This window comes from Bos grunniens, chromosome 10, assembly GCF_055505025.1.
Source record: "Bos grunniens cultivar Pamir isolate PY7600 chromosome 10, Bosgru_T2T1.0, whole genome shotgun sequence".
Taxonomy (NCBI): Eukaryota; Metazoa; Chordata; class Mammalia; order Artiodactyla; family Bovidae; genus Bos; species Bos grunniens.
The window spans coordinates 88,993,568-90,131,715 of NC_141174.1; the positions used below are offsets into that span (position 1 = coordinate 88,993,568).

The window sequence follows — 1,138,148 nt, forward strand, 5'->3', positions numbered from 1 at the left end:
CCTTTCTTCCAAGGAGTAAGCGTCTTTTAATTTCATGGCTGCAATCACTATCTGCAGTGATTTTGGAGCCCAAAAAATAAAGTCTGACACTGTTTCCACTGTTTCCCCATCTATTTGCCATGAAGTGATGGGACCAGATGTCATGATCTTAGTTTTCTGAATGTTGAGCTTTAAGCCAACTTTTTCACTGTCCTCTTTCACTTTCATCAAGAGGCTTTTTAGTTCCTCTTCACTTTCTGCCATAAGGGTGGTGTCATCTGCATATCTGAGGTTCTTGATCTTTCTCCTGGCAATCTTGATTCCAGCTTGTGCTTCTTCCAGCCCAGCGTTTCTCATGACGTACTCTGCATAGAAGTTAAATAAGCAGGGTGACAATATACAGCCTTGATGTACTCCTTTTCCTATTTGGAACCAGTCTGTTGTTCCATGTCCAGTTCTAACTGTTGCTTCCTGACCTGCAAGGCAGGTCAGGTGGTCTGGTATTCCCATCTCTTTCAGAATAGTGTGGACATGGGGGAGGAGCTACCCCATGTCCAAGGAGTGGTGGCTGCACGGGCGCAGGAGGGCCGAGAGGAGCTACTCCACGTTCAAGGTCAGGAGGGGAGGCTGTGAGGAGATACCCCTCGTCCAAGGTAAAGAGCAGCAGCTGTGCTTTGCTGGAGCACCGTGAAGAGATACCCCACGTCCAAGGTAAGAGAAACCCAAGTAAGACGGTACGTGTTGCCAAAGGGCATCAGAGGGCAGACACACTGAAACCATAATCACAGAAAACTAGTCAATCTAATCACACGGACCACAGTCTTGTCTAACTCAATAAAACTAAGCCATGCTGTGTGGGGCCACCCAAAACAGATGGGTCATGGTGGAGAGGTCTGACAGAATGTGGTCCACTGAAGAAGGGAATGGCAAGCCACTTCAGTATTCTTGCCTTGAGAACCCCATAAACAGTATGAACAGTATGAAAACAATGTCTAAGGGCACATAGATTAAGTACCACGATCCAGTGTGATCTCTGCTTTATAGAAAAGCTTGGGTTACAGTACAGATCAATGGTGAATATTACACCATAGCCAGGTCTAGTGTCTCACCTGCCCAGGCTCTTTCCATAGCAATGGGTTACCTGCCTAAGGGTTCACTGAAACCCAAGAATCTGTCCTCCTTATGTATTTTTCTATAGTCTTTGTAAAACTATCTACTGAATCGCCCTGTTATAGAGAAGGAAAAATCTTTATCAAGTTTCTGAAAAGCTCTATCTGTAATATACTACAATGCCCTCTTTTTTTACCCTTTTCTTTTTTGCTACACCTCATGGCATGCAGAACTTCCCCAACCAGGAATTGAACCCAGGCCCCCTGTGTTGGAAGCACAGAGTATTAATCACTGGACCACCAGGAAAGTCCCCAGGCAAAACCTTCTTAAAAAAAGAACCACTTATTGGCTTTCACTCAAAACTTCCTTTCATAACTTTTCTGTCCTCATAGGCAATAAAAAAATATGTACTTTTTTTCACATGAAATCATTTTGTTTTACTTCAAGCCTTTTAGCCATTTGCAATGTAAACATAAAAAGAAGCATTCTTATTTTGAAGGATTAAGACTACTGATTATAAAATGAAATAATCAGTTAATTCACATGGTCCTTCTTATTCCTCTTCTAACAATTGTGGTACTTCCTTTTTTTGTTTGGTTTTATTTGTGTTAAAATACAAAAAAAAAAAGAAGAAAAATACTGATTACCCCTTCACTCTCTGTAAGGTGCTGGGCTGTGCTTAGTTGCTCGTTGTGTCCGACTCTTCGTGACCCCATGGACTGTAGCCCACCACGCTTCACTGTCCATGGGGATTCTTCAGGCAAGAATGCTGGAGTGGGTTGCCATGCCCTCCTCCAGGGGATCTTCCCTGCCCAGGGATCGAACCCAGGTCTCCCGCATTGCAAGACATTCTTTACCATCTGAGCCACCAGGGAAGCCCTTCTATAAGGTAACAGGTCCCAAATTCAGTGCTATATACCCTTTAGAACTGGGAACTCAATAAATACATTCAAATTAGTTTAAATTCTATTGAGGGAATTTTCTTCTATATGTTTAAAACATTTTTTATACTTTAAGATTTTTTTTTTTTTACAGATCTATTGAGACATAATCATATGATAGGTGGCATACACGGAAAGGATAACATTTGAACGATTTTGACATATGTGGACAAACCATCACCACAATCAAGATAATAAACACACCCGCCACCTCCCAGCAGTTTCCTTGTGCCCCTTCAGAATCCTGCCCCTCTGCACCTGCCCATTGCCCCTGCTATAATTTTCATTTTTTTAAATTGATTTATTTTCATTTTATCGAAGGGGCTTCCCTGGTGGCTCAGACAGTAAAGAATCTGCTTGCAGTGCAGGAGACCCAGGTTTGATCCCTGGATCAAGAAGATCCACTGGAGAAGGAAATGGCTACCCATTCTAGTAGTCTTGCCTGGAGAATCCCATGGACAGAGGAGCCCGGCAGGCTATGGTCCCTGGGGTTGCAAAGAGTCAGACACCACTGAGCAACTAACACTCTTCACTTTTGTAGTTGAATTACTAGGTTGTGTTTAATTTCTACTGTTCAACAGTGACTCAATTATGCGTATTTTTTTCATTATGGTTTATCCCAGGATATTGAATATAATTCCCTGGGCTATACCTTTTTTTTATCTATCCTGTATATAACTAGAATTTTATATTAATGGGATTGTATGGTATGTACTCCTTGATATGCTTTTTATTGAGGAGGGATTGTCTGGCTTCTTTCACTGAGCATACTTGCTGAGGTTTACCCCTGTAGTTGTGTGTGTCAGTAGTTCATTGATTGCTAAGTAGTAAGTCATTTAATTGACACATCACAATTAATTCATTCACCTTTTGATGGATATTACAAATAAAGCTTCTATAAACATCTATGTACAAGTCGTTATGTGTATATGTTTTCATTTCTCTCTAGATACCCAAGAGTATAATAGCTGGGTCACATGGTAGGTGTATGTTGAACTTTTAAAGAAATTTCAAAACTATTTTCCAAAGTGTTTAAACTATTTTAGGGAATTCCCTAGTGGTCCAGTGGATGGAAATCTGTGCTTTCACTGCTGAGGGCCCTAGTTCAATTTCTGGTCGGGGAACTAAGATCCCACAAGCTGTATGGCACAGATTAAAAAATTTTTTAATAAACAAAAATACAATACAGTGATTTTTTTTTAAAAAGCTATTTTACATCCCATCAGCAACATAGGGGAGTTCCAGGTATTCTACATCTTTGCCAGTATCTGGTATGATTAGTCTTTTAAAATATGTGTCATTCTAGTGAATGCATACTGGTACTTCATTGTGGCTTTAATTGATACGTTTCAACTGACTAATGTGGGCTTCCCAGATGGCTCAGTAGTAAAGAATCCACCTGCCAATGCAGTGAGATACAGGGGATGTGGGTTTGATTCCTAGGTTGGGAAGATCTCCTGGAGAAGGAAATGTCAACCCACTAGCAGAGTCGACTGAGCGACTGGGTATACACACACTGACTAATGATTTTGAGCATTTTTTATATGTTTATTTGATATCCATATATATCAAATGTTGTTGGTGATGTGAATATTTAAATCTTTTGCCCAGTTTGAAATGGGTTGTTTGTCTTATTATTGAGGTTTGCTTTTTAAAAAGTTCTTTATGTACTTTAGATAAAAATCCTTTGTCAAATATGTGATTTGTAGCTTCCCTGGTGGCTCAGGTGGTAAAGAATCTGCCTGCAATGCAGGAGATGCAGGTATGATCCCTGAATAGGGAAGATCCCCTGGAGAAGAGAATGGCAACCCACTCCAGTATTCTTGCTTGGAGAATTCCATGGACAGAGGAGCCTAGTGGCCTACATTCCATGGGGTTGCAAAGAGTCGTACACGACCGAACAACTAACATTTTTACACTTTCACATTCTCCTTGCCTGAGGTTTGTCTTTTCATTTTTTTTTTTAAGAGTGAAAGTTTTTCATTTTGATGAAGTTGGGGTTTTTTTGGTATTCTATCTTGGAAACTTTTGCCATTCAAATGCCCTCAGGAAAATTTTCTTTCATATTTTGAATAACATCTCTTAAGCCTTGAGTCTTCAAAATATACTCCTGGGCCATGAAAACACTTAAGAAAGAGCTCCCCAGCTCCCTCACCTGGTGAAAATGCTTTTTAAAGCATTTGAACCTAAAACATTTTAAAATTATGAAAGTGTCAAAAGTAATCTAAAACATTTTTCTTTTTTTCAAATATTTTTCAGAAGTGCAAAATACCTTACTATTGAGAACACAGAAGAAATAATTTTAAAAATATGAGATGTGAAAGTCAAATATTGCTGGTCTCAGTCTGTAAGATGACTTGCTTCTAGCCCACCACACCTGGAGTACATTTTCTTATCACTCTTCTTTTCCATGAAATTCTGTTTGAATGGAGGTGAAGAACATTTTACTACCTTAATCGATAGCACTAAAGTCCTCTTAGGGAAAGAAGCATTCTTGCTGGGAAGCATACTGTATTTTAATAAGTGCTTGAAGTTGATGAACACCCATAGACACTGCCTCCTATCCCTATCCTGAGGGTGTCGATTGGTGCCAAGCTTAAGAAAATGGAAGCATGTTCTCCATAACAGAGGAGATGGGAAGGAGAGAGAAAAGTGGAGAGAGGGGCACGGAGATAAAAGCTTTGCCAGATACGATGTAACCCTTTTCTAAGAATCCCACAAAGTGGGGCACATCTATTGAATGAGTGACTTTTACTGTTATAACTGTAGAAAGGGCCTAAACTGAAACAATTCAGAACAGAAATAACATGTGAGATTCAGGAGTTCAGAGTCCCAGATGACCCTGGGGACCTTGTTCTCACTGGGATTTACAAAAATTTTGGGAAGGGCCTTAATTTCCACAGAAAGTGAAGTGATGGGTATTTGAGTTTGTCGAACTTGACCTTTGAGGAGTAAGGTGACCTCAATTGATATCCTGGACCTTTGCATGGTACAACCTCCAATATTACAAATTTAAAACACTCTATCCTTTGACCAAAATGGACTTGATCTGATCAGTGACATGAAGAGATCTTAAATCCCTGCCCAGGAATTGAATCTGGGTAGCCTGGATGAAAGCTGGGAATCCTAGCCATCAGATCAGCAAAGGAGAGAGACAAGGAGCTATTTTTTCCTGGGATCTTTGTCCCCAGTGAAACATGCATTTCTCAAGGAGGCAAAAACTGAAAATGCAGGTGCAAAGTTTATCGTTAGAGACATACCACAACAAGTGGGAAAGCACCCAAAGAAACAATTTATCTAGTTAAGACAGAAGCAAGGCAGACAGGTACACCCAGAGAGAAAGGCTGTGGCATCCTCCCAAGTGAGGAGGAGTGCAGTAAAGAGGCAATTAAGTCATTTATATAAGGCAGTTCTTCTGGGTCTTTATCTTCCCTTTGGCCAATTGTCTGATTTCTTTTTCCACACCTGACCTGTCCTAGGACCCTCCCTGACATGTGTGGGCAACATTTTCTCAAGGTAGATTTCAGCCCAGAGGCCTATGGGATCGCATATTAGCATCAAATATTATGGGGCAGTGCCTTCCCCTTTTGACCCTCAGGGAGCCTTTCTGAACATGTGAAATGTCTCCCTTGCTCCCAGGATGGAAAATATATGACCTCCTGATCCTTTACTCAAACAAGGTTTAGCCTCTCTCTGTTACTACCATGACTGTTATCTTGAGTCCACAGGAGACAAAGCCTGGCTATTTACCCTGTTTCAGTTGTTAATTCCATTTCAGAGAGCAAACAGGAGGCTGGTTGTAAATATCTAACCTGGAACCCACCTATTACCCATTTCAATAAATGCATACAGGAGGCCAGTTGTAAGTGTCCAGCCTGAAGGCCCTCTTTTACTTATCCCAAGAAATGTAAACAGAAACCCAGTTGTAGATGCCTAGCCTGGGGCCTCTCTGTCTGCTGTCTCAGGCTTACTTGCTCGAGTGCCCTCCTGGAAGCAAACCATAGGCCCCACCCAGAGCGCTACTTCATTCAAGTCCCCACCTCCACTCTGTCTCCTTCGGTCATTACTCCATCCAGTTCAGACCTTAAGGTTCATCACTTCCTGCAAATACTTCAAATCTCTTGTCCCCTTTTCCTTCCATTGCACTTACCTAGGAAAACTTCAGCCATGGAGTGACTTTATCATCTTCTCTGATCCTTAACTTCCTATCAAAAACCTAATAACACACCTATATCAAAATGCTTCATCCTGCATATCAGAGTAGAGAGAAGTGTTGCCTCAAAGGCTATCTCCTTCTGAGACTTTCCTGGTGGTCCAGTGATTAAGAGTCCATGCTTCCAATGCAGGGGGCATGGGTTCAGTCCTGGTGGGGGAACTAAGATCCTGCATGCTGTGCAGTGGGGCAAAAAAAAAAAATTAAAATCTCAAAGGCTAGCCCTTCCACATGTCTGCTCAAGGTCTTTGTTCATTTGATACATATAAAAATACATATGTAACAATACATATCTAAGAATGCATATATAAAATACATATATAAGAATCTAAATAGCACTGTTCTGTTCAGAGTTGCAAAAAACCTCACACATTTCAAATGTTTACCAATAAGAGAATAGTTAAATAAATTGTTATACATTCAGTAAAGAATCATATAGAGCAGTAAAAATTTTCTAAACTACAGCTGTGTGAAACAACCCAGAAGAATCACTGGACAAAATATGAAATTAGGATAGTAAGCCCGAGCAGACTGCCTACAGTTTGATATAATTTTTTATAAAACTCAAAACAGGCAATATTGAACAACATATTGCTTATATTGTTCAGGCCTATAACTATATACAAAAACTATTTTTAAAAGGAATGATAGATGCAAAATTCAAGATAATGGTGATCTCAGGAGGAAGGAGGATCAGAGAAGGGATAAAAAGATATAAGATGTTGACATGCATGGCAAATAGAAGGAGAAAAATGGAAGTAGTGACAGATTTCTTCTTCTTGGGCTCCAAAATCCCTGTGGACGGTGACTAGCAGCCATGAACTCAGAAGATGACTGCTTCTTGGCAGGAAAGTGATGGCAAACCTAGACAGTGTGTTGAAAAGCAGAGACATTACCCTGGCAAAAAAGATCCGGATGGTCCAGCCTATGGTCGCCCCAGTGGTCTCGATGGTTGTGAGAGGTGGACAGTAAAGAAGGCAGACTGCCAAAGAATTGATGCCTTCGAACTGTGGTGCTGGAGAAGACTCCTGAAAGGCCCTTGGACAGCAAGATCAAACCAGTCAATCTTAGGGGAGATCAGCCCTGAATATTCACTGGAGGGACTGATGCTGAAACTTAAGCTCCAGTATTTTGGTCATCTGATGTGAACAGATGACTCATTGGAAAAGTCCTTGATGCTGGGAAAGACGGAGGGGAGAAGGAGACGAGGGCATCAGAGGCTGAGGTGGCTGGACGGCATCACTAATGCAATGAATGTGAACTTGGGCAAACTCTGGGAGAAGGTGAGGGACAGGAAGGCCTGGTGTGCTGCAGTCCGTGGAGTCACAGAGAATCAGACATGACTAGATGACTGAATAACAACAACAATAAGATGTTGGCTAGTTCTTAGATTGGAAGGTATGGTCATAGATTTGTATATTCTATTATTTTGCTTTGTAATATACATAAACATTATATATTATTCTGTAAAGTGTCAAGTGAAGTCACTCAGTCGTGTCCGACTCTTTGTGACCCCGTGGGGGGTCCTGCCAGGCTCCTCTGTCCATGGGATTTTCCAGGCAAGAATACAAGAGTGGGTTGCCATTTCCTTCTCCAGGGGATCTTCCCAACCCAGGGATCGAACCTGGGTCTCCTGTATTGTAGTTATTCTGTAGGTATCAAATATAATGTAAAAATAATATTTAAAACCTTTTAGGAGCTATGAAAAAAATTATGATGAGATCTCTCCATTTAATATAGCTATCCCGCCTTTATTTCCCCAACATTTTTTTTTTTTTTTGCGGGAGTGGGGGCGAGGGAGGGGGCTTCCCTTATGGATCAGATGGTAAAGAATCTGCCTGCAATGTGGGAGACCATGGGTTCAATCCCTGGGTTGGGAAGATCCCCTGGAGAAGGGAATGGCAATCCACTGCAGTATTCTTGCCTGGAGAATTCCATGGACAGTGGAGCCTGGGGGGCTATAGTCCATGGTGTTACAAAGAGTCAGACAACACTGAGTAACTAACACTTTCTTTTCAACATTTTTTATGCTTCTGTTATTTCTCTTATTTTAGGGCACCTTCCCATACATCTATCCAAATCCTACCTAATTCCAAGACTCTGGTCAAGTTCCAGATCTTTCCAGAAGTCTTCATCAGCTTCTCCAGCTCTTGTTCATCTTTATTTAGCACTTAACTTTTGGATTAAGCAAATCAGCATTTAACCACATTTTTTCTTCTGTCATTTATAATCGGTCCATGTATATTAAGATTCTTCACTGCAAATAACAGAACCTCGTCTCAGTTCAGTTCAGTAGCTCAGTTGTGTCCGACTCTTTGTGACCCCATGGACTGCAGGACACCAGGCTTCCCTGTCTATCACCAATACCTGGAGCTTACTCAAACTCATTTCCATCGAGTTGGTGATGCCATTCAACCATCTCATCCTCTGTTGTCCCCTTTCCTCCCACCTCCAATCTTTCCCAGCATCAGGGTCTTTTCCAATGAGTCAGTTCTTCTCATCAGGTGGCCAAAGTATTGGAGTTTCAACTTCAGCATAAGTCCTTCCAATAAATATTCAGGACTAATCTCCTTTAGGATGGACTGGTTGGATCTTATTGCTGTCCAAGAGACTCTCAAGAGTCTTCTCCAACACCACAGTTCAAAAGCATCAATTCTTTGGCACTCAGCTTTCTTTATGGTCCAACTCTCACATCCATACATGACTACTGGGAAAACCAAAGCTTTGACTAGATGGACTTTGTTGGCAAAGTAATGTCTCTGCTTTTTAATAAGCTGTCTATTAAGTTGGTCATAACTTTTCTTCCAAGGAGCAAGTGTCTTTTAATTTCATGGCTGCAGTCACCATCTGCAGTGATTTTGGAGACCCCCAAAATAAAATCTGTCACTGTTTCCATATCTATTTGCCATGAAGTGGTGGGACTGGATGCCATGATCTTAGTTTTCTGAATGTTGAGTTTTAAGCCAGCTTTTTCACTCTCCTCTTTCACTTTCATCACGAGGCTCTTCAGTTCTTCTTCACTTTCTGTCATAAGGGTGGTATTATTTGCATATCTGAGGTTATTGATATTTCTCCTGGCAATCTTGATTCCAGCTTGTGCCTCATCCAGCCCAGCGTTTCACATGATGTACTCTGCATAGAAGTTAAATAAGCAGGGTGACAATACACAGCCATGACATACTCCTTTCCCAGATTTGGAACCAGTCCGTTGTTCCATGTCCAGTTCTAACGGTTGCTTCCTGACCTGCATACAGATTTCTCAAGAGGCAGGTCAGGTGGTCTGGTATTCCCATCTCTTGAAGAATTTTCCACAGTTTGTTGTGATCTATACAGTCAAAGGCTTTGGCATAGTCAACAAAGCAGAAGTAGATGTTTTTCTAGATGTTTTCTCTTGCTTTTTTGATGATTCAACAGATGTTGGCAACTTGATCTCTGGTTCTTCTGGCTTTTCTAAATCCATGAACATCTGGATGTTGAACATCCGGAAGTTTATGGTTTATATACTGTTGAAGTCTGACTCATTATTAGTAGTTTAAACAGAAAAGAAATGTATTAAAGGATACGGATGGCTCCTAGCATCTCTGAGTGGTCAGGAAATGAGGTTTGGCAGCTGACAGGCTGATGTCAAAACTGTGCTGGTCTCCTGCTCTAGTGCAGACTCTACTGGTGCCACCACTGGGCAAAAGTGGACTTGCCCTCTCGCCCCTGACACTGGACACGTGACTACTGGCACCTCTAGCCTCACTGCCCTTGGAAGCTGGTTTCTTTTTTTTTCCAGAATGGGCTGCAAGCAGTGCCTCCATCTTCACGTCACCCTATTCTGACCTGAAGCCTATTTAGTTGTGGAGCTGGGGTATACAAGATATATCTAATTGTGTGGGACCCTGAGAAGATGAGTTTTTTGCTGCCAAATATAGAAAGTATGTTTTGAAGGTTATCTTACCAATTTGGCTTATTACCTAAAACACATAAGACTCAATAAATACCTGTTGATTTATTACTCTTCAGTATCTTGCATTAAAACAATACCTTTGGAATCAGCTAATCTACACCTTTTGTCTTACAAAGGAGCAAACAAAGCAATGAAGTGATTTGACGGTGGTCAGACTTTTAGCTCTTGGTGGAGCTGATGTTATGCTTTGAGGATGATGTGAATGAATATGTTAGTCGTTCCTCTGTCCATGGAATTCTCCAGGCAAGAATACTGGAGTAGGTAGCCATTCCCTTCTCCAGGGAGTGTTCCCAACCCAGGGATAAAATACAAGTCTCCCACGTTGCAGGCAGATTCTTTGCCATCTGAGCTACCAGGGAAGCCATAAAGTCCAGGCAGGAAAAATTCCCAAATGTCTAATACAGTGATGTAATAGGTTTCTCGTGCTGAAATTGCTTACATGACTTATTGTGAAAGTACTAGCTATTTATATTCTTAATATTTTTGGGAACACTCTAATTTTCCAGATTTGAAAAATAAAAGCACTAGCTTATTTTTTTCTATTTTATTATTTGTGGCAGTCTACTAATTTCCCCCCAACATCTTTTCACCCCTTCTTCCACAGTAATGGAAACCCTGAGTTTTTACTGGGCCATGGTCACCAAGAATAAAGACTATATCCCCAGTTTCTTTTGCAGCTGTGTGTGGCCATGGGTTTACGTTCTGGATGTACCCACAGTTGTTGTATGCAACTTCTGGGAAATGTTCTTAGAAATGTTGAGTCATGCCCTTTTCTCTTTCCTCCTCCCCGCTGATTGGAATGCAGTGGAGCTGTAGAAGACATTTCAGAAGAGGAAGTGAACTTGAGAATGGAATTCTTTTGTGGTAAAGCAAGAAGATAGGATCTTACCAACAACGAACTTACTACCTCCCAACTTCTTGTAGATGAGAGACAAACTTTCTACCTTGTTTATTGTTATTTTAGTTTATTTCATTTACGTTAGCTTTTTTCCCCTGTTATTTGTAGCTGGCCAAATCCTAATTAATAATCCCTGGGCTGGGGAAACAGTGGAAACAGTGGCGGACTTTATTTTTCTGGGCTCCAAAATCACTGCAGATGGTGACTGCAGCCATGAAATTAAAAAACGCTTGCTCCTTGGAAGGAAAGTTATGATCAACCTAGATAGCATATTCAAAAGCAGAGACATTACTTTGCCAACAAAGGTCCATCTGGTCAAGGCTATGGTTTTTCCTGTGGTCATGTATGGATGTGAGAGTTGGACTGTGAAGAAAGCTGAGCATCGAAGAATTGATGCTTTTGAACTGTGCTGTTGGAGAAGACTCTTGAGAGTCCCTTGGACTGCAAGGAGATCCAACCAGTCCATTCTAAAGGAGATCAGTCCTGGGTGTTCATTGGAGGGACTGATGCTGAGGCTGAAACTCCAATACTTTGGCCACCTGATGCGGAGAGCTGACTCATTTGAAAAGACCCTGATGCTGGGAAAGATTGAAGGTGGGAGGCGAAGCGGATGACAGAGGATGAGATGGTTGGATGGCATCACTGACTCAAGGGACATGAGTTTGGGTGAACTCCGGGAGTTGGTGATGGGCAGGGAGGTCTGGTGTGCTGTGGTTCATGGGGTTGCAGAGTCGGACACAACTGAGCGACTGAAATAGAACTGGGCTGGTCACCTTGATTATTCATGCTGATGCAGACCTGACTGGGTGATATGATCCCAACTTGGGCATGTTATGTACATGACAGGGGAAAATCGATGCCGCAGTCTTGAACTGGAGTCCTCAAGTACACAGCAGACCACTACTACCAACCACTCTAGTACATAAAGCCCAGATAACTCCAGCCAACTGATAAGACACAGAGACTTGGCTTTTTAAATGTGATTTAGAAATAGTTCATGGTCTTTGTTTTAAAATATTTTTCTCATTTCTCTTCTTTCAAACCTCACCTCTGGACTGGGTTCCCAGCTTGCCAGAAAAGCTTTTACACGCTATACTCAATCTTTGTTCTTTAATAGTCTACTTTTTCTTTAACACTCCATTTTTCCCCTAGCTCTTTCAAAGCATTTTAATAACCTGGGAATGATTCAAAGTATGAAAAGAAGATTCAAACATCTTCCCTTTAAAGAGGAGCAAGGGTCATAGAAAGGCCTCAGGGCTCACAGATTGGAGAGTCTGGTTTCAGAAAGTCTCTTGAAGGCTAGCAGGCAGCTGAAGAGACATAAAATTTTAATAGATCCTCAGAGGATGGGACATGGTTGCTGGGTCCTGAGCACCTTGAAGCATTTCTTTTCTGTGTATTTGTTTGGCCGCACTGGGTCTTAGTTGCGGCATGTGGGATCTTTTGTTGTGGAGCAAAGACTTGTTGTGATGCTCGGCTTCATTAGTTGCGGCACTCAGGCTTACTTGCATGTGGGATCTTAGTTTCCCTACCAGGGATCAAATCCAAGTCCCCTGCATTGCAAGGCGGATTCTTAACACTGAACCACCAGTGAAGTCCAATGAATGTTTCTTTCCTTATCTTTTTTTTTTAAATATTTATTTATTTATTTGACTGCACCAAGTCTTAGTTGCAGCATGTGGGATCTAGTTCCCCAACCAGGGATTGAACCCCGGGCCCTCTGCCATGGGACCATGGAGTCCTAGACACTGGACCACCAGGGAGGTCCCGAAGGGTTCCTTGATCGTGATGCGGTGTCAAAGTATTTGTCTGGGGAGAACCGAGCAGGATGGGCTGAGCAGGTCTGTTGTTCCACAGTGTCAAGCTTCTTCAGCATGTAGACAAGGTCTCCCTGCTCATTGAGGTAATACTGGAGAAAACCGACCACACTGAAGCCAGAGTTTCCAATTCCATGTGCAGCTGCCTCTAACTGATGGCCTCATGTGTTTTCAACACTATTCACTTTTAAAAACACCAAACAATTCTAAAAGTTTTAAATGACATGGCCTATGTGAAAGCTATATATTTTTTTACATGTCTGGTGCAATTGCTAAGGAAAATGTATTTCTAGTATTTCTCCCACGTGAAATAGGACAGTCAGACATTAATATGTCAGTGCCTTACAACTGTGGTAGTTACATTCACATGGTGCATGCTCAGTGGCTCAGTGGTGTTCTACCCTTTGCCACCATATAGACTGTAGTCAGCCAGGCTCCTGTGTCCATGGGATTTTCCAGGCAAGAATAGGGGAGTGGGTTGTCATTTCCTCCTCCAAGGGATCCCGTGGTAGGCGGCTTCCTTCCCACTGAGCCACCTGAGAATTCATGTTGAAGGATTTCTGTTAGTAAATCTGAAGAATCGGTAGTTTCTTAGAAAATTCTGTTTGCCTCTATCCTTAATATTCCATCCACAGTCCAGTTTTCTAAAAAACCTGAGATCTATTTCCAAAGTCTAAAGTGCATAGAGCATAAGCAACACGAACATCACACGAGCAAGGAGGTAAAGCTTCTCGGAGGAATTCAGGAAGGCGGATGCGGTGCGGAGGGCAGTAGTGCGATGGGCTGGACCTGGGAAAGGTTGGCTAGACATGGGTGGGCGAGACCTGGGGGAGGTGGGTCTGGTAGGCACCGCCCAGGGTGTGCGCAGATTTGGCGCCGAACGCCAAGGAATCTTCTCGCGAGAGTTCGAGAGAAACGTGGTTTTTCTGCCGCGCGGAACTCTGCGCTGTTGGCGGCAGCGTCCGGAGCGAGGTGAGAGCGGGCTGAGGGGCGAGTGAAATTACGGAGGGGAGAGATGGTCCAGGTAGTCAGGCGGGGGAGCGGGCATGCTGGGCAGTCGTAAGGAGGGAGAGAGGAAGCAGGCGGACATGACTTAGACGGACGTGGGCTGATTTAGGACTGCAGGGAAGGGAGGCCTGACCGGCCACGACCTGTGCAGAGAGGAGGTCGGTGGGGATCAGAGCTGCCGCTTTTACTTCGTTTACGTTCGGGTCTGCCACTCACTAAACCAAACCTTTTAGTGGAAGGGAACGTGTGTCAGATACATCTTTTACATCTCTGGCTTCTGTATCGCGATTTCTAAACTCAGGAGTCGCCCTGTGAATGTTGAATGAATACGGTTGAAAGAGAGGATAGACAAGGAAGCACGGAAGAGGGGAGATTGGAGAAGAGGGATAGGATGGGAAGTTTTGTGGTTTTAAGCCTGGGTAGCAAAGAAGATCATGGGGTCAGTTTGGTAGGATTTCTGGCAAGGTCTTCTGTTTTGATAACTTAAAAGTTGGACGTTGGACACCTAAGACTGTGGGAATGAATTTATATATTAAATTTCTTTGTTGCCTTCACTCCTCTGCGATTCTGAGGCCTAGAGGAGGAAGTCCTCTAGGTCGCTCTGTGCGACCCCAGAGACGGCAGCCCACCAGGCTCCCCCGTCCCTGGGATTCTCCAGTCAAGAACACCGGAGTGGGTTGTCATTTCCTTCTCCAATTATACTTAATATAGTTTGTGGCCTTGTTACCTCATTCATAGCTCCATTTTGGCTTCAAAGATGTGAACCACATTTCTTTCCAGGAGGCTTAAGCAGAATGGGGCTAAGTATACTTTTTGATGATATAAAACTAGATTATTTTAGGTTCGCCAAAAAGTTTTTTGTTGTTGTTGTTGTTGTTGTATAATGGCTCTAATAGCACTTAGTTGTCTTTAACTTCATTGAAAACAAATTTGTTAGATTGTATTGTGACAGCTGTCATATCAGCATGCATTAAAAAAAAAACTTATCAAAATTGGTGAATTTTTGTGTAGCCATTTTAATATTGAAGATGGAAGAAAAAAGCATTTTTGGCATATTATGCTTTATTAAGAAAGGTAAAAATGCAACTGAAACAAAAAAAGATTTGTACAGTGTATGGAGAAGGTGCTGTGGCTGAGCAAAAGTGTTAAAAGTGGTTTACACAGTTTCATGCTGGAGATTTCTCGCTGGATGATGCTCCATGGTCTGGTAGACCAGTGAATAAATTGAGACATTGAGAACAGTCAACGTTATACTACATGGGAGATAGCTGACATACTCAAGATATCGAAATCAGGCATGGAAAGTCATTTGCACCAGCTTGGTTCTGTTCATCGCTTTGATATTTGGGTTCCACATAAGTGATAAAAACCTTCTTGACCTTAGTTTTGCATGCAATTCCTAACTTAAATGTAACAAAAAACTTCCATTTTTAAAACAATTTGTTATGGGTGATTAAAAATGGATACACTACAATAATGTGGAATGGAAGAGATCCTGGGGCAAGGGAAGTGAACCATGAACCGCACCAAAGGCCTGTCTTCATCCCAAGAAGGTGATGTTGTGTATATGGTGGGATTGGAAGGAAGTTGTCTCTTATAAGCTCTTTCTGGAAAACCAAAGGATTGATTCCAACAAATACTGGTCCCAATTTGTTGTTCACTCACTAAGTGTTATCCTACTCTTTGTGACATGATGGACTGCGGCACAACTGGCTTCCCTGTCCTTCAGTATCTCCCCGAGTTTGCTCAGACTTATGTCTATTAAGTCAGTGACGCCATCCAACCATCTCATCCTTTGTTGCCCCTTCTCCTCTTGCCCTCAATCTTTCCCAGCATCAGGGTCTTTTCCAATGAGTTGGCTCTTTGCATCAGATGGCCAAATTATTAGTTTCAGCATCAGTCCATCCAATGAATATTCAGGGTACATTCCTTTAGGATTGACTGGTTTGACCTCCTTGCAGTCCAAGGGACTCTCAAGAATCTTCTCCAGCACTGCAGTTCAAAGGCATCAGTTCTTCAGTGCTCAGCCTTCTTTACGGTCCAACTCTCAGGTCCGTACCTGACGGCTGGAAAAACCATAGCTTTGACTATATGGACCTTTGTTGGCAAAGTGATGTCTCTGCTTTTTAATACTCTGTCTAGGTTTGTCATAGTTTTTCTACCAGGGAGCAAGCGTCTTTCAATTTCATGCCTGCAGTCACCATCCACAGTGATTCTGGAGCTCAAGAAAATGAAATCTGCCAGTGTCCATATTAGACCAGCTGAAAGCACTTAACAGAAAGCATCTGGAATTAGTTAACAGAAAACAAATAGAATGCAAGACCATATGTTTCTTTTCTTTCTTTTAAAAATATTTATTTGTTTAAAATTCACTTATTTTTAATTGAAGGGTAATTGTTCACAATATTGTGTTGGCCTCTGCCATACATCAACATGATCAGCCATAGATATACGTAAGTCCCCTCCCTCTTGAGCCTCGCTCTCACCTCCCACCCCTCTAGGATGTTGCAGAGCCCCAGTTTGAGTTCTCTGAGTCATGAAACAAAGTCCTATTGGTTATCTATTTTACATATGGTAGTATATATGCCTCCATGTTTCTCTCTCAATTCATCCCACCCTCTCCTTCTTGCTCCCCTCCTTGTCCATAAGTTTTTTCTCTATGTCTGCATCTCCACTGCTGCCCTGCAGATAGGTACATTACTACCATCTTTCTAGATTCTATATATATATGCATTATATACTATATTTGTTTTCCTGTTTCTGACTTCATTATGTATAATAGGCTCTAGATTGGTCCACTTCATTAGAACTGACTCAGATGTGTCCCTTTTAATGGCTGAGTAATATTCCATCGTATATATGTATCACTGTTTCTTTTATCCATTCATCAGTCGATGGACATCTAAGTTGCTTCCGTGTCCCAATTCTTGGAAGTAGTGCTGCAGAGGACATTGGGGTACGTGTGCCTTTTTCAGTTTTGATTTCCTCAGAGTATATGCCAAGTAGTGGGGTTGCTGGGTCCTATGTCAGTTCTACTCCCAGTTTTTTGAGGAATCGTATTTTCCGTAGTGGCTGTATCAGTTTACTTTCCCACCAGTAGAGCAAGAGGGTTCCCTTTTCTCCACACCCTCTCCAGCGTTTATCATTTGTGGATTTTTGATGATGGCCATTCTCACCGGTGTGAGGTGATACCTCATTGTAGTTTTGATTTTCATTTCTCTAATAATGAGCAATGTTGAGCATTTTTTCATGTTTTTATTAGCTATCTGTATGTCTTCTTTGGAGAAATGTCTGTTTAGGTCTTTGCCCACTTTTTGATTGGGTTGTTTTGTTTTTCTGGTATCATATATTTCTTTGATAATCAGGCAAAAACTGTTACAGCTTGGCTGGGAAGTTCTGATTCATCCACCAGACATTGCACCTTGGGATTTCCGTTTATTTTGGTCTGTACAAAATTCTCTTAATGGAAAAAACATCTCCATTCTCTGGAAGACTATAAAAAGCACCTAGAACTGTTCTTTTCTAAAAAAGATAAATAGTTTTGAGAAGATGGAATTACAAACTTGTCTTAAAAATGGCAGAAGGTAGTGGAGCAACAGTGAATACGTTCTTCAATCATGTTCTTGGTGAAAATGAAAAATATATCTTCTATTTTTACTTAAAAACCAAAGAAACTTCAGTATGACCTTTAACTGCTTTCCAGTTTTGAAGATCTGTGATTGATAACTGTGTTTTGTTTTTATGTACTTGTTGTCTTGGAAACAGAATTGGCGAGACTTCGGAAATCGTCTGGCTCTAGTAGTTGTATAGTTTTGGGGAAATTTTGAAATTCTTCATTCCTCCATTCAACAATTATTTTTTATTATTTTTGTTTTTTTTAGTGGTCCATTGCAGTTATTAATCCTGCTAGATGGAAATTACAATTGTCAAGTATCATTGCCATCAGAACTCTTCCCTGTCCAAATTCAGGAACTGAACAGATTCAGATAACTTTTTGAGATATCTTTCTTTCATGAACTCTCATGTTTGTTATCCACAACTCAGGAATCTGATAGATTGGGATAAAGCATTACACCACCCATGACCTGAACTCACTAAAAGTGACTCTCAGTATCTGAATTCCGGAAACATGGATTTGGATAGTGAGGATTCTTGGGCTACTTGTTCTGGCAGTGAAATGAGAAAGATCAGTTTGGTCACTTCAGTTCTCCTCTCTGGGACCAGCACTTTGTTCTCTCCTCCAGGGTTCCAGCCTTGCCCTCCAAGAGTCCCTTTCCTGTCCATTTCCCTCTTGGCCATATTTGAAGTAGGCATTGGGAGGTGTGCTCTCCTTTGGGGCTGTAGAGCCGCCCAGGTTTTCTGCTAGTTCAAGTTGGGAGGGCCAAGATCAGGAACTATTTCTCCAACACCAGCTCTGGGGATACAGTAGAGGAGAACAGAGACCCACCTTATCATTGCCCTTTTAGAGCTACAGTCTCCAAGGGGAGACAAACATTTATCAAATAATGACACAACATTCTCTATGCTTTGTCTAACCCTCAGGCCACTAGACCTTTACAAAGCCTCTTCTCTGACTGCTCATCCCTTTCAGATCTCAACTGTCAAATCAGAAAAATCTCCCCCAATTTTCCTAAATTAAATCCTCTATAAGCATTCAAAATGTCAAGTAGTAGTTTCATAGCACTTACCCAGACCCCAATATGAGGTTCTATGTGTGAAGTCTGTAGAGAAGTAGGAAGGTGCTAAATCTCGCAGGGCCTTAGAGTCTTATCATTATGTTAAGAGCAGCAGAAAGTTATTGACGTGTTTAAGCCTGGTAGTGATGTGATTAGCTTGACATTTCCAAGGTACAGTTCAGTTCAGTTCAGTCGCTCAGTCGTGTCCAACTCTTTGCGACCCCATGAATCGCAGCATGCCAGGCCTCCCTGTCCATCACCAACTCCCAGAGTTCACTCAAACTCATGTCCATCGAGTCGGTGATGCCATCCAACCATCTCATCCTCTGTCGTCCCCTTCTCCTCCTGCCCCCAATCCTTCCCAGCATCAGAGTCTTTACCAGTGAGTCAGCTCTTCTCATGAGGTGGCCAAAGTACTGGAGTTTCTATTCAGTTTCTATTCAGCTTCAGCATCAGTCCTTCCAAAGAACACCCAGGACTGATCTCCTTTAGAATGGACTGGTTGGATCTCCTTGCAGTCCAAGGGACTCTCAGGAGTCTTCTCCAACACCACAGTTCAAGCATCAATTCTTCAGCACTCAGCTTTCTTCACAGTCCAACTCTCACATCCATACATGACCACTGGAAAAACCAAAGCCTTGACTAGATGGACCTTTGTTGGCAAAGTAATATCTCTGCTTTTTAATATGCTATCTAGGTTGGTCGTAACTTTCCTTCCAAGGAGTGTCTTTTAATTTCATGGCTGCAGTCACCATCTGTAGTGATTTTGGAGCCCCCCAAAATAAAGTCTGACACTGTTTCCACTGTTTCCCCGTCTATTTCCCATGAAGTGATGGAACCAGATGCTATGATCTTAGTTTTCTGAATGTTGAGTTTTAAGCCAACTTTTTCACTCTCCTCTTTCACTTTCATCAAGAGGCTTTTTAGTTCCTCTTCACTTTCTGCCATAAGGGTGGTGTCATCTGTATATCTGAGGTTCTTGATATTTCTCCTGGCATTCTTGATTCCAGCTTGTGCTTCCTTCAGCATAGTGTTTCTCATGATGTACTCTGCATATAAGTTAAATAAGCAGGGTGACAATATACAGCCTTGATGTACTTCTTTTCCTATTTGGAACCAGTCTGTTGTTCCATGTCCAGTTCTAACTGTTGCTTCCTGACCTGCATACAGATTTCTCAAGAGGCAGGTCAGATGGTCTGGTATTCCCATCTCTTTCAGAATTTTCCAGTTTATTGTGATCCACACAGTCAAAGGTTGATTTGGTTGATTTGGCATAATCAATAAAGCAGAAATAGATGTTTTTCTGGAATTCTCTTGCTCTTTCGATGATCCAGCGGATGTTGGCAATTTGATCTCTGCTTCCTCTGCCTTTTCTAAAACCAGCTTGAACATCTGGAAGTTCATGGTTCATGTATTGCTGAAGCCTGGCTTGGAGAATTTTGAGCATTACCTTACTAGCGTGTGAGATGAGTACAATTGTGCGGTAGTTTGAGCATTCTTTGGCATTGCCTTTCTTTGGGATTGGAATGAGAACTGACCTTTTCCAGTCCTGTGTTCACTGCTGGGTTTTCCAAATTTGCTGGCATATTGAGTGCAGCGCTTTCACAGCATCATCTTTCAGGATTTGAAATAGCTCAACTGGAATTCCATCACCTCCACTAGCTTTGTTCGTAGTGATGCTTTCTAAGGCCCACTTGACTTCACACTCCAGGATGTCTGGCTCTAGGTCAGTGATCACACCTTCGTGATTATCTTGGTCATGAAGATCTTTTTTGTACAGTTCTTCTGTGTATTCTTGCCACCTCTTTTTAATATCTTCTGCTTCTGTTAGGTCCATACCATTGCTATCCTTTATCGAACCCATCTTTGCATGAAGTGTTCCCTTGGTATCTCTAATTTTCTTGAAGAGATCTCTAGTCTTTCCCATTATGTTGTTTTCCTCTATTTCTTTGCTTTGATCACTGAGGAAGGCTTTCTTATCTCTCCTTGCTATTCTTTGGAACTCTGCATTCAGATGCTTATATTTTTCCTTTTCTCCTTTGCTTTTCGCTTGTCTTCTTTTCACAGCTATTTGTAAGGCCTCCTCAGACAGCCATTTTGCTTTTTTGCATTTCTTTTCCATGGAGATGACTTTTCCAGGATCCCTGTCTCCTGTACAATGTCATGAACCTCCGTCCATAGTTCATCAGGCACTCTGTCTACCAGATCTACTCCCTTAGATCTATTTCTCACTTCCACTGTATAATCATAAGGGATTTGATTTAGGTCATACCTGAATGGTCTAGTGGTTTTCCCTACTTTCTTCAATTTAAGTCTGAACTTGGCAATAAGGAGTTCATGATCTGAGCCACAGTCAGCTCCCGGTCTTATTTTTGCTGACTGTATAGAGCTTCTCCATCTTTAGCTGCAAAGAATATAATCAGTCTGATTTCAGTGTTGACCATCTGGTGATGTCCATGTGTAGAGTCTTCTCTTGTGTTGGTGGAAGAGGGTGTTTGGTATGACCAGTACGTTCTCTTGGCAAAACTCTATTAGCCTTTGCCCTGTTTCATTCCGTACTCCAAGGCCAATTTGCCTGTTACTCCAGGTGTTTCTTGACTTCCTACTTTTGCATTCCAGTCCCCTATAATGAAAAGGACATCTTTTTGGGTGTTAGTCTAAAAGGTCTTGTGCATCTTCATAGAACCGTTCAACTTCAGCTTCTTCAGCATTACTGATTTGGGGCATAGGCTTGGATTACCGTGATATTGAATGGTTTGCCTTGGAAACGAACAGATCATTCTGTCGTTTTTGAGATTGCATCCAAGTACTGCATTTCGGACTCTCTTGTTGACCGTGATGGCTACTCCATTTCTTCTAAGGGATTCCTGCCCGCAGTAGTAGATATAATGGTCATCTGAGTTAAATTCACCCATTCCAGTCCATTTTAGTTCGCTGATTCCTAGAATGTTGATGTTCACTCTTGCCATCTCCTGTTTGACCACTTCAATTTGCCTTGATTCATGGACCTAACATTCCAGGTTCCTATGCAATATTGCTCTTTACAGCATCGGACCTTGCTTCTATCACCAGTCACATGCACAACTGGCTATTGTTTTTGTTTTGGCTCCCTCCCTTCATTCTTTCTGGAGTTATTTCTCCACTGATCTCCAGTAGCATATTGGGCACCTACTGATCTGGGGAGTTCCTCTTTCAGTATCCTATCATTTTGCCTTTTCATACTGTTTGTGGGATTCTCAAGGCAAGAATATGGAAGTGGTTTGCCATTCCCTTCTCCAGTGGACCACATTGTGTCACATTCCAAAGGTTAGTTAAGCTGTAATATGAAGAATGGAGTGAAAGAGCAAAATGGATAGGAGTAATGGAATAATCCAATATATGTTAGGAAGTAGTTGTGGAAATAGAAATGGCAGACTCAAGGAATAATTTGGAAGTAAATGGACAGGGTAAGTAGGATAGGGGAATGAAGTAGTAAGGGTGACTTGCAGGTTTCTGAGTTGTATAGCTGGATTGGTGTCATTTACTGAATGGGGAAATTTTTGAAGATTGGTTTTATACATGGTAAGTTATAGATGCCTTTGAAAAATTTTAGAGCTGTAGAATGAGAAGTAGGGATTTAGAGCTCAGATTTGATGCTTGTGTAGAAATAAAAAATTAGCGAGTCATCTATAAATTAGAGTCATGTGCATAACTGAGTGAAGTGGGCCGAGGATGAAATCTTGTAAACTTATTAACCAGGTTAGAGGAACATGAATCTGCAGAAGTTTAGGAGGCATGTCCAGGAAGGGAGGAAAACCAGATGAGTACTGTGTTTCAGAAGTCAACAAAAATACTTTTCCAGCAAAAGGAACTGATCAAAAGTGTCAGATGTTTCTGAGAGGTCAAGTGAGATGGTATGAAAAGCATTCTTTCAAGTTACCAATCAAGACATTATTTCCATTTCAAAGGAAACTTTACTAGAAAGCCAATATGTAAACAGTATTTTTATTTTTTCCTTTTCTGGCCCCACTGCACAGCTTATGGGATCTTAGTTCCCAGGGCAGGGATTGAACCCAGGCCTCGGGCAGAGCACAGAGCCCTAACCACTGGACCACCCGGGCATTCCCAGTAATAATTTTTAAAACCTCTGGTTGGAGTGGAGGTGAGATTCTTGTACCCTGCCTGTTTCACCCCATTTGGACCACAGTTTGAAACCCTCTGAAAAGTTGAAATCATTTTATAATGGGGAAACTCAACAGTTAAGGTAAAATGTTTTGCTCAAACCCATACTGTTATTTAGTGGTAGGCTGTCCATTAGAACTCAGTTCTTTGAGTTTCTAACTTAGGTTCTTTTTTCTGTAATTGTTATATTCTCCACTTTGTTTCACGATGTGTGAGTTTGAAATATGGTTTAACTGACTGAAAAACATGCATTTTGCTGCAAGTGGAACTTAACTGTGTCATAGAAAAACCGCTTGGATGAATAAACATTTTACTTTTTTTTTTCCCTAGAGGAAAAGATGCTAGAACCACAGGAGAATGGCTTGACTGACCTACCAGATTATGAGCATATAGAAGATGAAACTTTTCCTCCGTTCCCACCTCCAGCCTCTCCAGGGAGAGAAGATGGTGAAGGCGCTGAACCTGAAGAAGGTCCATGACACCAGAGTGGTGTCCATGTCCAGCTATCCCTCTGTCAGCTTTCAAAATGACACATTTAAAATGAGGCTTAAATAAGTAATATTAAATCTTGGTATATTTCACCAGAGTCAGGGAGAGGAGTGCCTGTTCCTGTACCTCCGAAGAGAACAGTTAAAAGGAATATACCCAAGCTGAATGCTGAGAGGTACATTTACTATTTCCTTAAACATTTCTACTTTTCTTTCCATCATCTTTTCCCTCTTATGTTACAAGCTTTTGGTTGGGATGATTTTGGGATCAGATATTTCTAAAGGCATTTTTTTCAGTTTAACAGATAACATTTTTTTCTTATGGTCTTGTTTTGGCCTTGATGGCTTTAGAAAACTTGAAATTTAAAAATACTTCTATTCACAGATTAATTTCAGAGAGAGGGCTGCCAGCATTAAGGCACGTGTTTGAGAAGGCAAAATTCAAAGGTAAAGGTCATGAGGTAAGAAGTGTCTGATTTGTATTTTAGACCTTTGTTTCTTAAAGTATTGGTGAGACTGTGTGCCCATTCTCGTGCTCTCAGGAATCTTAGAATGTTTCACAGATGCTGTCATTCAGCATCATCTCTCTTTAGAAACTGTGATACGTGGAAAGGACATTGAAGACATTTAGGAACTATCAATCTCTGCATAAGTGAACATTTAAAAATTTCCTTTGCATCATGTAGAATGTAGATATAATTTTTTTGCAGATGATATCTTAGTAGAGCTTTGTAATAATTTATGAAGGATTTTCAAATATGTTCTTAAATTATCAACCTCTGGGGTAGGTGTTGGTCCCATTATATAGTAAAGGAAACTGAGTTTTAGTTTTAAGCTTCCACTGCCAGTGGTTAAGAGCAGACCCTTCACTTTTGTTTCATGGACCAGCTAGAGGAACATTAATACAACATGAGCATGATTTTGGTGTGGTGTTCAGGAGAGTTGGAAAGAGGGAAGGGAACTGAAGCAGACAGTAATTCAGAGGTTATTTCACTCCCAGGGGAACTAAGTGAAATAGCCTAGATAGGATATTAATAATAGCAAGGGGATGAACAACATATAATACTTGGAGGTGATTGGGAGGTGCAAAAGTAAAAATTAATCCCCAAATTTTAAACCTAGGAAGCTGAAAAACCTGTATTATATTTTCTTGGTTTCAGTGGATAATAAGGAAGAATATAAGCCTGTGTTCTATTTTGCCACAAAACTAAACCTAAGTCAAGATATTTTAAAACCATGCCCAGCTCAGTTAATTCATTGCTCTTATCGAAATTTTCAGGTAGTAATGATAAACTGGTGCTTTGAATTTGGGACATCTTCATCATTTTCATAAGTTCTTTGTTAAGATAAATAAACTTATATGAAGAATAAATATTTTTGTATTCCTTCACTGAGTGTGGGTGGGCTCTGAGTTTGTCTAGTCTTCTATACTTTGCCTTTGAAAAGTCTTACTATTTTCTCACAGAGTTGCATCACTGATGCCTTTTTTCCAGGTGTGATTTGGGACTTTACACTATTTAGGTATGTCTCTTCTCTGTCCCTTGGGTCTAACATGACATTGTGAGGTGGCTGGTCAACAACTGGAAGATGGTCATAGGTGGTTGAGCCTTTAAAAGAACTTTTATCTTCATCAGAATGAGAACGATAAGACATTATGTTCTCAGTATTACGTATTGAGTTATTGGTAGAGTTTATTGTTTTAACCATGAGCTTCTTATGGTTCAAATACCACCAAGAGCAAATACCACCATCACAATAGTAGTGGACATTTGTGGGCTTGCTTTGTGTCAGGCACTTTACTTGTATTACTTAATCCTCCTAACAACCCTATGAGGTATGTATAATCTCATTTTATTCATGAAGAAAAATTACACAGGTAAAGGGATTTGTTCAAAGTCACACAGCTATTAAGTGGTAGAATTTAGATTTGAATCTATGCAGTCTGATCCAGAGCTTTTAACCACTCTTTTAAAATTCTGTAAGAAAAAAAATTTTTTTTAGTAAAATCAGGAATTTGGAACTTTTTTCATTTATTACTGTGGTTTATTAAATTTTGTTTTTCATTAAAATTTTTTTTAGTGTTAAATTGAAATTTCAAATGTACAGAGGTACTGTGGTCTGAAAATGTTTGCACTTTTCTTGCTGGTCTTCAGTACTTTGCCCTTGGAATTTCTGAGTATATTTTCTCAGCTGATTCTCAATGCTTTCTTCTCCGTATATGATTTTTAGGGGCCTGTCAGTGTGTATAGTTATTTCTAAAAGATAAGCTTGTCATATTTTATTAAATTTACTTTCAAGTATTACTTTATAGTCCTGAAAAGACACATGTGATTATCTTTTAACTTTTATTAAGTTTTCATACTAGGTTTCTTTTTTCCTCTGATTTTTAAAGCCTACTGCAGGTAGAGGATTGCACTGCAATCCTCTAAGCCCTTAATACATACTTTTCTTCTTAAAGTTTCTTCTAAAAGTTTATTAACCTTATAGTTATAGAAGGACACCAGTGACTTTGATACTACTGTTCAATTCTGAAATCTGCTGACAAGGTCACTTGTGAGAATGAATCTTCTATTTAGCATTTTTATTTTTATGTGCCAGGCTGAGGACTTGAAGACACTAATCAGACACATGGAGCACTGGGCACATAGGCTATTCCCTAAACTGCAATTTGAAGATTTTATTGATAGAGTTGAATGTCTGGGAAATAAAAAGGAAGTTCAGGTAGGTGTTGAGATTATTATGAATATCATTCACAATGCTAAATTGTGTAAGGATATATTTAGTTGAGGCTAAGTAGCTCTTTGGGGTCTTCATTTTGCAGTCTTAGTAGAGAAGGGGAGAGTTAATAGTGGTTACTTGGGCACAACTTTTTTTGAAACTTAAGAATAAAATCAGTGACTACTTTCTTCCAAATCTAAGTGAAAATATAAAAATGTCTTTTATTTTCAGACCTGTTTAAAACGAATTCGACTTGATCTCCCTATTTTACATGAAGATTTTGTTAGCAATAATGGTAAGAATATAGGTTTATCTACTTGATAATAAGTTTGCTTTTACAAATGGATCTAGGGGTTGGCAGTGTTACAGGACTGAGTTCTTAGTTTATTTTGAATATATAATTACAGTATAGTAAATAGGAATGAATTAAGATGCCTTGGTACATCTAGAATACACAGTGGTATGCTATTAAGAGATGTAAAAATATCTTTACATGTTCACAAAGAGCATGAGTTTTTGTGAACTGTTGGTCATGACCCATTGGTCTTTTGTAGTGCTTCTTAATAAAAATATATGAAAAGATGCAGTGTTCATATACATGCCCATTATAAAAAAGTGGTTCTGGGAAATTAGCATTTGATGTTGAAATACTTCACATTTCACATAAGAGTACAGATCTTGTATCTATGACGTTAATTAGACCTGTGTGACTGTTCCTGGTATTGATTGCATTTGTTGGTCGTACAGTGCAACCATAGGCAGTCACATATATCAAAACATGGTTCCTGCCGACAGGGTCTGTATAGTTATCAGATTTTCTGTGCGATGGCTCCATACATGTTTGCTTTTTGTTTTTAAAATTTTTAGTAGATGCAGTAGAAAATACAGGCTCCATATAGAATCCCCGAAAGTTATTTATAAGTTGCTTTTAAAGGTGTAAAAGATTGTGATTTAAATAATCCAAGGTTTAATTATTTGGTAAGGTATGGTATGAAGTGTTGGCATGGGATTTGATATGTGAAAGGAATTAGTTATTAGACTGAATCCCACAGCATATCCTACTGGGTCAGTTAGCTTATTCACTGAACTTTTTGAGCTTCGTACTATGTGCTAATGGGCTTCCTTGTGGCTCAGTGGTAAAGAATCTGCCTGCCAATGCAGGAGACATGGGTTGGGAAGATCCCCTGGAGAAGGAAATGGCAACCCACACCACTATTCTTGCCTGGGAAATCCCATGGGCAGAGGAACCTGGTGAGCTGTGATCCATGGGGTCACAAAAGAGTTGGACACAGTGACTAAATAACAACAACACTGTACTATGTATATGTGTGTATATATATATATATATATATACACACACACACACACACCCCCCCCCATAGGAAAGGAGAGTAAATGTAAATTAATATTTCAAATGGTTGTCTTGGTGATATGAATTTTTTTCCCCCACTTGTCAGATCTGATGAGTTATCTTTTTTTTTTTTAACTGCATAATGTGAATGATACAAAGAGAGGTTGAAGTGTCAGCTTTGCCATCTTCTTAGTTCTTGCTTATACTTCTGTTATCTTCTACCTCAAGATGTTCTGTTATTTTGCAAAAATCTTTTAAAGTTACCACTTGTGCATTTTGTTAGGGTTGTTTTGGTTAAAAAAGATAGTATGTCAGTTTGCTTAACTGGGTCATCAGAATATCAGCTATATGTCATAATATGCTGAATTTAAAAAAATGAGGACTCAACTCCACCCTGCCTTGAAGGTAGCTTAGGATAAGTGATAGGTTGTCACTGCCAGTTCTTCTAAATGTAAGTTAGAAGAAGAAATATAAATTTTCCTTAATTCTTAAATGAAGTATAAAGGGAAAATTTAGTATTTACTTTTCATACCCCTGTGAATCATTTTAGGAACATTCTACTTTGAGATAACTGGTGTACAGGGTTTTAAGAATTTATTAAGACTAATAATGTAGAGAGCACTGGATTAAAAAAAAAAATTAGCTTGGAAATATGTCCACAGATCTCTAAATTTCTTTTGCCTTTTTCACTTTGTGTCTGGGTTTTACCGTATATAAAAATAGCCTATATACAATAGTTACTCTGTATCATACAAACAACGTAGCAAGCTAGTAAAATGTTTTTAATGTAAAACAAGGATATGAGTTGGATTCTTTAAGTTCTTTCTTAGCAACTACGAACTTTTGCTCTCTGTTAATGCATATTTTTAAACTAGTATCCGGTTTGACTTAAAATAACTCTTTAAATATTCCTTCTACTTGTTTGAGTCAAGCATGTCAAGCATCTGACATTCTCATACCTCACAAATTGTTTCTTCACGTCTGGTACCTTGTTGCTTTAAACTGGTTTTCAGTCAATAGCTGCAGAAACTCTTTTTCTAACTAGTTTAACACTACAGACACACTTGTTCTTGTCTACTGCAGATGAAGTAGAGGAAAATAATGGCCATGATGTAACTGCTACCGAATTAGATCACTTTCTGACAAGCTCATACGGAAGTGTAGAGTTTGCTTCTGAGTCAAGTAGAAGCCTAACAGAAGAAGAACAACAAAGAATTGAGAGAAATAAACAACTGGCCTTGGAAAGAAGACAGGCAAAGCTACTGAGTAACAGTCAGTCCCTAGGAAATGGTAAATTTTATGCTGCATTTTATGTGCTACCATTAATATATCAAGGGCACGTTAGAAATTGTAACTTCTTTACTATTCCTCCAAATAAAATACCTCGAAGAATAGAAAAGTATGGTACAGTATATTAAATTTATGTATATTCAAGAGAGAGAGTGAGCGAGAGACCTAGTTGGAACCCACAAAGAATACAAGTTCAAGATCGTTTTCTGGGTAGCTGAGCATCTGTTAAAAAATTATTCTAATAATCATTTAAAATTGATTCTGGGTCTTTCAAAAACAGATTCTTCCCTGACTCCTTAAAGCACGTGACATATAATTTTATCTTAATGATCATAATTAAAACATTAATTGCTTTGTTATTTCCTAAACATATAAAATACTCTGCACCCATTGACTACTTTAGAGCCATTTGCTGTGACATGAATAGGTCCCAAATGCTTTTTAATTGCATTGTGTCACTTCTGTTGTGAGCTGTCATATTTGCTTTCTTGTTGATTCCCTTATCTCTTTTAAAACTGCCTTAAATTTTGCTGATTTAAAACAGACTGTGGGTTTGGAAACTGGATAATCAAATTTGGAAAGCTGTATTTAAAAAGTAATTGCAAATTGCTTTTGAATGAAGCACACATAATCACATTTATCTTTGTCAGTTTCCAATCCAGTTTTTCCTTTTGAAGTGGGAAAATAAGAATTATTTTCTTATTATAGTGAAGATACCATGTTATAAAACAAGTTTCATGCAAAATAATGAAATTCTCAAGTGAAAATTATTCTGTGGTATTATCAGTTTTTTTCCAGTTAGAATGAATTTAATTTTTAACCTAACAAATGGATGTTTTATACTACTTTGTGAAAAATTACATGAAGATAGAACTGTTGTTGGTGGCAGTTCTTCCTTGCTGTCATTATCAAAGTTTACTTGGCGATAAGTATTTTAAGGCCCATCTTCTATTTATAATATATGACTTTAAAATTTTCTGAGTAGAAATGAGTATCTTATTTTGTTACTATAGATCACTTATATATCTCATAAGAACATCTGACTTTAAAAAACCTATCTAGTAATTGTGATTTTTGAATGGGAACAGTTGCATTTGGCTATGATTCAGAAGTTTGAGTTCAACTTGCATTTTTAATGGATTTTATAATAATACATGTATTGAAATGGTTTTATTTGGAAGAAAAGGATCATAATTAACATTAAAGTGATCATAGATTTCATTTTTATTGATCTAGACTTGCGAAGAAGTTTGTACTAGGTAAGATCGGATCCGGTGCTTGTAATCAGTAATAACGGTTTCTCTTGCAGACTTGTCAGTGAACACACCCAGCACACAGACCTCTGAGGCGGGCAGTACAGGTGAGGAGCAAAAGGAGGAAGAATCAAATGGATTTAACAAAGACCTTCTAGACAGTCCACATAATGCTGGTGCTGCCAGTACTGTAAACGAAGAGGAGCAGTTAAAAGTTGAGGAAACACAACTGGACCAATCCTTTTAAAATGTACAGTAGTAACTTAAGGCTTCATCTAGAAATGTTCCTCAAGTTGGATAGGCCTCAAGTGAGAACATCTATTAACTTGCTGTCTTCCAAATTTGAGATGACGGTGCAGTGCATTTTATTTGCTTTGAGTGAAAATCTTTATATAGTGAAACTTTTTGATTCCTGTTTAAAATCTGGCATTATTTTAATTATGTTATGTGCTCAATTGCTCAGTTGTGTCTGACTGTGACCCTTATGGATTGTAGCCCGCCAGGCTCTTCTGTCCATAGGATTTTCCAGGCAGGAATCACTGGAATGGGTTTGCCATTTCCTCCTCCGGGGGATCTCGACCCAGGGATCAAGCCTGAGTCTCCAGTGTCTCCTGTATTGCAGGCGGATTCTTCAATGCTGAGCCACTGGGGAGGCCTTATTTATAATTGTTTCTTATTAACTTTCATTGTATATTTTTCTCCTTAGTGTTTATTTGTATTTAAGTATGACCTTGTAAAAACGATTGGTAGTTAATAAGTAGCTTTTGCTGCTTGTGTTCCATTGAATGCCCTGTTTTTATTAAATTGGGTGGTATTTTAAGATGTAAATATGTATAATAAATACTAATGTTTTTTTTTTTAAATAAAAATCTCATGAACTATCCCTACAGGCTTTATAAAAGTTTCTTACTGCTCTTTAGTGCTACACTATATACTTACGGTAAAATGTTTATAGTTGTTATATATGTGTTTACATGTCTTTTGAGAAGTCACTTTAATACTTCCAAGGGTCAGTGAAAAGCTGATGTATTGCCTGGCCTGCATAGGTCCTAGGGAAATTCGTATGCTCCTTGGTACCTTTTGTTGTTCAATCACTAAGTTGTATCCCACTCTTTGTGACCCCATGGACTGTGGCACACCAGGCTCTTCTGTCCATGGGGTTCTCCAGGCAATACTGGAGTGGCTTACCATTTCCTTCTCCAGAGATCTTCTCAGACCAGGGATCAAACCCATATCTTCTGTATTGGCAGGCAGATTCTTTACCACTGAACCATCAGGGAAGGTTGGTACCTTACTGGCTAGTTAGTTGGAGAGAAATTTGCAAAGTATCATGGGCACCTCGGGAGGATTCACAGGAGAGCTTGCATTGGTGGAGATGCCAAGGATTGGGAAGAACATGTACAATAATATAGAAATGAAAATCTAGGAAATAAGAGATTTGGGAATGGTGGATATGAGGCTGAAGTGTTAGAAGCACGTGGTGGGAAGACCTAATTGGAGTCTTTCCAGCCTCAGTTTATCAACTTGGTGGAGGGGTAATTATAGACAGTACTATGTTGAGAATCAAGTTTAAATGTTTGTCTGGTTCTTAGGAGATTCCTACGGGGGAGAGGGCAAGGCAAAGCTAATCTTTACGAACTAGGACATGGGAAAGTTGCTTTTTGGGAGAGGGTGTAGACTCGCAAAGTGATGGTGCTAAGTAATAAGTCTCCAGCAAGAGCAAGTCCTGGGCAGCTTATCTGAGGAGTACTCAGCTCAATGAGAGGATGGAAGGGAGGTGTGAGAGAACAGACCTTACCCTGTGCATCCCATCCCACTCCCTAGGCCCCAACCCCAACTGGCGCTGGGGACAGCAGGGGAGACTGAGTCAAATATCAAGTCAAGAGTTTTAAAGTGGACACATGTACAGGACTGAGTCTTACTATCTGAAGGAGACTGAAAAGTTAATCTGGCAGATGTCAGAGGGACCTGTGACCCAAATGGCCCAGTGTAGAAATTACTGGAAAATTAATGCAAAAAAGAACTGATTTGAGACAAGCTGGCCAAAAGTCAGTTCTAGGTTTATTAACAAGACTGGCAACCTGTTTTGCAGAGCCAGGATTCAGTGTTCCAGTATCTGAAAAACCACTTTCCATACTGACCTAATTGCACATAGATGCAACTTAGTGATAAAACATTTCACAAATATGTGAAATATCTACCCAGTCTCCTCCCCCACCATCCAAATCAGGGATTGGTGGCACTCAATGGCACAGAAACTTTTATCTTGATGTTGAAGGTAAAACACTCACGGAAGACAAAGTTCTCTTTTAATGAAGTCAGAAGAGTTCATATGCCGTAACTGTTGGAAACGTCCAGGAGAGCTAGATCTCTTATTTCCTCTAGAAGTGTGTACAGGCTTCTTCCCTTCGTTTGGCAGTATTTTTGATAATCTTCAGTGATGTTTACTTTGACTTCTTGAGCAAGCTGAGCCTCCTCCACGGATCTAGTTACTTCTTTCACTAAATCACTCTTTAGCAAGAGGGAACTCTGCTGCAAAAGTTCTGTATCTGGTGTCATGTGTGGTTTATTGCTTATTATTTCAAGCCGTATTGTATCAGAATGGCAACGTGAGGTCTGTACAGATATTCTCACCTATCATAGAGGAGAAAATGCATATTACTAAGTCACATTCTTTGCTGGTTGCATTGAAAGCAATGCTTAATGTAAATACAGACTTACTGTTACATGGTCAAACAAATGGAATGTAACAGATTCCCCTCCTGTCGTGGTAGAGGTGATCTTGTTTTGAAAGCGTTGAAGGGATCCTGGTTTCCATTCAGAATGGCCATCTGGGCCACATGAGACCACTAAACCATCTTTATTTCTTAAATAAGCAGCACCTTTAATCCCAAACCTGAAGTATTGTTAGAATAAAAATTCAGAGATAGTATATTCTTAGTATGCAGATCTTGTATACTTATCGGGAATGCTAGTTTTTCTTACAGCTTAAAAACAACAACAAAAAACTTCCCAAAACAAGAAAAAGAACTTTACATCTGATTCACCTCCAAATATCTACTTCATTGAGCAGACGAAAACAAAATGTTTTGCTAAAGAAAAAAGTAAAACTATCCGATGACTTATACAGAAGTGAGTGAATGCGTTAGTCACTCAGTTGTGTCCAACTTTTTGTGACCCCGGATGGACTAGTCCACCAGGCTCCTCTGTTCATGGAATTTTCCAGGCAAGAATACTGGAGTGGGTTGCCATTCCCTTCTCCAGGGGATCTTCCCAACTCAGAAATTGAACCCAGCCAGGTCTCCTGCATTGCAGGCAGATTCTTTACCATCTGAGCTACCAGGGATCTTTTTTTTATACTTATATAATGAATTATATATTACATTATGTACATATGGTAACTTCAAAACAGTTGCTAAAGTAAGTGCTTTAAAGAATGATATCTAATGTACTGACTATACAGTCCATGGAATTCTCCAGGCCAGAATACTGGAGTGGGTAGCCTTTCCCTTCGCCAGGGGATCTTCCCAACCCAGGGATCAAACCCACCATTTCTATACTGTGTCTATATTGAGGTTAACTATGACTTCGTAACAACTTTTGTGTTAGAAATAACATACCTTGGTACAAACACAAGCACACCATTTGTCCTAATTGAATAAATGACCCCATCAGATATGCAACGCTCCTCAGTTTCTGGGTCTTTGTCTTTAAAATACATGCATTGGAAGAGCTCAGTAGACTGCTTCTGAGAATGCTGTGCTGCCTGTAAGAAGCACAACCCCCAAACATGATGATGGGCCTCTTGACACCCCAGAAGAAACGTGATTCATATTCCCAAAGAAACAAATGTCTTTTAAAAAGGCTAGGTTCTAGAAAACCATTAATACAAATATTCTCTATTATTAATTAAATCAATTTTGTAGGACCCTTTATCAATCCCTCAAACATGTCTTAGAAAATTAACTCTTTAAAGAGAACTGCTGCTAAGTCGCTTCAGTCATGTCCGACTCTGTGTGACCCCATAGACAGCAGCCCACCAGGCTCCCCCGTCCCTGGGATTCTCCAGGCAAGAACACTGGAGTGGGTTGCCATTTCCTTCTCCGATGCATGAAAGTGAAAAGTGAAAGTGAAGTCGCTCAGTCGTGTCCAACCCTCAGCGATTCCATGGATTGCAGCCTACCAGGCTCCTCCGTCCATGGGATTTTCCAGGCAGGAGTACTACTTGTTTGTTATTTAAAAGCTGTTTATAGTTCACTCAAGAAGATGAAAAGTACCCAGGTCTATAAGTCTGTCCTACCAAAATCCTGCTGATGGAAGTGCAAATTAGAACTATATTCTGGAGGGCAATTTAGTAATAGGTATGAAAGTTTTAATTATGCCTGATTTGTGTTAATGTATGGCAGATTTATTTATCTGATTTATTTCACTATAAATTGTAAAGCAATTATCTTCCAATTAAAAACAAAAGCTGAAAGTTTTGTGTACCCCTTTTGATTCAGTAATTCATTATTGCCAGGAATTTATCCAGGCAAAATGTGAGAAGTCTGTAAAAATGTATACACAAGGATGGTTGTAAACTAGACTGCCAGGAACACTGCTGCCTAACCAAACTTTGTGAAATGATGGCAACGTTCTGTAACTGTGTTGTCCCATAGGTAGCCACTAGCCACACGTGTCTATTAAGCATGTGAAATGTGGCTAGTGCAACTGAGGAGCTGAATTTTTAATTTAAACCAACATGAGTAGTGGCTACAAGATTGTTTAGTATCAAACTAGTGTTCTAACTGGATACAGATAATATTAAACATTTAGGCAGTTTGCAATCTGATGTTTAACCAAATGGTCTAGTTCTATCTAAGTTGTATAACGTGGTCAATAGCAACAATATGAAATAAAATACAAAGTAATTTCTGAAATAATGATGTAACTATATTGATATGGTGTGCTATCAATAACATTTTAAGTGAAAAAAGGCCTACTTCAAACAGCAGGTATGACTGGATATTTTTATAAATAAAAAGCATTGTCTAGAATTGTTATTATCTTTGGGTAGTGAGATGATAGACAGTCTTTCACATTTCTACATTTTGCAGGGAAAGAATCTGACTTGTTGAATCTCATAAATCCACATTAAGTATTTCAGAACATTTGTAAATGTATTGAGAGCTACTCAACAAACTTTATGATTTTTCATCTTTCTCATTGATTGGAATAATTCTAGAGTTTAACTTGCTGGAATATATGGTACTTCATTCCACTACACAACAGAGTTGATATTCTGTTAGCAAAAGAGATGATGGGTAAGAGAATTAAAAATCCCTCTTACTCGGTTTCTGTTGTTGATATGTCTGCATAACTCCTCAAGATCTTTGTTGCTGAATAAATTTTCCTGAATTTCCATTTTCTTATCTTTTGAAATGGCTGCCATTAGTAATCGATGTACTATAATATCTGAGTATCTTCTTATTGGAGAGGTAAAGTGAGTATATTTATCTAATGCAAGACCTTAAAAAATAAACCAAAAAATCAAAGTAAACAACAACAACAAAAAACTTTTTTAAACAGTTGGCTCAAGGCTTCGGCCACAAGAGAAGAAAATTGTAATCACTCACCATAGTGATGGAACTCCTCCTCGGCACATGATCCGGTGGAAAAATACAGAGCGTTAGACATGGCCTGTGTAGCCATTGATCGAAGTAACTTGTTGACGATGGGATCGTTGGGGTCATTTGCATTATCCAGAGAATCAGCCAGTGCTTTATTGGACCTGACAAAAAATGGAAAAATTCTTATTTGGTCCCCAGCAATAATTTACAAGTCAACACTCGAGGGGAATGCTTTACTCGCCCATAGTTAAATTTATTTGGGACACATTTCAGAGAAGCAACTTTTTTTCAACTACAGAAATCTAACTTGCTTTTGAGATTTAAACACAGAAAATTTCAGAATTCAAATAACATTGTTTTCTGTTTTTGCCACACTGCACAGCTTACAGGATCTTAGTTCCCCAACCAGAAATGGAACCCGGGCCACCACAGTCAAAGCACCAAGTCCTAACCACTGGCTCACCAGGGAATTCCCTCCACTACCTTTCTTAAGTAGTGAAGAATAATGTGCTGAACCTATGAGGTGAAGTTAACGCTCAGTACACAGTGGGTGGCCAGGTACCTTTCGAGTTAAATTCCTAACACCCTTAACTTTAAACATACTGTATAGGTCAATAAATGAAATTTTTCTTTTTTTAAATCAAGAATTATTGAGCCAAGGACTCCCCTGGGTGGTCCAGCGGTTAAAACTACATCATACTTCAATTCCTGGTTGGGGAACTAAAATCCCCCAAGCCATGCGGGGCAGCCAAAAAGGAAAAAGGAAGCCTCTTTACCTACATTATAGTAAACGAAGAAAAGCTAAGAAGTTTTCTCTTTTTGGTCAAAGATCTGGCTGTCACATTTTATAACCACTGTAAAATACGTAAGTGTACAGTAACCCCTTCCATTTTCCTGCCCCTTCAAAAGAGAAATTACCGTGTATCTATGAAGAAGCCCTTTGCTTTAGCACACTCTCGGAGTTCGGAGAAAAACTCCTGATGTGGAGGAGGGTGTCGGCGCAGCAAGGCTTGATGAGGGAAGCTCTCCCAGATCTTCTTGGCTACCCAGTGGTTGGCCAGGATCATGCATTCAGCCACGGTCTCGTGGACTTCCAGGGGCTGCTTGGGGATGAGGTCGTGAATGTTCTTTTTCTCATCGAGCTGGATGCGAACCTCCACTCCTTCCAGCTCCAGGGCACCGCAGCTGTCTCGCTTGGCTCGGATGTGGCGGGCTATGTCAGTTAGCTTTCTGATCGCCCACACTAACTCCTCCAGCTTGGCTTGTCGGCTCTTCTCATCCAGGTCCTTGAATTCCGGAATATCCTTCACAACACTGAAGTTTCCGTCCAGCAAGTCTTGGGCTGCTTCATAAAACAGTTTGTATGCCGATCGAATAATGGTTCTGCCATACCATACTTTCTTAATTTCATAGGAGGTCTTATCTAATTCCCACATCACGCTTACAGCATACCTGCAAAACCAGTCACATTCATCATTGTTAATTCTACCATTTTTTGAAATGAACAGAACTAGAGCCTAAATGTAACGAAAGAAATGACATTGCTATGGGTTTCCGGTCTGATGTTTCCATCCAACACTGCTGCTAAGGTGAAAGATATTTAAAATTAAAATGAGGTTAGACAAGGTCCTGTGGATCTCTGAGCAAATCTGAAATGAGTTCACACGAACTGTTGCAAGCCCAACTTGATGGTTCTCCATGTTCCTTAGAACAGCACAGCACCGATAGAGTTAAGTCTACTGGGCTCTCTAGCAAAGAGGAGTCAAGCCTTTTGAATGCTACTAGGTAACACTGAACTAGGATATCAGTCTTGATGGCGGGTTCATGAGCAAAAAGTTCACTTAGTAAAGAACGACTTTAGCACGATCACTCTAACATCTGCAACTGACATCAAAAATAGAGCTAATTTCTTAACATGTGAAGAGCTCTTACATACCAACTACTACTAGATCAAGAAAGCAAAAGAGAAAGGGGCAAAAACCATGAAAGAGTTCATAGAACAGGATACACAAACGGCTTAGGCATACAAACAATGACTGTACGCATAGAAGTAAAAATGCAAATCAAAAGCACTTTTAAGATACCATGCTCATTTATCAAATTGGCCAAGATAAAAAAACACAATATATTGTGTTGACAAGGCTGTGGGGAAACTAGCACTCTCATACAGTGATGGAGAATGTAACTGGTATAACCTCTATGGAAGGCGCTTTGCTTTTTAAACACAAATGCACATACCCTTTGACACAGAAATTTCACTTCTAGGACTTTATCTTCCAGAGATGCTGTACTTTTAAAAATGTGAAATGAGCTATAGTCCAAGTAATTCAGTACAGTTTTGTTTATAATAGCAAAAGCTTGGAAGCAATCCAAATTTCCATAGATACAGAACTGTTATTAATATGGAATGATCTCCAAGATACATTGTTAAGTTAAAAAAGAAGCAAGGTCTGAAGAGTACATATATGGTTACCATTTGTATGACAAAGAAAGACCACATGTCCAAATATGTGCATTAGTGCGTGAAATCACAGAAAACTTATGTTGGTCTTTGTCCCTATCTCCTGACACAGGGCTCCTGACACCCTTGTAATTTCCTGGGAGATAGGCATGTCTTGCTCTAATGAGGTGGGCTCCTGGAGGAGGCTGGTCACTAGAAAGACCAAGCCATGATTAGAAGCTTTCAATCCTGCCCCTCATTCTCTCGAGGAGAAGGGCTGAAAATGGAGTTACTAATGGATCACGCCAATGTGATGAAGCTTCCATAAAATCCCCAGTGAGCGAGGTTTGGAGAGCTTCTGGGTTGGTGAACACACGGAGGTGCTGGGAGAGTGGCACCCTGGGCCTAGAAGCTCCGTGTTCCTTCCACATACCTTGCCCTACACAACTCTTTCATCTGGATGTTCACCTGTATCCCTTATCATATACTTTTATACAGTGAACATAAGTAAATTGTTTTGCTGAGTTCTGAGAGCTGCTCTAACAATTAATTGAACCTGAGGAGGAGGTCTGGGTATCTCTGATTTATAGCCAGTAGGTCAGAAGTACAGGTAACAATGTGGACTTTCAACTGGCATCTGAAGTGCAAGGAAGGGGTAGTGGAAAGCTCTAATCCAGCGTCCCCAATCTTCTGGCACCGGGGACCAGTTTCATGGAAGACAGTTTTTCCACAGACCAGGGGTGGACTGGGATGGTTTCAGGATGAGTCAAGAGCAGCAGGGTCCGTGCTATGAGAATCTAATGCCAACACTGGTCCAACAGGAGGCGGCGCTCAGGCGGTAACGCGAGCCATGGGGAGTGGCTGTAAATACAGATGAAGTTTCACTCGCTTGCCTGCCCACTGCTCGCCTAATGTGTGACGGTCTGGTTCCTAACTGGTATCAGTCCATGACCTGGGGGTTGGGGACCCCTTCTCTAATCTACAGCGGGTCAGTCAGAAGCACGGTGACAATCTGGGCCTGTGACAGTGTCTGAAATTGGGGAGAGGGGGACAGCTGTGTGAGACTGAGCCCTTACCCTGTGGAACCTGATGCCGTCTCTGGGGAAGACAGCATCAGAATTGATTAAATTGTAGGAAACCCAGCTGCGGTTGCAGAGAATAGCTTGGTGTGGAGAAAGACATCTGGTGGCGAGCAGTGTCAGATGTAATGTGCCCTCTGTAAAGACAAAGGAGACTTATGGGAAAGAAAGACATAGCAGGGAAGAGCTGGGTGTTTCCCATACAGGAAGGTGGAAAACTGAGAATGCTTTTTTGTTACAGTATTGTATCTAAAAAATACATAAGAAATTGGTAACTGATGCAAAGTGGCAGGTGGGAGCCTTTCACTAAACATCTTTTGGAAGGTGTGAATTTTCAGCTTCAAGGACAGATATAAACTTTAATTACAACAAATAACCACAAAACTCCCTAAGTTCATGATCCTTGTGAAAAACAGCCTCAACCAGGGAACATATATGTACAAAGGGACATACATTTGTTCTTAGACTTTGACTTTAAAAAGTCAACAAGAGGAAGAAGCAGCCTCCCAGCTAGGCAGAAGGAAAGGAGACAAAAAGAAAAGAGGAGTGGAAGGGAAGGGAAGGTGCGAGCAATAAAGCTGCCCCCAAACAGAGGATTGGCGGGGAAAGAAGGGGTGGGAAGGGCGGTGGGAAAGTAGCTTAGAAAAAGGAAGTGGCCACAAGCAAGAGCTACCAGGCATCACAGAAGGACCAGGACGAGTTCTGACGATAGAAATAATGAACCAACTCACCTATCAACGCCTCCCAGGAGGGAGCACACGTCAGCGCTGAGGATGGCGGGCAGCATGTCATAGCGACGGTCCGCTAAGTAGTAAGTGGTGGCCCTGTGAACGACACACGTGCAGGTCCATGACCTTCAGCAGCAAGAGGCAGAACTGCTGACGGCACAGGCTGCGGTGAGGAAATGGCTGAGGGCTCAGCGCCAATTCCCCAAGGCTGCTGCTTTTCATAAAGTGCAGCAGGCTGGGCAACAAAGCTATGCCCGTGTTCCCACTGTTCTAAGTGATGCCGCTTGGGCTCAATATTCTTCCAGTGATACAAAAGATCTTAGTTGTGTAGGAAAAATTAAAGTGTAACGATCCAGTATTTATAGAAAATAGGGTATTACTACATGAAAAATTTAACCCATTTCACTGTAGCATACAACATGTGAAAAGATTTTGTTAAAAAAGGAAAGGCTGGGGCTTCCCTGGTGTCCAGGGGTTAAGAATCACCTGCCAATGCGTGGGACTCAGGTTCAGTCCTTGATCTGGGAAGATCCCACATGCCATGGGGCAACTAAGCCCTTGCAACCTCCCTCAAGAGAAGCCACTGCAAAGAGAAGCCCGCACACTGCAACTAGGGAGTAGCCCCCACTCATCCCAACTGGAGAATGCAGCCAAAAAACAAAGGAAACATAATTGATCAAGATACTACTTTTCTCAAGGAAAAGGGGAAGTGAAAGTGAAGTCGCTCAGTCACGCCCGATTCTTTGTGACCCCATGGACAGGAGCCTGCACCAAGCTCCTCCGTCCATGAGATTTTCTAGGCAAGAGTACTGGAGTGGGTTGCCGTTTCTGGAAGGATCTTCAGGACTGTTCCCAATTGTGAAATCTTTGTTTTAAAAATCTGAAACTAGCATGGGCTTCCCAGGTGGCACGAGTGGTAAAGAACCCACCTGCCAGTGCAGGAGATGTAAGAGACTTGGGTTCGATCCCTGGGTAGGGAAGATCCCCTGGAGGAGGAAATGGCAACCCTCTCCAGTATTCTTGCCTGGAGAATCCCATGGACAGAGGAGCCTGGTGGGCTATAGTCCATATGGTTGCAAAAAGTCAGACACGACTGAAGTGACTTAGCACAGTTGCAGAACACATTATAGTCACACACACACAATCCCAGTGCTGATTTCTAAAAGCATTACCTTGTCCTAGCTTCAATGTCAATATAGGAGTGTGGTGCTACAAAGTGCGTCACATCTGCAATGTGGACTCCAAGCTCCAGGTTGCCATTATCCAAGGCTCGGACTGAAAGGGCGTCATCCACGTCTTCACAGCCGCTGGGGTCGATGCTGAACACCAGGTGGGTTTTCCTCAGGTCTTCACGTTCTCGTTCCTCTTGCGAACTTACCTTCCAGGGATTTTCCGGTGTGTTGACTGGCATCTCACACATCTGTACAGGGAGAGGCCCAAGATTCAGCAATTCATGCACCAGAAGTTTCCATAAAAACTCTCTAACATTCTCCATGTGACCGCATAGAAACCCCATTCATTACTCATTGTGTGCGTGTGCTAACTCATTCAGTCATGTCCGACTCTTTGCGACCCTACGGACTGTAGCCCACCAGGCTCCTCTGCCCATGGGATTCTTCAGGCAAAAATACTGGAGTAGGTTGCCATTTCCTCCTCCAGGGGATCTTCCCGACCCAAGGATTGAACCCGAGTCTCTTACGTCGCCGGCATTGGCAGGCGGATTCTTTCCACTAGTGCCACCTGGGAAGCCCCTCATTACTCACTACCTTCTACCTATTTGTTTCTTTTGAGCAATAATTATTTATTAGGTGCCTAATATGTGTCAGGAGCCGTGTGAGGTTCTGGAAAGTCGGGACTCAATAGGAAAGACACAATCTGCATGCCCTTGAGGATTCTACAGTCTGACAGGAAATGTTCCAGAGCATTTACAGTTCCTTTAGCTGTGAGGGTGCGGGCAAGAATGAATGGGTGGCTTATAAAAAGTACAATATCTACCGCATTTTCAAATGATCCATTTGTTTAAATATATTTGAGCTTTTAATTCAAGTCAAGCCCTGAAAAAAATCAACATGTCCCAGATATTAAAAACATATTCCCTTTTTAAAGCAGGATCAATCTTGGGCATTTTTTTTCTGCATTATTACCTATTCAAGCCATCAATTTGCAGTTAAGTAGGCTAAAAAGGAAGAATTCTAGTCCTGTGAAGTCTAATTCATGTTTTATTTTGTTCCAACATTTTCACTAAGCTGTCAAAACAAGCCAACAAATGATTTCAAGATACTAATGTTAAACATAAAATTTTAATAATGTAAGATATTCTAAAGTATTTTTACTATTATAGTTACTATTCTGTCAAAAATTATAATGAAAATAAGAACACCCATATGCTCTTGATGACAATGCAAACTGACCCAATTTTTCTGGAGGACAACCTGCCTATTCACAGCAAAAGCTATTTAAATTTTTTATGCCCTTTGACTTGGTAATCTCACTTTAAGTATTACATTCCAAAGAAAATGATCAAAAGATTAAAAAAAAGTGATGTTTATGAAACATTTGAAGTAGCACCTTTTATAATACTGAAACATTAAAAATCCCAAATGCTCAACAACTGAGGAAAGCTTAAGTAAACTAGAATACATCAATATAGAGTAATTTGCCATCATTATTAACAGTAAGTAGGCTATGTCAACACATAGAAGTAATTTTAAGTGCAAGAAGCAAAAAATAGCCTGTGTGCACTATGAATATAGCTATGCAAGAATAATAAACACAATTTATGAGGATTTTTAACAGATCATAACGTGACAGAAATAGCTGATGCTTTATGTTCACACAATTTTTGTTTTCTGTAAAGGTTACAAAAATGGTTTCATAATGAGCATGATTTTTTTGATACATGGGTCAGAGATGTATACCCAAGAAGCTGCTTCCCACAGCTTTCTGCAGGCCTCTGGTTGAATGATCAAGACAGGGAGCAGAGCCCAGTGGGTCTGTAACAACCAGGTACCCATGTAGTTACGGGGGATGGATGCATACTGATGATAAGATGCTGACATACCATTTGTAAGCACAGTTGGAAACATGTAAAAATCTGAGAGCTATGAGGCTGTAAGAAACTGCACTTGAAGTTGACTCCAGTCTCGTTCAAACGCAGAGTTAAAGAGGAATGAACTTCTCCCATTAGCTGTGGTTTAGATAGCAGTTTGTTACACAGTACAAAAATTTTTCTTTCTTACTGACAGAACAACAACAACGGCAGACGAACGAAAAAGCAGAGAATGTCTTTTATCAGACCACAGCACTGGGGCGAGTCTGACCTGAGCTTCGGAGAAGGGGACAACTGAGATGCTGTTCTCCACCAGGATGGTTGCAATTTCCCCTTCCAGATCTCCGATTCTTCCTAGAACACGCACGAAATGTCCATTTGGGTACATAGATGTCGACTCCCAGGAATCGATGCGCACGACCACCCTGAAGTCCTGCACAGAGAGAGGGAAACACGAACCCAGTGTCAGGAGTAAGTGGGTCAATTAGCAACACCAAACAAGGGATAAACAGCATTGAGCTCCATAGACAGTGGCCAATTTATTAATACAAATAACCATCTTCTTCTCTTTTTTTCCTTTTATTGGGTTCTTCCTGTTTTACTAAATGGTCAGATGGCAGGTAAATGCTTAACCCAGTGCTTTGAAGGGAGGCATTACCTCTCTGCACCAAGATGAAAACCTGAGAAAGAGAGAACCAACTGTGACACGTTCTAGTTAACATATGCAGCCCAAGGGAAAAACCCAACTATGCACAGTCCAATTTGTGTGTGTGTTTGGAGTTACTTTCTAATTTCTTAAGACATCTTTTGGTGGGGAGAAGGTAATCAGTGTGAACTGAACCTCACTGCCCCATATTCCAGCAAGCCACAGATACGGAAAGCAGCTATTGCACCTGGCCTCTGAGAGCCTGAGTGAGGCTTCAGGATGGAAAGGTACAGGATGAACAGGTTACTGGCTGGGGACAGCCTGCTTCAGCGTCTCATTTACAAACTACAGAACATCGGGCAAATCAGACTGGGTGATGCCTGCACCCTTTGCCACAGTAAAGGTTAATTTCTAACTTTCTTGTTTATGTCTTCTCTCCGGGGCTCTGTTCCTTTATGGATAATCGATTCTGTGAAGTACCACTATATCATCCCCACAGGGCAGAGCAATCGTATTTCTATATCACTTGCTGGAAGAAAGCTTGTTAGCGTTGGCAAAGTGTATCTATTGGAAGTTTCTGTGTTGGACAGCTGGATAATGAATGTTCTCTCCAGCTGTCCTGCACAGCTGTTTCTAGGACGGTTTCTCTCTGGCCTTCATTTATTAACCAAGGACTACTTAATAGATGATTCTATATATTTAGAATTTTTAGAAAACAGGATCTCGGAATGCCACATGCCATCAATAATTTACCCCTTCTTATGCAAAGAAGTTAACGTTTCCTGGTACTGCTCAAAAGCTGGCAGAGACAAGAGGCGAAGAGAGGGGGTACCTGGAGGGCTTCTGCTTGTTGAGTGCTGATTCGGATTTTGGGAATTCTGTAATCCCAAGGTGTAACTAGGATTTTCTGAGCATTTTTGCCCTGTGACTGGACCTCTTCTATGGATGGAAATGTCACCACATAGTCCCGCCAGTTCTTCTGAAGGATGCCTACCACTCTGCCTTTGGGAAAACAAAACAAAAGAAACCTTCGCTGGTAAGGTGTCACCTAACTGGACTCTGACCAGCTCAGCAGTGAGGAAGAAAACAGGAAATGCAACATCCAATTTTTTCAAGCACATCCACACAACTTGAGAGATGCAAACATTTACCTTTCTTTTAAGAAGGATGGATCATTTTTTTTTAAGATAGGTAATTTTTAAAATAAACACTGTTAGTATGCGCCCCCCTCCTTTTTTTTTTTTTTTGTGGGGTGACTTTTAGAAGCCATTAGTCCCACTTTCTCTTCGGCCCTTACTTCACCAAACTCAGGTTTAGGTATGTTGGGAAAAGTCAATGATTTTCACCTTTTTTTTTTTGACCACAGGGATCTTAGTTTCCTGATCAGGGATTGAATCCATGCCCCCTGCAGGGGAGGCATGAGGTCTTAACCACTGGGCTGCCAGCGAAGTCCCTGATCTTCACTTTTTTAAACCTATGCCTTCTGTTGGGCGTTTTCACTGTCTTGCATTTTCCTACCAGCCAAAATCATTTGGTTCAACATTATTCACAGAAAAAGTATACAAATCATAAGTCTGATACGTAAAACTTTTAATCATCACAGACTGACGTCAAGAAAAGGCAAAGTATAACATTTAAAAGTGCTATCTTTGCTTTTCCCAAGTATTTATGGAGGCCCTGTTCTAGGTTCTAGCAGGGAACACAGCTGTATCAGAACAAAGTCCCTGACTGCTTGGGGTCTACACTCCAGTCTGGGTGTCTGTGAGGCAGGGAGGACTGCTAGGAGATGCAGAGTAGCGTAAGGTGACCAGGAGCATGAAGGGTCAGAATAGCAGCTATTTCAAATGAAGTGACTTCTGAGCAGAGACCTGAAGTGAGGAGAGGAGGTGTGAGGTTTGGGGAAAGCTTGTTTCTCAGGTGGTAAAGGACAAGTTGGTAACCGTGGCAGAAGCAGAGACCTGACAGGACCTGAAGATTTTAAAAGGATCACTGTGGCTCCCTTGCCGAGAAGACTCTCTGGGAGCAAGGACAGGCACAGGGAGGCGAGCGAGGTGGCTGTCGGGAAAATCTCTCCCGGAGGTCTTCGTGCACTGACTTAGGAGCCAAGTGGCAGAGGGCAGGGGCGGCTGGACCCAGACCACGCCTTAAAGCTAGAGTGGACAGCACACGCCGATGTGTGAACGAAGGTGCGGATAGCTCCAAGGTCTTGGGTTGACCAACTGTAAGAACAGCCTTGCCATTTACTGAGATGGGGAACAGTTGGAGAGAAACAGGTTGGGGGGCAGAAATCAGGATTTTGTTATTAGGTGTGCTAAGTTTGAGGTGCCTGGTAAGACATCCAGGGGAGGAAGCCAAACAGATGACTGAGTAGACAAAACTGGCTGTGGAAGGGCTCTGGGCTGGAGGGACAGTCAGAGGACTGGAGGCAGCTCCTGGGGAGAGTGTGCGGAGAGGGAGAGATCCAGAGAGGAGGCCGGGTGCATCTGAGAGGACAGTAAGACGGGCAAGAACCAGCAAAGGAATAAGGAGGAATCCAGCAGTGGAGGAGAAGAGCCCAGAAGCCAAAGACGAGGCGGTGGTCTGCCAGCCAAATGCTGCTGGCAGGTTATAGGTGCCAAGGACTGTGGGCGGTGAGGTCACCGGTGACTCTGACAAAGGACAAGAGGTAGGAGGGGGTGGGGCCTGGATGTTGCGGTTTTGGGAGAGACCAGGGAGAGAGGAACTGGAGAGGAGAGAGAGAATTCCCTTTTCAATGAGTTTCTCCAGAAACTGAAGCAGGGAAAACGGCGATAGCTGGAGAGGATGTGGGACCTAAGAGGGTTTTTATTTTGTTTTAAGGTGAGACATATTATAGCCTATTTGGGTGCTGATGAGAACTAAATAAACTTGCAGAGACGGGAAACTGATAATGTAGGAAAAGAGATGATATCATATATTAATAATTGCAGTACTTCTGGACTAAGGAGAGGAAAAATAGTCTGCTTGGACGAGCAGGCAGCTTTCGGGCTGGCTCACCTGTGGGCATGGGCTCACTCGGGGACTCGCCCAGGGCCTTGTCATCACCGTCATTCTCACCCAGGGCGGTGGTTCTCCCCTTCCATTCACTTTTAGGGAGCAGTTCGACAACCACCACGTCTCCATGAATTGAGCGGTTTCGAGCCTTCATCCCGTGGATTAGGACGTCACTGACGAGATCTGCTTTGGGAGCAGCACAGAGAAACTCCATAAAGCCAAGGGGGAGACCTCACCAGTGAGGCCTTTCAAACATAATCCGTTCAAGATCTAATCAGCATTATTGTAAATAAAAGCTCCCTCCTTTCAAAGATGGAAGTCAAATTGAAGGCAAACTTTTGCCCCACAGGTTAGGAAGGAAGGAAGGCTGCTGCCAGGCCATGCTGCAAAATGTGCTTTCATAAAGCCACCCCCAACCATCTTTTTTTTTGGCCCCACCGCTTGACATATGGGATCTTAAGTTTCCCAACCAGGGATCAAATCTGCATTCCCTGCCCTGGAAGTGTAGAGTCTTAACGGCTGCACTGCCAGGGAAGTCCCTCAACTGCCTTCTAAGGTAGCTTGCCTGCATGAGACAGTGTCAACCCACACTGGGACTCTGTCTCATACCTTCAGGGGCCACGCGTCCAGGGAGCGGTCAGCAGGCTGCTGAACTGCAGATACTGCAGAACTAGAAGCCTGACGAGCAGAAGCCCGGAGAAAGCCATTGCTTCTCACCCTCCTCCAGCCTCACCCTGTCATTGCAGATCTAACAGTACACTCTATTATGATACAATTTAGTCACACTTTTTTTTCATCTATGTTACTTTTTAAAAGACTCCAATGAGGCAATATATTAGCTCAGTGATGCAGCACAGGACTATGTCTTAAAACCTCACAGGTTCAGCCCCACTGCTTACCGTGTGCACCATCCTGGGACAGTTACTTTGCTTCTCTGTCGTTAAATTTCTTCATGTGTAGAAGGCAGTAAACAATAACAATACCTACTTTATTTACTTATTTATTTATTTATTTTACAATACCTACTTTAAGTGCTTAGAATAGTATCTGATACATAATAAGCACCCAATAAAATGGTAGCTATTACCATTTTTTAGAGTTATTACCAAAAAATCAGAAATTATAGACAAAAAGGATAGGGAAGAAAAAAAAAAAAAAGCCCATGATTCCACACAACCAGTGTATGTGAGGATATCTGACACGGCACGTATGAAGTGACAATTTCAACTTTGCTTTCTTCAGTCTGTAATATCAGAATAAAAAAGCAGTATGGAAATTTATGTAAGGTTTATACTGAACCTGAATCTTTACTGCTGGCTCCTTGAAGTCGAACAAAAGCTTCTATTTGTGCTCTGTGTTTGTTGACATTCAGAGTTCCCTAAAATCAAAATCAATATGAAAAGCTTCTTTTCTGTCTGTTTTAACCTCCAAAAGGTATAGCTCAAAAATTTTACGAAAATATCCCCATTATATTCTTATAAGGTTTATGATCCCTTTCTTTAGGAATAATAATTCATCACCAATGTTTATTTTCTCTGGAGAATGTACCTTCATTTTGACCTACTCTTAGCTGTACCAAGCGTTGCAAGTGTGACGATTTATCTTACCTAAGTGATGAGCAGTCTTTAAAATATCTTCTTCCCCAAAATATCCTCAGGAATGCTGTAAACTTCATTACCAATTGGAAGCATTAGCCTTTCCAACAGATATAGTGTTTAAACCCCCACATTCAGGGACTTCCCTGATGGTCCAGTGACTAAGACTCCTTGCTCCCAGTGCAGGGGGCCTGGGTTCAAATCCTGGTCAGGGAGCTAGATCCCACATACAACTGAGAGTTCCCATGTCACAACTAACAATCTCACGTGTCACAACAAGGACCAAAGATCCCACAAATAAATAAATAATAAAAAAACCCCTACACTTTAGGGAGGGAGTTTAGTGTGGTAGGTTCAACCTAAATCTATGTAAAAATCTATATGTAAAATCGATGGTAGAATAGTTCTGTATCTTGACTGTGGTGGTAAATACACAATTTACACATGTGATTAAACTGCATGTGTGCACACATGCACACACAGAGTAAAGCACACAGAACTGTTGAAATCTGAATAATAATTTTGATTTCCTCTCAAGACCCTGATAGTATCTGGGTCCTGCGTCCTGAGATAACACACAGACACACTTGAAAGGGGCAGGAAAATGGGAAAGGCATGAGGAAGTCCAATTTCAACAACTTTACAATTCTGCCAAACCTCCACACCTTAATGCAAAAATACATTCTCTTTCCCAGTGACATGCGTGCTAAGTCGTGTCTGTTTCTGTGCGACGCTATGACCTGTAGCCCACCAGGCTCCTCTGTCCATGGGATCCTCCAGGCAAGAACAGTGGAGTGGGTTGCCATGTCCTTCTCCAGGGATGTTCCCAATCCAGGGATCAAACCAGCATCTCTTACATCTCTTACATTTGCAGGTGGTTCCTTGACCTCTAGTGCCACCTGGGAAGCCCACGGGAGGCATTGAAAGGCTACCTGTGTAATGCTTAGTGTGTAACCTAATTAAGAACACTAGAGAGCGGCTCCAAACCCAAGGCTGATGCCTACGGAGGGGACTCCCACGTCACCTGGAACACTGGCGACTCTGACTTACTGAGGCCATCTCGCTGACAGCCTTTGAAATCAGAGGCCTGGGACAGGAGCCAAATAAAGAAGAGCAGGAAACACACTGGTTGGTCCCGTGCCGATTCTCCATCACCACCCTCACCTGGATGTAGCGCCCAGACTTGATGCCGGCTTCTAGCACTTCCAGGGGTACGTGTTCTGGGTACTCCTTCCCATGGCTCTCCTGACTCTCATTCTCTCTTTCTCGTCGAGACTGAAGGATAGACTCACAGAGCTCATGGGCGGCCTTTAAATCAGGCCAAAAATTGTCCAGGTAGTTCTGCATTTAACCAAGAGAAACATGATCAGAAGATAAAGATTCTGTTATAGCAGCATTACGAAAACTCCCGAACAGGAACTGCTGGCATGCGGTTTTGAAGAGGGGTTAAATGGGCAGTACCCTCCCAAACCTCATGCTACCGGTTCATTTTCTACCATCTCATTAATCCTGGCAGCCTTGCCCAAGGAACCGCAGGGAGGCTGTTCCTACCATGGAATGCTTCTACCCCCGATCACTCTGCATTTTCAGATCTTCCTCACTCTCCACAAACAAGCAAGTATGTGCACACGTCCGGGCTGCCTGTCTTTACAGGGATCTCATTGCTGCAGGTAACAGCCCCCAGTGAATGGAGAGGAAAAGCTCCTACATGTGCACTGTTTAAAAAATCTTGAAATATTTGAGATTAATAAGAAATCTAAATAACCTGGCAAAAAATGGTGAGGAGTAGAGTATAATAAGGCAGAGTCTCCCCTCCTTCAACCTATAGGCAATCTCAGATGAGCAGAGAGGAGGGAAGGAAAGAGGTTTCTGTTCTTTGGTGTTAGGCTTTCCAGCCTCATAAGCTCCCTGAGGACCACATCTTCTTTTGTGACTATACAGATACAGTCACAATTTTCATGTGGAGACACTTGTGGGGACGCTCTATCAATGTGACGACCTGGTATGAAACATAATTCCCAAACAAGTGTCAGGGTCGCCTCCAAGTAGAATATTACTGAATATTATTGTACTTCTTGGTGTAACTTGCAGAGAGGCCCTAGAAAAGACACCAAGGTCACCACCCAGAGGAGACTGGTGTGGTGAGGTTCCCTGCGCTTCATCTACTTCCCGTGTCCAGGCTACATGCCTTCACTTCTTCAAGAGGAATTTATTGTCCTCACTCCTTCCAATCTACCTTCAAGTCTCCACAGAAAATTCTGGGCTTCCTGCTCATCTGAACTTCATAGTATCTCTTTTTCTCTGCTATCATACACTGCTGTAAAGCCCTCGGTCACAGTTTGCTTAGGAAATGCTATACAAAATCAAACTGTACTATGCTACTGGGCTACAGAGAAAAGTAATTTTCACAAAAAGTAGAAAAACGTAATTTTAGTCAACTGTCCTCTGCAGGAACAAGACATGATGTATTGCAACAGAAAAAATAAGTGACACTGCCATTAATATCCAGCGCCCCTGGATTTTTCTGGCATGTTGGAACACTTTTTCTTTATAGCAGGGCCAAGAAAATTCTATTGGCAAATCTTTAGCAATACATGCACATGGGAACCTTTATAGGATCTACAATTCAAAATCCAACTAGACGTTCTGTAAACTGACACAGGTAATGGAGGGCCTCATTCTAGTTTCTGAATCAAAAAACAATATTCACCATTGAAACCTGATCGACCAACTGGGCAGGCAGAAGTGACCAGTAATCTCTTGAGAGATTAATAGGCATCCTATTCTCCAAAAAGGTACCTAAGAAATAGGAGAACTGTGTTGGTCAGAAAGCTCAAAAAACAGTCACTGATAATGCTGCTGTTACATGGACACCAAGCTGGTCCAACAGCCTTCACAGAAGTAATATCATAGGTCACCCCTTCCTTTACTCTTACTGACCCGCGCCCAAGGTCACAAGTAAAGAAGTGTGAATAGTAGAAAAAGAAGATTGGCCTTTAAAACGATGTTTTGTGTATATTCAGCAAAACGGTTTTGGAGTCAACAGAGCTTAGTGATTAAGAGCTTTGGAGTCTGACTGCCTGGGTTCTCACCCCAGTTCTATCACTCTCTCTCTGTGACCTTGGGCAAGCTGCTTTAGCCTTTCTGTTCCTCACCAATAAAATGGGGATACTAACACCTGTCTCAAAGGGTTGTTGTTAGAACTAAATGAAATAATACACTCAGAACAGTGCCTGCCATAGATAAATGCTGGCTATTAGTTTTAGGTAGAACCATGTAAAACTGCCTTTTTGTAAGTCAAAAACAATAGAATGTTGGCAGTTTTATAAGATTCAACCTATCGTCATTACTACTAGTATTATTGTTATGACTCTAAACATGTGTTCACTGTCAATAGGGATTTACTGGTCTGCAGTCTTAGAAACTGTAGGCCTTACAGTCACAGGGAGTTTGCCCAAATTTGCCAAAGATAAGATTAATTAGGTGGAGAGTGATAAAGACGCGGAACTTCTTTAAAGTCTTCATTCTTTATTTTCCCTTTTCTGTACTGCCAAAGGGATCCAGAGCCTTAGGGGTACCACTGTGGAAGTGAACACACACACACACACACCCCAGCTGGAAATACCTTGAAGGAAATCACAAACACTCCTCCCGTTTCACTTCCATACTGCTGAATTGCCTCTTCATCTTCTGTCACCATAACGATGGGCATCCTATCCTGGCAGTGGTGGTAGTACCAAGCGGCGGCATTGTAGATGCTCCTAGGAAGCAAGGGGCACGTGAGCCCTCCCAAGGCAGACACACTCAAGCTCCTGATCAGAACGTCATACGTGGCTTTCAGTCTGCTCCCCTTTGGTTTATACAGACAACCATTCATTCATTCACCACATACTTCCTGAGCACCCATTATAAACATATCCTGGATTGGGTACTCTGGGGGAGAAAAAGAAGAATCAGAAAGTGCTTGAGATCTCTTGTTCTCTAAGAAATCCAAGTACCACAGAAACCTCATCCATTTCTTGATATGGCCTAGAAGCCATGAGGCTCTGCCACCACGAACACCTTTTAATTGGACAGATGAACCATACAGCACCACAAACAAGCCTTTGGCTAAGAGAAAGAGTAGGCTGGATGCAAGAAGCTGAAGATCATAACCCAGTAAAGACAGAATCCAACATGGTACCACGTGAAACGTCTGAAAATCCTCGTGAGGAGAATCTGAATTGAAAATGGAGTCTAGGTCTGGAGATGTATTCAAGAAAGGATCATGTTTCCGATGAAGTGGATGGACTTGAAAAGTCAGTTTCTGTAGGCATCTGTCTCCCTTTCTGCAAATGAAGATGCTATGCAAGGTTCCTTTAGTTCTAGAATTAAAAAATATTCACTAAGTACTGACTGCGTGCAAGGTTGTGTAGTTAGTAAGCGTGAGTCCTCACACGTGACCCAATCTAGGAAGAGATTTGCTTTTCCCTTTCTGCTGTGGAGCCCTGTGGGAACTCAGTCCATTAAAGACTCAGTATATATCAGTGCTTATTTTGCTTTAGAGAATTTAAATATTTAATGGCTACACAGACAAAGAATTATAAGGAAAAATGATGTAAATATTTTGTATGGCAAAGCTATTTTAAAACTACAGTCTCTTTTGCCTTCTACAGAAGAGTGTGGCAGAAGCTATGTGTGCCCAGCACCTGCGCCCTAAGGCTGCCTCTGGCTTCAGCTGAGGCGGGGGTGACGGTTCCATCCCTTCTCAAGGGCCCGCTGACTGGAGTTAACACCCTCAGGGGATGACCCTCAGCTAGAGTGGTACCTAAGTGCCTTCGCCTCCGCCCTTGGAGGTGACTTCTGGGGCATGCTCTGCATGCTTTTTTAAAGGTTCCCAGCAGACGGAGCCTCAGTTTCCCTCAGCAGCAACACATCCTTTACTGCTTTCCCTCCTTCTCTGCATCACTCTCCCCAGTTCCTCACTCCTGCTTCTGGGAATTGCTTCTCACACAAACAACTCATCTCCCAAATCCTTGCTTCAGGGCTCTGCATTTAGGTGGACTCAGCTATGACCCCCCACTTCCTAAAACAGCTTGACTAGAATTAAACTATGAGTGTCAGTTTAGTAAGGCTGATGGGGATATTAAAGCAACTTAAACCAGAGAAAGTGAGATGATCTTAGCTTAAAAGTAGGACCTCTCCCTGCCACACACACACACACACACACACACACACACACACACTTGCATTAAAGCTGTGACTTCTGGATCCTATTAGCCTTTAGGGGCCTGGGGCAAACTTACTCTAGGCACCTGTATCTCCTTAATTACAATTTCTAAAATTGTATTCAAATGACATCTCTAGAATATAGACACATTAAGCATTTCAGTATTAATCACAGTTCCAGAATAACTGTTGGCTTGTTCTGGCATTATATTTAGATCAACTCCCAAAAAACCAATGATAGAGAAATGAAAGAAGCTGATAGGGTGGACACCTAGCTGTTATTCAGGGCCATACCTGCTCTGCCACTTCTCCATGGACTCCCCTCTCTCCCGAGGGAGATAGCAGGACTGCTGGAATTCATTAGCGAAGAGGACACAATCATGACGCGCATCCTTTAGGAGATTTCGCAATTTGTTATACTGTCTGTGACACAGAGAAGAAGAATAAATCTCACGTAGCATGTACTCATCTCCTGCCAGCTCTTGCTAAGGTTCAGAAAAGATGAGGTATTTTAGAGTGAAAGACTGATTATTTAAAACCCAAGACACACTTATTTATAGGCCTTAGTGTGTGCAGTGCGCTTGCGCTGGTTTCTCCAACCTGCCGGAATGGGCGTGGGCAGAGCCTCAGTAGTTAGTTCACGGATCAGTTACATTCCTCTACATCCCTTTCCCTTTCTGAGACCTCTGGCTGTTTATTATGTAATTATACGACCTTGCCTCATGTAGCCCCTTAGTCAAAGGCTCACAGAGGCAAGCAGAGTTTAGGGCTGTATTCTTACACTTCACTTTATTCCATAAATGGCATTGGGTTTTAATACATTTTATTTTTTGCTGGCAGACCTGGAAAAGGCATGTAAGGTAAGTTTGGGGATTTATCTGTGAATGTTATTGATGCAGCCACACCATTTACATGAATGAAGGCTAGCTTCATCTGTCAGACAACTAACTGAAAGTTTTAAGGTTTTTCCCCATCAGGAGATCTTCCTGTTAATCTCAAATAAATGTAAAGCAAATAAAATGTAAAGTCTCAATTAAGTCAGTTTCTAAGAAGGTGCTTTTCAATTGTCTTGGTAATATGAAATATATAATATTCACAATTATTTTAAAGGAAATCAATTATTTATTTAAAAATGGATTAATATTAAATCAGATGTTAAATTAACATATAAATTATCCAAGGTAGATGACTGGCATGTAATATAATAAAATTTGTGTGCTTGCATTCCTAGCACCAGCCTGCCACCATGGATGTTTAAAAATGAGTCTTTTCAATAAAGCAAAGGCAGAACTTTAACTTTTTTCCTCTAAATAAATGCTATCAAATCTGTATCATCTCAACACTTCATTGGAAAGCAAGAAACACATTTTACTTTCTTAGTAATTCTAATTTTGAGCCACTTTAAAAGGAATCAACAGCAAAAAGGATCAGCAGGTAACTACAGCTTACAAAACTGTCCTAATGAACAAAAGGATTCAGCTTCATTTATGTGAATGGTAGCTTTCCTTCATAGAATTCCACTTGTGTAAACAAAAGCTGCCCCTTTCCCCTGGAAATGCCTAGAACATATTAAATTTATAATTTTCCCACTTTCACAAAGATACACTTAAAATCATTTTTCACAGCCTCTGAGAATATGCACAGAGGAGTCTCCATCACTGTGCTAGCAAGACCCAGACCCTCCTTACCAGGTGGTTAGGCAAGGACTTTCACTTTCTGCTTCACACATTTCTGTCATGCATGAATTTTTTAAATGAGTACTTTTCTTGTTAAGCAATAAAAAATTCTAGAAGAGGTTTTATAAACATCTGAAATTTATTAATTCAGAGAAAATACTGAAAACTATTGCCTGTTTTTCCTGATCTCTTCCAGTTTTTTGCTCCCTTTGGCCACATCCCTAAAGCACCTGAGTTCAGTACAGGTACTGGCTGCACTGTACCAGACTAAACAGCTTGCAGTTGGCAAACTCCTTCTCTGTGCTCTGCTGAGGGCCCTCAGGGAACCATCTAGATGTCCCTGATGCTGCCCTTCACCTGCAAAATGGTCCTGCTCATGGTGAACGCAACATAACCATCCATTCCTCAAAAAAAAAAAAAAAAAAAAAAGTCAAAACTAGAACTACCACATGTCCCAGCAATTCACTTCTGGGTACAGACCTCGAAGAACTGAAAGCAGCGTCTCAAAGAGATATTTGCACACCCCTGTTCATAACAACATTATTCATATTAGCTAAAAGGTAGAACCAGCCCAAGTGTCTACAGAGGAATGGGTGGATGAACAAAACGTGGTATATACATACCACGGACTGTTACTCAGCCTTAGAAGGGAAGCTCTGACATATTCTTCAGCACAGATGACCCTTGAAGACATTATGCTGAGTGAAACAAGCCGGTCACAAAAGGACAAGTATTGGATGATTACACTTATATGTATTTCCCTGAGGAGCCAAATACAGAGAGACAGAAAGTGGGACGGTGGTTGTGTGTTGTGTTGGGGGGTGCGGGTCTTGGGGGAGGGAGATGGGGAATTAACATTTAGTGGGTTTCAGTTTGGGGAGATGAAAAAGTTCTGAAGGCAGGTTGTTACAACAGTGTCAATGTATTCAATGCTACCAAACAGTATACTTAGATAGGGGTACATTTTATGTTATATATATTTTACTGTGATTAAAAAAAATAGCTACACTAATTGTCAAAACAAAATAAAACCACAAAAAAAGATAGAACAACCCATTTCAGTGGGATCAGATCAGATCAGATCAGATCAGTCGCTCAGTCGTGTCCGACTCTTTGCGACCCCATGAATCGCAGCACGCCAGGCCTCCCTGTCCATCACCAACTCCCAGAGTTCACTCAGACTCACGTCCATCGAGTCAGTGATGCCATCCAGCCATCTCATCCTCTGTCGTCCCTTTCTCCTCCTGCCCCCAATCCTTCCCAGCATCAGAGTCTTTTCCAATGAGTCAACTCTTCGCATGAGGTGGCCAAAGTACTGGAGTTTCAGCTTTAGCATCATTCAGGCAATGTGCAGGGTGTGATGGGAACCCAGGAGGGAAGAGGAAGGCATCCAGGAGGGAGGGGACAGACCTGAAGGATGGGTGAGCAGTAAGTAGACAAAGGGCCCCAGGGAGGAAAGAGAGGGGACAGAAGGCTCGAGGGAGCAGACAGCACGCTTTCTCCTTATATCTCTAGCACTTAACCCACAGCAGGTGCTCAAAAAATGTCTGCAAATGAGTCAATGAACTCACAACCCGTTGCAACAGTGAACCAAATACAAGACACAAATGCCCTGGGACAAACTCTGACATTTCAGAACCCAGTTGCTCTTTCGCTAGGCTTCGCACACATCACTGCATTGGTCAGCACACCCGTACCCTAAATGTGGGGCTTCTCGAATCCAGTCCTCTCCAAACACCTGATGCTCCACAAGCCAGACCCAGGGGGGTTTACCACCAAATAAGCGTAATGACAATCCTTGCCAATGTTTAGCAAAACCTATCACTTAGAAAAAAGAATTTTCTCAATTTGAAGTTCTACTCCCAAATATTTCCCGTAGACTTTTCGAGTGTGCGTCCATTTGTCAGCTACCTATCAGCCAGATAAAACAAATGAACAAATGGCACGAGAATATTAATGGAGAAAGCAGGAGACAAACAGCGAATCACTCTGAGTGTGACAGTCCAGTGCTCTTGTAGGCATGTGGGTTTATGCTTATAATTTCATAGCATATCCATCGAATACAGTCGTATTTTTTGCTAGTCAGGGCTGGTGGCGCACATGATGGAATGAGATATATGAGCATCCTGCAGGGAGCCAGCAGAGATCATCATAGTGCCTTAAACAAATCTGGCCTGAATGACAGGACAAGAGTTTCAAATAGTCAAGTACAAAAAAATTAAAAAACTTCCAGTCTTACAGAAAAACCCTAGTTTCCTGGTCTGGCTCAAGTGTTTTCTAAAAATCTCCATTATCTACAGACAGTTTCTCAGGGGACAGCAAAACTTACCTTTTCTAGATTGATTTTTTTTTCTATTTTTATTCAATAGTGATCTTATCTGCAGATGCAACATGCCTTCCCCTGCTGACTCCTCTCTCTGGGGATTAGAAGTGGGTGTCATACAATCAATGGGAGATGTACAAGGAAGTGGGCTCCGTACTCAAGGCTGCATTTCTTCAGTTTTTGCAGAACTGGGGTGAGGTCTCCTAGACTTGCTTTCAGAGGTCCCTAAGCTTTCTACAAGAATTTCAAAAATTTCTATTTCCATTTATATTAGGTTGTATTCTTTCTTTTTTATTTTATTTTTTTACTGTAGTAAAAGTCATATAATATAAAACATAGTATCTTAACCAGACTTAACTTATAGTTTAGTGACACAAAGTACATTCAACCTGTGCAACTCTCATCCATCATCCATCTCCCAAATTATTCACCTTCCTAAACTGAAACTCTGTCCCCATTATACACTAACTGCCCATTCTCCTCTCCCCGCCCCTGGTATCTATCAATGTACTTTCTGATTGTGAATTTGACTATACTAGGTACCTCGTATAAGTGGAATCAAGCAGTATTTGCCTGCATTAGGTGATATTCTTAAAACATTTTGAATGGAGCATAATTTGGACCAGGCTTCTAGCTGCAATGCCATTTGGTGTCAGGGCCTGCCCTGTTGGAAGCCTCAAAGACACCTCAAACTCAAGACCTCTACCTTCCCACACCTGACCTCCTCTAGTGTTCCCCCTCTGTATCGGGTTACATAAGCCAGAAACCTTAGCGTCATTCTTGACACTACCTTCTCCCTTATCTCACTTACATAAATCCATTACTAAACCCTATAGATCTTTTTTAAAAACAGTTGCTTTATTGAGATATGATGCATAAAATTCACCCTTTTAAGATGTACAATTCAATGGTTTTTAGTATAGTCCCAGAGTTATGTAACCATTACCATTATCTAATTCCATTTTTATCAGCCCCCAAAGAAACTTATACCCATCAAGCAGTCACTTCCCATTCCTTTTGACTCAGCCCCTGGCAACTACTAACCTACTTTTCATCTCTTGGATTTACCTATTCTAGGCATTTTATATAAATGGAATCATACAATATAGGATTTCCATGTGTGTGGCTTGATTCTTTCACTTTGCATAATATTTTCAAGTCCGTGTTGTAGCATTTATCACTAATTCATTCCTTGTTATGGCTGAGTAATATTTCATTGTGTGGTTAAAACACCTTTCGTGGAATCATTATCAGTAGCTGGACATTTGGGCTGTTCCCATAGTTTGGCTATTATGAATACAGCTCTTATGAACATCTGTCTCAAGTTTTTGTGTGGACATGTTTTCAATCTGTTATATATTTACAAAGTTCTATGGATCTTAACTACTAAACAGCTCTTAGAAAAGTCTATTTCTCTCCCTGTCTCTAAGTTAGCCACATCTCTCATGTGAACTAAAGCAAGTGCCTCCTCTTCTTTTCGCCAAGCCTCTTTTCCACTGGCCCAGTAATCTTTTCAAAATTGGAATCCGATCATGTTATCCCCCTTGCTCAAAACCCTTCGCCACATCCCTGAGGCCCATGGGCCCTGTCTTAGTCCAGCCCAGGGCCTCTCCTCCCTCCTTCTCCACGTACTCCCTCCCCCGACCTTGCACGGCACAGTTTCCTTGCCCGGAAAGCTTTTCTCCTTTCTTTGCCTGGGACTCACACACCCCTCAGAGCTCAACACAGGCCTCTCACTCAGGAAAGCTTTTCCTCCGGTGCCTAGTCTGGGCTCTCCTGAGCCAAGTCCCATGCCTCAGCATGCCTGTCACAGCCGCATTTCCCCATCTGTTTCTGAGCATCCATTACTGCCTGTCTCCCCATCGAGAGCACGTCTGCTTTTGTTCTCCACTGTATCCCCAGTGCTAGCACAGCTCTGACAAATAGAATCTCTCAAATGAACACCTTAACACATGAATAAATGTCAGCCTTACAGGGCTATCACATGAGCCCTCATTAAATAAACATTTGAGGATTGTTAGATGGCAGAGCATGTGATTATTCCAATCAAAAACTTGACATTCCTCATACTGTTTTGTACAACATACTTATGAGAACAGGCATTTTCTGCATTGATATGATTGAAATCAAACTATAAAATCATATTAAATATAGAATCTATGTCTATGGGCACGAGGCAGTGTGTGATTGCTTAGTCGCTCAGTCATGTCTGACTCCTTGAAATCCCATGAACTGTAGCCTGCCAGGCTCCTCAGTCCATGGAATTTTCCAGGCAAGAATATTGGAGTGGGTTGCCATTGCCTATTCCAATAGAGGCCGTGTCTTTCCATTATTAAACCCAACTCGGGTGATTTCATTTCAGTAAAACAGTGTCACTGGTCCCCTTAAATTAATGTTCATTTGCAGTTTTCTGATTTTGTAGCTTTGTTTAATTTGAAGGTCTGATTTGGGTTTAGGGTTGCATTAAGTAGTTAGGTATGAGGATTTATACCTAAGTTTATGTTGAAACATATTTAAGTAACTTAATTTAAATTAACACTGAGTATCCACGAGACTTTCTTTTCTTTTAGAAACAAAGTTGACTACATTACTCATGTTGAGTAACATTGACATAGGATGGGGAGTTTGATCCCCATCAAACTGTAACACTTTTCAACTGTAACACTTTGATCTCAGTCTTATGTTATGTACTAAGAGACTGAGGCTCATTCTATACAGATGGCATTTAGGAAGGAGTCAAAAAGAAAGCAAGGCATCCTTCTTCCAGACACTAGAGCAGACCAGGTATTTTCACTTGACAAAACTTTCCTAAGCAATAATGTTCCTAAAAGCATGCCAAATACAATGAATTGTTTACCAGCATCTCAAAAATCTCTAAGGAAGAACTGAAAAACAAAACTTTCCCCAACATTAAATGAAGCAAAGCACCAGAGAGCCTCTGCTAGGCCGCAAGCGTGCCAAGTCACTTCAGTCGTGTCCCACTCTGTGTGACCCTATCAACTGTAGCCTGCCAGGCTCCTGGGTCCATGGGGATTCTCCAGGCAAGAGTACTGCAGTGGGTTGCCATGCCCTCCTCCTGGGGATCTTCCCAACCCAGGGATCAAACCTGCATCTCTTATGTCTCTTGCATTGGCAGGCGGGTTCTTTACCACTTCTGCTAGGCCACCTTTGGTTAAATACAAATACTCAAGTGATTTACACGTAACACTTACAAAGGCCAAATTAATCAAGCATATCTCCTGAATCTTACACATTCAATGGCTGTCATCAACTATAAAGCTAGCTTTTAATATATGACACTTTCCAGGGCTTAGGTCAGAGAAGGCAATGGCAACCCACTCCAGTACTCTTGCCTGGAAAATCCATGGACGGAGGAGCCTGGCAGGCTGCAGTCCATGGGGTCGTGAAGAGTCGGACACGACTGAAGCGACTTAGCAGCAGCAGCAGCAGGGCTTAGGTAACTTCCTTTAGCTGTTTCAACCTGAATACACCTGCTGGTCGCCTAACAGGTAAATAAAACACCAAGTCCCAAACCTGCTGATTCCTTTTGCTGCTTTTCATTCCTCGTCATCAGTCAGGTTCATTTCCCCGAATTGAGACCAGTCTCAAAACTATTTCCTTCAGAAGGCATTTTCAACTCCCACACCCCATGTTCACTTCTGCACTTTGCACAGTCCACATTAAATCATCCTACATGTGTCCATGTAAGGTATGCCACAATTACCTTCTTGCTTCTTGCATCTAACTCCAACAAGACAAATTTGTTGAGAGAGGGACCAAGACTTCTTTTTGTACTTCAGAAGGCCTGGAACTAGGAGCTCAAAAATGGCAAAACCAGGGTGTTACCCTGTGAGTCTGTTCCATGACTCTTTAGCTTTTGTTTTCACATTTAGTACATTCAGAGACACAGTGAAGTAATGGAAAACCAGTAATTTTTCAAGTTAACTACTTTTGAAATGTTCAGGAAAAAAGACTATTTAAATTCCAATTCTTTGCTTTCAAATGTCCCAGGAATTGGTTTTTAAAACAATCCTTAATATTAAAAATATTTTAGAAAACAGAAGTTGAAAGGGCTCAGCAGTGTGTTAGCAACTCACACTATAACAGCAAATTGATTTTAGTAGCAGAAATTGAAATACGACACCTACAGCAGCATTTAAACCTGGATGCGTATAAACATTTATATCTTTGTGTCTGAACAAAATCAACTTCAAGCTCATATAAAAATATTCTATCTGAAAAACCTGCACATAATCTAGTAAATGCATATTTTTTGAATTGAGCATATAATAAGGACAACTTATCATTTTCATATACAAATAAACACACTTCATCTTTTACTACCAATGTCTGAAGAAACCACAACATTTAAAAAAGAATAAACATAATTTCTGCTTAACTTGGGGTGTTAAGAGGTTGGGTGTATAATTCTAATATGCTGTTTCCATACAGCCATCAAGTTCAAATCATAAATCTTTTCCCAACATAAAAGAAGCAAAACCATTTATAGTGTATTTGTTTAAAAGGTGAAAAACTGTTCTTCCTTTACGCACAAGGCAAGCATTTTAGACTGAGTTCAACCAGAAATTCTTTGTTTAGCAAATACAATTACTATGGTTGGTGGTTATACCAGTAGTCTAAAAATAAAACAAGTTAATTCTGGTTTCACTGAATAAATCACAAGTGATTAAATGAATTTATGAAGAAATTTGCCTCCCCAATAAAGGAGCCTCAAATTTTAAAACACTTTCTTTTTCCCAGGGGGAAAATAATGTACGTTTCTGAAACAATATATCTATAAATAAGAAGATTAAATAATATGCAGTTTTCACCCAGAAGTAAGCAATAGGTCTGCTACTATAAAATTGCAAACCAAAAGCCAAGAATCTTAAGTACCCACATCTTGGGGACACCGCAGTTTATTGATTTACAGTCAGATCTCTGGGCCAGGTGTTGAAGAAGAAATATAAAAGAATGTTACTGCATTCCTCACTGGCAAAGAAAATGCCAAATTAGTTCAAAAAGTCCTTTCTGATGAAAATAATGAATTCCTCCCCTCTCTCTCCAACAAGGGACCTTTTCTAAAGGGGAGAAAAAAACCCTGCACCATAAATAAATAAATAATGCAAAACAGATACCTTCGGCCTCTTTGATGCTGCACAGCTTGACAAGCCGTTTGCATGAAAACAATTCCCTTCAACTCAGGAAACTCAAGGATCTCAAGGTAATCTTGAACGACTTTCCAATCTGGAACCATGTAATGAGTCACGTCACTAGACAAGAGTTTCCCATCTGAAGCATAATTCAAAACAGAAGAGATCAGACAGCGTTTGCAAACCTGGCTTATTATGATTTCAATGTCAGGGTGTCCCCATGTGCGGAACAACTTCTAATCTTAACAACACTGTGAAGTTTTTAAAAGACAAATCCACTTTGGTAGAGTTAAATTCAGCACCTTCATTCTTCTGAAGTTATGATAAATAAAAGCTCAGTGTGGTCTATGGTGTTGCCAGTCGGACAGAAGATGACAGATTAAAATACAAAAAACAAAAACAAGCAAATCCTAAGCACAATTTAACTTTTTTTGTGTTAACTCATTGACCTGCACTCACTTTCCAGTGGGGCACCACAAACATGTTAACCACTTGTTTATGCCCAGGCATTTCAAGTCGGTTCTGTTTCAAGCTTGCGAACGTGCTCAGAAGTCTCCTTGGGCCAGGAAGGCTGAATTGACTAGAAAAGATGCTCAGTGCAAGCAAGGGCAGAGGTGGGACTTCCACCCAGCCTGTGTCTCGGAGCTGGTTAGCCGAGCTGTAACTGAAATGTTCGCCTTAATAATAAGCTGAGGATCCCAGATATTCGCTGAAAAGGACTACCATGCTCCTCTCCCACCACGGGGAAGAACCTGCAACCTCCATCGTTAAATCGGCCACCCCAGCAGCCTAGAAATCAAGCGGAGGAAGGTGTAGTGGGCAGCCGACCCAAATCCAGTTTCCCCATGACCTTCCTAGACAACGACGCCCCAGATGATTCACAAATCCTACAGTCAAGTGGGCTCTCCACCGGGTAAATGTCTGAGGCCTCGGTGCTGGTAGGTCAGAAAAGTGGTGGGGAGCAGAGCAAAGTACAACGAGAAGCAGCAGCAACGTTTGCTCCCGCGCCCCGACTCGCACTGCGGGGCCCACGGCTCGGGACCTCCTCGTTTCGCCACCGCGAGCCTGGGGGCCGGACGCTCCAGCGCCCACAGGCCCCTCGGAGAGCCCCCAAACCAGGCCTCTGCGCGGCGGGGGCGCCTGCCCCTCGGCCCTTCCTCTTCCCCGGGCAGAGCAATCGGGAGTCGGGGTTGAGAGACCGCGGAGCCGTGGACCGGCCCAGCTCTCGGAGGTCTGGAAGCCGCCTGCCCCTTGCGTGCGAGTGGCAGCCGGGTCGGAGGTGATGCCTGGAGGCGGGCGGAGGCCCGGGGGCCTCGGACTCTGCGCCACTGCGGCCTCGCTCTCCGCCTCTGGGCCGCACCCTTCCACCTTAAGGCCGACGCTCTACCCCGACCCCGACCCCGCCGCCCCAGCTCCAGCTCCTGCCCGGCCTCGGCTCCCCGCGCTCCAGCCCCGGCCACCCAGCTCCCGCCGGACCTCGGCTCCCGGTGCCCCCAGCCCTCTGCACCCCGGGCCCTGACCGTTGTGGCAGGTGGCGGGCTGCGGGCAGAGCGGGCTGTTGCAGGGCACACTGGGCCGCAGGTAATGCTCCCGCACAATCCGCAGCGTCCGGCCGTGGAAGGTCCTCAGAAGCAGCACCTTCTCCCGCTTCTGCAGCATGCTGGTCGCGCCCGGACAGAGTTCCGGGCCCGGGGAGGCGCCCGCTCCGCGAGCGGCCGGGAAGCGGCAGCCGCAGCGCCGCGCGGGCGGAGGCGAGGCCGAGGCTTCGGGCCCGCCCCCTCGGCCTGGTCTCCGCGGAGCTCCAGGCGGGCAGGCCCTCCTAGGCGGCCTGAGCGCTCCGGGCTCCGCAAGGAAAACCGCCCTAACGGCCCGAACTCCGGTGTTGAGAGCAGCAAGAGGCCCGCGGTGTGGGTGTTCTAGCCGGACTCACAGTCTCCCCCCAACCCTGCCTCAGTTTCTCCCCTCCTTAACGGTTGCCTGGGGGTGGAATTGCCTGGGAGGGGTGGAAACCAAGCAAAAGACTTCAGGGGGCCGAAGATAATACAGATCGTCTTCCACAGACGATGGGGTCAGGTCCCGATAAACCCATCTAAATTGAAAATCCATTTAACACACCTAACCCACCCAACATCACAGCTTAACCCAGCCTATCTTAGACCTGGTCAGAAAACTTACTTTGGCCAAGAGTTGGGCGGGATCATCTAACACAAAGCCTGTTTATGACAGTGTTGAATATCTCATGTAATTTATTGAATGCTGTACTGTAAGTGAAAAGCAGAATAGTTGCCTGCGTTTCGGTTGTTTACTCTGCTGATCACCGTGTTGTCTCGGAGCTTAGACTTGTTCCCCTGCTCACAGGAGAGCATCACAGCATCACAGGAGAGTGTCTTGTGCCATTAGCTCATAAAAGATAAAAATTCCAAGTGGGTATTACCTTCACACCATTGTAAAATCCAAAAATTATAAGTGGAATCATGGGAAGTTGAAACTGTCAGTACAAGGAAACGGAAGTCTTGCAAAGATTTGGTGCAACTGTGAAGGATTATTGTACTTTGTTTCTACCTTCAGGTCCATATAGGATTGGGACTCCCTTATTAATATGGATACTTATCTTTTTGTTGTTGCAACTAAATGTTCCTAAGTCCTGTCCGACTCATTGCAACTCCATAGACAGCAGGCTTCTCTCGGTTCCTCTGTCCATGGGATTTTCCAGGCAAGAATACTAGAGTGGGTCGCCATTTCCTTCCCCAGGGGATCTTTCTGACCCTGCTTTCGCATCTCCTGCTTTGGTAGATGAATTCTCTACAGCTGAGCCACCAGGGAAGCCCAATTATTAGTGTTTTGATTAATATAGATAAATATTAGTATGTTCTGTTTGTTGCTCTTGCTGTCCCTTGAAAGAGCTAAAAGATTCAGCAAATAAGCCAGCAACCCTGCTAACTCAACATTTTTTTCCCTTTAAAAAAACTGTGTTAATTTTTAATGTCATGTATTTTTAATTCATATAAAAATTCAAACAATGCAGATAAAATGGAAACCAATCCTTTCCCTTGAGGTAAACATTATCTATTCAACCTCAGCATGATAGCATTTGCAGCCTCTGGCAAAGGAATTCTCCTTGAAATTTGATGGAGACTAAAACAGTCCAAAATGACTGCAGATGGTGACTGCAGCCATGAAATTAAAAGACACTTGCTTCTTGGAAGAAAAGCTATGACTAACCTAGATAGAATATTAAAAAGCAGAGGCATTACTTTGCCAGTAAAGGTCCATCTAGTCAAAGCTATTTTTTTTCTAGTAGTCATGTATGGATGTGAGAGTTGGAGTATAAAGAAAGTTGAGCACCAAAGAATCAAAGCTTTTGAACTGTGGTGTTGGAGACTTTTGAGAGTCCCTTGGACTACAAGGAGATCCAACCAGTCAATCGTAAAGGAAATAAATCAGTCCTGAATATTTATTGGAAGGACTGATGCTAAAGCTGAAACTTCAGTGCTTTGGCCACCTGATGCAAAGAACTGACTCATTGGAAAAGACCCTGATGCTGGGAAAGAATGAAGGTGGGAGAAGAAGGGGATGACAGAGGATGAGATGGTTGGATGGCATCACCAACTTGATGTACATGAGTTTGAGCAAGCTCCAGGAGTTGGTGATGGACAGGGAAGCTTGGTGTGCTGCAGTCCATGGGGTCACAAAGAGTCGGATACAACTGAGTGACTGAAATAAAATACAGTCTCTTCTGAGATCACACTCTCTTGGTTGGATGGAAGCCACTGTTTCTCCAAGCTCTCAACAAAGACCTTTGAGCTGCATCAGGAGCTTTACAAAGAAGTGTCACATTTAATTTCCACAACAAGTCAATGGAGTCAGGCATTATTATCCCCATTTTACAGATGATGAAACAAGATTAGAGAGGTTAAGCTTATCAAGGTCAAGATTATCCAGTTATTAAGTGATGGAATCAATATCCTAGCTGGAATCTGGCTGAATCCAAAACAGGCTCCTCACTAATTACCGTGCTCTTCACAGATGAATAAAATACAACTCATATCTAAGGAGTTTATAGTCAACTTGTTCAGTACTAGTTAAGGCACCTCAACCAGCTGGTGGAAGAGCATTGGCACTTCCTTTTATGCTAAAGTGAGCGGAACTAGAGTATCCAGTTTGATCACTTTCTCTAGGGCACTTGTCTGAACCTTCTTGGTACCAGGGACGGTTTTCTTGGAAGACAGTTTTCCACTGACTAGGGCTGGAGGTGGGTGTGTGGCCGGGTGGGGTGGCTGGGTAGGGGAATGGTTTCAGGATGATTCAACCTCATTACCTTTCGGGTTTGCATCCTATGAGAATCCAGTCTCACTGCTGTCTGACAGGAGGTGGAGCTCAGAGGGTAGTAACAGCTTTGGGGAACAGCTGTAAGCACAGGTGAAGCTTTGTTCACTCTCCCACCCCTCACCTCCTGCTGTGTGGCCTGGGGCGGGGGCAGTGGTTTTGGGGCCCTCTGCTCTAGGAGAACATATGTTTTGTTGTTGTCATTTTTAATATTTTTTTATCTTTTGGCTGTGCTGCAAGGCATTCGGGATCTTAGTTCCCTGACTAGGGATGAGCCCTCATCCCCTGCATTGGAAATGTGGAGTCTTAACCCTGGGCCACCAGGGAAGTCCCTCTGGGGGAATATATTAAAAAGAGTCATGATCCCTCACTCATTGCATTTTTATGTAAAGTTATCTGCATGTGGGATGATGTGAGTGAGATCTGAGACAGAATAACACAAGTTAGGAGAACATCACAGTGCTGGTCCCCAGGTCAAAGCACTAGGCGGGCCCGTATGGCAACCAGCAGTGCAGGAGGACAGGTCTAGAGACCCCCGGTACGCAACAGGATTTGACCTTTACGTAAAAACGCTCCTGACAGCTGCTCATGATTCCCTCCAAAGTGCTCCCATTTTCTTTCTTTTTTTTTTTAACTTCTTATATGTCCTTAACATCTCTCTTTAGCATTTTGTAACTTTAAACTATTTAAAACAATAGTGAAGGACAGGGAAACCTAGCATACTGCAGTCCATGGGGTCGCAAAGAATTGGACACGACTGAGCGGCTGAACAACAACTTTAAACTTCCTCTAAATTGGGACTAGTGATTTTTTAAGGTAGAGAATACGTCTGGGGCTCTATTGAAAGTTGATAATCCAAGGCTTGCCAAACACTTCTTTGGCTTGCATGGCAATGATAATGTACAAATTATGTTCTCAAAAGCATACTCCCTTAGTTCTTGGAACTGATGATCTAAAATGGACAAGAATGCCTTTTTGTTGATTTGTTTGTCTCACAGACCATCTGATGCTTCTTGGATGAAAATATGTTTCTCTCTCAGTCAGAATAAACTAGGTTATGCTGCGGTAATATACAACTTCAAAAATCCCAATGACTTAAAACAGCAAGATGTTGCATGGGTTCCTGTGAGATCCATTCTGTATTTTCTCCAGGGCCTAGGCTGGATGGAGTCTGTCCTCTCTGAAACACTATTTGCTGTTCATTTTTGTTGTTTAGTCGCTAAGTGTGTCCGACTCTTGCAACCCCATGGACTGTAACCCACCAGGCTCCTCTGTTCATCTGATTTTCCAGGCAAGAATACTGGAGTGGGTTGCCATTTCCTTCTCCAGAGGATCTTCCCAACCCAGGGATAGAACCCAAAACTCCTGCATTGGCAGGAGAATTTTTTACCACTGAGCTACCAGGGAAGCCCTCTTGCTCTTCACTGGCAGAGGGAAAAAAGGCCTCTAGACAGCCTTAGGTCAGAAATTAAAAGCTCAGTCTGGAAGTGACACATGTTTCTTCTGCCTAGTGGCCAGAACTAATCACATGACCACACATCCCAGGTCAGAAAATGGGTGGAGGTGGGATGTTTGGGTGGCAGTGCAGCTCCTCCCTCTTGGCTTGAAGGTGGTGCGCTGAAACCCCCTGGTGAGCAGTGTTAGTGACCGCTTGAGTGTCCTTAATTCAAACCCCTTACACGAAGTTGGCTCTACCATCATCTGAACTCTTGTACCTATGACTACTCCAGGTCTAGTTTCACCTCCTCTTACAGTGCTGGTCTACATGTGATTTCTTGTGGCAGAGACTGTCTGTCTGTTAACCAAATCCATATCCTTTTTTTCCTCTGGGCACACAGGTGACAGCCTTCCTTGCATATAGATAGGTGTGGCCACAAAAGTAATGGCATCATTTCTAGGCCTGACCCTTGAACACCTCACGTGGATATTCCTCTTTCCTGTTCCTGAACGGATGCCAGAGCCCAGGGGATCTTGAAAGTCAGCACTGAAGACAGCATACCCACCAACCCTTCGAATGAATGTGGGTCCCTGAAGAACTATGCAGAGCAGAGTTCTGTCTTCCCTCCCCAGGAGCATCCCCAGGAGTCTCTTGCAGGAGTGAAATAAACTTCTTATGGCAGCTGGTGTTATCCTAAGTAACATAGCCCCACTTTACAAAGGAGATTAAGGAACTTGCCGAAGCCTTGCCTATTTATTTCAGAACTCCTCACTAGATACTAGAAGTCCTGATGAAGCTGCTCCAGGATTCTCCAGCAGTTCTAAATGTCATTGCCACACTGGGAAGGATGCTTGATAGCGTGCTTCTCTTTGCAGTTTTTCCTTTCCTTGTCAGTCTGAGCGCAGATGGACAGCCTGGTGCCCAGATAGCAGAATGCTGTGACAGCTTGCAGTGCTCTGTGGCTGATAGAAATCTCTGACTGTGGTTGACTGCAGACTTCTTCAGGCTGAGCACCAGCATGCTTACGCTGCAAGAGTTCATAGCATTTGCCTGCCGTTTTTGCAGATGCGCCCCGGGAGTGCAGACATCAGCAACCACTGGATTATAATCAAAAGGTTTCATCCAAGGGTTAGCCTAGAGAGGACGGGGTGTCTTTACAAAGGGCTTAGAGGACAAGGAGGTTAGATGTATAAAAGGAATTCTGGATGATGAGATCCCGGGGCTAGAGGGGATTATTGAAGCAGGCTTTGAAATATTCTTTCTTTACTTATTTAAAATCACAACAGTACATGCTTGTTGCAACACATGTCAACAATACTGAAGGATGCCAAGTGAAAAGGTTGAAGTTCTGCTTGCATGCAAAGTCTACCTCTTCCATGTAACTTACCATTGTCGATATCTGATACACATCCTAGAAGTCTTCCTTCTTTTCTTTCTTTCTTTCATTTTATTTTTTTGGCTGTGCCGTGTCCTTGTTGCTCTGCGTGGGCTTTCTCTAGTTGTGGTGAGCAGGGACTCATCGTGATGGCTTCTCTTTGTGGTGGAATGCAGGCTCTAGGGTGCAAGAGCTTCAGTAGTTGTGGCACATGGGCTTAGCTGCCCCGTGGCATCTTGCCAGATCAGGGATTGAACCCGTGTCTCCTGCTTTGGCAGTTGGATTCTTAACCACTGGACCACCGGGAAAGTCCTAGAAGTCTTTAGATATAACCCCAAATGTTGGCAGCTTTTTGAAGTGCTTCTCAACCTATGAAGCATCAGCTATTGTACTTACAGCTAACGTTTCCCAAACTTTTACTAGCTGCCAGGCCCCATTCCTGGTTTTCTCATTTAATCCTCAAAATAATGCCTTGACTGTAATACTGTTACCAATTGCATTCTGCAAGTGAGGAAACCAAAGTACAGGAGGATTGACTAATTGCCCAGGGCCACAGACTTGAGCCAGCTTTGGAACCTGAGCAGTTTGGACACAGAGCCCTGGCAGCAATGACTCAGCCATGCCGCCTTTCACAGAATGGTGTACCTTCTCTACAGTGGACCATGGGATAAACCTAGTTATTTTAGGTTTAGAGAATTGGAAACATTGGGTTTCAAATGTGACCCCACTACTTTCCTAACTTCCCTGGGCCTTCATGATTTCAATTACAAAATGCAGCTAAGCAGGACAGATGTTGTTGGGTATTGGTATCAACGAGTCAATGACTCTAAAGGGTCATGTAAATGTCTAACATGATCCCATTTATCTGAAGAATCGGCTAACTTCCCATTTGTGCTCCATCTTAGTGGAAGAGTCATTGGAGGACAAACTGCTGCTGACATTGCTTTGCCGTTTGTACTGGGGATGATTTAATTTCCTATATGTTAAAGGCCGTTAATCCTTGATTTTCACTTTTCCCAGAAGATACAATGGCTCCCTTTTGGCTCTCTAAACACCCCGTGAATCCCTATAATCCAGTTTGCAATGATTACTCTAAAATATTCTACTTAACTCTTTCTAATTTTTTTAAAGAGAAATCTATTTTGTGCTTGCCAATTGTATCTCAGCAAGGTTAGCGTATGGATACTTTTGCCCCTCTACCACAAAGGGGCGCTGTTCCATTGATTTTTGTTGTCGGGGCGGGTGCTTCAGATAAAGTACCTTCTGTGCTGGTATCTGAGCGTTGAGCCTTGCCTTTCATACACTGCCATTAAAATGCAACCGATTATTTGAGACAAGAACCAAACCAGCAAATAACCTTAGCGTTAAACAATACCTTTATCCAAGGAGCTCAAAGATCCAGATGCTCCAAAATTAATTAGAAACTAAGCTTCATTGATTAATACAGGAAAGAAAAAGAAAATCCTTTAAGTCTTGAAGCCAACTAGCAGAAAATTCATTCAGTTATGTGGATAGCTATTTATCGGGCAAATATAGGAACATTGCTATTTGTCATTTTAATTCTTTTGTATTGAGGTTATTTGATTAAATTGCTTTCACCCATCTTGTAGGATTATTATTACCAATGAAGTATCAGTCATGGTATACAGTTATTTCACTGGATTAAAGTTAAAATTAAGTTGTACTTGACTTTTTTTTACATTTTAGGCCAGAGCAAGGCCTATGTCTGTTTGTATTGGGTTTCTATTGCTGTATAATGAATTCCCACCAAAATTTAGCAGCTTCACTCATTTATTTATTTATTTAATTTATTATTTTTTAAAGTTGCGGCTGTTTATTTGGCCGTGTTGGGTCCCAGTTTCGGCATGTGGGGACTTTGCTGTGGCGTGTGGTCTCATTAGTCACCTTGTGCAGCTTAGTTACCCTGAAGCACGTGGGATCTTAGTTCCCCCACCAGGGATTGAACCCATGTCTCCTACATTAAGGCAGACTCTTAACCACTGGACCACCAGGGAAGTCCCCAGACACTTGTTTATTACCTTCCAGTTTCTGGAGTCAGAAGCCTGGGCATGGCCTAATGAGGTTCTTGGCTCAGGATCTCACAAGACTGAACTCAAAATGTCAGCCGCGCTGATTCCTTTCGGGAGCTTGGGGTCTTCTTTCAAGCTCACATGGTTGTTGGCAGAATTCAGTTCCTTGCAGCTGTAGGACTGTAGCCCCTCTTCTCTTGCTGGGTGTTAGGACGCTAAGCATAGGAGGATGTTAGGAGACCACCCATGTACCCTCTCCATAGGCCCCTTTACACTTCTTATCTCTCTCACCAGGAGAACCCAGTTCCTTTGAGGACCACTGAGAATAATCTTCTATTTTAAGGTCAACTGATTGGAGAATTTAATTGCATTTGCAGGATCCCTTCACAGTAGCACTTAGATTCGTGTTTGACTGAGTAGCCTGCGGAAGGTGTGTGTACGCTGGAGACAAGAATCCTGGGACCATCTTAGAATCCTGCCTATCTGTCTTAGTCTGTTCAGGCTGCTATAACAAAATACTACAGACTGGGTAGTCTGTAACAACAGAAGTGTATTTCTTATAGTTTTGGAGGCTGGAACTTGGAGATCAGGGTGGTAGCATTATTGGGTGGGGACCCTCTTCTGGGTTTCAGACTTCTCTTTGAATCCTCATATGGCAGAAGGGGCTACAGATCTCTCCAGAGCCCCCTTTTTAAAAAAATGTATTTTTATTTTTAATTAATTAATTCTAATTGGAGGCTAATTACCTTACAATATTGTGGTGGTTTTTGCCATACATCGATGTGGATCAGCCACAGGTGCACATGTGTCCCCCATCCTGAAGCCCCCTCCCACCTCCCTCCCTACCGCATCCCTCTGGGTTGTCCCAGAGCGCTGGCTTTGAGTGCCCTGCTTCATGCATCGAACTTGCACTGTTCATCTATTTTACATATGCTAATATACATGTTTCACTGCTATTCTCTCCAATCATCCCACCCTCGCCTTCTCCCACATAGTTCAAAAGTCTGTTCTTTACATCCATGTCTCTTTTGCTGTTTTGCATATAGGGTCGTCGTTACCATCTTTCTAAATTCCATATATATGTGTCGATATACTGTATAGGTGTTTCTCTTTCTAACTTACTTCACTCTGTATAATAGGCTCCAGTTTCATCCACCTCATTAGAACTGACTCAAATGTGTTCTTTTTTATAGCTGAGTAATATTCCATTGTGAATATGTACCACAACTTCCTTATCCATTTGTTTGTGGCATCTAGGTTGCTTCTGTGTCCTGGCTATTGTAAACAGTGCTGCAATGAACATTGGGGTACATGTGTCTCTTTCAATTCTGGTTTCCTCGGTGTGAATGCCCAGCAGTGGGATTGCTGGGTTGTATGGCAGTTCTATTTCCAGTTTTTAAAGGAATCTCCACCCTGTTCTCCATGGTGGCTGTGCTAGTTTGCATTCCCACCAACAGTGTAAGAGGGTTCCTTTTTCTCCAAACCCTCTCTAACATAGACCTTCTTTTTTTTTCCAGAGCCTCTTTTTTAAGGCACTAATTCCAGTCATGAAGGTTCCACCTCATGACTTAAGCAACTCCCAAAGGTCCCACCTATTAATACCATCATCTGTGGGGGTTAGGATTGCAGCATATGAATTTGCCAGGGGGACACAAACATTCAGAACATAGCACTACCATAACATTCTATAACAAACATTTGAACTCAGTAAGTTATACTTAAAACCATAGTATTTATTAAGTTTCTGAGAGCAGCATAAATGACTTTCTTAAAAAAAGAAATGGGAGAACCAAGCTAGTAATCCAGAGGCTAAATGAAAGTAAGTGAATGATAAATAATGCTGCTTTGGTTAATTCAAGCTAAGGAGGATAAAACTCCACCAATACAAACCCACTTTCTATTAATCTTTTTTTAAAAAGTATTTATTTATTTGGCTGCACTGGGTCCTAGTGTGGCATGTGGGATCTTTAGCTGCATCATGTGGGATCTAGTTCCTGAACCAAGGCTCGAACCCAGGCCCCCTGCATTCAAGCACAGAGTCCCAGCCATTGGACCACCTGGGATGTCCCTGTATTGATCTTAAGCAGCACTGATTTACATGGGACCCAGAACATACTAAGGAATCATTGCATAGCGCCCAGCCCCCTTTGCCAACACAGGATCGTCTTGGAGAGGGCATCTTGGAGGGCGATCTGGTGGGTAGAACCATCTCCTTTTGTTTGACCCCTTTTAGTTGCTACTAAACTATTCCTGACTTAGAGGAATGATGCGATATCCACCCCTCCCCTACCCCCGCTCCCAGATTAGAATCCTCTCTTAAAATCCCATTGTGACAGGTGATAGGAGGCCTTAGCATTTTTGAATATTTGAATTTTAAATTTAAAACATCGTCATGATGACAGGCGTCTTTCATTGTGTGGCTGGCTACCGTCATCACAACCCAGGAGAGTGGGAGGCTACTGGTATGTGCTGCCCATCTTCCGTGTAGATTGTGAAGGCGGTCAGAGCCACGATTAAGGAAGCTTCTCTGATTGCAGTGTTTTGGTGGGGGAGAGCAGGAGGGTTTTCTTTTCTTTTTTTTTTTTTCTATTAAATCTGACATTTTAAGAGAGATCATTAAAAAATATTCTTCTACCCAGGAGAGAAAAGGCTTGGATCTTGGATATCTTTCATTGAAACCATAAGGCTCTTGTTATGTTTATCGTTTTAGCCTTCAAGGCCTTGTCTTTTCTGACTTAGAGAACTAAAGGCATTTTGATCCCCTTCCAGTTCTACAAACAATGTTCTTTAATCAGCTGGAGGCATCACTGTTGATCAGAGAACAGCACTTCCTCCCTCCCTAATGCGAACAGCACCTGCCAATCCCCCATCCAGAAGCAAGAGAGAAGGGCTCTTCTTTGAGCCTACAGAGCACTGTTATCTCAAATGTACATTAAACCATAGAAAAGAGCCTGAAACCTCATTAATAGATGCAGAGCACAATGGTGCATAGAGACAGAAACCAAGCTCACAGACCCACATATACAAACAACATATTTGTTTATTTATGGCCATTGTCATATGCCTGATATTGACAGCATGGGGTTTTATTTCCACTAGCATTAAGCTCATCATCTTAGTGAAAATGTTAAAAGGGTAAGTAAGTAAACAAAGTACAGTGTATTGTTAATTGTATTGTTGATTAATACAGAGCAGGCTGTAATAAACCACACATTTTTCTTTCAAACCATTTGTTTTAAGCTTTCTCCAATTTTAGAAGGGTACGATACCTATATAAAAACATATAAATGTATATAGATATAAAAATATAAATGTATATATATCGATCACATCCATATTGTATATGTGAAATCAGTTATGATTAGCTGGGTTGTGCTGCAGTAATAAACAACCCTCAAATCTCAGTGATTTAAAACTGCAAAGCTTTATTTTTTGCTCACACTATTTGTCTCTCCACTCTGGGGTGTCAAAAGTTGTTTTTTGAAAGATGAGCACACCGGGTGGCTTGTGAGATCTTAGTTCCCTGACCAGGTATTGAGCCCATGCCCTCAGCAGTGCAAGCATGAAGCTGTAACCACTGGACTGCCAGGGGAGTCCCTGTCCCTGCACTCTATGTCATCCCTACCAAGAGCCCTGGACTAACGGGGCTCTTTTTAGCACTTCTGCAATTACTTTGCAGGGGAAAAAGAATGAGACAGCTGTGGACCTGCTGTTAAAGATTCCAGTTGGAAATGACAACAGTGGCTTCTGCTTTACATGCATGTGTGTGTGCTTAGCCGTGTCTGATTCCTTTGCAACCCCATGGACTGTAGTCTGCCAGGCTCCTCTGTCCATGGGATTATTCTGGCAAGCATACTGAAGTGGGTGACCATTTCCTTCTCCAAGGGATCTTCCTACCCAGGGACTGAACCTATGTCTACCCCAGTCTTCTACATTGCAGGCAGATTCCTCACCGCTGAGCCACTAGATCACTAGCTAAAACAAGTTATTTGGTCACTCGCAATCCCAAGGGCAGAAGATATCCAGAAGTATTTGGTGAGGAGTACTAATTCTCTCTCTCTCACACACATATACATGCTATATATATTTAATATGTAGATTGAAAAGGGGGGAAGTAACTTCACTTGTAGCCAAATGAAGAGAGTCAACTTTGATTTATCATTGTAATATTGTTACTAAGTTTAGAATCGTTGAAAACAATGGCATAGGCTATGTTCATAGAATATACTGTAATCATTGAGAAGCATCAGGCAGATCTTTATGTACAGACATGCAAATATCCCTCAGAAAGACTGAATTTTAAAAAGAACAAATAGCAGAATATCATACTTTCATTTATTAAAAAAACACAGACATATAAATATATTTATGTGCATATGTCTCTGTGTGTGTGTGTGTGTGTGGCATGCATAGGAAAAGACCTAGAAGGATTATTACCAACAGTTACTACTAATTGGGAGCACAGAGGGGTTTGTGTTGCAGGTAAGAGATCATCACTCTTTTTCACTTTACTTAATCCTATATTGTTTGAATTAATTACATCCATTTGCTCATGTATTGTGTTATGTTCCTAGGGCTGCCTCAACAAATTACCACGAAATTAGCAGAACAGAAATTTGCTTTCAGAGTTCTTGAGGCCAGAAGTGCGAAGTCTGGCAGGACCGTGCTCGCTCCCAAGGCTCCAGGGGAGCATCTGTCCATTTCCTCTTCCAGTGTTGATGGCTGTTGGTTTCCTTGACTTGTGGCCTCATCACTCTGCCTCCACAGTCACGCTGCTTCCTCCTCTTCTGTGTATCTTCTCTGTGTATCTCCTCTAAGGATACTTGTCACTGGATTTAGGAGCTACCTGGATAATCTATCATGGAGGGATGACTCTAGGTTTGGCGCTGGGAACTGGGACATCGGTGGTGCCACAGGCTAAATTCTCATCTCAAGAGCCTTAAGACTCCTTTTCCAAGTAAGGCCACATTTATAGGTTTCAGAGATTAGAATGTGCACATAACTTTTTTAGGGGAAAGTGGAGTGACAGGCACCACTGTTTAACCCACTACACCTATGTAATGTGAAGAAAATTAGACAGGAAGAGATTAAAAAGAAAAAGGAAATCATTATTAACAGTGATTACTTCTAGGAGGGAAAAATTTTCAAATTTTCTATGGTGAACTCATATAGCATTTATAATCAGTAAAAGCAAACAAACAGACAAAATAAGAGAGCAGTAATAACCAACACCACCATAACATAAAGCAAAACACAGGCAGGTCCTAGCTCACACATATATACCCTGTTAACAAATGGCCCTGACACATTGGAAGGGAATGGAAAGGTCCTGTCCTCACACACAGTGAAGGGGCCAGGTGTGGGGCTTAGATTTAGGCCACCGGGCCCTATCGCAACCTTGGGTTCTAAGAACCCCAGAGACATTAGCCTTCAATTATGCAAGGTAGAGCCTTAACCTAGGACTATACCCAGGAAGAGCCACCCATGTTAGCTGAAGAGAGAAAATAGTTGCCTGTTGGCTTGTAGAAATTAAGATGAGTGTCTTTTTCTCAAAGAAGCAACATTATTATGATTTTTGGCTGTGCGGTGCAGCATGTGGGCTCTCAGTTTCCCCACCTGGGATTGAACTCACACCCTCTCCAGTGAAAGTGCAGTTTAACCACTGGACAACCAGGGAAGTCCAAGAAGCAACATTATTAAGTGGAGGTTGTAAGCATGAGCCCAGTTTCAGCAGGACAATGTGTCTTATTTCATCTATACTGTGTATAAATATTTTTCTAATTACTTGCCAACTATTTTCAGCTTAAGATTTTGGTGTTTGGCTTCTCCTGATCTGCTGCACTGGGCCTGTGGGCAGCCACTGCTGGAGCTGGGGAGGGGCTCCAGCATGTGTAGATGGGGAGCCCATTTAGATGGGGCATGAGCAGAGGTCTCCCTCATTCCCTGGTTTCCTGACCTGACTCTCCTCATTTAGATTGTCCACCCCCGCCCCCCTGGCTACTGCAGGCATTTGAATTTGCAAACCTCTGATGAGTAGAATGAAAACCTTTGTGGTATTAAAGCACAGTACGTTATGGGTTAAATGTGCTTGAGCACACTCTTGCTTCCAAGGAAAAATGCCTTCTGAGTTTCAAATAGCCAACAAATGAACTTGAAGCAGGCAACCTGTTAATAAATTGGCGACTCCTCTACGGTGATGTTTTATAGTCTGCGTAAACAAGTAATGGAAAATGCATATCCATATATGCACTCAGATATCAGAAATTCAATTCCACGGGCTATTTGGGAACAAACTTTTAAAATTCTGCTGAGGATGATTATGTATGTCTGAATCTGCATGCAGGCAAGCACGTGTGCACCCTCAGGGTCCCAGAAGTGCTGTTGCTCAGCTCTGGCCAGAGCCTGTTCTCATAACCCCACCTGTGTGGCTTGTTGGGTCATGGGCCAAAATTAGTCTCATCGTAATTGGGTTAGATCTGGGGACCTTTACAGAATTTCCTCTCTTCTATCTGTGTTGCCTCCTGGTGGGTGTTTCCAGTAAAGCTCTTGAATTTTTAATCTGAGTTGAGCCGTGGAGGTGAGATGAAGTGGGTCATGTGCAGGGTTGCCTCAACGGGGGCTGAAGCTTTTTGGGAAGGCAGTCCTTTTCTGTAATTTTCCAGAGCAGACTGCTGACTTTCAAGACCTTTGTGAAGAATTCTCTTAAGGTTTTCCTCTCCTAAGTTAAGTGTTTAATGAGCACTTACTCTGTTCATAGCAATTGATTAGGGCACACACGCAAATTAAGACGTGGGCAGTGCTTGCAGACCAAGAAGCTTTCAAACTGATCAGGCAGTGGAGACACAAAGAGGCAAAACCATGTCATGTGAAACAGATGAGATGCCACAGGTAATGAGCCATGAATTGCCAAATGGACATGTATTTGAAAGAGCACTGCTAAATGTACTTAGAGATTCTAAGTGTATCAACTCAGGCCAGGGAATGGCCAAGCAGCGGAGGCGGTGGCTGAACTGAGTGTAAGCAGAGAAGAAGGTAAAACATCACGCAGACGCATGACAATGAGAGAATGGAAGGTGGCTTTCGCTGAATGACTGGTTACCCGATCCTGGGCTTTGTTGTATAAGTAATGGAGACCCCTGGAAAGCTTTCAAGCAGAGGAATGGTACGATCCAAGTCACACATTGAGAGATCAATCTGGAGATGATGTCAGGATGGTTTGTTAGAAGAAGGAGGAGGAGATGAGAGCAGGAAGGAGACTGGAGGGAAGCTCCTACAGAGGAGAAATGGTTTCAACTTGGGTAGATCAGAAAGTGAATTGGTAGAGAGGGGGTGGTAAAGAAGGGATAGATGAGGGAGGGTCTTGAAGGACTTGAGAGCAGACAGATTGCAATGAATGGGGAGGAGGAGGAACAGCAACGGCATCATGGAGGGATGGCTGTAGGTTTGGAGCTGGAATCTAGGACAACAGTAGTGCCGTGGGCTAAAAGATTAGCCAAGTGTGGCAGGAGGTCCCCGGAGAGATGACAAGAAGAGCAGACTGACTTGAGTCCTGCCCTGAGGCCCTCATGGGGCACCCAGATGGCAGTGACCCAGCTCTGATGCCATGTTCTCAGCTACCCTATGGTGTTTGTCATCTGCACGTGCCCGTCTCTTTACTCACGCTCTCTGGGCTCAACGCCAGTAAGTGGATGGAACTTATTGTAGGTGCTGAAACTCACTTGGGAGATCTCCATGTGCCCATTGCTTCCTCCAGACAGTGGTCAGTAGTCTCAGACCCAGCGGACCAAACTCCACACATCACTGCCTGGTTGGGTAAGGATTTGTTCCTGAATGACATGAGAGATGTGCGGTGCTTATTCTAGTCTGTATCTCCACCTTCAGGAAGACCCACTTCTCTGAAATTCAACAAGCTCTTTCATTATGCTTCCAGGGTGCAACATTCCTCACTGTCAGAAAGCCCTTCCTGATACTCACTTTACATTGTTCACACCAAGCTTTGACCTTTGCGAGGAAATTTCTTTCTTTCTTTTTTCATTTTGGCTTGCCTTGAGGCCTGAGTGATTCTAATTCCCCTACCAGGGATCAAACCCTTGAGTCCCAACCATTGGACTGCCAGGGAATCCCCCACAATGCATTCTCAATATGGGCCTCCTCGCCCTCCCCACTTTTCAACTAGGCCCCCTTGACATCTGTGAACTCACGGAGGGTGGGGGGGAGTAACTCCAGAAGAAGAAATTCCAGCAAGGACATTATTATGTTCCTGTTGAATACTCATTACTGCAACACCATCATCCGAATGGGGAGAGCAAAGAAACCAACACCTTGACTGTTTGGGGTTGAGGCTAAATGCAGGGACAAAATCACCAACTGAAGCCTGTTCTTTGCTCAGATTGAGGATGCATTATTTAACGGGACTCTGAGTAAACCCATCCTCGTTCCTTTTTATCCTCCGCTTCCCTTTGTACTCTTCAATTTCCTCCTGTTGGGCATCAAGTCATTCCTCTCTGCCCTTTGTGCTCCCACCACTTCGATCCTCGTCTCCCTTCTTTGCCCCTTTGATATTTATTCCAAAAAAATCACCCAGCCCATTCTGCAGTGGAAAGCCGAGCCCAGGGGCGGGTGCAAATGTTGGAATATATAACCATGACTCTTTTTCAGGTAGCATCTAAGATGCCAGTCTTAGCGGCCTCATTTAAAAAACTATTTATATTCACAAAAGTCTATAATAGCGTTTTTATTGTGTACGCCTGCGATTTGGGCGCATTTTTTTCCCCATGCCAGTTTCTTATTATCATTCAACACTGACTACAGCCTTAAATGATAATGAAAACAGAAACATTCTTTTTAAAAGGCGATGACTGCTTTCCATGTCCTTTAGTATACGGGTGCTCTGCTGCCTGAAGGGGCCGGTTTAGTGTTTAAAGCCATCCGCACCGACTCCCTCAGAACCCAAGTTCACATCCTTGCAGCATTGACTCAGCCTTTCATTCCTCTGCAGAGAATAAATTGCATACCAGGTTATTGAGTGTGCGGGTGTCTTTCAGATGAGCCCTGAAACCCAAAGGTTCTCTTTGGCTGCTGGGAATGTTGGAATCCTTCCTGTCTCGCTGTCCTTGCCCTGGGTTCCAGAACCTGGCCTGGTCCCAGATGTCACACCCTCGCCTTTGAAGAGAGACCTTTCTTTGGGCCTTTTACCCCCCCAGTTCCTGCTGTTTCTTTGCTTCTATATCACGACCTGCTGCTTTCACCCCTTCGTTTCCCCCTGCATTTAAAATTAAAAAAAAAAAAAAATCAAATAACAAAAGAGTTTTCCCTCAGAGTGAAAGCACTACAAACACAAGCTTGTTATCTGTATTCCATTCTTATGAATAACTCACCAACTTTTATGCCATGTGTATGATTGACTTGCAATTATGGGTTGTATTTTTTTACAGCGACTCTGAATGGTATTCTTCCTTAGCTGTTCCTTAAGCCAAGCCTGGAACTCCTGGGTCACAAGAGAAAGGGTGGATTATATAGACTCCACCCTGTCGTCGTTGTTTTTTTTACCCAAAGCCTAGATATTGGATCTGTAATTAGTAATTAGTGATGCAGTAATAATACCTTCCATTTGCCGTTTTGTGCCTTTTCAAAAGTTCTTTATGAGTTCTTGTGATTGATTCTCACAAAAATGCCTTTGGCACAGGCAGTGCTGATATTATGGCCTGATTTTATAAGGAAACATACAAAGCGAGGTTAAGTGACTTGTCCAAGTCCTTCAGTTCAGTTCACTCAGTTGTGTCTGACTCTGCGACCCCACGGACTGCAGCACACCAGGCTTCCCTGTCCATCACCAACTCCCAGAGCTTGCTCAAACTCATGTCCATCAAGTTGGTGATACCATCCAACCATTTCATCCTCTGTGGTCCCCTTCTCCTCCTGCCTTCAATCTTTTCCAGCATCAGGGTCTTTTCCAATGAGTCAGTTCTTTGCATCAGGTAGCCAAAGTACTGGAGTTTCAGCGTCAGCATCAGTATTTCCAATGAATATTCAGGACTGATTTCCTGTAGGATTGACTGGTTTGATCTCCTTGCAGTCCAAGGGACTCTCAAGAGTCTTCTCCAACACCTCAGTTCAAAAGCATCAATTCTTCAGTGCTCAGCTTTCTTTTAATTTCATGGCTGCAGTCACCACCTGCAGTGATTTTGGAGCCCCCCAAAATAGTCTCTGACTGTTCCCATTGTTCTTATAGGAAGTTCTTATAGCAAGCCTAAGAGGGGCCCAGGATGGAACCAGATTTCATGATTTCAAGATGTGTGGCTTTCCTATGACCACTGTGTTTGTGATGAACTCAAGACAGTTGTTTTACATACAAGATTTCATTTGATCCTGGGATGAACTTAAGAGTGAGCACCTACTATAAGGCTCATCTTCCAGAACAGGAAGTAGAAGCTCTGAGAGGCCGAGTTACCAAGGTGATATGGTGATAAACAATGGGCTGGATTTGCCCCCAAGGCTTCTTAACCATTTCAAGGTATGCAGTTCAGTAGTTGTACATCACATTGTTGGGCAACCCACCTCCAGAAATCTTCATGTTGCAAAACTGAACCTCTGTACCCATTAAACAACTCCTTAACCCCTTCCTTTCCCTTATCTAGTCCTTAGCAACCAATATTCTACTTTCTGTTTCTATGAATTTGACGCTTCTAGTACTTCATATAAGTGGGATCGTACAGTATTTGCCTTTTGGTGACCAGCTTGTTTTGCTTAGCATGACGTCCTCAAGGTTCATCCATGTTGCAACGTGGGTCAGAATGTCCTTCCTTTGGTGGTTTCTGCCTTTGGGCTATTGTGAATGATATTGCTGTGAACAAAGGTGTACAAGTAGCTCTTAAGGCCCTACTGCCAATTCTTTTGGGTATACACCCAGAAGTGAAGTTGTGGAATCATATGGTAATTCTATTTTAACTTTTTTGTGGCACCATCATACAAAGAAGATTTTAAAACATAAATTTTGTCACTCTCTTGCTCAGAACCCTCTATTGACTTCCCATTACTCTTAGAATAACATCCAAGACCCCTGCTCTGCCCTACAAGGCCTGATGTAACCACCTCATGGTCAGCTCATGGCCTCGCTTCTCCCTTTCTCTGCTCCAGGCATCCTCGGCATCTTGCTGCTCCTGGTGATCCCAGGCATAATCCTACCACGGGAATTTTCCCCCTGCCATTCTCTCTGCCTGTAATGCTCTTGTCTAGTTACCAGCATGACTCTCACCCTTACCTTATTCAGGTCTCAGTTCAAATGTCTCTTCCTTCAGGGAGACCTTCTCTGACCACCCCCATCATCTCTGTGTCTTTTTTTTCAAACTTTTAAAATTTATTTTTATTTATCTATTAGGCTGTGCCAGGAATTTGTTGCAGCACCCCAGATCTTTTCATTGCTGTATGTGAACTCTTACTTGTGGCGTGCATGCTAAGTCACTTCAGTCGTGTGCAACTCTTTGCAATCCCATTGACTGTAGCCTGCCAGGCTCCCCTGTCCATGGGATTCTCTAGGCAAGAATACAGGAGTGGGTTGCCATGCTCTCCTCTGGGAAATCTTCCTGACCCAGGAACTGAATCCATGTCTCTTGTGTCTCCTGCAGTGGCAGGCTAGTTCTCTACCACTGTGTGGAATCTATCCCTGGCCCCTTGCATTGGGAATGCAGAGTCCTTAGCCACTGGACGACCAGGGAAGTCTCTCTACATCTTTATTTTTAATTCATCACTTTATCCCTAGCAGGTAAGTAGGGAATTTATACTAATGGCACACACATATAACACTAACCATGTGCCTAGCTCTGTTCTAGACACTTTACATAGATTAAATGTAAATATGCTAAATAATTTCCCTAAGGCTCTACAGCTAGTAATTGACACAGGTGGGATTGAACTAAGGCAGGGGGATCCCGAATCCACTATATTATACTTCACTTCAGTTCAGTTCAGTTCAGTCGTTCAGTCGTGTCCAACTCTCTGCGACCCCATGAATCGCAGCACGCCAGGCCTCCCTGTCCATCAGCAACTCCTGGAGTTCACTCAGACTCATGTCCATCAAGTCGGTGATGCCATCCAGCCATCTCATCCTCTGGCGTCCCCTTCTCCTCCTGCCCCCAATCCCTCCCAGCATCAGAGTCTTTTCCAATGAGTCAACTCTTCGCATGAGGTGGCCAAAGTACTGGAGTTTCAGCTTTAGCATCATTCCTTCCAAAGAAATTCCAGGGCTGATCTCCTTCAGAATGGACTGGTTGGATCTCTTTGCAGTCCAAGGGACTCTCAAGAGTCTTCTCCAATACCCACGGTTCAAAAGCATCAATTCTTCGGTGCTCAGCCTTCTTCACAGTCCAACTGTCACATCCATACATGACCACTGGAAAAACCATAGCCTTGACTAGACGGACCTTTGTTGGCAAAGTAATGTCCCTGCTTTTGAATATGCTATCCAGGTTGGTCATAACTTTTCTTCCAAGGAGTAAGCGTCTTTTAATTTCATGGCTGCAGTCACTTACCTCAATATAAATGTCTATGTGTAAAATCTGTTTATATCATGTATGTGCTTTTTATTGTCTGTCTTTCCCATTGGGTGTAAGCTCCAAGAGGACAGGGACTTTGCTTTGTTCACTGTCCCCAGGGCTTAGGACAGCATCTGGTATGTATCAGGTTTTCAATAAAAATGCACTGAATGAATGAGTGAATGAATGAGTGGGCTATTTGTGTATTATAAAAAGACTGTCCATAGTTTTTTCTGATAGTTTAAAAAAATATCTATTTATTTGGCTGCACTGGGTCTTAGAGGCATGTGGGATGTAGTTCCCTGACCAGGGATTGAACCCAGGCCTCTGCATTGGGAGTGCTGAGTCTTAACTACAGAACTACCAGGGAAGTTTAAGCTCTCAGTAGTTTTTCCTCTTGAAGTTGAAGCAGTGCACCCCCAAAGCACTGCTGGCCAAGAGCAGTCACACAGAGTAGGTGTTCAATACTTACTTATTCAGTGAATGATTCGTGAGCTGCTTGAGGACACAGACCTGTGTCTGTTTTATCTCTGTCTCCCCCACAGCCCCAGTCCCACTGCTGGGCTGCCCAGCCTTTGTTGCTGTTGTGGGAGAGAAGAACTTATTGAGGGAATCTCATCTCCTGTGTTGTGGTAGTGAATGGGGGCAGCTGCTTTGGCAGAAGTAGCAACAAGGAAACTGAGGGTGTGAAATACAGGCCAAAGACTATGTGCAAGAAATACCATTTTTGGAATCTTTTATCCTTCTCAATCCTACACCCCTAAAACATCATTTTCCACTGGATTTAGAGTTAGCTTATTTTAGACACTAAAAAAAGTTTGTCAAGTGGTTTCCAAAAAGAGTGTTTCAGAAAATATCCATCATCTTCTTTGTCATTTTCCTCCTCTTAAAGAACTTCCATGATGTAAAACATATCTCCTTTTATTAGCTGTGGGAGAGCTGGAACTTCAGAGGTCTGCCTGGTGCCTTGCACAGAGAAACTGCTCTAGAATCGAATGCCAAAATAATTAATTTTTTAATAAATTGTTCTCTTTAGAAATTTCTGAGGGATTCTGCTTTTTTGTCAACAAAGGTCTGTCTAGTCAAGGCTATGGATTTTCCAGTGGTCATGTATGGATGTGAGAGTTGGACTATAAAGAAAGCTGAGCACAGAAGAATTGATGCTTTTGAACTGTGGTGTTGGAGAAGACTCTTGAGAGTTCCTTGGACTGCAAGGAGATCCAACCAGTCCATCCTAAAGGAGATCAGTCATGGGTGTTCTTTGGAAGGACAGATGTTGAAGCTGAAACTCCAATACTTTGGCCACCTGATGCGAAAAGCTGACTCATTGGAAAAGACCCTGATGCTGGGAAAGATTGAGGGCAGGAGGAGAAGGGGAGGACAGAGGATGAGATGGTTGGATGGCATCACCAACTCAATGGACATGGGTTTGGGTGGACTCCGGGAGTTGGTGATGGACAGGGAGGCCTGGTGTGCTGCGGTTCATGGGGTCGCAGAGTCGGACACAACTGAGTGACTGAATTGAACTGAACTGATGAGGGATTCAGTTCCACAACTGGGTAGTTTTTAGTTGAGGATCCGGTTGTGGTTAAACATTTTTTTCTCTCTCTCTAATTTCTAATATACTTAGGAGAGTCCTTCTAGCTACATTTTTTTCACCAGATTGTCATCAAAATGGAGGTCAGAATTAAAGGAGACAGGTATCTATTGAAGAGTGGCATCAGTGCATTAAAAGATACCCTGGTGGCCTTAAAGACTTAATGCAGCTTTTTAAAATAGCTAATTTATACACCAGGCTACTCTAGCTCACCCTGGCACACTAGATCACATTATACAGAAAAGTAGATAGAACACACATATAATAGGCAATGGCCAGGCTCCGTTATGACCTTATTTTCACTGATAAAGACAAATCTCATAATTCACTCGTAGCAATGTCAGTCTTTTCTCTTTCCCTGGACTCATGAGGATACAAGTCACATCCACTGAGCCTGCTCTCTGTGTGACAAGGAAACTCAGGCAGCCAATCATCGCAAAGGTGATTCATTCATCTGCATTCAGAAATCCTGTTGGTTAAAAAGCAATAAAAGTGTTAGAGACTTTTTTTTCCCCCTTTCACTCTATAAAAAGTGGCTCACTGTTAAAATATATGTCTTCACTCATCTCTCAGAGCTGCTGTAAAAATAACATTTGGCAGTGGGAAGTGGAACTTTTCCTCAAAGAACTGACGTGTGTATATAGTATTTGTATATTTCTTAGACGTCCGTGGACACTTGTCAGTGCTTTCGTGTTCTAGAGACTTGCATGGATAAAATTTACTATGGCATGGGTTCTTGATTTTTAAAGTGTTTGTGAGGCTTTGTAGAGTGTGGGGTTGCAGAATGAAGTGATAAGAGAAAAAAGGGGACCGGAGCAGTAGGATGGGCGACATGAAGTGAAATATCTAATTTGACTCACACGAACCAGTTGGTTGTGAGAAAACTCTCTGCTCTCTTCCCCTGTGCCCCCTGCTTGCTCTTGCTCCATCTCAGAGTCCTGGTTGCCCACATCTGCTTCACCCTCTGTCCTGTTCTCTGAGCCCTGATTTGGCCACAGAGGCCAGTTGAGGGCCAAGCAACCCAGACATGGCCTCAGAACACACAGCAGATTCCAGAAGACCCCAAGTTGCTCAAGGGAAACAAGAAAGAGCATCAGAGGGGTGGAGGGTTGGGTGTTTCCCTGTTGCTGAAGGGGGGTTTCCACCCTGCTCCCCCCTGCTGGAGCATTAATCCAATAGGGGAGCCTAGATGTTTATTTTCAAAGCAGGAGTCGCATCTTCCTTTGTGCTCTGAACTGCGCTCGCTAAGTGCAGTGTTGGTGCTGGATAAATGTTAATAACAGCAGCCATAAGGATGATGAGAATCATAACGTGATAACCCCACTTCCTTCCTGCCGAGGGAGTTTAAGAGACTTAACCATGTATTGCGATTGATGCTAATATATCCAAGGGCAGTGTTCCTTGTCTGGCAAACTCCGACCCACTGGTATTTTCCTGTTCTCCCATCTGATTGGGGAAAGCAGGTAGGTGGCAGGAAAGAGACCCCAGAGCCCAGGGTTTCATGGGCATTCATCTTCAGAACCGTCACTCTGAAAATGAGCAAATGCCTCTCTTGTGTCTTGTCTGCCAGTCAGACCCCTCTGTCCGCTGAGACCCTTTAAAAAACAATAATGATACCTTCATTTTAATTATTCTCTCTTTAGTTCCACTTCAGGATTGTGCCTTTAAAATAAACTATACCAGAGCATCTTCTCTCTTATCTTGCTCCTAATTAAGGACAGTAGGGGGTTTTCTCTGTTTTTCTTTTTTTTTTTTTTAGCAGTTTTAATTACACTGATCTTAGCTTAAAAGAGGACCCATTTAAGTGCTGAGAAGATATGTATTTTCTGGCTCAGTGAGGGTTTCCCCCTCCCATTCCTCTTAGAAGAGGACAGAGTTGAGGACCCTTCTCTGAACGCCAAACCTTAACTAAGCTTGCCTGTCCCTGGATGAAGGACAAGAAGCCTGGGTGGGGATCCGGGCTGCTGCAGGAGAGAGGCTTACAGCTTCAGGAGAACTGCCATTTTGCCAGAAAGAGCAGCCATCGTGTTGGGAAGCCAGAGTTGGGGTGTTAACTCTAGGAAACACTGAAGCTGCAGTGGTGGCCATCTCAAAAAATGAATGATTCTCTGGATGCCCTTCCCTGCACCCCATGGCACTTGCCAAGTCATGCATAGGAAGGTAGTCACCAAGCCACTTCCTTTCCTTCTCTTCTTTTTTCTGGATCCTGGTCTAGCATGGCCTTGGAATACTGCTGCCTTCTGCTTCCTAGAGTCCATATGATTCAGTGGTAAAAGACTATGAGCACTGAAGATAGACCAAGGTTTGAAGCCCAGCCTGGGCAACACTGGTGATGTAGTCTTCGGCAAATGATTTTCTCGTTGAGTTTTGGGATCCTTTTCCATAAAAGGGGATCATGATGCCTTCTTGGGAGGGTAGTTGGGAAGGATGCATACAGTAATGAACGCTAAGTGAAGAATGCCTCTTGGGACAAGGTTAGGGCTCCCTAAATGTTTGCAGCCCCTCTCCTTTGTCTGGTAGGTATAGGGAAGTAGAAGGGTAGGCAGGTATTTGAAGGCCTGAATAATAAAGACAGCAATTCCTAAACACACACACAATGTCTATCGCTGCCTCTCTGCCTGTTCACATCCCATTCTTTTCTCAAGCCCTGTTTCACTGCCTCCTCCTTCATAAGATTTATTCTGATTATTTTGCCTACATGGATCCTGCTCAACTCTTATGTACTTATTGTCTCAACCACGCAACTTAACATTTCATTATAAAAAGTCATGGTTTATATATTAAGATCTCTTTCTAATAAGGTATGGAGAAAGAAATGGCAATCTACTCCAGTATTCTTGCCTGGAGAATCCCATGGACAGAGGAGCCTGGCCGGCCATGGTCCATGAAGTTGTAGAGAGTGAGATATGACTGAAGCGACTAAGAACTAATAAGGCAAGCTCCTTGGGAAGGGACTAAGCATGCTTCTTTTTCCTGTGTCTTTGCAGCATCCAGCCCAGTGCCAGGCATGCAGTAAACGTTTAATAATTGATTACTAAGTACAGTGCCATTCCTAGTTCTACCTGAGGGTAGAGGCTGTATTTTATAGATATTTCTTGCATCTCCACAGTGGTTTGCCCAGTGCTAAGCATCTAGGCACTCATAGGTACTCAGTAAACATTTGTCAGGCTGAAATTACCTTTTGCTGTTGAGGGAAGGTGGGTTTGAGGGGTAGTTAAGCCACTGATATGAAAAGCATAGTAAGAGACCCAGGCAGTAAAAACTGAATCTACAAAAGGTTGTGAAATGCCTGGGATCTGGGGAAGACATAGCTTCCTTTATAACAGTTTGTAAATCATGTCCTGGTAGGGCAGAAAAGTGAAGGGAGTTTGGAGCCTTGGAATTGGGTTTCAGCTGGGACATTTTATTGAATATTTGATATGCACACGGGGGCCAGGTCTGGAACCAGGTGGCCTTTGGCTTATAGTAAAAAATATGTTTTCTCCTGACTCGGGGGTCCCCTGGAAACTTGTCACCTCTTGGTGACCCTGGTGACAGCTCCCTGATTCTTCTGATAGCTTTGATCTTGGCCTGTAATCCTTAAATAGACAAAACTTCCAGAGAAGCCAGTTTGCAATGAACTGAAAGTCAATTGCGCCACCTCAAGAATGTGAAATTAGGCCTCTGGGGATGGAACGGTAGCTATTTTTCAATTATCCGCAGGTCGGAGGCAGCAGTGGGGCTGTCCATCTGGAGTCACACTGAGAAGGTGACCTTCTGCCTCCCCTAAGTGTGAAGGGAAACTCAGCGGGACTGCTGGACTATCTGTCCCCCAGCCCATCATGAGGCTCATTGTCCTGAGTGTGTGCATAGCCTTGGCCCCATCCCCTTCCTGGACCCTGACTGAGGGTCCCCCTGGACTGGTGGCCAGTGTGTTCCCTGAACACGGGACCTCTGTTCTGTAGGGCTTTGTGCCTCTAAGTGTCCACTTAACACAGCAGACACTGCAGGAACCTTGAAATGCAGTCTTGTAAGCTGCAAAACCCAGTAAAGGCACAGCCCACAGTCCTGCCCCAGTGCTGGCTTCATGCTGTTCCAGTGGCGACAGGCAGGGGTGGCCTTAAACGCACAGAACCAGGGGTCAGGGTAAGTTCCACATTACTGTTGGTGTTCCACACAGCCTGGTTTCTCTTTCCCCCAGCCCAGTTTCTTCCAGCCGTCCTTCCCACCATCCCCACAGTGAAGGGCAGCCAAGTTCGATGGGAATTCCAGGGCAGCCACGCAGCCGTCCTCAAGTTCACAGCCTGCACGCTTCCATTAATTCACAAAGCGCTCTCCACCAGGGAGCCAGACAAGCTGCATTACTATCATCATCAATCATCCCGCGCTGAAGAAACTGAGGCAGCTGAGGACAGGAGGGCTGCCTGAGTTGGCTCATCCAGCGGGAGGAGAAGGAGGAGAGAGAGAAAGTGCAGGCAGCCTGGGCTTCGCTCCCTCTGGGGAGCTTGGAGGTAGGTTAAGCGGTGGCCACTGGAGCCGCATTTCAGATCAGGCACCTACCAGGGCCATCTTCGTTTCGGGTCTCTACATTGAATACGTTTTGATTCAATTTGGATGTTCTGGATTAGTGGAAGGGAATGAGGTTTAAAAGAGGTCAGTTCCATTACTCAGCGTTATTAATGATGTTGTCGGCCGTTAAAATCTCAAAAAAAACTAGGAAACTAATAAATTTTACATATTGAAAAATCACAGATGGATCAGGCAAATGGATAAATTCTTAAAAGTATTTAATATCTGTTAAGAGGACAGAATGATAAATTCAATATTGAAAACCAGTATCAGATTCACAATTACAGGCCATTTATCATAACCAACTTGCATGGACAGCATCTTACTGCAGGGAGCATGGTGTGATTCATAAGCAGAGACCCGGAACAAGTCCATATGAAACGAGAAATAAATCTGCTTTCCATATTGGAAACTTATTTCCACTTCCTATCTTTATTGCCAACAATAATGTTAGCTTTCAAGAACAAATTGTTACACATTAAATCCATGCATAATGAGCCCAATTGAGTCAGAAACTTCCCTAAAAAGAGCTTTAAATTATTCCAAATTGGGTTATTAGCTTTAATTCTAATTCCTCTGAGAGAGCCCACCAATCTTATAGTTAAGTTTCATCGTTTCAACAGTTTGTTTCCCAGGGTTGGGCCCCATTCTGGATTGTTTTTCCTCCTTGCCCCCCCACCCTCCCCTGAAGAATTAACACAGTCAGTCAAAAGAACAAAACATGATAACATTTAACAGAAGTGTTCAACAAGCTATAAGAACATCACAATTTATATTTTTGATTTTAAGATGAATGATTCTGCTTTCTTTGAATCTTTTTTTGTTTTAATTGTTATTTATTTGGTTGCTCTGGGTTGTTGCTGCTGCACGCAGGCCTTCCCTACTTGCAGTGAGTAGGGTCTACTCTTCAGATGCGGCGTGCAGGCTTCTCACCGCGACGGCTTCTCTTGTTGCCGAGCGCGGGCTCTAGGACTCAGCAGTTGTGGTGCACTGGCTTAGCTGCCCGTTGGAATGTGGGAGCTTCCCGGACCAGGGATTGAACCTGTGTTGCCTGCATTGGCAGGTGGATTCTTAACCACTGGACCACCGGGGAAGTCCTCTTTGAATCTGTGAGTGACTGGAATGATTTGGATTCAGACCCTTGCATGTCACAGCCAAGATATCAGCTCAATCAATGTTTTGACATCTACATGCCCTGGCATCAAGTGGTGGGGAGGGGATTTGGCCATGAATTCTTGCATTTTACCTACTGCTCAGGCTGACCCAGCTGACAGGACTCCAGTCAAGATACAGGATGGGTTTATTTAATTTTTTCTTGATTTCAAGAATGAGGTGCTCAAATGTATTAATAGAAAATCTGGATGTGTAGGGGAAAAAAGTTCCTAACTTCCTTATAGAGGCCACTGCTTAATTACATTTTAGGGGGGCTGTGCTGGGTCTTCGTTGCTCGGGCTTTCTCTAGTTGTGGCGATCGGGGGATTCTCTTTGTTGCAGAGCACACACTTCTCGCTGTGGTGGCTTCTCCTGTTGCAGAGCACAGGCCCCAAAGCACTTGGGCTTCAGTAGCTGCAGGCACAGGCTTAGTTGCTCCTCAGCATCTGGATTCCTCCCAGACCAGGGATCAAACACGTGTCCCCTGCATTGGTAGGTGTGCTTTTATCCACTGTACCAGCAGGGAAGTCTTCGATTACATTTGACATGTGTTTTCCATTGTGTTTGTGTGTCTGTATTTTTTTTTTCTGTGCATTTTTTCTTTACACAGTTCAGATTATATACACACAATTTTCTATCCTATGCCAGCATACTTTTTCTGGTTATATAATACTCCATTTTATTAAAACACCCTTTCCCTAATGCTGGTCACTTAGTTTGCTTCCAACTTTTCTCTATTATAAATAACATTGCAATAATCATCTTTGTGCATACATATGTGGGTGAATTTCTGATTTCTTTAAGATTTGTTCCCAGAAATCTCATTCCCGATTAAGGAGTGTGAACATTTTATGGTTTTTGATATATACTAAGGCTAAAAAGAGGATTTTATGTAAACTCCTCATTCCCAAATTTTTTAATTGTTTGTACAAGCTGAAGCCATAGCCTATAGGTTAAAATCATGGAGTTTGAAGTCAGATCCATTTGCATTGAAGTTCCAGGTCTGTTATGGATTAACTGGACATCTTAACCACTCAGAGTCTTTATTGCCACACCTATAAAATGGGCATCATGATACCTAAGTCTCGGGGTTGTTGTGAAGAGAAAATGTGACAATGGTTTTCACCTGCTTAGCATAGCACCTCTTGACACACAGTAAATATTCATAAAAGGCAGATGGTATCGGGCTTTACTTTTTTGTGTGTGACAGAATATTATATGCATTTTTAAAACAAAATTGTATAATAATTAAAAAGTTGACGTAAGTTGATTCGCAATGTTGTGTTAGTTTTAGGTGTACAGCAAAGTGATTCAGTTTTAGGGACTTCCCTGGTGGTTAAGAATCTGCCTTCCAATATACAGGGGATGCGGGTTTGATTCCCTGGTTGGGGAACTAAGATCCTACATGCTGTGGGGCAACAAAGCCCTTGTGCCGCAGCTGGAGAGCCGGTGCACTGGAGCCAGAGGCGAAGCCCGTGTGCCTGAGCTAGAGAAGCCCGCGTGCCACAGCTGGAGAGCCGGTGCGCTGGAGCTAGAGGAGAAGCCCGTGTGCTGCAGTGGAGTCCATATGCTCCAACTAAGATCCGACACAGCCAAATACATAAATAAATATTTCTAGAAGTGATTTGGCTATACATATATATGTATATGTAATATATGCATTTATACCATGTATAATATATACATAAAGGCGTCATATAATTTTAAAACATTTAAGCTTTAATAACAGTAATCTCCATTATCTCCAGATTAAAATTCTAGCTTCTTGTTCAACATCAGAGCCCAGCTCATTGCCCGCACCTTTTCCTCCCCTTTCCTCTTCAGTCACATTTGCTCCAGCTGCCTATGGCAAGCATCCTTCGCGGCTGCACCATCTGTCTCTGGTAGCTGTGCTCTGGCCACTTCTCTCTCTAGCCTGTCTTTCCATTTTCTTTGCTGTTTGTCAAACTCTACTCATGGACTTCAGCTTGGCTTGGGCATCCCCACTTCCGTCATGCCTTCCCAGTGCCTCTCCAGACAAGAAGCAGATGTTCATCCTCTGTCCTCCTGTAGTACCCTGTGCGCACCTGGAGTGCAGAATCTCTCCATCTCACATGTTATAGGAGGTAAGGTATGTTTCAGTCTTTCCCACTACACTGAGAGCTCTCTAAAGGTCAAGATCATGTCTTATTAATCCTGGTTTTCTTTAATGCCTTCTACAGTGCCTGACACAATAGAAGGACTCAATAAAAGTTTGTTAAATGTAACATAGGTAGTGGGTTTGATCAAAGAAAGCCATGAATGGCATTTAAAGGCAAATTGAATTGCAACTGAATTGAAAGTTGATTGGACCTTAATTTTTTATTTACCATGGGATTTTAAATACAAATGAATTTTGCACAATTGTGAAGTGTTTTCTAAGCCTTGAAATACTTAATGCTATTTGCAAAGCATTTCTATGCAAATTCTGGAGATTTTAAAATGTGCAAGGAATTTCAGAGGACCCCATATAAACATTTATCAAAATATCTCATGAGAGAATACAGAATGTGTTCAGTATGTGGGTGGGGACTTTGAAGCCCAGGGAGGAGAGACTGTGGAGTTATTAGGACCTGGATTTCCTGCCTTAACTTAAATAATATGGTTAAAGCTGAAGTATAAAACAGGCTTCATATTGACTCTGCTGCTGCTGTGCTGCTAAGTCGCTTCAGTCGTGTCTGACTCTGTGCGACCCCATAGACGGGAGCCCACCAGGCTCCCCCATCCCTGGGATTCTCCAGGCAAGAACACTGGAGTGGGTTGCCATTTCCTTCTCCAATGCGTGAAAGTGAAAAGTGAAAGTGAAGTCGCTCAGTCGTGTCCCACTCTTAGCAACCCCATGGACTGCAGCCCACCAGGCTCCTCTACACACCACTTAACTAGCCTGGTGAAATATCTGGGTCGTGTCTAATTGACAAGCACTATCATTATCATTCTTTTTGTTTGCTTGACTCAGTGCTGGCTCTCCAATACCTAGATAGTGCTTGGCGCATCATAGGCCCTCAATCAATACTTGCCAAGTGGCCAAATGAATCAGCAATCACATTTGGTATGACCCAATCTGCATTCACTTTAAGTTGTTTAGTTCAACCTGACAAATCTTTATAGAGTGCTCTCTACGTTCTGGACACTTTGCCAAGGAGCTGAGGGTATGAAGATGAATAGCATATGATTCCTGTCTTCACAATCTCAAAGTCTAGTGTAGAAGCAGACACACAACAGATAAGTGCAGTCTGCTGAGGTTGGTGATGAGAAAGGCCTATATAGATGGTGCCAGGTAACCCAGAGGAAGGGTGTTCTATCCAGCTCAGGGGCTTCAAGGAAAACATCCTAGGGAAGGCCATACCTGAGTTGCCTTGCTGGATGAGCAAGGGTTAGGCTAAAGAAGAGGGAAGGACATTCCAAACAGAGGAGACATCACTAATGGAGACAAAGGTATGGCATCTTGTCCATGAGTTCATCTCATCCCATTCATGTTGATGGAATGAATGGCCTACTGTGTTTCAGATATCATTCTAGGTGCTGGATATATGGTAGCAAACAGAACAAAGTCCCTTTCCTGGGGGACCTTGTGCTCTGCTGGATTCAGAGCCCACAGGCCTCTCAGTATTGCTGGAGGACCCATGGGAAAGCAGGGAGTGATGGTAGAGGAAACCAAGGAGGAGAAGGACGGCAGTTTGTTTTCTGTGGAAGAATTGAATTGATACCTTACCTACTTCCACAAAGAGTTTGAAGCACTTACAAAAAGCTAAGGATTTGCCAAATCCAACTATCACTGGGCAGGAATCCCAAACCCCTTCCCAAGGAGGAGATTCTTCTATCTCCCCCGAAGTCTCTTGATTGCTGCACGGAGATTGTCAATAGTGTTGGAGAAAAGAGGCTGCTCCTGGACCCTGTGCACTAACTAAGGGGTTAGGATTGATTCAGTAATTGGATTGTGACCCAAGGCTGTGAGAGGAGAACCTAGAACATAGTGAGAAGTTCATAAATGTGTGTTGAATGAAAATATGAGGGTGAGGACTTTGTCTGTAAAGTAAAGGAGTGGTTAATTCCTTTGCGCTCTGACTTCAGCCTAAGACTGAATGGCATTATGAACTTCCTGGAAAGTCAGATGGTTCCTATACCAACACTCTGCTCAACTCAAGTCAAAGGATAAAAAAAAGTCAAAAGTAAAATGGATGTGCCTTTATTTCCAAGTTCAACCACCCATCCACCCATCCATGCATCCTTCCAACATGGCAAGGCACTGTGCGAGACAGGGGGGATACTGAAATGACTTCATGGAATTCACTATCCAATTCACCATCATCAAACGACAGTGAGAAAAGGGCCAATTGAAGCAGGTGAACAGGTAGGGCGAGCAGGCCAAGGAAGGCCTTGCCCATGAGCAGACTTTTGAAGAATGAGACTGGAATTTGCCAAGCTTGAGAAAAGTTGGGAAAGGCATTCAGATTCTGAGAATAGAAAAAATAAAATTAGGGGGCCCAGAACACTGTGTTGAATTCAGGACATGCAGGTAAACTGGTATGGATATCAAGTAAGATGTAAGGGTTGGTAGGTTATCGAAGATGGGGAGAAGGGGGAGTGTTTAGAGATATAGGGTTTTTTTTTTCATTATTATCTATTGCAAAGAAAATTAAAATACTGTAGTATTGAAGAAATATGGCAACGTTGACTTGAGTCAGAGGTTTACTCTCTATCAAATGGTTTTATTGTTGCTATTATTCTTTTGGCAACATTTGTTTACATTTGCTTTGGACCCCAAATCAAAGCAAATTGGAATGTGACAAGGGTGTGTGGGTGAGATGAGTTATTGAGCAGTGTATATCCTGCTGACTGCAGGCTGCTGTGGTACAGGGGCTATTTCCTTTGATTTAACTTTGGCCCCTAATAAACCACATTTTATAATGACTTTTTGTCTAGAGAGCATCAATGATATAACGGTAACTTACTTAAAATCTGTGGGCTTCCCAGGTGGCGCTAGTAGTAAAGAACCTGCCTGCCAGTGCAGGAGACATGAGACAAGGGTTCAATCCTTGGTTCAGGAAAATCCCCTGGAGAAGGAAATGGCAACCCACTCCAGTATTCTTGCCTGGGAAATCCCCGTGGTCAGAGGAGCCTGGAAGGCTACAGTCCATAGGGTTACAAAGAGTCAGACACAACTGAAGCTATTCAGCACACACACAGGAATGTAAAATCTGCACATATGGATATGCTAAATTCATTCATTGATTTTCAGAATCTCAAATTCTCCAAGGATTTTCCTGAATCTCCACGATACCTCAGAAAGCTTGTTTTGCATCCAATTCTCTTAGTTCAGTAAAAATGGTTCAGAAATTCACCTCGCTAGCCTCCAGTGTACAAAATAAAGCTCTTTCTCTTGGACAAATTGGTCTTGGGCAAAGTATGCCACATAAATTGCTTCCAGATCATCTTGAGCCTGTGGGATGACTAAGGGCTTAAGACAAGATGCATTTCACAGCATCATTTTGTACTCTTCCTAGTAAACATGGAGGAAAGAGAACAAGAGATCCAATCTGAGTTTGCCTGGATGCAAGGAAATCTGGCATCTGAATGCCACATTTCTTGGGACTGTATAATACTCTATAATAGCGGAGCATCAAAACAAGTAATAGTGTAATACTTTCATGATGATAACCTATAATTTAAAGAAGCCCATAAAATGTAGAATTCTGAGATCTCCAGCACTAGCCTCTGAGAGTGAGTCACAAACTCAATTCTCAATTCAAAGCAATTGGCACTTCTGACTTTTATGTGTAAATAGATCTCAACCAATCTCATTAAATATTCAATCTATATTCAAAGTTATTAAATATTGAACATGATTTAATAAATACAACCACGTTAATCAATTCTTCGATTGGTGGTTGTGGGTTCATAAAAAGCCTGTGAAAAGAGTCATTTCATGAGAATTTTTCCTGAGTCTCCACCTCTCTCCCCTGTTTTTTTTTAAGATGTATTTACTTATTATGGCTGCTCTGGGTTTTTGTACAGTGCACGGGCTTCTCACTGCAATGGCTTTGCACAGGCTCTAGGGCGCATGGGCTCAGTTGTTGCGGATTGCGGGCTGTAGAGCTCAGGCTCAGTAGTTTGGTGCATGGGCTTAGTGGGTCCAGGTTATGTGGGATCTTCCCAGACTAGGAATCGAACCTGTATCCCCTGCATTGGCAGGCAGAGTCTTAACCACTGGACCATGAAGGAAGTCCTCTCCCCTGTTTTTAAGTGAGTGCAGGAGTTGTACCATCTGCCCATATGGGCATTTTGTGTTGTGTTGGGATGCACGTGGGTATATTGAGTTGTTAGCTCTTGGAAAGTTGTGTCCTGGGCAGGATCATTGTGTGTAGGTCTTTTTGAGGATGGGCTGGGTGGGCTGTTATCGTGTGTCACGTGAGCAGATGTAACCCTGGTGAGTTGCCTTACATCCTGCCTGCTCCACAGTTTCTTCTTTGCACCTTGTCAGTGGCTAGGATGCAGGGGCCCTACAGTCCCCTCTAATTCTTTGGAAGTATCCAAAGGTTGATTTTTCTCGGGTTGTGCCCTGTAGAGTTGGCCCTTTGCTTGCCTTACTCCAGCCCCAGCCCTGCAGTGAGAGACACTGTAGCATGGAGGATAGAGCTTTGAAAAGGCTGGAGTTCACTTTTGGGTTTTGTCACTTTCTAGCTACGTGAACTTGGGCAAGTTACCTCTTGTAAGGCCTTTATCGCATGCTTAGTTGCTCAGTTTTGTCTGATTCTTTGTGACCCATGGACTGTAGCCTGCCAGCCTCCTCTGTCCATGGGATTTCCCAGGCAAGAATACTGGCGTAGGTTGCCACTTCCTTCTCCAGGGCATCTTTCTGACCCAGGAATTGAACGTGCATCTCCTGCATTGCAGTGGATTATTTACCCTTTGAGCTACCAGGGAAGTCCCAGTCTTTAGTTTCTACTTATTTTTTTTACAAGGCAAGGCCTGATGTGAGGCTTTGTGATAGACATGTAATAGACATGAAAATACCTTAGAGTCTCCTGGGAAGATAGACATTTTTTTCAAGTGCTTTAATATGGCAGATGTCACTTGAGGGCTTAAAAGATCTTGAAAGTGAAAGTGAAGTCGCTCAGTTGTGTCCAACTCTTTGGGACCCCATAGACTGTAGCCTACTAGGCTCCTCTGTCCATGGGATTTTCCAGGCAATAGTACTGGAGTGGATTGCCATTTCCTTGTCCAGGGGATCTTCCCAACCCAGGGCTCGAACCTGGGTCTCCCGCATTGTAGACAGACGCTTTACCGTCAGAGCCACCAGGGAAGTCCTAAAAGATCTTAGACGTTCCAAAACTTTTCCACCATTCACAGATTCCAGCCATCCCTGGTGTGTGTTGAATGTTCTTCCCTGGGACTTTGAACTGGAACTCTGCAGGAAGAGGGGGTGCGGGGAAAGGGATCCCTCAACAAGGAAAGGAGGGAGAAGGAAGGAAAATGAAGGGAATTTCCCACAAGCTTGAGCAAAGGGAGGGTGTGGACCATTATGGTCTGAGCTTGAACATTCTGCCCAGCATCCTATCGTTCTACCTACTTCTGAGGAGGAGGAGAACCTATCTTGGTCATCAGAATTTTGACCTCCTTACCTCCCACCACTGTCCAGGCTAAAGGGTATAGAGGTGGAAATGGAACTGGGCTTCAGATGCCACCTCCCTGGGGAAGAGATACTCTAGAACCCTGTAGAAAGAAGGCTTAGAGAGGTTGGGGGAAGAAGGTGGAGGGTGGGAGCAAGGACTATGACATTAATTCTGCTTGAGCTCCATTTACTTTCCGTGTGACTCTCAGCTGGGGAATTCTTCTCTCTGAACCTTGGTTTCCTCCTCTGTGAGATGGGGGTGATAGCAGTGCTTACCTCGTTATCATTCCCATTTTGCAGACGAGAACACTGAGGCACGGAGAGATTAAGTAACCAGCTCAAGATTACATAGCTGGCAAGTGAAGGGGCTAGGCTCTGAACTCAAGCAGATGCTTCCAGTGTTCCTGCTCTCAGTCATCTCAGTCAACTCTTCTGTCTTATGTCTTCTTGCCCCAGTTAGAGTGGAAGCTTTTAGAGAGCAAGGCTTATAGCTTCGAATAGTGGACTTTTGTCTTCCAATATGCCTTCAGATGGATAGACTGGTCCTGGATGTTGCCATAACTTCCCAAATAAACATGTTGCAGTTAGATTGAAACTTATACAGCAAAAGGAGGTGCACAGCAGTCCTTCCCATAAGCAGGCTCTCAGGGATTGAGAAATGAATGATGCGATGGCGGGCTCCAGCGTGACCCGGAGCCGACCCTCAGAGATGTTTGCTAAAAGTGTTCCTGGCTCTGTTGGGACATGTGTCCTTGGAAGCCTGCCAGCTGGGTGGAGAAGGTGCAGCTTTATAGATCCGTGTGGGTTTTTAGAGTATGGCAGAAAACCAGGCAATCCTCTGCCCAGTGTGGAGGGCCCAGCAACCCTCAGCCAGGCAGTTCACACCAGGCAGTGTGGGAGTGTGTGTGAGAGAGACAGGGAAGTGGGTTGCTTCCCATGCATTTGCTCGTTGAGTGGGGTGTTGGAAGACCTGCCCACCTCCCCAAACCTGTTAGAATTGAAGTTTGAGAAGGTGGGAGTTGCAACTCATAATCCAAAAGGGAATATGAGGATGAAGAAAAAATATGTGAAAGCCAACCTTACATAATATATTAGTTGCTAGTAGTCTTAGCAGTTATTGTGTGCTGCTGCATGTAGCATTTAGCTTATTCCTCACAGGGCTCGCAGGATTATCATCATTCCCATTTTACTGATAGGGAAACTGAGGTTGGGGGGTGGGGATAAGTGGCTGTCCAATGCCACAGTTAGTAAGTAGTGGAGCAGGAATAGAAACCCAGAAAGTTAGAACCCATTCTTTTAACCTTTGGCATTTCTGATACCCACAAGCTGCAGTTGCTCAGAGCTGGAGAAACCCTTAGAGAACGTCTATTTCAGCCTCTTCAGAATCAGGTGGAGAAATGGAAGGCCAGAGAGGGGTGGTGATGGACCCAGGTGACAGAGCTGGTTGGTGGCAGCCCTAGGATTTGACTGCAGGACCCAGAGACTGAATGCATCCTTGACTTTTGTGCCGTAGGTGTGTCTCACTGGCTTCAACATCATCCCAGCCCCGACCAGACGCTTCTTCTGGTTGTGTGATGTGAACAACAGAGGCCCCGGCAGGGGTTTATTTGATTTGATGTCCCAAGGCAGGGAACTCAAGGTGGTATTCGTGTGGGGTTTTGCCTGGATGGAGGGTCTGCTTCTGGCTGGTACCATGGAAGGGACAGTACTGAAGGGGGACAAATTGTGGCCCCAGCATGTGGGGGTGAAATTAGGAGAAATGTGATCCTGTCTTGACAAACCCGAGCTGCCGAAGGGGTTCCATGGAAACCGAGATGCTGCATCTTCTCTCCGGACCTCACTGGGCTGAAATGAGGGTAAGTGCCTGGAAAAGCTTCTAGGGGTGGGACTTGCCCCACCAGACCCAGAATTAAGTCCATTATCAATAGTTGACCTAAGAGGGCTAGGTGCTCAGACACATGTATAGACATGCATTTCCCAAAGCCTCAGACAATATGTCTGCTTTATGCACACACACACACACACACACACACACACACACACACACACACACACTCTTATTCTCCTGGGGCTTCCTTGGTGGTCCAGTGGTTAAGACTCTCTGCCTCCACTTCATGGGGTGTGTGGGTTTGCTCTCTGGTCAGGGAAGTTCCACATGCCGCAAAATAAATAAATAAATAATAATAAAGCAATCTCCTGAGGGGTGTACAGCACCTTTCCCTCGTCTGGGCCTTCCTGGTCTGTTGTAGTTCAAGGACAGAAAGAGACAAACCGCACCAGGAAAGCACCTTGCGGCTACTCTCTCCCTGATAAGCAGGAGTGGTTGGTTAAGTTCCCCATTGCTTGAAGACGAGGTGGGTGGGAAGAAGGGGCTTTGTCACTTGCAAACCAGGACCTCCCCTTCTGCCTGGCTTAGACCCCCTAAGAATGCTGGGGGCAGTGAAGTGGCCAAAGGTGCTCTTGGAGGAAGAAGGCTTTGTCCTCGTGGCCCTGGGAGCTTGGACCAGGCAGAGAGGCTGGAAGGAGTGCATGGCCTCTGGCGGCCCGTCCCCTCCCCGCTCCCCACTTTCTGGGGGTCAGTAGAGGAGACCTTCCCAGACCCCGGGAGCAGTGACGATCTAGGCCTTGCCTCTGAAGTAGACCTCAGCAAGGCGAGTCCCTGCCCTCTTCTCTCTGGGTCTGTTTCCTTACCCAGCCCTGCTCAGCGCGGCTAAGAGTCCTGACTGTCTTGAGTTCTTGGCCTTCTAGCCTTCCCCCCGGCCCAGCTGTTTCTTAAGCCCTCGACTCTGGCCCTGGCTCGTCCCTCTCTCTCCTTCCTCAGCTGGTTAACAGCACGACCCGCGGGGGCTTCCCCGCTCCAGGGGGTGGGGTTCCCCGACCTGAGCTCAAAGACTGAGGCGCCTGGCAGGCCACTCTGAGTAGGGATGAGAGAGGAGGCTAAAGATGGGAAAAGGTTAAAAGGAGGGAAAAAACAGTGAAAAGAGATAGAAAGGGGTTAGAGAGAAGAGGAAACGGAGAGAAAAGGTGAAAGAAGGGAAAGCTGTGTATGTAGGGGGGTTGTTGGCGGGAGTGAGAAGAGAGGTCAGGAAAGGTTGAGTCAGAGAAAAGGGAAACCAAAGGAAAGCTGGAGAGAGAGAGACGGAAAGAGGAAAAAGAACAAGCGAGCGAGATCGAGAGCGCAGGGTCGGAAAGGAACGAAGAGGGAGAAGGAAAAAAAAACGAGGCAGGAGGTGGGGGTGGGGGGAGGGAGGGAGCCGCGAACAGGGAGGAGGGAGCCTGGGAGGGAAGGAGGGAGGGAGGGGCCGAGGGACGGAGCGGGTGGGGGCTGGCTCCGTGGCGGCAGCAGCAGCCGCGGCTCCAGCCGCCCGCCGGTTCGCTCTCTCGCTCGCCGTTCCCGCCGCTCGCCCGCCGGCTCTGGACTGCCAGCAGCTCCGGCTCCTGGCCCGGCGCTCCGGCGCGGCTCGGGCTCCGGAGGACAGGACCGCAACTGGCCGGCTGAGCCCCGGGCTGGCCGCGAAGCAGGTAGATGGCTGGGCGGGGACGGCGAGGACGCGGAGCCGTGGAGCGCTGGGGACACACGGGGCCGGGGGTTGGGGGGTCCTGATCCCGGGGAGGGGGCTTTGCATCCCCTCGACTAACTTTCCACTGGCCCCGTGGATCCCCGGTGCTCAGCCGGGATCCGGGCTGCGGAAGCTGAGTTCGGTGCGGGAGAAGGTGAGTGTGGATAGAATGCCAGGGGTCCGGGCAGGACGTGGGGCGCCCCGGCGCGGGCAGGCGCGGGCTCTCTGTCCGCAGTCGGGACGCAGCACAGGCGGCCGGGGAAGACCCGAGCGCAGCGGCACGGCGCGGTAGTCCCGGAGAGGGCGCCTGCCCGTCTCTAAGTCTGGGGACTCCCACCTCCGAGCGGCCCCGGGCGCGCAGAGCCTGCGAGGCGCGGCCAGATCCCCCGCGGTGGCTAGCCTTGCGCCTAGCTACGTGTAGCCGAGCCCAGGCTGGTGCCATGCGCACTTTTGCTTTTTGGAGGCGCGAAACCGAACGTCTATTTCCTTCCTTTCTCGTCCTGGAGTCCCGACTCTCTTCGGGGAGCTCCCGGACGCCCGACCCGGGAAAGTCCGGGTCGACTCCCCGGAGGTCTCTACTGCCCGCGGCCGTGACCCCAGATCCCGAAGTTAAGAGAAGCCAATCACTGCCAGTGCGCGCCTGGAGCGCGGTGCCGAAGTTCCCAACTTGTCGTCTAGCCTTGGAGGGTGGTGTTGGAGATGGGGATGGTTGGTGGTTGTGGCCCCTTGGAGCAGCAGACGCAGACGCTTCCCCCCTGCACTTCGTTTATTTTCCTGATTTGCTTTAAAAAAACGACGAAAAATATGCAAAACCGTTCCTCTCTGGAGTCAAACATTCATGTGTGGGACGGAGCCGCCCCCTCGACTGGAACCTGGGAGCGCGGAGCCTTGGCTTGACCGTTCTTCGAGCCCCGGCTCTTTCTCCCGACCTGGACTCCCGAGTTCCATCCTAGGGTAGCCGCTTCTCGGGATCCGTCCCCGCTAGCACGCGCTGCCAGGCTGGTCTGACTCCCTCTCATGTGGTCGTGTTCTTTAGAAAAATATTTCGAACTGTCTCCGCTTTAGGATCTCCCGCTCCATCCCCCCGGCACTGCAAAGAACGAGGCCTCGGGCAGGTTGGAGGAGGCCTTTGGGTGGTTTGGGCTCCGGGCCATCTCAGCTCGCTCTGGCCAGGGTACTCGTGCCCGAACATCAGCGCCCCTTCTGCGCTCTGCCGGGAAAGCAGGGGTTAATGCTCCGGCCAGGTGGCGGCGAGCACAGGCTTGCGCGAGTCGGCTTTCGGAGCTGCCCGGGGCGCGAGGCGTCTGGTTCCCGGAGTCCAGGAGGCTGGACTCAACCCAGTTCGGCTTCCGCGGAGCTAGCGGGACCCGGGCTTTGCAGCCCTCTTTGTTGGAGTGCTTGCTGTTGGAGAGGTTCTTTTGAAGGGTTTAGAGCCTGTTTAGTGGGACTGAGAGCTGGGTTTTTTTTGGAGAGGGTCCCTCGGCCCTTGTCCCCTGCCAGTTGGGCGGGGTCCCCGAGGGCGTCGAATCCACCGTGTAAGAGCACCCCATCCTCAGCTCCTTCGGCGGGTTTCCCCTAGTGCGCATACCGCTCTCTGCGTTGCTCACACGTTTTTTAAGCCTCTAGAAATTCAAGATCCACGACTGCAGTCTCCACCTCTTCCTCCCAATTCACAGATCTGCAAACGAGGGCCCAGAGAAGTTGAAAATATTCGCTTATAGCTAGCTAAGGGTGTAAGGGCACGGTAAACAGGGTCTCTGGACTTCTCATTCAGGAATTCCCCGCCCCCATCAGTCTGTGCTGTCCTTACCACTTTGTCAGCACGGGGCAAGTGTAAGCCCTTTGCAGGCTGCGGGACTGTGTGTGTGATGTTAGAGGCAGAGGGCTGGTCTCTTGTTAGGTGCTATGCTTCAATCATCCCTCAGGACAAATCACTTAGGTGACAGTTGGTCCAATATCTATCCTCTGCCTGCACTGAAGTTTGGGGGTTAAAGGGAGCTCTTAAGACTCTGCCCAGTCCCCAAATGTGCAGTCTACAGGGAAAGAGTAGTCACTATCTCGTAGCCAAGGGAGGGAGTACAGGCTTCCCAGGTGAAGTCACTGTTTGGAGGGGGAGGGCTAGGGTGCTCCCTGGAGAAAGGAGGGTTTGGAATTGAGCCTTGGGTAGATTTCTAATTGAGGGAGTAGGATCACCCTGGCATGGGCACGAGGCTGGAGTCCTGAGAGGGTAAAAAAGCTCTTATTAAGCGTTTGGTCAAAAGACAGCAGAGTCAGGACCCGTGAGAACTGGCCTTTGAGTGAGAGACAGGAGGGCAGTTAGAAGACCCACTGCTTAGAACTCATGCCCAGAACCTGTGGTCAATGTCTTATCATCCTTCAGCTCCCGCCTCTCCCGCCGAAGGATTCTAATACGCAAAACAAAAGACATCCCCCTCCGCCCGGAAAAAACCCTGGCCCAGAGGTCTTCTAGTTCCAGATCCAAGGTGAGCAATTGGCTGAGTGCCCATAGAGCCAAGGGTTCTGGCTTCAGCTGGGAAATATTCAGGCCCTTGCTTCTCCTTTTCCCTTTTCTCCTTGTTCCCTGGGGTTTGATATAGTTTCTTTGCCCCTTTCCAAACATAAGTTTTGGGTACTTGAAGGTTTGGGGCTTATGATTGGACTTACTATGGGCAGGGCATTTACTGTGCTAGGAAAGTTTAGTCAATAAACAGTTCTTGAGCTCTTACTTTGTGCCAGGCACTGGGCAGACAGCCATGAACCAGCCAGGCAGAGTCCCATACCTCACGAGGCTGGCATTCTAGGTGTCATTCTCAGGCTTAAAGTCTAGATGTAGAGTGGGGGCAAATATAAGCGATGTCTGAAGAATTGCTGAAACGGGACAATAGAACAGAATAATCCTGAGCCTCCTCTCTGGTGGTTCAAGGCTCTGAGGTAAGAAGGCTTGAGGCTACTGGCTATGGCATTTCAAAATTCTGTGGGCGACCATGACTCTGGCTCCTGGTTGCCAAGGGTAACCCAGAGGCAGCTGCAGTGATGACCTTAGACGTGGCATTGGAGGACTGCTCTGCAGAGCTTCTGCCAGTCAGAGTATGGTGGGAGGGAGCTGTTGAGTATTGGCAACCATGATCTTGCTAGGTATCCATAGAGACTGGTGCCAGGTAACCACATACTTCTTGAATTCTAGCACCCACAGCTTCTTGGTGAACACTGTAGCCCCATTGTACAGATGGGTAAATGGAGCCCTACTCTGCAGTTTGAGACAGTTATTCAGAAAGGAGCCCAGGCTCTGAAAAGTCCAGGTATCCCTTATCCCTGATTCAATTTAAAATAATGCTCTTTCCTTCCTGTTTTGTAGACCAGTGCTTCTCAGACTTCAGTGCAGCATGCTTGCTTGAACACAGATTGCTGTGCTCCACCCCCAGAATTTTTGATTCGGCAGGTCCAGAGTGGGCCCAGTAATTTGAATTTTTAACAAGTTCCCAGGTGATGTTGATGCTCTTGGCCCCAGGACCACAATGAAAGAACTACTGTGTGAGAACAAGGGAGAGTGAGTGATTTTCCTGAGATGATGCAGTGAGGGAGCCTGGAACAAAGACTGTGATTTAGCTCTAGGAACTCCATGAATTTGCCTAGGGATGATTCCCTCCCCCTTACCCACCAGGAGACCATAGAATTAAAAGAATATTTTCATCAATTCATATACAGAGAGAATATATCCAATTTAATTAGGGAATAAATAGGTGTCCTGTGTTGGGATGTAGACTCGATGCCCTGTGGCTCTGTGGGGGTTTATTTTAGCACTGATATAATTGAAAAGATATCATCCACTCCAAGAGCCCTTCATGAAACTTTCATGGCCCCAGTGGTCATTGTCCAAAGAGGCATGTCTTCTTCATTTAAAAGAAAGTCAGGGAGATTGCTTCTCCTGCTAATGGGACTATCTGTGTTTCATTTGACAGCATCTATGTAATGTGTTCATAGGGGACAAAGAAAAAGTTGAATAGTTGAACAGAGAGGCATTGGAGGAAGTCCACCTCACAGGTTTACAGATGTTTGTGGAACATTTCATAATGTTTTGAAACTGTCTGTTTCACCTGTGTCTCTGATGTGAAGCTGTATCTCAGCAGAGTTGTTTCACCTTAGCTGGTTGGGCAAGTGTATCAACACATTTTATCCCCAGTGTGTTAATTAGACCCAAAAGAAAAGAATCATAAAAGAGTTGTTCTCCTAAATGCTGGCATTTTTCATCTGGATTCTATTTATTGATTATTTTACAGTTGAGAAGGAGCAAAAAAAAAAAAATCCATGTTTTTATAGCAAATAAAGCTGGCTGCAGTAATTATGCAGGCTCAACATGTCTGTTCTGGAGCAGGAAGTTGGAATTCAGCCTGATTCTCAAACATTTGGGTGAGATCTAATTGAGAAAGACATTTCAAAGAACAAATATTTAGGAACGCGGACTTTCGGTGATGGTCTCTGTGGGCGAAGCGTGAGTCCGTTGCTTTTGGCTTGGTCCTTGGAGGTGGGGGGAGGTGATGGGGAAGGATCTGGTAGAAATGTTGAGACCACAGTGCAAATGGAAGCTGAAACTTAAAGATAATCAGTGAAGCTGAGTAAAGGGAAGAAAGATAACTGATGAGCAAAGGGAGAATCAATTAATCAAATATAGATTGAACACATATTGAAGGTCCAATCTTGGGACAGGCACAATAAGGGCAAGGCACAGGATTTTACTTGTTATGTATCTCCAGTGATGCTTAGCTCAGGTAGTAGTGACTAAAGCCCTTGATTGGTGTGGGTATCAGTCAGGGGTGCACAGAGCAAAAACCTGAATTCAACTGGCTGAAACAGTTCTGCCTTAGCATCTCCTACTACAACAGATGCGGGCTGTCCGCCCCAAGCTTAGTTCTTTCAGTGGTTCAATACATCATCAAAGATACAAATTCTTTTCATCATTTCTTGGTCTCAAGGTCACAAGTTGGCTGTAACAAATCCAGGTATTACACCCTTACGATTATGTGCAGAGGCAGAAAAGGCAGGAGGGGAACCTTTACCAGAAGGCTCAGTAGACTTTCCCTCAAGTCTCACTGGCTAAATTGTGAGTCACATGTCCATGCATAAGCCAACCACAGGCAAGGGAAGGAGACCACCATAACTGGTTTAGAATAATCTTGATTTGTTGAGTCTCCGAGATGAAAAAAATTAGAATGCTTTTGGAAAAAAGAAAGGAGCAACCAACAATGCCTGCTATAGCATTTAAGACTTGGGTTTTAATTTTCTGTACTCCTTCTTAGCCCTGTGACTCTGAGCAAAGTATTTTACTTCTTTGAGTCTCAGTTCATTCATCTGTGTAATGGGAATGTATTGGGAAACTAGATATGATTTAACTCAATAACTGCACTTGATTAGTATGTAAGAAGTAGAAAGTTATTTGAAGATTTGATCTCTGATGTCCAAGAATTATAATCTAGTGTGGCAGACTTGTAAGGTCTAGACCATGTAGACTATCAAATAATCAGAGAACAGAACAAGAGAGTAAATCAATAATTGGGACTTGCAGGCCAACCATGGTATGAGGAGTATAACATCAGTGGGAGCCACGGAAGTTAGAAAAGACCTCCTAGAGGAGGTGGTTCATAGTGTACACTGGAACTCCAGCATCTTGGTATGGATGGGTCATGAGCTTCTGCCCAGCTTACTGTACTGCCTCTTGCTTTGCTTTTCTCGGTGGCGAAATGGGACCTTAAGCCAAGCTGGGTTCTGATCTCTTTTCTGTCTTTGACAATCCGAATATAGTCAGCAGCTCTGGGAGGCAGTCACAGTGAGTTCCTCGCCAGTCGACAGTTCCTGGTTTCGACTCCTTTGAACGGCCCATCAGTCTCCAACTCTTCATACATTCTAGTTGCTGATTAGATACTATTATTATTAGGATATCTGGCTGCTATCATAAAGTCTACATGCCTAAAGTGGAATCTAATGTCTTCCCATCTCTCAAGCCATCTGCCCTTCTGGATTCTTCATTCTTGTTGTTGGCAGCACCGTCTTCCCAGAGGCTTGGGCTTAAAACCTTAGCAACACTTCTGATGCCTGCCTCCCTCTATTTCAACTATTAAAGCATGGACTTTCTTTTCTCTTCATTATGTTTCTTGAATATAAGTCCTCCTTTCTGGCATGAGATGCTCCCTTTGTGCAGGTTCTTTCTATCTCATGCTGGGTGATGGCAGTAGCCTCCTGCTCTGATCTCCCAGCCCCAAGCCATAGTGCCTTGGGGTCATGGGGACAAATGACCAGAGAATAAAGCAACAACTGGGACTCGCAGGCCAACCATGGTAGGAGGAGCATCAAATCTCCTACAGGAGCATTCTATGGTGTTCGGCAAATAGAATGGTCACTAATTCGAGTACAGAGGTGGTGATGAGCCTAGAATCCGTGCTGCAGACACATATTGCTTGAGGTACTATTTTGCAGCTTCTCATATCTCCCTCTTTCAGGTCATCCCCAAATGTCATTTTTATCCACTCGTTACCTTACATTTTTCCCCATAGTACTCACTGGATGAAGCCCAAACTCCTCAACAGACCCCTGTGAATCTCCACCACTTGCCTGCGTCCTTTCTCCTGGTGGCGTGGCTCACTGTCACGTCCGACTCTGCTTCAAGTTCTGCCTTTCTCTGAGTTTAAGTCAAACCACCCTTTCCTTCAAGGCCAGGGTTAGAGCTGCATCCTCATTAGACCATCCCGGACCACCAGAGCCCATAGTGATCGCGAAGCATCCGTCTCTCCTTCCCCTGAATTTCTGTAGCAGTTATTGCTGACAGCACAAATTTGATACTTAACAATACACTCTGGGGTCATTGTTCAGCATTTTATTGCAATGTTCCTCATCTTCCCAATTGGATGTAAGGCCATCAAGGTCTGAGATGGGGTGAAAGCGAAACCTTCTTTGTATCCAGTTGTAATACACAGGGCACTTCAGTGAATATTTATTGAATTAATAAATCAGGAATAAGGGGAATAAGATTATTTACCTGAAAAGTCAGTTCATCCTCACCCTTTTTTCCTTAACCTCAATTTGGAGAAGAGACTCACTTTGATGAATGCCTGCCTGCTGTATGCCAGGCACTAGTTTAGGTGATTTTTAGGAGCTGTTGGAACTCAGCCTTGTAAACACCCTTGAGGTTGGGATTATGGTCATCATTTTACAGATGAGGAAGTGGAGGCTGGGAGAGGTTAAGTGGCTTCCAGGCTCACTCAGCAGCGGGAGGCAAAGGGAGGGTGAAGTCAAGGTCTCTCTTCTACGCTCCATTTCATACATCTTCTGGATGTTCTCCTGACCTGTGGGTGCCCTGTTATCCCAGCCTCTTTTTCCCATTTGCTCTGTCTCCCTGCCTCCTTCCATCTCTCATCTCTGATGAGACTCAGGCCCTCTCTTGTGTGCTGGGGGACTTTTACCATGACTCTTTCCTGAAGACCTTCCACCCCCTGTTATGTTGTGTCTTGTTTCGATCTCTCACTTTTTTGAAAAGAGATATTTTATTTATTTATTTGGCTGCATAGAGTCTTAGTTTCAGCACACGGGCTCTCTAGTTGTGGCTTGCGGGCTTAGTTGCCGCATGGTGTATGGGATCTTAGTTCTGCAACCAGGGATCAAACCCATGTCCCCTGCATTGGAAGGTGGATCCTTAACCATTGGACCACCAAGGAAGGCCTGATCCCTCATCTTATTAATACCTTGACTATCTTTCCCGGCACCCTCAAGCCTGATCCTGAGATTCCTTTAAGAGCAAAAAAAAATGTTCTGCCAGTGGGATCAAGCTGGATCTGAGCCAGCTCTTCTGAACCCCTAAGCCCTCCCTTTACCCTCATCTGACTCTTTGTACCCATCCACCCTCACCTGGTACCACTCCTGTTCCGTGTCTCCTGCGTCTTACCTGTGGAAGGAAAACACTGCTGACTTACCAATAGGAAGGAGGTCTCTGCTACCTCCAGGAGCTGTGAGTGGCATTCTTCCACTCTTTATAGCATTCTTCTTTCCTTTCATTCATTCATTCTGAAGACACTGATCATTGATCACATACTCAATATAGCAGGGAACAAACCAAAGCCCTTGCCTTCATGAGTTTGTGCTGAAGTGGGGGAAACAGGTGGTAAAAAAGTGAACATACTATATACTTTGTGCCGGTTGCAATGAAGAAAAATAGCAAGGTAAAGGGCATAGATGGTGATGGGATGCATTGTGGTCAGGGAAGGCCTCTCTAATGGTGACATTTGAGCAGAGACTGAGAGGAAGGAAGCCATGTGGATATCTGGGGGTAAGGGGCACCTGCAATGCAGAGGGAATAGTAAGTGCAAAGGCCCTGAGGTGAGAACTCCCTTGGTAAGTCCAAGGATAAGCAGGACGGTGGCAGTGCAGAGAAGGAGAGGAACTTGGGAGGAGGTGAGGGCTGCCCATCTCTAGCCTCTTCAGTGCCTCAGAAACCCTGTCACCTTCTCACAGCTGTGACCACTGGCTGAAATGAGCACGTCCCTCCACTCAGCCAGGTCCCACTCGATCTTCACATCTCAGCTGTGGCACCCCACCTTCTAGGGACGTCCATCTCTGCTCTCTCTCATCGATCTACCTCTTTCCTGAGTTGCTGTAACTCCCACCTCTCTCCTGCACAACGTAGCTCTTAATTACCTGCTGCCTGGCCCACCTTCACCTGGGCTCTGTGTAGGTCTCACCTTTCTAACAAACTACCTCCTCAAAACTGGTTTAGTCCTTCTCCCCAGGAGCCAGCCCCAAGCTGGCCTCGGTGTCTACCTATCGGAGATGCTGGTGTCAGCAGTGGGAAAGGGCAGGCTCTGCAGAGATCTGTGGGTGGAACCTTCTTCATACCACATTCATTGTCCCTTCACAATAGACAGGAAAACTTTTATTTTGAACCTCCTTGGGTCACTTTGAGCTTGGACCCTCTGCTTGGAGCTGGGATAGGAATCTACCTTTCTTCAGGACTTAGATAAAAGTTTGGCTCTGCTCGGGGGTGAGGGAAAGAGGAACCGGGATGCAGAGAAAGTCACTTATTAGCTTTCCTTGTTCAGTCAAAGTAGAATAATATGCTTCAGGAATGAAGGAGGAAGGAAATTACCTAAGATTCCTGAGACTTCCCTGACATCCAAGGTCGATGAGTGACCTTGGGCAAATCACTTAACCTTCACCTACTGCAGTTTCTTCTCAGCCAAACTCCCCTCTTCCCATCCACTGTAGAAGAAAATGAACAATAACCCTGATTTTTAGGGACTCTATCTACTCCCCAGGTTGTTCTCTGCATTAATTTTTAGGCCAATGGTTTTAAAACTTGAGAAATGTACAGATGGTTCCATTTTAAAGGGAGAAAATGCTTCCCACAGACCTCTAATATTGTCTTAAATTATTAATATAATATTTAAAAATCTATATAAACAAAAAATTAGACATAAACAGCTTTGGCTTATAACTCATACATAATCTTAGTGCTCAAACAAGTTTATAAATTAAAATGCAAACTACAAAGCCATTAACAATCAGATTAACAATATTAATTTAACATGATAGATGCTGTTATAGTGCTAAGACTAAATCAGCCCTTGTGACATGATCATAGTTTTGATTGCTTGCTCCACCACGTGCCCTGTGGTGACTCAGCTCTCCCAGTACTTTTCTTAGCTGGGATGTTTGTTCTTACAACATGCTGAGGGATCATCTGGCCAGACTTTGGCACAAAAGCATTTGGGTATTAGGTGGCCACTTTTTTTTTTTTTTTTCCTCATTGCTGCTGCTACTGCTAAGTCACTTCAGTCGTGTCCGACTCTGTGCGACCCCATAGACGGCAGCCTATCAGGCTCCCCCATCCCTGGGATTCTCCAGGCAAGAACACTGGAGTGGGTTGCCATTTCTTTCTCCAATGCATGAAAGTGAAAAATGAAAGTGAAGTCGCTCAGTCGTGTCCGACTCTTCGCGACCCCATGGACTGCAGCCTACCGGCCTCCTCTGTCCACGGGATTTTCCAGGCAAGAGTACTGGAGTGGGGTGCCATCGCCTTAGCCCATGACAATTAAAGGAACTTTAATTCTAGTGCAACAACAAACACTGATGCAAAGCTGGGTCTTCCGACTGAGTATGACTACTTGAGCACTGAAATGAAATCACAACAGTAGAATGGTGCTTTGGTGCCTAAGGAACTCCGGCTTGAGAACAAATGTTGAGCGCTCCGAAACAGCGCCCCCAGTGGTTTGAAAGAGTTAATGCTAGAAGTGAGGCTGATGGCTCTGCAATCCTATAATAGAAATGTTTGGTACTTTTGTTATGCAGTACTGGCTCAAGGGGTAGGTAGAATAGTGTTAGCCCCATCGCACAGGTGAAACTTGAGCTCAGAGAGATTGAGCAGTCAAGGTCCCATTGGACATTGGGGATATCTGGACTCCATGCAGGTCTGTGGACTCAGAGTCCCTGACTTGCTAACAGGCTTCACTGCCCGCTCCCTACAGGCCCTCACCAGGTTTCAAGGTGCTTTGAGTGATCAGAATACAAGGACTCTGGAGTAACTTGAGAAACACTAGACTCTCCCAGTGGACTCACAGCTTTCTGGTGGAGTCGTCAGGGTGTTATTTGGTGCAGAAAAGAGGAGTGAAGCCAATAAAGACGGGATAATGGTTCTCAGATCCTCCAGTGGATGGCAGTAGCAGGAGATGGTGCCTTCCCTGAAGGCACTTGGGAGGAGTGGATACCAGTGACCTCAGGAGAGAAGATATCTTAGCAACTGCTACCTTGATTAGGGCTTCACACTTTAACAAGCACTTTTTTGGTGCATTTATTTTCAAGTTTGTCCTATTTTAAAAATTTTATTTTTATTGTGATAAAACACACATAACATAAAATTTGCTACCTTAACCATTTTGAAGTGTACATTTCACTGGTATTAAATACTACATAATGTTATGCGACCATCACCACCATTCATTTCTATTACTCTCTAGTGTGTATTTTACAACAACTTGGCAAACCAGGTCACCATCCTCAGAAACAGGGGCTCAAGTGACTTGTCCAAAGTCACACCTCAAACCTGTGCCTGCCTCTCAACTGTGACCTTGAGTGATAATGGTGGGGTTGGTTTCCCAAGGACCTGTGGGGGCCATGTGGGATGGCCAAGCTTTCTGAAGTAGGGGCTGAATGGGATGACCTTGAAAGAGCCGTCCTGGAATTGATTCTGCTCATTGGTCAGGGTCGGTATGATTCACTCCTGTGTATCTGGGATATGCCTTTCCTCGGATCAAAAATTCTTTAAAACCTACTCCTGCCCTTGGAAGCTGCCCTTCCCCTGCCTGAAATTGATCGGTTTATCATCCAAGCTTAAAATAACTACAATAAACAAAAACACCCCAAAACTTTTTTATCCTGCAGTGAATGAGCAACAATCTACATATGCAAATAAATGGCATGCCTGTCCCTATGAATATTAATTTGGGAAGAGAGCTCAAGGCCCTAAAATACACTCAAAACCATCAATGTGGCATTTTGCAACTGTTCTAGCTTGCTCTGAAATCACAGCCTTATTATATCTTAAGGTATTGTAAAATATAATAAGCTACAAGCTGACATCCCCTTTGAACCTCTGAGGCTACCAAGGGGACATAGATATCTCAGGTAGGCAAGCCAGAGGCCGGGGTTGGTGGCTGAATCCTGACTCTGAGACTGTGGCTGACCTTGTCCTACCCTGGCAGGGCCCAGGCCTTAGCTCTTCTCAGATCCCAGCATTAGCAGTGAGTCCCCAAGGTCAGGGGACAGTTCTGGGGAACACTGAGGGGGCAACTACTAGCCTCAGGGAGATGGAAGGTGGGAGAGGGAGGGTCCTTGAGGATTAGCTTGTCTTACCTCTCAAACGAGGCAAATGTGGGAATTGAGACCCTGGGACGGTGGGTGACTTGCCCAAAGTGACATGGTGACTTAATAGAGAGTGAGAAATCTTATTCATTTTTTGCTCTGAAAAGCACATTTCCTTTTCTGTGTGTGTGTGTGTGTGTGTGTGTGTGTGTGTGTGTATGTGTGTGTGTGTAGGAAGTGGTGAGCAGAGTGGCATTTAAAGTTTGTATACTTTGGGGGAAAGCATCATTTTTCTAATGTGAACATTCACCCTGAGACAGGCAGAGACTGAAAATCTAGTCTTGTATTCCATTTGGATGGAAAGAAATGATTGCCTTCCTCCCCTAGGAAACCTCCAAATTAGATTATACAAAGGCCAGAATTAATGTAAGGTTGCATGGTAGGGCACACCCCGGGCAGAGTGATGAAAGGGCCGAGTGGAGAAGGGCAGGAGTGCCTCAGAGGAAGCCAGAGGTTAACCATTGGCTAGGGAGGACCACAGGGTGGAGGAGGAAGAGCTGGCAGTGACGGCTGTGTTCTCGTCCAGGGGAGGCTCTGCTGGGGGAGGGGAACAGGTGGCTCCATGGTACCCTCCCTCGCCGGGTCTCTTGTGCTACTTAACTGTAAGCTCGAGCCTATAGGCTCACCTTTGGGCCTATACACGCCCACCACTCCGTAACTTTGCTTTGTGAAGATCAAATGAGGATTTCAGGTTCCTGCACCTTGCCTGGTACAAAGTAGGTATTCAGGTGTTCTTGTTGTTTAGTTGCTCAGCTGTGTCTGACTCTTTTGTGACCATGGACTAAAGCCCGCCAGGTCCTCTGTCCACGGGATTTCTCAGGCAAGAATACTGGGGTGGGTTGCTATTTCCTTCCCCAGGGGATCTTCCCAAGCCCGGGATCGAACCCACGTGTCCTGCTTGGTAGGCGGTTTATTTACCACCAAGCTACCAGGGGGCACCTGGGCATTCAGTGCCTCTAGATTTCTTCTCCTGGCAGATTTATAGACTGGCTGTGCTGGGTCAGCATGGAGATGTGTGCTCTGTGTTTGTGTCTGTGTTGGTATGTGTCTACTAGTGTGTGTCTGCGTGTGTCTGCTTCCATCCACGTTTGTCTTCAAGGGCGTGGTGGCGTGCGTAGCTGTGTGAGTCTGCGTCTTCGTGAGTGACTGGTGTCTGTGTGTCAGAGTTTCATGGCAGCGTGTCTGTTTATGTGTGTTTCTGTGAGTGTTGTGAGTACTTTAATGGTGTGTTGGTGTGGTGACAACAGTGATGTGTGTGTGTATGTGTGTGTATGTAGGTGCAACGGGAAGATTGCGTGGGGTTTGGAAGGTTCACTGTGCCATGGACCTGGGTCCCCTCTAAGATGCTCCCACCCAAAGCCCTCACCTGCTTCTGACTCCAGGTCCTAAATGCCCAGGTCCACTCACCCCTACCTCCCTCTAGAGGCCACTGGGTGCCTTCACCCTGGCCTGGCCCTGGATTATTTGTATTTGAGTTTGCATATTACATGCATATCATTTGCATTGTCTAAATAGACTCTGCTTTCAGTTCTGCACTTTTCAAGGTAAAATGGAGTTGCTCCTCTTCAAGGTCATTATATTAACAATTGCTGCGTTTGCTTTTACTCTTTCTGGTCCAGGACTCCCTCTCAAAACTGGGTGACTAGGGGAGGATGAAAGCTCAGAAACCTCTGCTTGTCCCTCCTTTGAGCAGAGGGATTGGTTGATGGGTAGAGGTGCTGGGACCCTGGGAGGAGCAGCTAGGGAGGACACTTTCTTATTCCATGGTAGTTGCTTCTGACCAGAGCCAACTGTGTCATATCAGACCTGGAGACAAATACACTCCGACTTGTGCCCTGTTGCCTGCTTCTCAAGCACCCCCCAACATCCCCCTGAGGGGTGTAAAGGAAGGGTCGCTTTGGGTGTTTCAGCCCCTTTGTATCCATATTTGGCTGGGGAGGACCTTATGGGAAACAAAGGAGCCAAAAATGTTTTTTCTATTCAAACACCTAATACATTATATACACACACACACATTCACGTATTTCCTTCCAGTTTTATTGAGCTGTAATTGACATGTAGCACTGGGTAAGTGTTAGGTGTGCAGCATAATGATTTGACTTACATACATCATGAAGTGATTATCACAGTAAGTTTAGTGAACATCCATCATCTCATATAGATACAAAACTGAAGAAATAGAAAAAATATTTTTCTCTTGTGGTGAGAACTCAGGATTTATTCTCTTAACAGCTTTTGTATGTATCATAAAGCAATGTTAATTACATTTATCCGGTTGTACATTACATCCATACCTAGTACAGAATTAATAATATTTCTAACACCACAGGAAATACCAACCCGAAAAGCTTCCTTAGGAAGGCTATAGTCCCAGTGTATCTTCCTTATGGGCCATCACTGTGCTCTACATTAGCCGTTTAGATATAAGCGTTGAGTCCTGGCTGCGTGGTTTCTGGCATGTTACCTAACGTGTCTGAGCACCTATTTTCTCCTCTGTGAAAGGGACAATAATAATAGTGCTTAATTCTTATAGCAGTACGTAGGGCTGTTGTGAAAATTAAATGAACAGTGGAGTAAGGGGCTTAGCTTAGTGCATGGGACATAATAAAGACTTAGTAAGTAGATGTTAGCGTCACCAGTTCTCACGGGCTCCATTTGAAAGCAGAGGTTCTGTAGTATGTCTTTTGTGCCCTAGTAGGAATTGTTTATCAGATGCTCCTCAGACTAGCAACAAGCCTGAGTCCCTTCAGTGTCTTTCAGGAAGTCAAGTTCCCTTGGCTGTGTTTACTTTTCCATGGGTGGAAGGATTTCCAGAAACAGCAGAGGAAGCAGGAGATTCTTGGCCTGTGTCTCCAAGGATTTGGATCATTTCCCCCTTCAAAGGGGTAGCTGTGTCTGGTTTCCTTTTCAAAGTCATGATTCATCTTCTCTTTGGATCTTTGAGTAAAGCCCTACTGGCACCAAAGGCCGTCCACGATTGAGTAGATTTTGGCTTCCCAGAAAACAGAGATTAAGGCAAAACTTGGTGCTATTGCTTCCCCTGGGGTAGGGGTGCAGTTCCAGGGAAAGGAGAGGGAGAAGAAAAGGGAAGGTGTGCAACAAAGGAGGAAAAACAAATGCCAACCAGCCACAGCTTCACAAGGAAGTGAGGAAAGAAAGCCAGTTGCTTCCTCACAAGGGATGTTTGTGGTTAAGCCCAATGGAACCAGTGTGACTCAGAACAGTTTGCTCAGGGTGGAAGAGAGAGACTCTATCTGCCAGTATCTTCGTCTCTTGTTGCTCCAAGTTTTCCCCATGGGGAAACTCCCTTGCACTGCTAGGTCACATCACCTGGTCCCTCTGGGCAGCCACTGGGGAAGCCGAATCCCAGACCCTGTAGTATGGTGTCTCAGCGAGTCCAGAAGTGAGAAGCCAGCCCCTCCTCTTCCAGTGGACAGAGGATGGAACCTGGGCACTGCTAGGGGAGGCTGTGCCAGAGTCTCACCCCAGGGGAGAGGTGGTAGGATAGAGGTGGTGTTAGATGAGATGCTGGGGTGGCAGCCTGGTTCTCCTGTGAGAAAGTAGCTGATGGATGTTATGGGAGGCAGCTGCAGCAGAGCAAGTCTGGGGAGGCACCAAATGGGCTCTGATTCAGCCACCATTACTCAGTTAATTAATGCACATTTGGGACCAGGTGCTGGAGTCTGGACCTTCCCCTGCAGGCACTGGGTAGCCATCAGCTTTCCTGAGCAAGTGAGAGTCCCACTCAGTGCTCAGCGATGACAGAGTATGTGAGTCTGCTCAGACCACTGTAACACAGTACCATAGACTGGGTGGCTTAAACAACAGAAATCCATCTCCTCGCAGTTCTGGAGGCTGGAAGTCCAGGATCACGATTCTAGCCAATCTGAGTTCTGGTGAGAGCTCTCCTCCTGGCTTGCAGACAGCTGTCTTCTTGCTATGTGCTAGCATGGCTTTTCCTGGGTATGTGCTCACTCACAGGAGGTAGCAGGGGGAGAGAGGTAGAGAGAGTGCTTTCTGGTGACCTTCTTAGAAAGATACTAATCCTATTGGGTCAGGGCCCTACCCTCATAACCCCGTACATACATGTGTGCTTGCTAAGTCGCTTCAGTTGTGTCTGACTCTGTGTGACCCTGTAGACTGTAGCCCACCAGGCTCCTTGTCCATTGGATTCTCCAGGCAAGAACACTGGAATTGGTTGCCATGCCCTCCTCCAGGGGATCTTCCTGACCTAGGGATTGAACCTGTATCTTTTATGTCTCCTGCATTGGCTGGTGTGTTCTTTACCACTAGCATCACCTGGGAAGCTCTCTTATGACCTCATTTGACCATAATTACTTCCTTACTCCAAATACAAGACTCTTGAGAGTCCCTTGGACTGCAAGGAGATCAAACCAGTCCATTCTGAAGGAAATCAGTCCTGAATATTCACTGAAAGGACTGATGCTGAAGCTGAAGCTCCAATACTTTGGCCACCTGATGCAAAGAACTGACTCATTAGAAAAGATCCTGATGCTGGGAAAGATTGAAGGTAGGAGGAGAAGGGGATGACAGAGGATGAGATGGTTGGATGGCATCACTGACTCAATGGACATGAGTTTGAGCAAGATGGTGATGGACAGGGAAGCCTGATGTGCTGCAGTCCATGGGGTCACAAAGAGTCGGACACGACTGAGTGACTGAACTGAACTGGACTGGACTGAACCGAACGGAACTAAACTGAACTCCGAATACAACTGCACTGGGGTTAGGGCTGCAACATAAGAATCTTGAGCGAGGAGGAGCACAAACATTCAGTCCATCACACAAGGGTTATTTGGAGAAGGTCTGTTTTCAAGTCTGCTTATCTTTGCCCACAAAAAGTCAGATGAGGACTGCTGCCAGAAGACCTGGTATTCCCATCTCAGATCAGAGTAACGGAGGCTGAGAGATCACGGTTGCCCATGGAGTTTCATTCAGCAGTGGGAGAAGGTCCTTTCTGGGTCAGAGACCAGAGTGCCTGGGTTTGAATGTCAGCTCTGGCATTTGAAAGCTGAGTGACTTTGGACAGGTAACTAAACTTCTAGTTACTCAACATAAGTTCACAGAACACTTAGGTGCTGAACCCTGTTCTAGCTGCTGGGGATACAGCAGTGAATGATACAAGATGAACAGATCGAAACCTGTGCCCTTGTGGGGCTTACATTCTAGTGGAGGCAGCCAGCCTATGAACAAAATAAGTTAGTCGATGATAGAGCATGTCTGAAGGTGACAAGGGAGTGATGGAGTGGCGATGGGAATACAGTTTTAAATAGTGGTTACGGAAGGTCTTAATTAAAAGGTGACATTTAGGGCTTCCCTGGTGGCTCAGTGGTAAAAAAAAATTCTGCTTGCCAATACAGGAGACATGAGTTCAATCCCTGATCTGGGGTGATCCCACATGCCACAGAGCAACCAAACTCATGTGCCACAACTATTGAGCCTGTATTCTAGAGCCTGGGAGCTGCAGCTACCGAGCCCACGTGTCCTAGAGCCTCTGCTCCACAACGAGAGAAACCACTGCAGTGGGAGGCCCGTGCACCGCAGCTAGAGGGTAGCCCGCACTCACTGCAACCAGAGAAAAGCCCATGCAGTAACAGCGCGGCCAAAAGTAAATAACATTATGAAGAAGGTGACAGTTCAGTAAAAGCACCAAGGAGATGAGAGAGGGGGCAGTGCTGATATCTCGGGGAGATCTTTCTGCGCCTCAGTTTCCTCACCTATACAATGGGGTTATGATAGCACCTGCTGCCTAATCCATGCAGGGCCTTAGCCCGGGCCTGGCATACCATAGACACTCATAATGTTGCCTGGTATTATTGTCATTGCCCCTCATGTAGGATCCTGTCCCTGCCACTTCCGGGCAGCATGCTACAGGGGTTTCAGACTACAGGGGTTTCGGTGGCCTTCATCTCTCCAGGAGTCAGAGCAGCTGTCCTCCAACCCTCCCCATCTCCTCATTAAAAGGGGACACGCACCCTTGCAGCTTGAGAAGCAACACATGCATTTTCTTTTTACTCGAACGTCTAACTCCCAGAGGGAATTGCAGAAGAGCCTTTAGCAGTATCCAGGCTTAGGAAGCAGCTTCCAGCCTTTCTCTGGAGTATCTGCAGACTGAGTTGAGCAGGCGTTTATGGCCAGCTCAGGTCTGGGCTGCGGGGAGGAGTCACCCACCATGAAAATCAGACCCCCAGCAGGGGGGACGTGGGGCCCTGTCCTGTTTTCCCCACCCCAAGTGACTGAGGGGCTGCCCACTTCTCATCAGCAGGCACCGGGAGTTCCTTTGGCAATTGGGACGCCATTATTTACTGTCGCAGAGATTTTTGTGGCTGTAATTTACCATCACTGTGAAGCCGGGGACCTGAATCCCAGTGGCCCTCAGTACAGACATTGCATCTAATCAATCCTCTATTACTATGCAAATACATCCTATAGGTTACTGATGTCTTTTCCTTTCAAACACTTAATACATAATTAATGGTATTTCTAATGCCATGGAAGACACCAACCCAAAAAGCTTCCTGCTATAATTTATACCCACTCAGACAAAAAGATTGGTTTATTGGTTCACTTATCATGCAGGAGGGTACCTCTCCTTGCCCTCCCCAAGAAGGGCCCGAAGTGTGGATGGACCCGGGAAGCACTGGGAGGGCAGTGTACCCTCCAGATGGCAATGAGCGGAGCAGGAGGATGGCTACGTGCGGGAGGGTACCATGTGCCAGCTTCTTTATGGATCATCTCATTCAGTTCTCTCACACCGACCTCTGGGGGAGGTCTTCCTGTTCTCCCACTCTGCAGATGAGGAAACTGAGGCCAGAGAGGTAATATGACCCAAGGTTAAACGTGGGCCTCTCTGCAGGCAGTGGAATGCACAGGAGAGCTTGGAGGTCCAGGCTCAGACTGTAACCTGTGTGACTTGGGCAAATGGCTTGACTTCTCTGAATCTTAGTTTCTTAACCTGTAAAATGGTGGCCAGAGTTGCTTCTCTACAGGATTACTGGAGAATTAGAGACAATGGCATGTGTTAGGAATCAAAAATATGCTTGCAGTTTTCCTTTTCTCCAAGTGAATAGTAGAACGTTCAAGTTTTTTTGGCCCTGCCATGCAGCATGTGGGATCTTAGTTCCCTGACCAGGGACTGAACCTGTGCCCCCTGCAGTGGAAGCGTGGAGTCCTAACCACTGGACCACCAGGGAAGCCCTGAGAACATCACTTCTGAGTGTATTATTTTGGCAGCATAGTGGTTGTTTTTGGCGGAGAAAGTGATTCGGACAGAGACAGGTGTTGGACAACCTGTCTTCAGGGAACACACCTTCTCTGGGCAGATTGGGCTCCATGAGAAAGAAACCCCATCACCAGTCCACATGGGGAGGCTCTTCCCCAGGCTCTGAGTGGCACCAGCCTTAAGAATGAAGGCAACGTGGCTCCCGTTGTTGAGGCAGTGCAGCTGGTGGAAATGAACAGGCTCAGTACCCAGTGTGATGAGGCGTAACGGGGGTCAGCTCACAGGCGTGGGCCCTGATGGTGGGGACAGCCAGGTGGGGGCGTCAGTGCACGGAAGAAGGGGGTGCCGAGTGGCGGGTGGGGTGTGGCCCAGGCCCAGCACGAGGAGGGGCCTGAGAATAAGGAAGGAGATGAATTTTGAATGTGAGATGGTAGGTACCGCAGTCCAGTCTTTCCCAGGCAGGGGGTTGGGGTGTTGCCCATCTTGGCTCTGTCTCTCTGCCCCTCTGCTCTCACAGGGAGGAAATGGACCTGGGTGGGCAGGGCCTCTTCCCCAACCTAGGGCAGGAAGAGAGATGGAGGCTGAGCAGAGGCAGGAGGGACTGGGGTGCTTGGGGATGATGAGGAAACTGCCTGTGAACTCTGGCCCGCTGGGTGCAGGGGCTTCCAGGGGACCCCTTGCAGCTCAAAGAACTGAGACTCAAGTTGCTTTCCTTCTCACCATGCCCTTCCTCTCCCCAGCCTCAGAGCCCCCAGGCTGCCCCCCACTCTTCCTTGTTCGACCAGACTAGACCCTAGCAGACGTGGCTTATGCCTCAGAACAAAGAGCTGCTCCTCATTCAGGGGCCCTTGACTTTGCCTTGACCCTTCCCCATCTTTTGCTGGGGGGGTCTCCCTCACTGCTTCCTGTCCCCCTAGTCCACACTCCTAATGGCAGGCAGAGGGATTGTTCTAAACTGCAGACTGGACCGTGTTCCTGTCTTGTCGGAAACTTTTTAATGGTTCCCTGTTGCCCTTGGGATAAAGTCAAAACTTATTAGCACAGCAGTCAAGGCCCGGTTGCCTCTCTCCATCCCCTCTCTATAATCTACCCTGTGCTTTATGCTTGGTGATAACGACTTGCTTCCACTTCCCCTCTCCCAGAGCATGCAGTGCTGCGTCACACCTCTGAGCCTCGCTCGGGCAGTTTGCTGACTTCAGTGCCCTTCCCTGTTGCCTTTGTCTGGCTGCCTCTTACTGTCTTTCAAAATTCAGCCCGGATACCACCTCTTCCAGGAAGGCTTCCCTGAACTCCTCTCCTTCCACTGGGTTAAGTGGCCTATATTCCTGCTCCCTTGGCACTCTTCTTATGACAGCCTTGTAACTGCTAAACCACAGTGAGGGGCTTAGGAGCAGGGATCTGGTCAAAAAGGGACTCAGTATTTAGTGCCATCCTTGGCACCTAGGGCTAAAGATGTGCTGTTAGACTGAACTAGGACAGTCCTCATCCTTGATATGAGGCCCTGATGTCTCCTTGTGGCTCTCCCTGACTACTGGAGAAGAGGTGGGATTTGGCTGCTGGATTTTAGAGTCTGTCAGTGTTCTGAGCACCCAGAGGGTCTTGGGGATTGATGGGGTGGAATGATATTGAGGAACCCTCAGAGGCTGGTGAAATGAAGAGGATGATCCAAGCAGTTGAGACACCTGGGTGGGTGAAGTCATTTAATACACTGTTTCCATTTTCCCTCCTCTTCATGTCTTTGGATGTGTGATGTATCATATTTGGGATTTGAATTGTTTTAATCAGCTTCCTACTTTTGATCCCCAACTTGATCTCCCCTCCCCATCATGGACAGCAAAAGGGACATATGAAGAGGAAATCTTCAGAAAGTAGGAGCCCCTGCAGTGGTCTTCAGGGAGACAGCGGCACCCCTTTTCCCACTTTGGGCAGAGTAGGGGTCAGGAGGTGGCTGCGGGGGAAGACAGGGCAGTGTGACATCACCGGCTTCTGAGCTCCAACGTGGGAAGGGCAGAGAGGGCCTGGTTCTAGGCCAGGAACTGCTCCGGGGCTCCCCGGCAGAGGCTCTGTGTCCTTCTGGGTATTTTCCACCTTTAATTTCTCAGCATTTTATGAACAGGGAGTAAATCAGGATCCCACACCGACTGCTTCATGTAAAGGATTAATAAACTGGAGATTTATGGGGCAGCGGCTGAGGAGGCAGTGAGAGGGAGAATGAAACGAGGAGGCTTGGTTCCCAGGGGGCAGGGCCCGGCTCCAGGAGCTCCCTCCACGGTGCGGGGCCTGCTGAGGGCCCCTGCCGGGACCCTTGTCCTTCAGGGCTTGATGGCCAGCCTGCGCTTTGGCCTGTGTTTTCTACCTAGGTTTGACTCTGGCAAGCCCAGACTCGAAGGGATGGAACCGTCCGGGGTCTGTGGAGCTTGACAGACCAGCTTGGTATCTAATCTTGAGAGGGGCGTAGAGATATAAGGTCTGGTCCTGGACTCTATCTAGAGTTCACATTCTCTTTGTTACATTGCAAATAACAGAAAAGCAGGACCCCATCAAGGTAACACAGCAAGAACCTAGATCCTTTCCGCCTCTTTGGCTGCCCTCCTCAGCATGTTGGCTCATCCTCATGCTAGCGCCTCATGGTGATGAAACGGCTGATGTAGTTCTAGTCATCACCTTCATAAATGACAGTCTTCCTTGGAAGAAGGGGTTGCCCATCTCTTACTGGGCCTCTCCTTTTATAAGCAAGGAAACTCCCCCGAAGCCCTCCCGCAGGCCAGAATTAGGTCATGTGCTCCTTCCTAGACCAGTCACCAGCATAATGTAAGGAATTACTGTGATTGGCTTAAAGTAATGAAATTCCACTTGGGTTATGCTTCCCTGAGTCATGGTGGAGAGGAGGGGGCACCTGGACAAGAGTCAGGCACTCTGGGGATGAGGAAGTTGGCATGGCCACTGGGTAGGCACTTAGCGCAGTGACTTTGGGTAATTTGTTTTAGCTTGTTGAACCTTAGTAAAGTGATAATAATAGTATTTGTCTTATAGTGTTGTGAGGATTAAATGTGATAATGCATGCTGAGTGCAGACCCAGGTGCCTGGCATACAGTATGTTAAGTTAGGTGTTCATTATAGAAGCAGCCGAGTGAAGTTGAGCCCACTGATTTCCCTGTTTGTGTCAGCGCTGTGTCAAATGAAGGTGGTGTTATCTCTGGCAGGCTCACACCTGCCTGGTTTATTATGGCCCTAACCCCATGGCATCCTTGATGGCAGCATGGACTAGGATCCTCCACTCACTTGTGGCTTTGGTGAAGTCAGTTCGCTTCTCTGAGCCTCAGTTTCCTCCTCTGTAAAATGGGGACACTATCACCCCATAAGGTAGTTGGGCATGTTAAGGAAAGGAGGCGGGAAGTACGGTCCCTTGCAGGTGTCGGCCCTGCATGCTATGACCTCAGTGAAACTCCCTGGCCTTCCTCTCCTGCTCTCCTCTTCCTGTGAGTGCTCATTTCAGAGACTGGAGGTCTAAGGTCATGGTCCATTCCCTTGGGGGTGATAAGGTGAAGCAGGCTGTGTTAGTCAGTGTTCAGGTCCCTAAGGGATTGGGATGCCAGGCAGGAAACAAGGCCAAAGCCCAGAATTTTAGAGGGGCCTGCAGACCAGGGGCAAAGGGAAAGCCAGAGCTCAGATGCTGTGCAGCTGCCCGGAGCTCCCGGAGGACTTCACTTATTAATTGGCTTTGCTGGTCTGGGCTTTGCAGGTAGGATCCTTGATTATTTTTTAGCTGTGACACGTGAACTCTTAGTTGCATCAGGTGGGATCTAGTTCCCTGACCAGGGATCGAACCTGGGCCTCCTGCCTTGGGCGCATGGAGTTTTAGCCCCTAGACCACCAGGGAGGTCCTTCTCTGGGGGTTAGATGATGAGCGTCTGATTGCACAGCTAATTCTAGCCCCTGCCATCTGCTTTGACTGAGGCTGGTCCAGCTGAAGGGAAAGGCCTTCCTCACTGCGGGTGACCAGGACTGGGTGGGGAAGGGGACAAAGAAGCCAATGGGCTGGGAAATTGCTGGGCTTGATGGAGTGGTCTCCACAGCCTGGGGTCTTGGTGCCCCGGGCCATCCTTGACCCCTAAGACCTGCACTTGGGGCGAGTTCAGCTCTGCAGGCTCTGGACCAGACGCCGTCAGCTGGGGCATTTAGCGGACTGGCTCTGAACAAGGCCTCCACGTGCACCCTCTCCCCGGATTCAAAGCTCAGCTCTGTCACTCATCACCTGGTGATGTGGACAGAATCCCTTCACCTCTGTGTTCCTCAGTTTGCCCAACTGTAAAATGGGATGTAAAACAGAACCCACTCCAAGGGTTACTGTGGGGAGTGGATATGGGTGGACACCCAGCGTGGGGCCTGGCACACAGTACGTGCTCAACGAGGATTAGCTGTAGTTGTTTGAGGATGATAAACAGATGCATTTGCAGCTTTCATAGAGCAAATCATGTTTTCTCTTCCATGGCCCATGGCTTTGCTACCGAGGAGAAGGGTGGAGAGGATGAATGGAAAAACCCTGCTTCATTAGTGATTGTCAATACAACGGTCCAAAGGGCCAGAAAAGCTGGTGTGAGCACAAAAGGGTCCAGAATTGGAGGATTAGCAAAGATGGGAGGGGGGGCAGCTTGAATCAGCAGCTCAACTCCTGGCTCAGGAGAGGTTTGGAGCATCGCTTCTGTAGAGAGCTCCGGGGCAGCCTGTGCAGGAAAAGCACCCCCAGCCCCCCTCCTCCTAAAGGAAGCCTTGTGGGGCCCTGACGTTATTTGGGAGCCTGGAGAGCCAGCCCCTGTTTGGGCCCCACGTACCCTCTCAGCGTTGCTGACAATGCCTGTTCTGACTCAGCCATTAGCTAGAGACCGTCCCGCATCCCGTAGCAGTCCCTCACTTCCCTGGCAGATGATGTTTGTCCATGTTTTGTCACCCAGGGCTCTGCACACACCCAGCAGGGCTCAGCTGTGGTGCAGGTTTTCCTGTGGGTTTCGCTTGCTTTGGGTTCTGATGTCTGGAAAGGCCTGCTCTGGGGGCTGGCAGGGGTCTGGGTGCACTGCAGGGCTCTTCTGTGCCATGGGTCTGACGTAGCTCAACGTTTCCCACCTGTGTCCTGGGGAACACTAGCTCTACAGAGTGCTCTATAGAGGTTCTGACGGGTCCTGCAGGAAATGGATGGGATTGCTTTGTTTAGCCCCTTTGTTGAACTTGTTTAATCACACATCTTATTTTCTGGAGAACCCTTTTAACATTCTAAGGAAACGGTGTAGTGGGACCCACTTTAAGTAACAGTGGTGTAGAAAAGACAGCAATTGACAAAAAGCAGGGACGCCACCTCCTCGTTCTCGGTCACGGGGGTGCACGCAGGCTGGGTGATGCGGCCAGCCGATCCCTGTCTCTGGGTTTCAGTATCTTCAGCTTTAAAATAAGACTGGTGATGACCATGCCTTTTACTTGGCTTACATAGTATGGTGGTGGTTTTTTTTTAAAAAACTCTTTCCAATGGAAAATTTCAAATAGATCCCCAAGGAGAGAGAGCAGTGCAGTACACACCCCATCCACGTCACCCTACTTCAGTGGTAATTTACATTTTGCCTATCTTGTTTCATCTATGCCACCCCACAAACTTTTTATGAAGATGATTTTGAAGCTGATATAAAATTAACTCCATGAAAGCACTTTGCCGTCTTCAAAGTGCTATACAAAGGTAAGACATCTATCATTACTCTTATTAGGTTTATTATTTCTTATTTCTAAAGTTCAAAGTGCTGCATAAATGTAAGGCATCTGTCATTGTCATTATTATTCTGCTTATAATTTCTACCCAGTCATATCACCAAAAATGCCCAATCGTGTGGATACTTATGGAACTCCATTTATAAGAAGGTAGGGTGAGCTTAGATGGGGTGTAAAGCCTAAATTCCAGCCCTGCTGCAGGTGGGCCTTACAATCTAGTGGAGGGATGAGACAGACTGAGGATCCAGAAGACAGCTTGGCAATACCTGGTGGGGCCTGGGCAGTGCCAGACAAGGGATTCAACAATTCTGAAGCAATTCAGGAAAGGAAACGAGTAGAAGGCCCAGGGATGTCTAAGTGTTCAAGAGTTAGTCCCTCGTGTGTCCAGCTGTTTCTGACCCCATGGACTGTAGCCAGCTTCCTGTGTCTATGGAATCCTCCAAGCAGGAACACTGGAGTGGGTTGCCATTTCTTCCTCCAGGGGATCTTCCTCACCCAGGGATCAAATCCATGCTTCCTGCATTGCAGGCAGATTCTTTACCAACTGAGCCACCAGGGATGTCTAGTTGGAGCCTTTTCCTCCTTGGAGAGATTTTCCTCTCCCAGAGAGCCTAGAAGTTTGGCTGAGCCTGGAGGCAGCTGGAGGCATAAGATGCTGTTTCCGGAACACAGGCACCTAAGCACCCAGTGATTGGATGGTTCTGAAGCAGGATAGGCTACATCAGCCTTTGTGAATGATGCTAATTTGCCTGTGTCCCAGGAGATAAAGATGCTATCATCACCTTTCCCATCAGGATGGGGACTGTACCTCTGCAACTTTCAGATAGAACTTGATGCATCCTCAAAACAGAGGTTGGTACTAAAGAAATGAATGAAAGAACAAACAAGCCCCAAGTAACCCAACCCTTTCTGAGGCTGATTCATGGTCCAGTGGGTCACCCTTTCTAATCACTGCAATCCAGTTCCTCATCTTGCCCGACTCCCTGTTCCTGACCTGGGGCTATTGGCATCACTGCTGATGCTGCCCATCTTTCCCTGTGGTCTGAGCTTTGCCAAGGGACCTTTGCCTCAAGGACCCTTGCCGGCCCTCTTCCTTCCCCAAGGCAGAGACTCAGAGATTCAGAGTTTGCAGCCTTGGCAGGGCCACTGAAGCTATCATTGCTCCGAATCGTCTGCAAGGAAGATGGAATCTCAGTATCAGAGTGTAACTTGTCAGGGAACAAACAACTCTCTGTTGGCTGCAGATGCATTTGGCTTGAGTTTTGCTTTTAAAAGAGAGCCAAGAGAGGATTTCACATAAAAATATGTATTTCCAATTTCCTTTGAATAATTAGAAGATCTGCAACTCCAGGCCTGCATTCCTGCCTGGCCACAGTGGAGGGAGCTGAGTGGTGGCTTCCTGTCCAGCGAGGGTACATGCTGTCTGGGTAACCATGATCCCTTGGGAGTCTTGGACTCACTGACATCTCTGGCTGGGTCCTAGTGGGCATTCAGAGTGAGGACCCCATCACAGAGAGCTCCATTATATGCAAAGCCATAAGGCCAGGTAACCCCAGAGTTATTTCTGCCTGACTTCTTTCTGGTCATGATGACCTTGCCATGATTCGATCAAGAACATTCTCCCTGAGTGATATATTAGGATCCTGACAGGAAACGGGTGGCACACTCAACCTGGGTAATTTGATGAGAACTTAATAAAAGGGCTGTTTACAAAGGTTTGGGAAATTAGCAAAGGACAGTGCAGTATCCTGAGACCAACAATTGTAGGAGCAGTTAGCACCCCGACCCCTGGGCCCATGAGGACTTGGAGAGGATACTGCATACCGAGGGATGTCTGAGAAGAGCACGGCTCTCCAGAGCGGGTACAGCCGCATCTTAGTGATCCTGCTCACTCTTCTCCGACTTCCTGCTGGCTGCCCCGTTGGCAGAACCCAATTGATCACGGGTGAACCCAGAGATCAAGGGAGCCCCTGATGCAACCCATACCTGTCAGCCTCCTGGAACCCAAAGCAGAGGGAGAAATATGCAGAGAAGATCCACAGGAATTCATGGAAAACATCCAACACAGTGTTACACTAAGTTGACAAATCCAAATCATCCAGCTGTCATAGGAGATGGGTCAGTCTGCGTGGCCCAGTCTCGGGGAGCAGTCCCCTCTGTTGGTGGGGGGCTGTTATTCCTGGGGGCCGAGGAGCTCCTCCCCTGCAGGCCCTGGCCTGGTTTCCAGCCTGTCCTCTCCAGTGTGAGACTGTGTGCATGTACACGTGGGCGCTCACCCCCTCCACCAGCCACACCCTTTTCTGGGACTCTGTGGGTGTCTGCAAGTGGCCCTAAAGTAGCAGTCCCCAACATGTTTGTCTCCAGAGACCTGTTTCATGGACCAAGGGTTGAGGGGGATGTTTGCAGGGTGATTCAAACACATTAAATATTTTGTGCACTTTATTTCTATTTTATTAAGTATCAGCTCCACCTCAGATCATCAGGCACTAGATCCCGGAGGGCGGGGATGCCTGCTGTAAAGGGGAGCCCAGAGGAGGAGGAGCAGGCCTGGCTGTACGTGAGGGCTCCATGGTTGAGGGCAAGGCTCGGGCAGGGCAGCATCTCTTATTGACTCTCTTACCTGAACACTCTCTGTGTGCAGCATTTTCTGAAGAGCCTTCCTGCTGTGCTGTGATTTAAAAAGCTCCCTCGTCCCAAATTACCTTACTCACGAGCCTGCCTTGGATTTTGAGATTCTGGTAGCTTCCCAGCCTCCGAGAGTGTTATAGTGTGATGACCTTCTTGTCCCCTCATTGGGCAGAGGGCAGATGGAGACCCAGAGAAGGGAGGTGACTGGTCCAAGGTCACAGGGTGGTGTTGGGCTAAAGCAAGAACAGGAACCTGGACTAGTTCTTGGGGTCTTGTGCCTCCACCCCTAGTTACTCTGGTGGGTGTTTGAGGGGGCCGGGGCAGTCCCAGAGGCTGGGTGGTTAAGCCCCGGCGGCCTTAGGAGGAGGAATCTGAAGCATAAATGGATCTGCTGCCTCACTGGGCTAGGGCGATCCTTCCCTGGGAGGCTCAGGCAAGAAGGGGGATGAAGAAATGGAAGCTAAGGGCCATTTCAGAGCACGTCCCAGATAGCAGAGCATGGACCATGTCCATGGAATGAACTGGAAGGAAAGAGATCGTCTGCTTTTTCCCTTCTCCTCTACCCCTCTTCCTGTTCTTCAGGAAGATGTTGAGAGGCAGGGAGAAGCTCAAAACGTGGGGCCAGGCAGGAGATGCAGCCCCCTGGGGGGCAGTGGGCATGGAGAAGAGGAAGGAGTTCCCTGAGGTAGGGGGCCCGGACCCAGTTCTCCCATTCAGCCATGTGATCTTGGGCACAAATCATCTGAAGTGCCAGGCTTTTGTTTTCACTTATACAGAATGAGGAAAATAATGCCTCATGGGATTGCTGTAGGATTTATTTTTATTAATAGCCAGTATCCATAATAATGTCAAGAATAAAAGCTATCATTTACTGAGGCTTACTATTGCGGCAGGCACTGGGTGCAGCAATTTCCAGGTATGGTCTTGTTTAAGCTTCATGCATCTCCATGGGGAAACTGAGGCTCGAGATGATTCTCGGGTTAGCAGTAGAGCAGGGGTTTGAGAGGTAGTATCAGAAGACATTCTCCATAAATGGAACCTCTGGCATGTTTTCTATGGACCTAAGAAAGCTATCCCATCCGTATCAGTCTTAGCTCCCCGTGGGCTGTGGGCATCCTGAGTCTTCTTTCACCGTGGGCTTTGTTCAGAGGTCTTTATGGGCCTGTGTGTGTTTCCTGCTTCTTGCCACCTCCCTGGGAATCTTGTCCAGGTAACAATTTTCTGAAGGAGGAAAAGGGCCTGGCAAATGGGAAAACAATCCTCTGACTTAACCACTGGCCCCCTGCTGCCGGTGTGCTCAGCAGAGCCTAGGGCCTGAAGGGCTGAAGGGCTGCCGCTGGGTAAGTGTGTAAGTGTGTGAGAATATAGGTGTGATTGTGGACCTGCATGAGTATCCCCTTGCATGTTTATGTGAGTATGTAATATATGCATGTGTGTTTGTATGAGTCTGAGGCAAGCTGTAGGTATGAAAGTGTCAGGAAGTAGACGTGTGGTACGAGCACGTTTGCATGTATGAATGTGTGTGTGTATGTCTGACTGTATGTGTTTTCGGACTGTGTGTACTTCAGTGTATGTGCCCGTATGTGAGTCTGTGTCGCAGGGTGTACAGCTGGGGTCCCCAACCTCTGGGCTGAGGACTGGTACCTCCTGTCACATCAGTGGCAGCATTAGATTAGAAATAAAGTGGACAATAGATGTAATAAGCTTGAATCATTCTGAAACAAACTCCTCCCTGCGGGGTTCATAGAAAAATTGTAATTGTCTTCCAGGAAACCAGTCTCTGGTGCCAACAAGTTGGGGACTGCTGGTGTACAGGATAGCGTATTGTGTGAATGCATGTGCATGTATATGTGGTGTGTGTGTCTGTGATCATGTATGTGTGTGAACTATTCCCTGGTGGCTCAGACGGTAGAGCGTCTGCCTGCAATGCACGAGACCCGGGTTCGATCCCTGGGTTGGGAAGATCCCCTGGAGGAGGAAATGGCAACCCACTCCAGTACTCTTGCCTGGAAAATTTCCAAGGACTGAGGAGCCTGGTAGGCTACAGTCCATGGGGATTGCAAAGAGTCGGACACGACTGAGCGACTTCACTTCACTTTATGTGAGTGTGTGCTTGCAGATGTGTGTCTGTGTGTGAGTGGGTGTGACCCTGATGTGACTCTCCAAAGGGCAGTTGTTAGGGAAGCGTTTTAATGACCCACACCTGGAGGATGAAGCTGGTGGGGTGTAGGGTGCTGAATGCTAGTCCCCTGCTGCCTCACTGGGGCTGCTAAAGCCACGTTGCCCTCTGCACAGTTCCTCAGACATCACCTTTCCGGGGCGAGTGCTGGGTTTCGATGCTGTTCTGAAGCCGTGTGGCGTGTGGACAGAGGGCAAGCACATCGCAGAGGCCTCTCTTTGGGGTGGGGCAGGGCGGGGCTGCTCGAGTTTCTCCCCAGGAGGAGAAATGGCTCCTAGACTGGGCCTTAGCGACTTAGCAGCCATCACTAAACCAAGCAGTGAGATTCACTTCTGTATCTTGGGAAATATTCTAGCTAATCCTTGTATAGCTGCTGCTGCTGCTGCTAAGTCGCTTCAGTCGTGTCCGACTCTGTGGGACCCCATAGACGGCAGCCCACCAGTCTCCCCCGTCCCTGGGATTCTCCAGGCAAGAACACTGGAGTGGGTTACCATTGCCTTCTCCAATGTAGGAAAGTGAAAAGTGAAAGTGAAGTCTCTGAGTCATGTCCGACTCTTAGTGACCCCATGGACTGCGGCCCACCAGGCTCCTCCATCCATGGGATTTTCCAGGCAAGAGTACTGGAGTGGGATGCCATTGCCTTCTCCGCCTTGTATAGCTGGATAGTGTAAAGTAAAGTCTGATGCTATAAAAAGCAATATTGCATAGGAACCTGGAATGTTAGGTCCATGAATCAAGGCAAATTGGAAGTGGTCAAACAGGAGATGGTAAGAATGAACATCGACATTTTAGGAATCAGTGAACTAAAATGGACTGGAATGACTGAATTTTAATTCAGATGACATTATATCTACTACTGTGGGCAAGAATCCCTTAGAAGAAATGGAGTAGCCATCACAGTCAATGAATGAGTCCAAAATACAGTACTTGGGTGCAATCTCAGAAACTACAGAATGATCTCTGTTCATTTCCAAGGCAAACCATTGAATATCACAGTAATCCAAGTCTATGCCCCAACCAGTAACGCTGAAGAAACTAAGTTGAACGGTTCTATGAAGACCTACAAACCTTCTAGAACTAACACCCCCAAAAGATGTCCTTTCCATCATAGGGGACTGGAATGCAAAAGTAGGAAGTCAAGAGGTATCTGGGGTAACAGGCAAATTTGGCCTTGGAGTACAAAATGAATCAGGTCAATGGCTAACAAAGTTTTGCCAAGAGAATGCACTGGTCATAGCAAACACCCTCTTCCAACAACACAAGAGAAGACTCTACATATGGACATAACCAGATGGTCAATACTGAAATCAGATTGATTATATTCTTTGCCGCCAAAGATGGAGAAGCTCTATACAGTCAGGAAAAACAAGACCAGAAGATGACTGTGGCTCAGATCATGAACTCCTTATTGCCAAATTCAAACTTAAATTGAAGAAAGTAGGGAAAACCACTAGACCATTCAGGTATGACCTAAATCAAATCCGTTATGATTATACAGTGGAAGTGACAAATAGATTCAAGGAATTAGATCTGACAGAGTGCATGAAGAACTATGGATGTAGGTTTGTGACATTGTACAGGAGGCAGAGATCAAGACCATCCCCAAGAAAAAGAAACGCAAAAAGGCAAAATGGTTGTCTGAAGAGGCCTTACAAATAGCTGAGAAAAGAAGAGAAGCTAAAGGCAAAGGAGAAAAGGAAAGATACACCCATTTGAAGGCAGAGTTCTAAAGAATAACAGAAATAAGAAAGCCTTCCTCAGTGATCAGTGCAAAGAAATAGAGGAAAACAATAGAATGGGAAAGACTAGAGATCTCTTCAAGAAAATTAGAGATACCAAGGGAACATTTCATGCAAAGATGGGCACAATAAAGAACAGAAATAGTATGGACCTAACAGAAGCAGAAGATACTAAGAAGTGGCAAGAAAACACATAAGAACTATACAAGAAAGATCTTCATGACCCAGATAATTGCAATGGCGTGATCACTCATCTAGAATCAGACATCCTGGAATGTGAAGTCAAGTGGGTCTCAGGAAGCGTCACTGTGAACAAGGCTAGTGGAGGTGATGGAATTCCAGTTGAGCTATTTCAAATCCTAAAAGATGATGCTGTGAAAGTGCTGCACTCAATATGCCAGCAAATTTGGAAAGCTCAGCAGTGGCCACAGGACTGGAAAAGGTGAGTTTTCATTCCAATCCCAAAGAAAGGCAATACCAAACTACCATACAGTTACACTCATCTCACATGCTAGCAAAGTAATGTTCAAAATTCTCCAAGCCAGGCTTCAACAGTTTGTGAACCATGAACCTTCAAATGTTCAAGGTGGATTGAGAAAAGGCAGAGGAACCAGAGGTCAAATTGGCAACATCTATTGGATCATTGAAAAACCAGGAGCATTCCAGAAAACATCTTCTTCTGCTTTATTGACTGAGCCAAAGCCTTTGACTGTGTGGATCATAACAAACTGTGGAAAATTCTGAAAGAGATGGGAATACCAGACCACCTGACCTGCCTCCTGAGAAATCTGTATGCAGGTCAAGAAGGTACACTTAGAACTGGACAAGAAAACAACAGACTGATTCCAAATCGGGAAAGGAGTACGACAAGGCTGTATATTGTCTCCCTGCTTATTTAACTTACATGCACAGTACATCATGCAAAATGCCAGGCTGGATGAAGCACAGGCTGGAATCAAGATTGCAGGGGGAAATATCAATAACCTCAGATATGAAGATGACACCACCCTTGTGGCAGAAAGTGAAGAAGAACTAAAGAGCCTCTTGATGAAAGTGATAGAGGAGAGTGAAAAAGTTGGCTTAAAGCTCAGCATTCAGAAAACTAAGATCATGGCATCTGGTCCCATCACTTCATGGCAAATAGATGAGGAAACAATGGAAACAGTGAGAGACTATTTTTTTGGGCTCCAAAATCACTCAGATGGTGACTGCAGCCATGAAATTAAAAGATGCTTGCTTCTTGGAAGAAAAGCTATGACCAATCTAGACAGCATATTAAAAAGCAGAGACATTAGTTTGCCAACAAGGGTCCATCTAGTCAAAGCTGTGGTTTTTCCAGTAATCATGTATGGATGTGAGAGGTGGGTTACAAAGAAAGCTGAGTGCTGAAGAACTGATGCTGTGGTGTGGGAGAAGACTCTTGAGAGTCCCTTGGCCTGCAAGGAGATCCAACCAGTCCATCATAAAGGAAATCAGTCTAAATATTCTTTGGAAGGACTGATGCTGAAGCTGAAGCTCCAATACTTTGGCCACCTCATGTGAAGAACTGAGTCACTGTAAAAGACCCTGATGCTAGGAAAGATTGAGGGCAGGAGGAGAAGGGGATGACAGAGGATGAGATGGTTGGATGGCTTCACCGACTCGATAGACATGAGTTTGAGCAAGCTATGGGAGTTGGTGATGGACAGGGAGGCCTGGCGTGCTGCAGTGCATGGGGTTGCAAAGAGTTGGACACGACTGAGCGACTGAGCTGAACAGAACTGAATCGTTATATAGCATTTATATTATGACCAGTCCTTTATGTGTATCAATTCACTTTATCTACACAATGGCCTTGCGAGGTGGATTATGTTATTGTCCTTTCATTTTATGGATGACAAAAACCAAGGCTCAGAGACACAAAGTAACTTGTGCAAGGTCACACAGCTGGTAACAGGCAGAGTTGGGATTTGACACTAAGTGATCTCATTTTAGAAACTTCTCTTCACTTCTATAGTATTTTATGTCTCAAAGTAGCAAGGGGTCCTGTTGTTGATTGAAAGACATCAGCCACTGTCTTGTTAGGCCAAACAGACATCTTGAGGGAGGTTATAATAGTGGACGAAAGAGGCTCCATACTTACCCACCCTGAATAGAGTTGTGTCCAGGGGCTCCAGCCATGAGGGCTTTGTCCTTGCATTGCCCCCTGCCCCCACGTAGTAAGTGCCCAACAAATGATTTTAAAAATTTGGCAATAGCTTTATTGAAAAATAATCCACATACCATACAACTCATCATTTAAAAGCATACAATTCAATGGTTTTAGTATATTATTTATATTTACACTTACTTATTTGGCTGCGCTGGGTCTTAATTTTGGTGTGCGGGACCTTTACTTGCAGCGTGTGGGCGCTTAGTTGAGGCATGTGGGGTCTAGTTTCCTGTCTAGGAATCAAACCCAAGCCGCCTGCACTGGGCTCATGGAAGATAATGCTGCAACGAAGTTTGTATACACCTCTTTGCACAGATGTGTTTTCATTTTTGTTGGGTATATATGTAGGAGTGAAATTGCTGGGTCATATGGTGACTTTGTGTTTAACATTTTAGGAAGAGCCAGACTGTTTTCCAAAGTGGCTGCCCCATTGTACATCCCCACCAGCAGTGTGAGGGTTCTGGTTTCTCCACATCCTCGTTAACACCTGTTATTGTCTGTTCTTTTTTTTAAATTTTAAATTTACCTATTTTTTAATCTAAGGACAATTACTTTATAGAATTGTGTTGGTTTCTGCCAACCATCAATATGAATCAGCCACGGGCATACATATGTCCCTTTCCTCTTGAATTCTGTTCTTTTGATAGTTGCTATCTTGCTGGGGGTGAGGCAATATCTTGCTGAGGCTTTGATTTGCATTTTCCTAATAATTACTGATGTTGAGCATCTTTTGTGTGCATATTGACCATTTGTATATCTTCTTTGGAGAAATGTCTGTTCAGATTCTTTGCCCATGTTTTGATTGGGTTCCAACAAGTTTGTTAAAGGAAAGAAAGGAGTGAGTGAGTGATGGAGGTCCTGGGATGTCAAGATGAGTTAGACTCAGTCCTTGCCCTCAAGGAGCTCACAGCCCAGAGCTAGAGACACACACACAACTGAGGAGTCACATGGGTGTGGTGAGTGCTTGAGCAGCAGTGGATGTGAGAGGCTGGGTCAGGGAAGGAAGGCTTCCTGAGGAACTGCCTTCTCCAGGGAGATGGGGGTGAGTGGGAATGAGGAAAGGCTGTTGAGTTGGAAGAACTTGCTCTGGGAGCAGAAGGCATGGGTGTAGGTGGGGAGCAGCTGGGAAATAAAGAGCAGGGGGACGGTGAGGCAGGGGGGGCCAGGTATCTAGAAGGTTGTATTGAATCCAAGGAGAAACCAGGAGAGGTGCCAGCATGGTTGATGGTGTAGAGTGGCAGAAGCTTAACATAGCTTTAAATTTGCCATCCAAACCCTGCTTGTCTTCGAGCCCTCTTCACAGAATTGCTGAAGCTGCTGCTGTGGTACTGAGTGGGTCCTTTTATGCTTTAGTAATTATTCTGTCACCCACCAAAAATAATTTCGTCCTGGGAAGAAGGAAGGTTGGGTGGTATTGAAAACTGCTGCCGCATAAGTGCAAGTGGCCTAATTGGGATTCATAAATCCACTTTTTAACAAGCACAATTAGGAATACTTATTGCAGGCCAGCTTGAGGAAATCAGGAAAGTGCTGTTAGCAGGAGCAGCTTTTATGTGGCTTTATATAATGGGGTGGAAGACTTGGTTTGATCCTGGCATCCCAATTAGTCAAAAGGGGAGCAAGCCTCAATAGTGGAATTTTACCCCAAAGTTTAGTTCTGAGTAGGTTATTAGACAATGCTATCCTGGGATGAGGTATGTTCTAGATTGTCCTTTGGGGGGATGGAATGGCAAATCCCATAAGTTTGGGGAAAGATAAGAGAGATCCCCCATCAGGGGTATAACATGGACAAGCAGTCTGTGTTCTATCCACCCTGCCACACTTTTTTGATTTTCTGTTCACTCAGGTAGGTCAAGTGCATTGAAGAGGGTGGTGGTCTGGCAGTGGAGGGAAGATTAAACTAAGGGTCATGATGATTGTGAAATCATATGAGACTTGGAGGTATCAGGGGAACGAAGGGCGGAAGCAGCAGTGATTGATGGAAGGAGAGACCCTTGTGGGCTAGAATAACCTGGAACACTTTCAGGGGAAAAGCAGGATTGAGCTGGAGCTGGGAGGACAGGCAGGATTTAGGAGTGTGGAAGGGAGTCCTGTAACCACTGTGAGCCCCTGACCCAGGCAGCCAGGAGAGATGCCAGGAGGGAGATAGGCAGATATGTTGGTGGTGATGGAGCGATGCTGTGTGGGGGCCTGTGTGGGGCTGGACACGAGCTAGGAGGTCTGAGGGCTAGTCCTGGTCCTGCCACATGTCACTGTAGAGCTGGAGGCAAGTGCCTTGCTCTCTGGATCTCACAGTCATCTTGAATGCTCTCTGAGGGTCCTTCCAGCCTTGACAGTCAACACAGCCAAGCCTCTGGCTGTCTACAAAGTTGGGGAGCTGTAGGAGAAACCTGGAGGGTGAGACTGAGAAGCGATGGTAGGGTCATTGCCTAGGGAGGGCAAAGGAGGCTCCAGGGAGATCCCAGCATGGAAACACAACACAATAAGGATGGGTTGAGCCTTTGGGGACATAGAGTGAAGAGGGGCAGTTGACGATCCTCACGTGTGTGCTGCCAGAGCACTCACGGGTCTGGCCGACTCAGGAAATCCCCACAGAGAGAACGGATTTCCAACTGCTTCTTGATAAAAGGGAGTGTAATGAATGAATGGATGGATGAGAGCATGATGGACTTGGTGCCTGGTGTAAAGGAAAAATTCCTGCTTTGGAGTCAGTCAGGCTTGGGTCTGATCCCCCTTCTGCCTTTATGGGATGTGTGTTGTTGGACATGTTACTTAACCTTTTGGAACTGAGGTGTTTGATCTGCAAAATGGAGATTTAATAATACTTATGTCATTGTTGTTTAGTCTCTAAGTGGTGTCTGATTCTTTGCGACCTAATGACCTGCAGCATGCCAGGCTCCTTTGTCCTCCATGAACTTAAGGAGTTTGCTCAAATCTAACCATCTCATCCTCTGCTGCCCCCTTCTCCTTTTGTCTTCAATCTTTCCTAGCATCACGGTCCTTTCTAATAAGCCGGCTCTTTGCATCAGGTGGCCAAAGAATTGGAGCTTCAGCATCAATCCTTCTGATGTATATTTAGGATTGACTGGTTTGATCTCCTTGCTGTCCAAGGGACTCTCAAGAGTGTTCTCCAACACCATAATTTGAAAGCATCAATTCTTCAGCACTCAGCCTTCCTGATGGTCCAACTCTAACATCCCTACATGACTACTGGAAAAACCATAGTTCTGACTATATGGACCTTTGTTGGCAAAGTGATATATCTCTGCTTTTTAATATGCTGTCTAGGTTTGTCATAGCTTTCCTTCCAAGAAGCAAGCATCTTTTAATTTCATGGCTGCAGTCACCATCCGCAGTAATTTTGGAGCCAAATAAAATCTGTCACTGTCATAATCTTGTAATAATCACGTGGAAGAAAATAAAGTGCCTGGAATCCAGTATGTGGTTAATTGTGCTGGTTCTCTCCTACCTAGTCCTCACCCACCTCCCCGATGTGTACCTCTTTGATTTGGAAAAGTGGGATTCTTACATTTGCTCTGCCTCCAGCTAGGATCTTGCTGGGACCCTAAGAAGGCATAACACATGTGTAAGAAGTACTGTGTAAACTGTATTTTGCAACCATAAAGGAACAACTCTTGTTTTGGCAAGACCATTGGAGTGATAGCTAGGGTCAAGATGGAGGGGAAGAAAGGGAAGGGATGGTAGTTGGGGTCTCTGAGCAGGGAAGGTTATCAGCAGTACCCTATTAACACTGACGGTCAAATGGCAGGGGAGCTTTGCAAAGCTTGGCCTGCGTTACCAGAAGGGGTGTTGTTTCCATGGAGGTCTGAGCTTCAGGTGCAGCCCTGCCCTTAGGTGGACCAGCTGAGGGATCTGGAAGACCTGGGCATTAGAGGGACCTGGCTTTTCGGGAGAAGCTTGTCTGATCTTGAAGAGTGGAATCAAATACCACAGTAGGACCAGAAGACAATTGGAGTTGCGTTGGTTGAGATAAAGATGGATGCGTATGCCAAGCCTCCTTCCTCATGACCTTTGCCAGAGGCGGAGCTCGCAATTAGACGGTTGCAAAGTACAGATGCTTTTATACGCAGCATCTCATGGATAATATGTGTGCTGCATGTCATTATTCCTGTAGAGGGACTTACATGTGAAGAGCTAGAAGCTCAGAGAAGTGAAAGGACTTGCCCAAGACTACAGAGTTTGTAAGTGGTGAAGTTGAAATGCTAGCTTGGGTTTGTCTGCCTTCAGAGCTTTTTAGGAGTCAACTTTAAATAGTAACGACATCTTTTTCTTTATACTTGTAAAGCATATTGAATCCTCCCAACACTCCTTTTAAAATATTTTTAATTTGAAATAATTTTAGGCTCATGTAGAATTTGCAAAAATAGTACAATTCTCAGGTACTCCTCATGGCTTCCCCCAATGGTAGCATTTTACATAATCACAGTATAAGTAAGAACACTAGGAATTGACATTGCCACCATTCGAGTAACTAAACTGTAGATCTTATTTGGATTTCAGCAGTATTTACAAGGACGTACTTTGTGCCTGTGTGTGTGTGTATCAGAATTTTGTCATATTCATAGATTTATGGAACCACTACCACAATCAGGATACAGAACTGTTCAATCACCCCCAAAACTCCTTCGTGCTCCCCTTTTATAGTCCTGCCCTTCCTTACCTGCTCCCCTGGTGACCACTGATCTGGTTTCCATCACTCTAATTTTGTCATTTTGAGAATGTCATATAAATGGAGACACACAGTATGTAACCTTTTGAGATGGGCTTTTTTTCACTCTGGATAATTCTCTGGAGATTCATCCAGGTTGTTGTGTGGCTCAATTTGTTCCTTTTTATTGCTGAGTAACATCCCTTGGTGTGTTAGTTCCGAGGGCTGCTGTAAAAAAGTGCCACAGACAGGGTGGCTTAAAACAACGGAAATGTATTTTCTCACAGTTTTGGAGGCCAGAAGTCTGAAATCAAGGTGTCGGCAGGGCCATGCTCCCTCAGAAAGCCCTAGGGAAGAATCTTTCCTTGTTTCTTCCTAGATTCTGCTGTTAGCAACACTTGGTGTTCCTGGTTTGTAGGTACGCTCACTACTCCCTCATCACATGGTCTTCTCATGAGGACACTGGTCACTGGATTTCAGGATTCCCTTTGTCCAGGATGACCTGATCTTTTTTAAACAAATGAGTTATTTTGGGCTGCTCTGGGCCTTTGTTTCTGCACTTGGGTTTTTCCAGTTGTGACAAAGTGGGGCTGCTCTCTAGCTGCGGTGTGTGGGTTTCTCATTGCCATGGCATCTCTTATTGTGGAGCACAGGCTCCAGGGTGCATGGGCTCAGTAGTTGTGGTACTCAGGCTTAGTTGCTCTGTGGCATGTGGGATCCTCCAGGACCAGGGATCGAACCAGTGTCTCCTGAATTGGCAGATTCTTTCCTGAATTGGAGATTCTTAACCACTGGACTACAAGCAGAGTCCCTGACCTCATCTTAACTAATTGTATTTGTTAAGACCATATTTTCAAATAAAGTCGTATTTTGAGGATCTGGGTGAACATGAATTTTGGGGTCCTCTCAGCCTGATCCATGTAGTATTGGTGCACTATGGGGAGCCCAGTGGGCTGCCATCTGTGGGGTCACACAGAGTCAGACACAACTGAAGTGACGCAGCAGCAGCAGCAGCAGTGTGTTTAACCAGTCACACACTGAAGGACATCTGGGTTGTTTCCCAGTTTTGACTGTTACTCATAGAACTGCTATAAACTTTCTTGTGAGGGATTTTGTTTGAATGTAAGTTTTCATTCCTCTTGGATAGGTACCCCAAAGTGTAATTGCTGGGTAATATGATGGTTGCATGTTTAGCTTTTTAAGAAACTGCCAAGTTCTTTTCCAGAGTGGCTGTATTATTTTCAATGCCTCCAGCAATGCATGAGTGATTCAGTTTTTCTACATCCTTCCTAGCATTTGTTCTTATCACTAACTTTTATCTTAGCAATTCTGACATGAGATCCTGGGTGATATCTCACTGTGGTTTTAATTTTCATTCCCCTAATGACTGATGATGTCAAACATCTTTTTACGTGCTTATTTGCCATCTGTATATCCTCTTTGGTGAAGTAGTTCAAGTATTTTACCCATTTTTTCAGTTGGATTGTGGACTTCCTACTGTTGTGATGAGAGAGTTATTTATAGTTTCCAGATACCAGTCCTTTGTTTTGTGATGTGCAAATATTTTCTCCCACTCTGCCACATCTTTTCCTTTTCTTAATGCTGTCTTTTGCAGAGTGAAAGATTTGATTTTTAAAAAACTTATTTTGGCTGTGCTGGGTCTTCGTTGCTGTGCACAAGCTTTTTGCTGTGGCACATGGGCCTCTCTAGTGGTGGCTCATGGGCCCTGGACCATATGGGCTCAGTAGCTGTGGTACAAGGGCTTAGCTGTGGTATAAGGAATCTTAGTTCCCCAACCAGAGATTGAACCTGCATCCCCTGCACTGGAAGGCAGATTCTTGACCACTGGATCACCAGGGAAGTCTTGTTTTCACCAGCATCAGTATATCTAAATAAGAGTTAGGCCACGGTTCACGTTTTGCCCATGAATGTCGCATGGATCTGGGATCATGTGTGGAAAAGGCTATCTATCCTTCCTGCCCCAGCACTTTTAAGCTTCAAGTTGGTGGGATAAGCAGGCCCTTTAGAATGATTATGCTGATCAGGAAGTTATGCTGCAAATTATGTGGGAGCTAACATCTAGGTTTCCATGGTCTAAGGACATCCCCATTTTAAAGATGAGAAAACTGAGGCCAGGTAGTGGCAAAACAGACCCTGGATTCCCACCAGGGACTATCTTTTGTAAAGCAAACAATAAAAAATGAGAAGTTGGACACTTTGACGATAGAACCTATGACCCCCACCTTAGATTCCAGGATACCTATTGAGCCCCAGCCAGCAGGGTGGGGTGATAGGCTGTCAGCAGTGATCTGAGAAGTTGGTCCTAAATGGGAATGAGGTTCAGGTGCAGATTCCAGGGATTCCCTCCTCCTTTGCTTTGAGGAATCTTAACTGCTGCTGGAGAGCTGGTGTGCTGGCAGTGTTTGGGAACTATTGCCATGGCCCTGAGAGCAGGCTTTTAGCTTAATTGAGCCGAGTGTCTTAAAATGGCAACTCAGCAGCCAGCTTTCATTTTGTCCCTTTCGTTTAATTGTATTTCCCCCTAGAGATTAACCAAAGCAGTGTGAATGCTTGGTGATTCTGTTTTTTTCTGCCATCTTCAAATTTTGGGGACACACAGACAGGTGATTGTCAACTGTAACTAACCCAGCTGAGAGCGAACAGAGTATCTCTTTCCTTAGTTGATCATGGTGCTTGCTTAATCACTCAGTCGTGTCTGATTCTTTGCGACCCTATGGAATGTAGCCCACCAGGCTCCTCTGTCCATGGGATTTCCCAGGCAAGGATATTGGAGTGGGTTGCCATTCCCTATTCCAGGGGATCTTCCCAACCCAGGGATCAAACCTGAGTCTCCTGCATCTTCTGCCTTGGCAGGCGGATTCTTTACCACTGAGCCACCTGGAAAGCCCTTTAGTTGAGAAAGGTACCTAATAAGTCTCATAATAAAATGGTGGCACCAATGTCTCGTTCTGAGAAGGATGCTGGTGAGATGTGCCAAGAGATACTGAGAGATATGGAGAGTGTTTTGGCTGTAAGGGCCCACAGGATGGTGGAGTGAAAGCTGGAGTGAGTAGGGACTGAAAAGTGAACTCTCTTAATTACTCTTCTGAGGCTGAGCCTCCTTCTGGGGAGGCCTTACCTTTGTGGAGGGTTCCTGGGGAAATGTGGAATCAGAAGGCCTGAGTTCTAGGGTAGCTCTGCCGTGGACTGGCTGTGTAGACAAAGGCAAATCTCTTCCCTTCTTTGGGTCCCCTTGGCTCTGATGTGAGGGACTAGACTGGACAGGGGACCTCATGTCACCTCAACTTCAGTGGCACCTGCCACATCAGGGCTTGTCTGCTTCATGCCCCCAATATTAGCATCTATGGAGGGCAAAGGCAGCAAAGTGGGGCAGAGGGAGATGTTGGGTTGTGATGCAGTCATAACAAAGGCTTCAGCCACCTGGGCTTCTCTGGTGGCTCAGTTGCAACCTGCAATGCAGGAGACCTGGATTTGATTCCTGGATAGGGAATGGCAACCGGCTCCAGTATTCTTGCCTGGGAAATCCCATGGACAGAGGAGCCTGGTGGGCTATAGTCCACGGGGTTGCAAAAAGCTGGACATAAGTTAATGACTATACCATCATCACCAGCCTGCGGGGCAACCTTGCAGCAGTGATGGCCTATAGGATCATCCCACCCTGTGGTTAGAGGCCCACACTTTTATGACCGTCCTCTATTTGGCCAACTAACCAGCTGCCTTCTGGTTTGGGATGTGACCTTGAGAGCTCTCTCTGGCTGGGAACAGTTCCCAGAGAGGAACTTGGGAATGAATATCTCACTCCTGGAGACGGCATCTGGATCAACAATCCCCTCTCTAGCGTCCCCTCTTTAGCTACCCTAGCCTGAGATGCATCAGTCTCTGGGGGTGGAAAACCTAGATTTCTGCACTCCTGACTGTCTGCTGCCTCTCACCTGGCCCAGGGCCTGAGCAGAACTGAGTTCTAGGGCTTGCCTGTCTGTGGCCTCTCCTCTGTGGCTTACCTGGGACCTGAGCTGAGACATAGAAGAATAAGTTTGGTGTGAGTTTGTGCAGCAGGGCCCTGAGAAGACAGGCAACATCTTGTTGCTTAGGATCAGCTGGCTGCCAGGAACTGGGCATGACGTTACTATGGGAGGTAAAGGAGGTCCTGAGTGTGACCTGACTGCTCTGTGCCCCAGTGTCTCCTTGGAGTGATGGGGTATCTTTTACAACCAAAACCTCAAATATGGATCCCTTACACTGGGGGGATTTTAAGTGTATAGATCTTAAGGGGGATCTGGTATCCTTCCCCAAAGACCCCACCAGACCGACTGCCACTGAGCGGCCACCCATCTCTGCCTTAGCATCGATGGAAATTCCAATTTACAGACTGTGGTTCTGGAAACACTTTGTGACAGAAGCCATCAATCTCTGCATTTCAAATTTATTTTATTCTTCCAGCCTGGTTGCCTGTTCTGCTGTGAACTCTATCTGTCTAATCAGCTTGCAGGCAGTTGAAGGAGAGTGGGTGTCCCCTTGATCTAGGGGCTTTCTGTGCATAATTTCCTTTAATTCATCTCAGGCAGAGCTTGGAAAGCCAGGGTGGAGAGTGATTTTCAAAGTCTCTCGCTGGAGTTCAAAGATGCATCTCTCCAGCTGGACCAGTAAATTACAGGAGTAATTGGCCATGAATTTCCAGTGTGGAACGATTCCCAGGTCCTCCCAGGGGCCCTGACTCTCTTTTTCCCTCCCTCAGTGGAGGTGGTGGCTGTGGCTTTGTGCATCTGGAGAGCATTTCCTTCCGATGCTGACCAGACCCCAGGTACCACAACCTGTTGGCCTTTCTGGCCCCTGGTCCCCTAGACCCTCCTGCTCCCCATTCCATTTGGTCTTGAGCCTGTGCTGATGTCTCATTTGTGGGAGGACTCCAGGTCAGTTGTGCACTCCGGTGCCGACAGAACCTTTATCCTGAAGGCATGTCTTCCTACTTTATTTGTCTGTATGACAAATGCAATTTCTGCATCAAGACTATCAGTCATTTTCTGATGTGATCTGTGCAGCTTTGCTTGAATTGAATCAGTTCCTGTATTATTGTGACAGCTTATTTGGTAAGGAAATAAGATGTGTAAACTAAAGTGGAGGTGTGCATGGTGCCATGTGGAAGTTCCAGGGGCTCAGTTGCCCCTGCTGGGCCCTTCCATTTCCCCTCTTCCCTGCCCTGGCCTCCCCACCCTTCTGCCCTTGAAGCTCAGGAAAACGATCAATGCAAGGACACGAAGGTGTCCTTGTCAGGAGAGGTAAATATGCTGGGATGTGTCCAAAGACAGACAGATAGAAAGATGCATTGAGACTGGAACTCAGGTTTAGCATTTTGGTCTTAATGCAAAGGATGGGGGAGGCATTGTAGCTTTGAGTGTGAGTGCAAGTTTGTGTGTGCTCAGTCGTGTCCAACTCTGTGACCCCATGGACTGTAGCCTACCAGGTTCCTCTGTCCATGGAATTTTCCAGGCAAGAATACTGGAGTGGGTTCCCATTTCCTACTCCAGGGGATCTTCCCGATCCAGGAATCGAGCCCGCATCTCTGTGTCTCCCGCACTGGCAGGATTCTTTACCACTGCACCGCCTGGGAAGCCATTGCAGCTCCAACTGGAGGTTAGTGGTGGACAGACTTTCCCTGGATTCCCTGTGTGTCTGCTCTTCAGCCCTCGGAACCATGGTGACTGGGGGTAGCAATCCTGTTCTTATTCCTTCTCTCCTCCCCCCACTCCGCCACCATCCTTCCACACATATTCACTTTGCACCAGCTCTGAGCTGGGTCTTGGTCATGGTGTTATGTGGGAGGGAAGTGTCTGCTTTCCACGTGGGAAGGACGTCCACAGCTCCCTGAGCTCCTCTGGGGAGATGCAAGACTTGGGGGTTGAGCTGGTGAGTAAGCGGACACCACACAATGCGGTGAGAAGGAAGATGTGTGGGAGTCTGGAGGAGAGAGGAGGTCACTCTGCCCGAGGAGTCCTTGACATCACTGGATTCTACCTGGCCGGCTTTACACAAGAAATCTCAATTAACCATACCACCAATTTCCTTCTCCCTGAGGCCTGCCCCGTTTCCCTCTGCTACGTAGAACAGGCCTGGGCCAACCCAGGAGAACAAGGGATTGGTGTCCCCTCCCACCGCCCCTGCCTCCCCTGCCGCCCCTGCCTGCCCAAGACCCTCCCCTGGCCAGAACGCACGATGAGAATGCTTGCTCCCTGCAGTGAGAGGACCAGGGCTGGGAGAACCCCGGCCTCCCTGGCTGGGACGGAGAACCTGCAGGAAGCAGGGGCGAAGTTTCACCTTCAGAAGTAGCTAGCTCATCCTCCGTCTCTTCTACTCCCTGGATGTATCCATTTGTTTTTGAGTCCCAGATAGAGGGGTGGGCCAAGAGTTGTTTTCTCCATCTTGGACAGTAGTAGGGGACTACCCTGGGCCTCTGAGAGTTCCGGGGGGCAGTTGCTGGCAACGTTTCCCCAGTGGATGGGGAAGCTACTGGCAAAATAGAAACAGAACTTACCAGGCTGAGTTCTCTAAAATGGCATGGTCCAAAATTATAGCTACTAGCTACATGCGGTTGTTAAATTAAAATTAATTAAAAATAAATAAAATTTAAAATTCAGCTCTTGGATGGAAAGAGATATACCATGTGAATGTTAATTAGCAGAAAGCAGGAATGGCTGTATTAATATCAAAGTCCACTTCAGAGCCAAGAAAATTACCATGGATGGAGAGGGATGTTACCTAATGATAAAAGGGTCAGTTCGCCATGAAAGTATAGCAGTCCTAAACATTATACACCAAACAGCAGAGCTGTAAAACATATGAAGCAAAAATCTCAATGTTCGGTCACAGTAATTAAATTTCAAGTGCTCAAAAGCCACATGTGGCTAGTGGCTACTGTACTGGACAGCGAGATGGGAACATTTCCATCACTCTAGAGCATTCTATTGGGCAGCATTGCTCTAGATTGTTAACCCCATGGGGAGAGAAATTTTACCATTTTGTTCACTGCTATATCCCCACTACCATCTCTAAAAGTCCCCAACATATACTGCTGTTGTTCAGTCACTAAATCATGTCTGACCCTTTATGGCCTCATGGACTGCAGCACTCCAGGCTTCCCTGTCCTTCTCTATCTCCTGGAGTTTGCTCAAACTCATGTCCAAAATCACTGCAGATGGTGACTGCAGCCATGAAATTAAAAGATGCTTGCTTCTTGGAAGAAAAGCTATGACCAACCTAGACAGCATATTCAAAAGCAGAGATATTACTTTGCCAACAAAAGTCCACCTAGTCAAAGCTGTGGTTTTTCCAGTGGTCATGTATGGATGTGAGAGTTGGACGATAAAGAAAGCTGAGTGCTGAAGAATTGATGCTTTTGAACTGTGGTATTGGAGAAGACTCTTGAGAGTCCCTTGGACTGCAAGGAGATCAAACCAGTCAACTGTAAAGGAAATCAGTCCTGAATATTCTTTGGAAGGACTGATGCTGAAGCTGAAGCTCCAATACTTTGGCCACCTGATGCGAAGAACTGAGTCACAGTAAAAGACCCTGATTCTGGGAAAGATTGAAGGCAGGAGGAGAAGGGGACGACAGAGGATGAGATGGTTGGATGGCATCACCGACTCAATGGACACGAGTTTGAATAAGCTCTGGGAGTTGGTGATGGACAGGGAAGCCTGCGTGCTGCAGTGCATGGGGTTGCAAAGAGTTGGACATGACTGAGCGACTGAAGTGAATTGAACATGTCCATTGATTTGACGGTGCCATCCAACCATCCTAGGTGCTCAGTATTTGGAGACTTGAGGACTTTTGGCTGTGGTGCTGCTACTGTCCTGCTTTTGTGACTTTGCTTTTAAGATTTCTTTTTTTTTTTTTTTTTTGATGTAGACTATTTTTAAAGACTTTATTGAATTTGTTACCATGTTCCTTCTCTTTTACATTTTGCTCCCGGTGGCCATGAGGCATGCTCCTTGTCCAGGAATTGGGCCCTCACCCCCTGCATTGGCAGTCCAACCACTGGACTGCTAGGGAAGTCCCTTGCTGTGTGACTTTATATATATTGCTCCTCCTCCCAGTTTCTCTTCACCCATAAATTGGAGGATTGTTCTTATCGCTGAGATCTTGTTCAATTTTAATGAGCTATGATCTTAAGTAACTAGTTGGTTGATTTTCCTTATTCACTAGCAAGGGGTCAGAGAAAGCAGGAGAGGCTGAGGGGGCAATTTTTTGAGTTTTAATTTCAGGTCCGAATTAGCTATTGATGGAAGTGTTAGTCACTCAGTTGTGTCTGACTCTGCGACTCCATGGAGTGTCGCCTGTCAGGCTCCTCTGCCCATGGGGTTTTCCAGGCAAGAATACTGAAGTGGGTAGCCATTCCCTTCCGGGGATCTTCCTAACCCAGGGATTGAATCTGGGTCTCTTGCATTGCAGGCAGATTCTTTACCATCCGAGACACCAGGGGCCAGTTCTCCTCTAATGTAGGGTTTGCAAGCTTTGCTTCCCATCACTTTTCCTTCTTGCCCTTTCCCCTGATCGTGCAAAACAGCTTCTTGGCCCTCTCTAGCTTTGCCTTATGCCCCAGGATATGCATGGCTGGGAAGTGGGGCTCACCCCGCTCACAGAGTCTGGCCTGCCCTCCCTTCAGCTGTCTGGAGAATGCAGCTCTTGTTCCCTCTGGACACCTCTTGCATCCTGTGGTTTGAGGTAACCTGCCTGAGCCTCTACTTGAGTCCTGATTCTTCCCCTGTGGGCTGAGGGGAGTCCCTGGCAGTGGGGACTCTGATCTGGTGGCTGCCTCAGTCCATCTGCTAGCAAGCCTCTGGGAACAGTCCCTGCCATGGGGACACTGTGTTTGTGGGTTGAGACCAGGCAGAGAGCTGGCAGTCAGGGGTGGGGGCGGGAAATGCTGTGTTGTTGGGGGGCAGTGTGCCAAGAGGAGGAAAAGGTCTGTAATTACCTTGATTACTGGGCTTCTGGCAGAGTGCAGGGCCAGCCCAACCTGGCTGCAGGGCTCTGTGGGCTGAGGATTTGACAGTGTTAGAAGATACCCTCCTTCACCGTCTCCCTTTCCCTGGGGGCCTGGGACAGGGAGGGCATCCTATGGCTTCCCCTTTGCAGGCAGTTCCCCTGGACACACCAAAGCTGTGCCACTGAGGACAGGAGAATGTGGAAGACAGCTGTGAGCTGGTGAGCAGGGTGAATCTGGCAGTTGTACACCAAGCCTGTGGTTCTGGGTCTTGGTGTGGAAGTGCCATGTGTGATGAGTATCCTCTGACCCAGGGGTCCCCAACTCCGGGATCTAATGCCTGATGGTCTGAGGTGGAGCTGATGTAATAATAATTGAAATAAAGTGAATCATCATGAAACCACCCCCACCCCCTCGTTTGTGAAAAAATTTTCTTCCATGAAGCCCGTCTGTGGTGCCAAAAGGGTTGGAGACTGCTGCTCTGCTCCGCTGGGTCTCTGTCTGCCTCTCTGCCTTCTGCATTGCCCCTTGTATCCCCCACACACATCTCTGCCCTTCTGTGCCCCACTCTGTGCGTGGAGTAGCTCCGTTTGGCCTGGGCCCTTGGATTTCTGCTTTCTGGTTGGGTTTGGCCAAAGCAGGCTCCTGTGGAAGACTGGGGAGTGGAAAGAGAGAGAGATGGGGGGTGGGTTCTTCCTGACTCCCTTCCTGCCCTGGGCTTCTGCCAGGGGCCGTGTCCCTTCACAACTGCAGTCCCTTTCTCTCTAGCTCCTATCACTCATTCTTCACTTTGTTCCTTCAAAGTGACCAGTTATCAGGGTGGTAATGTCTTCCTACCATGGCGAATCTCTGAGTGTTTTATCTAACATTCCATGTGGATTCCTATATCCTACCCTCACCTGTGTAAATAGTCCCTTTCAGTAACCTCTGCTCAGTTAAACACTTCTGGGTGGAACACAATGGTCTTTTTGAGTCGATGTATATTTGGGGAATATCTGTGTTTTTATTTAACCATGCTGCATGTGAAGATCTTTGTTCCCCAAGCAGGGATCGAACCTGCCCCTATGCAGTAAATGCGAAAAGTCTTTACCACTAGACGGCCAGGGAAGTCCTGGGGATATGTGATTTTGTTTTGCTAGGCCTGTGCCCTGGGTCTGTAAAGTGATCAGGGTCCTTAGGGCAGTGAATCAGCATGTTTTTCTCTAACTCTGCTGGCAGGAGGAGTTATATAAGGAAGGGAATATATCCTGGCATTTTGAGTATTCCCAGAGGAAGGGAGGAACTACTTCCATATGGCTCCCTTATGGACCATGTGGGTCAGGAGAGTGTCTTACCAGCATTGTGGTCAAAATATTTGACAGTTAGTACATCATAGCATCAACCAATCAGAATGAGGCATTGACCAATGGGAACAGGTTCCTGATCGAAAGTGAAAGTCGCTCAGTCGGGTCCGGATCTTTGCGACCCCAAGGGGTCCATGGAATTCTCTAGGCCAGAATACTGGAGTGGGTAGCCTTTCCCTTCTCCAGGGGATCTTCCCAACCCAGGGATTGAACCCAGGTCTCCCGCACTGTGGGCGGATTCTTTACCAGCTGAGCCACAAGGGAAGCTGTTCTTGAGAGTCCAGTACAAATGTTGGCCTGAACACAGCTGATTAGGCTAGTTTAGTCAAGGTACGGAACATTTCCAAGGCCACAAGGATCCCTCATGCTGCTGTTTTATAGTTACACCTACTTCCTTCCTACCCCCAGCCCCTCACTGCATGCGCGCTAAGTCACTTCAGTTGTGTCTAACTCTTTGCAACCCTATGGACTATAGCCTGCCAGGCTCCTCCATCCATGGGATTTTCTAGGGAAGAATACTGGAGTGGGTTTCCATGCCCTGCTCCAGGGGATCTTCCTGACCCACGGATCGAACTAACATCTCTTAAGTCTCCTGCTTTGGCAGGATTCTTTACCACTGCGCCACCTGGGAAGCCCATTATATGTACATAGTTTATCATTTTTCCAGTTTGAGTGAAATATAGACATCTTATTTCCCTTTCAGTTCAGTTCAGTTCAGTCGCTCAGTCATGTCCGACTCTTTGTGACCCCATGAATCGCAGCACGCCAGGCCTCCCTGTCCATCACCAACTCCCGGAGTTCACCCAGACTCACGTCCATCGAGTCAGTGATGCCATCCAGCCATCTCATCCTCTGTCATCCCCTTCTCCTCCTGCCCCCAATCCCTCCCAGCATCAGAGTCTTTTCCAATGAGTCAACTGTAACTCCTCATTTATAATAATAAATATTTCCTCTACACATATTTAATGCCAACTTAACTTAAAGAGTATACAAAACCTTTGCTTCTATGTAGATCCATTCCCCTTCTCCTTTGTGCTGTTATTTGTTATATAAATTACATCTTTATACATTGTGTGCTCATCAACATGGGTTTATGATTATTGCTTTATACAGTTGTCTTTTAAATCATATAGGAGAAAAAAGTTGCAAACAAAAATAGATTTAAACTGTTTTTTTGATTTTATTTTTTAATTACATTCCCATTACTTATTTTGTAACTGGAAGTTTGTACTTCTCGACCCCTTTAAAACTGTCTTTTATCTTACCTATGTACTTACATTTAGTGATGTTCTTTGTATACTCTTCTTCCGTTTCAGCTCAGAAGACTCCTTTTAGTATCTCTTATAGGGCAGATTTGCAAATGATGAGTTCTCTCTGTTGTTATCCGAGAATGTCTTAGTCTCTTCATTTTTCAAGGGAAGTTTTGTTAGGTATATAATTCTTTGTTGATAGTCTTTTTCCTTCAGCATTCTGAATATATTATCCCACTGCCTTCTGCCCTCTGTGGTTTCTTATGAGAAAATAGCTGTTCTTATTGAGGACCCCAAGTAATGAGTTGCTTTTCTCTTGCTGTTTTCAAGAGTGTCTCTAAACATTTTCTGATGTGTCTAAGTGTAAATTTCTTTGATGTCATCCTACTTAGAGTTTTTTGAGCTTCTCAGAAGTGTAATATTTTTCATTAAATTGGGGAAGTTTTCAGCCATTATTTCTCTCTATATTTTCCTGCCCTTTTCTCTCCTATCATTTTTGGAGTTCCATTATACATATATTGATATGTTTAACAGCGTACCACAGGTCTCTGGGTTCTTGACATTTTTCCCCATTTTTTTTTTTCCCATGCAGACTGGATGGTCTCAATTGAATTATCTTCAAGTTCTCTTATTTTCTTCTGCCTGCTCAAATCTGATGTTTTTTCATTCCAGTTATTTCACTTTTTAACTCTTGAAGTTCTATTTGATTCATTTTTATGATTTCTGGCTGCTTTCAAAGTTGTTTTTTTTAAATTTTTAGTTTTCAGAAGCTGAATTATTATGCACCTTGAAGTGGATTTCTTTAGGTTTATCTTGTTTGGGGTTCGATCTTGAATGTATGGGTTTCCCAGGTGGCTCAGTGGTAAAGAATCCGCCTGCCAAGCAGGAGACATGGATTTGATCCTTGGGTCAGGAAGATCCTCTGGAGAAAAAAATGGCAACCCACTCCAGTATTCCTGCCTGGGAAATCCTATAGACAGAGGAGACTGGAGGACTACCGTCCATGGAGTCACAAAGAGTCAGACATGACTTAGAGATTAAACAGCAGGAACAACAGTGTGAATTTATAGATTGTGTCACTTGGTGAATTTGGGATGTTTAGTCTATTTTCTATCTGTTGTTCATATTGGGTAATTTTTATTGTTCTATCTTCCAGTTTACTGATTTTTTTTTTCCTTTGCCTTGTCCATTCTGCTGTTAAGTCCATCTGCTGGGATTTTTATTTTACTTATTGTTTTTCAATTTTAAAATTTCCATTTCATTCTTTAAATAGCTTCTATTTTTTGAGGCTTTTTATATTTTCATTTGCCTCAAGTATGTTCATAATTCCTCAAGAAAACATTTTGATTTTCTTTGTTTTATTTTATAACAAAACATAATGATTGTTTTAAACTGTTTGTCATATAATTCTAATACCACTGTCATTTTGCAATTGGCATCTGTTGATTATTCTTTTTCATTGTTTGGGATCTTCCTGGTTCTTGCTATGGTGAGTGATTTTTTTTTTTTTTTTAATTGAAACCTGGTCATTTTCATGTTATGTCATGAGATCCTGGGCCTTATTTATACCTCTGTTTTAATTAGCTTTCTCTGACAACTCTCTGGCAGGGAAAGTAGGGATTCCTGCCTTGTAAATATCAGGTAGGGTTAGAAGTCTAGATTTGGCCCCTATTGACACCTAAGGGTAGGGGTGGGTTTTTGTTCCTGCTGGGCAGCAGTGGGACTTCTGGCTCCCAACATGATCTTCACTTGTTCTACAAGGGGCAATTTGTTACCAGCTGGTAGGGATAAACATCCTGGCTGCCTACTTAGCCTTTTTGACATTATCCCTATGGTGGAGGTGGCACATTGGAGTGCTTTATTATAATCTTGCAAGGATGGAAGTTTAGGCTCCCCACTTAGCTTCTGCTGATGGGGCCCACCAGTTGGTGTTTGGCTGGCGTACAGTGGGTATGGTTTAAAAGTTTCCTGCTTGCTTGACTGCCTTCTTCCTGGTCCTTTGGCTGAGAGAGCAGGCTTTTGTTAGTGCTTGCTGTGTATGCACCCAGTGGCAATTCTGGGCTCCTGGTGTCTTCAGTTCCAAGTCTGGGACATATAAGGCCAAAAAAAACCCCAAGGAATTCATGATAGTGTGTGCTTGTGAACTCACTATCATGTGAGGTCTTGAAGTTTCTAGTTGTTCTGGCATTTTCTTTTTATTTTTCACAATCTTCTTTGTTTTGCATATAGTGTCTGGGGTTTTCAGTTGTACTTAGCAGGAGGAATAGGGGGAAATACACTTACTTTATCTTCCTGTAAGAGAAAAATTCTTAAATTTTGCATCTCATTGCCACACACTAGGCCAACCCTCTTAACCAAGCAGGGGAGACGCAAAGAAAGGACAAGAATGAATGTTTATTGAGGACCCACAGGGTGTTATGTGTTTCTACGTGTAGAAGTTGATTGAGTTCTCACAACTTAGTCTTGATGGTTTTATTATTCCTTCTTTATAGATAAGAACAATTTGAGGCTCAAAGAAAATAAGTTTAGGGAGAGAGGAGGGGCTGAGCTGACCTTGAACTCAGTCTCTCCAACTTTGGTGCAGGTGCCCTTGCTACCAGAAGTCACTCAGCAGCTAACATCTGGGTTTGCCACTGGCAGCATGAGGCCCAGAAGCATCCTTTGGGACTTTTTTTTCCTGCCTTTTAAATGGTACCGATGAACCTATTTGCAGGGCAGAAGAGTGGTGCAGATGCGGAGAATGGACTTGTGGACCTGGTGGGCGAAGGAGAGGGGGACAAATTGAGAGAGTGGCATTGATGTATGTACACCACCACGTGTGAGACTAGACGGCTAGTGGAAAGCTGCCGCACAGCACAGGGAGCTCAGCTCGGCGTTCTGTGATGACCTAGAGGGGTGAGATGGGGTCAGGCGGCAGGGAGGCTCCAGCGGGAGGGGGCATCTGCATATGCATAGCTGACTCATGATGCTATAAGGCAGAAACTAACACCACATTGTAAAGCAATTTTATGCCAAGAAAAATTAACAATAAAAATGAAATAATTACTAAATTCTACCCCTACCTTATAAACTTAAAAAAAGCATTTTTTAAAAACTTTTTATTATGAAAATCTGCAAAGGTACAGAAAATTGGAGATAGTAGTACAATAAAAATCCATGGACTACAATCAACATTCAACAATTGTTAACATTTTTCTATGTTTGCCTGATCTATTATCTTTTTCATGGAATCATTTTAAAGTAAATGACAAAATCATGATATTTACTTCTAATCATGTCAGCACAATTTCCAAAAAGGCCCCCATATTTTTTATATATTATAAGAATAATATCACGACTAACAAAATTAATAATATCTAATGTGTTCTAATGCCCAGTTCATATTAAAGTTTCTCTGTTGTCCCTCAAATGTCTCTTATAGTTGTCTTTTTTTCCCAAACTAAGCTCCAGTTAAGAATTGTGTGTATCTGTGGTGACCTTATTGGGAAAGAAATAAACAAGGAGAGGATATATGTATGTGTATAGCTGTACAGTTGAAACTAACACAACATTGCATAGCAACTATACTCCAATAAAAATTAATAAATTTCAAAAAAGGACTGTGCACAGTTGCAGTGCTTGTTTGCTCTCTTTCTCCTGTTTCATCTGGGCAACTGTTCCTAACCTTGAAGAGTCTTGTTTTGGTAAATTTGGATAGAGTGAGAGGAAAGAGCAGAGGTGATTGGGGTCAGAACCGGGACTGCTTGACTTGTTTCCCCCTGGAGTCAGAATTCTCCTTGGGATCATATCCTTCTTGTAAGCGGGTAAGTTGTGGCGCAGGAGAGGGTCCAAGAAGTAACCCTTCGTGTATTCACAGGACATTCAGGACAGCGAGCCCCTAAGAGCCCCACCTCTTCCTTCATCACCAGTTTCAACTAGAAGACCATAAGCTGAATCCTGCTGCCTCTTGAGAAACCAGATGGAGTGGTGGATGCAATGCAAAGTGATTTTCCCCTCTTGCTGCAAAAGATTCATGCTCCACAAGCACTGCACAGAGGCCCGTGTGTAAGGCAGACCCTCAGAATCAGTGGATCCGCGTTCAGATCTCCACCAAGGTCTCGGTGGTGCTGCCCCACTGGGCATTGCAGGAGGTGCTTTGGGAGTGCTGGGGGTGGGCAGAGGGGCAGGGGGTCGAGATGCGTGGGAAAGGGGGCTGGTGTTTGCAAGTCAAGGCTCTCAGAGCCCCTCTCCCTGTGGCATGAACTGAGGGTGGGGTTTTTTCCAGTCATGAGTGGGTTTGGGCTGGGCTAGGGGTGGAGGCTGTCTTGCAGCTGTCTTGCATGGCCAGATGCTTCTGGTCAGTTCTTTCAGGCCCTTGAGGGTAGAAGGATCAGGTCATCAGGGCTGGAGGAGAACGGCATCTTCCTCTGTCACTGTTCACGTGTGCCCTTCAGGCGTATGCTCCGGCACTAGCTGTGCCAGGCAGCCTGCCTCTGATGGGACACTCGCCTCCCCTTGGGGACCAGAGCTCCCGGGGAGAGAACACAGTCTGGCAGCCAGTCCTGAAGGAAAGCCGACCACAGTTACCAAGGGAAGCTTCCAGAAAGGGAAGGGCTCCTCAGAATCCTGTACTGGTTGAACCATTGGGGATGGGGCAGGGGATGTTGCTGCCCAGACACTGAGGAGAGAGAGAGGGCAGTTGGGGAGGGCCAGAGGCAGACGCTGTGAGGCCAGGGATGCCCTGGGGAGGTTGGGAGGCTTTAGGGGGCTGTCTGCCAGGCAGCTGCAGTTTGCTCTCTTCCTTGAGGGGCAGGAGCACACCCTCCTTTTCACTCTGGCTGCGGGGCTGTTATGAGGAGAATAGGACTTGACCTTAGTGTGGAAGGACACAGCACCCACTCACCGCAGGCATGATTGCTCTCCATTGCCAGGAAATATTTTATTGTAAAAGTGCAGAGGTCCATTTGGGCTGCCAGGAAGCTGGCACTGGGCTTTGATTGCTGTAATGGCTGATGGCTGTGCTGAAGACATGTGTGTGTGTGTGCCTGTGGTGTGTGTGTGTGTGTGGCGTGTGTGCACATATTAGTGCATGTGCGTGTGGTGAGTGTGTGAGTGTGCATGCTTGTGTCGTGTGTGTCTGGTGTGTGTGTGCATGTGTGCACACTTGTGTGGTGTTGTCCATCATGTGTGTGGTGTGTGCCCATGTACACGAGAGCCTCAGCACTTACAGTGACTTTGGCCCCCATCTGCCATGACACTTTGCACCCCACTGGCATCAGTGTTAAGGTCTGGATGTAGGTTTTTAACCATAGGAAACATTACAGGGTGTTAAGGGCATCCTTCAGAAAAACAGTGTTCGGGCAGGGAGTGTTTGCCTTCACTGCAGAATAACATAAGTTCTTTTGTACAGGCTTCCCTGCTCCTTAAGCATCAATGGTTTGTTTTTTCTTTTTTAATTGGAGTTTGGTTGCTTTACAATGTTGTGTTAGTTTCTTGCTGAACAGCAAAGTGAAACACTTATATGAATACACATATCCGCTCTTTTTTAGATTTCCTTCCTCCCCATCAGTTCACAGATCCTTGAGTAGAGTTCTCTGTGCTCTACAGTAGGTTCTCATTAGTTATTCATTTTATACACAGTTGGCTTTACGTGTCAATCCCAACCTCCTAGTTCATCCCACCCTCCCTTCCCCACTTGGTAACCATAAATTTGTGCATCAGTGGTTTTCACAACCCTTCACAGCCCCCCATCATCCATAAACCCCCTCAGACAGCTCTGCTTGGCCTCAGCACCCCTGGGCTCTGTGGGATTGCTCTGATCTTTTTCTTTCTGGTGTCTCCTACCCTGAAGAGGTCTATCCTCCCCGCCCCTTTCTGAGGGCAGCTACAGGGTGGGGGCTCCTTCCTAAGTCTTGAAACAGCCTCTCCAGGCCCCACTTTTAGTCTGGAGGAAGAAAGGGAAGCAGGGAAAGATAAGAATGGGGGAAGGGGAGCTGTGTCCCTGAGGTTAAGGCCAGGAGGAGGAAGGGGCGAAAGAGTGAAGAAGGACGGATGCGCTGGGGTCAAAGGCAGGTGAGTGAGGAAGCGTGGGTTTTATTGGGGCCCCAGGAGTTGCCAGTGTGGGTTACCCAAGGTGTGAGGGCTTCTGTTTGGGCTTGTAATGGGACACCAGGTGCTGCCCCTTCAGAGACTCTTTTTTTAAAATACTTATCTACGTATTGTTTTGGCTGTGTCAAGTCTTAGTTGCAGCCTGTAGGGTCTGTATCATGAGGGATCTTTTGTTGCCGTGGGCAGGCTCTAGAGTGCATGGGCTCAGTAGTCATGGCGCACAGGCTTAGTTGCCCCGTGGTATGTGGGATCTTAGTTCCCCAACCAGGGATCAAACCCACAACCCCTGCATTGCAAGGCAGATTCTTTAACCACTGGACCATCAGGGAAGTCCCCAGAGACTCTTCTGACCCCAGGTGGCATGAAGGCCATTTGGTCTTGACCACAGCCCCCTCTCCGATGAGGTGTGCACCCAGGGCAGCCCAGCCCGCTGGTCTCGGGTTTGTGCCTAAATACTTCTTTGGCAGAGGGGAGGCTGAGGGATGTGTTGGCTCTCAGCGTAGGGATAAGACCCCAGCCAGGACTCTGTAGAGGCAAACTGGGACCTTAGGGCTGGAAGGAGGCTCCATGCAGGAGTCCAGACTTATCACTAGAACTTTGAACCTTTTGGCCACCTTCAGCCATTTCACCCACCCTACTGCCCCCGCCTCTGGGCAACCATCAGTCTGTTCTCTGTACCTATGAGTTTGGTGATTTTTCTTTTTAAAGTCCCACATATAAGTGAGATTGTGAAGTATTTGTCTTTCTTTTTCTGACTTATTTCACTTAGAATAATGCCCCTAAGGCCCATCCATGTTGTCACAAATGGCAGGATTTCCTTCTTTTTTTTTTAATGGTTGAATAATACTCCACTGAATATACGTGTGGCATTTTCTTTATCTGCTCATTTAGTGATGGACACTTAGGTTGTTTTTCCATTTTTCAGCTATTGGGAATTATCTGCAGTGAACAGAAGCGTGTAGATATCTTTTCAAGACAGTGCTTTCATTTCCTCTGGATAAATACCCTGAAGTCTACTTTTTGGATTGTGCGGTGGTTCTATTTTTAGTATTTTGAGGAACCTCCATTCTGTTTTCCATAATAGCTGTACCAGTACACACTTCCCACCAACAGTGCACAGGGTTCTCTTTTCTCCACTTCCTTGCCAACAATTGTTATTTCTTGTCTTTGTGATAATAGCCGTTCTAACAGGTGTTAGACCTCAGTGAGGTGTTATCTCATTGTAGCTTTGATTTGCATTTCCCTAATGATTAGTTATGTTGAATATCTTGTCTTGTACCTGTTGGCCATTTGTGTGTCTTCTTTGGAGAAATAACACTTCACATAGATTTTGAGTCCTGCTTTTGTACTTGATCTTATAGCTTGAGGATTTCTTCAAGTTATTAGAAATTTCTGGGAAAATGGCTGCAAAACAGACTTATCTTGTACATATACTGTAATTTTTCCTCCCAAACTCTACCGATAGGTATTTATTTATTTATTTCCTGTTTATTTATTTTACTTTATAATATTGTATTGGTTTTGCCATACATTGACTTGAATCCACCATGGGTGTACATGCGTTCCCCATCCTGAACCCCTCTCCCACCTCCCTCCCAATCCCATCCGTCTGAGTCATCCCAGTGCACTAGCCCTGAGCACCCTGTATCATGCATTGAACCTGGACTGGCAATTAGTTTCACATATGATAATTTACATGTTTCAATGCCATTCTCCCATATCATCCCGCCCTTGCCCTCTCCTACAGAGTCCAAAAGACTGTTCAATACATCTGTGTCTCTTTTGCTATCTTGCATACATGGTTATCATTACCATACTGATAGGTATTTAGATCGTTTCTAGTTTGGACTACATTATACAACATTTTAAGGGACCTTTTTATACTGTTGGTATGTTTTGACTATTCAATTACCCACTTAAGTACCAGTCTGGGGCTTTGAGCTGGGCTGTGGTCCCAGGGACAGGGACTGGGTGTGGGAGCTCCTAGGACTGGCCTGAGAAGAGAGGGTCCAGGCCCTGCTGATGGCCAGTGAGTATACAGGGGCTTCTGAAACACCATGTCTAGGAGACTGGGTAGGGAGCAAGTCAGAGATCTGAAGGAGACAGGAATAGAGTGGAGATTTGAGACAGGTAGCAGCCAGAAAAACACCCAGGCAGTAGGGCTGGGGGTGGGAAGCAAGGAGGGATAGAAAAGAGGGTAAGGGATGGGAGGCTATTTCCAGCAATGGAATCCATGGTGTTTGAATGCCGAGGCTTCCCTGGCGGCTCAGATAGTCATGTGCTCAGACGCTTACTTGTGTCCGTCTCTTTACCACCCCACAGACTGTAGCCTGCCAGGCTCTTTTGTCTATGGGATTTCCCAGGCAAGAATACTGGAGTGGGTTTTCAGTTCCTCCTCCAGGGGATCTTCCCAACCCAGGGATTGAAACTACGTCTCTTGCGGATTCTTTACCACTAAACATTCTGAAGGAGATCAGCCCTGGGATTTCTTTGGAGGGAATGATGCTAAAGCTGAAACTCCAGTACTTTGGCCACCTCATGCGATGAGTTGACTCATTGGAAAAGACTCTGATGCTGGGAGGGATTGGGGGCAGGAGGAGAAGGGGACGACAGAGGATGAGATGGCTGGATGGCATCACTGACTCGATGGAGGTGAGTTTGAGTGAACTCCGGAAGTTGGTGATGGACAGGGAGGCCTGGCGTGCTGCGATTCATGGGGTCGCGAAGAGTCGGACACGACTGAGCGACTGAACTGAACTGAAACCCACCTGGGAATTCCCAGATGGTAAAGAATCTGCCTGCAGTGCAGGAGACCTGGGTTCAATCCCTGGGTTGGGAAGATCCCCTGGAAAAGGTAATGGCTACCCACTCCAGTATTCTTGCTGGAGAATTCCATGGACAGAGGAGCCAGGCAGAGCCGTACAGTCCATGGGATCTCAAAGCATCAGACATGACTGAGAAACTAGCACTTTCCTAAGAAAAGTGTTGGGTTCCACTCTGACATATATAAATTTATTAATAAAGTATATATATGTGCTGCTTGTCAATGTATATACTAAGTATTAAATAAAAATTATTTTTCACCTTTTAGGTAAATAATATAAATAGATTTAATTTTTTTTCCCTTGAAAACAGTGGGTCACTCTGTTCACTCCTCTTTGGAGAACACCCACCATGGAGGGGCAGGAAGCTGGGCCAGGGCCATGCAGAGGGTTGCTGGGACTCAAAACCATGAGGAGGACATCTAGATGGAGAGGAAAGGGCCCTTGGGTGGGTTCAGAGTCACACTCAGTGGGTTACTCCTGAGATGGTTATTTAACATTTTTACATGGGATTTGAAAGTCAGTATTCATGGTGAGCTTCAGGCTTGCTGATGACATTAAGATCATGTGGGTGAGGGGCTCCCCTGGTGCTTCAGTGGTGGGGGGGTGGCTGGGTTTGATCCCTGGTCAGGGAACTAGATCCCACATGTCACAACTAAACATCCTGTGTGCCTCAACTAAGACCTGGCACAGCCAAATTAAAAAAATAATAATAAATATTTAAAAAATGATGTGGGTGGTAAAATACTAAGATGGGAGCAAATAAACTGTAGGGAAAATTGAAGAACTTTATGAGAGATCAGAGAAATGGTAGATGAGGAACAAAGTGAGCGAGAATAAAGGAATATATTTAGCAGTGGTTTCCAACCTGGGGTCTCTTTAAGAAGTATTTCCAAAATTTCAAAAAGAGCTCCCTCCTACCCTGCATTGAACATCCGTGCATGTTAAGAGACCATTTTCTCTGCTTTTATCTGAAACACTGTTAAGTTCACATGGCAGGTAGTTTCATGCTGATCAGAAGCTCTGGACTTATGAATGTCTTTGATTAATTTAAAGTTGGAAAAACTATTTTAATTATTTCTTGGCAAGATTTCTTGAAATCCAGAGGACTTGTTGAAGAGAGGGGCTCAGATGGAATTGATAAAAGGGGTTCTTATGGGAGGAAATGTTGAATTCTTGAAGGCTGATAAGATGTGAGACTCTGAGCTACCCATTGGGTCACAGTCAAGGACAAAGGCATTTTGAAGACTTGATAGGTGTAATTAGAACCTAAAAACACCAGCTCAATGAGAGACAATGGCCCAAAAGACAGAGAAAATTTACGTTTAATGAATCTGGAGATGAGACTGCATATACTGTCCTACTGAGAAGACAATGCATTGAGTTGTCAGATCAGACTCTCATGAAGCAGAGGTTTACCCAGTATCAAAATGTATGAATAATTTCAAGAATACAGGAGGCATGAGTGAAACAAGGAGAGCTGTGGGACCATTAAAGCAACCCACTAAGTCCTCTTTCATCACCTTGGGACATGATCTGCCCTGATTTATATTTGAGGTCTCTAAGAGCTGTATGTCAGAGAAGGCAATGGCACCCCACTCCAGTACTCTTGCCTGGAGAATCCCAGGGACGGGGGAGCCTGGTGGGCTGCCGTCTATGGGGTTGCACAGAGTCGGACACGACTGAATCGACGTAGCAGCAGCAGCAGCAAGAGCTGTATGTAACTACATTGCTCCCACAGAAGGCAACTATTTTGGCTTTGAAATATCTCCACTTTATACTCAGTTACATAGCTTAGGTGACAAAAGGGATCCATGCTCCATAAGTTCATAGATTTCTGTATTTATTTACCATAAGCAGTACTACCTTGTGTGTGTGCTAAGTCGCTTCAGTTGAGTCCTACTCTTTTCGACCCTATGGACTATAACCCACCAGGCTCCTCTCCCCATGGACAGGAGAGTCCATGGGGATTCTCCAAGCAAGAATACTGGAGTGCCATGCCCTCCTCCAGGGGATCTTCCTCGCCCAGGGATTGAACCTGCGTCTTTATGTTTGGCTGGCTGGTTCTTCATCCCTAGCGCCACCTGGGAAGCCAAGCCGTACTAGACACCCAGGTAAACCAGGTACGTATGTTAAAAAACATTCTGTAGGTAAGGACTCACTCCTAGTAAACACCATCAGTTTATTGCCAAAGATGTGTCATTAGCCTATCTCCTATGACGTTTGACCAGTTGTCTTCTTTCTTTCCCAGGAGGTACCGCCCCTTCTCCTGCCTACCGTTTCCTTCCCAGCAAACCATTTCAAACCACGATTTGTTTACAGTTGCCGCAGGCAATAGTTCAATTGTTTCTGGTTTTCGACCCCTTAGTTCCTGGTTGAAAGCAGTTGGGATGAAGGCTACACTTTAGGAAAGTCACAAAATAGCCATTCTTTCTATTCCAGACCCTATCTTCATCAAGAAGGTAAACGTTTTATTTTTACTATGTATTTATTTATTTATTTTTGGCCATACTGTGTGGTTTGCAGGACAAACCTGGCCCTCAGCTTTGAGAGCTGGAGTCCTAACCACTGGACCCACCAGGAAATTCTCCTAGTAAACTTTTTAAACACGAATTTGTTACGGGTGTCTCCTTAATAGTAGAAGCAGTGTTAGCTGCCCAGTCATGTCTGACTCTTCGCAACCCATGGACTGTAGCTTGCCAGGCTCCTCTGTCTATGGAATTCTCCAGGCAAGAATTCTGGAGTGGGTTTCCATTCCCTTCTCCAGGAGATCTTCTTGACCCAGGGATCAAACTCAGGTCTCCTGCATTGCAAGTAGATTCTTTACCATCTGAGCCACCAGCAGAGCCCCTATGGGTCTCTCCTTACCACTGCTTAAAACCCTTCAATAGCTCCCATCCCTCTTTAGATCATATTCCAAATCCTTAAGATGGGCTTGTATTGTCTGGTATCTGCCTGCCTTTCCAGCTTCATCTCCCACCGCTGACTCTTCCCCTGAGCTTCATCTACACTTACCTTATTTTAGTGTTCTGAATAGTGTTCCCTCTTGTCCCAGGCCTTTGTCCATACTATTTCCTCTGCTTGGAAAGCTCTTTCTGCTACCTACCCTTCTCTGGTTAATTCCTGCTCATCCTGCCTCTCACAGCTTGTACTGATGTCTCTTGGGACTCACTTCACATCGCACATCGTTTCAACCCCACATCGTACTCTAGCCCCAGTTATTCCAGACAGGCTTTAACCAGCTTTACCCAGATGTGATCTGACAGGTCTCACCTTGGCCCATTCTGCATGCCTCTCACTTCCTGTCCCAGGACTTTCCTGACACTGAGGCGAGAGACTCCCAAAGCAACTTGTTCACTGCTGATTCTTGACCACTAGCGCCACCTGGGAAGCCAAGAAGTACTAGACACCCAGGTAAACCAGGTACCAGGTAAACTGAGGCACGTCAGGCTGGGAGCTCTTTCAGGGCAACATGGGGTCTCTCATTCTAGCAGAGTGTTCCACGAGGGCAAGAGGTTCTTCACACAGGGAGCTCCCTGTAACAGGGCCTGTGTCTCCCCCATCACACAGGGAGCTCCCTGTTGCAGGGACTGTGTCTCTTCTATCAGACTGGCATCTCTGCAGGCAGGTCCCTTGGCTCCCCTGTGACATGGACCCAGTTGGTGGTAGTGGCAACTGATTTGCACCACTGTCCTTTCACTGGGATGTGAGAAGCAGGGATGATCATTTTTAAAGTCAACTCCTTTCCAGATGAGAAAAGCCATTTCTTTTCAGAAGCAGCATTTCTTAGCCTTTGAGTCAGTCTTATTTTTTTTTTAATGTTTATGATTTAGTTATTTGACTGTCCCAGGTCTTTGTTGTAGCACACAAGATCTTCGATCTTTATTGTAGCATGCGGGATCTTTAGTTGTGGCCTGTGAACTCAGCTGCAGCATGCCAACTCTTAGTTGCAGGATGTGGATCTAGTTCCCTGACCAGGGATCAAACCTGGGCCCTCTGCACTGGGAGCATGGAGTCTTAGCCACTGAACCACCAGAGGAGTCCCTGGGTCTGTCTTTGGATCAGGAAGCAGTGGAGGAAACAAACAGAAGTCCATGGCATCCTTTAAAGACAGAGGGCTGCGAGCAGGCTCCAGCAGTAATGCACAGGGTCGGGGGCCTGGGGTTCTGCTCTAGCAGAAGTTCACCGGCTACAGCTCAGCACTTTCCTGCCCGAAGGGGAGAGAGACTAGGATCACAGTCAGGAAAGGAAAACGGCTCTCTTAAGAGGAGCGGTGCTGCCCCAGGCTTCGGGGTCAGGGGTTGCGCACGAGCCCAGGGGTTCTGAGAGCCTGGTGGGATGAGGGATGTCACAGTTCAGGCTTGCCCTTACCCCTTCCTCCTTAAGCTGAACTTGTTTCTCTCCTGTGGTCTCAGGGCTCTGCTTTGTGCTTCAGAATCCTTTACACTCATCATCCTCTGAGGTCAGTGGACAGGAAGTATCCTTCATTTTGTTTATGAGAAACTGAGAATCAGGGAGATTAAATAACGTCTTGTGGTATATACAGCCAGGAAGGGGCAGAACAGGGATCAGAGCACTGAGGCTCATGCATTTCCTCCATCCTGTCATCCCCAAATACCAATAGCAAGGATGAAATCATAGACTCATTTGATGTTTGTAGTATCTGAAGAGGCAGGCAGGTACAGTGGAAAGGCCCCCATGCTGAGAATCAAAATGTTTTTACCTACGAGTCAGTGGTCTTAGGTGAGTCATTTAGGATCACTAAACTCAGCTTCCTTGTCTCAAAAATGATCGCCTTCCATGCTTTAAAGGGCAGCTGAGGGGCTCGCCTGATATGATGTGGTGGTTAACAGCCCTAAGGCTGGAGGCAAATCCTAGCTCTTTTACCTTCTAGCCAAGTGACCTCAGGCAAATCATGTAGCCTTTTTAATGTCCGTTTTCTTTTCTGTGCGTGACGAATGCTCATTCGCTTCAGTCGTGTCTGACTCTGTGATTTCATGGACTGTAGCCCACCAGGATCCTCTGTCCATGGGATTCTCCAGGCCAGAACACTGGAGTGGGTTGCCATTACCTTCTCCAGGGGGTCTTCCCGACCCAGGGATTGAACCCACGTCTTTTATGTCTCCTGCATTGGCATGCAGGTTCTTTACCACTAGCGCCACCTGGGAAGCCCCTTCTCTTCTGTAAACTGGGATAATGATAAAACCTATATTCTAGGATTGTTATGAAGATTTTAGTATAATGCCTTTTCCAGAGGAAGCCCTAAACATTTGTTCAACTGCTGTTCAGTAGATCTTTTTTTTAAAAAATTTTTATTAGAATATAGTTATTTTACAGTATTGTGTTGTTTTCTACTGTAGAGCAAGGTGAATCAGCCATATGTGTACATATATCCCCTCTTTGTTTGGATTTCCTTCCCATTTAGGTCACCACAGAGCACTGAGTAGAGTTCCCTGTGTTATATAGTCGATTCTCATTCATTATTTATTTTATACATAGTCATGTATATATGGAGAAGGAAATGGCAACCCACTCCAGTGTTCTTGCCTGGAGAATCCCAGGGATGGGGGAGCCTGGGGGGCTGCTGTCTATGGGGTCGCACAGGGTCGGACACGACTGATGCGACTTAGCAGCAGCAGCAGCAGCGTGTGTATATACGTCAGTCACAATCTCCCAGTTCATCCCACCCTCCCAGTAGATTTTATTAAGAGTGTAACCCAGGCATCAGCTGGAGTCTCCCAGGTCCTTGTGATCTAGATAAGAGATGCTCTAATGCTCCTCCCATGCTCTCTGCAAGATGCGTTGGAGATGACAATGGTATACAGGTCACCTGAACTGGGTGGATGACTCAGTCTGAAGCCATTTAGAAGTGAGAGATTCTTACCCCTCATGACTCCTAGGCCTCATCTCATCTTGCCTTTCTCTCTTATAAAGCAGGCAATAGTCTTCCCCTGGCGCCGTCTCCATGGCGTCTTCTCATGGTGCCCCTCTGCGCTACCGCCTCTGTGGTTGCCTGGCTTCAGTGTCCTCGGACCCTTAGGGACCAGGTCTCACAAGCAGTATATCAAAGGCTTTTCTTCCCCTAGAGACAGTTCCCTCCCTAAGAGGGATTCTGGTGCCAGCTGTTAAGATAATGGATTTTTCCATTCAACTATGTGATGCAAAGCATCAATTCAAACCCTAGTGTAGGAGCTTAGAGTCAGGAGGGACCTTAAACATCAGCTGAATGCTTTGTGCTTAGGCCTTGACGGAGTGTCTATAATAAATTAAATGACCACTCCAAAGATCAGGACTTCCTCCAGCCTGGGCTTAGACAGGGCTGTGGTCCCGCTGCAGGACAGAACAGCAAAATAGGATTTTATGTTTTGGGGGTACAGTTAAAACAGTAAAACTGCTCTGGTTCTCTATCCAAGGCAGCCCTCCATCTCACCCCTGGCCTGGTTTGGGGGGCAGAAACTACTTTTCCTCCATCCCTGGAAGCCCCACAGGCCAGTGGTAAAATCTCCCCTGTGAATGCTCAGTATGTTAGATTGGAATACAATTGAACCAGGAAAGACAATAAATAAGCCAATTTATTTTATCTCACCTGCTTGGAGTTGGGGGTCCTTCTCGCACTGAAACAAGCAAATTTATGCAAATGATATGCAAATAAGACCCTTCCTGGATTAACAGAAAGGAAATTGATGCTCTGGGTAGAGCCCAGGGCCTGGCACTGCATAGGGTGTAATGTGAATCGAAATGTGCCACGCAGGGTGGGTGAATGGAGTCCCCTGGGGATGGAGTGAATGTCCTCAGCTCCAGAATCGGGTGGGAGCTGACCAGTCATCTGGAGTGGTGTCCCTCTAGGAGGTGGGTCCAGGAGGGGAAAGGGCCTTGCAGGGCTTTGCGGGAGCACCGGGCTCCAGGCCTGGGTTTACTGCTCACCAGCTTTGTAAGCGCGCACCTAAACCCTGAGCCCGGTCCTTAGCCTCTCCCGTGTGTACAATACTGGGCCCTTGGGTGGGTGTGAGGATTAGACAAAAATGAGAAAGCGCTTTGTCAACCGTGAAATGTGACACCCACATTAATTATGTTTCCTGTGCTCCCCTTGCTCACTGTCATTTGTGCCCCTGCCCAGCGCTCCCCCACTGTTCTGCGCCCCCTCCAAGACCAGATGTTTTGCAACTTTGATTCTCTTGGCTTCTCTAGTGCCGGAGGATTCTGCTTAATCCTTCCTGCTTGACAGAACACAGGCGACCTATCTCCCTGGGAGAGTTGGGTGGTAATTAGGTTAAATAATTTAAAGTAACTTTTAATTTTTAAATAATTCTAATTTGCATTCGCGCAACTTACTTTTCCTCTCTCCCCATTCCTCTCCCCACCCCCACCGCCTTCCTTGTCTTACTTGGTCGTTTATTTATTTAAAAGTTTGGGGTATTTTGATTGGTTATCAATTTGCTCCTAATGGCAGCTGGCCAGTTTGACTTGAATAATCACAGATTGTAAAGCAAAGGCAGGAGGCAAAATCTGCTGACTTAGAAGCATCTGAAAGGCAGCTCTGCCCAGTCCAAGAGTCCCTCTCGGGAAAGGGAAATAAAGGGGAAAAGTACAGGCGCTTAACTTGCAGCGTTCTGCCAGGGAGTTCTCCGTGGAGACTGTGAGAAGCCGGGTGCGTGCCTGCGCAGCCCGCAGGGGAGCAGGGGTCCTGGAGTCCGAGGACTGCGCTCAGGTCCCTGCAGGGCCTCGGGCAAGTCGGCCGCTCCCTCCTGGCCTTGGGCTCCGCATATGTCTAATGGGTGTACCCGCACCTTGCCCTCGGTGGGCCGGTGTGAGGCTTCAGCAGGCACCTGTGTTTGGAAGGTCTCGCAGGCTCTGATCACCCAGTGGATGTTGGCAGCTGTGGGAACAAAGTGATTTGGGATCTTTGGGACGGACTGGAGAGAGCTGAGAACTTGGCAAGGTCTTTTTCTTTCTTCCTTTCTTTTTAAAAATTGTAAATGCTCATAGATTTTTATTTTTTTTAATTTTTATTTGGGAATTATTTCAGATTGATAGGAAAGTTACAAGGATCAAGGTTAACGTTTTACCACTTCTGCTTTCTCCAACTCACACTGGTTCACACTCTCTCCCGCCCGCCTCCCTCCCAGCTCTGGTTCTAAACTGTAAGCGCTTTTACCCCCATTTGTTAATGCCTGGAGACAATTTTGTTGTCACACATAGGCCGGAGATGGGTACCATTGGTATCTAGTTGGAAGAGGGCAGGGACGTGTCACACATCCCAGGATGCATGGGACAGAGGTCCCCTCACCCCTCTGCACAGAATAACCCAACCCAGAATGCCAATAGGGCCGAGGCTGAGAAGCCCTGTCCTGTGTGTGTGTATCGGAACTGTTTGATAGTTGCTGCTATACCCCTTAATATTTCTTGTTTTAAACAGTATTTTTTAAAAGTTTTTATGGGAGTATATTTGCTTTACAATGTTGCGTTAGCTTCTGCTGTATGTCAAAGTGAGTCAGTTATACATATACACATATCCTCTCTCTTTTAGATTTCCTTCCCATTCAGGTCACCACCCCTTAATATTTCAATGCATATTTCCCCAAAGCAAGGGCACTCTCTTAACATAACCATAGCTCAGTTATCAAAATGTCACAGAAGTGACATTGATATAGGGAGGCTTAGGTTTGACGCTGGCTGGAGTCTTCAGGGAGCTTGTGGGACTTGGTGTAAAGGGCAGAGAACATGGAAGTGAACAGAAGCTTGGGCTCTGGTCTGTTGAGATCAAGTCCCATGACCCTGGAAAACATTTTTTTTGTGATTTTCCTTCCTGTAAACTTGGATTGACAGTGGTGCCGTCGCCCTGCCAGGGCTGTAAGTGAGGTGCAATGACCGGAGAGGAAGTGCTTTGTGTGTGAGTACACAGGACTACTTGGGACTTCCAAGAGGGTGCAGTGGTAAAGAGTCCACCTGCCAATGCAGGAGATTCGAGAGATGCGGTTTCCATCCCTGGGTCAGAAAGATCCCCTGGAGAAGGAAATGGCTACCCACTTCAGTATTCTTGCCTGGGAAATCCCATGGATGGAGGAGCCTGGCGGGCTAGAGTCTAAGGGCCTACAAAAGAGTTGCACAGGATAGAGCGACTGAGTGTGAGCACACACGCACACACACACACACAAGACTACTGTAACATCACCAGCTCCACCCGGAGCCTTCTTGCCGGCATCATCAGAGGCTGGGTGTGAGGAGCAGCCTCCCTCGCCCTGGTCCCTGATCGTGAGACTGCAGTTGACAGACTTCCACCTTCAGGGGCAGAACAGTGGATGTGCCCCAGTGGCCAGTGGACCAGGCTTCCGTGTGTGTGGAGGAAGGGGACACACACCTGGGAGGGCCTGCTCTCTCTGCCCTGCCAGAGGAGAGGAAGGGAAAAGAAGGGGCTGCACCACCCAGGCTCTGAACATAGAGAAATGCTTGGCCAGACATGTTCCTAGATTCCACTGTCTCTCCAGAACATGCTTCCTTTTTCACTAAAAACGTCCTTTGTAACCTCTCTGCTGGAATTGTCCCAAAACAATATATTTTAGGATTTGGAATTGGAAAGAAGAAACAAACATTTATTAACTGCTTTCTATGGGCCATCAATTTCTTATATTACAGCTTATTTTTCATTCTCCCATGTACCTTGTGAGAAAGATAGTAATTAAAACATTTGTTTGGAGAGGAAAATGGGGCTCAGAGAGGTTAAGGAACTCATCCAAGGTCACACAGCTGGTAGGTGGCAGAACTGGGATTAAAATGTTGATGGGATTTACATCAAAGCTGGTGTTGCCTCCAGTTTAAGCCCTGGCTCAATCATCACTAGCTCTGTGACCTTGGACAAGTTTCTTAACCTCTCTGAGCCCCCGTTTCCTCTTTTGTAGAAAGGTGATAATTATGTCTGTCCTAGCTGCCAAGAGAGAAAGTGCTTTGTTCATAAGTTAGCATTTTGTTATTAGCTTGAGGGGAATTCACCTTTGGGTTTGTTTCATTCCCTAATACTTGGTGAGTGGGAGGAGGCTCAGCAGGTAATTGACTTAACAGAGTCAGCACCACTCAGTGATAGACAGCCTGGTCGCTCAGTGATGGAGCCAACAGCACATCCATAACCAGATACACGCAAGGGAGCCCATGCCTTTCCTTAAGATTGATCTCCCACTATGTGTAGAGACCTGGTCTGCTCCCTGACCTCCTGCCCTCTTTCTGGAAGCTACTTTCAGTGACCTGTAAACCTTCAGAAAATAATGCCAGCTACTTTATCACAGAGGCCAGTTCTGATGGCTTGTGGCAGAGAAGGGATGCCTCAGGATTGCCGTCCTCTGTGACTTTGGGCAGCTGCTCAGGGGAGAGAGGGCTGTTCGGCAAGCCAGGGGCAGACTGGACGGAACCATTGCTGACTGCCCAGGGGGGTCAGCTGCTGCTCCTCCAAAAACTCTGGGCTCCCGGCCCTCAGGGGCAGCTCACCATGGATCACTCTCCTTGCCTCCTAGAGGGTCTGTGCTGGGAAATTCCTTCCCTTCCCTCTGTGACATCTCAAGCGGTGGGGCAAGTCTGAGAACTATGGAGCCGTGTCAGGAGTGCCCTCTCAGGCTTGGGTCTGCGCGCATATGCATCTCATTCATGACCGAGTCTCCCTTGAGCCGGGCAGAGTGGAACCTTCTGAAGAAAGGTCAGAAGATTAGCCCCTCAGACGCCCCTCTCTCCCGCAGCTGCTGAAGTGGTCCTGACACCTGGAGAGGATTTGGGTAGGACCAGACCGGCAATGGCACCCCACTCCAGTACTCTTGCCTGGAAAATCCCATGGATGGAGGAGCCTGGTGGGCTGCAGTCCATGGGGTCGCTAAGAGTTGGACATGACTGAGCGACTTCACTTTCACTTTTCACTTTCATGCATTGGAGAAGGAAATGGCAACCCACTCCAGTGTTCTTGCCTGGAGAATCCCAGGGATGGGGAAGCCTGGTGGGCTGCCATCTATGGGGTCGCACAGAGTCGGACACGACTCAAGCGACCTAGCAGCAGCAGCAGACCGTAGGTGCTAATGGGAGGGGGTCCCACGGTGGAGAGAAGCTCAGGGGTGGGAGTGGGGGCTGCTTGGGTTAGTCTCACCACTTGGGGTCTCACGATGCCTGGCTGTTTGACCAACCCTGGGAGCCCTGTGTGTGGCCCCCCACCTCTTTAATTCCTAGGGCTCTTCAAGAGTCTCTGCAACCTGGCTCTGCTTCCAATGAGCCAGTTTACCTGGTGCCTGGTTGCTGACCCACTGCCCCCTGCCCTTTGTTCCCTATGAGGTACCCATTTCTCTCCTCGTGTCTCTGCTCCTGTCCCCTCTCTGACCATCACCCCCTCTTTGGGGGGCCCCCTCTGATCCTCTGAGTCTTTGCTCTCGATGGGGAGCAAGTCCCAAGGCTTGGCTGCCTCATCTCCACGGCAGTGAGCCTGCCTGGCCCGAGGGGACATTTGTAGAAGTCCAGATCGTCCTCTGCAACTTATCTTCTTTCTCTCACTGACCCTGCCAGAGTTTGGGATACAAGCCCAAAAAGAAAATGATTATATCCAAACACAGTGATGTTGAAATTGTGAAAAGAAAAAAAGCCCCCCAAAGTGAATATGCTGTTTGCTTTATGCAAAGCGTGCTTTGAAAGGAAGATTAAAGATTGGCTTGGACATGAGGGAGACCTTTCAGATCTCTCCGGTCTCCACTGGGCACATCATCGGATCACCTCCGCAGAACTTGAGATAGCAGGGGCCCACAAGGGGCCATGCCCCAATACTAGACATGTCTTTGCCCAGGGATGGCACAGGCCCTTTAGGAGCATTCACTAAACATTCAGCAACTGAGTATTTATGGTTCACCTCCTGTGTGTCAGATGCTGTGTTAGGTGCTGGGCAGAGAGGTGAGCAAAATAGACGTGGTGCCCCCTCCCTGGGCTCACAGTGCAGAGAAGGGACGGACCTCGGTCACGCTCTCACACTAGGGATGGTGTGGTGGCACACTGGACCGTGTGCTTGGAAGGAAAGGAACATGGTTCTAGGAAAGTGTAGAGCCGAGAAACTGGTCTGGATGGTGGCGGCAATGTAGGGGAGGCCAGGGGAGAGGCTGAGGAAGACACACCTGAACTGGGACTAGAGGATGTGTGGAAATTCACTGGGCAAGAGGGATCGGGGTGGGGCAAAGAGTGTTATGGACAGAGATCCACAGTGGGGGCAAAGATATGATATAGCTTATATATGGAATCTAAAAAGAAATGATACGAATGAACTTATTTACAAAACAGAAATAGACCCACAGATATAGAAAACAAACTTACGGTGATGAAAGGTGTAGGGGAGGGATAAATTTAGGGATAAAATTAGGAGTTTTGGATTAACATATATGCACTGCTGCTGCTGCTGCCAAGTCACTTCAGTCGTGTCCGACTCTGTGGGACCCCATAGACGGCAGCCCACCAGGCTCCCCCGTCCCTGGGATTCCCCAGGCAAGAACACTGGAGTAGGTTGCCATTTCCTTCTCCAATGCATGAAAGTGAAAAGTGAAAGTGAAGTTGCTCAGTTGTGTTCGACTCCTAGCGACCCCATGGACTGCAGCCTACCAGGCTCCTCCATCCATGGGATTTTCCAGGCAAGAGTACTAGAGTGGGGTGCCATTGCCTTAACCAACAAGGACCACTGTATAGCACAGGGAACTCTACTTAATATTTTGTAACAACCTGTAATTATTTTTAGGGAAAAAAAGTGTGAAAATCTGAGACTTCCCTGGAAGTCCAGTGGTTAAGGCTCTACGCTTCCAATGCAGAGGGCATGGGCTTAATCCCTGGTTGGGGAGCTAAGATCTCACATGCTATGTGGTATGGCCCAAATTCTTTTTTAATTAAAAAAATGTGAGAATCTGAGAAGTTTTATATATATATATAAATCCCAGATAGCGCTAGTGGTAAAGAGCCCACCTGCAAGAGATGTATGAGATACAAGTTTGAGGCCTGGGTTGGGGAGACCCCCTGGAGAAGGGCATGGCAAACCACTCCAGTACTCTTCCCTAGAGAATCCCATGGAGAGAGGAGCCCGGTGGGTTACAGTCCAGTTCAGTTCAATTCAGTCACTCAGTCATGTCCGAGTCTTTGTGACCCCATGGACTGCAGCAATGCCAGGCCTCCCTGTCCATTACCAATTCCCGGAGTTTACTCAAACTCATGTCCTTTGAGTCAGTGATGCCATCCAGTCCGTAGGGTTGCAGAGAGTTGGACATGACTGAGCAGGATGGAATCAGAGCATGATTCCTAAGCAGACTTGGGGGTAGATGTGGCCCTGGAGCTCAGGTGGGAGCCTGGGAGGAGACAAAGGGACGGGTTCCAGCCATGAGAGCCTTGGCTAGCTAAAAACTGTCCCACTCAGCTTGAAATGCAAACACAGCATTTTCAGTGTGGTGGGTGGAGAGGAGGGCACAGATCCTTTTTGTTTGCTTTCAGTTTTGCTGAAGTACAATTGATGCAGAGTAAACTGCATATATTTGGAGTGTACAGTTTGATGTTTTGACATGTGTATACATCTGAAAAACCCATCGCCACAATCAAGATAGTCAATATATTCATTATCCCAAAATGTTTCCTTTGTGACTCATCCATCCCCCAGGCCCATGTCCCAGCTCTGTGGTTACAGAGCTGCCTTTTTTCATTATAGATGAGTATGCATGTTCTAGAAGTTTATATAAATGGGAGCATACATTATGATAATGTACTCTTTTTTGCCTGTCTTCTTTCATGAGCATAATTACCTTGAAATGTATCCATATTGGGCATGTAGGTTCTTCCTTGGACTTTGCTGCTCATTTTTTATCTTAAGTGAATCTCCTAAGCCCTGGCAGCTCAAATTGGGGTCCAAGGACCTGCAACATATTCATCGGGAGCTTGTTAGCAATGCAGAACCCCAGGCCCCACCACAACCCTACTTGCTCAGAACCTGAATTTTAACAAGATCCTCAGGACTCTGGTGAAGAATCCACCTGCTAATTCAGGAGACATGGTTTCCATCCCTCGGTCGCAAAGATCCCCTGGAGGAGGGCATGGCAACCCACTCCAGGATTCTTGCCTGGAAAATCCCGTGGACAGAGGAGCCTGGCAGGCTACAGTGCATGGGGTTGCAAGAGGTGGACCTGACTGAGCGGCTGAGCGTGCACGCACACAGGGCACTGGTCTGCATGTTAAAGTTTGAGAAGCGCTGTCTCATGCTCTCTGGCCCTCAGTTTCTTTATTTTCCTTGTGGACTGCAGGTGTGAGAAGTTGAGTTGCGTTAATTGCACTCAGTTAATATAATAGCTCACTGTCAACATCCTGCTTTGTGTGGCCTTTGCGTATTCCGCCCCCCATCTCCCCTCTCATTCTCTCCTGTAGCCACCCACTCTACTGTGATTGGAATATGTTATAAAATCTGCGTGTCCTTGTGAAATATGTAGCGTCATTCTGTGTGAGTATGTGACTTAAAATTACATACATTTATTGTGCTACAAGCCTCCTTCCATTCCCAGCGTTTCTCACTCAGCACCGTGTTTTGGGACCCACCGGGCAGCTCTAGGTGCGTTCAGTCCGTGGTTTCTTACTGATGCGGAGTTCTCTGTGTGTGTTTTCCACCTGTTACTTATCCATTCTCCCAGTGGTGGATGAGGGGCCCATAAGATGTCTCCAGCTTCCCTCTACCACAAATAGCTTCCCTTTTGTAGCTTCAACCTGAGTCTCCATCTTTGAAAAAGGAGTGTCTTTGACTGAATGACCCCAGTTGCCTGCAGCTCTGATTCCAGTCGCTTGTTTTGCTGGTGGAAAGACAGCCAGTTGTGGGTCTCCAAACTGTCAGGCAGAAGATCTGAATAGTTGTTCTCCTTTGAGTTAAGTTTCTGGCTGACACCGATGATAGTCTGAAATCCTTTGATAGTCAGAGTCCCTAAGACCTTCTCTTTTCCCCTGAGCTCATGAAGTGCCTTAACTTCTGGGTTTTTTTTTTTTTTTTCCCTGTGAATAATACACCACCTACTCCAGGGAGCTGAGTGTTGTACCAGTTTGCAGCTCTGTTTAAAATCCCGATTCTGCAAACTCCTCAGAAGGGAGTGACAGTTCCTACTCCTGTGTAATCATTTATAGATCAGGTAATGATTTCCCTCTTGGCTTAATGACAGTTCTGTCCTCAGGGGAGCTGGTCAGCTTGTCAAATACTGCTGATGTTCCTTCTGGTGGGGCCTGGTGGATCAAGCACGGTGGCTCTGTCTGCCACTCATTCTTACCCCGGTGCCAACAATAGGCAGGAAAAGTCACTTCTTTCAAAGGAATTGCAGGGCCAGTGAGTCTGTGGAGTAAGCACGTGATGGAGGGAGGTGAGGGGAGAAGTCTATTTACCTTTGGCTCTGGGGTCATTGGAAGACTTTACTTCCCTCCCTCTTCTACATGCTGGTATCCTGAGAGAGACATCCTTGCAGAAGAGGAGGCTGGGAGCATCTGGGAGCAGGGTTCTTCTGTGGATAAGGGGACCGCTCAGTGACTTTTCAATGACATTCAGTAACTGTTATGTAGGATTCTGTAACATGCCAGGCTGCCTGCCGGTTTTGTGAGGCTTAAGGTAGAAGGCCTGGCTGGTTACCCAAGAGAACTTTGGGGGAACTCTGCCTCATTTGTGGGCAAATAGGTCAGTGCTGGTGGCTAGGATAGTAAAGAGTTCACCCGTAATGCAGGAGACACGGGTTCAGTCTTGGATTGGGAAGATCCCCTGGAGAAGGGACTGGCAACTCACTCCAGTATTCTTGCCTGGAGAATTCCACAGACAGAGGAGCCTGGTGGGCTACAGTCCATGGGGTCGCAAGGAGTCAGGACACTGAGCGACTAACAATACACAGGTCAGTGCTGAAGGAACCTAAAGACCATGAGGTTTGTTCCTCTGGACGGCTATGAAAGTGAGCTCCGCTGTCAGTTACCTGGGCTGATGGGAAGCAAGCAGAGATCACACCTGTTTCCCAGCATCATGTCTAAACAAAAAATTACTTAAGAAAAATCAGTCTAAAAAAAGAAATAATGCCAATCTGGGGAAAAAAAAAAAGAAAAATCAGTCTATGCTAGTGTTCCCAAGGGTGGCGTGTGGATTTGTGCTGGGCTGTGACCAAGTTTTCACAGATAAGAGTAAGAAAATGAAAACAGTGTAGTGATTATCAACAGTGTAAGACTATCATCTTGCATCCCCAGTGTTCATGAAACCGGGATGATGGGAGAAGATAATAGAAAATACCGAAAAGTCCTTTAAGTCAGTGGTCCCCAAACTTTTTGGCACCAGGGACCGGTTTCGTGGAAGATATTTTGTGGACTGAGGGAGGGGGATAATTTCAGGATGCTTCAAGTGCATTACATCTATTGTGCACTTTATTTCTATTATTATTATGTCAATCCCACCTCAGATCATAAGGCAATAGATCCAGGAGTGTGGGGACCCCTGCTTTAAGTGACTAAACAAAGAATTGGTGAATGTCTGCCAGGCCCTCTAATGTACGTGGGTTTCAGTGTGTGTGTGTGTGCGTGTGTGCGTGTGTGCGTGTGCAAGCAGTTGTGTAGCCATTTCACTTGTCTGTGAACCTCCAGAGCCTGAGAACTGCAGGCAACTCTGGAATTAGACTTTGATTCCTTGCTTCCAGTTAGTGTGTAATATACATTACTTTGTTTCTAATGAAACAGCGTTTGTTAAGATCAAAATCTTACTTTGGAGAAAGGCATAAACGCCACAAATGAGACTGATTTAGCAAATGTTTATGTTTTAATGAAGATATCCGGTTAAAAAATCGCCTAGGTTAAAATGTAAATAAGCAATAGCCTGAATGTGCTGAGATGCGGTCGACTGAGGGTAATTGAGATTCCCCGGCTCTTCTGCTGCAGATGGGTGGGCGTGGGGCCACATTCAAGGGCCCCCAAACTGGGCTGGGACCTGGGCGCCTCCGTGGTGTCCTGGCCCTCTACTGTATTTAAGTGGTCAGTCAGAGCAAGATCGTAATTAAATTGTGGCCGTAGAGCTAGACAACTTAACTAGAGTCCCCTCATGCTACATGCTCCAGAATTTAATTTTCCAAATAAACTCAGTGTGGCTTTGATGCCCGGGGAGGATCAATAGAATGGAAATTGCTTGCAGTTTCCCCTAAAGTGTTACAATGGATTACTGCTCTCACATTTCCCCTCTGTGCTCCTTTTTTTTTTCCCCTGCCAGAGAGAGCCTGGGATTCATTCTAGGTACATACTGTTTGAAGAAACAGACAAAAATAAATAAATACAAAGGGAAACTACAAGTCAAGTTGAAGAGGAGGATGAGACCATGATCTCCTCCCTGTGGGGTGAGTGAGGGCTCCTGGGCCACCGTGAAGGAGAAAGGCACCCCTACCCCACTGCTTGGGCTTTATGGAGGGGGCTGTGTGTGGGGTTCCCCTCAGTCACCTCCCGAGGAAGGTGAGCCAAATCTCAGGGGTCAACCCAGGGTGCTTCCGGGCACTTCCCCACCTACTGATCTGCTCTGGAATCTTGGGGAATGTTCTAGGTCTTTCACTAGACGAGGTTTTATTTTTGTTTTTTGTTTGTTTGTTTGTTTGTTTTTGGCTGCGTGGCATGTGAGATCTTAGTTCCTTGACCGAGGATCAAACCTGTGCCCCTTGCACTGGGAACATAGAGTCTTAGCCGCAGGACCACCAGATAAGTCCCCTATCTGAGGTTTTAATCTGGAGTTTTCAACTATGGAGCTAACTTTACAGGATCAGGTCTCATGTTCTTTTTTGCTCCTTTGGGGGAGATGTCAATGAGCTTGTACGATTGGCAGGAAGAAGGGACTGTCAAAAGCAAGGTTTCTAGGTCATAGGCCCCTCTAGTGAGGCCTCCGGGGGCTGTTCCCTGATTTGGTGATGGGAAACAGGCTGGGGCCCTGAGAGGAGGAGGCTGCAGGACAATCCTCCAGAATTTCACTGGGTGTGTTTGTGTGAAGACAGAGGCACTGGCAAGGGCAGCCCGGGAAGTGGGCAGAAACAGATTAGTCGAGAGCACATGGCCTGAGTGCCCATCAGGGTAACATGAATTCAGGTTGAATATAATCGAAACCAACTGCATGCAATCTCTTTATTTTGCTTTTGGGGACAATGAGGCAGGGAGGCTTGTGCTGTGGCATGTGCTGTCCTACCTTCTTGCACACTGCTCCTCTTAGTGGAGCAGGTGCTGCAAGGATGTCACAGAAGAGGGCAGAATGAGGGAGCCTGAGCTTGCTCTGGGCACCTCTGTGCCCCACCTCCTCATGTGGCACAGGTTCCAAAACCACCAGCTCCCCCTGAAGCAGGTGCTGGCAGTGCCTCCTGGGGCTGACAGATTAACCATGTTTTGTGGTATCTGGAGAGTGAAAGTTCTAGACAATTAATTAGTGGCAGTAGACACTGGCTACCCAAAGGCTGAGAAATTGATGGGGTTTTTGTTTCTTTTTTGTCATGGAACAAGTTATCAGCGTGTGTGTTGATTGATTTCTTGCTAAATTCCTCTCTTTAAAAAAAACATTCTTGCAGTTTGGAGTCCCTTGAAGCATTTTAATGAACTCCCTTCCTGAGTCACTTGTTCTTCATGGTGTTGAATCTCCCCTACTTCCTGTCTCTCTCTCCTGATTCTGATTCTCAGATCTGTAAGGCTTTCTGAAGAGCCAGGAGGCCAGGTGAGGCAGTCAAGGCACCTAGGGCTGAAAAATTTAAGGAGACCCTGGCTCTCACGGTCTGTGAGTGTAGGGTTGGCACCTGAGAGAGGCAGAGCCTCCTTAAATTTGTATGTTCTCAGTGCCTGGCTTCCTCACCCAGGTCTTGCTATCCTGGCTGCTGTCCACTCTTGTACATCTGAAGGGAAGCAGAGTCAACATCTGGAAATTCAGACACAAGTGCTCACGGATATGAACAGAGTCAGAGTCCACAGTAAACTAAATAGACCGTGGTGGAACCCGCCCCACACAAGAGCCCATTTTCTCGTGGCGGCCAGGTGTCCTCCACTGACTGGGATGGACCTTCACAGTTGCTCAACACTCCCTTTTGTGGTCTCTTAGGTTCCTGAGAGGAGAAGGCAATGGCAACCCACTCCAGTGTTCTTGCCTGGAGAATCCCAGGGACGGGGGAGCCTGGTAGGCTGCCATCTATGGGGTCACACACAGTCGGACACGACTGAAGCGACTTAGCAGCAGCAGCAGCAGGTTCCTGAGGCACATCTCGTCCTCAGAGAAGAGGCCTCAAAAAGGCTGCTGAGTTGGGGATCAGGACAAACTGAGCCCCCAACCGCCCATGTTGCTTTTTTGGAGCTCGAGCTATTTACAAGGCATTGGTCCAGGTGAAATTGAAAAAACAAAAACACAGCTGTTACCAATTTAAAAAGTGACATTCCTCTCGTCTCACCACCCCTGGAACCAAAGGAGAGGAATTATTGAATATGTGACATAGGAGGAGAAAGATGACTATGCATATTAAGCAAGGGGAAGAGTGATTGCTGAATACATGATGTAAAGGAGATCGTCACCACAAAATTAAACACAAAAATATTCAGTCAAAAATAGTTACTGTCTATACATTATAGGCTTGACATATGATATGTTTTCTACTTTTAAAAGGCTCTTGTAATTTCTGGATAACCCATTTAGCTCTCTGGATCCTGCTACCCAACCCTGAATCCTCCCAGACTTCTAGGCTATCAGAGAAGGTATTTTCTCGGCTTTTAACCCCTTGTGGGGATTTTTCCAGCCATGTATATGAAAATTTTCTGGGAAGAGGAGAACCCTAAAATGATCTCTGGGGTTTTCTTTTTTTTTTTTTTTTTGCTGTACCACATGGCATACAGGATCTTAGATCCCAGATCAGGGATTGAACCTGTGCCCCCTGGACTGGAAACATGGAGACAACACCAGGGACGTTCTTTCTCTGGCATTGTCTAAGCTTCTTTACTCACATCATCAGGAATCTCTCAAATCATGGGACTCCGAAAATACTCTCTGGCTCCTTCTCCTCTGCCTCTTTTCAAGGTTTAGCATCTTTGAACAGGGGAAATTAGCAAGGGACATATCAAGTGGGGAAGAAGGAGGTGACTGGCTAAGGAATGCTCATGAATATTGAGTAACTTCTCTCAGGTACTGGATGATGGTTGAACTGACTGTCCTCCTCTCAAATGCTTCCCTGGGTGACCCAAGTGTCTAGGGCTACCTCTCAGGCAGATAGGAACCACCACTCCTTGGTCACTTGTGGCCAAGGTCCATTCTAAAACCACCTAGGATCCTCCCAAGAGCAGAAGGCTAGAGAACATGGGCTGACTCTGAAGCAGGAAGAAATTAGGGAAGCCAGAGGAAGCCCTTTGTGAAAACAAAGGTTAATTTTTAGACTAGTGTTGTCCAAAAGAACTTTCCACAGTAATGGAAATGTTTTATATCTACACTTTCCAATATGGTAGCTGCTAGTCTGTGTAGCAGCTGAGCACGTGAAATGTGGCTTGTGTGACTGAGGATCTGAGTTTTACTCAGATTAATGAAAATTAGCTTAAATAGACACAGGTGGCTGCTCAGCTGACTAGTGCAGTTCTAGATATTCAGGCTTGAAGGAGGGTGGCCTGGGGAATGGAGGTGGGGCTAGGAAAGGAAGCGCCTGCCGGGAAGTGGGGCTCTGAGTCCTTTTGAGAGGAGTGGGGCAGCTCCTAGGAGCAGCATCTTCTAATAGCAGAGACAGGTCCAGGGGTGGGGCTGGGCTGGGTTTCAGGAAGGATATAACTCTGGTTTTCCAGATTATATAGTATCAGGGTTTAGGCCACTGGTCTTCCCTTTCTCTGGAAAATTGCACAGAATCATATCACTTACAGCACTAGGGTTCATCTGATCCAACCCGCCCTTCTACAGAAGAGGCCAGGTCCGGGAAGGCTTGGGCGAAGATCCAGCTCTCTTGATCCCTAGCCCAGAGGTTTTCCCAGGGACCATGCCTCAGTTCACCAGGGCCAGTTTTTTCTGCATCCATGCTTCATTCTCCTCTTGGAAGGGGTGGGATGGGGCTGTTCCCAGAGGTCTGTAATAGAACAACCCTAGTCCTCTCTCCCCCGCCCATTTCCAATCTTTGGCCTCACTTTGACTTTTGGGTGAGACTTTTTGGGTGACTGCCTATTCCACCTCCAGGTGGCAATGGACACAGGATCTGCTGATGACTTTTGGATTTGGCCCAGGTAAATGTGGACTTGGCAGTCTCCTTGGGTTCCCAATCCCTCTGGAATAGAATGAGTTGCCAAGAATAGAGCAAAAAGCCCTGAGCAGGCGACCCATCACCAAATGTCCTGAAGCCTGGAGGGAGGATCCTTTCTCGGGGAGACAGCACACGTGAGTGCATGTGTCTCAGGCAAAGGGATGGGGTGTGGCCAGCCCCTTTGAGGACAACAGCTTTGGAGGAGAGACCTCTGGTAATTGAAGGGAATATTGCCTTCATCTGCTGGGATGGGCTGCTGCTGCTGCTGCTGCTGCTAAGTCGCTTCAGTTGTGTCCGACTCTGTGTGACCCCATAGATGGCAGCCCACCAGGCTCTGCCATCCTTGGGATTCTCCAGGCAAGAACACTGGAGAGTGTTGCCATTTCCTTCTCCAATGCATAAAAGTGAAAAGTGAAAGTGAAGTCGCTCAGTCATGTCCGACTCTTATCGACCCCATGGACTGCAGCCTACCAGGCTCCTCCATCCATGGGATTTTCCAGGCAAAAGTACTGGAGTGGGCTGCCATTGCCTCCTCCGGGGTGGGCTGTTGACTTGTGGCAAATGGTCCAAGGGTGATCTCTGCAGGTAGGTGGGCAGGGGGCTTTCCTGTGGGTCTCGGTGAGAAGGAGGGTTGGACCCTTCCTGAACAGCTCACAAGGTTTGGTGTGGTCTCTCTGGACCCCACTGCCTCTTTCCTGGGGGGTTAAGCAGGGGAGAGAATCAGGCGTTGGTCCTCAGCTTAGTAGACCTTATTTTATTCCACTGTTAGTTACAGTTGGCTGTTGACATCCTTCACTAGTCTAACTCCAGGGCCTAGATTAGTCCCTGGCCCACTGGAGAAGCTGGAATAGAAATTTACTAACTAATCATTTTTTGTAAAGAAGGGCTTTTGTAAAAAGAGAGTCCTTTGGTGAAATTTTGGACCCCTAATCTATTTGGGGTTTGATTGTGGTAGACATGGCCAGAAGTTTGGCATTTTGGGGAGATGCACTGTTTCCTGAGTGGGTGAGCATAAAGACTGGAGGAAACAGTGTCCCAGGCCACAGAGCACCTCTGAGGGGGGCTGCCTCAGCATTTGGAAGGTGCTGAGAAGGGGGAACATTTGAGCTGATATTACCTTCTGTGACAGGAGCCCTGACAGCACCCTGAACTTGTTCCTCCCAAGCCCCCTGGCCACCTACCTACAGAGATCACCCTTGGACCGTTCCCACCCCTCCTCTCCCCAGATGTGTGCTGTGGTTAGGCGGCACACCTAACCTAGGGATCGAAAGGGAGTAGACAGAATGGGCAGGTGGGCAAATCTTGTTAGACATGGCCAGAAGACATGAGTTCTGCAGCCAGCCCTGCCATACATTCATCGTGTGACTAACAGCAAGCCCGGATCCTCTCTGAGCCTCAGTCTCTTCGTTGGCAAAATGAGGTATATTGGTCAGGGTCCAGCAGGAAAGAGATCTTGCAAAGGTGGGGGCAGAGTATAGGGACCCTGCATGAGAGATGTGCAGTGTCCCCGCCTCCCAGAGAGTGAGGGTAGGGCCTGGAGCTGAAGGATACAGGAAGGCAGTACTAGGAGAGAGAAAAGGAGAGTCAAGTAATCACCGACCTCAATCTCTTCCTTCCCATTTGCTGCTGGGACTCCCCATCGGTGCAAGCGAGGGCAAAGTGGCTCGTGGACGCCATCCCGGCAAGTCGGCCTCTCAGACCACAGAGTAGCCTGGGGAGGGAATGGGCCACATCCAGCCCATGAGGGATTGTACAGTCCGGCCACTGGGAGAGGCTGTCCGAGGGAGGCAGGGTGAGGGGCAGGCGTCTGTTGATTTCTGCTGGCGTCCTGGGTCTCTGCTCCTGGGGACAGGGCCTCCCCTGCCCGGCTCCATAGAGGTACCAGTCATCCTCCCGCGGCAGAGCAAACTTCCACTGCAGCCTGGTCCTGGAAGGGGGCGGAGGGCCCTCTGCCTCCCGCGCCGTGCCCCCGCCATCCGTCACTCTGCCAGCCGCGTGAAGTAATGATAGATTAGTGCACATTAGGCCTCCCATCCCGCGGGCCTAAAAGCCGGGGCTTTACCAATCAGCGAGGGGCGAAGCGCGCGGGGTGAGCGGGCTCCGCGCGGGGAGCTGGAGGCGCCGGGAATTAATAAGCACTTGGAGACGGCAGGGATATTGAACTCATTCCTTAAATCAATCCTTAACCAAGAAGGATGAGGGAATGAAATTTTGGACAATTAGTGGGTAATGACGACCTTGTGAAAGGAGCTATTGACGAGAGTGTGACGAGAATGGCCGGGGCGCAGGGAAGGAATGGATGAGGAAAGGGTAGTGAACCCGTAGGTCCCGACCCTCTCAGAGAGCAGGGTGGGTTGGCTGGGGGTGCCCCCAGTCGGGTCTGGGGAGCCCGGTGGGTGGAGGAAGTCAGCGTGGTCTTCCTGGGTTAGGAAAAGGGCCTCACTAGAGAGAATTTCGGGACCGAGACTTGGTGACCCAGAACCCAACCCAGCGCCGCCCCTCCCCCTCCGTCCTCTCCATCCCCTTCTCCCGCGACCCCCACCCTGTGCGAAGTACTGGGCAGTGTAGGGTTGGGGTCTCTGTATCTTGGACAGACCCGCAATCGAATAATGGATTTCGAATAAGGGACCCACAGTCCTCTTCATCCCTTTGTCACCATCAGCCCCAGCCTTATGGGAGCAGGACCAGGGTCCCAGAGGCAAGGCCATGCCCTCCACCTTGGTGGGAGCCCGGCCCTCGCTCCCAGCCCCGGCTTTTCTGCTCCTCTTGTCTTTTCTGGCCTTCTCTCTGGCATAGTGGGTTGGGCAGAAACGCTGGCTCCCCGGGGCCCCCTCCCCCCGTCCTTCACAGTGGCCGCCCTCAGCGCCCTGGTCACTATGACTCCCACAGCAGCCACAGGCGCCCAAGAGGCCCTTTCTTTGAAGGAGGCGTCTTCAGTGGCTTCCTCAGGAAGCAGAGGCTGTGGCAGGGATTCAGAACACTGGAAGGGGTGGGGAGGGACGGAGGGAGGGGAAGGGAAAGGAGACGAGTAAGGACATGGCCTCCAGTACAGAAGAAGGTTCTGGAACCTGAACCAGAACTCAGAGTGATCCCCTGGTCAGAGTGGGTCTTCTGTATCTGTCAGTTGCTGACTGTCAGCAGTCAGGAAAGTGAAAGTTTAGTCGGTCAGTTGTGTCCGACTCTTTGCCACCCCGTGGACTGTAGCCTACCAGGCTCCTCCATCCATGGGATTTTCCAGGCAAGAGTACTGGAGTGGGTTGCCATTGCCTTCTCCAGAGGATCTTCCCGACCAAGGGATCAAACGCAGGTCTCCCACATTGTAGGCGGCGCTTTACTGTCTGAGCCACCAGGGAAGTCCCAGGAAGGGGAGTTTCTAACCTCCTGGACAGGTGGCAGCAGTCAACTGAGGGCCCTTCTTGTGGTGGGAGGTGGCGATGGTAGGAGGCCACCCATAGGGCAGATGGCAGGTCAGAGTATTAGCTGCAAAGGCTTTCAGAGCCTCCCTGGCCGCCCCCTTTCATTCCATCAGGGATGAGAATCAGAATCCCTTCCCTTTGCCTAACGTTTCACAAACTTCAGGATTCACTGGTGGCTCAGATGGTAAAGAATTCGCCTGCAGTGCTGGAGACCTGGGTTCAGTCACTGGGTGGGGAAGATCCCCTAGAGAAAGGAATGGCTACCCACTCCAGTTTTCTTGCCTGAAGAATTCCATGGACAGAGGAGCCTTGTGGGCTACAGTCCATGGGGTCACAAAGAATTGGACACAACTGAGCTACTAACACTGCCACAAGCTACAGAGCACTTAAAAAAAATTCTCATGTTATCCTCACAGCTCAGCTCACTTTGCAAGGTTTGATCTGCATTTTACAGTCAGGAGCCTGAAACCCCGAGAAACCGAACAGTGTGCCCAAAGACCACCCTTCTAGAAAGGTGAACTCACTAGTTCAGTGGGACCTGAGCCACTGAAGCCACTGTGTTGATTCAGCTCAGACTGTCCACCATCTAGGTGTTCCCTTTGAGAGACCCTGCTCTCTTAAGGGGAAGCTGCTGCTGCTGCTAAGTCGCTTCAGTTGTGTCCAATTCTGTGTGGCCCCATAGACGGCAGCCCACCAGACTACCCTGTCCCTGGGATTCTCCAGGCAAGAACACTGGAGTGGGTTGCCATTTCCTTCTCCAATGCGTGAACCTGAAAAGTGAAAGTGAAGTCGCTCAGTTGTGTCCGACTCTTTGCAACCCCATGGACTGCAGCCTACCAGGCTCCTCCATCCATGGGGTTTTCCAGGCAAGAGTACTGGAGTAGGGTGCCATCACCTTCTCCACTTAAGGGGAAGAGTGACCCTAAATAGAGCCTGTTGTTAGTGTCTTGCTCATGCTTCTCCCCACCCCACCCCATCCACTGCCTGTTTAGCTCATCTCCTTTGCAGAATGCAGGAATCTGAGAGCTTTCCCTTTCTGGACCGAAATCCCCCGGAGACTGAGGGGCTTTAGGAAGGAGGCATTATCTCAGAGCCCTTCCCCTCTCAGTATTTACTCCATCTTCCCCTCCGCCATTGCCTACCCCAGGTCTTGACTCAAGCCTTACTGCAGCTGTTATTATTGTGTGGTTATAGGGACACTGCATCTTTAATACAGCTTTTTAGGTAGAAAGATGACAAAAGGAGCCACATTTAAGTTAAAATGACAACGTAGGTTTCCTTCTGGATTTTTTTTTTTTTGGCAGACAGTCTCTTAGTAAATTACATCTGATGACCCAAAGTAAATCATGCCCAGGATTTATGCTTTCTGTGGACTTGCAGAGCCCAGTTCCCAGGACAGCAGGAAAAAAGGGAACCTGGAGAAGGACTGACTAATTGCAAAAATTATCTGTGTGTGACTTATCCTTATGGTCCAAGTGCTGTCAGCCTGGCTTCTGTTCCAGCACCTGCAGGTAGCAGGTATGGGACAGCACTGTCAGAATCTCCAATAACCTGATGTTGGGGTGGACTTATTCTGGTCTGGGATGCTTTCTTCTCAAGACTTAACTACAAAAATGAAAATGAAACAAAACAGGGCAGGGAAGCTGTAGATAAGGAACCAAGGACATGGCATCTTTGAAAGTTTTCCCAAAGGAGATGTCAGTGTTCACTGAGACCGCCAAAATTTACTTTAGCTATTATTATGGATGACTAATTATGGGCAAACCAGCAAGTAATGTGGGTTCACAGCAGGCTAATTGGGAATAATGGGTTTCATTCCAAACTATGAGAAATGATATTTCAGAGAGAGAGAAAGAGAAAGAAAGAAAAGAAGGGAGAGAGGCAGGGCTGGGATGGGGAGAGAAAGAGACTTTGCAGAACGCTCAGAGTGCCAGGGCGGACCTTTCCTTGCATGTTTGGCTCTGTTGGTCCTAACCAAGTGTCTCGGGTCCAGACATCTGGGCTGGGGTCTTTGTTGGCAGAGTTGGGGGAAGATGAGGAGATGAGGGCTGAAGTCGGAGAAATCAGGTGGCTTATTCGCATCACTTCCTTTTCCTGAAATCAGGATGGGCAGCCTGGCATTCAATCACTCAGCACGTGGTTTTTGAGTGCCTCAGATGGACTAAGCCCTATACAATGCTTTGGAGGCCTGGCCACCTCCAAAAGTCTGCGTGGTGGTGAGCGGGAGAGACACAGAGTGATAGAGCCGGGCGTTGACCAGATCAGCACGGGTCAACAGATTCATGATGTAAGCCGCAAATGCCAGCTGCACGTGTGATTTAAAATTTTCTAGTAGCCTTATTAAAAATGGTAAACAAAAAAAGAGAGGGAATTCCCTGGTAGTCCAGTGGTTAGGACCCTGCATTTTCACTGCTGAGGGTGTGTGTGGGTTCAGTCCCTGGTAGGGGAACTAAGATCTCACAAGCTGCATAGCCAGAAAAAAGGGTAACAAGAGCAAAGTGACATGAATTTTCATAATACATCTTATGTAATCCATTATATGCAAAATATTATCCTTTTAAAGTATAATCAACATTAAAGATTATTAATGAGGTATTTTACACCTATTGCAGTTCTCAATATACACTTGTCACATTTCAAATGCTCAATAGGATGTGTGGCTAGTGGCTACTCTATTGAATGGCACAGGATCAATCATAAATAATCTTACACAGAGCTGTGGAGAATGCTGCAAAGGAGAGGTTCATAAGTGTCTAACGTGCAGGCCTGATGGCTGGACAGGGGCTGCAGGGGTCAGAGAAATAACCATTTGAGCTGCAGTCTGCTCTTAGCTGTAAAAATGAAGTAGGGGAATGGTGTGTGAGTGCTAAGTCGCTTCAGCCACGTTTGGCTTTGTGCAACCCTATGGACTGTAGGCCACCAGGCTTCTCTGTCCATGGGATTTTCCAGGCAAGAATACTGGAGTGGGTAGCTATGCCCTCCTCCAGGAATTTTCCCAACCCAGGGATCAAACCCAAATCTCTTATGTCTCCTGCATTGGCAGGTGGGTTCTTTACCATTAGCACCACCTGGAAAACCCATGTGGACCCTTATGGATCCTTTACTATCAAGAGGGTATGAAGCCTCATGATAGTAAAATCGAGTCCCCTTCTGGGTTGTCTTGGGACACAGCCTCCTTTGTTCTGGCTGCCCCTGGACTTGGAGGGTTTCCTTTGCTACCCCCAGCTGTGGGAGGGATGGTCCATCACCTTGGGGCTGTTGGCCCCTGTCGGGATGCTCAGGTCTGCTGTGGCTCTGCTCACTGCACCTGTGGAAGGCAGGGCTGAGGCTGTACACGGGGAGAGAGGATGCTCCTCAGACTTCTGCCTTGGCTGCAACCACAGGGACCATGGCCAAGTTCAGTGTGTCCAGGGCAGGGGGCACAGGATGGCAGGGAACTGGAACTCCACCTCCTCAGGAGCCATTTTGCCTGCTCCTGCTGTGTGCTCCTCCTCGAAGCTATATGTTTTGGTAACTTCCTTCACTTACACATTCATTCAGCAGATATTCCTCCAGTACTGCTCTGTGCCAGGCGGGAGGCCAGGGGCTGGAGATGCTGGTGTGAGTGTGTACAGGGTCAGGAAAAGCATCTCAGGTGAGAATGACGAGAAGGAGGCAGGCATGGGGAGATCCGGGGAAAGAACTTTCCAGGCAGAAAGGACTGGAAGGGCCCTGAGGTAGGAATGAGCCTGGCTTGCTGGAGGGAGAAAAGGAAGGTGTGGCAGTCTGGGGCAGGGAGAACAAGGTGGGCATGATATGAGGTGAAACCAGAAAGATGGGCAGGGGCCAAATCATGGAAGGCCTCCTAGGCTAGGAAGGAATTTGGATTTCATTCAGATTATAAATGGAAGACTCCGGCGGGTTTTAAACAGCGGAGTGGTGTGAACTGATTTGTATTTTTAAAAACTCTTTCTGGCTGCTGGGTGGAGAAGAGACTGAATGAGGGACACAGGAATCTGTCGAGGAAGCTTCTGCAAGTGAGAGATGCTGGTGCGGGGATCCGGCTGGGAGCGGTAGTGGAATTGCACGTACACTTTGGAGAGAGCCAACAGGATTGCTGATGGAGCGGAATCAGTATAACGCTAGCATCAGTGAGAATGGTGGTGTCCTCCCCATGGTGGCAAACCCTAGGGCAGGGGGAGCAGAGGCCAAGGGAGGACCAAGTTCCATTTTGTTCATGTTGAATTTGAGAAGCCTCTCTGCCATCCAGGGAAAGATGTCAAGCAGGCAGTTGGCGATGTGGATCTGGAACTCAGAGGCAAGGGCCCTGCTGTTATAAATCTGGGTGTTGTCACTGTACTGATGGTGTTTAAAAAAGGCTGTGGTGTGCCAAATCACTCAGGAAGTGATACATGGAGAGCTAGAGGGACTTCGTGGCATCCTTGTCTTGCTGTGCCAGGCAGGGCCACCCCTGGCACCTGGAGCAACTTTGCTGAGAGCATCTTGTATCCCGGTTGTGTCTTCTGCGGGGTGTAGGAGTCTATGGCTGTTCCCCATCAGAGCCCAGCCTGGGCCAGGGTCTCTGGCCCAGCAGGACATGGAGGGTGGATGGAGGGAGACCACTGCTTTGGTCTTCTTAGAGCCTCCCTACACTTTCTCAGCGTCCTGACTCAGGACCTCACAGGGAGCCGGGAGCTTTTCTTCCTGTCCTTTCCCTGTTAAGTCCCTGTAAATCTCCCAGTTGCCCTGAGTCTGGGAGATGAGGACACAGGTGAGAGGGAAAAGGAGAGGAAATGGAGAAGAAGAGAGTGAGAGAAGGGCAGAGGGTAGCCCTGGGAGGGCTTCAGGGGTCAGGAGGACCAGAGGAGAACCAGAATGAGCTGGGGGAGGACAGAGGTCACAGGAAAGGGGGAGGACAGAGAGTTTAAAAAGTGCTCCTTTTCTCCGGTGCTGGCTTTGGGGACTAGTTCCCTTTACCTACCTGGGAAGTAACACTGCCTCTCATCTCATAAGGAAAGCAGTCTGAAGCTTTAGGACAAGGTCAGACGCCCTCTGGACCCCCATCTTATACCAGGAACTTGACCTACTCTCTGCACTCCACACTGCCCTGCGAAGGGATCGCACCACCTCATGGCACTGGCCTCAGGCCTGAAGCTCAGGAGGTTTACAGCATCTGCCTGAGACTGCAGGGGATTGGGGTGGGTGGGGGTGGGATTCAAGTCTTCATCTATCAGATGTCAAGTCTAGGTGCCTGTGCCACCCACCCCCTTTTGGTTTATTTTTCTCAACAACTAAGCCTAAATTCTTAAAAAAAGATGACTTTGGGGGAGAATATTATTTCTAAAGTGCTGGGAGGGGAAAGGCAGTGGTGTTGCCATAGTTTGAGAGGATATGCCTGCGCATGCTCAGAGAGGGTGACTGGCACTCCTGGTGTTGCCCAGCCATTTGGAGACAGACTTCTGCCAGGAAAGCCTGGATTCTGTTTCACCTCCTGTCTCCAACCCCCCTCACCTGCCCCCAGTGGGCACAGCTGTTGGCAGCTGCAGTCACCTGCCTGGGATCAGCAAACAGATGGCCCTGGGTTTCTGGGACAGTTCCAATTTCAAATGTTCTTTCTAGTTGTCAAACAAATGTACTGCTTTTTAGTTCAGAAATTATGGAGCACCTTATGCATAGCTATAAATCCTGTCAGCTCTTGCAGGTTCTGTCTCAGAAAGGTGCAGCCCTAGAAAGGAAGGATGGTAATTTTTAAAGGCTGCTTAGCAACTGGGATTAGGGTCTGAATGGATACTGGAAGGGTCATCTATAGAAGAAGTGGCTTTCTGTCCAGAACTCCACAAAGTCCAGAGGAGACATGCTAGACCTGGTGAGAAAGATCCAGTGGGATAGGAATTATTGTTCCCATTTTACAGGTGAGGAGGATAAGGCTCGGAGAAGTGAGCCACCAGCTCAGGGCCTTCAGTAAGTCATAGATGAAGCTTGTACTTGAAGCCAGGTCCCCTAATTCTTGGTATAGTGTTGTCTCCATTATCTCATTCTCAAGAAGAAAGACCTCTGATGTGGGTCCAGCAGGACTGCCAGGTACAGCTGTCCAGGCTGCGCACTGCACCATTTCATTCACATTGATGTTGAATATGATGGGTGCCCACAGAGTTGTGAAATTCAACTCTGGGTCCAGGGAAGTCTGGCCCTTCTCTGTCTGTCTGCTATCCTCCCACCTCAGTCCTTGCTGGTACTACAATTGAAGACGTAGGAAGTGTGTTGACTCCCAGCCTCCGGTAGCAGGTGGAGTAAGTGATGGCTTCACCTTAGTGTTTTTCGCCTGGTTCAGGCCGCAATGGGCCCCCCACCCAGTCCAATGGCCCTGCTCCCAGGCGTACTGTGCTTTTCTGTCTGCTCACCCAGCACCATTTGCTTAGGGATGGAACTGGAAAAAGGTGGGTTTGGAGCCTCTGGTGGGAGATGAGGCCAGCTGACGTCCTGACATTTAGGACGGCTTCCTCCTCCCTCTCGCTATCCCCCAACCCACCCACCCACATACGTACCTGGAATTAAAACTGTGGCACAAGCTCTTCTTAAATATGACACATCTGCTCCTGTTGTGCAGGGAGGGAGAATTTATAGGTGAGAAATCAGTAGACTGATCTTCACTCTGCTCCAGTGGTCAGGCTGTCGCTGATTGATATCCCGTGCACAGTGCAGCCTGGACGGCTCCTTTTTATAGGCTCCGCCCGCCTTCCCATAACTCAGGAGGGAAACTGTAAATCCTCAGAGGCGGCAGAGCAATCCTCTATTAGGACAGCCACCTGGAGTTCCTGACAGGCTCCTCTCTCCAACTCCACATCTCACTGTCAAGGCAGCTGTGAGCTGAGGGGATGTGCCCTGCACAGGGAGCCAGGAGATCTGGCCAGCTCGGAAGCTGCAGGCTGGGAAGAGCCGGTAGTGACCAGGGTCACCTGATCTGACAAATGGTCAGCCTATGCATTCCTTCTGCCAACAGGGAGCTCACTACCTACCAACCCATCCATCTTTGGAGAACTCCCCTACTTCGGGTCACAGATTTCTTCTTCTCTCAAGCTGGGATCCTGCTTCCAAGTGTTTTCATCTTATTTCTTTTCTTTGGTGCTGAACCGAAGGAACCTAACGGTAGAGTAATTGCCGTGTTTAACTTCTCTGCTAGAACCCAGCTCATTTAATTCTCCCTATAAAAAACAAGTCAGTACTGTGTAACAAAACATGTTGTAGTGGCTTAATATTAAAGCAGAATGGAACAAGCCTGGATGGGTGGGCAGAGCGCTCTCGGTTTCTCCCTCCCTTCCCTGCTCCCCAACACGAGTGTGGCAGTTACTGTAAAGATGGACCTGTGCCTCAGTGTTCCCTTTATTTTAGCCTTTGTCAAACCTAGTGTTTCTCAATCATTAGAGTGTCTCAGCGTTAGGTTACAGGGTTGTATGCACCCATATGGATACATCTTCAGTAGTGATTTAAGTGATTTGCACAGGCAATTTTGACTATAGGCGATGTTTCCCTCACATGATAACTTTTGAACTTAACCTCCACCCAAGAAGTGATTTGATCATGTCTTTCTTTTTTCCCCCCTTTCCTTTTAAAAAGTGTTTCCCCCTTTTTTCCTTTTCTATTGAGGTATCACATAAACAGTAAAATGTATACATCTGAAGTGCACAGCTCAATGAACTTTTACAAATGGATGCACCTGTGTGATTCCCACCCAGCTCAAGATATAGAGCATTTTGTCGCCTACAAGGTTGCCCAGTCCCCTTCTTGGTCGTTGCCATCTCTCTTCCCAGGGGTGACTCTCCCTTGTTGTTGCTGTTGCTGTATCTTAGCTTTACTCGTTCTTGACCTCATCTAAATGCAGTCACACTGCAAGCCCGCTGTCTGGCACCTCACACTCAGCATAATGCCTCGTGGCACGCCACAGTGATTCCTTCTTCATTTCTGATTCTTTTTTAGAGCATAATTGTCTTCAATGTTCTGTTTAGAGTCTGCTGCCCAGTGAGGTGAATCGGCTATATGTGTACGTATATCCTTTCCCTCTTGTGTCTCCCTTCCTCACCCCCCACACACCTCACATGTCTAAAATGTGAGCGCTGTATTCCTAAAACCAGCAATGGATGGGCATATGTCCTTCCAAGTGTCTACACCTTCAGCCCTCCAGACCCTTCCTCAGAGAGGCCATCTCAGGGCTCCTCAGCCTGGCCTCCCACCCCAAGTGCATCCCAGCTTGTCTGGTCATTTTCCCTTGGATTTAAGCCTCTAATGGTTTGTGATTTGACCCATGTGAAGAGAGTGGGGTGGCATGCTCATTGAGAAGTAGGGAAAAAGTTGGCTTAAAACTCAACATTCAGAAAACTAAGATCATGGCATCTGGTCCCATCACTTCATGGCAAATAGTTAGGGAACCAATGGAAACAATGAGAATCTTCATTTGGTGGGGGGGCTCCAAAATCACTGCAGATGGTGACGACAGCCATGAAATTAAAAGATGCTTGCTCCTTGGAAGAAAAGCTATGACAAACCTAGACAGCATACTAAAAAAAAGCCAGCAGAGACATTACTTCATCTACAAAGGTCTGTCTAGTCAAAGCTATGGTTTTTCCAGTAGTCATCTATGCATAGTAGAACTGGACTATAAAGAATTTTGAGCACCGAAGAATTGTTGCTTTTGAACTGTGGTGTTAGAGAAGACTCTTGAGAGTCCCTTGCACCGCAAGGAGATCCAACCAGTCCATCCTAAAGGAAATCAGTCCTGAATATTCATTGGAAGGACTGATGCTAAAGCTGAAGCTCCAATCCTTTGGCCACCTGATGTGAAGAACTGACTCATTTGAAAAGACCCTGATGCTGGGAAAGATTGAAGACGGGAGGAGAAAGAGATGACAGAGGATGAAATGGTTGGATGGCATCACTGACTCAATGGGCGTGAGTTTGAGTAAGCTCCAGGAGTTGGTGATGGACAGGGAAGCCTGGAGTGCTGCAGTCCATGGGATGGTAAAGAATTGGACACAACTAATTTACTGAACTGAACTAAGAAGTAGGTGGAGATTTGACAGAGGAATGGGTAAAGAAGATGTGGTACATATATACAATGGAATATTACTCAGTCATTAAAAAGAATGGGCTTCCCTGGGGCTCAGATGGTAAAGAATCCACCTGCAATGTGGGAGACCTGGGTTGGAGACCTGAGTTGGATCCCTAGGTTGGGAAGATCCCCTGGAGAAGGGAATGGCTACCCACTCCAGTATTCTTGCCTGGAGAATTCCAAGGACAGAGGGGCCTGGCAGGCTACAGTCCATGGGGTTGCAAAGAGTTGGACACAACTGAGTGACTTTCTTTTTCATTAAAAAGAATGAAATAATGCCATTTTCAGCAACATGAATGGACCTAGAGAGTGTCATACTGAGTGAAGGAAGTCACACAAAGAAGGAGAAATATCGTATGGCATCCCTTATATGTGAAATCTAAAAAGAAATGACACAAATTAACTTACAAAACAGAAAGAGAATCCCAGACTTAGAAAACGAACTTATGGTTGCCGAGGGGAAGGGATAGTTAAGGAGTTTGGGAAGGTCATGTACACACTGCTATATTCAAAATGGATAACCAACAAGGACCTATGTATTGTATAGCACATGGAACTCTGCTCAATGCTATGTGCCAGCCTGAATGGCAGGGGGTTCTGGGGAGAATGAATACTTGTATATGTACGGCTGAGTTCCTTCACTGTTCACCTGAAACTGCCACCACGTTGTTAATCAGCAATTTGTTGTTCACTTGCTAAGTAGTGTCAGAGTCTTTGCGATCACATGGACTGCACGTCGGTAGGCTTCCCTATCCTTCACTATCTCCTGGAGTTGGCTCAAATTCATGTCCATTGAGTGGGTGATGCTATCTAACCATCTCATCCTCTGTTGTCCCCTTCTCCTCCTGCCTTCAACCTTTCCCAGCATCAGGGTCTTTTCCAATGAGTCAGTTCTTCGCATCAGGTGGCCAAAGGATTGGAGCTTCAGCTTCAGCATCAGTCCTTCCAATGAATATTCAGGGTTGATCTCCTTTAGGTTTGATCTCCTTGCTGTCCAAGGGACTCTCAAGTGTCTTCTCCAGCACCACCCCAATACAAAATAAAAATTTGAAAGTTTGAAAAAAAAAAAAAAGTAGATGGAGATTGTGTTGTCAGCTTCCCTGATGTGGAACACTCCTGGGCTCTCTTTGCTCATGTGATTGCCATGTCTTTCCTCATCTAGGGCTGTGCTATTGATATTTTGCATCAAGAGCATACCCCTTGAATTCATCCCTGTTATGTTTCATATTCTCCCATTCAGTCTATTGCTTCAGCCTGTCAAGATCTTTTGAGAGCCTCATCCAATTCTGTCAGACTTCATATTATTCAAGGGTCCTGTGAGCCTGTACTCCAGATGTTTGTCCAAGTCATGTGAGCTGTGTGACCTGATACCACAAGCTGACCTCGGGATGGCTGTGTCCTTTAATTGGTGCATCCAGGCAGCTCTTCCCTCTGCCTGGAGCACGCCTCCTTTAATACCTGCACAACTGGCCCCTCATTTCCTCAAGTCTGTGCTCAAATGTCACTTTTCCAGTGAGGTCTTCCACACCACTCTATGTTAGGTTTCAACCCTTTCTTCCAATTCTGACATTTTATATCTCCTTCCCTTATCTCTTTCTGCCATAGCACTTATACCCACATAACATGTATATTATTCACTTGTTTATTTTCTTATCACCTCTAGAATATAGGTGCCTCTAGGTATAGAAGTGTGTGTGTGTGTGTGTGTGTGTGTCCTTTTCGGGCCCAGGACAGCACCTGGTATGTGGTAGGCACTCAACAAATTATCTTACAGTAATTAACACAGAGTTCAGATGGAGGTTAAGGGGAAACTCCCACCAATCACAGTATTTTAAACAAATAGAGGTATTTATTTCTTGCCTAGCAAGATTTCTGGAAATTGTGTGTCTGATGCTGTCATAATGGTTCCACCTTGTCATTGAAGACCTAGGTTTTTTAACTTCTCTGACTCTACCATCCTGTGCATATTGGCATGTTGCCTTATGGTTACAAAGTGGCTGCTGTACCTCCAGGTATCACAATCATGTTCCTGGCAGGAAGTGGGAAGAGAGGAAGATTTTTTCCTCAGGAGGCTTTATCTTTTTATTTAGGGAAGAAAGTTCTTCTTAGCTGACTTTTCAATACACTTTATACCAGAGCAGTGACATGTGCCCACCCTTATACTAATCACAAGCCAAGGGGGATGAGATCACCAGTCTTAACTCATCCTTTGGGGCTGGTGCTCCTCCTAAGGTGAAAAGGTCTCCATCTATCACATAAACAAATTGGAGTTCCATTACCAAAGAAAAGGTGGGGGTGGAGGGAATGACTGTATCATGAGAGACAGTGAACATCTTTCAGAAGATCTGTTATGCTGTTTTCTGTCCTTTGCTAATCTGGAAGAATGGCGCTTAGTCTGCCTTGCCTTGTCTGCAGGGAGGCTGCATCCAGTTCTGGGGACCATCATGGCCTCTTCCAGGCTCTCACTGACCCTCTGGAATCCAGCCCAGCTGTGGGGTCTCAATAATCCTTCCCACCAAAGCTCTCCCTCCATCACTCTCCTCCCATCTCCTCGCACTCTACTTCCCCAAAAGGTCCCTGAAGGTACTAGGCACCAAGACCTGCATCCCAAGGTCTGTCCCATGGTCTGGCATGTGTCATTGTGGTCCCTCGGGCATCAGTGCTCAGGCCTGAATCTCCCCCTTCTGCCCTTCCATGTGCCGAGAAGCCGCTGAGAGTCTGGCTGTGGTGGTGGGGAATGGTGGTGGGGTTGTGCAGAAGGTGTGTCTAGAGTGTTCACAGTTGTAGACCAAGTCAGAAGACTGAAAAACCTGAGAAGATCTCCCCTCCAAACTCCCAAACAATGGAACCAAAGCATCTTAAATGGCCCCAACCTTAGGACTGGGGATGGGTCATTCATTCCTGGGGTTTTTGCTTTGTCCTTGGGCCGTGGGACTCCTGGACACAGCTCTGGGGTGAAGGATGGGAAGAAAAACGTTCCTGGATGGGCACAATAGGTGCTACCACAAACTGGCACCAGGTATTGCGTGGAGGATGGGCCCCATGGGCATGGTGTGTGTCATTAATTCACCGGCCCATTGCCGCCCTCATCACTGCCCCCTCAGAGCTGGTGCTTTCCTGGGCTCCCTGCCTTCTACCCACCCGAGAGTGGGTGGGTTGGACCCACCCCAGGAAGTAATGAGTTACCCATCACTGGAGATGTTTAAGCAGAGCTTTGCAGCCCCTGGGCTGGAGTATTATAGAGCAATTTCCTGCATCTGGGGGAGGAGTGTTTCTTGCTGTGGAAAGAGCACTAGATCACTGGTCCCACAGCCTGAATTCTGCTCCCAGTTGTACCACTTGCTGCCTGAAGGTCTTGGAGCAAATCTCTTAAACTCTCTGACCCTTGCTTTTCTCACTTAGAAAGTCGAGGTGCTAACAATTGTGAGAGGATTGTTTGAAATCAGTAAGATGGTGGCCATGAAAACATTTCATAAACTTGACAGATTTAGCATCATTATTACTCAAGTTAAGTTTAGGCGCATGGCAAGTTGGCCAGAAGACCAACTCTCAAAGGAAAATTCCATCCTCATTTAAATTGAGGTGTAAACCGCAGCTTAAAATGTTTCCACTAGGAGTCAGGACATTTTTTCCAGCCTGTATTGAGATCTAACTGACATATAATATTGTGGAAGTTTAAGGTGCCCAATGTGATAGCTTGACTCACGTATATATTGTGAAATGACTTCTGCAATAAGTTAATACTTCCATCACCTCACATAATTACCTTTCTCTGCATGTGTTGAAAACCTTTAAGGTCTACTCTCTTAGAAACTTTTAAATATACAACACAGTATTGTTAACTATAGTCACCATGCTGTACATTAGAGCTCCAGGATTTCTTTAACTTATAACTGAAAGTTTGCATTTTTTGACATGTATTTCCTGCACTCCCTAGTTCTTGGCAACCACTCTTCTACTCTGTTTCTATGAGTATGGCTTTTTTGAATTCCACTTATGAACAAGATCATATAGTATTTGTCTTTCTCTGACATTTCACTTAGCATAATGCCCTCAAGGTTTATCCATATTGTTCCAGATAACAGGTTTTCTTCTTTTTCTAGCTGAATAACATTCCATCATATATAGATGTAGATGCGCGTCATAGCGTATTTATCCATTTATCTGTCATCGGACACTTAGGGTATTTCCATGTTGTCTTTGCTATTGTCAACAATGCTGCAATGAACATGGGGGTCAGATATCTCTTCCAGATAGAGACTTTGTCTCCTTTGGATATATACCAAGAAGGAGAATGCTGGGCCATATGGCAATTCTATTTCTAGTTTTCTGAGGGGCCTCCATGCTGTTTCCTATAGTGGCTGCACCGGTTTCAGTTCAGTTCAGTCGCTCAGTCGTGTCCGACTCTTTGCGACCCCATGAATCGCAGCACGCCAGGCCTCCCTGTCCATCACCAACTCCCGGAGTTCACCCAAACCCATGTCCATCAAATCGGTGATGCCATCCAGCCATCTCATCCTCTGTCATCCCCCTTCTCCTCCTGCCCCCAATCCCTCCTAGCATCAGTCTTTTCCAATGAGTCAACTCTTCGCATCAGGTGGCCAAAGTATTGGAGTTTCAGCTTTAGCATCATTCCTCCCAAAGAACACCCAGGACTGATCTCCTTTAGAATGGACTGGTTGGATCTCCTTGTTGTCCAAGGGACTCTCAAGAGTCTTCTCCAACACCACAGTTCAAAAGCATCAATTCTTCAGCTCTCAGCTGTCTTTACAGTCCAACTCTCACATCCATACATGACCACTGGAAAAACCATAGCCTTGACCAGACAGACCTTTATTGGCAAAGTAATGTCTCTGCTTTTGAATATGCTATCCAGGTTGGTCATAACTTTCCTTCCAAGGAGTAAGCGTCTTTTAATTTCATGGCTGCAGTCACCATCTGCAGTGATTTTGGAGCCCCCCAAAATAAAGTCAGCCACTGTTTCCCCATCTATTTCCCATTAAGTGATGGGACCAGATGCCATGATCTTCGTTTTCTGAATGTTGAGCTTTAAGCCAACTTTTTCACTCTCCTCTTTCACTTTCATCAAGAGGCTTTTTAGTTCCTCTTCACTTTCTGCCATAAGGGTGGTGTCATCTGCATATCTGAGGTTATTGATCTTTCTCCCGGCAATCTTGATTCCAGCTTATGCTTCTTCCAGCCCAGCGTTTCTCATGATGTACTCTGCATTTGTTAAATAAGCAGGGTGACAATATACAGCCTTGATGTACTCCTTTTTCTATTTGGAACCGTCTGTTGTTCCATGTCCAGTTCTAACTTGCTTCCTGACCTTCATATAGGTTTCTCAAGAGGCAGGTCAGGTGGTCTGGTATTCCTATCTCTTTCAGAATTTTCCACAGTTTATTGTGATCCACACAGTCAAAGGCTTTGGCATAGTCAATAAAGCAGAAATAGATGTTTTTCTGGAACTCTCTTGCTTTTTCCATGATCCAGCAGATGTTGGCAATTTGATCTCTGGTTTCTCTGCCTTTTCTAAAACCAGCTTGAACATCTGGAATTTCACAGTTAATGTATTGCTGAAGCCTGGTTTGGGGAATTTTGGTCATTACTAGCATGTGAGATGAGTGTAATTGTGTGGTAGCTTGAGCATTCTTTGGCATTGCCAAGAGAATGCACTGGTCATAGCAAACACCCTCTTCCAACATAACAAGAGAAGACTCTACACATGGGCATCACCAGATGGTCAACACCGAAATCAGATTGATTATATTCTTTGCAGCCAAAGATGGAGCTCTATACAGTCAGCAAAAACAAGACCAGGAGCTGACTGTGGCTCAGATCATGAACTCCTTATTGCCAAATTCAGACTTAAATTGAAGAAAATGGGGAAAACCACTAGACTATTCAGGTATTACCTAAATCAAATCCCTTATGATTATACAGTGGAAGTGAGAAATATCTGGGTTGTGAAGCTCGTTTTTGTACAGTTCTTCTGTGTATTCTTGCCACGTCTTCTTAATATCTTCTGCTTCTGTTAGGTCCATACCATTTCTGTCCTTTATTGAGCCCATCTTTGCATGAAATGTTCCCTTGGTATCTCTAATTTTCTTGAAGAGATCTCTAGTCTTTCCCATTCTGTTGTTTTCTTCTATTTCTTTGCATTGATCACTGAAGAAGGCTTTGCCAAAGAGTCCGAAATGCAGTACTTGGATGCAGTCTCAAAAACGACAGAATAATCTCTGTTCGTTTCCAAGGCAAACCATTCAATATCACAGTAATCCAAGTCTATGCCCCAACCAGTAATGCTGAAGAAGCTGAAGTTGAATGGTTCTATGAAGACCTACAAGACCTTTTAGAACTAACACCCAAAAAAAAAGTCCTTTTCATTATAGGGGACTGGAATGCAAAAGTAGGAAGTCAAGAAACACCTGGGGTAATGGGCAAATTTGGCCTTGGAGTACAGAATGAAGCAGGGCAAAGGATAATCGAATTTTGCCAAGAGAACACACATGGTCATAGCAAACACCCTCTTCCAACAACTCAAGAGAAGACTCTACACATGGACATCACCAGATGGTCAACACCGAAATGAGATTGATTATATTCTTTGCACCAGTTTACATTCCCACCAACAGTGTAGACGGATCTCCTTTGCTCCACATCCTCGCCAATACTTGGTATCTCTTAGTTTTTTTGAGTAGCCATTTGAACAGGTGTGAGGTGATTGCTCATTGTGGTTTTGACTTGTCTTTCCCTGATGATTAGTGATGTTGAACATCTTTGTATATCTGTTGGCCATTTGGATATTTTCTTTGGGAAAATGTCTATTCGGGTTCTTCATCTATTTCTAAACTGAAGTATTCGGTGGTGTTTTTTTTTTTTTTTTTTTCTCTTGAGTTGTATGAGTTCCTTATATATTTTGAATATTAACCCCTTATCAGGTGTATGAGATCAGAAATATTTCTTCCATTCTGTTAAAGAGCATTTACAAAGAGATGCCATGTAGGCTTTTCAGAAAACACAGAGTTCAAAGGTCACAGGGTAGAGGACTTAGAAATCTTTAAGTAGAAGCTGGAGCTGATTGTCTGGCCTATTTTAAGATGTTGTTTAGTCTCTAAGTCATGTCCAATTCTTTTGCAACCCCATGGACTGTAGCCCACCAGGCTCCTCTGTCCAAGGATTTCCAGGCAGGAATAAGATATAGGTACATGCTTGAGTGGGAAGTGCCATAGAAATGGGCCTCTGTCTGAAGGGGGAGTTTGAGGTGAAGGGAACGTTTGGGCAGCAGAGGCGGTTCCGCTATTTACCTTCTCGGAGTTGACTGAGGAAGCCCACACTTCCCTGCTACTCTTTAGGATCTGGGAGAAACTTTCCAACATTCAGCTTCCTGGGTTCCATCTGTAGAGACTGTATTCAGTGGAGCTGGGTGAGGGCCCAGGAACCTGCATCTTCTAAAATCTCCTTTCTCCTGAGCCACCCTTGGGTGATTCTGCTGTGCCTCCAGGTTTGGGACTCGAACCAGAGTGGGGTGCAGAGGGCCGTCTGTGCCCAAGGCCAGCAGCTGTCCCTGGATCCTGGTACCCAGGTCTGTTCTCAGCCGGAGGGCAGAGTGGGCCGGCTTTGAGGAAGCTGCTCCGAGGCGGGGTCCAGATGGCTCCTCCTGATGGGAGGAGAGGACTGTGTTTATGCAAAGCCTGCCTTTGGAGAAAGAACTTTAAACGGTTGGCTGCAGTTAAACCAAATTTCATTAGCTTTTCTACACAAAGCCTCTGACTCTTGGCTCTGCCCAGGAGAAGAGGAACACCTGGGGTGGTACCAACTCGGGATGTTCCCAGCAGGCCTCTGGTTAGGGGATGAAAATGATGCAGGGCTTTAAAGTGACCTTTTAAATATTTAGACCTCTTTCTGGCCCCGTATTTATCAAAAATAATCTTTGGAATCTGCAGCCACATTTATTTTCAGCCCATTTGCAAGTCGTTCACGCAGCAAGCATTTCATCAACCAAGTGGGAAACGCTGTGTCTCACCCGGAGAGCCAAACATTTCAGAGGGGCAGCGGCGGGAGGGGCATCTGGGGATTAATTTAAAATAAAATCCTATTCCCGTGTTCCCATTACCACCTTGGAGGTTGGTGTGTGTGTATACAACCTCACACCCTTCTTTCATCTAAAATTTAAAAAAAAAAGTTTGCAGCAGAACTTTAACCTTCCCTTTAGAAATCAGCCCGAAAGGTCAGAGCTGTGCTCCTGTAGATTTCCGGGGCTCAGCTGGGACCTGATTAAAGCTGCCAGCCGTGGCTTGTCAGCTTTGTCAGAGACAACTCTATAAATTCTTTGTTATTCACTTTGCTGTATGTTATAAATACATTTATCTTCCTCTGTCAGGCGTCTGCAGGACAGGTGCTAGTGGGCTGGCAGTCCTGTTTAAGCACTTCCAACAATGTCCTCTTTCAGTGACATTAGTACAGGGACAGAGATGGCAGGAGATTCCGGAACCAGCGCCGCGGTAGGGCGGTGGGTGGTGACGCTGGTGGGACCTCAGGGAACACCTGACACAAAGCCCTGTGTGCAGGAGGTGCCCCTCCTCCAGCCCGGGCTGATGTCCTGTGGCCAGACTACTGGGGTCCAGTGGTGGGATCGTGTCACCTCCCTGACACACAGGGACGGTGTGAGGTGATATTGGCAGAACACGTGCACTTCTTCACTCACTCTGATTAAAGCAGAGTTTTTGTCCTTCTTGTTTTCTTTTCCAAGGATTAATACTATGCTGCCAGCTGTGATCAGGCAAGTGGAGAGTGGATGGGATGGGTCCCTGGGGGGTTGAGGAGGGAGGGGGGCAGTGGCTGGGCGTGGAGTCATCACGGGGTGTGACATACATCCCTCATCTGGGTGTGATGTGCCAGTGCTGCACATGTTCTGATTCAGGGGCTGTCAGCTGCTAGAGCATCTTCGATCCCCTTTATTCGCCTCTAAAACCAGTAAGTGAGGTGCAGGGAGGTGAAAGGCTTTCCCACAGTCTCAGAGTCTGGGCTTCCCCTTGAAGCCTGGCATGTGTGAAGGGGAGAGTCTTGAGGGGCAGGAGCTGGTAGCAGGCGGCTCCCAAGGCCTCATGTGAAGGGATGGAGCTGGAGCTCAGGGGGGTTTGGTCTTGGCTCCATGACCTTCCCAGGGCGTCTCTGCTCGCTGAGCTCTCTTCTCTGAGTCCAGAGATGATGTAGCAGGGACCAGGTTTGGAGCAGTGGCAGTTGGGAGAAGAAACCAGATTTGGGCTATTTTGAAGGTAGAGCCAAGAGAATTTGCTGAGAGGTGGGGTGAAGTCTGTGAGAGAAAGAGAAGAATCAAGGATGACTCAGGTTTGTTGGCTCAAGTCCCTTAAATGAGGAAGGTTATAGAAGGGGCAGGTTTTGAGGGGAGATCAGGTGTGGGGTGTGTTCAGTTTGAGATATCTGTTAGATATCTGTGTAGGCAGATTGAGAAAGAAGGTAGAAACACAAGTTGTGAGTTCACGGGCAAAGCTACGCTGAAGTGAGAAATGTGAGAGTGATCTACTAGACCTAATAGATTCTAACAGCTGTTGCTTAGGCTGTGAGACTGGAAGAAATTAGTAAGGGTGTGAAGATCTGACTCCGACTCCTTAACCTCTGTTTGCCTCCTGTCCTGAATTTGAGGTATGCTTGCTTTGCAGACTCATAGAGGCTGGTGTCTTTGGGTCTGCCCAGCCTCTTTCCTGCCCCATGCTCCCTGCCATCCTCCCGAGGTGGAGAAATTCTTTGGCCAAGGGGCTCTCCCTCCACGGTCCTTCCTCTAAGCTTCACTGTGTGCGCCAGCCACCTGGTCACTGCAGGTGTGGTGACCTGTGACCCGGGGCTTGGCTCTGGTGACACAGGCAGCACAGTGAGCATAGAGTGGGCCAGGGTCCCAACAGGTCCTGCATGTACATCGCAGAGTGACCTGGAGCAGCCTCCATTTCCACATCTGCCAACTCAAGATTTGGACACGATCCATCTCCTTGATCCCTGCCCGCTCTAACATCCTGATTGTGGTTCTAATCTGGCCCTTGGTTTTCCCTGAAGGGAATCTTGTTGGCTGTCAGAGAACTTGGTGGTTTCCTGGGGAGAGAGGGAGTTGCCACTGGAGTAACCAGGGAGGAAGGTGTGTGTGTGTGTGTGTGTGTGTGTGTGTGTGAGAGAGAGAGAGAGAGAGAGAGAGAGAGAGATGGTTGTTAAAATACTGAACCACTTCCATGCTGATTGGTAAATAGCTGGGTTGCTTCTCTGTCACCCCAGGCTCTCACTTGGGACCCACGACCTTCACTGAGACCATACCGAGATCCATCAACTTAAAGGGGTACCTCCAGGCCCAGTGTAAGGATGATTGGTCATTTCTTCTCCCCCACCAGTTAGAAGATTTTAAGTATCATCCCCAGCGTGTGTGTCTTTCTCTGGTAGGTCCCAACAGACAGATGGCATCTTAGAGATGCCTCTGTCTCTCACATCCCTCCAAAGCTTTGCTTCTCATTCTAGGAAAATAAATATGATCCCAGTAAATAGCTGCATCTTCATGACAGGAAGTCACAGGCAGTCTAACGGTGGGATCCCTGTTAAATCTCTGGATTATTTATAACCCAGATGTTGACAGATGCCGGATAGATTATTTGAGCCTGTTTCCTTTCTCCTCTTCTCTGAAGACCCCGTGTGCCAATTAATTCTGCAGCCTCTTGGCTCTTGGGGGCAAAGACTGTTTGCCACCAATTCTAGAAGGGCTGGCTAGTTCCTAGTGAGGCTGACTTCAGTGAAGTGAGATGGAGAGAGTGAGCCTGGTGGGGTGGGGGAGAAGTGCAGCAACAATTCAGGTGTTAAACTACTGAGGTGGAAAATTGCTCTGACAGTTATGATGTTGTTTCAGGTAGCGAGGGTTACACTCTCATTTACTTCAGCCACGCCTGCTGGCGCTGCCGGGCTGCCTGTCTCGTGCAAAGCTGCTCATTGCCAGGTGTCAGAGCAGGGGTTTTTGCCTGTCTCTGGGGAACTGATTGGCAGTCCTGCTCCAGAGGTGGCCACGTTCCAGGATCCGGGTTGATGGGACCCGGGGCATCACTGCCCCGAGCTGCTGATACCCATTGCTGGGCACTGGATGGGCCCCAGAGCCAGCAGTGGGGAGGCTGAGGGGCCTGGCACTTAGGGAGCATCCTCGTGGGTTAGGCCCTGTGCCAGGCACTGTACATAAGTTCCCATGACCCTATCTGCCACTCTGCAAGGGGAGGCCACTGAGGCTCGAAGAGAAGCCGCAGATTTCTCTGGGAGCCCAGCAGGAATCAGAACTTGAGCCTGGGGTCCTGATTCCAAAGCCCAACCCTTTACTTCTCCATGCTCCAGGTGCCTCCTAGAGGGTGGGATAAGAAGCAGCTCCTCCCTATTCATTCAGTGGCCAAAGGCAGCAGGAAGTGCTTCCGGATCACACCATGAGTTGGGGCTGGTTTCTTCCCGGGCATTTCATCAAGCCAAGGAGAACCTGCCTTACTCTTTCCAGCAGGCCATCCACTGAAGAGCTTTCATCCATCACCTATTCAGCTCTAAGTGAGACGGCAGTGCTGTGGGAGATGTGGAAACTGTGTAAACCAGGGCCCTTTCCCCTGAAGAGCTGAGAGCCTGGGTAGGAAGCAGCAAGAAATGAGTGTAGAAGGGCAGTCTGCTGTGCTGGAGGTTTTCTATAAGAGGAGTAAGGCAGGAGTAAAGGGGACTGAGGCTTGGAGAAGTTGTCCTGGACGGGGTGGGAAGGAAGACGGGAACGTGGAGAGGGCTCTGGGGTGGGGGATGGTTGTGGGGAGGTGTGTATAGGCATGGAGAGGGTGTGCAGAGAGCAGCTTCCTGGGAGGCCTGGATCCGCCAGGAACCCATACTCTGGTCCTGAAGGGTTCATTCCTGGGCTCTGGGTCCCTGCAGCCAGCTAAGCAGCCTGGCCCCTGGGCTGAACACAGTCCCCATTGCCATTTGGCGTGGGGACAGGCAGGCTGGGCTGTGACTGCCTGCTGCCCAGGGACCGTGTGCATCCTCAAGGCCACAATAGTGGGGGCAGTCCTCATAACGGGGATGTGCCCCCTTGGTCTATGTTCTCCTGTCAAGGAAGGGGAGATTTCCAGAAAGTTCTCTCCATGGAGACTTCAGGCATAGGCGTGCTGCAGAGAGAAGCGCAGTCAGGCGCCCCCAGGACTGAAGACCGAGGATTTGGGGAGGATGAGGCCTGCCCCAGCCAGGGCCCCTGTCAGATGTCAGGGGTCAGCCCAGTCCTCTGGGTAACCAGGCTGCCGAGTAATTTCTGTTGTGTCCACCATGGAAAGTGATGCTGGGAGGCGACGAACACAGCAAAGCAAAATTCTGCATCCGTTTGAAGTAGGATGGGAGGAAGGGGGAGGTATGGTTTCTAGTCCTGGCTCCTTCATTGGGCTACTCCTGCTTTTTGGGTCTTTACTTTGTCTCCGATAAACAGAAACCCTCTTTCTAGTCCTTTCTAACCCCCGAGAGCACTGAAGATCCTGTGAAGGGAGAGGTGTGACTTGAAACCATAGTGGGCTTTTATTGAACAAATGGGGATACCTAAGCTCAGGAAGGAGAAGGAAATGGCAATCCACTCCAGTGTTCTTGCCTGGAGAATCCCATGGACAGAGAAGCCTGGTAGGCTGCAGTCCATGGGGTCGCACAGAGTCGGACACGACTGAAGTGACTTGGCAGCGGCAGCAGCAAGCTCAGGAATGTGCTCGCCACTCACTGCCTCACCCTCCATGGTAAGAGGTCCGTGTTTCTCAGGGGTCTGGTGGCGCCCAAGCTTGGCTGGGAGCTGGAGGAGGCGGTGGGTAAGTGGTGCTGCAGAGCTGGGCCTCCTGGAGGAAAAGTCCAGGAAGCAGGCAGGGGCTGCCAAGGCCGGGTGGGTGGGTGGGTGGGTGTGGGGGCGGTGAGGGGGATCCCCAGGCACATCTGCCTGCGCTGTCATCACCCTGCCCCCTCAGCCTGGGTATTGTCCCATTCAATGCCTGTGATTGAGTTTGGGATACAAGCCAGGCCCTAAAGAGCATCTGGGCAGCAACGGGGCAGGGAGGTGGCTCCCCCCTCCCCCCTCCTCCCAGGGCCTGCTGTGAATAGAGCCGGAAACCCTGCTCCTGGCCAACCCCACCCCCCCCACCCCCACCCCCACCCCCACCCACAACATGGGGACGATGGGACTGGGGCTCTCTGGAGCTGGGAAGACTGACTCTCCCATAGCTGCTGGGAGCCCTTCTCTGGGGATCCACCAGACCTAATGAGCCGTTCTCTCTGGGAGAAGCATTTGCTGTAGGAAGTAAGGAAATTCAGAGAGAGTAGGTGAGGAAACCGAGGACCCCCCAGAAGACCAGGAAGCTGAAATTTCTTCCATCCTTTCAGAATCCAGGGATATCAGCCAGGGAGTTAGTGATTATCTGGGTGGTGAGCTCTCTTGATGGGTTAAGAAACTCAGACCCAGAGAGGGGGTGGTCTGCCCGTGACTGGTGGTAGAGCAGGACCTGAAGCCAGCATCTGACCTCTGGGCCAGGGCTCTCTGCCCACGTTCCCATCTTCCCACTGGGAGCGGTCTGGCTGATAAGACCTTGGTTCTCCCAGGGGGTCTGCCAAGGCTGTGAGGGAGAAGGCAGTGATGGTTTGTGGGTGCCCAGGAGGAGGAACGTCCTGGCTCCTCCCTTTTCTGTTCTCCCTTGGAGGAGTCTGAGGGGCAGGAGACCTTTTTCTGGGGACTTTGATCAGCACTCTGCAGTTTCCCAGAATGGTGTGGGGTGGGTAGTGTGTCTCAGCTGATTGGGACAGTCCATCTCCACTCAGGGAATTCCAAATAAGTCAGAGATGTAAGGCTGGACAATTCTGCAGTATTCCAACACATTGGAAGGCTAATGGGCGTCTCCTCAACCCCTAAAATGTTCCTTTTTTGTTCCTTGGATTTTTCCTAACTTCTACTGAGACTAAGGGTGATGATGGGGAGAAAGAGGATGGGGCTGATGGTCTACAGTTGAGTTTTCATCCAAATTTAGTCACTGACAAGAGGTGTGGTTTTGGAAAGTCCCTCCCTCTCTCTGAGCCTCAGTTTCCCCATTTGAAAAATGGGTGGCTAGATTATGATCCAGAGTATCCTTGCCCTCACATCTTAAGATTCTGCTAGATTCTCAGGTGAACCTCTTCATCCGTCTGTCCATTCTTTCTTTCAGCTGACAAGCCTTTATTGTGCACCTGCTCTATGTAAGTCACCCTCTTTTTAAGGGGTAGGTCTGTCCACCCATGGACAAGTAGAGTTGACTTCCTCAAGTTACTAAGTCACCACAGCTCGGGGGGGAAAGCCCCCCTCAAGGCTCTGAGACTCCTCAAAGAATATTAATTATTCTCCAAGGAAGTCTTCATTCTGAGTAGCTTTCTTTCTCTGGTAATTAACATTACATGTCATTAACAGTCAGGGAACATTGTATGATCAAAGACAGCATAATTTGTAGCAAGATTCTGAGGAATAGCACAATATTTGTTAATTATGTTATTGATTCTTATGGTCTGGAATGTCCTAATTATTCCCGATCCCAACTGGACCCCATGGTGCCCGCCAGGCTGGCTTTGAACTGCTGTCCTCCCCATGGGTGGCCTGGCCCCCTGCTCTGGGGCTGGTGGGACCACAGCTTTCAAAAGGATCAGAGAAGCTTTGTCTCCCCAGAGCCACATGAAAGCGGGAGCTGCTTGGAACGTGGGGGCTGCCTCTCTGACGCTCCCGCAGCAGCTCTGACTGAGTCAACAAGAGAAATGTAACATCATGCTTTAATTAGCCAGATGCTGTTAATTGACTTCTTGGGGGCTCCAGCAGGCCCTGCTTCAAGGGGGCAGAGGGAGGGGTGTTCTTCTAGGCCCAAGGCCACTTGCTGCTTCTGATGATGCAGTACTTGGTGGTGCCCTGCAGGCCTGGTGGGCACAGGAAAGCCCCCCGGGGGTGGGGGTTGGGCATCAGCGGAAGTGTCTGGGGTAAACCTTCCTGCCTGGCTCTAAAAGTGCTAAATGAGGTGGTGTATTTCTACCAGTGGCATCATTACAAAATGATGCTTGTTTCTTAATCGGCTGTATTTATGAGTGGGCTGAGCTCCCTCCCTCTTGCTGTTGAATCCTGCAATTAACCTTTGTAATGCATGACAACAGATTTCCCACTCAAAGAGTTTTGTCTGAACACCAGTGGGCTGCGTTCTGAGTGATACTGACAGAGGGGTGTGGTCTGACCAGCTCAGGAAGGTGCCTGGGTTATAGGGGTGGGAAGATAGACTTACCCTGAAAAGATCCAGGACACCATCACCAATAGTAATTAAAAAGCAACTCCTCCCCAGGCTGTATGGGCTCCTCTTTTCTCACAAAGACCCATGAAGTAGGTCCTGCTAGTATCCCTACTTTACGGAGGGGGAAGCTAAGGATCAGAGAGATCACGTGACTGTCAAGCTTACATAGCCAGGCAGAATTAGGATTCAAGGCTGTCTAGACCATCTGGCGTTACTGTGCCATGCCACAGAGGGTTTTTCCTAAGTGGCTCTGGGGCGTTTCTGGAGAGTCTACTGATGCCGCTAATTGGTGTTTCCCATCAGTGGAGGTCCGGGGTGCTTGTGCCTGTGGTTGTGGCTATTTGGGAAAGGGAGGTCAGGAGGTCAGAAAGGATCTGTGGAGCCGGGGGCAGAGGGCAGAGGAGAAGGCTGGAGAGCTCCTCCCATCTGGCACAGACACTTGACTCCCTCCTCTCCTGGGCCTCTGCCTTTCCTTCTCATGCCTGGTCTTTCCAGCATCTTCTTGCAGCTTTGGACACTGAAACACTCACTGAGTGGCGAGCTGACTTCATCAAGAACCTGCTGCTTCTCAATGGTGAAACCACATCCAGGAACCAGTCGTCATATTTTGAGCATGTTGGCAGGGGAAATGAAGCAATGGGAGAGAAGGTTCCTGCTTCAGGCAGCCTCTGCTCTGACGGGATGTCAGGCCAGGGGGAGGGAAGGCAACCAGAGACCTGGCCCCAGACCTGCCCACCCCATTCTCCAGTCCCTCAGCAACAGCTGCAACAGGAACAGAAGTGGGGGGACTGTCCAGGCTGTTAAGGAGGGAGGTACTGGATGGGCAGGGATGAAGTGGAGGGGGACACAGTGACCGAAGGGCTGCCAGCCCCTGGCACAGGCATGGGGTCAGCTGGTGTGGCCCAGAGATTTGACCGCAGAGGGATATTGTGTCCCAGTCCTACTGTGTGCTTGTGCCGTATGATAAGTCGCTCGGTCGTGTCCGACTGTTTGTGACCCTTTGGACTGTAGCCCGCCAGGCTCCTCTGTTCATGGGATTCTCCAGGCCAGAATATTGGAGTGGGTTGCCATGCCCTTCTCCAGGGGAGTCTTCCTGACCCAGGGATCAAGCTGGTGCCTCTTATGTCTCTTGCATTTGCAGGCAGGTTCTTTACCACTAACGCCACCTGTAGCAGCCCCCTTACCATTCTGCCTGCTCCAGCCCCACTCCATCTGATCGCCTCTCTTCATATCTCAGTCAGTGGGAGATTGCTTATTTTTCTTTTTCCTCCTTTCTTTTTATATTCTGGGGCTACTGCCAAGGGACCCTGGGAAGGGGCACTGGTCAGAGGAAGGGGCAGATAAACTGAGACCTGAAGGTCTCCACAAAAGTAATTTCACGTAAGAGCAATCATAACATACTTTTAAATTTTTCATTCTTTAATTTTTTTTCTTTAACTTGCCCTCCTCTCCCTTTCCCCTGCATCATGCTCTTAGTCTCTGCCCACTCAGGGAGTCCCTCCTGTCAACATCCCTCTCTGTATCCCTCCATATCCTCTAACTCCAACAATTTACAAACATGTATGTGGTGTGTGTGTGTGTGTGTGTGTGTGTGTGGACTGTTTGCTTTAGGAAAGCAGGATTATGCTATCTAGCCTCTGACTTTTTCCCTCCCCAGTACCTCCTGGCAATCCTTCCAATTAGACCAGTGTTGCTCTCATGCATTCCTTTTAATAGTTCCAGATAGTCTACAATGTGGATATCCATCTATCATGTAAAAGAAATTATTTTCCTATTAATGAGAATTCACTTTCTTTTCACCTTTTTTTTTTTTTTTTAAATCAGAAGAGAACCTTTGGAAAATATAACCCTGGCCAAGTCGATCCCTGACTTAAAATTTTCCAGCAGCTGCCTATTTATCTGGGGGCAGAGTTGTGACTCAGAGGCACATTGTATTCCAGGGTGACCCCCTTTCTAGCTCAGCAGGCACCAATGCTGCTTCAAACTCTGTTCCAGCCAGAATGAGTCAGTTTTAATTCCTCAAATACACCCGTTCTTTCTCTCTCTGCCCAAAACACTCCTGCCCTACCTGGCTAACTCTTCTGCTTCCTTCAGGTCTCAGCATATATGCCCCTTCTTCTGGCCATTCCCCTACCCAGATCCCTTGACAGGGGCCTTGGGGTCTGGGTCTTCTGGAAGATACTGGTCACATTGTGTTCTTCCTCCCATCAGCATCTGACTTGATATGTTATGTATCCAAGTGAAAGTGTTAGTCGCTCAGTCATCCAACTATTTGCTACCCTAGAGACTGTAACTGGCTCCTCTGTGGGATTCTCCAGGCAAGAATACTGGAGTACATTGCCATTCCCTTCTCTAGGGGATCTTCCTGACCCAGGGATTGAACCTGGGTCTTCTACATTGTAGACAGACTCTTTATTATCTGAGCCATCAGGGAAGCTGTTATGTATCCAGGGACTTGCCTAATGCCTGCGCTTACAAGGTGCTTCTGGGTGGAGTGAATGATTGAGTGAAGGGTGACGGATCAGGCCCTGTGAGGAGGCTGGCGTGAGCCTTGGGCTGGGCCACCATGTAAGGTGTCTGTGCGAGAGGGAATTGAGGATCAGGGATCAGGACAGAAGCCAGATTGTTAAGGCCTCCATGGGGAATGGGGTTGGGAAGGACAAAGTCAGGTTGAGGCTTTGGAACAGATGAGATCCCTGGGGTTCACTGTTGGGTCTCACTGGCAGCCAAAGAGACTCAGGGGGCAATCTGGGGACCTAGCAACTCTAACTCAGCTACCATCCTCCCAATTCCAGGTCAGGAAGGGTGTCCACATTATGCCTACCTCGGAAAGAATGGCATCAAGAGTGGGACTTTTCAGTGTGTTTTCAGGTAGGAGCATTATGGGAACCCACAGGAAGCAGTGAGCATTATGGGAACCCACAGGAAGCAGTGAGCATTATGGGAACCCACAGGAAGCAGTGAGAGAAAGCAAAGGCAGAGGAGATGGGTGAAGAGCGGTATTGTGCCTTCCTTAGAAGGTGTCCGTCTTCATAAAGACTGCAGCACCTGGAGCTAAGAATCCCAGCTTGCTCCTCTGTGCCCACTGCCTTCCAGTGACTCAAAGTGCACTCCAGGGACTGGTGCCAGCCGGCAAGCCATTGAGTCTATAATGAGAGAAGTCCAGAAATTGAGTGAAAGCACTGGAGCTTGTGTGCATGCTCAGTTGATCAGTCGTGTCTATAGTTGGCCAGGTTCCTTTGTCCATGGGATTTTTTCAGGAGAAATACTGGAGTGGGTTGCCATTTCCTCCTCCAGGGGATTGAACCCATGTCTCCTGTGTCTCCTGCATTGGCAGGTGAATTCTTTACCACTGAGCCACATGGGAAGCCCTGAAAGCACTGGAGATTTGATAGCAACTTGACATTGGTACAGTCAGTGGAGTCCTCTTATTGGATGAGGTATAGAGCAGCGTGGGAGGCGGGAGAGGGGAGTTACATGGGACATGAGCCCCATGAGATCATGCGAGTAGGATCATGTATTAGTCTGTGTCTTACTGCAAATTAAAAGCAAACCGTTCTAGACTATGAGGAACTCCCACCCAAACAATGACCAATGACTTGTCTCTCCTTCTCCCAAGGGCAGAGCAAGAAGACAGCAGCCAGTGGGAAGGGACATTGGTTAGCCATCTGTAGGAATTAAAATTGTAACTTGCTGTCAATGTTGTCTGGAAGAAATGTAGGCTCTTTTCCTCTGAAGTCTTGAGAGAGACTGTCCTTTGCTCCCTGGGGAAGGGAGGTCAATCATGGCATCTAGAATAACCTTCCTGCTGGAGGTTGATGAGGATAATTCCCCACTCCTGTGCCACTTATTATACATTTCAAAGCTTTCACTTGCTTTATCTTTTTGACCTTTATGACCATCCTCCACATAGATCAGAGGAGGCCTTATCATCCTCACTTTGTAGAATGGACAGTTGAGAACCAGAGAGGTTAAATCAGTTTCCCAAAGTTGCCCAGCAAATTAAAAGCAAAAAAGAGTAGGAGACAACTCCAAGATTTTTTTTTTTTAATCAGTGGCCAGTACTTTTGCCTGGAAAATCCCATGGACGGAGGAGCCTGGTAGGCTGCAGTCCATGAGGTCGCTAAGAGTCAGACACAACTGAGCGACTTCACTTTGACTTTTCACTTTCATGCATTGGAGAAGGAAATGGCAACCCACTCCACTGTTCTTGCCTGGAGAATCCCAGGGACAGGGGAGCCTTGTGGGCTCCCGTCTATGGGGTCACACAGAGTTGGACAAGGCTGAAGCGACTTAGCAGCAGCAGCAGCAGGAAAGTGGGTACAGGGGAACTGAAGGAGCCCAAAATATAAACAGTAACTACTATAGTGACAGCAGCTGTATTTGCTGAATTGTGACTGTGTATCAGATACTGGTGTAATTACCTTATTTAATTTTCACAATGGATACAATTACCATCTCCATTTGCAGATGAGGAAACAGAGCCTCTGCAAGATTAAATCATTTGTCCACAGTCACCCAGCTACTAATTAACAGAACCGGTGTTTGATTTAGACTAGCTGACTCTAGAGAAATTCTCTGCACCGCCACACGCTTAGCCAGGTGATAACCCCCCCGCCGCCCCTCCCCAGCCTGGAACATGAGTTGTTATGAGTCCCACAGACAGAAGCTGAGGCTTGGTCATGTCGGGGGCAAGTAGAATTCAAGACTCTGAGGCTGGGGTTCAAGGTAGGCCTTGCTGATTCCTGACCTCAGTCTCCTGGCATTTTCTGCAGTCTCTCACAGCCACAAGCTCTGCCCCGGGGAGGCAGGTGGGCAGGCAGTGTGGATGGGTCAGCCCACGCGTAGGACCTAGTTTGCACCTTCCCTCAGTCTCCTGGCAGCGAGGACCGGAAAGTCGAATGCATTCACTTCAGCACCTGGCAACTGCTAATTATTAACGCCCAAGCCGCTGGCAGCTCCTCGTTATGTCACATCATACAGAAGATTTATGGCCACTTTGAAAGTGGCTTTGAAATGAGACAAAACTCAATATTGAATTTTTTCATCCCTTTCTCCCTTGAGGTTTCAGGGCATATGATATCAGCTTCCTCCTCATTAGCATATTTCTAACGAGCGCTTATTAAGGTGAATTTCACTGCCGCTCTCTGGGTTTTCATTAGAGTAGGGAGTACGTGGGGGGCGGGGGGGGGGCCAGCACGGCAGATGCAAGACCTCAGGGCTCTGGGACTGGGGCCTGTGCTTAGCTCCAACCTCGTGGTGAGCTCTGTTCTCCCATCCCTGAGGGAGGGATCCCCCTGTTTTCGGCAGGGGATAGGGCAAAAGGAACGTGGATGGTTATAAAGCAGGGCTCACCATACAGGTGAGTGGGTTGCAAAGGCAGCAAACACTTGGGCTGACTGAGAGGTTGGAAGGTTCAAGGTACACAGAATCCAATGTGGCCCAGGGGGACCTCACCATCTCCTTGGCCCCAGAGTGCCTTGCCCTTCAAGGAGGCTCTGCTCAACGACCTCCTTTTTCTTGCCCAGTAGATGGTGGATTGGGAGGGGCACTGAATTTGGGATCCAAAGACCTGGATTTGAGGTCAGCTCTGTCTGTTACCAGCTGTGTGACCTTGGGTGAGTCTTTTTGCTCTCAATCCCATGCAAAAACAGAGACCTGTTCATTGATTCATTGATTCATTGATCCAGTCATTGGCTAGTTATCAAACAGTTCCCGACACCTGGCACTGTGCCAGGTGCCAGGTGCCCATCCCCCCTGCTTTGGAGGGAAACCCCACCTCCCTGTTTGCTCTTGCTGCAGAGAATCACTGTAGAACTTTTTAGAGCTATCAGGGACCTTAGCTAGAGTCCAACTCTGGCTCTGAAAGTATAAGACTGTCAGTCAACATCCTTTTATAGATGGAGAATCTGAGGCCCAGACAAGCCAGTAAGAGCCTTCCCATGGCTGGTGGATGATGCTAGAAAGCTAAATTCAGGACTTTAATCTCATGCCCTCTGCTTTGGCTGGATCATCCACTTGAGAAGTGATTCTCACTCCTCCTTATCAGAAAACAGCTCAGAGAGGTTCAGTGACTCAGTCAGGGTCACACAGCCAACTGTTGGTAGACCTGGGGGTGAGAGATCTGGTTCTGGGTTTCCCTGTACCTGGCCATTTTTCTCCACTTTTGGCTGGGCGCTTGGCTCATGCCCTCCTTGGAGCCCACAGACAGCCTCATCAGCAGATCCTGTTCTCTCAGGGCCCTCCCCGCAGGCTGGAGGTTGCACTGCTTGCTTGCTCTTTCCACCTTTATCCACCAGGACACAGAGAGCCGCAGAGCTCTACCATTTGGCTTTAGTGATTGTTCCACAGTGGGTGAAATTGGTTTGAAATAAATATCTCCTCTGCCTTCCTCCCTGGGGGTGATTTTATCCTCCTCTCCACTTTGTGGAGTGATCCAGAGTCTGGAAAGCACCTATTCTGCCTAGATATGTTCTTTTAGATGCAAAGGTGTTGCCACGGCTACTGCTGAGCCTGAGGTTTCTTGAGAGCTGGGCTATGTTGGCTGCAGAATTCCACAGTGAGCTGCCCCTTCCCCGTTGCCTCGGACGCATCCCGCATCTGAGCGCTCCATGAGCAGAGCTGAAAGTTAGTCTAAGCTGCTCTTGCTTGTTAAAGTATTCAAATATTTTCTGGATGAGGCCCAGAATGGGGCAGGGTGCTGCTCATTCCTGGGGCGCAAGCCCCACTGCTCTGCTTTGCTGGAGAACTGGCCCTTTCTGTACTAAATTTCATGTCCTTGGAGGGCAGAGGAGATGCACAGGAATCATGTACTCAATTATTGATCCTATTCAGAGCTCTTGGCAGTTATTGTTCCCCCTACCCCCAATTAGGGCTTTTCTGATAGCTCAGTTGGTAAAGAATCCACCTGCAATTCAGGAGACCCCAGTTCAATTCCTGGGTCAGGAAGATCCTCTGGAGAAGAGAATAGGCTACCCAATCCAGTATTCTTGGGTTTCCCTTGTGGCTCAGCTGGCAAAGAATCTGCCTGCAATGAGGGAGACTTGAGTTCGATCCCTAGGGTGGGAAGATCCCCTGGAGAAGGGAAAGGCTACCCACTCCAGTATTCTGGCCTGGAGAATTCCATGGACTCTATAGTCCATGGGGTCACAAAGAGTTGGATATGACTGAGTGACTTTCACTTTCACCCCCAATTAGCTAGCTAGCTTGAGGGGCAGAGAGTGAGAAGTAAGGCTCATCCCCTTGAAGGCCTGTTCCTAATTTCTCCCTTGATTCCTCAAATTAGAGTAGAGGTGAGATGGATACATTTAAAGCAGATAGGCTAAGGGATGACACAGATACACAGAGGACACTGTAAGCTGAGATAATCTCGTCCCAGGGGTCTGGCATCCTCACCTGCAACCTCAGCTTTGCTCCGGGATCATCGCCCAGTCCTGAAGCGGAGGCTCACCACCTCCCCACCCATCTCCTGATGTCAGAGCCCTACAGACCTTAAAGATCATCTTTCTCAGCTAGGTTCAAGAGCCTTAACACCCCTTGCCATCCACTGTATGTAATGGATGGACTTTTCTCCTGTGCATCTAGAATGGTACAAGTTGTGAACCATCCTTGGGAAAGCTGATAAAACAGTCTCTGAAATCATTTTCTGGATTCTTTGGTTCAGATGAGGAACCAGTTAGTTAAGAAAGCCTCCCTCTCAGCTATAGAGGACAATGAAGTACCAGGGAGGCCAAAGACTGGCCCAAGCTCACACAGCTGGCCTACGCAGCTCTTCCCACAAAAGCACAGTGTCCTCTCTTCCTCTGCTCAAACTTAGTGGGCATGGAGGCAGCTCTGACCCAGAGATGACCCCCATCCCTCCCCGCATGCCGTGTACAGCATGTGCACACGCATACGTGCATACCTGTGCACACACGCCACCAAGTCAGAAGGGCGAAGCCAGGCCTGGAAGCATAGTACTAGAGAAGCAGGTAGTCCTGAGTTCAAGCCTAGTTCATGAACTTCTAAACCGTGAGTCTCTGTTTGTCACCTGCCGATGGAGATCGCAATACCTGCTTCTTAGGGCCACCGTGAAGACGGAGATTGGACAGGTACCCAACTCAGGGCCCAGCACAGGACAGTCTCTCGGGAACCATTCATTTCCTGCTTTCTTCTGGGGTTCCGTAAGATGCTCCATGGTTCGTAAGTGAATGGAATGTTCACTATCTGAGTCAGTCTTCTTGCAGATCCTCATCCAACAGGGGATATTAACAGAGCATCCTTAGTGAGAGCTGTTGTGTATTGAATACAGCATTGGTACACAGTGCTCACTTGAGCTCAAACTTCAGCCCTGGTTTACTCATCAGCTGGGTGCACCCAGCCCCCAGCCCCAGCTCCTCCCTGGCACCCTATCCTTTTCTTTCTGCTCCCCATCTTGGCACCACCAAACCTCCATGTGTCAGAGGTCTGAGCCATGGCTTCACAAACTTCTGGCCTGCCTCCTGTTCTTCCCATCTCACTGAGTCCCTGAATGTGTTATGACAAATTTAGACATTTGTGGGCACACCACAAACGAGAATTAAAACCCTGGGGAAGCATGGTTAGACTTGGCATAAGCTTCCTGTTTTCTACCTATTGGTGACTCAGCACTTTGGAGGTTGGCACCTTGCCGCTCAACCTGCCTGCAGAAAGCGGAAAGCAACTTGAATTGGAGCAGCTGGAGTCAAAGTGGAACCTGCCCCGACCTCCACCTTGCCTTGAGGAATGGGCGGTTCATGTTTCTGAGTTTTCTGTTGGGTTGGAAGTGAGACAGAGAAGACCTTTCTCGGGTTCCAGCGCTTGCTACCAAAATACTTGTTTGCAACTGTGCCTGTTTCCTTTCCTGTCTTGGTGAGTGGGTTATGGTGAATGGGACCAGATCTCTGGATTTATTGAGATTTGGCATGATTTTAGGGTCCTTATTCCTCAAGGCCTGTCCTTGTCCAGGAATAGGTTTGAAGTAAAGGAAATAAAACTGAATAGATCATCAGTATGGAAGCTCGCCTTGGAAACTGCTTTTCAGGAGAGGGGGACAAAAAAAGAACATCTCACTGGCTCTGGGGTGGAAATGCACCTGGAAGTGTGGGCAGCAGCTTGGCACCCCACACCCCGGTTAAGTGAAGATTCGCAGGCTCCAGTTAACTGAGGTTGGGCTTCTGTACCCTGGTGCTCAGGATGGCTTGTGCCGAGCTAAGCCTAACTCGGTGGCCTGGCTCAGATGTCACCTGCCTAATGCCTCAGTCGGCATTGTTCCATGGAAACCTCAGAAGGAACCGCTCTGACACATTAAGCTTTTTAATTTAGCACACACCACGCATATATGCCCCCAGACAAAACAGAATTGATTTATAATTCTCTTAATGGAAGCAAAGGCTTTAGTTGCTCCAGAAATAGATCGTTACCTCTGCCACCTTTTATAATTTTTTCCCCTCCCATTTTTTTTTAAACACCACCGTGGTCTAAAAATAAGATGTTTCATTTCAGCCCTCTGTCGTCATCCACCAATGCCAGGCATTTCTCTTTAGACTTTTAATTTATAGCATGTTTGTTCTGTTACACTTCATTAATTAATGTTCTTCCCAGGCCCCCATGCCAGAGTCTTTGTGTAATACTCTCTTACAGTAAGCAGGTGCTTTTATCCTTAATGAACAATTTCCTGGAAAATACTGAAATAAACAACGAATAATCAGGCCAGGAGCACAATGAGTCTGGGAGTTGTGTCCGATTCTGCAAATTAAACCCGGGAAGATGAGGGTCGATTCTGATCCTTCAAGGTGCTGTTTTTGATGGCCCATTCCTTTGGGAAGGAATGCAAAGTGCTGATGAAGGTGAGTGAGCATCTTGCTCCTCTAGAAAACCAGAGTTCAGAGGAACCATTTTATCACGAATGCTCTCAGCCGTGGAGATGGTGGTCAGACATGGCCTAGGCCAGAAAGGCAGCCAAATTGGCTTCTGATCCAGACTGGAAATCATCTGTTGCTGAAACTGTGGGTCAGCAGGGCCTGACTGGGCCAAATTGCAAACTTCCTGAAATTCATCTTGAGCTCCTTTCTCTGGGTCTTGGCAGACTTGTCCCTCTCCCAGAAGGTGGTCCTTATCAGAGGATCCTAATCTCAGTCTCTCTCTCTGTACACACCCCCCAGGAGTATTTGTATTGCATCCCTTCTGCCCTCGGCAAGAGGATTGACCACATTTGACTCAGTGTTTTAGTGACTATAGTCACTTCCCGTCATCCTCGTCTCTTTGACTCTGCAGGACCCTCTGAGTCAGGTTTTCTTACTATTCTCACTCCACAGAGGAGGAAACTGTGACTTCCAAAGGTCAAGTGACCTGCCCAAGGTCACACAATTGGTACGAGGCAGATCTGAGGTTAGGACTCAGGAATTGAGACCAGAGCCCCAGGTGCTTGTCAGCTATGGAGGACCAGAGCCTGTAGGGTGCAGGGGACGGAGCAGGTGCTAGAGTGAGGTGGCGTTCCCTGGGCTGCTCTGGCCAGGCTGTGAGCCAGGATTCATCAGTGTCATGGACAAAGTGCTGCAATAAATTTCTTTTAAAATTGGAATACTTGGTTCATTTATTATACCAGATAGAGCTGACAAAATCCTACATTATCCATCCATTTTTTGTGTCATCAGATCATTTTGGGTCTTTGAAATGGCATAATGTTTTTAATCACAGCATGTGTATAATCACAGCATGGACACAGACCACTCAGTTATAATGGCAATCCCCACCCTTCCCCGACCCGCCCCAGCTTGATGGCTTCCAGGGCTGCATGGAAAGCTCCGTAAAGTGGCCTATGTCCCCAAGAGTAGTGAGCTCAGGGCTCAAAACCCTGCTCTTTGGGAATATGCACCCCAAGGAGCCTTGTGGGAGAGTCTGGGCATGGGGGAGGGTAAGCTATGGGGGCACTGACGAAAGGTCCTGACTTTTTGGCAAAATGAAGATGGCTTTATTAAACTGAGAAGCTGAGACCAGCTCATCATAGAAAATGTTGACAGCAAAGTATAGAGAAGAAAGTAAGTTACCAAAAATATTATTACCCAGGTGCCTTTGCTAATATTTTAAACATCTTTCTGGACATCTCTCTTTTTTCTTGCTTGCTCTCAGAACACACATCACACACACACATACAATTCAGTTGTAATGTCCATGCTGTTTCGTAACCTGTTTTTCACATAATGATACATCAGGGTCCTCTTTCCATGGTAGTGAATGTACGTATATTATCTTTTATTTGTTTTTTCCTAACCTTTTTAAAAATTGTAAAATTTTTTAAATTAGAAAGTTTTTTTCCTATTTTTAAAAAAATTGAAATACAATTGGTTTATAATATTGTGTTAATATCATGCATACAGCAAAGTGATTCAGTAATATATATATGTGTATTTTCAGATTCTTTTCCATTATAGGTTATTACAAAATATTGAATATGGTGCCCTGAGTTATACTATAGTACTTGTTTTTATCTTTTTTATATATAGTAATGTGTATCTGTTTGTCCCAAGCTCCTAATTTATCCCTGTTGCCCTTTTTTCTTTGGTAACCATAGATTTGTCTTCTATGTCTGTGAATCTGTTTCTGTTTTATAAGTTTATTGGTACCTTTTTTTAAAGATTCCACATATAAGTGATATCATATGACTTTTGTTTTTCTCTGTCTGACTTAATTTACTTAGTATGACGACCTCTAAGTCCATCCATGTTGCTGCAAATGGCAATATTTCATTCTTTTTTTAAGGCTGAGTAATAGTCTGTCATATATATATATACCACATCTTCTTTATCCATTCATGTCGATGGACATGTAGGTTGCTTCCATATGTTCAGTTCAGTTCAGTTCAGTCACTCAGTCATGTCCGACTCTTTGCGACCCCATGAATCGCAGCACCCAGGCCTCCCTGTCCATCACCAACTCCCAGAGTTCACTCAGACTCACGTCCATCGAGTCAGTGATGCCATCCAGCCATCTCATCCTCTGTCGTCCCCTTCTCCTCCTGCCCCCAATCCCTCCCAGCATCAGAGTCTTTTCCAATGAGTCAACTCTTCACATGAGGTGGCCAAAGTACTGGAGTTTCAGCTTTAGCATCATTCCTTCCAAAGCTATTGCAAATAATGCTGCAGTGAACATTGGGGTGCGTGCATCTTTTCCAATTAGTTTTCGTCTTTTCTGGTTATGTGCCCAGAAGTGGGATTGCCTTACATATATTTTCCTAAAGTATGTTTGCTTTTATGATTATGGTGATGATAATATTCATTATAAGAAACACTAATAAGAGCATTATAAGAAACACTAAGAAGAACAGAAGTGATTGACTTAGAAAGCAGAAGTCCTGTGATGTTTCTCCCTTCCCTTCCTCTTACCAATGACCACTATTAATGCTCCAGGGTATAGCTTCCATATTTTCCCACACATCAATATTTTAAATGTTTACATAATATTTTGTTATGTATACATGGTGGGATTTCTTTAGCAAAGGCCACCTCAGTGGCGCTAGTGGTGAAGAAATCACCTGTCAGTGCAGGTAGACGTAAGAGATGTAGGTTCGATCCCTGGGTCAGGAAGATCCCCTGAAGAAGGTCATGGCGACCCACTCCAGTATTTTTGCCTGTAGAGTCCCATGGACAGAGGAGCCTGGTGGGCTACAATCCATAGGGTTGCTAAGAGTTAGGCATGACTGATGCAACTTATCACACATGCACCACTGACGTAAGCATTCAGGCTGTTTCAGTGCTGTAATGCATATCTCATTATTAAGAGATGATGCAACATTCTTAAACCTTTGGCTTGGTCAGTTTTTAAAATTCAATTGCAGAAGTGGAATGCTGGGTTAAAGATGTACATGAAAATATGTTGTTGTGTATTGCTCATTGCTTTCTGTGACACACCAATGCCCATTTCCGTGACCAATTCACAGATGTGGGGGCCTTCAGGCTTTGAGACAGTTGATATCTGACTTCAGATTCTCCTGGCCTAGATACATACAGAAGGTTCCAGAAGGAAACCTGGAGAGGCTACCCTAGTCTGTAGACTGAAAACCAAGCCCTCCTGTTTAGCTCCTTGCTGGGGAGAAGAGGTGTCCAAGGAGTGATGGGGCAGAGACTGCCCTGGTGTGGGCCCTGGGCTAGACTAGAGCATGAGACAAGAGTCCAGTCTTCAAAGGGGTGCTGAGGATTGGACAGAAAGGTGGCAGGAACTTAGGGTCCCCACCCTCACAAGGGCACTGACGCTTGCATTTCCAGTGTTGGGCTGTGGCTTGATATTCATGAGAACTTGTTCTCTTATCCTTCCTGTGTAGTCAAAGGAAAAGGAGGCTCAGAACAGTGAAATGAGTTCTCTGTGATCCAGGACTAGAATCTAATTCTCCTATCTTCACTGCTTTATCTCCTTGCTGCTGGGAGACGGGACCAACCCAACATAGGGGGTGAAGAGAGAGAAGAACGTGAAGAGGGGAAGGGCAGCAAAGAGAGACACACTGGAGGGGAACTTGTAGAGTTCAAAGAGTCCTAGAGATGGTATAGCCTCTGAACAAACATGGAATGAAGCTCAGAGATGCAAAGCAACCTGTCCCTGGTCACACAGCAAGTTAGTGACTTAGCAGGTAGAGAGGAAGAATGGGGCCACGGGAAGCTGAGTTGCTCCTGAGCTGAGCTGGACCTCAGGAGGGAAAACCCGAGGAAGAGAGGAAGTGCAGCCACTCTGAGTCCTAACAGAGTGGAGTTGGGAGACTGACCAGGCTTGGGAATCCCCCACAGCCCTGGACAAGAGTGAACTCAGAGGCAAGTGGAATGGAGATGGGCCTGATCCAACGTGTGCAGGACCTGTGGGGATGGTATGCATCAGTTGCAGCAAATGTCTCTGATATTTGCCTGGGGCTTCCTGCCAGGCAAAGGCCTCGGCACTTTGAGTTAAGCCACATCCTCGGTCCATTGCCCTCTCGTGGCCATTTCCGTACACCCTCCGGCAGGTGTCTGGGGTCTAGGGGCAGAGCCTGCTTGAATTATTGTGTCTGCAGTGACTGGCAAGTGTTCAGTAAATGTTTGCTGAATGAGTAGATGAGACCATTTAATAACTATACATTTCAGACTGACCCTGGGGTCACCAAATACATATAGTGAAGCCCAGATTTTCCAGCAGAAGATCTTTCAGTCAGCATTTCCCTAGATCCTTAGAAATTAGAATTCCATTTAAATGCAGAGTTCCAAAGAATAGTAAGGAGAGAAATAAAGCCTTCCTCAGAGATCAATGTAAAGAAATAGAGGAAAACAATCGAATGGGACAGACTAGAGATCTCTTTGAGAAAATTAGAGATACCAAGGGAACATTTCATATAAAGATACAGAAATGATATGGACCTAACAGAAGCAGAAGATATTAAGAAGAGGTGGCAAGAATACGTAGAAGAACTATACAAAAAAGATCTTCATGACCCAGATAACCACGACACTGTGATCACTCATCTAGAGCCAGACATCCTGGAATGCGAAGTCAAGTGGGCCTTAAGAAGCATCATTACACATGTATACCTGTGGTGGATTCATTTTGATATTTGGCAAAATTAATACAATTATGTAAAGTTTAAAAATAAAATAAAGTTAAAAAAAAAGTACAGGAAAAAAAGTAAAAAAAAAGAGGGAAGATGAACATTAACAAAATTTAAAAACCTTTATTCTTCTAATAAAATCATAAAATAATAAAAACTAAAAAAAAAAAAGAAGCATCACTACAAACAAAGCTAGTGGAGGTGATAGAATTCCAGTTGAGCTATTTCAAATCCTGAAAGATGATGCTGTGAAAGTGCTGCACTCAATATGCCAGCAAATTTGGAAAACTCAGCAGTGGCCACAGGACTGGAAAAGGTCAGTTTTCATGCTAATCCCAAAGAAAGGCAATGCCAAAGAATGTTCAAACTACAGCACAATTGCACTCATCTCACACACTAGCAAAGTAATGCTCAAAATTCTCCAAGCCAGGCTTCAACAGTACATGAACCGTGAACTTCCAGATGTACAAGCTGGATTTAGAAAAGGCAAAGGAACCAAAGATCAAATTGCCAACATCTGTTGGATCACTGAAAAAGCAAGAGAGTTCCAGAAAAACATCTACTTCTGCATTATTGACTATGCCAAAGCCTTTGACTGTGTGGATCACAACAAACTGTGGAAAATTCTTTAAGAGATGGAAATACCAGACCACATTACCTGCCTCCTGAGAAATCTGTATGCAGGTCAAGAGGCAACAGTTAGAACTGGATATGGAACAACAGACTGGTTCCAAATTGGGAAAGAAGTACATCAAGGCTGTATATTGTCACCCTGCTTATTTAACTTATAAGAGTACATCATGAGAAATGCTTGGCTGGATGTGGCACAAGCTGGAATCAAGATTGCTGGGAGAAATATCAATAACCTCAGATATGCAGATGACACCACCCTTATGGAAGAAAGCAAAGAAGAAAAGCCTCTTGATGCAAGTGAAAAAGGAGAGTGAAAAAGCTGGCTTAAAACTCAACATTCAGAAAACTAAGATCATGGCATTTGGTCCCATCAGTTCAGTTCAGTTCAGTCACTCAGTCGTGTCCGACTCTTTGTGACCCCATGAACAGCAGCAAGCCAGGCCTCCCTGTCCCTCACCAACTTCTGGAATCTACCCAAAGCCATGTCCATCGAGTCGGTGATGCCATCCAACCATCTCATCCTCTGTCATCCCCTTCTCCTCCTGCCCTCAATCTTTCCCAGCATCAGGGTCTTTTCAAATGAGTCAGCTCTTCGCATCAGGTAGCCAAAGTATTGGAGTTTCAGCTTCAACATCAATCCTTCCAATGAACACCGAGGACCAATCTCCTTTATAATGGACTGGTTGGCTCTCCTTGCAGTCCAAGGGACTCTCAAGAGTCTTCTCCAACACCACAGTTCAAAAGCATCGATTCTTCAGTGCTCAGCTTTCTTTATAGTCCAACTCTCACATCCATACATGACTACTGGAAAAACCATAGGCTTGACTGGACGGTCCCATCTCTTCATGGCAAATAGATGGATAAACAATGGAAACAGTGAAAGAGGGTTTTTTTTTTGCCCTTCAAGTTCATTGCAGATGGTGACTGCAGCCATGAAATTAAAGGACACTTGCTCCTTGGGAGAAAAGCTATGGCCAACCTAGACAGCATATTAAAAAGCAGAGATATTACTTTGCCAACAAAGGTCTGTTTAGTTAAAGCTATGGTTTTTCCAGTAGTCATGTATGGATGTGAGAGTTGGATTATAAAGAAAGCTGAGCACTGAAGAATTGATGCTTTTGAACTGTGGTGTTGGAGAAGACTCTTGAGAGTCCCTTGGACTGCAAGGAGATCAAACCAGTCCATCCTAAAGGAAATCCTTTAGGAAAGGAAATATTCATTGGAAAGACTGATGCTGAAGCTGAAACTCCAACCCTTTGGCCACCTGATGTGAAGAACTGACTCATTGGAAAAGACCCTGATGCTGGGAAGGATTGAAGGTGGGAGGAGAAGGGGATGACAGAGGGTGAGATGGTTGGATGGCACCACTGACTTGGTGGACATGAGTTTGAATAAACTCTGCAAGTTGGTGATGGACAGGGAAGCCTGGCATGCTGCAGTGCATGGGGTCGCAAAGAGTCAGACAAGACTGAGCAACTGAACTGAACTGAACTTAGGAATTCTAGAATTCAGAATTAGAGAGTTGGAAGGGTCTTGAGGTAGAAGGAGGGGATATGAGTTGGCAGGAAACTAATATTTTATTGAGTGCATTCTATGTGCTCGATTCTGGACCAAGCACTTTACCTGCTGACTCATTTGATATCCTCACAGCTCTATGAAGTTGGTCCTTTCTCATGTGATTAATGTGAAACAGCCCCCGAGTAGTTAAATGACTTTATCCAGGCTGTGTAACCAGTAAGGTGGAGTCAGAATTTGAAGCCATGTCAGTCCAACTCTGCTATTCCCTTCCACGAGTGCTGGCATCAGTGTGCTATGTGACTTGAGGACTTTAAGTCACCTGGGAGTAGTTTGCCCTTCAGTGGGATGAGGTGTTGACACGTGAGGCTCCCAGGTCTGTCCAGGTGCCATTCTGGTCCCATGTGGCTTGCTGTCCAGCCTTCACCTTCACAGATCAGTTTAGGGGGGAGACTTGACCAGGTGATGGATCATTCTACAGGCCCCCTTCCTCAGAGCTCTTTTCCCATCTGAGCATCTGTGTTTGCATCTCGTGTTTTAGAAATGTTCTTTGCAGAGCAGGAGGGAATGGGGACCAATCCCCGTGGGGCTGTATGGCCCTGAGTGACTGGCTTGTCTGTGAAGGTTTTGGGGATTTGGCCATAACTTAATGCCAGGGCGCAAGGGACTCCCCCAGTTCAGAGAACCCCACAGCCCACAGAACAAGTGGGAGAGGGGAGCAGAGCAGGCCTGTAGTGGGTTGGGTTGGAGGGGGCTCAGGCAGCCTCTGGGTTGGCCAGGCCAGATGAGTGTGCCCTGATTTGCAAAGAAATGGAAAGATGGAGATAATTGCTCTGTGAGAAATGGAATGGCCTCCGAACACAATAAGTTTTCTCCCTTCATCTTTAGAGGGGCTGGAGGCTGGGGGCACAGCTGTTGCCTGCCTGGGAATGGGAAGGCTGAGGCCTCAGAGTCCAGGGCTGTGTCTGTAGGAGAGGGAGGCGGATGCTTCATGAATTTGTTGGTTTCTACCCATCTGCCTTCCCGCTCCTCCCCTGCCCCGGGGATATGCTGCTATTTCTCTCCGAGCCTGACTAATGTCAAGACTACTTGGTCTCCGCGGGGCTTGAGGGCACAGGGGCAGGCCAGCCTTCTGACCCTGATTAATGGGTACTGCAGTTCTCCGTGGTGCCGTTTTCAGGATTTGCAGCCCGAGCTTTCCCGGGCGAGGAGAAAGCAGAATTTACCGGTTTGGTGGAGCCCTAGGACGAGGACGTTTACCATGTCTCAGGAGGTGACTCTAATCCTGACTGATCCCAGTGGGCAGACTCCTGGCAGGGCCTCCATGTTGACTCTGGGAATTTCTGCTGCTCTTCTGCGGTCAGGGAATCACTCTTTTGGAGATTAAGAGCTACGGATTTTTTTTTTTTTTTTAACTTTTTTTAAGTGCAGGGAGATTAGAAAGCCTTCAACATAAGCCCGGCTCCTGGAGGGATTCCTGGAGGGTAGGAGGCTTCATCAAGGTGAAGGGTGAAGCTCTTAATTATGGGCTGATCGTGGCTCCTCTTTTCATCTGCACTAATCAGACCCCAGCGAGGCCAGTAAACAGAGCGGGGCTTGGGGACTGGGGACCAGCTGAGAGCAGTGGGGAGATGAAGGGGAAGGTCGGCTAGATGGGATGATAACCTTGGCATTTACCCCAGTGAATGCAAACTTGGCTTTTTTGTTTTATTAAGGAAAAAAAAAACAGAGAAGTGTGTATGTGTGTGTGTGTATTCTATAAATAGAAGATAGAAATCTCTCTCTATACCCACATGCTGGGAAGAATGTGAGGTGTTTGCTTTATCAGTCTCACTCTGGAGTTTGCTTCTGCTGCATCCCGAGCCTGAAAGCGCCTTTTCATGAGGCTCTCGGAACTCCGGTCAGGCCCCCCCTCCCGCCCCCGCTGACTGCAGCTTGAGCTATTGAGTGGGCTTCAATGCCCGCCCTGTGCTGGTTCCGGGAACAGAGACATCCCCTGGCGCTGGTGGGGTGGCCCAGGCAGGAGTCTGTGAATCGCTCTCAGGATGTCGTGGTGCCCACTGTGTCCGTCGCCAACAGATTGGTGTCTCTGCTGTGCGATGTCAGTGCAGGGTGGGACGCCTCGCATGCTGAGACCTGCTGGCAGTACAGGTTTTTGGTGGTCTCTGTCAGGACGGACACAGGCAGTGTGGCTGGTCCTGGGACTCGGGATGGCTGAGAGGTCCAGGGGAGGTGGTTAGCTGTAGAATCGACAGTTTGTGGAGTCGACAAAGATGGTTTGAGCCCCCTCTCTGTACAGCAGTGCTCTGGGTGCTGGGATGGCAGTGGACACAATAGACCAAAACCCCTGCCCTCAAGCAGTGTGTTTGCGTTTTAATTGTGTGCTAGGAGACCTGGGCTTGATCCCTGGGTTGGGAAGGTCCCCTGGAGAAGGGAATGGCAACCCACTCCAGTGTTCTTGCCTGGAGAATCCCATGGACAGTCGATCCTGGGGTCACAAAAAGTCGGACACAACTGAGCAACTAACACACACACACACAAAGGGAAGGAAAGTGATGGACAGGTTCCAAGGCTCCAAGAGAAGAGCTGAGGCCATATCCAGATGGTTCATATACGAGAGGAGCACTTTCCAAAGTTAAGACGACCGTTCAGCAATGTAGGGCAGGGACAGCAAGTGCGTGGCACCCATGTGTCCCTTTCCCATCCTGTGCCTGCAACAGACATCACTAATCAACCGCAGCATGTTCCCTTCAGCCCCATTCCTCAGGAGAGCATTGCAAGTAGCTACTACCAATCGATCCCCAGCATTGTGACTGGAAACCCCCCAGGGCCCAGAGCCTGACCACTGCCACCCCTGCTGCCCGTGCAAAGTTGCTGAGAAGGAAGGGCTCCCTGGAGGAGACTGGGATGGACAGAGAGCAGGTTCCAGGTACACAGACCAGGTTCCAGTGTCCAAGATTTTGGCACATTCAGGATGACAAGGCAGGTGGTGGAAGCGAAGCAGGTGGGGGAAGATTTTTGCACAGATGGACTGTGAGGTCATCACAACTGATCCTGGGGCAGAGGCCATCTGTCTGCCTGCCCTCTGTCCTGGTTTTACGCATCTTGCCTAATGTGAACAGCTGGTGTCTGGCCAGGTGTTTGTTGCCATCAGAGAGACAAGCTGGATTCTGCAGGTGCTGGTGCTGGCAGGGGCCCAGGAGAAGATGGGATCTCCAGAGGATGCTGCCAGCTCTAAGGTCTGCTCAGCCTGCAAGGCTGACCCAGGCCAGGACAGAAAGCCCAGGGTCAGCTATGATGTCTCTTTAATACCCAGTGGTAGAGTCCCTTTAACACCAGATGCCAGGCACAGAAGGCTCTCAAGTGTTAGCATAAACAGGAGGATACGAACTCTGAGGATGCAGATGGTCAGGACTGGGACTTCCTCCAGGCTTGATGGAGAGGAGCAGAATTGACCAAACTAGCATCCCAAAGAACTCTGTTGCTACAGAGGTCACTAGAAAGTTCTATGGGAAAGACTGGGTGAAACAACCAAACAGGTGTCTTTACTTTGGGTCTTCCCAGAGCCCAGATACACTGTGAATATTTAAGATGAGGACACAGCATGCAGCATTTCCTGAACTTGGTCACTCATGGCAACCTTCGTCTGGGAGATTTTATCAGTAGCTCATGGGGCTAGTGCTTCATAGAACCCAATTTTGGAAAATGCCTGGCAAAGTTTCCCATGCTGCCCACTTCTGCTCCGCAGTGCAAACCCTCCTAGACTCTCCAGCGGCACCTGCACCTTCCTGCCTCCACGTGCTGCCTTCTGCAGTACTTGCCCCGAAGGCCCTTTATCTGCCCTCCCTTTCCGTATTCTGTCACTCAGCCATGTCTGACTCTCTGCAACCCGATGGACTGTATGTAGCCCACCAGGCTCCTCTGTCCATGGTCTGTCTTTAGTCCCATCTGCTCCACCAAGCTTTCTATAAGCCTCCAGGGGACTCAACTGCTTGCTGCTTTAGCCTCTGAAAATGGACTGTAGTTGACTTGGGTTATTTCTTTGCATCCTGGAAGCATAGCCCAGGGCTAGGCAAGTAGTACTCCAGGAGTTTGATTAGTTAAGGCCCTGCCAGGTGTGCAGAGTAGCTATACATGTGGGCAGGTGTCAGCCTCACCTCCAGTTGAGCAGGTGTAAAGCAGCCAATCGGGAAAGAAATTTCTCCACTTCTAGAACTTCACTCCCTTCCTCTGCAGCTTACTGTGTGGGGAGCATGGACCAGAGGGGAGGGAACCGGCTGAACTGTTTACAAGTTTTCTTCCTCTGAAGGGAAACCAGGGGCATTTTCTTATTTAATTATTAATGCCCCGAATCAGATAGTGCCCGCTGTGTTAACCTCTGTCACTCTGAATGGAGTCAGCCTAACAACCACCAAGGCAGGGTTGATTTTCCCTCAGCATCTCATAAGCATATGTCTTTGGGATCTGTCCTTAGAGAGAGAGCCTGGGGAAGCCCCATTAAAGTTAATGGCGATGAGTTGCCCCATGTGGGGACAGCTCCTTTGTGGCTGCTCTTCACTCCACCTCAGTGAAGTGGCTGAGACAAGTAGAAACACATTTTCTCAAATCAGATCCCAAAAGGAGCTGACTGGCAACAGCCTACGACTCGACCTGAGTTTCAAAGCATTCATGGACACGTCGGAAAGATGAAGTCAACATGCTGGCAAAGACCTCACAGCAAGATGGGAGGCGATGAGCGCTGGACCGTGTGGCCAGGCTGTAAGCTAGATGAGTGTAGCGTGCCTGGCATGCTGTAGGTGCCAAGCCATGCAGAGGGGAGGGTGCCTGGGCGTGGATGGTGTTTGGAGGTGCAGAACTGAGGGAGAAGAGCATTGAGGGCAGGGGAGCTGTGTGAGCAAGGCTCAGCGGTGAAGGAAAAACCGAAAGTGAGACTGGTGTGACCTGGGGAGGAGGGAAGGGTGGCAAGGTTGAATCTTTTAGACTGGCCATGTTCAAAGAAAAAGCCTGAGGGCTGAGGGGGTCCTAGAGGGGTCAACTCTTGTACCCGCAGGCTGGCATCTTTCCCCACAACCACACCACCACAGAGGCAGACTTGGCCTCAGACGGGGAACTTTGTGAATACTGGTGACGGGCTGTTCAAGGCTTGGGTGTCAGTCCTGGGGAGCACCCTCTGCTCTGTAGCCTTGACACACTCTGATAACTGAGGAGTGCAGTGTCAGACCCCGCTGGCTGGCCGTGTCCTGTGCTCCCGTATCCGCTTCTGCCTCCTGCCTGCTTCTCCAAACACCTGTTACCCTCTCTGTGCCCTGGTGTCCAGGTATCTCAGTGGGAATCAGGCAAACTGTCCTGTCCAGGTTTGACTCAGAGGGAAAGGTTTTCACAAAGATTTAAACAAATCTCCTCAATTATAGCCACGATCCAAGTTACCTCCATTTGCCAGCCCTCTCCCGCCAGCATGGATCAAAAGCAGCCAGAGAAGTCTCCACTAGTCCAGGTGGCCTCACCCTGTGATATTCTAAGCTTCATAAATTTGAAGATGCATCTGGGGGTGGGGGTAGGGCAGGGTCGGGTCGGGGGAGGTCCTCTCAGAAAAACGCTCAAGATTACAGCATGGGCCTGGCTCAGATGGTAAAGAATCTGCCTGCAATTCAGGAAACCGAGGTTCGAGGTTGGGAAGATCCCCTGGAGAAGGGAATGGCTACTCACTCCAGGATGCTTGCTTGGAGAATTCCATGGACAGAGGAGCCTGGCAGGCTACAGTCCAATGGGTTCCAAAAACACAACTGAGCAACTAACACACAGGATCAGCCAAAGTAATGAGACAGGGACTTCTCTGGTGGTCCAGTGGCTAAGACGCTGACCTCCCAATGCAGGGGGCCCAGGTTTGATCCCCGGTCAGGGAACTAGATCCCACATGCCTACAACAAAGATCGAAGGTCCCTCGTGCTGCAGCTAAGACCTGCTGCTGCTGCTGCTAAGTTGCTTCAGTCGTGTCCGGCTCTGAGCCAAACAAATAAATAAATATTTTTTTAAAAAAGCCACAACAGAGTAAGGAGACAAGGCCATGGAGAGAATCAAGGCCAGGCATCTCCGCCTGGCGGTCAGACTTTGTGAGCCTTTCTGTGTGTCCTTTGTTTCTGTATCTGATGCCTGATCAACCCGATCTGCACCTGGAAGAAGATGCCCATCCCCCAAACTCAATGCCCGTCTGGGGCGGTTCCTTCTCTTCCCAAAGGGGAAGGTCTCACCTTCTCTGGGAGGAGAATGCGTTGAAATGCCCGGCAGCCCTAGCACTGTGGGGCTCAGGGAGTGCGGAGTCAGTCTCTCCAGGCACTGATGGAGTTGGCAGGGTGAGCTGGTGGGGGAGTGAGGAGTGGCTGCGGCTGGTGACTGCTGGACACTGCGAATTGTGCAGAATCGCTTTTCTCTTTAGGTTAGCCGATTTTCAGAATCCATTTACCCAGATTATCTGCAGATCTCAAACAGAGAGAAAAGCCTCATTAATCATCAATTGGACCCCCATGGTTACATAGAATTTGTGACAATTTGTTTATCTTTGAAGGAGCTGCTAAGAAAGAGTTTAACAGGCAAAGTGTTGAGGCAGGGGAGGAGAGAGTTTAACCTTTCACGAAGGCAGAAGCTCCATTTGGCTTCCCTCTGAGTACAGCCTGGGGGTGTGTGCAGCATCCCCGCTACTCTTCACTGCCCCCAAGAAGGCTGAGCGCTTCCTTGTCGGTAAACTCTGGGCCAACAGACTAGAAATCCTCAAGCATTTCAAGCCTGGGGACCCCTTTTCAATGTCAAAATATTTTCTATACCCTCCCTGCCCCCAGTTATTAGAAGCTGCCTTGTTTTTGTTTTTTTTTCTCAGTATGGCTGATTGAGAATAAAAGCTCCTCTGAATTTGGTAAAGCTTTTAAGCAAATCACAATCACATCTATGAACACATGAAATATAGCGCTGTCTCTCTGAGTTACAGTATTCTTTCAGTCTGTAGCTGACGTTGGAGCACGAATGGATTGCAGGTCCCCTGGAGGTAGCTCTGGGGCCCCCTGCATCCCAACTAGGATGAGAACACTCGGCCAGTTCTCTAAGGCTATAGAACCATGGAGTCCTGGACAGGAGGGAGCCTTGGAGGTCATTTCAGCTATTCCTACCCATTTTAATGGTTCTCTGCCTCTATGAGGAGCCCTCTGATAGGGAATCCTCAGTTCCAGGGACCCCAGGGGGTTGGCAGCTGTGTAGGCCCACTTAACACCTGTCTTAGGCTGTCACTTCAGGGGCTGGGATCAACTCTACAAGCTGCTTCCTCAAACCTCTTACCAGGCTGTCCAAGCCCTTCACCTGCCGGTGGGTATGATGTGCAGAGACATATCACCCTGGGTGTCAGTAGGTGATAGCCCATGGGAGCAAGAGAAGCAAGGGCCAGCCTTCTGGGCAACTTGTTTGACCAGAGCTGCCAAGAAGGATTTTCTCAGCTTCGCTGTCCCCAGGGCCACACCAGATATCTTTCTTCTCTGTCTTCACTGAAGGAAAGAGTTGAGAGAGGAAGTGAATGGGCAAAGCATAACAAAGATGAGGGACTTCCCTGGCAGTCCAGTGGATAGGATTCCCCACTCCCATTGCAGGGGGTATAGGTTCCATCCCCAGTCAGGGAACTAGGTTCTTGCATGCTGCACAGGGCGGCCAAAAAAAAAAAAAAAAAAGTTGAGGGAGAAGGGACCGCGGAGGGTGCTGCTTTTAAGGCAGTATATCAGAGTTTCTTGGTCCAAGGATGGACTCAGGGGCTTCAGGACACCCTGAAATCACAGCCAAATGGTGTGCATATGGGCATATTTCAGGGGAGAAGTTCTGTAACTTTCACTAGATTCTAAAAGCAGTCCATGAACCAAAAAACTTTGAGAAGCTCTGACCAGAAATTTAACGTTTCCCTGACTCAGGCTTCCCACTACCCAGTTACTCAGAACTGGTGAAGTGTTACCGTGTTAGTTGAAGCCTGCAAGTGTGAAATATCAGATGCTCGTTACATGATGATGATGCAGAACTTTGCAGCTTAGCGAACCTCTTCCGCCACTTCATGTAAGGCGTCTTGGTGCCAAACAGATGCCTGGGAAGATGATGTGATTAATGACACCACTCTCTTTGTTCTTCCTTGCAGGGCCCAGGATGGTGCTCTCAGCAGCAGGACTCATTGTTGGCTCCCTCCTGCAAATCGTCCTCTCCCTGAACCCTGAGGACCCCAACGTGTGCAGCCACTGGGAGAGGTAAGATGTGGCTCTTGGACGGCCAGGCACTCCCTGGGGGCTTCACCCTGGTCTTGGCACTGCTGGCAAGCCATCCACCAAGGGCCTGCAGTCCAGCTGGGGACATAGCACGATCCTGAAAGGCAGGCCAAACCCATATAGATTCTGTCCAAGACTATGGGGGTGGGGATGAGGGTGGGGGCGCTGAGTGACAGGCAATGTAAATGAGGCAGCCTGGTAGCTGACACTTTCTTTCCTGAATTCGCACTTCCAGCCACTTTACAGATGAGGAAAAAGAGTTCCAGAGGGGTTCAGTGACCACCCCTATAAAGATGAGGAGAAGGGACTGTGGTCCAGAGGTTCTGTTCTCCAAGGCTGCGGTGCCTTCCTGGTCTCCCAGGACTGGCAGCACTGCAGCAGCTCACCGTGTGGGGCGGCCAGCAGCCTGCTTCGAGGAGCCTGGGGGTGTGGGCTGACCAGGGAAGGGCAGCTACATTCTGGCTGTGGCACTAGGTCCGGGGGAACAGGCCAGGGCCCTGCAGAGGACCTGACTTTGAAGCACAAGGTGAAAGTATTGATTTTGGTGAGCAGAAAGACAGTGACCAGAGACCCAATCAGGAAAAACCGAATTAAACCCTGGAATTGATTGGCCACGCTGACCAGGATGACTCTGCCACTTAGATGTTAATAAATCAAATGAATAAAATTAAGATGGGGACCCGATGGGGGAAGCAGGTGGTAGAGGAGGGCTGGTGAGTGGGGGAGGGGATCATGCTCCATGCTCGTGAGGGTGAATGTCCCAGCCCCACGGCAGGGAGTGTCCCCTCACCCGGGGACCTGGAGAGACTGGCTGAGGAGGCGGAGGGATGCTGTTGCCTCCAGTGACCAGGTTGAGCCTGGAGTGGAAAGGCTGGAATGGAAGTGGGCTGCTGCTTTTTGGGGAAGTGGGAAGAACAGTGATGCGATCAGTGATGAGATCTTGGTTCACGCCCATCTGGAGTTTTCCATCTGTTAGCCCTGTGATTTTCAGATGTCTCTGAACCAGTCCCAGACTACCTCTGTCTCTCTGAAATCGGGGGCAGAATTACTCCTGCCTCACAGGCTTGTTGGATGATCAGGGTACCAGTTTCCTGAAAGGGCTTTGAGGACCGTGAAGCTCAATTATTGTCTTTTCTTGTTGAGGACTCAGCTCTGCAGGGACAGTTAACATAGATCCTGCTGCACATCAGGCCCCCTGAAAAGCAGGTGAAAAGCAGAGTTTCGTGGGTCCTCTCTGCCCAGACTCTGATCCCCTAGGTCTGGGGCGGAGCCTATGCAGATACCGTTTTATAAGCTTTCCATGTGACTCTGAGGGGATTCCAGGCCCTTTACCCCTCCCAGTTTGGGGGAATGTAAACCTTTTTTTTCCCCAGTAGGTGAGGGAGAAAGCAGGTGACTTCCACATTAGTCTTTGGTTTGCAGACTTCAGTCTCAGCAGCCCTGTCTCATCCACCTTTCCCAGCTGGGATACCATTGCTTCCTGCTGATGTCTGTGCTGTATCCTAGCTTCTGGGAGGCCTCCTTCCTATCTGCTCACCTCTGCCTTCCCAGTGCCTCTGATGGCTCCTCCAGGAAGCCTTCCCTGATGGCAGGGGCCACCCTGACTTTCCTCTTCTCTGAGCGCCATGTGTACCAGTGGGTCAGTTCAAACTTAAACCAAACTCTCTACTTTTCTAAATCTGCCCAACATGAACTCCTTTGGAATGTGAAAATATTCTGATCCAAACCTGCACTGAGCAGGCATTATGGGCTGTTTGGGCGATCAGCTGAATTACTGCTTTGACGGATGAATGAGGAGAGACTCCAGCAGCTAAAAGGAGGTCTAGGGGTTCTCCAGCCCCGAGGCGGGAGACTGTGCAGTGAGGCTCATGTCACCAGACACCCCTTCCTTCTTGGTTCTTCCAGTTGAGCTCCACTGCCAGCTGTGCACGGATGAGTCTAGTCTGTGTCATTCCAGAAACACACCCTGTTCCCCAGAGACCACTTAGGGAGAATTTCCCAGATGGATTAGTGCTTCTGGCAGGCTCCTCCTCAATTATGCCCCTCCACTATAAAACCCAGCCAAAAGACCTCCTCTGGCTAGTAAAGCCCAGCTCTACAAGATTAATCTGGCCCCTCATTAGCATGTTGGCAAATGAGCATGTTAAACCACCCAGCCATGAAACCAGGGGCACACACTTCACCCGGAAACTTGGAGTTGGTTCAAGGTCTGGTTGTCTGACTTTCTCGGTGTAGGGCCCCCCCGGCAGAGCCGGATCTGTCCCCCATGACACTCTCCCCACCGCCTCTGTTGAGCTGATGCCCTTTCTCGGAGCACCCACTGTTCTTATCTGTGCTGGGAGGGACACCTGATCCCCTGGGTGGGGAGTCTGGTCAGTGTGTGGGTCTTGCTCCCCATTCCCTACTGTGGTCAGGGAGGAACTATCTCTCAGTGCCCGGCAAGGAGGTGAGTCACTGCCAGTCGTATAATGATGATGGCCAGCATCTATTAGGCACTGATGGTATACCCATTAAGCTGTGTAATATCTTTTGTTGAGCATTTTACCTGTGTCATCTTGCTTTACCTTCCCACCACCCTGAGAGATGCTATCATTGCCTCCCATAATCCTCGTGGTAACTGTATGAAGTCCCTGGTAATATTTATCGTCAGTTTACAGGTGTGGAAATGGAGGCTTATGCTAGTTAGGTATCATATCTAAGGATGTAGTGCTAACAAGTGACAGAGTTGAAACTTGACCCAGAGCCCCTGTGGCCTTATCCATTTGTTCTCCTGCCCCCAAGACTCAGTAGAGATGCAGGAGCCCAGGGTCATAGACTTTCAGAGCTGGAAGGGGCTTGGGGATGTCAGGAGCAGATGACGAGCTCAGTTTCTCCAAGCTGAATTACTGCTTTGATGGATGAATGAGGAGAGACTCCTCGTGGAGGGAAACAGGTCCGGGTCATTTCCGCATAGACGTGCTTCTGACGCATATCTCTAAGGTGCTGGTATAGCAGCTCGGCAGGGGCCTCCTAACATCCTCTGTGTGGCAGAGACAGAATTTCCCACCACCCTGAGTCCGTGTGCATCGCTGACAGCTCCTGGCTTCCTCTTCCTGAGCTAGAGACCTTTGACATTTCTGGTGGCAGCGAGCCTGCTGGGGATCCACTTGGGAGGGGGCTGGCCTGCCCCAGCCCTCCTCTCTCAAGTAAACTGACAGTTTCCTCAGGCAAAGCAGACGGGCTTTTATAGCCTGGACCTGGCCATCTGGCCCAAGTCAGTGAGCCTTCTGGGGGAAAGCGCTGAATAATACCAACTGACACAAAATTAATTCCTGAACTCTCAGCTGAGGTCCTCTCCCCTCCTGCACAGAAAGTGTGATCTTCACTTTCCACCCCCGTGTGACTGCTTTCCTATAGCATTCCTACCAGTGCAGGCAGGTAGAAAGGCTTATTTTGGTAAAGCTGAGAGCTGCTTGCCAGTGGCTTCTACCCACTGGTCCAGTTTACAGCTAATAGGCAGGTAACAAGATGCCACTTTGATCAGGAGGTCTGGGGGCGTGGCCTCAATGCATGCCCAGCTATACTAGAGCTATAATAGAGCAAAGGGTACCTGCGTGACCTTGAGGAAGTCACTTAACCACTCTGATGCTCTGTTTCGTCGTTTGTAAAGTGAGGCTAACAACGCCACTACCTACCTTACAAGATGAAGATTAAGAGGGCTTAAAACACTTAACATAGGACATTCAAATATGAGCAGTTACTGGTACCAGCTATGTGACCTGGGCAAGCCACCTCTAAGCCTTTGTTTCTTCATCTATAAAATGTGACCACTTATTTCATAATGTTGCAGCAAAGATCAGCTTCCATACATGCACTTTGAAAACCATAAAGATCTGAACAAGCAGAAAGTATTTTAAAACTTGCTGGCTTTGGGCCTTCCAGAACCAAGTAGAATAAATGCAAACTTTATTCATTCTCTTTTAAATGAAAAATGAATTCAAACTTCAGAAGATGAGCTGAAAAGATGAGCTTCAAAAGACAGTAAGGGGTGTGTCCTGCATCTTACCTGGGGTCAAGAAGGTTTGAAACCCGAGAGTACCCAGGGCAGGAGGAGAATGGAGTCAGGCAGGGGAGGTTGGAGCCCTTGACACTTGGCTGTGGGTCCTGGCTCCCCTGGGAAGGGAGACCCCATCCTGAATATCAGCTCCATCTCCCAAGAACTGACCACAGCTTCCATCTCCTGTCTGGTTCTCAGCTATGCCGTGACCGTCCAAGAATCATACGCACACCCCTTTGATCAGATCTACTACACGCGCTGCACAGACATCCTCAACTGGTTCAAGTGTACCAGACACAGGTGAGTACCTCTCTCAGGTAGTAGGTAGAGGGTGGGTGAGGGAAGGGAGAGGCAACCCTCAGGCTCACCTTCCTACAAGTTAGTGAAAAGCCCTCCTAGCAGATGGAGTCAGTGCCCCCCTGATACCCCTTGGTACCCCCTCCTGCTATTCACCCAAGAGGCGCTGCTGGGGGCTTCTTTGTAGTCAGAGCAGCTCATGGGCAGGGCAGGTGGAAAGTGCTCGAGAATGATTACCCTAGGGGGGCATCCCTCACTCAATAACAGATGGGGAGTTAGTGGAAGAATATCTCAGCTTCCTTACCCCTAGGGCAGAGGGGCCAACTCTGAGGCCTGTTCTTAAAAGATTCATGGTCCTCAGGGGGATGGAACCCCAGGCGCCTATAGCAGTGAGCTGCTCAAAAGCACACCCTGAATGTCTGCCTTTACTTCCCTGTCTCATTTTTCCATGCTCTTCCCAGTGCTTCCTGGGATCACCTCCTAGATAAACTGCTTGCTTTAGAATCCTTGTCTCAGGGTCTGCTCCTGGGGGAAAGCTAACCTCAGAGGGCTCCTGTTGGAGCAGATGTTGTCCCATACAGGGGACTGGGCTTGGAGAACAGAGTGAAGGCTAGAGTCCAGAACCTCTTGGCGCCTTAGCCAGGCTGCCCATGGGAAGAGCTCCATCTGAATGATTGCACATGGGAATCCTGCTCTCTTGTCTGCAGCCCTCCTGGAAATTATGCTGTGCTCTCATGGCACTGGGGAGGGAAAAGAGGAAGGAAGAGAGAATGTGTTTTGATGGACGACCCCGGGCAAGTCATTCTATTTTGGGATTCCCTGTGTACTCATCAAATACGTAATGACCCTTGCCCTACATGGCTTCCCTGGTGACTCAGATGGTAAAGAATTCACTTGCAATGCAGGAGACCTGGATTTGATCCCTGAGTCAGGAAGATCCCCTGGAGAAGGAATTGGCTACCCACTCTAGTATTCTTGCCTGGAGAATCCCATGGACAGAGGAGCCTGATGGGTCCTTACATATTTGAAGAGTACACAGGGAATCCCCAAACAATGACTTGCCTAGGGTCATCCAACAAAACATGTTCTCTCTTCCTTCCTCTTTTCTCTCCCTAGTTGCCATGGGGTTGCAAATAGTTGGACAAGACTGAGCGACTAACACTTTAATACTTGCCCTCCATACCTGTAGGGTCCAGTGAGGTCAGGGATGTAAAAATAGTTTGAACAAAGCAGGGGAAAGTGGAGAAAACTGAGGGGTTAGTTATAGGCAAGATAGCTTTGTTACTTAAGGGAGTGATAATTCAGCAGATGAAGAGTCAGTGAGAAAGAGGATGCCTGGTAGGCCCGTTTCCTAGTTGTTGGGCATCTGTGTTGCCTCCAGATTTCTTTTGCTCCCTCCTTGTGGGCCTGGTTGCTCTTTGATGTTCTGTAGGAATCATGTTGGGAAGAAACATGGATAGGGAAACTTGCCCCATGCTGAAAAGCCAAAGTCCTCATTTTCTTTGGGGGTTTTGCTAGTAACTTGCTGTGAAACATTGAACATAGATTTAATAGCTGCTTTAAAATCCTTGTCTGCTAATTTTAACATCTGGGCCATCTGAGAGTTGGTCTTCATTGACTGCCTTTTCTTTTATAAAGGTACAATTTTCTAGTTTCTTTATGTGTCTAGTAATTTTGAACTGTATTCTGGGCATTACAAACAAAAGAGACTGAATTCTCTTATGTTCTCTTATATTGTTTCTGGTTGGTTGTTTTAGCAGCTAACTCAATTTCCAAACTCTGAAAGTTCAATATTTTCAGGCTTTTCTGGACCGTTTGTAACCTGCCCTCCTCACATGCAATTCAGGGCCAGAATTTTGGGCAGAATTTTTTACAAAGAATATGGGACTTCCTCTTCGTGGTTCTCTCCTTTCTAGGGTTTTCTTTGTCACTTTCTAGTTACTGGGTTCACCCTCACCTTGTCCTGTGATTCTTCAAACCAGTAAGGCAGTGTGTCCTCTGTCTGAATTTTAGCCACCTGGAATGTTGTTGCCTGGGACCTGCCCCTGGGCTCATCTTGTCCCGTGTCATTCCCTTCTTCCAAGTGTCTACTTCCCTCCAATATCTGCCTTTCTTCTCTCTCTAGTGCTGTTTAGGTAGGTTGTCCCCTCCACCCCCAGACTGCACAGTTGTTTGCAGGAAGGTGGGTCTCATAGGAGCTACTCAGCCATTACTGCATCCCCTTCACCTCCCCTAATTTGCTGAGGTAGCTGCCTGTCGCCCTGGTCAAAGGCAGAGGCAGAAAGAGAAGTCCTGCTCCCTCTCTGACTCTGTCAAGCCCTGTGCCAGAGCCAGGTTTGCTCTGAGGAGTGGCTTTGTTGGGTACTTGGAGGCTGGAGCTGCCGTCCATCACCAGTGGGGAAGGGTGAGTGAACGGCTGCTTATTAAAATAGGCTGCATTTCTGGAACATGAATTATTTTGCTAAATTATTGAGTTGCTTTGCCGCTTTCCTGATGCCCTGGAGTGTGCATGCTGACAGCTGCGCCATCAGTCTCCTTCAGTGTGGGATGGCTTGTTTGAACACAGCATCCATCTGATAGCAGCCTGGCCTCTGGCCCCTTCTGTCTCCTATTTGCCACCACAGCACCGGGAGTCAGCAAAGATGGGCAAGCAAGAAGCAGGGGGGAACCTCTCTCCTGGGAGGCTTTAATGATGCTGAGACCGCCTCTCCACTGGAAGGGCTTGGGGATAACCCTGTTTGGTGGGAGGCGTGGGCTGCATGACCTCTGAGTCAACCCTGAGTCATTCTTTATCTGGGAGGCTTATACAACTCCTGAGATTGCCGGGAGCTGCCTTCCTGTGCCGGGGAAGTAGCTTTGCTTGGAGTCTGGCTTACCTTCCATTATGGGCTTTTGACAAAGTAGAATGACCTTAGTTTACGACATTCCCAAATATCACGGACTTCCCTGGAGTCCCACACTGTCATTTGTCATAAAGTGAGCGCTGTAAGGACTGGGAGGGCCGGCCTAGCCCATACTGTCGGATTCCCTGCCCAAGTTAGCCTGACCCTCCATGTTACAGAATAGGGATATCTCCAGTGATGGGGCCCTGCTACTCTGCCCCCGAGCAGGGGTCCCCAGGGCTGGCTCTCCTGGGGTGCTGGTGGAGAAGTAAAAGAGCTCTGGCTTCAAGTCCCAAGGACTTGGGTTGACTCTAACTTTGACCTTGGGAAGTTATTTCCTCTCTCTGGTCTTTAATAACCACTTCATATCTCCTCCATTTTGACCTTGTGTGTGAGGAAGGGGCTTTGCCTGTCTACCCAAATTTGACTCCCTCTTTAAGGACTCCCTGGTGGCTCAGTTAGTAAAGAATTTGCCTGTAATGCAGGAGATCCGGGTTTGATCCCCAGGTCAGGAAGGTCCCCTGGAGAAGGAAATGGCTACCCACGCCAATATTCTTGCCTGGAGAATCCCATGGACAGAGGAGCCTGAGGGGCTACAGTCCATGGGGACACGACTGAGTGACTAACACTTTCACCTTAGGACTCAGTCCTCACACCATCCCTTCCCTTGTCTTACTGCTCCACAATGGCAATCCCATAAGCTTCGCAAGCCACCCAGTAGGAACTGGCTCAGGGCTCAGTTCCCACTGGGTTAAACCCAGTGGCTCTGAAATGAGAGTGACTTCTGTTTGAATCCTGGCTCTGAAACTTTTAGCTGTGTGACCTTCAGCAAGTCATTAACTTCTCACTTTTCTCAACCATAAAACAAAGGGGGAGTTTTCATAAAACAAAATAAGAAGAAAAACTCTAAGGAAGAAAAATAAATAAATAAAGGGGGGCATAATAATGCTACTGTCTCAGAGAGAGACTGGAATGAGATTTTGCCTGCGAGTATGTCTGGCACAGGGCGAAGTCTCAACAGCCATGCCAGCATCAGAACTGGAATCCAGGCCTCTGACTCCCCATCCACAGCTTCTGCTCTCTGGATCTTAGCTTCTTCTTCTGCAGAGCTGGTGTTGGTTCTGAGCCTTCCCAAGATGGCATGCAAAGCTCTTCCCCAGGCGGTGTTATTTTTGGTGTGAGGGAGATTGATCTGCTCTCTGGGACCTAGTCAGACTCAGGGGGTCCTTTGGCTGATTTGGCTTTGGTTCTCCAGTTGGATGGACCAATCCCCAAGGAGCCATCAGCAGTCATGGTTGGGATGGTGGCAGTTGGCATAGAAACTCTCAGGGCCCAGCTCCTGTCCAGGTCACCCCATGGGCTGCTCCAGCCCTGAGTCTGGATGTTTTCAGGAGAAGCCTCCAGTTATCATCTACAATGTAACCCCCATAGTATCTTCTACAGCCCTTCTAAACATCACTCTGAAGGGACTGGGGAAAAATCAGCAGGTGTAGCAAACACTGCTGAGTCGGTAATACATTCTGCCTCATGATGGCCCGGATCTCACCATTGATTTTTCTTTATTGTGTTCCTTCATAGTCGAAGCTGCCATGCATTTTAAAGTCATTATTGAATGGCATCCTTGATATAGCTTAACACAAATATCATTCTAACAGGAGTGATTGATTTTCAATACTTTCAAGTGGCTTTCTCTCCTGTGCCTTAGGATCAGTTATAAGACGGCATATCGGCGTGGGCTGCGAACGATGTACCGGCGAAGATCCCAGTGCTGTCCTGGCTACTATGAGAATGGAGACTTCTGCATACGTACGTGGGGGTGGAAGTGGGGAGGGGCGGGCAGGGGGACCAAGGAGAGGGAGGTAGGGCTGTCTTCTAGGCCCTGGGCAGTGACCTGAGGGCTCCAGAAGTCCTTGTCTGCTGCCAGCTCTGGGGGAATAATGGGTCTGGTGCAAACACCTTAGCACAAATTTGTCTATCAGATCAGCCTCCTAAGAGGGTGGATATAAGCACATCAGTTCTAGGCTTTGACAGGGTCAGGAGAGTAGTGAACTCTTCTGGAGTGGGTGCCTGAGGAACAATGGGGAAGAAGTGCTGAGGGCTGGCACAGAGCGGGGTGCTCAAGGAGGAAAGAAGAGGTGAGTGGATCAATGGATGGAGGGGGAGAGAGATGCGAGGATGGATGGACGGCCGGATGGAAGAGAGGAAGCAGGGAAGGTGAAATCCTTGGATGGCAAGAATAAGATTGAAAGATGCTGGTTCCAGTAATTGGGGGGATTTCCAAAAAGGCCTGGGAAACACTGAAGTTCATGAAAGATACCTGTCAATTCTTCCCTTCTTTGTCTACAGAAAACTGAAGCCTCGATATCCCCAGGGAGATGAGGGCTGGGTTTCTGGCAGCTGCAGGCCCGTGGGTAGAGGGCACTGTCATGCAGTAGGGAACACCCAGGAGCCTGCAGATCTGGGTTCTGGGTTTGGTCTCAGCCTCACACCATGTGGCTTTGGGCAAGTCACTCAACCTCTCTGGAAGAATGATTGTAGGGCCCTGTGGTCAGGCTCTCGGGGACTCTTTCCTACTCACCTCTGAAGGAGAGTGGTCAGAAAAGCTAGGAGCTCCCTGTTTAATGGCTGAGAGAAGAATCTAGCCCCAGAGCTTCTGCCTCTTAATTTGGAGAGTGAGTTTCCTTGTTAGTATTCTCCTTGCGTTTTGAGAGGGTAAACCAGGTTAGTACCAGACAGAGAATTTGGGCAGAGTGGGCGTATTGATGTCGGGAATGAAATGACAATTTTCCCCTACTGATGTTACATCTCCCCTAATGCTGAAGAAACTCGATCCTAATTGCATTACAGGAATGAATGAAAAATACTGTCACAAATAGGTTCAATAATGATGGTTTCCCAGCAAAAGTACAAAGATACTCACCCAAAGCAAACCCCAAAATGTTGCTTTCCAGGAGCAGGCCAGAGGACTGGGCTGGAACAAGGCCTAGGTCGACACTGCACTTGCAAGACGGCCATTGAGGGGACCCAGGTGTGGAGTTGAGATCAGGACCAAGACTTTACTGCTGCTGCTCTGTCTGCTCAAAGCAGAGCAAGAGTCAGGTGTGGAGTGGGACACCGGACTCATTAAGCCTGAGCAGGATGGATGTGAGTGGCCCGCTGGCGCTCAGGGCACAGTGACATTATAAAGGAATTTTGGTCATCATCAAGGGCTCCAGGAATGGATAAGCACATCGCCTTTCTAATTTCCATTAGTGGATGTCAGTAAAGCTCTTGGAAGATGAAGATGGGGCAGAAGCAGAGTGTCCTGATTGCACAGGCTCAGCCTTGCTGACCAGGAAGGGCAGCTTATAGCCTCCCACCTTCTCCTTATGTAACAGCCAGTGGTTACCTGCTGAGTCAGTGCTACAGGCCTGACACGTCCAGGAAGCCAAGCTAGAAAAGCCGCTTTCAGGTCTGGAGGCTTTTCCTAGGAGGGCACCACAGAGTTTCAGCAGTGAGGTGGGGTATTGTGCGTGCTGGGTGATGGCTCCGAGGGGCAAAAGTCACACAGCCTGAGTGTGCATCTCAGCTCTGCCACTCCCAGCATCTTCTTCTTTATCCTCCTTATCACTGTCTTCAGGCTACACACCCATGTCAGGCACCATTCCGATCACTTTGCATACATTGAGGCATCAGCTCCTCACAACAGCCCTCTGGGGTCGCTACCCTTAGTTCTCCCATTTTACAGATGGAGGAACTGAGTCACAGAGCCGTTAAGTAACATGGCCAAGATCACACAGCTAGAAAGTGATAGGATTTGAATCTAGGCTGTCTGGCTCGAGGCTTCTCTGAGCCACTCCAGACGTGCTGCTTCTTTTCAGGAATTAAGATGGCCCCTCTCAGAACCTCAGTTTCCACTCACACAAAATGGGAATAGTAATACGTTCACCACCAGGCGCAGCACAGGGTGGGGCTTAATATGTGTCACCTCCCCACTTCCTGGTTTTGGGTCTTAACATTTTTGTGAGTCTTGACCTTTAATTTCTCAGAAGTCCACTGATCCTCTCACTGGGCAAAAGCATATCATAGATAAAGCTATGTGCACAAACTCTTTGCCCACAATTTCAGTGAGTTCAGGGATTCCCTTGAGACCTTTATGGGGTCCTCTGGACCATAGTGAAGAGTTTCTTCCATATGCTTGTGTTTATCCACTCCACTTATGTTTGTTGCTTCCTATTATGAAAACGCTGGGGAATGTAGACAGCAAGGAGTGATGGTTGTTGCCTTGGGGAGCCTGCAGCCTGGTGGGAGGAGGCGGTCTGGTTCAGGAATATGTGCAACAGATGCTTTGACAGGCATCTCTGGAAAGCAGGGTGTATAAAGGAGTTAAGAGGAGAGGCTGTCTTTTTAGCCACACCCACCTGTTGAGCATTAATGAGAAATCAGCTGTAGACGAGGAAGGCATCACAGAGTGTTTCAACACAGTATTTATTAAATGCCTACGTTATCCTGCCTTGCAAACATGTTAATTAATGGGGCCTGATCAAGGGAAATGGGTTTGGACTAGTGTGAAAGAGAGAAAGCTGGGGGAATTTCCTTGGTGATCCAGTAGTTAAGACGCTGTGCTCCCAATGCAGGGGGCATGGGTTCAATCCCTGGTCAGGGAACTGGATTCCACAGGCCACAATTAAGAGTTCGCATGCCTTAACTAAAGATTCCGCATGCCGCAATGAAAATCAAAGATCCCGTGTGCTGCAACTAAGACCCAGTACAGTCAAATATATAAATATAAATAAAAGTAAATATTATATAAAAAAAAAAGTGTGGAGGGTCATGGGAGTGAGGGAAGAGGTTCATGAAGCAAGTGGACCCTGAGGTGAGGTTATAAGAGTAAGTTTCTAGGGAAGAGTACAAAAATGATTGCAAACAAATATTATCTAGACAGGAAATGGGAGAATTTCACAGCCAGAAGGAAACTCTAAGATCATGGAAGTCAATCTTATCACAATACAGATGGGACAGTAAGGTCCAGAGTGAGGAAGGGACTTCTCCCAGGTTCCCAAATCACAACCGGGGCAGGGCTAGGACTTGAACCTGGGTTCACAGACTCGATCTAGATCCTTTGATGCTGCCAACTGTACCCACTTCAAGTTTATCCCTATATCTTCCTGGGGGCCAGTTTGGTGCTGGGGCACTTGTAATTTATGTGCTGATTGACAATGGTGGGATGGAGTGCAGAGAGGAATGTCCATGGAGGTGACTTTAGGATGAATGGGAAACAAGGAATGAGGAGCAGGTTACAGGGCCAAGAGTTACAAAGCACCACATTCTGGGTGGCTTAAACAGCAAGAGTGTATTGTCTGTCCATTCTGGAGTTTGTGTGTGTGTGTGAGCTGTGTGTGTGCCCAGTCGTGTCTGACTCTCTGCGACCACACAGACCGTAGCCCTCCAGGCTCCTCTGTCCATGGGATTTCCCAGGCAAGAATACTGGAGTGGGTTTCCATGCCCTCCTCTAGGGGATCTTCCCAACCCAGTGATCGAATCTGTGTCTCTTGCATCTCCTGCATTGGCAGGCGGATTCTTTACCACTTTGCTACCTGGGAAGCCTGTTCTGGAGGTTAGAAGTCCAAAATCAGGCCATCATGGTGTCCCTTCTGAGGGACCATCTGTGAGCAAAGGTCTGTTCCAGGCCTGTCTCCTAGCTTCTGGGTGTTCCTTGGCTTGTGGCTCCACAACTCTGTTCTTCGCATGACTTTCTTCTCCTTGTGCATGTCTCTAAATTTCCCCACTTAAAGGACATTAGTCATATTGGATTAGAGCACAGCCTGATGACCTCATTTTAACCTGATTACTTCTGTGAGATCCTGTCTCCAAATAAGGTCCCATTCTGTGTTGCCAGGAGTTAGGACTTCAACAGATGGATTTTAGCAGGACACGATTCAACCCATGACAGGCAGGTGTTAGCCACTACCGGGACTCTGCTCCTGCTTATTGTGATGGGAGAAAAGGGAAAGGGAACCAGCCAGTCCCCTACGGGCTTTGTCACCTTTCCACAAAGAGTGGAGGCCCCAAGGTCTGGGAACTTGTGAAAGGAAGAAATAGTAGTGAGAGGGTGCAGGGTGGGCCAGGATGCAGGGTGCTAGAAGAGAAGCGTGTAAAGCTGGGAGCACTCAGGAGCTAGAGCCTTGTAGCCCCTGAAACTCTGCTCCTCCCTCTCCACCCCTTGGAGGCCAGAAAACCTCCAAGCTCACCAAAGCCTGGGGGGAACCCATCGATGCCAGAGTCTTTGGGACCCTGTACAAGAACATCGCCTGTGCTCTGGGAAGGGGCAGGGGGATATTGACTTCCCTCCAAAACCATCTTCCTGGAGCCTGTTTCTTGGCAGGTGCTAGGACAACACTTACTTGGGAGTGACGGCCTTAGGTGATTCTGCCACCAACTTGCTGTGCAATCTTGGGCAAGTCCCTTTGCCTCTCTGCACCTACTGTGGCATAGGATGGATCGTGCCTGTGTGTGGATGGAGGAAAGATGAAACAATAAACGAGTGTCCTAGAAAGCACAATGCTTGGTACAAATGCAGGTTGGCCTATTTTTCTCCTTTTTGTACCATTTCCTCTGGCCCAGAACTGCCATCGTCATCCCAGAGCCCTTGGCAGTCCTTCTAGAACTACCTGCACCAGAGCTACCCACCCCCTCCCATTATCTACAGAGACAGCTGAATCCTGGCCATTCTTGGTTGTCCAGGTATCAAATATTTCCTGAAGATCATTGAGTACGAGCAGATTTCCTTCTTTCTCCTTTCTTGCAAGATAGGGCAGTGGGCATTTTAGGAAGCTCTGTTCTTTGAAAATATTGGCCCATATCAGACTTGATGAGCTGGGTTACGCTGCAGTAACAAACAGCACCCAAATCCCAGTGGCTTGAAACAACGAAGTTCTATGTCTTATTCACATTACATGTCCATTGAGGGCCAGCTGGGGCCTGCTCCTTGAAAACATCACCCCAGGACCCAGGCAGATGGAGCAGTCACTCTCTGTGATGTTGCTGGTTGATTTGACAGAGAGTAGAGGGCTTTGGCTGGAGAAGGCAATGGCACCCCACTCCAGTACTCTTGCCTGGAAAATCCCATGGATGGAAGAGCCTGGTGGGCTGCAGTCCATGGGGTCGTGAAGAGTCAGACATGACTGAGCGACTTCACTTTCACTTTTCACTTTCATGCATTGGAGAAGGAAATGGCAACCCACTCCAGTGTTCTTGCCTGGAGAATCCCAGGGACAGGGGAAGGCTGCCGTCTATGGTGTCGCACAGAGTCGGATACGACTGAAATGACTTAGCAGCAGCAGCAGCAGAGGGCTTTGGCATGGGCTTCCCCAGTGGCTCAGCAATAACGAATCCGCCTGCCAATGCAGGTTCAAGCCCTGGATTGGGAAGATCCCCTGGAGAAGAAAATGGCGATCCATTCCAGTGTTCTTGCCTGGAGAATCCCATGGACAGAGGAGCCTGGCGGGCTACAGTCCATAGGGTTGCAAAGAATTGGACAGGACTTAGTGACTAAACAACAGCAAAGAGGGCTCAGGCAGACCTTGGAGTCAGAGGGCCAGAGGTATTTAGTGAGTAGACTCAATGCTTATCACAGGTGCCACATAGATGCCATGGTAGTCACAATGCTTTACCGATCGCTTGATATCCTAATCTCAGAATCACCTGGAAGGTTTATTACCATGCATACCCCTGGGTCCCAGCCTCAGAGGCTCAGATTCAGAAAACTTGGAGTGAGGCTGGGGAATTTGCATTTCTAACAAGTTCCCAGGTGATGCTCATGCTGCTATAATGTGACCCACTCTTTGAAAACCACTGGTGTTAGTTATGCTAAGGCATGGTTGCTGTGCTGACCTCATCTTTTGGTAAATTGCAAAGAGCCTAGCTGGTTCTCAACAGGTGGGTCCCCTTGATATTTAGGGCTTCTCCTGATGGGAGAAGAGCATGTCTCAGAGTAGCCAGTGAGGAGGGAGTTTCTCTACACAACCCCCATGTCTCTTATCTCCCCTTGGTCAGAGTCTCCCCCAGAGGGAAGTAACCGCCCCCCCCAAACTTCCAGACTGTGTAGTGAAGCCCTTTCAGTGGCCACTGGGAAAGCCAAAGCCTCTCCCTCGCTGTGTGGATTTCATCCAGATCCAGAAGTGGAGGGATCAGCCAGAAGTTCCGGGTATGTAGCTGATGGGCTGAGCTCATTGAGGGGTGTTCAGCATACTTGGGTAACCTGGTTGAACTGTCCCCAAAAGACGGACCACCCAGGCCCAATGGGGTCAGTCTGTGTGTGGGTGACTGAAGGGGAGAGACCCACAGCAGAAGATCCAGGAGGTTGGCTGCCAGGAGGGAACCCGAGGGGTGCATAAGACTTACTCCAGTAAACTCACGGCATTTTTTAAAGCGTTTTTTTAAAGTTTTGAATATTTACTTGTTTGTTTGTTTTTGGCTGCATTGGGTCTTATTTGCAGCACGAGGGATCCTTTGTTGCAGCACACGGGCTCAGTAGCTGCGTGGGGAGGGCTTGGTTGCCCGTGGCACCAGCAAATCTTAGTTTCCCTGACCAAGGATTGAACCCGAGTCCCGTTGCTTTGGAAGGTGGATTCTTAACCACTGCACCACCAGGGAAGTCCCTCCTCATACCATTTTGGGATTTAGTTACCTCATATTTACTACTGCAGTTGTTTTGCACAGTCAGATGTCATTTACGTTGAAATTTAACTCCGGTTGACTTCTTTGCTGCCATCTCTTCTTGCCTCTCACTTCTTCCTTCTTGGTTCAGCTTCATTGTTCTTGAAGGGCCTTTTTTAGTGTTTGTTTTTTTTTTTTTCCAGAAGGGTCTATGAAGTGATTGACTCTAATGTTTTAACTTGTCTGAAGATGCCATTATTTTTGCCGTCACTCTTGTTGGGTGGTTTACTGCGGATGAAGTTCCCGGTTCTCAGTCATTTCCTTCAGTAGTCTGAGGATGTTTTTCTGTTGTGCTCTGGACTTGGTCATTGCAGTGCTCTGCGGTTTCCCTAGATTGTGTCTGGGTGTGGAGTTACTTTTATTAATACTGTTGGCTCCTCAGAGGTATGCATCTTCCTCAAGATAAAGAGTCATGTCCTTTATCAGTTCTGGAAAGTTCCCAGGCATATCTCTTCAAATATCTCCTTTCCTTCATCTTTCCGGTTCTCTCCTTTTGCAGCTCCAAAGTGTTGGACTCTATCACTGCAGCCTTTGTCTCTCCTAAGCTCTAATTTTTCATCTCTTTATCTCTCCAGGCTGTATCTTGGACATTTTCCTCCGATCCATTTGTCAAATCCTTTCATTCTGCTAATTAACCTGTTTTTTGAGGTCTTAATTCCAATGACAACATGTTTCATTTCTAGTTCCTCTTTTTTTTTTTAAGATCTGCCTGTTTCCTTCCTGTAGTGTCCTATTCTTTCATTATAAATTCTAATCCTTCTTTTATTGCTTTAATTATTTTAAACATACTCCTGTAGTCTCTTCAAATAGTTCTATCTTGAGCTATTAGTCCTATTAGATCAAGTTCTTAGAATGTCAGTTCCCCTGCTTGTGGAGATAGCTGATTCTCCCTGATCATGGGTTGTTTCCTCATATAGGTTGTAATTATTTCTTTTTTTTTTTTCTGTGAACCTTTTTGCCTTTTTTCCCTTCCTCATGTCCTGGGTTGTACAAGAGCCCCATACACTAGTTTTGCACTCACTTATTAGGCACACTAATGGTTTTCACTGACTCAAGACCAGTCTTTGCACTGATAATTTGGTTTGAGATTCCAGTGTGTGGTGAAGGCTTAGAGTCTTTTCCCCTTTTAAAAAAAAAATTGTGAAATTCACATAACATAATAAACTATTTTGAAGTATTCAATTTAACGGTATTTAGTGCTTTCACCGTGTTGTATAACCATCACTTCTATCTAGTTTCATCACTCCTGAAGAGACCCTGTACCCATTAAGCAGTCACTCCCCAGTCCCCGCTCCTGTTTTTTGTTTCTTGTGGGAGACATTTCTCCTCATCCTGAATCCCTGTTTCTTTCCTAGGCTGGTTGGGCAGCATTTTCAGGTATCCCATCCTTGGGGCTGGCAGCTCCCAAGGCCCAGTCTGCCTGTGTGGGCATTACCCACCACGCTCCCAGCCTGGGCTGAGGACTAATGGTACAGCTAGCCAGGGCTGACATTCCCCGGGCTACCTTAGCTTCAGCACCTGACCTTCTGCAACTCATAAACTCCCCCTACCCTTTCTTCACACTTAGGGATTTACCTTTCTCTTATTAGAGTTCAGGTATATATTTAAAAAATACTTTCATTATGTTTGGGAGGCATTTTCGTAGCAGGGGTGCCTACCTTAGCACTTTTGCCTTGTCTCTGAAACTGCCCCTGGTTTATAGTGAGTGGCAGAATCAGGGGCTTTATAATCGGACCCTGTGACATCTAATTCAGTGCTCTCTTGGACCGATTGCTAACTTCCAACAATGTAATAAAACAATAGTATAATCTCTGGTGGTTTACCCCACATTTCCCATACAGAGTGTCACTTGGCGTTCACAGGCTGGAGAGGTGAGTCTTACTGTTACTGCCCTTGTTACAGTGGGGCTTCTCTGGTGGCTAGTGGTAAAGAACCCACCTGCCAATGCAGGAGACACAGGTTTGATCCCTAGATTGGAAAGATCTCCTGGAGGAGGAAATGGCAACCCATTCCAGTATTATTGCCTGAGAAATCCACGGACAGAGGAGCCTGGTGGGCTACAGTCCATGGAGTTGCAAGGGTCGGACATGACTTACACACTGAACAAATGCCTGCCTGCCCTGTGCAGCAGAGGAAACTACGGCTGAGTGAGGCCACGCGACGCATCCACATGGACAAGTGCAGCCCCGGATTTGAGATCAACTTCCAATCCTGTACTTTCCCTTCCTGCAGTGGGTTTTCTCTTGGCAGGAGGGACCTATGGCCAGGAGAGGAAAGTGAGTTGAGATAAGAGGGCAGGTGGAGAGGTGTATAGGGAGAGGAAGGGACTGAGGGTAAACTGGTCTGATCTTAAAATTTTGCTAAATGGTCTGATAGGTGCCAGGATCAGGGTAGTGAGTGGGGGATGGCTGCGTGTGTGTGTGTGCATGCATGTGTGCACAGAGCTGTGGGTTCTGTCTGAAACACATAAATGCCAGGCGAAATAATTCTCTGCTGATCTCTGAGAGGCTCCCTGGGGAGTCCTGCCTGCCGCCATCACCAGAAACAGTGCTGATGTTGCTCCCTGGGGTCACCAGCACCTGGTGCTGAGCTTTGCTGCCTAGAACAGCATTCATCTTTCCATTTGTCCATCTATCTGTCAACACTTACTCGATACCTGTGTCTTGAGGGCACTCAGAGTCCTGGGAATAGAGAGATGAATAAGAAGCATGGGGTCTAGTGGGGAAAAATGGTTATGTGTGTGTGTGTGTGCATTTAACTTTCCAAAAATTCCAGCATAGTATAATCACACTGTAAAGAAGCAGGCAAAGACAGAGAGGGTGTCATCAGGCTGGTGGAGGGGAAAGAATGGCTTCACGCTGCCCCAGCAGGTCCTCGATGAGTGGCCAAAGCCAGTCCGGCCATGAGCATCTCCTGCCTCTGTGGGCTTAGAGCACTGATTTAGGATGCCTGGAGTGGCTGATTCGCACTGACCCAACTTATACAATACTGATGCCTAACCCTGCTGCCAAACAATTCAGGTGGAGGGAGAAACAAGTGCCAAAGACTTGCTATTGTTCACCTGTGATTGCTTTTCAGGCCCTCAGTAAATAACTGTTTTTTTTTTAATTAATTTTATTTTATTTTTAAACTTTACATAATTGTATTAGTTTTGCTATTGAATGAGTAAATTCATGGTCCAGGCACCCCAAGGCCCAGCAGATTCTCTGGACACCCGTCTTGTTAGCACCTGCTTTGGGTTCCTCATTTTCTGACGCCTCGTTTTCTGACCTGGTAGTTTGGGATGTCTGGAAGCCACGTGGTAGTTGGTTCCATATGCTCATTACCCACAGCTTCTGGGTCCCCTCGGTCACTCTGTTGCACTGGGTGTGACGCTGCTGCCCCGTCCATCTCTGCCACTCAAAAGTGAGTTCCCCCAGAATAAGAATCATGTCTTCTACTCCATGAGCTACATGCAGGACCTGGCACTTAGTACTGAATAATTATTGAATGAGTGACCAACAGAGAGAATGGATGAAACAGAATTCATTATATTTCTACCCCCAATACTGAGACACCTCTTAGGAAGAAGCAAACAATTCTCTCTGGGGAATCCAAGGCCAGAGGGGGCTCAAAGAAAATTCTTTGAAGGAGGTCAGTTTCAAGCTGAGCCTGAAAGATCAGGAACTTGGGAGGAGGACAGGAGATGGGCAATGGCTAAGAGCATGAGTTTTGAAGCCTTTCGTACCGTGCTGAGACTATTTCACCGCTCTGTCTTGGTTTTCTCATCTGTAAAATGAGATAGAGCTGTGTTAAGTGCCTACCCTTTGGGCTGTCGTGGGGATTAAATGAGTTACCACAAAGAGAGCATTTAGGCCAGAGCCTGGCACACAGTAAGAGCTCAGTAAATGTTAGCTACTGCTATTTGTATTATTTTTGTGAGCGAGAGCATTCTCTGGAGAGGGGACAGCCAGAGCAGAGATGAAAGAGCAAGCAGGATCAGCACACTCCCAGCAGGAGCACAGGCCAAAAAGTGGTGGGAGAAGGGGCCAGGGTGAGGCAGGTCTGGACCCCCAGCTCTGCATTGAGTGGACTGGACAATTCCAGGAGATCACTGAAGCAGCCAGTGACATGCTCACTGTGGTGTCCAGGGGCAGCAGTGTGGAGAACCCTGGGAAGGGAATAAAGCCAAGTTAGGAGGTGTGTGAGGGGCGGGTGAGCCGTGGCGGTGCCCCCGATCTTGGTCCGCAGACACAGGAGATCTGGGGTCGGGCAGGCTGTGTTCCGCTGCCTTAGGCCTAAGCTTCCCTGCCAGGGCCCCCCGTCCCTCCCCCGCCCCCACCTGTACCAGGTGCCAGCAGGGTCTTTAGTGCTGATGCAGCCATGGAAGAATGTAGGTGCTGCTGCTTAATTACCAGCTGCAGCTGTAATTAAACCTCTGCTGTCCGGACCGGGCAGCCTCCGAGGCGAAGCCTTTATTAGTGTCAGAGTAGTTGGGCATTTATTTAAGTCCCCTTCCTGGTGTCCTGGGCCGTGTGAAGCCTGTGAAATGGCAAACCTGTCCCCAGCCTAACTCCCCAGTTCTCCCTGGAAACTGCTTCAAGGTTCCCACTTTCCATCTTCTGAATTCCCTCAACATCTGCAGGATCCCACCTCTGACTTCCTTCCGGTCCTTGCTGGGAGTTGGCTGCTTCTCTGAGGTTCACACCGTGCGCTAAACCCCGGGGCCTGGCCTCGGCTAACTCTGACCCATTGCTGCCATGTGGCCTCCTTGCTCTTTATCCTCGTCGCCTTGCCTCAGCACACAGGAAGCCCTGTGTGCTGCTCCCTCTCCCCCGGATACCACGCAGCTCACTCCCCATCTCACTCAGTGTTTTCTCGCATGCCGTGTTATCAGAGTCTTTCTGACCCCACGTCTGAAATAGCAGTTCCTTCTCTGACATCTTTCTGTAGGCCCTTATCCTGTTTTTTTTTTTTTGTTGGTGGGTTTTTTGTTTTTTTTTGTTTTTTTTTAAATATAGCTGACTTACAATGTTGTGTTAGTTTCAGGTATACAGCTAAGTGATAGTTATCCATACATACGTATTTATATCTTTTCAGATTGTTTTTCCTTATAGTTCATTACAAAATACTGAGTATAATAATTCCCTAGAATATATAGTAGGTCCTTATTGGTTGTCTATTTTATCTATGGGCTTCCCTGATAGCTCAGTTGGTAAAGAATCTGCCTGCAATGCAGGAGACCCTGGTTCGATTTCTGGGTCAGGAAGACCCACTGGAGAAGGGATGGGCTACCCACTCCAGTGTTGTTGGGCTTCCCTTGTGGCTCAGCTGGTAAAGAATCTGCCTGCAATGCGGAAGACCTGGGCTCAATCCCTGGGTTGGGAAGATCCCCTGGAGAAGGGAAAGGCTACCCACTCCAGTATGCTGGCCTGGAGAATTCCATGGACTCTATAGTCTGTGGGGTCTCAAAGAGTCAGTATATGTATTTTATATCTAGCAGTGTATATCTCTTAATCCCAAACTCCTAGTTTGTGTCTCCTTGCCCCTTTTGCTTTTGGTAACCATAAGTTTGTTTTCTATGTCTGTGGGTCTGTTTCTGTTTTGTGTATAAATTCATTTGTATCATTCTTTTCAGATTCCTCAAATAAACAATATCATGATATTTGCCTTTCTCTGTCTGAGTACACTTAGTCTTACAATTTCTAGGTCCATCCATGTGGCTGCAAATGGTGTTCTTTCATTTTTTTTTTAACAGCTGAATAATATTTAATTTACACAGATACCACATCTTTTTCATCTCTCTGTAGATGGACATTTAGGTTGCTTCCGCACCTTGGCTATTGAAAATAGTGCTGCTATGAGCACTGGGGTGCATGTATCTTTTCTAATTCGTTTTATCCTTTAATTAGCATTGTCACTACCTGACATAGAGACATAGGATCTATCAATATATTTTTTTATTTTCTGTCTCTTTAAAGAGAATATGCAGCGACGTGGATGGACTGGCCCCCAGCTCTCCCGCTCCCCCCACAATGTTGCTGCTTTCTCCAAATGCTGTACCCTAGACTCCTTGTCATTCTGTATTTCACTTCCCCAGGGTCCTGTCGGGTCTGCTGATCCTCTATGCACCACCCTGGCACCTGAATTCTCCACGCACTCACTCTCAGGGACTGTGTACAGGCTGCCCCTGTTTCCTGGAACTGCTGGTCCTGTGTCCCCAGTTCCTTCCTGGAGGCTTTTGGAGACTGAGTGCAGAGCTGCTGATCCCTGGGAAGCCCCATGGATACCTCCCTCTTCCTTTTCCCTCTAGGTCCTGATCTTAGCCCCTTTCCCCCACAACTGCCCTTACAATTGGCAACTTATTTATCTTCTGCCTGAATGGTGAGCTTGTTGAGAGCGGAGGCTGAGGACCCCTCTGTATCCCTAGTACCCAGCCCAGGGCCTAGCAGGGAACATGTTTTGTGCAGCCTTAGATTATTAGAAGGAGGACATGTAGGCTGGCTTTTCCTGAGGGCCCTCCAAGGACTCCCAAAGGAGTGGTCTCTGGGCAGGGCCTGAGACCCCAGAGTGAAGGGTGGCCTGCCCCAGTGAGGGTCCTCATTTCCACTCACTCCATCCCCTTAGGACCCCAGAGCCTAGTGTCGTGTGTGTGTGAAGAGTCTGGGGACCCTGCTCTGGGGCTCTATGGGGATTGAGTCTGTGGTTCCAGAGCCTGGGAGACCAACAATTCTGGGTTGGACTGACCTTCTGGTCATGGGGAGGCAGCAAGTTTCTTCCTGCAGTGCTTTCTGGTTTGGGTTTATAGAGTTCCTCCTCCCCTCCTGGCTCCTTGCCTTCAGAGCAGAGAGGTTTCAGAAAATGGCCATTCTGGGGTTTGTGGTGATGGACCTGCAGTCCCACGTCTCCTTGAATGCTGACTCTGATTAAGGACAGCTGAGTGGCTTCATTGACAGTGGAAATTGTGATTTGGCGCCTCCCCGCCATGGCCACATCGGTACACTTGACTTGGAAGGGCTTTGATCAGCTCCCTGTCAAGTGGGTGGGGTGGGAGCGGGCTGAGGGAGATGGCCAGCCTCTGCTACCACGCGGGCCAGGCATCAGCCAACTCTTAAGCCAGGCCTGAGGGTCAGGTCCCCTCGCCTTGTTGTAGGCCCCTTGTCCCTACCTTGTCTAACCCTGGGGGTGAGCATGAAAATACTTAACGACAGATATGGCACTTCCACTAATAGGTTAGAATGGAGTAGTCTTGGAGGTCTGTTGTGGGGCCGTGGTTAATCCTGTAGGTGCTGGATCATGGGTAGATGGGTGAGGGTAGGCTGGGAGCAGGGCAGTGGTGGCAACCACCTACCAACCAGAGCAGAAGCATTTCACTGCTGTAATATTTGATCCCCTTCTCCCCCGAACCAGAGCATCTGGGTCTCACTTGACCTGGAGACGTGATCCATTTGGACCCTTGAGGAAGGGGCATCTCAGCTGGAGCCTCTGGCTGGGGGGGACGCTGCTCCCAGCCCACGCGAGGAGTGTCTGTGCGGCATGTAGTGCCTGACACTGTGAGGGTCATGAGCACAGACCCTGGACTGGACTGCTGCCTCCTGCCTGTGTGACCGTGGGCCAATCACTTAGCTTCTCCAGGCCTCTGATGACTCCATGGTGTAGCAAGACTGCCTTCCTCATGGGGTTGTTGGGAGGATTAAATAAGTGAATCTGTGCTGACCAAGCCCATGGCAGGTGCTGTGGAAGAGCTCACCTTTATCCCATGTGCACATGCATATTCATGAGTATTAGGTTTCGCTGTGTGGGAAGAGCTCCCCTCTTGTGTGTTGTGTGCACATGCCTGTTCTTTGTGTACACACTTGCTGTCTGTGTGTGTGTGTGTCACCCGTGGATGGGGCCCCCATCCCCCGTGTCAAGTGCAGATCCGCCTGCTTGTGTGTGTTGAGGGTCTGCGCGCACGTCTCCTCCGCTCTCCTGAGAGTCACCTTTCCCATCATCCTTTCCCACTTCGCCTTCTCCTTCTCCTTTGCAAGCAGCAGTGGTGGTGAATTGTCACCTGGGGAGCCAGATCCGCATGTTTGCTCCTGATGGGGTGGGAAGAGCGAGCTGACTGACACTACCAGTCTCATTCCTCTGGATGGAGACAGACCTGGAACCAAGGGCAAAAGCCAGAGAGGCGTCCTCCCGTCCCTGGTCAGACAAAAAAATGGCCCTCTAGCTACCCTGGGCTGAGCCTGCCCAAAGAGAAGGAAAGAGGATGCTCCAAATCTGGAAGCTGGGGGGTGGTGTCTCAGGGGGCAACTGGAAGCCGGCCCCTCTCCCTCTGGTGTGGCCAGGCGGAGGGACCAAGGCCTTGGCCTGTGTTTATCCGCAAGTTTCCATCCACCAAACAAACTGCAGAGGCTTGATAGTAAATCAGCTGCAGGCCTGATTTAGAGGACTCTGTTTGCTCAGCTCAGCTCAGCTTTTGGCAAGGTAAATGCATGAACTGCAGAAAACCTCTTTGAAACAACCGCAGGGCTCCAATGCCCTTCAGTCCTCCATAAAGGATTCTCCAAATTATATGGACTAGATGAGTATCTCTATTACATAAAGCCATTGCAGAGCCTGCTCAGGGCTCGCAGAATGAAGTCACTGTACAGACCTTGTGTGACTCTGCCCCGCCAGCGCCTGGTAATTGAAGATCTCCCTTTAAAAGTGTGTCAGGTGGAAAGAGCGGGCTAATTTACTAAGTGGAGGGCCTTTGTTAGGGAGACTGATGCTTTGTTCTGCTTGTCCCTTTTAATCTTGTTTTTGTACAATAGTCTTACAGAGAGCACTGCCGCCGATTTGATTCTGGGGAGGCGAATGGGGCAGGGCCGGGCCTGGCAGGAGGCCACGCAGGGTCTCCTGGGTGTCTCTCTTCCTCCTCATCTTGCAATCCCTTTTTCTCTTCGGGGCTCCTTCTTCCATCCCGAGGGGCAGGCTTGAGCCCAGGAGAAAACTCCGTGGCTGCCTTTGTGTTTTTCTAATCAGAGCACATCCTCCTCCTTTTTAATTGCCTCTCTGCATGGAAACCCCAGTGGCAAGATTGAAGTTTGGGACTCCATTCTCTGCCGGTTGCCGCATTTGAATCTCGCTGAGGTCTTCAGCCCTAAAGTCAAATGCCATCTGGTGTCTGATGGGATGGTTTGGGTTGAAGGGCCTCCAACAGTCCAGGGTACTAAGCATTTGTTGTCAGAGAGTTCTCTTCCACACTGGCTTCTGGCTCCGAGCAGAGGAGGTCACTGATCCCCGGTTCAGAGGAGTGGGACTTTGTCTCAAACGGGGGGCCACCTCCTTGGGGTTTGAGGCCACCATGGTGCTGGTGATGTGAGCCCTGACCCAGCTTTCAGATGTGTTCTAGTCACCCACCAGCTGTGATCTTGCTGTGCAATCGCGTGCAGGCACCCACCTCTCTGGGCTTCACCTCATCCATCCGTCATGTCAGAGATCTATCTGCTCTGAACATCGGTGAAATGGGAGCACCAGTTATGGTGACTGTGAGGCAGAGGCTTTTCTTGTTTTGAAGTCAATGGGCAAAGTTAAGGCTGAGGGAGTATGGAAAACAGAAGCATTCACCTGCAGTTCTTAGTGAAATGAATTGTTATTGTTTGTTGTTTAGTCGCTAAATTGTGACCCCGTGGACTGCAGCACACCAGGCTTCTCTGTTCTCCACTATCTCCTGGAATTAGCTAAGATTTGTGTTCATTGAGTTGGTGATTCTATCTAAACCATCTCATCCTCTGCTGCCCCCTTCTCTTGTTTTCAATCTTTCCCAGAATCAGGGTCTTTTCCAGTGAATCAAGGAAATGGCACCCCACTCCAGTACTCTTGCCTGGAAAATTCCATGGACGGAGGAGCCTGGTGGGCTGCAGTCCATGGGGTCGTGAAGAGTCGGACATGACTGAGCGACTTCACTTTCACTTTTCACTTTCATGCATTGGAGAAGGAAATGGCAACCCACTCCAGTACTCTTGCCTGGAGAATCCCAGGGATGGGGGAGGGATGGGGTCGCACAGAGTCGGACCCGACTGAAGCGACTTAGCAGCAGCAGCAGCCAATGAATCAACTCTTTGCATCAGGTGGCTAAAGTATTGCAGCTTCAGCACCAGTCCTTCCAATGAATATTCAGGGTTGATTTCCTTTAGGATTGACTGGTTTGATCTCCTTGCATTTCAAGGGACTCTCAAGAGTCTTCTCCAGCACCACAATTTGAAAACACCAATTCTTTGGCACTCAGCCTTCTTTATGGTCCAACTCTCACATCCATACATGACTACTGGAAAAATCATAGCTTTGACTATGTGGGCCTTTGTTGGCAAAGTGATGTCTCTGCCTTTTAATACACTGTCTAGGTTTGTCATAGCTTTCCTTCCAAGGAGCAAGTGTATTGTAGGAAGAACCAAATAGAGGCAGCGTGACTGGCAAAGAATCACGGACCAGTCACAGCCCTTGGAAATGCCATTTGCTTTGTTACCAGGTGGGGGCATCCATATTCCCGGGACACTCTTGACGAGTTCTGTGTGGGTGAGAGGTTCATGAGCTTCCTGGGGCCAGGACCAAAGGGCCAGTGTAGTTTCTCCTAAAGACTTCATTATTTGGTGAGGTGGGGAGGCGGGCACCAAGCAAGCTGGAGAAACTTCCTTGGGGCTTTTTGGGACACGTCCTAGTACCTTCCTTTGGGGGACATTCACCCTCACAAGAGGGACTGATGGACGGAAGCACACTTTTGGCGTCCCTTGGTATGTATGACCTCATTTTCTCCTCGAGGTGACTTTCCAGGAACGATTCCTCTTTGTGTGTTATTTTTTGTTTTGTTTTGTTTTCTGGCCACACCACTCAACATGTGGGACTTTAGTTCCTGGCCCAGGGATCAAACCCACATCCCCTGCATTGGAAGGGTTCAATCCTTGGGTTGGGAAGAGCCCCTGGAGGAGGAAATGGCAACTTACTCCAGTATTCTTGCCTGGAGAATCCCGTGGACAGAGGATCCTGGTGGGTTATAGTCCATGGGGTCACAAAGAGTTGGACACGACTGAGCGACTAACACTGCGTTGGAAGTGTGGAGTCTTAGCCACTGGATCACCAGGGAAATCCCCAATTCCTCTGTTTTTCAGGTGTAAAACTGAAACTCAGAGGAGTTGAAGACTTTGCCCAAGGGTACAGCTAGGAAGAGGTGGAGCCAGGTTCCCAGTGCACTGATGTGGAGGAAGCCAGGCCTGGGAAGTCCCCAGGAATGTTACCTGTAAAAGGTTGCTCCCTGCCTGTTGCCAGAGGCTCCCTGTCTTAGTGTTCAGGCTCTGCTCAGGTCAGGGGCCTGCTTTGCAGCCCAGCTTTGCCCTTTGACTCATGAGTGACATCCTTCCCCTCAGAGGTTTGCTTTGTCTACAATGTAGGGCTTCTGCCCTGTCCTGTAAGACAGTGTGATGCAGCTGTGCAATCACCAGCCCTGGCTGACCCCAGTGTGGCCCACTAGGCGGTAGAAATAACACTCTTCTCTTTCTCCCCATGTTACCATCACAGCTAACTCATCTAGGACAGACTGCATGCTGCATCTCATTTCTTTTCATCATATACGTGTCCGGCTCCTTGCGACCCCATGGACTGTAGCCTAGTACGCTCCTCCGTCCATGGGATTTTCCAGGCAAGAGTACTGGAGTGGGGTGCCATTTCCTTCTCCAATTTATTATTTTTATTGGAATGTAATTGTTTTACAATGCTGTGTTTCTGCTGTACAACAAAGTGAATCAGCTTTGTGTATGCATATAGCCCTTCCCTCTTAAGCCTCCGACACCCCATCCCACCTCTCTAGGTCATCACAGGGCAGCGAGCTGCACTCCCCAAGCCACACAGCAGCTTCCCTCAGCTACCTATTTTACACACGGTGGTGTACATATGGCAATGCCACTCTCCCAGCTCGTTCCCATATTGACTCACTTAATCCTCACGACAACCCTATGGAGTAGGTAGGGTTAACATTCTCATTTCGTAGATGAGAAAACAAAGGCACAGAATGCTTAGAGAACTTGTCCAAGGTCACACAGCAATGAAGTGATACAGCTGGAAGTCAATCCTGGCATCTGGTGTCAGTTTCATGCTCATAACCATTCTGTAACAACCAATGGCCTGCAGGCTTAGCTACAAGGCCGCATTTGGCCTTAGCTGACATCTTTGGAGCTTGAGGGTTGGTAGGATTTAATTGATATGCTGTTGGCTGCAGCCACCTGTGTGACCCTGGCAGGTCACCCACTCCCTAGCCAGACCACCTGTCCTGCTCAGTTGCTACTCTAGTTGTTACTGCCTGATGGGGTGAAGCCTGATCTGGGGAACCTATATATTTACTTTCAGAGCCTCAGTTTCCTCATCTGTGTAATGGGAATAATAATAGTACCTTCCATTTACGCTTGTGAGAATTAGGTGAGTAAACTCATATAAAATGCTTGGAATGGTACCTGGCACACAGTAATAACTTCAACTCTTGTTTGCCACTATGGCAGGATAATGCTTAGAGAACTTCTTTGTTAGGCCAAGGGCAAAAGAATCACAATGTTCAGATATGGGAAGAAGTCAAGGGTTGGGAGGTACACAAGCCCCCTTCCCTGGCTTCTTAAAGAAAATGTCTGAAACTGTCAGAAAGAATAGCAGATACATACTGTTGAGTACCCCAGTACATGCCACAAAATGGGTAGAGATATCAAGTGTACAGGAGATGAGCTTTGTAAGTGATGAGGTCCCAGTCATGGCTCTGCTGGCTCCATGGACTACAGTATTTCCACCTAGAAAGCAAAGATAGAAAGTCTATATCTGCATAGTCATATACAATGGAATACTACTCAGTCATAAAAAATGAATGAAATCATGCATTTCCTGCAACTTGGACACAACTAGAGATTATCATACCAAGTGAAGTAAGTCAGAAAAAGACAAATACCATATGGTATGAGTTATATATATAGAATCTAAAGTATGACACAAATTAGCTTATCTGTGAAAGGTTCACAGATATAAAGAACAGATTGTGGTTGTTGAGGCAAATAGGGGAAGAGAGGAATGGAATTTGGGGTTAGCAGCTGTAAACTATTATACAGAGAATGGATAAAAAAAAACAATGTCCTACCAAATGGCACAGGATACTATATTCAATATCCTATGATAAACCATAATGGAGAAGAATATAAAAAAGAATGTGTATATAATATATGTATAACTGAATCATTTTGCTATATGGGAGGGATTAACACAACATTGTAACTCAACTATACCTCAATTTAAAAAAAGAAAAAATACTACATCTGCATCATCAGGAGTTCAGCCTACAGCTGTCCCAGAGAGGGGTCGGAGAATCTGGGCTGCCAGTGACAGGAAGCTTCTCTGCCCACTGATGCTTTTAATCCTCCATTGAGAAGGTCCATGAATTCCTAAATCACAAGCTTGTCTTAAAAGTCTTTGCTAATAACTTCACAATTCAAATGGTGGAAGGTGGACGGTTGTCTGTTTCTGTTTTGAAAGGAGCCTGTATCAAAGGCAGACAGTATGAGCCCTGAAGGTCATTTCCAGCCTGCAATTCAGAGAGTATGAGCAGAGAAGAGGTGAGCTGACTCCTGGGCAGCCTTCCTCTGAGTCTATGGTGGTAGACTTTCCCTTTGAGTAGGAGGCAAAGCCACCATGCCTTGGCCCCTGTATTTGCCTTGATTGAGCTTTGAAATGCCAGTCTGACATGTGTACAAACGACGCGTGGAGCAGTGTAGATGCCTCGGCTGGAGGTCTTAATTGCCTGCTAAGAACGAGAGAGGATCTTGATCTGGGAAGCTGCCTGGGGAAAATGGTCCATTTCCCAGAGCAGGACGCAGAGCAAGGGGAGCCATATGGCCCAGCGGTGGAACAGCTGTCTCTCGAGAAGGAACAATTTGGGAGCTTCCACCATCTGGGTGAATGATGAGGCTTGCAATTTTCATGCATACGTTAAGGCGACCCACCAACAGAGCAGTCAAGGGGACGGATGATGGAGAGAGATGTGCCCTGTGCCCTGGCCCGCAGCATAGCCATCCATCTCCAGAAACCCTGACTCGGCAGCCACCTCCTGGCCGGGCTGCCCTGGCCGGGGCTTATGTCTAAGGTCACGTGGGCTGATGCCCTGCTAGATCCCCTGAGTTCCCTACCATGTCAATCTTCCACTTCCTCCAGAAAATATACATATCATTCCTTTAACTGTGGCCGCCGCTTGCCTCTTTGGCAGGGCTGGGAAAATCTAGTTGAAGAGTGCTTAGTGGTTTGGGGCTGTTATATTTTCTCTGCTCTATGATCCGTGTTGGGTTAAAAGGGCCAGAGCTGCTTTTCTTGCCGACAGAAGATAACTCAACCTGGACAGGCTCCCTCTGGGAGAATTAAAGGTGATGAGGGACTTCTGGTTGGCTGGAACTGCTAATATCCTTCCCTCAAAGAGGCCCTCTCCCTCCCCAGCTTCCCAGCTGGTGGGAATGAGGAACATATTCCAGTGTGTCTTCATTCTAGAGGTTAGCTCTTTTCCTTTGCACATGCTGCATACTCAGGGGGCAGAGGACAGGGGGTGGTGGGACCCGCAGCGTGCCAGCATCATGATGGGTGGTGATCTTCTGGCAGTGCTTGGCAGGGGGTTGTGTGTTTCCCAGATCACAGACAAGGAAGCAGAAGCATGGAGAGTTCACGTCACTGGCCAGAGGTCCTTCAACCAAGAACCAGAAGATAGAATTAAAGCTTAGGTAGAACTGCAAAGCCAGGGCTCTTTCTTAGAGACTGTGCCAGACCCAAATAGCAGTGGATCTATCAGCATGGTGTTAGCTGAGGGTGTCCTTCTTAGGGAAAAGGCATCACTCAATTTGCTATGTCTCAGGGCCTCTCGGTACCCCTCCCACAGACTAGCCAGGAATTTTCATGTTAGAGAGCTTCTCCTGGGTGATTGCTTGGTCTCCGGAAGATTCCTGCTAAAATGTAGCTGTTATCTGAGGCGGTAATGTGTTAATCTGCGTGCTTGCTGGGACGGAGAGAAGATGGTACAGGGGAGTGGGAAGGGGAGACCTAGTCAGAGGATACTGGTACCTTCTCTCCTTTAAAACTTGATCTGAAGCTGGCTGCGTCCCCTTATCCTCCTGTTAGGAGGAGTCTCCAACTTAAGTCTCCATAATCGAGGCATTCCCAACCCATGTAAGTGGGTTGGCTTTAGGTTAATCAATTGCCCAAGTCCATGACCAAGGCATCCTATCAGGGGGGAATGTGGCCGGTGGTCCCCTCCACATCCCTCACTCCCTGGCTTGTGGGGATGAGACACAGCCTTTAGGCTTCTGTGTCCCCAGCCAGAGGAATATGCCCTCCCCAGAAATCCAGGACAGGGTCTGGGTGACCTGCTGTTTAACCTTCTGCCTCTGTGTCACTTTATATCTTCCTGTTCTTCCCCTGTGTCCTCCTGGCAGAGGTTGCCCTGAAGGCCCACAAGGCAGGGCTTGGGGATGAACGTCTCCATGTCTCTGTGGGGCTAATAGGCAGCTTGTGCTAAGTCACTTCAGTTGTGTCCGACTCTGTGTGACCCCATAGATGGTAGTCCACCAGGCATCCCCGTCCCTGGGATTCTCCAGGCAAGAACACTGGAGTGGGTTGCCATTTCCTTCTCCAATGCATGAAAGTGAAAAGTGAAAAGTTAAAGTAAAGTCGCTCAGTCGTGTCCAACTCCTAGCGACCCCATGGACTGCAGCCTACTAGGCTCCGCCGTCCATGGGATCTTCCAGGCAAGAGTACTGGAGTGGGGTGCCATCGCCTTCTCCGATAGGCAGCTTGTAGTGTTTGGCAATTTCAGTGTCTGCCAGGAGGGAACTTTGGGGTAAGTCAAAATAGCCCCTAATCCCCAGTAGCAGAAGGGATGATCTTGGCCTTTACAGTGTAACTTCTTGGGTCCATTCCTTCTCTTCACCCCAAAGACAGTGAAGCCTAGCCCTGGGATTTAGCCAGTGGATTCAAGCCCACTGGGTCTTTTGTGCTGGTGCAGGTGTAACTGTGGCCTCTGATCAGTAAAGCTGAGGCTGGAAATGAAAACATCTTTCTGCTTGGCTTCCCCCATCTGCCATCCCCTTCATGAATTTCCCTGTTGCTTGGTGGGCCATCCTCACTTCCTTCCCCTTCATGAATTTCCCTTTTGCTTGGTGGAGGCTATTTGAAAGTTCTTCTCTTGTAGTGCCCACTGAGAGGGAAGGGTCAGAGGTGACAGCTGCATCAGATGACCTTCAGAGGTGGCGGGAGCTGGCACTCAGCCCCACCATGGCTGCCTCCCTATTCTCTTCTGTCTCAGGTCCAGCTGGGCTTCCTTCCGGCTGCACCCTTTTCTCCCCGGCTCAGGGGCTGCCACATGCTGGCAGAGGTGGTGGCGCCTGGGAGTTGGCTCTCAGGGCAATAGCCATCCAGCACCCTGGCTAGATTTTTGGGGGTTGTGTGTGGCTGAGTCTGTGTACCCAGATGATGGAGGGAGAGGAAGAGGCACCAAGGGGATAGTGGGTACCAGGGAACTCACACTTAAGGGTGGAGGTTCAGTTTTCTAACCCCAGCATGGTTATATTGGAAGAGCAAGGGCCAAAAGTAAAATGAAGTAGCTGAAGCTCAGAGATGAGCTGTGAGATCCTCTGGACCTGAACCCCAGGCCTCATGTCCTTGGGGCTGAAGTCTTTGAATTAGGAGATTAGGGTGTGGATCCTGACCCTTCTTTATACCCAGACCGCAGAACCACAGACTCTCAGGGTTGGGTGGGACCCTGCAGTCCACAGACCCTGGACACAGCTCTCTGGATACAAATCTCTGCCTGGGCGTGTTGACCATCATTCACACATTCTTCACTTGCAAATGGAAGCCCAGGAAGCTGTGTAGCCTGGAGGCCTTGTGTTGTCACAGCCAGAGATGATTATTCAGACTCAATTTGATTACGTTGGTTGACAGGGAACTCACTCTCTTCTAAGGAAGCCCAAGTGGATTTGGACTACTCTTGGTGAGACAGCGGTATATATTTTGGTCCCAGAACAAGTTTCTTCCGTATAATAGCTTTCTAGATGTTTATGAAAACTCTTTTCTCTCTCTGCCCTCCATTTTCTTTTCCATGCAAAATATTATTTGTTGATTTAGCAGCTGATTTTCAAGCATCTCTGTGTGCCAGGCTCTGGGCCAGGTGATGGAGAAAATGGACACGATCCTTCATTCAGGGAGCTCACTGTTCAGCAAGGCATCATTCCCAGACTTCTCTACCCTCCTTTGGCATTGTAGGAAGGGCTGCAGGTCTGGCTTGATCAGGGCAGCGCCATAGCCCTGCTTTGCTCTCCATACTTCCATGAACCTCTATGTGAAGCTGGGGAAATTGCTTATTCTCCTTGGGCACCATCTGACAGCAACATTTGCCTACCTACCTCACAAGATGAATATGTGGGATCTGACGTGAATTGGATTTTTACTCTGTTACATACAAATGCAAGGTGTTATTTATATCCAGTCCCGCAGAGGCATGGGGGAAGTCAGGAAAAGAAAAATGTTTATTTTGTTAGTGTCCTTATGACAGTAATTACTGCACCTTTTCAGAAATAGGGTCATCCATTTAACAAACAGTTATTGCGTGCCTACTCAAATGGCTGAACAATGTATTCATTTACTTCTTATTCAGACAGCCTATTGTGCGCAGTGCTGATGCCATGGGTGGATGTTCAGGGATGAAAAAGAGATGGGGGTCTCTCCCCACCATGAAGCTGATACCTAATGAGAGACAGCCTTTCAACAACTGCCCCCTCCCCAAGTAAATCGAGAATGACACCTTCAATGGGTGTCATGAAGGAAGAGAACATGGGGTGATGAGAGCCAAGACTGGGGAAAACTTCAGATGAGAAGGTTGAGAAGTCGGGGAAAAGAGTATGGGGCTGAGAGCTGAAGGGTGAATCATGAAACCTGGGGATGGTGAGGAGCTGCAGCCAGGGGAACTTCGTGAGTGAAGACCCTGAGGTGGGACTGAGCTTTATGTATCTAAGAAACTTAGAAGGTGGAGGGGCTCCTATGCGAGTAGAACCCCTGGCCTTGGCATCGTCACTGAGGTGGGGCACGCAGACGGGAGTCTGGAGCAGAGCTTGGGGGGCATGGAGGCATCACTGCAGCTGTAGACAGGGGCGCCCTGCCCCGAGACTGCCAGACCATGTGGACCGGGGAGTGGCAGCTGCTGCCCTGTGAACTCTCGCAGGTCTCACCTCTTGCCTTTGTGGGAACAGGTGCCCAGAATGAGCAGGCTTTGGTGGATTGGATTCTGGCTGTGACTCTGCTGTTAACTTGCTGTGTGGCCTTGGCCAAGTCACCTGCCTCCTCTGAGCTGCTTGGGGTTCTCATCTATTTACACTGAACAAATAACCCTCACTATGAACCACACATGGGGAGGGGAGCAGAACAGCAACAACAGAGATCCTGGGAAAGAAGGGTTTTCCAAACTGTAAATTGCTGGGCAGATAGAAGGTTGCCCTGGTAACTGAGACCTGCCCTCACTTTCCCTTCCATCCCCTCCCCTTCTCCTCCCTTTGCCAAGGTCAGGGGCTGCCTTTACCTATAATGCAGGCATGTGGGAGACAAGGCAGCCAGCAGTAAAGTGAGTACCCTAATGAATGCCTAGCTGGGAAGTGGTGGAATTGGAATTTGAACACAGGGACCCCAGCTCTGGAGGCCGTGGTCTAACCAAAAGGCTGTCCTACCACACCTTGTATTTCCCCCATAGCACTTGCGATTTTGTCTGTGTACCTTGTAACAAGGAAGTCATTGCCAGCCTCATTCTTCAAATAAGAAATTGGAACTCTAAGAAGCATCCACCCAAGGTCACACAGCCCAGTCTCCTGACTGAATGGTTTGATCTTGCCTTCCAGAAGGCCTTGTTCTAGGCCTGGAGGAGGCGGAGCCCAGGCCTGGGGGCTGTGTGTTTGCACATGGGTGTGTTGGGAGCCATGGAAGCATGTGGGTTGCAGCCCTCACTGTTGCCTTCTGAGGGCTTCTCGGACTCCATGGCAACCCACTCTGGGCCTGATCTTGTGTTTTGTTTTGGTAAAATGTTTTGTTCAGTGCCTGCCATTTGTGTCCCCTGTGGGCGCTCTGGGATAAGGAATGAAAGAAATGACGTTAGGGGCTTAAAGAGCTGAATCACCTGTCACTTTTCCTGTAGTTTTCTACCCAGGGGGAAATAAGTGTCTTGCCTTTTTGGGCTTTCTGATTTCTGGAAGCCTGTGTCCTTGGGCCCTGGGGAGCCAGCTCTGCTGTGGGCTCACTCCCTGCAGTGTGAGACTCGGGCTCCCATCCCAGCAAGCGTCCACCTGGCTGCTGTGCGCTGTGGGCTCTGGGCTGCATCTGTGTACTGGAAAGACCATCAGACGGGTCTCTGCTCTCCAGCAGCTGGTAGCCCAGCCTGTGAGATGAGCCCCCTACATTCAAGGCATAATTAATCATGAGCCAATTGCTCAAGGAGGCAAGCTGGAGGAATAATACAGGTAGCCAGGGAGGCTGTACCAAGGGCCAGGGCTCAGGAGCTGGAAGACCCAGTTCTTGGCTAGCTCAGGTGTGGGTGACCTTGGGCAAGTGCCTTCAAGTCTTTGAGCCTCAGTGTTCCAGTCTGTAAAATGGGTATAGTAACAGCCCTGTCTTGCTGACTTTTTATGGGAGTTGGGAAAGCAAATGAATGACAAACATAAATGAGCTTTAGAAATTACAAAGTGCTGGATGAATAGTAATATGGTATGCTCTGAATCGGAGAAGGCAATGGCACCCCACTCCAGTACTCTTGCCTGGAAAATCCCATGGATGGAGGAGCCTGGTAGGCTGCAGTCCATGGGATCGTGAAGAGTCGGACACGACTGAGCGACTTCACTTTCACTTTTCACTTTCCTACATTGGAGAAGGAAATGGCAACCCACTCCAGTGTTCTTGCCTGGAGAATCCCAGGGATGGGGGAGCCTGGTGGCTGCCGTCTATGGGGTCACACAGAGTTGGACACGACTGAAGTGACTTAGCAGCAGTAGCAGCATGCTCTGAATATTCAGAGACACAAATGTTTTATCTTTCTTTAATCTCTCCTTCCCTATCTTCTTTCCTTCCTTCTTTCCATCCTACTGTCCATCTGCAGATACCCACCAAATTATTTCCCATTGTAAATATTGTGCTAGGTAACAGGACAGGACTTGGTGGGAGGAGAGCAGGGTGCAGATAAAGAACATCTGGACCGTCTTTTAAGGAGTTGGAGATGGGAGCCAGGAGTCACCAGAACTGAGATAGGAAGTAGCCCCCTCCTGGCCAGCTCGGGTTTCTGGCGGGATGCTCTGAGCAGCGAGGCATGGGCAGAACCTTGAAGGAAAGGTGGGAAGGTGGACAGGCAGCAAGAGAGAGGGTAAGGATCCTCTGACATTTTCCAGTAGGCTCCACTGTCGGATACAGAAAGGAAAGGGTACAGCAACCCAAAGAGGATGCTCACGTGTCAGCATGCTCTCAGCTGGAACACAGTGCCCTCTCAAGAGCCCATGCTGAGCAATCTGGGGGTCCCATCAGCATCCTTCCCTGGGGCTCTGACCGGAAATGACACAGCCAGCTCAATACATGCTGCAGTCTCTTCCTCTCTCTCCTCCTCCCTCCTTTTGCCCCAACCCATCTTCCCAAAGGGCCAGAGGGGCTGGATCTGGATGACCAGAAGACCATCACTAAAATGGAAGGAACAGGGAGCTTTGTCACTTCTGGTACTGGGGAGATGCTTAGAGCAGGGCTGTGAATTAGTTGTCTCAGAGGTAAAGAATCCACTTACCAAGCGGAAGACGCCGGGTCAATCCCTGGATGGGGAAGATCCCCTGGATAAAGACATGGAAACATCTCCAGTATTCTTGCCTAGGAAATCCCATGGACAGAGAAGTCGGGAGGGCTACAGTCCATGGGGTCGCAAAAGAGCTGGACGTGACTGAGCAGCAGCGGCAGCAGTGAATTGATTAGTGGAAAGAGAAGGGGAGAAAGGAAATGGGGCCATACATAAGAGGAGTGGGAGAGAGGGAAAAACCCAAAAAAGGAGGAGGGAGGTGGACAGAAGGGGATGGAGCAAGGAAAGCATCTTACAGGATTAGGTTGGTGAAAGTTGGGACAAGGGAGAACAAGGGCCTTATTTGGAAAAATCAACACTCCTCAGCGTGATACAAGAGTAAACGTCATCTCGGGGAATTCGGGCAATGATGTTTTATTGGGTCACATTGTGCTGAGGTCGGCAGCTGCTGGGAAGTTGGTACAGTGCTTCCTTGCCCTGCCAGCCTCTCCTCTCTGCCCGCTGCTGCAAAGCCCCCAGGGACCCTGCTGTCTTCCTGGGCTGGGCCAAGGTGACAGAGACTAGGCTATTGTTAGGGAGGCAACTTCTCAGGCCCTCACTCAGCAGGAGAACTGGCCTTCAGGCAGGGGCCAAGGTTTAGCCACCTGATGAGAACAAACCTTCCTCCGAGCTTTTCAGCCTGGAGTCCCGTCCCCTCAGGGCCCCGCTGTGATGACAGTTACTCTCACTCAGGACTAATAAGGTTGACACTAATGTGTTCTCTCTCCCAGAGGAGTCTCGTGTATGTTAGCAGAGGCTTTTGGAGAGAGTGCCTTATTTTTACAGCTTTAATGGTATTTATTTTCTGCACAGATAATACATTCACCTGGTTGAATATTTAACAGTTTACAAAAGTGGGCGTGATAGGAAGCCTTTCTCCCAGTTCGCCCTTCCTGAAGGAGGCAGTATTAGTTTGGGGGCATCTTTTCAGAGGTAGTTTATCGACATATAAGGAAATTTGTATATGCATTCTTCCCCTGTGCTTTTTCATTTTACACCAATGGCAGCGTATTCCAAACCCAGCGCTCTGCATTTATGGTTTTCACTTCACCTCTAGCTTTGTGTATGTTATCAGTCCACGGAAAGCTTTCTGATTCCTTTTTATGACCGTGTAGTATTCCACAGAATAGCTTTACTACGAATGTTTACCCTTCCCCTTGTGGATGGACGTTTGGCTGTCATAGACAGTGCTGCAGTGAATGATCTGGGGCATTTGCCATTTTCTCAAGAGCGATTATATTGAAATGGTGCTTTTCCCCAAAGATATGGGGACAGGCCCTTGGATGAGATATTTAGGAGAGAACAGAATCCCTGCCCATTTTCACCTCAGTTGTTGCTGTTCGTGGCTTAGGGCTGCTCATCCTAAAGGAGATCAGTCCTGCGTGTTCATTGGAAGGACTGATGTTGAAGCTGAAACTTTGGCCACCTGATGTGAAGAGCTGACTCATTTGAAAAGACCCTGATGCTGGAAAAGATTGAGGGCGGGAGGAGAAGGGGACGACAGAGGATGAGATGGTTGGATGGCATCACCGACTCGATGGACATGAGTTTGGATAGACTCTGGGAGTTGATGACAGGGAGGCCTGGCGCGCTGCAGTTCATGGGGTCGCAAAGAGTCTGACACGACTGAGTGACTGAACTGAACTGAGGGAGGGGTAGGAGGGAGCCAGGGCCATCCTGCAGAGCAAGGCAGGGAGGGTCAGAGCGGGATGTCTGCTCCTCACCCCAAGTCACCAGGGCTGGGCTTGTTCTTTGCCCCAGACAGTGAGAGGCAAGTGACTCTACCCTGACCATTGGAATCAGAGGAGAGAACTGGTCAGGATTGTCTCTGAAACCTCTGTCTGTTCAAGAGAGGTGCTTCATGCACTCTGCCCCTCCCAACACACTGGGACCGCCCTCTGGGAAGCCTTCCCTGCTCACCGAGCCTGTGTGCCCACATAGCTCATTTACTGGCCACCCTGAAGATTTAGGTCCGCTCAACAGGCCATACTGGGGAGTGGGGAGGACCGTCAGCCTGGGGCTTGCAAAGCCCTGGGCTTGAATTTTGGCTTTGCCACTTAGAAACTATGAGACAGGCGGTGGTGGTTTTTGTTTTTGTTTTTTAACATGAAAAGGTTATTTAAGAGCTAAAGTACTCAATGTTCAAATAGAGTTATTTGAAATGGAAGGAAACAGCCTTGACCCTGGGTCCAGGGATCGTTGGGTTTCATCAGGTTGGAAATGCACTTCTCTAAACTCTATTGAGGGAAGAACTGCAGATTCCCCAATCATAGAATGTCAGGCTGTAAAGGCTCCAAGAGTCTGTCTTGTTCCCTGCCCCATCCTGAGTTGTTCAGGTGGAGGGTGTGAGTGGTCCAGGTGACAAATCTTTGGACTGGGGATGTTAAAGTGTCTTTTCAAAGAGGAGAAGTGTTAAGTTCCCAAGAAGTTAGGATATTCCTAAATATAACTCAGCAGGAAACAAATACAGCCCAGGCTACAAAGGAATGTGATTTGATAAGGACTAATTCATAAAAGGGCTTCCCTGGTTGCTCAGTGGTAAAGAATCTGCCTGCAGTGCAGGAGCCAAGGGAGATGAGGGTTCAATCCCTGGTCAGGAAGATAGATCCTCTGGAGGAGGGCATGACTTTCCACTTCAGTATTCTTGCCTGGAGAATCCCATGGACAGAGGAGCATGGCGGGCTACAGTCCATAGGTTCCCAAAGAGTTGGACACGACTGAAGTGACTGAGCAGGCACGCAGTTCATAAAAGCACCAACTCCTGTGTGTGGGCTTCCAGGGAATTTAGGGGCCCTCGGCTGGGTAGGTGCCTCTGAGGAGGCACCTCACAAGGATGGTGGTGGTGAGAAGGGAGGAGCAGGTGACAGTGACCTTCACAGCTGCCTTTCCTTTCCACTTTGCATTATTTTTATTAAAGCCCTAAATCAGTGATGCTAAGTAGCTCCTGATTTAGCTCCTCATTAGGAGTGAGATTTAAAACCAGCAGGACCACAGGCTGCTCAACTACTGGGGCAGTGATGGTGCTTGTAAACCCTGGCGTGGGTTTCCTCACACCAGCTACTGGCAAGAGCCTGGCCCCAGAATCCAGCACAAAACGTTAACTTCGGAGGCAGGAAGGACGCTTCTCCACACATGCTCACCTTTGGTCCCAGCCACACCCTCCTTAGAAGCTGTGGCTTCCTGTCACTGTATCTGATCAGCTTCAGTCTCAATAGAGAAAAGCTCCCTGAAGGCTTGTCGTGTGGAATCAGGATGAAACATGGGCTGGGGAGCAGGAAGGGGCAGACTCAGCAGCTACACAGGCAAGTTCTGAGGAGGCAGATTTCAGTTCAGTGAAGCAAAAAAGCTTTCTAGTAATTAGAGTGGTTCAAAGACAGAAGGGGCTTCATTGACTGATTCATTCATACATTTTAACAGATGCTTATGAAGCTTCCGCTCTGTGCCAGGTCTGTTCTGGGCCCTAAGGTTTCAAGAGAGAAAGGGAGTGAGCATCTTCCTTTCAGAGGCTCCTGGTCCAGAGTTGAAGACAGTGAAACAAGCAGAACAGTAACATTTGACCTGTACTTTGATGAGGAAGGGCAAGTGCTAGGAGAGCGTGTACCAGGAGCACCTAGCCTTTTGAAATGTCCAGGGACGGCTTCCTGAAGTTGGCCATGTTTAAGGTGGACAACAAAGAGGGGAAGAGTGTCTCCGGGAGGAGGGGACAGCTTGTGCAAAGGCCCAGAGGTAGGAGAGAGCCTTTCTCTCTTGAGGATGTGGATGTCATTGAGTGACATTGGAGCAGAGTGACTGCATTTCCTGCTACTAGGAGTCTCTCGGTAGGGGTTTGGCATGGGTTACAGGAGAGGGGCTCCAAGCACTGGCTGAGGTGGTGGAAGTGGGGGCTCTGATTACTTGGCCCCTTCTGCTCTGAAGTGCTGTGCTTCTGAGTGCCTGCTGACTTCTCTGAGTGTATGAGGGTCATGTGTAGGCTGCCTCCCACTCTGCCAACCACCTTCCAGGCATTGTTTTATTTAGCTCCTCCCGCTGCTGCTGCTGCTGCTAAGTCACTTCAGTCATGTCCGACTCTGTGCGACCCTAGATGGCAGCCCACCAGGCTCTGCCATCCCTGGGGTTCTCCAGGCAAGAACACTGGAGTGGGTTGCCATTTCCTTCTCCAATGCATGAAAGTGAAAATTGAAAATGAAGTTGCTCAGTCGTGTCCGACTCTTAGTGATTCCATGGACTGCAGCCCATCAGGCTCCTCCATCCATGGGATTTTCCAGGCAAGAGTACTGGAGTGGGGTGCCATTGCCTTCTCCTTAGCCCCTCATAACAACCCTTTATTTAGGAGATGCTATTGCAGCAGTCTTACAGTTGGAGAACCCAAGGTGGTGTTAGGGTATTCTAGTTTGCTCAAGGCCACACGGCTAGCCAAGTGGAAGAACCAGAACCTGAACCCGAGTCTGTCCAACCTGAAGCCCACATGCTTAACCATGTCCCTCTGCCCGGGGCCTCTCTAATGAACATGTTCTCACCCCCCAGCACCTCCTGTGGGACTCTGTCACATGTGGCTGGGAGAAGCAGCTAGCTCCTTCAGGGAGGGCAAGCCACAAGGCAGAATCAGGGGACCAGTTTTTAAATCAGAGCATTAAAAACGTGCTCAACAAGCCTCATGTTTTGCTTTCCTTGTAGGCATTGAGGATCAATTTCCCAAAGAAAAAAAATAAATCAGTTGGAATGTGTCTTTCTGGAGAAAGCCTGGCATCTGTCAAACAGTGGGGGGAAAAAAAAAAACAGAAAAAGATCTTCCTGGGTCGTGTGCTGGGGGTTGCTGACTCAAGCCGTATGTTCCAACATCATTAACAAGTTGAAAAGCTGTTCCTCCTCGCAGGAATGCCGGATTGGTGGTTTGAACAGCTCAGCTGGGAAAATCCCTTACCAAGTGAGGAAGGCTGAAGGTCCCAGGAGTGTCCACGTGCAGACCTGGGGCCTGCAGGGCTGGTCGTGGGAACTGACTGCAACGCTGGTGTTTCTGTCAGGCCCAGTGGCCACATGTGTTGCTTTACCTGCAAACCCGCTAGGAACATTCTGACAAGTCGGCAGTTTAGTGTTAGTTGCTCAGTCGTGTCCGACTCTTTGTAATCCCATGGACTGTAGCCCACCAAGCTCCTCTGTCTATGGGGATTCTCCAGGCAAGAATATAGGAGTGGGTTGCCATGCCCTCCTCCAGGGGATCTTTCCAGCCCAGGGATCAAACCGGGGTCTCCTGCATTGCAGGCAGATTCTTTACCATCTGAGCCACCCAGCAATTTTAATTGATAAACAATTATTAACGGTTAAGCTATGTTGAGACAAGCCCTAAGAGGCAGGCTAATATCTTGGGGTGACTAGTGTAGATAAAAGACAGGACCCCAGGGGAGTTTGTGATCTGATCCTGGCGTTTGATGATAAGTGGCCCCCAGGGCTCCTGGCTGGAATGTGAGGGCCCAAACCTGACTGAAATCCTTGTTGAATTTTGCTGGAACAATCCTTGATTCTAAGCTGGAGAGTCCCTGGAGGTGTTCTAAAGGGCGTTTCATTGTCCCACCATGGGAAGACCTGGGACCTGGCGTTGTGCTGGCCTCTTAGCTGAGTTACATCTTCAACCCTAACCAGCCTGGCCCACATTAGAGACGGCAGAGCGCTGGGAGAGGGGAGAGATGTTTTACAGATTCAGATTCTCAGTCATTTCTGTGTATATTTATGGGATACTTGCTGGGTACCGGGCTGCGTGCTGGCACATAGGATGAACTGCAGAGGCCCACCCCGAACTGCTGTGGTTCCAGGGACATCTTAGTGCCCTTGCTCACTCACTCACTCACTGTCTCCCTCTCCCACTTTCACGCTGAGAAAACAGGGACTGCAGCTGCTTGCTTCTGGTATTTCTAGCACGTAGCAGAGTGTCTGGCATGTAGTAGGTGCTTAATAAATGCTTTCTGGTTGAGTGAGTGCTCAGAGGCAGGGGGATGTAATAGATGATCTCGAAAGAAATAATAGCGTGGTTCTTATGTGACAGGCACCGTTCTAAGCAGTTTATATATACTGATGATTCAACTTTGCAACCAACTTCTATGGGAGAGGATCATTGTCCCAATTTTATTTTTTATTTTAAATTTTTTGAGAGTGTTTTTTCCCTTTGTTAATGTTCCTAACAACCATGGGACAGTGGTTGAGCAGGTTTTATTTATTTATTAATTTATTTATTGGCCTTGTAGCATGTGGGATCTTAGTTTCCTGACCAGGAATTGAAACTGTGCCCCCTGAAGTTGAAGCACAGAATCTTAACCACTGGACCACCCAGGAAGTTCCCATTGTTCCCATTTTAAAGATGAGAAAACTGAGGTCCAAAGAAGTGAAGGAACTTGCTTAGGGGTCCCACAACTAGGAAGTAGCAGACAGCCTAGCTCCTGAGTCCATTCTCCCATTGCCTCATGCTCCTGGCCTGTGGGAATCAGAGCTGAGCCCTTGCTCCCCTGTGTACAGCTCTCTGAGGGGGTGCTCCAGCCTTTTAGGGGCCAGAGGACTCTTTGTGGGGAGGGATCAAGAGCAATCTGGAGGAGTGCTGACTGCCTGGGAGTCCCAAGGGCAGGGAAGACCTGGCCAGTTCCTCATTTTGGACTCCTCTGCATAAGCCCTGCCCGGGGAGCCCAGGATACAGCAGGGGAAGGCAGGTGAGGATGGGTACTTGCATGAATAAGCAAAGGGTGCTGCGAAGCAGGTAGGATCCCCAGGCTGCAGGTTCTGCCCCCAAGTTCACATTTCCCCCCAAAAGTACAACCACTAGTCTGCCTTGAGAGGAAGAGCCTGGCAGCCTGGGGCCTCCTTATGTTCCATGCTCCTCTTTTGTGAGAAATGGGAGAGGAAAGGGGTGTGGATGGTGCTCCCCTGGGTAAATTATAATTCACCAGTGAGTTGAACCTGGACTGTGTCTCCTCCCTTCCTACCCTCTGTCTCTGCAGTATTCCCAGTGCTCAGCTGCTCCTCTCCCTGCCTGGGTAAGTGAGAAACCAGGCCACTCTATCACCTTTTGAGCCATAAATGAGCCTCAGGATACTCTGGGGCCACACATCCCAGCTGCCCTGGCCAGACCTGGGAAGAGGAATCTTAATAATAGCATTAAAAACAAAAACAACCAACAGCAATTATAACCAACCTCCGGTTCTAGGCACTTTGCATGAATTCCCTCTGATTTCACAACCATTTTATAGATGAAGAAACTAGGACAAGATAAGTGACTCAAGGACACACAGCTAATACATGGCAGGACAGGGACCTGGGCTTTTAGATGATGCTAGATGCCAAAGGTGGAGAAGGCAATGGCACCCCACTCCAGTACTCTTGCCTGGAAAATCCCATGGATGGAGGAGCCTGGTAGGCTGCAGTCCATGGGGTCGCTAAGAGTCAGACACGACTGAGCAACTTCCCTTTCACCTTCATGCACTGGAGAAGGAAATGGCAACCCACTCCAGTGTTCTTGCCTGGAGAATCCCAGGGACAGGGGAGCCTGGTGGGCTGCCGTCTATGGGGTTGCACAGAGTCGGACACAACTGATGCGGCTTAGCAGCAGCAGCAGCAGATGCCAAAGGATAAAACTCAGCTAGGGCACCACTGAATTAAGATGAGTGGCTCTGGGCCAATGTGTCTGGTTGAGTGGGGGTGACAAGCCCCTGGTTACCCACCCCAGGGTCCTGTGTAAGCCTCTCTAGGACCAACCCCCATCCCCTACCGCCGTCATTTGGAAGAAAGGGGACCTGGAGGCCGCAGACAGGAGAGCGTTTGGCCCTTCATGTCCTTCCATCCTATCAGTCCTGCAGCTGAAATGCTTCTTTTTTAAAAAGATTGAGTATTCACGTCTCAGAGCCACATGTGACCGCAGCAATTAAAAGCCAACTCTAGATGTGTCGACCAGCTGTTTTGGCTCTTTCTGGCCATGGACGGGGTGCCAGGCTGGTAATTGGAGAGGAATGAATGATACACATCTGGTGAGTTGTTTTAGAACTTCTTTGGTGATTCCCTGACACAGACGCACAAGTACCCACCCCCAGCACCCTCACATGCTCTATGACCTTGGCCACGGCAGGATCACGCATGCTAAGTGTGTCGCTTTGGAACTGGCACCTAGGCCCATTTGGATGTAGGTCATTTTACCTCCAAGCCGAATCAAATGACAGTCTGATCTGAGGCTCCAGCCAAGAATGCTGATGGAGGGCTGATCAATGTGCCTTGAAACACTGGGGAAAACGGGGTTAGTGGAAAACCCTGGAAGCTGTGTGCTATAGAATTCTGGGAGGCTACCACCTCCTTTCCTTGGCTCCCAAGCCTTCTTTTGTCCTAGCTGGGTATCAGGCTAGCTGGCCAGGGAGCATGAAAGTTTTCTTTATTTATCTTGACCTTTTCATGTAAGTAATTTTTATAGTTCCATTAACTAGAAGACCCTTTGCAAACCACCAGGCAAAATATATTACTATGAACACCTCAGGGACTTGCATGGAATGCTAATAGGATTGGGGGATTGATTCAGAGGGCTCATCACGAGTGAGAGACAGCCTTGGCCAGGGAAGGGCTAGTGTTGACTCAGGGGTTCATTTGCAGAGGAGACCCCAAGTCTGACCTAGATCCTTTGGCTCAATGCCAAGATCTCCGTGCTGGCTGCTTTATATCAACCTGGCCCAGGACTGATGCTCTGGCCTTGCCTCTGTATTTCGGAGCACACTTGTTCCCATGCCGAGCTCTGCATCTACATTTGTGGAATGGATTCTTCTCAAGCTTGGCTTGAATCAGTGAGCCAAAAATTCAAACCCTAGACTCCCAGAGCTGGAAGGAACATTCAAATCATGTCATTCAGCTCCTTCATTTCATAGATGAGGAACTGAGATCCAGAAGGAGGGAGGGGACTTGCTAAGTTGGTGACAGATTTGGCGCTGGTACTAACTTATCTCAGCCTGTGGTCCAGGTGGCGGTGGAGCATGAGGTTAAGGGCAGACCTTTTAGCATCACATGGATGTGAGTTTAAACCTTGTCTTGGCAAGTGGATCAGCTAGGTCCTGGTGAGAAACAGACGGTATGTTAACGGAGGAGGATTTAATAAAACTATAAAGGCTTGAGAAGGGATAATGGAAACTGTTGGGTTGGCCAACAAGTTCATTTGGGTCCCAAACTTTTTGGCCAACCCAATACCTGCCTCAAGGATGAAGTGGAACAATGGGTAGTCAGTGTCCAGCAAAGAAGGAGGACTTATATTTGGCCTCTTTCACTTACCGTAGCCACTAGTATCCACCTAAGCAATTGCACCATGCGTGGTTGTTATGTTGTCCGCATCCCTTGTCCCTCTAGGAGGAAAAGAGAGGACAGAAATAAAGGGTCAAGTGAGCCTTTGTGGCTGCTGAAGGTTATGCTTCCCAGCCTCTTGCACCTTCAGGTGGACCCAGAGGACCACTTGAGAAAGGAGACTGGGCATCACTGGGTGTTTTCCTAAGCACACTTTGGGCTTTGTTTTACCATCTGGTCACACTAGGGAATGAGTGAATGATAGAAGCATAGAAGGGGGAAAGGGACCTTAAGAGTTCCAACATCCAATTTCCTACCAAATTGGGAAATCTAAGGAATCAGATAGCAAATAGTTTAGGCTTTGCTCACCATCGGTCTCTGTGGCGAGGACTCCACTCTGTCCCTCTACTTCAAAAGCAGCCTTGGTCAATATGTCAGTGAATGGGCACAGCTGTGCTCCAACAGAACATCACTTATAGAAATAGATGGCAGCAGCATGTGGCCTGAGAATCCGACCCCTGCCCTCCAGCTTCTGTAGGTCCTCTGTACTCTACTGAAATGTTCCCAGGGATGGGCTGCTACCTACCTATAGAAAGAGGCCTCTGAACTGCTGAACCATCCAAGTAATAGAAAATCTTGCCTTGAGTTTGGCTGAAATCTGCCCCTTTGTCACGTGTGCCCCTGAGTTCCTGTTTTGTCTGGGACCAAGTGACTCCCACTTCTCTTTGACAGCCTGTCAGCTGACTTCGACCTGCCTCCCACTCATTACTTGCTTCTGCAGGCTACACTTGCCCACCATCAACAAGCCCCAACCTTCACATGATCCTCACAGGTCATGGTTCCATACACTGCATCCTGGTCCTTCTCCCCAGTCTTATAAATTTCCCTTGCAAAGCACAGGGTCACCAACAGCCACTCATGGAGTAACTGTGAGACATGGTAAGTTCCAGGGATGTTTATGAGTTTGGATTTAACCTCAAAGAGTTCACACACTTTTGGGGAGGCCAGATCAACCCGAGCTAATTGGGGAAGTGGCAGGGCCAGGCAGGAGGAACCTTGTGTGGGTAGGGAGGTTCTGGTGGAAAATATTTCACCTTCCATAGCTGTGCAGACTGGGCTGGCTGTAGCCCTCTCAGCTTCTTGGTGGAGCTGAGTGATGGAGGCTGTGCCTGGCCTTGCTGACCCAGGTGACTGGACTGGGGAGCCGAGGGGAAGCCTTTCAAGCTTTCAGGTCCTGTGACATGGTGATGTCACAGCATCCAGGGAGTGTCAGCAGTCAAAGGAGCCTTTAAGGGTGATGTGCTTTAATGCTCTTATTTTATAGATGAGAGAAGGGGAAGCCACCTGCCTAGGCTCATGCTGGACTCATACTTGGGTCTCCTGCCTCTTCATCCAGTGCCTTTTTCAAAGGAATGGAGGACAGATACCAGGGGTCCCCGTGAGATCAAAAGTAGAGGTTTACTAGACCGTAAGAAGGGCTTCCCTGGTGGCTCAGTGGTAAAGAACCTGCCTGCTGATGCAGGAGACTCGGGTTCGATCCCCGGGTCAGAAAGATCCACTGGAGAAGGAAATAGCAACCCACTCCAGCATCCTTGCCTGGGAAATCCCATGGACAGAGGAACTTTCTGGGCTATAGTCCATGAGGTCACTAAAGAGTCGGGCATAATCATCTTGATGATTAAAACATCAAGACCATAGGGAGAGGATGGGGCTTGGGGATCAGGGAGTGGGACTAGAGCACTGGCAGTAGTCCAGGCCTTTTCTGGAGGACATGGGCAGATGACGACTTCTGGCGACTCTCAGCTGAATGGGACTTCAGACCTCCTCTGGTCTAATCTGAATTTCAGGGGAAGTTACAGCCCTGGGGAGGAAAGTGAGTTGCTTGATATCACTGAGATGGATGCTGGTAGACACAAACCCGGGTCTCCTCACATCTACAGCTGGGCTTGTTCTACAGCCCCCAATATCCCTAAGACCACCCAGCACCCTGTTCCCACAGGTCCAGAAGTAGCCTGAGCCAAGAGGCAGGGTCTAGAGATGTGGCGACTTCCCTGTGACTGACCTCTGAAACCAAAGACAACCATGCCCTCTCCATGCTTGCTTTGGTGCGCTCTCCTTGGGACCCACAAACACTGAGCACCTACTGTGTACCAGGCATCATGAGAGCTTTAAAAAGCCCAACTGAAAGCGGCCTCTGTCCCCCAGGGGCTGGAGATCTGCAAAGGAGAGACACGTACTGATAGAGGTAACTCTCTCAAGGTCTGTGTGGATGGCCTGTGATAGATGTTGAGGTAGCATGTGGGGAAGCCTGGCACATAGAGGGTGCTCAGAAACCGGTAGCACACAGGAATTGGCACTAAGTGGTGAGCACCATCAGCTATCTTAGACATGGGATCCAGACCCCACGGTGTGTGTGAGAGACAGAGAATTAGTAACAGCAGGTCCTGTTTATTGGGTACTCACTGGGGGCCAGGCTGGGTCTAAACACTCATTATGTATTACTGCATTAAATCTTTGTAATAGCCCATGACATTGATACTATAATTGTCCCCATTTTACAGATGAAGAAACTGAGACACGGAAGGTTAAGCTATTTGCTTATCGTTCTGTAATTGTAACTGTAAATAGCAGATAGGGAGTTTAAATATGGGTCATCACTTTCTCTTCCATCCTGGCCTCTCCACAAGGAGGTGGGGAAGGGGCCACCCTCCAATACTCCACCCCTATGTCCCATAGAGCTCACCCCCCGTGTTTATGACCTCAGTGAAGGATGAGAACAAGATAGACAGTCTGGGGGTGGAGGATTAAGGAAGCTCAAACATGGCCAAGACCCTGCCGTGGGGCTGAGGACACCCTACTAGTAACAATACAGGACTCACTCAGCACTGACTGGACCCCAGGGGTCTGCTCTGGGTACTTTGTCAGCTCACTGAATCCTTGCATACAGCCCGAAGCCCAGCCTGTCACTCTCCCCCACTGAACAGATGGGGACTGACACAGAGGGGGCGGTAGCCCGCCTGAAGTCCGGAGCTGATGAGTGGCGCCGCCGGGCCCAGCCCCGGCTCCCTGGGTGCCATCTGTGCTCTTAGCCACTGTGCCATGCTGCTCATCACTAAATGCACCTCTAACACCTGGGAGGGTAGAGGCGGGACTGAGGCGGGATGATGGGGTGGCGGTCAGGGTGGGGGGAAGCTGAGAGGGCAGAGGTTCAGATGTCTCCGCAGAGCCCTCGGCAGAGCCAGCCTCAGGATGCCCATGACAGCACCCGGGTGTGCAGCAGAGAGAAGGGGGGTTTGACAGAATGCCCCCATTTCAAGTTACAAGAGCCTGAGAAGGAGGAGGTGGGGGTGATGGAACCATGACTCAGCCTCTCCTGGGGGGTCAGCTGGCGTGAAGGACTCAGGTCAGAGAGAACTCAGGGGACCTGTATACTCTTGGGGTGGCTGCCGTGTAAACCCCGGCCCTGTGTAGAGGGACAGCCCGCCTGGGGTTCCCGTAGAATTGGGTAGGAGCTGGCTGCCCCTGCTCCAGGTGGCGCCACGGGTCTTGCCTCTGCTCCCCCTCAGGAGACTCACCTTGTGGCACCGCTGTCCTGTCCCCTCCCCACCAGATAATGAACACGTAGTGGTCTAGTTGCCAGATATGGCTATCTGAACCTCAGAAATCTGCTCTCGATATTTCATGCTTCAGACAACACTGTCTAAACAATGCCAATGAACTATGAATGAACTGAGGTTTTTGACAAGCAGATAGCCAAGACGGAATACCAGGGTGATGAGGAGGAGAGGGGGACAGTGAGGTCCGGATGGACTGCGGGGACAGCAACCACATCCCTGGACTCAGGCCCAGGGACTCTGCTTGTAGAGTCACTGGGAGCCTGGGTGCTGGATCTAGGGCTGAGCTGGGGGAGGTCCTCAGCACACGGTCCTAGGGGTCCCTGGGAGAGGCCACGGGAAGGGAGAATGGGAAGAGCTTGCTCAGAGCCCCCGGAGGTGCCTCCCTTGCAGGTAGGAGGTGGGGCAGGACAAAGGCCAGGGCTTAGGTCTCTAGGGTCAGAGGACCAGAGAGGTGAGGGTTGGCGGGGCACTGGCTAGTCTCTGCCCTTTCTCCCTTGAGCTGCTCCAAGCCCCTGCTCAGCCTGCAGGGGACTTGGCACAGTGACACAGCTTCTCTGGCTTGAACCTTCTGGGTGGGAGAGGTTGTCCAGCCTGGATGTGGCATGAAGGCCACATGATCGTGGTCGCCTCTTGCCTCCCTCAGCCTTCAGAGGCCTCTGTCTCTGGGAGCCTCCTCCTCCAGCTCCTTCCTCCCTGACCAGAGATCACACAGTTCATGGGATCCCAGACCCCCAGGCCTCAGTTCTTCTATGGATAAAATGAAGCAGATGGATGGATTTTCTGTGAGGTGCCTTTCAGACCTAACATGGGACAGGTTCCCTGGTCCGCTGCCTGCCCTCGCCTTCTGCAGCAGAACCCCTGAGCAGGGATCAAGGCGCTGCTGTCTGCAGGCAGAAGGTGCCTGGAGGTATCTGGGCTCACCTGACAAGCTGACGGGAGGGTCTGCTGGAAGGTGAGGGGCCCAGGAATGGAAAAAAGTGGGGCCTCAGCCTAAGGGGGTGGGATGGAGGGAAGAGGGAGCCGCTGAGGACAGGGCTGGGATGGGGAACCAGGGGACGATGCCTCGAGTCTGGTGTATGCTGGGGACATTGAATCTGAGTTTGTTTAGCAAGTGCGGTGGGAGCGGGGGAAGCCAGGCAGCAGGGATGACTGACTGGGGTCTTGTTAGCTACTGAGTGAGCAGCTCACTGTGGCTTTAAGTGGAATTGGTCACTGGGGTCAGGGTTCAACTAAGAAGTGGGTTAGCTAGTAGGTCCCAGCCACTGCCCAGGATCTGTGAAGTGAGGGGCTCTTGAAGTCTTGAGCACAACCAGAACTCTGCCTGAAAGCCATCTGTACCAATGAGAAGGACTCAAGGGCCAGGGCTCCCCACAGTCACCACTTCCCAGGCTGGCAAAGGATGGGCTGTCAGTTAACTACGAGCCAATGGGGCATCTGAAATGGTTCTTTGGGGTCTTCCTTGCCAGTAGGCCTAGGTAAAGCTAAGGCAACAGCTTCAGAGCCAAGGTTTGTATTCGGGAGGGGCCAGAGGACCCAACGGGCTTCCCCAGTGGCCCAGTAGGTAAAGAATCCACTGTCAGTGCATCAGGCACAGGAGATGTGGCTTTGATCCCTGGGTTGGGAAGATCCCCTGGAGGAGGGCATGGCAACCCACTCCAGTATTCTTGCCTGGAGAATCCCCATGGACAGAGGAGCCTGGCAGGTTACAGTCCATGGGGTCACAGAGTCAGACACAACTGAGCATGCACACATGCAGAGGACCCCCCACCCACCATAAAATGAACTTTGTTGTCTAACATGACAGCAGCCTCTCGCTCGCATTCGGCCAAGCAGTGGGCGTGGAAGCAGGGTGGGTGTTTGGAAGTCAGTGGCAGCTTCTCTAAGCTCACCACTGGGGGCCACCTGCTTCCCTGGCCCAGGCCAGTTCCAAGCAGCGAGAAGATGGCTAGTTGCTTGTCAGAAAAAAAGCTTCATCTAGATCCCTTCTGAAAAACTGACAGTGTTGATGGTAGCTGCTGATTTCCCAGGCTCACAAAATTGGGGGGATGGGGTGGCCAAGGAGGTTTCTATAATCCCTCACTGATGGATTGGATGGTGGGGCAGATCTCTCAGGAGCAATGGATGACCTTGAGAAAATGTGGATGTCAAAGGGAGAGAGAAATAATCTCCCTTCCTCAAACTGCTGCCAATAAGCCTTCTCAGCACTGGGGTAGTTGATGGAAACTATTCTGCTATTGCCTCCCAACTCAGGAGGCTGTAGCATTTGACTGAGTGATAAGAAATTGCCAGGCACTTTCTAATTACAATTATCATCATCGTGGCTGTCTCTCTTAATTACTTTCTTATAATTAGCTGTTGCTTTTTCCTCAGCATTTGTGTACTTTGCAGATTTGCTGACATTTGAGAGCCCCAAAATAGGGCCATTTGGGGAGGAGGGCAGAAAGGTGGGGAAAACGTGAGGGGAACAGATTCTTTTCAGGCAACCTGATAAATGTGGGGGCCTTTGCAATAAGGAAATTGGGGAAACCAAAAGATGGGTCATTTTCTGACCTGATGGGGAAAGAGAACAGGGGTGGGGATGTAGGGATTGGGCTTTGTGGAGGGTCTCCTAGTGTTAAACCTTGCAGGAAATACTCTTTTTTTAAAACTCATTCTGTTGCCCTCCCCATCAGCTCTTTGTTTGTTTGTTTTTAAAGCCATCTTCTAGTTTGATAGCCAAAAATTAGTGTTTCCTCTTTTGGGGAGGAAATAACTCTTGAAAAGTCACCAAGCTGCCATTTCTGAGGCTTGGGTTTCATTTTAGGAAGCAAAATTAACCCTGTTGAATCCTTTTCAGAGTTAATTAAATAACTCAGGTCAGGAGTAGCTTGTTTTCCCTGCAGCCAGAGATGTGTTCTGAGCATCTTTACAAAGTGGATTGTGCTCCTTGACCAGATGGCTTGGTTTTCACACTGGTCCTATTCTTCCTCCCTCTCTTCTGACCTCCCGCAGCCTTGTGTACAGAGGAGTGTGTGCACGGCCGCTGCGTTTCCCCGGACACCTGCCACTGTGAGCCCGGCTGGGGAGGGCCTGACTGCTCCAGCGGTGAGTCTGGGGTCTTTGGGGTTTGGGCAGGGCCACAGCTCTGGCTGGGGAGGGGCTGTGCCGTGGTTGGATGCTGAATTCTTTGTTCTGGGCTTGGGGTGCCTAGGCAAATGTGGGCATCGGGGAGGAAGCATGCCTACATGATGGTACTTGGGGTGGAGGGCTCTAGGGGCATGGTGGAGGTCTGGAGGGGCATTGCATGTTGTGTGTGGGGGAAACTGTGTGGTCATCTATGGATCATCTTTGGCTGATCCAAAGGCTCAGTGGGTACTCACAGAGACTCTGACTTTTGATGGATGAAACACCTCTGAGTAAGGTCTTTGAGGCTTAAAGTGAAATTGAGAAGCCACCCGTGGGTGTCGACCCAGGACGTCACAGTAGTCGAGGTTTGGTCCTCAGTGTGGCTGATCCAAAGGCTCAGTGGGTGCTCACAGCAACTCCAGGGACTGATTTATGAGACTGGTGGGCCCTGGGATGGGTCTGTGTTCCCCAAAGGTAGAAGAATGGCATGCTTGTAGGGGGTGGTTACTGTGTTCTTACATCTCTCTGGGCGGCTGTTCACACTTCCTGGGGGAGGCTCTCTAGTGAGCACGAGTGAGGCGGATGTGCTTGGACTGACCGAGTGACCCACAGCAGCACAGGCACATCTCTACTGTGGGACTGGCGGCCGAGGGCTCAGGGAATTCTCTGCCAAGAGTCCAGCTGAAGGCGAACGCTTCCCCTTTGGCTCATTTCCCCTATATCCTCACAGATAGCCTTCTTTCCAGTGGCACTGTTTGGGATCAATGGTTGGCTAATGTCATGGTCTTACTTGATTCCAAAGAGCCCTTGATTAGTGTGGAAGCCCAGTTTCCTTCCTGCTTTGAGCTGGGATAGGGTGTCTTTCTGTGTGTGACTCGGGGAGGTAACATAGCTAAGCTGGTCCAGGCGGGGTCTAACCCGTACCAGTGACCCGTCTTGGGGAGCCACCTCCCTGTTCTGCAACGGTCATGACAACTTGAAGAAGGAATGTTGGGTCCACACTGGCCCAGGGTGGTACCCTTGCCGTTTTCCACTCTCTGCTGGGGTGACATCTTGTTATGGTCCTTTTTTCCAAAGGCCTTAACTGGAGTCTCCCTGTCCGTCCAGTCTATGGGAACTTACCAGGCGAAGCAAACTATTGGATGTGATTTTGTTTGGGCTTTGTTTGGGTGGTTCTCTAGGCTTAGGGAGCCCAGGGTCAGTTTGGGGTGCTCCAGAGACTCTCTCTAATGTGCTGGGACCTCCATTGACTGTAGTATCTTCTTCCTTCCACCCTTTTCCCTGCTTTGAGGTAAGTTGTGCTGAGAAACAGGGCAGGGACTCCCCCAGGCAATGAAAGGTACACCTGGGGGACGCGGAAGATAAAGAAATGTGTTCAAGCAACCTTTGTGTGAGCACCAGAAACATGTCGGCTGAAGCGTTTGAGAGCTTTTTTCCCCTCTTAGCTTTGTTCTGCTTTGTGTAACTTTGCCTACAATGAATCTTTGATGAGGAACTATCTAACTCAGGTTCGGTTAACCCTTCTGGGACAGGTTTGCTTGCTGTTGCCAAATTATAACGTCAAGAGCGGTCTGCTGGAGGTTGAAATACAGCCTGAGTCTCCGGGTCCTGAGTGCGCACAAATCACCATCCAGCACGAGTCTGTTTGACGCTCGCTGTTTCTGGACTGTGGTGGCGGTGGGACCTGGAGGTGTTTTCAGTCAGTCACTTCGGGTTTCCTTCCAGTGCAGTGAAAGAAATGGAAGGGCAGCTGCCTTAGATCAATGGGACTAGGCAGTTTAGAGTAAATCTTGTGCCTGGAGTGTGTTTACCAAGCATGTAGCCCTGTTACTTCACAGTGTGAACCCAAGCTGCCCAATTGCCACTTCCAATTCAGTCATCAGACTTGGTGCTGAGCAACTCGCAACCTGTTTCCTCAGTAAATCCACCCTCGTGGGTTCAAGAGCCACCACCTTTGCATCTACTCAAGGCATGTACTCCTAAACTCACAGAAAGTCTTAAAAGATGAATCCAACCCTCCTTTGAGAGATGGGAGGATTGAATGAAGAGAATTCATAGATTCCCATTCTCAAAATCATTCAGAGCACTGACCATTTAGATGCCCTGCCAAGAGATTTCCAACCACTGCTTGAATCCCTCTCTTAACAAGGAGCTCACTGCTTTCCTATAGAAGCACATTCTGACTATTGAAAAGTTTTCCCCTCTTTTAAGTTGAAATCTGTCTCTAGCTTCTACGAGTTGGTTCTCACCCATGATAAAGGCCAGGGCTGGGTGCTGGATCTCCATGACCATCCTTGCCTTATCTGTACTTTCTCCCAAGGAGCTCAGTGGACAGCAAATTGTGTGTGGGCAGATAGTCATCTTAGAGCAATTGATGGTAGTCATTGAAACCGTACAGATGATATCAGAGTCTCCTTCCACAGGTGAGGCCTTCAGGTATTAGAAGACAGCGATCACCTCCTTTCCCCCAGTTTTTATTTTCAAAGCTTCTTTGTTTCTTATATGACATTGTCTAAACTTCCTTCTCTATTTAGTTTCTCTCCATTGGCTGTGGCCTTTATTCCTCTTGGCTGTTGTTCCTAGATCTGACTACAGATGCAAGCTCGTATGGAAAAATAATAATAGATATATGTGCCCTTTATTGAATTTTACTATGCACTAGGTACTTTATTCATCTTCTCATTTACTCTTTGCAACAACCCTATGATATGAAAATTATTATTAGCCCCATTTTACAGACGAGAAAGTTGAAACACAGAGAGGTTAAAGAACTTTCAAAGGGCACACAGCCAGTAAATGATGAAACTGGGACTACTGATCAAGTAAAAACCTAAGCCTGGACATGTAATTATGCTTTCTTTCCTTCTGGATGCTCAGCCTCTGTTAATACAGCCTGAGGTTGAAACAGGTCTTTGATGAGAAAACCTAGTTGCTCACAGGGGAAGGAAGGATCTGCTTAAAAGATGTGGCCCTGAGATATTGTTGTGGAAGTAGATGAATCAGCCGTGGGACACAGATTGTGAATTTGTTTACTCCGAGCAAGCTGACCCTCCTTGCTATTGTGCGTTTGGACACCTGTCTGCCAGTGTGTGCTCTGAGGCACTTTAGGGACTTAATGGGGCCCATGTCAACGGGGATGGGTGTCTCTGTCAGCGCAGTATCTGGAGATTTCTGAATGGAGTCTCTCATTTGCATGTCTATACATGTGACATACTTGCAGGGAAGCTTGGATTTTTTATTTAGTCAAAGGCATCATTCTTGGTGTTTTTTTCTGATTCTAAAAACACCCCTGCATGCTGTGTGCTGAGTTCGCTTCAGTTGTGTCTGGCTCTTTGCAACCCTATGGACTGTAGCCCACTAGGCTCCTCTATCTATGGGATTCTCCAGGCAAGAATACTGGAATGGGTTGCCATACCCTCCTCCAGGGGGGTCTTCCCAACCTAGGGATCAAGCCTACATCTCTTATGTCTTTGCATTGGCAGGTGGGTTCTTTACCACTAGCGCTACCTGATACCTGTTCATGTTTAAAAGGAAATTGAAATGTCACTGGAAGTACAGACAAAAAGTTAAACCTATACACCCAGCGATAACCTCTTCTGGCCTCTGAGTGGTTGCCTTCCCTGTTCTTTGTCTGCATATTTGCTCTTAGAGCTAGATGAGGACACAATGTTATTAGATCAAATGTGCTATTCTGTAACTCACTTTTTAAATTCAACTTATATCATATACTCATTTCCTTATCAATAAACATGAAACTACCTTAAAAATTTTTAATGGCTTTATAGAATTTCATCCGATGGATTACTGAAAGTAACCAGTCTCTTCGTGATGGACATTTAGGCTGTTTATGATTTTTCAGTATGTTAGGCTCATTATCTTTTATCCAAGATCTTTGTTCCCTGTTGCTTTCAAAATTTAGATTTTTTTCAGAGTTCAGGAAAGTTTATGGTGACTAGATCATATATGGCATATGCCTCCAGTGGAGTTTGGGCAACACCTTGGGATGAAACATAGTAACATTTCTGAAGTGACATATAACCGATGACTTCTAGTGACATACAGATGATGTATAACCACAAATGGCTTCCACAAAGATTCTGCCTCTAAATGAATTTTGGAAAATTAAAAAAAAATTCCTTTGGATTCTTTACAGATTTGGGGGTTGTGGACCTATGGATAAGGGGCTGTGGTCCTGTGTAAAAATGCTGCAAGGATTCTTCCTGCACGTGTATCTTTGCCCACATGTTCCAATTTCTTTTTAGGATAAGTTCCTGGAAGTGGCAGGGAGGATTATAAAGATCCGTCATCTGCCTGCTCCTGCCCTCTGTGGTTGCCAAGGGATTTATGACTTTGATAGACATGAAAGAGACGAATCCAGTAGTAGGATGGGGGGTACTTTTCATTCTTTTACAGACTTATAACCTCATAGCCTAATTTCTTGAAAGCCTGGATGAATTTCTTTCTGCTCCATAAAGGAAATAAGGTGATGCTGATTTTTCTGGTAGGTAGACACGTCGGCTATCATGGATAATTCCAAGATGTTAGATGAACCAATATGGGCAAATGGAGTGGCTGTACGCTTGGTCATAAACTTCCATCCTATATAATAATGAAGAGTAAAAGGATGAAATGTCAGTTTACACTGAATAAAGACGACAGAGTGACTCTTATTAAATTGCACTAATCTCACAAGTGGAGATAAAAAGAAAAAAAGTTTTGCCATATTGAATATCTAGCTTTTTAAAGTAATTAGAAATATTAAAGCACTGACAATGATTGAGATAGAAACATTATTCATAACTTTTATTTCCGCACTGGGCAATGGTCCAGTATATTTCATTTATGAGGTTTCAGCTGTAAGGAGAAGGACGTGAGCCAATTCCTAAATTAAATATGCCCTGTTAACTTTTATAAATGATACCCAAGAATCAACTTGGAAATTTCAGCCTTCATTGTATTATTTAATTATTGTATTTCTTGGGTCCTGCTTCTCTGCCTCCCTTCCCAAGGTGCTTTGCAGTTTGGATTCTGGGTTATAGAGTGGCATTTTGGTTTTGGTTTCAGGCCACCCCAGAAGGGAGGATAGCGGGGGTAGACATGGAGAGAAGCCCCACCCGCCCCCCGCTTTCTCCGTAGTTTCCCATATTTTTAGATTCTACTGAACTGGTTTTACCTATGTGCATAGAGTGCAGGAGAGTAAAAACTCATTGCACAGTCTCTCGCTGTTTGTGGAAACTGACTCCCCCCACCCCGCCCACCCTCCAGGCCTGATGCTCAGCATGAGACAGGACTGCAGAGCAGGCCTGAGTAATGAAGGCAGCGGGAACCAAGCTGGGCCACTACCAAGAGCAGCCTCTGCCAAGTCAAATGTGTTCTTATCTTGAATGGTGTGGGGGACCCCTGGCTGACTTGGCTTTCAACTGTCCTTGCAGATGAAAATATAACATTTACCAACTCAGAAATACACTCATACTCCTCAACTAGCCAGGGACTCTCTAGGTCAGTCCTTTTCAAACCACGATATCTGTGTGCTAGGGATTTGTGTGTATGAAAATATACATAACATAAAGTTTACCATTTTAACCATTTTAAAGTGCAGTTCTGTAGCATTAAGGACATTCACGTTACTGTGCAACCATCATTATCATCCATCTCCAGTGCTTTTTCATCTTCCCCAACTGAAAATCTCTACCCATTGAACACTAACTTCCTATTCCCCACACCCCCTAGCTGCAGTCAATCACCATTCTATTTTCTCTCAAAATTTGCTGACTCTAGGTACCACGTATAAAAAGGATTATATAACATCTGTCCTTTTGTGACTGGCTTATTTCACTTCGCATAACGTCTAAAAGTTGCGTCCATATTGTGACATGCATTAGAGCTTCCTTGCTTTTTAAGGCTGAATAATATTCCATTGTATGTATATACTATCTTTTGTTTGCCCCTTCACCCATCAGCGGACACTTGGGTTGCTTGTACCTTTTGGCTATTGTGAACCACGCCACTATGGATGTACAAATATCTCTTCACATTCCTGCTTTCACTTCTTTTGCATAGGTAGCCAGAAGCAGTTTGCTGGAGCATGTAGTAATTCTATGTTTAATTTTTTGAGGAATCACCATACTATTTTCCACAGGGTCTATACCATTTTACATTCCCATTAGCCAAGTACAAGGTTATAATTTCTATATAGCCTTGTCAATATTTATTATTTTCTATTTTTATTTTTTATTGGTTTGGCCAGAAAGTTCATGTAGGTTTTTCTATAGCATCTTATGGAAAAACCCAAATGAACTTTTTAGCCAATCCAATATAATGGTCATCCTAATGGGTGTAAAGTAGTATCTCATTGTGGTTTTCGTTTGCTTTTCCTTAATCGTTAGTGATGTTGAGTCTCCTTTTGTATACTTTAGTGCCCATTTATATATCTTCTTTGGAGAAATGTTCATATTTTTCCAACTGGGTTACCTGGTTGGTACTAAATTGTAGGTGTTCTTTATATATCCTGGATGTTAATGCATTATATGTGATTTTAAAATATTTTCTCCCATACCATGGCTTGCCTTTTTATTCTGTTGTACCCTTTGATGCACAAAACTTTTAAATTTTGATGAACTCCAATTTATATTTTTTGTTGCCAGTACTTTTGATGTCATATCCAAGAAAGTATTGTCAAATCCAGTGTCATGAAGCTTTCCTCCTATGTTTTTGTCTAAAAATCTTATAATAGTTTTAGCTCATGCAAGTAGGTCTTTGATCCATTTTGAGTTAATTTTTGCTTATAGTATAAAGTAGTCCAACTTCAGTTTTTCTGCATGTAGATATCACGTTTTCCCAGCATCATTTGTTGGAGTGACTTTGGTGGTGCTAGTAATAAAGAACCTGCCTGCCCATGCAGGAAACATAAGAGACTCGGGTTTGATCCCTGGGTCAGGAAGATCCCCTGGAGAGGGGCATGGCAACCTACTCCAGTATCCTTGCCTGGAGAATCCTAGGGACAGGGGAGCCTGGCAGGCTACAGTCCATAGTATTGCAAAGAGTCGGACACGACGGAAGCACCTTAGCATGCGTGCTTGAAGCTACAGAGTTCAAATTTTCACCATTTAATGGCACATTAGTTACCTGAGCAGTGATTACTCTGAGCCTATTTTCCCATCTATAAAATGGGAAGGTCAGCATGTATATTTCAGGTCTAAAAATCCTAGGATGCCGTGTTTCTGGAAAGTGAAAATCCAGCATCATCTCGCCTGATCAAGGGCCCTTATGCCCTTCCAGCTGCTGACCTCTAGAAGTTGTCTGCTCTTCCCAACACCCCTCTCCGCCATGCATAGCCCTCCTGGGATTCCAGGACCTGGAAAGGACTGAGGGTGGGGGTGGTGGGCAGCCCTGAATGGGGACAGTGACTCATAGCCTTGCCTCCCCCAGGTGGGGGCACCTGGGGAGCCTTGGCTGCCTCCTCAGGGAGGGGTGCAGAGGGGCATCCTGCCAACCCGGAGGCTGCCGCTCACTCAGTGTTTTTCTCCCTACACGAAGCCTGCTGTCAAGGTTAAAGCAACTTCAGATGAATCACCAAAAAAGCAATTACACTCGCTGTTCCCGTGCGCTGCTCTGCCCAGCCCGCGGCCCCTGGCAGAACCGCCTGGGCCGCCTTCTGCCAGCATCTGGTGCGCCCGTGGGCCTCCCCGGGCCGGTGGGCTCCGTGTCAGCGCACGCTGGGGCGCAGTCACCATGACGGGGACAGAAGGGAGCTGCGGACGTGGCAGCAAATGCTTTTTCAAGGTCTGTGCATGAGAGGGGCTGCTCTTCACCACAGAATTCTAATTTTAAACAAAAAGGTATTCAGTAGCCGGGCTAGTGCTCCGCTGGCTCTGTGTTCTCTGTCCCTTGAGTTCCATTTAATACGCATGTATTGAGTACTACTCAGAGGCCCACACCGCGGGGGTCTGGGGCTGGAGTGGGTATTAGGAATGAGGAGGGCATGGCCCCCATCCTCAAGGAGCTGTGAACAGAAGCCAGACCCACCCATACTGAGAGGAGGGAGGAGGAAGAGTCGGGAGAGAGAAAGTTCTGGCTTCGATGGGAGATGAGGGGACCGAAGGGTTCAGGAAAGCCATATTGGGAGGAAGGAAGGAACCAGGTGTGTGCTGTGTCCCATTTTGAAGAAAGAAACTGAAGCACAGAGAGGTTAAATGATACCCCAAGGCCCCACAGCTGGTGAGCATCCGATATGGGTCTGTCAGATTTTCCCCAGGCCACTGGGGGTGGGCGTTGGGGCTGAGAAGGTGAGGAAGAAAGTGAAAGTGAAGTCGCTCAGTCGTGTCCGACTCTCTGCGATCCCACGGTCTGTAGTCTACCAGGCTTCTCTGTCCATGGGATTTTCCAGGCAGGAGTACTGGAGTGGGTTGCCATTTCCTTCTCCAGGGAATCTTCCTGACCCTGGGATCGACCCCAAAGACGCTTTACCCTCTGAGCCACCAGGGAATACTACAAGGTGAGGAAAGTGAATAACTCAGTTGTGAGGAGTCTGTGATAGAGGCTGAAAGAGACTTGAGCAGGGTTAAGAGGGACTTTCCTGGCAGTTCAGTGGCTAAGACTCTGAGCTCCCACGACAGGGGGCCTGGATTCTATCCCTGGTCAGGGAACTGGATCCCACAAGGTGCAATAATGAGTTTGCATGGCTCAACTAAGGATCCTGTGTACCTCAACTAAGACCCAGTGCAGATAGATAAGCAAATACATTTAAGAGAGATCAACCCAGTCCCACCCCGAGTCCTGGGGGTGCCATGGGCTGCAGGGGAGGGCAGCAGGAAGACAGACCTGCTGGCCTCTCCATCTCTCGGTCCTCGAATGTCACCTCCCCTCCCCCTGCCTCCCTCTTTTTGAGACACCCTGGCCGTGGCTGTGCTCTGGAAGCCAGTGAAGAGGATGATTTCCTCCCCTCCAGAGCTCGTTTCTTCCAAAAGTGCCTGCCAGGAAGAATGGGAAATGCTGGGGAGCAGATGCTGGGGGTGCTCTGCTCTCACGGGGGTCCAGACAAGTTTGGGGTGAGGATGAGGCTGGGCAGGGGGCAGCCTGTGGAGACCCTCAACCCCAGGACTGAGGACAGCTGGTCCCCCCACCCTCCTTCCACCCTTGGACCGGGTTGCTCTCTTGTGACAATGCCCACAAGGAAAGGAGGGGAGACCTGCTGAGACAGCCCCCTTCCCGGGTCCAAGGGAGGCAGGTCATGGGGCAGAGGAGGCGTGGGACCACTGCTCCTCCTGCTCGTTGGGAGAAGGCGGCATCTCAGGGCTTTGGCCCTTCTCCCTCTGACTGTCAGACCAGGGGACGTGCAGGACCAGTCAGTGCCCTCTGAGCAGGGCCAGGGGTCAGCAAAGCCTCGGCACATGTGGCCTATAGGAACGTCAGGTTTTGTTCCTGAAGCAGCTGGAAACCGGGTAGCCTAGGGTCTGTGTGTGAGCTGCCTGTTCAAGGGGCTGTCACAGCCAGGGGGAGGGAGGCACATTCTGCCCACCCCAGCTCTGGCCATCTGGCTCCCTGAGAACGAAATAAATAAGTGACATGCAGTGAGTCTCAAGGACTAGGAGAGAAAGGAGGGTGGGAAAACCCATCCCGAATGTGACAAAAGCAGAACAGAGGGACCACAGCCAAGCTGGCATCGTTGATTGGGACTGGCAGGCAGTGCCACAGCCCCTCCAGAACACAGCTCAGGCATGGAGAGGATGCTGCGCGCCCCCTACATACACGCACACACATGCACACACGCACATGGTCTGTGCTTCCAGGATGGGTGCGGGGGCTGGGTCTCCATGGGAAACACAGTTCCTGGGGGAAGGGAATCATGAACTGCTCCCACCCGTGCCCACCAGCCCAGAGGACTGGCCTGGAAGCCTGACAGGGAAGAGAGGAGTGCATTCTCTCTGGAGTCAGGGGCGGGCTGATGCAGCTCCCACTCTCTGAGACCTGCCCCCGCCCCCGAGGACTTTGAGTTTCGGCCCAGTCGCCCAGGCCTGCTGTGCACCAAGCACCATGCCGGACGTGGACATGAGGACCTCATTTTATCTCCTCCTGCCCCGTGAGCTGGGGATTATGACTCCTGTGTTGCAATGGAGGAAGCAGAGGTCCAGAGAGGTTTAGCCATGCTCTAAGGTCACTCAGGACTTCCCTGTTGGCTCAGTGGTAAAGAATCCGCCTGCCAATGCAGAAGACTGGGGTTTGATCCCTGGGTCAGGAAGATCCCCTGGAGAAGGAAATGGCAACCCACTCCAGTATTCTTGCCTGGGAAATCCCATGGACAGAGGAGCCTGGCGAGCTACAGTCCATGGGGTTGAAAACAGCTGGCCATGACTGAGCAACTGAGCAACAACAGCAAGGTCAGCCAGCTGCTCCTGAGTGTGTGTGGAACTGCGGAGTAGGTGGCCTTTGAGACTGACTGGAAGAGAGATCTGGGCTGGCCTCATACTTAGATTCTCGCCTAACTCCTATCCAGCACTGACTAAACATACTGTCCTATTCATTATCATTTGTTATTACTATTTCTATCTTTCAGCTGAGGAAATTGAGATTCGTAGAGGTTAAGTAGCTGGACCCAGGGCACACAGAGAGTCAGTCGCAGAGCCAAGGTTCGAACCCAAGCCATCAGTCTCTGGCAACCACATTTGCAGCTCTGGTTAACCCTTCTTTCCAGGGTCCTCTGCCTTCCCTCTCCAACCCCTCCCATGCTAGGAGGTGGTGAGATAGCTACAATGCAAACCTGGGTCCAGTCACTTCCCTGCTCCCTTCTGCCTGCCTGGAAGTGCCCAATTCCTTGCCCAGGCCTTCAAGGCCCCTTTGGGTCTGATGCCTGCCGGGCTTTCAGCCTTAATTCCTTCCCATGACCCCCACCACCACCCCCTCCTCTCTTTTAGCTTCCCTTTATCCACTGACCCACTGCACTTCTGCCTTCGAAGCCCAGTTCAGGCCGTGACCCCCACAGACCTTGACTGTGTGTACATAACCAGTGCGGCCCACACCACCCCGGACACTCGTTGTTTGATTGTGTGCTTGCTCTCCTTCCAGCCCCCAGGCCTGGAGACCTTCCCGTGGCAGGGCCCAGCTCTTCCTTGTCACCGTGACCCCAGGGCCTGCATGCTGCAGGCACCGTGCACACTCAGCCCGGGGCTGATTGGGGTCCAGAGGATTTGCTGTCCCTTTTTATCATGTTTTCATTCTTCCAGATGATGCTCTAGTGGTGGTATTTGGACCAGGGAGGAGTGTGGGGTTCTGGGATGGATGTTCAGGAGTATTCAGTTCCACGTCCCTTGATCTTCCAAAGCTTCTCACGTATCCACGTTGTCCAAGGATTGAGATGGGAGGCCAGGAGTCAGACTGGTCCATTAAAGGAAGAGAGGTCACAACCAGCTGAAAAGTGGGAAAGATGCCAAAAAGGCAGTGGAACCAGAGCTCAAAGAAGGATGAGATTTGAAGTTTTGGTAGTCTGGTATGGAAAGAGAGGCCATTCCAGGCACAGACCCACAGACGCAAGAGTACCAAATGGCGAGCAGGTCCGTGTGGCTAAAGCAGAGAGTGCCTGGTGTGGAGAGTGGGAGCACCCAGAGGCTGAGCCAGGTGCTGTGGTGCTCTCACACGGCAGTCCAGGGAGCTTGGGCCTGAGTGCGTGGACATGGGCTCCTTGGCTCCCTTTGCATCAGCTGAGTCTGCACTGTGGACTGGGAGCAACTTTTAAACTCCTTCTTCTCCTAACTAACCTGGACTCAAGGTCTGGTAAGGGAACAGAGCCCGTATGACCTGCCCCTCCAGTCCTGGCTAGTCCCTCCAGGCCAGCTGGGCCACACTCTCCTTCCCCGACTTCTGGCAACTGAAGCAAGCTATCTAGGCATGGTATGGGAAGCAGATTGGAGGGCTTGGGGGAGGAGAGACTGCTGTGATTCAGAGTTAGAGACTGGATCTGGGCAGGAGCTGACCCACAGAGGCCAGGTTGGATGTGTTGATACCCGTCTGCCTCTCCGGCCAGAGCAGGGGAGGCAGATGTGATGGCCAGGAGAAACATCTAGAAGAGCCTAACTGGCTCCCAGGACCTCTGACTTCCAGCCGACCTCTCAGGGACAGCTTGGCTCCCCACCTCCAGGCCTCAGACACCAGTGGGGCCCCAAGGCAGGTGGCAATCACCCAAAAGAGCTGCAGCAACAGAGGCCGTGGCAGAGCTGAGGAATCTGTCACCATCTAATAAGGAAAGTCCGTTCTGGCAGCCTGGGTAATAGGCCTCAAATTGAATAATTAATAAAGTTATAAAAATATGTCTACTATACGGCCAGAATAATTCAGCCCAATTAGAAGCAATTATTTCTTGCAGTTAATGCCACTCGTTTTTCCTTGTGAACAGCTCTCTTAGCAACAGGATAGGATTCATAGCTTTGGCTGGCTACTTGATGGGTTCTGTTGAGACCGAATCCTCCGCTTGGGCTTCTTTCAGATGAGAAGCCCGAGAATGTTCATCTTTCCATCCATCCATTTATGCATCTCTCTGTGAAAGTGTTAGTCGCTCAGTCATGTCTGACTCTTTGCGACCCCATGAACTGTAGAGACTCCTCTGCCCATGGAATTCTCTGGGTAAGAATACTGGAGTGGATTGCCATTTCCTTCTCCAGGGGATCTTCCCGACTCAGGGATTGAACCTTGGTCTCCTGCATTGCAGGTGGATTCTTTACCCTCTGAACCACCAGGGACGCCCAGCCACCTCTGTGACTCTCTGAAGCCCAAGCATCTCTCTGACCATGTTTCAGTTTGTCCATTCGTCTATCCATTGTACCATCTATTTGTCTATTCATCCCTTCACTCATTCCTCCATCCATCTGTCTATCTACACATGCATCCATTTATTCATTCATCCATCTACCCATTCATTTAGCAGATACTTCTTGAGCCCCTTCCATGTGCCAGACACTGTTCTAGGCCCTGGGCATGTAGGGATGAGTAAGACCTTGCCTCTGCCTCAAGGAACTCCCAGCCTAGGCAGGTGAACCTTTGAATGATGTAAGTTGTTTCTCTTCAGAGGTCCTGCTAAATGATTTTTGTCCTTCATCTCTTATGTATCTCAGGAATATATATATATTCCTGAGATACATACATTCTCTCTCTCTCTCTCTCTCTCTCTATATATATATATATATATATATATTTCATTTCAAAACACATTTAAAACACATTATATAACATTTCATTTCAAAACACATTTCTTTCTATATATAGAGATTTGGAGTTACAAGTGGCTTGAGTTAGTTAATAGGTTCTTTCCCAAGATGGTTCAGCTTATTCCCCTATGTTTGAGAGTGTAAGGATCTTGTGGCTTCAAATTATGAATACCCACTGCTCTGGGTCCCAACCTTTTATCAGGTGGAGGTCAGGGGGTACAGGCTCCAGCTCTGCCCCGGCCCCTGCATTCACTGACCTGGTTGTGACATTTACTTTTTATGGGTCCATCTGTAAAATATGAAGAATCACTGTGCTATTGTGAGCTCACAGGGATGACAGGAGTCAAGATGCTTAGGGGCACCCATTGGAGACCCAGGTTTGCTTCCTGGAACATTGGCCATAAGTTGAATTCTGAGATAAATCAACGTATACTATATAGCCATCTTGCTGGAAATCTTTCCACAAAGCCAGTGCTCTTTCTGCAGTGAAGATGCCTTCTTCCTGATTCTCTGCTGAGACACTGAGAATTTTCTCTCTTTCGTTGGCTGCACTGGATCTGTGTTGCAGCGTGCAGGTTCTCGGTTGTGGCACGTGGTCTTCCCTTATTGTGGAGCATGGGTTCTAGAGCATGTGGGTTCGGTATTTGTGGCACACAGGCCTCTCTAGTTGCAGTGTACAGGCTTAGTTGCCCCGTGACGTGTGGGATCTTAGTTCCCCAACCACGGATCAAACCCACATCCTCTGCACTGGAAGGCAGATTCTCAACCATTGGACCACCAGGGAAGTCCCAAGAGACTTTTCTTATCCTGCACCATGACTCAATTCTTTAAGTCTCCATAGAGCCCTTGTTGTAAGCCCATCATTGTGCTAGACGAATCTGATAGAAGTATCTACTCACTTATAATCATCAAACATTTATTAGGTGCCTTCTTTATTCAGGGCTCTGGAGATGCAGAAAGGCCCAAGCTTCCACCCTGTCCTAGCGCAGGCCTCTCTGATTTGGGTTGCCTTTTACCTTGCTGTGAATCAGGATATCAGAACTGACAAAGTGAGAAGGCAAGGTGTAGCCTGGGAGAAGGCATTCACAACATATGTAATCCACAAAGGATTAGTATCCAGAATATTTTTTGAGTTCTACAAATCAGTCAGATCAACCATTCAAACACTGGCAAAGAAACATGCACTTCATAGGAAAAAGATATTTTGATGGGCAGTAAGCATATAGAAAGATGTTCACCTCACTGATAATCAAGGAAATACAAATTGAAACTAAGAGATGCTGCCTTGTCACACCCAACTAATTGGGGAAAATCTATTTCTGATAATACCAAGTATTAGTAAGGATACAGGCAAATATAGACACTTATACGCTGCTAGTGTGTGTGTGAACTGGCAGTACAATTTCAGAGAGAAATTTGATAATTTTAAACAAAACTGAAAATTATACAGGGACTTCCCAGGTGGCTCAGTGGTAAAGAATGTGCCTGCAGTGCAGGAGATGCAGCTTCAATCCCTGGGTCAGGAAGATCCCCTGGAGAAGGAAATGGGAACCCACTCCAGTATTCTTGCTGGGAAATACAACAGAGAAGCCTGCGGGGCTACAGTCCCTGGGGTCACAGAGTCAGACACAACTTAGTGACTAAACAATGACAATGAAAGTAATGCTAACCCCATCAGAACATGTTTCTCAAATATTTTTTCTATCACAACCTATATTAGGAAACACATTTCATATTGTGCCCTAGAACATAGACACCCACACACTGATATTTTAAAATCTCTTCTATTTAATTTATTTAAATGGTAGTCATAACCCTTTATATTGATTTCATGACTGTCTTCTGGGTTACTCCCTGAAGTCTGAAAAACTGTGCTCCAGAGAACCTCTCCAACATGTGGATCCCCACATCATTTTTTGTAAAGGTAAAAAGCCACAAATAACCTCCAGGTCCCTCAGGAAGGAAATGAATACATTCTAATATATTCATACAATGGGATCTCCACAGCAGTTAAAAGGAATGAAATAGCCCTATACCTGTCTACTCAGATGAATCTCAAATATATAATATTGAGTGAGAAAGGCAAGTTGCAGAGGGCTACATGCATACCATATGATATCATTTATATGAAGTTTTAAAACATGCAAAATAATGAATATGTTATTTATGGGTACATTCAGATGTAGTAAAAGCATTAAAACAGACATGGTGATGATAAACACCAAAGTCAGACTATACTCAGGGAGGGAGGAGGAAGGGATTCGGGAGTGATACACGAGGCATTTCAGCTGTGTAATGTTTTATTCTGAAATAAAAATATCTGTAGAAAAATAGGGGAAATTAAGATTTGTTTGATGAATACACTGGTTTAATTTTCTCTGCATTTTGAAATATGCTTGAAATACTCCCCATGCAAAACAAAAAAGACTTCTCCACCTGTCCAGTACCCAAGCTCATATGAAGAAAAAAATGTGTTTGTGTTAAACTGACTTGCTCATTTCTTTCAATGTGGCTTACCAGATGTTTATGGAACACCTTCTATTGGTCTGACAATGCCAGGTGTGAGGTGTGTGGAATAAGCAGGAAAGTGGGGAAGATATTACAAGCAACAGTGTGGAGCTCAGCAAGGGCACAGACTGCTCTCCCATTCTGGCCATAAAGAACAAATTAAGGGACTTCCTAGTGGTCAAATTGTTAAGACTCTGTGCTTCCAGTGCAAGGAGCACAGGTTGGATCCCTGGTGAGGAACTAAGATCACCATATGCTATTGGCCAGAAAAAAAAGAAAGAAAATGAAATCATCTTTAGGGGAAAAAAGAGCAAGTTAACACACACGTCACAAAATAGGGCCCAAAGATTATAGCCTGCGTCCTCCTGGGGAATCATGGAGGTCTTCCTGGAGGAGATAAAGACTGAAATGGGCCTTGAAGGATAGAGAGGGATTGACTGACAAGACACTCAGGAAAGGAACCTCGAGTTCCAGGAAGCTCTGGGTCTGCATGGGAAAGGGCCGGTGACAGAGCAGCTCCAGCCTCTCAACTGGGGTGCTACAACTTGTGTGGGGACGTGCACTCCTGACGGCAGGAAATAGACACGTGGAGCGGGGAGGTGAATCTAATTTATCACAAATGCCGAGGACGGCTAGAGTCCTGGAGGCTGCAGGAGATGAGAGACAGCTTGCCTGCTGCAGAGAGGCGCTGCCTCTCAGGGCCAGCCCACTGCATCTTCCATCCTCCCATGAGGGCCCCTGCAGGGAAGAGGGGGGTTGAAACTCTGCTGAAATTCCAGACCCTTAAATTTATTTGACCAGCTCTCAATAAATTGCTCATGCCAGAGGCCTCACCATCCATCTCTGGGTGGACTACACAGGATGTATGTCTTTGATGGCTCGGGGACATGTCCACATGTCTTGCCAGGAAGCAAGCCCCTAAATCCTCCTCTGACTTGCTCCCCTCCTCCGACCTTGAGGCTGGTGCCAACTTTGTGTCATCTATCAGCCCTGGCTGGTTTCCTATTAAGGTTCTGCTGTTCCCTTGGAAGAGTCGCCACCTTAAATCAAAGAGTGCATAGGACAAGGGTGGGACAGGGGACCTGGAGCCAGTGGGGCGAGGGCAGGTCAGGAAGATGAGGTCCTGGTCCTACTGCTGGGGCAAGCGGGAAACTTTTCCCGGACCCTGGCTCTGCAGCATGCCTCGGACATGTTGTCTAGGCCATGCTGTCTAAGGACAAGTTGCCTAAGCCCTGCATGACTTGAAAAGACTTCCCCGGGAGCCGCTCAGAGGTGAAACAGCTTCCTACAGTTCTCATGAGAGCCAGCAGGCAGATAGCTTAGGGAAAGCGGACCTACAGCACTGTGGGCATTCACCCTTCATTCACTCACTCACTCATACATTTCACTGTCATAATACATTTGTACTGGATGCCTGATGCTGGGGAGACGGCAGTAATCACAGAGCTTACTTTCTAGAGAGGGAGATAATGAATAAGTACAGCAATAAATATGGTAATTCAAGATGTTGGTATGAAGGAAATACAACAGAGCAACGAGTTAGAGTGAGGGAGGCAGAGTGGTCAGGGAGGCCTCCCTGAGGAGGGGACCTTTGAGCCAAAGTCCTGAACGATAAGAAAAAGCAAAGCCCAGAAAGTTTACACGTGGGTAAGCCTTGACACATGGCCTCTTTCTGACTCAGAAGAGCAGAATTTGCTTTATGGGTGGAGAAAGAAAGAGTTAGTCGTGTCTGACTCTTTGTAACCCCGTGGACTGTAGCCTGCTGGGCTCCTACGTTCATGGGATTTCCCAGGCAAGAATACTGGAGTGGGTTGCTGTTTCTTTCTCCCAGGGATCTTCCCAAACCAGGAATTGTACCCGGGTCTCCTGCACTGCAGACAGATGCTTTACCATCTGAGCCACCAGGGAAATCCTTATGGGTGGAGGACAGTTGCTAAGCCAGGCTCTGTTGATTTACAGATGGATAGCAAGTCCCTGCCCATACAGATGCCTTCACCTGTATTCTAGTAGGCATGATGGCCCAAGCACCCAAGGAACTCCAGGGCAGGGTGCTTGGGACCACAGCACTGGGCTGAAATCTCGGAGAAGGTGCAGGTCCCTTCCAGCTGGGAAGAGCAGGGAAGGGCTTCCAGAGGCCAGAGCGAATGCAAGGCATCGTCTGGCAGGACTCAGGTGTGAGAATGGTGCTAGGCCTTGATGTGCTCATTGATTCCCTTGGGTGCTGGTTCCTGGGTGGGTGCATGTGTCCTCCTAATTACCCAATAAACCAAGTTGATTCTTGGAGCGTCAGGCATGCAGATGACACATATTACCTCATCAGCAAAAGAATTACGGGCAGGGAGGAATTTGGAGTTGGAACCAGCTTTCTGTGAATAACTGGCAGCAGGATGAGCAGCGTGGATTGTTTTTTGCCTTGCTGTTGCTGCGCCAAGGAAATCACCGAGGTTTCCCCTCATTTCTGCCATGCATATCTCTCAGCTCCAGGTCACAGCCCTGACTGGGAAGCAGGAACCCTGGATGGTCCAGATCGCAGGAGATGACGGGTCTCTGATGTAGCTTTGGGGCTTCTCTGAGGAGAGCATAACCCACCGAGGCCGGTCTGCTGTTGAAATGAGCAACTCTCTTTTATGAGTCAATATCATTTGCTTAGCAAATAAAGATTAGCAGGACAGACTTCTCTGTTTTTGCTTTCAGCTCTAAATGTCTCATGTACACCCGTGGCGGATTCATGTCAATGTATGGCAAAACCAGTACAGTATTGTAAAGTAATTAGCCTCCAAAAAAATAAATAAATAAAAATAAATAAATGTCTCCCAATGTGGTCACAGTCAGAGGGTCAGGAGGACAACCAAGAAATGCAGTGACTTGCCATGCAGCTTGGAAGCTGATGGGCTGATACTTCAAAGGCCAGGGTTGTATCTTGCTGTGGGAACTCATGGAGTGCAGACTCTAGGCTAGACCCTGGGGAGACCAGGTGGAAAGAGGAAGCCCTTGTCCTTAAGGAATTTAGAGTCTAGGAGACAAGCAGGTGAATCAGCGTCAGTGTTATGGGTGCTTTCTTATGCTGGCGTGCAGGGCACGGGGTGGGTAATGAGGTGGGGGGCAACTCCATAAGGTGGACCTTGGGTGCAGTTCCCCGCCCCCCACCCAGGGCAAGTGTGGGCAGCTGAGGTTTGCTTGCAGATGAGTTGCAGTGTAGCCGGTAACATCTACAGTGAATGTGCCTTGGAAGTTTTTGGAGCCCAGCTCTCCGACTGCTCACCACAAGCTCTGATTGAAGGGATAGCCAGGCCTGACTGAGTTCCTGCAGCTCCCACGCTTGTTTCTAAACCCAAGTCTCTAAGTTCCTTAGCCAAAGCTGGGCTTCCCAGGCCCTGACCGTCTGTGGGGGTAGCCTTGGGGTTGATCCTCTGGTGTGCTGTCCACTGCCCCAGAGATCAGATGAAGGACTTTTACCCTGGTCTTTCCCTGAATGTCGTCCCCAGATCACCAGGGTCATTTCCCCAGGGCTTGAGAAAAAAGAGGGATCTAGTACTCTTCCTTGGAGAAGGCAATGGCACCCCACTCCAGTACTCTTGCCTGGAAAATCCCATGGATGGAGGAGCCTGGTAGGCTGCAGTCCATGGGGTCGCACAGAGTCGGACACGACTGAAGCGACTTAGCAGCAGCAGCAGCAGTACTCTTCCTAATTAGGTGCATCACCCACGATGGAATAGCGATTAGGCTGACAACTGACTCCTCGACAGCAATGAAAGAAGCCAGAGGTGGTAGAATGTCTTCAACAGGCCAAGATAAAACAATTGGCAGTCTACTACCTTTAAGAAAATAATTTTCAGACAAATAAAAACAGAGAGTTTACCACCAAAGAGCTCACTAAAGGAATATTAAAGGAAGGACCCTCTTGAAAAAGAAATGGTAGACGAAGACATTGGTAATATGTGGGCAAAATAAAGCAACATTGACTGTTAAATTTTTTTTTTTCTTTTTAAATAGGAAGTTGCAGCCCACAGGCCAAGTCTGTTCCATGGCCTGCTCTTATAAATAAATTTTAATTAGAACACAGCCACGCCCATCTGCTTCTGGGTATGTGTGACTGCTTTCTCATTATAATAGCAGAGTTGAGTAGCTGTAACAGGGATTGTCTTGCCCACAAGGCAAAAAATATTTACAATCTGACCCTTTATAGAAAATCTTTGCTGACTCTTACGTTAGAACATTAGAATTTTTGGCCCCAGTGTTTTTGCCCCAAAGTAATAAATGCCTTAAAGACAGGCTGATCAAACCTTTTCACCACCTCGGAGACTATGGTAATAACAATAATAATAGTAGCAACAGTAAGGCTGGGCTAAATGCTGACCCTGTTGCATTTAAGAGCACAGGTTCTGGAAGCAGGTTGGCTCATATACTAAATTCACCATTGTCCCACTTGTGGGACCTTGGCTAAGTTATATGATGCTTCTGTGCCTTGTTTTTCTCTTTTGTAAAATGATGGCTACTCTGGGGAGTTGTTGTGTGAGGTGACTAAGGTATTATATGTAAATAAGTTGTTACGCGTGCCTCAACAAAGTGAAAGTGAAAGTCGCTCAGTTGTGTTCGACTCTCTTCGACCCCATACAGTCCATGGAATTCTCCAGGCCAGAAGACTGGAGTGGGTAGCCGTTCCCTTCTCCAGGGGATCTTCCCAACCCAGGGATTGAACCCAGGTCTCCCGCATTGCAGGCGGATTCTTTTCCAGCTGAGCCTCAACAAATCACTCAGTTGTGTCTTACTCTTTGCAACCCCATGAACCGCAGCATGTCAGGCCTCCCTGTCCATCACCAACTCCCAGAGTTTACTCAGACTCATGTCCATTGAGTCAGTGATGCCATCCAATCATCTCATCCTCTGTCGTCCCCTTCCCCTCCTGCCTTCAATCTTTCCCAGCATCAGGGTCTTTTCCAGTGACTCAGTTCTTCTCATCAGGTGGCCAAAGTATTGGTGTTTCAGCTTCAGCATCAGTCCTTCCAATGAATATTCAGGACTGATTTCCTTTATGATTGTCTGCTTTAATCTCCTTGCTGTCCAAGGGACTCTCAAGAGTCTTCTCCAACACCACAGTTCAAAAGCATCAATTCTTTGGCACTCAGCTTTCTTTATAGTCCAACTCTCACATCCATACATGACTACTGGAAAAACCATAGCTTTGACTAGCCGGGCCTTTGTTGGCAAAGTGATTGTTCCGTAAATGCTGGTCGTTTAAATGCTCATGTCACCCTCATGGCAAACCTCCTATTGTTGCCAGGTACAGTACCCTGCTATCCAAACCTGCCTATGCAAACTCAGAAGCAAAAAAGAGTCATATAAATTTCTGAATTAAATACTCAGTCTGGGGACTTCCCTGGTCCAGTGATTAAGACTTCATCTTCCAAAGCAGAGAGTATGGGTTCAATCCCTGGTCAGGAGTTAAGATCCTACATGCCTTGCAGCCAAAAAGTCAAAACATAAAAATATTGTAACAAATTCGATAAAGACTTTAAAAATGGTCTACATTAAAAAAATCTTTAATAACAAAACATAAATAAACACTCGGGCTGGCAGCTTCCTCTCTGAATTCAATTAGACTTGGATAGTGAAGGACACTTGTACTTGGGATCTTTAACTTGGGGTTATTATCATTCCCGTTTTACAGATGCAGAAACTGATGTCAAGACAGGGTAAGGGGGCATGAAAAGCAGGACTGGATCCAGGCTGTCTGACCCTGGAGCACCCAGTAAGCACCTGCCACTCCCTGGTGACTCCTGGCCAACTGAGTCCCTGGCTCATTGCAGATGCCCGTGCTTGGTGGATGAATTCCTCTACTCCAGAGAGTGTCACCAGGGCAGGGGGCTTGGTACAACTGATTACCCAGTCCCACTCCTGACCAGCATCCCCTTACAGAAGGACTGAAGAACAGCCCAGCAGCATCTGGTCTCCTCTGATTTGGAGCCCATGACCACTGCCTGATGCGAGGGGCTCTGACAGTGAGACTTTGAACACAAAGGGGGAGTGGAAGGAGCACTGGGCTTAGGATAATGATGCCTTGATTTGAATCCCAGCCCTGCCACTTCCTGTGACTTCTGGAAGTCATTTTCCCTCTCTGGGCATCAGCGTCCTCATTTATCAGATGAAGACTTTATAATTTGATCAGTGGTTCTTAACAGGGAAGGTAAGTTGCCTCTTGGGACATTTTACGTCTGGAGACATTTCTGGCTGGAACACTTGGTGGGGAGGGTGCTAGTGATATCTGGTGGATAGAAGCCAGGATGCTGCTTAGACTCCCTGCAGTGTTCAGGGCAGCCCCCACCAACAACATTACCATGGCCCCAATGGTGATAGCTTTACTCTCGAGAAATCCTGCCATCTACAAAGGTCCATTCAGCTCTAAAATTCCATCCTTCATTTGTTCATCAAAAATGTGTTTATCAGGTAGGTGCCTTTTGTGTATTAAGCAGTAAACAGTTCAGAGTCCCTGCTCTCTGGGGGCTCACAATTTATAAGGAAATTGGTAATAAGAGTTCATATTGGTTAAGTGCTAAGTACATACCAAGTTCTTTACATAAATTGACATCTTTGAGCCACAAAAACTATTATTATGCCCATTTTACAGATGGAGAAACTGAGGCTCAACAAAGTAAAGCAGCTTGCCTAAGGTCACACAGCTCATAAGCAGTGATATCAGCATTTTTATTCCGGAGTGCATGCTCCTAACCGCAGAGACCTTCAACTGCCCCAGAACAGTGAAAAGGAGGACAGGTCCCCATCTGCCACTGGAAGAAAGGCAGCTTGAATGCTGAGGCCCTGTGGTCTCTTTATCATGCAAACCATTTAGCAAACTGGAAAAGGGCCTCATGACTATAAGAAAGCCAGTAATGACCTGACAGGCAGAGGGGCTGGAGTAGTGTTAGGACCACAGAGACATTAATCTGCTTCCAGCCACTGCTGCTAGAAAGACATTTGTTAGAGCGGTTATGGGAACCATAAAAGGCTATTTGACAGCAGCCTTCCCTACAGTGGGAACCTCAGTCATTGGGAAAAGGGCCTCTTGGGGCTCAGGTGTTACAGGCCCTGTTGGCCAGAGGCAAATCCTTCCATCTGCCACAGACAGGACGCTGTGGAGATGACAGGAAAAACTGTGAGGTTGCCCCAGGACAGCTGGATTCTGGTCCTTTTAATGACTCTCAAACAGCTGCAAGGCCTGTAAGTCCTGTAGTTGCTCTGGGCCTCAGTTTCTCCATCTATAAAATGGAAACATTGATGTTTATCTCACAGGGCTGTTCTGAGGCTCTACGGACGCAACAGACGTGGCACCGGATGTGAATGTACTTTACAGAGGTGTTAAGTATCACTGTCGCTGGTGGTGTTTGTAGGAGTAACAGCAGCTGCGGGAACGCTACACAGGGATGTGTCTCTGAGATTTAATCAAACCTTAGACCTGGGTGAAGCTTTATAGATCCATCTGGTTCAGCTTCCCCACTGAGGAAGTAATAGCTTTCATTCTTCACACACTTAGTTTGTGGCAAACACTGCTCTAAGCACTTTGTATTAACCCATTTAATCCTTACATCGAACCTGCGAGTCAGCAGTGAAAAGTGAGGGGGGAGTCTTGGTGTTTGCCAAGTGGAAAAGATGGGAAAATCGATAGAGGGAAAAAATGGGGATACTCTTCCCATTTTACAGATGAAGATGCTGAATCACAGACAGGTACCAAGGTTGCCTAGCCAGTGGTGAGCAGGCTGGCTCCACCTGGGAGCCCTGCTCCACTCTCATCCATGGGTGAGAACTGGAGCCAACTGCAGGGTAGCAGATGGATACATACATCTCATCTCCTTCCTGGGGACCTCCACTGTCTCCTGATTGCTGGGTCACGGGGCATCTCATGACTTCAGCTCCCCTGCAGGGAAATGGCGGCAAGATGGCTTGGATTAATGGGGTTTTACTTTTCTTAGGAACTGGGATGACTCTGAGCCTCAACTTAAAGTGGGATGGGCTGACTGGGAGTGATGCCTTCAGGAGACATCCCTACCTCATCAGGAGCCTGGCAGGGAGATGGAAGGACCTCACCTCCTGGGAGCCTAGAGGTCTGAGCAGTTTCTATAATTGGAGTTTGGTGTGAGGACAGTACAAAAGGCTTGTCTCAGATTGGGACCCATGGGGGATGGGGGTCTCCACTTGGGAGTAGGCTGGAAGCATGGTGGAGTGGGGCCCCTCCCCAAAGAAATGCAGGGCTGAGGCCAGGGAGGGCATTGCAATGCTCAGTTACAATGCAGTCAGCTGGGTTTTGCACAACAATCCAGGTTTTGCTGATGTTTGTTTTTTTTAAATTATTATTGAAGTAGACGCATAAAATTTTAAATTGCTGTAGATTCCTTCTGGGCCTCCAACAATACTATGCAAACATTATGTTGGATGAGTCCCAGTATCTATGTGGGAAAGATTGAAGGCAGGAGGAGAAGGGGACGACAGAGGACGAGATGGTTGGATGGCATCGCCGACTCAATGGACATGAGTTTGAGCAAGCTCCAGGAGATGGTGAAGGACAGGGAGGCCTGGCGTGCTGCAGTCCATGGGGTCGCAAAGAGTCGGACACGACTGAGCAGCTGAACAACAACTATCTATGTGTGTGATGAGGAAGCCTGGAGAGGGGAAGGAGGGTCAGTGTCTAGGGAGATGGTTCTGCAGGCTCTGGTGTCAGTGCGGGGACCCTAAGAACCATGTTCTCCTGACCCTGAGTCCCCTGCTCTCAAGGAACTGTCTTCGATACACCTCTCATGACCTTGTAACTGAGCTGTCAGAAACCCTACTTTGCAGCCTTCCTTTGTTAGACAGTCTCTTCCTAGGATTTGGGAAGCTCTCAGGCAGAGGTCAATGGCAACCCACTCCAGTACTCTTGCCTGGAAAATCCCCATGGACGGAGGGGCCTGGTGGGCTGCAGTCCTTGGGGACACAACTGAGCGACTTCACTTTATTTTTTCACTTTCATGCATTGGAGAAGGAAATGGCAACCCACTCCAGTGTTCTTGCCTGGAGAATCCCAGGGACGCGGGAGCTTGGTGGGCTGCCCTCTATGGGGTCGCACAGAGTCAGACATGACTGAAGCGACTTAGCAGCAGCAGCAGCAGCAGCAGCAGCAGCAGCAGCAAGCAGAGGTCAAATCTCATAGAGCCCTTCTCTTCAAATTTTCTGGCCTCTTGAATCCCTGTTCAGAACTGTCTGAAATGAGAGATGGGCAAAGTGGCTTTTTCCAGTCCCAAATCCGATTAGCTTGGGGTGTCTCTTCATAAAATGCAGGGGCCAACTGGTCACCCCAGCTCCAAGGCATGTTCCTGAGCCCTGGGCCCTAGCCCTTCTGCAGCAGGACACCTGGGTGGAAGTTTCCCTTGTCCCTTAGAAGATGAGGGGAAGCCCAAGAGCCCCCCACCTCATTGTGCCCTCCTCAAGTACCCCCAGCAGTGAAAAGTCAGGGGGAAATCTTGGTGTTTGCCAAGTGGAAAAGATGGGAAAATCGATAGAGGGGAAAAAAAAAATCTCATTTTCAAGCTTCTAAGCAGGGATTGCAATCAATAATGCAAAGAGCAGCAGGAGGCCATTAAGCCATACTTGGCAGTGTCCTCCCGCCAGGGTGATGTTTGCTGAGAAGCAAACTTCAAGGGCGCCTCAGCACCCACCCCAACCCGCCCCAGCTCACTGCCTCTTGGGGAGCTGGTGTGAGGGGGTGGAGGGGGGACGCCACTTAGAAGTAAGCTAATCAATCCTTTGACCCCTCTGTAGACCCCAGTAACAGGCCATCATATCCAGATGTGCAGAGTCAAGGGCAACCAAAATGGCCCGGCTGGGGTGGCAGGGGCATCCAGGTTGACTAGGGGTGAAAGGTTGAGTCAAGAGAGGGCACATGCCATTCTCTCCTTTGCTTTTCGTTTCAGTCTCGGAGATAAACTCGACTCTTTTTTTTAACCATCACAGAACAGAATAGACTGGTAGTTTACAGTCTGTAATTTCCTAGCTTATTTGGCATACAGCAAATTTTCCATTTCTTTCATTGGAGTATAATTGCTTTACAATGTTGCACTGGTTTTTGCTGTACAAGGAAGTGAATCAGCTATATGTGCATATATATTTCCTCCCTCTTTGACCTCCTTCCAGTCTTCCCCTATCACGCCCCTCTAGGTAATCACAGAGCACTCAGTTCCTTGTGCTATGCAGCGGCTTCCCACTAGCTATTTCACACAAGGTGGTATACATATGTCAATCCTAAACGCCAGTGTTTACTGCAGCACTATTTACAATAGCCAGGACATGGAAGCAACCCAAATGTCCATCAAAGCTTCTTTTTTATATTCTATTTCTGACTACTGCTCCAAAGTACTAGGTGCCATGGCGGGGTGTCAGGGCATGCTCTGATGGTGGACACATCACGGCCACATTCCCTTTGCTTGCCTCTGTCTGCTGTGTTGGTGCTTTCAAAACCCGTGGGATCATTATGGACATGCAGCCCAGCCAATGAGGCCTTGTGGACGAGCATGGTAGGAGGGGCTGGAGTGTGTGGGGGAGGGGCAGGAAGGGGTCTTAGAAGGAGAAGTGCCTAGTCGTTCGGTAGTGTCTTTGCGACCCCATGGACTGTAGCCTGCCAGGCCTCTTCAAAATCTTCCAGGTTGGTGTGGGAGGCTCAGACTGACTCACAGAGCCCCCCCAGTCTGATGGGGGAGACAATGAAACAATAGCACTTAAAATAATTATTCAATGTGTCATTTTACAAACCCATACCCTCCTGAGACATTGTCCCAATTCAGCCATTGTCCTGGAATGCTGTTACACTGTGTATTGCTTGGGGAAAGTGGGTTATTGGTGGGGTGTGGAGTTGTTTTATACAGTGTTCTATTTTCTTGCAATAGTATTCCATCAAAGCACTAGGTGCCTGGTATGCTGGTAGGTTTGAACAGGGCCTTTGGAATCAGATGGACTGGGTTCAGATCCCAACTGTGGAGTTGCTTCTGTGCAACCTTGGGTCTGTTACTTGACTTTTCTGAGCTTGTTTCCTCATTAGGAAAAAAAAAAAAAATGAAGACAGTCACACCAATCACATGCTTCATTTAAGAAATAAATGCTCCCAGCACAGTGTCTAAGTAGGAGGTTCATAAGACATATTTGTTTTATTCTCTTTATGTCTTTCCTCTGTGGACTTTAATCTGACTAATGCAAATTTAATGGGGAACTTTGAAGTGTGGAGAGCTTTCAGGATAAGGAATACTGTAAATTTGGGGGCCAATCAAGAAAGGCTCCCCAAACAAAGCTCAGCATCTCCCCAAGTCCATTCTGGGATCTTCCTAACCCAAGCAGAAATATCAGAATGAGGAACTGTGGCCCAGGGCACAGGCCTTGCACACAGTAGGTGCTTATGCAATACAGGGGGTTGCAGCCTGGCTTGGGGCTGGGGCTGTGACCTGTAGCTTCTGCCTAAGGACAGGACCAGGCTTTGTCATTTTCCCAGCCTTTGCAGACATCCCATGGGCCCACCATCCAGGGCCTGTTGGTGGGAAAAGACCACCGTGTCCCCCATGACAAGTGCAGCCACCCCCACCTGGGCCCCGTGTCCATTCACTTTCCCCCTACAGCCTCTTTTCCACCAGCAGCCAGCATGCACGCTAAAACATGGATGAGACAAGGTCCCACTTCTGCTCAAAACCTCTAGGAGGACTCCCATTAGCTAAGATTCTGTGCTCCCAATGCAGTAGGCCCAGCTTCAGTCCCTGATCAGGGAACTTGATCTCACATGCCACAGCTGAGAGTTCACACACAGCAACTAAGATCCAGCACAGCCAAATAAATATTAAAAAAAAAAAAACTCTAGGAGCCACTTGGAAATTATATTTAAATCTCCAAACATTTAAAACTCCAGGAGTCTTAGAGTGTTTCCAAATATAAGTATCAATTTATCTAGGTACAAAACCGTTAGTTTGAAATTATATAACTTGTTAGTATTTGAATAAACGTGAAATTTTGACAGTAGTAAATATATACCTTTTTACCAACCTAGCTATGGTTCAGGGGACATTTAATTTCTCTGAATACATATCTGTCCTAGTTGTTTTTATAGATTGTAATTTTAAAATTCACCTCTGAAATATACTTTTTCATTATTCAAAGAGGTATTTTGACAAAAATGTCTATCACACCAAAAACACAAAGCCTCCGTGTCACTCTGTCATGTCATTCAATCTCGTCTTCTACAGTTGTTCCCTTGTACAGCTGCCATTCTGACTTCTGTGCGATTGCTGTCCTGCCTCAGGGCCTTTGTGCTATCTATGCCTTCAGCCTGGAACTTCCTCCCCCAATATCCACATAGCTCACACTCAGCCTATTTTGTTTCCTATTGCTTTGTAACTAGTTACCACAAATTTAATGGCATAAATATAATTTCTTTAGGTCAGGAATTCAAACATGGCTTCGATGGGTCCTCTACTCAAGGTCTCATGAGGCTACAACCAAAGTTGCGATGGGCTGCAGTTTCATCAGAGGCTCAACTGGGGAAGACCTGCTTCCCAGCTCCCTCCAGCTCTTACAGAATCCAGCTCTTTTAGTCATCAGACTGAGGCCCATTCACCTGCTGTCAGTTAGGAGCTGCTAATGTCTAGATGCGAAGAGTTGACTCATTGGAAAAGACTCTGATGCTGGGAGGGATTGGGGGCAGGAGGAGAAGGGGCCGACAGAGGATGAGATGGCTGGATAGCATCACTGACTCGATGGACGTGAGTCTGAGTGAACTCCGGGAGTTGGTGATGGACAGGGAGGCCTGGCGTGCCGCGATTCATGGGGTCGCAAAGAGTCAGACACGACTGAGCGACTGAACTGAACTGAATGTCTAGAGGCCGCCCACAGTTCCTTGCCATGTGTCCTTCTGGTTTTAAATATTTTTGCTGTAAGAATCTTTGCTGCAAGCAGTTTCAGCATACAACTAATTGGATGTAAGACAATTTTGCCACAAAAAATAAGATAACAAAAAATAGAATAGAAGGCATTAAGAAGGACATAAACATGAAAATTAATTGAAAATTTTAAAGATTTTATTGTGAAAAATTAAAACACAATATTTAAATACATTTAATGTGAGTAGATTCATGGTTATGGTTGTATTCGGGTATATCTCAGAGAAAGTGACAATACTTTCTCAAAGTTAGTCATTTAAGGACTCAGGATCTAATGTGGGATGTAAGTACTTTATGATGGAAAAATACCTGCTGTAAGTCAAACCACACTGTCAGCCAGTTATTTTACCCTTTATGGCAAAACTGCCTTAGAGCCAATTAGTTGTGCAATGAAACTGCTTGTGTCAGAGACGCTCGTGGTGACACTACTGCACATGCCTTGCCATGGGCCTTCTCTGTAGGCCTTCTCACAGCATGGCAACTGACTTCTGCCAGCAAGGGAGGAAAATCTTCCTAGTACATATAGCAAAAGGGAGCCTTCTCCATAACGTGACACATTACACATGTCATAACAGAGTGCCAGCTAGTCACCTGTGTCCTGTTCTATTAGCTAGAAGCAAGTCACAGGTCCAGCCTACTCTCAAGATTGGAGGGGCTTTTCCAGGGCAAGAACGGGGGGCCTTCACACTCACCTCCTTCCAGTCTTTTCTCAAATGTCACATTCTCCGAGAGGTCGTCTGGATAATTGTGGTTGTGAAATTACAACCCTCCTGTCCCCAGCATTGCTGATCCCCTCTCTCCTGCTCTAATTTTCAAAGAGCACTTACCGTCTTTTACCATGATGTGTAATCTACCCATGTGTTATATTCATTTTCTGTCTCCTCCTGCTAGAAAGGAAGCTTCATGGGGGCAGGGACTTGTCTCTGTCTGGCTCATGACGAGTCCTTGGTGCTTACAGCTACAGCAGTGCCTGGCATGTAGTGGGTGCTCAGTTACTATCACTGGGTAAATGAGTTAGATCTTGTTTCACCAGCTAACAGCCCTCCAGTGTCTCCCCATGGTCCTTAGAAAAAAATCCAAACTCTTGGCCTTCCCGACAAGACCTGGCACACCCCGGCCCTGGCCCGCCTCTCGCCCCCTCCACCCGTCCCAGCCTCATCCCTGCGGGCTGTGAATCTGTCATGCAGGCCTCTGGCTGTCCCAGCCTCACCCCTGCAGGCTGTGAATCTGTCATGCAGGCCTCTGGCTGTCCCAGCCTCACCCCTGCAGGCTGTGAATCTGTCATGCGGGCCTCTGGCTGTCCCAGCCTCACCCCTGCAGGCTGTGAATCTGTCATGCGGGCCTCTGGCTGTCCCAGCCTCACCCCTGCGGGCTGTGAATCTGTCATGTGGGCCTCTGGCTGTCCCAGCCTCACCCCTGCAGGCTGTGAATCTGTCATGCAGGCCTCTGGCTGTCCCAGCCTCACCCCTGCGGGCTGTGTATCTGTCATGCAGGCCTCTGGCTGTCCCACAAGCCTGGCAGGACTTTTTCTGCTGTGGGGCCTTTGCACTTGCTGAGTTCTCTGCCTGGAAGGAGCTTTCTCCAATCTGCAGAGTTGGCTCCTCTTGATCCTCGTGGATCAGATGGCCTCTTCCCAGAGAGGCCTCTCTGACCACCTGACCAAAAGGAGGCTCCAGAATCCCTGCTCCCTGCACCGGGGCCCCACTCCCCACCTTGACCAGGTTACATGGAGGCTGTCTGTCTGTCCTGTGGCCTGTAAGCCCACTGAGGGCCCTTCACCAGTGTATCCATTCCAGTGTCTGGATCAGTGCCCTATACTCAAGAAATATAGAAACGAATCAGTGAATGAGTCTGAGGCTGAAATGTGGGTGAAAGCCTTCCCAGTCTGGGGTGGGAGGGGGTGGGGATGCTAGGGGAAGGGAACAGTGTGGCGGGAAATCAGCCTTGGCCTGCATGCCTGGGGATGGCCTGGGTGACTGCCTTCTCCCTCCACCACCTCAGTCTTCTCTGCGGCCAGAATAGAGCATTCTGGGCTCCCCATCTTCTGCTACTCTGGCCTTGGAAGGGTGGTGTCTCTGCTTCCTCCAGGCCCTGCCTCCCGCCGGGGTCTGCCAGTACCTTTGGCCCTGGGCACCAGTGGTGCTGTGCTGTGCTTAGTTGCTCAGTCATGTCCAACTCTTTCTGACCCCATGGACTGTAGCCCACTAGGCTCCTCTGTCCATGGTGTTTCTTCAGGCAAGAATACCGGAGTGGGTTGCCATGCCCTCCTTCAGGGAATCTTCCCAACCCAGGGATAGAACCCATGTCTCCCACATCGCAGGCAGATTCTTTACCATCTGAGCCACCAGGGAAGCCCAAGAATACTGGAGTGGGTAGCCTATCCCTTCTCCAGGGGATCTTCCTGACCCAGGAATTGATCCAGGATCTCCTGCATTGCAGGCAGATTCTTTACCAGCTGAGCTACCAGGGAAGCCTGGGCACCAGTGGTAGTCTTGTCCAAGCCAGAGGCAAGCCAGCTGCCAGATATCAAAGGTGCTGGCCCCAGGGGTTCTCTCTCCATCCCCCTGGGCTGTTGTCTCTGTGTATTTGTCATAATTCCTAGGTATTGGTCCACGTTCAACTCAATGCCATAAGGCTTCACTGCTCGTTCACTGCACCAGGCACCTGGGACCCTAAGGCACCCAAGTGTGGGCTCACAGTCCGGAGGTAAGGACAGACACGCTCATGCAGGAGGGGACACTTGGGAGCAGCAGGTGCTTGGGGCATGGAGATGAGGTCTGCGAGGGAAGAGACTGTGGTCGACTTGGGGGCCTTGAGGGCCATGAAAACAGGTTTGGGGCAAGAGTGTTATCTCTTTCCTTGACTTCCTGCTCTCCTTCCATCTCTGTTTCATGGGCGGCCTCTGCCCTGTGTTTGTCTCTCTGTCCTCTTTCTTCCTAACTTCTGTCCCATCCCTGTGCCCTTACTCTGTCCTCATCCCAATCCCTCTGGTCTCTTGTCCTTCAGTCCCTTCCCTTATCTCGCTGACATCATCTCTTTTATCTCTAAGCATTTTAATTTATTTATTTGGCTTCGCTGAATCTTAGTTTTGGCCCATGGAATCTTTTTTAGTCGCAGCACTCAAGATCTTTAGTTGCAGCATGAGAACTCTTAGTCACAATATGTGGGATCTAGTTCCCTGAGCGGAGATCGAACCCAGCACTCCTGCATTGAGAGCTCGGAGTCTTAGCCACTGGACCTCCAGGGAAATCCTCTGTTATCATCTCTTGTCTCACCATCCCCAGTCCCTAGTTCCCTGTTCCTCTCTCCCCTGCCCCTTCTCATTTCCCTTGCCTCTCATCTTTTCACCCCCATCCTCCATCTCTCTGCCCTCCAAGCTATTTGTCCATCTCTTGTCCCCCCTGCCCCATCTCTCTGCCCCCTGCCTCTGTGCCAGTTTCCAGAATTCAAATACTTGCCAACACCCCATCTGCCTCTTCCGGGTTCCCGCTCAGATCCTTGCCTGCCCTTCCCTGCTGCCAAGCATCCCAGGAACCCGGGCAGAGAGGCGTGGCTGCTTTTTGAACAAGAGTACAAATCTGCCTTAGTCTCCAGCTTGTTTGTTTTACTATAATTAGGTAAATAAATCAGCACATTAGCTTCATGCTTGAGAGCCCAACTTCTAGAAGGAGCGGCTCTGTCTTACACACAGAGTGGGCACAGAAGTCCCTGGGGGTCTGGGACATGTCCCCAGCATCTCTCAAAGGCTAGCAGTCCAGTCGATCTCCTGATCCTGACAAACGGGGGTCCTTGGATCTCTGTTTCTCCCCATCCTCTACTCCTGAGCCTGCACAGCCCATGTTTCTCTGCCTTTAAAAGCCTGGGGCTGGGGCAAGTGGTTTGCCAGTCCTGTGGGGCACTCTGGGACTGGGCAGGCAGGAGAACCAGGGGCTCCACTGAGTCAGAAGCAAGTGGGTCATGAGGGTGGCTGCTGCTGCTGCTAAGTCACTTCAGTCATGTCCGACTCTGTGCGACCCCATAGACGGCAGCCCACCAGGCTCCGCCGTCCCTGGGATTCTCCAGGCAAGAACACTGGAGTGGGTTGCCATTTCCTTCTCCAATGCATGAAAGTGAAAAGTCAAAGTGAAGTTGCTCAGTCGGGTCCGACCCTTAGCGACCCCATGGACTGCAGCCTACCAGGCCCCTCCGTCCATGGGATTTTCCATGAGGGTGGCAGGTATCCTTTATTAAGCCGCACTCCTGCTTTTCCAGTCTCCCCATCTGGACTGGAGCCCAACATGGCAGTCGATGAGCCCAGGACCATTAAAACCCAATTAGCAGAAAGAGGACCTGCTGAGCAGTGGGCTCTCCTCCTCTGCAGGAATGCCAGAGGCTGAGAGGGGACAGCGGGGTTCTAATGAGGCTGGCAGGATGAGCCAGAGAAAGTGGTGCCCGGGAGCAGCAAGACTCGGGATAGAGTCGGGGAGGACTTCCACGTGGTGAGGATGGCAGGGATGGGTACAACACTAGCCTGGGCTACCCTGGAGGTGCCAGCAGGCTTCTGAGTGAGCTAAGGGGCTTAAACAGATGGTTTCTAAGTGGGGCAGGTCCAGAGAAGGCTCCCTGGAGGCAATGAGTGGTGATATTGGAAGCGTGTGTGCAGGGGTACTGACCTCCCCACCCCCAGGCCCCAGGCTTTAATTGCTGAGTGGATGGGCGTCCTACAGGCGGAGGTCCAGTGAAGGGGCTGGGACGGCTGGGGCAGCCAGGAGACGGACTTGAGGGCTCACGTAAATGGCTCTTTACTGACCAGTATGGAAACATTTCAGGATGTTAGTAACTGAAGCAGGGATACCAGTGTGTCTCAGCTGAGTTAAGACCATTGCGTGCGTGTGTGCTCAGTTATGTCTGACTCTTTGCGACCCCATGGACGGCAGCCCTAGGCTCCTCTGTCCATGGGATTTTCCAGGTGAGTATACTGGAGTGGGTTGCCATTTCCTTCTCCAGGGAATCATCTGGACCCAGGGATCAATGTGGCATCTCTGGTATCTCCTGCATTGGCAGGTGGATTCTTTACCACTAGCGCCACTTGGGAAGCCCCAGTAGAGCATTGCATGGAACTGATAAGGCGGCACCTTCTCTTTCTGGAAAGAGGGGTGGGGGTCGCACTGGAATGGAGCCACCCCTGGAAGGAGGAGACAGGATGCAATGACTGTTGATGTCTGTCTTCTGCAGAGAGGGGATATGGCTGGGGGCATGCAGAGGCAATTTTCATCCCTTCCTTGGGAACTCTGGAGCTGTGGAAGGGCTTGGGGATTTGGAGGGACTTGTCCCAGCCCTGCGAACTGTACTTCAAATCTGTGCCTGCCTCACCGCACTGGGGGGCCTCCAGAGCCTAGTGCAAGGCATCCCCTCTTCCCCTCGAGGGATGTTTCCAACGGATCTCAAAACTGCTTCCTCAGCTCCTGGCTTGTCTTACCTAAATAGGCCTTTTGGATTTATTAGCTCTGGGGGTGGAAAGAAAACAGCTTCTCGAAGAAGTGTCTTTAGTGCCACATTTCAAACTTCCAGGCTTGATTGAAACGGTAGTTAAAACAGTTTAAGGCTCTTAGGTAAAGTTGCACTTACCTCCCGGCCTCTGTTCTGATATTAGCCATTTATGGCGGCGGCCCTGCTATGCTGCTGAGAGGCCGTGTTTTCTGGAGAGCTGTCAGCCTCCAAGGATGTGGCCCCTGCTTCCATCTGAGACATCTGTGAGCCCGCCTCGTCGAAGCCACCAAGAGGAAAAGTCAGGGAATAGTAGTGCACTTTAATTAAGCCTCATTGTGTACCCTCTTGTGGAAATGCTCATGTTAAAGCATTCTTTTTACTTTGCAGGAAGCTGGGATATTTGTTCCCCATGTCATTTTTATATTCCTTTTGCGTGGCAATTAATATTTAACTCCTGGGAAATAAAGCTGCCACCTGATACCGTCTTTATGGCCTAGTATTAAAATAACTGTTCCTGATAAACTATTGTAATAAAGCATGGAGAAGACCCTCTGGCTGGAAAGGGGTTTAGTTCACGTATTAATTCTACTCAAGGAGCTGGGTCCTAACAAGTCTTTTTCTCCTAGTTCATTCCATTTTTCATGATGACACGTCAATGAGCCTAAACATAATTATAATAACTGAGGAGAGAGAATATGGTGTATTTAAGAGATGGGGGACTCAGTCTGCCTCTCTTCCCTCCCATAAAGGTATTTCCAATTAGCGTGATCACTCTGTAATTATGGTGCCCATAACTTGGCCTCCATCGGCTTTCATCACCCCCAGCCAGAGCATGTCCTTGATGTAATAGAGAAGGTGAAAGCGGCCCATTTGTAGTCACTGGTGGAAGCCCAGCTGTACCTGATATCAACGGTATTTAACTGGGAGACCTAATTTGAGTTTACAAGTGATTACAAGCTGTCCTATGGGACTCTGCTTACCAACGAATTCTCAAATAAGTTGCAAAACAGTGACGAATTAACTTGTTATACTGTCAAAATCAATTACTGCAGAAGACAGCTTAACTTCCCGGCCTGTTCTCAGGGCCCTTGAGCCAACACCACTCCCCTCGGCCCTGCAAGAGTGGGTCAGGACAGTGTGGCCCACCCCAGCCTCTGTCACCACTGACTTCTCCTCCCCTCCTCCCCACCCTCACTTGGCTTCACTCAGAGTCTCCAGTTTGAATTTGGGGAGCTGAATTCCCAAGAGCAGGGAGCGGGGGGAGGGAGAGGAACATCTCCTGACATACCATCTCCGCCTTGAAATGATGTTCTCTGCAGTGAAGGCTGGGGGAGATTGATTCTAGCTGGGGCTTTAAGGAAGATAAACATCTGAAGGCCCCAAGATCTTTACTCCGCAGCATTGAATGGAAGGTGCAATTTATAAATGTTCCCTTAATATTTCTGAACCAGATTGGCCAGTAATTTATAGACTGAAATATTGAGGACTGAATTAATTTTTCCAGTGCGAAAAGTCTGCATGCAGCTTTTGGCGAGAGTTGTTCCCTGCATCTCCGGGCACAATCAGAGAATGACAGGGTGAGAAGGGACTTTGGTGAGGATGAATTCTACCCTCTCCCTGGCACAAGTAGGGAAACGGAGGCCCAGGGTCACATTGAGAGTCCCTAGCAGAATCAGATCTAGAGCCCTGGTCTCCAGACGTGTTCTTCATTTTGTGCCCTGAATAAGTGAGTGATGCTCTGTATCATTGGTAACTAGAGCCTCATAACCCTGAGGGGTCCTGCTTGCTTCTCCGGCTTTTATTTCTTTTCTTCTCAGCAGATAGCAGTTTCTTTGTCTAAATTAGGAGCCATAGGCCTAAAGCTCAAGATTGGAGCAGGCTAAGGTGGCAGACCACCAGAGTATGTGAGGTTCCAATAGGCAGGGAACTTGTATTTATTGAGTTGAGCACCTAGTATGTGTCAGGGCCAGGGTTGGGCACCAGATCTACATTATCTTGTTCATAATCCTCACAACAACCCTGAGTAGGGTGGGTATTTTGACATCCCATTTTACAGATGGGGAAAATGAGGCTCAGAAGGTTAAGTCCTATTCCCTCTTGCCACCCCTCCCAACTTCACCCCCTTCTCAGCTCTTTCTGCTTCTCCCCAGGCCTCAGTTCAGTTGCTCAGTCGTATCTGATTCTTTGCGACCCCATGAATCGCAGCATGCCAGGCCTCCCTGTCCATCACTATCCCGGAGTTCACTCAGACTCACGTCCATCGAGTCGGTGATGCCATCCAGCCATCTCATCCTCTGTTGTCCCCTTCTCTTCCTGCCCCCAATCCCTCCCAGCATCAGGGTCTTTTCCAATGAGTCAACTTTTCGTGTGAAGTGGCCAAAGTATTGGAGTTTCAGCTTCAGCATGAGTCCTTCCAATGAACACCCAGGACTGATCTCCATTAGGATGGACTGGTTGGACCTCCTTGCAGTCCAAGAGACTCTCAAGAGTCTACTCCAACACCACAGTTGAAAAGCATCAATTCTTCGGTGCTCAGCTTTCTTCACGGTCCAACTCTCACATCCATACATGACCACTGGAAAAACCATAGCCTTAACTAGACGGACCTTTGTTGGCAAAGTAATGTCTCTGCTTTTGAATATGCTATCTAGGTTGGTCATAACTTTCCGTCCAAGGAGTAAGCGTCTTTTAATTTCATGGCTGCAGTCACCATCTGCAGTGATTTTGGAGCCCCAAAAAATAAAGTCTGATGCTGTTTCCACTGTTTTCCCATCTATTTCCCATAGAACAGCAAAAAATGAAATGGGTCAGAGACTTCCCAGCAATTGAGAGAGTTCAGTGGGGCACAAACTAGACCAGAGCTGCTCACATGAACCATCTGGGGATCTTAATAAACACAGGTTCTGATTCAATAGCTGGGAAGGGGGCAGGGAATGTGGGCCTGAAACCCTGCATTTCTAGCAAACTCATATGTGATGCCAATGCTGCTGGTCTGGGACCACATACTGGGTAGGAAGGGCCTGGATCACCATGCTTTCCAGAAGTCTCTGACCCAGTGTCATGAAATCACACACTCTTGCAGCTGATACAGCCTTCTGGTCATAAAGTCCATCTGCCTCTGGAAATTTGGGGATTCCTTCTTTTCTTAGAAAAAATTTTACACATATGTAGAGGGGGTTGTGTTTTTGTTTGTTTTGGCTGCACCAGGTCTTGGTGGCGGCACGCGGGATCTTTAATTGCAGCATGTGAACTCTTAGTTGTGGCATGTGGGATCCAGTTCCCTGACTAGGGATCAAACCTGGGCTCCCTACATAGGGATTATAGTCTTAGCCACTGGACCACCACAGAAGTCCCTAGGGATTCCTTTAGAAACCCCTTCTCAGAGACCCCCAAATCAGATGGAGGCTGTTCTGTATTTAAAACCTAGGCAGTAAGAGCACGTAAGGCTCCTCACCACTGTAATTTAATAACTAGCAATTGAACAGCAAATTGGTCCCCTCCAATTACCTGATCTTTGAATCACAGAGCTTGCTTTGGGGGCAAGATATTTACTATGAAAACTGAGTTGAGACAGGAATGTTACCAAACATTATAAATAGCACTGGGTTTATTTTCCGCATGCTCCATACTCTGAAACGAGAAGGATATTCACAGAGCATCAGAATCTAAGAGGCTGCCTCTTTCCTCTCTGCTCACCGCAGCACGGATACACACTGCCGAATAAGACATCCTTATGCGCAATTAGGTTGTGGATCACGTCTGAATATCTCCTTGTACATGACATTTACGGAGAAAAACACTTGCAAATTAAATGTTTGATTAACATTACATCTTTTTCTGTTGAAAATGGGTAAGCATAATTGAAAGCTGCATTAGTCAAAGAATATGAACTTTATAGGGGCTTTATTCTGGGTCTGAGACTCTCAATATTTTTATTTTATCCTTAGAGCCAATGGCCCAGAGTATTTATACACCATGTTTCATGAAATAATCTGAAGGTTCAGAAGTTGGCACCCCATCAGAGGACAATTAGCAGAGTTTGAGCGTGATCTTGTCCAGGAGCCTTGGGTAATATATGTTGGAGTTTATGGTGTGTTTTATCAAGAGTGAGTGGGTGAAATGTACTTTCTGGAGTGGGAGGGATGGTTTTCCAGTTCCCAGATTCTATGTTTATATCCACTACTTATCCAGATTCTATGTCTACACCAGCAACATCTTCTTTCATTGTCTGCCTCTTTTATAGTCACTAGATTTAGACATATTGTCTGAACTAGTCCTACTTCCCTTTTATATTAATAGCTCATTCTCTGCTCTTTGTACTTTTTCTTCCTTTCTTCTGCCTTCCCCTCAGTTCAGTTCAGTTCAGTCGCTCAGTTGTGTCCGACTCTTTGCGACCCCATGAATTGCAGCACGTCAGGCCTCCCTGTCCGTCACCAACTCCCAGAGTTCACCCACACTCATGTGCATTGAGTCGGTGATGCCATCCGGCCATCTCATTCTCTGTCATCCCCTTTTCTTGCCCCCAATCCCTCCCAGCATCAGGGTCTTTTCCAATGAGTCAACTCTTTGCATGAGGTGGCCAAAGTACTGGAGTTTCAGCCTCAGCATCAGTCCTTCCAAAGAACACCCAGGACTGGTCTCCTTTAGGATGGACTGGTTGGACCTTCTTGCAATCCAAGAGACTCTCAGGAGTCTACTCCAACACCACAGTTCAAAAGCATCAATTCTTCGGTGCTCAGCTTTCTTCACAGTCCAACTCTCATATCCATACATGACCACTGGAAAAACCATAGCCTTGACTAGATGGACCTTCGTTGGCAAAGTACTATCTCTGCTTTTTAATATGCTATCTAGGTTGGCCATAACTTCCCTTCCAAGGAGTAAGCGTCTTTTAATTTCCTGGCTGTGATCACCATCTGCAGTGATTTTTGAGCCCCCAAAAATAAAGTCTGACACTGTTTCCACTATTTCCCCATCTGTTTCCCATGGAGTGATGGGACCAGATGCCATGATCTTAGTTTTCTGAATGTTGAGCTTAAAAGCCAACTTTTTCGCTCTCCTCTTTCACTTTCATCAAGAGACTTTTTAGTTCCTCTTCCCTTTCTGCCATAGGGGTGGTGTCATCTGCATATCTGAGATTACTGATATTTCTCCCAGCAATCTTGATTCCAGCTTGTGCTTCTTCCAGCCCAGTGTTTTTCATGATGTACTCTGCATGTAAGTTAAATAAGCAGGGTGACAATATACAGCCTTGACGTACTCCTTTTCCTATTTGGAACCAGTCTGTAGTTCCATGTCCAGTTCTAAGTGTTGCTTCCTGCATATAGGTTTCTCAAGAGGCCTGTCAGGTGGTCTGGTATTCCCATCTCTTTCAGAATTTTCCACAGTTTATTATGATCCACACAGTCAAAGGCTTTGGCATAGTCAATAAAGCAGAAATAGATGTTTTTCTGGAACTCTCTTGCTTTTTTGATGATCCAGTGGATGTTGGCAATTTGATCTCTGGTTCCTCTGCCTTTTCTAAAACCAGCTTGAACATCTGGAAGTTCACGGTTCACATATTGCTGAAGCCTGGCTTGGAGAATTTTGAGCATTACTTTACTAGAGTGTGAGATGAGTGCAATTATGCGGTAGTTTGAGCATTCTTTGGCATTGCCTTTCTTTGTGACTGGAATGAAAACTGACATTTTCCAGTCCTGTGGCCACTGATGAGTTTTCCAAATTTGCTGGCATATTGAGTGTAGCACTTCCATAACATCATCTTTCAGGATTTTAAATAGCTCAACTGGAATTCCATCACCTCCACTAGCTTTGTTCATAGTGATGCTTTCTAAGGCCCACTTGACTTCACATTCCAGGATGTCTGGCTCTAGGTGAGTGATCATACCATCATTATTATCTTGGTCATGAAGATCTTTTTTGTACAGTTCTTCTGTGTATTCTTACCATCTCTTCTTAATATCTTCTGCTTCTGTTAGGTCCATACCATTTCTGTCCTTTATCGAGCCCATCTTTGCATGAAATGTTCCCTTGGTGTCGCTAATTTTCTTGAAAAGATCTCTAGTCTTTCCCATTCTGTTGTTTTCCTCTATTTCTTTGCAATGATCGCTGAGGAAGGCTTTCTTGCTATTCTTTGGAACTCTGCATTCAAATGGGAATATCTTTCCTTTTCTCCTTTGCTTTTCGCTTCTCTTCTTTTCACAGCTATTTGTAAGTCCTCCTCAGACAGCCATTTTGCTTTTTTGCATTTATTTTCCATGGGGATGGTCTTGATCCCTGTCTCCTGTACAATGTCATGAACCTCCATCCATAGTTCATCAGGCACTCTGTCTATCAGATCTAGTCCCTTAAATCTATTTCTCACTTCCACTGTATAATCATAAGGGATTTGCTTTAGGTCATACCTGAATGGTCTAGTGGTTTTCCCTACTTTCTTCAATTTAAGTCTGAATTTGGCAATAAGGGGTTCATGATCTGAGCCACAGTCAGCTTCCAGTCTTGTTTTTGCTGACTGGTATAGAGCTTCTCCATCTTTGGCTGCAAAGAATATAATCAATCTGATTTCAGTGTTGACCATCTGGTGATGTCCATGTGTAGAGTCTTCTCTTGTGTTGTTGGAAGAGGGTGTTTGCTATGACCAGTGTGTTCTCTTGGCAAAACTCTATTAGCCTTTGCCCTGCTTCATTCTGTATTCCAAGGCCAAATTTGCCTGTTACTCCAGGTGTTTCTTGACTTCCTACTTTTGCATTCCAGTCCCCTATAATGAAAAGGACATCTTTTTTGGGTGTTAGTTCTAAAAGGTCTTGTAGGTCTTCATAGAACCATTCAACTTCAGCTTCTTCAGCATTACTGGTTGGGGCATAGACTTGGATTACTGTGATATTGAATGGTTTGCCTTGGAAACGAACAGAGATCATTCTGTCATTTTTGAGATTGCATCCAAGTACTGCATTTCAGACTCTTTTGTTGACCATGATGGCTACTCCATTTCTTCTAAGGGATTCCTGCCCACAGCAGTAGATATAATGGTCATCCGAGTTAAATTCACCCATTCCAGTCCATTTTAGTTCTCTGATGCCTAGAATGTCGACGTTCACTCTTGCCATCTCCTGTTTGACCACATCCGATTGCCTTGACTCATGGACCTAACATTCCAGGTTCCTATGTAATATTGCTCTTTGCATCATCAGACCTTGCTTCTATCACCAGTCACATCCACGACTGGGTATTGCTTTTGCTTTGGCTCCATCCCTTCATTCTTTTTGGAGTTATTTCTCCACTGATCTCCAGTAGCATATTGGGCACCTACCTACCTGGGGAGTTCCTGTTTCAGCATCCTATCATTTTGCCTTTTCATACTGTTCATGGGGTTCTCAAGGCAAGAATACTGAAGTGGTTTGCCACTCCCTTCTCCAGTGGACCACATTCTGTCAGACCTCTCCACCATGACCCGTCTGTCTTGGGTGGCCCCACACGGCATGGCTTAGTTTCACTGAGTTAGACAAGGCTGTGGTCCATGTGATTAGATTGGCTAGTTTTCTGTGATTGTGGTTTCAGTGTGTCTGCCCTCTGATGCCCTCTTGCAACACCTACCGTCTCACTTGGGTTTCTCTTACCTTGGACGTGGGGTATCTCTTCACGGCTGCTCCAACAAAGTGCAGCCGCTGCTCCTTACCTTGGATGAGGTCACCCCTCCTGAGCTTGAACTTGGAGTAGCTCCTCTCGGCCCTCCTGCTCCCGTGCAGCCACCGCTCCTTGGACGTGGGGTTGCTCCTCTCGTCCGCCACCCCTGACCCCTGTCTTCCTCTACCACCTCCCATAAAGCTATCCAGGCCTTAAATTTGAGGCCTGCATCAAATCTCTTCAGGCAATTCCCTATCGGCGCACCCTTCAATGACTGTGCTTAAAGCAGGGAGAATCCCTGATTACATTATTTGGACTTTCTTACATTGAGGCTTTTAAAAGAACACACCTGTGTGTTCATTTGTTCACATGCTCACCATTCCCTAGGTCACTTGTTGTACTCAGGCCAGTGGAGAGCATCTCCCTCCAGAGGGCCCTAAGGTGACTCCCAGAGACGGAGCTGAAGTTTGTCAGGTGAAGAGGCTGGGGTGGGGGAGGGGAGGAAATTCTGGGCGGTGGGAGCAGTGCATGCAGTGGTCTGGAGTTGGAGGAGGGCGCAGCACAGCCGGGAAATGTTCAAAAGTCTGTGCAGAATGGGCAGAGGTGGGGTGGAGGTAAGGAGCTGGAGACGGAGGGGGCCTGTTCGGATCAGGTGGTGAGGGCCCTCACAAAGAAGCCCACAGAGAATTTTAAGCCAGAAGAAGTCCTGATCAGCTTTGCATGTTCAGGATCCATCGGTGGCTGGAGTGCAGGATGGACCATGGTCCATGAGCTACTGCATTAGTCCATCAGGCAGGCACATTAGAGACAGGGCCAGGCCAGGGGGCACTGCCAGGAAGCTTGCCAAGCACTAAGAGTGGGGAGCTGAGCACCCGAGGGGAACAGGGACATTGGTGAGCAGGGGAAAGGTGAAGGCTTCATGCGGAAGGGCCGAGATGCCAGGGCGGCTGAGTCCTGGCCTCCTTTCCTGAGTCAGTGTCAGGCTTCCAGGGCTCCCAGAAGCTCTGCGCTCATACACCTATCAGTAGAAACCTGCACCCTGAGGGTGGTGGATAAAATGCCACCAAAGGCAGGATGGCTGCTGACTACCAGCGGTGTGCAAAGGAGGTTAGAAACACACTGCCGAGCTGAGGAACTGAGTAACAGGGACCATGATGGCAATAACACTGTTCTCTGTGTACACTATGCTTTTACACCCATCTCACTCACTCGACTTTGTTGGTGGGGGGAGAGTCGGGGTGGTTGTTCTAAGACCATGAGAAACCTAAGGCAGGTTGACTTGACTAAAGTCACAATGAATGAAGGATACAGTATTTAACCCCCCAGCTTTCCCCTGAGCTTCCCAGGTGGCACAGTGGAAAAGAATCTCCCTGCCAATGCAGGAGACACAGGAGGTGTGGCTTTGATTCCTGGATCGGGAAGATCCCTTGGAGTAGGCAGTGGTGACCCACTCCAGTTTTCTTACCTGAAAAATTCCATGGACAGAGGAGCCTGGCGGGCTACTGTCCATGGGGTCGCAAAGAGTTGCACATGACTGAGCACAGCTTCACACACAGTAAATGTCTTCCCCTAGTCTAGTGTTTTTAACATGCAAAGATATTAGGACTCCTTTGAGCATTTGTTCTATCTGGTTCTATGCTGAGAGCATTGTGGGAAAACATAACGGATATGAAAAATCCTTACCCTAAGGAAACTCAGTCTTAATGAAAAGACAAGGTCAACTCAAGGAAGGTAGCAAACAATTGCAAGAGAAAGTATGCATTTATCACCCATTCAATTCATCTATCCACCCATCATCCTTCTACTCATCTACCCCTCCATGCACCGTTCATGTCCCCATCATTCCACCCACTCACCCACCTTCCCATCCATTTATCCATCTATGCAGCTGCCCACATGTCCACCCATCAACCCACTCATCTACCTTCTACCTATGCATCCGTCCATTCATTTAGCATTCATTATACTAGTTATAAATTGGATTTATCCAATTTATCCCAAGGGGGTTCTTCCAACTCTTGCTGGATATTGGAATCATGTTATTGTGGTTCAGTCGCTCAGTCGTGTCCAACTTTGTGACCCCATGGACTGTAGCATGCCAGGCTTCCCTGTTCTTCACTATCTCCTGGAGTTTGCTCAAGCTCATGTCCATTGAATCAGTGATGCCATGCAGACATTAAAAATTACCAATGCCCAAGCCCCACTCCAGAGATTCTGATTTATTCAGTCCAGATGAAGCTGAACTTTGGTTGTTTTTTTTTTAAAGCTCCCTGGGGATTCCAAATATAGCTAAGATGAAGATGTTCTAAAGTGTTTTAGCAGTTCAAAGGTGGATGGGCCAGTGAGGCCTGGGACACACAGTGAACTTCAGAGCTGGAAAGGTCCTAGAAGCCCTCTGCTACAGCCACCCACTTTAAAGATAAAGAAACTGAGTCCCATTGGAGAGACACCTGGTTCACGTGAAGTAGGACTTGGCCCCTCACTAGTTCATAGTACCTTCTCCTACCCCTGTGCTATCAGAGAGGGAAAGTGTCAAGAAGGAGCATACTTTTAAAAAAATTTGTATTTACTTACTTATTTTGCTGCCCTGGGTCTTGGTTGCTGTGTATGGACTTCCTCTAGTTGCTGAGAGTGGGAGCTACTCTCTAGTTATGGTACTCGGGCTTTTCATTGTGATGGCTTCTCTTGTTGCAGAACATAGGCTCCAGGCACACGGGCTGTGGTAATTGCAGCATGCGGGCTCAGTAACTGCGGCTCATGGGCACTACAGGGTGGGCTCAGTAACTGGCACACAAGCTTAGTTGCTCTACAGCACGTCTGATCTTCCTACACCAGGAGTTGAACCAACGTCCCCTACGTTGGCAGGTAGATTCTTAACCACTGGACCACCGGGGAAGTCCCAAGGAAGCATGATTTAAGCTGGACTTTGAAGAATGGGGAGGCTTGAGACAGAGGGGGGAAAAAGATTTCAAGTAGGAGTAACAGGTCCATGTAGAAGGATGTGGACCAGGAATGAGGGTGCTGTGTTTGCAGCTTTGTGTGCTTTTGAGGACTCTTTCAATGTACAAAACAAACCCAAACACCCAAGCATCCCTTCTGAGGGGCACCCCAACTTGGGCCCCACACTTTCCCCATGCACCACGCATGCTCAGTCATGTCTGACTCTTTGCCATCCCATGTACTGTAACCCACCAGGCTCCTCTGTCCATGGAATTTTCCAGGTAAGAATACTGGAGTAGGTTGCTACTTCCTGCTCCAGAGGAACTTCCCAACCCAGGGACCGAACCTGCGTCTCCTGCATGGGCAGCATCCCTTCTGAGGAGCACCCTGACTTGGGCCACACACTTTTCCCTTTGTGAAAGTACCCAGGGCCACTAGGCTGCACACCATCTGGCTACCATCTGGTCCACTATGAAGTCTGCTGTTCTCGAGCAGGCCTGTGCCCCAAACCCCTGGGCAGTGCAGCCCCACCTGAGAGCACGGGGGAGCCGAGCCTGTTATAGGCAGGACGTTTAAACAATTACTTTGCTCTGATTAAGAAGGGTAATAATGGCTCTCTTTGAGGAGCGGCATTAATGCGAAAGTGGGGATGATGGATGCTCACCTCCCCACCCCCACCCACATAAATCTCACCTGGGTGCCTTTGTTGCTTCCTTATGATGCATGTATGAGATAAATTCTCCAAATCTATTTTTGTGCCAGTACCAGCAGCCTGCTGATGGAGTAAATAAGAATTATGGCTACCATAATGGCATCACTTATGAGGGGCGAGAAAAAAAAGCAAACATGTCCACACAGTTCTTATAAATCTATTATAAATGTGGGCTCAAGTTTCCGAGGAAGTTCCAGCAGACTGCACAGCACCCTCGCTGTCCCTGGAGTCCCAGTGAGTGACTCAGCAGGCAGGTGCCCGCAATGACAAATGATCCCATCCCTGTAGCTTCCTCCCTCTGCCTGAGTTCTAAGCCCTGCCCACGAGAGCAGAGCCACAGAGCCATGGCCCAGGAGCTCCAGTCCCTAGAGGCAGAGTGACTGCCCTGATAACCTTCATTCAACATCTCTGGGACCCAGCAACCCTGCGGAGGGCAGGCCAGACTCTCACTCGCTGGGCCAGGCATGAAGAACCCTTGGAGAAAGAGCTGGCTATGGAGAAGCCAACCCATGTTATAACTCTGCCGTTTTCCTCCTGGATAGAGTTAAACCCAGGCTCCTCTGTGGGATAAGGGGTCATGGACCTCCCGAAAGTCTGGGGTTCCATGGCCAGAAGGAGACCTGCCTGTCTTTTTGATTTCCACCCCAGCCCCTTTAGGGAGAAGGGGCTTCTTCAGGATGGGGAAGACAATGAGACTCAGGACCCTCCAGGGTCTGGCCCACTCCCCACCCTAGCCTCATCTCCCAGCCTCTCCTCCTGGTCCTCACTTTCTGCTGAGAAACTCAGAATCCTCTAGCTGAGACCTTTGAAGACCTATCTTCATCTGCAAAGGGTGAACAATAATAATGAAACAATAATAATCATCTGCAGGGTGATCATGAGATGTGCATGAGATGGTGCAGCTGAAGGCTCTCCGTGAGTGCAGGGAAGCATAGGTTTGCCATAGATATTGTCCCTTAGGGCTCATGCCTGTCTGGGAAAGATGCCTGAGCTCTGCTCCTTGGAACTGGAGGCCCTCAGTGATTCCTCTGGGGAGAGTGCCCAGCAAATGCTCTGGGTGGGGCCAAGTATCTCTTAAGCCAGGTATCTTCTTGCCCAAAGATAAGCTTTAAGACCCAGGGCACCAGCCTCATTTGTTTTCATTCAATTGCTAAGTCACATCCAACTCTTTGTGATCCCGTGGAAGTCAGCATACCAGGCCTCCCTGTCCCTCACTATCTCCCAGAGTTTGCCCAAGTTCATGTGCATTGAGTTGGCCATGTTATCCAACCATCTCATCCTCTGCTGCCCACTTCTCCTTTTGCTGTCAATCTCTCCCAGCATCAGGGTCTTTTCCAGTGAATCAGCTGTTCTCATCAGGTGGCCACAGGATTGGAGCTTCAGCTTCAGTATCAATCCTTCCAATTAGTATTCAGGCTTAATTTCCTTTGGGATTGATTGGCTGGATCTCCTTGCTGTCCAAGGGACTCTCAAGAGTCTTCTCCAGCACCACAATTTGAAAGCATCAATTTTTGGGCACTCAGACTTCTTTCTGGTCCAGCTCCCACATCCACACATGTCTACTGGAAATCCCAGCTGAGCGCACAGTGGAGAACGTCTGGATGGCCGTGAGTTGAGGGAGTCTGTGGGCTCACTTTCTCTGAGGAGACGTAAGGACCTCTCACCTGGATTGCTGCCACAGCCTCCTAGCAGTGCTCCACCCTGTCTCTCTGACCCCCTAAAATCTACTCTCCATCTGCTGCCAGAGTGGACCTTTTAAAGCACCAGCTGGCTCATGCCATCCTCCTGGCATGAATGGCTCCCCAAGGAACTCAGAGGAAGAGCCAAAGCCCTGCTGGAGGTCTCTGTGGCCCTTCATGATCCCTGCCTGCCTCTCCCCTCCTTGCCTGCTCATCACCGGCTGACCCCCCTGCACGTTGCAGGTCTCTCTTGGAAACCTCAGGACCTTTGCACTGGCTGTTCTTATTAGGTGGCTCCCCCCTCATTACTTCAAGTCTTTGCTGAAATATCTCTGGGAGGCTTTTCCTGACCACTGTGTTAAAAGTAAGCTCCCCACCACAATACTCCTCTCCTCCTTCCCTGCTGTGTTGTTTTGCAAAGCACATCTCACAATTGATATTCCACATGTTGCACTTATTTATTTGACCTCTCCTTTGTCTCCTCCACTAGCATGTAGGCTCTCTGAGGATGGGGGGACCTGTCTATTTTCTGCTGCATACTCATTGCCTAGAACAGTGGCCAGAACATAATAAGCCCCTGGTAAATGTTAGTGGCTTGAATGAGCACATGGATGCATGGGTAGATGAATTAAAGATCCAGAGAGGTCCCTAACTAGGCTAGAGGAAGCCAATCACCATCTAGGGGTAGGAGGCTGAACACAGTAATCACTGGAAAGCACAGTCTACCCTGGGAAGAGGGTGGGTTCTTAGCCAGAGGCAGGCAGGAAAAATTACCTTGATCTTTCAGTTCCTTGGATGGTGAGAGACTGAAGCCTCTGGCCCACCCAAGCCGGTGCCATCCTTTCTGCCTACTCCGCAAGAGCAGAGGGAAGGTGTAAGGATGCAAAACCAACTGCATCTGGGAACCACACGGGTGACAATCCCCACAGTCACGGCTGCACTCACTTTCCCAGGAAGCCAGCAAACCTGTTAAAATGCAGCTCGACCTCCACCCCGTAAAGTATGCAAATAGCACAGGGCCAGAGAGCACATCCATGGGCCCTGAGTCCCCATTAAAAAAACATCACCTCCCGCACCACGGCACTTGGCTTGCAGATTCTAAATGTCAATAGTTCCCCCAGTGAAGGCTGGCAGAAGGTTGAAAGGTTAGTCATCATAGGAAGCTAATTGCCATTGGTAAATTGCAACTATGAACACACCATCCCTTTTTCTTTGTCGCCTCTCGCCCCACCCTGACCCTTTCCCTGGCTCAGGGGTCCCAGGAACAACACAGTTAAAACCCAGAGTTTGAACCTCAAATACTCTTTCTGTGATGAGGAAGATAAAGGGGAATAAATTCTCATCTTCCTCAAAATAAATGGATCCCAGCTCGGTTTGCCACCAGTCCAGAGAATAACAGCCAGTCCAGAAGTCAACACTCACCAGTTGCAAAGGCAGGGATGACTCTAGCTTAGGCCTCTGGTTTGGTGCGGCTGAGACCCACAGAAGGCGGGGCATCCTCTGTGGGTACCATGGCTGCCTCCCCCAGAAATGCCCACCCTGGGCCCTCAGCTCTCTTCTGCAACCCTCTCTCCTGTTACAAGAAAAGCCCTTGGAGTCTTTTCTGAGAGGAGAGAGAGCCTCGGTTTGCCTGTCTGTGAAATGGGGATGATGAGAACCTGCTCCTCTCAGGGCTATTTTGAACAGGGTAAGACCTATAGGGTGCTTGGCACAGGCACTAGGAATTTTCCTATAAGTGCCCTATGTGATTGCAATTAGGATCTTGTCGGGTAGTCCTGCTGCCGCCTAAGACTTACAAAATCTCTTGTGGGGCAAGTTAGCCTCCTGTGGTCTTGCTTGCCCACCTGGGACCCTAGGATGGCCAGGTGGTCCCCTCCCTGTTTGCTGCCCACCGGGTGACAGGCTGGACAGAAGGTTCAGTCCATCAGCCAGCAGAGGCCAGGCACTGGGTGTCAGTGGTCCAGTGGCAGACGGCCTCCAGGCTTCACTTCCTTTGCTCATCACAGTGAACTCTGATTCGGGTGCTATGGGATGAGAAGAGACACTGAGGCTTAGAAGCAGACTTGCCTGCCCCCCCAGTCACATGGCTGCCATGCCCAGCAGAGCCCTGGGCTGCAGACAGAATCTATCTCAGACTTGTCAAAATCCACACAGATCCACACAGTCTCTCCTTTTCTTTGAATCTCTCAGAGAAGGGCACCTTCCAGGTGTCCCCTTGGTGATGCTGTGCAAAATCTGGGATTTTAGAGCCATGAAGCTCCCCCTTGAGTCCTCTAATCCCCATTCCCCAAAGGCTGCTCCAAAGGCAGGTGGGAAAACAAACACTCCTGTGGGGATTTCTGAATGGCCCTCGAGTTCTAATCCCCCTCCTGGGAGCAGCATGGCATCGTCTACTTCAGGCCATGCTGCTGCCCCTCTGGAGGGCATGTTGACTAAGGAGCCACATCAGCTTGCAGTCCCGGAGGATGCCCTGCAGGCGGGCAGCCTGGCTGGCATAGCGTGGAAGCTGTGCTGCCCGGATTCTTCCAGGCTCACTGGGTTTCCTCCTTCTTGTCAGCTCCTTTTATTCTCACCTCTTCAAACAGCTTCACTGGCAGTTTGGGTGGAGCTTGTGGGCCAGGGGTAAAGGAATCTGAAACAGAGAGGATGTAAAAGGAACCATAGAAAGTGTCTGTTCTAGATACCAGATGGTATTCTCTGTGGAGTGAAGCAGGCCATTAGTAGGTCAGCCTAGAGACGCGAGAGCCAGCACTAATTATGCCCTAATGCTGGGTGTGGGCTCAGATCTAGTTCGAGCCTAAAAACCAACCTGTGAGGCGGCTAAAATCAGTTGCATTTTGCACATGAGGAAACCAAGGCTCAGAAAAGATAAATAACTTGCTTGGCTAGTTCTGGAAGGAACAGAGGTTCCAAGAGGTTTAGTGACTGACTCAAGGTCACACAGCTAGTAAAGTGCAAAGCTGGGATTCAAACCCAGTTTTGTCTGTTGGGAAAAAGACTCTTTTCATTATGCCGTGAGTGGTCCTAACTGAATCCTTCCTCTGTGGGTAGGGTGTTTGCCTCCCAGGTCTCTCCTTTGAAGGGCGCAGGGTCAGCACCACACCCTGTGTGGCTCCCTTTGGACCCAGCATCTTGGAATCTACTGAGCTGAGTCAAATGAGCTTGGAGATGCATTGAAATCCACAGTTTTGGTTTAGCGCAGTCACTGGTGATAGGACCTCACCTGCAGCGTAGCCCCTGCTCGCCACAACTAGAGGAAACCCAGGCAAAGCAATGAAGACCCAGCACAGCCCAATGAGGATATGATCACCTTATTGCACAGGACCGTGACAGGCTCGATGAGATCATGGTGGGGAAAGTGCTTTGCGAACTGTAAAGCACCGTGCCCCCATGGAGCATCGTTTGGGTTAGAGGGCAAGGGAGCCAGAATGTGTGCCAGAATCACACTACTCTTCCCTGCTTCGGTCAGCAGTGACACATGGCACTCCCCTCACAGCCCCCTAGCCAGGACTAGTCCCACAGCCCCTCCTGACTATGAGGGGCTGGTAAATGTGGCAGCGCATGGGACTATCTGGTGGGCATGATTATCTCTGCTACAGATGGTAAAGCTGAGATGCCGTGCCAAGGGACCCTGAGTCAGAAGCAGCTTATGCAGTAGAAGGTTCAAGTCATGATCAAGTAAGGTGACCCCTGGGCAAGCACCTTGAGTGGACAAGCAAGAGGGTCCCCATCCTATCACACTCTCCTGCCAGGCCTGAGCCCTCTGGTGCAAGACCCTTTTGCAACAGCCCTGCTTCATTCTACATCCAGACGCAGACAGGAGAGGAAGGAGGTGTGGCGTGGGTGCTCTCCTCTCTGTGGCTGGCTTTTGTGTAAAGGAAGCTTTGTGTTGAGATGGTGGAGCCTCCTGGATTGCTGTCTCACTGCATGAAGGCCAGCTGCCCTGGAAGGCTGCCTGGACCCACAGCAGAATTTGTATGAGCAAAACATGAATCTTTGTTGTGTTAATCCACTTAGATTTGAGGGTTGTTTGTTATAGTAGCATGACCTATCCCAACAAATTCATTTTTGTACTATTTGGGGTTTATAATTCAGATTGCCTCCTCTGTAGGACCCTGCTGTTAAGACTTTACTCTAGTTCCACGTTCTGTGGACACATGCCTCTCAGTTAATACACCCCCCGCCCAGTCTTCTCATCCTCCAAGTTAATCCCTAAGAACAATGCAGATGCAAGAGAAATTTCCATCAGCCATTTACTCTTGTGAAGAGAATCACGGAGCACTTTCTGGGGCATAGGCCCTGTGTGTGGCATCACAGCTATGAATGTGTCCACTATCTCTGCTTTGAAGTTGATCGTGGTGTAGACTGGAGCACAGAGAGAATACAGTGTGATGATGGATGGAGGGATGACTGGATGGATGGATGATCGCTGGAAAGATGATAGGATGGGTGAAGGGGTGGCTAGAAAGATGATAGAGGGATGTGTGCATAGATGATAACTGGATGGATAGATGATAGCTGGATGGATAGATGGTAGCTGGATGGATAGATGGCTGGATGGTAGGTGAGTGGATAGATGTTGAGGAGATGAATGGTAGAGGGATGGATGGGTGATAGATGAACGGGTGGATAGATGGATGATAGCTGGATGGATGGGTGATATCTGGATGTGTGGATGGATGGTGGGTGGATGACTGGGTGATGGGTGGAAGGATGATGGATGGATGAGTAGATGGATGATGGGTGGAAGGATGCATGCATCAGTGGGTGGAGAGATGGATAAAATAATCATTGATTCAGTACCTATTGTGGGCAAGGCTCCTTCTCATCCATTACCTTCTGTAATGCTGATAACTGTTCTATAAGATAGGTACTATTTTCCCAAATGTATGGGTGGGATTTGAAAGAGGTCTGTCTGATTCTGGAAACCATCTTCTTTCTATAGCAGCAATGTCTGTACACTTTGTGTAAGCTCCCCAAGGGTGGAAAATCCCTCTCCTTTCTCAGATTAGACCCGGATGACTGCCTCCTCTGGGAAGCACTCATCATACTCTTCCTCCCCGCTACCCACTGCCTACACACCTTTTCTTTGTACCAAGTGCCCCTTGCATCTTTTCCATTTTTATTTCTCAAAACGTATGGACTCTTTCAAATATATACCAAAATAGAAGGGCAATATAATTAATCCTATGTCACCATCACCCAGCTTCAAGAAGTATCAACCTGCTGACCACTCTTATTTCACCTACCTCTCCACGACTTTCCCAGGCATCCTATCAGATTATTTGTAAATATTTCAGCGTATGATTACCTACTTCTGCAGAGCTTTCCTCCTCAGGGGCTGGTATCACGGTCTTTTTCATCCTTAAATCCCCAGTGCTTAGTTGACTATAGGCTGTTCAGGGTGTGTTTGTTGAGAGGATAAGTAACTGAGTCATCTGTGGGGCCATTAGTAGTTGTCTGGTACATGTTATTGCCCCCAAATCAGCTTCTAAAGAATCCTGCTTCTCAGCAGGGCCAGACCTGCAGCCAGCACTTTTGGATGGAATGCTTGTTTGCTTGTGTGTCTGTGAGAACATTTCCACTGCAGTGACCTGGGAATTTTAAGTTGGCTGGTGCTGCTGCTGCTGCTAAGTCACTTCAGTCGTGTCTGACTCTGTGCGACCCCATAGACAGCAGCCCACCAGGCTCCCCCGTCCCTGGGATTCTCCAGGCAAGAACACTGGATTGGGTTGCCATTTCCTTCTCCAATGTGTGAAAGTGAAGTTGCTCAGTCGTGTCCGACTCTTCGCGACCCCATGGACTACAGCCTACCAGGCTCCTCCACCCATGGGATTTCCCAGACAAGAGTACTGGAGTGGGGTGCCATTGCTTTCTCCGAAGTTGGCTGGTGGGACCTTCTCAAATATGGTTCCTTTAGTGTCAATATCCCAGGGGCGTAATTACATTGACTGTGCAAATACAGGTGAAGGGCAACTGGGCCACATGTTGTTTGGCATTAGTGTGGTCTCTGCCCAGACGTCCCTCAGACGCCCTGCTAGGACCACAGATGGAGCTGGTTTGGGGCTCTCCTACATCCTGGCATCCCAGCTGGCCTGGCAATTCCCAGTTCATTTGTTTCTGGTTTCAGCCCAAGAGGTGTCCAGAGCCACTTAGACCTGTGGCCTGGCTACTTTTCCAACAGAGGCATCAAGGGGCAGTTGACATGATCACTGGGTTGGCACCTACTACAGAACACCTACTATGTGAGACAGAGGGAGTGAGACCCAGCCTAGGCCTCAAGGAGCTCGCAATCTGTAGAGACAAGGAAAATTCTAGACGGAGACATTTTCAATGGAAATATCCATGAACTCACCTCACCTTAGTTGCCTGAAGGCCTCTGCTCTCTCTTTTTCTGTCTCTGGCTGACTTCCTGACTCAGAGGAGGGTTGGAACAGCCCCCCACCCCACCCACCATCAAGAGTTTTGAGACATTCTTTGTTATGAGCCTAATTGCGTCCCCTCAGAAAAGATGAAGCCCCAACCTTCAGAGCCTCTGAATGTGACCTTACTTGGGAATAGTGTCATTGCAGATATAATTACTTAAATTAGGATGAAGTCCTCCTGCAGTAGATTGAACCCCTGATCCAACATGATTCTGTGTCCTTATGAGAAGCTGGCTGTGTGAAGACAGACACACAGGGAAAGTGGCTCGGGACCTTGGAGGCAGAGATTAAAGTGTTGCAGCTGCAGCCAAGGGACGTGACGGACTGCCGGCCACCACAGAGGCCAGGAAAAGGCCAGAGAGGATTCACCTCTGGGTTTCCAAGGGAGTGTGCCCCTGCCAACACCTTGGTTCAGACTTCTGGCACCCGGAACTGAGAGAGAATGTGTTTCTGGTTTGTTTTTTTTTTTTAATTAATTAATTAATTTTATTTTTGGTCCAGTCTCAGTTGCAGCATGTGGGGTCTTTTGTTGAGGTGTCCAGGCTTCTCTTTAATTGAGGCCTGGGTGCCTCTCGGCATATGGAATCCTAGTTCCTTGACCAGGGACTGAGCCTGAGCCCCCTGCATTCTTAACCACTGCATCATCTATTTCTGTTGTTTTAAGCCACCGTTTGTGGCTTCCAGCAGCCCTAGGAAGCTGGTATGTTCCCCCACAGTTCTGTCCCCAGGAAAGAGGTCTATTTCCTGGAAGTTTGCCCGAACCTGTCCTGGCTTCATTCCAGTCCTGACCAGCTCCCCTAAGAAGTGATACCTGTGTATGAGCAAGGACCTCCTTCTGTTTGGCTTTAGGTCATTGTTCCGAGATCCTTCTTGTCCTTGGGGTCTAGGGCTTTGTAAATTGCCTTAGGAGCAAGAGAGCAAGATGATTTTGTGTTTTAGAGTATGACTCGGGTCCCTGCCCACCCTGGTGTGAATCCCATCTCTGCCCCTTCTCTGTTGTGTGACCCTGTGCGAGCTACTTAACTGCTCTGGGTCTCAGTTTTCTCATCTGTAAAATGGAGGTGATAATATTAGTACTTAACTCACAGGGTAATTAGAAGGCTTAAAGGCATTAACAGAGGGCTTGGCAAACTTCTTCTGTCAGGAGTCAAGTAGTAAATATTTTAGTCTTCGTAAGCCATATAAAAGGTTTCTGACCCAATTACTGTGCCATTGTAGAGCGAAAGCAGCCACAGACAGCATACAAATGAACGGCCTGGCTGTGGTTCAATAAAACTTTATTGACAAAAACAGGTGGTGGGTGACATTTGGCCAACTTTTGAATAATGTATCAGAAGCATCTAGTCCAACATGTAGTACTTCAGCAGTTACAAAACCCTTTCTCATACATAATTTCATTTGCTCTCATAAAAACCCTGTGAGATCAGGATTGTGTGTATCCCCTCTTCACAGACAAGAAAACTGAGGTCCAAAGAAGTTATCCACCTTACTCTGTAGACACCTGAGTAGAGAGCTTGTGTCTCCTCAATAGCATATGTTTGTTCGCCCTTCCAGCTCACGGTGTGCCCTACGACACAGTTTCTTTCCCAGTGGATCAGTTTAGCAAGGCCCTGTTGTGTGCTTGGAACTGTGTTTAGCCTGCTGCTGCTGCTGCTGCTAAGTCGCTTCAGTCGTGTCCGACTCTGTGCGACCCCATAGACGGCAGCCCACCAGGCTCCCCCGTCCCTGGGATTCTCCAGGCAAGAACACTGGAGTGGGTTGCCATTTCCTTCTCCAATGTGTGAAAGTGAAGTTGCTCGGTCGTGTCCAACTCTTAGCGACCCCATGGACTGCAGCCTACCAGGCTCCTCCGCCCATGGGATTTTCCAGGCAAGAGTACTGGAGTGGGGTGCCATTGCCTTCTCCGTGTTTAGCTTAGACAAAGAGAATTGGGGAAGTAGGGAAATACTCAAGAAAAGTATAAGCCACACTGTCTCCTCCAGTTTTCTGAAAGCTGGCTTTTAATTTGTGAAATGGAATGACAAACCCACCCATCTCAGAGTTGCTTTCTTCCATGCAGTCATGCCTGGATTCTTGCTTTTATGTTCATGCATTTCCTGATGCAGCAAATATGTACTAAGGACATACTCTGTGCTCAGTGCTGTGCCAGGAACAGGAATTCAGCCAGAAACAAACAGGCACAGCCTCAGGCAGGGACACTACCTCCTAAATGGACCCCTTGTGGAAATTGCCGAAAGGTGGCCCATCCTCTGAGTGGACACAGCTCCAGTGGCAAGTTGAGGGCAGGCTGTATTTTAGCCCATCTGCCCTCTGGCCAGGCATTTTGAACAGTGCACAACTCATACAACTGTACATGGTGTTCCTGCTCCCTGGAGCTTCAGTCTAGCACTAGAGGTTTGAGGCATGGAAGTGGGTGATTATAGCAGTGATATGAGTGCTCCAAAAGAGACGTGAGTAAGATGCTCTAGGAGGCCTTCAACTTCCCTCCCCATCTGCCAACTTCAGCCTCCCCGTTTGGAGCTGCACTCTCTGTGCCCGCAAATTCAGACCTCAGCTAGACCTCTACTGCCACCCTCACGGGAGAGTGCCTGCCTCACCTTGCTGGGGAGGGGGGTAGGGTCCTAGCTGGAGGACTGGGAGCACATTTGCTGTGAAATATACTTCCCAATGTACCTAATTTACATTAATGTGTGCCATTAAAAGGTAATTATTGTATGAGAAAGAAGCCAGGGAAACATCAGTGAAACATCTGGAATTGTTTTAGAGGCTTGATGGAGAGGCCGGCTGAGGGGCCAGACTTTCTGCAGCCACCATGGACCCCCCTGCTGCTGCCCCCCAGAAAGCCCTCTCAAATTGCTCCTGGTCACACTCACCTCTCCCTCCCCCTCCAAATTGTTAAGCCATCCATGTTGGTATTTAACCACACACTGGCTGGCATTAGGAACTGTTTGCAGCTGGGTTACATTATCTCTCCCAGTTGGACTGTCAGCCCTTCTAATGCCACATTTGGCTTTCTCATCCAGTAAGCCTCGGTGAACATTAAAACCCAGCAGCTCTAGCGCCTTAACTGAAACATGGGAGGGTTTGCCGACAGGTAGAGACTGGAGAGAGCTGGCTCTCGCTCGCATCCACCTGTCGCAGCTCAGAACCCTCAGCCCACGGCTCAGCCCTGCCCCCTCGGGAGGTACCAGGCTTTGGGACAGTGGCGGCTTCCTAGACATTGTGGCCTAGTGGAGAGAGCGGGGACGGGGGCCGGTGGGGGTTGGGGTTGAAATCATTGCAACGCGGGTTTACTCTGAAACCCCGGGGTGGAGGCACTTGGGCCATCTATGCAAGCTCAGTGGGGACCCCTTTCCCAGTCTGTAAAATGGAGATCGTGCCACCTGCATCCTGTTCAAGAGGGTGAACTGAAATGCTGAAAGTGAAATATCCAGCTCAGGCGGGGCTTGGCACATTCGAAAGCCATCACACACGTGCATCTCTCCCCTCCTCCCTGAGTCGGGAGACTGGGTTTGCAGATTAGAGTTACATACAGAAAATGGTGAAGTCCCCTCTCTAGCCATCATTCCCTGCTCTGAGGAAAGTATCCCCACCACCTCTCAGAGCACAGGGTCTCTGGGATCTTACTCCTGGGGTGTTTCTCCTGCTGGTCTCATCACCATGGAATGAAAGCCTCTCCTGTTCTCTCACACCTGCTCCAAGGAGACGTTTTTCAGTGGAGTAATGAATCCTGGCATTCCTAAAATTGTATCAGATAGCCACCTCATTACCTTGTATAAAATGGACCCATTTATCATTCATTTCTGATTTAATAGATCTGAGGTGGAGGCCAAAATTCTGCATTTCTAATGAGCTTGTGGGGGGATCCCCAAGCTGGTGCTGCTGTCTGAGGACCACACTTTGAGAACCAGCAGGAGGGTGTGCTGGGAGTAAGCTGTTAAACCTTGCTGGTGGTGAAGGGTTAAACCAAGCCTTCCTTGCTCCTTCCGTTTCTATTTTTTCCTTCCTGCTTTGGCTTTAGGTGCTGTGCAGTACAGTGCCAGGGAGACCCAGGTGATGGGTTTAGCAAGTTGGCTCAGTCCCCCATCATCTGCTCTGGGAAACTGCGTCATATGGTGGAAAGAACACAGGCTTGGAGGCGGAGCCTGCATTCAGCCTGGTGTCTGTTCCATAATAGCCATGACCTTGAGTTGCTGGTAGTTTGTAATTGAAGCCGTGGTGACCTAGCTCATCTGGGCATCAGTGTTTCTCATCTGTGTAATGGAGAGAATAATGTTCTCCTGGCATATCTCCCACATTGTTATAGAATGTGCTTAAAATGGGTTGTTCAAAATGCCAAACAAAACTATAATCTTGTTGGCTTTAGTTTGGAAGAAGAAGATGGAGTGAATTTTAACAACACAAAGATACAAGGCCATAGCCACAGAAGGTCTTGTGGGGGTAGGGGAGTCAGTCCCTTAAACATCTCCCCATTTTACAGAGGAGAAAACTGAGGCTCAGACGCAAGAAAGTGACACCCCCATGGCCAAACAGCAAAACCAGAAGAGACCAGCTTTCCCCTGAATCTGGTTCTCTCCTCCATCCCAGAGTATTAACTTTCTACCTCTTCCTTTTACCCCGTCTTTGAAGAAAAACCAGGTGCATACCTCAATCTATCATCCTTGTCCCTATTAGGAAGATGCCAGTTTTAATTGTGGTGTTTACTCCAGTCTTTTCCTTCCCTGGTTCTGGGCTTGTCTCCTTTTCTGCCTCTCTAAGCCAAGACTGAGACAATAAAAAAGTTTTATTACATATAAAATTGCTCTGGTAAGTGCTGCCATTAACTGATAATAAAAAGAAAATTTTGAGTGGTGCAACCAGTTGTTTTTACCTTTCCTGCAAATTGCTCAAAACTCCAGGTTTGGTGTGGTCACGAGGATGTCAGGTTGAGGACATCCCCCCAGGCCTCTGATGCCCACCCCTTCCAGGAAGGCCTGAACCCGGGGAGGGGCCCCTCAGTCACACACTGAAGGCAGCAGTCAGGCTGGTGAGGACTTTGTTTCTACCCTGGGGACCTTGATCAGCTAAGTGAGATAAGTTTGCTTCTTCTCCACCTTTGAGAAAATCTAGTCTCATAAGGGAATTAGGGCCCTGTCTTCAGAGAGCTCCCAGGATGGTGGGAGAGACCCGGAGGGAACTGGGGCATTTACCCACTGTTCTGGTGGGGGAGCTCTTTCCTGAGTTTGAGACCCTCCCCTCCCCCTCCCCAGTCAGTCACAGGGTGGAGAATTTTCAGGCTATCATAGCTATCCTTCAAGGAGCGCTATATGCCAGGCACTGTTTGTGGTCCTTACACGTGAGAACTTACTTTGACTTCGCAACAACTCTATGAGATCTGGACCGTTCTTATCCTTGAGGAAAAGGAGGCATGGAGAGGTTACACTACCTGCCCCAAGGCAGCCACAAAGAAAGCAGCAAAGCCCAGATGTGAAAACTGACAGATGGCGCTTCATTCATCCCCTGACTATAGTAGATGCTTAATAAAGGCTTACTGAGCCACTGACACAGCAGGCATGAGATAGTAACACTAAACGCTATAGGATTTGGTGCCTGGCAGAGTCAAGGAAGCCTTCCTAGGGCATGTGGGTTTTGATCGGAGGGCTTGACGCCCCTGGGACTATCGCTCCGTCACCTGCCTAGTGTGACCTAGGCCTGAGGAGTAGCAAGAATTGGAACTGCTGTTTGCAGGCTTTCTGCACACAGGTGAACAGGCAGCGTGTTGTTTTAACACCAGCTTCCGTTATTGCTGGAGGTGCTCAGGGAGGGGGTCCAGGTAGCCTTGGCTTCTGTACTTCTGCAGGAAGTCCCCTTGACTCCTGGGGAGGCAAGAAAGAGGGAGAAGGATGAAATGCAGGAAGGAATTAGAGAGGAAGATGAAGGGGAAATTGATGAAAGCTTGTTAACCCATTCAATGTGCCTGGCACATGTGGATGAATGGGTGATGATTTGAAACTAGATGGTGGTAACCAAGCTGGATCCAGTTGGTACTGAAGTCCGCCCACTCCACCTTGAGTGAATCTGTTTCCCTCCCACCATTCCCTCCTCTGCCTTTTAGGGCTTTCCTTTAGGTAGGGAGACGTGGACTTCTAAGAGTTCAATGGGAATGGGAAGCGCAATGGGACCTGGGGTCAGAGAGCCTGATGGAAAGCACCAGGGTGGTCAGGAAACGGCGGGAAGGATGGCTGCAGTGCTGTTGGTCATAACGAGACACCAGAGGCCACGTAAGCATCCATCACCCGGAAAGGGGTATGTATTCAGACCTGCTCCTTCCATAGAGTACTCTGTGGCAGTGAAGATGGATGAAATAGAGCCATATGTCACAACATGAGTGTTTCCCCAAAGCCGTGTTGAGAGCAGAAGCCGTACTGCCTTAGCTTGGCTTTCCCAGAGTGAAGCCTGTGTGCTGGGATTTACTTTGGGAGCTCTCCCAGGAGGAGCAGGAGGAGGGGATAGGGGAGAGGAAAACCAGCCCAGAGGGATTATGAGCAGGTCACTGTGGGGCAGCTGCAGACCCTCTGGGGAAGCCGGAAGCACGCACGGGGGAGCCGGTCTCTGATGGAACTGGGCAGGTAGCCCCAGGGATGCTAGCTCCTGGCACCTCCTGCTGTGCCTGCACACTCTGAGCTGCCTTCTGGGACTCGGGAGAAAGCCCCAAGCAGAGATGCCACAGGCTGAAGTGGGAGGCTGGCGGAGCGCCGGGAGCAGTCCCACAGCAGTGCTGAGAGCAGATGGGCTGAGGGCGATGGCATCGAGTACACAGCGCCTGCTACAGCTTCCGTACAGATATCTCAACCTTCAAAACACACAGCGCTACAGCTAACACCGATTAGGGGTCTAGGTGTGGTAAAAACTCAAGACCCTCTTGGCATTGATAAATATCTATGCAGGAGGCCAGTTACCTCTGGGAAGAACAAGAGAAGTGCAATCAGGGAGTAAACCAGGAGACTTCTGTTGTTTCTGTGATTTTTTTTTTTTTTCCTTTTGAGCTAAGTGGTGGGTACATGAGTGTTTGTCTCATTACTTTTTGTATGTTTACAATATTTCATAATAATAATAAACACCACAGAAATGCATGTGGAGGGGCCCTGATGTGAGTGATTGGAGCAGGTGGTTCATGGTGAAAGTTGGATGAGAGCATTGGCTTTGAAGGAGGAATAAGGCTTGACCAGACAAAGTGGGGAGAAGGGCTTGCAGGCAGGGCATGAGCAACAGCCCAAAGGTAGGAGACCAGTCTACTTCCTGCGAGGGAGAGAGTCATGCTGGGGAAGGTAATATGCAAGGTCATACCATATCGCAGAGGATGTTCAGAGCCATGCTGAGGAGCTGAAACTCCAAAACAGAAAGACCAGAGTGGCAGAGTAGCAGCAGCAGCAGTAGAAATAATAACAACAGACTACTAATAAACACAACTCGGTACTATTACTGATTAAGCTCTTGCTCTGCGTCAGACACTTTGCTACATACTCTATGCACATCAGCTCATTTAAACTGCACAACCGGGGACTTCTCTGATGGTCCAGTGGTTAAGACTTGGCCTTCCAGTGCAGGGGGCGCAGGTTCAATCCCTGGTCTGAGAACTAAGATCCCACGTGTCTTGTGGCCAAAAAACCAAAACATAAAATGGAAGCAATATTGTAACATTCAGTAAAGACTGGTCCACATTACAGACGTCCCCCATGGTCCAGTGGCTAAGAATCCGCCTGCCAATGCAGGGGATATGGGTTCAATCCCTGGTCCAGGAAGATTCCACATGCTGCAGGGCCCAACTACTAACGCCCACACACACTGGAACCTGTGCTCTGCAGTCAGAGAAGCCCCCTTGGGATGAGAAGCTCGCACACTGCAACTAGAGCAAGATGGTGAGCAGCAACGAAGACCAAGCACAGCAAAGAATTTAAAATGGTCCACATTAAAAAATAAAAATAAGCTGCACAACAAGCCCAGGAGGGATGTACTATTAGTACCCTATTTTACACACATTTGGAAGCTGAGGCCCAGAGAAGATAAGTAGCTGCCCAGGATCACGAGCTTAGTGGGTGGCAGCGTGCGGATTGGAGTCCAGGCTGACTTCATGCCAAAGCTCAGTTTCTTGACCCTGCTTCCTTATTGCCTTTCCATGGTGGTTGTATCTGGATGGTCTCTCCCCCGACCCCCACCCCAATAAATTCCTGGATGCAGTGCCTCTCTTGGAATAGCCCATAGTTTTCATTCTGCCCACCACCTCTGGTCTGCTGATGGAATGGTGGGTAGAACCCCAGCTGGTGATCGGATTGCAGCATTTACCAGAAGGGTCTCATGTTTGCTAACCCAGTGCCCAGGCCCCTCCCTACAAGGCAGTAGCCATGCGTGTTCTATGCTATGTCCCATGGAGGAAAACCAGCCTGGGCATCAGGGCTCTTTTCTGTCCCAAATCGAAGGGACCTTTACTTGGATGGAGCACAGGATGCATCGGATGCTCGTAAAACATCCTAACTTTGAAGATGTGGTCCTGATGCTTCAGAAAGGTGGTCAGAAGGGAGACTCAGCTGCCCTACCACTTGGATGCCGTCCACTGTTCTCACACCAGGTTCATCAGCCCAGTGATTTGGATTTGGGAACAGGATGGGCAAATGCAAGAGGGCCCTAAATCCCACTAACCCAGCACAGAAGCCCTCTTAACTCTCCATTTATTTTTCCCTGAATGGAAATCAGGCCCCAGGTCAGATCCTCAAACCAAGCCTGGGAATTAATTAGGCATGTAATGCTCGTTAGCAGTAATGAACACTCCTTGCTGAAGCCCTTGTGTGTCTTGGTGGGGGACGTGGCCTCTGCGGCAAGAATGAAGCATCTTTCCCTGAGCAGGATCCTGACAAAACAGAAACCCCAAAGCCTTCCTGAGGGATGTACATGCATGCGTGCATGTGTGTGTGACATGTGAGTGGTGTGTGTAATGCATGTGTGGTCTGAGGCTTGCATGCAGTATGTGTGGGACGTATATCATGTGTATTGATGGCATAGTATGAGTCCATAAGGGGTGAGCATTCCAGGCTGTTTTGGATTATATATGTGCTGTGTGTGTGATGTGGCAAGATTACATCTTTTGGACATGTCATATGCGTGCTGCATACTAAGTCACTTCAGTCGTGTCCAACTCTTTGAGACACTGTGGACTGTAGCCTGCCAGGCTCCTCTGTCGATGGGAATCACCAGGCAAGAATACTGGAGTGGATCGCCATGCCCTCCTCCAGGGCATGTAAATGGCTGCAATTTTGCGTATGGCGCCTAGGTAACACGTGTATCACAGGTGTGTAGTGTGGGGACATAAAAAACCCCGCCTAAATCTGTGAGCGTGTGCTCAGGTATCTGAGCCTGAAAGACTTTGTCGCTGTCAGAAGCAATAGATTGCCGAGAATTCCCATGACACGGGGCAGAATTATGATCCCGCTTAGCACTGAGATAACATTGGTTGGAGAAAGGACAGATGAAAAATGTCCCCAGGAACAGAGAAAGAAATTCAACTGGCTCAGCAGAGGATGAACTGGGGCCGTGGAGTCAGGGAAGAATATCCAATTAAAACTGAAAATCTCTGTTAGCGGGAGGGAGAGGTCCAGAGAAGGGAAAGGGACAGCTCATCCTAGAAGAATTCAGGACAAAAGAGACACACAGTTACTGGAAGCACCAGGAGGGCATCAGTGTTGGTGGAGAGATGCAGAAAGAGGATGTGAGAGGGGAGGATGAAGGCATGGGTGCCCCCCATGAAGTGGAGGAGGCGGGACCACCTAAAACATTTGCTGACATCTCTGGTTCTGGACTCCCCAGAAGAAAGACACCCTTCCTGCCCCATTCATCAGTCATGGAAACAACTTTTCCTCTCCTTTCCTTCTTGCTGTTTGTGCTTTGGGTAATGTGACCATGTCCCAGCTGGGACACTTTGGAGATAAAAAGAGCTATTAATAATTATGCCAGGACAGCAGATGAAAACTGGGACTGTCTCGAGCACATGAGGTGTGGTTTCTCAAAGCCTAGAGGAGAGAAGGGGTGGGTGTGGAGAGAAAGGTTTCTCATTCATTATCAGGCTCAGTCTGTCTCCTAAGCAGGAAGACCTCATGCACCATCAGCCCCTTGAACTTGAACATCCTCTAAACATTTCTCTGGCCTGTTCCCCATAGGTACACTGCATGGTAGCAAGGACTTCTGGACGACTCTGAGAAAAATCTAACCATCCACAAATATACCCCGAATCATTTCAGTTCAGTTCAGTTGCTCAGTCGTGTCTGACTCTTTGCGACCCCGTGAATTGCAGCACGCCAGGCCTCCCTGTCCATCACCAATTCCCGGAGTTCACTCAGATTCACGTCCATTGAGTCAGTGATGTCATCCAGCTATCTCATCCTCTGTCGTCCCCTTCTCCTCCTGCCCCCAATCCCTCCCAGCATCAGAGTCTTTTCCAATGAGTCAACTCTTCACATGAGGTGGCCAAAGTACTGGAGTTTCAGCTTTAGCATCATTCCTTCCAAAGAACACCCAGGACTGATCTCCTTTAGAATGGACTGGTTGGATCATTTAGGAATTTAGAAGTACCCAAAAGGCAGGCCACACTTCTCTAAAGCTTAGCCTCATCCAGGATGCCACTGTTCATTTGGACCACAGGAAATCTGGCCCAAGATACAGGGATAAAGTTGGATCCAGAGACCACCCCCACTCCCACCCCAAAAGGTCACCACACCCCTCCATCTCTCTCCCCTCACATTCATTTGACCAACATTTACCATTTGTCTATTTAAACTTTTGTATTGTGAAACTGACATTGTAACAATCTTACAGGAAATATTTAAAATTAAACATAAATCACCTCTAGTCTTCTCACATTAACACAATAATTAATTTCATTTTGCCTGGTCCCTTCTGATCCTTGTCAGCATGCCTACATTTTTATTATTATGTAGTTATAATGCGCATAGAATTTTACATTCTGAGTTTTTACTTCACATCTTATCATAAGCACTTCTCCATTTACATAGTTTTCATAAATATTTTAAATGGCTGCATAATCGTTTGTTCAGTTTATATACCATAATTTACTTAACAATTCCTCTATTGTTGAACATTCAGGTTGTCTTCCATTTGGGACTATTATAGATAATGTTGCAGTGAATATCTTCATGCATATATAACACTTGTTATTCTTTTGGGTAATTTCCTTTGGATACTGTATTAGGACTGGAATTACTGGGTCAAAGTGAATAAGCATTTTTATAACCCTTGATCTGTATTGCCATATTGCTTTCCAAAATGATCGTTCCAATTTTCAACATTATCAGTAATGTGTGTACCACTTTTAACATAACATTGTCATTGGTGCATGTTAGCATTTTTTTTTCCTCTAAATTGCTAATTTAGGAAGCATAAAATAGGACCTCTGTGTTGCATGAATTTGCATTTATTGGCTTTCTAGCCAGGGTGCACATTTTCTGTGTTACAAGAGACTTTTATTGGATCCTTACTATGTGTCAGGATCCCTGCTAAGTGCTGCAAGGGCTACCAAGATGCTAAGACAAGACCGCTGTCCTCAGAGAGCTCATGGTCCGATAGAGGTTTACATGGTTCCAAGAAGAGGCTACACTTCCTGAGGAAGGTGCTATTCAGGAGGGCCTGCAAGGGCTGGCTGAGCTTTGAGCCTGAGAAGGGAGGAAGAGCAGCCTATGCAGACCTTATGGCTTGAGCTAAGTCATGAAAGTGAGAAAGCATAAGGTGTATACCTGGAACTGGAATGGAGGCTGGAGAAGGAGGCTGCAAAAGGGAGGCATAGTCAGCGAGAGGAGACTGCACTCTCAGGCCAGGAACCTTTGGAGGAATGGTGGGTGGATACTGGCTGGCTTGGCCTGGGTTGATGCTGAGCCAGGCACTCCAGGAGAATGCTGGTAGATGCGCTTGTACCACTGTTCTCAGAGCTCCCTGATGGGTGTGTTGCAGCCATCTTACCAGAGTGTTTCTATACTCTTGATCTCTTCTGACCCTGAATATTCCTCCAAGACAATTGGCTTCCTTATCCCCATTTTGCAGATGTGGAAACTGAGGCCCAGCTCTGTTAAGTGACTCATAACAGGTCAGAGTTTAGGGTGGAGAGCCAGAACTTGAACTTGAGCTTCTGATTCTAAACCCAGTGCTCTCGAATGGGGAGTAGAGAGTATGAGGCATAGTGGTTTTCAGTCCTGACTGTGTTTCAGCACCATGGGGAACTTAGAAAAAGATAAAACTCTTGTCACCCCTACCTGGTCTGAACCATGGCTCTGAGGCACTGCTGAGGCTGTGGCCCACTGAGATAAGGTGTGACAGGATGGGATGGGGTAAAGTGTGAAGCCAGGGCTTTGGCATTGTGAGCAGAAAAGAATGAGTCACACCGTTGCTCAGTACATGGTTGTGGTTCACTGAAATGAGAGGACTTCCAGACAGCCTTGCCTTACCACGGGTGCTGCCTGCCTTGCCTTCCTACCTGTCTGCAGGCAGGCCAGCTCGAAGAGATGCACTCATGGGCAGGCACCGCAGCCCAGAGCTGCCTCACAAGATAGTGACTTGGAGGTTGATTGCTTACCAGGACTGCGGGAGCCCAGATGTGGCCTGGCATGGGGCAAAGGCAGGATTTGAACCCAGGTTCTCTGAGTCTTTATGGGGGTCTCTAAAAGGAAGCACGCTTGTTTCTGTGAGCGTCCTGGCCTGACCAGGGCTCTGGCACTGCATGGGGAGCCCCGAGAGTATCTGCATGGTTAGCAAGTCCAGTTCATACTCAACTTCAGAGCTGCCAGAAGGCTGGGGTGAGAGGGTTGCCAAAGATAATCCACCAGATTAGAGACACCAAGAGGTCACTGAGGTTGGAATATGTGCCCTGTGTGCCCTTTGGTGGCAGGTAAAGGAGTAAAAAAGAACATTAATACTAATTTATGTTTTAAAAAACATCTATTTATTTTTAATTGGAGGAAATTAATTTACAATGGTATGCTGATTTCTGCTGAACAACATGTGAATCAGCTATAAGTATATGTAGATCCCCTCTCTTGTGAGCTTCCCACCCACCCCCCATTTAATTAACTAATTAATTTGGCTGCATGGGGTCTCAGTTGTGGCACACTGGCTTCAGTAGTTTGCAGCTCTCGGGCTTAGTTGTCCCTCGGAATGTGCAATCTCCAGGGATCGAACCCATGTCCCCTGCGTTGGAAGGCAGATTCTTAACCACTGGACCGCCAGGAAAGTCACCAGTTTGCATTCCACAGGCATGATGCCATTTTATTTTCCCACCCATGCTACAAGGCTCTTGGGGTAGTGTAGATGCAGACACTGAGGCCCAGTCAACAAGTGCCTTGCCCTAAGCCACAGAGCTGGAACAGGAAAACTAGGAGTCAAATACAGCCCAGCAGGCTCCAGATCCATCGCTGTCTTAATTATGTGCTTAGTCATTCAGTTGTGTCTGGCTCTTTGCAACCCTTGCATTGTAGCCCACCAGGCTCCTCTGTCCATGGGATTCTCCAGGCAAGAATACTGGAGTGGATTGCCATGCTCTCCTCCAGGGGCATCTTCCCAGCCCAGGGATAGAACCCAGGTCTCCTGCATTGCAGGCAGACACTTTACCATCTGAGCCATCAGGAAAGCCCAATAAATCCCACAGGCATTTACTGAAAGCGTATGCTGGGCAGAAGAAGCCTGTTAGTGCTGACAAGGAAGAAAGACAATAAAGCCAAGGTTCCTTCACCAGGGCTGTGCCACCCAGAGTGTGTTCCCCGGAGCTGCAGCTTCTGGGTCACCAGAGCTCGTTAGAGATCCAGAATCTCAGGAATCTAAATCTGAGTCTTCACAAGCCCTCCCAGGTGATTCTTGAGCACATTAAAATTCAAAAAGCCCCGTCTCTAGACAGAGGTTCTGCACACTTGGCTGCACATTAGAATCCCCTGTCCAAGCCCCGCCCTAGAGATCTGAATCGAGATCTGGAGCTAGAACTTGGCATTGACTTTTATGTGTTCCCCCAGGTGATTCTAAGGTGTAAGCAAGGGGAAGAAACTGATCTTGGATGTTCTAACCAATTCTGGTCAGGTCTCTCCCTCCCCACCCCCCTGCTGTTTTCTGCTTCTAAATATTCAGGGCTGTGTGCTGTGTGGGTGGGAGGCATTATTGTTAATTATCATCTCAGGGAATAGGTGGGCCAGGAATTCTCCCTTGTTGTGGGGTGTGGAAAGAATGATCATCAGATGCCTAGGAAGATGGTGCTGGAGGCTTGAGTTAGAAGTTAGAAAAAGTTTAGGCCTGCGAGCCCAGTCTGGGTCTCAGGGACAGTAGGGGAGTTCCGGGAGGCCTTCAGTTTCATCACTTAATGATTCACATAGCATGGATCTGGCGGGCAGGTTTCATTATTATTCCCACTTTGAAAATTAAGAAACTGCGGCTTGATGGGGCTTCCCTGGAGGTCCAGTGTTGAAGACTCTGTACTTCCAAGACAGAAGGCACAAGTTTGATTCCTGGTTGGGGTAATAAGATCCCACATATCTTATGGTGCAGCCAAAAAATTTAAAAAAAAAGAAATTGAGGCTTGGATATTTTTAAGTTTTTAGCTCACTTAAGCATATAAGGTCACTTAAGCATATAAGAGCTAGACTTGAACCCAGGTCTAACATTACAGTGCTACCCTTGTTCTGGGGGTAAAAATGGGAGACCTAATGGATCCCCTTGCAGCAAGCCCCTCCCAGTTGTGCTTTGTCCGTCCCAGCCCTGCTCCTCTCCCTACAGCTTCTGTGCTGACTGAGGGGGGTGGCTGCCAGCGGCCAGGGATTGAGGGGGAGCGGGGAGATGAATGTGTGCACATGTGCGGGCGTGTGTGTTCCCCCTTTCTTGGGCACCAGCCCAAGTTTTGCATCTACATGCTGAAAGAGAGAGATCAATTTGGCCCTGATACAAACTCCACAGTCACTGAACTGCCATCTTCATTTAGTTAACGTTCTTTCTGGGCAGACCTGGCTGGGATTCATCTTCATTATTCAGTGAGGGGGCTTACTCTGGGCCAGGCTTTGATCTCGGAGCTGCAGAAAATCACCTCTTACAGATGATTTCCCCTGCAGGCCATTAGCATGGGGTGGGGGCTGAATTACAGGGAGGAGCCTGCCACCGTCCCTACCACAACCGCCCCCCGCAACGGCCCCACTCCACCAAGATAGGCACCCAGTTAACCTCTGGCTCACTTAGCTAAGCCGAGCGGGAGGGAAATCCTGGTTACTTCCTCTCTCTGCTCCCCAGAGGACCCCCTATCGAGTCCCAGGGCTGATAACTGACCCCACAAAGCACTTTACAAAGCCTTCTTCACGTTCGATGTTCGCAAGCTCCAAAGCCAGACCCACCCAGGGTTCAAATCCCGGCTTGGTCACTTACACACTGTGTGGACCTGAGCAAGTTACTTCACCTCTCTGAACTGCGGTTTCCATGTCTGCAACATGAAGTAATATACCGTACCATTGTTGAAATGATTCCATGGCATGATTTGCATTAAGCACAGGGCTCGGCATGGAGTAAATGCCATGTTCGCAATCACTTCTGTGAGGCAGATGTTGCCTGTTTCACAAACAAGGAAACTGGGGCTCCTGCAGGCCCCTCTGATTAGCTTTGTGACTCTTTGTGAAAAGACACTTCTTTCCACCTATGGGCTTGCTGTGAGAGGCAGGTAAGAGAGTGTGTGTGTGTGTGTGTGTGTGTGTGTGTGAAGGCTAAGGAGCCCCAAGGGCTGCCTGCAGGTTCAAAATTCTCCCCAAAGTATCTAAACACTAAATGGAAGCCTGAGGCTTCTAGAGACTTCGTCGTGAGGTTGCTCAGTCGTGTCCGACTCTTTGCAACCCCATGGACTGTAGCCTACCAGGGTCCTCTGTCCGTGGGATTTTCCAGGCAATAGTACTGGAGTGGATTGCCATTTCCTTCTCCAAGGGATCTTCCCAACCCAGGGATCGAACCTGGGTCTCCCGCATCGTAGACAGACGCTTTACCGTCTAGAGACTTGTGGCTCTTAAAAATCCTTCCAGCATTTGGCTTATGCTCCAGAAGGGCAGACAATGCTGGGTCAGCAAGATTCAGAGTCTAGTTCCCAAGTCTGCTTGCAGCCCCCCAGGAATAATCTAGCCCCACCCTGAGCCCACTCGTCCTTTCTGCCGGCCCTCTGCTTGCTTTTGCTGATGACCTCCATCCCCTCGGTCCCAACCCTTTCTTGCTCTAGTCTCAGCCCCTGCCTCCTCCACCCTCAGTGGGCCAAGGGCAGCCAGGTACCCCTCCCCCAAGGCCTCCAGACTGGGCACTGCCCCACCATCCTCAGCTCCATTCTTGACTGCTAGCCCAGTTTCAGGCCTTTCTCCCAGGGGCTGCACTCCAGGCTGGTTTTAATCCCCTGTGATTGGCACTTTCTGACAGTGCAGGGTCAGGTCACTTGGTCTGAGAAACTGGCGCTTGGCCGCTATTATCCGCCCACTGCGGCAGGGTCTGTAATCCAGCCCATTGATTCTGCCATTGTTTGTTCCTCACACACTCTCCAGCACTCTGACCCCACTTGGATTTCTGCAAACTCTGCTGCCAGCAAAGACAGAGGAGGCTTTTTGCCACTGGGGCTGCGAGTCTTTGGGAGGCTTCTGCCTTCAGGAAGGCCAGCTAGGAAAGATTCATACAGTGCCTTACAGATCCAAACAGATGCCTTGTGTTCCCCAGCGTGCCGCCTTGGCTGGCTTCCTCGCACCTGACCACCCATTAGTCTGCCTTTTAACTGTGTCTGCATGTGGCCTGGGCACTTGGTTACTTTCTCCAGTCCCAGCTGGGCCTCAGACAAACTGGGTCACCCTGCAGGGCCACGTCTAATGGCTCTCATGGATACAGCCCTGCTTTTTCCAGGCAGGCTTCAGCCCCAGGCCCCGAGCTGATGGGCAGTTTACTGCAACTTGAAACACAGGGCAAGAAGCAGCTGCCCCTGGAGTCTGTCCAGAGGATGATGAAAAAATAGGATCTCCATCTGGGCTTTTCTTTGAGCCCAGGGGCCCTAGAAATTCAAACAGAAAATCTTTTCTTTCTTTCTCCGGCTGTGCCATGTGGCATGCAGGATCTTAGTTCCCTGCCCAGGGATTAAACCCATGCCCCTGCAATGGAAGCTCGGAGTCTTAGGACCACCAGGGAAGTTTCCAAATAGAAATTCTTAACCTGGAGTCTGTGATCCCCAATAAGACCATGAACTCCTTGAAGAGATATGCAAAATTGTATATAGGTGTGCATTCAGATAGGGACAGTCCACAGTTTTCATCAGATTCTTCTTTTTTATTGGAGGATAATTGCTTTACAATGTTGTGATGGTCTCTGCCGTACATCAACGTGGATCAGTCATAATTATTTATTTATATGTATGTATATATGTAAGTATATCTCCTCCCTTATCAGATTCTTAAAAGTGTCTGCACTGACCTAACCCTGTGGTCAAAGGGCAGCTGCCTTAGGCCATTATCATGACCATCAGCATTAAGGTGAGAACTTAGGGGTCACCCAGACGGGATTCTCCCTTTACCAGGAAACCAAGTGGGCTGGAGGCCAAGTTCAGAGAACACCAGGAGGTTAGAGGCAATGACTAGTTGTCAAATTGGGGAGCCTGAACAAAAGCAAGGGGCTGCGCAAAGGGGGACATTTGGGGGAAGTAGGGTCGACAGAATTTGGTGACCCATTAGTTCCAGAGAATAGGGATGAGGAAGGTGTCTAGACTGGTCCCCAGGTTGTACCTGATTTGGGAGTCAGGGGCTCCCTTGGTGGCTCTGAGTTGGAAGAGAAAAAGGAGGGGACGAAGGAGGAGATTTTGTGAACTGGATTGTCCTTTCCTTTAAAAAAAAATCTTGTCCCCACCACAAGCAAGCACACCTCAGAATGGTCAGTCCTGAATTTCAGTCCCAGCCCCCAGCCAAACAGAAATTCAGCTCTATGCCCTTCTCTTCGCTTAGGTAACTTTCCGCATTCCACTGGGTCTGGGCTGGGATGTATTTGCTGGGATGGTAAGAGGTTGGGGGACTAGCTCATAGTTTGCTTCTGGGAGAGCAGGGTCCTCAGTTTGGACAGATAGGGAGAGGGGGCCAGAAATGTGTGCTCAGGAGAGAGAGTACTGTCGAGCCCAGCCTCCAGAAGGAAGGAGGATTTGCCCCCGGTCACGGTCTGCTCATCTCGGCCCCAGCACCCCTGTCTGTCCTCAGGATTGTCTGTTGCTCATAACTTGAGAGGGAACACAGGGTCCCCCGCCTTGGGGCACCTCTCCCTCTGGAAGAACCTAACCTTGTGCCGGGGCACACAAGCAGGCGAGTGACGTACAGGTTGGGTCCAGCCCACTCGACCCTCCACCGGGCACTCTTGCAGTAAACACCCTGCATTACCTTATTTGATGGTCCAAGAAAGCTCATGTGATGGCATAGTCAGCAGACCTGAGGTCCCCGCACCTGCCACCACATCCAGAAGCGGCCCTGAGCTCAGCTAAGTGTGACCCGGGGCTGGGCGGCCCCCTGTTTGTGTGCGTGCTAAGTTGCTTCAGTCGTGTTTGACTCTTTGAGACCCTATGGGCTGTAGCCCACCAGACTCCTCTGTCTAAGGGATTCTCCAAGCAAGAAGAGGGTTGCCTTGCCCTCCTCCAGGGATCTTCCTGACCCAGGGATTGAACCTGGGTCTCCTGCGTCTTCTGCATTGGCAGGCGGGTTCTTCACCACTAGCGCCACCTGGGAAGCAGGGATCTTTATATCCCTGATCTAGAACCTTGAAGCAGCCGCCAGACCTGCCCGCCCACCTGCCTGGCTAGCCCTAGCCTCCTGATCTGCCCCACACCCTCCACCCCCAGCTGACCCCCTCCCATGCTTGACCCTCCCCGTGCCTTCCCGTGACTTCCCCTGGCTCCACTCCAGCTTCCAGGCACCCTTGAATCTGGAGAGGCATTTTTTCTCTCTGGGCAGAAACTACTTTGAAATTTGCAAACTCTTGCAAATGGCAGAAATAGCAAGCAGACAGGCGCTCCCACAAGTGCCTGTGCTCCCTCCCTCACTTCTCCCAATCTTCCTCCTGAGTTTTCACACCCACTTGCCTGGGTCTTGGTTCCACACTTTGCCAAGCCAACTTGAGAAGCTGGGGCATCTGGGAAACTCCTCTGATGCCCAGAATCTCCTGGCGAAAACCCATCAGGCCTGCGAAACCAGGCACTGGTTGCTATCCCACTCTTCTTGAGACACAGCCTCTTTCCTTCTCACAGATTCTCAGGCCACAGAAGAGCCTGCAGACCACCCTGGCCAGCTCTCCTCTACTTCAGATTTGCCTTGAGAACAGCATTACTGATTTTTTTTTTTTTTTTTTTGCTTTATTTTAATGTGTGTCTTCTACTCGCAAAGAGATTGTGCGGTTAAAGACAGAGACCTTCTTTACTTTTATTTCCCCAAGTCTAAACATAATAAAGACTCATAAATATAAATGATATTAGAGCTGGATTGGAGTTCATCTTGTTCAACCCTTCTCATCTCCCTGACAGTGAGACTGAGGCTCAGAGAGGCATCTGACCTGCCGAAGGCTTCCTGGTCCTGCGCCCACCCTTCCACGACACCTTTGTTGTTGACTGACTAATTGATTGATTGATGACACCATTGAGGAACACCAGTAGCAGGCTAGAAAGGGGGGAGGTAACCCCGAGTTGTCCCTACAGGGCCCTACACCAGTTTCCTGAGGAATGATGGGAATTTCTCAGAGGAGCCAGTACCACTGCCTCTGACTGCACCTTAATTCTTAAAGATATCTCCAGGGGTAAGGGGACTGGGGCCAGCCAGCCTTTCAGCACCACCATTTCTTCTGATCTGATGTCCCACTTTCCCCAAACATTTTCCTGGGGATGTAGAAGGCTTTAATTAGTGAAATGAAAAGACACACTTCAGATCCCAGGCATCAATCAATACTTTTTCACTGTAAGTGACAGAAACCCGGCCTAAGATGGCTTAGGCAGAAAAGAGGATTTATTGCTTCTTGGAACCAGAAAGAACAGGGGTAGATGTTGCTCTAGGCACAATTGCATCATGATAGCCATAATCTATCTCCACCTTGGCTGTTTTCCTTTGTGTTGACTTCATTCTCAAGTGTTCTCTTCCCAAAGGAATGACAGAGATGGCAACCAACAGTTCCAGGTCTGCAGTCTCCCAGCATAACATCTCCAATGGGGAGAAAGCATCCCTTTACTCAATCATTCCAGCTAAGTCCCAGAATGGAGTTGCATTGGCCTGATAGGGTCACACGCCTATCCCAGGAGCAATCACTGTGACCAGAGAATGGAGTATTCTGATTGGCCAGGCTTGGGTCATGTGCCCTCCTGCTGGGACCAGGGTGGTATCAGCCCCACTCATTCCATGTTTCCTGAGCCTGGGGAGGAAGGTACCTTTGAACTGTGAAAACAGTCGCCCACTATCCTTTTTCCAGTTTCATTCCTCCCAACCCCGCTGGATTTGCTTAGTGAAAATGTCCTGGCTTAGTTTAGGATGGGTGGATAAGGATTTAGAGGAGAGGGACAATGTGGAAGTGGCTTAAAAGCATGAATCCAGAAGGGAGTAAGTTGTTGGGGAGATAAAAGCTTCTAGATAACTCATCTCTTGGCCCTCAATCCCCAGAAAGGATAATAACTGATGAATATAAACTTATTCATATCAATTATATGTTTATTGATCCTCATTAAAATGTCATAAGATAGGGAGAAGAAACTGAGGCTCAGAGAATGAAGTAACTTGACCAAGGTCACCACCCAGCAATTCAGTGTTAATGTGAGTGTTTGAACCCGACTCTCTGTCTCAAGGGCTTCCCTGGTGGCTCAGATGGTAAAGAATCCACCTGCAATGCCGGAGACCTGGGTTTGCTCCCTGGGTTGGGAAGATCCCCTGGAGGAGGGCACGGCAACCCACTCCAGTATTCTTGCCTGGAGAATCCCATGGACAGAGGAGCCTGGCGGGCTACAGTCCATGGGGTCACAAAGAATCGGACACGACTGGGCAACTAAGCACTCCATCTCAATCTCTAGGCATTGCCCTGTTCTTAATACCAGGCCAGCTCCCCTGAGGAGCTGCTCTGGTGATGGCTGAAAGGCAGAGGTGGACAACTGTTTCAGCTACTCCGAGTGCTGCCCAGGGTGCTGGATTAGGGGCGTGTACTGCCCCAGGGGTGGAAGGGCATACTTGGCTGGAGACCAGTGTAGACTGCAGGAGGGGGACAGCCTCTTGCAAATGAAATATTCATGGTGGTTATTAAATCAAGTTTTATTGGAATAAAAACACACTTGCTGAATACATTTATTTCCCCTGGTTCCTTTCAACCCCCTTCTTTCCCTGAGTGATTTGATTTGGGGGCCAGGAAAGATTTTTTTCCCCAAGTAAATTAGACTTAGGTCAGCAGAATAAGATGCCACGTCAGGATTGGCGCTTGGCAAGAGAGGAACCCACTGGGGGGCCTCCTGGATGACTGAAAGGTGGGGGATGCAGGTAGAGAGAGGAAGGAGGGAGGGGATGCTCCTGGTTCACGTGCAAAACCCTCCACATGCTCACAAACACAGGGACATCCCCTTTCTCTCTCCCTGTGCTCTTCCCCAGCTAATGATGAGTGGCTGAGGCCAGTATTTGGAACCAGAGAGAGCTCCGCAGGGGCTGTGGCAACGGCTCTCTTTGTCTGGCTGACCCTCCAATTTTTCTTTGTTTGTTGTTTTTAGTTGCAAAGTTGTGTCCTACTCTCTTACCACCCCATGGACTGTAGCCTACCAGGCTCCTCTTCCATGGGATTTTCCAGGCAAGAATACTGAAGTGAATTGCCATTTCCTTCTCCAGGGGATCTTCCCAATCCAGAGATTGAATCCAAGTCTCCTACTCTGGCAGGCAGATTCTTTACCGCTGAGCCACCAGGGGAACCTCCAATTCTTCTTAGGGAGATCCCAGTCTAGGGGGACATGCGGGAGTCACTGACCCAGTCCTCTCTGCTGGTTATCCTTTCAACGCTTCTCTTCTTCACCTTAACTCTCCTGTGTCTCTTCTTCCATCTCCACTGATCTCCATTCCTCTTTATTGGAGTTCTCAGCCCCTCTCCAGAGACTGTCTCTGCAAATCCTTCTCTTGATGTCAGTATCTTTTGGGCTCTGTGTGTCTGCCAAGTCGACTGTCTGTTTGCCTCCCTATCACCTCATATTTAGAACTGTTCCACGGTCACACACACAGAGTCTCACACACACCTTAACACACTCTGACACAATCACACCCTCAGTTTCACAAACACACATGCACACACAGAGGCACTGATTCTCTCGTGCCTTATCACTCACACTCACAGTGTCACTGTCGCACACATGTTCGGGCTGCTGGCTGACTCAACAGACAGAGCCAGGGTCCTCTGTCTCCACTCCATGGCCTGGGGCAGGCATCAGGGGATTCTCTGCTACTCTGCACCCACTCCACCCACACCATAGGGTGGCTCTGGGGCTGGCCCAGCCACCCGAAACCACCCTGTCCCTCTACAGGGAGGGGTCAGAGGTGAGAGTTGAGAGAACAGAGCTCAAGCAGGTATCACCTGTCCTACAGGGACACCATGGGATGAAGTGGAAGGCCCCTCCCGACTGGACCATGCCACCTGCATGGTCAACACCCTGCCCAGTCACTGGGATGAGATGCGGGCTTCATGTGACACTGAGATAGACTGTTGAGCACCCAAGGGAGACAGATGTTCCTGAGAGCAGAGTCTGGCTTTGCTCACTGTCCGTCCCTGACCATCGCCTGTGAGCCCCCAGATTTGTCCTGCAGGCACCCATGCTCCTGAGGCCTGGGGGACCTACTCGGATCTGAAAGGCCCTGCTGGGCAGGCCCCGTGTGTGGGTCTGGATCCTTGGGATGCCTTTTTCTTATCCCTGGTCTCGTCCAGGCCACATACTTCCTGGTGCACCTCGTGCCCTTCTGCTCACATTCCGGCCTCAACTGTTTCCTATTTAATCCCTCTCCTGAGATATTTGAAAGCCAGAATCTTTCCTTTTTTTCTTCTTCTTTTTTCAAAATATTTATTTATTTATTTGGCTGCAGCGGGTTGTGGCACATGGGATCGTTCATTGCGGTGCATTCTCTGCAGCGCTCAGGCTTAGTTACCCTGTGGCATGTGAGACCTTGGTTCCCCCACCAGGGGGTGAATCTGCATTCCCTGCCTTGGAAGGCAGATTCTTAACCACTGGACCACCAAGGAAGTCCCCGCCTCTTTTCCTGCCAGGAACCCCTCTTGGATCTTGTCTCTGAGGGCCTGTCTCACCTCTCTTTCTCCTGGGCTTTAAGTCTGGTCACACCCTGGGTCAGGCTCTGTCTTAAACTCTGCTCTGTAGACTGGCCGACAAGTTAGCTTCTTGCCCCTCTCCCCCTTTCCAAGCACATTTGCCCAACACTCTCTTTGGGACACCTTTCTGCACCAACCTGGGCCTTAGAGGGTAGTGAATCCAGCCCAGAGTCATTTCTGTGCCGGGACAAAGACTAACAAAAATGCCCTCTGGGCTACAGCTCCCTGACCCCTCCAACAGGTGGAGCTGGTGGGTACCCAGGAGAAGGGTGTGATCCTCGGGCAGCAAAGAGGAAGCCAGCACCTGGGGGTCAGGGGAGGGCAGAAGAGGCCCTCTGGGAAGAAAAGATGGGTCCACCCAGCAGAGAAGCATGTTCTAGGAATCATTAACTTACTGACTCACTGGGCAGGATGTAGGTCTCAGTCCACCATTGTTTTATTGTTTGGGGACATGACTCACGTTTCTATTGCATGGTTTTGTTGCTGAGCAAGCTTTCTTGGTTTCCTGATTAAGCAAATCTGCTTTCTTGGGTGATAATTAACTTACAGGATCTCCCATTTTTTCTTTACTTACAAGCCCCTACAGGATTAACTATTTAATCACCTACATTGTCCCTTTACTCTGTTCTATCAAATGGTGAGATAAGAAGAACCAGCTTTATCTGAGAGAGAAACTGGTGCCTAGACAAACCTGTCCCTATCCCAGCTTCTTCACTCTACTAGCTGTGTGACCTTGAGGAAGTCACCTAGCGTTTCTGAGTGTCAGTTTCCTCTTCTGGAAAATGGACACAGTAATACCCACTTAGGGGTTAAATGTGTTTGGCCCAGAGGAGCTCAGCTCATGGCAGGTGCTGCTGTAGCCATCATGAGCAGCAGAATCCTGAGGACCTGTGAGCACCGACAATTCCCTGAGGTGGCACCGAGGCCTCCTGCCAGGTCTACCTGGCATCCAGGTCTATCCTACCATCTCTGCCAGGCCCGACATGCGGCTGTCTGTTGGCAGATGACAGCTCCATTGTGGTAGTGATGGGCCTGGTTTGTGAGTCCTCCCCTCCTCATGCCCCTGCTGCTTATGATAATTTAATTGATCAAGCTGCACCGGCTGTGCCTCTCCAGAAGCTCTTCTTGGCTTAACTCTGAAAAGATTTTTTAAAAAAAAACAACCCTGCCCAACATCTCTGTAATTAGGAGTCTGGACTCAGCCCTGAGTCTGGTGACTGTGAATGAACCAGAGGGAGCTGCAGAGCTTCCCCTGTTGGGAGGTGTCAGAGGAGGAAAGAAACCAGCTCCAGCCCCAGCCAGGCCACCTTTGGGACAACTTCCTGTCTCCATAGGCATCCCTTTCCCCATTCACAGGAAGCGGCTAATTAAACCAGAGTAATGAAGACTCATTCATTGCTAATTCCTGCAGTGATTAAATGAATTCACTTTCCTATGCAAAGGAAAAAAAGAATTTAAAATGTGAAAATAAATAAAACCTCAAATAGTTGTATAGTGCTTACTATGTGTCAGACACTCTTTTAAACCTTTTACAAATAATAACTCATTTAAACTTGTCATTTTGAAGGTGATATTCGGCTGTCAGCTTGGATTTGTAGCTGGAAGCTTTGTAAAGGCAGGCAGTTTGAATCAGAAACAGTTTGTTAATGTTGCAGGCTGTCAAGGGCGTTGCTAAGAGGACGCACTGTATTTAAATTTTGTTTAACTCCTTGCTTCCAGAAAAAAAGTTGGATAGGGGAAAGGAGATTTTTTTTAAATTAAAGAATAGAGTGACAAATTTTTTGTTTTTATTAGAAAAGCCAGGGTTGTGATTATGATTTCAGATAAAATTCTTTTAACCATGTAAATAAGACAGCCTGCTACTCTCTGGTGGCAGCATGTAAGTATTGCAGGAAAAGTGCTCAAGAGGAGGTTACTGTGCAAGCCTGCATGATGAGAGGTGGGGGGGGGGGGTGTAGCAGCAAAAACTCAACTGATCCTAATTGATCGTTGAAGTAAAAAGCATGGAGGGTGAGGGTGGAGAGATGATAAGTGAAACAAGATTGGCCATATTCTAATGATTACTGAAACTAAGAAAAAGGTGTGTTTTTTCAAGTAGTTTTAAATAGAAGGAAAATGTTTTATAAATACTAAATTCTTTACCCTATCCCATTCTATAATGAGGCCCAGAAATATTGAAGGGTCTGTCTCCTGTTCTCAATACAGTGATCTGCCCAGTTATCCCAAGTGGGTAGGTTCTGATGAATCTGCCAGTGGCTTTGCCTTCATCCCCACCTACCTCCCACAGCAGCACAGGGAAGAAGATGACCCCTGGATGAGCAGAGATTCAGGGCCAGGGGAAAGGCGTGGCCTTCCCATCCTCCTCCTAGGCTGTAGCCCCCATGGCCGTCCTGTGGTCCCCAGGGCTTCTAGCCCGGTGCTTCGTTAGGCTAGGCAGGTGGCACCTCTTTGATGACTTCTTGCCCCATATTTGCTTTCCTGAGTTTAATAAACATTTGCTAAGCCCCTACTCTATTCCAAGTACCGTGTTGGAAACTTTATGTGTGTGTTCTCATTCCCTTTTCTGGGGTAAACCTCTTACCCCCATAGATGAGGAAACGGCTCCCTATCCCAAATTATTATCATTTTTACGACTCTCTTCTCCACCAGATTGTGAGTTTCTTGACCCAGGGGCTGTGCTGTTTTTCATCTTTATTTCTCCATCTGGTAACAGTAAAGAGTCAATAATTATTGAATGAATGATTAATTATTCAAAGAAGATTATATGATTTACCCAGGTAATCATACAGTGATAGAATCTGGGTTCAGATCTAGCCCAGAGCACCTTTTGCAGCACCACAGCTTCTCAAATGACACTCAGACGCCTCAATTAATAAGACATTTGTAACTTCTAAACTTGTATCACATGACCACTGCAAAGTGACTAATCCAAAACGCTGTTGGCTAGTGGGAGAGGGGACAACATGTGTAGACCCCTTCCCTTGGCTTCCTGGTCCACAAATGACTATGTGTAGTGGTGTTCTGGAGTTGGCTCACATTGGCTCACCAGAGCTGATTGTGCTGATCTCTTCCCAACTCTGTCTTCTATTACTTCATATAGGTAGCCATGGTAGGAGTACTTACTCCATGGTAATTGGCAAATACTGCATATCAAGGTTTTGGTGGGTTTTTTTCCCTCTGCAGACCTGATTGTTAAGCCTTTACAAGCACCCCCACTGACTAGGTTATAGCTAGTAGGAAGCTCTGGAGTGAGGTGTGCATCTCCATGTGCTTATTTCCTGTGGTTGGGAGGCAGGGGGCTAGTACACCTCATGGTTCACAGCTGCACATGTGCAGATTGCTACACATCTGTGATGCTGTCAGGAAGTCCATGAAGTTGAAAGAAGAGAACTCTCATCTGCTTTAATTCACCTGTCTCTCACAGAATTGAGTAACACCATGATGAGGAATTGCAGGGCTCGGGGAGGAGGGGGCTCCCCAGAGCACTTGATGAGTGACAGGCAGTGCCAGTTCTTGTTCTTGAGGTGCTCAGGGAATCTCAAGACAGTTTTTGGTGACTATCACTCTCCTTCCTGGATTTGTCCTTCTAGAGTCTTTTTAAAAGCTATTTATTTATGTATTTATTTTTTTTATTTGGCTGCACCAGGTTTTAGCTGCAGCACACAGGATCTCTGATCTTTGTTAAGCATGTGGGATCTTTAGTTGCAGCATGTGTGATCTAGTACCCTGATCAGGGATTGAACCCAGGTGCCCTGCATTGGCAGTGTAGAGTCTTAGCCATTGGACCACAAGGGGAGTCCCCTCCAAGTCTTTCTAAGACTTCCTGGCTGGGGATTCTATGCCTGAAAGAAGAATAATGAAAATCAGGTAGTTGTATCACATAATTGTATCTCATTTAGCTCTAGAAAAGAGCCACACTATGAGAGAGATATTATCCCCCCTTGTACTGAATTGAATCATTTCTCCCAATGGCCATGTCCACTTGGAGCCAATGAATGTCACCTTATTTGGAAATAAGATCTTTACAAATATCAAGTTAGGATGAGCTCATACTGACATACGTCCCCAAAACACAGAGTCTCGGAGTCCCATGTTCAATTAGCTGCAGGTGCCATCAACCCTACTCATCTTTGTGCCTTCCCCATCCCCACCACCACTGCCTTAATTCCGGGTCTCCTTAGCTTGTGTTTGGACCACTGTGGTGACTTTCTAATGGTCTCTGCTTCATCTGGTCTCTTCTCACTCAGATCCATCTAATCAGATCAGGGTCCCTGGACCATCATCCTGACCATGCCCTCCTCTGTTCAAAGTCTACAGTCACTTTCACTAGTCCCGAGGAAGTCTAGATTCTCCTTCTGGAACTTAGAAGTCCTCCATGATCTGGCCGCAACCTATTTCTCCAGCTCTGACCCCTCTTTGCCCCTTCATTCTCCCTTTGAATATCCAAATATCCAAATTGAACTGTTCTTGTTCACCATACTTTCCTGTCTTTGTGGGATTCAACATGTCACTCTTCTATTTATTGACTGGCTTTCTCTCTGGACCCTCTCACAGCATCATTATAGGACCATGTACATCCTAGACAATGTTCATTACTTTTGCTCACCCTCTGATTTCTTTCCTTTTTCTCTCCTGCAAAGGCATCCTGGTGAAGCAATGAAGTCCCAGATTCAATTCTTTGCCCCTTATTCACTGTGGGAATGTGGCAAGTTACTTGATCTCTCTGAGTGCTGGTTCTTCATACATCTGTTCTTCAGCGTGTTGTGGAGATTAAATTAGATTGTGTGTGTAAGGTTCACAGCACAGAGAAGACACTTAGGACATGAGGGCTCATCTGGATCCCCTAGGACTCAGGATTACTGGGACATGACAAGTCAAGGGCAGGGGCTCTTGGTGCAGCAGACCTGGGTATGGCATAAGCCTTCTTGGAGGAGGTTGCCATTTACCCCGCCATAGAGCCACCAGAACTTATACAGGACTAGGGAAACAGACTCTTGGAGGGCACAAACAAAAACTTGTGTGCACCAGGACTCAGGAGAAAGGAGCACTGACCCACAAGAGACTGAACCAGACTTGCCCATGAGTGTCCAGGAGTCTCTGGCAGAAGCGTGGGTCAGCAGTGGCTGCTGTGGGGTCGGGGGCACTGAGTGCAGCAATGCGTGCACGGGACCTTTCGAAGGAGGTCACCACTACCTTCGTTACCTCCACCATAGTGTGGCCAGCCAGCAGGGAGGGAATGCAGCCCTGCCCATCAACAGAAAGTTGGATTAAAGATTTACTGAGCATGGCCTCCCCCATCAGAACAAGACCCAGTTTCGCCCTCAGTCAGTCCCTCCCATAAGGAAGCTTCCATAAGCCTCTTATCCTTATCCATCAGAGAGCAACAGAATGAAAGCCACAATCACAGAAAACTAATCAAATTGATCATATGGACCACAGCCTTGTCTAACTCAATGAAACTATGAGCCCTGCTGTGTAGGACCACCCAAGATAGACGGGTCATGGTGAAGAGTTCTGACAAGACGTGGTCCACTGGAGAAGGAAGTGGCAAACCAGTATTCTTGGCTTGAGAACCCCATGAACAGTATGAAAAGGCAAAAATTGAAAAATGAACTCCCCAGGTGGGTAGGTGCCCAATTGCTTCTGGAGAACAGTGGAGAAATAACTCCAGAAAGAATGAAGAGACAGAGCCAAAGCAAAAACAACACCCAGTTGTGGATATGACTGGTGATGGAAGTAAAGTCTGATGTTGTAAATAACAATATTGTATAGAAACCTGAAATGTTAGGTCCATAAATCAAGGTAAATTGGAAGTGGTCAAACAGGAGATGACAAGAGTGAACATTGACATTTTAGGAATCAGTGAACTAAAATGGACTGGAATGGGTGAATTTAACTCAGGTGACCATTATGTCTATTACTGTCGGCAAGAATCCCTTAGAGGAAATGGGGTAGCCCTCATAGTCAACATAAGAGCCCAAAATGCAATACTTGGATACAATCTCAAAAACAACAGAATGATCTTTCATTTCCAAGTAATCCAAGTCTATGCCCCAACCAGTAATACTGAAGAAGCTGAAGTTGAGTGGTTCTATGAAGATGTACAAGACCTTCTAGAACTAACACCCCAAAAAGGTGTTCTTTTCATTATAGGGGACTGGAATGCAAAAGTAGGAAGTCAAGAAATACCTGGAGTAACAGGCAAATTTGGCCTTGGGGTACAAAATGAAGTAGGGAAAAGGCTAACAGAGTTTTGCCAAGAGAACACACTGATCATAGCAAACACCCTCTTCCAACAACACAAGAGAAGACTCTACACATGGACATCACCAGATGGTCATTACCAAAATCAGATTGATTATATTCTTTGTAGCCAAAGATGGAGAAGCTCTATACAGTCAGCAAAAACAAGACCAGCAGCTGACTATGGCTCAGATCATGAACTCCTTATTGCCAAATTCAGACTTAAATTGAAGTAGGGAAAACCACTAGACCATTCAGGTATGACCTAAATCAAATTAGACAGTGGAAGTGACAAATAGATTCAAGGGATTAGATCTGATAGACAGAATGCCTGAAGATCTATGGACAGAGGTTCATGGCATTGTGCCAGAGGCAGGAGTGATTAAGACCATCCCCAAGAAAAAGAAATGTAAAAAGGCAGAATAGTTGTCTGAGGAGGCCTTACAAACAGCTGAGAAAAGAAGAAAAGTGAAAGGCAAAGGAGAAAGATATACCCATTTGAATGCAGAGTTCCAAAGAATAGCAAGGAGAGATTAAAAAAAAAAAAGGCTTCCTCAGTGATCAATGCAGAGAAATAGAGGAAAACAATAGAATGGGAAAGACTAGTGATTTCTTCAAGAAAATTAGAGATACCAAGGGAACATCTCATGCAAAGATGGGCGCAATAAAGGACAGAAATGGTACGGACCTAACAGAACCAGAAGATATTAAGAAGAGGTGGCAAGAATACACAGAACTATACAAAAAAGATATTAATGACTCAGATAATCACGATGGTGTGATCACTCACCTAGAGCCAGACATCCTGGAATGCAAAGTCAAGTAGGCCTTCAGAAGCATCACTACAAACAAAGGTAGTGGAGGTGATGGAATTCCAGCTGAGCTATTTCAGATCCTAAAAGGTGATGCTGTGAAAGTGCTGCACTCAATATGCCAGCAAATTTGCAAAATTCAGCAGTGGCCACAGGACTGGAAAAGGTCAGTTTTCATTCTAATCCCAAAGAAAGGCAATGCCAAAGAATGCTCAAACTACCACACAATTGCACTCATCTCACACGCTAGTAAAGTCATGCTCAAAATTCTGCAAGCCAGGCTTCAGCAGTACATGAATCGTGAACTTCCAGATGTTCAAGCTGAATTTAGAAAAGGCAGAGGAACCGGATCAAATTGCCAACATCCGCTGGATCATTGAAAAAGCAAGAGAGTTCCAGAAAGGCCTCTCCTTCTGCTTTATTGACTATGCCAAAGCCTTTGACTGTGTGGATCACAATAAACTGTGGAAAATTCTTCAAGAGATGGGAATACCAGACCACCTTACCTGCCTCCTGAGAAATCTGTATGCAGGTCAAAGCAACAGTTAGAACAGGACGTGGAACAACAGACTGGTTCCAAATCAGGAAAGGAATACATCAAGGCTGTATATCGTCACCCTGTTTATTTAACTTATATTCAGAGTACATCATGAGAAACACTGGGCTGGAAGAAGCACAGCTGGAATCAAGATTGCTGGAAGAAATATCAATAACCTCAGATATGCAAATGACACCACCCTTATGGCAGAAAGTAAAGAAGAACTGAAGAGCTTCTTGATGAAAGTGAAAGAAGAGAGTGAAAAAGTTGGCTTAAAACTCAACATTCAGAAAACTAAGATCATGGCATCTGGTCCCATCACTTCATGACAATAGATGGGGAAACAATGGAAACAGTGTCAGACTTTATTTTTTGGGCCTCCAAAATCACTGCAGATTGTGACTGCAGCCATGAAATTAAAAGACGCTAGCTCTTTGGAAGAAAAGCCATGACCAACCTAGGCAGCATACTAAAAAGCAGAGACATTACTTGGCCAGCAAAGGTCTGTCTAGTCAAAGCTATGGTTTTTCCAGTGGTCACGTATGGATGTGAGTCCAACACTCATGTTGGACTACAAAGAAAGCTGAATGCTGAAAAATTGATGCTTTTCAACTGTGGTGTTGGAGAAGACTCTTGAGAATCCCTTGGACTGCAAGGAGATCCAACCAGCCCATCCTAAAGGAAATCAGTTCTGGGTGTTCATTGGAAGGACTGATGCTGAAGCTGAAACTCCAATACTTTGGCCACCTGATGCGGAGAACTGACTTATTTGAAAAGACCCTGATGCTGGGAAAGATTGAAGGTAGGAGGAGAAAGGGACAACAGAGGATGAGGTGGTTGGATGGCATCACTGACTCAATGGACATGAGTTTGAGCAAGCTCTGGGAGTTGGTGATGGACAGGGAAGCCTGGTGTGCTGTAGTCCATGGGTTCACAAAGAGTTGGACATGACTGAGCAACTGAACTGAATTGAACAAGTCACTGTGTTGATATCAACAGCAAGTGTGTAATCTAGAGACCTGGGGTATGGATGGGAGGCCTGATTTCTTAAGGCTCAGGAAGATGACAGGAGCCAAGACAGAACCAAGATGAAAGGGTGAGATCAAGAGCAGACAGGCCTGATTCCTCTGGGCTACACTGGATATCAGACTTCCCTGCCTGAAGATATGGGCCCCATGATAGAGGACAGAGACATGAGACAAAAGCTGTCCCTGCCCTCCAGTCTCAGCTGGGCACACTTTCCACTCCACGTGAGTGGGAATGGACATGAAGACAAAGGACTTGATTTCCAGCCCCAGCTGTGCAGTGACTCAGTGGGCCATCTTGGGCAAGACCCTGCCTCTCCATGGGGCTCGGTTTCTTCATTTACAAATTGACAGGGCAGGAGAGGAGGATTTGCAAGGTTCTTTCTACAAAAGGGACAGTGAGATGGACATTAATATCTACCTACTGATACAGCAGCAGAATTCTACATGGATTCTAAAGAAAGCCCAGACCTGCTGGCTGGCAGATGCCACGTTGACTCTTTCTTACAGATCCCTCTGTGCCAGGGCAGCCCATAATCAGTCACCTTCCTTGAGGAAGCTAACAATAGTTAGGATGCCACACCCCCGGCCCAGAACCCCTCTGGAGCAGGAACTAGGACGCCACCCTGCCCAGAACTCCTCGGGGAAGCTCTGTTGCCTGGTGGCCGTGGCAGCTGAGCCTTGCAGGGGGGAGGGAGGAAAGATAATTGAGCAGCAGGTGCTTCTGGGCCTGGTTTAGGGCACAACAGAGATGACAGCGCATCTGCCCTACGTGTGTTTTCTTATTTGCTCCCAGCAGGAAATCAATGATGTCAGAAACCGAGGGATAACTCTGCAGCCCCAATCAATAGACCCTGATTAATTCAGTCATGGCCGTTGGGTAAATTTGCTGCATCATAATTAGAATTATTAATTAAAAATAGGAAATCAATTGACACAAATTAAGCAAAGTAAGAATCAGCTTGGCTTCTTTGACATTGTTTGGGCAGGAGTTGAGGACACTGCACGCTCAGCTCTAATTTGGGGGCCCACATCCTATGTGACCCCCGCCAGACAAATCCAGCCTCCAGGCCCCACAGCTCACAAGGAAGCAGAGTGAGCCTCCAAACTCCAGAGCTGGAGGTACCCCAGAAGCATCTTATTCAATAATCTCATTATTAACATTGAAAAAAAAAGAATTTGGGGAGAAAAAAGTATTTCTGCTCATTACTTTGCTTTCTCCATTCATATGCATATATCATTTTATCATAAAAATGTATTCATATGGTATGTGGTCACATGCTCTTTTTCCTCTCAACAGCATGGCACAATCACTTATTCATTTGCCACATAATTATCATTTGAATGGCTGCATAATATTCCATAGATGTACCATAATTTGCCTAACTAGTTCTCTATTGTTGGCCATTGAGTTGTTTAATAATAATAGCAGTTACATTCATGCGGCGGGGGTGGGGGGGGTCGTGGGGTGGGGGGGCGTGGTCCTTCCTTATAAGTTGTACTGCAGGGCTTCCTAGGTGGCACTAATGGTAAAGAGTTCGCTTGCCAATGCAGGAGATGTAAGAGACACAGATTCAATCCCTGGGTCTGGAAGACCCCCCCAGAGGTGAGTATGGTACCCACTCCAATATTCTTGCCTGGAGAATCCCACAGACAGAGGAGCCTGGAGGGCTGCAGTCCATAGGGTCACACAGAGTCAGACATGACTCAACTGACTTAACATGCAAATGTGGGCTTTACAGGCATTGTTTTGTCTAATCCTCACAACAATCCTGTGAAGCAGGTACTATTTTTATTCCCATCTTATAAACGGGAAGCCAAGACTCAGAAGAAGGAATGTGACCCAAGTCCTACAGCTGGGCAATGGCATACCCAGGAAGGGAGCCAGGCCCCCTGCTCCTTCCTTGGTCAGGACTCCAGCTACCCCTTCTTGGGCCCCCTTCCTCCTCTGTCCCCCCCACTCTTCATTGTTCCCTCATGATCCTCTGAAATCTCAAGGTGGCCACATCTGTTCAGAGCAGTTCCTGGGAGCATCTGTCCTCAGCTAACTACAGAGGTTGGAGTTGCTGGAGGGATGGACAGGGCAGGTCCGGCTGTACCTGGCACGGTTTCCATACCAGCTATGGGAGAGCCACCGCCTGTGACTGCTTCTGCCTGCCCTGTGAAGCACATGCCCATCCACATCAGGTCATATAGTAAGCTGCTGGGACCCCAGAGCTTTAGCTGAGGAATTCCCTCCCTCTACCTTCTGCCCCACCCCCATGGCCACACCTAAGGCTCCCCATCTGACCGCGTCCATAGGAGCAGTTTTCTAATCCTTATTCCACAGAGACACAGTGGCATACACTGTTCATATGGGCTGGGTCCAAGAGAAGTTGCCCATGGGTTACAGGCCATTTCAGTGGCTCCTGGTGATGGTGCCCCACATTCCCCCGCCTCTCCTCCCGCCCCCCGCACCATCATTTAAGAAAACATCTAGGAATGCAAGTCACACAGATGGGAGTTATCAGGCACTTACAATCTTGACACACTGTTATTTAGTATGAAAAATAAATTATTCACCAGCTTTGTACTACATTAGTAGCAAATCACTGTGACAAACCTCATAGTCTATGGTGTTAGGTTGGTTTGTCATGCACGATACCTAGTCTAAAATACACAGATTGTTCAGCACTGAACAAAATTACTTTATAAAATGTCTGCCACTTTGTGCAAAGTCTTTCAAGCCTCCTTTTTTTTTCCTCTCCCCTTTGTTTATAAGGCCAAATATGACTCAGAATTTTCACTCACTAGATTCTGCTCAGTGGCTCAGGCCTCTGCTTCTGAAGTGCCTGCACTCTGCCCACTTCCTTCCACTCTGACACCCCTCCTCTCAAGCCAGAGTCCCTTGGTCTTGGGGAAAATAGTCTTGAGTTGCAGATAAGAATCTGCCTGACAGCCTCCCAGACCAGCACATATCTACACTCCCTTCTCTGCCCCTTTCTTCTACCCCCACAATCTGTAGTCCACCAGCCCCTTGGAAGGAGAGAGGTGCATGGTCCCTTGTGACTCCCAAGAAGCACCATTAAGGGACCAGTCTTCCCTGTCCTGATAATTTACAGTACTTGTGTGCCATAAAAAGTTAGTTTGAAGTGTTCTCTAGCCAACTTAATTACCACAAGCCTCCTTCTGAAGATCGTTCCAGCTAGTTGAATATTAATCTGCAATTCAAAGAGTCCCCAGGCACAGATCGCAAGATCTCGTACACACAAGTAATTAAGACCACAAGTAGACGGACTCCAAAAAACTGGGAATTTTCTCCCAGAACGCAAGAGTGAAAAGCGAACTTCTGTCCTCGCCAGTGCCCCCAGCTCACCTGACAGGCCAGGCTGGGACAGGAACTCGGGTTTTTCTATCTCATAGGCTCTAGAACATGGGATTTTGTTACATAGTGGCAGGATGATGTAGTAAAAACAGCACTGGACCGGGAGTCCACGGACCTAGTTTATAGGCCCTAGGACTCTTTTATCTTGGGCAGGTCACCGTCCCTCCCAGAGCAACAGCATCCTCATCTATAAAAGAATGGAGTTAGACCAGTATGTGTGTGCGTGCCCGTGCCTTTATTTTCCTAAGGTTCTTCCAAGTATGGCCTTGGCTATTGAGGCTAAACATCACATAAGCCTCATGCTGATAATGATGAACTCTGCCATCAGCAGAAGAATGTAGTTGGAGCTGGCAGGAGTACCTGGTGACTCACCTGTGCTGACTCAAGAGCCTTTCTGAAGTTCAGTGCTGGAACCATGAACTCCTCAGCCCCAGGCAGGTCAGTGGTATATAGCCACTGAGTCAGAACCTGAGTTAGCTTGCTTATAGCCATTGAATCAAGAGAGAAAGAATTCAAACCAGGATAGTAGAAAGCATGTGGTGAGGTGCAGTCCCTGGGAAGGGTGAGGGGTTTGTGTTTGCTTGCAAGGCTGGATCACCAGGCTCAACTTCCTCCACTTCCCAGGGAAGCATGAAGGTCCCTGTCCCATTGTATGTCCATCTGGGCAGGATCCCTTTGTGTGGAGACCAGATGGGTACCCGCGAGAGCTGTTCTTGGCTCTCTCTCATCCCTGGAACCCATCTCTCTGGCTCTTAGAAAGGGCTTCTATATACAGGTTATTTAATGTCATTCAGATATCTTATTCCTGGTATATAGACTGGAACAAAAAGCAGAATGACAACAGCAATTAATTTTCCTGTCAAGGAGGCCAGCAGCTTGGAGAGAGCTAGACTGGAGCCAGGGAGCTCTGCAGAGTACTGAGATTTTGAATTCACAGCTCAGAGTCTCTGGGGCCCACCCTGTATAAATCACGTCCACTCTGGGGCTCAGCCACACGTGAAGGAGAGAGTCAAAGGGAACTCCGTTTACTCTCTGGACCTTGATGCTTGGCCTTTCCAATCAGAGATGAAATGGAAATGAGAGTTGTTGACTTGGTCCCTTCTCACCTCCCTCCGAGAGCTCTAGCCAGCGATTCTTTAGCCCTGTGTACTTAGAGAACTCAGTAAGGGAGAAACCCAGGGCTTAGGTAAGTAGGACATTTTAGCTGGCAGGAACCAAGTCCTATCCATCATTTGAAAGATGTAGAAGTTCAGATCTAGTTACCTGAGGTTACGAAGAGGTGGTAAGAGTACACAGAAGAACTATACAAAAAAGATACTAATGCCCCAGAAAACCACAATCACTCATTTAGATCACTTATCTAGAGCCAGACATCCTGGAATGCGAAGTCAAGTGGGCCTTAGGAAGCAACACTACAAACAAAGGTAGCAGAGGTGATGGAATTCCAGCTGAGCTATTTCAGATCCTAAAAGATGATGCTGTGAAAGTGCTGCACTCAATATGCCAGCAAATTTGGAAAACTCAGCAGTGGCCACAGGACTGGAAAAGGTCAATTTTCACTGCAATCCCCAAATAAGGCAATGCTAAAGAATGTTCAAAATACTGCATAATTGCATTCATCTCACACACTAGCAGGAGAAGGAAATGGGAACCCACTCCAGTATTCTTGCCTGGAAAACCCCATGGAAAGAAAAGCCTGGCAGGCTATAGTCCATAAGGTCACAAAGAGTCGGACATGACTGAAGTGACTTAGCACTGCACACACTAGCAAAGTAATGCTCAAAATTCTCCAAGCCAGGCTTCAAAAGTATGTGAACCGTGAACTTCCAGATGTTCAAGCTGAATTTAGAAAAGACAGAAGAACCAGAAATCAAATTGCCAACATGCGTTGGATCATCGAAAAAGCAAGAGCTCCAGAAAGACCTCTACTTCTGCTTTATTGACTATGCCAGAGCCTCTGACTATGTGGGTCACACCAAACTGTGGAAAATTCTTCAAGAGATGGGAATACCAGACCACCTTACCTGCCTCCTGAGAAATCTGTATGCAGGTCAAGAAGCAACAGTTAGAACCAGACATGGAACAACAGACCGGTTCCAAATCAGGAAAGGAGTACGTCAAAGCTGTATATTGTCACCCTGCTTATTTAACTTATATGCAGACTACATCATGTGAAATGCCAGGATGGATGAAGCACAAGCTGGAATCAAGATTGCCGGGAGAAATATCAATAACCTCAGATATGCAGATGACACCACCCTTATGGCAGAAAGTGAAGAGGAACTGAAGAGGCTCTTGAGGAAAGTAAAAGAGGAGAGTGAAAAAGTTGGCTTGAAACTCAACATTCAGAAAACGAAGATCATGGCATCCAGTCCCATCACTTCATGACAATAGATGGGCAAACAATGAAAACAGTGAAAGACTTTATTTTGAGGGCTCCAGAATCACTGCAGATGGTGACTGCAGCCATGAAATTAAAAGATGCTTGCTCCTTGGAAGAAAAGATATGACAAACCTAGACAGCATATTAAAAAGCAGAGACATTACTTTGCTAACAAAGGTTCATCTAGTCAAAGTTATAGTTTTTCCAGTAGTCACATATGGATGTGAGAGTTGGACTACAAAGAAAGCTGAGCACTGATTAATTGATGCCTTTGAACTGTGGTGTTGGAGAAGACTCTTGAGAGTCCCCTGGACTGCAAGGAGATCCAACCAGTCCATCCTAAAGGAAATCAGTCCTGAATATTCATTGGAAGGACTTATGCTGAAGCTGTAATACTTTGGCCACCTGATATGAAGAACTGATTCATTGGAAAAGACCCTGATGTTAGGAAAGATTGAAGGTGGGAGGAGAAGGGGATGACAGAGGATGAGATGGTTGGATGGCATCACCGACTCAATGGACATGAGTTTGAGCAAGCTCTGGGAGTTGCTGATGGACAGGGAGGCCTGGCGTGCTGCAGTCTATGGGGTCGCAAAGAGTCGGACACGACTGAATGACTGAACTGAACTGAACTACCTGAGGTCATGCAGTTGAACATAACAGAGACTGAAACCCCAGTCTCTTGACTTCCAGCTCAGCATCTCTCCTGTGCCCCATCCCGCCTCCCTCATGATGATAACAAAATGTGTGTGTGTGTGTGTGTGTGTGTGTGTGTGTGAGATTCTTCCCCTCATCCTTATCCCACTTATACAGTCAAGCCTTATTGCCTCCATTTTGCAGATGATGAATACTGAGGCTCGTACAGTCCTCCAGCTTACCTAGCAAGCCCTCTGTCATACAAGAACTCATTTTACTCTTATAACCATCCTGGTGGATAGGTTTCAGTATACTCCTTTTCACCAGAGAAAACTGAGGATTGGAGAAGTGAAGTGACTTTCCCAAGGTCACACAGCTAGTCAGTGGGTATGCAGAACTTGAGCCCAGCCACTTTCCACTATGTGAGGAAGTTAGTGACAGAGCCAAGGATAGAATGAGTGCCCTGACACTCAGCCCTCAAACCCGTTATAATGTCCCAGGAGAACCCATTTTCCTACCTGGTGAGACTGTGCCTCAGTTCAGTGGGTACCGAGTGACACCACACCATTTTTTTCTGCTTAGATATGCTTCACTACTCACCTCCACACTCAAGTTCTGTGATGCTTGCAAATGTCACCAGGTGCCATCTGAAAAGGTTTTCATTTACCCACAGGGAAGCCAACTGGACAGTTTTTGTCAAAACATTCTCAAGAGTCCTCTGAGCTTAACTCACCTCTCTCACCCTGCTGCCTACCACACTCACTGCCTTCTTGGCTTCCTACCCTGAGAGATTGTTCCACTTCACACATACTGGAGCAGGAATCACAATAGTATTACCAGTTAATAATTATATTGCACTTAAGTGTTTTTGCAAGCATGTTTTCAAGCATTCTGTCACCTGATGCAATTATCTCCACTTGACAGATGAAGAATCAGAGGCTCACTGTAGGGAAGGAATTTGCAATGGGTTGCACAGTCTGTAGTGGCTGAGCTAGAACTCAATCCCAAGCTTTCTGGCTCCCAGTTCTGTGCTTCTAGCATAAGGTTGGGAAAGAACAAGCAAATACTACCAGAAGCTGGAGAGTAAGAGAGAATTTTCAGGAGAGAAAATGCCAGAAACCCCTCTAAGAAGGACTTCTTCCTGTCATTTTGATCACCAAAATGTCCTGGAAATTGAAGCACTAATTTGTATCTTAGAGTGACAAGAATAGAAGGAATTATTCTGCTTTCCATGCTCTGTGTTTATAAGTTTCTTGGTGTGGAATTCAGTACCAAGGACAGTGCTTCTGGCCACCACAGCCCTGGCATTGTAAGACCTAAGAAATAGAAGAGTCCAGCCTCCATCCTCTGTACAAATCATTTCCATAATACTTAGAGCCCATCTGACCTTTGCTTGAATATCTCCTGCAATGGAGGAGTCTTAGCATTTTCAGTCCTTTGAACATGCCTATTACAAGTGGAGGAAGGCAAGGAAATGGTTACACTGAGAAGAAGATCACCAAATTCTTTTTAAAACTATTAAATACTTGTGACATATAGAAAAATAAAGAAAATACTATGAAAAATACCCTCCAGTCACATTGAAAAAAATATAAAAAATCACTGCTTTCCCCTCAGATCCTTTTTAAAGAAAGAAAATGTTACAAAAGTACTTAATGCCCCCTTTGCTCCTTCCCCTGTTCAAATTCTCCTCCCCCTGTATCCCCAGGGGTCATCTGTATGGTTGTTAAGATCCTTCAATTCAAAAAAGTTATGTCAGAGCCAAAAGAGTTCCTGGAGACCTCCTTTTCCAACCCACTCATACAGCAAATGAGTAAGGCAAGACCTGAAGAAGGGATTTGACTTAAGATCTCAGTGGTGGTCCTAAGCCTTTTCATGGCCATTATCTTCTCTTTAATTTCATCCCAGTCTTTGATGTGGGGTGAGCCATGGATTAGTACATCCATTTTATAAGTCTTTGGGTTGTTTGCCTTTTTAGCTCTCTACCTCATCTCAAAGATATCAAGTCACCCTCTTTTGCATGTGAAAAGATCAGGAAAGTTATAGAATCTCCTGTTTCTTCATATGAAAAACGAGTTATGGCAGAGATAACTAAATAATAAGGGAAATCAAATTGACTTGCGATATGGAGTTGAGAATGGGATTCAATGGAGCGGAACTCAGGGTGATGGAGCAGGGGGAACAGTTTCAGCAAAGCATGAGGCACATGAAGGCAGAGTCTGCTGGAAACAGGGGGTGAAGGGTGTCAGAGGGATCTGGGCAGTGGGATGGCTGGGCCTGAGTGTAGAGGGCTTTAAATACCACGTCTGTAGAGGACTTTAAATACCAGATCACATGCATCTGAACTTGAGTCTTGAGTCACGGGAGACCATGGAAGAGCTTTACACAAGGCAGTGACCTCATCAGATTGGTCATTTGGAAACATCACTCTGGAAGTTAGGCACAAGTCGGGTAGAGGAAGATACTATAAGTCGGGCACTGGTTTGGGGCACTTGTCAAAACAATCTATAGCCACCCATAGCTGCTTGTTCTGCTGGTGCCGTTAGGTTCTTTGGCAGATAACAGAAAACTCTCAGGCCCTGATGGCTTACCCCAGGCCAGCTTCTCCTCCCCACCCTCCATTCAGCCACTCTCAGAGCCTGAAAGTTTGTCTTCATGAGACATGAAAAGAACATGGCAAGAGAAACTGCCATAACCCACTCTCACATGGCAGGAAAAATGCAAGCAAAGAGGAGACAGCAAGCAAATGCTGTCTGTTTCTGGCTTGTAACTGTGGTTCAGCTCTGATGATGCAGTAGAAGCAGCTTTGGCCCTCTGGAGACCTGTTCTAGACTCAGCACTGCCTCAGTTCATCGTGTCACCTTGAAAAATCACTTTCCTTTTCTAGACCTCCCATTCTTCACCTGCAAAGGGAGAGGATGGGACTAGCTGTTTGCTAAGGTGGCTGTCGTTCTAATACTTTGTAATTGCATCCTCTTCTTCACTACCTATGAATCATCTATGGGACTCAACTCTGAGGCCTGCAAAGAGTCTCTACTCAACCTTGGTCCTTCATAATCATAACTGCTACAATCCACTGTCCATTTACCATGTACTTGCCACTGTGCTAAGCCCTGTGTAATTGCATTTCATCACTACAACTACCCTACTAGGTAGGTGATATTATTATTTTCATTTTACAGATTTGGGAAACTGATGCACAGATTTAGTAACTTGCCCAGGGTCACCCTTAAGAATTCAGGTCTGTTAGCCTCCACAGCCATGCCCTCAATGCCTGTACCTTAATGCCCAGCGCCAAGCTCAGATCCATGCCTGGATCCCTTGTTGCTGTTAAATCACTTCAGTCAGGTCTGACCCTTTGTAACCCTATGGACCGTAGCCCACCAGGCTCTTCTGTCCATAGGATTCTCCAGGCAAGAATACTGGAGTGGGTTGTCATGCCCTCCTCCAGAGGATCTTCTCAACCCAGGAATCAAACTTGCATCTCTTACATGTCTTGCATTGGCAGGCAGGTTCTTTATCACTAGCACCACCTGGGAATCCCCCTGATGCCCATAGTAGCACCTTCTAAGTTCTCTGTGGTCTGTATCAAACCGCGAGGGAAAAATTTGTCTGGGACTCTTCTCAGCTTTGTGAGTGTCCAGACCCCACCCCCACCCAGAGAGCTCTGCTGAGGAGCTTGCCTTCTGTTTGCTCATTTTAATAAGATCGTTCCCTCTCTTGATCTTGAGTGATGACAGGTAGCCAACTAGAACTAACTACAATGTTAACTTTGCCTTGAAAGCCTCCACCTGCTCCCCAACTGGAGACAGCTTGAGCCATGAGCTCATTAAGCAACAGAAGCCTGTCTCCCCACCGCCTGGATACCAGCAAGAAAACCCATAATAGACCTGCTTTTACATTGAGTTGAAAGAGCATCACTCACCCAGTCCTGAACAACTTGCTTTCAGCCCCCTCCCCGTCTCTTCAATTAGCTGCCAATTAGGCATCAAGGGTTCCCTAGCCTCCTGCCAGCCCCTGACCTGAAACAGGAGAGGACCTCAGAGCTCTCAGCCCAGGTTCAAAGGCATTTTGATTGTGTGCCTGAGTTTACCCCCACTCTCTTCACTTGGGCCTGGCTTCCTTTCAAAGTGAAATGCTTTAAAGGGAAAAGAAAAGAAAACCACACAAACTGGGGAGGCCCACTGGGACCCCTCTGGTTCAAACATCCAGTTCAGAGGGCCTCCCGATCACCCTCCCACACAGCTCCCAGCACATCCTGGGATTCAGCTCACCTACGCCTCCCACTCCAACCCCTTTGGCTCCCAGTCACTGGGGGAGGGGGATGGAAGGGAAAGATGGGTAGAGCAGAGGAAAGGGAGTGGGGAGGGAGGCGGTAAAGATGGCAATGGAGACAGATAGAAATGGGGGGACATCAGAGGAAGCACCTGCTAAGTCCCCCTGTCCTCTCTGGGGAGGCTGAGCTACAGATGAGGGTCAGCTTTGTGGTCCTTCAGCTGCCAGGGAATCTGATGCTTGGTAACGAAGAACAGCATCCTGTACTGGATTCTGGGGTAGAGTCGCAATCATTCCAGCCTGGGGAAGCGTCCCCTCTCCTTCAGTTTCTAAGCCCTTCTCCTCCCTTATACCAGCCAGGCAGGGCTGTTAGGTACAGGTGTTCAGGCTGTGCACTGCATAAAGCTGACATAGAGGGACTTTTATGGAGGGGGGAGTGCATGGATGAATGTGGGGAATCCAGCCCTCCCAGCAGCCCTGGACGAGCCTCTCGTATGCATAGTCAGAGGTACACACTGCCTGGAGGCTGCTCCAACCCTGATTCTTCCAAGCCACGCCCAAGATCCCTTCCCTAGTGAGCTGTGCTGTGCTGTGCTTAGTCACTCAGTCGTGTCCGACTCTGCAACCCCATGGACTGTAGCCTGCCAGGCTCCTCTGTCCATGGGATTCTCCAAGCAAGAATACTGGAGTGGGTTGCCATGCCCTCCTCAGGGGATCTTCCCAACCTCAGGATTGAACCCAGGTCTCTGGCATTGCAGGTGGATTCTTTACCAGTTGAGCTACAGGGAAGCCCCTCCTAGTGAGCTGCTGCTGTGGCTGCTAAGTCGCTTCAGTCGTGTCTGACTCTGTGCGACCCCATAGACGGCAGCCCACGAGGCTCCCCTGTCCCTGAGATTCTCCAGGCAAGAACACTGGAGTGGGTTGCCATTGCCTTCTCCAATGCAGGAAAGTGAAAAGTGAAAGGGAAGTTGCTCAGTCGTGTCCGACTCTTAGCGACCCCATGGACTGCGGCCCACCAGGCTCCTCCATCCATGGGATTTTCCAGGCAAGAGTACTGGAGTGGGGTTCCATTGCCTTCTACGCCTAGTGAGCTATCTGAGGCCAAATTTCTGTCCCCACCGTCCAACTCTAAAGGTAGAGATGCTCCAAAGAGACCCTCCTACCAATTGTCTCCCTACAGCCCATGATGACATTCCTGCCTCCAGGCCTTTGCTCATGCTGCTGTCTCCAGCCTCCTCCACCACTCTCCCTTATGCCTAAGTCCATTCTTCTTTGAGGCCTAGGGAGTCCCATCTCCTCCCTGAAGCCTTCCCCACCCTGGGGGCCACACCTTCTGTGTGTACCTGAAGTTCACAGAGTGCCACCACTTCTCCCTGGCCATTAGCTCCTTGACCTATAGAGAGACTTCTCTTTTGTCTTTTTTATGTGTCATTGTGACTACCGCCCCCTCCCATCCCAACCCCCGGTCATGAGGACTGAGGGCAGGAGCCATGTCATCTTTTTATCCCCAGGTCCTGAACCATTTCTTACATCGATTTGTTGGTTTGCTCACTGAATCAACATACAGTAATATGGGGCTTCCAACACACAGCAGACAGCGTGCCGGTCACTGCATGTACAGTGGGGAACAAAGTGGACTTGGGGCCTAACAGAGATGCCCTCACTTCCCCAGGCCACGCATGGCAACACAGCAAAGACTAGGGTGACAAACAGCTGCAGCTCTGCCACAGGCATGATCCATGGAGCCAGTGGGACGTGGGGCAGAGAGAATACCCACCCTGCCGTCCTCCACCAGGGCAAAGAGCAAGGGGTTAATGGAGAAATGCCCTGGCTGTCTCGCCCCTCGGTTGGGATAACTCCACTCCATGTGCTTGGTTATCTCCCAGAAGTCCAGGTGGATTAACACCTGCTGTGCTGCGTCTTCCTCCTTTTCCCCTCGCCACAGAGTCACCTTAGGGTCTGCATCCACGGAAGCACACGCTAAATCTGTCCCTGAAGGTGGAGTTGAGGACAAGCCAGGTGACGATGATAATGACCTATTATCAATCCAACTCAGCTCCCTGTGAGTTTACCCTTGCATGATACCTGGATCATGACTTTGTTTATTCATTCATTCATCTCCACACTTTCGGGGAGGGTTTGTCACATAGTACTGAGCACCTTCTACTTGCAAGTCGTTAAGTGAGGTACTTTTACACCGTACACTGACCCCAACTCTCTCCGGCCTGTAAGACCTATTGTACAGGTGAGGTAAGGAAGCTAAGTCTCAAAGGACAATTCAGCTTGCCCAGGGTCACACAGGTGGTAAGAAGCAGAACTGGGATTTGCACCCAGGTCTGTGTGATTCCAAAGCTCTGAGGCCTGATGGGTAAGCACCCACTTCAAACAAGGCAAACAGCGGTAGGCACAATGACTTTAGAGTGAATGGGGAGAAGGAGGGTTCCTAAAAGCTTCCCTAAGGGAGAGGCATTTAATCTGAGTCTTAATGGATGGGAGAGTTTTGAGAGACGGAGAAGTTTCCTGGGCAGGGTCTGCATGGCTTTAAAGAGTGAGTCCCACGTGAAGGACAAGGAGAGGTTCTCCAGAGTGAGCTAAGCTGCCCTCCACCGGATAGAATGAGGGGTACTGAGGCCCAGGCCACTTTTGCTAAGTTCAGCTCATTAGATTCCCTCTAAAATCCCAGGCCCCTGTGGGCTCAGAGGATGTCCCAGAAGCTTCAAGTGTAAATATTCCACTTAATGAAGCCACCTGCCACTGCCCACTGCAGGCCACACCCATGGTCATCAGAAATTCAAGGGTCATTAACTGCATTCTGTTTGCTTGTGAGCTGCTGTTTCTCACCAGTCGACTGACTGGGAAATCAGCTCCCAGAGAGGCCCTGGCCTTCCCTGCAGCCCCGAGTCTCCTCCTCATGGCTCTCGGCTGCACGGGGGTACCCACCACCTTGTAACAGGACTCTCGCCTCTCCGACTTCTGGCAAATGCAGCACTCACATTTAGGGATGGGTGAGACAGTCTTCAGGAGTCATTGCTTGATGCCCAGAGACATAAATAACAATAAGGGGACTATATTTAGTCCCCTGGAGGTGGGCACATAATCTATGAGATCTCAGCCTGTGTGCACTGTTAGCACATTTTCTGAGTCACCCAGATGCTCAAGCATGGAGCTGCCCCAACTGGTGCTTCTCCCCATTCATGCCCATCTGTCTCCTGCCTGGTGGGATGATGAGGGGAGCCTCTCAGAGGCACCAGGCAGAAGGGGGCTCGTGTTCACCCCGTCCACCCACGTCCTCCTAAACCAGAAGGTCCTGGCTGACCCAGGGTGTTGATGGGCTGCATAGAGGGACCATGTCCCTCCTGGCTCAGGGTTGGAAGTCCTGTCCCCAGGGAGTCCTGCTTGCCTGCTTCCACAGAGTCCTAGTGAACCCTCCAAGAGCTTCCCATTGCTCTTGAGAGAAAACCCCAGCTCCCATCACAGGCATATCTGGCCCGTCTGCCTCATGGAGTCCCTCCCTCACTTCTCTCAGAACTTACCAGCCAGGCCACCCCCTTCAAGGTCTGCCAACCTTTCCCCACCTCAGGACATTTGCCCAGCTTTTACTTCTACCCCGAAGGCTCTTACTGTCACCACGACTGCCTTCTTCTCATCCTTCAGCTCTCATCATACACATCACCTCCCCTGAGGGGCCTTCCTTGACCTCTCAATTGAACCCCTATATTCATTTACCATCAAGCTGCTATTTGCACCTCCATACCCTTGTTGCAGCTTGTGATCTTTGTTAATGGAGTCACTTGTTGAGCAAGTGTTTATTGAGCATCTGCTGTATGCCAGATGCTATCCTAGGTGCTGGGGACACAGTAGTGAAGGAAATAACTCCTCGGGGAGCTGACATTCTAGTGGAGTCCCTGACAAAAAACAAAAAGGTGAAAATAAGTGTATGGTACAGTGATTATATAACATCAGATAGAATAAGTTCATGAAAGGAAAAATAAAGCCAGGGGGATGGAAAAGAGAACTTGGAAAGGATGGTCTATGAAGGCCCTCAGGAGGTGCTGTTTGAATAAAGGCCAAAATAGAGGCCTTTACTACTTTTTTTTTTTTTTTTATTGGCTATAGAAGGCAGTGGCACCCCACTCCAGTACTCTCGCCTGGAAAATCCCATGGATGGAGAAGTCTGGTGGGCTGCAGTCCATGGGGTTGCTAAGAGTCGGACACGACTGAGCGACTTCCCTTTCCCTTTTCACTTTCATGCATTGGAGAAGGCAATGGCAACCCACTCCAGTGTTCTTGCCTGGAGAATCCCAGGGACGGAGGAGCCTGGTGGGCCGCCGTCTATGGGGTCACACAGAGTCGGACACAACTGACGCGACTTAGCAGCAGCAGCAGCATATTCACTATGTTACACAATGTATTCTTTTTTAATTTTTATTTATTTACTTACTTTTGGCTGTGCTAGGTCTTCGTTGCTGACATGGCTTTCTCTCGTTGTGGCAAGCAGGGGCTACTCTAGCTGTGGTGCAGGGGCCTCTCTTTGCAGCGGCTCCTCTTGCTGCAGCTTACAGGCTGTAGCACGCAGGGTCGGTAGTTGCGTGGCGCGCAGGCTCTGTTGCTCTGCAACATGTGGAATGTTTCCAGGCCAGGAGTGGAACCCGCGTCCCCTGCACTGGCAGGTGGATTCCTAACCACTGGGCCACCAGGCAAGTCCCTTTACTGTTTCTTGTCTGTCTCCTCTCCTGGACTATAAGCTCATTGAAAGGACCCTGGATGTTTTATTCCCCGCTTGATCCACAGTGCCTGGCACTCAGTAGGCACTCAATAAAGCCTTATGAAGTGAGTGAACAAATGGACAGCTGACCAGACCTCCTACCACTGCAGCAGAAGCATCTTTCCTTCACTTCATCAGCAGATCCCAGGAGCAGCTGGTCCCCGTCCTTTGATAATAACTCTCAATAGACAGGAAGGCCATTTGTCACTCAGCCCTCAGGTCTCCTCTCTCCAGGGAAACTGGAGGTCCTCACCCAGCTGTGATGAATAGAGCATCCTCTGACTGGCAGGCCCAGCTGGGAGCTGCTCTCAGAGTCCCTCCCTATGCAGGGACAAATGGACCATGACACGTGTGACACAAATAGCAAGGTGGAATTGAGTGGGAAACCTCAAATACCAAGGAGACATGGCTTCCTGCTGATAGGTGGATCCTGTGTTGAGTGACCTCACTGGGGATGGGGCACCATGGAGAATGGTGGATGGGATCAGGGCCTAAAGATGTGGAATCTCAGCTCTCTTAAGTAGGCCGAGGCCTTGGGCAAGCGGCTTTGTTTCTCTGGCCCTGCCCATCTGAGTAATGGGAGTACCAATGTTTGCTTTGATGACCTGGAAAGCATAGAGATGCTTTGGAAAGTCAAGGGTGTACAGATAAGCAGAGTTATTCCAAATAACAAGTAATTTGTGCAAAGCCTTTAAAGAATAGTTGCATAAAGCAAGGCAAACCTGCATGTGTTGTCTTTATTGTCAAAATTCTATTTATGCCTATAATTCAGTGGGTGCCTGTGAGCAGAAATTCAGAGCACACACATGTGCCCCAAGATTCAATGCTTTGTTTCCTCTGGGTTTGCTATTCTCTCCATCACCGAGTCTTTGTCTCTGATAGTTTCTCCAGGTGATTCAGAGATCTCAGCATGTCTGAAATGCCGGGAAGTTTAGGGCTCCTCTAGTGCTGCCCCTTCATTTTATGATGAGGAAATTGAAGGCCAAAGAAGATAGGTGATTTGCCTAAGGCCACACAGAAAGTCTGCCGTCCATAACCCCAAGATAGGACCAGAGGCCAGGAAAGGAAGGAGGGTGGAGGCTCTCCTTAGGCATGATATCACTTCGTGTTTCCTCAACTAACAATGGAGATTATGGTGTGGTTGTCATTGGTTGTTCAGTTGCTGACTTTTTGCAACCCCATGAACTTCAGCAGGCCAAGCTTCCTTGTCATTCACTATCTCCTGGAGTTTGCTCAAACTCATGTCTATTGAGTTAGTGATTCCATTTAACCATCTCATCCTCTGTCATCCCTTTCTCTTGCTCTTAATCTTTCCTGGCATCAGGGTCTTTTCCAATCAAAATGTGGTCTGCTGGAGAAGGGAATGCCAAACCACATCTGTATTCTTGCCTCAAGAATCCAATGAACAGTATGAAAAGGCAAAAAGATAGGGGGTTGTTGGGAGGATTAAATGAGATACTACTTATAAAGAACTCAGAGGTTCATCGATAACAGGGCTTACTCTGTGTTAGCTGCTACTGTCCTGACCATACCAGCAAGCACCAACACCACCACACAGCCATTCTGATCAGTGGGTGCCCTGCCCTACCAGTTATTGAGTATTCTTAATGGTTACATTCATCATTCCCAAGCCCCTAGCCTTTTAAGCAGCACAGTAGTTCATAGGACTTCCCAGAAAAGACAGAGAGGACAGAAACCTTGCCCAGCCTGGTCTCCAGTAAAACCACCTATAAACCTGTCTTGGTTTGCTCACAGCCCTCCTCTGAGCTGTGTTCTAGCCTCGTGCCATTCAGGGTGCTTTTCTGTGGACCCAAAGTCCACGACTTGTCACTGGCCAGCGATAAGTAAAAATATCGATTGTAAATGTTTAGAAACTTGCAGCCGTTTCGACAGCATTGTGAGAGCCAAGCCTGCGGTTGGTGGACTCCTCTGCTGAGCAGGACATAGCTATGTGAGTGTGTCAGAGGTTCATGGAGAAACCCACGTGGTGTGACCCGTGGAGTCATGCCCAGGTAGGACCATGAGTCTCAGATGGGTTGGAAAACAAAACTGTTCCTTTCCCAAGGATACTTTGAGAAGCCATGATCTAGCCTTCCTTCAGTGAAGCAGACTCCTCAGCCTGTTCACCAGACCTTCTGCAGTCGGGCTGCGTGTACCCACCTCCCCCACTGAGGGCCGCTCTCCACTCTGAATTCTCCCTCCCTGCCTTCACAGCCCACCACTCAGACTGTCTTCCGCTTACTTTCCCACCTATTGAAATCTTATCCCTCTTTCTAGATCCGAAGCCAAATCCTCTCTCTTCGCTAAGGCCCTCCAAGGTCCCCCATCACCCCCTCAATCTCCCTGTGCCCTTTCACCTGCAGCTAGCACTGCTCCCAGTCTGTCTCACTCGGTCCACAGCTGCTGCCCATGTGCCTGAGCTGGGTCACTCTGTGGCCCCTGAGGCCCAGCTGGGCCTCCCATCCTTTTGAAGCCCCACCGAGTCTAGACCTTACATCTAAACAGTTTTCAACAAATGTCAGCCCAGCTGATCCAGAGCACCAAGTGTACCAGTTGGCTCCAGGTGCTACCTTTGCCAAAACGAAAAATGGCTCGGATGTGAACCCATTACGTGGGAACAGTCATGGTGTAAGCCCTGCAGGACCACCACTATGTCTGCGGGGGAGAGCAGCCTTCCGTCAGGCCTCGGGGTGTGACATCAGCTCTCAGGATGAGTGGCTGGGCAGAGGGTTCCAGGTCCATCCTGCCCCTGGCCCACAGCTGACTCTCCACATGACTCTCCAGGCTGCCCTGGCCCAACTCATCACCTCAACTTGCTCAACTGGCTCCTTGTGCCTGTGACCCCAGGAACAGCTCTACACAACCCCGCCACCCTCCTTTTTCTGCCCACCTGATGAGAAATACCCGCCTCCATCATGAACAGAGAACAAGCGAGCCTGGCTTTAGTTCAGAAACGCTCTTTGGCCTCACTAGGGAAGCCAGCCTCCACTTTCACTGCTTCTTTCCCTGCTTTCCGCATATTCCCTGTGGGGACAGTGCCCGAAAGTTCCATCAGAACAGAGGCCCCACGTGCCACTTTGACTGCCTGTCCTCAGTGTCCGTGGCAGAGCTGGCCGGAAGTGGCTGCTCACTGGGTGAGGTGAAGGAGGAGGCACTACTTTAAACTGCAGCAAGAAATTCCTCAGCTAGACCAGAGGAAGAACTTTCTGACTGTGAGAGGAATTAAACAGACATTTAAAGGCAGAAAAGATCTTAGAAGATGGGTTCCCACCCCGCCTCCATTCAGCTGCTTAACCCTTTGTCCTGTGTGAGAACCCAGAGGAAAACTCAGCAGCTCTGGAGCTGTGGAGGTGGGCGGTCCAGAGCCCCTGTCATGGCCCCAGCCCCAGGTATAGGACCCTGTGGACTCTGTGGATTGCAGCTTCACACCCACTCATCTAGGCTAATCCTATCTCTCTGCCATGGGAGACACCGAGGCCTGGGTGGGTGGTACCTTCCAAGGCGCATGACAGCCTGAGAGGGGCTCTCCCACCAGACAGACCTCACTGTGTGAAGCAAGTCAGAGTGAAAGGCACGCTGGGAAATGGCGGATGAGGCTGTGGGATGAGTTCACACCTCATGGGAGACAGGCTTGTACCCCATGACCTTCCAATGTCCTTTCCCGCTCGGCCTGTAAGTTCACCTTCCTCAGACCCCACATCTGGGGGTCCCACTCCCACCCCACAGAGCTTCACCAAATTCCCTTTGATCCCCAACCTCTCCCCCAGCTCCTCAGCCCGGGGTTTGCTCTGGAGCTTTGAAAGGGGGGTGAAGGCAGGCCCCGCTGGGGAGGGTGCCAGCCTGGGCAGCAGGACCCCTGGCTGGTCTGTGTGTCTTTGCCGCCTTTGAAAGGCCCTTCCAAAAAGGTAATTCCTTTGTACGCAGACATGATTTATGAGACTTTGTGAGCAAATTGCAGAGATAAATGGTCTTTGGGGCTGGGAAGCTTCAAAGGCAGTGATGCAGGCAGATCAGAGGGAGCCAGGCAGCTGGGAGCTGGGGCTTCATTAAAAGCCTCTGGTACGGGGAAGGAGGCAGGAGGCTCTGAGCAGAGCCGAGGAACCTCAGGCCGGCCCCTGGCCCATTTGGGGCAGCCCCAGCTTACCGCCCTGTACCTCACTGACTCCACTGCTGAAGTGCAGGAGGCGCGAGTGCTAGGACCACCGAGGTGCATTTATCCAGAGGTGGGTGCTGCCCGGGGCAGAGGCTTTGAGGACAGAGGAGAGTGGCGCATGAATTCTAGAGTGGGTTCTGGGAGAGAAGGGGGAGATAGGGCAAGGAGTCTCAGCTCCAGGGACCTCACCAGCCTGGGGTCTCACCCCCCAGCCCATCACTGATGACCTGGACATCCCCCTTCCACTCTGGTCTCAATATCCTCTGTGTATAAGGACAGCGCAGGTGTAAATGAGTTCTGCTGTGCCTCCCTTGTGTCCAATGCTCTCTTGTTCAAGGCCCTGTTTTCAAATGTCCCCATCTGAGAAACAGGCCAGAGACCACACTGGCCGCGAGGTGATGGGCGAGTCGCCAGCCACACTTGACCTTGATTCCTTCCTCTAGAGGATGTGGATAATCATAGCTATGCTGAAGAGTCATGGTTTAAACTGAACAAGTACCCACTGTGAAGTGCCTCACACCTAGTTTTGCTCCACATTACCTGACCACACGATATCGCAGTAGTCTTTGTCTGAAACAGTCCCTGTGAAGTTGATAAACTTGATTTCCACACCTTCCCATCTCCTCTCCCCAAAAGCAGGTTAACACACATGCACATACGTCCTTCCTAATCTGGAGCCTGGGTCTACTCATTGCTGCTTGAATGTTCACAGATAACTGGGGTATGAATGGCTGGCAGTGCCCCATGATGTCACCCACACCCTCCCCACACAGCCTTATACAAACATGGGATGATGTGCAGTTTAACAGGGGATTGCCTCAGACGCTGAGGAATGGAGTCCTACCAGGGCAAGGCCAGGCAGCCTCGGCAGTATCTTGAAGCAGGAGTTCAGGGCTGATTTCCAGAAGCATCTATCCACAGAAAGATGCAGGGTGCTGTCTCCCCACACCTGCCTGATATTCTGAGGGTGTGATTTCTGGTTAAAATGGAGTTGGTTGCCTGGAGCTGTGGTGGAAGCTGTGGCGATGAAGATGGGGAAGGTAATGAGCCAAAGCCACTGACTTTGCTCAGGGCGTTTTGATGTACCTACTGGCTTCGTTCCCTCCTCCTGCCCTGTTACCCAAGACCCAGCCAGCACCCAAGCCCTCTGACCTGACAACGGGCAGTCTTTCTAGTTGTAGCTGCCCCAGCAACGGCCTTCCCAGCACCCCTCCATCATCCCCAGTCCTGACGGGCCAGTGTTTCTGTTTGCTTGTCTAGTTCTCAGATCAGCTATTAGAACATAGTGAGTGTTCAAATGTTGTTTGACAAGCAAATAAATGAGCCTAACTCATCGCCCTGAAGCTGGTTTGGGGGGATGGAAAGAGTTTTAGATCAACCTGGCCAGGTAGTTTCAAATCTAGTTCTCCATTGTGACCACAGGTAAATCACTTGGCCCCTCTGATCAGTTTCCTGACTTGGAAATTGTAGAGGGTGCACTAGATGCCCGCTGAAACCGGGGGCTAAGAAAACCAGTCTTGGACTCTGAACTCTGCCTTTTGGAGTTTGGGGTACCTTTCCCAAGGAGACATTTGTCAATATCTGGAGACATTCTTGGTTGTGGAAGGCGGTGGAGGGGGGGGGGCGGGTTGCTACCAGCATCCAGTGGGTGAAGGCCAAGGATGCTATTAAACATCCTATAATGCACAGGACACTCCCATGACAAAGAATTTTCTGGCCCCAAATGTCAATCATGCTGAGATTGAGAAACTCTGATTTACTTATTTCATGTCTTTGAGCCTCAATTTTCTTAGTTGAAAATGGGATAATAATCCACCTCACATCAGTTCAGTCACTCAGTCGTGTCCGACTCTTTGCAACCCCATGAACTGCAGCACACCAGGCCTCCCTGTCCATCACCAACTGCCAGAGTCCACCCAAACCCATGTCCATTGAGTCAGTGATGCCATCCAACCATCTCATCCTCTGTCATCCCCTTCTCCTCCTGCCCTCAATCTTTCCCAGCATCAGGGTCTTTTCAAATGAGTCAGCTCTTCACATCAGGTGGCCAAAGTACTGGAGTTTCAGCTTCAGCATCAGTCCTTGCAGTGAACACCCAGGACTGATCTCCTTTAGGATGGACTGGTTGGATCTCCTTGCAGTCCAAGGGACTCTCAAGAGTCTTCTCCAACACCATAGTTCAAAAGCATGGTTTGTCTCAAATCCTCTTTGAAACAAGGCAAGGTATGAACTAATGGCACAGGTTTAGTAAAAGGATTAGGTGAAACAACCCCTATGAGAATACAGACGGTCCAACAGGAGGCTCACGGGGTTAGGGTTTTGCTGTGTGTGTTTAGTCCTTCCCCGCGGTGGCCTTTGGGAACCCGTGGAAATGCAGAAGCAGCCTGCATTCCATGCAGCCATGGTGGATTCTGCCTTCCCTTAACAGGAGATGTAGACAGCATGGTTAAATAACACAGAGTAACAGATGTAATAAACAGATCACTAAGAGCTAATGGTACATCATTATAATCCTGTGCTGTAGGCATCTGCTAGGCTTAGAGACTGTGTCAGGAGATTTGGGTTTTAATCTACAGCACCTTAGTCTATTAATATTTAATTCCAGCCATTTAAGTGGTGGAGAGATAGGGAGCAGAGCCATGGCTTGGCTCGGAGCCTGGGTAACCACCTCAAATTTTCCTTTCCACACAAGGGCAAACATACCGTCTTACCCTGTCCCCTCTGGCCTGTTCTCAAATGGGGACAGTGAGCAACAGAGCATAGAATCACCCTAGAAGGGGAAGAGACCCCAGCATATACCTACTGGTGTTTTTTTTTTTCTTTTCCACTCTGGTTTCTCACAGGATATTGAATATAGTTCCCTGTGCTATATAATAGGACCTTGATGTTTATCTGTTCTATAGGCAATAGTTTGATTTGCTAACCCCAAACCCCAATCCAACCCTCCCCCACCCCATACTGATGTTTCTTATGCTGCAGCTAAAGTTCCAATATTTTGGCTACCTGATGCAAAAAGCTAACTCACTGGAAAAGACTTTGATGCTGGGGAAGCTTGAGGGCAGGAGGAGAAGGGGGCGACAGAGTATGAGATGGTTGGATGACATCATTGACTCAGTGGACATCAATTTGAGCAAACCTCAGGAGTTGGTGATAGACAGGGAACCTGGCGTGCTGCAGTCCATGGGATCACAAAGAGTTGGACACGACTGAGTGACTGAACAACAACAACAAATACAGAGGGCGTAGTTCTTCATTATGCAGTGATCTGATCACTTGTGACAGCCTAATCCCTCCCTCCCCCATCTCCAGGTGCCCTCTTGGGGAGGGTGACCCACTCTGAACAAGAACCACTGGTCCAAATCTGTCATTTTACGCATAGGAACCCAGAGGCCCAGAGAGGAGCAGGGTCTGCCCAAGATTGTCCAGCGCTGGCTCCAACCCACACTTAAACGCTCCCTCAAAACTGCATCTTGGGTCTGGAAAAACAGACGGGCTTGGCCTTTAAGAATTTGCCGGGGCTTTTATTGGGGCTAGTCAGTATACAAATGGCCTTGCTCACTGGGAAGTGACTTTATTTAGCAGCTGAAATGGTTTCCAATGGCTGCTGCTCTGTCTCTGCCTTCGTGCCTGCCGCTTTGTAAACTCAGGAGTAATCCCATGAGCTGGCAGCTCGCCCATTTCTTCTCAGGGTGGGTGGAGGCATGGGGACTAAGAGGAGCAGACTCGGGCCATGGGCCGTTCCTGGGATATGCTCTGACTTTCACTGCTAAGGAGGAGGGTGCATGGGGACTTTGGTCCAGACTCTGGTACAGGCCAGGGCAGCTCAGAGCCATTGGGTTCCAAGTTCCTTTCTACCTCTTGACCTTTGCATCAGCAGCCAGTCCTCCTCCTTGCTAAGTCTCAGGATTGCCATCTCTGGAATGGGAGGAACCATCCATCTCTCCCATCCCCCACCCATCAGACTCAGCATCCTCCTGCGCATCTCCCTGAAAGGACCCGTGAGAACGCAGATCACCCTAAAGACAGTAGTCCTCACCTGCTGAGCTTTTTAAAATGCCCTGTCCTTGGGCCCTGCCACTCCACAATAATTATATCAGAATGTCCAGGGCTGAAACCTAGGCCGGAGATGTTTTCAAAACCTCCAGGGTAATGCTGGCAAGCAGCCAGGCAGAGGAGCACTGTCTGAGGACATGAGTGACTGGGAGGAGGCTCTAGGGTCACTGGAGCAGGGCTGGCCAAGCACCCTTGTTGGCACAACCAGATGGCCTGTGCCCAGCTCTGGGGCAGATGATGGCTGAGACTGTGTGTGCACGTGGGGGACAGGGGAGCTGCAAACAAGAACTCACCCCAGCTCCCCCGGCTGTAACCCACAGGGACCCCAAGGCTATTAGAGACACCTAAATCTGCTTATATAGAAGTGATAAAAAAGTGATGGTCAACCAAGTTATTGTTCCTAATAGAGAAAGACAATAAAGGCATAGTTCAGTTCAGTTCAGTCGCTCAGTCGTGTCCGACTCTTTGTGACCCCATGAATCGCAGCATGCCAGGCCTCCCTGTCCATCACTAACTCCTGGAGTTCACTCAGACTCACGTCCATCGAGTCAGTGATGCCATCCAGCCATCTCATCCTCTGTCGTCCCCTTCTCCTCCTGCCCCCAATCCCTCCCAGCATCAGAGTCTTTTCCAATGAGTCAACTCTTCGCGTGAGGTGGCCAAAGTACTGGAGTTTCAGCTTCAGCATCATTCCCTCCAAAGAAATTCCAGGGCTGATCTCCTTCAGAATGGACTGGTTGGATCTCCTTGCAGTCCAAGGGACTCTCAAGAGTCTTCTCCAACACCACAATTCAAAAGCATCAATTCTTCGGCGCTCAGCCTTCTTCACAGTCCAACTCTCACGTCCATACATGACCACAGGAAAAACCATAGCCTTGACTAGATGGACCTTTGTTGGCAAAGCAACGTCTCTGCTTTTGAATATGCTATCTAGGTTGGTCATAACTTTCCTTCCAAGGAGTAAGCGTCTTTTAATTTCATGGCTGCAGTCACCATCTGCAGTGATTTTGGAGCCCCCAAAAATAAAGTCTGACACTGTTTCCACTGTTTCCCTATCTATTTCCCATGAAATGATGGGACCGGATGCCATAATCTTTGTTTTCTGAATGTTGAGCTTTAAGCCAACTTTTTCACTCTCCACTTTCACTTTCATCAAGAGGCTTTTGAGTTCCTCTTCACTTTCTGCCATAAGGGTGGTGTCATCTGCATATCTGAGGTTATTGATAGTTCTCCCGGCAATCTTGATTCCAGCTTGTGCTTCTTCCAGTCCAGCGTTTCTCATGATGTACTCTGCATATAAGTTAATAAAGTTAATAAAGGCATAAAAACATAGCAAACTGTGCCTTTAATAAGTGATCTTTCAGTTCAGTTCAGTTCAGTCGCTCAGTTGTAGGGACTTATTATCTAAGAAGGTCCTTGAGACACCCATGTTCATAGCGTCATTATTGACAATAGCCAAACAGTGAAAAGAACCCAAGTGTCCCTCAAGAGATGCATGGATAAACAAAACGTGGCAGATAGTAGAATAGTAGAGTACTATTCAGTCATAAAAAGGAATGAAATACAGGTGCAGGCTACACTGTGGAACAACCTTGAAAACGGTATGCTCAATGATAGACACCAGACACAAAGGACTAATTTTGTATGATTCCATTTATGTGAAATATCTAGTTGAAGCAAATTCATAGAGGCAGAAGGTAGATTAGAAGTTGCCAGATGGGAGGAGGGGATGTGGAGTTATTGCTTCATGGTTCCAGAGTTCCAGTTGAGGGTGATGGCAAAGTTTTGGAAATAGCGGTGATAGCTGCTTAACACCATGAGTGTCATTAATGCCACTGAATTGACTGTACATTTAAAAATGATTCAAATGGCTAAATGTATGTTATACATGTTATATGACAATAGAAAAAGTTCAGAAGAAATAAATCATCTGAAGAGGATAAAATTACAGGAAATAGGGCCAGTCATGAGAAACCTGGGCCTTATGACCACCACTCCCACCTGAACCAGTTCCTGGATAAGACCCTTGTGGAAAATAAGCCTCTGTTCTCACATCTTCCTGTGAGTCATCCATGGTGGTCATCTAAGCCCAGGCTGGCCACCGACATCCCACGTCCCCTCTTCCATCAACACCAGGCCATGCCCAGCAGGACAGCAGGGGTTAGAGCTCAGACACTTAGTCACTCCCCAGCTTTGTGACCTTGAACAAGATTGTTCACCTTCCTGGCCTCTGTTTCCTAATCTGCAAAATGGGGCTATGAATAGCACCAGCTATAAAGGGATTGTGAGAATATTTTGAATGTTATTTTACTGATTTGTAGGCTCCTGTTCTTCTATGTTTATTTATTCATTTGACTGTGTTGGGTCTTAGGGTCGGCATGCGGGATCTTCACTGCAGTGCAGACTCTCTAGTTGTGGCACATGGGTTCCAGAGCGTGTGGGCTCAGTAGTTGGGGCTTAGCTGCTCCTCAGCAATGTAGGATCTTAGTTCTCCAATCAGGGATCAAACCTGCGTCCCCAGCTTTGCAAGAAAGTCTTAACCACTGGACCATCAGGGAAGTCTCCTGTTTTGAGAACTGAGAAATTTTACTTTATGCGTTTATCTTATGGCCTGGCATGTATTCACTGCTCCTTCAAGTGTTGTTAGAAATTTGAAAGTATGTCTGTGCTGAAGGTCAGAGGTTGAGAGAGAGATGTAGCCCCTCCCCTTGTGGGGGCGGGGGAGCACCCAGACCTGGGCCCCACAGCACAGAGGGCTCAGCTGGGGAGGCGCAGGCTAAGAAGGGCAAGAGTTGGCCAGACTAAAGGAACAGAACAAGCCAGGCCACAGACTTTCGGGCGCCCCTCAGCCCTCACTCACTGTCCAGAGAAGATACACCCACTTGAAAAATTCACCCAAAGCCAAATATAATTAGGAAGGAGCATCTGTGACCGAAACAGAAAAACAGTCGGTGAGGGGGTGACATTCCAAGGCCAAATTGGAAAGAGTTTGCGATTGTCTGTGAAAGAATGTGAAGTCCTGTTGTAATTTTAATGATGATAGTTTTTATTCACCTTCAACAGGGTAGATAATTGACTTACTGCCTCATTTCTCTGTCATTGTAGGGAATGAGGTGTTTTTAAGTAGATTTTCTAAGATAACTGAAGCTTATCCCTGTGAACCTTAACTTTTTTTTTTTCCACTTAATCACTCTGGAGGGAATGTCTATGGAATGGATTACACACTTCCCTGCCTCCTTAATCAGAATATTCTAAATTGAATGGAACTACTTCCTGTCAATTTGGACGTGAGGGGTTATTCGCTCTTATGTAGTGACTCCGAGTTACTTTGCTTTGTCAGTCTACAGATATTTTCTGTTTATTTCATGGGCTTCTACTGTCAATAGAGCTCTTGCTTCTTTTTTTTTTTATTCTTTGGAGCCACATTGAACATACATACACACATATAAATACAGCATATATGCATGCACACACATACTCACACACCCCAATCTGTGATCTGAGAACCCAGATCAGGCTTAATGGAATTGCGTTTCCATGTTCTTCTCTAATGCCCTGAACTGCCCTTATCATGACACTTTCAATAAATGCTGCTCCCGAGACTGTGTCCCCACTCGATTGTAACTCCAAGAGGGTGGGACACTTTCTGACCCTAGTAGGTGTTTGGTGAATATTGGTTGAATGAACAAGTAAAAGAATGAAAGCACTCAAGTGCTAGTTCATGGTCTTCATGACGATACCCAGATCCCTCATCAGAGGCACAGTTTTACTTCTTACTGGGTTTTGGTTGTGACACAGTGAGTGGAGGTCTCCTCTGATAAGTGACATGTCTGATAAGTCTGCCCTGGGATGCACCAAGGACTCGCTGGCTCTGGACTCCAGCAGTCCAATACAGAGCCAAGGTCTGAGGGCAGTGACCTGGCCTACCCTTGACTATAACCTCGGGCAATCACATAATTTCCCTGACCCTTTATTTCCTCATCTGTAAGATGGAGAAATAATAAAATCTAATTCACACTGTTTTAAGTGTCACAAGTGAGCATTTAAAATGTGGTGGTTATTATTACTACAATGGAATCACATCATGTGTATGTTAAACTCATGCAAATTTAGCTATATGTGCTTGGCAACAAAAAGAGATAGAGAAATGATACACTAGGTAATTCTGCTAGTCTTTCCATTCACTGAGTAGATGTTCCAGAGAGAAGGTGACGCGGGAGACACACGACTGCTGCGTGCTCCCCAACTCTCTGTCCTGTGCGCCTCTTACAGTGTGAGTGCAGCTCGTAATGATAACTGTACTCGGTTTTTTATTGAGATATAACTGACATATACCTTTATATTAGTTTCAGGTCACAGCAGAATGATTCGACGTTTGAATATATTGTGAAATAATCACCACTGTAGGCGTAGTTAACATCGCATGTAGTTATAAATTTTTTTCTTTTGATAGGAACTTTCAAGATCTTCTCTTTTAGCAACTCTCAAATATACAATGCAGAATTATTAACTATAGTCACCATGCTGTATGCTACATCCCATGAACTTACTTATCTTATAACTGGAAGTTGGTACCTTTTGACTACCTTGCCCCTTTCGCCTGCTACTTACCTTTGACAACCACCAAACTGTTCTCTGTATCTATGAGCTCTATTTTTGTTCATTGCTTTTTAGACTCCACAGATAAGTGAGAGTGTATGGTATTTGTCTTTCTCTGTCTGACTTATTTCACTTAGCATAATGCCCTCAATGTCTACACACATTGTCACAAATAGCAAGATTTCCTTCTTTTTTGTGGCTGAATAATATTGTTCCGTATGTGTGTGGGTGTACACATATGTGTGTGTATATGTGTGTGTGTGTGTGTGTGTGTATACACATTTTCTTTATCCATTCATCCATTGATGAACATCTAGGTTGCTTCTGTATCTTGGCTTGTGTGAAGAACGCTGCAATGATCATGGGGGTGCAGACATCTTTTCAAGTTAGTGTTTTCATTTCTTTCAGATACATACCCAGGAGTAGAATTGCTGGATTGTATGGTAGTTCTATTTTTAAGTTTTTGGGCAACCTCCATACCATTTTCTATAGTGGCTGTACCAGCTTACATTCCACCAACAATGCGCAAAAGTTTCTTTTTCTCCTCATCTTTGCAAACACTTGCTATTTCTTATCTTTTGGATAGTAGCTAACCTACCAGGTGTGAAGTAATATCTTAGGGTAGTTTTGATTTGCATTTCCCTGATAATTACGAGCACCTATTCAAGTACCTGTTGGTCATCTGCATGTTTTCTTTGTAAAAATGTTTATTCAGATCCTCTCTCCATTTTTTTAATCAGATTGCTTGGGGTTGAGTTTTATTTATTTTGCCACTTAGTTGTAAAAGTTCTTTATATATTTCAGATGTTAACCCCTTATCAGATATGTAATTTGCAAATGTTTTCTCCCATTGGTAGTTTGCCTTTTCACTGTGTTGGTTTCCTTTGCTGCATAGAAGCTTTATAGTTTAATGTAGTTCCACTTGTTGATTTTGCTCCAGTTGCCTTTGCTTTTAGTGTCAACTCCAAAAAATCATTGCTGAGACCAATACCAAGGAGATTATTACCTATGCTGTCTTTAGGAGTTCTCTGGTTCTGGTCCTACATTCAAGTCTCTAATCCATTTTGAGTTGATTTGTACATATGGTGTAAGATAGAGGTCCAGTTTCATTCTTTTGGGTGTGGCTGTCCAGTTTTTTCAACACCATGTATTGAGGAGACTGCCCTTTCCCCACTGTATATTCTTGGCCCCTTTGTTGTGAGTTAACTGACTATGTCTGCATGGGTTTCTTCTGGGCTCTTTTTCTGTCTTTACACCGGTGTCATACTATCTGTGTTACTATAGCTTTGCTTGAAATTAGAAAGTGTTATGCTTTCTTCTTTCTCAAGACTGCTTTGGCTATTGGACTTGGTTTTTGCCTCACTCACTGTAGTACCAAGTGGAAAATGCAGAGTGAGGCCTACTCAGAATTTGGCAGCTCAGCTTGTATGTGCATTGGGGGCACAATGAAAAAGGGATGAGGCAAGATAGGGTGACTGGGATTCCAGGCCGAGGTGGTTCCATCTACTAAAGTGATGGACAGTTTCCATGACTTTGACCACTTGACTTTGGTTAGCAAGTGGGAGGTAATGCAGGAGGATTGGTGGGGCTGCTAAAGTGATTCTCCATCACCCTTGTGGTTCCCAAAGAGCCCGTGTACTCATTGGCTTCACTGGAACCTTGTGCTTTTGTCCGTATCCAACACTTGGGTACCACTGTCTGTTTGCTCATACTGAGCCTGCCCCTGGGACACCTTCCCCAATCCCATTCGCCTGCCCCCTTTTCTTTCTGAGTGTCTAAACCCTAGAATCACTGGAGCACAAAGGTCCATTAACCATCTCCTTATCTTTAGGCAGTAGGGACTCTAGCCATTCCAGTTTGCCCGGCACTGAGAGATTTCTCAGAATGAGGGATTTTCCATGGTAACACAGGACATTTTGGTCACTCTGATAGACAAGTGAGACATCTTTTATGGTTCACTTCAGGTGCCGTCTCTTCTAGGAAGTTGCCTGATTCCTTAGCTGGGAGCAGTGTTTTTCTCCACTGAACATCTCCTAGTACATTATTTATGCCTGTCCTTGCCTTAACTCCACATGCACCCCTACTCCAGGATTTGAGAGAATGAGGTTAGAGTTGAGGACATCTTGTTGTGTGTCTTGTATGCGTCAGGTGAGGGTCAGGCTAGGAAGTGGTAGCAGGCTGGGCGGCCTACCTGAAGACTGCCATTCAGCCCCTCTCCACAGCCACAGAGTATGAATTTCTGCAAAGCTGGCTCAGCTATCACTCTGTGAAACGTTTAATTACACATAAAGATCTTCAAGGCTGTCTGTCACCTCCCAGGGAAACATTTCTTGTTCCTGCCCCTTCTGAAGTTAGCTGCTTAGAAAATAATGAGATTGAACTGAAGATGAAGGAAATAGGGGGGTCAGCATTACTGGTAGGGAGACGCAGTGTGCAAGGGAGATGGGAAGGGTGATGGGGAGTGGAGCCCAGGGAGGGGCAGGGAGTGTGGAGACCTGTTCACAGAGAGTGAGATGCAAGCCGTGAGACAAAGTAATGTTTCAGGAAGAGATGGAAAGAGAGAGATGGGAGCTGGGCTGGGGCAGCACCAAGAAGGGGAGTAGAGTCACAGAGAAGAGGGGAGGCAGACTGGAAGAGAAAGGGCCTGGCTGAGAGGAGGAGAGAGCCAACCAAGTAGAGTTTGGCAAAGGTTAAATAACTTATGGTTTCAGAGTTCCAGTACAGAAGAAGGGTTTGGGAGACTGGATTGACCAGTCTTGGCTGGATTGGAATGACCCTGACTAAGAGATGCATTGAGAAAAGAAGCTTCTGAGCTTGTTTGATTCTTTAGGGGATGGGGGTAGAGGTTGATGACCAGCTGATGGAGGTTATTGGTGAACGCTCCCACCAGAACCCCCTTGCTGCCTCTTGTCCAGGGAAGATTGATGCAGAGATGGGAAGGCTGGTCCCAGCCCCTATCCAGGAGAGTCCACGGGGATCCTTCTGCCCTGACCTGCTCCTCTCTTACAGGCTGTGATAGCGACCACTGGGGCCCCCATTGCAGCAACCGGTGCCAGTGCCAGAACGGGGCCCTGTGCAACCCCATCACAGGCGCCTGCGTGTGTGCTGCTGGCTTCCGAGGCTGGCGCTGCGAGGAGCTCTGCGCGCCGGGCACCCACGGCAAGGGCTGCCAGCTGCTGTGCCAGTGCCGCCACGGTGCCAGCTGCGACCCCCGAACGGGCGAGTGCCTCTGTGCACCCGGCTACACCGGCGTCTAGTGAGTAAAGCCCAGGCGGGACACATGCAGAGGGGTGGCTGGGAGGGTAAGACGGGGAAACACATGAAGGATCAAGAAAGCTCTGGCTGTAAAATCTGCACTTTGGCCCCAAGTCCTGCAGAGGCTGAACTCCCGGGCCTCACCCACACAGGTCTCAGATCCCTGCTGTCCAGGGCCCAGGGTGCCTGGAACTGGCTTGGAGGACTCGTGGATGGATGCTCTCATGGTGGGAACAGCTGGCTAAACCTTCTTCTAGGAGACCCTTCCTGATCTGGGCTCCAGATTTTGGCTTGGAATTCTCTTCTGATCATAATCCAAGTGCCATTACTGAGCCTTCTAGGCCATTTGAGACAGAGGGGGTGAGGGCCCTGGGCAGATATCATGCTTAGATTTGGGGAGATTACTGTGCCTGGTCCTCTTCCCCTGCCTTTTCCCCTCATCCAGTTTTCAGGAGAGGGAGTCTGCATGGACAGGATAGTTGTGACCCCTCAGAGGCAAGATTGACATTCTCCTCACCACCCTATCAAAGGCTCAGTGGCCACCTCAACAGCCTTAGATCCTGTGGGAGCACCCAAGCAATCTGGCCACAGATACGTCTCTGATTGAGGGTGCCTCCTGCCCCCATGTCTGACCAGCTCCAGGGCCAAGGCATTGAGCTAAGGCCCAAGACCAAGACCACAGGCAGATCCTCCCCTGCATCTCAGCAGTGCCCAGTCCTTCTAGAGAAGCTTGTGGGGGGGGGGGGGGGCTGAGAGCCTTCCAGAGCCTGGAAGGGAGTGGAAGCCTGCCCACATTCTCTCTTTCAGAATCTAGGCAGATTCTCATGGCTACATCCCATGGCCTTTGCTTGCGCTGTTCCTTCTGCCTGGCTTGGCCTTCCTCCCCTTCTCCCAGTGAAACTAACTTTACCTTCAAGACTCAAGTAAAATGCCTCCCTCTTAAGGAAGATTTCCTCTGCTTTCCCACCCCAGAAGAGCCCTCTTCTTTATACCGAAAGCCCTTAAGTCATCCCCCATACTGACCCAAGCACACAGCCTCCAAGGACACTGTCTGAGTCCCTCTTTCCCCTCCTGGCCTTGTGCCTTGTATAGTTCATCCTGACCAGGAACTCGCTAACTTCTAGAGAGCCCAGGAGTCTTGGGACTGGCTTTGCATGCTGCTGCCTCTCACACCTCTGCTTCTCTATGCAGCTGCGAGGAGCTTTGCCCACCTGGGAGCCATGGGGCTCACTGTGAGCTGCGCTGCCCCTGCCAGAACGGGGGTACCTGCCACCACATCACTGGCGAGTGTGCCTGCCCTCCAGGCTGGACGGTAGGTGGACCTGCAGAATCGGGGTGGGGCTCTGTAAGAGGTCTGAGCATCCCTCATTCACATGCACCCTGGAGAGCTAAATTCCTCTCCCATCCTGAATAGCCTCCATCCTCTTTATGGTCATGGGGATCATTAGACACTGCCGGGGGGCCATGGACATAGCTTTGACTGCCGGGGCTCGTATCTAAATGCTGTGTGATCTGAAGCAAGTTCCCTAACCTTTCTAAACCTGTGGTCCCTTGTGTGCGAAGGAGTTGAATTCTTCTGATAAGTTGTCTCTGTCTTTTAGCATACTCATTTGAGCTGCCATGGCTCTGAGATGTGGTGAAAAGGCCCTGGTGTAAGGATGGAGGTGGTGCAGGGGAAGGGAGAGAGCAGGCATGGCACCCCTGCCTTTATAGAACTTCAGATTCCCAGCCTCCAACCCCTATACTCACAGATGCACACAGATATTCTGATTCTGTGGGCCCCAGGATCTGTATCTTAACGTGGGCTCCAGGTGATTCTGAGGTAGCCTCCACCAGTCTAGGTCTCTTGTCTGGGGAAAGAGGGATGGATTTATCAAATCACAGGCCTGAATCCAGGCTTCACATAGTGTTGGCCCTGAAAAAAAAAGCCCTCGATCATTCTAGTCTCTGCTTCCCTAAATCAGGGATAAAATCAGGGGCTTCCCTGGTGGACCAGTGGTTAAAACTCCACACTTCCACTTCAGGGAGGGAGGGTCTGATCCCTGGTCGAGAAACTAAGATCCCATACGCCATGTGGCGGGGCCAAAACGAAAACCAACTGGCATAAAAACGGTCAGCCCCGCGCTTCAGAGCGGCATGTTGGCAGAAGGCTCAGATGAGGGCAGTGCAGGCCCCAGGTGCCCTGCAAACACTGAAATGCTCTCCTGTCATTCATTGTCTATGTCCCTGGATGCCACAGGCAAGCACAGCCTCCCTTATGCCAGCCTGTTCCCCCTGTCAGTGTCCCCACCCTCTGCAATCCCAAGCCCCTCAGAAGCAGCGAGTCACCGAGGCTGACCTTCCCGTTTCAGGGAAGCTCAGGGACACAGTCGGCTGCCTCCCTTGGGGCTGGGGCTTTGTGCAGCCAGGAAGGGATAGGGCTGTGGAGCAGGAGCAGGATATTTCGGGAGGCTGTGAACGCAAGGTCGAGGCGGGGGAGCAGCAGGAGGAATGGCCACAGGGCCTGTGACGCAGGCAGATTGGCCGGAGTTCTTTAGAGCAGGGGAAAACCTGGGGGATCATATGGTCCAGCCTTGTCCCAACCTGGCTGCGCACCAGAGTTGCAGTGGATGGGGGTGGGGTGGGGTTAATAGAGATTCCCAGACTCCACTGTAGACCGTCCTGGGCCTGGGATCTCTCTCTCTCTCTTTTTAATAAGCTCCCCTGATGATTCTGAAGCAGCCGACCCTGTCTTCAGGTCTGCATGTAGAAAAAATCAATCCAGACTATAGGATTTTCTTCTGTGTTTCACAGAACCCGAGGGTTTCTTGGAGGTGAAGGTGAGCGCAAGTAGCCTAACAACTGGGGCTCTGGGACCCACACACCCCCACGTCTCCATTTTAATCTACTAAGAGGTCCTAGGTAAGATTTCACATAAAAACAGGACCTCCCAGCTTTAAGAGGCTTGAATACCACCGGTCTGACAATACCTTCCTTTCTCAGATGAGGCAGCTGAGGCCCAGAGTGGCTAAGTGACCTGGCCAAGGCCACACAGCTGGAGAAGAGGGAGGTGGAGCCGCAATGCAGGTGTCTTGACTCCTGAATCCAAACTCTTGGTGCCCATCTGTCTCTGTCTTTTCTGAGGAGAACGAAGTGGCTCCGGACTCTCCCACACCTGCCCGTTTCTCCCACCCTGGACCACTCTCTGTAAAGGCCCTCTCATCTCCAGCCAACTTCTAGAATCCCATCACTCACAGGCTGGGTCCCCAGAGACCCAGCAGCAGTCAGTGAGGTCAGATCAGGATGCGGTAGGGGGAGAACAGGCCACAGGCAGACCTGTACCTGTAAAGTCCTCTCTAGAGAGACTGGAGACTGATGGAGGCTGCTGATTGAAGAGGGCGGCGGGGAGGAAACCAACACAGATAATTTTTTTCCCCTCCCAACACAGTGAGAGGTTTGTTCCTTCAGACAGGAAACTCTGTCAATAGCAGCCTTTGGATTTAGGAACTTGGTGTTTTTAATTTTATTGTAGACAATTGCATTTCTATTTTTGACAGAGCATTTAACTTGCAGATTTGTATGAATCATTAACACCCCTCGTGCACACAGTCACAGTGTAAAGAAGCTGCTCCTGGGGCCTGAGGCCTCTCCTAGGGGAGGGGAGAGGGCTGGGGCCAAGGGGACGGTGCAGGGCAGAGCGGTCCTCCCTTTATTATCCTCCATTGCCTCATTTGCCTGCCAGCCCCACATGGCTTTAGCCACACTCAGAGATCTAAAGAGTACGATTGCTCACACACAGAGCAGGTCCCCAAAGAACCAAGGCTTCATGCAGACCTGGAGAGGAGCTGCCTGGAACCCTGGCCCCCGGGACCCCTTCCTCGGGACCCCTAGCCAGTAGGGGTATGCCCACAGGTGTATGGGCAACCCGGTGTATGCCCACAGGACACGACTCTTGCCCAGTTGTGGTAAGCCCATTCCCAGAGGGCCTCTGCAAAGAGCCTAGGGGGCTATTTCCTCATGATTTCTGGGCTTTGAGACCTTTCAGAGGAGGAGTCCCAGGTGTGAGGAGTTCACTGTGAGTGAGAAGCGCAGATGGATCGGAGGTAGGAGATATGATCACCTGCCTTAGGCATTCCCAGTCTGATGGTGAAGGCTGGATACATGCATGTGCATGCACACACATATACACTCAGGAAACAACAGGCCCCAAGAGCTGGGAAAGAGAACCAGTCCTCATGGAGGAGCAAACAGAGGTATTTGTAAAATCCTAGAAGCTCAGGTTTGGGAAGTTTTATTCATGGAGCCCCAAGCCTGACCTGTATAGCCTGGATCATTTCCATAGCACCCAAGCCAACCACTGTTCACTTTCCCCTGAGGGCATCCATGCCACCCGGGACAGCAGTGATCATTAGATGCTGGAGAGGCTGCGTTGTGTTATTGGCTTAACCTCAAGTCCTTCACCGTCTTGGCCCCCTCCTTTCTTCTGCTCCTTTTGTCCATGGTCTTCTTTATGTGCAGCTGGTTTCCAGATTAGGACAGAACCATTTGGCCCATTCAGTCCTGAGGAATAGGACTCTTGCCTCACTGCATCTCCCCCACCTTCTAAATGCCACACAGCCCGAGGTCCCGCGGCTCTAGGAGACATACACGCAGCTGACTATAGGGCCGGTGTGTTAGGGCTGCCATGACAAAGTAGCACACACTGGGGGGCTTCGACAACAAATGTATTTTCTCACAGCTCAGGAGGCCATAAGTCTGAGACCAAGGTGTTGGCAGCGTTGGTTCCTGCTAAGGCTTCAGCCCCTGGCTTGTAGCTTGTGGTCTTCTCCCTGTGTTTCCATGTGGCCTTCCCTCTGCCCTGTCTGTGTACTAATCTCTTCTCCCAGTGAAGACATCAGTCATATTGGACTAGGGGCCACCCTGATGACCTCACTTTAACTTTATTGCCTCTCCAATGGCTCTGTCTCCAGCCACAGTCATATTCTAAGGTGCTGGGAGTTAGGATACGTGAACCTGGGGGACATGATTCAGTTCATAATAGCAGGAAAGAAACCATAAGACCACAGCCCTCTTTTAGACTGATACTCTCCTGTCTGCTCTCTCCCCCATCTCTCCCCAAAAGCTATTCTTCTAACCAGCAGTGACCAATCGATTATGTGGCTCTCCCCCACTCTTCCCTGTCCCAGGTGATATGGGCTCCTACCGCCTCCACCTCATCAGGGGTCTGCTTGGGTTGAATATTAATGAAGGGCCCACTCATCTCTAATTTAATGAAGGTTCCTTCCCATCTCTGATCCCACTGAATCTTTACAACCACGTGGGACACTGGGGGTTACCACTCCCATTTTAGAGATGAGGAAACTGCGGCTTGGAGCTATCACATGACTTGTCCTCGCTCGGCCATCTGGAAGGAGGTAGACCTGGGGTTTGAGCCCAAGTCCTGACTTTGAGCCCAGTGTTCTTCCCACCCTATCAGGCAGCAGCCCTTACGAGGTAGCAGATTCTTCCAGCCCCAGGAGCTCGAGCCTGAGGAGGACCGAGCAGTGGGTGGGGAATACTGAGCAGGGGCTGACAGAGGTGCTCGCCGTCCCATCCAGAAAAGGCTCAAGGATGCTCGATTTCCCCAGGAATTCTTGAAAGGAAGCAACCGTTCCTATTGGTCTCTTCAGGAAACCCTGATCATGTCTCAGAAACTCTGAAGAGAAAGGGAGTCTGTGGTCTACAGGATGGATGGATGGGTGGATGGATGGGGTGTGTGTGTGTGTGTGTAAGTATAGGAGGGCTCCACTGTGCTCCATGATGAGGATGTAGGTGGTATAAACACAGCCCCCTTAATGGTCAAAGTGTCCTCATCCAGCCCAGGATTGCAGAGAACTGGCCATAAAGACTCCTCCCTTCCCTCAAGAATCCCTAGAACTTGTGGGGCACAGTGAGAAAAGCAGGCCCAAAGTACCACCCCCACCACCTCCAGGAAGAAGAGGGACCCCTCATCTGAGTAGCTCTTCCCTGCCCCTCTCCTCACATACACACTCATCTCACCATCCTCGGCTACTGCCTCTACCACTCAGTCGTCCATCTCTGCCCCTCCCAGCCCCACTTCTCAGCCCCACACTATCTGACTTACATGTAGGGGAGAAATCTGAGTTAAAAGGCCTACTGCTTAATTCATTACAAGTAAATTGGATGATATTGATAGATGACTCTGGTCAGCAGGATTTTCCTGACTAAACTAGCTTCCTCGGGGTTGGCAATTATCGGTGCATAATAATTGTGTGTTGAACTAATTGATTAATTAATTATGGGAGAATCCTTGATCTCCATAAGAGAAATGACCATCTGTGGTGTGGGAGAGGCTAGAAGGGCAGCAGGAGACAAAAGTAAGTTTAGATTCCTGTTTGATAAAGACCAAAGAGTCATATGTATAATTTTAAAATTATATACAGTATCTCATACCACAAGGCTACTACTGGAAGGAAGGGAAAATAGTCCTCTTTCCCACCCCCTGACAGGTCCTACTCCTGAAAGATACCAGATTCAAATCTTTTAGGTGTTTCTTCTGGCGTTTCAATCCATATTTCTCCAAAACATGCTTTACCACCATCTCACAATTCATTAGAGCCTCATTTCAAGTATCTGCTGATTCCTGGTCTCCTGTTCATGTTTTACCGTAATCCCTGGAAAAAGTTGGCGGGAAGCCTGAGGGGCAGGAGAGGTGCCAGGCTTGTTGACTGATAGGAGCCTTAAATATCAGTATCTGTAGGTCTTTCCGTTTGACCTCTCAGTGTTCCCAGGAAGAAATCCTCCAGAACCCTGCAAGAGGGAGTAGAGCCTGGTCACTAGAATCCTAGGGGCCGAGCAGGGGAAGAGAGCAGAGGGTCTGACTGTTATGCAGGCAGATCCCACAAGATCCCCATTTCTGATGGTCCCCACCCCTTAGCTGTGCTTGGTGTCCTTGTGTCTGAAGCCTTCATGGGTCAGCCTCCCTAAAAGTAAACTGCTGGTCTTGGGAAGGCTGTTTGAAATGGGGGTAAAAATCTGGAATCTAATTCCCTCTTTTATAAACTTCTAAACACTCCTCCTGTTTCAGTACACCAGCACCTTGACCCTCAGAGGCCCCTGGTATCTCTGATTCCTGAGCTTTACTGAGCTTTGTCTTCCGACGCTCCCTTTGCAGGCACTTGTCATTGCTGAGAAAGCAGAAACTCCAGCAGATCCTATTCCTCTATCTGCCAGTCCATCTTCCACCGCGTGACATCTCTTGTCCTCTATGGCCCCCTCTCCCCTTCATTTTCTCCTTGTAGGTTTATATGTTCCTCCTGCTCCCCTTTACTCTTCTGGTAGCTGGGTTTGGGAAAGAAGTAGAGATAAATGTATGTCTCCACACCACCGTGTTTAATCACATCTCTGCTTTCTTTTTTCCTCAGCACTTTCTCATGTACCAGTGTGAGGGCACCTAGTTATGTTTTCTTGTCTCTCTCTCCCCAGTAGGTTGGAAGGACAGGAATCGAATCTTACCTGTATTTTTATATCCCTAGAGTCTAGTGCAGGGTCTGGTATACAACAGGCACTCATTAGATATGTGCTGAATGATTGGATAAGCAAACTGGTCTCAGTCTGCCCCTCTCTAAAGTGTGGCTTTGGAGTCATGGTGTCCAACTTTCTGTGCTTCTGTGATTGGGGAGAAGGTCCCACTAAGGCATAGGGGTGGTCCCTTGGGCTGTAGCAACCGTGCTACTTGTAGAAGAAGGTGGCCTCAGGATTGCATCTCAGAAGCACCACCTCCGCAGGTCTTCCCTCCTGTGTTTCAGGGAGCAGTGTGTGCCCAGCCCTGCCCACCGGGGACGTTCGGCCAGAACTGCAGCCAGGACTGTCCTTGCCACCATGGAGGGCAGTGTGACCACGTGACTGGGCAGTGCCACTGCACAGCCGGCTACATGGGAGACAGGTAAGGATGCTGTTGGCTATCATCCTTACTGGTCATGTTACTCATTTTCACGGCAGCCTTGCAGACAACAGGTCAGGTTTACCAACCTTCTGCCAGCTTTCCTGTTTCTTTCTCAGAAAGCATTCTGAGTCCTCCTGCCAATCCATCCTTCCTGGCCCTCAGCCTGCTGAGGGCACCCACCTTCCCCCAGCCCAGTGACCCAAGCCTGGAATTTGCATTGACTCACCTGGGGAAAGAGGTGGGCACCTACTACCACCCTCTACTTGCTACCCTCCTGGAGGGAGGCAGCAGCACCGATAATCAAAGAAGTTGAGTGTGCACTCTCAGTTCACACATTTTGCACTATTCTTTTTAGAAGTAGATTTTTATTCCTGATATGAGTTCTGTCAAAAGGATACTGACATCAGTTTGCATCCTCTGAAGGCCTGTGGCCTAAGAGCAGACTGAACAAGGGCGCCAATGTTCTGGAATCAAACTAACCTTGCCAAGTGGATAACCCGTAAAATACATAATGGGAGGGTTACCAGAGTTGTGTGTTTCCCATGGCAAGAGGGATTTCATGATGATAGGGAAGGTGCTCTGGGAGAAGGAGAAATGACAGCCAGGGTGTCTGATGGTGAGTGAATTCAGATTTGGTGGAGGACATTTGTCCACAGAATCCAGGTGAATCTCCTCCCTCTCAGTCTGAACTACATCTGTCTCTTTGAGCAGAGAGATGGGCAGTAGAAAGGAAACTCTCACACCCCTTGTCTGCTTCTGTGGGATCCATGTTTCACCTGGATTTTGTTACTCTGCCTCCCCTGCCCAGGTAACATCAGGAAGCAGGAGTCAGGGCTGAATTAACCAATGAGTCCTTCTGGCTCTGACCAACATAGTGGGGTTCCTCCAACTCTCACTGGAGTCAGCCCCAAATCCTAGTGATACCCAGAAAAGAGATTTTCCATTTTCATCCTGAAGCTTGTTTACCCTAGCCTGGAGCCTTTTAAGCCAGATCTGAGCTCTTGGTGAGCTAGTGTTCATCTCGTGAGCATCCCTGGCGTAGAATGTGGGGTGTGGCATCAGGGGACTCATCCCTCTCTGACCTCTGCTGGAGTCTTCGTCTCTGAGGGAAGAAAGGGAGGCAGGACTGATGTGCTGCACCCACCTCCCCATCCCCTCTGTCTATCCCAGTGAGAAAATGTGCAGGTTGAGCCACAGGGGAAGGAACTGGAAGACCCTGGAACCAAAACAGGACCCCTTGCCACTTGCACATGATGGCCAACAAAACCCATTCACCATTGGAGACAAGCAGGTTGATAGCTCCAGCCGGCTAGATTCCACACCAGGAGACCCAACCTCATCGGCGCTCTCCATTTCCACCACCAAGATGTACCAAATGGAGAAATAACCCTAATCCCTCTGGTCGGGACCCAGCCTATGAACCTGAGACAGATAAAAAGCCCCTCAGACCTTAATGTCCTCTGGCAAGCTTTGCCCATCAACTCCCGAAGAATTCAAAAAGAGGGCCCAGTAGCATTTGGGTTTCCCACCTAAACGGGCTGCCTGGTGTTTAATATTTTGTAAAATTGCCTCCATTTATTTTGTAAGTGACAGCTGCATGAACCCACCCCACATCGTTGCAAGCATATTAAAGTTGAGTGGGTATAATAACGCAGGCCTCCCTGGATAGGCAGAATCCAGTGCAAATTAAACATGAAACGTAACGAGGGTTTTGCAGCTCATTTTGTAATTTAATTGAGCAATGTATCTGGTTGTTAATGGTAATATCGGACACATTAGATTGATATGTTGCAAAGGAAGGATGTTTAAGTAGAAAACTAATTCCTGATGTGATTACCCTTCTGTTCCACAGGCCCCGTTATTAGTGTGCTTTGTGTAAAATTCATTAGCAGTCGTTGCTTGATCTCTAAATAAATAAGTTGTTTAAATTGTGGGTAGGAAAAAAAAAGGCTGATTATGTAAATGGATTAGGTTGTCAATATTTCATTTCCAGATTCTTTTTCTGGGGCTACGGAGTGTCACTTTGTAAATATGACATGGGGTGGAGACATGCCCTTTCAGAGAAGGGAGCTCACACTCCAGGACTCTCTCTGCTCAATCCTGCCAGAGGGGAGGGAGCAGGAGGTGTCTCCAGGCTGGGGTCTCTTCCCTGATGGCCTGAGACATCCAGGAGAGGCAACCTGAGTGACTCCCGGGGAAACCCACTGTGAGGCAGCACGGGCTGGCAGTGTCCAATTCTTACCTGCACTGTGTCCTCTGCGCCTGCCTCGGTTTCCACCCTCACCCCTTCCACCGTATTCCCCTCTTCCTTCCTCTCTCCTACCTCCCGTGTCTTCTCCACGCATCCCCTTCTCTCTTCCCTCTTCCGCTGTCCTTTCCCTCCCTGAGGCTTCAGATGGGCTAAAATGCAGCAAGACTTGCAGGAAGACAATCTGGGTGCTGTGACGAAGAACACTGCTTCCAACTCAGGACTTACCAAGATTTAATAAAGAAGCTTAGGCTGTATTTTTTTTCCCCAACATCTTTTATGGCTCCCCTCTGCCCTGATTATTGTAGAAGATAAATAGAAAACCTGAAAATGGAAAAACATACTCATTAAAGCATTTGTAATTCCGTAAGTCCACTCCATTGTTAACATTTTGGAAGTCTTCCCTTTGAGGCTTTTCATGCCAAAAGGGCTCTGTTAGGAGAACTACAGACAACAGTATTAACAAGAGTAATAATAAGAACTAACACTGCTTATTGAGCGCTTACCATTCATGGGGCACCTTTCTAAATGTTTATACGCGTTACCTCATTTAATCCTCAAACACATGGTGAGGTTTAATTATTACCATCCCGTTCTGTGATGAGGAAGCAGATGTCAGGGCAGTAAGGCCAGTTCCCCATTCTCCACACCTTTGAAGCAGCATGGGGACACAGACAATCCAAAGTCCATAGGCCATTTCTGTTCGTTTGTCTCTAGGATGCAGGGGTGGCCCATCTCTTTTTCCTCAAATGCCCCCAGGTTTACCGCTTAATTTGTTGCTGTGACAATGAATCTACGTCCGTGCATGCTCATTACTAAGTCATGTCTGACTCTGCGATCCCGTGGACTGTAGCCTGCCAGGCTCCTCTGGCCATGGGACTTTATGTAGTTTGTTATTTAATGGGTACAGAAGTTTCAGTTTGGGAAGATGAAACGGTTCTAGAGATAGATGGTGGTGATGGTTGCACAGCAATGTGTGTTCTATGTACATGCTCGCTCAGTCGTGTCCAGCTCTTTGTGAGCACATGGACGTAGCCCCCCGGGCTCCTCTGTCCATGGGGTTTCCAGGGCAAGAATACTGGAGTGGGTTGCCATTTCCTCCTCCAAGGGATCTTCCCCACCCAGGGATAGAACCTGCGTCTCTTACATCTTCTACTTTGGCAGGCATATTCTTTATCACTGAGCCACCTGGGAAACCCACACAATATACATGTACTTAATACCACTGTATACTTAAAAAAATTAAAATGGCAAATTTATGTTATCCTTATTTACTGCAGTCAAAAAAAAAAAAAAATACACAAAGCCTACAATCAGTGAGATATGATAGTATGAACTCACTCCTGGGGACTGAGGGGAACTGGCCTGGAGAGGGGAACGGCCTAGGATGGTGAAAGCACAGAACACTTCCTGCAGGAGGCAAGGGAGGAGGGGAGGAGGCCATGAGGAAGGGCAGCCAGCCAGGCCCAGGCCCAGAGGATCTGGAAAGGCAGGTAAGGGGGCATGGACTCACCACATACTCTGTTGTCCTGCAGGTGCCAGGAGGAATGCCCCTTGGGGACCTTCGGCTTCCAATGCTCCCAGCGCTGTGACTGCCACAATGGAGGTCAGTGTTCACCCACGTCCGGCGCCTGCGAGTGTGAACCTGGCTACAAAGGCCCGCGCTGCCAGGAGCGGCTGTGCCCTGAGGGCCTGCACGGCCCAGGCTGCAGCTTGCCCTGCCCCTGCGATGCTGACAACACCATTAGGTATGACGTGAGCGGGGACAGGTGAGCCCAGGGACAGGGACTGGGGGGGCCCTGGTGGAGAGGGGGCTCTCAGAGCACGAGCCACCACCTCCTCCTGGGTTATCTGGGCAGGCAGTGACAGAGCTGGGACCTCAGCGATCACCTTCACTGGCCAGTCTGATCAAAGAAGGGAAAGCCACGGTCACTCAGGCAGTCAAGATGAGGCCTGAGGTCACCTGCTCTGTCCACCACCCCCAGTTGCCAACACTGAACCTGGCTGCTGGCATTGAAAATGGGCCGCACACAGGAGCAAGAGGGTGCCTGGTGACCCCCAGGGAAGCAGGATGGGAATGGGTGCAGCCATGCAATCCTGGGGGCGCTGAGGCTGACCTTGGGGTACCACAGGCCTCAGGGGCATTTTCCTGGAAAACATTTCCTCTCCACACAGTCCGCATCTAACCAAGTCGTCTCCCAACCCCAAGGGGCCCAGAGACCAAACTACCACGGCAGGAGCACAGGGCTTTAGCCATAGAGGGTCAGTGTTAGCAGAGACCTTAAAAACCAGGATGGCTCACCTGAGGCCTGCAGGGAGTGTCCCCTCTGGCCCTGGCTAGGGTAGAAGAGCAGGAGGGACAGAGGCCAGGCCCGCATCAGGGTCTTGGCTTGGGGCCAGCCTTGCCTTGCTCTCTGCCCTTCAGGGCTCGGGGACACCTGAACTGATGTTGGCCCCACCCCTGCTTCCTGGAAGTGGAGAAGCCAGAGCTGCCCTGGGCCACCTCCCCCAGCTCCCCTCACTTCCCGCTTCCTGCACCAGTTGGCACCGCCCTCTGGTAATAGATGAGGCTGTCAGGCCCCAGATTAAAGCTTCAGATGAGGCTGTTGGGCCCAGATAAATGCTTCCACAGCCTTTTATGTGGTCGACTCTTATTAGAATGATGCAGGGTGAGGGGACTCTCCTTCTCCCCTCGGGCCTGCAGGACAGCTCAGGGGAGGACTAGCTGCCCTGGGCCATGGGTGTTGCTGATGTTTTCAGGCCAGACAGACAGGCCTCTGCCTTATAGCCTTGTCTCTGGGACAGCTAGGACTTAGCCTCAGCTCCTCCTCACTTCCAGCTTTTGCTTCTCCACACATCGCCCAGGAGCCTCTGGTCACTGTAAGCAGAGTCATCTTCGCAAGTGTTACAGCTTAGACAGAATCTGTCCTCAGTCCTTAGTTCCTAGAGCTGAGTGGCTCAGGCAGTGCTGTCTGCAATGGCAGAAAGTTGGAAAGGAAACCATTAACAGGGGGCCTTGGAGCCAATGGAGCTGACCTATATATGACTTAAGCATTGAGTCACTTATTCATTCAACAAACACTGAGAGCCTGCAGGGCCGACCATGAGAAAAGAAGTACCCCTTAACACCTGTCCAGCCCTCAGGAACTTGAGTCTGGAACACATACCCCTCCTCCCCACCCGCACCTCCGCCCCCCTCCCCCCCCCCCACACACACACGCGCGCGTGCACACATTAAGCATCTTCTACCGTATTTCTTCAAATACAAGACACCACCAGTAGTGAGGCTCTGCTTTATTGTATGTACTGCTACAACTGAACTATGACATACCATTGACTGCATAGCACACACATCAGAGCTATGAAAATGAGGGGCAAAGAGCATCTTAGAAGCAACGAAATATATCTGGCTGGCCCTGTTGTGTCTTGTGCTCGAGTAACTGTGACCAGGGGCTCTGTACAGAAAGCATACTGGTCAGGAAAGTCTTCCTGGAAGAGGTGGCCTCTGGGCTAGGTCTGGAGGGCACAGTGAGAGCTCCCAGGCTCTAAACACAGAGTTTCCACATGGCTGGTTGGGGGCACGGGACAGCTGCCTCAGACTATTCCATGGGTGGATGGGCAGCACCAGGAACCCCAGCCGCCCCCCCCTCACCCCCCAGCAAGCCTGCTCTGCAGGGAAGCCAAGGGAGGTCTGTGTCAGGGACAGGAAGCAAGACAGTCGCTGAGATCCAGTGCAGGAATAGTCCCTGCCTTGGAGATCCAACCAACCCCCAAATGAAAGAGCTATTTTTCTTCCCGTGCCTGAGCAAGCGTGCCCAGCGTAATTTACCCCTCCTCTGAAGGAGTCCTCAATGCATTATTAATTTGGAAGGACTCCCTCTTCTCCGTCGCTAATCTCAGCCCATTCAATATTGATGATTATTTGCTTTACTCTCTTTAACACGTGTCATATTTCAGGGGTTGGGAGCAGTAGCACTTCTTAGGCATGGGGGCTCCGAGGGCACCTGGCAGCCAAGCCCCCAGGCCAGGTTCCTCCGGGTCTACTTGACCACCTCCTTTCGGGAGCGGTGTCAGCATGGGCTTGTCCACCTCTGCAGCCTCAGCACTGCACGATGCCTGGCACAGAGCGGACCTTCAGGAAAAAGAATCACTGAATTCATCTTCAACAGCCCATTCCTCTAGGGTGGTTCTGCCCAAGCTCTAATGTTTCACCACTTTTTCCTGGCTCACTGCCCCAGTGACTGAGCCCCCAGCACCCACCAAGTTTTTATTTGGTCTAACTCGAAATTTCTCAGCCTTGCCACTGTGGATGTTTGGGGCTGGATAATTCTTTGCCATGGACGGCTGTCCCGTGCATTGCAGGATGTTTAGCAGCATCCCTGGTCTCTGTCCACTAGATGCCAGAAGCACGACCCCGGCCCCGAGTTCTGACAACCTGGATGGGTAGGGAGAGGTAGGATTGCCCAAGGTGGAGAACCTCCGATCTCACTCAACCTCTCTCTCGCTGCACTTGGCTTGTTCTCAGGGACATAGAGAACAGCTGTCTTCCTCTGTGTGCACACAGGTCACTCCTCTCTTCTCATGAGCCTTGGTCCCATTCTAGAGCCTTCTCTTGGGAGCTAAGAAAAGCAGAGTAATGACTCTAGGACTCCTACTCCTAAGGCAGTTGAGCTGCAGGTTTTGGTGGGTCTGGGACCCCTGGATCCTGGCCTTAGAACTACCTGTGCCTGAGCCAGTGTCCTGATGAGTATAATTTCCCCCTCTCTGTCTCAGTTTCCCAGTCTGTCTATCACCTTCATCAGCCCAGTAATGGTAAAAGTTTTGTGGTCTTTGCAAGCGAAGCTTCCACTCAGCTCCCCAAAAGACACAGTGTGGGGTCCTCAGCAGCCTTGCCTTGTTGCCCCCCTGGCTTGTGCAAGAGCCCCACCAAGACAGCTTGCAAGGAAAGCCCTGAGCATCTTTCTTAGAGAAACAAAGACCTCCCAACCCTTGACCAAAGAAAACTCTCCTCAGCTTGCCCCAGCCTCTTTCTGCTCTGTGCCCCTCTGGAGAGGACGCTTCAAAGAGGTCGAGCCCCAGTGCCCTGGGAAAGAAAAAGTGGCCAGAGAAATTCCCCAATGCTTCATTCCCTTTATAAGCGCTTTGTAGCACACACAAAGCAGCCTCCCTCCTTCATCAAGGAATAACCTTGGGAAAGCGAGCGCCCGTGTGTCAGCCCTTGTCCATGTCCCCTCCACAATTGGATTGTCATAGACGAATTCCAGCGGCCATGATCGTGGATTACCTGTGAAAGATTTGATTTAGCCAACAGATGCAGCATTGATAGAAATCTCAGAGCAGCCAGGAGAGGAAAAGGCAGAAAATTCCACCCTGAAAAGATTTCTGTATTGTTCAGCTTTCGACTCCTATTAACTTGTGATTAATCTATGGGGGAAATGGAGAAAGGGGGGGGCGGGGTACTGTGCAAGTGAACCAGCATCAGTGTTTGTGACTTTGCCTGAGCCGAACCAGCGTCGTTTGCCCACCATGTGACCCAAGGGAATGGCTCTGCCACCAGGCAGGGGTGGTGGGGGTGGCGGGGTGTGCAGGGCAGGGGACACCAGGGAGGGGGAGTTGTGACGAAGGTGCTGAGAGCATAGTGATGGCAGTTTTCTGAGTCAATGACTGAGTCAGCGGTCATTCCCCACTGTCTCTTTAAAAGGATTTTTGGAGTTTCTATAACAAGTAACAAGTAATCAAATTAAGAAAATAGAAATTATATTTTTAAAAATAGATTTTTAGAGACATGAAAGGAGACAGAAAAAAAATGATTTCAGGTTTGGTTTTGAGCTTTCTGGTTTCTCAGAGTAAAAGGTAAAATTGGTGTTGAGATCCAAAACGCCGGTGGACTGAGACGGAAAGTAGAAATGCAGGAGGGCTCAGAGGCCAGCGCTCGCCAGCTCACTGTTCATCTAGTATGCTTTTCAGAGAGTACTCTTCACACCAGAGCAAGGACCTGTAACAAGGGAGTCTACTGAAGAGAAGGGCAAGAGGGCGCCTGAGGCCCTTCAGAATCTTCAGGGTGGTACAGAGCAGATCGTGGCAGTCAATGCTGCCCGGTCACATGCTTGACTACTTCCAATCCTGTCAGTCTCCATGACTGTGGATTGAGCCAGGCCCTCTGACCCTAAATCAAAAGATCAGAGGAGGCCCCTGAAAAGTTGGAACTGAGAGAGGCCATGCCTAAGAGCTTTGCTGGAAGTGTTGATGATGGACAGGAGTGCTCTGCAACTGTCTGTCTAAGAGTGAGGCCCACCGAGGCGGGGCTCCCTGCCCCATGGCACCTGTGCAGGCCACTATCTCCCCTTACAGTGTGGGGGCCAGGGAACCATGAAGGTCGGGAAGTCTTCAGACATCCATCCTTTGCACACATTCTTTTCTATATATTTGTAATGTTATTGCTTTTTACCTGTTTATGAATAGAATAGAGGCTCAGTTTGAGAAAGGGAATACATAGAAATTTAAAGAAAATACTCAGAGTCCTTCATAATTTCTCAACCCAGAGGTGAGCACAGAAACCATTTTGTTGTAATTGCTTCATTCTTCATCCATGTCTGTTTCACACTTTTTTCATACTTTAGCTCACGACTTTGTATTGATGAACAGTTTGCTTATTTCATTTACCCTTATGTCATATCATTAAATAGGCTGGGAAACATTTGAGTACTTCTCTACCATGCCTTCATATGAATTGTCATAATTCATTTAACCAGTATCCTGGTGTCAGAGGCAGCATGAGACGGTGAACAGAACATGGCCAGACAGACCTGGGTTTGAATTCCAGCTGCCACTGAGTTATCTTTGTGACCTTGGGCCGGTCATATAACCTCCAAGTGGCATCTGAAAATTGGAGGCTCTACTGCCTAACTCCCAGGCTTACTTGAAGATTAGAAATATAGGTGTAAAGTGCCTGGTGTTTTAATAGCCTAGTCACATTTTATTTATTATTATTTAAATTACTTCAATTTTCCACTGTTATAAATAATGCTTCGGGGAACATCTCCGTGCATAAATCTTTCTCCACAACTGTGATCATTTCCTGAGGATAGATTCTTAGAAATGGAATTACAAGACCAAAGGGTCTGAATATCTTTAGGACTCCTGATACATAACCCCAAATTGTTTTCTAGAAACCTTTACCAGCATTGAGTACTGTCCATTTAAAATAATAATAATGAAGAAAGTAACTTTACCTTTTCAATAGAGAAAACATGATATCCAGTTGTTGTTTTGACTTGAACAATTAATGAAACTAAACATTTTCCAAAATGATTTTTATCTACTTGTACTTACCATTCAGGAACTGTCTGCTCCTGTCCATCCCTCATTTTCCATGAGAAAATCAGAGCTCCCAGAGGAGAATTGGCTTGGCTGGGCTTCACGCAATTAGTTTGTTCATTAATTCATTTGCCAAATACGTATTAAGTATCTTCCCCATGCCAGGGACACTGCTGGCCACGGGGGTACGATACAGATGTGAAAGCAACAGACACCCGCACCCCCACCACCATGGAGCTGCCACCTGGTGGGGAGACAGATGATAAACAAGTCAACAGAGAGAAAATAATTACTTGTAGTAAAAGTGCTATCCATTCCCAAATTCTTAATAGGGCAGTGAATATGAGCCTGGCACTGGGGATCCACCAATGACCCAGGGAGACGAGGCCCATATCCTATGTGGAACTTCGCAGAACCAAGATTTGTATGTAGGCTCTTCCTGCCAGCCCAGAGTGTGCCTTTCAACCACAGCCCTTGAACTGATCTCCATAGCAGGCAAGCAGATGACACAGGAAATCCAAAAGGCTTGTCTCTACCACCCAGCATCTTCTCCACAGTGTCAGTTTGGGTTCTCCCCGACAGAAGCAGATGCCAAATGCAAGAGGTCTTACTAGGAACACAGCTGTGAGGGAAAAGGGGGAAGGGGCTGGGGAGGCTAGAAAAGCATCAGCTGCAAGGCAGATCTGATCTGTGTGAAGGAAACAAAGGAGGAAGACTAGATGCAAAGTCTTAAAGTGAAGCACAGTTCGAAGAAAGTTTCACAAGATGGGGAGTCTTTCAGCCGAATTGCCCATCAGAGGAGTCCCAGATTTCCCAGGAATGTGTCGACCTTAATATATTCCTGCTGTGCTCTAGCTGAGAGGAGCCCAGGGGAAGTGTGACCACGGAGAAAACAAAGCCTCCTGCTTTGGTCTCTGTGGATTTGTATCGTAAAGAGCACTTGTTTGAGAGTCAGGAGACCTGTGTCCAATCCTGATTTTGCAATTCCTTGCAATGTGACTTTAGGTAGATTATCTGGATTTCAGACACAGTAGGTGAGGCCATCAGTCAATTGCACTCCCCACAGAAGCTCTAAGAAGAAGGTGGTCACCACACTCAGCATCTCCTCTAACATGAATGCATATTGGCTATTGGATCAGACTCTGCCAGCCACAGGTTGCCCACCTCTCTAGAGGTCATGCCAGGCAGCCCTTGCCTCCAGCCAAGGGTTCTAGCCAGACCAGGGATGGAGATGACCTTACTCAGTCTTAAAGAGCCCTAGCAATGCATGAATGGAGGGTGTCCTCTCCAATATAGACTTTGCCAGAGAGGGGAGGCTACATCTGCCCAGAGGTTCCACTTTAACTCAGCAAACACTCATTAAGTACCTACGGTATACAGAGCCACTGCATCTCAGTGCAGCCCTCTAGTACCTGCCCACACACTGGGCATCTCCTTTAGGTGCAGAGTGGGTGAAGCGCCAAACCTCATAGTACACAAGGGAAGGACCTGGAAAGGCTGCCTCCTGCTTTGGTCTCTGTATTTGTATTATAAAGAGCACTTGTTTGGGAGTCAGGAGACCTACATCTAATCCTGATTTTGCATTTCCTTGCAATGTAACTTTAGGCAAATTTTCTAACAATTATGAGCCTCAGTTTCTTGGGCTCATAAGACCATGTAACCTTGCCATGTTCTGACAAATAAACAAAACATTAAGCTAAAAAACTTTTTTTTAAAAGCAACTGACAAACAACTAATCGCAAAAATATACAAGCAACTCCTACAGCTCAACTCCAGAAAAATAAATGACCCAATCAAAAAATGGGCCAAAGAATTAAATAGACATTTCTCCAAAGAAGACATACAGATGGCTAACAAACACATGAAAAGATGCTCAACATCACTCATTATCAGAGAAATGCAAATCAAAACCACTATGAGGTACCATTTCACACCAGTCAGAATGGCTGCGATCCAAAAGTCTACAAATAATAAGTGCTGGAGAGGGTGTGGAGAAAAGGGAACCCTCTTACACTGTTGGTGGGAATGCAAACTAGTACAGCCACTATGGAGAACAGTGTGGAGATTCCTTAAAAAACTGGAAATAGAACTGCCTTATGATCCAGCAATCCCACTGCTGGGCATACACACTGAGGAAACCAGAAGGGAAAGAGACACGTGTACCCCAATGTTCATCGCAGCACTGTTTATAATAGCCAGGACATGGAAGCAACCTAGATGTCCATCAGCAGATGAATGGATAAGAAAGCTGTGGTACATATACACAATGGAGTATTACTCAGCCATTAAAAAGAATACATTTGAATCAGTTCTAATGAGGTGGATGAAACTGGAGCCTATTATACAGAGTGAAGTAAGCCAGAAGGAAAAACAGAAATACAGTATACTAACGCATATATATGGAATTTAGAAAGATGGTAACAATAACCTGGTGTACGAGACAGCAAAAGAGACACTGATGTATAGAACAGTCTTACGGACTCTGTGGGAGAGGGAGAGGGTGGGAAGATTTGGGAGAGTGACATTGAAACATGTAGAATATCATGTAAGAAACGAGTTCCCAGTCCAGGTTCGATGCACGATACTGGATGCTTGGGGCTGGTGCACTGGGACAACCCAGAGGGATGGTGTGGGGAGGGAGGAGGGAGGAGGGTTCAGGATGGGGAACACATGTATGCCTGTGGTGGATTCATTTTGATATTTGGCAAAACTAATACAATTATGTAAAGTTTAAAAATAAAATAAAATTAAAAAAAAAAAAAAAAGAGTCTTCTCCAAAAAAAAAAAAAAAAAGAAAAAGGGACTTCCCTGGTGGTTAAGTGGCTAAGACACCACACTCCCAACGCAGGGGGCCCGGGTTTGATCCTTGGTCAGGGATCTAGATCCCACATACTGCAACTAAGACAAAGTGAGCCAAATACATGATAAAAAATAAAATGGAAACATTAAGCAGTTTATCATCAGAGGCTCTTCGATCCTGCGCCATGGGCAGACCAAGCCTGGGGTGGGCAGAGGGTGGGACATGGCCGCATTCCTGACCAGACTGTTCTCTCATCCTTCTCTCATCTATTCAGCTGCCACCCCGTAACTGGAGCTTGCACCTGCCAGCCAGGGTGGTCTGGCTACCACTGCAATGAGTCCTGCCCTGTTGGCTACTATGGTGATGGCTGCCAGCTGCCTTGCACCTGTCAGAACGGTGCCGACTGCCACAGCATCACTGGGAGCTGCACTTGTGCCCCAGGCTTCATGGTAAGATGGGAGGGGGCTCCCATGGCCTCTCTGCCCACCCCCGCCCCCACAGAGGAGGAGAGGGGCCAGAATCAGGGAGTGCAGCCCTGTGCCCAGGGATGAAGAATGAGTGTCTGAGTGAGCCACTTGGAGTCTATGACCAGAGAGCTGCCAAGGCTGTTCTCCAAGGCCAGTCCTGCTGAGGTTTGTAACTACAAAATGTAATGGAAGGAAGGTGTCTTTCCATTGTCTCCTCACCCTGGAACACCAGTTGTCTTCTTTGTACCCAGTTCCTGTCTGTCCATATACTGTGTACGTAGTATTGTTCCATCCTAATAACCACAGAGCACATAATAACCACCAGACTTTGTATTTTGCTTTATTTCACCCACGTTTGCTGCTGGAGCTTCTTGATTATCCATTTTTAGTGGTTGCATAACACAGCAGGAGTTGATGGACCCCCACGATCCTCAGCTATTCCTTTAGTGCTGAATACTGAGTTGTTTCCAAAGTTCACAACACATGTGCAGTGAGCATCTTCCTACAAAGGCTTTTCCCCTCCTGTTGAATTAGTTCCTTAGGGTGACTTCCCAGGGTCAGCGGGCATAATATATTTACGGCTCTTGATGGATGTTGCCATATTATTCTCTCAAGGGTTATATAAATCTACAGTGCCACCAGTCGTGTATGCATGTACGTATCAAAACAGCTCTGCTGACATTCTTTTCTTGTTTTAATTTTTGCTAATTATATAGCTAGAAAATGGCTCCTCAATATTGCTCTAATTTGCATTTCTCTGATTACTAGGGAGAGTAAAAACCTTTTCCCTGCTTGTTTGTTTACTATTTGTATTTCCTCATGAATTATGCTGCTCTTTTTGAAGTTTGATTCCAGGGAGCTTGACATTGCAAGCAGAATCCTGTTCAAAGGTGGTGCATGCCCAGTGAATGTGAGAACCCATACATTCAGGGGACCCCCGTGGTCATAATTTTATGCTATAGAAAGTGGTTTGTGTAGTCCAAAGTCAGGCCTTTGGAATGAGCCCAGGGTCCCATCTTGGCTGTCCTACTCACCAAATGTGTGACCCAGGGCCAGCGAGTTAACCTCTCTCAGGATCGGTTTCCTGACCTGTGGAATGGGACACCTGCCTTGCAATGTTGCTGTTAGATGTAGAAACGGGCTATATGGAGTACCTTCCCTCGGTGCTTCTTAGACTTTAGTGAACTCAGAAACCAGCCGTGGACCTTGTTAAGTGTAGGTTCTGATGCAGTAGACCTGAGGCCTATGGTTCTGCATTTCTAACATGCTCCCAGGAGATGACAGTGCTGCTTTGAGTAGGAAGGGGATGGCGCTCAACTGGGGCTGCCCATTGTAATCACCTGGAGAACTTTACAAATACTGATGCCTGGCCACCCTCCTGGAGATGCTGATACACTTGGTCTGGGTGTGGTCTGGTTGGCAGTGTGCTGCCAAGGTGATCCAAAGACCTGCAAGGAAGCCCTTGTCATGATGTGAGAGTGCAGGTTTGCCTGGTGGCAATGTCTTTTGTGGGCAGGTTTCCCCTGGTCTATAGAACAAAACTCTGTTCAGCTCCCCCCTTCTTCTCCCCAAGGCAGGTAAGACTAGATGGAAATGATTCCAGTGACAGCTTCAGAAGAGAAAGAGATCTGTCCTCCTGCGGGTTTCCTCCCTTGTTTACCTTTATTGCTGTGAGCTTGGTTCACAGTTCAGTTCAGTTCATTCTCTCAGTCATGTCTGAATTCTTTGTGACCCCATGGACTGCAGCATACCAGGCTTCCCTGTCTATCACCAACTCCCCGAGTTTACTCAGACTTATGTCCACTGAGTCAATGATGCCATCCAACCATCTCATCCTCTGTCATCCTCTTCTCCCGCCTTCAATCTTTCCCAGCATCAGGGTCTTTTCAAATGAGTCAGCTCTTCGCATCAGGTGGCCAAAGTATTGGAGTTTCAGCTTGGACATCAGTCCTTCCAATGAATATTCAGGACTGATTTCCTTTAGGATGGACTGGTTGGATTTCCTTGCAGTCCAAGGGACTCTCAAGAGTCTTCAACACCATAGTTCAAAAGCATCAATTCTTCGGTGCTCAGCTTTCTTTATAGTCCAACACTCACGTCCAAACATGACTACTGGAAAAACCATAGCCTTGACTAAACAGACCTTTGTTGGCAAAGTAACGTCTTTGCTTTTTAATATGCTGTCAATGTTGGTCATAACTTTCCTCCCAAGGAGTAAGCATCTTTTAATATCATGGCTGCTGTCACCAGTTGCAGTGATTTTGGAACCCAAAAAAGTAAAGTCTGCCACTGTTTCCACTGTTTCTCCACCTATTTGTTCACAACTTCCATAGAAAAATGGAGTGCTCAAGGTTTGGGGTTTGGGTAGGAGAGAATGGCTGTTTGGGATTAAAAGTCTCAGCTGGGTGAGTGATCAGGTGACTGAAGCTGAAGTGAAGTGACTGCAGCGGACTTCAGAGGACCTGCAGACTCAGTCCCAGCTCAACTACCGGGCAGTTCTAGACTTTGGACAAGTGGCTGCCCCTCCCAGGGTCCTAGTTCATCATCTGTAAACAGTGAGTATGCGGGGCTGGGGGATGAATGCCCCCAGGTCAGGGCCCAGCAGTTTGGAGGCCAGGCTACTGTCTCTATTGCTTCCATCTTGGATTAAAATAACTTCCTGTCCTTGAACTTTGGGAGACTTGACACTTGTAGGAATCATCTCCACATGGAGTCCTACCTGCTTGGGGCTCAGGGCTGAGACAGACTGTGAGCCAAGCAGTCCTGCTGAGACCCCATGGATTTCCATCCATCTCCTCCTGTCCAGCCTCACTGTACCTGCAAAGGCTCTTCCAGGGCCCGGTCGGGGGATGAGCAGGAACTGCTTGAGGTGATTATAAGACAGTCAGTTGCTCTCCCCCAGCATGACTCATTCCTGCACACACCAGGTTCCCAGGGTGGGGAAACCAAACTGTTGCCCTCACCTCAGCTTTGGAATGAATCCAGTTTCCTGCAATTAGTCAGCTGTGGTCAGGGTCGGGCATCGGGCAATTAGTTCAGCAGACTTGGCTGAGACCCTCCCTGAAACATCCCACAGTCAATGATAATTAGCAATGCCTTTATTTGATGTTTGGTTTGTGAATTTATGCACCTGCCTTTTTTCTTGAAAGAGTTTTCAGTTCAGTTCAGTTCAGTCGCTCAGTCGTGTCTGATTCTTTGTGACCCCATGAATCACAGCACGCCAGGCCTCCCTGTCCATCACCAACTCCCGGAGTTCACTCAAACTCATGTCCATCGAGTTGGTGATACCATCCAGCCATCTCATCCTTTGTCGTCCCCTTCTCCTCCTGCCCCCAATCCCTCCCAGCATCAGGGTCTTTTCCAATGAGTCAACTCTTCGCATGAGGTGGCCAAAGTACTGGAGCTTCAGTTTTAGCATCAGTCCTTCCAATGAACACCCAGGACTGATCTCCTTTAGGATGGACTTGTTGGATCTCCTTGCAGTCCAAGGAACTCTCAAGAGTCTTCTCCACCACCACAGTTCAAAACCATCAATTATTCGGCACTCAGCTTTCTTCACAGTCCAACTCTCACATCCATGCATGACTACTGGAAAAACCATAACCTTGACTAGATGGACCTTTGTTGGCAAAGTAATACCTCTGCTTTTCAATATGCTATCTAGGTTGGTCATAACTTTCCTTCCAAGGAGTAAGTGTCTTTTAATTTCCTGGCTGCAATGACCATCTGCAGTGATTTTGGAGCCCCCCAAAATAAAGTCTGACACTGTTTCCACTGTTTCCCCATCTATTTCCCATGAAGTGATGGGGCCAGATGCCATGATCTTCGTTTTCTGAATGTTGAGCTTTAAGCCACCTTTTTTACTCTCCTCTTTCACTGTCATGAAGGGCTTTTTAGTTCCTCTTCACTTTCTGCCATAAGGGTGATGTCATCTGCATATTTGAGGTTATTGATATTTCTCCCAGCAATCTTGATTCCAGCTTCTGCTTCTTCTAGCCCAGCGTTTCTCATTATGTACTCTGCATATACGTTAAATAAGCAGGGTGACAATATACAGCCTTGACGTACTCCTTTTCCTATTTGGAACCAGTCTGTTGTTCCATGTCCAGTTCTAACTGTTGCTTCCTGATCTGCATACAAATTTCTCAAGAGGCAGGTCAGGTGGTCTGGCATTCCCATCTCTTTCAGAATTTTCCACAGTTTATTGTGATCCACACAGTCAAAGGCTTTGGTGTAGTCAATAAAGCAGAAACAGATGTTTTTCTGGAACTCTCTTGCTCTTTTAATGATCCAGCAGATGTTGGCAATTTGATCCCTGGTTCCTCTTCCTTTTCTAAAACCAGCTTGAACATCTGGAAGTTCACGGTTCACGTATTGCTGAAGCCTGGCTTGAAGAATTTTGAACATTACTTTACTAGCGTATGAGATGAGTGCAATTGTGTGGTAGTTTGAGCATTCTTTGGCATTGCCTTTCTTTGGGATTAGAATGAAAACTGACCTTTTCCAGTCCTGTGGCCACTGCTGAGTTTTCCAAATTTGCTAGCATATTGAGTATAACACTTTCACAGCATCATCTTTCAGGATTTGAAATAGCTCCACTGGAATTCCATCACCTCCACTAGCTTTGCTTGTAGTGATGCTTCCTAAGGCCCACTTGACTTCACATTCCAGGATGTCTGGGTCTAGGTGAGTGATCACACCATCATGATTATCTGGGTTGTGAAGCTCTTGTTTGTACAGTTCTTCTGTGTATTCTTGCCACCTCTTCTTAATATGCCACCTCTTCTGCTTCTGTTAGGTCCATACCATTCCTGTCCTTTATTGAGCCCATCTTTGCATGAAATGTTCCCTTGGTGTCTCTAATGTCTAATGTCTAATGTGAACGCTGACATTCTAGGAATCAGCGAACTAAAATGGACTGGAATGGGTGAATTTAACTCAGATGACCATTATATCTACTACTGTGGGCAGGAATCCCTTAGAAGAAATGGAGTAGCCATCATGGTCAACAAAAGAGTCTGAAATGCAGTACTTGGAGGCAATCTCAAAAATGACAGAATTTTTTCTGACATTTTTCTGTCCGTTTCCAAGGCAAACCATTCAATATCACGGTAATCCAAGCCTATGCCTCAACCAGTAACACTGAAGAAGCTGAAGTTGAACAGTTCTATGAAGACCTATAAGACCTTTTAGAACTAACACCCCAAAAAGATGTCCTTTTCACTATAGGGGACTGGAATGCAAAAGTAGGAAGTCAAGAAATACCTGGAGTAACAGGCAAATTTGGCCTTGGAGTACAGAATGAAGCAGGGCAAAGGCTAATAGAGTTTTGCCAAGAGAACACACTGGTCATAACAAACACTCTCGTCCAACAACACACGAGAAGACTCTACACATGGACATCACCAGATGGTCATTACCAAAATCAGATTGATTATATTCTTTGCAGCCAAAGATGGAGAAGCTCTATACAGTCATCAAAAATAAGACCAGGAGCTAACTGTGGCTCGGATCATGGACTCCTTATTGCTAAATTCAGACTTAAATTGAAGAAAGTGGGGGAAACCACTAGACCATTCAGGTATGACCTAAATCAAATACCTTATGATTATACAGTATAAGTGAGAAATAGATTTAAGGGACTAGATCTGATAGGCAGAGTGCCTGATGATCTATGGACAGAGGTTTATGACATTGTACAGGAGACAGGGATCAAGACCATCCCCATGGAAAAGAAATGCAAAAAAGCAAATGGCTCTTTGAGGAGGCCTTACAAATAGCTGTGAAAAGAAGAGAAGCAAAAAGCAAAGGAGAAAGGGAAAGATATAAGCATCTGAATGCAGAGTTCCAAAGAATAGCAAGGAGAGATAAGAAAGCCTTCCTCAGCGATCAGTGCAAAGAAATAGAGGAAAACAACAGAATGGGAGACTAGAGATCTCTTCAAGAAAATTAGAGATACCAAGGGAAAGAGTTTTAGGATGGGCAATTAATTTGAGACTCATTCAGTTCAGTTCAGTCACTCAGCCATGTCTGACTCTTTGCAACTCCATGGGCTGCAGAACACCAGGCTTCCCTGTCCATCACCAACTCCTGGAGCTTGCTCAAACTCATGTCCATCAAGTCAGTGATGCCATCCAACCATCTCATCCTCTGTCAACCCCTTCTCCTTCCACTTATCAATCTTTCCCAGCATCAAGGTCTTTTCCAATGAGTCAGTTCTTTGCATCAGGTGGCCAAAGTTCTGGAGTTTCAGCTTCAGCATCAGTCCTTTCAATGAATATTCAGGACTGATTTCCTTTAGGATGGACTGGTTGGATCTCCTTGCAGTCCAAGGGACTCTCAAGAGTCTTCTCCAACACCACAGTTCAAAACCATCAATTCTTCAGCGCTCAGCTTTCTTTATAGTTCAACTCTCACATCTATATGTGACTACCAGAAAAACCATAGCTTTGACTAGATGGACCTTTGTTGGCAAAGTAATATCTCTTCTTTTTGATCTGCTATCTAGGTTGGTCATAGCTTTTCTTCCAGGGATCAAACGTCTTTTAATTTCATGGCTGCAGTCACCATCTGCAGTGATTTTGGAGCCCCCAAAAATAAAGTCTGTCCCTTTTTCCATTGTTTCCTCATCTATTTGCCATGAAGTGACAGGACCAGATGCCTTGATCTTAGTTTTCTGTATGTTGAGTTTTAAGCCAACTTTTTCACTCTCCTCTTTCACTTTCATCAAGAGGCTCTTTAGTTCTTCGCTTTCTGCTGTAAGGGTGGTGTCATCTGCATATTCGAGGTTATTGATATTCCTCCCAGCAATATTGATTCCAGCTTGTGCTTCGTCCAGCCTGGCATTTTGTATGATGAGACTCATTAAAAAAAAAAAAGCCCTTTTCTGAGAGTTGGGAGACATTGAGCCTTGGCTCAGTAACCTTGGACATGTTGCTTTACCTTGCTGGGCCTCAGTTTCCTCATCTGCAAGGTGAGAGTTGCATTAGTCCTGTCTATTGGGTGTGAGTAGCCAGTGTGGCAATGGGTGTGAGGCCATATCCTCAGCTGTCCTCTCCCACCAGAGCTCTTCTTGCCAAGGGAGAATGTTGGAATATGTTTGTGAAGACAGAGTCTCTGAGGGCTGAGAATGGCCCCAGGCTTATCATAAACATGAGGGGTGAGGAGTACTGAACCACCTCTGAGAGCCCAGTAACATGCCTGATCCAGCCAGGTGGTCCCCACCCCTTGAGGCCATAAGAATATGGGGCAGAAACAAGCCCATCTGGCACTTGGGGTGTTCTGGTCCTCACACTCTTTCTCCTTCCTTCCCATAACACTGGATATTTTCTCTGCCGAGAACTTGAGGAGTTGGTGGGGTTATGGATGCCCATCCAGCCTTCCCAGAGCTTGTGCCCAATAATAGTTATATTCGCATTCGCAGCAAACACTTACTGAGTACCCGCCACATGCTTCACCTCTGTTCCTCACAAGCACCCTACAGAAGTGGACTTTCACCTTCTTCAGCTTTAGAATGAGCTGAAGTTCAAACAGGATGTGTGACTTGTGCAGGATCACAAACCCTGCAGTGGTGGGAGCCACCACAACTCTCCTCTATTAGATGATGGACTTTGATTGATGGGTCACCATGGAACTATGCAAATTTGGGTTCAAATCTTGGCACTCCAATCCCTACTATGCCTATTAGTAGGTCACTTATCTTGCCTACATCTGAATTTCCTCAACTATTCAGGGGAGACTTAACCATGAGAGTGAGAATCTTCAAATGGGAAGTTCATGGCTTAGTGCCTAAAACGCAGTAGAGGCCCAGTAATTACTGGTGAACTATGAGAGTGTCGGGAAACATTGCTTCCCTCAAGCCCAGCACTCCCTTCGAAGGAGAATGTCAGGATGAGTTATGCCCAGGGATTCTCAATGCAACAGAACCATACATATGCACAGCTGCTGTCCCAAGCAGGTCCATTCACGCACCTGTGGGTTACCCTGAATGGTCAGTCTCAGGATGCACTGCTGCATGGACATACATTTCAATGCTTAGGGAAATGAACATAGGGATAGAAGTGGGAAGAGAGTCTGGGCGTTTTACATGTTAGCTTGGCAGCAGCAATGGACTCACTTGGGCTATGAATTGCTGTACTACATTGGGGCTGCAGAGTGAAAGGAAAGAGCCCTGGGCTGAAAGACAAGAAACAAAGTTTCTAGCTCTGGTTCATATCACTTTGGAAGCTTCCATTTCTCATCTGTAAAATGGAAATGAAGTTCTCCACCGGACAGAAACAATGGTGTAGGAGCTAATCATTAAAATGCCAGTGTTTAAAATTGGGTGTGGCCTTGGTTCAGCACCTTGGACAGTCCCTGTGAGTTGTTCTTGCCTGTTTAGAACCTGGGGTCTTTACCCAGCCAGAGCACTGGGGGGGGGGAGGGGGGGTGGTGGTGAATGGGGGCAGGGAATGTAGAGTGAGGATCACATGATGTCAGGAGCCTCAAGGTGGCAGAGTCCTGGGACTGTCCAAGTGAGGGATGATTCACAAAGTCAGGGGAGAGTCTTGGAATTGTCGTTGAGGGGACTAAGTGGAAGCTTCCATCCACTTGGAAGTTGGGGGTCCCATCACCCCTCTCCGTGGCTTCTCATTACCCACCAAATAAAGGTCAAACTCCAGTCCTTGTAACTTGCCCTTAAAACTAGTTAGTTCACCCTAACCTCATCTGCTACCTGCCACAAGTCTGCACTGTGGCCACACACATTCACTTTCCCCAAACACAATGTCTGCTTCAGGACTCCGCCTATGCCATTTTTTCAAGCTTTTCCATCTTCCTGGAACACCCTCTCCACTGTCCTTATCTCAGTCTGTGAAAATCCTTCTCAGCCTCTCAGGCTAAAGTCAAAGACTGCCTTTTCCACAAGGTGTTCCCTGAATATTCCTCACTTTAGAATTAACCCTTCCATCTCCTCTGTTCCCACAGCACATGGCTCAGAGTCTGAATCCCTCCAGCCTCCTACTGTCTTCCCCCGTGCATGCCTACCGCATGAATATCTTGCTCAGTACACTTTGAAATGAAAAAAAATCTTGGGAAGAGTGATGAAATGCCCGTAGCAGAAGCTCCAGAACTGACCTTTATAGGAAGGAAATGCATGGCATTTCCAAAGGGGCTTGCCAGCAGGGTGGGAGCTTAAGTCTACCCATCGGCTTCTCTGCACATCAAATAAACAGGTAGCTGCAGGGGGGACTGGAGCAGCTAGCCCCCAACATCAATTCCAGGTTCACTGGGCAAATGATGCAAGTTCCTACCTTAGCAATACAGTAGCGTGATGTTACTCAGAGATGCTGGAGGGAGATTCTCTGCCTTTAAATACCAGCTTTGCTGAGTATTAGTTGTGTGACCTTGGGCAACATACAACCTTTCCATGCCTCTGTTTTCTCATATGTGAAAGGGTAATAATAATAAAGTCCAGTGAGTTACTGGGCTGGTTAAATTAATTCATACATATAAAATAACTAGAATACCTGGCATATTAGTCATCCTTCAACAATATTAGCTATTTTCATCACCACTGTTGTGGATGCTGCCAATGTTATTTTTGTTGTTATTTATCCAAAGGGGTCCCCCACCTGAAGAGGTTGACTGGTCCTGGCCAGAGTCCCCTGTTGGGGGTACAGGTGGAAATGGAAGTGAGAGGAAGAGCAGAGCTGAAACTTCCTCCTGGCTGGGAGCGGCAGGGTTCCCAAGGGCTCCAGGGTTCCCAGGGACAACCGCAGAACCAAGAATAGACTTTCTCATCACAGCGGGGAGAAGACCAGCTCCTCAGCCCCTCCATGCTCCTCCGTTGACCAGCTTTCCTTAATTAAGGCCTCACCTAGGTGGCCAGCCTGATGAAGCCTTCTCTGCTGCTCTAAAACTAATTGCTGCCATGTTGGTGCCTGGAGTGAACAGCCTGTGAGGTCACTGACAGAGCTACAAAGACTTGATTTCCCAGACCTTCTCCCCCCCATCGAACCCGTGTGGCTGGGAGATAAGGGACCTTCTGGTCATTCCTCACACGGATGCTCCATTTCAGCTCAGGCTATAATGGGGATGGGGAGTGTGGGAGGTAGGGGAGGGGGGCCTGGTGTCCCCCCCCCGGGACTCAAGGCCTATATTTCTCCCCTGGATGACAGAATTTCTATTACCTTAAAGGGCTCATCTATTTATGCTGCAATTTTTTGAAGCCCTGTCTGCTGTTATTGAACCTTGCATGCTGGCAAGGGGAACGGGTACTCCATCACCCAAATGAACAAACTCGTTTCCCCATTTTTCTCCCCTTTCTCTGTGCTGTCAGTAGGTCATATGCAAACCTCAGCCGCTCAGGCCGGTGAAGGCAGGAGGGGGATGAGAATTACGGAAATCCAGATCAGTGGAGCAGTGATTGAATTTTCCTCTGAGGTTTCCTATGTCCTTTAAAGACGTCACCATCGCCCCGTGCACACACAGCCCCCACCAGCTGGGTAAAGTGCGTGTCTGCCTCTTGTATGGCTCCTGAGCTGAAACTAGGAAGCAAAGGCAGCTACAGAGCCAGAAAAGAAGGTTGACTGAAAATTAGAGCCAGGTGACGTGTATAATGTATGTGCATTTCCTGTTGTAATTGTTTTGTTCTTCATCAAACGGAGGTCTGCAGACGATTAGCCCTATGCCTAGGAAACTAGCTTCTCATCCCCTGCCCCCCACCGTTGACTAGCTTCCTAATTATTACACTAAAAGGTTTTCCTGGATGCTGGGCTGGGGATGAAGAATTTACCCTCTAGCTGCCATGTGTCTGTGAGCAGAGGAGCACAGGGAAATAGCAGAATGATCCAAAAATATAAATATACACACACACACACATTGTCCAGTACTCAAACCCTAGCTCTGTAGTCATCTGCTGAGTGGCCTTGGCCCTGTTATTTATGCTTCTCAAGCCTTAGTTTTTTCATCTATAAAGCAAGGGAAATAATGGTATTATGTTCTAGAATTGTTTTTAGGATTGGATTAGATAAAATGGGCATGATGCTTAGGAAAAAGCCTGGCGGGTACTGAATGTTCAACAAGTAGTTGCTGAGGTTCCTTCTGTTTACTGGAGGCAAAGGGCATGGACTATGGGGTCAGACAGGTCTGGATTGGAATCTTAAGTCTGCTGCTCAGTAGCTGTGTGACCTTAGGCAACGTATTCAGCCTCTCTGAGCCCCAGCTTCCCGTCTCTTAAATGGGTTAAACACACCTGCCCTTCCTGTCCGTGTGAGCACAAAACAGGAATTAGCCTTCACAGTGGCAGAGTTGAAAGAATGATCAGTGCTTCCCTAGCGCACCCTCTTATTTTATAAACCGAGGTCCAGACAGGGCAAGTGACTTATCTTAGGTCACACAGCAAATCACTGGCGGACCTGGGATGTGACGCAAGTGACATATCTCCCAATCTGATGCTTTTTCCACCTTCGCCTCTGTCTCATGAGTTTGCTGTCCCCACAGCAGACACCTACTGATGTTTCCCAGGGCAGGGAGGGATGGGGGAATCTCCAGCATGTTAAATCATGTTGGCAATTAATCCACAGAGCAAAATAGAGAAAACTGGTTTTATGTCACAAAGGCTGAGTCCAACCTTCCCCCTCTGGGACTCTATGGTTTGTGGCCTTATTAGGGAAAGCTGCTGACTCTTCTGTTCTAAAAAAAATAAACAATCCCCATGTCATACTACCTTCTCCCTGCCGTGCTCCTCATGTCTCCATCACTGCCCTCAGGACCAGGGTCTGGACCTGAGACTTGGGTCTCAGGCCTAGTGTCTGCAACTCTCTCAGTGCAGCAGAAGCTATTGGGGCAGGTCTGCTGCTGCTGCTGCTAAGTCGCTTCAGTCGTGTCCAACTCTGTGCGACCCCAGAGACGGCAGCCCACCAGGCTCCCCTGTCCCTGGGACTCTCCAGGCAAGAACACTGGAGTGGGTTGCCATTTCCTTCTCCAATGCATGAAAGTGAAAGTGAAGTCGCTCAGTCGTGTCAAACCCTCAGCGACCCCATGGACTGCAGCCTTCCAGGCTCCTCCGTCCATGGGATTTTCCAGGCAAGAGTACCAGAGTGGGGTGCCGGTATCCCTAAACAGGCCTTAAACACTCCCAGTTTTCCTTTTGTCCAAGTCTCTGGAGAAGGGAATGGCTACCCACTTCTTGCCTGGAGAATTTCATGGACAGAGGACCCCGGCAGGCTACAGTCCATAGGATTGCAAAGAGTCAGACATGACTAAGCAAATAACACTTTCACTTCTGAAGTGATGGGGTTTCTTCCCCTGCCAGCTCCCACTCCTGGCCACCCGCAGACTCCGGAGGGTGGGTGTGGCTGGGCCATGAGTCAGAGGAGCTTCCCCGAAAGGTGTGGAGGAAGTGGATGGTGGGGTGGGGTGGTAGTGGCCCACATTTGGAGCACTGAGGCAGTGTGGCAGGCCCTAGGCCAGGCTCTCTTGTTTTCTCATACATCATTTTATTTAATATTTACAGCAACCCTAAAGGTAGGGGATGTTAGGATCCCCATTTTGCAGATGGAAAAACTGAGGCTCAGAGAGCTGAAGCAACTTTTCTAGTTGGTCAGTGGCCTCCAGGAGTTGAGTCTTTAGCTGTTTGAACTCAGAACCTGCATTTTGAACCGCAACCGAAAGTTATCTGGAGAGGAGAGGGCTATGGATCTGTGGTAAAGAGTTAGCTCTGATGCTCCCTCAGGCCTTTCCCAGGATGCAGGACAACCCCAGCCGCTTTGTTTCACAGTTGGAGCCTAGTGACTTCCTGCCCGTTGTCGTCAAGGGCAAATCGCTGACACGTTCATACCCCTCCCTTCCTGTGGGGCGGTACTTTACCCAGCTAGCTGTACGCCCTAAGCTTGTTAATCCTCACGGCTCTCCCGTGAGGAAAGCCAGGCCAGTATGGGGGGCTGTGTCTCACGGATGAGGAAACCCAAGTTCAGAGCAGTTATGAGACCTGACCTATGAGAACCTCAAGCTGGGCCTAGAACCCAGGCTTAGGGCTCTGAGGCCAAGCTCGCCTCAGGACAGCCGTGCGGGAAGCGGGAAGTCGGTGCTGAGCGGAGACCGGCTGGGACTGAGACCTGGTCCCCCTGGCTCCACCTCCCTGCTGTTTGACTCTTCCCAAGTCCCTTAACCTCTCTGTGTCTTAACTTCGTCTTCCGCAAATTGGGGCACAAACTCTGCTCCTAGTATCCTTGGTCTGGGGTGAAGTTGAGATGAGACACATCGTCGAGAAGGCTGGAAGCAACGCCAGGGGTGTCACCCAGAGGCATGAGGGAGAGCAGTGGGCCCGGGGCCCACACCGACACCCTCACCAAGGCTTCGGGTCTGGAACAAAGGAGGAGCCACTCCCCTCCTGCTACGCGGCTCTGACGCTCCAAAGCCCCACCCAGCCTGGCCGCTCCCCAGCCATCTCCTCGCTAAGTCATTAGCACCAATAATCCATCTGCAGGAGTAATTACGGACCCCAGGAGGGGAAGGGATTCCTGCCAGAGATGTGATTATGTCTGGAAAATGAAAGATGTTGCTGAAAAAGGTCTTGAATAAATTACTTTAAGGTGGGGCTAACAGGAAGACTAACATTGGGAGTAAATGAAAACAAAACAAAACTCAAAAGTTCTCTCCAAAAACACTACTAAATAATTGTTCTCCCCTCTCCTAAAAGTTCTGAGTGTGATTTCCCTGAGACAAGCCCATGGAGTGAGGCCCAAGTGGCTCTGCCTTTGACAAAGATGGCCAGGGGAGCAGGGGTTAGGGAGTGCAAAGGAAAGAGTGGGAGCTGAGAAGGCTGGGCCCTGCCAGGTGAGCACTGGCAGGCAAGAGGGAGTCGCAGCAGTCCTGAGCAGGGCTGTGACAGCAAGGCACAGCACCTGAGCTTCACCCCCTGTGTGGGGAGATGGCAACATCACAGTCTAGGAACCCAGCACGCAGTAGGTGTCCGGTAGATGCTGGTTCCCATCACTCCCCATGGTCCTTCAGTGGAGGCTGCCGGCTGAGTAGGGAGAGCATGGGCTGTGAGTCAGGGAACCTGAGTCTGAATCTCAGCCTTGATGCTCGCCAACTGGGTCACCAGCTCGCCAGCAGGATCACCTCTTGAGCCTCCCTCTGCTCACCTCATGCATGGAGTACCTTCTAGGCTGGTATGAGGATGAAACAGGGCAGTCAATACCAAAGTGGCACAGAGCAGGTAAATCTTAAATTTCTTTTTTTTAATTAACTTATTTTTAGCTGTGCTGGGTCTTGGCTGCTACACGCAGATTTCCTCTACTTGTGGTGAGGGCTTCTCATTGTAGCGGCTTCTCTTGTTGTGGAGCAGTCTCTAGGCATGCAGGCTCAGTAGTTGTGGTACTTGAGCTTAGTGGCTCCTCGGCATGTGGGATCTTCCTGGACCAGGGATTGAACCCGTGTCCCCTGCACTGGCAGGCAGAGTCTCAACCACTGGACCACCAGGGAAGCCCAGTCTTAAGTTTCTTTCCTCCCATCTGCAGCGGGCTTAGGTTCATATTCAGCTGCAAGTAACAGTCAAAATGCCTCAAGCTTTTATAGCAGTTCCTCTGGGTCAGGCACTATCCTAAGAACACTATATGTGTTAATTTACTTAATCATCACCCCTACCCTCAGAAGAAAGTACTATTATAATCCCATTTTTGCAGATAGGGAAACTGAGACGCAGGCTGGTGAATGACTTGCAAAAAGTTTGTTCATTTTGCCCCCAGTAATGCTGAAAAGAAGAAGTTGCCCAAGGTCCTGTAAGTGTCAGAGCCAGGACCTGAATTTAGTAGTCAAGTTCCAGAGCCCACTGGCTTGATCAGCCTTCTGCCGCTGACCTGCATCTCCTGTGGGCAAACCCAGAGTCACCTTTGCTGCCCCTCACTGGGAGGAGACCTGAACCGCGGCCTCAGGGTGCTTCAGCCACGCGAGCCGAGTTAGGAAGTGGTGTCGCACTCTAGGGCAGGGCTTCCCTGGTGGCTCCATGGTAAAGAATCCTCCTGCCAGTCCAGAAGACATGGATTTGATCCTGAAGACCCCACATGCCTCAAGGCAACTAAACCCACGAGCCATGACTATTGAGCCTGTGCTCTGGAGCCCATGCACAACTACTGAAGCCCAGGTGCCCTACCGCCTGTGCTCGGCAACAAGAAAAGTCACAATGAGGAGCCCGTGCCCGCGGCTAGAAAGTAGCGCCTGCTCACTGCAGCTAGAGAAAACATGTGTGCAGCAACAAAGACCCAGCATAGCCAAAAATAAGCAAATCGATAAACCTATTTTGAAAAAACCTCTATAAGGCAACCGGGCACCTGACAGTGAGCTGAGGGGAAGTGTTAATTTCCCAGGCAGTGGTATGGATGGAGCACCCAGTCATCACCATGACACTCATCTGTTTCAGTGCTTCCACTACAACACGCTCCCACATCCATCACCACAGGTGTTCCCACAGCCCTCTGAGATTAAATGCTACTGTTGCCGTTTTACACACAAGGACACAGTCATGGCAAGGTTACATAACTCTGAGCATCTCAGCTCTCAAACCCAAGACCCAGCCACTCCCCAGACAGATGCTGCCAGGATGAACCTCTCCTGGCCTGTCTCCCTCTGAGGCCTCACTGCCCTCTTTTCCTTTAACCCCAGACAGCCTCTGCCCAAAGCTGGAAGCCACCTTATCCCTGCCTGCAAAGAGGTCTAAACTGAGCTCCCGTCAAACCTGCCTCCCTGCAGCCTCAAGTTCTTACAGGAGGAGAACATCCCAGGCCCATATTATGTGTAGTGATGATGAATTCTATGAGAACTTGTCTGAGACACCTCTGGGGCCCAGAAAAATCTGGAGGAAAGCAGCGTTATAAAGACTTGAATAATTTATAGAGTTGGGGATGGAAAGGACAGACAGCTTCGACAGTGCGTGCGTGTGTGCTAAGTCGCTTCAGTCCTGTCCAACTCTTTGCGACACTGTGGACCATAGCCCGCCAGGCTCCTCTCGCCATGGGATTCTCCAGGCAAGAATACTGCAGTGGGGTTGCCGTGCCCTCCTCCAGGGGATCTTCCCAACCCAGCGAATGAGCAGTACAGGCACCCTTTCCCACCTCCATTTCTTTTTGTTCACCAGAAGCCTCTCAGGCTTCAGCTTTACTTTCTCTGCATTCATTCTGTAACTTAAAAAAAAATGCTTCCACAATCAATAAGCCATGGGATTTGCCTGAGTCTGGACTCTCAACCTCTCTTAAACAGAAGGGAGTAGACCAGACTCCTGCCTTCAGGGGAGGGGTATTCCAAAAATAGGTTGGGACACTCAGGCACTTGCCTGCTCTTGGGGACCTGCCTTTGTCTATTTTTTAAATTTTTAAAAAGCCTTTATTGAAGTATAGTTGAGTTATAATGTTGTGTTAATTTCTGCTGTATAGCAAAGTGACTCAGTTGTATACATATATAGGTGTATTTTTTTTCATATTATTTTCCATTATGGTTTATACAGGATATTGAATGTAGGTTCCTGTGCTAGAGAGTAGGACCTTGCTGTTTATCCATCCTACATATAATAGTTTGCTGTTCCCAAACTCCCAGTCCTTCCTTCCCTTACCCCTCCCCCTTGGCAAGCACCAAGAGGTTCTCTCTGTTGTCTCTCTCTGCCAGTGAGTCTGTTTCTGCTTCATAGAAATGTTCATTTGTGTCATATTTAGATTCCAAATATAAATGATATTATATGGTATTTGTCTTTCTCTTTCTGACTTGCTTCACTTAGTATGATGATGTCTAGGCCCATCCATGTTGCTGCAAATGGCATTATTTCATTCTTTTTAATAGCTGGGTTCCATTATATGTATACACAATCACATCTTATCCATTCATCTGTAGATGGACATTTATGTTATTTCCATGTCGTGGCTATTGTAAATAGTGCTGCTATGAACATAGGGGTGCATGTAACTTTTGAACTGTAGTTTTGTCTGGGTGTATGCCCAGGAGTAGAAATGTTGGCTCATATGGCAACTCTATTTTTAGTTTTCTGTGAAACCTCCATGCTATTTTCCATGGCAACTGCACCAACTTACATTCCCACCAACAGTATAAAGTGGTTCCCTTTCTCCATACTCTCTCCAGTATTTATTATTTGTAGACTTTTTAATGATGGCTATGCTGCAATTCATGGGGTTGCAAAGAATTGGACACAACTGAGCGACTGATCTGATCTGATTCTGACAAGTGTGAAGCAGTACCTCATTATACTTTTGATTCGCATGTCTGTAATAATTAGCAACGATGAACATCTTTTCGTGTGCCCATTGGCCATTTGTATGTCTTCTTTGGAAAAATGTCTATTAGCTCTTCTGCCCATTTTTCTATTGAGTTGGATTTTGTTGTTATTGTTATCAAATTATATGAGTTGTTTGTATATTTTGGAAATTAAACCCTTATTGGTCATATCATTGCAAATATTTTACCCCAGTTCATGACTTGTCTTTTCATTTTGTTTATGGTTTCCATTGCTGTGCAAAAGCTTATAAATTTGCTTAGGTCCCATTTGTTTGTTTTTGCTTTTATTTCTATTACCTTGAGAAACTGATCTAAGAAAACACTGGTATGACTTATGTCAGAGAATGTTTTGCCTGTGTTTTTAGGAGCTTTATGGTGCTTTTTCTTATTCAAGTCTTTAAGCCTTTTAGAGTTTACTTTTGTGTATGGTGTAAAGGTGTGTTCTAACTTCATTGATTTACATGTGGTGGTTCAACTTTTCCAACTGCACTTGAAGAGACTATCTCTCCCTTATTGTGTATTCTTGCCTCCTTTGTCAAAAATTAATTGTCCATAGGTGCGTGGTTTTATTTCTGTGCTCTCTATTCTGTTCCATTGTTCTATATGTCTGTTTTTGTGCCAAGACCACACTGTTTTGATTATTGTAGCTTTGTAGTATTGTCTGAAGTCTGGGAGAGTTATGCTTCTTGCTTTGTTCTTTTTCCTCAGGATTGCTTTGCAATTCTGCATCTTTTATGGTTCCATATAAATTTTAGGACTATTTGTTCTAGTTCTGTTTTTAAAAAAAAAGTCACAGAAATTTGATGGGGATCGCATCAAATCTGCAGATTGCCTTGGGTAGTGTGGCCATTTAAACAATATTAATTCTTCCAGTCCAAGAGTGTGGGCTATCTTTCCATTTCTTTGAATCATCTTCAGTTTCTTTTATTAATGTTTTGTAGTTCTCAGCATACAAGTCTTTCACCTTGGTGAGGTTTATTTCTTGTCTTAGTTATCAAAGATTATAAGTGTATAATATGGAGAAGTATAGAACAAAATACAGTTATTAGAGGGCAGTTGCTCCACAGTATTGTGTTGGCCTCTGGCACCCATCAACACGAATCAAGCACAGATGTACATGTGTCCCCTCCCTCCTGAATCCCCGTCCCATCTCCCTGTCTGTCCCACCCCTCTAGGTTGTCACAGAACACTGGGTCAAGCTCCCCTGTTTTATACAGAAAATTCTCCCATGCTGTCTGTTTTATATATGGTAACGCATATGTCTCCATGCCATTCGCTCAAGTTGCCGCACTCTGTCCTTCCCCCACCGTGACCACAAGTCTGTTGTCAATATCAGCATCTCCATTGCTGCCCAGCAATTAACGCATGCATGCGGAATCTAGAAAGATGGTACTGATGACTCTGTTTGCAGGTTTATTTCTAAGTATTTTTGATGCAGTTTTAAGAGGGATTGTTTACATTTCCTTTCCGATACTTTATTGTGAGTGTGAAGAAATGCAATTGATTTCTACATGTTAATCTTGTATCCTGCTACCTTGCTGTGTTCATTTATTGGTCCCAGGTAGTTTTTGTGTGTTGTCTTTGGGTTTTCTATGTATAGAAAAATACGACCAGTTCCCAGATCTGTGTGTCATCTTTGTGTGGGGGCCATGCTAATCCTCTGTGTATCATTCCAATTCCAACACATGCGCTGCTGAAGCTAGCTCCTGCCTTTGTCTTGAGGGTAAAGTTTGAAGCCTTCCTAGCTGGGACAGTCTAACCTTCAGGCTCCTGTGCCGCTGCTACCCTTCAGGCTTGGAGCTCCGGGAAATCCAAATGGATTGCCTTACCCTAGAGCCCCGCCCACCCTCCCACGTACCGTGTCTCCTCTATGCCTCTTTTCAGCCTGGCCTTTCCCTGGAACGCCCTTGCTCTCTATCCTTCTGGCTGAATTCTGCCTGTGTCCAGCTCAGTTGCCATCCCCTCATAAAGCCTGCTTGCTTTCTTCCTGTGGGACACTACCTTCCCACAGGACACTGGCACACCCACTCTCGGGGCATACTGTGGATGAGTCTGTCCTCTCTACTAGACAGCTGCTGGGGCAGGTCTGCTGATTCCTTCCTTTCCCCATCCTGCCAGCCTCCTAACCCAGATTCACTCCCAGGCCTGCACAGAGAATGGTCAGTAAATCTCTTTGAATGATATCCCAGGTCCTTTAGAAGCACCCCATGAGTCATGAATGTGCCACATTCTGCTTGGACCCTAGTAAACACCTCCATCAGTCCCTGTAGGACCCTCTGTCCCCATAATCTGGTTCCCACTTGGGACATTATCACTGTCAATATAGTCAGCCTGTGGCTCTGTAGGCCACTGCCCCGGGCCCACACCTCCCAGCCACTACCTCAGAGGAGCTGGGTTCTGCAATACACATGCACACACACCCCATATACTCAAGCCTACAGTGTGAACCCAGCGTGTCCATGCTGTGCACACCATTCTCCAGGCCACTGTGATCAAATCCCCCTTGAGGCTTTACGACCAGGATCAGCCCAAATGTCCTGCATCAGGTGCTAAGCTTACCTCACAGCTGTCATGCCGCTGACACAGGACACACTCCACCGGAGTCACACACTGCATAGACCATGCAATTGTGGAGCGGGGAGCCTATAAGCTGCCATTCAAACCAAGACGCTGGTACAATAAGCCAAATATCCCATCCGTAACCTGCTCTTCCACACAGGCAAAACATCTGTACAATTGACATGCATAGGGCCCACGAGTATTATTTACACCACATATATCAGGAGTTTATGTGTTTGCATAAACTCACTGTTTGCACACACATATGCACCACTCTTATGGCAGAAAGTGAAGAGGAATTAAAGAGCCTTTTGATGAAGGTGAAAGAAGAGAGTGAAAAAGCAGGCTTAAAACTCAAAATTCAAGAAATGAAGATCATGGCATCCGGTCCCATTACTTCATGGCAAATAGATGGGGAAACAATGGAAACAGTGAGAGACTTTATTTTCTTGGGCAACAAAATCACTGTGGATGGTGACCGCAGCCTTGAAATTAAAAGACACCTGCTCCTTGGAAGAAAAGGAATGGCAAACCTAGGTAGCATATTAAAAAGCAGAGACATCACTTTGCCTACAAAGGTCCATCTAGTCAAGGCTATGGTTTTTCCAGTGGTCATGTATGGATGTGAGAGCTGGACAGTAAAAAAGGTGGAGCACTGAAGAACTGATGCCTTTGAACTGTGGTGTTGGAAAGACTCCTAAGAGTCCCTTGGATAGAAAGGAGATCAAACCAGTCATTCCTAAAGGAAATCAACCCTGAATATTCATTGGAAGGATTGATGAAGCTGAAGCTCCAGCACTTTGGCCACCTGATGCAAAGAGCTGACTCATTGGAAAGATCCTGATGCTGGAAAAGATTGAAGGCAGGAGGAGAAGGGGATGACAGAGGATGAGATGGCTGGTTGGCATCACTGACTCAATGGACATGAGTCTGAGCAAACTCTAGGAGGTGGTGAAGAACAGGGAAGCCTGGCGTGCTGCAGTCCATGGGGTCACAATGAGTCGGACACGACTGAGCAGCTGAACAACAACAGGGCACACGTACACGCAGGCTTACCGAGAACAGCCTACAGAACACCTGAGTGTTACAGGGAGGCAGCCTGCCACACCCCTCCCCTGCCACAGTCGCATCCTGTGTCTCTGCCCCCTCCACGTTGTGCTCACACACTCTACATGCTCATGAAGACCCCTCTCCCCACCAGCATGGGATTTCCCAGCAGTTTAGAGGCAATGGTTTTTGGCACTTTTTTAAAACCACTAAGGAAATCATGAAACCTAATGCAGAGCAACTGGGGCCATATGCTGTCAGTGTTTGTCCAGGAGGTCCCGAAGATTCTGGCCGACTTTGCGGGGACTTTGCCTGGCTCCGTCCACGGAGGAAGTCAGGCCCAGAAGGCCAGTAAGAGATGACCTGATCCTCTGTGGCCAGAATCACCCCCACCCCCAGGCCCTTAGGAAGTGCCAGAGTGCTTGACAAGGCTCAGTCCTCGGAGAGCAGGAACAGGAAAGGGAGGCTGTCGTAGGAAGCGCCTTTCTCTTAACTAAGAGCTGAGGCCTGTGTGTGATGTTGTGAGCATCCCCAGGCATCAGCAGCAGCAGCATCCCTGTAACCAGCTTTCTCTCTTTCAAACAGTGTATACTATGATGGGTCTTGGCACAGTCCCCAGTCTGACTCTCACTCCCACTACCTGTTATTCCACCTTAGCTTGGTTCCATCAAGCCTTGAAGGCTTCTGATTTATTTTTTTAATATTTATTTATTAGGCCGCACTGGTCTTAGTTGTGACATGTGAACAATTAGTTGCAGAGTGTGGGATCTAGTTCCCTGAACAGGGATTGATCCCCAGAGCCCCTGCTTTGGGATCGTGGACCACCAGGCAGTTCCAAGCGTTGAAAGCTTTTGGACTTCAGGAGCCTCCTAACATAAGATACAAATGCCCCCTTAGAGTTCCCACCGTAAGCCCCTAGTAGCCATTCTTGCCTCTGCCGTCAGCATACATTTAACAACAAATCTGTAGAGAAGCACCCAGGACAGGGCCTGGCATATGGTAGGCCCTCAGGACACTGGAGTCCCTGTCACACTGCTGCCCTGTTTGCAGGCAAGGTGGCCAGGTCTAGAGGAAAGAGACTGGGCTGTGGAGTCAGTTGGCTCCTTTCCCACAGCATGACTAAGAGCAAGTGACCTCTCTAGCCCAATTTTCCCTTTCTCTAGGATGGTTCTCTCTCTAGGAAGGTCATTCCTTCCCTATGAGCCTGTTAGTGCCTGGCACAGGCTGGCACCAAGGGGTTGGTTAAAAATCTGAGTCTCCCTCCTCCTGTCTCCGGCACTGGGGATCAGTCAGTCTGTCCTAAGCCGGTGGCTCAGTCCTGTCTGTAGATGTGAAGGGGCGTGGACAGGGGTAAGGACCAGAGGCCCTGCTCCCCCTTCTTCAGGTCTTCCCACTTTGCATATACCTTTGTGCAAGAGCTTTCCCAGGAATTTTAGATTTGAGAGCCCCGTGATAAGATACAAATACCTCTGAAGAGTGTTCAGTAAGCTCTTATCAGTCTGTGATGCCTTCTTGGAGCTCACGAGAGGGAACAGTTGGAGAAGAGGAAGGGGCTGTAGATAGGACAAAGGCATCAACAGAGAGAAGAGAAACTTGGTTTTGCCAGTTGAGTCTCCAGGAGGACCCCAGATTCTGCAGCCAGCAAGTGAACATAGCCTGAACTTGACTCTAAATATCCTCTTTTGGCCACACTCACTGTGTCTCAAGTCTTCCTGAAGTGTCTTGGTATCTGTTTGGTAACTGTTAGGAGGTGTCTGTGCTCCTCTAGGGAGACCTGAGGGGTCAGTTATGTAGCATATTTATGCAAATTAGAAAATGAAACACCCCTTTATCAAGACAGTCTATTGGCATCTGCCAAAAAACTGATGTAATAAATACACAAGCTGTAGTGACTGCCATTTGAGTGGCTCCTGAGGGTTGTGCAGTGCACAGCCTGAACAACTGTACAGAGCAGCCTCCGATCACTGGTAGCCTACTCATGTTGGACAGATGCAGGGTTTCCAGGCCTAACCTTCAGCCTCTCTCCAACTATCCCCTGGGGGGCCAGATAGAATAACTCAGCCATACAGGCCCTCTGCATCATCCGCTTGGCACAGGGAAACAGGAATGGGTGTGACAAGAGACCTCCATCCCCCTCCCCCTCTCATTTCTCTGGCTCTCCGCTCCTCATGCCTTATGCAGAGCTTCTCTTCCCCAGCGTGCACTGGCTGTCAGTGCTGCTTTATCAGTTACACACTAATTAGGTCCAGTGAGGTTTGCTCTGCACTGGAGGGGCCTCTGTGGCTGGTGTTCAGTCCAAGCTGTTCTCTCTGCCTTTGGACCTCATGTCACTCTTTCTCCCTGGAAAATCACGCATGAGTCTCCGCACCTGGGAGTCCCACCACCTGAGCCTTCGAGCTGATCGAGTAAAGCTTTAGCGGCTGCTCCCCATTGCTTACATTACTGCCTGAACCATCCCCCTACCCCATCCTGCTATCCATGGAAAAATTGTCTTCCACTAAACGGGTCTCTGGTGCCAAACTTTGGGGCCAATACTGTAAACAGTGAAGTGCTTCTGGTATTGGTGTGACATTGGGCACCAAATCAGCCTGGTGGGTGACCCTGAAGCTCTAGAAAGAGCATGGGAGACAGGGAAACAGGAGAAACCAGAGGATTGGGGAGGCCACTGCAGAACTTCTGGAAGTAGGGAGGGACCTAGCCTGCAACTTCTCCTGCCACAGCCTCATCATCTGCTTCACCCTGCTCCCCCACTAAAGGATAAACTCCATGAGAGTAGTGTATGCATGCATGCCAAGTCACTTCAGTCGTGTCCGACTCTTTGCGACACTATGGACCATAGCCCACCAGGCTCCTCTGTCCAAGGGATTCTCCAGGCAAGAATACTGGAGGGGGTTGCCATGCCCTCCTTCAGGGTATCTTCCTGACCCAGGGATCGAACCCACATCTCTTATATCTCCTGCATTGGCAGGTGGGTTCTTTACCACTAGCGCCACCCGGGAAGCCCCATGAGAGTAGGGACATGCTCTGCTCTGCTCACCCAGTGTCCTCTGGCCTAGCACAGTGTCAGGCATGTTCTAGTGCTTCCAAAACATTTCCTGAATGAGTGAATGAATTTGATCCCTATGCAATGAGCGCTGGCTGTGGTCAAGGTTCCAAGCCAGGACTGGGGCCACGGGGCTGAGAAACAGACCAAGTCTTTACACTCATGGGACTTATGTGAGGATGAGAATTCTAGGAGAATGAGAGCTGATTTTAATTCATCACAATTGTGATAAGTGCCACCAAGGAGCCGGTAACAGAAGCCTACTCTTGAAGTGGGAAGACGGGAAGGTAAAGAACATGGGAGGTGAAGGCCCCCTTGCGCTGCGTGCTTAGTCACCCAGTCGTGTCCATCTCCTCATGGACTGTAGCCATGGTTTCTCTGGCCATGGGATTCTCCAGGTAAGAATCCTGGAGTTGGTAGCCATACCCTCCTCCAGGAAGGGCCCCCCTTAGGTCGAATCTAATTTAGTGTGATGGTTAGAGAGTTCATGGCCTGTCACCACACCAGATCTATGGTAGATGCTCAACAAGTGTTTAAGAGGACTTACCTGCAAGTCCAGTGGTTAGGACTCTAGGCTTCCACTGCAGGGCACATGGGTTCAATCCCTGGTCAGGGAACTAGATCCAGCATGCCACATGGCATGGCCACAAAGGTGGTTGAGTACTGAATGGGTAAATAAATGAGGCTGGGTCACCGTGAGCCAGTGTCTTTGCCTCATGGAAACCAACATACTCTGATGCCAGGTCCAGGGCCCTTTCTTGCCTAAACCATCCCTACTCCTCTAGCAAGAAGACCTGGGGGCCAAGCTGACTTCCCTGCCTTCCTGTCCCAGAGTCCTCTCTGCTGAGCTCCATGGACCTGTAGAGCATGCCCACCCCCTCGGCCTGGACCTAGGGAACCCAGTTCACTCCATTTGCACTGCCTCCTACCAACAGAACATGTTGAAGGGACCCTGAGGTGAACTTGCACAACTGCCTACCCCTTTTGTGTGAGGGAGGGTCAACCACTTTCCATCCTTCTCCTCCTTTCATTCTAAGAAGTATTCATTAACCTCCTGCCCATTGCAAGGAGAATGGATGATCAACACAAGGCGCCCAGCTGTTGACGAATTTTCCCAAATAGGGCGGAACTACAAAGCAGCATACTGCAGGGGAGAAAATTCAGTAAACAGTATTTGAAACAAATGTAATAGAACATATAACTTATTACCCACTGGGGTCCAGACCCCTGCTGCCACATTGCACAAGGAAGCAGGTAGAAGGCAGGGAGGAGATCTGCAACTCTGCAGTGGGACCAGCTCCAGAGCTTCCGTTCAGCCAGCCACTCTTTCAAATCAAGTTCAAGGTGTTAATAGCCTAGGGTGCATCTATAATGAACAGGCCTTTGGATTGGAGGAAGAATTCTCATCCATCCTCCATTTGCGGAGTGAAGACACTGAGCAGGACAGGCAGGCTTCCCCCTACAGGAGCTGGAACCCTGGGAGCCTGCCTCTGGGAGGTGGAGGGCTGCCCTTTCCTGGACGGGGAGAAGGGGTGTTGGGAGTCGGCTCTGCAAGTGTAATGGGGATAGGTAACAATATCAACTTCCAGGTGTTGAGAAAGAGCAAGTGTCTCAGCTTGGCAGGTGGCCTTCCCTCAAGGTCAGGGCCATGTCCTCTGGATGCTCTGTGCTTTAGTGGTGAGCGTGCCGTCAATAGGAGTGAGCAAGGGCAGCATAGGCTACCCCAGAGTTTTACCACATCTAGGCTCTTCGCATACTGTGCTGACATAAGAGCCAGGAGATTCAAGTTCCAAAGCCATCCCTCCCAGCGTTGGCTGTGTGACCTTGGGCAAGTTGCTTTCCCTCCCTTGGCCTCAGTTTCCTCACCTGTAAAAGAAGGCAGCCAAACCAAGTGATTTGCAACATCTTTTCCAGTTCTGGTACAAGGAGCTATCACCCCACTGAGAATCTAGAAGTGAATATAATGAGATCCTGGCTCCCTGAGCTTACAGCCCAGGGCAGAGGCAGGATGTGTGACCAATCCCAGCCTGTGCATTAGCAGCATTGGTGGCCACCCAGCTGGTGTGATTCTCAGATTCCAGGAGGGCTCCCTACTCTGGGCCTGCATTCCCATCTTTCCTCACTTCTTCGGGTTAAGACCCTCTCCTGCAGGCAAGAAGATGCTCAGAGAGGCAGAGCTACAGGGTCCTTAGAGATGATCCAGCCACTGGTTCCCAACTAGACACGTACAGAAGCTGCAGCAGGTTGCCAGGAGCGATTCTGAACATTTTACAAAGCCTACAGGCAATTTTCCATTACCTAGGATGAAGCTCACTAAAACACCAAGGTTTTTCTTCTGCTGTTAATTAGAATTAAATTAACTCTATGTGATCTTCCAGGTGAGCGTAGGTTAATCAGAAGCCCTGATTGGTTGTAGGTGACATCATAGGAATTTCTAGGTCATGGTTGGTGGACAAGATGCTGCCACCAGCATCAGCCGGCATGTGGTCACTGGCCAAATTGCACCTGTTCAGTACGTGACTGGCCTTGGACACTAGCACGTGGGGACAGCAGTGTCTCTCAAATTGAAAGAGCTTTGCAGACAGGGGACACCAACAAGGCTTCTTGGTGGTGAAAAGTTGGGGAGACTGATTTCAACAGCTGCCTGTAATTAATAAAGAAACCAAGACCTGTGTGTTACCTAGTGTGAACATGAGTCAATCAGAACAGAAGATTGTTTTCCAGCAGTAAATGTGCTTAGTTGCTCAGTTGTGTCCGACTCTTTGCGACTCCATGGGCTGTAGCCCACCAGGCTCCTCTGTTAATGGGATTCTCCAGGCAAGAATACTGGAGTGGGTAGCCATTCCTTTCTCCAGGGGATCTTCCTGACCAAGGGATCGAACCTGGGTCTCCTGCATTGCAGGTGGATTCTTTACCGTCTGAACCACCAGGGAAGCCCCTCCGGCAGTAAGGTGTATAGAAATTCTGGATGGAGATTTTGGTGAACAACTTGAATAAAGGCCTTAAGGTACTCCTGGCTGAGGAGCGAGCAAAAGTGCTAGGCTATGTGAAGCGTGTGAGATGCCAAATGCAACCCCCCTACTTTCTTGGGTTCTTGTCCTGTCCTTTTTTCCAGAAGGTGAAAAGATCAACAGATGTGGATTCAAGGCTGGTCTGGGCCAGGCACTGGGCTGGGGAAGATGTGGTAGATAAATCCCAGCTCTGCCTCATGGGCCGACTCTGACTTTCAGTCTCTTTCTCATGATGGCGATGAATCTGATCATCTCTAAGATCCTATTCAGCTTGGAGGGTCTAGTCTTCCTGAGTGGGTGCACTCGAGGCCAGCAGGGTAACTTTCTGACTGTATGTCTGACCCTCAGCCTGGCCGGGGAGGGTTTGGGCAGGAGGTGGCAGAGTGGGACATGAAACCACAGACCGGGATCTGGCCCGGCTTTCCATTTGCACAAGAGCCCCCAGGGAGGCCCAGAGTTGGTGTGGCAGCATGGGACTTTTCCTTAGACCAGGCAACAGTCTGCTTCCTGTGTGTGATGGGAGCCACAGAACCAGGGCCCCTCACTCATCTGTCCAACAGTATTTATAGAATACTTCCACTCCATGCCAGGGACTGAGCTAGGAATCCTGGGGCAGCCAAGGCAGATAAGATCCCTCTTATCACAAAGCTTCTTAGTCTAACTGGAGGAGCCAGTAAATAAGTGGGCAAATAAATGCATCCAGATGCAAGCATGAGTGTGCCTGTGTGGACACTGCCTGGGAGCTGCCCAAGGGCAGAGACCAGGTCACAGGCTCCTGTGTGTCCCTGGAGCCCACTCCCAGGGCTGGCTCAGAATCAGCCCCCACTCAGCAAACATTTGTTGAATTGCTTGGCATGAGAAAGAAAGCATATGGAGATTGCTCAGTCCTTCTGGTTCTGTCCAGCGTAGAAGCCAGCATGTACACACAGACATCTCATTTCAATTAAACAACAGTTATCAAGGGCCCATTACATACCAGAAGGACCCCAAGCTCTGAGAATCTAGATGCGAGTACAGTGAGGTCCTGCTCCCTGAGCTCACAACCCAGGGCAGACGCAGGCATTAAGAGCTAACCAGGAGCCACCCCAGTGTGCTAGGATGGTGGTGGCTGTGTGTGCACCCAGTTCCTACCAGGGCAGCACAGGTGAGCTGGGGAGGGAACACACAGGAGGGAAGGATGAGGAAGGACTCACAGTTTTATACCTAAATCCACACAGATGGATAAATAGACACCTCCAGAGACAAACACACACAGAAACTCACAGGTGTGTGCCCTGACTGCCTAAGCATGCATGCATACTAAGTCGCTTCAGTCGTGTCTGACTCTGTGCAACCCCATGGACTGTAGCCTGTCAGGCTCCTCTGTCCATGGGATTTTCCAGGCAAGAATCCTGGAGTGGGTTGCAATTTACTTCTCCAGGGGATTTCCCAACCCAGGGATTGAACCTGTATCTCTTACATCTAACCTGCATTGGCAGGCGGGTTCTTTATCACTAGCGCCACCTGGGAAACCTGGGAAATGCCTAAGCATGTATAGACATAAATAATGACCCCTGCAGGCTCGGGTGCCACACAGGCCATCATGATTAAGGCCTGTTAGCGTGCCCCAAAATGGGGAGATGAATGTGTAAGAGAATGGCCTATTGGAGGTGGGGTGTGGCAGTGGGCACCCTGAGACTCGCCAGACCTTGGCCAGGGGATACTTTGAGGTAGGTGGGGCTATTAGTCTAAACCTGAGAAGTTAGGTTGATTATTGGCTTGCTGTGCATGTCCATCACCAGAGACAGCCAATCAATTATATGCCAGGCCTGACCCCGCAGATCAGAGGACAGAAAGTAGGGAATGTGATAAAAAGTTTCCCTGTTAGTATTTGTGCTTATTGAGGAGTTTGAGCCTGGTTGGGTCAGGGCCAAGAGGTGGAGGAGGGGGAGCTGTACCAGGCTCACATTCCTTCAGGGCAGAACCGTGTACTTTAGAAACTGCCCACTTCCCCATTTGGGTTGTTTTGCCATTCGGAGCTAACAAATGGGAAGTTTTGGGCACTAACAGCGTGGGGCACATGGTAGCCCCTCAGTGAGTGGTCATTTCATCCCCCAGAACTGTGGTAAAAGTTCAGGCCTGTTCAACTGTGGTAAGGGGAACCAGGAAGACAGCCTGGAGGAGGTGGCAGGAAGCTGAAACTGGGGGCGTGAGGTCACGTGCCCGCTGTGAACAGCTCTCCTCTCCTGCACAGGGCCGGCATTTGTTCGAGTGAGAGATGGAGCCCTCTACCAGAGCTGCCTTCTGCTGAAACCTTAGAGGGTTTCGTGTATTCGTTTCATAAGAGATACTATTTCTTTGTAGTAATGATAGCCTTTAGTGTGCTTTCTGCCTGCCAGGCCCTCTTCGATCTGCTTCACGTGCTGTTGTTCAGTCAATAATGCCCAACTCTGCGGCCTCATGGACTGCAGCACGCCAGGCTTCCCTGTCCTTCCCCATCTCCCAGAGCTTGCTCAAACTCACGTCCATTGAGTCAGTGATGCCATCCAACCATCTCACCTTCTGTTGCCCCCTTCTCCTGTCCTCAGTCTCTCCCAGCATCAGGGTCTTTCCCAGTGAGATAGCTCTTTGCATCAGGTAGCCAACTATTGTAGCTTCAGCTTCAGTCCTTCCAATGAACATTCAGGGTTGATATCCTTTAGGATGAACTGGTTTGATCTCCTTGAAGTCCAAGGGACTCTCAAAGAGTCTTCTCCAGCACTACAGTTCGAAAGCATCAGTACTTTGGTGCTCAGCCTTCTTTATGGTCCAACTCTCACATCTGTACATGTGGAAACTACTGGAAAAACTATAGCTTCATATGTAATAACTACTTTAATCCTCTTCATAACAATACTGTGAAGTAGGGACATTATTATTCCATTTGACAGATGGAAGAAGTGAGTCCCCAAGAGGTTCAGTAGATTCCTCAAGGTCAGGCAGTGAGTCAGTGGTAGCAGCAGGAGGGCACTAGAGTCCATTCTGTAACCCCCAGGCTCCGCCACCTTTGTGGGGAGATCTGGTTCTTCCTCCTTCACCCCTCACTGATACACCATGGGGCCCCAGATAAGCCCCTGCCCTGCTCTGTCTCCCTTTCCTTCTCTGGGAAGCAGAAAGTCTTCTCGCCTGGTGACTTCCCAGAGCCGTTGTAAAGCCAGGCTGACTGTCCATAGCCCTGTACAGACTGCTCTGGGAGAAAATGGGACCTGGTGCAGCCTTCTGGGGACAGATATTCTGAGCTGGGTGCTCTGCATCTTGCCCCCTGGAGCAGGGCAGGGTGGGCGGTCCTCTCAGCCCCGCCAACAGATCCACAATTGGACTCACAAGCCCCTTGAAATCTCCTCAGAGAGCAGGGATTGGAGACACTAATGACGATTCCAGGAGAGAAACCCCTTCCTCTTAAAGTAAACTCATGCAGAGAAAATCATAAACTAAGCATGCAATTTATACCCCGGCCAAGGCCCTCAGAGCTTAAACATATTCTTCTGGGCTATTTATGCTGCTGCTGCTAAGTCACTCCGTCGTGTCCTACTCTGTGCGACCCCGTAGACGGCAGCCCACCAGGCTCCCCCGTCCCTGGGATTCCCAGGCAAGAACACTGGAGTGGGTTGCCATTTCCTCCTCCAATGCATGAAAGTAAAGTCGCTCAGTCGTGCCCGACTCTTAGCGACCCCATGGACTGCAGCCCACCAGGCTCCCCCGTCCCTGGGATTCTCCAGGCAAGAACACTGGAGTGGGTTGCCATTTCCTCCTCCAATGCATGAAAGTAAAGTCGCTCAGTCGTGCCCGACTCTTAGCGACCCCATGGACTGCAGCCCACCAGGCTCCTCTGACCATGGGATTCTCCAGGCAAGAGTACTGGAGTGGGTTGCCATTGCCTTCTATTTATAGTCCTGGAGAAATTAGAATTTTTCTGGGTAATGGGAGCACTAGTAGATTACAGCTGGTCAGGATCGGCCAAAGACTGGCCTGGGAGTGGGAACCATGGAACCTTCTGGTGCGGGGCTCCACATTTCCCAGTCTCTCCTCCCTGACCCAGCCTGGGCAGGTGGGAGCAGAGAGAAGGGCTAGAGAGGAGCCTCTTCACCAAGGGCCAAATAAGATCTCTCTATGACCTGAATGGGGATGAGGCCAACTGCCTGGGACCCTGATAGTTGAGAAGTGAGTTCCCCTACTTCAAGGCTATCATTTCACAAACGCTGGAAGTGAGGCTCAGAGAGGGGCAGTAACTTATCGAATGTCACACAGCTAGTGGGGCCCAGGTGAGCTCTGGTGTCCTGGCCCATGCATCAGCATTCCCACAGTAAACCTCAGCACAAGACCTGAGAAGTTAGCTGGAGACACTCCTTGGGGGGAGACGGTGGGAATTCAGCATCCCAGTCTGTGCACCAGAGCAGATATCCCCAACGAGGGTTCCTGAGTAGTGAAGACATGTCCTGGGGACTCCGAGAGCCCAGATTCCCTTCCCTCACATTCAAGGCTGCCAATGTCCCACTTTTAAAAATATATTTATTTGACTGCATCGGATCTTAGTTGTGGCATGTGGGATCTAGTTCCCTGACCAGAGATCGAACCTGGGCCCCCTGCATTGGGAGCACAGAGTCTTAACTGCTGGACCACCAGGGAAGTCCCCCAACAGCCTTTTGAAATATCTCCCTTACCCCTCCTTACAACAGACTCCCTCCTCCTGCTACCCCTAGAACATTCCCAGCTCCCATACTCCTCTGCACTCTTGTTCACACCCTTCCCACCTAGACTGCCGTTAACCCCACTTCCTCTGATTAACTGAATTCTTCCACCCCTCAAAGCCTCTAAAGTCCCCATTATTGGTAGCCCTGTGACTTGCCCTCATTCTTAATGCCTTACTAGAGCTAACAGCCCACCCAAGGAGGTCTGGCGCAGTGGATCCTGTAGAGTGTCACCCAGATACACGATTCAGGATGAAGGCGTGCAGTTTCCTCCCAACTTCAGGAAACTTAGTAGCTCCCAGATGAGTCTCTCTGCAGAAATTGCCTTCCATCAAAGAGCACAGATTCCCCTGAAGTCATGCCCCCTTCCCCGGGGCAGTGGATACCAATGATTGGTCAGGGGTATGGAGCCTCTCTCTCCCTTTCCCCTGGCAGGACAATTCTAAGGGCCAACCAGCTCCAGAGCTTCCTAGCAGAACAGCTGAGGCTATTGTTGCAACTGTACCAGAGTTCAATTTCTGTCTGTCCTTCCTCCTTCCCTTTCCCCTCGTAGGGATTGTTCTCAAGAGCCCACTAGTCTCCATTTCAGAGAATGTTTTCCAAGGAAACTGGTTGCCAATGCTAAAAACAGAATGGTTAAGCAGCCAGCTTGGCTTCAAATAGAAATCAACCATAGTTAGCTCTGTGACCTGCAATGATGCTGAGGCTCTAGTTCCTATCTCTTGAGGATATTGTGAAGATTAAATGAACTGATGGTACCTGATATTGAGAAAGTGCTTAATACATATTAGCTGTTATTATTTACATTTAACTTCTTTGAGGTTTGGGTAAATGAAAATAGGCTATTGTTATCTGCTTCAGGGGGTTCCTGGTAAGAATCAAATAAGGTTGAGAAGCAAAGGGTTAAATTTTGTGCCGGTGTGACCTAATAGAGGTTCAGGGGTCAAATTCCTTGAGGGCTTTGCCCACTCTAGAGCAGTGGTCTGGAGGCCTGACCCCTCCCCCAACTGGTGAGAATCATTGTATTGCTTTCCTATCACTGCGGTAGCAAATTAGCACAGTAGTGGCTTCAAACAAAACAAAAGTGCTACCTTAACATTTCTGTAGGTTGGAAGTCTGGTATGGGTCTCACAGGACTAAAGTCAAGGTGTCATCTGGCTGTATTCCGTTCTGGTGCCTCTAGGGGAGAATCCATTTTCTGCTCATTTGGATTTTTGGCAAACTTCAGTTCCTAGGATTGTGGGACTGAGATTCCCATTTTCTTGCTAGTTGTAAAATGAAGCCTCTGGCTTCCTGTGTGTGTGTGTGTGTGCGCGCGCGCGCGCGCGTGCGTGCGTGCAAGCGCTCAGTTGCTCAGTCACGTCTGACTCTTTGTGACCCTATAGACTATAGCTTGCCGGGTTCCTCTGTCCATGGAATTTTCCAGGCAAGAAGACTGGCTTCTAGAAACCCCTGCATTCCTTGGCTTGTGGCCCCATTCCTCTGTCTTCAAAGTCAATGCAGGCAGGTGGAGGACTTCTCAAGGCTATCTTTTTAGTTATCTTCTACCCTTAAGGACTTACACGATCAATTTGGGCCACCCTAGCTAATCAAAGACACGCTCCATCTCAAAGTCCTTAATCATGACTGCAAAGTCCCTTTTGCCATGTACGGTAACATATTCACAGGTTTCAGGAATTAGAACATGGAGAGGGGGGCAGGGGGGAGGCATTATTCTGCCTAATAGCCACTCATCATGGGGCACCTTCTGACCCAAAATCCCCCTCCTCCCTTTCCAGGGGGAGGTCTGTGCAGCTCCCTGTGCGGCGGGGACCTATGGCTCCAACTGCTCGTCTGTCTGCAGCTGTAACAACGGTGGCACCTGCTCCCCAGTTGATGGCTCCTGCACCTGCAAGGAGGGTAATGTGCCTGCTTTCCCATCCCATCCCCTCAGATGTGCACACAGAAGTTGCCCAGGTGGGCTGCCAGCTGCCCACCCACCCACATGCAGAGTCAGGGAGCCTGTATGTCAGGTTCCAGCCAAGGAGACTCATGCCCGGGACTTCAACAGCAGGAATGTAATAAAAGCGATTTGTTACCAGGGTGTTAGAAGAGCTGCAGAGACATGCAAGGGAATGTGAGCAACGCAGAAATTTCTAGCTTCTCTCACAGTTGCTACCACTTCTAGGGTGAGAGGGACGAAGGGAGAAAGTGGAGTTCCCAGAGCCTGTGAGTGAGGGCCACCTGGTAGGGACTGAGACAGGGGCAGAGCAGCTGCAAGATGGTGCTGGAGTACTGAGACAGCCGCCCCCAGAGGCCCTGCTCACAGCAGAGAAAGAAGAGAAGATGCCTGTGCCTCTCCTGCCCCCGCCCTCCCACCACTGGCCAGGTCTCCCGCTGGCAAGCCCACCTGAGAGCAGCCGCTGGGGTCAGCCCCCTGAGACACAGAACAGGTGAAGAGGGGAAATGGATCTGAGGGGACACAGGCCAGTAAGCAGCCTCAGAATGGGAAACCAGCCTGTTCCCAAGCACAGGGCCCTGTGATAAGCTTCCTGAGTCTGCCCTGGGCACAGAGAGGACCCCCACCTCTTGATGCCCTATTGATGCCCAGTTCAGGTGGGACTATCCACCTATAGCAAGAACAGAAAGAACCAGCAGGCAGGAGAGTCAGCTTCTAGCCCCTGTGCTCTCAACAGCCATGCTGTGGTTCCGAGTGGACTCAGCAGGTGGGATGCGTGCTCTACCCAGCTACCAGAGAAGGGGTGGTTTGGGTACATTGTCTTGTACAGAGCCGGGGGAAGTGGGCAGAAAACTGTGCTGACATGTGACAGAGAGGTGACAGCCTTGTTCCTTCCCCTCAGGGTGGCAGGGCCTCGACTGCACCCTGCCGTGTCCCAGTGGGACGTGGGGCCTGAACTGCAATGAGAGCTGCGCCTGTGCCAATGGGGCGGCCTGTAGCCCCACAGATGGCTCCTGCTCCTGCACCCCTGGCTGGCTGGGGGACACCTGTGAACTGCCCTGCCCGGTGAGCGTGGGGCGGGAAAGGATGGGGGTGACTCAGCAGCCCCTCAGACCTTTTCCCTGTGGTTTTGTTGTCCACAGATGTACAGAGAAGAGCACTGGACCAGGTGATGGAACACCCAGATTTAGATCTCAGCCCCAGTTCTAACCTCTCGGTCCTATTTTCAGCCTCAGCCCTCTCATCTGTAAAATGGTAGATACTGGGGATATGCTGATGTGGAGTCACTTTCCCCAGGGTGCTCTTGGTAACCATTATCGACTCTGGCACAGTTAACCTGAGCCCAGATGCAACTCCAGAATCCTTCATGACACAGCTCTACAGGACAGCCCTTCCTAATCCATGAGAGTTGCCAGAGTTGATAATGGCTAAGTTTCTTTCTAACTCCAACGGCCTGTAATTTTATGATCAAGGTGTGGGAGGATTAAACCAAGCATTATCCAGCAGTAACCACCTTCACTTACTCTCTGGATCTTAGTCTATGATACAAATAAATTAAACAAACTGATGGTCTATTGAATGAGTCCTACAGTCCTGGGTTCCAATCCTGGCTTTGCTTCATCCTAGCTATGTTGCCTGGAGCATGTTACTTCACCTCATCTTTAAATTTTGAATATAATGAAACCATCTCATAGACTTCTTGTGAAGATTAAGAGAGATGAGTTAAATAAGACTCTTGATAGCTAATAACGTTTGAGCACACAACAAACATCGATTGCCACCTTCTTACCCAGTAACAAAGAATAAATTATAATCCTTCTTTATATGTGATCAATGTTCTAAAACTGGCAAAGTGCATTTTCATCTCCAATGTTAGTTAATGATCATTATAGCTCTCTGAGAAGTAGGAAAGGACTATCACTTCCCTCCTTCCAAACTGCGTACTTTGCATAATGCAGCCAAGAAAATTTTGGGAATGACTTCATTGAATCCCCAATTATAAAAACGTGCCTTCACTTTGCCCCGGCCCCAGTTTCTCTGCATCCTTGCTGGGTAGCGGCTCAGTTTTGTCATCAAAATCCCACAGAAGTGTGAGAACCTCTGGGGGTCTAGATCTCACCATTTCTGTCTCCACAGGATGGCACATTTGGGCTGAACTGCAGTGAACGCTGTGACTGCAGCCACGCCGATGGCTGCGACCCCGTGACAGGCCACTGCTGCTGCCTGGCCGGATGGACAGGTAACCCCCTCAACCACACCACCTTCCAGGTCCTGGGAAACTGAGCTTTTGGTGTTCTGCTGCCTTTTCTTGACTTTTCCTTCTTTTCTCCTTCACTTTCTCTTTTTATTTCCTAGGAATGCATCTTTCCTTTATCTCCTCTGGGCTTCGGTTCTCCATTCCATTCAAATTAACAAACGTTAATTGAACACCTGTTTTGTACAGACTCTTTTCGAAGGGCTGGGGACAGACCAGTTTTTAACAAGTCAGACAAAAGTGTGGGTGCTCAGTCTGTGCTTACAGAGGATATGGTGGAGACAGACAAGAAACTCTCACCTTTGCCCAGGCTTAGACTCCTGGTCCCTACATGTGTCCTGGCAGTCCACCCCCTAAATATACTGCAAATCCATCCATTTTTCACCAGCCACCGTCACTCTCCTTGTACACTGAGCACCATCCCTCACCCGGCACTGCCTTGGCCTCCTTCTTGCCTCTGGGCCTCCCCTTTTGTCCAGCTGCCCCTACTCTGAACATGGTGACCAGATGCGTTCACGTCACACTGAGCCTCAGAATGCCTCAATGGCATCCCATGGCATTTATCCAGGCGCCTTCCAGTGACCTGGGGTCCACGTGGTCTGGCCCTCCCTAACTCCTCCACCTCTCTTATGCCCCTCCCATCGCTCACTTTACTTCAGCCACGTGGGCCAACTGTCTCCCTGCCTCCAGGCATCGAATGTGCATTCCCTCTGCCTGGATCACTCTTTCTCCTTCTCTTTACCTGATAATATCATCTCATCCATCATATTTCAACTTAAAGATGACTTCCTCTGGGAAGGCTCTATGCTCGGATACCACCACCTCTGCAACCTGGCCAAGATTATGAAAGAACTCCTTTAATTAATTCTCAGAATACCCTACAGTATTTTAATTCTCAGAATACCCTAACAGCAGTACTTACTTCAATTGTCACTGAACTCTGATTGAGTAACTATTTGTTTATTATCTGCCTCCCACATTGACCATCAGTTCTGTGCAGGCAGGGACCGATCCGCCTTGTTCACCACGGTATTCAGTGACTGTCACACACAGAGAAATGGTTAAGGACACAGAGCTGGAGCCAGGCCACCTTGGACAAGTCCTTTAACCTCTCAGGGCCTGAATCTTCCATCCATAAGATGCAGATAATAATAATCCTTATAACTACAGGGTCCTTTGGAAGTTTAGATGAGTTAATACCTGTAAGTGCTAACAGCACCTGGCACAATAGTAGGTGTTCAGTAAGTGTAAGCCACAGATACAATGTTAATAACATGTTGCATGAATGAACCCACTGGCCATTCCCAAGGTGGTGGACAGCAAGGAGTGAAAACTACAGGCGTTTTCAAAGATAAGAATTCACACCAGGCTGCTCAACAACCTCTGTTCTCCACAGCCAGAAAGTCAAGGCCTAGGGGCATTGCTTCCTCTGTAGCATCTTCAATCTGACCCCCTTGTCCTGCCCGTTAGTACAAAGCTAGACTCCACCCTGGTTACCAACACCCTACACTCTTGGCTAGAGTCAAATGGAAATCCACTTTAATTTTTTATTGCCTTAATTTTGAGTGAACTGATAAGATTTTAATGACATCTGGTGCTTAAAAATTCTGTCTTTGATGGATAACCTTTCAGCAAGGTCTCTGCTGTTCTAAAACTAATTTCCCCAAACATGGTCCTGAAGTCATTTCAAAGGAGCAATTGATGTCCTGAAATTTGTTCAAGTAGAAGAAAACCAAGGAAAGATAGGGAGGGCTTGGGGTACAGGCCCAGCCTCCTACTCAGCGAGCCCTCCCCACCTACCCCTGACCACCTAGCTCCTGGCATACTACTCGTCCCTTGAGTCAACACTTTTTAGAAATTATCATCATTTTGGCTGCACTGGGTCTTCATTGCTGTGTGTGGACTCTTCTTTGCAGCGTGTGAACTCTCTGTTGCAGCACAGGCTTTCTCTAGTTGAGACGCGTGGGCTTAGTTGCCCTGCAGCATGCAGGATCTTAGTTCCTGAACCAGGGGCCAAACCTCCCATGTCCCCTGCATTGCAAGCTGGGTTCCTAACCACTGGCCCACCGGGAAGTCCCTCAACACTTGTTTTTCTTTGCTTTAAGCAAGTACATGTCTTCTCCCCTCACCCCCAGTTAGCCACAGGCTTCTTGACTGCCATGACGTCTAATTCACCTTGCCTTGTACATAGTAGCTGCTAATTCAATGTTTATTGAAATAAGTTGAAAGAAACTGGCCTGTAACCATATATGGATTTTCGCCTTGAAGTGAGGAGACCTTGATAATGATCTGCTCCTATCTCCTCCTGCTACACAGGAGGAAAAGGAGCTGTCCAAGGTCTCAGGACATTACTGCTAACAGGAGGCACAGGATTGCACTGTAAAGGGGAACCATTTCTTCATTCAACTAGCATTTATTGACCCAAACCATCACCAAGTCTTTATTTGGCAGCTATCATGTGGCTGGCCCTGAACTAGGCCCAGGAGTAAATGGCAGAATAATAGACCCTGGGCACCTATTGTGTGCCAGACACTGTCCTGGGTGCTAGAGATGCAGAAATGATGATGATGGTTTCCTGCCTATTGGGAGGACCTGGATAAAGAGTCAGAAGTGTCAATAAACCATGATCCCTGTCTCCCCAGGGCACATACATGAACTATTCAAATGATAGGTAGGGACAAAGCTGTATGCCACTATCAAATATATGCTTGAATCCCTGGGCAGACATCCAGGAAGGCTTCCTGGATGAGGAGGACCTAAAATATACATGAAGAATGTGGGCTGCTGAGTTGCTACTGGCCTTGTGATGTGAACTAGAGGTCACAATACATGGATTCTTAGTCTAGCTGCCCCCATCAATATAGATGTGTAGACAGCCCTGAAAAACAAAACCTTAGATTCTCTAAGGTAAAAAGGAGAGGGCCCCCAAGGGAGATTATTATCCCCAGACAGGGCCTAGAGAAGGCAGCTAACTGAAGACACCACACCTCTTCAGAAGCTGTAGTTCTGAGAGCGCGCCTCCCTTTAGGCCAAGGCCAGCTGCTCTGACCACACCAGTGCAACTGACCTTTAGATTCTTCTTTCCACTTAGGTGCCAATGTCTGACGTTCCAAGGAGGTCTTAGGACATAAAAGAACCTCAAACAAGAGCCTCACCCACGGCACCAGACCTAGACTAGAATAATTGGCAGACCCAGAACCCAGTGGGCCCTTGCAGCCATCTGCAATCTGAGCATAATCACCTTACACCTATGATTCTTAATCTCCAAAAAAAAAGGGGACACATTTTTGACATGAAAACATTTTGAGGATCCCAGACAGGAGAGTAGCTGTATTTCTAATGTCTACTGATTTGGGGAAAATATGAGAGTGACCGGCTGCCATGAGTACAGGGGTACTTTTGCATGCATTGTTTTATTAATCACAGTAATATCAGCTCATAGTGTTAGGAAAGAGCTGTATCTGCGTGTGATGCACGTGCCTTGGGCAGCCTAACAAAGAGCGCTTGATGCACAGGTGGGATCGGAGGCCCCTGTCCGACAGTGGAACTACGCCTTAATCCAGTGTGCCTCCGGAGAGCATCAGGGCCCCTCGGCCTGCAGTCCGAATCTCACATTTTCAACATCCACAGGCACAAGAATTCCTTGAGGCACATCATGGCTTTTGATTTTGGGTTTTTTCTCTTCTAATATTTATTTATTTTTAATTGATTGATGATTGCTTTACAATATTGGTTTGATTTCTGTCATACATCAACATGAATTAACCATAGGTGTACATATGTCCCCTCCCTCTTGAATCTCCCTCCCACCTCCCACCCTTTCCCACCCTCTAGGTTACTACAGAGCCCCAGTTTGAGTTCCCTGAGTCATATGGCAAATTCCCATTGGCTATCTGTTTACATATGTTCATGTATATGCATCCATGCTACTCTCTCCATTTATCTCAAACAGCTTTGTGTTTTTTCCTGCCCCAGGTTGCCCTTCAGTCCATTCATGCTATTTGCCACCTCTTGTGAACCTGAAACTCCACTGGGAGAGACCTCCATTGCAGAGTGAAATGTGACCACCGGATTCTCACTGGCATTTCCTGGGAGAATCTCCCCCCACCCCCTTCCCTCCATTGTTCAGTCGCTCAGTTGTGTCCAACTCTCTGCGACCCCACGCCAGGCTTCCCTATCCTTCACTATCTCCCGGAGTTTACACAAACTCACGTTCATTGAGTTGGTGATGCCATCCAACCATTTCATCCTCTGTTGCCCCCTTCTCCTCCTGCCCACAATCTTTCCCAGCATCAGGGTCCCTCCATACAGAGGCCAGTTTTCTGCAGAGTGGCATCAGAAGCCCCCACCCTGCTGTAGAATTGAGCTGTCACAGGAGGAAAGCCCAGGGAGGGATAGGGAGCTGGGCTGGACGGAAGCGCTGGAGGGGAATAAAGCCAGTTGATCCCCTCTCCCCCACTCTCTGCCTCTATTCTGCCCCCTCCCCTTTCCTGCCAGCCCAGGTGGGCTTGTACATTCCAGCCTGCCTCTAAATTGGTCCCACCGCTCTCCTGCTGCTGCTAGGGCCGACTCTGTTCACTGAGCCTGAATGTCTTCCTCTCACTTTCTTTCCCTTTCTCATGATCCCTGTCCTTATATCAAGCCAGACATGCTTTTTAAACTAATTCTGCTCCTCTCTGAGCCTCTGATATTCACCTTCCATGGCCAAGTTGGTCTCCGGGGCCCCATGGTCCATTCACCTTGTGCATGTCGGACTAGCAGCCTTTCTGCCTGGGAGGAAGCCCCTCCACAGAGCTGGGTATCCAGCCTCAGGCCTTTTAAAATTCCTTCTCAGCCTGCAGGCTGTAATCACCCCCAACATATATTTCCTTTCTCTCAACTCAAAAAGATTGTGTAGGCCTTGTTCTTCTTTCTGACAGATTCCATCCATCCCCCCTTAGGTCACTGTTTGTCAAACTGAAGGTCATTAAATCAGTTTGTTGGGTCACAACTAGCTTTTTTTTTTTTTTTCCTTAATGAAATAGAATACATCATAGTGCAGAGAAAATATCAGATTGCATCATAGTCAGTGACAGTAAATGTCATTTGCAGAGCACTGGTTTCTATTATTCATATGTATGCACATTTGATATAAAATACATATTACACTGAGGACTATGGTCAAAAGAATCTGAAAAGAGCCTCCCACTCTCGGGGCCACTGCCCAGGGGCTGGTTTGCTGGGGCCCTGCAAGGACCAATGCCCCCTGGACTAACATGGGTGAGCATGTAACTCACTCCTAGCTCGTGTAGCACCCCCATCATGGCACTTGCTTGCTCCGCTAACCTTTGTTCAGTCACTCAGTTGTGTCTGACTCTTTATGACCCCATGGACTGCAGCACATCACTAACCTTGGATTTCAGCTAAGATGTCAAAGGCAAAGGAGGCCTTTCATGATCTGACCCCTTCTGATTCCCACAACCTCATCTCTTGCTGTATCCCATCGAGTACTTTATGCTCCAACACACTACGCTATATTATCCTTCAAGGCATGATTCTCTCTCTTGCCTCCTGCTCTTTGCACATAGGATTTCCTTTACCTGGTCAATTCTTATTTGGTCTTCAGGACTTATACTTCAGTCATTCGCCTCTTCCTAGAAGCCCTCCCTGCCCATCCAGGCCTCTGTTTGTTCCTCCACATTTCCAGATGTGCTCGCCTCCCCAGCCCACCCCACACCCCTTTCTTAGTGCACCCTCACCACTGACTGAGTCTGTCCGGCCCACAGGCATCCACTGTGACAGCACGTGTCCCCCCGGACGCTGGGGCCCCAACTGCTCTGTGTCCTGCAGCTGTGAGAATGGCGGTTCCTGCTCCCCGGAGGACGGGAGCTGCGAGTGTGCCCCGGGCTTCCGAGGACCCCTGTGCCAGAGAGGTAAGGCTGGCCCCCTCCCCACAGACCTTGGACAGCTCTTCCTCCCTACTCCTTCCCAGCTGCAGAGAGGCTGGGCTTACAGAGTTGGCCCCCATCAAATCCCTCCCTCTAATCCCCTTTCTCCCAACCTTTTCTGTCCCCAAGTTCAGGGCCCAGCCTGACTCCCCTGTAGAAATAGGACCACCCCCACTCCTCTCTGTAGAAAGGAACAGGCCCTCCGAGGTGTGGGTGGATGCGACTCTCCTGGTACTGTTGAGAAGCCTCTCTTCTACAGTGTGGGGGACTGGACAGGTGGCCAGGCTGGCTGGTGCCCCTTGAGCTGCTGACCACCATCTCTCCTTCACCCCCAGTCTGTGCCCCCGGGTTCTATGGCCATGGCTGCACCCAGCCGTGTCCCCTCTGCGTGCACAGCAGCGGGCCCTGCCACCACGTCAGTGGCATCTGTGAGTGCCTCCCTGGATTCTCTGGAGCCCTTTGCAATCAAGGTACTCTCTCCAGGGGTGGGGAGAGGGGTGTTCGGGGAGTGGGGGGCAGGGAGACGAGGAGTCCTGGGAGGGGAGTAGAAGGCAAGAAAGGTTCAGGATTCTCATCAGGCTCTGTGGAGGCAGTTCCTCGGCTCTTCAGGGTTTGTTGTTGTTCAGTCGCTAAGTCATGTCCGACTCTTTGTAACCCTATGGACTGCAGCACACCAGGCTTCCCTGTCCTTCACTGTCTCCCGGAGTTTGCTCAAATTCGTCTGTTGGGTTGGTGATGCCATCCAACCATCTCATTCTCTGCCATCCTCTTCTCCTTTTGCCTGCAATCTTTCCCAGCATCAGGATATTTTTCAGTGAGTCAGCTTTGGGGGGCTTAGAGCTACCTTAATAAGAATTGGATATCACGGGCCATGAGAAAAAGCCATTATGCAATTGAAGGAACAGGCTCAGAGAAGGTAAAAGACTTCTCCATGGTCTCACGGCTAGCAAGTAGCAGAAGTGAAGTGAAGTCACTCAGTCGTGTCCGACTCTTTGTGACCCTGTGGACTATAGCCTACCAGGCTCTTCCGTCCATGGGATTTTCCAAGCAAGAGTACTGGAGTGGGTTGCCATTTCCTTCTCCAGGGGATCTTCCCAACCCAGGGATCAAACCCAGGTCTCCCCCACTGCAGACGCTTTACCGTCTGAGCCACTAGGGAAGTCCAGCAAGTAGCAGAGGTGAGAATCAAATTCTGACTCCAAAGCCCAGTCTAAACAGATGAAAAATGAAACAAGCATAGCTGAGGTCCACATACGAAGTGGCCGCAAATGGCTAGTGCTGCATGTCAAGTGGGAAAGGCAGAGAAGGCTGTGGGAGCTCAGAGGAGATGGTTCTGGCTTCACTGGAGATGGCAACTTCCCAGCCCTTCTCTCCTCGCACTCAGGCCAACATCACTAATCCCCCACTACACGCTTTCATGTCTCAGCTGCAGAATTCACAGCACCCACTCCAGCCAACCTCTTCCACTCATTGGGAGTTGAAAGGGGAGTTAAGCTTATTGCACTGATCTGCGGTTAAAAAAAGCCCTAATTTGTGTCATATGCAAATTTCCATGATGTGGATATTCCCACCATGGCTGATTTGAAGGTACTAGTGGTTTAACCAGTTGTGAAATTCCTGAGTATTTAACAACCAAGCTGAAGGCAGAAGCTGGCTGCAGTGCCCATCATGACTTATTGCTGTCCCTGGCTTAGTCAGGCCAAGGCAGGGTGGATATGGGGGACAGCTCCATCCCGTGCTGGATTTCAACTGGGACTTAGCCTAAAAGACAGATGGAAGAAAAGCATTGTGGGTGGAGGAACCAACCTGGGCAAAGCACAGAGGGGTGGATCTGCGACTGTCCAGCTGTAGGAAGTGACAGGAGGATTCAGGGGCTGTGGGTGGCAAAGGGGACTGGGAAGGTCGTCTGGGGACTCCTGAAACGTTCTGAAGACAAGGATGCAGAATTTGTACTTTAACCTGTAAGGAGCGAAGAGATCTTTGTCTAAGGTAACCTTAGAACTAAAAGCAACTTCAAGGTCATCTATGAAAGAGTTTCATCTGGCTTCTGCTTAAATACTTCCTTTGAGAGCTCACTGCTTCCCAGGGGACCGAATCGTTTTGATGAATAATGACCACTGAGCTCGGCTATTTTTGTAAGCGTGTGGGCCGTTAATATGTATGAGTGGGAAGTTTACTCCATGATGCTTTGAGGTCATGAGAAGTTTGGAACCCCCCAGGAAATGTATGTGACAGTTTCATTTGCTTGCATCCCTCCTAGGACAGTTTAATCATAACCTGACACGTCGAGGTTTACTTATTAAACATCAGAGACCGAGCTGTCAATACAGATAGACTGGGTCTAAATTAGGACCTAAGCAGCTCGAGGAGTAACTCTCAGATCCTGCAATGTCTGATTTATCTCCCGCTGGCCTAATGAGTATTTTCCACATATAGATCTAATAGAGTTTGCTATTAATGGCAACTGCCCTGGTTAAGTCTCAAACCTTGTAAAAAATTGAACTGACAGTTTCTAATGACCGGCTTTTCAGCGAGTTACAAATTACAGACATTGCTTATGCAGAATCATTAAACATAGATTAAATATAACCAGATGTTTTCTTTTCACCAGCCCCCCCGTCTGCTCCCCCCACCCCCTTCTCTCCACCTTTCCTCTCTTTGCCTCACTCTTGATTCAGCTAAGAAGTCAACCAATTAATGCATTAGACTGATCACATTAGCAGCTCTGTGGGTGAATTTGTCAACCTTGTGTATGTGAGAAAGACTTCAAAGATAAGACTGTCTTGTTAGCGAGGATGAGTTAGTTTTAAGAACGGGGTCAGTGGAGCATCTCTGGCACCCCATTCCCCACAGAGGGCCAGGACTAGGGGATGGATTCCCCAAATCAGGTACCTCCGAGAGGCTGAACTGTTTTTCAGGAAACAGAAGCGAGAGGCTGAGCTGCAAACAGGTGATGTGCATGCCATCCTCCTGGCAGTGGACCTGCCCTGGAAGGAGCTAACGGTTTTGCTAGGGAAGAGCACAGGGGCCCAGAGCAACCAGGGTTCCCACAACCATTAACTACAGCCCAAGGCCCGTGGGCGAGGGTTATCAGCCCCATTTCAAAGATGAGGAAACAGACTTGCTCAAAGGTCCTGAGACAGTGAGTAGCAGAACTTCCTAGCTGTGGGCAAGTTACTTAGTCTCTCGATGCCTCAGTTTCCTCATCTGTAGACTTAATAGGAAGTAATAATGAACATGTATAATAATGAGAGTATTACAAGGTTAATTAATATTTGTGAAGCACTCTGAACAGTGGTACATGCAAGAGACATAGAACTGCTTATTGAATACATAAATAAAACCAGCAGCCAAAGCTTTGGCTGGCGAGCCTGGTACACCATGCTGCCTTTATTGTTTGTCCCAATTGCTAACAATGTCTTGGAGAGACACAGAGTGGACACAGATCCTAGGCAGCTGCTGCCAACATGAGGCAGTGTGGCATAGGGAGTGGTGAGGGCTGCGGGCCCAGGGAAGTCGCTTTTCTTCAAAAATCACCACCTTCCCATGATTCTCTGTGTGGCCCAGCCAAATGAGGGCCTTGGGGATGCAAGGAGTTCCTCCCCCATAACAGGGATGCAAGGAGGCCATCCTGGAGGGTATAGGGCTGGCTGGAGCCTGGCTTCGAGGGGAGCATGTCGAATTGAGAGGAGCTCTAAGGGACAGGGGCCACTGATTCCAGTTTCAGAACCCACTGGAAGGTCACTGCTCCTGAGGCCGAGTTTGGCCACTTGGGGAATAGTTCTTGAGTGTTTGTTGTATGCCGTGCACTGTGCTGGGCACTCAGACACAACAAAGAAACAGAGAGGCAAGTTCCCTGCCCTCACAAAGCCTGCGGTCCAGAGGCGAAAATTCTGAACTCAGCCTTTTCGCAGAACTTGGTGGGAGGCAGTGGCGGGGAGCAGGGGCAGCAGTTTATTTCCGCATATTCAGCCTTGAGCACCTGTTGTTCTTCTAAGTGTGGTGGGGATACAGACATGGGTGGAACCCAGGCCTGGCCGGAAATGGTTCACAAGCCACAGTAACAGAAGGCCAGGGAAGAAACTGACTAGGGTCCTAGAAGCTCAAACAGGGATGTAGCCTCCCAGAACAGAGAAGGGGGTGAATATACCAGGATTCAGTTCGGCTATAATATAAAAAACCAAAATAACTGAATTGAAAATGACAAGCTGTATTTTCCTCATGCATTAAAATAAATAAAGAGATCCAGAAGCAGGTTACTAGGAAACGGTGGGGTAGCTTTCAAAGGTGTCAGGCACCCAAGCTGCTGTCTTGCTCTGCCAGCCTCAGCATACGGCTCACCTCTAGTGTAAGGTAGCTGCTTGAGCTCCAGCCATCTTACCTATAATCTTCCTCCATAATCCACATTATTCTTCAATAAGAGGGAGGAATGGGCAAATAAAGACATGCATTTCCACTTACCATTGGTTAGAAGGTAGTCACACCTACCCAGCTGCACAGGTGGCCAGAAGCCCAGTAAATTCTACTTCTAAGGAAGACGAGAACTGGTATTAAAGGACTTGTTGTCTACTATAGAGGGATCACCAGGTAGGTGGCACTTAAGATGAGTCTTGTAGGCAGGGTAGGATTTCCACAACTGGGCACAAGAGTCAGGGAAACTCTGGGAGGAACAGTTAAAGGCACAGACAAGGAAAGGCATGGGGTATTATTTGGAAGATGGTGTGTGGTCCAGTTTCTGGGTGAGGTATGTTTAAGGGTTGATCTCTAGGATCTAGGTTTTATTCTGGGGCAACAGGGAGCCACTGAAGATGTTTGAGCTGGGCACAGGAGTGCAATGAAGAAGGCTGTGGCTTTAGAGAGCTCAGGCTCTAGGAAGCAGGTGGAGGATGGATTTCAAAAGAAATGAGAGGTAGGTGCTTAGTGAACTCATACCTAGTATTTAAAGGAGCTTGCAGCTTGGTTGAGGAAATCAGCCCTTCTTCCAGCAACCAAAGAGTGATTCCTCCAGGAGGGGCTGGGTCCAAAATCCTGCAAGTGACTTGAAGTGGAAATACAACCGGAGCTCCATGTTGGAGAGCCCCTTATGGACTCAGGAAGGTTCTCCTGAGGAGGCTGAGTGGAAGCTCAAGGAATAGTTGTATGTGGAGGGACAGGGGACAGGGACAGACATTTGAGGCTGGCCCCCTCTCCAGCTAACTGCAGACAGACCGGCCACCCCGCATGTCCCTCTTCTCCCGGCTATAAACGTCCTCTGCCCTGCAGCTGTGGGATCAGTGATGCTGACGAAAGTGTGATCATGGACAGCCGAGGGCTGCGGCAGGAAGCAGTAGGGTGCAGAGGTGGAATTCCCAGACTCACCACTTCTGTCTATGGGACCTCAGCCAAGTTATTCTACCCCTGTGGGCCTCAGCCTATTCCTGTCAGAGGCAGTCAGGAAGAAGGCAGCTGTGGGCACAAGAGGAGGAACTCACTGCTGTGGAAATGGGGGTGCTGAGGCAGGCAGTTCCCACCTGATCCATGACCCCATGGGGGCCACGACTGTGGCCTGGGAAAAGGAGTGTGGCTGTGGGTGGTGGTCTGAGGAGTGCAAGTGGGACAGCAGGTGCCAGGCTATCCTGTGCCCACAGTGTGTGCTGGAGGGCACTTTGGGCAGGACTGTGCCCAGCTCTGCTCCTGTGCCAACAACGGCACCTGCAGCCCCATCGATGGCTCCTGCCAATGCTTCCCTGGATGGATCGGCAAAGACTGCTCACAGGGTAAGCTGTTGCCCCCCTGGGAATGCCCCCCAGAAAAGCCCCCAACCAGGGTCAGGCCCAGAACCTCTCTGCCCCTGGTGCTTCCACCTCCCAGGGCTGAAATCTCCTTCTGCAGATAGGAGTGTTCACCTGAGTCCCATAGAGTCTCTACAGCTAACATGATGAATTCCTAGGAGTGATCACTGGCATTATTAACTGCTAGTTTTAAAGATATGAACATTATTGGTAATATCATTAATACTGTAAATGCTGCACATTAATAGTCCTAGAACCTGAGCAAGGAGTAGCCGCTAAGTCTGGATGGGGAGGAAGAGGGAGCAGGAAAGTAAGGTGAGGCCAGGGCAGTCACCTGAGGGGTGAGGGCATTCTCTGGGTAGCTCATGTGAATGATGTCCTGGGCATCACAGGCCCAGACAGGGCACTGTAGGTGCTGTAAGGTGAACCCAGTCTGATACAGAGGTAACAGGCAGAGTTTAAAGGCAGAGACCCAGTCTCTGCCCTGTGGAGTCCTTGGCTGATGGGTGAGACCCAGCCAGTACTCCTAGCAAGGTCCCAGTTAGATAGCCTGGCCTGAAGGCATTTCCGTGCTGAAGGCGGTGTCATCCTCAGGGAGCTCACCAGCCAAGAGACTCTCTACCCTGGGAAAATCCCCATCCTCCTGGGGAAGTTAGCACACAGTGTTCACACCGTAAACCACGTGTTTACCATTTACCACAGATACCCACACGCTCCAAATCACAATCAGTCCCCAGAGAGGGAAGAGTCAGAAACCCTCAGAGCTGGGAGAGTGGACAGAGAATCACCAGGAATCCGGGGTGCCTGGGTCAAGAGGTGACTGGAGGGTTGTGGCCACAGTGGTTAAGCCCCCTGCAAGTCAGGAAATGCCAGCCAGGTGCATTGTGGCACCTGGGCTCTGACATGCACTCCCCCTTCCTCTCCCTTCCTCTCCGTCTGCCCCTCTCTGCCTTGCCCTCACCCTCTGCATCCCACCCACCCCCAGCTTGCCCACCTGGGTTCTGGGGCCCCGCCTGCTTCCACACATGCAGCTGCCACAACGGGGCGAGCTGCAGCGCCGAGGATGGGGCCTGCCACTGCACCCCTGGTTGGACCGGACTCTTCTGCACGCAGCGTAAGCCCCGCCCTCCAGCCTCCCAGCTATTTGGAATCCCATGCTGCAGCCTGCTGGCTGCCGTGGGCATCGTCCGGGCCTGCAGTGGAGGGAGGGAGGAGATAGGTGCCTGGCTGTGAGCTAACCACTTCACCCTCCACCCCTGGGATTGGCTGGAGAGGGTGGCTGGCTTCAGGGGATTGATGGGGCCCAATCCTGGAAGGTCAGGGCCATTAGGTACCCCAGCAATCACCAAGACCAGCCACTCCCTGGACAGGGGGCCCTGAGTGGGGAAGAGCAACCTGTGGCTGTGCAGCAGAGAGACACCAGCCTGGCCTCTGGTTCCAGGGCACCTTTGTCCAAAGGACTCCCCACCTGCTTCAGCGTGAGGGTTGAGCGTGGAGTGGCTCGGTGCAGGGTCTCACTGGTCTTCACCCCGTGCTGAGAGAGAGAAGGGAGATGAGACGAGTTTGATCCCAATGCAGATCCCCACCCTGTTTCTCTCCAGGCTGCCCAGCAGCGTTTTATGGGAAGGACTGCGGGCGTGTGTGCCAGTGTCAGAACGGCGCCAGCTGTGACCACATCAGTGGCAAGTGCACCTGCCGCACAGGCTTTACTGGGGAACACTGTGAGCAGAGTAAGCTGTCCTGAGCCCTGAGCCCAGGTGTCGATGCGGGGCCGCGGCCTCCTGCTGGGGAAGCCTGCCCCTTCACGGTCCACCCCTCAGGGCCCTGCACCCTCTGTTCTCTTGACTTTGGGAGCAGCTCCCAAGGAGAAAACCTGAAGGGTGGGCCTACATTGGTGTTTGAAGTTTTTTCCTCCAATTGGGGTGGGGATGGGCAAGTTGAGGCACAGCAGAGGCTTTACTACCCACTCCAGTGTTCTTGCCTGGAGAATCCCATGGAGGGGGAGCCTGGTGGGCTACCGTCTATGGGGTCGCAGAGTCGGACACGACTGAAGCGACTTAGCAGCAGCAGAGGGTTTACTGGGGGAAGGAGGAGCTTAATGAGAGAAAGCAAAGCAGACCTTGTTTGATTCCTCTTTGAAACCCCTGTGGCACCCAGCTTGGGGCCTGACACTGGAGGGTGCTGTGTAAATATGGACCAGGTGAGGAGGTAGGGGTGGGCATCCCCCCCACAGGGTTATAGGTGTCGTCTTGCCCCAAGTAGCAAACCAGAACACATCAGGCACTACAAAGAGGCTTTACTCCATGGAAGTGAAAATGTTAACAGCTCAGTTGTGTCTGACTCTTTGCAACTCCATGGACTTTAGCCCACCAGGCTCCTCTGTCCATGGAATTCTGCAGGCAAGAATACTGGAGTGGGTAGCCATTCCCTTCTCCAGAGGATCTTCCCAACCGATGGATCAAACCCAGGTCTCCTGCCTTGCAGGCAGGTTCTTTACTGTCTGAGCCACTTACCTGGCTTACTCTGTGAGGCAGAATCATCACCGCTGCCCACATGTGGGATGGGCAGGGTGGAGAGTAAGCACATCGCAGGTCTCTGCCACCTCCACTTCGTGCTTCACAGGATGCGCCCCAGGAACCTTTGGCTATGGGTGTCAGCAGCTATGCGAATGCATGAACAATGCCACCTGTGACCACGTCACTGGCACCTGTTATTGCAGCTCTGGATTCAAAGGGATCCGGTGTGACCAAGGTAAGGCACAGACGGCAGAGTTCCCAGGGACTAGGAAAGGGTTCCATGGAGGGAGGCTCTGGGGAGATTCCAGCAGGAATGACTGAATTGCATAAGAACCCTTTGTGACTCCCTTTCATTCACATCTGGGAAGAGCCTGGGAGTAGAATGGGGTGGGCTGGGGAGGGGTACTCAGGCGCCGGAGAGGCTGATGGAGCAGGCAGCCTCTCGGGCGCTGCTTCCCTCTGCTCATCCTTGACAAGTCGTGCAAGCCAAGGAAGGGTAACCGCAGCTAGTGCTGTGGAAAGGTGAGATGAACGAGCCGGAAGCGCTGCCAGATTCTGGTCCTGCCATGACCCACCAGGAGTGCTTGGGCAGGTCACTTCCTTTTGCTGGGGGGTCTGTTATCCCCACGCAAAGTGGAAAGACACAGGGTTATGCTGAGACCCAAGGAGCCCAAAAGGGCTCATCCTCGGCTCCAGGTCTATGGTCAGACAAGACCGCAGAGTGTAGTTCTAACGACCAAGTTGAGATTATGTGAGTAAAGGACTCAGTATGGTGCCTAGCTTGTGAGTGAGCACTGGATGAATGGTTTCTGCTGTTGGTTCGAGGACACAGGGACGAGAAGTGGCACACAAGCATCCACAGTACAGGAAAGGGGCAAAAGACATTTCCGCTGCACTCTGATGGGGGATGGGGGCCAGCCCGCACACGTATCTCTGAGAGGGGTGATACTTTAGGAGCAGCAATCCTGAGCACACTGGTTCAGCACTCACAGCTTTCATTGCCAGTCTGTGATCAGTGCTCACAGTGGGATTACTGTCCCCGTGTTACAAATGGGCAGACCGAGGACTCAGAGTCACACAGCTGGTAAACAGGGAGAGGGGCTGAATCCAGCTTTTCCTGACTCCTGAGAAACCCAACTCTACCAGTTACTGGCTGTGTGATCTCGAGTAAGTTACCCTAACCTTTCAGTGACTCAGTTTCCTCATTTGTGAAAGGGGAATAGTCTTTATTTCTTATAGGACTTATAAACATCCCTTTGAGGGATACTAGGAAGAGCAAATGGGTTATTATCTGTAACTCAGTTTTAGAACAAAGTAAAATACTCACTAAACACCTGTGATTTGTTTCCCATCTATAATCACATTTGCTCCTTGTCATGACCCTGGGTGGGACTCCACTTGGGTAGACAGCTGAACACAATGCCAAACTCATGATGCTGAAGGGATTGAGGAATAGGGCCAAGACCTGAACCAGGTCTCCCGACATTCGAGGAGCCTAGCCCCAGGCTGAGGTGGCCTGAGAGGAAGCAGGCCTGCCTCCGGCTCAGCTCCGCCTCTGTCCGCAGCTGCCCTCATGATGGAGGAGCTGAACCCCTACACCAAGATCAGCCCAGCGCTGGGTGCAGAGCGGCACTCAGTGGGTGCCGTCACGGGGATCGTCCTCCTGTTGTTCCTCATCGTGGTGCTGCTGGGACTGTTTGCCTGGCGCCGGCGGCGGCAAAAAGAGAAGGGCCGGGACCTGGCTCCCCGCGTCTCCTACACGCCCGCCATGAGGATGACCAGCACTGACTACTCCCTCTCAGGTCAGACTATGCCCCCAGCACCTCCCGCTGCCACCCCCCCCCCCAACATACACACAACCTAGCAGGAACCACGCGATATTCTTGGGGACCCCGGGTTTATTGCTGCAGGTGGGTGGTGGTGCCTGCAGGGCTGGCTGCTCAGACTCCCCTAGAAAGAGAGTGTGGCGGCGAGCAGCAGGAGCTAACTTGGAAAGGTAGACAGGGCTCCCAGGGAGTGCCACTTCCTTGGAGCCCACTCTCAACATCTATGGTTAGCAGCCTTCTTTCATTTCTCCAGAGCTTCCCCTTCTCACTGGGCTTCAGTCGCAGAACACCCACACAAAGCAGTAACTTTCCTAAATGCTGCAGGGGACCCTCTCCCCAGCCTGATGTCTGCATCACCTCAGGAAACCAGCCTTGGGGCCCACCGTCCAAGCCCTGTCTCATTTTTGCTTCCTTGGAGAAGGCCTCAGAGCACCCCTCCCTCCCAGTTCCCAGAGTTAGGAGGGCCTGATCTGTGCAGTGAGACGGGACAGTGCTGAAAGCGTGGGCAATGTCCCTCGAGCCAGGTCTGCGGGAACCCAGCCTGTTCACAAATCCGGTACCAATGCCAGCAGGCATTCGATCTGGGAGTCCAAGAGGTGGGGATGGGACTCTTGGGCCAACCCTTCCTCTCCCCTAACCCTAGACTGCTGCCTTAGAAATAGAAACAGCTTTTTGCTTCATATTTCATTAAACTGAAGAGGTAAAAATGCCCTAACTTTGCCCCCAGCCCTGAGCCACAGGAGGGTAGGCCTGTCAGAGGTGGGCACAGGATGCCAGCTCTCCACAGCTGGCTCCACGGCTCATGGCTGCCTTAGAAAGCCCAGAGATCACGTCAGCCTGCTGACACGCCATTCCTGCTAAGTGCGGCCTACCATTTGCCCAGCTCTGTGCTACGCACGGCACATCCCAGGCCCGGGCACAGACCCTGCCTGAGAGAGCTGCTGGCCTGCGTGCCGCCCTGGGTTTCAGCCAAAGCTGAGATCCTCTGATGAAGTCCCAAAGCTTATGTATTTGGGGATTTTCTTCTCTGACCATAATAAGCAAGATTGGCTGGGTTTTCCCAGACCATCCCACTGGAATTCCCCAGCCCAGTGTGGAGGTCCTGGAATCTGCAGGAGGGCAAGGCCAGGAGTGGGGTTCTCTTTACAGCCTCACTCCTGGGATCTGACCCCAGAGGAAGCAGGGGAGGGTCAGCTCAGCCCTACACAGTGACTCAAGGATACTGAGGCTGTCAAACTAACACTTCTCATGCTGGTACCACCGCCCACACTGGCATGTTGCAAGCAGGGCCAACACAAGCAAAGGGGCAAGTCAGGCTCTACAGGCTTCCAAGGGGAACAGTAGATGCCAGGAAGCTCGGGGGATGGGGGACTTGGCTGCCTGACTTTGCAGAGCGCTCTCAAGGTGGCCACACCAAGCATTAGCTTAGGGGTGTCTCGTGCCAGGGGCAGGGGTATGATGGTATGTGGCACCTTGTTCTCTTCCCAGATTTGTCTCAAAGTAGCAGCCACGCCCAGTGCTTTTCCAATTCGAGCTACCACGCACTGGCGTGCGGGGGGCCTGCCACCAGCCAGGCCAGCACTCTGGACAGGAACAGCCCCACCAAGGTACCGGGCCCCTGACTCTCCCCAGTCCCCATCCACTGTCTTCCCACTGAGCCCTCCCCTCTGCCCGGGGAAGAAACTGCACCACCACTACCCTACCTAGGGTCTGCACGGAACCAACTGCCAATACAATAAATGGAGCCCTGTGAGCCCACGTGTACACTCTATGTAAAGCGTGTAGGAGGAAGCCAGCAGGCTCTATGAAGCCAACACGGGCCATGCAAGCAGCACACATCACATGTAACCAACCACAGCACCACTCAGTGAAGCACACACCCCACACCCTGTGTGCCAAGGCATGTGATCATCATGTAATCACACACAGCCTTGTCACACACAACCACGTGACTACTTTTGCCTCATGTTAACACATATAATGAAAACACCCCACCACTCATCACTGCAGTATGTTACCAACACCATGTGTGCCACAAGCGCACAGAGTACTACCAGTACTCAGGTGCCACCTGATATCCTTGTATCTGGACATACTACATGTTATCAGTACACACCCACAACATACGTTGCTATCAGAACCACCACACGGGACACAGAAACATCAGCCACAGCCAGCGTGCCCACTGACGGAGTCGGGCAGGACTTCAGGGTCAGGTGTGTACCACCCTGGACAGGGCCCTCCCTCACCGCTTCCAACACAGCGCTGGCTGATGGCAAGACGTCCTTTTACGTAAGTCACAGGCCCTCGGGCAGGGACGTCTCAGCACACACACGTGCTAACCCCTGCTCCCAGTATGCCAGGACCTATAATGGGCAGAGAGGTTCAGAAATAAGAAACAGCCCCCAGAGACCACAAGGTCACGCTGCACGCATGCAGACATACACAGCATGGATCACGGGGAGGTTGGGGGCGGGGGGATTGGTACAGCCCCAGGATTCCTGGCGTCTGGTACCTCTGTACCCACCTCTGGGTCAGAAACATGTACAGGAGCACAGTTTTCATCCTCCAGGCCTTAGAGCTGTAGGGATCATTTCTCCCCCTCTGCCCCACAGAAAACATCCACAGACCACAGATCTGGTAGGAATGCATCCTGAACCCCCGCAGCAACAACAGCACAGACCCCGTACAGCCCCAAGAGCTATTACTGTCAAGCCAGCACCCAAAGGTCACTCTTCAGGGCTCTCAACTTCAGTTCCCCTATGGAATGGGAGTGCTGCATGCAAGGGACCTTGAGGTCCACGTGCAAAGCCTGTGACCATCAGCTCCAACCCAGCTTCACAGCTTTAGGCCTATCTGAGGAGCCAAGGGAAAGGAATCCAGAAGTTTCCCAGTAGGAGGCCCTTGATTAACAAGAGCCACATTATCAAGGCTACAGTAGACGCAAGGCAAAGGATGCCAGGGATGAGAGGCCAAGTCCCTGTGTCCCTGTCATTCCTGGTCTCATTCTAACAGCGAAGTACCAGTCACCCTCTTTCACTAAGTCAGGGGGTAGAGTTACTGCAGTGCAGCCCACTTGGTGATCCTCTGGCTCACTTCACCCTAGGGCCCCAAAGTGGTTCTGTGTAGTCAAGAACCCTCAGCCTAGCAGATGTGTAGCAGGGGCAAGCAGCTGTGATGACGTGGAAAGGACATGGGTCCAGGAGCTGAGACCTGAGGTGTAGACCCAGCTCTTCTGTGTGTGACCATGCATAGGGCCCACGAGCAGGACTCAGGTCCCCATCTGTGAAATGAGAACAACGATCCTTGCCTCCTACGAAGGGCAGGTGTGAGTGCAGGAAGAGGAGTACCATAGGGACACCCTATCCCAACGCCTTCCCCTGCTCACGTGAAAGGGAGACGCTCTCAGCCTGGATCAGGCGGCAGAAGGGACGCTGATGCTGGAGGCAGCCTCAGCGCCGCCCCCTCTGCTAGAGGGCCATGCTGCAGCCGAGACACTGCCAACACTGCCTCCCACAGCTCAGCCCCACCCAGCTGACCTGCCTCCCCAGCCAGGGCCAGCTTGGCTCAGGTCAGTTCTCGGCTCCTCTTTGTCCCGGGGCCTGGAAGCCCTACAGCTTCAGCCAGACAGCTTAGATATGCTCGGCTCCCACTGGGCCCAGCCACACCATGGTGGCCTGTCATGGAACACCTACCTCGTCCATCCCCCCAACGACCTAGCACCTAGGTGGGTCAGGGTCATCACAGGGGTGGCACACGAGGGTGGGCAAAAGCAAAGGCTGGGCAGGGGCATCTCAACGGCACTAGATATTAACTCGTTCTCCTGCTTTCCAAACAGCTCAGTAACAAGTCCCTTGACAGAGACACGGCAGGCTGGACCCCCTACAGCTATGTGAACGTGTTAGGTCAGTAGTGGTTTGAGCCTGGTCCCTGGCCTTCAGGCCCCGCCGTCTTCTCCTTCTCCCACATTGACAGGGGCCCTGTCCCAGCTCCAAGGGAGAGTTAGTAGATAAATCTTAAGCATGATTTCCCCCAGGAAAAAGGGGTGTGGGAAGGAAACCCAAGCCCCTACTTCAGTTCTCATAAGCAGATGAGGCCCAGGGCCCCTTTCATTCCTACTAGGGGGTAGGTGAGGGTGGCTGTGACCCAGGACCACAAGGGAGAAAGCTCGGGTCCAGGTGTGGGGATTCAGGTTGGAGGCAAAAGATGCTCTTACCATCTGGGAAAGGGACCCCCTGCCTGAGCCAGGCCCTGCTACCAAGGTGCCCCATTCAAGGACTTCTTCCCTCTGCCCCACTGCCCTGGTGACACCAATTTCTGTGGGGGGTGGGGTGAGGGATGGGGGTGAGAGGCAGCAAGGCCATTTGGCCTCAGCTCTAGCAAACCCCCCTGGCCCCACTGGCTCTAGGCTCCCTCGGATGCTTCACAGAAGCCTTAATTCCCTTCAACCTGCTGCACCCTGCCTCTTGTCCCCCCTCCCACCCCTGTGTTACGCACCCCTCCCCTGCCATACCAGGGCCCTGGGAATAATGGCTGCTCCCTGTCATTCCTCTCACTAGACTCCCATTTCCAGATCAGTGCCCTGGAGGCCAGGTACCCGCCCGAAGACTTCTACATTGAACTTAGACACCTCAGCCGCCCCGCTGAGCTACACTCGCCAGGTTAGACTCCCAGCCCTATACCCTCTATCCCCTGGACCCCTGAGGCCATCCTATAAGACCAGACCTGCACCTACCCCAAATCCCCTTCCTATCCTTTCATCCACCCCATGGACCCAGAACTCTCCCCGTTGAGCCCCTTCCCTCCGACAAGCCTAGTTCCCCATGGGAAGAAGGAAACCCGTCTGCATTCCTCAGTCATTCCTGCTATCATGCTCAGTGGATACGTACAAACTGCAACTGGTTTTACGTGGAGGGAACAAAGCGTAACCACACTCCTTGCAGACCACGGAATACAACCCAAAACCACTGAGAAATGACTTGGGGATGGCTACATCTTTGGGCCCATGGGTGTGGATGACAGAGAGTAGACTGGCCAAAAAGCCCAAAGTCCCCCAGAGGGAGAGCCCAGACCAAGCACTCCTAGGTCAAAGGGCAGGTGGTCCAGTAGGGATCTAGATCTAGAGAGGTTGAGGCCGGACGTGTCAACCAACATCCTCTGGGCCCATATATTTAGGCTCAAACCTGATAGCTTGGGAAAGATGCAAAAAGGAGACTTTGAAAGTCAGTCCCTACTGTGGGAGGAGGTGGGGTAGGAGTTACAGAAGTAGGTCCAATGAACAAATAGAGAATGTGGGCCCCCAACAAAGTGCCCCTGCCCCTGAGGGCACCCTGAACACCCGTGGGGCCTAAATTCAGGCTCTAGCTGGTTTCTAGAGCTCAACTGAAATGCAGCTCTAGCAACCCCTGCAGGTCTCTGGGTCCAGGGACAGTAAAAAGAGCAAAGGTCTGAACTCATCTACCCAGTAAGTAGTTATGGGCTTCAGAAACCCTGGGCTTATACCCAGGAGGCTGTGCTCCCGGCTGTCAGCCCCTGGAGCAGTGCTCAGGACATTCAATAATCCCACAGAATACAATCCCCACCCCCAGCCCCTGCAACATACACACACACAATCACCACCCTGCACCCCTTTCCACTTGGAAGCATCCTCTGGGCTCAGCCCATCTCTCTCTCTCAATCTCTACAGCCAAAGCCACCACACGTCATTTTCTGGCTTATACTGAGGTAGGCTGGTAAACAACGGGAGGGTGTACTTCAGGACATCTGGGTTCTACGTGGAGCTCAACTTCTCACTTGGTGTGGTCTCAGCCAAGTCACTGCCTTTCTTTGAGTCTGTATTCTGTTCTATAAAAAGGGGGTTAACTTTTTAATAGCCTAGCCTCCATCCCTCAGGGAGGGCAAAGGAAGCCCTGGTCCCAGGATAAAGATGCCAGGGGTTCAGATTGTCGCAGTCCTATTTCTGAAGGGCACAGGTACCTATAGGTCCTTTAGAAGAATAGCGAACTTGAGAAAACTTGGACCTGGCTCTGCTCTCAGTACCGTGTGGAAGGCAGGGAGATAGGAGTAGGCTTCTGCAAATTCCACCAGGGAACTCTATATGGAGGCGGCATGAGGAGGTATCAGAACAGCCATGTGTTGGTCTTCAGTATCAGACACTGGGGAGAGTTGAGTGGAGTCTAACTGTATTTTAGTAAGCACTTGCTCCCTTGTCTAATACTGCAGCCTCAGTTAAAAGCTGGGGGGGGGAGGAAATGGCTTTGACTGTGAGCTCAAGTCATTACTGTCCAAATTCAAAGTATCATATAGTTTCTTTTCTGGGATCACCAGCAGCGAAGAACCTGAGCTTGGTCCCTGAAGTTTCACGTCCTTCCTACCTCTGGCTGGTGCTGAGGACCATGCATTGTGGGAGCCTAGGATAAACTGTAGTAGCCAAAAGGGAAAAAAGAAATGCTTGGGATTGAAAAACACTGGAAATGTTGTTCAAAGACAACTCTCAATTATGTGCAAATAGTCCACCCAAAAAAGTGGGGACAGGCGACTAAAAGAGCTGACTGGCTGGGAGTGACTGTATAACCTGTAGAGAGGACTAACCAACCTCAGCTGCCTGTCCACCTCCCTCTGGCTCCCCTCAATCGAGCATCAGACCCACAAGGGGAGCGACAGGCAAGACTAGAGCTATGAGGTGAGAAAGTCTTCACCCTCATTCCAAAATCCAACAGAAATGGGATTTGGAATGTCATACACCCTTCCCCCAAGCTGAGAACTGGTCCTGACTCATTCCCTATCCTACACTCTTGGAACCTGGAACTTCACTTGGTGACTGTAGGTGGCATCAGAACTGCCTGTGATCACCTCCAGAAGACATTCCCCTCAAAGAGATTACAGAGCAGTAGTGCTAAATATGCAGGGGGTGACAGAGCTCACCACTTACACATAGGAGCTTTTTAAAGAACTCTCATATGGTCAAGATGATTTAGAGGAGATTAAACCCCGAGTAATTTTCTAGCACTAAAGAACTATTTTCTGGGTAGGAGAGAACAGGAAAAAAAAAGAATACATGTAGTCTAAGTAAACCTCATTCACCTCTCTATTTTTCTTTCCTTTTTCTATTTTTATGCAGGTGCTTGTGGAATGGACAGACGTCAGAACACATACGTTATGGACAAAGGCTTCAAAGGTAGAGTATCTAATCATGATGTACCATTAGGAAGGCTAAGAAAGATAAAGAATGCAAATCTGAAATCGCCAGGGTTTCTACCAGAGACAAAACTATGCATTTCTTCCCCCCATTCCCCCAAAAAAGTTAAAGACCACAAACCTGGGACGGCTGGGTAGCTCTGCCCAGGAGGAGCAATCATAATAATAATGATTTCATCTTTTGATTTCAGTTGAACCTGCTTAGGAAATGCTTGTGGGATTTTTTATAGATGCCAACTAAATGTCTTCGGAAATGCAGAACGTCATTATCCTACCAATTAGTATGAGTTCAATTGATTATGAAATCTGAAATAAAGTCTATCTACTTGCCCCAGAGGCCTCCTGTCATTGCGCTGGCGAGGAATGCCACCCTGCACCTGCTGGCTTTCTGGGGTGCAAGGAATGAAAATGACACCTAGTGTTACTATTGTACGATGCCCCACCTTTACAAGGTCTCTGTCCCATAGAGCAGGGAAGCTAGGACTAATCCCCAGCACGCGAGAACTGCAAGTCAGATCATCCCTCTAGGAAGTATACAGGTGAAGCCACAGATGAAAGGTCAGGTCCTTTCCCAGGCTTGGGGCCTAGGTTTAAAATGAAATAATGTATGAAATAGGCGGCTTTGAAATTATGTCACTTATTAACTATGACAAACCTCTCCAAGGCCCAGTTTCCTCAATTACAACGTTGAGATAAGTATGCTTGTCCTACGGTCTAACAAGGTTACCCTGATTATGCAATAAAAATCACAAATTGGAAGAGTTTTTGCATATTGTACAGGATTATACTGATGTAACAGAGTTGTCCCTTTGTCTCTGAAATCTATTCAAGAATCTCAGCCAGGGACTTCCCTGGTGATCCAGTGCCTAAGACTATGCTCCCAATGCAGGGGGCCTGGGTTCTATCCCTGGTAGGGGAAGCAGACCCCACTTGCCACAACTAAGACCTTGCATAGCCAAATTGAATTTTAAAAAAAGCAACTCAGCCAAACTGAAGGAGATAAGACTTACAGCAACGATCCCAGTGGACAGCCTAAATCTACCTGTGTACCAGAATCACCTGGAAAGCTTGTTAAAAATACAGATGCCCACACCCTGCGTCCCCAAGATTCTGATGCAATAGATCAAGAGTGCTGAGTGCCTCAGGGTATCCTTACGTAGCAGATCACCGAACACTTAGAAACCACTGGTCTAGACTGACTCAGATTTCTCATCAGATTTAGCCTAAGACATACCTGAGACACAACTATTTCCTAACCAAGGAGAGCTGGTCATATACAGCCCTTTGTGGGGTGGTTACTAGAAGTAGGGTGTGCTAGGGGCGGGTGGCGGTGAGCACTGTGTTCTGAACAACAGAGCAGGAAGAACAAGTCTCCACCAGAACATGTATGTGCCCTGCCCAAGAGAACTATCTGAGGACAGGAGGCCACCCATAGGCTCCTGGTCAGCCAAAGAACCCTACCCCCTTGGGAGCATCATTCTGGCTTTTTTTTTTTTTTGACTTAAACCACCCGAATGAAAGCGAGCACCATCACAGTAGATGAAGCTAAACAAAAGAAAAGACAACTATACTGTTTCATCACCGTGATCTTGGACCTCAGTTTCTTCAAGAGGCATGGGGACTGGACAAACCTCTCTACGGGCCCTTGACAGCTCTGAGAATACCCATGACTCAAGCCTGAACGAACGCAGACAGGCCCAGACAGCGCAGCACATGAGCACACACTTCCCAACGCACTGTGTGTCCTGCACACTGTGGTAAGGGCTGTCCCTCGCAGCCACGAACGCGAAATGCAGTTAAGGACAGCAGTGTCCCAGCCTTGGCGCCATGCACTCCTGTTTTGTGGGATCATCCGAGTCTGAGTGCAGGGGAGGCCGAGCAGGCTAGCGGCCAGGTTTTGTTTCACCACCCTATAAATCTGATCCTCTAAATTGGAGGCAAATGTACCAACAGGTATTAGGGATCCACACACCAGAAACCACAAGAAAACAAAATCACAGGTCAGAGCTTTACACGTATCAAGGACATGGAATAAACCCCACCAACTGGATGTCCCCCAAAAAACATTCAATAAACAAGTTATGTACCAGGAGTGCAACTGTTACCTAAAACTACTGGGCCAGACCAAATCAGTGGTTATCGGGGTTAAGAGTATTAGTGTTCTCTGAACTCAGTGGGAAAGAGACCTGATCTGGGAGTTAAAAGATCTGGGTTCTGTGGGGGAATTCCCTGACAGTCCAGTGGTTAGGACTTGGCGCTTTCACTGCCAGAGGCCACGCTCAATCCCTAGTGGAGGAATGAAGATTCTGCAAGCCCCAGAACTCAGACAAAAAATTAAAAGAAAAAGAAAAGAAAGAATTCTACTCTTGGTTCTTGCTGTGTAGCACCGATTAGATCACGGTGCTGTTTTCTGGGTCTTGGTTTCTTCCTCTATTAGGACAGGGTCTCTAAAGCCCTTTCCAGCTCTGACATGCTAAATCTTAACGTAATTCAGTCAATGCTCCCTCTCTCCCGCTACTTCCTGAAGACCTCCCCTCACTGTCACCCAGGAGGTTGCATGAGACCACTCATACTGCTAACCCCATTTTCTCTCTAAACACCTTTCCATCTCTCCTTCCTCTTCCTGACCCTCAGCACAATTATTCCCCAACAAACTGCTTCATGACAACACTTTTCTGTCATGCATTTCAAAGTGCTACAGAAGAAATCCTCCCCACCGGTCTCCATCACCCTTCTCCTGAAATCCTGGGTCCTGCTGCTGCTGCCGCTTTCCCCACCTGTATGCCCTTGCTAATGCAACCTCCAGGTGTCTCCTTGCAGTAACCGTGGCTTCCAAGCTAGTCAGGAGCCCACTGACATCCTGAAAATTGTTTTCAGCCGGTTTTTTTTCCCTCCCTCCAGTTCTCCTTCTGGCCCTGAGATCTCCCCAACTCCTCTCCCCAGTCCTTCTCTCTCAATCAAGAGAAAGGTGAGAAGTCAGGGCCCAGGAAGAGAAAAGGCAGTGCAGCCTCCTAATATGAGTAGGCTGAGAAGAAGAGAGATGGGTATTTGGTGCCTGGGTTTTCAGCAACAGTGAAATATTGGCCTTAACTAGATGATAATGTGAACCTAAAGGCTGGGGTTGGGTTTCCCTGTTGAATCAATGTTAAAGAATCTGCTCGCCAAACCAGGAGACCAGGTTGGATCCCTGGATCAAGAAATCCCCTGGAGAAAGAAATGGCAACCCACTCCCGTGTTTTTGCCTGGGAAATTCCATGTGGGCTATAGTCCATGGCGTTGCAAAGAGTCGGACACAACTTAGTGACTGAACAACAAAGGCTAGTGTTAAGTTCAAATCCTACTCACAAGGTGGCCTTGGAAAGTCATTTCCCCTCTCTCGATTTGCTGCTTCCATTATAAGATGAAGATGTTTCAACCAGCTCATTTCAGAGACCCCTTCTGCCTCTGATATGTGGCTGTACGTGATTTGGGAGAGGTAGGAACTATGTGAGCAGCAGTGCCAGGGCATTACAGGGCTACATCTGCAGGCTTGATGCTAATTACAGGCCTTGAAGAGCTTGGGTAGCCTTGCTTGAAGCTTCCCTTTTCTTTGCAACACACCCAAAGTGCAGACACTGGCACAGAAGTGGGGCTATAAAAAGATGAGGAAGTGTCCTATAGCAGCTGGTTATTCTTCCCCTTGCCCCGCCCTCCCTCAGGGCAGGCAGGTAGATGACTCATCTGGAGAGAGGAAGAGCTTCCTGAAGTATAGTTTTCCAGCTGGCCTTGCCCTTCCCCTCCTTCCAGTCCTCAGAAGTAGAATCCAGATTATTCTATATTTCAACACCCTCCCAACACCACCTCAAAACACACACGCGCGTGCGCACACACTCTTCTCCATCATTTTGTCTTCACCTCTGGCCCCTTTACGGATGATACAGCTGCTCCCTGAAGCTAGCCCCTATTCCCACAAAACCCAGCTTCTCTTTTATCCAGTTAGGTGCATCCCCTGCTACAGAGCAAACTCTTTATTTCCCCAAACTTGAAAGCAGCCAACTTTTCTAGTGGATACAAGAGAAGCACTACTGGTTGGCTGAATCTCTGTTAGGCAAGGAGCTAGAGTGTCAAGGCTTTCCCAATGCTATAAGAATTGGTCATGGGATGTCCACAAAAAGCCTACAGCTTGGGTTTCTCAGCAGAACTGGGCCCCATAGATAAAACACCTTCCTTGTTGAGGGTGAACTGTATCTTTAGATACAGTTTGCAGTTAGGATATAAGAGAGGAGGTGGTTGTAGCTAAGTCAGGTCCAACTCTTCTGTGACCCCCTGGACTGTAGCCCACCAGGCTCCTCTGTCCTTGGAATTCTCAGAGCAAGAATACTGGAGTGAGCAGGCATTCCCTTCTCCAGGGGATCCTCTTGACCCAGGAAGTGAGCCCCAGTCTCCCAAATTGCAGGAAGATTCTTTACCATCTGAGCCACCAGAGAAGCCCATAGACAGGGTAACAAAATGTGAGGGGAAAACATCTTGATTGGGTATCAGAGAAGGTAGGGGTTGTCCTAACTTACTAACATTAGGCAAACTTCATGAGCTTTAGTTTCCTCATTTCTAAAGTAGTAATACTAGTCCTTACTGCCTGGGCCCCCTGCACAGATGTAACAAGAATCAAATGATCTAACTGGAGTGAGCGGAGCCCAGCAATGTGTGCTATAAAGCGAGCTATCATTAATCATCCAATTTTAGAAAATATGTAACTGAGTCAGGTGCCAATCAAAGCAAAAGGATGTTCCTGCATGGGGAGGAGGGGCGAGATGTAGGACTTTCCACTCAGGTAGCAGCCCTTCTTGAAGCAACACTGGAAGGCCTCAGCTTCCATGTGAGCAGCCGAGTCATAAAGCCTTACTACTTGGCTGGGAACCTCAAGTGGGAACAGCTCGCCAGCTGGGGTTCTTGGACTTAATTAACCCCAATCCACTTATACTAAGGAACAAAGTATTCACTAGAAGCAATTTAATGTGGCTCAGGTAGGTCATGACCAAGGACCCACAGCCACCTTCCCCCCATGAGCACCTCACCAGCAGTTAGGCCACTCCAGGCTCCCTTCAGTCTCTGCTAGGGCTGGCTGGGACTGCTATCTAGCGAGGACGTTTTCTCGGGACTTCCCTAGTGGTCCAGGGGTTAAGAATCAGCCTGCTAATGCAGGGGCATGAATTGGACCCCTGGTCCAGAAAGATCCCACCTGCCAGGAGCAACTAAGCCTGGGTACCACAACTACTGAGTCTTTGCACTAGAGCCCGGGCATCACAACTTCTGAAGCCAGCTCGCCTAGAGCCCGTGCTCCACAACAAGAAAAGCCACCACAGTGAGCAGCTGGCGCACCTCAACCAAGAGCTGCCTCCACTTGCCACACTAGAGAAAACGCCTGGGGGTAGCAACGAAGACCAAGGGCAGCCAAAAATAACTTTTAAAAAATATTTTCTCGTCTCTAGGGTTCTAGGCTAGAGACGGCACAAGGCTCACATCTCTCTCTCTCTGCTTGTGGGCTAAGTTGTGACACAACGTGCTCCAAGCCTGGTTCTGGAGCTTACTTTAATACCGACGAGCAGTGTGACCCTGGGGAAGTCACTTCCCTATTCAAACCTCAATTTCCTCATAAGCAGTAAAGCGGAAAGGGAAATAATAATTACTGCTGTGCCTACGCTAGAAGGAACTAATAGGTGAATGCAGTTTTGTACAAGATTGAGGAAACGTTAATTGTTAAAACAAACATAAATAACCCTTCACTAACAAAGAAGTGTTAGTCGCATTTGACTCTGTGAACCGATGGACTATAGCCCACCAGGCTCCTCTGTCCATGGGACTCTCCAGGGAAGAATACTGGAGTGGATAGCCATTCTCCTCTCCAGGGGATCTTCCTGACCCAGGGGTCAAACCTAAGTCCCCTGCATTGCAGGCAGATTCTTTACCAGCTAAGCCACCAGGGAATCCCAACAAAAAAAACAAATCCCCTCCAACCAGTTCCCTGTTGTGGGAGCAGACTCCTGCGGCGGCACACATGTCGGCCACTGCAGCCACGTGGAGTGCCCTGCTCTCCCTGGAGGGACCTCCAGTCACCTCCTGAATTACATTACCACTTCCACTTCTTTACATTTTTATTAATTTCACAAGTTGGAGGCAGAAGGCACAGATAAAGAGCGGCCCAAAATGTAATCTATGGTGGTTCTAGGGAAAGAGCATCTGAAAATTTTACCATCTGCTACCACTTATAGAAATTTAGAGCTGAGAAAGAGAGAAATTTCACCATCTGCTACCACTTAAAAGAAATTTAGACTTCTAAGATCACTCTTGACTAAAGTCCCTGCAACTCAGTGCTTATTTCTAGAGCCCCCTGGCTGGCAGAGCCTAGAAGGAGGGCCAGAGCTGCCGGATTAGAGTCTTCTGCTTTTTCTGGGCAAATTCTGCCACATTTGAAACAATCAACAGGAGGCAGTAATTTTCCCCCAAAAGGGAAAACAGCAGAGAGACTGAAGGAAGGGTTCCCCTTTCCTTGTGACTCCCAGTGACAAAGAAAACCTTCTTCCTCCAGGGAGCTACAGTTACCTTGCTTCATATTTGGAAATTAGTTTGCAACCTTTCATACCCTAATATACTCGGAAGTCTTAGGGATGACACACCTGAGAGACGCTAGGAGAAGCAACGTGAGTTCTCCCGGGATCAGAAAAAGATTCTGCAAAATTAGACTTCAGTGAGCATTCACAAGAACAGGAGTAAGTGACCCCACAAGATATACTGCAGGCTTGCTAGAAAACAGGAACTTTCCAAAGCCTCGCTTGAAACCAAGGTGCTTTTTAAACCTGTTACACTTCAACCTGCCCTGCCTCTCATCATGAGTTTCGCGAGAGCACGGGTACTACCCGTGGGCTGGCTAAAGGTTGCCAAACTGCTGACACCTGTGCCGAATCACACACCTACTGCCGAACCTAAGCTTGGTCGTCAAAAAGAATTCAGAAAAATGATGTCACAGAAAACACACAAGCCAAGGAGTCCCGAGGCCTGGATTCAAGTACTGGCACTGCCATGCATGTGCCATGTGACCTCAGCCAAGTCACTTCAGCTCCCTGGGCCACCATCCTCTAAAAGGCAAACAGTCAACTATCCTGGCAGGATTTTGTAAAAATTAAACAACAGATGTGAAAGCACATTATGAACATCTTGAATTAATCCCTTTCTGATGCTCTGCCTGACTACTAAAACAAAAAAGTTCTTATCCCCCCAAAAACATGTTTCTTTAAAAAAAAGAACTCTGCTTACCTCAGAAAGCATTTCTCAACGTAGTTAGTAAATGAATCTTAGACTGTCATAGGCATTTACAACTTCACAAGTCTGACAGCACATAAACTGTACTCTGCTTTTGGTATTTAAGCGTATGTCCTTGTTTGTCCTAAGAAATTTCTCTTGCCTTGCAGATTACATGAAAGAATCCGTGTGCAGTTCTAGCACTTGTTCCTTGAATAGCAGTGAAAACCCTTATGCCACAATTAAGGACCCACCCATCCTCACCTGCAAGCTTCCAGAAAGCAGCTATGAAGAAATGAAGTCGCCTGTGCACAGGGGGTCTCCGTACACAGATGTGCCATCCTTGTCGACATCTAATAAAAATATATATGAAGTTGGTAGGTGTCTCAAATAAGTAACTTAGTGACAGCAGGGCACTAGTGCAGCATCCGAAGTAAAATCAGCCCTCTCCAGTCCCCATTTTGAAAACATCCCCTTCTTTTGTTGTTTTTTTAAGGAATTCAAAGTGAGCTGTCTTTCACAGGACCTCTATCCACTCTCATACAAGAAATCAAATTCTTGTGCCAACTCTGCTTTTTAAAAAACACTAAGTATGAAGCAGAAATACTGACTGGGGGTGGGGAGCTGGAGAGCCGATATACATACACACACACACACACACACACACACACACACACTCCTCAACTGACTGTTGACACAAATTCCTGTTTAAAACAGAAAACAATCAGAACAGACAGTTTGCAAGTTTTGAAATTATCTTGTTCTACTTTCTCCCAGTTGAACCCATGTCCCTGAGTTCACTGATAAGACTCCTACCGCTAGGATACTCTAAGGTCCCTTGGTTTTGACCAGAGCTTGGGATTCTGACAACACACTCACTTAGATTTTCAATCTCTTTAACAAGCCTCAGTCCTAACCCTCATACACTTATCCTAAGTCCTTGGTTTCTCTCCCCACCAAGTTAAACAGAATTCTTTTCCCCCGCCCAACGAGGCAACTAAAGCTAATCTGTTCTCTGAACTCATTTTTCACTATATTCCTTAGAGCCCACAGTCAGTGTGGTCCAAGAAGGCCGCGGTTGTAACTCCAGCTATATCCAGAATCCATACGACCTACCTAGGAACAGCCATATTCCTGGTCATTATGACCTCCTCCCAGTAAGACAGAGCCCTGCCAGTGGGCCATCCCAGGACAAGCAGTCTTAAGAGGGATAAGCCTCTCTCTTGCAATGTGCTCTGCTGAATATTCTCTGACTCTCTGAAAGAAGACAATCCCTTGACTTGAAATAATGGTACAGACTGACTCCAGCTGCGTATTAGTTATAACACCTGGAACTAAAGAAGAGCTTCCAAGGGACTGGATTAATTGTTCAAAAAGTCTGTTCTCAAAACCAAAATTTCCCACCCACTCACCCCCAACCCCAAATGCTCTGGTTGACATGATCTTTTAAAACATTTAAGATACAGCTACTCATCAACATCAGCTAAATATATATATATATATATATTTATCTATCTATCTATATATATATATATATATATAATCTGAAACATGATGCTTAGAAAGCATGTAGAATAGGTTTTACCAACTTTCCTAAGAGGAAAGGGAACTGGGGAGGTGAGGGGATTACTTGGAGGCACCTGAAATGTATATGTATCTTTAGTTCCTGTTACCCTCAATTATCTGCTTTATTGCCGAAGATAATTAATACATAGACATAAACTGTGTTAACATCAATCCTAAAGCACCTGTACATGTATGTCAGGTCAAACAAATTATAACAGCCAAGCTTACAGAGTTTAATATATAGTCTAATGCTGACAACTTCAATTTTTTTTTTTTAATAAAACTTTAAGAAATACAAATTAACTCTCCCTCTTCTGCCCCTGGTAGGAGTAGAAGAAAAAAGTTTCCAGAGCACAGCAGCCTCTTTCAGTCAAACAATGATTTCTAAGCCAGCTTTACCAAATCTTGCCAATTCAAAGTTCAAGAACATTGCAGGCCGATCCCGGCCTTGTTGTATCTCCTTAGCCATCCAATTCCTGAGTCATTTCATATGAAATAAAACTCTGAGATGATGCCTTTCAGCAAGCAGTCATAGACTGGTAAGAATTAAATATCCCTACAAATGGTTATTTGGCCTCCCGAATTTATTTTGGTTGGCATTCCTTGACTCAGAAAAGTACATGCTTTCAAGCATTTCTTCATAAATCTTGAGCTTGATGTAGTATGGAACCTAAAACTGTAGAAGAGATTAGACTCCCACTTTCAGGAAGTAGAAATCCACTTCCTAAAAGTGGATATGGGAAGTTTAAGTTGTTAAAGTGCATTATGCTTTTTGATGGAACTAAATGAAATGATTAAAGAATGGACTGTAACAAATTGCTGTGACATGATGTAAAAACTTAAGCATATGAACTACTTCCACCTTCCAAGCACCATCTACTGAGATGGCCAAAAATGTATTACAAGAGCTTAATGCCCCCGATTCCAGTATTTGGTGTATCTATATGTTCTACTTTAATGAATATAAACTAGAGCTCAGATGGGTCAAAAAGCCACCACTCCCAAACCCTAAGGAGGACCTCCTCACAAGAATTGAACACCCAAAGGGCAAACTGAGAAAACCAACGGACACCCCGATACCACTCCATTCCCTGATTAACAGTCCAGGCCATAAAAAATACTTCCAAACAGGTATATAGAAGAGGAACCAAGTGACTGTAAATGACTGCAAAGCTGGAACAGCTGCTACAGGAAATGTGGGAGTTCTGCAGCCCTTGACACACACTGGAAGTCTGCCATGGAACCCATTAGTTTGGGCAATAACCAGCAAAAGCAAGAAAATAAATGAGTAAATCCTCCCTCCCCCACTTCACTCAAGGCGTAAACAAATTTTACTGTTAGGGGAAATCTAACACTTACATGAATGCTGCATGTGTGCATGGGAGCAAGTGATCAGCAACAGCAGATTTACTTTCCAAAAAGCCTTATTAAAATATAAATACTAGAAAATTACTTTGTAGGCCCAAGGAAATGTTTCTCATACATATGTAGAAATATAGATAAGAGACTTACCTCAGTATTTCAGGGCAACAAGTGCTCAAGTATCTTGTCAAGTAAGGATCTACAAGCATGGTGAAGTCAGATCAACAAAGAGGAACTTGGTCTCAATCCAAGTTTTACCTTCTTCCCTCACCCTGCGTGTACAGTAACTACTGCCTGGCAAACAGCAAACAAGCAGCATCACTCAAGTTTCAAGTTTCACCTCTTTTTTGCTGAGTATCTTCTGGGCAAAATTCAGCAAGAGGTGACATGGTAAATTGCAAAAGCACTGGGTCAAGATTAGTGTAACTTGCCCTCTCTGGGTTCCTTTTTTCCCCATGTATTTAAAAAAAAAAAAAGGGAGAAGCAGAGAAAGGTAAGGGAGCTCTAACAACCCTAGCTCTAGCATTCTATGATTTTCAAAGAAATGTAATACAACTCAAATCAGGCAATACAAGGGAGAAGGGAAAGGCAGAGGGTGTGATTAATCTATTGTGACAATAGCAACCTTCACATAACTAAGAGTTACGGATAAAAGACATTTCAATCTGAGAGAGCAACTACTAGGAACTTCTGTCTAGCACTGTCACAAATAGGTTCGTGGTCAACCTAAACACGTGCCCTGTACATTAGATTGGCAACTTGGAAAAATCTGTGCAATTACTTTACAGAAATTAAGTTTTGACTCAGTGATGTGCATACAATTCAAATGAATAAGAACAACACAATTATTGTACAATAGCATAATGCAACTATGAAATGGCAATACTTTTTTAAACAATCCAGATTTGTAATATATTTGTTCACTGTGCAAAGGGATCATACCTTGTACAAAATAAAGTGGATTTCTCAAACTAATTTAACAAGAATGCCTACTGTTGTGCTGCACACTGAAAATGTGTCTATAATCTACACCTTAGGTTTAAAGGTACAACTAACCTACATTTTGTGTGGTCACTCTAGAGAGCTAGAAAAGTGAAAATCATCCTGATAAGGGTTTGAAAATAAAAGTGAAACGGTTCTATCAAAGTTATAAGAAGACAGTCTCTCCCTTTAAAGTAATGAATGGGAACAACACATTCATGCCCCAAAACTGTTGAAGAACTGCACACACATGAGTATACTCAAATAGAGAACTTCTCTGCTTTCACAAATATGTGGACTCAAAGACAAGTATTACAACTTGTGCTCAGCTCCAGAGGCACAAAGGTACTTCTATGGAAAGGAATAAAGGGAAGTGTAATGGCCACCTAATTTGTATAAGTGTAATGAATAGCTGTCTGCCAATAGAAGTTATCACCCACTATAGTACGCTGGGTGCATCTGTTTTAGGATCTTTTAAAACATATGCTTGTGACCTAACTGGTAAAGAAGAAGCAGAATTAATTTTGTAATAAAATACAGATGCTAAAAATAGCTTACTGAATGCATTCAATGGTGTATGTTTAAAATTTCTCCCTTATATTTTCATTTCAAAGTTTTATATGTACTCCTCATACTTAAGTCAAACTAAAGCCTTTCAACTTGTCAGTTCACAAGGCTTAATGTGGTAGTCAAGTCAACTTAATAAAATGCCTATCCAATCCCAAAGAAAGGCAATGCCAAAGAATGCTCAAACTACCACACAATTGCACTCATCTCACACGCTAGTAAAGTAATGCTCAAAGTTATCCAAGCCAGGCTTCAGCAATACGTGAACCATGAAGTTCCAGATGTTCAAGCTTTAGAAAAGGCAGAGCAACCAGAGATCAAATTGCCAACATCCGCTGGATCATCGAAAAAGCAAGAGAGTTCCAGAAAAACATCTACTTCTGCTTTATTGACTATGCCAAAGCCTTTGACTGTGTGGATCACAATAAACTGTGGAAAATTCTGAAAGAGACAGGAATACCAGACCACCTGACCTGCCTCTTGAGAAATCTGTATGCAGGTCAGGAAGCAACAGTTAGAACTGGACATAGAACAACAGACTGGTTCCAAATAGGAAAAGGAGTACGTCAAGGCTGTATATTGTCACCCTGCTTATTTAACTTCTATGCAGAGTACATCATGAGAAATGCTGGGCTGGAAGAAGCAGAAGCTGGAATTAAGATTGCCGGGAGAAATATCAATAACCTCAGATATGCAGATGACACCACCCTTATGGCAGAAAGTGAAGAGGAACTAAAAAGCCTCTTGATGAAGGTGAAAGTGGAGAGTGAAAAAGTTGGCTTAAAGCTCAACATTCAGAAAACTAAGATCATGGCAACTGGTCCCATCACTTCATGGGAAATAGATGGGGAAACAGTGGAAACAGTGTCAGACTTTATTTTTGGGGGCTCCAAAATCACTGCAGATGGTGACTGCAGCCATGAAATCAAAAGACACTTACTCTTTGGAAGAAAAGTTATGACCAACCTAGACAGCATATTAAAAAGCAGAGATATTACTTTGCCAACAAAGGTTTGTCTAGTCAAGGCTATGGTTTCTCCTGTGGTCACGTATGGATGTGAGAGTTGGACTGTGAAGAAGGCTGAGCGCCGAAGAATTGATGCTTTTGAACTGTGGTGTTGGAGAAGACTCTTGAGAGTCCCTTGGACTGCAAGGAGATTCAACCAGTCCATTCTGAAGGAGATCAGCCCTGGGATTTCTTTGGAAGGACTGATGCTAAAGCTGAAACTCCAGTTCTTTGGCCACCTCATGCGAAGAGTTGACTCATTGGAAAAGACTCTGATGCTGGGAGGGATTGGGGGCAGGAGGAGAAGGGGACGACAGAGGATGAGATGGCTGGATGGCATCACCGACTCGACGGACATGTTTGAGTGAACTCCGGGAGTTGGTGATGGACAGGGAGGCCTGGCGTGCTGTGATTTATAGAGGGGTGGCAAAGAGTCAGATACGACTGAGTGACTGAACTGAACTGAACCAAAAATAATGTATTTTTGCAATTTAGAGATTAAGACTCATTCAGAAAAGATATAACAGACAATCCTCAAAACAGGGAGGCTGGGGCTTTGACATCTAAGTGAAAGATAATACATAATCAAGAGTTGTAAGGCTAAAAAAGGTATTTACTAAGAATAATAGTGTTTTAAGTCTATGACTTTAAGACTCAGAATACCACCGAATACCATAAATGATAGCAATAAATGATAAAGGCAGCAGGTTGTGTACTTAATCACTACAAGCTGTGCATTCAATACAGAAGATTCTAGAATGATGCTACTAGCCATTCATGAAGCCAGAGGAGAGACAGAAGAGGCCCAATTCATCTGTATATGGCAACAGAAGATGGAAAATCTCAGAACGGGTGGATGATAGATACATAAAGGATTCATCATACTATTATTTATACTTGCATATAATAATTATTAGGGCTTCCCAGGTGGCTCAGTGGTATAGAATCCTCCCGCCAATACAGGGAATGCGGGTACAATCCCTGGATTGGGAAGATCCCCTGGTGAAGGAAATGGCAACCCACTTCAGTGTTCTTGCCTGGGAAATCCCTTGGACAGAGGAGCCTGGTGGGCTACCATCCATGGGAGCACAAAGAATCAGACTGAGCACAATGTAACAATTACTATATATTATTTATGTAGTAATTTTACATAAAATTTTTTAAAGATGCTTAATCTAAATGGTAATTCTCAGACTACAGCTCACAAGCTAAACTAGAATGAACCCTAGGATTTGGCCCTTCACTCTTTCCCATGCTCCTTCTTTATTGTTTCAACACAGGGTTGTAGGAGAGATAACATTAGGAGTATCAGTATGAACAAAGCACCTTCCCTACTTTTGTGGATCTTACAATATAGCAGGGATAAATAGAGGGCCCTGATGATTCAGTAGGGTGGTGACTATGTATTTCCTTCCTTCTAGCTTTCTGTAAAGCTAGAAAGACTCTGAGCAGTGGTCCAGTCCAAACCCACAGGAGGAAACTCTAGCCTGTAGCAAAAGCTGTCTCTTCATTCCAGTTTCTGCCTCCAAGGCGCTGTTTAGCCTAGTAGATAGCCCTGCAGAGCCTTGGGAATGAGTGCTGAAAGCAGTAATCTTGCTCATTTGGATGGGGATAACATGGTCTGAGATTTTGTGGTCTGAGGCAAAGTTAAGTTACATTGACTCAAACACAGGAAAGGAATCCTGTTGGGTATTTTCACCACCATCACTGGTACTAATAATAGAGTAGTTAACAGCCAATACACATGACATCTGTGCCAGGACCTATCAATTCTATGCTCAATTATGTTAAATAATTCAATTCCAATGTGGAGACTACTAATAATTAGATTACTTTACTAATAGCCAAATAATGCCATTTATATCATGTGTGTGAATACACAAACCTATACACTTGGATTTAATCATTGCTTCTATTGGATTCAGTCCAGGAACTCATCTACCTTACTAGATTCTTCTTAGAGATAATAATAATTAAAAAAATTAAACACAAAAGTTTTTAAAGGTTCTCTCTCCCAAACACAAATATATTTCAAAGTATATATTAAAAGCCAGTGGAATTTTAACAGTAAAAGCCCAAAAAACAAGCAATTCTCAGTTCACAGTTGACAAAGCAGCCCCTCAAGTGTTTCTCTCCCCATAATACATATGGTACTTTGATGCATATTGTTGAAACAGTCATTCTGCAAATGTTCTGAAAGCTTTCGTCTTATTTAATGGCATTAACATGGAAATAAAGATAGGATTTTAATCAAGTTATTGTAAGACCAGAAACATCTTGCAAAGTGTACACCTGACTTTAACTTAGCTATTAAATTTTAGTTAGAATGTATAATAATTTGGCTCTAGTACCTGAAAAACGGGTACATTCATAGGATTACTGAATTAAAGCTAGGATACACCTCCAAAAGGATCTAATCCAGTCCCCTGGAGAAAGTGAGGCTCAGAGACACATGACTAGAAGACCTGTGGCTAATATCCAAGCTTTGTCACCCACTCTATTATACCTACCATGTTCAACCTTTTACCTCAGATTTAACATACTTTCTAATTTTATGCCTAGTATCAACTTCCTTTCAAATATTCTTTCTCTATCCAATTCGGTTTTTAGGAAAATGGATACTTCAATAAAAATTCTCTCTCAGTCTAATCCTGATGGTCTCCTTTACTTAAATGGTAGTCAAGACTGTGGTTTTTCCAGTAGTCATGTATGGATGTGAGAGTTGGACTATAAAGAAAGCTGAGTGCCGAAGAATTGATGCTTTTGAACTGTGGTGTTGGGGAAGACTCTTGAGAGTCCCTTGGACTGCAAGGAGATCCAACCAGTCCATCCTAAAGGAGATCAGTCCTAGGTGTTCACTGGAAGGACTGATGCTGAGGCTGAGACTCCAATACTTTGGCCACCTCATGCGAAGAGCTGACTCATTTGAAAAGACCCTGATGCTGGGAAAGATTGAGGGCAGGAGGGGAAGGGGACGACAGAGGATGAGATGGTTAGGTGGCATCACCGACTCAATGGACATAGGTTTGGGTGGACTCCAGGAGGTGGTGATGGACAGGGAGGCCTGGTGTGCTGTGGCTCATGGGTTCACAAAGAGTTGGACACGACTGTGTGACTGAACTGAACTGAACTGAATGACATTAGCATTTTGTATTAGTTCATTGTTACCATCAGCCTCCTACAATTTAAGACATTAGAATGACAACTCCAGTTAATTTGGCCTATTGTACAGATGAGAGGAAAAGCTGACCTGCCAAATCCTAGGAAGGAAGGCAGCTCCCACACTGACCCAAACAGGAGAAGAGAAAGCAGGTTTGGGGCACTAGTTGGACTATGCTAACCCACTAAATGTAACGGTGAAAGAGGGTCCTTGCACAGGTTTTGTTCATCTTTTTTTCCACACAGGGAATAGATATCCTTATGCACAGTCCTCATGCAAAATTCGTATTTTGAATTTTTTTCTCAGGCTTATGATGTTTGTGAGACATCAAATATACAGTCTTCATTTTTTTCCTTAAAAAAAAAAAAAAAAACTCCAGAAATTGAAATTTAACAGGTTGAAATTAAGTTCTAAATTATCCACCTAACCTTTGAATCATTCTGCTTCCGATGTTGGCCAAAACTATCTGAATAGTAGAGCTTTTCTTTTTCTAGATAGAAGAGATGATCACAATAGCTCAAACCACTGAGAGCATTTGCATTCTGTTAAGTACAAATCACTGACAAATATTAGGATGTCTATTTCCCCAATGACGAAATAAACATGACTAGCTTTAATGGGCAATCCCAACTCTTTAAGATTCTTGTCTACCTGCAGAACCCTTTGGCCTAAGTCACCAACTGGCACCCCTTCTGAGAATTAGAATTTAGTCTTCTCAATGTAACGGCTAAAGAAATTCACCCATACTGAATAATTACTACTACTGGACAGAAATCGTAAGTAGCATTTTCAGAATGACGACATACAAGTTTAAATAAAGTCAAGATGGCTAAGTGACTTTTCAGAACAATAAAACAGGTTTTTAGAAATTCAAAGTTAAGTAAATGAAAAGCTAGGTCCAAAAGCAAAATACTTCTCAACTGCCTTGAGCCCTAAATTGTCATAATATTTAAAAACTTAATGTTTCTTGAGACAGTCCGTCTCCTGAGATACTGTTTAGAATGAAGATACTTGTTGAAATGCCATCAAATTCATTTTCTAATACTGCTTAAGGTTTCCTGGAATTCTCCCAAGATCCAATCATGCCCAAGGCAACATTAACTCTACACTTGGTAAAAATTCAAAGTTACTTTATTCATTTTCAATTCACTATCTAGTCTCTCCTCTCAAAGAATTTTGTAAAAACTTAACTATCGATTTTGAGTAAAATAGCGATGGAGCCTCTTCTTGGGACTGGTGACGCTGTTACATACCAAAGTACAGAGATTACTTTCCTGATGCTTTTGGTAATACTTTTTCCAAGAATAATTGAACTCTATGTCTAAAATCAAAGCTGAATTCATATAATGATGCCTCCAATTCAGTAGTTTACTCTGTTATCCAAGGACCTATGCTCTTATCATCAGAAGCAAATGTTTCATGGCTACATCCAAAGCACTCAAAGGAAAAATATAATCTGACAACATAAAGAATAGTCCCCCTATAACTGTTTATTAGAATGTGAATATATTCCAAATCAGTAACTTAAAAAAAAAAAAAATCAAGTTACAGAGCATGCATAAAATACAAAGTAGCGATTTACAAGGAGATAGTAGTATCTTCATAACTAATACACCAAAATAATAAAAGGGCTACAGAGGAAAACTAAATAGACTGACCACAGCAATGCCTTCCGTGTGCCCCACACGTCATGAGCACCGCAAAAGACAGATTAACTATGAAACATAGTAATCTAGGCAAGCCCACACACATGTATATTTTGGGGATATTCCACCATCCTGAATCGTATCACTTTAGTTGACACAACTTTCAGAACACTTCAGAGTTAAGTGCTTAATATTATTCACAAAAAAATAAAACTAAATATTAGTGTGCACATTTCAGAATGAAAAATGAGTTGTTCCATTGATTTCAATAATGTAGTGGAAGAAAACTTTCAGGTTTGTACAATGCCTAATGCATTCTATTTAAACTCAAGGTACTATTTCATCTATATACTAAAAGAATACATGCCTTTTAAGTGGTACCACTTGAGCAGAAATTAACCTCTCTTGTATTCTTTAACATACTGAAACCAGATATTTAACTGGACTATATTCCATAATATACTACAAAACTCAAAAATCAGCATTGTTAAAATAATTATCCATGCCTGCTGGTGGCTATGGTGATAAAACTAGGTTGCATTTACTGGAAGGTTTTAAGACAAAATTAACACTTTGCCATCAGAGACTAAGCGCATTAAACCAGTTATTGCCTGAGCAATAAAATGCCACATAATATACTGCTGGGAAATTAGAGAAGTTAAATGACTTGGGCTGCCTGATCACTGTAACAAAGGCACCTCAGATGGAATTCCACCAGTCTCTCCGGTTCCCAGCCTGCCAGGCAGCACTGTGTGACTTATGGCCCCATAACCATGCTACTACTGAAATCATCACAGTCTTTTGTGTTTATTAAGATAATTCTTGTCGAGAAAAAAGTGTTCCCCCCTCTCTAATCAACTTTGATGTTTACAAAAATTAAAAAACAAAATTTACTAAACTACATAATCCTATTAAGGCATTTTAGAAATTGACTTCCAGAATAATGGAAAATTTATAAGCTCTCAAAATTCTACTATGTTTATAGGGCAATTCTTAGATTTATGGAAATATACTCTGCACTGAGAGAAGAGTGTGTTAATTATAAGCTGCTCTGTGGCAAAATGATAGCTTATTTCTACAGTCTTCTTAATTTGATTGAATCAAGACCAACAGGTCTGAGCTTCAAGGGATCAAGTTCTATTATGTCCTACAGTGACAGCTTCCATGATGAAAAGTAAACAGTAATTGAGGAATCCAAACATTCAGTTTATTAAACTAAGGCTAGTGAAGCCATAGCATGAAAAAAAGCTGCAGTCATTCGGGACAAATGGATGATTTTATAAAGCTAAAATCAAAAGACTTGAGACATGGAAAAATTCGTAAGTATGAGGAAGTAATAAAACACAAAAATGACCACAAGAATTACAAATATATTTAAATCTCAGACCTGGGAATTGGACTATACACAGCCTTCTAGGGGAGAAGAGAAACGCCTTATATGTTCTGACAGCACTGCACCTTTGGCTTGTTTTCAGTGGTTGGTGGAACATGAATAGGAACCACGTTGTTGCTTGGAGACATGTCATTTTCACGTCTGTCTGACATTTGCTTCTGAGAAACAATGCGGTATATCTCTGAGGGGAACAAAAAAGAAACAGCAACACTCACTGTGAACAGACCCATAAATCAGTGATTAAAAATTAAAGATACACAGAGGTAGAAGTTATATTCACAAGAGAAAAAAATGCAAATAAACTGAACAGAGCTCATATACTCAAAGCTCTTTTTTCAACCAGCCACTGATCAGTCAACCCATTATTTCACAATTTCCCTTAAGGTAAGAACAGAAACAAAGGCTTTCCATTCCAGAGGGAAAGGTTTACCAACCAGTTAGATAAATCTTGGTCTAAAGAGATTATAGGGCTTAGATCTAAATTTCTAACCTTATCAAAGAAACCTACATATATTGACACTGTACCACAGAAAAATATTTAAATCTGCATTATCAGACCCAGTAGGTATTTCTGTATGTAGTGAAGAATACAACTTCATAGACAAGTCAAAATCCCAAAGAACTCTTGGAAAAGAAGAATGGAAAGATAATGTGTATCAATGCCTTCTGAACTAAAGTTAAATTGCAATGAGATAATCATTCAAAACAGGCAACTTAAGATTTTCTAGGACACTTAGCAAAACTGTTTAGCATCCACCTCTTCCACTAAATGTCCCCTGCCATATCAGTAAGCAGAAGATGCTGGGCCATCAGCCACCACACCCACCCGCTCTCCCCAAAGAAGCACCCTGAGGGAATTGAGGATGGAGAAAAGTAATATACTGGCACTAACTAGTTAAGTAAGTGAAGTCGCTCAGACCCTTTGTGACCCCATGGACTGTATAGCCTACCAGGCTCCTCTGTCCATGGGACTTTCCAGGCAATATAATACTGGAGTGGATTGCCGTTTCCTTCTCCAGCAGATCTTCCCGACCCAGGGATCGAACCAAGGTCTCGAGCATTGCAGACAGACGCTTTACCGTCTGAGCCACCAGGGAAGTCTTCTTTTGATATGCACCTTAACTAGCTAGTTAAGGTGCATATCAAAAGAATGATTTCAGACTTCCCATACACAGGACAGCCCTAAACTCATTAACTTGAGATGTCTGGTTTTCTTCAGTTTTGAATCCAGACTACCCGATTTTTGTTCCAAAACCTCCTATATATCCTGGTTCCTCTCCTAACTCTTCTAAACAGTTCCTCAGAGCTATCTGAGAGGCTGCCTCCTGGACTTAGGGCAAGTCCACCAAATAAAAAATATAATTCTCAACTTTCAGATTGTGCCTTTTTTTCAATCAACAAACTATAAGGACCAAAACTGCACTACCTTATTCATGCTGTATCCCCAGCATATTAGGTTGGTGCAAAAGTAACTGTAGTTTTGCACTGTTGAACTTTGTCATTTGATACTGAAACACACTCTTAAATAAATGTGGTTATCAGTTCAGTCACTCAGTCATGTCCAACTCTTTGTGACCCCATGGACTGCAGCATGCCAGGCTTCCCTGTCCATCACCAACTTCCAGAGCTTGCTCAAACCCATGTCCATCGAGTTGGTGATGCCATCCAATTATCTCATCCTCTGTCGTCCCTTTCTCTTCCTACCTTCAATCTTTCCCAGCATCAGGGTCTTTTCCAATGAGTCAGTTCTTCATATTAGTGGCCAAAGTACTGGAGCTTCATCTTCAGCATCAGTCCTTCCAATAACTATTCAGGACTGATTTCCTTTAGGATGGACTGGTTTGATCTCCTTGCTCAAAAGTTATGTTATACATCATTTTAATGGGCACTTCTTGCATTTCTTTTTTTTTGGCTAATGGCTTATTACTTGCTATTTATATTTATTTTAGACTTGGCAAATGTTAGACAAAAAGCAAATTTGAGTGATTTTCTTATTCAAGTTCAAAATGGGTCGTAAAGCAGTGGAGACAGCTCGCAACATCAACAACGTGTTTGGCCTAGGAACTGCTAACGAATGTACAGTGTAGTGGTGGTTCAAGGAGTTTTGCAAAGGAGACAAGAGCCTTGAAGATGAGAACCACAGTGGCTGACCTTTAGAAGTTGACAATGACCAACTGAGAGGATCACCAAAGTTGATCCTCTTACAACTACACGAGAACTTGCTGAAGAACTCAACATCGACCACTCTACGGTCATTCAACATTTGAAGCAAATTGGAAAGGTGAATAAGCAAAGTAAGTGGGTGCCTCATGAGTGGACTGAAAAATTTTAAAAATCATCATTTTATAGCATCTTTTCCTGTCCTAAGCAACAACAACAAACCATTTCTCCATCAGAAACTGTGACATGTGATGAAAAGTGGATTTTAGATGTCAACCAATGACAACCAGCTCAGTGACTGGACCGAGAATCTCCAAAGCACTTCCCAAAGCCAAACTTACACCAAAAAATGGTCATGGCCACTGTTTCAATGGTCTGCTGCCAGTCTGATCCAGTACAGCTTCCTGAATCCCAGCAAAACCATAATATGTGAGAAGCATGCTCAGCAATTAGATGAGATGCACGGAAAACTGCAATGCCTGAAGCCAGCATCAGTCAACAGGATGGGCCCAATTCTTCTCCATGACAAAGCACAACCGCATATCGCACAACCAAACGCTGCAGAAGTTGAACAAATTGGGCCACGGAACTTTAGCCTCATCTGCCATATTCGCCTGACCTCTCGACAACTGATTACTACTTAAAGCATCCTGAAAATTTTTTTCCAGGAAAGTGCTTCCACAACCAGCAGGATGGAGAAAATGTCTTCCAAGAGTCTGCTGAATCCCAAAGCACAGATTTTGCGCTACAGGAATTAAAAAAACCACTTATTTCTCATTGACAAAAATGTGCTGATTGTAATGGTTCCTATTTTGATTAATAAAGATGTGTTTGAGCCTAGTTATAATGACTTAAAATTCACAGTCCAAAACTGCAATTATGTTTGCACCAACCTAATAGTAGGGGATCGATAACTAAGTACATGATAAATTATTATTAAATTCCTCTACAGCAAGTTATTGTTGTTCATTTGCTAAGTCATACCCAGCTCTTTGCGACCCCATAGGCTGCAGCATGCCAGGCTTCCCTGTCCTTCACTATCTCCTGGAGTTTGCTCAAAATCATGTCCTACAGCAAGTGTCCTTATTTAATAAATAACTGTATTTTTAATAAACTGGTCTTACAGTGCACTGCCTAAAAGTAGCTCCTGCTGACTATATAAACTCCTTACAAAGAATAGATCTTATTTTGTTTTCACAGTGCTTCCTCAGGAAAAAACACCCTCTAAAAGTAAGGGAATTCTAAAAATGGGACAAATTGACACGATATGCCTCCTATTATGTGATACTGTGAAGTATAACATATTCCTATGAATGACACCTATGTATTCCTACCAAAAAATGTTTAAAATGAAGTTATCATGAGTAAATAATGAGATAAATCCAGACTGAGGGACATTCTATAGGACAACTGGCCAAGACTCTTTTTCGGCTGTGCCAGGCCTTGGTTGAAGCATATTCTGCAGTTGCAGCATGTGTGATCTAGTTCCCGGAACCAGGGATCAAAGCTGGCCCCACTGCACTGGGAGCACAGAGCCTGAGCCACCGGACAAGGGAAGTCCCTTGGCCAAGACTTCAATAAACGTTACGCACAAAATACATTAAAAATCGAAAATAAATGCTTTAGATGTGGGCTATGGCCCATCTATTTATATTAAATATGCATTAACTGCCTATTTAAGTAAATAAAATTTAAAATCCAATTCCTCAGTCCAATAGCCATACTTCAAGTGCGTAACAACAACCTATAGTCAGTGACTACCCTATTCAGTACCCAAAAATGTAACAATTCCATTAATCCAATGTGTTTTCCTTGACCAGATCCCAGGTTTAAACTGTAAAAACCAAATCTATAAAACACAAATCTGAATACAACTTGCACATTAGATAATACTACATGAACATAAAGTTCTTGGATATATGATATTGTGATTATTTTAATATAAAGTTATGGGGTAAAAAAAAAAAGCAGAATCATATTTTCAAAATGTCCAAGAATACAGCAACCAAATGCAATGTACAAACATCATTTGGATTTTAGTTTGAACTATTAAAATTTGAGACAGGAAATTGTAATATTGTTTGAGTAATAGAGGACAATAAGGAATTACTGCCAATTTTTAAGTGGTTTTATTGTTATGGGGTTTAAATTCTATCTTTTAGATATACATCATGAAATGTTTACAAATGAAATGACATAATACCTCGAATTTGTTTCAAAACAATGGGGGTGGCAGTAGGTGGAAGAAAGACAGGCTCTGGACTGATGGTTATCAATGACTACATGGGAGCTCATGACAGTACCCTACTTTTGGCATGCTGAGAACTTTCCGTAACAAAAAGTTAAAGGAAAGAAAATACATTAACTAAATTAATTTTTTTTCCAAATTAAAAAAACTAATGTTCCAAAAGCTGAACAAGAGCAAACGATAATCAACTGTGTATGTAAACTAACAAGGACACTGACAGCTAGTGTACCTTTTCTTATGCTTTTCTGGGGGAGCAGGTGGCTAAAATTCATGCTTTAAAAGGTTGACAGTGGTTCAAAGAACCAAGAGAAAAAAATGATTACAATAAACACTACTGACTAGAGTTGTTTTTTTTTTTTAAAAAGGATATGAAGGCAGAGCCTTCATTTACATTCTTTCCATTAAAAGGGGATGGGACTAGAGTATATCAAGGGTAAAAAGGAAAAATCATTCAATCAGGCGAGTGACTAAGGACAAAAGATAACCATCAACTTACCATGAAACTAGACTCTTCAGTCTTTATTATGTTTTCTCTCTAATCCCAAATTGGATGGCTCTTCTTCAAGTACAAATGATTAAATGAGACCCTCTATAAATTTAACTTCTTTACAAGTGGTTTTCAATGTTGTTAGGGGAACCAAAACAAAAAACATTTTACAGGTTCTTACATGAAAAGCAAATAATGGACAAGAGGAAAAAGCAGAGTTCTCAGAGAACACAGAAAGGTAAATAATTAGAGATCTCATTATAAGGAAAACAAATTTGAGTAGCGTTATAAAACTGCCTGCAAGTACTACATACTATTTGGCAGAAATGGATTACTCCTACATTGCTCCAATCGCCAAAAAGATGCCGACCAAGGCAGTGAAGAAAAAGAAGCTTGATCAGAAAATGAGGAGAAAATTTTCTTTCAGGTAGAACGGGCACTAAGAAGCTACACAATTACTTAACATCTCTTGTGGCTGGATGTGTCACTCAGAAAAAAACTTTGATAAGAAAACAGGAAGCAGGTACCTTCAGATGGTAAAGTGTCTGCCTACAACACGGGAGACCTGAGTTCAATCCCTGGGTCGGGAAGATCTCCTGGAGAAGGAAATGGCAACCCACTCCAGTATTCTTGCCTGGAAAACCCCATGGACGGAGGAACCTGGTTCGGCTACAGTCCATGGGGTCGCAAAGAGTCGGACACGACTGAGCAACTTCACTCACTCACCTTCCAGCTGGGATCCGATTAAGGAAGGTTATTTAAGTGGAGGAAGGGGTACAGGACTAAACCAGCTAAACCAGATGCAAATATTTTCCTCTATAAAGGGCATGTTCTCCTTTAGAACAAAGTGTATGTGATATACCAACTCCCGCGCAGACCCTTTTCAAGAAATCCAAAGGACAGGTTAGGTTAAAAAGAAGGAACTCTGCTTTATCGTTCATACATTAGGATCTCTTGTAGGAGATCTAAATATAAAGTAAAATATTAATATAAAATAGCTTTAAATATAACCAAATAAAGTTAAATAAAAGACATATGCCTATTTCTACTCTAATGAAGTATTTATCAAGATGCAAAGTAAATTCTAAGTTAAATGTAATAGTTTCAACCTGGTGAATAAAAAAAGCTAAAATTCTTCAGTCCTTCCAAAACTTGTGAAAATAAGAGGCCTGAATTATCCTATTAATACTACAGCTCACGTTAGAATTTATTAAAACTTCTTCAAACCCACTGCTCATGATATAAGTTTCCTGAAGGTCAAAAATGCTCCAATTTGAGTTATTTAAAAGGCTGCCACATGCAAAGAACCAAAGCTACTATGCCTGATTAAAAGATCCTTACTACTCCAATAAGATTAGTGTCTGAAAACTTTAGTCCCACTTTTAAGAGACAATATGCTAAATGAACGAAAATTCTTTCAACTGGGAATTCCCTGGCAGTGCAGTGGTTAGGACTCTGCACTTCCACTGCAGGGGCACAGGTTCAATTTCAGCTTAGGGAACTAAGATCCTGTTAGCCACGCCACAGGACCAAAAAAAAAAATCTTTACCACAGAATTTAGAATTTAGTCTCCATACTACAAAGATGGCTTGGACTTACTGATCACATGGAGAAACCTGGCAGACACCATAACCAACATCACCAGTTTCTAATCAGACAAACCAATATTGTGAGCATCCTGATGTGATGCGCTGAGAACACTCTGTGGTATTCCTATTGAAAGCAAATAACCAGAACTGAATCAAACAGAAACATCAGACAAACCCAAACTGAGGGACATGACAAAATAACCGACCCATACGCTTCAAGAAATGTCAATAAACCAAAAGACAGACTGAGGAACTATTCCACATTAGAGGAGACTAAAGAGTTATGATAAGTGAACGCAATGTATGATCTGATCAGATTGTCTTTTGCTAATAAAAACACGACTGGAACAGCTGGCAAAATCTGAATAAGCTCTGTAGCTTAACCATGATGAGGCACTATTATCTCTCTTTTGACCACTATACTATGGCTATGACATACTAAATATCCTTGTTTTTAGGAAAATACACACTGAAAAAAAGCTCCTAGGGATAACGAGCAGCATGCCTGTTACTCTCAAATGGTAAAGCAAAACAAAACAGTATTGTTTATATATTTAGAGAAAGGAAGAAAAAGAATAGAGTAAGTGTGGTAAAATTCCTCAGTATCTGAGGAATATGGGTTAAGGGTATTTGCAAATACTTTGTACCACTATTGCAACCTTAAGTCTGAAATAGTCAAAATTCAAATCAAAAAGAAAAAAAGTAATACAGTATGGAAGTATGGATTAATAACATCGCTTAATGAACTTGAAGATGAAAGAAAACAAAGCTGCACTGAAATCTAGAGGCTATGCAATATATCAGACTCACTCACGCACTAACCAACTACCTCCTAAAAATACCATCAGCAAAATTATGTCAGGAAGTTACTGTCAAATTCACACATATCAAGAATGCCAGGGGTCTATTCTAAAATAAGCAATGCAAATTATCTTTGAAGTAACAATGGAGATACATTTTCTAATATTTAATTTTGCATCTTAAAAAGTAAAAAGCTAGTTTTTTCTTCCAGTAACATCAAAATACAATACAAATACTCCCTTAATACTGTTAATCTGTTAAGTCAGAATTAAACCTAAATGAGAATACAGTTCTATTTCCTGTATTTTCTGTGCATTAATACTCCCATTAGTATACCGAAAAGTTTAGATCCTAACACCTGCAAAACACAAATTTCCAGTCATATGCAGTGATCTCTGATCCTACAGATCAACACTGAGATTTATTGCAGGAAGTTGAGGAAGTAGTGACTAGAGAGAGGAAAAGTGGTAATAAGTGAATCTTTTGTTTGCTTTCAAGCAATATTAATTAAGCAGTAACAAAAGCTTAATCGAGAGTGAATTTTAAGAGAAACAGCCAGCACATTCATCATTCAGCACAAAACAGTTCCATTTTAAGTACAATATATATCACTGCTTATTGATTAGTTCATGTTTGAATGGATCACAAGTTCGATGCTACAAAACGACACATAAAATTGTTAACCACAGATGAAACAAAACACTTGGCCTCATTTTCACTAAATAAATGGGCTAGAAATTGAGATCGGAATGGGCTAGAATTATAACAGAGATTTGATGGGACGTAAAAAATGACCCAACAAGGACTGACTAAAGTTTTTTCAAACGAGCTTTCTCAGAGGGCTTAAGAAGATGAAGATGACTCACATCTTAGAACACTGAATCTTAGGACTAGGGAGGTTCACTGACTTTAATTACAGAGCGAATGAGAACAAAGTGGTAAAAGGTAAAACCTACAACTCCTGGGTCTCAATTTAGTATTATCACATTGACTCAAGAGAAACCACACAAGTGCTTAAAATGAAAAAAACAAGATTTGAAGACATATGGCATATTCAATCAAATCTTGCCTGCTTTAAACAATCTGCAGTGAAAGTTGACCCAAAGATTTTTTTTTTTTTAAGTGACTGTGTTCCAAAGACTGTTTATCCAACCCTAGCACCAACCTTTATTTACTATTTTTCTGATAAGAGAAAAGAATTACAATAAAATAGATATGTAAAACATCAATATAGTTTATTTTTAATGAGTTTTTTTCATACTTTAATTGCTACTTAGCTAATATCCAATGTTTACAATGTACCAGGCGCAGTTAAATATTTTACATGTATGGAACTCACTCATTTTTGAGGTCTAGATTTCCAATAACAGTCAATTCTTTTCTATGGATTAGCTCACAGAAACAAAACCTTTTCACTCACACCATTAACAGTCAAGTCAAATTACACCACAAGGTATTTATAAATACAAGCCTCTCTTAAAAAGAAAGTAACAGAACTCCCAAAACATATTTCAACTTTACATATGAAGAAATTAAGGCCTAGAAAGGTTAAGTAACTTGCCTAACATAGCTCATTAGTAAGTGAAGGAGCCAGGATTAGAACACAAGTCAGGCTTCCAAGCCCATGCTCCTAAACCCTAAGTTTTATTCGCTACATTTTTACAGTAAAATAAGACAACATTTAAAAGCTAAAGGGCTTCCCTGGTGACTCAAATGGTGAAGAATCTACTTGCAATGTGGAAGACCTGGGTTCAATCCCTGGGTCAGGAAGATCCCCTGGAGAAGGGAATGGCAACCCACTGCAATATTCTTGTCCGGAGAATTCCATGGACAGAGGAGCCTGGCAGGCTACAGCCCACAGGGTCATTAAGAGTCAGACTCGACTGAGTGACTAACACTTTACAAGTTAAAATCTGTTGGCCTCTAATACAACTGCTGCATACCAAGAATAAAATCTTGTTACACTATAATTAGAATCTCATTTACTTAACGATTTCTCCATATATACTTTTTAGAACATCACATAAGAGCACTATATATTAAGACTACACTCTAAATTATGAATTCTTAAAAGTAATATACATTTTTAAAGTACTTTGTATTTATTAGACTTCCCTGTAGCTCAAGGAGAAGGCAATGGCACAGCACTCCAGTACTTTTGCCTGGAAAATCCCATGAATGGAGGAGCCTGGTAGGCTGCAGTCCATGGGGCCGCTAAGAGTCGGACACGACTGAGTGACTTCACTTTCACTTTTCACTTTCATGCATTGGAGAAGGAAATGGCAACCCACTCCAGTGATTCTGCCTTGAGAATCCCAGGGATGGAGGAGCCTGGTGGGCTGCCATCTATGGGGTCGCACAGAGTCGGACAGGACTGAAGCAACTTAGCAGCAGCAGTAGCTCAAATGGTAAACAATCTGCCTACGATGCAGGAGACCAGGGTTTGATTTCTGGGTCGGGAAGATCCTCTGGAGAAGGGAATGGCAATTCACTCCAGTATTCTTGCCTGGAGAACCCCAGGGACATAGATGCCTGGCGGGCAACAGTCCATGGGGTTGCAAAGAGTCAGACACGACTGAGTGACTAACACACACATTTATTAGAGGATTAAGATAAAACTTTCAGATAAATTGTTCATTCTATTAAAGTGAGGGTAAATATGCTCAGTTGCTCAGTCGTGTCTGACTTTGCAACCCCATGGATTGCAGCCCACCATGCTCCTCTGTCCCTAAGATTTCTTAGGCAAGAATACTGGAGTGGGTTGCCATTTCCTCCTCGAAGGGATCTTCCCAACCCAGGGATCTCAGTCCCATCTCTTGTGTCTCCTGCATTGGAAGGTGGATTCTTTACCACTGAGCCACCTGAAAATCTCCAAATTTGAGTCACTATAAATAAAATATTCTCTCACCCCTGAGGTTGACATGGTCTACACATCCACATTCCAAAAGACCATGAATTTTATTTCTTTTCCACTACTTTTTAAAACTTTTCAGTGTGTTATCACTGGCTGCTTTTCTCCACATTGCTTCTTATACAATAATAAATCGTGGGAGAATTTTACCTTTTGTTTCCTAAGTTTTTAAGAATATGTATTTTCCTAGGTGCTTCTATAACACATCAGAACCAAGAACACCTTTTCTTTACTGAATTTCAAAAGGGCATTCATCTTTCCATAAATGGGATTTCAATATTTACCTTATAAAAAAGTACCATTAAGCATTGTTTTGTGTTTATGACCAGGAAGCATGGTATGCACAGACTAAAGTAATAACAGAAGTGAATGCATTACTTTCAAAGTATTTTTCCCACTATAAACCAGATGAGTTAGGATGAATGTAACTACAACAGCTCTCAAATGATAGTCATTCTTAGTGTGATTTTATAGTTTAGTTTTCTGATTAATTTGTTTAAATTACCTTTCTACTACTTCTAATTCCCACTGGTCTAATCTAAAAATGCAAGTCTTACCTGTCAAGATTGTCTGAAAAGCAGCTTCCACATTTGTAGAGTCTAGAGCAGATGTCTCAATGAATGACAAACCATTTTTTTCTGTAGGGAGACACAAAACTTCAGTCTTGTCAAATTTAAAAATACAAGGGACGTAATAGACTCAGACCTTCAAAGGGAAAATAACAACTTTTTAAACCCCAGGTTCTCCCCCACTTCTTAAGCAATAAGAACACCATGCTACTTCCACTTTAGTAGATTAAAAATGAGAATTTTCATTGGCTTCTTAATTAAAACAAATACTTGCTACATCTAAACACTACCATTGGCAATGAATAACACTGGGCATAATGCAGTAAACTTACCAAATGCCCAGCCAATTTCACCCTTACTGAGCTTCCCCCTAACATACAGCCATGGTATGAACAAGGGGGGGTATATGTGATTCACTTAGAATTCTGTTACTATTGTCTGAAACAAAGCTTCTTGACTAGAAAACAGAAAATTTTAGTCACAGCATAATCAACAGTGAAAGCTCACATCGTGCACTAGTCAAGAATGTACAATGTTGCCCTCTGGTAGGCTGCCCCTACCACCAATACAGAGTCAAGATAGGCAGATTCTCTATTAAGCCAAAAAAGTTATAACTCCAAAGCAGCTACATCCCTGTTGGTCCTTTACACTCCCTGGGCCACTACTTTTCAGACCCGCATAGAACAAGTCTTGGTAAAACAAAGACATGATGGAAAAAAGCAGGAAGCACAGAACAAACATAGATTTTATCTACCACTTCCAGGGAGAGAAAAGATAGTATTTATATTCAATTTTTGGCAGCAAAAACTCAATACTACAAGTCTAATAACTCAAAGTTAAGCAAGAGAGTCATACAGTCATCATGCACTTTCAAAACAAGATCTGTTAAGCATTCACGTTTACCTTTCCAGAACTGTTGCAACCCATTACCCTCATTGGAAGGGTCATGAAAACTAAGAAATACAGAAGCACTGTAATATCATAGAATTCGTACCACTAACCTGCAAAAGCTCTTGCTTCATCTGTAGGAACTGCCCTGAGATGGCGCAAATCACTCTTATTGCCCACAAGCATGATAACAATGTTACTATCAGCGTGATCTCTTAGTTCTTTCAGCCATCGCTCTACATTTTCATATGTGAGATGTTTAGCAATGTCATAAACCAATAAGGCACCTACAGCTCCACGATAGTATCTGAAAACAGAAAAATGTATTTAACTATTAGAAAACAACCATAAGATGGGAGAGAACACCAGAAAAGACTAAGTATATGAACTATGTATGTATACACACACACACACTCTCACACTTTTTTTTTTTTAAACACACGAATTTTAGAATACTAATACAGGAATTCTTTAAAGGAAACAAAACAGTACTTTTTTCCAATACCAAAAGTCAGCTAATCCACTTTGGTAGCTATTTCACAGAACTTAAAAATGCTGAGAGACTTCCCTGGTGGTCTAATGGTTAAGAATCCGCCTACCAATACAAGGGACACCGGTTTGATCCCTGGTCTGGGGAGATTCCACGTGCTGTGGAGCAAACTAAGCCCATGAGCCACGTGCTGCAACCAGAGTGCCACGCATGTAGCAATGTAGACCCAGCCCAGCCAAAAATAAATAAATAAAATTTTTTTAAAAAATGCTGAGACTTACGCTGATGTTATAGCGCGGTATCGTTCTTGCCCTGCCGTGTCCCATATCTGTGCCTTTATTGTTTTCCCATCAACCTGGATGCTTCTTGTTGCAAACTCTACTCCAATGGTGCTCTTGCTTTCAAGATTAAACTCATTTCGAGTAAATCGAGACAGGAGATTACTCTTTCCAACACCAGAATCTCCAATAAGAACAACTAAAAAGACAAAGTACTTAATGTCAGATGGATGAGGCACGCATATTCAGAAGACCATCATGTTTTAAAGCAAAAAAGATAGGGCATCAGATTTTTAAAAAAGGAATGAGGGTAGGGAGGAAGAGTTGAATGCTCATGTTACCAATCGATAAAATCAATTTATTCTTTTTAATGTGTTTCTACCTGCATAGTGACTTCCACCCATCATCTACTTAGTATCCTGTCTTACAAATGCAAATATTAATCATAGGTCTACTAGGCACTGATGACGGGCTAATGCATTAATTTAACAATCAACACTATATCAAACTTATTACCTTACAAGGTTATACTTGAGAGGTAAATCCTAAATCAAATGAACAATCTGTGATATGAAAATGTATTAGACATGAAAGCAACAAAGGATGTTAGTGCCCTAAGTATGTTCTACTTAGTTTCATCAAAGCCTGGGTGTGACCTCAGGACTCATATCTAGGCAAAATGAACACATTTAACACAGTAGGCAGCAAGTTTATAAACTTTGCCACCCAGATCACAGAAGCTACAATGACCCTCCCATAATTACATTTATCAGACTAGCAAGAAACTAGAGACCCCTCCAAAATCAAGGAGCCCTAGAAAGCTGACTAATAATTTTGACTTACTCTGAGTCAAAGGCAAAGGAAGTCATAACTTTCACTGATGACTTAAAAAAGAAGAAACAGGTTTGTTTGACTGATTAGATGAATTTATATCCTCTGATTACTATAGGAAGTAGTTTATTTTCAAGCTAACTACAGTGGATTCTTTCTCACCTAAGGTGATATATCACACTTCAAAAACAATGGGGAAATAGGCAGTTAACTTGTTTTAAAGTGTTTCTATCTGAACTTAAAGAACAAAACAAAACAAGCTCACAGGTTTTCAGAATCTGAGCTTGATAACATTTTTTCCTTGGTAGAAGTTTTTTTATCAATGTTTCAGAAAATATTATGCTTACTCCTACTATTGACTGCTAACGCATCTTCTCAATTCTTTACTAGCTAACTGATTTATTAGATACCAGGAATAAATAATCAAACACTCAAGAGTAACAGCAAGGTATAAGACCATGCCTTACTAAAGAGACTGGTATTTCAGCGGAAGGGGGACATGGCAAGGGAAGGAAACGCTGTGAGAGCTCCCTGCACTCGGGCCAGAGGGCAGACCGTCCATTATGCGCGAGAACGGATGTAAGCCGGCCTCTGGACAGTCTTGGAGAGAGTACACTGTCAAATGCATATCTTTCTGGCTTCCTCTATCAGCTGATTCAGCAAAAAAAATCACCCAGGCAGCAGTGACTCCATGCAGCAAAAGGCACAGTTATTTCCAGTTAGCCAATTAGAGGGTGTCAAAAGTACTACAGCAAACACAGACAATACAGTAAATGCTTCTACCAGGGAAGAAGACGGTAAGGTCATGAAAGTAACATATAAAAACATTTCCAATTTTATAGTGTACTACAGCTGGTTCCTAAGTTAGTTTTCAAGGTCCTCCATTCTAAATGTGAGGTAAAATTCCAGTTTCAGTAATAAAAGTCTACCCTATTAGCAGAGTATACTCACTTAGTAGGGAACTAAGGTTGCCTCTCAGTTCAAAAGGGTGGATGTTCTGCTGACGACACCTCTTTTGAATCTTTCCTGGCCCCACACTAGCACTGAGGTATAAAAGCTTCTCTTGAAGTAGGAATAGGAAACGGAAAAACCCAAAAGTTGGACATTTCTACTTCCAAGGCACTCAGATTTACCAGTCAGATGAATCAGTTTAGAAACCAATCACTTAGTTCAAAGCCAAAGAGCAAGACATCTAGAATGACACCGCCGGGACTTCCCTGGTGGTCCAATGGTAAGACTCCGCGCCCTTCCACGGAAGGGGGCACGGGTTTGACCCCTAGTGGGGGAACTAAGATCCCAAATGCCACATGGTGCAGCCAAAAAAAATAAATAAAAACAAACAGAATGACAATGCCTTTGGAAAACATATAACTCAAAGAACTCAATAACTCCATCCCACAAAAACTCTAATACTTTCAAGTTTTGGTTTCTTGCCTTTTAACTTCCACTTTATAGATTATATTCTGTCTCCCCATTCTCAAATCTTTGCACTGTCATAAAGACATTTAGTAAGAACATTTTTTCCCTTGATATAACCAATTAATTTTAACATAAAAATTATTACTAGCACCCTTATCTGAAAATAATTCAAGATACATGAATACTTCATACAGTAGAAAAGTTATCTCAACTAGACACAGGCAAGGTTGACAAGAATTATGACTAGCGACTTGTTAAAGGATTATATCTTAAATGACAACAGAAGATATTGCTTCTTTAAGAACAGCACTGCCAAGATGCTGCTGAGAAATGACACAATATGGAAAACTTCTTCTATGCAGTTACCAAATGAGAAACTGCACCAAGAAAGGTTGTATTTAGGCTCACTAAATAATAAACAAACTAGAATGGATTAAGTTACCTGAACAACTGAAAAGAATTCACTGTGATTTTAAAAACAAATCAAAAGTTAACAGACTCAAACTTAGTTTCCGACCAAAAACAGTTTCATTAAGATGATAATATTTAATTGCTTTTTTTAAATATGATCCACTATATGATTACATCCTATAGTTCAAGAAAGAAATTTGCAGTGACTTTCCTTACTTTTTATCACTAGTATCTTAGTTTAAAGTTCTTCCACTTTAAACATTTTATAACTGTAGCCATCTACATAAAATATATGTGTGTGTAAGTATAAATTAAATAATAGAATCTGTATATGAAACGTCACATTTCTTAAACAAATCTGATAATATTCATTATCACTTGGTTAACCTCATCTAATACTAAATTTGGTTCATTATATATCAAATACTAGGCTGCTAAAAGCTATAAAAAGAATATACGCATTAACTGACCATTATTTAATAAGAATTTCCAACTCTTCAACCACATTTAGTTTTATACAGTCTGTTACAAACTAATGTACTAGACAAAAATTTCATTCAACAAATCAATCATAATATCTCAGACCTAACAGTTATAACCTGAAGTAACTGATAATTTTCACACTGGTTTATAAATAAACTTGGAGATCTTTCTACTTTCAACTATATTCATAGTCCAAACTCACCAAGAGTCTTTTTTAAAATTAAATAAGGCTGAAGTCTAGACAAGTTTTTCTAGATTCAGCAGAACCCAAATTGCTCAACCATAAGTTGTGAAAGAAAAACTATCAAGATGCAAGACAGCAAAGTTCCTCTGATCAGCCCCACTAACAATCAGCTGATGGTTAATTACTACTGACCTTCAATTAGACTGAAAAGAAAATGGTGTAGACTATGTACACAGATATTTTCAGAATATGTGACTCTGATTGAGTAAATGTCTACCACAATATTTGTCAACAGGAACTATGATTGATTTATACTTCACTTATGTGTCTGTCCCACAGGGCCTTAATCACAGTGTGTAAATGTAGAATTAACATTTTTAAAACAGCCAAGTTTTAAAATTAAAATTCACCACCACCAGCAGTCTCACTGTTGAGCTAAAGATTAATGTTCAAGAACAAATACATAATTTAAAATAATTTTCCTACTCTCCCCACATTACACTTCCACTTGAAGCACTCCATCCTACACCAATCAGGATATCCCTTCATTTTCAACTGATTAGAGCTACAAACTAATTTATAATTCCCTCAACTATTAAGTTTGCTAGGATAAGTCTTCTTCCAAGTAGACAGCTGCAGCTCATCTCAGGGAATATCTACAAAGAATAAAACCATTTTAAAATGAAATTATTGTTGCTTCTCTTTAAATTAAAATTGTATAAATAAGAAATTGGCTATATAATCACAGAAGTTAAAAAGTGACTCATACACTATTAAGAGCTTTTTTAAAAAGTGTAAATCTTTCTCAGCAGAATTTTTAAAAACATTCTATTAAACAGCAAAGTGTACAACAAATGAAACCAAAACCTGTGGAACTTTAAAATACTTTAGAAGGCTCTAGTTTTAAGTTTCTTTACTAATACTTAAATGCGCTTCCAGTTATAGATTTACGGTTTTAAGAAAACAAAAACAAAAACAAAAAAACTGTAAGAACCACAGTAACTTCTTTAACATTATCTGAGTTCTCAGAGAAGCTAAAACTTTACAGTCTCACTTAATTCTCACAACAGTCCTGAGAAATACTATTTTCTTTTTACAGATGAGGGAACTGAGGCTCAAAAGAGTCAGCTTTCCCAAGGTCACAAAGCAAATGTAAGACCTGAGGCAGTAATTCGAAACCAGGCCTGTGCGATTCCAAAGCCCTGTGCTTTCTCAATCATTGTTAGCAAAGTGGTCTAAGCCCCAAAGCTAAGTTAAAATCCATTAAGCCAATCCAGGGTACTAAGTATTTTGGGGGAGGAAATAACTAGGTTCTATAACCAACATTCAAGTTGTAAACCAAACAAGAGAAATACTCTGATAGTCTATCTTGTCCTAAATTAATTACTTCAAAAGCAGCCCTTATGTAAAAAAACAAATCTCCCTTTAATGACTACACCCCAGTCTCCAGGGTCACTGAAGTAATCTCACCAGATTTCAGAAGCCTTCAGCCAACAGAATGTAAACTAATCCATGTTTCTTTTTTGTATTTGTAAAATGATTAAGTACCCTCTTCTCTGTGAACAACTTCCCACTGTCAGGCGGTGGGAGTGGATACTGAAGGTACTCACTCTACAGAAAAATTTCTCGCCCAGAAGAGTAAGTGGCGGTAGGCCCATCAACTAGTAGGCCAAGGTTTGCAGAGTACTGGTGAAGCAATGTTTCCTGCTTTGTTTAGTCAACCATACTTAGCACCCAGTGGCAAAGTCAGAAAGAGTCACTAAGCTTAACATTCTTTTCAAACTCCACCCTTCACTGTAAAGCTTTAATAGTAATGGCTTCTTACTCGCTGGTAATGATCTTTGTTCAGCATACTACTGATGGCTGCCCTCCTAACTCCGGACCAGAGAAACAGCATCAGAGAGAGAGCATTCATCCAACAACAAAAGCATTTACTGTACTTTCCTCTCAAGGAAAGCTGTACCCATTATCTTTGTCGATTACAAAAAAAAAAAACAAAAAAACAAAAAACTATTTGGATTCTTTCCGGACTAACCAATAAGCAATTCTTTTTTTCACTCCCCATCCTCCACTATGTTTTGTCCAAGGGCACTACATGGTTCCCCCTATCTTATGAAAAATATTTAATTTGACCAAAGAGCACACAACTTCCCCATGCTCCCCCACCTTTGGGGAAAGGTATGTGGCCAACCAGGACGCTTCCCTTCCTGTTCTAAAAACACCGAAAGGTTGGATCCTCCCAATGTTGCAGCAGGAAGCAACCAGTCCGTAGCGATAAAGCAAGCTATTTGTGCAGCGTACAACCTTTCCTGCTCAGGAACTGGGCCTTCAGGTCTGGCAAGGATAACAGCCACCACCCATCCGCAACCCCTAGTCTCGGACACAGTCAAGAGTTATCCCAGGCTGGTTGCCTCTGGGTAGGGAAGGCAGGAGAAAAGAAGGCTGGGTGGGAAGTCACATCGGTCTGCCGGGTCACTGCGACAAGTGCGCGCGTGGGTGCTGGGACAATCCCTCCTGCCCTACCCCCCACCGCCGGGGTCGCACGAGCGACGTGGGAGAGCTCGTAAACTACTCGCGGAGGGAAGGCAGAAAAAGAGCTACCAATGCCGGGGGCCATGCGAGGTTTCAGACCACGAGAAGTGTGGGGTGGGTGGGGGTGGGGCCGCCGACCCGCTCGGATTTTTAACCAGGGCCTGGCCCCGGGGATAGAAGAGGGCGAGGAGAGGCGGCTTGTCCGAGGGCAGGGAAAGGGTTCGCCCGAGGGAAAAGGGAGGCAGATAAGAAAAAGATCTGTATGGGAGAGTGCGCCGAAAGAAAGATGAAGAACGAGGGTAAGGGCCTGTCGGAGGGGCTCAGGAAGGGTGTATACCGAAGGGGAGGGGGCGCTGAACCCGAAAAGATGGATGGTGGGGGGGGCGCCCCATTAAGGGGGCCCCGAACCCGGGGAGGAAAGAAGGCGATTTGAGAGACGGCAGCCGGCCACGAGAGGGGCGCAGGGTAGGGACTGTGAGGCTTCCTAAGGCCTCTGGGGAGGTCGCTATGAGACCGCTGTGTGGTGAGGACCCCCATCCGTGAGTGGAAGGAAAGGGGCTGAGCTGGGGGACCTCAGGATAAGCCGCACAGAGAGGAAGAGCTGAGGAAGGCCGATCTCAGAACAGGGGCAACCCGCGGGCGGGTCCCCCGGGAGTGTCCCGGGCCCCCAAACCGGGACTCGAGGGAGAGTTCCAGAGCCCACGGCCTCACCTTTGAAGAGGTAGTCGTACTCGTCGTCGCGGGTGCCCATTGCGCGGCCGAGAAACGAAGGGGCGGGAGCAGCAGTGGTACCGGTGGGACCAGGGGGCGTCGCTGCAGGGGTAACCCGAACGCCGAGCTTCAGCTGCCGGACCCGGTAAAGAACCCCTCCCTGCCGCTACGCCACTTCCGGCAGGCCCCCACCCATAGGGGGAAGTACTTCCGGGGGCGGCGCCCCGCCCCTCAGCCCAATGAAGGGGGTGTACACAAGTTTGGCGTCTGTCGTCCAAGCTTCCCGGACTCGGAGGGGTTTCGAGTGGCTTAATGAGCGCGGTACTCCCGGCTTACCTCACTTACAGAGGCTGCTCTCCATACATAATAGTCTCTCCCTCACTCCACTCGCCGTTATTCGGGGAAGCAGGGCACTGGAGAGCGCTTCAGCACTGCCTCTGGTGGTCGGTTTGTGGATGGGGGCGGGGTTCTCTAAGGATTAGAGAGCCGAAGGCAGAACCGTGAGCGTGGCGGTTCCATGGTGTAATGGTTAGCACTCTGGACTCTGAATCCAGCGATCCGAGTTCAAATCTCGGTGGAACCTGTACTCCTTCCACTTTTTGGTTTGGGTTTTGTTTTTTCCCTGGCCACGATTTTTAAGTCATGTACTTATTCACAAAGTGACTCTTGTACACCTGCGGGGTATATGTGTCTTTGAACTAAGGAGGGAGGGAATGCCACAAAACTCAGTTGCCTGGGAAGACCACATGCATTTCCTTCAGTTCTGTACTGTTACCTAGGTGTCTCCTAAGTATCCTCTACACTTAGCCCTTTTTTTTTTTAACCTCGGCCCTCTTCGAAAGCTTCCATGAAAAGGTGATTCTTTTTGCTAGAATTTTCAACCTCCAACTTCATACGAGGGCAGGCACTTTCCACTCCTTCTCTCCAGAAATCTCCCAAACTGTCTCCAGATGTATTCACAGAACCTCGCCCACCCTCCTCATCAAAATTCATCAAGAACTTCTTGAACCCTTTTTGTCATCCTTTAAGCTTAACCTGGTTATATAATTATTTTCTTTAACATGCAGAGCAAAGGATGACAATTTCCATTTTTTCAGAAATGTGGATGGGGAGGTTCAAGTGATTTCCAAAGATCACACAGCAGGGCCTCCGTTTATGTGAAGAGACTTATGGCTCAGTGGTAAAGAATCTGCCTGCTGATGCAGGAGACTGGTTTGATCCCATCCCCTGAAGGAGGAAGTGGCAACCCACTCCTGAAAAATCCCATGGACAGAGGAGCTATCCAGTCCACGGGGTCCCAAAGAGTGGGATACAACTGAGTACATAAGCACTATATTTATGCCAAAAAGTTTTTCCCGTTTATTGTCAAACCTCACTACACCTGTGTGCAATTTAGAGTTTTCATCAAGGGTGCCTGTAGTAAGTAGAATAAAGGCTCTCCCAAAATGTCCACGTCCCAATCCTTGGAACCTGTGAATATACTAGATTATGTGGCAAAGGGGAATTAAGGTTGCAGGTGGACTTAAGGTTGCAAATCAACTGACTTTAAAACAGGATAATTATCCTTGGAGTCTCCATGTGGGCCTAACGTCCTCTCAAGTGTCCTTAAAAGTGGAAAAGGGAGGTCAGAGGGTTGTGGTGTGAGAAGGCCTCAACCGGCCCTTTTGGCTTTGAACATGAAGAAAGGGGGCCAGGAGCCTAGGAATGCAGAGGCTTATAGAAGATGGAAAAGGCAAAATATAAATGAGAGGAGATGGAAAAGGCAAGGAAACTGAGTCTTCCCTAAGGCCACCAGAAAGAACACAGCCCTGCTGGTACCTTGATTTTAGCCCAGGGATACCCATGTCACACTTCAGACCTATAGTACTATAAAGTAATACATTTCTGTAGTTTTAAGTCACCAACATTGTGGTAATTTGTTACAGCAGCAATAGAAAACTAATACAGTTCCATTTTCAGTGCTTTCCAAAGCAATATATAGCAACAGAAGGTTTACCAAAGGGTCAATAACAGTTCTGAAGGAGTAACTCATGAGCAGAATGAGCAATTCTGGCAACAGATGCCACAGTTCAGAGGGACTGAGATAATTAGGAAGAACTCCCTGGGGACTTCCCTGGCAGTACAGTGGCTGAGATTCTAAGCTCCCAGTCCGGGGACCTGGGTTGGATCCCTGATCAGAGAACTAGATCCGAATGCCATAAGGTAGACTGAAAATCCCATGTGCTACAACCAAGACCTGGTGCCCTGGTGCAGTCAAATAAATAGGAAAAACAAAGAACCACCTGGAAGGGGAGGAGCTAGCATTGACTCCTGAAGGAAGAAGCAAGTAAGGAAGCTCATCTGGGGAAGTGGAGAAGATTAGACGATAAGAGCATGTTAAGTAAGGCCATTAATGCCAGAGAAATAATCATGAACTTTTCCCCTTAAGTCATTATTTCTCAATGTGCATCCTGAGAAGGTCAATAGTATTCCTCAAAGGAAGGATTTCATGCTCAAATAGGTTGAAACGCACTGTACACTGTCTCTCCTGCCTTAGAAGTTCCCCTAATACTCTGGTGTTTTAAAGTCTAAATATCCCACTCTGAAGGGAAAAAATTTTAACTGTATGAAACAGAGCATTTCTCAGGTTCACCTGTGAACAAAAAAAAGAACAGAGTATCATTCATCATTCATTTACACAAGGATTAAATCACAACCCATTGCGGTCACCCACAGTGCAAGAGTGCATCCTGATAAGAATTTAAGATGAAAAAACCTGGATAAGGCATTCTGTGCTTTGGATAAACAGCCCCGAGCTAGTTAAGATGTTTAAGATGGTTAAGCATAGTTAAGTTTTTTCCCATACAGAAGTTTTAACTTTTTATTTACTCAAATCTCTCAAAGTCCTTTGGTTTCTGAATGTTGCATATCACATTAGAAGGCTTCCTCTCTACGCAAGATTTTTTCAAAAAACTTATTTCTTCAAAGATTTTTAAAACTTTTTTCTCCATCTGAATTTTATGTAAATTGAGAGTAAAGTAGGGATCTAAGTTATTTCCAAATGGATAGCCAATTGTTTCAACATCATTATTTGAAAAATCTTTTCCCCACTGTTACAAATATCTAATTTATTATAAATAAATTTCATACATATAAATAAGTCTATTCTTTAATCTTCATAATATACCTCTGACAGCCAGAGAGGAACACTACTCAGATGTCCCTTCAAAAAAGAGGCTGTTGGGGACTTCCCTGTGGTCCAGTGGCTAAGACTCCGTGCTCACAATGCAGGGGGCTCAGGTTCAATCCCTGGTCAGAGAACTAGATCCCACATGCCGCAACTAAGAGTACGCATACCACAGCTAATGATCCTGCTTGCCACAACTGAGACACAGTGCAACCAAAGAAATAAAAATAAATATTAAGAAAGAGTCTGTTGTGAGAAGTATAGTTCGCTGATGGTCTCCAGTTGCCACACCTCCAAGGCCCACACTCCCTCTGGACTGTTCCCAGACAAGGACTGAGCACCATAGAGATACTAGAACTGGACCAGTTCTGTCCAAAATGGGACTCTTCTAATGGGTACTCTTTCTCTAGATCTCTCCATTGCACTAAGATTTTCTCAGAATTGCATTATAGTCCGAGGTTCTTCCTATCCAATCCTTCTTCTTTCCCACTCTCCTTGCATAGGTATTGATCCTAAATTGTGATCTGAATGCCCCACTTCTCCCTTTTGTCTTCCCCCCCCACCCCCAAATGAATTCTTATGCTTCTAATTCACCGGGTCATCTTCCAGAGGACCTGACCCCGATACAGTCCAATTGGTCAACTTTTCTCTTCCTATGCCGATATCACATTGCTGTATCACGACTTTGCAGTCTATTTTGATATTTCAATGTGGATTTTTGGTTTTGTTTTTTGGCTGCACTGGGTCTTCATTGCTGTGCAGGCTTTTCTCTAGCTGTGGTGAGCAGGGGCGACTCTTCATTGCAGTGCTCAGGCTTCTCATTGCCATGGCTTCTCTTGTTGCAAAGCACAGGCTCTAGGCGCGGGAAGGGTTTCACTACTGATCATTAAAAATACCTTTTTCAGAAATGAAAGAATTTGCACAGGATATCCAAAGATATGAGATTCTGCCTATAATGATGCAAAAAAGGGAGATCTAAGGCTTAATAACTATTTGGAAGAATGATCAATAGAAAGGGGGAAAGGATAAAAAAAAAGAAAGCAAAACTGTTGCCATTAATTTCAGGCATGTCTAATTTCAACAGCTAGTAAAAAAACCAAAAGGAAGTACCCAGTAAAAAGCCTGGAAATATAGATTCAGAAATGTCTTGGCCCTAGAATATATGGAAGAAGCAAATTCTGGAATATATCTCATCTTCCACAGCCTGGGAGCAGCTCTAAAAGATTATTGAAAACAAACTGGGAACTGACAGGCCTGTGTTTAAACTCCAGCTCTGCCATTTACTGTTGTACCGCTTTTAATAATTTACCTAATCCCACTGAAGCTTGGTTCCTTGTCTGCAAAATGGGACAAATGTGATTGAAATAGTATATAGCTTGCACCGTACCTGGCACATAGCAAATGTTCATTAATGCTCTGGGTCTCAATTGGGGTCAGTTTTGACCCCAGGAAATTTGAATATCTGGAGACCATTTTGGTGTATACTTGGGAGGCACCACTGGCATCCTGTGGGTAGAAACATTCTATAATAGACAGGACGTCTCCCCCACAACAAAGAATTATCTGGCCCAAAATATCAACAGTGCCAAGGTTGAGAATCATGAGTTCATTATAAGGATTATCCAGAGGCCAGGCCAAGACCTATGATGGGAAAGGGCAGGATGCAGTGAGCATCACCTCTCCATCCTGCCTCATCTTCCAAAAGTTGAGCATATCCCTCAAACATCAGGAAGGATGTCCAAGACAGACATACCTCTCTTCATAAAGCAGAGCCCATGGACCCACCAACCTGATACAAAACACTTCCATATGAGGATCCTGTTTGTTAAGTAAACAAAGCTCAGTTTTCTATTTCTTGACCCAAAAGGATTTTTATAGTGACATTCAGTTTGTAACTATTTGTTAAACCCTACGTATCAGTTTTATGCACATTTTTGTAATGACACTAGGTTTGCTTCACCATAAAAAGAATTTTTTGAGAGAGAAAAGTCAACAGACCTAATGAAGTGATAAGATTTGTTTTCTGTGCTTTTTGCCTTTTCTACTGAGTATATTGTAAGGTAACAAATTGTATACAAAACCAGGAAATTCTCAACTTTGATTCTGATTATAGTCACTAGAGCACCGAGTCTTAAAGAAAGAAAGAATTTTAAAATATTTATTTATAAACATGTATTCTATATAAATATTTATAAACATGTATTCTATATAAAAATATAGAGAGAGAATACATGTATATTACAAATGGCTTATTATTTATAACCAAATGCTATGTAGCTCAGCATAGATTTTTTTTCCATATCATAAAATCTGAATTAGAATAACTTCTAACTTTTATTTTAATAGTTTACTCTTCACATATTCTTAGCCTTTTAGGTTTGGTACTCAGAGATTATAAATCATATGGCACAATCATTTTTCAAAAACCAAAAGGAAGGATACCAAGAGAGTGAAAAGATCACCTGTAAGAATGGAGAAAATACTTACAAATCAAATATATGGTAAATGATTAATATCCAGAATACATAAAGAACTCTGACAACTCAACAATAACAAAAAAACATGAAAATGGGCAAAGGACTTCAATAAACATTTTTCCAAAGAAGATTTATGAACCACCAATAAGCGCGTGAGAAGATGCTGAACATCATTAGTCATTAGGGAAATGCAAATCAAAACCACATGAGATACCACTTCACACTCATAAGGATGGCTTTTATTTAAAAACAAAACAAAATGAAACAGAAAAAAGAAGTGTTGGAGAGGATGTGAAGCAATTCGAAACCTATACATGGCCGATGAGAACGTACAATAGTACAGACTGTGTCAAACAGTTTAGTGGTTCTTTTAACAATTACACTTACAATTACTATATGATACAGCAATTCTACTTCAAAGAAGTGAAAGCAGAGACTGAAACAGATACATGTACACCAACGTTCCCAGCATGGCCAAAAGGTGGAAACAACACAAGTGGCATCACAGAGGAATGGATAAGCAGAATGTGTCATATACTAACAATGGAATATTATTCAGCCTTACTAAGGAATGAAATTCTGATACATGCTACAACATGAATGAATCTTGCAAACAGTATGCTAAGTGAAATAAGCCAGGAGCAAAAGGACAAATACTGTCTAATTCCACTTATATGAGATACCTAGATTGAGTAAATCCCTAGACGTGGCGGTAGTGGTCAAGAACCCGCATTTCAGTGCAGGAGATGTAAGAGACATGGGTTCAATCCCTGGGTCAGGAAGATCCACTGGAGGAGGGCATTGCAACCCACTTCAGTATTCTTGCCTGGAGAATCCCATGGACAGAAGAGCCTGGTGGGCCACAGTCCATAGGGTCAGACGTGACTGAAGCAACTTTAGCACAGCACAGCACAGAAAGGGAATAGGGAGTTTTTGTCTACTAGGTACAGTTTCCGTTTGGGATGATGAAAAAGTCCTGGAAATGAACAGTGATGATAGTTATAAAATTATCATAAATGTACTTAATGCCACTGAACCATTTAAAATGGTTAAAGTGGTAAATTTTATGTTATGTATATTATTTATTTATTTGGCTGCAATGGGTCTTGCTTGCGACATGAGGGATCTTCTTTGAGTCATGAGATATCTTAGTTCCCAGATCACAGATCGAACCTGCATACCCTGCAATGCAAGGCAGATTCTTAACCACCAGACCACCAGGGAAATCCCTGTTACATGTGTTTTAACACACACATAAAACTAAAAGGAGTTGGATCTCAGTTTTTTAAAAATGGACAGAAACAGGAAACAGAAGGTCAAAATAAAAGGAAAGATAGTTCTAGAAAAGGGATGTCAGAGGATGGGGAATGCTACTATGAATTCCTCAGTCTTCCCAGGAACTCTGTCGTCCTGGGGCCGTGTGCCTTTTCCTGACAGCCTTCCAGAATTCCTGTGGGCTAGCTGCTTTCTAGCAGCTAGAAAGTTAGCTTGTTCATCCTCATCCCACCCAACCTGGAACTTCCACCATGTCAGAGAAACTTCTCTGAATAAATACCAATTACCAGCCCCCTTTCATCCTCCCTCTCCTACCCTATCCCTATTGTGTGTTTACTACTGCACCTCAGAAGAGGGAATTTGCTTTGGCATCGGGGGACTCCATCAAGTCTATGTAATCTCCTATGTGAATAAGAGCCATGCTTGCTCAAAAGAAAAGAAAAACCTAGCTGACCACCAGAGTCTCATTTTTGTTTCTCCATCATTTACTTGGAAAAAAGCTGGGACTTTTAGTAATTTAAAAATTTAAAAACTGCAATACTAAATTGGTCAGGGTTACCAAAAAAGAAGATAAAAGTGACCCTTTTAGAACAGAGGAATAATTACTACACGACCTAGTCAATCCACTCTTAGGTATTTATCTAAAAGTTGTGAAAGCATATATATGTATTAAAAGTTGTATGTGAATGTTTGCAGCAGAGTTATTTGTAATAGCAAAACCTGGAAAGAGCCCAAATGTCCATCAACAAGTGGATAGATGGTAAATTTTGGTACAGTATATCCACACAGTGGAATACTATTTGGCAATAAAAAAGGAACAAACTGCTGATACATAACAACAAGCTGGATGAATCTCAAAATTATGCTGAGTGAAAGAAGCAAAAAGAAGAGTACATAATGTATGATTCCATTTATACAAAATTCTATAAAATGCAAACTAACCAAAGAGTAGAGAAGGGAGAGAGGGATTAAAAGATAAGAGGACATTTGAGGGGATAACAAATACATCTGTTATCTCCATAGTGGTGATGGTCTCACAGGAGTACACAAACATCATAATTCATCAGATTTCACACTTCCTACGTGGTTTATTGTTTTGTAAAAAGAGACAACAGGAAAGCACAGTTCAGTTCAGTTCAGTTCAGTCGCTCAGTCGAGTCCAGCTCTTTTCAACCCCATGAATCGCAGCACTCCAGGCCTCCCTGTCCATCACCAACTCCCGGAGTTCACCCAGACTCACGTCCATCGAGTCAGTAATGCCATCCAGCCATCTCATCCTCTGTTGTCCCCTTCTCCTCCTGCCCCCAATCCCTCCCAGCATCAGAGTCTTTTCCAATGAGTCAACTCTTTGCATGAGGTAGCCAAAGTACTGGAGTTTCAGCTTTAGCATCAGTCCTTCCAAAGAAATCCCAGGGCTGATCTCCTTCAGAATGGACTGGTTGGATCTCCTTGTAGTCCAAGGGACTCTCAAGAGTCTTCTCCAACATCACAGTTCAAAAGCATCAATTCTTCAGTGCTCAGCCTCTTCACAGTCCAACTCTCACATTCCATACATGACCACTGGAAAAACCTTAGCCTTGACTAGACGGACCTTTGTTGGCAAAGTAATGTCTCTGCTTTTGAATATGCTATCTAGGTTGGTCATAACTTTTCTTCCAAGGAGTAAGCGTCTTTTAATTTCATGGCTGCAATCACCATCTGCTGTGATTTTGGAGCCCAGAAAAACAAAGTCTGACACTGTTTCCACTGTTTCCCCATCTATGTCCCATGAAGTGGTGGGACCGGATGCCATGATCTTAGTTTTCTGAATGTTGAGCTTTAAGCCAACTTTTTCACTCTCCACTTTCACTTTCATCAAGAGACTTTTGAGATCCTCTTCACTTTCTGCCATAAGAGTGGTGTTATCTGCATATCTGAGGTTATTGATATTTCTCCCGGCAGTCTTGATTCCAGCTTGTGCTTCTTCCAGTCCAGCGTTTCTTCCAGTCCAGCGTTTCTCATGATGTACTCTGCATATAAGTTAAATAAGCAGGGTGACAATATACAGCCTTGATGTACTCCTTTTCCTATTTGGAACCAGTCTGTTGTTCCGTGTCCAGTTCTAACTGTTGCTTCCTGACCTGCGTACAGATTTCTCAAGAGGCAGGTCAGGTGGTCTGGTATTCCCATCTCTTTCAGAATTTTCCACAGTTTATTGTGATCCACACAGTCAAAGGCTTTGGCATAATCAATAAAGCACAAAAGAAGACAAAAGTTTCTCCCTGATCGCTAATATTCTTTTTTTAATTTTGAATAGTCTATTTTTTAGTACAAATAGATTCTTTTTCCCCCCCAAACTTTAAACTTTTTATTTTGTACTGGGGTATAGCCGATTAACAATGTTGTGGTAAATTCAGGTGAACAGCAAAGGGACTCAGCCATACATATATAAGTATTCAATATTCTTGAAAGCAAGGTTGGAATACCCAGATGCCACACACACACACACACACACACAAATCCTTGCTGCTCTCACACTCACTAATCACCGCTGCTGCTAAGTCACTTCAGTCGTGTCCCACTCTGTGCGACCCCATAGACGGTCAACAGCCTATTTCCTTTACAGTATCTGAGATGTATCTGTTCCCATTCTTAGCCACTGGCCCACTCTAAGCCCTCCACCCCCATTGTTAAGTTACAGCCTAGTCTTACCCTCCATCCAACATGCAGGTGGCTGCCAGAATAATCTTGACAGAAGACATCTCCAACTCCTGTTATTCAAAGTCATCATAGAAAAGTTATCGATGTACATCCATGCCTGAAAACAAAAGAGTATTTAAAAAAAAAAGTTAGTAGTTCTTATCTATGGAGAGAAGGTGATTTTTATATTCTTTTTCTATATTTTACAATAGTTTTTTTTTTAAAGTAAAAATATCCTTATTGGTTTTGCTTGTTACAAAAAGAATGAATACTTGCTGTAAAATATTCAAATAATATGAACAATATGAAAGTATAGTAAAATTAGAAAATGAAATTTGTTTCCTCCTTGTGATCAACATTGTGGTTTCGTCTCCAACATCCACTCTACGCCTTCCATTCAGGAAGCAGCCAGGCAGTTTGGGTGAGATTATCTCCACTCACAGCTTCAGAAATAGCTTCTGGAATGGTCTAAACCAGCAAATCTTAACCCTAACATCCAAACCCTTATATTGTAACAAGCATTTCATAACACTGCCTTACCATCCTGACTTGTAAAATCAATAGATCATGTATTTTGATATACCTTCTATTATGACAAAATGCTATAACATAAAGGAGAAATAACAGGAAAACAATACCTTATGAAATATTATGTATTTCAATATGGAAATGCTTGGGCACGACTATAATAGAAGATATAATGAAGTAGTTAGATGTTTGTACCTAATGGCAGAATCACCATTTGTTGGACAGTTTTTGAGAACTATGTGTCAGGGCAAACAGACAGAAATCCCGTTTCATGGAGCTTACATTCTAACAGGGTAGTGGGATACAAACACCAAACAATTGGCATAATACAACAGAACACGTAAGTAAATTATATATTACATTGTAAGGTGATAAGTATTACGGGGGTAAAAAGTAGAACAGGGTAAGGAAAAACCAGCATTCAGAACAGTAGGGAAGTGGGTAATAAGTTGCAATTTAAACTAGTGGTCAAGACTGCTACCAAGACCATAACATTCAGTTTGAAGGAGGTGAGGGAATGAATCATGAATGATACTTCTAGGGGGAAGTATCCAAGCAGAGGGAATAGCCATGCAAATAATCGAAGGAGGAAGCCTCTGTAGGGAGTATTCTGGGCTGTAAGTAGCCAGTGAGGTGGCCTGAAGTGAGTAGTAGGAGAAAAAGCAGAAGTAGGAGATGGGTCAGAGAGGAAACAGAACCACATCTCCCAGGACCTCAAAGCACATTGTAAAGCTTGCATCTGAGTAAAATGATGCAACATTAGAAGGTTGAGAAGAGAGGAATGACATGCTTTGACCCACGTTTTATTAATAAAAGGAAAAATCTGGCTACTCTGTTGAGAATGCATTGGAAGACCAGCTGGAGAGTTTGTCATAAGAATCCAGGTGAGAAGTGAAAGCAACAGCTACAAATGCAGACTAAGATTCAGTAGAGTATTTCATCTGAGATGTCATTGATTGTAGGATACATCCTGGCTCCAGAGATAAAATATGCAATGTGAATTGCATTATGCAGTGTGAACTGCAATATTCAGAAAGTGGTGTCAGCTGTTCAAAACATGATTTTCTGAAGTAATGAACAACTCTTGGTGAAGTTCCAAATGAAACAAAATACTATTTTCTCTCAATTTACCCATAATTCTCCCATCTTAAAATTCAATTCATATTAAGACCATAAACAAGTAGTTCATGTTCATATATAAAATGGAGTTAGGGTCTAGGTTCAGATTATTATAAAGATGTTTTTTAAATCTACATTAATGTCAAACAGGACATTAAAAGCCATGCAAGATAAGGGGAAAATCTGTAATGTTGGATTGTTCCATATATTATGAGACTCTTGAGAGTCCCTTGGACTGCAAGGAGATCAAACCAGTCAGTTCTAAAGGGAATTGCTCCTGAATATTCATTTGAAAGACTGCTGAAGCTGAAGCGCCAATCCTTTGACCACCTAATTCGAAATGCCGACTCATTAGAAAAGACCCTGATGCTGGGAAAGATTGAAGAGGAGAAGGGGACAACAGAGGATGAGATGTTTGGATGGCATCACCAACTCAATGGACATGAATTTGAGGAAGCTCTGGGAGTTGATGGACAGAGGAGCTGGTGGACTACAGCCCATGGGGTAGCAAAAAGTCAGACACAACTTAACAACTGAAAAACAATATACATTATGAAAAATCTATTATCTTTGGCCCATATTCTAAATACTCAATCACTGTGACAACCAAAATTGCTCCCGAAATTTACAAAGAGGTCCCTAGGATGATTCAGGAACAGACACATGACCCTACATACCATCACGGTCCAATCAGAGGAAAGCCTAGAGCTGCTGTTTGACAACGGAGAAGGCAATGGCACCCCACTCCAGTACTCCTGCCTGGAAAATCCCATGGACGGAGGAGCCTGGTAGGCTGCAGTCCATGGGGTCGCAAAGAGTCTGACAGGACTGAGCGACTTCACTTTCCCTTTTCACTTTCATGCATTGGAGAAGGCAATGGCAACCCACTCCAGTGTTCTTGCCTGGAGAATCCCCGGGACAGTGGAGCCTGGTGGGCTGCCGTCTATGGGGTCCCACAGAGTCGGACACTACTGAAGTGACAGCAGCAGAGGCTGCTGTTTGACAAAGAGAAAAAGGAAAACCAGTACTTGTGGCAGGGCCTGAATGAAGACGCCCCATGCCCGAATGCGCCAGCAACCCTTCCACCACCAGGGGGGGCTCTCCTTGGGATGAGGCTTTTACCTTTTTTAATGTAGTATTGTATTTTTTTTTAATTATGGTAAAATATACATAAATGTAACATCTTAACCATTTAAAAGTCTACATTCACATTATTGTGCAACAGAGCTCTAGAACTCTTTCCATCTTGCAAAAGGAAACTATACTCATTAAACAACAACTCCGGTTTCCCCTTCTACCCACAATCCCTGCCAACCACCATTCCACTTTCTGCCTATAACAGTTTAGCCTTTCTAGGTACCTCAGTGGTAAAGAATCCGCTTGCCAGTGCAGGAGGCATGGGTTCCATCCTTGGGTTGGGAAAATCCCCTGGAAGAGGAAATGACAACCCACCCCAGTATTCTTGCTGGGAGAATCCCATGGACAGAGGAGCCTCGTGGGCTGCAGTCCGTGCAGTCACAAAGAATCAGGTATGACTGAGCACACTCGTGGGCTGCAGTCCGTGCAGTCACAAAGAATCAGGTATGACTGAGCACACTCTCACAGGTACCACAGATACGTGGAATCATATGGTATTTGTCCTTTTCTATCTGATTTATTCTGCTTAACATAGTGTCCTCAACAAGATTTTACCTTTGAAGGCAAGGGCAAGACAGAGCAAAAGCCGGCAGCTGAATTACATTGTTGAACTCCTCCATCAACCCTTTACCAAAAGCCCTCTTCACCTCTGAACATTTTGGTTACTTGGTCAATATATTCCATTTATTATTTAAGCACATTTGGGCTTATATTTTCTATTATTTACAGGTGAAAAGATGATAACTGATATCCTCCCTTTTTTTCCTCAAATAGAGTTATCAGTTTGGTATATATTCTTTCAGACTATCTAATATACAAATAGAGATGTGCATTTTATTTTTATATATGTGAAATCCTGTAATACTGTTAAGCAACCTAATTTTTTCTCTGACTTCTTTCAATGTTAATAAATACAGATTTAGCTGTATTTATTTTAAATATTAATTTAAAATTAATTTAAAAAATTCTTTTTGAGGTCTATTGTGTGGATGAACCATAGTCTATTTAACCAATTGGTAAACATTTAGGATCTTCTTAGTGTTTTGATACTTCTAAACATGCTGCAGTGAACCTCCTTCTTCACATTTACTTCCTTTGAATACATATCTAGAAGAAACGCCTTCCCCACAGTTGTACAAATTTCTATTCCTAACAATAATTTAAGCATTCCCGATTCTCTATATTCTTTAAAATATGGAGTACTGTCCATCATTTTCATCTTTCCTAATGTAATATATAAAAATAATATCTAACTTTCATTAGATTGGGAAAAAGTGGAAACAGTGACAGATTTTCTTTTCTTGAGCTCCAAAATCACTGCAGACAGTGAGTGCAGCCACAAAATTAAAAGACGCTTGCTCCTTGAGAGAAAAGATATGGCACACCTAGACAGCATATTAAAAAGCAGAGACATCACTTTGTCAACAAAGGCCCATAAAGTCAAAGCTATGGTTTTTCCAGTAGTCATGTAAGGATGTGAGAGTTGAACCATAAAGAAGGCTGAGCACCAAAGAATTGATGCTTTCGAACTGTGGTGCTGGAGAAGACTCTTGAGAGTCCCTTGGATTGCAAGGAGATCCAACCAGTTAATCCTAAAGGAAATCAACCCTGACTATTCACTGGAAGGATTGATGGCAAAGCTGCAGCTGAGTATTTATTTAAAATAATCACCCATAGTTAACTGCTCTGACGTAACTCTTCATTCCCCTGTGCTCTCTCCCAGTCTTTGCTTTGTGCATACATATGTTAGGGGCTTCCCAAGTAGTGCTAGTGGTGAAGAACCTGCCTGTCAGTGCAGGAGACATAAGAGATACAGGTTCAACCCCTAGGTCAGGAAGATCCCCTGGAGGAGGAAATGGCCACCCACTCCAGTTTTCTTGCCTCGAGAATCCTATGGACAGAGGAACCTAGTGGGCTACAGTCCACGGGGGTCACAAAGAGACAGACATGACTGAAGCAACTTAGCACACATATGTATATATTTTACCTACTAGTTCTACTCATTCAATTAAAAAAAATATTTAGTATAACTAATCTTAAACATATACAAACTAGGCAGAATAAAATAGTGAAGCCAGGTACCCTAACCCAGTCCCCCAAAACATTAAACTGAAATCAGTCGTGTTCCATCTACTTTACCTGCTACTTGCCGCCACCCACATTTTCTGAAACAAATCCCAGACATCAGTAAATATTTCAGTAGTAACCATTCAATTTTTCATTCAACTTTTTTCACTTGTAGTCTAAGGAAGACAAAGACATCAATAATTCAACTCAAAAAAACATCTAAGTATTCTGACGTTGGCAGTGAGGATTGATTTGAGGTGCAAGGGAGGAATGTCTAAAAGCTACTGTGTCTGAAGAGCTTTATTAATGAATCTTTTTATTTTTTTCCCCATCCTTCTTTTTGTGGTAAGGTACAAGAGAATCCAATTAAAATCCCACATGTTGTCACCTACACACCAAATTGAATATAACACAGGCCAAATCACAGTATCTCTACACATGAAAAATACCCATCAAAACAGATTTTATTTAATACAACTAAATCTCAGAGCAGTTATTAGTCATCTTCCCCAATCAGCAATTTTTAAGGATTTCACTATAAACCACCTTGAATATTGTGAGTGCTTTTTTTTTTCTGGCCTCACCACAAAGCATATGGGATCTTAATTCCCAACCAGAGATCGAACTTCTGCCCCCTGCCTTGGAAGACAGAGTCTTAACCACCGGACTGCTGAGAAGTCGCATATTTTATTTTTTTAAGATTTCAGTCTTATTATCCATTGGTTCAACATTTCTTGGAAGACAGGTTACCATCTTCCTCCCTTGTTCCATTAATTTATGTTGCAGTATCATGAATAGTGTCACCCCTCAGCCCTTTAGAGAACAGCAGTGTTGAGGAGGTGATATTAAAACCCATCCCCAAAAGAGATTTGGCAAACAAGAAATGGTCATTATTCCCACACTTAACACGTACAGCACTTGGTATTCTAGTAGAGTAACTCACAGTGTAAACTGGGGTGGGGGGCAGTGCTAGAGACTTGTCTTTATTCATTGTATAACCTTTTTAGACTACTAGTTACAGTTCTGAGTCAATACACCGTCCCTTATCCTGGCTCTACCCTACAGGACAGATTTTACTGCAGATGAGAAAAACCAAGATTCAGAGAGATTTAAGATCAAACATTGGTGGGACTTCCCTGGGGGTCCAGTGGTTAAGAATCCGCGCTTCTACTTCAGGGGACGTGCACTGGATCCCGAGTCAGGAGCTAAGGACTGGCATGCCAATCCTTAGCCAACGAGGCAAATAGATCAAACACTGGCACGTGCTGGAGTCACGATCTGAAGCCCAGCATATCAGTTGGGATGATTTGGTTGCAAGCCAAAGAAATTTGCTAAATTCAGTCCAAAAAGGGGAGCATTAATTAGAGGCATATTGAAAGAATGAATGTAGCTGAAGGAGACAGGCTGGAGCCAGGGCAACAAGGACGACCCCATCCTCTGGTCTGGAAAGTGTGAACATCAACCTGTTTTTCATCTTCGATTAAGTATTTTATACAAGATTTGAAGTTCAGGAAGAGACCTTGACTGGTTTTTAACTTCAGAAGGAGGACAGAGCATGTAATTTATTATTCCACGAAGAAGCTCATGCTTTAGAAGAATTAATTCTTCTAAAGGAACTTAGAGTGCAGCTTTGAAGGGTGAAATAGATGCTGGGTTGCAAGAGAAAAAGTTCTGTGGTGACATCTTGAGTGCAGTGTGAAGATCTCCCTTCAGGGAAGGACTGGTCCCAGCTATCAGAGAGTTGCTTGCAGACAGCCTTACAGGAATTGCCTTTGCTGCGGAGAGCTACCTCATCCATGGTTACACCCTTCCAGGGACAGCCCACATTACTGAAGTTAGGTAGAAAGGTCTTACTATAGTCAAAGCTATGGTTTTTCCAGTAGTCATGTACAGATGTGAGAGCTGGACTGTAAAGAAGGCTGAGCGCCAAAGAATTGCTGCTTTCAAACTGTGGTGCCAGAAAAGACTCTTGAGAACCCCTAGGACTGCAAGGAGATCAAACCAGTCAATACTAAAGGAAATCAAACCTGAATACTTATTGGAAGGTCTGATGCTGAAGCTGAAGCTCCAATATTGTGGCCACCTGATGTGAAGAACCCATTCATTAGAAAAGACCCTAATGTTGGGAAAGATGGAGGGCAGGAGGAGAAGGGGACGACAGAGGATGAGATGGTTGGATGGCATCACCAACTCTATGGACATGAGTTTGAGCAAACTCTGGGAGTTGATGACGGACAGTGAAGCCTGGTGTGCTGCAGTCCATGGGGTGGCAAAGAGTTGGACATAACTTAGTGACTGAACAACAACAACATTTCAGCTTAGCGCTGGGACAACTCTGTAAGGCCATTTTTGCTCCAGAGTCCCAGAAGGGCTGACTGAGTCTGTTGTACAGCCTGTAGCACAGCACAGCTTTTCCCTGTACCCTCTCCTGCATCCCTCTTCTTCCTTCCATAGGTATTGATTCTGAGAGATTATTATTATTTTTTTTTTTTTTTTTTTTGGCTGCCCTGCCTGGGTCTTAGTTATGGCACGCAGGATCTAGTTCCCTAATCAAAGATAGAACCCAGGCCACCTGCATTGAGAGCATGCAGTCTTAATCACTGGACTGTCAGGGAAGTCCCCTAAGAGAATTTTTTACAATAAATATCCTGTATGCTAAACACAGTCTCAGAGTTTGCTGTTGAAGAGCCCAATCTGTAAACATCTGCATTCACTGATTCTGACTCCCAAGTTTTCTACATTCTTACCCCACCAAATGTAATCATGGAGTCAAATGGAATTAAGACTTTTTTGGTTATTGTAATATATATATATATACATATAAAACATAAAGTTTACCATTTTAACTGTATTTTTCAATAGCATTAAATATATTTACACTGTTGTGCAACCTCATTATAGCTTTTTATGAACATTTAGAATCATAAGCCCACAGAATATTAGAACTAGAGAGATCTTTATATACTAAAGCATCCAAATTCATCTATCAGAACCTAGCAAACATAAAGAGAAAGAAACAGAAAGATTGATGGGTGATGAGAGAGAAATAAAGCAGGCATGCCCCTTTTTTCACATGCAAACAAGAAGTGTAAATTCACTGCTCCCACACAGACTCCAGTTCCCTACCACTTCTCCGAGGCAGGCATCTCCCCACGATGAGGGTGATTGTGGATTTAAGATTTATATTTTGCTATAACATGGCACCAAACACAAACCAACCACTTCATCTGATTTCAATTAAAAAAAAAAATTATACAGAGGTCTGCCCTCATACTGGACAAAAACAATTATCTGGCTGAGACTCAATAAAAGTTGGTGTGTCAGGGCAGCTTAAGGCCTTCCTAAGGGATTTTCAAGGGTAAATTTGACTATATTTAATTTTCATCTTATATGCTGACCTTAAAACCTCACTTATGTGAAATACAACCCCTTTAAGTTAACCTGCTTTGCAGTAGTATGGCATTAACTTATATAAAAAATCATGATATTGCAAAAAGAAAAGAAAAAAATGTTTAAGGTGAATGGAAGTACAGGGTGAAAATAAACTGAAATAAGTTCTTATTAGATTACTTATGGGTTTCACTATTTGTGAGACTCTATAGCAGCTAGCAGCGCTGTTCAATAGAAATAAAATGCCAGCCACCTAAATAATTAAATTTTCTACTTAGCCACTTAAAAAAAATTTTTTTTTTTTTGGCCACACTGCACAGCTTATTTCCCCAACTAGGGATCAAACACACGCTGGATCACCAGGGAATTCCCAGCCACATTTTAAAAAGAGAAACAGGTAAAATGAGTAACACAATTCACTTATCCCAATACATATCCAAAATACTGTCACTTCAACATGTAATCAATGTAATAATTGTTAATGACCTATTTTACTTTTTCATACTGTGTATTTTGCAATTACAATGCATCTTAACTTGAACCAACCACATTTCAAGGGTTCAGGGGTCACATGTGGCTAGTAATTTCCTTATTGAACAATGCAGGTGTCAAACGTTCTCTGATAACAGAGAAATCTCTCATTCCTCTGCAAAGTTTGGTCTAATTGGGTAACATTCAAGGGAAAGATTTGGAAATACATGTGGCTCTGTATCAAAGCTTTATCTGCCAGAACTGAGGAAGACTTCCATACATCCTAGATTTAAAAGTGGACAACAGTCTGACTTTTGGCAGAATGAAAACCCAAACCCAACTCCTTAATGCACCCTTAGCAGAGAGAAGCAACATCTCCCCAGGCAGAACATGAATCAATAGTTTCCAATTCCCCAACAAGCAGTGAATCATTAAAGTTTCACAAGGATCATTCCCAGTACATTCCAATCAAGTCTGTGAATTATAGACAAGAAGTCTATTCTTCAAGCCTCACTGCCTTCTATCCCAAAGGAGAAAACAGCAACAGCTAATAGAGAAGGCATGAAAAAATTACCCACGTATTGAACTACTGATTTGACTTAAAACAACAAGCTCAACTCTTTACAACAACATAGACAAATAAAGGCAAGAGCTCAATTTTTACTGCCTTGAAACAAAATTGAAATATGGAACTGCAAACAGCTTTAAGACAAATGACACAGATTTTATAACCTTTTACTCCATTCTGTTAATTCTCTGTCTACATAATACCAAATTAAAGAGAGGACTAATTTATTCATATACCCTTAGGCAGGCAACAGCACACACACCACACACACACCACACATACACACACAGTGTGACATTTGATGCAGAAATCTTGAACTAAAATCTCAACATAAAAATTCTCCTGTAATTAGTGAAACTTGCAGGGTCTTGGCAACAGCAAACTGTGAAGCTGACCTGTTAGAAACACCCTCAAATCCACAGCACACAGAACTCCATGGGAAACCCTGCTGCAGAAACACTCAAAGTCAAAATATTACAAATAGATGGGAGGGAACATGTGTATACCTATGGCTGATTCATGTTGATGTATGGCAGAAACCAACACAACAGTGTAAAGCAATTATCCTCCAAATAAAAATAAATAATTTTTTAAAAATAAAATACATGATAACCTCAAAAAAAAATTATAAATTACCAAGAGGAAGATTTAAAGGGGAAGAGGCAGAAACAACAAACAAGAGAAAGTATACCCCTAAAACTCAAGATAATCAAGCAATCTAGAGAGATTTTTAAACACATTGCTCTCAAATTTTTTAAAGAATAGATACGTTATGGAAAAACAGGACACCATACAAAAAATAACAATATAATAAAAGAACCAACTAGAAATTTCATATATTAAAAAATAAAATCACTGTTTAAAACACTTAATGGACAGATCACACAGAACGGTTCAGTTCAGTCGCTCAGTTGTGTCCGACTCTTTGCGACCCCAAGGACTGCAGCACTCCAGGCTTCCCTGTCTGTCCATCACCAACTCCCGGAGTTCACCCAGACTCACGTCCATCGAGTCAGTGATGCCATCCAGCCATCTCATCCTCTGTCATCCGCTTCTCCTCCTGCCTTCAATCTTTCAGCATCAGGGTCTTTTCCAAGGAGTCAGTTCTTCCCATCAATAGCCAAAGTATTGGAGCTTCAGCTTCAGCTTCAGCATCAGTCCTTCCAATGAATATTCAAGACTGATTTCCTTTAGGATTGACTGGTTTGATCTCCTTGTAGTCCAAGGGACTCTCAAGAGTCTTCTCCAACACGACAGTTCAAAAGCATCAATTCTTCAGTGCTCAGCTTTCTTCATAGTCCAACTCTCACATCCATACGTGACTATTGGAAAAACCACAGCTTTGACTAGATGGACCTTTGTTGGCAAAGTAATGTACACAGAATAGTAGACATAGCTAAAATAAATTAATGGATTGGAAACTAAATATAAAGAAATCATATAAAATGTAGCATCAGTTCAGTTCAGTTCAGTCGCTCAGTCGTGTCCAACTCTTTTCAACCCCATGAATCGCAGCACGCCAGGCCTCCCTGTCCATCACCAACTCCCAGAGTTCACCCAGACTCACGTCCATCAAGTCAGTGATGTCATCCAGCCATCTTATCTTCTGTCGTCCCCTTCTCCTCCTGCCCCCAATCCCTCCCAGCATCAGAGTCTTTTCCAATGAGTCAACTCTTTGCATGAGGTGGCCAAAGTACTGGAGTTTCAGCTTTAGCATCATTCCTTCCAAAGAAATCCCAGAGCTGATCTCCTTCAGAATGGACTGGTTGGATCTCCTTGCAGTCCCAGGGACTCTCAAGAGTCTCCTCCAACACCACAGTTCAAAAGCATCAATTCTTCGGCGCTCAGCCTCTTCACAGTCCAACTCTCACATCCATACATGACCACAGGAAAAACCATAGCCTTGACGAGATGGACCTTTGTTGGCAAAGTAATGTCTCTGCTTTTGAATATGCTATCTAGGTTGGTCATAACTTTCCTTCCAAGGAGTAAGCGTCTTTTAATTTCATGGCTGCAGTCACCATCTGCAGTGATTTTGGAGCCCCCCAAAAAAAGTCTGACACTGTTTCCACTGTTTCCCCATCTATTAGAAAAACTTAAAAAAAAAAAACAAAAAAAAACTTGAAAGTAAATCAGGTTACTTCCTGGTGGTCCAGTGGCTAACCCTCTGAGCTCCCAGTGCAGGGAGTCTGGATTCCATCTCTAGTCAGAGAATTAGATCCCACATGCTGCAACTAAGATCTGGCACAGCCAAATGAATACATGATTTTTAAAAAAGTAAATCAGAAACATGGGGGATAAAATGAGAAGATTTCACATATACTCAATAGGAGTTACAAATAAAGAAAATTGAAAGGGGGATAGTATTTGGAGAAATATAGATGAATAAAGTTTTAAGGACTTTTTTTTTTCTAAATTGAAGAAGCCCACCCAGCCAAGCAGGAAAAATAACAACACACACTTACCTAGACACTTTGTAGTCAAACTATGGGACATTGAACTCAAAGAGAAAAATGTTAAAACTATCAGAGAGATGATAAAGCTTATCTTCACAGTCATGACAATTTATTTGACTTATAGCAGATTTCTTATGAGCACATTTAGCCAAATCACTAGGTACTCCCTATATCCATCCCTATCTCTAAAGACCGTTAGTTATAAAGGAAAAAAAGAAACCACTCTCTTTTCAAAAGCCTACATTATAAACATTATTCTAGGTGTTGTCAAAAGCACATTATGTAGCTACAATGTCAATATTTTAGGAAATATTCCACTCCCATGCCAGATTTAGCTCTTAATTCCACTTAACACATAGCACAAATATCAGACCAGTGCATGTATGCTCAGATTCTTTGTGACCCTATGACTGCAGCCCACTAGGCTCCTCTGTCTATGGGATATTTCAAGCAAGAATACTGGAGTGCATTGCCATTTCCACCTCCAGGAGATCTTCCTGACCCAGGGATTGAACCTGAGTCTCCTGCGTTTCCTGCATTGGCAGGCAGATTCTTCACCACTGAGCCCACCTAGGAAGCCCATCAGATCAGATATCATGACTGAAAATCTCAACAGCATCTGGTCTTGAAAGTCTAGATATTCTAAGAGCCCTCAAGAAAGGAATGATTTTCTGGGACCATTGTCTCACATGGAATGTGGCACTTTATATTTTACAAGAAGAACGGTAAACATTTTTCTAACCAAAATTCCTGAAGATACAATTTCAGAAACATCTGTACTTTCCAACTTGACATAGAAATAAAAATATTTTAACTGCTGATTTTAGCTATGTTTACCTTTGGGATTATTAACTTAAAGATCTACATTTTTAAAAGAGGGATATCTTTGTGCAAATGTCAGTTGGCTTCTGTATATTTGTCTCCATGTGCAAAACTCTAGGTATCGTGTTTGAATTTTTAAAAACTACGTATCTGTTTCTATGACTTTCTTTCTTTCTTTGTACAGCTCCATGTCGCTGTCTTAAACCAACCCAGGCTTTCTCACTTGGTTCCTCTGTCTGCCTTTCCCTTTTGTGCTCTAATTATGTCTCTTCTCTCACTTTCTGTCCTTACCTTCCCTCTGTTTCTTTTCCTTAGCTTTGCAATATTGAAAAACATTTTTAAATAATTTGAGAAGTAATATAGAGGACAGAGCACAAGCTTCAGATCAGATAGTGAGGTGAAGTGAAGTGAAAGTCCCTCAGTCCTGTCTGACTCCTTGCAACCCCATGGACTATATACAGTCCATGGAATTCTCCAGGCCAGGATACTGGAGTGGGTAGCCTTTCCCTTCTCCAGGGGATCTTCCAGCCCAGGGATTGAACCCAGGTCTCCCACATTGCAGGTGGATTCTTTACCAGCTGAGCCACAAGGGAAGCCCAAGAATACTGGAGTGGGTAGCCTATCCCTTCTCCAGCGGATCTTCCTAACCCAGGGATCAAACCCAGGTCTCCCACATTGCAGGTGGATTCTTTACCAGCTGAGCCACAAGCGAAGCCCAAGAATACTGGAGTGGGTAGCCTATCCCTTCTCCAGTGGATCTTCCCAACCCAGGAATCAAACCGGGGTCTCCTGCATCGCAGACAGATTCTTTACCAACTGAGCTATCAGGGAAGCCCCCAGATCAGATAGACAGAGATTCAAATCCTAGTTCCTCACTCTCAAGGACTGTGGATCTTGAGCAAATTATTATCCCCTCTAAACTTTATTTTTTAACTGTGAAGTGGGGAGATGATGTCTACCCCAGAGTGTTGTCAGGATTACTAGAGATAAAGTATGTAAACGAGCCAACACAGAGTAAGTATCCAAGAAATACTGGTTCACCTTTTCACTTGAATCAGGTTTTATGTTCTTTGTTCTTAATTCTGAAAGCAAACAAATGAAATGTTTTCTATTTCTCTCCAAAAATTGCTTTATGCTTAGCCAACCTGGACTTATTTTCTTCCACTAATAATTAGTAGGTTTTTCTGATGGGAAATTATTGCCCACCTATCAGTGTTTCTCAAATTGTGTTCCACAGAACACTAGACATTAATAGAGGTCAAATCAGTTTGCATATGATGTCTTCATCTTGTAGATTCATGGTTTACCCTAGCCGATTAAAAGCAACTCTACAAGCAGTTTCCATGAGCAACTGTAATTCAGTGTTTTCTGTCATTAGTTGACCATATTCATTTTTTTGTGTAACACCTAATTAACATCTTGCACATCCAATCAACTCCTTTTAGAAAATGCTAATTTAGAGAGATGGATGGACTTTTTATGTACTTCAAGCAACTTTCCATAAATATAACTTCTTTCAACAGAGAGATAAGAGCTAAATAGCATCCAATTGCAATTATATTCTTTGAAAATAAATAAAATTATATTCTTTGGCAAGGGTCTAAATAATTCTAATTTGGAGTTGTGGATTATCTTGGTTTTGATTGTTTTGTTCTATTTTTTAGTGTGGCTATCAAAGGACACTAGCTGAGCGCATCCACAGAGTATGAATCACAAAGACAAATCACACATGCTTTCTCTAAACCTCAGTTTTCTTGTTACTAATGTGGGAGATTAGAGGCTTTTCTACAGTCTTGCTGTGAGGACCCAATGAGATCATTCATGTGAAAGTGCAATCTATACCAGCACAGCTTGGACTGGTTAAAAATTAATTGAACATTCTTTGGCATTGCCTTTCTTTGGGATTGGAATGAAAACTGACCTTTTCCAGTCCTGTGGTCACTGCTGAGTTTTCCAATAGCCTTTGGGCTTTTGTACATTGTTAAGGTGGGAGGTGGGAGGAATTTAATGGTTCTAAAGAGAAATAATCAAGGATGTCCAATTGGGCAAGAGGAACTATTTGAGCTCAGACCCAACCAGCATGGGACTTTTCTTTCCAAAGGATTTTAAGAGTACACGAACCCCACAGATTTAGATCAGTAATGCTGTAGACCATTCAGGTATGCAAATTCCCTGAGCTATCAGGGAAGCCCCCAGATCAGATAGACAGGGATTCAAATCCTAGTTGCTCACTCTCAAGAACTGTGGATCTTGAGCAAATTATGTTTTCATAGTATGTAAACCACTAGACCATTCAGGTATGACCTAAATCAAATCTCTTATGATTATACAGTGGAAGTGAGAAATAGATTTAAGGGGCTAGGTCTGATAGACAGAGTGCCTGATGAACTATGGATGGAGGTTCATGACATTGTATAGGAGACAGGGATCAAGACCATCCCCAAGAAAAAGAAATGCAAAAAAGCAAAATGACTGTCTGAGGAGGCCTTACAAATAGCTGTGAGAAGAAGAGAAGTGAAAAGCAAAGGAGAAAAGAAAGATATACCCATCTGAATGCAGAGTTCCAAAGAATAGCAAGGAGAGATAAGAAAGCCTTCCTTAGCAATCAATTCAAACAAATAGAGGAAAACAATAGAATGGGAAAGACTAGAGATCTCTTCAAGAAAATTAGAGATACCAAGGGAACATTTCATGCAAAAGTGGGCTCAATAAAGGACAGAAATGGTATGGACCTAACAGAAGCAGAAGATATTAAGAAGAGGTGGCAAGAATACACAGAAGAACTGTACAAAAAACATCTTCACGACACAGATAATCACAATGGTGTGATCACTCACACTCATCTAGAGCCAGACACCCTAGAATGTGAAGTCAAGTGGGCCTTAGGAAGCATCACTATGAACAAAGCTAGTGGAGGTGATGGAATTCCAGTTGAGCTATTTCAAATCCTAAAAGATGATGCTGTGAAAGTGCTGCATTGAATATGTCAGCAAATTTGGAAAACTCAGCAGTGGCCACAGGACTGGAAAAGGTCAGTTTTCATTCCAATCCCAAAGACAGGCAATGCCAAAGAATACTCAAACTACCGCACAAGTACACTTATCTCACACACTAGTAAAGTAATGCTCAATATTCTCCAAGCCAGGCTTCGGCAATATGTGAACCATGAACTTCCAGATGTTGAACCTAGTTTTAGAAAACGTAGAGGAACCGGAGATCAAATTGCCAATATCCGCTGGATCATCGAAAAAGCAAGAGAGTTCCAGAAATCATCTATTTCTGCTTTATTGACTATGGCAAAGCCTTTGACTGTGTGGATCACAAGAAACCGTGGAAAATTCTGAAAGAGATGGGAATAGCAGACCAGCTGACCTGCCTCTTGAGAAACCTGTATGCAGGTCAGGAGGCAACAGTTAGAACTGGACAAGGAACAACAGACTGGTTCCAAATAGGAAAAAGGGGTACATCAAGGCTGTATATTGTCACCTTACTTATTTAACTTATATGCAGAGTACATCATGAGAAACACTGGGCTGGAAGAAGCAGAAGCTGGAATCAAGATTGCTGGGAGAAATATCAATAACCTCAGATATGCAAATGATACCACCCTTATGGCAGAAAGTGAAGAGGAACTAAAAAGCCTCTTGATGAAAGTGAAAGAGGAGAGTGAAAAAGTTGGCTTAAAGCTCAACATTCAGAAAACGAAGATCATGGCATCCGGTCCCATTACTTCATGGCAACTAGATGGGGAAACAGTGGAAACAGTGGCTGACTTTATTTGGGGGGACTCCAAAATCACTGCAGATGGTGATTGCAGCCATGAAATTAAAAGGCGCTTACTCCTTGCAAGGAAAGTTATGACCAACCTAGACAGAATATTAAAAAGCAGAGGTATTACTTTGCCAACAAAGGTCCGTCTAGTCAAGGCTATGGTTTTTCCAGTAGTCATGTATGGATGTGAGAGTTGGACTGTGAAGAAGGCTGAGCGCCGAAGAATTGATGCTTTTGAACTATGGTGTTGGAGAAGACTCTTGAGAGTCCCTTGGACTGCAAGGAGGTCCAACCAGTCCATCCTAAAAGAGATCAGTCCTGAGTGTTCATTGGAAGGACCGATGTTGAAGCTGAAACCAATACTTTGGCCACCTGATGCTAAGAGCTGACTCATTTGAAAAGACCCTGATGCTGGGAAAGATTGAGGGCAGGAGGAGAAGGGGGCAGCAGAGGATGAGATGGTTGGACAGCATCACTGACTCAATGGACATGAGTTTGTGTAAACTCCGGGAGTTGGTGATGGACAGGGAGGCCTGGCGTGCTGCAGTTCATGGGGTCACAAAGAGTCAGACACGACTGAATGACTGAACTGAATGCTGTAGTGCATAGTCGCTCAATCGTGTCCAACTATTTGCGACCCCATAGTCCGCCAGGCTCCTCTGTCCAGGCAAGAATACTGGAATGGGTAGCCATTCCCTCCCCAGCGGATATTCCCAACCCAAGGATCAGACTCAGGTCTCCTGCATTGCAGGTGGACTCTTTACCATCTGAGCCACCAGGAAAACCCAGTAAATGCTGTACTGTTTGAGAAAGATATACCTAGGTATATTATGGAAGGCACAAATGTCCATTTACAGAATTAAAAGCCAGCAAAACTACCCTCAGAATTACCAGAAAGACAACAGAGAATCTACTGAAAAGTCGAAAAAAAATAAAGATATTCCAAAGAAGCATAAAAATAGAAAACAACATAAGATTATAGAACTAAAACTAGATATGATAATTACAATCATAAATGTGAATGAGATTAACTTATGAAAAGAAAAATAGTCAAATCTGTCAGACAAACAGAATTAGTCTACAAAAGCCACAGTTAAAACCAGAAGTGGAAAAAATTCAGTGTTGGTGACAGTGAGGCAAAGATGTTTTTAAGTTCAGTGTTAGTGGGAAAATTAATTGGTATAACATTTCTGAAAGGACATTTGTATCAAAATGTAAAATATACACAACACTGTATTAAGCTAGTTCACTTTGAGAAATTAGCCTGAGGGAAAAATTGCACAAAAGCAAATAGGCAGGCCCAGAAGGGCTTCTTGTCTGGAGAGAGCAATAGGGGCTAGTCATGCAGATACAGCTACCATGCCACCTCTAAGGCAGTACTGAAAGCTACTCTTAAGGCCAAAGTTGAAGAGTTACTAAAGGGACTCCCTTCTCTTTTTGTTTGTGTGCTTGTCTATAAACATTTCTTAGCTTCTCTGGTGTCTATAACAGAGCAAGGACGGGATTTTCCCCAAGTTCAAAATCCACAGTGACTCATCTCTGGGACTTCCTGAGGCTACTCTGTGCATTGAGCAACTTCACAGGGATTCTTATGGCTCTGCCTGCAGCAGTGAGACACAGCAAGCCTAAGAGAAGCCTTCTAATGTTTTTATTAATTGTTCGAGTCTTTAAAAAAAAATTCATGTCAATGTATGGCAAAACCACTACAATATTGTAAAGTAATTAGCCTCCAATTAAAATAAATAAATTTATTAAAACAAAAACAAAAAAGAGCACTGGGGGGAAAAAAAAAGCATCAGTTACTTTTTAAAAGCAACCAAAGGACAGAGTGGTCAGTGGTGTCAGAGTAAGATAAGGACTGAGAAGGGTTCAAAGGATGTAGCCAACATCGAGGTTAGTGAGTGACCTGGTGACCTGTGTGGTGGAGGGAGGGGTGGTTTTGAGAGAGAGCAGGAAGTGAAGACCCAGAGAGAGTAATTTGGACATCTCTTTCTGGAAGTTTGGCCATGAAGGAGAAGAGGGAGAGTAATGGGTGCTTGAAGGAAGGAATGAGGAGGAGGCAGGAAGAGGTGTTTAATTTTTGTTTTGTTTCTGTTTTGTTTTTAAGAAGGAAAAGGAGCCTATAGATAAAAAGTGGATGATTCAGAGAAAAGGGCCTTCAACAGAAAGAGGAATGTTGTAACTGTGGGGAAGGAGGAAAAGCCACAGAGAGGTCAAACGGAGAACTGCCTCTCCAATATAACCGATTGAAATAAAGATTTCCCTGCAGGGACCAGAGCCACTATTTTGAAGAGGAAGGTCTTGCTTCTACCAGTTAGTTTGGAACTGGAAGTGCTCACCCAGTTTGATCCTAAAATGGAAAAATTATGATAAAAATGTTCATTTTCTTGACTGTGGTGGTTTCACAGGCATGTGCACACATTAAAGCTCCTCAGTGTGCACTTCAAATAGTGTAATGTGTAGTATGTCGATTTTCCCTCAGTCGAGCTATAGAGAATTGTTGTGTGTGTGGTTTTAAACTGGCACACCTCAGTCAACAGGGGGCGTGGTTGTGCACAACAAGATGGGAAAGGGTTTGCCTGAATATTGGTTCTACGGTTGTTTGTCCTGATCTTTTCTTAGATGACAGAGCTCTGATTTATAGGCAGTACAAGAAAAAAATTAAATAATTATAGGCGTGAAGATACAGGCAAATGGATATGTAAAGGTTAGACTAAAACTTGAGCTGCTGGAATGTTCTTGCGTGCCTGTGTATCCTGTATTCGCAGACTCAGCAGAGAAAGGAGGAGATAGCAGGACAAAGTATTTCTTCACAGTCATGTGGGAGCCGTATATGGGATTCTCAAGTGGCAGAGATTACAGTTGATGCCTTCCAGAGGACAGAATTTTGTTGCAAGTTTTTGTGACTAGGTCAACACCTGCATAAACATCACACTACTGGCTGATGGGAGAGATGATGGGAACAGAACACAGAATAAAAGTGGAACACTCCAGTGAAACCACTGAAAAAGTAAAAGGAGCTGTGAATGTGAGATCTTTTTTAAAATTTATTTTTAATTGGAGGATAATTGCTTTACAATGTTGTTAGTTTCTGCCATAAAACAATGTGAATCAGCCATAAGTATACATATATTTCCTTCCTCTTGAACCTTCCTCCCACCCCCAACCCCATTCCACTCCTCTAGGTTCTCAGAGTACCAGGTAGAGCTCCCTGTGTTACACAGACCTTCCCATTAGCTATCTGTTTTACATATGGGAATGTATATGTTTCAATGCTACTCTCTCAACTTGTCCTACCCTCTCCTCCCCCTGCTGTGCCCACAAGTCTGTTCTCTACGCCTGCATCTCTATTCCTGCCCTGCAAATAGGTTCATCAGTGTCTGAATGTGAGATCTTAATGCAACTTCAACAGTTGTTAATGCAACACAGGTGTTAATCCACACCCTGGTTTTCGCAGGAAGGGGGACCCTTTTCAGGGCCCAAGAGTGGGCTCTTGTCTAACACTCAGAAATGAATTGTCTGAGGAGACATATGTGCTGACAAAGCAGGAGACTTTATTGGGAAGAGGAGCCCTGACGCAGACCAGCTGGGTGAGGGCATCCAGGACAATTGCTCTGTCACACAGCTTGCAGTCTTGGCTTTTATGGTTATGGGATGAGTTTCCGGGTTGTCTCTGGCTAATTATTCTGACTCAGGGTCCTTCCTGGTGGCGCGTGCATCACTCAGCCAAGATGGATTCCAGAGAGAAGGACTCTGGGAGGTTGGTAGGCCATATAGACTGGAGTCTCCTCTCTCTTTTTGAACTTTCCTGAATTCTTCTGGTTGGTGGTAACTTGTAAGGACCTCCTATTGTAAGATAACTCATGCAAGCGGTTACTGTGGTGCTCGGCCAGGCAGGGCGGTTTGGGTCAGTGGTTCCCCTAACAGTTTGTGAAAAGGATACACATCTCCTGGGGCTCCTCTGCCTCTCCCAGATATTAATAACTTGTGGCCAGTTTTTTTGATTGAGTACACTGGAAAATGGCTCCTTCCTTCCATCCACGTCCCCATCCGTCTTATCTATCACAACACCACCATAAAGTGGGCATTATTAGCCCCAGCTCACAGCTGTGTAAAAAGAGGTACAGAGAGGAAAATAGCAAGGTCCTATTGTATAGTATAGGGAACTGTATTCAATAGCCTGTGATAAACCATAATGGAAAAGAATACAAAAAAGAATATATACAAGTGTATATTCAGTTATTCTTTTTCTTTCCTTTTTTTTTTTTTTTTTGCCACACCATAGGGCTTGTGGAATCTTAGCTCCCTGACCAGGGATGGCACTCAGGCCCCCTGCTGTGGAAACTTGAAGTCCTAACCATTGGACCTTCAGGGAATTCCCTTTTCTGCTATCTTTTAAAACACTAGTGTCTCTAATGTTTTAGTCATTAGTGATATGTGACTATTTAAGTTAGTTAAAATTAAATTCAATAAGAACCTCAGTTTCTCACTAGCCACACATCAAGTGCTCAGTAGCCATGTGTGGCTACAATATTGGACAGTACAGATGTAGAACATTTCCCATTACCACAGAGTACGAATGGACCATGCTGCTAGCACATTGCTATCATGTATCAAGAAGATACAGTTATGAAACAGGAGGGAAGTGGGCAGGGACAACCTTTAAAAGAATGACATTAGTCATAGGATGTAACAAAAACTGGTTAGAACCAAGTAGATCCAAAGTGGCAAGACATACGATTTCCAATGGACCTTGAGCTCATTGTAATATATTAGCACAAGCTAAGTGACACAGCCATGACAGTTCTGAAGCTGACCATAAAAGGCCAAAAAATGGGTGGTGATCCAATTCTTGTAAATCCCCTTCCCTGAAAATATTCCTAATCCTCCCACTCATTACCATGAAATTACCCAGCCCATAAAAACTAACCACTCCGTATTTCAGGGCCTCTCTTGCCTTTTGAGATGGCCCACACTTTGTCTGTGGAGTGTGAGTCTCCCTAAATATTATAAATCCACTTTTTATCTATCACTTTGTCTCTCAGTGAATGCTTTCTGTGATGAAACATCAAGAACCTGAGCTTTATTAAGTCCCGAGACCACGTGCGTGATCTCAGTTAAAAGACCGTGGGGGTGGAGGTGGGGCTTCCTTGGTGGCTCAGTGGTGGAGAATCCACCTGCCAATACAGGAGACACGGGTTCAATCCCTGGTCCAGGAAGATCCCACATGCCTTGGAGCAACTAAGCCCATGTGTCACAACTACTGAGCCCGTGCCCTAGAGTCTGGGAGCCACAACTACTGAGCCTGCACACCTAGCGCCTGTGCTTTTCAACAAAAGAAGCCACCGCAACGAGAAGCCCGCGCACCACAACTAGCGACTCATTCCTGCTTACCAAGACTAGAGAAAAAGCCCACGCAGCAAGGAAGGCCCAGCACAGCCAAAAATGAATAAATACGTACAATTATTCTTTCAAAAGATTAAAAAAAACAAAAGACTGTGGGTTCAAGTCCCAGTCTGAGTTACAAGGTTTCAGTTAGACACATGAAATGCTTACCTTTACCTGATCTGCCCCTCTTTTATCTCCACTGTCTAGTTCGGGTAGTCTCTACAGTCCCCTCTTCAGTCTAAGTACCCAGAGGGCATGCCTGGGGCTGGTCTGCTGGCTCTGCAAGGTACCCAGCACACAGGGCAGACACCCGGATTGTGATGACAAAGACGGATGCCTGACACTTTGTCCAAGCCCAGGAGACAGCAGCTCTGAAGCAGTCTGCAGTGACAGCACCAGGGTGGGAAGTGAACAGCCTGTTTCTGCAAATTTCCTGTATTTTTGCCAGCTATGTCAGAATCCGACAGAAGCAGAAAGGATTAAGGGAGAAAGTCAGAAGTGAAGTAAGGGGAAGACAGTAGTGGTGCTAAATATACCAAAAACTTGGTAATCAAATGGCCTTTTTCTAGTTCTTCCAGGCATTGAAGTTCATCCTCCAAAACCATGAAGGAGAGAGGCTTCGTATGCCATTTCTATAATGGGAATAATGTAATCGTCACTCACCCTCTTAAAACACCCACCAAACATGAATTTATACAATTACACAATTCTGGATCAACTTCTGGGTTAAAACCACATCCTTCTGATGATTAAGACTCTAGAATAAGCCTTGACACAAGATGTTGCTTTTTTTTTTTTTTAAAGGAGAAGATAAAGGCCATTAGTGACCATTCTCCCTCCCTACTTTTATCGACCCCTACTCCTTTGTCCTTGAGCTATACTGGGGATTTGGAAGTCCCAACCTTGGTATTCAGCCCTCCCCAGCAGTTCTTTAAACCCATGGGAGAGTTATTTGACGACCAGCAAAGCTTTTAGCATTCTTTAGCTTTCTCTATCTCTTTTATACTTTAATAAATCTTTATTACACAAAAGCTCTGAGCGATCAAGCCTCGTCACTGGCCCCAGATTGAATTTCTCTCCTGCAGAGGCCAAGAATCTCAGACTTTCATGGCTCAATAACAACCTTTCACTATAAACTGTCCACCCCATCTAAATGTAACAGTTACCCACACATTGCTTTGCTGACTATGTTTCTCCAGCTCTTCCTGGAGAAATTTAGGAAGTAACATCTTTAGAACATTATAAAACACTCCTTAGATAATTATAAAACACTCCTTAGATAATTTAGAAGCCCTCTTTCAAGGCCCCGCCTCACTCGCGTGAGTATTTTTTTTAAATACTGCCTCTGGGTTCTTGGTCTTCCATTTGAAACTTTTACAGCTGCTTCAGCACTTCCTTTCCTGAAAGAGCCTGTGGCCTTGCTCCAAACAACACTACATGTCTTTCTCTAAGTATCTGGGTTTGTTTTGGTTTCCTACAACTGAGCTGTTGCTCTCTGAATGGCTGAAGCCAAAGCCTGCTGGGAAAAAAAACAGGAATGGGCGTCTGCAGCACCATACACAGAGCCAAGGAGCTTGGAAACCTCTGGGAGGAGCGGCTGGGTGAAAAGAGGCAGGCCTTTATGGGATTCCAGATCACATCCTACTGGGACACAAATGACCCTGGAGGGCTGTGCTTATAATTTCTCAAGGGCCTGGCACTTAGCTCTGCCGTCCCAGTGACTCACATGATAATTTTCCAGGCCTCCAAACTGGGTCAACAAGCTTTGTTTGTCCAGAGAGCTCCCCCGGGAGGCGCTGGAAGAAAAGCAGACTGAATGGGGATGTTTGGCCAGGTGATTCTTTTTGCTGACTTTCAGCCAGAGGAAATATTACCAGTATTCAGGCCAAAAGTTTGGAGAACTAAAAGCTGCCAAGCATCTGAACTGGATCAACATGCACAAGAGTTATTAGTTAAGAGCTAACCTCACTGCTAATGGTGGGTTTTGTCATTCAAGAACAAAACAGATAACTTGCATGTGTGTGTGTGTGTGTGCGCGTGTGCTCAGTCAATCAGTCATCTCCAACTCTTCGCAGCCCTATGGACTATAGCCTGCCAGGCTCCTCTGTTCATAGGATTCTCCAGGCAGGAATACTGGAGTGGGTTGCCACTCCAGATCCTCCTCCAGTGGATCCTCCTGACTCAGAGATCAAATCAGCGTCTCAGGCAGATTCTTTAGCACTGAGCCACCTGGGGAGCCCCCAGGTAACTTGGGAAGACCCTAAATCAAGATGTTCACTTCTCACAGATAAGAAAGACAGCAAGCTTGTGCTATGAATCATAGAAGCTTCCTTTAACTGTGTGACTTAATCAGCTTATTTATTAAGCAGTGGAATCATCCTGGGGCAGTACTTCTCAGATTTGAGAAATCACAGACCCCAAGAACATATCTGAAGACTAATATCTGAAGAAATTTTATAACTTAGAATTAACAGTTTCTTATCTGCCTGCAATGCAGGAGATCTGGGTTTGATCCCTGGGTCAGGGAAGACCCCCTGGAGGTGGGAATGGCTACCCACTCCAGTATTCTTGTCTGGAGAATCCCAAGGACAGAGGAGCCTGGCGGACTACAATCTGTGGAGTCACAAAGAGTCAGACATGACTGAGTGACTCAGCACGCATGCATAGAAGCATTATTCACAATGGCCAGAAAGCAGAAACAAACTGAAACTAAGCAAGACACTGTGGGGCTCTCCTGGGTACAAACCCTTCATGTTTCTTGTTTGTAGGACATAGGCTTCATTCAGTGTCCTAGACCTTTGGTGAGTTCCACAGGGATGATTCAAACAGTTGCTAATCAGGGAGGAGAGGGAATACAGAAACAGGGGAGGAGCAGTCAAGAAACAAAAATGCAGGGACTTCACTGGAGGTGCAGGGGTTAGGTCTCTGTGCTTCCACAGCAGGCAGCATGGTGCCATCCCTGGTCAGGGAATTAAGATCCCACATGCCCATGGCATGACAAAACCAAGAAACCAACAAAGACAATAATGCGGGGGTAAGGTCCTTGTCCTTTTGAAGAAACGTATATAACAATATCTTTGAGTTCTTCTGCAGGAACCCAGGTGGAGGGTGGTATCTTCAGGTTGAGCACAAGATTCCTAGAACACCACCCTCACAACCAACCAACCAGAAGAAAGTCACACAACTTTCTTTGAGATGAACCCTCATCCCACATTTTGCCCACTGGGGAGTTCAGGTTTTCTGAGTACAAGCTGCCCATTCTCCTGCTTGGCCCTGCGATAAGTCACCTTTCTCTGCTCTAAACCCCGATGTTTTGCTAGTCTAAGAGTTAAATTTACATGAGACAGATTCACAGGCGAAAATCATATAAAGTTTACTTACATAAATATGTGGGAGGCACCCAGGAAAATTGAATAACTCACCAAAATGGCCTCATTTTAAATAACTTCTTCAACTAAAGACAAAAGATGTTTAGGGTAGGGAGAGTCGGTTTTGGAAGGTTAACAGGAAAAGTACAGTAAAGTGATGCAGATTTAAGATGCCTTCCCACCATGGTTTCTAGAGTTTTGGGTTCTTCCACATAGAAGGGGGAGATTTCCCTTACAAATGTAAATGTTTCTTACAAAAAAGGCAATTCCTACTTGGTTTTCAGAGCCCTTCCCCGGCTGGGGAACTGACACCCTGTAAGCTGTGTGGTGTGACAAAAAAAAAAAAAACAGAAAAATTTATCAGGAAATGACCTGAGGCCAGATTAAAGGAGTACAGGCCCTGCACACACCCAAATCTAATCAGCAAACCTGCCCTTGAACCATTGCTATAAAACTCCTCACCAAATCCTCCCTGGTTGGGACACACAGTTTCTGAGGCATAAGCCCACCGTTATCCCCGCTTTGGCAAAGCAAAGCTACTCGTTTCTTCTTCAACCAAATCTCTGTCTCTGAGATTCGATTCACCACCAGTGCATAGAGGTTGAGCTTTCGGCATCAGTACCAATTAATCTAATGTGGAAAATTCTCTGAGAAAGTCTCCTGCTGGGGCCTCACTTGGGTCATGGATTGACCACCCCTGATTTAAACACTATGACCTTCCGAAAGTGTCTGAAGCAATGGAATAAAGATGGATGCTGCTAACTGAAGTCAGAGGAGAAGGGCAACAAGAATTTATGTAAGCAAGGGTGATAGGGACAGAGTAAAGGAGCAAAATAGGTGACTAAATAGCTAATCCCACTGGGGGATTGTAAGTAGAAAATATATAGGAGACCCCTGTAAGTTAATGATTATTCAAGAAAGCAGGTTTCCCTAACCACAAAACCATCAGGCTCGCTTAGCAACAAAACCGTACAGCAGAAAGCGCTAGCCATGCCCCCAAACAATAAAACAATGGTCGCATGAGACCCACATACTGTCCAGTGAGCTCTATAAGTTAAGGATCGCTAGGACATGCTTTCTGCACACAGTAAAAAAACAGTAATTTGTGGACCTTGCTTGATTATGTAAGGACAAGAAAACTTCCTCCTGAGGAGAAACAGATGAATGGAAGCATGATCTCTACTCAAAAAAGACAAATTCTCCCCCTTTCCACTTTTCCTTTGATTATAAAAATGTAGTCCAGTAAGTTCTCAGGTTGTGGCATTTCTTGCCCACCCTTCTTGCCCCCCCCCACCCCCCACAATTCTAATCTGTCACTTTGCCTCTCACTGAATTCTCTTCTGCATTGCAACATAAAGAACTATGGTACCAGAGCTCTTCGGAGCCCCTGAAACGACACCAAACGGTTGCAAGGGAGGCTTTCCCACATGGTTGGTTTGCACAGGGGCAAAAGTCAAGGAGTATAGGATGTGGTTCACAGCTGGCTCTTCTATTGTTTAGCTAGAAGACAACTGTCTCTACTCTCTGATCTTTTTTTCCCCTCACCTAGAAAAAAATCAGACAATATCCCACCTCTTTGGGCGGTTGTTCAGATGAGTTCAGTTAACCAAACTTTTACTGGGCATCTGATTTTTATGTATTAGACATTGAGCTAGTGCTGGGAGGAAATCAGAGTGGCCCCTACCTTCAGGGGGCTTCTCTGGTGGCTCAGTGGTATAGAATCAGTCTGCTAATGCAGGAGATGTGGGGTTTGATCCCTGGGTCAGGGAGAACCCTGGAGAAGGAAATGGCAACCCACTGCAGGATTCTTACCTGGGAAATCCCATGGACAGAGGAGCCTGTCGGGCTACAGTCCATGGGGTCACAAAAGAGAGAGACATGACTTAGCAATTAAACAATAACAACTACCTTCTGGGAGTCGGAGTCTAGTTGGGGAGACTACTATACTGAGTGCTATGGAAAGAAATTTTAAAGGACTCTGAAAACTACTAAAGTTCTATAAAATCTATGATAATAATATACCTTTATTATCTAACATGAGTCAATGGTTGATCTGATTCTCGACTCTGGGCATTTTTCTAATAAGAATATTTTTGTAGGGACTTCCCCAGTGGTCTAGAGGTTAAAAATCCACGCTTCCACTGCAGGGTCACAGGTTTGATCCCTTATTGAGGAACTAAGATTCCACATACCTCACAGCACAGCCAAGAAAAAGAATACTTTTGTAGAATTAAGCATTGAGGCACTTATTGAATATCACTTACCTGGGCATTGACTGAACTCACCATTTTCCATAAAGACATTTTCATGTTGTGCCCACTAGGTGTCTCAATATTTTGCAAGAAAATAGAAAAGCACAATGTTTTCACCTGTATCTTGAGTCAGCTGTAATATAAAGATATTACTCAGCTAAAATCTCAACTACTTTCTAGCAACCATTGTGAAAAATGCCAGCAAGTATAGTTTCCTCTCTTTGAGAAGGGAAGAAAATTTCTTTGTGGATTCTCTCTCTTTCTCATAATCCATGTATCTGCAAATTATTCTCCTAAGAAAACCAAGAAGAAATTGGCTTGGAAGACCAAGAATAAGTTTTTCCACCAAGTGAATACTAAGACCCTACATGCAAGAACAAGATAAAATCAAACAAACAAACAAAAAAACACCCTACAGGCAACAGCATTGCATCCCCACTGGTTTCCTGGGCTAGAATTTAGTTGTCATCTATATATGAGGTGACATCCCAAAGTACATCATAGTATTTGTGTACCCAGGCAGAATGTGTTCCTCTCTACTTTCACAGGTGTCAATCCAGGGTTCCTTGCATTGTGAATTTCAGGGTTGTAAATGACACATAACTGCTTATCCCAATGTTTCCACCTTTGTTGTGCATGACTTTTCTTTAGATGGCCTGTGGTAGAACCCTTTGCCTATGAGTGACATCAGAGAGGAAGCTACCAGATAATAAACAGGAGACCAAATGCCCTCAAAAATCAACTGCTATTTTAAAAGCTCAACTCATCAGGCTTTCACAAACTGCAAATGGAAGTATAACTGGATATAACCTTTCTGCAATGCAATTTGGCAATATCTAGTCAAGAATATATTTAACAGTATGTGTCTGTCAGAATCCCAGAAGGAAAGGGATTTCTTCCAGGATGGTTCAAATGAGGAGACTTTAGTAAAAGGACTACTTACAGATGGGTAGCCCAGGTTAAGGGAGTAAACAAGGGTTGTTGAGGCCAGTCAAAGAACAACATCCCTAGAGATAAAGGGACAAGGCAAGGAAATAATCTTATGGAACTCAGTAAGGGCAAGAACAGTGGAGGAGGAACTGCTAAGAAAGAAGGCGGAGGCAGGGCTTGGAGGTAGGGACAGCCACTGCCTCAGAGCAGGAAGACAGAGAGAAGGAGAAACCTTGACTTCTCTCTCTTCTTGCTTCTTGATCTCCTCCTGGTGCCACCAACTGAATGAAGCTCAAGGAAGCCAAAGGCATGAGATCCCAGACTTGCAATCTATAAAGAGACAAAGAAGAATGAAGAAAAGCAGAAAAGGGGTGGAAGAGGAATGGAAAATAACCAGCACAAGACTATAATCCATTTCTAAGAATATACCCTAAGGGACATAATCAAACAGAGAAGAAAAGAATCATATGAAAGAATATTCTTCATGGTTAAGCATAATAGTGAAAAAATGAAAACAAGCTAATTTCCTTTAATAGGAGAACGGATAGATAAGTGGGCTTCCCTGGAGGCTCAACAGGGGCTTCCCAGGTGGCACTAGTGGTAAAGAATCTGCTTGCCAAGGCAGGAGACTCCAGAGACTCAGGTTTGATCCCTGGGTTGGGAAGATCCACTGGAGGAGGAAATGGCACCCCACTCCAGCATGCATTCTTGCCAGGAAAATTTCTTGGGCAGAGCAACCTGGCAGGTTACAGTCCACGGGGCTGCAAAGAGTCAAATGTGACTGAGCACGTACAGACAAATATATTATAGTGCATCTATACTTCAGAACTGGTGCCATTATTAATATTTTTGAAGAATCTGTGGTGATATGCAGAAATGCTTACAATAAAATGTTAATTAAGAAAGAAGCTACACAACTATATGCATAGTATTAGCTCAATTCCATTAACACCTAAATGCAAAGGGAAAAACACCTAACAATGTGGGTTTTTAAAATTTTAAATATTTAAATTTTAATATAAAAAAGTAAAACTTTTAAAATATAAAGTTAAATTTTAAATTTGATTTTAATAAATTAATGGCTACAATAAAATTTAAAATTATACTTGAAGATGTGTAAAAAATGTATTACTCCCTTATTCTCCTCCCTGCTTGGAACTCCTAACAACATTAATAATCTGTTTTTGATGATGGGACATTATAATTTTTTTTTCACAACTTCAAATATTTTTCCTTTTCACAATAAGCATAGAATACTTTTGTGATCAGGGGAAAGAGTCAATGCTAAAAAAAGAGTCCATCTCACTGAAATGTACTTTACTCAATTTAAAATATTAATAAGGGACACAACAATTGTTTAAGTAAGTTAAAACCAGTGACATGAAGGGTGAACCTCAATCTATGTCTACTTGTTATCTGGACAAAAATGAAGAAACATTATCAATTTCTGCTGCTGCTGCTAAGTCGCTTCAGTTGTGTCCGATTCTATGAGACCCCATAGACAGCAGCCCACCAGGCTCCCCTGTCCCTGGGATTCTCCAGGCAAGAACACTGGAGTGTGTTGCCATTTCCTTCTCCAATGAATGACAGTGAAAAGTGAAAGTGAAAAGTGAAAGTGAAGTCGCTCAATCGTGTCCGAGTCTTTGCGACCCCATGGACTGCAGCCTACCAGGCTCCTGCATCCATGGGATTTTCCAGGCAAGAGTACTGGAGTGGAGTGCCATTGCCTACTCTGCATCAATTTCTACATGATATCAAATATCCAGATATTTTAGATGATTTTGGTTTTTGACTACATTTTTCACTCTTCACTTGAATGACAGGCATCATATTAATTCAGCTTTAGTTGAACTCATTCTTATCTTGCAACTCTGAAAAATGTAAGAAATTCCTGTAACCTAAAAGTTGTTCCTCACATTGAAATAATTATGTTCTCTCTTTTAAATTTTATATTTTACTCTTCAGTATCACTTTTAACTATATTTTATTTTTTATTAATTATCAAATAATAAACCAATACATTCTTGTTTTAAAGATCCAAGCCATATAAAGAATACAAGTGTCCCTTGTTTACCTGCTCACACTTTGTCTCCTTCCCCTAGGTAACCTGTTTTCAGTTTGTCATGTAACTCTCAAGACATTTGCTTAGTATTTTCATGCATATATCTCCAGGATCCTTGGATTTCCTTGGTGGCTCAGATGGTAAAGAATCTGCCTGCAATGTGAGAGACCTGGGTTTGATCCATGGATTGGGAAGATCCCCTGGAGGAGGGCACGGCAATCCACTCCAGTATTCTTGCCTGGAGAATCCACATGGACAGAGGATCCTGGCGGGCTACAGTCCATGAGGTCGAAAAGAGTTGAACACAACTGAGCGACTAAGCACAGCATGTGCATATAGAATATATAGTTTTATTTTTATTTTCTAAAAAGTCGATGCTGTATTGTATATATTATTCTGCAACTCACTTTAAAAAACCATGAAGTTTTAAAAAAATTTTTGTTTATTTTATGGTTGTGCTGGGTCTTCGTTGCTGTGCAGGTTTTTCTCTAATTCCGGCAATCAGGTGCTACTCTCTCGTTTTGGTGCACGGACCTCTCCTTGCCGTGGCTTCGCTGTTGTGGAGTGTGGTGGTTCTTTGTGGTGGTTCTAGATGGTTCTTTGGGTTGTTTTTAGTTGTCTGCTATTTCAGACAATTCTATAGTGAAAATCCTTACACATGCCTCTATATCTATATGCAAGCATTCTCTAAAGGAGCTGATGAAAAATGGACCTTTTCTGGTTTGAAAAGTGTGTGCGCTTAAATTTTTACTTGGTACTATTGAGCAGGCTTCCATAAAGGTTTATCGATTTACACTTTCAATAAGAAGATGAAAAGATGCCAGACTCACTAATAATCAGAACAATGCAAATTCAAATAAAATAGGATACCGTTTTTACCATTTGGGGTTCACAAATTCAAAAGGATTGATAATGCAAAGTGTTAGGGAAGATAGAGACATGTATCTTCACATAATGTTCTTTTTACAGCCAGCATCCGCACATTATGGAAGATTCCTTGGAGACTTATTATGAAAAGTGATTATGCTAGACTGTTACGATAAATAAACAGGATATTTCTGTTACAGGATCATTGATTTTTATACATGCTAATAGCCACCCTCTGTTAACATATACTCACCCAGAGTTTTTATCAGGTATTATTGTTTTGCAATTACTAATTTCTCTCTCTTTTTTTTTTTTTTTTGGCCATATCATTGTGGCCTGTGAAATCTTCATTCCCAGGGATTGAACCCCTGCAGTGGAAGTACTGTGTCCTAACTACGGGGCCACTAGGGAATTCCCTATGATAACTAATTCCTTAATTTACCAAGTAGATAAGAATTTCTTCTCTTAACAACCACACTTTGGTTTATAATTTATAAAGTACTTTCACATTATCATAGGTTACTTCAGTTGATTTCTGCCTCAGTGACAGTGTGAGATGCTATTTCAGATGAGGAAACTGAAGCTCAGAGATGTTAAATGGTTTTCCAAGGTCACAGTTATAAGTGGAAGGGTTCAGGTCTTCTGACTCTCAGTTCCATTAGCTTCTCACTTTCTTAGTTTTTTTAAAAACAAAGTACAGCTCAAGTCCTCCTGTCTCTTCCGTGGAGCTCAAGGCATCCAGAATGAACCATAGGGGGCAGTCTGGTGCAGCAGAAGATAGAATAGGGTGGAAGCCTATTCCGTGAGAACTGGCTTTTTGTTTCTACTCTGTGCTCCCCTAGCTGTATGATCACGTGGCCTTAGCTGCCTGTTTCCAAAAATAGACATGATGGGACTTCCCTGGTAGCTCAGTGATAAGGATCTGCCTGCCAATGCAGGGGACATGGGTTCCACCCCTGGTCCAGGAAGATACCACAGAGCAACTAAAGGCCGTGTGCCACAACTACTGACCCTGTGAACCTAGAGTCTATGCTCCACAACAAGAATACATGCTGCTTACTTACCACTATTGAAAAAAGAGATGATGCTGTGCAGTTCCTTCCAGTTGTGAGATTTTATTTAAGCCAGATGTAAGCTATGACTGATGATGCTAAAGCTGAAACTCCAATATTTTGGCCACCTCATGTGAAGAGTTGACTCAGTGGAAAGGACCCTGATGCTGGGAGGGATTGGGGGCAGGAGGAGAAGGGGACAACAGAGGATCAGATGGCTGGATGGCATCACCAACTCGATGGACATGAGTTTGGGTAAACTCCAGGTGATGGACAGGGAGGCCTGGCGTGCTGCGATCCATGGGGTCGCAAAGAGTCGGACACGACTGAGTGACTGAACTGAACTGAACTGAAGCTAGGGTTCTTTCTCTGCTCATACATTTTATGAAATACCATTTTTTGCAATGAATTTATACTTTGAAAATATGAATCCATGAAGAAAGAAATTTCCCATACAATGCTTTCTTTGAAGTATAAAAATGTTCCCTTATCTTTTTTCTTTCTTTATATATATACATACATACATATATATATAACATTATATGGCAAAACCCTTGCTGAAAGCTACAGAAATCCCCAAGGGAACAGCCACTGGTTTAAGGTAGCTGACTACGTCTGAAAAGACATTTTCTGCCTGGATCTCTTATTACTTGGCATGATTCCAACTCTGCTTACATTTTTGTTGCCTATTATTACAGATTTTAAAAGTGCTTATTTTCCCATCCTACTTCAATAGTGTGAAAGCTTTAACCCCAGTTGTTCTTTATAGTTCCAACTTCCATAAGAGCTAGAAGGAGTCTTAAGAGAGCACTTGATCCTGTCTTCTATCTTTGAACAAATAAAATATTTTTCCATTTAACAGAGGCAGCATCCAATGCCCAGAAAGCCTGTAACTTATTCAAGGTTTCATAGCTAGGGAGTCTCCTCGTGCAGAACTTATTCCATTCTTAGTACATGACAATTTATTGGTGATCCTGGCTCTTCCACAAAAATCACAACGAAAGTCAAAATAAGTAAAACATCAGATCATTGGATGTTTTTATTTTATCACACACTACAAATTTTTCCATTTCTAACCATATTTTGATGCATTATTTATGAGGGCCATCTGGTCACAGGTTTACCAAGAAAACTAGAATTTTAAGTGTGCTTCATTTTTTCCAGGAAAAACACTGCATAGCTTGGATTTATCCTTAACCTGCTCATCAGTGAGTCATGAGGCAAACAAATTTGTTAACGACATTTAAAAAAAAAAACTGATGTATATCAGTTGCTCAATCATGTCTGACTCTTTGTGACCCCATGAACCGCAGCACACCAGGCCTCCCTGTCCATCACCAATTCCAAGAGTCCACCCAAACCCATGCCCATTGAGTCAGTGATGCCATCCAACCATCTCATCCTCTGTCCTCCCCTTCTCCTCCTGCCCTCAATCTTTCCCAGCAACAGGGTCTTTTCAAATGAGTCAGCTCTTCGCATCAGGTGGTCAAAGTGTTGGAGTTTCAGCTTCAACATCAGTCCTTCCAATGAAGACCCAGGACTGATCTTCTTTAGGATGGACTGGTTGGATCTCCTTGCAGTCCAAGGGACTCTCAAAAGAGTCTTCTCCAACATCACAGTTCAAAAGCATCAGTTCTTTGGCGCTCAGCTTTCTTTATAGTCCAACTCTCACATCCATACATGACCACTGGAAAAACCATAGCCTTGACTAGACAGACCTTTGTTGACAAAGTAATGTCTCTGCTTTTTAATATTCTGTCTATGTTGGTCATAACTTTCCTTCCAAGGAGTATGCATCTTTTAATTTCATGGCTGCAATCACCATCTGCAGTGATTTTGGAGCTTCAAAAAATAAAGTCAGCCACTGTTTCCACTGTTTCCCCATCTAGTTGCCATGAAGTGATGGGACCGGATGCCATGATCTTCGTTTTCTGAATGTTGAGCTTTAAGCCAACTTTTTCACTCTCCTCTTTCACTTTCATCATAAGGCTCTTTAGTTCTTCTTCACTTTCTGCCATAAGGGTTGTGTCATCTGCATATTGGAGGTTATTGGTATTTCTCCTGGCAATCTTGATTCCAGCTTGTGCTTCTTCCAGCCCAGTGTTTCTCATGATGTACTCTGCATAGAAGTTAAATAAGCAGGATGACAATATACAGCGTTGATGTACCCCTTTTTCTATTTGGAACCAGTCTGTTGTTCTTTGTCTAGTTCTAACTGTTGCTTCCTGACCCGCATACAGGTTTCTCAAGAGGCAGGTCAGCTGGTCTGGTAGTTCCATCTCTTTAAGAATTTTCCAGTTTATGTGATCCACACAGCCAAAGGCTTTGCCATAGTCAATAAAGCAGAAATAGATGATTTCTGGAACTCTCTTGCTTTTTTGATGATCCAGCAGATGTTGGCATTTGATCTCTGCTTTCTCTGCCTTTTCTAAAACCAGCTTGTACATCTGGAAGTTCACGGTTCACGTATTGCTGAAGCCTGGCTTGGAGAATTTTGAGCATTACTTTGCTAGCGTGTGAGATGAGTGCATTTGTGAGGTAGTTTGAGCATTCTTTGGCATTGCCTGTCTTTGGGATTGGAATGAAAACTGACCTTTTCCAGTCCTGTGGCCACTGCCGAGTTTTCCAAATTTGCTGACATATTGAATGCAGCACTTTCACAGCATCATCTTTTAGGATTTGGAATAGCTCAACTGGAATTCCCTCACCTCCACTAGCTTTGTTCGAAGTGATGCTTCCTAAGGCCCACTTGATTTCACATTCCAGGATGTCTGGCTCTAGGTGAGTGTGTATGTCTATGAAATTGTTAACTATATTCTAAAAATACGATTCACTTTCTGGCTCAGTTTCTCAGAGAATCTCTCAAAATTAGGCACATAATACACCAGCTACACACAGGTGTGTGCGTGTGTGTTTGTGTGTGTGTACATACACAATGCAGCTGAGAAAAGAACTTTTAAAATGACTAGACTAGAATAAGCTCTACTGCTCGAGTCACTTTCTATTCTTGTATCATCAATTTCCCTCTTCTTTTAAATGGGCTCTGATCTATCCAAGTATTCTCTTTTCTTCTCCCATTAATGGATAAATAACTGGTACAATTTTCTTGATTTATATCCAGCCTTCCCCATCAGGGCTTCACAAGCATTGGTCTAGATGTTGGAAATGGCCTCAAGCTATCATCTGACACAGACCTCCCTCATTAGCAAGAAAAGCATTATCATTCTCTATTTTCAGACTTAGCAGATAGGAACTGAGTACACATAATCTTCAACGTACTTTTCTAGGTATTACGAAGAGAGTACAAAAAAATAGCAGGAAGAGCCCTACCCTCGTGAACTTCCAGACTATCACAAACAGTGTACTATAGATAGCTACATGAAAGATCACAAGACAAGCCATAAAGTGTCAAATGATACCACTATGTTCAAAGAGAAAAAACCTGTGAGATAAGAGGGAAAGGTAACTTCTAGTTGGGGTGATGTCAGGAAAGCTTTGTGTTGTTGTTTAGACGCTAAGTTGTATCCAACTATTTGTGATCCCATGGACTGTAGCCCACCAGGCTTCTCTGTCCATGGGATTTCCCAGGCAAGAATACTGGAATGGGTTGTCTTTTCCTTCTCCAGGGGCCCTTCCTGACTCATGGATTGAATCTGTGACTCCTGCATTGGCAGGCAGATTCTTTACTGCTGAGCCACCAGGAAAGCCTAGTAGGGGACTATTTGTATTAAGAACTAAGATGACGTAGCTAGGTAGGGTTAGTCACGCAGTGATGGAGGAGGACAGTTTAGATAGAAGACTGTAAGGACGAGGACATTGCATTGGGAAATCATGCATTATGTACAGGGAGCTAGAATGCTGTTTGACCCAAGAGTAGAGCAAGTGACGAAACTGAACACCCAAGGCTATATAGCACTACAAGGCCCTAAATAGGGACTGAATCCCAGGAATCTTCCTTCTGTAGTGTTCTTCCCATAATTTGATCAAATAAACATTTTAGCCACTGCATGCTTTCCTTACAACTGCCCATTATATACTGTCCATTAATTAATTGATTCAACACTTATTGAATATCTACTACATACCAAACACAAATGGACTCTGTGGTCTCCAGGGTTGATTTGGTGTGTTATAAAATAATTTTTTTTCCAAATGGAGAGTCAGGCTAATATAATATTGGGCCAAGACAGATTTCCTTTCCCTTTAATTGCTAGAATTTTATTGAGTTATGCTTCAGAGCAAATACTATAAATAACAGAGAGAATTAAATAAACCACAAAAAAGGATCTCTGCATCGTTTTTCTACATTATATCAATACACTGAGTCTTACACGTGTTTTTTCCATTACTACTTTTGCTTACGTTTGAACAAGGGGTAATACAAGAGGATCTGAAACCTTCCATTCTTGAGCAAAAGCTTAAAAACATTCCATATCATCTAGTACAACAAAACTCACTTCCTTTCAGCTTATCAACCACCAAAAGACATTTCCCCTTTGTACTTGTTATTTTTAATGTAACTATGGAGACGCAGCACTTTTTATGCAACTGACACACATGATTCTGGTTTAATGTACTCATTTTCTAAGAAACATTTTAAAAATTGTGGTCACTATTCAAGCTTTGAGCTACTTTGGTATTTCAATGTAAATCCAATACATGTGTTAGTTAAATTCATGAGGGAATAGTTAAGTACCAGGGACTACAGAGTCTTAATAATTCCAATGAATTGTTCCTAATTTAAACTTTGGGGCCAGAAAATAAAAGGGGGGGGTAATTATTATTTGAATAAATTAGGCTGTTAGATAGTTCTATAAGTTGTAGAGTTTATAAAGCTGAGTTTTGAGAGTTACATTTCCAGGCATATGGCAGGCTAGACATTCAGACTGCCCTTCCTAGTGGAAACAATTTTTTTTCTGGCTGCACCATGCAGCTTGCGGGATCTTAATTCTCCAACCAGGGACCGAACCAGCCCCGGCAGTAAAAGAGTCAAATCCTAAACCACTGGAACATAGCGAATTCCCTGAAAACAATTTAAAAAGCTGAATTAAAAAAAAAAAAATCCTAAACCTCTTAATAGCACCAAAACATGGACTAGAAAGCTAGGAATTGTAAGTTCAAAGAGAAGTGAAGTAGAGCCCAGACAAGTACATGGACAGCACTGTCTAGGTGGAGAACACTAGCAGGCACCATATACACCCGATTCACAAAAATGATGCCCCTGGAGTTGCTCAACCCTGTGTCCTGAGATCACTTTTGACCTAAGACATTTGCTCAAGCTGGTGAACTTCAGCTTTGGCTTCAGTGGGGGTGCAGAGCGGGGTCGGGGGAGGGGAGGTAGTGGGACAGAAGGTAAAGCCTAGGCATTAGTGAATCCTGTAGGAGACCTCTCTTCCAAGTTTTACTTAGACCTTATGGGTAGGGATGAAAAAGCTATGCACTCAACGCACCCAGTTATCCTCAGATGACTACAAGGAAAATTCCAGTGGTGCTGAGCAGAACCAAGGATAAAAAAAAAAATCTGTCCCTGAAAAATTTTAACTTATGATACAGCTAAAATAGGTCCAAGGAAAGTTCTATCACTGTAAGTTGAGTAGGTCCTGGTATATGAAAGAAATAAATGTAAATCTTTTCTGGAGGAATGTACTTCAATAATACACAAATGATTTTCTAAGGAAAATGAGCATCTCCCAGTAACAAACACTAAGCTTCTCAAGACTTAAGTTACTATTGAGTGAGGACCAATAAAAACAATATCCAAGAGAAACAACAGAAAACTCCCACAAAGAATTCAGATATTTGAATTATGGAACACAGAAGGTAAAATAACTACGCTTTATTTTTTTGAAGAAGTAAAAAAGTGGAAAACACCTATTCAAATTAAGAAACCATAGAATATTTTAAATTCTACAGTATATATTTTAAAAATAGAATTTCTAGAATATAAAAACAATAACTGAAATCAGTGACACAATGGACTGGTTTAACAGCAAATCAGACACTAATGAAGAGAAAAGTAATAAACCAAAGAATTTGACTATAGCAGATATCCAGCATAATTTAAAAGAAACAGAAGAAAGGGAACTTGAAAGAGTAGTTAATAGATATGGAGGATAAATAAGACATTCTGACATACATCTATTTAATCGGAGTTCTCAGTTCAGTTCAGTTCAGTCACTCAGTCGTGTCTGACTCTTTGAGACTCTATGAATTGCAGCACGCCAGGCCTCCCTGTCCATTATCAACTCCCAGAGATCACTCAGACTCACATCCATCGAGTCGATGATGCCATCCAGCCACCTCATCCTCTGTCGTCCCCTTCTGCCCCCAATCCCTCCCAGCATCAGAGTCTTTTCCAATGAGTCTTTTCGCATGAGGTGGCCAAAGTATTGGAGTTTCAGCTTTCTAGCAAGAAAGAAAAGAGAAAATGGTGCTGAGGCAATATTTGAAGAGACAATAACTAAGAATTTTCAAGGACCAGTCTGTTTCAAAACACATATTTAAGATACCAACTAAATTCCAAGCAGAATTAAAAACAAAACAAAAAATAATTTCGTTTTAACACAACATAGTGAAATAGCAGAATATCAAGACAAAGAGACCATCTGAGAAATAGGCTTCTAAGTCCCTTCAGGAGAAAAAAATAACTGCCAACTTAGAATTTTACCCCCAGGAAAAAAAAATGTTTCAAAAAAGAAGATAAAAAAAAATCATATTTTTAGATAAGCTAAGTGAGTTTGCTTCCATGATGTTCATAAAAGGAAATTCTGAAGAATGTACTTAAAAAAAGTGATCTCAGATGAAAGGTTTAAAAAGTAATGAATGAAGAGCAGAGAAAGTGGTCAAGATGGGTAAAGCTAAACTAAACAGATCTTGATTATGTAGAACAAGAATAAAGTTTTCTGAGGTTAAAAAAAGATTTAAAATACAACAGTAACATAAAACTTGGAGGCGAGTATATGGATTTAAAGTATGTAAAGTGCTTGCTGTCTGGGAGAAGGGGAGAACTTTGATAAATATGTATGCTTTAATTTCAGTGCATCTGAAATTGTAACACACATCAGAACAATCTGAAGGGCTTGTTAAAACACGAGTCTTGATTTAGTTGTCAGCTGGGCCCAAGAATTTACATTTCTAACAAGCCCCCAGCTTGACATTGATGTTCAAGACCACAGTTTATTTTACTTTTTTCAGATTTTTTAAAATGTGGACCATTTTTAAAGTCTTTATTGAATTTGTTACAATATTGCTTCTGTTTTATGCTTTGGATTTCTGGCCGTGAGGTATGTGGGATCTTAGGTCTCTGACTAGGGATTGAATTCACAACCTCGACGTACAAACCCCGACGTTGGAAGGCAAAGTCTTAACCACTGAATCTCCAGGGAAGTCCCAAGACTACACTTTAAATAGCACTGTTGACTAGCCATGAAACAAAACAAAACAAAACAAAAAACCTAAACTGAATACAAAATCGAAACTAGTAGAGGGGAAAAAACTGAAATAAGAAAAAAATAATTCAAAACAAGGTGAAAAGCCAAATAAAAGTAGAACCAGAGGAACAAGTGGAAAGGAGAAAACAAGATGATTGGTACAAATTCATATATATTAGTAATTACATTAAACATGAAAGGATTAAATGCTTCAATTAAAAGATAAAGATTGATTCAAAAAAATGAACTCAAAATGGATCACAGACCTAAATAAAACTTTTAGAAGAAAATAATAGGAAAAAATATTTGTGACCTTGGGTTAGGCAAAGAGTAATTAGATACAACATCAAAAACATGATCTGTAGAAGAAAAACTGATTAATTTGGATTTCAGCAAAACGAAATATTTTTTAAGATAATGAAAAGACACAATTGAGAGAATGAAAAGATGGCTATATAGGAGGAAAATATTTGCAAATCACATATCTGATGAGTATATAAAGAACTCCACATTCAAAAAAATAATAAGGAAAAAAACAAGCCCAATAAAATATTGGGCTTCACCAAAGAAGAGGCGTGGATGGCAAATAAGCAATGAAAAGCTGTTCAACATCATTCATCATTGGGGAAATATAAATTAAAACCATAATGAGATACTATAAAACACCTGTTAGAATAATTAAACTGAAACAATCTGACAGTACCAACAGCTGGTGAGAACAGGGAGCAACTGAATTCTTTCATGCATTCTCATACTTTGTTGGAGGCCAATGCACAACAGTAGAGCCACTCTAGAAAACAATTTGGTAGTTTTGTTTTGTTTCATTTTTTTTATAAAGTTAAACATAGAATCACCACAAATGCAGCAATCTCACTCCCTGGTATTTACCAGAGTGAAATTAAAGCTTATGTTCATTCAAAACCCTAAACACAGATGTTTACAGTAGCTTCACTTGTAATAACCAAAAATTAGAAACAGTCCAGATGTCCATTGACTTGGGAATGGTTAAACTTTTACATCCATAAAAAGAACACTGTTCAACAATAAAAAAAGAATAAACTTTTTTTTTTTTTTTGCAGGGGAATAAACTCTTGACACACACAAGAACATGGATGAATCTCGAAAGCATTTTGCTTAGCGAAAGGAGTCAGACTCAAAAAGTACATATTATTCAATTTATATGACATTTTTGAAAAGGCAAAACTATAGGACCAGAAAACAGATTTGGGCTTATCTTGGTTAAGGGTAGGGTAAGGGTCTGCTCACAAAGGGGTAGACAAGGGAATCTGGGTGGGGCTTGGATTCCGTATCTTGATCGTAGTGGTAGTTTTAACACTAGGCATTTTGACAAAACTTATTTTTATTGTATGTTAAATAACTCTTGTTTTTGTTTTTAAGACAAAGATCGTCAGATAGAGCAAAAATGTAACAGGTCTCCAACAGCCTCTGTTTGCAGCCAGGTGCAAACTTTAGTCAAGAAAAAGCAAGTTCAGTTCTCATTCTGAAAACCCTTATAGAATTATGTACAAAACCTCATTAAAAAATGAATAGTATTTCTATTTTTAGATTGTTAACCTATAGCAGGAAATAAACACCAATACACACCAGACTTAAATATACTTTAATGTACCATAGTTTTGAGTATTTTATACCACTGTAAAACATATAAGATTAAGAATCAAAAGAGGTTGTTGAAACTGTCTAAAACTGTAGGAGTCCTTGAATTTTTTCACTTTGCATCCAGCTGTTTTGCCATCATCGAGGGCTAATTTTAGAATGAGTAATCTTCTTATAAAATACAGTGTAATTAAGAAAGTAGAATTTTTTCTGTAATTAAGAAAGAATTTTTTTTTCCTGAGACTTCTAATTCAGAATTGTACAGGGTGTTCGGTTTTCTAAACCAAGCCAGCAAACCAAGAGTAATCTGAACCATAAATCTGAGGCCAAGTCAAGAAACTTTTAGTTAAAGAATCATATTTAACTTCTACAAGAATTGAATTCCAGCTCCTTTATATCAATATACTTTGAAATGAAGACAAAATTACAAATAAAGTTTTCACTCAATCTATGAGAAGCAGTATGGAAATCATAGCATGTGATGGTTTATTCTTTCCTGCAAATTAAATGATTACATTTGCTTTGTAATGCACGTAAGCGAAATCTCTTTGCTTACTCTTGCTAAAGACTATAATAGCTGCTTTCCTTGTTTTCTTGTTCTGATGGGAATCATCAGCAACATGGAACATGCTGCCGCATTCTTTAAGCAATGATGTATATTTTGATGTAAAGAGTCAAACCTAAACCTAGTAATTTAGAGCACACTATTATAGTTCTCCCCATTTCTCAAAATAACTGGAACTGAGGGCACACCAAATCTCCACCTTTTGTTGTGCCGTGTAGACACTGCCAGAAATTAAAGAAATTCTTCATTTTTCAGGTCAAAATTAAGCCATCCTTTTCGTTCTGCTATACAGGTGAACAATGACTTTTCATTAATTACCTACAAAACAGATTGCTGCTACTGCTAAGTCGCTTCAGATACAGATTAAGAGAAGACAATTTCATGCAACATCTCACAGTTTCAAGTGCTACATGAGGAAGGATGTAAGTGTGCTGATAAAGCTTATATAGTGTATGAGTTTTCTGTTAGACCATTTAATAAAAATGCTAATTTCTAGAATAAATCAACGACCCCACAGTCATCTAAAGTAAGTCATCCCAACGAGTCAATAACCCAAGAAACTTCTATAGAAAAATAAAGAAAGGAAGGAAACTAGCACCTTTAAAATTTTTTATTTATTTTTAATTGGAGGATAATTGCTTTATAGTGTTGTGTTGTTTTCTGACATACTTCAACACGAACCAGTCATAGGTATATACAAGTCCCCTGCCTCTTGATTGTCCCTCCCTTATATGGCCCTGGAACCATTCTTTTTCTGAAATTTTAATGTCACCTAATTACCATAAGAGTGCTCCTAGTCACACAATTAAAGTCGTTAGAGAGATCATGAGACCATTAACTGGCTGAACACACTTTTGCGTGGTTAGGAAAACTGTGTTACTGAATTGTTTGCCCCTGGCTTGTGACATTTATGGGTACCCTGCAATTTACCCACAGCTACTAAAAAAAAAATTTTTTACTTTCTTCAAGTTTCCACATGAAAAATGATCTTATTTGGTAGACATGGAGAAAAATGTGGAAGAATTACTCTTATTAGGCTGACTTTGAGTGGGTACCCAATGTTTACAAAGTGTTTCGAGAGAGTCAGATCAGCAGTTCCAATGACAGCATATTATACCGTTATCAGGAGGCACGTGCAGCCTAAGGAGAATTTTCAGTCTATCAGAGTGGCCCATATGTTGCTTATTTATCATTTCAATTTCATATCGGAATCAAAATTGAAAAAGGAAAACTTTGAAACTCAAGCAAGTCATCTGTGGCCAGAGTAATGAGGTCTCTTGCCAAAAAAACCCCCAAACAAACAAAAGAGAAAGCCCAAAAAACAGAGATTAACAGTTTTGAGAATCAAGCTTTGGTTTCAAAGTATTATTGCAGCTGTTTAATTCATTTGCTGATGCGGCTCAAGTATGCAGACACAGTAAATTTTTAAAGGGTTTATGTGCCCTCAGTAATTTTATCATTTTTAAGAGAGATGAGAAACACTAGAGTAGTGACCAAGTAGTAGCAACTACTTATTTTCAGAAGCTGTATTTTACTGACTAAAGCAGCACTTGTAGATAATAGGATTATTTCTTGGCTGTAGCACTATGACTGTATGTTACAAAAACTCTCTGATATAGCTGAGGTATGGGGTCAATGAAAGAATAACATTCCTGGACTTTCCCGGTGGTCCAGCTGTTAAGAATCCACCTGCCAATGCAGGAGACACAGGTTCAATCCCCAATCCAGGAGGATCCTACCTGCCACAGAACAACTAAGCCCATGGCCACAACTACTGAGCCCGCACTCTAGAGTCTTCGAACTGCGACTACTCAGCCCATGTGCCCCAACTACTGAAGCCCTGCAGCTTAGAGCTCCACTAGAGAAGCCACTGTAATGAGAAGCCCGCGCACCGCCACTGGAGAGGAGCCCTCACTCGCCGCAACTAGAAAAAGCCGGAGCACAGAAATGAAGACACAGTGCAGCCAAAAATAGTAAATAAGTAAATAATTTTTTAAAGTGAAATATTTTTTGAAAAAACTAATACAGTCTTCCAAAAAGGTGATAACTTCCTTATAAGAAGAAACACGTGAAGCCTAGCAGTCACCATTTCGTTTATTCCATATGATTGCTTAAGTTTTCAAGTGGGCTGCATTCTATTTCAAGGCCATTCTGTTGCAAAACTTTGCTATGTGGTTGTAACATAACTGTGTCTGTTGTAAACCAAAGAGGACAGGGGGAAAAAAAGAAGAAGAGATCACAGGAAAAGGTACTTTGTGTAACTTTTCATGTGAGGGTCTTAAAGTAGGTAACTGATTATTAAAGCAAAAATTTTAAGTTCTCTGAGCTTCTACCCTGAAGGTTTTCACTAAAGATTAAAGTGGCCTTTCCAGAGACTCTAGCACAAAACTGGATTAAGGACAACTAATGGTCTAAATAAATGATTGTCATCGTTACATGAGAACTGCAAAGACCAACGCAATAAGAACAGATGACTATTTACTAAATATCAACAAGGTATGTAGTCCTATGTGATTCCTTTTGAGGTTTCAGGGTTTGAGATGGGTGTTAGTGATAAAAATAGGAGACCAAAAATTTATTACATAATATAATTGTGTTGTGTTGAGGCTATTTTTGGTTGATGGAAGAAAATAAATATGTCTGAGGAATTTCTTTTGTAAATGCCAACCTGTGTGGATATATGTAGAGATCTGAATGTTTTTAATAATGATGATAATTAACAATTATTCTACCCAAACACATAAATTGATATAAGCCATGTAATTAAAAACTGGGGCAATATATATTCACAAAATGAAAGATGAAAGATATGAAAAGTCCCTCAGATAATTATAGATTTGATCACAAAATACTCAAAAGGACAAAATGATTAAGATGTAGTTGGCAAAGGCCAACACAATATTGTAAAGCAATTATCCCAATAAAAAATAAAAAAAGATGTAGTTGGGGTTGTACTTGGAATGGAAGGGAAATGGTTAATTGAAAATGAAAGGTCAAGTATTTACCCCTCTGTCCCAAAATCTGGACTAGGATTTGCTAATGTCTTAATAGAGTCTCAGCTGTGAATAAGACCAAACAAATAAACAGTCTGCCTGAAAGCTGCCTCATGTGTAGGCCTTCTAGTCTTCATCCTTCACAAAAATTCCTTTCCCTGTTCCCTCTAAATTTACAGATATTTTAAATTAAAAAAAATCTTATTGAGATATTGTTGATTTACAGTACTATAGTAGTTTCAGGTGTCAACATAGTGATTCAAAATTTTTATAGATTATACTGTAGTTACAAGTTTTAAAGGACAAAAGTTTCTCAGAGGCATCTGCACGATTCTTGAAAAAATTAGCATCATAACTTCCTATTCCAAGAAATTTAACTAGGTCAAATAGAAAAACATTGAGTAAGGTTTCTTAGGCCCTGAATGTGAAGTTTCCCTGGAACTATGAGCTAATAACCTTGTTCCAAAGGCACAGTTTTTTCACACAGAAAACACACGTCTCAAGTGTCTTTCCTATTTCCTACATCTAGTAGACAGGTCTCATTGTAACAAATCTTATTTCATTGACAGTGCACTTACTCAAGCCATAGATCTTTTTCTCACAATTCCAAGCAGTAACAGTGACAAGAACAAATTATTTTGGAAGATATTTTCTGACCCACCTTAGTTAGCAGCATATATGTGTCCTGTCTAAGTGATATTCTTATTTATCCAAATCAGCTTATGGTCCAGTTACTCAAATTTTTTGGAATTCTTATTTCTGAGGACTGAGGTAGGCATTAACAATTTCCCCCAAACTTCCATCTGCAACTATTTCTAATAGACTCTAACCTCCAAATGTGCTTGTTTCAACTTCCTTGTTACTTTGGAAACCCCTACGTATCATCGTTTAGAGTTATTTTGCATTACTGTAGTTCCTTATAAATAGGTTCACTCTGTTCTCATATTAAGCTATGAAGATTTGCTTTATTTTGGTTGTTTTTATACATAGGACTTACTAATATTCCACAGTTTTTCTTTTCCCTAAATATATGCATTGGTTGAAGTATTAAAATAGCTTCTGTATTAAAGTTTGTAAATCATATTAAGTCTGCATAGGCAAAGGGTTGCACTTTGCATATGTTCTATAGAAAAAGAAAACCAAACCTAAGTAAGTAAAATGAAGGGTCAAGTAAAATCCAGCAGAGACTCTCCCAAAGCCACAACCACTTCTTACCCTAATTCATAGTTTCATTACTGGCCACACTTTTATTCTGCTTACTTCTTTTAGTGCATTCCTTAGATCTGTTACACATGCTTTTGGATAATAATATGAGCCTCTACTGAATTCCTCCTCTAATACAACTTGGCCAGTTTCATTTGCACTCTAGGTGTCCTATATAATACAAAGGCAATGTTGTGAAGACTCAGGAATGTAATGGTAATAATATTTCTCCTTTTTCAAAAAAATATTTATTTTGTTTATTTTGCTGTGGCAGGTCTTAATCGTGGCACAAGGGAATCTTCGATCTTTGTTGCAGCATGCAAGATCTTTTAGTTATGGCATTCAAACTCTTAGTTGCCACTTGTGGGATCTAGTTCCCTGACCAGGGATTGAACCAGGCCCCCTGCTTTGGGAGTGTGGAGTCTTAGCCACTAGACCACCAGGGAAGACCCTGGTAATAATATTTCTACTGTCCTTTCTCATCCTCTCTACTTTAAGCCTGTCACCACTAATGTGAAGCTACTATTAAACCAGAGTGACCTTATTTATATGGTCAACCAAATACCTTGCTTAGTATTTTTTTTTCAATTCCCTCTTTTGGCTTCACAGGCTTCCCTGGTGGCTCAGCTGGTAAAGAATCTGCCTGCAATGTGGGAGACCTGGGTTCGATCCCTGGGTTGGAAAGATCCCCTGGTTGGGTTTGATCCCTGGGTTGGAAGGGAACAGCTACCCACTCCAGTGTTCTGGCCTGGAGAATTCCATGGACTGTACGGTCCATGGGTTACAAAGAGTCAGACATGACTGAGCAACTTCCACTTTTGGTGTCACACAGTACAACAGACATATTGATGAACTCCTAAAAGATTTCAGTATTGTTCTTATTACATGGAATTTAGTAGTAATGAAAATGGGGGGGGCATAAATAATGTAATTAAAACAGCCAAACAGTTATAACTGGAATATCTGGACTCCATGAGCCATTACATTGTGACCAAATGGCTGGTGTAAGAGGAAGTGACCTTGTTAGCTGTTCTTTCGTTACTTCCTGATAGTAAGATAAAGTTAAAATGCTTTTTTTTTTAATGTAGATTTTCTGCAGTAATAATTTATTGAACAAAATTCAATTTTAAAATATTTTAAACATTCAGAAAAGTGACAAAAACATATGTACTCTTACAAATTTAATAAATGCTATCATCTCACTGTATTTGTTTAGATACTTCTTTCAAAAACAATACAATGTCACAACTGAAGCCCCAATTTCATCTCATTTCCCACACGCCTTCTTCAGAGGAAGCCACTATCCTAAAGTTTGTAAGTGTCCCTTTATTGTAGAAATTTGTTCATGTTGCTAGATGTCAGTAGATTCACTAATTTTCTTAGACAGTTTTTTTTAGTTTTATTGGAATATGGTTGATTTACAATGTTGTGTTAGTTTCTGCCATATAGCAAAGTGAGTCAATTATACATATATCCACTCTTTTTGAAATTATTCTCCCATACAGAGTATTGAATAGAGCTCCCTATGCTCCCTATACAGTAGGTCCTTAACAGTTATCTATTTCATATATATTAGTGTGTATATATTAATCCCAATCTCCCAGTTTATCCCTCCCCCATGCCCCGTTTCCATAAGCTTGTTTTCTATATCTGAGATTTCACTAATTTTAAGTATTATATAATATTCCATTGCATGACTATGGACATTTAGTTTTTGTCATCATCACTGTGGACAATACCCTAACAAACATCTTCATAGTGTCTCCTGGTGCATATGGGCATGACTTTCCCTAGGTGCAGGAGTTCTGAAGTTTTTATGGCCAATACACATTAAGAAATAATTTTTATATTAAGTTCCTGTACATGCTGCTGCTGCTGCTGCTAAGTCACTTCAGTCGTGTCCGCCTCTGTGCGACCCCATAGACAGCAGCCCACCAGGCTCCCCCGTCCCTGGGATTCTCCAGGCAAAAACACTGGAGTGGGTTGCCATTTCCTTCTCCAATGCATGGAAGTGAAATGTGAAAGTGAAGTCGCTCAGCTGTGTCCGACTCTTAGCGACCCCATGGACTGCAGCCTACCAGGCTCCTGCATCCATGGGATTTGCCAGGCAAGAGTACTGGAGTGGGGTGCCATCGACATGCATACATGCACATATCACCACAGGCTGAGTTGCCTGGCAAGTAGATCTGAGATAGAAATTTGTGTACAGGCTGTTTATGAGGGAGTGTCCTGGAATAAGTACCTGCTGGGAAGTAAAGGAAGCAGGAATACGGGCAGAGGTAGTTTTGTGCTCCAACAAAGTGATAACAAAGGCCTCAGTTGATCCCACATTTGCTGCAGTAATTATTCAGTCATTTGGAATCAGGGCAAGGGGATCAGGCTTTTATATACCTGCACTGCTCAGTTACTGAAATATAGCTGCACCCAGGAAGAGGGTGTGTGTGACCTTGGGCAAGTAGCTCTCTTCCAGGAGACAGTCCTACAGAGAGACTCACCCAAAAGCTGTTGGATGCAACATATCTAGCAGCTCAGAGAATTAATCATTTAGTCCTGGAAAGAGGGAATCTAGGTGGTGCACAAAAATTCACAAAATAATCCTTACCCTGGTATTTCTGTTCTATTTCATTTGTAAAAAAATAAATGTTTATTATAACCCTTAAATTGATTTCACAATTCACTAATGGATCATGAATTACAGTTTGAAAAAATTGCTTTAGAGTATATACCCAGAAATGGAACTGCTGGATTGTAGGGTATATGCATTTTAAATTTTAGTAAGTATTGTCAAACTGCTTTCCAAAGGGGTTGGGCCATTTGACATTCCCCCTAGTAGAGCATTGAGTTCCAGTTTTCCTACAGCCTCAATAACCTTGGCATTGTCAGATTTTATATATATATATATATATGTATATACATATATATATATACACACACAAAAATACGGTAGCAGGTAATACCGTAGATACTTTGAAACCCATCCTTTGGTGAAAGTGAAAATGTTTTCAATACTGTATTATACCAAGACATACTTCCTGCTAGCTTATCAACTACCAAAAGGCATGTGCATTTCCCTGATAATTAGGTAACCTTCAAATTTTAGTCTTGCAAAATAGAAATCTATTCTTACAAAATAAATCTTTTAATCTTGTGATCTTTTTTATGGCACCTAGAGGACTGCCCAGCATATAACAACAGTAAAATACCTGCAGATTGAAAGAGTGAATTCTATGCCTAGACATGTGGCATTTTTTTAAGTTTTCACTTTTTTTCTTTTAATCTCTGAAGCAATGTGGTTTAGTAGAAGATTACTGGCCCAGGAATTGTGAGGCCTGGGCTTTGGTCTACAGTTTTTTCAGTTTTTCAGTTTTTTCCTAAACAATAATTTTCCTATATATCCAGCTTACTTCATGGAGAGTTTAGAATACTGAGTTCTCAGAACTGATTTCATATTTTTGTAATAGAGAAAGCAAAGAACTTGGGGATCTAGATTCTAGTCTTCAAACTCCTCTCACTATTGTATGTTTATGACCTTGGACAAATCACAAGCAGGTAAATGTTCACTTTTTGGAAAATAAAATGCTCACTAGATGATCTCTAAGGTTCTTGCTCAAAACTCCTATGTTCTGGGTTATAGAAACATGAAGTCAATTTATGAAAATATCATTCTCATAAAGCCAACACCACGTGGGTCACACTATACATTTTAAATCCACTTCTAATTGCTGGCCCCACTTCAATCACTCTGTAATCCAATCCATTTAGCCCTACCCTTGTCCAATTGCCCTATATGTTACCTGAACTCCACCCTTAAGATTCTCATTTGCAACTGATGACCATTTTTATTACTGCTAGTATTTCAATACTTGGTTCTAACCTTGTGGCAAATAGAGCCTTGTGCTGTGTGATCACCAGGAGAATCTGAAATGGAAGACTATATATATATATATATTTTTTTTTTTTTTGATAACTCCATTAACTCCTCATTCCCTTTTATCACAAAGGTGGTTAAAGATGAATGGTATTGTTACATACTCTCCTCAACCTGACATCAAGGGCTCTACGGTTCTGCTTTCTTCCCTGTAGGATTCACTACTTTCCAGACAGCATTGCACAGGCAGGCAGGAGCTTGCCAGCACTGCTCTACTGTGCCTTCTCTAAAAGCTATTCTTCCACCTCAGTTCTAATACATTCAAATAAAGGATAGCCTCATCTCAACTTCTGTTTCCTTCTTAGTATAATCTAAAACTCTGTAAATTATAATTATAACATCTAAATTCTATTAAATCAATATGCTGATTTTATTAAATTTCAAATGCAGTTAAGATAATTACAATCAAACATGAAAACTTGCAGACTTGTAAGTAGAGAATGTAGAGGAAGGATATTTATTTCTAGGAGATAGTAAAGTGACTGACATAAGGGCCTAAACTAGCCCTAGGAGAGGCTTTGGAGATTTTTATGTTTGCTTATTTCTAATTTAAATTTTTATTATTAAATGTCTATTATTCTCCAAATCCTGAATAAACTAGTTGCTAGAGTTTTTCCCTTCTGGATTAACTTTGTCCTTAATATAACTAACCAATCCATCTCTTTGTATGCATATATGTGCTTATGGACAGCAGAGGCTTAAATGCTTTGGGCACAGCTTTTTAAGACTTCCCTGGTAGCTCAGATGGTAAAGTGTCTGTCTACAATGCGGGAGACCTGGGTTCGATCCCTGGGTCGGGAAGATCCCCTGGAGATGGAAATGGCAATCCACTTCCAATACTATTGCCTGGAAAATCCCATGGACACAGGAGCCTGGTAAGCTACAGTCCATAGGGTTGCAAAGAGTCAGACACGACTGAGCAAAGGCAATCTTATGTGCTTATGGACAGCGGAGGCTTAAATGCTTTCTTAAGTTCCATTAAGAGCCTCCTCTCATGAGCCTGAAAGTGTTCTGAATGAGAGGTGTCAACATGCTGGAGAAGAGAAGCGAAGAACCAGGAACAGATCCTAACACCCTGTTCCTCTTAGGTGACATTGCGACTGAACACTGATGAACTTTTCCACCCAGAGTAGAAAGAAAGGAAAATAGGAAGCTAGCAACCTCAAGCTATCTCTGGAAAAAATGATCATATTTCTTCTTTAGAAAGATCAGCCTGGCAACAAAGGGAGGGATGGATGAAGGAGAAAAGACAGGAGATTGGGAATCCAGTTAGTTGATTGCTACAAAATTTCAAGTAAAAAAAAAAAAAAAACAGGGATTTTAACTGGGTCAGTAGGAATACAGATAGAAAGGTGAAGAAGGATACGCTTGATGTTAAGGAGATGGTATCAACTGGTTTTGATGACTGATTAATTTTTAAGGAATAAGTGGGAAAAAAGATGAGTTGATTACTTATAGGTGTTTTTTGTTTTTTAGCCACACTGCCAGCTATGTGGAACTTCCCCAACCAGGGGTAAAAACCCATGCCCCCTTGCAGTGGAAGTGTGGAGTCTCAACCACTGGACCATCAGGGAAATTCAAACGTATTCAGTAGTTGTTGTTATTGCTGTTGTTTGGCTGTGCTGGCTCTTCCTTGCAGTGCAAGGCTTAGTTGCATGCACATCCCCATGGCATGTGGGATCTTAGTTCCCCAACCAGGGGTCGAACCTGAGTCCTCTACTCTGGAAGGGGAATTCTTTACCACTGGGCCTCTAGGGAAGTCTCTTCACAGGTTTTGACTTTTCTAACTACTGTAATGCTGCTGCTGCTGCTAAGTCACTTGAGTCGTGTCTGACTCTGTGCGACCCCATAGACAGCAGCCCACCAGGCTCCCCCGTCCCTTGGATTCTCCAGGCAAGAACACTGGAGTGGGGTGCCATTTCCTTCTCCAATGCATGAAAGTGAAAATTGAAAGTGAAGTCGCTCAGTCGTGTCCGACTCTTGGCAACCCCATGAACTGTAGCCCACCAGGCTCCCCCGTCCATGGGATTTTCCAGGCAAGAGTACTGGAGTGGGGTGCCATCGCCTTCTCCGGACTACTGTATAGTGAGTCCTATTCAAGAAATTAGAGAATATAGGAGAAACAGGTTTCAGGTCAAGATAATGAGTTTACCTTTTAAAATGTTGCGTTCAGGTGCACTTGGGACTTATATGTCTGGAGGCAAATGAATATACAATCCTGACGCTTAGAGGAGATGTATAGACTAAAGATGTGTTTGTCTCCTAGTCTGAGGGATTATAAAGAAAACAGAAGTATTATATTTTTAAGCTTATTTTTTTTCAATTGCAGGTGTTTCCCCTTGCCGGCAGAGTTCTTTAAGCTTTGACAATAAAAAGGGCGTCCCTGTTGTCTACACTTGCAGGATGCATGTCTGGGCCAATCAATTAAAAAAAAAAAAAAAAAAAAGACTCCCAGTGTCTGATTTGTTTAGCTTCGTGTTTCCCAAATATCCTAGCTGTAACAACAGTGCTGAGTACATGAGAAAAGATGACTCATATTTCCTGCAAGTCAGCACAGATAACCATCCTTCCAAATTATTTGAACCTTTGGCCACTCCCAAATAGAGTCAAAGTGTTGGAACAATTTATGAGCATTTGTTTCATTTGTTGAGAACAATTCTAGTACATCTGTAATAAAGATTCGGAGAAAAAAAAGAAAAGCTTTTCTTATCTTGTATCACCCCAGCCCCCATATCCCAAACAAGGTGCAGTCACCATTTATAGACGGCTGACTCACTGGAAAAGACCCTGATGCTGGGAAAGATTGAAGGTGGGAGAAGAAGGCGACAACAGAGGATGAGATGGTTGGATGGCATCACTGACTCAATGGACATGGGTTTGAGTAAACTCCACGAGTTGGTGATGGACAAGGAGGCCTGTTGTGCTGCAGTCCATGGGGTCGCAAAGAGTCAGACATGACCAAACGACTAAACTAACTCCCAGGTGGTGCTAGTGGTAAAGGACCCACCTGCCAATGCAGGAGACATTAGAAACATGGATTTGATCCCTGGGTAGGGAAAATCCCCTGGAGGAGAACATGGCAACCTACTCCAGTATTCTTGCCTGGAGAATCCCATGGACAGAGGCGCCTGGTGGGCTACAGTCCATAGGGTCGCAAAGAGTCAGACATGAATGAAGTGACTTAGTGTGTACATGCACGTGAGCATGCACACACACACACACATACACCTTTTATAGAAAGTCTAAGTTCTCTCTTGATTGGTTCAAATGTCATCTATCCATCACCTTGAATCCATACATTCTGAATTAATCACTCAACTTCCCTAAGCTCCCACAGCAACAAATTTAGACACCTAGCGTGGAACTTCTCAGTCTGCCTGGGAGCATACTTTGTGCCTTTAATATGCACTTATCTACTTTCATTCCCTTTTGTGCCCAGCACAGTGCTTTGTGTATAAATGCCAACTGAAGTGAATTTGTAAAACGTTCTGAAAATACTCAACCACAGACAATGATAGTTAAGATATACTACATAAAATAACTTCGTTTTGCAGATCATTTAAAAACTAAATGCTGAATTTATTAATAGCAGGAATTGTTGAGAGAAGTAAAAGCATTAACTTGAGGAAGATGTTGAGAGGCGATAATTTTCAAATTTGTGGGAAAGTGCTGACTCAAAGATATGACTCCTCAGCCACAGAGAGGGTAAAGAGAGCAGTGTCTCAGACTGCTGCAGCCCTCTTATCCTTAGACACTCTTCTCAAGTATCAGGTTTCGAATTTGTTATTTGCAACATGACATTTCTCACTATTATTCTTACAAGTTGTTCAGATACTTTGTCTTTGAAAAGTATTTCATCAGGTTTATGGGGTTTTTTTTGTTTTTTTTGGCCACACCTCTTGGCATGCAGGACCCTAGTTCCCCAAACAGGGGCTGAACCCTTGCCCCCTGCATTTGAAGCTCAGAGTCTTAATCAGGGATTGCCAAGGAAGTCGCAGGTTTGTGTTTTTAAGAAGAAAGATGATAATCTGACAATGCCAATAAATTTCAGTTTGTGGATTAAATACACTGAAATGTCATTCTAACACTTTCACAATGAATAGAATTTGGTATCATGTGTTCTGCTTTGGGAGATATCTGAAGATTTTCTAAAAGACCATCAGTTCTTGGTGGAAGGCTTTCTCATCCATAAGAAAGCTGCAAGGAACAGATATCAAGAACAGCTTTCTAGAATACTCTTCCCAAGACATGGATAAATTTTAAAAAAAGATATAAAAAATAAACTTTCTGGTTTAGCAATTAAATCGATTTAACAGGTGGTAAGGATTAGGTGGTACAATAATTGAGTTTCCAGTGTTTTAAACTGTTACTGGTTTCATAGTTTTCCTTCATGGATTTTTCAAGCCACAGCATTAAAAAAATAATTTCTAAGAAACAACCAGACAGAGTTCCAGGTGTGAAAGATAACGTAATTTCAGAAAAGGCATGGAGCCCAAGTTTCTAAGGCACATTTTAAAAAATCTGGCCGTGACTGCAATGTTAGACTCCCTTACCCAAATCACATTTAGGGTTTAACTGTGACTACTGTGACAAATGCTGAGAGGACTCATGATATGACTGTTTAGGACTCTAAGGTACTTAAATGCATTTCCTGAGCATGCAGTCAAATGCTCCTTATTGTCTTTCTACTGCCTTTGAGTATGTTCTTTCAGAAAGTGTTATCTTTGATTAAAAAAAAGAAACATTCAAAACTTTTCAACTTTTTAATTTTGTTTTGGCTGCACTGGGTCTTTATTGCTTTGTGCAGGCTTCTCATTGCAGTGGCTTCTCTTACTGCAGAGCACGGGCTCTAGAGTGTGTGGGCTTCAGTAGCTGTGGCACGAGGACTCATTAATTGCGGTTCCTGGGCTTCAGAGCAAAGGCTCAATGTTGTGGCACATGGGCTCAGGTGCTCTGTGACATGTGGGATCCTCCTCGAAACCAGGGATCAAACCCCTGTCCTCTGCATTGGCAGGCAGGTTCCCAACCACTGTAGTTCCAGAGAAGTCCCAAAACTTTTCAACTTTTGAAGCTTTTTAGAATTCCATTCTACATACTACGCTTGCAATTATATGTCTATAATATTTTAACCCGGGAGAAGGAAATGGCAACCCACTCCAGTAGTCTTGCCTGGGAAATCCCATGAACAGGGGTGTCTGGAGGGCTACAGTCCACGGGGTTGTAAAGAATCGGACACAACTTGGCGACTGAGCATAGTCAATACTTTAATTGGCATTCCTTAATGCAGATGAAAATATGTGAATTTGTTTGCCAGTTAAGAGTGAGAGGTTCCCAATTGAACTTATTTTTTCCACAGCTTTATTGAGAAGTAATTGACACACAGTGGACTATACATATTTAAAGTGTGCAACTTGCAAAGTTTGATCTGTGTATACATCTGTGAAACCATCACTACCATCTAGATAGTGATATCTAGACATCCATCCATCCAAAAGAGTTCCCCCTTGCCCCTTTATGTTATAATTCTCCCCTTTCAATCATTGATACTACAGCCATGCCCTCACATTAGGAAGAAGAATCCTGTGAATGATATGGGCAGTGGGGAGGAAGGATCTATCCTGGAAAAGAGATTTAACATTTTGTTTAGTAGACTTAAAATGCTGCATCTGGGATGTGCTCAAAAATACAAAAAAGTGGTTGACTCAGTATTTTCAGGTCAAGATCTTGATCTTTTGAACTTTATGGAATGCTGGGTTATCTAAAATGTGACAAAAAATAGGCTTCCTTCTCTCTTGCTCTTTTCTAATCCATTCTTCACAGAAGAGTCCTTTTTAAAATTAAATTTACCCAGAGCTGGAAACATTTATTTTTTAATGAAAATTAATAGCATTAAAAAAGATACATAGTTAGAGTGCTGCTGCTGCTGCTGCTGCTGAGTCGCTTCAGTCGTGTCCGACTCTGTGCGACCCCATAGACGGCAGCCCACCAGGTTCCCCGTCCCTGGGATTCTCCAGGCAAGAACACTCGAGTGGGTTGCCATTTCCTTCTCCAATGCATGAAAGTGAAAAGTGAAAGTGAAGGCGCTCAGTCCTGTCCGACTCTTAGCAACCCCATGGACTGCAGCCCACCAGGCTCCTCGGTCCACGAGATTTTCCAGGCAAGAGTACTGGAGTGGGGTGCCATTGCCTTCTCCATAGTTAGAGTAGTTGTACATACATAGAGCGGCAGGTTGTCTGGGCCATCTTGGAGTGCACATTTACAAGACCAAAGGGCACATTTTATGGTCACAGAACACAGCTTTTCAGTGCTGAAAATTAACTGATCCTACATTAGTCCTCCTCATTAGTATGATGTGTTAACCATCTGAGCTAAAAACTGACACTTAATTCTTACTCTTATTTCTCCGATGGTGGTTTCTAAACTTATATGGGGGAATTCCCTGGCTGTCTGGTGATTAAGGGGCTTCCCAGGTGGCGCTAGTGGTAAAGAACCCGCCTGCCAATGCAGGTTCATTCCCTGGGTTGAGAAGATCCCCTGCAGAAGGGCGGGCAACCCAGTCCAGTATTCTTGCCTGGAGAATCCCAAGGACAGAAGCCCATGGCAGGCTACAGTCCACGGGGTGGAAAGAGTTGGACACAGCTTAGCAACTAAACCACCACCACTGGTGGTTAAGACTTATTGCTTTCACTACTGTGGATCTGGATTTGATCCCTGGTTACGGAATTAAGATCCCATAGGCCACCAGGCACAGTCAAAAAAAAAAAAATCATAATAATAAACTCACATTGTGTAATCCATTAAACCCTCCAATGGCAGCAAACAATCCTACTGATCACCAAGGCTACTGCCATTTTGGGGGGGCGTGGGAGAGGAACTTACCAGATACCTTTCAAAAGTACATGTCTTATAAAGTAGAATAGGATTTATAATATACTCAGTACAGAGTTTCAGTTTGGGATCATGAAAAAGTTCTGGAAATGGCACACACAGCCAAAAAAAAGAAAAACACACTTGGAATTACAGCATCAGTAAACTACATATTCATAAATGAATGCAAAAAGAATCACTGATTTGGATTACTACTTGCAATAAATAAACCAATAAATGTACTTACCAAATAGCACTGCACTGATTAGGGCTTCCCTGGTGGCTCAGACAGTAAAGCATCTGCCTGCAATGCAGGAGACCTGGGTTTGATCCCTGGGTCAGAAAGATTCCCTGGAGAAGGGAATGGCAACCCACTCCAGTACTCTTGCCAGGAAAATCCCATGGATGGAGGAGCCTGGTAGGCTACAGTCCATGGGGTTGCAAAGAGTCAGACACGACTCAGCAACTTCAGTTTAGGCAACTATACATGACATACAAAACACTTAGAAATTACATTATTTAACAATTGTCAGTGAAAGTGGTATTTCTCCATATGCAGTCTTACGTGATGTTCACTTTTTTTTTTTTTAATAAGGAAACTGAAGACCAGAACATATAATTTGAACAATTCAGTGTTGGAGATGCTCAATCCCAGGTTTTTTACTTTAAATCCCATGCTGTGCAGTGCTAAGTTGCTCCAGTGGTGTCCGACTCTTTGTGACTCTATGGACTGTAGCTTGCCAGGCTTCTCTGTTCATGGGATTCTCCAGGAAAGAATACTGGAACGGGTTGCCCGGCCTTCCTCCAGGGGATCTTCCCAACCCAGGGATCCAACCCACATATCCTGACGCTCCCGCACTGTAGGCGTATTCTTTACAGCTGAGCCACTAGGGAAGCCCCCTTTGGCCCATATATTGCTTGAAATACAGATACAATGTCATACCCCAAACATCACTGTTCTCAATTCGCTGCTCTAATAGGCAGCCTTTCCTCTTCAATAGCTTTCAGCTGCAATTACAATAAAATCCAGTCGTCTTTGTCTTCCTAGGGCCTGGGGAAATGGGCCCTTACTTGCTTACACACTCACCTCTTCAGTATCAGGGCAGACTCCTCTTTGCACCACAGATTCCCTGGCACTATGGACTCCACTCAGTTCCAATAGCCAAGTTCCTTCCTACCACAGGTCTTTTGCATAGCCATTTTCTCTGCCTTAATTCTCCAGGGCATTTCTCAGATTACTGGCTCCTTCTCATCCCTCAGATGCACCTTTCCTGACCACTTTTTTTTTTTCAAACTATCCTGGCATTTGCTCTCCCAGAATTCTGTTCATAGCCTTTATAGCATGTTTCTCTCAAGATCTCATGAGTATTCACTGTCCCTCCTTTTCCCACTAGACTGTCAACTCCAGTCTAGAGAGCAGACCTTTTCTGTTTTCCTCACCAGTGTGTCCCCTCGGTTTTTGAGTTTCAGTGAATGTTTGTTGATTGACTGAATACAACAAAAGGAATGGAGATAAGAAATAAAGCTATAAATCCGGTTAGTAGAAGGGGTTAAAGACTATTCTGCACCATTTAGGAAAGTTGACTTGAAACCTTTTAGGGTCCTATTTCTTCCTTCTTTTTTCCACGTAATATTGAACATTGAGTACTTTCAGGTACTATGTTAAGCACTTCACATGTATTATACCATTTAACCTTCTGAGCAACCCAGTAGCAGTAATCAACCTTTATTATCCTCATTTTTCAGAGGCAACTTGCCAACAGCCATTCATGGTGGCACCATAGCCGGGTAGTAAGTAGGCCATAACCCATTAATCCAATGTAACCTACACACCTTCGGTCAACAATTGGTGTTTCATCAATGTACTTTTCAGAGAACCCTCCTGAATTCTCTGTTTTACCTGACCTGCAGTATCTTGGTACCGAAACCAACTAGGAGGTGGTTGCTAACCCCTGAGGGGGTTTCCTGGGGAATCTGAGTGCCGTTTGTAGAGGAGCTGCCGCTCAGGCAGACGCCACGAGCTCCGGCTAGCCGACGTCTGCACTACTGGGACTGCTGGGGAGGAAGGAGGAAATAGGTCAGTTGGCCCATGACGGATCCTGACCCTCGCTGTGGTGAAAGGGGAAGGGAAAGTGTGTGTCGCCCAAGCTCCCTTCGGTTCCACGCGAAGGGGAACCACAGCGCACTTCCCCAACTCCACTGCGCGTCACGAGAGAACACTGCTCAGCTCCGCCCACCTTCTACGCCTATCGCGTATCCGGCGCTAGGACCCCGCGACCCTCAACGCGTCCCTGCACCGCCCCCTCGAGCAAGGGCCTGGTCCGCTATTGGCGCTAGCAGGCCGCGATCCCCGCCTCCGTCCCCTCCGTCACTGTCAAGATGGCGCCGGTCGCAGCGGCGGCGGCCGCGGCGGCTGGAGCCAGAGCAGGAGGCGGAGGCAGCGGCGGCCGCGAGGGGAGGGGGAGTCCCGTCTGACTGAGACGGCAGGCCTGGGCGGGCGGGGGTGCCGCGCAGGGCGGAGCGCCGCTGGGGATGAGCTAAGCGGGTTCGGAGCGCCGCGGCATTCAGCCCCTCGTGTCCCGCCACCGCTGAGTGGACGCCGCACCGCTCTCCAAGCTCGACCCGCTTCTCGAGCGGGAGCCAGCGGTGAGGTGAGTGCGGGGGCGGCGGCGCGGACAGCGGTGGCATGTGGAGCTGTCACTGCCCGGAGCGGTGACAGCCGTGGGCACTGGAGCGGGGCCGGCTGGGCTCGGAGATGTGGCGTGGATGGCTGTGACCTCCGCTCGGGGGCTTCTCGGAGCCTGGCTGTCCTTCGCTAGCTGGGTCGGCTCCGGGTGGCGCGGTGGTGCTGAGAGCAGCACCCGCGCCGCTGCGTCGGCAGCTGGGGGTCTCCTGTTTTCGTTCGGGATTTTCTATTCCGGGCTGGCCTGGGGCTCCTGTTGGGGGATGGGGGCGGGGGCGGTGAGAGGGGAGGTCCTGGAACTGGGATTTTGACAAGCTCGTTACGTAAGACGGAGGTGGCCTCACGGAATCCCACCTGCTCGACGTTTTAAACAGGCGGCAGCTGGAGCCTGGCGGGCCCCCAGAGGCCCGATTTTCCTCGCGGGGGTCTGCCTAGCCTATCTCGGCCAACGTGAGCCTGCTCACCGTCCAAGTTGGCCAGTTTGGGGTTTTTCCCCAGTCTTTTTTTTTGGGGGGGGGGCGGGGAGGTGATAAACAATTCCTGGTCGCCACCATTCCCTTTGAAGTTTACCGCTTTCTAGGGGGAGGAGGGAAAAAAAAGCTTGTGACCTAAAACTGGGTCGCAGCAACGACTTTTCATTATCATGCTTTTAAATGATAGATGCACTGAAAGATTTTTGTTATTGTTCCAGTGTGCTTTTAATTCAAACGTATGGTTACGCCTGGAGCCGTAGAGAGAAGGGTTTTTGTCTCATAGGACAGTTATTTCTTGTTTGCAACAGCAGGATAGGCATCAGTCAACAGGCATGTATTTATCTGGGAAGAAAACGCGTGTCAGCTAGCTAGAGACCCGTAAGGGCAGGAATTGTACTACTCCGTGAATATGTTATTCTTTAAAATATTATCCGTTAATGACAATAATAATCCAAGTTTAAAAGAAGCAATTTTACAAGATTACAAGCTGTTGTTTGGTGTACATAGTCTCTTTCTATTTTCTGCTTGCCCTGGTCTACCTTTTCTCTCCTGTTGGGTGAAGGAGGCGGAGACACCTGTGAACAGCTTAGCCCAGGCTACATTAATCTATTGTAGTGCATTTGAGATTATTGTAAAAAGTAGTCTCTGGGGGACCTAAGATTGGGTAATAAATAAGGACTCTTGGGCAAGTTATACAGTTTTATGTTTAGATACTAGGCTTTCAGCTTTTGAAAATCTAAGTATACAAGATTTCTGAGATATTTGCACCCCTTTTGAACTTGTAATGAAACAAAAAATTGTTATTAGGCCTCTTTTATGGGAACTTTGTTTTGTTTTGGCCAGAATTAAACATTTTGGGTAGCTTTTACCTCATTTTCACATTTTCTCTTTTTGAACTGCAGCTCTCAGTAGGTGTCCAGAAACATATATTATCATCATCGTCATCATTATACTACTGTATGTTACATAATTTTCTTTTTCTGAATGATTAAGCATAGACTTAACTTCATTGTAGAATTTTATAAGAATGTATTTGTTAGGAAAGTTAATTGCTCTTGACAGTAGCCCAGTACTGGGAATAAATAATAAGTAAAATTTGGCCTCAGTTTTAAATTTATGTACACAAAGTTACACTTTTGAAAATTGGTTAAGCAGTATAAATTTTATGTATGTGCAAGAGAGCTAAGCAGGTGATGCTGATTTGTTCTGAACTTTTCCACATGAGTTAACACTGGCTTAAATAGTTATTGATTCTTAAGCTCATGGAGCTGTTGACCTATTTATGGCAACTCGAATAAAATTTGGAGTAATTGGGAGGCTGTGAAAAGAAAGAGAGTGCATGACATTTTCTAATTCGTTCAAAAAGTAATAAAAATATGGAAAAATTATAAAAGCTATTTTTTCATTGAGTGATACTAGTTAACGTTATCTTTTGTTTGCAGAATTTTTCAAGTCATACTTACTATTTATGTGCTTAGATTAAGCACCAATACAGAGATGTTTGATATATTACAAGTATTATATCTTATTTATTCATCTTTAAATTGATGGTTCATTATTATAAGTGGAAAAAGAAGTGGCTGTAGCAGACAGAAGTAACTGTAGCAGAGAAATTAACTTGTTATTCTTGTCCTCTCTGATATCAGAGAATTATTTTGTGGAAATTTTTCCTTGTTCCTACCAAATGTGGAAGAAGAAAATGAAGAAAAGTCAATAAAAATTTCTTTTCTTACTTGTTTGTTCAGTGTCCTATTGATTATTGCTCAGTAGAAATTGTGGGGGCAAGTCAAGTACTCCATGCTTTATTACTGTGTATCATAATTATCACTTTGAATTCTAAAATAGCAATGTAGAGCTTTATATATAAGAAGGGATTAATTTATATAGTATGTTACTATAATAGTGAAAAATCTGTAAGTTAAAATGCCATATACTAGAGGATTAGTAAAATTAATGGCAGTTAATCTGTGTGGTAAATGCAATTATTAAAAGTCATATTTTTAAAAAAAATTTACTAACATGAGAAAGCACAACATAATCTTGAGAGAAAAATAGGAATAGAAATTATTGTTATTATTTTTTATATATCATAGATATGGCAAAATGATTTTCAGGAAATGCATACAATATTAAAAGACATTATCTCCGGATGATAGGATTTTAGGTAATTTCTATTTTAATGTTTGCATTTTGTTCTCACTTCTGAATAGTATTACTCTAATAATCACTAAAATGAAACCAATATATTTTCAAGAGTCATAGGAGAAAATCCTGAAAATCCCATATAACCACTGCCCCAATAGAGACTACCTTATGCCTCTTTATTAGCAAACTACCTTAGAATATGGTGTTTATGCAACACACACAAATAATGGAAACAGCTAGTAATACAGGTGAAGGCATTCTCTTAGCTACCCGCACCAGCCTGATAACAGTTTTCCATATATGGATGCTCCTATTACTGCACATTGTTACCCTCCAACCTTTTTTCTATTTGTGTCTTAACCCTCACTATTCTGTGTTGCCAGTGCCACCAACTAATGAACAGTTTGACTCAAGTCTTGTCTTCATTACCGCATCAGTCAGTAGGCAGCAGGTTTTCGAATGTTTATGAGGTACCAGGTACTTTGGTAGTCATTGAGAATACCAAGGTGAATGAATGAAACATGGTTTCTGACCTCAAACACTGGTAGAGAAAACCCTATCTTTTCTTTCTGGTTCATCAGTGCATATAGTGTGCTCTGCTTTTTCTGTCTCACTGCCTGGCTCATCAGGTGGTATCTTTTTTCCTGGTGATTACATCCTCTTTTTAACTTTATGGGAAAATATGTTCTGCGTTCCAGACAACCAATTTACAAGTAAATTTTTGGAATGTTACTTGATTGTATGTTGGGAAATCTTAAGTTTAGAAGGACTGCACATATGTTTATCTATGGCTGCTGTTATTTGTTAAAGTATGTGACAATTTCTTGGGACTTTCTTTTTGCTTCCTTTTCAAAACCACAAACAAGTAGAAAGCAGCAGAAAAAAAGAGAAAGATATTAAGGGAATTTTCCTGCTAGTGCTATATGTACTTCATTTTCATTGAGAATAGTGAGTCATCAAAATGTAAGAAATACTGTTTCTGGTATGTTAAGTTTGTCTCTTTTGAGCCATATAAAAATGCATTTTCCTTATGTATGTTAAAGTGTATATACATACATACACTCCCAGTTTAGCTGTTGGCATTTCCAAATAAAAGCTGAAATATGGAGATTGGAAATTTGTTACATTTATTTTTGTTAAAATACTGTTTTATAGGGGAGACATTTTGATTTTGAAAAGTTTAAAAAATACAGAAAATTCCCCAAAGTAGTGGACAACACACATACTCACCATAGAAAATTTGACATCTCTTTCATTTTTGCTTGAGATACACACTAAATGCTAAAATTTCAATGTTGAACTTTATACTTTACCTGAACATTGCTGATGAAAGGTCTCTTCTTTTCTCCCCAATTTCATCCTCTTTCTTTCTCTCCTTATCTCCCCTCCCAGAGGCAGTTGTTATGATGAATTTGATGCATATTCTTCCAGTTTACCTTTCAATAAACTATATATATGTGTGTGTGTGTAGTACATGACATTGTTTTTGATGCTTTTGAAGAGTGTGGACTTTGGAGCCATAACTTTCTAGGCTTGAATCTTGACTCTGCGACTTAATAGTTTTGTGACCTAAGGCAAGTTTAAAAATTTTTTCCATGCCTCAGTGTCCTCATCTATCAAATCTAGATAATAGAAATATTTACCTCATAAGGTTGTAAAATTTAAATGAGGTGCTTTTTAATTTTATATTTAAGCTGCTTAAAACTGCCCTGGTAAATTTAGCCAGCTATTAATCCAGTTGTGTCATGGTATACACACTTTGAAACTTGCTTTCTTTATTTTACTTTTTTTCCCCTCAGTTCCTGTTGGCACTGTAGGTCTAGTTGATTTGTTTTTGACTGGTTTGTAGTGTTCCATTGAATAAATGTACTGGAGTTGGTCATTTCTTCTGTTGATAAACATTTAGAGTGTTTTCATTTTTTATCTATTATTAATAGTGCCTCATGAAATCCTTGTATCTTCAAGCAACATACCAGAGTTTCTCCAGGTCATATACCTGATTGTCAAATTGCCTGGTGTTAGAATATACATTTTTCCCTCTTTCCCCCATGTTTATGGAATACTGACTTTTTCTATTTGTCCATATCCTTACCAGTATTGGTGTTGTCAGACTCTTGGACTTTTCCAATCTGATTGGTGTGACATGGCATTTCATTTGTATTCTATTTCATCTTTTCTTATGGTTGGATATTTTTGGTTATCTCTTCAGTGATTTGCTTGTATCTATCCTTCACACATTTTCTACTGGACTTTTTGTTACTGCTTTGTAAGAGTTCTTTTTAATATAGTCAAGATAGTTACAAATGTTAGTGAAGTGTTTTTTTTTTTTTGAGTTTCCAAATCTCTCAAACAGTGCCCATTATGAACCCAAGTTGTGAATTTTGAATTTTAATATACTGTTATTAGTGAACTCCCAATGTGCTTTCTTAAAATACATATGGTTATATTCCTCTCCTTCTGAGACTATGAGGAAATGTCTCAGTAATGTACAAGTGAATATATTTTGAGTAGAACTACTTAAACTTCGTGGACTTCAAAAGCCAGGTGGAATTTTTATTAATAATAATTAGTACCACAATTTTTATTCTAAAGTTTGAGTGGCTTCCTACTTAGAGGAGAGTTTTCTGCTCCTAAAGTGCTTTATCAACTAAGGAATAAAAACATGCACATATGAAATGACTTTAGGCTCTTTCATATACTATATTATAAACTGTTCTTTGACGTTGAGATTGCTTTACATAGTAGCAACTGTGTTTCTCATTTTGTCCAACCACTTATACATGACTTAAAGGACCAAAATCAGTCTGGTTAAGGCAATTACTTCCCTGCTATTATTATTAATTAATTTAAATAAACTTTTAATTTTATCAGTGGGGTAACTTTCCATTTACAGAGAAGCTTCAGGGGGTTACCACACTCCCCACACCCAGTTTCCCGTATTGCTAACATCCGACATTTCTGTGTTACCTTGTCACAGTTAAGGAACCAACACTGGAACGTTGCTATTAACCAAAGTCCATTATTTATTATTCATTAGTTTTTACCTAATGTCCTTTTTCAGTTCCGGAATCCCATCCAGATGTTTCCTTTGGCTCCTCTGTGCTATGACAGCTTCTCAGATTTTCCTTGCTTTTGATGACCTTGCCAGTTTTGAGGATTATGGGTCAAGTATTCTGTAGAATGTCTCTCAATTTGGGTTTGTCTGATGTTCTTCTTGTAATTAGACTAGAGTTATGGGTTTGTGGGAGGATGACTGCAGAGCTAAAGTGCCATTCTCATGTCATACCAAGGGCACCTGTATCAGTATGACTTAACCACGGGTGTTTTTACCCTTGTTCACCTGGCTGAGGTCCTGCCTGCCAGGTTTCCCTACTGTGAAGTTTTTCCATATGCTACTTTTTAGGAACAAGTAACTAAGAGCAGACCATACTCAATGGGAAAGTTAAGGTGGGAAGTTAAGCTCCAGCTCCTCCAGGGGTGAGTATCTACAAAATTATTTGGAATTCTTCTTTAAAGGAGATGTTCCTTTTCTCCCCCATTTTTTAATTTTATCATTTTTATCAGTGTGGACTCATGGATATTCATTTCTAAATTTGAGTTATACTCCTATACTGTATTCTGTTGCTCAAGTTATTCCACCTCTTTCTGGTTGGTTCCTGTAACCAACAGGACAGAAACCACTGTTGTTTTGAGCCCTTTTGTACTTTCTGGCACTACAAAATTCTCCAGGCTAATCTTTTATATTCCCTGCCCCAGCCCTATAATCAATCATTTATTTAAGGATCCTTGGTTACTTTTATTAGAGAAGGGTATTAGAAACCAAGATTTGGGCACTGGGTATGCTCATTGCTGTTGGGATATCGTTACTTTTAGACCTCAGTGTACAGACTTAGGATATATATGTATGTATACTAACCCATGTACACAAATATATAACTTTTTTTTACATATGTACATCTGTTTCTGTATGAAGCTAAGCATAAGTTCATACTAATATCTTTTTGACTCTACTTCAGTACCACATGGTTCATCCTAGCCTTACCCCCTTGGTTATTTGTGACCTTATTCTCCAGAAATGAAGAACCTGGTTTTCACCATCCACTGTCACTTACTTGTTTGTTCAGTCTCATTGTACATGTATAGTTTCATAATTGTTAATCATATCCCAGTGAGAAATGACTTTACCAACTAGTGAAGTTTTATCTTTTTTTTTCCCTTAAATCTTTTTATCTTTTAGAGTTCCTAGTCAAAATACTGTTTTCAAAGTTACTTAGGTCAGAACTTTTCAGGACCTTCTTTTCTCTGTTCTACATATTTTAGTTTTGCTTTTTATAGGCTGATCTAAATTACATAGTAATTCTATATATAACTTATCAAAAATTTCCCTTACTTATTAAAGAACCTTAACTCTTTTTTTTTTTTCCTCTCTGACTTTTGTGGCCAGAAAAATTCTCTTTTATGAAAGTAACACTTCCTGAGGCTTAGTCAGAACAGTACTCTTTCTTTTGGTTATTGGTTGATATATTTATGATTTGGACTCAGAGTTATTACAACTTCACATATCTTTAATAGTACATTTTGAAAAATTCAGTTCAGTGGCGCATTAAGATCCTTGCAAGTAAATAAATATATAATAATATGAGTGCTCAGAATTTACCTGTATTCTTATAATAATTTTTACATGGATTAGCTCATTTAATTCCCTCAAGAAGTCTGTGAGGTAAGTACTTTATTATTTTGCTCCTTTAAAGATGAGGAGATTAGGGCACTGAGAGATTTAGCAACTTGTCCAGGGTCACATAGCTAGTAAATGGCAGAACTGCAGTTTGTATGCAGCCAGTCTGATTGTGGAGCCTACACGCTCAATCACTTTGCTGTATTACCTCTAAATAAACAAGAAAAGTTGAAAGTATCATTAGAGTTACAAAGAAAGTAAAACATGATGATGTGAGAGAATGATTGAGAGGGTCCTTAGGGTACTTCTTAGGGAAGCCCTCTCTTAGTAGATGATATTTGACAGATGAGAAAGAGCTTAATGTGAAGAGCTGAGGAAAGCATGACTCTTCGGGGAGAACATCAAGTGAAAAGCCTTGCCATATAAAGGAGTTTGAAATAAGAACAGAAAGGTGCCCCGTATGGCTGTGTGTAGTGAGCTTGAGGACCTGTGTCATTACTTATAGGAGAGGTTCCATGTAGTAAGTCATTTAGTGCTCAAAGTAACCCACTGCCTCAAATTTATAGATTAGAAAATTGATAACAGTCTACATTGGTTCAAATTACATCTTTTCTGTACTCTACTCTTCATCCCACTGCAGTCTAATTTCTACTTCTTACATCACTAAACTTGCTGTTGCTAAAGTCACCAAGGAGAGTAATGCTGTTGGTCACTTTCTCAGAATCAACCCCTTGACTGCCACTTCTGTTAATGCTGCCCTCTTCTGTTAATCCTAGAGCTTCTCAGTGTGTTGATCATTCCTTCTGAGGGTTTGCCTTCCTCTGCCTGTCCCAAAGAAGTGGTGGTCCCAGGGTTAGTCAGCTGCTCTTAGCCTTTACAGTAAGCAAGCCACGTTATCCCTGTGGTTTTCCAGTATTAATATTGTTCCAAAGCATCAGAGATTCTTAGCTAACTGCTTATGTATCTTCACTTCAAACTCCATTTGTCCAAACTGTACTTATTTACCTGTCTAAAGTTTTTCTTTGATCTGTTGTTTTTCAGAAACGTCTTGACTATTGACTTCATCATCCAAGAAACTTGAGAGTCTTTCATGTTTCTCCTTTCTCTTGTTGCATCCATTCATGTACTATGCATTCTGCTGATTTTACCACCTAAATATTTTTTCAATCAATCATTGCCCTAGTATTCCTGTTCTAACCACTGCCTTATTAGGAACTGCTTCTTTACCTTCTCACTGGTTTTCCTGTCTTTGGTTTTATCTCTGTGAAATTCATGTCAGAATTGCCAGACTAGTAGATCTAAAACACAGTTAGAAAATTCTTTTTTAACATCCGATTGTCAACTGAATAAAGGTTGAACTGTTCAGCAGGTCATCAAGTCTCATCATGATTTGAGACTGGTTCTTACCAGAGAAGGCAATGGCAGCCCACTCCAGTACTCTTGCCTGGAAAATCCCGTGGATGGAGGAGCCTGGTAGGCTGCAGTCCATGGGGTTGCTAAGAGTCAGACACGACTGAGCGACTTCACTTTCACTTTTCACTTTCATGCATTGGAGAAGGAAATGGCAGCCCACTCCAGTGTTCTTGCCTGGAGAATCCCAGGGACGGGGGAGCCTGGTGGGCTTGCTGTCCATGGGGTTGCCCAGAGTCGGACACTACTGATGTGACTTAGCAGCAGCAGCAGCTCTAATCTTAACTCTTTAAATTTCTGCTTTCCATTTTCCACTCAGCTGTATAAAACTGCCTTTTGAAGATTCCTTGAATGTACATGCTATTTCTGAATTGATTCCCATTGCTTATTAGTCCTTCTGCTTGGAATGACTTCATTTTCTTCTTCCCTTTTCTTTTTGCCTGTGTAACTCCTCTGAATCTTTTAAAACTCAGAGTAGGCTTTACTTCTGGAAAGCCTTCTCAGACCCATGCTCTTTTTAAAAAAAAATTTTATTGGTATATAATTGATTTATAATCTTGTGTTAGTTTCCTCTGTAGAGCAAAGTAAATCACTTATACATATAGCCACTCTTTTTAAGATTCTTTTCCTGTATAGGTGTCGAGTTCCCTATGTATACAGTAGGTCCTTGTTAGTTATTTTGTTTATAGTAGTATGTGTATGTCACTCCCAATCTCCCGATTTATCCCTTTCCCCCTTTCCTTCTTGGTAACCATAAGTTTGTTTTCTATATCTGTGACTTTGTTTTGCAAATAAGTTTATTTCTATCATTCTTGAGTCCACATATAAGTAATATCGTATGATATTTCTTTCTCTGACTTCACTTAGTACAGTCATCTCAAGGTCCATCCATGTTGCTGCAAATGGCATTATTTCATTCTTTTTTATGGCTGAGTAATATTCTCTTGTTATATAAGTATCACATCTTTATCCATTCATCTGCTGATGGACATTTAGGTTACTTGCATGTCTTGGCTATTGTAAATAGTGTTGCTATGAACTTTGAGTTATGTATCTTTTCAAATTAGACTTTCCTTCAGGTGTATGCCGAGGAGCAGGATTACTGGATCATATGGTAGTTCTATTTTTAGTTTCTTAGGGAATCTCCATACCGTTCTTGATAGTGGCTGGACAAATTTATAGTCCCAACAGTATAGGAGGGCTCCCTTTTCACTATACCCTCTTCAGCATTTATTATTTGTAAACTTTTTGATGATGACCATTCTGACTGATGTGTGGTGATACTTCCTTGTAGTTTTGATTTGCATTTCTCTGGTAATTAGGTATGTAGAGCATTTTTTTTTTTTATGTGCTTTTTGGCCATCTGAATGTTGTCTTTGGAGAAATGTCTATTTAGATCTTCTGCCCTTTTTTTTTTTTTTTACATAGAGCTGGATGAGCTGCTTGTGTATTTTGGAGATTAATACCTTGTTGGTTGCTTTGTTTGCAAATATTTTCTCCCATTCTGTGGGTTGTCAGGCCCATACTCTTGTCTGGATTATCAAGTTCCTTCTGAAATAATCTGTTAGTAACTGTGTTATATCTCAAGCAAATATAACAGCTTCTTGCACAGAGAAGACACTCAGTTAAGAATTTAATGAATGAATTATTTTAGTATTGGAGAGGCAGTATAAAGTAGTTGATCTAGACCCAAACTGTTTCAGATTAAAACCTGGCTTTGCTATTTGACTACCTATTATGTGTCTGTACCTCAGTTTCTTTCCTTTTGTAAAGTGAGGGTAATTATTCATAAGATTGTTGTGAAACTTAAATTTGCTGCTGCAGGTAAAGCATTTAGAACAGTGCCTGGCGCTTGTTCAGTGTTCACTAAATAATCTGTTGTAGTCATTGCTGTTCTTCGGATGTTTTAATTTATGTATTCAAGTCCCCCCACTATCCTAGAATTATCGAATGAATGAACAAACCATGTAATCGTGGTTTTTAAAATGAAAGATAAATTCCTAGCTTTTGAGAACGTTTTGGCAAGCTGACCATTAGTCTTTCTGTTAGCTCTAGCATTTGGTGTTCTGTCACAGATTTTAAATTGGCATTAATGATAATCAGCATTTCGTAATTGTTCTATTTCATTAGTTATTTAAATTCCAGCACACTTTTTTAAAACTTATTAATAATTATTTTACACTTAATCTTCATATAGTCTGTTCTGTAGCATTAACCAGCCTCTCCTATTATGGATTAAGGTGTGAGCGTGGTAGCTCTGCTGATACGGTGCTTTTTCTTAATTTGGGAGTTAAACTGAAGTATGTTGCAGAGAAAGATTGAACAACAGGGCAGAATGGGGAAATTGGAAAAATTCCCACTTCAGAGTCAAACGTGCAGAGTATTCCTTCATTACTAGACTTCAACTCTCAGAATATTGGACAATCATAATCAAATGTCAGTAAGTGCAGTCGGGAAGCAGATAAGTCATTAAAAATGGTCAGTACCTCTTCCCGCTTCCATTACTGTAAACAATTGGGACTTGTTTACTTAAAATCTTTTTTATGGCACTCACTGTTTAATTTTTCATAAGCTTTTTCTTTTACTCTAATGTCTCATTTTCTTCTCAATACCCAGAACTGTCTATGTAATCTTGACAGATTTGATAGAAGTACTGGTGGTTTTGGTTTCTTTTTATCTCTGAACTTTCTATATGTCTGTAGATTTTCCCCATCTTGCTAAATCTTGATTATGTGAAACTAGTCAGTTTTTCTTATAAATATTTGTTTTGAACAGTAGAAGTTACCAGTATTCATTCTTTTTTGTTTCCTCTTTTTTAATTTGGAGGATAATTGTTTTACAATATTATGTTGGCTTCTGCCATACATCAACATGAATCAGCCACAGGTATACATATGTCTTCTCACTCCTTCATTATCCCTTTGAAAATTGTTTCTAAACAAACTCATTTTTTTTTTAATCTGAGTTGCTAAAGGAATCTTCTTACTGATAAACTAATTTCAAAGAAAAATATTAGGTTTTTTTTAGAAGTTAATGGCGTATAATGATTGTGCTCCTGACTGTTCTACTTCCTTTTTTATTATTTTTTAAGATCACTGTCTTCTACCACTGAGCATTATAGATGGATGGGGAAAACGGTATACTGATACTTAGGTTTGTTAGATAGGACTGGCTATTATCATCACCAGACATATTCCCATCCCCTTTTTGGTCAGAATTGTAGTAAGTGGTATTATTTCTCTTTATAAAATAATTTGTTCTAATAAGCTCTAAGATACTCCCTCTTAATCTTTTTTTTTTTTTCCCTGAACTTTGAAATAGAATTTTCTTCATACTGACCACTGTGCTAAAGTTGGATTTATAGGTTGTTGTTTGAGCCTGTTGTGGTTGGTGAATATTCTTCATTTTCTTATGCTGAGAAATGCCTGAAGATACCAATGTAACAGCCGTTTTTAACAAAGTTGTGTATTTTTTTTTTTTTCCTCCTGTGGTTAACTGTCATTTTGGTATTTCTGCTTGACCTCTTCTTTTTCGAGGTTTTAAAAGAAAATTTCTTTTCTTTGTAAATATTAGAAACCAAATTCAAACTAATTTACTTTGAAAAGGAAATTAGTGCTGATGGGAAGGATACTAGGGCTTTCACAGTACTTTCAAGGTAGAAGTATTAAGTATTAATATTACAGCCAGGCTTTTGTGAGGGGGAGGGGACTCAGAAATTGGAAACTCACCAGTAACTTAGAAAGCTATTTTCTTCCCACCCTGGGGCAGCATGATCTCTTCTGCTTCCCCCAGCTTGTCTGCTTCATTTTTCTGTCTCTGCATGTTGTCTTTTACCACTGCGCATGGCTGAGCGAGTCCTCTAACTCTTAAATTCGTATATTCACTCATGGTTCTGTGATCCCATTCTAAACCCTGGGAAAAAGTCCAGTTTGAGGCAGATGTCTGTGTCTGGTCCAATCAGCTGTGGCTGATGAAACCAAGATTTCAGAGAACATTTCAGTCCTCATTTTTATAGTAGAGGAGTAAATGCAGGGCATACAACTCTCAGGGAAGAGGGATGTAGGTTCATGGATATCCCAAAACGTGGTGATTGCAAAGGAATAGTAAATAATGTGAAATAAAATTAAGGTTTTTTTGAAATAAAAAAGAGACAACTCATTAGCTTTATGTAGTAGAAAAGAACTTAAAAGTTATTTCATCCCAATCCATATTGTGAAAGCTATCAAAATATCTCCCCGTTTCAAAATAGGAGCCAGTGGAACTGATGTTTTTAGTTTCTGCATACAGAATTTGAAGTTTGAATCATGCTATTTCCTGAACACAAATAGTCTTATATTAATATTTTTATTAACACAGTGTGTCATTTTCTATTCAACAAGCGTTTACTGACTGCCTGTCCTTTTTCAGGGACTGTGCTAAAACAGATGATTACAGAGATAGAGATGTAATGTTGCCTGCCTTCTCTCAATTTCTAATCTAGTTGAGAAGAGTAGATGTTCAAAGAAACAATGATAGTATTAATGTGATAATTATAATACAGATATGTACAGGATGGTCTTGAAGTGTAAGAGAATGATAGTCTCTCCTGGGGAGCAGGATTAGGAAAGGCTTGAAGGAGCAGGTCTCACATATTACACAGGAGCTGGCCGTCTGAACAGGAAAAACTGAATTTACAAAGGTGCTGTGGAGTTTGGTATAGCTGAAGTGAATTTTACAGCATTCAGTTTAATGCAGCTGAAATGAAAACTTATTTTTTCATATCTATCCTTCAGTTCAGTTCAGTCGCTCAGTCGTGTCCGACTCTTTGCAACCCCGTGAATCGCAGCACCCCAGGCCTCCCCGTCCATCACCAACTCCCGGAGTTCACTCAAGCTCACGTCCATCAAGTCAGTGATGCCGTCCAGCCATCTCATCCTCTGTCGTCCTCTTCTCCTCCTGCCCCCAATCCCTCCCAGCATCAGAGTCTTTTCCAATGAGTCAACTCTTTGCATGAGGTGGCCAAAGTACTGGAGTTTTAGCTTTAGCATCATTCCCTCCAAAGAACACCCAGGGCTGATCTCCTTTAGAATGGACTGGTTGGATCTCCTTGCAGTCCAAGGGACTCAAGAATCTTCTCCAACACCACAGTTCAAAAGCATCAGTTCTTCGGTGCTCAGCTTTCTTCACAGTCCAACTCTCACATCCATACATGAGCACTGGAAAAACCATAGCCTTGACTAGACGGACCTTTGTTGGCAAAGTAATGTCTCTGCTTTTGAATATGCTATCTAGGTTGGTCATAACTTTCCTTCCAAGGAGTCAGCGTCTTTTAATCTCATGGCTACAGTCACCATCTGCAGTGATTTTGGAGCCCAAAAAAATAAAGTCTGACACTGTTTCCACTGTTTCCCCATCTGTTTCCCATGAAGTGATGGGATGAGATGCCATGGTCTTAGTCTTCTGAATGTTGAACTTTAAGCCTTCACTTGATAGTAAATACTTCTTTTTTAAAAGGAGGATTGTAGATTTTTAGAATAATAAAATTCTGAATTTGTATTGTAATGTCACTTTTGGAAATGAGCTTTTACTGATCATTTGCTTTCAGCCTCTTTTATCAAATTTTTTTAAGAGTGGTTGGTTGATTAGTTTACTTACATAGTGATTTTTTTTCCTCTTCAAGCATAGAACTTTATGCAGTGGATGACTGAAATGCGAGGGCTTATAAAACTTATGAAGATCACAGTTTTTATAAAAGTGAACAGTGAAAACAATGCATAGCCCAAGCCTAGTATAATTTTAAAAGACAAAGCTCTGAGAATGACCTATGTCAGCACTGAAATTTTGTAATTTTAAAGGAAAAAGCATACACACAATATTTTTATAAAATATTTTACATCAGTTGTTTTTCTCCTGTGGTGTTTGTACCTACCTTTAAGCAAAAGTAGTATGAGCAGTTGGCAGGACACTTTTTGCTTCATTACACTGATCAGTTGGTTAACACGTTTACTTCTCTTTTCAATTCCTTTATCCACTCATTCATGACTCCTATACCACGCCTATCACAGACAACCAACCAACCAAAAAAAAAAAGAAGAACCAAATTCACAGGTCCATAGTTGACTGTTCTGAGAAGTGACTGATACAGGTGAAAAAGAGAGAAAAGATAGTTGTGGCGAAAGCAGAAATGGTGGGTGTGTGTGTTTTGAGTATAAAGTTTATTTTCCTGTAGCAAGCTCAAAAGTTTGTGACCTGTCACCCAGATCACAAATTGTAACTGTTTCTCATCGCCTTCCACAAATTCTTCAGTTCGCCTTTTGTCACTTGTACCCTTCGAAGGAAGTGATGAGCAAAGAAAAGGCAATACGACTCTTACTTGTTGCTCCTTTTGTTTGGAATACTCTTCTCTCTCCTATTACCCTACTCATATTTCACAATTTAGATAACTCTTTTCTGACTCTTGAAGCCTAAACTATGTGTCCTTGTACTTTCTGTGATGACTTCTGTGAGAGACTTGTCACTTACAGTAATCGTCTGTTTGTTTGTCTGCCTTCTCAAGCTCCTGTAAGGCAGGGCCATTAATTATTTGTCTTTGTGTTCCCAGTGCCTGGTACAGAGCCTGGCATTTGGTAAGATTACCATTTGGCGGTTCTTGTTTGCCAACTACCGAAATCAACTTTGGTTAAAAAGAATTTATTGGAAGGATATTAGTTAGCTTACAGAAGTGACTGAAAGACTGGAGAACCAGACTCTGAGAACAAATAGGAAACCAACTAACCAACCTCAAGGCTGGACTGTGGCCAAAGTTATGCCACGGAAATGTTCTTTTCCTGTTTAAGACACCATTGACCCCTCCACAGGATATTGGGTGCCATTGTTGGAACACCACCACTGGATACTGTATGTCACTGCCCTAAGAATGACTTTTAAACTCTCCAATTTTAGCTCTATATTCACATTCTGCGTGAAAACATCTAATCGTCCAGTCTATATACCTGGTCCCTGAATAGGGAAACAAGTTATCTGGTGGTCTTGGCTTTCATGGTTGACTCTAGGGCTTCTAAGACACACAGTGGCAGATTCTTTTAATATAGTAAAGGAGTTCTTATGCTGGATGGTCAAAAATAGAACTGACACATGTCCTTTTCAATAAACACTTGGTAGTATTTATTAGTTGAATGATGAAGAGCATCCATCATAATTTCCTGTCTCTAAACCTTTACATCATCAAGCCTTGAAGTGACTGTGATGCTACTTCTATAATTCAGAACAAAATCAATTCCAAAACATATAGATAAGCAATACCAGCAAAGTTTTGGTTTCTTAAAATGATGATACCTCATATTTAAGTAAAATTACTCAATTAAACTTTTTTTGCCATACCCTAAGCACATGTTCATTTGCTTGTATGATAAACTAACATTAGAGGTAGGATTTGAACTTCTCCAAACTAACTCCAGAGCACTTAGCTGCTCTTTTTATAGTGTTGGTATAGCAATGACTTAATTGAAACAAAACTACAATAAACTTATGTTGAGTAAGCCAAAAGTTCTTTTGGGTTTTTTTCTATAACATGTTATGGAAAACCCCAAGCAAACATTTTGACCAAGCCAGTATTGCTAAATTCAGACTAAAATTGAGGAAAATAGGGAAAACCACTAGACCATCTGGATATGACCTAAATCAAATCCTTTAGAATTATACATTGGAAGGAACAAAGAGATTCAAGAGATTAGATCTGATAGAGTGCCTGAAGAACTATGGACAGAGGTTTGTGACACTGTACAGGAGGCAGTGATCAAGACCATCCCCAAGAAAAAGAAATACAAAAAAGCAAAATGGCTGTCTGAGGAGACCTTACAAAAAACTGAGAAGAGAAGCTAAAAGCAAAGGAGAAAAGGAAAGATACCCATTTGAATGCAGAGTTCCAAAGACTAGCAAGGAGAGATAAAAATCCTTCCTCAGTAATCAATGCAAAGAAATAGAGGAAAACAACAGAATGGGAACGACTAGAGATCTCTTCAAGAAAATTAGAGATACCAAGGGAAAATTTCATGCAAAGATGGACACAATAAAGGACAGAAATGGTATGGACCTAACAGAAGCAGAAGATATTAAGAAAAGGTGGCAAGAATAAACAGAAGAACTATGCAAAAAAGATCTTAATGACCCAGATAATCACAATGGTGTGGTCACTCACCTAGAGCCAGACATCCTGGAATGCAAAGACAAGTGGGCTTTAGGAAGCATCACTACAAACAAAGCTAGTGGAGGTGCTGACATTCCAATTGAGCTATTTCAAATCCTAAAAGATGATGCTGTTAAAGTGCTGCACTCAATATGCCAGCAAATTTGGGAAACTCAGCAGTGGCCACAGGACTGGAAAAGGTGAGTTTTCATTCCAGTCCCAAAGAAAGGCAATATGAAAGAACATTCAAACTTAGCACACAGTTGTACTCATCTCACATGCTAGCAAGTAATGTTAACTTCATGCATCACTTCATGGCGAATAAGTGAGGAAACAATGAAAACAGTGAGAGACTTTAATTTTGGGGGCTCCACAATCACTGCAGATGGTGACTGCAGCCATGAAATTAAAAGACACTTGCTCCTTGGAAGAAAAGCTATGACCAACCTAGACAGCGTATTAAAAAGCAGAGATACTACTTTGCCAACAAAGTCCATCTAGTCAAAGCTATGGTTTTTCCAGTAGTCATGTATAGATTGAGAGCTGGGCTATAAAGAAGGCTGAGTGCTGAAGAATTGATGCTTTTGAACTGTGGTGTTGGAGAAGACTCTTGAGAGTCCCTTGGACTGCATGGAGATCCAACCAGTCAATCCTAAAGGAAATCAGTCCTGAATATTCATTGGAAGAACTGATGCTGAAACTGAAGTTCCAATACTTTGGCCACCTGCTACAAAGAACTGACTCATTTGAAAAGACCCTGATGCTGGAAAAGATTGAAGGCAGGAGGAGAAGGGGATGACAGAGGATGAGATGGTTGGATGGCATCACCCACTCGATGGACATGAGTTTGAGCAAGCTCCGGGAGTTGGTGATGGACAGGGAGGCCTGGCATGCTGCAGTCCATGAGGTTGCAAAGAGTCGGACACAACTGAGCAACTGAACTGACTATTTTAGAGAGATCAGAGAAATGTTTCTGCTTGCAGAGAAAGCAAGTTTTTATTTCTCAGCCATCTTACTCATCAAATATAAGGTGTTAGTACAGTCCCTTTGGAACACTGTCATTATGTACCAAAGGATACAGGATAAATGTATCCTACCACCTTTATTTGTAGGTATATTTGGAAAATAATTTGTACATGGCTTTGTAATTATTTGTAATAGCCTACCTTTGGAAATAATCCAGATGTCTGTTAACAGTGGAATGGATACATATATTCTCAATGAAAAACTATACAGAAATGAAAGTGAACAAACTGCTATATATATGAGTATGACTGAATATCAGAAACAGTGTAGAGTGAAAAAAACTGGACCAAAAGAATACATCCTGTATGAATCCTTCCACCTTCCATTTATATAAAATTCAGAAACAGACAAAAATAATTCAGTGCTAGAAGTCAAAATAGTGGTTCTTTTTGGGAGGACTGAAGGGGGATTCAGGACTTCCAGTTACTGGTACTGTTCTGTTTCTTAAAGGTATATATAATGGTACTGTTGTGTTCACTTTCCTGCAGTTCTAGTTTTCTATATGTACATTATGCTTTAATTAAAAATTAAAAGTGAATAAAACCCACCTGAAACAGACTTGTGCATGGATTAGCTTGGGGAGCATGGCTCAGTGACCCCCTTAAAGTTGTATGTAAAGTTCTATCTGAATATCTATCTAAATAAGTATGTGTAGTTTAAGACAGAGAAGATTCATAGCACTAATCAGATTCTCAAGGAGGTACATTATCCAAAAAAAAGTTAAGAACCCACATTGCCAGAGCCCACATATTCAGAAGAATCATTGTTAAACATTTGTATGGGAAGCTTGTTTTTGTGGAGAAATCCTTGTCTCTGTGATTAGATCCTCTGTTTTGGACCCTATCCTCTCATACTTTCTCAAGGCTTTTACACTTATTTTTTCCTTCTTCATCTCCTTTTCCCGTCTCTGCTGGATATGCTCTCGGCATACCCCCTTAATTTTGATCATTTCTTTAGAAAAGTCTGTGGTTGGTTCCATGTCTTCTGAAATTACCACTCCACTTTCCTGCTTCCCTCTATATCAAAACTCCTGCAAAGGTTTATATATACTTCCTCACTCTCCATTCTCTACTCAGCTCATTCTAGTTGGGCTTTCTTCTTACTAACACTTTACTGAAGTGGGTCTTCTCAGGGTCACAATGATTTGAGTTTTGCTAGGAAAAAAAGACTGAAAGTGTCAGTCGCTCAGTTGTGTCTGACTTTTTGTGACCCTGTGGACTATAGCCCATCAGGCTCCTCTCTCCATCGCATTCTTCAGGCACGAATACTGGAGTGGGTTGTCATTCCCTTCTCCAGGGGATCTTCCCAACCCAGGGTTGGAACCCAGGTTCCTGCATTGCAGGCAGGTTCTTTACCATCTGAGCCACCAGAACCGCCCAAGTTTTGCTGAAACCAGTGGCTAAATATCTCGTGGGGAGGAAGCCTCAGTTATAGAGAATTGATTTAATCGTATTTCTGACTACATGGTACTCTTTCGTCCTTTACTGTGTGGGGTCCTGTTTTAATTTTATCTTCCTTTATCCTCTATCTTCGCTCCCATTCCCTTTCCCCCACAGATATCTACTTTAACATGTTTACTTAGCATGCCATCCTGGGCTTCTCTGTTGGCTCATTGGTAAAGAATCCACCTCCCAGTGCAGGAGACACAGATTCGACCAGCTGGCATCTGGGAAGACTATTCCAGGCAGAGAAAGCAGGAAGGATAAAAGGGTCCTGAGGCTGGAACACACCTGATTATTCAAGGATCAGTAAGAAGATTGGCATGTTACCTCTAAGTGTGCTTTCTCAGAGATTTTTAGTATGCTAAACTTGTTCTATTACATCAGGAATTACTCCTACCATTTTACTCTGTGTTTTCTATTTACCCTAATTTCTTTTCTTTCTCTTTTCCAATTTTTGAGGATAAATAATTTTTTTGATGCCAGTTTGAAAATTATGTTTTCTATTTTTATTCCAGTGGTTACCCTTTACTTATATTCTTATTTATATTTGGTGGTGTTGTTCAGTCACTAAATCCTGTTCTATATTTATATTTGTCAAATTTTTAAACTTATTGATTATATGTATCTTCACCCCTAAATAAGGCATGTATTTTAGTAGGCCCTCCTCTCTGTCCCCATCATGTTAACATTCTCAAGTCTTTTAATATTCAAGATTATTATGGTATATTTTTTTTCTCCTTTTCCTACCTTTATTCTCTCTCCCCACTTCCATTGTTTAACAAGAGTGAACCTTTTAAGTTTTGGGTTTTGTTTTTTTTCATACCATGAGGCACATGGAATCTTCCCAGACCGGGGATCAAACCAGCACACTCTGCATTGGGAGCAGTGAGTCTTAAGCACTAGATTGCCAGGGAAGTCCCCTTTAAGTTATTTACTCACTCTTTCTTGCCATATCTTATGGAGCCACCTAGATTTATAACATTTGGACCAATATTTTGATTTTTTTTTGTTTAGCAGTTTTCATGGTAAACCATCTGAGTACTTACTTATATTCCTAAGAATGTCTTTATTTCGTCCTTGTGTTTAATAGTTTAGTTATACGGAGTCACAAAGTTAGACAAGACTGAGTGACAGACACACTTTCACTTAGTTATATATTCAATTTCATTTTTTAAATGAAAATTTAACAAATATTAAGAGTAAAATTTTAATTTTAATTTTTTAAATTAAATTTTAATTAAAAATATTACATTAAAATATTCCATTTACATACATTATTACTATCAATAATTAGAAACCTATAATTTTTTTTTTTCTTGTAGGTGAGCTACATTTAGAGGGGGAATTTTTAGAATTTTCTCTTTGAGATGTTCTAAGATTTCTTTAAAAAAGGGTCTAGTATTTTTTATTATATATCAAACTGACATATCTTTAATTTTTGGAAATTATTGGTCATTATTTCTCATTATTCTTCATTTCTGTTTCTTTTTCACCTTCTGAAAGTCCTATTATTTAGATATCAACTCTGTTTTTCCTAGCCTCCATATATGTTCACAACTAACTCTTCACAACTAATTCTTTTATTTTTTCCCTTTAATTATACTTTATTTTTTAAAATAGTTTAAAAAAATAGTTTTAGACACAGCAAAATTGAGAAGAAATTGTAGAGAGTGTCTATGTACACCTTCCACCAACAAATACAGCTTTTCCCACTATCAGCATACCACACCAGAGCAATGCATTTGTTATAACCCATGAACCTAAGCTGACACATCATTATCAGTAGGGTTCACTCTTTGTGTTGTACATTCCGTGCGTTTTAACAAATGTATAATGACATGTATGTGCCGTTATATATCATACAGGATAGTTTCACTGCCTTAAAATCCTCTGTGCTCAGGCTGTTTATCCTTTCTTCCTAACTTGCTGGCAGCTGGTGATCTTTTTATTGTTTTGTAAAAAGTTTTACTGTCATAGTTTTGTCTTTTCCAGGATGTCATATAGTTGAAATTATACAGCACATAGCCTTTTTAGATTGGCTTTTTTCACTTAGTAATATGAAGATAAGGTTCTTCCATGTCTTTTCATGGTTTGATAGCTCATTTCATTTTAGCACTGAAAAATATTCCATTGTCTGGATGTACTAGTTAATTAATCCATTCACCTGCTGAAAGACATTTTAGTTCCTTTCAACTGTGGCAGTTACGAATAAAGCTGCTGTACACATCACAGACAGGTTTTTGAGTTTACACGTTTTCAACTCATTTGGGTAAGTACCAAGTGTGGTTGCTAGATCATATGGGAAGAGTATGCTTAGTTTGGTAAGAAATTGCCAAACTGTTCCCCAGAGTGACTATATGATTTATCTTCGATTTTCACCAGTGGTGAGTGAGTTTCTGCTGCCCCACATTCTTGCCATCATTTGGTGTTGTCAGTGTCCTAGATTTTGGCCATTTTAATAGGAGTGTGGTGATTTTTTATTGTTATTTTACTTTGCATTTTCCTAATGATATATGATGTTGAATATCTTTTCAGATGCTTACTTGCCACGTGTATGTTGTCTTTAGTGAAGTGTCTGTTCAGGTCTTTTGCCCATTTTTTAATTGGTTGATTCATTTTCTTATTGTTTAGTTCCTCTTATTCTTTAAAACTTCCATATTTTTAAACTTTTATAATATATATTTTTAATTGCTTTATGCCTTCTTAATATCTTATTCTCATCATCTGTTCACTGATTTCACTTTCAAGTATATTGATTTTTTTCTATTGTATCAAATATAATATTCAACTGTATTTATATTTATTTCATTATTAAACCTGATTTAAAATTTATTATTTTTAATACCCAGTGTTTGTAGTTGGTTCTTCATTATTCCTTATTATTTTCCTAATATCCTACTTTAGTTTCCTGAGATGGTCGTCAAGCTTATTTAAGAAATACGTTTGGGACTCCCCTAGTGGTTCAGTGGATAAGAATCCCCCTGTCAATGCAGAGGACGTAGGTTGGATCCCTGGTTGGGGAACTAAGATCCCACATGCTGTGTGGCAGCTAAGCCCACAAGCTGCAACTACAGAACCCTGCACATCACAAGAGAGAAGCCCACATGAAGATCCTGTGTGCCAACAGCTAAGACCTGATGCAGCCAAAAATAAATAAATATTTTTAAAAATTCTTGAACATATAAATAGTATTAAAAATTCCCCAAATACCATCTCTTCATACCTCTTTAACCATTTCTCACTTTTCTCCTTCCCATTTCTGCACTTTTTTTTTACTCATCTTTTTTGTTACTTTTCTTGCCATATCTCTTTATCTTCTTTCATTTTCTATTTTACACTTTTCCCTGATTCTTGGTCATTCATTCTATTTCTTACCCCACCCATCTAGTTTAACTTCTCTCACTTACCTATTAACTTTTTTGGTTCATCAAAGCTCACATTCATGAATTAATATACAGGGCTCCCCCAGGAATTACTTTCTTCTCTGTCATTCTTTAATTGAAATATGGAATAGAAGAACTCCAAATTTAAAGCCATGGGAATTGAGTTATAAACTGATGTATATGGTCTTTAGGCAAGCTGTTTAACGTTTATGCCTCCATTTCTTCATTTATAAAAAGGATTGAAAGTACCCTCCTCGCTCTAAAATCCTATGATTCTGTGGTGTCTTATTCTTCACAGTTTTCCTCTACTGTGCTTACCTCATTCATTTAATAAATATTTATATACCTACCATGTATTTATAACTCCTATAATTTATGTGAGGAATCAAAAGAAATAAAAGACAGAGTTTCTGCCTTTGAATTGTTTATAGTCTGTCTGGAGAGACAAGAGGTATCTGCGTATTAACCCTCAGTTATTTCCAGTCTGTTCTTCTTCTTTCCACACCAGATTTATACTCTCAAGGGAATACCAACTACTTTATTTTTAAACATTAGTTTTACAGTCTTGTGTGTGTGTGTGTGTGTGTGTGGCTATGCCACATGAAATGTGAGATCTTAAGTTTCCCAACCAGGAATCAAACCTGTGCCGCCTGCATTAGGAGCAGAAAGTCTTCACCACTGGATCACTGAGGAAGTCCCTGCTACTTTAGTTCAAATCTGATTTCTGGGCAGGTGTGGGGGGGGTGGCAGGTTTACCCCTGAACACAGTAAAAACTCTTTTTTAAAACATTTTCTTATACATCTAGGAATCCCCGTTGCAGTCGTTCTGTGCATTCTCATGCTCAGGTGCTCAGTTGATCAATGGTGTCTGACTTTTTGTGACCCTGTGGACTGTAGCCCACCAGGGTCCTCTGTCTATGGGATCCTCCAGGCTAGGATACTGCAGTGGGTTGGCATGTCCTCCTCCAGAGTATCTTCCTGACTCAGGAATCGAACCCATGTCTCCTGTATTAGCAGGCAGATTCTTTACCACTGAGCCACCTGGGAGGCCCCAGTCATTCTGTAGCATTATTTGTGCACTTGATTCTAGTCTGGATTTTATTCATGATAGGAAAATTTACCTCAGTATCAAGGAGATTGACTGTCACTGTGACTTAGTAGATGATCACTCTCTGTTTCTATCTTTGCGTGTATGTATATGCCTGTGCATTTATGCTTGCATAATTATATTCAAATGTAATGTTCCAGATGGCTGAGTGAATGTGACCAGTAAGTCTTTGCACATGTATATGCTTTTTTCTCTGGTTTGTTTCTCCACCTATTTTGTAAGGGGTTATTGCTTTAGAGACTTTCTTTTCCTTTCATTGGCCCTGTATGCTCTCTGGTAAAAATATACCACTCCACTGATATATGGACAGTGTGGGGAGGGCAGGAGGGAAGTGGGCATACTTATAAAAGGGCAACACTAAGGATCCTTGGGATGGAACTGTTCTGTATCTTGAGTTGGGTGATAAGTACATGAAGCTGCACATTTAATAAAATTGTATAGAACTAAATACACACATATACACACACGAATACAAGTAAAATTGGGAATATCAGAATAAGATAGAATTGCATCATTCAGTATCCCCACTATGATTATACTATGATTTTTCAAGATTTTGCCATTGGGAGAAACTGGGTAAAAATTATACCAGATCTCCATTGTTTTTTTTCAACTGAATGTAAATGTAAAATTATTTCAGAATGAAAAGTTCAATTAAAAATAACAGCAATTTAAAGAAGTATGTGCTGAAAGATAATTGAACATATGTAGCTGCTGGAAGCACTTTGAGGAGCATGACTTTCCATTTACTTCAAAGGATGCTTTACTAAATAGATTTTATGCATTTTTTGTTGCAAGTTTTCTTATGCATGTACAGAAAGTGAAGCAATAGTGGTGATGTGTTGTCTCCATTAACAGAAGAACTTTGTAAACACTTAAATGATGCCAGTTTCACATCAGTCTCACTTTCTGTGTAATGGGAAACCAGGTAATTCTAATAATGGGTCCGTTTTTTCATACAGTTCATGGAATCAAAGTAACAGTTTTAGAAATTTCTTCTGTCAAAGAGGAAACATTTCATATTGTGAATGCTGCTGTAAATTAATCTGAAAATTTCAACACTAAAGAAAATGCTTTGTTTTTTTACTAACAAATATTTAGTGGAGCATAGGTACTTGGAAGTCATTGTCATAAAATGTTCTTACTATATAAGGAAACTCAGTGTGCAGAAAATTTGTTTGGAATTGATTATATACTACATTCATAATTTATAATTGCGTCAAACAAGCCTGATATTCTACCAATAAAATAGGTGCAGTTTTCAGATTTTTCCAGTATTTTTCATATACATTGAGTATTTCAGCTAGAACATTTTTGTGATAATCTGATGCTGAATTTAAAAATTGTTTCAGCAGATCTGTATTTACATTGTTTCTTTGCTGCCTGTCCACGATAAGATTTTATTTATTTATTTTTTATCATTACTGGATTTTTCTTTTTTTAATTTATTTCAATTAGAGGCTAATTACTTTACAAAATTGTATTGGTTTTGATTTTAGAATTATTTGAAAAATAGATGTGTACTTAGCCTCTCAGTCGTGTCTGACTCTTTGCAACCCCTTGGATATAGCCCGCCAGGCTCCTCTGTCCATGGGGATTCTCCAGGCAGGAATACTGGAGTGGGTTGCCATGCCCTCCTCCAGGGGATCTTTCCAATCCAGGGATTAAACCCAGGTCTCCTGCATTGCAGGCAGATTCTTTACCATCTGAGCCACCACTCTATATTTACTGACTGAAGATACTCAGTGAATCTGAGGTGGAGTGGCGTCCTACTTTTTCAAACATAAATATCTATCTCGATCATTTTTAGCAGTCCAAAATGTAGCAAGATTGTACTTAATGTTATTTTGCATTCATTCTTTTTATCCACTTTTCCATCCTAAGACACTTTAATCACTTTAATTGATTTTAGCCCTTTACCCACATCTCTCCCATTTCCCAGACAGGCACCAAAGATCCACCAAGTTAGGTCAGTCTGGTGTCTGCTGCTGCTGCTATTTCCCTGTTATTATTAGATATTCAGTATTAGTTAAAACTATGGTTTCTTCCTCTTGTGCTTGTGCCTATATTTTTCTTCTAGGAATGAGATACTATACATAATGTCTCAGAAATTGACATGTTTTTCTTTCTTCTTGTTTCTGTACACATTTACTCTTTTGTGCCCTTATTTTTTTGTTTTGTTTTCTCTCTTTGTCCCCTTTATCTATTTTTTAAGTGTTGTTCTTGACTGAAATGTGTTTTCTGAAAGAGCTGGTATATGAAAATTGCTTAACCATATGAAAACAATACATGCAATCTTTTTGTTTGCAAATTATTGTTATTAACAGAACTTTTAAATATACACAGGCATCTTAGGGGAAAACACTTGATTGGAATTAATTTGAGCTCAATTCTTACTCTTTTTAATACAGTATTTCTCAAACTCTGAGGCTTGCAGAATTCACAAATTGAGATCTGGCATCATTTTCAGAGAGACTTTCAGTAATGTGTAAGTAGTTTGTTTTTGTTTTTTTTACATTTATATTTATTTTTATTAACTGTTTGCTATATAAACACAGTGAAATGTTAATTTATCAGATCTCTTAACAAGAATTTGGCCTATATTCACCAGGTAATGATTTTAAGTAACAAGTGACATGAAATAACTTGTTAAAAAAAGATGTTTCAGGTGTGCCCTGGGTCAGTATTAATTCAACACTGTTTATTAGAAACATCTTAGAAATAGCATCTCCAAGTGTAAAGAATTCTAGATGAAGGGACGTGAGTGCTTGCCCAGGCTCTACCGCTAACTAGGTATCCTTAAGTAAGCTACCTTTTGTGCTTCAGTTTCTTTGGCTCTAAAGTAAGGATTAAGACTATCACTAATGAAAAGATCTCTTCCCCTTTAAATGTCTATTATCCTTATCCTAACTTTTTTTTTAATATAAATTAAGTATTGGTAATCTTTCAAAAGGGAGCTGCCAAATTACATATTGTGTTTTTTTTTTTTTTACTATTGGTGTTTTCTTGGGAATAGGTATTGAGAGGGGAAGTGGTTTCAAAGTAGTCTAGAAGACAAATAAGCTCCCCCCTTGCTTAAGAACTTTGCCCCACATACTCCAACACTTTTTGTTACTAAAATTTACTTTTAAAAGTCAGTTGGCTTGGGTGGGTTAAACCTTTTTTTTAAAAAAGTAAACCTGTTAATTATGGTATACAAATAAGATTTTTTTTTCCTTTCAAAATCTCCCTAGAATGCCTAAGCATTCTAAGCAGCTTGTGCCAGTTTTCAGGGAGCTGGGGGAAAGGGAAAACAAAGTAGCAGTCACTTCTCTCCTTGGGGCCTTAGGGAGAAACTGGTAGAAAAACTTCGGGCAGGGTGAAGGCAGGCCACTGAAATCTGGAAATGTGGTAGGAGAAAAGATGACTAGAAGTGGAATAAAAGAATAGAGAGATATGGAAAGATAAAGCTAAGCAAGAAGGCATACGCTAGCTTTCATCAACACTGTCATCAACATTTAGAATAGTGTTAGATTTTAAAAACTATTTATAAAAAATTCATTGGATGAATGAATCAATTCAATAAATTTTTACTTTTGCCCAAGTCCCTGATAAGTTAGACTCAAATCTAGTTTATCTGTGTTTATCCTACATTCAATAGCTATAGTATTTAAGGTAATCGAGGTTCAGAAAATTGATTGTGGATTATAGAAAAAAGACATTACATTTAGGAAGTTTATATACTTGAGGAAGTCTGAAAGTGAACTATTTATTCACTTAAATTTTTTTAAGCACCTGCCTACCATACCTTGGGCACTAGCAGGGAGAGGAAGTATTGGGTACTGATTATAGTGTCTATTTCTATTTAATGGAGTATTATGTGGTCATTTAATATAATTATGAAGATTATAGCCAACTAATACTTATTAAATAAGTAAAATAAAAATACTTCTGTATTATAACTGTGCATGAGGGCTTCCGGATGGCTCAGCAGGTAAAGAATCCACCTGCAATGCAGGAGACATGGGTTCAGTCTCTGGTTGGGGAAGATTCCATGAAGAAGGACATGGCAACCCACTCCAGTATTCTTGCCTGGGAAATCCCATGGACAGAGAAGCCTGCTGGGCTATAGTCAATAAGGTTGCAAAGAGTCAGATGCGATTTAGTGACCGAGAGGGAGATGAAGATTAGAAAGATGTTTCTATGCTCAAAAGAAAACTAGGAAACTTAGTTAAATATAAACCAGATTTATTATTGTGAATGGAATTATTGAATTTCTTTTTCTTCTGTTTTGTACAATTCATAAAGTTTAAATGAAAATCCACATATGTTTAAATTGTTTTGAAAAATAAGATGAACATATATTAACTAGAAAAAGGTAATAGAGTATCATCAAAGGAAAAGAGCAAAGGTGTACTTGCAGGACAGCAGATAGATTACCTTGGCTGGAAGAACAATGAGAGATGAAGTTTAGAAAAAGATGGGAATGAGAGTCTCCAGTTTTGATAATGTAAGAAAAGATGAGCTTGGTTAGGCTTTTAACTGTGAAATTACAGTGTTTTTTCTTAATTTTTTAAAAAAATTTTAAATTTGAAAAATACGAAAAATTTAAATTTTTTTAAAAAAAATTTATCTTTTTTAAAAATAAAATTTCTTCCAGCTTATTTAAGTGAACTGGAGTGAGAGGCCGTTGAGCTGGTCCATTGTGTTATCAGCCATTTTCATGTATAATCTTGAGTTTATGTCTATATGAGGCCCTATCTGAAAGACTTTGCTCCTTTTACCAACTCAGTAAGTCTGTAATTTTGCAAAATTTATGTTCTCATATTTTTGTTTTTCATATATCTTTAAAATGTTGCCTCTGATTTCCACTCTTGCCTTTTCTTGTCCTTAGAGTTAGCCTAGATAGCAAATGCTTTACTACTTGACATAATGGAGTGACAGTAGAAATAAAAAATAATCTGAATTGATTGGGCAGAGATTGAAAGGGAGAAAAGCAAGTCAGTCTCCATTAGTTGCTGAATGGGCAAGAGCTTTCTTGTAATGATTTCTCAATTTTGTTCTCATGAACCTTTTAGGAATAGAGAGCACATCCTTCTTGTTTTCTAATCTCAAAGAAAATAGATGTAATTTGAAATTAAACACACCAAGTAGGGATGTGAAATTTAAAAAAGATGTCTGTAAACATATTATGAACTAATTCTTTAAGTTATCTGTATCATGTTGAACAAAGAAGAATTAAAACAATAACTTTAATTATGTGATATTGTTACTCGAGTTTTAGTAAAGTTGTTTCATGGGTTTACATTACTGTGATTACGTAGAGAACTATTGGATCAAATACTTATTTTGCGTGGCCCCCAGTTTCCAAAATAAATTTGAAAAAGTTTACCTCCAAAAACAATAAAAAAGAAAAATTTACCTCCTAATTGTTTAGGGGTTTTGCTCTGATGTTCTACACTGAGAGTCCAAGTTTTGAACATGACTACGAATGCTTTCCTTAAATGTTCTTTCCAAGTAACTTTTGTTGGCTCTTACCAACATAAGGCATTTTGTCTTAATATATGTTTATTATTTTCTATGAGGATTGTAAATTTCACATTCCAATGGAAGTTTCATGATTTATTGAAACTGTTAGGAAATAACTACCCTGAGTTAAAGATTTTCATTATTTTCTTTGCCTTGTAATTTGTAACAGTATATAAACCCTAGTTTCTAAACCTCAAACTTACTTTATAAACAGTTGATTTGAAATAAAAAGTAGAGGTGGATTTTCAGTATTATAAACTCTTCTTGAGCAAATTAAAGAACATTGAGATCTAGAAGTCATATGGGATGTTGCCAGCGATGCTCTTGACTTTATTATATACTTTGTCATTAGAGAATGCCTTCAAATATTTTGCCTACTTTCCTTACCACTCTCCACACCTAAATGAATAAATGGAATAAAAGGCAAGATAACTGAAGTGATATATAATTTACTATTCTGTTAATAAAAGAGGATTTTATCACCACTTTAAAATTGATTGCTCTATTAAAAAAAAAAAATTATTGAGCTGCACCAGGTCCTAAATGTGGCATCTAGATCTTTGCTCTTCGTTGTGGCGTGCAAATCCTTTAGCTGCAGCGTGTGGGATTCCGCTCTCCAAGCAGGGACTAAATAAACCGAGGCCCTTGCATTGGGAGCTCCAAGTCTTAGCCTCCAGACCACAAGGGAACTTCCTGATGACTCTTATATGTGTTGATGAAGAACTTTTGACATGTTCCCTTTTAGTAGTTATTTACCATATTCAGTTGTGAGTCAAATCAAATTATTAAAATTTGTGAGCCAGGAAGATGTAACAAAAACAAGATTTTCATATAATTTTTCCCAAATATCTGCTTAATAGTATAATAGCTGTTTATTTCCAATGGCTAAGGTAGTAGCTTGCAGAAGAACCTATTAAATATATATATATGTTTTCATCATAGTGCTGTTTCCATTCTCTTTCCCTTCTTTCTGCATAGCAAGACATAAAACTTTATAGTATGTAATAGTAAATGTATACTTTAGTTTAAACAATGTGAAGTTAGAGTTTAGGAAAAAGAATATTTAATCTCTTCATTATGATGAAAGGAAAGTGCTCTACTAAGGTACTCTTTAAGACTCGTGCCTGTCAAGAGCTTTTAATTTAAAATTCATGCCCACATAAAAGCAAATGAACACTTACAGAAGCTGTAAGTGTATGTGTCTATTTGACCCCAAATTCTACTTTAATAAATTTATCCTGAAGAAATGATAAGAGTTGTAGCCAGAGGTTTATGTTCAAAGTTATTTATCTTAGCATTTTAAAATATTAGCAAAATAAGTAGATACAGTAAATGATCAACAGTAAGGAAACAGGTCAATAATGTTATGCTTATTAAAATATAGCCATTAAAGAATTATTTTCAAAGACTATTTAATGAAAAAAGTTTAATACAAAAGTGCTTTAAAAAACTGTTTTTGTTTTCCTACCTTAAAAAAAATGGAGAGCTGTGTGTGTTGTTGGCTTTTTTTTTTGTCAACACCTGTAATAGGCAGGTGAACACCTGTAATAGTGTTTAACAGAGTTTTGTCAGGAGAACAGGTTATTACTTTCTCTTCACTGTCAGTCTGGGAGAGACTTCTGAAAGTTTAAGCTCTTTTGTGTAGAAATCTTACATGTTAGGAAATTGCTACACAGGAGCCATATATACCTAAATAAAACAAGTAGGGACATTTGATCCTTCTTTAGGCATGTTATCTAAGCAAATGGTGAGAATATTTACAGAGAACATTTGAGCAATGGATATAAATTCTAAAATATGTGACATGAATACTGAAAACCCTGACATTAGCCATATAAAAAATTAAATGAGTTTTGGGATTATGATGAAAGTGGTAATAACTTATACACAAATATGTGAAAATTTGTTGCCCTTAGGTATTTTATAGTATACAAAAAAGATTATTTACTTTCTCCTAGTGTTTAAGTTGGAAAATAGGGTTCATTGTTCAAATAGACTTGGGAAATTGTGGATAAAAGCAAAATAAATCAGGTACGTATATCAGAGAATTTCTGAGGATTTAATATTTTTCAGTTCAGTTCAGTCACTCAGTCATGTCTGACTCTTTGCGACCCCATGGACTGCAGCATGCCATGCCTCCCTATCACCAATTCCTGGTACATGCTCAAACTCATGTCCATCAGGTTGGTGATGCCATCCAACCGTCTCATCCTCTGTCATCCCCTTCCCCTCCTGCCTTCAATCTTTTCCAGCATCAGGATCTTTTCAAATGAGTCAGTTCTTTGCATCAGGTGGCCAAAGTATTGGAGTTTCAGCTTCAGCAATCAGTCCTTCCAATGAATATTCAGGACTGATTTCCTTTACAATGGACTGGTTGAATCTCATAGGAATCCAAGGGACTCTCAAGACTTCTCCAACACCACAGTTCAAAAGCATCAGTTCTTCTGTGCTCAGCATTCTTTATAGTCCAGCTCTCACATCCATACATGACTCCTGGAAAAACCATAGCTTTGATTAGATGGACCTTTGGTGGCAAAGTAATATCTGCTTTTTAATACGCTGTCTAGGTTGGTCATAGCTTTTCTTCCAAGGAGCAAGTGTCTTTTAATTTCATGGCTGCAGTCACCATCTGCAGTGATTGTGGAGCCCCCAAAATTAAAGTCTGTCACTGTTTATTTGCCATGAAGTGATGGGACCAGATGCCATGATCTTCATTTTCTGAATGTTGAGTTTTAAGCCAACTTTTTCACTCTCCTCTTTCACTTTCATCAAGAGGCTCTTTAGTTCTTTGCTTTCTCCCATAAGGGTGGTGTCATCTGCATATCTGAGGTTATTGATAATTCTCCCGGCAATCTTGACTCCAGGTTATGCTTCATCCAGCCTGTCATTTTGCATGATATACTCTGCATATAAGTTAAATAAGCAGAGTGACAAAGCAGCCTTGACGTACTCCTATCTCGATTTGGAACCAGTCTGTTGTCCCATGTCCAGTTCTAACTGTTGCTTCCTGACCTGCATACAAATTTCTTAGGAGGCAGGTCAGGTGGTCTGGTATTCCCATCTCTTTCAGAATTTTCCACAGCGTGTTGTGATCCACACAGTCAAAGGCTTTGGCATAGTCAGTAAAGCAGAGATAGATGTTTTTCTGGAACTCTCTTGCTTTTTCAATAATCCAGTGTATGCTGGCAATTCGATCTCTCGTTCCTCTGCCTTTTCTAAATCCAACTTGAACATCTGGACGTTCATGGTTCATGTACTTTTGAAGGCCTGGAGAATTTTGAGCATTACTTTGCTAGTGTGTGAGATCAGTGCAATTGTGTGGTAGTTTGAGCATTCTTTGGCATTGCCTTTATTTGGGATTAGGATGAAAACTCACCTTTTTCAGTCCCGTGGCCACTGCTAAGTTTTCCAAATTTGCTGGCATATTGAGTGCAGCACTTTAACAGCATCATCTTTTAGGATTTGAAATAGCTCAACTGGAATGCCAGCACCTCTACTAGCTTTGTTCATAGTGGTTCTTCCTAAGGCTCACTTGACTTCGCATTCCAGGATGTCTGGCTCTAGGAGAGTGATCACACCATCATGGTTATCTGGGTCATTAAGATCTTTTTTGTACAGTTCTGCTATGTATTCTTGCCACCTTTTCTTAATATCTTCTGCTTCTGTTAGGTCCATATCATTTCTATCCTTTATTGTGTCCATCTTTGCATGAAATGTCCCCTTGGTATCTCTGATTTTCTTGAAGAGATCTCTAGTTTCCCATTCTGTTGTTTTCCTCTATTTTTTTGCATTGATCGCTGAGGGAGGCTTTCTTATCTCTCCTTGCTATTCTTTGGAACTCTGCATTCAAATGGGTATATCTTTCCTTTTCTCCTCTGCCTTTAGCTTCTCTTCTTTTCTCAGCTATTTGTAAGGCCTCCTCAGACAACCATTTTGCCTTTTTGCATTTCTTTTTAGTGGGGATGGTCTTGATCACAGCCTCCTGTACAGTGTCACTAACCTCCATCCATAGTTCTTCAGGCACTCTGTCTATCAGATCTAATCCCTTGAATCTCTTTGTTCCTTCCAATGTATAATTCTAAGGGATTTGATTTAGATCATACCTGAATGGTCTAGTGGTTTTCCCTACTTTCTTCAATTTAAGTCTGAATTTTGCAAATAAGGAGTTCATGATCTGAGCCACAGTCAGCTTCTGGTCTTGTTTTTGCTGACTGTATAGAGCTTCTCCATCTTTGGCTGCAAAGAATATAATCAACCTGATTTTGGTATTGACATCTTTTAATATTTTTACATATATATTATAAATACACAAAAGAGGCATATAGTGTATATATCTAATTTATTTGCCCATAAAGTCCTTTCTTTGCATTTATTGAAACTAAGTCTAACATGAGACACATGTTGGGAAATTTCTGTTTTAGTTTAAACTGTTTTTCCTATAATTGTTATATTAGCAATGACAGTACTGACAGAGGGGGTATCTTTTCATTCAAGAAACAAATAAGATTTAAGGGATACTAAACAACTGATGGACAGGGAGGCCTGGCGTACTGTGATTCATGAGGTTGCAAAGAGTCGGACACAACTGAGCAACTGAACTGAAACAACTGAAGGAGATTTTGCTGTTAAATGTTTGTGAATATTGATACATGATGAATTTCACTTTGTGTAATTTTTTCTTTGAATTTGTTATAAACATGTAATAGTGTTATAATCACTGCCCTACTTTTATTATTTGAAGTTCTTTTATTTATTGTATCTGCTAAAACTCATTTAGGGTGGATTTTTCTTTTTTGTTTTGTAATTTTAGAATAGGAGGTCATCTTCAGTGGGGCTTTCTCTTTGGAAAGCCTGTGTTGAGGGTACCCTCTAGAACTTTTTTGCATTTGCTACCCCAGGATTATCACTAGCCTGGGAACACAGTTATTATTAATAACTTAGTTTGGACCTTCCTGGGGCCATGCAGATGGCTTAAGGTCAAACCTCAAATCCAAGTGTGAGTAGGCCTTTTTTTTAATACATTCTCAGATTTTTTACTCCCCTCAAAGTAGGGCCCAGATTGAAGCTAACTTTATTATCTCCCTGTAGCAGTGAATGGATTTTTAAAATCCACTCTTTAACAGAGGATATAGTCCTTTGAGGCTCTTGGCTTTATACAAATGTCTCAGTTCCAGTTCCCTATTTTATGTGGTCCCAATGCATTGTCTCCTGACCCTGCAATACCTTTTAAAAACACAGGCCCCTTGATTACTGAGGAGATCAGCAGAATTCTCCCACCCAATATCAGCTTGTACATTGCATTCTGGCCTTCAGTTTCCTTACTGTTTTGGGACCCTGGGAATTGCCCTGACATTTTTTTTTTTTTTTCCTTTTTTTGTTCATTTGTTTTCCCCTTACATTTTAAAAAATATTTTATTTTATTTTTAAAAATTTTTATTTATTTTCGGTTGCACTGAGTCTTCGTTGCTGCTCACAGGCTTTCTCTAGTTGCAGTGAACAGGGGCTACTCTTGGTTGAGGTGCACCGGCTTCTCATTGTGGTGGCTTCTCTTGCAGAGCACAGGCTCTAGGGTGCGTGGGCTTCAGTAGTTGCAGCACACAGGCTCAGTAGTTGTGGTGCACAGGCTTAGTTTTTCTGTGACATGTGGAATTTTCCCAGACCAGGGTTGAACCCATGTCTCCTGCATTGGCAGGCAGATTCTTATCCACTGCATCACCAGGGAAGTCCTTCCTTACATTTTTACAAGCTAGTCTATGCATTTAGGGCTTCCCTGGTGGCTCCAATGGTAAAGAATCTGCCTACAATGCAGGGGACCTGGTTTGATCCCTGGGTTGGGAAGATCCCTTGGAGAAGGGAATGGCAACCCAGTTCAGTATTATTGCCTGAAGAATTCCATGGACGGAGGAGCCTGGCAGGCTACAATTCATGGGGTTGCAGAGTCGGACACAACTGAGTGACTAGCACTATGCATTTAGAAGGGTGTGTGTCTTTTTGTTGTTGGCTACTTAGGTAATCTAAGCTTTCATATTGCCAAAATGGAAATTCATGCATTCCTTTTATAATAAAATTGTTGTTCATTTGCTAAGTCGTGTCCAATTCTTTGTGACTCCAGGGACTGCAGCATGCCAGGCTCCTCCACTATCTCCGAGTTTGCTGAAATTCATGTCCATTGAGCCACTGATGCTGTCTAACCATCTCATCCTCTGCTGCCCTCTTCTTTGCCTTCAGTCTTTCCCAGCATCAGGGTCTTTTCCAAATGCTATATGTAGTCCAGTTTCTTTAAAAATACTTTTAACATATGACAATGAAATGTATAATACAATGGCACCCCACTCCAGTACTCTTGCCTGGAAAATCGCATGGACGGAGGAGCCTGGTAGGCTGCAGTCCATGGGGCCGCTAAGAGTCGGACACAACTGAGTAACTTCACTTTCATTTTTCACTTTCATGCACTGGAGGAGGAAATGGCAACCCACTCCAGTGTTCTTGCCTGGAGAATCCCAGGGACGGGGCAGCCTGGTGGGCTGCCATCTATGGGGTCACACAGAGTCGGACACGACTGAGGTGTCTTAGCAGCAGCAGCAGTGTGTTTTATCAGAGGTGTAGTACACTTTTTTTTAGTTTTTATTCTTATTTGTACACAAACCACTTATATTTACTTGACTTATTATAGGAGAATACTGGTCTTTTACTTTCTTTTTAGATGTACCTTCTGTAATGGAAGATGATTGAAGATAAGGGGCCTCGTGTTGCTGACTACTTTGTTGTAGCAGGATTAACTGATGTTTCAAAGCCTCTTGAAGAAGAAATTCACTTCAATGATGCCTGTCATAAAGTAGCCAGACCAAAAGAGCCTATCACAGATGTTTCAGTTATTATTAAATCTCTCGGGGAGGAAGTGCCACGGGATTACACATGTATTGATATTACCCCAACGGGACTGTCAGCTGATCTCAATAATGGAAGTCTTGTGGGGCCGCAGATTTTCCTTTGCTATAGAAGAGGAAGAGATAAGCCTCCACTTACGGATCTGGGGTAAGTATTTTTTTAAAGAATTATTGTTATTGACTCAAACAATATGCCTTGTAGATTTTGAAGTTAACTGTTGAACTCGTTTGTTAATAAATACTTTAAAAAAATAGACACATTTATATCCAGAATCATGTTTTCTTTTCCTGTGCTCCTTTATCTTTTCAGTGTCTCTTTTTTTGTTGTTGTCTTAAAAAATACTGGCTTTATGTTTACGCAAAGCAGTACAAAATGAGACAGTTCCTCAAAGGGTGACTTGGAGCTAAAAAATCCATCCTGGGCATTAAAGTGTTAATGTTAGCTGGTAAGTCGTGCCTGACTTACTGGGACTCCATGTACTGCAGCCTGCCAGGCTCCTCTATCCATGGGATTTCCCAGGCAAGAGTACTGGAGTGGCATGCCATTTCCTTCTCCATTGTTCAGTGTCTCTTTGTTCTAGCACTTTTGTCTGAGTTCTTTCTATTAAAAATAGGGGAGATAATTTGAAAAACATTTACAGAAAAATATCAGAAATCAATGTATTATTCTGATCATATACTTTATTATTTTTAAAATATGAGAAAAAGATGGCTTTTAAGGATCAGTTGTAATGATCCTTAGAGTTGGCAGTTTAAGTCAGTATGCATGAAACAAGGGTCTGGATAAATTAGTGCTTTATTTAGGCTGTTGTATTGAACTTGTAGTTTCATTTTTATATAATAGCTTTACTGATTCACAGTTTACGCCATCCAATTCACTCGTTTAAATGGTACAATTCAGTAAATTTTAGTCTTATTTATAGAGTTGAATCACCACAATAAATTTTAGAACATTTTTATCATGTCCCCACAAATAAATACCACCTATATCCAGCTGTGCATGTAATTGGCGAGTTGACTTCTAGGAAGTAGATTTCATCTGTAAAAGATCTCAACTGACATCCTTTTGAAACTTACTACTACTCTTCTGTGTTTTTGATGGACTTCCCTGATAGTTCAGACGGTAAAGCGTCTGCCTACAATGCTGGAGACCCAGGTTCGATCCCTGGGTCAGGTAGATCCCCTGGAGAAGGAAACGGCAATCCACTCCAGTATTCATGCCTGGAAAATCCCATGGACCGAGGAGCCTGGTGGGCTACAATCCATGGGGTCGCAAAGAGTCGGACACGACTGAGCGACTTCTGTGTGTGTGTATTCATTATAGTTTGTCTAATTCTCCCTATAGACAATCCAGTAGTCAACTTTGTGTGTCTGTGGATTTGCCTATTGTGGAGATTTTTATGTCAGTAGAATCATACTATATATGATTATCTTGTGGCTGATTCTTTCTCTTAGCATAAAGTTTTCAAGGTTTATCCATGTTGTAATATGTGTCTGTGCTTTATTCATTTATATGGCTGAATAATATTCCATCTTATGGGTCTACCACAATTTATTTATGCATTCAGCAGACAATGGATATGTGAGTGGTTTCCACTTTTTGGCTATTATGAATGATGCTTTTGGGAGTATTAATGTACAAGTTTCTGTATGGCTGTATGTTTTCATATCTCTTGTATGTATACTTAGAAGTGGAATTGCTAGGTCATACAATAATTCTGTGTTTAACCTTTTGAGTCACTGACAGTTTTAAGCCTTCTTTTTTCCATGGCTCTGTTGCCAAAGAGGATGCGGTTAACTTATAATATTTTGGTTAAAAATAAGGAAGATAGCAATGTCCCTACTAATATCAGCAAAGGGCTATAAAAGTTCCATCTCCTAATATATTAAGTCTGAAAGTGAATAGTCAAGTTTACTCATGCCTGAGTAGAGATTGGATGAACTGGAAGAGCTCCTGAAACTTTCTTCTGCTTTTAAAATTCTATTATCTAATGTTTGATATCAGTAAGTTATATTAAACTCATTCTTTATTGTGCTAATTCATGAATCAATTGCTGTAATTTTAAGTAGGCTTCAGAACAGCTACCATATTGCTTCATATGAAGCTTACATAATTAGTAAATGGCTTGGGAAAATAAGCCAACTGTTAGATTGTATTTTCAAAAGATTAGGTTAAGTAGCTCCTATGATCACTAATCACTGTCTGAATTCTGGCTTGCAGATAAAATGAAGGGAATTTTGCAGATTCTTGTTCGGGTGTTGGAGTTGCTTAAATTAAAGATGAGAAAATTTCCAAGCATAGAAAAGATTTTCCAACAGGGAAGGACGTGAACTGGAAAGAATAAATTAACCACTGTTACGGCTACCCGCATATGTTTGTCATTGTGGAGGATATGACATCACTGTTGCCTTTAAAAAGCTTACAGTTTAAATAGGAAAAGTTACCCAGCAATATAAAACAGCAAAACAAGCAATATATACAATAGCACAATACCTGATTAAAGAAAATAGGTAGCTTATATATCAAATATACTTATATTCCTGTATCTTTTAAGAGTTTGAGGTGATAAGTGGTGGTTTTTTAAAAATTGCTCTCTGTGTTGTATTTTTCTTCTCTTGATTTCAGTTGAGCATTTGTGTGCCTGGCATTATTTTGGAGACCCTACTTGTAATCTCATCTAATTCTGCCAAGATCCTATGAGTTAAATTTTTAAATTTTATAGCTGAGTATTATAAGGCTCAGAGAAGTTAAGTAACAACCTGAGATATACAGCTGGTACCAGGATGTAGGAATTCAAATCCAGATGTCTAACTTCTCTGTTACAAATAACCTTTTAAAAATTTTTTATTTTTTTTTTGTGAGTATAGTTGATTTATAATGTTAATTTCTGCTGTACAACAAAGTGATTAGTTATTCATATATATACACATTTATATTCTTTTCCATTATGGTCTCAGAATATTGTATATAGTTCCTTGTATTAGAATATCAGAATATTGTATATAGAACTATACAGTAGTTCTTTGTTTTTTTATCCATTCCATATGTAATAGGTTGACAATGCCATTTTTTAGGATTTAAAAAAAACAGCACAGTATTGTAAAGCAATTATCCTCTAATAAAACTTTCGTTTAAAAAAAGAAAAAAGCAAGATCAAAAGGAGTTAGCAGTTAGGCTAACGTTGGGATATACATAGCTGCTATAATTAAGCATCAAATTTTGTTCTAAATTTTCAAAATAGAATGTCAAAAAAAAGAAAAATATTAAGTTTGCTGACAGCTGAGACAAAAAGGAAATTAAAAATTACATTAGAAAGAATTTGACCAATTTTTGGCACTACATTTCAAAAATAGGTCAAAATTTTTTTTCCCTCATAGCTCAGTTGGTAAAGAAGCTGCCTGCAATGCAGTAGACCCTGGTTCGATTCCTGGGTCAGAAAGATCCCCTGGAGAAGGGAAAGGCTACCCACTCCAGTATTCTGGCCTGGAGAATTCCATGGACCATACAGTCCATGGGGTTGCAAAGAGTCGGACACGACTGAGTGACTTTCACTTCACTTTATTTGTATAATGGGATTTTATAAAAGGTAATACTGATTAATGTTGGAGACATTGCCTTCTATAATAATTTTTTACAGCAAATGCATAAAATTTTTACCCTGATAGCTCAGTTAGTAAAGAATTTGCCTGCAATGCAGGAGACCCTGGTTCAATTCCTGGGTCGGGAAGATCCATTGGAGAAGGGATAGGCTACCCACTCCATTATTCTTGGGCTTCCCTTGTGGCTCAGATGGTAAAGAATCCACCTGCAGTATAGAAGAGCTGGGTTTGATCCCTGGGTTGGGAATATCCCCTGGAGAAGGGAAAGGCCACCCACTCCAGTATTCTGGCCTGGAGAATTCCATGAACTGTCCATGGGGTCACAAAGAGTTGGACACAACTGAGTGACTTTCACTTTCACTTCACTTTTCATTTAATTTAAATTTTTTAATTTTTTGGCTAAGGTCAAAAACAGTGTTAAAGTCCAAATTAGTGAATTGTGTGAGGGAATAAACTAATATTATTCAAGCGTGATGTTTTCTTTGTGTTCCCAAGTACTTTATGTAATAATATTTAGAAAATTTAAGGAATTGGATGCCTGGCCTATTATTAAAAACTTATGACTTTACCATAAAGGAGAATGGGGAAACTTTCACTTATACTTTGATGACAGATAGATTTGAGGTCATTTTCTGTTTTGAAAGCCTTAAAAAACTTTTTTAACTTTGGTCAAAATACAAGTTTGCTTTTTCTAAAGATGCTTGGTTTTAGAGACATACATACATACACCTATCTATGTTATCTGTCCATCTATCTATTAAAATACCTTGGCACATTCTGCAAAATGCCATTCTGTGGTTTATGTCAATAAACACAGAGGTTAATCTGTGTTTTCTTTACATTATTAATTTTTAGTGGGGAGAACAGTTGTTCTTTAACTTTATATGAGGCTGTACAATTCAAACTTGCAGTACAGTTGTAATATTTGCTACATTTAAGGATCAGTTTGATTCCTGACAATATTACCTTTAATATTTGAGGGTGTTTTGTAATTGTGTACTAATTTATTTTTTAGGGTTTTATATGACTGGAAAGAAAGATTGAAACAAGGGTGTGAAATTATCCAGAGTACTCCCTATGGACGCCCTGCAAATATTAGCGGCAGTACCTCATCACAAAGAATTTATATCACTTACCGAAGAGCCTCTGAAAACATGACTCAGAATACGTTGGCTGTTACAGACATATGTATTATTATACCCAGTAAAGGAGAAAGTCCACCACACACATTCTGCAAAGTTGACAAGAATCTCAATAACAGTATGGTAAGTGACTCTTCTGCATGGATAAAATTAGCCACCCATGAAAAGAGCATAATTTAAAATAAATCTTTGGAAAACAGCATGGCACAATTACTGAATTAAAAAAATAGATTTCTTAAAGATGTCATATATTTTATTTTTAGGAAAGTAATTTAGCTGTACTTTCAAAAAGAACTGTGCAAAAAGCTTTCTTTCTTTTTTTTTAATTAAAAAAATAATTTTTTCCCCTTACTGCAAAAGTAGCGCGCTAGCTGAGGGTAACCGCTCCACTTGTGCACTAGATCCCATAAACTCACCTATTTGAAATGAGGCCATGGCTTCAACAATCCTCCCTACTTTTTTGTGACTCATCAGTTTTTCACTCTACTGGATCATTTACTTCAGCCTGCAAAAGCATGTTACAATACCTCCCATCTTTACAGAGCTTCTTGATCTTTGTATCCCACTCCATGTATTCCCCCATTTGATTGTCTTTATAATAAAAGGTCTTAGAAGAGATGACTATATTCCATCTCCTTCCTCACTCTGACTCTTTGCAGTAAGGCTTTTGTCTCCATCATTCCACCAAGATTTCTCTTGTTGAATCCAGTGATTCAATGCTTCATCTTAATGTTTCAGTACATTTAGACATAGATGATCACTTCTTCCTTCTTGAAACAGTGGCAAGAAAAGAAGATGTAATCGTGTCCAACTCTTTGTGACCCTGTGAACTGTAGCCCACCTGGCTCCTCTGTCCATGGAATTCTCCAGGCAAGAATACTGGAGTGGGTTGCCATTCCTTTTTCCAGGGGATCTTCCCGACCAAGGGTTCTAACTTGGGTCTCCCGCATTGCAGGCGGATTCTTTACTGTCTGAGCCACCAGGAAAGCTTTTGCTGATTCCTTCCCAATTCCCTAACTTCTATGCAACAGTGTCACCGGGGTCAGTCCTCAGACCATTTATGTTTATAATCTAAACTCACTTCTTTGATGATCTTATCATTTAATTCTGAATTTCTGTGTCCCCACTGGATTTTTTGAATTCATTTTCTTTTCTTGGATATCTTATCAAATAGGTCATCTCAAATATAACATGTCCAAAACTGAACTCCTAGTGTTCCTCTCCAAATCTACTTATCCCCATAGTCTTATTCCTCTAGTAAAAGGGAATTCCACTCTTCTAGTTACTCAGACTAAGAATCCTCTGAGTAATCCTTAACCTTTATCTTCTGCCTCTCATTCAATTCTTCTGTAAATTCTGTTGACTTTAATTTCAAAACATATTTTCAATTTGAATACTTTTCAACTTCTCCATTGCTACAACCCTGGTCCAAGCCATGATCATCTCTTAACAGGATTACTGCAATTCAGGAGTTAGATAAACTTTTGCAGAAAGGGCTAAATAATAAGTTAACTTTTGCAGGTTATATACAGTCTTTGTTGCAGATTCACGTTTTGTTTTAAAAACAGTCTTTAAAAAACATAAAAATCAGTCTTAGCTCAGTTGTACAAAAACAGGGCTTGGGTGGAATGCAGCCCATAGTTTGCCAGACCCCTGGTTTAACTGATCACTGCTTCCTCTGCTTCTTACAACCTGTTCTTCACATCACAGCAAGAAGGATCCTTTTAAAGCATAATTTAGATCATGTCTCTCCTGGGCTTACAACCCTCATGGTTTCCCATCTCACTCTTAGTAGTAAAAGCCAAAGCTCTTCCAGTAGTCTAAGGCCATTATGTATGATCTGTAATATCTCAGTTGTATCCTAAGAGTTATTTGAGCTATGTGATCCCTACTTGGATGACCATTTCTTGCCAACAGCCATTCATATACAAAATGCCCTATTCTTTGATGCCATCTTTGCATTTTTTTCTTTTTTATTTCTTAAAAAATAATCAGCCATAGGTATACAGATATCCCCTCCCTTTTGAACCTCCCTCCCATCTCCCTCCCCATCCCCTCCTCTAGGGTGATACAGAGCTCCTGTTTGAGTTTCTTGAACCATACAGCAAATTCCTGTTGGCTATCTGTTTTACATATGGTTATGTAAGTTGCCAAGTTACTTTTTCCATACATCTCACCCTCTCCTCCCCTCTGCCCATGTCCATAAGTCTGTTCTCTATGTCTGTTTCTCCACTGCTGCCCTGTAAACAAATTCTTCAGAACCATTTCTCTATATTCCATATATGTGTATTAGAATGTGATATTTATCTTTTTCTTTCTGACTCACTTCACTCTGTATAATAGGTTCATCTACCATCTGGGTTCATCTACCTCATCAGAACTGACTCAAATGTGTCCCTTTTTATGGCTGATTAATATTCCATTGTGTATTTGTACCACAGCTTCTTTATCCATTCATCTGTCAATGGGCATCTAGGTTGATTCCATGCTCTAGCTATGGTAAATGGTGCTGCAATGAACAATGGGATACATGTATCTTTTTCAACGCTGGTTTCCTCAGGGTATATGCCTAGGAGTGGGATTGCTGGGTCATATGGTGGTTTTATTCCTAGTTTTTTAAGGAATCTCCATACCATCTTCCATAGTGGCTGTATCAGTTTACACTCTCACCAATAGTGCAAGAACATTCCCTTTTCTCCACACCCTCTCCAGTATTTATTGTTTGTAGACTTTTTAATGGTCAGACCATTCTGACCGTGTGAGGTGATATCTCATTGTAGTTTTGATTTGCATTTCTTTAATAATGAGCGGTGTTGAGCATCTTTTCATGTGTTTGTTAGCCATCTGTATGTCCTCTTTGAAGAAATGTCTGCTTAGGTTTTTTCCCACTTTTTGATTGAGTTGTTTGTCTTCCTGGTATTGAGTTGTATGAGCTGCTTATATATATTGGAAATTAATCCTTTGTCAGTTGTTTCATTTGCTATTATTTTCTCCCATTCCGAGGGTCGTCTTTTCACCTTGCTCATAGTTTCCTTTGCTGTGCAAAAGCTTTCAGGTCCCACTTGTTTGCTGCTGGTAAGTCACCTCAGTCATGTCTGACTCTGTGCGACCCTATGGACAGCCGCCCACCAGGCTCCTCTGCCCATAGGATTCTCTAGGCAAGAATACTGGAGTGGGTTGCCATTTCCTTCTCCACCTACTTGTTTACTTTTATTTCAATTACTGTAGGAGGTGGGTCATAGAGGATCTTGCTTTGATTTATGTCATTGAGTGTTCTGCCTATGTTTTCCTCTAAGAGTTTTTTAGTTTCTGGTCTTATATTTAGGTCTTTAATCCATTTTGAGTTTATCTTTGAGTGTGGTGTTAGGAAGTGTTCTCATTTCATTATTTTACGTGTAGCTGTCCAGTTTTCCCAGCACCATTTATTGAAGAGCTGTCTTTGCCCCATTGTATATTCTTGCCTCCTTTGTAAAAAATATGGTACACACAGGTGCATGAGTTTATTTCTGGGCTTTCTATCTTGTTCCATTGGTCTATATTTCTGTTTTTGTGCAGTACCATACTGTCTTGATGACTGTAGCTTTGTATTACAATCTGAAGTCAGGAAGGTTGATTCCTCCAGCTCCATTCTTATTTCTCAAGACTGCTTTGGCTATTTGGGGTCTTCTGTGTTTCCATATGAATTGTGAAATTTTTTCTGCTAGTTCTGTGAAAAATGCCATTGGTTATTTGATAGGGATCTCACTGAATCTGTAGATTGTGTTTGGTAGTATAGTCATTTTCACAATATTGATTCTTCCTACCCAGGAACATAGAATATCTCTCCATATGTTTATGTCATCTTTGATTTCTTTCATCAGTGTCCTATAATTTTCTGTGTACAGTTCTTTTGTCTCCTTAGGTAAGTTTATTCCTAGATATTTAATTGTTTTTGTTGCAATGGTGAATGGGATTGATTCCTTAATTTCTCTTTGTGATTTTTCATTGTTAGTATATAGTAATGCAAGTGATTACTGTGTATTGATTTTGTGTCCTGCAACTTTGCTAAATTCACTGATTAGCTCTAATAATTTTCTGATACTATCTTTAGGGTTTTCTATGTACAGTATCATGTTATCTGCAAACAGTGAGAGTTTTACTTCCTCTTTTCTGATCTGGATTCCTTTTATTTCATTTTCTTCTCTGATTGCTGTAGCTAGGACTTCCAGAACTATGTTGAATAATAGTGATGAAAGTGGACACCCTTGTCTTGTTCCTGATCTTAGGGGGAATGCTTTCAGTTTTTCACCATTGAGAATAATGTTTGCTGTAGGCTTATCATATATGGCCTTTACTATGTTGAGGTAGGTTCCTTCTATGCCCACTTTTTGAAGAGTTTTAATCATAAATGGGTGCTGAATTTTGTCAAAGGCTTTTTGTGCATCTATTGAGGTTATCATATGGTTTTTATCTTTCAATTTGTTAATATGGTGTATCACATTGATTCATTTGCAAATATTGAAGAATCCTTGCATTCCTGGAATAAACTCAACTAGATCATGGTATATGAGCTTTTTGATGTGTTGCTGAATTCTGTTTGCTAAAATTTTGTTGAGGATTTTTGCATCTATGTTCATCAGTGATATTGGCCTGTAGTTTTCTTTTTTTGTGTTGTCTTTGTCTGGTTTTGGTATCAGGGTGATGGTGCCACGTAGAATGAGTTTGAAAGTACTCCTTCCTCTGTAATTTTTGAAAGAGTTTTAGAAGGATAAGCATTAGCTCTTCTCTAAACGTTTGGTAGTATTCTCCTGTGAAGCCATCTGGTCCTGGGCTTTTGTTTTTGGGGAGATTTTTGATCACAGCTTCCATTTCAGTGCTTGTAATTGAGTTGTTCATAATTTCGATTTCTTCCTGGTTGAGTCTTGAAAGATTGAACTTTTCTAAGAATCTGTCCATTTCTTCCAGATTATCCATTTTATTGCCATATAATTGTTCATAATAGTCTCATAATCCTTTGTATTTCTGCATTGTCTGTTGTAACCTCTCCTTTTTCATTTCTAATTTTGTTGATTTGATTCTTCTCTCTTTTTTTCTTGATGAGTCTGGCTAAAGGTTTTTCAGTTTTGTTTATCTTCTCAAAGAACCAGCTTTTAATTTTATTAATTTTTACTATTATTTATTTCATTTCTTTTTCATTTATTTCTGCTCAGATCTTTATGATTTCATTCCTTCTAATTTGGGGTTTTTTTTGTTCTTCTTTTTCCAGTTGTTTTAGGTGTAAAGTTAGGCTGTCTATTCGATGTTTTTCTTGTTTCTTGAGGTAGTATTGTATTGCTATAAATTTCCCTCTTAGGACTGCTTTTTCTGCATCCCATAAGTTTTGAGTTGTTCTGTTTTCATTGTCATTTGTTTCTAGAAATTTTTTTATTTCCCTTTTGATTTCTTCAGTAACCGCTTGGTTATTTAAAAATGTGTTGTTTCATCTCCATGTGTTTGTGTTTCTTACAGTGTTTTTCTTGTAATTGATATGTAGTCTTATAGTGTTGTGGTCAGAAGTTTCTTGATATGATTTCAATTTTCTTAAATTTACTGAGGTTTGATTTGTGACCCAAGATGTGGTCTATCCTGGAGAATGTTCCTTGTGCACTTGAGAAGAAGGTGTATTCTTCTGCCTTTGGATGGAATGTCCTGAAGATATCAGTGAGATCCATCTCATCTAATGTATCATTTAAGACTTGTGTTTCCTTATTAATTTTCTGTTTTGATGATCTGTCCATTGGTGTGAGTTGGGTGTTAGTCTCCTACTATTATTGTGTTACTGTCAACTTTTTCTTTTATGTTTGTTAGTGTTTGTCTTATGTATTGAGGTGCTCCTATGTTGGATGCATAGATATTTATAATTGTTATATCTTCCTCTTGGATTGATCTCTTGATCATTATGTAGCGTCCTTCCTTATCTCTTCTAATCTTCTTTATTTTAAGGTCTATTTTGTCTGATACAGGGATTGCTACTCCAGCTTTCTTTTGCTTCCCATTTTCATGGAATATATTTTTCCATCCTCTCACTTTCAGTCTATATGTGTCTTGAGGTCTGAAGTGGGTTTCTTGTAGACAGCATATATATGGGTCTTGTTTTTTAATCCATTCAGCCAGTCTATGTCTTTTGCTTGGAACATTTAATCCATTTACATTTAAAGTAATTATCCATATATATGTTCCTGTTGCCATTTTCTTAATTGTTTGGGGTTGATTTTGTAGATCTTTTTTCTTCTCTTGTATTTCTTGACTATGTAAGTCCGTTTAACATTTGTTGTAAAGCTGGTTTGCTGGTACTGAATTCTCTTAACTTTCACTTGTCTGAAAAGCTTTTGATTTCTCCATCAATTTTGAATGAGATCCTTGCTGGGTACAGTAGTCTTGGTTGTAGATTTTTCCCTTTCAGAACTTTAAATGTATCCTGCCATTCCCTTCTGGCCTGCAGTCTGCTGAAAGATCAGCTGTTAAGTGTATGAGGTTTCCCTTGTATGTTACTTGTTGGTTCTCCCTCGCTGCTTTTAATATTCTTTCTTTGTGTTTAGTCTTTATTAGTTTGATTAGTTTGTGTCTTTGTGTGTTTCTTCTTGGGTTTATCCTGTGTGAGATTCTTTGTGCCTCTTGGACTTGATTAACTATTTCCTTTTCCATGTTGGGGAAAATTTCAACTATAATCTCTTCAAAAATTTTCCCATAACCTTTCTTTTTCTCTTCTTCTGGGACCCCTATTATTTGAATGTTGGTGTGTTTGATATTGTCCCAGAGGTCTCTGAGAGTATCCTCGGTTCTTTTCATTCTTTTTACTTTATTCTGCTCTTCGGAAGTTATTTCTTCCATTTTATCTTCCTGCTCACTGATTCATTCTTCTGCTTCTGATATTCTGCTATTGATTCCTTCCAGAGTGTTTTTAATCTCAGTAATTGTGTTGTTTGTCTCTGCATGTTTTTTCTTTAATTTTTCTAGGTCTTTGTTAATTGATGCTTTCATTTTCTCCATTTTGCTTTCAAGGTTTTTGATCATCTTTACTAGCATTATTCTGAATTCTGTTTCAGGTACTTTGCCTATTTCCTCTTCATTTATTTGGACTTCTGTGTTTCTAGTTTGTTTATTCATTTGTGTAGTATTTATCTGCCTTTTCATTATTATTTTTTTTAACTTATTGTATTTGAGGTCTCCTTTTCCCAGGCTTAAAGGTTGAATTCTTTCTTCCTTTTGGTTTCTGCCCGCTGGAGTTGGTCCAGTGGTTTGTGTAAGTTTCGTATAGGATAAGCTTTGTGTTGAGTTTTTGTTTGTTTTTCTTTCCTCTGATGGGCAAGGCTGAGTGAGGTGGTAATCCTATCCGCTGATGATTGGGTTTGTATTTTTGTTTTATTTGTTGTTTAGATGAGAGGTCCTTCACAGGGTGCTATTGGTGGTTGGGTGATGCTGGGTCTGTATTACAGTGGTTTCCTTTTTGTGAGTTCTTACTTTTTGATACCCCCTTGGGTTAGTTCTCTGATAGTCTAGGGTCTTGGAGTCAGTACTCCCACTCCAAAGGCTCAGGGCTTGGTCTTGGAGCTCATGTAACTGAAGGAATACTTGAACAGGAAGCACACATGATCTCCAGTGATACTGGTGTCACCACACAACTCCACTCAGGAGTTTGAAAATTCCAAGCCATTTTTGCTTCTGGTCTTTGCCTGAGATGTTACTTCTGAAACCTCCTCCTCTATCCATTTTCTGTCCCGTGCTTGCATTTTGATTTGTTGATGAAGTGTGGCAATGGAAAGATTATGGTGCAGGAAGAAGATCACGGTAGCGAGTGAGTTTTAAAAGCCTTATATGGTACTGATAGTGATGGCAGAAAGGGTTTTTGAACTTTTTTGTAATATAATGTCTAGCTTAACCTCATTTCAAATTTGGTTTAGTATTTTAGCAAGGCTGTTCAGGCTCAAAGATACTTGCCATTTTCCCATTAGTGATTTTTCCCTTTATTTTATAGATTTGCTCGTTTTAGATTGAAAGTAAATTTTTTGGAACCATTACTAGGTCTTATTAACCAAAGTGTTCAAGGTAGACTTGTTACATTGAAACCAAAACCAGAGACATAAGTTTCTGTTTTTCCTTACCCTGGTGTATTGGTCCCAGTGTTGTCAGAGTATTAATTCTCTCCTGGAAGAGTATAAAAGAAAAGAGAGAGAGAGTGTAACCTAGTGTGAACAGAATGGACTCCAGCTAACCTGCTGTATTTGCATTCCAGATACATGTCTTGGACAGGTTCTTTGACTTTCTGTGCTTCAGTTTCCTCATCATGAAACAAAGATAAAGTAGTGTTTTATCACAGGCTTTTTGTGAAGATTAAATGTTTACTATTTGTAAAGAACGTAGGATAGTGCCTGGCACGTAGTAAGTGCTATACAAAAGTTAGCTATTAATTACTCCTTAGTTAACTCTGCCTTTTCAATCCCTTCTGTGTGTATTTAATGACTGAGAAGGAGCTTTTCTTTTGTTGCTGTTGTTGTTTAGTTTTGAGATATAATTAACATACAGTAAGGAAGAACTTTTATTTTTGCCCAATGTTTAAGTTCCTCTTAGTTCCCTTAAGAAACATTATAGGAATAAAAACCTCTTAGATGTTTATTTCTTTACTCTTAAATCTAGTTATCAGTCCTAAATGTAGAGAAACTGTCCTGATCTTAGTGGTTGGTGTCTTTTTTAAGCAATGGGTTGTGGTTTATATCTATTAACAATCTCTGTTTCTATTGTCTATAAGGTAGTAAAAGTAAATTTAGATCTTCAGAGTAGACATACAATGACTTCTAACTCTTTCAGAAATACTAAAATAGACATGCAATGCAGGAAACTTCTTTTCATATCTGTTGATTGTGTATATAATCAGGAAATGGTTAGGAATAAATTACTGATGTGTTGATAATGCTCAGGAGTATAGTTATATTATAGATTATTCTTGGTTTGGGGAGATTAGGTAGGTTGAATGAAAGCATCTTCTAGTTTTTGAAACCAGGAGAAAATAAACCTAAAAAACAAAAAACTGAAGAAAAAAAAAAAGAATGAAACCAATCTAATGAACATGAGGAAATGGATATTGAATCTTTCTTCAAATTCCTACATGATTTTTCTACCAGGCTTACAACTTTGGTCTCAAAATATATTTCCCCTACTTCTCCAACCTCCCATTAAAAGTTTATGGGAAAAGTTTTCAAGAATGACTAGTTTTTAAGCTTTGGATCATAAGCCCTAAGTGATTTGGACTTTGATTGTTTAGAATAGAATGATAATATTTAGAGCTGGAAGAGAATTTAAGAATGTCATGTTGTCCAAAACTGCGAAAATGTGTAGTTAAGGATATTTAGACCTGGTGCTTTGATGCACACAGCAAATGTTTGGACTAATTTGGGATGTTTCCCTCAGTTTTTGACTCATTGAGAGTATTTTTTTTAATACTCTGTACAAATGGTTCTTGTTTTACAGCCTTTCAAGAATGTCAGTACTTGATTTAGCAAGTTTACTTAGAAAAGCAGAGTTATTAACCAAGCAAATAGTTAAATCATGTACGTAATTCCAGAAGTAATGTTTTTGCCATGGCAAACCACAGTATGGATATTTTATGGGTTAAACATTTAAAATATTTTAAGAACAACAGCCCTTCCTACTGTCTTTTTTGCTGAACCTTTTTATAAAAAAAAATTTAGAAAATGTTCTCATATTTAGTTTTTATATCCATGGCTCTTTTCTTCCAGGGCCTTATAACTTTTACTTTATCTCTAAGTCCTTGTGTTTTATTTTAGGATATTCCTTTTGGTTTCCACCACATCCACATGGTCATATATAGTTCTCTTTTTATCATCAAAAAGGTTACTGAAGGCTTTTTGTTATCTTTACAAATTTGGCTTATTAGGAACTGGAGTTGGGACTTTGCTATACAGGACCTTTTATAAAATTTTTACCACCAAAAAAACTAAAGGCCCAATCTGCTGACATTCATAATATCCACTTGAATTTATACATCCCTTCTTTTGATGTGAAAATATTAAAATTTTTATTAGAATCAAAATCTAACAGAGTAACAAGCATAACTTAATGTCCAAATAAGTATGATTTAACATACTAATCTGCTTGGGGACATATTAAAAAAGTTTAAAAAAGTGGGAAATTTCTGGGTGAGGAGCTAACTTACCGCAACATTGTTCATAACCACACCCTGGAGAGGAAGCAACCTAAATGTCCCTCAGTAAGGGAATGGATAACGTAAATTGTTTCATTAATGGAATACTATCTACCAGTTGAAGTGAAGAAAGTAGATCTGTATCAATTTTACTAATTCTCAAAAACATTTTGATGAGTGAGAAAGCAAGCCATAAAGGCATATATTCAACACTTCACCATTTATGTAAAGTTATAAAGCATATAACATAATGATATATACTTAAAGATGTATATATTTACATAGTAGAAATTTTAAAAATGCATGTGAATGAAATGCACTAGCTTCAGGCCAATAGTTAACTCAGAGGACAGAAAGGAATGGAAGATGAGGCTTTAGTTAAATCTGTAATTTTTTTGTTTATACATTAAAATATTGGAAGCAAATATGGTCATTGTTAACATTTAAAGCTGGGTGATAAGTAAATGGGTGTTTTTATGGTAGTCTCTTAATATATTTAAAATGTATTTCTTAAAGTAAGTGTATTTTCTTTATATATATTTGTTCTCAGTGCTAAGTATCTGTCCTCATGTACTGACTGGTCCATGCAAGCACTCTCCATCGTATGCACAAACACATCACCTCACATTCATTCCTTTAACAAGTATTTATTAAGTATTTTTATATAATAGGTTTTTTATATAATAGGTACTGTTGTGGGTGCTCCAGATACAGCAGTGAGCAAAACAAAGCTTCTACCATCATGGAGCTTATTATATTCTAGTGGTGGGAGGCAGATAATAAATAACAAAATATGCTATATGCCAAATGGTGGTAAGTGCTATGTATGGAGGAAAACAACAGCAACAACAAGAGAGGGGCAATAAGGAGGACCAAGGAAGGGAGAGGGAGACGGTATTGCATAAGAAGTGATGAAAGGAGGGCTGTCTAATAAAGTGACGTTTGAGTTGAAACCTAAAGGAAGTATGTTTTGTGAGTGTATCTGTAATCACCTCTTGTCAATGGTGGCGTCTTCTAAGTTACACATCCATTTCTGGCTTCTCACCTTACCTCCATTTGACTCTACACTTGGATGTCTAATAGATGTTTCCAAACTTACTGTGTCTGAATCTCCTTTACTCTCAGATTTGCTTTACCCGCAGTCTTCTCCATCTCCTTTGGGGACTAGGAATTTGAGACTCTTTTGGAAATAGCTATTATTTAAAAGTGTGGTACCAAACAGATGAGATCCTTTAGAGAAAGTAAAGAAGAGACCACATTTAATGATCAGGAAAAGAGAGGATTCTACAAGGGAGATTGAGGACTGGCCAGAGATGTGGTGGTGAGGGACCAGGAGAGTGTGATGCTTCAAAAGCCAAGAAAGAAAAATGTTTCAGGAAGGGGGTCATTAGTGATATCAAAATCTGTTGAGAGACTGAAAAAGATGAAGACTAAGAATTGACTATTAGAATTGGTATCATTAAAGTTTTTAAGGTGTTCTTTTAAAAAATGGTGGGATTAAAACCTGGTTTGGAATAGATTCATGACAGAATAGGAAATAGGGAAATGGATATGGCGAATTACAACTCTTGAGTTTGGTATAAAAAACTGTGAAAAATCTGGCAATATCTGAAAGGTGCTGTAGAATCAAAAGGAAGGTCTACATCCACATGAGTGGATATTTCTTGTTTTTCATTTCTGTCCAAAGTTTGAACTTGGAATAAAATCTAAATTGTTGTGGCTCGGTTTTGTTTTAAATAGTTGTTTTCCTCATGTTATTTCTGTTGCAAGGAGAAAATACATTAAATTTTATTTCTGAAAGAAAATTGGGCAATAACTCCAATAAAACGCCAGCAAAATAACCAACTGAAAATAAAAAGAAATCCATCATTACATACTGCAGAAATCAAAGAGATTCTATTAAGTTACTGCCTTTTTAAAGTTTAATGATATTTCTTTTATTTTTTTTCAAATTCAGTGGGGATCAGCAGTATACTTATGTTATAAAAAATCAGTGGCAAAGACTAACACTATATCTTACAAAGCTGGTAAGTATAATTTTTCATGGAATACTTAATATATAATGTATTATGGGACCAATAAGATTAAAGAAAAAAAAACTGTCTTAAAATGCGTTGTCAGGACTGAGACTATAACACACGTCTTTTGATTGTTTTGTCTTTATCCATACGTTATTGGATGCTTAGTGGAATATTAATTTTAAAAGAAGGTAAGGTTTTTTTTAAAATAATAGGTTTAAGTAAATAATAAGTAGATATCATTCTCTCAAAGTCTTAACTCAGAAAATGTGAGGAAAATATTTATGTTCCTTTTGAATTAGTTTCCTTAATATTTATACAGCTACTGTACTGTGTGAACGTTAGTCATGTCTGACTCTTTTGTGACTCCATGGACTGTAACCCATCAGGCTTCTCTGTTCGTGGGATTTTTCAGGAGAGAACACTGGAGTGGGTTGCCATTTCCCTCTCTAGGAAATCTTCCTGACCCAGGGATCTAACCTGAATCTCTTGTGTCTCCTACATTGGTAGGCAGATTCTTTACCCCTGGCGCCACCTGGGAAGCCTAATATTTATATTAAATTTAGTCAAGTCTGTAGTTTATATGTAATTTCAAAATAATCAGAAATATTATAAATAATTTATAATTTTTTAATGCATAGTTGAAATTTTCAGTTGCCAAAAGCCTCAAAATATCAAGTTATTTACAAGAAAGCAGATTCAGCTTTTCAAAAAATAAAATTTTAAAGTTAGTACTCTAGACTCCTACCTTCTTCTGCCTGTGATTTTCTAGGATCCACAGTTCATTGCTGTTTCTGTAGTTTCTTAAAGGCTATACCATTATTTCATGACTTGAGAAAGTAATGGACAGTTAAGTGTAAATCCTCATGAGATCAACTGGTTGGCTAGCATATAATTTGGAGAAGGCCATGGCAACCCATTCTAGTATTCTTGCTTGGAGAATCCCATGGACAGAGGAGCCTGGCAGACTATGGTCCATGGGGTTGCAAAGAGTCAGACATGTTTGAGTGATTTAGCAGCAGCAGCACCAGCATATAACTAGAGAATTTTAGAATTGCCTTGGACCTCAGTATATCTAGTTCATCTCACTTTATAAATGAGAAAACTGGAGACCTCTAGGTACACGACTTTTCCGAAGTCAAACAGCTATTAGTGGCAGACCAACCACTCATATTCCCAGTTTGTCATTTTATTTTTAACATTGTCTCATGATGGTTTCCACTTTAAGGATTCAAGCTTAGGAAACCTATTACTGTTTCTAGTCCCACAAAATCCAGTAAAAGAGTCTGGTCTTGAGGGTTTGTTAAGTAGAAGATACCTAGACTGCTTTGTCAACTAGTTTGTTTAACATAAAATCATATACCACTTGAAACTCTGTTTTCCTATAATCTGAGATTATTCAGAAGCTGGGCTTAAGTTGATACTGTTTTAAAGACATTGTAAACATGTGACTTCTATTTTTATGTATAATTTTTCTTGTATTTGTGCTAGAAGTCATATATATATATATATAGTCCTATGGAATATCTGTTTTAATGTGTCAAAAAAAAAAACAACCCTAAGGTAAAACTATCAAAAACTAGTAAAGTGAATATGTGCATATTGAAAATTTCCTCCCAAAATAGTATGTTTATATGCTGTAAGGTTGTGTGAACACAAAATGAATTTTTAGGAAAGTGAAAGTGGAGTCGCTCAGTCGTGTCTGACTCTGCGACCCCATGGACTGTAGCCTACCAGGCTCCTCTGTCCATGGGATGTTCCAGGCAAGAGTACTGAAGTGGGTTGCCATTGCCTTCTCTAGAGAATCTTCCCAACCCAGGGATCGAACCTGGGTCTCCTGCATTGTAGTCAGATGCTTTACCATCTGAGCCACCAGGAAGTCTGGATTTTTTTTTTTTTAGGAGTGTGTGCATATTTGTGTATGTTTCTTTGTGTGTGCTTAGTTTCTGAGTCATGTCTGACTCTTGGCGACCCCATGGACTGTAGCCCACCAGGCTCCTCTGTCCATGAGATTTTCCAAGGCAAGAAGCTGTAGTCAGTTGCCATTCCCTTCTCCAGGGAATCTTCCCCACCCAGGTCTCCTGCATTGCAGGCAGATTCTTCACTGTCTGAGCTACCAGGGAATAGTCTTTTCCTGTTTGCCTTACTAGCCTTTGTGGATGAAGCTTGATAAATATTAAGTAGTTAATATGACTAGTTTAAGAATTAAAATCCACTTGAATCCTATTAAAGCATTCAGAGTTACTTGGTGAACATATATAGTGTTTTAGTCTTCCAGATGTGTTAAATAATAAAGCATTTTAGCATCATTCAAATTATGAGCTGCTAAATTCAAGAGCTGATGAGCTAATATTTATTATTGTTTTTATAGGTCTAATTTGTAGATACCCTCAAGAAGATTACGAGTCATTCTCACTCCCAGAATCTGTTCCCTTGTTTTGTTTACCAATGGGCGCAACTATTGAATGTTGGCCATCAAATAGCAAATACCCCCTCCCTGTATTTTCTACATTCGTGTTAACTGGAGCCTCAGCTGAAAAGGTACTCTGTGTTTAACAAATGATATCTGCAGTTTTCTTGTACATTTTCAAGTCTTAAGTTTTATATGCAGTAACAATAGAAACAATAACTGGTTAAATTGGATCGATTATATGCACCTCTTTCACATTAAAATAACTGCATCTGGAGACATAGGAAAAGAAAATTTTCAGTCTGTCTCACATATCCAAATGCTTTTCTTGTGGATACGGCCAAAGATTTTTTTCATTATCAAATGATGATCCTGCATTGCTTCATTTTCTATGTTACAAAAGTTTTAAAGTAATACTAAAGACTTTATTAAATATGTAGTGCTGTTTAGACCCATAGCCTATTATCGTTGAAATGGACTTTGATAATCTTGTAGTGCAATATCTTCATTTTATATATTGGGAAATTGAGGTCTAGAGAAATTCAGTGAATTGTCTGAAGTTGAAATTTGTATTTCCTTATCTAAAATTCTGTCCTGCTCTCTACTAAATAATTATTAGGTGGGCCAAAAAGTTTGTTTGGATTTTTCAGTAGCATCTTACAGAAAAACCCAAATGAACTTTCTGGCCAACTCATTGTTTTCAGTCATTTTCTTATAGAGAATAGCAACACAATTGCTGTCACTCTTTATGAAAAAACTTAATTAAACATATTGTTTTCCAGTAATAAGGGGACCCAACAGTTGCACTGTGTAGTTTTGTTGTTGTCGTCATTGCTGTTTTAATGTACTTCAAGAAAGCAAGAGCAATGTCTCTTCACCACTGTCTCTGGTACCTGGCACCTTGCCTGCCTCATAGGCATATAATGGCTCATAATAGCTCATCCATTAAATATTTAACCAATAATGTGATTTGAGTAAATGATATAAGGCGTATTTATCAAATATATTATCTCTTTTCCAGGTCTATGGTGCTGCTATTCAGTTTTATGAACCATACTCCGAGGAGAATCTCACAGAAAAACAGAGATTTCTTTTGGGTTTAGCATCATCAGCAAATGAGAAGTCTGATAGTTCCAAGACAATTCACACTAATAAATGCATCTGTCTTCTCTCTCACTGGCCTTTTTTTGACGCATTCAGGAAGTTTTTGACTTTTCTATATCGTTATTCCATCTCTGGACCTCACGTCCTTCCAATTGAGAAGTAAGTTAGCAGCCTTCTCGGTTCAAAATTTGGCAGCTCTTTCCACTGTGTATGGTATATCTGTACTGGTAATTGAATGGGTTTTATTTGGAAACTAAATTTTTCAAGAGAAAAAAAGATTTGGTTGATTCAGTTATGTAATATTTCTCTTACTATAACTGTGTGTGTTTGTATTCAGCTGCTCAGTATGTCTGACTCTTTGCGACCCCATGAAGTGTGACCTGCCAGGCTCCTCTGTCATGGGATTCTCCAGTCAAGGATACTGGAGTGGGGCTGCCATTTCCTCCTCCAAGGGATCTTCCCGACCCACATCACTTGCATTGGCAGGCGGGTTCCTTACCACTGAGCCATCTGGAAAGCCCCAATTAGATCTACAGTTTTGTTATTTTAGATAATTTTATTTCTGACAAAATGACAGAAATGTTTCATTTTTTAATATCTTGTGAAGTTTGGAGATCCTAATTGGAATTTTTTTTTAAAGGTTTTGTGATTCTTATTTTACATATAATCTGGGCTTATTTTATTCCTTACTGTTTTTAGATATCTTAGATATCATTTAGATATCATTTTAGATATGCAGAGGCCTGGCGTGCTGCAGTCCATGGGGTCTCAAAGAGTGGGACACGACAGAGCAACTGAACTGAACTTAGATATTTTGGGCTTCCCTGGTGGCTCGGGAAACCTGAGTTCGACCCCTGGGCTGGAAAGATCCCCTGGAGAAGGAAATGGCAACCCATTCCAGTATTCTTGCCTGGGAAATAGCATGGACAGGGGAGCCTGGAGGGCTACAGTGCATGGGGTCGCGAAGAGTTGAGCGCTTTCACTTTCACTTTAAATATTTTAGATACCATGCTCTTCTGATGTTTTCTATCCAGATGAAATTATCTCAGTTCTGCGGCCAAGATGATTTGGAAATAGTTTACAAGTAATATAGAAATAAAATAACTCTTTCTTTAAAATGATTGTTTACTATTGTTTCCTTTTTCCTTTTCCATGGTGTTCAAAACAAAACCCATCAATCTATCTTTTTATCTGTCTTCATCTGGGGAAAAAGCCCAAAAAATCAGCAATAGAATTTTTAACCTATTGTTAATCGAAAGTATATTATTCTTATTTTAGAAATAGTTAAACTCCTTCATTTTTCTGAAATACTCAATGGTTGCTTCATTTTTAAAATAGGAGCAATTGACTAAAAATAAGTGTACTGCAGTACAAGAATTAGCTCCTTTGGTAATGTCCACATAAGGTAGAACTTACAGTGGCTTTTGAGACATTAATGACACAATTATTACTGGATATGAGAGAGTATTAATATGAAAATTTGGGGGCTGGGTTTATTCAGAAGGGACTTAAATGGTACAAATGATTTTGGTTGTTTGTTCACTTGTTTTTGTGGTAGCAGGGATTTCGAAATTATCGGTACACAGAGCTTTTGACTCAACATGAACTTGTGGTGACATGTTGACCTTTATAGCATATGGCATTCTCTTTGGAATCAATTAGGTTTTTGTTTGTTTGTTTTTAAGGCATATTTCTCATTTTATGCATAAAGTTCCTTTTCCATCTCCTCAGAGACCACGAATTCTAGTTCAGGTAAGATTTTCTTGATGTAAGTGCTCTATTGAATGATTATGGACTCTGTCAAAATGTAACCTAAGTATAACAGTTTTATAAGAGGAAAGAAACATCAAATGGAATCAAAAGAGAACCAGATGCTGCTTCATGCTGGAGTTTGGACCCTTATGATTTTATTAACTGCCTCTCAGCCAACATCTAATGTTTCCTCTTAGATAAAGGGTTGTAGACTTGAAGAAGTAGACAGCAGTAGACATTTTGAACACATAAAAAGGGACTGCTTTCCTAAGTTTATTCTTGGTATTTAAAACTTTTGCCTTTGGCACTTACTCCCTAAGTTAAATGTATTAGAATAGATGAAAGAAAAAGTTGTGTGTTTTCCTAATTGCAGGAAGAATTGCTCACATCCTTGTGACGGGAAGTTTAAAGTGAACACAGATTATTTTCCCCATCTCTTGTCCCAGTTGACTTTATCTTTCCTTTTTTGTTTATGTTTCTTTTTTGTTTATAATCTTGATATGTAAGTTGTTTTTCTAATCTATTTAAGCATTATTTTTGAAGTGATCTTGAGAGAATATTTCATGTATTATCTCTGTATGTGCCTTATGGTATTTATCATAACCCTTAGTGGACTATCATTCAAAATTAGAAATCATTTATAAATAGATATTTAAGATTTCTGTAAATATGCATAAAATTTAAAATGTAGATTAATTGTATTAATATATTGATACAGATAAAGTGTCTAGAAAAATATCATTTTGATAAGCATTGTAAATAGTTTGCATATCTACATATCATCCCAAGTTCCTTCTTGATATTTAGTGCCAGAATATATATATATATAGCACATTCAGGTTGCATACACATAAAAGATTTATCTTATAGCTGAAGTTGGCAAGTTTTTTCTATTGAGGACCAAACAGTAGATATTTCAAACTTTACAGGCTGTGTTGTCTCTCTGAAAACTGCTCAGCTCCGCTTTCATTGCACAAAAGCAGCTCTATGTAACATGTAAACAAATGTGCATGGCTCTATTTTGGTAAGACTTTATTTGTAAAAGCAGGTGGTCTGTGGATTTGCCCTGAGGCCATAGATTAACTAACCCTGGTTTTATGATATTAAATGAACAGTGTATTCTTTCAATGCAGGTTTGTTAAAATGGCATCAGGGAAATGTTGAGGAACAGAATAAAAGAATATGGTTTAAAGTAAGAAGAATTAGTAGTTAGGGCAGTCATCAGGACAAGTCATCAGGACATATTTTTTAGGATCTTAGTAAGTGATTTAGACGATTCCTATACCTGGTGCATGGGAATATTGAAACTTTATGGGCATCATCTATATATGTGTGTGTGAAATTTTTTTTACTGGAAGGTGGTGTTTTAAAGTTAATCTTTATATTTGAAATACTTTATTTCATATTTATTTTCAGTTATCACCACATGATAATCTGATCCTCAGTCAGCCTGTTTCTTCACCTCTTCCACTAAGGCAAGTAAAACTTCATTGTGTTTCTCTAAATGTTTAGTGTAAACTAAAATAGCGTTCAAGTATTTTCTCTCTTTCCTAGGGAAAATTGCAAATGTTGATGGAAATACTTCTCATCTAATTGTTTCTTATTAAATTTCTTTTACTTAAAATTTAGGTTAAAGTTCTTGAAGAACACAGAAAAACTTTTACAATAGTGTTTGGTATTTTGCATATCCACTTAACTGTGATCAAGTGTGTACAACTGTTAATGCATAAATGAGTACATATGTCTATAGTTTATGAAAACGATTGTTTTTTAGCTTTAAATATCCTCTGAAAAATACTCATTTTAAAATTAACCCCCAAATAAAAAGTTACTTATAAATACTAGCCCATGGAATAGAATAATGTATTTCATCACCTTAAAAGTTCAGAGATTATGAAATACTTTTTTTCTAAAGTATCATTTCTTGATATTTAATTAGCCATGTACTTTTTCTAGCAGGGAAGTAGTTACAATATAATTAAGTTATTTGGTGGCACATACCTAAGGGAGAACAGCTGCCATCTTTGACGTTAATTTTGTAAGAATTGCAGATTATTTCATCACCAGGTCTTGGCCCTGGGTGACCAGTGTTTTCTTAACCTTTGTTTGAACTGAGAATAAACTAGAAATACTGAGACTACCAAGAGACTTTTTTTTTGGTAATGACTTTATTGATACATAATTCACATCCCATACAGTTCACCTAGTTAAATTGTACAATTCAATGAATATATTCACAGTGTTCTGCAACTATGACTGTAATCAACTTCAGAACATTGTTGTAGCTCCAAAAAACACCTGTATCTTTTAGCAGTTACCCTCCCTTACCTCTACCATCCCTGCAAATACAAACACACAGACACCCTCCCCAGCCCTAGGCAACTGCTTATCTACTTCTTTCTCTACAGATGTGCCTGTAATGGACACTTTGTATAAATGGAATCATATAACAACATTTTGTGTACGCATTGAATTCTTTACTTGAACATTATCTACATGGCAGATCATTTTATAGAAAAAAACAGATAAATTTTCATTTTCCATATTTAATACAAGGCAGAAGACGCAGATGACTTCAAAACCTCATAAAACTTCATTGTTTTCATAGTGTGTTTCGGATGCAGCGTTTTCCCTACAAAAGAGCAACAGATCAGATCAGATCAGTTGCTCAGTCGTGTCCAACTCTTTGCGACCCCGTGAATCGCAGCACGCCAGGCCTCCCTGTCCATCACCAACTCCTGGAGTTCACTGAGACTCATGTCCATCGAGTCAGCGATGCCATCCAGCCATCTCATCCTCTGTCGTCCCCTTCTCCTCCTGCCCCCAATCCCTCCCAGCATCAGAGTCTTTTCCAGTGAGTCAACTCTTAGCATGAGGTAGCCAAAGTACTGGAGTTTCAGCTTTAGCATCATTCCTTCCAAAGAAATCCCAGGGCTGATCTCCTTCAGAATGGACTGGTTGGATCTCCTTGCAGTCCAAGGGACTCTCAAGAGTCTTCTCCACACCACAGTTCAAAAGCATCAATTCTACGGCACTCAGCCTTCTTCACAGCCCAACTCTCACATCCATACATGACCACAGGAAAAACCATAGCCTTGACTAGACGGACCTTTGTTGGCAAAGGAATGTCTCTGCTTTTGAATATGCTATCTAGGTTGGTCATAACTTTCCTTCCAAGGAGTAAGCATCTTTTAATTTCATGGCTGCAGTCACCATCTGTAGTGATTTTGGAGCCCAGAAAAACAAAGTCTGACACTGTTTCCACTGTTTCCCCATCTATTTCCCATGAAGTGGTGGGACCAGATGCCATGATCTTCGTTTTCTGAATGTTGAGCTTTAAGCCAACTTTTTCACTCTCCACTTTCACTTTCATCAAGAGGCTTTTGAGTTCCTCTTCACTTTCTGCCATAAGGGTGGTGTCATCTGCATATCTGAGGTTATTGATATTTCTCCCCGCAATCTTGATTCCAGTTTGTGTTTCTTCCAGTCCAGCATTTCTCATGATGTACTCTGCATAGAAGTTAAATAAACAGGGTGACAATATACAGCCTTGACGAATTCCTTTTCCTATTTGGAACCAGTCTGTTGTTCCATGTCCAGTTCTAACTGTTGCTTCCTGACCTGCATACAAATTTCTCAAGAGGCAGATCAGGTGTTCTGGTATTCCCATCTCTTTCAGAATTTTCCACAGTTTATTGTGATCCACACAGTCAAAGGCTTTGGCATAGTCAATAAAGCAGAAATAGATGTTTTTCTGGAACTCTCTTGCTTTTTCCATGATCCAGCGGATGTTGGCAATTTGACCTCTGGTTCCTCTGCCTTTTCTAAAACCAGCTTGCACATCAGGAAGTTCACGGTTCACATATTGCTGAAGCCTGGCTTGGAGAATTTTGAGCATTACTTTACTAGCGTGTGAGATGAGTGCAATTGTGCAGTAGTTTGAGCATTCTTTGGCATTGCCTTTCTTTGGGATTGGAATGAAAACTGACCTTTTCCAGTCCTGTGGCCACTGCTGAGTTTTCCAAATTTGCTGGCATATTGAGTGCAGCACTTTCACAGCATCATCTTTCAGGATTTGGAATAGCTCAACTGGAATTCCATCACCTCCACTAACTTTGTGTGTAGTGATGCTTTCTAAGGCCCACTTGACTTCACATTCCAGGATGTCTGGCTCTAGGTCAGTGATCACACCATCGTAATTATCTGGGTTGTGAAGATCTTTTTTGTACAGTTCTTCTGTGTGTTCTTGCCATCTCTTCTTAATATCTTCTGCTTCTGTTAAGTCCATACAATTTCTGTCCTTTATCGAGCTCATCTTTGCATGAAATGTTCCTTTGGCATCTCTGATTTTCTTGAAGAGATCCCTTGTCTTTCCCATTCTGTTGTTTTCCTCTATTTCTTTGATTGATGGCTGAAGAAGGCTTTCTTATCTCTTCTTGCTATTCTTTGGAACTCTGCATTCAGATGTTTATATCTTTCCTTTTCTCCTTTGCTTTTCGCTTCTCTTCTTTTCACAGCTATTTGTAAGGCCTCCCCAGACAGCCATTTTGCTTTTTTGCATTTCTTTTCCATGGGGATGGTCTTGATCCCTGTCTCCTGTACAATGTCACGAACCTCAGTCCATAGTTCATCAGGCACTCTGTCTATCAGATCTAGGCCCTTAAATCTATTTCTCACTTCCACTGTATAACCATAAGGGATTTGATTTAGGTCATACCTGAATGGTCTAGTGGTTTTCCCGACTTTCTTCAATTTAAGTCTGAATTTGGCAATAAGGAGTTCATGGTCTGAGCCACAGTCAGCTCCTGGTCTTGTTTTTGCTGACTGTATAGAGCTTCTCCATCTTTGGCTGCAAAGAATATAATCAATCTGATTTCAGTGTTGACCATCTGGTGATGTCCATATATAGAGTCTTCTCTTGTGTTGTTGGAAGAGGGTGTTTGTTATGACCAGTGCATTTTCTTAGCAAAACTCTATTAGTCTTTGCCCTGCCTCATTCCGTATTCCAAGGCCAAATTTGCATGTTACTCCAGGTGTTTCTTGACTTCCTACTTTTGCATTCCAGTCCCCTATAATGAAAAGGACATCTTTTTTGGGTGTTAGTTCTATCTTTAAAGTTGAATATATAATGTGAACTGTAACCCTACCCTAATCATAAACTTTTAAAAATTATTTTGTATAATGAGATTTTGGATCTCTATTTTTTAAATTATATCTCTTTGTTTGGATTTACAGTGGTGGCAAGTTTTCAACACTGCTCCAGAATTTAGGCCCTGAAAATGCTGTGACACTCCTGGTGTTTGCAGTAACAGAACATAAAATTCTCATTCATTCCTTACGGCCTTCCGTGCTTACCAGTGTGACAGAAGCATTAGTGTCTGTGAGTATCACAGTTTCTTCTTGGCGATCAGTTTCATTTTAAACTTAATTATTCATAAAATTTAAAGCTATTTCAATGCTTAACTAAAATCCAGAGTGTAATGAATTTTAATTTTCTGACCATTATCACTAATTGTAATTATTTAACAAGTATTAAACTACTTTAGATATAAATATTTAAAAGACAGTTTTCTATGTTGCCAATGAATTATGCTTCAATGTTAAAACAGCTAAATATTCTTTTATCTTTTATCCAAGATGATTTTCCCTTTCCACTGGCCATGCCCCTATGTTCCTCTCTGCCCACTGGCTTTAGCAGATGTCTTGAGTGCACCATGTCCATTCATAGTAGGAATTGATTCAAGATACTTTGATCTCTATGACCCTCCACCAGATGTCAGTTGTGTTGACCTAGATACCAACACCATTTCTCAGTAAGTTTGTTTCAGTGATTCTACATTCTGTGATTTGCAACTTCGTAGGTTTTTTTGTTTTTTGTGTTTTTTTGGTATATTTTGTGATAATAACTAGAATTCTTTTGAGCTATATTTTTTTTTATATTTGGGGTTTTTGCCATCTTTGAATCAGTTCTTACTATACTTTGATGAGATGGATTTAGTGTACTAGAGAAGGTTTTAATCCTCAGATATTTAAATATTTAAGAAATATTATAATCTTATGCCTTAGAAATTTATGTAAGGAATGTAAGGATTTTATAATTTTCTCTCTCTTTTTTGAAATAATATTTAAGTTGTACCTACTGTAACTATATAGCTTTTCTTTAATTCAGTATTTTCTCTTGTGTCCTTTCAGTTTAATCATACTTAAGCTCTTCAGGAAAGAGGAAATTGATGCAATACCACATTGCATCCACAGGACGTACTTAAAATAACTGCGAGTTACCCTGTTAATAAAACCCCAAAGCTAGTTAGTACCTTTTACAGTTTAATTCTTCAAATGTTAAAGTAACATCTCTCTTTTTTGGCCAGTTGTTAAATGTTACATGATATAATGTTTTTAAAAATTGAAATGCAGTGTTGTAAATAAGTGTATACTGTATCTATTATTGTAATAAATTACATTTCCCTTCTTTTTATACTTAATTTGTTAAAATAATTTTTTTCTTATTTTAACTTTCTGTTTTGATCACTAATGAGTTAAAAAAGTCAAAAAAACATTGAGTTGTTTGCACTCATCAGTGGTCTTCCTTCTTGGTTTTATCGCCCTTTCAAACCTATGGGAGGACTAAAACCAGTGAACTAATCACTTTCTACTTTCCTTCATCCTGAATTTCTGAAACCTCAACCTGAAATTTGAAAGAAAACTCCTGAATATGAAATTTGTTGTTTCCTTTCCCCTTCTCTGACTCATAAATACATAAAGAACATGTTACGAATGTCAAGTTTCTGAAGGGAAATTAATATCTGATAATGTACTAGGCATAAAACTGTATGTATAGCCTAAGGTATCTTTTATTATTCTCTGTATTTTGTGAGGTAGTTTTTACTAAGCACTCTGCCAGACAAATAAGAAAACCAAAACTTAAATTTTTAAGTAATTTATCAAAAGGCACATAACTTATACTCACAGGACTGATTTTGAAAACATCATGGTATGACTCCATAACTAGTACTTCGTCCACTAATTATTGGCTAACTAATTCTGTAATAGTAATCTTATAAATGGAACTCACCATGAGTAAAAATGCAAAAGGTTGTCATAGATTCAAACTTAGGTACTAGATAAAGCGCTTCTCCTCAACTAAGTTTTAGAGTGATGCTATCAAGGGCAAGAGGAGGAAAATTATGTGAGTAAATAGGTAGTAGTTCTATGTAATGAAATGATACCAAAATATTGTTCATTGATTTATGCTACAGACATCTCAAGTGTCCTTCCCTCCCACCTTTTTTTTTGGCTAGGCACCGGGAATAAAAAAACAAACCAAATACATTCCTTTCTCTTAAATTGCTAATAATCTAGCAAGGGACACACAGTGAATGCTAAGGCACAGTGGGAGTGCTGTGTTTGAAACTTTCAGCAAGAAAATAATGCCAAGTATTTTTACATTGTGTTCTCACTTTAATACAGGGTTCTGTAGTCCTGTTCACATTCTCAATGAAATAAAATCTCACAGCAGGACATCTGCAGTTTGACCCTGCCCTGTCTGTATTTTTTTTCTCATTGTGGAAAGATAGGGTAGATTCCAAGACAATTCTTTGTCAGCTTAAGCTTTCCCATCCACTCGTTTTTTCTTTGTTTAGTTTGTGGAGTTTTATTTGCGCTTTTTGTTCTGTGGGAAATTTAGGGAGCATTAAAAAAAACAACAGTTCAGCATGTTCCATTTAACACCTGCACTGTGTTGTTGAGTTTGGTGGTTAGAACATAAGTGATTTACTTTTGTTCTCCTTTTTCTCTACATTTTTTCAAGTTTCCTAAAATGAGTGTTTATTGCTTTTGAAATAGTAAAAAGTTTTAATAAATAGAGAATGGAATCAGCAAAGTTATAGTTAAGTCCAGAAGCTTTACCACGTTTTATCACCATGCTCTTTTCTTTTTATGTTCCATCTATAGTTTAGGGAGCAACTGTGTGGTTATAGTTGTGATAAAGCAGATGACTGGAGTTCATCATAGAAACAAAGATATCAGTCAGATATCTTCTTCTATAGTTATAAAAGTATTTGGGGATGTTATACTTCTTTCAAATAATCTAACATTATAGATTATTTCTTTTCTGAAAGAAACTAAATTTTACTTATTTTTTAGGGAACTAAGAAACTAAATATTGAATATATCAAAGTATTTTGATAAGGTTTATGGATCCTTCGGTGAACTCCAGGAGTTGGTGATGGACAGGGAGGCCTGGCGTGCTGCGATTCATGGGGTCGCAAAGAGTTGGACACAACTGAGCAACTGATCTGATGGATCCTAAGTTCACTGAATGTATTCTAGAGTGCTTTGTCTTAGAGTCTATAAGAAAAAAACAAAACAAAACAAAAGTCCCAATAGGAGGATTTCCCCAATATTTAAGTGTCTAAAGACTCTAAATGAGCTTAAGGGTAATGTGTGCAGGCGCGTATGTTCAGTCGTGTCCGACTCTTTGTGGCCGTATGGACTGTAGCCCACCAGTCTCCTTTGTTCATGGGATTTTCCAGGCAAGAATACTGGAGTAGGTTGCCGTTTCCTCCTTTGGGGGATCTGATGACCACCACATTAAATTTTGGAGTGATTTTGCACATGATTCCAGTGCAAGTGGAATTGACTCAGTATCAACATAAGTATACGTTTTTGAGCTATATTTAATACAAAGTTCTACCCTCAAAATAAAAATTAATTTTACAACGTTAAGCAGTCCATTTACACCTGAAGTATTTTTCTCCTGTTAACAAGAATATTCTGTATGCTTTATTTTCATTCAATGTGTTTTCTCTTTTCCCCTTTTTATGAATAACAGGTATATACCTGCCCCACCTCTCCCCATGTTAATCTGACAAATATATTATTGTTATCATTTAATCTCAGAACTGGTGACAAGAAAAATGTAGCCTGGAAGATACTTCCAAAGAAACCATGTAAAAATCTGATGAACACACTGAATAATTTGCATCAACAACTGGCAAAATGTAAGTGTATAATTTAATTAATGGAAGTAATTTAATCTGAAGAAAAGTCTCCAATTACTTTGCCTTACTTGTTAAAGGATAGTTTTATCTAAAAGAAAATTTTTTAGAATAAGCATTAAAGCAAGTTTTTAGAAACCGAATGGGAGATTTTATGAAGTTTATATCATAATAAAATTCAAAAAGAGGTTAAGGTGGTTATTTTCAAATACTATGGAAAAATACTAGTTTCTACTTATGTGTTTTCTTTGTACATAAAATAGAAAGTTAGTTTTGAAAGTCTGAGACAGATGGTTTAAATTACATTAGAAAATGCTGATGATTTCCATGGGGTGGGAGCATGGTCATATGCTTTTCACCTTTGGTAGATCTTAATGCTGTGGCCTACCTCAAATAATTTGACAACAAAAGTTTGCCAAAAGCATTCAGAAATTAAAGTGAAAATTGATTGGCATATTTCAGTTCAAAGCTTACATAAGAGTATCTTGATAGTGATCCAGAATTACCGATAAAAGGAATTTAAGCCTTCAATTTATCTAAGCTTCTTACTGTTTTATAACAACAGTCCATTCAGGGTTCATAATTTGATGCTGTTGTATGAAAAGTGGTCAGTAATGATGTAGCAATATTTGAGGTTCTCATTTATGCATTAAGTGAAATATAAACATGGGAGGAGGCCTGCATCCTCAAGAGTTCAGGGCACCTTAGTATTGTTGGAAGGAGACACAGGAAAAGACAGTGTTTACAAAGCAAACCTTACAACAAGTAGATAATTCAAAAGTGGCTCAAAGTACTGGGATATGAAAAAACATGACATCAAGCAGAAAAAAATTTATCCTATGGAACAAATAAATTACATATGGAATTCTATTTAATCTACTTAACTGCTTTCTAAAAGTTCATGAGCTTCTTTTGAATAGCTGAGAAGTCCAGCAGTTTTTATGGCAATATTCAAACATTATTAAAATAAGTGAAATAGCCCATCCAGCTCTACTGAAGGGCAGAATCCAAAGCTTAAAATTACAGGCTTAAAAAATACTGATATTATTTAGGATTATATATCACTTTACAGCTTCAGAGCACTTTCACATACATTCTTTTGTTTTTACAAATATGGAGATAATAAATTTGAGGGAGGTAGCTTGTCAGATATCATACAGTTAATAAGGATGAAGCTAAGATTAAAACCTAGGTCTTCCATTCCAGTGCCCATTTTCTTTTTTGCTTTCTTAGACAATAAGAATGTCACAAAAACTTCCTAAGATGACTTATTGTTCCTCGTATTTTAAAAAGTTTTTACATTTTGAAGCAATCACAAACATTGTTCCTTTGACTTTTTGAGAATAGATGTCCGCATCATCTCCAAATGGAATGTGTATTTCCTACCAGCCAGTACATTCTCCTACGTCACTGCTGTATGCAATAACCGTGACAATCAGGAGATTAACATTGAGCATTGCTACCGTCCTTAGACCAATTCCAAGTTTTAGTGTATGTTAAGGAGTTATGTAAACAATGGTTGAAGTAGCTTGAGCTCTTTTGAAAACTCAACACATTTATTATTTTTCTTTCAAATTTATTGAGATATAATTGAGATACAGGACTGTGTAAGGTGTACAGCATAATGACTTGAATCACATATGCAACAGATTTATAATTGATACCATTATGAACCTTAGTTTTGACAGTTCTGGAGAAAACATTAACACTGTATTTCTTCACAGTACAGCAGAGACCAAGAGATGATGGACTTATGGACTTAGCAATGAATGATTATGACTTTAATTCTGGAAAGAGGTTGCACATGATAGACTTGGAAATCCAAGAGGCATTTTTGTGTTTCATGGCCTCTATTTTAAAAGGTTATAGATCATACTTAAGACCAATAACTCAAGCCCCATCTGAGACAGCCACAGATGCAACTTCTCTTTTTGCTCTACAAGGTAAGTGATTATATAGTACTACAGCTTTCATGTTATTGAGCTTAACTTTGTGATGATTGCTTTCTGGGTTAGTAACTCATATTTCGGAGAAGGCAATGGCACCCCACTCCAGTACTCTTGCCTGGAAAATCCCATGGACGGAGGAGCCTGGTAGGCTGCAGTCCATGGAGTCACGAAGAGTCAGACATGACTGAGCGACTTCACTTTCACTTTTTACTTTCATGCATTGGAGAAGGAAATGGCAACCCACTCCACAGTGTTCTTGCCTGGAGAATCCCAGGGACAGGGGAGCCTGGTGGGCTGCCGTCTATGGGGTCGCACAGAGTCGGACACGACTGAAGCGACTTAGCAGCAGTAGCAGCAGCAGCTCATATTTATTAATATGTACTTGTCTATTTCAGCAGTATGTGTCTGTCAACTCAGTTGGTAAGCCATTTCCATAGAATTAGTTATTTCTCAGGCACATTAAATACAATCCCAGTAGCAAATACACAGAAGAGACTGTTTGACAAGTACCACTGTACTCTGTTGTGTCACAGTGTGTTAAGATACTGATGCTTTCAGCTTTCAGGGCAGCCAAGCAGTGTCGGGCAAGCATAGGAGCCCCTGGGTTGGAGGATTTAAAAGATTCCTTTCAAAGCAATAGGTTCAGGTTCCTTTCCTATTGCTATCTTTGTCAGGTCATGTCTCCTTCAGGAGTCTGTTTCTTTTTCTGCAAAACAGTAGTGTGTGGAGGGTATAGATGACATGTTTGATCTGGTTCCTGCTAGCTCAAAAGTTCTCTGAACCTATGAATGTATTATATATACTAACATTGCAAATTTATGTTGAACAGCTTTCTTAAGAAGTCGGGACCGGTCACATCAGAAATTCTATAACATGATGACCAAAACACAAATGTTTATTCGCTTCATTGAGGAATGTTCTTTCGTCAGTGATAAAGATGCAAGTCTGGCGTTTTTTGATGATTGTGTAGATAAAGTAAGTCATATAGTATGTCTACAGTGCCCTAACTTATTTTGTGTGACTATTATAAATGTTTTGAGTTACAGTTTCTATTTATAACTTAACCAGCTTTTAACAAAATTTTAATTAATTCCATTTAATCACTGACCCTTTATTATGAAGGTTTTGGTGGCCTCCTAGATGTTATGGAACTTATAACTTTGCAGGATTTTACTAAATTGTGAGTTTTATTTTAGCAACCATGTCTGTAACCCTTCCTGTCCATGTATAGACTAAGGAGATTTTATCCAAGTCTGTGGACCTCTAACTTGAGCATCCTTAATTTTCACCTCTCCTTTTGGTCTGAAGTGGATTGTCACACACTGAGAGTAGGAGTAGAACATAACATTTCACCTGAACATTTCTACAATTTGGGAGTGCATTTGTAGCATAAATTAAGTGAATGGATTCTATTACATTCATCTGTGAAGCCTTCCCTTCCCCTGTAGTCCACTGTCATTAGTGAGGCAGAGCAAAGTGAGTATTCGTGCTGGATAGAGAGGAGCTTGGGGAACAGTGCCCCAGAGAGGGGTGCCAGAATCTGAGTGGGTGAAGGAGGAGCAGCTGAGCATGGAGTGTTGGAGCCCAAGACGGTGAGGAGAGCTTTCATCCATGCAAGGGTAGCATGGGGGAGTCAGAGGACGAGCAGGATGAAGAGAGTGTCCATGCTGGAGGACAGACTGTTCCAAGGGGTCAGAACCTAAACAGGTAGGTTCGTGTAGACATGAGGACAGCAGAGAGTGTCAGAGTCTAAGCAAGGCAGAGTCTGAGTGTTCCCATTGGGTGGTGCCAGCAAATGAGGTATCAGAGTTTGATCTGGAAATTAGAACATGTGAGGCATAATTGATGTGGAAAAATACTGTTTCTGGTGCTGATAGAGAGTTGACAAACTTAAGAAGCCCAGAAATAACCACCCTAGTCCTTGAAATGCTTTGCTTTGCTTGCTTAGTTGCTCAGTCATGTGCGACTCTTGAGACACTATGGACTGTAGCCCACCAGGCTCCTCTGTCCGTGGGATTTTTCAGGTAAGAATACTGGAGCAGGATGCCATTTCCTCCTCCAGGGGATCTTCCCAACCCAGGGGTCAAACCCGAATCTCCCTGCATTGCAGGTGGATTCTTTACCTGCTGAGCCATCAGCAAAACCCTGAAATCCTTTGGAATAGGGAAAAGGTGGATATATGCCAATATTTTCTTAGAACTCAAAATTCATTTTCTCATAGAAACACTGATATACATGGTGACTGTCTGTAGTTCAGATGGTGCATGGCTAGAGTGTTGTGCCAGAAATATGTATTAAGTTTCTTTTTGGTGGATTGGTATTCTAACCACCATTTAGAACAAATTTTTAGAGTCTAGATTTATTGTAATAAATATATAAATGATAAATGCACTTTTGAAGTGTACAGTTTGATAAGTTTTGGCAAATATAGATTTCCATGTAACCATGACCCCAAAACATAGAACATTTCTATCACCCCAAAAAGGATATTGTTTTTTGGGGAAATTCATTTTTTGTAGTTTGAATAACCTATATAAATAAGACAGACTTTTAGAACCCTGCTTTTTTGTAAGCTGAGTTCTGCCTTGAAATCCTGTTTATTTGGAGACGTAACATTATAGCTCCTTGATAGTTTTGTCTTCATTGTAGCATTATACTAAGAATGTGCTTTTCAATATTTTAATTAAATTTTTAAGTTTGCCTTTTTTTGGTGCTTTTAAAGTTAAATATTAGTAGAAAGAATAAATAAATAGAAAAGGTGTACAATGAATAAAAGTATGCTTTAAAGAATTTCTCTAAATCCTTTTTTATAGGAATAATTCTGTTGGTTTTTTAAATAAAAATGTTTCTGACTAACATGCTCTTTGAATGTTTTTCCTCTGTAGTGCTTGGCTTCCTCTATGGTGCTGAGCTTCCCTTGGGAACAATGGCATATATTAATAATTGGGTAACAATTGTTCCTTGTGCCAAGTCAACTGAATCATAAGGGACCAAATTAGTGACAGCGTTTGCTAATAGCCTGCTTTAGCCAATAAATTTATGAATCTACATAGGAACACTGAATTAGTTGGAAGGATCCAATTAGCAGTGCAGAAAAGAAAATCTTGTATTGTTCCCTTTGACTTCTTGCTCATTTTGTGTATCTTGCTTTCACAAGTTTGTATTTCAGCTAAAAACTCATATAATGGTATCACATGGTTTTAAAAAATTCTTACAATATTGTAAGACATACAGGATTTATAATTTTGCTAGATACTTAGGGTATCATGTTTGAAGAAGGATATTTTATTACTGAAAGTTTCTGTATTGTCTAGGATTTTCTTTTTTTTTTAACTTAAATGTATTTACTTTAATTAGAGGCTAATTACTTTACATAATTGTATTGGTTTTGCCATAGGATTTTCTGAAAATAGGTTACTTACTATTTAGTTGATAAAAGTTAGTGTGAAGCATGATTGACTTAAAGAATATAAATTCTGAGAAGTCTCAAAAAAGGAACAACCCAATTAAGTGTATAATTATTGTGTCTAGGCAGATTGTTTCCCTAAAATGCTCTTTACCTATTCAAAGTCTGGATCCAACAAAATATCACTTACATATAGTGGATTCATATGGTACTTAAGAATTTTGATGATTACTAAGAAAGTCAAAACTGGGAAATTTACTCACTAAAACATAGTTACTTGTATTTGCTTTATTATAATTCAAGGAACTCTTATTAGAGAAAATAATAAAATGTCAAAAATTCAAAGTGGATCTTTTTCTTAGTTAAAAGTGATTTTATTTGTGATATCATAAAATATATCTTAATAGAGGTTAATTGCATTCCTAGTATTAAGCAGAACTCTCTGAAATAGTAAATAATTGTACAGTGCTGTTACTGTTTTTCATATTTTAATGGCATAGTTTCAGTGCATTAAGCATAGAAAGTCAGTGATTGCTTTTAATGGTTTTTGAATATCAATAATACTTTTAAAATAGACATTCATATGGGATTATTCCTTAGCTAAGTGACTCTGAGCTTAATTTTTTTTAAGTGAACAGATCCCCTCTGGCAGTCTGGCTATGAAAACTAAATAATATCAGATATTCATTAAGTGCTTCAGCCAATCCTTCAGCCAGTCAATGACTAACATTGAACAAAAATTAGACATATTGCTCTTTTGATCTTAGCCTATCCAAACAGAAAACATTTGATCAACTTTAAAAAACCTTGAGTGGGTAAAGCTGACTAGGACTAAGAAAAACAATATATGAGAATTATTTGTGTTTCATTTATGACTAATTTGAAAGCCATGTGTTCTTTTTCTTCACATGATTGTATTTTAAATCCTTACAATCTGTTCCTATAGGATGGAGCTTAACTGAAAGCAGTTTGTGTAACAAATAGTCTGGTAAGGTTTTTCTTGGTCTCCCAAGCATCCCTCTGCAGTGTTTTCTGAGCATATTAATGTCTTGTGAAAAAATACGAAGAGAATATGAAAATTATTTTAATTTTATCCTGCCGTGGGTGTTGGATTTCTTTTTTCTCCCAATAGAGACAGATGTCACTATGTTTTCCAAAAGACAGAAATGCCCAACTGATAAATGAAGCATTTATTACATGGTAGTTTTTGTAATGTTGAAATGGGATTTTATTAGGAGACAAGCTAAGGGAAGTTATCCCAAGGTACTGAATTTACAGAGCACAATTTTAATATTTTAGTAGACTTTACAATACTTAGAGCAGTTGTCCATGTCCATAGGTTTTTTCCTATGCAAACAAAGGGACAGGTCTGACAGGGAGAAGCTGATAAATAAATAAAATAAAAATTTTAAAACACCTAATGCTCACAGACAGACAGTTCTCTTATAATATTCCATTATGAAGACCGGAGTGGTTGGTTTCCAGCTTCCTTTCCAGTGTCCTTTGGTATTGGTTGTAACCTTTTTATTGTGGTTCATCTCTTCTACTTCATTATCACTGTTACTGTTATAATTACATTAACCTCTTTTCATCTACATAAAAATGTTTGCGTATCATATAGAGCTTCCATCTTCATTCTGGGGTTGCCCATGGATGCTCTGGGGTTGCCCGTGGACAGGACTAGAAAAGGTCAGTTTTCACTCCAATCCCAAAGAAAGGCAATGCCAAAGAATGTTCAAACTACCACACAGTTGCACTCATCTCACACACTAGCAGAGTAATGCTCAAAATTCTCCAAGCCAGGCTTCAACAGTATGTGAACCACGAACTTCCAGATGTTCAAGCTGGTTTTAGAAAAGGCAGAGGAACCAGAGATCAAATTGCCAACGTCTGTTGGATCATCAAAAAAGCAAGAGAGTTCCAGAAAAACATCTACTTCTGCTTTGTTGACTACGCTGAAACCTTTGACTGTGTGGATCACAACAGACTGTGGAAAATTCTTCAAGAGATGGGAATGCCAGACCACCTGACCTGCCTCCTGAGAAATCTGTATGCAGGTCAAGAAGCCACAGTTAGAACTGGACATGGAACAACAGACTTGCTCCAAATCTGGAGAAGAGTACGTCAAGGCTGTATATTGTCACCCTGTTTATTTAACTTACATGCAGAGTACATCATGTGAAATGCTGGGCTGGATGAAGCACAAGCTGGAATCAAGATTGCCAGAAGAAATATCAATAACCTCAGATACACAGATGACACCACCCTTATGGCAGAAAGCGAAGAAAACTCAAGAGCCTCTTGATGAAAGTAAAAGAGGAGAGTAAAAAAGTTGGCTTAAAACTCAACATTCAGAAAACTAAGACCATATCATCCAGTCCCATCACTTCATGGCAAATAGATGGAGAAACAATGGAAACAGTGAGAGATTTTATTCTGGGGGGCTCCAAAATCACTGCAGGTGGTGACTGCAGCCATGGAATTAAAAGATGCTTGCTCCTTGGAACAAAAACTAGGACCAACATAGACAGCATGTTGAAAAGCAGAGACATTACTCTGCCAACAAAGGTCCATCTATTAAAGCTATGATTTTTTCCAGTAGTCATGTATAGATATGAGAGTTGGACTATAAAGAAAGCTGAGCGCCAAAGAATTGATGCTCTTGAACTGTGGTGTTGGAGAAGACTCTTGAGAGTCCCTTGGACTCCTAGAAGATCCAGCCAGTCCATCCTAAAGAAAATCAGTCCTGAATATTCATTGGAAGTAGTGATGCTTAACCTGAAACTCCAATACTTTGGCCATCTGATGCGAAGAACTGATCATTGGAAAAGACCCTGATGCTGGGAAAGATTGAAGGCAGGAGGAGAAGGGGATGACAGAGGACGAGATGGTTGGATGGCATCACCTACTCGATAGACATGAGTTTGAGCACGCATCAGGAGTTGGTGATGGACAGGGAGGCCTGGCATGCTGCAGTCCATGGGGTTGTAAAGAGTTGGACTCAATTGAGCAACTGAACTGATCTAAACTGGTGAACATTATATCCTTCTAGGGACACCAGTGATTTCCAGTTATTATTGACATGTTCCTAATGTTGTTTTATGAAGTAACAGAAGTGTGGAAAATAAAAGGGTGGAAAAATTCTATAAGCTCAGTGCCCTAATATCCATTTTACATTTACTTTCAATGTTTTTTTTTTAACATAATTGTGATTATTTCCTAATTTTTTACATAACCAGATCTTATAAACCTTTTTATATTGCTGCCAAATCTCTAAAAAGTAATTTTTTATTGTTTGCCACATTAAAATAGCATAGTGTAAAAAGTCAAATGATTTTACAAGGCTTAGGTCCCATTTTTTTCCCACCCCTAGTTTCTATTCTCAGAGGCAACCACTTTCTCTTTTAGCTATTTCATCAGTCATTTACTTTAAGATTTCCAAATAATGTCTTGTTATTGCTGCTTATTGTTTTATATATTCTCCATTAAGGTTGTATCTACTACCATCACCAAAATTCTCCCATAGTTGGTCAAATGGTTTGCGATGTTGATATTTTAATTGATATTTTATCAATATACCTGTCTGAAAATTTCACTTTGTATGCAGTCACAGATAGGTCATATGTATATACTGTAATTAAATTTTCTTTTACGTATGGACTTTGTTTTCCCTAATGTTAATAATTGCTATATTTCTAATTTTGTGTGTACTATTAATTCATCTCTAAGCTCTTCTATGAAGGTAAAAAATCGAAAATCTCAGTTTTTCTAACATGTCATATAGTCTACCAGTTTGTTTTTTTTTTAATTCTTGCTGGAGCTTTCCATCTTTGTGTTTCAGTCTGAACTGCTTTCTAGACTGTCATCCTAGGATTTTCCTTCACCATCATCTTGGGAATTGTACTGACCTCTCTTCAGAGTTGGATCCCCAGCTTTCTGGCTTCAGTAACTTCCCTCTTGGTTTATTTCCTTGTTATGGTGAATCACAGATTTCAGTGGTTTAGTGAGAAAGACTCGATGGGAGTTACATGTTTTGATGCCCTGCCTGCCTGCAAATTTCATTATTCTCCCTTAATACTTGATTGCTAGTCTGGTCGGATGTAAAATCTGAAGTCATTACTACATTGTCTTCTGGCCTCAGATGTTATTGTTGAGAATAACACCTAGTCTAGTACTGTCTTTATTTCTGATCTTTTGTGCCTGATCTCTTTTTCTTTCTGGAACCGTTTAAGATCCCTGATCTGAAATCACAAGGATATGCTTGGTGTCAGCCTTCATTTTCGTCTCTGAGTTGGACATATATAGGCCCTTTTAATCTATAACTTGTGGCCTTCAAATTCTGGGGTATTTTCTTTCATATTTTTATTTTTTATAATTTTTTAAAGATTTATTTATTTTCTTGATCGCATCAGGTCTTGGTTGCTGCACGCGGGATCTTCTTCACCTCATGCCACATCTTTTGTCGTGGCACATGGACACTCTAGTTGTGGTGTACAGGCTTAGTTGCTCTGAGGCGTGTGGGATCTTAGTTCCCCAGCAGGGATCGAACCCATGTCCTGTGCACTGCACAGCAGGTTCTTAACCACTGAACCACCAGGAAATTGCTGTGTGTATTTTTTTTCCTTTTTTAGATTTACTTTCCTCCAATTTCTCTGTTCTCTTTTTCTGAAATATGTATTGTTTGTGTATTGGCCCTCCTGGCCTGATCTTCTTAATTTTCTTTTTTCTTTCTTTTTTGGTGGTTGTTTTCATCTTATTTTCTATCTCTCTGTCATATCTCCACTTTCCAGATGTCTTCAGTTTTATCTTTCAGCCTTTATAGTATACTTTTAACCTCTGTTATCATATTTATAATTGCCATAAGCTCCTTCTCATTCTCTGAATGCTCCCTTCTTATGTGGGTATGTGTTATAGCATCTTCTTGTTTCGTGGATGTAGGCTTATTCATTTTAGTTATTTTGAAGGGTTTTTTCCCCTTTCATTGTCTCTCCTTCTGAGAACCTTTTAATATTTATTTTATTCTTTTTCAAGTTTTTGGCTTTTTGTGTGTGTGATCTTTAGTTGGTATTTGTTACCAAGTATGAGGCACAGAGAACTCAGTGGAGCTCTTTTTAGAAGATGAGACTTGGAGCTTCCTTAGGTATGAGATTGATGATCATAAAGGAACTCAGCTATTTCATTAGAGTCCCTATTTGATCAGTGTCTGTAATTCTTTTAGGCTACGTAGTTTCCCCAAGAGATATCTCCAGTCTTTAGCCTAGAATGCGTAAGCAGGTATTCTCAGAGCTGAGTGGGGAAGGTAGCTAAGATTTTCCACTTGTTGTAACATGTAAGCTTTTACTCGTTTCGCCTGTTTTATGGTATTAATCTCCTTCATCTTCCCCAGCTCTGCCTGGCATCCTCAAATGTAAGGCTTCTCTGATTCACTCAGAAAGACCCAACCCAGTTTTCTGCTGCTGGGGAGAGGTCATGGCCTAACTGTGCTGGCTTGGGCAAGGGTCTGCTGGTACTGCTACTGCTAAGTCACTTTAGTCGTGTCCGACTCTGTGTGACCCCATAGACGGCAGCCCACCAGGCTCCCCCGTCCCTGGGATTCTCCAGGCAAGAACACTGGAGTGGGTTGCCATTTCCTTCTCCAGTGCATGAAAGTGAAAAGTGAAAGTGAAGTCGCTCGGTCGTGTCCGACTGGGCAAGGGTCTAGGAGTTCTCAAATGCAGGCATTTAACTAATTCTCCTGATTCAACCCCACTTGCCGTCCTGTCTTCAGGGGCATCATGCTCTTCATCCCTGACCTTTCTGGTGCTCTGTAGAGCCAAATGGCTGACTTTTTGGTTTTTCTTCTCTACCCCCTCCCCAGTGCCAGACATGTGGTTTTCAGCTTTCATAGGTCTCATCAAGCTACTATGCAGCTTCTAAAATGTTTTGAACTCAGCTCTGCTGTTGACTTCTCTCCAGTTCATTTTGCCTTCATTGTTTTTTAATCTCCTTACTCTTGTTTTGGTGAGATTTCAGGAAGGATTGAAGGTAAATAGTTGTGTTTAATTTGTCTTGTCCAACCAGAGGCCTGCATAACCTTTACTCTTTTCATTTTTTTTTCTTTTAATGATTTTTTTTTTAAATTTAAGGCTGTGCAGGGTCTTCGTTGCTACATGGGCTTTTCTCTAGTTGCAGCGAGCAGTCTACTCTCCACTTGTGATGCATGGGCTTCTCGTGGTGGTGGCTCCCCTTGTTGCGGAGCACAGACTCTAAGGTGTGCGGGTTCAGGAGTTGCGGCTCCTGGACCCTAGAGCACAGGCTCAGTAGTTGTGGCATACGGGCTTAGCTGCTCCTAGGCATGTGGGATCTTCCCAAACCAGGGAGGGAACTCTTTACCACTGAGCCACCAGGGAAGCCCTCAGGCATATTTTCGATTCTAGTGTTCCACACTCGTATCTGGTGAGAGAGGCCAGGATCAAGAAGCCTGGGAACTGGGAGTCCTTAGCCACAGTTCTGGCTTTGCCATCAAAAGCTCTGGGGCCTCTGGCAAGCACCTCAGCTTTCTTGGGACTATTTCCTTCCCTCGGTCGTGTCTGACTCTTTGTGACCCCATGGACAGTAGCCCGCCAGGCTCCTCTGTCCATGGGATTTCCCAGGCAAAACTATTGGAGTGGGTTGCCATTTCCTTCTCCATACTCTTTCATTTTTAGTGACTGTATATATCATCTATGTATCATACTTTATTTATTTACTTATTTTTTGTCATGTAGGTGACTTCCAGTTTATTGTTATTGTATGTGTATGTATGTGTGCTCAGTCGTGTCTCTTTGCAACCCCATGGACTATATATAGCCTTCCAGGCTCCTTTGTCCGTGGGATTCTCCAGGCAAGAATACTGGAGTGGGTTGTCATTTCCTCCTCCCAGGGATCTTCCCAACCCAGGGACCAAACCCACGTCTCTTACGTCTCCTGCATTGGCAGGCAGGTTCTTTACCACTAGCATCACCTGGGAAGCCCAAGAACTGAGAGTGTTAGTTGCTCAGTTGTATCCCACTCTTTGCAACCTCATGGTCTGTCCATGGAATTCTCCATGGCAAGAATACTGGAGTGGGTTGCCATTCCCTTTCCAGGGGATCTCTGGCCCAGGGATCAAACCCACGTCTCCTGCATTGCAGGTGGATTACTTACCATCTGAGCTACCAGGGAAGCTTATTGCAGTCCTGCAAAAAAAAAAAAAAATTTCATACTGATAATTTTTTCTATTAGGTTTTTTCCTTAGAATAGGGAGGAAAGGAATTCCCTGGCAGTCCAGTGGTTAAGGGTCCATACTCCTACTACAGAGGATACAGGTTTGATCCATGGCACAATGCAGCACAGCCCAAGGGGAAAAAAGGATATGGTGGATGTGTTTAAACATAGCTTACTTTCTAAAAAAGATTGTATCAATTTTGAGTACTAGCTGAGTTTGTGATTACCCAATTTACTATATTTATTATATCATTGCTTGTTTCACTGTATAAAAGTTTTGAAAGGCTAAAAACAAAGGTACCTTCTTTTATAATATACTGATTAATTTTTAAATCCTTGGACAGAATTGAAATAAGTGCTTATCCTAAAAGTAGTATAGTCTTCCTTGTTTACATTTTTATTCTGAACATTTGTTGCTTTTGTAATTTTTATAAAGCAAGTAAAAATAATACATATTCATTATTTTAATTGGAAGACAAATAACAATATAAAGAAGAAAATTATTGCCAGTAATAACACCACCCAGAGGTACCATTTTGATAACTGTGTGTGTGCATCTGTGTGTGTGTGGGAAAGTGTGCACACACAGAAATATATCTGTATAACAGATATAGGCACAGTCTTAAAAAAGTTAGAATCATACTCCCTGTGTGTGTGGTATGTATATATAGATACACATATATATTATTTAGTAGTTTTTTTTATTTTGTGAACATTTTCTCCTGTCATTAATTCTGAAACATGCCTTAATTATTGTCTAGTTCACTATATGGATATACCATTAAAAACATTCTTTAATACCAGAGATTACAGCAGGTAATGCTGTGAAATTATAATCAACAATTTATATAAGACGACTCTGAATGTATCACCTCTTTTTAAAGGTTAGGAAAATGGTAAAAGCTGTTTCTGTCCTGTTCTGGTCTACTCTTCTGTAAATCCTTACTTTAAGATTTAACTTGTTAATAAGACTTACTCTCCATTTATTCCTGTTATGTGACATTAATTCTGTCTAACCTGATAAAATTCTGTGCATTCTATTTTGTCATACGTATGACATCTGGTTTAAATTAATGTGAATATTGTGCTATTTAGTTTATGAGTTCCTTTTGGGAAGTTTAGACTCTATGAAGTTTTTATTTTTATAAATATTACCATACCATAAAGTATCTTGAGGTAACAGACAACTAAAATGCTTTAAATATTGATGTGACTAGAACTTAACACAAATGTGCTTCTACATATACTGGAAGAACATAGGGAAGTTTATTTTACTTAGTCAAAATCAAAGACAGACCCAGTATTCTCAACATACACACGCATGCATGCATGCACATTTAAATATTATTATTTGTTAATATAATAACATTTTAAGGTTCTATTTCTTGAGTAAATTTTCACTATTCAAAATGCAAAACAACATTAAAAGGTAATACATTGGGAAATCTGGGTCCTATTCCATTCTAGTACATTCCCTTCATTTCCTCTTAGCCATATAGATAATTACTTTCTTAAAAAAGTATTTTTGAGTATTTCTTTATGTGAGTACAAGCGAAAACTAAATATGTTGTTATTGTCACTTAATTATCTCAGAGAACTTTCTATAGTAATACACAGAGAACTTGCTCATTCTTTTTTTAAATAGCTTCTTAGTATCTAGTTGTGTAAATGGTTTATTTGACCATTCTCTATAGATGAACACTTGTCTAGTCAATGTATCTTTTTAATATATATATTTTTAACTCCTTCAGGTGGATATGGACAAGAGTGGTGAAGTGCGACTTATAGAATTGGATGAATCTTTCAAAAGTGAACATACTGTTTTTGTAACACCTCCTGAGATCCCCCATCTACCCAATGGTGAAGAACCCCCTTTACAGTACAGGTATTCAAGAGGCAGAATGTTTGAGATTGAAAGAGAGAAGCAATCCATCATCTGTGACGTAGCTTTCTAAGGACTGTGGTATTTTCAAAAATCCAAACTTTACAGATCCCTAATTTTTAGGTGGTAAGCAAGCTTATCCCACATCCATTACTAAGTTTTGAGGTATAAAAAGAAAAAATATATAATTTTGCATGATATAGACTTAGGAACTCTCTATATCTCCATAAGTATATGTTCTCATAAATTTTAAGTTAGGACCCTCCAAAATGTAGCACATTTATTATAGAATTTTGATTTTTGTCTCTAAGATTGGTTTACTCACTTTCATCCCCTCCCCAACACATACTGATTAATGTAACCTTGGTTTACAAAAGGATTATCAGCTATACTTCAATTAAAAAAAAAAATATTGATCTAATTTAGAGTTGATATTTGTGACTTTGAGTTTTATGATTTAATTTTTTTAGGCTTTTAATTTTTCCATGAGTTTTAAAGTCAAGGAAATTCAAAACTGTTGGAATTAGTCGTCGTTAATTTAAGAAGTTTGTTCAGACACTGCTAAGTGCTTGGTATATAGACTTGAATGATCGTCTAGTGGGAAAGAGAAAAGCTCTGAGCACAGTGATAGGGTTATGATAGAGGTGGATTTATCATAGTCTATCTAGATATGTATTTTATATATATACACACACACAGATATATACATAACATTTATATATATATGTTATATATATAACATATCTAATATACCATTAAAATGGCAATTCCATCCAGATTTTAAATGATTTTTAAAATTTTCCATAATAATTTCTTATTTTAAAGATTCTAAAACCATTTTATACCTATAATTAAATCATAGTGTGTTTTCATTGAAAAGAAATCTTTCAGGACATCCTCATTTATCACTGGGATTAAATTCTTCCTTTTACAAGTGGTGTAACTGATGTTTTGAATATTGATGAATTCATAAGCTACCTGATTCCTACCCTTCATTTTTATCTATTGCTGATGTTGCTCATATAATTTTTTAAAAGTCTGCCTTTTCTCAAAGACATTTAAAATATTTCTGATAGTTTCTCTTTCTTTTTCTTTCTAAATGAGATCTCATTTCTTTTTTCTGTTTTGTACGTTATACTTCTAAGAGACATCTTTTGGTATATTTCATTAATACAGTTTTGTTTTTCTTTTTATTTTTGTAGTTTGGCTTTAATTATTTAATTTAGATTTAGTCCTTTAAAAGGAATACTACTTATTTTTAAAAGTTCTCATTTTTTAAAAGAGCCTGTCATTTTTTTTCCTTGAGACTACTAATATGATTTTGGTGTAATCATACCCATCATTGGAAATAAACTTAAATGTCTTTAATGGGCACAGTGGATCTTGTTAGTAAGAGGTAGTAATTCTTATATATCCTTACATAGTCTGTCTAAAATGATAAGACAGTAAGTTTCCATAAGATGTACTGTGTGTCTTATTATCACACCATCTACATACAGTGAACTTTTTTAAGGGACATGATTTTACTGAACTTTGCTATTTTATTCCTACTTAATATTCAGTCATTACTAATAGCTTCTTGTTCTGTTGGGTTTGCCTATAATAACATATAATAGATACAGTTTATCTTTTATTATAGTTAGTTTTTTTCTTAGGTAATTAAAACTCTTTATATGCCTTTAAGAATAATCTAAAGTAGGATAGGTTTGCTCCTCAGAGGCTTCTTCTGTTGTTCTTAGCATTGCTTTTACCCAGCTGCTGCTACCTTTTTTTCCATTTGTTAGTATTTGTTTGTTTGTGCGGGGCCCCAGCTGTAGCACGTAGTATCTGTAGTTTCAGCATGTGGGATCTTGCTCTCCAATCCAGGATCAAACCTGGGCCCACTGTATTGAGAACGTGGAGCCCCAGTCACTGGACCACCAGGGAGGTCCCTGCTGCTCCCTTTTAAATGCCCAGACACACTACGCCAGCACCAAATTAGGTCCACCTCCTCACAGTCACCCAGTCTAATCTTTTCTTCCTATTCTCCAACTTCTTCAATTTTCTTTCTCATAAATGAGGCCCTGAATCTACTTCGCTAACCTGATAAATCCTTTCATAATAATGTGAGAGCTTGTCCTGGTTGACTTATATTATTTGCGTTTTTTAAGAGGAAAGTTCTATAGTAATATGTTAATCCAAGCAATGATATTAATAACTCTCCTGTCTGAAAAAGTATCGATTTGGTGGGCCTTTTACCCATTCTCATATTATCTCATATGTTTGCTGTTTATCTGCATGAATACTCGTAAAATTTGTTTGAGTTACTTTGGAGTTTGATGTCAAGTTTAGCAAAATTTAAATGTGTTTCACTTTTTTCTCTCCAAAATATATCCTTGAATATGTATTTGGCTATTACATTTTTAGCTATTATAGTAAGAAAAGCATCACTAGTATGAATATTTGTTGATTATATATCAAACCCTTATGGAGGAAGACTGTTAAAATAAGTTAAAATGAGTTAAGAGGTTATTGGTCATAATTTGTTTAGCTTGTAACCAGTATGATCATCTATATGTGCTTGAGTTTTTCTTTTCTTTTCAAAAACAGCTATAATGGATTTCCAGTTCTTAGGAACAATTTATTTGAGAGACCTGAAGGATTTCTGCAAACACGAAAGAGCAAATTGCCTTCAAAATCAAGTAGTCCTAGTAGCCCTTCTCCCATGTTCAGAAGAACGAAACAGGTGCTTTGATGATCTTGTATTCTTCACGTAATCACGCAGTAGAACAAAAATGAATATGACACTCTTCCTCCCGTATAGTACTACCCCACATTATGCTCCCTGAAGCATTGTGAAGAAAATGTAGAATAATCTGACTTCAAAAAATTAACCAGTTCTCTTGTCCTCGAACTTTATTTCACATATTGTATAATACAGATTAAAGCAGAGGCTTGAATATTTATTAATTATAGACAGATGTTAGGGAAACATTATAAAAGCATGTGAGTTACACTTGTTCAGCCTTCAGTTAAATAAGGATATTTTAAGTATGTAAGTTTATTAATAAGATCCTTGCATTTTTTTTTCCAGGAAATTAAATCAGCCCATAAAATTGCCAAGAGATATTCTTCCATTCCTCAGATGTGGTCTAGGTGTCTACTGCGTCACTGTTACGGACTCTGGTTTATTTGTCTCCCAGCTTATGTGAAAGTATGCCATTCAAAAGTCAGGGCTCTGAAAACAGCATATGATGTACTCAAAAAAATGCAGTCAAAGAAGATGGATCCACCTGATGAGGTAACAATTATCCATATTATTTTGTTCAAGATTTATGTACATAGATATTTTGCTGCTGTACACTCAAAATGGCTGTGTTCCAGGTGTGCTACCGCATTCTCATGCAGCTCTGCGGACAGTATGATCAGCCAGTGCTTGCAGTTCGAGTGCTTTTTGAAATGCAGAAAGCTGGTATTGACCCAAATGCTATTACTTATGGCTATTATAATAAGGTAATTACTTTGACTTAAATATAACTTTTGTCATTTTACAACCTTAGTTTAATGGCAGAAATAAGTGATGCCGGGGTTTTGTGGTATTTATTTTAGAGTATCTAAAATATACTTTGCAAATTGAAAATAAGATTTTTTGTTCTATTTTGGGTTGTAAAGTGTGTTTATTCTTTAGATTAACTCTAGAGCTAATGAATGTTCATTTATAAAAATTATTTCACTAATTATTTTATTTTGTTGACTGAATAGGCTGTTTTGGAAAGTACTTGGCCTTCAAGGAGTCGTAGTGGATATTTTCTTTGGACAAAAGTGAGAAATGTTGTTTTAGGAGTAGCACAGTTCAAAAGAGCTTTAAAGAAGCATGCAAATTTATCTCAAACAGCTCTCTCAGGTAATTACAGGTTTTTAAGGGATGTACATGTTGTACTTTTTCTTTAAAATTAATTGACTAGTTATAATGTACACTATTTGGAAATTTCAGTGTTTCAAAATAATGTTTTCTGGTTTTTATTGTCATTAAGCAAATGCTAATATTATTCTTACCATTTAAAAAGTACCAAATTTTACTGTTTTTTCTTGTAACTGTTATCAACCTTTGGTGGTCTTGTTTTAGTGTTCGTTAGTATTCATGATAGGCTTCTTTGCTGTAGTTGTATTTTGCTAATTATGAGACAGTCTTCATGATCAGTATTAGTAGATTGTTAGCTTGAACAACAAACTAATATGTATTTTTGGTTATCTCCCTGAGTAGTAAAGTGCTGTCAAATTGTGTTCTTAAGCAGATGGCAGTGACCTGGATGCTGTTAGCCATGGCAGCATGGATAGTGGCCATGGGACGCACGCTGTGGAGCAGGCGCCGTGTAGTACAGGTTCAATCAAAGCGTATGCTTCCGATGATAGATCTAGTACAGGTTTGTGTGTGCTTATGTATACATTTATTGCAATCCATTTTAAGAACTAAGTTTGCTATCCTGTCTTTTTTAGATTTTAATTTTCAATGGTATATTTAATTGTCTTTTTAAAGTTTATATGGTAGGCATTTGACAGTATATTTAATAACTATGCAATTTTATGCATTCTCTACTTGAGTCAAAATGAAAGGTTAAGAGAGTTTATTTGAGTTTTTAGCCCATGATAATCCAATTAACTCTGAATAGCACAGAGGTCTCTTTATCATATCCTATTCTTAGGATAAGTTCTTTGTATTAGGAGCATGTTATGAGAGTTTTTTTTTATGTTATTAGGGTTTGAAAGAAAGAAACTTAGATCCCTAATCTGAGTTAATAGTACCATATCAGTTTCAGTTTCCAGGATTCAACAGTGTTCTGTGTTTCATGCAAGATATTATCATTGGGGGAAGCTGGGTAAAGGGTACAGAAGAACTCTTCCTACTGTATTATTTTTGCAACTTCTTGTGAGTTTTAATCTATATTAAAAATCACAATAAAAAATTTAAACATATTTAAAACTTACAGCATTCTAGCACTGAAGATAGCATTACTTTCATTAAAAGATTTGTATGTAAGCTTCCTGTAAGTGTTATGAAAACTAACGCACATAAAAAATATATTATTTGAATAATTCTGCCCTTTTCATTTGTACATTATAAAAAATTAGACATGATTTTTGAATATAGTGTAAGAGCTTCATATTAATGAGCAGAAACTTTAAACTTAAAAATCCAAGCATTAATAATAAAACATGAAGACTTATGGCTCTGCAAATTTTAACATTATTTTGGTTTATCTCTTTTTACGTGTACTTTTGAGAGTAATAAATATAAGCTGTGTACATTGAAATGTCATTTTCGTAGTTCTTCCTTGGCTGGCTTTGTTTCTTGTTCATGCGATTGTGAATTTAATCAGAGTTGTAGTAGTCATCCTCAGGCATTATTAGCTCTTAAAAATGAAGAGCTCCGTCTTTTAACTAATGGCCTTTAAAAAGGATATCTGCAGTGAAGAACCTAATGAAACCTTGGATTTTATCAAGATTATATTTATATTTTTTAATTTGTTGTTTCTTTGGAAATAGAGCTGAAACTTTGATTAGAAAAAAATACAAACTCAAAATTATAAAAAAGATATTAAGGTAAACACCTAATGATAATACAGTTTCTTTAAGCAGTTCTTTGCAAGTTTATAAAATCATTTTATGTGTGGCCTCTCATATAACAGCCTTTTACATTATACCTCTGGGAACTTGAGAGTCAAAGAGAAAGGTTAAGTGGTTTACTTAAAATCATGTCTCCTAAGATCAAGAACTAGGATTCAAAACCTTATGTTTTGATGCCAGTCTAGTGAGAACAATTTGCTGAAAGTTATAGAGTGCCTCTTTAATAGAAGTGTATTAGAAGTTTTCTTATATTGTTGCAACATTTGCTTAATAAATGTAACACTAGATTTTTTCCTCATTCCCATGTATTTGCACTCATGTGCAGTTCAGTAATTATTCAGTTGAATTTTCAGAGAACTAATTATGTATCAACAAGTTTAAACAGGCCCATTTTTTGGTAAGCTCTTTTAGACATCTGGCTTCAGTGATCTGTGTGTGGGTGTTCTATTAAGAGTTCTCTACAGATTTTTCTTCTCCACTGCTTAGTTGGATCTCAGACCTTCACCTAGAAAGGTCATGGACTTGAATAAAGAATGTTTGGTTTGTCTGTGTCTTTTGGAGCCCAGATAGTAGTGTAAACACACATAGTTACTTTTGACTACAATGTGGAGACAAAAATAAATGTGATCATTTTGTGATCATTCCTTTCTTACATTAATAGAGATGAGGAAGAGCTAACAAAATAATGCTTTCAATTGGAAGTTATCCAGAAAACTTTCTATGAGTAAACCTAAATACCAATGTGTATTTTCTAATCCAGTTTCTCTTATTAAAGAATTTTATGATAAACAACATAGGGTTTTTTCCTTTTCCAGGTGGCCAGTCTGACCTTGGATATAATTCGTTATCTAAGGATGAAGTTAGAAGAGGGGATACATCCACTGAGGACATTCAAGAAGAAAAAGATAAGAAAGGGAGTGATTCTAGTTCCTGTAGGTTCTAAGTTGATATGGTATAAAATTGTGAGATTACATTAATAGAAAATTCAAGTCACTTTGTGTCAAAGTACTAATTTTGTTTTTTACTTTCCCATGGAAACTCCTCTTTCCTCACATTATAAGCCCTCTCCACCACCTAACATTCCAGCATGTAAATGCCTTATGTGTGAAGTGTGTGGTCTCAGTGGCAAAACACTCTCCAATCAAATACTATTCTTATAGTAGAAATACGTATTTCTTCAAACAGTGGCTTTTTCCTGGGGCTTAATATTTTTACTTAATGCTTTTATTAATGGACTGTGATTTATATTTTTCTCACTTACGTCTCCCCATAAAAAGCAGTGTTTAGTAACTAAAGAATAAATAGAAAAGGCATGCATTGTATGTGTGGACCTCATGCATGACCAGTATTTAGCTGTTTGATACACACCTTGATGACTCAAATGACATCACTTATTTCTGATTGACAAATAGATACAGAGGTCTTCAATATTTTCTTACCACTTTTTTTTGGGTGGAACTATTTAGAACTAAAAGCCACTTCTCCTTATGGCTCCATTGATGTGTATGCTATGCTATGCTAAGTCACTTCAGTCGTGTCCGACTCCGTGCGATCCCATAGACGGCAGCCCACCAGGCTCCCCTGTTCCTGGGATTCTCCAGGCAAGAACACTGGAGTGGGTTGCCATTTCCTTCTCCAATGCATGAAAGTGAAAAGTGAAAGTGAAGTCGCTCAGTCGTGTCCGACTCCTAGCGACCCCGTGGATTGCAGCCTACCAGGCTCCTCCGTCCATGGGATTTTCCAAGCAAGAGTACTGGAGTGGGGTGCCATTGCCTTCTCCGATTGATGCGTATAGATTACATCTAAACAAATTGCATTTTAATCTTTACAGTGTCAGAGTGCGAGAGTGCAAAGGGAAGTGCCGACTGTCTTCCTAAGCTCGGTTATCAAAGTTCTTCCAGTATAGTTCGCCTCAATGGTACAAGTAACAGTGCTGATAAAATATCAGGAGAAAGCACAGGTAAGTTGAATAGTATCCTCCTGTTATGTGCAGAATAACTTGTGTCTGTATTTCTAGTGACTTTTTTTTAAATTCTATTTTATTTTTAAACTTTACAATATTGTATTAGTTTTGCCAAATATCGAAATGAATCCACCACAGGTATACCTGTGTTCCCCATCCTGAACCCTCCTCCCTCCTCCCTCCCCATACCCTTCCTCTGGGTCGTCCCAGTGCACCAGCCCCAAGCATCCAGTATCGTGCATCGAACCTGGACTGGCGACTCGTTTCATACATGATATTATACATGTTTCAATGCCATTCTCCCAAATCTCCCCACCTTCTCCCTCCCCCACAGAGTCCATAAGACTGATCTATACATCAGTGTCTCTTTTGCTGTCTCGTACACAGGGTTATTGTTACCATATTTCTAAATTCCATATATATGCATTAGTATACTGTATTGGTGTTTTTCTTTCTGGCTTACTTCACTCTGTATAATAGGCTCCAGTTTCATCCACCTCATTAGAACTAATTCAAATGTATTCTTTTTAATGGCTGAGTAATACTCCATTGTGTATATGTACCACAGCTTTCTTATCCATTCATCTGCTGATGGGCATCTAGGTTGCTTCCATGTCCTGGCTATTATAAACAGTGCTGCGATGAACATTGGGGTACACGTGTCTCTTTCCCTTCTGGTTTCCTCAGTGTGTATGCCCAGCAGTGGGATTGCTGGATCATAAGGCAGTTCTATTTCCAGTTTTTTAAGGAATCTCCACACTGTTCTCCATAGTGGCTGTACTAGTTTGCATTCCCACCAATAGTGTAAGAGGCTTCCCTTTTCTCCACACCCTCTCCAGCATTTATTGCTTATAGACTTTTGGATCACAGCCATTCTGACTGGTGTGAAATGGTACCTCATAGTGGTTTTGATTTGCATTTCTCTGATAATGAGTGATGTTGAGCATCTTTTCATGTGTTTGTTAGCCATCTGTATGTCTTCTTTGGAGAAATGTCTATTTAGTTCTTTGGCCCATTTTTTGATTGGGTCATTTATTTTTCTGGAGTTGAGCTGTAGGAGTTGCTTGTATATTTTTGAGATTAGTTGTTTGTCAGTTGCTTCATTTGCTATTATTTTCTCCCATTCTGAAGGCTGCCTTTTCACCTTGCTAATAGTTTTCCTTTGTTGTTCAGAAGCTTTTAAGTTTAATTAGGTCCCATTTGTTTATTTTTGCTTTTATTTCCAATATTCTGGGAGGTGGGTCATAGAGGATCCTGCTGTGATGTATGTCGGAGGGTGTTTTGCCTATGTTCTCCTCTAGGAGTTTTATAGTTTCTGGTCTTACATTGAGATCCTTAATCCATTTTGAATTTATTTTTGTGTATGGTGTTAGAAAGTGTTCTAGTTTCATTCTTTTACAAGTAGTTGACCAGTTTTCCCAGCACCACTTGTTAAAGAGATTGTCTTTAATCCATTGTATATTCTTGCCTCCTTTGTCAAAGATAAGGTGTCCATATGTGCGTGGATTTATCTCTGGGCTTTCTATTTTGTTCCATTGATCAATATTTCTGTCTTTGTGCCAGTACCATACTGTCTTGATAACTGTGGCTTTGTAATAGAGCCTGAAGTCAGGTAGGTTGATTCCTCCAGTTCCATTCTTCTTTCTCAAGATAGCTTTGGCTATTCGAGGTTTTTTGTATTTCCATACAAATTGTGAAATTATTTGTTCTAGCTCTGTGAAGAATACCGTTGGTAGCTTGATAGGGATTGCATTGAATCTATAAATTGCTTTGGGTAGTATACTCATTTTCACTATATTGATTCTTCCCATCCATGAACATGGTATATTTCTCCATCTATTAGTGTCCTCTTTGATTTCTTTTACCAGTGTTTTATAGTTTTCTATATATAGGTCTTTAGTTTCTTTAGGTAGATATATTCCTAAGTATTTTATTCTTTCCGTTGCAATGGTGAATGGAATTGTTTCCTTAATTTCTCTTTCTGTTTTCTCATTATTAGTGTATAGGAATGCAAGGGATTTCTGTGTGTTGATTTTATATCCTGCAACTTTACTATAATCATTGATTAGTTCTAGTAATTTTCTGGTGGGTGACTATTTTTTTAAAGTCTGAATTCTCTAAGGTTTTTTTTTTTTTTTTTTTTTTAATATTTGTGCCGCCTCTCAATAGTACAGTTTAGTAGTTTAAATTCTGTTTTATACTACAGTTTGTTCAAGCTTTATTATAACAAAGAAAGGGGACATACTTACAAGCCACAAACCATCTTTTGAGTTTAGAATGTGGGAAGTTTTGGAGAGGGGAAATGGGAAGCAAGTAATATGATCAGTTCTGAGGGTACTATGCATCTCCCCAGTTTTTAAATGAGTTCCTTAGTCTTTGTATTATTCCTGGTTTTCAGAGGCAAAAGGACAGTTCTTCAGATAGTTTAGATAAGAATACGTAATATTTTTTCTTTCCAAAGCACTTCATATATAGTATTTTGTATTTATTATTATAGCAGTGCTTATATTAGTGAGAGAGGAAATATTAGCACTCTTTCAAAGATGAGAAAACTCAGGCATAGTCAAACTATTGGCATGTCACATAAGTTATCAATTAGTTAATGGAAAAATCATTTTAGGATCCTGGATATATTTGGTCTCACAAACTTAGGGAACAAAACAGACCTAAGATTCAGTGTTTCTAGTGTTTCAGTCTGATTTCATAATTATTTTATTTTTGTATTAGCTCAACTCTGCATCATTTTAACTTAAACCGTTATTGAAGGACCTGTGCTGTGAAGGCTGAGCTATCTCTGTAAGCGGCCCTGCTGCTGTGATGTTTGTTTTTCTGCAGCATAAGTAGATATACCTCTCCTTCAGGGGTGAGCAAACTGTGGCCCACGGGCCAGAGTGGGCCTGCAGCCTGGTTTTTGTACAGGTCCACAAGCAAAGAATGGTTTTTCACACTTTTAAATGGTAAAAAAAATCAAGAAGATTACTGTTGATTTTGTGACACATGAAAGTTAAATGAATCACAGTTCAGTGTTCATAAACAAAGGCTGATTGGCGCACAGCCAGCTCATTTGCTTCTGTCTTGTCTATGGCTGCTTTGGTACTGTGTCAGCAGAGCTGAGGAGTCGCCACAGAGGCTGTATGGCCTGCAGAGGGTAAAATATTTACTGTCTGGCCCTTGACAGAAAAAGTGTGCAGACCCCTGCTGCAGCTATTAAAAAAAAAAAGTGTTAAATGATCTATAACTGTCTTTCTTCACATTTCTTTGTTAGATAATTGTTATAACTTAAAGATTAAAAATTGTTTCATTGGTATCGTATAATTGCTTCACAACCATTTAGTTCTTCCTAATCACTGTCTAATTTTGATTCTTAATAACTGGCCTTTGGTAATCTTTGCTTTCTTGTTCTTTTGTTCCTTTCTGTTCATGCTTGCGGTTTTCTTAGATCTATTTTTATGAACTTTCTGTTTTCACATGATTGTCAACAAACCTGTGTTTCTGACATTTTGTCAGAGTCATCAGCGTCTGACTCAGCATATGGCTTTTGATTTTGCCCTCTGTGCTGAACAAGTCACTTTTTTATAGCCTGTGATAGGTTTCCTAGGTATGAACTGGAGTTGTTAGTTTATCCTTAAGATTTTTGACTTGAAAACTTTTCTGTTAAGTACTTGGGGCTTATCACTCCTACCAAAGACTCTATGTGGGACTTATAGGAATACTTAACTTTTCTGCATCTTTTTTCTTGTATACCAGTACTCCTAGGGTTCAAAACACCTTTCAAGTTTCTTCATGTTTTGCAGTGCAGTATGTGTATATTTTATTTATATCATTACATAAATAAATGACAGCTTCCAAAAGATGTGGGAATGGAATAACCAAAGACATGTTTTAATGTTTATCTTGGGTAACATTTTAAAAAATAACTTTCTTTGTCTTTGGCTATGCTAGGTCTTCGTTGCTGGGTGGGTTTTTCTCTAGTTGCGGTGTGCAGGCTTCTCATTGCAGTGGCTTCTCTTGTTGCAGAGCACAGGCTTAGTGCACGCGGACTTCAGCAGTTACGCTCCTGGTCTAGAACACAGGCTTCGTAGTTGCGGCACCTAGGCTTAGTTGCTCCGCTGCGTGTGAAATCTTTCAGGACGGAGATCAAACCCAAGTCTCCTCCATTGGTAGGCAGTTTCTGTACCGCTGAGCCACCAGGGAAGCCCAGGAATTTTAACATTTTGATAAATGCATACTGAATTACTGAGAGTTCAAGCACAAAAAAATTTACTCTGAAGTGAAACATACTCTAAACTTGAAAACATACTTTGATATTTGTTTTTAGGCCTCATTCTGCCTTAAGTGTGTTTTAGCTTTTTATCTTTAGGCACTACATTTAGCTATAACGTGTCATATTGTAATATATTATGCTGAGTTATATTCTGGGTTGGTCTGTTGGCTGCAGTTGTTTCCCAGAAGACAGTATTCATTCAGCGATATTTTTTTTTTTTTTTGCACACCTATTACCTGCTACCATGTGCCAGGTGCTACCTAGGATATAGTAAAGAATAAAAAATAAACATGGTCCCAGACTTCATAGAGAAACACATGGAAGGGATGAGAAAACATTAATCAAATAATTAAGTAAATGTGAAAACACCCTGATGTTAAAGCCTGTCAAGAAGGGTGAGAGCATGGAATAGGCTAGCCTGGCTTTAGGGGACATGGGTCAAGAAGGCTTCCTTGGTAATATGGTTTTGAGCTTACGTCTGAAGAATGAAGAGAAAATCAATGAGGCTGTGGGCTTTCCAGGTGACTTACTGGTAAAGAGTCTGCTGACTGGTGCAGGAGACACAGTAGGCACTTCTGGGTTCGGAAGATGCCCTGGAGGAGGAAATGGCAACCCATTCCAGCATTCTTGCCTGGACGATCCCATAAACAGAGGAGTCTGGTGGGCTAGAGTCCATGGGGTCACAAAGAGTTGGACACGACTGAGCACCTGAGCACACAGGAGTTCTGAAGGAGAAATCGAAATGGAGCATTCCAAGCAATGGGAAGCAATGTGTCAAGACTGTATAGTAGGAAGGGATTACAGCTTGTTCACAGAGCTAAAGAAGGGCAACCCCTGGACTAGAGCAGCATCCAGCCTAGTCTGGTAGAATTTAGCATGTATATCAACTTAGAATCAGATAAACTATTGTGTAAATGGCCAAACAGTAAATATTTTTGCTTTACAGGCCACATACAGTCTCTATTGCCTGTTCTATTTTTAAAATTTATTATTATTTTTGGCTGTGCTGGGTTTTGCTGAAGCGCACTGAGTCTTCCTTGCTGTGCACAAGCTTCCTGGATTGTGACAAGTGGGGTTTCGCTCTCGTTGCAGTGCGTAGGCTTCTTGTGGTGGTGGCTTCTCTCGTTGCAGAGCTCAGGCTGCAGGGCACATGAGCCTCAGTGGTGGCAGCTCCCGGGCTCCAGAGCACAGGCTCGGTAGTTGTAGCACACACGCTTACTTGCTCTGTGGCATATGGGATCTTTGCAGACCAGGAATCAAACCTGTGTCCCATGCATTGGCAGGTGGATTCTTAACCACCACACCACTGGGAAATCCAGTTGCCTGTTCTTTATGTGTGTGATGTGTACAACTCTTAAAATGTTAATACCGTTTGAAACTGTATAAAAACAGTCCACAGACTGGTTGGCTCAGTGGTGCAGTTTGCCGACCCCTGGTATAACTGGATAACCAGCTTTATTTGTCTTTAGGCCATTTGCATAGTTCTTACTTTGTGAAGGAACCCTTGCTCTTCTATTTAAATGCAGTCCTTGAGTTTTATCTTTGGCTTATAAGATTCCTCCAGGTCTTTGATAATATATAAACTGTCCAGTATAAAGTTTCCCAGAATATTAGAAGAAAGTGTATTCTTGGTTTCTTATATTCTTAATCATAAGCTAATATAGGAAAAAAAGAATATACTTTACCTCTCTATTATACTGTTTTCCTTGTTAATGCTATTAATATATGTTTATTAAACAGTATTAGTTTGTAGGCTTTTAAGGTCTCTAGTAGTCCCTTTCATCTCCTATCCTGTTACCTGAATGCATCATATGACAGGAAAAAAGGCCCATTTTTCGTAATTGCCTGGTATAGAGAGCTAATTCTGTTGTATAAAACATGTAAAAAGAGTAGCTGACAATACTATACCTGACTAATGCTTTAGGAGACTCCCACATAATAAGGACAATTAAAGTGATCAAAAGTCTTGATTTCTGCTTCTGCTTAAAAGCAGCGAACAGTGTTTCTGAATAGAAAGTGGCTGTTCACATTCAAGTATTATAAACTTGAATCAATATTTAAAGAAAAAGTAAAATTATTTAGCCACATCTATGGTCATGAGGATTTAGAGTTTTAAAAATAAGTTTTATTTATAAAGCTCACATAGCTGTCTTTGGTTTGGCTTAGTGTTTTTGGTTTTATTTTTCTTTTTATAGGCAGAAGACTCAGAATCTTAAGGTTATCTAGCACAACCACAATTGTATAACCATTGTTATTTAATCAGTTCGGTGAAATGGACATAAATTCATTATTATTGTTGTTATAATAAATGTACCAAGGGTAAATATTAGTCTTATAAATTTTAAAAAGTAGTGCATCCTTATATCTCAGAGCGTACCCTTCATATTTGATTTGAATCCCAGTTAGGGCTTCCCTTGTAGGTCAGCTGGTAAAGAATCTGCCTGCAGTATAGGAGACCCAGGTTCGATTCCTGGGTTGGGAAGATCCCTTGGAGAAGGCAGTGGCAACCCACTCCAGTATCCTTGCCTGGAAAATCTCATGGACAGAGGAGTCTGATGGGCTGCAGTCCATGGGGTCGCAAAGAGTCAGGCATGACTGAGTGACTAACACTTACTTACTTACTTACTTCTGTCACTTAAGGGCTAGGTAACTTTGGGCTAGGTAATTAATCTCTGAGTATAAGCTTTTCCTCCACCCATAAGGATGTTGGAATGATTATGGTGGATAATGTAAATAAAGTGCCTAGTATAGCATCTGTGAAATAGCAGGTACTTGATAAATTCTTGCTGTTATCATTTTTATTACTGGTATCTTAAATATTTAAGACAACTTATATTTGCATATTACATTTTTCATGGCTAAAAGCACTTCTCTTGTTTTTTAGAAAGCACATCTGAGCCGCTCTTAATATCGTCTTTTGAGGATGCACATGAAACAGGAAACATTCAAAGTAGATGCTTCAGGAAAAGACATAAAAGTGACAATGAGCCTGATTTGCAGCAGCAAATGTCCTGGGCAAATCGAAGCCGCAACCTTAGTGGAGGAGTGCTGATGGGACTTATGCTCAGTAGAATTAACCAGGAAGCAAACCCTGGAAACATGGTTGAGAAATTAGGAGCTGATGCAAAAATTCTTTCAAATGTAATCTCAAAAAGCACAAGACCAAATAGTCTTAATATTGGAAAACCGTCTTTAAGATCAAAGAGAGACAGTGTAGAAAAGGAATCGAGTGATGATGATACACCTTTTGATGGTTCTAATTGTCTGACAGATAAAGTGGATTCTCCTGTTATTTTTGACTTAGAAGACTTAGACAATGAAACAGATATTTCAAAAGCAAGGTACATTGTTCCACAAAATCCCAAGAGGAGTCAACGCTTGAACAGCAGCTTTTCAATAAAACCTTTTGAAAAAACTGATGTTGCCACAGGATTTGATCCCCTCTCACTTTTGGTTGCTGAGACTGAACAGCAGCAAAAAGAGGAGGAGGAAGAGGAGGAGGATGACAGCAAAAGTGTTTCAACACCATCTGCTAGGCGGGATTTAGCTGAAGAAATTGAGATGTATATGAATAACATGAGCAGTCCTTTGACAAGTCGAACACCAAGCATTGATTTACAACGGGCCTGTGATGATAAAGTCACCACTAAGAAAAGTCCAACGTTGGTCAAGGCATGCAGAAGATCTAGCCTGCCTCCTAATTCTCCCAGACCAGTGAGACTTACCAAATCCAAAAGTTACTCAAAAAATGAGGACAGGCCAAGGGATAGACTCTGGTCTTCTCCAGCCTTCTCACCTACCTGTCCATTTAGGGAAGAATCTCAAGATGCATTAACCCATTCATCACCTTCATTTAATTTAGACACACTACTAGTACCTAAACTAGATGTTCTGAGAAACAGTATGTTCACTGCTGGAAAAGGAGTTGCCGAGAAAGCAAGCAAATGGTATTCAAGATTCACCATGTACACCACATCATCAAAGGTAGGTTTATTAGTATTTTCTGCGTTTCCTTTTACCCTCCTCTACCACCAGAAGTCCCTTGCTTGCAAAGATGTGTTTTACCATTCTCCTAAAATACAGCTTTACAGAAAGGACTCTTGGATGCATAAGGTTTGTAAGTATCAGAATTTGAACTTGAATAATAACTTCAAAAGGAAAGAATTCACCAACTAAGGTTATATTTGTAGTTCAATTTTGAAAGAAAGTGATTTGTAGCTGGAATAAAAGTGCTTACTGAGCTTCATTATTTATTGCCTTCAAAAATTACCAGCTAGGCGTATGATTTTTCTTCCTGGTTAGAATGGAGTACCTTGTGATACACCCGCATACCTCCCAAAGCAAAAAAGCTAGATGAAATATAGAAGTGAAGTCAAAGTCACATCCAACTCTTTGCAACCCCATGGACTATGCAGTTTATGAAATTCTCCAGGCCAGAATACTGGAGTAGGTACCCTTAAGTACTTGCTTAACGTCATCAGAGAACTGCTAAAACAACAAAAAATAGATGGGCGAGATTCTAGAGAGGAGAATTGCAGAGATGAGCTGAAGTCCTATAGCTACTTTTTCCATGAGGGTATTTGCTTATTCTGAGCACAGAGTAAAAGGTTGCAAATTCAGGCTTTGTCTAATCAGAGGACTGTGGAGAGGTGAGGGGGCCAGCAGGACTTTGGGGATCTTGTGGAACTGGAGAGACAAAAATATTTGTCCCTTTGACAAATTTGAGAGTCCTCAGATACACAAGTTTTTTTTCTTTCAAGATATTTTCCAAATAATGCATGAAACAGGAATATGAAAAGGTAAGCAATAAGTCTCTAATAAAACAAAGTTCTCGGCAATTTTATGGTGCTGGGAATACAATAATGTAACTGCTGTGAGCTGAGGGGAGTGGAGGCAGGGAATCTTTGGTACACACACCAGGCCCTTAGTTCAAATTCCTGCAGAGCTATGCCTTAGGAACACGAGCAAACCAAAGGTAGACTGTACTTGACCAAAACTGCAGCCTGTGCTGGACTCAGCTCAGTCTGTGATTAGATCGAACCAATCAGCCTTTGCTTTAACAGGAAAAAGTGTGTCCTTTCCGGAGGAACAGAACATTAACTGGAGTTACAGTTTTTTCTATGAAGTTTTTATATTCTAAAATTCAATTACAAATAGCTATACTGACAGACTTCCCTGGTGATCCAGTGGTTCTGCCTTCCAATGTAGGGGACATGGGTTCAATTCCTAGTTGAGAAACTAAGATCCCCCATGCCACAGAGCAACTTAGCCTGTGTGCTGTGAGTAGAATCTACATACTCTAGATCTGCGCTGCACAGCAAGAGAAGCCCACGCGCCATAATGAAGACCCAGTGCAGCCAAAAGAAAAAACAGCCATACTGAGAGACAAGGCCCATAACTAAAAACAGGAAAAACAGATGGTGGAGGAAATAGACCTTCAGGTGATCTAAATATTTGAATTAGCAAAATACTTGGAAGTAATTGCAATATGTCCAAGAAAATAGAGGAAAGGGTTAAAAAAAAAAGCTAGAAAGATGGAAAATTTCCCCAGATAATCATCTATTGAAAAGAACCAGTGTAAATTCTAGAAGTGAAAAAGATGCGAAATTAAGAATACAGTTGTTGAATTTAACAGCAGACAAAACACAGGAGAAGAAAGATTAGTGAACTTGATGGGAGTTAATAGAAAATATCCACATGGAAGTATAGACAGAAAAAAAAAAAAGGGAAATATTGGAAAGAATGTGCAGTTTAGTGGAACTGCCTAACATTGATGTAATTGAGTTCCAGAAGAAGAAAGAACGGGGTAGAAAGAAAATTTTAAAAGCTAATTGCCGCAAATTTTCCAAAAGTGATTAAAGATGTCAACTCACATATTTAGAAGATACATGAATGTCAGGCAGAATAAGTGCCAAAATAGGCATCTAATGTTAGACGAAAATGAAATACAAAGAAAATCTTAAAAGGAGCCAAAGAAAAGGTATATATTACCTTCAAAAGAGCAACAATACGTTTCCGGGGCGACTTGTACTGAAGGAGGATTCCAAATGGGTCGCAGCCACAGCCGCTCCCCACAGAGGGAGCTTAGGCGGTCCCGGGCCAAAACGCAGGGGCCGAGAAGGGTCGCGGTCCTGGGAGCGAGATCGGAGAAGCTGCTCTCGGACCACACAGAAGGCGTTCCAGGTCCCCAAGACAACAGAGATCCACATCTCCTTCCCCTTCTCAACTGAAAGAAAGAAGAGCTGAGGAGGAGAAAGAAATAAAGAGCAAAGAACGTCAGATAACTGAGGAAGACAGAGGGCACAACAGAGAGAGGAATAGAAATGATGACGTTAATGGGATTTACCTCCACAAAAGGGAAAAAGGTGGATGGCTCCGTAAATGCCTATGCCATAAATGTGTCTCAGAAGAGAAAGTATAGGCAGTACATGAATCGAAAAGGTGGATTCAACAGACCTTTGGGTTTCATTGCATGAGAGCTGAAGTGTTGAAGAATGATCTTTTTCCCCTCATCTTGATCAGAACAGTGGATTTTGTATTTAATATGCATCAAAAACAGGATCATAGTCCCTCCTCCTTGTAAAGTAAGAAAATTTTATTTATTATGTATGTTGTTCACTTACCCTGCCTCAAGAAAAAAAAGTTAAATATTACATTTTTTTCCTTTAGGAAATATCATTTGGGGCAGTCTTCAACTCCATTTTTTGTCCTTATTCCTATGGAAACTGTATATGTTTTTTTCTTGGATGCTCTTTAGGACTTAAAAACACATAAAAGTAATTTGGAAGTAAGTTTCTCAAAGCATTAATTTCTTTAAAAAAAGCAACAATAAGAAGACTGACAGTTGTCTTCTGAATAGAAAGTGATGTCAAAAGATGCTGGAAAAACATCTTGATCAGAGTACTGAAAGAAAATGCTGCAGACGTGTTTTTCTGTACCCAGCAAAAATATTCTTTAAAATTTTGGGTGAAAATTTTAGTTCCACTGTGTTAACATAAGGCCACTAAAACTCATCCCTCAACTTACAACTAAAAACTCCGGACAAAATACAAAACAGCAACTATCTAAGGATTCTGAAAAATAAAAGCAACAGATTGTGGAGAAATTTTCCCATTTTCTTTTTCATGCATTTTTGCCCCAAGAGCAGGTCCCTGTCACAGCGTGGCCTGGCATCCTGGCAGCTAAAACTTCAGGAGAATCCCCATATTTCCTGGAGAGAGGAACCAGGGAAGGGGGTCTCTGGGCAGGAGAGTATGAGGGGAAGCTGTAAGAGAAGGATTCCTAGTTCTGTGTATGGCCCACACAAGTATCCGCCTCACTCTTGAGCTTACACGTGCATGGCATGCTTGCAGACCAGCATGGAGGACAAAGCTTAGAGAATTAAACCGAGTACTAAATCCCCACCTACAAAAACCAAAACACAAATCACAAGCTGAATATAACTCAGTTGACTGCTAAAACAATAGCACAACATTCTCCAAGAGATTATAACAGTACCCAGACTACACAGTAACTTTCATGGGATCCAGGAATAATAACCTGGATTGCTATGGAAAAGAACAAAATGTGAACAAATAAAAGAGAATAAAATGTAATTTTCTGGTGATATCATCCTGGACCAGGATTTGCAGGGAAGAAAATTAGCAATAAAGGCTTAAAGTTAACAGTTATCTAACAGGTATCTGCTTTGATCTAAGAAATGCTGCCGTAAAAATTGATCTCCAACTCATGTTTGTCCAAATTAGGATGACCTTGTAAAACTGATTGGTTTTATTTTTCCCCTAGAAGTTACAATGTTGATTAATTGATCATCTGAGTAATTAGGCATTTCCTCTGCCTTAGAAGTGACCTTTTAAATAACTTTAAATATGAAGGAAATTAAGCTTACAATTATGTCCTTAGGATCAAAGTTCTGACCGTACCAGTCTTTCTTCAGTGGGAGCCCAGGATTCTGAATCTACCTCTTTAACAGATGAAGATGTCTGCCATGAGTTGGAAGGAGCCACTTCTCAGGAGAGCAGCGCCACTTCAGGGACTAAGGGAGTTGATTTCAGCAGAACAAGCCTGGAAGGCTCTGCCTCCTTAGAAGGTTTGTGCAAACCCTTCTGTCGTCCTGCATTTGATACATGGTACCTTTACTTTTCCTCCTTTATATTTTTAATTTTGTAAAAGATTTGCATGGCTCAACGCAACAGAGAACCAAGGCGCTTGGAGAGAGCTCTGGCTTCCATCCTCATCCCTTCGGCTTGTTTTCTCCTTGTCCCTCGAGGCAGCCATTTTTGTTCATTTTTGATTTATCCTTTCGTTGTTGCTTTGTTAAAAAATATATACTTCTTTAAAAGCATGTGTGTTGTGTTTGTGTGTTCTTCATACCTCCTTGTCTTCTTACTCAAAAGGTAAAATAACTGTTAAACAATTAACTGTTACTTGCTTTTTTCACTTAACACCGTGTTCTGAAGAACATTTCATACCATCACATAGCACTGTCCCCCTCTCATGTTTAAGGTCGCAGTGTTCATCACGTGTGACGGTATCAGCTTATCTTAACCACTTCCCTGTTGATGGACTTTAAATGCTGTCTGTAACTGTTATGAATAATGCTGTGATGCACATATGCCATATTATTTTTTTGCCAAGGTAGCTTTAGAAGATGCTTCCAAGTTCTTCCTGGAAGTGATACTGCCAAGTTCCTTCCTCAGGGGTATATAATTTTGTATTCCCACAGGTAGTGTAGACGAATACCTATTTCCCAGCAGCCTTGTGAAGAAAATATGTTTAGCACACTTATGGATTTTTGTATTTCAGTTAATATTCACTTATATTTATTTTATAAATTAAATTGCATATCTGTTTGTACATTCAGGAACTATGTCTGTGAACTGTCTTTTGCCTACATTTAACTTTCACTTGTTAGTCCCCCCACCATCTTTTTTTTAAGTTTTAATAGCTCTTTTTTGTTAGGGAATTAATCCTTTGCCTTTTATATCAGTGGCAGATGCTTTTTCCAACTGTGTCAAATTTCGGGGTTTTCTTCCCCCACATAAACGTCTTCAGTTTTGTATCAGTTTTTGCCCTGTTACTTCTGGGTTTTGAGTCTTTGGAAAAGACTCTGCCTTCCCCTAGGTTCAGCACTACTTTCTTCAATGCTTCTCTCGTTCCCTCTCTAACATTTTCTGGGATCAGCAGACTTTTTCTATAAAGGGCCATATTGTAAATAGTTTAAGTTTTGTGGGATATATATATATATATTTAACAGTGCTTTTAAAATGTAAAAATCATTCTTGTGATCATAGAAAGGTAGATTTGACTCCTGATTTAGATATTTAATCCATTTGAAATTTATCCTGGTATATGATGTGAGGAATGAACGCACTATAACGTTTTTTAAGTTTGCACCTTTACTATTTTAAAAAGCTTTTATTGTGGAAGTATTCAAGCAATCACAAAAGTAGAAGGAATAGCACAACAAACTCCCATGTACCCTTCATGCAACTTCAACACTTACCAACAAATGGCCAGTCTTCTTTTATCTTGTCCCCTCTGTCTTCTGCTGCCAACATTGCTTCCTGCCCCACTGAATTATGTTAAAGTAAGTCCCAAACAATATACAATTTTATTCATAAATACTCAGCGTGTATTTCTAAAACATAAGGACTTTAATGTTATGTCTTTTTTAACTTTTTATTAAAGTTACTTTGTTTATTTAAGAAATTTATTATTTACTCTGTTATACATGTACTGTGTGCATTTTTATGTATGTAAATATTGTCCATGTCATAAATTGAGAACAACTGAATAACCAGTATCAGGTTAAGGTAACAGTTCAATAACAGCACCCAGAGCCCTGTCTCATGCCCACATCCACTCCCCACTCCCTGCACAGGTGAGCATTATCTTAACACTATAGCCAGCCATTTTTCAACATTTTTATGGAGTCATACAGTATGTAAGTGAAAGTCACTTAGTCCTGTCCAACTCTTTGCAACCCCATGGACTATATGCAGTCCATGGAATTCTCCAGGCCAGAATACTGGGGCGGGTAGCCTTACCCTTCTCCAGGGGAACTTTCCAGCCCAGAGATTGAACCCAGGTCTCCCGCATTGCAGGCGGATTCTTTACCAGCTGAGCCACAAGGGAAGGAAGCCCTTTAGACCTTAGAGGATAGCTCAGTTAGTGAAGAATCTGCCTGCAGCGTAGGAGACCTGGGTTCAATCCTGGGTTGGAAAAATCCCCTGGAGAAGGGAAAGGCTACCCACTCCAGTATCCTGGCCTGGAGAATTCCATGGACTGTATAGTCTATGAGGTCACAGAGTTGGACATGACTGAGCAACTTTCACTTTTCACAGTATGTATCTTTTGTGAAACATTTTTTTAAACAAAATTGTAATATCATCATATTTCTTAATGTGTCAAGGTTATTACATAATATATAAAATATATACATAGTTTAAACTTTCACAGCTATCTCATAAAACTCTTTATAGATGGTTTGTTCAAGTTGAGACCCAGACAGGGTCTATTTGTTGCATTGTTTGATGTCTGTTAACTCCCTCTCCTCTTCATTCCCTGTATTTTCCCCCACTTGTCATATAATCAGGTGATTAGCTCCCCCTTATTTTTTTCTAACATCCAAGAAGAGTTTATTGAACTAAATAAGATAACCTCATATCCTGATTCACTTTGCTAAAAAGAATATTCTGTGCTGTAGATTGATTAGATACAAAAGGTAGACTGCCAGCATAAATGATTGAATTAGTCAAGGCTAATAGAGAGCAATTTTGAACTAGCTTTAGCAGAGGGAGGTGGAATTACAGAAGGTTGTTGGAAGACCATCAGGAAAGAACTGCAGATAACTTTCTAAGCATCTAGGATGATATGAGGCTTCAGCTCTCTCTGCATCTCTGTGAGGCAGGGGCTTCTGCTAACGAAGATCTAGAGCTTTTTTTCCTCTTGTGATTTATTTGCTGAAGCAGTTGGATCATTAGTCTGGATTATGCTGATTGCATCCCCATGGGGGTATTTCATGTTCTCCTGTCCTCTCTGTTTCTTGGAACCACTAGTTTATACCTTTACTTTGTTTTAATACCTTTATATTTATAAAAATACCAGTGTTCATTCATAAAATGTAGTAACTACAGAGAAAAAAGTATAGATTACCTCCAGTTTTCCTAACTAGATATAGCCACTGTCAGCAATCGACTTGACCACAGAACTGTTCTCACTTTTTGTTGTTATTTTAATACCTCCTCACATCTCTTTGCTGTTGAGAATATACTTGGAAACTCTTGCCTAGTGCTTAAGAGCAAGATTACTCTTAGAGATTTTAAAGAGCCTTACAAGGCAGAAAGTTGCCAGTAATTCTTTTCATGATCTGAAATAAGATCAGCTGTTTTATACTTTTTAAACCTTAGAACTAAACACTTTCTTATATCTTAAACATGTAAGAATAGAAACAGCAAAATAGTAATTACAAACAACCAGTATGCCTTCTAGCCTGTACATGCAACGTGCTTAATAAGTGAGTAATGAAAATAAGTGAGTAATGAATTAAAACACATTTCCTTAGGTGTATACGCAAAAGACAAATGCACACTTGAAAAACATTTTTCATTATTTATGTGTTTTTTCTTAAATTTTAAATAGGACAGTTTGATAATTTACCAGAGAATTTATGAGAGTGAGAGATTCTCACATCCTTTCTTATTAATTTTAATGGTTTTGCTCTTTGTTTTTTAATAATGAACAGGATCCTTATCCAAGTTTGCCTTACCTGGGAAATCAGAGGTGGCATCTTCCTGCAACACGAGTAATACAAATATCTTCCAGAACTATGCAATGGAGGTACAATTTTAATCAAAAGAATATCTTCATGTGTTACTTAATAAAATTTCTTAAATATTGATAGTCTCTGGTAGAGTGATAAATATATAGCATCTGAAAATTTCAGAATGTGTATTACACCTGAATAAACTTAAAATGTCTGTGACTTTCTGTTTAGAAAAGTTCCATACTTTGATAGCCCTTTTATTTTCAGCATTTATATCTGACCTTTGTTTGATGTATGTCCTCTTTCAATAGTTATTTCGCTTCTTAAACACTTTCAGGTAGTTTCACTGTAGGCACACTTTTTGGATGAGGATACTGGGAGCGGTTTTGGCATTTGTGTCCACTTTTTCCATCATGTTTTTCATTCTTTGTATCAGTATAATATATATATCTGCTGGATATGCTGCTATATCCCATTTTCTTACAGTGAAAAGGTTTTACTTTTATACTTTAAAATTTTCCCCTAATTTTTGTGCAAAAATTGCTTCCAAATACATTTGTGAGTGTTGCTATTTCACACTAATTTGCATAAATTTGGAAAATAAATTTGCATGTAGTTGGAAATAAATGATGAACACCAATGTTGCAATTTACAGAGTTTCTGATGGCTTCAGGAATTCTATATTTTATTAGTGTAATTACAACAGTATTTACATTTCTCTCTAGCAATGCTTCTTAAACTGTCTGTAATGAAAGACCAGGGGTTTTTTGGTTGTTGATGTTTTTAATTTCCAATCTGTCATGGCTGATACTCTTGTAAAATCTGTTGACACCAACTTAGCTGTTTCAGGCATGACCAGTTTCTTTATAGGTCCCCAGATCCTCTTCTCAGTTTCTTTACTTAGCTCATCACAAACCAGTAAGAGTTTGTAGACCACCTCTTCTCTGGTGACCACACTTTGAGTAGCACAGATCTATAACATGGAATTACCAGTACCTATTTTGTGTATTAACAAATGAATGCTTGGGTTTAGTTTTCCATTAATAAAATTGTGTGTTTGTTTGTGTGTGTGCTATGCTAAGTCTCTAGTCGTGTCCAACTGTTTGCAACCCTGTAGACTGTAGCCCTCCAGACTCCTCTGTCCATGGGGTTCTCTAGGCAAGAATACTGAAGTGGGTTGCCATACCCTCCTCCTCCAGGGGATCTTCCCAACCCAGGGACTGACATCTCTTATGTCTCCTGCATTGGTAGGCGGGTTCTTTACCACTAGTACAGCCTGGGAAGCCAAATAAAATCATGGCGCATTTTATAGTACATAATTATAATGGTATGGAGAAGGCAATGGCAACCCACTCCAGTACTCTTGCCTGGAAAATCCCATGGATGGAGGAGCCTGGTGGGCTGCCATCTCTGGGGTCTCACAGAGTCAGACATGACTGAAGTGACTTAGCAGCAGCAGCATAATGGTAAAGATGCTCACTTTAAATGCAAGTTTCCCTTTCAGGCAAAAATTTTGGAATAGACTTAGCTGAAATAGTTAGTGTATTATATAATGTACTGATGATAATCCATTTTTTTGTTTGCAACTTCTAAATCATTCTGAATTTTAGTTTTCCAATAGACTTGTTAATTGAAATAATTTTATGCACTCACTAGCTTACTTTGTAAAGTGCTAATTTCTCCCATAGGTCCTTATCTCAAGCTGCTCTCGGTGTAAAACCTGCGATTGTCTGGTCCACGATGAGGAAATCATGGCTGGCTGGACAGCAGATGACTCAAATCTCAATACTACCTGCCCGTTTTGTGGCAATCTTTTCTTGCCCTTTCTGAATATAGAGATAAGAGATTTAAGACGACCTGGAAGGTAATGATTTACGTTTTGTTTTTTTTTCCTTCTTGTTTAAGGATCATGTTTCCTAGATTGTCTCTTTTCTCAAAAAGCTCCTTTCTTTCACATTACAGATACTTTTTGAAGTCAAGCCCATCTACAGAAAATATACATTTTCCATCCTCCTTTTCAAGTCAGACAAGGCAGTCTTGCATCTCAACATCAACCTCTGGTCTTGACACATCTCTTCTCTCTGTTCACGGGAGTTTTGATCTGAATAGGTAATTATGTTTATGTGGAACTATATGTTAACAACATATATATTTCCATTTATGACAGAAAAATTAGCTGACCATTTTAAGATTTAAATCTCTCTATATAATAGATTTATTATCTTAAATTCTTATTCCTAATTAAAATAATATTGAAATTCTCTAATAATCTAAATGTTTCAACAGTTAATAGTTGATGCTTTCTGGGCTTCCCTGGTGGTCCAGTGGTTAAGAATCTGCCTACCAATGCAGGGGACACGGGTTTGATCCCTGATGCAGAAAGATCCCACATGCCACAGGGCAGCTAAGCCCGTGCACTACCGCTGCTGAGCCCCGCAGTCAGAGCCCGTGCTCCACAACTACAGAAGCCACCGCAGAGAAGCCTGTGCCCACAACAAAGAGTAGCCCCACTCAGCACAGCCAGAGAGCCCACGCACAGCAACAAGACCCAGTGTAGCCATAAGTAAATAAATGATTTTTAAAAGTTTATACCTCAAGAATCCCCAGAGCTTAAGCTGTATAATTCACATATGATAATGTTTATTATTTTAAAGGTAAAAATTCTGTAGAAACTTGAAGTTTATAATGAACATCTTTCTCTTATCTCTCTCTTGAGGAATTAAGTCAGTACTAACATATTTCTACTTTGTAGTATTTAATTTTCTACTTAGGAATGTTTAATGAGCTAAGAAAACATTTGGAGCTGTTAGATGAACTGTCAAAATCAAACTAAGAATTATACAGTAAGCCTAATACAAGTAAATCTGTGCTTAGAACAAAGGCTAGTATCATCTCCATTTTGGAGAAGTGCCCAATGCAGCAGATAGGGCGGGGCAGAAGAAGTCACACTGGAAACTGCATATGCAGAAGAAAATGCATACGTGGGACTGGCGGGCTGGCGTGGCCTGCCAGCCTGCTCTCATCCTGACTCTTAGACTACAGGACTGCGAGTCTGGGTGTGTGTGTGCTTTCATCACAGGTCTGCTGTGGCCCTTTCTTTGGCTGTCTCCCACTAGTTCTGACTCCTGGAGGAATAGGTGCCTGTTGTTTCTGCCTTGTATCCCTGGGCCTGCTGTGGTTTCTCAGTATAAGTTGTCCACTAAATGTTTTGAACAAATGAATGACTTATATTTAAAATTTACTGGATAAAAAGGAAATTTAACATGACTAAGCTACTTTAAACTGTGTCCTTTTTCCCAAGACAAAGCCAGACTACATCTTTCCTTTGTTTCACTTTGCTACCTGCAGCCCTGATTCTAAAGAGAACGTGGTCAGATGAAATAAAGTAAATCTAGAGAATGATATGTTTTTTTTTTTCCTTTTTTAATGCCCAAGCAAATCTAAGCCGCTGGAAAATACATGTGCCCGAAGTATTCAGATCCCTGCTGATAGATCAAAAGCAGCTATGTCAAAATGTCCGTTATTTCCAATGGCCAGGAGTGTTAGTACTTATGGCACCTTGGACCAGGAAGACATTGGCGGGCAGAAGCTCGTTCCTACAGGCAGCCTGCCAACCACCTTACAAGGCGCTGCGGTACGTGTTTCGGTGTTTTTTACAGTTTGGATATTGATAATTTGCATTTGATTTTGTTCCCCTTGTACTAAACAGCCTCATAAGCTTCAATTTTATTAAGAAGGGTATCTTGTTATATTATACAATTACATTTCTAATTATGTGGAAGTCACTGACAGGCATGTAAAAGAATGATTTAGTATCATCTTCTTGTATTTGCTGTTTACAGTTTTTATTTACTCAACAGGATTCTTTAGGATTAGAATGGCACCTCCCAAGTCCAGATCCTATCACTGTTCCATACCTTAGCCCACTAGTGGTGTGGAAGGAACTTGAAAGCTTACTGGAAAACGAAGGTGATCGTGCAATAACAGTGGCAGACTTCGTGGACCATCATCCAATTGTTTTTTGGAACCTGGTGTGGTATTTTAGACGTCTTGACTTACCCAGTAATTTACCTGGACTGATTCTTTCTTCTGAGCATTGTAACAAGTATTCAAAGGTACGAGAGTAAGAATTAGCTAAAATTCAGTGCTGCTATCACCACTGTAATGTTTGCATGTTCCTAATGACAAAAAAGTAATTTTATGCTAAATATTTTTAATAACCATCCGATTCAATAAAATTGTTGTAAATAATTTCTCTTCTTGCAGTTCAGCAGTAAGACAGTCATGTTTTTTGGACTTCTTATAAAAGTTTACACAAAATGGGCTTGGCTTTTTGTTATAGCCTCAAGAATAAACTGTAAATGACTCTTATAGGATGACTTTGTGAGTTGGCCCCACTCATGCCTCACATCTCCTCCAAGAACAAGCCTAACGCTTTAGGAGGACGGCTGTAATTCACATTGCAGTCATGTGCCAGCTACCGTCCTCTTCATTCCTCTAAATTTTCATTTAACGTTTAGGTAGTTTGTTGTATGTTCACTTGGATTTTTTTTATGTTTTTTTCTTTTTCATTATGCCATCACTGCCACTAAAGGGCAAGGTGTCTCAGTTTAGGAGCTTTGTGTTCTCTCTTCTTGTACTTCATGTCTATGATTGTGCATGTGTTTCGATGCACAATCCAAACAGTGAAGGAGTGACTGAGAGGTTAACTCAGTCAGAGTATCTGTGCTAGGGTCTTAAAATGTTGGAGAATGGGGCTTCTGGATTTATCTTTCTGTGGAGCCTCAGTCGAAAGCTGGTCAAGACTAACTTTTTATGATCTTAGTACTTTGTTAAATCTGCAACTTTAGGGACCACTGACTTCTCAACTCAGGTCATCTCCCTTCAGTAGGTTATAAAATGCATACAAACCAATGGTTTTTCTGTTCTTTTCTTTTTTGCACCCATACATCCTAAAAAATATTTTTAAGGATCTTTATAAAATATTTACAAAACATTATCATGTAAGGATCATTAATGAGTATTTTTTTATTCTTCAACCCAGATTCCTCGCCACTGTATGTCTGAAGACAGTAAATATGTTTTAATACAGATGTTGTGGGACAATATGAAATTACATCAGGATCCAGGACAGCCCTTGTACATCCTCTGGAATGCGCACAGTAAGTGCTGTCATAGAATGCCCGTTTCCTTCATGTAAGAGTACTCTCTACTTGCTTTAAATAGCCTAAACTAATGTGTAACTGACTTTTATTATACTACTTTTTGTCTTACAGGTCAAAATCGTACTCTTTTGTTTGAGAGTGAGTGTTAAGCTTGATGTTTTTAGTGTTATCTACTATGGAAGTCAAGGGGTTTTCGTTTTTTGAGTGATGCTCTGTATGTGGTGGAGGGGTTATATTTTGTAGAGTTCCATTTTTAGCACATCGCTTGTCCCTGTTCTTTTTACCTGTTTTTTTGTTTCCATCCCAGGCTGCTGATGTAAAATTCCTTCCAGGGGCTGTATTATGGAAAATAGTATTTTTAGTTGCTGTGTATTTGAGACCACAAAAAGCTTATTTTTATCATTGTTTGTCTTATTTCTTCCTTTTTTTCTTTGCTTTCTTCATTCTTAGATTTCAGTTCTTTTATCTATTGCCCTTATTTTTACCGCTTCGTAGCTTTTTAAATAGCTATCAGTTGCTGCTTAATTACATTCTGCTTTATACACAGAACACTTTTGTTCATCTGCTCTTTTGTTCTTTTACAGCCCAAAAGTATCCAATGGTCCATTTATTGCAAAAAGGTGATAATTCATTTAACCAGGAACTGTTGAAAAATATGGTAAAAAGCATTAAAATGAATGATGTCTATGGACCAATGAGTCAGATTTTAGACACACTGAATAAATGTCCTCATTTTAAAAGACAGAGGTAAGTCATTCTCTTAAGTGAATATATTGTTCCTCTAAGCAGATTCATATTGTTTGGTGACTTGTTAGAATATCTCATGCTTATATTAACATAAAAATTTTTATAGATATATACAGATGTATGAATAGTAATATCTATCTTCTCCATTCCTTTTCTCCCCTAGGAGTTTATATAGAGAAATACTATTTCTCTCACTGGTGGCACTGGGAAGAGAAAACATTGATATAGGTAATTCAGCATAATATAAAACATATAATACTTATATACCATGGTATAGTTTTCAAAATGTTTTTATACTGGTAGTATTAATTAGTTTAATATAAGATTATATTTAATATATTAGAATGCTTTCTCTTTTAATATAATGTAAAAGATAATTTGATATTTTGGTCATGTTGGTAGTAACAATGATAAATAATGAAAGCTAACATTTTTTGAGGGCTTATTATGTGCTTTACATTGTAGCAAGTACCTTCCACACTATATCTCATATAATTCTCAAAAGTCTTATGGGGTAGGTACTATTATCATTTCCATATTATTATTGAGGCAGCTGAGGATTCAGGAGGTTAAGTAACTTGAACTTGGGTTTCACAACAATAACAGAGCCATATTTGAACCAAGCAGTCTTAATTTCCAGTCCTATGCTTTTAACTATTGTGTCATATCACTAATGGCATTAAGCTTGTTTCAGAAAAGATATAAGATAGCTAAGTATGTATTTTAGGAGGTCTCAAACATTTTTGGTTGATCATCATCTCTCAATTGTGCTTGGCTTCTTTAGAGTCAGAGACACAAATAGAAAGTTTTTAAAAGGATCGAAAAAGATACTCCATGCAAGTAATATTAACAAGGAGGCTAGACAAAGTAGAATCAGACAAAGTAGAATTTAGAGTCAAAGAAGGACATTTTGTAATGATGAAACAATCCACCAAGAATTATTAATTATTTATAAGAATTATATATGCTGCTAACAACAGAGCCCTCAAATACATGAAGTAAAAACCCGCAGAACTGGAAGGAGAAATAGACATTCAGCCAAAATATTAATAGTTGGATATTTCAGTAATGGGTAGAACAACCAGGCAGTAGATCAGAAGGAAACAGAAGACTCGAACTGCACTGTGAACCAGCTAGGCCTAGGAATACCTACAGAATGCGCCAGCCAACGCAAAACACACACTCTCCACTGCGCATGGAACATTGTCCAGTACTCTCTCCACTGCGCATGGAACACGGTCCAGTACTCTCTCCACTGCACGTGGAACATTGTCCAGTACTCTCTCCACTGCGCGTGGAACATTGTCCAGTACTCTCTCCACTGCGCGTGGAACATTGTCCAAGAGAAACCAAACGCTAAGTCAGAAAGTAAGTCTCCAATACATTTTAAAAACTTGGAAATCATACAAGGTATATTCTCTAACCACACTACAAGGAAAAGAGAAATCAATAATAGAAGGAAAACAGGAAATTCACAAGTTTATGGAAATTAAACAACACACTCCTAAATAACAAATTGGTCCAAAAAGTCATGAGACAATACTTTCGAGATAAATGAAAATAAAATACAATATACCAAAACTTTGAGATTCATTAAAAGCAGTTTCTACCTTAAGAAACTAGAAAAAGAAGAGCAACCTAAACCCAAAGCAAGCAGAGAGAAGGAAATAAATATTTGTGGAAATAAATAAATTAGAGAAAAAAGGGGGGGGAGATTTTTTTAATAGAAAAACTGATTGAAATCAAAAGTTTGTTCTGTAAAAAGACCAATAGGGACTTCCCAGACAGTCCAGTGGTTAAGACCCCACGCTGCCGAGGCGGTGGGCACAGGTCGAATCGCTGGTTGGGGAACTAGGATCCCACATGCCGCACCTCCCAGTGCAGCCCCCCAAAAAACAAAAGATCAACAAAACTGAAAAATCTTTAAGCTAGACTAAGAAAAAGAAGATTCAAATTACTGAAATCAGGAATAAAGGGGGGATAATTCCTACTGACCTTACAGAAATAAAAAGAATTATAATAAATAATGATATACCAACAAATTAGATAACCTAAAAGAGACAAGCAAGTTCCTAGAAAGACATAAACTATAAAACTGACTGAAGATTAGAAAATCTTAATAGACCTGTTACAAGTAAATAGATTGGGTTAGTATACAAAAATCTTCTCCCACAGGACCAGATGGTGAATTCTACCAAATGTTTAAAGAAGAATTAACACTGTTTGTTATAGATGGCATATTTGTGTCCCCCTCCCCAAAATTCATATATATTGAAGCCCTGTGATGGTTTTTGGAAAGTAATTACATCAGGAGGTTGGAGCCTCCAGGATGGGATAGTATCCTTATAAGAAAAAGAAGAGAGAACTTCCTAACCACAGTCCAGTGGTTAGGACTCAGCACTTTCACTGCTGCAGCCTGGATTCAACCCTTGGTCAGGGAACTAAGATCCCACAAGCCAGCCAGAGAAAAGAAGAGAACTATCCCTCTCTCTCTCAGCAACGGGAGGATATTAGAAGACACCCATCTGCAAACCAGGAAGAGTACTCTCACCAGACACCGCATCTGCTGGCACCTTGAATAACTGTTCATCATTTAAGCCACCCAGTCTATGGTATTCTGTTATAGCAGCCCAGACTAAGACACTAATCCTTCATAAACTCTGACAAAAAAAGTAGAAGAAAAAGAAGTGCTTCCTAACTCATTCTATGCATTAGGCCAAAATCACTGCAGATGGTGACAGCAGCCATGAAATTAAAAGACACTTGCTCCTTGGAAGAAAAGCTATGACCAACATAAGACAGCATATTAAAAAGCAGAGACGTTACTTAGCCAACGCAGGTCCATCTAGTCAAAGCTATGGTTTTTCCACTAGTCATGGATGGATGTAAGAGTTGGACCATAAAGAAAGCTCAGCACCAAAGAATGATGCTTTTGAACCGTGGTGTTGGAGAAGACTCTTGAGAGTCCCTTGGACTGCAAGGAAGTCCAACCAGTCAATCCTTAAGGAAATCAGTCCTGAGTATTCATTGGAAGGGCTTATGCTGAAGCTCCAATACTTTACCCACCTGATGCAAAGAACTGACTCATTGGAAAAGACCCTGATGCTGAGAAAGATTGCAGGCAGGAGGAGAAGGGGACAACAGAAGATGAGATAGTTGGATAGCATCACTGACTTGATGGACACGAGTTTGAGCAAGCTCTGGGAGTTGGTGATGGACAGGGAAGCCTGGCATTGCTGCAGTCCATGGGGGTTGCAAAGAGTCGGACACGACTGAGCGACTGAACTGAACTGAACTGAACTGAACCAAGCCCAGACAAAGATGTCACAAGGGAAAAAAAAAAAAAAACTGAAGAACAATATCCCTTATTAATATAGATACAGAAATTCTCAACAAAATACTAGTAAACCAAATCCAGCAATGTATAGAAAGGATCGTATGCCATGACAAAGAGGGATATATCCCAAGGATGCAGTGTTGGTTCAGAATAAAAAAAAAAAAACTACATTAATGTAATACCATATTAATAGAATACAGACAGAACCACATGGTATCTCAGTAGACACAGAAAAAAACATTTGACAGAATTCAACAAACTAGAAAAGCTAGAAACAGAAGGGAATATCTTCAACCTGATAAAGGGCATTTATGAAAAACCCAGAGTTAACACCATATTCAATGATAAAAAACAGTCTTCCCTTTAAGATCTGGAACAAGAAAAGGATGCCCGCTTCCACACTTCAACACTGTAGCTGGAACAGCCAGGCAAGAAAAAGAAATAAGAGGCATCCAGATTGGAACAAGGAAGTTAAACTACGTTTATAGGTGACATGATCTTGTATATAGAAAACCCTAGAGATTCCAAACCAGATTGAAACAGAACAAAACAAAACCCCCAAAGTATTAGAGTTAATAAAAAATAAATTCAGCAAGTTTATAGGATATAAGATCAAAATACAAAAATTAGCTTAATTTCTATAGCAATGAATAATACAAAAATAAAATTAAGAGAGCAGTCCATTTACAGTAGCATCAAAAAGAATAAAATGCTTAGGAAGTTGTGAAAGACTTGTACCATGAAAATTACAAACATTTCTCAAATTAAAACTCACATATATGAATGGAAACCCACCCCATGTTCATAAATTAGAAGACTAATATTCTTAATATATCAGTACTACTAAAGCAGTCTACAGATTTAATACAGTCACCAGTAGTATTTTTTACAGAAATAGCAAAACCCATCCTAAAATTTATGGAATCTCAAGGCATCCCAAATAGCCAAAACAGTCTTGAAAAAGAACAAATCTGGAGGATTCACACTAACTGATTCCAAAACTTACAGCAAAGCTGCAGTAATCAAAACAGTGGTACCAGGATAAAGACAGATACATAGGCAAATGGGATAGGATAGAAAGCTCAGAAATAAACCCTCACATTTATGGTAAAGATGATTTTTGACAAGAATGCCAAGACACTTCTGTGGGAAAATGACTCTTTTCAATAAATTGTTCTGGAAAAACAGGATATCCACTTGCAAAAGAATCAGTTTGGACCCTTATACAAAAATTAACTCAAAAAGGATTGAATATCTAAATGTGAGTCCTAAAACAATCAGAAGAAAGCATACGACAAAAGCTTCATGACATAGATTTGTCAGATTTCTTGGATATGACACCCAAGGCACAGGCAACAAAAGGTCAGACAAATAGGGCATTGTGAAAACTAAAGATTTCTGTGCATCAAAAGTGGTATCAACTGTGTAAAAAGACATCCCATAGGATGGGGGGAAAATACTTACAAATCATATATCTGAGAAGAGATTAATATCAAGAATATGTAAAGAATTCCTAAAACTCAACCACAAAAAAACAAGCCATTGCAAAATGGGCAAAGAGCTTGAATAGACATTTATCCAAAGAAGATACATGGATGGCAAAGATGCTTAACATCACTGATAAGGAAATGCAAATCAAAACTACAATGAGATACCATCTCACACCATTAGATAGAATAGCTACTGTCAAAAACCCCAGAAAAACAAGTGTTTGTAAGAATATGGAAAAATTGGAACACTTGTGCATTGTTAATTGTGATATAAAATGGTACAGCTGCTGTCGAAAACAGTATGGCATTTTCCTTAAAAAATTAAATACAGAATTTCCACATTATCCAACAGTTTCATTTCTGGGTATATACCCTGAAGAATTGAAGGCAGGGTCTCAAAGATATATTAGTACTCACGTGTTTATAGCAGTTTTATTCAAAATAGCTGAAATGTGGAAGCAACAACCCAAGTATCCATTGAAGGATGAGTAGATAAGCAGAATGGGATATATACATAGTGAATTATTATTCAGCCTTAAGAATAATAAGGAAATTCTGACATGCTACAACATAAGTGAAACTTGAAGACATTAAGTGGAATATGCCAGTCATAAAAATACAAATGCTGTATGATTCAACTTAAGAAGTACTTAAGAACTTAAAGAAGTCAAAATCATAGAGACAGAAGTAGAATGGTAGTTGACAGGAGCTGGGGGGAGAGGAAAAGGGTATTATTATTTAATGCAGGGGTCCCCAACCTCCAAGATTGAATGTCTGATGATCTGAGGTGAGGCCGATGTAATAATAATAAAGTGCACAATACCTGTAATATGCTTGAGTCACCCCGAAACCATCCCTCACTCCAGTTCGTGGAGAAATTGTCTTCCACGAAACCGGTCCCTGGTGCCAAAAAGGTTGGGGACGGCTGGTTTAAAGGGCATAGATTTCAGTTTCACAAGATGAAGAGAGGTATGGAAATGGATGGCGATGATTGCACGTTATGAATGTATGTAATACCACAGACTGGGCACCCAGAAATGGTTAGGATGCTAAACTTTATATGTATTTCACCACATTTTTTTACGTTGGGAAAGAAGAATTTTAAACAGTTGATGTCTTAGTACTTTACATTTCACTGGTCTGTGCAACCTAACTCCAAAACTGTCAACTTAAAAAAAAAAAAAAAGTGCTGTGGACTCTTAGGTTCCCCGTTCCAGCTCTGAAATTCTGTGGTCCCTTAGTTGGCAGAAATGACCTAGACATTCCTTCTTGGCTCCTAATTTTGTGGTTCTGTAGTATTACCAAAACTTGATTGCTGATAATATCAAATATAAATTTCTGTGTGCCTTTCTTGGTGACTTTTTACAGATGCATTTGATAAAGAATATAAGATGGCATATGATCGTCTCACACCCAGTCAAGTCAAGAGCACCCACAACTGCGACAGGCCGCCAAGCACAGGGGTGATGGAATGCCGGAAGACCTTTGGAGAACCTTATCTTTAAGATATGTGTGTATACTTTCAATATGTATTGTATAGTCAGTGTATAAAACAACACTTTTAGACTCTAAACTTTTTTCTTTGATTTTTGAAAACACATTTGTAAGATGTTTCAGGAGGTTCAGATAGCTTATGTACAGAGTGTCTTAAGAAGAAAATAGTGACAAGTGGGAGAGAGCCACTTTATGTCTCATTTCTTTTCTTCTTCTTCTCCAGTAACAATTAAGTACTTTTGTGATAAAAAAAAAAAAAATCCCTAAACAAAATTAGTCCCCATAAAATAAGACAGCTGTTTAATGGATTCTCTTGGAAGAGGCACATTGAAAAATCATGTATGGAACATAAACAAATGTAAGATCAGAGTATCTCCTGTTTTCATAGACTGCTCAAATGTTTTGACCATGAAGTTGTATTATACGTATTTTAAATTGTTTATAGTAAGTTGATATTTTTTTAATTTTTAAACTTAATATAGCAAACAAAATGAACTTAAACTTATGAAGCAAGGCAGTTAAGTGCTTATTTTCCTTGTCTGCTGCTATGTGAAGTAATTAGTGCAGCTGCAGATCTCTATATGTATATCTATATTTTTTTTATTACTTGGAAGAATGATTCCAAAATGTCAGTGCTAACGTCAGTGTTGTCCCAGGATCGCACGTTAGAACTCCTGAGCCTGACTGCAGTGGGTGAGGCATGGCAGGGCGCGCATCGCCCAGACGGACTCACTGAGCCTTGTGGGAGGAAAGCCAGAGAGGTTCTAAGTCTGCTTCTGCAAAATCAGGTTCAGTATACCATGGTTCCAGAATTTTCTCTACTGCTACTAGATGCATACCATACATAGGGGAAATAGCTTACACAGCCAAATATCAATTTAAATTTTAATATTCTACATGAACATTTATGTTGGGGAATATGTCAGTTTATCCCAAATTTTACCTTTATTTTAATATCTAAAATATTGGGTATGGTGCAAATTATAGTATATTTATCTGGAATATGACCTACTGGAGTATTGTTTATATATATTATATATAAATATTCAAAATATTTTTTCAAAGGTAGAAAAATAATAACTCACTAAAAGGACAGCCAGATAGAATTTCCCATATTGAGGAACTTGGCTTTTTTAATAAGCCTTCTGAATCTGGTTTATGAAATCTAAATCTAAAATATCCAGAAATAAGACAGTAAATTGAATGTTTAAGTACCATGGGTATTAAATAGAATCGTAAAAAATTCTTGTAGTCCCATCATTTCTAAGATCACTTTCTTTCAATAATTTCTGATTAAAAAAAGGTATCCTTTAGCTGTTAGAATTATATATTTTAATGTTCATGTAGTATGTGTTTGTACATTGTCATAATGAAGGAATTCTCTAGCCAATGTCAAAGAAGGAAAAAATGAATGGTCCTAAATTAGATGTGTCAAAGCCGGTAGGGTTCAGAACATTCGGACTTGGAGATATCTTACAATCCTGAGACTCAGAACCATTCAGCTGTAGAAAAAACACTTTTGTGTAAACCCCATTGGTGAATAACACCAAGCTGAAACATTTCACAGCTTTCTACTCTGGGAAATAATGGGGAAAACTTAAAAATGTAAAATTTACTTCAGTTAGTTTGGGGCTGAACTTGCTTACTTGAAAAATCTGGTGCTATGCACATGTATCTGCTTCTCCTTTGTAAATATCACTCTTGTCTTATCCTTCTTTACTATTTAGGTCCACACTCACAATCTAATTCAGTCTTACGGTCTCAGAATCATAATCATTTGAAAATTATTCAATGAGAGAAACATTTGATAGGTGAGGCTTTTGGCATTGGTGACAAGCATCCATCCAAACAGAATTCTAGGGTTCTAGTCTGTTTTGCTGTTACTGTTTTGTTTTGTATAAGAACAGTTTTCACTATTGATTACCTTGTCTTTAACACAAGCAATATATATATGAATAGCAGTTTATTGATTTCAAATATCTAACCAAAAAAAGTAAGGTAAAGCCCATTCTTGATGATTCAGACTCATCTGGAAAAGTGAATGTAATTCCCCCCCACCCCCACCCCCGACACCAAGTTTTGTTTCTGCTTTTGGTTGGGTTCTATTCCCCCCGTTTTTAATCCCCAGGGAATATTATTTGTACAGATTTACTCTCTCAAAACCTAAAACATGAATAGAAAGTGGTAAATCCTGATCAAAAGAAAATATGTAGATTATCCTTTAAAATAACTCCATACAAACATTTCTTCAGTTTTCTCTCTGTTGACCATACATTGTAGAGAATTATGGTCAATCACGTTGGAAAGAAATACCCTTTTACTACATTATCTTTTATTTTCTCCTAGTTTTGTTTATATGTTTACTAGTTGAAAATAAATCATGCCGTGTCCTGGTATAACTTGTTTACTACTTACTACTTCCTTCCATTGTGTTTTGAATGTCACACATTTGTATATCATATTTGAATATTCAGTTTTTTCCTCTTGAAAGGGAGTTATACAGTATTCTGATTTTTTTTCTAATTGCGGGGCGGAGGGGGGAGATTTTTTGCTTTAAAATCCTAAAGCCACTAGCTTATTTATTATAAGGTTTTCTAATAAAATCTTTCCATTTTTGTACGTGGAGAAACAGCCCCTGAAAATGCTGGTTCAGAATTTTAAGTGATAAGCTTTTTTTCTTTTATGCTGGTGATTAATGATACTTTAGTGCAACTAGCCAGTGCTACATATATAAGTTATATTGTACTTCTACATATTTTGTAAGTACATGGTAAGAAAGTAACCAGTTGTGTGATAATGTGCAGTAGCCCAGCTTTATTTTTCTCTCACTGGAACTTGGAAGCTGCTGTTAGGCACTGTATCACTGAGCAGGAAGGGAAAGGCTGCCTCGTTGAGGTCCTTGGTCTGCCTTTGTGCTAGTCTTAGCATGCTCTGCCCTTCCTGTTAAGATATGTCTAAGTTTTATTTCAGAATTGAATTCTCTGGTGCCTGCAGGTCAGTTTACCTTAATATCCTCAGTGCTTGGTATCTTCTTACCCCTTCATACTACCTTCTTTCTCTGAAGAGTAAGTACATTTGCCGGCTTAATTATTATTTACAAAGTTAGTATTGCACAAATTAATATGGCAATTTCTGTCTGACTCAAAAAGTCCATGTGCATGTGTGAGATGGTAACAGACTTTTCAGATAAAGTTACTGTAGCCTTTCCACAGTTGCTATTCATTTGGATGGCTCTTTCCTTTTGCATTTAAAGATTTTCTCTTCAAACACAGTACTGTGATAAAACCACTGGAGCAACTGATGGAATTTTCTGTAAATGAAATTCTCCATATTGACCGGCTCATCCCAGAAGGCCCTGAGGACAGCCTTAGGCCAGGGTGTCCTGCTTGGCTCTAGTGACTCCACAGGGATGGGCAACCCTGATCATGGGCCCTCTCTTTGTACTTTTCATGGTCAGTTCAGTTCAGTCGCTCAGTCGTGTCTGACTCTTTGTGACCCCATAGACTGCAGCACGCCAGGCTCGCCTGTCCATCACCAACTCCCAGAGCTTGCTCAAACTTGTGTCCGTGGAGTCTGTGATGCCATCCAACCGTCTCATCCTCTCTCATCTCATCCTCATCTCATACTTTTCATGGTAACCAGGCCAAAAGTACACTGCAAGCTGCATCTGCAGCGGGACTTTCCTACAAAAAGGGGGCCAGAGCTAAGGATATTCTGTGAGCCATAAGGCCAACTTGTTTTACAAATGCATCTACCAAGCTATGTCTTAAATACTAAATTCAAATTCTTGCCTCTTTTGGTACTCAATCTTTAAACAGTAATTGGGATATAGAATTTTTATGATACTTTATAGTATCATAAAAGGCCATGCTTCTAATTTGATAGAAACATTTTCAGATCTATATGAGAATATAATGTTCAAAATGTATAGTAACTGTTCAAAAATATACTAATTTTAAAACATTTGGAATATATCCTTTTTTTTGTCACTATACAGAATCTTACCCATTAAATTAGGAGGAGTTTTACATTTTTATAAATATGGCCCAAACCTGTTACCAGGGCCATCAAGGAAATGCAACCTCAACAGGGATGAAGGAGAAATCATCTATTCAGCCACTTTCTCCCAATTTAGATACTCATGTATGACAGGTCTGACTTTCCAGGCTGAATATAACTAGCTACATAGCTCATTTTACCCATCAAATGAAAGGACCATCTAACCATTATCTTGACATTTTAAGATGGTACTTAACCTCTAAATGAGTACAATTTTAATAAATTATCGATTTGTAATGTATGACAATAATCTTAATTTCAAGTGTAACAAATTGATCTTTTAAAAGTTATACAAGTTTTCCATCTCCTTGCAATCTCCTCCTCCTCCTCACCAGGTGCTCATCCATCAAGACACAACTTTCACTTTATGTCTTAACCCTTTTCTTCAGAGTGTGAAGTCAGAACTTCCTTTCTCAGCAAAGATAAATGCCAGAAACTTAGCAAACTGATCAGGAAAAGGATATTCGATTATTAGTTGATTTTAATCATTAACTGGTGGTCCAGCACTTTCTCATTACAGAACGTTTCACTGTCCATCACTCCTCACTCAGTTGTACTGGGGAAGATCATCGGCTCCCAGGCTGTTTGTGAGGAGGAGCCATCCCTGAGGCTGGCTGAGACTGGGGGCAGAGACCAGGCTGCGGCCCAGGGTGCTGGCACCGGGAGCTCCCTTCCGTGGCCACTGCCCTGTCTCGCTCCTAGGCCACAGCGTATGGAGACCAGGCAGTGTGGCAGCGTTAGGAGTGAGATGACCAATTTAAGAATGTGGAATTTGAATACGATCCTGTATTCATCAGTCTTTTCTGGAGCCATGAACACATCCATTTTTGTAAAATAAAAGATCATTGGGACTCACAATTTATTGAAATTTAGTAAAAGTCATTTCCATTTCCAAACAACGTGGATCTTGGGAGTAGTGAGGCCATGAATTAAATTAACCAGCCCATCTTAGAAGATGGATTAGGGACTAAAGTACTTTGAAAACAGCCCTTCAACACCAAAATGTTCAGTTTTTTCCCATTTCGCATCTGTCCAGCTATCTTCTAGTCTTCGGTGAATCCTCTCATGTTTGTAATTAAAGCCGTATTTACTGTCATAAACTGCGTTCACCTGAGCTCCTCCTGCTTCATAACCGGTGGCATAGCACTGTTTCATTTTTAATGTGCCCCTTGACTTGATGCCAGTAAAAGGCAGCAAGCAGCAATATTTAATATACAAGCATTTCAGCTTCCACGTGAAATGTTTAACCGCACAATTTTTTAAAAACACAGGTGTCCTTTGCACTAGCTACCTTGAAGATAGTAACACTTTTTTTCCTCTCCATCTTGGCACTGTGTTAAGCGTTTCTCCTTTGTAATCGCCTTAATATCCACTTGTAATCCACACAAGAAATCAATCTTCCTGCTTTATAATCCTGTCTCAGATGACATACAAAAATAGCATTGCCCCACTGGATCTCTTGCTTTGTAAACCAGATTTGGGTATACTGACTTTAGACTCTTTTTAAAAATTACTTTGTTCCTCCCTCACTGGTACAGCTCCCGTGTTAGGTGAGAATATGAGAGGGTGGAGCCCAGCCAGGACAGCTTTGTTAGAATGTCTGATTGCTCAAGGTGCCCACCTGATGGAGACCACACAAACTTGGGTAAGTACGTATTTTTAAATGGCCCTCAGAATAGTTTTCCTCCCCTAATAGCCACACCTTCCAACTGAACGGCAAATTATAATTTCTTGGGCTGCTTACTTTAGAAAGTAAGCAGAAATCCAACAATGAGAGCAAATGTCCTCCTTTGAAAAAGCTGTAAAACATTGATACACATTTTACTGGACTACGATGTGTAATGGTAACTGATTCTTGTTATACTTTTTTTAATCTATAGATTTCGTCCCCTTAAACTCACCAGTAACTAAACTGTAAGGAGTACAACCCTGATAGAAGCACACACTTTGAACAGTACAAGAGGAGACAGCAAATTGCAGCCTGTGCTGGGGGCAAGGGCCAGGAGGGCGAGACCACACCTGCCTGTCTTGGATCAGCAGCCCTTCAGGAATAATCAGGGAACTGTCACGCGGGTGCTTGTCTTACTGCTGTGATGCCTGTCCCAACCCTCACTCCCAGTTATCTCATTTTAGAAAAGCCTCTGACTCAGGCCCTTCTTGGCCTCCGTGAAGGGGTGGTAGGAACACCACCCCTCCAGAGTCCTAATCCGCAATGAACTGCAGGTGCTTCCAAGGATAAACTTCAGCCCCCATCACACCCACATCAGAGGTTCTTGGCCACTCACTTCCCTCTCCCAGATCAGGTTCATTCTTTCTTTAATGTGACGAGAGGTGCAGTAACTTCTGGCATGGGTTTCTGATCCATGTCCATTTTGAGCAATAGTGACTCTGACTCAGACAGATACAGGGCAGGATATGATTCGATCTTCCAGCATCACACTGATTATCAGGAATACAAAGTACAGGAGGAACATGGTGAAGCCCAGGATCTTGTTCATTCTCCACTTGCATAATGCAATTGACGAGATCACAAACAGGAGCATGAGAAAAAGCAAAACAATTGCACAGAACAAGCCATTGCTACTGACAGCAACAGGCTGCAATCCATTGATGAGAGAGAAAAGCATCCAAGGAAGGGGCAGGCTGCAAGACAGAAGAGACAGTGTGAGTGTTCTTTATGTTGATAACAGCCCCATGTACACAACAGTACTGCACAATTTACAAAGCACGCATTTTTACACAAACGTAAGAAACAAAATATTCATGTCAAAGGTTAGAAAACGAAAGTGAAGTCGCTCAGTCGTCTGACTCTGTGACCCCATGGACTGTAGCCTATCAGGCTCCTCCGTCCATGGGGTTTTCCAGGCAGGGGTACTGGAGTGGGGTGCCATAGAAAACTCAGGTCCAGGGAAATGAAAATTATGTACCCATTACTCACAGATAGTAACTGGAAAGCCTAGATTAAAACAGGTTTTCTGGGTCTGAGTTGTTTTCTTCATACTTTGTGGCTTCTGTATGACTAATCTAAACCTCTAAATCCTTACGATAAGGCCTAGCTCGGGACATTTCCTGACACTTGTTAGTGGTTCGGGCTCTCCTCAGCCCTTTAACCTGCTCCACCCTGCAAACACACACACAAACAAATTCAAATGAAAAAAATCACAGCCACACCCAAATCCTGAAGGTGACTGGGGAAGTGAAAACAGGCGTGGTGCTGCTACAGAGCAGAGAGGAGCCAGTAGGCAAATCCCTACAGGAAGACGCAACATTTACTTGTTTATACAAAATGCTTTTTAGAACCTCTGAGCAGGCAGGAGTCCAAATGCAAAGGAGCAGGAGTACCAGGAAGTAAGACAGGAAGTCATTGCTCCTTCCAACCCCACCTCCACCACCTTGGGGGTCAGTGAGCCAAGCATTTGACTGTATGTGGTAATGGAATTTAATGGACTTCAGTTTTCAATTTATCCATAAATTCCAGTCAGATTTCAGGCAGCATTTTAGTTCTATTATCCTTCTGGCTGTGATGAATGAAAGGAGGATACTTTGTTACCTTGTGGAAACTAATAACAAACGCCATTTTATTCCATGTATAATGAATGGACAGAGCCAACACAGTGTTTTCCAGCCATGATATGCCTTAGAAAAGCCAGTCTGCCACTCACCCCACGGTGATATCAAATATGTTACTGCCCACGGAGCTTGACACAGCCATGTCACCCAGGCCTTTCCGAGCGACAATCACACTGGTGATGAGGTCAGGAATTGATGTGCCTGCTGCTAGGATCGTCAAACCCATGATCTCTTCAGAAATCCCTATTGTTTCGCCAACCTGGTAAATAGAGAAACCATGGCAACAGCAGGTGAAAAATCTGAGGCTCTTTGAAGTGCCAACCATATACTACTTTGTGCAAAACCATCACCTTCCTCAGAGTTAATGTTCCTTTGGCCTGAGTGAGGTAGGGTCATGCAAAACTAACAGCTGGGGAGATGGGCCATGGAGAGAAAGAACAGGGCCTCTGCTCAAGGCTTCAGAGGATGATGATGCTCTTTTCTAACCTGACTGAAGTCCATCTATGATTACCACTTACTGTTATTCCAACCATAACAACTCTACCTTCCCAGAAGAACTGCTCCTCCAAAGGCCTGTTCATGTATGTTTCCATTTCCAGACCCACAGACACCTGCCATGTGCCAGGAACTTTTTAGAGGCTGGAGGCAGAAGTATGGACAGTGCAACACTGACCCTACTCTTTGAAGCACCAACCATACACTATTTTGTGCAAAACCATCACCTTGCTCAGAGTTAATGTTCCCTTGGCCTGAGTGAGGTAGGGGTCATGCAAAACTAACAGCTGGGAAGAAAAGAGAAAAGCATGTAAACAGTGATAAAACTGCGCTGAGTGCAGTATTCCAGGTAGAGGAGAAAAGCCATGCACACTCAAGAACACTAATTAATGCCAGGATGGAGGCAAAACTGAGCTTGCTCTTAAGTGTGTACGGTCTTACCAGGTGGAGAGAAGTGGCCAAGGCAGGACAGAAAGCAGGGAATAAGGCTAATAAGGAATGGTCAGCTGGATCAGGTTGAGAAGGGCCTTCTGTCAGATGGCAGTGTGAACAGAGGACAGAAGAGCCCTGCTTGAAAAGTACTGCATCCCTTGGACTATAAAGTCTACTTTTAAGCCTTTACAAACAATACATGAACTACAAATTCACTTGGTGCTCGCCATTCCCTGGGCGCCAGAAATTCACCCAGAAGGAAAAAAGTCCTTTTGGCCCACGGATGCAGGATTTAGTTCCTGCCCCACACTCACCTGGTGAGCCCACCAAACCATGAGGTATGAGAACATGGCTATCCACAGGATGGATCCCAGGAAGGTGATAACAAAAAACTTCTTAGCCTCCTGTTTGAAAGTTTGAAAAGGAAGAGAAATAAGTTGCAGAGGCTAAAGGGCTCTGGCGCTTCTGAGAGAGCCCCAGGAGATCTGCGGGAGGAATGATGGAGATGATGTGGAGATGTCTGACCTCTGTCTCCAGTGAGGACCTAGAAAAGGATGGGCTTAGTGGCCCACTCTAGATGAGATGAGACGGGGGGTTCAGCACTGACAAAATGAAGAGAGCTATTTGCTTGCACTAGGACCAGCCAATCTAGCTATTTGGTTTGACTTCAACTTTTCCCCACTCTGCCCCTCTCTGGACCCAGAGACAGAATATGGTTCCCCTTTGGGTGGAGTACGTTAGTCAGACCTTTCCCTATAAACAGGAATACAGGGTAGAAATAGCATTTATAACCCTAGGTCTTGTTGCTATGAAATACAGAGGGTGTGCAGTGGCATCATTCCCATATTCAAATCAAGAAACTGAGAATTTAAGGAGAGATTATTTCACGCTGCTTATGGTGGTGGAAACAAACACATTCCAGGGCCTCCCAAGTCCATCAGAATGTCCCTTAGGTGCATGGTCCCCTCTAGAGCTGCAGGTTCCATCCCAGACCCTCTGTGGTTGAGCCCCGACAAGCTGGTTTGCCCTATCACCTCCCTCCTCTGAGTGGGCATGCAGAGAGGCCCCAGAGCTTCCCTAAGGATAGGCGACTTGGGGACAGCTGGGCAAACCCACCAGCCTCCGGACGTCGGGAACCGTCAGCCACAGCGGGAACACAATGGGCAGGAGAAAGAGGTAAATGGCTTGCTTCCGCCTGGTCTCAGGCCATTCCAGGGACAAAGGCTGCTCATTTTCCTCCTCTTCCTCCTCCTCTTCCTCCTCTTCCTCTTCTTCGTCTTCCTCTTCTTCATCTTCCTCTTCTTCATCTTCACTGTCACCTCCATCACCTCCCCCTTCACCATCCACACCTTCCTCGTCATCTTTGGCTTCACCTTGAATTTCAGCATTCAATTCCTGCTCTCCAGTTTCACCTTCACCACCTTCTCCTGCCTGGATTTCACCTTCATCTTCACCACCTTCCACTTCACCATCTTCTCCTTCCACTTCCCCAGCTTCTCCTGCCTGTATTTCACCTTCATCATCTTTCACTTCCCCACCTTCTCCTGCTTGGATTTCACCTTCGTCTTCATCACCTTCCACTTCCCCACCTTCTCCTGCCTGGATTTCACCTTCGTCTTCATCACCTTCCACTTCCCCACCTTCTCCTGCCTGGAATTCACCTTCGTCTTCATCACCTTTCACTTCCCCACCTTCTGCCTGGATTTCACCTTCGTCTTCATCATCTCCTCTCCTTTCTGCCGGGATGTCACCTTCACTTTCATTCTCTGCTTTTCCTTCACTTTCACCTCCTAATGCAGCATCGCCTCCACTTCGCTCTCCGTTTTCACCTTCAGCAGGAGCTTCCGCCTCGCCACCTGTCCTTTCACCTGTGTTCTCAGCTTCGGCCCCGACTCCCTGCAATCCAAAACCAGCAGATTAATGGGAGATGATGGTCTGTTTGTTCCCTTTCCCGTTTCTCCCCACCATTTTTTTGTTGTTGTTCTCAGAATGTATCTAAAAGCTTTAGTATGAGGAAGAAACAAGTGCAGTCATTCAGCAAAATTCCCTTTACAGCACTCCTGCCCAGTCCTGTCTTTGATCATTTGTAGGGATGGAGAACGCACCACGTAAAGCAGTTCCTGACAACTCTGACTGGTTTGAAGTCCAAAATTTATACCAAAGTTCCACCCTCTGTGTATAGGTTTGCTTTTTGGAGCCACAAAGAACACTCTCCGCACAGAGACAGCCTCTCTTCCCTGGGCTGAAGATTCCCAGGTCCTTCTGTGGTTCCCCATGCTACAGCCTCCTCCCCTTCTTGATGAACTCATTCTAGTTAGCTTATATCCCATGAGGAGGTTTCTAAAATAACACCTCACAGAATCCAACAGGATTATCATGCCCCTTATTTTAGATACGATGCTTCCATTAATGTTGCCTAAAATGGCATGATATGTTTTGGTGGTTACATCACATTCTGAATCCATCTAAAACTCAACTGCTATATTATATGTGTAAAATGATGATGATACCAATTCATGGACGGTTTTCATGTGCCAGGCATCATGCTAAGTAGTATAATAATAACAACAACTCACACTTAGTAGGTTTCCTGAGTCAATTAATTTATCATACAGATAGAACTAAACCCATCTGACAGATGAAGAAGGGTACAGAGTAGTTAAAAGCTTGCTTGTGGTCCACACAGTTTGTCAGTAATGAAGCTGGGATTTGAATGTGAACCATCCAACGCTTAGCCTCTTCACCATCAAGCTACCCTGCTCCCCAAATGCCAGGACTGAATGAGATATTTGGTTCCCAAACCCGGTAGCTTATTAGAAACACAGATTTCCTTGCCCCACTGAACCAACTGAAGTAGAATCTCTAGGACTGAAAACCAGGAATCTATTTTTATATGCTGCCAGGTACATCTAATAAGTGCATCTGTAGATGTGTTTGGGTACCATGGACTGACTCCACATGCTCTAAAAGCCATTGATTCTTAGGGTCTTCAGATTAGGCTCCCAATAACCTATAACAATGTGCTGATCCAATCCCTTGAGTAAATGACCCGGGCTGTGTGCTCATGAAGTACATCATCCATAACAAATTTCATGACGCTGCCAATCCCCAGGGGGTGCTCAGTGATTCTAAACTCTGCTGCATATTAAAATCACCTCGAGGATTTAAAGACTCAAGGACCCACCCCAGATATCCTGACTTCACTGGTTGAGAGTGGGCCCTAGTTTCCCCCAATTATTGTAACATGCAGCCAGGGTTCAGACCACCCAAAGAAGAAGCCAAATATTAATATCCATGAGGCCTGTGCTTTCAGATGAGAATGAATAATTCCTGCCCTCCCATCCCCAAGCTAATCTGGAGAAAATGACAAGTCATTTAAATTAACAGCACCCTCTTTTCTGAGAACTGTCAACCCCAAAAGCCCCTGACAGGTGGCTCCTTCACCCACGTTGCAGTCAAAGCACCCCACTCTCCCTGCCACAGTTGACTAGACATAGGTTTGACCCCTGACCTGTGCCCCGGTTTGAATGGATTCGCTGTCTTCTGAAACAGGGAGCCAGTCACTGGTTGATCACATTGTGGACTGGAGGACTGGGGTAGTAACTTAGGTCTCCGTGTGCTAATAAGGAAGCAATGGAGTCAGCTGCCAGGAGTGCTAAAGCCTGCACACGGAGGACAGAGGGAGAGCGGGACATGCAGGGAGGCCAGCAGGGCCACGGGCGCCTTCCCAGGCCTAGGTCCAACTCACTGTGGGACCAAGTTTCACTTCCTGACCTGGGGTCCTGGGAGACACCTCTGTATCCTCTCAATCCCTTTTACTTAAGCCAGCTGTAACTGGCCTACTCAGGACACTCATGCTGCCACTGAAGATGTCTTAGACACTGAACCCAAAGTTGCTGACTTAGGATGAGATATAATTGAGTGCTTCTGGGTATCCAGTAGAAGAGAATGTCAGGGCTGGAATCTGTAAACTAAACGCACACTTCCTGTCAGTCACTGAGCCCCCACTGAGCACATGCAGCACTGTGTTTCTGGGGCGGGAGGGGAGGGGAGCAGGGGGGGACAGAGACCACTCAGACTCGGATCCTGCCTTCCGGAAGCTCACCACCTCGCAGGGGCACTCAGAGAGACTCACAAACAGAGTACAGGGAAGGCAGTGCTAAGGGCCCTAAGAGAGGAAGAGAGCACCATGGGCATTCACACTGCGGGGTCAAGGAAGCTTTGTGGCAAAAGAGGCATTTACACTAGCTTGGAGGAATGGGTGAGATTAGGATATATGAAGATGTAGGGGAAAGGGGAATTCTGGAGGGAGAAGGCCATGTGAACCAAGGCCTGGAGGTAAAAAGCATGGAGACAAGAAGTTCAGTTTGGTTGCAGCAAGGTGGAAGAGAGGCTGTGAGACTGTAAAGGCAGCAGTGTCAGAACTCAGGGAGCCTGCGAGCCAGGCTGAGGCACCTTCAAAGGTCCCAAGGCCTTTGCCCAGCAATCCTTCCACTGTGCTTCACGCTGCCTGGTTTCACTGTACCCTAGCGGCCAACAGAAACCCCCCCACACCCCAACAGTTATTCTCACGTTTGTACAGCATGCAACAGCTGGCAACATATTCTCATACATATTATCTCACTCATAGTAAGGTATTACAGTGAATTAACTGGCCGCATAAGGTATTCGATCTTCAAAGAAAGGGCAATGCTTACCCCAAAGGAAGGAACCTCCAACAGCCATTTCTGACCTTCAAGGAAGGACTGACTTTTGGGTGGCAAGTGCTTCCCTGGGCCTCTCAAATTCCGCCACCTGGGAAGAGGCTTGTGCCTACCTGACTGCCAGGATCCTCCTCCTGATCTCCCTTGACGTCTGGAGCAGGGGCTGGTGTGACCGTGACCTCAGGGAGCTTGGCCGGCTCCTCCTCTTTAAAGGATAAACATGGGATAGGTCAGAAGAGTGTGCTGGGTGCTGAGGGCAGTTGGCAGAGATGGTTGGCTATAGGGCTATTGGAGTTGTCCACTTCAGGGTCTCAGAAGGTCTGTTTGGGGCACTCCCCATCAACCGGAGAAGGAAAATGATGTGACGTGAGTCGTTCCCGTCCTGTCCACAGAGATATCTGCACGTGAGGACAGCTGGCAGCAGCTCTCCTCACTCTCCCGGATTTCCAGGCATTCACATCCTGGCACTGTGGCCCAGGATACTATGAACAGCTTGGGAGAGAGGGCAAAGCCCCAGCCCTCAGTGCCTGGCCCTTCCCCCTAACCAGCTGCGTGGAGAGGAGCCCGATGCTTTCCAAGGCAGCAGCCAGGGAGCCTTAGAATAGGATGGCGGGAAAGAGAATCGCAAAGTCTGGAGATCTGGGTTTGGAACACGCCCTCTCACTTCTTGGCTACCTGGCTCTGGGCAAGCCACTTGATCTCTCTGAGCTTCAGTTTCCTTGTCTACAGAGTGGGAACAATGCTGCTGTACCTGCCTGCTGGGTGGATGAGGCAGGCCTGGGGTGCTGTGCAGAGCTGTCTCAGTCCCTTGTCCCGGCTGCCACACGGATGCTGGACTTCTGTGTCAGCAGACCCCTGATGGCCCTCCATTACTAGGGTTGCTGGTCTCAGACCAATTCCCTAGAAGCAGAGTCCTTGTGTAGAAGCAACAGGAAGAAGAAACAGAGTCCAGCAGACTCTCATCTGGGACAAGATTTAGCAAAGAAGTTCAACCCCCTCTCCAGGCCTTGCCTACCCTATGTGAGGAGAGTACAGAGGGAGCTGTACAGGCCCTTGGGCCTGCAGCCACGTCAGGAAGGGAGCGCAGTGGAAGGAGTAGGCCGGACGACAGCGGGCACAGGGCAGCGCTAGCTCATCACTCCAGCTGACTGGCCCAGAGGGGGCGGAAGGCACGCCCAGACCCTGGGTGACAGGAGGCAGGAAGGTGGCAGGAGAAAACCAGCTGGTCTCACCTGGTTTGCTCTCTGCTTTGGCCTGAGGCGTGGCTTTTGCCTCCTGAATCAAGGTCTCCTCCTCCTTGTCCTTGGAGGGCCGGGCTGTGAATGAGAAAGGAAACACGTCTCATCCAGGACTGCAGGGTCCCTGCTACACCCTTCAGCTAGCCTGGTCAGCTGACAGCCAGAGCAGCTGAAGTGGGTGGAAAGAGTCTGGCCTGGAAGTTGCAACATGCAGACTCTGGTCCTCCTCGGCCTATTCACAGTGCTCAATTCCCAAACTTCTGCCTTAAATTCCCTACACTGTCACTAACTAGCTATGACCTTCAGCTAGTCACTTTCCACTCTAGGCCTATTTCCTTTCTGATAAAATGACATGGTTAGACTTGGGGGCAACAAATAGTATTTATGTCCTTTATGAACTCAAGTGATGGCTGCCTGAGTGCTGAATTGAGAATTCTGCTCCAAGCTTGGCTGCAGAGCACCATGATTCACTGGTGATGTCTGAAATGGGCAGGGAATGGGGAAATAATGACAGGGAGGTGTTAGGGAGGTGTTCCTGCAACCCTTGGACTAGACTGTAAGGTCTGCAGTTTACCGTCTATGAATTTACTAGAAGCTTTGCTCTGGCTCCAGAGGCACTACTGGTGGCCGTGTTCATAAGCCTCCCCTCTCCAGTGGGAAAGGGAAATGACGGATCATCAAGCTCCTGTCACACTCCTTTCGACCTCAGACACCTGGAACCCAAGCAGAGCCTCCTTCCAGACCCCTGTGCACGCCTCATGCTCTGCTGGTGGTCCTCAGAGCATCATGCACAGAATAGCACTGTCCTGATTGCCAGAAAAGAAAAATGGGGATGGCAGCTCTCTTTCGATATGACTATGTTCCAGGCAACATGCAAAGTGCTATAGTTTCAGCTGAGAGGCACAAGACTGAGCTGCAGGGGCTCAGGAGGGCCCTCCTCACAGCTGTGCAGGCCGTGGGGTGAGGACAAGGGCACGGGCGGCAGAACAAAGCCGTGGGTCTATCTGGGGTCCAGGCTGGCTCCGCCCATGAGTGCCGGGTGGCCTGGGGAAGCCTGTGCACCCTCGCTACACCTCAGCATCCCCTCTCTAAAAAAGCAACAATATGATACACTTGGAACACTGATATGGGGGTCTAAGGGACAAAATAAACAAAAGTACTTTAACTGCTGCATTAAATATTGCTATGTTAGCTTCGATTTTGGAGCCAGATGCCTGGGTTTGAATCCTAGTTCTGCCAAGTGCTAGCTGTGGATCCAGCAGGGTGATCCTCTGTACCTCAGATTCCTCACCTATAAAATCTTAACAGAGTTGTGGAAGGAATACATGAATTTATATACGAACATGCTTAAATCAGCGCCTGGCAGCTACAAGATACTACGTAAGTGTTAGCTATGACAACCATGATGAGCTGACAACACTCGCTGAGAGCAGCTGTTCCACCCAGGAAGCAATTCTGCACCTTTGAGGCCCAGCATTCCAGAGGGTCTGAGTTAGAATGGACCCCAAAGATCCTCTAGTCCAGAACACCGGCACACTGTGAAGATTTGGGAATCAAACTCTGCCTGGGTCCAGAACGGGTCCAGAAGCAGAAACAGGTCCAGAGTTTCCTTCTCTCAACCTGTCTCCTGAACAATCAGGGTGGTTCAGCTGCAGCTGCCTCTGGCACCTGGCTCCACCCCACACAGCCATCACTCTGGCACGTGTGATCCCTTGAAGCATCCTGTCCCGGTGGGCCTGCTCAGCAGGTCCCATCAGAACTGAGATGTCAGAAAGTGAGTACTCCACTGCCTCCCTCATGCAGACAGCTCTAGTGCCCCATGGACACTGATCAAGCACTGCAGTCTTCTGCTGAACAACACATAACTTTTCCAAGGGCTCCCCTGGCCCCAGTCCTGGTGCCAAGAATACCTGTAGACTGTTGCCTGGAGGGGCTGGCAAGAAAATCAAGTTTCCCTCTTTCTTCTTCTTCTTCATTACACGCCCTAACCTCTCATTTCCCATGCCCTAAGGAACGCAGGTCAGCTTCAGGGCCTTTCTCTGTTTCTTCATCTCTTTCATATACACACACACACATCCATGTGAAATCACCAGAAGAAGCATGAGGTACTAGAGAGGTAGAGCCCCTGCCCAGGGTAAGAGTTCAGACCACGGATCAGCTCTGTGGAAAGAGCTGGAATACCTGGAAAGGGTAGAAACATCTGGACAGTCATCTGAATATAGCATACGGAAACACAAACGTGTCTGGAAAGTGCTGGGAACAAAGGTCTTCATCCCAGCCCCTCCTGGGTGGAATCTCGGGGTGCAGGATCAGGGCTGGCTTCTCTGAGCAGGACTGCACGCCAGCAACATCAGCAAGCCTCCCCCGGGAGGGCCACTGCACGCCTGCCACACGCCCACACAAGACGTGCTTGTCTTCCTGGGGATGACGGTCACTGGCTCCCCCAGCGCTTGTTTCCTCACGTGGCTCCTCAGCTCTCAGCATGGCCGGATCATCTCCTTAGTATCAATCTCCTCTGACCTCGGCCTGGCCTGGACACGGCCTGGACTTCACATAATCCTGTTAGGACAAGTAGGCCAGCGGGCAGCTACTGGTCATGGAAGAGGATCAGGCAGGGGGCCCTGGAGGCCCATTCAGGAAAAGGTCTTTATCTTTAGGACTTTACTAGAGACGGCAGTTCCACAAGGAGAGCCAGGCCTAACCCAGGGATACAGCTTCCTTCACGGTGCCCTGGCCAGATACACGCCCAGCACTGACCACCCACAGGCTGCCGATGCTGCAGACTGCACCCTGAAACCCCAGGGGTGCTGTTTTTTTGGAGCTGACATGGGGGTGGCCTCTCCCAATGTCTGTGGAGACTCACCTTCAAGATTTTGTACATAAAGTTTGATCACCTTATCTTTGACTCTACTTTTCACAGTACAATATGCTTGTCTTAAACACCCAGTATATTATGTGAAGAAGACGCTTCAGGGTCTGAGAAATTCTGAAGCCCCTAAAATCTGTCCCTGGGCCTCACGGGTCAGTCTCTGGTGTCACATTCAGCTCAGGCCTCAGCCTCCTGCCCAACTGCACTCCAACTCCTTGGCTTCTGCCCCAAAGTCAGCTTTCTCTGATGGGCCTCCTGCCTGGCTCCAGTTCTGCACCAGCATCCCAGAGACAGAGGCGCCCCAAGAGAATAGGAGTGTACCTGAGAGCGCCCCTCGGGGCCTGCAAAGCGTGTCCGAGATGGCTCTCTGAGGAAGCGGGGCAATAGGCAAGATGTGGAAGGAGGATGGTGAGACTCTCAGCTGTTTCTATCATTTGTCAAGTTGGACTTTAGCCTCCACTGCACTTTGGACCCTCAGACTCCCAGAAGTGGTCCTGCTGGCTCTCGAGGTGTCCTTTGGGATTCCTGGCTGGGGGAGGGGTCAGCCAGCTTCCTGGGACTCCAGAGCTGAATACAGAGCAAAGGAAGGTACCAGCCAGAACTTCCAGCCATGGGGCCCCACAGGAGGTGCCCCCAGAAGCAACCTTGGCCACACTATCCGGCTGGAGACTCTGTGGGACATCGGGGCTGACTCATGGGAGTGGGCTTTGCAGAAAGTGACTGAGGGCAGCCCCCACAAAAACCAGCGCAGGGCACGCGACCCTCAGGGCCCCACTCACTGCAGATAACCCCTTTCGTTTCACAGGAGGGACAAAGAGACAGGGAGGGAGGGGTGTGCATAAGTAAGGGCAGCTCCACAGGGTCCTCTGGGTGAGGCTTCCCCGACTGGCTGCCCTTGCCATCCTCCGACTCCCGCCCTCGCTCCACTGCCTCTGCGCTTCACAAGCCCTGGTTCTGCCCAGCTCAGAAGGGAAGGAGTGGACAGGGAGACCACGCAGGTCTGGGCAGGCCTCGCTTACCTTCCCCCAGAGGGTCCAGGCTGTGGAGCATGAGCTGGTAGATGGTGCTGCGGATGGTGCTGTTGTGCAGGGAGGCCGAGCTGCTCCCTCGGGTCAGCAGGGATGAAAGCTGAGCAGGAAAGAGCCGCACAGGCCTCAGTGGGCCCCCGTCCAAGCCAGGGGAGGCGCCGCACGGGGGGGCCTCATGAAAAGTAAAGATCAGAGCCTTATCTTGGCGTCCCCTCTCCCTTCACCTCAACAGGAGAGTTACAGTGCTTCCCTTCTCAGCCTCCCCTCAACTCTTCTACGACTGGTTAATTCTACATTCCCAGTCATTCCCCAAGCTCTTGACAGGGAGCAGACGATGTATATTAAGGACACCACATTCCTGAGGGTGTCCATCCCCGCAAGTCCACCCTCTAAGAAACAGTTTCACCCACACACCTCACAGACAGCCCCACTGTGCATGCGCACAGCCCCTGACAGTCCACAGAGAACATCCTGGTGCTCTGTCACTGCCCCACCCCCGGACACAAGCAAGCCACCTACAGGAAAAAACCGAAAAGTCAACAGGCCGCGTGCTTATCCGTCTTTGGGGTGTCAGTGAAAGAGTTAAGACAACGACCCAGGTCTTCGGAATCCAGCCCTTTCTTTTCTATCCATGTGCTCAAGAGACCTTCACAGGTACACACATACACACATCTGTATATGCAGACACACAGATGTGACACATACTCATTCGTAGCGTTAAGAGAGACCAAAGGCCCAAAATGGAGTCACTTGTGCTCTGCTCACATCACCAAACTGAAACATAAGATACCTAACCTAACTGCAGTTTCAGCCCCTCCCAGGAACGTACTCTTAACTAGTTAGTCTGGAATGAGCTGGTTAGCACACTAGTGAGGTAATCTACTGATAGACCCTTCCTATCCCCCAAAGGAAGGTGACCTTGCCTGAAGCAACCAGGAACTCCTTTCTATTTGCTAAATGGGATGCTGCCCAAGTCAGGAATGATTGAATAAAGCCAATCCGATCTTTACATTGACTCAGTTGGATTTTTTGTTCATTTTTTACACTAGTGACACACGTAGAAACACCGTCTGATTTACAAGGAAACACCCAAAGACAGACTTGCTCGGTCGTCTTCCTTTCCCAGCCAACCCTCTGGATCTGAACTCTTCTGCCATCTAGTGGCTATGGTCACACAATACTTCACAACAGTCCTAGGAATTTTCGTAGGATGGGGGAAGTTTCATTCAGGACCCAGCCTCTTCTAAGGTCCTCATTCTTCTTCCCAAATGCCCCACAGACCAAAGGCAGCTAAGACATAGATTTTCAGAAACCTCAGATCCCCTTGGCCCGCCCTTTGTATGTTTCTCTTAGTTCTAGGGCATTCCAAAGCCACAAGTAAGTCTGCTTTTAGACCAATCAGAGTGTTGGGGCTACAAAGTGGGACTTGAGTTTGTCTAGTCCAGACATTTTACTGATGCAGAATCTGAGGCCCATGCTCACACAGGCAGTGAGCAGTGACATTCTGGGCTTAGCTCCCAAGCTAGTGCCCCCTCCAAGGCCACCTGGAGGTGACAGTCCCTCTGGCTCCCTCCCTGCTCACCCTGACAGAGTTCCCAGGAGCTTCCCAGGCTTGAGCCCAGCCCAGGATCCCCAGCTTCTGGGCCACAGTGCCCCGGGTCTGTGGTCATCCTCTGAAACCCTGCAGTGGCCCCCTGGGCAGACTCCACATGACACCCACCTTCAGCTTCTTGTTATCCTGCTGCTCATCCACCACAACTGTCCCATCGCCCGGCTGCAAACAGGGACAGGAATCACAAGATGTTTAGAGAGATCCTCCCCCCTCCTCCCTACTTCCCTCTCTCTCCAGGGAGCCCTCATGTGGGAACACAGAAACACACCCAGACATAACGCGGCCCCAGAAAATGTTTCTAACACGTCCCAGCCTGCCTTCCACAGTCTGGCTTCAGTCTGCATGCAGCAGTCCCAGTCAAATGTGTCCACTCACTGAGGCGCAGTAACCCAGCGACACTGTCTTTCAGTCCCTCAGCGCCACCCTCTTCACCCACCTCAAAACCCGCATCACACGGTCCCTCCTCCTCTGTTTGGAACCCTCTTCCCCCACCCCCCATGGTTCAGGTCTGCATTTATATGTCACCTTCCTCTGGGAAGCTAAGGTGTGCATCTAATTCTCTTTTATGGACACCTGTTCTTTTCCTTCATAGCACTTTCCCCAATTTATTTATATGCTATTTGTATGGGATACCCTGGTGACTCAGACAGTAAACAATCTGTCTGCAATGCAGGAGACCTGGGTTCAATCCCTGGATCAGGAAGATCCCCTGGAGAAGGAAATGGCAACCCACTCCAGTATTCTTGCCTAGAGAATTCTATGGACAGAGGAGCCTGGCAGGCTACAGTCCATGGGGTCCCAAAGAGTCAGGCATGACTGAGCAACTAACACTTCACTTTCATTTGTATGCTGGCAAACACAAATAAATTGACTGTCCCACTAGAACCTTAAAGATAGACTATCTATTTCATTTATGATACCTGCTTATATGCCAAGCATAAGAACGCTGCCTGGCATTTAGCAAGGGTTCAGCGGAGAAGGCAATGGCACCCCACTCCAGTACTCTTGCCTGGAAAATCCCATGGACGGAGGAGCCTGGTAGGCTGCAGTCCATGGGGTCGCGAAGAGTTGGACACAACTGAGCAACTTCACTTTACTTTTCACTTTCATGCATTTGAAAAGGAAATGGCAGCCCACTCCAGTGTTCTTGCCTGGAGAATCCCAGGGACAGGGGAGCCTGGTGGGCTGCTGTCTATGGGGTCGCACAGAGTCGGACACCACTGAAGCGACTTAGCAGCAGTGAATACTGGCTGAATGAGTGAACAGTCAGCAATGGCCTCCTCCGGTAATCGTCTTTACCTTAGCATTGCCTCCACCCTCCCATCAACCTCCATGGCAAGAAGCAGAACTGGACTTACTACACTCCCATCTCTGCCTGATCAGAAAATGTAGAAAATGCTGCTCAATTAGGGGCTACCCAACATTTATCCACCCAATTTGCTCATTCATTCAGTTCTTATTTTCTGAGCACCTGCTGTCTACCTGGAACTGTGCTAGTGTTGTGGTGATACAAAGGTGTCCAGGGCATGGATTCTTTTCTACAGAAAAGAATCAAGACCAACGATAACATCACCACATGACAAGGCAGAATGTGCCTGAAGAAATGAGAGACACAGATAAAGGTACTGTGCTAGGATGGACATGGAGGCCTCTGAAAAGTAGGTGAAATCTAGGTCATCTTTGAAGGGGGTAGAGGTTTGACTGCTTGGACACACACTGTTGAATGGATGAACGAACATACAAGGAATGAAACAAAACAGAAACAACCAGTGTGACTATGAAGGGGGCACTGTGCATTTTTTGGACAAATCCGCTTTTTCACTGGGATACAGGAGGTTACAGCACCAAACCCCACAACCCAGCCACCTCACTATTTATTATGTCTGATTCTCACCAGTGAGTTCGGAGAAATATGAGCGGCCAAGCTACCCTTTGGGATGAGTGGTTCTGTTCACAAAAGCAAAGGAGAGACTGACTTTCGCCCCATGAAGCGCATGCTTCGTGATTTCTCTTCCATTCAGACTTATTTAAATCAAAGTACTTCTCTATGGTTTCCTCTTCATTGTACATATCAACGTCTTCTACCCTCAGGGCTTCTAACTTTCTGAAGCCCTTCACATGCATTTTCTCACTTGAAACTAACTCTGTGAAACAGACAAGACTAGTATTGTTGCTGTCTCGGCAGATAACAAGACGGAGATGCAGAAGGGGTCTGTGACTCGTCCGCACTCACAACAACAGTGCCAGAATCCCCGTCTCCTAATCTCTTTTCAGAGGTTTGTTTTTGTTGTTACTTTCACTAACTCACATGAAGTCAAATTTATATTTCCTAGTGGCTCTGTTTCAAACTATTGACATTTCAGGTAAATGGATGTAAACGTCTGCCTACATTTCAGTGTGACAGATGGGTCCGTATGTGGGTACTGGTACCAGCAATGAGGTGCTTTCAGAGTATCCCCTTATTACACACACATTCCCCCATGAAACTCTCACAACACACCAATCATCCCCCTCTTTCTTCAGCGCCACCCCCCACCCCACCATCTCCTCATGAAAATTAACCAAGAGGCTGAGGAAACTAAAGACTTCTCTCATACCAGCCAAGCCCCCAACACCTGTGAGGCATCTTGATGAGGATGAGCGACAGGGTCCCTTGCAGCCGCTCACTGACCAGTGGTGAACAGGGCAACCCCTCAGGGGGCCTGTCCTCCTGACCTCCAGTTCCTATCTCCCACCGACACAGCGGGTGATCACACCTCTCCCTTTCTAGATCATCAGAGACACAGTTCCTAAACTGTGCATGTGATATTCTTTTAGACATTCATTCAATAAAGATTTTCTAAATCCCTGGTCTGAGCCATAACGTCACTGAATACAGTCTAGCACCCTGATCCACTCATTTTTCTAGGCTGGAAACCTGAAAGTCTACCCAAATTCCTCCCCTCACAACTCGTGTACAACTGTCAGGCGTAGCTCCTCAAAGTCCTCCAATGTGGCCTCATTCCTGCCTACAATCCCATAACAGCCTCCTGACTCCTGGTCTGTTCTTCTGGTTCATTGTTCACCCCTCAGCCAGAGTGATTTTCTGAGAGAAGGACATCATGTCCCTTCCCTGCACCTTGGGGGCTCAGTGTCCTCAGGGGGGACTCTCCTTAGCTAAGCATATTCTAGCCTCCTGCTTACCTACAGTCCAGTCCTTGCTGATAGCAACAGAATGCAAGCCACATTTGTAATTTTAATTTTTTTAGTGGTCACATTTTTAAACAGTAAAATAAACAGGTGAAATTAATTTTAATAATGTACTTAACTCAATATATCAAAATTATAGTTCAACTTGTAATTAATTTTTAAATGTTAACAAAAAATTTTACCTTTTTTCTCATACATGCGTGCTCAGTTGCTCAATCATGTCCAACTCTTTGAGACTACATGGACTACAGCCTGCCAGGCTCCTCTGCCCAGGGGATTTCCCAGGCAAGAATTACTGGAGTGGGTTGCCATTTCCTCCTCCAGGGGATCATCCCAACCCAGAGACTGAACCCACATCTCCTGCACTGGCAGGCAGATTCTTTACCACTGTACCACCTGGGAAGCCCCTTTTTTTCAAAGTAACCCTCTGAAACCCTTTCATACTTATAGCAAATCTCAATTCAGACTAGCCTCACTTTAAGAACTCAGTAGCTAGAAGTGCATTATTAAAATTAGTTTCACCTGCTTTTTTTTAAACTGTTTAAAAACATGCCTTGACATGCATAAAGGCCAGGGGAAGGAGAGAGGGTGAAGCTGCACTGGCCTTTACACACGCCTAGGAGATGCCTATCGGAGAAGGCACCCCACTCCAGTACTCTTGCCTGGCAAATCCCATGGACGGAGGAGCCTGGTGGGCTGCCATATATGGGGTCGCACAGAGTCGGCCACGACTGAAGCGACTTAATAGCAGCAGCAGCAGCAAGAGACTCCTATCCCTTCTTCCGTCAGCCAAGCCCTGCTTGTCCTTCAAGATTCAGCTAAGCATCACCTCACCTACGAAGCCTTCCTTGACTTTCTGTTGAGATGTCCACTCTCAGCAGTGCTAAATCCCTCAGCACTTAACTATATCATTACACAAGATACAGTAAAGTTTAGTCTTACTTTTCTGTCTTCCCCACTAAGGGGAATTTACCACAGAACTGTTAAACCTTAAACCTCAGGGTCCCTCTGCCCCCTACACAAACCGTTCCAAGGCCTCATGTTTAATTTTGTAGTAATGGTTTTATATTCCTTTTCTTAAAGAGTGTCAGACCCCACAAAACCTGGATCAACTCCTGTTCCTCTGACAGGCTGAGCCGCTTGTGGGCTGGGACTGTGCCTTATTTCTGACTGTATCCCCAGTTCCTACACAGGTCTCTGACAAAGAGAGTTCATAAATGTTTGCCAAATAAACAAACATTGAAGTTCTTTAGGGCTTAATCCTAAACTCTCTCTCCCCCTCTCCCTCTCTTTCAGAGTAGCATCAGCTGGTCCTTGATTTTAATAACCATACATTTGTTGGTAATTGACGAATTTCTACTTCCAGCCCTGACCTTGTTCATAAGCTTTAAGTCCATTTGTGCAACTGCCTCTCAGAGGCATCCACTCGGAGGTGACATAAACCCTCAAACTCATTCCAGGGTGGGAACTTGTCTCCCCGGAACCCGCTCTTCCCATACTCGTCCTTTTCTCACCAGATGGCGCCACCATCCACCCGGCTGCTCAAGCCAAACTCCTTGCCTCCCTCTCACTGGCCCTCCACATCCACAGTACCACCAAGTCCAGGTGATTCTGTCTTCAAAATACCTCTCAAAGATACACACACAAATATATGCTGGGTACCTACAATAACCTCCTAACTGGACTCCCTGCTTCCACCCTCACACACCCACCATTCACTGTGTACACAGCAGTTAGGTAGTGACCTTTTAACTACAATTCCTCATTACATCATTTCCCACTGAACTTCAGATAAAACCCAAACTCCATATGTGAACCACAGGGCCCTGATGAAGTAACTCTCCCCTTACTCACTAAGTATCTGTTGTTGCTATTTAGTTGCTAAACTGTATCCCAGCTCTTTGCAACTCAATGGACTGTGGCCTGCAGGCTCCTCCTTCCATGGGAATCCCCAGGCAAGAATCCTGACCTCTAATTCTTTCCTCTAATGCATCAACGTCTGTCCCTGCTCTGAGTCTTTGCAAATGTTCCCTCGTCTTCCCCTATGGAGCATGGGGAAGAAATCCAGAAGAATCCTCATTCTGCTCATGTCTACTTGGACTTCTCCTCCAGGAGGCCTCCCTTGCTCTCCCTGGCTGACGGGGGCCCACTACCTTCACTCTCCATCACATGCACTGCTTATTGTCTTCACAGCACTTTTCATACTCGGAAATATGTTAACTTATTTTACTTGTCTATCATCCATATGCCCACTCCCCCACATTAAAGTATTTTCTGTCAGTTTTATATTTCCAGTTTATTCAGGTGGCAAAGCATCTAGAAGTCATGCTGTTTTTTGTAGAACACCATGATTACCTAAATTCATATTTAATCCCATCACATACACTAGGGAAAAAAAGATTACCCTGTTGTATGAGTAGACACACATCTATAGAAAAAAATAAGTCATTCTAAATGTGTGATCAGATGTTTGAGTTTTTCTGTTAATATCTGCTTGTTTCTTATGATTCATTTTGTCCTCTGCTAGCACCCAGCAGCAGATGAATGCTGAAAGCTTAAGAGAATTTTATGAGGAAAAGAAGCCTTAACACTGAGGATTTGATTCTTGCCGTATTTTCCTGATAACTAGGGGGAAGTCGACTATTATTTAAGAGTTTAGGGAACTCTTGGTGGTCCAGTGGTTAGGACTCCATGCTCTCACTGCCAAGGGCCTGGGTTTGATCCCTGGTTGGGGAACTAAGATGCCACAAGCCGCATGCTGCAGCCAAAAAATGAGAGAGAGAGAGAGAGAGAGAAACAGAGGAGGGAACCCCTCAGACTACCTAGGGTGAGTGCTTCGGGGGCACAGTGAACTACCTGCAAGCTAGCAAAGGCAGGCCCACAGGGGCAGGAAGGGCGCTGGTGGCTGCTGCTTGTTCACAGCAGACAGCTGGCTGGCTGGCAGCGCAGGCACCAGAATAAATGCCAAACCTGACAAGAAAGGGAAGACTGGTTCCTAAAGAGACACCAGGTTTGTCTGCTTGGGGCTCCTGTTGGTTTCTTCCTGCCAGGAAGAAAATAGCCTGTAGCACACTGAAGAAAGACTGACAGACTTCTTCCTGGGGGTTATGCTCAGGGCAGAATGTGGCTACGGGTTCCAAAGGAGCCGTCTCATTCCCCACCTTGCAGATCTTTTCACCACTGGTGCTCTGTGGCAAAGGGCTGTCTCGCCAACCAGCATCTCATGCAGACAGCCCGTTCTTTCTACCTAAGCCTGCAGCTCTCTCTACAAAGAAGAGCCCAACATCCTTCAAGTACAAAAGGCATTTTAGCCAGGTTAGAGCCTCAACTCCAGCTTTCTGCAACTATGCATGGTCAAGGAAGGTCAGATATTTATCATCTGGGACCAGAACAAATAACACTGATAGCTTCAAACCCAGGTACAAAAGTTTCAGAGCAAGCTAAGTTAGACTGTGTTGATAACTATACAAACATTTACCATTTCTTTACTGGGTTCATAAAAGGCACTCTCAAACCAAGACAATGTTGTCTGAAATATTCTTAGCTTTGATTTTTTTTTTTTTTTGCAGCCAGTGTTAAAAGAAAGACTCTAGTTACTATGTGTCTGTGTTTGATACTACATCATTTTTTTTTTCCTGGAAATATTTTCAAGTGTGAACTCTGACTAGAATCATTCACACACACACAAAAAAAACCCCACTTTATTCTAATTCTAGATTATCAGAGCAGAATAAAAAGTGAAAGCTCCTCTAGCTGAGAAACTCCACAGATAGCAGCTGGGTGAATATTTTATTAAAAAAATGAATTGTTCTATGCTGATATTACATCTTCAAATTGTTCAGGTAGGAGAACTCTCAGGAAAACACCACAGGGCATTCCTATTTGTTTACTTGTCGTCTGTGGCTGCTGTCAGGCTACCAGGACAGAGTTGAGTAGTTGTGATAGAGACTATAAGGCCTGCAAAAGCCTAAAATATTTACTGTCTGGCCCTTCTCAGTAAAAGTCTGCCAAACCCTGCCCTAGTTCATCCTATTCACTTTACAGATGAACAGCGTGAGATCTGGAAGAAAAGCAAAATGCCTTTGTAGCACTTTGCACAATGTCCCCTTTATAGTCACTTCGGTCTATGCCTGTCCCTTTTACTGCTTTTCATTTAAGTGCTCAGTAATATAGGTTTATGAAGTTGCACTGACTTGCCCAGGGTAACAGGGAAAGTTATCAGAGGAGACTGGGTTAAAACCCAAATAATGGGCTCATGAACTGGTAACAAGGACCACCAGCTAGTTATGCAACTCTGGCTGAGTTACTTATCTTCTCCAAGCCTCTGAGCTGCAAAATGGCAATCACAATCTATTCTCGCAGAGGTTTTTTTTCTTTTCTTTTTTGGCCATGCCAAGCAACATGCAGGATCTCAGTTCCCCAACCAGAGTCTGAACCTGGGCCATGGCAGTGAAAGCCCAGAATCCTAACCACTAGGCCACCAGAGAACTCCCTTGTTGCAGGGTTCTACTGAAAAGTCGTTGAGGTGATGTACGTATGTCACAGGCCCTCCACAAGTGTGGATGCCTTTCCCTACTCTCTTTTCTCTGTAAACCGGAGACCCTGACCTGTTAGAGGAACAGGCTGTTTCCGTGAGGAAACAACCAAATACTTGCAGAGCTTCTGCTAGGGATGAGGCATTGAGCTTAGCCCTTAGGGAGATACAAAGATTATTTCCCCTATTTAATAGCAATGATGAGCCTAATCCCATGGCCACACCTCACCCCTGGCTGCCAAGAGAGGAAGGGAGAGGCCCAAGTGTCTTTCCTGTTCCTGGGAGCTGGCTCCCACTGCCCTCTACTTCTCTTTCCCCTGCTTAAACTTCCTGAGCAGTTGTGGCTCTGACTTCTCCCCAACCCTCCTCCTCCTTGACTCCTGACCACTCTGTCTGCCCTTTCCCTACTTCTGACTTCCTTACCTTTGGGGCGTGGCTGACTTGTTAAGCCTAGTTTCCCTGCCTTCTCCAAGTGATGCTCAAAGGGACCCATTAGTCAGGGAAGAGGTGTGAACTGATAGGTCTCTGTGAGTGACATACAAGGCATGCTCATTTTATGAGTTAAAGTTTCGTAGGTAAAGTAAGGCAATTTGCAGGGGTGAGTACACACTCTTGCATAAATCACAAAAATGAGTACCAACACAGAAAAGGGAGTAGGGAAAGGAATCCACACTGGTGGAGGGCCTGTGACATATGTACATCATCTCAACAACTTTTCAGTAAAACCCTGCAAGACAGGAGTTCTCTGGTAGCCTAGTGGTTAGGATTCTGGGCTTTCACTGCCATGACCCAGGTTCAGACCCTGGTTGGGGAACTGAGATCCTAATGTTGCTCGGCATGGCCAAAAAAGAACAGAAAAGAAAAACACAGATCAAAGATTGGATTTTCAGAGAATCCTTGAAGAATTCAAACAGAATGGCTTGCCTCAGTCTGTTAGTGAAGGGCAGGTTAATTTATCTCCCTCTAACATGATCACAGGTCTTGGGCAGCCAAACACATACATAATGATATAAGCAAAGGCAGTTACCCCTCTCTCTGGCTATAAGAAACCTGGGGTGAAACTGAAAATTCACATGTTTTCAAAAACCATTTCTAAATAGTTATAGCTTTTTAGTTATTTGAACTAATTTTTAGAAGGCAGCTGTTCGTGCCAGAAAGTCCTGAGTATAGGTTTTCAATTTTAAATAAATACAAATTTACTGTCAAGGACAGCCAGTATTTCAACCTGTTTTTTTTAAAATAATGCTGTTAATTAAAATTCATACTGGATCCGTTTTAATAAATAGATAAGAACAGTTGTAATTAGCACTGCTCTCACTGCTTGGCAAAGAGCTGCTACTAAAGACCTTGAACAGTCTTTTAAGTAAGTTACAAATTCTCTTTTGAAATCACAAGTATACTTTACTTGCTTGGCAAGCTTTCTCTAGTTCTGATAAAATGGAAAATTGAGAATTTGCAGAGTTTAAATGAAAACAGAATTACTGTGAAAGACTGGGAGGAAAGTCAGAGGCATTTTGAAAACTGCTGGTCTAACATACACCAAACCACAGATGCTTTCCCAGAAAAGAGTATCAGGTTTCACAGCCACCTTCAGCGAAGCCTGCCCTGACAGCTTTGTTAGGAGAGAGGCCCCTGTTTGTTTAAAAGAGGTAATGCTCTGAGTCTCCCTTTCTTTTTGAAGCCTCTGGCTTCTTAGAGCAGTCATCTGGGAAGATAGCACTGAATGGGAAGTTAGGATACCACGTTCCCATTCCAGTTTGGAAACTTTCCAGCTATCCAACCTTGGGCAGGATATTTCTCCTTTTGGGGCCACCACACAAATACGGTAATTGAAGGTCAGTTGATCAGACAGATAACCGCTGTGTTGGGCTTGCCAGAACTGAACTCACTTAGACACAGGACATTAACAATGAATGTTAGAGCTAAACAGAACATTTTCATGATTAGTTGGACTCTGTCATTTCCCCTAGAGACGGGAAGGGGTCTGTCCAAGGTCACATAGTTAGAGGGGGCCTTGGATTAGAACCCACATTTCCCAACTCAGTTCCATGCTCTGAACACTGCATGTTATCTCAGAAGTCCTAAAGGAATTACATTTCATTTCTTTTGTACCACGTAGCTCTGAGATGTATTGCTGAGTTTGGTCTCCATCCTGCCCACTCATCAAAATTGTGCTGGATTAAGCAGCTAAGTCCTTCTACTCTTTGCACGCAAAATTCTGCTCACACTACTGGCTTCTCTGAGATCTGAAACAGGCAGGCTATGAGCCAACCTTTGCCCAAACTCACCTTTAGGAGCATGAGAGAAATGAGGTCTGTGTTCCCTAGGGTCCTCTCACTTTTGAGTCTCAAGGAACAAAAAACTTTGGGATGGATGTTTAGAGATCACTTCCCCAGTTAAATCTCACTGTCCAGATTATTGACTCAAGCAATGAATTTAGCAAGAAGGTCCCTCACGGAGGCAGAGAAATTCTTGGAACAGAACTGTGGAGTCAGAAGAAAGCCCCAGAGTTGGAGCTCTCAATATCTGATCTCCAGTGAGCACTGAAACAGAGCTCTACACTCAAGGCTGGCCTGTCAGTGGATGAGAGGAGCTCCCACCTCCAATATTTTAAAAACCAAACAAAGTTCAAATAACCTCCTCCTTCTCAGATCCTAACCAAGCTAGCAGCCCCGCCCCCCCAGGTCTGGAATGTGAACAAACAGGATTAATTGAAAGTAAGGGTGCTAGATAAACCCTAAACACCACGCACATGGAAAAGATTATCATTTTTCCCTGCCTGATATCTCCCTGGACATTCCCCAAAGCCCAGCTCAAATGTCATTTCTGAAGACCCAATCCAACCAACCTGGGTTCATCCTGGCTCCACCACCTATTTTCTCTGTGACATTGAACAAGTGCTTTAACTTCATTAGGCCTCAGTTTCTTCCCCTGCCAATGGGGGATCATAATAATAACCATTTTATGGGATGACTAGGTGTTGACCCAAGGTCATTCTTGCAAAAGGCCCAGCATGGCAACTGGCAGAGAATAGGACTCTATAAATATTGAATGAATTGCAAGGGAACCAGAACACTCACTCATCTCTTGAGGTCTGATCCAGCTTTGTTCATTCTTCAGTCCCTGTCTTCCCCCCGACCCTGTTCTTTTGCCCAAAAGGAGCTAAACAAGCCTGAACCAACCTGTTCTTACCTTGCTGAAGTCCCCTAGGGCCATGACCTTGGCCACTGGCCTCTTGTTGAGCTGCTCTTTCACCCAGAGCTCGAGCTGTTGGTTCCACTTCATGGTGAACACATAGAAGGCATAAGCCAGCAGCAGGAGCACACTCTCCCACCACGCAATGAGGCTATCCAGGAAGAAGAGGATGAGCATCATTAGGTCAAAGATGTAGAAGGTGATGTCTCGGAACAAGGGCCACCAGGTGAGGTTGAGGATCTCCCGGGAGAAGAGGGCACAAGTGCCAATGACAAAGAGGATGTTGAACACCGCAGAGCCCACTATGGTGCCAATGCCCACGTTGCTATGGGAGATGAAGACGCCGATGAGGGAGGTGAAGAGCTCGGGGGCAGAGCCTCCAGCAGCCATGAATGTAGCGCCTGCCACATCCTCAGAGATCTGCAGCTTGTCTGTGATGACGCCCAGGGCAGGCACAAAGTACTCGTCACAAACGATGGCCAAGGCTACAAACACATACATCATGCCAAAGATGTGCAGGACCACCCAGCCCTGCCTCCGCTCCTCCACACTGAACAGGTCTCGGGGGTACTCTGCCTTGGGGTGCAGGTCTGGCTGTCCTGAGGGACTAGGAATCCCTGGGATCACAGCTGTTGTCCAACTAGGGGAGGGGGCAGTGGGTGCAACTGGGGCTGGCTCCACCACCAGGCAGTGGCGGACCTGAATGGTCGGATTTGCCCTAACCCTGGGAGCTGCTGGGGTGCTGGGTGCTTTGGAAGGGTTTTTCAAAAGCCCCCTGAAGGTGGCTGAGGATATTCTGATGATCGGTGCACTGGTTCTGGACAAGGGATTCCTGACTTTCCAAGCATCAGTAGAAGCTTTGGTTTCTGTTGGGCTGCTGCGTGTCATGGTGCTTATTGTCACTTGCCCCTCAGAGACGGCCGCAGTGTGCTCCAGGACCATTCCTTGGGGTGTTGTCAGATTGTTTTTCCCCACCAACCCCTGGTGGTTGGTTGAGCTATTACTGTCCACTCTTCTGGGGGTAGTTAGGGTCTTCTTTTCTACCACATTTCTTGGAGAAGTCAAGGTGTCTGTTTCTAAGTCACTTAACAGGAAGGTTGGGGTGTTATCAGTTATTCCCTTGAGAGGAGTTGGAGTGGTTTTCTCCACTAGTCTCTTGGATGGGTTGGTCGCCAACATTTTCTTGGTTGCCATAATTTCTCTGTCTTTCACTGTTGTTCTGGGGGTGATGCCATGGCTCCTTGGCATTGTCATGAGTGTGGATGGGGCATAACTGTTTACCATTCTACCAAGTGGGGATGGGGAGTATTTCTCCTCCTTTCCCCTGGATTGAGTTGGGCGGGAGCTCTTTACTTCTCCCCTGGCTGTCAAGCGGGTATAACTATTTACCATTGGTCTGCTTTGAGTGTAGTGATTCAGTACTCCACTGGGTGTGGCTGAGGTGTCTTCCTTAACTTTTCCTGTGCCTGTTGGTGTTGGGCTGTAGTTATTGGGTATCGCTGGAGTGATGCTGGCAGTTCCTCTAGGTGTACTGGGGGTGTTCTTCCTGGCTATGCCAGGTGGTGTTCCATCTCTGCCTGCTGTGGCTTCCGGTGCCCATGCCTCAACCTCCATTTCAGAGCTAGATTTTGAAGTCTCACTGCTCACCATCATCATCTCCTTGTTGGAAAGGTCCCGGCTGGCTACTTTTACAGGGTGTTGGGAAGAGACTGCTGCCCACAGTGTGGGGAGGCCCTGAGGGCTCGTCAGGTACTGGTAGGTGGAACCTATGATCAACATTCCCAATAGGAAGAGGGGACGACTCCAATGAAGTCGCTTTGGCCAGAGTGACCGCCTCTCCTGTGCCCCCATCCTGATCAGTTTCCCCATGATGGCCAGTTATCCCTGGCTATAGAAGGCCTCTCATTTTGTCCACAGAAAAATGGGGGATGCTCTGGGATTCAGATTAGATATCAGAGAAGATTCCTCCATGAAGTCCAGCCAGGGGGTAACCACAAACCTAGAAAGAAAAAAAAAAGACAAGGTTATTTGCTCCTAAAAGGACAGCTGGGATCCACCAAACCCTCATCTGGAAGAGAGACTATTCACACAGGAGCCTTTGTTGTGAAAGTAATTGTTTCTGCTGGGAAGAAAAAAAAAAAAAACTATCCTCTGTTCCAGGAGACAATGCTTCCTCATGGGAAAAAGAGCATCTCGAGGTCCTCATGCTGTGTAGGCACGCCAGCAGCCCAGGTTCCTAAGCTGGGTCTACCCAGCCCTCCTTGGGATCCTTGCAAAAGGTCTGCCCACACTTTTCAGGTCCAGCCAGAGTTGCTGAGAGCTCAGTCATCTGTAGCTGGTGCCCCAGGCCACAGATCTTAATTTATCAAAGGCAAAAAGGAAGTAAGGAGATGTAATTTTAAGCTTTAGACAGAGAGAGACAGTAATGGAAAGCAGTTCCAGAGACATCGAGGCTCTATGTGTTTTTACTGGACTGACTTAAAATGATTCCACCATCATTCAGAGGGGACAAAGCCTAAAAGTCAATGTCATAAAGCTTCCCAGACAGCGTGGTGTCATGGGAGGAATACGGGGAATAGAGTCAAAGATTGGGTTCCCAGACCTGCTGCTTACTAGCTGCGTCACCCTGGACAGGCTGAACCTCAGCACCTCATCTGTAAAATGGGCATGCTAACATATACTTTGATTATGCAAATATTATCTCTGAAAGGACATCTGGAAAAGAGAAACTAAGGATCTGGGATGAGAGGGAGACTTACTTTTCAGTAAATTCTATTGTTTAGTCTGTTTAACCTTTTTATCATGTGTGTATTACAACTTTTTAAATTTAATTTCATAGAAATAATAATAGTAATAACAATACCTATAAAGGTAAATAGCAATAACAATACCTATGTCACGGGAATGTTGAGATAGCAAAAACACATAAGGTCTATGAAAAGCATTGTACAGAATCGATGCCCCATATGGGTTAATTTTATATAAGGACTCAGAAGGGAAGAATATTTAAGGCCCAGTCAAAGTAAATATTAAATCTCTAATCAATGTCCACAGATTATTACAAAACAATAACTAGAAATGATCAGTTTTGTATATGAAGTAATATATTCAAAATTAAATGAATAACACATAGAATCTCAGGTCATTAAAGGTGGAATGAATTACATTGTTTAATACAACTCCCCATTTGAGACATGAAGAAACTGAGGTCCAGAGAGATGTGACTTGCTCAGCATCACACAGCTAGTGAGCAACAGTGCAGATGAGCTTTCTAAGGAACCAGTCTTTCCGGACATACCACTCTAATTAGCAATGCAAATACAGCTGTCTTAAAAAGCAAAAGGAGAATTATGGAATAAATGAATTTCCTTCTTTGTCCTTGATTCCTATAATTGTCTTTCCACCATCTCCCTGTCCACCCTATCCTTTGCCATATATTCAACACTCTGAACCTGCTAAAGAAACTTTGGAGAGTATCTCTTTCTGATGTTATGTAACAGAGATGAGCTGGCACCCCAGCTGGTCCCTCCTACCTAATCACATCATTTACCTTCAAACCTGGACATCTGGGTATCTTCTCAGTTCTGGAAACTTGTCAGAATCAAGGTCTCAAAGAGTGGGTCTGAAGCTGTACAGCAGAAAACACCCCATTCTCCTGTCCCCTGACCCTATGGAATCCTAATTCAAGGCAGGGTCAGGTGTGAAGGGCGTCTCAGGGGAAGGATATCCAATCCCAGCTAATACCCGCTTCTAAGAAGCTTATCAGGGCATTGTACAAGTTCTCAGTCCCACTGCCTCTACCAGAGCCTGCGAGAGTAGACCTTCCACCAGAGACATAGGTGGGTTCTCTGTGGGCCCCTGCATTCAAGTGGGAAATGGTGGGAACGTCTCAAACTTATTTCTAAGCTCTGAGAATGAGCAGGTATCCACGGTTCCCATGCTTAGGGGAGAGACAGATTTGAAAAGACTTAGAAGGCACTCTGGGAACCAAGCGAAAATGTCTAAGGCTTAAAAGATCAGACGACCTCAGTTAGCACCAGGCTCTGTTTGCTACTGTGTGATTCTAAATGTAATTTAAATGTAAATACAGAGATAATAACACCTGTCCTACCTATCTGTAGGGTGGATGTGAGAATCAAAGTTAAAAATAAGGGGGTACCCACTCAATTTTGCTGTGAATCTAAAACTGCTTTAAGAAATAAAATCTATTTTTAAAAGTCAGGGAATGTGGAGGAAATACTTTATAAACTTTAAAGCATTTCACACATAAAAATATTTTATCAGGTCTAAGGGAAATTCTTGGAGGAGAGGGCACTGACACATCACCCCAGTGCAGGCTGGCACATGTTGTCGACTGAAAAAAAATGCACAACCTAAAGGTGGAAAATTGGTACTTCCCTGGAGGTCTGGTGGTTAAGAATCTGCCTGCCAATGCACGGAACACAGGTTCGATCCCTGGTCCTGGAAGATCCCACATGCCAAGGGGCAACTAAGCCTAAGCACCACAAACCACTGAGCCCATGTGCCTAGAGCTTGCACTTCTCAACAAGAGAAGCCACCGCAGTGAGAAGCCTGCGAGGTCTACCAGAGAGTAGACCCTGCTTGCTGCAACAAGAGAAAGCCTGCACACAGCAATGAACACCCAATACAGCCATAAAAAATAAATAAATAATTTTTAAGTGGAGAATTAGGTTTTATTTGGGGCATTACTGAGGACTTAAGCCCAGAATACAACCTCTGAGATAGCTCTGAGGGACTGTTCCAAAGAGCTATGGGAAATGCCAGAATAATACAGGAGCTTTTGCAAAACAAACAAACAAACAAAAAAAAAAAACCAGGTAGTCAAAATCAAAAGATTACTGCCAGTTAAAGAAAAACAGACATCTCAAGTTGAGTTTACCAGTTTTCTATGTATGGAATAGTGCAAGAATCTGGGCTTAATGAAATTATTCCTATGATATGCACCTTACCTATGGTGGTGAGGGCAGCGGCAGAGGCCGATGGCTCGATGGCTATAACATACTTTGTTTACTGATATGGCAAGTGTTATTTTTTGCCCTTAGCACCTCCTCTAGGTCATAAATCTGACCAACATTTAGGAGGCATTTTATGACCAAGTTTGTCCCATGGCACTAGGCCTATAAGGTCAGTTCAGTCACTCAGTCATATCCAACTCTTTGCAACCCCATGGACTGCACCAAGCCAGGCTTCCCTGTCCATCACCAACTCCCAGAGCTTGCTGAAACTCATGTTCATCAAGTTGGTGATGCCATCCAACCATCTCATCCTCTGTCATCCCCTTCTCCTCCTGCTTTCAATCCTTCCCAGCATCAGGGTCTTTTCCAGTGAGTTGGCTCTTCACATCAAATGGCCAAAGTATTGGAGCTTCAGCTTCAGCATCAGTCCTTCCAGTGAATATTCAGGACTGATTTCCTTTAGGATTGACTGGTTTGATTTCCTTGCAGTCCAAGAGACTTTCCAGCATCTTCTCCAACACCACAGTTCAAAAGCATCAATTCTTCGGATCAGGCAAAGATTCTGTTGATAGGTTAATGTGCTAATTTTGGATCAAGCCCTATTGATAATCTAAAATTCTCTGGATTACCCTCGCAGCCCAGTGGTTAGGACTTGGTGCTTTCACTGCCCAGGGCCTGGGTTCAATCCCTGATCAGGGAACTAAGATCCCATAAGCCACATGGCGTGGCCAAAGTAAATAAATAAATAATTGTTTTTAAACATTCTCTGGATCGTCTATCTTACTAGTCTATTATGATCCAGGAAATATTTTCCCTTGCTGCTTCTCCTCATACCTCGAGCTGCACTATTACAATTATTCTATGCAGAGTTATATATATGACCAGCTGCCTCATGACATTTCATAGTAGTCATGGTGATAATCGCTCAGTCATGTCCAACTTTTTACAACCCCATAGACTGTAGCCCGTCAGACTCCTCTGTTCATGGGATTTTCCAGGCAAGAATACTGCAGTGGCTTACCATTTCCTTCTCCAGAGGATCTTTCCAACCCAGGGATCAAACCCAGATCTCCTGCATTGCAGGTAGATTTGTAGTCTAAGCTACAGGGAAGTTCTTTAGTCACCACTAATTTTATTGGAGGCCTAGTTACATATTGGTTTATGTAAGAGACAACAATCTCAAAAAATAGATAGGATATAAAAATACAGCTAGGATGTTAATAAAATCATAATATAGCAGAGAGAAGCACAAGGAATAAATAATTTGAAAACAACAGGAGATAAAAAATTAAAATAATGAGTGGTAGAACTAGTTGTAATCTGGTTGTAATAAGCAATTAAGTCCATGGAGAGCCAGCTAGAGAAGCCAAATTCTGGAGGGATAAGGTAAAACGAAAAAGATAATGTTTTATCTTTGTTTACAAAGGGATACTTTATCAACTCGTTATAGGTCACAGTGTAAGAAGAAAGGTTCTCTGGAAAAAAAGATTTAAAAGCCAGTATACTTCATGAAAAAGTTATAAAATTATAAATCATACTTATCAGTTGATTCAATCCCATGCAATTAATTCTTGTTCATCTGGATGAAGTCCCCAGGTTTTCCATTGGAGTTTTGTAATTTCTTACCCAGTTCAGTAATATAATCCAAAAGTCATCAGAAATTTATATTTGTCAAAAAGTCTTTTTTATGAATTTTCTTGGAAACCTTCCTTTTACAGCTGCATCAGAGTAAAACAATTGTCTACAAATGACAAAAGACTTAAAATGGCATGTTTAAAGATTGGATTACAACACAAGAAGAAACTTGGATATTTCTGCAGCATACAACATGTTAAGATAATAACTAGATATGACTGATACTACCAGGATATGTCAAACTTTTAGGAATTCCATATAAACTGAAATATCTATATTAATGACATTTACCCACACAATATAATCCAAGAACATTTATTTCCAATCACTTAACAATACTTCTCAAATAATTTAACACACCAAATAAGCCCAATTAGTTTAATATTCCTCTCTTTGGGATGTTTCAGAGGCCCTCTGAAGCATCTCAAAGTTAGCTGGAAGTCAAAGGAACTTTATTAAGAATTTGACTACAGGAAGTTTGTCAAAATATCAAAAGGTCTTAAAAGCACTTGATCAAACAGGATCATAGGTCACTGTGAAACAATACTTACTTTCCACCCAAAGTGACAAGAAAAGATTTTTAAAACAAATACAGATTATTATGAAAACAAAAAACTTCATAATCTGTTGTCAAAAATAGCTCAACATTCCAGGAAACCTTTGCTCTCTTAACAGAGAGAAAACGAAACACTAATCCTGCACTAGCCCACTCTCAATAGCAAAATTTCTTACCTAATTAATTTAATCCAATCCCAGCCTAGCATGTACAAAACTTTTTTCTCAGGGCTTCCTTTTCAAAAACCTTCCACAACTTTTATATTAGTTTATCTTTTATTTTTCTTTTCCATTTAGAAATAATCAGCTTTAGCACAAAACCACTTTCCCCTTAACAAAATGCACTTCCATTCTCCATACCTTTTGCTAAAAATACACACCCTATTTTCCTTGAAGGAAATACTGAAACATTTCCATTATTATTTCTAGTAACTTTAATTACATATTACAATTTTAACCCTTAAGAACCTTGATCTTTAGGGAAAACAATCCCAAAGAAAGGCAATGCCAAAGAATGCTCAAAAAACAAAGATCATGGCATTCAGTCCCATCACTTCATGACAAATAGATGGGGAAACAATGGAAACAGTGAGAGACTATTTTGGAGGGCTCCAAAAACTGCAGATGGTGACTGCAGCCATGAAATTAAAAGACACTTGCTCCTTGGAAGAAAAGCTATGACCAACATAGACAGCATATTAAAAAGCAGAGACATTACTTTGCTGACAAAGGTCCATCTAGTCAAACCTATGGTTTTTACAGTAGTCATGTATGGATGTAAGAGTTGGACCATAAAGAAAGCTGAGTACCACAGAATTGGTGCTTTTGAACTGTGATATTGGGATAAGACTCTTGAGAGTCCCTTGGACTGCAAGATCAAACGAGTCAATCCTAAAGGAGATCAGTCCTGAATGTTCACTGGAAGGACTGATGCTGAAGCTAAAGCTCTAATACTTTGGCCACCTGATGTGAAGAACTGACTCAATGGAAAAGATCCTGAAGCTGGGAAAGACAGAAAGCAGGAGGAGAAGGGGAAGACAGAAGATGATATCATTGTATGACATCACTGACTCAATGGACGTGAGTTTGAGCAAGCTCTGGGAGTTGCGGATGGACAGGGAAGCCAGACATGCTGCAGTCCACGGATCACAAACAGTCAGACACCACTGAGCGACTGAACTGACTGAATTTAATATTGACTATTTCCTAAATTATGTGAACCTGAAATTTATTCTGGCCAGATTCCTTTTTATTTAGAAATATTTAATTTGTAAGTGCTTACTTTAAAGTCAATTAAATAGAACGCTCATAATTTTATTTTTATAATATTCTCCAGAGGTAGAGACATCTCTCATGTATAATGTACACACAGACATATAAACAGACAAAACCAGAGATCTCATAGCTTCACTTTTTCTTTTTTTCTTTTTTTTGGCTGTGTCACACGACTTGCAGGATCTTAGTTCCCAGACGTGGGATTGAACCCAGGCCCCCTGCAGAGGAAGCTCAGAGTCCTAACCATTTGACCTCCAGGAAATTCACCTCATAGCTTCACTTTAACAAATACAAATCAGGCACTACAATATAAACTTTCTAGTTTATAAATAACAGTTGGAATGAGTTAAATTTGCTCGCTTAAATGACTAAGGCTTTGCTATTTGTGGAACAGATTTTTAAGATTTGTATTTGTGCTCAACAAACTCTTAGAGAAGCTATAAATTAGATTTTGGGTAATGGAGTCTTTCCAGTGGTTTGAGTTTTAAAAAATCTTTTTCCTTTTGGTTTCAGATCCTACCTGATTGAGCTAATTAGGCTCCTCAGTCTTTGAGGCTGTATTTACATTTGTGCTTTGTAGAGATCTGCAAGGGAAAGACAGTTGCTTCTAATTCCCCCAAAGAAGTGGTCTGCCACCTAAGTGATATTAAAATATTAATTTGCCCAACTATATTCTCTTTAATTTCTTTCTATATATATATGTATATACTGTATATCAAGAAGATTTCCAACTAAACTGAAAATCAAAAGTGCTATGTTCTAGAACTTAGCTCAATTTATCATGCCTTCAAAAGTTTGTACAAGGCATTTAACAAAGGTCTTCTATCTGAGTGTACAGGTTAAACCCAGAGCAAAAAAACAAATCTCTATTATTATTTTTAATAGCCCCTGAATATCAACTCCCAGCTTCTACTTTATATAGTGCAAACTCAGGTAACCCTATTTGTTTCCTTTAGCATATTTAGTTAATATTGTCTGACAAGCAGATTTATATGCCCTATCTTATAATACCAGGCAGGGGAAGCATTCCCCAGTAAGATACAATGTCTACCCCACAACATAATTAGGCAAAAGAGATATAAGCATCTTCAGTTCAGTTCTGTTCAGTCATGTCTGACTCTTTGCGACCCCATGAATCGCACCATGCCAGGCCTCCCTGTCCATCACCAACTCCCAGAGTTCACTCAGACTCACGTCCATCGAGTCAGCGATGCCATCCAGCCATCTCATCCTCTGTCGTCCCCTTCTCCTCCTGCCCCCAATCCCTCCCAGCATCAGAGTCTTTTCCAATGAGTCAACTCTTCACATGAGGTGGCCAAAGTATTGGAGTTTCAGCTTTAGCATCATTCCTTCCAAAGAAATCCCAGAGCTGATCTCCTTCAGAATGGACTGGTTGGATCTCCTTGCAGTCCAAGGGACTCTCAAGAGTCTTCTCCAACACCACAGTTCAAAAGCATCAATTCTTCGGCACTCAGCCTTCTTCACAGTCCAACTCTCACATCCATACATGACCACTGGAAAAACCATAGCCTTGACTAGACGAACCTTTGTTGGCAAAGTAATGTCTCTGCTTTTGAATATTCTATCTAGGTTGGTCATAACTTTCCTTCCAAGGAGTAAGCGTCTTTTAATTTCATGGCTGCAGTCACCATCTGTAGTGATTTTGGAGCCCCCCAAAATAAAGTCTGACACTGTTTCCACTGTTTCCCCATCTATTTCCCATGAAGTGATGGGACCAGATGCCATGATCTTCATTTTCTGAATGTTGAGCTTTAAGCCAACTTTTTCACTCTCCACTTTTACTTTCATCAAGAGGCTTTTTAGTTCCTCTTCACTTTCTGCCATAAGGGTGGTGTCATCTGCATATCTGAGGTTATTGATATTTCTCCCGGCAATCTTGATTCCAGCTTGTGCTTCTTCCAGCCCAGCATTTCTCATGATGTACTCTGCATAGAAGTTAAATAAGCAGGGTGACAATGTACAGCCTTGACGTACTCCTTTTCCTATTTGGAACCAGTCTGTTGTTCCCTGTCCAGTTCTAACTGTTGCTTCCTGACCTGCATACAAATTTCTCAAGAGGCAGGTCAGGTGGTCTGGTATTCCCATCTCTTTCAGAATTTTCCACAGTTTATTGTGATCCACACAGTCAAAGGCTTTGGCATAGTCTAAGGAAAGTTATGACCAACCTAGATAGCATATTCAAAAGCAGAGACATTACTTTGCCAACAAAGGTCCGTCTAGTCAAGGCTATGGCTTTTCCTGTGGTCATGTATGGATGTGAGAGTTGGACTCTGAAGAAGGCTGAGCGCTGAAGAATTGATGCTTTTGAACTGTGGTGTTGGAGAAGACTCTTGAGAGTCTCTTGGACTACAAAGAGGTCCAACCAGTCCATTCTGAAGGAGATCAGCCCTGGGATTTCTTTGGAAGGAATGATGCTAAAGCTGAAACTCCAGTACTTTGGCCACCTCATGTGAAGAGTTGACTCATTGGAAAAGACTCTGATGCTGGGAGGGATTGGGGGCAGGAGGAGAAGGGGACGACAGAGGATGAGATGGCTGGATGGCATCACTGACTCGATGGATGTGAGTCTGAGTGAACTCCGGGAGTTGGTGATGGACAGGGAGGCCTGGCGTGGTGCAATTCATGGGGTCGAAAAGAGTTGGACATGACTGAGTGACTGAACTGAACTGAATTGAACTGAAAGCTTATTTAAATATACCAATTTTTATAAGCTTTATTTCAAATCAACTTTAGTTCCCATTAGGACCCCATCAATAAGCCTTGGCGTTACAAGGAGTCCTAGGAACTTTCCTGTCTTTTTATCCCCTAATCATTTTATATATTTTTGTATAAAAGACTCTGGGGTCCCCATGGAGGGACTGAGGGACCAGGCCCTTTCGCCAATCTTTTAACTTTATTAATTGGCCTATTGCCCCAAGTAATTGTTGGCCAGGTAGCTCAGTATAATCTTCTTCCAGACTTTTAAATAAATATATATTGAAAATCAAGAGCCAGCAAATATATACACATTCAGTACATATATCTCCCAGTATTTAAACTGGGATGGGGCCTTCTAACATTAGGGACCAATATGAGGTTGCTCTGGCCCATCCAACCCTAGGTAGTATTGTATCAAAACCTTCTGTTTTAATCCTATTAATGTCCATTTTATTTACCCCATTTCTTAATAACCATCTAAAGATTTCTTTATCCTTTTGGGATGAGTTCATTTAAAAATTCCACCTTGTTGGAAAGAAGTCTCTAGACTTTCCCTTCAGTTTTTCCTTATTTCCCTATTAATCAACCTAATTAGCATTAATTATCATAATGTTTATTATTAGGACCTGTAAGACCCATTATGGAGAAGTCAATGGCACCCCACTCCAGTACCCTTGCCTGGAGAATCCCATGGACAGAGGACCTGGTGGGCTGTAGTCCATGGGGTCGCAAAGAGTCGGACACAACTGAGCGACTTCCCTTTCACTTTTCACTTTCATGCACTGGAGAAGGAAATGGCAACCCACTCCAGTGTTCTTGCCTGGAGAATCCCAGGGACGGGGGAGCCTGGTGGGCTGCCGTCTATGGGGTCGCACAGAGTCGGACACGACTGAAATGACTTAGCAGCAGCAGCAGCGGCAGCAGCAAAACCCATTGAGGGGAAGCAGAAACCACAAATAAGGCTTCCCAAACTGGTTTATTTGTTTTAAATAAGGGAGCATTAGATTAACCATTATATATATATATTTTTTCCACCTTATAATCTGTTTTTTTCATAGGTACCAATAAAACAGCTGGTTATAATGAGAGTTCTCTAAAAATTTTGCCAATTGAGAAGCTTTTTCAGTTGAGAAGATCCACTGTCTGGCTACTGATGAGTAGTGTCTTAACAGTGACTCAAACCAGTAAGACGCCAAGAGGCATCCCCATAACAGAGTGCAAAAGATGTAGACTCCACAAAATCTAGAAAGTTTAGTCCCCAAAACAGTCTAAGAAGTAAAGGGCCTGTACAGCCACTGCACAAGTGGATGCCATGAAGGTTGAGGTGACAAAGGCCCCTTCTGGGCTGGGCCCCTTATGACATATTTCCCTGAGAGTTGGCACAGTCAGACTAAAAAGACCAAACAACAAGCAAACTGCTCAGAATTCCAGTCTATTCAACCAGCTGTCAAATGAAAACCATATGTGTACCTTCCAGATGACAGAGACCAAGCTCTCAACATACACACCCTCCACTAAGAATATCAGGCAGCACATTCACATCTCAAAGACACAAAGAGAGAACTGCAAATTCTCCCTAGAAGGGTTTTTGTTTCTTTAAGGTCAGAATTCTGAAAAAAGAAAAAAATTTATGAAGCTGGATGTCTCTAACTTAATTGCGTATACAATAAAGAGCCCCATAGTGGCCATTTTCAGAGAGATTTCTTTTAATTCCCAATTATGTGAGTACTTGTTTGCATATTCATAAGTTTATATATACATAAACCTGGCTTGAGTATTATTGGAAGCTGGCTTTCTGACTCCCCTCGTTTAGGAAACATGTTAGGCCACCTAGCAAGAACACTGAAGTGAGTTGCCATGCCCTCCTCCAGGGGATCTTCCTGACCCAGGGACCAAACCCATGTCTCTTATGTCTCCTGTGTTGACAGGTGGGTTCTTTACCACCTGGAAAGCCCATCTAGATAAATCAGTGTCTCTCAACTAAGCAACTCCTAGTATCTTTCAACAAGGCTCCCCTTGTATTTTTTCAAATGGGTAGCTAGGTTGTACCTGTTGCACACTGCCAATTAAAGCTCAGGAGTATCAACCAACAATCAGGAGATCCAAGAACCAAAAACAGACTCTCCCAAATTCATACGGACCCTCCAAGGAGGTGAATGGGCCCAAGAGGCCTCTGTTGGTGCCAAGGCTCTGGTTCCTCACAAAGTTCAGGCAAAGGAGGGAAGTCTGGGTCCCTTTATGGTCATCCAAAGTGTTGACTGAAGGAAAAAAAAAAAAAGCACAACCTAAAAGTTGAGGATTATATTTTATTTGGGGAATTACTAAGCACTGAAGCCCAGGATACAATCTCTCAGATAGTTTTGAGGGACTGTTCTGAAGAGGTAAGGGAGGAGTCAGGATATATAGAAGTGTTTGTAAAAAACCCAGAGAATTGAACATCAAACAATTACTGCTAGTTAAAAGAAAACCAGACATCTCAAGCTAATGAGTTCAGTGCTTTTCTAGGTATGGAAAGATGCAAGCGTTTGAGCTTAATGAAAGTATTCCTTGATACACTCCTTAACTGTCTAGGGGCAGTAGCCTGTTTATCTCCATTCTGAGTTCCCCTCGGGACGCATCATTGGGTGGGAGTTGGGGAGGGCAGCTGTGGCGGCTAATGGTTTGATGACCACAACATCTTTTGCTTATTGATACAGCAGGCAACATTCTTTGTCCACGATCCCAAAAATACTTAAGTTGTGCATCCAGCTCATGGTTGGAGCTGGCTGAAGTGGGAGTGGAGCAAAGAAATGGGAGGGAGGGGGTGTTTTATGATCCTAACCACTCACCTGGAGACCATTTCAATCATTCCAGTAACTGCCTGATACTGACTGACTATTCCTCTCTCCCATCCCTTTCCCCACAAGACACAAGGAGGAAATGATACTTTGATTACTTCCATCTGAAATAGCAGGTAATCCCTCACAGCCTCATCCCTGTCCTACTTCACCCTGAGCGCAGGTACCCAGCTCCCTCTGCTGCAACACACAGCTCACTTCATCTCTGGGTGTCCAGGGGTCATTCTGGATGTTGGAAGCATGAGTAGAGAGGCTGACCTCTGCTTGTTACCACACTGTTGCCTCTTAGATGCTACAAGCAAAACCAGGTCTAGTTACTTCCCTTCTCATACTAACAAATACAGTCACAGTTTGATTCAAAAAGATGGGAAAAAAGGAACCCAATTCATGAGGTGGAATTGTGAGTGATCTTTTTTCTTCTAGAATAATGCCTCTATTTTTACAGTGTTATTTGTGCAGTATAGAAAATTCAGGACAAGACTTCATTGGCAGTCCAGTGGTTAAGACTCTGTGCTTCCACTGCAGGGGGCACGGGTTGATCCCTGGTCGGGCAACTAAGATCCTGGTGGCCACCACAAGGCGTGGGAATAAAAGAAGGAAAATTAAGGAGAGAAACAAATACTCAAAAATAATTCCTTTCTCTTACACACTCTTAACTGTTACCAAGGAGTTCTTTCTAGTATCTCCAGCCCAACTATTGGGGGTAAACCTGGTTCTTCTGTCTTGTTCCTATGGGATTGTGGCACACTTGAACATCAACAGGCTGTAGAAAAGTGTGCTGCTCAACCAAGAGTGGAAGCCTTGTCTGTACTAGTGTGATTTAGGCAAGAATTTAACTTCTCAATGACTGTAAACTTATGCTGTAAAAGGGGAGTGATAATGATACCACTTGCTTGGTAAATTTGTAAGAATTAAGTAATAGTAACATAAATGTTAGGCTTCCCAGGTGGCACTAGTGGTAAAGAACCCACTGCCATTGCAGGGCAAGTAAGAGACGAGGGTTTGATCCCTGGATTGAGAAGACCCCCAGGATGAGGGCATAGCAACCCACTCCAGTATACTTGCCTGGAGAATCCCATGGACAGAGGAGCCTGGCAGGCTACAGGCCATAGTGTCACAAAGAATCAGACACAACTGAAGCAACTTAGCACATACACACAACATAAATATTAATATGTAAAACATATTAAAAGTGCCTGATACTGTTGTTATTCTGCTTTTGGAGATCATAGACTGTTAGGGTACAGCAGATCTCCACGCATTCCATTGTGACAATGCTTTCAGTTCAGTCACTTAGTCGTGTCTGACTCTCTGTGACCCCAAGGACTGCAACAAGCCAGGCTTCCCTGTCCATCACCAACTCCTGGAGCTTGCTCAAAGTCATGTCCATCAGGTTGGTGATGCCATCCAAACATCTCATCCTCTGTTGTCCCCTTCTCCTCCTGCCTTCAATCTTTCCCAGCATCAGGCTCTTTTTCAGTGAGTGAGTTCTTTGTGATGCTTTACTGTGTGTTTATTAGTGTAATAAACACTAATTAATGCTTGCATTAATAAACACTAATTAATGTTTGCATTAATCTCTTACTAGCAGGTGAACTCCAAGAGGACGGGGACCGTATCTGTCTTAATCACAGCTGAATCCCAGAGTCTAGAACAGTGTCTGGCACTTAATAAATACATTTGTTGATGGACTGGAGATGTACATCCCAGTGAGGAGATGCTCAGAGGTGGGGCACCTGAACTACATATGTGTAGGGTGGGGAGATCCCACTCATAGAAGCTCATGGCCTTTCAGAGATCAAACTGCTAGAGAAAGACCAGCACCACTAAAGAGGGGAAGCTAATGTACTTTTTCTACAGACTTACCTTATTTTGGGGCTTCCAGCTGGCTCAATGTTAAAGAATCCGCCTGCACTGCAGGAGACACCAGAGGTGAGGGTTCAACTGAGCATACACACACACTTTATTTTATCCTCTGCCTGGAACAAGGTGGCAGGACAGGTGAGGTTAATCTAGCTCTGACCTTCACTAATAACATCAGAGGCTGCGCAGGATGGCAGGTAGGTCTTTCCTCTCCCTCCTCTACAGCTCAAGGCCTTTTTTATGCATGGTTCTGTTAGAACAGGAGGGAGAAGGAATTAGGCTTTGCACCTGACATAGAGGGTTTGTGGCTGAGGCTTGTTTATTTCTGGGCCTACCTTAGGAGTTAATATTGACCCCACAGTTACACAGTGGAGAGCAGACAAGATTTGGCAGGGGTTGCAAAAATCAAATGCCTTCAGGGCCTGGACAGATAAAATTAAGCTAAATCAGCTCTATTCAGAATCAGTGGAGAGTAACAAGGGCTGTGTCTGGTCAGAGAATGAATGATCCATTAATAAGCATTCCAATGTAAAATAATTTTAAAATATTAAAGACAAACAAAATGAGGCAAAGGGCTGATTTGACCTACTACTACTTCACAACCTCTAATAAAGTAACAAGCCTGATCAGGAGCAAGTCTCTGAAGGTCTCTTATACTCAGGTTCCTCATTTATAAAACCAAGAAAGACAAACTTCCTCCTGGGGCTGCTATAAGAGGTACAGTGAGAACTTGTGGGGAAGTACTTGGATTCATCAGATATTGAACTGTGTTACTGTCCAAGACCTTTTGTTTATATTGTTTTAATTCTTTATGTTATATCATTTATAGAATTTGTTTTGACTATGCAATTGTCAGTGGTGGAAATGAGCGAAATAAGCCCCCAAACATCCCATGACACTTCATCTCTCCAAGCCAGTGACTGGAGCCATACCTGCAACAGGAGGTGACATTTCAGGGTGGTATCACTTCAGAGACAGGAGTTTAGCTTCACAGTCTGGTACCTATCCAGAAGGGCCTGGGGTCTAGAGGAGAGGTCAAACAGGCCTTATTAGAGGGCTTCAGTGTGGCCACTCAGAAATCCACACAGTATCAGTACAATTAACAACTGCTCTCTAAATAAGTGTGAAACAGCCCACTGAGTAAAACTCACCATCAAATCTGATTTTACAAAGGAATGTCAACTGAAGCAATAGAGAGGTGTTGGGGGCCAGAGTGAGGTACTCCGCCCATGGCAAAGGTCATGAGGAAGGAGGCTCGACATACGCAAAGGCGGGATCGAGCCTCAGGAGTCCCCCTGGAAATCCTCGAGCGTCTACCCCCATAACCAGAGCCTGCCTACTTTACTACTTTGTGCTCTTACCTACACCTCTGACTTTACGGGGGGCTGTCCCCCACCACCTCTTTCGGAGAAGGAGTTAACCTAGAGCTCCAGTCAATAAAAACTCTTGGGTGTGACAAGAGTGTTTTAACCTACAAACTCCTCTGAAGGTTCTCTAGCCTGCCTGACAGGCTCGTCCGGCCACATGTGATTGCTCACAGCCTCCCAACCGTGAGAGGCACGAGATGCTTTAAACCTTCTAAAAACAGGTTCCTTAGAAAAGTTAGAAAACTATTAGTATAAGTATAATGGGCTGATTAGAAATTGTATTGGTGAAGGGTTTTTCATTTGTTGAGCCAATGTTTGTTGCTAAGTCTCCACATCCCCTGCCCTTATACACATTAATGAATATATAGAAGAAATAAGTATTAACCTTTGATATTAATCACTTTAGACCTTAGGCTAAGTAAATTCTTTCCTTAACTAAAACCCACTACACCCTCACCCTGTAGGAATGTAACTTTACTTGGGTGGCGTCTGTTTTGAGAATAATCAGCCCTGGAGAAATAAGTGTCCTGATTGACTGACCGCTGTCACAAGGAGAGGGTCGTAAATTGTCAGCAGGCCCCCCTGGCCAGAAGATGATGTAACACCCCTAAGACCTCTGTATACATTTGTGTGAAGCACCTGACTTTAATAAAAGTCAGGACTGCTGTCCCCACGTGACTTTTGTATAACATCTTAGTGTATAAAAACAGACTCTGGAAAATAAAGAATTGGGATCAGTTTCTCGAAATACTGGTCTCCCCATGTCGCTCTCTCTCTCACTCTGGTTGAGTCTCCATTTGGAGCGCGGAACCCACCATGCTTACTAATTATGCCTGGGCTTCTAAGATCCGACCGGGGAGGCCTCAGTGTCTCCTCTCCTTCGGGAGAACGGAAGGACGCCTGCGGCCTACGTAAGTGGTGCAAACTTCTTGTCTTGAAGTTTTATTGGCCTCCCGCATAAACCAAGCTACTCAGCCTCTTTTCTCCACTGAATTTTCCTACTGAGCTATCCTTATTCTATTACTCTTTATATCTTTAATTAATATCTAATTGAAGCTATTGTATCCTGATCCTCGCCTATGCCGTCTCTCCTTCGAATACCCTGGATCAGCCGGGGCAGGACCCCGGCAGGTGGCGCCCGAACAAGATCAACTGCAAGTCTTTTACAAAATAGTGATGATTGGCAAGTTGCCCTGATAGATTTCAGGGGTCAAATTTTGTTTCATTTGCCCTCAAGCCCCCACAGTAGTTAAAAGTTCAAAAATGTTAGATTGGCAGTTTGAGGATACCTGTGGAACTTTCCAACCCTATGTAGTTCCTACGCTCCCCTTTACCCTATGGGGGAGGGACGTGCTATCTCAAATAGGAGATACTCAGAGAAGGGTTTTCTCAATTTCTTAGTTATCAACAGGCTGTACAATTAACAATACTATATATATTATTATAAATACATAATATAAATATATTTGCCTAATTGCAGTTTGCCTAATTAGATATGGGTATAAATAAAATATAATAGAGGTATACCTAATTCTATTTATGGATCTATACTTAATCTGTATATAAATTGGTATGTATACTGTATATGCATATTATATATATACTGTATAATCAAATATATATTGCAGTAGTATAATGTGTGTGGCTGATATTAATTGGTATGGTTTGATGTGCTGTGATGATATATGTTCTATATACTGTATAATTATACATGTGTGACATGTATTATTGCAGTACATTGGTTTGTGTTGGCTGGTATTAGCTGTGTACGTGTTGTATTGCTGTAATATATATTAATTAACATATTAATTATAAAGATTAATTCAAGTATATTGATTATGTCAATAAGTTTATACTTGTTGCCATGTATAAATACATATATAAATACATTTTGCATTTAGATATATCTGTATACCAAAATGAGATAAGGAGGTTATACATTTATTGTTTAAATTTATACAGAGACCTAAACTAAACATTAGACCTAAATTAACATATCCCAAAATTTATGTTGTTAAAATGTAAATTTTAAAAATTTAAAAAATTAAATTGACAACTGCTTGACAATTCTTTTACCATAAAACCCCCATAGGTGTAATTGGGGTAGCCAGACAAAAAATTGGTTTTATGGCAAAACGGCCCCCTAGAATGGGTCCATCTCCCCGCCCAAGCTAAAAAGGTAGCGGCTTCTTATCCGGGATTGATAGCTACTTTGATATTAAAGGAAAAAAGCAGAGCATTAAATTATTTGGTAAAGAGCCATCAGAAATTGTAATTCCATATAATAAGGAACAACTTGATGCTCTTCTAATGTTTGATGAGGACTGGCAGATTGCCGTAGGAAATTATTTTGGTCAAAATTTTTGCATCATTTACCCTCGCATGTTTTGCTGAATTTTATATCCAGACATCCAGTTATTTTTCCTGTCAGATGTAAACAATCTCCTATTCCAAATGCTCAAATAGTTTTTACTGATGGGTCAGCAGACGGTAAAGCCTCCATAGTTACTAAAAATCACCAAAAGGTTTTAGAAACATGGGAAACTTCAAACAGCATAGAGGCTTTTGCTATGTTTGCAGATGAAGAATTTAACCTTTATTCTGATTCTCAGTATATTGTCAGGTTGTTTCCACACATTGAAACTGCGGTTTTTGTCTGAAAATAAAACTACCATATTTCATTTGTTAACTAAATTACAGCAACAAATTTGGAAAAGAAATAAAATATTTTTCACTGGACACATTCAGGCTTATTCCGGATTGCCCGGCCCTTTAAATGCCTTTAATGATTTGGCTGACCAGAAATACAGTGGCTACTGTGATTGAGGAGGCCAGAGCCTCTCACTCACTTCATCATCAATATGCTACTGCCTTAAGATATCAATTCCAAATTCCCAGAGAAACTGCTAGGGAGATTGTGCGTTCTTGCTTATATTGCCCCACTGTTTATAATATAGTCTACCTACGGGAGTTAATCCTCATGATCTCAAACCTAACGTACTCTGGCAGATGGATGTAACTCATGTCTCTTCATTTGGAAAACTGTCCTTTGTTATACCTTTTCTCATGTCATTATTGCAACATCTCGTACCGGAGAGGCAGTTAAAGATGTTATACAACATTTCTTTACTTGTTTTTCATATTTGGGCCTACCAAAAGCTCTGAAAACTGACAATGCTCCTGCTTACACTTCTAAGTCTTTTCAGGAATTTTGTTTACAGTTTCAAATTAAACACAATACAGGCATCCCTTATAATCCCCGGGGACAAGCCATTGTGGAAAGAGCACATCAAACATTAAAGCTTCAAATTCAAAAATTAAAAGAAGGGGAGTTTAAGTATAGTTCTCCCCATCAAATCTTGCAACATGCTCTTTTCGTAATAAATATTCTAAATGCTGATCTGGCTGGAACTACTGCAATGCTTTGTCATTGATGCCTGGAGCAATTAAATGCAAAACCATTAGTTAAATGGAAGGACCTCCTCTCAGGACAATGAAAGGGTCCTGACCCATTATTAACTAGCGGTCGAGGATGTGCTTGTATTTTTCCACAGGATGCAAATTCTCCAATTTAGATCCGTGACAGGTTGATTCTCCATGTTGCAGACCCCCAGACATCCAGTTCCCCCATTGCTTCGATCACAAAAGAGGAGCCCGCCGGCAGGGGAGACAAGATAAACATCGAGATCCCGGCGAGACTGACAGGGCTGCTGCAGCGTGAACTCCAACCAGAAAATAATTCTACTTATTCTGTTTTAGCTTATCCACCCTTGCCTTATGTTTTCCTTTTTACTAATGACTCCAACAAACTTAATGTAGGCATGAATTATTCAGGTGGACCTAACGTAGTGACTTGTGAACAATGTATGCTTTCATCTTGTTTAAACCCTCAATGTAATGTTTGCTCCTTTGTGGTGTTACAATGCCCATCCTATCTTATGGTGCCTATATGATAGCTATGGTCTTACTGTGTTACAACAACTGCAGGATTTAATGCGATCGCGACGGTTTGTGGTCTTACTTATTTTAGGAATATCAGCTTTAATAGCAGCAATTAGTTCTGTTACTGCGGCAGCAATATCATTGACTCAACAAGTGCATACTGCCCAATATGTTGATACCATGTCTAAAATTGTTTCTTTAACTCTAGCAACTCAGGAAGCTATAGATAGAAAATTGGAGATGAGAGTAGACGCCTTAGAAGAAGCAATTATGCATACTGTGACTGAGTTACAGGCTTTAAAGGTGAAGATGGCTTTGACATGCCACACTGATTACAGGTGGATATGCATGACATCTTTGAAGGTAAACGAGACAGATTATGAATGGGAAAAGATTAAAAATCATATTTCAGGTGTTTGGAACAGTTCTGATATTGGCCTGGACTTAGGGAAACTTCATAATCAAATACAGACCTTGGAACACTCTCAACTGGATTTTACCGCCACTGGAGCAGCTAATGACTTTTTTCACACCTTCTCTAACTTTTTTCTGGAAAAAATATTCTGTCTAATATCCCTAGTCTCTAATTCTACTTCTCATAATCATTCTTCCTTGTATTGTCAGGATTCTCCGGCAGAGCATTCGGAGGCTCGCGACTGAGCTGCATCTGGCTGTTTTAAGAAATAAAAAAGGGGGAGATGTTGGGGGCCAGAGTGAGGTACTCTGCCCATGGCAAAGGTCATGAGGAAGGAGGCTCGAGAGAGGGTTTTTTTTTTTTTTTTTTTTTCTGCTTATCAATTGAAAAAGACTAAAAAATGTAATATCCAATGCTGGTGAAGACACTGGTGATAGCGGGTAAATGTGATATAGCAGCACAAGTGACCCTGCTAAACTGTAAGTCAGATCAAGTCTCTCCACACTCCAAACATTCCAGTGGCTTCCCACCTCAGTCAGAGGAAAAGCCAATGATAGTCTGCCAGCATTACTCGAAGAGCAAAAACTGAAATCTACCTAAACAGATGAACTACTGGTTACATAAAGGATTTCTCATCTTTCCAGTAGTCAATCATATAGCAGTTAAAGGAAATCAGTTCAGTTCAGTCGCTCAGTCATGTCTGAATCTTTGTGACCCCATGGACTGCAACATGCCAGGCTTCCCTGTCCATCACCAACTCCTGGAGCTTGCTCAAACTCATGTCCATCAAGTCAGTGATGCCATCCAACCATCTCATCCTCTGTCATCCCCTTCTCCTCCTGCCTTCAATCGTTCCCAGCATCAGGGTCTTTTCCAATGAGTCCATTCTTCGCATCAAGTGGCCAAAGTATTACAGTTCAGCTTCAGCATCAGTCCTTCCAATGAATATTCAGAACTGATTTCCTTTAGGATGGAATGCTTTGATCTCCTTGCAGTCCAAGGGACTCTCCAGAGTCTTCTCCAACACCACAGTTCAAAAGCATCAGTTCTTCTGCACTTAAGCCTTCTTTATGGTCCAATTCTCACATCCACATATGACTTCTGTAAAAACCATAGCTTTGACTAGATGGACCTTTGTTGGCAAAGTGACGTCTCTGCTTTTTAATACACTGTCTAGGTTGGTCATAGCTTTTCTTCCAAGGAGCATGTGTTTTTTAATTTCATGGGTGCAGTCACCATCTGCAGTAATTTGCAGCCCAAGAAAATAAAGTCTCTCACTGTTTCCACTGTTTCCCCATCTATTTGCCATGAAGTGATGGGACTGGATGCCATGATCTTCGTTTTTTGAATGTTGAGTTTTAAGACAGCCTTTTCACTCTCCTCTTTCACTTTCATCAAGAGGCTCTTTAGTTCTTCTTCGCTTTCTGCTGTAAGGATGGTGTCATCTGCATATCTGAGGTTATTGATATTTCTCCCAGCAGTCTGGATTCCAGCTTGTGCTTCATCCACCCCAACATTTTGCACAATGTACTCTGATATAAGTTAAATAAGTAGGGTGACAATACACAGCCTTGACATACTCCTTTCCCTATTTGAAACCAGTCTGTTGTTCCATGTTTGGTTCTAACTGTTGCTTCCTGACCTGCATACAGATTTCTTAGGAGGTGGTCTGGTATACCCATCTCTTTAAGAAGCAGAAAATATTAAGTAGAGGTGGCAAGAATACACATGAGAACTATACAAAAAAGATCTTAATGACCCAGACAACCACAGTGGTATGATCACTCACCTTGAGCCAGACATCCTGGAATGTAAACTCAAGTGGGCCTTAGGAAGCATCACTACAAACAAAGCTAGTCAAAGTGATGGAATTCCAGTTGAACTATTTCAAATCCTAAAAGATGATGCTGTTAAAGTGCTGCACTCAACATGTCAGCAAATTTGGAAAACTCAGCAGTGGCCACAGGACTGGAAAAGGTCAGTTTTCATTCTAATCCCAAAGAAAGGCAATGCCAAATAACGTTCAAACTACGGCACAATTGCACTCATCTCACACGTTAGCAAATGCTCAAAATTCTCCAAGCCAGGCTTCAACAGTACATGAACTGAACAGAGAACTTCCAGATGTTCAAGCTGGATTTAGAAAAGGGAGAGGAACTAGAGATCAAATTGCCAACATCTGCTGGGTCATAGAAAATGCAAGAGAATTCCAGAAAAACATCTACTTCTGTTTTATTTACTACTCCATAGCCTTTGACTATGTGGATAACGACAAACTGTGGAAAATTCGTAAAAAAGATGGAAATATGAGACCACCTTACCTGCCTCCTGAGAAATCTGTTTGCAGGTCAAGAAGCAACAGTTAGAACTGGACATGGAGCAACAGACTGGTTCCAAATTGGGAAAGGAGTATGTCAAGGCTGTATATCGTCACCCTGCTTATTTAACCTATATGCAGAGTACATCATGTGAAATGTAGATGAAGCACAAGCTGGAATCCAGACTGCTGGGAGAAATATCAATAACCTCAGATATGCAGATGACACCATCCTTACAGCAGAAAGCGAAGAAGAACTAAAGAGCCTCTTGATGAAAGTGAAAGAGGAGAGTGAAAAGGCTGTCTTAAAACTCAACATTCAAAAAACGAAGATCATGGCATCCAGTCCCATCACTTCATGGCAAACAGATGGGGAAACAGTGAGAGACTTTATTTTCTTGGGCTGCACAATCACTGCAGATGGTGACTGCACCCATGAAATTAAAAGACACATTCTCCTTGGAAAAAAAGCTATGACCAACATAGAAAGCATATTGAAAAACAGAGACATTTCTTTGCCAACAAAGGTCCGTCTAATCAAAGCTATGGCTTTTCCAACAGTCATGTATGGATGTGACTGTTGGACCATAAAGAAAGCTGAGTGCAGAAGAACTGATGCTTTTGAACTGTGGTGTTGGAGAAGACGCTGGACTCCCCTTGGACTGCAAGGAGATCAAAGCATTCCATCCTAAAGGAAATCAGTTCTGAATATTCATTGGAAGGACTGATGCTGAAGCTAACTGCAATACTTTGGCCACCTGATGCGAAGAACGGACTCATTGGAAAAGATCCTGATGTTGGGAAAGATTGAAAGCAGGAAGAGAAGGGGATGACAGAGGATGAGATGGTTGGATGGCATCACTGACTTGATGGACATGAGTTTGAGCAAGCTCCAGGAGTTGGTGATGGACAGGGAAGCCTGGCATGTTGCAGTCCATGGGGTCACACAGAGTCAGACATGACTGAGCGACTGAACTGAACTGACTGAAAAAATAGCTTTGTTTTGCTTTATCTGCTTTTTCAGTGAAAGATATTACCAAAGTTTTAAGCGGGTGAGGGGAGAGCCTGGAAAGAGAGATGTAGGCCTATATTATGAGAAGCCTTTAAAAATTTAGACTTTATATCATTTTTCAAAGGAGAGGGTGTTCTAAATTAAAACATTCAGTTCTATTTTCTCAGCAAATGTAGTATCCACCAAATTTTCTGTTTTCTCTCTTTGAACTTTTTCCTAACATCCTCTCTTCCTTCTTCCTATCTTCTTTCCACAAATATATATTGAGTGTCACATTCCAGACCCTGGGGATCCAATTGTGGATAAGATTCACCCCTATTTACAGAGCAGAGATGAAGTTAATTGAAACTGCAATTGTATAAAATTGTTTGTTTTTTCAATGAGTCCATTATTTTAGACTGAGAAAGCTTTGTGGTTTTCTCAAATGCTGTAGAAAAGACTGAAGGAGGACTGAGACGGAGATCAGAGTTTCTTTATGAAATATACTGCAAAGGAAGAAAGATATGTAGGAATAAACCTACAGATTAAGAAACTTTAGACATATATGAAGAAATTGCAATGTCTGGATGTTACTTGGATCCTAATTCAAACAACCAAAGTGTAAAAAAGTAAAACTTATGATATTTATGAGTCAACTGGATATTTGAAAGTTGACTAGGTATTTGATGAAACTAGGGGTTTACTGCTACTTATTTTAAATGTGATAATGGTACTGTAATTGTTATGGACTTAAGTCTCTCCCTTTCAAGAGAATGAGAAGACAAGTCAGATTGGGAGAAAATATCTGCAAAATACATATCTGATAAGGGACCATTATCCAAAATAAGGGCTTCCCTGGTGGCTCAGATGGTAAAGAATCTGCCTGCAATGCGGGAGACTTGGGTTCGATCCCTGGGTTGGAAAGATCCCCTGGGGGAGGGCACAGCAACCCACTCCAGTATTCTTCTTGAGAATCCTACAGTCCACTGGGTCACAGAGTTGGACACAACTGAGCGACTAAGCACACACACAAACACATACACATATATCCAAAATATACAAACAACACTTAAAACTTAACAAGAAGAAAGCAAATGATCTTATTAAAAAATGGGCAAAACCCCTGAACACTTTACCAAATTAGATATACAGATGGCAAGTAAGCACATGACAAGATGTTCAACATCATATGTCACTAGGGAACTACAAATTAAAACAACAATGATATACTACTATTTACCTATTACTATAGTCAAAATCCAGAACACTGACAACATCAAATGCTGGTGAGAAGGTAGAGCATCAGGAATATATAACAGAACCACCACCAATGCTGCTAAGCTAAGCTAAGTCACTTCAGTCTTGTCTGACTCTGTGCGACCCCATAGATGGCAGCCCACCAGGCTCCGCCATCCCTGGGATTCTCCAGGCAAAAACACTAGAGTGGGTTGCCATTTCCTTCTTCGATGCATGGAAGTGAAAGTGAAGTCGCTCAGTCGTGTCCGACCCTCAGCGACCCCATGGACTGCAGCCCACCAGGCTCCTCCGTCCATGGGATTTTCCAGGCAAGAGTTCTGGAGTGGGGTGCCATTGCCTTCTCCACACCAATGCTGCTAGGAATATATAATAGTACAATCACTTCAAAGGACAGTTTGGCAGTTTCTTACAAAACTAAACATATGTTTACCATACAAGCCAGCAATCTCTCTCCATGATATTTATCTAGTTGAGTTGAAAAAACCTCTGCCCACAGAAAAACACGCACAAGGATGTTTATAGTAGTTTTACTGATCATTGCCAAAACTTGGAAATAACCAAGATATTCTTCAGTAAACTGTGGTTTACCCAAACAATGGAATATTATTAACATATAGCACAAAAAAGAAATGAGCTATCAAGCCATGAACAGACATGAAAGAACTTTAAATGTGTATCATCAAGCAAAAGAAGCCAAACTGAAAGGACTACTTACTGTATGATTCCAACTAAATGACATTCTGGAAAAGCAAAACCATGAATACAGTAAAAGGATCAGTGGTTCCTGGAAGTCATGGGAGAGGGAGGGATAAAAAGAGCAGAGAGGATTTTTAGAGCAGTGAAACTATTCTGTATGATGCTACAATGCTGGATACATGTCACCATACATTTGTCAAAACCCACAGAAAGTACAGCACCAAGAGTGAACCCTGTAATAAACTACGGACTTTGGGTGATAATGCTGTGTCAGTGTAGGTTCATAGAGTATAACAAATGTATCACTCTGGTGCCGGGACGTTGACAGTGGTGGAGGCTGTGTGTGCTAGACAGAGGATATGAGAACTCTCTGTTCTTTCACTCCATTTTGCTGTGAACCTAAAAGTGCTCTAAAAATAAAGTTTATTCATCAAAAAAGCCTTCTCTTTTAGGGATACATAATAAAGTATTTATGGATAAGATGTTATGCAATCTGTGATTTGTATCAAAACAAAATGTTGGAGAGAAGTGGGTAGGGTATAAATGAAAGAAGACTGAGAATTGAGCTGATAGTAGAAACGGGGTGAAGGGTATGTGGGGGTTTATTATGCTGCTCCCCATCTTTGTCTATGTTTGAACATCTTCAGTATTATTAAGACAAATGGGACATATCTAGAATTTCTTCGGACTTCTACTTTGGTGAAAATAGAGGAATAGGGTGGGATGATGAGGGAAAGCAGATAGCCTGGAGCTTAGAAGTATGATTTGTCACTGGACAAGGTCTAGACTAGAGAAGGGAGGGAGGAAGACATAGGGCAAAGGACAGTATAGGAGATGGAAAGGGAGGGAAGAGCAGAAAAGGAATGTGGACTCACTGCCTTCCCTTCACTTTCTCTCTTCCCCTTTTCCTCACTCACTCCTTACCTTTCCTCTCTGTAGATGAAAAAATCATATTGGGAACTTAACAGTGAACATTTCAGGCACCAATCCATGAAATTTCAATTCAGTCAGCATGCCCTTAGAATCTACATTTCAACATGTGTTGTAGGAGATTGGATGGGTATCTGAACCTCCCTTGAGTCCCAATATCTGGCTTCTGTGAGCAGCATGTTATTTCTGTCACTAACCTTTACTCTGCCAGACTGGGGACCAAATCACTCTGCCTTTCAAAGCCTCTGTGACAGTGGTCCACTGTTTCAAAGCAGGAAAAAATAAAGGGGATGACAGATTATGCAAAAAGAAGTTGTTTATTGATTTCCTTTAACGTATGTGTGGAAACATGCAAATGCTAAAGGTCTCCTGAGTGGGAAAAACAAATTCATTAGCCTGCTCTGACTTGAAAGACATATCCTTTACGACCTTCTAACTCTTTGTGCTAACGTTCTCTGATTTTATATTCACTGAACAACCTTTTGATGTTTAATGGAATTCTACTAAGAATTAAAAAACAAAAACAAAAGCCCTTACCAGTTGCCTCAAGTGATATGGTTCTCTTGATAGTTCTACCTTTCATCATCAATTTTAATCAACTGTCCTTTTGCTTCCCAGGTTTTCTGAAAGCCTGTATTCAGAAGATGTGATTACCCAACAGCAAACTAATAAATTCAATCTTTAGTACCGGGTAAGGTAAGGAATCAGTCCATGGAACTGAGCTGGAACTGAGCACAGGGCTGTCGTCACACATTAGGGGTAACTCAGCAACTCCCTTACCCACACGTTCTTGGCCACATGCCTCCAACTAGGGAAAGAATTTTAAATTATAACAAAGTAATCAGGATGCAGCCTTACTTACCTAGAGTCCAGTGCCTGCTCAAGCACTGAGTCTTGAGATAGTGGGACCAGCCAAGCTGGTAGAGGAGTTCTGAAGCAAGTAAGGCAGTCTGTCCCTGGCCCCTGATGCTGCCAGGGACATGCCCATGGACTGATGTGCCGTCCTCTGCCTCCTCTGATATAAGGAGGAGACAGGAAAGAACTACAGCAACTGGAGCCCACACTCTCCCACAGAACAAACTGTGACTAGTCAGACTCAGTTGTTTGGTTCAAAACATCCTCCCTCTGTGACCCACCCCCTACCACACCCCATCAGGGAAGAGCGGAAGAAAAGGAGGCAAAGGCCTAAAGCCTTCTAGATGCCTTTCTGTTCCCACTTGCAACCTATGTGGTACAGAATTGTTCTTTGAACCATAACTAGCCAGGGGCTTGCTGGCATTCATTCAGGCATATCTCTAGCTGACATTTCCTGGCTCCCAAGAGGTTAGAAAGAAAGTCTCTTCTTGTCCCCTCAAAGACCTCGCTGAGGCAAAGGCTGCTATAGGGACCCCAGGTTGCCAGAGGTGAGGTAGGCAAGGACCCATGATGCCTCACAGAAAAGCCTAAGTGCAAATCCTCAGCAGTGACCTTAGCCAGGGCAAGGGAACTGACTGAACCCTCTCCCTGCTTCCCTCAAAAGCTGCTGCTGCTAAGTCGCTTCAGTCGTGTCCGACTCTGTGCGAGGGACAAAGTGAGCATCTAGGCTGAGGAGACCAAGAGGGAAAGTCTTGATATGGAAATTGGCTCACGTCAACTACGAAAAATACACAGTATGCTTAGTATGGGCACTACTCAAGCAGGGATTACTTTAAAAAGAGTAGGAAGAGGGGTCTGTCACCTGGTACAGAGGATATGAGTGAGGAGTCTGAAGAGGGACGGGGAAGAGGGGCAAATACCAGTGAGGGTCATGCTGGTGCACCAACGGGCCCACATGAGTGAGGAGACAGACTGTGAACAGGTCATGGGGTTACCCAGATAACTGAGGCCCACGCGTCAACGAGAGGCAGGTGGGCAGAAGGCCAGAAACAAAAAAGGAACAGCCCGAGAACGGGGAAAGAGAGAAGAGGCGGTCACAGCCCAGGGCCCGGCGAAGTCGAGGTCCTGTGGGGAGAGGGGTCGGTGGCGGTCGTCGCAAAATCTTTGTGATGAGAGACGCTGGGTAGCTTCTGGCTGAATCAGCGCCCCGCCCACAAAGTCCTTAAAGCCCCGCCCCAAGCGCCTCGCGCATCCCGGGCGCTGAGTTCCGTTTCGTCGCGCGGCCCTGTAGTTCCGGGTGCTGCGAGCGGGCGGAAAGTTTTTGTGGACGGACTGTGTCGGTGATGGGCACGGGGTCAGTGGAGGAGGCCGGAGTCCCTAGGCTGCTTTTGATTGCTTGTTAGAGCTGCAGGAGAAGGGGTCCGCGGCGGGGAACAGCGCGGGGCCAACGCCCGGCTTTTCTACTGCCTGGGTGCCAGTTCTGCGCCTCTCTTCGTTGTGCGGCGCTGGAGCTCCGCACAAGCACACCATTTCGGCCCCCTGCCCAGGCCCCCTTCGCCTCCTCTTCTCATAAGAGAGACTTCTAGATCTCAAAATTTTTTGAGTGATTTTTAAGGTAAAAACACAACCAGAAGCAGACGCGATCCAAATGCAGGAGTTCTGTATTTCCAGGTTGGCACTTGAGAGGTGAAGTTGTAACTGAGAAAGGTGGAGGGGACTCAACCGGGCAAGGGATGCCAGGCCAACAGAGAAACTTAAGAGTAGGTTAGTGGATCCCTAGAAATTCGAGTGGAATCACGCCTTAAGAGCGGTAAGAATCAGTTCTTTATGAATAAACTAATTGCCTCCTTCTGGTAAGAATTAAAAATATGTAGCTGATGGAGATGGCCACATCAAGGGGCTAAGAGCTTTTCTCAAGAGTAGACTGTTCTGGAGAAAAGAAGGCTACCAGTTGTCTTAAGCATTGTTTGTAAACAGTACTTATGACAAGTGTGGGGGTGGGGTGAAAGGTAAGAATCAACCCGAGAGAGAGAACGTGTTTTCACAGAATTGCTGGACTGTGTGGGGAGGGATTTTTTTCCTTTTAATCAGGATTAGGCTGCTTGAGTGAACCATTCTTCAAGAATATTCACTTCCATCTTTTACTTCTGTGCTTACAACCTGAGTTCTGAATGGATTTCCTATGACTCTGCTCTTGTTAAGGAGGTGTGTTTGGGGGTGGACACATGCGCATCAGTCAGAAGAAAGAGCCAGCTCCAGAGGTGCCTTCTAGAAGGCAAGACTGCAGGCTGTGGTCACCCATTACAGCAGATTTACAGCAGATTTCATGAGCTGGATGGAAATGCTTTCTTATATATGATCTAAATCTGTGTCCCCTGATTCTCATTCTCATTCTAAGAGATGAGGTCAGTACTGCTCATCCCCAACTTTCAGTAACTTTCATGAAGGCCTCTATGCTTGAGTGGGAATACCATAGGAGGTGGATAAACTCTGTGTAGGCAGAGGCATAGAAGTTCCTGATACCTCTGCATGAAGGAGGAGAGGAGGAAGTGTGTTTCTGGTGTGCAGAGTTAAAATTTGTAATGTGTTTTGCCAAAAATTAATGTTATAGCTGGTGCTGAGAGGTAGTTCTCTAGTAATTATCAAGTTTTGTCCAGTACATACAATGTGGCAATTGTGGGAAAGTCTCTTGTTCCTTTTTTTTTTTTTGCCACATTGCCTGTGGAATCTTAATTCCCTGACCAGAGATTGAACCCAGGTCCCCTGCAGTGGAAGCTGGGAATCTTAACCACTGGACCACGAGGGAGGTTCTGATGTGATAGGTTCTTCAGAGACACTGATGGGCAAAAATTCACACTGCCCCTGCTCCTGTTGAGCTTGTGGTCTAATGTAGTGTAGTTGAACCAGGATTGCACAGAACTTCACTTCTTGAATAACACAGCTGAGATCCAAAAAGGGTCTGGAAAGATGAGTAGATGAAATAGTACTCAGTTGATAAACCTCAGTGCATGCATTTGACTCTCAAAGAAACTCTGAGCCTGTTAACTTTGGACACAGTTTTAACAAGCTGGATTACCTGGCTTTCTAGCTCATAGTCGCCAAAAGCCCAAAATTGAAAAGAAGGATGATTACAGAGACAAGTAGAATGCAAATTGATGGTCCAAAAATTAGTTATAAAGAGGAGGCATCAAAACACAACAGCCTGGATGGATCCCTTGAGTAAAAGGCAATGTTTCGGGGTCTGTTCTACATAATACTTGTTCCATGGGACCTTAACTGATGATCAGAGAAGGATTAAATGGGAAATATAGAGTTAGCAACTTAAACTGAATTCTTTGCTGTAGAGTTTCTGTGTCTTATTTATTTTTGGCTGTGCTAGGTCTTTGTTACTGTGTGGGCTTTTTTCTAGTTGCAGCAAGTGGGGGCCCCCTTTGTTGCAGTGCCGGGGCTTCTCGTTGCGGTGGCTTCTCTTGTTGCAGAGCAAGACTCTGGGGCACATGGGCTTCAGTAGTTGCGGTTCCTGGCTTTAGGGCACAGGCTCAATAGTTGTAGCACACGAGCTTAGTTGCTCCGTGTTGTGTGGGATCTGCCCAGACCAGAGCTTGCACCCATGTCTCTCACTTTGGCAGGTGGATTCTTTACCACTGAGCCACCAGGGAAGCCCTCAGTATCTTTAATAAGCCCTGAACTCATTTGTCTTGGAGCATCCGTCCAGGACAGTGTTTTGCAGCACACACTTGGAAGAATGGTAGTGTAGATTAAAACATCAGGGCAGCAATGCGCTGGGCAGTATTCATGTTTATAGTTGTGATGCTAAATCAGAATGAATTATGTTTAGCACACTATTTAATGAGGCACAGATTATGGATGCACATTTTAATTTTTTCTACCAAAATGGTTACACATTTTGGAATTCTGAGTCTGAAGGAGTAATCTCTTTTAGTCTTTATTGAATGCATGAGGCGTCACTGTATTTGAAATGTATCTAGGCCATTATGTGGTAAAATGGCTTTCCCTACTTAACCTGAGCCCCTGATCCCCCTTTATAACATTGTTTTTGTGAGCCCTAATTTTGTGAGCCCTGAATTCCCAACAGCCTTTTTACAAATAGAATTTGAGAATATCACATATTTGCATTTGGACACTGTACTAAAACACGCAGTGTTTTGAAGTAAGTTCCAAAAAAAGAAATTAGTGAACATTAAATTTCTAACTTATTTATGTCCATCTTGAGACTTTTCTAATTGAATATATGCAGTATGATTTTTATGAAGTTGTAATCGGTGTATACATATAGTCCTATGACCTGCTTTTCTCAGTTGCTGATACTTTATATAAATATGTCTGATTTTGACATGTGTCATTTATTTATAACTATATGATATTTCACTGTGTGACTGGACTGTAGTTTTCTTAATAATAGAGTAGCAGCATCAAGAGCAGGTCTATATATCTGTAAACTTTTCTACTTCTGAGTACAGAAATGTTTTCTTCATACTGATTCTCAATTCATAACTTTAAAGAGCTTTTTGTTTTCCCTTTTTCCATTTTGGCTTTCATACAGTTTCCTGAGATAATGCCAGCTGTCTCACATATCCTTTTTTATTATTATTATTTTATTTCTTTATTGTTGGCTGTCCTGGGTCTTTGTTGCAGTACACAGGCTTTCTCTAGTTGCGATGGGCTCAGCAGTTGCAGCTCAGTAGCTGCAGTGCATGGGCTTAGTCGCCCCTGGGCATGTGGCATCTTCCCAGACCAGGGATCAAACCCATGTCCCCCTGCATTGGCAGGAGGATTCTTTAACACTAGAACCACCAGGGAAGCCCCCTGTCATACGTATTCTTTCGTTTTGTTCTTTTCTTTCATATTTAAAACACCGTTGCTGATGTGTCTATAATGAGTACTGCTGAGGCAATTGGTTGCTTCTGCCATGCTTAATGATTTCCTGCTTTGTCTAGTTTGGACTATAACTTTTCTAGCCCTTTCACTGTATATTTTGCATTCAGTTTTTTTAATGAGGACATCAAGCAACGAGATAATTCAGAAAACATTTGCCCAAATACTGCTGTATTGAGTAGGATAGTGATGGTGCCCCCAAAAATGGTTGATTGTCAAAAAACACCACAACTAGAAATGTTCTAGAAACGTCTAGAAATGTCTAGAACGACTAGAAAGGTTCTTTAGTAAATTAAGTGTTGGAGAGGTCATGTAGAAATGTTTGTTATTTTAAGTTGTATGACATTTGAAAATCTTCAACTCAGGGGCTACTTGAATTTAATATTTTGTTTATTTTATTTTTACTAGAGGAAACTTAAGATGTTCCTTGATTTATGGCCATTTAGTGGGTGATTCTGGGAGTGGTCCTCATACAGAGGACCTAGAGCAGGGAAGCTGCTTGCTTCCCTTACTCTGACATCCCTGCAGATTTGCCCTTACCTCAACTTAATGGGGTTTGCCTTCAATTATTTCTAGCAAGTTTGGTTAAAATTATGATGAAAAGTAAAGAATCTGCCTGCAACACAGGAGACCCAGGTTCGATCCCTGTATTGGGAAGATCCCCTGGAGAAGAAAATGGCAACCCACTCCAGATTATTGCCTGGAGAATTCCATGGACAGAGGAGCCTGACAGGTCCACAAAGTTGCAAATAGTCAGACATGACTGAGCGACTAACACACACACATGTGATGAAAAAAACACATTTTTTTCCATGACATGAAAGACCTAATCATGTTTGTTTTCTGAAGCATTTCTCTATAGCTTCTCTATTCGGATTGGGAATACCGGGATCGCTTTCATCATGCCTACAGTGGTGGTAATGGACGTATCTCTTTCCATGACCCGACCTGTGTCTGTCGAGGGGTCCGAGGAATATCAGCGCAAGCACCTGGCAGCCCATGGTTTGACAATGCTGTTTGAGCACATGGCCACAAATTACAAGCTTGAGTTTACAGCTCTGGTGGTTTTTTCATCCCTCTGGGAGTTGATGGTTCCCTTCACAAGAGATTATAACACCCTACAGGTACTAAAAGAAATGAGTTATTATATGTACAGGGCCCAAATTTATAGGAAGGAAAGCAGTGTTATCATACTGCACTGAATATTTATAACTGGAATTGCTTAATGATAAGTCTCTGAGTATACTATTTTGAATATAACTAAAACAAGGATTATAACCAGTAGGCCCTCAGCCTTTGTTAGAGCTCTGAGTTAGAGCTGTGAGTTGTTGCCATAGTCACCTCTCTTGGTTTTCTGAAATTCTCTGTGGGAGGGGAGCATCTCAGAATGTAGTGCCTTGTTCCCTGAGGTTCAAGATCTTTAGGTTCAACACTACTATTTTCTACTTTTCTATAAACTTGAGATGAAAAATAGCCCTTACAAAAGCCTTCATTCTAGAGTAATTCAGGAGTATATTTCCTCCCCAACAAATAGCCTTTGATTTACAGATGCCAAGAAATCCTCATTTTAAAGCTTTGATTGATCGGTGTTATCTTCCAAAGGTTTGTCTGTGATATGCCAAAGAATTTACTTTCTGGCAGCATCTCTAAATTATTAATATTTCCAACAATGCCTCGCACAGTTCCTTGCGGATAGGGAGCAGCAGTCAGTGTTTGTGGAATTAAAATGAACAATTTAATAATTGCTAGGCAGTTTAGAAAATCAGGATCAGTGTAGTTTGCTTTTTAAATATAAGTAATAAAATTTTGTTAAATCACTTATTATCTCACTTTTTTTAAAAGTGACTCAAAGTTTGTTTGTTTTTTTTTCATTGCACCGAATTTCTTATAAGTAAGTAAACTGAGGACCTTGGATGTTTAGTAGTGTGAAATGTAAAGAGTTGCTATATAGATAGTGCAGAGTGATGATTAAGACCAGGAGTCTTAGAGTCTGACTGACTGGGTTCAGATCTAGATTCTGCCACGTGGGCATAAGACCTGGGAAAATTACTACTCATTTTGTACCTTAGTTTCCTTACTTTAAAAATAGGTTAATCATCTACACCTTATAGGATGTTATCATGATTAAATGCATGTAAAATGCCTAAGGTGGTGATAGTATTCAGTAAGTTTTGCATTATTTTTGTTGATGTGCTTAAACATTTTTCATTTTAACTATTCTGTCAAGATCATTTACAAAAATATGAACTTGATGGGCTATTCAGTCTCACCTGATGAGAGAACAAAATAAAGGGAAGCTCTTTTTTACCATCCTTTACAGTTGAGGAAGTCTGTTTTACCAATTTTCTTTAAGAAAGTGTACTTTGGGCTCTCGGAAATGCAATGTCCCCCTGTGTGACATTCATGCTTTGAACAGTTTATATTTTTTTCTAGTAACAAATGAAAACAATAAAGAATAATGAACAATTTTATCTTTCTTCAATCAGGAAGCACTAAGTAATATGGATGATTATGATAAAACCTGCTTGGAGTCTGCATTAGTTGGTGTTTGCAATATCGTTCAGCAAGAATGGGGTGGTGCAATTCCTTGTCAGGTAAAAGCTTAATTCTTTTCTTTGCCTTAAGTTAAAAGCATTAACCACTGAGGTGCTTCAGTTTTCTTCAGGCTGTAACACAGCATGCACTGTAATTCCCACAAACTATCTTATATGCTATTGGTATCTTTTAAAAGAAGACACCAAATCGACACCAGTATACTCAGAAAGCAGCACAATTATGCGTTAAGGAAAGCATCTTCCTAGTAAATTGACTTATTGAAAGCTGGTATTTGTATAAAATATAGAGGGCTCGCAGTGGAATTTTAGAACACTCTGGAAGGGATGATTATAATTCTGAGTGATAGAATTGTAAACATCTGTACAATATAGTCTGTCTGCATTATTCCAGTGTAGCATTTATTCAGCACACTTTTAACCTTCTCAACTATTGACTCGTCTAAAAAGTGAGGTATATCAATGTTATAAAATCAGTTGCCCTTTCCCGTGAGTCCACATTAGGTCTACGTTAGCATCAAATCAGAGCAGAGTTGTAGCAATTGAACATTTGCCATAAAGAGGTACTTTGAGAAGTGGTTTATTTTAAAGGAGAAAACAGTAAAGTTGCCACAAGGAAAATCATAATAGTCTACAACAGGAGTCAGGAAACTTTCTGTATTTTAGCCTTTGCAGGTCTGTGGCAGCTCCTCAGCTCTGTTGTAGCATAGAAACAGCCATATATATTAAGTAAATAAATGAATGTGTTTCTGTTCCAGTAAACTTTGCTTATAGAAATAGTCAGTGGCCCATAGTATATGATTTTTTCTATAGGGTCAAATACAGAATTCCTCAGTAGTGTCAGCAGCATCAGTGATATTTGTTTTTTAAATAAATATAAGATTGTAGCTGCCTATAGTGTAAAATCTACCCCAATCTACAATTGGAAAGATTAGGGGTTGACCTAAGTAAAGCATGAAGGAATATGAGAAGTGATGGAACCGGTCTGTATCTTGATCGTAAAAGTGGTTACATCGCTGAATGCACTTGTTGGAACTCGTAGAACTATATACAAATAAGGGTGAATTTTACTGCATGTAAATTGTATCTCGGTAAACCCAGCTTTTTTTTTTTAAGCTTTTTTCTCTTTTCTTGCTGTAAAACCATCCTGTTGATAGAGTATGATGTCATGAGTTGGTGAAGACCCTGACCTACTACAATAAGGTTAAAATCAGATCACTTTAGTGGACACTTGCTAAAAAAGCCAATAAATACGTTTTATTTCTTTTCAGAAATAAAAATCTTTGGCACCTTACTTCATAATTATTTGGTACATTACAGACTATCTAACTTCCTAACTATAATGAAAAGTAAAGTTTTGTTGTTAATACCCTCCGAACTGAAAGCTAGCAGATAACACAGTTTCATTTGCTACTTCTTCAGTGTTTGAAGAAACTCAGAAAGTATGTAAGAGCCAGACCTTATGCACCATGCAGACTTCTGCCTTTTAATGTTTTCTTCTTCCTTTGCAAAAAGGAGGAATCTGAATTTGAGATATACTGTACCCTGAGGGCAAGGAGCTGGGCCTGGATCCACTTAGACTTGCTTGGTGAGTTTTGGGGTGAACCAGGTCCAAAACACAGTGGAAGTTATTAGTGATTGTTTTTTATAATCAGTTACTATCAAATGGATTTGTTTTAATATGGAATATTTTTAGCCAAATTTTTAGAAAGCTGGACTACGTCTTCGTTAGACATAGTCCATTAGAGTAAAGTCTGTTTCATTTGGACATTACAAAAAATATTTCATTATCACACAGCATCTGAAAAAGCTAGTGGCGGAAGTAAATAATTAGGTAGCAGCTGTTGGTACTTGAAAGAGGGATATGCGTTGCCTGCCTTCCCAAGAGATGACATCTCTCCAGGGGACCTCTATTAAGCATTTTTGGGCTTTAGAAGTAAGTGCCAGTCTTGAGGGGCTTCCCAGGTGCCTCAGTGGTAAAGAATCCTGCCAGTGCAGAAGACCTGGGTTCGATCCCTGGGTAGGGAAGATCCCCTGGAGGAGGAAATGGCAACTCACTTCAGTATTCTTGCCTGGAGAATCCCATGGACAGGGGAGCTTGGCAGGCTACAGTCCTTGGTGTCGTAAAGAGTCAGACATAAGTGAATGTGCATGCATGCACATGTGAATCTTGGCGCTTCACATGGTACAACCACCTAATACTGCCTTACTGGCCTATTATTGTCAAGTTACTAGACTAGGTTAGAGAGCAAAAACAATCCTCCTCTGGATTGCTTGCAAAGTCCACCCTGCACAAGATCACTTGGAAGCAATGAGAAAAATGAAAATGATCTGTAACTAACCTTCATTGTTAGTATGTTTTGAAGTCTTTTAAACATTATAGGTTGATTAAGAATGCATTTCAGGACTTCCCAGGTGGTGCAGTTGGTGAAGAATCCACCTGCCAATGTAGGAGACATAAGAGATGTGGGTTCAATCCCTAGGTTTGAAAGATCCCCTGGAAGAGGGAATGGCAACCCACTCCAGTGTTCTTGCCTGGAAAACTGCATGGACAGAGGAGCCTGGCAGGTTACAGTCCATGGGGTCACAGAGTCTAACACGACTGAGCGCACATACACACTGGTAGTACAGTGGATAAGAATTCCCCTGCCAGTGCAGGGGACACCGGTTCAATCCCTGGTCTGGGAACATCCCACATGCCATTGAGCAACCAGGCCCATGTGCCACAACTACTGAAGCACTCACACCTAGAACCTGTGCTCTGCAGCAAGGGAAGCCCCTGCTCGCCACAACTAGAGAAAGCCCACACAGCAACAAAGACCCAGCGCAGCCAATAAATAAATAGTTTTTAAATCATGCATTTTAAAAGTCATGTCTATATATGGTAAATAAATACATGTTTAAAGGAGTTGTCATTTTAGTTGACCAGGGGTAGATAAAGTTTGTCATCTTTGAAAATAAAGTGTCATGAATCAGTCTTCAGACTTCTGTGCTGATACCTCCTAAGGACACATGTAAATCCTTATTCCATTTTTGACAGCAGCGCCTTAGGTGCCAACTCCTCGTCTGAGAAGTAGGATTCTAGTTTTAATACAGTTAAGTAAGAATTGGTTATGAGTGGTTTTGTCCTTTTTTTAAGTGTTCACAGGTAGGTGCTTTTCTTTAAAGGTTTAATTAGGTAAAATATAGTAAAACCCATAGATCTTAAGTGTACAGTTTATTGAGTTTTAACAAATGTATACACCTATGTAACTGCTCTTCCAGTCAAGCTATAGAACATTTCCATTACCCTGCAGTTTCCTCATGCCCCTTCCTACCCAGTATCTCCCTACATTCCCTATTTGATTTATCTTAGTTTTGTTTCACCTGTTCTAGAACTTCACATATATATATGTATAGAATCATAAAATGTGTGTAATCTTTCACTCGACAAAATGTTACTGAGATTTATTCACATCTTTGCTTGTATCCCTGCAAAGGTACATTTTTCAGTGTAAATGTAATTTGGGAGAAATGCAAACATTGCCAAATGAGACTGCCTTAAATAAATATGTTATTTCATGGACAAAGCTGCTCTCACTCTTTGAAAACAGGTGGTTCTGGTGACAGATGGCTGTCTTGGCATCGGTAGAGGGTCTCTGCGGCACTCCTTGGCTACTCACAACCAACGCGGTGAGAGCAACCGGTTTCCACTACCTTTTCCTTTTCCATCTAAGTTGTACATCATGTGCATGGCGAATCTGGAGGAGGTAATGCTTTGTACTAAGTTCTTTTTAGTTTGATTAGATATGTTTTGGGACTCAGTTTAATTTTTAATATATTCCAGTAATATTGCATTATGTATACAGGCATGCCTCAGAGATATTGCAGGATGTTCCAGACCACCACCACAAAGTGGGAATTGCAGTGAAGCGGGAATCACAATAAAGCGATTTGCATTAATTTCTTTCTTTCCAGGTGCATATAAAAGTTTTGTTTATACTTTACTGTAGTCTGTTAAGTGTACAATAGCATTAAGTCTAAAAAAAATCTACATACCTTATTTTTAAAATATTTTATTGCCAAAGAATGGTAACCATCATCTGAGCCTTCAGCGAGTTGTAATCTTTCTGCTTGTGGAGGGTTTGAAATATTGGGAGAATTACCAGAATGTGACACAGAGACAAAGTGAGTAAATGCTGTTGGAAAGATGGGGCCAATAAAATTGCTTGACACCGGTTTGTCACAAACCTTCAATTTGTTTTAAAAAAAAGCAGTATCTGCGAAGCTCAATAAATGAGGTATGCCTGTACTATCACACCGACCTGCATTGTTTCAGCTGAGACAGACTACTAATTATATTTGAAAAGACTTTCTGTCTCAAATGCTCTCTGAAAGCACAGTGTTATCTCAAGAGACATAGCAGGAGTTGTTATCCATCCTACTTACCACAAAGATCCTTCACATGCTGAAGAGTCAAAATGTTCTTTTTGGTGGTCAGTGTTTTCCTCAGTTAGGAATTCTTAACATCCATTAAGCTAGGAATGTTGACAGAAGTATGCTTTTTTTTTTTTTGGTAAAGTAACATTACTCTGATGAATGTTTTATTAAACTCCACTTCCTGATTTTCCATTTAGTTTGGAAAGTTATTTAATTTTTCTTCATCTCAGTTTTTCTATCTGTAAAATATAGATAATGATGGTTTTTACCAAAAGATGTTAGAAACATTTGGAATGGAAGATGGTCTGTGAATACTAGCTGCAGTCACCTCTGAATCATTGCAAAGCTACTTGAAATAGCTCTACTGGTATAATTTTCTATAACATTCCTCTTTGGCAACTTTGAGTCAAAATTGTTTTCCTTCTCACATTGATTAAAGAAAAAAAATCATCTCCCTTATGTGACCTTGGTGTGTTGATAATAATGTCTCATTTTATGCCACTTTAGTCTGAGTGAACTCCGGGAGTTTGTGATGGACAGGGAGGGCTGGCGTGCTGCAATTCATGGGGTCGCAAAGAGTCGGACACGACTGAGCGACTGAACTGAAAAGGGTCGTTTTGCTTTCTAGCTTCAGAGCACTGATTCCTTGGATTGCCTTGAACGTCTTATAGATTTAAACAATGGTGAAGGGCAGATTTTTACTATTGATGGTCCCCTGTGCTTGAAAAATGTACAGTCTATGTTTGGGTGAGTATACACATTGAACTTTATTGCCTTCTTACAATCTATTATTATAATTTGATAGCAAACAATAATATCTAGTTTACTATTTCTAATTGTGTCATTTCATTTTCCCCAAGTTGCACATTTTTCAGATATTATGACTGATAGTAGTGACTTTTAAAAGTTTACTCCCTTTTAAATTAAGCATATCTAAATCTATAATGCCTATAGTTACCAACTTCCTTACATTGACAAAGATGAACTTGCTTTTGGGCTTTTCAGAATTGAAATTTCCTCACCAAAAATATCAGATTTTGTTGTTTCACAAATGGTCAGATAGATCATAGCTTTGGAATAAACTTGAAGGGAAAACAAACTTGACATCTTAAAAAAAATTTCCTTGGAAAAAAGTACATGTGTCATACTACTGTTCCTATAACAAATAACCATCATATTCTAGAAAGCTGATAGATCTGGCATATACACCCTTCCATGCTGTCCTCAAGTGTGGCCACCTCACCGCTGACGTGCAAGTCTTCCCCAGGCCAGAACCTTTTGTAATAGATGAGGAAATTGATCCTATCCCTAAAGTCATTAATACAGGTAACTTTTTTTTTTTTAACTTCCTCCTTAGTACTTCTGTTATCCTTACTTTCTTCTAACTTCTGATTTTCTTCGCCTCTCTCCAGGAGGGCGAAATACATACTCAGTATACTTTGGATGGGAGGGTGCATTGCGTAAGGGTTGGCAGATGAGTGGTCTTCCATGGTGACGTGAATTAATCTCCAATCCTAGATGATTATAACCACAAATTACTAGAGATTGAAAACCAGAGCCAAATTCACTAGCATTGAAATCCTTGAGGTAGTCCTTTAATAGAGATAGTAAGACTGACTTGACACACATGGAGAGAAGCATGGAAAGCTTTGTAGAAGCTTGAAATTGAAGTCGCTCAGTCGTGTCTGAGTCTTTGCAACCCCATGGACTATAGCCTACCAGGCTCCTCCGTCGATGGGATTCTCCAGGCAAGAATACTGGAGTGGGTTGCCATTTCCTTCTCCAGGGGATTTTCCCGACCCAGGGATCGAACCTGGGAGGCAGACACTTTAACCTCTGAGCCACCAGAGGCTGACTAGCATCATTATTAAGGTCATGTATGAAGAGCTAGCTTCTAGACTTGTCTGTGTGAGTCTTCCTCTGTGACCCTGGACAAGTCACTTCCTCTAGTTCTTATTGGCTAGGTGAGTGGAATCTCTCAGGTCTCAGCTCTGATATACCGTACCGCTCTAATCCTGCTGCTTATGACTAAAAGAAAGCAAAGTATGTGACTTCTACCTGGCTCATGTTGCCGGTGCTATACTTAGGTTAGATTGGCAAAGCCAAGAATCTAAAGTAACTAGGGTAGTAGAGAAGAGAATTGTCTGATATTGGCAGATGGACTCCTTGAGTGGTGGGTACATGTTGAACCATCAACTATTTTAGTCACCAGATCGCCCTCTGTGCCTGGCATACTGTCTCATGCTCAGTAGACATTCACCAGGTAGCTGTTCAGTCACCAAATGATTAAAATTAAATACAACTGGAGATTCATTTCATTCTTAAATGTATAGATTTTAAGGAGTTTTTGAAGGAAAAGCTGTGCACAAGCTCTTTTCTTTTCTGGGCCTTTATTTTCTTTTCCCAGCTCTCTGAAAGTAGGGCATCCGTCTCTTTCATTGCAACTAGACTGCAATGTGCCAAATGTTTTGTTGCCTTCAAACCAGTTAGACTCCCATCTTTTTTTGGATGAGTAACTTTCAATAGATCTTTTCTTTCAAGAAGCACTTTACTTTCTATGTATCAGATTTCATAAGCAGTGTTTACATGGGGAAATCAAATACGATGACTGAGAATGTTACTGGAAATTTCTCTGAATGGCTCTAATACTTTGCATTTTAAGTCACTAAGAAAATAAGGATAATTGTCTTTTATTTAATGGACTAAGTTATATAAACTTTTAGTCCAGGATTTTTGTTAAAGCTTATATTTAAACCACTTTAAAACATAGGCCTTTTTCTACTCAAATGAAAAAATATATATAACTGCTTATGCTAATTCATTTGTTAATCAGCTAAAGAAAGTAATGACACCAAAAGTCCAGAGAATCAGATTTCCTGATTATTCAATATAAGAAGTACGGTATACTCACCATGATCATGACTTTTTTAAAAAATTGTTTTGAGAATGAGTGAAATATGAAGGCTTCTTCCAATTAAAAATAATGGGTGACTTTGTTTTTCTCTTTACAGTTTTTAGTGTTTTCTAAGTTTTTATACTAATATCTATATAATCAGAAAGAAACTTTTAGAATGTACTTTGGGTTTCAACTTTTTTTTTTTTTTTACTAATTTTAAATTTTCAAAAAATACTTTTGATCTTTAATACAGTTTCTATAAAGCAAGGAAATCATTGTCATATATAGACTGCAATCCTGGTTTTGTAGAACATGTATTTCTTTCTCTCAGGGAAAGCATTTTTAATGCAATAGCCTTGCTCTCCAAATACAGGCTGCTTTCAGTTGTCGTGGAAATATTTGTGTATATCGCCCCCTGGTGACCAGAACATCCTTTACAAAGAGACAGCCATTAAGCTTTTGCCTTGGCTGAGGACCTAGCCTCATAAAAAGTTTAGCTGATTTGTCATAAAACTTAAGTCCATTAAATAGACAGATATCCTTATTTTCTTAGTTACTTGAAATGCAAAGTGCTAGAGTCATTCAGAAAAACTTCTAATAACCTTCCTAGTCATTATATTTGAATTCCCCAACTAAACACACAGTGTTTATGAAATCCAGTACATAGAAAATAATGTACCTTCCCATAAGATGAATTAATTTTTATTGGAGTATAATTGCTTTACAATGTTGTGTTAGTTTCTGCTGTACAGCAAAGTGAATCAGATATACACACACACACACACACATATATATATATATATAATATATATAAACACTCCTCTATTTTAGATTTCCTTTCCATTTAGGTCACCACAGAGCATTGAGTAGAGTTCCCTGTGCTGTACAGTAGCTTCTCATTAGTTACCTATTTTGTGTACAGTCTCAATGTGTATATATATCAATCCCAGTCTCCCAGTTCATCCCACCACCAATTCCCCCTTTGGTAACCATAAGTTTGTTTTGTACATCTGTGATTCTATTTCTGCTTGCAAGTAAGTTCATCTATGACATTTTTCTAGATTCCACATATGAGCAACATTATATGATATTTGTCTTTCTCTTTCTGACTTACTTCACTCTGTGCAACAATCTCTAGGTCCATCCATATTGCTACGGATGGCATTATTCCATTCCTTTTTATGGCTGAGTGATATTCCATTGCATTTATGTACCACATCTTCTTTATCCATTCCTCTGTCAATGGACATTTCCATGTCCTGGCTAAGTAGTGCTGCAGTAAACATCAGGGTGCATGCAACCTTTCAAGTTGTGGTTTTCTCCGGATATATGCCCAGGATTGGGGTTGCTGGGTCATGTGGTAGCTCTATTTTCAGGTTTTAAGGAACTTCCGTACTGTTGTCCATAGAGAACAGTATTGGCTGTACCAATTTACATTCCCACCAACAATGTAGGAGGGTTTCCTTCTTTCCACATTATCTCCAACATTTATTGTTTGTCATGAATTAATTCTATGTTGATTCCTTCTTTTCAGATTTGGAAATAGTGGGATTTATTGATATAGCAGATATTTCAAGTCCCCCAGTTCTGTCCAGACATCTGGTCCTACCTATAGCACTTAACAAAGGTGAGTTCTCTTCTTATTCCAGTGATACATATGAAGTATCTTATTATCTAAAGTTATTCTTAAATGTTGGGTAGTAGAATAGCCCATTTTGAAGAGTTTTGGGGAAAGGAGTATTTACTGGGTTGGATTTTTTAAAAAATGGAATGTTGCCTAATATATTAAAAACTAATTCTGCTGCTTTATAACTGTGGAAAGCATGTGACACGATTTACTGTGTGCTGCTTTGTTAATTTACAGTGGAAGTCCTCTTTAGAGATGAGAATGCTTGCTTAGTTCCTCATCTAGGGCTCTGTCTTTCCCTGTGGGATCATGCTGGGGAAACCAAAGTAGTTCTTAGAAAGTTGCCTGATGAACGTGGAATGTAGCTTTATAACAGGAGAAACTGCACCTGTTCTCTACTGGTGCTTAGCACATAGCACATACTCAGTAAATACTGTTGAATGAATGAATGAATCCAGGCCCTTGTGAGGCCACATTATTTCAGAATATACTTCTCCAGCAACTATAGTTACAGCTCCTGAATTCAGCATCTCTCTGGAGAATGTTAGTCTCTAGCACTTTAAACTTCTCTTTTCTCTGTTTTAGGCTGACCATCTCCTTTATGTTCACCAACTTTCTCCAAGAAATGTATACAGTCAATCAGGTTTCCCCCTACTGAGTTATGATCACGTTTCATTTACTCACGGTTATTTCATTTGGAGTTTTGGGTATTCCATAATCATCCATCACATAGACCAAATCTTTGATATGTTCTCACAGATGACTGTTTGTGATCATTGTGTTTACACTTTACCTTATTGTTCTTGATATTGATAACAACCAGGTTTCCCTTATTTTTAAGGTCCTGGGGGGATTCTGCACACCCATATAAATTGCCAAGAAAGAAAGTGGGCAAAATAAAGAGTTCATGTAGGAGAACAGTGGAAAGGAAAGTATGGGAAGGCAAAATGGAGCCGTGTTGTAAGGGCTATTGAATATCAAGCCAGGCAGAGTCTTCCTATTGAATTAGAAAGTCTTTGAATCAGCTTGAGTAAACGGATAGTTCCAGAAGGAGGTTACCTGAAGGAAGATGCATTCATCTGTTGGAGAGAACCTGGAGTTGGAGAAGCGAGTTAAGAGGCTTGTGGAGAAGTCACTGTTCTTTGGGGTATCCCATCCACTTGCTGCCTAAGGGCTGTCAGTTGAGAACACTCTTGACATCTTTGAACTTCTGTTTCTGTTTCAGTGGTGCCTAACATTCCGAGAGAGCATCTAGCTTAGTGTTCTAGTAAAAACTAAGGAAAGCTGATTTTTTATGTAACAGTTTTGCTGAAATATAAATCATATACCAAATACTTCACTCATTTAAAGTGTACAATTCAGTAGTCGTATTTAGTGTATTTACAGTTATGCAACCATAACCATAGTTTTTGAATCAGAATTTTAGAATTTTCACTACCTCAAAAAGAAACCTTTTAGCTGTCAATCCCTAACCTTCCATCTCTCTTAGCTTCAGGTAACCACTGATATCCTTTCTATCTGTATAGATTTGCTTATTCTAGATGTTTCCTATAAATGGAATTCCTATAATATGTAGAAACTGATTTTTAAATGGACGTAGGAAAGCCAGAATATGAGTTTTTCTTCCTCGTTATAATATTCCTTTATAATTCCATGTACTCTCCTTCCAAGGTTAGAAGCAACCAAGAGTGCAATTGGAGCTTGGGGCTTTTCTAGCTAATATCAGTCTGATTGGTTTTCTCTCTTTTCACAGAAGGTGATGAGGTGGGTACTGGTATAACTGATGACAATGAAGATGAAAATTCAGCCAATCAGATTGCAGGCAAGATACCCAACTTCTGTGTCCTGCTTCATGGCAGCCTAAAAGTGGAAGGAATGGTGGCGATAGTTCAGCTAGGGTAAGAAACTTTTTTACCATTTGTTGAGTGAAAGGGAGAATCAATTTACAAAGTGAAGTATTTCCCAGATTTTTCTGAAAGAATAGAAAGAATCTCATCAGTCTTTTTCTCTTCCTGCCATATCTTCCCCACCTACTGTCACCGTGTCTACTTCTCTTTAAAGCATCCACTAGAGTAAGTACAGAGTGAGTCTTTTCATTATACTGCCTTTATATTTTTTAGATGATGAGCATTTTTTATTTCTTTTTTTAAATTTATTTATTTTTAATTGGAGGATAATTCATCACCATGAATCACTCATAGGTGTATACATATGTTGCCTCCTTAATAAAGTATTTTTTACATTGTTTTTTTTTTTTCCTTTTTATTTTGTATTGGAGTAAGCTGATTAACAGTGTTGTGATAGTTTCAGGTGAACAACAGAGGAACTCAACCACACATTACATGTATCCACTCTCCCCTGAGCTCCGCTGCCGCCCAGGCTGCCATGTAGCGTTGAGCAGTAGATCTTTATATTGCCTTTATATTATATCTCTTCTCAGTTTTCCTCTTTTCTGTCCTATCTAGGAAACCCAGAGTCAGTTAAAGCAATGCTGCCAACTTGTTATAGGATCTTAGACAGACTTCTCAGCTATAAAATGAAAAAAAGATGCTGATAATATTGAACATTTAACCATGTGCCAGATACTCCTCTAGGCACTTTACATATGTTAACTCATTTAATCCCTCATAACACTATCCAAGAGGTATCAGTATTACCCCCTGTTGCCTTAGACAAGGAAACTGAGACTTAGAGAGCAAAGTCATGGTACTTGCTCAAGGTCACACAGATATTGAATGAAAGAGTCAGGATTTTTATCCATGCGTTGTGACTCTGTAGCCCATGCTCATAACCACTGTGCTGTATTCCTTCTCTATAAGGAATGCCCTTCTAGCTTTGACTTTGGATATAGTCTCAAAATCTGCAGAACTGCCTGCTTCCTTTTCGAAAATACCTGTTTGTTAGAGAAGAAGAGGTGACTGGTCATCCTCTGGCCATCAACTGGGATTGATTGGTAGAGAAGATCAAGAGTTGTTAAGGATACCTAGAGGAAGCATGGCTCCATTTCTGCTGGAGTTAAAATTAGCTAATCCAAAAAGACAAATGCAATTCTTATTAGATATTGGTGTGCTAGATTCTTGGTACTCAAGTTACTTGTACTAATTCTGAATACAAGAATCACCTGAGGCCCTTTGAGAAGTGTGAACAGAGCTGGGTGGTGGCTTTGCGCACTGTGTTAGAAGGGCTTCTCTGTGTGGTATTTCTGTGAATGATTTGGAGGTGGCTGAAGAGACCTATAGGTCACAGCTCTTACTCCTCACCACACCTGCAGCTATCTGCTGCCCTTGTGATTCTCTTTTTCTCTTATAAGACTGTTTTTTATTTCTGTATCTACATAACTAGTAATACATATCTCCGAAGAATGCTAATATTAGGGGGCAATAGTATGCATTTGTAGGTTTAGGATTTGGCTTTAATTTCAAAGCTGAAAGCCATATCTCTCGAGAGAAAAACACAGGGTAGAGTTATTTAGCTTGACAGTCCCAGGCGTAAAGCTGTTCTCACCGTCCGTCTTCTCTCCATCTAGTCCTGAATGGCATGGGATGCTCTACTCTCAAGCTGACAGCAAGAAGAAATCAAACCTCATGATGTCTCTCTTTGAGCCTGGCCCAGAACCTCTCCCATGGCTAGGGAAAATGGTGCAGTTGGGTCCAATTTCAGGTATACCCCAGATCAGACTTTATTTATCCTGACTTTGTTTTCTCTCTACTGTTCTGAATGGCTCTCTCTGTGAGTCAGAGAGCGCGTGATTTCCCTTATGAGTGCCCTGTGGTTTCTGATGCTGGATATGTAGGTGGACAGCCCCAAGAGAATTTAACCTTTGGACTTTTAACATTACAGCTCAGGGGAAGCAAACTTTCTTTAGTGTACTATTTTTAACCCAGCTACCCCTAGACATTCTTAGATAATTTAATCCATTCCTTCTTGAGACTGTTTTCCCTTAGTTTTCCTCACATTGCATTCACCTGGCGCTTATCTTTTTCCTTGGCAACTTTTTTCACTTGTAATCCTGTCTTTTCTTCCCCTTGCCTCATGATTTCCCAGGGTGTTGTTCTTTGCCTTCTACTCTTGGGTTATTACTCTCTCTTGTTTATTTCATCAGCTGTTTCGGCTTCAGACTCTCAACATGCCTCTAACTCTCATCCTGCTTGATCTCTCCCTAAATCTTGCACCTGTATTTCCCGGTTGCCACTTGGACCTCTCCACCTGGATATTCTGTCACAGTCCTCAGATCAGCGTGTTTGTGGCAGAAACCATCATCTCTCCCTCTCTCCCATAAGCCATTTCTTCTGATTTTTCTACTCCCTCTGATTGAGGCCTTTGTACTCCTAGGTACTCAGGCTCCAACTGTAGTGTCTCCCTGAGCTCATTTGGGCCCATTTCAATTTTAGGAACATCTGCCAAGCAGCCTATTCTGTGCCAGGTCTGCAGGCTAAAAGAGTCAGCAGAAGTTACTCAAAGACTAGTGGAAAGTGGAATAATAAACCTAAACTGGCATGAGATCACAGTTGGCCTGAAGTAGGGGATGGTCAGCTCTTCCTTGAGGACTTGGGCATATCTCCAGAGAGGAGAGAGACCATTACTGAGTTTGAAGAAAAAGAGAAATTTGTTCTAAATAGAGCACCTCTAAAAAAGAAAGAAGCTAGACCACAAAGTGGGAGGGTGAGGGTGGGAAGGCCAGATGGTAGGTTAGAGTTTGGCAGTGGGACAGCAGGGCAGGCCTCATCTGAGACTTTATTCTACAGATACAGGGGAGCCGCTGAAGGAGAGTAATATGATCAGATCCTTCTGGCTATGATGAGAACAGTGGAGATACCAGTTAGGTGATTATGTATTCTAAGTACTGGTAACTTCTGCAGTTGTGCAGTGTGGCTGATATCCAAGTGAGAGATAATAAATTTTGCATTTAGAAAGAAAACTCTGTGGAGTATGGATTTGAAAAGGTATGGGCATCTTGCTGTTAGAAGTCCCCGGTGACAGTCCTGGAGATGTCAAGATGAGACGCAGAACAAGGCCATTGGCTGGGAACAGAGAGGATGTGATCCATGCAAAGGTATTTTGAAGGTGGAAAGAGCAGTTTTTAGATACAAGAATAAAGGAAACAGAAGAGTTGAGAATGATCCCAGGTTTCTGACGGGCTGCAGGGTCAAAGGTGGTACTAATAATTGAAACAGAATAGTAGATTTGGGAAGAACTTCTCTTGTGCACGCTTATGCCTGTGAGATTTAGGTGAAGGTACCTATAGACAATTCCTGTAAGAATCTGGAGTTCAGGAGAGAGGACAGAGTTGAAAGTACAATTTTTAGTTACAAACATTGCCGGGGTCCAGCCCTGGTGGATCCAGGGAAATTCGAAGGGGAGACGGCTTCAGCGAACTGGATACAATAGCTTTAATTAAATATTAATTAGAAATATAAAGAGTAATAGAATGGGGATAGCTCAGTAGGAAAATTCAGTGGAGAAAAGAGGCTGAATAACTTGGTTTACGTGGAAAGCTAATAAAATTCCAGGGCAAGGAATTTATGTCACCTACGTAGGCCGCAGGCGTCCTCCCGTTCTCCCGAAGGAGAGGAGACACTAAGGCCTCCCCGGTCAGATCTTAGAAGCCCAGGCATGATTAGTATGCTTGACGAGCCTCCACGTTCCAGATGGGGATTCAGCCAGAAGGTGAGAGAAAGAACGACATGAGGAGACCAGTCTTTCAAGGAACTGATCCCATTTTTTATTTTTCCAGGGTCTGTTTTTATACACTGAGATGTTATACAAAAGTCATGCGGGGTCAGCAGTCCTGACTTTTATTGAAGTCAGGTGCTTCATACAAATGTATACAGAGGTCTTAGAGGTGTTACATCATCTTCTGACCAGGGGGCCTGCTGACAATTTATGACCCTCTCCTTGTGACAGTGGTCAGTCAACCAGAACACTTATTTCTCCAGAGGTGATTATTCTTAAAACAGACGCCACCTTCCAAAGGTACCAGATAAAGTTACATTCCTATAGGGTGAGGGTGTAGTGGGTTTTAATTAAGGAAAGAATTTACTTAGCCTAAGGTCTAACGTGATTAATATCAAAGGTTAATACTTATTTCTTCTATATATTCATTAATGTGTATAAGGGCAGGGGATGTGGAGACTTAGCAGCAAACATTGGCTCAACAAATGAAAAACCCTTCACCAATACAATTTCTAATCAGCCCACTATACTATACTAATAGTTTTCTAACTTCTCTAAAGAACCTGTTTTTAGAAGGTTTAAAGCATCTCGTGCTTCTCACGGTTGGGAGGCTGTGAGCAATCACATGTGGCCGGACAAGCCTGTCAGGCAGGCTAGAGAACCTTCAGAGGAGTTTGTAAGTTGGAACACTCCTGTCACGCCCAGGAATTATTATTAACTGGAGCTCTAAGTTAACTCCTTCTCCGAAAGAGGCGGTGGGGGACAGCCCCCCGTAAAGTCAGAGGTGTAGGTGAGAGCACAAAGTAGTAAAGTAGGCAGACTCTGGTTTTGGGGGTAGATGCTCAAGAATTTCCAGGGGGACTCCTGAGGCTCGATCCCGCCTTTGCGTATGTCGAGCTTCCTTCCTCACGACCTTTGCCACGGGCAGAGTTCCTCACACTGGCTCCCAGCAAAACATATTGGTGATCTTTAAAATGGAGAGATGAGGGAGATTGCTAGGGCAATAGTTTACAAATTTGAGTTTTGGTATACAAAAGTAAACCTGGAGAACTTGTTTTAAAATTCTGTTTCCTGGTCCCCACTTACAGAGATTCTGATTCAGTAGGTCTGGATTCAAAATCAAGAACTTGCAGTTTTAATATTACCTAATTGATTACAATCTAGGTCAATAACCACACTTTAAGAAGCCCTAGCCTCAGGAAAGTATATACGTCAGGGGAAAAGGACCAGACCCCTAGAAAGGACCGACTACTAGAGGCAGTGGAAATGGCACCAGTAAAGGAAAATGAGAAGGAAGAGGCAGAGAAGAGAAAAAGTACAAGAAAAAGGAAGCCACAGAAGCCAAGAGAATAAAGAGATTCAAGAAGGAAGTAGAGTGTCTCATGAGCACATGTAAGTCAGGCCTGCAGTGTCTTACACACATGTGCATGCATGTCCATTCAGGTTCAAAGGATACCTTTTGCCATCGAAGCCTAGAGATTTTGATGGAATATCGGCCCTAGAAGCTAGGCCAAGGGTCAGCAAACTTTTCCAGCAAAGGGCCATATATAATAAATATTTTACATTTTATAGGTAATTATGGTTTTTGTCCGGGGAAGGCGATGGCACCCCACTCCAGTACTCCTGCCTGGCAAATCCCATGGACGGAGGAGCCTGGTAGGCTGCAGTCCATGGGGTCGCTAAGAGTTGGACACGACTGAGCGACTTCCCTTTCACTTTTCACTTTCATGCATTAGAGAAGGAAATGGCAACCCACTCCAGTGTTCTTGCCTGGAGAATCCCAGGGACGGGGGAGCCTGGTGGGCTGCCATCTATGGGGTCACACACAGTCGGACACAACTGAAGTGACTTAGCAGCAGCAGCAGCAGCAGCATGGTTTTTGTCACAGCTACTAAAGTCTGACATCATAGCACAATACATAAACCATTTAAAATATAAAAAACCATCCTTAACTCAGAAACACACAGCCAACCATAGTGTGCCAACTCTTGAGCTAGATTCCAGGGGCTGGGATTTTAAAGGTCACACAGGAACAGGAGACAAGACTGAACTGAAATCTCCCGAGTAAAGCATGGAGTGTGGAAGTTCTACCCTCTCAGTGAGAGGACGACAAAAAAAATTCTATTCATTGTTTCTACCTACTTTTTACATATAAAGAAACCTAAACGTCTCCTGTGAGACGTGGAAGCCCAAGTCCTGCACCATGTGGCTCAGCCCTGCCCGTTCCCTAACCAACAGTGTAAACCTTGGAGCTGAAGCAGCGAAACCCGTGGTGCGTCCTCCAGAAGCTAATGTAATGGCTCTGTGGAAACTCCTCTACAACCCAGGGGGAAAGTGAAAGTGAAAGTCACTCAATTGTGTCCAACTCTTTGTGACCCCATGAACTATACAGTCCATGGAATTCTCCAGGCCAGGATACTGAAGTGGGTAGCCTTTCTCTTCTCCAGGGGATCTTCCCACCCCAGGGATCGAACCCAGGTCTCCTGCATTGCAGGTGGATTCTTTACCAGCTGAGCCACAAGGGAAGCCCTACTGCAGAAAAAACAGTCCTCCCTGGAGATGTGTTTGATTTGAAAAAAAAAAAGTTGTAAAATCATATGAAGGTCTTTGATTTGAAGGAAGAACGATAGGAGGATTAGCGCCTTGAGGAGTTAATCTGAAAGACTGTAGAATGAGTATTTTAAATGACTAAATAGTTTTAGGGAAGAATAGAAACCAAGAAGAAAGAAGAGGACACTGTGAATCAAGAGTCATTTGATCTTGACAGATAAGAGATTCTTGGTGGCTTTGTAAGAATCAGTTTTGGCAAATGATTAGCCAGGAGACAGGCTGAGGAATGAATTATGAGTTTGACCACAAGAGGACAGAAAGAGGACAGTAATTGGAAGAGAACCTGGGTGTGTGTGTGTGTGTGTGATTCCTCACCCCCTTTATTCACTCTGCAGCATTCCTACATTCATTCTGACCTTTGATTCTCAGGGCTTTTGCATTGTACTGGGTTTCTTTACCTTTCACTTAGATCAGTTCAGTTCAGTTCAGTTGCTCAGTCATGTCCAACTCTTTGCGACCCCAAGCCTGGCAGCACACCAGGCTTCCCTGTCCATCACCAACTCCCGGAGTTCACCCAAACCCATGTCCATTGAGTCAGTGATGCCATCCAACCATCTCATCCTCTGTCGTCCCCTTCTCCTCCCACCTGCAATCTTTCACAGCATCAGGGTCTTTTCCAATAAGTCAGTTCTTCACATCAGGTGGCCAAAATACTGGAGCTTTAGCTTCAGCATCAGTCCTTCCAATGAATATTCAGGACTGATTTTCTTTAGGATGGACTGGTTGGATCTCCTTGCAGTCCAAGGGACTCTCAAGAGTCTTCTCCAACACCACAGTTCAAAAGCATCAATTCTTCTGCACTCAGCTTTCTTTATAGTCCAACTCTCACATCCGTACATGAACAACTATAGCTTTGACTAGATGGACCTTTGTTGGCAAAGTAATGTCTCTGCTTTTTAATATGCTGTCCTTATGTTGGTCATAGCTTTTCTTCCAAGGAGCAAGCGTCTTTTAATTTCATGGCTGCAAGTCACCATCTGCAGTGATTTTGGAGCCCAAAAAAGTAACATATGTCACTGTTTCCATTGTTTCCCCATCTGTTTGCCACGAAGTGATGGGACTGAATGCCATGATCTTTGTTTTTTGAATGTTGAGTTTTAAGCCAACTTTTTCACTCTTCTCTTTCACATTCATCAAGAGGCTCTGTAGTTCCTCTTCGCTTTCTTGGATAAGGGTGGTATCATCTGCATATCTGAGGTTATTGATATTTCTCCCAGTAATCTTGATTCCAGCTTGTGCTTCATCCAGCCTGGCATCTCACATGATGTACTCTGCATATAAGTTAAATAAGCAGGGTGACAATATACAGCCTTGACATACTCCTTTCGGAATTTGGAACCAGTTTGTTGTTCTACCTCTGGTTCTAACTGTTGCTTCTTGACCTGCATACAGATTTGTCAGAAAGCAGATCACTTAGATCAGAGGTCAGCTAACAATGGCCTGCAGGCCAAATTAACCCACTGCTTGTTTTGTAAATATAGTTTTATTGTTAAGTTTTATTACAGAATCTCTCCCATTCGTTTACATACCTATGGCTGTCCTGCTTCAGTGGCAAAATTGAGCAGTTACAACAGAGACCATATAATCCCCAAAGCCTAAAATACTTACATCTGATACTTAACCTAAACTATTGTGATCGTTTTTACCACAGCGCCTGTCCATAATCTAAGGTAGTAGTGTTCATATTCCTTTCTGATCCGGCTGCCAGCCTAGCAATGCGTGGCTCATTGTGCATATTCTTAAATCAGATGGAACTGCTTTTTTCTCAGCCCTATATTCATGGTTGTTTTTTTTTTTTTCTCTCCCTCTGTTCTTTTCAATGAGGGTAGTAAGAACTAACATCTATTGAATTTAACTTTGTGCCAGGCACTGTGCTAGACAAAATGAAATGGGTCATCTCATTTAACTCTCACAACAGTCCTAGGAGATTGGGATTGTCATGGTGACAAGTAGTAAAAGTGAAAGTGAAGTTGCTCAGTCGTGTCTGACTCTTTGCGACCCTGGACTGTAGCCTACCAGGCTCTTCCCTCCATGGGATTTTCCAGGCAAGAGTACTGGAGTGGGTTGCCATTTCTTTCTCCAGGGGATCTTCCCAACCCAGGGATTGAACCCAGGTCTCCCGCATTGCAGGCATACGCTTTAACCTCTGAGCCACCAGTAACAATAAAACCTGTCTTAGCTAGTTGGTGAGAGAAGTTTCTAAGGAAATGAGTACCTGACACACAGTAGGCGCATTTGAATGGTAGAGCTTGCTGTTTTAATTATGATTTTTTAATTAAAGGGAAGCTTGCAAAATACTACTGTTTATACCTACCCCCTTCTACTCCTAATTCTGTTCTTACAGATAACCATTCTCAAATTTTAATTTTTTCTTCTGATATTTTACTTACATTTCTAAATAATTTACATATATAGCTATTTCTTGACTGTTATTTTAATGCCATTTTTTTACTTTTCAAGGAAAACTGCTTAGCTCTTCTCTTACTACTGCCATCCTTGCCCACCTGTTCACCCAAGAAGCACATTTTTCCCTTGCTCAACCCTTGCAGTGTGGTTATGGTGTTCTTGGCCGTTCAGCCAGTTTTCAGTCCTTGCTGAGCAAAGTCAGTGCTACTCGCTGCTAAGCCACGTGCTGCACAGTGCGACGTTTCCTTTGTTTTGCAACTCTTTGTGTCCTACCCCAGATACTACTGTTGTTTTTAATTAGATATTTCTTTTTTCTAGCAGGTAAGCTAAATGTATTCTGACTGACTGTAATTAACAGGAGAGCTCTGTAGGGAAGACACCGACATTCCTCTTAGAATCCAGGAAAGAGCCTGGCAGCCAGGCTGGGGGGAAGCCAGCAACAGATGAGTGCAGCCATCACTCTGGGCCCTCATGGCCTTCCCCTGCCTTTTCTTCCCCCTTGTTTTTCTTTGCTCTTTTCCACGTACCTATCACCAATTCCTGCCTAAGCAAAAGACATCCTTTACGTATTTTGTTGTCACTTTCTTTTTTTCCTGAGAGTCATCTTCCTTCCTTTTGTTTCATGAATGGACTGGTTATTCTCTAGGCACATTGCATAGCTGTCATCCCACGTCTTCCCTTCACATCTCTCCCGTGACTCTCCTGGTTGATGAATCCTCCTGAGAAAAGGGCACATGGGAAGTAAGCATTTGAAGTCTCACATTTGTGGAAATGTCCGTATTTCATCCCTTACACTCTACGGATGGTATGGTTGAATACTGAGTTCTAGGTCAGGAATCATTTTCCCTTAGAGTATTGAAGCATCATTCTGTTGTCTCTTCTGGCTTCCGGTGTTGCTCCTGAGAGTCTAGTGCCATGCTGACCGTCCGAGCTTTGACCCTGGTCTCTGTTTCTCTGTGCACCTTGAGGCTCTTCTAGTGTCCCTAGCGTTCTAGATGTTCCGAATCACATTCCTTGGTTTCGGTCTCTTCATCATTGTGCTGGACTCAATGCTTCCATCTCGCAATTCAAGTCCTGGAAGCACGAATATGTCTTTGGTTTCCTCCGTGTATTCTTTGTTCTCCTTTCCTAGATGTGTTTATAGTATTTGTGTGCATGTGTGTAATTTTCTTATCCTACCCATATTTTTCAGTTTTGAAATTTTTTGTTCTACCTTCTGTAAGATATCTTCAATTTTATCTTGCAACCAATATTTTAAAAAATTTTCCATTATCATATTTATTATTTCTAAGATTTCCTGTTCTTTTTTCATTAATGTCTACTAAGCCAGTTTCCACATAGAGGCTCCAAGCAATTAGAGACAATATAAGGTAGGCTGTAATAAGATGCCGAAGTGTTGGGTACTAACACTGAGTGCTGTAGGATAAACGGGACTAGACAAATTGTCTACCAGAAAACACTGGGACAACTCCATGGAGAATGTAGGATAGGATCCGGACCTGGAATTTAAGTACATTTGGGTAGGTGAGGAATAGCAGTGTTGAATGGGGGAAGAAGTATTGCCTTTGAAACCAGGCCCAGCTGTCCCTGTGAAATCTGAGCCTCAATTTTCTCATGTTTAATGAGACTAATAATATCTACCCTCTTGAGTTGCTAAAAGGAGATAAGTTGTATATGTTAAGTATTTTGCACACAGTTGTAATTTAATAAATACCCTTCATAAATACTCATATTCTTCATTGAGGCCAGAAAAAAATATCTTCTCTAGCCATACTTCCTAGCATGGTGCTTCCTACATAGTGAGGTCTTAATATAGACGACGAATGAGTACGTGAGGGAGGGAATAAATAAATGAGGAAAAGAGAGCATTGCAGACAGGGGAAGAACGGAAACAGTGGCCAAAAAGTTGGAAATAAGCATGTTGCCTGGGAAATGACAGTTGGGATCTTGGCCTGACTTAGAAAGGCTTATGGAGTGACAAGTCTTCATGGAAACATCTGGAAAGCTGAACCAATAAATTTTTGGAGGGGGTAGGAGGAGAGGGCAGTGACAGAGGTAGAATGGGGCCAGTATAAGGCACCCAAATTAATGACCAAATTGGGGTTAGAGCACCTCTGGGTCAGTTAGAGAAGCTGAGCTAATTCCAGTTTTCAACAGAAACGTGGGCAAGGGATTTAAGCTCCCCAGTCTTGTTGGGAAAATGATTCCTGCTCTGTCTACCCTGAAAGATGACACCGATAAAATGAGCCAAGAGGTAATAAGTATGCTTTGTAAGTTTGTGACAAAGTATCATTGACTCAGGAAGCAGGTGGAAAAATAGAAATCTTTGTTTATCCACGTGGCTATAAACTCAACATGGCTTTATGTCTGTGGAAGCAGTAAACCAGTAACCCGTAAGATGGGTATGTTTCACCAAGAAGGTATTTCTTCCCTGCTCTTTTCCTTAAATTGGCTATATGTAATTTCACTTTTAAATTTTCTCAATGTCTCTACCTATGCTGTCTGATCCAGTAGCCACTCACCACAGGAGGCTATTCAAATTTAATTAAATAAAATCCAGTTCCTCTGCTACACTAGCCAGGTGTCAAGGGTTCAGTGGTCTCATGGGGTGTGGCTACCTTTCCTTATCACAGAAAGTTCTGTTGGAGAGTGCTGGGCTAGACTATGTAGAATTGCAGTATGTAGGTATACATATATTTTTATATACACTTTAGTATTATTTTATGTATTTTTATCCTCTTATGACCTTAATTTATAAAGCAGATAAGTAAAACTTGTATATTTAAAGACAGTAAGCTGTTTTTCACTTGCCTGGGCCTCAGTTGATTGTTCAGTGTCCAACGTTAGTGCTGAGAACAGGTTCCCCAACCTGACGGAAGTTAATGGATTTTCTTAATTAGGGAGGTAATAGGATATAGGAGATCGAATGATTCAAAGAGCTTCTAACCTAATTGGAAATGTGCTTGACTGTGTTTTGCCAGATGTCATTTCAAGCTTGTTTTTTTCTTTTAAGATGCTAAAGAAAACCCTTATGGTGAGGATGATAATAAGAGCCCATTCCCCCTGCAGCCCAAAAACAAGCGCAGTTATGCCCAGAATGTGACGGTGTGGATCAAACCCAGTGGCCTGCAGGTAACATTACCATCCACGCTGCTCTCCACTGGGGACAGGAGGAGGGGTTCCTGCAGGCAGGAGGACATTTGATTTGATTTTCTTTTCCTCTGATACTTCGTAATTCATTTACTTCTTACATTTGTCATTATTTCCAAAAAGGATTTGAGGTGGCCTACAGTAAAACACGTACGTAGCAGAATCATTTTTTACAAAATTTGGAGCAATATAAGACCTAGAGGAAGAAGAAAGACGGTGTTCCAGGAAGCCAAGGCAGAATGATAATTGTGTTTGAGCAATTTGGCTCTTGAGCTTCCTGCTACCAAGGTCAAAAAAAAACATGTTGGTTTTATGGTTCTCCTTGTCTGATAAAAGGAAGCATGTCAGTTTTTCTAGAGAGACACATTTTTTCCAGCATTAAATTTTAATGTAAAAGTTTTGACATGGTGAGTCATTGAATAATATTATAGGTGTTATCTTTAGTACCAGTTTTGAGGAAGACATAAAAACCTTCATGTGATTATTTCTCCCATCGGCACAATGTAAGTCAAAGCATTACCATGTAATACCACAGAAACGCTTTATGGAAGACTCCTATGAAATTATCCTATTATCAAGGTGTGCTGCCTTTAGTCAAGGGGCTCAGTGACTTTCTCCTCCCATTGGCAAAGTCATTCATACCTATTTTTAAAAATCAGTTTTTGAACTTTTTTTCTCACTTGAATGCCTTTTCTTTTTTCCTTTGTTTCTCCCATGAGTCCAGTCCAAGCCAAATGAGAAGAGGCAGTCAGGCCACCTGACCACAGAAGTAACCTCTATTGACACGTAGTCTCTTCTAGCCCCCTTTTCAGGGAGACTAGACAGACACATCCTGCCCTGACTAAGGGGCCTCTTCCCTTTGTTGGAAATTAAAGTTCTCCCTCTTTCTTGCCATCGCTGACCCCAGCACTTCCCTGTCTGAAGGAGAGCTGAATTTTTCTAAAACTGTTTTTTAAATTTTGTTTTGGTCTGGATGCGTTGTTTTATTATGGTGAGGTGCACATAACAGAAGTTACCATTTCAGACATTTTAAAGCATTCAATTCAGTGACATTACTATAATCACAGTGTTACATGACCATCACCACTGTCTAGTTCAAAAACATGTTCATCACCCCAAAAGGAAATCCTTTACCCGCTCAACAAGTCACTCTTGCCCCAGCTCTAGGCAACCACTTACCTGCTTTCTATCGTCTATAAGGATTTGTCTATTCTGGATATTTCATGTAAACTGCATCATATATGTGCCTTTTTGTGTTTGACTTCTCTTAGCGTAATGTTTTCAACAGTCATTCATGTTGTAGCATGTATCAGTCCTTCATTCCTTTTGATGGCTGAGTAATAATAGTCCATTGAATAAATAATGGTCCAATGTATAAAGTCCATATTTGTCCATTCATTCAGTTGATGAACTTTTGGATTATTTCTACCTTTTGGCTATTGTGAATAATGCTGCTATGATCATTTGCCAAATTTTTTTCTTTTGTTGCTGTGTTGTTTTAAGAGTTTTATAAGTAAGTTTTATGGTAAGAGTTTTATAGTTTTAGCTCTTAACATTTAGGCCTCTGATCCATTTTGAGTCAATTTTGTGGGTATGGTATGAAGTAAGGGTCCAACCTCATTCTTTTGCAGGTGGCTATCCAGTTATCCAGGCACCATTTGTTAAAGAGACTTCTTCCCCCCATTGAATGGTCTTGGCATCCTTGTCTAAAAGCCTCTGGCCATAGATGTATGGGTTTACTGGGGGTGTTTTTGTGAGACAAGTTCATTTTTTTCGCCATGGGCTTTTAGTATCATCAAGCCTTTTGAAGGAGAGAGATGATTTCCTAATGCTGAACAGTAACATTAACTTAGAAGGGAGCCTCATCTTTACACTATAACTCTTCTCATTTTCATTTTTTTCCATTTAAAGGTGTCCTTTTGTATTCTTTCCCTGTTTACCACAGAATTCTAACATTGAATTCGTTTTACCCTGTATAGACTGATGTACAGAAGATTTTAAGAAATGCAAGGAAACTACCTGAAAAAACACAGACATTCTATAAGGTGAGACTACGGAATTATGGTAGTTGAAGGTGGGCTCCGTGTTGCGTGCCAGAAATAAACTGTTTCACAGTAGTGTAAACACTGAACATGGACAGGAATTAGAAATATTTGTTTGTGCCTCCAATTTTTCATCAGTAAAGTCAGTAGAAGCGATAGGTCTGTACCTGCCCTAAACTCCAGGAGTCAGGAGTGTCTAAGTGGCTGGTTCTGTGTGGTGGGCCCTCTGGCAGGTCTTCTCTGTCTTGGTGCTGCTGCGAATGGCTGAGGGAAGGAGCTGAAAGGACCTGGGAGTCATAGCCCTTAACGCTCTTCCCTGTTCCCAAATGGGTATCCGATCTAACTCCAGGCAACCAGTGGACGTTTTTCCAGGACGTGTCTGCTCAGAACATTCATACTTTGCCAGAGGAGCTGCTTCTGGTAATGACTTCTAAAATGGCCCACTTACGAGACTTCCCTGGCGGGCCAGTGGTTCAGATTCCATGCTTCCCATGCCGCGGGCACAGGCTCAATTTGTGGTTGGAGAAATAGGATTTCACCTGCCATGTGGTGCAGCCAAAAGATAGTGAGTGTTTTAAAAAATATATACATTTATAAATTGCAAAAGAATGGCCCTCCAGAATCATATCTCACTAATGCAGAACCATTGGTGGAGTCAAGCTACAAGAGATGGGGTGGGGGTGGGGGGCGGCATTTAAGTTCACTCTTGCTTCTCCTGTCCTTCTGACATTTGGCTTAAATTAAATTAAGTGGCAGTGTGAGGTATGCAGTATTGTCAGTTGTGTCCTAGCTTGCTAATCTTAAAATATCGTGCACACAGTCAACCCCAGGGTAGCTAGCATCTCTTCCAGAGAACATAGGTGCTTTGGGTGTTATCTCATTACCTTTATGTCTTCAACCCTAATTATGTAGCGAGCTGGTGAAATCAGGCAAGAGTTCAACCAGAGAGTGGTTCAGCCCACCATGCCTCCCCCTAATCGAAGCCCTTAATCCATATTGGCCCTAGATGACCACTCCGTGACTGCAGCCCCTGCCTGCCTGCAGAGCTGTCTATTCGTCTATACTTTGGCCTTCTTCTGAACTTTTCATCTGTAAACAGATGATCGTAGAAAGGTGATCAGAAAGTCTGTTTCTTTCTTCTGGTTTTATATAACCTACATAACAGAGTGGGAAGGGGCCTCTACCAGATGGCTGTGTCTACCCCTCCAGTGGGCACAGCAGAGGTGAGCCTCGTTTTGTAAATGAGGCCACTGACACCCAGAGAGGCTGCACAACTTGCCCAGATCACACTGCTAAGTGATGGATGGGGCATTTCATGTTTCTCTGCTTCCATCCAGTATTTGACTTCTCTTTTTGAGGCAGTCTTTGGGGTCTGACTTCCTGACTCCTCCAGACATACTCATTGTCATTCAGTCTAAGGCTCCAGCCAGAGAGGCACCAAAGGGTTAAGAGTCCTCTGAGGTTTGGGCAAGCCTTTTCCATACCTGAGTAACAGAGATGAAGTATCCTCAGAGTTATGAGTTGTTGTTTAATCGCCAAGTCGTGTCCAACTCTTTGTGACCCCATGGACTATAGCCCGACAGGCTCCTCTGTCCATGGGATTATTCTCCAGGCAAGAGTACTGAGCAGGTTGCCATTGCCTTCTCCAGGGAATCTTCCTGACCCAGGGATCTAACCCACATCTCCTGCATTGGTAGGCAGATTCTTTACCACTGTGCCACCAGGAAGCCCAGAGTTACGAGTACTGTACATGAAATGATGTATGCAAAGCACCTCACCATGTTTGGCCTAAGTGGTCATGAACTGTGGTGAGGATAACCTCAGTTTCAGAAACCTGTTGTCCTTTGCCTTCTGACCACCTGTAGAGGAACTACTTCCCAGGCATGTCTTCACACCCTCTTATTATGGGTGTCTCTGTACCAATATTTGTTCTGATATAAAAACACTCATTTAAGTTTGGGGGTCAAGGGGAATATATGTCACACTGAGCACTTAGGAAGTTTGTGATGAGGGGAATGCATTTTAGGAACATTGGTGTTTTGTTTGTTTCAGGAGCTGAACCGTTTACGAAAGGCTGCCTTGGCCTTTGGTTTCCTGGACCTGCTCAAAGGGGTGGCAGACATGCTAGAAAGGGAGTGCACGCTGCTGCCCGACACGGCTCACCCCGACGCTGCGTTCCAGCTGACCCACGCTGCCCAGCAGCTCAAGCTGGCCAGTACTGGCACTTCTGAGTACGCTGGGTATGACCACAACATCACACCTCTGCAGACAGACTTCTCTGGGAGCAGCGCAGAGAGAATATGACGCTGACTTTGGGAGCCTTCCTTCTTTTTTTCAAGTGAGAATGATTTCGGGTAAAACCTTTTCAGTCTGTTCACCTCTGCAGCGGCTGCCCGAAGACCTTCCCAAGACTGCCTGAGACACACTCCTCACAGGTTTGACTCTGCTATTCCGAGAAGGTTCTGCAGGGTGGGCAGCTGCTTTCTGGAGCTCAGAGTCTTTTAAATCCCAAAGACAGCTGTTGCTCCCACAACGGGAACATCTCCTGAAACGCTTGAAGGACTGACAAGTGTAGAGCCCTCTCCACCATCCTCAGGAAACCCAACAGCTTGGGTTCTGTTCCTGAAAGACCTCTCCATTCTTTTCCTCTCCCAACCATAGGGACATTTTCAAGTACCTGTGGTTGGGAGAGGAGACTTGTTAAACACAATCCCGACATCCCTAAGTTTCAGAATTTCCTTAAAACTTGGGCAAAAAAGTCAGTGGCAACCCTTAGGGTGCTTTTGGTATATCTTGAGATACAAACTTAAACAGCAACCATAAATGTATGATCCTCATTTATTCAAATTTTTTAATGAAAATAAAATATTTGGTTTTCTATAAAATGGTTTCACTGGGAAACCAGTAGGTCTTTGCCTTGGGTCTCTCCTACAACATAAATATAATTTTCAGCTTCCTAAGTGGCATAGATTCTTGAAGGTTCCTTGGATTCCATATTGACTTCCTTATTTCTGACACTGGTTAGGCCTCACTGCCTAAGCCAGGTTCTGACATCACTGTCGTCAGTTATGGTTCTAGTCCATCAGCTAGCTTCATGACCTTGGGCAAGTCATTAAACTTTCCTGGGATTTATTTACATCAGTAGTGCTTTTCAGATTGCTCTGTAAACATCCTAAGGAATTATTCCCATAGGCTTCAGCCCAGGCAACCATATTGTTTTAAACTTTTCATTTTGTATTGAGGTATAGCCAATTAAAAATGTTGTGATAGCGTTAGGTGAACAGCACAAGGACTCAGCCATACATATTCATGTATCCATTCTCCACCAAGCTCCCCTGCCATCCAGGCCAAGCAACCATGTTTTACTTATTAATAACATGCTGAACTGCTATAGAGGCATACCTCAGAGATTTCGGAGGTTCACCTCCAGGCCACCATGATAAAGCAGGTATTGTAATAAGGTGAACCACACAAATTTCTTGGTTTCCCAGTATATAAAAATGTTATAGTTTATACTATAGTCTGTTAAGTGTGCAATAGCATTATGTCTAAGATAAAATGTACATACTTTGAGTAAAAACTAGTTTATTGGTTAAAAAAGGAAAAGCCAAACATCCTCTGACAACACAGGGATCTTCAATTTCTGAAAAATGCAAGTATCTGTGAAGTGTAATAAATCAAAGTATGCCTATATAATATTTTGTCTAAATGAAAGAATTTATCACTAATAATTTTGAAACCATTAGACTAAATGATCTTTAAACACAAGTTACTAGGATTTTGATTGTAAATGTTTTAATAGAAATACACAATCTTTAGCTTTTTTAGACAGCAGTGAGGTTTTTAACAATCACTAAGAATACAAGATTCTTTACAGCATAATCTACTGTAAAGCTGATCTGCCCAGTTACACATAGAAAGTCAGTTGAGAAGACACCAGAAATTAATACAAACAAATGTTGACAGAAGTTGCAGACATGCAAAATATCCTTCAATGCAGTGAACCTGACGTCTGGTTAGTATAGGCCTATACTAACCAGATGTCTTTAGGTCAAACCAAGTTTCTATCTTGGGCTCAGAGAAATGGCATAATCCAAGTCCCCCTTCCCCCAGGAATAGTGGGAATGGCAGAACAGAAAGAGCTATCATACCTTAAATTCTTATAGACAAACATTACTTATTTTACTTGGTTTACTTGGAATGTACTAGGGAAAACTAATGTTTTTGATGGTGGCCATATCTTAAAAGATTTTTCTCAGTTCCTCTGTTGGTGAACTTCCTGTAAGGAATCTTCGTTAAGGCTCAGATGGTGGTTCTTCAGCCAGAGTTCTCACTCTGTTTTCACTGGCCTGCTGCAAACAGGTGAAACAGCAGCAAAATAAAAACCTGGTGTTTTTGAGGCATGTTCAAAAACAGTCTCACCAGCTGACTCTGACAGGTACACAAGTACATGAACTCGGTCAGTGCAGGGGAAGGAAGGCTGAGTGTCTTTATGTCTGTGCACAGCCTAAGACAGTTCTGTAGCTACTTTTAGTGTGGTCTACTCTGAGGTTTCCAGCGTGCCACAAGCTGCATTGCCAGACTACCTTTTTGATCCCTGTAGTGCCGTCTGGGTTTGGAACTCGTTTACAGTCTGTTTCCTAACTAAGGTTTCCATCTTTCATGTTGAAAACAGCTGTGATTTAGCTACAAACGAAGTAAGTGATCATGGTGTTCCAAGGTTCTGACTGGTTTCTCTCAAATCACCCTGTGGCTCTCCAGTGCCTATGCAGGTTAAGATGTCGCTAGAGAGACCAAAAGTTTCACAGGTAATATGTGTCCTCCAGCCCTACCTGGACTCAGAAATGTTTTTATCAGTAACTGAGTCAAACTTAATTTTCAAAAAAAAAAAAATCAATGCCAACCCACTTAACAAGTAGCCCCTTGGGTACAGAATATATTAGGTCTTTTTCTGAGTCACTTTTGGAGCCTCCTATACAGCTACATAGTCTTTTTGTTTTTTTCCCCACAAGCAATAGCTGCAAAGAACACATCTCAGCTATACACACGGCCAGTAGCTGGTAGCCTCAGGGCACTGAAGAAATATCTGGGGCCTGTGAAACAGACTGACTAGAGATGGAGTGGGTGGGGGTATGGCTGAGTCTTTTGCTGTCACTAACAGAATACACAAGAATGAACCTGTCATCGGGTATCAGGAATCCATGTCATGCAAGGACTACACTAAGGTAATACAGTAAATTCAGGAATGTTACTGGGAAAAAAAGAAGATAGCTCCACTGAGAATTGAATCATTTAACTTTAAAAAAACTTTTACATCAGTACAAGAAGGTAAAACTGTAAGAACTATAGATTAGGCTCAAACTGGCAAAAAGTCATCTAAATCTCTTCCGTTTAGTGGATCTTTTTCTTTTTTTGTCCAAAGCGCCGCCTGCGCTGTTTATAAAGATAACGGAAATTTATGTATAACCCTGGAAAAGAAAAGAGGCCAATTAGAATCTTTGTCTCTGTTTATAAGCAGAAGTTCTTGGGGTAGAACAGTCCCTAGCTGTCTGTTTTTCATATCCCACAGCCCTGTGCTTCCTGCAGTTCCTCAAGAAGCACAACCTAGAACACATATTAACAATGCACTAGAGACATTCAGTTTTCCCCCAGTGGGTTTTACAATTTAATTTTCTCCCATGCTTCATTATGAAAACTTTCAAATATACAGATTAAATCATTGTACAGTGAACACCTAAATTTAAACTTTAACTTTATTACACTTAGTTTATCACATACCCATTCCCATCTCATTTTTTATGTATTTCAATGTAAGTTGAAGACATCAGTACACTTCACCCCTAAAAAATTCATTAATTAGAATTCAATACTTTTTCCTTTCTTTTAAGGTAGGATTTACATAAACTGAAATATACAAATTTGAAACAGAAAGAGAACCTAATTTTTAATTCAAGGCTAGGCAATAATATATATTAAGCAATAGCCTAAAAGGTATGAGACTTTTCTAGGAAACAAAATTCAGTGAACTAGAAAACAAAGGATTTCAGAGCCAGAAAAAAATTTCAATCCCACGTGATCACTGAGGAGCTCTGTAGCGAAACCTCACTTCCATTTTTTCCATTGTACAATAGAGTTAAAAACACTTATTTTATAGACTTACTGTGAGAGAAGGAACGTTTGATCTATACACAAATATAATTGTTATACTGCTCCTAAATTATGCAGATTTAGGGTATCATTCTCAAGAACAACTACACACTCATTGTAGGCAAGCTAAATATGAGTATAGAACCTTGTAAGTTAGAATATGCAACACAAGGAAAAGCCACTAGAGTTGCTGCTGCTGCTAAGTTGCTTTAGTCGTGTCCGAGTCTATGCGATCCCATAGATGGCAGCCCACCAGGCTCCGCCATCCCTGGGATTCTCCAGGCAAGAACACTGGAGTGGGTTGCCATTTCCTTCTCCAATGTATGAAAGTGAAAAGTGAAAGTGAAGTCTCTTAGTCGTGTCCGACTCTAGCAACCCCATGGACTGCAGCCTACCAGGCTCCTCCATCCATGGGATTTTCTAGGCAAGAGTACTGGAGTGGGATGCCATTGCCTTCTCCGCCACTAGGGTTAGTGAACATTAATATTCATCTTTTTTAGTAAAATATTTTAAGGGTCTTTCCAGTACTTATTCCTACCCTCAGTAGGTCCATTGGTTGCAGCTTAATTACAGCAGTACTAGACTTATGCAGGAATAGAAGTAAAGAGCTCTTTTAATGAGTGCATTTTCCAAATTGATGCTTGCTCTCTTCAAGCACCAAAGACTGTAACATTTTTGGTTTGAAACCTTTCTGAAATGGGTAATATCCTTTATGAAATGGAAAAGAAGACATGGAACAAAAGGTAACCTTTGTTATGAGGGTACTCATAATGTGTCTCGTTTAACTGTGCTTCTGCCATGCGCTGATTCCCTGAAGGGCTCCAAAAGGATGTAGTTCTCTTCTCCCCCACTTCTAAATGGCCAAAATCAGGAATCCCCTCGTGGTCCAGTGGTTAGGACTCTGAGCTTTCGCTGCCAAGGGCCCAGGTTCAGTCTCTGGTCGGGGTACTAAGATCCCCAAAATGCATGGCACAACCAAATAAGTAAGATCACTGGGCTTGCCAACTTCTTGGGTTCACTTTTTGTGGTCTCCCTCTCGGTATGGGGAAGCCAGCCTCCGAGCTGGTCCCCAGTAATCCCTACTTCCTGGTATCCCATACCCTTGTGTAGTCCCCTCCCACACTGTACAAGGTTGATCTGTGTAACAGAGAGAACACAGTAAAAGTAACAGTAAATCTGAGTTTAGGTTATAAAAAGGGTGGACGTGACAGAAGTGCTAATTATCACTACAATGGCAATCTTATTACACCTGATGTATCAAATCAGTGTTATACACCTTAAGTTACACAATGTTTTATGTCAAATATATTTCAATAATACATAAATTTTTTAAAGGGAAAAAAAAGGGAGTTTGACTTCTGCCTTTCTTCCAGATCACTTGCTTTGGCGAGAAGCCATGTTATGAGCATCCACATGGAGTACTGTGGCGGGACACCGAAGCCTTCCTGCCCACAGCTACACAAGCGAGCTTGCAGTAGATCCTCCAGCCCTGGTCAAGTCTGCAGAAACTATAGCCCCAACTGAGCCAACAGCTTGACTGAGGCTCGTGAGGGTCCCCGAGCCAGGCCCACTCAGCTTGCCTGCTTCCTGACCAGGAAAACATGCCCAATAATAATTGTATGTTGTCTTAAGCTGCTACATTTTGGGCTAATTTGTTACACAGAAAAAGATAACTAGTACACTATCTGTGTCACATCCTTCTGTTGCCAGGAGACCAAATAGCCATACTTAAGGCCACCTCATGACTTTTGTGAAATACAACAGGGAGAAATACATATAAATTATATTAAAATGTGTCAGAACTTTATCCAAAGTAAACAGTCCTCCTAATTAGGCTTTTATCTTTCAAACTTGCAATAATTTAGGTTTACTTCTCTATCCCTTCTTTTAGTTCTTAGGAGGTCCCTAGTTTTTATGAATTAAGACAAGAATTTATGATTTTATATAAAAGTTGATAAGCAAGCAAGGTTTTACATGAGGAATAGGGGGCTTTCCTATTGTCAGGTAGAAGGCTTTCTGACGTCTTGCGGGTCCTTGAACGGAGGCCTTTATTGCCTTCTTCCTTGCTGCCAGCTGTATTACCACCTCTGTAACAATTCCTCTGGATAAGGAATCTGCTACTGAAATCAGCAAAAGTAAAATGAGCTTTTTATTCAGTTTTAAAAGCGCTTCTTACATTATTTTAAACATGAAATATGGGAAAGTCTGAATGACCAAGAGCATTTCAAGAAAAGAACTCATCCAATCAAGATGTGAGAAGAAATATTTCTACGTGGCATATTCTCCAGTGGGTCTGTTCTGCAATGTAATTTGTTCTTAAACTTATTTCCACTCTTTTGAAAGCAAGAATATTAATAAGGATTTCTAAAACTTTGAATCATTTAACTACCTTCTAAGAAGCAACAGAAAGAATCTATTATGGAGCCAATACTTACCTAAAAATAGTAATATAAGATAAATCTGAAGAAAAAAGGAAAATCTAACTTTGATTTTCACTGGATATGGCAATGTGAAGCTGAATCTTCCTGTTTCATTAAATACTGGAATGGACTGAATCACTGAGACAGCTGAAAGCAGAAACAGTAACTTTTTAGAAGCAAATGAAATACAATTAAATTTACTGATAGAACCTTCTAACTCCTCAAAGTTTCAGTTCTAGGTTTGTTGAAAATGCTTCCTCCTCCCTTTGTACAATAGGCTCACGCCTCTTCTTTTTTCCCCACTAGCTTTCCTAGGAAATAAGCCTTCAAGCTGACAGCAAAGGTAAATAAGGAACAGTCAATTGATAGCACTGAGCTTCCTATTCTATAAAATGGAGAGAAAAGTGCCTATCTGACTCACTCATTAGGTGTTTGTCATAATAAAATGAAGTCATCAATATGAACTTGCTTTGGAAGATTAAAACTACCATATAAATAGGAAGCATGCATGACCACCAGCTTCCAAACCTTAACAAAATGAACTACTTCCTCGGAACAGTCTGGACAGCAGTAGTATTGTGGAAGGAAACCACTAGAAAGAAATTCTTGTAAAAGTTCAACACCCATGTATCAGACTAAAGCTAGCAGAGGGAGGAAGAGAGGTCTGGCTACTCAGTGGAGGTAAGATATAAGTCCTAGAGTTCTTTAAAGTACCTTCTGCCAAACATCCCATAGGATATAGGGGAATCCACACAGTGTAACGAAGCCATGTGAGCACCTTCCAATCCATGTCAATGCAGGAGAGCATGTAGAAGGGGTACCTATTGGAAATAAGGCATTCACATGTTAAAAACCACTGAATGCAACTCTAGAACATCATTGAAGAGTAATTTCACAATCAGTCACACATGGCTTCTTTTTAGCAGAATTAATGAACTCCCATCGTGCTCTTCCTCCAATCTTCAAAGGATATGAAAGTCAAAGTGAAGTCGTTCAGTCGTGTCTGACTCTTTGCGACCCCATGGACGGTAGCCTACCAGGCAGGCTCCACCATCCATGGGATTTTCCAGGCAAGAATACTGGAGTGGGCTGCCATTTCCTTATCCAAAAGGATATGAATTCTCGATAATGGCAAAGTAAGTTTAGGTCTGAAAGGAATCCTCTATGAAAAAGTTCTGTACATGGAACAGATCCTCAGAAGCATTTTGGCTTTATTCCTGGTTCTGATCTGTGTCCCAAGTAGGTTAGGACAGATACTTTGACACTTTATCTCTGCCTAAATGAACATTTACCAAAATTAAAGTATAAAAAAAGACCTCTAATCTATAATCAGGCATACTCTACTTAAAAAGAGCTAACATAAATTTGTTTCTCCCAAACAGTAAAAGTTACTATTAAGAACCTATAATCTCTTTCACTTTTGTGTTAAGTAGACTAGAGGGTATACAGGATGCCATGGGGTGCAGACTACAGTTAAGACATAATCTAGGGCTGCTAATGTCTTTTTTCCCTCTTAACTGTCAACTTTCCCAAAATATCACCAAACCTAGAACTGAAGAGTCAGTTTGCAAAACCAATGCTCCACTTGGCTGAAAAGGGAAGAAGTATGGAATATGTATGGTCTGGTACAGAACACATCTACTTTAATCAGATTTTTTTTTAAGAAAAGGATAATTTCTGGATTTCCCTGGTGGTCCAGTGATAAAGAATTCACCTGCCAATGTGGGGGACACGGGTTCAATCCCTGGTCTGGGAAGAGTCTACATGCCTCGGGGCAAGTAAAGCCTATGGGCCACATCGACTGAGCCTGCGGTTTAGAGACAACACACAACTAGCGAGTAGCCCCCACTCGCCACAAATAGAGAAAGCTCACACACAACAGTGAAGACCCGGCACAGCCAAACACAAACTTATTTTTTTAAAAGAGATTTCTTCTACTGACAATCAAAAATCGAAGAATCAGATAAGAGATCAATTCAAACTTCAGTAATCTTATAGCCAAAGATTTATTCTATCATCCCTTCTCGAAGGCTGGTCTTCAGTACTTCATCCAGCCTGGGATGCTTCTTCAGTCACATGTTTCTTCAGCCTTTTCAAGAATTTTTCCATGTGAATGAGTCCTCTCTTTCCAATAAGACAGCAAGATCCTAAAGGGTAAGATAGGCCTTTGGTTTCTCTGGATCTCTCCTTCTCCTCCCCAGTGTCCAGGCTGGTATTATGATCCACTGAGTGCTTTAAAAAAAAAAAAGCCTCAGACTTCCTGGCAGTCCAACTCTGTGTTTCCACTGCAGGGGACATGGGTCTGATCCCTGGTCAGGGAACTAAGATCCCGCATGGCGTGAGGCCAAAACAAAATTTTTAAAAAATAAATAGGCTTGTCCGAAAGTAGTGCATTATCTCAATTGATTGTTCACAGTTACAGATCGAACTCCTCATCCTACTCTTTCCCCCGTCTCACTACTGCACTTGACTAGTCTTTTATGAAAGCAGCCTAGATGTCCATCGGCAGATGAACGGATAAGGAAGTTGTGGTGCATATGCACAATGGACTATTACTCAGCTATAAAAAAGGAACACATTTGAGTCAGTTCTAATGAGGTGGATAAACCTGGAGCCTATTATACAGAGTGAAGTAAGTCAGAAAGAGAAAAACAAATATTGTATATTAACGTATATATATGGAATTTAGAAAGACAGTACTGATGATCCTACATGCAGGGTAGTAAAGGACACACAGATGTAAAGAACTGACTTTTAGACTCGGGGGGAGCAGGTGAGGGTGGGGTGATTTGAGAGAACAGCATTGAGACATGTACATTACCATACGTAAAACAGGTGACCAGTGCAAGTTCAATATATGAAGGAGGGTATCCAAAGTCAGTGCTCTGGGACAACCCAGAGGGACAGGGTAGGGAGGGAAGAAGGCGCGGGGTTCAGGATAGGGGGATACATGTATACCTGTGGCCAATTCATGCTGAAGTATGGCAAAAACCATCACAATATTGTAAAGTAATGATCCTCCAATTACAATAAATTAATTAATTAAAAAATTTTTAATTAAAAAAGTATCTTTAATGTTTTAATTTAAAAAAAAAACACTGTCTCAACTTTGCAGAGCGCATAGATGCAGGCAGAACTCCACACATGAAACTTTAATCTCAAATAAAATGAGACTCTGGATAAGACAGTCTTATCCATAGTAGAAGGAGCACTCAAACACCATCCTGGCATTTGTACCCACCTGAAAATTTCAACTGTGCTCCATATATAAAACACAAAGAAAACCACAGCTTTGTTTTGCATCTCTTCCATGGTACCAAAGATGATAAACAAAATGAAGTTTCTTCCAAGAAGCTATTAAAAAGACCCAAAAGAGAAAAACAAGTTTTAAAATACATTCTTAAAAGACAACACATAAATGTGTTATCTGAAACATAACCCCATTAAATTCAAGGTAAATAGAAAAAGACTGAACAACTTAGAACAAGTTTAAGTACCAAGTCAGTACCAGTATTACAGACTGTGTGTGTGTGTGTGTGTGTGTGTGTGTGTGTGTGTGTGTGTGTGTGTTCAGATAAAACACTGCTATTTCTCTGCAACAGGTAGAAAAGTTAAAAGTACCCAAGCCAGTACCAGTATTTCTGGACAGATTTTGTGTGTGTGTATTCAGAGAAAACAATGCTATTTCTCTGCCAACAGGTATTTTTACTCATTGAAACGTCTCAGCAAAGTGTGGATACCTAGTAAATAAACATCGAAACCCTGCATTCCCCACCCTTGAGCTCAACTGTTCAATACCTGGAAAAGAGAAGGTACCACTGGTGTCTTAGTGACTCCAATTGCTGCATTGATAGATTCCACGGCTGCCAGCATCTGGCAAAAATACATCATGTCAGCCACAGTGTGGAACGTGTCATAGAAGGACTCTATGGGACAAATACATATTAAAGGTAAATCAATTGGTAAATGCCAACACAGAAGTATTTTGCAATCTAGACAAGCCTTTACATGAAATGAATTTTAGGAAAAGTATAATAAACATTCAGTCAGATTCAAGTTTACTACTCAACTAAGCTGGAGGGGAGCAGGCCTCCATGAGCCTAATTAGTAAATTTTATTAGTTACCAGTAAGTTAACATATAAACCTTGTATGCCCTTCTCAATTTTAAAAGGCAAGAAAAAAAGCATACCTAGATTTCACTCACTTATTATATGCTGAAAAATCTATGTATCAGGCACATTGGTAATTCTTTTCAGATCCATTATCTCATTTAATTTAAAGGTAAAACTATTACATATATAGAATGAAACCTAGCTTTTTAAAATATCAAAACTATATAATCATAAATACATGCAGAGGTACAAAAGTACTGAATAAAATTAACTTTCAAAAACCTTAATTGTATTTATATATTTAATCCTATTAATTCTCATTCTTAGAACATGTCCTAACTAAAAAATCTAAAATGAAAAAGAATAAAAGCTTCAGCAAGGAGATTGTTCTCTGAAATGTTACATATTTCTAAGTGCACTAAAACAGAAATGGTCTAAACTTACAATTATGGAAAGTTTGAGTAAACTACAGTATATCTATTTCATGGAATATTATATAATAAATTAAAATGAGTTATTGCTTATATGAGGTCAACAATTGTGGTATCAATTTGGAGTGGTCCATAATTTAATATCCTTCATTTTTCATACTGATCCTCACTTGACATCCTGAATTCTTACATTCCTCTTTGCAGTGTTTCTCAAGCAGGGTACCACTGACGTTTTGAGCAAGATAGTTCTTAGTCCTGCATATTGTAAAGGTTTAGGATTCTTGTCTCCCTGCCTATTAAAGTAGAGTCTTTAAGAAATGGCAGAGTTAGGCAAGTTACCAGTAAAGATGACACTGCAGGCTCCTCAAAAGAATACAGTTTAAATATCAAATGAATAAAACAGGTCCTGGCAAGACTGAAAACACTCTCTAATCGCAAAAATGATCTACTATACAATCCTGCTACAAAGTCAAATGTGAATACACCAATGCTATGCTATGCTAAGTCACTTCAGTCGTGTCCGACTCTGTGCGACCCCATAGACGGCAGCCCACCAGGCTCCCCCGTCCCTGGGATTCTCCAGGCAAGAACACTGGAGCAGGTTGCCATTTCCTTCTCCAATGCATGAACGTGAAAAGCGAAAGTGAAGTCGCTCAGTCGTGTCCGACTCTCCGCGGCCCCATGGACCGCAGCCTAGCAGGCTCCTCCGTCCATGGGATTTTCCAGGCAAGAGTACTGGAGTGGGGTGCCATTGCCTTCTCCGGAATACACCAATGAGTAAGTTCAAAATTTGATTATTTTCTTTGAAGAAGTAATGCAAAATTACAATTTAAATTTTGCTATAAAAAATTTATTCATAATTTTAAATGCCCCTTGTGAAGACAAAAATCACAATTTTTTTTTCACCATTTACAGTGAAATTCTGGTATCTTTCTTCAAGAGATTCACTTCTTAATTTTTTGGACAAATTATCTTTGACAAATGAGGTTCTCCATTATTTTGAACTAGAAAATTGTGACTTAAGATTTGGAATATGGTAAATAAAAGTAGATCTTGTTGCTTTGTATCTGATTTTATGGGAAATTCATCCTTGTTTCAATTCAGGAATAAAAATCTGATTTCTAAAATGACTGTTATAAAGAATATTAATAACACTAACATGCTTATAATACTGTTTTAAAAACAAGATGCAAAACTGTATACACAGCATGATGATAGTTTTTAACTGCAGGAGAAAAAATAAAGACTAAAAGGAAATGTATGGAAATATTTAAAGTGATGGACAATGGCTTATTCACCTCCCCTTCCAGGCCCCCACACCTCCTCCCCAGTTTTCTCCCATTTTCCAAACTTCCTTAAATTGCTCCATTTACTTTTTAAAATTTTGTATTTATTTATTTATGGTTGTGCCAGGTCTTCATTGCTGCCCGCGAGCTTCCTCTAGCTGCAGTGAGTGGGGCGACTCTCCTTGTCGTGCGCAGGCTTCTCACTGCAGTGGCTTCTCTTGCTGAGGAGCACGGGCTCCAGGTGCACAGGCTCAGTAGCTGTGGCGCATGGGCTTAGTTGCCCTGTGGCATGTGGGATCTTCCCAGACGAGGGATTGAACCCACATCCCCTGCATTAGCAGGCAGATTCTTAACCACTGGACCACCAAGGGAAGCTCCAGCCCATTTACTTTTATGATCTGAAAAAAATTTTTTGAAAGTACTAACAAGGCACTCGTGTTAATGGACAAGGATTTAAATAATGGTAGTATAAAACAGTACACTCTTTCTGGGCAGTATACATCAGAATCCTTAAAAGTAATCTGCCCTTTAGTCTCATAATTCTTCTTCAAGAACTTTTCCTAAGAAAGGTACATGGGTTTATTAGAAAGATATCTAACAAAGTGCCAAGAATCCATCACTCTGATAGATGGAATTACAGCAGAGTTTAAGTATTTAAGTAATTAACACATTTTTATAATTAGAAAAAAACTTTAATTAAAAAAAAAAGTATTAATAGAGAGACAGACATGAGTTTCTACAAGTTTGCTATTTCCTTAACATGAGTTCAGCTATACATGTTTATGTAAATAAAACAAGTACATGTGTAGAATTTGCCATTCACCAACACCTTTTATTCAAAAAGAGGTAACTGCAAAGGACAAACTGTGACCCTTGGTACCAGGCCCAGGTCTGAGGACTGATAAGAGAAGAATTTCAACAGCAGCTCCATTCCAATAGGTGGTTAGGAAGGGGCGCAGAGCCAAAACAGAAATTACAGATCCAGGCAGCTAACTTTAAACACATGACCCAGATAATTTAGCAGCTTTTGGAGTGGATCACCTAATGGCTAGCAGGCTCACACAGGAACATTCAGAACCAATACAACTATGCTAAGTTAAATAAATAATTTATGAATTGGAAAGTCCCTACTCATTCTATGAAACTTGTGTTAAATCCATACTAGTAAGAGCTACAGATCTAACAACTGTCTGAGACTTCCTTTGCTTCTTTAAATAACCATCAGTGGACTTCTGGTTACATACGACTATAAGATGCTAGGCATTTGGGAAATTTTTCACTAGCCTACTACTGTGCTTTGCAGAAATCCAAGTAAAGACTGGAAAAACACTGTGCACTTCATTCTAAAGATTCTGGAGCTAACTACAATTCATCTTTACAAACCTCAGGTAGGAAAATTTAGGACTGAAGAATAAAATAGTCTACAGGACTTTTTCTCTTTTTAAATACTTTCTTTTTTTCCACTATGCTCATATCTTCCCTCATATTTACTTTACAAAATAAAGAAAAATTTTAAATGATCCATTCAAGCCATTTGAAAATGGTGCCTTTTCTTCCAATCATTCCACATTTATTGGTTGTTTTCTTTCTTTTTATATTGGTGTGAACAAACTGGAAGAACAAGTTTGTATGTTACCTTTTTAGTCTATCGTAAGTATTTTTCCAGATTTTACCACCTCTCTAAATACTTAACATTTGCTTCACAACATTCCACTGAGTGAACAATCTATAGCAATCCTTCACTCATGGACATTTACATAGTGTCTAATTTGTCACTAATATAAATAATGCCATAATGTTTATTTTTTATAATTACTTTTTGGATATGAATAATTAAGGTTCTTGATGTTGCTATTGTTGTCGCTATTCAGTCATTCAGTTATGTCCAACTCTTTCCGACAGCATGGACTATACAGCACAACAGGCTTCCCTGTCCTTCACCGCCTCCCAGAGCTTGCTCAAACTCATGTCCATTGAGTCGGTGATGCCATCCAACCATTTCATCCTCTGTCATCCCCTTCTCCTCCTACCTTTAATCTTTCCCAGTATCAGGGTCTTTTCTAGTAAGTCAGCTCTTCCCATCAGGTGGCCAAAGTATTGGAGTGTCAGCTTCAGCATCAGTCCTTCCAATGAATATTCAGGATTGATTTCCTTAGGATTGACTGATTTGATCTCCTTGCAGTCCAAGGGACTCTCAAGAGTCCTCTCCAACACCACAGTTCAAAAGCATCAATTCTTTGGTGCTCAGACTTCTTTATGGTCCAATTCTCACACTCGAAAAACCATAGCTTTGATTATATGGACCTTTGCCAGCAAAGTAATGTCTCTGCTTTTTAATATGCTGTGGTGTTGGTCATAGCTTTTCTTCCAAGGAGCAAGCGTCTTTAAATTTCATGGCTGCAGTCACTATCTGCAGTGATTTCGGAGCCCAAGAAAGAAAAGTCTGTCACTGTTTCCGTTGTTTCCCCATCTATTATCTACAGGAAGTGATGGGACTGGATGCCATGATCTTAATTTTTTGAATGTTGAGTTTTAAGCCAGACTTTTCACTCTCCTCTTTCCCTTTCATTAAGAGGTTCTTAGTTCCTCTGTGTTTTCTGCCATTAAGGGTGGTGTCATCTGTGTATCTGAGGTTATTGATATTTCTCCCAGCTTGAGCTTGAGCTTGAGCTTCATCCAGCTCAGCATTTCACTTGATGTCCTCTGCATATAAGTTGAACCAGCAGGGTGACAATATACAGCCCTGATGTACTCCTTTCCCAATTTGAAACCAGTCTGTTGTTCCATGTCTGGTTCTAACTGTTGCTTCTTGACCTGCATATAGATTTCTCAGGAGGCAGGTAAGGTGGTCTGGTCCTCCCATCTCTTGAAGAATTTTCCACAGTGTGTTGTGATCCACACAGTCAAAGGTTTTGGCAAAGTCAATGAAACAGAAGTAGATGCTTTTCCAGAACTCTCTTGCTTTTTCTATGAGCCAACAGATGTTGGCAATTTGATCTCTGGTTCCTCTGATTTTTCTAAAACCAGCTTGAACATCTGGAAGTTCTCGGTTCACGTTGAAGCCTGGCTTGGAGAATTTTGAGCATTACTTTGCTAGCGTGTGAGATAAGTGCAATTGTGCGGTAGTTTGAGCATTCTTTGGCATTGCCTTTTTTTGGGACTGGAATGAAAAACTGACCTTTTCCAGTCCTGTGACCACTGTTGAGTTTTCCAAATTTGGTGGCATACTGAGTGCAGCATTTTAACAGTATCATCTTTTACGGATTTGAAATAGCTCAGCTGGAATTCCATCACCTCCACTAGCTTTGTTTGTAGTGATGCTTCTTAAGGCCCATTTGACTGTGCACTCCAGGATGTCTGGATCTAGATGAGTGATCACACCATCGTGGTTATCTGGGTCATTGAGGTTCTTAAGTATCTTACAAAATGATTTTCCCAAAGAGCTGTACTTATGCACCCTCCCCAGTAGCCACTGTTGTGTTTATTTTAGCACATGTTGTTTTCAATTAGGCTCTTTCAGAACTTTGCAAAACTGATATATAAAAAATAGTATCTTTCATTTCCTTCACCATTACTGAGTTAAACATTTTGTTGTACGTTAAATTAGTTTTATTTCCTCTTATGAACTGCCTGTATGTGATCTTTATCTACTGGGTAGAGTTTTCACATTTTAAAATCAATTTTACAAGTTGTTTATATGTAAAAAAAAAGTTGCCAATATTTGTTACAATTTTCCACCAACCCTCCATCCCCATTTTGCTCATCTCAATATGCTTTTCATCTTTCATGTTGTTTTGCATGGATATTTTTAGATATATAGAAATTTAGGCATTTTATGTGGTCAAATACATTGACCTTTTTCTTTATGATTTCTTCTATTATTTTTAAAGTTAGAAAATCCTAACCCTCCACATGTGATTTTCATAAACATTTATTTATATCTTCTATTATGACTTAACTTTTTGATATATGACTCCTAAGTCTTTTTGGGGGGATTTTTTTTTTCCTTTATATACAGTGTAAGAAGAGTGAAAGAGATTATCTGCCTCACAAATCAAGCCAATTTTCCTTGGGAACATTATTAGATAGATTTCCCATCTAATAGAAAAAAATGACTGGATAATATTTTCCTTTCCATTGATTCAAAATTCCTTTTTACCATATACATAATTTGGATATATATTATCTATTACATAATATAATATTGTAATAATAATAATATATAATGTAAGCTATTTTTGAGCTACTTAATCTGCTCTATTAATTAGTCTATCCTTATACTAATACTATACTATTTTAATAATATTTTTTCATAGCAGATATAGAAAATCCTCTCCCATTACTGTTTTTTCCCTCAAATTTTACTATTTATGGTTCACAATAAAATTTCAGAATACTTTAGATCACATTCTCAAAAATGTTCTATTGTCATTACTTTGGCCAGAATTCTGCTAAACATATAAATTAACTTAGCAAGAACTAATACCTTTATGATAGTCTTTTCATTCAGTTTCACAACAGTCCATTTAGTCTATTTAGGCTCCAAAGGAGTGGGATCCCTTTAGGACTTTGTGTAACTTTGACACTAGGAGTATCTCATCAATTTAGTTAGTTATAAACGAATTATCAAGCAGTGAATAAGAAAGGGATTTTAGTCCAAGATGTACCTCTGGCTAGCTGGGTGGATGTGGACCATTTCTTTGACCATCTCCAAATCTGTTTCCTCACCTATTAAATGAACAGAACATCCAGGCAGCCTGTTTCACAAGGTCATGGGAAGTGAGAGCTGCGAGCATCCAGTGAGAGGCCTGAAGTGCTACATAAACATGGTGGGGGTGGAAGGGGTTGGTGTGGCAGGCTGAAAGGCAGAAAGTGTCACTTCTGAACAGTGGGCCAAACCACTCAGAAAAGAAAGCAAGCTTTGAAACTGTGTACTTGCCTTTTCCCAAGATAAAGAATCTCACGGTCATGTTCACAAATATCCAGGAGAATCCCAAGAACTGCACTAGATTATACATGAACAGGTATCCTTTCTTCAAGCTTGTAAGAGCTGAAAAGCAAAGGCAGAAAGATGTTAAAAGTAGTAGTCACAGCAGGAGACAGGTATGTGGGGTTTACCTGGATGATTGCATCCCTCTTTCGTACGTGGGTGCCCTAAGCTTCTCAACAAATACCTGGCCCAGGCCTGCACCAACCAGGCTCTTGGTCCCATAGAAAACAGATAAGCAAAATTATAAGGAACACTGTAGTCCAAGGCATATCTTCGGTGGTCTTTTCCCTCACAGTCTTGAAGGGTTAAGTACACAGACTTAACAAATCCAAGAAGGAAAAGGAAAAGTTACATCTGGCAAAGAATAACTGACTAGCTAAGGAGGCATTATAAGGAAAGGAAATAAAGCTATATTCAGTCCTTGCTCCTGTCATCTTAATATAATCTACAGTTTCTTCTTTTTTAGAATTTTTTTAGGGCATATAGGTCAAACTACCTCAAAGAAACAGAAACTGAATTAAAAAAATCTAATATTTGACCATGTATCCATTCAACCAAACATTAAGTGAACACCTACAACATGCAAGATACTGTGAGTGGCATCACTGAGCTTCAAAGATGGTTAAGACATGATGCTCCCCTCAGAGAGTTTAGAATCTAAGATCCATATTTCAAGATTGAGAATGACAGGTAATATCCTGTGAGAATTTCTAGGTGAGAAAATGACTTTAGGCTGGAGAAGCATGTATCAGGCCAAGTCTGCATGGATGAGATGGTTATCTAATCAGGGCTTTGGAAGATGGAAGAATGAGGATATAACCAAAGGCGGAAAACTGCAAACCAAGAAGAAGGAAGGAGAATAAAGGTCATTAACTTTGCAGCCTAAGGGTTTTCGAAGACATAGCCAATAATAGAATTAAGGGAAGAGTAAGGAGCTTAGACAGAGTCATGGTTGAGTCAAAGGAGTAGGGCACAGGAAAGGATAATTCTTAAGAAGAGCTTTGGAGTTCAGGTTTTGCTGCTACACATTTATTCCTACCTACATATTTTTATAGCCACATATCAGTGTTTCTATAGAGATATCCAGCATAGAAACTTGGTTGATGCTCAAATAATCATACTTGGTATGTCCAATCAAAAACAGCCTTATCTCAAGGGGTGAAAAAAGTCATACTTGTAGCAACATTTAACAAATTAAAATTTTTTTCTTCAAAACTACAAAAATGTATTACATTTCCCCATTTAAAGAACTTTATTAGGAGATTTTATGAATTTAGATAAAACTGCTAAAGCTTTTTCTAAGATCATAAAGTAATCCATACATAAGAATTTTTACATATTTCAGAAGTTTATCCCTCTGGACACCAAAGGTGGCCTTTTTATGTCATTATCCTTCATCTCCACTAGTCCTCTCCCTTCGGCTTTTCTAAAGCAGAAAATTCCTCTAAATTAGTGGTTATTCAAAAATTTTTTAAAGCAACAAATTGTCTTTTCCATAAGAAATGTTATGGACTTCCATAAACACTTCCATAAGAAGTGTTATTCGGGACGCTAATACATAAAACACAAAAGCCAAGCTGCTCTAATTGAAGTGGACCTGCCTGCTTGGCCTACCTCTCCAAAGCATCTCTGGGAATCCCTGGGGTACCATGGTACATAGCTTGAAAACAACTGCTCTAAAATTTCCCCTTCAGTCGTGCCTGACTCTTTGCAACCCCATGGACTATACAGTCCATGGAATTCTTTAGGCCAGAATACTGGAGTGGGTAGCCTTTCCCTTCTCCAGGGGATCTTCCCAACCCAAGGGTCGAACCCAGGTCTGCCGCATTGCAGGTGGATTCTTTACCAACTGAGCCATAAGGGAAGCCCAAGATACTGGAATGGGTAGCCTAACCCTTCTCCAGAGGATCTTCCCAACCTAGGAATCAAACCAGCGTCTCCTGCATTGCAGGCAGTTTGTCTATATCAGGGAAGCTCTTTCCCTACTTGCTGCTGCTGCTGCTGCTGCTAAGTCACTTCAGTTGTGTCCGACTCTGTGCGACCCCACAGATGGCAGCCCACCAGGCTCCCCCGTCCCTGGGATTCTCCAGGCAAGAACACTGGAGTGGGTTGCCATTTCCTTCTCCAATGCATGAAAGTAAAAAGTGAAAGTGAAGTCGCTCAGTCGTGTCCGACTCTTCGCGACTCCATGGACTGCAGCCTACCAGGCTCCTCCATCTATGGGATTTTCCAGGCAAGAGTACTGGAGTGGGGTGCCATTGCCTTCTCTGTTTCCCTACTTATGGCATGCCAAATAAGTGCCACTAAAACTTGAAAAGTTTTTGATTTTGGACACATGAGGAACACTTATTCATTCTGCTTTTCAGCATTAGTTTTGTATAGACCTGCATGGTCCTCCAACTAGAATGGATAAGCTCTTCGAGCACAGTGCTCTGACGGATCACTGGCTCCAAAGCTCAAAGGCCTAGGACAATGCTTTCCATAAAGCATGAATTTAAGAGCTGCTGAATTTAATCTATGATACCCAGAAGGTAACACACTTAGAGACAGACACACTTGGACAGACATAGAAGTAGAACTGAATTTTTAAAAGGTTAATGAACAGCAGGACTATACAGAATACTTTCCATCTTTAAGGCTGACAACAACAGCCCTTATGATCTCGGTTAGGAAAACAACACCAGACTGGAAGAACTGTAGTCATGGACCTATGCAGTACTTTCCAGGTCTCTGAAGGACTTGCTGCCACCTAGCACCCTACTAGGCCAGTCCAGGAGGCTGAGGTTCTTCCATTCTGCTACACCAACCTTGGTGTACTCAGATGATGTCAGGCCCCCAACAGCAGGGAAACATTAAAAGTAAGTAACACTTTAGATGCGGGTTTGCACAGCTTAAGCATTGGGCATTAAGGATTTCTCAGAAACTCATCCACCCAATACAAGCCCTCCTGCTGCTTCACACTCATCCACACTCCCATCTCTGTCACAAGTTAACTGGTAACCACCACAGCAGTAGGGGCAACTTACTTTCAGGGGAGCCTTGGCTTTCGAGTCTGAGTTTATTTAATTGTTCTTCTTCCTAGAATTTGGACAGAAGTTTTCCAAGAACACAAGTTAGACTACTGTATGGTACAGGGAACTATATTCAATATCCTGTGATAAACCATAAGGGAAAAGAATATGAAAAAGGATGTGTATATATGTGTATAAATTAGGCACTCTGCTGTACAACAATAATGTATTTAACATTGTATTTTAATTATACTTCAGTAAAAAAATAAATTGAAAAAACAAAAAAAAACACAAGTTAAAATTCCCAGATGCTTGCAGAAGCCCACATGAGAGATAAATGATCTGAGTCCTTCAAAGCCACCTCCTCCTCCAATTGTGTTCTCACTTCCTTGGGAAAAATGTCTGAACTCACGGTATAAGGAGCCTGACTCCTTACTGGGTAGCACTGGCACTACAGAATGACCCATCCAGGGCTCACAGAATTAAACCAATCAGCTGGCTTCCAAACTACAAAGTGGGCAGCCTTAAGATCTTAGAGCTGGAAAAGACATCTAGAAAATCTGTCATGGTTGTAGAAACAAAACAGAAATTTAAGACAGGAAATATATTGCTATTTCATTTTTTAAGACTTCGATAATTTTCTAGAAGCTAAAATCAAATCTCCAACATTAGTGTGAACTTATATTAGGATAATATAGATATAGATGGATATATATGGAAATACTTAGAGGTACATGTATATACATGGGCTGGTATACACACATATATTTCCTTGTGCTGTCAGCTGAGAGAACCTAAAAGTAATACCTCAGTAGCAATGAGCACACTTAGCACCCAGATCACCCAGATCCTGGTTTCCACTATCATCCTGCAATAAAAACAACAGGCCTGGGAATATACAAGATAAACCTGGAGCAGCTTACAGTGCCAGAAATTAAGAATGCACTTAAAAAAAAAAAAGGCCCATGATGATGGAGCTGTGTCAAAGGGACACAAGAGCCAACCGCAAGAGCTTCCAGTGGCCAAAGATAGAACAATATGAGCAACAAGATATATTACCCAGTATTGGATTACAGCCCAACTATAAACCAAATCTGTTCTGATATAAATAAATGACAATATCCATACTGATATAAATAAATGACAATAAATAAAGGAGAAAAGAAAAATCTCCCATGCAGAATTCCAAATAAAGTATACAGATACTCCACCCTAAGAATGGGAAGCATAACTTCTGGCTTGTTAAGTGTGAACTGTGCATAGTGACTTCCTTCCAAAGAAAACAGTAAAGAAAGGAGAAGAGTAACATTATAGTAGAGAAACCATACAGTGGAGAAACCTACCAAAGATTAACCACATCCAGGTGAGCTAGATTAACATCAAGAGCTGTAGGTCATGTTGAGAGTATTAAAAGCTTGATATGACATGATAAGAATGGCACTTTACCTCTGTGGCCTTCCTACCCAAAACCCATCACCCTAAGCTAATCATGAGAAAAACATCAAACAAAACCCAACTGAGGAACAGTCTACAAAATACATGCCCAATACTTCTATAAAACCACGTCTCCAGGTCATTCAGTGAATTTATATTTTTGTCCTTATTCTATCAGATCCTGATAGATATCTGAGGTGGCCCAAATAACTTGGGTTCCTCATGATTTCTGTCTAGATCCCAGATCTTTACTGACCTTGGCTCTGAGCTCCATTTCAGCATCAGACTCGTCCAGCCAACGATCAAAGTCAGGGGCCAAGAACAGTGGGCGCTTCTCCTGCTTGGTGAGTCTCTCCCACCATTGACTCTCCTTCTTCTGCACGGTGATGTTTACCTGCCTCTGGGTCAGCTTGTAAACCGGCTAGGAGAGAAAGCAAGAACATGAGAATGCCCTTTCCCATCAAAGAAGCTGCATGGTACTTACTGCCGTTCCTTCTCAGTTCCTAAAAGTCCTGGGGCAAAGAGAACATCTAGACCAAGGGCTGGCACAAGGAAGAACGCCAAGAACAGCAATATCTTGCTCCGGTTCCCTCCCCACCCGCTGCCCCACTGGGGACACAGGAGGAAAGCCAGACAAGAAAGGCAGATAGTCTTGATTATCTTGGTAATTAGCATGAACTCCCTACTAATTAGAAATTAGCATGAACTCCCTACTGGATCTACATCATGCCAGGCTCTACATCCAACCGCCTTCTCAAGGGCACTACTGCCTTCCAAATCTTCCCATGAAGATGATTCAATTCAAATGGTCAGTGGTTTCCAGCATTTAGAAAGGCCTGCATCAAGGCCAGAACTGTACTGTATCAGTTACAGCTTTTTTAAAAGCAGTCTTTCACTACAGAGCCTTCTCAACTAAACTCAAATTCTTAGGGGTGCTCCAGCTTATTATTTCTTTGTATGGCCTCTCTCTTTTCCTCCAAATGAAGTCCCAGACTGCTGACTATTAAGAAACCCTTAAACCACTGCTGACTATTAAGAAACTCACAGCTGGAAAGAACCTTAGAGATCCACTTAACCCAATCCTCCATGTAACATATGAGAAAACTGAAATGCAAAGAAGTGAGGAGACTTCTTCACACCACTAATAATGACAAAGCCCAGATTCAACTCAGGTTCTCCAATTTTCCTCTTACTCTGTGGCTAACACCTGGGCTCTGTTCCAAACAAAAGTATATTCTGCTTAGGTTTATCTTCTTCTTCCCCATAAGGCTTGCCCCCCATTTCACAAAACTATAAGTATTTATTTCTTAAAATAGAAAGGGAAGGAAGGAAAGAACATACCTCTGGCTTCACAAGGTCTAAGAACTCCAGGTGAAATTCATAAACATTGTCTCCTTTGGCACCATGCCCCTGAGCTATAAAGAAATGTGGGTTGCTGTGAATTTGAGCAGAGCAATGCCATTCAAATGTTAGCTTGGTGCAGTTCTTTCAGAAGTATGAAAATATTAATGGGTCCTGCCAAGTGAGTGGGGGCTTGTGAGCAGAGCTACTCAACAGCTAGATGAAAGCTAAATCCTCGACAAAAGTTTATCTCCTTATGACTTTTTGGTGATCAGTTCCAGAACATTTAATCTTCTAATGAGGCCTCAATGATGGCCGGTATAAATAACAGATAAGCAAAAAGAATACAGAAAGCAAAGCCAAAGATAACACTCTATATAAATTTAACGTTCACATTTACTTTGGCTCTGAATCCACAGCAGAGAAAAGTCAAGTAGGCGTATTCTCTTGACTGCAGTTAAGCAAAGCTGCAGGGTACATGGACTCTCTAATGTACCGTCTCAAAAAAAATTCTAAATTTAACATCTTCCAACCAGAGATGGGAGACTTTCCAGGTGACACCAGTGATAAAGAACCTGCCGGCCAGTGCAGGAAACATAAGACATGGGTTTGATCTCTGGGTCAGGAAGATCCCTGGAGGAGGGCGTGGTAACCCACTCCAGTATTCTTGCCTGGGAAGTCCCATGGACAGAGGAGCCTAGGGAGCCACAGTCCATGGGGTCACAAAGAGTTGGACACGACTGGAGCAACTTGCACACACAACCAGGGGTAGACAATGGAGCAGGTGACTGCTCCTTTAGCACATGCCAAATGGAATAAAAAAGAGAAATAACATTTTTTCAGCTCATTCCCAAGAGGACAAATGGAACTAGGAAGAAAGACCTCAGGTTGACCATCATGCCATTCCTGTGCCCTGACATGGCATTTTCCCCCAAAGGCAGCAGTTGCCATGCCTAAAAGCCAGTGACTACGGGATGTCCCTGCCCTCTAACTCTTGGGATTATCTTTCCTCATCTGACCATGTGTGGAAGGACTTGCCTATTATGTGTTATAGGTAGCTATTCTCTAAGACCACAAATTCCTTAGGGTAGGACAGTCTAGAAAGCTCCACATGGCAACATACACGTTTATCATTTTAATTTCCTTCCAAATGCTGAGCTCCCTCCAAAGTCTGAGCCATTACCACCATGGCTCTCACTTGGCAAAGTAGATTCAAAAGCCAGGCTGTGCTTTCACATAAGTATATTAAGGTAGATGGAGTCTCATATAAGGCAGAAACTCTTCAATCTCCCATAACCCCAGTCACTTACTAATGACATTCCAAGGAACCAGAATAGAAAGACAGCAGGGAGAATCCCACTCCACTGGGTATCAGTGAATCCCGACCTACCCTCTCAGGCTCAGCAGAAAATCTGCTGATGAACTAAGAAGGAGATGGAGGTGAATTCACAGAATTAAAGACTCTCAGAGCTGGAAAGGCTTCAGATATCATCTAAAGTACAGTGTTTATTAAATTGGTCTGTAAGTATAACATCAGGGAGCCACAAAGTCTTGTTAAGAAAATTTCTATTGTTGGGTTTTGTTCTAATATTTTTAAAAAGAAGCATATTTTGAGTCATCTAGATAGCTACCTTATAATCAAGTAATACTTACTTGTACGAGTTCAGCGGCTGTTTGCCACTGCGTTCACAAGTGTAATGGAGTCAAATATCACTTACAGTGACCATACTTAACTCTTAACATGCTTTTCAACCTAGGGTCTGTGGCCCTAGAGGATCCTGTAGATATACGTTCAGGTGTCCTTGGATCTTCAAGTTTAAGAAACACAGATTATAACCCAACACCCTATAGGCCCACAGAAATCAATAAGTTGTCCAAAGTAGTAGCAGAATTTTAAGCTAAATCTCCTGATTTCTAACCTAGGATACCATTTTGCAGGATATCTCCTGCCTTTCCCAGCGGAAAGTGGGATGTTAAATTACTGAGCTCTCTGATCATACCTCAAAATAATATAATTTACCCCACGAGTATGAGAAAGGTAAACATCAATAGAGAGTGAGTAAAATAAACAGATAAAGATAAAAAGCAACCATCACAATGTCTCTTTAACTGTGTAGAGGCCTAGGAACCTTTTGCCCAGATACTGACCTTTGAAATGTAGCACATTTTCAGTGATGCTGATGGCAGGATTCTGTGGAAAAAGACCAAGAAAGCAAGAAGGACATTTTAATGAAGAGAAAAATCAAATTAAAACCAGTGGCTTACTTCCCTCCCTACATTGTTCCACCCTGGGGACTCGACCTTCCTGCCCTGTGCTTCCTCCAGAGAATATATTTGGTCATTTACTCCCATCTCTGTGGAGGGTTTCTCTGTATCTATCTGTACACATGGCAGATTGCAGGCTCCCGCAAGAAGGACCCTAAACTGCTCTGCCGCGAAGAGCAATCATATACTGAATCAGTCCATTCTGCTCATGGTCAGTGGTAGATGGTGCCGTGTGAGGTGCCATGGGGGAATACACGGATCTCTAAGACTCAGTCCCTGAGCTGTGGAGGCAGGGAATCTGGTAGGACAGATGAGTCATATCCTGTGAGAAGAAACAATATAGTATCAAGTAACATATGCTCAAGACCAAAAGAGTAGAAAAAAACAGTTAAGTGTTACGGGAGTTTAAGAAGAGAGTGAGTACAACAAGAACAGAACGGTTAGGGACAGCCTTACCAGGAGGGACACCCATACCGCATCATGAAAAACAAATTAATTCCTGTATGTTAAGTGAAGGGCTGTAGATTACAGGCAGTTGGATGAAAATGAAAGCGTGCAGCCCCTGAGTCTTAGGCTCCACGCTCTCTTAACCTCTATCCAAACCAAGACTAGAAGAGATGGAAATTCTCTAAATTGTTCATTTATTCCCAGAAGTTGCTATGTGCCTTTTAGCAACTTAACTCTTTTTTTTTTTTTTTCAGGGGATGAGAAACAGTTTGCATCCTAACTCCCAGATCAAAACTAACAAGCAAGCAGCAGCATATTTCCAGTGCCATAACTAGTTCATTTACTCTTCTTCTGTAGGCTCTGCTCTGTTTTCCATCTTGCATCAAAGAAAACAAACAAGACAGAGAGAAGGTGAAGGGTATGTTTATTCTAACAATGGGAGCCTAAATGCTTCACTCATAGCCAAGTGTTAGGAAAAGGGGGAGCATGAAGGCTGGGTGAGGGAGCTTTTAAGCCAAGAACCTCCCCAGTGAGAGTATAGACTTGAGGCTGAGAAGCTCACCCACAGGGGCTAATAAGCCAGATGATCTCTGTGCCAGGGAGAGGGAATTAAGGAACTTCACCAAAAAAAGTTATACGTTCAGGGGCATGGTTCCTCTATAAGGGAAGCAGGGTTTTAGTGTGAGTATCATCATGAAAGCCTGCGTTCTGGGATGTCTCAGTGGTACATTTCCTATTTAGGTCACTTCTTTGCTTACTCTGTGTTCCCCATATCCTAATTCACCTGGAAGGAAAAAGGAGTCTGCGGGGGGCTCAGTTTATTCTCCTCAGACACAAGATGTGAGCAGCCAAGGTTTAAGCTCTAGACACAGCCCAAGGCCTGCAGTTTATTAAGCATTCTGAGTCAGATTTTAGATGCTAACTCTTTCCCTGGTAGCTCAGTCAGTAAAGAAACTGCCTGCAGAGCAGGAGACCAGGGTTCAATCCTTGGGTCAGGAAGATCCCCTGGAGAAAGAAATGGCAACCTACTCCAGTATTCTTGCTTGGAGAACCCCATCGACAGAGGAACCTGGTGGGCTACAGTCCATGGAGTCGCAAGAGTCAGACACAACTTAGCAACTGAACCACCATCAACTCCTACCCAGCAGTACATGGGCACGTCAGGTTCAGCTTCTCCAAAGGTGTTGGTAATTAAGGAAGATATTTCAATTAAAAAAAAAAATGCCAGAAACAAGCTCAAAACTGGGAAGGAAGAGACACGGAAGTGATAAAAAAAAAAATTAACATCTATGTCTATAAATGAGATTGGCCTATAATTTCCCTTTCTTATAACTGCATCACCAAATGAACTGGAGAATGTTCTCTCTTTCTCTTTTCTGGAAATGCAAGTATAAGTGCCGTGGTTGCCACCTGCAAGATGCCCCCCCATGATCTTCTGCCCCTGGTATTTATACTCTTGTGTAATCGCCTTCCAAATGACATCAGGAATCTGTGTAACCGATAGAACACAGTGGAAATGAACCATGTGACTTCTCACGCTAGGTCATAAAGGGCACTGCAGCTTCCTTCTGAGCTCGCTCTGGGAAAACTCAAGACACCGGGGCATGAGAACACTCAAGTAGCCCACGTATCCTCTGTGGAGGATTAACTCATGGATAACTTGCCAATAAGGTGAGCGGCACATCCTTGAAGAGTCTACTTCAGACTCTTCAACCTGTCAACCACAAATGACATCCAAACAACCACATGAGAGATCCCAAGCCACAACACCCAGCTGAGTCTTTTCTGAAGGACTCAGAAATGGAGGCATTGACTTTTGTGTATGGCATAAGACAAGATCTTATTTTATCTTTTTGCCACTTGGATTACCAATTGTCCCAACACAATCTCCTGAATGGTTCACCCTTTCCTCCATTAATTTGTAAAGCCACCACTGCGGTTCAATAAGTTTTCACACATGGGTAAGTCTATTCTGTTCTATTGCTCTTTGTGTTTCTCATCTAAGGTTTAGTATCACAATAATAATGTTTTACACCTGAGTAGCACACCAGAATTCACAAAGCACTTTCAAATCTATTATCCAAGGCAAGCCTCAAAACAATCCCGTGAATTAGGTGTTATTCACATTTATTTGTATGTAGAGACTGAGGCTCATAAAGGTTAAGTTAATAATCCACGGACACCAGATATTAAGTGGAAGAGTAAGGAACCAACTCTTTCCACCAGACTCTATTAGGTAAGGTCAAGAACAGCATCTTTCCAACAGCTCCCAAACAAAGCTAAACACACAGCCCTCATACAACTGAAATGAACAAAAACCTCGAAAAATGAACAAATGCTTTAACAACTATGGTTGTTGGCACAAATCTGTCCTTCATGCTTATCCTGTAAACCAACTTTATTCTGAAAGCAACCATGCCTTAGCCCCAATGGACTTTCACTGGTGTCTTTGCTACTGCTCACCTCAAACACAGAAAACAGCTGCTGACGAAGCCTTTTTCTTCTCACCTCAGTGGTGGTTTCTCATCAGGCTCTAGCTCTACAGCTCCAAAGACGGAGGAGAGATATGAAACCCTGACAGCTCTCTGTATCTCGGGAAGGGAGCATGTCTGATGCCCTCAAACTGGCAATACTGACACTCACTTACACATAAGCTACAGAAAGCAGGGGGCGATAGAGAACTGTCCGAAAACCCAGAACCCAGCTTAATGCAGGTACTCCACAAATGGTCTTCATTAAGCAAATAAACGGAACGCTTCATCCCAAGCCAGAATCACCAGTTCCACAGGCCATGCGTGGAGCAATTAATTGGGAAGTTTTTAAAAAGGAGCAGCCCCTGACATTCAAAAGCTGGCCTGGCATTCACAGCTAGGACACGTTACTCTGCTATTACACAAGAACAGAATACCTTGATAAAATGAGATAAAGCCATTTCATAATTCTGTGCAAGCACAGACAAAAACATGGCCACACTGCCACTCACAAAACATGTTACCCTGCCCCTACGCCAAAATATGTGACTGCCACTCCTCTACCAATTAGTTTTATTCTTGTTCTAATCTCTCTTCCCTATATATGATTTATTCAGATGCTCAACCATAGCATTGGTCCTGTTTTCTCACAGCATCTAATCTAAAGTGAATCCTTGCTTCCTTAGTCTATCCCCCAGTCTCCAAAGTCCAAATTCTATAATCAGCTCTAACGTTCTAATGAGCTAGCCCCACAGGGTATGCTCTCCCTTGCTGTTATGAGCAATAAACACAACTTGTTTAACTAGAGGTGTGTTCCTGGCAGTCTCTGGTTATAGGGCATTGACTCCTACAACAAATCAGATGATCTGAAAGTCTATGCCGTCCTCTTTCCAGAAAGTTCTCCCAGTTTCAGTCTGACAAGAATACTTCATCTTATTTCTGTAAAGTGAAAGTGAAGTCACTCAGGTCCAACTCTTTGCAACCCCATGGACCGTAGCCTACCAGGCTCCTTCACCCATGAGGATTTTCCAGGCAAGAGTACTGGAGTGGGCTGCCATTTCCTTCTCCAGGGGATCTTCCCAACCCAGGGATCGAACCCGGATTTCCTGCATTGCAGACAGACGCTTTACTGTCTGAGCCACCAGCGAAGCAATAAAAGAATTAATAAACGCCACCAGATAATTAATAAAAGAGAGGTAACAAATTCCTTTAACACCAGGGACCTGGTTTAATACTCAACCCCAAATCTATAAATAAACATACTCATGCACAGAATTTTTTGTTTGTATATAATATCCTTCCTCCTACATAGAATACCCTTGGAAAGCTGAGTCTGTCTGACTCATCTTTGTAAATCTGTAGTATTTCACACATGGTAGGGGATTTCTTTTATGAATGATACTGACATGTTACTTTAAAACTAATGGTAGCACCAATGGATGCCTCAGAATTACAGTCGAGAAATCTAGGTAAAAAAAAACTCAACTGGGGACAAAATATTTATTTTTTTCCCTAAAAATAAAAAAGGATTTCTCTTTCCAAAAGAAAATCCCATTTTTTTCCTCCACCTTTACATTTCTTTAACTATAAGATATTCCAAATGCATACGTTCATATTTGAAAATACACCAAATACAATTAACACATATGTTCATGTTTCTTAACTAAAAGGTTTATAACTTTCAGGAAAAATTTAAGTGTGATGCTTTCATTTGCCCAACAAATTTACATTTTTTTCCCCCACCACCACCACCCTACCTCCCCTAAAAACAGCTTTTCTGTTTGTGTTTCAGAAGTACGCCAGGATATCACATCCTTATTACAACTAGAGAGGGTCTCTGAGTTTAACTGGTCTACAAAATGTTTAACAATATCTAAGAGATATTGCCACGACACAACGTCCATACTTTTCTTATTGATTACTGTTAGAATTCTCTCTAGAAAGAGACTTTGATGCCCATCTACAAAGATTTTGCTTTTTTCCTTTTTTATTAAAACACCCTGAAGCAGAGTAGAGGAACACTGTACAAAACATTTATTCATCCTCTGAGGTAAAAGTACAATTCAGCCTGGTTTAACATATTAAACGACACAGCGTGCAGTGTCACAGCCTAAAGCATTCTGGCCAGTACTATCTTTCAATAGGAAAACAGGTTTATATTCCAGAAGCAAAGACTGAATTCAACAAACTCAAGTGTACAATCAAAGATCACCTACACCTTGCAAGACAATATGCCAGATGCGCTGACAGACTGAATATAAACGCCTGACTCAGAGGCAGAGAGAGTTAAGCCGGAGTGAAGGAGGTTATAAAGTGCCATAGATGTCAAGGAGAGTAGGCAGTAAGAATGACTATAGAAAGAACATTCCAGACTACAAACTTCAGCTCCTCAACGATGGGAATCCTGGATGGTTTTCACAGAGACAGGGGGGTACATAGGTCCTGAGATGGCCACCAATTAAGAAGCCTCAGCTTGTTCACATGCAAGTCAATGAGATCAAGCATAAATGCTCAATGTGAGTTAAGATAATTTTGAAGTTCTGCATGCAACTCAGCAAACGTGAGCCCACAGTCTTCAGAAGAGGGGGGAAATCACTCCTTCGGGGTCTTCTGGACTTTAAAATGAACAAGAATGATTTCCATCACTGAATGGCTAGGAGGTGGGTGTGCCCCCCTCCCCCCGCCCGAGGCAGCGGCGGGCCTCTTGAAGGCCCGAGGGGACCGCGGGACCTCTAAGACCAGCGCTGGACGTCCAGCCACGGCCCGGCAAGCCACTGTCACACTGTATCTCCGACCCAAAGAGCTCATCCCACGCCTCGAGGGGCCTCGGCAAACCCGAATCCAGACAGCCAGGCCTCCAGGGCCAGGCTCGGGCTCCACCAGGCCGCAAACTGCGAACAAAGAGACTGCTGGGGCAGCCTCTGTTGCGCGGGGCTCACGCAGCACCCAAGGAACCTGAGCCTTCAGGGGGTCGCGCCCGGGGTCTGCCTTGATGAGGGGCAGCCCGTGCTCTGGCCTGGCAGCCCAGAGCGCACCGTGTCCTGGATCCCGTTGACGCGCTGCTGGCTCTCCGGAAAAAGGGGACGGGGGTCCCAGCGGGTCCCCAGAGCCGAGACCCGGCGCACGTCCCGCCGCCCGGCCTTTACCTGCACATCACTCAGCTCCACGCGCAGATACAGCTCGTGGTGCCGCTGAGCCCAATAGACGTGAGGCGTCAGCACCTGATTCTCCATAACCACACTGCCCAGAGCGGCTCGCTGCGCCTCGCTGTCTCAGGTAGTGCGCGGCTGGAACTGGTCAGACGAAGGCCGCAAACCCCCGAGCTCCGAAGTGCCGGCAGTCCGCAGCCTCCAGACGACCCACGCTCGCGGGCCGCGCCTGCGCAGTGGTGAGCGAGGGGCCGCGGCGCCGGCTCCCGCCTCGCGGCCAGCCGGGTGGGGGCGGGGCGGAGGCGGGGCGGAGGCGGGAGGGGGCGGGCCACAGGAGCGAGTGGCGCCGCCGCTCGCTGCGAACGCCTCGGGAGTTGGCTGGTGTGTTGTCGTTCCTCTTACCAGCTGGAGGACGGTTAAAAAATAAGCGTAAAAACTGAAAAACGCTGGAGACTCATGAAGAACCGATTAGCATAGAGAAAGGACTTGGGATTGGTGTATCTGGAAGGTTCCTCCCATTTGTCACTCATTAATTCAACATTTGTTGAGCGTCTGCTATGTGCCTGAGCTGCAAAGATAAAACACCGAAGCTTCAGGAGTAAGTCACAGTACCTGACGTCTTGAAACCCTCAGTCTATTAAAAAAAAAAAAAAAAAAAAGCCGCAAGGAATTATAGACATAATAAGTATGATGATGGTTATAAGGGAAGCCGTGGGAAAGCGAGGAAGAGATCGGAAGAGTGTTCTAAGAGAGGAGAGTAGCCTTAAAGGCCAAAGATTTCCAACGCTATCCCATAGAACTTTACACGTAGATTATGGAAATATTCCATTCTGCGCTGTCCATAACGGTAGCCACTGCCCACATGGGGCTTTTTGACTACTCGAAATGTGGCTAAAGAGACTGATAAACTGAATTTTTTATTTCCTTTACTTCTAATTAATTTAAATTAATGGCTATTAATTAACGTCACAAATTAATGGCTATTCTATGGGACAGCGCAGGAGACTTGTATCTCTAAATCGGAAACCCAAACTAGAGAGAATACCAATTTATATCTAATTTAAACTATCGCGTCTGTATCCACTTTCAGCCCCAAGTCGGCTTGGAGCGAAGAATTCGATAGGAAGCAACATGACAACGAAAACCAGAAATCTGGGACAAAATTGAACTTTTATAATTCAATCTGTTAGTACCCATTTATTTAGCAAAGTCCTGAGCACAGGGATCCAAAGATGAAATGATGCCAGTTCTCAGAAAACATTTAGCTCAGGGAGTAGGTCATATAAAATATAGAGGGTTTCAATATGAGAAATATGCTGAGCTCTAAAAAAGGCAGGAAGGTAGGAGCTGAGGGTTGTAGAAACCAGTAGCAGACATTTGAGAGCAAATCCTTGAGAGCTGGGCTGTGAAATGTGAGGAGGAATTTGATAGAGGAAGAAGCGGAGGCAGGGCAGTAGACCCACAGGGCGGGAGTCCAAAGTTGAAGAGAGATGGAAGGTTCTGCATATTGGGTGGTGGGGGCTTCCCAGGTGGCTCAGTGGTAGAGTTCGCCTGCTAGTGCAGGAGATGCAGGAGACTTGGGTTGCATCCCTGGGTGGAGAAGATCCCCTGGAGGGAGAAATGGTAACAGATCCCATCATTCTTGCCTGGAAAATCCTGTGGACAGAGCCTAGTGGGCTGCAGTCCGTGGGGTTGCAGAGTCAAAGGTGACTGGGGGACTGAGCACACGCACACATACTGGGGGTTAAGGGCATGGAGAAGGGAAGTTGCCCTGGGTCTCGAAAGACCCAGGGATTGGATCAGGGAAGTCTGTTTTAATAGCTGTTTGTACTTTATCCTACAGACACGGAGGAGTCAAGGAAGTTTGTTACAGGAGATTAGCAAAATCATATATGCACTGGGCAAAAAAAAAAAAAAAAACAGGAGGAATTAGTAGGAGGCAAACCAATTGGAGGTGATATAATCTTCCTGTTATGACATAATGAAAACCGCAACCTTTGATAGCCTTGAATTTTAAAAATAAAATATTTTTTTAATTATGAAAGTACTTTTATTGCATTGCTTTTACTACAGTGTAGACACAATATAGGGCACATTTTAAAAACTGAGGTATAGGAACTAGGCAAATTTTAAATATTCGACTTCAGCTGAATTTTTGCATGTTTATACCTGTATAATTAATTACTATCCAGATCAAGGTCTGGAACATTTCTAACATACTACATGGTCTTTCATGTCAATAAACATTTGCCTACACTTCCCTACACCCCAATAATTACTATCATGACTTGGATCACCGTAGCGTAGTTTTTGTCTATTCTTGAATCTCATGTAAATAGGATCGACATATGTACACTTTGTGTCTGGTTTCTTTCATTCAACATAATGTATTTGAGATTTATCTGTGTTGTATGAATCAACAGTTCATACTTTTTTGGTTTTTGTATAGCGTTTAACTGTATAAAGTTTTCACAAATTGCCCGTTCTCCTGATGATGGACATTGCATTGTTTTCCATTTTTAGCCATGAATATTTATGTACTTGTTTTTTGTGGATATACTACTCAGTTCTCTTGGGTAAATACCTGGGAATGGAATTGCTAGGTCATAGACTATGTATGTTGAGCTTTTGTAGATACTATTAGGCAGTTTTGCAAAGAGTTTTGATCAATTTACACTTGCACAAGCAAAGTTTGAAAGTTCTAGTTGCTCTCAGTCAGTCAGTTCATTCGCTCAGTCATGTCCAACTCTTTGTGACCCCATGGACCTCATCACACCAGGCTTCCCTGTCCACCACCAACTCCTGGAGCTTGCTCAAACTCATGTCCATCAAGTCGGTGATGCCATCCAACTATCTTATCTTCTGTTGTCCTCTTCTCTTCCTTCCTTCAGTCTTTCCCTGTGTCAGGGTCTTTTCCAGTGAGTCACCTCTTCGCATGAGGTGGCCAAAGTATTGGAGCTTCAGCATCAGCATCAGTCCTTCCAATGAATATTCAGGACTGATTTCTTTTAGGATTGACTGGTTTGATCTGTTGCAGTCCAAGGAACTCTCAAGAGTCTTCTCCAACACCACAGTTCAAAAGCATTAATTTTTTGGCACTCAGCTTTCTTTACAGGCCAACTGTCACATCCATTCATGACTACTGGAAAAACCATAGCTTTGACTAGATGGGCCTTTGTCGGCAAAGTAATGTCTCTGCTTTTTAATATGCTGTCTATGTTGGTCATAGATTTTCTTCCAAGGAGCAAGTGTCTTAATTTCATGGCTGCAGTCACCATCTGCAGTGATTGTGCAGCCCAAGAAAATAAAGTCTCTCACTGTTTCCATTGTTTCCCCATCTATTTGCCATGAAGTGATGGGACTGGATGCCATGTTATTAATTTTTTGAATGTTGAGTTTTAAGCCAGCTTTTTCACTCTCCTCTTTCACTTTCGACAAGAGGCTCTTTAGTTCTTCTTCACTTTCTGCCATAAGGGTGGTGTCATCTGCATATCTGAGGTTATTGATATTTCTCCCGGAAATCTTGATTCCAGCTTGTGCTTCCTCCAGCCCAGCATTTCACATGATGAACTCTGCATGTAAATTAAATAGGCAGGGTGACAATATACAGCCTTGACATACTCCTTTCCCAATTTAGAACCAGTCTGTTGTTCCATGTCCAGTTCTAACTGTTGCTTTTTGACCTGCATACAGATTTCTCAGGAGGCAGGTAAGGTGGTCTGGTAATCCCATCTCCTGAAGAATTTTCTACAGTTTGTTGTGATCCACAGAGTCAAAGGCTTTGGCATAGTCAATAAAGCAGAAATAGATGTTGTTCTGGAACTCTCTTGCTTTTTCTAGTCGCTCTATTTCCTTGGTATTTTCAGTCTTTTAAATTTTAGTCATTCTGATAGTGATAGTAAAAGTCACTCAGTCGTGTCTGACTCTTTTCGAACCCATGGATTATACAGTCCATGGAATTCTCCAGGTCAGAGTACTGGAGTGAGTAACCGTTCCCTTCTTCAGTGGATCTTCCCAACCCAGGAATCAAACCAAAGTCTCCTGCTTTGCAGGTGGGTTCTTTACCAGCTGAGCTATCAGGAAAGCCCTGGTCATCCTGGAGGCTGTATAATAAAAATAATTTTAGTCCAGCATATCTGAACCCTGAGGTTTATCAACTGACCTCTGTCCAAGGTGAATTGAATTCAGGGCTCTTGGTAAGCAAGGAGACTGAATGTTGACATTCTGCCTCAGCTGCTCCATAAGAAAAGTCCAGTGGAAGGGGACTTATCCAGATTGGTTCCACCACCACTAACCCATTGGATGACTTCTCTGGGCCTGAGCTTCCATATCCATCGAATGAGAGAGTTAGAGTCAGTGCCTACCAATATTCTTCTCAGCTATTCCTAAAGTTTCCTGTGAGGACCACTATTGTGGGCCTCTCTCTCCATGGGAAATACAGTAAAAAAAAAAAAAATAGAAATGGGGAAGGGAAAGAGTAGCATCCAGGTAAATTATAAAAGATAGCAGAGGGGGTAAAAAGGCAGAGCAGAAGTAGCCCTGCCAAGCTGCATTAGGAAGGGCTGAGGGTTTTATGATACCAGTCAAATGAAAATGCAAACGAAGCGCTGTTTTTGTATTCGACTTTCCAGGTAAGCCTCCCCAGCCCTCTTTGGCCTAGGGTCACCCCTCCCTCCTCTGGCCACCAGAAGCATTTGCTGAGTGCTTTCTGTGGCTGAAGCACATGGTGGTGGTGGTGGTGTAAGTCATGTCTGACTCTTGTGACTCCATGGACTGTAGCCTGCCAGGGTCCTCTGTCCATGGGATTCCCAAGGCAGAATACTGGAGTGGGTTGCCTTTTCCTTCTCCTGGGGCTGAAGCACAGGCTCAGTACATAAATCTGTACTCCTGCCTTTGGCAAGTCATCATCCACATTCTCCTTGTCCAGCATTTTACAGAAGTTTTTTATATCTATAAGAAACTTTGGAAAATGAACTATTGAATTTGGCTGTGCTATGTCTCACCCAGGATCACCCAACCAGATATCCTTAACTGAAATCAAGTTACTCTATCTAGATGGCACAAAGTTGAGAGTGGAGAGAGACTGAGAGATCAGCCCAGGCATCTACTGGGGAATCTGTGCCCAACCAGTTCATATCCCTGTAACCTCTTAACAATGCCAAGAGGGTGGTGAGCATTGCAGCCAATCATTGCTGTAAAAACCATCCCCTCAACCTGTCAATCCCCAGTTCGGATGACTGTGCAGAGATGCCCCTTTCCTTGAGTGTGGGGAGTGGCCTTTCCACCCTGTTCAATTTGACCTACCTGATAAGTCTTGGCTTTCTGGGCTGCCCATACGGTTGCCAGGAAGACAGTTGGTGTGCTACCATTTATGGAAAAAATAGTGGAGTGGAGAGAAGAATACTACATTTACATATAGGCATTTGTTTATGGGCAAACTTGGGCAAACTCCAAGAGATGGTGAGAGACAGGGAGGCCTGGCGTGCTGCAGTCTATGGGGGTTGCAGAGTCGGACCCAACTTGCGACTGAACGACAATAAATTTATGTATTGTGTTGGCCAAAAAGTTTGTTTGGGCTTTTCTGTAAGCTGTTACAAAAGAATTTTTGGCCAAGTCAATATCATAAAATGGGCTTCCCAGGTGACCCAGTGGTAAAGAATCTGCCTGCAATGCAAGAGACACGAGACCAATCCCTGGATCAGGAAGATACCCTGGAGAAGAAAATGGCAACTGGCCCCAGTATCCTTGCCTGGGAAATCTCATGGATAGGGGAGCCTGGTAGGCTACAGTCCATGGGGTCGCAAAAAAGAGTCGTGCCTGACTTAGTGACTAATACACACTCATTAAAATATTACATAAAAAGTAAATGCAAGAATCTAATAACCTCAGTTTCTTGTGGGGAGGGAAACAGTGACTGAAAGACCAGCATAGGAGGATATTTCTACTATATATGCTTTTATTCAAAAAACTAAATATGAAAATTAACTGAAAAGGCTCCTTTTTGTTATGGCAGCTTGGTTTGTACTGTCTCCAAAAAGGTGCAAAATATAGAGGAAGTGGAAAAACAAACTCTAACCCATGGGATATGATGTAGTCAGCTGCTATTACCTGCTTATGATCTGTTTCCTCAACTAGATCAGAGGTCCCCAGCCTTTTTGGTACCAGGGATGGATTTCATGGAAGACAGTTTTTCCACAGACAGGGCAGACGGTTTGGGGATGATTCGATTGCATTACATTTATTGTGCCCTTTATTTCCAATCTGATGCTGCTGATTTGACAGGAGGTACCAGTCCACGGTCCAGAGGTTGGGGAACCCCTGAACTAGGTTGTAAGCCTCCCTGCAGCACAGATTGTCTCCTCTTGGTATCCTACAGCATCTAGTACAATGTTTTAAAAAGTAAATGCTTAAAATGTGCATGTTGATGATAATGCCCAGTGCTAGAAAAGTTTCAGTGAAATTGCCACACTCATGCTGAGTGTAGCTAAGGGCAGTGTGAATTCGTGGCATCATTTTGAAAAGCAATTTTGCAAGAAGTAGCAAGAAAAATGGAGATGTTTATGCTGGTTGGCTTTGTAATTCCCCTTTGGAGATTTTATTCTAAGACAATAATTTCAGGGAAGAAAGATGTATATATGAAGATGTTTACAATGTTACATAGAAAAACACTGGGACTTAAGAATGACCAAATGAATTGTGGTATGAGAATTCAGTAGAAAAACTATACAGCTGTGCAAAATAATAAGACACTAGCAGTATTGAAAATATTTATGATAAAAGATACAAAAATTTTGATTACAACTTTATATAGTGGTAAGATACTAGGGAGTAACTTGTATTTTTCTTTTCTTCCTTTTTAACCCTTGATCCTTCCCAATAGAGGGACACAGAGTCGGATACGACTGAAGCGACGCAGCAGCAGCAGCAGCAGCAGCAGCAGCATGAGGCAACCATTGTTTTCTGGGAGTTGTGACTTTGGGGTTAGAAAACAAAGACAGATTCTTCTCTTTTAACCTCAGTTGAATATTCAAGACAGAAAATATTTGGAGCAATATGCAGACTAAATAAAAATTGTCCAGGCACTCTTTCTGCCCCCTTCTAATGTCTATGTCAGAAGCTTTCTCTATCTCTTTTATACTTTAAAACTTTATTTTAAAATTTCCAAGTATAAGAGGGAGGAGAATGTTTACAGATGAGAGAAATAAAAAGAGAGGCCTGATATTAATCTGTTAGTAAGGAAAGGATCCAGGATGGGAACCCAAGACTGCCTGACTCCAGAAATTCGGGCTCTGACCCATGAATACCTGAGCAAAAGTACCACTGCCTGAAGATCATGGACTGGTAGATGCAGAAGAACTGGGAGACAGGTTGGTCTCTGATGAGGCCCAGTGTGAAAAGGTGTCAGATTTTCTAAAAATGAGGTCAGAACTGCTGGTGTATCTGACTCTTTGTGACCCCCTGGACTGCAGCCTGCCCGGTTTCTCTGTCTATGGAATTTTCCAGGCAAGAATACTGGAGTGGGCTGCTATTTCAGGGGCTCTTCCTGACTCAGGGAAGAATCTACTTCAGGGGAAATAGTTTATTACCTACTTCAGGGTCCTTCCAGGAATTGAACCCTTGTCTCCTGCATTGCCAGCAGATTCTTCACCACTGAGCTGCCTGGGAAGCCCAGAATTGTATGAGGATCTGATTAGCTCAAACAGGCATGGATTTCAAGATGCAGTCCAGAGACTTCCCTAGTGGCCCAGTGGTTAAGAATCCACTTTCCAATGTAGGGGACATAAGTTCTATCCCTCTTCTGGGACTAAGATCCTATAAAAGAGGCAAGAGGGGCTACTGAACCCCTGTGCTCCTGAACCACAACTAGAAAGAAGGCTACAGGCCACAAGGGGAAAAAAAAAATCCTCCAGGCTGCAGCTAATACCTAACCAACTGATAGCTGATGCAGCCAAATTTAAATTTAAAAAAAATTTTTTTTTAAGTCGCAGCCAGGGTTCCCTGGAAAGGGTTCTCACTTGGCCTTACCACTCTGGCTTTCACTCACACTTAGCTGCCTGCTGTCCATTATGTCAGAATATGATTGTTTTATGATGCTTTTTGTTTTGATTAGCAAGAGTGGATTTGTATCATCCCCACCATGCTATTTATTCAGACCATGTGTGCTAGATAACTTGCCTTTTCCTGAGGAGTTCCTAGAGTGTAGCCTAATATGATACAGTTAAGTAGGTTTTGTCAAGCACACATATACAAGTTTGGCAAGGCCCAGACCTGACTGATTCAGCCAGTAAATATACAAGGAGCCAGTTTAGGGACTTCCCTGGCAGTCCAATGGTTAAGAGTCCACCCTTCCAACTCAGGGGGGTGTGGGTTCAATTCCTGGCCGGGAAACTAATATCCCGCATGCCACATGGCATGGTCAAAATAAAAAGAAAAGCAAGGAGCCAGTTTAGCCTCAGAAAGTGCATTACTTACATATACCACAAAGGGAAGAATGTATCAAGATGCCAGCTGCCAGTGATCCTTATCCCACTTATGAAAAAGGACACTCCTGAAGCAAAAGGGGCCAGGTGACTGCAATGTAAGTTCTGGGATAACTGCCTGCTGAGGAGCCAGTTCTAGGCTGCAGCTAAGAGGTTTTTATATTCTCAGCTCTATTCTGGGGGGGTAGGAGGGGATGGGGCAGAAAGTCTCCAGCTCATCAGACCTGCAAGGGGACAAGGTCTTCAGAGGCTTCTGGTCCTCTCCAGTTTCAGAAAAGTCACAACGCATTCTGCTACAACTCAGGTAAGTATCGGTTTGACCCTTTTACCTGGGAGGGAGGCCTTTGTGGTTACATACAAGGTGGCCAGGGTTCATGAAGATGTTCTCCCACAGCTTTCTCAGGGTTAGAGGCTTTTTAAGCCTGCCAGCCTGCTATGTGTGTGTGTGTGCTTAGTCGCTCAGTCGTGTCCAACTCTTCTTTGCGACCTTTGGACTGTATCCCACTAGGCTTCTCTGTCCATGGAATTTTCCAGGCAAGAATACTGGAATGGGTTGCTATTCCTTGCTCCAAGGGTATTCCTGACCCAGGGACTGAACCCTTGTCTCCTATGTCTCCTGCATTGCAGGATTCTTTACCCACTGAGCCATCAGGGGAGCCTTAACCCTGCCACAGAAAGAGAAAATAAGACTGAAAACAAGAAATATGAATTCAAATCTAGTTCAGTCCATCATTAGCCACATGACTTCAGAAAATCTTTTACCTCTCTGGAGTGTGTTCGTTTGTCTTGAGGGGGTTGGTGTTTTTCTTTTCCCCTGAGCTTTACTGTTAATTTCTTTTTTTTACTTTATATTGATATAGTTGATTAACAACATTGTGTTACTTTCAGGTCTACAGCAAAGTGATTCAGTTATACACATACATGTTTCTATTTGTTTTCAAGTCATTTTCCAATATAGATTATTAAACACTATTAAGCAGTATTTCCTGTGCTACACAGTAGGTCCTTGTTGGTTATCTATTGGAGCTTGTTTTTTTAATCAATAAAATTATATAGTTTTTGTTTGCTTTTGAGGAGGTCTCTTTCCTCTTATTTGAATGTAAACTGCACAAAGTCAGGGATTTTGCCTACTTTGTTTACTATTATAGCCCCAGTGCTTGGAACAGTGGCAGGCACATGGCAGAGATTCAGTAAACATTTTTGTTGTTGTTCAGTCGCTCAGTCATGTCTGACTCTTTGTGACCCCATGGACTACAGGCAGCTTCCCTGTCCTTTACGATCTTCTGGAGTTTGCTCAAACTCATGTCCATTGCGTTGATGATGCCATCCAACCATCTCATCCTCTGTCGCCCCCTTCTTCTCCTGACCTGTCTTCCCCAGCATCAAGGTGTTTTCCATTGAGTAGGCTCTTCGCAGCAGGTGGCCAAAGGACTGGAGCTTCAGCATCAGTCCTTCTAGTGAATATTCAGGGTTGATTTCCTTTAGGATTGACTGGTTTGATCTCTTTGCTGTCCAAGGAACTCTCTAGAGTCTTCCCCAGGACCACAGTTCAAAAGCATCAATTCTTTGGCACTCAGTCTTCTTTATGGTCCAATTCTCACATCCCACGACCACTGCAAAAACCATAGCTTTGACCAAATGGACCTTTGTGATGTCTCTGATTTTCAGTATGCTGTCTAGGTTCATCACAGCTTTTCTTCCAAGGAGCAAGCATCTTTTAATTTCATGGCTGCAGTCACTGTCCAAAGTGATTTTTGAGCCCCCAAAAATAAAGTCTGTCACTGTTTCCATTTCTCCCCCATCTATTTACCATGAAGTGATGGGACTGGATGCCATGATATCTTAGTTATTTGAATGTTTAGTTTAAAGCCAGCTTTTTCACTAATGAAATGAAGATGTTTTGCTTATTTTGTTAGCATGTGCATTCAAAGTCCTTTCAGGTGTTTTGTGTTTGTTTTAGTTTTTTGCACAAAATTCATAGAGGAGTCCCAGTGAAAAAATGACTATTCTTTTAAGGGAACAACTGAAAAACAAAATTCTGAGTGAAGACACATTTAAGTTCAGGGTGAATAATTACATAAATAAACCCTCATGACACCTCTGCCAAATGGTTCCTTGCAATAATAGAAAATAGGGAAGGCCCAGCTTGTCCACTGTTTGATTCTACACCTAGCACCTTCCCAGTCATCTCCCAAGGCTCCTTTTTCCTCTTTCTCTCAGACAGTGTGTAGTGCAGAGTAGAAAATAAATTACCCGTCAAGAGACCTGCCTCTGGTTCTGCTAAAAGCAAGATCACTCCCTTCCTTGCCCTGAGCCCCAGTTTCTCCATCTTTCTGTATCTGTATGACACACATGGTTTTCCTTAATTGTAACTAAGTGATGCTAGTATAGCACTTTCACAGATCAAGAAACCATGTGAGCTCAGAGACTAACCCGCTGAAAGTCATTAATTAGTACCAAAGCCAAGCTTTCTGACTCCAAGTTCACATTTCTTTGTGTGTCAGTTGCTCAGTCGTGTCTGACTCTTTGCGATGCCATGGGCTGTAGCCCACGGGGCTCCTGTGTCCATGGAATTCTCCAGGCAAGAATACCAGAGTGGGTTGCCATTTCCTTCTCCAGGGGAATCTTTCCAACCCAGGGATCGAACCCAGGTCTCTCACATTGCAGGCAGATTCTTTACCATCTGAGCCACCTGGGACGTCCTTTCAGGGTTCTTTGCACCATATCAGTGAGACACCTAGAAATCCCCAGGCGGAGGTCCCCTCCCTCTCCATGTCTCCTCTATGAAGGGACAGGGATTTTTGCCTGACTTGGCCCCTGTTCTAATCTCAGCGTTTACAATTCCTCCTCGCACATAAGAGGCAGTCAATATGTATTTGTCGAAGGAAAAAAAAAAAAAAAGATGAGACGTGCCACAATTCTTCCTGTAATTTCCAGCAAGTTACTGCCGTTTTCTGGATTTGTTCTGTCCCCCACTCTCGCGGTTTCTTTCCCGCTCCTCGTTCGCCCCTCTGGCCACTAGACGGCACTGTCAAAAGTGAACCCCATCTAACAGAGAGCGGCGCCCTTCTTGGCCCCGTTGCGCCTTCTCCGGTCGGAGGGCAGCGCGCAAGAAACCGGAAGTGCCGGAGCCGCCGCCGCCGCCGCCGTCTTTAAGTGCCGTGTTCGCCCCTTCGGTTACCGCCGGCGCCGTCGCCAAGGAAGCCGCTGCAGCCGGGTCTGGAGTGGAGGCGGCGCGGCATGAAGCGGCGCAGGCCCGCTCCTTAGCGCGCGTCAGGACGGTCCGGGCGGGGCCGGGGAGGGGGGAAGGTGCAGTATCCGCCCTCTCTCCTTCCCCTTCGCCCGCGAGGCCTGCGCCCCTGCCCACTCAGGCCTCTCCGCCTCTCGGAGGAGCTGCCCGGCGCATTCTCCCGGTTAGCTAGCTCTGCGATTTACCCGGCGCGCCGCTCTGCGCGGGCCACAGCCGGTGGTAGAGCCCCAGTTGCCGGAACAGGAAGCCGAGGCTCTCAGATTCCGAGTCAGCCACCGTTCACTGGGCGCCCCCTGAGCGCTGGGTGCTGGCCGCCGGACTTCCACGTCCGTTATCTTAATTGAGCCTTGCTGGGGTTGGGAGCCGGGTGTTGTCCAGGCTTACAGATGAGAAGCGGAAGTCCACAGAGGCAAAGGGATTTGCCTAAAGTCCGACTGTGGCAGACCGGATTCGGACTGAGATTTTCTGGTTTCCTAGCTGGTGTTCTTCCTACTGCCCCATTTCTAGGTCGATTCCTTCCCTCCTTGTTCACTGGCCCCTTCTCATTCTATTTCACCCACCAGGGCAGGATAGGTTCTTTACTTTCCCATTTCAAACCTGTCCTCTCACACATTTTTCTTAAGTCTCGGCATCTTCCCAAGTCCCCTTAATATTCTCTGCTACACTTCTGCTCTTCATTCTAGCTCTCAAGGTCTTTGCCCACTTTGTGATAATAAACCTCTCAACTAGCTGTGTGGATCCTGGCGAGTGAAATAACTAGGCTTCAGTGAGGCTTGGGATGTTTAAGTGGACAAACTGGCGCCTGGATTAAAAATTAAGGAATGATGTCTGAGTGGGTCCGGATTCAAGAGTCCTGTTTTCTAACCCGACATACTCTTCTCTGAATGAGAGTCTTAGTGCATGAGAAGGTGTCTTGACCTCTTAGTCCTGTTGTTGGCTGTGTTAGCACAACTTCACTTTTTCCCCTCCATTTGCCGGTGACCTGCATGTCTCTCCATCACCTGTCAGGGCTATGAAAGCCTCTGATTAAAACCGATAACCAAATAACGGGTGTAATCACAGACTCTGCTTTTTTCTTTTACTAAGCCAGAATTTCAACAAACTTAACACTTCCATTTTTCAGAGAAGTTACCTAATTCAGTTATCAATATTTTCGAAGTAACATGGAAAGGAAAGAAGCAAAAATGGAGTGCACTGAAAATGGATAGTACATTCTTTATCTTGTGAAAATCTTAATGTTAACAGCATATTCTCTTTCCACAGAAATGGCCTGTTTTGTATTAATAGTTCTTACTGGTTATTACACTGAATCTGTTCTGTCTTCAATCTGCTAAATATGAATTCTGTAAAATAATACAAATTGATTATTATGTAAAAGAAAAACAGGACCAGGCACAGAGAAATAAATTTTATTATCCATTATCTATCATTCTGAGAATTTGTAATAGCCACTGAGTAATCTCACATCTGTATGCCTTTTATACTTTTAAAAGAATTTCTATAACTTACCTTTTAATATGTATCCAAATGTCAGGACTAAACCACTGTGTAGATAGTCTTTGGAGTAAATTCAGCTGTACATTTCTGAAATAAAGTCATTTTATAACTTTCAGAAAATGCAGATACAAAATAATCCAGGCATTGTATATTATTTCAAAAAGAATATGTGTCAGTTCTAAGTACTAATTGAGACTTTAGGTTTGATATTTTGGGGGCACATATGATCCATTTTAATAATGATCAACAGGCTTATATCTTATTTCATTATCCTGGTGAGCAGGATTGGATGGTGAGAAAAGGAAAGACTCCTGTGAGAAGAGAGCAGGATGAGCAGAGGGATCTATGCTTGAAGTTGAGTCACTTGAAAAAAGATCTCTTTGAATGTGGAAGAGATCTGAACAGATGAAAATACAATCAGGTAGGCACCAGGGAAGGGCCTCAAGTGAAGAGGTAGGTGGGGCAGTGAAATAAATGCACGGTACTGAGAATGTGTACTGGCCTATTTTCTCATTGTTGAAATGAGAAAACTCTGGTCACGTGTTTTGAGGATGTATATATAAGGTGTTATGGAAATATGGAAATTAGTTACACATTTGTGTATATTACTAAAATTATGTAATATCAGGTCTGTGCAAGGAAATGCAGAATATACATTTACCGTAAAATACAGAGGAGTAGTGTCATTTGAACTGTAGAATGTGTGTGTGAGAGAGAGAGAGTGGAGAAAGAGAAATGGTGAGTGTGGGCATCTAGTACAATTTAGGAATATCTGATACATGCTTAAGTGCAAGGTAATGCAAGGTTTACATACAAGAGACATCAGTAGCTCAAGAAGCTGGGCGGTGAGCTTGGGAAGTCTTGTCTGCTAAGCTTCCCTGTTCCATCCCCGTTCTCTGTTGTTTCAAGCAGTGATTTGGAGATGAAGTTCCAAATTAACACAAGGAGTGGACAAGAATGAGCCCGGTTTGTGTATCTCCTTGTTTAACCTGTCCCTCACTCTCTTAGCAATTAAACTAGATCCACTTATATATTTGATAGAAAACAGACCTCTACCAGCTTTTAGATGGGCAAACAACCAGGACTGTCATATACTGCTACTTGACATCAGTGTGCTGAGTATCAGTTGAGCTGAATGACTTTTCTATTGAGCTGTGTGGATTTTAATCATGGGAGGTAAATGCCCAGTTGTAATAATGTTGCAAGTTGTATACCTGTAAAACTCTCCAACGCTCTTGCTACTGTTACATTGAAAATGGCAGTGTAATTCAGGGTAACTTGAAAAAAGGCACAGTATCCTAGCCATTCAGTTTTGTTTATTTCATCACACAGCATACCTGATGGAGTAATTCACAGCCTACACTTGCTAGTCTTTTTCTCTGTGGGCCGTAGTTTTTTACCCTGAGCTCCTATTAACCTGTGAAATTAAACCTTAAAAAAGACATGTTAAATTTACAGCCGTGTATTGATTTTTGTTGTAGAAGTGGTTAATAATTATGTGAATTGGTTATACAAATGCAGTGCAGTTTATCTCCCAGGTCCTCATGTTTTTGGCATTTATTAGTTCCAAAAGAGCAGGTTGCCCCAAGTTTTATGTTGTTCCTTTTTGGTAGTGTTATAAATAATGCATGTCAGAATATCTTACAGTGGCTTATAATAACACTTGTTGTTTTTTTCTGATACTTTGCACCTGTTAATATTTAAATATTGAACTGGATAGAGGAAAAAAAATCATCATCTTCCAGATTTGTAAAATGAAAGAAACATCGTTAGTAGATAAAATGTTAATATTGTTTTGGGGTTGAACTAGTAAATTGGGTTCCGACTTTTGTCAAAATATTGATAATACAAACATTAAATGTTTTCAGCATAAATTACAACTAAAGCCACTTTCTTCTCTTCTCATTTGATCATGAGAGTAAAAGTTGTGTAATCAGTAATAAAAGTATAAAGGCACACAAGGGATGGTCAAATAGTGCTATCTAGCAAGAGCAAAGACAAGAAAAACGTATCAACCAGTTAGGTCTTTTGGTGTTTGGAGGTCCTATTTAAAAGGAAATGGTATTTGTATTATCTTGGGTAAATGCTCCAGGATGATTATTACAAGTACATTTTTTTTTGCAACAATTTTATTAGTGTTCTGATTGGTTGTGATTATTTCTGTTAGTTGAAGAAGTCCACAATTTATCAAATGTATTACTTTTTTAAAGTGCAAAAACACTCAACTCCCTTGGCACATTTAGCTTCACTATTGACATGCTCTTTGAAGGAACATAGCAGCCAACTGGCATATGGCCTGTTTCCTTCCAGTGTGGGAAAGAAGAAGGAATTTTGGCAAGAGATACCTAAGGAGAGCCTTTTATAAAAGTTGCCAAAGAGATTTATAGTCACTGTGAAATAGACATGACCTCAATTTTTTTTTTAAATCTGTTTCACACTGAACACAGAGAAGGGGGAGCTATTGCTTTTCTTACTAAGTTTCATTGCAACTGTACTGAAAAGCACTTTTCCCCCTTTTTTTGGGGAGGAAGGGGGACCCTAATCAGGCTGTCATTCTGGTTAATGTAAGAGAGGACAGATCTGTGAACTTCATGTGGCTTATTTATTTATTTTAGGAAAATGCAACATGGCAGCAGCGATGGAAACAGAACAGCTGGGTGTTGAGATCTTTGAAACTGCAGAGTGTGAGGAGAATATTGAATCACAGGATCGGCCTAAATTGGAGCCATTTTATGTCGAGCGATATTCCTGGAGTCAGCTTAAAAAGCTGCTTGCTGATACCAGAAAATACCATGGCTACATGATGGCTAAGGCACCACATGATTTTATGTTTGTGAAGAGGAATGACCCAGATGGGCCTCATTCGGACAGGATCTATTACCTTGGTGAGTGTGAAGTCATAGTTTCTGAAAGGAAATGCTTTCTTAATTCAGAATTAGAGGCTAGATGCAATGGGCACTCAAATTTTGTTGAATAAATAAGTGAATCAGTGATGGCTCCACTAAAGAGAAAAAAATAAATTGAAGAACTTCAGTTTTGGTACTGTTTTAACTTTTTGTCCCATTAATTTTGTTTTTATTTGCAGATAACAAATCAGTTGATCATGATCTTACTTTCAAAGTAAAGATGCCAGATATTACTTCTTCCTAAAGCTAATTGTAAATGATTTTCCTTCAGTACGGTCAGTTTCTTTAGGAATGGTGGATGAGGAACACACATAATAAAACCAGTAGTTTGTTCCCATTCTCAACAGCTGCTGCTTTCATTTTTTTAATCAAGGCTGGTCTTGGTCTCTTCTTCCTGAGCCCATTCAGTCCAGATTTAAGATGTTGACCTTAAGTCTATTATATCACTGATTGACTTTTTTTGTTTCTTTTTTGTTTATAAACCTTAAATGTTTTGCTAAGATGTTGTGGTAAAAGGAATAGGTAGTAAAGACTGAGCACCAAGGATGCTTAGGCACAGCTGATAGCTCAGCTGGTAAAGAATCCGCCTGCAATGCAGGGGACCCTGGTTCGATTCCTGGGTTGGAAAATCCCCCTGGAGAAGGGATAGGCTGCCCACTCCAGTATTCTTGCCTGGAGAATCCCCAAGGACAGAGGAGCCTGGTGGGCTGTAGTCCATGGGGTTGCAAAGGATCGGATACAACTGAGCGACTAAGCACAGAACAGCATTGAAAGAAATGACTAATCTATCACATACATAGACACAGGGCGGTAGATAAAGAGGCGGTCTTGGAGTCAGAAGCCTAGGCTCTGGCATCAACTCCATGGCTGACTTACTAACCCTGTGAGTCTCAGTTTCCTCATCTATCAAACAAGGATTAATATCTATCTCACAGGATTGTCTTAAGTGTTGAGTTGACCAAAAAGTTTGTTCGGGTTTTTGTATGCTCGTATGGAAAAACTTGAACAAACTTTTTGGCCAACCCAAATTTAAACAAATGTTAATAAACACAATACTGTTCTTGTACAAGCAAAACAAATTTTACTACAGCTAGTCTGAAGAAGAAAACTAAAAAAGAAAAGAAAAAAAAATTTGGTTGTGCGATCTCCCAAGCAATTGTCTGCACTACAGTATTATTTTTTAGGATTAGAAATAATAGTTGTAAAAAATACCGGAAAAAAACACCAAATAATAGTTGTAAATTACAGTATGCTACCTAGTATTCACCAACTGGTAATTATTATTTGTACAGTTATTAGCTTAAGTCCCAAAGGCCCATTTATTCATTCATTGTCACTCATTGAATACATTTATTGAGAGATGGTGCTGAAATATTTAGGTAAGTTGTCTGAGTGAAAGTGAGTCTTTCAGTCATGCCTGCTGTTTGTGATCCCATGGGCTATAGCCCGCCAGACTCCTCTCCATAGAATTCTCCAGGCAAGAATACTGGTGTGGGTAGCCATTCCTTTCTCCAGGGAATTTTCCCAGCTTGGGGATCGAACCCAGGTCTCCTGCATTGCAGGCAGATTCTTTACCATCTGAGCCACCAGGGAAGCCCAAGTCATCTTGGAATACATATATATCTTTCTCAAGAAACTTATGCTGTGGCTTTGTTGGAAGCAGAAAGTCAGACTTTCCTTTGATTGGAGAAGCATTGTAAGAAAAGCTCATCCATAATTGCTAAATCAGGCAATTTGGTTGGAAGAGAGTTTGGGCAAAATTAGGGGGAAAGGCCTTATATTTTGTATAGTATTTAAAACTTATAGCCATACTGTCTGTAGTTCTTAACTGTAAACAAATGTCTCACAAAAATGTTTATTAATTACCATTAAAAGTGCTTACCAAAAGGGATTTCACCCCTAATACAGTAGTTGAAATGGGATCCCAAGCCCATAAATTTTGGAGTTCCTTCATGTAGTCATGCTATGCTATTTTATTTTCCTAACCCACAGCCTGAGGGAATGAATGTTTGGTCGGTGTTGGTTGGTAGAGTAAGAAAGAAAAGAATGTGAGAGATGAGAACACTGAAGGAGCTGAGGCCCGAGTAAACTCCCACAGCTGAGAGTTGGGTGGGAAAGGACGGGCTGAGATGAGTTTGAGGGCACTGACCTCCTGATATGCCTTTGTTTACCAAGTTTTTAAAAATAGGTCTCATGCCCTCCTCCAAAAGTGTTTTTTTTTTTTTTTTTTTGATAGTCTCTGCATGAGTCCACATTAGTAATTATAGATTTTTTTAAAGCAATTTCAGAGTATTCCATTATATAATTATGCCATATCCAGGCTTCTCTGGCCATGGGATTTTCCAGGCAAGTGTACTGGAGTAGGTTGCCATTTCCTTCTCCAGGGGATCTTCCTGACCCAGGGATCGAACCCAGGTCTCCTGCCTTATAGGCAGACGCTTTACCCTCTGAGCCACCAGGGAAGCCCCATATTTTACTTTACCAGGCCCCTACTAATGGCCATTTAGGTCTTTCTATTTTGGTATTACAAAAAATGAGGGAGCAAATATCACTATATATCATTTTATACATGTGTGAATTTACTTAATAGGACTAATTGCAAAGAGTGGAATTACTAGGACAAAAGGTGTACACTTTCTGAATTCTTATTGATATTGTCAAACTACCCCTCCATGGAGGTTACAGAGTTTACATCCCTGTCAGCATTGTCTCAGAGTATGTATTTCTCTGTACCTGTACCAATAGTGAGTGAGCAAACTTTTTATCCTTCCCAATCTAATTGGTGAACAGCAATCCCTCACTGTGATTTTTTTATTATTGTTTTTTTAATTGAAGTGTAATTGACATATTAGTTTCATGTGTACAACATAATGATTCAATATTTGTGTACATTGTGAAATGACCATTACAGTAAGTCGAGTTAACATCTGTCACCATAGTTAATAAAAAAATTTTTTTCCTTGTGATGAGAACTATTAAGACTTATTCTCTTAGCTACTTTCAAATATGCACTATAGTATTATTAATTACAGGCATCGTGCTGTTCATTATATCTCCATGCTTCATTGTAGTTTTAATTCGTATTTCTCCTATGAGTGAAGTTGAGCATCCTTTCACATATTTACAAGGCATTTGTGTGTTTTTTTCTGTGACTGATCTGTTTGTAATCACTGTCTATTTTTTATTGGGTTGTGGGTACTTTTCTTGTCAACTTAAAGCATTTTTTTGTACAGTGAGGGAATTAATCCATTGTGATATTTTTTCCCTGAATGTTGAATTTTTTCCCTGAATGTTGAATGTTTTTTGCCTTTGGTCCTTTTGTAGAAATTTGTGGGTTGTTTTTTTTTTTTTTGGTAGTTAAATTTTTACTTTTTATGTAGTTTTGTATCCCATCTAGACATCTAGAAAGGTTATCTCAACTCCAGATTGTATTTTTTTTGAAATCCTTATGTACTTTGGACTTTGTTTTGCTCCATTGATCTGTCTGTCAAATCAAGGGCCAATACTGTGCTGCTCTTACTATTATTACTATAACTTTAGATGTTTTACTGTTTGACAGTAAACAAACAGTACTTTTCATTACTCTTTTTCATACTTTTCCTGATTATTTTTGTTTGCTTGTTTTTCTGTGAGAACTTTAATTAGCTTAAAGCTCCTTTCTCCCAATCCTACTTAAACTGTGTTATGTTAGGATTGCATTATATTTACAGATGAAGTTAGGAAAATTGACAGTCTTTAAAATATTTATTTATTTTTGGCTGTGCTGGGTCATCGTTTCTGCACAAGGGCTTTCTCTAGTTGCAGTGAGCAGGGGTTATTACTCTTTGTTGCTGTGCTCGGGCTTCTTCTCACTGCAGTGACTGCTCTTGCTGTGGAGCACAGACGCTAGTGCTCGGGGCTTCAGGAGCTGCAGTGCGTGGGCTCCGCGGTGGCGATGTACGTGTGCAGTTGCCCTGTGAAATGTGGAATCTTCCTGGACCAAGGGTCGAAACCGTGTCCTCTGCATTGGCAGGCTGCTTCTTAACCACTGGACCACCAGAGAAGTCCTCTTTAAAATAATGAGCTTTTCAAGAAAGTTGTATGCCATTTTATTTGCTCAAGTGTTTTATATCTACCTGAATATTAATTTTTTCCATATAAGTTTGTTTCAAAAAAATTAATATACTTCAGATCAGTTCAGTCGCTCAGTCGTGTCTGACTCTTTGCCACCCCATGAATCGCAGCACGCCAGGCCTTCCTGTCCATCACCATCTCCCGGAGTTCACTTAGACTCACGTCCATCGAGTCAGTGATGCCATCCAGCCATCTCATCCTCTGTCGTCCCCTTCTCCTCCTGCCCCCAATCCCTCCCAACATCAGAGTCTTTTCCAATGAGTCAACTCTTCGCATGAGGTGGCCAAAGTACTGGAGTTTCAGGTTTAGCATCATTCCTTCCAAAGAAATCCCAGGGCTGATCTCCTTTAGGATGGACTGGTTGGATCTCCTTGCAGTCCAAGGGACTCTCAAGAGTCTTCTCCAATACCACAGTTCAAAAGCATCAATTCTTCAGCGCTCAGCTTTCTTCAGAGTCCAACTCTCACATCCATACATGACCACAGGAAAAACCATAGCCTTGACTAGACAGACCTTTGTTGGCAAAGTAATGTCTCTGCTTTTGAATATGCTATCTAGGTTGGTCATAACTTTTCTTCCAAGGAGTAGGTGTCTTTTAATTTCATGGCTGCAGTCACCATCTGCAGTAATATACTTCAGACACCAGTAAATACTGTTGTGTCAACAAGAAAGAAACAATGGGAAAAGGTCATTCTGTGTTACACAGAGCTGGAGAGTGTGTATGATAGAAATTTTTATTGGTCACGGTTGAATCCTGGAAGACATGGAACAGTAGCAGTTTCAAGAGGGGAATGTGAAGGGATTGTGGGAAATGACTCATTGAGAATAGATGAGAACCAGCTTTATCCTAGTTGCATGCTGAAAGCTCTTAGAAGGGAAAGGCTTAAGGAGGATATGATTGTATTTTGTACGATTATGAATAGTATGGATAAGTGGCTACTGTCTTAAGAAATACGTAACAAAGTAACTCTGGAATGTGCAAAGTAGATCTAAGGCAAAACTAAGTGCTGGGTTGGGGAGATCCCCTGGAGAAGGAAATGGCAACCCACTCCAGTCTTCTTGCCTGAAGAGTCCCATGGTCAGAGGAGCCTGGCAGGTTACAGTCCATGGTGTCACAAAAGAGTCAAGACACAACTGAGCAACTAATACTCCCACAAATGCTGAAATAAGTATCAGCTGATAACTAACTTTTTACTCCGAAAGGCAAGACAGACTAAGAAAGGTTTAAGTAAAATTTAGGATAATAAAGGGATACAGGAAGCTGTGAATCTTTGGGGACTCATCCCCAGTCTTTGCAAGGGTTAGCATGGAAGTTAGCATGTCCTTCCACAGACTACCTTCTCTGCCGTTATCAGAAACACAAGACTGAAGATTTATTCTGCCAGGAGAGAGTTTTTGTTCTTCCTGTGTTATTTACTTTCTCTTTCTCTCCCCCCTAGTTTTTTTTGGAAGTGATAACCTTTCTGGTACCTTTATGGTAGAGTAAAAGGACTTTATTTTACTATGAGTTTTCTTTGGTTCACCTCTTCATAACCATGTTGTATTTCTGTTACTTCTCTCTGTTATGTAGTTTATTCTACACTGCTGTGATCTTCCCGTTCAGTTATCCTATGATTTCACAGAATAGACCCATCTTCTACTTAACGTGGACCTCTTTCTTTCACAGTTCCTGAGTAAAGGATAAAGAGACTTTTAGCAAATCAGATATCAGATTCTGTGTTGTTTTAATGTGAATGTCCTTTCATTTGAAGCTTATTAGTGATTATAGTGAAAGAATATTTATATTGAAGAAAAACTCAAATTCAGTTAGACCTATGTATATTTCTAAATGAATACTGTAAATGATTCAGAAAAAGAAGCTTAATCATCTGAAGTTGTCACAAAGCACCCCCATTTGAAATCTGATAAGTCTGTTGCCAATTTGTAAGACACTAACAATTTTTTAAAAAACTAAAAATGACACATAACCCTTACAACATCTTATATACTTTTTATGTTTGCTTTGAGAAGGACTAAAATTTGAATATTTTCTGGGAGCCTGGGTTTTACTGAAGAAAATTAGCATGGCGTATGGCGTGCGCATCTCTGCCTTGTTAACATGCATTATAGGTCCCACAGAGTACAGCATCCTGCAGTATGTAAGAGGCGTTGTGTACTTACTGCTGTGATTGTTGTAAACAGATTGCCATTTTTTAAAGTAACAAAAGATGATTGTTTTCTTTTATAGCTATGTCTGGCGAGAACAGAGAAAATACACTGTTTTATTCTGAAATTCCCAAAACCATCAACAGAGCAGCAGTCTTAATGCTCTCTTGGAAGCCTCTTTTGGATCTTTTTCAGGTAGGATTAAATGTTGTTGTTATTATGATTTTCTGTATGGTTTTAATATTGCATTTATTTAGGGGCAGAAATTCAATTGGGATCTTATACTTGAAGTAGATATGAATCAAAAGGAATTAAGATATATGTTAATAAAGTAATAATAAAAACAATTTTAAAAGACCAATAAGTCATAATATAAAAAAAGAATTAAAACATTTTTATGTTTTTCTGTGTATGACCCTGAAATTTGATTTAATTCTCAATATCTGAGACTAGGGATATTAGATGTTATTAATACAATTCAGTTTTTTTTTGGCTACCCAGTGTGGTGTGGCATGTAGGATCTTAGTTCCCCTGCTGCTAAGTCACAGTGTCTGACTCTGTGCGACCCATAGACAGCAGACCACCAGGCTCCCCCGTCCCTGGGATTCTCCAGGCAAGACCACTGGAGTGGGTTGCCATTTCCTTCTCCAGTGCATGAAAGTGAAAAGTGAAAGTGAAGTCGCTCAGTCGTGTCCGACCCTCAACAACCCCATGGACTGCAGCCCACCAGGCTCCTCTGTCCATGGGGTTTTCCAGGCAAGAGTACTACCAGGGATCAAACCACACCTGCTGCAGAGGAAGCATGGGCTCTTAACTTCTAGACCACCAGGGAAGTTCCCAGATTTTTTTTTTAACTACCTTCTCCCTGTTTAACCACCTTTCCCTCTGTAAACTTGCTAGTTACATGGTTCTCACATTTTGGGAGAGAATTGTTCACATAAGAGAAGTAATATATATTTCCAGAAAGCTTTTATTTAAATCTTTAAATTGTAGTTCTAATATTTAGTAACAGTACTAATATAAGGATTAAATAAAGGTACTAAGTTCAGTTTTTGTTTCTAAATAGCAAGATTCAATTTAGGGAAAATCAAAGGTTAAGTTTTTTCCTTCAATATTTTGTCTTTAGACAAAATGTAAATGGTCGAAAACATCAAAAGAACAAGATTATAGTTTGGGTACAGTTGTTTGCCTTTTAGGTTCTCACTTAATATTTTTACATTGAATATTATTGAATGGCATATTTGTGCTAAATGAACCAAAATGTGATATTTCTCTTAAGAAGTAAAAAAAAAAAAATAGCTTCCATGACAGCTAACCATTTTGACTATAACTGTTTATCAAGGATGTTTTTCACATTGCTTTGTGACTTTTCTTTAAAGCAGAAACATTTCTTATTCTAAGAACAGTGTGTTAAACTAAAATAATGGTCGTTTTCACATAGAGTAGGTTGTAAATTAGTGAGTCAGAGGTTTTTGTGTGGTTTTTTTTGAGGTCTATCATGGAAAATTTCAAACCGTGCAAAAGCAGAATCCCATGTGAACTGGTTTTAACAATGATCACATCTTGGCCATCAGTGTTTCATTACAGCCTTTCCAGTCGCCACCCCCACTTTTCAGAATATTTTGAAACAGCTCCCAAATATATCATTTCACTCCTAAATAGATCGTATCTCTAAAGAATATATATTCTTTTTAGACATTACCACAGTATCATCATATCTTAAAAAGTCATTAATCATTTCTTCATATGAAATATTCAAATTTTCTTGATTTTTAGATAAATGCTCTCTTTTTTTTACACTTGATTTGTTAAATAGGATTGAAATAAGTTTGATATGTTACATTTTATTGATAGGTTTCTTAAGTTTCTTTTCCTTTTAATCCTTTGATTTTCTTTCTGTCCTTTTCTCCCCATTACGGTTTATCTATTGAAGAAAGAGGGTCTGTTCTGCTGATTGTATTCCTATGGTGTTATTTGATACGTTCTTCAGTTTCCTATATTTTCTATAAATAGAAATAGGTAGTCAGGTCTAGAAGCTTGATTAGACACAGGTTTGCTTCCCCTCCCCACCCAAGACTACTTTACAGATCAAAAAAATTGAAAGCAAGGTCTTGAACAAATAACTCTACACCATGTCCATAGCAGCATAATTCATAATAGCCAAAGTGTCCATGGACAGAAGAACGAATAAACAAAGTCTGGCATATATATGTGACAGAATATCATTCAGCCTTAAAAAGGAAGGAAATTGTGACATGCTACAACATCAAGGAACCGTGAAGACATTACGATAAGTGAAATAAGCCAATCACGAAAGGACAAATGCTACATGACTCCACTTATATGGGATGCCTAAAGTAGTCAAATAGACTACCAGAATGGTAGTTGCCAGGGACTGAGGGAGAGAAAAGTGAGGAGATGCTGTTTAATAAGTTTAATGGATATAGAGTTTCAGTTTTGCAAAATGGCAAAGTTCTGGAGATGGGTTGCACAACAATGTGAGTATAATTAACAGTACTGAGTGGTATACTGAAAAAGTTGTTAAGGTGGCAAATTTTATGTTATATATATTATTTATATGTATATATGTTTTTTGTACAATTTAAAAGGTAAAGAATACTTCATCAATAATGTTGTATGCCCCCATCAAAAGTCATATAGAACTTTAGTTGCTTGTGATGATAGCGTCGTTTGATCATTACCTAGATCTATTATAAAACAGTGAGTTTTTATCATTCCTTCTTCATTTATTAACTGAGAAACTTCTATAAAGAGAAAACTGCTATTCAACAATTATTCAGTTATCCTGAGGAGAAGTTCACGATAGAAAGGCAGGATGTTTCTTTCCTTTCTTTCCCATTTTTCAAACACAGTCTTCTATGTGTGATAAATTAGGAGTTTTGGAGAGTATTTGGTTTTCATTTTCATATCTTTATTAATTTACAGTGTAGCCTGTTTGGTATGTTTTGATCCATTGACAGTTGTTATTCTTATTGTACAAATTATCTTATTTTTGACTGTTAGAATCCCCGTCAACTTGACATATCAAATCGTTTTGACATGATCCTGGTAGTAATTGGTATTTGGTGGTATGGAGATGTTTCATGATCATCTTTCACACTGCTTTTTCCATGCTTGGAATCAGCCATATCTGTCTGCTTCCTTTAGAGGAAAGTGGTATTAAGAGACTTTGATCTGAGTACTAGTTACTGAGGGACAAGCTGTATACATAATCTTTATTTGTTTTTACATCTGTGTTGTGTTGTACAGACGAATCATATTCAACCAGTTCCCTCTTGATGGACATTTTAGTTATTTTCAATCTTTGTATTATAAATAGTACTGCATTAAAATAGCTTGGGCATACAACTTTTTACATTTTGCCAGTGTATCTTTAAACTAGATTCCTAGAGCTGAAATTATTGGACCAAACGGTACATGGTTTTGTAATTTTGCTAGGTATCAAATTTCCTTCCATAGGAGCTGTGCCATTATGAATTTCCATCAGCAAGGAATAATTGTACCTGTTTTCCCATAGATTCTCCAACACAGTTTGTAGTCAGACATTTGGATTTTTTGCAAATCTGATAGAAATGCTATCCCAATTGTAGTTTAATTTGCTATTCTTTTATAGGCAGAGTTGATCATCTTTTTATCTATAAACCATTTTTATGTAACATGGTCCTTTTTTCATTTTTAGAAGCCTTTTATTTCCTGGAGATATTAACCCTTTGTCTGTGATATAGTTTCAGATGTTTTCATGAAGTTGTAATTTGTATTTTTGTGTGTCTGTGTGTGTGTGTGCATGTGCTCATGCACCACATGAAAGACTTTTGTATGATAAAATGTATCCTTCTGATATTGCTTCTAGAATTTGTCTTTTATCATAGGACAGTTTTTCTACACTCGGGTTATAAAAGAATTTACCCATGTTTTTATCTAGTGCTTTATATGGTTTCACTTTTTAAAGGTTTATTGAGGTATAATTGACATATAAAAATTGCAAGTATTCGGTTTAATAGATTTGGATATGCATACATACTTTTATTTATTTTTTTCATTAAAAATGATTTTTTAAAGCAATTTTAGGCTTACCATAAAGTTGAGAGGAAAATACAAAGATTTCAATCCATATGATTATTTTATTTATTAAATTTTTATTAGAGTATAGTTGGCTTACAGTGTTATCTTAGTTTCAGGTATACAACAGTGAATCAGTTATACATTTACATATACACGCTTTTTTAGCTTATTGTCTCATATAGGCCATTACAGAATACTGAGTGAGTTTCCTGTGGTATAGAGTAGGTCCTTATCAGTTATCTATTTTATACATAATAGTCTGTATATGTCAGTCCCAATCTCCCAATTTATCCCTCCTCCCACTTACTTGGTATCTATATTTATTTTTAGATCCACACATAAGCAGTATCACATCTTTGACTTCACTCAATGTGGCAGTCTCTGGGTCCATCCATATTGCTGCAGATGGCATTGTTTTGTCCTTTTTTGTGGCTGAGTGATATTCATTTGTACATACATATGTACCATACCTTTTTTGTTTATTCCTCTGCTGATGGACGTTTAGGTTGCTTCCATGTCCTGGCTATTGTAAATAGTGCTGCAGTGCATGTTGGGGTCCATGTATCTTTTTAAATTATGTGTTTTTCCAGATATATAAACTTGACTACTTTAAAAGTACTAGTCCTTGAGACGTCCCTGATGGTCCAGTGATTGGGACTCCATGCTTCCACTGTGGGAGACCAAAGTTTGATTGGGAAACTAAAATCCTGCAAGCTGCGGCTTGGCTAAATAAAATAAAATAAAATAATTAGTCCTTGATAGCAGAAACCATATCTGTTTCCCTTATTTATTCCTTTATTTATCATAAAGAGCTCTTAGGGAAGATGTGGATATAAATTCTTAAAACTAGCACTTACTAGATTTGTTTTCTTTATGTTTCTTCTTATACATGTGAAATTTTATATATATGTATCAGATAATACTTTTAGTTTGGGAAGGCCCCTCATCATCATCAATCATTAATTACAAATATTCTTTGACGGAGATTTTAGCTGTTGCTTTAAGTGGGAAAACAAAATGAGACAGATTCTGCTCTCACGTTTTTTTTAATTCATTTACTGAAAGAAAGTGAAAAACAAAACTATAGCCAAATGAGTAAAAGAGATAGTAACTCTTATAGAAATATCGGGAAACTTTCCTGGCCAGCGTTGATTTAGGGCTAAGGTTTTGGGATAGCAGTAAAACTCAGATGGATAGAAAGAAAAATGGCCTCTCAGTGTGAAGGGAAATGGAACAAAGGCCAGGAGCCAGAACACCACAGTAATGTGATGGGCCTGACCTGGGGTTTTATTAGAGTAGTATTAGCGGATGTAGTGGAAAGGAACTAATGACAGCTGATGTTTGAGAACTTTACTCTGTGCCAATCATTGTGCTAATAAACATTTTACATATTTTTATCTAAGTTAATCTTCACAGTGCTGAAGTAAATGGTTTATTACTACTCTGAAAGTGAAGAAAACTACTTTTGAAGAAATTAAACTACTCTAGAGTCTCCTCTTAAATGCATGCAGAGCTGCTGTATTACATTTAAGTTGTAGGAGATCTTGAATGCCAAGTCAAAGTAATGGAGCTTAATGCTTGCTCTCTAATGAATGCAGTATTCATATAGGGACCTTTTACCAAATTTTTCAGCAGACTTCCCAAAATTAATCTGTTTAAAGTTGTAACAAATTTTGGGATCACTCAAAATGTAAACTCAGTAATACTGTAGATGCTAGAATTTCAGTGCTATTAATAAAAGCAAAAAGCTGGCTTTCAGAAAACTGGAATAGGAGACCTCTCTCTTTCTGCATTAGGCGACACTGGACTATGGAATGTATTCTCGAGAAGAAGAACTATTACGGGAAAGAAAACGCATTGGAACAGTTGGAATTGCTTCTTATGATTATCACCAGGGAAGTGGAACATTTCTATTTCAAGCTGGTAGTGGAATTTACCATGTAAAAGATGGAGGGCCACAAGGATTTACTGTAAGTTGATTTTACTGCTTGATAAACTGCTAGGTGTCCTAAAATTATTTGTGTCCAAATCAGAAAGATAGTTAAACTAAAAAATTCTGCTTACCAGTTATTTACCACTAACTTAGTAGTAAAGAAAATAGGAAATATGGGTATTAATTTCCCTTATGGGTATTAATTTTTAGTTAATAATTTTTCAGTGACATTAGTTATATAATTTTAAAATACTGAAAACACTTGTTATGTAGGAAGAGTTAATAAAGGGAATCAGTGTGCCATTTTTTGTGTAATTGCTGAGTTGGATTTTCAAAGATAATGATATCACAAGACAATCCCTTTTTGGTTCTTCTAAAAGCTTAATTCATCTCAATAAATAGTTTAAAATTTTGATTTTATTCCAAGCAGTTTTTCATGTGATATTAGAACTATTCTTCTGATAGAATTGTGACGCTTCTAGCTTTCATTACAATGTTATGAACAAATTATTTTATATTGGTAAAATTAAATGGAAACATTTAATAAGTGAAATAGGCATATAAGTTTAATAAAAGTATGCAACAAACAATAATTACTCTATTTAACAGGTTTGGTCAACAGAATTTATGAGGTGCTGTTATATTGTCTTTATTTCCGTTCCTATTAGGCTTAGCTTATTAATTCATAGGAAAAAAATGATTCATTTCTTGTAAGGCACATAAGTACATTTTTCTGGAGAGCAGTTATCACAGTTGATATTATACTTAGGATTATTATTCATTTTATAGGAAGGGTGCTGGTACAACACCCTGTATTGTATGTATGTAAATAGGTATGTATAAGCCTGATACTTGCCTTTAAATGTTGTTTACTTTTCTAGCAACAACCCTTACGGCCCAATTTAGTGGAGACTAGTTGTCCCAACATTCGGATGGATCCAAAACTATGCCCAGCTGATCCAGACTGGATTGCTTTTATACATAGCAATGATATTTGGATATCAAACATTGTAACGAGAGAAGAAAGGAGGCTCACTTATGTGCACAATGGTAATTCAGGTTCTTCAAATCAATTTTCCTAAAAAATATTTTTAAAATTTAATTTTGTTTTGCTTACATTTTGAAATCAAAGCATGCTGATCTTTATATTTTAAATTTAAATCTTTAAAATTAGAAAACAAATGCAACTTTTTTTTATAAACTTGTATGTATCACCTATAGAATGCTACTTGTTTTTTTTTGTAGTTGATGGCTATGTTTAATGTCTTGATTTTGCTGATATTATAGGTGTCTTCACATGTCCAAAATAATCAAGTATGTATTCAATGCATGCACTTTTAATGTCAGTTGTACCTCAGTAAACCTTAGAAAAGATGATAGTGAACCTTAACAAAAAGAATACAAGTTTCTGAGAACACTAGATTACATAAAATTTCCTATGGGGTAAAAGAAAGAACTACCTCTACCACCACCAAAAATGAAATAACAAACAAAAAGAATCATTGTAATGCTACCTTGTTTTAATGGTTATTTTCAGACAGCACAACCGTAGCACTTATCTGATTGAAATAAAATTTAATTTAAAAAATCTAGTTTTTAGGAAAACAAACAAAAACTCAATACACACTGTAAGAACTACTTAAAATTTTATTTTCCCTTTTTGGAGAGCCTGCTTAGTTATTTTGTCATAATAGGAAAAACAAAACTTTCTGTGTTGTGGAAATATTTAATTTTTATTGAAATGACTTTAATAATACTAAGCACTACTAAAAGGGCTTCCCTTGTGTCTCAGCTGGTAAAGAATCCACCTGCAATGCAGGAGACCTGGGTTCGATCTCTGGTTAGGACGATCCCCTGGAGAAGGCAAAGGCCACCTATTCCAGTATTCTGGCCTAGAGAATTCCTTGGGCTATATATATAGTCCATGGGGTCTCAAAGAGTCAGACATGACTGAGCCACTTTCACTAAAAGCACAGAAATGATATGGATTTTTTCCTTTTTCCTCTAAAGCTTTTATGCAAATGAAAGAAGGGAAATAGTTTTGTTTTTTTTTTTTTAAACATGGAAGTACACCTTAAGGTTAAGCTCCATGATGAAGGACAGTCCTCTAAAAATTTATTGTCCAACTTTCCCGTAATTTGATGGTCATAAAACTGATTTATTGGGCATGGGCATCTTCCTTAATAAATTATTTTAGAATATGATAGTGTATTGGCAACAGTTTTTTCATCATTAAGATAGTCAGTGTTAGAGAAGAAGTCTTTTTCTGAACAACTTATATTGATTTAAAAAAGCACTGAATTAGAAGTCAAGAAATGTGTTCTAACCATTGTCAATCAAGAAAGATATATCAAGTTCCTGTGTGCCAGACAATGTGGCAGGAACTAAGGATACAGAGTTGAATAAGACGTAGTCCTGGCCCTAAAGGAAATAACAAATAAACAAATAACAAATAGATAACAGAACAGAATGATAAACAGCAAACATTGGGTGTTATAAGAGTACAAGCCAGGGTAGTGGTCCCAGAAGGCTTACCTGAAGAGATGACACTTAAACTGCTCTCAAATAGTGACTGTACATTAGCCAGTACACTCCAGGCAAGAGGACAGCCTGGAAAGGCCTTGATGCGGAAGGCACCATAGTTTGTAAGAATTAGAAGCAGTCCTACGCTCCTAAAGCATGAGGTGTGAGTCAAGATATAGAGAAAGATGAGGCTGGCACATAAGGGCAAGGAGAAGGGTGGACAATTTCTTATGTAAATGAACATGGCCTTTATCATGATACGGGGGTTCATTGGAAAAAGCTTTTAGCAGTTGAGTAGTGTGGTCAGAGTCCTATTGTAGATAAATTGTTCTGAATACTTCGTGAAAGTTATATTTGAGAGGTGCAAGTCTAGAGAGAGGGCAAAGCTTAACTAGTGTAAATACTGTAAATACCCAGGTCTTAACAACCTAAAACTAGGGTGTAGAATAGAGAAAAGGGGGTGAAGTAGGGAAATTTTAAGTAAAATGTCCATATTTTGGTGTTTAATGAGTCTTCATCTGGAGTCAGGAAATCAGGACAGCTACCACTGGCAAAACAAAGTTTAGGTTAGTAGTTAGTAAATCTGGGTTGGAAATCCTAGCCATTTGTTCATGGTTTCAGCAAACATTAGAGACTCACTATGTACTAGTTATTGTTGTTGAGGCTGGGACTGCTTTGACAGTGACTGTTAGAAATAAGGCATGTTTTTAGTCTGTACATTTTTTCCTTCGGTAGGATTGTTTTCCATACAGGATTATTGTGAAAATTGGCAGAATTTAAAGTAGAAACCACTGAAATCCTGCTGGATGTGTGTGTGTGTGTTGGAATTTATTTTATAAATCTGAGAAGTGATTCTCTTGTGTGACTTTTTTTAACAATTTTTTTTATATTTGGCTGTGCTGCGTCTTCGCTGATGCGTAGGCTTTTCTGTAGTTGCGGTGAGTGGGGGCTATTCTTCGTTGCCATGTGTAGGCTGCTTATCATGGTAGCTTCTTTTGTTGCAGAGCAAGGGCTGCAGGCACGTGGGCTTCGGTAGTCGATGCACGTGGGCTCGGTATTTGCGGCTCACAGGCTCTAAAGCACAGACTCAGTAGTCGTGGTGCACAGGCCTGGTTGCTCCGTGGCGTATGGGATCTTCCCAGACCCGGGATTGAACCTGTGTCTCCTGCATTGGGGGCAGATTCTTTGCCACTGAGCCACCAGGGAAGCCCACTATAATAGTGTTTTTATTAATTTCTTTTCTGTGCATGTAGGTATATGGTATATTTTTTATTTTCAGGGTTAGTGTAGTAGTTAAAAATACAATCTAGAACTGGAGTATCTAGATTTGAGTCTCATCTACTCTTTTTTACTTCTGTTCTTTTGAGTAAGTTGTTTAACCTATCTTTGTTTTCATATCTGTAAAAAGGTTAATGAATAGCATGTCATCATGAGGTTGTTATTGAAGTTTTAATATTTGGGAAGTGTTTTAGACAGGGTCTGAAACACAGTAAGTACTGTTTAATTTGTTTATTTAGAAAAGTAGGTAGAAAGTAAGCATTATCACTTTTATTTCTCTTATCACAACAAATTTCCAAATGAAAGTCTTCTTTTACATGGGTTTATTAATCATTCAGCATCTGCATTTGCTTATTCTCTGCCTTGCATAATAGAGAAACTTAAAAGTAATGTCATACCAACCTCTACTCTCAAAGGACATATCTTATTGCAAGAACAAGGTGATACCATTTATTCATCTAATTAATCTTAGTAATTGAGGTCATCACCAGGGACGCCCGTAATAAATGATAGAGAGATATAAATGAGTGATACATATTATCACATCTACAGGAGAACAAAACATAAAACAGTATGGGAGGTATAACTTTGGAGTCGTTGAATGATCCAAGAAAGCGGAGCACTGATGGCTGCATCATTAATTACAAAATCCAGAAACCTGGAAAACAGAGCTTAGTGTTGATTAAGTTGGTGCGAAAACCTCTTTGGTGGCAAGATGTGACCTGAACTGACCTGAGGTTATTTATAGTCTTAATCCTACTTAGTTTGCCTATTCCTAAATTTGCTGCAGGAATATTAGTGTATTTGATTACAAGGTATTTGATTACCCTGCTGGAGATATGACATAATTATGTGTTGATATATAAACATGAAAAGAATTCCCCAGATTCTGTGTTCTGAACACTTCTGGACTCAAAATTTTGTTGTTGTTTTTTTACTTGATTTTTATTTTATATTAGAGTATAGTTGGTTTACAGTGTTGTGTTAGTTTTAGGTGTATAGCATTCAGTTATATCTATTAGGTGTATAGATTCAGTGATATCTATTCTTTTTCAAATGATTTTCCCATTTAGAGTATTGCAGAATATTGAGTAGAGTTCCCTGTGATTTACAGTAAGTCCTTTTGGGTTATCTAATTTTGTATATAGTAGTTTATTTATGGTAAGAGTGCCAGTTTCTTTTCTGGCGTGCTGCGATTCATGGGGTCGCAGAGTCGGACACGACTGAGTGACTGGTCTGATCTGATCTGATAGAAACCAATATTTGTTGTTTAGTCACTAGTGGTGTCCAACTCTTTTGCCATTTCCTTCTCAAAATTTTTTGGTAAGGAACAATTGGTTCATATTACACATTCTTACCCAGCCATTCCAGTCCTAGGTTTTTATTCAAAGAAATGAAAACACATGTTCACAAAGATTTTTATACAAGAATGATTTCTGTTGAGCTAGTACAGATTTTGGTCTGTTGGCTAAATGCACATGGCTTAGCTAACTGTTAGGATTGGATGAAACCTATGAATATAATAAATGTCAGAAGACCTATAAGTATTTAACCTGTCATTGTATATCAGAGTTTCCACGGGGATAATTCAAACTTCTGTCAGTATCCTGATTGATCAGAAAACTTGAATGAAAATGAGAAGTCTCAGGGAAAAACACAAAAATTTTTTTCTGAGCAAATGTGTGAGTTTCAGAATTGAAAATAAAGTTCTTAGCTGAAACTGATGTATCAGACTTCTGTTTTGTTGTAAGATCAAGTCTCATAGAAACTATACAAGAATATATTTACTTGTACACAAACTCACTGTGGAATGTGAAGTTTTTGAGATGGAGAGATAACTTGAATTCTGTGAACACCCCAATAAATGTGATTAGTTTCAGAAAAATAAAAGAATGATTTTAGCATCTTTATTCATAATAGCAACTAGAAGCTATTCAGATGTCCATTAACAGATGAATGGATAAAAAAATTGTGATATACAATGGATTATCACTCAGCAACAAACATAAAGTATGTAGTATATGATTTCACTTACATGAAAGTCTGGAATATGTAAAACCAACCTTTGGTGATAGAAATCAGATCAGTGGTGCTTTCTGAGGCAGGAATGGACATTGACTGGGAAGGGACATGAGAATGGAAGTATTCAGTGTCTTGGTAGGGTTAGGAGAGTTACAAGGCACCATGACCCTTCTCATGTATTCTTTTCCCCATGGTCCTAGCTAAATGGGAAAATAAAAACTGACATTTATGGAGCACATACTATGATGGTTCAGGCTTTGTTGTAAGTACTTTATGTAAAATAGCTCATTTAATCCTCATAACAACCATATAAGGTAGGTTCTTATTCCCATTTACAAATGGGACTCTGCAACGGAATGTGATCAGGTGATTTGCCCAGGATCAGTCATTTGGTGGATAATGGAATCCAGATTTGAATTCAGTCCATTTGGCTTCACAGTTCACCATGATACTATAGCTGCCTTTCAAAATAAATGGATCGTTCTGCTTTGTACCTGTGAAAAGATGAGAACTTCTGTGAAAATTTTGCCTTTATGTTTATTTAGAGCTAGCCAACATGGAAGAGGATCCCAGATCAGCTGGAGTTGCTACCTTTGTTCTTCAAGAAGAATTTGATAGATACTCTGGTTATTGGTGGTGTCCAGAAGCTGAAACAAGTAAGAGGGTTCAAAATAATATACTATAAGTCAGTAAAGCATCATGAGATTCAACTACCGGTTAGGTAACTGCACAGATTCTTAATTCTGAATAGTAAATTCTTAAGTGATGAAGATTGGATCTTACTAGTAGTTACTGGGAATATTCAGGCTGTATACCACCATAATGAATTCTCATAAAAAACAATTAGTTGTATTATGGTTCTGTGCCCCAGGTCCTTCAACTCTCCTTGCCAGTTTTTCTTTTTTTTTTTTCTTTCTTTTTTTCATTTTTAATTTTTTGGCTGCACCGTGCAGCTTATGGGATCTTAGCTCCTCGATCAGGGATCGAACCTGTGCCCCCTGCCTTGGAAGCACAGAGTCTCAACCACTGGACCACCACGGAAGTCCCGCCAGTTTTTCATCTAGAAGCTGATTGGTGGCAACATTGGTAGCAAAATAAAAAATGCCACCCTTTAGTGGGAGTTGCTATAAATATAGGATTGCCTAGAGAGTCTGCATGAACAGATGGCCAAATTAGTATATGAATGGATCAGGAAAAAAAGGCAAAAATTCCTTTTTTCTTTGTGAATTTACAAGTATTTCACTAGCTGAGAAACAGCTCTCTAAAGCAGAAGCTTTCAAACTTTTTGACTGTGATCTGGTTAGAAATTTGCTTTACATTCTAGCCTAATACATTGTACATATATTCCACATAAAACTGAAAACAAATTTCATGAAGCAATGCTTAATCTTACACGTGATGCACTCATATATTTTTTTTGCTTGTCTTATTCTTAAAATGCTGATTATGACCAGCTAAAAGATTTCATGACCCACTAATGGATTGCACGTAGTATTCTGAACACATCTCTAAGGGACCATGAAAAATATTTATAATATTTAAGCCGTATCTTCGATTTGGATATTTTAAGATGTAAAATGTTTTGCCATAACTATGCTGTTAGAACAAGATTATGACATGAATTAGAGAAACCATTAAAAAAAACCTGGACTCTTTTAAAGTGGGGTTTATTTTGTTATAGAAAATATTGTAAGTGTAATAATTCCTGAAAGGAATGCATTTTAAGGTGTGCAGGAACTGAAATACTTCACAAGTCTGTTTCTTCCATTGTGTGTGTGTGTGTGTGTGTGTGTGTGTGTATGATGATCTTCAGTTTTTATCTCCAAGAGTAGTAGCCTTTAACCAATAACAGTGGCTTAGCAGTAACTCACCTTGCTACTGCAAAGATTAGTAGTATTTTCATACATGAAAGGCGTATATTTTATACATAAACTATTTTTTACTATGGGAAATAGAATACTAGAGGGAATGGTCAATTGTGATGATTTTCTGGCATAATACTCGCAAATTTTCAATATTTAATTTCCTTTTAAGCACCCAGTGGCAGTAAAATTCTTAGAATTCTGTATGAAGAAAATGATGAATCTGAGGTGGAAATTATTCATGTTACATCCCCTATGTTGGAAACAAGGAGAGCAGATTCATTCCGTTATCCTAAAACAGGTACTGCTTTCCATTGATGTTTATATACACTCATTCCTACTTTTAAAACAAGATTCTTCTGCATTCATTCAAAAGTTTACAGACCGAAGGATAGATTGTTAAGTGTCTCAGAAGTAAATTATTTTAATTATAGGCTGATCCTTTTAAATTATTTCAAAGGTAGGGAAGTGCACAAAACTGATTATTTCAAGGAATGGATAAAGAAGTATCTTTGCTACAAAATAAAGATTTTTAAGGGATTATGTTCTTAATTAGCAATTTTTCCCCATATTGCTATTTACAGCATTTCAATTGTGAAATGATATAGGATTCCCCTTCATTACCTACTAATTCCTAATGTTCTTTGGCTCCTTCTTTTATAGTCATATTGAAAATTATGAATTTGAGATAGCATTTTGAGTTTTTTATATAATAAAGCCCTGACTAAATGCAATATTCCTGATTTGACTAAAAAGGATTCATCTGGTAAAATTAGTTTGAATAGCTTTGTATTACTATTTGTTTATATCTCTTCTTAAAGGCACAGCAAATCCAAAAGTCACTTTTAAGATGTCAGAAATACTGATTGACGCTGAAGGAAGGGTAAGTATAAAATGCTGAGTTAACTTTTTGTATCATTTCATCTGTCAACAGAGATTGTAGATATGCTTTCTTATATTTTGGACTTGTGGAACTTGCTGAGACATCTGTAGATCATGATTTCAGGTTGACCTCATTTTCTACTTTGAAAACTTTCTTACTGGTTCCCAAGTTAGGAGTATGGGGAGATGCATATTTACCATTCCTTTCCAGTAGTTTTTCCTCTTTGCCTTTGTTAATTCTCCAGATCAATATTTCTTAGATAGTGGTTATTGACTGTTGAGTTACCCTCTGTGTTGAATAGTTGTCTGTCTTAGGTTAAATATCCCTCATGTCTTTTATACTGCTGCTTTCCACAGTCAGATGCCTATAAGCTTAATGTACACATAATTGATTAAAAAAACAATCTTCTCTGCTAGACTTTTTAAAAACAGCTTTATTGAAGTATATTTCACATACAATATAATTCACTCATTTAAAGTGTAAAATGGCTTTTAGTATATTCTCAAGATTTATGCAGCTATCACCACAGTCAACTTTAGAACATTTTCCTTACTCCTAAAGGAAATTCACATCCCTTAGTCATCACCCCAAAACCTCTCCATGCCCCCCAGCCCTAGGCGGCCACTAATCTGTCTATGGATCTGCCTGTTCTGGACATTTCATATAAATGGAATCGTACAGTATCTAGTCTGTTCTTTCACTTAACATCTTATTTCCAAGCACTAATCCTGTGGCACCAAGTAACAGCACTTCACTACTTTTTATCACCTAAAAATACTCTATTGTGTGGATATATACCACATTTTATTTATCCACTCAGCAGTTTTAGACAGTTGGGTTCTTCCAAATTTTGGTTACTAAACGTAATGCTACCAATAATGTGGGTGTACAGGTTTTTGTACAGTCATACATTTTCATTTCTCTTGGTTAGATACCTAGGAGTGGAGTTGTTGGGTCATATTATAATTCTGTGTTTTACCCTTTTGAGGAACTTCCAAACGGTGTCCGCAGTGGCTGCACTACTTTATATTCCTACCAGCAGTGTATGAGGTTTGCAGCTTCTCCACATCTTCATCAGCTGTTGTTATTATTTGTCTTATAGCCATCCTAGGGGATTTGAAGTTGCATCTTATTGTGGTTTTGATTTACATTTTTCTAATGACTAATGATGTTGAGCATCTTTTCATGTGCTTATTGGCCATTTGTATATCTTCTTTGGAGAGCAGTCTATTCAGATCCTTTTGTTCATTTTTAAAAATTTATATTTTAAAGTGTGTTAGCCAGACTAGGGAAAAAAGTTTGCTTACTCAAGACCATTTCACTAATATATTATACATATAGTATTTTAAACTAAAATGTAAGGAACTAGAGACTATTTTTCTTAGATACTAAAGTCTATAAAGTGATTAAAATCTGATTTTACCAGTTACTATCAAGAGTTCTATTAGTATACACTCATGGAAAAAAACTTTTAGACTATGCTGTCTTTTAGTTAGAACTTTTTTAGACATAAAGAATACCAATAAAGGTAACCCATGACTTACTGCTGGTTTTGCTCTATCCTTTGTACCTAAGACTGAACAAGTGACTTGCTGTTAAAAATAGTGCTTTACGTAGACCAGTATCAGTCTTCTATAACTAGATTCCTTTTTTCTTTTTCAATAGATTATAGATGTCATAGATAAGGAACTAATTCAGCCTTTTGAGATTCTGTTTGAAGGAGTTGAATATATTGCCAGAGCTGGATGGACTCCAGAGGGAAAATAGTGCGTATGTTAAATTGTCACTTCTTTACAAATAATTTAGGACCCAGAACTGTCTGTGCAATTAGGCTCTTCCTTTCCTTTGGAGCTGTTTTCACATGTAAATTTGCAAGGTAGTTAGTTCTACACAAAGAATTTTTCCTGAACTAAGTAGACTTGTAATCCTATAAGCATAGGTGCATTGCATTTTATTTCTGTCTCTTACTTAGCCAGTGACAGTTTCACAGTGGTATTTGTGGTTAAAGTAGGACTTTCAGGCTCATATGTAAGTATACGTATTTTTTTAATTGTATAACTTAAGCAGAAATATTTGTACAGCCTTATGTGAAGATGATTACATGTATTTCCTGTGTCTGATGTGGACAACAGGAGTTTTCATGGGGCTAGCATTTGTTGACATTAAAGGGAGAAAATAATTTCAAAGGCCATCTGTGATTTTGGAAATTTAAAGAAAACTACTTTTAAAACCTCTACTCAAGCTTAACTTTAAAAAAAATGAGTGGAATATGTGTACCTATGGCTGATCCATGTTGATGTAAGGCAGAAACCAACACTATATTTTAATTATCCTTCAATTAAAAATAAACTTAAAAAAATAAGTGTAGAATGAACTAATACTTTTCATTAGTTGTTAGTGATAATTTAACATATACTAAAGCAATACTGTCACTGTGATTACAGAAATAACTGATGAGTGCTAAAGGAAAGATTAGTGGAATATTCATTTTCCGAAAGAGAGCTTTATTTTGTGCTTTTCTTTTGTTTATGTGAATAGTGCGTGGGCCATCCTACTAGATCGCTCCCAGACTCGCCTACAGATAGTGTTGATCTCACCTGAATTATTTATCCCAGTAGAAGATGATGCCATGGAAAGACAGAGATTCATCGAGTCAGTGCCTGACTCTGTGACACCACTGATTATCTATGAAGAAACGACAGACATCTGGATAAATGTATACATGTTTTCTTGTAATACTTGGTTTAAATATTTTCTCAGAATGCTAAAGTAAATGAATCTTGATAGCAAACTATCAAAAGGAGTTTTTTCAGTTCACAGTAATTTTGAATGTTATTTGCTTAGTGTGAACATTTCAAATGGGAATGTTGGTTCCAGAGTGGGGAATGGTTTGTAGATGAAAGGTCGATGCCATTCCAGTGACATCTCCCTGGATGCAGAATTGCTGTTGTTTCTGGACACGTCAGATATTGAAAACACAACCTCACCAGGGCCTCTGGGAGGCCCACGAGAGTCCTGACTAGAAAAGACTTTCTCTTTTAAGTTGGTAAACTATCCCAAAATATACCAATTTGGGATTGAATTTTTCATTTTCCAGTTTAATGGAAAAAACTTACACAAGATACAAAATAAATAAAGCCAGTTCACTCTCTTCTGGCTGCATATAGGCTTCATGTGATTCACCTAACAGATGACATCTGTTTTCCCTTGAATTGTTAGAATATTTCTCTCTGGAAAAGAAAAGTAAAAAAAATTTTTTCTCATAATTCTTGTAATAAGATTTATATCATTAAATAAACTTCATGCCATTTTTCAAAGAATTCCAGAGATGGTGAGTAAGAAACAGCTTTTGGTTGTATTTTTCATTTTTCTCCATTTGGAAACATTTATTTCTCAGTAGATGACATCTTTGACTAAAGTAAGATAAATATGAAAGGCCCAGGCAAAATCTGTAATTGTACATATACCATACCCTGTAATCTGGCAGTTACTTACATTTCAGAAAATGTTTATCAAGTAATTCTTTCTCTCTGGCTTAGTCAAATTGTTTGCATAGTATTCTCATTAATGTATATAGTAAATTAATCTATCTATTTTACAGATCCATGACATCTTTCATGTTTTTCCCCAAAGTCATGAAGATGAAATTGAATTTATTTTTGCCTCTGAATGCAAAACAGGTTTCCGTCATTTATATAAAATCACATCCATTTTAAAGGAGAGCAAGTATAAGCGATCCAGTGGTGGGCTGCCTGCCCCAAGTAAGAAGTTATTTTCTATTTAAAAAGAGGCAGAAGGTGGGAGGGTCAGGACAATGTAAAGTCTCTTTTGTGTACTTTAGAAGCATAAGACAAAGTTTTTGAAGGATACATAATAAACTATTAATACTGGGTAATATTTGGGTGTTGAAATTACTTATTGTTACTTTCTGTTTTTGCCTTGACTATACTTTTTGTTTCAAGTGAGCTCATGTAATTTTTAGATTGAAAAAGCTACTTTTAAAATGTTACAAAGTTATTAGATATTTGTAGGTACTAGATTTTTTTATACTGTCTGCACGTATGCTGAAGTTGATTTATAGGTATAGCTCTTCATATTGATATAATTGTTTTCCAAAGTGAAATTAAATATTATGTCAGCTGAAATTAATTTCTTTTTTTAAAGTGTTGGGTTTCCTTCTGGGAAATGTAATACTGATAAATAGGTAAACAAAATGTGTTTACACATACAATGGAATATTATTCAACCTTAAACAGGCAGGACATCTGACACATTCTACAATCCGAACGAACCTTGAAGACACTATACTAAATGAAATAAGCCTGTCATTAAAGGACACATACTGTGTGATTCCATGTATGTGAGGTAGCTGCTGCTGCTGCTGCTAAGTCGCTTCAGTCGTGTCCGACCCTGTGCGACCCCGTAGACGGCAGCCCACCAGGCTCCCCCGTCCCTGGGATTCTCCAGGCAAGCACACTGGAGTGGGTTGCCATTTCCTTCTCCAATGCATGAAAGTGAAAGGTAAAAGAGAAGTCGCTCAGTCGTGTCCGACTCTTAGCGACCCCATGGACTGCAGCCTACCAGGCTCCTCTGTCCATGGGATTCTCCAGGCAAGAGTACTGGAGTCGGTTGCCATTGCCTTCTCCGTATGAGGTAGCTAGAGCAGTCAAATTCATAAACATAGAAAGTGGCTGCCAGGGACTGAAAGGAGAATGTGTAAGCCTAGAAAAGATGAAATAGTGCATTGGATACTTCTGTGTTTTTAAAAAGACTGAGCTACAGTTTTCTACTTTAATAATACAGAGTTTGTTTTAAAATACTAGACATTTAATGATGTTATGTTGTATGCTTTACTGCCATTTATAACTTAACAGACTCAACATAGCCATTTTTTTTAAATTGTGGTAAAATATGCATAACAAAATCTACCATTTTAAGTGTGTGGTTTCATGACATTAAGTATATTTCCTACTGTTCTGCAATCATCACCACCATCCATCTCCAGGATTCTTTTTCGTCTTCCAGAACTGATTCTGTCCAATAAGTAATATCCAATTTAGTGGTAAATAATTAATAGCTTCCCATTCCTTCCTCCTCTCAGCCCCTAGCAGCCACTTTCTATGTTTATGAATTTGACTGCTCTAGCTACCTCATATACATGGAATCACACAGTATGTGTCCTTTAATGACAGGCTTATTTCATTTAGTATAGTGTCTTCAAGGTTCGTCCGGATTGTAGAATGTGTCAGATGTCCTGCCTTTTTAAGGTTGAATAATATTCCATTGTACGTGTAAACACATTTTGTTTACCCATTCATCTGTCTATTAACAGTGAGGTTACTTCTTTTGACCATTTTAAGTAATGCTGTAATGAGCGTGGGTAGACAAATACCAGTTTGAAACCCTGCTTTCAGTTCTTTTGGGTATATATCCAGAAGTGAAATTGCTTAGTATTTTAATTCTTTAAAGTTTTCTGAGGAACCACCATACACTTTCAATAGCAGCTGCACCTTAATACACCTTAATACATTCCCATTAGAAAGTGCACAGAAGTCCCAATTTCTCTACATCCTTGCTAATAACACTTGTTGTTTTCTGGGTATAGTTCTTTTGTTTGTTTGTTTTGTTTTGGTTTTTTGGCGGGGTTTTGGTAAGAGCCATGCTAATGGATATGCAATGGTATATCGTTGTGCTTTTGATTTGCATTTTCTTAGTGTTTAGTAACATCATATTATTTAGCCAGTTTGTATCTCTTTAGAGAAATGTCTATTTGAATCCTTTGTGGACTTTTTAATTGGATTATTTGTTTTTTCAACATGCCCTTTAACATCATTCTTATTTGGGAAACACTGACTTACAATTTAGGACAGTAGTAAATACTACCTATGACTTGCTCCTTCCCTTAGCATGAATTTTTTTAAAAATCAGACTAGATCTTGTATATCCAAGATGGAGTTTTTTTCCCTAAGAGCCTTAGTTTAATTTGACCCTTGGTGTGGAATTGCCCTTACTTGTTCCTCTGTTGTTCAGAAATTAAATCTACTTACAGATTCCGGAAAGTTTAGTGATGAAGACTGGTCAAAGAGCTATGAATAGTAATTCACTAAAACAGCATTCTTGGGACAGGGATTAAAAGATAACTTAAAATTTTATACTCGTATTGAAGAATAAGAAGCACTGTCACCTCAGCTGACATTCTTTTCAGAACACTTAGCCCCTGTTCCCTCTCAGTGTCTGCTTCTGGGCCCTTGAGCTTGTCTACCTCTTTCCATTTCCCTCCTTTTTCCTTAGACTTTCTTGCTCCAAATCTTCATCCTTTTCCTTGATGTCCATTTTATTTTCCTCTTCCCTCCTCTTTTTTCTTCCATAAGTGGCTATAATGTGTATCAATTAGTATTGTTATATATTAAATAATACTTATTTTCTGGTGATAAAATTTAAAGTACTAAGTTGAATTTTTGTATCTAAGAAAAATAAAATGAGTCTATTTTTTTAACTTGAGTAGGACCCTACTTAAGATCCTATATCATCTCAGCCTCTTCTCAGCTGTCACTTTGAGAGCCAGAGCTGGCAGCAGCTAGGCAGAAGCAGGGGTTTCTTTCTTTTTTTATTTTAACCTTCTCCTTAGGCCACTGAGAGAGCCTTATCTACCAAGACAGAATCTTACAAAGATAAATGGAACATGTTGTTATTTACTATGGTAATATTCAATTTGTTTTTTGCAAATAATAAACAGTTGTATTAAAATTTTCCTTCTCTGGCTTAAGTAGTTTGTTGCATTTCTAGAAGAAATGCCTCGTTGACACATTAGATTGTTTTTGTCTGTCTAACCAAAGGTCTAGGAATACAAGTGCTTTTGAGTTCTTTTCTGTCTTTACCATGAGAGTCTATTTTGCTGTTTTAACTTTAGTTACATGGATCATTCCATTACTATTGAGAAGACTCATAACTTGGAGTTTTTTTAACTGTAGACTTTATGTTGAGGTGGAATTCACATGACATTAACCGTTTTAAAAGGAACGTTTAGAATGAAGGGAGGCATTTGGTACATTCAGTGTTGTGCAGCTAGCTACCACCTCTCTTTAGTTCCAAAGGATTTTCATTATTCTAGACATAACTTTGAATTTTTCAGTGTTCCCTTTTTGAAAAAAAGAGTTTAGAATACTATTTTTCATTGTTTTGTTTGCTTATAGTCTGATGCAAAGTACTGAATTATAATTATATTTATCTTTAGGTGATTTCAAGTGTCCTATTAAAGAGGAAATAGCAATTACCAGTGGTGAATGGGAAGTTCTTGGCCGGCATGGATCTAATGTATGTTCTTTTATTCTACTGATATGTTTAGTCAACATCAGCTGTGTGTATGCTGTACTGAAAATCAGTAGTGCAACTTCATATGACCCTAGTATTTTGAAAATACTGCTAGGGCCTCAAAAAACCCAAGTTGTTGGAAAGGGAGAATCTTAGTTTGAATTCTAAATCTCACCCATTTAATAATGCTGATATTAGAAGTGTTCTGGTTACCAAAGGTCACCATTTGCAGATGCAGTGTTGCATCTTAGTAAGGAAAGGGCTGGTCCATACTTTCCAAGTCTCTCAAAAGTGATTGAGGATATAGTTTGAAAATTATTTCTGAATCTCTTATAGACTACTTGTGTCATTTCTGCATTGGTGCATTTACAGTTCCTGAGGTAGTGATGCTCTTTCATTCACCTGTTTATCTTATCTCACAAATGTAAAGTTTCATATACCACTTGCAAATTATAATGGACATTTATACAGAGCATAGATTGATAAGGAAAGGGAGGAAGTCCACCCTGTGTTTTCCTGTTGGCATATGGCTTGCTGTAGCAATTCAATGAATTCTAATTTTTTTCTTTTGCCTTTCATAGTACCTTGTGTTTGTTTCAACTTTCAGTTAGATGGTCAGTTTCATGAGATGTCCAGAACTCCATCCTTTATATGTGTGATACATAAAGTTAAGTTGAGGTGTGCTACCAGGATTTAGTGAAGGCCTATGATTTCCTCAAATTGATTCAGAAATTTATTGAAGAATTATGTATACTGGCCACTATAGAAGTCACTCACACTTCCTTAGGTGATTAAGGAGAAAGAATGAAGATACAGGCCCCAGGTTTGTTTTTGTTGGTAATGACTTTAGAATGTAATAGGTGACCTTTAAAGTCTCATTTCCACTGGTAGTGTCAATTGGCCTCTGGTTATATACTCAATATATTTTTTTCTGTTTAGGGACCTTTAAATGTTACTGTCAGATGTTAGTGAAATTCTTAAGTTCTGATAATAAAAATTTACACTGATATAAACTTCATGCTGTGTAATGGTTGGATAATACTGAGGGAAACCCCAAAATTATACAGAGCTGAACCTTATTTGGGTAACTAAATGTCTTTCTGTTACTTGCTATAACGTGCATCAGTTCTTTTCTATCATGCCTATTTATGTGATATATTTATCTCTCTTTCTTACTCTTCTATTTTCCCTCTATTCTTGCTTTATTTTTTTTTTAAGTTATCTTTCCATTTTCTACTTTTGCAGGTGACCTGTTCACCCAAAGATTTTTAATGCCAGTAATTGAGTAAATCTTTGAGGCTTTTAAGTCTGTTAGCCACTTAGGGTTCTCAAAGTGTGGTCTCTAGACCACAAAGTATCAATACCACCTGGAAACTTTAGAACTACTAGGCCCACCCTAGACCTCTTGAATGGAGAAAGTTGTCTGGGGGTAGGATTCAGGGATCTGTTTTACAAACCCCTCAGGTGATTCTGATGTAAAGTTGTTACAGGAAACAAAGAAAAAAGGAATAAGGAATTAACTATTTATTTAGTTTTGAAAGGCCTGACTTCTAACTGCTAAATCAAGAGCAGAACCAGTCCTGACCTTTTACACAGATTAACACATAACCTGTGAAGCTTCATGAAAGTTTGTTCTGCCATCTCTTATCCTTTGTATCCTTTCTGTCTGTGTCATATAGGCCTTACTTAATGTCAACTGTGTTTATTTCTGTATCCATGCATGCTAAAATATGTTTGCAATGATTAAGAAGCTTCTTGAAGAAAATGTGGCATCTAAAAATATTTGCTTTTAGAAATACACCTTTGTTTTCTGTATAAAAGTTTGGATTTTATTAAACGTTATTTGAGTAGGCTGCTGGAAGATTTTGAAAAGGAACAATAAAAGCCATTTATTTAGAATCTCACTGTAATTTGGGAGGAATATTAAATGAATTCATCTGTGAGTGTACTGGCAGTTTTTTTGTGTTCTGAATGAAGACTTAAAAGATCCTTCATACTTATTTGTAAACTATGCCAGTATTGAAACTGATGGAGTGATTGAGTAGAGTTACTCCCCAACCCAATAGTTAAAACGTTTTTGCAAATTTTTACAAAAGACCAAAAAAAAGAAAAAAAAAAAAACACTGCCTAACATACTGCTGCACTAACTGAGAAATAGGAGCTACTGCTGCACTGAGAAATAGACAGGATGCTAAAATTAGACTCTTTTAGGTGTGCATGATTGGTTGACCTGAGCTGTGATACAGATATTTTTTCTTTGTAAAGCGTAGTCGTTTTAATGAAATAATTTTTGTATTTTAAGAAAAGCACACATTTTATCATAGGAAATTATCAGCAGCATGCAGCTCGGGTGTCCTTTTAACTTTCTGAACAGGATCTATTAAGACATGAACAAAACCACTCAAGCTTATTAACATCAGTGACAAATTAAAGTCAGTGTGTGACTCAAATTATTCTGAGTGAAGTTGACTGGTCTTGCCAAGGTCATACTAGCACTGATTTTTATGTTGTTATTTTGACAGATCCAGGTTGATGAAGTCAGAAAGCTGGTATATTTTGAAGGCACCAAAGACTCTCCTTTAGAACATCACCTGTATGTGGTCAGTTATGTAAATCCTGGAGAGGTGACGAGGCTGACTGACCGTGGTTATTCGCACTCTTGCTGCATCAGCCGGGTATTAAGTCCCTGTTTGCAAAGGGTTTCCTGTCATATAAAAAAACCTCTGCTCATATAATACTCCTTTTTAGTAACGTGAAAACTGAAACAGCCTATAAAAACCTTAGCCTTAACTTTAGCATTGTATATTCACATAAATGGTCAGAGTGTTACCATACTCCTGCTATAGCATCAATGCAGATATAGCAACAGATAACCTTTTTTTAGTTTTCCCTGGGGGGAAAAAATAATTGTTTTTCCTTTCTCTAGCATTGTGACTTCTTTATAAGTAAGTATAGTAACCAGAAGAGCCCACACTGTGTGTCCCTTTACAAGCTGTCAAGTCCTGACGACGACCCAACCTGCAAGACAAAAGAATTCTGGGCCACGCTCTTGGATTCAGCAGGTACTCATTCTCCTGAACCCGATCTTAAGCGAGATTAGTACATTAGTGCTCTAAACCCGTGTCGCAGGTCCACGTTTCCTGACAGAGCCTTCCCGTCCCTCACCACTGCCTGTCCTTCGGCTGCTGGCTGATCCCATCCCGCCTAGTCTATCAGTTATCAAATAAGGCTGGTTACCTCCTGCTCCAGGCAGGAGCAAGACTGGATGGCCTTTTTGAAAATAAGATTAACATAATCAAGATAACAGCTAGGAAGTGATTTATTCACATATTTGGATGAGTTCCCAGGTAAACAACGGAACTCGAACGTCATATGGACTGAACTCTTGAGCAGGGAAGCTGCAGCTTTAAGGAATACCCACCTGGTAGCTTTCTTTAACTTCTACCAGCACTTGCAATGGCCACCTTAATAAAAGATAAATCCTCATTTTGTATAGAAGTGAAGAGCACTGTGAATACCTGAATTTAAAATGCTTGATTTCTTAAATATAAATAATGGACTAATATGTTATATCTTTTAATTCATTTTATACCCAAATCCTTTTTTCTGTTAGGTATTTTCACTCATAAATATCTCCTAAAGGGTTAAGAAATTAGTGCAAAACCACAAGGTATAGGTATATTCTGATGTCCACAATTAGAATTTGTAATACGCCAATCTCTGCTTCAACTGGAACATCATCCGGTATACACAGACTTGGGGGAGGTCTGTGTAGCTTTGTAAAACCAAACACTGATCATGAGTTTTTTTTCTGAGTTCTGATTAGGCTTATTCTCTAATGATCATAAAGAAATGTTTTTTGAGCACCTGCTGTGAGCAAGTTAAGTTAATTTGTGCTTTCAGTTTCTCATCAGGTATATGGCTTAACCATCAATAAGTTATACAAGCTGAGTGCAAAGTATTTGTGTTCTGCATGTAAATACCTCCTGGGCTCCAATGATTGTTGATAATACTTTGTGTCTGCTTCTGAAATGGATAATTTGATGTGTTCATTAGATTTCCTTTTTTAAATATAACTATTTGTGCTTAATTTCTTGCTTGTCATCTAAAGGAGGGATAGTTAGTTATTAGGGTAGTGGGTTTATGGTATTTTTTCCTTGCTCTCAGATTGTCAAGCTCACATAAGAACTTTACAGAATGTATTACCTCCTCCCAGGTCCTCTTCCTGACTATACCCCTCCAGAAATTTTTTCTTTTGAAAGCACTACTGGATTTACATTGTATGGGATGCTGTACAAACCTCATGATCTACAACCTGGAAAGAAATACCCCACTGTGCTGTTTATATATGGTGGTCCTCAGGTAGGCATATTTCTGTACATATGTGTATGTGTTTTCATTTTCTTTTTTTTTTAGATAATTTGTTATTTAAATGTCTGGTCAGTTGTTTAAGATTTGAGCATTGCTGAGCCTCTGCTGTTACTGACTCTGGCTTATGCTCTCATTACCCAGTTTAGGAGTTTAGGAAGCTGGGTTTTGTTAGGTAGCGAATTTGAAAATCAGTGTCACTTTCTTTTTTTTGGCCATGCTGCTTTGCTTGTGGGATCTTAGTTCCCCAACCAGAGATTGAACCAGGGCCCTTGGCAGTGAAAGTGCAGAGTCTTAACCACTGGACTGCCAGGGAATTTCCTCAATGTCAATTTCTTAATTCACAGTGAGGACTGTAACTGTCATGGGGAATGTAATAGTCATGTCAGTTAGTAAATATGTTGTATTCTAGGTAGTTATAGTTTCCACTTGTTTGGAAAATGATACTAAATAATTAAATGTCTTGGTTAATAAAGAGTCTTAACAGATATTTTTGAAACCTTTGGTATCCTAATGAATTCCCCCTCTTCATTCTAAGGCCAGATCTCTCAAGCAAGCTATAATACTTTTATCAGCTAGTTAAGGCAGCTGCTGGAGAAGGAAATGGCAACCCATTCCAGTATTCTTGCCTAGAGAATCCCGTGGACAGAGGAGCCTGGTGGGCTGCTGTCCATAGGGTCGCACAGAATCGGACACGACTGAAGCAACTTGGCATACATGCATGCATTGGAGAAGGAAACGGCAACCCACTCCAGTATTCTTGCCTGGAGAATCCCTGGGACAGAGGAGCCTGGTGGGCTGCTGTCCATGGGGTCACACAGAGTCGGACACGACTGGAGGGACTTAGCGGCAACAGCAGCAGCAAGGCAGTTGCTAAATGGCACTAGTCCACACGTGTCACACAGCTTTTAAATAGAGACAGTAAAATTTAAACCTGGGGCTTCCGAAGTGGTATTAGTGGTAAAGAATCTGCCTGCCAATGCAGGAAACCCAAGACATGCAGTTTTGATCCCTGGGTTGGGAAGATCCCCTGGAAGAGGACATGGCAACCCACTCCAGTATTCTTGCCTGGAGAACCCCGTGGACAGAGGAACCTGGTGGGCTACAGTCCACAGGGTCGCAGAGTCATGACTGAAGCAGCTTAGTACAGCACATACTATTCTTCAGCACTGCCAGAAGTTTGCACATTGATTTTCTTTTTTTTCTGCGTTAAATAGTAGCATGTGAGTATTAAGGAAATTTTACTATCAGAGTAAAGTGTTTTGGGTAGGTTAGTTGGTTAACTGGTAATTTTTTTTAAAGTTTAATCTTGTTTACATATCTCACACTGAGCCCCTAAAGAAGTTAGAATTATATATATGTTTTTTCCTAATATAACTCTCTCTTTTAAAATTAATGCATTTTGGATTGTGCTAGGTCTCTGTTACTGTCCTCAGGCGTTCTGTAGGTTTGGCCAGCAGGGGCTGCTCTGTTGCAGCTGCGCAGGTTTCTCACTGTGATGGCTTCTCTTGTTGCAAAGCACAAGCTCTAGGAGCATGGGCTTCCCAGCTCAGCAGTTGTGGCTCCTGGGCTCTAGAGCACAGGCTCAGGAGTTGTGCCACATGGACTTAGTTGCACTGTGGAGTGTGGGATCTTCCCAGACCAGGGATTGAACCTGTGTCTCCTGCACTGGCAGATGGATTCTTATGTACTGTACCATCAGGGAGGTCCAATTACAACTCTCTAGAATTCAGTAAATATCCTATTTTATAGTTATATCCAGTTATTCAGATCTGGAAGTATATCTAGGTGTCAAGTTATCAAAAACATAAAAGGTAGCTACATAAGCCATAACGTCTCAGTAGTGATGATCATACATCAACTTAAGTCACTTTGCCATTGTTTGATGTGTTTTACAAACAAAACATGATTTTCATTGTAGTTATCTACACATAAATTATGAGAGAGTTAAATGAGACTTCTCTTAAAAACTTGGAAGCCAGATCTTTGTGAACTTAAAGGTGTAATATAAGGAATTGAAGAGAGAAATTACAGGGCACTCTTAAAAGCTTTACATGTTCTATTACTTAAATAAGAAGGATGTTTCTTCTTCCCAATGAAGAAATGATATATGAGATATGTGAAAAACATACTATAAAAACTAGCTGGTTATCTAGATATTTAAGACTAAAGGACTCCTTATATTAATGAAGTGAAGTGAAGTCGCTCAGACATGCCCGACTCTTTGTGACCCCATGGACTGTAGCCAGGATCCTCAGTCCATGGGATTTTCCAGGCAAGGGTACTGGAGTGGGTTGCCATTTCCTTCTCCAGGGGATCTTCCCGACTCAGGGATCAAACCTGGGTCTCCCAAATTGTAGGCAGATGCTTTACCGTCTGAGCTACCAGGGAAGCCCCCTTATATTAGTAATTAAGTTTAAAAAGTCTAAGCCATATGAAAAGATAGTGTCACTAATCCAATAGGGAAATGCAAATCAAAACCACAATGAGATAGCACTTCATACCCTTTAGAATAGCTCTTTTTTTAATAAAAAAGAAAATAATAAATGTTGGTAAGGGTGTAGAAAAATTGGAACTCTACTTTGCTGATGGGAATGTAAAATGATGCAGCCGCTGTGAAAAACAATATAGCAGTACTTCAAAAATTTATACATAGAATTATAATCTGACCCAGCAATTCCATTTCAGGCTATATACCCAAAAGAATTGAAAGCAGAGACTCAGATACTTGTTTGAGTTACAAGTATGCAGTGTCAATTGCAACATCATTCACAATAGCCAAAATGTGGAAGCAACCCCAGTGTCCATTGATAGACGAATGGGTAAACAAAATGTGATATATAAAGGAATATTATGCAGCCTTAAAAAAGGAGGAAATTCTGACTTATGCTACGTGGATAAACCTTGAGGACATTGTGTAAGTGAAATAAGCCAGGCACAAAAGGATAAATATTGTATTATTGCACTTGTGTGAGATACCCAGAAGAAGCAAATTCATAGAGATAGAAAGTAGAATAGAGCTTGTCAGGGACTGGGGGAGGGATAGGGAATTATTGTTTAAAGAGTTGAAGTTTCTGTTTGAGATGATGAAAAGGCTCTGGAAATCAGTAGTGGTGGTGGTTGTACAGCAGTGTGAATGTACTTAATACCACTGAAATAGAGGTGTTTGTTTCTCAAAGTGTTCTTTGGATGCATTCAAATTTGGTGAGGCCACGGGAAAAGCTGGTGTTCAGTCTGCAGGGAGATTTCACCATAAGACTTTGAGTGATAGAATCGGTTAGCACTTCAACCCATTGGGAGATCATTCATCCTTGTGTTTGATAATCATTTTGATTAGTTATGAAGAGACTCCTTAAGGTAAGACCAGATCTTTCTACTAGCACACAGTAACCTTGCAAAATTTGATTAAATCCTAAAAGTGATCCAAGCCTTTTTTTTTCCTTCCCTTGGTGGGTATTCAGGTCAAAGTGGAAGTCTTTTTGAATAAGGAACAGTGTCTCAATTCATAACATGAAAGGAATTACTTCCTGATTAAATGTAGCAGTGCCTGCCATAGGACATAAGTGAAACCAAGGAAAGCAACAAATAATTCTATTTGAAGTTGTTAAGGCTGATTGCTTTAAACCTTTTATTGATAACAGTAGTATTGTTTAAAAATGTTTAACAAATACTTATGATACTTCCTATGTGTCGGACACTTCTGCAAACATAAATGCATAAGAGAGGTTAAAATAGCAGAGTACAGGTTTTGAAGAATTGATACTGAAGAAAACCTTTGAATTCTTGGAGCTCAAGGGCATTATGTTTGAGTACCTTCTTCTAAGAAGAAGCAGGCCTTGAGGCTACAAAGGCAAAAACACTGGCTCTGGGGGAAAATGTTCCTATCAGGCAACTGAGGCCGTCTTCGGTGATTTACAGCAGGCAAAGAAGTGAGTTAATTTTCTTATATGTTTGTATTTGTGTTCTTCTAGGCTTACTCCTTCTTTTTGCAGCTCCTTTCCTTTAAAAACAAGCACCTTTGCCCACCAAACACCTCTTCCCAAGGTAGAAAGGAAAACCATCATTCTCTATTTTTCATTCATTCATTCAGCAAATAGTTACTGAGTGCCTGTTATGTACCAAGCAGTATTCTAGGCAGTGAGGATACCACAATGAACAAGTCAGACTAATGTCCCACCCTCATGAAGATTAATGAGGAAAATAAGATAAATTATATAACTTCATATAATGGCAGTGTTATGAATAATTGTTGAGAAGGAAGATAACAAAGTGACTAAAATGAGGGTTCTGATTGGAAGGGCAAAGAAGCTCTCTGAGGTTGCAGAGGATGAGAAGGGATGAGCCATGTTAAAGATCTGAGGGAAGAGCATTCCAGACTGAGGGGAAAATAAATGTCAAGGTCCTGGGGTTAGAACCAACTCAGTATAATTGATAGTAAGACTAGAATACAGTGCTCAAGGGGGAGAAATGGGATGAGATGAGGTGAGAGAAAATAGCCAAGGACCAAATATTGTAGGGTCTCGAAGGCAGTGGTAAGAAGTTTAGATCTTACTCTGATCTAAATGCCCTACCATTAGAAGGAGCCAAGCCATAAAGTCACACCTGGTTTGCATTTTTAAAACATCGTTCTGTTACTATGAGAATAGATTGTATGGAGGACAAGTATAGAAACAGAAAGACCTGCTTGGCAGTTGTTACAGTGGTAACTAAACATCCAGAAGTTCAAAAGGAAGATTTTTTTACATGCCCACCTCCAGTCTAGCTCAGTAAATGATCAGTAGATGTTGACTGAGTGAAGATAGCACCAATTCTTATTTTAATTCCTGACTAACTTGGTTTTCCCAATGGTTTACACCAGAGAACGCTTTCTCAATTTTGCCAGAATCCATTTTTTGTTTATTATCTGTCTTTGTTGTTGTTGTTCAGTCCCCCAGTTGTGTCTGACTCTTTGCAACCCCATGGATTGCAGCACGCCAGGCCTCCCTGGCCGTCACCGTCTCCTGGAGTTTGCCCAAGTTCATGTTCATTGCATCGGTGATGCCTTCCAGCCATCTCTTCCTCTGACGCCCTCTTCTCCTCCTGCCCTCAGTCTTTCCCAGCATCAGGGACTTTTCCAATGAGTTGTCTGTTCATGTCAGATGCCCAGGATACTGGAGCTTCAGCTTCAGTCCTTCCAGTGAATATTCAGGGTTGATCTTTCTTAAGATTGACTGGTTTGTCCCAGGTTCTGGCACCAAGAAATGGAACAAAACAAAACAAAAGATTGGTTTGATCTCTTGCTGTCCAAGGGACTTTCAGGAGTCTTCTCCAGCACCACAGTTGAAGGCATCAGTTCTTTGGCGTTCTACCTTCTTTATGGTCCAGCTCTCACAATCATATGTGACCCCTGGGAAGACCATAGCCTTGACTATACGGACCTTTGTCGGCCGAATAATGTCCCTGCTTTTCAACATACTGTCTAGGTTTGTCATCGCTTTCCTGCCAAGAAGCAGTCGTCTTCTGATTTCATGGCTGCAGTCACTGTCTGCAGTGATTTTGGAGCCCAAGAAGAGGAAATCTGTCACTACTTCCACCTTTTCCCTTCTATTTGCCATGCAGCAATGGGGCTGGATGCCATTGTCTTAGTTTTTAAAATATTTAGTCTTAAGCCAGCTCTTACCCTCTCCTCCTTCACCTCATCAAGAGGCTCTTTAGTTCCTCTTTGCTCTTAGTGTCCACCAAAACCTTGAACTTCTGTAGCTTTTTGCCCATTAGTTAAAGTCTTCTTTTCACTGGAGAGTTTACTTCTGGTGAAGCACTAAACTGCATTTAATTTCTCAGTCATTTTGAAGTATAGTTTCTAGGGTGCTAAAGTTTTTTAAGAATTATCTTACCTTTTGCACTGATCTGTGTAACAGGAAAAAGTAAGCTGACTGGTCACAGTATTTTATTAAAGTACTGAAGTTTTCCCTCTACTAGTCAGAGACAATCCCAGAAGATACAGGTAGGGAGAAAAAAAATGGTCCTGATCCATCATTTGAAGGATGCATTTCTTTCTCAGGGTAGAAGTAATCATTTTAGTAACTTTTTTTATGGAATAGACTAAATCATGTATCTTATAGTAGTTAATATCTTATAATTTTGAAGTCTGTAATTGTTCATTAATCCTCTGAACTTTGCATGTGAAGTTAAGAAAGAAAAGAAATAACATAAACATGAAAAGATTTAAGTTAATTTAAAAATATATCATGGAGAAGGCAGTAACACCCCATTCCAGTACTCTTGCCTGGAAAATCCCATGGATGGAGGAGCCTGGTAAACTGCAGTCCATGGGGTCACCAAGAGTCGGACACGGCTGAGCGACTTCACTTTCACTTTTCACTTTCATGCATTGGAGAAGGAAATGGCAACCCACTCCAGTGTTCTTGCCTGGAGAATCCCAGGGATGGGGTAGCCTGGTGGGCTGCCGTCTATGGGGTCACACAGAGTCGGACACGACTGAAGCGACTTAGCAGCAGCAGCAGCAGCAAAAATATATCAGGCAAGGGGAAAGAGAGAGTTACTAAACAGTGACCGTAAAAAAAAAACCTGAATTATGCAAGATGAATAAGTTCTCGAGATCTGCTGTGCAAAACTGTCCTATGATTAACAATACGGTATTGTACGCTTAAATTTTTAAGAGGGTCCATTTTATGTGTTCTTGCCACAAGAAAATAATTTCATTTTATAGGCAAAATAATATTAAAAATGTAAGCTTTCTATTTTTTGCAGCATCCTTCCTCTCTAATTTGCTTTTGTATGTTACCATAGAATACATTTCACTGAAGCTGTCTTTCTTCCTCAGGTGCAGTTGGTGAATAATCGGTTTAAAGGAGTGAAGTACTTCCGACTGAACACCCTGGCCTCTCTGGGCTATGTGGTTGTGGTGATAGACAACAGGGGGTCCTGCCACCGGGGGCTTAAATTTGAAGGCGCCTTTAAGTATAAAATGGTGTGTGAGCATACCAGCATTTCTCTTTTAAAGACATTTGCAGTTTTTGGTGCTTTGTTTGGTGTGAAATCCCAGAGACAGAAATGGGGCAGGGACCGTGAGTGAGTGTGTGTGTGCACATGTGTGAGCATGTGCTTGGGGCGGGAGGGAAGGTGCCAGCCGATCCTCACTAGGCTATTCCAGTCTACCTGTAAGTAGCTTTGTGGAGCTGAGATAGAACCACTTTTACATAGAAACCCCCTCTCTTTCTATTTTTTATGTCCAGTGTAGCCAGAAGGCATCACATTTAGTTTTCAGCATCCTGTACACTAGTAAGAGGAATAACTGAGATTTGTTCTGTCCTCTGTGAAGAGAGAAACCAACTGGTTAGTGCCTTCCTTGTGACAAGCCTCTTTCTCTCTACAGGAAGCTTTAAATGCTACCTTTTAGAGATGCCCCATGTCCTTTCTGCTGCTTTGGGAAATGATGAGAATCCGATGTTCCTTTTGCACAGTAAGGCAGTTACTGTGTTTGCCAGTGTATTGGACATGCTGAGTAAGACATGGGGATTTTCTCCCACAGCCAGTTCTTTGACCTTATGTTGTATTCTCATGTAAGTTTTTGTTTTTATTTTTGTTTTTGGCTCAGTGAAGTGAGATTGTGTGCACTGGCAGGCCTAGTAATACAGATAGGGTGGTGGTGATAGGAATCAGGACTATATAGGACTTTAAAGAAATTGTATGTTCAATTCCTAGAGGTAGATAATGGGCAAAGAGGAGAACAAGACCTCAAGAGTGATTCCTTCCACTTTATTGCATGAAGTTTTAAAGAGAAGTAAAATTAGTCATCCACTTAAGGGGGCTAATTTTTCATCTTTGGGTATAGGAAGGCTTGTTACAAGGAAGATGCTGACCTCTTAGCAGACAACAGAACAAATGGAAATGGGAAATACCCATATGACAAAGGACATTTGGGCTTGCAGTAGGAAAGAACTTTGTGACTAAGGGGTAACTAAACTCTAGGACAGGCTAGCAACAGAAGCTATAGGCTCCTATCTCTAAATAGAGTTAAAAATTTTTTTTCCAAGCCACAGAATCTCAATCAATAATAAGTTCTTTTCTAAAAAAAAAAAACAAAAACACAGGTGTTTTTAGTAAGAACATCTGCCAGCTTTCAAAACACTCTATAATGAGATTTTTATTTATCAGAATCAGTGAAATGTTCTCCCTTTTTTGACAGGGTCAAATAGAAATTGACGATCAAGTGGAAGGACTCCAGTATCTAGCCTCTCAATATGATTTCATTGACTTAGATCGTGTGGGCATCCATGGCTGGTCCTATGGAGGATACCTGTCCCTAATGGCGTTAATGCAGAGGTCAGATATCTTCAGGGTATGTGATTTCCTATGGTATTTCTTTTGCAATAAGGGTAGAATTTTCTATAAATTGAGATACAAGAAAAGAACCAATTTTCTGAAGTTGACAGTATTATGAAATATTAGGGTTTGTGTGTTTAACAGCCATGAGAAATAATAGATTTATCTTGTCAACTTGTGGGATATATATTTATATTTCTTTATCTGTATATATCTGTATGAAATACTTGTCAGCTTGATCAGGTATTAGCTATTAACAGACATATGCCAAATATTATGGGAGATAGTCTTGATTAGTAAAACCCACATTCGTATTGGATTGTTCTTATTTTTTTAATTATTGGGCTACAGCGTCTGAGGGCAGGGATCTATCTGCCTTATGCTGTATCCTCAGCAGCCAAGCACAAGGCTTGGCACATAGTAGGTCCTAAGTAAGTCTGTACCAAATGAATAAACTACTAAATATATAAGCAGTGATTACAACTTTATAAACAACCTCTTATGTTAGAGGTTGTAGAAAAATATGTTAGAAAAAAGATGCTAAAAACTGTTAAGCAAATGGAAATAATGAGTAGCATTTTTCTTTTTTTAATATTTCATTAACATTTTATTTTACAGTGGAAATTATTTATTTTTAGGAATAAAAGTGACAAGGTTTTTGTATATTCAGATAATCTTTATTTATAATAACAACAAAATGAAGTCTGAATACTGCCATAATTTTCCCAGGCTTGCAGCTGTCAAGAAAGTAATTACAATATTTAAATATAAAACTGTGGGAGCCTTAAAATGAGACAAGTGTTTAGTACGTAAATATATTTCATTCATTGTTTTAAATTCTGTACTGCCAACAGAAGCTAAAAAAACAAAAAAGAAGAAAATGACTGCTCTTCCTATGTAAAGCTGACACGTGTCCCATATTTTTTTCCTCAGCTTACACTGAGGCATTCATATGTTCTAGTTCAGCCTCCTCTTCTAATGGAGACTCATGTTTATGTTTCATCCAGCCCAGGTTAAGGATTTAGCGTGTGCCACCTCTGTGGAACATGAAGCTATCTGACTCATTAAGTATCAAGTTCTTGACCTTGGCATTCCCCTTTGATTTTCTCAGTTGCCTGAGACCACAGTTGTGAGGCTAAAGCCTAAAGATAATTTTAGCCTATAAATTTGCAGTTACAGACTGTCAGTGTTAACCATTCTTTTCTGAACCACACTTGACTGTCACTGTTATCTTCTGTAGGTTGCTATTGCCGGGGCCCCAGTCACTCTGTGGATCTTCTATGATACAGGCTACACGGAACGTTATATGGGTCACCCTGACCAGAATGAACAGGGCTATTACTTAGGATCTGTAGCCATGCAAGCAGAAAAATTCCCCTCTGAGTAAGTTCAAGCTTTAAAACTAAAATTTTAAATTGTATTTTTTAAGATTGTCTTTAATAGTAAGGAAAGCTACAAATATGACAAAAATAAAACTAATATTATATGGATTACTAGAAAGCATGGCTGTTTTCTTAAAGCTGAATTATAGGCCAGTTCATATAATTTTGGGTTTTTAGGAGAAGGCAATGGCAACCCATTCCAGTACTCTTGCCTGGAAAATCCCATGGACGGAGGAGCCTGGTAGGCTGCAGTCCATGGGGTCGCTAAGAGTCGGGCATGACTGAGCGACTTCACTTTCACTTTTCACTTTCATGCATTGGAGAAGGCAATGGCAACCCACTCCAGTGTTCTTACCTGGAGAATCCAAGGGACGGGGGAGCCTGGTGGGCTGCCGTCTCTGAGGTCGCACAGAGTCGGACACGACTGAAGTGACTTAGCAGCAGCAGCGAGTTATATTTGAAGCAATTGCTTAAGTGCTAAAAGAATCTTTATTAATTAAGTATACCACTGTTTCCCTGGAGGAGGGCATGGCAACCCACTCCAGTATTCTTGCCTAGAGAATGTCCATGGACAGAGGAGCCTGGCAGGCTACAGTCCATGGGGTCTCAAAGAGTTGGACACAACTGAGCAACTAAGCACAGCACAACACCACTGTTTCAGAGTCGAAAAAATCCCATTTCTGCTTACGTATATTTTACAAATAGCATATATGATTATTCCTTTTCTAGGGACATGCTGTAATTATTGATGTATGATAATATCTTAATAGGAAATTGAACACGTTTGATTTTTTTCATTACATGTAGCATCTGGTTAATATATTACTAATTTAATATTGAAATGTTGAATCTTATTCTAACATTACAGTATAAGGAAGTTATTGTAGTAGGTTATGGTTAGTTTTAACAAGTTAAGTAGTTTTCGCAAATACTCTATTTTACCTCATCTTCTGATATTTCCATTTCTCCAGACCAAATCGTTTACTGCTCTTACATGGGTTCTTGGATGAGAATGTTCATTTTGCACACACCAGTATATTACTGAGTTTTTTAGTGAGGGCTGGAAAGCCATATGATTTACAGGTGAGTTATTTTAATTTTCTGATTAATATAGTCATGATTCATGATTGGTTACTTTGAAATATAATAAACTATGGAGTGAGGTTGAATTTTCAGCTGTGGCCACTGTCTGCTTAAGAGAACTGAAATACTAGGCATAGTTAGCAGTGCCTCTAGTTGGTAAAAGTTAAGATTCTGTTCTGTTGAAGTCAGGATGAAAATTGGCCTGTCCGATTACATGACTTGTGTGTCTGTATCTGCTTTCAGTTTGTAGTCGTGGACAAGATGACAGGAGTCCATTCACTATCCTCCTTTGCTTTTCTTCTTCCCCTTGGAAGGATGAGGAAATGCTACTTGATTTCATTGTAAAGGATTTTTAGGACCTGAATATATGGTCTTTTAATTTTCTTCTATTTTATATTGACACTGGGGCAGAAACCAAGTTACCCACCTCCATTGCTCCATTATTAAAAAAAAAAAACTTTTAAGAGAAACCGTTCTTCCTTTTCTTCCTTGTTTCTGCTCCTTGCATGGATTATATGCTCGTAAGAAATGAAAAATATTACTTTCCTTCTTTTATGTTTCAGTTGGCATTTCTTTGGGTAAACTCTGAGATATTTGCTGTAGCATCAGTTTCCAAGGGTCTCGGGGCCCTTCTATATACCAAACAGTTTTTCTTTACGTGAATTATGTCAGTGGGTATTGCTCTTACATTGACTAAGAAAATCTTAAAATATTTATTTATTTACCAATGATAAACTATTATTACATGTTAGCACAGATCACATTTTTTTAATGGGGGAAAAACAATTTAAAGCTTAGTGAGAAAGTTAGTACTGTTTTACATATTTGTAAATCCCTTTAATATCTGACTTAATAAGAAATAACACCTCAATGCTCATATCTACTTCTGTTGTGAAATGTTGTTTTGGCTAAAGTAAATGAAGAAATTTCAGCCTCACAAAATACCTAGCTAAGAAATGGGAGTAATATTTTAGCTTTTTCAGATAATAATAGCTGTTCTTTGTTGCTGCACTAAAACTGGACAAATGGTAGTTCTTAAAGGTTAGTTTTAGTGTAGAATCCGAAGCCATATCTGTAAACTTCTCATGCTCTGTTATAGTCTGTTGGGTGGATCTTGTACTTCAGATGCATCTTTTATCCATGCATTGGTCATCTGGAAAACACTGGTTCACTTCTAATTGTTGACTCATTTTATCATACAATATTTTTTAAATCACATACATTAATACTACCACTAATGCCAAGAGAAAAGTCTTCCAGGTATTGGAAACTCATGAAATAGTAGTTGATAGAATGCAAGTTTTCCAAAATTCTAATTTTCACTTAAAATCTCACAATTTATCACTAGCAGCAAATACTGTCAATGTTGTCTTTGAAGTAGCCAGCTATTATTTTTGAGAAAATGTTTGCCAAATAGCCAAGTCTAAATCACCGTAGATGTCTTTCTTTCAAGTGAGAAAATGGAGTTCCATTTATAAGCTCAGTTTGAGAAACCCTGGCAATCCAATGGTTAAGATGCCACACTTCCAGTGCAGGGGGCATGGGTTCGATCCCTGGTTGGGGACTTAAGAGCTTGCATGCCTCGAGGCACAGATAAAAGAAAGAAAACTCAGTTGTACAAGTCTTTCCCTTCAGACATCCTGTAGCAGAAGTGCTTTATGCATTCTGCCCGTTTTATCACCACAGAATATAAAAAGACCTCTGCTCAAGGGTTGCAATTTAATAAAATTCTAACTTCTGCTTAAATGAAGCTGGCATTTTTTCTTATTTACTAAAGTGTACGTCACTGATTTGATTCATGCTAAGGCACCAGCAGTTTTACCCACCGTTGCCTTTAATTATCAGTGCAGATGCCAACACAGTGAATAAACGCTTATTCCTTAATGTCTTAGTTTTGTCTTAGTTTTGTCCTGAAAGTAGTTTTGACCCTGTGTATCCCTTGAAAGGGTTTCTGAAGACTCCAGAAGTCTGCAAACCACACTTGGAGAACCATTGATCCTTCTGTAAGCTTAGTGATACATAGGGAATTACAAAAGGAAGAGGGGCTTCCCCAGTGAGATGCCACACTTCCAGTGCAGGGGGCGTGGGTTCCTACCTTGGACAGGAACTAAGAGCCTACACATCGTGGGGCATGGCCAAAAAAATTTTTTAATAATAATAAAAAAATAAAAGGAGGGGAGCCTTTACATTGGAGGTGTGTATGCAATATCTTGGAGAAGCTCTGCTCCATGTTATTATTCCTGTTGAGAATCTCTGGAAAGCTTTGGAAGGAGATACTAAGTTCTTATTTTTTGTATTTTGATTTGGTTGTTGTTTTTTAAGATCTATCCTCAGGAGAGACACAGCATAAGAGTTCCTGAATCTGGAGAACATTATGAACTGCATCTTTTGCACTACCTTCAAGAAAACCTTGGATCACGTATTGCTGCTCTGAAAGTGATATAATTTTGACCTGTGTAGAACTCTGGTGTACACTGGCTGTTTAACCAAATGAGGAAGTTTAAATTTAATCAATAGAGAATTGATCATCACATTTTGGTACTTGCCACATAACATCTACTTCTGAAAGTACATCTGGTGCCACGCAGGTGTTTACAGCTTGTGGATAGTAATCTCATACCTTAACCATACACACACAAAACTAAATGACACGTATTTCTAAGGGACCCAGCAATACCTTGAGAATCACTGAAAGAAATAAGACATTAGCACTATGTATTCATACTACCTTATTTTCATTTTTAATAGCATTATGAAACCTCATGGACTTAGTGTATTTTTACAGTATACTTCGGAATTTGTTAAAATATGATGATATTAGTGATTGGCTTGGTTCAATTCCAGAATCTCTGACTAGTTACAGATTTGATAGCACTTAAATGTAATTGAATAGCTTCTGCTTCGTTGCTTGGGGTGTATCCAGCATGTTATAAAGTAATCACTATTAAACCTATGACTTAACCAATCATTAACGATTGTTCAGGGTTAAGTTAGTGGCCTCCTAAAGACACTTACTTTGTTTCATTCAAACTCTGACCAGTTTTTAGCCAATTTAAATTGTATCTAGTATAAATGGTTCTCTTTGATGATATGACCGAGTGGGTTTTTCTTTTCACATAAAGGCAAGTAACTGTATATGTAGCATGATTATAATATTGATAATTACAGGCAGGAAAATTTTAATCAGATAATTAGAGCTTAAATATTTGCAGGCAGTTCCTTTCCCTTTGGGAAAAGAAAAAAGTACACATTCACTCGTATTCTTCAGAAAATTTAATGGTGCCATTTTCCATTGGGTATTTTCCTCACTGAAATGTTCCAGAGTTTTAGGGCAATGGAAGGGAATTTTGGTGGAGTTGGGGAGACCAGGGTGTGGAGAATGGCAAGGAGAGGAGAAGGCAAGGGTCTGCTTAAGAACTAAGCAGAAGTATAATCTGACCAAAAATACTCATGAAAAAGTTTCAGAATTGAAATTTAAACTCCTAGAATATTAGCTAAGGAAACCAGAATTAAGAAATCACTCTCTTGCCAACAGTTACAGAGTAACATTATTCAGGGGAAGAAAAGCTCCTTACAGTTACTTTTACATTTCAATTCTAATTTTTTGTTATTTTCTTCTTAATTTTGGAAGCCTTGCAAATTGAAACTTTCTTGAACCTTTATAAATTATTTGAGCATCATTTAAATATTGTGATCTTAAAATACAGAGGTTTCCAGACAACCTCTTTACCATAAACTGATCCCCAGCCAGCCATGACTCTCTTTTTCAGTGTTCAAAGCTTATAAGCGATTTCTTGAGTGGTCATGACATGTTCCTGATTTAGCCCTAGAGCTTGACTATTAAGGGAGCTCATAGTGCTGATTGGGATCTGTCATCTTAGCATCTTAGGGTGCTAGCTGGGTCACATTGGAGCCAATGTCAGAGAAGGCACCCAAGAGTTTGACCCTTTTTATCACAAGCCTCAATGTTCGGAAAGTCGTTATCAGTACTTCTAAACAATATTCCAAAAGAAAAAAAATTTACTGTCTCTCACCATTACAGAGTGAATAGATTCCTAATCCTAGAGAGCACAGCCTCCGTTAGTCAAGATAACTGTGCTTGAGACGTGGGCCTCATCTTTGAGGGCCACATGGGAGGTGGGAGACGTCCAGAGATGGCAGGGTGACCTGGTGGTTCTGTCCACGGAGGGGGGTTGGGTTTTGCTGTTTTTGTATTTATACTGTATTATAGGTACCACACTTTTCCCTATGACTGTATATGTATGGATTTTCTTGTTTATGATATTTTCCCATGCTGAGATATGTTTATATTCTTTTCAATGTTAAATTAAATTGATTTGGGTAATATTCTTCCCCAAGAAAGTACTTTCCCCCATGACTTAAGTTTGTATCTGATTACTGAAGACCATTTTTGTTTGTGGACCTAGTTGGCCTCCGAGGATATATCCTTATATAATATGCAAAGTAGAAATGGTATACAGTAGCTTTTAGACAGCCGTTCATTTGAAACCTCTTACCCAATATGGCTGTGTTTTCAAAATGGCATCTCGTATTTTACCAAAACAAACCTTAAAGGAACCTCATGGACTCTCAAATTCACAGATATTTTCCTTTTGCATCTTGCCATCTGCTTTCCTCCCATCACAAGGAATGCTTCTGTTATCATTCCCTGTCAGTCAGTTAAAGGCCATTCTCCTTCTATAGAGAGGGAAAATACCTGACTGAATTTGCATGCAGAAAGACAACTTGACTGAATTTGATTTTTAAAATCAATGGGAAAAGCATAGTCAATTCAGGCAATCTGTAGAAACCTCACTAAAACTATTTGTACCCTATGTATGGGCAACAAACTAAAAGGCAAGAGTATAGCAACATTTTTAGTGAGAACCAAAAAGCTCTAGGTTAAACATCAAGGGGGAGTTTTGCAGGTTTGATAATTGAGTGCACTTGAACAGCCATCAGGTAGGTATGGTTGCTTGTGTGTTGAGCAGGGAGACTCAAGATCTCATTCATCTGGATGCTTTTGAAAAGAAATGCACTCTTGAACCTCACTCTTAGAAATTTGGATTTGGTTGATTAAGTGGAGACCAGGAATCTGCATTTCTAACAAGCTTTCCAGGTGTCTCTAAAGCAAGTCATTTGTGGAGCTACTTTAAGAAACTCTCCTATAGGACTGAGTTGGATTAAGAAAATAATAGGTGATTTTTACACTGGACTGATTTTCAAGAACGTAAAACAATAGTCAAGATAGCTCCTCATACAGTAATTATTGGCTGTTTTTTCACTGTGAAAAAAGCAGAAGGTATCATTAACTGTATCTCCCCTTGGTCTGGAGATTAATTTTGGAATGAAGGTTTTTCCCTCTTGCTGTTCCTGGCTTGTTTCCAATGCCTCACACATAAGAGGAAGAAGTCACAATGCATGCATGATTTTTCAAAAGAATGAGGTAATAGGTAACTGATGCTTACTTTTACTTGTTTTATTTCTTGAAGAAAAGTGTATCCCACCTCTCTGTAACATTGTCTCTCTTTAGGTGGAATGATTCCTATGAGATCTCTCATTATTATAGAATTACAGAACTTTCAAGCTATTATATCTTTGATATAATCTGATGTTCTCATTTTTTAGAGGAGGAACCTCCATATAGAGAGGAGAAAATATACCCGTGGCCACACAGCCCCTTAGTGCTTTGTCAGTGCTAGACTCCATCCAGATATCCCAGCTCATGGTAGTTAAATGATATGTAGAAAAGGCAAATTTTTAAAGAAGTATTTATTAATATATTCCTATGAAACATTTTAAAGATAACATAAAATGGTTAATTTTTCCATTCTGAAGTAAATGCTAAGCATGCTTATTAATGAAGCAGTACTTCTAATTAGTATATGACATTCTGAAGTTAATTAAAATTGTTAAACTCAACGTGTCTTCCTTGGTGTAGTGGGAGGTTTGGGGCTTGGGATATAAAGTGCTTGTTTAAGCCTAGGAACCCAAATTAGAGCTATTTAAAGTAAGCAAAAAGACATAGCCATATCTAAACTAAGATATGGAAGCTGAGTGTCCATTCCCAGCAGACGTAGGAAACTTTCCTGACTCTCACCTTTCCACAGCCCAACCTCACCTATCCATCTTGCAGCCTAAAATATGAAGGCATGTTAGTGCAAGGTGCTGGCTCCAGTTTTTTCTTACTTTGTCAAAAGACAATTCTAGGTAATCATTTAAGAAGTCCCTCACAGAGAGAGAGAAGTAGTGTTTGTATGTTTGTTTTTAAATAACCCAAATACAAATTTATGTTGTATTCAGCACAATTGGAGTTCAGGTCTTTAATTTTAGAACATAAAGTGCCTGCTGTTTTAAGCGTTGACTTGTATAAAAAGAACTGCATGTCTCACTCCAGTAAGTTTATGGGTTTTCTCATTTTCAGCTACATGGCTTTTAATCATGTAAAGTGAAACCTTAGTTTTGTTGCATTTTATTACAGGTTCTTTGTTGCAATAAAGATGCTGCTAAAATTAATTGATGTAAATGTCCCTTTTTCCCCCATTCCGCATTTGTACACTCTTGCTTTGACTAGTGGCAACCGTGACTGGTTAAAACACACAAACAAGGTCATGTGCTTGCAGTGGAGAATGGAGACTGCAAGGTGATTGATTACATGTGGTTTCTAGTATAGGTACTAACCAAAGATACATCCAGGCTTCCTTGATAGTTCAGTTAGTAAAGAATCTGCCTGCAATGCAGGAGACCCTGGTTCGATTGCTGGGTCAGGAAGATCCCCTGGAGAAGGGATAGGCTACCCACTCCAGTATTCTTGGGCTTCCCCTGTGGCTCAGCTGGTAAAGAATCCGCCTGCAATGCAGGAGACCTGGGTTCGATCCCTGGGTTGGGACGATCCCCTGGAGAAGGGAGAGGCTACCCGCTCCAGTATTCTGGCCTGGAGAATTCTATGGACTGAATATTCCATGGGGTTGCAAAGAGTCGGATACAGCTGAGCATCTTTCACTTTAAAAGATGCATCCAGACACAGAGGGTGATGTGTTTTGTATGTGTAAGTGGTTCCCAGCACCCAGAGCTGGTACTCCAAGGGTGGGCGATGCTTGGAGCCAGTGATTAGCATCTCCTCCCTGAGCAGCTGGCAGTTTCTCTGGAATACCTCTTGGAGTTGTCAGTGGTTTCTGCATGCTCCCTAGGAAGTTACAAGGGAGTTCAGAGTAATACTTTCCTCAGAGATTTCTTTGGCAATTCTCTGGTCTTTAAGGGCAGAACTAGAGAAAAGGTGGAGGAAAGAAGCAGATGAACCCCTCTAAAAATAGTAAATTTATATTTGTCTCATAATTCTTCCAGAACAGACCTTCAGTTTGGATTCTATAGCCCTCTGAAGTTGTATGCAAAATACTCCATGAATGAGTGGGGGTGCATTCCGGGGAGCAGGGCTTTCACATCAGATACTCAAAGGGATAATGTTTAAAAAAAAAAAAATGCTGTGTTCTATATTATGGTCTTTAAACTTTATATATAAAAATTTAGAAATAAAAGATTAAACATCCTACTGCCATAGACCTATCCTTTTTCCCTCATGACATATTTTAAAAAAAGGAAAAAAAGACATTTAAATGACTCTGGGATAAACTAAGGTGCACTAGGTTAACCTGTTGAGGTTACTTTTAGCCAGAAATGATCAGCCAGACCCACCCAAACTAAAGAAATTTAGTACCTCAGCGCACATATAATTTATGGCACTCCAGGTGAGAAACTCTTATAGACTATGATCTCTTTAATTTACCCAGGATTATTGCTAATCAAAAATCAGCTTTCAAACTGGCCATAATCATCCCACAAAGATGGATGGCAGTGCAGACTTGCCAGTGGCTCTTGGGCTCCAGGGTCCTGTCAGAGCAAGTGTATGACCTCAAGGCCTCTGACGGCCCTCTGGCCTGACCTCACCCACGCAGTGGTTATGAGAAATAAGGATTGATCCCTTGGTGCTTTGGAGGGAGCAGAATTAAAACAATTGCAGTATAAGGATCCATAACCATAATTTTATTTGGGGCTTGGAGCAATTTGGGGAATTAGCAGGATTTAAATAATCAGCCTAGTTCTGTCCACAGATCTGGTGCCCTGGCCATGCCACCCTGGATGGGGGTGAGCTCTCACTGAAATGGATTACATGGGATCAGCTCTGACACAGGGAATGAGATTTCTGAGTTTGTGTGCACCTTGCTGAAAGATACACCTTCTAAATTGGCTCCCTACTTGAGTTCTTGAAATAGAAGTTTGGGAACAGGACAGTGTCCTTAGCCAGTGTCAGGAACCCACTCCCTGCCACTGCCCACACCTGCACATCTTCACTGGAAAAGCGCTCTGCGGAAGGACATGGTTAAGCGTTCTTCTCAGACTTCCCTGGTGGCTCAGATGGTAAAGAGTCTGCCTACAATGCAGTTCGATCCCTGGGTCGGAAAGATCCCCTGGAAAAGGAAGTGGCAACCCACTCCAGTATTCTTGCCTGGAGAATCCCAGGGACAGAGGAGCCTGGCGGGCTACAGTCTCTGGGGTCACAGAGTTTGATGCGACTGAGTGACTAATACCTTCACTTCTAGCATTCTTCTCACAAGTGACAATTATCTGCAGGAAGGTCCTCCGGCCAGGTAGGTTCTGGAAACTACGGTGCTCTTCTGTGAAATGGATTTTCCATGTTGGCTCGGTTTCTGGGCACATGTATGGCCACAGTGCCATCCCTCAGCAGGCATGTGAATGCCACCCTCTGTACTTAACGTACTTGGGCACTTAATGGTGTGTTGCTGAGCCATGTCATTGTTTTTCGTTGTCTCAACTGTCCATCCTCATTCCTGTCTCTGCTCCTACCTCCTCAGTCCAGAACCTTCAATGTCATGCTGGGTTGGAGTAGAAAGTGAAGATAAAAAATTCCACCTGGAGCTGGAAATGGCAACCCACTCCAGTATTCTTGCCTGGGAAATCCCATGGACAGAGGAGCCTGGCGGTCTGTAGTCCATTGGGTCGCAGAGTTGGACATGACTTAGCAACAAAAACAACAAAATAACAAGTGGCATCTGAAGTTTCTACACCCAAGGTAATCTGTGAGATGAGATCTGATGTTTGGTCCCCTCATATGGAGTCCTGTGTTGATTAAAAAAAAAAAAAAAAGCATTAAGGATGCTTTAGGAATGCCCATCACTCAGAGGGCAACGATTCATATTCCAGGCTCTGAGCTCCTTTTGTAAAACCCTATAGACTATTAGCTATTTGAAGTGAGTGTGTAATTGTTCAGAACATGTGGATTTCATGTATTTGAGTTCCTGTCCAGTTGCTGTCAGTTTTTCTTCTGCTGCCAACTTGTGACTCATGAACAACTAGGATCTCTTGTTCTTTCATTTCAGGGGCTGTTCCAGGGCTCCAATTAGTAACTTGATTATTACAAGGTGCTGAATATATTGGTAACCATATTGTTATATACCTCAAGGAAAGGATTCAGATTTTTATTTTTAAAATATTTTCGTTCCCTTCTCTTTTGAATTTTATATCCATGTATCAGCTCAGACATGCCTAGCCTATAGATGGGGATATTTATTATGAAATGGGCATTTTTTTGAAGAGAATATTTTGCTTGAAAGGCAAAGGACTGAAAGATTTGTAGGTTGTTGATTTTGTTACTTCATACTGGAGCTTTCAAGTTTTCATTAAAGTTTTGTTTTCTACTTAAAAAAGATTTCCAAGTGACTTTCTTCAGAGAAGGAGAAATATCGTATGACATCCCTTATATGTGGGATCTAAAAAGAAATGATACAAAGAACCTACTTACAAGACAGAGACCCACAGACTTTGAAAATGATCTTATGGTTGCCAGGGGAAAGGAATAGTTAGGGAGTTTGGGATTGACATGTACCCACGGCTATATTTAAAATGGATAACCAGCAAGGACCTACAGTATAGCACACGAAACTCCACTCAGTGTTATGTGGCAGCCTGGATGGGAGGGGAGTTTGGAGGAGAGTGGATACATGTATATGTATGGCTGAGTCCCTTCCATGTTCTGAAACTGAAAATGGCACAACATTGTTAATTGGTTATACCCCAATACAAAATAAAAGGTTAAAAAGAATTCCAAATGACTTCAAAGAAGCAGTTGCCAACTTCACTGACCAAATACAGTAGCAATCATGTGCCAGGCCTGTGTAGACCATGAGGAAACGAAGATGGAGAGGACCTTGCCCTCAGCAGGTCCTCAGGACCGACTTCACCTCCCACCTCACTAGTGCACTTGGCAGAGCACTGCCACCTCCTTAACGGCATGATAAATTCACACTGTCTCACTCCTGTCCCTAGTCAAATCCACTCGACACTCAAAGCCCTTGTCACCTCACGTTCCCTCACATGGTCTCTTCTCTCACCCACAAGCATCTGGAAAGTTTCCTCTCTTCTTTTAATTAGTAGAACACATGCTTTGAGGCCAGACCCAGGCTCCTCTTGGTACCCTACAGAGCTTATATGAGAGTCTCCCAGCCAACATAGGTGGTATTGCACAATGGTACCAGCGTCAGCTTTGGAGCCTGGCTTCAACCCTTGCCTCTGCTACTTGCTATCTTTATGGGCTTGTGCATGTTTACACAACACTCTGATCCTTGGTTTCCTTAAGTGAGAAGTAGGAATAGTAGCAGAACCCTCCTCAGTGGGTTATTGTGAGGATTAAATTCGTCTAATATACTAGAAGGCACTTGGTGCCTGGCATGCAATAAAAGTGCTCAATAAAAATTATCTTAGATTTAGCACTTAATTTTATACCATACTGTTTGCCTCTGATTTTGTTTCTGCACTTAGATTGGAGACTGTTAGACTAGGCGCTGTATTATACTTGGTTAACTCTCCCCATCATACCTACTATAGCCAGGTAGGAATCACTTATTAGATATTTGAATATCAAAAAATTTTTAATGAAAAAATTATTTTGACCTCCCCTATATGGGATCATCTAATGGGAGAAAAGTTATGGCCAACCTAGATAGCATATTGAAAAGCCAAGACATTACTTTGCCAACAAAGGTCCATCTAGTCAAGGCTATGGTTTTTCCAGTGGTCATGTATGGATGTGAGAGTTGGACTGTGAAGAAAGCTGAACCGAGAATTGATGCTTTTAACTGTGGTGTTGGAGGAGACTCTTGAGAGTCCCTTGGACTGTAAGGAGATCCAACCAGTCCATTCTGAAGGAGATCAGCCCTGGGATTTCTTTGGACGGAATGATGCTAAAGCTGAAACTCCAGTACTTTGGCCACCTCATGCGAAGAGTTGACTCACTGGAAAAGACTCTGATGCTGGGAGGGATTGGGGGCAGGAGGAGAAGGGGACAACAGAGGATGAGATGGCTGGATGGCATCACTGACTTGATGGACGTGAGTCTCAGTGAACTCTGGGTGTTGGTGATGGACAGGGAGGCCTGGCGTGCTGCGATTCATGGGGTTGCAAAGAGTCGGACACGACTGAGCGACTGAATTGAACTGAACTAAATTGATAGGTTATAGGTTCCTGAATACCCATCCACCAATCTATTTGTAAGACTGCAAAAGAAAATTCTGCCCAGATTTAAGCTTTTAAGGCTCCTCTGAAATGTCATTGGAATTTCTATCCTTTGTCCCCCACTGAGGCTTTAGGTCTGGAAGAGTGGTACTTCTGAGCCCTGCTTGCAGTCACAATTGCCAAGAGAGCTTATAAAAAGGTGGATGTCTGAGTCTTTCCTGGGGTCAGTTACATCAACATGATGGGTGGGGGAGGATGTCAGCCGTATTTTAATAATTTTTGATAAGCTCCCTAGATGATACTAATGTACAGCCAGAGTAATGTAGAACCTTTGAGACAGAGCATTGGAAGACCGCATTCATGGAATGTCAGAGCCAGAACAGAAATCATCTTAGAAATCATCTTGGACTTCCCTGGTGGTCCAGGGGTTAAGAATTCGCCTGCCAGTGCAGGGACATGGGTTTGATCCCTGGTCGGGGAAGATGCCACATGCCATGGAGCCACTAATCCTGTGTGCCACAACCACTGAGCCTGCGTGCCTTAGAGCCTGTGCTCCACAACGAGAGAAGCCATCACAGTGAAAAGACCGCCTACTGCAACTAGAGAAAGTCCATGCACAGCAGTGAAGACCCAGCACAGCCAAAAATTTAAATAAATAAATAAAATCAGTGACCCCTCCAATCATTTTAGAGATGAGGAAACTAAATCCCGGAGAGGACCACAGAGCCACATGGCTGTCAAGTGGCAGAGCCAGTGCCAAAAATCAGGCCAACTCCCTGAGGTACAGGCATGTAAAATGACAAAGGCACAGAACCAGTTGGTAACTGAAAGAGACACTTGACTGCGGTCCCAGGAGTCCTTCTAAATTTCCTAAAATCTCAACTGTTATCGTTTTTATGATCTCCATATCAGAAACATAAAACTGAATAAGAATACATCTTAGAATCAAGGAAATATGGAATTTGCCTGAAATCTGAGTTCCTCTGGGGACTCACGCTGAGCTCAGAAAGCCTGTACTGGGTGGGTCTTGGATATGAATCTCCCTGAACTTGCCCAGACAAAGAAGGGGGAGCATGAGAAAGACTAGCATATTTGAAATCTGATAGACTTGTGTTCAAGTCCAGCAGTTGTGCTCTTGAGCAAGCCCTTGGCTTCTGTAACCTTGGACTCTACAGTGGGGTTCTAATACCTTCTTCACGGAGTTGCGGTGAGGTCAACATGTTGGAAGTGATTTATGAAGTTGGCATTCCTGCCATTGATCTGACCTCATCTCCTCCAAGGAGTGAAGGGCTGCCAAGGGGAGCAGTCTGCTTTCCAAGACCTGAGCTGTCAGACTCAAGCCATGGGGAGAAGTTAGATGCTGGGTGGGGAGGGGAACATGAGCCAGCCCCAGAGACCTTGGGAAAAGACCAGGTTCCAGGACGAGTAAGGAGGGTGGGGACAGAAGCCTCCCATGGGGGTGACCAGGCTCTGCCTTGACCTCAGATACTTCTCATTGGCCTGACTGAAGGCTGATCTTCCAGAATTACACATTAACTTGGATGAAGGTATCATTAACTGTAAGACCCCTGTTAGCATAACATGTTTTACCTGTGAGCAGTTGACACATTTCCCTCCGAATACCAGCTGCGTGCTAAGTTGCTTCAGTCATGTCTGACTCTGTGATTGTACGGACTGTAGCCCGCCAGGCTCCTCTGTCCATGGAGGTTCTCCAGGCAAGAATACTGGAGGGGGTTGCCACGTCCTTCTCCAGGGGATCTTCCTGACTCAGGGATCAGACCCATATCCCTTATGTCTCCTGCATTGGCACCCTGGTTCTTTAGGGCCACCAAGGAAACCCTGAATATCAACTGCTAGCACCTATATGGTGAGTGCCCCACTGCTTACACTATATTTCCTCATGACAGCATCATGTTCAATTTGATCTTCATAGTAAGCTAAGATTAGTTATTCAGTATTAATACCCTCCGTCCACCAGGTTGCTTTTTTATTTTCTTCCTCCAGAGAAAGAAATGAGAGCTCAGGGAGGTTGTGTGCCTTGTCCAAGGTCACAGTGCAGAAGCAGAATGCTATTCCTGGCTTCACTCATCCTTGAGCAAGCAACATGAGTTGAGCAGCTGCCATGACCTGGCTCATGCTGAAGGATTCAGGGATCTGGGAATGCTCAGAGGAGTCAGTCTACTCTCCAAGGGTTCTCAGTCCAGAAGTGGACATAGATGTATAAATAAAAGAGGGTCAGTACAAAGAGAGATGTCGAGTGCTGAGTCTTGTGTGAGCCCCCCCACCCCCAGGAGGCAGGGAAGAATGGCAGTTAGAACAAGGGGCTTTGACCTAGAGAGTCTGTCTTCCTGTCTCCCACCGAATCACTTCCTACTGTGTGACCTTGGGCAAGTTACTTAACCTCTCTGTGCTTCAGCCACCTCTTCTATAACATAGAGTTATTAATGGTACTACTTCATGGAGTTGCTGTGAACTTCAGTATGAAAAAAATGCATGCAGAATTCCCAGTATCTGACACACAGCACTCAACAAATATGAGTGACTGTTTTCTCTGGGCAGTGGCAAAGAGGATGGTCAGGGCTTCCCAGCGGTTAAGAATCCACCTTGCCGTACAGGGGACACTGGTTCAATCCCTGATCTGGGAAGATCTCACATGCCTTGGAACAAATAAGCCTGTGCACCCTAGAGCCCAGGAGCTGCAACAAGAGAAGCCACAACAATGAGAAGTCCACGCTCCACAATGAAGAGGAGCCCCCGCTCACCACAACTAGAGAAAGCCCATGCACAGCAACGAAGGCCCAGAGCAGCCAAAAAGAAATACATAAATAAAAAAAATTTTTTACAAGAAAAGAGGATGGTCAATAGGGCTGCACAGAGGAGGTGGCATTTGGATTAGGTGTCAAGGAGTGAGTTTCTCCAGGTGAGAGTAAGTCATTCTAGGCAAAGAATCCTTTCCTCACAGGCATGAAGCGGGTAAAGTTTGGGAGCTGGCACTCTGGAAGGCGGGAAGCTGAGTGTGGCTGGGGAGGGCTACGATAGGGAAGGGGAGTGCTGGGATGGGCTGTAAGGGCCTTGAACAGTGAGAGCCCATGGGGTTGTGCATCTGCCCCCTGTCCCTCTCCTGCTGGCTGCACCTCCACAGATTCAGTTTGTCTGAGAGACCAGAAGAGAAGGTGGGTCATGAGCATATATACTTAAACTTTATTGACTGACTTTTGCCCTTGCTGGGTCTTTGTTAGGCTGTGCAAGCTTTTTTCTACTTGCGGAGAGTGAGGGCTACCCTTGTTTGCTGTGCATGGCTTCTCAGGTCACAGAGCACGAGCTCTAGAGTGCGCAAGCTTTGGTAATTACGGCACGAGTTCTAGGTTGCACAAGTTTTGGTAATTACGGCCCGTGGGCTCAGTAGCTGCCGTTTCTGGGCTCTAGAGAACAGGTTCGACAGTTGTGGTGCACAGGCTTATCTGCTCTGAGGCATATTGGATCTTCGCAGGTCAGGGATGGAACTTGTGTCTCCTGCATTGCAGGCGGACTCTGCAATGGCAGGCGAACTCTTTACCACTGAGCCACTGGGGAAGCCCCTAAGACATATATACTTTAATGGGGAAAGTGAAGAGGAAAAAGGCTATTAGGTAGGACAGGGCCTGGGGAGGACTCGGGCCCCCAGGGGCTGAGGGAGGTCACAGTCTCCAGCATGGAGGGTGCAGCTTCCAAAGATGGGTGGACAGTGTGACCAGCATCACCTACCTTCAGTTCCACAGAAGGCAGGGCTAGCATCCTGCCACAGTCAGTATATCCAGCTACAGGCGGAGCTTCCAGAGACCTTGGGAGAGAGCTGGTCTCAGCCCACTGTGTTGGGTGTACAGAGGCCCCACACAAGGGGACAGAAAGAGCCACTCCAAACCCAGGCCTGCAGGGGCAAGGTGGACTTAGGCACAAGTGGGTGTCCAAGAGCAGTGATTCCAGCAGGAATTAGCTGCTGGGCTCAGCAAGGTGGTGTAGAAAGCTGCGGAGGAAGGATGGCTCAGAGCAGGGGGGCCACCATGTGAACAGTACTTGTATCATCTCTTTTTTTAAGTTTTAATTCTATCATAGTTACATAGCCACATAGCTTAAGGAGTCAAGTTCTAAAATCTCTAAATAACATGTTTGTAACATTACTCTGTGATTCTTTTTTCCAGTTTTATTCATTATCTAGTGGTATCCCACTACAAAAGATTAGAATTTAGCTGTTTTCCCTCCCATATCCACCAAGCACACACACCGCTTACCCCCCTCCTCATCTTTTCAATAGAGCAGTTCTACTGCAGTTTTACTTAGATCAATATTCAGTGTTTACATCATTATAACTACGTAAATGTACTCAGAGATGAATCATGTATTGTAATAAACTTTGAATCATTTTCATTCATGCAGAACTTTGTTTTATCTATATAATTATCTTTTTTTTTTTTTTTTAAGTGTATGTATGGGCTTCCCTGGTGGCTCAGTGGTAAAGAATCTGCCTGTCAGTGCAGGAGACATGGATTCATCCCTGATCTGGGAAGATCCTACATGGCATGGAGCAACTAAGCCTGTGAGCCACAACTACTGAGCCTGTGCTCTGGAGCCTGGGAGCCGCAACTACTGAAGCCCACTCAGCTTAGAGCCTGTGCTCTGCAAGAGAGGCCACTGCAATGAGAAGCCTGTTCACAGCAACCAGAGAGTAGCCTCTGCTCAACATAACTAAAGAAAAGTCTATGCAGCAACGAAGACCTGCTGCTGCTGCTAAGTCGTTTCCGTCGTGTCCGACTCTGTGCGACCCCATAGACGGCAGCCCACCAGGCTTCCCCGTCCCTGGGATTCTCCAGGCAAGAACACTGGAGTGGGTTGCCATTTCTTTCTCCAATGCATGAAAGTGAAAAGTGAAAGTGAAGTAATTCAGTCGTGTCTGACTCTTAGCGACCCCATGGACTGCAGCCTACCAGGCTCCTCCATCCATGGGATTTTCTAGGCAAGAGTACTGGAGTGGGGTGCCATTACCTTCGCCGAACGAAGATCTAGCACTGCCAAAAATAAGTAAATAAAATGATTTTTTTAAATAGTAATTTTTTTAAAGTGTGTTTTTATTACAAATTCAATCCCAAACTAGACACCTTTCCACTGATATTTTTTGTTTTAATTGCTAACATTTCCAATGTTTTCTTTTTAAAGTACACTTTCATTGCCAATATACAGCATTTCAGATATTTAATGAGTTTAATAGGTTTGGATTGGTGAGATCTGGAAGGTAACCTTGAAGGAGCTGAGACTCAAGTCGAGTTTTACAGAATTGTATATATTTTTCCATTTTGGTAAACTATACATAACAAACTTCACCATTTCAGACATTTTGAGTGTACAGCTCAGCGGCCTTCCATACGTTCACACTGTTGTTCAACCATCACCACTATTTAACTTCAGAACTTTCTCATCTTCCTTAACTGATGTATTTTTTCCTTAGTTACATTTACTATTTCTGTTTACAAAAATAATATGTGTTCAATGTAGACAATTTGGCAAAAAACAAAAAAAAACAGAAAAGCACAAAGGAAAAATGAAAATATCCCATAATTTCACAAATCTATTAGCATCTGTTGATAAGAAAGAAATGAAAAGATATCTTAGGGTGAGAAGACCCACCCATCCCCCTGGCTCAGAGGACATGAGCAGAAGCATCCTGTGGGAGATGGTTTTAAATGTGAAGAGTGAAGATATTCTAAACATATTTATCTTTAGTATCTTCCTCAAAGGGGGATGAATGAAAGAAGCAGAGAGTGGTTCTAGTAGTGAACCCAACCCAGTAAAGACTCTAGCGTGTGTTCTGGCTATCTGGTAATACAAATCAAACCATCCCAAAATTAACGGTGCAGAACACCGACAACAACCACGTGTTACTATTACTATTTCTCACAGTGCTGGGGGTTAACTGGTCTCAGGATCTCCTATGTGGTATGGTCAGTCAGACAGGAGCTGGGGGTGGACATGGGAAGGTTTCCTCACACCTTTGGCTCCTGGGCTGGAACAACTGGGGCTCCTCCAGCATCTCCATCTCCATAAGGTCTCCCCACATGGACTCTCCAGCGTGGCAACTTCAGGGTGGCCAGACTTCCTACCTGATGGCTCAGGGATCCAAAGGCACGTGTCGTCTGGAGAAAGCCAGGTGGGAGCTGCATCTTTTTTTGACACATCTCAGAAGCCATGTAGTACCACCTTCACCACATTCAGTGCTTTAGAAATGAGTCACTAAGGTCACTATATTCAAAGGCAGGGGAAGGAGATTACCTGAAGGGAGGGATGTCAAAGAACTGGTATAACTCTCCATACCTGTGGGTTCCATATCTGCAGATTCAAAAAACCACAGACGAAAATTAAAAAAAAAAAGTTCCAGAAAGATCCAAGAAACAAAATTTCAATTTTCCACCCAATGCCAACTATTCACATAGCATTTACATTGTATTTAAAACTATTTATATAGCATTTATATTGTACTAGACATTACAAGTTATCTAGAAATGATTTACAGTGTATGGGATGTTATATGTAGATTATATGCAAATCCTTCCCCACTGTATATAAAAGACTTGAGCATCCACGGACTTTGGTATCCATGGAGGGTTCTGGAACTAATCCCCCACAGATACTGAGAGACAAGGGACGACTGTACTTTAAAACTCACTACAGTCATCGATTCTGGCATTTATTCTAGAATGATGTGAAAGCCACAGACTCCCACTGCTGGTCCTACAGAGCAAGTGTTCCATAAATGATTAATTTAGGATCATAGAACCTACTGAGATCTTAGAGATTACTCAGGCAAATGCTTGCCAATGCTTTTTGATGCTCAAATCCCTTTCACAGTAATATGCTCTCTTGACAACTTCCTTAGTGATTTAAAACTCTGGTCATTTTTGCATGCTGCTAAGTCATGCAATGGCACCCCACTCCAGTACTGTTGCCTGGAAAATCCCATGGACAGAGGAGCCTGGTAGGCTGCAGTCCATGGGGTCGCTGAGGGTTGGACACGACTGAGTGACTTCACTTTCACTTTTCACTTTCATGCACTGGAGAAGGAAATGGCAACCCACTCCAGTGTTCTTGCCTGGAGAATCCCAGGGATGGGGGAGCCTGGTGGGCTGCCGTCTATGGGGTCGCCCAGAGGCGGACACGACTGAAGCGACTTAGCAACAGCAAACTGATGATTAAAAAAACACTCTTCCCTATCAACGAAGTGATGGGCACTAGTTTTAAATTAATTGCAAAAACATATGATCTGTCAACAAACAAGATGATATATAAAATTTGGGGACCAAATGTACATTGAAATTTAATCATATGTTATAGGATCGAAAATAGATAAATAGATAAATATTGCCTTCATTTAGTGATTGCATTTTGTGCTAAAGTGAAAAAAACAAATTTTGAGTTTTATTCCTGAAATGTGAAAGAAAAGATGTTAGGATCTATTGGGAAGTACTTCTCCCCAAATAACATAGATAAAATCCACGTGCCTTCTCGTGCCCTCATGCAACAGGGCCTCTGCATTAGGGTATTTCCTCCCCCACCATGGCTGTTCCTCCCCCAACAAGGCTGTACCCTCCTTAGACTGTCAAGACCTAGGTCAAACATTTGTAACAATTAACAGTTCTGTGAAGGCTTTTTCCTCAACTACTCCCCAGCCCCTCACCACACACGGTTGGTCCCTCCTTCTCGTATTCCCATTCTCCCAGCCACCCCATGCCACTTAGGACACAGCTGTCTCCCTAGGCAGTGACTTGTATCTTATCCTGGCCCCCTGGCATCTACACAGTGTCCAATACCGGTTCACTGCTTAGAATTCAGCAGTGAACCCAGCCAGTGAAAATCCTTATCCTCACAAAGCCCACATTCTGGTTAGGAGGACAGATTATAAATGAAATCAGTAAAACAGAGGATGTTAGAGGGGCTTCCCAAGTGGGTCAGGGATAAAGTATCTGCCTGCAATACAGGAGATGCAGGGCATGGAGATAAGATCCCTGGAGGAGGGCATGGCAACCCACTCCAGTATTCTTGTCTGGAGAATCCCATGGACAGAGGAGCCTGGTGGGCTACAGTCCATAGGATCGCAAAGAGTCGGACACAAATGAAGCGACTTAGCATGTACAGAGCATGGTAGAAAAATGGGCACACAGGCAGAGTGGGGGGGCTTGTGAGGACATGAGATGTGGGGGACAGAGCTCCAGACCGGCACCAGCTGAGTAAAGGTCTAGAGGCTGGAAGTAGGGGACTGGCTGCCATCAAGTTACAGCAAGGAGGCTGATGTGACTGGAGAGGCAGTGAGCTGGGGAGAATGGCATTGGAGAAGAGGTCAGAGAGATAGAACGGGCTTCCAGATCAGATAGGCTTTCCTGTCATATGAAGGACTCCAGCTTTTGCTCTGAGCTAGGAGGCCCTGGTGGGTTTTGAGCAGAGAAGCGACATGATCTCATCCCTGTTTTAATAAGATCACTCTGGATGCTATAGTGAAAAAAGACTGAAGGGGGACAAGGACTGAAGGGGGACGAGTGAGAGGGCAATTGTGACAATTTAGTGAGAGATGATGGTGCTTGGTTGAAGGTAGTAGCAGGAAAGTGAAGTGTGAAAGATGGGATGGTGAAGAGTCAAGGATGGCTCCAAGGCTTTTGACCTGAGCATCAGGAATGATGAAGCTGCTAGGAACTGAGATGGGGAGACTGGGGGAGAAGCAGATTTAATAGGGAAGGTCAGAGCTCAGTTTTAGGCATGTTAAATTTGTTGCTGTTTTTGTTTTAATCCTTGCAGTTTACATGGATCTTAGTCCCCCTCACCAGGGATTTGATCTGTGCTCCTGGCAGTGAAAGCACAGAATCCTAACCACTAGACCACCAGGGAATTCCCTGGACACGTTAAAGGTGAGATGCACATTGGCCAACGGAAATGTTGAGCAGGTAGCTGGATACACAAGTCTGAAGTTCAAGGGAGATGGTGCAGGCTGAGATATAAATGTAGGCATCTTCAGCATAAAGATTTAATTTACAGCTTTGATGACCAGATGAGATCACTAAGAGAAACAAGTAGGAGTGATCGGCTAAGTCAAATGCTACTGATGCGCTTGGCAATGAATGAATAAATGCTAAATTCCACTGGACCTGCAAAGTGCTGGTCATTATTAAGGGTTAATTAGCAACAGATGGGTACGGTACACACTGGGTACAGAGACAAAATAGCTCTGTCATGGAGACAGAGGAGATAAAGAACCATGGCATCTTGGTCTTAGAAATGACCTTAAATAGGTCATTTCTAATGATGACCTTAAATTCTGTCTGTACTTCACTCCCTACCTTAGCCTGACCACTGAATCCCTGGCTTTAGAGAAAGAAGTGACTGGGATACTAAGACAACCAGTCTAGCTAGGACACAGAATGCACAGTTGAAATTGTGAGTGGGAAATGACCTCCTGGAGTCAGAAAACCAGAGTTCAGGTCTTGTATCGGCTACTCCCTGGCCTCGTTTCCTTAGGCTAGTCACTTTGCCTCCTCCAGCCTCAGTTTCCCTACATGTAAGATGAGAGCAATCAAACCTTCCTTGTCTCTCCCAGGGCTGCAGAGAGGTGCAGATATGGCAGTGCTTGCATGTTCATGGGTACTAAGTCTTGTCGAACTCTTAGTGATCCTATGGACTGTAGCCCACCAGGCTCCTTTGTCCATGGGATTCTCCAGGCAAGAAAACTGGAGTGGGTTGCCATGCCCTCCTCCAGGGGATCTTCCTGACCCAGGGATTGAACCGGCATCTCTTGCACTGCAGGAGGATTCTTTACCCACTGAGCCGCCTGGGAAGCCTGTGGCAGTGCTTGGAGTAGAGTAAATGCCCTGCTGGGGCTGGTTATTCCAAGACCAAAAGGTCAACAGAAGTCATCAGTTTGTTATGGCAGTGGAAATGGAGATGAGGAGGGAACCGTCGAGTCCCCAGAGGGTCTGTCGGTGGAGAAACTAAGGAGGATTCAGGCCAGGACCTGGGCTGGAATGGACTGGCTCAAATGGCAAGATGGGGTTATCAGGACAGAAACCAAGGCCTTGAATCTGCCTCCACTGAGCCTGGAACCCAGACGTTGGAGACCCTGAGGCAGCTGCAGAGAAAAGAAATAGAGACATCGAGGCAGAAAGAGATCCCGAGGCAGAGACGAAGAGACAAACAGACCCAGAAACCAACTGCCCAAATGGGGGGTGGGGGGTGGCCCATGGCGACCCGGAGCCGGCGAGGCACACGCGCGCAGACCCCAGCAGGGCGGAGCACCCGCGAGGCGCAGGTCACAGCACGGGGCCAGGGTCCCCGGCGGGGCTCGACCGGCCGCGCTCGCCTGGCGCCCCCGCCTGGGCGGCTCGCCCAAGATGGCGATGGAGGGGCGGGCGAGGCGGCAGCAGCCCCGGCCCCCGCGCCGGCCCCCGCTCAGGCCCGGGCCCCCGAGGCCGCGCCCCCGCCCGCGGCGCCGCGCCTCCCCGGGCCACTGACGCCCGGCGCGCCCTCCCCCGGCGGCGGCGGCGGCGGCGGCCGAGGCGCGGGGAGGCGGCGGCGGCGGCAGCCCGGGCCCGGCCCCATGTCGCGGGGGGACGCTGGCCGCGGCAGCGGGCTCATCGCTCTGACCTTCTGCCTGCTGACCGCGCGCGGTAAGGGCGGGCGCCCAGGCAGCGGCGGGAGCGCCTGCGGGGTGACTGTGCGCCCCGGACTGCGTGAGGCTGTGGGGCCGCCGCGCCCCGAGTCCCGAGCGAATGGGGACCGTGGGGCGCCGGCTGCGCGCCCTTGTGCCGGTGATGCCTGCGCTCCGGGGTCCGCGAGCCGCGGCGGGCGGCGTTCGCGGCGCGTACTTGTCCGTAGCGGGTGTGTATGTCCTTGGTTTGTGGAGTCCGGAGTGAGTGTACGAGTGTGTGTGTGTGTGTGTGTGTGCGCGCGCGCGCGCGGAGGGTGGGGAGGGGGCTTCTGCCTGGCGCACAGGTCCGCAGTGCGTGGCCGATCGCTGCGTGGCATCGCGGGCAGTGGCAGCGGTGCCGGTGGTTTGTGCGGGGCGGGTACTGCCTTGTACTCGCGCGTCTCCGGGTTGGGAGTGTGAAAGAGGAGGGGTGTGTGTTGAGATTGTGTGTAATTGTGTTCATGGCACTGAGCTAATATTTGGCCTTGGCTTTTGGGGAGTGTCCTTGCCCTTGGTGGGGGGACAGGAGTAGGAGATTCCGGATTAACTGGGGATAGTTGTGATAAAATACTCAACTTTGTCCAGTGGGTGTGTCCCTGAGGCTGGTTGCGGGGGGGAGCGGGGGACTGTTGCCTCCCCCCAAAACCCGAGGCCCGGAGTGGGCTGGGGGAGGGGGCAGGAACCAGTTGCTTTCGTGGACGAGTCCAATACTCGCTGTCGGGCTGGGACGCGTGTCACTTCTGCCCCACCCCCGAGGGACACATCTGAAAAGGGTTGACGAGGTCAGCAAGGCCTGCTCCAGCCCCCCAGCACAGTGCGCATTGGGGGTAGGTAACTCTCCAGAGTTGTTCTAGCTGGAGAAAGGGCTGGGGATGGGGTGACGAAGTCCCAAGTGTCTACGCTTAAGGGAGCCTTTTTCTACCCCGGCCCGCTCCCTTTCGGCCCTGTGTGCGTTTGGGGGGCGGCCCAGGGGGAAGGTGGTTGGGAGCGCTGGGGAGGGGGATGGGCTGCCCGCTTTGTTCGCCTAGTCCTTGCCTTCTCTGCCTAGCGGGGAGTTGAGGATGTGTCCGGGGCTAGTCGGGGAGGGACTTGGAGGTGGGGGTGGGGAGGGGGATTTCTCTCCAGCTGCTGCGGCTTTCCAGAGAGACTCAGCCAGGCCACGTGGGAGGGAGGCAGGGACGGCGGAGGGGGGAAAGGAGCCTCCGCCTGGCCCGCCCCGGCCCTTCTCCAGGAAACCCAAATAGCGGGTGGGAAAGTATCAGGAACTACTCGAACCCCCTAGCTGCCTACAAAGACACGCCCCTTTTCAGACCCGACTGCGGACCCGGCAGGAGGCCGCCTAGGGGCGGGGTCCCGGCCTCTGGGCCAGGGTAGTGGGGGGTCTGGGGTTGTCAGGTGGGGTGCGGGGAACCTAGGGATTAACGAAGAGTTGTACCCACCCTCTTCTCAGAGCTCCAGACCGGGGTCGGGATCATCCAGCCAAGCGGAGTCAGGGCTGGGAACTGCACTCAATCGAGCATTATGGAGTAGCGGTGGGGCCTCCCGCCAGGGGCTCAGTTTGCCTCGGAGACCTGGCCTCTCCGGACTCCGAGTGCACAAGGCCGAGCTGGGGCTCCCTTGGCAGCAGTGTGCTTGGCTGAAGCTACTGCGCTGCCGGTCCTCAGTGCTAAATCCTTTGAGTGTGCAAATCTTCTCAGTCCTGGGGACATTCCCCAGGCTAGAGTTTGACTAGCCAGCCCCATCTGGATGGAGGTCATTTATTCAACAAATATTTACTGAGTACTCGTTTTGGCTAGCATGTGACCGGTGCCTGGATATAGTAAATAAGGAGGAGACTGACAGGTAGTCAGCAAAGGCTTCCTTCAGGAAGTAGTGAAAACTAGAGCTCTGTGCAGAGGGTCAGCTAGCACGGAAGGAGAGCGATGGTAGGGAGTTTTGCAGAGAGAACTGCACATGCAAACGCTCAGAAGTGACTTTCTTTAAACCATCGGATGAAACTAAATCTGGCTGGAGTTTAGAGTGCAAGGCATGAGGCAGGTTAAGGAAGAATGGGCCAGGGGCCACAGAGTGTCAAAAAGAGAAGGCTGAAAATGGAGCTGGATCCAACTCATGAAGGGGCTTATAAGCCCCACCAGGGTTTCTGGCCTGAGAACCCAAATGAGTCCTTGGGGGTTTTTTTGTTTGTTTTTTGTTTTTCTTTTAAAATATTTACTTGTTTTTGTATGCTCTGGGTCTTCGTTGCTGCTTGTGGGCTTTCCCTAGTTCCGGAGACTGGGGGCTCCTCTCTAGTTGTGTGTGGGCTTCTCACTGCTGGGGCCTCCCTTGTTATGGAGCACAAGCTCTAGGCACGTGGGCTCAGTAGTTGCAGCTCGCTGGCTCCAGAGCGCACACTCAGTAGTTGTGGCTCAGGGGCTTAGTTGCCCCCTCGGCATGTGGGATCTTTCTGGACCAGGGATCGAAATGGTGTCCCCTGCATTGCGGGGAGGATTGTTAACCACCGGAGCACCAGGGAAACCCTGGAGGGTTTTGAGATCTGTTTTGCATCAGCTCACTCCAACCGAGGTAGAGAATGATTGCATGGGATGGAGGCAGGAAGCTGCCTCTTCTTGGGAGGCTGTGGTAGTAATCCAGAGGAGAGGGTGGTGGTAACTAAAGTAGTGGCAATTGGAATGGCCAAGTAGCTGGATTCTAGAGTAGAATTAGCATGATAGTTTCAGGGAGTTTGTAGAGAGTGAGGGAGGGAGAAGTGAAAAATAATAGACACTTCAGCCACCTTGACATGTTGGAGTCAAGACTGACTGCCTGTCTCCCCAGCACACTTCGATTGGGAACTGGGGAAGTGTTGATGTGAATGGGATCCTACCTGGGAGTGGTGGTGGGATGCCCAGTGCTCTGTTTTCACCACAAGCAGAATTTAGGGGGTGGTGATGCAAGAGGTCAGCAGGAGGAGGGCTCTAAGAATAGGTGAGCTGCTTTCTTCTCACCAGGAAACTCCCACCTCCCATCCCTTTCTCATCCCAGAGGCTTGGAGGCCAACCTCCATCAGTTGGAGTGTTGGGGTGGCCATTTCTAACCTCATCTTGGGGGTTAGGAACTAGGTCAAACACAATCTCTATTTTTTTTCAAGATTTTTTTATTTTGATGTGGACCATTTTTGAAAAATGTCTTTATTGAGTTTGTTACAGTATTGTTTCTGTTCTATGTTTTGGCCTTTTGGCCAAGAGGCATGTGGAATCTTAGTTCCCATACCACTGACGTTGGAATGGGACATCTTAACCACTGGACTGCCAGCAAGTCCCGAACATAATCTCTATTAATAGTGAATCTAAACAATCCAGTTAAACCTTCACTGATCTTGTATGTTTTTTCATGGCTCAGTTAGTCATGGCTCAGGCTTCCCTGGTGGCTCAGACAGTAAAGCATCTGCCTGCAGTGTGGGAGACCTGGGTTCGATCCCTGGGTTGGGAAGATCCCCTGGAGAAGGAAATGGCAACCCACTCCAGTACTCTTGCCTGGAAAATTCCGTGGACTGAGGAGCCTGGTAGGCTACAGTCCATTGGGTCACAAAGAGTCGGACATGACTGAGCGACTTCACTTCACTTCAGTTAATCATGAGTTTCAAGTTGATTAATCTCACAATGAGTCTTCAAAGGTCGGCACTAAGGAGAACTTAGAAATACTTTTAGCATGAACTCATTTTGCAGATGAGAAAATTGAGTGACTTCCCAGAGTTACATGGATGGAGACTGAACTGGGACCGTAACCAATCTCCTGGCTATTGGAGTAGCCATGCCTTCCCGGGATTTGGTACACATTAAACCCGAGTTCAGTCTCTCTTCACCCCTCCCCATCACATGAGAAGTTACCAACAACTTGGGGCTTAGCCCCCTCACTTCGTGTGTCTGGGCCTGGGCCCTGGAATCCACTGTTCCCCACCCACCCCCACCCACTGCCTCCTGTTTTGCCTCCACTCTTTCTGAGATACAGGAACCAGACTTGACACAGAATTCCAGATGCAGAACAGATGTTATTGCCAAGCAGGCCTAGGGGTTCCCAGCTCCCCGGGTCACAGGGGAGGAAGAGAAAGAGTGGCTCTGATGGGGGAAGACCCCAGCCCCAGCCTGGTCAGGGATGGGGGATGGCAGCTGCAGGGAGAGAAGAAAACCAGAGAGGATGATCTGGGCCTGACATGCAAAGAAATGGAATCCTCGTGCTTGGGGCTGGCTGGGCTGCCAGCTACTACTGCCTCACTGCTGAGGCATTGTCTGGATTTGAGGGGCTGTGGGGTCCCTGGGGTTGAGAAGCAGAGGCTCAGGAAGCCGTCTCTCAGGTGCAAACCTGAACACACAAGCTGGTGCAGAGTCAAGACTTCCAGATGGCTTCATAAGGGGCTCACTTACCTTGCACATAGCTTGGAGCTCTGGCAAATGAATGGAGCATAAGAGAGACAAAGGTGGGCACACAAGGAAGGTATTTTTAATCGGACCTTCCATATAGCAGCAGAGGTGAGGTAATGAGCTCCCCAGTCCTGGTAATGTTTAAGTACAGAATTTCTTTGAATGTGAGTTTGCTGTTTTGTCTCTGGGCTTTTTTTTTTTTTTTGGCTGCGCTGGACAGCTTGCACGATCTTAAGTCCTTAGTTCCTTGATCAGGGGTGAAACTCGCCCACGGCAGTGAACGCACAGAGTCCTAACCAGGGAATTCCTAACAGGGAATTCCCTGCCTTGGTGCATTTTCAGCATTTTGCTGGATATCTCATAGGAGGCACATACTATGCTAGGCATTTTCCCACATGTATTATTCACATCATCCCCAGCCCTGAAGGGAGTTCCTATAATTTTTCCAGATAAGGAAATGGATGTTTGGAAAAGCACAAGGGGCTCTGTGTCTTGTCCTCTTGCGTGTCTCTCCGCCTGTCCTCTCATCTGTTCAAGGACTATTTACTGAGCACCTGCTGTGTGCCAGACAGTGTTTTAGGTCCTAGGGAACGCTGACCAGGACGATAATCTCAAACTTGTTGCCTTGCTGGGGAGATAGGCAAGTCAGAAATCTGCCACGCTAACTGCAATGGCTCAGGTACCCAGGGTCCTATGGGGCAGAAAAAGGAGCGCCGTCGAAGTCAGACCCCAGGATGGCACAGCTACTGAGGAAGATGGAGCAGCAGTGCTTTCCGAGAACAGGAAGTGGTTTGGTCTGGTGGGGGCTCCGCGTGACAGGAAGCAGGAGGTAGGCCAGTCAAGCTGAGCGTGGCTTTGCTGTCAAGTCTGCTGGGGCCGAGCCTGACTCCACAGGATCACACATGAAGGGAATGCTGTCTTCCTCGCATCCCAGGCAACAGTCCCAAGCTCTCCTTCCAGCTGTTGTGGGAGGGGCTTAGCTGTTGTGGGAGGGGCTTAGCGTGTGGTATGGGAGGTGGCCAAGGTGGGGAGTGGGGAAGGAGGTTTCTGGAAGAAGATGACTTGTGTCTCCTGGGAAAGAGAGTGGTGTCGGTGTCATGGAGAATTGCCCTTGTAGACTGAAAACAAGTTATAAATCTGTTGGGCCCTGAAATTCAAAAATGACAAGGCATTGATGTTTGTGGCAAGTTCTTGCCTTAACAAAGGCAGCATCTCAGCTTTGTCCCCCTTCTTCCCCCCACTCCCCCATCCTCTTTTCTGAAAGTTCACTGAGGAACGGAACCCTGGCTTATGCCAGGCCCCCACAAATCCTGCAGAACAGCACTGAGCTGGCCCCAGGGCTCAGCAGCGAATCTCCTTTCTGTCTGGGTCCTAATTGGCCTCATAAAATCTAATTTATCCTGCAAGTGGGTAAAATAATGCCAGAAAAAGGAGACTGAGAGATGGTCCTGGGGCTCCTGAGCATAGAAGCTCTGTATCTCCAGCAGGGTCCCCCCCTCCCCACCCAGGAGAGTGAGGAGAAGGGCTTGTGGGGGAGGGAGAACCCCTTGAGCAGAAAGCTGGCCACAGCGTGTCCGCTTTGTCCGCCCTGGCCTGAGAGGGAGGGCTGAGAAGTGCTCATGGGAGGGGCTGGGGGTGGTGGGAAAGGGGGGGGCCATGAAACCACTGGGCAAACACTGCCCACTCTCCGGAGCATCACTTTATGCAAAAAGATTTGGTGGTGTAGGAGCCACATGTACATGAAAGCCAACACTGCTGTGTAGCAGAATAGGATGCAAAATGGGCCAGAGGTTTCAAAATAAAAGCATTTCAGGTGGTCAGTAAGCCTCCTGAGTCTGATCTCCTCTACTGCTGGGAGAATTTTGGTGAAAACGAGAACTGTGGCAGCTCTTCATTTTAAAACTAGGGAAATGGAACCTGAAAGGAGGAAAACGGACCAAGGTCATACAACACACGATGCGCCTAGGACTCTGACTCTAGGCCAAGGCTGGTCCCACCACATCCCATGGTCTGTCTTAGGCAAGAGGAAGGATGGGTAGGGGACCTCTGAGTGGCTCCATTCTGTGAGACCCAGGAAAAACCTTCCTTGGAGGGGAACAGGGGCAACTTCATGGAAGGATGTGGCAGCTGAGCTGAGCGCCTAAGGATCCACATGTCCTGGGCACAGAAGTTGGGCTGGGCCCTGAGGCAGAGAGAACCTCCTCTTATTCGGGAGCAGCTCTCTCCTTGATGCTGGGTTCACCCCTGGGATATCCAAGAAGGACAATTTCCCCAGACTATCTCCCAGAGAGGCGAGCCCCTCCCCTGTTGGGCCTCAGTTGGGCTCCTCCCCATCTATAAAATGAGCAGTCTCAGGCTCTGCACATATTTTCATTAACGTGAGCTGATCTGGACTCCTGGCACAGCCCTGTACCCCCCGGGACCCCGAGTTCTCCCCACATCTACATCCCTGTTGGTTTCCACTGCCGCCTGGTCTTGCTGGGTGCTGAGCTCCTCTGAGGTGGGGCAGCCAGACATCTGCTGATCCATGAATATTCAGAAAGGAATTGGAGCCTTCTCTGGGCTCCCCAGCCAGCCACGGCCCCTCTGGCCGCCATCCTGCCTGTCCGAGCCCAGGCTGCTGACAGACCCAGCAGCTGCTCGGGGCCCCAACTGTTCACATTGTTTGTTCACCACGGCGGGGGATTTTCCAAGCCTCCGACATGCTTTGGGGGGCAGGGAGGCTGCCAGAGGGCTCAGGGATTCGAGTCATGTGGGGCTTTTCTTCCCTGAAACTCAAACCGACTGCTCAATGGCGGCTGGAATGGGGCATTTGGAAGCCGCTGGGCTGACAGCCCAGGCTGGCCTTGCCCCGACCGCGTTTGCATCCGAATCTAGGGCCGCAGATAGACAAGGGACTGGATGTTGAGAATAGTGATTTGCATTTGTACATCCCTTTCCAGTTTATGAAGTCAAAGTATTAGTCGTTCAGCCGTGTCCAACTCTTTGCAACCCCATGGACTGTTGCCCACCAGGCTCCTCTGTCCCTGGGATTCTCCAGGCAAGAATACTGGAGTGGGCTGCCATTCCCTTCTCCAGGGGATCTTCCCAACCCAGGGATCGAACCCGGGTTTCCTGCACTGCAGGCAGATTCTTTATCATCTGAGCCACCAGTGAGATCTCCAGTTTATGAAGTGCCTCTAAAGAATGAGTTCCCATTCCTTGATTGATGCCTGTTAAGCTTTGAACTGGAGCCCTGCCCTCCATCATCTGGTGTAATCCTCACAGGCTCCATAGTATCACCTTCATTTTACAGATGTGGAAACCGAGGCCCAGAGAGGTGAAGTGGCTTGTCACATAGCTGGTAGATGGAACAGCATGATTGGAAGCTTGATCTTCTGCCCTGGGATCAGGTGCTCTTCGTGGCTTCCTTCCCCAGTTTGGCTGGAAGCCAGGTGAGGGCAAGTGCTGCCTTCTCCTGGCTGCACCCTCTAGTACTGCTGAAACCAGCTGTGTCGTTGAAGGTGCCTGCAGAGCCTTTAAGAAAGGCAGAGAGGCCCGTTCAGACCCCCTCTGTCTGTCTGTCTTCCCACAGCGGTGTCCTGGCTTCTGCACTGGCCTCTGTATCTCAACTTGTCAGGACTTCTCCCCTCCGTCTTGATCCTAAAGTGTTGGCAAATATGTGTGTAGGTGTAGCAGAGATTCGGGTGCACATGTTTAGATGTGGAAGGTATCTATAGTTTTTTGTGTGTATCTAGATGATACAGGCTTCCCAGATGGCTCAATGGGTAAAGAACCCGCCTACAATGCAGGAGATGCAGAAGGCACAGGTTCGATCCCTGGGTTGAGAAGATGCCCTGGAGGACGTCTTGAAAACCCGCTCCAGTATTGTCTGAAAAATCCCACGGACAGAGGAGCCTGCTGGGCTACAGTCCATGGGGTTGCAAAGAGTCGGACATGACTGAAGTGACTGAGCACTGCACAGCTAGATGATACTCTAAATCAGTTTAGGAATAGGTGTGTCCAGTTCACTGGACAATCCTGCCGTCAGAGAATCTCAGACATCACCTGCTGTGTTTGAGTAAACAAGAGCAGGGCGGGGGTGGGGGCAAGAAAGTCCCAAGGCCACACAGCTAGACTGTGACAGGTCCAGGTCCAGAACTGAGGGTTGCCTGAGTCCCCCACCGCTGTGCTTTCCGCATGCCCCTGACGGGACGCTGTCAGCCCTGGCCTGCCTGGTAATGAGTATGGGCCATTGTCTTCACCTCTGTCCCTGACTCACTCTCAGACACACCATGGTGCCTTTAAGCAAGGTGTCAGGCCAGAGGATAGAAGGGGGCCTTCAGCCTTGGAGCGTCTATGGGACAAGGAGGCAGCAGGCCAACCTTGTGGGAGATTGAACGGGAAGAACACACCATTTCCCTGTGAATAATGGTTACTGGCCTGGCTGAGATGTTGCTTAAAATGATAAACATTGTCATTTGGGTGTTTTGCCTTGACCCTGGGATGGCATTCCCTGCCTCTGTTGTCCTCCTGCTTCACCTCCTGCTCCCTTCCTCTGCTGTCCACCTTTGTGGCCAGGGTGGTGTTGGAACTGCGGGCTCTTCTGGGGCATCTGCAGAGGGTTGGAGGCCTGGGTTCTGTGCTGGCTCATTGTGCGGCTCTGGAGGAATCAGCTGCAGGGAGGAGAGCTTAACTCTTGCAGTCGCTGCAGCAGAAGTGAGTTGGACAATCATGGTTGAGACGATCTGCAGGATTCCAGGAGAGGGAATGACATTACTGAGCCAGGTCAGCCACTGTGCCGCTCTCCCTTAGCACACAGCATCTCACTGACCACTCATGGCAGCCTTTTGAAGAACAAATGACTAAGTCTTTTTAAATTGAGAGGCAATTCACAAGCCACAAAATTCACCATTTAAAGGCTACAAATCAGTGGGTTAAGTTTATTCACGAGGTTGTGCAACCATCACCACTATCTAATTCTAGAAACATTTTCAGCACCCAAAAAAGAAACCTTAGATCCCTTAGCCATCTCTCTTCATTCTTCCCTCTCCCCAGTCCCTGGCAACCATGAATTTATGGTCTTGTCTCTATGGATGTGCCTATTCTGGACATTTCATAGAAATGAGATCACATTATACAATATGTGGCGTTTCATAACTGGCTTCTTTCCCTTTGCATAAAGTTTTCAAGGTTTATTCCCTCTGAGGCAAATGTCAGTACTTCATTTCTTTTGATAGCTGAGTAATATATTTATCCATTCATCAAGTGATTGGGTTTCCCAGGTGGTGCTAGAGGTAAAGAATCTGCCTGCCAGTGCAGGAGGCATGAGACTCAGGTTTGATCCCTGGGTTGGGAAGATCCCCCTAGAGGAGGGCATGGCAACCCATCCCAGTTTTCTTGCCTGGAGAATCCCCATGGACAGAGGAGCCTGGTGCACACAGAGTTGAACACGACTGAAGCGACTTAGCACGCACGCACGCACAGGTGATTGGGCATTTGAGTTGCTTTCACATTTTGCTAAGAACTGTGTTATTTTGTGGATGAGGAAGTTGAGTGGGGCTGAGGGGTGGGCACGATGGGCATGAAGCGCAGCCGTTGACCCAAGATCACAGTTAGTCAGAGGTAGAGCTGGGATCCAGACACAGGTTTCCTCATGAGCCCTCTTTCTCCGAGGCTTGTCCCCAACCCTGGTGCAAGTGGCTCAGGAGCTGGAGGCTGTGGGGTGTAGGAGGACACACTCTGATGGCCCTGGTGTCCCTCCTCTACGCAGGGGAGCAGCCATTGCCCCAGGAGACGACCGTGTCGCTGAGCTGTGGAGCAGGGCCGCTGCAAGTAATCCTGGGCCCAGAACAAGCCCTGGTGCTGGACTGCAGTCTGGGGGTGGCTGCCACCGGACCCCCCACCAGCGTCACGTGGAGCAAGGATGGAGGCGCCCTCCCTGAGCACAAGCACCTTCGCCTGCTACCCAATGGCTCCCTATGGCTGTCCCAGCTGCCAACAGTAGATGGCACTGACGAGGCAGACCCTGGGGCTTCAGAGGTCATTGAAGGCAGCTATTCCTGCCTGGCCCATGGCCCCCTTGGGGTGATGGCCAGCCAGGCTGCAGTGGTCAAGCTCGCCAGTAAGTGCTACATCTGGGGCTGAGCTGAGATCCGCACGACGTGGGGTGTGGGAACTGGGATCCGCCGTTAGTTACTTGCACAAAGGCTTGTCCCTGAGCCACCCCCCTTTCCCTGCCTCTTGTCCTGCCCAGTGGGTCCCTTCCTGCTACTATCTGTCTCACCGTTCAATAGTCTCACATCTTCCCCACTCTTCTGCTGCTCCTCTTTTTCCTTCCCTGTGACTTCGAGAGTCTAGACCTGTGCTTTCCTCCAGGAAGCCCACCAGAGAGACTTGAGTGTCAGGAGCACAGCGGTGCTCCCCACGCCCATAGTGTGTGGCGCTGAGCTGCATCGTCCAGCCACCCCTTGAGGGGGCTCTTAGGAGGCACAGATCACCATGACATAATTTTGAGGCCAGAGGAGACACTGTAGTCTGACATGAGTAAGGCAGGGGGACTCATCTGACCAGTCATCACCACTTACCCTCTGCCTGCCTGTCTGCGTCGGGTTGAATTTTCTCTGCGCGTGTTTCTGTCGCCCGGTGTCCCTCCGTGTCCGTGTGCACGTGTGTTTCACCATCCGTGCTCACTGTGGCCTCCTTTCTCGTGTCCCTCTCCTGTCGCTATATTTTCTCACTGTCCTCATCCCCAGCCCTTGCAGGCTTCTCCCTGCACCCAGAATCTCAGACTGTGGAGGAGAACGGGACCGCTCGCTTTCAGTGCCAAATCGAAGGACTGCCAACACCTGTCATTACTTGGGAGAAGGACCAGGTGACAGTGCCTGAGGAGCCTCGGTGAGTGTCCTATAATGGAGTGGGGAGTGGTTCCCAGAGGGCAGATAGGTTGGGCTCTGGGACGTTCTTGGAAACTGGGATCCTTAGAGTCAAGGTGGCTCCATTTGCCCAAACTGACTTAGGAGCCAACCACTACCAGATGCTCAGCTCATTTCTAGTCCCAAAGAGAAATTGGGCCAGAGGTTTTTGCTCCCTAGGAGAAAAGCCACCTACCAAGCTATGGGGCTTGGGTTAAGAGCAGTGATCTAGTACTTCAGAGTATATGTAGCCCAACCACTTGTTTTATCGAGGAGGAGACCAAGGGCCAGAGAGGAGCTGTGTTTTATCCAAGGCCACACAGTGAGGCATTGGCTGGATGTTTGTAGTTTGCTCAGGGCCAGGAGGCTGCTGGGAGGCTTTCTCTTTGCAGGTTCCTCTGAAATTTCTACCCTAGATACATAACTTCTCTTCTTCCCTCAGTTCCATCCAGTGGGGTGCAGCATTTGATAACTGGGTTGTGGAGAGCTTTTCTGTTTCACCCTCCTTTCTCCCCATAAAGGCAATGGAGCAATCCCAGGGAATGGTTTCTAGGGCAGAGGAGAAGCAGAGGCTAGACCCAGGACCTGATCACTCCTGTGGCTTCCTGGGAGAGCCCAAACGTACACAGAGCATGTCCAGAAGGCATGAGGCTCATTTGCATCCCTGGTCTTGGAATTGGTCTCGTGACTTGGCCGCCACCCCATAGATTCTTTTTTAATTGATGCGCTGGGTCTTGTTGCTGCACGTGGGCTTTCTCTATTTGAGATGAGCCAGGGCTGCTGTCTGGTTGCCGCACGTGGGTTTCTTATTTCGGTGGCTTCTTTTGTGGCTGAGAGCACAGGCTCTTTAGCACTCTGGTTACAGCAGCTGCGGCTCCCAGGCTCAGGAGCTGCAGTACATGAGCTTAGTTGCTCTGAGGCACGTGGAATCTTCCTGGACCAGGGATCAAACCTGTATCCCCTGCATTGGCAGGCGGATTCTTAACCACTGTGCCACCAGGGAAGTCCCACCCCGCGGATTCTTACATTTTGAAAAGGTTTCTCCAAAAGCCTTTCCCAGCCACCCTGCCCTCCTTTCCGTGCATCTCTCTGGCTGTAGTTACCAGCCCACTCCCTCCTCTCCCAGTTGAGGTGAGATTCCTCAGGCTCAGAAATACTGGTTTCCAGATCTCTCTGCCCTGGAACTAACCTGTCTTTAGAGTATTGAGTTGGCCCAGCTCCTCTGACTTTTGTCCATGTCTTGGTAGGGGTGAAAGTGTGAGAGAAACTTCTAGATAGAAAAGCCACAGGCCACATCTCTGCAACAGTTGGAAGGGAGGAAGAAGGGTGAGAAGCCAAGATGTAAGTGATCCTGTGATTCTGGTGATCAGTGAGCCCCAGTGGTCCAATGGGTTGGACTAGATCGTGGTTTCCAAAGTGAGGTTTTTTTTAGAATATTAGTCCCTAAAGATGATTCTTGGAAAAAAAAATTTTTTTTCCATGGTCAAATAAGACCAGGAAAGTGCCTATAAATCTCCCTCTTGGAGTTGACAAGTCCCCTGAGCAGCCCTGTGCTGAGAACCTGTTCAACTTGTTTAACCACCTCTTAGAGTCATTTGCTCCATAGTGTCAGTCGCTCAGCTGTGTCCGACTCTTTGCGAATCCATGGACTGTAGCCCGCCAGGTTCCTCTGTCCATGGGATTCTCTAGGCAAGAATACAGAAGTGGGTTGCCATGCCCTTCTACTATCCCCAGAATGAGCATTCTAGGGCGGGGCCTTGGGATTGCCAACCCAGTTTCCCAGCACTGGCATGTTAAGTTCTGTGCCTCCGCGCGTGTGGCGCCCCTCACTGCTGGGGGTGGACGCTTCCAGGGAGTTGCTGGGTGAGGGTCAAGTGCGAGGTGGGAGAGAGCAGAAAACTCTCCCCGCGTTAAAAGTCACAAGAGGCCCTGCTTAGTGCGAGCGGTGTGTTCTCACTTAATCCCTCCCGTCATCCTGCAAGCTAAGGGTTTCTTATTTTTCACATTTTCCTCTATTTACTTTGTTTATATTCCTATTGGATCTATTTTTCAAATTTGTATAAACAGAGAAGAAGAAACAAAAATGACTCATCTTCTTGCCACATGGGAAGCCTAGTTTTGATGTCTACCTTCAGGACTTTTCCCCTGTATGTTTATAAATATTAAACTTTTGGGATGATATATGCTGGGTATTTCTATTCAGTCTTTTTTATAGAAAACAAAAATGGGATTATATTGCAATTCCTGCTTTTTTTTTTTTTTTCACTTCATGCATACAGAACCCCCTTCCAGGTCTGTCTGTGTGGCTGTGGCAGATGCTTTTCTCTGAACTGTGAAACGAGGGAACTGAGGATCAGAGACACTAGTCACTTGCCTCAAGTCACACAGCTGCTGCCGAGAGTATCTGGCGTTGGAGCCCTGGGGTGGATGATTTGGTGGTTGGGGTGGGGAAACCGCAGGGTCTGAAGAAGCTCCTGTTGTAGGTGGGCTTAGAGATGGATCCAGTTATGCTCAGAGGAGAGGTTACTTCCTCAGTGTTTCTCCACAAATAGAGGAGTTCCCGCACCTCCCAGCATCTAGTTAGGCCTCTCCCAGGAGGCTGGAGCTGTCAGTTCCTGGACTCTGGAAGTGTTTGCCCCCAAGTCCTCTGAAAATTGATCCTCATCTATAAATAAGCCAGGCTCATATGTCCCAGCACATTGTGTGTGGGGTGGGGGATAAAGAAATACCTAAAACAGCAACTTGATTATGCCCAAGGTATGTATTTTTACACATGCCCGGATAGAGTTCATGTACAAATATGCTATTCATAAACTCGACTCAGAGGTTTGAAGGAGACCATATGCCCAGGTGTAGGCTGTGCACATGTGCAGTTAATAAGCACACGCCGTCAGGGTCTGTATGCATATTTTGGGCACTGACGGCAAAGTCTAGACCCTAAGGCAATTGCCTGATACTTACACTAATTTCTAATGAGAGGGGATCATTTTTCTTCCACAGGAACCAATAATCACCAAGAGCAACGTTTCCCAAATCACAGGCATTCACAAACTCCTGTCATAATCTTGGCCACCCCTAAGACATTTATATAATCACTCACTTTATACATTTCTTCAAATCAACTCTCTCTTTTGTAACTTTTGTGTCTGCGTGTTAAGTCGCTTCAGTCGTGTCCGACTCTTTGCGACCCTATGGACTGTAGCCTGCCAGGCTCACCTGTCCATGGGATTCTCCAGGCAAGAATACTGGAGTGGGTTGCTATTTCCTTCTCTAGGGGATTTCCCGACCCAGGGATCGAACCCAGGTCTCTCACATTACAGGCGGATTCTTTACCGCTGAGCCACCGGGGAAGTCTGCTTTGTCACTTTGGTGGTGGTGGTGGTTTAGTCGCTAAGTTGTGTCTGACTCTTGCGACCCCATGGACCCCATGGAGCCTGCCAGGCTCCTCTGTCCATAGGATTCACCAGGTAAGAATACTGGAGTGGGTTGCCATTTCCTTCTCCAGAGGATCTTCCCGTACTCACACTTTAAAATGAATGGATTTAATTCCTGCAGGATCCCTGGTCCAGTCCTCTGCCCTGCCCATCTCCCAGGGTCCATCTTGTGTCAGCCTCATGTGACCCTCGGCTCGTGTCCCTTTTCCTGGGGTGGATCTCTGAATCCGCCCCAAGGTGGGGCACCTTGGCCCTCAGGACATTCAGAGCAGCTCTGCCATTTCTTCTCTGCTCTTGAATCCCGGGGTTCAAGTGTCCTTTTGCAGGTACAGGAAGCAGGCTCAGGCTTGGGAAGAGAATGGTTCCTCCCTTTTAGATAGAAGTTGCTTTCATTCTATAAGTAGCTATTTTATTTGAAGTCATTTTAAAACGATAAAATATACTAACTTAAAGAAGAAAAAGTCACCTACAAACTGACCACAGATAGCTATTACCACGATCTTATGTGGGCTTATAACACATTAACAGGGTCAGGGGTGTGAAATACATAGGAATTTATGAAGCCCATTTTTCAAAGGAGAAACCTGAGGCCTGGACATTGGATGTCACTTGCTAAAAATCACATTTATTGGAATCAATTCTCCTCACTATGCCACAGCTGCTTTTATTCCAGAGCCAGGAGTTACAAAACAAAGTGTACAAGGGCACGTGCATTTTTCCATTTAAGTTTTATATTCCCAAACTAATAAATGTTCACTGTAACCAAGAAATTTAAAAGCAGAACAAAGAAGAGCGCCCCCACCAGTAATCCCCCTTGCTGAGAAAACCTCCACGACTGACATGAGCTTTACCACCCTTGACTTTTTCTGGGCACATCCTAGCATATCGTTTATCTATTTTCCAAAAATAGCATTGCTTCGCAAACAGTGCTTTGTGATTTTTCCCCCCCACTAACCAATGTGTCTTGGACATCCTTCCAAGGACAGAGCTTTTGAAACCACATTTTTAACAAAGCAGCAAAGATATTAAATGAACATTAAAAGTGGTGCCATCTCACTTCTTTGGCTGTAGCAAACTCAGCAACAGCACCACACCCAAGGAAAGGCATCCATTCCTTTGTTCGTTCATTCAACACACATAATTTAGGCAATATTACTTGTCAAAGGAGGTATTAGCTCTTGGATTGTTGTTTTTGTTGTTTAGTTGCTAAGTCGTGTTTTTTGCAACCCCACGGACTGTAGCCCTCCAGGCTCCTCTGTCTATGGGGTTTCCCAGGCAAGAATCCTGGACTGGGTTGCCATTTCCTTCTCCTGGGGATATTCCCGACCCAGAGGCCAAATCCATGTCTTCTGCATTGGCGGGTGCATTCTTTATCACTGAGCCACCAGGGAAACTCTTGGATACCTGGAGCAACATTTCCCTGGAAAGACAGGGAACCTTTGGGGTCAGGAAGTGCAGCCAGCTCTTGAGACTGAGGAAGGAGGAAAGGTCTTAGAGAATATAAGGTGGAGGAGACCAGGATGGGGGTGGGGGCCTTGTTTCCGAGATGGGTCCTTGTCTTTCCCATCAAATTCGTGGCGACAGGCTGGGTCCTGGCCCAGGATTTAGCTCTAGACACCCTGCACCTCCTCATCACCTCTCCCCTGCTGGCCCCAGCACTGCTGCAGGCAGCTCTTGGAGCTGAGGATAAGACTCCGGGGGCAGAGTTGAGTTTGCCTGTGGGGTGAGGGAAGGAGTGATGAAGGTTTATGTGTTTGTTCTAAGTCTTTGGGCCACAGCAGATTTCTAGGCTTATGGCCAGAATTCTGTCCCAACACCCTTCTGCTAGTGCTTTTCTCCTGTGTTTAGATTTTCTCATACCTTGCTTTCCCCACGAGCCAAGGGATCTTCACTTCGTGTACACAGCTGCCCCATTCCCTCCTTGACCTTGGCCTAGCCTGCATCCACAGTGAGAAACTAGAAGTCTCACCCTCAAGCTGACCCTGCAGAGATCACAGCTAGAAAATTCAGGAAGACCCACTCCCTCCCTGCTGGGGCCAGAGCCCATTCTGCTTCCCACCACCCAGGCCCCCGTGGACACTTCTCTGCCTGGGATTGCACTGTCTCTAAGCAAGATCTCTGGGTTCTTCCAGCCCAAACTGCTTTCCAACCCTCACCAAAAGGGCAGACAACACCACCCTCATCCATCCTGCCCCTCCTCCGTAATGTACACGTTGACTGGCGGGCGGGGGCACTTGCTGGGACTACATCCCTTCCCACTGGCATTGTTAGCCATCTAATAGCTGCAAAGACAGGCAGATGGGAAGAATGTGGGATTTGGCACCAGGAGATGTGGGTTCCAGTCATAACTCTGCTTTAACTGTGGGACCCTGGAAAAATACCCTCCTCCCTCCAAGATTTGGTTTTCTCACCAATAAAATGAAAGCTATGATCCCCTCTATCTCTTAGGCTTGTTTCAAGGTTCAAATTGAGATCATGTGACTAGAAGGGATTTTTATCAGAGGAGAGAGAAGGTAATACAGGCAGGAGGTAAACAAATTCAAACTTTACAGAAGGTTATTTAATGAAAATAAAGTCTGCTCCTGAGAGCTCCCCAGATCACAGGTTCCCTAAGACAACCACTATGACCAGGAACATTCCGTGCAAAAGCATATAAGTACATGTCCTCCACGCACTGTTCTGTACCATACATATTTTGGAGATGGCCTTGTATCAGCACACAAGGAGCTGCATCCTTTTAACAGCTGCCTAGCATTCCATTCTATGAATGTACCCGAACAAATTTAGCTAGTTCCCACCCTACAGATGGACGCTTGGATTGTTGCCAGTCTTTTGCTATGGCAGACAGGGTTGGAGTGAATATTGTTAAACATACATTTTGTGTATGTGTATGAGAATATCTTGGGATGAAGTCCTTGAAGTGACGTTGCTGGGTCTAAAAGGTGCATGCAGGTTTGATAAAATGCTTATTTGGCTGTGTCGAGTCTTAGTTGAGGCATAGTTGTGGCTCACAGGCTTGAGAGTGTGGGCTCAGTAGTTGGAGAGCGCAGGCTTAGTTACCTGTGACACGTGGGATCTTAGTTCCCTGACCAGGCATAGAACCCAGGTCCCCTGCGTTGGAAGGCGGATTCTTAACCTCTGGACCAGAAGGGAAGTTCCAGTATCTTTTAGTTTTAATTTGCATTTATTACGAGTGAGCTTAGTAAGCCACAGTAGGTATTTCAGGAAGGAGGGGTGGTGGGTTCAGGACAGCTGGGGCACTGCCACCCTCCCTGTAGAGCTCCTGTCCACCTCACAGGTGCCCTCTGTCCCTTCCCAAGGCTCATCACCCTTCCCAACGGGGTCCTCCAGATCCTGGATGTACAGGAAGGCGATGCAGGCTCCTACCGCTGTGTGGCCACCAACTCAGCACAACAGCGCTTCAGCCAGGAGGCCCTACTCCGCGTGGCCCACAGAGGTAAGGGGGCTGGCCGGGTGGGGCAATCAGCCATCTTGGAGCTGGGAGGGACCTCAAGTCGTCCGAGACCTGCCTTCAAATAGGTGACAGATGAGGCCATGAAGCCCAAAGAAGGCAGTGCCACCCAAGTCAGAGATAGCACTCAGGGCAGGAACCCAAGACTTCTTTCTGGTCCAGGGTTCCCTTCCTGCTGAGACTGTTTCCATGGGTGGATGGAGTGTCCAGGGCTGGGGACAGGTGCAGGGAGATGAGGTGTCTATGGAGAGGGTAGGTGCCCGTCCCTGCCCTGGGGGAGCCGCCCCCTGCTGCTTGCTGTGGATCTGGCTCCTAATGGTCTGGGACTGTTCTTTCCATTTCTCTGAAAATCTCCCGTCCCAGAGTGACGCGGTAGAAAGGACACAGGCTTTGGGGTCAGAATGACCTGGTTTGAATCCTGGCTTCTCTACTAACCATCTGTGTGACCCTGGGCTCCTTATCAAATGTCCAGCCCAGGGAGGTGGTGAGAATCGCCGAGATAGGAATGGGAAGTGCCTGGTGCCTGGCAGGTGTTCAATAGATCTCACTTCAGGCCCCCTGCAAAGGCCTCTATCTTGCCTTCCTTTGCCAAGGCAGCTCCCCTCGACTCCGACCCCTCCGCTCATCTCTCCATCCCCCTCTCATCCCATCCACTTTCACTCCCACCCTACTTCCGGGGGCTTAGCTGATGAGCAGAGTTTGGTTTGCTGCCCGTTCAGTGCCCGGGGTCTCTGCCTCCACCTGTTGGACAAACCAGGTATTTACCATGCTGACCCAGGGACCCAGGGTCATGCTGAGAACTTGGCAGGGAACGGGTGCTCCGGGCGCCACCAAGCTGGCAGAAACTCGAGCTCATCCCCTGCCTTCCCCACATGGGAGCTGAGGCACTCCAGGGAAGGGACTTGCCAGAACTAGAAACTCCAACTGTTGACTTCAAGTCCAGACTGCAAGTCTACTCTTGACTCTGCTGGTTCTCTGCCTTGAGGGGGGGTTCCATCCAGTAGGAAGAATGGGGGCGCTGTGTCGGAGGCCTGGTTTTTCCTCTCTGGCTCCCAGAGAAAGACCTCTGAGTTCCAGTCCCAGCTCTGTTGAAGTACGCAGCTGCTTTCCCATCTGTCCGATGGAACCCTGGCTGCCCCACCTGTCTCACCAAGTGACTGTGAGCATCAGGTAAAGGGCTGAATGTGAAGACGCTTGATGGTAAGGCTCCCTCTCTCCAGGGTCCCTGGCATCCGCTGGGGGGCAGGACGTGGTCATCGTGGCAGCCCCGGAGAACACCACCGTGGTGTCTGGCCAGAGTGTGGTGATGGAGTGTGTGGCCTCGGCTGACCCCACCCCTTTTGTGTCCTGGGTTCGACAGGGTAAGTGGAGGGAGAGGACTTGAGGGCATGGGAGAGGAAGGGGGTGGCGTTGCACACACCCCCAAGTCAGGGATCTATAAGCGTGACCACAGTATGGTCACCAACCTTTGGTGTGGCAGGAACTAACTTCTGTCCCAGGGTGGAGTGTGGGTAGAGGAGCCTGGACCAAATGAATCAATCTGTCTAGCAAGTTTCTTTTATGAAGCCCACTCAGTCTGCCACTCACAAATCACTCTTGAGACCTTTCTTGGGGGTGGCCGCTGGGCTTTGTTCTCCACTTTCTATGTTTCCAGTCCTTAAAACAGTGCGTGTGGGGCCAGTGAGTCAGGTAGCACTTGGACGCTCTGCTGGTCTAACTACATAGCCCCTCCTGGTCCACCCAGTCTGCTGCTGCCTTTGTGTGCCCGGCTTCATGCTAGGCACAGTGAGTGAAAGACACAGGTGAAAGAGATGGGGCCCCTGCCCTCTGATCTCACAGTCTGTGTAAGGGAGATATATCCGTGAGGAGACTTGGTGGTATCAGGCAGCAAGTGATGAGTGCCAAGCGGGCTGCATTACAGAAGATGCTGTAGGGTAATGAGAGCGCTGGGCCAACGTGACCTTGTAGCCTACTAAGCATGAAACCCACTTTCCTGCCAGAGCCTCCTAGAGCTGTTTGAAGAGGTTAAGGGCCAGGGCTGTTATTCCTGGTGGGCAGATGAGGAAACTAAAGCTCAGAAAGGCAGGTGGAAAGCCAGGACCCAAACTTTAGAGCCTGTTCCTTTTCTGGTACACCACCCCCTACAGCTCTGTATGGAAGAAAAGCAAGGATTACTTGTTTCCATTTGTCAATAAGAAGTGTCTTGTCCCAAGTCGATGGCAGAAGTAAGTCTTAAATCCAGCTCTCTTTACACCTCTTCCCTGGTTCAGTCCATGACCCCACACTCCCTTTTGTAAGTTTGTATCTCACATTCAAGACTAGATAATGATGAATACATAGAATTTAAAGAAAAATAATAACCCAAGATGACTGCGTACCCCCACCGAGCTGATGAGAAAGAACAGTGCTGGTTATCTGTGCCTCCCTGACCTACCTGACCTCACTGGACTCATGACACCTGCCTAGTTAGGGGAACCTTAGGCCAGCAGGACCCTCATAGTATTATTGGGGTAAGCCTGTGATGTCGCCTAGTTCCATCATCAATGCTTCTCAAATCCTGACCAGGCATCAGGATGACCCAGGGAGCTTCTTCAAATTGCAGACTCCTTCCCTTCACGCCTGAAAGATCATGACCCCGGATTCTTAATGTTTAACAAGTTCCTAAGGTCCTTCTACCGAAAGTGTGGTCTTTACCTACCTCCTGGGCGAAGTTAGAAATGCAGAATCTAGGGTGCCTGACGCCTCTGCATCTTAACCAGGTCTCTTGCGATTCTGTGATTTGTTTGCACAGTGGGGATTTGAGAATTGCTGTCCTAGAGGGTCCAGACACTGTGGTTCTGGGGTCTCACTTGAAACTCTGCTAATAGCAAACTTAGAAGACAGAGACTGGCTTCACTCCTGTCCCTGGGTGCTGTTCCTTTTCCAGGAATTTACTCCACTAAGTCTGGAGAAGGAAATAGCAACCCACTCCAGTATTGGTGCCTGGAGAATCCCATGGACAGAGGAGCCTGTTGGGTTACGGTCCATGGGATCGCAAAGAGTCGGACACGGCTAAGCGAGTAACACAACACAACAACAACTCCACTAAGTCAGGGGAAGGGCGTGGCTTTTTTGTTTTGTGTTGTTTTCTTCTGATGGCAAAAGTTGTACATATTCATTGTAGAAAACTAAGGAAAACCAGGAACAGTAAACATCCCACCACTCAGAGATTAAATTGCTAACATATGAATGTGTTTTCTTCCAGAGTTTTTTCTATGCACATGTATATTTCCCCCCCTCAAATAAAAGCATGCTGTATTTACAGTTCCAAGTCTTGTTTTTATTCAACCGTATATCATAAGCATCTCCCCATCTTTATTTTTTATTTATTTTTGGCCACACCATGCTGATTGTGGGATCTTAGTTCCCTGACCAGGGATTGAACCCGTGTCTCCTGCAGTGGAAGTTCAGAGTCCTAACTACTGGACTGCCAGGGGAATTCCCTCTCCATCTTTAAAGCTTTTTCAAAAAATAATTTTAATAACTGATAGTCCATCATTTGAGTATAGCCATGATTTAATTTTTGAAGTCCTTCCCAGTTGTCCACTGTTACAGTTAACACTGAGGTGATCAGCATTGTTAACAGCTCCCCACCACAGGGTGCCCACAAGTGGAATCCTGGCTTCAAGGTCAAGCTGGAGCCCCTGTATAGCCCTATCCGCATTTACCCTTGCTCAGGCATTGCAACATACTGTCTTTAAAAACTTTCCCACTTTAATAGGTGAAAATGAACATCTGTGTTTTGACATGCATTTCTTTGGTTTTGTGAAGTAGAATAGTTTTTTTGTTTCCTGGTGGTTTGCATTTCAGCTCCTGACTGTAAGGCAAGGGCTTTCAAAATGATTGTCACTTCACATCAAAATAAGTCTCCCGTATTTAGGTCTCTGGTTATGGTGCAGACCTTTCCAGCCATTTCTTCATCGTAGCCCTGGGCTGAGGTCATATGGCAGGAGTGTGTCCTTGAGAGAAATGAATTTAACAGTAATGGTAATGGTTGTAACTGAGTCGTGTTCAGAGCACCTATTAATGTGCCTGCATTGTGTGGGCCAGCCTCACAGACCTTATTGGTTCCACCCTCAGAACAGCCCTTCCTGCGAGGGACTATCTCCCCATTTTACAGAGAGAGACCCTAGGGCTCAGAGGGGATCATTGGTCTAGCAAGTGGAGGAACTGAGATCCCAACCAGAGACTGTTAGGTTCTCTTAACCCTGGTGGAGATGGCGCGCCCACTCGAGGTCGGAGGTCCGGAGAGTGGATGGAGGGGCAGCGGTCAGCTACCCGCTCCAGCACTCTCCCTCCTCCCGCAGACGGGAAGCCCATCTCCACCGATGTCATCGTCCTGGGCCGCACCAACCTACTCATCACCAGCGCGCAGCCCCGCCACTCTGGCGTCTACGTCTGCAGAGCTAACAAGCCCCGCACGCGGGACTTCGCCACCGCAGCCGCCGAGCTCCGCGTGCTGGGTGAGGAGGGGCGGAGGGTGAGATGGGTCAAAGGACCGGGGAGCAGGTGTAGGGGGAGACTGCCTTGGGGCGGATTAGCGGGGGCTGAGCGCAGGAGGAATAGGAAGTGGGAAAACGGACAGGTGGGCGTGCCACGGTGGAGAATGAAAAGGGAAGATAAGGTTGAGGGGGGCGGGGCCCCAGCACCTGGGGAGGAGTCCTTCGTGAGGGGGTGGGGTGCCTTGGAGGGGACAGACTAGGTAATTAGAGGAAACAAGTGTGGGAGGAGATTGGAGGATGGAGTTGAGGAAGAGGAGAGGGGTGATAAAGGGCATTGCTTGGGTTATTGGAGAGGTGGTCTGGGTGGGACCCGGGTAATGTGGGGAAGGATGAGAGTGAGGTTACTGGGGGGTACATCTGATAGGTGTGGGGTCCTGGGAGGTAGGGGAGACGGAATAAGTGCGGGAGAAGGGTTAGATCCGGGAGAAGCCAGGGTATTTGGGGAGGCCGAGGAAGCCTGGAGAGAATGGTTAGTGTAGGGCCGGGATAGAAGGAGGAAGAGAACTAGAGCTGCGCTGCTGAGGGTATTTTGGGGGGACGGGTGAATCGGGGAGAGGTGAGAATGAGTGAGGGGCTGCGGGAGTCCCTTGGGTATTTGGAGGCCGGGGCAGGCCTCTAGCGGCGGGAGGCACAGTCAGCGTTCCCCTCCGGTCCCCCAGCCGCTCCAGTCATCTCGCAGGCGCCGGAGGCGCTGTCGCGGACGCGGGCCAGCACCGCGCGCTTCGTGTGCCGCGCGTCCGGCGAGCCGCGGCCGTGGCTGCGCTGGCTGCACGACGGGGCGCCGCTGAGGCCCAACGGGCGCGTCAAGGTGCAGGGCGGCGGCGGCAGCCTGGTCATCACCCAGATCCGCCTGCAGGACGCCGGCTACTACCAGTGCGTGGCCGAGAACGGCGCGGGAACGGCGTGCGCCGCTGCGCCGCTGGCGGTCGTGGTGCGCGAAGGGCTCCCCAGCGCCCCCACGCGGGTCACCGCCACGCCGCTGAGCAGCTCCGCCGTGCTGGTGGCCTGGGAGCGGCCCGAGCTCCACAGCGAGCAGATCATTGGCTTCTCCCTCCACTACCAGAAGGCACGGGGTGCGTCTGCCCGGCGCTAAGACACCCCAGCAAAGACCTACTGCAGGGGGTGCCTACGGGGGTGGGTGGGGGGAAGGGACGCGGCACAGGGTGGATGATTGAAGGGTTGCCTTTGGGGATAGGATGGGATGGGGTGAGAGACCTGTGTGTAGATATGGGTTAGCGCATTTCCCCTTCAGCCACAGTTTAAAAGGGCAGCGAGAGGATGCCGCTCCCAGGGAAAATGCCTTGGCATTCCTGGAGCCAGCTTGTTAATTGCAGCAGGAGTCACTTCAGTTACACGCTAGAAAAGACTTCTAACCAGTGGGAGAAACTAATACAGTGGGACTAGATGTCAGGGGAGTTTATAGTCTCAGATTATCTGGAATGATTTAGCTAGAAAGAGGCTATTCCAGGGACTGGACAACATGAAGGATTCCCTAGACAGCTTTGAGCAGGGAAGCCTCTGGCGGTGGCCCTGTGACAGACACTTTGTCCCCTAACCCACTCAGGCGTGGACAATGTGGAATACCAGTTTGCGGTGAACAATGACACCACTGAGCTACAGGTTCGCGACCTGGAACCCAACACAGACTACGAGTTCTACGTGGTGGCCTACTCGCAGCTGGGGGCCAGCCGCACCTCCTCCCCGGCTCTGGTCCACACGCTGGATGATGGTAGGGCCTCTGCACCTGCCGTGGGCACCTTGGGCCCCAGGGAATTCCCTGGAGATGGTAGCTTAGTTTCTCTTAACTCCTGTACGCCAAGGTGCTTTTACTTGCCTTGTGCCATCTTTTGTGCCCTGTAAAGGAGTGGGCAAGGGTTCATCTCCCTAATTTGCAGTTGGAGAAACTGAGGCCCAGAAAGTGAGTGACTTGCCCAAGGTCAATAGTGTAGCTGGGACTTGAGCCCAGGTTTCATGACTGCCTGTAATCAGGTGGCTCCTTCTCCGCTGCACCCAGGTACCATCCAGTCAGACAGGAGCCAGTGACAGTCCGCTGGATGTAGAAGATTGTGCTGGGGGAATGTCCTGGGAAGGCTGTCCCATCCTCTCCAGCTTGGGGCTCCCCTGAGAGGCTCCCTTTCCTCCCTCAGATCCTGGTCCTGGGCCTACTTCTGACTTGCTGTGTGACCTGGGCAAGTCTCTGACCGCTCCTGGGCCTCACCTTCCACGTCGGTGGAGCCGAGCTCACGTTGATGTTCTTCTGTCTCAGTCCCCAGTGCAGCGCCCCAGCTCTCCCTGTCCAGCCCCAACCCCTCGGACATCAGGGTGGCGTGGCTGCCCCTGCCTCCCAGCCTGAGCAATGGGCAGGTGGTGAAGTACAAGATAGAGTACGGTTTGGAAAAGGAAGGTGAGTGGGGGCAGGAATCAGTGAGGTGAGGGGCCCATCAGAGCGGCTGGTGGAGTAGGGCAAGGTGAACCTAGAAAAGGGGAAGGTGGGCTGGGGGTTGGGAGGGCAGGAGTGGAAGGGAAGGCTCAACTAGAGGGCTCGCTCGAGACAGAGGTAGGGCTGGGGGCTAGCCCCACCTTCTGTACAGCTGCGGCGCGTAGTCCGACAGTCCCTACTTCAGGCTCCTTGTCTGTGAAGTGAGGCAGGTGACCTAGGTAATCCTGGGGTCCCTTCCAGCTCAGAAGGGGTAGGGAGGTGCAGGGTTTGCTTGTGGGATTGAGGGAAATGAGGCATGGGTGGGGTGTTAGGACAGATGTCAAGAATCTTGGGGAGGAGGAATGAAATTGATGAAGACATAGGAGAAGGCGATTGGCTGGGGGCCAGGGGGCCAGGGCGAGAAGGCAGGGAAGGGTGAGGAAGGGGGCGTGGGTGGTCGACAGGGCTCTGGAAGAGTCGGTGCTTGGTGGCTTCACAGTCAGCCCCTCGGGCCCATGCCCTGGTGTGTGTGGGCTGGCTCCTGGGGCAGTGGGGAGCGTGTGCCCTGATTCTCCCCACTGTGAGCCCAGGCTCATGGCTGGCATCAGCCAGGGTCAGAGGCCTGGGCATTCATTGAAGCGTGGAGTCCATCCAGGCACTGAGGGGTCACAGCCTGAGGTGGAAGAGTCAGCGTAGGGGGGTTTAGGAGTTCTTAAGGGGGCCACCCAGAGCCAGTGTCTTCTGTCCCAGCAGATCAGATTTTCTCCACCGAGGTGCCGGGGAATGAGACACAGTTTACGCTGAACTCACTTCAGCCCAGCAAGGTGTATCGAGTGCGGATTTCAGCTGGCACAGGGGCTGGCTACGGGGCCCCCTCCCAGTGGATGCAGCACAGGACGCCCAGTGTGCACAACCAGAGCCATGGTACGGGGCCAGAGGGGACAGGTGGGGTGATGTGAGTGACTGTGTGGGCGTTTGGGAGCCCTCGGAACCCAGACCAAACCACTCCCTCCATGAGAGATCTACCATGGCTGCCCCTGCTCAATGGGTGAAGAGACGAAGGGCTGGTGTTTGCAGACACCCCTGGGCTCATGTATCCCTTCCATCTGCTGTGTGACCTTGGACAGACCATTCACAACTCTAAGACTTCACTTACTACTGCCAGGTGTATCATGAAGATTAATTAATGTAAACAAAGGTTTGATAAAATCCCATGGACGGAGGAGCCTGGTAGGCTGCAGTCCATGGGGTTGCTAAGAGTCGGACATGACTGAGCGATTTCACTTTCATTTTTCACTTTCATGCATTGGAGAAGGAAATGGCAATCCACTCCAATGTTCTTGCCTGGAGAATCCCAGGGACGGGAGCCTCGTAGGCTGCCATCTATGGGGTCACACAGAGTCAGACACGACTGAAGCGACTTAGCAGCAGCAGCAGCAAGTAGTAGCAAACAGGGGCCTTCCCTAGCAGTCCAGTGGTTAAGAAGCCATGCTTCCACAGCAGGAAGCACAGGTTTGTTCCCTGGCCGGGGAACTAAGATTCCCATGTGCCGCACAGCACAGCTGGGAAAAAATAAATAAATAATAGCTGCTTCTGTGATTATGACTGTTGTGGGTTTTGTTGAGAGGCCCAATAGTAGAGTGGTTCAGTTCAGTTCAGTCGCTCAGTTGTGTCCGACTCTTTGCAACCCCATGAATCGCAGCACACCAAGCCTCCCATGAGGACAAAGCCTGACACACATACAATCTGTGTCATCTTGGGCAAGTTACTGGACTTCTCTGAGCCTCAGTTTCCTTATCTGTAAAACAGGGACACTAGTAGGTTTGTTATTTTGTAGGGTTGTGAGAATAAAGTTAAAATACATGCTATGAAGTGCTTAGGACAGCATCAGACACACAGTGAGCCAACCCACTCTCAGGCTCCAAGGAGGTCTCCCCACTCCGGTGGCTCCATCCCTCCTTCCTGGCTTCAGCAACCCCTCTGATCCCCTTGCCTGCTGGTGCCCATGCCTTCATGCCTTCAGAAGATTTACAGAGCCCTCCTCTAAGTCAGGTATTGTCAGCCCTGCCCCAGAAATGCTCTTGGCCAACCTCTTTGCAAACCCCCGGGAAACGTCCCTGCGTTCCCAGCACTCTGGGCTTATGGAATAGTGAGTTCTCCTCTAGACCCAGCCTGGGCCTGACCCTTAGGCTGGTGGCTGAGTGGTGAGATATATGGGGAGAACTCTGGCAAGGGCCTCACTCAATGCTGTCTTCCTGCTTTCTGCTTCCTCATGCTTCTTCCTGCCTCCCTTCCCCGGCCTCCCCTTCTTCCTTCTCTTTGATTCTCTTACTCCTCCTCCCTTCCGGCTCCTCTGCCCCCAGTCCCTTTTGCGCCCACAGAGCTGAAGGTACGGGCAAGGATGGAGTCCCTGGTCGTGTCCTGGCAGCCACCCCCGCACCCCGCCCAGATCTCTGGCTACAAACTGTACTGGCGAGAGGTGGGAGTGGAGGAGGAGGAGACGGATGGTGAGAGCCCTCCAGGGGGCCGTGGGGACCAGGCTTGGGATGTGGGGCCTGTCCGGCTCAAGAAGAAAGTGAAGCAGTATGAACTGACCCAGCTAGGTGAGGAGGGCCGCCCGGGCGGTGGGGTGGATTGACACAGGTCCAGCGGGGGGCTGGGCAAGCTGGGCTGGTGGTTGGAGATGGAATCTCTCAGGGGACACAAGAGTGACCCCCCTCCATGGCCTTCCCCAGTCCCTGGCCGGCTGTACGAGGTGAAGCTCGTGGCGTTCAACAAACACGAGGATGGCTATGCGGCAGTGTGGAAGGGCAAAACGGAGAAGGCCCCCACCCCAGGTGAGGAGGCTGGGGAAGCGGAGCGGGAGGGCTCGGTCAGCAGGGCTGCGCCTTGCCTCCTTTCCCTCTCCTCCGAGCCGGCCCTCGTGGGCAGGCCATCTAGAAGTTTCAGCCACCTGCAAACCTATTCTACTGGCTCATTTAGATCACAGAGAGAAGCTCCGCTTCTGCCTTATAGGCCCGTGTTTTCATTATCCTTGAGCAGTGCTAATCTGGAAGGTTTGAACATAGAGAAACCCAGTGGTTCATCAGTGACTTCTGGCCCAAGTTTGACCTTTAAACAATTTTTAAGATGACCCACCTTCATCACACTATCTCTGAGATTATTCCTCTGCTCTAGGCAGGGAGGGTATCCCTATGTGGCCCACCAGGAAACTGAGGCTCAGAGTTGGTTCAGGTTACTGTAACAAAACACCATAGACTGAGTAGCTTACACAGCCAACATTTACTTCTCACTGTTTTGGAGGCTGGGAAATCCAAGATCAAGGCTTTAGCTGAGTCAGTGTCTGGTGAAGACCCGATTCCCGATTCATAGACCATAGGCCATCTTCTCGCTGTGTCCTCACAGGGCAGAAAGAGGTCTAGAGAGTTCCCTAGGGTCTCTTTTATAAGGGCACTGTTATGGACAAAAAATCTGTGTCCCCCAGAATCCATATGTTGAAATCCTACCCTCCAGTGTGATGTATTAGGAGGTAATTAGGACTAGATTAGTTCATACTGCTTCACTTTCTTCTTGAGCCGGACGGGCCCCACATCCCAAGCCTGGGGGGGGTTGTACTCTTTTAAGAGTCACAGAAGAGCTTGCTTCCCTTTTCTGCCCTGAAGATACAATGAAAAGTTGATAGTCTATAACCCAGTAGAGGGCCTTCACCAAAGCTTGATCTCAGACTCTGAAATTGTGAAAAATAAATTTCTGTTGTTTACCACCCAGTCTGTGGTTGTTACAGTGGCCCAAACAGGCAGGACTCCACCATATGTTCAAGTTTCAACATAGGAACTTTGCGGGGGAACACAGACATTCATTCCATGACACTTCTATATACTTTACAAATATTAACTAATTTAATCCTCATAACAACCCTATGAAATGTAAGTACTATTATTAGCCTCACTGACGGAATAGAGAATGGAAACACAGAGAGGTTAATTAACTTCTCCATAGTCACACAGCCAGTACATGGCAGAGTTGGAATTTGAACCAGGACAGCCTGGCTCCAGAATCTATGCTCATAATTATCGTGACTTGCTGTCTCTCTCTCTTACATACTAGTGTTCCATAGTCTGCCAAAATCACTTAAATCCTTGGCGGCCTCAGTTTCCTTATCTGTGAAGTGGAAATAAAGCATTATTCCCAACTCACAGGATCACAAGTGAAGGGTAAAAGAAAGTGCCTTGGGAACTGCAAACCACAGTACATATTACCAGATGAGTATCTTCCCTCCCTTCCCACACTCTATAATTTTCACCCTCCAGACCTGCCCATCCAGAGGGGGCCACCCTTGCCCCCTGCCCACGTCCATGCGGAATCAAACAGCTCTACCTCCATTTGGCTTCGGTGGAAAAAGCCAGACTTCACCACAGTCAAGATTGTCAACTACACTGTGCGCTTCAGCCCGTGGGGGCTCAGGAATGCCTCCCTGGTCACCTATTACACCAGGTGGGAAGAGGGACTGTGAAGGGGCGGAGTGGAAGGGAAGGAGGCAGCAGGTAACGATGAAGAGAGGGGCCTGAGGGTTCAGGGACATTTCATGACTCATGTGTTAAACTGGGGGCACGTTGAGAGTCTGATGACCTGATGGTGACAGATGGGAAAGGAGAGCCCATCCAGTCCTGTCCCCTCACCGGAGGGCTCAACCCTGGGAGACGTCATGCAGGACAGACCTATTTATTCAGTCTCAGGTGATGGGGAAGAGACAGCCCAGCTGCTGTCCTGAGAGGCCCCCCGTTGGATGGGGAGGCAGAGACCTCTTGGTCTCTGTTGGTTTGGCAGACAAAACAAAGCATAAAAAGCAATAGATACATATTAATACAATTGCAGCTGAAGGAAAAGTTATGCATCTTTTCCTTTAAGTCAAGGAGAAGATGCATCAGATAGGATTCTTTGGGTGGAGAATGATGTGGATTAACCCAGGAATATTTCTTGAAAGAGGGGGCCTGGCTTGGGGATTGGACTTGGAATCATATATATACATCCATCCATCCACATCTCTCTGCAGGTCTCTGGATGGTGTTAGTGGCCCTGGTGTCAGGGAGCAGGTTCCCTGCCCGAGGCAGGGGTTGCAGCTGGGTTGGGGAGGAGACTTGAAGGGGCCCGAGAGTCCTAGTTGCATTTCTTACCTCGGCAGCTCTGGAGAAGACATCCTCATTGGCGGCCTGAAGCCGTTCACCAAATACGAGTTTGCGGTACAGTCTCATGGTGTGGACATGGACGGGCCTTTTGGCTCCGTGGTAGAGCGCTCCACCCTGCCTGACCGTGAGTGGCCCCTCAGCCCCTTGACCACAAGTCCATCTTTCACCGAACTCCTTGCCCCAGCAGCCCTCTTCTGAAATGCCCCTCAGAGCCCCAAAAGTTCCGGTCACTTGCTTTGCATTTATGCTGGCAGTCCAGTGCTGGTCTTAACCATTTACTCACAGGCATGATCACATGAGATTTAGAGGAGTGGTTTCTTTTAAGAGGCTGTGCCGAGACCTCACTGAGCTGTGAGGAGGGCCGGCTCTGGAGGCAGGCATCCTGGACTCTGCATTTGGGTCCCCAGCCTGCCCCTGACACAAAGGGAGACCTAGGCAGGCCCCTTCCCCAGCAGGGCTTCTGTGTCCTCATCTGTAAAAAGGGAAGTTGGGACCATGAGCTCTGCAAGTCTGTGACTCTGGAACCCTCTGGAAACGCATCTGGAGACAAGTGGCTCTTTGTCCTCACAGCAGCCTCTTAGGTTCTGCTGACACAGTTCCCCTTTCTACCAGCAGACCTTTGTTCCTGATCTGAGATAAGAAGACGTATGTAGGGTGGGGTGGGGAGGCCATCCACCCTCATGAATGCACTTTTAAAAAAATGCTTACAAATCGTTTCTCACACACCCATGACCTCAGCTCAAGCAGTGTTGTTAGTCGCTCAGCCATGTCCAACTCTTTGTTCCTCGCGGACCGAGGAGCCTGGCCATGGAATTCTCCAGACAAGAATATTGCAATGAGTTGCCATTCCTTCTCCAAGGGATCTTCCCGATCCAGAGATCGGGCCTGGATCTCCTGCACTGCAGGCAGTTTCTTTACTGCCTGAGCCACCAGGGAAGCCCAAGAGCTCCACTTACCATGGTCTTGCACGTGGAATGGAGGGAGGCTCAGTGTTTTCTCAGGGGAGACTATGACACGGAATCCCCAGCTCAACTGACCTGATTACAGAGAGGGGAATATTTTCTCCTTTCACAGATGGAGAGAGTAGAGCCTGAGAAGTGGGGAGTCACCCAGGGCCATTGAGGGTTCTGACAGCCCATGGTGCTGTGGCTTTTTTAAGCCTCACAGCCCTGGGTCCCCATCTCACCCTCTGTTGGGCCTTGAAAACCTGAGCCCCCAAATTTATGTTGTTTCCCAACTCACTAGTCACCTTTTGTCCCTCTTTTCTCCCCTCCCTTCCTCATTTACTCCTGCCCCACTCCCGCGCCCCCATCAGCCTCTCTGAAAACAAAACACAAAGCCTTTCAAGGTGGTACTTCACACATGAGGATTCCTGTGACTCTAAGGTCCTGGGCCCAGGCAGGCGTACACGGAGGCTATACAGGACGTCAAACAATTTTACTTGAAGATTTGCGGTGGTGAGGGGAGTTAGGAACTTTAAATAATAAATCATTTTAAACATTACTTAGACATTAAATGTTACCACAGAAGAGATGAGTTTAAATGAAATGTGAGCCTTCCAAAAACTTTTGAGCTCTGCCCCCAGGTCCCCTGAGGACCAGACACCATCTTCAGCCCTTGAAAGTATTTGAGTGTGGACATTTGAAGAGCTCTGCTCCAAAGAGTGGAACAGAGTTTCTAAGAGGGGCAGAATGGTGGCAAAGACCCCTCCCTAACTGTTTTCCAGAAATTCCCCAGTGAGAGACCCGACCTCATTTTGCTTCGTGGTTTGTGGTTTGTTCCAGTAAAGGCGGAAGCAAGGAGGCCATGCCTTCATGCCCTGGCTCCCAGCTGTGCCCATGGCTGGGGCTCTCAGTGACCCTGCCTCTCCCGTCTCCTCCCCTGACACCCAGGGCCCTCGACACCCCCATCTGACCTGCGCCTGAGCCCCCTGACACCTTCCACCGTCCGGCTGCACTGGTGCCCCCCGACGGAGCCCAACGGGGAGATTGTGGAGTATCTGATTCTCTACAGCAACAACCACACCCAGCCTGAGCACCAGTGGACCCTGCTCACCACAGAGGGTGAGTGCCCGCACCCCAGGACCTCTGGGGTTTCCCCCCACCCATTTCCAGCCTCCCCAGTGGCTGGGTTAGTACTGAGATGGCCACGGAGGTTTGTTCTAGGAGGAGCAGGCAGAAGCTGCTACCTGGGTGGGAGCAGCAGGTCTTCCCAGGGCCACTTCCCAGCCCAGCCCTGCAGGCCACCCCTACCCGGGTCACCAACCCTGCTCTCCCTGGCTCCCCCGCCCCCCAGGAAACATCTTCAGTGCTGAGGTCCACGGCCTCGAGAGCGACACTAGGTACTTCTTCAAGATGGGTGCACGCACAGAGGTGGGGCCTGGGCCCTTCTCTGGCCTGCAGGATGTGATTACTCTCCAGGAGAAGCTCTCAGGTAAGAGGTGGAAAGGGAGGAAGGGGTGGGCTCCATCCTGGGGCAGCCCAAGCTCTCCAAAGGTCCCCAGAGCTGACTTCTAATCTTGAAGTCATGTCCTCCAAGGGCTTGCGTTCAGGCACATGTTGTTGGACAGCTGCCCTCTCTATTTGGTGTGAAAGTGTTAGTTGCTCAGTCACGTCTGACTTTTTGTGACGTCATGGACTGTAGGCTCCTCTGTCCATGGAATCCTCCAGGCAAGAGTACTGGAGTGGCTAGCCATTCCCTTCTCCAGGGGATCTTCTCGACCCAGGGATCGAACCCAGTACTTCTGCATTGCAGGCAGATTCTTTACCATCTGAGCCACCAGGGAAGCCAGGTGTGGAGAGGACACATTTGAAGGGGAAATGGGTGCGGTTCAGTGGTAATTCAGTCGAAAGGTCAGATTTGTGGGAAACTGGCTTGGTTTCTTTGGGAGCTTACTTTCACTGGAGAACTGGCTTGAAGAGGTGATGAGCTTTATACAGTGGAGGTCTTAGGCCATGAGACTGTCTACACCATAATTTGCAGGGCTCAGTGTGAAAGGAAAATGTGGGACCCCTTATTAAAAAATGAAGAAGACAGACTTCCCTGGCAGTCTAGTGGTTAAGATTCGACACTCCCGCTGGAGGGGGCATGGGTTCAATCCCTGGTCAGGGAACTAAGATCCCAAATGCTGCACAGCAGCCACAGAAGAAAAAAATACCCTGTGTGCCACAACTAAGACCTAGCATAGCCAAGGAAATACATTAAAAAGAAAAATGAGCAAGAATTTCAGGGTGGTGACAGCAGAGCATTAAGCCAAGCGCAGAGCCCTTCTAAGCATGGGCCACGTGCCACTGCACGTGTTACACACCTGCGAAACCAGCCCTGTTAGGCAGGCAAGAGGCATGTTTCACTGAAAGGCCGGGTTGATGGGGAGGAGCTCCAGCTTCCGGATGTCCAATGGGGCTGACAGTTGGAGAGAGAGGTAGTGGTGGTCCCTGTGAGTCTGTGGGGCCCTCTGATCCTTGCATCAGAGATTTCACACGTCCAAAGGAAGAGACTCAGGCCAGTGGCCTCCAGAGGAAGCCCCAGGATGTCCTGGTCTATGAACCTCGGGTTTTCTCCTGTCCTTGATCTGTTCTATTCCCTCCCTCTCCCCTGCCAGACTCTTTGGATGTGCACTCAGTCACAGGCATCATCGTGGGCGTCTGCCTGGGCCTCCTCTGCCTCCTGGCCTGCATGTGTGCTGGCCTGCGCCGCAGCCCCCACAGGTAGGTTGAAGGACCAGTCTGACCACAGAGAGGAGCAACTTCCTCTGCAGAGAAGAGAGAGCAGGGAAAGTGGCTGTGACTTGCTCTAGCCCCTCCTGGGGGTTGTCTGGGATGAATGGGTTGGGATGAGGTCCTCGTGAGAATGGGAAGCGGAATGGGTTTAGGGAAGCCCCCAGCGTATCCCCTCAGTAAGGGCTGGCGTAGCATAGTTGCCTCTCTCCTGCTTCCTTGGTGGTGGTTGTTCAGTCACTCAGTCGTGTCTAACTCTTTTCGACCTCATGGACTTCCTTGGTAGCTGCTAGCGTCTTGCAAAGAGGGCCCCCAAATCTCCAGATGCCCAGAGCCCAGGGAGGAAGGACCTCAGTACAGTGTCACAGCTGTTGTGAACAGTCACAGAGTTTCTTATCCATTGCACAGACGGTGAAATTAAGTCTCAAAGATGGGTAGGAACCTGCCCAGGGACATAGGCTGGACTAATCCCAATCCCACCGCTGCCCCTCTCTTTGACCACACTGTCTGTTTCCCATCTTCCCTTCCAGAGAAGCCCTCCCTGGGCTGTCCTCCTCGGCCACTGCTGGGAACCCTGCACTGTACTCCAGAGCCCGCCTGGCACCCCCCAGCCCCCCAGCTGTCCATGAACTGGAGTCCCTTGTGCACCCTCGTCCCCAGGACTGGTCCCCACCGCCCACGGACATCGAGGACAGGGCTGAAGTGCACAGCCTTATGGGTGGTGGCGCTTCAGCCGGCCGGGGTCACTCCAAGAGAAAGGTGAGCCTGGAGCCGGGGAGGCCGAGCCCCACACTGCGGTTCATTCCCAAATAGGACACTAGGGGGCGCGAGAGCACGCTGTGTGACCCTGTGAGAGGCCCGCTCCCCTCTCCCCTCCCTGGACCAGCTGCAGAAGAAAAGGCTCTCCCTCCTCTTTGAAAGGGTTGGCAAGGCAGGGAAGCAGATGGGCCTCCGTCTCTGGCAGAATAGGTCAGCCTGGTTCTCAGGAAGGAGGGGAGAGCCCCCGAGGGGCTGTTGGCGGGTGACTCAAGGTGGCCAGAACACGCCTCATCCTGGGAGCTGGGGAGAGCTCTAAGACCCAGTTCTTCCCAGCATGGGGGAAGGAGGCTGGTCAGGTAGGCTGTGGCCAGGTAGGACCGGGATCCAGATGAGGTGCATCCACACAGGCCGGGTCCTGTCCATCCTGGCAGTGGCGGCTCATCCTGCATTCTCTGATCAGCCAGCGCGAACCCCTGAGTGCTTTCTCACCCTCTCCCTGCCTCTGTGTGGTGAAGGAGACCTTGCCTGGCTCAGAAACTCCTGGGCTGTTCTGCAGGAGCATCTTTCTATCCTCAAATTCACCCCCAGACTCTCAGCTCATTCTGTGCCTGTCCCCACTGCCTTGGGGAGGGAAGTAGAAAGGGGGCCAAGAGTCTGTGGAGGGGGCTCCAGCCGTTTCCTGCGTATATCCCCATCAAGCCTTCAGCTCCTGCTTCTTTCTCTGTGCAGATCTCCTGGGCTCAGCCCGGTGGGCCCAGCTGGGCAGGTTCCTGGGCAGGCTGTGAGCTGCCCCAGGCAGGCCCCATGCCCTCTCTGACACGGGCCCTGCTGCCCCCTGCTGGAACTGGGCAGACACTGCTGCTGCAGGCTCTGGTGTACGAGGCCATAAAGGTCAGTGTCCTGGAAAGAAAGAGGGAGGGAAGGAGAGAAGCGTCCCATGCTTGGTAAGAGCAAGTAATGAATCTTCTGGAGACCCCTGGTGGTAACGTCCCTGGGGGTAAAAGTCGAGCCTGGAGACCCCTGGAGCCTCTAAAGGTGAGTGGGTGGAGGGCAGGCCAGTGTTTGGGAAGACAGTCCCTCCTCGAGCTAGGCATAAGTGGGCCACTGCAGAATTCCCATGGATCTGAGCGTGCACCAATCTGACTGCATTCAGCCCTTCTTCGTGTTCACAGAGCCCTGCCCATATCTGGTATTTCTGAAATTCTGTGACAAGGGCAAATCGTAGTGTTTCCCTGCCTTCCCATGGATCTGATCATCATCTGGAGGACAGTCACTGTTCTTCCCTTACCAACTCCCGCATGATATATAAAGGGCTCTAGGCTGGAGGTCAGCCTCTCTCCACCCCTAGAAGGACAGTCATTCTTCTGATGGTCACGCTCAGTGATGGTTTTTGTGTTCTCTGCTCTGACCAGGGCAACGGGAGGAAGAAGCCTCCCCCAGCCTGCAGGAACCAGGTGGAGGCCGAAGTCATCGTCCACTCGGACTTTAGTGCATCCATTGGGACCCCTGACCTCCACCTCCAAGACCTGGAACCTGAAGATTCCCTGCCTTCAGAGGCTCCTGACCTCACCTCGAGTGTTGTGGATCTTGGTCAAGGGGAAGACTGGCTGGACCAGGAGCCAGGCGGATGTGAGCAAGCAGCCCCTGGGCCAGACAGACTCACTTGCCTGCCAGAGGCAGCCAGCGATGCTTGCCCCTACTCGGACCTCCAGTCCAATGAGGCTCTGGAGGAGGCCCCTGGGAACAACGGCCAGCCAAAGGCCCCCTGCCCTCCAGGAGCCAGCCCAAGCCTGCCCAAAGCCCCAGTCCCGTCCTCCTCTACTTAGCTCCCCTAGAGGGCACCATTTGGGACAGGCTGGTTTGGATCACGCGACATGATGCGTGTGGCTACACGTGTACGCGTCTCTGCCTGCAAGTCATCAAGCCACTTGGAGCCTCCTGGGGTGCTTTGCCTCGGGGAGAGGAAGGATTGGATTATTCGCTCCACCTATACTCTGTGACACATGTGGTTTGTGACACATGTGACGCACAGTTACATGTGATATGCACATGTGTGAAGCACATGTGTGTGTGCTGGTTGGTGAGCTGGGAAGCTCTGGGCCAGGCAGTGGTCACTGTGGCCTAATTGATCCTCCAGGTCAGGACACTGCCCCAGAGTGGTCTGTCCCCAGCCCTGCGGGCCCCTACTCTGTCACCTAGCCTTTTATTACACACTCTGAGAGTGTCTCCAATGCCTTGTCTGACAAAGACAGCCCCGGCCCACTTTCCGGTTGGGCTGGGCTGAGTGCAAGTAGGCTCTGAATGCCTGACACTTTAGTCGCGTCACCTCCCATCTGCCGTGTGTCCTGTGTCCAAACTGAGAGGGTGACTCCAGCTCCCCTCAGAGCGAGTCTGCACCTAATTTTGTAATTGGGGAAGTGCCTGGTTTTGAAAATCTGCTTTCTCTTGCTCTCCCTTTTCTCCTCCCCCTCGCTCCTCTAGGGTCTTGTTTCCCTGTGCCCCTGTTCTCCCAAGCTTAGGGCCCTTCCCTTCCGTCCCAGGACTCTCCTCTCTGTGGCTTCTGTCTGTCTCCGCTATCTCTCTCTCGCCTCTCCCACACTGTGTCACGTGGCTCTCCTGCCTGGGTTCAGTCTCAGCACCCTTCCCTCACAACGCGACTACCTCATGTCTGTCTGGGGCCGTGATGGGACTCCTGTGTCCGCCGTCCACTTCAGCCATCATCCTCCTGCCCCTGCTTCTCTGTGCCTCTGTAGACCCCATCCCCAGGCAGACTGCACACCCCCAGTGTGGGTTGGGAGAAGACCTTTCAGCTTCCCTTGCTTCTTTCTCCCTGGGATTGAGACTGGAGGGTTCTCCTTAGAGAGGATGAATGCAAGTCATCCTTGGGGGTTTTGAGACACGGAAGGGGGAACACGACCCAGAGGCTTGGGATACAATTATTCCCTCCCTTCCATGCGGTAAGTCTGGTTTGCTGGACAGAGGCATTTGAGGCACCTTGCTTCCCAGCTGGAGCTTGAAAGGGAGAAGGGGGTGGGAATTAGGGGCTGGGCAGCCCCTTCGCCTCCCACTCTCTGCACCTTGTCCAGGAACTGACAGGATGGGGCTGGGAGGAATCATCCTCTAGGGTGCTGGAAGTAGGGTCTTCACACAGGACAAGGGTGATGGGCTCATCTCATTTTGCTCTTTCTTTAAATTCAATCCTGAAGTCATTTTCTGTTGACGCCCCCCCACACAGGGACAAGCCTGACTTGTTTCATTTATTTGATTTTGCACCTCAGCCTCTCATAGGAGCATTTAGTACTTGGTCTCTTCTCCCTGAATTCATCTTTTTTCACTGAGCAGCAAGCACATCAAGGGTTAACTCTGGCTTCTGAGCCAAATTAGAAATAACCAGTCTATCTTTCCTTTTTTTTTAATGGTGAAATGTCTCTCAGTGGAGTTGCAGCTTCCTCAGACCCTTTCAGCATCTGTGTTTATTACACTCGGGTGTCACTCAGGTTTGACATCCGCACCTACATTTCCTCCTCCTCCCCCTTCAGGCAGCCTATGATAACACTAAAGATTATTAATGCTGGTTTTGTATCTCGTTAAGGACAGAACTGTCATTTGTACTATTTCTGTAGCATTCGGCATTGCTGTGGCTAACACTACTGTACATGTTTCATCACTGCTCTGAAGGTCAAAAGCCTCATTTTATTTGGCTGGTTTGATTTTTTCTTTTTTTTTTTCCTAAAGGGGGAGAAAAAAAAAAAAAAAAAACCTGTCCTGAATTAAATAGCTGTTTTAACAGTAGGCTCTTAGCATTACACCACATAGTCATTTTTCATGTTCTTGTTTAACAGGCACTGAGGTTCTGGTTTAAATTAAATAGCTGCAAATGAGACAATTTATAACCCATTAGGTTGGGTGGAAAATTGTTTCTCAAAAGCAAATAAGTAATAAATCTGGTATCTGCCTATAACTCACAGTTGATAAGAACATGGCCATTACTCACTAGCATTATATATGATTTGGGCTCTGGGTAATTTGGAAGTGTTAGGTTTGTGTCTTTGTAGCAGTATTTTTATTAGAAAAGAGTCCATTGGCCTTTTACAGGGTATTAATCCTTTTGTCACCTACCATGGATGCCTTATGGTTTTTGAGTCTCATTTAAAAACCTTTTATTGATGCATGACAAGTATAATCGGTACCTGCTCATTTATTTGTCTGTAGTTTTGCTGTATTATTTAATTATTTTCCAGCATTTTTTTCTCCTTAAAATTATGATATTCTTTAGTGTTAAGCCAATGCATTGATCATATATCTGTCCCTGTAATGAATTAATAAACTATTTTCCAAAAATGTTCTTGTTTTTGGAACCAAGTGACTAGAATTTCCTCAGCCTTTCTGCCCTAGAGAATGTATTTCTTACCAGGATAGGAAATGTTGAGTTTTGAGCAGAAGAGCAGGTAGTTATAAGAAAGAACTGGACGTTCTCTAAGGAAGAGGGAACCTTTGTACACTGTTGATGGGAATTTAAATTGGTGCAGTCACTGCGGCAAACAGTATGGAAGTTTCTCAAAAAACTAAAAATGGAACCACCATATGACCCAGCATTTCCACTCCTGGGTATGTAACAAAACAAAAACATTAATTTGAGAAGATATGTGCATGTCAATGTTCACAGCAGCATTATTTACAATTGCCAAGATATGGAAGCATCCTAAATGTTCATCAACAGATGAGTGGAGAAAGACAGTGTGGTTAAGCAATGGAATACTGCTGCTGCTGCTGCTAAGTCGCTCAGTCGTGTCCGACTCTTAGCGACCCCGTGGACTGCAGCCCACCAGGCTCCCCCGTCCCTGGGATTCTCCAGGCAAGAACACTGGAGTGGGTGCCATCGCCTTCTCCAACGCATGAAAGTGAAAAGTGAAAGTGAAGTCGCTCAGTCGGGTCCGACTCTTAGCGACCCCATGGACTGCAGCCCACCAGGCTCCTCCGTCCATGGGATTTTCCAGGCAAGAGTACTGCAGTGGGTGCCATCGCCTTCTCCGATGGAATACTACTCAGCCATAAAAGAGAATGAAGTTTTGCCACTTGCAACAACATGGATGGACTTGGAGGGTATCAAAGTGAAATAAGTTAAAGACAAATACTCTATTACTTATATGTGGAATCTAAAAAATACAACAAACTAGTGAATATAACAAAAAGGAAACAGACTCAGAGAGATAGAAAACAGACTAGTGGTTACCGTGGGGAGAGGGGAAGGAGCAAGATAGGGGTAGGTCCATACTATTATAAAATAAGCTCCACGGATATGTTGTGAAACACAGGGAACAGAGCCAGAATTTTATAACTATAAATGGAGTATAACCTTTAAAATTATGAATCACTGTATTGTACACTTGTAACATATAATATTGTACATCAACTATATTTCAATAAAGTAAAAAAATAGGTTACTCAGACTCCTAGGATAGGAACCCCCCCCCCACCTCAAAAAACGAACTGAACCATGTCCCTCCCTCAACAGGCACTTAGAAAAAACACCTGAACTTAGGAAAGATGCTTTCTTTGATGGCATTCTTTTAGGCTCTTCAAGGATCTCTTTTCATCTGGACACACTTTTTTTTTAACTTTGTTGGACCCAAGGGAGGAGTGAACCACCAAACTCCAGAGATTGGGTTCGACAAATCTTCTTTGTATAAATCTGGCTTCTAAAATTGCCTGTGACGCCCCTTCACACATATGGGTGCAGTGCCTATGAACTCAGAGACCCATACATGCACTCTCACCTTCACAGTCATGCTGGTGTCCATTAACTCAAACCTAGGCACAATAGTCATACACCAGACTCCACGCTTACCCCACACACATCTCAGGATTACATTTGGCAACTGCTCTGCTAGGATCTTTATAGTGCCTGGACCATGGGTGTTTTTCTACTGCTGGGAACCAAGAACCAGAGGCCTTCCTGCCCAGGACCACTCCCAAAGTGGCTGGTGAGCCAGGCCTGAGTTAATTGACACATTGTAGGGGGAGATACTGCACATTTTGCATGCAGGAGAATAGCCATTATTTGCATATCATTCTCAGACCAAGTGTTGTGATAAAGAAGAATTAAACACTTGTCAAAATGAATTTAAAATGACAGCAACTCAGGACACCAATTTGACCTCTCCTGAGTGTAGGACAAGCCAAGAAGGGGTTGTTGAGAACTCAAACCCTGCAGGAGAGATTTCCAGGCCTTTCCGCCCAGGGAAGGCCCCCACCTCTCCCTTTCCTATGGCCAATAGAGGCTCATCCTTCCTGCCCTTCCTTGTAAGGAAATTGGCTTGGGACTTCGGTGTGTTCCCTGACCCTGAATTTCTCCATTGGCTCCTACTGCTTGCTCATATGTCTCAAGTCCTGTTCATCTTCCAATTGCTACTACAGAGTCCCTGGGCTGCACGAACCCAGGGACTAGTAAACTTACCTGATTTCTGGAGGCCCTTTACCTATCTGCGTCAGAGTTAGTTTTATATATGTTAACACTCCTGCTCTGCAATTCACAGTTGGTATCAAAAGAGAGATGTAATTACTCCTCTGCCTGACCAATTCAATGCCAATAGCTAAGTAAGGCAGAGACTACTCTCTTTAAACCTCTTGCTCCTCGAACTTGGAAGATGCTCAGTAATTTTGATGCACTAGCACATCATGCTGAACTCAACAGAAGATCATTTAATAGCGAGTGGCCAAGACTGATGATCTCTGCAGGCCAGTGTGGGGCTGTATCTCCTAAGAGGCATGCCTATCTACCATAACAATCCTTACCTGAGACTGATGTCTCCTTTTACGTTCTCTGACATGAAACACTGAGTCTTTGTGGCATAGAAGTGTTATTGGGAATTTTAACTTTCAGGGTGCTATTCCAGTTACAGGTCATTTGTCATGACCTGTATCCTTTCCGTTTCCTTGAGAGTGAGCAGGGGAGACGGGATATCTTTATCTTTCAGTTGAACTCTGAGAGTGCCCGCCTGGGTCTGCTGAACTACACCGCAGGGAGAAGTGGGGTCAGAATCTGGCCTACTTTAGCGTTCTCATTGTCCTGTTAGGTCGTCTCTCTCAGGGCCCTGGACCAAGCCGCCTTCCCACTCTTTATCCCTCCTGTCCACCCAAGCGCCAGAACTCTTCGGTCTAAAGAGGCCAACCTTGCAGCTAAACATCCTAACCTTTGGGTGGAAGAACCAGAAACCCATGGAAAACCGAATCTTTGACAACTTTGTGCAGCTTTTAGGGAATTATCTCGACAATACAGACTTGGACACGGTGCAGAAGGGCGCAGCAGAAAGAGTGGGTAGGAGAGAATCCGGCAGCTTTGCGTGTTTCTCCGCAACCCGGTCCTACTCCGCAGTCCACTGGGTTTCCACTCCCCTAGCCCCCCAAGTTCGGAGCTGGCCCGCGGGGAGGGGTCCGGGGCTTCAGCTCTGGATGGCGCCAGCCGCTCCGGCCCCAGTTCAAAGCGCAGGGGGCGCGTCCGCCGCGCAGCCGGGAATGTCCGGCCGCTTAAAGCGCTCGCCGGCTCTTTTGTTCCCCAGACCCGGCCTCCGGGGAGAAGGGGCTGGGGGAGGGGACCGGGAGGGGAAGGAAGAGGGGCGGCGGGAGGAGGGCGGGGCGGGTGGTGAGAGTGCGGAGCGCGCACCCCGGGCGAGGCTGACAGATCGCCCGGGTGGGTGCAAGATGGCGCAAGCGGCCGCGCTCGCCCTGCGCCCCCGGCGCTCCTAGGCAGGCATGTGGCCCCAGCCCCCAGCCGCCCGGGCTCGGCCCCGGCCGGAGCCCCGGCCCCGGCCCCGGCGCCGACCCCGCGGGACACTGTGAGCCGCGAGAGGCCCCAGAGCCGCGCGTCGCCGATCCGAGCGGACCGCGAGCCCCATGGCTGCCTCGCGCGCCGCGCCCCCGCGCCGCCGGCCCCGGCTCCTGCTGCCGCTGCTGCCGTTGCTACTGTTGCCTGCGCCAAGCGACGGTGAGCTAGGGCGCCCGCGGTGCGGCTGCTGGGGCCCGAGCCCCGGGAAGGGCTAGAAGGGAGTAAGCGGGCGCGAGGGGCGGACCTGGGGAGAGCGGCGCGGACCTGCCGGCGGACCGCGGGCTGGAGGGACTTGCCCAAGGGGGAGACGAGCGGGACGGGGCGGAGGCGGGGAAGAGGGCACTGAGGCCCGGCTGCGGGGAACGCAGAGCCAGGCGATGCTGAGGATGGACCCCCCAGAAGAGAGACTCTCATTCAGTCCGCTGCGGCTCCAAGACTCAGTAGTGTCCGAGCCCGGACCAAGCGGCCAGGAGCGCGGCAAAGCAGGAGATCCGCGGGCAGGCTGGAGTTGGGGAGAGGGGGAGACGAGCCTTGGGAGACCACAGGGCTGAGTCCGGTCCGAGGGGCGAGTTGGGGAGCGCGGAGCCCGAGGGTGGGCACAGAGTGGCCCGCGGTGGCCGAGGTTAGGAGACCGCCGACCCCGGGGGCGGAGTCCGGGACTGAGCGGGCTGCGACGGGTGAAGAGAGCGCGTCGTGGATTTGGAGAGGGACTAGGACGCGGAGTGCGAGGGAGAGATCGAGGAAGAGGGAGGTCCCCGGCTGGCCGTGCGTGGGGAGGGGGAGACACCCTGCGAGCTGAGGAAAGGAAAGAGAAGCCGACCGAGGGCGAGAGCGCGGCGGGGATGCCCACGTGCCCGCCCTGCCCCGGAGGGTGCACACGCAGAGCTCGGGGTCTGACGGCTTTGCTGCCCCGAGCTCCGTCACCACCACCCTGTTCCCTCAGGGACTGTAATGGGCTCATTTCACGCGAGAGCAGTGAAAATCTAGTCGCTTCCCCTCCCACCCCAAGTTCTCAGCAGACACTCCTCTGGGCAGTATTCTCTCTCCTCTTAGCTCCGGAGAAGCAGGATGTCGCAAGCATATCTAGTAGAAAGTTTATCCATCCCCCAGTTGCTATTAAAATACTGGGGTTGGGGTGCGGAGCCGAGGCAGCTGAAACGCAAGTCTTGGGAAGGATGGGTAGGGATCTGGAGGGGCGTGACCCTCAAATATCTTAAAATACGAATTACACGTCCCTGAGGGTGGGGGAAACGCCCCTAGCTGCAGCGCTCCTCCTTCTGCTTTCTCCCCCTCACTGCCCCGTCTCCTCGCAGCCAGGGAGGGCGCTGGCCTGTGAAGGGAGGGGCCCGCTCCCGTGTTACTAGTTCCCCGGAAATGTGGAGGGGTCTGTGGCTGCCTTCTCAGCCCAGGTGGGTTCATTTCTCCAGGACTGAAGTTGTAACTGGTCTGGTAAGTTGCTCGCTGGAGAAGTTGGAGACTTGGCATCATGCCTGGGCTTGGAGCTCTCGTCCCTCCTCTCCCACTTCTGGTTCCCTGATCACCCTCATCTTCTCCCTTCTTTTCTTCCCCCTCGTCTTCCCGTTTTCCAGTTCCTTTCTCTTCTGCAGGAGTGAAGAGGTTGCTGGGAGAAAGGTTCTAGGAGCCTCCTTCTTTCTGAATTTTGAGAAATCTGAGTAGATGTTTGGTATCTCTCATCCTCTTTATGAGAAAAGCAAAGCAAACGGAACTGCCAAACCCCAGAGCATCCTAGGGGTGGGGCAGTGAAGCTGGACCATCACCCAGCCTGTACCCAGTCCTGGACCCACACACCCTTCTCCCTGTTCAGATGGTGTTGTCAGCAAAAAGAAACAGCGGTTTATTACTATCTCACTTTATACTGTGTAGAAATTTTAACTTTTCATAGTGCCTTTACGTCTGTAGGTCATATTTAACATAGGGCTTCCCTGGTGGCTCAGTGGTAAAGAACCCACCTGCCAATGCAGGAGACATAATAGACGTGGGTTTGATCCCAGGTTGGGAAGGTCCCCTAAAGGAGGGCACGGCAACCCTCTCCAGTATTCTTGCTTGGAGAATTCCATGGACAGAGAAACCTGGTGGGCCACAGGTCATGGAGTTGCGAAGAGTCGGACTGAAGTGATTGAATGACCGAAGTGACTTAGCATGTATGAACAACACAAGCCATATTGTTGTTCCTTATTTAAACAGATGAGGATGGAGAAGCCAGGGCAGACTGAATACCTGAGGTCACACTCTGAAAGTCTGTGCGGCTTCAGTGTTTAACCAGGTGGGCACAGAGTGGCAGCAGCTATGTTAGAATCAGTCTTGCTTTTAGGTCCCAGACTTGTAACTATTAACTCTGAGGTCTCGGACAAGTTGCTTAACATCTCTGGGCTTCAGTTTCCTTTTCTGTAAAAGATATGAATAAAGACCTTGAGCCACAATTACAGAGTCCATGCACCACAAGGAAGATCTTGCGTGCTGCAACGCAGCCAAGTAAATAAATATTTTTTAAAAACATACAAATAAAAGAAAGGTGGTAGAAATAATATCCATCTCTCTGAGACAGTCTGTTGATTAAGTAACTGTACTGCATGAGATGACACTTCATAATGCAGAAATTTCTATATATTAATAGAGATTCCAAGCATGAGATGACCCTTCATAAGGCATACATTTCTATATATTAATAGAGATTCCGATACAGCAGAATGATGGGGATGGGACACTCAGATCCAGAGAACTTGGAAGCCCTGTGTTTTCGAGTTCATTCCACACTAACTTCTCCTTTTACTCTCTCTCCCCCTCCTGATGCAGGTCTTGGCCACTCTGCTGAACTGGCATTTGCTGTGGAGCCAAGTGATGACATTGCAGTCCCTGGGCAGCCCGTAATGCTGGGCTGCAAGGTGGAGGGGATTCCTCCAGTGCGAATCACCTGGAGGAAGAATGGGGTGGAGCTGGCGGACAGTACCCACTCCACTGTGCTGGCCAATGGGTCCTTGATGATCCGCCACTTCCTGCTGGATGGAGGCGGCAGCCCTTCAGATGAGGGGGACTATGAGTGTGTGGCTCAGAACCGCTTTGGGCTGGTGGTCAGTCGGAAGGCTCGAATCCAGGCTGCAAGTAAGTGGGTGCCCTTACTTTTTTTTTTTTTTTCCAGGTCATGGAGGGATAAAGGGAGCCGTTCCATCTTATGTAGCTTCTGGAGAACTGTCTCAGCATGGGTCAGCTGAGAGGAGCATAGCAGCAATTTGCAGTAGTGGAATTATATAATTTACTCATTTAACTGATTGGAATGCAATTTGACAAGAATGTAGTCAAGCACTGTTGTAGGAAGAGGGAGAGAGAAAGCCAGCTTTATTCAGCTCTTGGTTCAGTGTGTCTTAGCTTCCATATGCCTGTATATTATGAGCATCCCAGTCTTTTGAGTATGATTTTTGTGTTTAAAGATAAACTTTGGGGATGATTTAAGAGGATTTTGAAGGGTGATTTTGATTACATGCAGTTTTTAATTACATGCTGACTTTCAAACCTTTGGGGTAGAATAAACCCCCTGTACCAGTGATAACATTCAGAAGCTTCAGCGATTTGCTTTACAAAAAATATGATAGAATAATTTCAGGGTTAACACAGTGATGACATTCCCCTCACTCACCTTCCTGCTGGCATACTTAAAAAAAAATTTCAGCTTTATTGAGATGTAATTGATAATAAAATTATAAGATATTTAAAGCGTACATTATGATGACTTGATATTTGGTATGCTTTTTTGATTGGGAGAGAAGAGGTGTTTCATCTCTAGAGCTGTGCTTAGCTGATGGACCAGCAGTCACTGTGGTGATGAAATTATGGTCATGCTCTACTGCTCTGTCCTGCCAAAAGTCTGCTGTTGCTGTTTAATCTGTGTACACTCATAGGTATTATCACATAAACCAAAATTATTTACGTATCTTGGGAAGGTGGCAAGCTATGAGGGTGGGAAGTCTGCTCACAGACTTCTGGTTCTTTCTTTTTTTTTGGCTATGTCGCACAGCATGTGGAATCTTAGTTCCCCGACCAGGGATCAAACCTACATCTCCTGAATTAGAAGCAGGGAGTCTTAACCACTGGACTGCCAGGGAAGTCCCAAGAACCACTGCTTTTGAGAAAGGGTAAAAGTTTTGCCAAGTGGAAAATGTTCTGCATCCCATAATCTCTGTACTTCTGGGTGGCATCTTGAGGTGGTGTCCCTTTAAAAGGCTGCTTTAATTTGGGTTGGTAATCATTCAAACTAATGCTTATTAAACACTTGCTGCGTGCTGGGCACCCTGCCCAGGTGCTTTATATGAATTATCTTATTTAGTCATTGTGATGACACTGGAATATAGGCAGTCGTCATCCTCATTTTACAGATGAGAACACTGAGACTTAAGGGGATCGGCGACCTTCTGGTGAGCAGAGAAGCCCGGACTGCAGTTTAGGTATTCTGAATCCTGCACCCTCCCACTTAACCCTTGTGGCACGCTGCCTCTTCCCTGTCCGATCCCTGACCAATTTCTTCCTGGCTCCAAGGGCATTTGCATAGTTGTTCTGAACGGCTGGCGAATGATGAATTGTTCTGAGGCAGGAGGCCTCTCGTTGGGTTTAAGATGCCCCTTTGTTCTAAGGAAGGCTCCTCTAGGCCCCCATATGGAGCTCTCTGGGACGCAGCCCTGGACCTTGAGACGGAATCACTTCTGGCTCAGCAACCCCTCAGCCTCCAGCCCTCCTGGCAGTATAGGGGAGGCTGGTGCGTCCTCCGAGCAGATGGCTGGGTGTGAGGAGGGAAAGTGGGGACAGAGAGTGGGGACCCAAAGAAGCTGTCGGACAGAAGAGAAGAGACTTCTCAGGGAGCTCTCCCTGGCCTGTGTCAACTCCGCGGGCTCCATGGCTTCTGCATCACCAGCCTAGACTTCTGGGAGATAAATCCCCAGGTGTTTATATAGAGCTAATTGTAAATGTGCTTTTCTATAAATGGTAATACCTTCAAGATGTTCAGCCTCCTTAAACTCCTAACAGTATAAGCAGTTGAGCTGTGGGCTCTGGCTGAGGGGAGGGCCAGCAGGTGAGGTCGGCTTGGTTAAGCCTCTGGGGTCCTGGGGACATCTGGGGGTTTGCCTCCAAACCCTAGCAGTCTGATACGGGCTCTCTCCCCAGCAAGGCTCGTGGCCCCTCGGGGAAGGCTTGGACGGTTGGATCCCCTTTCCTCACGTCACAGGCTCATGTCCCTGTGAGGTTTTAGAAACCTCCAAAGCTGATTAGCTGCCTGGGTTCTCTCCTTTGGTAACAATGCCCTGCCCATGTGCCCACAGGCTGGGCAGATGTCGTATGACATGGGAGGAGGCCTTCTGAAAGGGTGTGAGGTGCCCTCCAGAGCCCCTGCTTCTCCTGCCTGCTCCACAGGGGCTGACAGGGCAGGAGGATGCTAAGCACCCCTCACAGACACACAATCTGTGTCTGTGCACACCCAGCGCACCTGGTGAGGCAGGTCGGTGTGGGGCACCAGCCAGAGGCCGACGGCTGGGAACGCCTCCTCTTCCATCCAGTGGGCCTGGATGCTGTCACTGAAAGATGGCCTGACCATGATGGACTGGACTCCAGGCCCATTCCTTGGCTTCAGTGCAAGTGTCTGCTGTCTGGGATGAAATGGCTCAGGGTCCTAGGAATACTCATGCTTCCAGCATGTCTGGTTTCTCTGCCTTGCTGTTCCATGTGTTTATAGTTTGGGGGCTGAAAATTGCGACCCTTGTGAAGGAAGAGATCCTAGACAAGTTACTCTCTCCATGGCCCAGTGTCCTCACCTGTGAAATGTACATATAATCCTACTTGGTGGGATGGCAGTAAGGACTAGCACACTCCACGCTTTGCCTCGCACAGAGTTGGTACTCAGTAATGGAGTCAATCCTCTTTGCTTCTTTTAAAGGTGATTCCAGTCTTGTGGCTCAGCTGGTAAAGAATCTGCCTGCAATGCAGGAGACCTGGGTTCGATCCCCTTGGGAAGATCCCCTGGAGAAGGGAAAGGCCACCCACTCCAGTATTCTGGTCTGGAGAATTCCATGGACTGTGCAGTCCATGGGGTCACAAAGAGTTGGACACGACCCAGCAACTTGCACTCCCAGTGACATTGCCAGCAAAAGCAGACTCCTGAATCCACTCCCAGCCCCCAACTTTCTCCCACACTGGGATTCAGTTAGGGAGTACTCCAGGAACATCTCTCAGGGAGTGAATCTCTCACTTCAGAGGCTGAGTGCAACCTGTTCTGTTTTAACCCCTTCCTGGGAGGGTCTGGGGATTCTCCCAAGCCTCTGGGCATCCGCTGAAGCTTGGCTGCCCTGTGAGACCCTCTACCATCCCCCTGGAGAGGCTCCAGGAGGGGCATGTGGGACACCTGATCCAGTGGGAATAGGCAGTGACTCACACCTGTTGAGACCTGTGTCCCTGGATGACTCCAAAGAGGGATGGGCTGGCTACAAGGAGGGGAGATAAGTGGGGGCCCCACCCTCAGCTCCCCTCCACTCCCAACTCCCCTCCACACCCCTAGCCCCCCTCCACCCCCAGGTCCCCTCCACCCCTAACTCTCCTCCACACCCCCAGCCCTCCTCCACCCCCAGCTCCCTTCCACCCCCCTCCACCCCCAACTCCTCTCCACTCCCAGCTCCCCTCCACCCCCAGGTCTCCTCCACCCCCAACTCTCTTCCCCCCCCAGCCCCACTCCACCCCTCTCCACTCCCAGGTCCCCTCCACCCTCAGCTCCCTCCACCCCCAGCTCGCCTCCACCCCCCCAACTCATCTACACCCCCAGCCCCCCTCCACCTCCAAATCCCCTCCACCCCCCAGCCCCCTCCACCCCCAGCTCCCCCCCACCCCTAGCTCCTCTCCACCCCCAGCTCCCCTCCACCCCAAGCCCCCCTCCACCCCCAGGTTCCCTCCACACTGAGCTCCCCTCCACCCTCAGCTCCCCTCCACCCCCAGCCCACCTCAGGCAGATACTTAGTTCCTGCCACTCACTTTCTGGCCTCAGTTCCTGGTCTCGAGCCTTTTGGGAAACTGGAGTAAAGAGGTAGATGATCTGGAACGCAATTTGTCAGACTTTGCTGTGCCCGTGATCTTGATAAGATTCAGATTTTGAATCAGTGGGTCTAGGCCAGGGCCTGGGGGTCCTGCAGGTCTAACGGATCCCTTGTGACGCCCACAGTGCTGGCCCACAGGCGTGAGAGGAGAGCCCCTCCCACATCATAGTTGCTAGTGTAGGGGCGTCTGTGGGCAGGACAGTGAGTTTGGAGAACATGGGCTTCAGGGTCACATCTGGGTAGGTTTGAACCCCAGCTCTGCCACTCACAGATGCCATGTCCTTAGCACAGTTACTTTCAACTCTCAAGTCAAATGAGTCTCTGCCTTCATTTGAAAAGGAAAAAAAAAAAGCATAATCCCATCATCCTATCAGGGCTGTCGGGGAATTAAATGAGATGATGGATGGAAAGTATCTGGCCCAGGGCTTGGCCTCTAGAAATGCTCATTAAGTATTATTGTTAGTATTAGGTTTGCTGTTGCTGTTGTTTAGTCGCTAAGTTGTGTCCGACTGTTTGCTACCCCATGGACTGTAGCCCTCCAGGCTCCTCTGTCCACGGGATTCTCCAGGCAAGAATACTGGAGTGGGTTGCCATTTCCCTCTCTAGAGGATCTTCCTGACCCAGGGATCAAACCCACATCTCCTGCATTGGCAGGCAGATTCTTTACCCTGAGTCACCTGGGAAACCCCTAGTGATAGGTATTGAGTGCTAATTTAGGATGAAGACAAGCCTGTTCCGATGCAGGTAGGATTCTCGAAGTGCCAGGATTGCCTCCCCCGTAGCCCGGAGCCATCCTGACTGGGTGTGCCCAACAATGGTTATGAGGGTAGGCTGTGGAGGGAAACACATCCCCAGCTGGATGGACTTGGGTAAGTCACTGGAATCCCTGAGTCTCAGTTTCCTCATCTTTAAACTTGAGGAAATAATACTTAGCAAGGAGGAATGCTGGGAGGAGCCCCCACGACAATACGTATAAAGAACTTAGCACAGTGCAGGGCAGATAGAAAATGTTCCTTAGGCACTGTTACTATTCTGGAGCGATAACAAAGGTGAGACGTGAAGTTCTAAGCTTCTTTAGATATGGTGGTTCCAGGAGGGTCCCTGGTAGCCTGGACTCCACACACTGGAGTGTGGTGAGAGGGAAGGAAGTCCAGGTCTAGGCCCCTACTAAATCACCTGCTGCTCACGCCCTCAGTCACCCGCTCCTGAAGTCTGCACCATTCTCAACCTGCCTGAGCGAGGGCAGTTTCACCAGCTACTCTGAAATCTCTTCCAGCAGCAAGATCTATGCCTGTGTGGATGTGGGGACAGGGTCTCAGCACAGATCTGTGGAGCCAGGTCTGGGTGGGCAGGTTGGGAAAACTATGGGCTGGAGCTGCCTAGTGGCACAGCCTGTGTGGTGGGCTCGGTATATTTAGGGAACCCCAGCAGTGCCTCAGTGTAGGGCAGTGAGTTGTGCAAGGAAATGGTTCCTGGCACAGTGACTGGTGACCCTGGAGGCCTTTGTCACCTGGAGGCCTGGTGTGTGAAACCCAAGCTTTTCTCTCCTCTTTGAGGGGCAGCTCAGCCAAAGTGGATGTTGTTCAGTCGCTCGGTTGTGTACAACTTTCTGTGAACCCATGGACTGCAGCACTCCAGGCTTCCCTGTCCTTCACCATCTCCCAGAGCTTGCTCAAACTCATGTCCATCGAGTCAGTGATGCCATCCAACCATCTCATCCTCTGTCGTCCCCTTCTCCTCCCGCCTTCAATCTTTCCCAGCATCAGGGTCTTTTCTAATGAGTCAGATCTTCGCATCAGGTGGCCAGAGGATTGGAGTTTCAGCTTCAGCATCAGTCCTTCCAATAAATATTCAGGACTGATTTCCTTTAGGATTGACTGGTTTGATCTCCTTGCTGTCCAGGGGACTCGCTCCAAAGTAACCATGAGGAAATCTCCCTTCTGCCCTTCACATGCTTCCACCTACCTGTTAGAGCAGAACGCAGGTGCTGCTGCTGAGGTGTCACCGGTGTGACGAGTAATGGACATGCCAAGGCCTACTCTCACACCAGGCAGGTCATCTGTAAGTATGCCAGGGTGCAGAAGTAGGTGGAAATCAGTACTCCATAGCCTGACCTCTTCTGATGCTCTTGAGAAGCTGTGAGGCGTGGTGCAAAGGCCCTTGCCTGGACACCGGTGTCCTGCGTAACTGGGCAAGTCAGTCACCCTCTCTGGACTTCGTTTTTCTGATTGTAATATTGAGTCGTTGGACCAACGTTCATCTCTGCGCTGCGATATTAAGGCTTCCTTTCCATCCAGTTAGTCCTTGGGACTGCTTGCCTTTCTGAGCCTTTTCCCAGTCTATTCTTGCCCCTACTCATCCCTTACCCAATCCCTCCCCAAAGACCACTTAATTCACAGTAATTTCTTCCTCGCCCTCCTAAGGCGGGGAGTACTTGTGGTCTGTGGCATTCAGGCTCAGCCTTCCTCTCAATGGGGGCTGCCTGCATTGTTAAGTAACTGTTTTGTGGCTGGATATTCCATCTGTTTCCTTAACTCGATTTTAAGCTCCTAAATGGCTTCTCTCTCTTTTGTATCTCTCACGTCCTCTGCCTGTGGAGCCCAATAAAAACTAAATGAATATGTGGCCTTGTAGGTGCAAAGCTCCATCGCTCTCTCCTTCTCTTTGACTTTCTCTGTTTCTCCCCACCTCGTAATTGATAGCATAGCTCAAAGGGACAGAAGCTGGTGAATGGGGAATTTAACACACTAGAGGCAAAATCTTGGGGAGGCTGTGGCTGCGTGTTTTTCTCTAGAGGAGCTGAGACTCTCTTCTTCGGCAGATGGCGTGTGAACCAGAAACCGCATTGCTTGGTAGCCCTCATGCCTGGGTCTTGGGGTCTCCTGCCTTGGACTGTATTCCCTGGCTGGATAAAGGTTGTATCCCCAGGCCTGCTGGCCTCAACTGTAGTGGGAGGACCGCCCCTCGCCCCAGCAGCAGGACTTGAGTGTGGAAGTTGCAAGCTTCTGGTTCCCACACCTTGGCTCCGCTGCCACAGGCAGCCAGCTGGCCCCTTGAACACAATGTGCAGATCTTCTCTGTTCCCGTTCCCGGCATTGTCCATGGCCGGGCGCCTTGGCTGGGAATGCGGGCCGGTGAATAGCGGAGGCATTTGCAGCCTGCAAATGAAACAGGCCCCCAGCCCCCGCTAGCCCCCCATTCCCTCCCCAACCCCCGGGAGAAAGGACTTTTTCACTTCTGGCCTTCTTGTATTGCCTTCCCCTCGCCTCTCCAAAGTCCCTGCAGGCATGTGTGTGTGTGCGTGTGTGTGTGTGTGTATGTAAGAGACTTTTCACAGCAGCTTGAAGGCTGTTCAACACAGCCCTCAAAAAAACAAGTAGAATGGAACAGAAGGGCACCCAGGATGGAAAACCAAACAGCTCACTGCTGTCTTTGTTTAAACTGGACCGAGTGGTTCCAAAAACGTCTGCCTGTGTAACTAACCTATGGCTCCCTAAGATCTCTGGCTGTAGCCTTGTTGCAACAAGAAACGCAGAGACCAGTGCTAGTGCTAAGTCGCTTCAGTCGTGTCTGACTCTTTGTGACCCCATGGACTGTAGCCTGCCAGGCTCCTTGTCCATGGGATTTTCAGGGCAAGAATACCAGAGTGGGTTGCCATTTCCTTCTCCAGGGAATGTTCCCAACCCAGGGATCAAACCTGCGTCTCCTACATTGGCAGGCAGGTTCTTTACCACTAGCGCCACCTGGGAAGCCCATGGAGACCAGCAATGTGTGTGTATATTGCCACGTGGGCCTCTGTGGGCACCTTAGCATACAGCTGCGTGCCGAAGAAGGGTGCAGGGGGTCAGGATGAGGGTCCAGCTTTCAAAGGACTCTTCTGTGGGAATCCCTCCTCCCTAAGCAGTGTGACCAGGCTAGAGATCTAGAATGGACAGAACTAGTACAGGGCAAGAGGGGGTGGTGGGTCATTTTATTAGATCCTGTAGCTGAAGTGAGGAAGGAGGGAAAGCTAGCCTTAGGTCGCTGGCAGAGGGTGGGGCTTACATGATGGGCTTGGGGGCCTGGCCATAGTATCTGGGAATCTAGACCGTGGTTTTCTTATTTATTAGGCGAGTGCCAGCAATCTGGCTGCAATCCGAGCCTGCTGGCCTGGGCTGTTCGTGTGCCAACCACCCCCCACCTCCACCCCCACCAAAGGACCATTCTTTGATGTCTGAGCTTGCTTCCCCTGCCCACCAGCTTTGTTCACCCTGTTTCAAGAAAGGCTGACCCTTTCTGACTGCCCTCGAAGGTAAGGGAGGAGCAGAGAGTGTTCTCTGTGAATCGGAGCAGCTCCAGGGGCGCTTCCTGGACAGGTGATGATGTGACCTATGGAAGGGCAAAGACAGGGGTCCAGTAAGGGCCTGAAGAGGGGCAAGCGAGGAGGAATGCCAGGCCAGACCCTGGACTCCAGGCAGATGGAGGGGATGGAAGTGTGGGCTTAATCTAGGCCAGCTCACCACCTGATTCAGGCAGATGGAGGACAATTCGATGCAGAGGACTCCCAGCCCACCCTCTCCATCTCTTCCCTGGATCTTAGGCTCCTCAGTCTTCGACACCCCCTACACACTCTGCCTCGCCCCCACCCCCTCCTGTGAGGTCACGTTCGGGGTCTTTGTCTTAGAATTCCTCCTGCCTCCTGGTTTCTCCTGCCCTCCCTTCTTCCTGTGTCCAGCTCTCTTTATTGTTCTGTTTCCTTCTGCCTCTGGCTCCAAATGTAGCAATTCCTGTGTCCACCCTCCGCTGCTGTGCTTGGAGGGAGACACTGCTGCAAAAGTAGGTGAGCTCAGGCCTCGGCACAGAGCAAAGAGATGGGAAGAGGGGAGTCGGAGAGGATGAGGTGCAAAGAGGACCTCAAAGGAAGGTGTTCGTGGCCTCCCCAGCAAGTCAGAGTCTCACTGGGGCACACCTTCCCCGGGAGAGGAATCTGAGAATGCTGGCCCCTGCTTGGGCCCTGTCTCTGAGCCTGGACACTGACCACGGTGGGTGGTGGGGGCAGCCCCAGGCTACTCTCTGGAATGCTGGTGTTGGGTTGCAGTGCAGATGCAAGCAGTGATAATGGGCAGGAACTGGACTTTCTGGTCTGGCTGCTGCCCCCAAGGCCATTGGAATGTGAGGGGGGACTAGCAAGAGGCCCCAGGGACTTGGAGTGGGCAGATGGAGACCAGACCACCTAAATGGAGAGGAGGGGGCAGACCACCAAGAGAGAGGACCAAGTTCTAGCCTTTTCACTGAGTTGCAGGCTACAGTCAAAGAAGCCTAAAATTCCTGGTCCATCTAGGACCTTGGAAGTCTGCCCAGCCCCGCAGTGGGATCACAGGCATCCAGACTGCATCCATTTGGACCTTGCCTGGTCCCACCTCCTCGTTTTACAGAGGTGAAAACTGAGGCCCTGAGGAGGTATCCTGCCCAAGGATGTGATTGGTCCTCCAGCCTGGGCAGGTTGGAGAGCCCCTGGAGTCCCTCGTGCCGCTTGCCCCGCCCAATGCCTCACCGCTTTCTGGTTGGGGATGGGGGAGATCTTTTTATATCTCCTCCAGGGCATACTGGCACATACATTTCCATTTTTCTCCTGATCTACCCCCAGCCCTGTCTGTGGGGGTGGTTCTGAATGTGAGTGTCAGCCAGTGGGTATAGGCTCCTGACATCCATGGCACATCTCAGAGAGTCCCTGAGTTTCCAGAGCACCCCGGATGCTGGGCTGAGTAGTGTGAGGGCTACCTACGTGCTGGCTCTGGTGGGGAACCTGTAGTAGTAGCAGGAGTCTTCCTAGTCTAAGGGGGCTGCACTGTCCTAAGCCCTGTGTATGTTAATTTACTTAATTCCCACAGATTTCCATTAGTAGGCGTTACTAGTCCTATTTCACAGATGAGTAAACAGAACTTTTCACTTTCATGCACTGGAGAAGGAAATGGCAACCCACTCCAGTATTCTTGCCTGGAGAATCTCAGGGACGGGGGAGCCTGGTGGGCTGCCATCTCTGGGGTCACACAGAGTCAGACATGACTGAAGTGACTTAGCAGCAGCAGCAAACAGAAGCCCAGACTGGTTATTAACTTGCCCAAGGGTACACAGTAAGTAGAGACGCTGGGTTTTAAACCTGGTCTGCCTGACTCAAAATTCAGTGGCCTGAGTGTCCTTAAAGGGGGCTAGAGTCCCTTGAGAACATAATCAGTATTTTTGCCTAAGAAATATTAATAGAGCCATGCTCCTGTGAGAGTATTGGGAGCGAACAACTTAGAACCCTGGCCAAAGTGGGAGCCACTTCTGGGTGTGCAAGATGGGGCTACATGGTCCCCACCCCCAGCTGCTGCTGGAGGTCTGGGGAGAATCAGGAGGGCAGTTAGGCGGGGTGCTCTGCTGGGATGCTCTGCAGAGAAAAGTTGTCCTACCTGAGAGGCTGGGCAGAGTGGCTGATACAGGTTCCCAGCAGCAGGAGAAGTCCGGAGGGTGTTGGGCTGTAGGTGTGAGAATTGCTTGTTTCAAGGAGGAAAGACAAGTTCCCCTCCCCCGGGGCCCCTCATCTCCCTTTCCCTTTCTTGTTTCCCCCGCATAATGATGCTGATTGCTCCACATCTGTCATAATTACTCTTTGTTTGAAAATTCAGAACAAATCACAGGAAAGGAACTGGTGTGGCTTGAGTAGGATCCTTCTCCCTAGGGGTTCCGGGGGTGGGGGCTGGGTGGTAGGGAAGAGACGTAATCAGCCTTGGAAGATGGAGAAGCCAGGCTGCTGATTGTCCTTTTGCTGTCCCCTTGCCTGGGCAAGGTGGCCTAAGGCCTCGTGCAGTTACGTGGCCCCCACCCCTGACCACAGTCCCTGCCCGCTGTGGTAGCTGGAAGATTCGGCTACTACCCCATCCTGGGTGAGTGGTCGACGTGAGGCCCCTGCCCTCTCGGCTCCTCCCCTGCCCTCTTGGCCCCACTGAGCAGTGTGTTGGAAGGCAGGCTCCGTCGTCAACCCAGCAGCACTGCAGGGAGGGGCGGGCTGTGCCTGCTGGGAGGGCACAGGGCGGGGGCTTTACTGGCCATGGGGAGGGGCCAGTTGCGGCTGGGATCCTTAGAACAGGGTGAACTTTGGGTCTCTGAGTGAGAACCGGTAACGGGGGTGGGGAGGGAGCACCAACCAGACCTTCTTGGGATGCTGCGGCAGCCCTGCGTGCTCTGCATTTCTTCACCCTCACTCTGAGCAACCTGACTTCTGGGGAGGGTCCTGGATCCTGCCCCCATCCCTACCTGAAAGCCTTGGTTTGGGGGCTGATGTTTCCTGGGGCATATGCCCTGACCTGGGGCCCTGCCTGCCGTGAAGCTGCCTGCATGTTTTCCTCCCAGTCTACCCGCTTCCCACCTGGGAAAGTGCCTGCCAAGACTGCGGACTGGGAGGAGCCTGGACCTGACATAGACGTCATCCTTACTTCTGTGTCCTCTTTGACTCCCACTTCAACCAGGAGCTGCTTGTAATATATGAATATTCAACTCATCCCCATGTGGGTTTTGGACCCACAAAACCCAAAGTTCACTTTCCTGGACCTCAGTTTCCCCATGGGTGGAAGGTAGTGTGGAGAGGACCAGATTACAAGGTTCTCAAAGTCCCCTCTCACTTCTGACTCGTTTTGCCTTGAAGGTAGTTTCCCCCCTCCCCAGCTCTCCTCTCTACCTCTCCCCAGGCTGGCCCTAGCTCTCTCCTCCATCTCCCTCTCCCACTCCTCTGTCTCTCCCGTACTGGGCTTGGCTTCCTCCTTTTTGAACTGTCAAGATCACAGTTCTATAGCAAAGCTCTCTTGTCATCCTCACCTTCTGTCGCTGCCCCTACCTGGGCGGTTGCTGCCAGGTGGCTCCGGGCAGCACGCACGTGTTGGAAGCGAGGCTACTGAGTCCCTGGGATTGGGGTGTGGCGGGGCGCTCAACCACCTGCGCAGGGACTGGCCCTCCGCCCCGCGGCAAGCGCGGTGTGAAATGAGTGGACCGCGCTCTGAAAACGACTCCTTTCCTTTGCATCGGGGAAGAGGGATACCCCCAACTGTCAGCACAAAGCGGGCTGCTTCTCGCCGAGGCGGGGCCGGGCCGGTTGGCCGACAAGGCAGAATCGATGTGCCTTCAATTAACCTGCGCCGCGCAGTTGCGGGGCTGTTAAGTCACGCGCCCTGTGTGTCTGTGGATGTGAGAACCTGTGTGCGTGAGTGTATCTGCGGTCTGTGACTGCGCTTGTGTTGTCCTTGGAGCTCCTGTATGCTCCACTACTTCCCTGGCCTTTACCTCTCACCGACTGGAGGCCTCTTACTGGTCTTGGGGAGCAAAATAGAACAGGAGAGTGGAGGTCTAGGGCCCCCAGCCTCCTTCCTCCCGATTGGCTTGGAGTGCAGGCCAGGGACTGCTGACAAGGGGTGGGGGCTAGACAAAAGTCTATAGGCCAGCCTTTGAACAGGAAGCAGAGTGGGGCCCAGAACCTTCACAGAAGGGTAGCTGGGACAGAGATGTGTGCTTGTCGCCCTGACAGTGCTGGGGAGTGTGCTCCCCCCAGGGGCAGGCAGGAGTGGGGAGAAGGGAGCTTTCCAGGTTTTCCTGATGCACCCTCACCCTGCTTTGCCCTGTCCTCCAGTCTCTTGCCCTTGTTTCTCACATCACTGCTGTGGAAGCTGAGACCAGAGAGCAGGCCTTGCCACAAGTCCTGGTGTACAGAACTGGGACAGAAAGCATTCAGGCATTCTTTCCAATGAGCTGGTTGGCCAAATGGGATTTGGGATTCTAACTTGAGAGCCGGGATCTTAGAACACTGAAACCCAGTATTTGCTTGTGACAAGCAATTCCTGGATCTTTTCCTGCCATCTTCACATCTGGCTGTTTTTTTCCCTCACCTCCCCTGCTCTTCGTGGGTTATTTTTGTTTTGCCTCTTACATCCCAGCTTATATGGAATGTCACTCTCTTTCTGCAGTAGTTCCCTTTACCCTAATTTCTTAGAGGTCTCTTAAAATTGTATGCTGGGCTTCCCTAGTGGCTCAGTGGTAAAGAATCTGCTTGCCAATGCAGGAGACATGGGTTCAATCCCTGGGTCGGGAAGATCCCCTGGAGAAGGAAATGGCAACCCACTCCAGTATTCTTGCTTGGAGAATCCCATGGACAGAGGACCCTGATGGGCTATAGTACATGGGGTCACAAAGAGTTGGATACGACTTAGCAACTGAACACCATCACCACCACGAAAATTGTATGCCAAACCTCTAATACCTTAGAGAAACCCTGTCTTAAGTTGGTCCCACTTGAAGAATGGGTTAGAATATCCTTGATTCCACTATATCAGAAGACCAGTAATGATATATCATAGAATGAGTCTTAGGATTGAGCCTGTTTGACATTCCTTCTCTCTTGTGTTTCTGATTTTGCTTCTCAAATCAGTCATTTTCCCACTGAAACATGACAAAATCAAGATCATTACAAGCAAGGCTGCTAAGTATAAGGTTGATGGGATCAAGGCTTTCCTGAAATAAAGCCATATAGCTTTTATTGCATCAATTCGGGAAGGAGTCATTGAACTGTATGCCCAGCTTGGCTTTTTGGGGGTGAGGAGAATCAGAAGACACCCCAGTGTGTTCTGGGACAGTGAGTATGAAGCTTGTTCCTCCCACTGGTTTGCAGACTCCTTGAGGGGTGGGGCTAGCTCCTCTGAGCATCCTCAGCGCTGAGCACAGAGTGACGCCTGGGAAGGGTGAGAATGGAGAGCTGCGGGCGTACGCAAGGGAGGGTGGAAACACGTCCTGCCTGCTGCGGTCAGCACACTCTTCCTCTGGAGCTCAACAGCCTGGACCTGGGGGAGGCAAGGAAGGCTGAGTCGGATATCACTCGAGAGCCTCCAGTGTACTTTCCCTGAAGCCATTCTCTGCAGGCTTCTGAGTCCCCTGCTGTCAGGAGCCAAGAGCAGCCATGTCTGCACCTAACTGTATCACCAGTCTCCTAAACCAGCTTCTTCTAGTCTTAAGAGGCACCCCTGTCTCCCTCTTCTGTTCCCTTGCTTGAAACAGCCTTCTTCCAAGGTCCCACTGCTGGCCACTTGGGGGAGGATGGAGACTGGACGAAGCTGCAGGTGAGGCGATTGAGTGCTGAAGGGGAAGGGGTTGGCCTGGTGAATTCAGACCTCGGTTTACCAGGTGAGGTGGCTACTGATACTCAGTCACCTCAGGGTGGGACACCCTTCCAGACAAGCTATAGAAAGTCCGAGGATGCCAGACCTTTGGCCTCATCCCCAGAATGGCTAACAGGCTAGTTCCGTGCTGGGAAGTGTCCCTCTTCCCTTGAGCTCCATGTGCATCCTCTTGGGAAGGACTGTCCTTGCATATGTACATGCCTATCTTCCTATTATCTTGAAAAATCATAACTATGATAACAAAGCCTCCTGTGAATGCATGTTGCTGTGGGAATGGATAAGAGGAGAAAAAACACATTCTCGTTATTATACTCATTATCTTCTTATCAAAGTATTCACCCATGGAGCATTATTTTTATATAAAGTTACTTAATGGTCTTGGGTTTGGGGAAAGAAGAGATGTGAGGAGAAATAGGCTTCCTTTAGAAAGCACTTTTTTAGTTAAAAGTGTTGAATCTCCAGTTTGGGCCTGGAGGCGCCTCATGTTTTTTGAATAGTGGATCATTTCCCAAGTGTAATTTTCTGGGGATTAGATATTCAGGCACTCTTGTTGAAATCTGGACAAACTATAAAGACACGTGTATAGTACTATATAATAACAATTATAGTTTCTGCTTGAATGGTCATTTTAGTCCTGTAAAATGAAGCTAGTGGCCTGTATGGCATTAGAATGATCTCTGATCTACTACAAACTAACTGTTGCTTCCTTGGGTAGGTCCTTTTTTTCTCTAGATGAAGGGACGTTCAGCATCATTCTTTACGGTCCTTGGGTCTGTGAAGGGGGCTCAGGGATGGCAGATGAGGGAAAGAGAAGTCAGATTGGTGGAGCTTCAGGCTTCTTACATTTACCACATCCACAGCAGTTCTGCGTTACCTTTTTGTTTTGTTTTGGAGTTCTTTAGACCACCTAACTAAGCAGATCAGCTAACTAGGTAGACTGGCCTAAGCAGGGGAGTAGTTCAGCAGGTGCTGGGATACCAAATAGGCTTAAGATTCTAGAGCCTTAGGCAGAAGAAACATGACTCTGAGATGAAGATTTAGGAGAATTATTAAGAAAAACGTTATGATCATATTGGCACTTATGACCAGGTTAAATTAAACCTTGATTGAGAATTGGGTTAGAAAAATAATAACCTATACTTAGATTTTTCTCTCCTTTAAAAAGCATATGTTTTCACGTATCACTGTTACAATTAGCGCTCAGTAGTGTTAGACGTGGTTGATCAGTCAAGACAAGGACCCATTTTGGCGGCTGTTTAGTCTCTCAACAAGTGTTGTCCAGTCTTTAATTTTATTCTCAAATAAACGGATGGATGAAATGGCAACCTGCTCCAGTACTCTTGCCTGGAAAATCCCGTGGATGGAGGAGCCTGGTAGGCTATAGTCCATGGGGTTGCAAAGAACAGGACACAACTGAGTGACTTCACTTTATGGGTGGTCCTGTTTCAGAGCCTAGTTATCGGCTGTACACAAAGGGTTCATAATCTCGTTGTGGTAACATGGACATTAGAACATTAGAAAAGATTGCTGCCTTAGAAAGAGCCCAGTAATATGCATCATAAGTGATGCTAACCAAGGGCGACTGGGTCAGCCCAACAGCCTACTGTTGATCTGAGCAATGGACCTTTTTATCAGTTGAGAAGCCTGAAAGGACACTGGATCTTATGTATGTTCTTCTTTAGGCAGACATAATCTAAGAGCCCATCAGAAGGGATTAGGAAGTATGTACTTCCAGGAAAAGGATACTGGAACTGAAGGATATTAAAGCAGGTCAGTTATCAAATCAACCAATCTCTAAGAGCATGTCTCCTACACCTACCTGCCTCTAAGCTGAGGACTCTGAGGGACAGAAAGATAAGACACCTCCTGATCTTGAAGAATTCGAGCTCCTCTTCCCGCCTTGTCAAGAAGCAACCATAACTGTGGTGATAGTGAAGAGAGAAGGCAGCTTGATAAAGCACAGAATCTGTTGAATTGATTAACAGTGTGATTGTCAGCCTGTCCATCTGCATCATGATTTTCCTTTAGTGCTGATTTCTAAGCTAAGCCTCTCACATCCTTAAACAAGAAGAAAAGGGAAGTGCCTCAGGCTAGTCCAGTTCCTGATAAAGAGTCGGTTTTCAGGCTAGTGGTTGAAACTCCAGTCCTTCCTTCCCACCCACCATTCTCATCAAGGGGACCTTTCTTGGATCAAAGCAGTGGCCTGGGCGCTTCCGTTGTCACATCCGAATCCTGAACCCTGGCTCAGACCTGACTGTTAGGACCTCCCCTTTCCAAGCTTTCTCTCTTCCTCCCGGAACATGCCAGTCCATTCCTCAGCCCCCACAGCTTCCCATCTTCCTGCCTCTTCTTTTCAGAGCCCTGTTCCTCTTCTCACATCTCTCCCAGCCATTCTCTGAACGTCTCCAGCCCTTTCAGCTGGTGGCACACAGTTGGGCACTGAAGAACATAAATCCTCGACTCTTCTCATTGTTTCATGTGTTCCCAGCGAAATCTAATTAGGCTGTAAAGGCAGGGCCTCGCTTGGTTTTTCTCCGAACCGGGCTATCACAGTAGGTGCCCCCAAGAACCCACTGGTGTAGAGGGGAGCCCCGGGGCAGACTCGTAGCCCCTGCCGGGCTTCCATGGGTAGTCGGGGCGCGGAGGGCTTCTTCCGTGGGGAGGCGGGACCTGCTTCCTCAGTTTCCCTGGGCCGGCCCGGTCCACCCGGGCGCAGCTGGGGCATTTGCCCCGCTGGGGGGAGAGGGTGGCGGGAAATGGTGCCTCGCTCGCCCCAGCGACATCAAACCCTCGTTTGGCGTGCGAGGACAATGGTTGTCTTATTTTCTCCATTCGCCGCGCACAATGCCGGATTCTCTCATTCACCCGCGGCGGTGCGAGCGAGGTAATTAGCCAGCGCCATTCAGCGCGGACACTATTGCTATGCGGGGGGGCGAGGACGCCCGCGTCGGCGGGGATTAGCCGCGGCTCGGGGTGTGCAGCTGCGGCCACTTCAAAGGGGCCCGACGGCCCGGCCGGCTGTGGGAACCGGCGCCGCCTCCCTCGGGAGCCGCCCCGCCGGCTCGGCCCGGGCCCGGCGGACCGGACGCGGCTGCTCCTCCCCGGCCCGCAGCCGCCCGCCGCGCGCTCTCCGCCGGCGCAGGCTCAGCACTGCCCGGGCCCCGAGCTCCGGTGTCGCTCCCCATCACACTCCCACTTTCATCAGGACCTCAAGGGCTTTTTTTTTCTTTTGAGTCCCGGGAGTCAAAGGGCAAAGAGGGGAAGGTGGAGGGAGGAGCGAGGGGGGATGGGAGCTTGACACAAAGCGCTGACCTCTACCGAGCGGAGCAGATGGTCCCACTTACTCCTGCCGCCGAGCGAGCGGCTCTCAGGGCCCCAGGCTCGGGGGCCCTGACCCCGCTCGGCAGCCGAATGCCAGCACTGGGGGCCCCGGGGGGGACGGGCTCCCACATGCTCCACCCGCCCCGCTGCCGGCTCCTGGCATTGGAGTCAGACTGCCTGGACTAACTACTGGCCTTGTTGCTGGAGGGGTTGGATGGGTGGATGGGGTTATGGGTGCTGGGCTGGGAATCTGCCCTTGTCGGATGCTGGAGTCGGATGCTGGAGCTCGGGGGACGATAAGGATTCTCGAGAACCTGCCAGGCCAGGGGGTCCCAATGCTGGCCGTGCACATGTGACAGCCTCCTGCGCTTTCATAGATTCCTGAGCACCGCGCCAGACCAAGGAAGTGGAGTCTGGAAATCTGCAGTTACTCAGCGTCCTAGGTTATTCTGATACACAGTCAGGTTTAAGAAGAGGACTGGGGTGCTTAGTCCCAAGTCCTTCGTTTCATTGAATAAGCTGAGACTCAAGGAGAGAAAATAACTTGCCCCAAATAAACAATGAGTTGTGGCAGGGTAGGGTCTTGGGTGGAAGAGAAGATAATGTGTAATGACCCCAAGATCATATGACCCTTAACGCTAGCATTCAGGACACAGTTAATGAAGACTTATTATTTACCTAGTATTTGTTCTAGGTGCTGGAGATAGAAAGGCAAGTTAGACCATTCTGGGCCCATAAGGGACTCATAGGCTAGTAGGTGATTGATGTGTAAGCAACGGATTCTGATATGTTTTGTTAAAGGCTAGGAGAGAGGCACAAAGGCAACACATTCAAGGCAGGAATTAATTCTGCCTGCCTCCTTTGGGGGCTGTAGAAGATGAGATGCTAGTAGAGAAAATGGCAAAAGAGTTCCAGGCAAATGGGGACAGCAGAGGTAAAGAGAAGTATGAACATCTGATGTCTGGAAAAGACAAGCCTGTCTCACACAGTCGGAGTGCAAATTACATGAAGAGAGAACTAGCTGCCTTTGAAGCTGGAAAGATTAATCAGGATCTAATAATGAAGACCTTGAATGCCATCCCAAGGAGACTACCTTGATTCAAGGCAATGGAGAACCACCAAAGATGGTTAATTGGATATTCAGGAAGATGATTATGGCTTCAGGATGGACTAAGAAGAGGAGGTGTGTCTGACACTTTGTGACCCCATGGGCTGTAGCCCCCAAGATCCTCTGTCCATGGGTATTCTCCAGGCAAGAATACTGGAGTGGGTTGCTATGCCCTTCTCCAGGGGTCTTCCCAACCCAGGGATCGAACCCAGGTCTCCCGCATTGCAGGTGGATTCTTTGCCAGCTGAGCCACAAGGGAAGCCCAAGAAGCGGAGGAAGGGAGCACTAGAAATGGGGAGACTGGACAGGGGAAGCTATTACAGAAACAGTTGAGAGTGTTGAGAGCCTGAGCCAAGGCAGTGGGAGCGATAAGGGAGGATAGCCCGGGATTAGTGACCAGTTGACTGTGGGGGAGAGGGCGACAGATGTGGCAGTGCCCTTGTTTTGTTCTAGCTTGGGTAGTTGGCCCATGGTGAGGCTCTAACTAAGAATCACAAGAAAAGGAAGAGGTTAGGGGTGGATGTGGTGAAACCTTTGAATTTAAGGGAAGGCTTTTGAAACCTTCTATAGAAGATTCCCAGAGAAGGCAATGGCACCCCACTCCAGCACTCTTGCCTGGAAAATCCCATGGACGGAGGAGCCTGGAGGGCTGCAGTCCATGGGGTCGCTAAGAGTTGGACCCGACTGAGCGACTTCACTTTCACTTTTCACTTTCATGCATTGCAGAAGGAAATGGCACCCCTCTCCAGTGTTCTTGCCTGGAGAATCCCAGGGACAGGGGAGCCTGGTGGGCTGCCGTCTCTGGGGTCGCACAGAGTCGGACACGACTGAAGCAACTTACCACCAGCAGCACTGTTGCTGAGGTGGATTGTCTGCAGGCCTTTAACATCATGGTTCAGAGTTGAGCCGCCAGAGATTCTGTAGAATCATGAGAGGTAAATACAGCATCAGATCAAGGTTTGAGAAGAGGAGTCCTTTCATGGGAGGAGAGAGACCATTTCACCTAATGTTGTCCCAAAATATTAATGGTCTGAACCTTACAGATTATCTTGTCTATCCTCCTCCTCTCCCATTTTAAAGATGAGAAAACCAAGATTGAAATGGAAAGGTCACATAAGGAATCTGTGAGAGTCAGACATGATCAGGTCACCCCTCCATTACCTAATGCCTGCTAGATTAGTCCCCTACAAATCCTAATATATGGTTCTGGAAATTTGGGGGCAGTGTCTGTTTTTGTTGAGTTGTCCTCATGGTCACGTGAAAGCAATTTACTTAATAGCTCCAGCCTGCGCCCCCTAGCCAGACGTCCTTCCGGGAGGTGAGGGAGATCCGGTATCCCGACCAGAATGACGGAAGTTAGGATGTCGTGGGCCCCGGGCACGTTTACATAAGGAAGATTGGTGACCCTGACACAGGTGGAGACGTGCAGTCTGTGGAGAGGGGCCCTGCTGGGCCTGGACAGTTTCAAGTCTAAGGCAGAGAGGGATTCCCAAGCTGACTCCCAGCCCCCGACCCTGCACCCTCGGCTGCCGCCTGCAAGCACATGTGTCTCAGAGGCTGTAGCCGGATAGACTTTGTAATCAGCCCAGTTCAACTCATCCATTTTACAGAGGAGGAAATAAGAGGCCCAGAGAGGGGCTTTGGCTTTATCAAGACCCAGTTATTAAAAGGACTGAGACAGTCACGGCGGCCCTTCTCTTTAACACATTTACCTTTCCTCTCCCTGCCCCACCACCCCCACTCACCCCATGGAAGCCACTGGCCTCTCACAATGCTTTGTCCTCTTCCTGCAAAATCTGGAAAATAAGTTACTCCTCTGTTTTGTAAGGCCTGACAAGTGACAGGAATAACTCTGCAGGCTCCATCCTTGCAGCTTGGTTTCTTGGTTTGCCGATTTCCACGAGCACGAAAATGCTCGTGGAAGGGCTACCTGGGGACTGGCGTCTGGGTTGTTTATTTACCTGTGTTAATAGAATTTAGGAAACATGTGTGGGCTAGTGACCATTAGGAGGCTAATAACACTGTCATATCATGGTACTTATCTGCATTAGTTATGCTCTGTGAAACCTACCTCAAACCCTGGGGGACTTCAGTTAAAGTGAAGCCTGCTATGTCATGGGTGTCTCTGAATGTACGTAGGCGTGATACTTTTTTTTTTTGGCGTGATACTTTTAAGGGTCAAGGATGTCGTGTACTTCTGTGATTTTCTGTGCCATTGTTCAAAGGTATGGTCAGTCGTGTTTGAGAAGCATTTGAATGTGTGTGTCTCACAGCTGTGATGCAAGGAAAGAGCATGGGTTAAAACATTTTAAGTTCAAATGCCTGCTGTGGCATCATTAAATGTTAATGTGTGAGCATCATTATTAAATGACTATGTGACCTTGGGCAAGTTACTTAACCTCTCTGTGCATCAGAAGGGCTAATAATCCCTGCCTTTCAGGGTTATACTGACATAATATCTTAGCTTTGCCCATCAGTGGCTTCTGCAGGTTTCTGGACTATGATCATACCTAAGACTCTGGCTCTGGTGTTTTAACCTTTCTAGAAGATTGGGTGGAAAGTCTAAAGACAGGGTCTGTGGGAGGAGGGAATTTGCCCCAGGGTGCCAGGACATCCTCTTGACATGTTAGCAATCAGTAAGTATCTGTTGAATGAATGCTTAGAGTTGATTTAGTGGGTGTGCTATGTAAATATAGGACAGATGACTGTATTTCCCAGCCCAAGACACACCCTCTGACTCATTGCCTGATATGTGGGATGAAAAATAGAGCAAAATATTTGAAGTTGGGACTGCTTTTGAGAACCTAGCATGGAGTGGGTAGGGTGGTCTCATGGGAGAGTGATTCTCTTCGCCTTTCCCTTCCCTTGTGTAGGGGCCACACTGAAAGCAGGGGAACGCACCGACCTAATGGCTCACCCAGGATGCCACGTCGGGCAGGGCCTCACCCGGGTCCCACAGCACACTCCACCGGACACCTTTACACCTCCGTGGTGGGCTGGAGGTAGGGAGGGATGGGGAGCCCACTGCTTGATGTGGAGGAAGAACCGGAGCCTCCGAATTATGGGCTGAATAATTGAAAGGAGGGCTTTGAGAGGTTTTATGCTCTTTGGCAGTAAAAGCCCAGCCCAGAGACTGCAGAGAGCCCGACTGCCTCCCCTGCAGCTGTGCCTTGGGTCTTCCTGTCCGTTGGAATCAAAGATCAGGCCATAAAGGTTCGATGCTCACCAGCCTACAGTGGGCCGACAACTGGATGCAGGGACTTTCCCAAGCTGAGTCTGGCCCCCCACTGTCCTCCACTCCTCCCATTTGTCAGAGGTGGCTGCCAGGAGGCAGGGGAGAGACGTGGATTTATGGCTGCTGACTTGAAAGACAAAGTTGCCTTTTGTGTTAGAATTGGGGCCAGGGGAGTGGTGAGCTGGTGGTGGTGTGGGAGGGTGGGAGGGAGGGTCTGGGGTTCAGGGGCCTAAGGCAGGGGGTAAGGGGCTTGAGGAGGGGGACAAAAGGATCCAGAGGCTTCTCAGAGCAGGGTCACCAGGCAAAGGCCCAGATGAATCAATCACCCCCAGCAAAGCTGAGCAGGGTCTCTGAACCATTGCAGTCTTCTGGAGCTGTTTGTAAGCCCCAGATACCATCCACCCACACCCATCCACCCAAACCCCACACAGAGCGCACCCCCATACCCCCCCAAAAAAAAAACACAAAAAACACCATACTCCCTGGATTCAAAACCTAATTCAACTCTCAGACTTCCCTTTGGAGGCCCAGGGAAGTAAATACAGGTCTTCAAAGTTCATACTTTGCTCCATCCCAAATGTCAACAGCCAGTCAATGTGGGTGCTCTTCCCTAACAGAGCCAAAGTCATGGGCAAGGCGGGGACCCAGATATTGGGGAGACTGACAGAGGGTTAGGAAGGGTGAACCTGGGCCAGAGAAGCCTGATGACAAAACCAATATCCCATGGGGACTGTGGCAAGCTGCCAGCCTCCCCAGGACTCAGGACTCTCTGCCATCACCTCCCTCCTTCCCATTCACAGGTAGAGATAGGACATTTACAAGTGCTTTGTGGAGTTTAAAGGGCACGTGAGGTGGGACTTGGCTGGCCTCCTCACCCTCCAGGGTCACTGCCTGGTGGGTCTGGGTGGAGCCCGGAGTAGCTGTAGGGTGCCGGAGTTCAGCAGGTGCTTTAACTGCACCTCAGAGAGCCACATCCATCCCCCGGAATGAGCCTGGCCAATAAAGGCATGAGTTTATGGGCTTCATAAACATTTTACTAGAGAAGTCAAGGCCTCAATTACCCAATGGCTTCTTCCAACTGACAGCTCGCCTATTAGAGCCTTTGTGAAGCTCCCAGGCAGAAGTGAAATAGAAGCCAAGTTGGTTTATACCCCGCTGCCCCCTTCCCCCTGCACTGACCCTCTCACCATTCAAGCCTTGCAAATTCTATCTTTACTCACTTTTTCAGAGCCTCTACCGCTAACTCTCTGAGCCTTTGCCTGTCCGTGAGAATATGGCTACTCTCTTGGAGGAGATGGCTACCAACCCCCAATCCTACCGTGCTCTACCATAACCTCAATACCTGTTTTTTTTTTCCTTAATTTTCTCGGCTGTGCTGTGCGGCATATGGAATCCTAGTTCCCTAGCCAGGGATTGAACCCAAGCCCCTTGCATTGTAAGCACAGAGTCTTAACCACTGGTTCACCAAGGAAGTCCCATAACGTCTCAGGATCTTTTAACTCAATTCCTCTATTTTCCCTCAACAATAGGTAGCAAGCTTTTGCTATTTTCTGAGGACTGTGCCAAGTACTTTACAAACAGGTCTCATTGATTCCCCCCCAGTGCAGCGGCTCTAATGACATGAGCTATTATCAACCCTATTTTTATTAATATAAGTGAGAAAATAGACGTTCTGAGAGACTAAGTAACTCACTCAATGTCACAGAGCTGAGAGTGGTGGTGTTGAGTTTTGTACCCAGTTCTGTTTCATTCCAGAGCCTGTACCGTTAACCTCTTCACTGGACCATTGCCTCAAAATGCTCTTAGCAAGTATTCCCCCACCAGGAGCAGAAATCTTGCTGTGTGAGGCCTTCCTGCCATGCAGAGATGCAATCAAACGTGGGCCTTGTCAGCAGTCTCTGAATCCATGTGGCCCGGAGAGGGGGGATCTGGCAGGGGCAAAGCTGAGCTAATGATGACGATACAGAAAAAGGGAGGGGCTCTCCGGTGGGGTAGCAGGAGAGAGGAAACGATGCAGAAGGCAGCTGTGGGTCTGAGGCTTTGCCTTGGGTGTGGGGCAGTGCTGTCCAGTGGGGTTTTCTGTGACGACAGAAGTATTTTATTGGTGTTGTCCCATAAGGTAGCCTGGAGCCACTTGTGGCTGCTGAACACTTGAAAGGCAGTTAATGAGTCAGAGGAACTGAATTTGTAGTTTAATTTTAAGTGACCACATGTGACTAGTGGCTACCATATTGGATAGCACAGGGATGGCCACTACAGATGATGGCTGAAATCTGCTCCAAGTCCCCGGTGGTGTAAGGCTCTGTGGGTTCAGAGTGTTTCCCATGGTCTTCAGGCTCAAGACACCTGAACGTCACTCATCATCACAAGTGACTGAAGGAGTTAAGGGTATTTCCTCTCAGTGGGCTTCCCCAGTGGCTCAGAAGGTAAAGAATCTGCCTGCCATGTGGGAGACCCGGGTTCAGTCCCTACGATGGGAAGATCCCCTGGAGAAGTGAACCAAAACCCACTCCAGTATTCTTGCCTGGAGAATCTCATGGACAAAGGAGCCTGGTGGGCTACAGTCCATGGGGTCACAAAGCATCGAACATAACTGAGCAACTTTCACTCGCTCCTCTCAGAAGGTATTTCTCAGGAAACACCCCGGACCTCAAGTATTTGAAGGTCTGTTACATGAAGAATAGAACTGTGTCTTCTAGAGCAGCAATGTCCAGTGGGAGTATAACAGAAACCACATAGATAATTTTAAATTTTCTAATAGTCACATATATTTTTTAAAAAGTAAAAAAGAAACAGGGAGGTTAATTTTAATAAAATACTTTATTTTACTTAATATATGCAAAGTATTATTATTCCAGCACAAAATCATTACTTTTAAATTTTTTATAACTTTTTGATATTTTTGGACTGTCTTTAAAAATCCAAACTATTATTGTTTCAACTTCATCAGTATTTAAAATTATTAGCTATTATTATCAATTAAAGTTATTATTTTTCCAACTTTTTAATTGTGGTAAAATACACTTAACATAAAATTTACTGTCTTGACCATTAAAAAAAAAATATTTATTTAGCTGTGCTGGGTCTTAGTCGTGGCATGTGGGATCTAGTTCCCTGACCAGAGGTTGAACCCAGGCCCCCTGCATTGGGAGCCAGGAGTCTTAGCCACTGAACCACCAGGGAAGTCCCTACCTTAACCATTTTTAAGCGTGCAGTTCAGTGGCATTGCCGCTGCTGCTGCTGCTGCTAAGTCGCTTCAGCCGTGTCCGACTCTGTGCGACCCCATAGATGGCAGCCCACCAGGCTCCTCCGTCCCTGGGAGTCTCCAAGTACCTTCATATTATTATGCAAACCACCACCACCATCCATCTCTGGAATTCTTTTGCTCTCCCAAATGTGAATCTCTGTTCCCATTAAACAGTAATTCCTTCAACCTCTCTCCCCATCAGCCTGTGGCAACTTCCATGCTACTTTCTATCTCTATGAATTGACTGCTCTAGGTACCTCATATAAGTGGAATCATGCAGTACTTGTCTTTTTGTGACTGGCTTATTTCACTTAGCATAATGTCCTCAAAGTTCATCCACGCTGTGGCATGTGTCAGAATTTCCTTCTGTTTTAAGGCTGAGTAGCATTCCATTGTGGGCTTCCCTGGTGGCTCAGTGGTAAAGAATCTGCCTGTGTGCCAATGCAGGAGACGCAGGTTCTATCCCTGGGTCGGGACGATTCCGTGGAGGAGGAAATGGCAACCCACTCCAGTATTCTTGCCTGGGAAATCCCATGGACAGAGGATTCTGGCGGGCTACAGTCCACGGGGTTGCAAAAGAGTCAGGCACGACTTCGTGACTAACAACAACGATATCCCATTGTATAAACATATTTCGTTTATCCATTCATCTGTTGATGATTACCTGAACGTCTCTCACATTTTAGCTATTGTAAATAAGGCTGCTTTGAACGTGGATGTAGAGATACTTCTTTGAGACCTGTAATTCTCTGGGGTAGATACCCAGAGGTGGAATTGCTGGGTCATATGGTGGTTCTGTTTTTAAGTTTCTATTTATGTATTTATTTTTGGCAGTGCTGGGTCTTTGTTGCCACACTTGGGCTTTCTCTAGCTGTGGTGGGCGGGCTTCTCATTGTGGCGGCTTCTCTCGTGGAGCATGGGCTCTAGTCAGGGGGGGTTCAGTATTTCCTGCAGACAGGCCCAGGAGTTGTGGCCCACGGGCTTAGTTGTCCCGTGGCATGTGGGATCTTCCCAGACCAGGGTCCCTGCGTTGGCAGACAGATTCTTAACCACTGGACCGCCAGGGAAGTCCTCTCTTTTTAAGTGTTTGAGGAACGCCCTCACTGTTCTCGCTAGCAGCTGCACCAGTTAGCATTCCTACCAACAGTCCACAACGATTCCATTTTTTTCCCAGGCTTGCCAACACTTGTTATTTTCTGTTATTTCTTGCTGTTGCTTTGATCATAGCCATCCCAATGGGTGTGAGGTGGCATCTCATTATGGTTTTGACTTGCGTTTCTCTAATGCTCCAGTGTCTTTTAGTTTGTACTAAATCTTTGAACTCCAGTGTGTATTTTAAAGGTACAGCCCAACTAAATTTGGACTGGTCACATTTCAAGTGCTTAATAGCTAGTTCCTCTATTGGAAAATGAAATTCTCAGGGGGAAAGTTAGGGCATTGGGTGGAAGCATATGGGGTTCAGGCATATTTCTAGCACAAGGAAAAGTGTTAACATCTGAGCTGCTTGAGGGGCAGCAGGGCATTCAGGATATCGCTGGTCCTTGGCAGGGATGGATCCAAAGAGAGGAACTGGCCTTGATGGCCTTCGGAAGAGTTTGCAGATTGTGGTTGTTCTTCTTGAAGGGCGGTATGAATGGGGGCAGTCGGTGCCTCAGACCCCCAGTGCCTCCGGCTTCCACAAAGGCTGTGTTTTGAACTCTCCATCCTGGCAAGCCCACTGATCTTTTTGTCATCACACACCAAACAGGAGTCTGGCTATAGCCGAGAGCTAGAGGCTGGGCCAGGGGGATGTGGCCGGCTTCCTTCCCAGCACTCTGCCCCGACCCTTCCTGCCCCGCAGCGTCCCCCTGGAGCCTGTCTAATCAGATCCAGGCCTGACCTCGCCAGAGGTCCTGGACCAGGAAGAAAGCCCCCTCCCCTCCCTGAGCCACTCTAGATCTGGCTCTCAGGAGAACTCCCCTCCCCTTGGGTGATTTATAGGGGTGTCCAGGAGCCATATCCTGCCTGTTTCTGCTCCCTTCCAGGCTGGTGGCTTGCTGGGCTCTCTCTCTGAACCCTCTTTCCTCATGGCTTGGGTGTACCCATAGCGGAAACAGGGAGTGGCTGGGAGATTCCTTTGCAGACTGTTTGGGGACAAAGGTACTTTCTTCTTTGCTTCTCCACCGTGACCAGCCCCCACAAGCAGACCTCTGTCCACCCTGTCACTCTCTCTGGTCCTCACCCCGGAGGGGCATCCCAACACAACCCCCTCCCATAACCCAACTTGAAACAAGGAACCCACAACGGCCCCTACCTGACCAACAGGTGTCAGCAGGAGAATAAAGCATCAGCAGCCACAAGCCACAACACCACTTTCACATCCACCAGCCATGGACGCACTGCCACCCACTCTGGCCTCTGTGCAGTGTTTCCAGCCACCACAGTGACCCGTGTCTGGCATTATCTACCACACAGTGGCCTGCAGGATAGCTTGCTCAGGGATTAGGGTTTCCGGAGGTCCAGTCCTCAACCCCTCGGTGCCATGGCTGCCCAGGGACCCTTTCCCAGAGCGAGATACGATCAAGGACCGCTTCCCCTAGCTCCGTGGCCAGCTGTACAAGCCAATGCAGAACAGACTTGTCAACCCAACAGGTCCTACTCTGAGACATCGGAGATCTAAGTGGCCCCGAGAAACTTTCTCCCCTGACTTCCTAAAGAAGTCAGGAGTGAACTTGGAGTGAGTGGACAATTCCCAGAGACCCCAGCTCAGCTGAGAATGGACAAAAGAAAGTGAAAGTGTTAGTTGCTCAGTCGGGTCGGACTCATTGCAACACCATGGACTGTAGCCTGCCAGGCTCCTCTGTCCGTGGGATTTCCCAGGCAAGAATACTGAAGTGGGTTGCCTTTCCCTTCTCCAGGAGATATTCCCAACCCAGGGATCAAATCCAGGTCTCCTGCATTGCAGGCAGATTCTTTACTGTCCGAGCCACTAGGAAGCAAAGGCCTGTTTATGAAGGTGGCAGGAATCAGAGATGGTAGGCCCTGAGGAGCACCTGTTCACCCCTTCATCTGTGGAGGGGAGGGTGGGCGCTGTTTGAAGCAGCGGAAACAGGGTTCCCAGAGATGGGCCATTATGTATACTTTAAGCAACATCACTTTAGAGATGAACTTGTAGCAAAAGCAATAGAATAAAAGGTTAAAGTAAAAGAAAGGGATCCAGCATGGAGTCAGATTTGCTCTTCCTTATTACCCTCTGACACTGCCTGCCCAGGGCCTCACTGTAGTCCCCCAGGACACTGCAGGGATACATGGGGCTGACCCAAGGGTTGAATAGGGGTGGGAGGAAAGGGAGGGAAGAAGGAGCCTCAGATAAAGGGGGCCAGCCCTCCTATGGCACCACCTGGAGCACACCGTGTGGCCAACTGGGCTCGAGGGGTGGGATTTAGGAACCGTCTCTGGGGCTCACCGAAACTTGCAGCACAGTGGTAACTCCCAACCAGTGAGAAAAGGCTCGTCCCACCTGCAGTCCACTCTGGGGTCACCTGTCCTTGGAGAGTGGAAAAGTTGCTGGAGAACTAAGGGACACCCCAGCACAGGGCTTAGGGCATGGAACTTCTGATTTGGGGCTGGTAGAGCCACCAACTGGGCCTGGGCCTCAGTTTCCCCTTCCTAAAGTAAATGGGTTGGCTTGCAATGAGTGGTTTTCAAGCACTTTTCAAAACAAAGCTACCCTTCCAAGGAGATGTTTGGCAGAACGGCAGTTAGGTGAAGCTGATAGAGAGGTTCATCAAGAGGCTGCTCTGAGGGAGCAGAGCAGCCCTCCTGGGTGGGGAGGGGCCCTGGCTGCCTGCCAGGGGCCCTGGGGACCTTTCAGACTCTACAGTGAAAAGATGAGCAGACCGACTCCTTAACTACTCCTTAACTACCGCGTTTCCTGCTCCAGCATTCCTCTCCAGCAGGGCATTCAAGCCGGGCTTTGTCATTGTTTAGTTTTAGGGGGAGGAAGAAGCTTAGAAGCCAAACTTTGTCCATCCCCAGTGCCCTGAGGAGAAGGAGTCCCTTCCCTGGTATCTCTCCCCAGGCCAGCTCCTAGCTCTCTGTACCTCCAGGGAGCCCAGAATGGGGGCTGGAAACACAAAAGGATTCGGTTCCTTAATGAGGAGGCATCTGTAGTCTGCAGAGCCATTAGTCCCCGCCCCAATCCCCTGGGGGACTGCAGGCTCTCTCCAGCTGGAGTGGGGGGGTGGGTGGGGGGAGAAGGGGGGTGGCAGCCAGCTCCCCAGCTCCTGAGTGGGTCGGGCCGGGTTGTGGGGGCACAGAAAGCTGACCCAGGAGACTGGGTGCCCTCTCCACTCCCTAGGCCTGCCTCCAACCCTGCCCTCCTGGAGGCTGAGGCCTGGAAGCAGTAGAGGGGTCCCACTGGTGTGTCTGCCCCCTCCCCTGAACCTCTGGGCTGACCTGCAGGCTCTTGGCCAAACACAGCCTTTGGCCTGAGACAGGGTAGGCTGACCTCACGGTGCTCCCTGGGGATCATTTCACCAAGCCTGATGGGGACACCAGCTGGGCACTTGCCCCCACCCCCCTCCCCTAGGGCCCAAGGTGCCCTTTGTAAGGACTATATCTACCTGGGGACATGTGTGATGGATTACCTACACAGAAGCCACAGAAGCGGAACCATACACCAGCCACAGGAGCTGAAGGATACAAACCTCCATTCACATCCAGCCTCAGACCCTCACACCACACCACACACACACACACACACAGCCCCGTCCTCCCGCACACACAGCCTTGCACACATGTGCAAGGAGGCGCTCACACCCATCAGCCGCACTCCCAGGAGGCCCTGAAAGAGGAGGAGGCAAGGCTGGGGATTTTTATGCATGTTTATATTTAATGAACCACATGCAAATGAGACAGAGAATGTGCCACAAAAGAGTCAGCCCCCAGAGACTCTGGCAAGAAGGGCACAAAGGCTTGGCCTTTCTGAGCTGCCCTGGAGTCCTGCACAGGCTGGAGGATTGAGGGGGTCTGACATGGGGTGTGCCCGCCTGCAACCAGGGAGCTGGGAGCCGGAGCTGGGACAAGCTCCAGGGTCCCTGCTGCTGTGGGGGAGGGCTCCTTCTGGGAGGGGACAACTGTCCCCATTGATGGAGTGTTGAAGGGGAGGGGCTGCCTGCCTGGACAGATGGTGAGCCGCCTTCCCGCACTTGAAGCAAAGTGGATTTTAATGAAATCACAGCCCTGGTGCTGAAACTGGGAAGCTGCGTGGGAGGGGCCCCTTCCCGGGGCTTTACAGGTTGGGGAGTGGGGATGGCTGGGAATGAGGGTGAGCAGGGACACTTAACCAGCTGAAAATGGAGTGGGGGGAGGCGGGTGGCCTACGGCCCCTCTCATGATCAGCCCCTCTCATGATCAGCGCTCAAGCAGTTAGTTCAGATCCCCGAAAGGTGGGGAGGCAGCCCCTGAATATTTATGACACATTGAAATGTAGATTGGTGGGTCTGACAGTCTTCTGAGAGGCTTGTCACCTTCGATGGATATACTACCCTCTTGGGGTACGTTGAGAAGCTGCAGAAGAATTGGGGATAAAGGGATGATGATGAAGGGCAAAGAAAGCCACTGGGCTCTGGTCACCAGGGTCTAAGGACCTGCTAGGTGACACTGGCCTAGTCACTTCCCCTCTCTGGGCCTGTTTCCTATTCTGTAAAATGTGCAGCATAATATTTAGCACCTGCATACTTTAGCCGGGGGAGGGGGGGCTTCCCTGGGGGCTCAGCGGTAAAGAATCCATCTGCCAATGCAGGAGACTTGGGTTCAATCCCTGGGTCGGGAATATCCCCTGGAGAAGGAAATGGCAACCCACTCCAATATTCTTGCCTGGGAAATCTGTAGCCCTCCAGGCTTCTCTGTCCATGAGGGTCACAAAAAGTTGGACATGACTTGCGACTGAACAACAACAACCTAAGGGGGAGTTTATAAAAAATAAATCTAAAAGCAGCTGTAAAAGTGGGGAGCAGGCCCTGGGAGCAAGGCTTTCTATGACTGGCCTCTGTGGGTCCACAGTCCACTGTTTCAGAATTCGCCCATACCTTTCTCAGAGTGTCCCAGCCAGGCCTATACTGTGTCTTTGGGGGAGATGTTCCCACAGGTAGGTGGCAGGGTAAGCGCTGCTGTGTGATCTGAGGCCCCCACGCCCCCTCCTGTCCCCTCTACTCCTCAGCAGGGTGCCTCCCCCATGCACACCTCCTTTTCTTTCTCCAGCCATGTCAGACTTCCACGTGCATCCCCAGGCCACCGTGGGCGAGGAGGGCGGTGTGGCCCGCTTCCAGTGCCAAATCCACGGGCTCCCCAAACCCCTCATCACCTGGGAGAAGAACAGGGTCCCCATTGACACGGACAATGAGAGGTGAGCCCTGGGTGGGCATGACTGGGAGGCTCATGGTATGACCAGGAGGCAGGCCCAGTCCAGTGTCTGGGCCTTGAAGAAGGCCTGCCTGCAGCCTCCGGGCTGGTATTCCTGCAACTTTGTTGAGATTGAGTATCTGGTGTGGCTTGTGGGCCCAGATGCAATACTTGAGCCAGTGAGAAGATGAGTGTGTGGTTGTTTGTTGCTGAGGCTGGAATTTCAGGTGCGTCCACCAGTGAGAGTCCCAGACTGTGTCTGCGATGACGAAAGTGAGACCGGCTGGGTGGTGGACTGTGTCCGTGATGCTGAGTGTCCTTGGGCCAGTGGTGCTGTGCTGGTGGTTGACCGTGCCCCCCACCACAGGTACACGCTGCTGCCCAAGGGAGTCCTGCAGATCACAGGCCTTCGAGCTGAGGACAGCGGTGTCTTCCACTGTGTGGCCTCAAACATCGCCAGTGTCCGGGTCAGCCACGGGGCCAGGCTCACCGTGACAGGTGCGGGCCTCTGCCCTGTTGCATTCTTCCCCCACCACCACATCACCCTCCCTTCAGTGGAACCCCAGGGCCTGGACTGCCGAGTGTGTACCGAGCACCTTCTGAGCGCCTAGCTCTGTGCTCCTCCTCCCGAGGAGGGTGCAGGGACCCCGAGGAGGGCATAGGACCCTGAGGAGGGCACAGGGACCCTGAGGAGGGCGCAGGGACCTCGAGGAGGGCGCAGGGACTCCGAGGAGGGTTTAGGGACCCTGAGGTCCCTCGCTAGCTCAGTTCTCTCGGAGGAAGCCCACCCTCTGCTTCTAGGTGTTTGGGTGGGGGTGGCTGTCCCACCGGGAGAGGCCATGACCGGAGAGATGAGTGTGGTAACGTCCAGGGACGGCCAGCATCTCCTCTCTCCACCCACCGTACCTGGTTTGGGGCTACAACTTGTCTCCCACCCCCCATGGCCTGAGCTGTGTATGCGGGTACGGGGGGGAGTGTGGTGAGGAGGTGGGAAAGGTCCCAGCTACAGTGGAGCAATGTGGCATCTTCCTCCCAGGCTCGGGCTCTGGGGCCTACAAGGAGCCTACGATCCTCGTGGGGCCTGAGAACCTCACCCTGACTGTGCACCAGACCGCCGTGCTCGAGTGTGTCGCCACGGGCAACCCGCGCCCCATTGTGTCCTGGAGCCGCCTGGGTGAGCCCCATCCTGCAGCCCCCGCCTCTCCCAACCCTGGGAGGGCCAGTCTCTTCTCCCAGTGCTGGGGGGAACTTGGAATCCTGTTTATTCTCCGTGGGGGTCTGCTTTCTCCAGTCCTAGGGAGGGGGTGGTTTCCCTCTCCTTGGCAGGACCAGGGAGGTCCGCCTGCCCACTGCATTCTCCCTCCCCCAGTGTAGATGGCTTAGCTCCCCGGGTTACCTCGTCCAGTCCTCCTCCAGTCCTGTGCCAGCTCCCCTCCTCCATGCTCCACTCGCCCTTGGCCTCACCACTGGGGCCTCCAGAACCTCTCTGCAGCTCTCAGCACCCCTAGTCGCTTCCTCTCCGGTTCATCTCTGTCCTCTACACCCAGGCCATCTTCCCCAGCGATGCAATCCCAAACCTCTCATAATCTCAGCCGGTTGTCACACCCTCTCTGAGCGCCTGAGTCTCTAGCCTGGTCCCCTAAATCCCCAGCCTAAATCCCCAGGCAGCTGAAGGAGAGAAATGAAAGGGTGCAGATGGGCCCACATTGTCTGAGTGGAGAGGTCACTGGGGGAAGGAAAGTCTGGAAGGGACGGGTGGGGTCGCATTCACAAGAAGACCGCACTGCATTGTAGCAGCTGAGTGACGGGGAAGGAGGGGGCAGCAGGCGGGATAATGGAGTAGATTTCACCACTTCAGAGGCTGAATGGGAAGCTGTCTCCTCACATTCTGACTGTGCTAATCTGATCCTGGGTGGGGGGAGAGCCCAGGGCCTGGGAGAGGCTGAAAAGAGTGGCCTCACCATTAGGAGGAGCCCATAGGCCCGGTAAAGACCATCTGGGAGAGCATTTCCCAAAGCGTGATCTGCAAGGGGAAGGAATGGCTTGGTGGTCTAGCACGTTTGGGAAACAGAGTTAACCAGATGCCTTGGCTGCGGGACTTGTCAGAGCCTTGATATTAATGGGCATTGGGATAGTGAAGGAGCAGAATGGATATTTGATCAAGGAACTTTGCTCAGGAGAGACAAATCAGGCTGGGAAATGTCCATGTAAGACCTTACTTTCCTGTTTGAGAAACTAGGGGGAGGGGACTTGAAAGTCACCAGAGAGGCAGTGACAAGGCAAGGATTAGGACCCAGTTCCCTCCTGCCAGGGCAGGAGTTTGCTGTGCTGCCCCTGCCCCCTCCAGCATGCCGTTATGCTCGGAGAGAAGAGTCAGAGGCAAAGACAGGGGCTCCCTGGAGGACTGATGGCGGTCAAGTTGGGACGTTCCTGGACACCCCCCTCCCTGACCCTCCGTTCCTCTTTAGATGGCCGCCCCATTGGGGTGGAGGGCATCCAGGTGCTGGGCACGGGGAACCTCATCATCTCAGACGTGACTGTGCAGCACTCAGGCGTCTATGTCTGTGCAGCCAACAGGCCTGGCACCCGGGTGCGGAGAACAGCCCAGGGCCGGCTGGTGGTGCAAGGTACGGACCCCACCCCCGCCTCGCCCCCGACCCAACGCCGCCCCGCGCTGCCCCTCCACCCGCCCCATCCTGCCCAAGCCCGGGGCCTGATACTTGCCCACGTGCCTATCCTCACCCTAACTTTCCCCTGCCCCTCTCCAGGGCCCCAGCTCTCCCCCCACCTGCCCCACCCCACCCCAGGAATGTATGTGTTGGGAAGGGAAGGGTATCTTTGGTCATTGGTCCTTCCAGGTGCCATCACCCCCTCAGTCTTTTCCACCGTGTAATCTCAGCGGGTCTCCCCGACTTGTGCCATCCCCCTCCCTGGGTCCCCTCCCGTCACATGCTGTTCTCATTCACACATGTGGCACTTCCACGCTCACACCTGCACGCACGCTCTCAGCATGCTTGTCATTTCACACTCTCACACCCCAGCTCCCTCCACACACGCAAACACACACACACACACACTCCCCTCCTGAAGCGTGCGGGCCCTCTGCAGTTGACCAGGTCATTCTGTCCATCCTCCTGTCCTGGGACTCAGCTGTCTCTGTGAACTGGGCTTGGCGGGCCGTTCTCGGGGCGGGGGCAGGGGCGGTTCTGTGGTTGTTCCCTCCTGGAGAGCTGGGGAGGAGATGGGAGAGAGCGGAATTAGGAACTTAAATGCCTGTTTGTTTAGCATTCCATGTGCCGTTAATCTGTCCAAATGAAAGTGATGGAGCATTTCATTTCTCGGGCGTTAATGGAAGCTCGAGGCTTGGGATTGGAGGAGAGCGGAACAGAATGTAGGGGTGAGGGGAGCCGGTACTGAGGGCTCATCCATCTCCCCGTCATTACTGCCTTCAAGGTGCAGCCAAACCTATTAGCACATTTATTTATTTAACAATTTCCTGAACAGGGAGCTCAGCTTGATTGCTTTCGGATACAAATGTCAGTCTTTTAAATAGTCATTGAAATGGAGTCCTCTCTTGGGTCTGCCTCTCTGGGGCGAAGGGAGGTGAGGGCTGCCACATCCTGGAGGCTGGACCAGGCTGGAGGGTGGGCCCCACCTGGGGGAGCCTCCCTGACCCCTGGCTCTCCTGCAGGTCTCTGGCCCCTCCCTCTCCCCCTCCTCATCCCTTCATTCAGAGGTGTCCCCTGCGTCTCCCCCTGACCCCTCACGTTTCTCTGTGCCCCCACCCCGACCCCAGCCCCCGCAGAGTTTGTCCAGCACCCCCAGTCCATCTCCAGGCCGGTTGGGACCACAGCCATGTTCACCTGCCAAGCCCAGGGTGAGCCACCTCCTCATGTGACGTGGTTGAAGAATGGACGGGTCCTGGGGCCCGGAGGCCACGTTAGGCTCAAGAATAACAACAGGCACGTGCGTGGCGTGTGTGTGGGAGTGAGGCCTGGGGAGGAAACAGGGAAAGGGGGTCTTGGATGAGTGGGCCAGGCAGGTCTTTGCACCTCCTGCTGGGGAAGAACGCTAAATTGGGGATCTGGAGACTTGTGTTTGAGTCCCAGGTCTGCCCCTAACTAGCTGAGAGACCTCAGACTAGCCTGTGGTTGTGGGGAGATGTGACCCACCTCCAAGGAGACTCTGGGAGGAGGAGGGGGGTCTGAGGCTCTCCCTCTCCCTGCAGCACCCTGACCATTTCTGGAATCGGCCCGGAAGATGAGGCCATTTACCAGTGCGTGGCCGAGAACAGCGCCGGCTCCTCTCAAGCCAGCGCCAGGCTGACCGTGCTGTGGGCCGAGGGGCTGCCCGGGCCCCCCCTCAACGTGCAGGCGGTCTCCGTATCGTCCACCGAGGTCCGCGTGTCCTGGACCGAGCCCCTGGTGAACACCAGGGAGATCATCGGCTATGTCCTGCACATCAGGAAGGCTGCCGGTGGGTGGGGTCCCGGAGGGCAAGGCTGCCTCTGCAGCGCCTTCCTCTTACTCCCTGGCTCTCACCCACTCAGTCCCACGCGTCCTGACCCTCCTGACCCGACACCTTCCCTTCGTCCTCTGGACTGCCCCCTGGCGGCCGCCCTCGTTTCCCCAGTGTGGGCGGGATTCTCTCCTGCCCCTTCACTGCCTGCCCTGCCCTGGCCTCCCCAGACCCCCCGGAGCTGGAGTACCAGGAAGCAGTTAGCAAGAGCACCTTCCAGCATCTGGTGAGCGACCTGGAGCCTTCCACTGCCTATAGCTTCTACATCAAAGCCTACACGCCCCGGGGAGCCAGCTCAGCCTCTGCCCCGACGCTGGCCAGCACTCTAGGCGAAGGTGAGGTCTGGGTGTGGAGCACAAAGCCCCAGGGTAGTAGGTAGAACCCCTGTGCACCTTTGTTCAGGCTGTGAACGGCACATAGGGCTTTGCCCTGGGGCTGAGACGGGGCTGGGTCTGCTTGGAAGAAGGGATGTCCTTTTCTGTTGATAATTCATGTAAAGGTGCTGTTTGAGCAAGCAGAGGCCCTGGGTAGAGTCAGGGAGCAGCTGGGCTCTTGGGGACAGTGGGGTCTGGGGCATAGGTGGCAGGTGGGAGGGAAGCGCTTCGATGGCCACCAGGCCCTCACATCTCAGCCTCCTTCTCCGCCCACAGCCCCCGCCCCGCCGCCACTGTCAGTGCGGGTCCTGGGCAGCTCCACCCTGCAGCTGCTGTGGGAGCCCTGGCCCCGGCTGGCCCAGCACGAGGGCGGCTTCAAGCTGTTCTACCGCCCAGCAAGCAAGGCCTCCTTCACTGGCCCCATCCTGCTTCCCGGAGCTGTCTCCTCCTACAACCTCAGCCAGCTCGGTGAGGCGGACATGGCCCGGGGCTTGGGGCACTGGGCAGGCGTGCGGTGCGTAGGGCCTGGAGTGGTCTCTCAGCAACCTGCCCTTCCCCCCAGACCCCACTGCAGTGTACGAGGTGAAGCTGCTCGCCTACAACCAGCATGGGGATGGCAATGCTACAGTCCGCTTCGTGTCTCTGCGGGGAGCAGCTGAGAGGACAGGTGAGGGGTGGGCGTGGGGTCTGGCCAGAGACTGGCCCTCAGGAAGGGAGGCCAGAAGCTGAGTGGGGGGCGGGGGGAGCAGGCATCCAGGGAAAGCAGGAGGGAAGAGCTGGAGAACACAGGCTTAGACCTGAGCTTGACACTTGACTGCGTGACCTTGGGTAAGTTACTTAACCTCTCTGAGCCCTCATTTTCTCCTTCATAAAACAGAGATGGTAATACCTTTATAGAAGTGTATGGAGGATGAAATGGTCCATGTAAACTGTTATTCCTAGTATTTGACACCAAGTTAGTGTTCAATCATTGGTAAAAAGAACCAAAAAGGTTGGGCTGGGACTCCATAGACAAGGGTAAACGCCATGTGGACTAGGGGGGTAGGAACAGCTGCGGGAGAAGTAACCCACGAAGGCTGGGTGTCTGGGAGCCACAGCCCGCAACCTGCCCCTGCTTCTACACCCCAGCCCTGAGCCCACCATGTGACTGTCGGAAGGAGGAGGCCACCAACCAGACGTCCACCACGGGCATCGTCATCGGCATCCACATTGGGGTCACCTGCATCATCTTCTGTGTCCTCTTCCTCTTATTTGGCCAAAGGGGCAGGTGGGGCCTGGGCCGGCGTGGGGTGGGCAGGCGTGGGGCAGGGGAGCCACACGGGAAAGGCAGCTTGGGGCCCACCGTCTCCATCCTTGTGTTCTTGCCGCTCCCACATCCCTCCTCCTAACTCTTGGCTCATCCCCTAGGGTCCTCTTGTGCAAGGATGTGGAAAACCAGCTCTCCCCTCCTCAGGGCCCCCGGAGCCAGAGGGACCCTGGCATCCTGGCACTGAATGGGGCGGGACGGGCAGAGCGGGCCCAGCTGGGCCGAGACGGGAAACGTGTGGACGTGAAGGAACTGGAGCAGCTATTCCCCCGAGCAGGGGCTGTGCAGCCTCACCCCAGACCCACGGTGAGTGCCCCTGCCTGAGCCAGCCCCCTGCTTTAGGCTGCGCCCTCCTTACCTTGGCCATAGGCCTTGGTCACCAGCCTCTGCCAAGCTTCAAGACACAGAGCATCTCTCTGTGCCCCCAAGTCAGGCAGGGAGGCCTGGAGACCTAAGCCATGAGTGGAATGGGCTCCAGCGCCTGACCCTCTGACTCAGGGCTCGTGGGCCTCTCGCCCCCCTTGCTGAGGCCTGTGTGACTCACCCTCTCCCCAGCAGGACCCCGAGGCCCCTGCCCTGTGTGAGGAGACCCAGCTCTCCATGCTGCCGCTTCAGGGTTTCAGCCTCCTGGAGGAGATGCCGTTGGAGGCCCTGCCACCCCAGGACGTGGGCCCTGGCCTCCCGAGTGAAGGACCGGCTGCCCAGCCTGCCCCCTCGGGACCGTAGCCGGTGTCCAGCAAGCTCTGCAGGGAGCAACCCCCATTCTCAGGTCAAAGGCAAGATTTCTCCTGTCATGTGGGATTCACATAGGCTTCCCAGGCGCTTCTGTCCTGACCGATCCTCTGATTCTCAAGACCTACAGTAGCCTCAGCAAGAGCCCTCCAAGGACCCAAAGGGGTTCCTGCGGGAGCCCCTGCCTTGGGCCAAGGCCCCTCTTCACCTCTGCTTGTACCCACATGACTTGGAACTGAACTAATGTTTTCCTTTAAAAAAAGAACAAACATTAAAAAAAAAAAAAAAAAGAGCGAGAGAGAAAGAGAAAAGAGAAGGTGAATTAGACTCCAAAAATATGCCCCTGCTGTGGCTGGGCGCCTGACACTGTCAGCCTCCGCGACCTTGTTTTCTCAGGATGGAGTTTTGCTGTTTTGGCTTTCAGCACCTACCTCAGCCGGAATGAATGTCCTCGGGGGAGTGGGGCCGTGGCCTCAGCCCCTTGCCCCACAGAACCCCGAATGCACTCCTACCTCAAGCCCCTTTGGGGGCACCCCTTTCCCCACATTATTGCCCAGAGTTTAAAAAAAAAAAAAAGGAAAAAAAAAAAGAAGCACTTCCCCATTTCCAGGTGTGAAAGAAAACGTCTACCTCGAAGTTCGCTGGCTCTCAGGCCTGTGTTGTATCACTGGACCGTCCCTCCTGGCTCCTCACCAAGGGTGGGTCTCTTGGGGCCTGCAGAAATAAAGATGGAATTGGTCAAAGAAAATGTGAAAAAAAAGAAAAGCCAAAAATAAGAGGAAAATTTGTTCCTGGGAGTGTAAATCGTCGCTCCCTCCAGACTAGCCGCTTCTCAGCACCCTACCGGGGCTCCGTCTCTTCGGGCTGTCCACTCCCATTTTGACCCTCTCAGCCAACTCATCCTTGACTGGGACCCCAAGGACCCTCTCTGTACCTGGGCCTTGGGAGGGCGGGCCGTCACCCCGCAGCCTGCCTGCCCACAGAGCCGCTGGAGCAGACTGGCCCCTGGAATGTACTGTGTGTGCTCGGTTGTGTGCATGTTGGGGGGTCCCCAGCCCTCTGTCCCCTGGGACACTGCCAGCCTGACCCACCCCCCCGGGCAGTGGACCGACCACTGTCAGCAGCTACGGCCGGAAACTATTTTTATACGAGGTGTGTTTAAGGATTTATGTTCTTGTGATTTCTTGTTTCTCTTTTCTGTTGTGTTCTTCGAAAGACTTAGTTAAAGATGAAGAAAAAAGGAAAAGGAAACAAATACGTATTTTTGGTTACACGCAAACATTTTTTTAAATAGCAGAAAGAAAACTTTTGTTTTAAAGAAGAAAAAAAAACAAACTGTATTCCTTAAGTATGAGATTAGACCTTAATGTCCCTGACTCCCAACCCTCTAGGGACTCCTCACCCCAGACTTTAGTGGATTAGCTGAAGGAGGTACACTTGACGGGGTTTTCCTGAAAGACTGAAGTCTCGTCCATGTGGATTTGGGGAAGGGCGTTGTCCCTTCTCCCCGGTGCTGGGCCTGAGCCCAGGTGCCTCAGACCTCCCAGGCAGTGCCCTGTGGTCCCTGCAGCGTCGTCTCCACACCCCCTTCCTCCTGGAACCCCCTCTCCCTAGGGAAGGGTGGGCATGCGGGAGGGCGGAAGGGGCCACCTGGCCCGTCTTGGGTTTGTCACACTCATTTTGACTGAATAAAAGTCCTGTTGCCAAAGTGAAGCTTGCGTGTTTGGGTGCCTGTGGCACTCCCCTCCTAGGGGAGGGGTGGGAGTGCTGGGTGATGGGGCGATCCTGTGGATCCTGACAGGGTCGGAGCCCAGGGTGGTAACAGCGGAGCCCTGGGTGCTCCTTACAGGAGCTCTGCCTGCTGGGTCTCCTCCGCGGGTGGGGAGGCCAGGGAGGTTCTCACAGCCTCCCTGGGCGGCAGGGAGGGGGTTTGATGTTCTCGTTATCACCATCTCCTCTCACAGATGATGGAACCAAGAAAGAATGAGAAATGAAGGAAACCTTTTATATCCCACACGGCGCAGGGTCGGCCGAGATCAGTTTGCATCTGGGCCAGGTGGCCTGGTTCCAGAGTTTGCATTCTGACCGTGACCCGTGCCTCCCTAGCTGGCAGGAAGGGATCCGAGACCAGTCCTTCCACCAGATGGTGACAGACCACCAGTACAGAGCCAGCGGCCGGGCGGGGCTATGTGCTCTTAAAAATAATGAGTTAATTACATTGGCTGCCCCAGGTCTTGGTTGCGGCATGCGAGATCTTCAGTCTTTGTGGTGGCATGTGAGATCTTTAGATGTGGCATGTGGGATCTAGTTCCCTGACCGGGGCTTGAACCCAGGCCCCCTGCACTGGGAGCTCATGAGTCGTAGCCCCTGGACCACCAGAGAAGTCCCAGCTATGTGCTTTTTTCTGCCTTGTCTATAAGAAAGGACTAAAGTTGAGGAGACTGGGGCCCTGACTGGCTGAGTCTTTACAGGACACACAGCCAGACCCTTGGCCAGGCCTCTCCGTTCCTCCCTGTGGTCTCTTCAGTCCAGACTCCTGAAGCTGCTGAGTCTGAGAATAGGCCAAGAGAGACAGGCCTTGAAAGTGTCTTGCTGACAAAGATCTGGAGGTCTCAGGGCTTCCTTGGAGGTCCAGTGGTTAAGACGCGGCCCTTCCAATGCACGGGGTACAGGTTTGATCCCTGGTCCCTGGATCCCATGTGCCGCACAGCAAGGCCAAAAAATTAAAAAAGATCTGGAGGTCCAGTGGGCCTCAAGCTTAGTAAGAAGCAATGGTGTAACGCAACTGCTTAGACTGTCAATGTCCTCTCTGTTGCTGAAATGGAAAGCCAAGGCTCACCCCTGGGAGACTCTGCAAGTCTGGAGGGCTGGGTTCTATACCCAGAGGTATCTTTTGAGAAGAACAGACAAGGACAGTGGTTGGCAAGCTGAGTTCTCCAGGTGTGGCTAGAGGGTCTGGGGGAGCCTCCTTGCCCATCACATCTAGAGCAGCTTGACTTTTTTTGTCTTCTAAGTTGAACTCTGCATGAGATTTTCACTAGAAAACAGGGTACCGCTTCTAAAAGAAACATCTGAAAGCCCTTGGCCTGGCACTTCTGGAAGAGGGCTGCAGGGGTGGCTGGGGCCAAGGTCAGGCCACAGACAGTGATGGTGCTGTGGATGCTGAGCTGAGAGAGAAGCCTGAGGCCACATGGTACCGTCATGGGTCTTGGGGAGAAGTGGTTGACTTGTCTTGATTTTCCCAGAGGAAAGAACTAAGCCCACATATAGAAATAATACCTTGCCTTTCTTTACACAGAACTCCACAAACAGAAATTCTTCAACTTCAGCCATCCAAGGACCACCTGGGGGGGTGATGAGGGGACATATGGAGGAGCAGACGTGAGGATAGGAGGGCAGACCACGCAGCCTCCAGTGCTCCTGTCCCTCCAAGGGTCCAAGAGGCTAGTACCTCCCCCAGGGAGGGTCCCGGAAACCTTTAAAAACCACCTAATATGACTCACATAGATGTATGCAAATTATACACAAATCACATGTAAATAAAGGAAGGGTCTGTTCTAACAAGACCTTGAACTGAGATAAAAAGGAGAAGCAGGGTTCCAATTAGGAAGTTTAGCAGAAATTGCTCTCAGCTGAGTGGCCCAGCTGGAATCTAGGTCCTGAGATCTCAAATGATCCAGTGGCCTCTGGCTGAATACCTACACACACACACACACAGAGACACACACAGACACATAGAGACACACACACGCGCGTGTTTGAGTAGAAATCAGCAGCAGCCAGGGCTTAAGTTTGCTCCAGTTACCTAATGCTCTGTAACAAACCACCCCACATGTTAGAGGTTTATCCTAACATTTCTTTTGCACACACATCTGCAGTTTGGGCCGGGCCCCAGCGTGGAGAGCTGTCTCTGCTCCATTGCGCATCAGCTGTGGCAGCCTGAAGCCCCAGGGCTGGAATCATTTGAAGGCTTGCTCGCGTCTGGTGGCTGATGCTGGCTGTCAGCCTCAGCGCCTACATGTGGCCTCTCCATGTGCCTGGGCTGCCTCACAGCCTGGTGGCTGGGACCCAGGGATCAGCATCCTGAGAGCCAGAGCCAGGCAGAAACTGCTACGAAATTTAGAACCTAGCCCTGGACATCCTGCAGCATCACTGCCATGTACTATTCCTGAGAAGCAGGTCACTAAGGCCATTGTATTCTAGGGATACCTTTGGATGGGAGTGGAATCAGAAATGTTGTGGGTCTCTTTGACCACAGGTCCACACTGGAGGGGTGGGTGGAGACCAAGTGTGAGCTGGGAGGCTGGGCAGCAGGAAGGCTGCTCCCCGAGGCTCTGGTGTATGATGGGAGGGACTAGAGGAAGACAAGCAGTCCTCCCGACTCCTAGCCAAGCCATGTTTGTAGGTCTCATCCCCATGATTAGTGAAGATCGGTCTTGAAGGGCCATTCCTGAGGTCACAGGAAGGGAGTCCCAGGCCTCTATGAACACCTAGCAAGGGCCTTCTCTACGGCCAGCTCCCTCCAGGCAGTGAGGGCTAAGGGGCCAGGGAGAGCTGGTGCCGGCCTGAGATCACCACCCACCAGGGATGGTGGTCCCCAGAATGACCCCAGAATGACCGAGCAGGGAGGGACCACTGACGCCTTCATGAGACAGAGAAGACAACCGAGAGCCAGGAGGAGCAGGAAGCGCTCAAGTTCTCAGAGAAGTTAGAGGCAGGGCCAGGGCTGGAGGCCAGGAGCCTTTGCACTAAACCTAGTCAGGCTACAGTTGATGGGGAGACTGGGTCCTGGGGAGAACGGGGGTTGGAGATGTGCGAACATGGACCTGGGAGCAGGCAGGGAGGAGAGTAGTCCTTCTGCTCAGGACAGGTGTGGAGCAGCAGGGGTCCGGAGAAGCTGGGCTGGCAGCAGGAATGAGGGAGTGGGAGCAACCAACGATGAGGGACCTGTCCTGAACTGAGTTCAGGCTAGAGTCAGGGAGTGGGCCATCTAGACCCATGCCCTCCCACAAAGAAGTATTACGGGGATTGGTTTGTATTCTGATTGCACCCAATGAATTCATATTAGCCAAGAGTTCAGTTTAGGTGTTCAGATGACCTCATTGTTACAGGCAGAGAAAGTGGGCAGAACAAAGTGAGTGAGGGTGAGTGAGATAAAGAAGAGAGGACCTCTGCATCTGGCGTTGCCTCCGTTGGAGCCTCTGGAGGAAGCATCCCGGCCTGCAGTGTCTCAGCTCCACGGAGAAAGGCTGTGACTGGAGAGGTTTGCTGCCCCCCTGTGGAGATAGCGAGGATTACAGCTACAGAAAAGAAAGCTGTCAACCCTCGCTTGACGGAAGCTAGCAGCTAAGCTCAGCCCCACACTTGAGAGACAGACCTAGCTCTCAGTGAGCAGACAGTATGGGCTTGAATTAAAATGAACTTATCCAGGTACTGGCTTGGATGGGCACTGGCAAGCTGGTAAAGCAGAAGAAAACATGACTCATTGCAGGCCAGAATTAAGGAAGACTTCAAAGACAAGTGGAGAAGAGGGAAGGGATACCCAAGGCTGAAGGCAAAGGGTAAGCAACGAACACGGTAAGATCATGGAGCAGCCAGGAGGTTGTCATTTGCTGCGGGAGACCTAGCACTTAATAGCTGGTCAATAAACGTACTAATGAATGACTATTAAATCTCCAGAGCATATGTTTTTACACGGTTGATGTGTTTGAGGAAAACTTTACGTGGCTTTCCAGGTGGGAAGGGAACTAGTGAGAAAGCCAGAGAGCCTGGAGCTTCCTCGGGAAATGGAAAGGGGTGCTACGGAGTCCTTGGCGCCCCGCTGATAAGGACGAGTTCTCTGTTATTACTTCTGGTGACATTTCTAGAACACCTCCCTGGAGTCTTCTCACAGCCTTGCAGCAAGCAGAGCTGGACTTACTGTCATCCTCCCATTTACCAGATAAGGAAACCGAGGCCCAGAGAAGTGAGGTAGTGGAACTGGGGCCTGAACCTGGGCCTCCTTGTGAGAAGCCCGTGCTGGTGTTATCTGTAGACGGTGGGGGCAGGCTTGAAGGGAGACATGGTCTAAATTGATTGAAATGAAGATTTTCTTTTTGAATGTTGAGGAGAGGTGCAGGGATGGGAGGCCCTGAAGAGGAGGGTTGAGGTGGGCATGTTGGCTAATGCAGGTTGAGTGAGGAAACTTCCGAGCTCCCTGCTGACCCCAGAGCAGTCCAGGGCCTTTAGCCTGGCATTCAAGCCTCCCTCACAAGAGGCAGTGTCACCCAGGGGTTAAGAACATGGGCTCAAGTGTATGATCCCCACTCAGCCACTGTCTGGCTGTGGCCCAGTGGACATCCCTTAAGCTCTGGTGCCGTCAGTTCCTCTTCTATGAACTATGGAGAAGCAGAGCACAGACTTCACAGGTTGTTGTGAGCAGTATAGAAGTCAGTTACGGAAAGCAGTCAGGACTGTGCTGCTGCTGCTGCTAAGTCGCTTCAGTCGTGCCTGACTCTGTGCGACCCCATAGACGGCAGCCCACCAGGCTCCCCCGTCCCTGGGATTCTCCAGACAAGAACACTGGAGTGGGTTGCCATCTGTGCTTACTATTACTATTATTATTCAGAACAGAGCCTACTTTTCTACCTGTCATCCACTTCAGTCCTCCAAGCTAGGCTCCTGGCTTCTTCTTTTTTCAATCACTGAAGACATTTATTTATTTATTTTACTTTACAATATTGTATTGGTTTTGCCATACATTGATTTGAATCCGCCATGAGTGTACATGTGTCCCCCATCCTGAACCCCCCTCCCTCCTCCCACCCCATCCCATCCCTCTGGGTCATCCCAGTGCACCAGCCCCAAGCATCTTGTATCATGCATCGAACCTGGACTGGTGATTCGTTTCACATACGATAATATACATGTTTCAATGCCATTCTCCCAAACCATCCCACCTTCTCCCTCTCCCAGAGTCCAAAAGACTGTTCTATACATCTGTGTCTCTTTTGCTATATCGCATATAGGGTCATTACCATCTTTCTAAATTCCATATATATGTGTTAGTATACTGTATTCGTGTTTTTCTTTCTGACTTACTTCACTCTATATAATCAGCTCTAGTTTCATCCACCTCATTAGAACTGATTCAAATGCATTCTTTTTAATGGCCAAGTAATAATCCATTGTGTATATGTACCACAGCTTTCTTATCCATTCTTCTGTTGATGGACATCTAGGTTGCTTCCATGTCCTTGCTATTATACAGTGCTGCAATGAACATTGGGGTACATGTGTCTCTTTCAATTCTGGTTTCCTCGGTGTGTATGCCCAGCAGTGGGATTGCTGGGTCATATGGCAGTTCTATTTACAGTTTTTTAAGGAATCTCCACACTGTTCTCTGTAGCGGCTGTACTAGTTTGCATTCCCACCAACAGTGTAAGAGGGTTCCCTTTTCTCCACACCCTCTCCAGCATTTATTGTTTGTAGACTTTTGGATAGCAGCCACTCTGACCGGCGTGAAATGGTACCTCATTGTGGTTTTGATTTGCATTTCTCTGATAATGAGTGATGTTGAGCATCTTTTCATGTGTTTGTTAGCCATCTGTATATCTTCTTTGGAGAAATGTCTGTAATAATGAGAAAACAGAAAGAGAAATTAAGGAAATAATTCCATTCACCATTGCAACAAAAAGAATAAAATACTTAGGAATATGTCTACCTAAAGAAACAAAAGACTTATATATAGAAAACTATAAAACACTGGTAAAAGAAATCAAAGAGGACACTAATAGATGGAGAAATATACTGTGTTCATGGATCGGAATAATCAATATAGTGAAAATGAGTATACTACCCAAAGCAATCTAGAGATTCAATGCAATCCCTATCAAGCTATCAATGGTATTTTTTACAGAGCTAAAACAAATAATTTCACAATTTGTATCGAAGTACGAAAAACCTTGAATAGCCAAAGCAATCTTGAGAAAGAAGAATGGAACTAGAGGAATCAACCTGCCTGACTTCAGGCTCTACTACAAAGCTACAGTCATCAAGACAGTATGGTACTGGCACAAAGACAGAAATACAGATCAATGGAACAAAATAGAAAGCTCAGAGATAAATCCACGCACCTATGGACACCTTATCTTTGACAAAGGAGGCAAGAATATACAATGGAGAAAAGACAATCTCTTTAACAAGTGATGCTGGGAAAACTGGTCAACCACTTGTAAAAGAATGAAACTAGAACACTTTCTAACACTATACACAAAAATAAACTCAAAATAGATTAAAGATCTAAATGTAAGACCAGAAACTATAAAACTCCTAGAGGAGAACATAGGCAAAACACTCTCCGACATACATCACAGCAGGATCCTCTATGACCCACCTCCCAGAATATTGGAAATAAAAGCAAAAATAAACAAATGGGACCTAATTAAAATTAAAAGCTTCTACACAACAAAGGAAACTATAAGCAAGGTGAAAAGGCAGCCTTCAGAATGGGAGAAAATAATAGCAAATGAAGCAACTGACAAAGAATTAATCTCAAAAATATACAATCAACTCCTGCAGCTCAATTCCAGAAAAATAAACGACCCAATCAAAAAATGGGCCAAAGGCTCCTGGCTTCTTTGAAACACGCCGTGCCACGGTGCCTCCAGGCCCTTTCTGCACGCTGTTCCCTCAGCCTGCAATGAGGGAACAGCGTGCAGCAATGTTCAACCATCTCTTCTTTCCAGATCCTTCCAAACATGATCTCCCCCCAGTCCTCCCTGATCCTCTCCTTTCCTGCCTTTGCCCTTCCTCCACATCCTTTCACACAGAACTATTTCCTTCTGTAGCATAAAATGCAGATGATGTGTGCCGCTCATGACTGCTCAGAGAATTTAGGATGTGAGCATCCTAAGAACAGGCATAGTTTCTTATCTCTCTATGACCCACCGGTGCTGCTATGGAGCAGCACTAAATACTTAAAAAACACTTGTGGAGAGAAAGCAGGAAAGCAAAGAGGGAGGGTGTGTGTGTTCAGTTGCTCAGTCTGAACCCGTGGACTGTAGCCCATCAGCCTCCTCTGTCCACGGGATTTCCCAGGCAAGAAGAATACTGGAGTGGGTTGCCATTTCCTTCTCCAGGGGATCTTACCAACCCAGGGGTCAAACCCGCATCTCCTGTGTCTCCTGCTTGGGCAGGCAGATTCTTTACACTGTGCCGCCTGGGAAACAAAGAGGGACGGAGGAAGAAAGAAAAGACAAAGAGAAAGGGGGAAAGAGAGATGAAAGGCAAACTAGAGATGAAGCCAAGAGAGACTAGAAGAGAAACCAGCTCCATTCACCTTCCAACAACTTCAGGGAAAAAAAACAATGCCGGGACTGGAGACTTTGGGGTCATTTGCAACCCTTCCTTGGCTTTTCTTTTCATCCCTTGAGCCATATCATTGGAACAAATTTTGAAAACCTCACAGTGGCTTTGGACCTGCTCTTTAGCCCCTTGCAAGCTCAATGTCTTCATTTGTAATAGAGATAATAATGGTACTTATCTAATTGGGTTGTTATGAGACTCAAATGAGAAAACAACTGGAAAATCTCTGGCACCTGGCCCATAGTAAGCACTCAAAAATTGCTGTGTATTATAATGGTGATGGTTCAGTGATTCCAAGAATCCCAGACCTGTTGGAAGCCAAGGCTGAGCCCTGCTGGTGAAGAGATGGGCTTCCTAAGCTCGGAGAGGTGCCCATTGTCCTAGAGCTGGGCCCAGTGGTCACATAGAGGTCACACTATATTTTCTCCCAGGCCTTCCCACCCACCCCCCGCCCCCACCAAGAAACATAATAAAGACTCCTGATTGCTTGATTAAAGGAAGCGGATACACAATTCATTTCAATTTTAGACCTAACCACCCCACAACCTTTCAAAAAGAATTGCACACCCTACTCCAATTTACACACTGAACCAACATGGAATTTTCCAGCGGGTCCTGAAGCCTTTGAAGTGACCAGACCAGACTATTGATTTATTTCTAACTAACCTCTCTCTTTGAACCCAGAAGGGTCAAGGTTAATTATATAATAAAACACACTGTGCCCAGCTGCCCCCTCTGAGGGTGCAGGGAGCCCCCAGACCTTTCTGAGCCAGCGAGAGGTGGATCGTATTTCTGATCCCTTCCCCCGCATTCATTTCCTTCATCAGGGCCCATTAAGGAGGAAGAAAAAAAAAATCCGACCCCCTCATTTCCTCCCTGAGAGATAAATTTTAATTTGCTGGGAACCAACAAAGGAGATCTAAAGCTGCACCCTGCAGTTGATACATCTTGATGGGAGCACATTTTCTGGGATCCACTGGGAAAAGGGGTGGAGAGAAAAGGAAAAAGGGTGGGGAGAGGGGAAGCAAAGGGGTGCAGGCCCTCTCCCACACAGAGGGAAGGGAGCCCCATAGAGCCTGACACAGCAGAAGCCTCCTTTCCATTAAGCTTTCTTTGCTGGTTGAAGTGAGTTCCGCACCAGCCCCAGCTTCTCCTGTGTGTGCTTTTCGGCCCTCACCAGCCACCCACGGTGAGCACTACGGTAACCCCGCTTTCCCGGATGATGGGATAGGGTCCCAAGTGGTGTGATAAGTGGTGGTCCCACTTATCACAGGAGGAAGTGGCAAGGCCAGCACTGGAATCCAAGCTTTTGTTCTCCTTGTAAAATAATGGATTCTTCCCACCTACCCCATTTTCCTAACCCAGGGGAATATTGTAAATGTTCTTTTCATTTCCATCATTTAAAGAAAAAAGATACAGCACTGTTATCTAATATATAAAATCATAAAGTGTTGGTCTCTTAATCATGTCAGACTCCTCGAGACCCTATGGACTGTAGCCGGTCAGGCTTCTCTATCCATGGACTTTTCCAGGCAAGAACACTGGAGTGGGTTGCCATTTCCTTCTCCAGGGGATTGTCCTGACCCAGGGACTGAACCCTGGTCTCCTGCATTGCAGGTAGATTCTTTACCATCTGAGCCATCTAGTATATAGTCCATTACAAAATGTCCCCAATTGTACCAACAATGTTGCCCCCTCACCGGTGTTTCCCCCATCCAGGATCCAGCCAAGATTCATCCACTCCCTTGGTTATCCTGTCTCTTTTTTCTCTTCTCTTCTAGAACAGCACCAGCCTTTTGGTTTTTCCTGACACCGCCATTTCTTTTTTTACTATTAATTTGGTTGAGTCAAGTCTTAGCTGTGGCTGCAAACTCTCGGTTGTGGCATATAGGATCTAGTTCCCTGACCAGGGATTGAACTTGGGCGCCCTGCATTTGGAGTGTGGAGTCTTAGCCACTGGACCACCAGGGAAGTCCCTCCTGACGCTGACATTTCCGAAGGAGCAAGGTCAGTTGTCTCTCAGATTAACCCCCATGTGGATTTATGTTTCCTCCTGACTATTTAGAGTGTTCTGTTGTTCTCGAACTCAGGTTCAGCCACTCGTTGCTCAAGAATCCGATACTGAGAGACACTTGTCAGACAAAAAGGAAAGACGGCTTCATTGAGTAAACTGGCAACACTGGGGAGAAGGTGGACTCTTGTCCCAGAGCACCAACTCCTAGGGTTTTGCTCGGAAATTACACACAGAGAAGAGGAAGGGGCTACGTGCTGAGGAGAGGGTTGTGGGGTGTATGGTCAGCTCGTGGACATTCTTCTGATTGCTTGGTGGTGAGGTAACCCGGAATGAACATCATCAGCCTTCAGGTTTCAATCAGTCTGGGGTCTACTATGCTGTGGTCAGCAGGTAGTTACCTTCTTCTACCTGGTGGGGGTTTCAGTCTGTGCAAAATAGCGCAAAGGACATGGCTCAGAGGATGACCTCTAGCCCTTGAAGAGGAACTAAAAAGGTCCTCGACTTTGTTCAAGGGCTAAACTATTACTGTTTTGACTGTTTTTCTTTGCTTCCGCATTTCCCTCACTTCTTGATTAAATATATTCTTTGAAACTGGGGGAAGGCCTGGAGGCTACAGTCTTTCCACAGACAAGGGGCAGGCAGAGGTCGGGGTGCCCCGTAGTGTCCAGCTGGGTTACAGTAAGTAGGGCCTCACATCTGGAGGCCCACGATGCCAGCTGTTCTTGGCAAGGGATGGAGGATTTCCAGCTCCAAGGCCAAAGCTTGTTCTCGGCCTCTTGGGGGAATTCCTAGCGTGGAGAGAATGCCGAGTAAATGATTCCACCAGGGGGCGCTGTCGGCACTGGCCGCTGGAGAAGCTCGCTCTCTGGGACTCTTCCAGGACCACAGACGGCAACCTTGAACTTTGGGAAGAAGGCCACCCATCACAATCATCACAACCTGAGATGCACTTCCCTAATTCTTCTCTCTGGAATGTTCCTACATTTGTGTCGAGGCTTCATCCCTCCGTGAGGCTGTCATGACTCGAGCAGAACCAATGTTCCCTGCTTTCTGCTCCTGCAGCTTCATGTTTCTGCCTCATTGCATGGCTTGTCTCCACATAGTAGAGGTCACCGAGGAGCTCTTCCTAACGCCCCTTTGTCTAGGGCCCAGCCCACGGTCCACCAGAGAAGGTTCCCATAAATATTTGCCAAGTAAATTGTAACCCAAATGAAATCAGTCTGTCTTGTGGTCAATCTCAATTTCACCTTTGAGAGAAAGACCCAACATCCAAAACCAAATTGAAAATCTATTTAAGTCTTTGCTGAACAGCCTGGAAGAGATGTCAGAGGATCAATTATATTACATACCATATGCTAAGGAGTCCAGAGTATTCTCTTTGCCCACCTTTCTCCCTATCATCTCATGGCTCCACTTTCACTTCCCAACCTCCCTTCTTTCTCTTATTCTTGTCCAAATCCCTCCTCCCTCTTAATCAATTTGCTCTATGTCTTTTAATTTTTTAAGTTAAAGTCAAATAAGCAATACACAAAAAAGTCCTCACTGTTAAAAAAAAAAAATAAGGAGATTCCCTGGCAGTCCACTGGTTAGGACACGGCACTCTCACAGCTGAGGGTCCTGATTCCATCCCTGGTTGGGGAGCTGAGATCCCACAAGTCTCAAAAAAGAAAGTAAAATATTACAGAGATCCCACTTCAATCACCCCAAACCCAGTCCCCCTCCCAGGGATAATTAATCTTGTCAGTGTAATATAAGATCCTTCCAGGCCTTTCTCCATTTAATTATAGATTTCTATAAGTACCCAAGTCAAATATGTGTGTGTGTGCATGCTCAGTCACTTCAAAGAGCCATGTCTGACTCTCTGCAACGCTATGGACCCACCAGGCTCCTCTGCCCATGGGATTCTCCAGGCAGGAATACTGCAGTCGGTTGCCATGCCTTCCTCCAGGGGATCTTCCCGACCCAGGGATTGAACCTGAGTCTCCTGCATTGCAGGCAGATTCTTTATTGCTGAGCCCCAGGGAAGCCTTAAAGTCAAATATACGGTATACACGATAACGACATTTATATTTGCTGTTTCCAGTTTTCAGCACTGCATTTGGTGCCCTTGGCCATCTCCCTGTGGTCGCCAGTGTGTGTTTCTCTACAGCAGGAATGAGAGGATTTGCTGGGTCCTGGGCCACAGGCCCGTGGAATGACCGTCTTTAGTGACTGTGTGAGCTTACTGGCCACCAGCAGGCTGTGAGAGGACCCAGCCTCCTTCTGTCTTGCACAGGCAACTTCCTTCCCCTCCCAAGGCTGCTCTGAGGATCAGAGAGCATCCTGGGAACTTTGCCCATCAGTAAGTGCCCAGTTGAATCCCAACAAGCCTCATCCATCCACCTTAGCTGATTCAGAAGGGATTAACTCTCTAAATACTGTAGTTGTGTTCAGGTTGGCATGATCTCTTACCTGGCCTCCTTCTCCAGTTTCTTGGTGTCCTGTCTTCTCTCTGTCCCCTGGCCCCTCTCCATCTCCTTGATGGAGCCCACCCACCCACTTGCCTCTCTGACCCTCCAATCCTCCTGGAACCAGTGCTAGGAATGAACCTGCAGCCCCTCGGCCAAGTCCTCACTCAAATCCCCTGCCCACTTTGGCTCCTGCCCAGGGCGCAGGATGCCAGCCCCACCAGGACTCCCGCCTGCTTCAGGCATCATGTGTCGCAGCAACCCTGCAAATGTTGTGGACTGAGCATTTTTTCAAGGACATTAAATGTTTTAAAACTAAATCACAAAGCAACAAGTAATGGCACCATAATCAAATGGTCATGTAATGCAACTAAAACATGCATAGGGACTTCCCTGGCAGTCCAGTGAGTGGTTAAGACTCCAAGCTTCCATTGCAGGGGGGCCAGGTTCAATCCCTCATCAGGGAACTGAGATCCCACATGCTGTGTGGTACAGCCAAAAATCAACACTCCCAAAACAAAACCCATATGGGTTAAAATACTTAGTGTGGTAAAATTTTAATTAAAAATAAAACGTCTTTTTTCACATTCTTACTGTTCTCTTAACTGAGATCCTCTCTTTTTTCCCTTTTAAAATTTTAAAAAAAAATTATTTATTAAAAAAGGCTATCATCTGTGTTTTAAAAAAGTAACATTTATTTATTTGGCTGCACCCAGACTTAGCTGTGGCATGAGGGATCTTCGATCTTTGTTGTGACTTGCAGCATCTTTAGTTGCGGTGTGCAAGCTCTTAGTTTCAGCAAGTGGGATCTAGTTTCCTGACCAGGGATCAAACTTGCACCCGCTGTATTGAGAGCCCGGAGTCTTAGCCACTGGACCACCAAGAAAGTCCCTTTTCGTTTTGCTTTGATTCAGATCAACAGAGAGGGTCAGTGCCTAATTTTAGTAATGGATGATGGACTCCCTTATGGAGCACAGACTAGAGGTCACGCACCCATGTTGACACACTTTAAACTTATGAGGTAGGTACTACCATCATCATGCCTGCTCATGGATGAAGCATCTCAGGCACGGAGACGTTAAATGACTTGCTTGAGGTCACACTGCTAGGAAGTTAGAAAAGCTGGGATCACAACCTAGGCAGGTGGCACCAGTGCTTGGGTGGTAGCCACTGTACCACACTGCCTCTCAGCCTTAATATGGGCAGCCCTCAGCCTGCAGCTAGGCACATATGTTTGTTTTCCAAAGCTCTATCAGAAAGCAATATTTGGAAAACTTATTCTGATGTTTCACTTGAATCTCTCAACAACACTAGGATGGAAGGGAAGACCCAGCTTAGGGCCAGCATGATGCCTGGTACCCAGTCTGAAGGAGGTGTGTCCCCAACTTGGAGGTGCCATGTAGCATGCAGCACTGGGCAGTGTGTGCACAAGGGTGCGCATGCATGCATGGATGCGAGCATGGGCACAAGCATGGTGTGCGTGTGTGGGCATGGCCATCTTGGCATGACCATGCAGCCCTGCGCTGGCTGAGAGGCATCTTCCATCCCCGCAGGGAGCAGGCATGGGCAGATCACCTGTGTCATTGCAGGCAGAGAGAGGCTGCTCAGACCAAGGGCAGTGGTGTTTGTTTCTGTCACACTCTTATCTCCACTTCCCTGAGCCCAGACCTTAGCATTATAAAATGCCAGGGCTGGGATGAAAACATGGAGATTATCTAACTCAGGCCCTCCCTTGAGAAATGGAGATACCAAGCCCCAGAGAGAATACTGTTAAAGTAAAATATAAAATGGAGACTGGACTTGAGAATTCCCTGAGCAGATAAAACCACCTAGGCTCTGAAAGCAAAACAAAAATCCAGCTTATTTCATGAAGCTAAGTAAAGTGCAATTTTAGGTTATTTCTTCTTAATGCCTCTGACAATCATAAAAGAAAACTTCAGTCATTTTCCTAAAAATGGTATGAGATGATCACTTTAAACCACTGCCCTGCCATCTGAAAACCCAATGTAATAACCATAAGCCATCTTGTAACTTCATGCCCCTGCATTTCACATCGGTCTTTGAATTTCAAACCTTCCGGTTCGTGAACTGCTTTTATAGGCATAATAAACTCTTACTGAACACTGTTTAGTAACAGTATTTAAGCTGAAACTCCAATACTTTGGCCACCTGATTTGAAGAACTGACTCATTGGAAAAGACCCTGATGCTGGGAAAGATTGAAGGCAGGAGGAGAAGGGGACCACAGAGGATGAAATGGTTGGATGGTATCACTGACTCGATGGATGTTTGAGCAAGCTCTGGGAGATGGTAAAGGACAAAGAAGCCTGGCGTGCTGCAGTCCATGGGGTTGCAAGGAGTCAGACACGACTGAGTGACTGAACTGAACTGAGCTACTGTTTATTGATTTGGTGCTTTTAGTTCAGCTAGTTCTGGATTTTTGGAAGTACTCAGCTTCTTAGGGGCAGAGCTGGGATGAGAACCCACATCTCCCCGTCCAGTTTCGTGCTCTTGCCACAACCCCACTGCCCAGACTTTTGTCTGATCTACAGTAGTCATATAAGGATGTGAGAGTTGGACCATTAAGAAGGCTGAGCACTCAACTGTGGGGCTGGAGAAGACTCTTGAGAATCCATTGGACAGCAAGGAGATCAAACCAGTCAATCCTAAAGGAAATTAACCCTGATTATTCATTGGACTGATGCTGAAGCTGAAGCTCCAATATTTTGGCCACCGAATTTGAAGAGCTGACTTTTGGAAAAGACCCTGATGCAGTGGGCAAATTCTTTCACTATGTGGGGTTTCAAGAGAAGAAACAGGAAATTGTGTCTTTGAGGAAGGTCCTGGGAATGTTTGTGGAATGAATGAATGGAGCATAACGGGGTAACAGGAGCCCTGGGAGAGATTGAACAGGAGAGGTTGTTGGTCTCTTCATCAAAAGAAAGGGTCAGAAAGTCCCCTGTGTCACCTTGGGAGGTAAATTACCTTTGAGGAAATAAAGAGGCTTCTCTGTGGTGGAGAAAGGGTTAGACAACCCAATTGTCCTGGAAAGGGGGCGACATTGGAATTTCTATGTGTTCTGGACCATCCTGGGGCTGCCATTAGATAGGCAGGATGGGAAGTGGATCTGGGGGTGGGCTTTGAAAGGAAGGGCAGCTAGCACTTGGGATTTGGGCCCAAGGAAATAGATGTGTATCTGGGGCTGCCCTCTCAGCAATGTGACAGACTGAAAACAAGGAAGGGATATTTTCATGCCCCGAAGACACCCAAATCAAGGTGCCACCATTGAATGGAAGTCCCCGTCTATATGATCAGACCACCCAACATGGTTGTTCTCTTGCTCTCTATACCTCCCCGACCTGTCCCTGCCTCACCTATACCCTCCTCACCCGACTGACCATCCCTCTTAACCATAGAGCCTAATCACGGGGGTAAGCCTACATACTGGCTCCCGGCCCCAGCTGGCGCTTGTTGTAATATTCCCATCAGAACTGCTCCACCAAGGTGATTTATTAAAGGGGCAGTGCAAGGCGTGGGCCTCTGCAGGTTTCTCTGGCGACCGACAAACTGATCTGATGTCAATTCTCTCTGTAACTGGTAACCTACTTCCTTTCCCAGAAGTAAGGACTGCTGGTGAGGTGTCTCTCCAGGGCCTTGCTTCAGTATGTAGGATCCCCTCATCCATTAAACCATGGAGGCCTCTGTTGCTGACTCCAGGCTCTTTCTTCCGACTTGAGGCTGGGCGAGTACAGTGCTTGCAGGCCTGAGGGGTGCAACCCAAGCTGTCCTTTGCGTCCTTGAGGTGCTGTTTGCTTGGTGATGAGGCGTGGCCAAGAGCAGTACTGGCTGCAGGGCTTTTGTGAGGAAGGCACCAGAGGCTCTCAGACCTTGAGAGTTTGGGGCAAATGGTGTGTGTGTGTGTGTGACCTGGTTTCTGGTTTTATTTGCCACAGTGTGCCTGGAGCAAGATATGCCTGTTTCTGAAGACACAGGGAGGGTCTCTGCAGGAAGCCTCTGATTTACTGTCTAGTTTTGAAAGACAAGAGCAATGTTTTATTTGGCATATCACTTTTAAACATCTCCCTTTTGAATCCATTCTCTCTTCTGCTTCCCACCACACCCTGCGAGGCAGGCAGGGAGATACCTCTATTTTCTCACAGAGAGGACTGCCTCCTGTGGAGATCACTTAGCAGGAGACTGTCTTTCTCCTGCGGCTCCTTTCACGGTTCCACGGTCCTGGCCAGGGACGACAGGAAGGACGAGACTGAATCTGTCGAGGGGAGTGTCTTTCTAGCCTGGGAGGAAAGTCTAGCCCGCGGTGACATCCAGCAGAACGTGAAACCAGCTGTGCTGTCTTAAAATATCACTGCAAGAAGGGTTCAGAGAGGGAGAGTCGAGGTCTTTTCCTTTCCCAAGAGTATTAAAATCAGCTTGTTGAGTGCCATGACAAGGCCTCTTGAAGTAATAGAAACATTTCAGAGAAAGTAAACACAAAAATACATTGAAAATGTAAACAGAGATTAGTCAGAAAGCAAAAGGTACTTTGGAGAGAAATGTCCAAATTTCGTGCTTTGAGAAAGAAAACTAATAAAATTGACAGATTCTGATGAGATTTATCAGATCAAAAAGGAGCGAAAGGATAGTAAGTAAATAGTATTGGGAATAAAAAAAGGGGACATAACTGAAGGGACAGCAGAGACCTAAATAATAGAGATTATAAACACCTGTGTGCCGGGAAATCTTACCACTGCAGGAAATGTATTGTCTATGTATCTCTCTTAGAAAAACTGACTCAAGAAGACAGAAGAGTTAAATGTCTATAACTAATAAAGACAGGAATCAGTAGCAAAGTTTTAGGCCTCAAATGAAAATTTTCTATTTGCAGCAACATGGGTGGCCCTGGAGGGTATTACACTAAGTGCAGTGAGTCAGACAGAGAGACAAGTACTGTATGTTACCACTTATATGTGGAGCCTAAAAAATAAGCAAAGGAAACAACAAAACAGAAACAGACCCACAGGCATACAGAATAAAGTCAGTCAGTCAGTTCGGTCACTCAGTCGTGTCTGACTCTTTGCGACCCCATGAATCGCAGCACACCAGGCCTCCCTGTCCATCACCAACTCCCTCCCGGAGCACTCAGACTCACATCCATCGAGTCAGTGATGCCATCCAGCCATCTCATCCTCTGTCGTCCCCTTCTCCTCCGGCCTTCAATCTTTCTCAACATCAGGGTCTTTTTAAATGAGTCAGCTCTTCGCATGAGGTGGCCAAAATATTGGAGTTTCAGCATCAACATCAGTCCTTCCACTGAACACCCAGGGCTGAGAGAATAAAGAAGCGGTAACCAATGGGGAGAGGGAAAGGAGGCGGGCAAGGCAGGGGTAGAGGATTAAGAGGTACAAACTACTATGTATAAAATGAACAAGTAAGTACCAAGGATATATTGTACAGAACAGGGGATGTGGCCAATATTTTATTGTAACTTTAAATACAGTATAATCTATAAAATGTGAATCACTATCTTATACTCCTGAAACTAATATAATTTTATAAATCAACTATATCTCAATTTTAAAAAATAAATAATAACTAATGGGAACCTGACTGCATAGCACAGGGAACTCCAGTCTTGATGCTAAATGGTGTCCTAAACAAGAAGGAAATACAAACAAAAGAGTGGTGTTAGCAGTCCAGGGGATTCTCAAGCGTCTTCTCCAGCAACACAGTGTGATATATATATACACACATCACAGCTTTTGAACTGTGTTGCTAGAGAAGATTCTTTGAGAGGCCCCTGGACTGCAAGGCAATCAAACCAGTCAATCCTAAAGGAAATCAACCTTGAATATTCACTGGAAGGACTGATGCTGAAGCTGAAGCTCCAATACTTTGGCCCTGATGCAAAGAGCTGACCCTTTAGAAAAGGTGGGAAAAATTGAAGGTGGGAGGAGAAGGGAACGATAGAGGATGAGATGGTTGGATAGCATCACCAATTTAATGGTCATGAGTTTGAGCAAGCTCCAGGAATTGGTGAAGGACAGGGAAGCCTTGCAGAGAAGGCAATGGCACCCCACTCCAGTAATCTTGCCTGGAAAATCCCACGGACGGAGGAGGCTGGTAGGCTGCAGTCCATGGGGTCTCGAAGAGTTGGACATGACTGAGCGACTTCACTTTCACTTTCACTTATTGGAGAAGGAAATGGCAACCCACTCCAGTGTTCTTGCCTGGAGAATCCCAGGGAGGGGGGAGCCTGGTGGGCTGCAGTCCATGGGGTCACAAACAGTCAGACATGACTGAGCAACTGAATAACAAAAATATATATATACACACATGTATAGTGATCCCCTTTACTGTAGGGTAGAAACTAATACAACATTGTAAAGCAATAAAAATTAAATAAAAATTTAAAAAGCAATAAAAATTAAAATAAATTAATAATATAACCAAGTTGGGTTTTCCAGTGGGCTGAAAGTCTGTGTCCCCTCCCACCAAATTCATATGTTGAAACCCTAAACCCAGTGTGATGAATTAGGAGACAGGGACTTTGAGAGTAATTAGGCCATGAGGGTAGAGCCCTCACGGATGGGATTAGTGCCCTTATAAATAAGAGGAGGCCAGAGTGCTAGCTGGCTCTCTTTTCTGCCCTGTGAAGATACAAGAAGTCAACAGTCTGCAACCTGGAGGACGGCCCTTACCAGAACCAGCCCCGTGCTGGCATCCTGACTCCAGACTCACAACCTCCGGAGCTGTGAGAAAGAAGTCTCCGCTGTTACCCGGTTTATAGTATTTTGTCATAGCAGCCTAAGACAAATTTATCCCAGAAATGCAAAATTGGCTTAACATTTGGAAATCAATGTCACTCACCACATTAATAATTTAAAAGAAAAAAAGCACATGATCATCCTAATAGATGCAGCAAAACTTAAGTAAACAGAGAGTATAAGCAAATACTCGATAAAAGTTATCTAAAACTTAAACATCATATTCAATGGAGAAATATTTAAAGGCATTTCTTTTAAGATCAGGCGTAAGAAAAAGAGGTCCACTATCATTTCTACTTCATATTATATAAGATCAACGTTGTATATGCTAACTGTTCAATAATAAAAGAGAAAAAAATATCAGAAAAGGAGTTTTAAAAATTGTGTAGTTAGATAGTAAATTCAAATTATGAAAACTCCTTGGTAGTCCAGTGGTTAGGACTCCATGCTTTCACTGCAAAGGGCTGGGGTTTGATCCCCGGTTGGGGAACTAAGATCTCACATGCCACGCAGTATGGCCAAAAGTAAATAACTTATTTAATTAAATAAATATTAAATAAATAAATTCAGATCCCATAGGATTTTCTTTTTTTTTTTTAATGTGGATCATTTTTTGTTTTTATTGAATTTGTTATAATATAGCTTCTGTTTTACACTTTTTTTTTTTTTTTTGCCACGAGGTATGTGGGATCTTATAGAAACCTGCATCCCTTCCTTGCATTGGCAGAAGTCTTAACCACAGGACCACCAGGGAAATCCCCAGTAGGAATTTTCATAGAAATCAGAAGGCTATTCTAAACATTTTTGGAAGAACAAAGGATAGCCAAGTTACTCCTGAAAAGAAAACCAAAGAGAGGGATTAAGCCTACCACTTTCAAGTCTTATTATAAATCCACAGGAATTAAGATGTGTGATATTAGCTCAGGGATAGATAAGTTGGACCCACGGAACAGAATGGAGAGCCCAGAGTGTTTATGACATTGATTGTGGTAACGATCTCATGGGTCTGTGCCGGTGCTGCTGCTGCTAAGTCGCTTCAGTCGTGTTCGACTCTGTGCGACCCCATAGACGGCAGCCCACCAGGCTCCCCCGTCCCTGGGATTCTCCAGGCAAGAGCACTGGGGTGGGTTGCCATTTCCTTCTCCAATGCATGAAAGTGAAAAGTGAAAGTGAAGTCACTCAGTCGTGTCCGATTCTGTGTGACTCCATGGCCTGCAGCCTACCAGGCTCCCCCGTCCCTGGGATTCTCCAGGCAAGAACACTGGAGTGGGTTACCATTTCCTTCTCCAATACGCTACTTCAAATACAACTAACGCGACAGCAAAAAAACTCAAATCTAATCTTATAATATATTAATATCACGGATCGTCACGGGTCTGTACTTAACTCCAAACTCATCACATTGTACACCTTAAACATGTGCAGCTTTTTGTAGGTCAATCACACCGCAGTAGAGTGGTTTGAAGGAAAAAACAGTGAGCACAGAAACATTCCCACTCTTGCAAGGAAAGCTGATGTCTGTCAGAGCTGTCACTGCAGATCAGTGGGGAGACAGCAGTAAATAAACAGTGCTGGGTGATTGTCGGAAATAAAAGTGACCCGAACTTCACACCATATAAGTCCCTTACATACAAATGAGTTCCATTCTGAGAGCACAGTTGTTTAAGTCCAGTTTGTTCATAAGTCCAGCAAAGTTAGCCTAGGTACCCAACTAACACAGTTGGCTATATAGTACTGTACAACTGAAGTGACTTAGCAGCAGCAGCACCATATAGATTTATAACATTTTTCACATGAATAATACATAACAAAACAAAAAATAAAGAAAACATTTTTAATCTCACAGTATAGTACCATGAAAAGTATGCTAGTTTCGGCTACATCACCACTGCTGTTACGTTTGCTTCCGGACATCCTGGGCTGAAATAAAGCTACCGTACTACTGTACTCTACATAGCACTATTCAGTAAGGTACACAAAAGCACAACCATTTGTAGAGGATGCACACACATGACAATGTACGCCAGACACGTGAGTCAGCGTATGTGACTGGACATGTGAACACACATTTGCCTCTTTGAGAGTTCACAATGTGAAGGTTCATATGTAGAGGACTTACTGCACAAAAATTCAGTTCCAGAAGAATCAAGAACTTAAATATATGTTATGATATAACTTAATATACTTAATATATTTCATATTTATACTTATATATATTTTATTATATATATAGTATATATATTATAGTATATATAATATACTATAATATATATAGTGTATTATATATACTATATATATAGTATATATATTATACTAATATACTTAATATATTTCATAACTTAATATAACATTATGAAAAGCATAACTTTAAAAGATACAGGACTTCCTTGGTGGTCCAGCGGTTGACTCCCCACCTCCACTGCAGGGGGCACAGGTTTAATTCCTGGTAGAGGAAGTTCTGTACTGCCCTGGTGGCTCAGATGGTAAAGAATCTGCCTGCACTGTGGTAGGCCTGGGTTCAGTCCCTGGGTTGGGATGATCCCCTGGAGGAGGGCACGGCAAACCACTCCAGTATTCTTGCCTGGAGAATCTCTATGGGCAGAGGAGTCTGGCGGGCTATAGTCCATGGGGTCACAAGGCTCTGGACATGACTGAGCAACTAAGCACAGCACACAGAGGAAGTTCTGCATACTGTGCAATATGGCCAAAAAGAAAAGAGAAAAAAATTATATATATATTATATAATATATATATAATAACTATATATAAAATATATATTTTATATATAATTATATATATAATAAAAATATAAAGATATATAGAATTTAATAACTTGAGGCAATGAATTATTAAACACACACACAAAGGAAAAAATCAGAATACAATTTTTTTTAATAAGATCAATCTGACAATATTAAAATTTAGACCAGTTCACCAGAAGAGACTAAAAAAATTGGACAGGGAAGCCTTAAACTGGGAGAAGGAAATTGCACCACATAACCAGCAAAGAGTATGTATTTAGACTCTGGAGGACGTCCCTGGTGACCCAGTGGTTAAGAATGCGCCTGCCAGTGCAGGGGCTCAGGTTCCATCCCTGGTCTGGGAAGATCCCACCTGCCATGGGGCAACTAAGTTTGTGTGCCACAACTACTGAGTCTGTGCTCTAGAGCCTGCAATTCACAACATCTGAAGCCAGCGTGCCTGAAGTCAGTGCTCCGCAACGAGAGAAGCCACGGCAATCAGAAGCTGCAACAGGAGAGTAGCCCCCTGCTCGCAGCAACTAGGGAAAGCCTGAGTGGCAATGAAGACCCAGTGCAGCCATAAATAAATAAAAACCAAAGTCTTACTTAAAAAATAAAGTCTCTAGAGTCTGTATCAAAAACTACAACCACTTAGAAAATGATATTGCAGCAAAAGACAAGTACATGCATTTCATGGAAGAGATACCATGAATGGCCAAAACGTCTTTAAAAAGATGTTCAACCTCATTAGTAATTAAAGAAATGTACATTAAAACTAAGATATAACTACTTTATGATTACCAGATGGGCGAAATTTAAAACCTGAATATACCAAGGGCCAGTAAGGCTGAGAAACGATGGGAAAATACATAGGCCATTGGCGGAAGTATAAATGGGTACACTCGCTTTGGAGACAAATTATTATACCTGTCTGCCCTAAGAAATCTGTGACTCCATTTCATTCTTAGGGAAAGAAAGCCTTACACAGTCTCAACAAGAAAAACATTATTCTAATAACCAAACCTGTAATAAGTAAAACAGACAATCCAGCCCTAAAGCCATGAAGGGAGAATAAGATCTACAGTCTATTATACTTTGAGCTGGCTTTTTTTTAGTTACAATCTGGTTGAGCGTTTTAAAAACAAAAGTCCCAATTAAAACATTTCAATCATAAAATACACCCTGGACTTCAAACTTAATACAAAAGAAAAAACAATAACCACGTTTTTTCCCGAAATTATCTAACTAACCAGCCCCTAAAATAATCAAAACCCCCATCAACTTCACACATAACTGCTCATCAAGGAAGATTAAGCCATGTAAATAAAGAAAACAAACATACGCTTTCACATTAATCACTTGTGATTAGAAAAGGCAGAAGAACCAGAGATCAAATTGCCAACATCCGTTGGATCATTGAAAAACCAAGGGAGTTCCAGACAAATATCTACTTCTGCATTATTGACTATGTCAAAGCCTTTGACTGTGTGGATCACAACAAACTGTGGAAAAATTCTTCAAGAGACGGAACTACCAGACCACCTTACCTGCCTCCTGAGAAATCTGTATGCAGGTCAAGAAGCAACAGTTAAACATGGAGCAACAGACTGGTTCCAATTCGGAAAGGAGTAGGTCAAGGCTGTATATTATCACCCTGCTTATTTAACTTATATGCAGAGTACATCATGAGAAATGCTGGACTGGATGAAGCACAAGCTGGAATCAAGATTGCTGGCAGAAATATCAATAACATCAGATATGCAGATGACACCACACTTATGGCAGAAAGTGAAGAACTAAAGAGCCTCTTGTTGAAAGTGAAAGAGGAGAGTGAAAAAGTTGGCTTAAAGCTCAACATTCAGAAAACGAAGATCATGGCATCTGGTCCCATCACTGCAGAGCAAATATACGGGGAAGCAGTCCAAGAATTTTTGGCGGGGGCTCCATAATCACTGCAGATGGTAACTGCAGCTATGAAATTAAAAGGCTCGCTCCTTGAAAGAAAAGATATAACCAATCTAGACAACACAGTACAAAGCTGAGACACTAACCTTGCCAACAAAGGCCCATCTAGTCAAATATATGCTTTTCCTGGTAATAAGGTATAGACGTGAGAACTGAACTATACAAATAAGAAAACTTAGCACTGAAAAATTGATGCTTTATTAACTATAGTGTTGGAAAAAGACAATGAGAGAAACTAACCAACCCCATCTTAAAATCAGTCCTGAATTTTCATTGGAAACACCAGTGCTGAAGCTGAATTACCAATACTTAAAACCCCCGAGAGCAAAAAACTGACTCATTTACAAACTGACTAAAAGCAAGGCACATGTATCTTCAACTCAATCATTAAGAATTATACAATAATTTCCCAAAACCAACAATAAATACACACATCTTAACAAGCTTTCTCCAACTCTTTAGTTGTACTTCCTAGTTAAACGAATTAGATCTTATTTTTAACCAATGTAAGTAGCTTTGCCGGAGCAAAGCCTCAAAAAATTGGTTTTAGACTCAGAGTTGTTCCTCTCCACGGAAATCTTTAGTAAAAGGCGAAAGATTTATACGATCTGAAGAGAAACCAGACTATAACCTATCCCCTAGTAATTCACAGCTCCAGTAACAGAAACTCCTAGAACAGTGAGAGTGACTAGCTAACACCGAGAGCCAGTGCCTGAACAAAAATTTCTAGATTACTCTGTAAACAAGGGTCTAATTTCAGAAAACATAGGTAAAAGAAAATTTGAAGTTTTATAATTTTAAACTTGTACGGTGTTTAGCGCTGGGAGGGTATGCAAATAAGGCAAGTGGGCGGCCTCTCCGCTCGGGAAAGCTGTCTCCAGGCACCGCCCCTGTGTCAGCACTAGGGGGCGAAGCGGCGGGCGGGCGGGCTGGCTGGCATGGACACGCCGCACCCAGCGGAGACCCGGGTTTCAGATGTTTTGTGTATGTCTGAGTTTGATTTCTGTTACAGACTTTGCTGTTAAATTGAAAAAGAAAAAAAAATAGCAAGTAATTGGCACCAAATTCATGACCGTGGTTCCTCCCTTCGGTGGATTGACGGTTTTCAAAGTTTGACAATTTCCTTTTTCTTGAACTGCGTGGTGGGCACACAGGTGTTTTGTCTGTTTGTACCATGCACGTCCAAGATGTACACTCTGGAATATTCTGCCGTTTGAGAAAAATTCATAGCCGTGTCCTGTTTAAAATTGGAGCTTTGGATATTCCCAGGGGGTCCAGTGGTTTGGGCTCTAGCTTTCACTCCCTGCTGGTTCCTTTCCTGGTATGGGAACTGAGTGAAGTCGCTCAGTCGTGTCTCTTTGCGACCCCATGGACTGTAGCCTACCAGGCTCCTCGGTCCATGGAATTCTCCAGGCAAGAATACTGAAGTGGGTTGCCATTTCCTTCTCCAGGGGATCTTCCCAACCCAGGGTAGGGGAACTAAGATCCCTCAAAATGCGCAGGCAAAAAAAAAAAAAAAAAAATGGCGCTTGCCGCGCTGGGTTTCAGATTTCCTGCCTCCTGATCTGATGCTACTTGTGGCGATGAAATCTTGTTATTTCAGCTTCAGACCTCGAGTCTCATCTTATTTAGAAAACAAACCAAAAAACCCCCATGAGCTGTACTCTCCTCTGCAGTGCTCAGGAACGGGCTCCGACAGTCTACAGAGACTCCTTAATGATTGTGGTAACTGAAAGTCTTGGGAAAGGAAATTGCAGTTCTTTGATTCTTTTCTGGAGGCCGTGTCAATATTCCACTTCCCAACTTTGATACCTCTCAGTTGTCATGTTTGGTTTTCTAGTTTTTCTGCTCACAATATATTTGACATTATATTTGGTTTAAATTAGTCGAAAACAGCTTTTGGGGGATATAATCCACTTACCACACAGTTCACCCATCTAAAGTGTACAAGTAAATAAATGGCACCCCACTCCAGTACTCTTGCCTGGAAAATCCCATGGACAGAGGAGCCTGGAAGGCTGCAGTCCATGGGGTCGTTAAGAGTCGGGCACAACTGAGCGACTTCACTTTCACTTTTCCCTTTCATGCATTGGAGAAGGAAATGGCAACCCACTCCAGTGTTCTCGTCTGGAGAATCCCAGGGACGGGGGAGCCTGGTGGGCTGCCATCTATGGGGTCGCACAGAGTCACACACGACTGAAGTGACTTAGCAAGTGGCTTTTAGCATATTCAGAATGGTGCAATCATCTCCACAATCGGGTGGCACTAGTGGTAAAGAACCTGCCTGCCAATGCCGGAGGCTTGAGAGACTCAGGTTCAATCCCTGGGTCGGGAAGATCCCCTGGAAAAGCAAATGGCAACCCACTCCAGTATTCTTGCCAGGGGAATCCCATGGACAGAGGAGCCTAGCAGGCTACGGTCTATCGGGTTAGAAAGAGTCGGATACCACTGAAGTGACTTGACACACATGCACACAATAGTGTTTTTGTTTTGTTTTGGCAGGCCTGTGAACCATATGGGATCTTGGCTCCCTAACCAGGGGTGAAACCTGCACCTCCTATAGTGGAGGCAGGGAGTCCTAACCACTGAACTGCCAGCAAAGTCCCCACAATCTAGTTTTAGAACATTTTCATCAACCCCAGAAAGGAATAGTTCCCATTAGCAGTTATTCCCCAGCTCTCCCATCCCCCAGCCTCTGCCAAATACTGTCTCTAAAGTGCCTATTCTAGACATTTCACACCAGTGAAAACATACAACTCCCTGGCTTTTTGTGACCGGCTTCGTTCACTTAGCCTGTTTCTGAGATGCATTCACACCATTCATTCATTCATTTGTTTTGAGATTCCTTTGTGTTCTTCCATATTTCACAGTGTGATGGGGAGTTAAAGACCCACGGAGGTGCAGCGTTCTCACCCTATGACGATAGTTACACCTCACAGGGCCTGGCCAGGGGCTCAGTCACTGAGGGGACAGGAAAAGTGTTTCTCTACTCCTAGATTGGGGGGGACCTCTGGTCTCTCCTTCATTCTGAAAGGGTCCTGGGCAGCTTTCACTTGCTAGAGAACTACAAGGAGGGTTAACTTGTTTTTTAGCCATTCCAAGCTCCATTGATGTTTCCAGGACTTCTGACTCCAGAGCATGGACACACCTCTGATTATAAATATGGGGTTTGAGGGGCTGAAACAATTTGTTTATAGTGTGCCTGGAATTTCCATTTCTGGCAACAATTCATACTAGTATGCAATGTAAGGTGGCAATCCCCAACCTGTTTGGCACCGGGGACAGTGTCATAGAAGACACTTTTTCCATGGTTGGGAGTGGGGGGATGGTTTCATGATGATTCAAGTGCATTACACTTATTGTGCACTTTATTTCTATTATTATTACATCAGCTCCACGTCAGATCATCAGGCATTGATAAAAGGCATACTAAAAAATATAAAACATAAAAACCTTTATTGGAATTGTTTTTATTGAAATTGTGATTTGTTCTTGTCTTCTTCCTGACTCTAAAGGGAACATTAATAACACATTCTGTTACATGTGGTGTTTGCTCCAGGTTTTTGGTTGCTAAAATTCTTCCTTAGGTTAGGCAGATGTTAAATTTTACCTATATTGTTGTTAAGTCGCTTAGGCAGATGTTAAATTTTATCTATATTGTTGTTCAGTTGCTCAGTCATGTTTGACTCTTTACAACCCCATGGACAGGCAGTATGCCAAGCTTCCCTGATCTTCACCATCTCCTGGAGCTTGCTCCAACTTATGTCCATCAAGTTGGTGATGCCATGCAATCATTTCATCCTCTGTCAGCCCCTTCTACTTCCTCCTTCAATTTTTCCCAGCATCAGGGTCTTTTCTAATGAGTCAGCTCTTCCTATCAGGTGGCCAAAGTATTGGAGCTTCAGTTTCCAATGAATATTCAGGATTGATTTCCAATGAATATTCAGGATCGATTTCCTTTAGGATGGACTGGTTTGATCTCCTTGCAGTCCAAGGGACTCTCAAGCGTCTTCTCTGAAACATCACACCTAAATGTATAATGAATGGGTATTTGAATTTATTCTTTTTCTGCATTTGTGGAATTATTATAGAATGCTTTTGCTCTAATCTCTTCCAGTGAGGGTCTACATTAAGAGATTAATGTTAAATCAGCCTTACCTGTTCTTATGGATTGTTCTCTAGTTCTTTTTTGTTGTGGCAGGATCCCAGAGGCTACCGCTACAAGTGGCAGGTCTGAGACTTAGAGCAACACCTAATCCTTCCAGATTCTGCAGGGGAGAAGCACGCTCCTGTGCAAGGTAAATTGGGCCTCTAAGTCTCAGCTCTTGTCCCTTTCTCCTTTCTGCTGCAGCCTCTGTTGGCCACAAGGGGGCGCTTGCTTCCCCTTTTAGTGCTCAATTCTGCCACAAGTATCTGCGTGCTGTCCGGCGACCGCATGGACTGTAGCCCGCCAGTCTTTTCTGTTCATGGGATTATCCAGGCAAGAATACTGGAGTGGGTTGCCATTTCCTCCTCCAGGGGCTCTTCCTGACCTAGGGAGGCAACCCGCCTCTCTTGTCTCCCTCGTTGGCAGGCGGGTTCTTTACCACTAGCGCCACCTGGGAAGAAACTTTGAAAACGTAAACGTGAAGTGGCTCAGTCGCGTCCGACTCTTCGCGACCCCATGGACTGTAGCCCGCCAGGCTTCTCTGTCCATGGGGATCCTCCAGGCAAGAATACTGGAGGGGGTTGTCATTTCTTTCTCTAGGGGATCTTCCCGACCCAGGGATGGGTCTCCCGCATTGCAGGCAGACTCTATTCTCTGCGCCAGCAGGGAAAGATACTTTAGGTGCAGAAAAATTACAAACTTACCCCAAAATAACTAACATCAAATGCTAAAGAATCACACTAAGCAAAGAAAATAATCGATAACAGGGCTGTAACTCCAAAATAGTGGCTCAAAGAAAAATAGTTTTATGAAAGTACTCTTAAATAAGATTAACTTTGGAAACTCCCTGGCAATCGAAAAGTTCGGACGCTGTGCTTTACTGCTGAGGCCCCAGGTTCAATTCCTGGCGGCTCACTCACTCATGTCTGACTCTGCGACCCCATAGGCTACAGCACACCAGGCTTCCTTGTATTTCACCATGTCTGGGAGCTTGCTCAAACACTTGTCCATTGAGTTAGTGATGTTCTCAACGTGTTCTCTAGAACCATTTTGTTCTCTACGTTGTCCCCTTCTCTCTACAGGATTTGATTGCCCTGGTGGCTCAGAGGGTAAAGCGTCTGTTTTCAATGCGGGAGACCTGGGTTTGATCCCTGGGGTTCGGGAAGATTCCCCTGGAGAAAGCAATGGCAACCCAACTCCAGTACTATTACCTGGAAAATCCTATGGACAGAGGAGTCTGGTAAACTACAGTCTACGGGGTCACAAAAAGTCGGACATGACGGTGTGGCTTCACTTTCACAGCATTTAAAGCACATGTGAATAACATTGTAGAAGCACCTCCAGGATTAAACATATTGGAAAAACCTACTTGGTTCTAATAAGCTGTGTTAGTCAAAGTTGTTTCATCAATTTATTTTTACTGACTTGATCAGTTAACACCTCAAGAAATCTTTAAAAGCAAACGACAAAACCAGAAAGCCATACTGTACATGCCTATCTACTGTTATTATATAACTAATGTGTTATTAACAACAGATATATGACACAGCAGTAGTCTATAAACTCTACGAAAAATACTAGTTCTTTTTTTTAGACAACAACAAACAGCCTCGCATTAAGCAAGGCTTACAAAAAATTGGTTTAAGACTCAGAGTTGTTTCTCTCCACGGAAATCTTTAGTAAAAGGCGAAAGATTTATACGTTCTGAAGGGAAACCAGAGTATACCTGTTGCTGCCCATAATTCGTTTCCAGTAACTACAACTCCTAGTACACTGATGGTGACTATTTATTCCCAAAGTCACTACCTGAGGAAATTTACTCAAAGAATTCTGAAAATAATATTTTCACATTTAGAAAATTCAACTAAGTAAAATTTTATTAAACTCGAAAATTATTAAACTGTTTGCAGTGCATTGTGGGTATGCAAATGAGCCTGAGTGATCGCCCTTCCCCCTCGGAAAGTACCATATTCAAACCCGGCTCTGGGGCCAACTTTAAGGGCCGACGCCATGGCTTGGCTGCCTACGATCTAAACTCCGGGTTGGTCTACTAGAGACATTCTGAGTTTATCTGTTCGCACACTGGGACTTTGATATCTTTTTTTTTTGGTATCTTTTAAATAAAATAATTTTCTGATAGTTGAGGTAGGGGCGGTCCTTGAGGATAGATAGCAAAGTAATCGTTAATATGAAGTCCAGAATAGTGGTTACTTACAGTAGGGAGTGAGGAGTGTGACTGGGGAAAGGACCACAGAGAGTTTCAAAGGTGTTGGCCCTATCTTTCTTCTTAAACTGGGAGGGAGGCAGCAAGGTACCTTTTTAAAAAATTTTCTTTATTTTGATGTGGATAATTTTTAAAGTCTTTATTGAATTTATTACAATATTTCTTCTGTTTTATATTTTTTGTTTTTTTGACCTCAAGACATGTGGGATTTTAGTTCCTTGATCAAGAATCAAACCTACAACCCCCTGCATTGGGATGCCAGAGTCTTAACCACTGGACCACCAGGGAAGTCCCCATTTTATTACCTTTTCAATTATATTCAGATATCATATAACACCGTGTATCATATTCATGAGCATTGTGAATCTTCCCCATCATTGACGTCTATTTTTATGTCTTTTCATCTAGCTTTTTAAATTAAATATTTTATTTTAAAAAAACGCCTTTTTTGGGCTGCGTTGTTGCTTTTGCACAGGCTTTCACTAGTTGTGGAAAGCAGGGGCTACTCTTCATTGTGGTGTCTGGCCTTCCCACTGCAGTGGGAGCACAGGCTCTGGTTTCGGAGCACAGGCTCTAGGTGCGCCGGCTTCATTAGCTGTGGCACATCTGCTCAATGGTTGCAGCTCACAGGCTCTGGAGCTCAAGCTTAGTTGCTCCAAGGCATGTGCAATCTTCCTGCAGCAGGGACTGAACCCAGGCCCCAGGCACTGGCAGGCAGATTTTTACCAACTAAGGCATCAGGGAAGTCCCTCCTACAGTTTTATAAATTTACAACAAAGATTTTTTTGGTTAGATTTACTTTACCCTAAATACTTTGTAGTTTGGGGGGCTAGTATAGATTTTTTAAATTAGAATTTGTTGTTGACATTATAGTATTAGTTGAATTTTATTTATTGCTCTTGCATGGGTTAAGCCCATGCACCACAGTTACTGAGCCAGTGTGTCTAGAGCACCTGATCTGCAGCAAGAGAAGCCAATGCAATGAGCAGCCCACTGCAAGGAAGACCCAGGGCAGCCAAAAATAAATAAATAAATAAAATATATATTAAAAAGGGCTTCCGAGGTGGCGCCAGTGATAAAGAACCCGCCTGCCAATACAAGAGACATAAGAGATGCCAGCTTGATCCCAGGGTCCAGAAGATCCCCTGGAGGAGGGCATAGCAACCCACTCCAGTATTCTTGCCTGGAGAATCCCATTGACAGAGAAGCCTGGTGGGCTACAGTCCGTAGGGTTGCAAAGAGTTGGACACGACTGAAGTGACTTAGTATGCACATATATAAAGAGAAAAATGATCCTGCATCTTCAGTTTTTACTGGACCTCAAAAATTATTTGGTGGAATTGTTTTAATTAAGCTAATAGCATTGTACTCCTAGTATATTGCATTTTTTTTCTTCTTGCAGTGTAGGTGGATATTGAGTTAATCGTAAGTTTCCCTTTTAATATATAAATATGGAAAATTATACTCATAGATTTTGTATCGTAAATTAACTCTGCATGTATAACCTAAACTCAATTTAGCAACAATGGATTTTTAAGTAGACAATTTTGTAAGAAAAGTTTCAAACATTTTAAAATTTTAAAGAAAAATTGTGAAGATAATGCAGAGTTTCTGTATACCCCACACCCAGTCATCCCAATCACTAACGTTATCAATATGGTACATTTATTATAATTGATGAATCAGTAGTCCATAGTTTATTCAGGTTTCCTTGGTTTTTATCTAATGCCCTTTTTGTGTTCAAGGATCCTACCCAGGATACTACATTTTATTTAGTAGTTGTGTCTCCTTAGGTTCCTCTGGCCTCTGAGTTTCGTAGACTTTCCTTGTTCTGATGCCTTTGAGTTTTGAGGTATACTGATATTGCATAGACTCTCCTTGTATTGGTGTTTTTCATGTGTGGCTGTATTGGGTCTTTGTTGGGGTTGTGCAGGCTGTTCCTTGCAGTGCGTGGGGCTTCTCTAGTTGAAGCGCATGGTCTTAGTTGCCCCACAGCTGTTTTAGTTTCCTGACCAGGGATCAAACCGATGGTCTCTACATCGGAGTGTGGACCCTTAACCACTGGACCACCAACGAAGGCCCTCCTCCCCCATTGGGATTTATCTGATGTTTTCTCATTATTGGTGGTGGTGGTGGTTTAGTTGCTAGGTCATGTTTGACTCTTGCAACCCCATGGACTATAGGCCACCAGGCTCCTCTGTCCATGGGATTTCCCAGGCAAGGATACCAGAATGGGTTGCCATTTCCTTCTCCAGGGGATCTTCCTGACCCAGGGACTGAACTTGTGTCTCCTGCATTGCAGGTGGATTCTTGACTGACTGAGCTACCAGGGAAACCCTTTCTCATGATCAGACTAGGGTAATATGTTTCTGAGAGGACGTCTACATAGGTATATTTCCATTTTCATAATTTCATTTCAAAGGTACATACATCAACATAATGTATCACTGTTGATATGATGACATTAATCAGCTCTAGAGAGGGGATGGGGATAGGGGTTGAATCAATCACCAGTGGTCAATGATTGGATCAACCATGCCTAAGTAATGAGGCCTCCATAAAAGTCCAAAAAGGATGGGGTTCAGAGAGCTCTGGGGTTGCTGAACACGTAGTGATGCTGGGGGAATGGTAACCCCCCACCCGAAAGAGCATGGAGAAAGCCCCTTCCCACATATTTGCCCTGTCATCACTTTCATTTGGCTCCTCCTGTGATTCTATATTTTTATACTCTAGGAAGTTAACTTTTTCTGAATTCTGTGAACCACTGCAGCAAATTAATCAAATCCAAGGACAGGGACATGGAAGCCTCCGATTTACAGCTAGTTGGTCAGAAGCACAGGTGATAACCTGGCCTTGAGATTGCAACAGAAAATTATGAGACATGCAAAGAAATAGGAAAGTGTGACTCATACACTGGGGGATAAACAGTCAACAAAAACTGCCTGTGAAAGCAACCAGATGTTGGGTTTAACAGGCAAAGCCTTCAAAGTAACCTTTATAAATATGTTCAAGGAGCTAAAGGAAGTGATTGAAGAAAGAAAGGAAGGAATGAGGATAATGTTACATCAAATAGAGACTACTTTATTGATAGAAATAAAAGAGAAATTATTCAAAAAGAAACAAATGGAAATGCTGGAGTTGAAAAGTATGATAATTGAAACGAAAATTTCACAAGAGGGCTCAGTGGTAGATGTAAATTGACAGAAGAAAGAACCAGCAAATTTGAAGATAGACTGAGAGAGATTACATAATCCAAGAACAGAGAGGAAAACGCTGAAGACAAGTTACCAGAGCCTCAGAGAAATGCGGGATACCATAAACACATCAACACATGTGTAATGGCAGTACCAGAAGAAGAGACACGAGAAAGGAAGAGAAAAAACATTTGAAGAAATAACAGCTAAAAACGTCCCAGATTATAAAAATAACCATTTACACATCCAGGAATCGAATGGATTCCAAATAAAATACAATTCAGTGAGGTCCACAGACACAGCACAGTATTGAATAAAAATGCCCAAAGCCAAAGACAAGCAGGGAATCTTAAAAACAGCAAGAGAATAATGCCTCATCACTTACTCATAATAGCCAAACGGGAGAGGCAATCCAAACGACTGCTCAGTAATGAATGGATAGACAGAAGGTGGTATATGCAGATAATGGAATAATATTCAGCCCTAGAAAGGAATGAAGTATCGATGCATGCTACAACACGGACGGACTTTGAAACATCATACTCGAAGGGAAAGAACAAGTCACAAAACACCACATGGTATGAGACTCCATTATGTGAAATGGCCAGAACGGGCAAGCCTAAAGAGACAGAAAGCAGATCAATGGTTGCTTAGGGCTGGGGTACTTGAGAGCATAGGGTGGTGATAGCCTAAGTATATAGGATTTCTTTTTGATGTGGTGATAATGTTTTTAAATTCACGACAGTGATGGTTGCACATATCTGCAAATGTACTAAAAACTCTTGTTTCACACTTTAAATGTGAATTGTGTGGGCTGTGGATTATATTTCAATAAAGCTGCTTTAAAAAAAAATAAAAAGAACCACAGTGATATGGAACTAGATAACCCAGCTTGCTCTTAAGAGCTCCCAGCCTCTAGAGTGGCATCCTCAGAGACCTTTCCACACCCCCTTGAACATGGGTATTAACAGTGAGACTCTCATTTCATGTGTGAGACAGCATACTCAACAAAAAGGAAATTTCAGGTATTCATCCAACAAACACTCCTTGAGGCCAGTAAGGTGGCCTTGTCTAAGGGTCCACAGTGGATAAGAGCAGTAGTTCCCAGATCCCCCACCTCCCTGCCATAGGCTCTGCCTTTCTGGGTCTGACCTTTGGCAGCCATGTTAGAGTTCCCGAGTCCCGTGAGGCTCTCAGGATTTTCAGGACACTAAGGGTCTTTTTGGAATGAAAACCACAATCACAGAAAACTAATCAAACTAATCACATGGCCCACAGCCTTGTCTAACTCAATGAAACTATGAGCCATGCCGTGTAGGGCCACCAAAGATGGATGGGTCATTGTGGAGAGTTCCGACAAAACATGGTCCACTGGAGAAGGGAATAGCAAACCACTTCAGTATTCTTGCCTTGAGAACTCCATGAACAGTATGAAAAGGCAAAAAGATAGGACACTGAAAGACGAACTCCCCAGGTCAGTAGATGCCCAGTGTGCTACTAGAGAACAATGGAGAAATAACTCCAGAAAGAATGAAGAGATGGAGCCAAAGCAAAAACAACACCCAGTTGTGGATGTGACTGGTGATGGAAGTAAAGTCCAATGCTGTAAAGAGCAATATTGCATAGAAACCTGGAATGTTAGGTCCATGAATCAAGGCAAATTGGAAGTGGTCAAACAATAGATGCCAAGGGTGAATATCGACATATTAGGAATCACTGAACTAAAATGGACTGGAATGGGCGAATTGAACTCAGATGACCATTATATCTACTACCGTGGGCAAGAATCCCTTAGAAGAAATGGAGTAGCCATCATGGTCAACAAAAGAGTCCAAAATGCAGTACTTGGGTGCAATCTCAAAAATGACAGAATGATCTGTGTTCATTTCAAGGCAAACCATTCAATATGACAGTAATTCAAGTCTATGACCAAACCAGTAATGCTGAAGAAGCTGAAGTTGAATGATTCTATGAAGACCTATAAGACCTTCTAGAACTCACCACCCCCCCCCCAAAAAAAGATGTCCTTTTCATCATAGGAGACTGGCATGCAAAAGTAGGAAGTCAAGAGATACCTGGAGTAACAGGCAAATTTGGCCTTGGAGTACAAAATGAAGCAGGGCAAAGGCTAACAGAGTTTTGCCAAGAGAATGAACTGTTCATAGCAAACATCCTTTTCTAACAACACAAGATAATCAGTTTGATTAATATAATCAGTTTGATATAATATAATCAGTTTGATTATATTCTTTGCATAGGTGCATAGACAAAGGTGGAGAAGCTCTATACAGCTAGCAAAAACAAGACTGGGAGCTGACTGTGGCTCAGATCATAAACTCCTTATTGCAAAATTCAGACTCAAATTGAAGAAAGTAGGGAAAACCACTGGAGAAGGCAATGGCAACCCACTCTAGTACTCTTGCCTGGAAAATCCCATGGACGGAGGAGCCTGGTAGACTGCAGTCCATGAGGTCGTGAAGAGTCGGACATGACTGAGGGACTTCACTTTCACTTTTCACTTTCATGCATTGGAGAAGGAAATGGCAACCCACTCCAGTGTTCTTGCCTGGAGAATCCCAGGGACGGGGGAGCCTGTGGGCTGCTATCTACGGGGTCACACAGAGTTGGACACAACTGAAGTGACTTAGCAAAGAGCCTCTTGATGAAAGTGAAAGAGGAGAGTGAAAAAGTTGGCTTAAAACTCAACATTCAGAAAAGTAAGATCATGGCATCCAGTCCCATCACTTCATGGCAAATAGATGGGGAAACAATGGAAACTGTGACGGACTTTATTTTGGGGGGAGCTCCAAAATCACTGCAGATGGTGACTGCAGTCATGAAAATAAAAGACGCTTGCTTCTTGGAAGAAAAGCTAGGACCAACCTAGACAGCATATTAAAAAGCAGAGACATTACTTTGCCGACAAAGATCCATCTAGTCAAAGCTATGGTTTTTCCAGTGGTCATGTATGGATGTGAGACTTGGACTGTGAAGAAAGGAAGCACTGAAGAATTGATGCTCTTGAACTGTGGTGTTGGAGACGACTCTTGAGAGTCCCTTGGACTGCAAGGAGATCCAGCCAGTTAATCCTAAAGGATATCAGTCCTGAATATTCATTTGAAGGACTGATGCTGAAGCTGAAACTCCAATACTTTGGCCACCTGATTTGAAAAACTAACTCATTTGAAAAGACCCTGATGCTGGGAAAGATTGAAGGCAGGAGGAGAAGGGGATGACAGAGGATGAGATGGTTGGATGGCATCACCAACTGGATGGACATGAGTTTGAGCAAACTCCGGGAGTTGGTGATGGTCAGGGAAGCCTGGTGTGCTGTAGTCCATGGGGTCGTAAAGAGTCGGACATGACTGAGCAACTGAACTGACTGAAGAGTTTTTTCTGAGACCATAAGGCTCTCAGACACTTTTTGATGCTTCTGGAGCAGTACAGGTCTCACAGCATCCAGAGGTTTGATGTGGTTTGATGCGGACTCCTGGGAACAGCCAGCACTGATTGGAAGTGAGTGTGAGCCTGGGAAACCATGTGATGGCTGGTGGTCTAGTCTTGCTCTTTCTCCCAAAGTCATACATAAATGAGAGCAAGGACCTCTCCTCTGAGCTCAGGGTGCTACTCAGTCTGGATGGAGAAGGTTTGGGAAGTTCCTCCCTTGGAGGATGCTTGAGTGCAGAGGTGTGGGGAGGGTGTTGAGGGGCTTCTTGGTGTAGGAATTAGCCATCACGTGTGCTTAGATTTCCATGTGACCATGAGGCCAAAATGTGGGGGTTATCTTAATGGGGTTGTGAGTTGGCAGAGGGGATGAGGGTCTGTCCCTTCCCTCCTGCAGAACCGGGTCAATCTGCCCTCTGCCCGCCCCTATTACTTTTCTCCAGGGGGGCTCCCTTTCTTGGAGGCTCTCAAAGGTCTTGTCTGAGAAGCCAGAGACTTTTGCAGTGCAGCGAATTCTGAAAAGCAGAGGAAAGGTCTTTTGGTTTTTAGAATCTCGGATTCACGCAGCTGGCTGTGGAACCTTGGGCAATCATGGTAGCCCTCTGAAACCCAGTTGCCCTGGGCGTTAAATGACTTTTTCTGCGTCAGCCCGTTTTGGAGGGATATGATTCCAGAGGGAGGCAGGAGGTAGTAGCAATTCTCCAGGTGAGACCAGCAGGCTGAGCCCGCGGTGGGTCAAAAGTGCGCCTGGGTCAGTTTCTACTCGGGGCTTCAGCGAGGATGGCCGCAGCAGCGTGGGCGACGCCGCCCGGGCCGCACGCAGGTTAGCCGGGGACCACGCGAGCAAGGGCGCGCGGACGGTCCCAGCACTTGGGAGTGGGCGGAGGCGGACGCGGGAAGGGGCGGGCCCTCGCTGGGCGGGGCGGAGCGCCAGGCCGCGCCCGAGGCTCGGCTGGGAAGACAGGTAGGCCCCTGCGTTCAGGGGGGCGCTGGAGTCCTTCCGAGGGGCGCCGCGCGGCAAACGGACACCTACAGCTGGCGGAACGCAGGCAACGCCGAGGGCAGCCAGGCGAACGCCGGGGCTTGCGGCGGCGCCGGTCGAAGGCGGGACAGGAAGGCCCGGGCCGCGCCGCAGCTTCTCCCGGCGTAGGGAGCGGGATCGGGCCGCGGTCCCCTCCGGGGGTGCCCCCACCCTAGGCCGCTTCAGAGGACACGTGTCGGGACGCTGTCGTCTCACCCATGTCATAGCCCCTCCCCCAGGTCCGGGATCCCCGTCCGGCCGGCCCCATTATCCCCCGGCCCACCCCTCGCGCTGGCCCGCGGTCCCGGCCGGGTCCCTCTCCTCACCCGTCCGTCTCCCTGGGCGGCGAGTGGCTCGGCCCCCCGCAGAAGACACTCGTCAGCACGTTCTCACCCTGTCATCTCCTCTCTCCGCCTAGCTCGTCCCCGGCCGAGAGACCCCGGCCCCCTCCAGCCCATTGTCCGCGGGCCCAGCCCCGCGCTGACCGCAGGCTTGGCCCTACCTATCCCCCAACCCCCCGCCCTCACACCTCGGCGCGTCTCCCCGGACAACGCACGGCGCCCCGGGATGCAGCCCGCGGGGTGGGCGGCCGTCAGGGAGGCGGCAGGCCGTGACGTGCTGGCCGCCGACCTGCGCTGCAGCTTCTTCGCCTCAGCCCTGCGGAGCTACAAGCGCGACTCAGTGCTGCGGCCCTTCCCCGCGTCCTATGCCCGCCACGACTGCAAGGACTTCGAGGCCCTGGTGAGTGTGCCCCGTCGTCCCCGACACTGCGTCCAGGCCGCGTTGTGTGTGGAATCCGTGTTTCGTGAAGGTGCCAGCCCCGCACTTAACACCCCCAGCCTGGTCTTGGGGAAGGTTTGTTTCCAGGCGCTCAGAACACTCCCAACACCCTAGATATTGACACTCCCAAGTGACTCCCCGAGATGAAGTGAGGAATTCAACAGTTTCATAGGCCTCCACAGCATTTCCTAGTGAATCAGCTGATTCTGCTAAATAGGAAGTTATCTATCCCTTTGCAAATAATGAGACATCATAAGTCATCAAAGCCACCGGGACCTCATCTTCAGATGACCTAATATATGGCCAGTACTTTTATAAATTGTAACATATGTCCAGTGCACATGTAAGCTGTTATTTCTCTGATGATTCAGGAGGCACTTAATTTCTTGCAGAGTTCACCTCAGGGTCAGCCTTCCAGATATTAGTTATCTTTGTAATCCAAATATTTGGAATTACCTAGAAAAATCGAACTTGCCAAACTTGCTTCTGTGAGAAATACAAAATCAAAAGCCTATAGGCTTTAAAGACATTGAGTTTGTACTCGGAGGTTTTCTCTCAGAAAAAACTCCAGGCCTACCCCGGTTTCATTGGTGAGTTCTGCCAATCACTGAGGAACTAAGTAATTGCAGTCTTGCACAAATTCTTCCAGAGTAGAAAAATAGGATAGTGTAATCTTGATACTAAATCTAATAAGAATGATACAAGGAAATTATAGGCCAATGTCACTGAAGAGTATAAATATAGAAATCATCTATTAGGATCCTAAAATTAGCAATATTTAAAAAGAATAATTACTTATTAATAGGTTGGGTTTTTACCAGAAATGTGAACTTAGTTCAACATTAGAAAATCTCTTAATATTACAAGCCATTTTTACAGAATGTTGATCATGATTAGAATCAACAGATGTTTAAAATTATCTCTGATGAGGTGGTCAGTATTGGGTGACCCTTTTTGTTTTCACTCCCAGATGGTCAAGGGACAACGGCCCAGCTTCCTGGCCCCTGCCTTGTCCACTGCAGCTTAGGCTAGGGGTGTGTGGAGGGGGCTTCAGATCTGGACCACAGTGCATAGGGGTTTCAGGGTACAGGGAATGGGAGGTTGGAGAAAGAGGCAAGCAGACTGACGTCCCCCACTGTTTGTTCTGCAAATTCAAATATTTAATTGTGTGCATTTGTGCTGTCAGAGTGTTGGGGAATGAACCTTTCTTCAGTTTTGTCAGTGGATATATACTGAGTTCCTGCTGTGGGCCAGGTGCTAAGGATACAACATTAAAAGAATAAAGGAGAGGTTAACAGTCTGATCAGTTATCCTATGGGGTAAGCCCTGTATACAACGCAGAAGCCCAGAGCAGGACTCTACACCTTGGCAGTGGGCTGGAATCAGAGAGCACTAACAGTTACAACGCCGTGCTGAGTCCCCAGGGACATGGAGGATTTGGAGTTGCTGAGAGAAGAAAAGAGGTATTCCAGGAGGAGTGGCAGGATGGGCAGAATACCAGGATCTCACCAGGAAGGGCAAGTCTGTGCTTCCGTGTGACTTCTGTGGGGAACAGGAAAAGATCAGGGCAAGCAGGGCTGGGCATGATCTGCCCAGATGTGTAGATTTTATCCTTGGTCTGGGAGGGCAGTAGTGACATCCAGGATGTATAAGACCCTTGTGGTGGCAGGGTCACAGGGGCATCTGTTCAGGAGTAGAGAGAGAAAAAACTGGGGGTCAGAGGGACCAAACTCACCAGAGGTGATGCCCCACAATATGCTTTATTATTTTTTTCCAAGAAACATCCAAATGGACTAGAATGCTCAGCATGTTCTCTTTCTGCTAGAACAGAATCAGGTTACTTTGATGGATATGGGATAAACGCAGAGGGATCTTCGGAGTTGCTCACGCATTGATTTGTTCATGCTTTTTAAAAAATTCATTTTACTTATACAAGTAATGTTTGATTATATTCTTGTTATAAAAAATCCAAGTGATAAAGTATAAGCGCCCCTGATGGAGCTCACCCTGTCCCACATCCCTCTCCATAGCTACTAGTGCACTCAATTTGAGGCGTATGCTTCCTCCCATACTGGTAATTCCTTAGGAGAGCATTGACAATTTGGGTAGCCCCAAATAGCCGCCTCCTCTGTAGGGATAGACTGTCTTGTGCATGGGGCTCATTTGGGGGCCATTTTTAGACAGTACACTCTTTCTCTCAGGGGCCACTGAAAAAACGCAGATTCTTACCATCCCAACCTGTTACCATTCCTTATTGGGCCCCAGATGAGGGAAGTTAGCCCAGGCCATGCAGATTCTTGGTTTTCTTTTAGGCAGAAAGAGCTTTCAGAAGCTCTTTCTGAGGAGCACGACCTCTGGGGGCATGCGCATGTTCTTAGATAAACACACTTTAGGTTTCGTTTTGCCACATGTTACATGAGTTAAAGAAAAGGTGCAGAGAACTTGGCATCTGGACCTGAATCTCTCTGACTCAAAGGTTAACCTTTAAAAGGGAGTCAGATCTGGACTCGGCCTTCTGGATCATTTTGTGGTTTCTTGGAGAAGGAAGGTTTGTAGCTTTTAAAAGTCTCCCATTTTCCATCCCTGATCAGGGAAGATCCTATGTGCCTCAGAGCGACTGAGCTCCTGTGTCACAGCTGCTGGAAAAACATCTCCCATTTTAATTTGTTTGGCTAAAAGCACTTGGAAGTAGTGTGAAACAGTGTATCATTTTCAGCCATTTAAAATTAATTTTCTCTACACTATGAGGTGTCCTAACACCTGTAACACACTTGTTGCAGTTTCCAAAAATTAGAGCTCTGGCTTAAATTACTTCCTTGACAGTTGTCTTCCTGAGACTGCCCCCTGCTGAGCCACACTCTGAGGCTTAGCATGGCTCTGGCCTGTTCTTTCATGGACTTCCCTGATGGCTCAGATGGTAGAGAATCTGCCTGCAGTATAGGAGACCTGGGTTTGATTATTTCATAGCCCCCCAAGTTCCAAATCATCTCTCAAGTGCCTTGTTTTGAGAACATTTCTGTCAGTGTCAGCTTTTTGATTTTGTACTAGATCTTTGTATTCCCAGTGCCTGGCCTGGGAGGTGCTTATCAGATGTTTGAGGAATCGCACTGGGTATGTGCCGATTGCCCAGGCTGAGGGTTTTCATTCTGTTTCTTGGGAAAAGAGTTGACTAAGCTCTTTTCAGGTCAGAGAATCTGTAGCATTCTTGGAATGTCCAATAGCCTTGACCATCAGCCCCCTCAGACTTCAGGTTGTACAGTTCACATTCCTGAATCACGGACACAGAATCTTGTCTCTGGCGTCACACCTGTAAGGTTTTTTGTTCTGTTTTTCCCCCTAGAAAACACCATGCCCTGGTTCTCCATTAGCCTGCAGACCCTTGCTGGGGGTGGGAGGTGGGCGGGGATGGCTTTTTGTATTAATTTCAGCCCCTTACCACCCAAAGTGTGGTTGAGGGCCTGCAGAATCAGCATCACTTCGGAGCTTGTTAGAAATGCAGCTTGTTGGGCTGCACCCCAGACCTACCCAATCAAAATATGCATTTTAAGGAGATCCATGGGTGTTTCTGGGTGTTTGTGGGCTTCTCTTGTGGCTCAGCTGGTAAAGAATCCGCCTGCAATGTGGGAGACCTGGGTTCGATCCCTGGTCGAAGATTGGGAAGATTCCCTGGAGAAGGGAAAGGCTACCCACTTCAGTATTCTGGCCTGGAGAATTCCATGGACTGTATAGTCCATGGGGTCACAAACAGTCAGACACGACTGAGTGACTTTCACTGGGGGTTTGTGTGCCTAGTAAAGCCTGAGAAGCACTGCAGCTAGTCTACACTGTTCCCATCTCCTATTCGGGGGCCCAAACTTCTCCAGTGACTGTTGGTTCAGGTCTGGTTTATAATGTCTAGACAAACTGACTCCTCAATGTCTGGATTAAAATGTGAATAAGCTTCTTCCCTGCCCCAGGGCATGCCTGCCCTCTCCAGGCCACCCCCTCTCTGTCCATGCAAACTCTGCTTCATCCTTTCAGATACAGCTGGAACCTCCTGTTATTCTGTGCCTCCACTTCCTAGCAGGTAGGAGTCCTTCGTCTGGGTTCCTACACAATTTTAACAAATTTGCTCTTATAAATAATGCTGTGACGGGAATTCCCCTGGGGTCCAGTGGTTAGGACACCATGCTTTTGTTGCCAAGGGCACGGGTTTGATCCCTGGTCAGCAAACTAAGGTCCTTCTATTACATTAATCATTGCTTATATCTCTAGTTATTTTCTTGAAGTAAATTCCAAAAGCTGAAATTGTGGCTCATCAGCTAACAGACCTTTCTAAGGAAGATTTTTGTTGCTTATTTCCAGATTGGAAATTGAATATTAACATTTACTGGGAAGATCATTCCCCCTTATAGGGCCTCAACCTTGGCTTGAATTGGAATTACCTGAGAAGCTTCAGAAACTACTGACATCTGGGTCTCACCGCGTAGATATTCTGATTTAATTGGTTTGAGGTGGAACCTAGGCATTGTGTTTTTTGTTTATTTGTAGAGAATATGTAGTTTAAATTTTTTTCTAGCAATTGATTTGATCATTTCATGGGCACTCATATGCTGAGTAGTGGAGGAAATGGTAGCAAACGGATTCAGTGTGGTCAATAAGTGTCCTTTAGGTACATACTTGGTATCTCAATGTAAACATCTCAATATCTCAGATTATTTTTTTATTTCTGTTTTCAGGAAGACTGTGTGTAATGCATTTTATCCTCCTAATAACTCAATGATGTAGATTCTGTTACCATCTCTGTCACCATCCGCTCATCAGTATATGAGGTGGAGGCAGACAACTCTCCAGCTTCCAGGTGATGCTGGTGTGGGGTTAGGGTAGAAAACCACCGTTTTAAAGGGTCCCTGTGATGACTCTTTTTATGAAGAGGACTCTTGTAGACTCTCAACCCTAATCTGTTTTAGTCAATCTGGATTTTCATAACTTCAGTTCAGTTCATTTAGTCACTCAGTCGTGTCTGACTCTTTTTGACCCCAGGCCTGCAGCATGCCAGGGTTCCCTGTCCATTATCAACTCCCGAAGCTTGCTAAAACTCTTGTCCATCCAGTCAGTGATGCCATCCAACCATCTCATCCTCTCTCATCCCCTTCTCCTGCCTTCAATCTTTCCCAGCATCAGGGTCTTTTCTAATGAGTGACTTCTTCGCATCAGGTGGTCAAAGTATTGGAGTTTCAGCTTCAGAATCAGTCCTTCCAGTGAATATTCAGGACTGATCTCCTTTAGGATGGACTGGTTGGATCTCCTTGCAGTCCAAGTGACTCTCAAGAGTCTTCTCCAACACCACAGTTCAAAAACATCAATTCTTCAGTGCTCAGCTTTCTTTATGGTCTAACTCTCACATCCATACATGACTACTAGAAAAAAACATAGCTTTGACTACATGGACCTTTGTTGGCGAAGTAATGTCTCTGCGTTTTAATATGCTATGTTGGTCATAGCTTTTCTTCCAAGGAGCAAGCATCTTTTAATTTCATGGCTGCAGTCACCATCTGCAGTGATTTTGGAGCCCCCCAAAATAAAGTCTGTAATGGTTTCCATTGTTTCCCCAACTATTTGCCATGAAATGATGGGACTGAATGCCATGATCTCTGTTTTTTGAATGTTGAGTTTTAAGCCAGCTTTTTCACTCTCCTCTTTCACTTTTATCAAGAGACTCTTTAGTTCTTCTTCGCTTTCTGCCATAAGGGTGGTGTCAATCTGTATATCTGAGGTTATTGACATTTCTCCTGACAATTTTGATTCCAGCTCGTGCTTCATCCAGCCTGGCATTTCGCACGATGTACTCTACATATAAGTTAAATAAGCAGGGTAACAATGTACAACCTTGATGTACTCCTTTCCCAACTGGAGAAGGGAATGTCAAACCACTTCAGTATTCTTGCCTTGAGAACCCCATGAATGGTATGAAAAGGCAAAAAGATAGGACACTGAAAGACGAACTCCCCAGGTCAGTAGGTGCCCAATATGTTACTGGAGAAGAGTGGAGAAATAACTCCAGAAAGAATGAAGGGATGGAGCCAGAGCAAAAACAGTGCCCAGTTGTGGATGTGACTGGTGATAGAAGCAAGGTTCGATGCTGTAAAGAGCAATATTGCATAGAAACCTGGAATGTCAGGTCCATGAATCAAGGCAAATTGGAAGTGGTCAAACAGGAGATGGCAAGAGTGAACATCGACATTTTAGGAATCAGTGAACTAAAATGGACTGGAATGGGTGAATTTAACTCAGATGACCATTATATCTACTACTGTGGGCAAGAATCCCTTAGAAGAAATGGAGTAGCCCTCACAGTCAACTAAAGAGTCCGAAATGCAGTACTTGGGGGCAATCTCAGAAATGACAGAATGATCTGTGTTCGTTTCCAAGGCAAACCATTCAATATCACAGCAATCCAAGTCTATGCCCCAACCAGTAATGCTGAAGAAGGTGAAGTTGAATGTTTCGATGAAGACTGACAAGACCTTCTAGAACTCATGCCCCAAAAAGATGTCCTTTTCATTACAGGAGACCGGAATGCAAAAGTAGGAACTCAAGAGCTACCTGGAGTAACAGGCAAATTTGACCTTGGAGTACAAAATTAAGCAGGGCAAAGGCTAACAGTTTTGCCAAGAGAACAAACATCCTTTTCCAACAACACAAGAGAAGATTCTACACGTGGACATCACCAGATGGTCAATGCTGAAATCAGTTTGATTATGTTCTTTGCAGTTAAAGGTGGAGAAGCTCTATACAGTCAGCAAAAGCAAGACCAGGAGCTGACTGTGACTCAGATCATGAACTCCTTATTGCAAAATTCAGACTTAATTTGAAGAAAGTAAGGAAAACCACTAGGCATGCCTAAACCATTTAGGCATGACCTGAATCAAATCCCTTATGATTATACAGTGGATATGACAAACAGATACCAGAGATTAGATCTGATAGTCTCTGCCTGGAGAACTATGGATGGAGGTTCGTGACATTGTACAGGAGGCAGTGATCAAGACCATCCCCAAGAAAAAGAAATGCAAAAAAGGCAAAATGGTTGTCTTAGGCGGCCTTACAAATAGCTGAGAAAAGAAGAGAAGGTAAAGGCAAAGGAGAAAAGGAAAGATATACTCATTTGAATGCAGAGTCCCAAAGACTAGCAAGGAGAGATAAGAAAGCCTTCCTCAGCGATCAATGCAAAGAAATAGAGGAAAACAATAGGATGGGAAAGACCAGAGATCTCTTCAAGAAAATTAGAGATACCAAGGGACCATTTCATGCAAAGATGGACACAATTAAGGACAGAAATGGTATGGACCTAACAGAAACAGAAGATATTAAGAAGAGGTGGCGAGAATACTTAGAAGAACTGCACAAAAAAGATCTTCATGACCCAGATATTCATGATGGTGTGATCACTCACCTAGAGCCAGACATACTGGAACGAGAAGTCAAGTGGGCCCTAGGAAGCATCACTATGAACAAAGCTAGTGGAGGTGATGGAATTCCACTTGAGCTGTTTCACATCCTGAAAGATGATGCTGTGAAAGTGCTGCACTCAATATGCCAGCAAGTTTGGAAAACTCAGCAGTGGCCATGGGACTGGAAAAGGCCAGTTTTCATTCTATTCCCAAAGAAAGGCAATGCCAAAGAATGTTCAAACTACTGCACAATTGCACTCATCTCACACGTGAGCAAAGTAATGCTCAAAATTCTCAAGCCTGGCTTCAACAGTACATGAACTGTGAACTTCCGGATGTTCAAGCTGCATTTAGAAAAAGCAGAGAAACCAGAGATCAGATTGCCAACATCTGTTGGATCATTGAAAAAGCAAGAGAGTTCCAGAAAAACTTCTGTTTTATTAACTACGCCAAAGCCTTTGACTGTGTGGATCACAACAAACTGGAAATTTCTTTAAGAGATGGGAATACCAGACCACCTTACCTGCCTCCTGAGAAATCTGTATGTAGGTTAAGAAGCAGGAGTTAGAACTGGATTTGGAACAAGAGACTGGTTCCAAATAAGAAAAGGAATACATCAAAGCTGTATGCTGTCACCCTGCTTATTTAACTTAAACATGCTGAGTACATCATGTGAAATGCCAGGCTGGATGAAGCACAAGCTGGAATCAAGATTGCCAGGAGAAATGTCAATAACCTCAGATACACAGATGACACCACCCTTATGGCAGAAAGTGAAGAACTAAAGAGCCTCTTGATGAAAATGAAAGAGGAGAGTGAAAAAGTTGGCTTAAAATTCAGTGTTCAGAAAATTAAGGTCATGGCATTCGGTCCCATCATTTCATGGCAAATAGTTGGGGAAACAACGGAAACCATGACAGACTTTATTTTGGGGGGCTCCAAAATCACTGCAGGTGGTGACTGCAGCCATGAAATTAAAAGATGCTTGCCCTTTGGAAGAAAGGCTATGACCAACCTAGAGAGCATATTAAAAAGCAAAGACATTACTTTGCCAGCAAAGGTCCATCTAGTCAAAGCTATGTTTTTTCCAGTAGTCATGTATGGATGTGAGAGTTAGACCATAAAGAAAGCTGAGTGCTGAAGAATTGATGCTTTTGAACTGTGATGTTGGAGAAGACTCTTGAGTCTCTTGGACTGCAAGGAGATCCAACCAGTCCATCCTAAAGGAGATCAGTGCTGAATATTCATTGGAAGGACTGATGCTACAGCTGAAACTCCAATACTTTGGCCACCTGATGTGAAGAAGTCACTCATTAGAAAAGACCCTGATGCTGGGAAAGATTGAAGGCAGGAGGAGAAGGGGATGAGAGAGGATGAGATGGTTGGAGGCATCGATGGACATGAGTTGAAGCAAGCTCCGGGAGTTGGTGATGGACAAGGAAGCCTGGCATGCTGCAGTCCCTGGGGTCGCAAAGAGATGGAGATGACTGAGTGACTGAACTGAACTTTCCCGATTTGGAAACAGTCTCTAGTTCCATGTCCAGTTCTAACTGTTGCTTCTTACCTGCATACAGATTTCTCATGTGGCAGGTAAGGTTGTCTGTTACTCCTGTGTCTTTAAGAATTTTCCAGTTTGTTGTGATCCACACAGGCAAAGGCTTTGGTGTAGTCAATAAAGCATAAGTAGATGTTTTTCTGGAACTGTCTTTCTTTTTCTATGATCCAATGGACGTTGGCAATTTGATCTCTGGTTCCTTTGCCTTTTCTAAATCCAGCTTGAACATCTGGAGGTTTTTATACCTTAGGTTTTTGCAAGGTGAACCTGTATGCAGCTGTGCTGTCTTATCTTTCCTGCCTTCACGGCAGTGGGCCACCCCATTTTTCCAGGTGTCATTCTGTTGTCAGGTCCCTGAGGCTGGTGACCTTGGCTGTACCTTTGGTTCATTTCCTTCCAGCACCTCCACCCACAGCTAGTAATCATGGCCTCAGGCATCTTCTTAGACAAGGTGGTTTTTTTTTTTTTTTTCAGGTGTTCTTTCCTGCTGCCGGCCTTTCTAGGACAACATTGCTTAACATCTTAGCCTGAGTATCCCTGCTTTTCCTGGTGATAAGAATCAACTGTGGCAACTTCTGTAAACACAGTGTCTTGGGCCATGTCCCAGGAGAGTTTGATCTGGGGTGTTGCCAGGTGTCCGCTGAGCTGTCCTGTGCCCCTCCCAACTCCCTCCCTCCCTCCCCCGTCCCAACCCGGACCAAAGCAAGGAGACTGAGTTGTCTCCTCCTAAGGTCATTGGTCCCCTCTCTTTTCTGTTTGTCCCCTGCTCTTGGTTTCTCAGTCACCCAGACCACCTCTTCCTTTCTCAGACGCCTTTGACCACTTAGCAGTGTCCAATGTTCAGGACTTGCCCAGGCTCTTTCAGCCACTTCTCCAACTGAATCCTTCCTTATTCCTTAGAGCAGGGGCTGCAAAAAGATGGCCTGTGGGATGACAGGTTTTGTTTTTCATCTGTTCTTTTACAAGCAAAAAAAAAATGTCTGAGGCTCCACAGCCTGGGTAGAGGTGGCCCTTAGGCAGACAGCAGCTGGAGGTCAGTGGCTGGGCCCTTTGGTAGGCCTCCAGTGCAACACAGTCCTCACTGCTCTTTCCTAGACAACCTCTTTCTCTTTTTCATCACCTGCCTGGCCTTGGGGCGTTTGAGCCCTGGACCATCTTTTGGGAGAGGCACTGTTCCCTTCTCTGCCTCTTTGCCATGCTCTTTCCCACTGGGAATTCTCTTCCTCTCAGAATTCTACACCCTCACTCAAGGTTCCACTCCCACCCTACTTGCTTTGAAAACCCTTCCGTCTGCCTTCCCCTCAGCCCCCATAAATGCCTGCCCTCCTCCTGAACACTTTCCCTTCAATCCAGTTGTTGATAAATGCTTTCTAACGTCACCAACTGTGGTTCCTTACTCTTGTCTAGATGGAGAGTTTGTCTTCCTGACCCCACCCCCCTGACCCCACCCCCCCCATACCACACATGACATGCATCTTTCTTCTTAAGCCCTTTAACAGGGCTTAGGCGTAGACAGTAGCTAGCTGTCTTGGCTGTGTTATTCAGGAAACATACCTAGGGCTTCCTAAGCAGCCTCTTAAAGTTCTAGAATTGCTCTCGGAGAAGGCAGTGGCACCCCACTCCAGTACTCTTGCCTGGAGAATCCCATGGACGGAGGAGCCTGGTGGGCTGCAGTCCATGGGGTCGCTAGGAGTAAGACACAACTGAGCAACTTCACTTTCACTTTTCACTTTCATGCATTGGAGAAGGAAATGGCAACCCACTCCACTGTTCTTGCCTGGAGAATCCCAGGGACAGGGGAGCCTGGTGGGCTGCCGTCTATGGGGTCGCACAGAGTCGGACACGACTGAAGCGACTTAGCAGCAGCAGCAGCAGAATTGCTCTTTTGGGCTAAAATAGTCCACTACTAAATTTCTCCATTGATTTGGTAGGAAAGCATCATGGAGAATGAACTTCATGTCTCTGCTTTGCCACTGAACAGCTGTGTGACCCTAGGCAAGGTACTTGAACTCTCCAAGCCTCAGTTTCCTCATTTTTATGTGTGTTTGTATGTATGTACATATATATCTTTTAAAATTAAAAAATTTCTTTTATTGAAGTATTCTTGATTTACAGTATTAAGTTTCAGGTGCATAACACAGGGATTCATAATTGTTAAAGGTTATACTCCCTTTGTGGTTAATATAAAATATTAACTCTTTCCTTCACTGCAGAGTATGTCCTTGCAGCTTGTCTATTTTCACAGAGTAGTTTGTGCTTCGAAACCCCCTACCCCCTTCCTACCCGTCGTCCCTTTGCTCCTCCCACTGATAACCACTAGTTCTCTATATCTGTATTTGTCTGTTTTGTTATATTTACTAGTTTTATTTTTTGATTCCACATATAGGTGGTATCATACAGCATTTGTCTTTCTCTGTCAGACTTATTTCGCTTAGCACAATGCCCTCCAAGTCCGTCTGTGTTGTTGCAAATGGGAATAATGCGACAGCAGTGCTCCCCTGTGTGGGCAGGCAGCTGTGGGAAAAGCCTGGGCCTAGCTCAGAGTTGAGAGGGTCTCTCCCACGTCCACAGACTGAACCCCTGAAAGGGGCCTGGCCTAGCTGACAGTCTCTTGTGAGGCCTCCATGACTCGAGCTGGACTGTTGGCGAGGGCTGTGGCGCGCAGGTGGGATCTGAGAGCAGCGATGGGTATGGTCATTCCAATGGGAGGTAAGACTCTGGCATAACAGGTGTGGACCAGGAGTAGGAAAGCGTGCCAGTGGAGACCACGGTGTACCTGAGGGTATGTCATTTGGAATGCATCTTCAGGTACCCTCAGTGGCTCCATGTTGCCTACAGAGCAAAAGTCAAGAGTCCCCAAGGAGGGTACAGCGTCCTTCACAGGCTGATCTCAAGTCATCTTCTCACTCCTGTTCCTCCTGGTGACGCTTCCGCCACACTCGTAAGCTGTAGCCACACTGAACATCATTAATTGTCATCATTGCAGTTAATGATGACAACACTCTCGGCAGCCCCACTAACTTACTGCCTTCTTACTGCTCTAAGCACAGTACTAGTTTAACTTGGTTAACCTTCGGCAGAAGCTTCAGAAGTGGCTAATTTCATTCCAATTATATGTTTGAGGAAACTGAAACACAGGAAGTTAACTCCCCCAGGTCATACAACTAGTAAGGGGTGGGCCCAGATTTGGACCTGAGCCACCCGGGAAAAGAGCTTGCGGTTAACTTCCCTTGTTGCCCTCGATGCCCCTGACTACAGGCGGCACTGCCGTGCTGCTTGCGCCTTTGCCTGTCAGGCCCGTCACACAGCACTCCCCTTCAAAGCCTTTTCTGACCGCTCCCAGCACCTACCCAACAGGAGTCTCTCTTGTTCCCCTTTGTAGTTTGTACCCCTCTTTGTTATGACAGTGAATAGTTGTAAGTCATGATTATTTCTCTTTCTGCTTCCCTACTGTGTAGCATCAATTCTTGTGGAGCATCTACACATCCCTGTTTTTAAATTGGATCCGCACTGATGGCCCACAAAGCATACAGATTTAGTTTTATCAGAAACCTGACTCTGTTGATTGCATCTTTAGAAACAGAGATGGGAATAAAACAACTCTGAAATGTTACAGGGTTAGGGAATAAACCCCCCAAGGTTTGCAACTGTGAACGAGCTAGAAACAGAGGAAAGAACTGCTGGTATTCATGAAGTACCAACTACATCCCTAGGAAAGGTATGTGTTGTCCAGGGAGAAATACAAATTAGAAGAAAAGAAATGGACATACACTGTATAGACCAGGCGCTGAGATTCTGTTACCTTCTTTGATCTTCCTGACAACCCACGTGGAGATAGATAGTGGGGTTCGCATGTTAGAGAGGAGATCGAGGCTCAGCCAGGTCTAGTGGCGGAGCCAGGTCTAAGGAGTAGGGATTCAACCTGAGATCCATCTTTTCTTTCCTCTACATCCAGGGAAACAGAACTTGGAAAACACAGGACAGTCCTTGGTCTTGGGGAGTCCTGGCTAATTTGGAGAGACAGTACTGGGGCTGAGTGCTTTAGGGGTTTGGAGGAGAGGGGTTGCCTGGGTTGGTAGAGTTGAGGGAAGGGGCATTCCAGGGGACTGAGTGAGCAAAGCTTGGAGGGAGTATGTTCACAGGTGGCACCAGTCTGCAGTGGTGTTTTAAATCCCATTCTGGAGAGATTTGGCTTCTAGTCAGTTCTAATTTCTGAGCAAAAGCTACAGATACCTCTCTGCTAGTCTAGGTTCCCCAGTCGCTTATCAGAAATCCTGGCACCGAATCTGTTGTGAAATTCAGATTCTGCCTGATTTTACAGAGGCAATATTGTCCACCTCACACACCAGGTACTAGCTTATATCAGAAGGCTCTGGGATGGATCACAACTCACAACAGGCATTCCATTTCTGCAGAAGTCCTTGTTGTGCTCCACAAAGGGGTCCAGGAGCTGGTCTTTGCCCTCAAGTGTGACAACCCAGGTGTTAAGGAGATGAGATTCACATGGAGTGACTGCAGGAACTGCTCTGGTCTAATGAAGCCCCATGCTCCACGGAGGCTGGCCCCTCTAGTAACAATATCATAAACATAACTACCAGGGTCCTCACAAAACGTCACCACACTCAGGGAAACCCCAACCATGGATTCCCCACTCACAGTTTCTTCCAGTCCAGCTGCAGTTACCATTTGGGTTGTAGTTACCATAAGCAGTGTTGCTTAGTTATGTATGTAATTGCTATATTTCTTTTATCTGATCTCCAGGGGAACAGGTGGATAGGAAATTAACTCATGCTGAAGGGAAAAGGCGTTGTTAACCCTTTACCCACAGTATATAGTGTGTATTTGGTAACATCTCCAGCAGGGTGCATCCCATAATCCGGTATTGAAAGTCCTGCAGAAAAAGACATTGTGTTAATAGTAACACAAAATGAGATAATTCGATGAAATGAACTTCACATCTGCTCAGGTTAAGTTTTTTAAAAATTTTATTTATCTCTTTATTCTTGGCTGTGTTGCATGGGCTTTTCTCTAGTTGCGGTGCTCGAGCTCCTCGTTACTGTGACTTTTCTTGTCGTGGAGCACGGGCTCCAGGCTCTGTGAGGCAGTATTTGCAGGTCCCCGCTCTAGAGCACAGGCTTGGTGGTTGTGGCTTAGTTGCTCAGTGGCATTGGTATCTTCCGGACCAAGGATCGAACCCAAATCTCCTACATTGGCAGGTGAATTCTTTATCACTGAGCCACTAGGGAAGCCCTTCAGGTTAGGTTTTGTACCAGTTGAGTTACATATAACCTTCCAGTGTTCAGAGGGTTAGGAGTTGGGCAGTATTTGGAAAGGCATTTTGCCCTCTTAAGAAATTCCTTGGACCATGAAAGAAGTGCAAGTTGCCTGCCTTACCACTAGAGGGCACCTGGTTACTATCATTTTTCCCCAGGATCCTTGCTAACAGAAGTTTTCCTCTTCAGCTTGCAGATGCCAGCAAGTTACCTAACCTGAAAGAACTTCTCCAGTCCTCAGGAGAAAAAGACCCATGGGCCTGGGACCTGATGAGCTGGATTTTATCGTCAAAGGTCCTGACAATCCACAGTGCAGGGAAGTCAGAGGTGAGACTTTGGTGTATAGGATCACAGATTCCTGGGCCTGGAGAGCTGTGGGACTTCTTTGTGCACCAGTGTGACCTGGGCAGCTTGTTGAAAATGTAGATTCCTGGACCCTATCCCCAGAGATTCTGATTCTGTGTCTAGAATGGGGCCCAGGAGTTTGCATATTGGCAGGGCAAAGCTGTGTTCTCCCTCCTTACTAGCTGTGCGACACTGAGCAGGTTACTGGGTGCATTTCGGTACCTGGGTTTTCATTCTGTAAAATGGGAATAATAATAGTATACTTCTATCAGTGAACTGGCTCTGGGAATTAAATGAATTTTCTCACTTAGAATAATGCCTAAGGACACATGCTAAGGGCTCAGAAAATGTTGGCTATCACAAGCACCCCAGACATTTCTAACAAGTTGGGGGGATCCTTGACCACAGCTTAAAAGATTCCCGCTCTCAGGAAGCAACGAGGCAGACTAAAGTGGTGGATATCCTCAGCCTGGGTTCAGATCCCGTCTATTATTTAGTCTTCTGTGCCCTATTTGTAAAATGAGAATTTTACAATTCAGAAGGGAGGTATGGCAGAATGTGTCACCCCAAGTATAGTTTCTGGCACAGGGCAGACATTCTGTAATTTGGCTTCCCTTGCCTGGCTAGGATCTTACAGGGACAGGCTGGGATGACAAGGGTCAAAGTGTAGACTGACAGATCGCTGATCTGGTGTTCTTACCTCTAAGTGGTAACAGGGGTTTGTCTATACCATTCTTCACTTAATAATTTTTAACTTAAAAGCATTTGATTTTATAAGTTCCTGCTAAAGACAAAAATCCTCCTTACGTGGCCTAGAATTTGGTATCTGTTTCTGGTGTCTAGGGACATCCCCCACCCACGTTGGGTGGTAAGAAAACATCAACGTCCTGGAGTGGAAGTCAGGATACCTGTGTTCAGGTCCAGGCTGGGCTGCTAAATCCTGGGTTATGTTCTTTGGGTTTCACTTTCGTCATCTGTTAAATTTAGATTTACTCCTTCCTCATCAGGCGTTTACTGGCTGTTGGGTATTATAGGCAAAGTAGATAAGCAATTGCTTCTTGATGTTTGATTATAGAGCAGTTAAATTCCATTAAAATATGAAGTGTTGGGATCCAGGATTATCAACTTTTTATTTATCATGCCCAAGTAAGGACATTAGTCTACCGCATATCATTTTACAAAAGGATATTTTAATATGAAAAAGGGAGGATGGCCCTGACCTCCGGCTAAAAGGATAGTTCTTTTAAAGAAGGGCTCATGGCAACCTTACATCAGTGTAAATATATCTGTGAAATTGCCCTTATTTTTGTCATTTAATCATAACCCAGAGAAAACTTTACTACAGACTGACTTTGGTCTGGGATGTACTGTTGGAAAATTACAGAAATGATGTGGTCTCCGCCCTGAAGAGCATTATTACTCCTTAGGAAGGAGTTCATCCTTGCATATCAGTTGACCTCTGCTGCATCACAAACCATCCCCAAAATCTACTGGCTTGCAACAACACAGACTGCTTCTCACGATTCTCTGGGTTGGTCGGGTGGTTCTCCTGAGCAGAGCTGGCTCACGCGGGGCTGTCCTAGGGTAACCTCACTTAAGCGTATGGGGCTTCAGCTATCCCAGCTGAAGGCTGCTGTGGCTGGTGCCTGCTTCTACAAAGCTGTCATCCTGTAGAGGGTTTGCAGGGCTTGTGAAGGGTTCCCAGCAGCAGACAAGGGAAAGGGAAGCTCTTTTCAAGTCTCTGCCGTATGCTTACCAAGGTCCCATTAGCCAAGAGAAGTGAAGATTTAAGGGGTGGAGAAATTGATTCCATCTCCCTATGAAATCTTGGTGGAATTCCACCTGCAAAGTCACGTTGCAGAAAGGTGAATGGACAGGGATGGGAGGAAAAATCTGTGGCCAGTTTTGTAATTTATCACACCTTTCTAGCTCCTGATAGTATTGTAAAGATGGAATGCAGGAAATAAATGTGAAAGTGTAATGAAAATTAGATGTGATCTTTAGTTAGAAGGTACAATTCATGCTTCTTAGTTAACTGACTGTAGGGGAAAACACCATTAGAGGAAAGCAGTCTTGAACTGTAGGCTCTGAACTTGTTTATAAACTGATGTTTTTATTCCTGTGAAACCAGTTGTTCTCATGAGCAGAGCCCGTAGGAGCTAAGCCCAAGGCTTTAGGAGGCCATTCTACCAGCTTCCCAAATAAAACTCTGACTTCCTGCATGTTTTCAAGTTTGAAAAGATCCAAAAGCTGACTGGTACCCCTCACACGCCTGTCCCCGTGCCGGACTTCCTGTTTGAAATCGAGTACTCCGACCCAGCCAATGCCAAATTTTACGAGACCAAAGGAGAACGCGACCTCATCTACGCCTTCCACGGGAGCCGCCTAGAGAACTTCCATTCCATCATCCACAATGGCCTGCACTGCCACCTGAACAAGGTGGGGCCCGAGGCTGCTGACGTCAGGGGCATTGACGGGGGTGGCCAGAGCTGGTGAGCGTGGGGGTGGGTGGTTCACCAAGGTCTTGCCCCTCAAAGTGTGGTCTGTTGACCAGCAGCCTCACCTAGGAGCCTGTGAAATGCAGGATCCTTGGCCCACCAGACCTGAGTCAGAACCTGCATTTTAACAAGGTCTCCAGGGGATTCCTCTACTGATGAAAGTTTGAGAAGTGTCGCTTTAAAGATGGTTCTCAGTCTTGGCTGCGCATTTAGAATCGCTTGGAGGAGCTATTAAGAGTCTGGATGCCTGGCTATGTCCCCAGCCAATTAAGTCAGAATCTCTGGGGGTGGGGCCTGGGCATCAGTGTGCTTCCAGAGCCCCCCAGGTGATGCTACTGTATGGCCAGCCTGGTCTTCCCAGCATGATCCCTGGACCACATCACTGGGAGCTTGTTGAACACATGGAATCTCAGGCCCATCCAGACCCCATCATATGAGAAATCACAATTTAGTAGACTCCCAGGTGATTCATATGCATGTTGAAGTTTGAGAAGTACTTGCCTCAGGGACCCTCCGAGAGTCAGTCATTGAGGAAATTGAGAGGAGCTCCCTCCTTGAGCTCCCCCGCACCTCTTTTTTCGGGGGGGGGCCTGTGCTGGGTCATCGTTGCTGCACATGGGCTTTCTCTAGCTGGGGCAGGCGGGGCCCACTCTTCATTGGGGTGTGCAGGCTTGATTGCCCCACGCCACGTGGAATCTTCCCAGCCCAGGGATCAAACATGTGTCCCCTTCATTGGCAGGCAGACTCTAACCACTGTACCATGAGGGAAGTCCCTTTCTTCCCTTTTTTTAAATGGGCAAATTTACTTAACCTCTCAGAGCCTCGGGGTCCTCATCTGTAAAGTAGGATGCCGTTCCCCACCTTCTGGTGTCCTGACAGGACTGAAACACTTCACATATGCAAAGGGCTGTCCTGTACTTACCCACTAAGGAAGCAGTGGCTTCTTTTAGAGGCTGAAGGAGAGGGACTGGGGGGGGTGGTTGGAGGGCTGCAGCTTCTCCTTCAGTTGTGCCGGCATTGGCCTTGTCTGGGGGCTGGCTCCAGGAGCCGTGGGCTCATTTGTAGCTGACGCAGCTCCGAGGCAGGAGAGACTTTTCCAACACTGCTGCAGCTGGTTATCACAGTTGAGTTTTGTTGAGGAGGACGGGCTTGTTTACTCTGGCTCTCAGCTTATTATTATGGCCAGGCTACTGGAATCCAGGGGCCCTACACTTCACACTAGAGCGTGTCTGAAGAAGTTGCCTGCTGATTCCAGTCTTGTAACCAAGCCTTTGGTTGGTTGAGGGGTTTGCTGAGGGGTTTGCTGCTTAGAAGCATCTCATCAGAGCCCTTTCGTGAAGTGGATGTTCTTCTGGCCGCCTCTGTTTGGGTTTTCAGTGAGGGGCTTGCTTGAGGGAGCCTGCTTGCCAGCTGAAGCTCTAAGAGTGTCTCCTTGGTAGAGATACTCCCAAGTTTCCTGCTGTTGCGCTCCCCTGTGTGTGGTTCTTGAGTCTAGGGAATTGTGTATACACGAGAGGCATAAGCAGAAGTGGCTGCAGGGTCAGATCAGAGACACTGCCTCCTTGGAGGTCTGTGCTAGCTTTTTAGATAATGGGGACATTGTAAAATGGCCACGCGAAGGCTTGTTTTGTTTCCCCTAAGCTTCGCTTCATTGGTTGAGATTGTGGAAGCTTGGTGCCACTGAATGGGATGTTTCTCAGTTCTCAAGTAGAGGATGTTCACTGAGCTGCGTAAGGCCCTACACTGACACTGAGGCCCAGAGATGGAATTTGAATGACAGCTTACGTCAAATTCCATGCACTGGTAGCAGTTACTTGGAATGTTGTGTCGAGGAGCCTGAATCAGTATGTATGAGTGCCATGATTGATATTTTTAAGTTGGCATCGTGATTGATTATTGATGTCTACATGAGCAAAGGATGTGTTTGCTAGGCCTGCTGTGGCCTCAGCGTGCAGGTATTTCACCTGAGAGCCTTCTCTTTTACGTGGCATGCTTCCTTGTGGAGGATAGCAAGTTAGCACCTACCACCAGCGATCTGCCTCCTAGAATTTTGGACCTTTTCTTGGTCTGCACCAACACAAAACTTAACCCTGCTTCTCATATAGTTCTGCCTTGTTTGCTTCCAGTGTCTGGTCTGAGAGATTCTTTTCCAAGTAATGACTCGGATCACTGCCCCTAGTCACTGATGTGTGATGGCCCTCTCCCTGCACACAGGGGCATGGCTTTGCTTCTGCAAGCCTGTCAGTGTCACCATGCTTAGTCCAGCCTTGTGGCAGGAATCACTGATTGCCTAAGACACAGGAGCCTGTGGTGGAATACCCACCCCTCTCTTGTGCCAGGTATTCTGTGTGGCGCTTTACATGCATTGTCTCATTGAACCCTTGCCTATGACCTTGTGAAGAAGAGATTATCATCACCACTTGGTAGTGTAGAAACTGAGGCCCAGGGAATTTATATTACTTGCTATCTTGTTAGAGGGGTAGGCAGGGTTCAAACGTGGATCCGTTTGGGCTCTTAACACCTGTGTTTTTCTTACTCAGCCTTAAGCACTAGAACTACTAGCTTGCCAGGTTAGTCAGCCACATCTACCATCAGTTAAACTGTGGTCAGATAGGAATGTGTTTTGTAATATCCCTGTGATGGTGTCATGGGATTGTTTGATCTTATGTCTTTTGCTGGGGGAAGGAGAGGCTGGAAGGCTTTGTGTTAACAACTCTACTGAAGAAAGACCTGTTTTGTTTTGCTGCACCCGCTCGGCACTCACCCAGCCCTGTTTGTTTTCTGCTGATCTCCACTGTTCCAGACATCCTTGTTTGGGGAAGGGACCTACCTCACCAGTGACCTGAGCCTGGCCCTCATTTACAGCCCCCATGGCCACGGGTGGCAGCACAGTCTCCTCGGCCCCATCCTTAGCTGCGTGGCTGTGTGTGAGGTCATTGACCATCCAGACGTCAAGTGCCAAACGAAGAAGAAGGGTGAGTAAGCACTTGGCCCTGCCCTGGGCTCCAGGCCTCTGGTGTCAGGCTTTTGCCTTTGGCCCAGCTGTTGGGTGGAATACCCATTGCATGGCAAGGGATGGCCTGGGTGCAGAGCAGTGTAGGATAGAGCCTGCTATCAGGGAGTGAGCTGTTTTCTTAAGGACTGAACACAAGGTGAAAAGGATATCATCTACTACAGGGCAGTAGGTCAGTAGTGCCAGCTGAGGGTGCTGATTACGTCCACGGGATAGCTCAGAGGAGGGGGCAGTCACGGTGGGTCCAAGTGCTCAGGGAAAGCTGGGGTAGAGAAGAGGAAAATGAACATGCAAGGCCAGAGCACAGGCTCCTTGAAGGCAGAAACTGGGTCTCATTCACTCTTGGGCACCTAGTGTCAGCAGGGAGCCTGGTACGTACTTGACATTCAGTAAACGTTTGCTAAACTGAAGCTAATGATGCATCTCACCCTGTTCCTCCAGGCCGCTCTGGTGTCTGCTGGAGCTCCAGGAGGATGTGAGGGGCAGCTGAGGCCATGGGGGTAAATCCTGGGCTCCCCAGTGAGCTGATGACCAGTGGGCCCCTCAGTCCGCTTTCCTGATCTGTCCCTTAAGGCTCTGCCCCCTGCTGTTTCGTCCTGAAAGGCAGAGAAGTCACAGAACTGTCATTCTAGACTCCAGAGCTGGCCTGTTGGTTCCACTGAGAGAAGGTGAATTGAGAACACTGTTCCTGGCCCCTAATGTAAAACAACTGGAATCCTGAGGAACGGTCCCAGGTCTGACGCCACTCTCCCAAACCAGACAGCACGAATATTCGCTTGTATAATTCTTAGGAAGTCTGCACACCGTGACATTAAACATCAGGACAAGACCTTGTAATGTCTGCTGTCACGAAGCTTCGGCCTGTCGTGGGCTTTTTTGGTTGTTGTTTTTTTGGTTCTTTTTCATACAGCTTTTTCATGTTACTAAAAGGAAAGGTTTTTTGTTTTTTTTAAACAAGTCATGGTACGAAGGGTGGAAGATGACTGTTCTAGGAAGCTCGAATCCAGAATGGTTAATTTAAAATGCCTGTTAAAAGGCTTGTTTCAGGTCAAGTCCTGTTGCTAGCCCCAGATGATTTTTTTTGTTGTGGCCAGCAATCTGCTGCTTCCCTCTGCTTTCCCCACTCAGTCTTCTTCTTTTTTACCCTCTTGTATCTTTTTTTTGTTTTCCTATTCCCTTTTCTCTCTTCCTGGTGGTCTGTCTGTCAGACTCTCCTGTTTTTCAGTCCTGCTTCCTGTACATACACAGGCCATTCCTCTGTCTGCCGGGGCCTCTCCACCCTCAGGACCAGGAGGCTTGACTCATCTCTACTCATAGTCTGCTTCTGTTATTGTATTTCCCCCTGTAAAGTTGTGCTTTTTCTCCTTATTCAGATTCCAAGGAGATAGATCGCAGGAGAGCGAGAATCAAGCACAGTGAAGGGGGCGACGTCCCTCCAAAGTACTTTGTGGTCACTAATAACCAGCTCTTGCGCGTGAAGTACCTGCTGGTGTACTCGCAGAAGCAGCCCAACAGGTGAGAAGGACGGTTGCTGCACGAAATCCAGGACAGCCAAGGGCTGCGTTCATAGGCTTGGACTCCTGGTTGTCAGCGGCCCCTCTCCCTCAGCCTAAACCTCAGCTACGTGTAAAATACCTAAAGCATTCTGCTTCATGTAATGGGTAAGGAGTGAGGAATACGTTGAATAAAATGTGGTCCTGGCCCTAGGGGACTGTATATTCTAGTGAGGAATGGCTTTGTTAACACAAATGACTTGAGGGACTGAATTAAGCCGAACCTTGAAGCCCCTTAGCCACCTAGGCTCTGATCACAAGGCTGAAATCCACTGACTGGGCTGAACTGAGAGGTAGGGTGGGGCCAGGATTGAGCTGGAATTCTGATTCTGTGCTGTCCGGCTCAGTCACTTCCCACAGTGACTCTCAAACCACCACCTGCTCCTTTTTGGACCTGAGATGCTTCATGTTTATCTCTAAAATTAGAGTGTTGAATTCAATAGCAGATGAGGCCATCCTAGCCCATAAGAATCTGAGAGTGGTGATCCCTCACGCTGTTCCAGCAGTGTGTATTTGGGGGTTTGGCAGGGCTCTCTGGGGTTGAGGGTCACTTTGAGATTTTGTTGCATTGTTGGTAGAGTTTCTCATGGGGATGAGCAACAGGTAAGCAGGTTAGACAGGGAAAGGGTTATTGTTAATACTCCCAACTCCTGCTTGTCTATACCAGTGGCTTCAGGATTCAATAAACTAGTAAAATCATCTCCCCTTAAATCTGGGAAATATGTACAGGGTTCCTAAGTTTGGGGGATAGTATCCTGTGGTTTAAAATCATCTGGCTTTTTCTACTTGAAAATTCCATTCCTTTCCCACTCCTTCCTGCAGTGTCTCTGTACTGCACATTTGGATGGCTTAGATCATCTCCCAGTGGGTCAGAGAGGATTTCCCCTGCTCAGAGTGATATCTGTGCATGTCTGAAAGTGAAAAGCCTTGTGCTAAATACCCTGCCACCTGCCGCCATCTGGTCATCTGCCTTAGCGAGGTCATCTATCTAGATACCATAGTCTTGCTTAAGAAAAGACTGGTTATAAAAGGTACAAGAGGAGCTATAAAAGGAGATCAGGATGAGCTCATTGCATAGCTGTCTTTGTACATTTAGAAATTGTTCTGGTGAAAGGCATGTCAGTGCCAGGGCAAACAGCTCCAGATTTTTTGAGCAAAGGAGCACACATGAAGCTTCATTTCATGGCTCACTCAGAGGACAAAATTCATCATTTCATCTTCTCTGAGCCAGAAGTTGTTGCATACCCTTAAAAAAATATTTTTCTCTTTGTTCCAACATTCCCCCACCCCACCCTCGCCGCTGAAGCAGGGCTTCCAGCCAGCTCTCCTGGGTCTCCAGCCATTGGTTTATGGTCATGATCACCCTGTATCTGCTGCTGCTGCTCACAGTGAGTGTCATCAACTCCTCAGCTTTCCAACACTTTTGGAATCGTGCGAAGAGATAATCTTTCTGGGCCTGGTGTGGGGGCCGCCTCGATCACGTGCCTTACGATAACTCGTTCTGTAACTCCTGTGCCCCCCATCCAGCCAGGTCGAGCCTGGGGGCCACTTGGGGACCACAGGACAATTTTCATATGCCATAAACGTATCAATTGCCTTTGACGATGTTCTCCGCCACTCTGGTCAACAGAGGGCACTGGCCCCTCTTAGCTTTTGGGGGAGATTTCCTATCTGTTCCTTCCTAACAGTCTTAGGGAGTTGGCTTTTTTGCCAGGGCCAAAGGAGAAAGTCCTGCTGCATTTGAAAACAAAGTGTCCAGGCTGTCTGTGGGGTGTTTACAATTGCTTCTGGTGGACATCGGCCCTTCTCTAACGCCTTCTTGGAAGGCAGAAAGTGTGTAGTGGGGACTATAAATCACTAGGCAGTTGCCTTGTTTTGACTTGAGACACCCAAGAGGAACAGTCCTGTTTCTCATAAAACTCAGTGGGATCATTTTGAATTCCATCAGCCTTTGTATGCGAGTGCAAAACACTTTTCACAGTTTTCTCACATCAACAAACAGTCCTCTGCTACAGCAGTAACCCCTCCACCCAACCACGGATGAGAAAGGAAGGAGTCAGAGACCTGATAAAAACGATGAGCAACTCAAGTCGTCTTTTTCTAAAAATTACCAATTGCTGATTACAGCCTAAATGGAACCAAATGTTTGTTTTCTGATTTTTTTTTAAATAACTATTCGACAATTTGTTTTTGTGAGTTAAGAGGGGAAATTTCTAAACCTAGAGCACCATTTGGCCAGTGCCCACGGCCTTTCCTGGCCGTGCTTTAGAGAAAAAAGATCTGAGCTGCAGGCTTGCCTCCTGCCCTCGTTCTCACGAAGCTGCCTTGACTGTGGCCCATCAGCCACAAGTGCCGCACTGCAGGCCCTCTGGGGGTGGCCGGCCTTTGAAGCAGTGGCTGGCCTCAGGGTGCCACAGGTGTGTGGGGCCACGCCTCCCTCCCTCCCGGGGCCCACAGGTCTCTGGGACTCAGCCTGAGCTTTAAATGCTCAGGAAAAGCCTCAGGCTGCTCTGAGAGCACTGGTTCTACCTGCTATATTCTCTGCCCCTCCTTCCTGCCCAATGTCAGCCATCATGGAGCCCTGATTTTGGGGGGAGATTTCTGTAAAGAAGATGGAAAGTCATTTTTCTATAATTTGTGAAGTTGTGAAAAAGCCACTATCATGGTTTCTACATTGAATATTGGAACATTTCAGAAATAATAAAGATATTTTCCTAATTTCCAAGTTGCCTTTGTGCCTGCTTTTCAGCCTTAATGCGAGGCTGCTGTGTGTTCATTGTGAAAAATTCCATCCTCTCTTTGCTTCCGTGTTCGGGGTGGCCATTTTCTGGAGAGTATGTATCTCTAGGATATCCATAGGCATTACATTTATAGTCATTGATTTAGCAAATGTGAGCACCTACTGTGTACCAGGCACTAGAAATAGGAGCAGCATCAGGTCCAACTGCCCCTGCCCTTACGGAACTGACAGTCTAGCAAGGTAGATGGACCAACAGACATTCTCAGGAGTGAAGTTGGCATTATAGGATATTATAAAGAAGTTCTGGAAAACAGTTGGCAAGGTATCTTAACATGGTCTGGGGTCACCCTGAGCCTACAAGGTACCTTTCGTGTACTGATTTCTTTAACCCTCACAACAGACAAGAACATAAAGTCCCAGAATGTTGAATAGCTTGCCCAAAGTTACATGGCTAGGAAGTGGCAGAGCTGAGGGTGGAACCTGGCTTCAGTGTCAGTCTCATAAGCGCCATGCTATACACCCGCCCTGGGCTCCCAGGAAAGGGGATGGTCACTGAATCCTGAAAGAGCCATCAGTGTTAGGCTAAGAGGTGGAGGAAAAGTGTTTCAGGCAGTGTGAATAACACATACAGAGACATGGAGTTTTTTCTGGAGAAGCTAAAAGCAGGAGAGGGTCATAAAGGGAGAGGCTATGGTGAGAAGTGGGGCTGGAGAGATAGGCAGGGGCCAGATCATGAAAGACCTTAAAAGCTGTGGGCTGGGGAAAGCCATTAGATTTTAAGCAAGGAAATGACATGATCAGATTTGGTTTGCAGAAAAATTACTTTAGCTGGTAGTTGGAGAATAGATTTAGGATTATTTTGAGGATTAAAAGAATTTAACAGTTACAGTAGAGCAAGTAGCTGATATTATTACTGTTATTTGTTTTCAGTGGCCCAGCAGAGGAGATTATAAGGAGGAGCATGCAAAGTAGAGCACTAATGTCCAGGGACATTGGAACACTGAAGTGTCACAGAAGTGAAAAGGAAGTCTTGGTGAGCAGTGTCAAATGCTGCCAAACAATTGGGATTATACCTGAGAAGTATTTATTGGATTTACTGAGTTGGATATCATTGGTGAACTTGGCCAGAGCAGTTTCAGTAGAGTGCAGCACAGGGGCGGAGAGGGCAATGGCACCCCACTCCAGTACTCTTGCCTGGAAAATCCCATGGACGGAGGAGCCTGGTAGGCTGCAGTCCATGGGGTTGCTGGGAGTTGGACACGACTGAGCGACTTCACTTTCACTTTTCACTTTCATGCACTGGAGAAGGAAATGGCAACCCACTCCAGTGTTCTTGCCTGGAGAATCCCAGGGACAGGGGAGCCTGGTGGGCTGCTGTCCATGGGGTCGCACAGAGTCGGACACGACTGAAGTGACTTAGCATAGCATAGCATAGCATAGCAGCACAGGGGATGTGAAAAGCCCGACTATACAGACATGACATGAGCAGTTTCCAGGGGTCGTCAGACAATATTTATTTAAAAACCAGCCCCCCTTTTTCTGAGGTTTCTGTTCTTTCCCACCTTCCAAAAAAAAAAGAGGTTGTACAATACCTGATGTGACTGTGGGACAGGCAGATGAGACCAGATGGTGGTTCATTTGGAGCTGCCTCTTATCAGAGGCCCAGCTGCCTTGGTCTTGTCAAAGCAACCTCATCAGCCTTCTGTCACTAATGCCACTGCCAAGGGTGGGGTGAAGGGGGCAGTTAAGGGAGGTGGCAAGTAGACTTTTCACAGGTTAGGTCCCTGCTTCTGAGAAGTGCCAAGGATCCCGTGAGCTGTCACTGTCCACCACAAAAGGAAGGATTTTACTCTGGGCTTTTGGATAAGTGTACATGTGTATGTATGAGAGATGTGGAGGAGGGATGTGGCCCATTCCTGTTTCTATTTTGTTAAACACTGATTGCCAGCAAAACCAGTAGTGGGTGGGAGGTTGTGATTTTAAAAGCCCAATTCAGATCTTTTTCTTCAGAACTTATCCATCTGAGCCCATTCCTGCTGCTAAGCCCGGGAAGTTTGTCCTGACTTGGAATCAGCCCGACTCACCCTCCTCATTGCCATTTGCCATGGTGATTCTTGGTAGGGGGTGGGTGGGGTGGGGCTGGGTTCAGCTCTCTAGAAAAAACCAGGACCAAACTTCTTCCTAATCCCCTTCCACAGCCCTCCCCTCCCCTCCTCTCCACCCTGCCCCACCTCTAGAGTTTTCCATCTCTCGGCCTTTGTTTGTTTTTGATTTTGTCAGTCTCTCACCTCTGGATGGGTTTTTGTTTATTTTCAAACTGTCTGGGGCTGTGCACCATGGAGACAGTGTCCTGGGCTGCCTCTACCCCTGATCTGGTTAGAATAAGCCCCTCTCCTTCGCATGAATCTCCAACCTGACATTTGGAACATCCAAAATAAATCATAATATTCTGAAGTAAGATAGAAACCACCACTCCACCCACTCCTGTTGGCACTCTTATCCACTTGGAAAGAGTTTTTAGAAAATTTCCAGTATTCCACTGCAGTGCCCACATAGCACAGCCCTGAGAAGGGGTAGAAGCATTTATTGAATGCCTACTGTATACCAACCACTGGGCTAGGCTTTGCTTGTATTAAAAATCTGGTGGTGAAAGTGATGTTTCCTGCACTAAAATTTAACTGCAAGCTCTTTGAGGGCAGGGCCCAGGTCATCTGTGTAAATCCAAGTATCTAAGATATTGTGGAAGCTTAAGAAAAGCTTGTTGACTGAATAAATGGATGAAAGGATGTATGAAATTTCTTTGCCATAGTAGAGGGTAATGTCAGCAAAGATGACTGAGGTCAGACAAGAAAAAATTCATTGGTAAGCCAGTACAGATGGATGAGGGTTTCAGAAAATTTTATGGACATTTTTCAGTTGATTTCAGAGTCTCATTCTTTGTCACCAAGAATACCTTTTGGAAGTAGATTGGGGTGGGGAGGACAGAGTCTTTTAAAAGTTTCATTTTTAAAGGCTCAGACTCAAAATGCAAATGGTCCTAAGAGAGATTAAATTATTGATTTGATGTTTATTCATACACAAGTGTAAGTGACCGAAGAGGAAGCCTTTCCTAAGAACAGGTTTTAGTAAGAGTTTAGAAGGGGCGGGGAAGTGGTGAGAGAGAAATCCCTGGAAGTTCAAGGGTGAGTGGAGTTTTGACCATGTGAGGGGGTAGGGGGAGAGGGCTGAGGCCACTGGAGTCAGACGTACTTGATAACCTAAACCCCTTGGGCCCAGTGAAATCAGCCTGTGGTGCTGACAGGCCCTTCTGCCCTGGCAACATTGGTCACTTCAGTCAAACTGCCTGCTGGTGGGGCAGGAGGAGACAAGGCCGGTCCAAATTCCTGGGAAGTATGGACTGCATACCGTTTAAAGGTGTAGTTCTTACTGTTCTCAAGCATGTCCAGGCTATCCCAAAGAGGTTCCTAACACATCGCCTATCAGAGGTCTGTAGGGATTTAAAACTAGAACGTCAATAATATTTTTAGAGGGTTTACGTATGCTTGAAAAGCATTTATCATCTTAGTTTCTGACCCACTTATTTCTTTGGTTTGATACTTGTTCTGAGGTCCATATCACTCTCCTGGTACCGAACCCAGCTTCCCCGTAGGGAACCGATTTCCACTCTCCCTGGATTTTGGTAAAGCTGAAGGCCCCTCCCATCCACACACTCAAGGGGGTGGAGCAGTGGCTGAGGCCCGAGCCAATCAGTGAGTTTCAGCCCCGCACCTCTGCCTCAGTGATTGGTTCAGATATGGGCATGTGACCCAATCAGACTCCCCAAGGAGATTGTTTTTCTCAAGCTGCTAGGAAAGAGGCTTGTATTCCTTCTGCTGCCATCTTGCTGCCTTGGGAAGCTTCAGGCTGATGCCAACACAGCCGGGAAGCAAAGCCAAGAGGGGAAAAGGAACAGGGTCACAATGATGATGTTTGAGTACTGAATGCAGTTATGCCTGGAGCTGGATTTTTCACAAGTGACCAATGTGGTGGTTTAGTCCCTAAGTCGTGTCTGACTCTTTGCGACCCCATGGACTGTAGCCTACCAGGCTCCTCTCTCCATCGGATTCTCCAGGCAAGAATACTGGAGTGGGTGGCGATTTCTTTCTCCAGGGGATCTTCCCAACCCAGGAATCGAACGTGGGTCTCCTGCACTGCAGGCAGATTCTTTACCGATCGAACTAGGAGGGAAGCCATGGTAGCTCAAGTGACCAATGAAGTCCTCTTTATTTAACAGAGTTTCAATTGGGCCTTGTGGGGAATACAAGGACGGAGTCCATAACTTATACCCATTGTCATCTCTGGTGCTCTGTTATTTTTGGTGTAAACCTTTTATTGAATATAGAAAGATGTGGTTTTCAGATATATGAGTCTGAATTGTTGAATTTTGACAATCCTCACCCCTGGACTATACCCACAAGGCACTCAAACCAGTGCAAAATGAGAATTGGGCAACACACACACACAAAACACCATATTCTGGGGTATTCTGCAGCCTTAGCATCAGGATGTTTCCTTGGGTCATCTTGCACTCTTCCAGAAAGTCTTCTGGCCTAGGGAACCCCAGAGTACTCTGAGGTCTGCGAGCAGCGGAGGGGGGATGAGACCAGGGCTCCAGGTTATAAATTATACTGGTGCATCTTGGCCCTCCAGAAAACCAAAGGTTGACTCTGTAGCAATAGAAGGAATGAGGGAGAAAGGCACAACCATTTATTAAGTGCCTCCTGCATGGTGGGCATATCGGAAGAATTATTTGATCTTCACAGTGTCCTTTCAAGGCAGATACTATTGCCTTTACTTTACAGGAGAAGAAAGAGGCTTGGAAAGGTGACTGCCCAAGGTGAAAAAGCCCGAAAGAGGCAGAGCCCAAGCTGACTCTAGAGCTGAAATAATAAAGACAGGTAAATGTGAGGCTGCAGCTAGAGGAGCTGCCTGAGCAAAAGGGATCTGGGCTGATGGGGTAGGAGGCTGGAGTGGGCAGCACCAGGCTCAAGGTGTGCCAAGGGAGCTCACTTCCCAGGCAAAGACTGTTAGCTCTGCCATGTCTCATAAGCACAGTGCACCTGGATGCTGGAAACAGGCACAGGGGAAGTCTCCCCCGACACCCACACTATAATGAGAGCTTTGAGCTCAGCTTCATTCACCTTTCCAGCCCCGTCATTGCAGACCCAGTAGGTGAGCTCTGAGGGGCACATGGCACTGCATGTGGGGCACGGAGGGATGGCCTCTCCTTTCCACCCCCACTGCCTGCTCAGAGATTGGGCCATCAGCCTACTCTGATTCAACTGACTTCTTCTAAACCTTGCATCCAGGGGCTGCCAGCGGCCAAATCCCCCTGATTGTCTGAGATGTTCCCGACATCAGAGAATAAACAGTCTCCCCTGTCCAGCCAGCTGTGCTGAGCATCATTCCTGTCTCCCAGCCTGTTTGGCCGGGTGGAGCTGCAGCCCTGTGTCCACCTCCAGCAGAGGCCTGGGGGGCCTGGTGAGTAGCTGGAAGGGAGAGGGGAGGTGACCATCTGTGTTCAGACTGCACAGCACATTCCTGTGCCTGAGTCCCCATTTCGCCCCCCTGCCAGGCACCTCAGCCACTCCTGGCACAAGCTTTTTATTTGTACTAATGACTCTTGTGACTTCAGACAAGGTCAAGACAAGGCCACTGTCCCTAGGTTTGGAGCCCCTTCACCCGTGCCCAGAAAGCTGCCTGGGGAATTTGAAGCCCCTACATCGTTCTAGGTAGATCTGAAGGCATCACACCCCTAAGGCTTGTTTTACAGAGGTGCGGGCATCGTGAGTCAGTGCAGAAGCAAGGCAAGACCCCAGGGTTTTTTTATTTTTTTTTTTGCTGTCCATTACCTTGGGATGTTGTGGCTAGAATGACGTGAGGGGCTCTGGGTGAGAGGGGCAGTCCATGTTTTTGGAGAGGAGCAGAGGTGTTTTCATCCTACGCCTGTTTTGGAGATCAGGCTTGCGGCCGAGCCATTTCCTGAGGAAGCAGTCTCTGGAAAAGCACTGTTCACCCGCCCCTCCTAAATCATCCTGTTTGGAGTGGAGCTGGGGCAGCAGGACCTGAGTGGAGCTCTGCCACGTCCAGGATTCAGTGCCCAATCGAGGCTTGGCCAGGGTATAGGAGGCAGCCAGGGCCAGAGGGCAGATTACTTGGGAAGGGGCTGCCCCGGCCAGCACACACCATCTGCTTTTCTGCCCTAGGGCTCTGGCCTGGGACTGCGGGGGAGAAGAGAGAATACCTCAGCCTGTCTGCAGAAAGAATTCCTCTAGGAGCCCCCTCTGGCCACAGACAGTGTGGGAGCCCAGGGTAGCCCGGGGGTCTCTGTGGACGGCTGTCTAACTTTCAGTCTGTCTTGGGCTTATTCTTTTGTCTTTGTCTGGCTGCCTGTATCAGTGTGGATCTATGTGACTGTTCCTCATTTGTGTTTGTAGGCAGCTGCATTTCTAGTTGGACTTGGATTCCTCAGGGGGAAATTGTGTGCTTCTGTGTTTGTGTGCGTGTGTATACATCCACATCTCTGTGTAAGCGTGTGTGTAGGGGTATCTTCGAGGGAAAGTGTGGGCCTCTGTGCCTTTGCATAGATGAATAGGTCTATACTGGTGGGAGTACACATGTGAGCATTTAGGTTAGTTTGGTAAAAACATGAGCTTGTCTTTGTTGATGTATTAAGTTGAGGCATATGTGTCTTTGAGAGCAAGGGCATATATTTGTCACTGATATGTTGGTGAGTCTCTGAAAGCGCAGATGCTTGTCTGTTTACATTTGTGCAGAAGCATTCATTCACTCAGTCATCATTCATAAAGTGATTTGCTCATTTACTAACAGACATCTTCCAAGTGCTTGCATTGTGACTGGCCCTATGCTGGCACAGGGGATTTAGAGAGGTGTCTAGCTCATGTCCTAACATTTGAAAGACCCCGGGGAAGTGTACAAATGAAGGCTTACATTCATGTCTAAATATTTCAGTGTTCTAAGTCCATACAGCAAGCAGCTAAATAAAAGGCTCCTAATAACTGGAGGGCTGGGTTTGATTTGGAATTCCCAACTCCTGAGTTTTGTGCTGAAACTCAGCAACACAGAGCGAGTGGCCCCAGCCTTTCCTTCCCCATCCTGGCTTCATCCTGTAGCTCACATGCGTGCGTAATTCTTCACATGTGTCCAGACTCCATGTGTGTATCCCCCTTGGCCACCCTTTGCACCTAGGGGTGCCCACACCACTGCCAAAGTCTGCCATATGGCTCTGAACCGGAACTAATGCAGTCTCACATACCTGGTTTGAGTCTAGGAGTGGGGCCTGGGTTCCTGGTGGGCCCATCCTCTTGACCCCAGGGACTTCTCATTGTGTGGGATGGTGGGGGTCAGAATAGAGCCAGAGTGTGGCCATCTAAAAGGTAGACCTGGAGTAAGGACCCTTCCTGCTTGTTTTCTCATAGAACAGTCCTGTGTGCTTGTGTGTGCATGGCCGTGGATGTGTTTTCCTGTTCATCTTTGTTGTGTCTTCTAGAGGGCAGAACCCACAGCTTTTCTCCCACTCTTCCCTCCCCTGACTTAGTGAGGACTTAGGACTGTCAGACAGGCTGGGGTGGTGGGAGAAACATTGGCCTGAGTCCGAGGCACTATCCTGTGCTCAGCTTGGACCTGCTCTGTGATCTGGCCTGTTTCCTCATCTGTTGGAGTGTCGACGTTGGATTACCACGTCTTTAATTTACAAGCCTTACTTGGTTTACGGAAGGAGTGAGATTGATTTCCGGAGTTAATTACTTTCTAGAAGTTCAAATTGGGAATGCTTAGTTGTAGACTGCCTGAGTTCATATAGAACCAGGTTTGAATGCCAGCTTTGCCATATGTGCTGTGCCTCCTGTATGGTTACTCTCCCGCAGGGTGATGGTGGTGATTGAATAAGATAAACGTGCATAAAGGGTGGAGCGTCATACCAGGCTCACAGTAGATGTTCAATAAACATTAGCTTCTGTCCTCATATAGGGTCTTTCCAGCTTTCTTACCTTATAAATTCTGGGTTAGTAGACATGTCTAATTGAGATAATTGGAACCTCATGTTTGGGGAGCTCAGGCGCTATGTTGCTTGAGGGGGCACAGTTGGATGAGACAGTCTGGCCCTTAAATGCCTTCTGAGAAGCTGCCAACTCAAATGTGTGTGAGCCTGTCCCTCCACTCCATTCTCTGATTTGGACCTTTGACATTTTCTTTAGTTTTATGAAAAGCACTATGGAACACAGATCCAACGCCCTTTTCTGACCCAATCCTGCCCTGAGCCCATCTCTGGTGCTCCGGGACGCTGAGCTAAGTAGGGTCAGGCCACAGGGAGGAGCTGGGTCGGGTAAGGCCTCAGGCTGCCCGACATGCCTGGGCCTGTCTGACACCGGCTCCAGTAGTGGGCAGCCCCAGCTAGGCGGAGGGCACCTGTCTTCCATGATTGATACTCCTGGGAGGGCAGCACTCTGCTCCTGCGCACAGGGCCTTAGGATCCTGGAGCACTGAGGAGGCTGAGGAGACCTCCATAGCGCCTGTTCCCCCAAGTCTTCCAGAATGGCTAAGTTCCAGCAGGAATGACACGGAGGGGGTTGGGAGAGGGCAGGTGACAGCGTCTCTCAGCCAGGGCTGGTGGGAGTGACCATCTTGGGAATCCCCTGGAGCTTGTGAAAACTGGCAGCTCTTGGACTCTCCGGAAATATCCCTGACCTGGAGGGAATGAGGGAGGGGTCTAGGGCTTAGCCAGGGATTCTGAATTGAGAAATGCGCTGAGTATGAGCTCAGGGTAGCTGACGTGCTGAGGGAGGCCCTCAAGGAGAGGGTCTGCCCTTGAGGCCATCCTGGGCACCCCTCTGACCCACCTCTCCACACACACACACACACACGGGTGATGGAGAACTGGTTTGATGATCTCTTAGCTCCAGAGGTGACTGGACAGGTGGGAGCAGCTTAAACTGCAGAAGTCCCTCTGGGAGTTATTTTGATATCCCCTCATCATCACTGGGCTGCTCTATTTGGAGCCAGAACTGGAAATTTTCCTCTTAAAAAAAAAAAAAAAAAGAAAGAAAACAAGGGCACAAGTGGGTTGAGCCCAAAATAATGTGTTTAAGGAAATTTCTGCTTCATGCTGGCTAGGACAGGGAATGTCTGGTCAAAGAGCTGCTGACGGCCAGGGTCTCTGTAAGTAAACAGACCGCCTCTGATGGCCACCCTGAGCTCATTTCCCTCACCGGTGTGCGAGGAGGGTGATGTCACCCGAGGAGGGACTCCTGGTCATGCAGTTTGTCAGTGAGTAGGTTGGAGGCCCAGTGAGCGCCAGCGGTCTCAGTGCGGCTGTCCAGTTATTGCGAACAGCTGCTTCCCATGCAGGCAGTTCTGATACCCTCCTACACATGCTAGTCTGTGACGGGACTCCAGCCACATCCATGATCTCACAGCTGGGGGTGTTCCTGGGAAACTTGGGATTCACTGTGCAGTCCCTTGCTTCCGTGCAAGGCCCCTTCTTCAACCAGAGAGCTGGGGAGAGAGGCACCTAGGTTGGGTTCAGTTGCAGGGAGTGGCCTCTGGAAGTACAGGCCCGTGTCCTGCCCCTGTGGACAGCGGGCTTTGGCGGCACGCACCACTGCCTGTCTCTTGGGGCCAGACAGCCAGGTCCACTGGGGGAGTTTCCATGAGCAGAGGGCCCAATTCAGGGGAGGTGGAGTGGGGAAGAAGCCACAAAACTCTGTCTGTGTCTCCTGAACAGGCTCTTGCTAAGCACGGCGGTCGCCAGGTAAGGCTTTTATGGCGTTTGGAAGCCCTGCAGCAGTTGTTGAGGAGCAGCTGCCAGAGGTTGGGTCATGCTCTGTAGCCTTCTCCCTAGTCACCCTGTACCATCCTCACTTTCCCTCCCGGCTGGGTGGTGGGGAGCTATAAGCCTCCAAGTAGACAGGTGGCCAGAAGCTTCTTGGCAGTGAGCCTTAGCTTTTCATTTCTTTGTGTCCCCCAGAATGCTGACCTTACAGGGGACTCATCAGTCACACAGCCCTGCCCCACAGAGCCACCAGCCCACTCAAAGCCTGACTTACCTCAGGCTGACTGAGAAACTCAGACTGACTGGCCAGCTCACAGAAGACTCACTGCCTGCTTGATGTGCAGCCTGACTGACCGATAAATCTACTTATTCAACAAATAGTAATTGAGCACCTTTCTGGTGCCCACTGTTATGCTGGGTGCAGGGGATATAGTAGTGAACAGGACAGACAAGATTCCTGCTCTTAGGGAGCTGACAGTAAATAAAACAATGATGGAGTGATATATGTGTGTGTGTGTTTAAAATTTTAAAAAGAAATCTTTGGCCACACCATGGAGCATGTGAGGTCTTAGTTCCCCAACCAGGGATTTAACCTGCGCCCCCTACATTGAAAGTGCAGAGTCTTAACCACTGGACTGCTAGGGAAGTCCCAAGGGTGTGATATATGTATGTATTTTATGAAGAAAATACATAGGATTCTATAGGCGAGAGTAGCCATCAGGCCTTACCCTGGATATAATGGTCAGGGAAGACCTCCCAGATGCATAATCTGAGAACTGGGGAATGAGAATGAGAAAAAAAAAAAGGAAACATGCAGAGAGCCTGTGGAAGAACTTTCCAGATAGAGTGAAAAGCAATGCTGAGGCCTTGAGGCAGGGAAGAGCTTGGTGTTACCTTGGAATAATAAGACTGATTTGATGGAACATGGTGAGTGAGCAGAGGGTGGCATGAAGCTAAGGTTGGAGAGGCGGCCAGAGTAGACCAGACATGGCCTTGTAAGCCACAGTAAGGATTTAGGTAGGTGTGAGGAAAGTGATGCTGGGAGGGATTGGGGCAGGAGGAGAAGGGGACGACAGCGGATGAGATGGCTGGATGGCATCACTGACTTGATGGATGTGAGTCTGAGTGAACTCCGGGAGTTGGTGATGGACAGGGAGGCCTGGCGTGCTCCGATTCATGGGGTCGCAAAGAGTCGGACACGACTGAGCGACTGAACTGAACTGAATAGCCAAGGAGCACTTTTCATGTTCTTATTTGCTGCTTATGTATCTTCTCTGGAGAAGTGTCTGTTTAAAACTCTTTCTCATTTAAAAATAAAATATTTTTTTTGTGCCTTCTTACTGAGCTGTATATTTTTTTCTTTCTGTTTTTTTTAAATTTATTTTTTTATTGAAGGATAATCACGTTACAGAATTTTGTTGTTTTCTGTCAAACTTCAACATGAATCAGCCATAGGTATACATATATCCTCTCCCTTTTGAACCTCCCTACCATTTCCCTCCCCATCCCACCCCTCTAGGTTGATACAGAGCCCCTGTTTGAGTTTCCTGAGACATACAGCAAATTCCCATTGGCTCTCTATTTTATATATGGTAATGTAAGTTTCCATGTTACTCTCTTCATACATCTCACCATCTCCTCCCCTCTCCCCATGTCCATAAGTCTATTCTCTATGTCTGTTTCTCCACTGATGTCCTGTAAATAAATTCTTCAGAATCATTTTTCTAGATTCCGTATGTGTGTGCTAGCATATGATATTTATCTTTCTCTTTCTGACTCACTTCACTCTGTACAATAGGTTCTAGGTTCATCCACCTCATCAGAACTGACTCAAATGCGTTCCTTTTTACAGCTGAGTTAATAGTCCATTGTGTATAGGTACCACAACTTCTTTATCCATTTGTATTTTTAAATATATTCTGATACAAATTCTTCATGTATTCTGGGTCTATTCTTTCTTAATGTATTCTAGATCTATTATAAATAGGTTTTTAAAAACTATATTCTAGATACAAGTCATCTGTAGGATATATTTTACAAATATTTTCTCCCAATGGTGGCCATCTTTTCATTTTCCTAGTGGTTTCTTTTAGATAGCAAAAGTGTTAAATTTTAATCATCTAGTTTGTTGTTTTGTCTTTTACTGTTAGTACTATTTGTAACATATCTGAGAACTCTGCCCAACTCAAGGTTATAAAAATTACTGATAATTTCACAGGTGTATGCAATATGTCAAAACTTATCAAACTGGATATTCCAATCATATCCAATTGTACATGTAATTGTATGTTAACTATACCTCAAAAAAGTTGCTCAAAAAACTGCAACCTGATCTAATTTTTGAAATTCATTCTGGCTGCTATGAGGAGAAGGGGCTGGGGTGGGACAGTGGGTAAGAGTAGGAACTGCGGGTGTTTAGGAGACTGTTACAGTCATACTGGTGAGAGATACTGATGACAGTGGAAATGAAGAGAAGGGGCTTCCCTGGTGGTTCAGACAGTGAAGAATCTGCCTGCGATGCAGGAGACCTGGGTTCAATCCTTGGGTCGAGAAGATCCCCTAGAGAAGGGAATGGCTACCCACTCCTGTATTCTTGCCCTAGGAAATCCCATGGACAGAGGAGCCTGTTGGGCTACAGTCCATGGGTTGCAAAGAGTCGGACACGACTGTGCAAGTATCACTTTTCAGACATATTTGAGAAATATTTTGAGACCTAATAACAAATGCACTAACAGACTTATAAGATGTGAGAGAAATGGAGAGATGTAGGATGGCTACCAAATTTCCAACTTGAGTGCTGAGTGGCTGGGGCTGCCTGGTCAGGAAGACTTGGGGGTAGAGATGGGAATGGAACCAGAGTCCTCTTTTTGTCTACCTGTGAAGAGAAGGGGCTGAGTGGAGTATTAGTCCCCCTGAGAGAATAGACGAAGAAGCAGCTTTAAAATAGCCTTGGGCATTCCAACACTTGGAGATTTCCTGAAGGAGCCAGTAAAGCTCCTCAGGAAGTAACTAGAGAACTACCAATCATATTAATTCCCTATGGCTGCTGTGACAAATTACCGCAAACTGGTGGCTTTAAACAACTAAAAGTTTATTATCTCAGTTCTGGGGGGCCAGAAGTTCAAAATCAGATCCCTGGGCTGAAATCAAGGCATCAGCAGGGCCATATTCCTTCTGGAGGGTCCAGGGGACAATGTATTCTGTCACTCTTCCAGCTTCTGGTAGCTCTTGGTATTCCTTGACCTGAGCTTCATCACTCTAGTCTCTGTGTCCATGGTCACTTACTTCCTCCTCTCCTGTTGATGTCAAATCTGCCTCTGCCTCATTCTTCTAAGGACATTTGTCATAGGCTTTAGAGCCCACCCAGAAAATCGAGGATGATCTCCTTATCTAAAGATCTTTAGCTTAATTATATTCATAAAGATATTGTCTTCCCCCAAACAAGGAGATTAGCCAATGGACATATCTTTTGGGGGCCATTATTCAACCCACTGTACCAACTGATTGACAGACTAAAGGAGTGACTAATTAAATAATAAAAGATAGCAGAGCTCCCTATGCCTGGGAAGAGGGACCGAGGATGTCAAGTATAGGGTGCATAGGACCTAGGCTGCTGTTAGCGGAGCATGTGTGTGGGAGACTGTCATGGAGAGGGGATGTACTGTGGACAGGAATCTCCTAGCTCTTCCAGACCTGACTCAGCATCTGGCAGGGGTCATCCATGCTGTAGCCAAAGAGACCTTTATATTACAAATCTGTTCATGTCATGCTCCAGTGAGTGACCCTTCAACAGCTTCCAGCAGCTTTAGGCCAAAGACGAACATTCTCACCTACCTACAAGGTCCAGGGGCCGGGTCTCAGCCCACCTCTGCAGTCTTGTCTCACACCTTCGTCCTCTGCTGTCTGCCTCCAAAGACACTGGCTGCCTCTCAGGTCCTTGCTTACCGTTGCAGGGCCATGCCTATGGTTTCCTCTGCCTGGAAGTTTCTTCTTCAACTCACTTCATGGGGTTAGCAACAACTAATACTTTGGATCTCAACCCAAATGTCTCTTCTTCAGGAAATTCATCCTTGAGTCCTGGGTCCAGGTCATACTAATGTGTAATATAATTTCTCATGGCTCCTCATACTCATCTTCCATAGTACTGTCAAAGTATACAGTTGTGTACATATTTGTAACATTATTTTATTAGTGTTTGCCTCTACCACTAGACCATAAGGGAGGGTTTGTATAACTTACACTCTTATCACAAGTGCCTTGTACAGTGCTTGGCACACAGAAGGAGTATGTGGTAGTTTTGAAACATGTCTGCAAATTTTATGATACTCTTCCCATCAAGAGATAAGAGTCCAATTGCCCTCCCTTTAAATATGGGCTGGTCTAATGACTTGCCTCTAGTTAACAGAATGTGGCAGAAGAAATGCAGTATGACATCTAAGGCTAGGTCATGAAAGGTAGTATGGTTTCCTCCTGGCCTGATTTCTTTTTGGATGCTCCCTTTCAGAAACAGCTGCCATGCTGTGAGGATGCCCAGGCCACATAGAGAGGGCACAGGTAGGTGTTTCAACTAAAGGCCCCACTGAGAACTTAGCCAATAGCCAGTATCAACTGGCAGACATGTACTGAGGGAAGCTTAGTGGTGATTCCAGCCTCAGCTGCCTGTAACCACACGAGAAACCCTGAGTGAGAATTGCCTAGCTGAAGCCAGTTACTCCTGGAACCATGAGAGATGAAAAAATAACTGTTGTTATTAAATAACTGATCATTGTTGTTATTGTTATTATATATAAGTTTTGGGATGATTTGTTACTTAGAAGTGGATTGGAACAGGGTCCAAGAAATACTCAATAGATGTGTTGAATGAATAGATGTGGAGAGGTCTGGCTGAGGGAATATTGCCTTTGCTTTAGCTCTGTATAAATTTTGGTTGGTAACTCTCAGTTTTTCCTGCTCCAAGAGGCCTTGGAGATCCTGGAAGCCCCAATCTAAGAGTCTGTACTCATACTTAGCCAAGAGAAGACTTGCAGAAACTCTGCCCAGAGCAGAGAGCATGGTGGGGTCATCAAAAATGAGCTCTGGCAAGAACCTCAAAGTGCATTCATGTCACTGTGGTTTATTAATCTTGGGCCATGCATGGTTTCAGGGGAGCGAAAACATACATTTCCCCTGTATGTGTATTTTCCTAGGGGGAGGGTCTCTAGGCTGTCATTTTTATCAAATTTTTTAAATGCCTATGTCCCCAAAGTGTTAAGAACTACTGATTTAGCACAGCAATCTCAATTTCTAGGTTAAAAAACTGAGAACACCTCATTTTCTAGTAAAAAGATGGACAAAGTACCCTAAATAAGCTTCCTTCTGCAAACAATTCTGGATAAAAGAGAAGAAAAACTTTTAATGCACTGATGAGCGGGCAAGAAAATGAGGAATACTCAGCCCCTAAAATTCAAGAATCCAGAAAGGTAAGTTGAGCTATTTTTAAATTAATTTGTTTGTTTATATTGTGGAGACCACTTCACCTCTCCCATATACATAATGAAATCTACGCTCTTAATAAATTTTATTTATTTATTTGGCCGTGTTGGGTCTTAGTTGCAGCACATGTGGAATCTTCGTTGCGTCACGAGGGATCTTTCATTGTGGCTTGCAGACTCTCTAGTTGTGGCCCACAGGGTCAGTGGTTGAGGTGCATGGGCTTAGTTACTCCAGGGCACATGGGATCTTAGTTCCCAAACCCATGTTTGTATTGCAAGGTGAGTTCTTAACCGCTGGACCACCAGAGAAGTCCCTCCTCTTAACCAAAATTTAAGTGTACAGTACAATATTGGTAACTATAAGCACAACCATGTACAGCAGATCCCTACAGCTTTTTCATTTTGCACAAGTGACACTTTATTATTTTCATTTCTTAACTCAGTAAACTTGAACTTGGTCATATAGAATGGGGTGATATGAAAGAAATAAGTGTTGTAGTAGTAACTGGCTCTCCAACAAAACAAAGTACCCTGTTTTTAGTATTTGCTGGTTTCCAAGGTGTAAATATTCCTACCGTAGCCAGTTTCAAGCTCTCAATGGTACCAGGAACTGACACGCGAAATTCCTAAGTATTTGGTTCTTCTGAGTTGGTAGGAGCCAGTTCCAGCACACTACTGAGAGAAACTCAAGTTGTCTCTAAGGTGGGAAGTCTGATAAGACCTTTCTTGCATAAGATTGGGACTTCAGTGAATGAATGGACCAGATAAAAGCACCACTACCTCCCAAGAGACTGAAAAGAAAAATGCCTATCTTAACGTCCCTCTTCTCAGGAGAAATAAAATAGCCCCTGCAAATTCACAACTGTAAAGCATATCTATGTCTTTTGAAGCCCAAATTCACACTACTTGGGTGATCTGAAAAGTTTCAGTCCAGCATTTAATTTAAAGTGGGCCCAATCTGGTAACACTGTGAGAATATGGCAAATCAAATGCAAATACTCTTGGAAAAACCCACCTTCACCCCAAGTCTCAAGAATTCCCACAGAGAAAGCTCCAAATAGTAGCTTCTAGCTGCAAATCACCAAACACCAAACAACAGATGGTGGAAACAAATCTGTGTTGTCTTTAGATACTGGAATTATCAGAAAAATAGTATAAAATGACATGTTTAAAATGCTGAAAGAGTAGAAGAGAAAGTTGAAAATTTGAGCAGTGAGCAAGATACCCTGAAAAAGCACCAAGTATATTTGAACAAGAACTAGAAGGTCCCTCTAGAAATTTAGGATATCTTAATCTACAAATTCAATGGTTGTGTCAAATAGAAGATTAGACACAATTGAATATATCAGGCACAATAAAATTATAACTGGAAGATAGAACTGAAGAAATTCTCTAAAATGCAGCATAGAGAAATAAAAGGATGGAAAATATGAAAAAGTAGTTAAAAAATATGGGGGATAGGTTGAGATGGTCCAAAATACATATAATCAGAGGTTTCAGAAGGAGAGCAGCGAGATTATGAGACAAAAGTAGTATTCGAATAGTTAGTGGATGAGATTCATCCAGAAATCCATCAATTCATGCATTCAAGAACCTGGTAAATCCTCATAAGAATTAATCAAAAGAAACCCACAAGTAGACATATCATAGTGAAAATGCAGATTGCCAAAGATGAAGTCTTGAATAGGAGTTTATTTTCAAAGTGGTGACAATTAGACTAAAGCAGGTGATTTCTTAACAGCTGGAAGACAGTAGAATTGTATTTTTAATGTGCTGAGGGAAAATGATTGTCAGACAGGAATTCTACAGCTAGTGAAAAGATATTTTAAGAATAAGAAAAAAACAATGATACGGTGAGATGAACAAAAACTATATTTGCCACTGGCAAGCAGAAAGAAAGTGATTCCAGATGGAAGGAATTAAAGACAAGAAGGATTGTAGAGCAAAGGAAGTGGTACCTGTATCAGTAAAAACAAATATTGTATAAATAATACTAACAATGTCTTGTGAGCTTAAAAAAAGATAAAATTCAAATATATAAAAGCAGTCATATATAAGCTAAAAGGGGAGTGATTAGAATTAATTCTAAGGTCCTTGTTTTATTTAAGAGAAAATAAAAGATATTGGTTAATGTCAACAGGCAAAATATGCACATTAAAGTTTCTAGTATAACCTCTAAGAATAGCAAAAACAAGTATAACTTGCAAACTAGTAAAGGAGAAAAATGGAATAAGAAAAAATAATCAAACAATAGAAAATAAATCAAATAATCAAAGAAACAATAGAAAAAGAAATCAAGAAAAGGTATGAAAAATACAAATTAATAAAGTACATATACATTTACATACATACACACATACATATATATATGTGTGTGTCTGTGTATGTATCAGTATTTTAATAAACGTACATGGACTAAATGATTCTGTTAGATGAAAAATATTCCTGGGACTTCCCTGCTGGTTCAGTGGCTAAGACTCTGCGTTCCCATTGCAGGGGGCCCAGATATGATCCCTGATCAGGGAACAAAAACCCCCATGGCGCAGCTAAGACATAGGGCAGCCAAGTAAATAAATATTTTTTAAAAAGAAGAAGAAAAAGATTGCCAAGTTAGACAAGGCGAATAAATCCAGCTATAAGCTATTATAGAGGTGTATCTAAAATATAATACAGAAAGATTAAAAGTAAAAGGATGAAAAAATCTGCCAAATACTAAGCAAAGAAAGATTATATATTTTAGTCAAAATAGACTTTGACCAAAAAAAGAGCATTGTGAGAGACAACAGAGTCACTTCATAATGATTAAAAAGTCCAATTCATCCGTGAAGTGAAGTGAAGTCGCTCAGTCGTGTCTGACTCTTTGTGACCCCGTGGACTGCAGCCTACTAGGCTCCTCTGTCCGTGGGATTTTCCAGGCAATAGAACTGGAGGGGATTGCCATTTCCTTCTCCAGGGCATCATCCCGACCCAGGGATCGAACCCAGGTCTCCCACATTGTAGACAGACGCTTTACCGTCTGAGCCACCAGGGAAGTCAGTAAGTCAATTCATCAGTAAGATGGAATAAATCTTACATTTATATGTATTTACTAACTTCAAAATAGATAAAGCAAAATGAGAAATCAAGGAAAACAAAAATAAAAACAAATTCATAATGCAGTGGGAGATGTTAACACACCTCCCTCAGTAACTGATAGATCAAGCAAACCATCAGTAAGGGTTAGGAAAGTGGGGTCCATAGAGGGGGAGTGACAGATGACCCTTCATCCTTCTACAAATATTGAGAGCCTGAATGTCCAAGATACCACAATTATATGCTTTGCCAGAGAGAAAAAATGCTTTTAGTATTTTTATGAGTGGGAATTCTAGTCCCATTTTATAAATTGGAAGCTTAAGAGGCCTGGAGAAGTTAAATAACTTGGGTAAGATGCTCTTGCTCAGAAATCTTTAATGTCAAATCCTACTGCCAAACACAGCCCTCGACCTTCCTACTTGTGGACAATCTTAATCCCCCTACATCTCCTCCTTGACCTTTTTAAACTTCTTGGAGACCTTTGGTCCAGTCTTTTTGCCCCTTCTCATCATGCTTCCTTCTTTCCCAGTCTGAACCTCTGGAGGATCATTTGAATCCCTCTCTCCCCAGCACTCCTGATTCCCCTGCACTCCTATCCTCTTGGGCTCAGCCCATCCTTGTATTATACCTGGAGTCCACCTGTTCTGCTCCTGTGATTGGCCAAGCTGCTGGGTCATGCTGGAGAAAGATGCCCAGCTCTACAAATTTCCCCCATAATTCTGGGATCTTGGCCATCACCTGTGTTCACTCCCATGTCCATAAGACCTCATTCTCTTGGCTTTTTCTCCTTAACCCAACAACTTGCTCAAGTCTCTTCCATTCCTTTATTTATTTATTAAAAAAACAAAAAACAAAAACAAACCCAGGGTCTTTTATTTACTGATTTAAATTTTATTTATTTATTTATGACTGCTCTGGGTCTTCGTTGCTGCATGCAGGCTTTCTCTAGTTACAGTGAGTGGGGGCTACTCTAATTTCAGTGCTCGGGCTTCTCATAGTGGTGGCTTCTCGTGGAGCGTGGGCTCTAGAGCTGGGGCTTCGGTATTTGCAGCACATGGGCTCAGTAGTTGCAACCAGGGATTGAACCTGTGTCCCCTGCATCGGCAGGTGGACTCCTAACCACTGGATGGTTAGGGAAGTCCTGAGGCTCTCCCTTTCTGCAAAGAGTCTTCTCCTCCCCTTTCTGGCCACCATGTAACCACTTCTCTTCCTTCCACATCCAAGGAGTAATTAACAATGTCTCTACTTCCTCACCTCCCAACTTTCCTTCTTTATCCTTTGTAGGCTGGCTTCAGCCCCTATCACCCCACTGAAACGTCTGTTTCTAAAACTACCAAGAATCTACTAACTACCAAGTGCAAGAGATATTTTTCATTCTTAGAACCTGGGCTCCACAGGCCTCAATAGCCTAGGATATAAATGGACCTACATGAATAAAAACAAAACAATAAGCACCAAATTTCACCCATTCTTTGCATCTACCCACTGAGGTGGGTGAGGACCCTCTCTGCTCTCTGCAAAGCCCACTCATGTATTTCTGGATCCACAGGCCAATGGTCCTATGGACTCACAAATAGCCTCAGGGCATCCAGTAGGGCATCTCCTGTGGCCTACCTTTTCCTGCCTTGATTGAGGCAAAGAGCTGTGGAGGAAGAAATGTTTCTCTTTGCTTTATGAGTCCCCAAAGCAGATTTATCTGCTCCTTGAAATCCTACATTAAAAAAAAAAATCACACTATTTCCTTTGGTAGGACTCAGACATGAGTTCAGTGGGCCAATTTAGGAGCTGAATCTGAATACAGACTCAAAAATGAGTTCAGCTTCTTCTTCCTCCCACTCCCCTGCCTCCCCAGGCACTAAGGTGTTTCCTCTGGGTCAAGTTCACACACTTGACTTCTCAGAGTGAAGCGGGCCCTTGGCTTCACTTCCCAATGGCTACCCAATGGCTCTTCCCCCTCCCTTTTGCCTAAGAGCCCCTGACTTTATTCAGGTACCTACTTTACTCTGAGAACTAGTTTAGGGAAAGTAGTTCCAGGCCTGGCCTCATAGGGAGAGTCAACATTAGTTTATTGCCATAAAAGTGGTCTTAGGCCCCCCAGCTAAGCATGGACTTCTAAATGTTGTCCCATTTCCACGAGGCTGAAAAACTGAGGCTCAACCTCGCTAAGTTCAAACAATGTCTTCAGACTGACAGCTAATTTCATTGGTTAGAATCCACTGCCCTCTCAATTCTAGCTTTTGTTTTTTCTGGCCTGAGTACAGTAAGTTCCCTACATACAAAAGAGGTCCATCCCAAGAGTACATTCAAAAGTCCAACAACGTACCCAACTAATTGGCTATACAGTGTTGTACTGTGATAGATTTATGATACTTTTTACGAAAATAATACATAAAAACAAAAAATATAGAAGATATGTTTACTCTTACAGCACCTTGGAAAATGCAGTGGTACAGTACAACAGCTGGCACAGGGGCACGTTCACATCTTTGAAAGTTCGCAATTTGAAAGTTTGTATGTAGGGGACTTACTATGTATTCCTGACTTCACTGCAGTCAGGATGTGTTTTCACACAAAATTGCACTCTTTCCTGGATTCTTCCCCTTCCCCTACTATCCTGCTTCCCCTTCTCCCTAACTGGTTTCTCTTGGGAACATTTCTTTACTAAATCATCTTTATTGAATCTTCTCTGATTCTCTTTGATTCTCTTCTCTGAGAATCTAATGAAAGTCATGGACCTTGTCTCCAGAAAAATGCAGATACACGCATTTAAAATGGTATATATACCTTTTTGCCCCCCTAAAGTCATCTATGGACCCAAGATTAAGAACACTGGAGGGACTTCTCTGGTTAAGACTCAGCTTCCGGTGCAAGAGACAGTGGCGGGGGGGTAGAGGTGTGATCCCTGGTGGGGAAACTAAGATCCCGCATGCTGTCCGCACAACAACAACAACAAAAGGTCTTTGGGGCAGCTCCATAGCTAACTTTCTCTGCATTTCGCACCTTGGTTACCAGGGAGTCGGGGCAGGCTCGTTTGGGGCTGAGCTACTTCCCAGTTCAGCTGTCCCCTGTCCCCTCTGGCCTTGCTGAGGCTGTCTATGCTTCCCTGGAGGCCACAGCCCTGGCTCTAGGCGCCCTAGAGCGCCCCCATGCCTACATGGAATGTGCCTTCAGGTGGAAAACAAACCTGGGCAGGACAGTGCTCCCTGAGGTGGTGGTCGTGGGCTCCGCTCTTCCTGGACTCCCTTCTGGTGGGGCCCAGTCTGCCCGCTAAGCTGTCCTCTCCTCCTCCCTGACTTTTGTGTGGGCCCCTACACCACACTCCCTCCTTCCCTCCCTCTGGCCAGAAGCCTGGGACCCCGACCTTGAGGAAACCCTACAACAGGGTCTCTGCCCTCTTCCTCCCATGACTGTAGTCTCTCATGGGGACTCTAGCCCCCCAGGCTCCGGCCTGTTTGCTGCCCCCTTGAAAACCTGGGGTCCGGGAAGGCTGAGGGCTCTGGGCTCCACTGAGGAAACAGGACTCGGGGTGAAGCTCCCAGGCAGGGGCTGTAGGGCCCTTAGAGACAACCTCCTCTCCTGCCTTTGTCCATGCTCTAGGGGGTACAGGCAGCCTTGGGAGAAGCTGTTCTCCACTTGGCCACCCCCACCCCCAGGCGCCTGGCTCTCCTGCTGTTTTCTTTCTCTGGGCTCTGGAACCTTCTGCGGATCCTCTCTCCTCAGGATGAAGAAAGCAGATGTCGCTCTCCCCACCAGGCCCCCAAACATCCCCCCCCACCCCAGGGCTTCCGGCTCTCTCCTCCTTCATTCTCCAGTGACCACGGCCCTTCCCTGGTGTGACAGGTGACAGAGCAGAGTGCCCTCCACCCCCCGCCCTCTATCTGGGCTCAGGGCCTGTGTCTGGGAGGGGTGGCTGGCTCGGGAGGACCCGGCTGCCCAGCAGAGGGGCCACCAGGGCAGGTTTGTCCATCCCGGCCTGTGGCTGGGCCGGGCTGGAGGCTCAGAGGCCTCTGTCTGCGGGCAGGGCCAGCTGGGAAGGTCCTGCCTGCCCCTGCAGGACCCTCGCCTGCCTTTTCCAAGTGCTTCCCCTCCAACCTGACGGTGGGTCTCCGCCGTCCCTGGGGTCATATTTCCCGGGAACATGGGGGAGTGGCGCTCTTGCTCTTCAGAGCCACAGCTGAAGAGCTTTCCTGTCAGAGCAGTGGTTCTGAGATACGATGAGAATCACCTGAGAGCTTTACAAACCACTGCTGTCCGGGCCGTGGCCACACCAGTTACCAGTTTTAAAGCTCCCAGATGATCCAAACGTGCGGCCTTTGAGCCTCACAAGAACCCTGAAAGGCCGGGACTGTCGTCATCCCCACCGTGCAGGTGGGGACACTGGGCTCAGAGAAATGAAACCACTTGCCTGGGGTCAGAGGGCAAGTGAAAGGGACAAGGGTCCCCTTCAGACCTGCACCCTGCTGGAAGCACCCAGGCTTCCAGAGGGGCTTCCAGTGGGACCACAAGGCCTCAGGCTGGCTCATGAACTGGCCCTGTCTCCCCAGAAGTGGGGAGACATTTCTGCCCCCTCTATCTCTGCATGCTGGGCTGGGCCTCCTCCAAGCTTCAGACTGCGGTGGGTCACTTCCACTCACCCAGCCAGGTCCTTTCACTGGAGAGGCGCGCCCTTTGGTCAGGGGGGAGGATGCATTTTTGAGGTGAAATATTGTACAACAGCCAGGAACGGAAAATATTAAAAGCCCATGGGCGCCAGCAAGGTTCAGGCCAGGGCCAAAAAGTTCAGGAAAAAAAGGAATAAGGCTCCCTGCAGTGGAAACCCTGGGGTGGGGCGGGATCAGTCACGTCACCCACACCCTATATTCCAGGCTGCCTCCATCTTCAGGGTTAGAGCAAGCCTTGCCTGGGCCACAGGAAGGCCCTAGGGTGGAGATCCCAAGGGGAAAGCCCCACAGGTGTATTGGATTTGGTCTGCCCTGCCCTGCGGAGATGGGCACAGAGAAGTGGGGCCCCTGAGTGTGGAATATCTTACTGGGATACACAGGTTCTGAAGGTTCCAGGTGCTGAGATACTGGACATGGTCCTTGTCCTCTAGGGTTTTCACCATAGAGATGGGGCAGGCAAGGAAACAGACAATGTCAATAGAATGCGATTAACGCTTTGTGGGAGGAGTGTACAGGGCACAGGGCTCCTGAAGAGAGGAGAAGGGCAGTTATCTCAGTCCTTGGCTATGAGGAAGGTTTCCCAGAGGAGGAGGTGGTACCTGGCTGAGTTCGCTACAAATAGATATTTGAAGAATGTTCACAAAGCTGGAGTGTGGGTAAGTGCCCTAGAAGCCTATGTCTCTGTGTTGGGAAAACAGAGAGACATCAGCAAATGGATCCATTCTCCCTGGAGGAGGGGGCGCCCATCATCTCCCTTCCTCTCTGCCCATCGCATACACATTAAAGCGTAGACACACTCATAGTCACAAACAGTTACATATAAACACATACACATGTACAAGGTAGTGGAGAATGTACCAGCCTTCTTCTCGGTGAGATAGCTGTTTGTGTAAGAAAGGGTTTTTAAAAATATTTATTTTTATATGCTTCTCTGACTGCACTGAGTCTTAGTTGAGGGATGTGGGGTCTTTAGTTGAGGCACGTGGGATCTAGTTGCCTGACCAGGGATTGAACTTGGACTCCCTGAATTGGGAGAGTGGAGTCCTAGCCACTGGGACCGCCTGGGACATCCCAAGAGAAAGGTTTTAATAAGAACTGGAGGTAGAAGATGAGGCCCCCACAGTTGAAGACCTGTAGGGACAGGCTGCTGCTCTGCTGAAAACAGGAAGGAGGGTTCAGAGGGAGTGTAAGGAGCAGTGGTGGAAGAGGAAGAGGAGGGAGCTCTAGGGCCCCTCTAATCCTCTCATTTAACTGTGGAGAAAACTGAGGTCCAGAGAGGGAAAGTAAAATGCCTGAGGTCACATTGTACCTGGGGGTCAATGCTGAGTGTGGGTGCACAGGGGTCATGACACACCCAGGCAAGCTTGCAAATCCCCGCACAGCCAGTTGTGGCGCACACTCCCAGAGCAGGCACGCAACCGAGGCTGCCATTAATCACACCTGATGCTGCTCAGATCCCTCATTCAGCTGAGAGCTGGGTCAGCCTGCCTGTCTGCATCCGTTTCTCACTCCAGCCCTCACGGATCACAGGGCCCATAGCGGGAAGCAGAATCTTTGGGAACCTCGGGTCAGGCTACCTGCAGGTCCCCTGGAGGTTCCCCGAAGCAGTGCAGGATGTTCTCCCCTAGAATGGACTCAGCTGCTCAGGGGTCAGGACTGGGCCTGCATCCTCAAGGAAAGATGTGCCTCAGGGCAGAGCTAAAGCCTCACTGGACCCAGAACTGGGACTGCAGACCCCTAGCGTCACATCTCAGTGAGATGCCAAGGAGTCTACTGGAGGCAGAGAGGAACCTAGACGCTTCTAGAGGAACCTAGAGGAACAGGAGACCTGGGCTCCATCGTGACTTGCCTCTCTCTCTATGAATGGCCTTGGGTAAATCCCTTTCCCTCTTGAGAATCTATGAATTTATTTTATTTAAAAGATTTTATGATATGGACCACTTTTAAAGTCTTTAATTGAACTTGTTACAATATTGTTTCTGTTTTATGTTTTGATTTTTTTTTTTCTTTTTGGCCACAAGGCATTTGGGATCTTAGTTCCCTGACCAGGGATTGAATCTGCAGCTACTGCATTGGAAGGCAGAGTCTTAACCACTGGACTGCCAGGGAAGTCCCAAATCTATGAATTTATCACATTGAACTAGGGGCTGGAGACACAGAGATAAGGCACAGGCCTTCCTCTTGAGAAGTTTACAGTCGGGTGAAGGAAGGCAGCATTTCCAGGTGGAGCAAAGAGCTCAACTCAGAGTGGGGCTAAGTGGGGAATAGTGAGGTTGGGGCTGGAGAGGGGGGTAGGCTGGAATGCTCAGCAGGCACATCTGCCTGTGTCAGGTATGATGATAAACTCTCATATTGTGCTTGTAACCTTAATGGTGCCACCACACCCTGCATCCCCATCTAGCTGTAACTGTGGGCCCACTGCTCCCTACTCAGGAAAGCACTTGTTACATGGTGTTTGGGAATGGCCACTGATTGGCTCAGGCGGAGCATCTGACCTAAACCCAGCCTATCCACCCACTGGCAGGTGACTGACTGGTGAAGTGCACTTCTTGGGAAAAGCTCCACCCAATAGGGGTGGAGATAGTAACTAGCTGAGCCAATCAGAATGGCTCCTGGTAGAACTTGAACTAAGGAAATACAGGAGATGGACCTGTGATGAGCAAGGTAGAGAGAGAAGCTGCCATACAGAGAGAAGCAGTTGCTCCACTGAAGAAGCATTCTGGAGAAACATTCAGGCAGCATGTGAGAGACTGGCCGGCCTCAGCTCAGTTTCTGACTTCAGCTGTCTTTACAAGCTTGCTTTTTATTCAGATGGGCCTGAGTGAGTCATCATTCTTGTTAAACTGTGTAACTAGCTAAGGAGCCCCCTCATCTCCCTGGCATGCCAAAGAGCAGCCAACTCTGTCCTGCATCCTGTAGAGAGGCCGCTGTGAGAAAACAGAAAGATCAGAGGATGGGAAATTAAAAGACCGGGCCTGGGTTCGAGGCTGACTCAAGTTCCCAAGCATCCAAGAGCCAGGCCTTGGCAGAAGTCTGGAATCCCTTGCACAGTGTGCTTTCTCCTTCACTGGTTATGATCTGGCTCTAAGGAAAATGACAGATGAAAGCAGCCAGAAAGGTAAAGGCAGCTGCTACCTCTTCAGGGTATTCTGCTGTTTGATGGAAGCTGATTAGTTGGGTGCAGAGGATTCAAAGGGCTTCCCTGGCGGCTCAGTGGTAAAGAACCCGTATGCAATGCAGGAGACGTGAAGCCGTGAGTTTGATCCCTGGGTTGGGAAGATCCCCTGGAGAAGGAAATGGCAACCCAATCCAGTATTCTTGCATGGGAAATCCCACGGACAGAGGAGCCTGGTGGGCTACAGTCCATGGGGTCATAAAAGAGTTGGACACGACTGAACGACTAAACAACAAGAAGATTCAAACCCTCTCTGTTCAAAGGGCCCCCAGGGAGATCTGAAAGTCATTGGAGAGCAGGGATGATTCTGGACACAGCACGTTGCTTGAAAGTCTTAGCCATCTCCTGGGCACTTCTCAGTAGACCCACGTCTGGGTCCTGGGGAGAACAGAAGGGCTGTATGTGAAAGCTAAAAGAACTGTTCCACTGAAAAGTTTGCTTATCTGGGCATAAACAGACCTATTTTGGAATCAGGCAAAAGAGGCATTTGTTCCTGCTTTGCTACTGACCTTTGTACATGGAGAAAGCTCTATGGTGCAGGCATCAATGACTTGAAGAGCTGCAGTATGGGGGAAGGGATTGGTCCATGGAGAAAAGAGTCTTTTCAACAAATAGGGCAAAAACAATTGGATATCCACATGCGACAAATGAAGCTTGACTCAGACTTTGCACCATGTGCATAAGCTGGTTAAAAGTGAAAATAGACCCTAAAGGCAAAACCTAAAAATTAAAAAAAACTCCTAGAGAAAACACAAAAGAAAATTTTTGTGACCATGGTTTTGGCAAACATGTTTAGATCTAATACCAAAAGCACAAATCCATAAAATTAAAAATTGATAAATCAGACTTCAAAATTAAGAACTTCTGCTCTTCAAAAGGCATAGGAAGAAAATGAAAAGACAGAACTCCCCTGGCGATCTGGTGGTTAAGACTCTGCACTTCCACTGAAGGAGGCATGGGTTTGATCCTGGGTCAGGGAAATTCTGCATGCTGTGGTTTGCAGCAAAAAAAAAAAAAAAGGACAAGCTACAGAGCTACTGGGGGAAAATACTTTCAAAATACATCTGATAAAAACCTGTATCTATAATATATAAGGTACACTCCGAATTCAATAATGAGGAAACAAATAACTTAATTACAAAATGGGCAAAGTATATGAACAGACACTTCATCAAAGAAGACATAGAAATGGCAAATAAGAGTATGAAAAGCTGCTCACCGTCACTGGTTACCAGGGAAGTGTGAATTAAAACTAGACACACTACCCAACTATTGCTGCTGCTGCTAAGTCGCTTCAGTCGTGTCCGACTCTGTGCAACCCCATAGACGGCAGCCCACCAGGCTTCCCGTACCTAGGATTCTCCAGGCAAGAACACTGGAGTGGGTTGCCATTTCCTTCTCCAGTGCATGAAAGTGAAAAGTGAAAGTGAAGTCGCTCAGTCGTATCCGACTCTTAGCGACCCCATGGACTGCAGCCTACCAGGCTCCTCCATCCATGGGATTTTCCCGGCAAGAGTACTGGAGTGGGGTGCCATTGCCTTCTCCGACCATCGGAAAGGCTTAAAAACAGCCAAAGGTGTGATTTTAACAGTATCAAGTGTTAATGAGAATGCTGAGCAGTTGGAACTCATGTTGCTTGTGGGAAAGTACATGGAATAATCACTCTGGAAAACAGTTTGGCAGTTTCTTCTAAAGTTAAGCATACACTTCACTTATAACCCAACAATCACACTCCTAGATATTTACTCAAAAGAAGTGAAAAACATGTTTATACAAAAATTGGTACACAAATATTCATAGCTAAAATATAATTGCTAAAAACTGGGAGACAACCCACATGTCCTTCAACTGGTAAACGAACAAAGAAACTGTGGCATATCCATACAATAGAATACTTCTCAACAGTGAAAAGGAATGAGTTATTGACACGTGCAACAACCTGGATAATTATACTAAATGAAAGAAGGTAGACTTAAAAGGCTCATACCAAAGAATTCCATTTACAGGACATTCTCGTAAAAGTAAAATGACAGGAAAAGAGACAGATCAGTGGTGGTCAGCAGCTGCGGATAGGGAAGGGGGCTGACTCCAAAGGGAGTTTCTGAGAGGACAGAAGTATTTTGTATCTTGATGGTGATATGGTTACAAGACTGTGCATTTGTAAACAATCATAGAATTTTCTACTCAAAAGGGTGCTTTTACAGAATGAAAATTATGCTTCCATTTTTAAAAATGGGAAGTGAGGGGACTTTCCTGGTGGCCCAGTGGCTAAACTCCGAGCTCCCAATGCAGGGTGCCTGGGGTTCGATCCCTGGTCAGGGAACTAGATCCCATAGGCTGCAACTAAAGATCCTGCATGCCACAGCTAAGACCTATTGCAGCCAAATACATAAGTAATTTTTTTAAAAAAAGAAAGAAAAAGTAAAAAAAAAAAAAATAAAGTAAAAAGAAGAGGGATTCAATTTTCTTCTTCCCTTTCTTTGCCTTTTCTGTTACTGGCCAACATTCTGTCCTCAAAGCTATTGTTCTCCTGGGGGTGGGAGTAATTTCTCAATTCGGCCACACTGAACACTGCTTTATTTCTGGAAACAAAGAGTCAACCCACCGAGGATGATCTGTGCAGGCCCATGTCTGCTGTCTCCTGCCGTCCCTCCCTGTCTGGCTAAGCCTGCCCACCCAGGCCTTTCTAACTTCCATTCCCCTTGCTGCCTGTTTCCAAGGGCCATCTGGAGGCCCAAATCTTTACAACCCAGGTGTTGTGTGGGCGAAATATTCTGCTTAGAAAGAGGGAGGCTCCTCACATTCCACTTTCTGCAGTTCTAGCCCATTAAACGGCCATGGGTCCTGGGCATGTATGGTCTGAGAGGACATCCACCCGACATCTGCCTCGTCTCAGCCCTGATACAGGCCATGCCCATCACTGCTGCAGGCGGGAAACAGGCAGCTGTCAGATGCTTCAGGGTGAGCTTGATGAACACCTGGGGCAAACGCATCACCCTGAGTGTGACAGGTCAGGAGGGGAGTGTGAACACTCTTGCCATGACTCCCTGGTAAGTGTGAACCCCCTAGTCCTACACAAAATTGTGAGTGGGGGTGTCCCTGAGACACACAGGGAAGGGGGGGGACTGTGGGACACGCTGATGTCCACACGTAGAATGTGAACTCACTGATTTGTGCAGTGAACAGAACAATGTCTCAGTGTGGGAGACACTGGAAGTGTGGTGGAGACACTGTGGTGACTCTGAGCCCGCCATGACAGCTTGGGGAGCATCATGCTGACTCCCACAGTCAGTGGTGAAGACACCGGGGCTTCTGTGGGTGTGAGCACCTTGTGGTAAGTGTGGGGAGCACTAGAGATGCCATGTGTGAATTCAAGGTTGAGACCATGGTAAGTGCACCACAGGACAGTGAGGTGACCTTTTTTAAAAAAAATATTTACTTGTTTATTTGACTGCTCTCGGTCTTAGTTGTGGCGTGTTAGTTTTTCTTAGCTGTGGTCTTAGTTGGGATCTAGTTCCCTAACCAGGGATCGAACCCAGGCCCACTATACTGGGACCGTGGAGTCTTAGCCACTGGACCACCAGGGAAGTCCTGAGGTGACTGTATTTTTAAGTTTAAGGAGCATGAACACAGTGAGCATGTTACACAAGGTGGAGGGCTCTGCTGGGCATGTTTTGGGGCATCTGCAGACCGTGCCCATTCTCAGGGTATCTGGTCCCCACCCGCAACCTTTGAAGAGTCAGCACACCCTCATAAGACCAGGTGTTGACCAGCAGGCACCGTGTGTGCAGCTACCGCGTGATTTGCATAGTTCTGAAGGTTTCTTTTTCTTTCATTTTCTAAGCTGGAGTTGTTATAGTTGTTCAGTTTTGCCCAGCTCTTTTGGGAAGTGCTGATGTGGTTACAGGGTGAGAGGAAGTGATTCATGGGTAGGTTTGCCGAAGAACAAAGGGAGGGTAAATGCTGAGGTTGACAGCTATTAAAGTGGTTTTTGATATCAAGATTCAACTACTGGTATCAAGATTAGTTAGAATCCCTGGCGGTCTAGTGGTTAAGAATTTGCCTGCTAATGCAGGGGATATGGGTTCGATCCCTGGTCCAGGAAGATCCCACACATCACAGAACAATTAAGCCCATGCACCAGAACTACTGAAGCCCGTGTGTCTAGAGCCTGTGCTCTGCAACAAGAGAAGCCACCGCAGCAAGAAACCCGTGCATTGCAACGACTAGTAACCCCTGCTTGCCATAACTAGAGAAAGCCCACACACAGCAACAAAGACCTAGCGAAACCAAAAATAAATTAATTTTTTAAAAAAGAATCTGGATTAAAAAAAAGTTTAGTAGTTAGACATTTCAGGTTGACTCCTACTCAACCTGAAGTAGGAGTTGTACTTTTTGGTTTATATTTGTGGTTGTATTTTTGGTGGGTATGTGTCATTTTTTGCTTCCTAACATCCATTCTTCCTACTTCTGGTGACAGCACCACAATTTTTCTTTGGGAAAAGTCAGTCCCTGTGATTCCAGTGAGATGATCTACCCCTGCCTCCAGAAGTGGACTAATCAGAGCTTTCTACCCCCATGGTTATGGGCACAGGGTCAGGAAGGGCTCAGAAAGAGCCTTTCCCAGGACTTCTGCTCAACACAGAAGTCATGCTTTTTCAATTGGAGATTTGAGACATGCTAGAAAGGAGCTGTATCTTCTGGAAGATACAGCATCTGTTTCAGTTACTGTTGCATAACAAACTACCCCAAATCTTAGTGGCTTAAATGATGATCATTTTCTCATAGCCTCAGAATTCTATAGGTCAGGGTCTCATGTAGGGCTTGACTGGGCAATTCAAAAAACAATGACTTGTTTTTTATGACTTGGATTGAGGCCACTTTGTGGCACTCATCTAGTAGATGAGCTGGTCTGACCTGGAGGGTCCAAGACAGCTACACTCACATGATTGGTGCCTTCATGGTGAGGCCTGGAAGACTGGGCTCAGCTGGGACCTCCTACCATAACACCGACACCAGGCCTCTCCAGTTTGGTGGTCTCTGGGAAGTTAGCTGGCTTTCCCCAGAGCAGACATCCCAAATGGAAGTTGTATGACCTTTTCTGACCTAGCCTTAAAAGTTCATCTCGTTCTTGGTTACAAGTCAGTCATAGGCCAGCTGAGATTCAAGGGGAGGGAAATTAGATTCTACTTCTTGATGGCAGAGGAAGGCAATCACCTTGTACATGAACATGTGCAATGGAAGCTATTGTTGGAGCCAACTTGGGAAAATACAGACTCTGCTAAGCCTCCTTGGGAAAAAAACCATCTCAGAGAAAGCAGTTGAGACCTGGAAGGAGAACAATCCTGATGATGTTATTTGAGTCCCTGGATCCAATTTTCCCCAGGACTTCAGTTTTCACAACCATTAGATCCCTTTTCTGCATAATCCAATCTGAGTTGTGCTTTGTCTCTTGTAACTGGAAACTCTTTTACTCTTAGCGTGTATGTGTACGTGTGTGCTGAGTTGCCTCAGTCATGTCTGATGCTTTGCAACCCCATGGACTGTAGCCCACCAGGCTCCTCTGTCCATGGGATTCTCCAGGCAAGAATACTGGAGTGCGTTGCCATCCCCTCCTCCAGGGGTTTTTCCCAACCCGGGGATCAAACTTTCGTCTCTTATGTCTCCTGCATTGGCAGGCGGGTTCTTTAGCCGTGGTGCCACCTGGGAAGCCCCTGAGTGTGTATATCGGTTATCTGTTACAGTACAACAAATCACCCCAAAACTTAGTGCCTTACAACAATGATTATCATTCCCTGTGATTCTGTGGGTGGCTAGGCCATTCTTTTGCTGGACTTACCTGGCTCGCTTATGCAACTGCTGAGGTAGAAAGTTCAAGATGTCCTCATTCACATGTCTGGCTGTTGGCTGGGGGTCTCAGTTCTCCTTCATGTGGTCTGTCGTTCTCTAGGAGAACAGATTGACTTCTTTATATGGTGATCTCAGGAGAATGTTCCTAGCGAGTGAAGGTGGCAAGATCTCTTGAGTATCATTTCTCTCATTCCTTTGTTCAAAGCAAGTGACAAAGTCAGTCCAGGTCAAAAGGGTGAGTAAAGAGACTCTACCTCATAATGGGAGAGTTGCAAAGAATTTGTGGTCATATTTAATCCACCACAGTATGATAGATAGCTGGATCGTATTAGATAGGGACATTTTTGAAATTAATGTGTGTATGGGAAGAAGGATGTGTATACCAGGCGGGCAGAGCCAGAGTAGTCTAGCATGTTCTCACTGAGGAGCACACGGCTGGAGTGTATTTCACCTTTCTGAGCCTCGGTTTCCCATCTGTAAAATGGGTGTCATCATTCCTGTCTCGCAGATCAGCTGTGAGGCTGAAGATGGGATGATGATCAGGAATGTGCCTTGTAAATTACAGGATGCTGAACATTATCATCTGAGATCTGAGAAGCAATAGTCAAGGTGGGCCTGGGTGGTCAGAGAGGGCAGGAGCAGGGAGACTGAGATGGGGTATTGGCAGATGGGGGACATTCACATGGGTGGGGAGGAAGATGGGAAGCTGAGGAGTAGAACTGTAAAGGCACTGGGTGGGAAAAGTGACAGACGGTATCTAGCACAAGGAGGAGACCACCAGGGTCAGAGAGTGAGCTCTCCCACTCCTGTAGACTCTGGGTATCTCAACTCCCATACATACTGGGTCAGCAGCCCCTGAGGGTCGTCCAGAGCTGCAGTGAAGTCCTCCAGTCCCCAGGAATCAGCAGTGGCGCATCCCTACCCAGGCCTGCAAAGCCTCCTCAGGCCACAAGGGGGCGATGATGGGAGCATAGGAGAGGTGGTCAGAGAGTCCGAGACAGATCCCTTCCTCTGGAGCCGCCAGCATGACGTCAGACCCCTCCCAGTATTCCCAAGTTTCTTTCCCCTCCGCAGGGTGGAGACCCCTGGCCATAGGCTTGGGTCACAGATGGCCTGGCTAAACTGGATTCCAAGCCCCTCGATCCCCTGGACAAGGGTGGGGGTGATTGATGGGTTTCCCGTGTGTTCCAGGAGAGGGCTTGGAGCTGCAGCAGACTGGCCTGGCCTGAAGGAGCCCCCGGTGGCCACTCATGGTTGGCGCTGACCCAGCTAGGCCAGGCCCTGGACAGTCTGGATCTGTGGCCGCCTCCCAAGCCCTCACTATCCTGAGGTCCTGGCCAAGGAGAGGAGAAGCCTCTCCCTCAAAGGCGTCCTGGGAGCAGGGTGTGGGGATGGGCTCAGATTCCACCAGTCTAGCCCTGTGCAGTTAGCTGCTCAGTCCTTCTTGGGGACAGAAAAGGATTCTTCAACGGGAGAGATGGGAGGAGATGAGCTAGAAGGACACCAGTGGCAGGGAGTTTAGCAGAGCCCAGGGATTCTAGCTCAGCCCTGTGCCAACCATGACAAGACCCTCTGGCCATTTACCCTACCACCCTACCCTTGGGGCAGGGTAAATGGGGCCTGAGATGTGAGTTCCTGGCCAAGCAAGGACACCTAGGCAGGGATCATGGCCTAAAGGGCTTCCCTTTGCTGAGTCCTAGGCTTCCTGCCTCCTGCTACCGAAGGAAAAGACAGGCTGGGGAGACCTCTTTCATGTACTCTGTGGTTCCATAGAGTAGAGGCCCTGGAAAGATTGATTACCCTGACTCTGACCTCTTGTCCTCTGGTTTACCTCCCGCGTGCCTTCCTCTCCTGTCTACCTTGCTCTCCTTATCCAGTCTTGGTGGTCAAGTGACTTTTCTGGCTTCTGGCCTAACCTCTGGTGAGAGTCTTTGGAGCTGTCATTTCTTCTGTTCTCTCCTTTCTGTTGTAGTCATTGTCAGCATCTTATCAAACCTTGCAAGAGCTGGTGGGGGCCTCAGAGCTCTCTCAGTCTGAACTCCTGCTGCATAGGAGGTCCAGAGTCATGTGGGTCATTACTTGTCCAAGATCACACATCAGAATTAGCAATAGAACCAGTACTATACTTTTGGCTCCCAAGTTCCTGTTTTTCTCCTGGCCTCTGATCAGGCTATTGGGGCTCGGCTTTTGTCCACGGACCAGCAGAGTTCTTAGGGTCTTCACTCAGTTCACACTTTGCCTTCACTTAGTTCAGACTAAAGCTGCTTCATGGATTGGCTCTGACTATAATTGGACCAGACTTGGTCTAGCTACAGAATCTCTGGGCCAAAATCTGGGGGCCAGGAGGGAAACCAGGAGGCTCCAGTAGAAAAAGCAAACCAGGTCTGTGCCTTGGATCTACTTAAGGGCTGTCTTTACTCAATATCCTTCCTCCACCCATCCGCTTCTCCCCCAACAGCTCCTGTCCAGGATGATGCTCAGGGAAACAGAGCTTCAAAACCCTTGCTTACACCCACACACATTCACACAGAGAGAAAGACATATATATATATATATATATATATGAATGAATGAATGTTAGTCACTCAGTCATGTCCAACTCTTTGCAACCCCATGGAGTCCACCAGGCTCCTCTGTCCATGGAATTCTCCAGGCAAGAATACTGGAGTGGCTGGCTATTCCCTTCTCCAGGGGACCTTCCTGACCCAGGGATCGAAACCCAGGTCTCCTCTACTGCAGGCAGATTCTGTACCATCTGAGCCACCAGGGAAGCCCATATATATATACATACATATCGCATTCACACAGGCACATACCTATAGAGAAAGGCACAAACACACAAGCACACACGCACAACTGAAGAAGTGTGCACTGCAGCACTGTGGGATCATTTCCATACAGGGCTTTTTCCTCTGAAATCATGGAGATGTCTTCTCCCTATGTGCTCCCAGTACTGATCCTAGAGCCTGCTCCAAACAGGTGCTCATCGATAGTGTGTGGAAAGAGGGAGCTGACGCTAGTGTGGAGGGCCACATGGGCCAGGCCTCTATCTCTAGGCCCCGCATAAGGCAGAAAGCCCAGCCTAGGCCCAATGAGCCTGGGTTGTAAGGCAAACCTTGGCAACTCTTGCTGTCTCCCTGGTTCACCCCCTTCCCATCTGGTGCCTCCACCCGGGACTCTCTCTTTGGGTGGTCCATTAACCAGCCCATCAAAATCACTTGGGAGCTTGTCAGAAATGCAAAGTCTCAAAAAAAAAAAAAAAAGCAAAGTCTCCAGCCTGACTTCAGATCTACTGAACCAGAAAGCCTGGGTGTGGGGTCCAGCGTCTGTGCTTTCACAAGCTCTTCAGGGGTTTCTAATGCATGCTACAATTATAGAACTGCTGCCTGTGAGGAGAGGCAAGCTCATGCCGCGGGGGAGGCGGCTAAAGTCTGGAAACACTAGCAGCTGCTTACGCCACCTGTGGGTAAGGTGGCTGCTCATTGCTGGTGGGTGCCCATACCCAAAGTACTCTCACATGCACACACACACACTTGCACATATATGAGCATCTGGCACGATCTCAGAGAATCCATATGCAGGGATTCCTCTCAGATCCATTCGGTATAGGCAGGCACCCAAATGAAGGCAGGAAGGGGTAGGAAAGAACTGTTCTCCTCCTGGCCCCACAATCGCTTTGCCCCTTGTCCCTTTGGAGGGTCCCTGAGTGCTCCCTCAGAGCCACAGAAGCCGAGTAGTTGCCCAATCAGACAAGGCAGCCCTAGATGAGAGGTCAGGTGATCTGTGTGCCTAAGAGAACTCGGGGTATGTGCTAAGGGCAGCAAAGTTCTTTCTCTGCATAGGTGGGCCGGGGCCAGGGGAATGTTGGGGATCAGCAGGCAAAGCTTAGGCAAGAGCATACCACCCCCTGAGCCATGAAGCGCTGCCCACACGTAGAATTCCCCTTGGCCCCTCCCCAGGGCTGCTCCCCAAGCCCCTGCCTCCCCACCCATCCCTCTGCTCTGGCCTATGGAGCCCCGGGCAGCTGCCCACCTGGCCCATCCCCAGGCCCTGCGGCATCTCCCCCTGAGGATCTGGAAGTGAAATCAGGCCTCTGGAAGCTGCTGGGGATGTGGGGAGGGGAGGAGAAGGCTGAGCTTCCTCAGGCTCAGATCTGGTTTCGCGGCTGCTTCCCCTGGCGCAGTGCCACAGGCTGAGCCTCCAGCTGTGCTATATAAGGCCTGGTGGCTGGCCTGCTGGAGAGAGGAAAACTCGGACCCCCCAGCTGAGGAGTCCCGCTCAAGACACGGTGAGCCCCTCTCTGTTCTCCTTGGCCCATCCCTGCACCGCTCAGCCTGGCTCAGCTACCCCGGGGCACCCCCCACCAGCCGCCTCACCTCCCACAGACAAGACTTGCCTTTCTTCTTTGGAACTAGCCCCAGGTCTTCTCCCTCCCCGACGTGAGGATAGGGGCCCTCAGAGGGCCCAGTCAGGGTCTCTTACCTCTGGGTACTCCCTTTTTCCTGCGGTCAGCCAGCCTTCTTTGTCTGAGCACTCTGAGACCTGCGGACTGGGGAGCCTCACCAGCACAGCCTATGCTGAGGAAACTTCCATGGGCTGCCAGATGGGAAATGGTTTTTCCACAAGGTGCCTCAAGCCACTTTGGCTCCAGACAGTCCCAGAGCAGTCCCATGCTGAGGGCCGTGCAGGCCCTGGGGAGTGCTCAGCCCTTGGCTCAGAGCCTGGGAGCTGGGGGTGAGACCCACAAGAGCTGGGGACCCTGGAGACCCTGCACTCTGTTCAGGTGGTGGAGTTAGTGGCCTTAGAGCTGGATGGTCTGCAGTGTGGGCTTGGTCTGTTCTTCTTCTGGGACAACTAAGTGCTTTTGAATCTTTTTTTCCAGAAAGGAGGAATCTCCCTTTTCTCACCACACCCTGGACTTCGGAGGTTGAAGTGAATCCCTCTTGAATTTCCAGGCACTGGTCAGAATCGGGGTTGGCCAGAGGTCTGGGGACAGAGAAAATTGAGCGGGAGCCTGGGTCCTGGCCCTATTACCAGGCCTCTTGGAGAACAGGGGAGCTTCTCTTCCTGTTCCTGCAGCCCCTAACCCCCACTCAGCAGTTACTGGGGGGCCCCAGCCTCTCCCTGTGGGTCTGCTCTGCTCTCCTTCAGCAGGCTTCTGGCTGTCTGACTCCCAAGCAGGCCAGAAATGTGTTCCCTCTGCAGCCTGTGCACATCTGGGAATGTGTTCATGGAGCTGGTGTGTCTGAAGCATCTGCACCCTCCAGCTTGCCTGTCCTGTGAGAGGCTGCTGTAGTCGGGGCAGGGGCTGCCCAGCCTTAATATGTAGCCCTGCTGTGCAGGAACGTGAGTCCCACCAAGGGCAGCAAGACAGGCCCCCAAGCCTGGGTCTTGGAAGTGATTTACGAGTCACCCAGAGGCTGCTCGGGGTGAGCACAGGCACCCCCTCGCTGGCAAGGAAACATCTCACCCCAACTGTCCCTTATGTCCCATCTCAAGGTGGGGTCCTAGCACCTGGACCCGGGGTTTGAATCCAGGCCTGCCTCATGTGAACTGAGATTCTGACTCTCTGCCTCTCCCAAGCTGCCCACATTTGCAATGTGGGCAGGTATTATCCTCACAAGACTTCATTCTGTCCGCCTTTCACTTTTGATAGGTTAAGAAATAGAACAGTTCTGGGGACTTCCCTGGCAGTCCAGTGGTGAAGACTCCACGCTTCCATTGCAGGGGGTGCGGGTTCAATCCCTGGTTGGGTTACTAACACCCCACGTGTGGTGAGGTGCGGCCAAAAAAATAAATGAATAAAAATTTTTTTTTAAAGAAAGAAAAGAAATAGTTCTGCTCAAAACCTCAGAGTCAACTCAGAGATATGGAACCTGATAAGCTTTGTTTCTTTGCAGGTCACTGATCTGAGAAACTTCTCAGGGATTGCATTTCAGGGACGCCAACTCTGTGAAGGAACCCTTACTCAGCTCCTGCCACGTTCCCCACAGGACCGGGGAAAAGATGGCAGGGGCGAAGGCCTGCACGTTCTTCTTCCTAGTTCTGGAGATCACCTCAGCGTTGGGTACAGGCTAAGTATCTCCTGTCTCTCTAAGCTGCTACTTGCCATAGGAAAGTCACATTTGGTCTGGGACCCAACTCTGCACCTGCCTTAAACTATAGCTGTGGCACTAAGACCCGAGGCTGGTTTATCTTTTTATTCATAGTTTATACCCTGCTTGTTTTCCTAAAGGGTTTGAGATAGGTCCCAATATAAAAACTCACAGGACAGAATCTTCTAAATGAGGAGAGGGATAAGATGTCACTCAGAAGGAGGAAGAGGGTTACCTGAGGTAACTGCCCCCTCAGTGCTGAATTTAGCTCTGAGCTTCCTGACAGCCAAAGCAAAAGGAGTCCCTGAATTCTCACATCCGGATTTAGGGTGAGATCTGATTTTAGCTTCATGAAAATTCATTTCGACCTTGTAGCCAAATTTCACAGAGACACTAGAACCCCTTCTGGTCTCCTTGTCCTCAGACCCCATTCTCTGGTGACTCTGAGTTCACCAGGGAATAGGTGGAGAGAATTTGCCACGTGGGCTCCCCGAGGCATCTGAGCATCAGAGCTCACAGCACCAGGCTGCATACTCTCTCCCACCTCCCTTTCTTTTCCTGATTTCTAGCTGCATACTCAGGTAAAGCAAAAAATGCTCAGAATTCTCTCTCAGAGCTATGAGCACTGCGGGCTTTGTGACTGCAGATGCAGGAACAGAGGCTGTCCGAGCAGCTTGCCAAACCCTCTATGGGCCCATTTCCTGCCTTGCTCTTTCTGCCTGACAGCTCTTGTTGATGAAGATAATTAACATTCAGCAATCTGAAGGGAAATCATATTAGTTTGAATAAAAGAGCTACTATCACCCCCAGTTAAGCAGCAAAGAGAATACTAATTTGACTCTCTCATGTGAGAGTTAATTGCCTTTTGAAGCTTTTGCAGGCCTCTGCTCTCCTCTCACCTTTCTGTTTTGGAGCCTCCAACTCAGCCTCAGGTGGGTTGGGCCTCGAGGCTCGCTGCCTGTGGCTCAAAGATCCCTATACCCTTCCTCAGGGAGACTTCGCCAGCTGCGGTCAGAAAACTAAAGGACTGAGACTTCCCTGGTGGCCAGTGGTTAAGACTTCATACTTCCAGTGCAGAGGGCACTGACTCAATCCCTGACTGGGGAACTAAGCTCCCACAGCTTGCATGATGTGGCCAAAAAAAAAAAATTAAAGGACCACTCCTCCAGCCAGATCCTGAGGGTGAGGGTGGATTCTCAAAGTCAAACTTTGCCAGGAGAAGGGAAATGGACATCTATTGTCCAGGTCTTGAGCTAAATGGAGTTGTTAATGCTTTACTCAGCAAACATTCTGTGCTAGGCATTATTCTAAGTGGATTTTATGAAGCTTATTTAATCCCTATAATCCTCTGAGATGGGGACTATTATTATCCTTACTTTATGATGAGGGGTCAGATGAGTTAAGTACCTGGCCCAAGGTCACACAGTCAGGAAGTGGCAGTGTCTGGGGCTCACAGTCTCAATCGCCGTGTACTTCAGAGACTTTGTGTTTCCTTATGGAATCCTCATGCCAGCTGGACCACCACATGTGCAGTGGGAACTAATATCTCCATTTTACAAGATGAGGAAAGTAAGGTTCCCTTCTGCCAAGGAGGATGGGCTCAGATCTTACAGGAGGAGCCCCCGCTGCCTTGCAGCATCCCATGGTCCATTTCTAGAACAAAAGGGAAAAGAGAACCACACTGGTTGAGCATATACTGCATGCCAGGTCCCTTTACCTTCACCATCACCCTGAAAAGGCACCATGACCCTGTGATGCGGTGATTGTTGGCACAGCTCTATTAAAAAAAAATTATTTCTTTTCATTGGAGGCTAATTATTTTACAATATTGTGGTGCTTTTTGCCATACATTGACATGAATCAGCCATGGATGTACACGTGTCCCCTCATCGTGAACCCCATTCCCTCTTCCTTCCCACCCCACCCCACCCCATCCCTCTGGGTTGTCCCAGAGCACTGGCTTTGAGTGCCCTGCTTCATTTATCGAAAACTGGCACTGTTCATTTATTTTACATATGGTAATATACATGTTTCAATGCTGTTCTCTCAAATCATCCCACCCTTGCTTTCTCTCACATACACTTGAAGTCTGTTCTTTATATCTGTGTCTCTTTTGCTGTCTTGCATATATGGTCAGTCATTACTGTTTTCTAAATTTCATATATATGTGTTAATATACTGTATTGGTGTTTCTCTTTCTGACTTAGTTCACTCTGTATAATAGTTTCCAGTTTCATACGTCTCATTAGAACTGGCTCAAATGTGTTCTTTTTTGTAGCTGAGTAATATTCCATTGCATATAGGTACCACAACTTCCTTATCCATTCATCTGCCGATGGACATCTAGGTTGCTTCCATTTCCTAGCTATTGTAAACAGGGTAAAGTTCTATTTTATGAGGAAACAAATTTAAAAGAACAAAGCTTTTGAGGTCATTCAGGCAGTCAATGTCAGAGTGAGACTCTGAACTCACGCCCAGCGCTCATGTTACATTCCCCACATCACCCTGCTTCCCTACGTCCCGAGAGGCTAGTAGCAGGACCCTGCTGGGCTCCTGTAACTGTCTTGGCTTCTCATTTCTCCTCCTGGCCCTCAGGGAGGCAGATGATGCTCACTCAGTCAGTAAGGAGAGTCCAGCCTGGGAAGAGGACCTCAGGCGTCTTTGCCAAGCCTGCTAACCTCCTGGACAGTGAGTTGTGGCTGGAGCAGGGACTGATGGGGGTGAGGGGCTTTGTCTTTATTGAGCTTGTTAAGAGAATCTCTGCAGTCAGGGGACAATGTCAGGGTTCCATAGACAAAATGCTTTGCTCAGTTGTGTCCAATTCTTTGCGATCCTTTGGACTGTAGCCCACCAGGCTCCTCTATCCATGGGATTTTTCAGGCAAGAATAGTGGAGTGGGTTGCCATTCCCTTCTCCAGCGGATCTTCTTGACCCAGAGATTGAACCCCCATCTTCTGCATTGCAGGCAGATTCTTTTACCCACTGAGCCATTTGGGAACTTCCATAGAAATCCACTTTTAAAAGGCATTTGAGGACTTCCCTGGCAGTCCAGTGGTTAAGACTTGGTGCTTCCCTTGCAGGGAGTCTGGGTTCAATTCCTGGTCAGGGAACTTAAAAAAAAAAAGAATATTTGGTCGATGTCTCTGTCCAAGCAGAGGGACCAAGTGTATAGGACAGCTCAGAAGCATGAGGCTGCCTGATAGATCCCAGGAATGCTGTAGGGCTTGCTGGGGCCAGAGCACAGACTGGCAGGGAGAGAGAAGAGAGAGGAGAGTGGACGTACTATCTCATCAGCACCTAAATAGCTGGCTAAGGGAGTTAAAGCTGGGAGTGGTGTGGCCCAGGCTGCATAGAGAAAGCTCACCCTGACTGTAGTATTGAAGAGGGGTGGGGATGGTTTGGGGAAGCTGGAGGTAGAGACACCAGGCAGGAAGTTATTGACATGGTATAGTCAGGCTGCTGAGAATCTTTGGCAGTAGCGTGTGCAGAAGGGTAAGAGATTCTAGAAATGCTGCAGAGGGATGCGATGGGGCCTGAGACCAGTGAGGGGTGGGTGAGGGGTAGCGGGGATGACTCCCAGGGGTTGAGCTCACCGGGGGCTCTGGGGCCCGGTTGGCTCCCACCTGGCTCTCTCTGGCTCTCTCTCAGGTCCTGGGGAGTGGACGATCTGGTTCAACATTGACCACCCGGGTGGGCAGGGTGACTACGAACGGCTGGATGCCATTCAGTTCTACTATGGGGACCGGGTGTGCGCCCGGCCCCTGCGGCTAGAGGCTCGAACCACCAACTGGAAACCCGCAGGCAGCACTGGCCAAGTGGTCCATGGCAGCCCCCTCGAGGGCTTCTGGTGCCTCAACAGGGAGCAGCGACCCGGGCAGAACTGCTCCAATTACACCGTGCGCTTCCTCTGCCCTCCAGGTGAGCCTGGCCAGCCCCCACACAGAGGGAGGCCAGGGCCTGCATCTGGCCATGGAAACTCTGGACATCGCACACATACACGTACTTCAACTCCATAATAACCCGTTAGTTTCATGAGAGCCATGTTTCCAACAGTATTCTGGGTTGATGGAGAGTTTCCCTTCAATCCATTTTACTGATGGGGAAGACCACATGCTCTGGAGCTGGACTGCTTTGAATCTGGGCCCACTATCTCTACTGTGTTCCTTAGGCAGATTTTCTGAAACTCTCTGAACCTCAGGTTTCTCGCATGTGGAAGAAAGGTATTAATATACCTTCATGCGGGATTTTGGGCTTCCCTGGTGGCTCAGACAGTGAAGAATCTGCCTGTAATTCAGGAGACCTGTGCTCAATCCCTGGGTCAGGAAGATCCCCTGGAGAAGGGAATGGCCACCCACTCCAGTATTCTCGCCTGGAGAATTCCATGGATAGAGGAGCCTGGCTGGGCTATAGTTCATGGGGTTGCAAAGAGTTGGATGTGACTGAGCGACTAACCTTTTCACTTTATGGGGGTTTTTACGAGGATTAAATTAGATAATAAGTGCAGAGGGCTTAATGCAGGTGAAAAGTGCAGTGGGCACTAAGTTTTCATTTCTATTTTAGTTCCTCTGTGCCAGACGCTGCTAGTTCTCTCCATTACTCAACTTTCACAACTGACTGTGAGGAATCTCTATTTTGACAAATTATTCCAGGTTCGGAGAGGTTAGGGAACTTCTTGGAACGACACAGCTGGTCAGTGGAATGCTGGGATTTAAACCCTGGCCTTTGTTCGCAGAGTCCAGGAGTTCATGCTCTTTCTGTCCTCTCTGCCCATACTGGGTAATTCAGAGGCAGCTGCAGGCCTGTCCATTATGACTGTGCATCCTCCCTTCCTGGGGTTCCGCCAGTGCACACGGCCTGGCCCTGCAGGCTCAGGTGGCAGTGGCAGTCACTAGATCAGGAACCCAGGCTGGGCAATATCTCAAGGTGAGGTTCGAGGCCCCCGTTTCCTTGCACAGAGGCCTCAGATCAAGGATGAGGCAGAGGGGGCTTGATGTTGCTGAGGCCCCAGGTCTTGACTTCCCAGGGCCCCTTCTACAGGAGCAGGGGCTGTTTTCACACTGGGAGAGAGTAAAGATGGTGCTGTCCTCCACATCCAAGGACAGCATATCAAAGTCCCAGCGCTTGGCCAGTAAGTCCCTTTCAAGGGCACCTATAGCCCATTTGGTGGTGTCATTGTGAAAATTAAGAGATATTACTTCCTCAAGTCTCTTGGTGTCCATCTGTTGGAAAAATCCTTGCAGGAAATATAAATATCAAAGACATCTAGGATGTAAATGGAGGCCTGGATCTCTGAGAAAAAGCAGCCTCAGGGTCAGGCATCCTGATGGAGTCCCCTTGGGAGGGAAGTCAGACCGCCTGCTGGTCTTCTTTGTAGGATCCTTGCGCCGAGACACAGAGCACAGCCTCTGGAGTCCATGGTCTCCCTGGAGCAAGTGTTCTGCTGCTTGTGGTCACCCTGGAGTCCAGACCCGAACACGCACCTGCTTGGCGGAGTCGGTGTCACTGTGCAGTGAGGCCACTGAGGAGGGCCGGCACTGCATGGAACAGGCCTGTTCAGGTACCACCCCTGCTCCTGGTACCAGGTAGGGCATGGGGCTGGGGCTGAATAGAGGATCAGACTGAGACAGGTTCATTCATTCATTCATCCACTCATCAAGTAATTATGTGCACTGATGGGGGACGTAGAGGATAATGTGGGAGCACAGAGCAGGGTCAATTATTGTCACTTAGGGGAATCAATTAAGTCTTCCTAGAGGAGGTGTCCTGAGCTAAGTCATGAAGGATGAGTAGGAATTCGTTACGCAGGCTGCTGAGGGAGGGTAACAAAGACCTAAGGATGAGAGGGAGCGTATGGGACTCCACAGGTGGGACATGGCTGAAGGAGGGCCAGAATCCATACATGCCCTCCTGATGTGGCCTCTTTTTCCACAGCCTGTGACCTTACCTGCCCCATGGGCAAGGCGAATGCTGAGTGTGACGCATGCATGTGTCAGGACTTCGTGCTGTATGGGGCTGTCTCCCTCCCTGGGGGTGCCCCAGCCTCAGGGGCTGCTGTCTACCTCCTGAGCAAGACACCTAAGCTACTGACCCAGACGGACAGCAGTGGAAGGTTCCGAGTCCCTGGGTTGTGCCCCGATGGCAAAAGCATCCTGAAGATCACAAAGACCAAGTTTGTGCCTATCCACCTCACGGTGCCTAAGACTAGACTGAAGGCAGCCACCATCAGGGCGGAGTTCGTGAGAGCAGGTACTTAAGTTCTCTGGGGGTAGGGCTGCGGAGGAAGGCTGGACTTTTAAATAAAAGGATTCTAGTACTCAGAGCTGGCTTCCCAGCTTGACCAGAGTGAAACTAAAAAGTCCACAAGTTCCAACATCATCTGGTTCCCTACCCTCCACCCATTACTTACCTTCTCTCCACTCCTATTACAGTCCCCACCACCCCCACTGAGTCACTCTACTACAGTTACAAAGGCTTCCTATCTATTCCTCAACTACACAGGCACACTCCTGCCTCAGGGCCTTTGCACTTGCTATATACTCTGCTTGGACTATTCTTCCCCCAGATAGTGGCATGGCTTGCTCCCTCAGATGTATAAGTTCTTTTCCTGACTCCTAGTGTAAGGCTTGGAGGTCACAGAGAGAGAGGCTGGGGAAATTCAGAAACAGTGCAGAATGGCCAGAAAATTCTGCTGGAATCAGAAGAGAAGGTACTGCCCTATTCGAAACAGCCAGCTCTGTCTCAATGGCAATGCTTGGGAATCTTGCCTGGTACAGGGTCCCCTTGGCTTGCCACTACCTCACCCAGATACTGCCTAAGAGGCTATGGGAGCGGGTCCCATCTGAGTGGATGGAGGGAGTGGACTCCATTAGGACCATTAGAAGGGGTCTAGGATGTGTGTGTGAAATTGTACGATTTTAACACATGTCAAAATACCTGAGGGAGCAAGGCTCTGGAGAACCTGTCACAGTGAAAAACCCCAAACACCATTTCTCATCCCTGTCTCAGAAACGCCGTACATTGTGATGAGCCCTGAGACAAAAGCACGAAGAGCTGGGCAGAGCGTGTCCCTGTGCTGTAAGGCCACAGGGAAGCCCAAACCAGACAAGTATTTCTGGTGAGTATTCTGCCACCTATCTGGCCTGATTCTCCTCTTGGAAACCCAGAGCTTTCTTGTACTGGGTCTGGAGCTGTTAATCATGACAATAACCAGCAGAATAAAGTTACAAGTAAGGCTCTGGTGTGGCTTCCCAGGCGATGCAGTGGTGAAGAACCTGCTGTCAGTGCAGGAAATGCAAGAGATGTGGGTTCCATCCCTGGGTCAGGAAGATCCCCTGGAGTAGGAGATGGCAACATACTCCAGTATTCTTGCTTGGAAAATTCCATGGACAGAAGAGCCTGGAAGGCTACAGTCCATGAGGTCACAGAGTTGGACATGACTGAGTGCACACACGCAAACACACACACACACACACACACACACAGCCCTGGTGCATCATCAGGGAATGGGGACTTCTCTGGTGGTCCAGTGGTTAAGACTGCAAGGGGTGTAGTTTTGATCCCCTGTCAGGGAACTAAGATTCTAACATGCAAAAATGAGAAAAAATTAAACAAAAATTTTTTTAAAGTGGGGGCCAACAGGGTTGAGGCCACTTAGCAAGCCCTGTTGTCCTGTTGAAGCTGGGGTCCCTACAGAGCAGCTGTGGTCTTAGGGTCCTGACTCTATATCCTTGGGACACAGAACCAGGTTTCCCGTCCTAATTTCCCCAAGGCAAACAAGGTTAGAGTCCCCAGTGGCTGTCCTTTACCCTTCACAAACATTTTACAGCCATTATCTTATTTGACCCTCCCAACAATTCTACGGATCAGCTAGGAATCATGGCATCTACTTCAGATGAATGGAACAGGAAGTTGAAGCTCAGAGGTGAAAGGATTCGTCCAAGGGTCCATAGGCAGTCAGCGGTGGGGCTGAGACTGAGAAGCAAGTCCCTTGACTCCCAGGCCAGTCAGTGATCTTGAATGAGCCGAGTCAGTTGTAGAGTTGGCATCTGCAGGACATGTCCGTCACCTGCCTGGCTCCTGACACTGTCCTTAAGGATAGCAGCCCTTCCACTGTCCCCTCAGGCTGTCCCTCTCCATCCCTTGCAGGTACCATAACAACACACTGTTGGACCCCTCCCTCTACAAGCACGACAGCAAGCTGGTGCTGAGGAATCTGCGGCGGGACCAGGCCGGGGAGTACTTCTGCAAGGCCCAGAGCGATGCTGGGGCTGCAAAGTCCCGCATTGCCCAGCTGACTGTCATAGGTAAGCCTGGCAGGGCCCCTGGAAAACCCCTGTCAGAGTGGGCATAACTGAACAAAACTTGGGCTGTCCTGAGCTGTGCCCAGTGCTGTGCTTTCTGGGACACAAAGATGGCACAGACCTTGATCCTACCCTCACAGATCTGCCACTCCAGGAGGTGTGGAGAAATAAGAGACAAGTCAGTAGAGATAGAAAAAAAATGCAGCTGAAACAGGAGATAAGGAGTTGTGGATGTTACTTACAGATGAGAAACAGAGAACTGGAATTCCAGGTGGGAATGATTGTTGTGGGTTGCTGGAGGCGTAAACAGTGGTTTTTAGCTTTGGCCACCCACTGGGATCAACTGTTTCATTTTTTTTTTAACTTTTAATTTTGTATTGGGGTACAGCCGATTAGGGCCTCCCTGGTGGCTCAGTGGTAAAGAATCTACCTGCAATGCAGGAGTTGCAGGAGATGCAGTTTCGATCCCTGGGTCAGGAAGAACCCCTGGAGGAGGGCATGGCAACCCACTCAGTATTCTTGCCTGGAGAATCTCATGGACAGAGGAGCCTGGCAGGCTACGGTCCACAGGGTTGCAAAGAGTCAGACACGACTGAAGTGACTTAGCACGTGTGCACAGATAGCTGATTAACAATGTTGTGGTAGTTTCAGGTGAACAGTGAAGGGACTCGGCCACATATCTACATTTATCCATTCTCCCTCAAACTCCCTTCCCATCCCGGCTGCCACATAACATGGAGCAGAGTTTCCTGTGTTACCGTAGGTCCAACTGATGAGTTTTTAAGAAATATTGATGCCTGTGTTTTACCTCCAGGAAGCTTGATTTTATTGGTTTGGAATGTGGCCTGGGAACACTCAGGTTAAAAGCTCTCCCCGGTAATTCTAATTCGTGGCCAGTATTGTGAACCCCTGACGTTAAACAATGGCCAGGGTCTGTGTGTATGGAGGTGGGGACATTCCAGATCAAGGGCCACCGTGAGCAAAGTTATAGAAGTGGGAAACTGAGGGGGCTTTACAAGAGTGACCTGATTAAAGCTGGCTTCTAGAAGTGAGCTGAAGGTGGGGAGACCGGAGGCTGAGACCGGTCAGGAACCTGTACTTGCAAAGTGAGGGGGAAGGAGGGTATCTTAGTAATTGGCCTAAACAAAACCAAACAAAAGTCAGGAGGAAATTTGTTGGGAGGATTCTGGAATATTTCACAGACTCCAAGAAAGTTGAGCAACACAGCTCAGGACAGACAGGACACAGGACACTTGGACCTTGGCAGATGAGATGTGGAACCCTGTCAACTGTGGTTCCCAGCTCATTATACCAGTGCTCCCTGCTTGTCACAGTTATTCTTAATACTTTATATGTTTAATATTTTAAATTAAAAAGTAATTTAATATTCAAGTTAAATTTATAGATAATAACTACATGTGATTTTAAGATATATATATATATATGGAACATGCTCCTAATGACATAAAACGGAAATATAAAAAAATAATTTTAATGCAAAATCATATGTATTTAAATATGTAAGTGTTAACGACACAAGAACACCCACCAAGAAGTCAGACACTTGCACTTGAATCCAGTCACCATGAATGTGACAACAACAAGTACTGACCTTGGGCAGTTGTAGGGAGGTGATTTTTCTGAGACAAGAAGCAGTTCTCGGTATTTGACCAAGCTAAACAAAGTACAATCTTAGCTCGATTTATATGGTAGTGCATTCTTCAAAAATTCAATGCATGGTAAAACCATGTATAAAACACCAGGTTCTGATCATTTAAACATGCTTTCCATGTACGTGAATGTCTATAGAATATGTGAAAGCAGAATGCAGAAAAATTCTTTATGTCACACAGTGCCAGGCACTGCAGAAAACAGAGCTGCAAGCCCGCCCCACCCACAAAAAGCCAGTAGCAGTCCCAGTTTTGGTGGTAACTCAGAACACCCTCACAAATTTTCAAGATCCCTCCAATGAGAACCATTACTGTAGTGGTCTCCACAAGGAACTCTGTTTCTCCAAGGATAAAATGGAATTAGTAATGGCTATCCATTCTCCCTCAGAGGAGTTCTGTGAGAGTTGGGACTGTGCCAGTGCTTTGAAAACCCAAAAGCACACAGAGACGTCAGAGATGTGAGGTTGAGGTGCCCTTCGTGTAGGAAAAGGACTGCATTTAATGTCTGAACTATTTCCCTCCATAGCCTCTGATGAGATTCCTTGCAACCCAAACCCTGAGAGCTACCTTATCCGGCTGCCCCATGACTGTTTCCAGAATGCCACCAACTCCTTCTACTATGATGTGGGTCGTTGCCCTGTCAAGACCTGTGCAGGGAAGCAGGATAATGGGATCAGGTGCCGAGATGCTGTGGAGCACTGCTGTGGGATCTCCAAAACAGAGGACAGGGAGATCCAGTGCAGCGGGTACACACTGCCCACCAAGGTGGCCACGGAGTGCAGCTGCCAGCGGTGTACGGAGACTCGGAGAATCGTGCGGGGCCGAGTCAGCGCAGCTGACAATGGGGAACCCCTGCGCTTCGGCCACGTGTACATGGGGAACACCCGTGTGAGCATGACTGGCTACAAGGGCACATTCACTCTGCATGTCCCTCAGGACACAGAGAGGCTGGTGCTCACGTTTGTGGACAGGATGCAGAAGTTCGTCAACACCACCAAAGTGCTGCCCTTCAATAAGAAGGGGAGTGCCGTGTTCCATGAGATCAAGATGCTTCGGCGGAAAGAGCCCATCACCTTGGAGGCCACGGAGACCAACATTATCCCCTTGGGGGATATGGCTGGTGAAGACCCTGTGGCTGAGCTGGAGATCCCATCCAAGAGTTTCTACCGGCAGAACGGGGAGCCCTACATGGGAAAAGTAAAGGCCAGTGTGACCTTCCTGGATCCCCGGAATATTTCCACAGCTACTGCTGCCCAGAGTGACCTGAACTTCATCAATGATGAAGGAGACACTTTCCCTCTTCGGACATATGGCATGTTCTCTGTGGACTTCAGAGATGAAGCCACCTCAGAGTCCCTTAATGTTGGCAAGGTGAAGGTTCATCTTGACTCGACCCAGGTCAAGATGCCAGAGCATGTGCCCATGATGAAACTCTGGTCGCTCAACCCAGACACAGGGCTGTGGGAGGAGGAAGGTGACTTCAAACCTGAAAGCCAAAGGCGGAACAGAAGGGAAGACAGGACCTTCCTGGTGGGCAACATGGAGATCCGTGAGAGGAGGCTTTTTAACCTGGATGTCCCGGAAAGCAGGAGGTGCTTCATCAAGGTGAGGGCCTACAGGAGTGAGAGGTTCTTGCCCAGTGAGCAGATCCAGGGGGTTGTGGTCTCTGTGATCAACCTGGAGCCCAGGACTGGCTTCTCCTCCAACCCCAGGGCCTGGGGCCGCTTTGACAGTGTCCTCACGGGTCCCAATGGGGCCTGCCTGCCTGCCTTCTGTGATGACCAGTCCCCCGATGCTTACTCTGCCTATGTCTTGGCCAGCCTGGCTGGGGAAGAACTGGAAGCAGTGGAGTCTTCTCCTAAATTCAACCCAAATGCAATTGGTGTCCCTCAGCCTTACCTCAACAAGCTCAAGTACCGCCGGACAGACCATGAGGACCCACGGGTCAAGAAGACGGCTTTCCAGATCAGCATGGCCAAGCCACGGCCCAACTCACCTGAGGAGGGCAATGGACCCATCTATGCATTTGAGAACCTTCGGGAATGCGAGGACGCACCACCCAGTGCGGCCCATTTCCGGTTCTACCAGATTGAGGGGGATCGGTATGACTATAACACAGTCCCTTTCAACGATGATGACCCCATGGGCTGGACTGAAGACTACCTGGCATGGTGGCCCAAGCCAATGGAGTTCAGGGCTTGCTACATCAAGGTGAAGATTGTGGGGCCACTGGAGATAAATGTGCGATCCCGTAACATGGGGGGCACCCACCGGCGGACAGTGGGAAAGCTGTACGGAATCCGGGATGTGAAGAGCACACGGGACAGGGACCAGCCCAACATCTCCTCTGCCTGTTTGGAGTTCAAGTGCAGTGGGATGCTCTATGACCAGGACCGTGTGGACCGCACGCTGGTGAAGGTCATCCCCCAGGGCAGTTGCCAACGAGCCAGTGTAAACTCTATGCTGCATGAGTACCTGGTCAACCACCTACCACTGGCGGTCAACAACAACACCAGTGAGTACACCATGCTGGCGCCCTTGGACCCACTGGGCCACAACTATGGCATCTACACTGTCACTGACCAGGACCCTCGCACAGCCAAGGAGATTGCGCTCGGCCGGTGCTTTGATGGCACATCTGATGGCTCCTCCAGAGTCATGAAGGCCAATGTGGGAGTGGCCCTCACCTTTAACTGCGTAGAGAGGCAGGTGGGCCGTCAGAGTGCCTTCCAGTACCTCCAGAACACCCCGGCCCAGCCCTCCCCTGCAAGCACTGTCAGGGGAAGAGTGCCTTCAAGGAGGCAGCGGGCAAGTCAGGGTAGCCAGCGTGGAGGGGTGGCCTCTCTGAGGTTTCCTGGGGCTGCTCAGCAGCCTCTGAGCGACTGAGGCTTGTGGTACTTCTCTTCTCCTGCCATCTCACATGACAGCCTTGTGGGACTGACGCCCAAACTGTCACTCGGTTAATTTAAGCCCATCTGTTCTGGTGCAACTTGCGTGTTTGTTTCTTCATTCCTTTACTTACTTATTGTCTTTGTCCCGTGATACTGATTGGCATGAAGCCCCTAAGATGTCAAAATAAAGCCCCACTGTCCTGTTCTCTCTCTACAAGAAACAAGAAACTGGCCATGGGCAAACTCTGTGGCTTCAAGCATTCTTCCTTTAGTGCCGTACCTGGAAATGTCTTTCATTTTCTTTTTTGCATGGTTTTTCCCACCTCAAATGATAATCTGATGTTGAAGATCTGATAACCAATATAAAGTGTAATTCTTGGCCTGGCTCCATAGAATGTAAGCAAGGCCTGCATCACAGTTCATACATATAAAAGGTGGTGAAATAAAGAAATAAACTATATTGTTACTTGAAATGTTACTAACATTTCTTTGCTGAATCTGGAACTCTAGTGCATGTTCAGTGTTCAGCTGTTGAATATAAGGTAATCATATTTCCTCTGCCAAATCTGGAAAAGACATCACCTGGTATCCACAGCTGCACTCGGTTGCTAACTATATTAATGTGTTTCCTTTTATATTTGCTATTGTTCTTGCTAGAAGCCCAGTGTGGCCCAGAACAGATGTCAATAAATGCACATTTTGTACTTGATTTTGAGGTCACTGACCTGTCTTTAAACCATTAAAGTGAGCTAACTGCTCAGAGGGACAGAGGGGTCTCTGGAAAATGGTCACAAGTTGCCTCGAGGCATAGCGCCACCTAACCCCAAGTTACAGGGCTGGGTGACTAGGCACATATTCCAGTGGTCAAGTTTGTTCTCATGGATCATATTTTCCATTTGCAGAGGAGAGCAGAGATTCCTGGAGTTAAAAGCATGTTCTGGGCCCCTGAACAAAGCTGAAAACATGTCCTGATTTTTTTTTTCATCCCTTCCAATACTGGGGAGCTTATACAATGGTTTGGCCCAGGGTCTGGCAAGCTGGCCCAGTGGTCCTTTGGCAACCCCCCTCAGTGTGCTGCCTTCTCCAGCTGGGTTGGCTGGCCTCACTCAGAAGGATGGGCTTTTTATTTTTTTCATTCCAAGCTCTTTTAAAGATGCCCAGCTTTTCCAGACACCAGACCTCTGTTGTGTATAATAGCCTCTGTCCCTTGAGTAAAATGACTGGTCCAAATGGATAGGTTTTTTTTTTGGAAAAGGTGTTTGGTTTAAAATAGTATATCAGAGGCCCTAGATGGTGCCAGAGTGATCCTGGAGGCATCAACAGCCAGGGATGAGTAAGATGTACTGATTTCTTCTTTCCTAAACTCTCCAGAATCTATTACAAAAGAGGCCAAGGGGTGAGGAGAGCGCATCACTTACAATCAGGACAAAATGCTCTCCCTGATCCCCTGGCAGGCCTGGTACAGCTCATTTTGGCCACCTCCGGTCTGGCCTGGATTTGTAATCTTGGATCAGCCTCTGCCCAGTTCCCAGGGGTTTGGTTCATAATTGACTAGAAATTTCTCTGGCTAAGCACCCCACTTCCATGACCTCTGAGAGTGAGTGTACGCAGGGCTAGGTCCTCGCAGCTTTGTGACTGCTCCTTAACCTACTTCCAGGCTATACTTCCCAGGGAGTGGCTCCCACTGAGTACATTGGGTGGGATAACAGGGGGAGTGGTTTTGACTGCCCCTGCCAAGGAGTCAGTGCTCAGCTCTCTATAGCACAGCTGCCTCACTGCTTCAACCTGATCGTCCAGTTTCCTGCAAACTCATCAGAAGAGGTTGCTGGGGAAAGTGGGATGACTGGGCTCCCAACCCTTGACCTTCCCTTTCTGTTCTCCATTGAGGACCTGAATAAATGGACTCCAGCAAGTGGCAGCTGCTGGAGTCCATTTTTTTTTTCTTGCTCATCAAATATTTATCGAGTGCCTATTCTATGCAAAGCCATGTGTGCAAGTAGACAGGTCTTCATGAACATATAAAGTATACTACGTGGACTTTCCAGGTGGTCCAGTGGTTAAGAATCTGCCTTGCAATGCAGGGGACGTGGGGTTTGATCCCTGGCCTAGGAACTGAGATCCCACATGCCACAGGGCAACTAAGTCTGCTCACCACAACTAGAGAATCCCGCTTGCTGCAACTAAGTCTCAATGCAGCCAAAAAGAAAAGAGAAAACAAGCAAACCTACACACAGCTGCACCAGCTTTGGAGGGGGTGGTGGCCAGAGGCTTCTTAGAGGAGGTGATGTCTACTCTGAGGTCTGAGTGATAGGACCTGGCATGCTGAAAGTGTGGTTTGTCGGGAGCAAGGGCCACAAACAGAAACCGTTTGTGCAAAACCAGGAAGGTGGAGGTTGGGAGGGGAGGGCAGATACCTCTCCTTCAGACAAGGAACATTGTTGAGTTCAGCTCATGACACCTACTTGTTAAGCATTTTGCTTCTGAAGGCAGATAGGCTCCTTGCTAGCTGTCTGACTTTGGTTAAGTCATTTTCCTCACCTGTAAATGAAGGGGTTGGAGGACTTCCCTGGTGGTCTAGTGGTTAAAACTCTGCTTCCACCACAGGGAGTTTGGGTTCGATCCCTTGTCAAGGAACCACACGCTACTCTACACAGCCAAAATAAATAAATCAATAAATAAATGGGTTGGTTGTACACCTAAAACTAATATCTAAATTATAAGTAAATAGAAAAAAAAATTAAATGGAGAATTTGTCTAGACTGACTCTAAACCATCTCCAAAGTCCTTTCCATGCTCTTCACTGAGGCTAGAGAGCACAGTTCCCGAGATGCCTTTGCCCTAACAAACAGCGGATGATTCACTGGGTGTTCCCTTCCCCTGTGGAGACTCTGCAGACTGGATGGACAAAACGTTCATTTCAGAAAAGCCCCGGGGTTTTGGGCTCAGCCTGCCGTACCCTGGCGGATAACCCAGTTACTGAGAGTGAACTGTAAGAAGACAGATGCCAGATGGCAGGGAGGAAGGGCACAGACAGGAAGATAGAGGGGCCGATCAGACAGTTTATGCTCCCAACCAAGGAAGCTGCAGGCAGAAAACTTGCTACAGTTTGGAGAGTTCCAGCAGCTAGATTGGTAGAGAAAAATGTCACCAATATGTCAGGATAAGAACAGAGGCTTGAAAGACTGAGAGAACGTAGACAAGTTGGAGGCAGTGCAGGACAGGAGGAATTTCAGGCAAAGGGATATCAGCTAGAGCCAAGGAATAGTGCTGGGACTGCACACTGGAAGGCTTTTGGTTGGAAGTAACAGGGGTGCCAGCAGACAACTGGAAGGGCCAGAACCAGGGACTGCAAAGCCTTCAGAATCTAGGCCATCACTTTTTGGTTTTCCCCTCCAGTTAATTATGACTTACGGCAATTTGGTAAATTATACCTTTATAAATGGAAATGAAACATCTATCTGTTCTCTCTACCTGATCCCTCCAGAAACTGTAATTTCTTAGTTTGCCAGTAACTTTATCAGGCAAATAAAGAAAGTGAAAGTGGCTCAGTTGTGTCTGACTCTTTGAGACCTCATGGACTATACAGTCCATGGACTTCTCCAGGCCAGAATACTGGAGTGGGTAGCCTTTCCCTTCTCCAGGGGATCTTCCCAACCCAGGGATCGAACCCAGGTATCCCGCATCATGGCTGGATTCTTTACCAGCTGAGCCACAACGGAAGTCCAAGAATACTGGAGTGGGTAGACTATCCCTTCTCCAGCAGATCTTCCCGACCCAGGAGTTGATCCGGGGTCTTCTACATTGCAGGCAGATTCTTTACCAACTGAGCTATGAGGGAAGCCCAAGTAAGGAAGGCTACCTCCTAATAGGTACAGAAGTCTTAAGGTACTTGGGGGAAAATGAGAGGAATTCATCCAAATCTATAGATACCACAGGCAGAACCTGTGACAAGGCCTTGGCATGGCTTTCCTGCCTTTGAGAGGCCTTTTAAAAGCTTAATCTGAGATTCCTTATGAAAAGTTCCAGCACATCCAACTTAAAAAGAGCCTATGAGATCAGTAGCATGGGTGTGTGCTGAGTCACTTCAGTCGTGTCTGATTCTTTGTGACCCTATGGGCCGCAGGAGCCCACCAGGCTCCTTTGTCCATGGGATTCTCTAGATAAGAATACTGGAGTGGGTAGCTGTGCTCTCCTCCAGGGGATCTTCCTAACCCAGGGATCAAATCCAAGTCTTCTGCATCTCTTGCATTAACAGACAGGTTCTTTACCACTAGTGCCCCCTGGGAAGCCCATGTGATCAGTTCCACTTATGTAGATAATCAGGCCAAATTTATGAAAAGCAGATTTATTTCACAAACAAATTAGTCTTAATTTGGCCATATTTGGTAGAAATGAGGGTATTTAGAGAGAAAAATACATGTTTCAGTGGATATTTAATTCTAGTTTTGTTAATTGAGGTCTGTGCTTACTGCTAAAGACTCACTTCTCAGGTGGCTTGTTGTTGCTATATTATTGTAAAGTTTGGTTCTGAAGCTTATCACAGTTATCTATCTTTGAGTGAAGATATGTGCCATAACTTGCAACCAGCAGATTATGTATACTGGTAAAGACATCAAATAAAGGATTCTTTACAGCCACTTTCATTCTTCTGAATGAACTGCAACTCCTATTTCTGATACCCAACTTTGACTAGGATTAATACTACCAGACCAGGACAAGAAGAAGGTGACATCTGAAGTAGATAGCTGACCCAAGATGCTGGACTAAGTCTGTATACTAATTACTTAGACAATTACTCATACTTTTACTTGTGAACCAAATATATTTTTTTTCCTTGGGCTCAATTATTTGCAAGTTTCAAAACTCAATCCAGTTTCTGGGTTTGTGGTTAGTTACCTCTGTCCAGTACTCCTAGGTTACCGTGGTGGATTTCTCTTCTCTAAGGCTCTAAATAAATGGCCCCTAGCAATTTTCTTTTAGAAGGAAAAAACTCTAGTACCATGCAAGCTAATTTTACTGCCAATATGATAAAGTGGGACCCTCTTAGCCAGTTAATGACAACTGTTCTGAACCTTGTCATAAGTAATAGTTTTAACTAGATATTAAATATTGGGTAGCTCCTAACAGGATCCCGGAGAAGGCAATGGCACCCCACTCCAGTACTCTTGCCTGGAAAATCCCATGGACGGAGGAGCCTGGTAGGCTGCAGTCCATGGGGTCACTAGGAGTTGGACACGACTGAACAACTTCACTTTCACTTTTCACTTTCCTGCATTGGAGAAGGAAATGGAAACCCACTCCAGTGTTCTTGCCTGGAGAATCCCAGGGATAGGGGAGCCTGATGGGCTGCCGTCTATGGGGTCACACAGAGTTGGACATGACTGAAGCGACTTAGCAGCAGCAGCAGCAACAGGATCCAGTGTATTTATGGAACAAGTTTAAGGCCTTGACTCTCCCCAGGTTAGTTAGAAAGATGCACAGTTGCTTTCCCTTGGCTCAAGGTCACCTATGGGTAGTCTTGGAAACAACCCCTGCACTCTGCCTTTAATGTGAGCATATTGAGTTCTATCAATTTTCCAATGGTATGACCACGTGACTGAGATATTTGTTAACTCATCTTATGACATGATGAAGAATCAAATTTCTGCTTTGAATGATTCTCTTCCTAGTTTAGGAAAAATTCTGTGAAAATGTTTTGGTTTAGGAGAATCTTGGCTTAAATCTTTACTAATGACATTGTTACTCTGTCAATTTTGATCACATCTATAGTTCTGTGTAAATTATTGAGCATGCACAATGCACATGCAAGATAAAATAGGCATAAATTGCAATTCTGATTACATCTATAGTTCTGTATAAATTATTGAGCATGCACAATGCACATGCAAGATAAAATAGGCATAAATTGCATTGGAAAACCTGGAATTGACCATTAATGTTTGCCAGACATCTTACCAGTACAACCCCCTTTTTTGGAAAGATAAAACAGAGATATGAAGACCTGACATGGACAGACACGATAGACCCAGGGCAGGTAAGAAATCCCCTTGACATTGAGGGACAAAATATTTGATCAACTAATGCTTTCTCACTAAAGATTAATGATCAAGGGACTTCCCTGGTGGTCCAGTGGTTAAGACTCCACACTCCCACTGCAGGGGGCACAGGTTCAATCCCTGGTCAGGGAACTAAGATCCTGCATGTTGCACGGCAAAAAATAAAAGAAAAAGGAATATTATCACATAAGGAGTTCTGGTTAATGCTGATGTACAATACACACTAAAAGGGAGGGAAGAGGCCCAAACAGGCAGAGAAAAAAATTTGCTTAATTTTTTTTGCCATAAAATATGAATTTTATTTCATCAACCTCAATTTAACTCAGTCTTGCTCTGTATGCTCTATAAATACTGTCTGTTTCTTTTTAAGTTCCTCTGTCTAATCAGTCTGTTTTTCAGTCTCTCCCTCTTACTGTGTGGTCTCTCCTTTATGTAGGAACCCCTAATTTCTTTGCAGCTCAGCTTTCTCTGCTCCCCAGGGCTTATAGAAGAGGTGGGCATCTCTCTTCAAGCTAATGAAGACTGGTGACCTAAGCCCAGATTCCTTGGAGAATCTGATTGGTTCATTTTGAATTAGGGCTCTACCTCTAGTCCAATCAACTGTGGCCATAGTGGGGAGTGGAGTTTAAAGGGCAGTCCTATTATACAGTTATGGTTGCTGGGGAAGTGGCAAGGAATCTTGGAGAGCTGGGGAGGCAACCTGAAAGGTGAATACTTCAGTGGAACAATGAGCAGATCACTGTGGGTATGGTCAGTCCGCTCAAGATGGCTGTTCTCTTGTTCTCTGTACAGCCTCTGCTAACCAGGCCCTGCTTCACTCACGTGAATATCCAATCATCTTAATTATAGGGCTTAATTAGTAACTATGTGCTTGCCCCCTGCCCTGGCTGCTGGTTTTCCTGGTAACTGATGAGTCAACCTGACTTCAAATCCCTTCACCCCCAAGTAACAAAGATTGCTACCATGTACATGTCTGTTGTACACAGTGGGGCAGATCTCCAGGACCTTTTGGTGTAGATGTGTAAGAACCTCTGCCCGATAAACCATTAATATCTGGTACTGTCTCTTGGCTCTTTGGTCTTGAGGTTAGGCTACAAGGCTTACTAGGCCTGCAGGTTCAGCCCAACAGTGGGTTTACTGGGAGTTTAGAGTTTTCCATTTCCAAACATCAGGAGGTTTTAAATACAACAAATGAGATCTGTGTGATACCAATTCTTTGAAATCTGTTGTGTATTACTTTGTGACCTAGTACTTGGTCAGTTTTTGTAGTTTCTATGTGTGATTAAAAACTTTTTTTTTAACTTTAAAAAAGTATTTATTTTTGACTGTGTTGGGGCTTGGTTTCAGCTTATGGGATCTTCACTGTGGCATGTGGACTTCTCTCTAGTTGCAGAGCATGGGCTCTAGAGTGCATAGACTCTGTAGTTGTGGCACTGGTCTCTTTCACTTAGCATGTCTTCGAGGTTCATCTATATTGTAGCATGTATTGATATGTCATTACTTAAAAAAAATTTATTTTTAATTGAGGGATAATTTCTTTATAATGTTGTCTTGGTTTCTGCCATACATTGACATGAACCAGCCATAGGATATGCCATTACTCTTTATGGCTGAATAGTATTTTATTCTATGGATATACCACAATTTATCTATTAATAAGTTGATGAACATTTGAGTTGTGTCCATTTTTTGCCTATTTTGAATAATGTTGCTATAAACACCCTGTAGAAGTCTTTGTATGATCGTATCTTTTCAATTCTCTTAGGTATATACCCAGGAGTAGAATTGCTAAGTCATGTAATATTTCTGGGTTTAATCTTTGAGGAACTGCTAAATTGTTTTCCATGGCAGCTGCATCATTTTACATTCCCAGCAGCACTGTTGGAGGGTTGTAATTTCTCTACATCCTTACCACCACCTGGGTGATTTCTGCTTTTTTGAGTTATAGCCATCTAGTGGGTGTGAAGTGGTATCTCACTGTGGTTTTGATTTGCATTTTCCTAATGGCTAACTCCGGGAGTTGGTGATGGACAGGGAGGCCTGGCGTGCTGCGATTCATGGGGTCGCAAAAAGTCGGACACAACTGAGCGACTGAACTGAACTGAATGACTAGTGATGTTGAGCATCTTTTTCCATACTTATTGGCAGAGGACACCACCCTTATGGCAGAAAGCAAAGAGGAACTAAAGAGCCTCTTGATGAAAGTGAAAGAAGAGTGAAAAAGCTGGCTTAAAACTCAACATTCAAAAAACTAAGATCATGGCATCTGGTCCCATCACTCCATGGCAAATAGATGGGGAAACAATGGAAACAGTGACAGATTTTATTTTCTTAGGCTTGAAAATCACTGCAGATGGTGACTGCAGACGTGAAATTCAAAGACGCTTGCTCCTTGGAAGAAAAGCTATTACCAACCTAGACAGCATATTAAAAAGCAGAGACATTACTTTGCCAACAAAGTTGCGTACAGTCAAAGCTATGGTTTTTCCAGTAGTCATGTATGGATGTGAGAGTTGGACGATAAAGAAGGCTGAGTGCCAAAGGATTGATGCTTTTGAACTGTGGTGTTGGAGAAGACTCTTGAGAGTCCCTTGGACTGCAAGGAGATCCAACCAGTCAATCCTAAAGGAAACCAGTCCTGAATATTCATTGGAAGGACTGGTCCTGAAGCTGAAACTGCAATATTTTGGCCATCTGATGTGAAGAACTGACTCATTGTAAGAGACCCTGATGCTGGGAAAGATTGAAGGTAGGAGAAGGGGATGACAGAGGATAAGATGGTTGGATGGCATCACTGACTCAATGGACATGAGTTTGAGCAAACTCTGGGAGATGGTGATGGACAGGGAAGCTTGGCATGCTGCAGTGCACGGGGTCCCAAAGAGTCGGACACAACTGAGTTACTGAATGACAACAAATTGGTCATTTGTATATCTTCTCTGGAGAAATGTCTATTCAAATTCTTTGCTCATTGTCTTAGTCTATTTGAGCTGCTATAACAAAAATATCAAAGACCATGTGATTTATAAACAATAGAAACACATTTTTTATAGTTCTGGAGGTTGGGAAGTCCGAGATCAAGGTCTGATATATTTGGTATCTGGTGAGGGTCCACTTCCTGGCTCATAAAGTGGGAAGGGCAAGAGTGCTCTCTGAGGCCTATTTTATAAGGGCACTGATCTCCTTAATGAGGGCTCTCATTACTTCCCAAATGCCCCAGCCCTTAATATCATCACACTGGGGATTAGGTTTCAACATATGAATTTTGTGAGGACACAGACATTCGTCCCCTTTTAAAATTGAGTTATCTTTTTACTGTTGAGTTGTTAAGAGTTCTTTGAGGACACAGACATTCACCCCCTTTTAAAATTGAGTTATCTTTTTACTGTTGAGTTGTAAGAGTTCTTTATATATTCTGAATACTAGGCCCTTATCAATACTTGATTTGCAAATATTTCTCCCCATTGTATGGATTGTATTTCACTTTAATGAGAGTGTCTTCTGAAGCACAAAAGTTTTTAATTTTGATAGAGTTCAATTTATTTGTTTTTGGTTGCTTATGTTTTTGGTGCCCTATCTAAGAAACTGTTGCCTAATTCAAAGTCATAAACTTATACCTTTATTCTCTTCTGACAGTTTTATAGTTTTAGCATTTGCACTTAGGTCTTCGACTCATTTTGAGTAAATGTATATATTGGATATGGGTAGAGATCCAACTTCATTTGTATGTGTATATCCAGTTGAACCAACATCTTTTTTTTTTTTTTTGGTGAAGATTCTTCTTTCTTATTGAACAGGCTTGGCACTCGTTGAAAATCAATTGACTGTAAAATTGAGGATTTGTTTCTGGACTCTTAGTTCTATTCTATTGCTCTGTTTGTCTATTCTTATGACAGTATTCTCTGTCTTTATTACTGTAGCTTTGTAGTAAGTTTTGACACCAAGAGAGAAGGCAATGGCACCCCACTCCAGTACTCTTGCCTGGAGAATCCCATGGACGGAGGAGCCTGGTGGGCTGCAGTCCATGGGGTCACTAAGAGTTGGACCCGACTGAGCGACTTCACTTTCACTTTTCACTTTCATGCATTGGAGAAGGAAATGGCAACCCACTCCAGTGTTCTTGCCTGGAGAATCCCAGGGAGGGCGGAGCCTGGTGGGCTGCTGTCTTTGGGGTCGCACAGAGTTGGACACGACTGAATCGACTTAGCAGCAGGAGCAGCAGAAGTGCAAGTCTTATAAGTTTGTTCTATCAATTTTTATTATCTGAAAATGTCTTAACTTTGTCTCAGTGCTTGAAGACTGTTTTGCCATTACACAAATACTAATTCAATTTTATTCATATAATTTTAACAATTATATATTCTTATTTATTTTTAAAAAGATTTATTGCTTACTTTCTGGCTGTGCTGGGTTTTTGTTGCTGCACGTGGGCTTTCTCTAGCTGTGGCAAGCCGGGGCTGCTCTCTAGTTGCGGTATGCGGGTTTCTCATTGCAGTGACTTCTCTTGTTGTGGAACACAGGCTCTTGGTGCACGGGCTTCAGTAGTTGTAGCACGTGGGCTCAGATTTGTGGCACATGGGCTTAGCTGCCTCACAGCACGTGGGATCTTCCCAGACCAGCGATCGAACTGGCATCCCTTGCTTTGCAAGGTGGATTCTTAACTGCTAGACCACCAGGGAAGCCCTACTTATTTTTTAATTTTTTAAATAAAAAAAATTGTTTTTGGCTGTGTCACGCATTGTATGGGATCTTAGTTGCCCTGTGTATGTGTGTATGTTAGTCGCTCAGTCGTGTCCGACTCTTTGCAACCCCACGGACTACAACCTGCCAGGCTCCTCTGTCCATGGGGATTCTCCAGGCAAGAATACTGGAGTGGGTTGCCATGCCCTCAGGGATCAAACCCATGCCTCCTGCAGTACAAGCATGGGGTCTTAACCACTGGACCACCAGAGACCACCCTGCTCTTCCCTTCCTTTTTTTCCCCTTATTTGGTTATACCAGCTCTTAGTTGTGGCATGTGGGATCTAGTTCTGTGACCAGGGATTGAACCCAGGCACCCTGGATTGGGAGCATGGAGTCTTAACCATTAGTAGGAAGTCCCTACTCTGGTCACTTTTGATAGCCTCTAATTGCTTGCTCATTTTAAAAACAATTCCTGAGTTTACTTTAATTCTTTAAAACATTGCCTGACAATTTTCACCTTACATTGTAACATCAGAATTTGCATGCATGTTCTTGGAAAATTTTATTTTTTAAAAGCCTAACAGTGCAATAAAAAGTGTATTTCATCCAAGGCAATCTAATAATGCATCCTGTGGAATATAGTACAGTGTTTACATGCATGACTACCGAAGTAGAGTACCTGGATTCAATATTGTTTATTTTAACTTACTGGCAGTGTAATTTCGGACAAGTTGTCTAACCTCTGCATGCTTCAGTTTTCTCAACTATAAATTTGAGAAAATAATATGTATCTCATGGAACTGTTATAAAGATCACCTGAACAAATGTATGAATACAGTGTATATTAGTAATTGAAGGCTTGTACCTCTTAATCCCCTTCACCTATCTTCCCTACCCCCAACCCCCCTCGCTTCTGGTAGCCAGCCATTTATTCTCTGCATCTATGAGACAGTCTTCTTATGGTGTTCTGCTGCTGCTAAGTTGGTTCAGTCGTGTCCGACTCTGTGAGACCCCATGGACTGCAGCCCACCAGGCTCCCCCGTCCCTGGGATTCCCCAGGCAAGAACAGTGGAGTGGGGTGCCATCGCCTTCTCCAATGCATGAAAGTGAAAAGTGAAAGGGAAGTCGCTCAGTTGTGTCTGACTCTGTGAAAACCCATGGACTGCAGCCTACCAGGCTCCTCCGTCCATGGGATTTTCCAGGCAAGAGTACTGGAGTGGGGTCCCGTCGCCTTCTCTGTTTTACGGAGTTCATGCATCCATTTTTCTGTTTCCTCCTTTTTTGTCAAGTTCTTGAGAACCCTTTGGCAGTGGTTAATATGACTGCTTTTAGCACTGCTCCCCTTTCTAATTTACTCACCCACTTATGGTCATAAGGCTCCATGTAATCAAATCAATATTTAAAATGAGTAAATAAGGACTTCCCTGGTGGTCCAGTGGCTAAGACTCTGCGCTTCCAATTCAGGGTGCCTAGGTTCAATCCCCGGTCAGGGAACTAGATGCCATAGGATGCAACTAAAAGATCTTGCGGTGCAACTAAGATCTGGTGCAGCCAAAGAAATAAATATTTAAAAAAAAAAATGAGTAAATAGGCACAGAATGTGATTCTGAAGGCCTGAGTATGAGCAAAATACATGAACTTTGAATTGCCAACATTGCAACATATATTCTGTTGGCTAAGACGCTTTCTCGCATGTTCTCTTACTGACTTACCAACAGGTACATATTTTACACACACGGCCCAATGGGTGCTTGCAAGTAATTTGTTGTTGTTGTTCAGTCACCCGGTTGTGTCTGACTCTTTGCGATCTCATGAACTGCAGCACGCCAGGCCTTCCTGTCCCTCACAATCTCCCGGACTTTGCCCAAGTTCATGTTCACTGCATCAGTGATGCCGTCCAGCCATCTCATCCTCTGACACCCTCTTCTCCTTCTGCCCTCAATCTTTCCCTGCATCAGGGACTTTTCCAATGAGTCGTGTGTTTGCATCAGATGACCAAAATGTAAATGATAACAATTGTTACTGAAACATAAATATCTCTTATTATCTAATTATATGGCTAAGGCAAATTAACTGCAAATTGTAAAGGACTTGTAAACTAAGGATCTGTATCCTCTTCTCTTTCATCTTTTCTCTTCAATTTTGCATTTGAAATCAAGCGAGCTTCTTATACTGCTAAGGTATAGTGGAATAGGGTGGGATCATCAACAAGCTGAACCATAACTAAAAAGAAACTCTTTATAGGCATAAAAGGAAGACCTTGTACAGTAAAAAATTATTTATTAAGCACCTACTGTGTACTATGACTCAGAATCATTTATTCACATTAACCCTAGGGAGTCAGGAGCATCCCGATTTATAGTTGCAAAAAAACAGGCTTATGAAGTAACTTGCTGGAAGTCACACAGCTGGTAAATGACCCAGCTAGGAGCCACACATCATTCCTCCTATTCCTGACATCTGTGTTCTTTATAAAATACTAAACAAGCCTTCTAGCACTGTCTTCAAGATTTGGTATACCAAAAGTTCCAATGGATTCGCTTTAAAAGTCTTCCCTCCACTCTCTACCCCATGAATTCAGAGGGAAGCCATGGTGAGTTAGTGCCATCTGCTGACCATCTCCCTCAACATCAGGATGAAGGACAGTCCTTGGGGTGGGGGGAACATTGTGCTATCTTAGGTTGCCACCAGACTCCAAGGACAGGCACAGGAGGATGGTGAACATTTTCCTGTAGAATCCTTGGTCTCCCTACAATGCCAAGGCTGAACAGTGATTCACTGAGAGAGAAAGTGGTAGTAATTAGAGGGAGAAAGTGGTGGTAATTAGTGGTGGTAAATTAGAGGCCTTGAGAAATAAAGGCACAGGCTCCCACCACCACAGTGAAAACACACCTTATTCATTTTTGCAAATAAACCTTAGCATTTCCTGATTCTAGTATTCTAGCAATAAAAATCGGAGAAGGCAATGGCACCCCACTCCAGTACTCTTGCCTGGAAAATCCCATGAATGGAGGAGCCTGGTAGGCTGCAGTCCATGGGGTCGCAAAGAGTCAGACACGACTGCGCGACTTCACGTTCACTTTTCACATTCATGCATTAGAGAAGGAAATGGCAACCCACTCCAGTGTTCTTGCCTGGAGAATCCCAGGGACGGGGGAGCCTGGTGGGCTGCCATCTATGGGTTCGCACAGAGTCGGACACGACTGAAGCAACTTAGCAGCAGCAGCAGCAATAAAAATAGATCCCTGAGCCCCACTCCAGAGTATTTTATCAAAACCATTAGGAAAAGGGCCTAGGTGTATTTTAACAAACACTCCAGGTCATTCTTAAGAGAAGGAAGGATGAGGGTAGGGGTGGTCACTACCTCAATAAAATGATGGCATTTTAGTCCCTGATGTGAGATGTTTCTAGATAAAGAGTGACGATTCTGCGAATCTCTAAAATCTTACAAGCTTTTGGAAGAAGATATAGGGAAGTAATGGAAACAGTAGTGGAGATTAGGGTGCAAATCCTGGTTCTGCTTTGGCAAGTCACTTAAACTCTCCATGTCTTGACCTTCTCAGCTGCAAAACCAGAATGCAGATAACAATACCTTACTGGCTTGCTGTGAGAATCTGATGAGAAGGTGGATGTAAAAGCACTTTGTAAAGTTCTATATAGTGTTCTTAGTATTACTTTGATCGTAGAGGGCAATGGCACCCCAATCCAGTACTCTTGCCTGGAGAATCCCACGGATGGGGGAGCCTGGTGGGCTGCAGTCCGTGGGGGTCGATGAGAGTTGGACACGACTGAGCGACTTCACTTTCACTTTTCACCTTCATGCATTGGAGAAGGAAATGGCAACCCACTCCAGTGTTCTTGCCTGGAGAATCCCAGGGACGGGGAAGCCTGGTGGGTTGCTGTCTATGAGGTTGCACAGATTCGGACACGACTGAAGCGACTTAGCAGCAGCAGCAGCAGCAGCAGTATTACTTTGAGTCTCATACAACTTATAGACATAAGCTTTTTTTTTTTGGTCTTTGCCTTTTAAAATATACATTTTGAGCTCCTGTTATTGCCTGGCAGGATCAATGTCTGCTGGTTTGAAGGATCAGTGTTCAGCTATGAAAAAGAAATGTCATTATTCAGAATAGACAGTGATTCTCAACTGAATGATGACTCTCTCAGAGGCTGTATGAAAATCTCTTGTATAGGAGAAGATTTTTTTTTCTGTTTATAAAAAGGAGCCTTGGGTTAAAAAAGAAAAGACTGAAAAACACAGTTTTAAAATCAGCAGACTTGGGCTCTATTTTTCTCTGTGCTTCTGACATAGTATGTGCCCTTTGTCAAATCCCTGCTTTTTCATAGGCCTGTTTCCTCATCTGAAAATCCAGTGCTAGATTGGATGACTCTGACTCTAACCTGTAAAATATTTTTTACTTAGCAAGTCACAGTGTTCACAATACTGTGAGGTAGAATCAAGTATAAAAGGAAAACGTTAATGTAGAGACATAAAATATTTTGTGCCTTTTAGTCATGTAGTTCACAAAAGGTAAATAACTCAAGAAGTCAACTCAAGTGAAACTATTTGAGCTGGAAAATAGCATTTGACTTCTTTTTTTTTCAGCTTCGGCAAAATTTTAGTATTTCACTGCATACTTTAAGACTATTATTTGCAATCATTATAGTCCAAGATAAATAAATTTCCCTTTCCCAAATCTTCTACAGCTTTCCTATTCAAGTTTGTCCTTCACTATCCTCTTTCACATTTTGGAACAATCTAGAAATGAATCTTCCAGGCTAAAATCAAAGTGTAGGCAGGGCAGGTCCCCTTAGAGACCATGGGAGAGAACCTGTGCCTCCTGTCCCAGGTTCTGTAAGCTGCTGGCCTTCCTCGGCTGGTGGCTGTGTCACTGCAATTGTTTCCATCAGCGCGTTGCCTTCCACTACTTCCATCTTCACATCCTCCTCTGCTTCAATCTTCTGAGGACACTTGGGGTTATTTTGGGCCCACCCAGATAATGAAGGATAATCTCCCCATCTCAGGGCCCATGACGTTAATCCCACCTGCAGTCCCTTCTACCACCTAAGCTAACAGTCACAGGTCCCCCGGATTGACATGGGCGTGTCTGGGGGCCGTCCCTCTGCCTAGCACAGGACTGATTCACCTCGTGGGGTTGAGGGGGTTGAATGAGACTCGTCCCGTCTTAGCTCAGATGCTCCCTCCTAGGTGGCGTCTTCTTAGCTGTTTTCCCTGACCACCCAGTCTGAAGGGCCATCATCTGCCAGAGGGCTGTCGGGTATTTTCTGCACAGCACTTTTCTCCGCGTTAACTCTTGCCCACTTGTTTGTTGCCTCTTTATTGCCTGCCTCTCGACCCCTCCCAGAAGGAAATGGCAACCCACTCCAATACTCTTGCCTAGAAAATTCCATGGATGGAGGAGCCTGGTGGGCTACAGTCCATGGAGTCACAAAGAGTTGGAAACGACTGAGTGACTTCACGACTTCACGAGATACTTTAAGTACAAAATGAATCTTTTCCCAGCCATTCATTACTTTGTATTTGACCGTCTTTAGAAAACAACATGGGGCTTCCCTGGTGGCTCAGATGGTGAAGCGTCTGCCTGCAGTGCGGGACACCCGGGTTCAATCCCTGGGTTGGGAACATCCCCTGGAGAAGGAAATGGCAACCCACTCTAGTACTCTTGCCTGGAAAATTCTGTGGACTGGGGAGCCTGGTAGGCTACAGTCCATGAGGTTGCAAAGAGTCGGACACGACTGAGCAACTTCACTTTCACTTAAAGCTACATAAGCCTATCAGAAAAGTGCTGAAAGTTGATATGATATGAAAGTATTTTGTTCCAAAGAGCTGATAAGACCACAAGTACTTGCCATCACTTTCTTGACAGAATATCCATATTACCACAGGGAAAATCTCAAATTACTCTGTGCCTCCAAATCCAGATTTGGGAGGGTGGCCTGACAGAAACTTAACCAGAGGATACCTGGAAAGTACCAAGTGAGACAGAGGGTCCTACTATGGATCTAGAGCCCCTGTGCTCTTTCTCATGGCTCTGCTCCATCTCATGGCTACCTAGTCACACCCTGGGGCAAAGATATTGTCCCAACCTGAAACTCACACAGGTTGGGACAATGTCTTTGCCCCAGGGTGTGACTAGGAACAGACTCTTGGAACACTTGGAACAGAATCCTTTAACTCTTGGAATACTGGGAACAGACTCCTTTATCATATAGTCAAGTGGTTCTTTTAGGTTTGAACCCTTTCTAGCACAGATGATACTTTGTTTAAACTCAACATTCCTCTGTGCTCAAGTACCAAATGGAAGTTTTGGAATATCCTCATGTATAAGTTTCCCAATTTGAATAATGGCTCAGATGGTAAAGTGCAGGAAACCTGGGTTCAAACCCTGGGCAGGGAAGATCCCCTGGAGAAGGGAATGGCTACCCACTCCAGTATTCTGGCCTGGAGAATTCCATGGATGGGGAAGCCTGGCAGCCAGGCCATAGTCCATGGGGGTCACAAAAAGTCAGATGGGACTGAATGACTTTCACTTCACTTCATAAGATTTATACCATCAAAGAACCTAACACAAAGTTCGTGTCCCAATCTAGGTAGTGGATTTGTTGAGGGCTGATCCTAAAAATCCTGGTACATTTTGACCCACAGAGCATAGTTTGGGGGTGATGTATCGAAACTACCAAATAAACGTGGCCTGTGTGATGAAACCATTACCAGTCTGATGCCAAAGCCACATGACCTTTGCTCACATTTGAGGAAAAGTTAAACTAAGTTGTATACAGCTCTGCTTGTTTTGTACTTTCTGGGACAAAGTCTACTCTATTAATTTCTAAGAATTCCTTCTGGGATACTCAATCAGTTGGATCAACCATTGTATAAATTGTAGAATTTGTATCTATTAACATCTTTATTGTCAATTATAATTTGCTCTGATTTAATGTCTTATTTTCTGAAGACACCATCCCAGCTTTCTGCCAAGCTAAAGAAGTTGGAAGATAACTACTTAATCAAGTATTTATTGAATTTATACTGTATATTCAGCCCATGTATACAATGAAATACCTGCCTTTGAAGACTCATAGTACAGTTGGGAATACAGGCTAAGTACACAAAACATCAGCCCATAAATAAAATTAAATACTCAGTTGTTCTGAGAATGATAGAAGAATACATAACAAAACAGGATTTTATTTCTATGATGAAGAATGTCACCACATTCAGCTGAAGAAGCTGAAGTTGAATGGTTCTATGAAGATTCACAAGATCAATGAAGATCTTCTAGAACTTATACCCCAGAAAGATGTCATTTTCATTATAAGGGACTGGAATGCAAAAGTAGGAAGTCAAGAGATACTTGGAGGAACAGGCAAATTTGGCTTCGGGGTACAAAACAAAGCAGGGCAAAGGCTAACAGAGTTTTGCCAAGAGAACACAGTGGTCATAGCAAACATCGTCTTCCAACAACAGAAGAGAAGACTACACATGGACATCACCAGATGGTCAATACTGAAATCAGACTGATTATATTCTTTGCAGCCAAAGATGGAGAAGCTCTATACAGTCAGCAAAAATAAGACCGGGAGCTGACTGTGGCTCAGATCATGAACTCCTTATTGCAAAATTCAGACTTAAATTGAAAGTAGGGAAAACCACTAAACCATTCAGAAATGACCTAAATCAAATCCCTTACGATTATACAGTGGAAGTGACAAATAGATTCCAGGGATTAGATCTGATAGACAGAGTCTCTGCCTGGAGAACTATAGACAGAGGTTTGTGACATTGTACAGGAGGCAGTGATCAAGACCATCCCCAAGAAAAAGAAATCCAAAAAGGCAAAATGGCTGTCTGAGGAGGCCTTACAAATAGCTGAGAAAAGAAGAGAAGTCAAAGGCAAAAGAGAAAAGGAAAGATATACCTATTTGAATGCAGAGTTCCAAAGAATAGCAAGGAGAGATAAGAAAGCCTTCCTCAGTGATCAATGCAAAGAAATAGAGGAAAACAATAGGATGGGAAAGACCAGAGATCTCTTCAAGAAAATTAGAGATACCAAGGGGCCATTTCATGCAAAGATGGACACAATAAAGGACAGAAATGGTATGGACTTAACAGAAACAGAAGATATTAAGAAGAGGTGGCAAGAATATACACAAGAACTATACAAAAAAGATCTTCATGACCCAGATAACCATGATGGTGTGATTACTCACCTAGAGCCAGACAACCTGGAATGTGAAGTCTAGTGGGCCTCAGGAAGCATCACTACGAACAAAGCTAGTGGAGGCGATAGAGTTCCAGTTGAGCTATTTCAAATCCTAAAAGATGATGCTGTGAAAGTGCTGCACTCATTACGCCAGCAAATTTAGAAAACTTAGCAGTGGCCACGGGACTGGAAAAGGCCAGTTTTCATTCCAATCCTAAAGAAAGGCAATGCCAAAGAGTGTTCAAACTACTGCACGATTGCACTTATCTCACACGCTAGCAAAGTAATGCTCAAAATTCTCCAAGCCAGGTTTCAACACTATATGAACCATGAACTTCCAGATGCTCAAGCTGGATTTAGAAAAGGCAGAGGAACTAGGGATCAAATTGTCAACATCTGCTGGATCATCAAAAAAGTGAGAGAGTTCCAGAAAAACATCTACTTCTGCTTTATTGACTATGCCAAAGCCTTTGACTGTGTGGATCACAACAAATTGTGGAAAATTCTTAAAGAGATGGGAATACTAGATCACCTGACCTGTCTCCTGAGAAATCTGTATGCAGGTCAACAAGCAACAGTTAGAACTGGACATGGAACAACAGACTGGTTCCAAATTGGGAAAGAAGTAGGTCAAGGCTGTATATTGTCACCCTGTTTATTTAACTTATATGCAGAGTACATCATGTGAAATGCCGGGCTGGCTGAAGCACAAGCTGGAATCAGAATCACCGGGAGAAACCTCAGATACGCAGATGATACCACCCTTATGGGAGAAAGCGAAGAAGAACTAAAGAGCCTCTTGATAAAAGTGAAAGAAGAGTGAAAAAGTTGGCTTAAAAATCAATGTTCAGAAAACTAAGATCATGGCATCCGGTCCCATCACTTCATGGAAAATAGATGGGGAAACAATGGAAACAGTGAGACCTTATTTTTTGGGGCTCCAAAATCACTGCAGATGGTGACTACAGACATGAATTTCAAAGATGCTCCTTGGAAGAAAGGCTATGAGCAACCTAGACAGCATATTAAAGAGCAGAGAATTACTTTGCCGACAAAAGTTCATCTAGTCAAAGCTATGGTTTTTCCTGTAGTCATGTATGGATATGAGAGTTGGACTATAAAGAAAGCTGAGTACCAAACAATTGATGCTTTTGAACTGTGGTGTTGGAAAAGACTCTTGAGAGTCCCTTGGACTGCAAGGAGACTCAAGCAGTCAATCCTAAGGGAAATCAGTCCTGAATATTCATTGAAGGACTGATGCTGAAGCTGAAACTGCAACACTTTGGCCACCTCATGCGAAGAACTGGCTCATTGGAAAAGACCCTGATGCTGGGGGAAAGATTGAAGGCAGGAGGAGAAGGGGATGATAGAGGATGAGATGGTTGGATGCCATCACCGAATTGATGGACGTGAGTTTGAGTAAGCTCCGGGAGTTGGTGATGGACAGGGAAGCCTGGGGTGCTGCAGTCAATGGGGTTGCTAAGAGTTGGACACAACTGAGTGACTGAACTGAACTGAACTATGTCATCATAGCAATGTCAGATATTTTTGTTTACTTACCATCTTATTTTTCCCCACTAGAAGCTTCATGAAACTTTTTTGTTTTGTGTCTCAGTGTCTGGCATGTAACTGGTGCTCAATAAATATTTGCTGACTGAATAAGTCAAGTCCTTAGAACAGATAGAGAAAGGGAAGCTTTCATAGGCTGCCCCCAGATGAGACCTGGCCTAACTAATGCTTTTATTCATCTTGCTTTATAGCAATCTATAAATTTTAGCAAACAACTTCTTTATATAATAATAAGAAAATGTGTATATAATTGAAATAGAAGGTAGAGTGGAATGAAAGGATTAAATTGGGTGTTAAAGATTCCAGGAGACTTACTTAGCTTACTGCTAAAAGAAGTTTGTCCCAGAATCAGTGGTTTTCAAACATTGTTTTAAAGCAGAACAACTGTATTTTCAAGTAAAACCTCAATAAATTAAAGTTTACTAAAGCAGAGCTGCTCTGATTGACTTCAGCAGTGGCTTGAAGGAAGGTTTGGGAGTTCCCCTCTTTTAGTCCCCTCACACCCACAAAGAGCTTTGGCTTCTGGGGGAATTCTAGAAACACAGTTTCAAAACACTGGGATGAAGGAACTTTAGAGTCTATACTCTCTGAAAATTCTATTCATGAAGGCAGCTGAGTTAAGACCTGGGCTCCCTTTTGGTCTCTGTCACTTTAAGCTGAAGGAGTACTAGGAGTTAGCACCCAGAAAGACAAAAACCACATGTGGCCTGGGCCAAGGCCAATGCCCCTTCTCATGGCCAGACTTGGGAAACTATGTCACATTTCTCTGACCCAAGACTGATGATGGTTAAATAACTCTGACTTTGGCTTGCTTGTCGTCCTCCCCCTACTCTCTCCTCCCCCAGCTCAGAACTGAAGATATCCAAGCTCACTTGGCAATTTCTCTGAGCTTCGGAGTTGATCAGAATCTTATATACAAAGTAATCTGGTGCCCACCCGGATGGGAAAAGATTCATTTGTCACCATCCGGCACCTTGTCAGCTAGCTGGGTGATTTGCTTTAGACATCCAGAGAGAAAGCAGCCATACACACGCAGGAGTGGAAGGGTAACAGAAGAGAGCTGAATGAAGTAACTATTTACCAAAGTGTGCTCAGCTTTAAGGGGACAGAGGATTGTAAAGAACCCCGGGACTAGCAACGGCTGGAAGTCGTCACCACTAGGCTTGAAAAAACAAGGAAAGAGAGCTGTCATCAACAAACAGTGGCTTGAGAACTTGGTAAAAAAATGCCACCAGTTCCATGTTCCTAAG

At 44.8% G+C, this 1,138,148-nt stretch overlaps 14 protein-coding genes, 4 long non-coding RNA genes, 5 other non-coding genes and 1 pseudogene across 91 annotated transcripts; 13 read left to right on the top strand and 11 right to left on the bottom strand.

Annotated features, from left to right (window-relative positions):
• Nucleotides 1–12,432: 12,432 nt before the first annotated feature.
• Nucleotides 12,433–13,286, bottom strand: LOC147365319 (H/ACA ribonucleoprotein complex subunit 3 pseudogene; annotated as a pseudogene).
• On the top strand, nucleotides 12,721–30,738 carry TIPIN (TIMELESS interacting protein). Of its 2 annotated transcripts, XM_086322950.1 has the most exons (9): nucleotides 12,721–13,882; nucleotides 23,086–23,226; nucleotides 23,341–23,419; nucleotides 23,629–23,704; nucleotides 25,842–25,964; nucleotides 26,193–26,256; nucleotides 28,396–28,602; nucleotides 29,912–29,962; nucleotides 30,351–30,738. In XM_086322950.1, exons 1-9 carry the CDS (start codon nucleotides 13,720–13,722, stop codon nucleotides 30,494–30,496), a joined length of 1,050 nt encoding a protein of 349 aa, XP_086179076.1. In that variant the 5' UTR covers nucleotides 12,721–13,719; the 3' UTR covers nucleotides 30,497–30,738. The 2 variants fall into 2 exon arrangements, with proteins under 2 accessions (XP_086179076.1, XP_086179077.1); XM_086322951.1 differs by having other exon boundaries at nucleotides 29,912–30,738.
• On the top strand, nucleotides 26,668–26,801 carry LOC147365321 (small Cajal body-specific RNA 14). The gene has a single exon (XR_015135635.1).
• A 1,156-nt stretch (nucleotides 30,739–31,894) lies between the features above and the next one.
• On the bottom strand, nucleotides 31,895–64,132 carry DIS3L (DIS3 like exosome 3'-5' exoribonuclease). 3 transcript variants are annotated; one of them, XM_086322948.1, is made up of 18 exons: nucleotides 63,894–64,132; nucleotides 62,359–62,512; nucleotides 53,516–53,644; nucleotides 51,639–51,774; nucleotides 50,724–50,812; nucleotides 49,178–49,354; nucleotides 47,718–47,796; nucleotides 46,422–46,601; nucleotides 44,239–44,408; nucleotides 43,032–43,193; nucleotides 40,884–41,131; nucleotides 39,715–39,807; nucleotides 36,383–36,916; nucleotides 35,471–35,625; nucleotides 35,185–35,363; nucleotides 33,476–33,621; nucleotides 32,577–32,751; nucleotides 31,895–32,489 (listed from the first exon to the last, which is right to left on the bottom strand). In XM_086322948.1, the coding sequence occupies exons 5-18, from the start codon at nucleotides 50,790–50,792 to the stop codon at nucleotides 32,184–32,186; spliced, it is 2,673 nt and encodes an 890-aa protein (XP_086179074.1). In that variant the 5' UTR covers nucleotides 50,793–50,812; nucleotides 51,639–51,774; nucleotides 53,516–53,644; nucleotides 62,359–62,512; nucleotides 63,894–64,132; the 3' UTR covers nucleotides 31,895–32,183. The 3 variants fall into 3 exon arrangements, with proteins under 3 accessions (XP_086179074.1, XP_086179073.1, XP_086179075.1); XM_086322947.1 differs by lacking the exon at nucleotides 50,724–50,812; XM_086322949.1 differs by lacking the exons at nucleotides 44,239–44,408; nucleotides 47,718–47,796; nucleotides 49,178–49,354; ... (3 more) ...; nucleotides 62,359–62,512; nucleotides 63,894–64,132 and having other exon boundaries at nucleotides 46,422–46,475.
• Nucleotides 64,133–102,289: 38,157 nt separating this feature from the next.
• MEGF11 (multiple EGF like domains 11) lies at nucleotides 102,290–503,241 on the top strand. Of its 12 annotated transcripts, XM_086322954.1 has the most exons (28): nucleotides 102,290–102,521; nucleotides 104,940–105,042; nucleotides 156,308–156,581; nucleotides 235,284–235,389; nucleotides 239,642–239,743; nucleotides 244,328–244,428; nucleotides 288,070–288,162; nucleotides 404,884–405,130; nucleotides 406,321–406,441; nucleotides 412,917–413,053; nucleotides 416,837–417,049; nucleotides 425,693–425,867; nucleotides 459,292–459,412; nucleotides 460,354–460,517; nucleotides 461,589–461,691; nucleotides 467,472–467,618; nucleotides 467,969–468,103; nucleotides 473,261–473,389; nucleotides 474,390–474,518; nucleotides 475,006–475,134; nucleotides 476,027–476,155; nucleotides 477,486–477,722; nucleotides 479,235–479,353; nucleotides 481,585–481,651; nucleotides 482,306–482,407; nucleotides 484,867–484,923; nucleotides 492,389–492,595; nucleotides 493,263–493,493. In XM_086322954.1, exons 4-28 carry the CDS (start codon nucleotides 235,292–235,294, stop codon nucleotides 493,421–493,423), a joined length of 3,423 nt encoding a protein of 1,140 aa, XP_086179080.1. In that variant the 5' UTR covers nucleotides 102,290–102,521; nucleotides 104,940–105,042; nucleotides 156,308–156,581; nucleotides 235,284–235,291; the 3' UTR covers nucleotides 493,424–493,493. The 12 variants fall into 12 exon arrangements, 11 of the variants coding, with proteins under 11 accessions (XP_086179080.1, XP_086179082.1, XP_086179081.1 ...); XM_086322956.1 differs by lacking the exon at nucleotides 156,308–156,581; XM_086322955.1 differs by lacking the exon at nucleotides 104,940–105,042.
• LOC147365324 (U6 spliceosomal RNA) lies at nucleotides 444,747–444,853 on the bottom strand. The gene has a single exon (XR_015135671.1). It is a non-coding gene; the product is annotated as a U6 spliceosomal RNA (small nuclear RNA).
• RAB11A (RAB11A, member RAS oncogene family) lies at nucleotides 502,331–523,038 on the bottom strand. Its single transcript, XM_086322963.1, has 5 exons — nucleotides 522,892–523,038; nucleotides 516,324–516,519; nucleotides 515,666–515,859; nucleotides 514,653–514,733; nucleotides 502,331–504,080 (listed from the first exon to the last, which is right to left on the bottom strand). Exons 1-5 carry the CDS (start codon nucleotides 522,929–522,931, stop codon nucleotides 503,941–503,943), a joined length of 651 nt encoding a protein of 216 aa, XP_086179089.1. The 5' UTR covers nucleotides 522,932–523,038; the 3' UTR covers nucleotides 502,331–503,940.
• Nucleotides 523,039–523,402: 364 nt separating this feature from the next.
• Nucleotides 523,403–523,474, top strand: TRNAQ-CUG (transfer RNA glutamine (anticodon CUG)). Its single transcript has one exon. It is a non-coding gene; the product is annotated as a tRNA-Gln (tRNA).
• A 5,277-nt stretch (nucleotides 523,475–528,751) lies between these two features.
• On the bottom strand, nucleotides 528,752–571,168 carry LOC147365327 (uncharacterized). 3 transcript variants are annotated; one of them, XR_015135433.1, is made up of 3 exons: nucleotides 570,873–571,168; nucleotides 532,501–532,606; nucleotides 528,752–531,818 (listed from the first exon to the last, which is right to left on the bottom strand). It is a non-coding gene; the product is annotated as an uncharacterized LOC147365327 (long non-coding RNA). The 3 variants fall into 3 exon arrangements; XR_015135434.1 differs by having other exon boundaries at nucleotides 528,752–532,606; nucleotides 571,006–571,168; XR_015135432.1 differs by having other exon boundaries at nucleotides 528,752–532,606.
• Nucleotides 571,169–591,049: 19,881 nt separating this feature from the next.
• LOC147365328 (uncharacterized) lies at nucleotides 591,050–592,027 on the bottom strand. The gene has a single exon (XM_086323001.1). The coding sequence runs from the start codon at nucleotides 592,025–592,027 to the stop codon at nucleotides 591,620–591,622; it is 408 nt and encodes a 135-aa protein (XP_086179127.1). The 3' UTR covers nucleotides 591,050–591,619.
• Nucleotides 591,849–712,133, top strand: DENND4A (DENN domain containing 4A). Of its 7 annotated transcripts, XM_086322965.1 has the most exons (34): nucleotides 591,851–591,990; nucleotides 618,260–618,336; nucleotides 620,488–620,618; nucleotides 628,060–628,391; nucleotides 632,859–633,108; nucleotides 645,120–645,189; nucleotides 647,552–647,721; nucleotides 648,612–648,853; nucleotides 650,380–650,446; nucleotides 651,863–651,921; nucleotides 655,682–655,826; nucleotides 656,084–656,259; nucleotides 659,345–659,445; nucleotides 661,167–661,385; nucleotides 662,221–662,366; nucleotides 673,773–673,906; nucleotides 676,493–676,628; nucleotides 676,977–677,183; nucleotides 677,267–677,395; nucleotides 677,645–677,786; nucleotides 678,175–678,306; nucleotides 680,323–680,439; nucleotides 681,339–681,467; nucleotides 688,619–689,718; nucleotides 693,637–693,823; nucleotides 697,481–697,575; nucleotides 699,190–699,365; nucleotides 699,464–699,610; nucleotides 700,937–701,135; nucleotides 701,362–701,616; nucleotides 702,546–702,663; nucleotides 703,251–703,413; nucleotides 703,577–703,641; nucleotides 709,609–712,133. In XM_086322965.1, the coding sequence occupies exons 4-34, from the start codon at nucleotides 628,081–628,083 to the stop codon at nucleotides 709,743–709,745; spliced, it is 5,724 nt and encodes a 1,907-aa protein (XP_086179091.1). In that variant the 5' UTR covers nucleotides 591,851–591,990; nucleotides 618,260–618,336; nucleotides 620,488–620,618; nucleotides 628,060–628,080; the 3' UTR covers nucleotides 709,746–712,133. The 7 variants fall into 7 exon arrangements, with proteins under 7 accessions (XP_086179092.1, XP_086179094.1, XP_086179091.1 ...); XM_086322969.1 differs by lacking the exon at nucleotides 620,488–620,618 and having other exon boundaries at nucleotides 673,773–674,029; XM_086322964.1 differs by lacking the exon at nucleotides 620,488–620,618.
• Nucleotides 712,134–713,931: 1,798 nt separating this feature from the next.
• LOC147365330 (uncharacterized) lies at nucleotides 713,932–716,773 on the top strand. The gene is made up of 2 exons (XR_015135445.1): nucleotides 713,932–715,438; nucleotides 715,674–716,773. It is a non-coding gene; the product is annotated as an uncharacterized LOC147365330 (long non-coding RNA).
• SLC24A1 (solute carrier family 24 member 1) lies at nucleotides 714,618–770,528 on the bottom strand. 11 transcript variants are annotated; one of them, XM_086322975.1, is made up of 12 exons: nucleotides 769,295–770,475; nucleotides 757,450–757,540; nucleotides 756,521–756,767; nucleotides 740,656–742,657; nucleotides 729,849–729,902; nucleotides 728,120–728,228; nucleotides 724,226–724,309; nucleotides 723,107–723,198; nucleotides 719,407–720,186; nucleotides 718,605–718,694; nucleotides 717,456–717,622; nucleotides 714,618–716,436 (listed from the first exon to the last, which is right to left on the bottom strand). In XM_086322975.1, exons 4-12 carry the CDS (start codon nucleotides 742,525–742,527, stop codon nucleotides 716,187–716,189), a joined length of 3,498 nt encoding a protein of 1,165 aa, XP_086179101.1. In that variant the 5' UTR covers nucleotides 742,528–742,657; nucleotides 756,521–756,767; nucleotides 757,450–757,540; nucleotides 769,295–770,475; the 3' UTR covers nucleotides 714,618–716,186. The 11 variants fall into 11 exon arrangements, with proteins under 11 accessions (XP_086179101.1, XP_086179097.1, XP_086179102.1 ...); XM_086322971.1 differs by having other exon boundaries at nucleotides 728,120–728,300; XM_086322976.1 differs by lacking the exon at nucleotides 756,521–756,767 and having other exon boundaries at nucleotides 769,295–770,511.
• On the top strand, nucleotides 758,656–761,777 carry LOC147365332 (uncharacterized). Its single transcript, XR_015135443.1, has 2 exons — nucleotides 758,656–758,795; nucleotides 761,491–761,777. It is a non-coding gene; the product is annotated as an uncharacterized LOC147365332 (long non-coding RNA).
• Nucleotides 770,529–770,610: 82 nt separating the features above from the next.
• On the top strand, nucleotides 770,611–815,938 carry INTS14 (integrator complex subunit 14). 9 transcript variants are annotated; one of them, XR_015135440.1, is made up of 13 exons: nucleotides 770,611–771,097; nucleotides 775,033–775,307; nucleotides 776,670–776,777; nucleotides 780,329–780,484; nucleotides 781,783–781,901; nucleotides 782,338–782,480; nucleotides 785,585–785,677; nucleotides 787,431–787,575; nucleotides 789,204–789,337; nucleotides 790,588–790,730; nucleotides 799,380–799,498; nucleotides 801,496–801,561; nucleotides 803,611–805,676. XR_015135440.1 is itself a non-coding variant. In XM_086322991.1 (13 exons), the coding sequence occupies exons 2-12, from the start codon at nucleotides 775,086–775,088 to the stop codon at nucleotides 803,860–803,862; spliced, it is 1,557 nt and encodes a 518-aa protein (XP_086179117.1). In that variant the 5' UTR covers nucleotides 770,611–771,097; nucleotides 775,033–775,085; the 3' UTR covers nucleotides 803,863–803,896; nucleotides 813,825–815,938. The 9 variants fall into 9 exon arrangements, 7 of the variants coding, with proteins under 7 accessions (XP_086179117.1, XP_086179119.1, XP_086179120.1 ...); XR_015135441.1 differs by having other exon boundaries at nucleotides 770,611–770,902; nucleotides 803,611–804,443; XM_086322991.1 differs by lacking the exon at nucleotides 790,588–790,730 and adding an exon at nucleotides 813,825–815,938 and having other exon boundaries at nucleotides 803,611–803,896.
• HACD3 (3-hydroxyacyl-CoA dehydratase 3) lies at nucleotides 805,337–835,301 on the bottom strand. 5 transcript variants are annotated; one of them, XM_086322997.1, is made up of 11 exons: nucleotides 835,061–835,301; nucleotides 828,880–828,922; nucleotides 826,732–826,805; nucleotides 825,647–825,811; nucleotides 823,972–824,023; nucleotides 820,895–821,005; nucleotides 813,924–814,051; nucleotides 813,367–813,479; nucleotides 810,840–810,946; nucleotides 810,141–810,272; nucleotides 805,337–807,026 (listed from the first exon to the last, which is right to left on the bottom strand). In XM_086322997.1, the coding sequence occupies exons 1-11, from the start codon at nucleotides 835,145–835,147 to the stop codon at nucleotides 806,950–806,952; spliced, it is 1,089 nt and encodes a 362-aa protein (XP_086179123.1). In that variant the 5' UTR covers nucleotides 835,148–835,301; the 3' UTR covers nucleotides 805,337–806,949. The 5 variants fall into 5 exon arrangements, with proteins under 5 accessions (XP_086179123.1, XP_086179125.1, XP_086179122.1 ...); XM_086322999.1 differs by lacking the exon at nucleotides 835,061–835,301 and adding an exon at nucleotides 831,907–831,954; XM_086322996.1 differs by having other exon boundaries at nucleotides 806,836–809,825.
• Nucleotides 835,302–843,709: 8,408 nt separating this feature from the next.
• On the top strand, nucleotides 843,710–901,023 carry DPP8 (dipeptidyl peptidase 8). Of its 9 annotated transcripts, none has more exons than XM_086322982.1 (21): nucleotides 843,710–843,847; nucleotides 848,574–848,711; nucleotides 850,906–851,175; nucleotides 857,537–857,649; nucleotides 863,334–863,507; nucleotides 864,352–864,520; nucleotides 869,839–869,949; nucleotides 871,328–871,456; nucleotides 871,977–872,038; nucleotides 873,704–873,804; nucleotides 874,577–874,754; nucleotides 875,640–875,799; nucleotides 879,273–879,352; nucleotides 881,872–882,024; nucleotides 882,276–882,411; nucleotides 883,566–883,711; nucleotides 890,541–890,687; nucleotides 891,906–892,058; nucleotides 893,283–893,425; nucleotides 894,396–894,507; nucleotides 896,830–901,023. In XM_086322982.1, exons 2-21 carry the CDS (start codon nucleotides 848,675–848,677, stop codon nucleotides 896,950–896,952), a joined length of 2,697 nt encoding a protein of 898 aa, XP_086179108.1. In that variant the 5' UTR covers nucleotides 843,710–843,847; nucleotides 848,574–848,674; the 3' UTR covers nucleotides 896,953–901,023. The 9 variants fall into 9 exon arrangements, 7 of the variants coding, with proteins under 7 accessions (XP_086179108.1, XP_086179113.1, XP_086179112.1 ...); XM_086322985.1 differs by lacking the exon at nucleotides 843,710–843,847 and adding an exon at nucleotides 846,640–847,300; XM_086322983.1 differs by lacking the exon at nucleotides 843,710–843,847 and adding an exon at nucleotides 846,640–846,956.
• A 15,244-nt stretch (nucleotides 901,024–916,267) lies between these two features.
• On the top strand, nucleotides 916,268–955,887 carry IGDCC4 (immunoglobulin superfamily DCC subclass member 4). 7 transcript variants are annotated; one of them, XM_086323002.1, is made up of 20 exons: nucleotides 916,268–916,709; nucleotides 926,879–927,229; nucleotides 927,861–928,002; nucleotides 934,774–934,910; nucleotides 936,146–936,286; nucleotides 939,272–939,427; nucleotides 940,126–940,539; nucleotides 941,031–941,195; nucleotides 941,733–941,870; nucleotides 942,639–942,809; nucleotides 944,249–944,488; nucleotides 944,621–944,722; nucleotides 946,196–946,379; nucleotides 947,068–947,195; nucleotides 948,964–949,134; nucleotides 949,367–949,504; nucleotides 950,673–950,778; nucleotides 951,318–951,546; nucleotides 952,276–952,437; nucleotides 952,959–955,887. In XM_086323002.1, exons 1-20 carry the CDS (start codon nucleotides 916,283–916,285, stop codon nucleotides 953,370–953,372), a joined length of 4,116 nt encoding a protein of 1,371 aa, XP_086179128.1. In that variant the 5' UTR covers nucleotides 916,268–916,282; the 3' UTR covers nucleotides 953,373–955,887. The 7 variants fall into 7 exon arrangements, 6 of the variants coding, with proteins under 6 accessions (XP_086179128.1, XP_086179129.1, XP_086179130.1 ...); XM_086323003.1 differs by having other exon boundaries at nucleotides 944,267–944,488; XM_086323005.1 differs by lacking the exon at nucleotides 916,268–916,709 and adding an exon at nucleotides 916,752–916,920.
• Nucleotides 955,888–959,316: 3,429 nt separating this feature from the next.
• IGDCC3 (immunoglobulin superfamily DCC subclass member 3) lies at nucleotides 959,317–1,001,624 on the top strand. 2 transcript variants are annotated; one of them, XM_086323009.1, is made up of 14 exons: nucleotides 959,317–959,530; nucleotides 962,186–962,491; nucleotides 993,789–993,933; nucleotides 994,297–994,427; nucleotides 994,966–995,103; nucleotides 996,398–996,556; nucleotides 997,726–997,891; nucleotides 998,158–998,405; nucleotides 998,618–998,782; nucleotides 999,098–999,289; nucleotides 999,384–999,488; nucleotides 999,950–1,000,088; nucleotides 1,000,229–1,000,433; nucleotides 1,000,686–1,001,624. In XM_086323009.1, the coding sequence occupies exons 1-14, from the start codon at nucleotides 959,440–959,442 to the stop codon at nucleotides 1,000,851–1,000,853; spliced, it is 2,358 nt and encodes a 785-aa protein (XP_086179135.1). In that variant the 5' UTR covers nucleotides 959,317–959,439; the 3' UTR covers nucleotides 1,000,854–1,001,624. The 2 variants fall into 2 exon arrangements, with proteins under 2 accessions (XP_086179135.1, XP_086179134.1); XM_086323008.1 differs by lacking the exon at nucleotides 959,317–959,530 and having other exon boundaries at nucleotides 962,080–962,491.
• A 25,022-nt stretch (nucleotides 1,001,625–1,026,646) lies between these two features.
• Nucleotides 1,026,647–1,026,762, bottom strand: LOC147365338 (U5 spliceosomal RNA). The gene has a single exon (XR_015135609.1). It is a non-coding gene; the product is annotated as a U5 spliceosomal RNA (small nuclear RNA).
• A 5,125-nt stretch (nucleotides 1,026,763–1,031,887) lies between these two features.
• On the bottom strand, nucleotides 1,031,888–1,032,005 carry LOC147365339 (U5 spliceosomal RNA). The gene has a single exon (XR_015135607.1). It is a non-coding gene; the product is annotated as a U5 spliceosomal RNA (small nuclear RNA).
• Nucleotides 1,032,006–1,040,042: 8,037 nt separating this feature from the next.
• PARP16 (poly(ADP-ribose) polymerase family member 16) lies at nucleotides 1,040,043–1,068,149 on the top strand. Of its 6 annotated transcripts, none has more exons than XM_086323023.1 (7): nucleotides 1,040,043–1,040,905; nucleotides 1,055,395–1,055,532; nucleotides 1,057,783–1,057,989; nucleotides 1,060,852–1,061,023; nucleotides 1,062,435–1,062,576; nucleotides 1,063,924–1,064,002; nucleotides 1,066,285–1,068,149. In XM_086323023.1, the coding sequence occupies exons 1-7, from the start codon at nucleotides 1,040,732–1,040,734 to the stop codon at nucleotides 1,066,324–1,066,326; spliced, it is 954 nt and encodes a 317-aa protein (XP_086179149.1). In that variant the 5' UTR covers nucleotides 1,040,043–1,040,731; the 3' UTR covers nucleotides 1,066,327–1,068,149. The 6 variants fall into 6 exon arrangements, 4 of the variants coding, with proteins under 4 accessions (XP_086179149.1, XP_086179148.1, XP_086179146.1 ...); XM_086323022.1 differs by having other exon boundaries at nucleotides 1,063,921–1,064,002; nucleotides 1,066,285–1,066,377; XR_015135452.1 differs by lacking the exon at nucleotides 1,066,285–1,068,149 and adding an exon at nucleotides 1,061,503–1,061,729 and having other exon boundaries at nucleotides 1,040,056–1,040,905; nucleotides 1,063,924–1,065,339.
• LOC147365341 (uncharacterized) lies at nucleotides 1,054,337–1,102,032 on the bottom strand. The gene is made up of 3 exons (XR_015135455.1): nucleotides 1,101,895–1,102,032; nucleotides 1,097,402–1,097,508; nucleotides 1,054,337–1,054,823 (listed from the first exon to the last, which is right to left on the bottom strand). It is a non-coding gene; the product is annotated as an uncharacterized LOC147365341 (long non-coding RNA).
• Nucleotides 1,080,471–1,117,077, top strand: CILP (cartilage intermediate layer protein). Of its 5 annotated transcripts, XM_086323011.1 has the most exons (9): nucleotides 1,101,652–1,101,700; nucleotides 1,103,313–1,103,479; nucleotides 1,106,103–1,106,195; nucleotides 1,107,156–1,107,425; nucleotides 1,108,882–1,109,064; nucleotides 1,109,439–1,109,753; nucleotides 1,110,513–1,110,621; nucleotides 1,111,653–1,111,810; nucleotides 1,114,004–1,117,077. In XM_086323011.1, exons 2-9 carry the CDS (start codon nucleotides 1,103,419–1,103,421, stop codon nucleotides 1,116,361–1,116,363), a joined length of 3,549 nt encoding a protein of 1,182 aa, XP_086179137.1. In that variant the 5' UTR covers nucleotides 1,101,652–1,101,700; nucleotides 1,103,313–1,103,418; the 3' UTR covers nucleotides 1,116,364–1,117,077. The 5 variants fall into 5 exon arrangements, with proteins under 5 accessions (XP_086179139.1, XP_086179137.1, XP_086179138.1 ...); XM_086323013.1 differs by lacking the exons at nucleotides 1,101,652–1,101,700; nucleotides 1,107,156–1,107,425 and adding an exon at nucleotides 1,080,471–1,080,642; XM_086323012.1 differs by lacking the exon at nucleotides 1,107,156–1,107,425.
• Nucleotides 1,117,078–1,138,148: the final 21,071 nt, after the last annotated feature.

Bases quoted from the DNA above. Each gene is read 5' to 3' on its own strand.
- TIPIN (XM_086322950.1), top strand. From the start codon at position 13,720: ATGGGTGGGCGAGACCTGGGGGAGGTGGGTCTGGTAGGCACCGCCCAG. The intron at 23,420-23,628 runs GTACATTTACTA...TTCTATTCACAG, and splicing joins CCCAAGCTGAATGCTGAGAG to ATTAATTTCAGAGAGAGGGC. The intron at 26,257-28,395 runs GTAAGAATATAG...TGTCTACTGCAG, and splicing joins AGATTTTGTTAGCAATAATG to ATGAAGTAGAGGAAAATAAT.
- DIS3L (XM_086322947.1), bottom strand. From the start codon at position 64,032: ATGCTGCAGAAGCGGGAGAAGGTGCTGCTTCTGAGGACCTTCCACGGC. The intron at 53,645-62,358 runs GTATCTGTTTTG...TCTGTGTCACAG, and splicing joins CAGCATCAAAGAGGCCGAAG to ACAGTATAACAAATTGCGAA. The intron at 32,490-32,576 runs GTAAGTCTGTAT...CCTCTATGATAG, and splicing joins ATTTGTTTGACCATGTAACA to GTGAGAATATCTGTACAGAC.
- MEGF11 (XM_086322952.1), top strand. The intron at 235,390-239,641 runs GTAAGATGTGGC...TCTGGTTCTCAG, and splicing joins GTGTGCAGCCACTGGGAGAG to CTATGCCGTGACCGTCCAAG. The intron at 468,104-473,260 runs GTACTCTCTCCA...CTGTGCCCACAG, and splicing joins TGGAGCCCTTTGCAATCAAG to TGTGTGCTGGAGGGCACTTT.
- RAB11A (XM_086322963.1), bottom strand. From the start codon at position 522,931: ATGGGCACCCGCGACGACGAGTACGACTACCTCTTCAAAG. The intron at 515,860-516,323 runs GTAAGTCTCAGC...TTCTGTTTTCAG, and splicing joins TACCGCGCTATAACATCAGC to ATACTATCGTGGAGCTGTAG. The intron at 504,081-514,652 runs GTAAGACTTGCA...TGTTCCCCTCAG, and splicing joins TTTTCAGACAATCTTGACAG to AGATATACCGCATTGTTTCT.
- LOC147365328 (XM_086323001.1), bottom strand. From the start codon at position 592,027: ATGCCACCGCTGTCCGCGCCGCCGCCCCCGCACTCACCTCACCGCTGG.
- DENND4A (XM_086322966.1), top strand. From the start codon at position 628,081: ATGATTGAAGATAAGGGGCCTCGTGTTGCTGACTACTTTGTTGTAGCA. The intron at 676,629-676,976 runs GTGCTTTGATGA...TTTTTTTTCCAG, and splicing joins TGTTCAGAAGAACGAAACAG to GAAATTAAATCAGCCCATAA. The intron at 680,440-681,338 runs GTAGGTTCTAAG...TAATCTTTACAG, and splicing joins AGGGAGTGATTCTAGTTCCT to TGTCAGAGTGCGAGAGTGCA.
- SLC24A1 (XM_086322973.1), bottom strand. From the start codon at position 742,527: ATGGGGAAACTGATCAGGATGGGGGCACAGGAGAGGCGGTCACTCTGG. The intron at 729,903-740,655 runs GTAAGAACAGGT...CCCTGTTTGCAG, and splicing joins CCCTAGGGGACTTCAGCAAG to CCGGGCGATGGGACAGTTGT. The intron at 718,695-719,406 runs GTGGGTTTGCCC...ACTTTCAAACAG, and splicing joins TTCCCGACGTCCGGAGGCTG to GAGGCTAAGAAGTTTTTTGT.
- INTS14 (XM_086322991.1), top strand. From the start codon at position 775,086: ATGCCTACAGTGGTGGTAATGGACGTATCTCTTTCCATGACCCGACCT. The intron at 776,778-780,328 runs GTAAAAGCTTAA...CTTTGAAAACAG, and splicing joins GTGGTGCAATTCCTTGTCAG to GTGGTTCTGGTGACAGATGG. The intron at 801,562-803,610 runs GTGAGACTACGG...TGTTTGTTTCAG, and splicing joins AAACACAGACATTCTATAAG to GAGCTGAACCGTTTACGAAA.
- HACD3 (XM_086322996.1), bottom strand. From the start codon at position 835,147: ATGGAGAATCAGGTGCTGACGCCTCACGTCTATTGGGCTCAGCGGCAC. The intron at 814,052-820,894 runs GCAAGTACACAG...TTTGTCCCATAG, and splicing joins ATTCTTTATCTTGGGAAAAG to AGTCCTTCTATGACACGTTC. The intron at 810,947-813,366 runs GTGGGTACAAAT...TATTTCCAATAG, and splicing joins AGCACAGTTGAAATTTTCAG to GTACCCCTTCTACATGCTCT.
- DPP8 (XM_086322982.1), top strand. From the start codon at position 848,675: ATGTGGAAGAGATCTGAACAGATGAAAATACAATCAG. The intron at 863,508-864,351 runs GTAAGTTGATTT...TTACTTTTCTAG, and splicing joins GAGGGCCACAAGGATTTACT to CAACAACCCTTACGGCCCAA. The intron at 875,800-879,272 runs GTAAGAAGTTAT...ATTTATCTTTAG, and splicing joins TGGTGGGCTGCCTGCCCCAA to GTGATTTCAAGTGTCCTATT.
- IGDCC4 (XM_086323002.1), top strand. From the start codon at position 916,283: ATGGCGACCCGGAGCCGGCGAGGCACACGCGCGCAGACCCCAGCAGGG. The intron at 940,540-941,030 runs GTGCGTCTGCCC...TAACCCACTCAG, and splicing joins CCACTACCAGAAGGCACGGG to GCGTGGACAATGTGGAATAC. The intron at 941,871-942,638 runs GTGAGTGGGGGC...CTGTCCCAGCAG, and splicing joins GTACGGTTTGGAAAAGGAAG to ATCAGATTTTCTCCACCGAG.
- IGDCC3 (XM_086323008.1), top strand. From the start codon at position 962,080: ATGATGGGGATGGGACACTCAGATCCAGAGAACTTGGAAGCCCTGTGT. The intron at 999,290-999,383 runs GTGAGGCGGACA...CCTTCCCCCCAG, and splicing joins CTACAACCTCAGCCAGCTCG to ACCCCACTGCAGTGTACGAG. The intron at 1,000,089-1,000,228 runs GTGGGGCCTGGG...CTCATCCCCTAG, and splicing joins TTATTTGGCCAAAGGGGCAG to GGTCCTCTTGTGCAAGGATG.
- PARP16 (XM_086323020.1), top strand. From the start codon at position 1,040,732: ATGCAGCCCGCGGGGTGGGCGGCCGTCAGGGAGGCGGCAGGCCGTGAC. The intron at 1,040,906-1,055,394 runs GTGAGTGTGCCC...TTTCCTCTTCAG, and splicing joins GCAAGGACTTCGAGGCCCTG to CTTGCAGATGCCAGCAAGTT. The intron at 1,057,990-1,060,851 runs GTGGGGCCCGAG...CCACTGTTCCAG, and splicing joins TGCACTGCCACCTGAACAAG to ACATCCTTGTTTGGGGAAGG.
- CILP (XM_086323010.1), top strand. From the start codon at position 1,105,991: ATGTTACATTCCCCACATCACCCTGCTTCCCTACGTCCCGAGAGGCTA. The intron at 1,107,426-1,108,881 runs GTGAGCCTGGCC...TCTTCTTTGTAG, and splicing joins GCGCTTCCTCTGCCCTCCAG to GATCCTTGCGCCGAGACACA. The intron at 1,111,811-1,114,003 runs GTAAGCCTGGCA...TTCCCTCCATAG, and splicing joins TGCCCAGCTGACTGTCATAG to CCTCTGATGAGATTCCTTGC.